This window comes from Hyla sarda, chromosome 4 (genome assembly GCF_029499605.1).
Source record: "Hyla sarda isolate aHylSar1 chromosome 4, aHylSar1.hap1, whole genome shotgun sequence".
NCBI lineage: Eukaryota > Metazoa > Chordata > Amphibia > Anura > Hylidae > Hyla > Hyla sarda.
This window is the reverse complement of record NC_079192.1, coordinates 156,773,593-157,842,949: the sequence shown is the minus strand read 5'-3', so window position 1 is coordinate 157,842,949 and position 1,069,357 is coordinate 156,773,593. Positions and strand designations below refer to the sequence as shown.

Below are 1,069,357 nucleotides of genomic sequence, written 5' to 3'. Positions count from 1 at the left end.
ACAACCAGTCACCAACAGTATATTTTAAAGGACAATGTTTAATTGTGTATTTGGTATTAAATAATTATTATTTAAAAAATATTGTTAGCTTTACTGGAATTTTTGAGTATGACAGATTATACAAAAACCTCAATGTAACCACAATAAAGCCTACACTCTATTAAGCATAAAACATATCACCAGTTCTAAGAATGATTATAACAACTTTATGTGGCAGAATGTAATAATAGGAAAAATAAGCTAAATTATTAAAGGGGTATTCCAGGCAAAACCTTTTTTTTATATATATCAACTGGCTCCGGAAACTTAAACAGATTTGTAAATTACTTCTATTAAAAAATCTTAATCCTTCCAATAGTTATTAGCTTCTGAAGTTTTCTGTCTAACTGCTCAATGATGATGTCACGTCCCGGGAGCTGTGCATAATGGGAGAATATCCCCATAGGAACTGCACAGCTCCCGGGACGTGAGTCATTAGAGAGCAGTTAGACAGAAAACAACAACTCAACTTCAGAAGCTAATAACTATTGGAAGGAGTAAGATTTTTTAATAGAAGTAATTTACAAATCTGTTTAACTTTCCGGAGCCAGTTGATATATAAAAAAAAGTTTTGGCCTGGAATACCCCTTTAATAATTCAGTATATCAAAAGAACATCAGTTGCGCAAACTGCATCATAAAGAACGGCAACAAACAGTGGTGCATGGAGCATTGCAAAGCTTCCTTCCCTATAGAACCACTTCAATATTTAGTTGTACTGTGTCTCAAATAATCATTATATAAGAAAAAAAAAAGATTACAAAGAACCAGGGGAAAGGAGCAACTGCATGCCATCTCTGGTTATTGCATTATTAGTCATGTGTGTTTAGATAGGCTTGTAGATCATTACAAGTGACAAGTATAGAATTGTGATCATGACCTTGGACAAGTGCTAGGTTATTAGTTAAGGCTATTATACAGTACGTTCACAGATTATACTGTTGGTTCTAATAGCCATAATGTTATACTAATAACTGTACTTTCTACATTTGGAAATAATGATCTACTGGTTAATGTTTGTTAAGCACTTTCATTTCCTAACCAATAGAGATGAGCAAACTTTGGAAAAATTTGATTTGGCTGATTCGCCGAATTCTCTGAAAAAATTTGGTTCGATACGAATTTATTTGCGGCGAATCTATATTAAAAATGGCTATTTCTGGGCTACAGAGAGCCTCAAAAGCGGTGTAGATCACTTTAGTTTGTTTTAACATGCATATGGAGTGTGCTGGGGTAGTGAAATAATACTGTTATTCAATATGACATGCAGATTACAGGCATCACTTTTAGAATCACTGCCGAAGAGTGGCACAATAACAGAGCCTGGAGGTGGCATCAGTGTGAGGAGACCATATACTGACTGAATGACACAGCGTGGAGGTTTTGGCAGCATAATGAGACAATATATGTTGGCTGAATGACACAGCGTGGAGGGGTTGGCAGCATGAGGAGACCATATAGTGGCTAAATGACACAGCGTGGAAGTGTTGGCAGGATGAGGAGACCATTTAGTGGCTGAATGACACAGCATGTAGGTGTTCGCAGCATGAGGAGACCATATACTGGCTGAATGACGCAGCATGGAGGTGTTTGAGACCATGCAGTGGTTGAATGACACAGCGTGGAGGTGTTAGCAGCATGAGGAGACCATACAGTTGCTGATTGACATAGCCTGTAGCTGACAGCAGCATAAGTAGACACTAGGGCTTCCCAATCCCTAAAATTAAAAGATGAATTTTGAAATTTAAATTGAAGTTTTATGGTAGTTATTGCTACTATAAAAATGTTTAGGCTCAGGCCCAGCAGCTTCAGTACACTATATATTGGCTGAATGACACAGCCTGGAGTTGGCTGAAGCATGAGGAGACCATACAGTGTCTGAACGGCAAAGCCTGGAGTTGGCAGAAACATGAGGAGATCATTGAGATTTAAGATTTTTAAATTGAAATTGAGGATTTTGAAACTGAAATTTTAACTCCCAAGTTTTAGTGTCCCGGGCCCCGGCGTGTGGGCACAAAAGACCAAATCTAACAAGGAGTCACATGTCACATGCCAGCACAATGACAGAGCCTGAAGGTGGCATCAGTATGAGGAGACCATATAGTTGCTGAATGACACTGCCTGGAGCTGGCAGCAGCATGAGTAGACACTAAGGCTTCTCAATCCCTAAGATTAAAAGATGAATTTTGAAATTTAAATTCACGAGGAGACCCTATAGTGGCTGAATGGCACAGCCTAGAGGTAGCTGGAGCATGAGGAGACCATATAGTGTCTGAATGGCACAGCCTGGAGGTGGCTGAAACATGAGGAGACCATATAGTTCACAAAGGTTAGTCTCTCCACATTTTTCGTAGACAGACAAGTTCTCCTTGGGGTGACTATGGCCCCAACCTCACTAAACAACCGCTCTGATGGCACACTACTGGCCGAGCAGGACAGCTTTTCCAGGACAAACTCTGCTAGTTGCGGCCACAAATCAAGTTTGGCTGGCCAGAAGTCCAGCGGATCTTCAAGGTGTGTTGCCAAGGGCAGGTCAAGGTATGGCACCATCCCTCCCTGCCTCCATCTCCACTGCATACTGCCACGGTGTGTCTGGGTCATCTGTCTCGCCTTCCTCATAACCCTCTAGCTCCTCTGGCTGCTCCTTCTCCTCTTCTCCTGTCAGAGTAGTAGAAAAACCGCCCATTTGGCGAAACCTAAATTGTGCTCCACTGTGCCCCTCTCACTCCTCCTCCAGTTCAGCCCCACAGGGCTCATGTGGCCGTAAGATGTAAGCACCACATCTCCAGTGCCCTGATCAGCCATTGTTTCCAACACGTGTTGTAAGAAATGAAGCAGTGGAATGACGCTGTTCATCCCGTAATCCCAGTGACTTACTAATAATGTGACTCCTCATACGTGACACCTGCCTAAGCAAACATTGAAGTTACACAGGGGAGTACCTGTTACGCCGAGCGCTCCGGGTCCCTGCTCCTCCCCGCAGCGCTCGCGGCGTTCTTCTCTCTGCAGCGCCCCGGTCAGACCCGCTGACCGGGAGCGCTGCACTGACATTCACGATGGGGATGCAATTCGCATAGCGGGACGCGCCCGCTCGCGAATCGCATCCCAAGCCACTTACCCGTCCCGGTCCCCGGCTGTCATGTACTGGCGCGCACGGCTCCGCTCTCTAGGGCGCACGCGCGCCAGCTCTCTAAGATTTAAAGGGCCAGTGCACCAGTGATTGGTGCCTGGCCCAATCAGTCTAATTAGCTTCCACCTGCCCCCTGTCCATATAACCTCACTTCCCCTTCCCTTCCTTGCCGGATCTTATTGCCTTGTGCCAGAGAAAGCGTTTAGTGTTGTCCAAAGCCTGTGTTCCAGACCTTCTACTATTGCTATTGACTATGAACCTTGCCGCCTGCCCCCGACCTTCTGCTACGTCTAACCTTGCCTCTGCCTAGTCCTTCTGTCCCATGCCTTCTCAGCAGTCAGTGAGGTTGAGCCGTTGCCGGTGGATACGACCTGGTTGCTACCTTGCGGCGGGCTCTGGTGAAAACCAGTAGCAACCTAGAACCGGTCCACTGACACGGTCCACGCCAATCCATCGCTGACACAGAGGATCCACATCCAGCTAGCCGAATCATAACAGTAGATCCGGCCATGGATCCCGCTGAGGTGCCGCTGCCAAGTCTCACTGACCTGCCCACAGTGGTCGCCCAGCAATCGCAGCAAATTGCCCAACAAGGACAGCAGCTGTCGCAGTTGACCGCCATGTTACAGCAACTTCTGCCACTGCTACAGCAGCAACCATCTCCTCCGCCAGCTCCTGCACCTCCTCCGCAGCGAGTGGCCGCTCCTAGCCTCCGCTTGTCCCTGCCGGACAAATTTGATGGGGACTCTAGACTCTGCCGTGGTTTCCTGTCACAATGTTCCCTACATATGGAGATGTTGTCGGATCAATTTCCTACAGAACGGTCTAAGGTGGCGTTCGTAGTTAGTCTTCTGTCTGGAAAGGCCTTGTCTTGGGCCACACCGCTCTGGGACCGCAATGATCCTGCCACAGCCACAGTCCAGTCCTTCTTCGCTGAAGTCCGTAGTGTCTTCGAGGAACCAGCCCGAGCTTCTTCTGCCGAGACTGCCCTGCTGAACCTAGTCCAGGGTAATTCTTCAGTAGGCGAGTACGCCATCCAATTTCGTACTCTCGCCTCCGAATTATCCTGGAATAACGAGGCCCTCTGCGCGACCTTTAAAAAAGGCCTATCCAGTAACATCAAGGATGTGCTGGCCGCACGAGAGATTCCTGCCAACCTGCATAAACTTATCCATTTGGCCACCCGCATTGACATGCGTTTTTCTGAAAGACGCCAGGAGCTCCGCCAGGAAAAAGACCTTGATCTCTGGGCACCTCTCTCACAGTATCCTTTGCAATCTACCCCTGTGCCTCCCGCCGAGGAGGCTATGCAAGTGGATCGGTCCCGCCTGACCCATGAAGAGAGGACTCGCCGTAGGGATAAAAATTTATGTCTGTACTGCGCTAGTACCGAACATTTCTTGGTGGATTGCCCTATTCGTCCTCCACGTCTGGGAAACGCACGCACCCAGCTCACGTGGGTGTGGCGTCTCTTGGTACGAAGTCTGCTTCTCCACGTCTCACTGTGCCCGTGCGGATTTCTCCTTCTGCCAACTCCTCCTTCTCAGCCGTGGCCTTCTTGGACTCTGGTTCTTCTGGAAATTTTATTCTGGCCTCTTTGGTGAATAGGTTCTGCATCCCAGTGACCCGTCTCGTCAAGCCGCTCTACATTTCTTCGGTCAACGGAGTGAAATTGGACTGCACTGTGCGTTACCGCACAGAGCCCTTGCTTATGAGCTTTGGACTGCATCACGAGAAAATTACATTTTTCGTCCTGCCCAACTGCACCTCTGAAGTTCACCTCGGTCTGCCATGGCTCCAGCATCATTCTCCCACCCTTGACTGGACCACCGGGGAGATCAAGAATTGGGGTCCTGCTTGCCGCAAGAAATGCCTCATGTCTGCTCCCAGTCCCGTCTGTCGGGCCTCAGTGTCTCCTCCTGTGCCTGGTCTCCCCAAGGCCTATCAGGACTGTGCCGTGCCTCCTCATAGCCCCCGTCCTGGTGACACTCTGCCCTGTGACATGCTTCACCGTCTGCCCCCCCTCCCCATTCCCATTCCTTCTGAACTACCTGCCGCTGATGTAGCTACCCAGGACTTCCTTTTGTTCCAGAAGGAGACTCAAGAGGCGTCCCCTATGTTCTCGTCTCATTTGAAGGGACAAGGAGAGAAAAAGAGAGGGAGACCTAAGGGGGGGTACTGTTACGCCGAGCGCTCCGGGTCCCTGCTCCTCCCCGGAGCGCTCGCGGCATTCTCCTCTCTGCAGCGCCCCGGTCAGACACGCTGACCGGGAGCGCTGCACTGACAATCACGATGGGGATGCGATTCGCATAGCGGGACGCGCCCGCTCGTGAATCGCATCCCAAGCCACTTACCCGTCCCGGTCCCCGGCTGTCATGTTCTGGCGCGCGCGGCTCCGCTCTCTAGGGCGCGCGCGCGCCAGCTCTCTAAGAAGTCTAATTAGCTTCCACCTGCCCCCTGTCCATATAACCTCACTTCCCCTTCCCTTCCTTGCCGGATCTTGTTGCCTTGTGCCAGAGAAAGCGTTTAGTGTTGTCCAAAGCCTGTGTTCCAGACCTTCTGCTATTGCTATTGACTATGAACCTTGCCGCCTGCCCCCGACCTTCTGCTACGTCTGAACTTGCCTCTGCCTAGTTCTTCTGTCCCACGCCTTCTCAGCAGTCAGCGAGGTTGAGCCGTTGCCGTTGGATACGACCTGGTTGCTACCGCCGCAGCAAGACCATCCCGCTTTGTGGCGGGCTCTGGTGAAAACCAGTAGCAACCTAGAACCGGTCCACCGACACGGTCCATGCCAATCCCTCGCTGACACAGAGGATCCACATCCAGCTAGTCGAATCATAACAGTACCCCTATCCGCTTGGATCATCAAGAAATCGGTGATGGCTTTTCTCTGTTCGTACAGTTGGTCCAACATATGGAGGGTCAAATTCCAACATGTGGCAACGTCACAAATCATACTATGTTGGTGGATACCGTTCTGAGCTCAAGGAGGGTGCAGCTCAGGGAGGGTGTGCTTTGCAGTGTACTAGTGGCTGAAGTGCATGCAAAGTTTCCTTCCCATTGTTAGGATGTCTTGCAAATGGGGGGGAACGATTCAGGAACTGCTTCACAACCAGATTGAACACGTGTGCCATGCAGGGCGCATGGTTCAGCCTTCCCAGTCACAGCGCATGCACGATGTTCTTCCCGTGGTCAGTCACCATGGTTTCCATTTCCAGTTTTTGTGGAGTAAGCCATGCTCCGATTTATTTACAAATTACTTTAGCAGTTCCTCCCCTGTGTGACTCTTTTCGCCAAGGCAAACCATGTGAAGAACAGTGTGACACCACTATGCCCTGCATACATGGTATGCTGAAGGGGCACTGAGACTTGTCTGGGCAGTGGAGGCTGAGGACACGGTGGAGGATGAGGGGGCGGAGTCGCACATTGTCGCTGGACCAATGGCCTGAGAGCATGGAGGAGGAAGTGGCGTGACCTGTCCAAGTTGGTATTGTGGCTGTGCAGGAACCACATTCACCCAGTGAGCCATAAAGGACATGTATTGTCCCTGACCGTAGTTGCAGCTTCAGACGTCAGCGCTGCCATTGGTACACACCAAGAGGCTCAAGGACTGGCCCACCTTCTCTTCCACAAAATTGTGCAGGGCTGGTACTGCCTTCTTCACAAAGAAATGACGGCTTGGCACTCTCCACCTCGGCTCGGCACAAGCCATCAGTTCTCTGAAAGGTGCAGAGTCCACAGCTTGAAAAGGGAGGGACTGCAGCAACAGCAACTTGGACTGGAGCACATTCAACTTCTGCGCCATTGGATGAGTAGGCACATACTGTTGTCTCTTGGACATGGCTTTGCTGATGGATTGTTGGCGGAATGGCTGACTAAAAGTAGGACGAGCAGGAGCATCTGGAGCGACAAAAGGAGGGTATGATACACAGCTCCCTTCTGCTGAGGTGGTGGAGCCTTGGCTGGCTGAAAGAGGGAGTGGCGTGCCACTGGGTGATGAAGCAGGCTGGACCACTATATCGGAGCCACGGTTACCCCAGGCCGCTTTATGGTGGAGAAGCATATGTTGATGCAGGGCCGTGGTGCCAACATTGGGACCCTGGCCCCGCTTCCCTTTTTGCCAACATATTTTGCATGTGGCTATGTGAACCTCCTCCGGATTCTTGATGAAAAACTGCCACACAGCCGAGTAGCTGATTTTCCCACCAACAGTCTGCACTATTTAACTGCTACTGCCGCCGTCTCCAGGAACCCTCTACCTCCCGGGAAGGTAGGCTGCCACGACGCAGGCTCCAGAATTTCCACTTCTGCCACCATGCTGACTGCCAACCATACTACCACCTTGTTGGCTCAGCTGCTGCCTCACGGGCAACCTGCAACTCTCTTCTCCTGATGATGATGATGATGATGATGATGATGAAGCCTCTTCTGCACCCAGCTCCCAATTGCGATCGGCTTCATCATCATCAACAAGTGTCTGCACTTCACTGATGTCCTCCTCAGGGTCCTCATCAGTGTCTGCTTCAGGACCCTGAACCCTGGCAACACCACCTCCCAAGTCACTCTCCTCATCCTTACTTGCCTGCCTAGCAGAGGAAGCAGCGGATGTCTCCTCCACTTCTTGGCTGGGCAGTAGCTGCTGACTGTACTCTATTAGATCGTTCTCAGTGAATAAGGGAGCTGAACCCACAGCATAAGATACTTCTGTAGGGGAGGGAACAGCATAGGATAGAGGCAATGGGAGGACAGGGACTGTTCCCGGGCCAGTGGATGATCGTGTTAACCAATTGATGATGGTAGAATGGTTGCTGGTCGAGACACGACCGCTAGCTGATACCGGGAGCTCAGGCCTCTCGCTGCGACTCCTGCTGCCTCTTGCCCATAGTCTGCTGCGACCTCTGCCTGATGAATTTAGGCCTCTGCTACACCTCTGTGCACATCCTGGCACTTCTCTGCCTGACATACTTAGTGCGTATATGAGGGGAGTACAATACGCTTCACTATGCTTCAAACAGTATTTGTCTAGAACAGCAGCAGGTGTGTACATTTGCCTGGACTTTTCCAGTATCTAGGCCCTTGACAGATTAACAGGTACAAAATAGTACACTACTTAGATGTAGGTATGTGGTATGCACTTATGAGGGCAGAAAAATATGCTACAGTACACATAAAAAAGTATCTGAGTAAAAACACCAGCCGGTGAGTACTTTTTCCTGGACTTTCACAGTATCTAGGCCTTTGATAGATTAACAGGTTTACAAAAGTACACTACTTTGATGTACGTATGTGGTATGCACTTATGAGGGCAGAAAAATGCGCTACTGTGCGCTTCAAAAATTATTTGCGTATATGAGGGGAGTACAATACGCTTCACTACGCTCAAAAAAGTATTTGTCTAGAACAGCAGCCGGTGATTACTTTTGGCTGTCCTCTCACACGATTAGTGTTGCTCGCGAATATTCGCAATGCAAATTTGATTCGCAAATATCGCATATTCGCGAATTCGCGAATATTCGCAACTATAGCACTAAATATTCGTAATTCCGAATATTGTTATTTTTTTATTTTTTTTCACAGTACACATCACAGTGATCATCCCTCTCTGCTTCCAGCTTGTTTGGTGTAAAGAAGGCTCTAATACTACTGTGTGAGACTGGCGTACTAATTTTCGCATATGGGAAAATTTACATATGCAAATTTTTGCATATGCAAATTTTAGCTTTTGCTAATTTTCGCATATGCTACTTTTCGCACATGCAAATTTTCGTCTATGCTAATTTTAACATGTGCAAATTTTCGAATATTACGAATATGCAAATTTAGCGAATATATATGACGAATATTCGTCCATATATTCACGAAATATCGCGAATTTGAATATGGCCTATGCTGCTCAACACTACACACTATGTAGGCCCTTGACAGATTAACAGGCACAAAATAGTACACTACTTAGATGTAGGTATGTGGTATGCACTTATGAGGGCAGAAAAATGCGGTACGGTATGCTTAAAAAAATACATATTTTTGCACAACACCAGCAGTACACAACAGTGCTTCTGCATAAAAAAGCCGTGTACTAAACACATAATTTCACTCTGTCAAAGACTATTAGGAATGAACTGCTGGGTATTAGATTGTCTGCAGACTAGTATAACAAGCAAATGATTCATTGTGGAACAAAGACACAGAATTGCATTGAAAAATTATTCCTGCCTCCTCTGTTAAGGTTTATAAAGTTGAGGCAGCTTGTGGTAATGTATTAGGCAATACATAGCTATCTGCCCCTCTCTGTAATGCAACGCTGAAGAAAGTGACTGGGAGGTTAATGGCTACAGTAAAAATCCTTTTCAGTGAAAAAAAAACACTGCTCTCTGTTCACCAGAATGCTGATGTGACTAGGTTGTGAAACGCTGCTGGAATGAGCTTTTCTGTGAAACACACACACATAGAGATGTCCTTCCTATCTGTATGCAGTGTAATGAATTATATGAAGAGCCGCAAAATGACTGCCGAATATATAGGGCTGTGACATCACATGGGTGACTGGCTGCTGATAGGTTGCATCCTGCATGTGATTCAGGGTCATCCCACCTACTTCCCTTCCCGCTTCCCTACTTCCCTTCTTCCATCTGCTCACAGGATCTCTGGAGCCCGAGGGACAATTGGGCTCTTGGCACCTCGCTTACCGAGAACCTTCTCCCCTGCTTACTTAGTTTGGTGGGGTAGCCATCTATAGATTGTTTTAAGCTTCTTCCACTTAAGAATTATGAAGGCTGCTTGGCACTTGGGAACTTTCAGTGCAGAAGAATTTTTTTGTACTCTTCTCCGGATTTGTGCCTACACACAATCCGGTCTCTAAGCTCTACAGGCAGTTCTTTTTCACCTCATGGTTTAGTCTTTGCTCTGATATGTATTGTCAGCTATGACATCTTATATAGATAGTCATGGGGATTTCCAAATTTTGTCCAATAAACTGAATTTACCAGAGGTGACTCCAATCAAGGTGTGGAAACATCTCAAAGATGATCATAAAAAATGGGAGACCATTGAGCTGAATTTCCAGTGTCATAGCAACAGGTCTGAATACTTATTTCCATGCAAAATTTTAGTTTTTCCTTTGAAGAAACATTCTGTGTTCACTTTAAGCTATTGAGTGCAGAATGTAGCAGGAGGACTTAAATTTGTTTGTGTGTTGTACTTTAGTACAAGGCTGCAACATAACAAAATGTGAAAAAAGGGTCTAAATACCTTCCAAATGCATTGTATAATGGTAAAATCAACAAAATGTGAAATTAAAAGCAATTTTATGCTGTTGTAAGATTAAAAAAATGATATTGTTTCTTTTTAACCCCTTAAGGACCAGGACCATTTTCACCTTAAGGACCAGAGAATTTTTTGCTCATCTGACCACTGTCACTTTAAGCATTAATAACTCTGGGATGCTTTTACTTTTCAGTCTGATTCTGAGATAGTTTTTTTCGTGACATATTCTACTTTATGTTAGTGGTAAATTTATGTTGATACTTGCATAATTTCTTGGTGAAAAATTCCACAATTTGATGAAAAAAATAAAAAATTTAGCATTTTCTTATTTGAAGCTCTCTGATTGTAAGGAAAATAGACATTCCAAATAAATTATATATTAATTCACATATACAATATGTCTACTTTATGTTTGCATCATTAAGTTGACAAGTTTTTACTTTTGGAAGACATCATAGGGCTTCAAAGTTCAGCAGCAATTTTCAAATTTTTCACAAAATTTTCAAAATTGGAATTTTTCAGAGACCAGTTCAGTTTTAAAGTGGATTTGAAGGGCCTTCATATTAGAAATACCCAACAAATGACCCCATTATAAAAAACTGCACCCCTCAAAGTATTCAAAATGACATTCAGTAAGTGTGTTTACCCTTTAGGTGTTTCACAGGAATAGCAGCAAAGTGAGGGGAAAAAATCAAAACCTTAATTTTTTACACTCGCATGTTCTTGTAGGCCCAGTTTTTGAATTTTTACAAGGGGTAATAGGAGAAAAAGACTCCCAAAATTTGTAACCCAATTTCTCTTGAGTAAGGAAATACCTCATATGTGTATGTGAATTGTTCAGTAGAGGGCTCAGAAGGGAAGGAGCGACAATGGGATTTTGGAAAGTGAATTTTGCTGAAATGGTTTTTGGGGGGCATGTCGGATTTAGGAAGCCCCTATTGTGCCAGAACAGCAAACACCCCCCCCCCCCCCCACACACATTGTATACTATTTTGGAAACTACACCCCTCAAGGCACGTAACAAGTGATCCAATGAGCCTTAACACCCCACAGGTGTTTGCCGAATTTTCGTTGTGTCGGATGTGTAAATGAGGAAAAAAAAATTTCAGTAAAGAGCAGTTTTTTCCCCCAAATTTACCATTTTTACAAAGGGGAATGGGTGAAAATGCCCCCCAAAATTTCTAACCCCCATCTCTTCTAAGTATGGAAATACCCCATGTTAGGACATAAAATGCTCTGTGGGTGAACTACAATGCTCAGAAGAGAAGGAGTAACCTTTGGATTTTGGAAAGCAAATTTAGCTGAAAAGGTTTTGGCGGGCATGTCGGCATGTCTCATTTAGGAAGCTCCTATGGTGCCTGAACAGCAAAAAACACATAGCCTACTATTTTGGAAACTACACCCCTCAAGGAACGTAACAAGGGGTACAGTGAGCCTTATCACCCCACAGGTGTCAACACACAAGTCGGATGTGTAAATGAAAAAAAAACATTTCACTAAAATGCTGGTTTTTCCCCCAAATTTAACATTTTTTACAAGGGATAATAGGGAAAAAATGCCGCCCAAAATTTGTAACCCCATTTCTTCTGAGTATGGAAATACCCCATGTGTGGACGTGTAGGGCACTGCAGGCGAACTACAATGCTCAGAAGAGAAGGAGCACCATTGAGATTTTAGAGAGAGAATTTGTTTGGAATGGAAACATTTACACCCCACTGGCATTTGACAGATCTTTGGAACAGTGCTGTGCAAATGAAAAATTATATTTTTCATTTTCACGGACCACTTTTCCAAAAATCTGTCAGACACCTGTGGGGTGTCAATGCTCACTGCACCACTTATTACAATCCGTGATGGGTGTAGTTTCCAAAATTGGGTCACATGTGGGGGGGGTCCATTGTTCTGGCATTATGGGGGCTTCAATTCCGGACAAATTTTCTCCCCAATGGCACTCCTTCTCTTCTGAGCACTGTAGTTTCCCCGCAGAGCACTTGACATCCACATATGGGGCATGTTCTTAAATGGGGTTACAAATTTTCCCTTGTGAAAATGAAAAATGTAGGGTAACACCAGCATTTTAGTGCAAAAAAATTTTTTTCTTCATTTTCCCATCCAACTTTAACGAAAATACATCAAACACCTGTGGGGTGTTAAGGCTCACTATACCCCTTGTTATGTTCTTTAAGGAGTGTAGTTTCCAAAATGGGGTAACGTGGGTATTTTTATTTTTTTTGCATTTATGTCACAACCGCTGTAAAATCAGTCACCTCTGTGCAAATCAGCAATTTAGACCTCAACTGTACATAGTGCACTCTCAATCCTGAGCCCTGTTGTGCGTCTGCAGAGCATTTTACACCCACATTTGGGATATTTCCATACTCAGGAGAAGTTGTGTTACAAATCTTGAGGGTCTTTTACTCCTTTTACTCTTTACCTCCTTTTTCATACTAAAAAGTATGTGGCAACACCAGCATGTTAGTGTAAAAATGTTTCTTTTTTTATACTAACAGGCTGGTGTAGACCCCAACATTTCCTTTTCATAAGGGGTAAAAAGAGTTTGTAACACAATTTCTCCTGAGTACAGAAATCGTTAATTTCTAACGATAATTTGTTTTCCCTTAGTCCTAACAGTAGCACAGATGGGGTATTCCACCCCCCGCGAACTGGTAGGACAGATGGAAGTTTTATTGAACCTAATTAAACAATCAGTAAAGACACACCCACAACCCCCTGTATAAGTAAGAGGGTCATCCTCTGCTCCATTGTGTAGTAACAAGAAGAACTAAAGGCAAATAATAGAAGAAAATAACTTAACTAGGGAGGGAAAGTTGTGCTACTGTTAGGACTAAGGGAAAACAAATTATCGTTAGAAATTAACGATTCCCTTACGTCCTAACCAGTAGCACAGATGGGGAAATGGCAAGCAGAAACCCTATGAGGGAGGGCTCTCATGCCTGACGGCAGATAATACTGTCCGTCCAAATGAGGAAAAATCGGCCAATCTACTGTCAAGTCTGTAGTGGGTGATAAATGTGGAGAGTGAACTCCAGGAAGCAGCTTTGCATATATGTTCCAAGGCAGCAAGACTCCTTTCCGCAAAGGAGGTAGATACAGACCTGGTGGAGTGAGCTTTTACAAACTCAGGAGGCTCCTTACCTTGGGATACCATGGCAATACGAATGGCATCTTTTACCCATCTACTGATGGAGGGCTTTGAAGCTTTAAGACCTCTCTTGGGTCCTGAAAAGAGAATTAGCAGATTTTCATCCTTCCGAAACTCCAAAGATCTTCTTATATAGATCTGGAGACATCTCGAGATATCTAGGCAATGAAGAGCCCTATCTTCATTGGAGGATGGAGGAGGAGAAAATACTGGCAGGGATATAACTTGATTTATATTTTGGAATGATGGAACTTTAGGTATAAAGGATGGCATGAATGTTACGCTGAGCGCTCCGGGTCCCCGCTCCTCCCCGGAGCGCTCGCAACATCCTCGCAATTGCAGCGCCCCGGTCAGACCTGCTGACCGGGTGCGCTGCGATACCTCTCTCAGCCGGGATGCGATTCGCTTTGCGGCAGGCGCCCGCTCGCGATGTGCATCCCGGCTCCCGTACCTGACTCGCTCTCCGTCGGTCTTGTCCCGGCGCGCGCGGCCCCGCTCCCTAGGGCGCGCGCGCGCCGGGTCTCTACGATTTAAAGGGCCAGTGCGCCGCTGATTGGCGCCTGGTTCTAATTAGTGAATTCACCTGTGCACTTCCCTATATAACCTCACTTCCCCTTCCCTTCCTTGCCGGATCTTGTTGCCATCGTGCCAGTGAAAGCGTTTCCCAGTGTGTTCCTAGCCTGTGTTCCAGACCTCCTGCCGTTGCCCCTGACTACGATCCTTGCTGCCTGCCCCGACCTTCTGCTACGTCCGACCTTGCTCTTGTCTACTCCCTTGTACCGCGCCTATCTTCAGCAGTCAGAGAGGTTGAGCCATTGCTAGTGGATACGACCTGGTTGCTACCGCCGCTGCAAGACCATCCCGCTTTGCGGCGGGCTCTGGTGAAAACCAGTAGCAGCTTAGAACCGGTCCACTAACACGGTCCACGCCAATCCCTCTCTGGCACAGAGGATCCACCTCCTGCCAGCCGAATCGTGACAGTAGATCCGGCCATGGATCCCGCTGAAGTTCCACTGCCAGTTGTCGCCGACCTGACCACTGTGGTCGCCCAGCAGTCGCAACAGATAGCGCAACAAGGCCACCAGCTGTCTCAACTGACCGTGATGCTACAGCAGCTACTACCACAGCTTCAGCAATCATCTCCTCCGCCAGCTCCTGCACCTCCTCCGCAGCGAGTGGCCGCTTCCGGCCTACGACTTTCCTTGCCGGATAAATTTGATGGGGACTCTAACTTTTGCCGTGGCTTTCTTTCACAATGTTCCCTGCACTTGGAGATGATGTCGGACCAGTTTCCTACTGAAAGGTCTAAGGTGGCTTTCGTAGTCAGCCTTCTGTCTGGGAAAGCTCTGTCATGGGCCACACCGCTCTGGGACCGCAATGACCCCGTCACTGCCTCTGTACACTCCTTCTTCTCGGAAATTCGAAGTGTCTTTGAGGAACCTGCCCGAGCCTCTTCTGCTGAGACTGCCCTGCTGAACCTGGTCCAGGGTAATTCTTCCGTTGGCGAGTACGCCATCCAATTCCGTACTCTTGCTTCCGAATTATCCTGGAATAATGAGGTCCTCTGCGCGACCTTTAAAAAAGGCCTATCCAGCAACATTAAAGATGTTCTGGCCGCACGAGGAATTCCTGCTAACCTGCATGAACTCATTCATCTTGCCACTCGCATTGACATGCGTTTTTCCGAAAGGCGTCAGGAGCTCCGCCAGGATATGGACTTTGTTCGCACGAGGCGTTTTTTCTCCCCGGCTCCTCTCTCCTCTGGTCCTCTGCAATCCGTTCCTGTGCCTCCCGCCGTGGAGGCTATGCAAGTTGACCGGTCTCGCTTGACACCTCAAGAGAGGACACGACGCCGCATGGAGAATCTTTGCCTGTACTGTGCCGGTACCGAACACTTCCTGAAGGATTGTCCTATCCGTCCTCCCCGCCTGGAAAGACGTACGCTGACTCCGCACAAAGGTGAGACAGTTCTTGATGTCAACTCTGCTTCTCCACGCCTTACTGTGCCTGTGCGGATATCTGCCTCTACCTTCTCCTTCTCTACTAAGGCCTTCTTGGATTCCGGATCTGCAGGAAATTTTATTTTGGCCTCTCTCATCAACAGGTTCAACATCCCAGTGACCAGTCTCGCCAGACCCCTCTACATCAATTGTGTTAACAATGAAAGATTGGACTGTGCCGTGCGTTACCGCACGGAACCCCTCCTAATGTGCATCGGACCTCATCACGAAAAAATTGAGTTTTTGGTCCTCTCCAATTGCACTTCCGAAATTCTCCTTGGACTATCGTGGCTTCAACGCCATTCCCCAACCCTTGATTGGTCCACAGGAGAGATCAAGAGCTGGGGTACTTCTTGTTTCAAGGACTGTCTTAAACCGGTTCCCAGTACTCCCTGCCATGACCCTGTGGTTCCCCCTGTAACCGGTCTCCCTAAGGCTTATATGGACTATGCTGACGTATTTTGCAAAAAGCAAGCTGAGACTTTACCCCCTCACAGGCCTTTTGACTGTCCTATTGACCTCCTCCCGGGCACTACTCCACCCCGGGGCAGAATTTATCCTCTGTCCGCCCCAGAGACTCTTGCTATGTCTGAATACATCCAGGAAAATTTAAAAAAGGGGTTTATCCGCAAATCCTCCTCTCCTGCCGGAGCTGGATTTTTCTTTGTGTCCAAAAAAGATGGCTCCCTACGTCCTTGCATTGATTACCGCGGACTTAATAAAATCACGGTAAAGAACCGCTACCCCCTACCTCTTATCTCTGAACTCTTTGATCGCCTTCAAGGTGCCCACATCTTTACCAAACTGGACTTAAGAGGTGCATATAATCTCATCCGCATCAGGGAGGGGGACGAATGGAAAACTGCATTTAACACCAGAGATGGACACTTTGAGTATCTGGTCATGCCCTTTGGCCTGTGCAACGCCCCTGCCGTCTTCCAAGACTTTGTTAATGAAATTTTTCGTGATCTCTTATATTCCTGTGTTGTTGTGTATCTGGACGATATTCTGATTTTTTCTGCCAACTTAGAAGAACATCGCCAGCATGTCCGCATGGTTCTTCAGAGACTTCGAGACAATCAACTTTATGTCAAAATGGAGAAATGTCTGTTTGAATGTCAATCTCTTCCTTTCCTAGGATACTTGGTCTCTGGCCATGGACTACAAATGGACCCAGATAAACTCTCTGCCGTCTTAGATTGGCCACGCCCCTCCGGACTCCGTGCTATCCAACGTTTTTTGGGGTTCGCCAATTATTACAGACAATTTATTCCTCATTTTTCCACTATTGTGGCTCCTATCGTGGCTTTAACCAAGAAGAATGCCAATCCTAAGTCCTGGTCTCCCCAAGCGGAAGACGCATTTAAACGTCTCAAGTCTGCCTTTTCTTCTGCTCCCGTGCTCTCCAGACCTGACCCATCTAAACCCTTCCTATTGGAGGTAGATGCCTCCTCAGTGGGAGCTGGAGCTGTCCTTTTACAAAAAAACTCTTCCGGGCATGCTGTTACTTGTGGTTTTTTTTCTAGGACCTTCTCTCCGGCGGAGAGGAACTACTCCATCGGGGATCGAGAGTTACTGGCCATTAAATTGGCGCTTGAGGAATGGAGGCATCTGCTGGAGGGATCAAAATTTCCTGTTATCATATACACCGATCACAAGAATCTCTCCTATCTCCAGTCTGCCCAACGGCTGAACCCTCGCCAGGCCAGGTGGTCGTTGTTCATTGCCCGTTTTAACTTTGAAATTCACTTTCGTCCTGCCGACAAGAACATTAGGGCCGATGCCCTCTCTCGTTCCTCGGATGCCTCGGAAGTAGAGGTCTCTCCGCAACACATCATTCCTCCTGACTGTCTGATCTCCACTTCTCCAGCCTCCATCAGGCAAACTCCTCCAGGGAAGACCTTCGTTTCTCCACGCCAACGTCTCGGGATTCTCAAATGGGGACACTCCTCCCACCTCGCAGGCCATGCGGGCATCAAAAAATCCTTGCAACTCATCTCTCGTTTCTATTGGTGGCCGACTCTGGAGACGGATGTTGTTGATTTTGTGCGGGCCTGTACTGTCTGTGCCCGGGATAAGACTCCTCGCCAGAAACCTACTGGTCTCCTTCATCCCCTGCCTGTCCCCGAACAGCCTTGGTCACTGATTGGTATGGACTTTATTACAGACTTACCCCCATCCCGTGGCAACACCGTTGTTTGGGTGGTCGTTGATCGATTTTCCAAGATGGCACATTTTATTCCTCTTCCTGGTCTCCCTTCAGCGCCTCAGTTGGCAAAACAATTTTTTGTACACATTTTTCGTCTTCACGGTTTGCCCACACAGATCGTCTCGGATAGAGGCGTCCAATTCGTGTCTAAATTCTGGAGGGCCCTCTGTAAACAGCTCAAGATTAAATTAAACTTCTCTTCTTCTTATCATCCCCAATCCAATGGGCAAGTAGAAAGAATTAACCAGGTCCTGGGTGACTATTTACGGCATTTTGTTTCCTCCCGCCAGGATGACTGGGCAGATCTTCTACCATGGGCCGAATTCTCATACAACTTCAGAGTCTCTGAATCTTCTGCTAAGTCCCCATGTTACGCCTAGCGCTCCGGGTCCCCGCTCCTCCCCGGAGCGCTCACGGCGTCTTTCTCCCTGCAGCTCCCCGGTCAGTCCCGCTGACCGGGAGCGCTGCACTGTCATGGCCGTTGGGGATGCGATTCGCACAGCGGGACGCGCCCGCTCGCGAATCGCATCCCAGGTCACTTACCCGTTCCCGTCCCCTGCTGTCATGTGCTGGCGCGCGCGGCTCCGCTCTCTAGGGCGCGCGCGCGCCAGCTCCCTGAGACTTAAAGGGCCAGTGCACCAATGATTGGTGCCTGGCCCAATTAGTTTAATTGGCTTCCACCTGGTCCCTGACTATATCTGACCTCCTCCCATGCACTCCCTTGCCGGATCTTGTTGCCATTGTGCCAGTGAAAGCGTTTCCTTGTGTGTTCCTAGCCTGTGTTCCAGACCTCCTGCCGTTGCCCCTGACTACGATCCTTGCTGCCTGCCCTGACCTTCTGCTACGTCCGACCTTGCTTCTGTCTAATCCCTTGTACCGCGCCTATTTTCAGCAGTCAGAGAGGTTGAGCCGTTGCTAGTGGATACGACCTGGTCACTACCGCCGCAGCAAGACCATCCCGCTTTGCGGCGGGCTCTGGTGAAAACCAGTAGTGACTTAGAACCGATCCACTAGCACGGTCCACGCCAATCCCTCTCTGGCACAGAGGATCCACTACCTGCCAGCCGGCATCGTGACAGTAGATCCGGCCATGGATCCCGCTGACGTCCATCTGCCTTATATCTCTGATATCACCACGGTGGTCGCCCAGCAATCCCGACAGATCGCCCATCTAACCCACCAGCTGTCGGAAGTATTCACCATTGTGCAGCAACTTCAGTCGCAACTTCAGCAGCAATCATCTCCTCCGCCAGCTCCTGCACCCCTTCCGCAGCGAGTGGCCACTCCTAGCCTCCGCCTGTCCTTGCCGGACAAATTTAATGGGGACTCTAAGTTTTGCCGTGGCTTTCTTTCGCAATGTTCTCTGCACTTGGAGATGATGTCGGACCAGTTTCCTACTGAAAGGTCTAAGGTGGCTTTCGTAGTCAGCCTTCTGTCTGGAAAAGCTCTGTCATGGGCCACACCGCTCTGGGACCGCAATGACCCCGTCACTGCCTCTGTACACTCCTTCTTCTCGGAAATTCGAAGTGTCTTTGAGGAACCTGCCCGAGCCTCTTCTGCTGAGACTGCCCTGCTGAACCTGGTCCAGGGTAATTCTTCCGTTGGCGAGTACGCCATACAATTCCGTACTCTTGCTTCTGAACTTTCCTGGAATAATGAGGCCCTCTGCGCGACCTTTAAAAAAGGCCTATCCAGCAACATTAAAGATGTTCTGGCCGCACGAGAAACTCCTGCTAACCTGCATGAACTCATTCATCTAGCCACGCGCATTGACATGCGTTTTTCTGAGAGACATCAAGAGCTCCGCCAGGAAAAAGACTTAGATCTCTGGACACCTCTCCCACAGTCTCCACTGCAATCTGCGCCTAGGCCTCCCGCCGAGGAAGCCATGCAAGTGGATCGGTCTCGCCTGACCCTGGAAGAGAGGAATCGCCGTAAGGAAGAGAATCTTTGTCTGTACTGTGCCAGTACCGAACATTTTTTGGTGGATTGCCCTATCCGTCCTCCACGTCTGGGAAACGCACGCTCGCACCCAGCTCTCGTGGGTGTGGCGTCTCTGGATGCTAAGTCGGCTTCTCCACGTCTCACGGTGCCTGTACGGATTTCTACTTCAGCCAGCTCTTCCCTCTCAGCCGTGGCCTGCCTGGACTCTGGTGCTTCTGGGAATTTTATTCGGGAGTCCTTGGTGAATAAATTCCGCATTCCGATGACCCGTCTTGTCAAGCCACTCCACATTTCCGCGGTCAACGGAGCCAGGTTGGATTGCACCGTGCGTTACCGCACGGAGCCCCTCCTAATGTGCATCGGACCTCATCACGAGAAAATTGAATTTTTGGTCCTTCCCAATTGCACTTCCGAAATTCTCCTTGGACTACCCTGGCTTCTACACCATTCCCCAACCCTGGACTGGTCCACTGGGGAGATCAAGAGTTGGGGTCCCTCTTGTTCCAAGGACTGCCTTAAACCGGTTCCCAATACTCCCTGCCGTGACCCTGTGGTTCCTCCTGTATCCGGTCCCCCTAAGGTCGTTAGGGACTCTGCCTGCCACAGAAAATGCCTCTCCCCCCCTCCCAGTCCCTTCAGGCAAGCCTCTGTGTCCCCTCATGGCTCCCGTCCTTGTGTCTCCCTGCCCCGTGCCAAGCTTCACCCTCTGCCCTCCCTCCCCATTCCTACTCCTGCTGTACTGCCTGCCATTGAAACCATCCATTCCTTCCCGGTGTCCTCATCCCAGGGGAGGCAGTCACCGGACAAAAAAAAGGGGAGACCTAAGGGGGGGGGTACTGTTACGCCTAGCGCTCCGGGTCCCCGCTCCTCCCCGGAGCGCTCACGGCGTCTTTCTCCCTGCAGCTCCCCGGTCAGTCCCGCTGACCGGGAGCGCTGCACTGTCATGGCCGTTGGGGATGCGATTCGCACAGCGGGACGCGCCCGCTCGCGAATCGCATCCCAGGTCACTTACCCGTTCCCGTCCCCTGCTGTCATGTGCTGGCGCGCGCGGCTCCGCTCTCTAGGGCGCGCGCGCCAGCTCCCTGAGACTTAAAGGGCCAGTGCACCAATGATTGGTGCCTGGCCCAATTAGTTTAATTGGCTTCCACCTGGTCCCTGACTATATCTGACCTCCTCCCATGCACTCCCTTGCCGGATCTTGTTGCCATTGTGCCAGTGAAAGCGTTTCCTTGTGTGTTCCTAGCCTGTGTTCCAGACCTCCTGCCGTTGCCCCTGACTACGATCCTTGCTGCCTGCCCTGACCTTCTGCTACGTCCGACCTTGCTTCTGTCTAATCCCTTGTACCGCGCCTATCTTCAGCAGTCAGAGAGGTTGAGCCGTTGCTAGTGGATACGACCTGGTCACTACCGCCGCAGCAAGACCATCCCGCTTTGCGGCGGGCTCTGGTGAAAACCAGTAGTGACTTAGAACCGATCCACTAGCACGGTCCACGCCAATCCCTCTCTGGCACAGAGGATCCACTACCTGCCAGCCGGCATCGTGACACCCCATTTTTCGTGGTGTACGGCCGTCACCCTCTTCCCCCCCTCCCTACTCCCTTGCCCTCTGGTTTGCCCGCTGTGGATGAAGTGATTCGTGATCTTTCCACCATATGGAAAGAGACCCAAAATTCTCTTTTACAGGCTTCATCTCGCATGAAAAAGTTTGCCGATAAGAAAAGAAGAACTCCCCCCATTTTTGCGCCCGGAGACAAGGTATGGCTCTCCGCTAAATATGTCCGCTTTCGTGTCCCCAGTTACAAACTGGGACCACGCTATCTTGGTCCTTTCAAAGTCTTGTGCCAGATTAATCCTGTCTCTTACAAACTCCTTCTTCCTCCTTCTCTCCGTATTCCCAATGCCTTCCATGTCTCTCTCCTTAAACCACTCATCATTAATCGCTTCTCTCCCAAATTTGTTTCTCCCACTCCTGTTTCCGGCTCGTCTGACGTCTTCTCCGTGAAGGAGATTCTGGCCTCCAAGACGGTCAGAGGAAAAAAAATTTTCCTGGTGGATTGGGAGGGCTGTGGTCCTGAAGAGAGATCCTGGGAACCTGAGGACAACATCCTAGACAAAAGTCTTGTCCTCAGGTTCTCAGGCTCCAAGAGGAGGGGGAGACCCAAGGGGGGGGGGTACTGTTACGCTGAGCGCTCCGGGTCCCCGCTCCTCCCCGGAGCGCTCGCAACATCCTCGCAATTGCAGCGCCCCGGTCAGACCTGCTGACCGGGTGCGCTGCGATACCTCTCTCAGCCGGGATGCGATTCGCGTTGCGGCAGGCGCCCGCTCGCGATGCGCATCCCGGCTCCCGTACCTGACTCGCTCTCCGTCGGTCTTGTCCCGGCGCGCGCGGCCCCGCTCCCTAGGGCGCGCGCGCGCCGGGTCTCTGCGATTTAAAGGGCCAGTGCGCCGCTGATTGGCGCCTGGTTCTAATTAGTGAATTCACCTGTGCACTTCCCTATATAACCTCACTTCCCCTTCCCTTCCTTGCCGGATCTTGTTGCCATCGTGCCAGTGAAAGCGTTTCCCAGTGTGTTCCTAGCCTGTGTTCCAGACCTCCTGCCGTTGCCCCTGACTACGATCCTTGCTGCCTGCCCCGACCTTCTGCTACGTCCGACCTTGCTCTTGTCTACTCCCTTGTACCGCGCCTATCTTCAGCAGTCAGAGAGGTTGAGCCGTTGCTAGTGGATACGACCTGGTTGCTACCGCCGCTGCAAGACCATCCCGCTTTGCGGCGGGCTCTGGTGAAAACCAGTAGCAGCTTAGAACCGGTCCACTAGCACGGTCCACGCCAATCCCTCTCTGGCACAGAGGATCCACCTCCTGCCAGCCGAATCGTGACAATGAATCTGAGTAACACTCGATCTGGCAAAAATTTAGTATATGGTTCAAGTGCCGAGAGCGCTTGAAGTTCCCCAATCCTTTTGGCTGAAGTGATTGCCAGTAAAAAAGTTATTTTAATGGTAACAAACTTCATGTCCACCTCCTCCAAGGGCTCAAAGGGGGGAGATGCTAACCCCTTGAGCACCATCGATAAGTCCCATGCTGGGACAGGTTGTATAATTGTAGGTTTTAACCTTGAGGATCCCCTCAAGAATATTTTGACTAGTGGGTCTTGAGACAATGGTTTATTGAGAAAGGCAGAGATGGCTGATACCTGAACTCTGAGTGTGGAAGGAGATAGATTCTTGTCTAATCCCTCCTGGAGAAAGTTGAGGATTGTGTCAACAGCTGGATTCTGTCCAGGTAGTTGTTTCTTGGAGCACCAAGACTGAAAAGTTGTCCAAATTCTTTTATAGGCTCTGTTAGTGGACTCCGCTCTGGAATGCGAGAGGGTAATCAAGACCGCACTAGAAAGCCCTTCTAGATGTGGAAGGGACTGGTCAACCTCCAGGCTGTCAGGTTGAACATTTGAAGATTTGAGCAGCTGTGAGTGTCCCCCGACACTAGTGCTTGCTCTGGGGAAAGCCTCCAGAATTGTCCCCGACTCATTTGCAAGAGTTGGGTAAACCAAGCTCTCTTGGGCCAAAATGGAATTATGGCTATGACAGAGGCTTGGTCCTGCCTGATTTTCATCAATACCCTTGGGATCAAGGAAATTGGAGGGAAGATGTAGGCCAGCCTGAACCTCCATGGGATTGAGAGAGCATCGATTGCTACTGGGTTGTCTTCCCTGTACAGGGAACAAAATCTCACCACTTTGGTGTTGAACCTTGTTGCCATAAGATCTATTTCTGTACTTCACAGATGAAGCAAAATCAATACCCTGCTAATAATATCGGTTCACAGAAGGGGTAAGGACATATAAAACATAACGTTTAATCGTGCTATTTAAAACAACATAATCCCCACTGACATACAAACAACAAGGAGATAAATCAAAGAAGCCCAGAGGCCACAACTAGCGATGATAGTTGGAGTCAAACAGTTCAGTGGCCTGAGTAGAGACAACAAGTGGGGTGACCGGGAAAATTGTGAAGACCAGGTGGGGTGGGACTCGGACCCTAGTATACCCTGCCAGGGGAGATGTTGTGCCCACTAGCCCTGCTCGCTCAGGGAGCTGTCGGGGCACTCGTCCTTGAAAGGACGACCCCTGCCCCGGTCTATCCCTTGGTCAGCCCCTAAACTAGAACAGATGTAAAGCCCGCCCAACGCGTTTCCCCCAAGTTAATGGGTTCATCAGGGGCTCCAGGGCAAACAAAAAAGTTAGGTCAGTACTGCGTTACCGAATGTAAACAATAATACATAAGGTGCGATACAAAAAGTGCAAGCAAAATCAATTCATAGGCCAGCAACGTGCAACAATAATAATGATAAAGTGCACTAATTAGAACCAACACGTGAACATAGTCCACAAAAATAAACAAACACAATTCCCTTAGAACAAAACCAAGGGAGAAGGTGAAGTAGGTGCGCTGGTTACCCAGAGCAGAGCCCTGCTACTGGGTTTGACTCACGTGACCACAATGGCGGTCGGCGAGATGTCGGGAACTGCAGTGGCAGAGTGCGCGGTTATGGCGTCTGTATCCCGTCGGTCACATCAGTGAACCTGGGATCCTTAAATAGCACTTACCAAACAGGCTGCTTCCACGCTCGAATGTGCGCGCGCCACTTCCGGGTGCCGGCGCCACAGCGGTGTGTCGGCGTCACTTCCGGGGGTGCGTCTAGGCTACGGAGCGGAGCGTCCTGCGTTGCTAGGCGATGCTGGTGAGCCAGTACGCATGCGCCACGGCAACATATCTTTTCAGAATACGAATGAGTATTAAGTGGTTGGTATTGACAGTTTACACAGGTAGATATTTACAGAGAGAGTGATAGAGCTGAGTAAGTAATGAAGTGGCTATGGTTGGAAGGGGGAGGGAGCTAGCTAAGGGGGAGAGTATGGAGGACAGAGTTAGACATAGCATGCAAAACTCAACTGATCATTGAGACCTTTGGGGAACTGAGTCCGCAGGCGGAAAATCCACTGAGTCTCCTTCTGCAGGATCAGCCTATCCCAGTCCCCCCCCCCTTATGGGGGGTCGCACAAGCTCAATCCCCACAAAGCTGACCACTTTAGGGTCCCCTCCGTGCTTGTCATGAACATGTCTTGCCAAGGGTTTATCTGCTGAATTAGTAATGTCTCTCAGGTGCTCCCCCACCCTCCTCCTCATCTCACGTTTTGTTTTTCCAATGTATTCCAATCCACAAGTACAGTTGGCCTTATAGACCACCCCCTTGCTCCGACAGTTGATAAAATCTCGAATGGTGTATGTATCACCTGTCACAGAACTTGTAAAGGTTTTAGTAACCGAAATGTGAGCACAGGCGATGCAGCCTGAGCATCTGAAGCAGCCCTTGATGTTACGATGTAGCCAGGTAGGAGTCTGACCGGGTCTTACAAAATGACTATGAACGAGTCTATCTCGCAGATTCCGTCCCCGCCGGAACGAAATCTGGGGGCGAGTGTCAAGGACCCCCTGGAGGTCCTTGTCCATCAAGAGGACATGCCAGTATTTTTCAATTATGCTTTTAACATCGGGGGTGCCATTGTCATAGGTGGCCACTATGCGGGTGAAGACTTTCTCAGATGGTTTTTGTCTAGGGGTGAGGAGCGTGCTCCGTTCTCTTCCCCTAGCTTCCTGATACGCTTGTCTTAATACCCGATCCGGGTACCCGCGTTCCCTGAATCTGTGGCGCAGATCAGCCGCCTGCCTCACAAATTCTTGTTCTGTGGAACAGTTGCGTCTAATGCGCAAATATTGCCCTTTGGGGATGCCTCTACAAACAGACCTAGGGTGATGGCTATCCCAACTAAGAAGGGAGTTCGTGGCTGTAGGCTTGCGGTAAATAGTGGTGTCAAGACCGCCCTGGCTATTCTTAGAAATTAGAACATCCAGGAAGGGGATCTGATCAGTATGGAATTCAAATGTAAAATGCAATCCTAATTCGTTCTGATTAAGACTAGCCACGAACTCCCTGAATTGGTCTGACGACCCATTCCAGAGAAGGAAAATATCGTCTATATACCGGGCCCACAAACCGACTAGATCCGTGTACCGCGACATAGACTCACCAAAAACCACTGACTCCTCCCACCATCCTAGATAGAGGTTGGCGTAGGTGGGGGCGCAAGGGCTCCCCATCGCGGTCCCGCGCGTTTGATGGTAAATCCGCCTATCGAAGACGAAATAGTTCCTGGTGAGAGTGTAACGCAGCAACTCGGAGACCAGCCGGCTGTGGGCCCGAAATTGGAGGCCCCTCATCTGAAGAAAAAATTCCACTGCTTTTATCCCCAAATCATGAGGGATAGAAGTGTAAAGGGATTCGACGTCTATGCTTGCCAAAAGACACCCCTCCTCAATGGTCAGACCATCCAGCTTCTGCAACAAATCTGTTGTATCTCTGGTGTAGGAAGGAAGTGCCAACACAAATGGTTTTAAGATGGTATCAATGTATAGGCCTACGTTCTGAGTAATATTTCCAACACCAGAAACTATTGGTCGACCCTTGAGGGGAGAGGTGCCCTTGTGGACCTTTGGCAGAGCATAGAACGTCGCAACCCTGGGGAAGCGGGGTACAAGGAAATCAGCCTCATCATTACTTAATAAATTAAGACTCTTTGCCCTTTCCACCAGCTGTTTTAGCTCCGAGAGGTAAGTGTCAGTAGGGTTCCTCTCCAGAACCTCATAGCTGGTGGCATCGGCCAAAAGAGTTTGGCACATGTCTCTGTATAGCGACCAGTCCATGACCACAATGTTGCCCCCCTAATCGGAGGGCTTGATGGCCAGGGACTGGTCGCGCTCCAGAGACTGAAGTGCCAGCATCTCACTATGTCCAAAGTTGGTACGAGTGTGACTTTGAACCGTCTCCAAATCCTTGGTGACCAGGCCCAGAAACACTTCTATGCATGAAATGTCCCCAAGGCCACTTGTGACCTCGCTTTCGGTGAGAAGGTCCACCCTGTAGAACATCCCTTGGTAATCCTAATTCAAGGGCTCTCCTTCTTTCAGTGTTCATATGGAATTTGTGCCATTGCAGCTTACGCGCAAATAAGTGTAAGTCCTTTACCCAATTAAATTTATTGAAGTTATTGGTAGGGACATAGCCCAGACCTTTACTGAGGATACACATCTCCGCTGTGGTTAGAGAGTGGGAGGAGAGGTTAATGATTTGAGAAGTTGACGTGCCTAGGTACGTCAAGATCTATTTCTGGCATACCCCACCTGAGTGTTATTTGTTTGAACATCTCTGGATGGAGAGACCATTCTTCAGTTGAAAGTCCTCTGCTCAGGCGGTCGGCGATCACATTGAGAGATCCCCGAATGTGAACTGCCGACAGGTGGGTTAGGTTCCTCTCTGCCCAATCCAAGATCAGACCCACCTCTCTGAGGAGGCTTTGTGATCGAGTGCCTCCCTGCTTGTTGATGTACAATACAGCCGTCATGCTGTCGGATTGGATCTTTACTGCTTTCCCTTGAAGAAGAGAAGCAAAGTGGAGGAGTGCTAATCTGATGGCTCGAATCTCGAGGAGATTGGAGGTTAACCCTCTCTCCTGAGGAGACCAAGATCCCCGCACTAACAGATCCAAGAGATGCGCTCCCCAACCTACAAGGGACGCGTCGGTAGTAAGTATGATCCAAGGGGGTTGGATCATTGACTTGCCGTCCTCGAGGTGAGACCACCATCTGAGAGAGGACCGGACTCGATAAGACAGGGAGTAGCACTTGTTTAGGCCCGAGGGCCTGAGATTCCAAGTGGCGAGCACCTCTGATTGAAGATGGCGTAGATGCCAAAGAGCCCAAGGAACCGCATCCACGGTAGCGGACATAAGTCCCAACATCCGCATGAGAGTGCGAATGGAAACTCTCCGGGGTACAGAGAGAAAAAGGGCCGATTCCTGAACCCGAGATTTCCTCTCGGGAGAGAGGTAAAGTGTCATGGAGATTGAGTCGACTATGAAGCCGAGGAACCTCACTGAGGTCGTTGGGAGGAAATTGGATTTGGCCCAATTGACTATCCACCCTAACTGGTGAAGGAAGGATACTGCTAGTTGCAGATGTTGGGACAGGATCGCAGAAGAAGGAGCTCTGAGGAGCCAATCGTCTAGGTAGGGAACGATGCTGAGCCCCTGGAGCCTTAGAGCAGTAACTACCGCTACCACCACTTTGGTAAATGTGTGTGGGGCCGAAGAAATTCCAAACGGGAGGGCTACAAACTGGAGGTGTTTTAGAACTCCCCCTACCCGAACTGCGATCCTTAGATACTTTCTGGATACCGGATGAATAGGAATATGAAGGTAAGCATCCTTTAGATCCAGAGTAGCCAGGTAATCCCCTGGCGAGATGAGGTTGACCACAGATTGAATAGTTTCCGTACGAAAGCGTTTGTGCTTCACATACTGATTGAGATATCTCAGATCTATAATCATCCGCCAGTCTCCTGTTACCTTGGGAACTAGGAAGACTGGAGAATAAATTCCTGACCCCCGCTCTGCAAGAGGAACTTCCTCTAAGGCATTCTTCTGGATGTATTCCAGAATGTAGGTTTCTAGCGCCCCCTGTTTGATTGGTGAAAGAACTCTTGTCTCCACATAATTGGATGGGGGAATTGATTCGAGGTCTATCGAATAACCATCCGAGATTAATCTCAGGACCCAAGGATCCTGAATGTGGAGGGACCAGGCGCTTGAAAAGTGGTGAAGACGACCACCAACTGGAATCTGGGGGGCAGGATGGGAAACTGGAAAGGTCACCTCGGCAAGGAACCCAGAGCTTCGTAGAAGCCCGCAGTCAGAGCTTTCTGTTGTCTTTGGGGCCACGGGAGCGTTTTCCGCCCCGGCGTTGATTACCCCAGTCTCTCTGAGGCTTAGGCTGGGGGGCTGATCCGCCCCCAGAACGCCGCCCTCGACCACGAAAGGAGGAATAAGGAAGGGACTTGCCTTTCTTGTCAGAAAGTCCCTCCATAATGCGGTCCAGCTCAGCTCCGAAAAGAATGCCGGGTTCGTAAGGCATAGCACATAAGGTGTTCTTGGAAGAGTTGTCAACCTTCCAAGGTTTTAACAATAGAGGACGTCGTCCAGCGGAAGCCAGGGCCATAGACTTGGAGGCCAATTTAAGATGCTGGGTGGAAGCATCGCACAAAAAATCAACGGCCAGATTGGACGTCTTGAAGGATGAAAGAATTTCATCTCTAGGAACCCCCTGGTCCAAATCCGACTGGATGTTAGAAAGACGGGTCTTCAAAAAGTTTGCTACCTCAGAGCAAGCTATCGCCACTGATGCAGACGCAGAAGCAGTGGAGTAGGAGCGCCTCATGGCACAGTCAGCCTTCCGATCCATTGGATCCTGCAAGGAAGACCCATCCTCAGCAGGGACCACTGTCCTCTTGGACAGTTTGGCAACTGCCATGTCAACCTTAGGGACAGGGCCCCAGGAGGAAAGCTGAGATTCCTGTATAGGAAACATGGTCTTAAATCTTTTAGTTAAGACCGGACCCTTTTCTGTTTTTTTCCATTCCGTTCTAAGCAAGGACAGAAGGGTATCATCCGCTTTAAAGACCCTAGGTCCCTTAGAGGCGGAGGTAGAGGCTTCCCCGGGATCAACATCCTGGTCCCCCGACCGGATGGATCTCAGAAGACGCTGGGTCTTTTCCAGCGGAAAGAAATAGGAGGCAGCGATCTCCTCATCCGAAGAGGAGGACTTGGAATCTTCTCTCTCCTGATCCACAGACGTCTCCATTCTGGGAGGTGAAGAAGGTCTGGCGCGTTTCTGAGAGACAACGTGTTTCAGCTCCTCAATAGAGGCTTGCATAGCCGACATGTTAGAGGAGACCCACACATACATATCTTGGACTGTAGGTTCAGTCTGGTGGGAAGGTAGAGACTTAGCCCTACAAGGAGGGCACTTGGAAAATTCATAATTATCCTCAAGGGGAGTATTGCAGTCATGGCAAGAGAGGTGCTTGCGCTTGGCGGATCTTTTTGCCAAGCCTTCACGATCCCCTGAGCCCTCGGTCGACATATCTAGGTAAATATGAGAGGAGGATTAGATAATGTAGCGGCAAGAAAAAATTGCGGCTAGCTAAAATATAATTAAAATACCCAAAGTTCTCAGCAAGAGACCAGGTAAGATAGAGAGATAGGGAAACAGTAGTATCCGCAAGGATGCACTACTAGACTCAAAAAGACAGGACTGTGGAAGTACCAACAGCTCTGCGCTCTAGGAGGCTGAATGACAGCCTAGGGGGAGTTTAAATATCCTCCTGGCTGGCGCCAAAACAAGACTCCGCCCACAAGGCGGAGTTACAGATAAAGAAATCCTGTCTTAAAAAAACAGGAGAAAAACATGAAAAAAAGGAACCCTATTAGTTAGAGGGTTATGGAAGAGGCTCCTCGCTCGGTTTCGCCGCATTATTAGCAAAAACGGCGCAAAAAAACGAGCCAGGAGCGAAGAGAGAAACAGGAAGTGACGTCAGACGCCGCTGACGCACTTCCGGCCGGGGCCGCGATTGGAGTCGCGGCTCCGAGGAATAGAAGCAGATGGGCGCAAACTATGCCCAAATTTGCAAGTAAGAAAAAAAACCCCCTCCTACTCATATAACAGGAGTAAGGGGGTCACCATCTGTCCCACTGTCCGGGAGGACAGAAAAAAACACAATGGAGCAGAGGATGACCCTCTTACTTATACAGGGGGTTGTGGGTGTGTCTTTACTGATTGTTTAATTAGGTTCAATAAAACTTCCATCTGTCCTACCAGTTCGCAGGGGGTGGTATACCCCATCTGTGCTACTGGTTAGGACGTAAGGGAATACCCCATATGTGGCCCTAAACTGTTTCCTTGAAATATGACAGAGAGTGCCATGCGCATTTGAGAACTAAATTAGGGATTGCATAGGGGTGGACATTGGGGTATTCTACATCAGTGATTCCCATACAGGGTGCCCAAAGCTGTTGCTAAACTCCCAGCATGCCTGGACAGTCAGTGGCTGTCCAGAAATGCTGGGAGTTGTTGTTTTGCAACAGCTGGAGGCTCTATTGGAAACACTGCTGTACGATATGTTTTTCATTTTTATTGGGGATATAGTGTAAGGAGGGTGTATATGTAGTGTTTTACCTTTTATTATGTGTTAGTGTAGTGTAGTGTAGTGTTTTTAGGGTACATTCGCACTGGCGGGGCGGTTACGGTGAGTTTCCCGCTAGGAGTTTGCGATGTGGTGCAAAATTTGCCGCAGCTCAAACTTGAAACAGGAAACTCACTGTAAACCTGCCCGTGTGAATGTACCCTGTACATTCACATGGGGGGGGCAAACCTCCATCTGTCGCAAAACTACAACTCCCAGCATGCACTGACAGACCATGCATGCTGGGAGTTGTACTTTTACAACAGCTGGAGGCACACTGGTTGGAAAACCTTAAGTTAGGTTCTGTTACCTAACTCAGTATTTTCCACCAGTGTGCCTCCAGCTGTTGCAAAACTACAACTTCCAGCATGTCCGAAGGGCAAGCTGGGAGATGTAGTTCTTCAACAGTTGGAGGTACGCAACTACAACTTCCAGCATGCCGAGACAGGTGTTTGGGCATGCTGAGAGTTGTAGTTTTGCAAGATCTGAAGGGCCACAGTTTAGAGACCACCCCACCACACAGTGATCTCCAAACTGTGGCCCTCCAGATGTTGCAAAACTACAAATCCCAGCATGCCAAAACAGCAAACTGCTGTCTGAGCAGGCTGGGAGTTGTCATTTTGCAACATCTGGAGGGCTACAGTTTAGAGACCGCTAAAGTATAGTATAGTGGTCTCAAACCGTAGCCCTCCAGATGTCGCTAGGCAACTCACCAGCTTCCACAGTCTGCACCAGGGAGCCAGCCGCATGTCATTGCCGCCCGCTGCCGCTGATCGCCACCCTCTGCGGATGGTAAGGGATCTCCTGCGCCGGTCACCGACGGTTCCCCTGATCTGCCCGGACTTCGGTGGTTGTGTAGAGCGGGGGAACCGAACTTTTACCCCCTCCCCCGATCTGCTATTGGTCAGTCGCTTCTGACCGACTAATAGCAAGGATAGGAGGGGTGGCACCCCTGCCACCTAATTCCTATCCCTTTACAGGGATCGGGTGTTTCTTGGACACCCCCAATCCCCCTTATTTTCCGGGTCACTAGGTTTCTTTGGACCCCCCTGGGCATTGGCAAGGGATACCTGCTGAACGATTTCAGCAGGCATCCCGGTCCAGTACCCATCCAGATCGCAGCGGGGACAGAAATTCCCACAGGCGTAGGGGTACGCCCTTGGTCCTTAGGTACCAGCGAGCATGGGAATACCCATACGACTGTGGTCCTTAAGGGGTTAATAGTAGGCTAATATCACATATTGGCATGAATACATATAGGTATAAAACTTTAAATGCAATAGGGTAGCTACAACAATACAGCATAAATATTTTTCTTATGCTGTTGAGTGGGTATTAATGCCTGGATAGAATGAGTTTTTGAGAATGGTTTAGTTTCTCTGATGATTGAAACAAATTAAAGGAGTAGTCCGGCGCGCACTTTTCTCATTTTATCCCGTCCGGGCTACAAAATAAAAGAAAACAAACTTTCTCTTACCTGCCAGCGAGCCCCAGGAGCTCCGGTACACTCCTGTACAGGTGTTCGGTCGCCGGGCTGTTTGCTTCTTACTTCCTGTTAGCCCGGCACATTACACAGGGAGCTTCAGCCTATCACCGGCCGCAGCGATGTCCCGCCTCGGCTGGTGATAGGCTGAAGCTCCGTGTGACCTCCACGCTGTGTCATTCAGCCACTATATGGTGTCCTCATGCTTCAGCTTCATCCAAGCTGTGTCATTCAGCCACTATATGGTGTCCTCATGCTGCCAACACCTCCACACTGTGTCATTCAGCCACTATATGGTGTCCTTATGCTGCCAACACCTCCACACTGTGTCATTCAGCCACTATATGGTGTCCTCATGCTGCCAACACCTCCATTCTGTGTCATTCAGCCACTATATGGTGCCTCATGCTTCAGCCTCATCCAAGTTGTGTCATTCAGCCACTATATGGTGTCCTCATGCTGCCAACACCTCCACGCTGTGCCATTCAGCCACTAAATGGTCTCCTCATGCTGCCAACACCTCCACGCTGTCATTCAGTCACTATATGGTCTCCTGACACTGATGCCACCACCAGGCTCTGTCATTGTGCTGCTGAGCGGCAGTGATTCTAAAAGCGATGCCGGTAATCTGCATGTTATTCAGAATAACAGTATTATTTGACTAACCCAGCACACTCCATATGCGTTATAGAACACAGCAAAGTGTTCTATACCCCTATAGAGGCTGTATGTAGGCTAGAAATAGCCTTTTTTAATATAGATTTGCCGCTAAAAAATTCGTATCGAAACAAACTTTTTCGGAAAATTCGGCGAATCAGCCGAATCAAATTTTTGAAAAGTTTGCTCATCTCTAGTTCTTTTCGGTGCACCCGCTCTCGATAATGGTCCCCTGCTTCTAAATGAAAAATAATTTAGTTTTAACAAAATAAAATTTGTTTTTCACAATTTCGTAGGCATGTACATTTAGTTACAAATTTGGATTCATTCGGATGTAAAGATTTCATACATTCGGATCAATCCAAATGCAAGAAATATGAACAATTCTGACAAAAACCAATTTGTTACGAAACTAATTGGACATGTCTAATATATATACTTATTTAATACATCTATCTATATGTGTCTCCCTCCTTCCTCAGGTCCGAGTTACAGTGAGTGGATACAGTATTTTATATATACATATTTCCATGAATACATTAATCCATTAAACATTTGAAGTTTGCCGGGTCTGAATGCCATTGGAGGCTGAGTACGACGTCAGCCTCCAGGGTCTATTGGTGGTGTATAGGCATGAATGGGCTAGATCTATAACATTGTGATTTTTTGCCCATTGAAATCAATGGGCCCATTGTGGTCTATGGAGATCCTACGGCAAATGGGTTAGAAAGCTAAACAGCAGGATCCTGGTAGTAATGTGGATGGGAGACCCTTGTGTGGGTTCAATTTCTGGGTTGAAATACAGTGTTGGGATCATACTTTAATTAGAATTTACATATATGGGTCAATTGATAGTTAAGAAAGTGTTTGAACCGTGGGAACTAGGTCAATTGGATACCATAAATGGGCAACTAGGTTAATTGAAACAGGAGGTAATGTGTGGTATCCAATTGACCTAGTTCCCGCGGTTCAAAAAATCATGTCACTGTATATCAACCCTGGCATTGAACCTACACCAGGGTCTCCCATTCACTTCCTGCAATATCTCCATAGACCACAATGGGCCCATTGATTTCAATGGGCAAAAAATCACAATGTTATAGATCTAGCCCATTCATTCCTATACATCACCAATAGACCCTGGAGGCTGACGTCATACTCAGCCTCCAATGGCATTCAGACCCGACAAACTTTAAATGTTTAATGGGTTAACGTATTCATGGAAATATGTATATATAAAGTACTGTATCCATACACTGTAACTCAGACCTGAGGAAGGAGGGAGACCCTCAGAAACGAGTAGTCCTACCATGTATTGCCAAGTTTTATGATTAGAAGTCAAATAAACCCTGCAACATAATTTACATTGTGACAGAAAACCCTGCAACAAAAAATTACAGCGCGACAGAACCATGTAACAGAAATTACCATGCAACATAATTTTCCCCTGCAACTAAAAATCTCGGGAAAAGTGCGACAGATTAGTAAATACCAAGTTAAAAAAAAGGTTGAAACCACAAAAAAGAAACAAAAACCGACACTCCACTCTTAAAATGAAGGGCCAATATACGATGTCTCTATTATTTGTTATAGCCGTCCAGCACTGCAGGCACTCAAGGATTACCATCATGTACTTACAGATAGGCAGAGCACAGAGTGCTGGGGCTGGCCAAAGAATGTCTCAAGGGGTGGTTGCTCTATAAACTAAGCAGTAAGGTCAACTGCATCTAGCAACAGGGGGTAGCCAATGCTGGAAGAGTAATGCTTCTCCTGTAAGCAGAGCCATTGCTTGGCTTTTTCACATTGGGCAACAGGTCAATTTATTGCCTTTACCCTATATCTAAAAACAATCTTGCCAAGTGAAAGAGGCTTTTTACTACCCCCAGCAGTCAGCATTCAGGACACATGCCCTAGCTACCTCCCCAAGTTTGATGATGCTAATCACAGAGGCCTACACCAATACCAAGGTGACATCAACAGTAATGTCAGAGTTGTAATGGGCGTGGGCTGCTAGATACCTTTTAGGGTACTGGTGCAGAAAGTGAACTTTTCAAGAGTGGTGACATCACAGAGCAAATGTCATAATACAGCAATAAATGGCTGATCATATGACAGATTATGACAACTTGGGATGTTGGCTGCAATGTGGGTAATGTGATCAGTTTGGTTGCCATGACCCGTTAAAGACATGGTATAAAGGATGTTGCAGGTGATGACATCACAAGGGATGTCTGGCCTATAAACTAAATGCAGAGAGCCAAGGGCACCAGTAAGCCTCAGTGGCTGCAACAAGGAGCCAAGCTAGAGGGGTGGTCTGTCATCTTTATGGCTCTCTAGAGGTTAATAATGCTGAAGAAATATCAACAATATTACTACCTACCTTGAGACATCCGCAATGATGAAATATTCCTAAAGGGTCATCATTGACATTAGCTGGTCCTTGATACAGTATGTCCTTTATCAAAATTCTGCTATTACATTTCTAGCCCTGAATTGCAAACCTTCCTCCATACCTGGGTTCTTTAGAGGCCTCTTAATCTGGTAATTGCTGTATTGTAGACATTACAAGCAGTTATCTATCTTATTATCACAGCAGGACAAGAATACAATGAAAAGTAGATGTCTCCTAGACCACCTATTTTTTTTTGTCTTTTAACCTCTTCAGGACGCCGGGCGTATGCATAGGCCCTGCATCCCGAGTCCTTAAGGACGTGGGGCGTATGCATACGCCTGTGGAATTCCAGTCCCCGCCGCTAGCCGGTTGGGGACCGGACCGGGATGCCTGCTGAAATCATTCAGCAGGCATCCCGGCACATCGTCTAGGGGGGTCCTCAGACACCCTCATGTCGGCGATCGCAGAAAATTGCATGACAATTCAGACATGCGATTTTCTGCTCTTCCGGGCTGATCGGGTCTCTGGTGACAGCCCCGCTCATCCTGAGGGAAAGGAGCGAGGTCGCAGCGCTGCGATCTCCTCCTATCCCCTGCCATTGGTCAGAACTGATTCTGACCAATAGCAGCGCAGGATATTGGGTTGCCATGACAACCCCCCGTTCTGCCCACCCCTGGATGTCGGGCAGAACGGGGGGAGAAGAGGGAGGCCGATGCCTGGGGACCGCAGATCGTCGCTGGAGACAGGCGCAGGTAGGGAAATGACGTGGGGGAGGGGAAGGCCAAAGGCTTTCTGGGCATGTTGGGAGTTGTAGTTTTGCAACATCTGGAGGGTCACAGTTTGGTGCCGAAATGGTAGCCCTCCAGATGTTGCCAAACCACAACTCTCAGCATGCCTAGACTGCCCAGGCATGTTGGGAGTTGTAGTTCTGCAACATCTGTCCCTTCAGATTTAGCAATTTTCATGACATTTTTGAAAATTGCTGCTTTACTTTGAAGCCCTCTAATTTTTTCAAAAAGTAAAAATATGTCCATTTTATGATGCCAACATAAAGTGAACATATTGTATTTGTGAATAAAAATAAAATGTATTTGGAATATCCATTTTCCTTACAAGCAGAGAGCTTCAAAGTTAGAAAAATGCAACATTTTTAAAATTTTCCTGAAATTTTAGAATTTTTCACCAAAAAAGGATGCAAGTAACGACGAAAATTTACCACCAAAATAAAGTAGAATATGTCACGAAAAAACAATCTCAGAATCAGAATATTCTGTAAAAGCGTTTTAGAGTTATTAATGCGTAAAACGACGTGGTCAGAATTGCGAAAAAGGGCTCAGTCCTTAAGGTGAAAAAGGGCTGCGTCCTTAAGGGGTTAAAAAATGCATGATTTGGTCTTTGGAACATTTTAAATATCCCATAGCCTTTGGAAAATGGCAAAAAAAAATACCACAATATGTTTTTTCGCATTTTGAAAATTACACCAAGAATAAAATAATAATAATAAATAAGAATGTAAGAAAAATCCCTCAAACATAAAAACGCTGTTATCTACACTAATTGGTCAGCTGATCACGTTTAACATTAACTAGAAAATCATTTGTTGGCAAACAATCCATATCTATGGGCAGTCAAAGTCAAGCATTCTGCTGCCTGCTATGAATCTGCAGCCAAGATCTGTGCATCTTAAATCATCACTTGACTCTTGGTCTGTCAGTGTCTTGGCCATGAAAAGTACCAACAGATTGAGGAAGTGTTACTTGTGGGGTTTTCAAGCAGCCTTTCATCTAATGTGATATCTTTGTCACTAAAAGCAGGAAAGCAATTCAGTTAACCAGTCTGAGATCTCATGTAGATGTCTCTTGTTCAATTTAGTTACTGTTTCTTCTCTTCTTTTGTGTCCTTGTTATGGGGCCTTAAAGGGGTATTCCAGCAATTTTTTTTGACTACGCTACAGGGGCTGTAAAGTTAGTGTAGTTAATAATATATTGTCTGTACCTGTGTGTGACGGTTTTCTCACAATTCTTCTGTGATTTTCATACCAGTATTTATTTTTAACAGCATACAAAATGAATTAATAGCACGCGGCACAACGATCCTTAACAGGTTAAACACATACACACACATATGTATATATATATATATATATATATATATATATATATATATATATATATATAGGGGAATATGCAAAGCAGCTCATTTCATCACCTTTTCAGGTAATGTTCCCTGGTATCAGCTGAGCTCCTGTTAAGGAATATAAAAAGCTGATCAGGATTTTATACCAAGCCAGACTACTCCCCAAAAGGGAAGTTTCTACCCATCTGCAGACAGCTGTTTCGTTTTTTTTGATTGAAAGAGCTTTATTTTCCGTTCAGTCATTACAAGTCATACAATAAATTACAGTCACACAAAGCATGATAGTACAATACACAGCAAAGGTTCCCTCCACTAAGTGTGTGTGTGTGTGTGTGTGTGTGTGTGTGTGTGTGTGTATAAATATACAGTGCATGTTTTTGCATCATATTTTAAGAATTACCTATGCCAGGTTTTTAAATGTATTACTTGTTTAGATTGTGGAGTGCTATATTATTATACATTATTGTATACTAAACATTAGTGCACGCTGCATATAGTAAGAGCTCCAACCATGTTTCTTCTATGGAGATGTTAAATAAGACAACACACTATACCAATGCATTTACTTTTAAATTTGAAATTTATGTGCAAATAGAAGGAAATATGGTAAATAGAGATAAGCAAATCGAAAATGAGGAATCCAAATTCGTGACGAATTTCATGAAAAATTAGATTTGCAAGGAATGCGAATAGCGCTGCGATTCTATCGCGCAAACTGCTTAATTAAACTCCATTTACTGCGGTCCAGGCTCCAGGTCATCTAAAATGGCAGATCCACATGTGAGGACATGGGGCAAGGAACTCTGGGAAGGTGGGAACAAGGTTAGGCGGGATGACCCTGAATCACATGCAGGATGCAGCCTAACAGCAGCCAGTCACCCCTGTGATGTCAGAGCCCTATATAGTCGGCAGCCATATTCCGGCTAGTCACTTCATCCTTTCACTGCAGAGAGATAGGACTGTCAGCGCTTTATGTGTTACACAGAAAAGCTTTTTCCAGCAGCGCTTCACCTCCTAGTCATGTCAACACTCTGGTGGACAGAAAGCAGTGTGTTTTTCAATGAAAATAATTTTTACTGCAGCCCATAACCTCCCAGTTACTTTCTTCAGCATTGCGTAACAGAGAGGGGCAGAGAGCTAGGTGTTGCCTCATACATTTGAACAAGCTGGCTCAGCTTGAGAAACCTTAGCAGAGGATGTAGGAATAATTTTTCAGCTCAACTCTGTGTCTTTGTTCCACAACAAATGGTCTGCTGATTATACTAGTCTATAGACAGTATAATACCCAGCAGTCCATTCCTAATCATCTTTGAAAGAGTGCAATTTTGGGTTTAGTACGTAGCGACTGTGTGTTGCAGCACTGTTGTGTACTGCTTGTGTTCAAAAATAAGTTTTTCAAGCATACTGTAGAAAATTTTTCTGCCCTCATAAGTGCATACCACATATGTACATCTAAGTAGTGTAATTTTTTGACCTGTTAATCTGTCAAGGGCCTAGATACTTTGAAAGGCCAGACAAAAGTAATCACTGGCTGGTATTTTACTCCAATATATTTTTTAAGCATACTGTAGCGCATTTTTCTGCCCTCATAAGTACATAACACATTACTGTGAAAGGCCAGGAAAAAGTAATCACAGGCTGGTGTTTTATTCCAATACTTTTTTAAGCGTACTGTAGCGCAATTTTCTGCCCTCTTTGTTTCACAACAAATGGTCTGCTGGTTATACTAGTCTGTAGATGGTATAATACATACCCAGAAGTCCATTCCTATTAGTCTGTGAGAGAGTGCAATTTTGGGTTTAGTACACAGCGACTGTGTGCTTCAGCACTGTTGCGTACTGCTGCTGTTGTGCAAAAATAAGTGCATACCACATACCTACATCTAAGTAGTGTACTATTTTGTACATGTTAATATGTCAAGGGCCTAGATACTTTGAAAGGTGAGGCAAAAGTAATCACTGGCTTGTGTTTTACTCCAATATGTTTTTTAAGCATACTGTAGCGCATTTTTCTGCCCTCATAAGTGCATACCTTTTACCTACATCTAAGTAGTGTACTATTTTTTACCTTTAATCAGTCAAGGGCCTAGATACTAGGAAAGGACAGCCAAAAGTACACACCTGCTGCTGTTCTAGACAAATACTGTTTTAATCGTAGTTAAGCGTATTGTACTCCCCTCATATATGCGCTAAGTATGTCAGGCAGAGAAGTGCCAGGACGTGCACAGAGGAGTGGCAGAGGCTTAAATTCATCAGGCGCCGGCAGAGGTTGCAGCAGAGTAGGGGCGTGTGGCAGCAGGAGTCACAGCGAGAGGTCTGTGCTCCCGGTGTCAGCTAGCAATAGTGTCTCGACCAGCAACCCAGCAGCCGTGATTGAACGGTTCACTTGGTCATCCACTTCATCCCAAGTGACATCCTACACCCCCAGCCAACAGTCGGTGGGTTCCTCAGACTCAACCCTCAGTAGGCATGGCCCTCATGCTGCTGCCACCTCCAGGCTCTTTCATTGTGCCTCCATATGGTCTCCTCATGCTGATGCTGCCACCTCCAGGCTCTCTCATTGTGCTTCTCCATGGTCTTCTCATTCTGATGCTGCCACCTCCAGGCTCTCTCATTGTGCCGCCATATGGTCTCCTCATGCTAATGCTGCCACCTCCAGGCTTTCTCACTGTGCTGCCATGGTTACTGCAAAACATAATTAAGGTGCTGATCCCCAGTTTCAGAAATTCCTCTGCATTAGACCACAAGTAAGTATTGAGGATATGCATTAGCTAAAACTTAACTTTTCTTAGGATAAAATATATGGACCCAAATTAGTTTTTTAAATCTAACAAAAGGAAAGTTGTGAAAAAAACACCATGTGCCACCAACACCACCAAGTATTTATGTGATGCAAAAACCTCTAAAAGGGAACAACATATGATCCATTGTAACAGGTAGGGTAAAAACTTCCCCTGTAAGGCCCTACTCTCGCACTATTAATTCCCACCTTGGCAAGTGTTACTCGTCCTAAAAAGGGCAGCCCCACACAAGAACCTCTCCCTATTTCCAAATAAAAACCATGGGAAATGGCAGTGTTTTTAGGTGGAAATAGGGAGAGATTCCTGTGTGGGGCTGCCATTTTTAGGACGAGTAACACTTGTCAATAAGGGAATTAATAGTGCGAGAGTAGGGCCTTACAGGGGAAGTTTTTACCCCACCTGTTACAATGGATCATACATTGTTCCCTTCCACCTTTTAGAGGTCTCTGCAGCGCATAAATACTTGGTGGTGTTGGTGGCACATGGTGTTTTTTGCACATCTTTCCTTTTTGAGATAAAAAAAAATTTGGGTCCATATATTTTATTCTAAGAATAATGTTAAAATGCTAAGTTTTACATAATCATATCCTCAATACTTACTTGTGCACACCAACACTTTGACAAAAAGACCGTTTTCTTCTGCATACCTGCCTCAGCTACTATTCTGCTTCTGCCAGCTGCCTGATGCCACACATATGATGCCAAGTTCTCCTTCTTTCACCCACCTTCATCACCGGGTACTGGTATTAACACCCACCACCCCACTCTACCAAAGTGTACCAAAGTGCACAGCAGCGCCGACGTGTGGAGCTGTAACTATGGTCAGGAAAAGCATGTCCTTTATGGCCCATTGGGTGAATGTAGTTCTTGCACAGCCACAACAGCAACTTGGACAGATCACGCCGCTTCTGCTTCCACAATCTCAGGCCGTTGGTCCTACGACAGTGTGCAGCTCAGCCTCCTCATTCTCCACCATGTCCCATAGTCATCCCCAGGAGAACTTGTCTGTCCATGAAAAATGTGGAGAGATTGACATTTGTGAAGATGAATCAGGCATGGATCAGCCAGGATTTCCACCCACCAATGCATGATGCATCAGAGTACATTGACCATTGTGCCACACCAACACTTCAAAAATATGGATAATGCCTAACAGATTTAAGGCGCTGCTCCCCAGTTATAAACATTTCTCTGCATCAGTCCTTTTTTCACCCACCTTACCACATTAGCGGGTACTGGTATTGCCACCAACCGCACCATTCTGTCACCAGGTCATTTTCAGGACGCCTGATGCTGCTGCTGCCACCTCCAGGCTGTCTCATTCTGCCAACATATAGTCTCCTCATGCTTCCGCCAACTCCAGGCTATGCCATTCAACCACTATATGTTCTACTCATGCTGCCGCCAACTCCAGGCTGTGCCATTCAGCCACTATATGTTCTACTCATGCTGCCGCCAATTCCAGGCTGTGCCATTCAGCCACTATATGTTCTACTCATGCTGCCACCAATTCCAGGCTGTGCCATTCAGCCACTATATGGTTTACTGATGCTGCTGGGCCTGGGACATTACCTAAAAAAAAACTATGGTAGCACTAGCTACTGCAAATCTTTACTTTAAATTTGAAAATTCATCTTTTAATCTTAGGGATTGTGAAGCCCTATTGTCTGTTCATGCTGCCGCGAGCTCCAGGCTGTGTCATTCAGCCACTATATGGTTTACTGATGCTGCTGGGCCTGGGATATTACCTAAAAAAAATTATGGTAGTACTAGCTACCATAAATCTTCGATGTAAATTTGAAAATTCATTTTTTAATCCTAGGGATAGTGAAGCCCTATTGTCTGCTCATGCTGCTGCAAGCTCCAGGCTGTGTCATTCAGCCAATATATGGTTTACTGATGCTGCTGGGCCTGGGACGTTACCTAAAAAATTTTATGATAGCACTAGCTACCATAAATCTTCATTTTAAATTTTAATATTCATCTTTTAATCTTAGTGATTTTGAGGCCCTATGGTCTCCTCATGCTGCTGCCAACTTCAGGCTGTGTGATTCTGCCAGATTATGGTCTCCTCATGCTGCTGCCACCTCTAGGCTCTGTCATTGTGCCTCCATGTGACTTCTTGTTAGATTGGGTTTAGTGGTCATACAGTATTAGTTCAAAGTAAACACCGGGACATTAAACTTGGAAATCTAATATAAATCTTAAATTTAAATCTAAAAAAAATCGATGTAATCTTTTCAAGACTGAGGGCCTATGGTAGTCAACGTCATATTACCTGTGGACTTATCACAAGAATCCAATGAAACAGCTTGGAGCGATAACAATGAATCATAACTGATTAAATGAAACATTTCACAGTCAGGGGGGCGCTGGGAGGCAGGGGCTGGAACAGGTGGTATCTCCCCTGGCGGAGGACCGCCATCTCGATCTTAAGATACAAGTACAAGCTTTTTCACTGCAGCCACTTCTAGCATTACACGCCCACTTATCTAATGGCACAGAAGCTAAATGTGCTCCTATCCAAGTTGCTGGTACTTTAGTCCCTCCCTTTTCAAGTGGACACTCAGAGTATGGGGGTGCATTGAGAGGCAGGGGCTGGAACAGGCGGTAGCTCACCTCGCTGTACACCACCAGCTCGATGCTCACCAGAATGAGTCATCAAAATTTTTTTATAAATTCAAATTAAATAAAAATTACAAAAAAAATCTGCCACATCCAGATGCTCTGCGGCAGTTATTCTAAAAGCGATGCCTGTAATCTGCATGTCATACTGAATAACAGTATTATTTCACTAACACAGCACACTCCCTATGCATGTTACGACAAGGCAACGTGTTCTACACCCCTATTGAGCCTCTTTGTATGCCAGAAATTGCCTTTTTTTAATATTGATGCAGCGAATAAATTTAGATCGAACCAATTTTTTGCGGAAAATTCGGCCAATCAGCCAAATCAGATTTTTCTAAAATTTGCTTATCTCTAATGGTAAAATAAGAAAACAATGAGCACTTTGACAAATCTCCCTACAGGCCCTTCCACTTGTAGACCTTTGTTATATATTTTAGCAATTGAAGTGATTAAATGTTGCAGCAATTCAATGGGAGAACAAAGTACACAGCATATGTTTTGGAAACATTTTAATAACCCCAGTAAAAAAGAACTAATAATAGGAGGAGAGACCAACATAATGGAGATATATTGATTCATTGCTACACTGTTCTACAGCTATCTATGGAAAAATCTAAAATACAGAATACCATAATTCTACTGCAAATGATAGAAAACATGGCTTGCCCAAGTGAATTTCATTTTTCAGGGAATGGCTAAGAGGAGTCCAAAAACCAATATGTTCCATTTCTGGTGCAGAATATTGGTTTACCTGTTGGCCGGCAATGATGAGTGTGTTCTTAGACTTTGTTTAATTTTTTCTACCATTTTTCATTTCCTGTAAAAAAAAACTTACAGGAAAAACACCACTAAACCCACGTATGCATAGCATGCCTCAATTGGGGGGGGGGGGGGGGGGGATGCCACTGACAATTAAAATATAAACGAAACACCACAAGCCAAAATGCTTTGATGTAGTGGTATTTAGATTTTACTATAGACTTTAACTTAACACTTGGCCACAAAAAATACCAATGCTGTAAAAATGCTATGCAAAACATCACAAAAACCATCATGTTTTTCAGTAAAACACAGTGTATAATATCAAACTGAGGTAGATTATGGGAATTCTTCCACTGTGCTCTTGTATGTGTGTATTGTCTCTGTGTTCTTTGTCTGACTACTCTTTTTCAATCACTCAAGCTATATTGAGCTCCAAGCAACCTGACAGGACTGTAGAAGGGCGGCTTTACACACTGAAGGTTAACAGGTTCTGTTTGTGGCCAATATCTATCTGAGCCTGCTACTGTTCTTTTAAACTCGATGCCTGAGTCCTTGTGTAGTCTTGATATTTGTCTTATCTTATCATAGTCCACTGCCTGAATATAGATCTCACATTCATTTCATCCCTTTTTATTGTAGATCTTATTTTGCCATGGTGTTATACTTTGTAAACCATGCTCATGCATTATTATCCATGAATTCAGTTTCTCTTTTTGCTGCTTGGCCATTGTTTAGCTTCTTTTTTTATAGAAGGTATAGCACACCAAGGAATTTAATAATTTAGTGAGTCAGTAACATGCACAACAAGAAGTTACTGGTAATATTAAACATACTATAATATTACACATACACATACTGTAATACAAAGCCAAATAACTTCTCCAAGATAGAACTGATGAGATCAGTGACACTGTTGTTTTTTACAATCCAGATAGATTTTTTAATACAATCCAGAATAAAGAATGAATTACAATATTACATTAATTAATCAAACCACCTAACTCCCTATGCCTCTCCCCACCCCGTTTTACATCTGTGCCTTTGGTTAGGGTCTCAACCTCCAAAATCACGGTATGTTTTGTTGGTTGAAGTAAAACTGTCCTCTGTTCACCCACACCAAACCCAATACACTGGGTTATAGTGTGGGGGAACAGGAGACCGATGAGTGGTTAATGAGTGGTTAATCTGTCCCTCCGAAAATCAGCATCCATCTTCAGTGAATTGTGCACTGGATGCGGGCCCACTGGCTAAATATGAATATTCATTGCCGCGGGTCATGTGGGTGCTGCGCCGACTGAGCACACAGGTGACCTGCCACAGTGATATACAGACTTGTATATACAATATATAGGTCAGACAAGCCTATATGGCAGTGCACAGAGTGTGTATAACTTTGCACAAAACAGGTAATACAGGCTCAATAGTGTGAATAAGCACTAACACATTAATTCGGCCACATGGGTCTAGTTAAAATGTTGTTAGCAGAAAAGAAAAAGTGGATAGAATACCAATTAATCTCCTTTATGATGCAAACTGTATGTACCGTGGGCAACTATTTCCTAGCTTTATACTTGAAGAATTGCTAATAGCTTTTAGACTTTAGACATTTATCATGTATTCTCTTACTTTCTTTAAATGTGCAGAACTGCCTTGAAGGCTAAGAAATTACTGTTGTTTTGCTTTTTTTTTTTTTTTTTTACAGAGTTACTGTCATTTCATATTGTTAAAGACACAGGGGGTAATTTATTAAGATGCCAAAGGATGCTTCAGTAAGATGCCTGAAATTTATTAAGAACTGCAGATATCAGAAATCTTCAAAAATGATGACGCACACATTTCTGGTGTAGATATATGGTAGACCAGAAAACATGCCATAGAAATCCCCCCATACATAGAAATACTTAAACTTAGGAGCTTTATATATTTTATGTGACCATTTGATGGACACACTGGAGAGAGTTTCAAAACTGGTCCATAGGAAAACTGGAGCAGAATACAAAGCCCTTCCAGGCCTCTGAAAAGTGAACGGTGGAATCTAACTGCTTGTACTTCCTATATTTTATCATATTTTTAGCAAAGTCAGTCGTGTGTGTGTGTTGGGCCCCATTCACTATTTTACTATTCACATCATATCGGGTATGACACCAGCATGAATAAAAAAAAAAAAAAAGGCCTATCCATGGTGCACTCATAAACTATGTTCAGTATATTCCCTGAAAGCATACTTTAATGGCACTAGTGTGCCTGGTGGTCCAGTCAAGCACTAGTATTAATTGTATCAGCATCCTGAGAATGTAGATACAGATAAAATCTATGGTGGAGCACAGAGCAGGGGTCAAGTCCTGGGGAAAAAATGTAGTAACTCACCCAAGATTTCCACTCAAGTGCCAGTCCTGCAGAACTACTGCTAATGGGAACGGTGTTTCTGCTCTGGAAAAAGTGCAGGAACTCAGTTCCCACGCGTTCCTGCAGGACTTTAGCCCTGGCACAGAGCCATTTGCTCCCACCTCTTTTATATACGATCATAAGCAGCTGATTTAGCCCTGCGGCCTATTAGGTTCAGGAGAGCATGTTGAAAACGTCAGCATCTCCACAATGATGTCACATTGATGTCCTCAGCTGGCTCCCAAAGCCTCATAGGCTGCAGGTCTAGTGTGGTATGTGTCCCAGGAGAATGGCACAGAAAAAAAAGCCCCAGGACGAGCACATCCTGAGAATGAGGGTAGGTGAGTACAAGTTTTTTTGTTTTGCTACTTTAAGAGCAAATAGGAGTACAGCCAACATTCATAGATGGGATCCAAGGGGGGCAAAACCACTGATGGGGGAAGGTGAAGTCCAACAGAGCAAATTTATTGAGTGGGTGCCAAAGAGGCTGGTGCCAAGAGAAAGATTTACTGTGTAAGGACCTACTGTAGTGGCCGTTATTATTGTGTGGTGGCACCAAGGGGGCACTATAATTTTTTCCGGGACACAAAGGTGGTCAAATACTGTTTTTAGCACACATACAGGGCATGGACAGCCACTTTTCAGTAGATTTTATGGTGTGTGAACTAGGGATCGACCGATATTGTTTTTTTAGGGCCGATACCGATAATCGGTGGAGGTTAGGGCCGATAGGCGATAACTTATACCGATATTCCGGTATAAGTTATCGGCTATTTATCCCCCTGCGACACCGCTGCAGTGCATTGATTTAAAGCGGGCGCTTTAAATCAATGAACTGCAGTGGCTTTTGCGGTACCATAGACCGCCGCCGCCACCCGTTTCTCTCCCCTGCCTGTCCGGGGGTCCTGAGTCCTATCACCGCGACCGCCCCCCCCCCAGGGCGGCAACACTCCGCTCCACGCCCCCTACCGCGTCGCACCCCCCACCGCACCGCCCCAGCCCCATTGCCTCCCCCATCCCCGGTTTTATAATTACCTGTTCCCGGGGCCCGGGGTCCACTCTACATCTGGCTCCGGTGGCGTCCTTCTGAGCTGTCACTGTGCGCACTGACGGTGACGTTGCATCACGTCACATCACATCACTCGTCATTGCGCACAGCGTAATGCAGGACGCAGCAGGAGCCAGAAGTAGCCTGGAACCCGGGCCCCGGGAACAGGTAATTATAAAACCGGGGATGGGGGAGGCAATGGGGCCAGGGCGGTGCTGTGGGGGGTGCGACGCGGTGCGGTGGGTCGTGGAGGGGCGGTTGCGGTGCGGTGGGGGCGGTGCGGGGGGCGGGGCATTATCGGCTTATCGGTTAGGTAATTGCCGATACTGATAATGCCCAAAATCGTGATTATTGCCCGTTAATATCGGCCGAACCGATAATCGGTTGATCCCTAGTGTGAACCCAGCCTTAAAGTTAGATAGTAATATGTATGTTGATGTAATTGCCCTTTGTATAGCTGTATTTTTTGGTAACTATATGACTGTAATATTTAGCAGAATGAATACTTTCATACAGACTGTACATTGGCTCTTTTAAAGAAAAACTGTCAGCTACTTACCCCCGCACTAACCTGCAGTACTGGCTAGTATTGCTGGGAACGCTGATCAGTTTCATGCTTACCATGACCGGATCCGCTGTGCCGTTCTGCCGTAATCTTCCATTTTTGGTATATGCTAATGGGTTGCATGGGTTGGGATAATCCAGGATCTTGCAGCATTTAAATAGGGGGATATATTGTACGGGCATTTTTGCATATCAGCATTACGTATTTATTGAATTATGGATGAAACTGTCATACTGATGAGTTGTAGAAAGTAGCATAATTTAGCTATTGTATGCAATCTACCAATTCATATTTAGTACATGTTCTGAAGATCAGTGACACACCAGATTAACAAATGTGACTACCACAATAATGTGACAATTGCTCAAGTTTAACCCCTTAAGGACTCAGCCCATTTGGACCTTAAGGACTAAGACAATTTTATTTTTACGTTTTCGTTTTTTCCTCCTCCCCTTCAAAAAATAATAACTCTTTTATATTTTCATCCACAGACTAGTATGAGGGCTTGTTTTTTGCGCGACCAGTTGTCCATTGTAATCCCATCACTCACTTTACCATAAAATGTATGGTGCAACGAAAAAAATACTATTTGTGTGGGGAAATTAAAAAGAAAGCCGCAATTTTGCAAATTTTGGAAGGTTCCATATAAGCGGTGGTATGAAGGCTCATTTTTTGCGCGTGATCTGTACTTTTTATTAATACCATATTTGCTTATGCAAAACTTTTATTACATTTTTTATAAATTTTTTTGGGAATAAAATGTTATAAAAAAAAAGCAGCTATTTTGGATTTTTTTTTTTTTTTTACGTTCCCACCGTTCACCATTTACATTTTATTTTAATATTTCGGATATTTACGCACGCGGCGATACCAAATATGTATATAAAATATTTTTTAACACTTTTTGGGGTAAAATAGGGAAAATGGGACAATTTACATTTTTATTGGGGGAGGGGAGTTTTCTCATTTTTTATACTTTATTTTTTTACTTTTTTTACTTTTATTTTTACACTCTTATAGTCCCAATAGGGGACTTTTTATAGCAACCATTCGATTGCTAATGCTGTTCAGTGCTATGTATAGGACACAGCACTGATCAGCATTATCGGTCATCTTCTGCTCTGGTCTGCGGGAAGGCAGATCAGAGCAGAAGACTCCCGGAAGGCAGCGGAGCCAGGTGAGGGGACCTCCGTCTGCCATGCAGGATGATCGGATCACTGCGACAGCACTGCTGGCAATCCGATCATCCTGTTAAGTGACCGCGATGCTGCAGATGCCGTGATCTGTATTGATCACGGCATCTGAGGGGTTAATGGCGGACATCCGTGGGATCGCGGGTGTCCGCCATTACCGGCGGATCCCTGGCTGCGATCAACAGCTGGGACCTGCCGCGCATGATGCCTGCATCGCTCCAATGCCCGCGCTTATGCTCAGGACGTAAATGTACGTCCTGGTGCGTTAAGTACCACATCACCAGGACGTACATTTACGTCCTGCGTCGTTAAGGGGTTAAGAGAACACAACGTTGTAATGACCTAAACCATGATGTATTTACTGCCTTACAACATTTACCTTGTGCAGGTTATGGATAGTATATTGATGTTGATCTGCATTCGTGCATGCCAGACTAACTTAGTCTGGCAAATTCCTTCACAGGCAAGGTATGCTTATGTAAAACATCCTGTCTGGTGGTAGAGATTACAAAACTTCATATTTCTACCAATGTCTTAGAAAATCCTGATGGCTGTTCATTGTTGAATTCACTGTTCTGGAATGTGCCCCTACATCCTCATCCTCTCCGCTAGGGAACTCAATATGCCATAATTGTCTATTATTAGAAATCTCCTTTGAGTCCGACATTAGCCCATGGGATAAATCTCTAAATAGAAAAAAAATATTTTCTTATCATAAAAAAATAACCCAATCCTCTAAATAATGCAATTGTGAAATCTAATGTTCACAAAATCTTTCATATTATACATGGGTACTCCACTGCCCCAGTGTTTGAAACATTTTGTTCCAAACGCTGGGTGCAGGCGTCAGAGGTCATGACATCATGGCCACGCCTCTTATGATGTCACACCACACCCCCTCAATGCAAGTCTCTGGGAGGGGCCGTCGCCCCCTCCCATAAACTTGCATTGAGGGGGCATGACCATGACCTCACGACCCCCACAGCCAGCATTCGGAACAAAATGCTCCAAATGCTGGGGCAGTGGAATACCCCTTTAAAGGAAATTTTTTTGAATGGTTACAAATAATGTAACTGATCACAGCACAAGGTGATTTATACGTACATTAGAAATATCATCCAGACATGTCAAAAGTTTAGATCGCACAGGGTCTCTGCCCTAAGACCCACTGCCAGATGCAGTAGCACGCACCACTTCCCAGTCGGCCATCCAATCCAACTGATATGCTCCGTGTTATAAACAGCGCTCCAGCCGGAAATACTGGGTGCGAGCACATCTCTCCCCGAATGTCGGCTCCCGGCGGGGCTGGGATTCGCATCGCGGGACGCGCCCGCATGCGAGTCCCAGACCATCACTCACCTCCGTCCCCGGCCTCTGTCTCTCAGTTCCGACGCGCGCGCCCCCACCTCCTAGTGCGCGTGCGCGCCAGAGCTTTGAGATTTAAAGGGCCAGTGCGCCCGTAATTAGTTTTACACCTGAACCATTATTATAAGTTGTAGCACCTCCCCAGTACCCTTGCCGGATCTTTGTTTGCCTTGCACCTTAGAGAAAGCAGTCCCAGTGTTCCTCTACCGTGTACCAGACCTTTGCATTCGGTTACCCGACCGTGTTTCTAGCCGCCAGCCTATTGACCTTCTGCTATCCTACTGACTACGTTCCTGTGCCGCCTGCCCTGACCTCTAGCCAGCCTGACTACCTGTGTGGTCCAGTCGTGCCAGTGGTAGCGACCTTGGTGTCCCCTTGCCGCAGCGAGTCCAACACGCTTTGCGGCGGGCTCTGGTGAAAACCAGTGGCACCTTGGACTCCCCTCCTGACACGGCCCGCGTCATCTGCCACACAGGTCCAGCGGATCCACTACATCACCCTCTCCAGACTACCGTGGAACTACTGACCTACTGCTCCCTTGGTACCTGCCATCTGCGGTGAGTCTTACAGTAAGATTCGGCCATGGCCATGGATCCCGCCGAGGTACCTCTGCCTGAGGATTCGGATCTCTCCTCTGAAGTGGTCCGTCAGTCGCAACAGTTGGCCCATCAGGCGCAGCAATTAAATCAACTGTCCACCATGGCGCTGCTTCTTCTGACGATGCAGCAGCAGTCACCATCAGTTCCTGCAGCTCCCTCAGCATCTAAGCTTCATATTCCCCTTCCCACAAAGTTTGACGGAGATCCTAAGCAATGTAGGGGCTTTGTGACACACTGCTCCTTGCACCTGGAGCTCAAGGCGGATCAGTTGCCTACGTAGCGTGCTATGGTGGCTTTTGAAAACAGCCTCTTGTCTGGAAAGGCACTGACCTAGGCTACTCCACTCTGGGATCGTTGCGATCCAATTACCTTTAACGGCATTCCTGGCTGAATTCAACAGCGTTTTTGAAGAACCCGCATGTGTCTCCTCTGCCGAGTCTGCACTTCTTAATCAGAGTCAAGGGACTTCCTCTGTGGGAGACTACGCAGTCCAGTTTCGTATCCTTGCTTCTGAATTGGCATGGAACAACGAGGCCTTTTGTGCTATATTTAAAAAAGGACTTTCTAGTGGAATAAAAGACTCCCTTACTGCTCGAGATCTTCGATCAAACCTGTGTGAGCTGATCCATTTGGCCTCACGTATTGATGTACGTTTGTCTGAAAGACAGGAGGAGCTCCTAAAAGAAACTGGACTTTCTGAAAAGGCTATGCCAAAGGATCATACTCCCCTCACCTAGGAGGAAAGTTACCGACGTTGCAGCAAGAATTTATGCCTATATTGTGCCAGTCCGGAACATTTCCTCAAGGACTGTCCTGCCCGTTCTCAGAATCCAGGCAAACGTCCGAACTCAGGACATGTAGAAGGGACTTCTCTGGGTGTGTGCACCGTCTCTTCCCGTTTGAATATTTCTGTACAAGTCCACATTTCTGCTTAGGCTTTTATCTTCGCTACTGCATTTTTGGACTCTGGTTCTGCTGGCAATTTTATTGATGCCTCACTCGTGCATGAGCATCGCCTTCCAGTGAGTTGCCTTGCCAAGCCCTTGTTCATCTCTTCTGTCACAGGACAAAATCTGGACTGTAGAGTACTATATCGCACGGAGTCTCTCCTTCTGCAAGTAGGGGTCTCACATAAGGAGAGGATTGAATTCTTTGTGCTACCACATTGTACTTCTCAGATACTACTTGGTCTTCCTTGGCTCCAACTCCATTCCCCGCAGCTTGATTGGAAATCCGGAGAGGTCACTCGCTGGGGGGCAATGCTGCCATAATCATTGTCTAGAGTCGGTCCAGCCTAAAATTCTTTCTGCAATTTCAGGTCTACCTACACCTTATCAAGATTTCTCTGATGTCTTCTGCTAAAGACAGGCCGAGATTTTGCCTCCACATCATCCTTACGACTGCCCGATTGATTTACTGCCTGGGACTAGGTGAGTGGGGGGAGGATAATAAAGCAAAGAAAGCAGACAGTGGGATGGATAGGTTAGAGAGGGGTCAGGACATAATGGCGGGTGGAGAGGAGTCCTGTGGGGGGAGGTTAAGAACAGTGGATAAGGAGATTCATGCGTTACAAACCAGCTGTAAAAATAAATGTAGCCCGAAAAATTGTAATCCCAATAATTCAAAAAATTCCATTAGCCCCAATAACTCAATAACTACAATAAGCCCCATTAACTCAAAAAATACCGTTAGCCCCAATAACTTAAATAACAACGTTAGACGCAATAACGCAAAAAATCCCATTAGCCCCAATAACTTAAATAATAACGTTAGACCCAATAACTCAAAAAATCCCATTGGCCCCAATAACTTAAATAGTACAATTAGCCCTTATAACTCAAAAAATGGCATTAACCCCAATAACTCTGAAAATCCCATTAGTGAGACTATATGTGTAAAACTTAATGGAAATGTAAAGTGTATGTTCACAAATGCCAGAAGCCTAGCAAATAAAATGGGGGAGCTTGAGGCCTTGATACTGGAGGAACATATTGATATAGTTGGGGTCACTGAGACATGGCTGGACTCCTCGCATGACTGGGCTGTCAATCTGCAGGGGTTTACATTGTTTCGCAAGGATAGAATGAACAGAAAAGGTGGTGGAGTCTGTCTGTATGTAAGAAGTGGTATGAAAGTCAGTGTGAACGATGCCATAGTGTGTGATGATTCTGAGGAGGTGGAATCACTGTGGGTAGAATTACAAAAGGAGGGAAATACTGAAAAAATAATATTTGGTGTAATTTACAGACCCCCTAATATCACTGAAGAGATAGAAGGTCGGCTGTATAAACAAATAGAGAGGGCCGCCCGGGCAGGTACAGTGGTAATAATGGGAGATTTTAACTATCCAGATATAGATTGGGGTCCGGGGTTGGCTAAAACTACAAAGGGGCGACAATTCCTAAATTTATTGCAGGATAATTTTATGGGCCAGTTTGTGGAGGACCCAACAAGAAGTGATGCCTTGTTGGATCTGATCATTTCCAACAACGCAGAGCTGGTTGGTAATGTAACTGTGAGGGAAAACCTTGGTAATAGCGACCACAATATAGTTACTTTTGACTTAAAATGTAGAAAACAAAGACAGACGGGGAAAGCAAAAACATATAACTTTAAAAAGGCAAACTTCCCTGGGTTGAGGGCTGCACTACAGGACATAGACTGGGGGGAGGTGTTCTCAAATGCTGATGCAGAAGGTAAATGGGACATCTTTAAATCAACTCTAAATAACTATACAGCTAAATATATACCAAAGGGGAACAAATATAAACGATTAAAACTAAATCCTACATGGCTGACAAATGAGGTTAAAAGAGCAATAAACAACAAAAAAATAGCCTTCAAAAAATTCAAATCTGATGGGTCAGCTATAACATTTAAACAGTACAAGGAGCTTAATAAAATCTGTAAAAATGTAATAAAAACAGCAAAAATTCAAAATGAGAGACAGGTGGCCGAAGAAAGCAAAACTAATCCTAAATATTTTTTTAGATATATAAATACAAAAAAACCAAGGACAGAGCATGTAGGACCCCTTAATAATGATAATGGGGAGGTTGTCACGGGCGATCAAGAGAAGGCGGAGCTACTGAATGGGTTCTTTAGTTCTGTATATACTATGGAAGAAGGAGCTGACATTGGACAAGTCAGTGCTGGTAACACATCATGTAATGTACTGAACTGGCTTAATGTAGAGATGGTACAAGGTAAGTTAAGTAAAGTAAATGTAAGCAAATCTCCAGGGCCGGATGGACTACACCCAAGAGTTCTTAGAGAGGTAAGTTCAGTAATATCTGTACCCTTGTTCATGATATTTAGAGATTCTCTGGTGTCTGGTATTGTGCCAAGGGACTGGCGCAAGGCTAATGTGGTACCAATCTTCAAGAAGGGCTCTAGGTCTTCGCCAGGCAATTATAGACCGGTAAGTCTAACGTGCATTGTGGGTAAATTGTTTGAAGGACTTATAAGGGATTACATACAGGAATACATAGGGGATAATAGTATTATAAGTGATAGCCAGCATGGGTTTACTAAGGATAGAAGTTGTCAAACCAATCTAATTTGCTTTTATGAAGAGGTGAGTAGAAGCCTTGACAGAGGAATGGCTGTGGATATAGTGTTTCTGGATTTTGCCAAAGCGTTTGATACTGTCCCTCACAGACATCTGACAGGTAAGTTAAGGTCCTTGGGCTTGGAAACTTTAGTTTGTAACTGGATTGAACACTGGCTCATGGATCGTACCCAGAGAGTGGTGGTCAATGATTCGTACTCTGATTGGTCCCCGGTTATTACTGGTGTACCCCAAGGTTCAGTACTGGGCCCGCTGCTGTTTAATTTATTTATCAATGATATAGAGGATGGTATTAACAGCTCTATTTCTATCTTTGCAGATGACACCAAGCTTTGTAGCACGGTACAGTCTATAGAGGATGTGCATAAGTTACATGATGACTTGGATAGACTAAGTGTCTGGGCATCCACTTGGCAAATGAGGTTCAATGTGGATAAATGTAAAGTTATGCATCTGGGTACTAATAACCTGCATGCATCGTATGTCTTAGGGGGGATTAAACTGTCAGAGTCACTGGTAGAGAAGGATCTGGGTGTACTTGTAGATCACAGACTACAGAATAGCATGCAATGTCAGGCTGCTGCTTCCAAAGCCGGCAGGATATTGTCATGTATAAAAAGAGGCATGGACTCGAGGGGCAGGGACATAATACTCCCCCTTTATAAAGCATTGGTACGGCCTCACCTGGAATATGCTGTTCAGTTTTGGTCGCCTGTTCATAAAAGGGACACTGTGGAGCTGGAAAGGGTGCAGAGACGCGCGACTAAACTAATATGGGGCATGGAACATCTTAGCTATGAGGAGCGATTAAAGGAGTTACAATTGTTTAGTCTTGAGAAGAGACGTTTAAGGGGGGATATGATAAACGTATATAAGTATATAAATGGCCCATACAAAAAATATGGAGAAAAACTGTTCCAGGTTAAACCCCCCCAAAGGACGAGGGGGCACTCCCTCCGTCTGGAGAAGAAAAGGTTTAGTCTAAAGGGGCGGCACGCCTTCTTTACCGTGAGGACTGTGAATTTATGGAACGGTCTACCTCAGGAACTGGTCACAGCAGGAACAATTAACAGCTTTAAAGCAGGGTTAGATACATTCCTGGAACAAAATAACATTAATGCTTATGCAGAATTATAAAACTACATCCCTTTCCCTTATCCCCTTACATCCTTCCCTTCAATCCCCTGGTTGGACTTGATGGACGTATGTCTTTTTTCAACCATACTAACTATGTAACTATGACTATGCCACCTCGGGGTAGAATCTATCCTTTATCAATCCCAGAGACTCCAGCCATGCAAGAGTACATCCAAGAGAACCTCCAAAAAGGATTTATCCGGAATTCTTCGTTGCCTGCTGGAGCCGGATTCTTCTTTGTCAGTAAGAAGGATGGATCCCTCCATCCTTGTATAAATTACAGAGGTCTGAACAAGATCACAGTCAAGAATAGTTATCCTCTTCCTCTGATCTCGGAACTTTTTTCTCCAAACTGAATTTACGAGGTGCCTATAACCTGATTCGAATTCGAGAGGGAGATGAATGGAAAACGGCTTTCAACCCCCGCGATGGACATTTTGAGTACCTAGTGATGCCTTTTGGCCTTTGCAATGCTCCAGCTGTTTTCCAAGAATTTGTCAATGATATCTTCTGGGACCTTCTCTATACCTGTGTAGTCGTTTATCTTGATGACATACTGATTTATTCTTCCAACTTGGAAGAGCATCGTACTCATGTTCGTCTGGTCCTACGATGCCTACGGAGGAATCATCTCTATGCCAAACTGGAGAAATGCCTTTTTGAAAAATCCAGTCTTCCTTTTCTAGGATACATTGGCCCTCATTTACAAAGACTGGAGTGTCGGTTAGGCTTTTTTTTCAGTGTACTTGTCTTTTTTCCTTGTGATTTACTAATCTGTCGCATGTGTCGTTTTTTTTTGTGTCGCACAATATCAAATTCTGTCGCACGGGAATAAAAAGTGTTGCACTGGAAAAATTAAAATTAAACCAAATAAATAAAGTAAAGTTACTCTGCACAAGGATGTAACTTTACATTCAGGATTGTTAATGGGTTAACAACCCAAAAGTTTTTTAAAAATATATATATATAAAAAAAAAAAAAAAAAAATATATATATATATATATATATATATATATAAATTTAAAAAATCTATTACATAATTTATTCATAAAAGCGTTGAGGGGTTAAAAATGCTTTTAAAGTATAAAACAAGTAATTTAATCATGAACCACAATGATCAGCTGTCCCTTCCTCAAAAACACTAAATTTTTCCATTTTTACTCGAACCCTGGGCTGTCGGTTTTTCAGAGTTGAGAAATCACACTTTTTTCAGAGTGATTTCACAATTACTCCGAGTGATTTTTCCATTTTGTCGGGTTAACGCCCTTTTTTGAGTAAACCACGCCCGTTTTGTAGGTTACATTAAACTCCCCGAGTGTTTTTGAAAATGTAGGTTGTGCGCCTAAATTTTGGGCGCAGATTTGGTCGCACGCGGGATGCAACCAAATTTTGGGTGCAATAATCGAGAAAAAACTTTGGTTCTCCTTTAGTAAATGAGGGCCATTGTCTCTCATGAAGGACTACAAATGGATCCAATAAAATTGTCTGCGGTTTTAGATTGGCCCCGTCCTACCGGTCTTCGGGCTTTTCAACGTTTCCTGGGATTTGCAAACTATTACCGCCAGTTCATCCCACATTTATCTTCTGTGGTTGCTCCCATCGTCGCTCTCACCAAGAAGGGCACTAACCCGAAGTTGTGGTCCCCTGAGGAAGCTTTCTCCAGCTTAAAGTCTGCTTTTGCTTCAGCTCCCGTGCTATCAAGACCGTATCCGGGAAAACCTTTTTCCTTGGAGGTTGATGCTTCCTCCATCGGAGCAGGCACCATTCTTACACAGAAAAGTGCCAAGGGTAAAACCGTGACCTGTGGGTTCTTTTCTAAAACCTTCTCGCCTGCGGAGAGAAACTACTCCATCGGAGATCGAGAATTGCTTGCTATAAAGCTCGCCTTAGAGGAGTGGCGACACCTGTTGGAAGGATCTCCTCATCCGATCATTATTTATTCTGACCACAAGAACCTCCTGTACCTACACTCAGCCCAACATTTGAACCCACGTCAGGCAAGGTGGTCGTTGTTCTTCTCCCATTTTAATTTTCTCATTCATTTCCGTCCAGCTAATAAGAATGCCCTCTCCAGATCTTCTGACGTTGTGGGTTTGGATCCTACTCCAAGACATATTATCCCTCCAGATCGTCTGATTTTTGCAGCCCCTGCTGATCTTCTACAGCAACCTCCTGGTAAAACTTTCATACCAGTCAGATTGAGACGCAAAGTTTTAAACTGGGGTGATTCTTCCTTATTGGCTGGCCATCCTGGAATACACAAGACACTTCATCTAATCTCCCGACACTATTGGTGGCCACATCTGAAACACGATGTCTCTGAATTTGTGCGTTCCTGTACCACTTGTGCTCGAAATAAGACCTCCCGACAGAGACCCACGGGACTTTTGAAGCCGTTGCCCATCCCTGAGATTCCATGGACTCACATTTCTATGGATTTTATTACCGACCTTCAATCTTCACACAATAACACAGTCATCTGGGTTGTGGCAGACCGGTTTTCTAAAACGGCTCATTTCATTCCTCTTCCCAGACTCCCATCTGCTCCACAACTGGCCAAGCACTTCTTACTTCCCATCTTCCGTCTTCATGGTCTTCCAGAAAACATTGTCTCGGACCGCGGAGTGCAGTTTGTGTCCAAATTCTGGTGAGCCCTGTCTTGGCATCAGTTTGGATTTCTCCTCTGTCTACCACCCCCAGTCCAATGGTCAGGTGGAAAGGATAAATCAAATTTTGGAGACTTATTTACGCTATTTTGTGTCTGCCCGTCAGGACGACTGGGTAGATCTTCTTCCCTGGGCCGAATTTTCCATCAATCAGAACGACTCTGAGTCCACTAAGACATCTCTGTTTTTTATTGTTTTTGGTCATCATCCTAAGTCTCCTCTTCCGGTCCCAGTCTCTTCCAGTCTCCCTGCTGTAGATGAACTTGTCAGAGATTTCTCCTCTATTTGGCGACAGACTCGGCAATCTTTATCTCTGGCATCCTCTCGAATGAAGACTCAGGCAGACAAAAAAAGAAGATCTCCTCCATCCTTCTCTCCTGGTGATAAAGTCTGGCTATCTTCTAAATACATTCGGTTTAAAATCCCAAGTTACAAGCTTGGTCCTCGTTTCCTGGGTCCCTTCAAGGTTTTACAGAAGATCAATCCTGTTTCATACAAACTCCGCTTGCCACCTTCTTTACGTATTCCTAATTCTTTTCATGTTTCTCTCCTCAAACCTCTGGTTATCAACCGTTTTTCTCAAAGAAAAAATTCTGCTACAACTCCTGTCTCCGGTTCCTCAGATATTTTTCAAGTTAAAGAGATTCAGGCCTCTAAAATGGTACGTGGCAGAAATTTATTTTTTTGGTGGATTGGAGGGGCTTTGGTCTTGAGGAGAGGTCCTGGGAGCCCGAGGAGAACATCTTGGACCATAATCTCCTCAAAAATTTTTTGTCCCACAAGAAGAGGGGGAGACCAAAGGTACTGTTATAAACAGCGCTCCGGCCGGTATGTGAGCCTCCCGAATGCTGGCTCCCGGCGGGGCTGGGATTCGCATCGCGGGACGCACCCGCATGCAAGTCCCAGCCCGTCACTCACCTCCGTCCCCGGCCTCTGTCTCTCAGTTCTGATGCGTGCGCCCCCGCCTCCTAGTGTGCACGCGCGCCAGAGCTTTGAGATTTAAAAGGCCAGTGTGCCCGTTATTAGTTTTACACCTGAACCATTATTATAAGTTGTAGCACCTCCCCAGTACCCTTGCCGGATCTTTATTTGCCTTGCACCTTAGAGAAAGCAGTCCCAGTGTTCCTCTACCGTGTACCAGACCTTTTCAATCCGTGACCCGACCGTGTTTCTAGCCACCAGCCTATTGACCTTCTGCTATCCTACTGACTACGCTCCTGTGCCGCCTGCCCTGACCTCTAGCCAGCCTGACTACGTCCTTCCTATTCCTTCAGTACCACGCATCACCTCAGCCGCCTGTGTGGTCGAGTCGTGCCAGGGGTAGTGACCTGGGTGTCGCCTGCCACAGCAAGTCCAACCCGCTTTGCGGCGGGCTCTGGTGAAAACCAGCGGCACCTTAGACTCCACTCCCTGGCACGGCCCGCGTCATCTGCCACACAGGTCCAGCGGATCCACTACATCACCCTCTCCAGACCACAGTGGAACTACGGACCTACTACTCCCTTGGTACCTGTCGTCTGCGGTGAGTCTTACACTCCATAGACTATAAAATATCCCTGATGGAAACACATTTAAGATATCACAACATCTGACCTAGGCAAAAGTCTGGTAACATCACAGCAGCTTACTGCTTATAAACATTGACTATCTAAAACTAAAATTCTACAAAAAGCAATTTCCTCTTTAATATCAATGAGTCCTATATTGTAGTGATGAGATCAAATACAAACACAAAATAAAACCATACAAAGATGTATAATATGATAGATAACATACTTTATGAGAAAAGCGCTGTCTCTGACAAGGTTCCACACCCAGTAGGAGGATTCATTATTTCTTATAATTTACATCTTAGCTGGTTCAGAACCTTATTGAAGATTTGCCCAAAACTTATTAATATGAAATGTTCTCACTCTTTGAAATTTTTTTTTACAAAGTCTGCAGCATCTGTGGTGTGTATTATATTTTTGAAGCAGCTGTGATACAGAACTGTATGATATATATACTGAATCTGCTGGGCTTCTTTATAAAAAAAAGAGTGTGAGTATTATACATCAATGAGTCAGGCTGCACCATTGATCTCTTTATAATCATCAGGTTCTCACATCAGAAACTATTTTTATGACAATTTTCATTTACTGTACATGTATTATTATAAACCATGCCATTGCCACTATTTTTGTGTTACTATATGTATAATATAAAAAAAAAAAATTACAAAGAATTTGCTTTAGTAATTGATACATTGTGAATTACTTGTATACTGGTTAATTACTCTTGATAAACATAACACATTGACAGTACTAGAAATGTCAACTTATGTAGATATAGAAATTTCAGCACCTTGGACAGCAGGTCTCTGACTAAACGGGTTATTTTCTGGGTCGTAGTATGAACTCTTCTTTCAGTCCCATGAGTATAATGTGACCTAGCAGAGCACAGCAAAAAAAATAAAAAATACACAAAGAATTGCTAATAAACAATGCATCAAGGCACCACATTATATAAGCAGTGGACCAGGGCACCACATTATAATATACAGGTATGTACAATGTAGGTTTGGCTTAAAGGGGTACTCCGGCACTAAGACATCTTATCCCCTATCCTAAGGATAGGGGATAAGATGCTTTATCGCGGGGGTCCCACCATTGGGGACCCCCATGATCTTTCACGCATCACCCCGTTACCATCAGCCCCTGGAGCATGTTCGCTTCGGGTCTGATGACTACCGATTACGGGGCCGGAGTATTGTGACATCACGGCTCCGCTCCCGTGTGATGTCACACTCCGCCCCCTCAATGCAAGCCTATGGGAGGGGACGTGGAATCCTTTGGATAGGGGATAAGATGTCTTAGCACCAGAGTACCCCTTTAAGTGCCTGTAATTTTCTAAATAGTCAATGTATGTATATATATATATATATATATATATATATATATATTATATAAATTAGCATATTGAAAAATACTTTTATCCTTAGTCTTGTGGTTAGGAAACATGGTTTTCACATTGAGCTGCAAAATAAGAAACAGAAGACTAAGCAGCGGCAACCATTTCTAAGACTTTTAATAAAAAAGTGTAGTAAATGTTTTAATTAGCTTTAAATTTAAGATGTCCTTCTTGATGTTCTTTACCCTCTAAGCCCATCAGGTAATTCCACTGAAAATACAGTGCAAAGAATATCTTGGTGTAGTAAGATTAATCTTAAATTAGACTGTGGAATATTTCTGTTCTAGTTATATGACTGTCTACCTTAGTTCATATTTTAAAAAACATTTTTAATAGTTATTTATATTATCCATTTTGTGATGAATAGATATTGCTAACCACCTAAGGACAGAAGCAAATTTAGTACCAGGGGCAGACTACAGCTATTTAGAGTCTTGTTTTCTTTGAGAAAAGTGTTAAAGGGGTATTTGTATCATAAACATTCATATAAAAAGGATAAATTCTTTATAGGTACAAATCTCACATATTACACTTACCTATAGGAATCATTAAAGTGGTGGAATCTAAGGAGATGCATCAGCCAGATGAAAGTCAGCACATAACCTGACAGCTGTCAATAATCATCACAATGTCGGGTGGATAGTAACTTTTTAGGGGTGAGCCCCTCCTTTTGTCAATATCATGATCACTGTTGGTTGAGGTTCTTTAGGTTGTTAAAAACCAAGGATATGATTTACTACACACCAGACCACTAGCACATTAGGTCACCATCCCTACTACTGGTAATCAGGCAATCATCTTGTATGCTATAATGCAGAATTTAGCTTCTGTTAATAATAAACATAAATGCCAGTTTGTGTAAAGGGCTTAATAAAATAGTCTTATACATATGTTTTTCTCATATTATGTCTAACGTTTATCAACTATCCAATTGTATGATCCATGGGAATTTGACTTCTGGGACCACCAGGACCACAAGAATGGTGATACATTGTTTGCCAAGCATTCTCACTGACACTCCAGTTAAAGTTTATGCTACTGCTGAAAAGAAGCTCAGTACAGTGCTCAGCTATCTCTGTCAATCCAAAAGAATTTAATGAATTGTTAGCACATAGGCTCGACTGATCCATCATGATTCTCTGTTGTTATAATTGGTGGGTTTTTCAGGAGTTGGACCTTCAGCAATTATAATTTATCATCTACCCTGTGGATAAGAGATGATCATTGTTCATGGTCTAACCCCTTCACTAAGGGGTTCAAGTTAGTCTGTTAAAGTGGTCATGACACTCTTTTTCAAATCTTGATGCCAGTTCAAAACAAATACAAAAACTTCATAAGCATTCCCAAATGAAAAATAATTGGAAACTGAGGGAGAACTAAGTTGAAGAAGTTCTTTAAGGGTCTATTTACACACAATGGATCCACCATTGCGGATCTACAGTTGTAAAGTTCGCAGTTGTGGATTTCACAACGCAGTCAAAAAATGGTGGATCCCCAAATGCAGATTTTACAACTTCAAATCCGCAGTGGATCCTGTGTGTTCAAATACACCCTAAAGTGGGAATTTATGTGGGATTAATTCTTTCGGTTACAAAGAATGTACATGTTAACTTTACAGGTATAGGGTACTGTGTGGCTACAAGTGGCACAGAGTGGGGAAAAATTTATAATACAGGTAAGTTAGAAAATATTACAGGTACACTTTAAAGGAGTACTCCGGGATGTAAAAACTGTGTTTCATGCTGCCGGCAGTAAAAAAAAAAAAAGGCGGGTGGGACTTCGCTGCAGCCAGTGATTGGCTGAGTGTAGTATGGCTCACCAACCCCCGGCAGAGGATCGCAGTGGAGATTGGAGCGGGTTACCAGAGGCAGTGGGTATGTATTCTTTTTTTTTTTTTTTTAACTGCTGACACTATGAAACACAATTTTTACATCCCGGAGTACTCCTTTAAATTGCAGATGATAACTGTCCATAAACTCTCGTTTATATTATACATAAGTATTAAAATCAACTTTACTATAAAAAATAAAGTAAACATTTATAAATTACAAAGACCAATACCATTGCTGAGATATGGCTCCCTTCTAGTGTTTGGCATTTACTTAAAACAGAAATGCAACAGAAATGCAAGCCCTGTATTGTGCAGTCTCCATATGTGGAAGGAGTGGGGGACCTGAAATTACATAATGGTCACATGACCACTAGTACACATGAAGAATTCAATATGAGTGTGCTAACTACAAATGAGCTGCAGATGAGGTAAGAGAGAAACCTGGAGCATACTTCCCCGCACCACCTGTGGCCCTTCCAGTCTTCGAAGGATGGACGTTGAGAGTTTTGCTTCCAGTGTAGAAAGTTGTTTAGGGAAGAATGCTACTGCCAGTCGGAGAGGCATAAGATGGGATTGAATGCTATTGCAAAAGGGGGGGGGGAGTGGTAGAATGCACATGCTCCTGCCAGCGGGGGGGGGGGGGGGGGGGGGAGCAAGGGAATGTAGCTCATATTGGAGGAAAAGATTGTTAGGGGGACTAAGCTGCAGTTGCCCAAAGGCTAAGAAGTGGTAAGGGGACAATAAAGCTGCCAGTGAGGAAGGGGTCAAATGGGGGGACAATCCTGCTGCCAGTGGTGCTGCAGTGTGGTGTGGCATGTTTAGACAGGCATTAAGTGCCACACTGTGGTACTTATTTGGTGCTTCTGTGGAGGGTTTTAAGTTGAAGTGTGTTTATGTTTGTATTACCTGGGACTTCAATAACCAAACAACCTAAAGGGTCAAACAAACTCCCAAGAGACCCAGTTCTTAACATTTTACTTAACATAACTCTTAAGTTTAAGGGATATGAATAGTAAGTTAAAAAAGCATTACTGAATACTTTATCACTCTGTATCACTGCTTACACCACTGAATGTTCACAACTGTGCACTGACCTCCAGACTTGCCAGTCATCTTATGTATCATACAATGCAACAAAGATTTTTAAAATGAGAAGACCCCTTCAGTGGTTATGGGGGTATATTGTGGTGAACTATGGAATTTGGTATTTCTGGGTAGGCAGTTTGAGCTGCACCATGTATATGTTCAGTGTTTCTAGAGAGGTAATTTGTGCAGAATTGTGGAAGTTGTGTGGCACTGCTGGAGAGGTAAGATATGCTGCACTGGTATTTAACTTTGCTGGAGAGGTATGTTGAACTGTACTACGGTATTTGGTGCTACTAGGGGTATTATGGGTGCAGTACGGTGGTATTTGGTTGGGGTTGCTGTGGTTAATATAGGTACATTGTGGTGGTATCTAGTTCTTCATGGTAGTATTTGTTTATGGTGAGGTCCAAGTAACAAACCTTACAGAAGCCCTGGTTTAAAGAGAGGGCAAAATGTTATTTTACCAGATAATAAATATCTAAAAATGATGAAGTTCAGAGGGACCTTACCAATCATTATTTTAATATCCCTTATTACATTTCAAGTTCAACAAATCAAGCTGGTTAATACTATTATATAAGAATAGGTTACTTGTAGTAAGAAAATTAAATTATAGTGAGAAAGGGTTAATACTATTCCATAAATATTCTCATGTATTAAGCTGATATGTTGCAGAAAAAATTACATAGTCGAATCGTAATTCTAATCCCCTTCCTTTGCATCAGGTGTCAGTAAAAAAGTAAACCATAATGTTGTATGTCATAAGAAACCTTCGGGAATTTTGAAGGAAATGAACCCAGACATTATTTGCACTGAAAGGTTTTTTTGGTGAAAGGAAATCTATTCTGAAAATTAGAACAACATATAAAGGAACAAAATGCAACTTTACCTAAAGATAAATGCTAGTTGCTTGACAACTTCAAGCTGTCTGGTTGTTGTCATAATGACGTTGTTTCATGTTTCAAATACAGCCTTTTTTATGATTTTTCATCACATTCTGTTCCTTATAATTTTAAAGGATCTTTACAGGAAACTAATGAATCACATTGACTTACAAAAGATCTATTAGGTTTACTTATTTCTTTTAGTGGTAAGAATATACTACCTATATCTAATATAATCTTGAGTGGTGTAGGTGAATGCCATTTTACCCCATTAATATGTGTGGAGGAAATTGTACCTGCACTAAATTTATTACATGGTGCAGGGTATGTGATAAATCTGGTGCTGATCACATTTCTTACTTCAGTACTCTACTTTATATGGTGCCCTTTTTTGTGCAACTTTTAACCACTTGCTGCAAAACGCAGTTTATAAAACACGCAGCAGCAGGGTATGAAGCAAGCTCAGGAGCTGAGTTTGCATAATACTCGCATGGCCCCAGCTGCTATCAGCAATGAGGACCCTTGGCTAATGCTGGACATCGCAGATCAGGCCGATGTTCAGAATTAATCCTTTAGACACCACGATCAAAGTTGATTACAGCATCTAAAAAGCCGAAAACTACTGCAGGTAGCTCAGGGTAGCTGATCGGGATCATCATGGGAAAATCGTGATGTCCCGATCAGCTGTATGGACAGAGAGAAGTCTCTAACCTACTTCAATAGCATCTGATCAGTGCTCTAATACTACAGCCAGCCATTGCAGGCTGTAGCAATCGAGCACCGATAATACTGATCAATACTCTCCTATGGAGAAGCATTGATCAGTGTATGTAATCTGAAAATTGCATCTGGCAGTCCTCTAAGGGGGCTAAAAAATGTTAAATAAAGTTTTTAAAAAAGTTAATAAACCCCTTCCCTAATAACATTTTGAATCACCCCCTTTTCCCCTTTTAAAAAAAAATGTGTAAACAAAAATAAATGTAAACATACATGGTATCACCACATGTGTAAATGTCCGAACTATTAAAATATAATGTTAATTTAACCACATGGTCCATGGCATAAACATAAAAAAATGCCAGTCAAATCAAGGATTGCGTATTTTTGGTTGCTACAGACCATGGCGCAAAAAATGAGCCCTCATATGTCCCCACCTACACAAAAAAAAACTAACAGTTATAGGGGTCAGAAGAGGAAAATTATAAAGATACAAATTTTTTAATTTTTTTTTAAAGTAGTAAAATAAAACAAAACCTATATAAGTTGGGTATCACTAATCGTATGGACCTACAGATTAGATATAATATGTACCGAAAAGTGCACTGCGTAGAAACGGAAGCCACCAAAAGTTGCTAAATTGCTTATTATTTTTCAAGTTCTTTCAACAAATATTTTTGACTTTTATATTGACTTTTAGAAGACGTAGAGGAAAAAACAAAAGTGGAAAAAAAAACACATGTCCTTAAGGAGTTAATCCCGTGCAATAAAATGTGTGACTTTTTAATAATGCTGTTTTGTAAGCCAAGTCAGAGCTGGTATAGATTTGAGCTTAAGTTAGCGCGGTTGTGACAAAAGATGCGGCAAACTGAAAAGTTGCACATTATAACTTCCTGACCACTGCATGATATCAAGTAAAACCACTTAGTATGTTGTTTTTAACCCCTTAAGGACTCAGCGTTTTTCCGTTTTTGCTTTTTAATTTTTCCTCATGACCTTGTAAAAATCATAACGCTTTCAATTTTGCACCTAAAAATCCATATGATGGCTTATTTTTTGTGCCACCAATTCTACTTTGCAGTGACATTAGTCATTTTACCAAAACATCCACGGCGAAACGGAAAAAAAATCATTGTGCAACAAAATTGAAGAAAAAATTTCATTTTGTAACTTTTGGGGGCTTTCCTTTCTACGCAGTGCATTTTTCGGTAAAAATAGCACCTTATCTTTATTCTGTAGGTCCATACAGTTAAAATGATACCCTACTTATATAGGTTGGATATTGTCGTACTTCGGAAAAATGTCATAACTGCATGCAGGAAAATGTATATGTTAAAAATTCTCATCTTCTAACCCCTATAACTTTTTATTTTTCTGCGTACGGGCCGGTATGAGGACTCATTTTTTGCACCGTGTTCTGAAGTTTGTATCAATACCATTTTTGTATTGATCGGATTTTTTGATCGCTTTTTATTCATTTTTTCATTATATAAAAAGTGACCAAAAATACACTATTTTGGACTTTGGAATTTTTTTGCGCGCACGCCATTGACCGTGCAATTTAATTAACAATATATTTTTATAGTTCGGACATTTACGCACGCAGCGATACCACATATGTTTATTTTTATTTACACAGTTTTTTTATGGGAAAAGGGGGGTGATTCAAACTTATAATAGGGAAGGGGTTAAATGACCTTTGTTAACTTTTTTTTCACTTTTTTTTTTTTGCAGTGTTATAGCTCCCATAGGGACCTATAACACTGCACACACTGATCTCCCATGCTGATCCCTGCAAAGCCATAGCTTTGCACGGATCAGTCAGATAGGGGCTTGATTGCTCAAGCCTGTAGCTCAGGCTTGGAGCAATCAATCGACGATCGGACGCCGCGGAGAGAGGTAAGGAGACCTCCGTCTGCGTCCCAGCTGATCGGATTTTATCGCAATGTCCCGATCAGCTTGACTGAGCTGCAGGGAACCGTTTATTTTCGTTTTCAGACGCGGCAGTCAACTTTGATCGCCGCGTCTGAAGGGTTAACAGCGCGCGGCACAACGATCGATGCTGCGCGCTGTTAGCCCAGGGTCCCGGCTATGATTAGCAGCTGGGACCGACCCGGTGTGATGTGGGGTCACGGCGTGACCCTGTTTTTCACACTGGGACTGGGCTTAGGGCGTACAGGTACGCCCTAAGTCCTTAAGAGGTTAAAAAAAAACTTCTAAAGCAAAAGTCACAATAAAAAGTCTCTAAACAGCATCTGAAACAAACTGCACAACAAATATACACCACAAAACAAGGGTAAAACCAATGATAAATTCCCCTATCCTAGCCGCTCCCACAAACCCAAGTCAATTATCTGATCAATCCAACATATGCTTTACAATTTAAAGTTCATCTTGACCAATGCAGATTGGTGATTAAAACATCACCTAAGAAGAGCAAAAGAACATAGCGCTCACAATGGTAGCTTCTTCAACCAAGCTTTTTTATTTTCATGGCAATTGTACACAAGCCACAATAAGGGAAGGTTTGGTAGGGGAGTGGGATTGGACAACAGTGGGGGAGTAAGTTCACAGGGGCAACAACTGTTTCAAGCCTACTGGCACTTCCTCAGGCACATGATGACATTAAATGTCCTGGTAAATTTGAGCCCAACAATGCATTTTTCAAATAGGCTGTTCTTCAAAGTGTGAAGCTGGATGATGAAGAATATTTGTGACATGTTGAGTCACACAACACTAACTTCAACCGTAGGTCACTGAGATTAGTGTACACAGAGAGGTGCTTGTTCAGATTTCTCCTCCTCTGGCCAGTATATATTCCTTCTTGGAGACAGAACTTGAAGCATGATGCCCTCACAGCATGGACTATAGATGATCTTTTGGCTGAAATACTCCAAATTCCACATAAGACCATGATAACTGCACAAATTCCAGTATCCAAATATCAAAAAACAATCTTTATTAAGTCCATGCAACATGACAAAAACTCCCAACCATTAAAATAACCCACCCTTAAAATACATGCACCCCAAACAAAGTGGAAGCAGTGCCAGCAACAATCCTAGCAAGAAAAGCAATTTCACAGTTCTGACATGTAAATAAAGAAATAATATGGTCACAGAGTATTATCACCTGAATGAGTCATGCTGGATAGGCCAGGTACACTGCTCCCCACACCGCCTCGACACGTGTTTCGTGAACTTCTTCAGGAGGTGGAGAGTAATGTAATAGGCGTCCTCTTTTATATCCACCCGCCATATAATGGCGCATGCATGGGAGTCGAACACCACGGGCAGGGGGATATTCAGACATATAATAGAAATATCAAACAAACTGAAAAGCGGGTAAGTTCCAAAATGCATAAACCATTATAATATTACCATTCTAAGAAGCTGGATAGGTGTCTATATAACTGAGTGACCAAAAATTATATATCAATCAACAATTGAATAGGGCAATATGTAACGCAATACATAAAAATGAACAGTTTTGCACTACAGTGGTCCCTCAACATACGATGGTAATTCGTTCCAAACGAGCCATCGTTTGCCGAATCCATCGTATGTTGAGAGATTCGTGCAATGTAAAGTATAGGAAGCTGTACTCACCTGTCCCCGCCGCTTCCGATGGTGACCCCGGGCCTCCGCTGGGCTCTCCTGGTCATCTCCGGTCCTTCACTGTCTTCTCAGGTCCTCTGCTGTCTTCTCCGGTCCTCCGCTGTCTTCCGCAAGGCCTTACTGGGCCTGCGTAGCGACTTCCTTACGCCGCTGCATACGCCATTCCTATTGGATGACGTGCGCAGCAGCGTATTGACGTCATCGGAGAGGGCCGAGAAGACTCCGGAAGACCAGCACTGAACCCGGAGGGCACCCCGGAGCATCGTGGAATAATATTTACCGCACCACATGGGGAACATTAAGCTGCTATCCGGCAGGAGCTTAAGCATTTTGCGCTGCCGGATAGCACTTAGAGGCCATCGTATGTCGATTTGATCATATGTCGGGGTAATCGTAGGTCGGGGGGTCACTGTATATGACAAAAATCAAATCCACAAGCACATATACAAAAATTATAAAACATTTTCAGTACAGGATGGTATATCAAAAATTATCCATATATATATACATGCACATCTCCACTAAACTACATCAAAATACAATACTTCACATCACATGCAAACTACAAAGTGCCCATCACTTATCATATTAGTCATGATCTCTAGCTGCAGTTTTGGCACTATACAGCACGTTCATAAACATCAACTATGTTTTATTCTCATTGCAATAGGCCCATATCTATATCTTATATAACCAATGTTGTGTCTTCCCACTGGTAACATCCCCCTCTATAATTATGTGCAATTGTGAACGATTTTATAAACTAAGGGATAAATGTGCCCAAACAATAAAATGCTGTGATACACACTATTATTGTATTAACCACATAAACCTTTTATATATACATCCATTTCCAATCAGTGTACCAATTACTATATAGTACTGTCCTTAAGTGATGCCAATAGTGTCAACTAAAAAAGTATGCAAAACTATGTATGAAAATTAGATTACTTGCCTAGTGACATGGTGACCTTCCAAAACAAGACATCCCCCCCCAATTGTGTCGTACGCAGTGAAACCTCAAACCACACAGTATCCACCTGGACCTGCCACCCCTCCCCTTCCCTCCCCCCTGTCACACATGCACACACATACACACACACCCCTATCCCCCTTACCCCCTGGGTTAAAGTGCCCTAATAGTGATGAACCATGGTAGGATGATCGCCAATATGGGCAATCATGTTAGTGTAAATGACCTCTATGTGGTCACCCTGTTCCAATATAAAAAAAAAACATAACCCAAAACACCTACCCCCCCCTAAAGTGCCCCATCCTTATACACCAAGACCCCCTTAATGCACCATCGTTCCACTGGGACAACATCTTATTGATCCATGATCACACAGAAGATGAATAATAATAACAAAAATTCAAAAAAATCCAGGCTTCGATCTTCATTACATATTTAGATGGTTCATGTCCTTGTCTTTATAACTTCTCCGCAGATCACATCAAGTATCTCAATCGGTTCAATGCAATAGAGGACATCTAAAACAGGTAAATAGGAATAAAAACAAAAATTAAAACCTTACAAAGATGATGAAAAACTCAAATACTCATTTAATCCCTTTGGTGACATGGTGTCCAACTCTACTATCCACCGGGTCTCCTTTCGTAATAGGGCATTCATGGCATATCCACCTCTATTACCCAAATAGATTCTGTCAATCCCCTTAACTTTGAGGAGTCTCCAGTTGGACTGATGGACCTCTCTGAAATGCCTGGCCACCGGTTTTCCCCTCATACCAGGTTGGTCCATCCAGCCATCCTCGGAGGCCTTTTTGATGTCACGGATGTTCTCCATCACATGCAGTCTCAACTCGCGAGTGGTCATGCCAATATAGGTTTTATTGCAAGGACACTGCGCATGATAGACCACACCCGCAGTCATGCAATTGATGGTGTGGACAATCCGATATTTCCGTGTGCAATTCCAGTTCTCAAATTCTTTGCTTGTGTGCATGACCACACAGGCCCCACATCTGCCGCAAGCTCTATTGCCCCAAGGGGGACCTTTAGATCCAAAAATGTATGGCTGTCTAGGGGATACATAATGGCGCCTTACTAGTAAATCCCTCAAATTGGGAGATCTTCTAGACGTAACCAAGGGAGTTGTCGGTAAAAGCTGTCTTAACTTATCATCTGTCATCAAAATCTGCCAGTGTTTGGACAGAACGGACCTCATTGCTGACCACTGTTTATTGTATCGAGATATAAATCTAGTCTCTCCTCTGGTTTCATCCTTAGTATCCACTCTTTCTCGTTTGGTCACTAATAAGGACCGTCTGTCCATTTCTCTAACTGCCCCATAATCTCTCATAAGATCATTTTTATTGCATCCCCTCGCATGGAATCTCTTAATCATGTCACCAGCCTGTCTGTCATATAGATCATCACTTAATCAGATCCGTCGCGCCCGTATAAACTGGCCCCTTGGGATCCCTTTGATGGTATGGGGCGGATGGGACGAATTTGCTCTAAGATAACTATTGACAGAGGGGGTTTTTCTGTAAATGTCAGTAGTAACCCATCCGTTGTTGCTAACTGTTAACTTGACAAATAAATGTCTGTTCATTGTGACAATGGAAACAGTTTTAGGGCCACATGAACGATCCAGCAATGATTTTTTGTGGCCCAGCTATGAGATTAGTCAAGCCTTGAAAGGGATCAGTAAGTGAGCACCAATGTCTGAGATCAGGAGCCTGATGACCCATGTAAAAGGGCCTTGACCTGAATGTGATTTAACTGACTTGCAATGTCAACGTAATGTGGAGTTATTAGATCAATATATACAGTTAACCAGGCTATTAATGTTTATATTTCGTTTTTGTTTAAGTATCAATCCTACTGTATAACATGCAATACTGATACATACTGTGCACATTGGTAGGCAATTGGATAAAGAAAGTGTTTTTACGGGTAGAACAATTTGAAGGGATTGTCTAAAAATACCTGAAATGTAATCCAACCCTGTGGATAGCGGATGTCTGGAGATCTGACTCCTGAATCAACTGTTATCACCAAGGTGCATCTGATGTGTTAAATGATTTCCATTCAGAACAATAAACAAGCAGATTTTACATTATTTTACACTTATCTTCCCTCTGATGTGTTTAATAGATATGGTCCAATGAAGGTGACCCACCTCTTTCATGTACCCTATATGGCTAAATGGATGAGCATTGTCACAATGAGATAACCACTTTAAGAAAATAGCGCAAAAATTAGTGAATTTTTAAATTTCTGAGTCAGCCATGTTTGTTTCTATATTAACAACTTCTTAGAAAATCTTTTTAGTCAACTTTCTATATGTGCAAATACAAATGAAACTAAGCATTCTAGTATGCAGGAATGTTTAGAAAAACTAAACCTCAAGCAGGGAAAAAGCCTAAATTAAGACATTCTGTACAAAGTATGCAGCCCCTACTTAATTTTATCACAACTGTAAAGTAAAGCCGCAAAACTGTGTTATCATGATACATAATTCCCATGCCTAGGAATGTTTGTTAATTGGTAGGTGGTTGGTTACATTTTCCTTTTCTGCTCTATAAATATGCTAAGGAGGATTATGCACACCATTGTCAAACTATTTTAAGGCATAAAAGCAGGGGACATGTGACCTTTAAACCCCTTTTCTGTAAGAGTGGTGCAGGTCTGTGCATTGCACTGTAAATGATGAGCTTCTTTTTTATCTTATCTAATAGACAGGTTGACACTCTCAATAAATATACTTTATTTCAGTACAGTCCTTAAAACTAAGGAAATTCTTCATTGATAATGGTATGTCAGAAGTTATTATGTGTTCTAAGATTTCTTTATAAAAGAACTTCATATATGCAGATAAAATTACATTTTCTCTACTGAAATTCCTAGAATGAGAAATAAATTTTTTCATGGCGTACACAATAAGGAGGTTGATCTTTAAACTTAAAAACAAAAACATTTTGAAATGTATCATATTTTTGTCTTGAATTTTTGACGTGTTCTTGTACTTTTAAGATCATTTTTTAAAAACCTGCATGGTTTTCTTACAGTACATTAACTCCTTCAGAGTTGCGACAGGATGTTTTGGGGCTCTTCTGCAAATATAGATACTTCTACATGAATAGTACAAGCAAGGCTATTATTGTTCCAGGTCACTAAAGCAAGTCTTCCCAAAAATTTGATGGAAACCTACTACAGAAAATTCGATGGGTTACCTAAAACAACCAATCAGATCAATTTTCATTTTATTATTATCACTGTCACTCCTAGAAAAGTGAATGTAAATTATTGTTATGGGTGACACCAGGGGTCAAGTCCTCAGAAAAATAGTGTGGGAACTCACCCAAGATTTCCACTCAAGGACTGGTCCTGCAGGACCTCTGCCAATGTTAACGGTGTTCCTGCTGTGAAAATAGTGAAGGAACTCAGTTCCCACACGTTCCTGCAGGACTTAAGCCCTATGTGACACCCCCACTAAAATCAGACTTATAACATTAAAAGGGTTATTCAGGAATACAAAAACAGAGCTCATTTCTTTTATAAACTGCTCCCCCATCTGTCTCCAGGTTGGGTGTTGTTCTACAGCTCAGTTCCAAGTGAATGGAGCCAAGTTGTAATACCACACACACCCTGGGGACAGACATGGAGCTGTTTTTGAAAGAAATTAGGTCCCCGTTTAATGTACTTATGGGTCCATGAGGTTTGAAGAAATAAACAGTAAAAGAACAAAAAAAAATGATATTAGATCCCCAGCTGATTTTGTACATTTGCCCATTGACAGAGAAATGATGAGTCTGTCATTTTAATGGGAGGATTATTTGAACAGTGAGAGACAGAATAAAAACTGAAAAACTTAGAAAAATAAATTTTAAACAAGTAAGTCAATTTTCATCTTACTCATTGAAATAAGTATTTGATCAATCAACAAAATTTCAGACTCCCAGGTGATCTCAAGGCAGCTAGGACCATAAACACCCAGAAAACAACTGATAACACACTACACCGTTGAGGACTGAAATCCTGCAGTTCCACAAGGTCCCCCTGCTCAAAAAACACATGTTCAGCTCCGTCAATGAACATTCATTGCTCTTTGCACTTTGTTCCCAGGCTCTGTACACACAGTCTTGTTGTAGGCAATGAGAATATGACTGCTATCAGGTGGTGTGCATACCTTGCAACAAAGTTGAGCTAGGTGGCACATGACAAAGTACCTTCACTTAAATGCCAAGGATGACACTTTCCAAGCAGAACATTACCCAAAGCATCAAACTTACTCCACTGTACCAATATCATCTACATTTAAAATACACATGCACCCAGCCATCCAATTGATGTAAAAGAAAAAGAGCTTCAGGTCAGGTCACTTTGAGGCCAGGTCAGGTCAATATATTGATGGACAGGGGTTAGCATTTGCATTTGACCATTCTGCGGCTCTGTGGTGTATGTGCATTAAGGCCAGCATAGGTATGAATTCTAAGGGTCCACCTTTTATTAATAAAAAAGAAAAAATCCTTACATGTTCAGTTTTAGTGTTATTGCTCTGTGCTTGGCTATTTCTTTTGTTCCCATAGAGTTTGAATGCAGTGGTAAACATACTGCTCCAGTCCACAGTATTGTGTGTGAAAAAGAATGGGGGCTCAGCACCCAATGTTTTTAGCAAATAGTGGGGGTTGCAGGGGAGAAGCTGTCAGTCATCACACATTTATCATGTCATCTGTGAATAAGTAGTGACTGTCTTTGGAAAAAAAAATAAAAAAAAAATTCTTATAACTCAGTAAGGGCCCTGAAGCACCCCTCTATATTGCCAACCTTTTTATTGGTGAGATAATTTGACACAGTTGCCAACTTGTTGTACATTGTGTTGAGTTGAATGTGTATATTAGCCCCTCTCATACAGGAACTATGTTTCATTAACTCAGGTAGACAAAACTGTTATGAGCTTTAGGTGTCAGTAAGACAACTCCAGGAGCTAGTTTGATCCTTGTAGTGACCAGACAATATCCTTTCTTGTACATCAAAAGAAATAAGCTCAAAAACTTAGGCCGCAGCGGCAATGTCAAGAATAGTGGCTTCTGGCATTTGTCCAGTACTGTCCAGCACCTGTTATAAAATGTACAAGCTGTATTATCAAGCTGTAATATCTAATAAAAAGGACATGAAATAAACATAATTCATCATACCACCATGGTACCATAAGGCTGTGTTTACACATTTTTAGGTATTTATTGAATAAAAAAACAGGAACAGATCATAAATGGGGGACACTTGTCAGATCCACTCCCGGCTTTGTATTCAACAATTGCAATAAAAATTCTGAACATGTGAATATGCCCTAAGCTGTTGTGGTATCGCAACAAATTACCCTGTTTTTGCCACAAATGGGCAAAAGCGTGGTACACAAATTGTGTAATTTTTGTGATTTACTTTACTAGCATAATCAGAGTAAAGTGCACCATTTTACTGCATTTTCAACTATTCACAACAAAAACTGTACACTGTTATTAGTTGCAGTATTGCAATGTGTGAACACAGCCTAAGCATTTTTGTATGAACTTAATTGATTAAAGCTGATTACATTTATATACACATATCTAAAGATGTGTTCTCACCTTCAGGCTTTTTAATTGCATAACTGAATTTAAAGCCATAATCCCAGCATGAAAATTTTGTCTTCGAAACCATCGAAACCTCAATAGAATCCTGATAGACCCTGAAATAAGTAAATGGGAACCATCATGCATCATGTGGATATATCATACAATGGAGCAGCCATAGCACTGTGGCTTCTGTTATTGTAAACAAAGTGAAAATATGTTTTTGTGTGAATTTTACCATTGGAATAATTCTTATCAACAGATGAAAAATGCATCACTAGGTGTTGGTAAAATTCAATATTACATTTCTCCTACAATCTTCAATGTAAGCTAGCACAATGACACCAGTATGTAATATATTTATGCAATAATTAAAGGAGTACTCCAGGGAAGTATGTATAAAAAAAAAGCTACAAAGCCACCACACTTCCTGGATATATTCCCTGCGAATGATCCTGCCTGATATGCATGGCTCCTATGGCCCCTGTTGTCTTCTCTGGCTGTTTGACATTCTTTGCCATCCTTTAGCATGAATACTAGATTTCCCAGCAGCCATTGCATCTCTGTTCTCAGTGCATGTCAGCTCTCTTTCTGAGAGTAGCCCCTGTCCTCCTGATCTGTCAGCAGATAGATTCAGTGTGTTATTGGCTCAGGCAGTATAAACACAACTGAGGGAGAGGAAAACCCTCAGACTAGTATACCCAAACTAAAATGCCCCCCAAAATAATTACTTATTGTTGTACTTTATTAAGCTCCGTGGAGCATTAAAACAAAATGTATGCAAACTTAGTTAAAAACACAGAGCACTTCCGATCTTGTGCTACTGCACTATTAGTTCAATGAATTAACTCATATCTCTCCTTATATCACCATATGACTCGCTGAGAATTATAACTGTGGGCCCACAGCGGTCGCTAGATGGAGGGATGAGTATTCAACCAGAGATTCTTGCTTTGAATATTCTTGCTTTGAATATTATTACAATCGGGTACTTTGCTGATTAAAACAACATTCTTAGCCTGACTGACATTTCACAGACCAAGTCGGCTTTATCAAGGACACATAGGCTAATACTGGCGTTCGCGTCTGCTGGCTCTTATATAGTCTCGGTTCCACATCACATCCTGCACGTCTATTGACCAATCAGCATCCATTGTTCCTATTCTCGTAAAGTCTTGCGCATATTTGAACACTTAGCTGTTTTCGGTACCGTGTTCCTATTTCGCGCATGATCCTGGACTTAGAAAAATCTTCTGCTATATGCCAGTATAAGCTACTGCGCATGTTTATGGACTTAGAAAGATTTCTGATATATTCACATACGCTAATGCGCATGATGTTGGACTTAGAAAATTTCCTGATGTACTATTTGGCTGAGGCAGCACACACCTTTCAGCTCTCTGCACTTAGGGAAACATGGCTCATCAGTGCAGGGCAGAAAACACAGGGTTTGTGTGTCTCAGGGGGGGTGGGGGCTGCTTTAAGACTTGGACAGAGACACAGTGGATGGCTGGATGACATATTTTCCTCACTCCCTGCATGTAAGTGACAACTGAATGAGGGGAAACTGCTCTACATAGCTAATGAATGATATTTTAGACAATGAAAGGTTGGTGAGAGGTAAAGAAAGGGCTATGGGTTTAGTTCCCCAGAGTAAACATTCATTTAATATCCATCTGTGGAGTGTTAAGGTTCAGAAGAGACACAGGCTTAAAAAATAAAGTCTATTATGTAAACAAATTATAATATTCTAGCATCAGCTTTGAACGTAAAATACTCCCATGAGAGATAGCTCTTTGTCAAGTTATCCTCCATTAATATGCCATTATATTGACATTTTAAAAGAGAAACCAATGGTCTGCTTAATCTGCTTAGTAGACATAGCTGGTATGGTCTTGTTATTCTAAAACTCTGCAGGGAGCTTGAAAATAGTTCTATAAATTTTTGCATCATTAAAATGTTGCAAAATTCATCAGCTAAAACTGCAGAGAATGTGATCTCTTACAAAACCATTTACATTAAAACTGACAGTCATCTGAATATGGTAAGGTACTGATCATTTCTTGCAGAATGAGAATTTAGAAATTGAAGATAAATCTAAGTATATGTATAATATACACTAGATACCCATATTAGCTCTTCTATAGAATAATATAATAAAAAGTGTAATTCACTAATCATTACAGATAGAAGGAAGAACAGCCAAAATAGTCTATTTACCCAATGGCGTTCACTGCTTACATAGCAGAAATAGTGGAAATAGCCAGGGCTATATTTTCCATTCAGTCACCAACTTAGAGCAGAAGTGTTCAGGGGCAGCATTTCAGTGAGTAAACAACAAAAAAAAACTATAAAACCTTTTGATGTAGCTGCGGTTTTTTGCTGTGTATTTGTGAAAGATCTGCATTAAAAACTTTTACACTTGTGGAATTACCCCGCTGGGTTGTATGCAGTATTCAGAAACATGTAATATTTTATTTGTATATTTAAAAGTTGAATAAAAACTTTAGAACTAAAATACTCACATCCTAACTCAACATTTTTACTTACAAGTGACTTATTTGGTATTTATATAGAACCAACATATAAGGTCTATCTAGAAAGAATCCAGCCATATAATATGAAAAATAGAAACATTTATTGAAGAAGATACAGGAAACATTGTACATAGGGCAATAACACCTCAGTCCTTTTGAGTAGGCACCTTTTTGATCTAGCACAGTCCTCCCAGCGTATCTTTCACTGTTGAAGACACTGTTGGAATCTCCAGCTGCTTCTTTGTATTTTCCTGAAACTTACGGTCTGAAATCTCTTTACTTTCAAAAGCGATTTTAGTTGTCAAAAGCCAAAAGCCACCAGGTGCCAAATCTGGGTGAGAGATTCTCGGCCATCTTTGAAGTGTTTGTGCGGCTCTTTTATTTGTGCTGCACTCATTGCATCATTCCCGAAAGCCTTATGAATAATTTCCATTAAGAAATGTCCAAGCTGAACACAATAGTTAATGAAGATTTGTTGCTTTACTTGATCATTTTGATGATGTGATGGCCACACAGTACACACGCTAATTTAACTACTACCTAACTATATACATGGGGTTGCAACTATATACAGCAGGCTACTTTGTACAGGGTGGCCTATCTACCTGCATAGAGTAACCGCTACTTATAGGGTGCTGCTACTGAGTACAGGGAGTAACTATATATTACTATGTCAGTTAGTAGTAGCAGCCCCATTTAGGTAGTAGTGGTAGCAACCCCCTTAAGGTAGTAATAGCAGCAACAGCACCCATTTAGGTTGTAGTATCAGCCCCCTTTAGGTACTAGTAGTATCCTTCTTTAGATAGTAGTAGCCAGGAGTATTTATTTATATTTATAAAGAAAAAAAACATACTCACCTGGCTCCCGCATTGTCCGTAGCATGGCCTCTGCTTCTTCTCCAGTCTGTGCTTCCGCACATGATGACATTACTCATGCGCCAGAGCGCAGAGGAAGATATGCTAAGCCTCTTTTGGCTGCCTACCTAATGCAGGCCACCACTAGAGGGATTAACAGGGCTAGGAGCCAATGGCTCTTTGCTCTGTCAAACATCTGAGCGTAACATTGAACTATAGCTGTGACTGTAAGATGTACATATAGGTATCCCAGACCTACCTGCCCTGTGGAAATTCTTACCCACCGGGCATATGCTCTTTGCCCTGGAATTAATATTTCCTACTGTTAAATTTATTCTAATCTTTATGTCTCAAGGCTGTCCCTTTTAAATTTAGTTTCTAGTGCCAGAAGCCCCAGTTGGATAATACACGTGTCCCTGTTCAGCTGACAAGTTCCCAATTGGGCCAGCTAACTAGAGACTAAATCTTGCAATTCATTGGGCAGCTGTGTGCACTGCATCCAGCATCTCTAGACTGTACTGCTGCAAAGACTGGAGCAGCAGTGACAGAAGGACAATGGGAAGTGCAGGTGTAATAGTTAACTTAGCTGATCAATTGAGGAATATATAAAGGGATACCAGAGCAGGTATTCATCCATACGCCACTGATGAAGGGGTTTTGACATTATTTTTTACACCCCGAAATGCATTTGGTGAAAGACTGCTGCAGCTACCGTTGTGTGACTTGTGTTCATCTGCAAGAAGGACGGCAAAGGGTTAACTACCCTTACCACCAGTTCCATCTGGGCCAGCATAAGAATTCCCCACAACTAAAGTCCATCTACATCTGAAATTACCGCTACTATCCACGAGCTTGATCATCTAACGGAACGACAAGTCTGACCTGCAATCAGCTGACCGCCAAAACCGGAAGCTAGCTAGCATGCAGCCGCGAGAAAAATCAAGCTCGTGGTCACCATCTGCCGCTGGCTAGAGCTCCGGAGAAGGACCGCTGCCCCGGCGTGGAGCGGTGAGTGGCACATAGTGCCGGACAGATCGTTTTCCTTTACAGACTTATGCACTGTACCATCTATTAGAAAGGGGAACTGCGGACATTGCAACATCTAGTAGCAAGTGGAATTGTGGTGTTTTTTCGCTTGTTCATATTTTGAGATCTATACAGGACTGTTTATTTTGTTGTCTATCCAGATGGAATTTATCTTACAGGTGGGTACATTTTGTTGAACATCATTTCCATTTAGGTGGACATTTCTATTTTTCATTGCAAAGGTGGACATTTCCATTTCCATTACAGGTGGACACTATTTCCCTTTTTAGGTGGATACACAATATCCTAAGCCATGCAACGTTATTGATGCCATATTGTGTTTGGGTTATCTTAATATTTTAAAGTCAGGCCATTTTATACTGCAAGGGCCCTGCGGACTGTTATATGTGTAATGTTGATGTGATATTATTATATTTTAGTCTATATGTAAAGTAGCAGAGCAATAAATCCTCTTTTTTACAATTATCTAACTGGTATCGATTTCCATCATATACCCCCTGCAGGTGAAACACTGAGGACTGTGACTATTTAATACTTGCATTATATTTGTTTTTCCCCTCTTTCTGGGTGATAGGGCCACAGTTAACCTCGTATTGTTTGTTTGTGAGCTCCACATATATATATTCTAATAGTTAACTTTGTTTAGCAATGAAAAATTCTGAAATTTAGAATACAGCACATAGGGACCATGTGATCTACGGATAGCTAAATTTTAAGTTGACTTTAAAAGAATCACCCAAACTATCCTTAATATACAGGATTATAGTGAAACTAACAATGGAGGCATTACCATTGCTGTGGTATCGAAGCTAATAAGCTAAGTTATCGAAGCAAATTTTTTTTTTACAATGCAGTGTTTAACCCCTTAAGGACTCAGGGTTTTTCCGTTTTTGCACTTTCGTTTTTTCCTCCTTACCTTTTAAAAATCATAACCCTTTCAATTTTCCACCTAAAAATCCATATTATGGCTTATTTTTTGCGTCGCCAATTCTAATTTGCAGTGACATTAGTCATTTTACCCAAAAATGCACGGCGAAACGGAAAAAAAAATCATTGTGCGACAAAATCGAAGAAAAAATGCCATTTTGTAACTTTTGGGGGCTTTCGTTTCTACGCAGTGCATATTTCGGTAAAAATGACACCTTATCATTATTCTGTAGGTCCATACGGTTAAAATGATACCCTACTTATATAGGTTTGATTTTTTCGTACTTCTGGAAAAAATCATAACTACTCTGACCCTTATAACTTTTTTATTTATCCACGTACAGGGCGGTATGAGGACTCATTTTTTGCGCCGTGATCTGAAGTTTTTATCGGTATGATTTTTGTTTTGATCGGACTTTTTGATCACTTATGATTCATTTTTTAATGGTATAAAAAGTGACCAAAAATGCGCTTTTTTTTTACTTTGAAATTTTTTTGCGCGTACGCCATTGACCGTACGGTTTAATTAATGATATATTTTTATAGTTTGGACATTTACGCACGCGGCGATACCACATATGTTTATTTTTATTTTTTTTACACTGTTTTATATTTTTTATGGGAAAATGGGGGTGATTCAAACTTTTATTAGGGAAGGGGTTAAATGACCTTTATTAACACTCATACACCCATAGGGACCTATAACACTGCACACACTGACCTTTTACACAGATCACAGACGTGTATTAACACTCCTGTGATCAGTGTTATCGGCGCTTGACTGCTCCTGCCTGGATCTCAGGCATGGAGCAGTCATTCGCCGATCGGACACCGGCGAGGCAAGTAAGGGCCCTTCTGGTGTCCTACCAGCTGTTCGGGACACCGCGATTTCACCGCGACGGTCCCGAACAGCCCGACTGAGCAGCCGGGTCACTTTCACTTACGCTTTAGAAGCGGCGGTAAGCTTTGACCGCCGATTCTAAAGGGTTAATACCACACATCGCCGCGATCGGCGATGTGTGGTATTAGCCGCGGGTCCCGGCCGTTGATGAGCACCGGGACCGACGCGATATGATGTGGGATCGCGGCGCGATCCCGCTTCATATCGCGTGAGCCGGCGCAGGAAGTAAATATACGTCATGCGTCGTTAAGGGGTTAAAGGGGTACTCCGCCCCTTGACATCTTATCCCCTATCCAAAGGATAGGGGATAAGATGTCAGATCGCCACGGTCCCGCTGCTGGGGAGCCCCTGGATCGCCGCTGCGGCACTGCGCTATCATTGCTGCACAGAGCGAGTTTGCTCTGTGCGTAATGACGGGTGATACAGGAGATGGAGCAGTGTGACGTCATGGCTCCGCCCGTCATGACATCACGGCCCGTCCCCTTAATGCAAGTCTATGGCCGGGGGCGTGACGACCGCCACGCCCCCCCCATAGACTTGTATTGAGGGGGTGGGCTGTGACATCATGAGGGGCGGAGCCATGACGTAACGATGCTCCGGCCCCTGTAATACCCGTCATTACGTGCAGAGCGAACTCCCCAGCAGCGGGACCCCGGTGATTTGACATCTTATCCTCTATGCTTTGGATAGGGGATAAGATGTCTAGGGGCGGAGTACCCCTTTAAGGAACAAACCACATATGTAAACCTTAGACCACCTGTGGAAAATGGCATTTATTAAAATAACATTTTTAGGGTTAACCCTAAAAATCTATTTAAGTAATAAAGATGATTAGTCAGATATTTCTATAGTCTAACAGAAGTTAGTTTTAACACAAGCTAACATAGCATGGTCCCCTAAAGCTGTATCTATCTGCAACAGAACCTTGGGAGATTTATTATAGCATGAATAAATACATTTTTAAGGGTACACAAATCCATAAATCCTTCCAGTCACTGTCTGTAACAAAGTATGCCGTGGAAGATGGATAATGATTAAACTCTTTTTTAGCTTTCCACTTTGTACCTAATTTTTCTGACATCATATTGTTAAAGTCAAATTAAATCAACAAGGGGTATTCAATCTTATTCTTCATGAACTCTTGCAGTTTCAGCAAAACAACAGGAGAAATAGGTGGAGCAATGAAGATATAGGCCAGGACGCATTTCACACCATTGATTTGACAAATAAAACTAGAGCATACCATATTCTGTAAATATAAAAAATATGAGCATACTGACTTGACACAAGAAGATTTTTGACAACAATGAAAATCGTATATAATCCAGGTTTTACTTAACCCCTTAAGGACCCAGCCAATTTTCAGTGTGGGACCCGGCCATTTTTTGCACATCTGACCATTGTCACTTTAAGCATTAATAACTCTGGGATGCTTTTACCTTTCATTCTGATTCAGAGAGAGTTTTTTCATGACATATTCTACTTTATGTTAGTGGTAAATTTTTGTCGATACTTGCATCATTTCTTGATGAAAAATTCCCAAATTTGATGAAAAAGCTCTCTTCTTTTAAGGAAAATAGACATACCAAATAAATTATATATTGATTCATATATACAATATGTCTACTTTGTGTTGGCATCATAAAGTTAACATGTTTTTACCTCTGGAAGACATCAGAGGTCTTCAAAGTATAGCAGCAATTTTCCAATTTTTCACAAAATTTTCAAAATCGGAATTTTTCAGGGACCAGTTGAGTTTTGAAGTGGATTTGAAGGGCATATTAGAAATACTCCACAAGTGACTCCATTATAAAAACTGCAGTCCTCAAAGTATTCAAAATGACATTCAGTAAGTGTGTTAACCCTTTAGGTGTTTCACAGGAATAGCAACAAAGTGAAGGAGAAAATTTAAAATCTTCATTTTTTACACTCGCATGTTCTTGTAGACCCAGTTTTTGAATTTTTGCAAGGGATAATAGGAGAAAAAGTCCCCCAAAATGTGTAACCCAATTTCAATTTCTCTCGAGTAAGGAAATACCTCATATGTGTATGTCAAGTGTTCGGGCACAGTAGAGGGCTCAGAAGGGAAGGAGCAACAATGGGATTTTGGAGAGTGAATTTAGCTGAAATGTTTTTGGGGGGCCCCTATGGTGCCAGAACAGCAGAAAAAACCACATGGCATACCATTTTGGAAAGTACACCCCTCAAGGCATGTTACAAGGGGTCCAGTGAGCCTTAACACCCCACTGGTGTTTGACGACTTTTCGTTAAAGTCGGATGTGTGAATGAAAATGCTTTCACTAAAGTGCAATTTTCCCCAAATTTACCATTTTTAGAAAAGGTAATAGGAGAAAATTACCCCCCAAATTTGTAACCCCCATCTCTTCTGAGTATGGAAATACCCCATGTGTGGACATCAAGTGCTCTGCTGGCGAACTACAATGCTCAGAAGAGGAGAGTTTTTGGAGCTTTTGAGCTTTGAGCATTGAGCTTTTGGAGAGTGAATTTGTTTGGAATGGAAGTCAGGGGCCATGTGCTTTTACAAAGCCCCCGTGGCGCCAGAACAGAGGACCCACCACATGTGACCCCAGTTTGGAAACTATCCCCTTCACAGAATTGAATAAGGGGTGCAGTGAGTATTTACACCCCACTGGTTTTTGACAGATCTTTGGAACAGTGGGCTGTGCAAATGAAAAATTACATTTTTCAGTTTCACCGACCACTGTTTCAAAAATCTGTCAGACACCTGTGAGGCATAAATGCTCACTGTACAACTTATTACATTACATGTGGGGCGTAGTTTCCAAAATGGTGTCACATGTGGGGGTAGGTCCACTGTTCTGGCACCATGGGGGCTTTGTAAACACACGTGGCCTTCAATTCTGGACAAATTTTCTCTTCAAAAGCCCAATGGCGCTCCTTCTCTTTTGAGCATTGTAGTTCGCCCGCAGAGCACTTTACATCCACATACGGGATATGTTCTTACTCAGAAGAAATGGTGTTACAAATTTTGGGGGGCTGTTACCCTAAATTTTACATTTTCACAAGGGAAAATAGGAAAACACCTGCATTTTGTGAAAAAAATGTTTTTTTTTCATTTTCCCATCCAACTTTAACGAAAATTCGTCAAACACCTGTGGGGTGTTAAGGCTCATTATACCCCTTGTTACATTCCGTGAGGGGTGTAGTTTCCAAAATGGGGTCACATGTGGGTATTTATTTTTTTACGTTTATGTCAGAACCGCTGTAAAATCAGCCACCCCTGTGCAAATCACCAATTTAGGCCTCAAATGTACATAGTGCGCTCTCACTCCTGAGCCTTGTGCATCCGCAGAGCATTTTACGCCCACATATGGGGTATTTCCATACTAGAAATTGTGTTACTAATTTTGGTGGTCTTTTATACCTTTTACCGCTTTTGGAAATAAAAAGGAGGGGTGGCCCCGCCACCTCACTTCAATACACCCACGATTCCCCTGAAGGGATAGGACAACCCCGATCCCCCTTATTTTCCAGATCACCGGGTCACCATAGACCTGTATGACCCGTAATTGCGCAAATCACCATTGTGATATGGGTGAGTCTGATGACCCCCCCTGGGCATTTGCACAGGGTGCCTGCTGATCGATATCAGCAGTCACCCCGGTCCGGTCCCTGCCGTGTACGTCATGGCGGTCCCTGCCGTGTACGTCATGGGTCGTTAACTACCAGGGTCCCATGACGTACCGGTATGACATGGGTCCTTAACAGGTTAAATAGGTAATCATGTCCTTATGTATTTGTTTTTATTTTTGATTGAACGAGCAGAGAATGAGCAGGAAAAAAAGTACACGGCCGCATGCTTCTCTCCCCACTCTGTGTCAATCAGACATCATTGCCTTAAAGACTTACATTGTGAGTTTGTCCTGGTCATCTAACATAGAGCATAGAGAGATTGAGCTAAGTGCTAACATCTCCTGGCTCATTCTTGTGACCAGTTTGGGTTTGAACACTCAAATCCATATTAATAAAAAATCTTAAAATGTCTCTACGACACATTGAAAGTTTTTTTTCATGACAGTGTCCACTTGAGTAAGTCTACTGTAAGAAAATTATAGCTGGAAGGCAACTATCAATCAACAAAAAAGCATACACTTTTTATCCTGTTTTCCATGCCCCATACATTTAGGTCAAAATATTAACCACAATAGCTTAAATAAGTGAAGAGAGAGAGAATCACCAATCTCCCTCTATCCATCCCCTTTCACCAATACCACCCACCCCTCCATCATCTAGTGGCTAGCTGGGTTTCATACATATTCCCACAAGCCATGACTTAGCATCCCCCTCTATCACCTCCAGTCTTAAAAAATGATACTTCTAAACCATACAACAAATTTAAGTATAGTTGTTCCTGACCTAAATTATGTGACACTATGATAAACACAAAAAGTCCAACGCTATGGTCTGAAAAGATCAGGGGCACAAGCCTCAGGAAAGCAGGCTTTGCTACAAGTCAATATCGCCCAGTGTAATAGGGCAAGCGATCAGCTGACGAACAAGCAAATGCGAGAACTGATACAGAGGGCCGCATGACCAGTCCACTGTTCATGTGGTTCAAGCCTCGTAATTAGATCTTTAAACAAGCACTGATCTTTAATAATGGCTCTCGTTTACAGCTCGCATCAGACCATGTAATTCCAATATTACACAGTCTAAAGGGATTTCAGTACAGTTACATCCAGTTACTCACAGATAATTCCTTCTCTTATAGTAGTCTTTGGCTTTCCCTTTTCTTTTACTAGCGCCGTCTTTTGTGGTCCACAAAGTAATTGTTCCCTCATACGCTAATAATATCCCCTTTGTACCCACTATAATGTTATATTATCCCTTTGAGCAATTGAAAACAAGAATGACTGTATCCAGTGCACAAAGATCAATATATAAAAATAAGTTCTTTATTGACAAAGTATAGAAATCAATATCCAAACAAGAGACATTTAAAATCAATTAAAAATTGCTCGCAAGGAGCATGACACAACATGGGAAAGGGGCCATGACCCCCCTTTCACCACATCCTTCCCCCTATATACCAAATAGGAATACAATGTGCAATGTATAGTACAATACACCCCTGTCTGTGTTGCTTATAACACTTAGATATACAATAGTAATGCTGCAAACACATCAATACATAAAATATAAATATAGACTGTAAATTGTCACTATTCCTAAGATGCAAACAGCTAGATGGTATAAAAATAAGCAGGCAAACCACAACCAGAAAGAGGAGCAGAGATGCAATGATGCCAAAGGGGGGGGCGGGGTACAGGGACCCCCCGCCTTCCGTCACTGTGTGACTTCCTCAGTTCTAGATGGTCGCGGCGCAGCGTGCAATGGCGAATGGCGTGCTCACACGTCCAGCATCCAGGTAATGAGAATATGAGTATAAATGTACAATAGAGATACAAGGACACAACACCCCTTAGGTAGTCACACAGTGACGGAACGCGTGGGGCTCCTGTACCCCGTCCCCCTCCTTTGGCATCATTGCATCTCTGCTCCTCTGTCTGGTTGTGGTTTGCCTGCTTATTTTATACCATCTAGTTGCATCTTAGGTATATTGACAATTTACAGTCTATATTTATATTTTATGTATTGATGTGTTTGCAGCATTACTATTGTATATCTAAGTGTTATAGGCAACACAGACAAGGCTGTATTGTACTATACATTGCACATTGTATTCCTATTTTGTATATAGGGGGACGGATGTGGTGAAAGGGGGGTCATGGCCCCTTTCCCATGTTGTGTCATGCTCCTTGCAGCAATTTTTAATTGATTTTAAATGTCTCTTGTTTGGATATTGATTTCTATACTTTGTCAATAAAGAACTTATTTTTATATATTGATCTTTGGGTGTGCACTGGATGCAGTCATTCTTGTTTTCCGTTGCTCTATATATTGTTGTTTACTGTCAGTAGCACCCCATATATGGTTTTACAGTGGTAGAGCCCCCCCCCCTCCCTTCCAATTCAATATTATCCCTTTGTGCCTCATAGAAAGAGTGCCCTCCTTGGTGCTCCTTGTTACGTTATGCGCTCCGTCCACACACGCTGGCCGTGAGCGCATTGTCCCCTTACCTGCTGCTGCTGAAGGGGCTGGGGCCCACATGCGAGCCCCAGTCGGTCACTCTCCGGATGTTTCTCCTGCCCCCGCCTCTGTCTCTCTTCTCCGGTGAGCATGTACCCATCCCCTAGGGCGTGCGCGTGCCAGAGCTCATTTAAAGGGCCAGTATGCTCATTAGTGTAATTCACATGTGGCTCATTTATAAATTCCTCCACCCTCCTCACTCCCCTGCCGGATCTTTGCTGCCATGTGCCTTAGAGAAAGCGTTCCTCAGTTTTACCATGCCGTGTATCTGATCCCTTGCTTTGTTACTTTGACCTTGCTCCTCTGCTGCCTGCCTACTGAACTCCTGCCACGTCTTGCTTACGCTACTGTGCTGCCTGCCCTGACCTTCTGCTACCCAGACTATGAGCTGCCTTATCCCTCCTGTGCCTCGCATCTCCTAAGCCACCTGTGGGGTCGAGCTGTTCCAGGGGTAGTGACCTGGGTGCCGTCTGCCGCAGCAAGTCCATCCCGCTTTACGGCGGGCTCTGGTGCAAACCAGCGGCACCTTAGACTCTGCTCCCTGGTACGGTACGAGTCATCTGCCACACAGGTCCAGCGGATCCACATCCACCGGAGTTCCTGTCTTCTGAAATGTGAATGTTACAGTCATCCACCGGTGTTCCTGTCTTCTGAAACGTTAGTGTTACACTCCCACACAGTAATATCCCATTTTCCTCTCTATGAAGTGAGCATTGCCCTACACAAAGGCAATTCCACATTTACTGCCCCCTAAAAAATTATATTGCCCCTCTGTGCCCCCCAAAGTTATAATAACCCTTGTTTCCAACTGTATTAGTGTCCCTGGTAACAATTTTCCCTCTGTGCTCCCCTCTGTGCTCCCCCCAGTCTATACTAGTGCTTATTTTTCTTTTTCTAAAAATAATAAAACCATATGCTCACCTATACTTGTTCCTACATTAAGAAGTGCATCTTTAATGTCATATTCAAATTCTAGGTCACCAGCTCAATGTAAGCAGCACTATGCGGCCTGTTTAGAACTGTATGTTTCTCAATACCCAATAACTCGCAGAGTAAACAATGTGGCAGTGGAATGTTTCTTGGCTTCTCCAGAGTGTTACATTATATTTACATCTTTAGGACATGTATGAAGTTAAATGTGGCTGTAGCTCAGGGATCCAGTGCAACAGGATCAGAAAGCATGCATGCTCCTTAAATGCCTGATGGTAGCAACTTCCCAAAATGATAGATGTCCACAAAAATAGAATAGTAATAATCCTGTAGGTTTTTTTGCAGTAGCATCAATATTGCAAGAACAGAATATGTATTTTTGCTCAAAGATATCGTCATAGTGTTATAAGTATAGAAACTGCACAGATGCTGTTTACAAAAGAGAAATCGAAATAGTGTAGGACTGATATGATCATAATACAAAATAGCATACCCTAGAATTCTGAAATATTATTGCAGATGTAACATAATTTCCAGAGGCAGAATGGTGTTACAAACCATGGGAATCTAACCAATGTACAGCATCAATAGGAGATCCAAAGATCTTGAAAGACAATTTTTAGCTTTCTATGGAAGCAACATAGAATACTTAATATGTTCTTGTCTCAACATATATATTTCTGCATATTTTTTTTAATCTTTTGTAAAAAATATGAAAAGATTCTTATTTGGTTGCTATCATACAAACATCTAAGGACCCAATCTAGCAGCACTCAATATGGTGTCTCTATTTCATGAAAGCAACACTTTTGTTCATATAGGCCGTGGATAATTCCCTATGTGGACTTAAACAGCAACCTTTGCTCCAGCTTAATCACAAATGCATCAGATAGCGTTCCCTTAGGCAAAGTCTCTTAAATCCAGCTTTGAATAAATTTACCCAGTTATATCCCTCCACTCTTTCCAGAAATCCCAGAATTCTGATATTAGATCTTCTAGATCAACAACTTTTGTAATTAATATTTCATAAGTCTGCTCTTTAGAAGTAGTAAATAATAAATCTTCAACATCACTTGACAAAATATTACACTCCAATAAGGAGAAAAGGGTACCAAAGGTAGAAACACTGATTCACAGAGGGGTACACAATAAAAAAATTAACTTTTAATCATATGCTTAAAATGCTGAAAAACCTACAACATACACCACAGTCATGAGAACACCAGAAGGGATAGGGTCTATTATGTGTTTGCCCCTTTAGATTACTAGACTGAGACAGATGTAGGAAAACAGAGTCTAGAAACTGGGATAAGATTACAAATTCAGAGGGACGCCAGGTAGCTGGTATACTGTTCACAAAAAGCCCTGGAAATCCCTACCAGGGATATGTAGTTGTGGTGGCCCAGTACAGGAGTTGCACCCCTGTACCCTAGCTGCCCTGTCCGGCAGTCTCCATACAGTGACCCCTGGGCCTCCCCTGCACTTATGTTCTACCTACTCCCTTAAATGCTGATGTTATGCAGTATAATGTACATAAAATGTGTTATAGCTTTAAGACCTGTTGTCATGTGATTATCCTGTTGTCATGTGATTGTAACACAGTGAGTGATCATGTGACCTAAGGGTGACCTATGGGACCCTTCCTAGTCTCTCCTATATAAGCCCTGAGAGGAGCTAGCCCACTCTCTTTGTTCTTGTATGCTGAGTTGCAGTGAGGTCAAGTCCTAGGTGTGTGTCTGGAGTCCAGAGGGGGCCTAAAGTCAGTCAAGCAGCCATGGATTCTCAATTCCATTGCCCCACCGATCAAGTCAAAGCCTGATAAGCTACAGAAGGGGTGAAGTCAGTCATAGTCTGTCATAGTCAAGCCTGTCTCAAGTCAGCATGGCCTGCATTCAAATTGTCCAAGTCCACTATAAGTCCCTACAAGCCCTAAGGTCTCTGACATCACTGGTCGCCTCCATGGGTCTAGCCAAGCTGTATAGACTGTTACACCTGTCTGACTCAGTAAAGCTGCCGTTGTTCTGTAACTCGTTGTTCCGTAACCCATTACCACATTGTGACGTCTACCCCTACTTCCACAGGGACCGTCGGGGCACTGGCCTTTAGAAGGGGGACCCCTGCCCCAATCAATCCCTTTGACTTCACCCTAGAAGTCCTTGGTCCCACAACCTTGCACTGGTGAACCCGACGTGTTTCTACCACATTGGTGGATTCCACAGGGGTAAACTATGCACACAGTGTTAATAATGTTTAGGGGTAATAACAATAAACCCAGCACATACCTTGTCTGCAGTTGTGTGCTAGATATGCTAAGGTGCTTCCTAACAGCGGCTGTCCGTTGCACTGACAAAGTTAACCACTGTTTACCAGAGCCGCAGTGGCGGCATCCCAGAACGTGCTCCCACAGTGGTAGGACATGCGGCAGGCCGAACAGTGTCCTAGATGGCAAGTGCGGCGGACCCCGGCTCTTTAAATAAAGCATCTGTGCTCACAGAAAACCTGTGCTCCAAAGCATCCTGCGCCACTTCCGTATCTCAACGTCACATACGGGGGCTCGCTGAAGCAGATGCTGAGCATCAGTTGTTGCTAGGCAGCGCCAGGATTTTGCTTGCAGCGCTGTCAGTGAACTTAGTTATGAACATGCTGGTATTTCTGTTGATCTTTTTTAATCTTGGAACCCCAGGAGATCAGGATCCCCCTGATAAAAGATTTATGAGCTTCCCACACATATGAGGTGAGTGACATCCTCCCTCACTCTCTGATTTTCCAGAAGATGTTCATTAAGTCTCCATCTGGTAGGAGAAGGGTGAGGGGGCAAAAAAAACAGAGAAAGATATACAGGTGCGTGATCTGAGACAGTTACTACGTCCATACCTGCGGTTGTGACATTTGATAGCAGTGATGAATGCACGAAAAGGTAGTCCAGCCTCTGATAGGAATTGTGTACCACTGAGAAGTGAGAATAATCTTTTTCCGATGGATGGAGACAGCGCCAGACATCTAGGAGAGAGAGATCGGTTAATTTAAAGCTTAACTTTGCTAATGCTCTCTGTGAAATGTGGGATCTACCGGTTGAAGAGTCTAGTACAGGGTTAAGGGTGATATTTAAGTCACCTCCTAGAATTACTGGACCATCCGCAAACAAAGACAATCTATCCAGGGTAGCTAGTAGCCAGTGAATTTGACCCTTGTTGGGTGCGTAAATATTTGCTATTGTGAAGGTGTGTGTTGGTGAGTGAACCTTCAGGAACAGGTACCTACCATCTGCATCACTAAGAGTGTCCAAAACTTGTAGATGAAGAGAGTGATGAATGGCTATGGACACTCCCCTTGACGCAGGATTACGTCAGGATTACGTCAGGATTACAGGAGTGGAACCATCTGTCATAGTGTCGTGTCGGCATCTTGGGCAACTTTCCCTCTTTAAAATGTGTTTCCTGCAACATCAGAATTTTGGCATTTCTCTTGCGTATGACTTCCAGGACATGATGCCTCTTATTAGGGGAGTTGTAGCCTCTGACATTAAAGGATAGGATGGTTATGTCTGCCATGTGGTACAGTGTTGTTGCAGTAAAGTTGAGGACAGTCGTGTGATAGAAATCGCCTGCCTCACCAAGTCCGACTAGGCACTCAGGCTGTGGGTAGGATTGGGAAGTGGAGGGGATGAGGGTTGGAAAACCAGGTCAGTCGTAGGGGTAGGGTAGGGGAAGAAGTTATGTGTGGGTGGGATAGTAGATTAATAACTCAAATGAAGAGTAGAGCAAGAAGTATCTAAGTAAGGAAAATTCCAGCCACAACAGGAACACAGTAGAGCAGCGGGAATTCACTAAGAATAACTTAATGAACAGGTATTCAATCAATATGAATATTGTGAGGAAGGAGATTCAGTTGTTCCTATAACTGATGTCCTAGCCTGTGAAACACAGGCCCAACATCTATAACCTGGGCCTAAAGAGAAATATAGCTACAATACAGGGTGAGCTCTGTTACTAAGGTGCAGAATATGGTCTCAGGCAACATCATGACAAGTCTCTGAGGTTTAACATTGTACATGCAACAATAACAATAAAATATATTGAGCAGGAGAGGGAGAGAGGCAAAGGAGTGGAATATGGAAACAAGAAATGAGAAGGGTATCTGGGGTATCTCTCAAAGGTTCTTTTACTCGTGTTTAGTGCTTCTCAACGGACTCCTAGGTGAAGTGAATAGTGAGGGGAAGAGTTAAAACCAATAGTAACTCTGTGCAATTCCATAGTCACGCATGCATGAGATAATGAAGGGGGGGGGGTGAACATGCTGGTATTAAGCTGTGCTTGGTGGGACAAAGAACAGGAGACTCGATCGGGTAAATAACATATTTTGCTCTAATAATGCATTATGCCAGCAATGTGTACAGGAATCTCAGGCTAATCCCACATCTTGGATGGAGAAGGGGGGGAACCTGTGCTAAAAAACTTATATGAAGGAGTGTAACGTAATACTGACAAGCTATGTCAGAGTGGCTCGAGGGACCATAAGGCTGCGGGGGCAGTAAAAACGAACACATGGGAGACTGCAGATGTCCTATGTATTAGACTCTAGATAGAAGGCATACAGTGAAAAATGCCAGAGGAGAGGGGCATAGTTATGTAAATGAATAATACACAGAAGGGACTATCAGGGTAATCCACTGAACTGGGGGATGAGCATCAAATAAGAACCAGTGTTCAAGTGGCATAGGGTTAATGAGACAATATAAAGTGTCCAGCAGAGGTAGCAAGCAAAACTGAGTGCTTTGTTCAGACCTTGGGGGGGGGTTGGGTTTGAAGGTAGTAGATCCACCACGTCTCTTTTTGGAGAATTAATTAGAACAGGGGGTCTGACCAATTGCATCCCTACAAATTTCAGGTTTCTTGCCTCACCACCATGATTGACAATAATGTGTTGTGCCACAGGTTTATCTGCTTGGTTCGTTATGTTTACTCAGATGCTCTCCTATTCTACTTCTGAATTTCCTGATGGTTTTCCCAATATATTCCATGCCGCCAATGCAGGTAGCCTTGTAAATCACTCCCCTACTTCTACAGTTAATGAAATCCCGTATTGTGAACATCTGTCCAGTGATGTTACTGTTGAATGAAATTTTCATCATATGAAACGGCTCCAAGGGAGACTTTTTGGCCTTTGTAGAAACCATTAGAAACCCTTAACCAGAACGAGGTAGGCCTTAGATTCCCCACCAAGATCATGCAGGAAAAAAGACTCTACAGGGAAACTAGACACAACTGTGTTTCGGAAGGTGACGGCCACCAATTCCCTGTTAGAATGGCATAGTCATCATCTGATACCATTAAAACGAGGCATCCCGAAAGGGCAATATTTAAGGATGAAACGTAATTGCTCTTCCCAATCTGAGTTTCGTAAGCAAGCAGCTGATCTGAGGCATAGGTTCAGAGAACGGGGTTACCCGGATTGGATACTGCGTAAAACCTACCAAGAGACTAAAGATGTGGTCAGAATGTGCTGACTGGTACTCAAACCCTCTAATGACAGATCAGAGAGCACATTAAGGTTGGTTGCTACCTTTGACGGGGGAGCCCAGGATGTCAAACGCATTTTGGACAGGCACTGAGCGGTCCTGAGAATGGACCCTGATCTGAGAGGGGTCTTGGGGTCTCACACACAGATCTCTTTTAGAAAGGGTAGAAGCCTTAGGGATAAGCTGGTTAGGAGCCATTTTGTGGCTCCCAAACCACGGGGACATGGCTGGATAGACAAACCAAGGTATGCTACCGCTGTAGCGGATGCATTGCTTGTGGGCACATGGAGGTGACTAAGACATTCAACAGTAACAACACTGGACAGATGTTCACAATACAGGATTTCATTAACTGTAGAAGTAGGGGAGTGATTTACAAGGCTAACTGGAATATATTGGGATAACCATCAGGGAATTCTGAAGGATAATAGGAGACCATCTGAGAGACATAACAAACGAAGTTGATAAACCTGTGGCACGACACATTAATGTCTATCATGGTGGTGAGGCAAGAAACCTGAAATTTGTAGGGATGGAATTGGTCAGACCCCCTGTGAGAGGGGGGGGGGATTGGGATAAATTAATTCTCCAAAAAGAGACATGGTGGGTCTACCACCTTCAAACCCAATCCCCCCAAGGTCTGATCAAAGTACTCTCAGTTTTGCTTGCTACCTCTGATGGAGACTTTATATTGTCTCGTTAACCCCTATGCCACTTTACCACTGGATCCTATTTGATGCTCATCTCCCTGTTCAGTGGATTATCCTATATTCCCTTCTGTAACATAGTAACATAGTTCATGAGGTTGAAAAAAGACTGGAGTCCATCAAGTTCAACCTATATCCCTACTGAGTTGATCCAGAGGAAGGCAAAAAACCCTCATACTAGAGGTAAAAATTCCTTCCCGACTCCAAATATGGCATCAGAATAAATCCCTGGATCAACGTTCTGTCCCTATAAATCTATTATACATAACCAGCGATGTTATTACTCTCCAAAAAATGCATCCAGACCCGTTTTGAACTCTTTTACAGAGTTCACCATGACCACCTCCTCCGGGAGAGAATTCCACTGTCTCACTGCTCTTACAGTAAAGAACCCCCGTCTGTGCTGGTGTAGAAACCTTCTTTACTCTAAATGTAGAGGATGCACCCTTGTTATAGATACAGTCCTCGGTATAAATAGATTATGGGAGAGATCTCTGTATGGCCCCCTGATATATTTATAGATAGTTATTAGGTCGCCCCTAAGCCTTCTTTTTTCTAAACTAAATAACCCTAATTCTGATAATCTTACTGTGTACTGTAGTCCTCCAAATCCCCGTATTACCCTGGTTGCCCGTCTTTGAACCCTCTCCAGCTCCACTATATCTTTCTTGTACACTGGTGCCCAGTAGTGTACACAGTATTCCATGTGTGGTCTGACTAGTGATTTGTACAGCTGTAGAATTATTTCCTTGTCATGGGCATCTATGCCCCTATTGATGCACCCCATGATTTTATTAGCCTTGGCAGCAGCTGCCCGACACTGGTCACTACGGCTAAATTTACTGTTAACTAAGACTCCTAAGTCCTTTTCTATGTCTGTCGTCCCAAGTGTGCTCTCATTTAATCCCAGCCCAGATTTTTCCTCCCCATGTGCATTACCTTACATTTATCAGTGTTGAACCTCATTTGCCACTTCCCAGCCCAAACCTCTAACCCATCCAGATCCAGTTGTAACAGTGCACTGTCCTCTATTGTGTTTACCGCTTTACAGAGTTTAGTATCATCTGCAAAGTTTGTTACTTTACTATTCAACCCCTCTTCAAGGTCATTAATAAATATATTAAACAGAACAGGACCCAAGACGGACCCCTGTGGTACCCCACTAGTTACAGTCACCCAATCAGAATAAGTACCATTCCACCCTCTGTATCCTATAACTGAGCCAGTTACTTACCCTCCTATCACTGAGCCAGTTACTTACCCACTTACTGTCACGATTCGGCTGGCTGGAGGTGGATCCTCTGTGCCAGAGAGGGATTGGCGTGGACCGTGTTGGTGGACCGGTTCTAAGTTGCTACTGGTATTCACCAGAGCCCGCCGCAAAGCAGGATGGTCTTGCAGCGGCGGTAGCAACCAGGTCGTATCCACCAGCAACGGCTCAGCCTCTCTGACTGCTGAAGATAGGCGCGGTACAAGGGAGTAGACAAGAGCAAGGTCGGACGTAGCAGAAGGTCAGGGCAGGCAGCAAGGATCGTAGTCAGGGGCAACGGCAGGAGGTCTGGAACACAGGTTAGGAACACACAAGGAAACGCTTTCACTGGCACAATGGCAACAAGATCCGGCAAGGGAGTGCAGGGGAAGTGATGAATAAATAGGGAGTGCACAGGTGAACACACTAATTAAGCCTGCTGCGCCAAACAGTGGCGCAGTGGCCCTTTAAATTGCAGAGACCCGGCGCTCGCGCGCCCTAAGGAGCGGGGCCGCGCGCGCCGGGACAAGACCGACGGGGAGCGAGTCAGGTACGGGCATCGCGAATCGCATCCCGGCTGAGAGAGACATTGCAGCGCACCCGGTCAGCAGGTCTGACCGGGGCGCTGCAAATGCGAGGAAGTTGCGAGCGCTCCGGGGAGGAGCGGGGACCCGGAGCGCTCGGCGTAACAGTACCCCCCCCCCTTGGGTCTCCCCCTCTTCTTGGAGCCTGAGAACCTGAGAATAAGACTTTTGTCTAGGATGTTGTCCTCAGGTTCCCAGGATCTCTCTTCTGGACCACAGCCTTCCCAATCCACCCAAAAAAAATTTTTTCCTCTGACCGTCTTGGAGGCCAGAATCTCCTTCACGGAGAAGACGTCAGAAGAACCGGATACAGGAGTGGGAGAAACAAGTTTGGGAGAGAAGCGGTTAATGATGAGTGGTTTAAGGAGAGAGACATGGAAGGCATTGGGAATACGAAGAGAAGGAGGAAGAAGGAGTTTGTAAGAGACAGGGTTGATCTGGCACAAGACTTTGAAAGGACCAAGATAGCGTGGTCCCAGTTTGTAACTGGGGACACGAAAGCGGACATATTTAGCAGAGAGCCATACCTTGTCTCCGGGAGCAAATATGGGGGGAGTTCTTCTTTTCTTATCGGCAAATCTTTTCATCCGGGAAGAAGCCTGTAAAAGAGAATTTTGGGTCTCTTTCCATATGGTGGAGAGATCACGAGTCACTTCATCCACAGTGGGCAAACCAGAGGGCAAGGGAGTAGGGAGGGAGGGAAGAGGGTGACGGCCGTACACCACGAAAAATGGGGACTTAGCAGAAGATTCGGAGACTCTGAAGTTGTATGAGAATTCGGCCCATGGTAGAAGATCTGCCCAGTCATCCTGGCGGGAGGAAACAAAATGCCGTAAATAGTCACCCAGGACCTGATTAATTCTTTCTACTTGCCCATTGGATTGGGGATGATAAGAAGAAGAGAAGTTTAATTTAATCTTGAGCTGTTTACAGAGGGCCCTCCAGAATTTAGACACGAATTGGACGCCTCTATCCGAGACGATATGCGTGGGCAATCCATGAAGGCGAAAAATGTGTACAAAAAATTGCTTTGCCAACTGAGGCGCTGAAGGAAGACCAGGAAGAGGAATAAAATGTGCCATCTTGGAAAATCGATCAACGACCACCCAAACAACTGTGTTGCCACGGGATGAGGGCAAGTCTGTAATAAAGTCCATACCAATCTGTGACCAAGGCTGTTCGGGAACGGGCAGAGGATGAAGGAGGCCAGCAGGCTTCTGGCGAGGAGTCTTATCCCGGGCACAGACAGTACAGGCCCGCACAAAATCAACAACATCCGTCTCCAGAGACGGCCACCAATAAAAACGAGAGATGAGTTGCAAGGATTTTTTGATGCCCGCATGGCCTGTGAGATGGGAGGAGTGTCCCCATTTGAGAATCCCGAGACGCTGGCGTGGAGAAACGAAGGTCTTCCCTGGAGGAGTTTGCCTGATGGAGGCTGGAGAAGTGGAGATCAGACAGTCCGGAGGAATGATGTGTTGCGGAGAGACCTCTACTTCAGACGCATCAGAAGAACTAGAGAGGGCATCGGCCCTAATGTTCTTGTCAGCAGGGCGAAAATGGATTTCAAAGTTAAAACGGGCAAAGAACAACGACCACCTAGCCTGGCGAGGGTTCAGTCGTTGGGCAGACTGGAGATAGGAGAGATTCTTGTGATCAGTGTAGATGATAACTGGAAATTTTGATCCCTCCAGCAGATGCCTCCATTCCTCAAGCGCCAATTTAATGGCCAGTAGTTCTCGATCCCCGATGGAGTAATTTCTCTCCGCTGGAGAGAAGGTCCTAGAAAAAAAACCACAAGTAACAGCATGCCCGGAAGAGTTTTTTTGTAGAAGGACAGCTCCAGCTCCCACTGAGGAGGCATCTACCTCCAATAGGAAGGGTTTAGATGGGTCAGGTCTGGAGAGCACGGGAACAGAAGAAAAGGCAGACTTGAGATGTTTAAATGCGTCTTCCGCTTGTGGAGACCAGGACTTGGGATTGGCATTTTTCTTGGTTAAAGCCACGATAGGAGCCACAATAGTGGAAAAGAGTGGAATAAATTGTCTGTAATAATTGGCAAACCCCAAAAAACTTTGGATAGCGCGGAGTCCGGAGGGGCGTGGCCAATCTAAGACGGCAGAGAGTTTATCTGGGTCCATTTGTAGTCCCTGGCCAGAGACCAAGTATCCTAGGAAAGGAAGAGATTGACATTCAAAGAGACATTTCTCCATTTTGGCATAAAGTTAATTGTCCCGAAGTCTCTGAAGAACCATGCGGACATGCTGGCGGTGTTCTTCTAAGTTGGCAGAAAAAATCAGAATATCGTCCAGATAAACCACAACACAGGAATATAAGAGATCACGAAAAATTTCATTAACAAAGTCTTGGAAGACGGCAGGGGCGTTGCACAGGCCAAAGGGCATGACCAGATACTCAAAGTGTCCATCTCTGGTGTTAAATGCAGTCTTCCATTCGTCCCCCTCCCTGATGCGGATGAGATTATAAGCCCCCCTTAAGTCCAGTTTGGTAAAGATGTGGGCACCTTGTAGGCGATCAAAGAGTTCCGAGATAAGAGGTAAGGGGTAGCGGTTTTTTAACGTGATTTTATTAAGTCCGCGGTAGTCAATGCAAGGGCGTAGGGAGCCATCTTTTTTTGACACAAAAAAAAATCCAGCTCCGGCAGGAGAGGAGGATTTGCGGATAAAGCCCTTTTTTAAATTTTCCTGGATGTACTCTGACATGGCAAGAGTCTCTGGAGCAGACAGAGGATAGATTCTGCCCCGGGGTGGAGTAGTACCCGGGAGGAGGTCAATAGGACAGTCATAAGGCCTGTGAGGGGGTAAAGTCTCAGCTTGCTTCTTGCAAAAGACGTCAGCATAGTCCATATAAGCCTTAGGAAGACCGGATACAGGGGGAACCACAGGGTCACGGCAGGGAGTACTGGGAACCGGTTTAAGACAGTCCTTGAGACAAGAAGTACCCCAGTTCTTGATTTCTCCTGTGGACCAATCAAGGGTTGGGGAATGGCGTTGAAGCCACGGTAATCCAAGAAGAATTTCAGAAGTGCAGTTGGAGAGGACCAAAAATTCTATTTTTTCGTGATGAGGTCCGATGCACATTAGGAGAGGTTCCGTGCGGTAACGCACGGTACAGTCCAATCTTTCATTGTTAACAGAATTGATGTAGAGGGGTCTGGCGAGACTGGCCCCCGGGATGTTGAACCTGTTGATGAGAGAGGCCAAAATAAAATTTCCTGCAGATCCGGAATCCAGGAAGGCCATAGCAGAGAAGGAGAAGGTAGAGGAAGATATCCGCACAGGCACAGTAAGGCGTGGAGAAGCAGAGTTGACATCAAAAACTGTCTCACCTTTGTGCGGAATAAGCGGACATCTTTCCAGGCGGGGAGGACGGATAGGACAATCCTTCAAGAAGTGTTCGGTACTGGCACAGTACAGGCACAGATTCTCCATGCGGCGTCGTGTCCTCTCTTGAGGTGTCAAGCGAGATCGGTCAACTTGCATAGCCTCCACGGCGGGAGGCACAGATACGGATTGCAGAGGACCAGAGGAGAGAGGAGCCGGGGAGAGAAACCGCCTCGTGCGAACAAAGTCCATATCCTGGCGGAGCTCCTGACGCCTTTCGGAAAAACGCATGTCAATGCGGGTGGCCAGATGAATAAGTTCATGCAGGTTAGCAGGAATTTCTCGTGCGGCCAGCACATCTTTAATGTTGCTGGATAGGCCTTTTTTAAAGGTCGCGCAGAGGGCCTCATTATTCCAGGATAATTCGGAGGCAAGAGTACGGAATTGGATGGCGTACTCGCCAACAGAAGAATTACCCTGGACCAGGTTCAGCAGGGCAGTCTCAGCAGAAGAGGCTCGGGCAGGTTCCTCAAAGACACTTCGAATCTCCGTGAAGAAGGAGTGTACAGAGGCAGTGACAGGGTCATTGCGGTCCCAGAGCGGTGTGGCCCATGACAGAGCTTTCCCAGACAGAAGGCTGACTACGAAAGCCACCTTAGACCTTTCAGTAGGAAACTGGTCCGACATCATCTCCAAGTGCAGGGAACATTGTGAAAGAAAGCCACGGCAAAACTTAGAGTCCCCATCAAATTTATCCGGCAAGGATAAACGTAGGCCGGAAGCGGCCACTCGCTGCGGAGGAGGTGCAGGAGCTGGCGAAGGAGATTGTTGCTGGAGTTGTGGTAATAGCTGCTGTAGCATCACGGTCAGTTGAGACAGCTGGTGGCCTTGTTGCGCTATCTGTTGCGAATGCTGGGCGACCACCGTGGTGAGGTCGGCGACAACTGGCAGTGGGACTTCAGCGGGATCCATGGCCGGATCTACTGTCACGATTCGGCTGGCTGGAGGTGGATCCTCTGTGCCAGAGAGGGATTGGCGTGGACCGTGTTGGTGGACCGGTTCTAAGTTGCTACTGGTATTCACCAGAGCCCGCCGCAAAGCGGGATGGTCTTGCAGCGGCGGTAGCAACCAGGTCGTATCCACCAGCAACGGCTCAACCTCTCTGACTGCTGAAGATAGGCGCGGTACAAGGGAGTAGACAAGAGCAAGGTCGGACGTAGCAGAAGGTCAGGGCAGGCAGCAAGGATCGTAGTCAGGGGCAACGGCAGGAGGTCTGGAACACAGGTTAGGAACACACAAGGAAACGCTTTCACTGGCACAATGGCAACAAGATCCGGCAAGGGAGTGCAGGGGAAGTGATGAATAAATAGGGAGTGCACAGGTGAACACACTAATTAAGCCTGCTGCGCCAATCAGTGGCGCAGTGGCCCTTTAAATTGCAGAGACCCGGCGCGCGCGCGCCCTAAGGAGCGGGGCCGCGCGCGCCGGGACAAGACCGACGGGGAGCGAGTCAGGTACGGGAGCCAGGATGAGCATCGCGAGCGGGAGCCTCCCGCATCGCGAATCGCATCCCGGCTGAGAGAGACATTGCAGCGCACCCGGTCAGCAGGTCTGACCGGGGCGCTGCAAATGCGAGGAAGTTGCGAGCGCTCCGGGGAGGAGCGGGGACCCGGAGCGCTCGGCGTAACACTTACACACATTGTCCCCCAGCCCGATCCTTCTCATTTTATGCACCAACCTTTTATGTGGCACCATATCAAATGCTTTGGAAAAATCCAGATATACGACATCCAGCAATTCCCCCTGGTCCAGTCTGGAGCTCACCTCCTCATAGAAGCTGATCAGGTTAGTTTGACAGGACCGATCCCTCATAAAGCCATGCTGATATGGAGTCATACATTTATTTGTATCGATATATTGCAAAATAGCATCTCTTAGAAAACCCTCAAACAATTTACATACAACAGAGGTTAAACTAACAGGTCTTTAATTCCCGGGGTCACCTTTTGTTCCTTTTTTAAATATTGGTACCACATTTGCTATGCGCCAGTCCAGGGGAACAGTCCCTGTTGCTATAGAATCCCGGAATATAAAAAATAGGAGTATGTCTATATCATTACTTAATTCCTTTAGAACACGGGGGTGAATGCCATCCGGACCTGGTGATTTGTCTGTTTTGATTTTTTGTAGGCGGCACTGTACTTCTTCCTGGGTTACACAGGTGACCTGTTTTTCTTCCTGGGTTAGACAGGTGACCTGTACTGGGGATTTTACCTTATCACACTGTATTTCACCTGGCATTTCATTTTCCTCGATGAATACAGTGGAGAAGAATTTGTTTAATATATTTGCTTTTTCCTGATCCCCGTTAATAATTTCTTTCTACACTTAAATTTTTGACCTTTTTGCTATTAATATAGTTAAAGAACATTTTGGGGTTAGTTTTACTCTCATTTTAAATACATAACTATGCCCCTCCCCTCTCGCATTTTTCATTGTATGCCTTCTATCAGAGTCTAATACATAGGACATCTGCAGTCTCCCATGTGTTCGTTTTTACAGCCCCCGCAGCCTTATGGTCCCTCGAGCCACTCTGACATAGCTTAGAAATATATTTTTGTCTGCCTGGTAGTGTGCTCACTTACCAGGCAGACTTCCCCAGCAGGCGCAGTGTCACTGATGTCTGCTGGGGGGAGCGACTTCCGCCCTTAGCTCATCTATGCTGCACTCCTGTCGGGAGCGCACGTAGATGAGCGGCCAATAGCATGGCAGGCTGCTCCGGGGTCTCCTCCTCCCTGTTTAGCAGTGTAGTGTTATCCAGGGAGGAGGAGTATAGAAGCATTGCCCACCTGCAGTGCTCACCACCGAGACCCGGGACCGAAACGAAGTACGGGTAAGTGAAATAAGACATCACTTACCTGTACAGGACATGTACAGTCCTGAAGCATCAGCGCAGTACTGAGATTCAGTACCGTTCTGCCTCCAGACTGTACATGCTGGGGGTGGGCAGCCAATGAGCGCAGGCAGCTGCAAGGCCAGGTAGCCAATGAGCTCAGCCCAGGTGTTCACAGTGCTCGCTCCCGCCTGTCTGATTGACAAGCTGGGAGCGAGCACAGGCTGACTTAATTAGGACCGTTTGCCAGGCATCGGTCCGAATTCAGTTGTGTCATCACGGCAGGCTGCAGCCGGCCACTAGGAGGGAGACCCCTAGTGGCCGGTTTTCAAATATTTTAAACAAAAAATAAATAATGGAAGTATATTAGAGATATGTTGTAGTACATAAGTACTACAATATATAGAAAAAAAAAAAAAGGTTGGTGACAGTACAAACATAACTAAGTTCACCGACAGCACCGCGAGCCTGAGCCTGGTGCTGCCTAGCAACGACCGATGCCCCCGTATGGGACATTGAGATCTGGAAGTGGTGTGGGATGCTTTGGAGCGCGGGTTTTCTGTGATTACAGACGCTTTAGTTAAAGAGCCGGGGTCCACCGCACTTGCCAGCCAGGACACTGATCGGACTGCCATGCGTCCTATCACTGTAGGAGCGTGTTCTGGGATGCCACCACTTTGACTCTGGTAAACAGTGAGTAACTTTGTCAGTGCAGCGGACAGCGCTGTTAGGAAGCACCTTAGCATATCTAGCACACAACTGCAGACAAGGTATGTGCTGGGTTTATTGTTATGCTCACTGGTCTTACCCCTAAACATTATTATACATTGTTTACCTCTCGTGCATTGTTTACCTTTTGTGCACTGTTTAGTGTTTGCCTATAACTGTAGTGTTATTTGTGCCCATTTGCTCTCTGACCTTGTCAATGGTTTCAACATCACTTGCCCTATTCTTAGTAGCTCTTGGTATTTTCCTTATTTTGTCTTATGTTAGTGATATATAGGAATGCACACTGCCCATTTGAAGCTTAATCGGCAAGCAGTGTATGACGTGGGCTCCTGACTCGAGCCTGCGCCATACCGGCCAGCTCCCAGCTGATTCCTGTAGCTGGAAGCAACCGTTAATAATAGACATGCGGCAATTACCGTGCCCGGCTTTTAACCCTTTAGATTGCCGCTGTCAAAGTTGACAGCGGCGTCTAGAGGGACTCTTAAACCATCCCTGGTGGTCCTGTGGGATGAATTGCCACACTATACCCCCCCCCCCCGCAGCGCGATCGCGGGGGGCAATCCACTGCTGAGGAAGCCGGAGGGCTCACCTCTCCTTCCGTGCTGGCTTCTATGCTGAGAATGATAAAGCCTGGCTGGAACCACATTGATCTGTATGATGAATCTACTGATTCCTGATAAAAAGTATTTTAAAAAAACTTCTATATTAAAAGTTTGAATCACCCCCCTTTTCCCAAATCCCATAAAAAAAATATGTAAACATAATAAAAATAAACATATGTGGTATTGCCGCATGTGTAAATGTCCGAGCTGTAAAATTTATGATGTTCATTAAACCGCACAGTCGATGGCGTACGCGTGAAAGAAAGTTCCAAAGTCCAAAATTGCGTATTTTTGGCAACTTTGGATACACTAAAAAATGTATAAAAAGCTATCAAAAAGTCCCATCAAAACTAAAACTATACCGATAAAAACTTCATCAGCGCAAAAAATTAGCCCTCATACATCACTGTATATGGAAAAATAAAAAAGTTTTAGGGGTCAGAAGATGACCATTTTACACATACTCATTTTGGTGCATGTAGTTATAATTTTTTTAAGTAGTAAAATAAAATAAAACATTTATAGATTAGGTATTCTTGTAACCATATGGACTTACAGAATAAACATATGATGTCATTTTTACCAAAAAGTGCACTTCATAGAATCGGAAGCCCCCAAAAGTTACAAAGTGGCATATTTTTTTCCAATTTGTCCCACAAACATTTTTTTTCTGGTTTCACCATACATTTTGTGGTGAAATGATTATAATGACATCAAAGAACAATTGGTGGTGCAAAAAGAAGCCCTCATATGGGTCTGTATGTGGAAAATTTAAAGCGTTATGATTTTTAGTAGGTGATGAGGAAAAAACAGAAACTCTGCATCCTTAAGAGGCACAGGAGTTGCCTAACCATTAACCCCTTAAGGACTCAGGGTTTTTCCGTTTTTGCACTTTCGTTTTTTCCTCCTTACCTTTTAAAAATCATAACCCTTTCAATTTTCCACCTAAAAATCCATATTATGGCTTATTTTTTGCGTCGCCAATTCTACTTTGCAGTGACATTAGTCATTTTACCCAAAAATGCACGGCGAAACGGAAAAAAAAATCATTGTGCGACAAAATCGAAAAAAAAACGCCATTTTGTAACTTTTGGGGGCTTTCGTTTCTACGCAGTGCATATTTCGGTAAAAATTACACCTTATCTTTATTCTGTAGGTCCATACGGTTAAAATGATACCCTACTTATATAGGTTTGATTTTGTCGCACTTCTGGAAAAAATCATAACTACATGCAGGAAAATTTATACGTTTAAAAATGTCATCTTCCGACCCCTATAACTTTTTTATTTTTCCACGTACGGGGCGGTATGAGGACTCATTTTTTGCGCCGTGATCTGAAGTTTTTATCGGTATGATTTTTGTTTTGATCGGACTTTTTGATCACTTTTTATTCATTTTTTAATGATATAAAAAGTGACCAAAATACGCTTTTTTGGACTTTGGAATTTTTTTGCGCATACGCCATTGACCGTACGGCTTAATTAATGATATATTTTTATAGTTCGGACATTTACGCACGCGGCGATACCACATATGTTTATTTTTTATTTTTTTTACACTGTTTTATTTTTTTTATGGGAAAAGGGGGGTGATTCAAACTTTTATTAGGGAAGGGGTTAAATGACCTTTATTAACACTTTTTTAAAAAAAATTTTTTGCAGTGTTATAGGTCCCATAGGGACCTATAACACTGCACACACTGATCTCTAATGCTGATCACTGGCGTGCATTAACACGCCTGTGATCAGCATTATCGGCGCTTGACTGCTCCTGCCTGGATCTCAGGCACGGAGCAGTCATTCGTCGATCGGACACCGGGGAGGCAGGTAAGAGCCCTCCCGGTGTCCGATCAGCTGTTCGGGACGCCGCGATTTCACCGCGGCGGTCCCGAACAGCCCGACTGAGCAGCCGGGTCACTTTCACTTTCACTTTAGAAGCGGCGGTCAGCTTTGACCGCCGCTTCTAAAGGGTTAATACCACACATCGCCGCGATCGGCGATGTGTGGTATTAGCCGCGGGTCCCGGCCGTTGATTAGCGCCGGGACCGACGCGATATGATGCGGGATCGCTGCGCGATCCCGCTTCATATCGCGGGAGCCGGCGCAGGACGTAAATATACGTCCTGCGTCGTTAAGGGGTTAAAGAGGTACTCCGCTGGATAACATTTTTTTTTTCAACTGATGCAAGAAAGTTAAACAGATTTGTAAATTACTTCTATTTAAAAATCTTAATCCTTTCAGTACTTATCAACTGCTGTATACTACAGAGGAATTTGTATTTCTTTCTGGAGTTCTTTCCAGTCTGACCACAGTGCTCTCTGCAGACACCTCTGCCTGTCTCATGAACTGTCCAGAGCAGAAGAGGTTTGCTATGGTTATTTGCTTGTACTCTGGACAGTTCCCCACATGGTCAGAGGTGTCAGCAGAGAGCACTGTGGTCAGACTGAAAAGAACTCCAGGAAGAAAAACAACTTCCTCTGAAGCATACAGCAGCTGATAAGTACTGAAAGGATTAAGATTTGTAAACAGAAGTAATTTACAAATCTGTTTAACTTTCTGTCACCAGTTGATTTAAAAAAAAATGTGTTTTCCACTGGAGAACCCATTTAAAATGTATCTCTAACCAACAGACAGAGTGTGATCTCTGGAGGCACCAACTGCTGTCACCCCCATACAATCTGAGCAACGGGGTCTCACTGCCACATTATTCATTGTCTAAGGGAGTATGGCACATGGCTATCTCCAGCAGCTTATGACAAGTTTCAGTGTGTATGAGCACCAGCCACGTGGTCTAGGGCATGACAGCATTGACCCAATAACTGACTAATAAAGACAGTGGTGAATAAATAAAGAGCAATATATGTCATGGAGGTTGTAAATTTTCCACAGAATAGCAGAGCAATCTACTTCAGCAAGTTTTTAGTGTTGTAAAGAAATTGCAATAAGTATAGTATATTAAATAAACTGAAACCGAGTCCACTGGTGATTAGAAGACCAAATGTGTTAAAAGAAAGAAAAGTCTTTACTTCCCATTCCTTTCAACCTTTCTTATTAGAGAGAGGGAGGAAGGCGCCTCATGTGCGGGATCAGCAGGTCTTGTTAGTGGGGGAAGGGGACGGTAATTGCCAAGCCGCTTACCAGAGTTGGTTGTGCGCCCACACACAACAAGGTAAAGCATAGAATGAATATATGTATAGGTCCACTGCAGCCCTCCTGGGTAGAAGTAGAATCAAAACAGGATGACCGTAAATTCAGGAGTTAGTCCGGCGCAGAGAGGAACCCATCAGTGAACCAGATAAAATCAATGGATTTATTAGATGCAATGTGTTTCGCTGCGCATGCGCAGCGAAATGCGTTGCATCTAATAAATCCATTGATTTTATCTGGCTCCCTGATGGTTCCTCTCTGCGCCGGACTAACTCCTGAAATTACGGTCATCCTGTTTTGATTCTACCTTTCTTATTAGGGAATATAGTGCTTCATTTTGTTTCAAGCCGGTCCCTTTATTTACATATCGCTAAGTCTTTTATCTGTGAAACATGGGTGCCTTCTTAATAATAGTAATGTAAGCCTTTTTAGTTTTAGCCTGTACCGATACCTTGTCTTTATTACTAAATGCTGCACCTTTTATTTTGATACAGCTCCATTATTTTTCTTTTTTTTATGTATTGCTGCCCTATAATATAATGCTGTTTTTATTAATATGACTGTATTCAGGTGACCCGCATCTCTTCTTAATGATTGTATATATTTTTAACAACATTTGAATTGTTTGTTTGTAACTTCATATAATGACTCCTAAATCTTATATATGTTTCCTAAGTATGTTGTAGTTGTGAGGACATGTTTTGAAAGTTATATACATTGGCGAGTTTACACCATAATACTCAGAGGGCCCTTTTGTTATTTTGTAGTTACCTAAAGCAAAATGTGCAAAAGAACCTCCCGCCTACCTCAAGTTGTATCTTTATTTGAGCCAGTGAGGCATTAGGACCCTCTTAGGCACCAGTCCCCTTATGAAACTGTTACCTCAGCATCACACATGAAACCCATAAAAACCCTGAAACCCTAAACTCTAAAACCCTGGTAAAGCCCTCGTAAATATAACTTTTCCCATCACATCTGTAATTCTGAACTAGTTGAACATTTTACAATGATATATCTATAAATTAAGTATTAATCCATAAAGTAGTATTTGATAATGTTAAGCAACAATATACTATTTTATGGTCTCAATTGCTAAAACTTATTTTCTTTTGTGCTATGTTCACAATGACACAATGCTGTAACATGTGTGTAACAATATACAAAATGAAAGGAATTTCCTTAAGAATAACAGGGATGAGTGATCAGTGAGGGTCTGACTGCTGATCCAATCCAGCACTTGCTATCTCCATTCACTCCAAAGAGTTAAATAGAGTGAATGGAGTGGCAGCTCCTTAGTATTCGGGGGGGAGGGGGGCATGGATCCCTGTTCTCATGATCAGTGTCGGTCCCAGCAGTCAGACCCCCACCAATCAGACACTCTTTAATCATTCTGCAGATAGGTGATGAGTCTCCTTTCTGGAGAGAACCCCTTTAATGAATTTGTAATAAACTTTTTAAACAGAGTACGATCAATAAAAAAATTTATGTTGTTGTGGAGTGTCAATCTTCACACTGTAGATGGGGGGAAAAAAGTAAGTTTGGTCCCCAGATCCCCCTTACCGAACCCAGATCCCCAGAACTTTTAGAGAGTTGCACTTTTCCTTTATATCCACAAAATGCTGGAACTTGAAACATTGACATTGGGAGTCACCTTATAATACCTCTTATTCTGTTACTGCTCAGTCAGGGAATTGTTAATTAAAAGAAAGATGAGGCCAAAATAAATTCCAAGTGACAAAAAAAATAAATATGGGCATTTTTGGAGACTTAACTAAGATATTCTAAAGACAGCAGGATGTCTGCCTGCAGTACAAAATCAAGCAGAACATCAAGCCTTATCTCTCAGCAGGATTCGCTAAATGTAAAACTTTATTATCCTTGAAATCCCACTGTTAAATGGGAAGAATAAATATGTAAAGTGAAGTTTTTCCATCCACAGTACAGACAACAATATCTGAAGCACCTCTAAACTTAAATATATTTATATTTACACATTTTTTCAACAATGTGTAGTGTATTGCAGTAGAAAGTACAATATGCTGTTATCCTCTCTGATTGTATTCATTTTTTTATATAAGAAGTATGTAAATCATTCTAAAGCCTAGTGAACTAAACTCAAGCCATTTACTATAAGTCCATAGAAGCCATGATGCAAGGGGATTACTCTAGTTATAAGAAATCGGCTGTTTTAAAAAAAAACAGACACAATTAAAGGGCTATTCCAGGAAAAAAAAACTTTTCTTATTAGATCAACTGGCTCCAGAAAATTAAACAGATTTGTAAATTACTTTTATTACAAACTCTTAATCCTTCCAATAGTTATCAGCTGCGGAAGTTGAGTTGTTCTTTTCTTTCTGACAACAGTGCTCTCTGCTGACACCTCTGTCTGTCTCAGGAACTGTCCAGAGCATAAGAGGTTTGCTATGGGGATTCGCTCCTACCTCTGGACAGCTCCCGAGACAGCTTAACTTCAGCAGCTGATAAGTAAGCAAGTACTGGAAGGATTATGATTTTTTTATAGAAGTAATTTACAAACCTGTTAACTTTCAGGAGCCAGTTGATATATATAGATATAAAAGTTTTTTCCTGGAATACTCCTTTAAGTATTCCACTTCTCATTTCTTAAAGGGAAAGCCTGGTGGGATATGTGGGATCTAGGAGAGAGTTAAATCTCTGGCTAAATATAACTTGCTAGAGACTTTTGGTTAGTCTTATTTTCAGGCCTGGATTTTTATGAAATGAAATGCAGGATTGGTAGTGGGACCTTTCTTTCTGCTTTCTGGGTGATTCCAAGTTTTCAGACAAGCCCAGACCAGCAAGGTCTATGGACAGTAGGTCAATGGGTGGTAAAACTAGCTAAATGTTAGTCTACTAGAGAGGCTGAGAGGAACCTGACCCTCAGATGATGAGAGTTGTACTTCAGAAGGCTGCAGCCCCGGAAAAAAGACATTATGATAATTGCCAGTTTGTTTTGTAAGGTGGACGGTTGTAAGCTACCTTCATAGAGAGGGCAAGTTAAAGTGTTTGGTTAGTACTGGACAAGCAGGTGTTTTTTGCTAGTGTGAATATGGCTGTATATTTTGAGTTTTAAAATAAAGAGCAGGAGATGCCCTGCATTTGAACTGTGTCAACGTCTCAGACTGCTGTTAACTGCCATTTGCACCAAGCTGATCTTCCACACTGCTTAAAACCAAGGTTTCTTTTATAAATACAGACTTACATGTGCTTTACTCCCTTGACACTCCATTCTTCTAAATTCTAAGTCTAAATTAAAAACAATGAATTAGATATAAATTACGATAGCTCTTTGAGGACCTGAGGATACATTTGGGTGTACTGTTTGTTCACATGTATTCTAGATTAGCTTACTTTCAACCATTTGCAGCCAGGTAGGTACATCTACAGCTTTGTCCAGCAATAAAACCATTTTTAAAAGGGGTCAGACTGGCTTAACCCCTTAAGGACCCAGCCATTTTACACCTTAGGACCCGGCCATTTTTTCAACATCTGACCACTGTCACTTTAAACAATAATAACTCTGGGATGCTTTTAGTTATCATTCTGATTCCGAGATTGGTTTTTTTCGTGACATATTCTACTTTAACATAGTGGTAAAATTTTGTGGTAACTTGCATTCTTTCTTGGTGAAAAATCCCAAAATTTGATGAAAAAATTTAAAATTTAGCATTTTTCTAACTTTGAAGCTCTATGCTTGTAAGGAAAATGGGTATTCCCAAAAAAATTTATTTTTATTTACATTTCCAATATGTCTACTTTATGTTTGAATCATAAAATTGACGTGTTTTTACTTTTGGAAGACACCAGAGGGTTTTAAAGTTCAGCAGCAATTTTCCATTTTTTCACAACATTTTCAAACTCACTATTTTTCAGGGACCAGTTCAGGTTTGAAGTGGATTTGAATGGTCTTCATATTAGAAATACCCCACAAATGACCCCATTATAAAAACTGCACCCCCCAAAGTATTCAAAATGACATTCAGTCAGCATTTTAACCCTTTAGGTGTTTCACAGGAATAGCAGGAAAGTGAGGGAGAAAATTCACAATCTTCATTTTTTACACTCGCATGTTCTTGTAAACCCAATTTTTGAATTTTTACAAGGGGTAAAAGGAGAAAATGTATACTTATATTTGTACCCCAATTTCTCTCGAGTAAGGATATACCTCATATGTCCATATAAAGTGTTCGGCGGGCGCAGTAGAGGGCTCAGAAGCGAAGGAGCGACAAGGGGATTTTGGAGAGTACGTTTTTCTGAAATGTTTTTTTGGGGGCATGTTGCATTTAGGGAGCCCATATGGTGCCAGAACAGCAAAACCCCCCACATGCCATACCATTTTGGAAAATAGACCCCTTGAGGAACGTAACAAGGAATAAAGTGAGCCTAAATACCCCACATGGGGTTTCACGACTTTTGCAAATGTAAAAAAAAAATTTCACTAAAATGTGGGTTTCCCCCAAAATTTTTCACATGTTTGCAAGGGTTAATAGCAGAAAAGACCCCCCAAAATTTGTAACCCCATCTCTTCTGAGTATGGAAGTACCCCATAAGTGGACCTGAAGTGTACTGCAGGGGCGCTGCAATGCTCAGAAGAGAAGGAGTCACATTTGCAAACTTTGCTGAAATAGGGGGGGACATGTTGCATTTAGGAAGCCCCTATTGTGCCAGGACAGCAAAAAACAAAAATGCATGGCATACCATTTTGGAAACTAGACCCCTTGAGGAATGTAACAAAGGGTAAAGTAAGCCTTAATACCCCACAGGGGTTTCACGACTTTTGCATATGTAAAAAAAAAAAAGTTTTTTTTCACTAAAATGTGAGTTTTCCCCAAAATTTTACATTTTTACAAGGGTTAATAGCAGAAAAGACCCCCCAATTTGTAAATACATTTCTTTGGAGTAAGGATATACCTTATTTTTTGATGATAATGGCTCGGCAGATGTACAGCAGGTCTTGCTGGAGTGGGAGGGCAGTCAGGGGCCTTGAGCTTCATATGGAGCCAGGATGTGGGACCCCCCCTCAAGGAGCGTTAATGGGGAGCACTGAGCCCTAAAATAGGGGAACACTATGGGGGACAACGGGCCGTAACTGGGGTATACAGGTGGGGTACAGAGGCCCGTAATATGGGGTACAGTGGGCCCGAAAATTATAATAAAAAAGGATATATTCCCAGAATGATGACCCAGAGCATAGCCAAAACTAAAAAAAATATGCCCGCCCCAAACCCTATGCTCTGAATCATCATTCTGGGAATGTGATGTGTGTGGCCGTGCCTAACCTCACCCGCTCAGGTGGAGAGAGAGCGCTGTGCATTTGAGGCAACATAAAAAAGTCCCCGATGATAGTGACTCAGTGACCTATGACCCATTTTTTAGAAAATAAACACCCCCAGAGGTCTTATCAGGTTTTTTTTTTTTCTTTAGGTTTTTGGGGCAATTTAGAGATTTATGGGGTTAAAAATTTGGAATGTACTCTGGACTTGGTACATTGGTCAAATTATGGAAAATTAACATAAAAAGGGAAAATGTAGGGCTCCATGGAAGTGTGATACTCCCTGAAGCAGTTTATGCAGAGGCCCGGATTATCTGGGCAAGTGTCACATTGATATGTGGTGTCCTTCCGAATTCCCCTCCTGAAACACACTGTGCATTTTTTCTGGGTTCGTCCCTTCTTTCCAGTGGGGGGATCACACCTGGAAAGTGTTGGCCTGGGACGATTCTGGCGCCTATAACTCCAGACCCTTGGGAAGTCCGGCCTGATCTTTCTGGGTGAGCAAAGATCAGGAACCTTAGGACTTCTTTTTGGTACTGGAGGAATGTCCCTGTTTTGCCAGCGTACTGGGATAGTACAAAAGCGTTGTACATGGCAACCTGTACCATGTAGACCGCAACTTTTTTGTACCATGCCCGTGTTTTCCGCATGGCGTTGTATGGCTTGAGGACTTTATCTGAGAGATCAACTCCCCCCATATACTGATTGTAGTCCAGAATACAATCACGTTTGAGGACCGGTCCCATGGTACCTCGCACAGGGACAGGGGTGCTGCCGTTCCCATGAATAGTGGTGAGTATAAGGACATCCCTCTTATGTTTATTCTCCACCAACAACAGGTTATCATGGGTCAGGGCAAGGGAATCACCCTTGGGGATAGGCGTCTGGACCAAATTTAGAGGGAGGCCTCTCTGGTTCCTCCACATGGTCCCACAAGCGGAAGTGGATCTGCCGGAAAGGGATTTGAACTGAATTCTGAAAGGGATGCTGGTATAAAAGTTGTCCACGTATACGTGAAAACCCTTATCCAGCAATGGGTGCATAAGGTCCCAAACGATTTTCCCGCTAAGACCCAGAGTGGGGGAACAATCTGAGGGTTCAATACGGGAATCTCGTCCCTCATATACTCTAAACTTGCAAGTGTACCCAGAGGTACTCTCGCAAAGTTTATAGGGCTTCACACCATACCGCGCTGACTTCGAGGGAATATACTGGCGGAAGATGAGTCTCCCCTTAAAACTGATGAGAGACTCATCTACAGAGAGGTCCCTGAGCGGTACGTAGGCCTCCAAAAATTTGGCCCCAAAGTGATCGATGACCGGCCTCACTTTGTAAAGCCGGTCATGGGTGGGATCACCTCGGGGCGGACATGCCGCATTATCTGCATAATGCAGGCATTTCCGAATTACCTCAAACCGCTTCCGTGTCATCGCCATACTGTAAAGCGGGGTCTGATAGAGGACGTCCCCGATCCAGTAATGACGAGCACTTCGTTTTTTGACCAGGCCCATATGCAGCGTGAGGCCCCAAAATGTCCTCATTTCCGCTGCATCAATGGCGTACCATTCATTAGACCTGGCCAAAAACGAATCGGGGTGGTGGGCAATGAACTGCTGGGCATACAAGTTCATTTGCTCCACCATGTGATTGACCAGGCTGTCACTGAAAAAAATACGTAAAAATGTCTAGATCAGTGAATCCAGCATGGTCAATCCGGATTCCTGAGTCGCCAACAAACTCAGGAATCCATGGCTGATAACCCTCTGGGGGGCTCCAGACAGGTTCATCAGAAGGGGGCTCCGGTGCACTTGTCTGGGGGGGCCAGACTCCTATTACGAGCGGCATTGCCACTCGTACTAGTGTCGGCCACTGGGTCACTCGCATGGGGGGGGTGCGTGGCCTCGCCTGGCGGCGTCTCCGCCGCCGTGCAGGGGGCTCATCATCACTGCTAGATAATGAGGAGGACAAGGAAAAACACAAAAAAGTAGGATCTTCCTCGTCCTCACTGGCAGATTCGGAGTCGGAGGCTAAAAAAGCGTAAGCCTCCGCTGCTGAAAATGCCCATCGCCTTTTTTCTATGGTGGCGGGGGTCGGGCAGGGAAGTGTGTAGTGTGTGGTGCTTGGTGTAAACTTACAGGAAAAAAAAAGCTGTGGCCAAAAAAAAAAATGGGTGGCATTCGCAGCACCCTGAACCCCTAATACTGCCCGTGGTCACACGGATCAGGTGACAGTGGACCCTTGGGGACCTATTAGATGGTCAGGAGGGGTTACTTTTTTTTTTTTCACTTTCACGTTCTTTTGATTCCCTACCTGTCCCTGGAAAAAGCTCACCCTGATCTAATGGGGTCCTCTTCTTCCTGAGGGTCTCCGATGCTGTGAGGGGGGATCCCGGTCCTTATCTTCCCGCACTGCGCGCTGACTGAACTCAGTAAGCGCACAGAGCGGGGAGAAGGAACCGTTAACCCCTCCTCTGCTGCACTGCTATTGGCTGGACGATCGCTGGCCAATAGCAGCGTTGCTGGGGAGGTGACAGTATTGTCGCCTCTCCCCAGCAACGGCAGGTCACCATTTATTACTAGGTCATCGGGATTGACCCGAATGACCGGAATCGGCGCAGATCGCTTGCCGACATGTGGGGGTCCCGGGACCCCCTTGGCATTTGCACGGCATGCCTGCTGAACGATTTCAGCAGGCATGCCATTCCGATCTCCGCCCGGCGAGCGGCGGAGACCGGAATGACTCAGGACGTATGCATACGTCCTGGGTCCTTAAGTACCAGGGTCCCAAGACGTATGCATACGTCTTGGGTCCTGAACAGGTTAATAAAAATGGGATACTTACCTGACCAGCCCCCACCACTTTAATCCCAACAGTGCACAGGTCTCAGCTACTTACTGCTCACAATCACTATCAGAGGCGGGTCTTCATTGCAGTCAGTGATTGGCCAGTGAGCATTTTCTGCATGTCAAGATCAGAACCAGGACATAGTGAAAAGTAAAGACCTGAACAATGTAAGAGAATAGCAGAGTGAGTATCCTTTTTTTTTTTTTTTTTTTTTTCTTTAGCAGCCTGGCCTCTTTTGAAAACATTTCCTTTAATATTATTGTTATAACATAGATCAGATCATTTCTCATCTTTATGAGACATACAGAGGACAAACCTCTCTTGGAGAAAGAACAGAGAGATAATCTGTAAAAGTAGGTCCTACACTGGTGTAATACAATATTAACCCTGTAGTGACCATGGATGTAGGCCCTACCTTACTTTTAAGACCACTTAACTAAATAGACAGCACAGAATTTATTGATTACAACTAATCCTTTAATATCACTTGTATCATATCCCCTGAATACTGTCCTGTCCAGTCTTGCTTCTGTATGTTAGGATATAAGAGCACACTTAAAACTTGATGATACACTCCTCCATTTGCTACTAATTAAGGGCTCAGTAATTAAGGAAAGTTGATTTTAGTTGTGATTATTATTAATTTACAAGATATAAATCTACCGCCACAATGTCAGTTCTTAGTAGCTGATACATTTAGATATTGTCCTGAACTACTTTAAACATATATAAGAGCTTTGGGCTATGCATTCAGTTAAGGTAATCAAAAAAATATATATTTATAGAAAGTAATAACATGGGACTGGCACTTAGCAAACAAGACTAATGAAAATGAAAATAAAATGGTTTGTTTTCATTATAGTACAAGGGGTCCACAGGGAGTTTGATGAAATCTCCTGTATATTGTTTATTCTGAGTACAATTAAATAAGGGCATGTGGTGCTCAAATTAAATAGAGAGAATAAAAGTGGTTAGAAAGCACTTCAGATTGGCATGATATTTCTTTTTCACAGAGTTGGATTATAATCATAGCTTTTAGGAAAAATATGTAAGAACTTTGTGTACTTCAATTTTGCCAATTTCGATAGGATGCAAATGTTTGGAATCACTAGACTGTCTGTTTTTAAAATAATTCATAGGCTTTGACTATTACTGCTCAGAATGACTAAGTTATACTTCATTATTCAGATATGTGTTACGATTCGGCAGGCTGGATGTGGATCCTCTGTGTCAGCGAGGGATTGGCGTGGACCGTGTCGGTGGACCGGTTCTAAGTTGCTACTGGTTTTCACCAGAGCCCGCCACAAAGCGGGATGGTCTTGCTGCGGCGGTAGCAACCAGGTCGTATCCACCGGCAACGGCTCAACCTCGCTGACTGCTGAGAAGGCGTGAGACAGAAGGACTAGGCAGAGGCAAGGTCAGACGTAGCAGAAGGTCGGGGCAGGCGGCAAGGTTCGTAGTCAAAGAGGATAGCAGGAGATCTGGAACACAGGCTTTGGACAACACTAAACGCTTTCACTGGCACAAGGCAACAAGATCCGGCAAGGAAGTGCAGGGAAAGTGAGGTAATATGGACAGGGAGCAGGTGGAAGCTAATTAGGCTGATTGGGCCAGGCACCAATCATTGGTGCACTTGCCCTTCAAATCTTAGAGAACTGGCGCGCACGCGCGCCCTAAGGAGCGGAGCCACGCGCGCCAGGACATGACAGCCGAGGGCCGGGACAGGTGAGTGACTTGGGATGCGATTCGCGAGCGGGCGCGTCCCGCTATGCGAATCGCATCCCCGCCGGCAGTGTCAGTGCAGCGCTCCCGGTCAGCGGGTCTGACCGGGGCGCTGCAGAGAGAGAGACGCCGCGAGCGCTCCGGGGAGGAGCAGGGACCCGGAGCGCTCGGCGCAACAATATGACTGTAAATTCCTGTTTTTAATGTCTTTCATAGTTATAATTCCAAGCCAGCTAATATGAGACAGAAACCTAAAGTCACACATATTGTATAGGTTGCAATCATACCAAAATTGCTGCAATAGTTACAAGGTCACCTGCACACACATAGTTGAACATACACTTTGCTGGTGAAAGGATCAGGACAGGACCAACCTGAACTTCCGGTGTGGGCAGCATCTCTGTATGATACTGCCCACACCGAGAGATCAGATAGGGAGCAGAGCGCCAGGAGAAGTGGAGACACAATGGAGAGGTAAGTGATTTTTTTTTCATTGGTCATTATGAGGGCCTAATACAATAAGGGGCAGTAGGAAGAAGTCTACACCTATTTCGGGCCAGTATGGAGGCCTACTACTCTATGAGTTCAGTATGGGGGCCTAATACAATATGAGGGCAATTTTGGAGACCTATGGAGGCAGTATTAAGACCTAATCTATATGGGAGCAGTATAAGGGCATAATACAATATGGGAGCAGTATGGCGGGACTACTAATATTTTGGAGCAGGATGGGGGCCTAAACAATAGGGGGGCAGTATGGAGGGGCCTACTACCATTTCGGGCAGTATTAGGACCTACTATTTATTGAAAATCTGCAAAGAATGGCACAATAAACTTTCTGATTACATAATAGTCTTGAAGGTGGTTGCAAACAAACAATGTAAGGTTGCATTCACACTACGTTTATGTCATACGGGGACTGGATCCGGCTGGGAAATGTGCAAACCATGCACTCCCATATCCCAGACAGACCCGGCCCTGCATCTCATTCATTTGAATGAGCCGACTGGAGTCAGATAGTTACTCCAGTCAGCTCATATTTGTCCCATATCCGGTTTTCTGGCCTGACTGAAAACCACAGAATACTGCAGTTTTCATAGAAGTAGCAAGGAGTCGGCACTCGTATCTGTGGTGTGGTGCTGGCGGACAAATAATCATCAGTAGTAGGTAAAGGAATCCCGGCACTCACGATCAATGCTTAATCACCACGGGTGTTTATTCACACATAAGGTAGCAGTGTGGCAGAATAGCGTGTGTGCGAGTCGCTATTCTGCCACACTTCTACCTTATGTGTGAAGAAACACCCGTGGTGATTAAGCATTGATCGTGAGTGCCAGGATTCCTTTACCTACTACCGCAGTTTTCAGTCCGGTCGCAAAAACGGATATGGGGCGAAAATGAGCTGACCAGAGTCACTATCTGACTCTGGATGGCACATTCAAATGAATGAGATGCGTGGCCCATATGACATAAATGTAGTGTGAACCCAGCTTAACACAGAAAGTTTAATGGTTGTAGCATACCCTTAATGACTTGGTACTGTAATAAAGCACAATTCAACTTTGCAACCCTCTTCTTGAGCATTACTATCACTAGAGCAGGCAAGTGTGCAATACCCAACTGGAATATCCAGAGTCAGGTTGCTCCCGGAGTGGAAATTGGCTCCTGATCAGACAACATGAGTCCTCATACAACACAATACCCTGAGCCTACCCCACGTACAAGTTATTCTCAGTGTTGCACCAGATACCCCAAATTAGGAGCCCCTGAACCTTTTGACCACACAGTCACAGCTTGCTATGGAATTATTTTAACTACCCTTATCCACTTACTCCAGCTTGCAGCAACAGCAGTAAAGAATAACTTGACCTTATTTTGGGTCAATATCAACAGACCAACTGATCTGCCACATGCCAACCTCATCGTGCAACTATCACTGTACCAGTTGTGCCTTCACTGTACACAGAAGGGTGCTTTCCATTCTAATACTATTTTTCTTTTAAGGACTCCTTTGGCTACTCCTAATATTGACTTACAGGACTACAGCACACTCTAATTGTAGAAATGGTAGTACCAAACTCCAAACTGTAGGTGCTGTGGAAGGATTAGAAAAATTCATATAAATGGATTATATGTCCATCAGTCTATCATAAATTATAAGGGTAATACCTAAGATAACTTAAAGAGGTATTCCAATTTATTTAAAATTACACTACAGCATGATAGAGCTGTAAGATAACAAACGACACAGGGGGACATTTATCAAAGCATTTAGTGGGGTTTTTTTTGCTTAAAATTGTCGCAAAAAAAGCGACTACTCTATTTTTTGTGTGACTTTTTGATTGTGCCGTGCCCTAAGCAAAAAAAAAAAAAGAAACTTGCTTACCAAAGCAAAAAGTGATTTTTGACTTGCAGTGGTCAGAGAGTTATCAAGTGCGCAAGTCGCATCACATGAAAAAACCTACTAAATTTACTCCAGCTCAGACATGGAGCAGAAAAAGCCACTACCAAAGCAAAAAAATTCATTAAAAAAATTGCTTACGTGAAAGAAATTTATCAACAGGCTGAAACCAGTTGATAAATAAGTTGCAAATAAGCAAAAAAAAATTGTAAGAAAAAAAGAACTAAAAAAAGGAATACATAAGCAAATATTGATAAATGTCCCCCACCATGCTTACCTCTCTGCAATGGTCTGCCTGCAGTCCAGTCAATCCGTGATAGTTCAGTCAGTGGGTTTGGAACATCATTAGCAGAGCAGGGAGAGAGCAGCCATGTAAAAAGTGTGTGTGTACATTAAAGAGAGTGAACATTAAAATGAGGTACCGGTAGGTCAGCAGTAAAAACTACATAGATGCACAAAAGGAAAGGATGCCATGTAGATGAAAGTGTCCTTAACCCCTTAAGGACTCAGGGTTTTTCCGTTTTTGCACTTTCATTTTTTCCTCCTTACCTTTTAAAAATCATAACCCTTTCAATTTTCCACCTAAAAATCCATATTATGGCTTATTTTTTGCGTCGCCAATTCTACTTTGCAGTGACATTAGTAATTTTACCCAAAAATGCATGGCGAAATGGAAAAAAAATCATTGTGCGACAAAATCGAAGAAAAAACGCCATTTTGTAACTTTTGGGGGCTTCCGTTTCTACGCAGTGCATATTTATTTAAAAATTACACCTTATCATTATTCTGTAGGTCCATACGGTTAAAATGATACTCTACTTATATAGGTTTGATTTTGTCGCACTTCTGGAAAAAATCATAACTACATGCAGGAAAATGTATACGTTTAAAAATGTCATCTTCTGACCCCTATAACTTTTTTATTTTTCCACATTCAGGGCGGTATGAGGACTAATTTTTTGCGCCGTGATCTGAAGTTTTTATCGGTATGATTTTTGTTTTGATCGGACTTTTGATCACTTTTTATTCATTTTTTAATGGTATAAAAAGTGACCAAAATACGCTTTTTTGGACTTTGGAATTTTTTTGCGCGTACGCCATTGACCGTGCGGTTTAATTAATGATATATTTTTATAGTTCGGACATTTGCGCACGCGGCGATACCACATATGTTTATTTTTATTTTTTTTACACTGTTTTATTTTTTTTATGGGAAAAGGGGGGTGATTCAAACTTTTATTAGGGAAGGGGTTAAATGACCTTTATTAACACTTTTTTTGACATTTTTTTTGCAGCGTTATAGGTCCCATATCGCGGGAGCCGGCGCAGGACGTAAATATACATCCTGCATCGTTAAGGGGTTAAACAGATAAAGGACATGTGCAGACTCTACTGTCAAGAAGCATCTGGGATGTGAAAGAGCCATACAAGGATGTTAGAAGTCAAATATAGCAGAATGTAGTCTGGGTGGTGGGTGGATGAGAGGTGTCAGAGGGATGCCAACGAGCCTTTTTGGCTTGGCCAGCTTATTTAGATACAGGATAAAGGCGACAATTTAAAGGGGTATTTTTTTTAATCACCTGGTGCCAGAAAGTTAAACAGATTTGTAAATTACTTCAATTTAAAAATATTTGTCCTTCCAGTACTTATTAGCAGCTGTATGCTACAGAGGAAATTCTTTTCTTTTTGAATTTCTGAATTTCTTTTTTGTCTTGTCCACAGTGCTCTCTGCTGACACCTGATGCCTGTACCAGGAACTGTCCAGAGCAGGAGAAAATCCCCATGCTGCTCCGGAAAGTTCCTGACACGAACAGAGGTGTCAGCAGAGAGCACTGTGGACACAAAAAAAAATAAATTAAAAAAGAAAAGAATTTCCTCTGTAGCATACGGTTGCTAATATGTACTGGAAAGATTAAGATTTTTAAAAAGAAATAATTTACAAATCTGTTTAACTTTCTGGTACCAGTTCATAAAAAAAAAAAAAAAAAAAGTTTTCCACCGGAGTACCTCTTTAAACCTTTGACCAAGGTGTTAGCTCTAGCTCTACAGAGGGGGTTTATGGTTGGCACTCTATTGTTTCTTTGGCACTGATGAGCTTGGAGGGCTATATAGAAAACATGGAATAATGAACACAGGGAGATACATTATCACCAGAGGTCAGGGCTTCATTGGTGCAAATGTCATCATGAACACGGCAAGGTGAGCCTACAAGGATCTAGAGTACCATTTTTTATCCCTACTAAGATTTCTACCATTGTTAATAAATCCACATGTAAATCGGTATCAAGCATTGATGTGGACTGTGATTTAGAACACGGCATTGGAACAAGTCATTTCTCACAAGTCTTTGTTAGGTTCTCAATATGTGTAATAATTATTTTATGGGAAGCCCTCTCTTCTTAAGACCTCACTTAAATGTTAAACAGCGCCCTTTTTTACAATTCAAAGTCTTTCCTTGTTCTTTGTAATGTTTTTCAGGTAATTTTTAATAATGGGGATTTTAGTGAAATTTCCATTCTCAGCTGTATTAAAGATTTTTATGAATCTATCGCAAATATGTACCAGATACATTGTCCACTAATTCTGAAATATTATGCTGAAGTCACAAACCATCAGCATTTTATGATGGCAGCTTAAAATTGAAAATTAAAGTATTTCGAGAGACCTTTGAGAATAAGTGTATATATAAGTTATAAAAGTAGTTTAATTATATGAATAGTATCAGGTATGTTTTAGCAATTTTCGCTCTGCAAGCTCTGTCTCTATCAACTTTCTTTCAAGGGGTGCTCCACTGAAAAAAAAAACATTTTTTTAAATCAACTGATGACAAAAAGTTAAACAGATTTGTAAATAACTTCTATTAAAGAATCTTAATCCTTCTAGTACTTCTAGGCTGCTGTATGCTCTACAGGAAGTTCTTTTCTTTTTGAATTTCCTTTCTGTCTGACCACAGTGCTCTCTGCTGACACCTCTGTCCATGTCAGAAACTGTCCAGAGCAGGAGAGGTTTGCTATGGGGATTTGCTCCTGCTCTGGACAGTTCCTAAAATGGACAGAGGTGTCAGCAGAGAGCACTGTGGTCAGACAGAAAGGAAATTCAAAAAGAAAAGAACATCCTGTGGAGCATACAGCAGCTGATATGTACTGGAAGGGTTAAGATTTTTAAATAGAAGTAATTTACAAATAAGTTTGATTAAAAAAAAATGTTTTCCAGCAGAGTACCCCTTTAAGTAAAGCCCCAGTCTATGCGGAGACTAGCTGCTATGATGTCTCCTATACACAGCACACAGAGACTGTTCAATCATATATTTATGTATGCATATCATATGTATTTATTTATTTGTTGCTGCTTACACATGTCTTGCGCCCGCTGTGGCACGGATATGTCAGCAAAAGGTCACAATGGGATGCTGATCTTTGCATGCATGGTAAGGCATGGGCCCCTTTAGTTTCAATCCCCTCAATGTAGTCAGCTAGGGACAATGGGGGAGGGATTTATCAAAACCTGTGCAGTGGTGCAGTTGCCCATAACAACCAATCAGATTGCTTCTATCATTTTTTTAAACGAAGTCTGACAAGTGAAAGATGCAATTTAAATGATTGTTATGGGCAACAGCTCCACTTTTCCTCTACACAGGTTTAACCCCTTAACGACCAAGGACGTAAATTTACGTCCTTGGCCGCCTCCCGCAATATAACGCGGGGTCACGCGGTGACCCAGCATCATATCGGGTCGGTCCCGGCATGTATCTGATGCCAGGATCCGAGGCTAATAGCGAGCGGCATCGTTTGCGGTGCCACACGCTATTAACCCATTAGACACTGCGTTCAAAGTTGAACACCGCATCTAAAACTAAAGTGAAAGCTGCCCGGCTGCTCAGCGAGGCCGATCACGACTACCGCAGTGAAAATGCGGTGTCCTGATCAGCTGGGACATGAGCGGAGATCCTCTTACCTGCCCCCGGCATGTCCCCTCGGCGATTGATTGCCTGAAATGCAGGCTCTAGCAATCGACCGCCGATAACGCTGATCATTGCAAAGCGTGTGCAGTGTTATAGGTCCCTATGGGAGCTATAACACTGCAAAAAAAAGTGTATAAATGTGATTTAACCCTTTCCTTAATAAAAGTTCAAATCACCCCCCTTTTCCCATAAAAAAAAAACACCATGTAAATAAAAATAAATATAAACATATGTGGTATCGCCGCATGCGTAAATGTCTGAACTATAAAAATATATCATTAATTAAACCGCACGGTCAATGGCGTATGTGCAAAAAAAAATCCAAAGTCCAAAATAACGTATTTTTGGTCGCTTTTTATATTATGAAAAAAATGAATAAATAGCGATCAAAAAGTCCGATCAATACAAAAATGGTACCTATAAAAACTTCAGTTCACGGCGCAAAAAATGAGCCCTCATATCGTCCCATATCCGGAAAAATAAAAAAGTTATAGGGGTCAGAATATGACAATTTTAAACGTATAAATTTTTCTGCATGTAGTTATGATTTTTTTACAGAAGTACAACAAAATCAAACCTATATAAGTTGGGTATCATTTTAATTGTATGGACCTACAGAATAAAGGTAAGGTGTCATTGTTACTGAAAAATGTACTGCGTAGAAACGGAAGCCCCCCAAAAGTTACAAAAATTTTGTTTTTTCTTCAATTTCGTCGCACAATGATTTTTTTTTTCGTTTAGCTGTAGATTTCTGGGTAAAATGACTGATTTCACTGCAAAGTAGAATTGGTGGCGCAAAAAATAAGCCATCATATGGATTTTTAGGTGCAAAATTGAAAGGGTTATGATTTTTAAAAGGTGAGGAGGAAAAAACGAAAGTGCAAAAACGGAAAAACCCGTGGTCCTTAAGGGGTTAAGCAAATCTCCCCAAATGTACTGGTTAATTTCTGAGCATACATGTGTTTTGTCCCAAAAAAAAAAATAAAAAATAAAAAAAAAAGGATTGCTGCATTTTTGAGTTACCGTATATACTCGAGTATAAGCCGAGTTTTTCAGCACGATTTTTCGTGCTGAAAACACCCCCCTCGGCTTATACTCGAGTGAACTCTCCACCCGCAGTGGTCTTCAACCTGTGGACCTCCAGAGGTTTCAAAACTACAACTACCAGCAAGCCCGGGCAGCCATCGGCTGTCCGGGCTTGCTGGGAGTTGTAGTTTTGAAACCTCCGGAGGTCCCCAGGTTGAAGACCACTGCGGCCTTCGACATCATCCAGCCCCCTCTCACCCCCCTTTAGTTCTGTACAGTACTCACCTCCGCTTGGCGCTGGTCCGGTGCTGCAGGGCTGTCCGGAGAGGAGGTGGTCCGGTGGGATAGTGGTTCCGGGCTGCTATCTTCACCGGGGAGGCCTCTTCTAAGCGCTTCGGGCCCGGCCCCAGAATAGTCACGTTGCCTTCACAACGACGCAGAGGTACGTTCATTGCCAACGTACTTCTGCGCCATTGTCAAGGCAACGCCTCTATTCCGGGCCGGAAGCGCGGAGAAGAGGCGCCCCCGGTGAAGATAGCAGCCCGGAACCACTATCCCACCGGACCACCTCCTCTCCGGACAGCCCTGCAGGACCGGTCCAGCGCCGAGCGGAGGTGAGTACTCAGAACTAAAGGGGGTGAGAGGGGGCTGGATGATATCGAAGGCCGCAGTGGTCTTCAACCTGTGGACCTCCGGAGGTTTCAAAACTACAACTCCCAGCAAGCCCGGACAGCCGATGGCTGCCCGGGCTTGCTGGGAGTTGTAGTTTTGAAACCTCTGGAGGTCCGCAGGTTGAAGACCACTGAGGGCGGATGATGAGAAGAGGATGATGAAGGGGGGGTGTGGGATGATGACAAGAGGATGATGAAGGGGGGGGTGGGATGATGAAGGGGGGTGGGGATGATTAAGGGGGGTGTGTGGGATGATTACAAGGGGATGATGAAGGGGGGATGTGTGGGATGATGACAAGGGGATTATGAAGGGGGGATGTGTGGGATGATGACAAGGGGATCATGACAGGTGATGATGATGAGGGTCTGGATGATGACAGGTGGTGATGATGATGAGGATGTTAATGACGGGTCTGGATGATGACAGGGGGGGATGATGTATTTCCCACCCTAGGCTTATACTCGAGTCAATAACTTTTCCTGGGATTTTGGGTTGAAATTAGGGGTCTCGGCTTATACTCGGGTCGGCTTATACTCGAGTATATACGGTATGTGAATCCAGCCTTATAATGTGTACATATGAAGCCTGTATGTTGCAGGTCAACTGAACAGTGGAACAAAATACGTGCCAGCCCTGCCATGGAAGCATACTGGAATGACAGTGTTCGTGGCTGCTATCCACTGGAGAGGTATGGAAGCAGACGGTGAACTGGCAGGGTAACAATTTGGTTGTTTGGGGCAACAGAACTCTGGCCATGTAAGAGGAGATTTGCATTGTTGTGTAAGCCACCACTGAAGTGGTGTACTTTTACAGCCTAGGAAACTCTGCAAAGAGGAACATCATCCTGAAAGAAACTAAAGAGGAGAGAGGGCTGCAACCCAAACCCAGGGAAGAATATAGCATCTGTTAGGTGCTGTTGAGTGCTGTAAAGAAATCCAGGGAGGGAAAAGCTGACAGTTGCATTGGAAGATTGGATGCCTAAGATGTGGATAAGATAAGGAAGAATGGTACATAGGAGCTCTTAAGATCAGTGGTGTGTAAAGTGCAGAGAATACCATTCTAGCCTAAGAGCAAGAACTGAAAGCTAAGGTCTCTGTAACATGGTCCTGGAGAGGGCATCCTTAGAATTAACCATTACCTGAGACATAGAGTAACACATATTTTAAATGTTATATTTCAATTGTGTTCAGAAAGATTAAGCAATAATGCTGCCTGAGAATAGTGTAATCTGTTTAATAATTGTGGGTCATCTGAGCACTGAATATATTAAATTTGTTTTACCCCTGTAAGTGAGGAAGTGCTTTATTATCTTAAGATACCCATACACTTCAATATAAAGCTGGATAAAACCACAAACTTCATTGAGTTCAGCTGACTGTCAGAAATATATGGCGGCTTCCCAATGCCCCTCCCAACAGATGATGTTAAGATACAATAGTTGGGCATTTGGATTTTAAATGCCCAATTGTAATAGGTGTATCTAGTTCTGGCAGAAGGGTTAATTCCTCCCGTGTTTGGCTGATGCATCCTTCATTGCTGTGACAACGCCAATCAGGGGGCTTGGACAATGAGCCAATTTCATCTGGCCTCGGCATCCATGCCATACTCAAGTAGGCTATACTACGTCACCCAGTCTGTGACTCGTCGTCTGTGTTTTCTATCTGCACTAGCTCCTGGATTGTTCTTTGTTATATTTATCCTGTGTATTCTGACCTTGGATAATGACTAAATTTTTCCCTTCTTTCTGTCCATGTACTGCACTGCTGTCTATGTTTTAATTCTGACTTCTCTTTGTCTGTGGGGGAGATTCATCAAAGGATTTAGACAGTTTTTTCCCCATCCAAATTTGTTGCACAGAAAATCGCAGTCTAAATATGCGCAACATTCTAGTGTAATTTTAGACGGAAAAATGCATTGGTGCTGAATTTATCAAAAGCGACTTTTCGGTGACGAGTCGCATCGGCTGAAAGTAAGCTGAAATGTCAGACCATGTTGGAGAAGGTTTCAATACAGTCTAAACCTTAGATCCCGAAGTCTGAGCACAGAATTTATCAAGAGCCGTGCGACCTTTGATAAATTAGGCGCACAATAGACCGGCCTAACCCTCTGTAGTTTGGTCTATATTGATGCGGGACATAGACAACTTTGATAAATCTCCCCGCTTGTTTATTTCCTGTGTTTTGTCTCTAGTTCTGTGCCTGTTAACCCATTGTGTCCTGACCTGCTTTCTGACTTTTGTACAGTGTTTGTTGTATTGAATTGGACATTGCTACACTACACAGTAGAGTAGGGACTGACACTGTAGTTGTGGCCATCCTATTAAAGGAGAACTCCAGCAAAATGTAGCATGCCCAGTCCACAGGATAGGGGATAAGTAGCTGATCTCTGAAACGGGAACTGGCTCTCATTGAGGAGCACATCCTGCAGACGGCATTCATGTTTACGGGAGCAGCAAAGAGAATCCCATAGAAATGAATAGTGTGTGTGCCGTCCACAAGTAGACAACATGCGCTCCTCAATGAGAGAGTCAGGGTCCCGTTCTGGAACCCCCCCCCCCGCAATCAGCTACTTATCCCCTATTCTGTGGATAGGGAATAAGTAATTTTTTTCTGGAGTTCTCTTTTAAGGAGGTGAGCACCTTTAATAGTCAGGGGCAGAGGTTTGGGCAAGCTCACTAATCACTGCCCAACATGACACCAACCCTATTGTTCTGGGAGAAATAAGTAACCACCAGTTCTTGCACCATGAAGGATTTGGTGTTGGGTGAGCCATTCATTAAAGCTGCATTGTTAGTATTTAATGTCCTTTTTCCCCATTTTCTGTTGCACAACTCTCTCCAAAGCAGGGGGCATGTACATTATCAAGGGTCTTTAAGAATAAGCCTTATAAGAAGTTCTGGATCATTATGTACAGAACAACATTCAACAGTTTGAGAAGCATGGAAGATCAATCCAGTATAAAGAAATGAGCATCTAGTTAAAGAGCTAGTCATTATTAAGACAAATGCTGTCTAGAAGACAAGATTAATAAGGAAAACAAATCAGATAAATCACACAAGCAGCTTGTAGACCCATTAGATGAGAAGAGTTATGGTTATTCATTAGATGAAAATGACACCGGGGGGATGGGGTGCATGACACATATTTAACAGCAACATCTAGAAACTGTATATTTTTATTAATAATCACTCCAAGTAATATATACATATGTTTAAATTGATGTAACTGGATACATTTATTGTGGGACCCTCATCTTAAAGGGGTATTCCAGGAAAAAAAACTTTTTATTTTTATTTTTTTTTATATCAACTGGCTCCAGAAAGTTAAACAGATTTGTAAATTACTTCTATTACAAAATCTTAATCCTTCCAATAATTATCAGCTGCTTAAATTGAGTTGTTATTTTCTGTCTGGCAACAGTGCTCTCTGCTGACATCTCTGCTTGTCTCGGGAACTGCACAGAGTAGAAGAGGTTTGCTATGGGGATTTGCTTCTAAACTGGGTGACATCTCTGCTTGTTTCAGGAACTACACAGAGTAGAACAGGTTTGCTGTGGGGATTTGCTTCTACTCTGGACAGTTCCTGAGACCGGTGTCATCAGAGAGCACTGAAAGAGAACAACTCAACTTCAGCAGCTCGTAAGTACTGAAAGGATGAAAGGGGTATTACAGGAAAAAACTTTTTTTTATATATCAACTGGCTCCAGAATGTTAAACAGACTTGTAAATGACATCTATTAAAAAATCTTAATCCTTTCAATAATTATCAGATGCTGAAGTTGAGTTGTTCTTTTCTGTCTGGCAACAGTGCTCTCTGCTGACATCTCTGCTTGTCTCGGGAACTGCACAGAGTAGAAGAGGTTTGCTATGGGGATTTGCTTCTAAACTGGGTGGTTCCCGAGACACTTGTCATAAGAGAGCACATAGACAGAAAAGAACAACTCAACTTCAGCAGCTCATAAGTACTGAAAGGATTAAGAATTTTTAATAGAAGTAATTTACAAATCTGTTTAACTTTCTGGAGCCAGTTGATATAAAAAAAAAAATTTTTCCCTGGATAACCCCTTTAAGATTTTTTAATAGAAATAATTAACAAATCTGTTTAAAGGACATCTGCAGAGTTACAAACACTTATCCCCTATCCTCAAGATAGGGGATAAGTGTTTGATCGCGGGGGGTCCGAACGCTGGGGCCCCCAGCGATCTCCTGTACGGGGCCGCGGCTCTCCCGTGCTGGGGGCGTGCCAGCCGCAGCATGACGTTGCAGCCAGCACGCCTCCTCCATACATCTCTATGCAGCATTCGTGCCTCCCCGCATCCCCCATAGAACTGTATGGGGACGGGGAGGAGACGGGGCATCACCGTCGACCTCTAGGTTGACGCTACGTCACCATGAGCACTTATGGCGGCGCCCCATTAGGGAGATGGGGGGTCCCAGCGGTCGGACCCCCCGCGATCAAACACTTATCCCCTATCCTGTGGATAGGGGATAAGTGTAATGCCGCTGCAGTTGTCCTTTAACTTTCTGGAGCCAGTTGATATATATATATAACATTTCTTGGCTAACCCCTTTAAAGAGACCAGTTTAAAGATTTTAGACAATTACACAAAACTACCAATTCCAGGATTAATGTGAAATGTTGATTTGCTTCTTCATATATTACATACTGGACATTAATGCCGTTGCACTAGTAACTACACAATTTCTGGGATCATGCATTGCTAGCATTGCCTCCGCACTTGTCTGAGTTGTAATAAGAATGTACTCCAATAAGTGATAATTTAACCAGTTCTTGATGTTATATTCTCCACTGACATATAAAAGAAAGATTAGGACTTCTCCAGGGGTCCAATGTGGTCAGAATATATACCAGGAAATCAAATGCTAGAAAAATATTCTTGATTTATTGTTGTCCTTGAAGTACACTTTAACAAGACTACATTAAATACATTCCCCACTGCAACAGCAAAATGATATCTCCTCTAGGATAACAATGATATGTGCTTATAAATAGAAAGAAATACAATGCAAGTCAATGACAATATTCAGTCCATGGTTGGAGAAATGACAATCACACTTACCAGTGATTTTGTTTGCTTACATCATGACAGCACAAACAGAGCAAGGGTCCCACCACAAGGACAAGATCCTGGAGATAAAGAAAAGCCCCACCTTCATTGAGATTTACAGAAACCAAAAACCAAGAGAGAGCTGTGTGCCTCCAGGTGTTGCAAACTACAACTCCCAGTATGCCTGGACAACCTTCAGCCCCTTCTCTGATTTGGAGGGGTTGTGTCATTACTCTGCATGACTCATCTTCCTCCCTGAGTGCTGGGTCTCTTCAGTTATTCAGTGGAGACTGTTCTGTAACACTCCCCTTTCTGTTTTCATGCTGCAGTGTGATAGGACAGGAGTGAGCACAGAGGAGTGCTAATCCCACCCTCACTTACTAGAATTTGTCCCTGCCTGTGCTACATCTTGGACAAAAATGATGCTGCAGCCGGACAGGATTATGTTCTGGATGATATGGGAACCCCTAGTGGTCTTTTTAATTAGCCATAATTTCTTTAAGTATATGAGAAAGGTTGATGTTTTGCCTGGATGTACAACATATAAAAAGATTTTTAATTTCAAAACGCAGGGATTTTGCATTTTTGCCCTTTTTTTCTCCTTGCATTCTAAAAGTCATAACACTTTCGATTTTCCACCTACAGAACCGTTTATGGGCTTGTTTTTTGCACCACTAACTGTACTTTGTAATGATGTCACACATTTTACCATCAAATCTATTGTGAAACAATAACAAAAATATTTGTGGGGCGAAATTAAAAAAAGATGCAATTTTGTCACTCTTGGGGCCTTAAGTATTATTCTGTATGTCCATACAATTATGACAATACCCAATTTATATAGGTTTAATTTTGTTTTACTACTTTTTATAGGAGCATTTTTATGTTTAAAATTGTCCTCTTTTGATCCCTATAACTCTTATCTTTTCATATATGGCACTGTAATCTGTAGTTTCTATCGTTACCATTTTTGTTTTGATGGGACTTTTTGAGTGATTTTTATTAATTTTTTTTATGATATATGAGGTGACCAAAAATACTAAATTCAGAACTTCTGTATTTTTTTACGAATACACCAATGAGAATAAACTTTAATAATTCGGATATTTCCGCATGTGGTGATACACATATATGTTTATTTTTGTTTATATTGGAAATACACAGTTAGTAACACTTTTTTTTTAAAACTTTGTTCACAATGTTTTAGTCCCAATAGGTTACTATTACACGCAGTCTTTAGACTGCAGAGACTGTTCATTGCTCTGCCAGAGCACAGCATTGATCAGTTTTATCGGCGCTCCATTGCTTCAGGCTGCCATGGCTTCCTGCAGCACTAGAGTGCTGATCAGACAGCAAGGAGGCAGGTAAGTGCCCTCTCATCGTCTTCTCAGCTTTCACCGTGGGTGTACCGATCAGCTCCGCTAACCTACCAAGATCATATTATTTACATTTTAGATTCCGAAATGAACTTAGATTGCAACATCTAATGTTTTAATGGCAGACATCACCATGATTAGTTATGTCCGGCATTAGCCACAGGTCCTGGCTGATAATAGCTGTCCAAAACATCATGCTATGACACGCGCTCAGCTCCTGAGCACATGACATAGAGCGGGAGTGCGCACAGGCCATACATTTGCGCTTTGCATCTTTAAAGGGGTACTCCGGTGGAAAACTTTTTTTTTTTTTTTTTAAATCAACTGGTGCCAGAAAGTTAAACAGATTTGTAAATTAGCAAATAGGAAGATAGTCAGCTCACCTGGCCACCGCACGGCAAAATAGTCCTCCAAGGATATGAAGAAAGCAGGTAGATGCCAGCGATTAAGAAACTTCACCTTTATTAAATCCACGTTCAGAGGAAATTATTTTCTTTTTAGAACACAGAGCTCTCTGCTGAATCACGAGCACAGTGCTCTCTGCTGACATCTCTGTCCATTTTCCAGAGTAGGAGAAAATCTCCATAGCAAACATTTGCTGCTCTGGACAGTTCCTAAAATGGACAGAGATGTCAGCAGAGAGCACTGTGCTCGTGATGTCAGCATTGAGCACAGTGTTCCAACAAGAAAATAATTTCCTCTGTAGTATTCAGCAGCTAATAAGTATTGGAAGGATTAAGATTTTTTAATAGAAGTAATTTACAAATCTGTTTAACTTTCTAGCACCAGTTGATTTAAATAAAAAAAAAAGTTTTCTACCAGAGTACCCCTTTAACCCCTTAAGGACTTATCCTTTTTCACCTTAAGGACTCGGCCGTTTTTTGCAATTCTGACCACTGTCAATTTAAACATTAATAACTCTGGGATGCTTTTACTTATCATTCTGATTCCGAGATTGTTTTTTCATGAAATATTCTACTTTAACATAGTGGCAAAATTGTGTGGTAACTTGCATCCTTTCTTCGTGAAAAATCCTCAAATTTGATGAAAAAATTTAAAATTTAGCATTTTTCTAACTTTGAAGCTCTCTGCTTGTAAGGAAAATGGATATTCCCCCTTTTTTTTTTTATTCACATATACAATATGTCTACTTTATGTTTGCATCATAAAATTGAAGTGCTTTTGCTTTTGGAAGACACCAGAGGGCTTCAAAGTTCTGCAGCAATTTCCCAATTTTTCACAATATTTTCAAACTCGATATTTTTCAGGGACAAGTTCAGTTTTGAAGTGGATTTGAAGGGTCTTCATATTAGAAATACCCCATAAAGAACTCCATTATAAAAACTGCACCCTCCAAAGTATTCAAAATGACATTCAGTCAGTGTTTTAACCCTTAAGGTGTTTCACAGGAATAGCAGCAAAGTGAAGGAGAAAATTCAAAATCTTCATTTTTTACACTCGCATGTTCTTGTAGACCCAATTTTTGCAAAGGGTAAAAGGAGAAAATTTTTACTTGTATTTGTAGCCCAATTTCTCTTGAGTAAGCACATACCTCATTTGTCTATGTAAAGTGTTCGGCGGGCGCAGTAGAGGGCTCAGAAGGGAAGGAGTGACAAGGGGATTTTGGAGAGAGAGAAAATTTTTCTGAAAGGGTTTTTGGGGGGCATGTCACCTTTAGGAAGCCCCTAGGGTGCCAAAACAGCAAAAAAAAAACACATGGCATACCATTTTGGAAACTAGACTCCTTTAGGAACGTAACAAGGAATTAAGTGAGCCTTAATAACCCACAGGTGTTTCATGACTTTTGCAAATGTAAAAAAAAAATGTTTTACCTAAAATGCTTGTTTTCCCAAAAATGTTACATTTTTAGAAAGGGTAATAGCAGAAAATACCCCCCAAAATTTGAAACCCAATTTTCCCGAATTAAGAAAACACCCCATATGGGGTTGAAAAGTGCTCTGCTGGCGCACTACAGGTCTCACAAGAGGAGTAGTCACATTCGGCTTTTTGGAAGCAAATTTTGCTCTGGGGGCATGCTGCATTTAGGAAGCCCCTATGGTGCCAGAACAGCAACAAAAAAAAAAAAAAAACACATGGCATACTGTCTTGGAAACTAGACCCCTCGGGGAACGTAACAAGGGGTAAAGTGAACCTTAATACCCCACATGTGTTTCACGACTTTTGCATATGTAAAAAAAAATGTTTTCCTAAAATGCTTGTTTTCCCAAAAATTTTACATTTTTAAAAAGGGTAATAGCAGAAAATACCCCCCCAACATTTGAAGCCCGATTTCTCCCGATTTAGAAAACACCCCATATGATGGTGAAAAGTGCTCTGCTGGCGCACTACAGGTCTCAGAAGAGAAGGTGTCACATTTGGCTTTTTGAAAGCAAATTTTGCTCTGGGGGCATGCCGCATTTAGGAAGCCCCTATGGTGCCAGAACAGCAAAAAAAAAAAAACACATGGCATACCATTTTGGAACATAGACCCCTCGGGGAATGTAACAAGGGGTAATGTGAACCTTAATACCCCACAGGTATGACTTTTGCATATGTAAAAAAAAAAAAAAAAGTTAAAAAAATTTTTTACATTTTTAAAAAGGGTAATAGCAGAAAATACCCCCCATAATTTGTAACACAATTTCTCCCGAGTACGGCGATACCCCATATGTGACCCTAAACTGTTGCCTTGAAATACGACAGGGCTCCGAAGTGAGAGCGCCATGCGCATTTGAGGCCTAAATTAGGGACTTGCATAGGGGTGGACATAGGGGTATTCTGCGCCAGTGATTCCCAAACAGGGTGCCTCCAGCTGTTGTAAAACTCCCAGCATGCCTGGACAGTCAGTGGCTGTCTGGCAATACTGGAAGTAGTTGTTTTGCAACAGCTGGAGGCTCCGTTTTGGAAACAGTTGCGTACCAGACGTTTTTCATTTTTAATGGGGAGGGGAGGGGGGCTGTGTAGGGGTATGTGTATATATAGTGTTTTTTACTTTTTATTTTATTTTGTGTTAGTGTAGTGTATTTAGGGTACAGTCGCACGGGCAGGGGTTCACAGTAGTTTCTCGCTGGCAGTTTGAGCTGCGGCAGAAAATTTGCCGCAGCTCAAACTTGCAGCCGGATACTTACTGTAAACCTCCGCCCATGCGAGTGTACCCTGTACGTTCACATTGGGGGGGGGAGAAACATCCAGCTGTTGCAAAACTACAACTCCCAGCATGTACGGTCTATCAGTTTATGCTGAGAGTTGTAGTTTTGCAACAACTGGAGGCATCCTACTTTGGCTGGCGATGCTGGGGATTGTAGTTATGCAACAGCTGGAGACACACTGGTTTGCTACTTAACTCAGTGTTTCACAACCAGTGTTTCTCCAGCTGTTGCAAAACTACAACTCCCAGCATGTACGGTGCATGCTGGGAGTTGTAGTTTGCAACAGCTGGAGGCACACCGGTCGTGAAACACTGAGTTAAGTAAAAAAAAAATCTGTGTTTCACAACCAGTGTGCCTTCAGCTCTTGCAAAACTACAACTCTCAGCAGTCACCGACAGCCAACGGGCATGCTGGGAGTGGTAGTTATGCAACCAGCAGATGCACCACTACAACTCCCAGCATGCACTTTAGCTGATTGTGCAAGCTGGGAGTTGTAGTTATACAACAGCTGAAGGTGCACTTTTCCATAGAAAAAAAATGTGCCTCCAGCTGTTGCAAAACTATAAGTCCCAGCATGCCCATAAGGGAATGCTGGGAGTTGTGGTGGTCTGCCTCCTGCTGTTGCATAACTACAGCTCCCAGCATGCCCTTTTTGCATGCTGGGAGCTGTTGCTAAGCAACAGCAGGAGGCTGTCACTCACCTCCAACTGCTGCTCCCACACACTGGTCAGTCCCTCGTCGCCGCCGCTCCTGGGGCCCAGATCCCAACAGGGACGCCGGGGATCGGGGTCCCCAGCTGCCGGGATCCACTTCCTGCACCCACTCACGTCCTCCGGAAGAGGGGCGGAGCGGGTTGCGGGAGTGACACCCGCAGCAGGTGCCCTGATTGGTCGGCCGTCAAATCGGGGCGGACTGACCGGCCGTCAAATCGGGGCGATCGTGAGGTGGCACCAGTGCCACCTCACCCCTGCTGGCTATGGCTGTTCGTGGCTATCAGAGACGGCCCCGATCAGCCAGTAATTCCGGGTCACTAGGTCACTAGAGACCCAATTGACCCGGAATCCGCCGCAGATCGCTGGGCTGAATTGTACAGCGATCTGTGGCCATCGCCGACATGGTGGGTCATCATGACCACCCTGGGTGATATGCCGCGATGCCTGCTGAACGATATCAGCAGGTAACGGGCACCGGCTCACCTCCGGCTAGCGTCGGGGGGCCGGGAATGGACAGGACGTACTCATACGTCCTCAGTCCTTAAGGACTCGGAAACGGGGGCGTATGAGCACGTCCTAAGTCCTTAAGGGGATAAGGATGCAGGGCGTACCTGTACGCCCTGAGTCCACTCCCTTTCTATAAGGGGTGGCCACGGCCGGGACCAGGGACTAATAGCACGCGGCACTGATCGTGGTGCCACACGCTATTAGCCCTTTAGATGCAGCGTTCAAAGTTGATCACAACGTCTAAAGTGATAGTAAACTGCTCTCGTCTAACTCAGCGGGCTGTTTGGGACCACTGCAGCGAAATCGAACAGCTGGCTGACACAAGGAGGGTCCTTACCTTCCTCCAGCGTCGCCAATCGCCGAATGACTGCTCAGTGCCTGAGATCCAGGCAGAATCATCGATCAATGTTATCCTATAAGATAACAAAGATTGATGTAAAAGATCAGTAAGTGCAGTATTATAGCCACTAGAGGGGGCTATATAACTTTAAAAAAAGTGGAAAAAAAATTAATAAAATCATTTAACCCCTTCCCTAATAAAAGTTTGAATCACCCCTCTTTTCCTGTTAAAAAAAAAACCTGTGTAAATAAAAATTAAAAAACATATGTGGTATCCGAATTATAAAAAAATATATCTTTAATTATAGCTCACGGTGATTGGCGCATGCGCAAAAAAAGTCCAAAATAGCGTATTTTTGGTAACTTTTTATATCATGAAAAAATGAATAATAAGCGATCAAAAAGTCAGATCAATACAAAAATTGTACCGCTAAAAATGTCAAATCATGGCGCCAAAAATTAGCCCTCATACCCCCTCGTGAAAAATAAAAAAAAGTTATAGGGGTCAGAAGATGACAATTTTACACGTATACATTTTCGTGCTTGTAGCTATTTTTTTTTTCAGAAGTACGACAAAATCAAACCTATATAAGTAGGGTATCATTTTAATTGTATGGACCTACAGAATAAATATAAGGTGTTATTTTTACCACAAAATTTATTGCATAGAAAAGGAAGCCCCCAAAAGCTACACAATGGCATTTTTTTTCTTAAATATTGTCGCACAATTATTTTTTTTCCGTTTTTCCATAGATTTTTGGGTAATATGACTGATGTAATTACAAAGTAGAATTGGTGGCACAAAAAATAAGCCATGATTTGGATTTTTAGGTTTGAAAGAATTATGATTTTTTTAAAGGTAAGGAGGAAAAACACAAAAGTGCAAAAATGGAAAAACCCTCAGTCCTTAAGGGGTTAATCTGTTAAGGACATAGGGAGTAGAGGTATGCCCTGGTACTTAAAGGGGTACTCCGTTTCTTTGCTTTTGGAGCTCCGCTCCCCAGCGTCCGGAAGTTGTTTCGAACGATGTGTGTGCAGGCTTCTGTGTTCAGGGCCGCCCCTCGTGACGTCATGCCCGCCCCTCAACGAAAGTCTATGGGACTTTGAAACGAGCACACAAGCTGTGCTAGCTTCAGAGCAGTGAGTGTCAGCTAATGTCAGTTGCCAGACACTCACTGCCAATGACAGGCAGCAGCGATCACGGTGCTACCTGTAATTTAACCCTTTAGACATCAAGATCAATTGCATTACTGTGTATAGTTGGTGCACTACAGAACCCAGCATTGTCACGGCAGAATGAGCACATTACACTACTAAGTAAGCTGACCATCGGAGTGGGATGACCTGTACTTTAAAATAAATATGCATTAAAAGTGTGTCCAGTGAATATGGAATACATATTTTAGGCCTAGTTATGCATATTTTTTGGGTTAAATTAAACAGGTATTTCTACCAGGGTGTGGAAGGATTTAGATTTTTTTAATAGAAGTAATTTACAAATCTGTTTAACTTTCTGGAGCCAGTTGATATGAAAAAATAGTTTTTCCCCAGACTGCCTCTTAAATGACTGGGACAATTTTTATTGTTGCACTAAGTTTTTTCCTCCTCGTCCTTTATTAGCCATAACTCTTATTTTTTCATCTACACACCCATATAAGGGCTTATTTTTGTGGGAACAATTGTGCTATGTAATGTCTAGTTTATTTTTTCATAACATATGCTCCAAAATGTAAAAAAAATAAATATATATATATATATATATATATATATATATATATATATATATATAAATGAAGAAAATGCAGCACATCCAATAATACTACCACGGGTGCCCAGCGTCCAAGGCCCGATCCTGGCCTTTCTAGACAGTCCACACTGTATTAGTTAATTTATTGTTTGATAAATGAGGTCACCTGTTTTGGGTATATAGACCCCTGAAGTATTGATTGTCACTATGCTTGAAAAAAGCTCTAGTGTAGAGCTGAAACGTTGCTACTGGAGACATGCTTTGAATAAATTCACTTGTTGATTGGAACTTTGTTGGAGTGCTGCGCCATTGATTTCTGTGGACTATATATATATATATATATATATATATATATATATATATATATATAAATATTTGTGAGGCGAAATTAAAAGGCAAATTTGTGATTTTTTCTCTTTTACGCCATTCACCGTGCAGTCAAACTAACATGTAATCTTGATACTGTAAGCCGGCGCAATTAAAACCATACCTGATATTTATAGCTTGCACAATGTTTTACTAATTTAAAAAATAATGCTAAACTTTTTAGGAAGCATTTTTCTTTTTTAATTGCCATATTCTGACCACTGTAACTTTTTTATTTTTTTTGTTTCCCGAGCTCTATCAAGGCTAATTTTTTGCACCTCACTCTGTTGGTTTTATCAGTACCATTGCGGTATTTATCAGCCTTTTTGATAGTTTTTTTACTTAATTTTGTAGATTATTTTTTCTGGGGTATGATGTGATAAAAAAAAAAGTTAATTCTGGGGTTTGGTATTTTTTTACATTTACACTGTTCACCATACGGGATAAAAAATATTGAATTTTAAAGGGGTACTCCAACGCTAAGACATCTTATCCCCTATCCAAAGGACAGGGGATAAGATGCCTGATCACGGGGGTCCCGCCGCTGGGGAACCCCGTGATCTTGCATGCAGCACCCCGTTATAGTCAGTCCCCAGAGCATGTTTGCTCCGGGTCTGATTACTGGCGATCACGGTGTGACATCACACTCCGCCCCCTCAATGCAAGCCTATGGGAGGGGGCGTGACAGCTTTGGATAGGGGATAAGATGTCTTAGCGCCGGAGTACCCCTTTAACAATTTGGACAATTACACATGCGGTGATACAAAATATGTTTATTTTTATTATGTTTAAATATTTTTTATATGGAATTTGGGAAAAGGGGGTGATTTAAACTTTTAATATGGAAGGGGTTAATGGGTGTTTTTTTTTACTTTTATTCAACTTTTTTTAGACTTCATAAGTCCTTTTAGGGGACTTTTAGGAGGAATCATTAGATTCCTCATACAGATCAATGTAGTTCCATAGAACTACATTGATCTGTGTGCTCTGTGTTCGATTGATAAACCCTGGTCCAGCAAGGCTCTATCAATTACAGAGCCACAGAAGGAGAGGTGAGCCCTCGGGCTACCTCAGCCCTTGGGGCTACCTCAGCTCCCCTGTGATCATGCTGCGGAGGGGTGATCCACCCCACTGGACCACCAGGGACTGTTTAGGGTCTATTCACACGTACAGTATTCTGCGCAGATTTGATGAGCAGGATTTCAATCTGTGTTCAGTCATTCAGATTACATTGACATCTGCAGCAGGAAATCCTGCGCATCAAATATGCACAGAATACTGTACTTGTGAATAGACCCTTAAAGGTCCCTTTAGACGCTGCTGTCAGCGTTAACAGCGGCAGTCTAAAGGGTTTTTGGCCGGCCTTGATCGTTAACAGGTTAAATGCATTGAGAGTGAAAGTTGACTAGCAGTTTCCTCGCCACTTAACTACTTAACTGCCTAATCACCCATAAAAACATAAGAATAACCTCCAAATCTTTTTCAATAAAAAAAATGTCTCAATAGAATGGTTGGCAGAGGAAGGGGTTGAAGAAAGAGCACCCCTGCCAGATCCTCTGCCAGTAAGCATGTTGGTGGCAGTAGCAGCTCTGTGGGCACCATTTTCACAGGCCCAGTACAAGTAGCAGTAGCGCATTGTCTGGTGGTAGTAGCAGCAGCAACATCAGCAGCAAGGAAAAGTTTTCACTGTCTTCTAGGACCTTGCGGATTCATTGACTCGTTCTTGGTCATCTCAGGAGGAGGAAAAGTCTGACAATATGATGTTGAGCCAGGTGTCAGTGAATTCCTCATTACCTATAGTTACATGGTGTGGTGGAAATGTCTATCCTAGATGATCTGTTCCATTATCTCTTTCTTTGCTTCTCCCCACTACTGCTATGCAGAAGTTTAGCCATGAGGAGGAGTTGTGTGAGGACAGCCTTTGGAGTTTAGTCTACCACCCCTGCTGTCCGCTGGCTACTAAAACTACCACCAGTCCACTACCACCCGCTGTCCACTGGATACTCGAACTACCAGTCCACCTCCACCTGCTATCTGCTGGATACTACAACTACCATCAGTCCACCACAACCTGCTGTCCGCTGGCTGCAAATACCACCACCCTTACTGCTGCTACTACCAGGCTTACACATACACAACCCATGACCCCCAAAAAAGAAATAATTTCTTTCGGCTTTCTCCAACAGTGTCCATCCAACTAAAGGAGACTCCGCCTTTAAACACAGTTACTAAAGGCAGCCATTAGGTGAGAGTTTATTATTCCATGCCCTCCATATGAATCAGAGCTTGGGAAAAAATATGTTCAGACCATTGGGTCTTAAATGTCATAAACACAGCCTCTTCTTATGCTGCTCGGGGGAAGATGTGCTGCACTGGGTGAGAGGAACCTGATCTTATTACTGGGAGTTCTGCTATGTGTGTGTGTGGGGGGGGGGTCAGGTGTGTGGAGGGGGGGTCAGGTGTGTGGAGGGGGGGGGGGCTGAGAGTTCTTCTATGTTCCTTGTATGTGGTGGGGGGGGGGGCTGTTGTCTGGAGGGAAGGGGGGATTTGAGGCCTGTTATGTGGAAGGGAGAGGGGAGCCGAGAGTCCTGCGAGGGGAGACCTGCTTTAAAGGAGGGGGGGGGGGGCCTGGGGAGGGTAGATGTGGCTGAAGAGGGGAGACCTGCTGGGCACTTTGGTTCTCTTTTTTTGCAATGTAATTTGCTTATTTATTTTTTATTGTCTTTCAATCAAGTATATTTTACTATATTTAAAGGAAGCCTGTCAGTAGAGTCACCCACACTAACCAGTGATACTGTCTGGTATTTTGGGTGATACTGACAAAAACAATGCTCACCATGCCCGCATCCGTTGCTCTGTTATCTTTTTTCAAAATATGCAAATGAGCCACAAGTGGCACGGGCAGGGTTAGAATCCTTGCCTAGGACACTTTGACATTGTGACTCTATTTGTTCAGCGTTTGGTCCAGCTGATCAGTATTCATTGCCTTCCTCTGCCTCTCCCCGCTCTGTATTGTCATCTACTGTGCATGTACAGCTTCCTTGGTACACACGGAAGCGGCCTCAGTGCAGCTTCATAGTGTGTCTTCAAATGTGTCTCCAGCTGTTTCAAAACTATGTGGTGAGCCGTGGTGAATGGTGGGACCACGGGAGTAGCGGTGTAGGTGGATTGGGCAGATGGTATTAACCCCTGGCGCAAAATGTTATTAGCCACTAATGACCAGGTAATGGTTTAATGGAGGCTTTACTGAGGTCAGACAGTTGTAATAGTCCCAGAGAGGTAGCCAGGAACAAAGAAGGACCTCGGAGCTTGCTGGGACCAATTATACTTGTAATGGTCTTTAGATCATTGACTTTAGGCTTGACTGGACTGTAGGTAGCGACAGCAGACATAGACTTGACTTACTGGAAGTGACTGTAGATTTGAGGCCTTCCAGGTAGCTGGACACCAGCACTCAGACATCTGGTCTCTCTGTTCCTCAGCAGCAAAAGAGCAAAAAAGAGAGAATTGTAATGGGGGGCTGAGCCAGAAGCCCATAAGTCAAACTGCGGGTCATGTGTTAAGCTGGTGAAACTCGGGTAACATAAATATAACATGTAACATCTCACAGGTCCTTTAGACAATAACATTAGTTCTCCAAAGGTCCTTTATACTGTCTATACATTAGTATACTGACTATACATATAGTACAATAAATAACATTAAAGTAACAGCAGAGGAGACACTGCAGGAGAGCCCCCAGGTCACTGAGGGACTCAACCTGACAGGGCCTAAGTGTAATGTCCAGTACTGGGACATTACAACTATAATTCCCAGCATGCCCAGACAGCCAAATGCTGTCCGGGCATGCTGGGAGTTATAGTTATGCAAAAGCTAGCTACACACTGTTTGGTAAAGATACATACATAAACACATGGGGGGACATTTATCATTGGGTTTGCACCACTTCAGTGTTCTAAATGTCCCTGCAAATTTTGAGCAATGGCATGTTTTGCACAATTTTCAGTAGAACATCTTTCAGAGTTGTCTACTGTTTGGTGTACAGTACCCCACTTTTTGCAGTGGAGCTGTATTTATTATTTGCGCAAACCTACACCACCTAATAGGACACGTACAAAAGTGTCAGATGCCAGAGCACAAAGCTGAACCCAATCTCTGCAGTTCACTGGTTTCTAGAATTGCACAAAATTTATCAAGTCCCATGCACCATTTTGGTAAATTTTGAGCAACTGAGCAAACAATACACCAAGCAAACAGGAGTAAAATCTTTACTACCTTACACCAACATTGATAAATGTCCCCCATACAGTACATGGTAGACTAAAATACAGAGTGCGCAGGAGGCCGAGGGAGGCAATCAGGGCCGCCATCAGGGGGGTACAACCCATACACCTGTAAGGGGCCCGGAGCTTGAGGTGGACCCGGCCGACCCTGTCTTTTTTTTTCCAGCTTGTCAGTGAGTGAATGTGTCTGTCACTCACTGACCGTTGGGGGCCTACCACTGTACACTGCTCGCTGACTGATTGACTGACAACATACAGTCAGTCAATCAGTCAGAATCCTTTAAAAAGGTGGCAGGCCCCTTTAAACGCTGGGCTGGCCCTACCGGGGGACAAATGATGGGGCAACCTGTCACTAAACTGGTACTTACATCTGCCTGAGGGACTTGCTGGCGGAGGTGCACGCAGTGAGTGACGTCATTGCAAGCGTCCTGCGTGGCGTGTGCAATGACGTCACTTATAGCACGCACCTCCGCCAGCAAGTCCCCCAGGCAGATGTAAGTAGCGCAAGCCGTGTGAGTGTGTGAGTGTGTGTGCGATGTAAGTAGCGCAGGCCGTGTGTGTGAGTGTGTGTGTGATGTAAGTAGCGCAGGCCGTGTGTGTGTGTGAGTGTGTGTGTGATGAAAGTAGCGCAGGCCGTGTGTGTGTATGTGTGCTTTGGGGATGTGCTTCCTAATGCGGGGGATTTATGCTACACTACCTAATGTGGGGAATTTATATACACTACCTAATGTGGGGAATCTATGCTACACTACCTAATGTGGGGAATTTATGCGACACTACCTAATGTGGGGAATTTATGCTGTGCTACACCTAATGTGGGGAATTTATGCTACACTACCTAATGTGGGGAATTTATACTACGCTACATAATGTGGCGAATTCATGCTACGCTACACCTAATGTGGGGAATTTATGATACGCTACCTAATGTGGAGAAACTATGCCACCTAATGTGGGGAATTTATGCTACACTACCTAATGTGGGGAATTTATGCTACACTACCTAATGTGGGGAATTTATGCTACGCTACCTAATGTGGGGAATTTATGCTACGCTACCTAATGTGGGGAATTTATGCTACGCTACCTAATGTGGAGAAACTATGCTACCTAATGTGGGGAATTTATGCTACACTACCTAATGTGGGGAACTTATGCTACACTACCTAATGTGGGGAATTTATACTACGCTACCTAATGTGGGGAATTTATGCTACGCTTCCTAATCTGGGGAAACTATGCTACCTAATGTGGGGCAACTATGCTACCTAATGGGGAATTTATGCTACACTACCTAATGTGGGGAATTTATGCTACACTACCTAATGTGGGGAATTTATGCTACGCTACCTAATGTGGGGGACTTATGCTACACTACCTAATGTGGGGAATTTATACTACACTACCTAATGTGGGGAATTTATACTACGCTACACCTAATGTGGAGAATTCATGCTACGCTACCTAATGTGGGGAAACTATGCTACCTAATGTGGAGAAACTATGCTACCTAATGTGGATAATTTATGCTACACTTCCTAATGTGGGTAATTTATGCTACACTACCTAATGTGGGGAATTTATGCTACACTACCTAGTGTGGAGAATTTATGCTTCGCTACCTAATGTGGGGAAACTATGCTACCTAATGTGGGGCAGCTATGCCACCAAATGTGGGGGAACTGGTGCCTACCTAATGCAGATTAATGTGAGTTGCAGTGCAATTTTATGGCATAGTACTTTTTTGGGGGGGGAGGGGGAGTGGGGGCCCAGGCACATTCTTTGCACAGGGGCCCTCTGCTGTCCGTGTCCGCCCCTGGTGCAGGCATAGGCTTCATCCCTCTATATAGGGGTGTAGCTCCATCCCCTGAAAGAAATCTCTCCTCCTGCCAGGCTGGTCCATCACCCCACCTCCCCCCTGATGAATTTAGGCCTCTGCCACTCCTCTGTGCACGTCCTGGCACTACTCTCCCTGACATACTTATTGCGTATATGAGGGGAGTACAATATGATTCACTACGCTTAAAACAGTATTTGTCTTGAACAGCAGCAGGTGTGTACTATTGGCTGTCCTTTCACAGTATCTAGGCCCTTGACAGATTAACAAGTAAAAAATAGTACACTACTTAGATGAAGGTATATGTATGCACTTATGAGGGCAGAAAAATGTGGCACAGTACGCTTAAAAAACTTATTTTAGTAAAACACCAGCTGGTGATTACTTTGGCCTGGACTTTCATAGTATCTAGGCCCTTGACAGATAAACAGGTACAAAATAGTACACTATTTAAATGTAGGTATGTGGTATGCACTTATGAGGGCAGAAAAATGTGCTACAGTACGCTTAATAAACTTATTGGAGTAAAACACCAGCTGGTGATTGCTTTTGGCTGTCCTTTCACAGTATGTAGGCCCTTGACAGATTAAAGGGGTATTCCAGGCCAAAACTTTTTTTTATATATCAACTGGCTCCGGAAAGTTAAATAGATTTGTAAATTATAGAAATGTGTGCAGGTTACAAAACACAATCCGAGGATATAATTGGTTATAAGCCGAAACCCAACGGCCAGAATTATGAAAAATAATGTACAAAGTGTATAACCAATCCTCAAGGATTCTACCCCAAAAGGTACATAATGATGTTTGAATAAAATAACATAGGATGCTATAAGTATACGATTTTTATTCAATACAAATATAAAATTGTAATATAAAATAGTAAAATGCACTATATATCCTCTGGCATGCAATATAACAGGATGAAGAAAACCACTGGGCCCAAGTGGTGACACACCCCCTATATGTAAAGATCAAAAATGTAAAATAATGTCCAGCACTCTGGTGACCTTGTTGTATGTATGAGGTCTAATTGAAAAATTCCGGTCTGAAAGATTGTTACAAGTCCTTTGTTGAGCAGTATTACAGTCTTTGCAAATGGTATTGTAGCAAATAATATATGGTTGCTGGTGTAACTTATGACTGGTTATTAAAGTTACTTATTGAGCTCAAACAAATAATGCTGCTCACCCGCTCCTGTAGGACTCTGCATACGATATCCTCTATGGTGTACCTCGAGCGGAGGCGTTGGCAGAAGGTGTCTCCGCTGGCAGAGCGGATGCCTCTGTGGGTGCGCTTGGCAGAGCGTCTCCCCGGGCCTCCGCGCTGTTGTTAACAGAGGGGGTACCGCTGGATGGTATGGCGTCCCTCGTGATGTGATGATGGAGTCCTGGGCGGGTGAACAGATGAATCTCTCACAGCAGGCATAGAGAAAATCCGGAACGGATTTTGAGCTAGAGTTGTACCGGTCTCAATCTTTTCCAGGTACTGGTGCCAGATTCACACTTTGTGTTTAAGTGCAATATTATGTGAATATCCTAGACGCGTTTCAGGGTTCTATTGCAGATAGCACACGACCCTTTCTTCAGTAGGAATTAAAAGCAAATAATAGTTGCGGTAAAATTTTGTCGATACTTGTATCATTTCTTGGTGAAAAATTCCAAAATTTGATGAAAAAATTGAAAATTTTGAATTTTTTTAACTTTGAAGCTCGCTGCTTATAAGGAAGATGAATATTCCAAATACATGATATATTGATTCACATATACAATATGTCTACTTTATGTTTACATCATAAAGTTGACATGTTTTTACTTTTGAAAGACATCAGATGGCTTCAAAGTTCAGCAGCAATTTTACAATTTTTCACAAAATTTTCAAAATCGGATTTTTTCAGGGACCAGTTCTGTTTAGAAGTGGATTTGAGGGGCCTTCTTATTAGAAATGCCCCATAAATGACACCATTATAAAAATTGCACCCCTCAAAGTATTCAAAATGACATTTAAAAGGTTTGTTAACCCTTTTGGTGTTTCACAGGAATAGCAGCAAGTTGAAGGAGAAAATTCTAAATCTTCATTTTTTACACTCGCATGTTCTTGTAAACCCAGTTTTTGCATTTTTACAAGCGGTAAAAAGAGAGAAATTTTCTTAAAATGTGTAACCCAATTTCTCTCGAGTAAGGAAATACCTCATATGTGTATGTCAAGTGTTCGGCGGGTGCAATAGAGGGCTCATAAGGGAAGGAGCGACAGTGGGATTTTGGAGAGTGAGTTTTTCTGAAATGGTTTTTGGGGGGCATGTCACATTTAGGAAGCCCCTACGGTGCCAGAACAGCAAAAATAAAACACATGGCATACCATTTTGGAAACTAGACCCCTTTAGGAACGTAACAAGGAATAAAGTGAGCCTTAATACCCCACAAGGGTTTCACGACTTTTGCATATGTAAAAAAAATATATATTTTTTTTACTAAAATGTGTGTTTCCCCCAAATTTCACATTTTTGCAAGGGTTAATAGCAGAAAATACCCCCCAAAATTTTAACCCCATCTCTTCTGAGTATGGAGGTACCCCATAAGTTGACCTGAAGTGCACTACGGGCGAACTACAATGCTCAGAAGAGAAGGAGTCATATTTGGCTTTTTGAGAGCAAATTTTGCTCGGGGAGCATGTCGCATTTATGAAGCCCCTATGGTGCCAGAACAGCAAAAAAAAACACATGGCATACCATTTTGGAAACTAGACCCCTTGAGGAACGTAACAAGGAATAAAGTGAGCCTTAATACCCCACAGGGGTTTCACGACTTTTGCATATGTAAAAAAAAATATATTTTTTTTTTCACTAAAATGTGTGTTTCCCCCCAAATTTCACATTTTTGCAAGGGTTAATAGCAGAAAATACCCCCCAAAATTTGTAACCCCATCTCTTCTGAGTATGGAGGTACCCCATAAGTGGACGTCAAATGCACTGCAGGAGCGCTACAATGCTCAGAAGAGAAGGAGTAACATTTGCTAATTTTGCTGAAATGGGGGGGGGGGGGGGGGGAATGTCGCATTTACTGCCAGAAAAGCAAAAAAAAATTACATTTGTAAATACATTTCTTTGGAAAAAGGACATACCTCATATCTGGGCGTAAAACGGACCTCCAGGTGCACACTGGTTACGGAGGAACAGGAGGGCAGTCAGGGGCCTTGAGCTTCTGCCTATGGAGCCAGAACAGTGGGACCCCCCCCCTCAAGGGGCATTATATGGGGTACACTAATAACTAACAAGGGGTACAGTGGGACATAAAAGGATAAAAAAGGTTATGTTACCAGAATGATGACCCAGAGCATAGCCAAAACTAAAAAATATGCCCACCCCAAACCCTATGCTCTGAATCATCATTCTGGGAATGTGATGTGTGTGGCCGTCCCTAACCTGTTGCCTCAAATGCGCACCCGCTCAGGTGGAGAGAGCGCTGCACATTTGAGGCAACATAAAAAGTCCCCGATGATAGTGACTCAGTGACCCATGACCCAGAGAAAAAAAATACCCCAGAGGTCTTATCAGTTTTTTTTTTTTTTTATGAGAGTTTTTTGGGCAATTTAGTGGTTTTATGGGGTTAAAACTTGGAATGTACTCTGGACTTGGTACATTGGGGTCAAATTATGGAAAATTAAAATGAAAAGGGAAAATTTAGTACTGCATGGAAGTGTGATACTCCCTGAAGCAGTTTTTAATGCAGAGGCCCGGATGATCGGGGCAAGTGTCACATTGATAGGTGGTGTCCTTCCGAATCCCCCTCCTGTTACACACTCTGGAAAGAAGGGACGATCCCAGAAAAAATGCAGTGTGGGGGACCTCACCTGGAAAGTGTTGGCCTGGGACGATCCTGGCACCTATAACTTCAGTTCCTTGGGAAGTCCGGCCTGCTCTTTCCCGGTCACCAAAGATCAGGAGCTTTAGGACTTCTTCTTGGAACTGAAGGTATGTCCCTGTGTTGCCAGCATTCTTGTACAGTACAAAAGAGTTGTACTTGGCAACCTGTACCAAGTAGACCGCAACTTTCTTGTACCATACACGTGTTTTCCGCAAGGCGTTATATGGCTTCAGGATTTGATCAGAAAGATCAATCCCCCCATATACCGATTGTAGTCCAAAATACAATCGGGCTTGAGGACCGTTGTTGTGGTACCTCACACAGGGACAGGTGAGCTGCCGTTACCATGAATAGTGGTCAGCATAAGGACATCCCTCTTATCCTTATACTTGACCAGCAACAGGTTTTCATGGGTAAGGGCACGGGACTCACCCTTGGGCATAGGTGTCTAAACAAAATTTAGAGGGAGGCCTCTCTGATTCTTCCGCACGGTCCCACAAGCGGACGTCGATCTGGCGGCAAGGGATGTGAAGAGAGGGATGCTGGTATAAAAGTTGTCCACGTACACGTGGTAACCCTTATCCAGCAATGGGTACATAAGGTCCCAAACGATTTTCCCACTAACACCCAGAGTGGGGGAACAATCTGGGGGTTCAATAAAGGAATCTCGTCCCTCATACACCCTAAACTTGAGAATGTACCCGGAGGTACTCTCACAAAGTTTATATAGCTTCACGCCATATCGCGCCAGCTTTGAGGGAATATACTGGCGGAAGATGAGTCTCCCCTTAAAACTGATGAGAGACTCATCTACAGAGAGCTCTCTAAGCGGTACATAGGCCTCCAAAAATTTGGCCCCAAAGTGATCGATGACCGGCCTCACTTTGTAAAGCCGGTCATAGGTGGGATCACTTCGGGGTGGACATGCCGCATTATCTGCATAATGCAGGCATTTGCGAATGGCCTCGAACCGCTTCCGTGCCATGGCCATACTGTACAGCGGGGTCTGGTATAGGACGTCCCCGCTCCAGTACTGCCTGACACTTGGCTTTTTGACCAGGCCCATGTGCAGCACGAGGCCCCAAAATGTCCTCATTTTGGCTGCACTGACGGCGTACCATTCATAGGACATGGCCAAAAAAGAATCAGGGTGGTGGGCGATGAACTGCCTGGCATACAGATTCGTCTGCTCCACCATGTGATTGACCAGGCTGTCACTGAAAAAATAACTGAAAAAGTCAAATTCAGTGAACCCAGCTGTGTCAATCCAGATTCCGGAGTCACCAACAAACTCCGGAATCCGTGGCTGATAACCCTCTGGGGGTCTCCAGACAGGTTAACCTGTGGTGATGCCATTCGTACTCCTAGTACGAATGGCATCACCACTCGCACTAGTGCCAGCCCCTGGGGCACTTTCCCGGGGGGTGCGTGGCTTCGCCTGGCGGCGTCGCCTGGCGGGGATGTATGTAGTGTGTGTGCTTGGTGTATACTATATATAACGGTGTGTGATTAGAAATCACACACCGTTATATGAACAAAAATAAAAAGCTGTGGCCCAAAAAAAATGGGAGGGGCCAAATGCAGCGCCCTGAACCCCTAATAGGGCCGGGGTCAAGCTAAAAAATCTCAGGCAGACCGTTGGGGACCTATTAGGGGGTCAGAGGGGGGGGATTTTTTTTTACTTTTATTTTACTGTTTTACACTATTTACACTATTTTTTCCTACCTTTCCCTGGGGAGTTTTCTGTCCCTGCTCTATGGGGGATCGTCGGTCCTGAGGGGGCTCCAATCCTCACAGGGGGGGTGCCTGGCACCTTCGAGCAGCTTTGCCCGCTGACTGAACTCAGCTAACGGGCAGAGCTGCAAGAAGATGCAGTTAACCCCTCCCCCGCCGGCTGCTATTGGCTGGACGATCGTCCAGCCAATAGCAGCGCTCCTGGGGGGGGTGACGAAATCGCCACCTCCCCATAGATACAGTGGGTGATAGGGGGTGTATTGTACACCCCCGATTACCTTGTATCTTCTGGTCAGCGGGTCACACATGACCCGTATGACCCGAATCGCGGCAGATCATTAGTGTGCCGCGATTGCCGACATGGGGGGGGTGACCCCCCTGGGCATTTGCGCGGGATGCCTGCTGAACGATATCAGCAGGCATCCCGGTCCGGTATGGATACGCCCTGGGTCCTTAAGTACCAGGACGTCAAGGCGTATCCATACACCCTAGGTCCTTAAGTGGTTAATAACCAGTCATAAGTTACACCAGCAACCATATATTATTTGCTACAATACCATTTGCAAAGACTGTAATACTGCTCAACAAAGGACTTGTAACAATATTTCAGACCAGAATTTTTCAATTAGACCTCATACATACAACAAGGTCACCAGAGTGCTGGACATTATTTTACATTTTTGATCTTTACATATAGGGGGTGTGTCACCACTTGGGCCCAGTGGTTTTCTTCATCCTGTTATGTTGCATGCAAGAGGATATGTAGTGCATTTTACTATTTTATATTACAATTTTATATTTGTATTGAATAAAAATCGTATACTTTTAGCATCCTATGTTATTTTATTCAAACATCATTATGTACCTTTTGGGGTAGAATCCTTGAGGATTGGTTATACACTTTGTACATTAGATTTGTAAATTACTTCTATTAAAAAATCTTAATCCTTCCCATAGTTATTAGCTTCTGAAGTTGAGTTGTTGTTTTGGGTGTCACTGCTCTCTGATGACTCACTTCCCGGGAGCTGTGCAGTTCCTATGGGGATATTCTCCCATCATGCACAGCTCCCGGGACGTGACATCATCATTGAGCAGTTAGACAGAAAACTTCAGAAACTAATAACTATTGAAAGGATTAAGATTTTTTAATAGAAGTAATTTACAAATCTGTTTAACTTTCCGGAGCCAGTTGATATATATAAAAAAAGGTTTTGCGGGAATACCCCTTTAACAAGTGCAAAATAATACACCACTTGGATGTAGGTATGTGGTATACACTTATGAGGGCAGAAAAATGCGGTACAGTACGCTTACATTTTTTTTATTTTTGCACAACACCAGCAGAAGACAACAGTGCTGCAGCACAAAAAAGTTGTGCACTAAACACTACATTTCACTCTGTCAAAGACTATTAGGAATGGACTGCTGGGTATTACACCATCTACAGACTAGTATAACCAGCAGTTGAGTTGTTGTGGAACAAAGACAGAATTGCGCTGAAAAATTCTTAAAATGTATGAGGCAACACACAGATATCTGCCCCTCTCTGTAATACAATGCTGAAGAAAGTGACTAGGAGGTTAATGGCTGCAGTAAAAATCCTTTTCAGTGAAAAAAACACTTCTCTCTGTCCACCAGAACACTGATGTGACTAAGATGTAAAACACTGCTGGAATGAGCTTTTCGGTGTAACACACACACACACAACGATGTCCGTCCTATCTGTATGCCGTGTAATGAATGATATGAGGAGCCGCAAAATGGCTGCCAAATATATAGGGCTGTGACATCACAGGGGTGACTGGCTGCTGATAGGCTGCATCCTGCATGTGATTGTGGGTCATCCCGCCTACTTTCCTTTCCGCCTTGTCTTCACAGCATTCCTTGTCCCATTTACTGACATGTGGATCTGGCATTTTAGATGCCTGGACCGCAGGAAATGGAGTTTAATTAAGTGATTTGTGCAATAGAATAGCGGCGATATTCGCATTCGTTACGAATCAAATATTTCATGAAATTCGTAAAAAGTTAATGAAAAAGTTTGTCAGCTTTTATTCGCTCATCTCTAGCAGCCACCTATACTTATAGGCAGTTGCTAGGTGGCTGCCATATTTCCCTAGAACAGAGACCGTTTGCAGATCATAGCTATAAAATATCTATAAGCAGAGCAGAAGATGAAATAAGCTGTAGACACTGGTGGCTAGCCCATATGAAGATAAAACTAACCATACCTTTGTTTTTTTTAAAGGTTATTTGTAAATTTATAATATCATATTTTCGCTTCTCACCTATCCTTTTCCTTTACAATTGATGTACAGGGCTCAGCTTTTAACATAGATTCCTGAACATCAATAAGTCTCTATGCCTCTATGGCAAGGGAACAAGACATTTTTTTATGGATGCCATAAACCAGATATTAGTTGATGCAAGAAAACAACATTTTTTTAATTCACCTAGTCAGACAAAGCACTTTTGCTGTCACTCTGAGGGATACCTAAGCAAAATGGTTGCATGCTCCAGCAGAGGCACCCAGCTGGTTACAGTTTCAGTTAATGGGCACTGTCTCCTAAAGGGAATCAGCTGCAATTCACATTCCACACTACTGGCACTGTTCCATAGCTGTTCAGTCAAGAAAACACATGGTACCTTTCATATATCTGTCTGTGATTCCATAATTAAGACAAATGCTTTTATTCTCTGGTGTCAAGAGTCAAAGAGGCGTTCCCAAGTCCCTGAAGGCTAAAACACCTTATTACTCCTGCCCCTGCTTGACAGACACTGAGGGCTCAGCTTCCAGTGTCAAGCCTGGTTTTTGAATCGCATTCCTGAGCTATGCATACAAAGTATCCACAGTTGTAACATTAGTATACAGGACCCAGCCTCCAGCTATTACTATATCCACCCATTGCGTACAATGTACATACATACACATACCTAGGATACAATGAGCAAATGGTTTGCTTGTCATTCTTTTTCACTAAAAGAGACCATCAAATGCGGCCCTTATGTGAAATCAGTTTGTCAATAGAGAGAAAATTGTTTGCCCCTATTAGGGACCCCCCCCCCCAGGTGGCAAAGGGAGGAGCATGTGAGCGGACGTGACGTAGCACGCCGCTCAGCCCCCAGCTGACCGGGCCATAGTACCTGCCCCGGGTGCCACTCGCCAGGGGGGTGAGACAGAAAACAACAACTCAACTCAGCTGCTGAAGTTGAGTTGTTCTTTTCTGTCTGGCAACAGTGCTCTCTGCTGACATCTCTGGTTGTCTCAGGAACTGCAAAGAGTAGTAGAGGTTTGCTATGGGGATTTGCTTCTAAACTGGGCAATTCCTGAGACACGTGTCATCAGAGAGCACTTAGACAGAAAAGAACAACTCAACTTCCGCAGCTCATAAGTACTGAAAGGATTAAGATTTTTTAATGGAAGTAATTTAAAAATCTGTTTAACTTTCTGGAGCCAGTTGATATATAAAAAAATGTTTTTTCCTGAATAACCCCTTTAACAATTAATGAAAAACGGTGATTTAACGTTGTTGGAGTTCTATGTGAATAGGTGGGGACTATTGCTTTCGGAAGATCCTATGCCCGGCTTGTACTAACACAGTAAACTCATACTAACTTATATAAATAGTGTTCCACCTAGAAATCTGGAACTTTTCACTGGAAGATTTTTGTCTTTTGGATCTAAAATAACATTGTTAAACTATATTAATAGTGCTTCGCCTATACTAACCTGGAATTCTTCTATATCTACTCTTCGCTGACTTAGATTAACATCTAACAATATACTTTAATGTGAAACTGTTGATGACCTAATACTACCTGAAAATTTTCTTGCTTAGCTTATACTAATACTGTAAAGTTATACTAACCTATTTAATTAGACTGTAGTTGCAGTAGGTCAGTATTTAGGAACTCGAAAAAGTGTGGTTAAGGTTTTGTAGATCCTAAAATTATTCCCCCAAGTTTAAAGAAATAATTAAGGATAACAAATTGAGGTAACGGTTTGGATCTTCAATGATTCGTCTATGATGGGACGCAAGAATAATGAAGCTAGAGAGTGAAAGAAGGAGATAAGTAGGAGGTCAGGTACAGGAATACCCTCACTTAGAACAAAAGAAAAAGGAGAGGGAGGAGCAGGATCGGGTATGGATAGGTTTTATCTTTCCAGGAGCTAGAAGTAAGAAACAAGAGGGGATAGAGCTAGGGAAAAGTAAAGTGGAGAGTTTGAAAAAACAAGAGTAGATATTGTTAAAGGAGAAAGGAGGGAGGAGTCATCATAGGAAGAAGAAGGGAGATCAGAAGGTTCAGCAAACAAGGGATCCTTAGAGATATTACAGAGAATTTTGAAAGGAGTAGAGAAATCGAATGTGTCTTTGGTAGAAGTACAGGAAAGCCTTGGTAGCGTGAAAATAGAGATATCTTTAAAGGAGTAGTCCAGTGGTGACTCAGTGGTTTACAACTTATCCCCTATCTTAAGGATAGGGGATAAGTTGCAGATCGTGGGGGGTCCGACCCCTGGGGCCCCCCGCGATCTCCTGTACGGAGCCCCGACAGCCCGCGGGAAGGGGGCGTGTCGACCTCCGCACGAAGCGGCGGCCGACACGCCCCCTCAATACAACTCAATGGCAGAGCCGAAGCGCTGCCTTCGGCAATCTCCGGCTCTGCCATTGAGATGTATTGAGGGGGCGTGTCGGCCGCCGCCTCGTGCAGGGGGTCGACACCCGCTATCTCGGCGGAGAGCCGGGGCCCCATACAGAGAGATCGCGGGGGGCCCCAGCGGTCGGACCCCCCGCGATCTCAAACTTATCCCCTATCCTTAGGATAGGGGATAAGTTTTTCACCACTGGACTACCCCTTTAATAAGAGATGATATGGAAAAAAATGAAGGAAAGGGTAGGTGAGGTAGAAAATAGAGTGGGAGAGATACAAGATAAAACAGAGAAGGCGGATAGGGGAATATGTAAATTAACAAAGATGTGCAGTCAGATGGCATTCAAATTGAGAGATCTAGAAGATAGGAGTAGACGCTCAAATATAAGAATATTAGGCTTCCCCGAGAAATCAGAGGGTGTTGATTGTTTGAAATTTGTGAAAGATTGGTTGAAAACCAATTTTGGGGAAGACAGGAGTGTAGATGCAATAATGCTGGAAAGTGCACATAGGGTACCAACAAGATTACATATACCATGATCCAACCCCTGTCCCATACTAGTTAAGTTTTTGTCCTGAGCAGATAGGGATTATATATTGAGAGCGGCTAGGAGAGGAGAAGATAGGGAATATAATGGCAGAAAAATATTGTTATTCCCAGAATACTCAAAAGATCCCCAACCAACGAGGAAGAATTTTTTGGAGGTAAAAAAAAGAATGAGAAGGGCAGAGATTAAATATTAATTAATGTTCCCAGCAAGGTTAAGGATTGAATATAAAGGTCAAGTTCAACGTTTTGATACTGATATGGAGGCAGCAGAGTGGTTAGACAAGGAAGGTTTTAAATAAAATAAAAAGGTTATAATTGTGAAATGTATAATAAATAAAGGTGCAGAGGTTGGGGGGGAGAAGGCTCAGTTAAGACGTGATGGGCCCGGAGAAATCTCAGGATACATCCCAAAAGGGGATGGTGCTGGGAAGAGGGAATTAGATTTTTTGTTGTTGTTGTTGTTGTTGCTTGTTTTTGTTTTTTGAATGGTTACTATTTTAGTTTGGAATGTTTGAGGGTTGGCTGATCGGGTTAAAAGATCAATCATTTTCAAAGTTATAGCAAGTCATCTCCCAGGGGTAATTTGCCTATTGGATACCCATTTGATTAAATCAAATGTACAGATATTGCAATGAAAATGGTGTATAAAAGCCTTCGATTCAACATGCTTGGAATATTCAAGGGGAGTGAATGTATTGATACACGCAAAAGTGCAGTTGGATATCTTACATCATAAGGTTGATAAGTACGGCAGATATGTGTTTATGTAGGTAAGATACAATGGATATATGGGCTTTCCTATATATTCCTATACCCTTTTCACTATCGGTTCTTCAATAATTGTGTTTATTTTGTTCAACAGAAGGTGTTGTATCAATTTTGACAATGGGAGACTATAATGCAATATTAAATGAGGAAATGGATAGGCTGCGACTTAGAGAAATAAGAGGGAATCTGAGACTGTCTTTATATGGAGAGAGGAACCCTGATTGTTAGGTATTTTCCTGTCTCAATAAGTCTAAACAAGCATTGTCTAGAATAGACTTGGCACTGGGTACAATCTCAGCAAAAAGTTGGATAAAATCGATAAATTATGAGCCCAGAAGTGTTTCAGACCGTTCACCGATGTCAATCAAGTTAATGGGTAGTGGCAAGAAATCACAAACAAGAATAAGATTAATCAGCAAATATTGTCTGGGACACTGCTAAAGCTTTCATGAGGGGACTGTTTTTGGAAAAGATGGCCAGATTTAAAAAAAAAAAAAAATCTAGGGAAGAAGAGAGGGTATATGAGAAGAGGGTGAAGGAGGCAAAGATGTGCAATATCAGGACTAAATGACAAGAACAGAAACTGAAATGGGAGGAGGAAATCTCTAAGTATTGGCAGCATCTAGAAGGGAAAGTAAAGAAAACTATGGATAGGAGTTACCAGCAGACATAGTTTGAAGGGGGAAGACCAGGAAAGTTCCTGGCCAAGATGATAGAGGAAAAAAGTATAAGAACAACTATCGGTGCTATTAGAGATCCAAAGGGAAAGCTAAGGAAGCAGGAGGAAGAAATTAAATTGGTGTTTCTTCAGTTTGACAGAAATTTATATACATCCCAGATAGAAAAAAGTAGGCAAGAAATAGAAGAATATGTCAAAGGTTGTGATCTGCCAAAGTTGCCAGAAGAGGTTGCAGAGGAGCTAGGGTTGGAAGGAAAGTAGTGAAAGAAGCCCCTAGATCAAAAGCAGCAGGACCGGACAGTCTGCCGTTCGAGATATATAAAATATTTGGTAATGTACTGATCCCAAAATTGGTCAAGCATTTTAAAGAGATTTTTAAGAACGGTTATATGCCTAAGATGATGGAGGAAACAGTGATGACTCTTATCTTACAGCTGGATAAAGAGAGGTCTGAGCCGGGGTCATATGGACCAATATCATTACTCAATACGGACAATGAAATCTTGACTAGAGTACTGGCCAATAGATTGGCAAAGGTAATAACAAAAATTATAATAGACGATCACTGTGGGTTTAGAAGTGGTTATTCCACAGTAGATAATGTGAGGAGGTTATTTCCCAATCTACAGGAAGAAAAGGGGCACTCCATTCTGTCACTTGATGCGTTAAAAGCATTTGAAAGGGTAGAGTGGCCCTATCTATGGAAAGTTTTGGAAGGTTTTGGGGTGGGAGAAAATGTTTTAAGATGGATGAAGATACATCCTAGGGCCTCGGTTCTGGTCAACGATTCTGAGACAGAAAGTTTTATTATGACCAGAGGAGCGAGACAGGGGTGTCCTCTATCTCTCCCCCACCCACCCACACACACACACACATCTTTACCCTGTACATAGAACCACTTGCAAGAAAGATCAGGAGTATGAAGGAGTTGCAGGGTTTTTTTTGGGGGGGGGGGGGGGAGAGCCCAAAATCTCGATGTTTGCGGTTGACATTCTTATATATTTGGCAGAGAGAGAGAGAAATTTAGATATTATGGTTAAGGTGATAGAAGAGTATGGACAGATAACGGGATTACAATATGCGATAAATGCGATAAAACCATATTGATGCCCTTAAAGAAGGAAGTTATCAATTCAAATATAAAAGTACTAGGAGAGCAGGAATCATTTGGATATTGAGGGATCCAGATTGCAAGAAATGTGAATTATATGTAGAACTGAACCTAAAACCCTTGTTGCAGAAGATTAAAAGCAAGATCTGGGGTGGGCTCCCCCTGAGTATGGCGAATAGAATAAGTTTGGTTAAGATGACAGTATTGCTTCAAGTGTTGTTTATACTGACAAATAGTCAAATATGGCTTGGAGAAAAGATCTTTAATAAAAATTTAATTGGTAGTAAGAGACTTGATTTGGTGTGGGCGAAGACCCAGGATTAAATTAGAATGTATGATGAGAGAAGAAAATGATGGAGAATTGTCAGTATCGGACTTGTATGTATTTTCATGCATCACAGTTATCCTCTTTGAATAAATGGAAGAAAGTGGATTATTTAGATAAAATAGTACACGATAATTTAGGATGTGAGAATATCTGGGAATATTTAGAAATGTCAGACTGCACACAAGGCAAGGAAATCTCTTCCTTAATTTTCTTAGCACAAAAAGCATCACTGGTAGGGGCACTAAAATGTACACCACTATTTAGAAATAAGAAATAATAGAGAAATAGCAAAGTGTGAAAGTGAAAAATTTTGATTCGACATGGTATAAGAATAGTAACAAATATGTTTGAGGATGGGAAACTTAATGTATCCAAAAATCAAAATTATAGATATTTTCAGATTAAACACGCAGTGTGCACAATGCAAGATAGGGAAAAGTTGAAGGTAAAGGAAGCTCCAATAATAAATTTGTTAACACAACGGGAGTAGAAAAAAAAAGTGCTATCTCTAAAATATAAAGGGAATTAAGAAAGTTAGGAAATTCTAAAGAAATACACTATGGTTCAAAAGGAAGGGACCAAGATGTGGGAATAGTGGGTAAGGAAGGATGGGTAAGTGTGTGAAAAATGGGTAAAAAAGTTATGAGGAATAGGGCACATAGGGTAACACAGTTTAAAAAAAAAAATAATAGGTTGTCAAGAAATTGACACAAATGAGTAAAGGAGAGACTTTTAGTTGCCCAAATGCAGGTTTTTGGCATATGTTCTATAATTGCCCGATAATTAGAGAAGCTTGGCACCAAATATTGGGGGAGATAGAAGCAAGACTACAAGTGATATTTAAAGATATCCCACTGAGTAAAAGGAAGTATTGGAGAGGGGAAAGGGCTACTAGTCGCTAAACTGGTATTCATAATGAGACTAATGGTAGCTAGAAAGTGGATGGTGAAAGAAACTGTAAAAAAGAAAGAATACACAAGTATGGTTACAAGTGTAATAAATTTGGAATACTGTGAGGCTATAAGAAATGGAAGAAAGAGTAAATTCCATATAGTATGGGATAGATGGATCTCGAGAATGCCAACTGAGGATAAAATTGGGTTGATAGTTATTAAGACAATATATGAAGGTGATAGAAATAAAAGTAACAAGTAAATTATGGTAATGCCTTGAGACCCGAATCCCTTTCATGGGGATAGTATGTAGAGAAGAGTGAGGTGGAGGAGGATGGTATATTAGTTTCTGAGCTATGAAAGGAAAGGGGAAGGAGGAAAAGGAAAAGGAAAGAGAAAATAAATAATTAAATTATTTATTTAGTTAAAGATTTTTTTTTTTTTGGTGATTGGGTGAATGATGGTTGAATGAGATGATGAGAGGGTGTGGTGGGAAGTAATACTCTTCTCCCTTTCCCCTACTCTAATTCTCTATGGAATAGATGCAAAGAAGGAGAGATAAAGAGGATTAAAAAAAGAAAAGATGCAAAAATGATGTTCTACCAAACAAAAATGTATTGAAATCCTCGCACATGACAAAATCGAAGGTGGGTTATATACCCATCTGGAGATGGAGTCGGGATAGTCAGGTCGAGACTGGTTTTTGAGAGGGCCTAGGCTCGGCTTGGCGAGATGGGGAAGGGGAAAAAAAAGGGAAAGAAGGGAAAAAAAAAAGAAAAGGGCAATGAAAAGAGAAGGGGAGGGGAGAAAGAAAAGGGGAAGAGGGGAAAGAAAAAAGGTAAAAAGAATGATAAAGGAGAGAAAGTAGTGTTGGTGGTTAAATAGGAATGGATTTTCATTTTTTAAGTTTTTTCTTTTATTTATTTATTTTTTTGAAAGAGAGAGAAAAGGAAAAGTTAAAAGAAAAAAGGAAAGAGGATTTGGGTCCAAGGTAAAGAAAGAAAAGTTGTAAAAAAATATAGGGGAACATTTATCAAAGCATTTAGTAGGTTATTTTGCTTAAAATTGTCGCAAAATAGTCGCATATGCGCCTACGCTCTTTTTTCTGCGACTTTTTGCTTGTTCAGTGTCCTAAGCAAAAAAAAAAATTCTTGCTTACCAAAGCAAAAAGTGCGAAAGTCGCAAAAAAGTCGCATTGCATGTAAAAAGCTACTAAATTTACTCCAGCTCAGACATGGAGCAGAAAAAGCCACTACCAAAGCAAAAAAAGAACAATTGCTTACATGAACGAAATTTATCAACAGGCTGAAAGCAGTTGATAAGTCGCACATAAGCAAAAAAATTGTAAGAAAAAAATAACTAAAAAAGGGAATACATAAGCAAACATTGATAAATGTCCCCCATAGAGTGGTAAAAATTCAATACTAAAGGGATTGGGGGTTGTACGGATGGGTATTTTGTTATAATAAGAGATGAAAATTTTATCTGTTTTCTTATGAATTGTAAGTTGCAAATAAATTAATAAAGGATTAAAAAAAAAAAAGAGAAAATTGTTTATCAATTCTATCAGGATGTTATTGCGGAGCATGTAAATGAAATCACAAATTCAGCTCTGCTACATCTGTAGCTGCATAATTTGTTAGAAACTTTGAAATGTATTTTTGTTGTTCTTGCTGCATGGCCTATTCCCAATTCATTGCAGTCTGATGACTTCTCTCTCACACTCTTTAATAGCAAATCTAAATGCAAGAGGGTTAGCCAAGAGCATTACAGTGGTACTCTGTTCACCCACCCCTTGCAGCATTTCTGAAAGGAAAAAAAAAAGAAAAAAGATTAAAAGTGTTTGCATAGTGGGGGACAAATGGCATATTGAGGAATAGTTAAGTAGATAAATGACTTTTTCTCATACATCACTACATCTGTTCAATGTTTATTTCTATCTCTACTGCAACCCCCTACATGGATCTTGCTACTTGGCCTTATTGAAATGTTTGCTTGTAGCAATTTACTTACTATTGATGGCGCTGTTCTTAAAATGAACATAATGCATGTTAAGTTTGATAGGATGTACCTGAGCTTTAGCAACAGTCTATGGGGTTTTATGTTCTCCGCAGCAGTGCACATAATAATGCTTAGTCAATAATGCTATCCTTCCTGCAGTATAAGCAATGACAGGGATCCAGGTTCCTCACTAAATATTGCCAAGGACGTAGACTAACAGCTGGGAAGCCATACTTACCGTTTAGTGAGGATACAAGAGAGCAGTAACATTTTGAAATAACTTAGTGACATTAGTCCACCTGCTTTCATTCTATGCTCTTTAACGGGCCCTTATAGCTTAGCAAATTCACCATTTATCTCGTAAGGTTATGTCTAGAACTAAAAACATAGGAAAAGAAATGGTTATATATAATAGCTCATGGCCATTTGGTCTACATTGCAGTACAAATTATAGTTTTGTTTGTTAGAAATATAGAATATATTATTTGAAAATAGTCAGTAGAAGATGGGTTGCACTGAGTGGTATACTTGTTCCAGTTGTGTAGCAGGGGTTGTCAACACCAAAAGCAAGGCAAAGTATTCTGTAAGAGAGTGACAATGCATAAGGAGTATGCATCGCCACTCACCAGGGAAATACACAGAATTTTCCCATAAATAAATGATTTTCTCAAAAAACATATATATAATTCTGCCACACAGATAATTCCGCCACACCATGACCACTACCATTACCACCAGATAGGGATTGGATATTACCACCATACTGAGACTAACAAAACACTATACATAGACCAATATCATCAATAACACCATTATACAAGGGAAAAATAATTCTGTCACACCATGAACACTGCCACCACATAGTGATACCATGCTGATACCGAATAAAAAAACCACTCTACACAGGTCAATATACCCCCCCATACAGTGCCCATATAGTGGTGGATACCAGCTATACAAGGCACTGCAGACTACGTAAGTGATTACAGTGCATTCCATTTCTTCTCCATCTGGTTCAGACCACCATGAAGACTTCTTTCAATAATGAATCATCTCCACAGTATCTGCTGATGAACATCTGAGGCTCTGCACTTCTCCAGCACATTCCCCATCCTTTTGCTGCCCTCAATACCGCAATTAATGCCCTCCTATTTTATATTATTTATGTAAGCAATTAGGTTTATTCAATTATAAACATGAATTATAAAGCAACTCAACAAAAACATGTTAATGGTGGACACATTTTTAAGTCTAAAAGGTTTCTTTCATCACAATTGTGGGATGTGAATTAATTTGTCCTTTTTTTTTTTTTTTACCTATACCTTTATTAGGAAGCTTAATTAAAGTAAAAATTTTCTTGTCATTATTGCTTCACATTGCATGAGTCTGATATTCTACTTTAGAATTCTAGGTACATTCATTAATAATCCTATTTCCTACAATTATGTTGTTTTGAGCTGTGGATTTTTATTTTATTTTTTTTATAAAAAGCCATAATTACAGCTAATATTTCTGTCCTGGTTTCCTGTCCCTCACGCCTCTCATATTCATATCTCAATTTTAATTAAATGACCAGAAAGATTTACTGGAACTGCTGGCGTATAAAGTATAAATCAAGCTGCAGCAAATACAGTTTAATTGCTTGTTAGAAGACTGCTTTCTAGCGATCACCTATTACCCACACTACAGGCCTAATGTATGGAACTTTAAATACATTTGAGCTAATAAATCCTCGAGAGAAAGACCGAATCTGAATATGCATACAAATATAATGATGCACAGTAATATTTTGCTTTTGGCTTCATGGTGAAATCGCATGCATGCATCATGTTATTGTGGGGCAATGCATCTGCTGGTCATGCTATCACCAGGAAACCCAAGGCACTTGTCCCAATTTCCTGGACTTTTGAACACTGCCTTCAACTGTCAGCATGTCGTTAAAATGCACATGCAGTGTAAATTCATAATGGAGCAAAGATTTACCAATTCCTTGTCCTATCACAAACTCTTGTAGGCCACAGGCTTCTTTAGGCCTGCAGCCTACAAAATGCAGGGAGCAGCTGTGAATTTCTGCACCCTGGTGCAATGCCTCTCATTATTCCACCTGCAATAAAGAGTTGGAATGAGAGGACACCGCTGCCAAATGTGTGGAAAAGGTGGGTTTGTTTTATTGTTACGTTGGCACACAGGGTGCATAATTCATTGGGTGGGGGCATATCTACTCACTAATGGAATCTACCAATATACTGGGGAACCTACCTACTTACTAGTGTTGCTCGCGAATATTCGCAATTCGAATTTTATTCGCGAGTATCGCATATTCGCGAATTCGTGAATATTCGTGAATATAGCGCTATATATTCGTAATTACGAATATTCGTTTTTTTTTTTTTTCACAGTACACATCACAGTGATCACCCCTCTCTGCTTCCAGCTTATGTGGTGTAAGAAGGCTCTAATACTACTGTGTAAGACTTGTGCGCGAATTTTCGCATATGCGAATATTTGCATATGCTAATTTTCGCATGTGCGAATTTTCGCATATGTTAATTTTTGTATATTCAAATTTTCGCATACGTTAATTTTCGCACACACTAATATTCGCATATGCGAAAGTAAAACGGGAATATTACGAATATGCGAATATTCGCGAATATGACGAATATTCGTCCATTTATTCGCGAATATTCGCGAATTCGAATATGGCCTATGCCGCTCAACACTACTTGTTAAGTATTAGCAGCACGGCGGTGGCCACTTTAAATCAGTGACCAGCGGCGTCCCCTCCCCGCACTGTAAAACTGGCGCTTGTTTTCTCCCGCACTATCCACAGGTACTGGTGGATAGTGTGGGAGACGCTGATTAAAGGGAGAGGACACCACTCATCTACTTCACTGACCGCAGCCCGCAAGACAGCCGAAGCGCAGCCAGGTAAGGAAAGTGGAAGAATAGCATATACAGTGGTCTTCAACCTGCGGACCTCCAGATATTGCAAAACTACAACTCCCAGCATGCACGGACAGCCATTGGCTGTCTAGGCATGCTGGGAGTTGTAGTTTTTCAATATCTGGAGGTCCGCAGGTTGAAGACCACTGGCATAGGAGGAACATGATGGGGGGATGATGAGGGGGAGAATGATGGGGGGATGATGAGACAGGTTGGGGGGGATGATGACACAGGGTGGGGGGATGATGAGGGGAGAATGATGAGGGACATGATGAGACAGGGTGGGGGGATGATGAGACAGGGGGAAATGATGAGGTGGGAATGATGGGGGGCATGATGAGACAGGGTGGGGGATGATGAGGGGGGAATGATGGGGGGACATGATGAGACAGGGTGGGGGGATGATGAGCCGGGGGGAATGATCAGGGGCATGATGAGACAGGGTTGGGGATGATGAGACAGAAGGAAATGATGGTGGGGGGAGGCACTAAATGCTTAATGTCTGTATGGCTAGTGGTGGTCTATGACAGGGGAAAATGATGAGACATGGGGGGATGATGAGACATGGGGGGTGGCGATGAGAGGGGTAAATGTGGCACAGGGACTGATAAAAGGGAAGGAATGATGTGGCACTTGAGGGGACAGGACCAAATTGACGTGCAGAAGAAAACGAAGTTGGGGGAAATGATGTGGCATTTAGTCCAAGTCATTTATTTTACATTTAATTTTTTTTACTTAAATTTCCCTGTTAAAATGGGGGGTGCGTGTTATACGCCGGTGCGTGTTTTACGCCGATAAATACGGTAAATCTTAATCCTTTCAGCTGCTGTATGCTCCAGGGGAATTTCTTTTCTTTTTCAATTTATTTTCTGTCTGACCACATTGCTCTCGGCTGACACCTCTGTCCATGTCAAGAACTGTCCAGAGCAGTACAGGTTTGCTATGGGAATTTGCTCCTGCTCTGGACAGTTCCTAACATGGACAGAGGTGCAGCAGAGAGCACTGTGGTCAGACTGAAAAGAATTCCAGAAAGAAATACATATTCCCGTGGAGCATACAGCAGCTGATAAGTACTGGAAGGATTAAGATTGTTAGATAGAATTAATTTACAAATCTTTTGGTCACTGAAGAAAAAGCCCGTGGCTTTGAAACGCGTCTGACCCTGTTTAAAGCACAAAGACATTAAGTGTATATCACTTTAAAGACTCTATCCGCTCAATAACCGACTTGCAACCGCTGGATGTCTGCGGTATCAGGACCACCACAACGCACGCACTGCTAGCGCATCATTAAGACACGCACCTGTTGTCAGCCATCCAGTCATCCACAGCCCCGGACGGCAGAACTCCTGGACACCACCCTATTAGGCCGGACGCCTCTCCGTGCCAGCCTAGGACATCCGGAGCCCCCGGAGAACCACTCACCCTGACCGTAATACAGACAGGCACCGCATCTAAAGATATCGCGGCTATACAAGCTCGTTGAGGAGGGTGAGTGGTGCTGTGCACTGCCATACATTCGCTACATTGCTACATTATTACAATATACTTACAGATTGAGCTAACTTGCTACTGTGTCTAAGACGGCAACACTGTTGCAGGCCTCACAACTGAATTATTCCCACGATTTACCACTGATGATAAGCGCTACTATTGAGACTCTATGAGACTATATGACATTTGTGATACTCCCGGCACTTGCTATATTCGTGCTAAATTCTTGGTACTAGCTCACACCATTGATGGACTTTGTCCTTTCTCAAAGAGACTTGTGATTATTGAAAAGAGACTTTTTATCTTCACAGTGGATATTCATTCATCTTTTGCATTTTTGTGCTATTTTATTTCTTTATTGTTATTATTGTTACCATCATTATTTTAATACTATAATATTTTAACATTATATTACCTTTCACCTGCAAGGGCCCTGCTAGGTGATTGGCTGTATACCCTATATCGTTTTATATAATAAATACATTTATATTTTCACTCAAACAATTGGATCCACATTCTATTAACTTATTCTCTCTTTCTTCTATTTGCTTTTTTCTATACCCCTAGTGCTTTAGAGGACTGGTTTCTATATATTTTCTATATATTCTTTCCTTTATTAATTTACAAATCTGTTTAACTTTCTGGCACCAGTTGATTTTAAAAAAAAATTCAAAATTTCCTCCGGAGAACCCCTTAACCCCTTAAGGACCAGGCCATTTTACACCTTAAGGACCAGAACGTTTTTTGCAATTCTGACCACTGTCACTTTAAACATTAATAACTCTGGAATGCTTTTACTTATCATTCTGATTCTGAGATTGTTTTTTCGTGACATATTCTACTTTAACTTAGTGGTAAAATTTTATGGTAACTTGCATCCTTTCTTGGTGAAAAATCCCAAAATTTGATGAAAAAAATGAAAATTATGCATTTTTCTAACTTTGAAGCTCTCTGCTTATAAGGAAAATGGATATTCAAAATAAAACATTTTTGGGTTCACATATACAATATGTCTACTTTATGTTTGTATCATAAAATTTATGAGTTTTTACTTTTGGAAGACACCAGAGGGCTTCAAAGTTCAGCAGCAATTTGGAAATTTTTCACAAAATTTTCAAACTCGCTATTTTTCATGGACCAGTTCAGGTTTGAACTGGATTTGAAGGGTCTTCATATTAGAAATACCCCATAAATGACCCCATTTTAAAAACTACACCCTCCAAAGTATTCAAAATGACATTCAATAAGTGTATTAACCCTTTAGGTGTTTCACAGGAATAGCAGAAAAGTGAAGGAGAAAATTCACAATCTTCTTTTTTTACACTCTCATGTCCTTGTAGACCCAATTTTTGAATTTTTGCAATTGGTAGAAAGGAGAAAATTTTTGCTTGTATTTGAAACCCAATTTCTCTCGAGTAAGCACATACCTCATATGTCTATGTTAATTGTTCGGCGGGCGCAGTAGAGGGCTCAGAAGGGAAGGAGCGACAAATGGTTTTTGGGGGGCATGTCACCTTTAGGAAGCCCCTATGGTGCCAGGACAGCAAAAAAAAAACACATGGCATACCATTTTGGAAACTAGACCCCTCGGGGAACGTAACAAGGGGTAAAGTGAGCCTTAATACCCCACAGGTGATTCACGACTTTTGCATATGTAAAAAAAAAAATTTTTTTACCTAAAATGCTTGGTTTCCCAAAAATGTTACATTTTTAAAAAGGATAATAGAAGAAAATACCCCCCCAAAATTTGAAGCCCAATTTCTCCCGATTCATAAAACACCCCATATGGGTGTGAAAAGTGCTCTGCTGGCGCACTACAGGTCTCAGAAGAGAAGGAGTCACATTTAGCTTTTTGAAAGCAAATTTTGCTCTGGGGGCATGCCGCATTTAGGAAGCCCCTATGGTGCCAGAACCGCAAAAAAAAAACACATGGCATACCATTTTGGAAACTAGACCCCTTGGGGAACGTAAAAAGGGGTAAAGTGAACCTTAATACCCTACAGGTGTTTCACGACTTTTGCATATGTAAAAAAAAAATATTTTTTACCTAAAATGCTTGGTGTCCCAAAATTTTTACATTTTTTAAAAGGGTAATAGCAGAAAATACCCCCCAAAATCTGAAGCCCAATTTCTCCCGATTCAGAAAACACCCCATATGGGGGTGAAAAGTGCTCTGCTGGCGCACTACAGGTCTAAGAAGAGAAGGAGTCACATTTAGCTTTTTGAAAGCAAATTTTGCTCTGGGGGCATGCCGCATTTAGGAAGCCTCTATGGTGCCAGAACCGCAAAAAAAAAAAACATGGCATACCATTTTGGAAACTAGACCCCTCGGGGAACGTAAAAAGGGGTAAAGTGAACTTTAATACCCTACAGGTGTTTCACGACTTTTGCATATGTAAAAAAAAAAAAAATTTTTACCTAAAATGCTTGGTTTCCCAAAATTTTTACATTTTTAAAAAGGGTAATAGCAGAAAATACCCCCCAAAATTTGAAGCCCAATTTCTCCCGATTCAGAAAACACCCCATATGGGGGTGAAAAGTGCTCTGCTGGCGCACTACAGGTCTCAGAAGAGAAGGAGTCACATTTGGCTTTTTGGAAGCAAATTTTGGTCTGGGGGCATGCCGCATTTAGGAAGCCCCTATGGTGCCAGAACCGCAAAAAAAAACACATGGCATACCATTTTGGAAACTAGACCCCTTGGGGAATGTAAAAAGGGGTAAAGTGAACCTTAATACCCTACAGGTGTTTCACGACTTTTGCATATGTAAAAAATAAAAAAAATTTTTACCTAAAATGCTTGGTTTCCCAAAATTTTTACATTTTTAAAAAGGGTAATAGAAGAAAATACCCCCCAAAATTTGAAGCCCAATCTCTCCCGATTCAGAAAACACCCCATATGGGGGTGAAAAGTGCTCTGCTGGCGCACTACAGGTCTCAGAAGAGAAGGAGTCACATTTGGCTTTTTGGAAGCAAATTTTGGTCTGGGGGCATGCCGCATTTAGGAAGCCCCTATGGTGCCAGAACCGCAAAAAAAAAAACACATGGCATACCATTTTGGAAACTAGACCCCTTGGGGAATGTAAAAAGGGGTAAAGTGAACCTTAATACCCTACAGGTGTTTCACGACTTTTGCATATGTAAAAAATAAAAAAAATTTTTACCTAAAATGCTTGGTTTCCCCAAATTTTTACATTTTTAAAAAGGGTAATAGCAGAAAATACCCCCCAAAATTTGAAGCCCAATCTCTCCCGATTCAGAAAACACCCATATGGGGGTGAAAAGTGCTCTGCTGGCGCACTACAGGTCTCAGAAGAGAAGGAGTCACATTTGGCTTTTTGAAAGCAAATTTTGCTCTGGGGGCATGCCGCATTTAGGAAGCCCCTATGGTGCCAGGACAGCAAAAAAAAAAGCACATGGCATACTATTTTGGAAACTAGACCCCTCGGGGAACGTAACAAGGGGTAATGTGAACCTTAATACCCCACAGGTGATTCACAACTTTTGCATATGTAAAAAAAAAAAAAAATTTTTACCTAAAATGCTTGGTTTCCCAAAAATGTTACATTTTTAAAAAGGGTAATAGCAGAAAATACCCCCATAATTTGTAACACAATTTCTCCCGAGTACGGCGATACCCCATATGTGGCCCTAAACTGTTGCCTTGAAATACGACAGGGCTCCAAAGTGAGAGCGCCATGCGCATTTGAGGCCTAACTTAGGGACTTGCATAGGGGTGGACATAGGGGTATTCTACGCCAGTGATTCCAAAACAGGGTGCCTCCAGCTGTTGTAAAAGTCCCAGCATGCCTGGACAGTCAGTAGCTGTCTGGTAATACTGGAAGTAGTTGTTTTGCAACAGCTGGAGGCTCCGTTTTGGAAACAGTGGCGTACCAGACGTTTTTCATTTTTATTGGGGAGGGGGGCTGTGTAGGGGAATGTGTATATGTAGTGTTTTTTACTTTTTATTTTATTTTGTGGTAGTGTAGTGTTTTTAGGGTACAGTCGCACGGGCGGGGGGTTCACAGTAGTTTCTCGCTGGCAGTTTGAGCAGCGGCCGAAAATTTGCCGCAGCTCAAACTTGCAGCCGGATACTTACTGTAATCCTCCGCCCATGTGAGTGTACCCTGTACGTTCACATTGGGGGGGGAGGGGGGGAACATCCAGCTGTTGCAAAACTACAACTCCCAGCATGTAGGGTCTATAAGTGCATGCTGGGAGTTGTAGTTTTGCAACAGCTGGAGGCTCCGTTTTGGAAACGGTGGCGTACCAGACGTTTTTCATTTTTATTGGGGAGGGGGGCTGTGTAGGGGTATGTGTATATAGTGTTTTTTACTTTTTATTTTATTTTGTGTTAGTGTAGTGTTTTTAGGGTACAGTCGCATGGGCGGGGGGTTCACAGTAGTTTCTCGCTGGCAGTTTGAGCTGCAGCAGAAAATTTGCCGCAGCTCAAACTTGCAGCCGGATAGTGGATACTTACTGTAATCCTCCGCCCATGTGAGTGTACCCTGTACGTTCACATTGGGGGGGGGAACATCCAGCTGTTGGAAAACTACAACTCCCAGAATGTACGGTCTATCAGTGCATGCTAGGAGTTGTAGTTTTGCAACAGCTGGAGGCACACTGGTTGTGAAACACCAAGTTTGGCAACAAACTCAGTGTTTTGCAACCAGTGTGCCTTCAGCTGTTGCAAAAGCTACAACCCCCAGCATGTACGGACAGCGGAAGGGCATGCTGGATGTTGTAGTTATGCAACAGCGGGAGGCATACTACTTTGGCTGGGGATGCTGGGGATTGTAGTTATGTAACAGCTGGAGACACACTGGTTTGCTACTTATCTCAGTGTGCCTTCAGCTGTTGCAAAACTACAACTCTCAGCAGTCACCGACAGCCAACGGGCATGCTGGGAGTTGTAGTTATGCAACCAGCAGATGCACCACTACAACTCCCAGCATGCACTTTAGCTGTTTGTGCAAGCTGGGAGTTGTAGTTACACAACAGCTGAAGGTACACTTTTCCATAGAAAGAATGTGCCTCCAGCTGTTGCAAAACCATAAGTCCCAGCATGCCCATAAGGGAATGCTGGGAGTTGTGGTGGTCTGCCTCCTCCTGTTGCATAACTACAGCTCCCAGCATGCCCTTTTTGCATGCTGGGAGCTGTTGCTTAGCAGGTCAGTCCCGCCGCCGCTGCCGTCGCTCCTGGGGCCCCGATCCCAACATTAACGCCGGGGATCGGGGTCCCCAGCACCAGGGGTGCACGTCCCGCACCCGCTCACGTCCTCCGGAAGAGGGGCGGAGCGGAGCGGGTGCGGGAGTGACACCCGCAGCAGGCGCCCTGATTGGTCGGCCGGGAATCCGGCCGACGAATCAGGGCGATCGTGAGGTGGCACCAGTGCCACCTCACCCCTGCAGGCTCTGGCTGTTCGGGGCCGTCTCTGAAGGCCCCGATCAGCCAGTAATTCCGGGTCACCGGGTCACTGGAGACCCGATTGACCCGGAATCGCCGCAGATCGCTGGACTAAATTGTCCAGCGATCTGCGGCCATCGCCGACATGGGGGGGCATAATGACCCCCCTGGGCGATATGCCGCGATGCCTGCTGAACGATTTCAGCAGGCTTCGGGCACCGGCTCCCCTCCGGCTAGCGGTGGGGGGCCGGGAATGGACAGGACGTACTCCTACGTCCTCGGTCCTTAAGGACTCGGAAACGGGGGCGTAGGAGTACGTCCATTGTCCTTAAGGGGTTAAGGACCCAGCCTATTTTCACCTTAAGGTCCCGGCCATTTTTTGCACATCTGACCACTGTCAATTTCAGCATTAGTAACTCTGGGATGCTTTTACTTTTCATTCTGATTCTGAGATAGGTTTTTCATGACATATTCTACTTTATGTTAGCAGTAAAATTTATTAGTAAAATTTTTTAAAATTTGATGAAAAATTTGAAAATTTTGCATTTTTTTAACTTTGAAACTCTCTTCTTATAAGGAAAATGGACATCCCAAATAAATTATATATTGATTCACATATACAATATGTCTACTTTATGATTGCATGATAAAGTTGGCATATTTTTACTTTTGGAAGACATTAGAGGGTTTCAAAGTTCAGCAGCAATTTTCCAATTTTTCACAAAATCTGTTAACCCTCTAGGTATTTTACAGGAATAGCAACAAAGTGAAGGAGAAAATTCAAAAGCTTCATTTTTTACACTCGGATGCGTTTATAGACCCAGTTTTTTTATTTTTTACAAGGGGTAAAAGGAGAGAAATCACCCTAAAATTTGTAACCCAATTTCTCTAGAGTAAGGAAATATCTCATATGTGTATGTAAAGTGCTCTGTGGGTGCACTAGAGGGATCAGAAGGGAAGAAGCAACAATGGGATTTTGGATAGTGAGTTTTTCTGAAATGGTTTTTGGTGGCATGTCACATTTAAGAAGCCCCTATGGTGCCAGAACGGCAAAAAAATAAAAAAAACACATGACATACTATTTTGGAAACTACACCCCTCGTGGAACGTAACAAGAGGTCCATTGAGCCTTAACACCCCACAGGTGTTTGACGACTATTCGTTAAAGTTGGATGTGTAAATGAATTTTCTTTTCATAAAAATTCAGTTTTTTCCCCAAATTTTTAAGGGGTAATAGGAGAAAATGTTCCCCAAAATTTGTAACCCCATCTCTTCTGAGTATGGAAATACCCCATGTATGGACGTCAAGTGCACTGCGGGCGTACTACAATGCTCAGAAGAGAAGGAGTCAATTTTGGCTTTTGGAAAGCAAATTTTGCTGAAATTGTTTTTGAGGGGCATGTCACATTTAGGAAGCCCCTATGGTGGCAGAACAGCAAAAATCCCCCACATGGCATACTATTTTGGAAACTATACCCTCAAGGAATGTAACAAGGGGTACAGTGAGCCTTAACACCCCACAGGTGTTTAACGAGTGGGACAGTGTGAGGGGTGTATATGTTGTGTTTTACACTTTATTATGTGTTAGTGTAGTGTAGTGTAGGGTTTTTAGGGTACAGTCACACAGGCGTGGGGGTTTACGGTGAGTTTCCCGCTAGGAGTTTGCACTGCGGTGGAAAATTTGCCGCAGCTCAACTTGAAGCAGGAAACTCACTGTAAACCCGCCCGTGTGAATGTACCCTGTACATTCACATGGGGCACAAACCTCCTGCTGTTGCAAAACTCCAACTCCAAACATTCACGGACAGACAATGCATGCTGGGAGTTGTACTTTTGCAACAGCTGGAGGCACACTGGTTGGAAAACCTTCAGTTAAGTTCTGTTCTCTAACTCAGTATTTTCCAACCAGTGTGCCTCCAGCTGTTGCAAAACTACAACTCCCAGCATGTACTGATCGCTGAAGGGCATGCTGTGAGATGTAGTTATGCAACAGCTAGAGGTATGCAACTACAACTCTCAGCATGTTGAGAAAGCCGTTTGCTGTCCGTGCATGCTGGGAGTTGTAGTTTTGCAAGATTTAGAGGGCCACGGTTTAGAAACCATTGCACAGTGATCTCCAAACTGTGACCCTCCAGATGTTGCAAAACTACAAATTCCAGCATGCCCAAACAGCAAACAGCTGTTGGGCATGCTGGGAGTTGTAGTTTTGCAACATCTGGAGGGTTACAGTTTAGGACCACTGTATAGTGGTCTCCAAACTGTAGCCCTCAAGATGTTGCTAGGCAATGCACAGGCTTCCATAGTCTGCACCAGGGAGCCAGCTGCACGTCATCGCCGCCCTTCGATCACCGATGACAATCATCGCCTCCTCCACTGTCACAGGACAGTTCCCCCATTCTGCCCGCACTACTGTGGGTGGGCAGAACGGGGGAACCAAACTTTAACCCCCCCCCCCCCCACCCCTGATCTGCTATTGGTTGGTTGCTTCTGACCGACCAATAGTAGGGATAGGAGGGGTGGCACCCCTGCCACCTCACTCCTTTCCCTTCAGGGGGATCGTGGGTGTCTTGGACACTCCCGATCCCCCTTATTTTTCAGGTCACCGGAGATCCGTAAGACCCGGAATCGCCACAGATCGCCGGTCTGAATTGACTGGCAATTTGCAGCCATCGCCGACATGGGGGGGTCTCAGGACCCCCCTGGGCATTTGCACGGGATGTCTGCTGATAGGTTTCAGCAGTCATCTCGGTCCGGTCCGATCATCCAGCATGGCAGCCAGAGGTCCCCTCACCTTGCTCCGGCCATTTCCCGGGGTCTTCTGTTCTGGTCTGAGATCGAGCAGACCAGAGCAGAAGATCACCGATAATACTGATCAGTGCTGTGTCCTATACATAGCACTGAACAGTATTAGCAATCAAATGATTGCTATGAATAGTACCCTATGGGGACATAAAACGTGTTAAAAAAATAAAAGTAAAACAATTTTAAATTAAAAAGTAAAAAAATTTGAAGAATCCCCTCCCCCAATAAAAAAGTAAAACATCAGTTTTTCCCATTTTACCCCAAAAATGCGTAAAAAAATAATTAATACACATATTTGGTATTGCTGCTTGTGTAAAAGTCTGAACTATTAAAATATATTGTTAATTATCCCGTACGGTGAACGGCGTGAACGTAAAAAAATGTTTTTAAAAAGTCCCAAATTGCTGCTTTTTGTCACATTTTATTCCAAAAAAAAATTATAAAAAATGTATAAAAATTAAAACCTAAGCAAAAGTGGAACTGATAAAAACTACAGATCATGGCGCAAAAAATAAGCCCTCATATCGCCCCATACATGGAAAAATGAGAAAGTTATAGGTGGTCAAAATAGGGCAATTTCAAACATACTAATTTTGTTAAAATGGTTTGATATTTTTTTAAGCGGTACAATTGTAGAAAAGCATATAACATGGGTATCATTTTAATCGTATTGACTAAATTGCTAAATTGCGTTTTTCTTTTCAATTTTCCCACATAAACAATGTTTTTGGTTGCGCCGTAAGTGTTATGGTAAAATAAGTTATGTCATTACAAAGTAAAATTGGTGACGCAAACAACAAGCCCTCATATGGGTCTGTGGATGGAAATATAAGAGAGTTATTATTTTTAGGAAGGAAAAAGGAGGAAAAAACGAAAATGCAAAAATAAAATTGGTCTGGTCCTTAAGGCCAAAATGGGCCTGGTCCTTAATCGGTTAAGGGGTCAATGAACCAACCTACAGCCATGGCCAAAAGTTTTGAGACTGACATCAATTTTATTTCTTTTTACAAAGTTTTCTGCCTTAGTGGTTTTAGATATTTTAGTCACATATTTCAATCTTATACTGAAATACAATTACAGTGGTCCCTCAACTTACAATGGCGTCAGGTTACAATATTTTCAATATACAAGGGTCCTTTTTGGACCACTGTAACTTAAAACTATTCTCAACATACAATGCTACAGTCAGTCTATGCATGTCAACAGCTGGAAAAACTGACCAATCAGAATAGGCATTTCACTGGTAAAACACATGTATTAATGAAATGCATGCGCTGACTGGCTGTCTGGTAGAACCTGCTGATCAGCTGTTTGGCTCCCCATACTTCAGTGAATGGGCCCTGAAGCCTTTTTATCACGCATTGTACCCGGAGGTTTCCGAAACTGGAGATTCAGCACCCACATAGAATGCAGGTGCTGCAGGGAGATCCCGAGGGGTCTCAGCAGCGGGCCCCCTGTGATCAGACATCTTATCCCCTATTGTTACGCCGAGCGCTCCGGGTCCCCGCTCCTCCCCGGAGCGCTCGCTACACTCTCGTTACTGCAGCGCCCCGGTCAGATCCACTGACCGGGTGCGCTGCGATACCGCCTCCAGCCGGGATGCGATTCGCGATGCGGGTGGCGCCCGCTCGCGATGCGCACCCCGGCTCCCGTACCTGACTCGCTCTCCGTCGGTCCTGTCCCGGCGCGCGCGGCCCCGCTCCCTAGGGCGCGCGCGCACCGGGTCTCTGCGATTTAAAGGGCCACTGCGCCGCTGATTGGCGCAGTGGTTCTAATTAGTGTGTTCACCTGTGCACTCCATATATATACCTCACTTCCCCTGCACTCCCTCGCCGGATCTTGTTGCCCTTGTGCCTAGTGAAAGCGTTCCCTTGTGTGTTCCTAGCCTGTGTTCCAGACCTCCTGCCGTTGCCCCTGACTACGATCCTTGCTGCCTGCCCCGACCTTCTGCTACGTCCGACCTTGCTTCTGTCTACTCCCTTGTACCGCGCCTATCTTCAGCAGTCAGAGAGGTTGAGCCGTTGCTAGTGGATACGACCTGGTCACTACCGCCGCAGCAAGACCATCCCGCTTTGCGGCGGGCTCTGGTGAATACCAGTAGTGACTTAGAACCGGTCCACTAGCACGGTCCACGCCAATCCCTCTCTGGCACAGAGGATCCACCTCCTGCCAGCCGGCATCGTGACAGTAGATCCGGCCATGGATCCCGCTGAAGTACCTCTGCCAGTTGTCGCTGACCTCACCACGGTGGTCGCCCAGCAGTCACAACAGATAGCGCAACAAGGCCACCAGCTGTCTCAACTGACCGTGATGCTACAGCAGCTACTACCACAGCTTCAGCAATCATCTCCTCCGCCAGCTCCTGCACCTACTCCGCAGCGAGTGGCCGCTTCAGGCCTACGACTATCCTTGCCGGATAAATTTGATGGGGACTCTAAGTTTTGCCGTGGCTTTCTTTCACAATGTTCTCTGCACTTGGAGATGATGTCGGACCAGTTTCCTACTGAAAGGTCTAAGGTGGCTTTCGTAGTCAGCCTTCTGTCTGGAAAAGCTCTGTCATGGGCCACACCGCTCTGGGACCGCAATGACCCCGTCACTGCCTCTGTACACTCCTTCTTCTCGGAAATTCGTAGTGTCTTTGAGGAACCTGCCCGAGCCTCCTCTGCTGAGACTGCCCTGCTGAACCTGGTCCAGGGTAATTCTTCCGTTGGCGAGTACGCCATACAATTCCGTACTCTTGCTTCTGAACTATCCTGGAATAATGAGGCCCTCTGCGCGACCTTTAAAAAAGGCCTATCCAGCAACATTAAAGATGTTCTGGCCGCACGAGAAATTCCTGCTAATCTACATGAACTCATTCATCTTGCCACTCGCATTGACATGCGTTTTTCCGAAAGGCGTCAGGAGCTCCGCCAGGATATGGACTTTGTTCGCACGAGGCGTTTTTTCTCCCCGGCTCCTCTCTCCTCTGGTCCTCTGCAATCCGTTCCTGTGCCTCCCGCCGTGGAGGCTATGCAAGTTGACCGGTCTCGCCTGACACCTCAAGAGAGGACACGACGCCGCATGGAGAATCTCTGCCTGTACTGTGCCGGTACCGAACACTTCCTGAAGGATTGTCCTATCCGTCCTCCCCGCCTGGAAAGACGCACGCAGACTCCGCACAAAAGTGAGACAGTCCTTGATGTCTACTCTGCTTCTCCACGTCTTACTGTGCCTGTGCGGATATCTGCATCTACCTTCTCCTTCTCTACTATGGCCTTCTTGGATTCCGGATCTGCAGGAAACTTTATTTTGGCCTCTCTCATCAACAGGTTCAACATCCCGGTAACCAGTCTCCAGGCCCCTCTAGCCAGGCCCCTCTACATCAATTGTGTTAACAATGAAAGATTGGACTGTACCATACGTTACCGCACGGAGCCCCTTCTAATGTGCATCGGACCTCATCAAGAAAAAATTGAGTTCTTGGTCCTCCCCAATTGCACTTCCGAAATTCTCCTTGGACTACCGTGGCTCCAACGCCATTCCCCAACCCTGGATTGGTCCACGGGGGAGATCAAGAGCTGGGGTACCTCTTGTTTCAAGGACTGCCTTAAACCGGTTCCCAGTACTCCCTGCCGTGACCCTGTGGTTCCCCCTGTAACCGGTCTCCCTAAGGCCTATATGGACTTTGCTGATGTGTTTTGCAAAAAACAAGCTGAGACTCTACCTCCTCACAGGCCTTATGACTGTCCTATTGACCTTCTCCCGGGCACTACTCCACCCCGGGGCAGAATTTATCCTCTGTCCGCCCCAGAGACTCTTGCTATGTCTGAGTACATCCAGGAAAATTTAAAAAAGGGGTTTATCCGCAAATCCTCCTCTCCTGCCGGAGCTGGATTTTTCTTTGTGTCCAAAAAAGATGGCTCCCTACGTCCTTGCATTGACTACCGCGGTCTTAATAAAATCACGGTAAAGAGCCGCTACCCTCTACCTCTTATCTCTGAACTCTTTGATCGCCTCCAAGGTGCCCACATCTTTACCAAACTGGACTTAAGAGGTGCTTATAATCTCATCCGCATCAGGGAGGGGGATGAATGGAAAACGGCATTTAACACTAGAGATGGACACTTTGAGTATCTGGTCATGCCCTTTGGCCTGTGCAACGCCCCTGCCGTCTTCCAAGACTTTGTTAATGAAATTTTTCGTGATCTCTTATATTCCTGTGTTGTTGTGTATCTGGACGATATTCTGATTTTTTCTGCCAACCTAGAAGAACACCGCCAGCATGTCCGCATGGTTCTTCAGAGACGTCGTGACAATCAACTTTATGCCAAAATGGAGAAATGTCTGTTTGAATGTCAATCTCTTCCTTTCCTAGGATACTTGGTCTCTGGCCAGGGACTACAAATGGATCCAGACAAACTCTCTGCCGTCTTAGATTGGCCACGCCCCTCCGGACTCCGTGCTATCCAACGTTTTTTGGGGTTCGCCAATTATTACAGACAATTTATTCCACATTTTTCCACCATTGTGGCTCCTATCGTGGCTTTAACCAAGAAGAATGCCAATCCTAAGTCCTGGTCTCCTCAAGCGGAAGACGCCTTTAAACGGCTCAAGTCGGTCTTTTCTTCTGCTCCCGTGCTCTCCAGACCTGACCCATCTAAACCCTTCCTATTGGAGGTTGATGCCTCCTCAGTAGGAGCTGGAGCGTTTCTTCTACAAAAAAATTCTTCCGGGCATGCTGTTACCTGTGGTTTTTTTTCTAGGACCTTCTCTCCGGCGGAGAGGAACTACTCCATCGGGGATCGAGAGCTACTGGCCATTAAATTAGCACTTGAGGAATGGAGGCATCTGCTGGAGGGATCTAAATTTCCAGTTATTATTTACACCGATCACAAGAATCTCTCCTATCTCCAGTCTGCCCAACGGCTGAATCCTCGCCAGGCCAGGTGGTCTCTGTTCTTTGCCCGGTTTAATTTTGAAATTCACTTTCGCCCTGCCGATAAGAACATCAGGGCCGATGCTCTCTCTCGTTCCTCGGATGCCTCGGAAGTAGAGCTCTCTCCGCAACACATCATTCCTCCTGACTGCCTGATCTCCACTTCTCCAGCCTCCATCAGGCAAACTCCTCCAGGGAAGACCTTCGTTTCTCCACGCCAACGCCTCGGAATCCTCAAATGGGGTCACTCCTCCCATCTCGCAGGCCATGAGGGCATCAAAAAATCCGTGCAACTCATCTCTCGTTTCTATTGGTGGCCGACTCTGGAGACGGATGTTGTTGATTTTGTGCGGGCCTGCACTGTCTGTGCCCGGGACAAGACTCCTCGCCAGAAGCCTGCTGGTCTCCTTCACCCTCTGCCTGTCCCCGAACAGCCTTGGTCTCTGATTGGTATGGACTTTATTACAGACTTACCCCCATCCCGTGGCAACACTGTTGTTTGGGTGGTCGTTGATCGATTTTCCAAGATGGCACATTTTATTCCTCTTCCTGGTCTTCCTTCAGCGCCTCAGTTGGCAAAACAATTTTTTGTACACATTTTTCGTCTTCACGGGTTGCCCACGCAGATCGTCTCGGATAGAGGCGTCCAATTCGTGTCAAAATTCTGGAGGGCTCTCTGTAAACAACTCAAGATTAAATTAAACTTTTCTTCTGCTTATCATCCTCAATCCAATGGGCAAGTAGAAAGAATTAACCAGGTCCTGGGTGATTATTTACGGCATTTTGTTTCCTCCCGCCAGGATGACTGGGCAGATCTTCTACCATGGGCCGAATTCTCGTATAACTTCAGAGTCTCTGAATCTTCTTCCAAATCCCCATTTTTCGTGGTGTACGGCCGTCACCCTCTTCCCCCCCTCCCTACTCCCTTGCCCTCTGGTTTGCCCGCTGTGGATGAAATAACTCGTGATCTTTCCACCATATGGAAAGAGACCCAAAATTCTCTCTTACAGGCTTCATCACGCATGAAGAAGTTTGCTGATAAGAAAAGAAGAGCTCCCCCCATTTTTTCTCCCGGAGACAAGGTATGGCTCTCCGCTAAATATGTCCGCTTCCGTGTTCCCAGCTACAAATTGGGACCACGCTATCTTGGTCCTTTCAAAGTTTTGTGCCAAATTAACCCTGTCTCTTACAAACTTCTTCTTCCTCCTTCTCTTTGTATTCCTAATGCCTTTCATGTCTCTCTTCTTAAACCACTCATCCTCAACCGTTTCTCTCCTAAACTTATTTCTCCCACTCCTGTCTCCGGTTCTTCGGACATCTAACCTGTAAAGGAGATACTGGCCTCCAAAAAAGTCAGAGGGAAAACCTTTTTTTTGGTTGACTGGGAGGGCTGTGGTCCTGAAGAGAGATCCTGGAAACCTGAGGACAATATCCTAGATAAAAGTCTGGTCCTCAGGTTCTCAGGCTCAAAGAAGAGGGGGAGACCCAAGGGGGGGGGTACTGTTACGCCGAGCGCTCCGGGTCCCCGCTCCTCCCCGGAGCGCTCGCTAAACTCTCGTTACTGCAGCGCCCCGGTCAGATCCACTGACCGGGTGCGCTGCGATACCGCCTCCAGCCGGGATGCGATTCGCGATGCGGGTGGCGCCCGCTCACGATGCGCACCCCGGCTCCCGTACCTGACTCGCTCTCCGTCGGTCCTGTCCCGGCGCGCGCGGCCCCGCTCCCTAGGGCGCGCGCGCGCCGGGTCTCTGCGATTTAAAGGGCCACTGCGCCGCTGATTGGCGCAGTGGTTCTAATTAGTGTGTTCACCTGTGCACTCCATATATATACCTCACTTCCCCTGCACTCCCTCGCCGGATATTGTTGCCCTTGTGCCTAGTGAAAGCGTTCCCTTGTGTGTTCCTAGCCTGTGTTCCAGACCTCCTGCCGTTGCCCCTGACTACGATCCTTGCTGCCTGCCCCGACCTTCTGCTACGTCCGACCTTGCTTCTGTCTACTCCCTTGTACCGTGCCTATCTTCAGCAGTCAGAGAGGTTGAGCCGTTGCTAGTGGATACGACCTGGTCACTACCGCCGCAGCAAGACCATCCCGCTTTGCGGCGGGCTCTGGTGAATACCAGTAGTGACTTAGAACCGGTCCACTAGCACGGTCCACGCCAATCCCTCTCTGGCACAGAGGATCCACCTCCTGCCAGCCGGCATCGTGACACCTATGCTTTGGATAGGGGATAAAATGTTTTTGCCCGGAATACCCCATTTATGAATTGTCTTATATATTGGAACAAGGGTAATAGCCTCGCATCCCACTTCCAAACTGACACAAAACACCACAAAAAATATTTTGTTTAACAATGGGCACCAACTCTAACTTAGAAGAGACTTTAAGTAACTCTTTTGCACTAATAAATCTTTCCTTCTACCTCAAAGGACTGCCTTTCACCGCTCCTCAGCCGCCAGGACTGGGTGCAGAAGTCGGCTGCATTTTAGAAGGGGAGTTGTGGTGTCCCAGCACCAATAGCTGCCCTGTGGCTTTGGACTGTCTTTGGCAGTTTGGTATCACAATTCTAATGTCAGATAATATATTTTTCTAAATTCTGTTATTGTTATATGTATAAATGTTTTTCTATATACTGTACCCTTAAGTGAGAGCAGTGAACCCCATGTGACGCTGCCTGTCAATGGGAACCCCTAAAGTCTCCCCTATATAGTGTTTTGGGGGGAGGAGTTTTCCAAGTTCTAGTACAGTTCCTAGCAAGCTGAGACACTGTCAGTGATGTGTGCTCTGAGGAGAGGCCTAGCTCAAATCTAATCTTTCTGGTCATCCTGCAAAGACATCAGTGTGTTCATTTACTTCCCATGACTGGCCCAGGAGAAGCTGTCTCCAACCTTGGGCCATGTATAGGATAACGGTGCCCTGGCTTCACAAAGTGATCAGGTATTTCTACTTACACCACCCTGTGTCCCCACAGATTCACATCAAGATTTGTGCCTCCAAGGCTTTGCTAGGTCATCAAGCAGTCAAAATGACACGTTGACGTATCTGTGCTTGGACAGCTATGAGCCCTATTCAGTTCAATGGCCTGCCCATAATCAGCTAGTGGCTACTTTCGGGTCATTTTTTTAAAATGTATCCAAGATTTGTCTCGGATTAAAAAGTGCTACAAGCCATGCTTCTCAGTCACATATTACCTTAGAAGATCTTTCAGGGAGAAAAGAGGGTCTGGAGAACAACATCAGACCGCCAATCTGACAAATTTCATTCATTTATTCTGAGTAGGACAGAGCAGCCTGCAGTATATGTGAAAACATGAATGATACAGAAAAAACAGCTACATTTTAAATGGACCTATAAGATCAATTTAAAAAATGATACCAAAATAAGCACAGTGCAATGAAATGCACTCAAAGATGTCCATAGGCTTTTTACATTGCAGTGTGTTAAAGGGCCATCTGCTGGCCATTACTAGAATTGAAGTACATTCTCTTTTTTAATAGATCAATTACACACATAGTAAAAAAAAATACAAAAATATATTTTTACATTGTTTATAATAAACGTGTAGAATTTGTATCAAATATTGGATGCAAAAGGATTATGTGATGCTTGCTTGAAATATGAAACATGTGAACATACAGCTATCTCATACTGTAGAATAGTTCTTTTGCTTCTGCCTCTTCTCGGAAGTGGTTGGATTGCTGTTTATTAGTCATGGGAACATAGACACCCATTGTGTGTATTTTATCACTTTCCGCTACAATCTTCTTATATGAGAGGTATGGGGATGGAAATTCCAAATGTATTGACTTAAAGGGGTTATCCACCATAAGGTGATTTTAGTACGTACCTGGCAGACAGTAATGCTTAGGAAGGATCTGCGCTTGTGAGATTAGCATAACACTGTGGCTAGCTTTTTGTGAACTAGTATTTCCTGTTTGACTTTTCTCTTTTTGACTACAACTCCCACAATTCCATTTTCCTCCCTCCCACACATCAGCCACCCCACCCATTGAAACATAAATGAGCTGCAGACCTGTGGTTTTCAATCAGTGTTCCTACAGCTGTTGCATTAGTTGCAGATTGATCCCTCCACCCATTGAAGCAGACAGGCTCCCTGTCATCAGCTGACTAGTGAGTCAGGTCTCGGCCGTATTGCAAGCTGGGAAAAATCTGAGACAACAGTCATTTTGTATGCTGTTAAAAATAAATAGTGGGGTGAAAATCACAGAAGAATTGTGAGAAAACAGTCACACACAGGTACAGACACTATATTCTGAACTACACTAACTTTACAGCCCTGTAGCATAGTCAAATAAAAAAAATCCTGGAATACCCCTTCAACGTCAATGGTAACTTATTTTGAAAACAGATTGAAGACTGAGTCCAAAATTTAGACTGACTGAATGTACTGTTATATTTTATGGGAAACAGTCATATATTCCTGTCCCTAGGATCATTAACCGCATTGTTTAGTCCTTGGCAGAGACTTCCAATGAGCTTTACATCTGCAATGATTAGTGCAGCCTTTATTTATTGCTTAAGCTGACTTTTCTATCATTCCAGGCATAACTTTACATGGAAGGCTATCCGATAGAATGTGGTGCAAACCCTCCCCGATTGGTGTATGCTTCGGCTCTCAAATTTTTTGTTTTGCCTCTTCGACATCACCACTGATGTTCAATAAATTCCATGTACAGAAAGGCAAAAGTGCTATCGATCTGTGAATTATTTTCTCACTGTTCCTTCATTTTAGTCATATATTTTATTATACATTCTGGCTGCTTGCAGTCGATTATGGCTACATGAAAAATTATCTAACGTTTTAAAAAGTGAAAAATGTTATGCATAACAAATGTGTTACTATTTTTATTTTTTTTATTAAAGTTTCTCTGAGCTCACCCCAGTCTCCAGTGGCTAAAGACAGGAGTTGGCTAACACCATTGTAAAGCCTCATAAAATTAAAAATCACTACAGTAAGTATTACTATGGGATACTGGGAATTCACACAGTGCATCAATCTCTTTCATTCAAGCTACTGAATTTATTGAGTTGTGGTTGCTGTCAATAAATATGAGTACTGAGGTATCTTCTTATTGTGGTTTTCTGAAGTTTCCTTCTCTCTATCATTGATAACATCATTATCTATGAATTCCCCTTAATTCTTGTTAAAGTGATTATTTCTTACTGTTGCATAGACATTAGATATTTTTTTATGGATCCTTCTCCAGGACCCACCATCAATCTAATATCCATTGAACCTGAGTGTTACTCTCAGGGAATAGAAGGATCTTTTTTTTTTCTGTCAACTTCATATTTATTTTTTTTGTTAATAAATGGAGCCTGCGATGTCTGGTATTATAGTACCACTATATCTGTGAGCACCGGCATAATTTATTTCTAGTTGCAGATTTAAACAAAGAAAAAGTAAAATGTGAAATATTGCAGGCTGTGTGTCCTGATTTTGTCATCACAGTGTAATGGCTGTTAGCTTTAAATCGCCACTGTAGATTCAAACAACTTCTCTCCATGTGATAGTGTGGTAGTAAGAGGATGGAGTAATGTAGGGTAGTGTACTAAGGAGACTCGGCTGGCTAGTTGTTGGTTAGTGACCGCAGGAGTGTGGAAAGTGTGTAAGTGGTGATGTTGGTGCTAGTAGCCCTGCTGACAAATCTCACTTACCACAACTCCAAAAAAAAAGAGTTGTATCCAGTAGTATCCAAGCCCCGGGAGTGGACCCCTGTTTGGCAGGGGTTTTCTGTTGGAAAGCAAGCTGGCTGTTTAGCTTGTCCCTATAAAAATTCAATTTAGCCTCTTTCTTGGAATGTGAAAAAATTCACCCATTCTTGCTTTATACCAAGAGTCTAAGAAAATGACTATCCATACTCTTTCTTTCATGCGCACAATACACCTGTCAGTGTCATCAGGTAGTGGTGAACGAGTGGTATTTGTAACCAGCGGATAGCAGGCATTGGTGGACTATGATAGTTGTAGCCAGGCCTTGTGATGTTGTTCCATGTGATTACGTAAAGTCATTATCCCTAACCCTGGCTATGTCTTACTCCAAAGGTTGACTGTCCTTACACAACTCCTCCTCGTTGCTATCCTTCTGCTTAGCACTAATGGGGGAAAGCAAAGACATAGATAATGGAACAGACTGTCTAGAAAGCGAACTTGCACCGTGCCGTATAATTGTAGACAATGAAGAATCCATCATCACCTGGCTCAACTTCATATTGTCCGTATCTTCCTCCTCCTGAAATGACCAAGAACGAGTAAACCAGTCCACAAGACCCATTATATTCTCTGAAATCAAACAACCCCTGGAAGACAGTGACAACTTTTCCTTTCTGATGCTGCTGCTACTACTACTACTGCTGCCACCACCAGGCTGATGCTATATGTACTGAGTCAGGGAAAATGGGTGGTACCCACAGAACTGTTATTGCCACCAACATTCTTACTGCAAGGAACATGGCAGAGGTGCTCTTTCGTCTACCCCTTCCTCTGTCAACCATTCCTTTAAAACTCATACATTACAGGCAACTTTGCCAAAAATGTGTATTCCACGTTCACTCTCAATACTCAATGTTTACGTATGTTAAACACAGATATGATTAAATCCCAGAAAATACAGGCAACTTGGTCTAGAATGCATATTCCACATTACCTGTAAAATCTTTTAATGCGTATATTTTTCAAACCCGGATGGAAATGTGGCTGACAACCACCAGAGTGCAGTGCTTCCTGCTGCTTACCTTGGCTTAGCTCTCCCTTCCCACTGCAGGCTCTCTACTCCCTTTGTACTGCCGCACACATCAACAGCTTCTGGCACACTCCATAGAGGCCTAGCGTGTGTATGTACAGTCTCCTTAAGGACTTGTGCACGTCCCTGATTCAAGTCCTCCTCCTTTAATCCCTGCCAAGCACCTCCTATATAACACTGCTCTGCTCATTCCCCCAGTAGTGCCTGAGCAACATGGTAATTTCCACAGTTGAAAGTTCCTTTTCAGCATTGTTCCTGTGCTTCTGACCTAAGCCTGGCCAGCCCCTTAAATTTACCCATATGCTGTCTCCATATTTGCCAAAGAGCTGTATATCACATAAATGCAAGCAATATTTGGCTAACTTAAGGTCATGTGATTTTGCTTTAGCTGCAAGGTATGCTGGGCTACCCTGACATCATCTCAGTGTTTCTAGTTTATTTATTCAGATGCCAAAATGTCATGTGTTCCTTATCCCTTATGCTAATAGCAACATTGCCAGGCACATGTGAGGCTGGCAAAGTATGAAAGTTCCACAAGCTGATTTTACCCTATAGTTCTGAGCGAGACTGGATTTGCAGGGCTTGGCTCACACATCTCTACTTGTATTTCTTTATGACGGTGCATATACACCACGTTTTTTGCAATACAGGTCCCTTATAAGTTTTCAATGTGAAAACCATATGGAACCATATTGAAAACCATATGCATTGACTCTCCATTGAAAACCATATGCCAAACGATGCATCCGGTTGCATCCGTTTCGCGTATTGTACAGTTTTGTACTTTTTTTTTTCCTGTACCCAAAACCGTAGCCTACCACGGTTTTTGGTTCAGGTGAAAAACCATATTAAATTGCACACATTTTTTTTTTTTTAACATAGGAGTCAATAGGAACTGTATGTGCATACTGTTCCATACGGTTTGCACCATACGGTTTTTGACTTTGTACAGTTTTTTTCTTGGAATTTCAATCAAACAAGTGAAACTTTATTCATAATGGAATGAAAAGTTTAAAACGTATACGTTTTTTCTTAAAAAACAGATGCAACCGGGCATCATTTTTCAAACTGTATACGGGTTAAAATGTGTACACGCGTTTCGATACAGTTTAGTACGGTTTTGAGGAATCCGTTTTTCATCAAAAACCTGATATGGGAACTGTATTGCAAAAATGTGGTGTGAATGCAGCCTTACCCTGTCCATGCTTTATGATTATAGTAACTAAGTGGGAAGCCACGTGCCCAAACCGAAGGTCAGCAGTTGTTATTTCTATATCTGCTGATGTAATATAATAGTGGCTAATGCATATTATGTATATTGGTCAAAACGTATGAAATTATATATAAATTCTATTTTAAAAAAATTATATTATTTATAAGGTGCAGTCACATAAGCATGTATTCTAAATGTGTCTTACATTTTTATACATGCTGTAATATATTTGTGTCCACCTTGTTCTAATAATGTAAGTTTACTCAGATACACCAGATTTTCTTGTAACGTGCTCTGGGGAGACAAATCAAACATAAAGTTAAACCACATTTCCAGAAAAACATGTTAGCAGAAAAGGGAGCATTTTTCCAGAGAGAACTTGATAGGACTAACTATGCTGAACTGCATCAGGAAAGTGGCAACTAATTATCATAGAACCGAATATCAGGAGTAATTGAAACCTGAATCTGGAGCAAAAATATAAATGTGAACTATAAGCAGTAGCAATGAAGCATTATGTGCTCTCTTCTGTACATATTAAAGTGTTACAGAAACACCGAGATAGCTTCTGTATCCTTCATTTGAAAAATATATAACTTATCTAGGTTAAGTGCGGGTTAATACCACTTTATGAATGATGTCATGCTGTAATGAATCATTTAATGCTTGCACTTAAAACTAAGCCTGAGTCTGGAAGCATGACATTTAATGGATTTTGATCATATAATCCACTTAATTTAAATAACAGAGAATACTATCTCCAGTCTTCATTTTATTTATCATTGTGAATTCTCCTAATTTACAGCTATTACATCTACCATACAGCACAACCAATTAAGGTTAGGCCATACCATGAAGTAGATATGACTTTAAATGTACCCAAGTATGGCTAGATTCATATTGCATCAGCAGCAAACTTTGGAGGTATACACCACAAGAACAAAAAAATAATCCCTGATAGATACCTCCAATGGTCAACTGGATAGCTATAGAGTATTCTTTATACACTTTTGGAGGAGGATAAGATGAGAAAGGAAAATGGACCACATTTTTTTTCCATGGGGGAGGTCTTATTCCTAGGCACCCTGCAAACATAACTAATAAGTTAAAGAGTACCTGTCACCAAATTAAACTTTTAATATATTGTTCCTTATGTAATCATAAGACACTTTGCTATTTACTTACTGTTAAAATGGTCAAGCTTTATAGGTTTTTTATGTGATTGAAAAAATGACCACTAGGTGGCTCTGTTCTGTTCCCTGCGCAAGTCAAACAATTAGTTTGGTCTCCTCTCGGCCTGGCCGGAGGCATGGCGAGGCACAGCTCTCGCAGGCTTCAGTGATGGCGCACCTGCTGGGGAATGCCCACTTTCTCTTGCCGGGAGCTCACACAATGTGAGCAAGGGAACAGGTATGATACACAGCTTTTTAAAGCTCTAAAAATGTTGCTAAGGTTAGGAGGGGTGTTTGGAGTAGTTAGGGAATATAATCTGAGTTTATCTCAGTCTTAGTTTGTAAAATATTGTTTGACGACAGGAACTCTTTAACCTTATGTTACATTTCATTACAATTTTGGTGGTGCCTATATGTAGAGAGGTTGGACTAAATAACTAGAACACCCCTATTTAAACATAGTTGGGCTGAACAATTCTTGCCATCATGGGTAATGCCCCGTTTTTTCTCAGTCATGTAGCTGGTATCACAGTTGGTGAACGTTACTACTTGTGCTGTTCTAAAAATATTTTTATTTGTTTTAGGGAGGTCATGTGTCATATCTGACTGTGCTCCTAAAGGGAGTAATTGTAAGAGTGCACCTGTGAACCAAGTTGCTGAGCTGATCAGTGAGTCATGGTCTATGGTTTCCTTGAACATATCTCAGCATGCAAAAACAGGCAAAACATCTCCAGACAGAAGTAACTGTGGTCGAAAGTCAAAGCTTGATATGAGGGACCAAAGAGCAGAAAACATAAAACAAATGACTTCAGAATGCCCTTAAAATTACATTTTATTTTGCAGTAATTTAAGATGCTAAAGTTTGGGATTTCAGCTACTATTCAATGACTTCTGTTCCTAACCTCAAGCTTTGACTTTCAACCTCAGCTACTTTTATTTACCGATGTTTTGCTGGTGTTTGCATACTGAGATGACACACCCATCATTTCAGTCACTTGGGTCACAAACACCTCTGCCAGGCACGCACCACAAATCATTCTCGTTTTGAACTCTGGTTTGACGCAACACACCCCTAAAAACAAACAAAAATTGTTGGAACAGCACAAATAAAAATGTTTCTCAACAGCGACATAAACTAAACATAAACTAGGTGACTGATAAAAAAAAATAAGCATTAGCAGTGATGGCAGGTGTCGGGATGAAGTTCAATGTGATTATGTAAAAATAATTATTTTGGCCACCCCCTGTATTTTTTTTAAAACATATATTTTTTGGCTTTTATTAAAAAAAAGTATATAATAAAAGTTTATTTATCTTTGGTGGAAATTTAAAACAGGAAAAGCTACTAGTGTTCAGCATCTACAGCATGTTTTGTGTATAGGACTTGCTGCTGTACTATGTGTATTGTGTGCTCAGTGTCCCAGACATTCACACATACCATTCAGCTGCTGTCAGTCCCCATAGCAATGACGTGGTCTTCCTAAATGAATGCTACGCCACTGAATAATGATGTAACAGTGACAAGCAATTAGGATATGACACTGGAACTACATAATAAACTTATACTTATGGCAGACCTGAGGGCTTTTGTTACGCAAGCAGTAACCCATTGTCAGCCTGCCGTCATGTCACGGTGATTTTGGTCAATAGAGGGTGTTGCCTCCCTCTGTCAAGTTTACCTGTGCCATAGTTTCTAATGCCCACAGAAATAACCTGTATTGAATAATAATCATGAAATAACCTGTACACTATAGAGGCCTATTAGGGCAATTCATGATTTTCCAGGTACGTCTTGGTGCATTAATGGGTTAACTACTTAAGGACCCAGGACGTACCTGTACGCCCTGAGTCCTCTCCCTTTCTATAATGCGGGGCCACAATGGCCGGGACCCGTGGCTAATAGCGCAAAGCACTGATCGTGGTTGCTATTAACCCTTTAGATGGGGCGTTCAAAGTTGATCGTCGCGTCTAAAGTAAAAGTGAACTTCTCCCGGCTCGCTAAATGAGTGGTTCGGGACGGCCGCAGAGAAATCGCGGCATCCCGAACAGCTGGAGGACACAAGGAGGGTCCCTACCGTCCTCCTGCATGTCCAATCGCCAAATGACTGCTTCGTGCCTGAGATCCAGGCATGAGCAGTCAAGTGGTAGAATCATTGATCAATGTTATCCTATGGCAGTGATGGCGAACCTTTTTGAGCCCGAGTGCCCAAACCATAATGCACGCCAATTTTTTTCCCTCAAAATGCCAGCACAGCAATTAAATCAGAATACTGAGGTTTAAGTTTAGAAAAAACAACCTCTACAGTTACCATAACTAATTAGCATATTTTATTTTAAAAGAAGAACGCAACAACAGAGTTCAATGATCCAAACTTTTTTTTTTTTTTTTTATTGATAGTTTATAGTTCCCCCACATTAGGTTGTAGTTCCCCCACATTAGATTGGCACCACAGTTCCCCCACATTAGGTGCAGTATAGTTCCCTACATTAGGTAACATAGTAACATAGTTCGTAAGGTTGAAAAAAGACCAGAGTCCATCTAGTTCAACCTATATCCCTAATGAGTCCCTACTGAGGTGCAGTATAGCTCCCCCACAGACATACAGCCTTCAGCCATATACAGTGTATGGCTGGAGGCTATATGTCTGTGTACTGTCCTACTTCAGTGCTCCGTCCGTCGCCCTCCGGTCCGGGGTCCCCGGGACCGGAGGAGCGGTGGTCGGAGCACTGAAGATGGCATACATACAGGTAACTTACCATGGGTGCACGTGTCCTCCTCCTCGCTGCTCTGATGTTGCTATGGGTGCACGCACGGGACGTCAGTGATGTCCCTGCATGCGCTGCCTCTCGGTGGCCCCAGCGTTTTAAAGTTAACACGGGGCCGCAAAAGGTAACGGGGACATCCTTGTGTCCCGCAAAGATCTTTTGCGACACAGGGATGTCCCAAATGGGCTGATGGTGAAGGGGGGCTCAGCGTGCCACTTGTGGCATGCATGCCATAGGTTTGCCATCACTGTCCTATGGGATAACAATGATCAATGTAAAAGATCTGTGTGTGCAGTGTTATAGTCTCCTATGGGGGCTTTAACATTGCAGAAAAAAGTGAAAAAAAAGTTATTAAAGATAGTTTAACCCTTCCCTGATACAAGTTTGGTAATGATGTACAGGATTTAGCATCCACTGTTTCATTTTCTGAAGTTCTGCCTGTGCATTATGTTCAGAATGATAGGCAGAGGCGCATTAAGGAGTTCAACTTATGGCTTAGTAAATGGGGTCAAGAGCAAGGATTTGGCTTTGTGTCTCATGATAGCTCTACTTAGAATAGAAAGGAATTGTACAAAAAAGATGGTTTGCATCTTTCTCTCAAAGGAACGAATGTACTCAGTGAACAATTCCAAGAATTTGCTAAGGAGTATTTAAACTAGGAAGGGGGGGGGCCAAAGAGTGAAAATCCATGAGTCCAATTGCCCCCCGAAACAATGCCAGAACATGTCCGTAGCACAGAGGTTAAGAAATGACAAGCTCAGAGTCCTGGCTACAAATGCCCGCAGTTTAGGTAATAAAATCAATGAACTTGGGTCAATAATGGCATCTGAGAATGTAGATTTAGTGGCTGTTACTGAGACATGGTTTAATGAGGAGGAGAAGTGGCCCTATATGTGAAAAACAGCATAAAATCTAACCTAATACAAGTTAGTGAGGCAAACATAGAGTCAGTTTGAGTTACGTTGCAGTTTGGTAATCCGACAGTAACTCGTGTCAGTGTGATATATAGACCACCTGGCCAAGTTAAAGAATTAGATCATCTACTAGTTGAAGAAATAGCTAAAATGACAATGTAGGGAGAAGTTATCATTATGGGAGACTTCAATTTTCCAGATATAAACTGGAAAACCAAAATAGCTAGTTCTGCCAGGAGTACAGATATTCTAAATTTCCTACTGGGATTATCTCTACAACAAGTGGTTAAGGAGCCAACACGGAGGGAGGCCATTTTGGATTGGGTATTCACAAATGGGGATTTAGTATAAGGTGTTATTATAGGCGAAAGCTTGGGATCTAGTGATCACCAGTCACTGTGGTTTAATATAAGAACAGTGAAGCAGTAACACCACACAAAAATAAAAGTTTTAGATTTTAGAAAAACAGACTTTTCAAAAATAAGAAAAGTCATAAATGAGTCCCTATCACACTAGAACGGATAACATGGAGTTCAGGAGAAATGGGAGTACTCAAAAGATGTATTATGGCTAGGTTTCCACTAGTTTTTTTTTTTTTTGTACACCTAAAAAAAAACGCCAGCAAAAACTCCAGAAAAACTGCCACAGGTTTTTCTTGCATTTTGGCAGTTTTTCTGGTGTTTTTTCCTGGTGTGTGGAAACAGCCCAATTTGTCCCCTGAGGCAGTTTTCTCACTGTCTTCAGGTACCACTCTGTGGGTGGAATGCTGAGCGCCCAGGAGTAAGGAGATGAGGAGTGATGTATAACATCACTACTCACTTCCCCCGGCCGTATAGTATACAGGGGTACATTATAGTGTACCCATGTATACTATACAGGAGCCGGGAATCCCGTCACCAAACTGATAGGACTCCCTGTTCCTATAGCCCCTTTGTGCGGTATACAGAATATACAGCTATCTATAGATAGCTGTATATAGTGTATACAGAAGAAGTCCACTTACCTCCCTCATTTCTGTCACCGCCGGGTCCATGTAGCCCCGCCCCTAGAGATGATGTCATTAGGGGGCGGAGCTACAGACGGGAGTCAGGCTAGTTAGGCTAGTTAGGCTCTGTGAGGCTCTGTGAGGCTCTGTTCACATTGTCCATTTTGTATAATGTGAACAGACCCTTCTGGCAGTGTCTTCCCAGATAGGGAGACTCCAGCTGTTGCTAAACTAAGACTCCCAGCATGCCCAGACAGCCAAAGGCTGTCTGGGCATGCTGGGAGTTGTAGTTTTGCAACAATTTTTATTTATTTATTTATAATAATAAAAAAAAAAAGCATAGGGTTCCCCATATTTTCATTCTCAGCACAATACCAACCAAGCAGCAACAGCCTAACGTTACCAGGGTGGGCGAAGACCATTGATACTGGCCCTCCCCAGCCTAAATAATGCCAGCCTATTACCGCCTAGGCCCAGGAGCACCATTTTTGATGCTCCAGGCCTGTTGGTAACGGCTCCTCCAGGCACCCCTGTGGCGGTGGGTACCGGGGTAATAATTGGGGGTTAGCGCTAGCTGTTTTTGGGGCTAACGCTACGCCCTGGCATAGTAATGGATTCCATCAATAAGATTGGCATCCACTACTAAGCCTGAAAATTCAATAAGAAAAAAAACACAACACATTGGAAAATGTTTTTTATTTAAAAAAAAAAACACTCCCCCACAGCCCTTGTTAACCATTTTATCCGTCATAATCCATCGAATCCACCGTAATCCTGTGCATACATGGATCTGAAAGGAGAAGAAAAAAAAACACAAGTAAATGGGTTAGGGCATTTTTTGCGCTCTCCGCAGGGGAGAGCGCCCATAATGCAATGTCTTCCCAAACAGGAAGCCTCCAATTGGTGAAAAACTACAACTCCCAACATGGCCATACAGCCTTTGGCTGTCTGGGCATGCTGGGAGTTGTAGTTTAGCAACAGCTGGAGTCTCCCTATCTGGTAAGACACTGGCAGAAGGGTCTGTTGACATTATACAAAACGGACAATGTTAACAAAGCCTTATACCCTTACCAGCCTGGATCCCATTTGTAGCTCCGCTCCCTAATGACTTCATCACTAGGGGCGGAGCTACGCTGACCCACGGGGACTGGAGGGAGGTAAGGAGACTTCTTCATCTTCTGTATACACTATATACAGCTATCTATAGATAGCTGTATATATTGTATACTGCCCAAAAGGGTTAACCTACACTGTCCAGCAGTGTAAGTTAACTCTTTCCTTGCCGGGCTTGCACATAGCGCACAGCTCAGCAAGGGGTAAAGTGAGCCAGCAATGTGTATACTGTATACACATTGCAGGCTCACTGTAAGTTCTCTCTGGGCATTAGATATACAATGTATATCTACTGCTCAGCATCAGCTGTTCTCCCGGCTCTGTAGCCTTGAGAACAGCTGAGTCCCCACAGTCACTTCAGGACGATCAGAGCGGGTGTCAGGAGAAGTGACATCCGCTGTGATCTGTCCCTTACTGCAGGTACTACTGCTCCCAACATAGAGCACACTCTGCTCCATGCTGGGTACAGTAGTACATGCATTAATAGACAGATTGCAACGAGTGTAACTCCTGACACCCGCTGTTATCCTCTTGTATAATGTATAGATACGGGTGGCTGCTCTTCTATGGTCCCCTGCACTTATTGATTTTTTGACTGGGTGACTAAAATAATAGATGGCGGAGGGGCAGTAGACATCGCATATCTAGATTTTAATAAGACTTTTGACACTGTCCCACATAGAAGACTTATCAATAAACTACAGTCATTGAGCTTGGACTCCCATATTGTTGGGTGGATTAGGCAGTGGCTGAGTGACAGACAACAGAGGGTTGTAGTGGGACCAATTTTGTTTAATATCTTCATTAGTGATATCGCAAAAGGTCTCGATGGTAAGGTGTGTCTTTTTGCTGATGACACAAAGATATGTAACAGGGTTGATGTTCCTGGAGGGATACGCCAAATGAAAAAGGATTTAGGCAAACTAGAAGAATGGTCAGAACTCTGGCAACTGAAAAGTGCAAGACAATGCACCTGGGGCGTAAAAACCCTCGGGCAAAATATAGAATATTTGACACAGTCCTGACATCAGTATCTGAGGAAAGGGATTTAGGAGTAATTATTTCAGAGGACTTAAAGGTAGGAAGACAATGCAATAGAGCAGCAAGAAACGCTAGCAGAATGCTTGGATGTATAGGGAGAGGTATAAGCAGTAGAAAGAGAGAAGTGCTCATGCCGCTGTAAAGAACACTGGTGAGGCCTCACTTGGAATATTGTGCACAGTACTGGAGGCCGTATCTCCAAAAGGATATAGATACTCTAGAGAGAGTTCAGAGAAGAGCTTCTAAACTAGTATATGGATTGCAGGATAAAACTTTCCAGGAAAGGTTAAAGGACCTTAACATGTATAGCTTGGAGGAAAGAAGAGACAGATATGATAGAGACTTTTAAATACATAAAGGTCATGGAGGAGAGCATTGTTAAAAGAAGAAAAACTACCACAAGAGGACATAGTTTTAAATTAGAGGGGAAAAGGTTTAAAAGTAATATCAGGAAGTATTACATTACTGAGAGAGTAGTGGATGCATGAAATATCCTTCCTGAAGAAGTGGTCGCTGCAAATACAGTGAAGAAGTTTAAACATGCATGGGATAAGCATAAGGCTATCCTTCATATAAGATAGGGATAAGCATAAGGCTATCCTTCATATAAAATAGGGCCAGAGACTATTGATAGGATTCAGATTATTGGGCAGACTAGATGGGCCAAATGGTTCTTATCTTCCAAAACATTCTATGTTTCTATGTTTGAATAACCCCCCCTTTTCCCATAAAAAAAAACTGTAAATAAAAATAAAAATAAAGAAGTTATGGGGGTCAGAAGATGATAATTTTAAACGTATACATTTTCCTGCATGTAGTTATGATTTTTTCAAGAAGTACGACAAAATCCAATCTTTATAAGTAGGGTATCATTTTAATCGTATGGACCTAAAGAATAAAGAGAAGATGTCATTTTTACCTAAAAATGCACTGCGTAAAAACGGAAGTCCCCAAAAGTTCCAAAATGGCGATTTTTCTTCAACTTTGTCACACAACGATTTTTTTCCGTTTCGCCATAGATATTTGGGTAAAATGACTGATGTCATTACAAAGTAGAATTGGTGGCACAAAAAATAAGTCATCATATCGATTTTTAGGTGCAAAATTTAAAGAATTTGGATTTTTTTACAGGTAAGGAGGAAAAAACGAAAGTGCAAAAATGGAAAAACCCCGATTCCTTAAGGGGTTAAAAGAAATAAAATGAGGTAAGTGTACAAAGGAACAAAAAAAGTCATGATTCCACAAGGACCAATATAAAACCAGAAACTACTCTAAGCCTTTTTAACCTCTTAAGGACCCAGGACGTATGAGTACGTCCTGGGTCCCGGTCCTGCGATATAACGCGGGGTCACACGGTGACCCCGCATCATATCGCGGCGGGCCCGGCGTCTTAGTGAAGCCGGGACCCGCCTCTAATAGCGCGCGGCACTGATCGCGGTGCCGCGCGCTCAAAGCTGAGCCACGCGGCTAAAAGTGAAAGTAAAAAGCACCGGTTAGCTCAGGGAGCTGTTCGGGATCGCCGCGGTATAATTGCGGCATCCCGAACAGCTGTAGCACAGGAGGAAGGTCTCTTACCTTCCTTCCTGCAGTCCGATCGCCGATTGAATGCTTCAAGCCTGAGATCCAGGCTTGAGCATTCAATCGCCGAAAACACTGATTGATCCATTCCTATGGAGATGGATCAATCAGTGTAAAAGATCAGTTAATGCAATGTTATAGCCCCATATAGGAGCTATAATATTGCATTAAAAAAGTGTAAAAAAAATCATTAACCCTTTCAATTATCCCTTCCCCTAATAAAAGTTTGAATCACCTGGCATTTCCAAGAATAAAAAAAACACAGTGTAAATAAAAATAAACATATGTGGTATCGCCACATGCAGAAATGTCCGAATTATAAAATATACCACTTTTTAAACCGCACGTTCAATGGCGTACGCGCAAAAAATTCCCAAGTCCAAAATAGCGCATTTTTTTTTTCACTTTTTATACCACAAAAAAGTGAGTAGAAAGTGATCAAAAAGTCTGATCAGAACAAAAATGGTACCGCTAAAAACTTCAGATCACAGCGCAAAAAATTAGCCCTCATATCGCCCTGAACACGGAAAAATAAAAAGGTAATAGGGGTCAGAATATGACCATTTTAAACGTATACATTTTCCTGCATGTATTCATGATTTTTTTCTGAAGTGATACAAATTCAAACCTATACAAGTAGGGTATCATTTTAACCGTATGGACCTACAGAATAAATACATGGTATCATTTTTGCCGAAAAATGTACTGCGTAAAAACGGAAGCCCCCCAAATCTTACAAAATAGTGTTTTTTCATTAATTTGGTCGCACATTGATTTTTATTTCCCGTTTCACCGTAGATTTTTGGGTAAAATGACTAATGTCATTACAAAGTAGAATTAGTGATGCAAAAAATAAGCCATCATATAGAATTTTAGGTGAAAATTTTAAAGAGTTATGATTTTTTAAAGTTAAGGAGGAAAAATTGAAAATGAAAAAATGGAAAAAGCCCGGGTCCTTAAAGGGTAGCTCCCACCATCCTCTTTTTTTTTTCTGTCCCTGCCTATTGCCCATCTATCCCTAACCCCCTCCCTGCCTTTATTTATTTTTTTATTATCTTAAAAATGGCATTTTGTCTGCCTGGTAGTGTGCTCACTACCAGACAGACTTCCCCAGCAGGCACCACGTCACTGATGCCTGCTGGGGGCCGAGTTCCGCCCATAGTTCTCAGGACAGGGTGCCTCCAGCTGTTTCACCACCACAACTCCCAGCATGCCCTGACATCTATTTGCTGTCAGGGCATGCTGAGAGTTGTAGTGGGGAAACAACTGGAGGCACCCTGTGTTGGAAGACACCCCCCCCCCTTCCCCCTCCCCCTCACCTGTGCCGGACAATGAGCGGGGGTCCGTAGCAAGCAACAAGTGTATGCCCGGCTTCCTGTCATGCCCGTACACTCTGGAAACTGTCTCTATGTTTCTGGAGGATTGAAAGTCCTCCAGAACCATAGAGAGAGTTACCAGAGTGTAGGAGCATGACAGGAAGCCGGGCATACACTTGTTGCTCCATATAACGCGCTCCCCCCGGCAATGACAGTACACAGCTGCAAGGAGCAGTGAGGAGGCGGCGTATCCCCACTGGAACCGGGGCTGTAAGCAGAGGTAAGAGCCATGTTCCTCCTTGCTGCAGGGAGAATATGCAGCAGGGAGGCGGCCAGTGTGTGAGTCCAGGGAGCCAATGCGCAGCCCTGGATTTCACTGTGCTCGCTCTCGCCTGTTTGATTGACAGGCGGGAGCGAGCACCGCAGTAACTGGAATTTCGACTCATTTGCCAGGCTCAAATGAGACGAAATTCTGTAGTGACGTCACTGCCGAATGCATTCGGTCACTAGGAGGGCGACCCCTAGTGGCCGAATTTAAAAGTGACTTTAAACTGGTTTAAAATCACTTTTTTTTATTAAACTATATTAGAGATATGTTGTAGTACTTAAGTACTACAACATATCAATTTTTTTTATTTCATGACAGTGCCCATTTAAGGGGTTAAAGTATTGCCAGCAGATATATATCAGAAACAAACTAGAAGCTATTGTGGCAAATGCAAAATCTAGGACTTATTCAACACAGAAATTAGAGAAACTTTATGTTTAGATTATAAATTACAATATAGACAATAGATAATTTATATAGACAAAAATGAATGCAATAATTACATCTAAGTTAATAGGATATTATTCAACTTTTAATTTTACTATTAATGGTATTATGCACTACCCTTATTTAGTTATACCATTTTAACTTTTTGTATTAACCCCTTAACGACAATGGACGTAAATGGACGTCATGGTGACGTGGTATTTAGCTGACCATGACGTATATTTATGCGCCACCATGATCAGCTATCAGCAGCCAGGGACCCGTCGGTAATGGCGGACATCCGCATCCGCGCAGTTGTCCGCCATTAACCACTCAGATGCCGTGATCAATACAGACGACGGCATCTGCAGCAGTGCGGTACTTTAAATGGATGATCGGGTCGCCTGCAGCGCTGCCGCGGGGATCCAATCATCCAGCATGGCAGCCGGATGTCCCCTCACCTGGCTCCGGCCGTCTACCGGGGTCTTCTGCTCTGGTCTGAGATCGAGCAGAAGATCACCGATAATACTGAGCAGTGCTGTGTCCTATAAATAGCACTGCACAGTATTAGCAATCAACTCATTGCTATGAATAGTCCCCTATGGGGACATAAAAAGTCAAAAAAAAAAAAAAAAGGCAAAAAAAGTGAAATAAAAAAGTAAAAAAATGTGAAAAATCCCCTCCCACAATAAAAAAGTAAAACGTCAGTTTTTCCCATTTTACCCCCATAAAAGCGTAAAAAATAATTAATACACATATTTGGTATCGCCGCGTGTGTAAAAGTCTGAACTATTAAAATATATTGTTAATTATCCCGTACGGTGAACGGCGTAAACGTAAAAATAATTTCAAAAGTCCAAAATTGCTGCTTTTTTGTCACATTTTATTCCCAAAAAAATTTATAAAAAATGTATCAAAAGTAAAACCTGAGCAAAAGTGGTAGTGATAAACACTACAGATCGGCGCAAAAAATTTGCCCTCATATCGCCCCATATACGGAAAACTGAGAAAGTTATAGGTGGTCAAAATAGGCCAATTTCAAACATACTAATTTTGTTAAAATGGTTTGAGATTTTTTTTAAGTGGTACAATTATAGAAAAGCATATAACATGAGTATCATTTTAATCGTATTGACCCACAGAATAAAGAAAACATGTAATTTTTACCAGAAAGTATACAGCGTGAAAACAAAACCTTCTAAGATGTCAGATCGCCGCGGTCCCACTGCTGGGGAGCTCCGGGATCTCCGCTGCGGCACTGCGCTATCATTACAGCACAGAGCGAGTTCGCTCTGCACGTAATGACGGGCAATACAGGTGCCGGAGCATCGTTACGTCATGGCTTCACCCCTCGTGACATCATGGCCCGCCCCTTGGGAGGGGGCGTGGCGGTCGTCATGCCCCCTGCCATAGACTTGCATTAAGGGGACGGACCGTGATGTCACGAGGGGCGGAGCCATGATGTTACACTGCTCTGTCCCCTGTATCGCCCGTCATTACGCACAGAGCGAACTCGCTCTGTACTGTAATGATAGCGCAGTGCCGCAGCGGGGATCCCGGGGCCCCCCAGCAGTGGGACCGCGGCGATCTGACTTCTTATCCCCTATCCTTTGGATAGGGGATAAGATGTCTAGGGGCGAGTACCCCTTTAAGGCCAAAATGGTCCTGGTCCTTAAGGGGTTAATACATTTCTATAACTAAAAATTAAAAAAGAGAGAACAAGTTGATAAATGTAACAGTTCATAAAGAAAATAGACAAGCGCACTCACCACGTTAGATTCTTCAGCTGTACTCTTTATTCAAAACAGATATAGAGGTATAGGTGCAGGGGGACGAAAAAGGGGGGGGGAGGTGTTCACGGGCACGGAACCGTCTCGCACTACATGCGCTTCATAAGGGGCCCATGAACACCTCCCTCCTGTTTCGTCCCCCTGTATCTATGCCTCTGTATCCGCTTTGAATAAAGAGGACAGCTGAAGCATCAAACATGGTGAGTGTGTTTGTCTATTTTCTTCATGAACTATTACGTATACTGAACTGCATCAATTAAAAGTACACCACCAACAGTGCATTCACAGAGCAGCTGCATCATTGTGTCCCAATCAAGGTGTCCTGATAGGTGTGTGAAGTAGCAATGCCAGGTTTATTCCTTCTATTTAATTAAGTTGATAAATGTATTCATTGTTACAGACTTTTAAATTAATACACTCACGCCTATAATCGCTTGTGAAAATAACATACTTACAATCTGGCCCTTTAAATTTACACTTTCAATGCCCACACTTCCTAGGGCATATAAAGCCCCATACAGAATCAATGGAGTGCTGGCCGAACATGCACAGTGCACTCTGTTTTTTCAGGGGGACATGAGTGGTGCAAGCTCCCACTGACCAGCTAGTAATTATTAAGGATGAGCGAATCGAATGTGATGAATCCGAATACATTATGAATTTCAGGAAAAATGCGATCCGCAACGAAGGTGAATATGGCCGCGATTCGATCGCTTAAATCGCTTCATTAAACTCCATTTAGTGCGGTCCAGGCTCCAGGGCATCTAAAATGGCAGATCCACATGTGAGGACATCGGGCAAGGAATCCCGGGAAGGCGGGAACAAGGGTTGGCAGGATGACCCTGAATCACATGCAGCCTATCAGCAGCCAGTCACCCCTGTGATGTCACAGCCCCATATAATCGGCAGCCATCTTGCGGCCAGTCACTTCAGCCTTTTATTGCAGAGAGAGAGAGGGACAGACAGCGCTGTGTGCTGCACAGAAAGGCATTTTTCCAGCAGCCATTCGCCTCCCTGTCACATCAGAGTTCTGTTGCACAGAGAGATTGACAGAGAGCAGTGTGTGTTGCACAGAAAAGCAATTTTACAGCAGCGATTCACCTCCCAGTCACATCAGCGTTCTATTACAGAGAGGGACAGAGAGCAGTGTAATGCACAGAAAAGCTTTTTTACAGCAGCGATTCACCTAATGCCCAAATCCAGCCTAGAAGCATTGATGGGGAAGGGAGTGAGATTGAGAGAGAGAGTGCAATTTTAGGTGTAGTACACAATGACTGTGTGCTGCAGCACTGTTGTGTACTGCTGGTGTTGTGAAAAAATACTGTTTTAAGCGTACTGGAGTGCATTTTCCTCCCCTCGTAAGTGCATAACACATACGTACATCTAAGTGGAGTACTGTTGTGTTCCTGTTAAAGTCTTAAGGGCCTAGATACTGTGAAAGGCCAGGAAAAGTACATACCGGCTGATGTAGACGAATACTTTTTTAAGCGTACTGGAGCGCATTGTCCTCCCCTCATATACTCACTAAGTAGGTCAGGCAGAGAAATTTCAGGATGTGCACAGAGAAGTGTCAGAGGTATAAATGCATCAGGCAGAGGTCACGGCAGACTAGGGGCGAGTGGCAGCAAGAGTCGCAGCGAGAGGCCTGAGCTCCCGGCATAAGCTAGTGGTCATGTCTCGACTAGCAACCCATCTGTCATCATCGATTGGTTAACACGGTCATCCACTTCCTCACAAGTGACATCTGACACCCCCAGTCAACAGTCGGTGGGTTCCTCAGACACAACCCTCAGTTGACATGGTTCGGGAGCAGTCCCTGTCCTCCAATTGCTTCTGTCCTATGCTGTTCCCTCCCCCACAGAAGTATCTTATGCTGTGGGTTCAGCTCGACTATTTAGTGAGGATGATCTACTAGAGGACAGTAAGCAGCTACTGCCCAGTCAAGAAGTGGAGGAGACATCTGCCGCTTCCTCCACTAGGCGGGCAAGTAATGATGAGGAGAGTGGCGTGGGAGGTGGTGTTGCGAGCGTTCAGGCTCCTGAAGCAGACACTGTTGAACAATCTGAGGAGGACATCAGTGACTTGGAGACACAACTCAATGATGATGAAGCTGATTGCACTTGGGAGCTGGGTGCAGAAGGGGCTTCATCATCATCAGTAGAAGAGGGTTGCAGGTTGCCCGTGAGGCAGCAGCTGAGCCAGCAAGGTGGTAGAATGGTTGACAGTCAGCATGGTGGCAGAAGTGGAAAGTCTGGAGCCAAACATACCCGGGGTAGACCACCTGCTTTGCCGCACCCTACCTTCCCGGGAGGTAGTGGAACAGGGGTTCCTGGAGTCGGCGGCAGTAGCAGTCAATCAGTGCAGACTTTTGGTGGTAAAATCAGCTACTCGGTGGTGTGGCAGTTTTTCATCAAGCATCTGTAACATAGTAACATAGTTCAAAAGGTTGAAAAAAGACCAGAGTCCATCAAGTTCAACCTATAACCATAATGAGTCCCTACTGAGTTGATCCAATGGAATGCTAAAACAAAACACTCATACTCGAGGTAAAAATGTATTACCGACTCCAAATATGGCATCAGAATGGATCGCTGGATCAACCTTCTGCCTATATAGATCTAGAATCCATAACTTGTAATGTTATTATTCTCCAAAAATGCATCCAGACCCCTTTTAAATTCTTTTACAGAGTTCACCATGACCACTTCCTCTGGCAGAGAATTCCACAGACTCTATGCTCTTACAGTAAAGAACCCCCATTTGTGCTGGTGTAGAAACCTTTCCTCAAGACGTAGAGGATGCCGCCTTGTTATAGATACAGTGCTGGGTATAAATAGATCATGGGAGAGATCTCTGTAAGGTCCCCTGATATATTTATACATAGTTATTTGGTCTCCCTTAAGCCTTCTTTTTTCTAAACTAAAAAAACGTAATTCTGATAATCTTTCTGGGTACTGTAGTCCTCCCATTCCCCGTATTATTCTGGTTGCCCGTCTTTGAACCCTCTGGTGGATGTTAACCTGGCCACATGCAAGATCTGTCGGCAGAAGGTGGTGTGGCCAGGGTCCCAATGTTGGCACCACGGCCCTGCCTCAACATATGAAGCGTCATTCTAAAGCGGCCTTGGAGAGCCATGGCTCCGATGTGGTGGTCCAGCCTGCTTCAGCCAGCCAAGGTTCCCCCACCTCAGCTGAAGGGAGTTGTGTGTCATACCCATCTTCTGTCGCTCCAGATGCTCCTGCTCCTCCTACTTTGAGTCAGTCATTCCGCCAGCAATCCATCGACGAAGCCATGTCCAAGAGACAACAGTATGCGCCCACTCATCCAACAGGGCAGAATCTGAATGTGCTCCTGTTCAAGTTGCTCGTGCTGCAGTCCCTTTTTATTTTTTCAAGTGGTGGATTCTGCACCTTTCAGAGAACTGTTCGCTTGTGCCGAGCCGAGGTGGAGAGTCCCAAGCAGTCATTTCTTTGCAAAAAGGCAGTACCAATTTTGTGGAACAGAAGGTGGGCCAGTCCTTGAGCCTGTCGGTGTGTACCAAAGGGCAAGGCAGCGCCGACGTATGGAGCTGTAACTACAGTCAGGGACAATACATGTCTTTTCACTGGGTGAATGTGGTTCCTGCACTGCCACAACAGCAACTTGGACAGGTCATGCCGCTTATGCCTCCAAGATCTCAGGCCGTTGGTCCGGTTACAGTGTGCGACTCTGCCTCCTTATCCTCCACTGTGTCCTCAGCCTCCACTGCACGGACAAGTCTCAGTGCCCCTCGAGCATACCATGTGTGTTCTCCACATGATTTGCCTTGGCGAACGGAGTCACACAGGAGAGAAACTGCTAAAAGTCATTCATCAAGAAATTAAATCATGGCTTACTCCACGAAAACTGGAAATGGGACCCATGGTGACCGACAATGGGAAGAACATCTTTTCTGCGCTGCGACAAGTAAGCCAGAGACATGTACCCTACGTGGCACACGTGTTCAATCTGGTTGTCAAGCATTTCTCAAGAGTTACCCCTATTTGCAAGACATCCTAACGATGGGAAGGAAACTTTTCATGTACTTCAGCCACTCGTACACCGCAAAGCACAACCTCCATGAGCTGCAGCGTCAGAACGGTATCCCACAACATAGTCTTATTTGTGACGTTGCCACACGTTGGAATTCCACCCTCCATACGTTGGACCGACTATACGAACAGAGAAAAGCCATCACCGATTTCTTGATGATCCAAGAGGATAGGGGGACTCTCCTGTTTAACTTCAATGTCAACCAGTGGCAGCTCATATGTGACACCTGCCATTTGCTCAGGCCCTTTGAGGAAGCCACATTATTAGTCAAATCAAGTAGAGAAAACAGACATGGTCGCACATCCACAATTTGTATTTTGATCTACTTGCTTCTCAGCATAAATTCAAAAACTAACAGGTTGTTAGTATACATTTTGATCAAAAAGTACGAGCCCACTCGCCACGTCAAGGCCACCTATTTAGAGTGGGTCCCTAACATTCTTAGCATAAAATGGCATAGCACTGGGCGGCGATCACCACCGCCGCAGCACCAGTGCCCACAGAGGGAACGAGTGGGCAGAGAGGGGGATAGAAACAGAGGGGGATAGAAAACACAATGTGAATTCAAGTAGAGAAAACAGACATGGTCGCACATCCACAATTTGTTTTTTTATCTACTTGCTTCTCAGCATAAATTCAAAAACTAACAGGTTGTTTGTACACATTATTAGTCAGTCGCCAGGATTACGGGTAGAACAACGTCGTTCCACTGCTTCATCTACTACAACACGTGTTGGAAACGATGACTGGTCAGGGCACTGGAGACGTGGCGCCTACATCTCACGGCCACATGTTTTACGTTATGCATATCCTCAATACTTACCTGTGCACACTATCACTTTTACAAAAGAGTGTTTTCTTCTGCCTACCTGCCTCAGCTACTATTCTGATCCTGCCACCCGCCTGATGCCACACATCTGATGCCAAGTTCTTTTTTTTCACCCACCTTTGTCACCGGGTACCGGTATTGCCACCCACCGCACCACTCTGTCACCGAGTCACTTTCAGGACTCCTGATGCTGCTGCTGCCCCCTCCAGGCTGTCTCATTCTACCACCATATGTTCTCCTCATACTGATGCCACCTCCTGGCTGTCTCATTCTGCCACCATATGTTCTCCTCATGCTGCTGCCACCTCCAGGCTGTGTCATTCAGCCACTATATGCTGCTGCCAACTCCAGGCTGTGTCATTCAGCCACTATGTGGTCTCCTCATGCTGCTCCCAACTCCAGGCTGTGTCATTCAGCCACTTTATGTTCTCTTCATGCTACCTCCACACTGTGTCATTCAACCACTATATGGTCTCCTCATGCTTCCGCCACCTCCACGCTGTGTCATTTAGCCACTATATGGTCTTCTCATGCAGCCGCCAACTCCAGGCTGTGTCATTCAGCCACCATATGGTCTCCTCATGCTTCCGCCACCTCCAGGCTGTGTCATTCAGCCACTATATGGTCTACTCATGTTGCCGCCACCTGCACGCTGTGTCGTGCAGCCACTCTATGGTCTCCTCATACTGATGCCGTCTTCAGGCTCTGCCATTGTGCCACTCTGCGACAGTGATTCTATAGAGACGCCTCTGATCTGCATGGCATACTGAATAGCAGTATTATTTCACTAACCCAGCACACACCCTATGCGTGTTACAGCAAGGCAAAGTGTTCTACAACCCCATCGAGGCTCTCTGTAGGCCAGAAATAGCCATTTTTAATAGAGATTTGCTGCGAATAAATTCGAACCGAAACAATTTTTTGGGAAATTTTTCAAAAATTCGCTCATCTCTAGTAATTATGATTGTGGGATAACTCCTCTATCTTCTCTTTTCTCCTAGTTAATTATGGTACTCCTATGTAACCTAAAGGGGTACACCACCTCTAGACATCTCATCCTCTATCCAAAGGATACGGGATAAGATGCCTGATTACAGGGGGAGGCGCTGCCCCCCCCCCTGCAATCTCCGGGTCGGCACCACTGCGTTCTGACCATTTATGTTCAGAATGCCAGTTGTGGGCGGCCTTGGTTGGTTTTGACATCAAGCTTGGCCCCCCAGATTCTTGTCAGGAGGAGGCATGGCATGACATCACGACCACAGCCGCATAAAGTCTGCAATAAGTATGCCGGGGTGCTGGCTCGGATATCACAGGGGGTCTCAGCCACCGCACCCTCCAGGGTCAGACATCCTTTGGATAGGGGATAAGATGTCTAGGGGCAGAGTACCCCTTTAACTTTTACACCTAAACCATCTGGTATATGCATACTGACTGACTTACCCTGTAGGTATTGGCAGCATTCATTTTTAGTAGGTATCTTCAACTGCTTTGGCAGAGAAATCCATCCTAACTCTGTTGGTATCTTTGCTAATTTAAGGTCACCTTGTCTTCCTCCGACTCTTTTTAAGTATAATAACAATCATACTTTTCTTGCTAATTCCAGCAGTAAACATACTAAGTTTTTACATGTATTTCAAGTGAAAGACAAAGACCTCTGTCTTTCAATTGAAATAGCAGAGACACATCCCCGAAACTTATTGCGTTTGAGACATAAATACTCTTGGATAACCTAACATCAGCTTCTGCAGAACTTCATCCTTGGTGGGTCACAGCAAATCCAGAAATTTTTTTGTCCCTGATGATAAACATTCCTTGACATTTAGCTGCAATTTGGGTAATTGGCTGTATAAATCCCATTTAGACTGCTGCCCCTCACCAGAACTTTGGATAACAATCTAATTGTTAAAGGGGTACTCCGCTGGTGCCAGAAAGTTAAACAGATTTGTAAATTATCAATGCAATGAAGGAGTAGAAATAATCGGCACTCACCAATCTTCTCCAAAATCAGCTTCTTTATTGAAAAATACTCACAACATGTAATGCAGTCGGGGAGAGGGATCGGTGCAGGGGGGGTAAGTAGTAGGCAACAGATTCTGTTTCGCTCGTTACACGAGCATCATCCGGCCATGTCTACGTGGAATTCTGTGCTACTTCTTATACGGGTGAGCGGCCAATCGCAAAAGCTCAGGACCGCCCTCCTTACCTGACGTACCTGACGAGTCCTCCTTAGAGTCTCGTCATTGGCTAATCGTCGCCATTTTGTAAGTGCGTCAGTAGAAGCTAGCATTAACAATAGAAATTTGTTAAAAAAGTGAGCAAGTTAAAAATTATACAGTTTAAAAACAGGGCGCATAATCTACCTTCTCATTAAGGCCAAGAGGACCGGCTGCTGCTGTCTGAATGATCCAATAGGTTTCTCTTTGCAATAGATATTGGTCTAGGCTAATCCCCGACTTAGGTTTAACTCTTTCTATTCCAGAGAATTTAAGATGGTCCAGTTGTCCCCTGTGGGTCTCCATCATATGGGCTATAAGACTTGGCGCTCCTTTTAAAGTGCAAAAGGAATATAAGTGTTCCCGAATACGAGCGCACAACTGTCTTATCGTTTTGCCGATATAATAGAACCCACAGGGGCAGTAAATGACATATATTACGAATTTAGTTCTGCACGAGATGAAGTCTGACACTGTATGCATAATGGCACCTAGTCTCATCGTTTTCAACTCAGCATTATATTTGCAGAAACTACATGACTTACAAGTAAAATTTCCTTTCGGGGTAAATTTTTCCAGCCATGTATTCTATGTTTTATTCTTTGCTTTTTCTTGTTTCTTTAGGATATCACCTATAGTTCTATTCTTCCTATATGAGACTAGTGGCTTCTTATTTGTGATTTCTTTTAATTCTACATCACTTTCTACTATATGCCAGTTGCGTCTTATTGCCTGTTCTATAGTTCTATTTAAAGAGGTGTTCTGAAATGTAAAAGTGAAACGTCTCTGTTCAGGTAAGCATATCTTGTTCTTATTTTTATTTTTAAGTAAATTGACTCTTTTCATCTCTGTTGCTCTTCTTCTACCTTCTGGTATTAGTTGTATTGGATACTGTCTATCAGTCTATTTTGTAGATCATCAGCTTGTTTATTGAACGTCTCTTCCAATGCATTGTTACGTTTCAGGCGAATAAATTGCCCATAAGGAATACCCTTCTTCAATGATGCTGGATGAGAGCTATAATAGTGAAGGAGGGTGTTCCTGGACATTTCCTTTCTATACCCCTCACTTGTTATCCTGTTACCACTGACTGATAATTTAACATCCAGAAACTCAATGGATAAACCACCGAATTGTGATGTAAAAGCAAGATTCATTTTGCTCACTTCGTTTAAATGTTTTACAAAGTTATCGAACTGTAACTCTGTCCCTGCCCATGCTATCAATATATCATCCACGTAACAGGCATAACATTTTAATTGCCCAATAAATGGGTTCATGGATGAATATATATATTGCCTTTCAAATTCAGCCAAAAAGAGATTTGCATAAGTGCAGGACACCGGGGTACACATCGGGGTCCCGGTGTCCTGCTTATACCATCGGTCTCCAAACATAAATGTACTATTCGTTAGTTCGAAACTATGAATCCTATAAATACTTCTGATTTATTGGACCTACTCAGTCCTTCTTTTACAGCCTGTACACCCGTATCGTGCGGGATACGGGTGTACAGGCTGACAACGTCAATAGAGCATAACCTCCTAGTCGAGTGTCCGTCCAATAGTCCAGCTTAGCCAGGTGTAGCAGTGCCGAATATCACACCTCCGCTTTGTAGATTTGTAAATTATTTCTATTAAAACATTTTTACCCTTCCAGTGCTTTTTTAGCAGCTATATGCTACAGAGGAAATCTGTAGGAACGGCCCAGAGCAGGAGAAAATCCCCATAGCAAACCTATTCTGCTCTGGACAGTTCCTGACATGGACAGAGGTGTCAGCAGAGAGCCTGTGGAACGGCCCAGAGCAGGAGAAAATCCCCATAGCAAACCTATTCTGCTCTGGACAGTTCCTGACATGGACAGAGGTGTCAGCAGAGAGCCTGTGGACAAGACAAAAAAAAAGAAATTAAAAAAGAAAAGAATTTCCTCTGTAGCATATAGCTGCTCAAAAGTACTGGACGGGTAAAGATTTTTTAAGAAGAAGTCATCTACAAATCTGTTTAACTTTCTTGCATCAGTTTAAAAAAAAAAAAAAGTTTTCCACCGGAGTACCCCTTTAAGACACAAAACCCCATAAGGTAAGTGGTTACTAGGCACCTACAGTTAAGGGGTGAGCATGCCGGGGTGCTTGCCCGGATATCACAGGGGGTCTCAGCCACCGCACCCACCACGGTCAGACATCCTTTGGATAGGGGATAAGATGTCTAGGGGCAGAGTACCCCTTTAACTTTTACACCTAAACCATCTGGTATATGCACACTGACTGACTTACCCTGTAGGTATTGGGAGCATATGTATTTGTAATTTAATATCTTATATCTGAAATAAAGTTTGAAAACTCCTATACTTATAATGTCATTAATTTCACTTAAACACACACAGATTTCTAGAAAAGCCAAAAAACTGACAGATAAGCTACAAGTGTATGTGACATTTATTCCCCCCCCCCCAAACCATCTACAGTGCAAAGTTTTAACTGAAGTGATAAGAACACATTTATGTACGTGATGAGCTAAATAAATGTGGATATGATAAACAATATCATAGCATGAACTACACTGTATGCAAATATGTTGTGGTGTGTTTTAAAGGGGTACTCAGGTGGTAAAGATTTTTGGCTATATTGCATCTTCTTTTAATGTTCATGTTTTTTGCAATTGACATGTATTATATATTTGTGTAGCATGTGTCTTTTTTCTTACCTGTTTGTGGGCCAGGAAGTTCTGTAGTTCTGTGTTGGATCTCTTACTGTTGTCCACATGTTAGGATTAGGCTGTGGACAACATGTCATGGCTTTTTTTTTTCTCTGTTCTTTCAGAACTGCATGAGAGATTAGCCACGCCCCCTCATCTCCCCCTCCTGGAGGACGCAGGTCTGCATGAGAGAAAGAAGCCACGCCCCCTCATCTCCACCTACTGGAGGACGCAGGTCTGCATGAGAGAAAGAAGCCAGAGCAAGGGGGGAGAGAGGACATACACAGCTCCGCATCTCCCCTCCCCTGCTCTGTCTTCTGAGGATGCAGGTCTGCACTGAAAGACGACAGAGAAGATACGAGTGTTATCTGAAGGGGAGGATAACAAGGTGCACGGGCTGGGGATGTATAGACTGCAGGGGAATAATCTCGGACTGGGGATGACTTATGTGTGTGAAGGAGGGAGAGGGCGCAACTCCTGAATGACACATGCTGGGAGTTGTAGTCCCTGTTATGTGTGCATTTGCTAGTCTTTACAAACCAGCTTTTGGCTGTCCGGGCATGCTGGTAGTAGTAGTTTTGCATCACATGGAGGCACCCTGGTTGGGAAACACTGGTGTATGCCCTATAGAGGTGTGGTGAACTACAACCCCCAGGAGACTACAGAGGCAGCATGCTGGTGTTATACCACAAACTGAGGACTCCTGAATGACACATGCTGGGAGTTGTAGTCCCTTTTGTGTGTGTATGCCAGTGTATCCCAACCAGGGCTGATTTATATTAGTGTGCTGTGTATAAGGGGGCCGACACAGGAAAATAGTAGAATGGGTAAAGGGCGGAAAAAAAAAAAAGGAGCCGCCTCAAACCAGCAAGGAATGTGGCATGCTGGGATTTGTAGTTTTCAGCACAGCAAGAAACAGGAAATAGAAGCAAAGATAGGAAAACAAAGTGGGGGATAAAAAGACAACAAAGAACAGAAATAGAGTTGCCTAAAAAACAAGAATAGAAATGAAACAAGACAAATAGGGTAAGTCAAAAACGGAAAAGCACGTTGACCACCGGAGTACCCCTTTGACTTTCTGCATGACACTAGTATACACTAGAGATGAGCGAAGTTACAGCACTTTGATTCTGCACGAACATCACGGCTCGGTTGCTGACATTAGCCTGCATAAATGAGTTCAGCTTTCCGGTGCTCCGGTGGGCTGGAAAAGGTGGATACAGTCCTAGGAGAGAGTCTCCAGCCCACCGGAGCACCTGAAAGCTGAACTCATTTATGCAGGATAAAGTCAGCAACTGCAGAGCAGCGAGGTTTGTGAAGAAACGAAGTACTGTAACTTTGCTCATCTCTAGTATACACCTCAGGCTCTGTGTGCGATTTAACAAAAGGTCATATAAAATATTTAGATCAATAGCAATAAACTTGAGATGCATAATCAAGAAAACAGTCATAAAAATGGAATAAAAACCATAAACTGTTGTTTCCAGCAATATAAAAACGTATCAAATACATGCATCAATCATAGATTTCCCACTGAGGTTGTACCTTTAGTACCACATGCTCGATAATTTCTTATTAAAAATATGAACTTATGTTAAGCTTTCTTATTTGTATATACCAGTGCACTATACAACGCTTAATATTTAAAGGGAACCTGTCACAGCGAAAATGCAATCCACTCTACAGACATAATTTTATAGAGCAGGAGAAGCTGCGCAAATAGATATATCATTTTGTGGGAAAAGTTCCAGGATAACTCCAGGATAATTTATTCATGCCAATCTTTATTCTCACTATGGACACACAGACCGATAGCTGTCAATCAATGAGTAGGATTGCCCATATGACTACTTAGCCCAGAGATTTACATGAATAAATTACTAGTTATTCTGCTCAGCTCTTTCTTCTCCATAACATGATTCATTTTACACTGTCTAAGAACTAGACAGGTACAGTAAATACAGGCCATTGGATGTATTTAACCTCTTGGGCCTTTTTGCCCATTTTGTTACTGTTACACACGGATATTCAAATAGACTTAAATGGGTACTCTGGTGGAAAACAACTTTTTTCTAATCAACTTGTGCTAGAAAGTTAAACAGATTTATATAAAAACTTCTGTTTAAAAATGTTAATCCTTCCAGTACTTATCAGCTGCTGTATGCTCCACAGGAAGTTCTTTTTGAATTTCTTTTCTGTCTGACTCCAGTGCTCTCTGCTGACACCACTGTCCATATCAGGAACTGTCCAGAGCAGGAGAGGTTTGCTATGGGGATTTGTTCCTGCTCTGGACAGTCCCTGACACGGACAGAGGAGACAGCAGAGAGCACTTTGGTCAGACAGAAAATAAATTAAAAAGAAAACTTCCTGTGGAACATACAGCAGCTGATAAGTACTAGAAGGATTAAGATTTTAAAATAAAAGTAATTTACAAATTTGTGACACCAGTTGATTAAAAAAAAAAAAATAGTTTCCCCCCGGAGTGCCCCTTTAGGGTCTATTCACACGTACAGTATCCTGCGCAGATTTGATGCGCAGGATTTGTAACTGCAGATCAGAGGCTGCGCATCAAATCTGCACAGGATACTGTACATGTGAGTACACCCTTAATGTTCACTAGAAACAAGTTTAATGCATATTAAGGATAAACCCATGTAGAAGTACTATATGTTTGATTAAATCCAGAAAATACATGTAACAGCCTACAAGGTGTATTCTACTTTCACTATAAACACTTTTAATGCATATTAACCCCTTAAGGACTCAGACCATTTTGGCCTTAAGAACTCAGACAATTTAATTTTTACGTTTTCATTTTTTCCTCCTCGCCTTCTAAAAATCATAACTCTTTTATATTTTCATCCACAGACTAGTATGAGGGCTTGTTTTTTGCGCGACCAGTTGTCCTTTGTAATGACATAACTCATTATATCATAAAATGTATGGTGCAACCAAAAAACACTATTTTTGTGGGGAAATTAAAACGAAAAACGCAATTTTGCTAATTTTGGAAGGTTTCGTTTTCACGCCGTACAATTTATGGTAAAAATGACATGTGTTCTTTATTCTGAGGGTCAATACGATTAAAATGATACCCATTATTATATACTTTTATATTATTGTTGCGCTTAAAAAAAATCACAAACTTTTTAACCAAATTAGTACGTTTATAATCCCTTTATTTTGATGACCTCTAACTTTTTTATTTTTCCGTATAAGTGGCGGTATGGGGGCTCATTTTTTGCGCCATGATCTGTACTTTTTTTTGATACCACATTTGCATATAAAAAAACTTTTAATACATTTTTTATAATTTTTTTTAATAAAATGTATTAAAAAAGTAGGAATTTTGGACTTTTTTTTTTTTTCGCACGCGGCGATACCAAATGTCTATAAAAAATGTTTTTTACGCTTTTTGGGGGTAAAATAGGAAAAAACGGACGTTTTACTTTTTTATTGGGGAAGGGGATTTTTCACTTTTTTTTTACTTTTACTTTTACATTTTTTTACATTTTTTTTTACACTTGAATAGTCCCCATAGGGGACTATTCATAGCAATACCATGATTGCTAATACTGATCTGTTCTATGTATAGAACATAGAACAGATCAGTATTATCGGTCATCTCCTGCTCTAGTCTGCTCGATCACAGACCAGAGCAGGAGACGCCGGGAGCCGGACGGAGGAAGGAGAGGGGACCTCCGTCCGGCGTTCTGAATGATCGGATCCCCGCAGCAGCGCTGCAGGCGATCCGATCGTTCATTTAAATCGCGAACTCCCGCAGATGCCGGGATCTGTATTGATCCCGGCACCTGAGGGGTTAATGGCGGACGCCCGCGAGATCGCGGGAGTCGGCCATTGCCGGCGGGTCCCTGGCTGCGATCAGCAGCCGGGATCAGCCGCGCATGACACGGGCATCGCTCCGATGCCCGCGGTTATGCTTAGGACGTAAATGTACGTCCTGGTGCGTTAAGTACCACCTCACCAGGACGAACATTTACGTCCTGCGTCCTTAAGGGGTTAATGCATAACACAGGTAGAAATAGATGCCTATTCTGCGTGGACTCTCAATGTTTATCTATGGTTAAAGTGGTATTCCAGGAATTTTATTTGACTATGCTACAGGGGCTGTAAAGTTAGTGTAGTTCATAATATAGTGTCTGTACCTGTGTGTGACTGTTTTCTGTGATTTTCACTCCAAAATGTATTTTTACAAGCATACAAAATGACTGTTGTCTCAGATTTTCCCCAGCTTGCAATGCGGCCGAGACCTGACCCGCTAGTTAGCTGATGACAGGGAGCCTGTCTGCTTCAATGGGTGGAGGGATCACTTGGTGGGAGAGAGATCAATCTGCAACAGCTGTAGGCACCCTGATTGAAAACCACACTGATTTGAATGGATGCAGCTCATTTATGTTTCAATGGGTGGGGTGGCTGATGTGTGAGAGGGAGGAAGATGGAATTGTGGGATTTGTAGTCAAAAAAAGAAAAGTCAAACAGGAAATAGCAGTTCGCAAAAAGCTAGCCACAGTGTTATGGTAATCTCATGACATAGCCATTTAGCCTCAAGACCACTGAAGATCCTTCCTAAGCATGTCCATTACTGCCTGCCAGGTACGTACTAAAATCACCTTATGGTGGATACCCCCTTTAAAACCTGGTAGAAACACTATATAGCCGATTAAGCCCTAAAAATACAGGCAACTTGGCCTGTATTCCACTTTCATTCTAAATTATTTTAATGCACAATGATGTTAAACAGGTAGAAATAATATATGTTTGATTAAACCCAGAAAATACACATAGCTTGGCTTTAATTAATATTACAAGTTCACTATAAACACTTTTAATGCATATTATTTTAAACCCAGATAGAAATACTATATGTTGGATTAAATTCAGAAAATACATGTTACTTGGCCAAAAAGCGTATTCCACATTCACTATAAACTCTTAGGCTAGGTTCAGACTACGGAATCTCCGGGAAGAAAATTTCCAATTGGCCAACACTGACTGAATCAATCGGCGCTAGGACTGTGCGGACACTGCAGTCTGAAATAGACTGCAATGTGTTCTGCGAGTATTTCCGCCTGAAGAATGAGCAACGCCATTCTTCAGGCGGAAATTTCCAAGCAGATTTTCAATTCACAAATTCTGCTTCACAAATTCTGAAGTGTGAATTTGTGAACGGAAACTCATTCACTACACTATACATTTTAGCAAGCGTAATTTATGCCTGCAATTTCAAAGCGGAAATTCCGTAGTGTGAACCTAGCCTTATAATGCGTATTTATGTTAAAATAAAGGTCAGCCTACTGCTTGGCTCAGCTTGCTTTGTATTGTAATGTGATCACTTTTGTGGACTAGTTCTGCATTTGCATTAAAGGGGTACTCCAGTGGAAAACATTTTTTTTTAAATCAACTGGTGCCAAAAAGTTAAACAGATTTGAAAATTACTTCTATTAAAAAATCCCATCCCTTCCAGTACTTATCAGCTGTTTTATAATACACAGGAAGTTCTTTTCTTTTTGAATTTCCTTTCTACCTGACCACAAGTGCTCTCTGCTGACACCTCTGTCCATTTTAGAAACTGTCAAGAGTAGGAGCAAATCCCCATAGCAAACCTCTCTTGCTCTGGGCAGTTCCTGACATGGACAGAGGTGTCAGCAGAGAGCACTTGTGGTCAGCCAGAAAGGAAATTCAAAAAGAAAAGAACTTCCTCTATAGTTTACAGCAGCTAATAAGTACTGGAAGGATTGGGATTTTTTAATAGAAGTATTTTACAAATCAGTTTAACTTTCTGGCACCAGTTGATTTAAAGAAAATATTTTACAGTGGCGTACCCCTTTAATACTGCTAGGATCTCTAGTGCACCAACTGGACACAGTAATGCAGTGAGGTAATAGAAGTTCACTGTCTGATATCAGCCCGCAGTAATGTAGGTGACAGGAAATCACTGTCTGAGATCAGCCTACTGATCAATGCTTTGCTTAGCTTGCTTTTTATTAAATTTGTGAAGGTTTTCTTGGATCAGAAATTTCTGTGCACTGTCTCCTTTCTCTCCAAGATGGCAGATACAGTGCAGTAAATAGGGTTTTATTAGCCTCTCAAACCAGCCCCGACGTTGTCTCCTGGTTGGCCTGGGAGCTGTTTGGCACATAATGCAATCAATGATTTGATAAGCTGGGGTCATGTGATCCTGCAACTAGCTGGGCTACCCTGACATCATCTCAATGTTCCTAGTACTTCCATTCATTCAGGCAGCACAACAGCATGTGTTCCTCATCCCTTGTGCTAATAATAGTGCCAGTGCAATCCTCATGTAAACCTGGTAAAGTTTGAAAGCTTTGCGAACCAAATTTACCATGAGCAAGACTGGGTTCAATGGGCTTGCTAATTTTTAGTTTCCACTGTGCGCAGGGGGAGCTTTATCAAGACCTGTGTGGTGCAAAAGTTGACCAGTTGCCCATAGCAACCAGATTGCGTCTTTCATTTTTAATGACAGAAGCAATCTGATTGGTAGTTATGGGCAACTTATCGACTTTTCCTAAGGTTTTACAGTGTTTTACACTGAGGCCAAAAAGCCGGTAATTACTGACCGGTAATTCTATTTCCTCGTAGTCACGACAGCACCACCAGGAACAGGAAACCTAGCGTATAAAAAGGATGCACATCCCTCTCTGCCTCAGTGAATTACCGAGACTTAAGAAACATCCTATATAAGGTTAGAAAACAATACTATACACTTTATATATACACATAGCTCTATTTTTTTTCTTTTGCAACACCACATGTAAGAAGAACAAGAAAACTATGAGGAAATAGAATTACTGATGAGTAATTACCGGCTTTCCACCCCGTCACGACAGCACCACCAGAGAGAATACCAGAGAAGTATTAGGGAGGGACCACCACCTGAAGAACTTTGCGCCCAAAAGCCAAGGAGGATAGATTGTCAGCCCTGAGCCTATAATGGCGAAAAAAGGTATGTGGGGACGACCAAGTAGCCGCCCTACAGATCTGAGCAATAGAAGGACCTCTTTTCTCTGCCCATGATGAGGCGACAGCTCTAGTAGAGTGAGCTCTCAGGTTGGCTGGGGGAGACAGACCTGCAGAGAAATAAGCTGCAACAATGGCCTGCCTAACCCATCTAGCAATGGTATCTGCTCTAACACAATTTATCCTATTGAGACCTGCAAACTGAATACACAATCTGTTTTCCTAAAATATTTGGTCCTTTCAAAATATTCCATAACACATCTGCAGATATCAAGCATGTGGAACAGATTTTCACCTTCTGAAGATGGATTCACAGAGAAGGAAGGAAGAACCACTTCTTGTGATAAATGGAATTCTGAGACAACTTTAGGTAGAAAAGGGGTTCCCCATAAGGCTGTGATCTTGAGAAATATTTTTGGATTTAACCGCCATTCCCCCATATGAAAGTCTGCCCTGATATTGAGTTCCACTTTGATATGCACTGGCGAGATTGTTTTTAGATGCGATTTTGCAAAGGACAGGACCTGCAAAGACAAATTCATAAGGGATGGACTTCTTGTAGTTTCCTGCCTATTTATGACAGACACTGTAGTGGTATTATCCCAGAAGATTTTTACATTAGAGCCCCTAATAAAATCATTAGCTGATTCTAGACACTGCTAAAAGCTCCTTAAAATGAGAGGATCTATCAATCACCTCTTCCTCCCAAAGGCCCTGAAAATTAAGGCTATCCAAATGAGAACCCCATCCCCAAGGGCTGGCATCAGTAATGAGGACTACAGGGTCCTGACAAACCCAATCTACACCTTTAGAAAGGTTATCACTCACTAACCATCAGTCTAAAGAGGCCAGCACTTGAGGGGGCAACACAGTACGCCTATCCAAATCTTGCTGGAAACCATCCCAAGGAGTTCTAATTGTAAAATTCGAGAGTGAAAATGGGTCCAGGGGACTGCTGGGATGGCTGCTGTGAACAAACCTAAAACTGACATCCCCCTCCTAATACAGGGAAATCTAATAATCTCACTGACTGAAGAGATAATCTTTTCAATTTTAGCTGGAGGGAGAAAAGATTTTTGTACTGAAGAGTCAAACAAGAAAAAAAATTTCTGTTGACTAAGGGTAAGGGAGGATTTATCCCAATTAATTAACCAACCAAACTTATGGAGGATATCAATAGTACAGGACAAAAAAAATTCACTTTTACTTCTGATTCTGCTACAAGCAGAAAGTCGCCTAGATAGGGAATAAAAATCCCTTCTCCTTCTCGGATATGGGCTGCCATTTCTGCAACTTCTTTCGTAAATACCCTTGGAGCAATGGCAATACTGAAGGGCAGGGCGCAGAACTGTAGATGAAGAAGTTGAGAATTTACAAAACCTGCAATCCTTAAATATTTCTGATAATCTATGTGAATAGGGACATGAAGGTAAGAATCTTTCAAATCTATAGACAACATGAAACAATCCTTAACCCCTTAAAGACTCAGCGTTTTTCCGTTTTTGCATTTTCATTTTTTCCTCATCACCTTCCAAAAATCATAATGCTTTCAATTTTGCACCTAAAAATCCATATTATGGCTTATTTTTTGTGCCACCAATTCTATTTTGCAGTGACATTTGTCATTTTACCAAAAAATCCACAACGAAACAGAAAAAAAAAGTCATTGTGCGACAAAATTGAAGAAAAAATTTCATTTTGTAAATTTTGGGGGATTCCGTTTCTACGCAGTGCATTTTTCGTTTAAATAACACATTATCTTTATTCTGTAGGTCCATACGGTTAAAATGATACCCTACTTATATAGGTTGGATATTGTCGTACTTCGGGAAAAAATCATAACTACATGCAGGAAAATGTAAAGTTAAAAATTCTCATCTTCTAACCCCTATAACTTTTTTTTTTTTACACGTACGGGCCGGTTTGAAAACTCATTTTTTGCGCCGTGTTCTGAAGCTTTTATCGGCACCATTTTTGTATTGATTGGACTTTTTGATCGCTTTTTATTCATTTTTTCATGATATAAAAAGTGACCAAAAATGCACTATTTTGGACTTTGGAATTTTTTTGCGCACACGCCATTGACCGTTGGATTTAATTAATGATATATTTTTAAAGTTCAGACATTTTCGCACGCGGCGGTATCACATATGTTTATTTTTATTTACACTGTTTTTTTATGGATAAAGGGGGGTGATTTAAACTTTTAATAGGGAAGGGGTTAAATGACCTTTGTTAACTTTTTTTTGCAGTGTTGTAGCTCCCATAGGGACCTATAACACTGCACACACTGATCTCCTATGCTGATCCCTGCAAAGCCATAGCTTTGCAGGGATCAGTCAGATAGGCGGTCGATTGCTCAAGCCTGTAGCTCAGGCTTGGAGCAATCAATCGACGACTGGACGCCGCGGAGAGAGGTAAGGAGACCTCCGCCTGCGTCCCAGCTGATCGGAACATTGTGATTTACTGCCGGGAATGGTTTACTTTAGTTTCCAGATGCGGCGATCAACTTTGATCGCCGTGTCTGAAGCGTTAATAGTGCACCGCACTGCGATCAGTGCCGCGCGCTATTAGCCACGGGTCCTGGCTGTTGTTAGAGGCCGGGCCCGACCCGCTATAGATCGGGAGTGGACTCATGATGTAGCAGTACGTCATGAGTCTTTAAGGGGTTAAACAATAGGTTAACTGTGGATTTTATTGTCTCCATCTTAAAAAATTATAAATCAAATAACGATTCAGAGGTTTAAGATTAATAATGACCCTGAACGTTCTATTTGGTTTCCCCACAAGAAAAAAAGAGTAGAATAAAATCCCAAACCCTGTTCTTGTGGAGGCACAGGAACCAAAACACCTTTCTCTATAAGAGATAACACTTCTCCCTTTAAAGAAGACTTCCCTGTAGGTCCTGGGGGACATTTAATGACCAGGAAACGAGTAGGTTGCAAACTAATAAAATCCAGACCGAGACCATCCCAGATAGTTTGAATTATCCAAGAGCTACCAGAATTTTTTTCCCATTCTGGAAAAAACTCTTTAAGTCTGCCACCTACTCAAGGATCCAGTCATTGGGGGGGGGGGGGGGGAGGTTTTTTGGTGGGAGTACTAGGCTGATTAAACATAAGGGCCACTCCCTTTACCAGAAAATTTCCACTTGTTGGAATGATCCCTATTCTTATTCTGACCTCCTCTCTTCCCTTTAATCTGAAAAGGTCTATTTTGTCTAGGGGGTTGGGAAGCTGGGAACCCCTTTTCTTATCCCCAACTTCTTCTAACACATCTGAGAGGACAGAACCAAACAAAAATTCTCCCTCACTGGGATGGCACATAACTTACTCTTAGAGCCCCTTTCCCCTGACCAATTTTTAATAAGCAAACATTGATAAATGTCCCCCAATGTGTGTGTGTGTGTATGTATGTGTGTGTGTGTGTGTGTGTGTGTGTGTGTGTGTGTGTGTGTATGTGTATGTGTGTGTGTATGTAAGTATGTATGTGTGTGTGTATGTTCCAGCCTCACGTCCAAACGGCTCAAGATATTAACATGAAGCTTGGCACACATGTTACTTATATGTCAACAACAAACATAGAATAGGTGATTTAACCCTTACTCACCTCCATTTGCCAGAATCGGGGTTTTTGTTTAAAGTTCCATACAAGTCTTTGGGAAATATATGTTACTGCATAACTTCCAAACGGCTGGAGATATTTCGATAATACCTGGTCATATGTTACTTATATGTCCACTTAAAATATAGGATAGTTAATTTAACCCTTAACTATCCCAATTTGTGAGGGTCGGGGTTTTTGTTTAAAGTCCCATGGGAAATGTATGTTCCCACATAACTTCCATACGGCTGGAGATATTTCAATACCTGGTACACATATTACAGGTTGGGATATGCGGACGGGATGGGAGGTCAGGATAGGAGGACGGGATAGGAGGTCAAGATAAGAGGTGGAGATATGAGGACGGGATAGGAGAACGGGATAGGAGGTCGGGATAAGAGGACAGGATAGGAGGACGGGATAGGAGGTCTAGATAGGAGGACGGGATAGGAGGTCTAGATAGGAGGACGGGATAGGAGGTCTAGATAGGAGGTCTAGATAGGAGGATGGGATAGGAGGACGGGATATGGGGTTGGGATATGACAACAATATAGGAGGACGGGATATGGGGTTGGGATATGACAACAATATAGGAGGATGGGATAATAAGTCAAAAGCTTCCACCTTTGTTTATTTTCCTCCCCAACAAGGATTAGGAAGGAAAAACCGGGCAACGCCAGGTACTCAGCTAGTTTCAGATAAAAAGAATATCTGAATCAGAATGAATAGAAAGCACACCTTCTTCCTCCTCAACATCACCAGGAACAGAAGGGGCCACTACCGGCTGCGGAGTGGCAACTACTGGTAGAAACCCTTTAAGGGCAGATTCTATCTGGCTCTTAACCATCCCCTTCATCTGCATAATCAGTGACAGGGATTCTACAAATTTTACACAACAAATTTAAGTAACAATTTTATTTTATTTTTAACCCCTTAAGGCGTTTTTCAGTTTTTGCATTTTTGTGTTTTCCTCCTTACCTTTTAAAAATCATAACCCTTTAAATTTTCCACCTAAAAATCCATATTATGGCTTATTTTTTGCGCCACCAGTTCTACTTTGCAGTGACATTTGTCATTTTACCCCAAAAAAGAGAAAACACCATTTTGTAACTTTTGGGGGCTTCCGTTTCTACGCAGTACATTTTTCGGTAAAAATTACACCTTATCTTTATTCTGTAGGTCCATACGATTAAAATGATACCCTACTTATATAGGTTTGATTTTGTTGTACTTCTCGGCTCGGCAGTTGCTGACTTTAGCCTGCATAAATTAGTTCAGCTTTCAGGTGCTCCGGTGGGCCAGAAAAGATGGATACAGTTCTAGAAGAGAGTCTCCAGACGACCGAAGCACCTGAAAGCTGAACTAATTTATGCAGGCTAAAGTCAGCAACTGCCGAGCCGAGAAGTCTGTGACGAATCGAATCACTGTAACTACGCTCATCTCTAGTTGTGGCCTTTCAGTCTGAACATTGCCTCTAGTACAAATATATTACTAGTAAATGAAATTTGCCCCCAGTGATGTGAATGTTCTCATTCTCACATAATTGTACATGTTTTCTATCAGCTCCATCATTTCCTGTTGAATATATAAATTAAATACATTTGTAGTTTATTTCCAAGGCACACTATAATGGAAACAGGGAATGCTTATACAATAATACTTAGAACCAGGCTAGTCGAGCAATAGTTACACAATATTTCAATGGCAGCATAAATATATTTTTCCAGACAATACATTCAATAAACTGATAAATGTCATTGTTGTGCATGTAAATAGAATTGGAAATTGGTCGATTTAAAATGACATTGAAGGCTATTTCAGACAGAAATGTTATTGCTGTGAAAAGAATAAAATATGGATGAAAAATAGAATGTTTAAATGAAGTATGTCTTGTTAATATTTCCATAAAATTAACCAGTGCAGATGTATTTATATCGGTATCAGCCTGTACTGTACTTCAGCTTAACACCAATTTTATATAGAGGTTTTTCTTCCAGATGCATAAGAAATCTATAGAAATAAAATTGCTGCATGCAACGTGTTAGTGCCACATGCATAGTAGGGCTATAGTGCCATAATATCTCTTTTGCCTAAATGACTAAATACCAAGCTTTCTAGCTTTTGCAAAGGTTAAATATTTAAGTGGCATAACAGCAAATGATGCTCATACTGTAAACCAAAATAAACAAGACTGTTTGGGTATCACTGCACAGCTTTATTCACCTACTAGCTGAGTACCCAGCGTTGCCCGGTTTTTCCTTCCTAATCCTTGTTGGGGAGGAAAATAAACAAAGGAAGAAGCTTTTGACTTCATGTCCAGTCCTCATATATTGTTGTCATATCCCAACCCCATATCCCGTCCTCCTATATTGTTATCATATCCCAACCCCATATCCCGTCCTCCTATCCCATCCTCCTTTCCAGACCTCCTATCCCAACCTCCTATCCCGACCCGTAATATGTGTACCAGGTATTGAAATATCTCCAGTCGTACTGAAGTTATGTGGGAAGATACATTTCCCATTGATTTGCATGGGACTTTAACCCCTTAAGGATCGGGGTTTTTTCCGTTTTTGCATTTTCGTTTTTTGCTCCTTGCCTTTAAAAAATCATAACTCTTTCAATTTTGCACCTAAAAATCCATATGATTGCTTATTTTTTGCGCCACCAATTCTACTTTGTAATGACATCAGTCATTTTGCCCAAAAATCTACGGTGAAACAGAAAAATCATTGTGCAACAAAATTGAAAAAAAATGCCGTTTTGTAACTTTTGGGGGCTTCCGTTTCTACGTAGTACATTTTTCGGCAAAAATGACACCTTATCTTTATTCTGTAGGTCCATACAATTAAACTGATACCCTACTTATATAGGTTTGATTTTGTCGGACTTCTGGAAAAAATCATAACTACATGCAGGAAAATTAATACGTTTAAAATTGTCATCTTCTGACCTCTATAACTTTTTTATTTTTCCGTGTATGGGGCAGTATGAGGGCTAATTTTTTGCGCCGTGATCTGAAGTTTTTAACGGTACCATTTTTGCATTGATAGGACTTATTGATCGCTTTTTATTCATTTTAAAATGATATAAAAAGTGACCAAAAATGCACTATTTTGGACTTTGGAATTTTTTTGCGCGCACGCCATTGAGCGAGCGGTTTAATTAATGATATATTTTTATAATTTGGACATTTCCGCACGAGGTGATACCATATATGTTTATTTTTATTTACACTGTTTTTTTTTTTTTTTTTATTGGAAAAGGGGGGTGATTCAAACTTTTAATAGGGGAGGAGTTAAATGATCTTTATTCACTTTTGTTTTTTTACTTTTTTTTGCAGTGTTATAGGTCCCATAGGGACCTATAACACTGCACACACTGATCTTCATCATTGATCACTGGTTTCTCATAGGAAACCAGTGATCGACGATTCTGCTGCATGACTGCTCATGCCTGGATCTCAGGCATTGAGCAGTCATTCGGCGATCGGACAGTGAGGAGGCAGGTAGGGGCCCTCCCCGCTGTCCTGTCAGCTGTTCGGGATGCCGCGATTAGCCGCGGCTATCCCGAACAGCCCGACTGAGCTAGCCGGCAACTTTCACTTCTAGCCGCGCGGCTCAGCTCTGAGCGTGCGGCTAAAGGGTTAATAGCGCGCGGCGCCGCGATCGGCGCTGCCCGCTATTAGAGGCGGGTCCCGGCTTTACTATGACACCGGGCCCGCCATGATATGACGCGGGGTTACTGTGTAACCCCGCGTTATATCAGGAGAGCAGGACCAAGGACGTACCGTACCGTACCTTAAAAACCCTGACCCTCACAAATGGGGGTAGTTAAGGGTTAAATTATCCTATCCTATGTTTTAAACTATCCTATATTTTAAGTGGACATATAAGCAACATGTGACCAAGTATTATCGAAATATCTCCAGCCGTTTGGAAGTTATGCAGTAACATATATTTCCCATTGACTTGTATGGGACTTTAAACATAAACCCCGCCCCTGGCAAATGGGGGTGTAGTAAGGGTTAAATCACCTATCCTATGTTTGTTGCTGACATATAAGTAACATGTGTGCCAAGTTTCATGTTAATATCTTTAGCCATTTGGAAGTTTTTGTGGAACATACATACATACACACATACATACATACACACACGTTGAGTTTTATATATATAGATACTGCTGCACTACAAGATTCTTAAACAGAACCAATAGACATGCTTTCTATAAAAATACATCACTACTTGCCTCCGTACATGTTAAATCTATGGCATTTTAGGTTGAAAAACACCATGCTGCGATTTTGAGAAAACTGCCACTGAGCCCAAAATCAGAGCAACACAGCGAATAGAGATGAGCGAACTTACAGTAAATTCGATTTGTCACGAACTTCTCGGCTCGGCAGTTGATGACTTATCCTACATAAATTAGTTCAGCTTTCAGGTGATCCTGTGGGCTGGAAAAGGTGGATACAGTCCTAGGAAAGAGTCTCCTAGGACTGTATCCACCTTTTCCAGCCCACGGGAGCACCGGAAAGCTGAACTAATTTATGCAGGAAAAGTCATCAACTGCCGAGCAGAGAAGTTCGCGACGAATCGAATTTACTGTAAGTTCGCTCATCTCTAACAGCGTCATGAGTAGAAAAACCGCCAAGTGGGTTATCCTTTTTATAATTCTCTATGGAGTCCCAATAAGCATCTAGCCGCTGCGTTTTCACAGCAAAAAAAATGCTGTGCAACAGTTTAGAAATGTTTTGGGCGTTTTTGCCCCCAAAAAACTAAGCCTTATACAGGATTTTAACTTTACAGGTTCAAATGCTGTATTTATGTTTCCCTTTAGCACTGGTATAACAAACCCCAGCTAGCTTTTAGTACAGAGTATATATTGTTTGTATTCCTGTAAACATCTGCATGCAGCAGTGATTCTGTGGGTATGCTTAAAGGGAAGAAAGTAGACAAAACAACTTCTTTTAGCAACAATATTTTAAGTCTGATTTTAACCTGTCTATACTGCAAATAGCCAAGAAAAACTGCAATTCTAAATTCTTTGGTTTGGTATATTGGTTTATTTACAAGTTGCCTTCTATACTGATTGCTAGTTAAGATTCTTCATAGACTTTGCCTTGAGCTTACAGCTACAGTACATTGAATGATTTTATTGAATATACCTACAGACACAAAATGTAACACATCTGGAATCATTTCTGTTGATATAACCACAGAGATTGGTAAAAGAAAAGATTGAAACCACAGAGTTTTTCCAACATATGTCCACCCTTTATTGCTCTGACCACACCGTAATAACCAATCCTAGTTGTAGTCTTAAAGCGGTATTCCAGGAAAAAACTTTTTTATATATATCAACTGGCACCAGAAAGTTAAACAGATTTTTAAATTACTTCTATTAAAAAATCTTAATCCCTTCAGTACTTATAAGCTTCTGAAGTTAAGGTTGTTCTTTTCTGTCTAAGTCCTCTCTGATGACACCTGTCTCGGGAAACACCCAGTTTAGAAGAGGTTTGCTATGGGGATTTGCTTCTAAACTGGGTGTTTCCCGAGACAGGTGTCATCAGAGAGCACTTAGACAGAAAAGAACAACCTTAAAGGGGTAGTCCAGTGGTGAAAAACTTATCCCCTATCCTAAGGATAGGGGATAAGTTTGAGATCGCGGGGGGTCCGACCGCTGGGGCCCCCTGCGATCTCTCTGTACGGGGGCCAGGCTCTCCAGCCAGATAGCGGGTGTCGACCCCCGCACGAAGCGGAGGCCGACACGCCCCCTCAATACATCTCTATGGCAGAGCCGGAGATTGCCGAAGGCAGCGCTTCGGCTCTGCCATAGAGTTGTATTGAGAGGGCATGTCGGCTGCCGCTTCGTGCGGAGGTCGACACGCCCCCTTCCCGCGGGCTGTCGGAGCTCCGTACAGGAGATTGCAGGGGGCCCCCGCAATCTCAAACTTATCCCCTATCCTTAGGATAGGGGATAAGTTGTTCACCACTGGACTACTCCTTTAACTTCAGAAGTTCATAAGTACTGAAAGGATTAAGATTTTTTAATAGTAGTAATTCACAAATCTGTTTAACTTTCTGGAGCCAGTTGATATATAAAAAAAAGATTTTTCCTGGATAACCCCTTTAACCACTTAAGGACCTAGGGCATATGGATACGCCTTGACGTCCTGGTACTTAAGGACCTAGGGCGTATCCATACGCCCGTGGGAATTTCGGTCCCCGCCGGGCGGGGACCGGGCCGGGGTGACTGTTGATATCAATCAGCAGGCACCCCCCGCAAATGCCCAAGGGGGTCATCAGTACCGCCCGCCCGTCCACCCAAACCCCCCCCCCCCCCCCCCGTCGGCGATCGGCGCAAATCGCAAGTGAATACACACATGCGATTTGCACCGATTCCGGGTCATACGGGTCTATGGTGACCCAGAATAGAAGGGGATCGCGGTTGTCTAAGACAGCCACGATCCCCCTGTAGGCATAGGAGTGAGGTGGCAGGGTTGCCACCCCTCCTATCCCTGCTATTGGTCTGCTATTGATCGTCAGAAGCGACGACCAATAGCAGACCGGGGGCGGGGGGGTTAACTTTCGTTTTCCCCGTCCTGCCTACCCACAATAGGCGGGGCAGAACGGGGAACCGAAGGGGACCGGGCGCCGACGTCCACTTATCCGTCCGGAGGCTGCGGCGACGTTGATCGGCGGGCGGCATGACGTGCGTCAGAAGAGGACGGCTCCCGGGATCTTACGGAAGCCGGTAAGTTGATCTGGAGGGCTACAGTCTGAGACTGTGGTCTCTAACTGTAGCCCTCCAGACGATGCAAAACTACAACTCCCAAACAGCTATCTCGGCATGCTGGGAGTTGTAGTTGGGTACCTCCAGCTGTTGCATAACTACATCTCCCAGCATGCCCTTCGGTGATTAGTACATGCTGGGAGTTGTAGTTTTGCAACAGCTGGAGGCACACTGGTTGGAAAATACTGAGTTAGGTAACAGAACCTAACTGAATGTTTTCCAACCAGTGTGCCTCCAGCTGTTGCAAAAGTACAACTCCCAGCATGCACGGTCTGTCAGTACATGCTGGGAGTTGTAGTTTTGAAACAGCTGGAGGTTTGCTCCCCCATGTGAATGTACAGGGTACATTCACATGGACAGGTTTACAGTAAATTTCCTGCTTCAAGTTTGGGCTGCAGCAAATTTTTCGCCGCAGCGCAAACTCCTAGAGGGAAATTCACCGTAACCCGCCAGTGTGAATGTACCCTAAAAACACTACACTAACACACAAAAAAGGGTAAAACACTACATATACACCCCCTTATACTGTCCCCCCCAATAAAAATAAAAAACGTCTTGTACGGCAGGGTTTCCAAAACAGAGCCTCCAGCTGTTGCAAAACAACAACTTCCAGCATTTCTGGACAGCCACTGACTGTCCAGGCATGCTGGGAGTTTAGCAACAGCTGGAGGCACCCTGTTTGGGAATCACTGGTGTAGAATGCCCCTATTTCCACCTCTATGCAATCCCTAATTTAGTCCTCTAATGCGCATGGTGCTCTCTCACTTCGGAGCCCTGTCGTATTTCAAGGAAAAAGTTTAGGGCCATATATGGGGTATCGCCGTACTCGGGAGAAATTGCACTACAAATTTTGGTGGTCTTTTTTTCCTTTTACCGCTTGTGAAAAGGAAAAGTTGGGGGCTACGCCAGCATGTTAGTGTAAAAAAATAAAAAGTTTTACACTAACATGCTGGTGTTGCCCCATACTTTTTATTTCCACAAGCGGTAAAAGGAAAAAAAGACCCCATATGTGGGCGTAAAATGCTCTGTGGATGCACAACAAGGCTCAGGAGTGAGAGCGCACCATGTACATTTGAGACCTAAATTGGTGATTTGCACAGGGGTGGCTGATTTTACAGCGGTTCTGACAAACGCAAAAAAAATAAAAAATACCCACATGTGACCCCATTTTGGAAACTACACCCCTCACCAAACGTGACAAGAGTTATAGTGAGCCTGAACACCCCACAGGTGTTTGACGAATTTTCATTAAAGTTGGATGGGAAAATGAAAAAAATTATATTTTTTCACTAAAATGCTGGTGTTACCCAAAATTTTTCTTTTTCACAAGGGAAAATAGGAAAAAAGCCCCCCCAAATTCTTAACCCCATCTCTTCTGAGTAAGATCATACCCCATATGTGAATTTAAAGTGCTCTGTGGGTGCACTTCAATGCTCAGAAGAGAAGGAGCGCCATTGGGATTTTGTAGAGAAAATTTGTCTGGAATTGAAGGCCACGTGTGTTTACAAAGCCCCCATAGTGCCAGAACAATGGGCCCCCGACACATGTGACCCCATTTTGGAAACTACACCCCTTGAGAATTTACACCCACAGGTGTCTGACAGATTTTTGAAACAGTGGTCCGTAAAAATGAAAAATTACATTTTTCATTTGCACAGCTCACTGTTCCAAAGATCTGTGGGGTGTAAATACTCACTGCACCCCTTATTAAATTCTGTGAGGGGTGTAGTTTCCAAAATTTTTTTCTTCAATTTACACATCCGATTTTAACGAAAAGTCGTCAAATACCTGTGGGGTGTTAAGGCTCAGCGGACCCCTTGTTACGTGCCTTGATGGGTGTAGTTTCCAAAATGGTATGCCATGTGGTGTTTTCTGCTGTTCTGGCACCATAGGGGCTTTCTAAATGTGACATGCCCCCCAAAAACCATTTCAGAAAAATTCACTCTCCAAAATCCCATTGTCGCTCTTTCCCTTCTGTGCCCTCTACTGCGCCCGCCGAACACTTGACATACACATGAGGTATTTCCTTACTCGAGAGAAATTGGGTTACAAATTTTGGGGGCTTTTTCTCCTATTAACACTTGTAAAAATTCAAAAACTGGGTCTACAAGAACATGCGAGTGTAAAAAATGAAGATTTAGAATTTTCTCCTTCACTTTGCTGCTATTCCTGTGAAACACCTAAAGTGTTAACACACTTACTGAATGTAATTTTGAATACTTTGAGCGGTGCAGTTTTTATAATGGGGTAATTTGTGGGGTATTTCTAATATGAAGGCCCTTCAAATCCACTTCAAAACTGAACTGGTCCATGAAAAATTCAGATTTTGAAAATGTTGTGAAAAATATGAAAATTGCTGCTGAACTTTGAAGCCCTCTAATGTCTTCCAAAAGTAAAAACATGTCAAAGTAGACATATTGTATATGTGAATCAATGTATAATTTATTTGGAATATCCATTTTCCTTATAAGCAGAAAGCTTCAAAGTTAAAAAAATGCTAAATTTTCAATTTTTTCATCAAATTTTGGAATTTTTCACCAAGAAATGATGCAAGTATCGACAAAATGTTACCACTAACATAAAGTAGAATATGTCACGAAAAAACAATCTCAGAATCAGAATGAAAGGTAAAAGCATCCCAGAGTTATTAATGCTTGAAGTGACAGTGGTCAGATGTTCAAAAAATGGCCGGGTCCTTAAGGTATTTTTGGGCTGGGTCCTTAAGGGGTTAAAGAGTAGCTCCCACCATTCTTTTTTTTCTGTCCCTGCCTACTGCCCAGCTATCCCTAACCCCCTCCCTGCCTTTAAATTTTTTTCTTACTATCTTAGAAATTGCTCTCTGTCTACTTGGTAGTGTGCTCACTTACCAGACAGACTTCCCCAGCAGGCGTGACATCATTGATGCCTGCTGGGGGCCGACTTCCACCCTTAGCTCATGTATACACCCTTTGCTTATCTATACAGGCCATGATTGTCTTCCTAACAGTGTTCCTCCGGCTGTTTCATAACTACAACTCCCAGCATGCCCTGACATCTATTGGCTGTCACGGCATGCTGGAAGCTGTAGTAGTGAAACAACTGGATGCACCCTGTGTTGAAAACAATCTATCTATCTTAGTTACTGCCGAAGATAAAAATGTCACCACTACAGTTCTCATATAAAACAAAACGCAAGCACCACTGTCTACTGCAGTCAGTCAGTAGTCACTTTAGTGTACATGGCCCTCAGTCTCTGGATGTGATGGTGTTATATAGAGAACCTGGTGATTTACAAAAAAAAATAAAAAAACTCCACCTTAAAGCAAAAGCCCCTTCAATGAAAGTCTATGGGAGAGGGTGGGACTTATCACACCCCCTCCTATAAACTTGCAGTCAGGAGGCGTAACGTGACGTCACGAGGGGGCATGGCCATGATGTCACAACCCCACCACCCACTCCAAGTGTACAAAACAAAATGTTTCCAACGCTGGGGCAACGGAGTACCCTTTATTAACCCAACCTCACTACAAATAACTAGAACTGTAAAGTATATATTCTTCAAGAGGACCTCCACCGACAGAAGAGAAAAGACACCACAAGTTTTAACCCCTTAAGGACACAGGGTTTTTCAGTTTTTTCCTCCTTACCTTTTAAAAATCATAACCCTTTCAATTTTCCACTTAAAAATCCATATTATGGCTTATTTTTTGCGTCATCAATTCTACTTTGCAGTGACATTAGTCATTTTACCCAAAAATCCACGGTGAAATGAAAAAAAAATCATTGTGCGACAAAATCGAAGAAAAAACACAATTTTGTAACTTTTGGGGGCTTCCGTTTCTACGCAGTGCATATTTCGGTAAAAATGACACCTTATCATTATTCTGTAGGTCCATACAGATAAAATGGTACCCTATTTATACAGGTTTAATTTTGTCGTACTTCTGGAAAAAATCATAACTACATACAGGAAAATTTATACGTTTAAAAATGTCATCTTCTGACCCCTATAACTTTTTTATTTTTCCACGTACAGGGCGGGATGAGGGCTCATTTTTTGCGCCATGATCTCATTGGTACAATTTTTGTTTTGATCTGACTTTTTGATTACTTTTTTTATTCCTTTTTTAATGGTGTAAAAAGTTACCAGAATAAGTTTTTTTTACGTGTACACCATTGACCATGCGGTTTAATTAATGATATATTTTTATAGTTCGGACATTTACGCACGCGGCAATACCACATATATGTTTATTTTTATTTTTTATTTACACTGTTTTATTTTTTTTATGGGAAAAGGGGGGTGATTCAAACTTTTATTAGGGAAGGGGTTAAATTACCTTTATTAACACTTTTTTTTAGCAGTGTTATAGCTCCCATAGGGACCTATAACACTGCAGACACTGATCTCTCATGCTGATCACTGGCGTGTATTAACACGCCTGTGATCAGTGTTATCGGCGCTTGACTGCTTCTGCCTGGATCTCAGGCACGGAGCAGTCATTCGCCAATCGGACACCAAGGAGGCAGGCAAGGGCCCTCTCGGTGTCCTGTAAGCTGTTCGGGATGCCGTGATTTCACCGCGGCGGTCCTGAACAGCCCGACTGAGCACCTGGGATACTTTCACTTTCACTTCAGACACGGCAGTCAGCTTTGATCGCCGCGTCTGAAGGGCTAATACAGGGCATCACCGCGATCGGTGATGTCCTGTATTAGCCGCGGGTCCGGACGTTGATGGCCGCCGAGACCGACCCGATATGACGCCGGGTCACCACGTGACCCCGCGGCATATCGCGGGAGCCGGCGGAGGACGTAAATATACGTCCTTCGTCGTTAAGGAGTTAAAGAAACACTAAGGGGGAGATTTATCAAGACCGATGCTGGGGAAAAGTTGTCCAGTTGCCCAGAGCAACCAATCAGACCCCTTCTTTTATTTTTTAGAGGCCTTTTCAAAAATTGAAAGAAGCTATCTGATTGGTTGCTATGGGCAATTGGTCAACTTTTGCTCAGCACAGGTTTTGATAAATCTCCCCCTAAATGTTGAACTGACTGTCCCATTACCTCCATCATTTTCAAGTATGTCCGTGGGGGTGGGGGGGGGGGGCTTCATAGAGGTACAACTGGCTTGTGAGTGTCTATTTTGGGTGGTAAGTCAGTATGTGTTCACCCTCCAGTGTATAAGATTTATTTCCTATTTGAAAAAATAAGAGCTTTTTATTAGTAAAGGTTGTCTCATCTCTTTTGCAGTAAAGATTGGTTTAAATTTGAATGTTTTAATGAAGAAAAAGGCCAAATCTACATTTTGTGGGAATTAATCTGCCTAATGCTATTACTGTCTCTTTTATAGAGAGATAAACTAGCCAAATAAGGCTTAAGTTAAAAATGTACCATTAGGGATCGAAAGCTAATTACCAGAAAAATGAAAAGAAATAAATTACGAGAGTAGAGTAACATCATGCTTCCCTTGGAAAAAAAATCCCAAAAGGCCAAATTGCTGGCCTGGAGAATGGTATAAAACAGTTTTTATTACAAAGTGACTTTTCTTATTTTATCACAGCTTTATTAAAAATTATAAAGTCTAACCCAGTTGCCATTTTTGGGGGAGTATCATATAAAATATTTTCATTCCTACATCAGCTAAATCAGAAAGCAGGCACCTTGTAAACTTATGGTGCAACGTTGTGTAACTAAGGCTGTACCAGTTGCTGTACAAAGCAGGTCCTGAAACTGCCCAGTATTAGGATGTTTCTGACCCAGCTCAGAAGAACTGCAGGAACATTTTCAGCTTTGAGCTCCTATTTGCAAGTGTGTATCATTCCTGTCTTATATGGAACCCTATAGGTCTTATTCTTCTGCTATTACTGTATTCTATGTGGGGCAGCTGATGAGAAAATCATGAATGCCTAAAGTGTTCGGGTTCTTCAGCTATTTTTACACAAAGGCTATTTTGGAGTGTATTTTGAGGCATAAAGGGAATCTGTCAGCTGCAAGTCATGTTCCAAATTTCTGACACTTTTAGATAGCTGTTAGGAAAAGGGGGCGGACTGACAGGTTGGGCACTTAGACACTGCCAGAGGCCCTGAGGGGGGCCGCCACTGCCAGGACCTTTTTATTTTTTTATTCTCTCAGCAATCACCCCAGCACCATAGTCATCACAACTGACTACAACCCCCTCCCCTTCCCGTGCACTGATAACTGAAACTTCTATGTGGGCCATGAGGGGCCCTTTAAAACTTCAGTGCAGGGGCTACTTTATCAGGAAGAGACCCCACAGGAGAGGAGCACAGCAGCCTTCTGCCATCATTAAGTGTATAAAAGATCAAAGTGAATTATAGGTTATGGTGCAACATAGGCTGTTATCAGGGAATGCTGGGAGTTGTACTTAGTAACTAACTGCAACTCCCATCATTTCTTCACACAGCCTATGGCTCTGCAGATGACCAAAAACTACAACTTCCAGCATGTTGCACTATAATCTATACTATACTCCTATATAATGCAACATGCTGGGAATTGTAGGATTGATTTGGGTCAGCTGCAGCGCCTCAAATTTACATGTTACCCACTCTTATCTCCTCCTACTGCTACTGTGATCACCTATATGGATTAGATACTGTGATCTCCTATATGGATTGGACACTATAACCCCTATATGTATTAGATACTATGCCCCCCCCCCCCATAAGGATAAGGAGATTTTTTGTACTCACTGTAAAATCTCTTTCTCGTAGCCTTCATTGGGGAACACAGGAGGCCATGGGTATTATGTTGCTTGCCACTAGGAGGCTGACACTAGGCAAAAAAAGAAGTCGGCTCCTCCCAGCAGGATATACCCGCCCCCTGGCACAGAGCTAATCGGTTGTGTCACAAAGCAGTAGGAGAAGCCAAACAACAAAGGAGATCAGGCGACTAAACTACAAAAACTGGCAAGAGACCACAGACGCGACCCTGGACCCAGAAGGAACAGGAACCCAGCAAGTAACTGCTGAGCAGCTCCAACAGACCATATGGAGCGGGATAGGGCCTGAAAAGAAGGAACCTCCCTAATGTAAAGACTGGGGTCCGCCAGCCGACAGGAGTCGACAAGAAATGGACACCCTGGAGACCAGATGGAAGAACACCGTTCAAGCAGGAGGAAAAGGAGCTCCAGAGAGAGACAAAAAGACGCTCCAGAGAGAGACAAGACGACCACCGTGGCACAGACTGAATGAAGAAGGGTGAGCGACAAGAGAACCCTAGCGTCGAGATCTGCCTGAACAGAGAGCAGTAAAAACAATACCAAAGGCCAGGAGAGAAACATCCCGGAGAGGCTCAAGGGGAAAGCCCAGCAAGGCATGAGCCCCAAACAAAGGACCCAGGCTAAAAGATAGAGAAAAACAGGAAGAGACCGCTGGGCATAACCAGCAAGAAGGCTAGAAGCATGACCTGAAGGACAAGGACTCGCATCCAGAACCCGCCAGTATGGAGGAAGCTCCTGGAGGAGGAAAGGAGACTGTACGGAGCATAAGAGAAGCCCAGGTTCAAAAACCACAGTTCCAAGACAAGCTGTCAGAAAACCGGTGGAAGAGAGGACCGATGGATCAAGTGCACACAGCCTGGAAGGCAGGAGGAGGGCAGCAAGGAGGAATGCGTCCATGTAGGAAGCGTGGATGAGCCAGTCTGGGACCACCAGCATGACCGTAACGCCCTCGAATACGAGGTCCCCTTTGGGGAACAGTAGACATGACAGGGACAAGGCCCACTGATGGTAGAAACATTGAACCGCTTGTAAAGGCCAAAGGACTGAAACAGCTGCTCTGGTGCCGAAGCATGCCACGGCCGTCTAGAAGACCGCTCAATGTAAGAAGGATGAGACCAGGCAGAAGCCCAAGGAACAGAGTCTCCCTCCATGCTAGGGTCACCGGAGAGAGTGACGTGCAAGGGAAGAGCCAAGTAAGGCGATGAAAAGGACAGTGCAAAAGGCACAGAGACCACGTAGGCCACCACCCGCCCACACTTGCAGACACAAGCAAGGTGTGGATGAAAGGGTAGACAGAAGCATGAGATCCCTGCAGCAGAACAGACCAGGAGGCTCCAAAGGGACAGAGAGGAAGACATAGTGGATCCAGTGGAGAAGTCACTCCTGACGAAGCAAACGGCAAGAAAGGAAGACTTGGAGGCATGTAAGATCCTGGCGCAGAAGGATAAGATGGATGACCAAGCACAGAAATGTAAACGGCACCTTCCGGATAGGAAGAACATGTTGCAACATAGGTTAGCACCGAACTTAGGGACACCAGGGCCGGCAGAAAGGAGGGCAACAAGGAGGACAGCCCCAAAGATACCTCCAAAGCGTAGAGACTGCTCAAAATAGAACTGTAGAAGGACCGCTAGGACAAACGGATACAAGTGCCTCTCAATGGGGAAAGGTAGCAGGAAGGCCGAATGGTAAAGCAGGTACCGCCATGGGAGATGCTAGAGAACCCTATGAAAGGGTTGACGCAAGAGCTAGAAAAGCAAAAGATGTAGCCGCAGCAATCCTTACCCTACCCACTCAAGGAAAGGGAAAAGCGATGGTCTGGATAGCAATCCTCAAAGCAGGCAGAGGAGAGAGAACAACGACTGCAAGAGGAATAGTAGGACGCGCACAAGATAGTCACCACCCTTCAAGGAAGGATGAGAGAGATGACCGAAACACCACTAGAAGGCACCCTACCAAAAAGTCAGCACAGCCGTTGCCAATTTGATGGCTGGACCGGCCATAGCAGGAATCATGTGAAATCCCTCAGTAGTCCGCCTTGCAAGGGGGCATGGAAAATGACCCTGTGAACATAATAGGCATCCTACGAACTACACCCCCTATGCCAAGGGGAAGCGTCATCTAAACATCCTCAAGCGTACCTCCTAGCAACTGCAGGCACCCTGCAAAACAAAGCACCTGGGAAGGGGAGAGTGTGATGGCTATACAGTAGCAGAAGCAGGCGCTCAGCACAAAGGGCCCCATATGGAAAGGGGAGGGCATGGCTGTTTGGCAAGTGCAGGCACCATGGAACAGTATCCCCATACAATAGGGAAGAGGGCAGGCTATAGCAGTGACAGCAGTAACAAGCAAAATATGGTGCCTAGAAATATTGTCCTGTCCGAGGAGGGGACTGGGGGGGGCATGGGTCAGAGCCATAGCAGGTACCAAGGGCAACAGAAGGACACCCCAGCAGGATGCTCAGTGCTCAGAAGACACCATGTACGTACAAGGCCACCACTCCAGACACTGCCTACAAGCAATGGGGAACCAGTACTCCAGCCACGGTAGAAAAGCATAAGAGAGAAATGTAACCCATGAGTGACAAAGCCATGCCAAGCCATAAGTCTGTGGTGTGTCCATTGCTTAGGCAGGACCGTCTCGATGGTTACCCCGTATCAGTAAGGTGGAGCCATATCTTCCACCGTGAAAGAGGCAAACATGATATGGGTGTCCTGTGGAGGAAAAAACAGGAAGAGCACCGACAGGTGCGCAGGAGCAATCATGGTAATCACATGAAGATTACAGATACACCAACCAAGGAAGGGGGCAAAGAGATTGCTGCCTCAGAGGAGAGTCCAGTGAATGAAGACGGGAAACCCCTTCCAGACGCCTCCCACCGTAGTGGGATACCAGAGCATCGGCCACAGAAGCGGGAGACATCAAGCCTATAATGGAGGTCGGAGAGGACCCAGTGCATAAGCACACAGTCACCCCCACTGTACCCCTCCCACTGGTAGCGAGATACCGGAACCTCGGTAGCAGGTGGAACAGGAGCCATGGAGAGGAATATGGAGAGGGCCGCCCCGCATAGCAGGGTCAACCCTTTTGGTCATTCCCCACTAGCAGTGGGGTGCCAGAATTCCCGTCGCAGATGCGGCAGACCCAACACTCACCCTGGATGCTGGAGAGGGCCTTGTGCAGAAGCAGGGACACTTCCCCCGGTCACCACCAACTGGTAGTGGGGTACTGGAACTGCAGCTATGGATGTGGCAGAAGGCACGACCTCCATGGATGCTGGAGAGGGCTCACTGCACGCAGGGTCACTCCTTCAGGCAAGTCGTGCTGGAGGCCAGAACTGTAGCTGTGGATGAAGTAGACATTACATAAATTGGATGTGATAGAAGGCACAAGCAGAGGGGTACCAGAACTCCAGCCGCTGATGCAGCAGACACTGGGTGGGTGACCGGTGAAAAAGGAAAGCAGACAGCACCATTTCCCCGTACTCCTCAGGGGGATAGGGAGAGCATGGCACCATGCATCTTGAATGCCATGGAGGGTCCATTTCACCCATGTAGGGTCACCCCTTCAGCTACCTCGCACAAGTAGTGGGGTACCGTACTCTAGTACCAGAGTAGCAGACGTTGAGTGGGTAACCGATAAGAAAGGCAGGCAGGTCACTGACCAGCATCCTAGAGGCCCTTGGGAGAACATGGACAGTAAGGCAGACCACACTGAACTGTAGAGGGTTAGTTGCATAAGAAAGGTCACTCCCTAGTTATCCCACACAGGTAGTTGAGCATCCAGCTGATATGTGTGGTGTCCAGGGAACCGTATTGCATCCAGTACCTAGTGTAGAGGCCCCCAAAGTCAGAGTAACTACGTTCAGGTAGGGTTCCTCAGGTGGGACAGCCCCTAGTCGCCTCTCCTTAAGTTTAACTTGTATATTAATAAATGTATATATTAGTAATGCTATCTATATTATATAGGACTGTATAGTACTTACCTTGTTCAGCGTCGCAGGACCTTCGGTCATGTGACCAAGCTAGTAACCTCTATGGTATGTTGCAGGACCTTAAGAGGTCCTTGGGTCACGTGTTATCCAGCATTCTCTGTAATGGTGATTGACATCCGTATGGACCAATTAGCTTTAGTCCAGCCCCTGCCCATATAAGGGAGCTGCGTCCAATTATTGCTCTCTTGGGTTGCTGCCCTCGTGGATGACGGACTAACAGGACGGTGTGCTACGCAACTTTCAAAGACACGCTAGGCTTCAAAACCTACGGCCTCAGCAGAACCAAAAATTGTGAGTATTGTACTAATTCCTGCTAATACTAGCCTGACTACTGGACCGCAACTAATTCTCTAAATCCAGTGAAGCAGCGCAATAGTCTAGAGACTCTTAAAGCTAAAGTCCCAACCATTGTCAATCTCCAAAAGGAAGCTGTATTGATGAGAGACTGTTATGTTGATGAAGTGTACAGAAAATCTTCAGTAAAGTTAACGCTGTTTACAGAAGCTTTCCGGTTGTGGACAATCCATTATTACTATCTACTTAAACTCAGTATCATCTACCTCCCTATTGTTCCTGGGAAGGGTGGCGGTAGGAAAAGCTTTATTGAGGAGCCCTCACTCTGGCATCACGAATAGCAAGGGTTAACAAACACCCTTTATTACCTGCACAGCTACACTCTCCATACCCTACACCCCCCAAGCTACCACATATGCGGCAAGCCCAGCTGGAGGAAGAGCCAAGGCTTTTCCTAAGTCTGGATTTTGGCCACTACTAAAAATGGCCGCATGCCCATTGATGGGTATTGAAGTGGAATACCGGATGAGCGATACAGCCAAACCAAATTCCCCAGTCAATAAAACATTTAATGGGGGCAGAACATACATAATTTTAATCATATTGACCCACAGAATAAAGAAAACACGTCAGATATACCATAAAGTGTACAGCATGAAAACAAAACCGTCCAAAATATGTTAAATTGCTGTTTTCCTTGTAATGTCGCCACATAAATACTTTTTTCTATTTTTTTTTTGCGCCATACGTTGTATGGTGAAAAGAATGACATCATCACAAAGGAAAATGGGAGATGCTAGAAACGCAAAAACAAAGTTCCCACTAGGGTTATGGATGGAAACATAAAAGAGTTATGATAGTTAAACCCCAAGGACAAGCATAGGAAAGGAAACATACAACTTCCCATATCACCACTAGAGGGTGCCCAAATGCAGCTCCAGCATAGAGCTGCAATACAAGGAAAGGGCACAGGAGGGCACCCAAGGATAGCTTTTTTTTTTTTTTTTTTTTCAAACGGCAGGAAGAGAAAGCCTGCAAGCGGGAAAATATGGCGCACTGCAGACCACGCTCCCCCAGCATCCATGACAGGGTCGAGGCCTAGGAACAGCCTAAAGCCGGAGGGCAAAGTTGCAGCATGGTCCGGTGCCACTACCGGTGCATAAAAACAGCAGCTTTTGCCACAATCACGAGCCATAGCTGCACCTGCTGCAACGCTGGCCGCGGTAACCAGCCTCGGCTGCAACTTAAACAGCCTGTCCAATATAAAATACAGGCAGGGGGCTGGGGTGCCATTGCAGCGCCTGACATGGTGGCCACACTGACCAGCGGAGGCCGCGCAGAGTATCGCATAGGCCACCGCACAAGGAACCACCGTAATTAAACAACCTGTCCCCCCCAAAATGAAAAACAGGCAGGGGGCTGCCGGGCGAGAGAGCAGGGCCGGAGCCGTAGATAAATTTACAGCCGGGCGCAGCCCCGCCCCCCACAGTGCTCCACAGAAGTGATCAAGGCCACAACCATGGAGTGCCAGTGATTTGGCCACAGCCCCAGAGCATCTTCCGGCTACGGTCAGGTAGGAAAAGGGTACAGCAAGCGAGGAGAGCTGAAACCCTCTGCTGCCGGCAGAACCAACCGAGGTACAGCACCCGAAGGCCCACAGAATGAATGAGGATGTTCCCTGCCACCTAAAGTATGCCCATACCCAGTGGCGTTGCTAGAGTTGGTGTCACCCGGTGCGGTAGAAAATGGTGTCACCCCCATACGTACCCCCTCCCCCCAGTAAGTTTTTAGCCTGTTGTGACAGACACCACTGTTGTAGCGCATTGTGAGAAATTCCAGTATAATAATCAGATATAACAGTTGCCACAGAATGGGAAAGTGTTAAAGAAGTTTTCACCATTGAAATATACAGCTCCCAGAATTACTTAAAGGGGCACTCCACTGGAAAACATTTACTTTTATATCAAGTGGTGCCAGAAAGTTAAACAGATTTTTAAATTACTTCTATTTAAAATCTTAATACTTACAGTACTTATAAGCTGGTGTATGCTCCACAGGAAGTTGTGTAGTTCTTTCCAGTCTGACCACAGTGCTATTTGCTGACACCTCTGTCCATGTCAGGAACTGTCCATGTCAGGAACTGTCCAGAGGTGTCAGCACAGAGCACTGTGGTCAGACAGAAAAGAAATTAAAAAAGAAAATAACTTCCTGTGAATCGCTTATACAGCAGCTAATAAGTACTGGAAGGATTAAGATTTTTAAATAGAAGTAATTTACAAATCTGTTTAACTTTGTAGCACCAGCTGATTAAAAAAAATGTTTTCCAGTAGAGTACCCCTTTGAGCAGTGATGAGGTTATACTGGGAGTTGTAGTTTCACTGACCTAACTGTAGAACTGACAAGTGACTACAGCTCTGATAGGACATAGAGAGGAGAATGTACAATGATATCAGTGACTACAGGTGACGTCTTCTCTATAGTGAGGAGAATACACAATGATATCAGTGACTACAGGTGACGTCTTCTCTATAGTGAGGAGAATACACAATGATATCAGTGATTACAGGTGACGTCTTCTCTATAGTGAGGAGAATACACAATGATACCAGTGACTACAGGTGACGTCTTCTCTATTGTGACGGGAATACACAATGATATCAGTGACTACAGGTGACATCTTCTCTATAGTGAGGAGAACACACAATGATATCAGTGACTACAGGTTATGTCTTCTCTATAGTGAGGAGAATGTACAATGATATCAGTGACTACAGGTGATGTCTTTTCTATAGAGAGGAGAATGTACAATGATATCAGTGACTACAGGTGACGTCTTCTCTATAGTGAGGGGAATACACAATGATATCAGTGATTACAGGTGACGTCTTCTCTATAGTGAGGAGAATACACAATGATATCAGTGACTACAGGTGACGTCTTCTCTATAGTGAGGAGAATACACAATGATATTAGTGACTACAGGTGACGTCTTCTCTATAGTGAGGAGAATACACAATGATATCAGTGATTACAGGTGACGTCTTATCTATAGTGAGGAGAATACACAATGATATCAGTGATTACAGGTGACGTCTTCTCTATAGTCTTCCCTTATCTAATTCAGATGGTACATACCGCCAGGACTTGTTCCAGCTAAAACTTCTCTCTGCAGAATGTGACGCCCAGACGTCTCCTCACTAGGTCAGCGGATTCTCATCCTCTATATGAAAACAATTATTATTATAAACCAGACACTGTATCCTCTAAATATAATACTACTATACACTATACTCTTTGATTAGAAACCTTCCATACACCATACCCACTGAATATAATACTACCACACACTGTACATTCTGAATATAATACCAACACATACTGTACCCTCTGAATATAAATCTGCCACATACTGTACCCACTGAATATAATACTACCACATACTGTACCCTCTGAATATAATACCGCCACATACTGTACCCTCTGAATATAATACTACCACAAACTGCGCCCTCTGAATATAATACTACCACAAACTGCGCCCTCTGAATATAAATCTGCCACATACTGTACCCTCTGAATATAAATCTGCCACATACTGTGCCCTCTGAATATAAATCTGCCACATACTGTACCCTCTGAATATAAATCTGCCACATACTGTACCCCTGAATATAATACCGCCACATACTGTACCCTCTGAATATAATACTTAGAGATGAGCGAACTTACAGTAAATTCAACTCATCACAAACTTCTCTGCTCGGCAGTTGATGAGTTTTCCTGCATAAATTAGTTCAGCTTTCAGGTGCTCCCGTGGGCTGGAAAAGGTGGATACAGTCCTAGAAGACTCTTTCCTAGGAATGTATCCACCTTTTTCAGCCCACCGGAGCACCTGAAAGCTGAACTAATTTACACAGGATAAGTCATCAACTGCCAAGCTGAGAAGTTCGTGACGAATCGAATTTACTGTAAGTTCACTCATCTCTAATAATACTACCACAAACTGCGCCCTCTGAATATAATACTACCACAAACTGCGCCCTCTGAATATAACGTTGCCATACAGTGCACCCTCTGAATATAATACCACAACCGCAGTAACACCCCTCAACATCCGTTAGCTGATGCTATTACCAAGGGAGGGGGGTATTGGTGGTGTTGCTAGTGGATGATGGGGGTGCTACTACTGGGGGTGTGTTGCTGGAGGATGATGAGGGTGCTACTGGCCATCCCCCCTGGCAGTATCACCCCCATCATCCATCAGCAGGATCATCCTCCTGGCAGGAGCACCTCCATCATCCACCATCAGGATCTGCTGATGGAGGTGCTGCTGGGGGGGGGGTGTTGCTGGTGGATGATGAGGGTGCTACTGTCAGGGGGGGGGAGCATTAGGTAGGTCGCAGTTTCCCCACATTAGGCAGCATAGATTCCCCACATTTGGTACCAGTTCCCCCACATTAGGTATGTACCAGTTACCCCACATTAGGTAGCAATTTCCCCACATTAGGTAGCACAGATTCCCCACATTAGGTAGCAATTTCCCCACATTAGGTAGCATAGGCTCCCCACATAAGGTAGCATAGGCTCCCCATATTAGGTAGCATAGACTCCGCACATCTGGTAGTAGTTTCCCCACATTAGGCTGCAGGTTCCCCACAATGGGTCAAAGTCTCCCCACAATAGATCGCTGGTTATACACACACCCCAATCCCTCCCCCCCCACACACACACACACACACACAAAAAAAAACACATACAACACAGGGAGACAAACACACACACACACAGTCAGAGAGACAGACACACACAGAGTCACATACACACACACACACAGAGTCACACACACACACACACAGAGTCACACACACAGAGTCAGAGTCACACACACACAGAGTCACACACACACAGCCACACACACACAGTCACACACACAGTCTCACACACACAAGCATAGATAGAGACAGACAGACAGAGAGACAGACACACACACTCACCCATCCAGCGCAGCGCTCCTTCTCACCGGGCGCCGTGCGTGTGACGTAACTCACGTCCTCCTGCGCGGCCATGTGGTGTGACGTCAGGCCGGCGCAGACGTGGGAGCGGAGGACGGGCACAGTGCTGGTGAAGGTGAGGGGGGGTCTGATGATGACGGACGGGCGCACAGTGAAGGTGAAAGAGGGGGGTTGCTGGCGGACGGGCGCACCGCACACACAGCGCGGAGGGGGGGGTTGGGGGGTGCTGACGGATGGGAGGCCGGTCGGGCACAGATGGGGGGGTGTCTGTGTAGCTGGGGAGCAGGGGTGCTGCGAAGCATCTTGGTGTCACCCCATTAGGTTGGTGTCACCCGGTGCGGGCCGCACCCCCCGCACCCGGGTCGCAACGCCACTGCCCATACCCCAAACCATAGAAGAGGGAAGACAGGGAGGGGAGGGGGGGTTCACTTACCCCAGGATTCAACATACTTACCTGCCGGTGTCTTCAGCCAGCTTAACACCATGCTGTATCATGCCAGACTGCCATAGTCAGACAAGCAGGGGCAAGAGGGACACCCCCTGGCGCTGGCTGTTGGCGAGAAGGGGTTGATGGCCCAGAGTCTTATGCACCATGCCCCTTTGTCACATATGGGAGATCAGGCAATACCATGCTCCTGTCACCTCACATAGAAAAATAAAGGAAAGAAAACCTAACTAGACCTTCCTAGCTAGAAAATAATAAAAGAGAAAAGACTAGGTCTGGAGCGTTCCAGACCTGTGTCTGCCTCCTACTGACACTAAGCTAAAACTGATTAGCTCTGTGCCAGTTGGCGAGTATATCCTGCTGGGGGGAGCCAACTTCTTTGTTTGCCTAGTGTCAGCCACCTAGTGGCAAGCAGCACAATCCCCATGGTCTCCTGTGTTCCCCAATGAGGCGACCGAGAAAATATAGTTTGCCCCTCCTATATGGATTAGATACTGTCACGGTATGATATTGAAGATATTACCAGGGGACAAGTCCTGTGGAAAAAAAGTGGGGGAACTCACCCAAGATTTCCATCCACGGCCGTAACCACACCCGAATGCAAGCTTAAGCACACCCACTATGGGTAGCATGGGCTATGCGCCACACACGACACTACTCTGGTTGTTCTAAAACTAGAACTTTGTGTGCAGGGAGTTGTAGTTCTGCAAAAGCTGTAGATCACGTGGTTGGAAAAACTGTAATAGAGGATGCAGACTGCCAGGGCATAATGTGAGTTGTAGTTTTGTAACAGCTGTAGAGTCACAGCATTCAAAACATTGTTTTATAAAACAGAGTGTAGTGTCTACATAGTGCACCACCAAGACTTCTCTGCAGTTTAGGGGGGGTCCGCTTAGTACCCCAAATAATACATTGCAGGCAACGTATCACAATCCAAATGCACTAAGGTTGTCAGGATATGCTGGAAGTTGTAGTTCACCATAAAACCTACATCCCCCCTTATAGCATTCCCTGTAATTTTTCACAATTCACAGAAAAGTAAAGTTTTGCCTTTCAGGTCAGGCTGGGTCTACAGGTCCTTTAAAAGCTTAATGGGAAACTGCACATAACATATTTTCAGCGGGAAGTAGTCTACTGCTACTGTTATCAGCCTGATCGACCTTGGGAAAATACGCTATTATAATAGTATAGGAATCTATATTCGCAATGTTTTCTATACAGATAATGATTTCAGATGCAAAGCCCCTTTAAGCAACAGAAGCAGCAGGTTACCTCCCTTACATGCTTCTGGTAGCAGGCGGAGATACAAGATGCTGTGGCCCTCCCGGGTGTACTTTGGTCACTACCTGCACAATAGTGCCACACAAACAGGGAGAAGCCCCACAGGCACTCATCCCTTGTACTTGCCCCTGGTCTCTGCTCCAGTCACCACATAGGTTCAGCCTCCCATTCCTCCTCTTCGCTGATGCCAGTACCACAGAAACAAGATGATGGCTGCTTGTGTTACCGTGGCCTATACTGCAAGGACCTGTGCTACGGTACTTCTGCTATTCCTGTGGTGAAAAAGTACCTTTGACCATACATCAATGTGAAATCAGCCTAACTCCATTCACTGCACTTATTATTGTAATGGTACGCTAACAAATAGTTAAAGCAGTCCCATATAAGTACCATCTCCCCTCCCTTCCACCTAATAAACAGTCACGTAATAAAAAAAACTTCACCTCTCCCTTCAGGCTCCTACAACATACAGTCCCATGTAAATACCATGACTCCATCCATTCAATATACAGTTCCACGCAAATAACATTACCCCTACATTTAAATACAGTGCACTGTAAATAACATGACTTCCTCCTTCACGCCCCTGCAACATAAAATCCCAAGTAAATAACATTACTCCTCTACCACCTATATACAGCCCCATGTAAATAACATCACTACCCTACCACATACATGCAGTCCCATGTACATAGCATCACTACCTTACCACCTACATACAGCCCCATGTACATAGCATCACTACCTTACCACCTACATACAGTCACATGTACATAGCATCACTACCCTACCACCTACATACAGTCACATGTACATAGTATCACTACCTTACCACCTACATACAGTCACATGTACATAGCATCACTACTCTACCACATACAGTCACATGTACATAGCATCACTACCTTACCACCTACATACAGTCACATGTACATAGCATCCCTATTCTACCACCTACATACAGTCACATGTACATAGCATCACTACCCTACCACCTACATACAGTCACATGTACATAGCATCACTACCCTACCACCTACATACAGTGACATGTACATAGCATCCCTATTCTACCACCTACATAGTCACATGTACATAGCATCACTACCCTACCACCTACATAGAGTCACATGTACATAGCATCCCTATTCTACCACCTACATACAGTCACATGTACATAGCATCACTACCCTACCACCTACATACAGTCACATGTACATAGCATCACTACTCTACCACCTACATACAGTCACATGTACATAGCATCACTACCCTACCACCTACATACAGTCACATGTACATAGCATCACTACTCTACCACCTACATACAGTCACATGTACATAGCATCACTACCTTACCACCTACATACAGTCACATGTACATAGTATCACTACCTTACCACCTACATACTGTCACATGTACATAGCATCACTACCTTACCACCTACATACTGTCACATGTACATAGCATCACTATTCTACCACCTACATACAGTCACATGTACATAGCATCACTACCCTACCACCTACATACAGTCACATGTACATAGCATCACTACTCTACCACCTACATACAGTCACATGTACATAGCATCACTACCCTACCACCTACATACAGTCACATGTACATAGCATCACTATTCTACCACCTACATACAGTCACATGTACATAGTATCACTATTTTACCACCTACAGTCACATGTACATAGCATCACTACCTTACCACCTACATACAGTCACATGTACATAGCATCACTACCTTACCACCTACATACAGTCACATGTACATAGCATCACTACCCTACCACCTACATACAGTCACATGTACATAGTATCACTACCTTACCACCTACATACAGTCACATGTACATAGCATCACTACTCTACCACATACAGTCACATGTACATAGCATCACTACCTTACCACCTACATACAGTCACATGTACATAGCATCCCTATTCTACCACCTACATACAGTCACATGTACATAGCATCACTACCCTACCACCTACATACAGTCACATGTACATAGCATCACTACCCTACCACCTACATACAGTGACATGTACATAGCATCCCTATTCTACCACCTACATACAGTCACATGTACATAGCATCACTACCCTACCACCTACATAGAGTCACATGTACATAGCATCCCTATTCTACCACCTACATACAGTCACATGTACATAGCATCACTACCCTACCACCTACATACAGTCACATGTACATAGCATCACTACTCTACCACCTACATACAGTCACATGTACATAGCATCACTACCCTACCACCTACATACAGTCACATGTACATAGCATCACTACTCTACCACCTACATACAGTCACATGTACATAGCATCACTACCTTACCACCTACATACAGTCACATGTACATAGTATCACTACCTTACCACCTACATACTGTCACATGTACATAGCATCACTACCTTACCACCTACATACTGTCACATGTACATAGCATCACTATTCTACCACCTACATACAGTCACATGTACATAGCATCACTACCCTACCACCTACATACAGTCACATGTACATAGCATCACTATTCTACCACCTACATACAGTCACATGTACATAGTATCACTATTTTACCACCTACAGTCACATGTACATAGCATCACTACCCTACCACCTACATACAGTTACATGTACATAGCATCACTACCCTACCACCTACATACAGTCACATGTACATAGCATCACTACCCTACCACCTACATACAGTCACATGTACATAGCATCACTACTCTACCACCTACATACAGTCACATGTACACTGCTCCAAAAAATAAAGGGAACACTTAAACAACACAATGTAACTCCAAGTCAATCACACTGTCCACTCAGGAAGCATCACTGATTGACAATTAATTTCACATGCTGTTGTGCAAATAGAACAGACAACAGGTGAAAATTATAGTCAAATAGCAAGACACCCCCAATAAAGGAGTTGTACTGCAGGTGGTGACCACAGACCACTTTTCAGTTCCTATGCTTCCTGGATGATGTTTTGGTCACTTTTGAATGCTGGCGGTGCTTTCACTCTAGTGGTAGCTTGAGACGGAGTCTGCAACCCACACAAGTGTCTCCGGTAGTGCAGCTCATCCAGGATGGAATCACAAAAAATCCCCAGGGTGGGTCAGGAACCACAATTAATCAAAAAACAAAAACCCTGGGCCAAAGCCTGGGGCACAAGATCCCTTTAAGGAAAGATAAAACCTTAATTTAATTTATAAAATGTAACCTTTATTGTGTTATTCTTAAAATAAATTGAATTGATTGACTGATAATTAAAAATGCAGCAATACTGTTCCAGGCATAAAGATGTATTATGGGATAAACCCACACCTAACCTATCACTGGGGGTCTGCAGTACCCCTACACTGGACTAAGTATGTGCTTATTTAAAAAACATGATTGTCGTCCTCTACTAGTTTCATTGCAACAGCACCGGCCTCAGGAGGAATAACTGGCAAACACCTCTCAACGTGTTTCCATCAGCCTTATATGCGCTTGGTATGCGGCGTCCTCAATCAGTGCTCTATAATTATCCTATCAAAGTCTTCAGACCTCCAATGGAATTACTGGTTACCTGTGCGGCAGTGATGTCACATTCGGCTGTCATCTTGCAACGCCGCCGCTGAAAGATGACAGCCGAATAGGGCACTGATTGAGGACGCCGCATACCAAGCGCATATAAGGCTGATGGAAACACGTGGAGAGGTGTTTGCCAGTCATTCCTCCTGAGGCCGGTGCTGTTGCAATGAAACTAGTAGAGGACGGTAATCATGGTTTTTAAATAAGCACATACTTAGTCCAGTATGGGGGTTCTGCAGACCCCCAGTGATAGCTTAGGTGTGGGTTTATCCCATAATACATCTTTATGCCTGGCACAGTATTGCTGCATTTTTTATTATCAGTCAATCAATTCAATTTGTTTTAAGAATAACACAATAAAGGTAAAATTTTATAAATTAAATAAAAAGGGTTTTTTTTTTCCTTAAAGGGATCTTGTGCCCCGGGCTTTGGCCCTCTGTTCTTGAATTTTTTTCACCCAGGATGGCACATCAATGCACGCTGTGGCAAGAAGGTTTGCTGTGTCTGTCTGCGTGTCCAGAGCATAGAGGCAGTACGAGGAGACAGGCCAGTACATCAGGAGACGTGGAGGAGGCCGTAGAAGGGCAACAACGCAGCAGCAGGACCGCTACCTCTGCCTTTGTGCAAGGAAGAGCAGGAGAATCACTGCCAGATCCCTGCAATATGACCTCCAGCAGGCCACAAATGTGCATGTCTCCACTCAGAGGGTTAGAAACAGACCCTATGAGGGTGGTATGAGGGCCTGATGTCCACAGGTAGGGTTGTGCTTACAGCCTAACACTGTGAAGGAGGTTTGGCATTTGCCAGAGAACACCAAGATTGGAAAATTCTCCACTGGCACCCTGTGCTCTTCACAGATGAAAGCCAGTTCACACTGAGCACGTGAAAGAGTCAAGAGACGCCATCAAAAACGTTCTGCTGCCTGCAACATCCTCCAGCATGACCGGTTTGGCGGTGGGTCAGTAATGGTGTGGGGTGGCATTTCTTTGGGGGGGCGCACAGCCCCCCCATGTGCTTGCCAGAGGTAGTCTGACTGCCATTAGGAACCAAGATGAGACCCTTAGACCCCTTGTGAGACCATATGCTGGTGAGGTTGGCCCTGGGTTCCTCCTAATGCAAGACAATGCTAGACCTCATGTGACTGGAGTGTGTCCGAAGTTCCTGCATGAGGAAGGCATTGATGCTATGGACTGGCCCGCTCGTTCCCCAGACTTGAATCCGATTGAGCACATCTGGGACATCATGTCTCGCTCTATCCACCAACGCCACGTTGCACCACAGACTGTCCAGGAGTTGGCGGATGCTTTAGTCCAGGTCTGGGAGGACATTCCTCAGGAGACCATCCGCCACCACATCAGGAGCATGCCCAGGCATTGTAGGGAGGTCATACGGGCACGTGGAGGCCACACACACACTACTGAGCCCCATTTTGACTTGTTTTAAGGACATTACATCAAAGTTGGATCAGCCTGTAGTGTGATTTTCCACTTTGATATTGAGTGTGACTCCATATCCAGACCTCCATGGGTTGATAAATTTGATTTACATTGATAATTTTTGTGCGATTTTGTTGTTAGCACATTTAACTATGTAAAGAAAAAAGTATTTCATACGATTAGTTAATTCATTCATATCTAGGATGTGTTTTCTTAGTGTTCCCTTTATATTTTTGAGCAGTATACGTAGCATCCCTCCACTACCACCTATATACAGTCCCATGTACATAGCATCGCTACACTACCACCTACAGTCACATGTACATAGCATCCCTCCACTACCACCTATATACAGTCACATGTCTATAATATCCCTCTCCATTACATTATCACTGCCTACATACTTCAGTACTATCAGGCCCCGCCCCCTAATGTGTTGTCTACCTGGAGCAGCTATGGGACCTGATCGCCTGTGTGCTCCTCTCTTCTCCTGCACAATGGACTCGCTGTAATGCCCAGCTGTGCAGGAGAAGCCCCGGGAGCTGCCACAGTCCAGCCCTGTAGCCAGGTGACTCAGGTGATCCTTTGACTGACATTCCACCCGGCTAGGCACATTTTCAGTCAGGGACTAAATGTCATAATGCCCTATCTGTACGGCATTATGATATGGGGGAGGGGCCTCGGCCAGTGGCTTCTGCTGCACAGGGGGGACGGGACGTTTCAGTGCATGGGAGGAGCAGCTTTTCTGCCTCCTGTCACTGATCTTTATTTCACAGTAAATGGGCACAGACACAGCCAGTCCTGCAGGACACCTGCAATGGGAACAAAGTTTCTGTTGTGAAAAAAGTGCAGGAACATCGTTGCCATGCGTTCCTGCAGGACTCGAGCACTGGATATTATGTGTCTTAAATCTTCTATATACTAAATAAACATACATTTCTTGTCAGTGTGTTACACTTTTTGAACTCACAGCAGCAGCTCCCTGCTCTGCTCCAGAGGCTACAGGCCCAGTTCGTGCTCAGTAGTGGTGCACGGGTCCCCACACTCTTCCTCAATAAGGCATAAATACACAAATGCATTCACGCCAGCAGACTCTACACATAAGTGATGTGACGTCAGAGCCTGGGGTGTAATAAATGTAAAGGGAAATGGATTTAGGGGAGATAAGCAGAGAAGCCTGGTTGAACGCCTTCTGTAACATCAAAAAATCAATACCAAATCAAAACCATCGGATTTCCCTGTTTAAAATGCTCCATAGATTGCATTACTCACCAAGGTTCTTGTGGAAGATAGGATATATAAATGACCCTATCTGCCTTAAGTGTACAGTGGGGGAGGCAGACCTGTTTCATATGTGTTAGGGTTGTCCCGAGATCCTGAAATTTTGGGGAAACATTACTGCTAAAATTGAGGAAAGCTTCTGTGTAAAACTACAACTCAATGCGCTATCGGTAATAATGGGGGAAAGCGGAGTTAGTGGGGTAAAGAATGAAATGAGAAGTAAACTAAGTGGGTTGGCAAAGATGTGTATCCTTGGAAGGTGGATTTCAGATAAACCCCCATCTACTGAAGAGTGGATAGGTTTGGTAAATAAAGTAAAAACATATGAGCTACTTGCTAGTAAAGGAAAAAGGAAGGAGGAGAAAGTCAGGAAAAAATGGTCAATGTGGAAATGGTGAGCAGAAAAAGGAGAAGATTAGTATTGGTGCCAGACTGAAGGGGAGGGGGGGAAGGGAGGGGAGGGGGAATTGGGGTTAGGGAGGGTAATAATAATTTGCTTTAAGGTGAAATTTTGTGATTGGTATTTTTTGTGAAAAACATAAAACTTTATAAAAAAAATAAATTTAAAAAAAAGAGCCCGGGGTGTAGCTGGGAAGCACAGGGTTGCGATGTAAACATTTTTTAAACTAAGCAGCCCATTTTTTTGGATGGCGGTCTGACTGGTGGAACCTTCATCGATCACCTCTGTTCAAGTGGCTCTCCAGCTGTTGCAAAGTTACAACTCCCATCCAGTCTGGAGAGTCTCAGGCATTATAGGAGCTGGCTGTAGTTTTGCAACAGCTGGAGAGCCACAGATTGAAGTACAGTTTCTCCCATCATAACTGCAGAAATTACAAGTGACTACAGCAGTGATGGGACAGTCAGGAGAATACACAGTGATGTCAGTGACCTGAGTAACGTCTTCTCTGCCCCTGAATATAATACTGCCACCCCCTGTGGAATATAATACTGCCACACACTGTACCCCCTGAATATAATACTGACACACACTGTGCCCTCTAAATATAAAACCGCTGCAAACTATGCCTCTGACTTTAATACTGACACCCACTGTACCCCATGAATATAATACTGACACACACTGTCCCGTTTAAGTATACCCCACCACACACTGGCACTGCACCGTGAATATAACCTGCCACACACTGTGCCTGTTATAATAATACTGTAACACACTGTTTCTTCTCAGTTCAGCTGAATCCCACTCCTGCACTGTCCTCCTCCAGACCCCTCCGTCCTCCTACAGTCCTCTCCATGCTCCTCTACCCCCCCCCCCCCCCACCCTTCCCAGACCCCAAGTCCCCTTTACACTTCTCTGTCCCCTACCCAGACCCCTAAGGCTATGTTCACATGGCAGATTATGTGTGGACTATCCGCCCGGAAAACATGAGTACCACTCTAAAATGCGCTGTCTCATAGACGACAATGCATTTCCGAACAGAATCCACAGAAAGAGTAGGCATGTCTTTCCTTTCTGCAGCAATTTTTGCGGACATTGCTGCAGAAATTCTGCTGTGTTCACAATGCAGCAGAATCCCATTGAAATCAATGGGACCGTGCTGCAGCGGAATGTCCATGCGGAATACTCCCGCAGAAATCTGCGCAGACATTCAGCCATGTGAACATACCCTAAGTCAGTGTTTCCCAACTAGGGTGCATTCCTCAGGATTAACTCAGTAGGGACTCATTAGGGATATAGGTTGAAGGTGATGGACTCTGGTCTTTTTTCAACCTTATAAAACTATGTTACTATGTTATTATGTTACTATGTATCATTGACTTCCTTTTACTTACCGATCACCTGTTCATTAATCCATCATGACCATATCCATCCAATCACCTTCTTCCTCCATCACTCTAATGCGCCGCTGTCCTGTTCCTATTGTCTTCCTCCACCTATACTCATCTGGAATCACATCCACATCACAATTTGTGTGTATGCGTCTATCAGTGACATTGTCACATACTGCGCATGTACCGTACGGACCTATCCCGGTTTCCTGTATGTGCATGCATACTGTCTCGTTCTTCCTGTTTGGGTTCTAACTGATTAATGGGCCGTATTGCGCATGTCCGTTGGTGTTCAGAGCGTGCGCACACGCACTGTTCTTTTTATCATCCTTAGACTCCAACGCTGAAATAGATTCTACTGTGCATGCCAGTTATGTAATCAGCCTCCCTGGATCCTCCAATGGCTCATATATTGATTATCAAGCAGTACCCCAAATCAATACAAGAATGATATAATTTGATTCCAAATAGAGGTATGTCAGTATAGTATGAGGCAGGGTACATTATTTTACTTCAACATGATATACAGAGTTATTGTTACGATTCGGCAGGCTGGATGTGGATCCTCTGAGTCAGCGAGGGATTGGCGTGGACCGTGTCGGTGGACCGGTTCTAGGGTTGCTACTGGTTTTCATCAGAGCCCGCCGCAAAGCGGGATGGTCTTGCTGCGGCGGTAGCAACCAGGTCCTATCCACCGGCAACGGCTCAACCTCGCTGACTGCTGAGAAGGTGTGGGACAGAAGGACTAGGCAGAGGCAAAGTCAGACGTAGCAGAAGGTCGGGGAAACCGGCAAGGTTCGTAGTCAATGAGGATAGCAGGAGATCTGGAACACAGGCTTTGGACAACACTAAACGCTTTCACTGGCACAAGGCAACAAGATCCGGCAAGGAAGTGCAGGGGAAGTGAGGTGATATAGACAGGGAGCAGGTGGAAGCTAATTAGACTGATTGGGCCAGGCACCAATCACTGGTGCACTGGCCCTTTAAATCTTAGAGAGCTGGCGCGCGCCAGAACATGACAGCCGGGGACCGGGACGGGTAAGTGACTTGGGATGCGAATCGCGAGCGGGCGCGTCCCGCTATGCGAATCACATCCCCGCTGGCAATGTCAGTGCAGCGCTCCCGGTTAGCGGGTCTGACGGGGGCGCTGCAGAGAGAGACACGCCGCAAGTGCTCCGGGGAGGAGCAGGGACCCGGAGCACTCGGCGTAACAGTTGTCTACAGGATATACTTTGCCATGATTTCATAAGTATCATTAGTATGAGTATTCATACTATATCCACACACAATTCCACCATTTCTCCTCCAATGATACACTATGACATGATAAATCATATATGAGGGTATGGTAATTAGAGATGAGCGAAGTTACAGTGATTCAATTTGTCACAAACTTCTTGGCTCGGCAATTGCTGACTTTATCCTGCATAAATTAGTTCAGCTTTCAAGTGCTCCGGTGGGCTGGAAAAGGTGGATACAGGCCTAAGAGAGAGTCTCTAGTGGTAAAGATTAAACTTACAGTGGGGCAAAAACAGTGAGGCCTTTTGTTGGCAATGACAGAGGTCAAACGTTTTCTGTAAGTCTTTACAAGGTTTTCACACACACTTGCTGGTATTTTGGCCCATTTCTCCATGCAGATCTCCTCTAGAGCAGTGATGTTTTGGGGCTGTCGCTGGGAAACACAGACTTTCAACTCCCTCCAAAGGTTTTCTATGGGGTTTAGATCTGGAGACTGGCTAGGCCCCTCCAGGACCTTGAAATGCTTCCTACGAAGCCACTACTTCATTTCCCGGGTGGTGTGTTTGGGATCATTGTCATGCTGAAAGACCCAGCCACATTTCATCTTCAATGCCCTTGCTGATGTAAGTAAGTTTTTACTCAAAAGCTCACCAAACATGGCCCCATTCATTCTTTCCTTTACTTGAAACATCCCCAAAGCATAATGTTTCCACCCCCATGCTTCACAGTAGGTATGGTGTTCTTTGGATGCAAATCAGCTTTCTTTCTCCTCCAAACATGACGAGTTGAGTTTTTACCAAAAAGTTCTACTTTGGTTTAATCTGACCATATGACATTCTCCCAATACTCTTCTGGATCATCCAAATGCTCTCTAGCAAACTTCAGACGGGCAAGGACATGTACTGGTTCTAGCAGGGGACACGTCTGGCACTGCATGATTCAAGTTCCTGGCGGCGTAGTGTGTTACTGATGGTAGCCTTTGTTGCTTTGACCCCCCCCCCCCCCCCCCCGCCCCGTGTGGTTCTGGGAGTTTTGCTCACCGTCCTTGTGATCATTTTAACACCACGGGGTGACATCTTGTGTGGAGCCCCAGATCAAGGGAGATTATCAGTGGTCTTGTATGTCTTCCATTTTCTAATAATTTCTCCCGCAGTTTATTTATTCACACAAAGCTGCTTACCTATTGCAGATTCAGTCTTCCCAGACAGGTGACAGCTCTTTGGAGTGTGATTGTTTGAGGTTGTGAACAGGTGTCTTATACTAATAAGTTCACACAAGTGCCATTAATACAGGGAACGAGTGGAGGACAGAGGAGACTCTTAAAGAAGAAGTTACAGGTCTGTGAGAGCCAGTAATCTTGCTTGCTTGACCAAATACTTATTTTCCACCATAATTTGCAAATAAATTCTTTAAAAATCAGACAGTGATTTTATGATTTTTTTTTTCTCATTATGTCTCTCATAGTTGAGGTATACCTATGATGAAAATTACAGGCCTCTCCTATCTTTTTAAATAGAAGAACTTGCACAATTGGTGGCTGACTTAATACTTTTTTGCTCCACTATAGCAGATCTTTAAAGAAGGTTGTTTTTAACCACTACAGCCTTCTTAAAAGACCAGACTTACCATTGCTACTACTACTGCTGTATAAATTGAGACGGCCGAGTCTCTAACAGTGACATCTTTCTGCACACAAGCCGGGACTTTCTTCTATAAAGGTACCATATTTGCGAGTGTACATTTGAAGCGCTGCAGTCCCCTATTCTGAAGCCCACCTATACCGCTACATAAGTGTGAGACTGCAGAGTCTAGTAGCGAGCTCTCTGCCTAGAGAGCGGGGATACTTGTTCTATTGTTACATAATCTGCAGTCTATTACCATCATTGTACCTACTTTCAAATACATCACATCACTACATATATTGAGATGGCCGAGTCTCAAGTAGCGGGCTCCTATACAGAGAGCCAGGAAATTATCTCCATACTGCAGACTTATGCTGTTACTGTTACCAACGGATATCTACTATTGCACAATTTCTCTACAATATCACCTTGCACGTTTATAACATTATAATCATTGCTGCCACATCCCTTGGGATTATTTTTTAGACGTGTACAACCTATATACTATTTTCGGCTGGATATCCACAGACGTGTGGCTACAATTTATTTATGTATTTTCAGAGTCTATTTTCTTAGACTGTTTTTATTTTCTTATATTTTAAATGTATTTTTTGGCAGATTGATTAGTTATTGTTATCTTGTGGTTCCGTTGACCCACAAGGGCCCTGTGAGTCACGGCACACACATTACATTTTGACCAAATTGTATTAATACATTTAATAAAAATAAATTGTTTCAAAACCATTATTCAAGACCCTGAGCCTCAATTCCTTTACTGTTTTTTTTTTATGGGAAAAGGGGGGTGATTCAAACTTTTATTAGGGAAAGGGTTAAATGATCTTTATTACTTTTTTTTTTTTTTTTTTTTTTTTTTTTTACTTTTTTTGCAGTGTTATATCTTCCATAGGGACCTATAACACTGCACACACTGATCTTTTGCACAGATCACTGCAAAGCCATAGCTTTGCATTGATTAGTGTTATCGGCGGTTGATTGCTCAAGACTGGATTTCAGGCTTGGAGCAATCAATCGACCATCAGACACGCAGGAGGCAGGTAAGCCACCCTCCTGCTGCGTCCTAGCTTATCGGGACATTGCGATTTTATCGCGATGGTCCCGATCAGCCCGACTGAGCAGTCGGGATGCTTTTACTTTCACTTTTAGATGTGGCAATCAACTTTGATCACGGCGTCTAAAATGTTAATACCGGACATCAGCCCGATCTGCTTATAGCAACCAGGACCCACCGGGTATGATGCGTGCTCACCTCGTGAGCGCGCATTATATCTGGGGACGCGCATATGGATGTTTATATTGTATATAAATTGGAGATCGAGCGGTTTATTCCCATGGACTGCATGCATATATCTGGCTACAGATGTCTCTGCAACAGTTCTTATGTTACTGAGATGTTGGCAAATACATCACCTGAACCCGAGTGGTCTTACCCACATACAATTTGAACAGCCACATTGAGCAGCATATATGATGTTCTTCGTCTTACAATTAATAAATTGCCTTATCTCATATTCTCGCTCGTCCACTGGGTTTTTAAACTTTTTGGTTTTCGGTAAATACTTGCAAAAACACCAATTACCACACCCAAATGAGCCTGTTGTTTTGCTCGTCAACCAATTCGGAGGCCTTTCTTCCTGTCTGAGATATATCTCGTAAGTTGGGTCCTTGTTGGAAAGTCACATTAGGTTTTCTACTGACTACATCTTTCAATTAAGGATCCCTGTATAGAAGGTGCCAATGTTTACTTAGTATAGTCATGATCGTTAGTATGTCTGTCATATGTCCCTATACATCGTATAAACTGTTGTCACGGCATCTCTGTGTGAGAAGATCTATTCTCTCACTCCTTATTGCCCTATGATAGGCAGCTTTAAGGTGTTTTCTGGGGTAACCCCTCTGTTGCATTCTGCTTGAAATGATACTTCCTCTGAGCAATTTCTCTTGGCCCCTAAATACTGGCCAATAGGGATGCACTTCTTTAATGACCCTGGATGCCAGCTATTCCAATGTCAAAGCAAATTGGCTGATGTTGGTTTTCTGTATTTAGTCATTTGCAGATGCTTTTCATCAACATATTTAAATGAAGGAAGTTTATGGCCAGGCCTCCAATCTCGTACTTTAATAACATTCCAATGTCATTATTATTCAGTGCAGAAATAAAGCCCGTAAACAGTGCTCCATCACCATCCCACAAAATAAGCACGTCATCAATATAATGTCCCCAAAATAATATGTGTCACCAAAAACAATCGTGTCCTCCCACCACCCTAAAAAAAGGTTTGCATAATTCTGTCCACATGACGCCCCCATTGCAGTGCCTTGTGTTTGGTGATAGTACTTCCCATTAAAAATAAAAGAATTGTGTGCCAACACAAATTCCAAAAGTGAATAAACAAAATCATTGCGCTCCAAAAAATAAGTGCTCAAAAAATGTTTGACAGCTTCCAAGCCTAGCTCCTGACAGATATGACTATATAAACTCTCAACATCAATGCTGGCTAAAATCATAGAGTCTGTGACAGTGATATTGTGAATTTTGGCCAAAGTGTCTTGTGTGTCCCATAAATGTGAGGGTAGTGAGGTGACAAACGGTGCTAGAACTTTGTCCAAATACACACTTGCCCCTTGTGTCTGGCAATCATTCCCTGACACAATAGGGCATCCCCTAATTGGGTTAGTGGGTCTTGGGGAGTGCATAAAACGTGGCCACAGAGGGGTGCAGTTTGTATATAAATTTAAACTCAGATTCTGAGGTGAGAGATTTGTCTATTGCCACGGCCAACAACTTCCTAAACCTATCAAGGTATATATTAGTAGGGTCAGATGGAAGTATTTCATCTTTCAGATAAGTTCATGACCATATCAACGTACTGAGCTCTGTCTAATAGCACTATATTACCACCCTTGTCTGAGGGCTTGATGACTATAGAGTCATGGGAATTAAAATAAGGGTTATTGTGACCCTGGTTTTTCCAGGGTCATCGATTTATTGTGTACTTACAAAGACATTGAAATACCATACAGTAGTCAGTGTTCAGTCATGAGCTACCTCTCCCGATTCCACCAGACACATGAATGCTCAGACAGTCAAGCATCCATTTGTTCTGAATTGTGGGAGATGGGCATGAGATGAGCTGCTGCCAGACTCCCCTGGCAATAGTTTATCTCCCTGAAAATGAAATGATCAGGCAACTAAAAGTTAACATATCCGACTGTTTATCAGGAGGGAAGAACCCATTCACTTGAGCACCCAACATAACCATTTGTGAGGGTGGAGTCTTTCTCTACCCGATTGATAAGGTATATCAATAATGATAAAATTCAAAGACAATATAATCAGTTCACAATTTTATGTGGTATCAAATTTTGTTTACTATATTGTCTGTGTTTTTTCAGTGATCTTATGACCGTCAACAGTGCTTTTCCATGCTCTGTTCTCAATGTACAAATTAAACTTTATTCCGTAAATCGTAGAAAACTTAAAATATAGATCCAAAATTATAGATGCAATAGTGCTAAGATGTTCCAAGAGCATGTCAAAAAAGTCATTAGCAGGCTGTCTTGAGGACCAGCAGTTAAGACTAATCTAGGGTTACTTACAATTGGTTGCTAAGCAATTTGTCCTCTACTTGAAAGCACTGTCTGCTCTTTCAACAGAGTCTAACAATTAGTTGCCTGCAGGAGGAGTTTTTTTTAAGCCCTATAATCCACCCAAGCATATACACTATCTTAAACCATCATATAAAAGGAAATTTTACATTAATGTTTTACCTTACATTATGCATGGATGTTGCAAGTCTATTTAAATAGGACACATTTAGAAAGGATTTTTTTTTTGCCTTTTATGAAAAGATTTTTTTGTCAGATTATACAATGCCCTCTCCTTCTCATCAGAGCAAATGCATTAAAGTAGAAAAATTCAATAAGGAACATCAGGACCAGACTGGGGATAAAAAAACAGCCCTTGAAATAAATTATTATATATATTGCATAATAATATATATACACACACACACACAACACAGAAGGAATACAGCACTACCTCGCCAAATATTTCAATTAAATGGTGCCAGCGTCCAAGACCCAATCACAGTCCACAGATTCAAATATGTAAATGCCGCAACATTGCTTTATAGGGAAAAATGGTGGCCATGCTTGAAAAAGGTTCTTTGTTGGAACCAAAGCATTGCATGTAGAAATCCAGTATACTTAGACCAATATTAACAATAATACCAGTATACAAGGAGGAAATATTCCCCCATGCATTTTACCATCATACTGTTACTTACCAAATCCTGTATACTGAAACAATATTACCAATAATACAGGTATACTAGAAGGAATATTATCACCATACATATATTACCATCAAACTGTTACTGACCATATCCTGTATACAGAGACCAGTATTACCAATAACAACAGTATACAAGGAGAAATATTATCAACATACATATCACACTGTTACTGGGCATATCCTATATACTAAGATCTTTATTACCAATAATACCAGAGAAATATCATCACCATTCAATTACCATCATATAGTTACTGCCCAAATTCTGTATACAAAGACCAATATTACCAGTATACAAGGAGAAAATATTCCCCCATGATTATCACGATCATACTGTTACTGACCACCCCCACCCCCTGTACCATGCAGTTAAATTAAGTAAGCCACAATTGACATATTTTATGATCAGCATTGTCTTCTTTCCTTTTCTTCCTTATCCGGCTCAGACTGCCATGATGCCGTCTTCCAGCCAAAACATAATCTCTGCAAGACAAACTTGTTAGACTCCACATTTTTTCCCAGTGCCCTTCCTCTCCTCAATACAATCTCATCTATAAGCACCCAAACTGTATTAATGCCCCCCTTGGTGTCCTGCACAGTAAAATTGAGTAGAATAAAAATATCCCCCATTAAGTAGGTATATCCCACAGCAGTTAGGTCCCTCATTAGGTAGTTCCCACATAGGTAAATCAATCCCCAATTAGAAAATATGTTTGTAGATAGGTAGCTAGCCAGGTGAGTAGGTAGCAAGCTTCATAGGTAAGTAGTTACCTAGGTAAGTAACTAGCCAGGTAGGTAAAAAAGTAGGAGCTAGGAATATAGCCATGTTGGTAGGTAGGTCGGTAGCCAGCTATGTAGGTAGGTTGGTAGGTAGCCAGGTAGATAGGTAAGTAGCTATGTGGGTAAGTAGAAAGGCAGTTCTTGCCATAGCATGGGTTCGACACTGGCTGGAGTGCTCTTAGCTCTGCTATTTCGTGGCTGCTGCATATAAGTTACTGATACTAGTATCAGGACCTTGTGTGATAGTGTAACTGGGTGGCTGGCCCACGTTGGGTGGCCAAGCACTGAATTTTCCCGGAAGTCCAGTCCGGCCCTAAGAAACATACTTTGGGGTAAATTTTGACAACCTATACCAGACAGGCAAAAACTGTTTCGTTTTTTTTTTTGCACGCTGTGTGATACCCTTTGCACATCTTTCTAATTAAATGTTTTTTTAAAGATACCCTTTGGATGGTTTTACAACATTTTGAACCTAACTTAACTATTGGGCAGATTTATCAAAACCTGTGCAGCGTAAAAGCTGACTAGTTTCCCACAGCACTTACATTGATGTGATCTAAGGTGATACAAGGTGCTCAACTCCAAGTGCATTTGTGCACCTACGTTGGAGTGGAGGACCTGCACCTATGGATCACAATGACATTGGCTAACCCTCAAAAGTGATGTAAAATTGAGACATTAGCCAGTATATCCTTATATGAAGGACACACTTGAGCCCGCACACCATGCCAAGGTTTCTCAAATGGTGCGGGTCCTATCAACTAACCTACCTGGCCAGATAAATAAAACCAGGAACCAAATTACAGCAGCCATAGGCCCGACTTGCAGATTGCTCCTCAGTCACCTCCAGTGGGAATCTAAGCACACATACAATGGGAGGGAGTAGACAAGCTACAAGCCCCACCCTGGTTGGTTCATTTATAGCAGGCCTCACAGGTGAAACCCTAATGCTACCCAGCAAGATAAAAGGGTGCATTAGTATAAGCCAGATTACTTTATTTTTCAGAGGGCTTTTTTTTTTTTTTTTTTTTTTTTAAAGGAGCAATCTAATTGGTTGCTATGGTCATCTGGTCAAATTTTCCTCTGCACAAGTTTTGATAACTCCTCTCCCCTTATGTCCTTTTTTTTGTAGAAAAATATTTAAAAAACTGTCTAGGGTGGGGAAAAGTAGTTCAAAAGATAAACTTAGTACATGGCCTGTGCTCCCCTTTTTTTAGCACAATTTGAACCAGAATTTTGAATAAATCTTTACCACTCTTTCACAGGTGGCGTGCAGTACCACAGCTCAGTCCCATTAACGTTAAACGAGCAGAGCTGCAATGAAAGTCACAACCTGTGGACAGAAGTGGTGCCATTTTTGCAAGAAAGAAGAGTTTTTCTAATGCTGGGCAACCCTTTTAAACCCATGTTGAGCCACAGGATGCATGCCTACTTCCCCCTCCCTGCCTTACTGATGTACTGGGCTCAATGCTGGAAGACAAGCAGGGAGGGGTTGGAGAGGGAAGAGCTGTACATGCTGCAGCTCAACACAGCCTTTTTGACACTTAAGCATGATCTAGAGATGACAGAATGCCTTTGAATTATTTGCACTTTAGGATTACCAAATGATTTAAAAGGGTCAATATCAATGTAGAATGCTAATGACAAAATAAAAGGATCTATTTCATTATTACTGCTCACCCCAAAAAATGTTCATAAAGTCTTGTCAGTCTTGGCCCATATTTTAACACCACTTTTGGTACATTCATGCAGTTAGTGGAGCAACAGGATTAGTAGTATAAACATTTTATACAATAAAATTTACATTCCACAATCATTTCTTTCTTATTAAAGATGAACTGACCATAGATGATTATTCCAAATAAGATTTAGTAGAAGATTGAGCTGTTGCTGTCTTTTCAAGTATCTGTAAAATTTAGAGTGTACATATTTATCATGAGTAATCTCACTTCTTAAATAAAATGCATGCTAATCTTTTTAGTTTTTTTTCTTCAAGGCTATTTTACATTAGTTTACCTCCATTTCAACATTTTGATGACAACTATAAAACTGTGGATATTATTAGCATATCATTTTTTTGACTCTCTTTCAAAGACAAATATCCCCCTAATGGAAAATAATAACTGAAAAGTATTTAATTCTCTGCTCAAAGCTATAGATTTCGCTTATTCACTTCTCACAACTTAAATATCTGTTTTATTTTAATTTTCGGGGGAAAGTGTTTGTTGACACATATGCAGGCTTTACTTTTGTACAGAGTTTACAAACAGCAGAAGAGATTTATCCAAACCTGTGTAAAGAAGGAGTGGTGCTCTGGCCAATAGCAACCAGATGCTTATTTCATGTTTTAGAGGCCTTGAAAGAAATGAAATGAAAGAGGCAATCTGATTGGTTGTCATGGGCAACTGCACCACTCTCCCTCTACACAGGTTTTGATACATTTCCCTCCAGTATTTATTGCAAGTTTAAACTCAATAGGCCTCAATCCTGTTTCTGATGTCATCCTAGAACAGGAGGCAGCGGGACTATCCCCATGCACACTAAATAGTTAAAAGGGAAACAAAGTCGGGTCACCTGCACCATCCTGACTATGCAGGTAGACTGAATTAGCGGTTGACCCTGTTTCTAATACTTCTTACCAGGTTACAATCGGTGCAGTTGTTCAGGAGATAACCTTTTTGTTGCTACTATGGTCATTTCTTCTTAACTGCACTGGAGGCGGCTGCTGCTTTATGTGCAATGCTTTCTACTGTCTGCTTTAGACGATAATTGCGCCCCCTTCACAGACATGTGGAGGAGGAGGGGATAAATATTTATAGAAGGAGCAGAGTTATCTGGGGAAGGGTGGGGTTATTGGCCACAGCGGACAGGAGAAAGCATTGCACCTACAGCAGTAGCCACCTCTAGAAGAAATTACCACATTAGCAACAAGATCTTGCAAAAAAATCTTTGCAGATGCCAGTAGAAACTAAGCTAAAGGGGTATATTACCAGGATATGGCATATAAGTATGATTGCTACTACTAGGACTACCAGCAATTTGAAGAACAGGGTCTCAAGTCTCCCATTCTTGACCATCTCTAGCTGCTCACACCCACAGGATAGGGGATGAATGTCAAATAGTTGGAATACCCTTAAAGGGGTACTCCAGCCTCAAGACATCTTATCCCCTATCCAAAAGGATAGGGGATAAGATGTCTGATCGCGGGGGTCCCACTGCTGGGGACCCCCGCAATCTAGCATGCAACACCCACCTGTAAGCACTACTGGAAGCGCTGCAGGCTCTCAGTATTATGCCTCCCGACCACGGGGACAGAGTATCGTGATGTCACGACTCCACCCCCCGTGTGACATCATGCCCATCCTTTGGATAAGGGGTAAGATGTCTAGGGGGTGGAGTACCCCTTTAAACTGTTAGTTCACACTACATTTGATACATTTTCTTATTCAAAGTATGTTTTTAGAAAAACATTGCCATGAGGAGAAAGCGATTTGACCTATAAATCACAATTGAGGTTTTATGAAAATTTTAAGTTATCAGGCTATGTATATTCAAGCTAAATTTTTTGCTGTGATTTTCCTAAATTGATGTAAAAAGTACAAATTTTTTACTGGAATTTGTGCAATTGCAGTTAAAAGCACATTTATTGCATTTTTGATAATAGCAGAAAAACAACTAACAGCAAAATATGCAATCTGTGAATGGAGAGGTATACAACTTTATATATACAGTCATGGCCATAAATGTTGGTACCCCTGAGAATTTTCAAGAAAATTAAGTATTTTTTCGCAGAAAAGGAGTGCAGTAACACATGTTTTGCTATACTCGTTTATTCCCTTTGTGTGTATTGGAACTAAACCAAAAAAGGGTTAGAAAAAAAGCTAATTGGAAATAATGTCACGCCAAACTCCAAAAAAGGTCTGGACAAAATTATTTGCACCCTTTCAAAATTGTGGAAAAATAAGATTGTTTCAAGCACGTGATGCTCCTTTAAACTCACATAGGGAAAGTAACAGGTGTGGGCAATATAAAAATCACACCTGAAAGCAGATAAATAAGGAGAGAAGTTCACTTAGTCTTTGCATTGTGCATCTGTGTGTTCCACACTAAGCATGGACAACAGAAAGAGAAGAAAACTGTCTGAGGACTTGAGAACCAAAATTGTGGGAGAATATCAGCAATCTCAAGGTTAGAAGTCCATTTCCAGAGATCTAGATTTGCCTTTGTTCACAGTGAGCAACATTATCAAGAAGTTTGCAACCCATGGCACTGTAGCTAATCTCCCTGTCCGTGGACAGAAGAGAAAAATTTATGAAAGTTGTCAACGCAGGATAGTACAGATTATGGATAAGCAGCCCCAAACAAGTTCCAAAGATATTCAAGCTGTCCTGCAGGTTCACGGAACATCAGTTTCAGCGCAAACTGTCGGCAAAAACTATCTGGGAATCAGAATGAAAGGTAAAAGCACAGAGTTATTAATGCTTAAAGTGCCAGTGGTGAGATGTGCAAAAAACGCTCTGGTCCTACAGTGAAAATTGGCCTGGTCCTTAAGGGGTTACAGTTCTTTACATTCACTCCATCACATCCAAACCTTCAATATACCCTGCTTTTTAGGATCCGAGGTTAACTGTTTCTAGTTACTCCAACCAATACTACCACTTCAGTATGTCCAAAATAACGGGACTACTGAGTAGTACTTCTAAAAACTTTCCATGGTCTCCACTAGAGATGGACGAACCGAAGCGGACAAAGTCGAATTCGTTCCGAATTTCCTGAAAATTTTTATTCTGAATGAATCCAAATTTCCTCGCGCTTTGTGGTAACAAATCGCTTCATTCGCTACATTTTGTGCGGGCTGGGGGGCTAAAATGGCAGCTACACATGTAAGTAAGTCTGGGAAAGTGGGTAAGCGGGATCACCATGAATCACATGGCAGCATGCAGCCTGTCAGCAGCCAGTGAGCCCTGTGATGTCATAGCCCTATATATTCGACAGCCATTGCTGAAGACGGGCATTGTGTGTGAGAGAGCAGACACTGTGTGGTCACTAATCAGTGTTACTGACAATACAGATCAGCACAGGGAAAATCCATTGACCTCAAGCCCACATCACTGCAGGCATTAAAAGACATCCGTACTAGATTGTTACGCTTATTTCTGGTGCAACCTTACTGGGGCGTATTACTGTAAAAAAAGTGGAATATAGATGCACTCCGCTGTTCTACGTATTTACTGTTTAAAGCGTATAATGGCCTGTTAGTGTAAAAGCAGTTATATACATATATACACACACACACACTATATATATACATAATATGTAGAAAGCCTATCAGGCTGCATTTGTGGGAGGGGCTTAGGATATTTAATCCCCGGCAACCCCTCCCTAGGGGCGTATGCTGGGTTGGCAAAATCGGCTGGGATTTTCGTTGCGTACGCTAGGCAGGTGGGACTGGTAATACAGGTAAGTGCCGGAGTACCGGCTGGTTGTTCACTCACTTGGGTGCCCTGGGCCGCAGCTTTTCTCCCCTCAGGCGGGCGGTCTCCGGCACCCAAGGTCCGCAAGGCGGCAGTATCTTTCAGGGGGCACCGACAGCTTAGCCAGGCTGGCCGGTCATGCAGACATATATTTTGTGGCGCGTGGCTGCAGCGGGGGTGGGCGGGGAGACGCGGCACCCGGAGTCTCCCTGCGCCGCCTCATCCACACGTGGTTGGACTGCCGTTGCACTCGGGGGGGGGGGGGGGGGGGCGGTATAACCTCACGTAGGTCAACGGGTGCTGGGGCAGGCCTCACCGGCTGGACACGGTCGCTCTCACGCAGCCGTCCCATGTGGGCGCACAGTTTCAGCGTCTTACGTGACACGCTGGGTCTCTGGGTGAGGGGAGTCGGCAGGCCAGGGGAGTAGCTGGTTCGGGCTGCAGTTCCGCCTGCGGACCGCAGGTGGTGCTGCGGTTCGGAAAAAAAAAAAAAAAAAGGGGGGGGGGACATGTATAGTGCTATATTCATGCATACACTGTGTTGGTATTGGAGGTGGTGTTATTCTGGCAGGTGCACCGATGTTTGGGGGGGCATAGGCCTCAAACACATGCACATATTAAGTAAAAAAAAAAAAAAAAAAAAAAAAAAAGAGAGCATTTATAGTGGGGTACATGCAGTGTAGATATAAGAAGTATAGTTCCTGGCTGGTGCACCGGTGTTCGGGGGGCAAAGGCCTCGGATACCTGCACCAGTTAAAAAAATAAATAAATAAATAAATTATATATATATATATATAAAAAAAAATATATATATATATATATATACACACACATGATAGGAAAGAGAAGGTGGATGCCCCTCCCCCCGCATATATGTACTCATACATATAGATACCCAGTATTTCACACACACGTTCATGGTTCACATCAACAGGGAGTGGGGCAGTAGGGGGGCTAGCGGGGGTTTAGTTGGGTCATTTTCAGGTTTGCTAGCTAGGTAACTCTGTGGTTAGTTTCAGCTCAGAAACACTGGTTGTTATTTTGTTTCAGATTGGGTGTATTTCGGTTAGGTGATCGCTACGTTCCTGTGTTGTACATTGCATCTACGCCTAGGGGCTTCGGTTAGTACTAGCCGCACGGCAATTTCGTTTTTGTTTTTTTTTCCCCCTTCTGTTCTTATGTCACAGTGTGGTTGTCACTTTCCTGGTAGTGGGGCCAGTTCGCGCCTTCCGTTTTCAGTTCACATAATATTGGTCTACACCAACTTATATAGTACATACAGTAGCAGTATCACATAGACGCTGTTATCATGAGTAGTCTGACTCCAATCCGTCAGAGATTACAGTGCATTCGTTGGTCTGGCACGCGTTCAGAGCATTTCCAGGTACATGGGTAACGGTTGCTGTTATCTTGACTCTTCTTCAAGGGTGACCGTTTACCTGCGATGGTTGCTGACACGTCTTCAGGACAGTTGCTAGTTAGTCAGGGATGGTGCGTACTGTAATCTTGGCCCGCCGTCAGGAGGTATTCACTGTCATAATACACATCATGGCTTCACGCGTCATGCATTTCATAGCGCTCTCCTACATACTGTCAGTCACCTTGCACGTGGCATCAGGGATGCCAAGGGGTACACTCGACTTGCGGTCATCACTCGTTTCAGGGTCCACACCTTTGCACACTTCAGGCACGGTCAGGGGTACGAGGTAATAAGTGTTCTCATTTGGTTATCCACAGGCGTTACAGGTGTCCATCGGATATTTCGATTTGTTGTGGTTCCATTAGGGGTCAAGTCAGTAGCTGTCATTGAGGGGGACACGTTTTTCAGTTTTGTCAAGATACTCACTATTATTGCTTTTTCCCCGGCACCCGTTTCGGCCCGGACAGGTCATGTCTCACGTTTCAGACATCGAGGACCCGATGTCCATCCCCGAAACTCCAGGCAGGAGCTCCATGCGAGGGACGTCCTCCTCTGCGGCATACAGAGCGTGGACGATTGCCAAGCTAATGGAGGAATTGTGCAAGAGGGCAATTCCTTTCCCGGCCACCGCTCGTAAAGCGGACTTATATAAAGCTCCTCTTGGCGGATCAGGATGCTACTGGCACTCTGGAGGGTACCTCGAGCCAGGCTACACTAAATGAACTACATGCCATGATGATCTCCATGATGGGCAGACTGGAGTCTCTTGAGAAGAGGGGTACTCAGGAGGCGGCAGCCCCAGTAGCACCACAGGGGCCGGCCCCTGCGGTAGCGACTGCCCCAGTAGTGGAGGTCAACCCAGGTAGGCGTCCAGGGCCACCAAGGGTGTCACCGGTGCATTTTGTCCCGGCGGCCCTGAGGAAGGACATACTGGAAGGGAAGGACATTAACTTGGCTTCACTTCTGATATCTGCTCTTGATGTGGAGGACACTAAGACGGTAGCTTGTGCAGAGTTATCAGTGGTCCTCAAAAGTAAGGACGCTAGGTTGAAAAGGAAATTGAACATTCATGAGTATGTTATTGCCTTCAGCAAGTACAGGGAAGTGATATGCTCTGTCAGGCCGGAGAGAAGGGAGGAGCTCGATCTGTACTTGCTGAGGGTCACTGAGTATGCGTACAAGTATGGTGGTACCCACTTCTACGACTATCATAGAAGTTTCTCGGCTATGGCAGCGGCCGCTTTCAGCCAGGATGGTAACGTGACTGACTGGAGCCTAGAGGATTCGCAGATGTTTTGCAGTCATTTAGCGAATCTGAAGTTCCCAGCGTGCGCTCACTGTCAGGCCATCACTCACGCCACCGCATGGTGCGCAGGGCTTGGGCAGCATGGGGAGCATGGGGCGGCCAGACCATCCACATCCTCAGATACCTTCTCGAGGCCCGCTCCATCAGTGGATAAGTTGGGCCGTCCGGTGCATTACCTCGGTGGCTCGCAGATATGCAACAATTACAACATCTCTTCCTGCAACTACAGCAACTGCAGGTTGTTGCATGTCTGTTTTTACTGTTTTAGGGCACACCCGGGCTCGGCTTGCAGGCAAAAGGGGCCAGCATGACTAGGCGGGGCTCGCACCGCAGTCCTAGCTGCCTTACTCGTAGATCACCCAGACCCGGCCTGGGTGCAGTGGTTGGTCACCGGGTTGACAGAGGGTTTCCACGCTGGCATGGTCACGATTCCACAATCCACACATGAATGTGATAATTTGTTGACGGCTCTGCACGATCCCGTAGTCATCACCGATTTAATAAACACTGAGTTATTGAAAGGTTACATGATTGGGCCCTTTGCAGTTTCTCCCTTCACTTCATGGAGAGTCAGCCCGGTAGGGGTGGTGACGGGGAAGTTCAGTGGGAAGAAAAGGATGATTTTTGACTTGTCGGCTCCCCACGGTTCAGTAATTCCCAGCATCAATTCACTCATACCATCAGACGAATTTAACATGCAGTACTTATCGATAGGCCATTCAGCTCATCCTGAAACTCGGTCCAGGGGCCTGGATGGCTAAAGCAGACGTCACAGACGCGTTTAAGTTGCTCCCGTTACGCAGGGATCAGTGGCAATGGTTCGGTCTTAAGTGGCAGGGTTCTTATTATTTCGCTACCAAGCTGACCTTCGGTTGTAAAATCAGCCCGTGGTTGTTTGACCAACTGGCCCAGGCATTGCACTGGCTGCTGGTCAATGTCTCCGGATGCAGCCAAGTCATCCATTACCTGGATGACTTTCAGTGGTCCGAGGGAAGAGCCAGGCCAGTTGGCCAGATTACTCGGGCTGTTTGCTGACATTGGGGTGCCGGTATCTCCCAAGAAGACAGTTGGTCCAGCCAGATTCCTCACCTTTCTGGGAGTAGTCCTAGACTCAGTTACCTTGCAAGTTAACCTGCCTACCGACAAACTCAATAGAAACAGACAGACCATCCACAAGTTCACGATCTCTCGCATCACGACCAAGGTTGAATTACAAAGCTTGCTAGGTATGCTCGCTTTTGCCATGAGGGTCATTCCGCAGGGTAGGGCATTTGTGTCCAGGATTTTGTCCCTCCTACACGATGTCCCACACCAGCACAGTAGGGTATCCCTGGATCGGCAAGCCCTGGCTGATCTTGGGATGTGGGACAGGTACATGGAGCATTGGAATGGCACAGCAATGTTTGTTCCGCCAGCCTACGAGTGGTCCCCCAAAGTCTGCACTGATGCTTCCACCGGATATGGTGCAGTGTGGGGCAACAGGTGGATGGCGGGGCAATGGTCCGAACAGATGTTGGCGCTGGGGGGTTTTGGCAGCACTTCTGCTCTATTTGAGATATTGCCTATTGTAGCAGCGGCAGTAGTGTGGGGTGACAAATGGGCAGGGCAGACGGTGCAATTCCTATGCGACAATCAGGCGACAGTAGCCATAGTAAACAAAGGCAGTCCCAATCACACCACAGTCATGAGGTTCGTTCGTAAGTTATTCTGGGTGTCCCTGCAGTTCAAGTTTAATTTTGTGGCCATACATATACCGGGGGTGGAGAATACAGCTGCCGATGCGCTATCCAGGGCTAATTTCCGTCTTTTTTCACAGGTGGTCCCACAGACAGAGCTGGTCGGAGCTCAGGCCCCAGGTTTGGCCCAGCTAGTCATGGATTAGCCTATTACACGAAAGTGGCCCGGGACTTAATGTCTGACGCCTTGGCACCCAACACTAAGAAGGCATACCACGCGGCTTACAACACTTTTAGGTCTTATCTATCGCATCACAATATTCCTTTCTCTTTCAACACTAAGGTCATTCTATCTTTCATCGGTTTTTGCCACTCTTCTCTGCACTTATCTCATAGTACCATCAAATCTTATCTGTCAGGCATCCAGCACTTCATTTCTTTAGCTCACCCGGACAGGCTCTCTATTCTTTAATCTCAGGCGGTCAAGGCTGCGCTCAGAGGGGTCTTGGCCCGTAGCTCCAGAGTTCCGGCTCTCCGGAGACCTATCAGCGGTGACCTGTTCAGGGCATTGTCCGATGCTTTGGACAGTAACCCGTTCGGTTTCGAGCGCAGCTTGATTCTAAAGTCTGCCGTGTATCTGGCTTTTTATGGTTTCCTCCGTCCGGGAGAATTCTCATGTGCTAGGCGGGGCACCACACACTTACAGAAAGCTCACTTGAGGTGGCAGGGTTCTTGGTTTGAGGTTGCACTTTCTGTCACTAAGACATGCAGGTGGGGTGCAGTGGTGAGGTATTTCCCTTCAGGTAATAAATGGTGCCCGGTGGCGGTGTTGTCACAACTGGCCAACATGCTACACGACAAACCTCCGGAGTCACCTCTGTTGCCCTTCGGTGCAGGGGCGCTCACTACTTCCACGTTCATGTCACATATTCGCACATTACTCAGGGCACTCCTTTCGGATCGGAGCGGCATCAGCGGCCTCCAGGCATAAGGTGCCAGTACATGTGATTCAGAAGTTGGGCAGGTGGCGCTCTGATGCGTACGCCACGTATGTCCCAGATCCCTCAAGGGAGATGGCTGACGCGTTTCATCATTTAGCTTTATAATAAAGTTCACTTTCAAATTACCCTAATAGTGTTGTCTTTTTGCCCTCTAAAGGCAGAACCTCGACGCGGTTTTCAGGCACACTTCAACCGCTGTTCAAGGGGCAGGTAGTTGTTAAGCTTCGTGTGGTATTAATCATGTCTCTTTCAGGTTTCCCTGGCAGCAGGTAACAGGTAAGACCACGCACACTGATAAGTCCTGACCACAAATATATATATATATATATATATACACATACATATACACACACACACAGTGTTCCGCAAGTTTCTGTTGCGGCCGTATAGGGACGTATTTCTCTATAAAAAGTAAAATATAGACACACTCTCCTGCTGTATGTTAACTGTTTAAAGCGTATAGTGGCCTGTTTGTGTGTGTATATACATACCTGCTTTTACACTAACAGGCCAGTATAAGCTTTAAAAAGTTAACACGTTCAGTAGCAGAGTGTCTCTAGATTTAACTTTTTATAGAGAAATACACCCCTATACAGCTGCAACAGAAAAATGTGGAACACTGTGTGTGTGTGTGTGTGTATTATAATTTTATATATATATATATATATATATATATATATATATATATATATATATATATATATATATATATATATATATATATATTTATATCCCTGCTTTTACACTAAGTGTCCACAAGTTTCTGTTGAAGCCGTATAGGGGCGTATTGCTCTATAAAAAATAAAATATATATACAATCCACTGTTCTACAAGTATGTCAGGCAGAGAAGGCCAGGCCATGCACAAAGGAGTGGCAGAGGCCTAAATTTATCAGGCGCAGGCAGAAGTCACAGCAGAGTAGGGGCACATGGCAGCAGTTGTTGTAGCAAGAGGTCTGAGCTCCCGTTGTCAGCTAGCGGTCGTGTCTTGACCAGCAACCAAGTAGCCGTCATTGATTGGTTGGTTAACTTGGTCATCCATTTCATCCCAAGTGACTTCTCACACCCCCAGTCAACAGTCGATGGATTCCTCAGACTCAACCCTCAGTTGGCATGGCCCAGGAGCAGTCCTTGTCCTCCAACCGCCTCTGTCATATGCTGTTCCCTACTCCAGAGAATTGTATGTTGTGGGCTCAGCTCCACTATACAGCCAGGACGATCAACAAGAGGACAGTCAGCAGCTACTGCTCAGCCAAGAAGTGAAGGAGATATCTGCCGCTTCCTCCGCTAGGCAGGCAAGTAGTGATGAGGAGAGTGGCATGGGAGGTGGTGTTGCGAGCGTTCAGGCTCCTGCAACAGACACCATTGAGGAACTTGAGGATGACATCAGTGACGTGCAGACACAACTCAATGATGATGAAGCTGATCGATTTTGGGAACTGGGTGCAGAAGGGGCTTTATCATCAGGAGAAGAGTGTGGCAGGTTGTCCGTGAGGCAGCAGCTGAGCCAGCAAGGTGGTAGCATTCTTAGGAGTCAGCAGGGAGGCAACAGTTGGAAGTCTGGAGCCAAACATGCCCGGGGCAGACCACCTGCTTTGCGGCAGCCTACCTGCCTGGGGGGTAGTGGAGCAGGGGTTCCCAGAGTCCGCAGCAGTAGCAGTTGGTCAGTGCGGACTGTTTTGGGGGGGGGGGGTTTGTCAGCTGCTCGGCGGTGTGGCAGTTTTTGTCAAGCATCTGGAGGTTTACATGGCCATGTAAGATATGTAGGCAGAAGGTGAAGCGTGGCCAGGGTCCCAATGTCAGCACCACGGCTCTGCGTCAACATATGCAGCGTCATCATAAAGCGGCCTGGGAGAATCGTAACTCCGATGTGGAGGTTCAGCGTGCTGCTTCAACTGCTGCATAACCCAGTGGCATGCCGCACCGTTTCAGCCAGCCAAGGCTCCACCACCTCAGCCGAAGAGAGCTGTCTGTCATTTCCATCTTCTATTGGTCCAGATGCTCCTCCTACTTCTCGTCAGTCATTCCAGCAGCAATCCATCACCAAATCGATTTCCAAGAGACAGCAGTATGCGCCCACTCATCCAACGGCGCAGAAGCTGAATGTGCTCCTGTCCAAATTGCTGGTGCTGCAGTCCCTCCCTTTTCAAGTGGTGGACTCTCCACCTTGGCTCTGCACAAGCCATCAGTTTTCTGAAAGGTGCAGAGTCCCAAGCCGTAATTTATTTTCAAAAAAGGCAGTACCAGCCCTGCATAAATATGTAGAACAGAAGGTGGGCCAGTCCTTGAGCCTGTTGGTCAGGGACAATACATGTCCTTTATGGCCCACTGGGTGAATGTGGTTCCTGCACAGCCAAACCATCAACTTGGTCAGGTCACCCAGTATTCCACCTCCACGCTCTCACACCGTTGGTCCTGTGACATAGTCAGACTGCTTCGTCATACTCCACTGCATGTACAAGTCACAGTGCACCAAAATTGTATGGCATGGCGGTGTCCCGCTGTTTTTCACCTGGTTTTGCCATGGCCAAAGGAGTCACACAGGGGAGGAACTGCTCAAAGTGATCAGTCAAGAAATCAAATCATAGCTTTCTCTGCGACAAATGAAAATGGGAACCATGGTGACGGGAAGAACATCTCATCTGCACTGCGACAAGGAAGCCTGAGACATGCACCCTACATGGCACATGTGTTCAATCTGGTTGTCAAGCGGTTCCTAAAGTGTTCCACCCATCTGCAAGACATCCTAACAATGGCCAGGAAACTTTGCATGCACTTCAGCCACTCGTACACCACAAAGCACACCCTCCTTGATCTGCAGCATCAGAACAGCATACCCCAACATAGTCTGATATGCAACGTTTCCACCCATTGCAATTCCACCCTCCATATGTTGGACCGACTATACAAACAAAGAAAGGCCATCAACGATTACTTAATGATCCAAGAAGATAGAGGGACTCCCCTGTGTAACTTCAATGTGAACCAGTGGCAGCTCATACGTGACACCTGCCGTTTGCTCAGGCCCTTTGAGGAAGCCACATTTGTCAGTCCCCATGATTACAGGATGAACGTCATTCCACTGCTTCATTTCCTACAACAGATGGTGGAAACAATGGCTGGCCAGGGTACTGGAGATGTGACGCCTACATATTACAGCCACATGAGCCCTGTGGGGGCTTAACTGGAGGAGGGGGACAGTGGAGCCTAGGCAATGTGTAGCAAAATGGGTAGTTTTTATACTCAGCTGACAGGAGGATGACCAGGAGCAACCAGAGGCTCTACAGGGTGATGAGGAAGACTAGACAGAGTACCTAGACACACTGGTGGCAAGGAGTCCCTCCGAGTCACTTGCACAAATGGCACATTGCATGCTCACTTGCTTGTGTAGTGACTGCTGAATTGTCACCATTTGGCAGCAGGATGACTTCTGGCTCTCCACCTTGTTGGACCCTCGCTACCGCCACAACATTTTTATTTTATTTTTTACACCCAGAGGGAGCCATCCTCCATCCTCTCACAGGTCTGAGTGGGGGCCCTCTGCGCTCACAGAGTCTACAGTCACTGATGAGTAGCTTTCTTCACCCGCATAATCAGCAGCAGGTAGACCAAGCAAGATCTGAACCAGCAGTAGCATACTTGGACATGACCCTGGCAACCCACATTGAAGATCCGCTGGACTTCTGGGCAGCCAAACTGGATCTGTGGCCGCAACTAGCAGCGTTTGCCCTGGAAAAGCTGTCCTGCTCGACCAGTAGTGGGGCATCAGAGAGGGTGTTTAGTGCGGTGGAGGCCATAATAACCCCAAGGAAAACTCGCCTTTCCACCAAAAATGTGAAGAGACTGACCTTTGTCAAGATGAATCAGGCTTGGATCAGCCAGGATTTCCACCAACCAATGCCTGATGCATCAGACTAGATTATCTATGGTGCCACACTAACACTTTCACAAAAGAAACCAGTTTCTTCTGCCTACCTGCCTCAGCTACTATTCTGATCCTGCCACCCGCCTGAAGCAACACATTTGATGCCAAGTGCTCCTTCTTTCACCCACCTTTGTCAGCGGGTACTGGTATTGCTACCCACCGCCCCACTCTGTCACCAGGTCACTTTCAAGACTTTTGATGCTGCTGCCACCTCCAGACTCTGTGATTGTGCCTCCCTATGGTCTTGACATGTTGCTGCCACCTCCAGGCTTGGTCATTGTGCTGCTATGTGATCTCCTCATGCTGCTGCCACATTAAAACTTGTTAATCTCTTCAAAATCTTCAATTGACATTTAAAAAAAATCTCAAATGTTTTTCAATTGTGAGAAACTATGGTCTCATCAGGCTTCTGCCACATCCAGGCTCGACCAAAAATCTTAATTAAAACATTTACCTGTTTCCAAAACTTCTGAATTTCTTGGCATTCCCACCAAATATGGAATAAGTAGCCCAGATCTAGTTTACATCTCCAACAATATTTTGAAACTTCTGGTGAAATTCTGTTTAGCAAAACCATTGCTTTTAATGGAGGTTGCTGCTCAGTTAATACAGCTGAATTTCTGCTACAGATTAATGTTCCACTGAAAGAATGAAAATGTTAATTCTTTCATCAAAATCCACACGCATTAACCAATGGACCTTTGCTGTTGAAATAAAGCACTTATGTTCAAATTTCATGTAAAACAAACAATGTGGAATGATATCCGTGAAGAGAAATGAAAATATCGGCACTCACCAGTGTGGCTGCAGGGTCTTCTTTATTGAGACATACTCACATGCGGGGTACAGAAGAGAGGGGAGTGGGGGGACAAGTGGTGGCGACCGAGCTCTAGTTTCGCACACTTGGTGTGCTTCGTCCGGCCATGACCCATACTGCCGATGACTGCCTTATATACAAGTGAACCTAGTGCTTCACCTATCACGCACCTGAACATCTCTCACATGATCAGGTGACGTGGTAGGGGGGAGGTGTGTTAAAAGCAAAGATAGTTAGAAGCATGCTGAGAGCTCCGTTTTGTCGTTTAACCCTATGTTGCCTGTGGCATTAGTTTTAATGATCCATAGTGTCTCCACTCGTAATAATTTCGATTCTATTCGTTCATACTTATTACATGACACTTTTTCTAAGCCTACAAAGCATAGTACATCAGGGTTATTATAATGGGCTTCTCTTACGTGGGCCTGCAGACGGGACGCTCCTGGCTTTCCAGCGCGTATGGTATAAAAATGTTCCCTAATACGCATCTGGAGCTGGCGTTTCCTCTGGCCTATGTAGAAGAAGCCACAGGGACATATTATAGCATAGACAACATTTTTCGTGCGACAGGAAATTAACTCTTTAATAGTATGAAAGACTGCTCCTAGCCTTACGTGTTTAGTTTCCCAGCAATATCTGCATTGATTGCAGTTTTTACACTGGTGGGTACCTTTAGGTGTGATGTCACTAAGCCAGGTTTCTTTTTTCGCTGATGTATTGCTACTCTTAGATTTATTTCTCAATTTATCTCCTATGGTAAGGTTCTTTCTGTATGTTGTGCGTGCTTTGTTTTCTGCTCTTTTTTTCAAATCCTCATCGGCTTCCAATAGAAACCAGTTTCTACGTATAGCTCGCTCTATCACTGGATTCATAGGAGTGTTTTGGAATACAAAGGTGAATCTTTCTTTTAGATTTTCCAACTTATTAAGTGGATTTTTACTTTTAAGTACATCTTCCCTCTAAGTTATCTCTGCTTTATTTCTACCATAATTTATTACATCATCAGGATAGTTGCTTTTTTTAACCTTGTTACTAGCTCATTAGCCTGTATTACATAAGTATCATTTTTACTGTTATTTCTTTTTAGGCGAATAAATTGCCCACATGGAATGTTCTTTTTTGTCATAAATCTGTGGGAGCTATTAAAATGTAGCAGTGTGTTTTTAGCTACTGTTTTTCTGTAATTTTCAGTAATTATACAGTTCCCTTCAATAAGGAGTTTTAGATCCAGAAACTCTAAAGTCTTGCCTCCATAGTTATTGGTGAAATGCATATTCACGCTATTGTTATTCAAGTATGTTGTGAACTCATTAAATAAAGCTTGCGTGCCGGTCCATATTAGGATGATATCGTCAACATAGCGATAATACATTTTTATGAAAGGGAGATATGGATTGGTGGTACTGTACATAAACCGATTTTCAAAACTACTCAAAAAGAATTTGCATAGGCACAGGAGACCGGTGTCCCCATAAGGGTGTCGGTCTTCTGTTTGTACCACTGTTCGCCATGCATGAAGGTGTTATTGTGAAGTACAAAATCAAGGCCCTCTGTCACGAATTCAATCATATTCTCAGAAACATTAGCTTGTGTGAGAGACTCTTTCACTGCCTGTATACCCGCTTCATGGCGGATACAGGTATACAGGCTAGTGACATCTATCGAGCATAGACTACTCCCTCCTTCTACATGAACTTCTTTTAAAATTTGAAGAAGATGCTTAGTGTCCTTTACATGTGACAATATAGATGTTTGTAATGGGGTAAGAACCCAGTCTAGGTATTGAGACAAAAATTCGGTCGCTGAGCCGATCCCGGCTACTATTGGCCTGCTTGGGGGTCGGCTCAGCGATTTATGGACTTATGGCAAGTGGTACCATCGTGCTGGTTTTGCAATATCAGGTAATAATTTTTCAGCATCTATTTTCTGATATAACCTTTCTAGTAACATATTTATGCAAGAATGACTAAATAAAAATCCACTTAAGTTGGAAAATCTAAAAGAAAGATTCACCTTTGTATTCCAAAACACTCCTATGAATCAAGTGATAGAGCGAGCTATACGTAGAAACTGGTTTCTATTGGAAGCCGATGAGGAATTGAAAAAAAGAGCAGAAAACAAACCACGCATAACATACAGAAAGAACCTTACCATAGGAGATAAATTGAGAAATAAATCTAAGAGTAGCAATACATCAGCGAAAAAAGAAACCTGGCTTAGTGACATCACACCTAAAGGTACCCACCAGTGTAAAAACTGCAATCAATGCAGATATTGCTGGGAAACTAAACACGTAAGGCTAGGAGCAGTCTTTCATACTATTAAAGAGTTAATTTCCTGTCGCACGAAAAATGTTGTCTATGCTATAATATGTCCCTGTGGCTTCTTCTACATAGGCCAGACGAAACGCCAGCTCCAGATGCGTATTAGGGAACATTTATATACCATACGCGCTGGAAAGCCAGGAGCATCCCGTCTGCACCCAGGCGTTGACTATTGACGACAAAGCCCAGTCGGCTAGCGTCCATTCCCTCAGATCTATAAAGTGTAGACTTAAATAGTCTGCTCTGATGTTCCATATTCCCCTGAGATGGAAAGTACATTCTGTTCTCCTGAACAGAATATTTGACCTGAGACCTACTGTAGGGCTGGTTGGCGAGGCCCCTCTTGATGACGAATGATCGCCACTGCGGTTTGTGTTGCCTGAGTAATTGAGGAAGTGTCTGTCTTTGCAATAAAATTCCAAGTCTTGTAGAGCCATCCAGATGGTTAACAACTCTTTCAGATTCCCTGACCTGTTTGCTAGAGCGGGACTCCATCTCCCTTGTACCGAAAGCTTTTCTGAGTGGACTCCCCAACCCTGAGCGCTGGCATCCGTGGTAATGATCCTGGGGTCTGTTTGATGTCAGTGTACACCCTTTACAAGATTTTGGAGGGAAAACCACCATCTTAGCTGGGTCTTTAATTCCGATGGAAGAGAAATATTTTGTCTAAGGAGGTTTGCTTTTTGTCTGATACCCCTCAAATCCACTTCTGGAGGGGTTTGGAGTGGTACTGAGCCAAAGCCACCGTCAGAATTGAAGATGTTAACAATCCTAGGACCGACAAGGCAAATCTTAGAGTACAACTTTTGAGAGTAAGAAGTTGATGAATCTGATCCTGTATCTTTTGGATCTTCTCTCTGGGAAGAGAGGAATGTTGGGCTACTGAATCCAAGAGGATTCCTAAAAAGACCTTCCCGCAACATGGTATCAAGTCGGATTAGTCTAGGTTCAAGATCCAGCCAACATCCTGAAGGGCCTGAGCCGTTCTTTTTATATGTTCTTTTAGGTAGAGTCCGCCACAATCAATATGTCATCCAAATAAGGTATTACCAGAATTTTCTCTTTCTGAGAACTGCCACCACCCCTGCTTTCACTTTTGTGAAAATGCGGGGGGCCAAGGAAAGCCCGAAGGGCAGACAACAAATTGAAAAGGGTGGACTCTTCCGTCCCACTGGACAGAGAATCTTAGAAGGGGTTGAGAGTCTATGTGGATAGGGAGGTGGTAATACGAGTCCCTGAGATCTATTATGGCCATGACTGCACTGTCTTTTATGAGATGAAAGGCTGACCTCACTGTCTCCATCCTGAATTTCCAGTATGTAACTAATCTGTTTAAGGGTTTCAGATTGATGATAGTCCTGAATTTCCCCTTTGGCTTCTTGATTAGAAACCGATGGGAATAATGACCTGAACCTCTCTGGTTTCTTGGGACCTCTATGACCGCCCCTAAACTCAATAGATTCTGGACCCCCTTAATGATTAGGGCTAGGGAACCTGGGGATTTGGTTATCACAAATCTTTGGGGAGGGGGAGAGAAGAACTCTACCCTGTAACCCTCTTGGATTATGTTGACTATCCAAGGGATGGGAATCATTGATTCCCAAATGTGGGCGAAGGATGACAATCTCGCCCCTACCAAAATGGTGTCATTGTTTACCTCCACCAGTGCTATACTGGTTGGGGTGAAATAAGAAGCCTCTCGCTCTACCTCCTTTTCCATAGGAACATCGGTCTGTTTTGTCCTTACCTCTATAGGGCTGATTAGTTTGAAAAAAAGAGGCGAAAGGGGGTCTTTTTTGGTTGAGCTTTCTCTTTGGGAAAACCTTTTTTATTGTTCGAAGCTTTAGCCAGGATATTATCTAAGTCAGCTCCAAAAACAAATTGTCCATGAAATGGAAGGATGGCCAATGTTTTTGGAGGTAACATCCCCTGTCCAGGTTTTTAACCTGAGCACCCTTCTTGAAATAGTTGACAGGAAAGCAGTGCGGGCAGATAATCTGACAGATTCTGCAGATGTATGTGCAAAAAAATTGGTAGCCATTTTAAGAATAGGGAGACTAGCAATTATATCCTCTTTAGGGGTATCACGCTCTAAGTGTAGCTGAAGTTGGTCAATCCATACGCCCAAGGTTCTAGCTACACAAGTGGAAGCTACATTAGTCATTAAATGATCTTATGAATGTTCAGATGAACAGGGAAGGAGGGAGATTACATTCACCTAGGCCTCCGAATAACTCATCCTGAATGGTTTTAACCTCTTGTACCTCCTCAAGGTTAAGGGTGGCTCTAACCGCTTCAATAAGTTCCTCAATGTCCTCTGCATTAAACAAAAATGTCTTTTCTTCTTCTTGTGGGCTGTCTACACATTCACACTCCTCAATACTCAATATCCTGATGAGACGTATCATCATCAGAGTCTGAGAAGAGATCATTTTAGTTTTTTGATTGGATCTTTTTTAGATCCAGACGAGACCGCCTGACTTGATGATTTAAAAGCCTGGATTTCAGACTCAATCATAGATCTAATATATTTCATAATATCAGGAGTTTCCTCCGACTAAATTGGCAACACTTTTTTAACATAACTTTTTTTTTTTTTAAGACAACTGAGGTTCCTTATTACAGATTACACATTTTCTACGGAAATCAAAGAGTATACTTTTCTCCCTAAATATAAAAGGGAGGAAAGGATCAGACAGTAATTCTGAAGGTAGGCCAGGGTATAACCCTATAGGCCCTCATTACTCACGGTTACCCTGATCTGCAGGGGTTCAACCTCAGCGGCCCTGACCGGTGTACACATCCTGGAAAAACAACTGTAGCAGGAGAAATTGCTTCGGCTGTGACAGATAGCACAATCTATCCTGTGGTAGGTAACAGGACGTGGCAACTGCAGTGCTGTAGCTGGTCCCTGGGACATTAGCAGCGTCGTGCTTCGGTAGCGGAGTGGTTTCTCTATAGAGCTTACTCCTTTAGAGTAAGCATCCTTTCAATTCCTCATGTTTCTATATACATGGGGATTTTTGAAATCCCGCTTCTCTTCCGGCCAGGTGTGACGTCAGACGCCATACACGAGGCCGGACGTGCGCTCCGGAAGACTCCTACGTCACCGGAAGCAACGTTTTACCATCGAGTCCTCCGGGTTAGCGATGTCGCCGCTCACGGGTCGGCACTGGACCAGAAGGCAGGACCTGAGGACCGCGATCCAGCCCCTATCGCGTCTCCCCTGCATAAGCCCGCCTGGGTTCCGCAAGGGGAGACAGAAAAAAGAAAAATCATCTTCATCTCTGACAGGAACCACGGGCATAAAATAGGTATTTAGCAGAAGGGAGCTCTCCTGCACTCTCAGAGGTTCCTTCACTAATCGGGGCAGGAAAAACACTGGGAATGGAGAGGAAGGGAGCTCTCCTGCACTCTCAGAGGTTCCTTCACTAATCGGGGCAGGAAAAACACTGGGAATGGAGAGGAAGGGGTGGGGTTTTAAACTCAGGTGTTTTTCCTGTCCCAATTAGGCAGGTGCAATCTCCGGGGGCTGTCATGGAGACGACTTGGGAAATAAAAGATGCTGGGCATGCAATAGTAAATAGGTCGGGTTGTGAGAACACGCCCCCTTTTCTGGCAACCACACAGTTTTTCCGGGTTTGTCTGTTCATTGTGGAGCACTGCATCACAAATTCTGGCACCACATTTATGCGCACAACAACAAAGAGGTCCGGTTTAGAATTGTAAATCAGGGCCAATATGTTTCCAAACACAATGGAACATAGTTCTAATTGTGGTACAAAAGAGAAATGTTATAGCAAATAACATTCTAGAAAATTGTTAGCTCCCAACCTTAAAGTGGCATTTTATAGTTCAAGCATAAGTATAATTCATAGTATCCCATTTTAAAAGTTACATTTACTAAATGACAACAAAAAAAAGCTGCTAGTCAACGGGATGCAGAAATGCGTTGTGAAGATTTAGATAAACTAATTAACGTAAAAAAAGCAGTCTACTTGTGTGAACATAGCCCAAGAGCACAGTAGTGGATTATAATAAGGGCACTTTGGCCAATTTCCCTGGGAATAGAGCAGGGGTCTCAAACTGGTGGCCCTCCAGATGTTACAAAACTTCAACTCCCAGCATGCCTGGACATGCCCAGACAGCCTTGGCTACAGCTAATTGCTGTCTGGGAATGCTGGGAGTTGAAGTTTTGTAACATATGGAGGGCCACCAGTTTGAGACCCCTGGAATAGAGGGTTACCCAAAGTGGCCAACATTTAAGTTGCCATTAGACCTTTTTAATATGCAGAACATTGTGACTCGTGCACCTTCAAGTCTGTGGTAGCAGCTCAAAAGATGGAGCATGTTGAAATCTAAGAGCTGGACCACACGAATCATGCACATAAAATAGTGAGCTGGTTGTGCTTTAACCATTGGGTACAGGATCCCAATATATGGGCACTTTACACTCGAACACCACCTGAGAAACCAATCAATTTATTTACCTTTGGAACATTGTAGCAGAGTCCTATTTTCCAATGCTGAAAAAGTGGTCATATAAATATACACAACATTTTATAAATGCCACAAAAATTTTACAAACAAATTCACACTTTAAAAGGTTTTATTTTATTTATTTTATTTTAAAACCAGTTTTATTTTGTATATTTAGAAATGTGTAATTTTAATAACTGCAAAGGAAAGAAATAAAATAAAAAAAATGAAATCAGCCACACGTGAAGACTAATAATTGATTAGGAGAATGCAGTGCTGTATCTTCTACTGAAACCGTGCGAATGTGCCATAATAAATTGTCTATTAGTAAAAAAATACATTTTAGGGCACATTATACAGCATCCTTATAACAAATTGCAGCAGGGATACTTTGAAGATAAGAATCAAACAAGAGAATTCTGAGGATTTATGCTCAGCATTTATAAAGATAGCAATTTTTGTGCATTTCGCTTCAAAATGTTCTTGTGGTGAGTACTGTAGAAATGCGCTTTTATTGCTGCAGATGTTACAAAGTTCAAGGCTCAAAAAAGGTATGAGTACAAAGGTATCCTTAAGAAACGTTCAGTTTTCTTTTTTTTTTATACAAAAAGTAAAGCTTAAAAAAGTTAAATTTACAAACAAAAACTGAAAATAAAAAGAACAAAAAAAAGGAAAAAAACAAAAACAAAAGTGGTATGCACGCAGTTTATATACAAGCATTGTAACATCTTTGAGATTTTTTTAAATGCATAGCAGAAACATACAACTTCCTTCAATATTTTCTGAGTTGACAGAAGTAATTTCTATCCTTCCTGTGCAACTCAAAAAGAATTCACAATAATTCATATTTTCTTTAATCTTTCTTCATTATACATTATCCTAAATAAGCGCAAAAAAGCCGTATGAACTTCATAGTACAGAGAACTTGGAAAAAAAACATACCATAACATGAGGGTAAGGCATCCCTGCTGGTTAAATGTGTGTAGTAAATGGTTAATTTAGAGATCCACAGAAGCACCAGAACCACTGTCCGCCACTTTAAAACTTTGAACCCTCAGCCACGATCGGCCCACACACATTTGCAACCGGTCGTTTTTTTAATTTAAAGGGTATTATAGGCCAACACTGTTATTCTTTTACGGGACCAAACCTTTACTATAACAAGTCACTGTTTGGGTCTTACTTTTCTACTAAGTAAAAACATTCAAACCTGTAAGCTGTTGGCAGATCTCAAAAGCAAGGTTATGAAGAAATAAACATTTCTTCCCTTAAAGCAGCCCGTTCTGGTGCCAATATTTTGTCGATCAAGACAAAAAAATAAAATTAAATTAAAAAAAAATAGAAGTGCTAGTTTATGTGATTTAACTTGAAAAATAAAACAAGCAGTTTCCTTTAGTGGTATCGGGCAATCATTAAAAGTAACATTCTGAAAAATGACTTTATTTTAGTGTTGTCAGCATTGGTCCTTTGTAGACAAACTAATGCGAGTGAAAGGCGTTTTGTTATCTGACAAGGAAGGCGCGACACTGGCCAACCTTCACATGCCATTTCTGAGGCCGAAACTTTGACCATGGCTTTGAAGTCTACTCCATATAATGCAAGTTCAGGCAAATTTCCTAGCACTATTGAGTCCCACTGTTATTTAAAATGTCAAATAATACTCAATAGGTGGTGTAAAGATAAATAGGTCCATAGTAGATTTCACATTACTTCTTATCTTTACACTGTAGGCCTAAAAGTGATCTATCAATACAGATACACAATTTGCTCCCACAAGATAGTTAGGGTCACCAGGAAGTGATTTGTTCTGCCAATGTTTAGGGTCACCTGTAGATATATTAGGGAGAAACAAATGTTAATCACTGTACACAATTAAACTGCACAAGTATTCAATCAAAACAAATTGCAAAATAAAAATAAAAATCTCAGTAGCTCAGTGATTTGTTTTTACACATGTACGGCCCTTTATATTAACCCCTTCAAGACCATGCATTTTTTTTCAATTATTTTGCCAAATATTTTTCCTTTCTTAGGACAGGGATAGAGCAATATACACCTTATATTTATATATAGATTAATTAAAAAATATAGATACATACACACAATGACAGAGTAAAGGCAAAATACCTTTATCTCCCCCCCCCCCCCCACTCCCAATGATCCGTAGAAAGCTAATAAAACCTAAATGAAGTTATTTACACCATAAAATGATGCCATTTACTATAAGTAGACCAAAAACAAGACCTCCTAAAGCTACATAGACAAAATAAAAAAATAACAAATTTTTGGCTTCCTGTTGCCCTTAACACCAAAATACCTTTGATCCTTAGAGGATATAAGAGGACTACATATATTTCCATACCAGTTGCATAGGGTTAATCAATTTTTGTGTGTAACTGTGGATTAAAATGCAAATCGAACAACAATTACTCATAAAAGGAACACAAAAGCAAAAAATACACAAACCATTCTAATATAAACCCAACACTGCCCTCTACAGGACATGAATAAAAATTGCAGTTCTCGGATAATCTGAATCCTACAAACACTGCCAAATTCTTAAAAAAAAAAAAAAAATACAGGTCACTGAAGGAGTTTTCAAAGGTAGGTTAATAAATTACTCTTTGTATCAGCATTGAAAATTACAATAATGGACATGTTTGTTTACAGCTTTTTTATCTATTTTTTTACATCTATGTGCAATATAGTATCATTGTAGCAACATCCATTGTATGTTCTACATGGCCACACTTTCTATTCATGCAACTGTGGCCCGAAAAAACGTACACGCTCATCTCTTTAGCACTGAAAAAACTACAGGAAGGCCATTAATACCGGAGGGCCCAATATAAATAAACTTTCCATAACCGAGCATAGCGCTAAAAAACATTTGTGTCAAAATCTATGGATGGTTTTTCAGCAAAGCCACCCTGCACAGATGCATACAACATCTATTAAATTCAAGCAAGCTCTAAGGGCTTGACATCTAGGGCAGGGATACTCAGCTACTTTTAATAGGGGTCCGCTTATCGACGTCAGCCATCCGGTGAAGGTCCGAGCTAAACGCTAAGACCTGGTTCACACCTAGTGGCTGCAGTGCCATGCAAGAAATAGGCGCTGCTTGATGTAGAACATTAGTATTACTCTAATAATAAGTCATAATCGATCCCCAACTGCCACGCATTGTTCCCCTGGTATAATACTGCCACACACTGTGCCCCTGGTATAATACTGCCACACACTTTGCCCCTGGTAGAACACGGTCACACACTGTGCCCCTGGTAGAACACTGTCACACACTGTGCCCCTGGTAGAACACTGTCACACACTGTGCCCCTGGTAGAACACTGTCACACACTGTGCCCCTGGTAGAACACTGTCACACACTGTGCCCCTGGTAGAACACGGTCACACACTGTGCCCCTGGTAGAACACGGTCACACACTGTGCCCCTGGTAGAACACTGCCACACACTGTGCCCCTGGTAGAACACTGCCACACACTGTGCCCCTGGTAGAACACTGCCACACACTGTGCCCCTGGTAGAACACTGCCACACACTGTGCCCCTGGTAGAACACTGCCACACACTGTGCCCCTGGTAGAACACTGCCACACACTGTGCCCCTGGTAGAACACTGCCACACACTGTGCCCCTGGTAGAACACTGCCACACACTGTGCCCCTGGTAGAACACTGCCACACACTGTGCCCCTGGTAGAACACTGCCACACACTGTGCCCCTGGTAGAACACTGCCACACACTGTGCCCCTGGTAGAACACTGCCACACACTGTGCCCCTGGTAGAACACTGCCACACACTGTGCCCCTGGTAGAACACTGCCACACACTGTGCCCCTGGTAGAACACTGCCCACAATGTGCCCCTGGTAGAACACTGCCACACAATGTGCTCCTGGTATAAAACTGCCACACAATGTGCTCCTGGTATAATACTGCCACACAACGTGCCCCTGGTATAATACTGCCACACAATGTGCCCCTGAATATATAACTGGCACACACTGTGCACCTGGTATAATAAAGTCACACACAGTGTCCCTGGTTTAATACTGCCACACACTGTGCCCCTGAATAAAATAATACTGACACATTCTGTGTACCTACGGTGGGGTAAAAACGTATTTAGTCAGCCACCAATTTTACAAGTCCTCCCACTTAAAAAGATGAGAGAGGCCTGTCATTTTCATCATATGTATACCTCAACTATGAGATACATAATGAGAAGAAAAAAAAAATCATAAAATCACATTGTCTGATTTTTAAAGAATTTGCAAATTATGGTGGAAAATAAATATTTGGTCAATAACAAAAGTTCATCTCAATACTTTGTTATATACCCTTTGTTGGCAATGACAGAGGTCAAACGTTTTCTGTAAGGCTGGGTTCATCTCACGTTTTTGCCATACTGTTTTCAATCAGTTTTTCTAAAGAAAACCGTATGGCAAAAAAAAAAAAATGGATGGAACAATATGTAAAAAAGTAAAAACCATATACTGTTTCCAGTATGGAACCGTATACATTGACGTGCGTTTTCCATTGACATCCATGTTAAATAAAAAAGTATGCGGTTGCAGTACGGTTTTTAAACCTGAGTCAAAACTGTGGTTGACCACAATTTTGTCTCCGGTTTAAAAACCGTACTGCAACCGCATACTTTTTTTTATTTAACATGGACGTCAGTGGAAAACGCACATGTATAAGGTTCCATACGGGAAACAGTACACAGTTTTTACTTCGCACATGCGCATTTGCATTCTAAAGTCCCCACCTAAAACCCCTCCCATTAGAAATGAACAACATTTTCAAAAATGTATGGTTTTAAAAAATTTTTTAAATAGACAGAACTTTATGCACTTTTAAACAGTATACGGTTTAAAAATGCATACGGTTTACTTTTTCCCATACTGTTCCATCCGTTTTTTCACCATAAGGTTTTCTTTAAAAAAAACTGATTGAAAACAGTATGGCAAAAACGCGATGTGAACCCAGCCTAAGCCTTCACAAGGTTTTCACACATTGTTGCTGGTATTTTGGCCCATTCATCTATGCAGATCTCCTCTAGAGCTGTGATGTTTTGGGGCTGTCGCTGGTTAACACAGACTTTCAACTCCCTCCAAAGGTTTTCTATGGGGTTAAGATCTGGAGACTGGCTAGGCCACTCCAGGACCTTGAAATGCTACCTACAAAGCCACTCTTTTGTTGCCTGGGCGGTGTGATAGGGATTATTGTCATGCTGAAAGACCCTGCCACGTTTTATCTTCAAAGCCCTTGCTGATGGAAGGAGGTTTTCACTCAAAATCTCACAATACATGGCCCCATTTATTCTTTCCTTTACATGGATCAGTTGTTCTGGTCCCTTAGCAGAAAAACAGCCCCAAAGCATGATGTTTCCACCCCCAGGCTTCACAGTAGGTATGGTGTTTTTGGATGCAACTCAGCGTTCTTCCTCCAAACACGTAGAGTTGAGTTTTTAACCAAAAGTTCTACTTTGGTTTTATGTGAGCATATGACATTCTCCCAATCCTCTTCTGGATCATACAACTGCTCTCTAGCAAACTTCAGACGGGCTCGGACATTTACTGGCTTAACCCCTTAAGGACTCAGCGTTTTTCAGTATTTGCGTTTTCGTTTTTTCTTTCTTTTTGAAAATCATAACCCTTAAAATTTTTCCAACTAAAAATCCATATCATGGCATATTTTTTGCGCCACCAATTCTACTTTGCAGTGACAGTCATTTTACCCAAAAATCCACGGCAAAATGGGAAAAAAAAAAATATCAGTGCGCGACAAAATTGAAGAAAAAACAATTTTGTAACTTTTGGGGGCTTCAGTTTCTACGTAGTGCATTTTTCGATAACAATGACACATTATCTTTATTCTGTAGGTCCATATGGTTAAAATGATACCCTACTTATATAGGTTTGATTTTTTTTAAACTTCTGGAAAAAATCATAACTACATGCAGGAAAATGTATATGTTTAAAAATGTCATCTTCTGATCCCTATAACTTTTATTTTTCCGCTTACAGGGCGGTTTATGGGCTCATTTTTTGCTCTGTGATCTGAAGGTTTTATCGGTACCATTTTTGTTTTGATCGCTTTTTTTATTCATTTTTTTATGGCATAAAGAGTGAGCAAAAATACGCTATTTTGGAATTTTTTTACGTGTACGCCATTAACCGTGCGGTTTAATTTAAATATTTGTATAGTTCGGACATTTACGCATGTGGCGATACCACGTTTATTTTTACACAGTTTTTTTTTATGGCAAAAGGGGGGTGATTCAAACTTTTATTAGGGAAGGGGTTAAAAATCCCATTTATTAACACCTTTTGCAGTGTTATAGCTCCCATAGGGGACTATAACACTGCAAACACTGATCTTTTACATTGATCACTGGCATGTATTAACATACCATTGATCCGTATTATCAGGCGCTTGACTGCTCCTGCCTGGATCTCAGGCACAGAGCAGTCATTCGCCGATCGGACACAGAGGTGGCAGGTAGGGAAACTCCCGGTGTCCTGTAAGCTGTTCAGGACGCCGCGATGCCCAACTGAGCCGGGATACTTTCACTTTCATTTCAGACGCGGTGGTCATGTCCTGTATTATCCGCGGGTCCCGGCCGTTGATGGCTGCCGTGACTAACCAAATATGATACGGGGTCACCGCGTGACCCCGTGTTATATCGCGGGAGCCGGCACAGGAAGCAAATATACGTCCTGCGTCGTTAAGGAGTTAAGCAGGGGGACATGTCTGGCACTGCATGATTTGAGTCCCTGGCGGCATGGTGTGTTACTCATGGTAGCCTTTGTTACTTTGGTCACAAGCTCTCTGCAGGTCATTCAACTAGGTCCCCCCGTGTAGTTCTGGGATTTTTGCTCACAGTTCTTGTGATAATTTTGACACCACGGGGTGAGATCTTGCATGGAGCCCCAGATCGAGGGAGATTATCAGCTGCTTGCTTATTGCAGTTTCAGTCTTCCCAGCCTGGTGCAGGTCTATAATTTTTTTCTGGTGTCCTTCGATAACTCTTTGGTCTTGGCCATAGTGGAGTTTGGAGTGTGACTGTTTGAGGTTGTGGACAGGTGTCTTTTATACGGATAACAAGTTCAAACAGGTGCATTAATACAGGTAACGAGTGGAGGAAAGAGGAGACTCTTAAAGAAGAAGTTACAGGTCTGTGAGAGCCAGAAATCTTGCTTGTTTGCAGGTGACGAAATACTTAATTTTTCACCATAATTTGCAAATAAATTCTTTAAAAAAAAACAGACAATTACATTTTTTGGATTTTTTTCTCTTTATGTCTCTCATAGTTGAGGTATACCTATGATGAAAATTACAGGCCTTTCATCTTTTTAAGTGGAAGAACTTGCACAATTGGTGGCTGACAATACTTTTTTGCCCCACTGTAAATACAATGCTGTAAAACACAGTGCCCCTGATATAATACTGCCACACACCCTGTCCGAGTAGAATAGTGCCATAAACTGTGCCCCAGTATAATATTACCACACACTGTGCCCGAGTATAATCCTACCACACACTGTGCCCGAGTATAATACGGCCACACACCGTGCCCCTAAATATACTATTACACACTGTGCTCTTGAGTATAATAGTGCCAAATGCTGAGCCCCCAAATATTATATTGCCTTGAACTGAATGTGTACCTTAAAGGAAATCTGTCACCAGTGTCACCTGCACTAACCTGTCAGTACCGACAGATAGTGCAGGTGACACCGATGACCACGGTACTCAACTTGTCCCGTTCCATGGCGGGAATCTTCGGTAATATACTCTGTTAGCTCTGGTCCGGGCACCCGGCTTGGGGCATGAGCGGAGCTTACTGACGTTACCGCTGCTGTAATCTCACAGTGGGACCCAGCAGGGAGCAGCAGAGATGACATCACTAAGCGCTGCCCATGCCCCAAGCCGCTGCTGCTCTCTGCAGGGTCTCGCAGCAGCTGTGACGTCAGTAAGCTCTGCCCCGTGCCCCAAGCCAGCTGCAGGGACTGGGGTCAACGGAGCAAAATTAACAAAGATCCCCGCCACGGAACGGGACAAAGTAAGTACCGTTGTCATCAGTGTCACCTGCACTCTATCGTACCGTTAGGTTAGTGCAGGTGACACTGGTGAGAGTTTTCCTTTAAAACAATGAGGTGTCTGTTCACCCCCATCAATGAATAATGCAGACTATGCCTGCCCCCCATATCAACAGTACCACAGTACCTTCCCCTCCATATGAACTGTGCCACTATGCCTGCCCCCCTTATGAACTGTGCCACTATGAGCTGTCCTCAATATGAACTGTGCCACTATGAGCTGTCCCCCATATGAACTTTCCAGCAAAACTACAATTTCCACCATGCAGACAGAATAGCATGATGGGAGCTGTAATTTTGAAACAACTGTAGAGATGAAGGTTGGGAAACACCTGTAAAATACATGCTCCTCTGTCCCAGGTCTCGTCGCTGCTCCACTGGTCTGGCCTCTTCTAGTTAGGCCTGTCCAGAGTAGATGATGCAGGTAGCACTAATGGCACTCTATCATAGGGGAAGCGCTGGCTGGGCAGGGAGCAAAGTGTTACATCGCTCCGGCAGCGTCCAGCTATTCATTTGTATCTGAGGTATCGAAGGCTCGGATGATTGACGGCCACGGTCCAAATGGTCCGCCAGTTGAATACCACTGACCTATGGTAAAATTCAATTCAAGCTAAAGAATATATTTTGTTGTGTGAAAATAAAACCTTCCTTTTTTTCTTTTAACCCCCCTTTCAGGTGAAGTACGGTAGGTACCCTACAGAAGTCACAACTGAGTAATAACTGCTGCCAAAAAGTCCCACAAAAGTCCCACAACAAAAGTCCCACAACAAAAGGCGCAGACTTAAAAAGAATAGATCCCCAAGGTGCAGGCAAAATCTATGAATCTATGAAACAAATATAAAGATTTTGTTAATAAACATTCCTAAAACTACTTTTAAACAGTGCTGCTGACTGTACCCTTAATAATGATACTACAAAAAGGAACACTTTCCAGCACTGTTCACAGCGTAATGATCTACAGATAAATGTTTCCTCAGCATTTGTGGCTTGCTTAAAAAATGGCATGGAATTGAAACATAAAAACACTTAGGTGAAAATTGGTAACGCTTTAAAGGGGTACTCCGGTGCTTAGACATCTTATCCCCTATCCAAAGGACAGGGGATAAGATGCCTGATGCCTGGTCCCACCGCTGGGGACCCCCGTGATCTTGCACGCCGCACCCAGTTAAAATCAGTCCCTGGAGCGTGTTCACTCCGGGTCTGATTACTGTCGATCACAGGGCTGGAGCATTGTGAGGTCACGGTTCCGACCCCGTGTGACATCACGTTCCGACCCTCAATGCAAGCCTATGGGAGGGGCGTGACAGCTATCACGACCCCTCCCATAGACTTGCATTGAGGGGGCGTGGCGTCACACAGGGGTGGAGTCGTGACGTCACGATCTTTCATTCCCGTGGTCGGGAGCCAGACCCTCCAGCGCAGCCAGAAGCAGATACAAGTGGGTGCTGCATGCTATATTGCTGGGGTCCCCAGCGGCAGGACCCCTGCGATCAGACATCTTATCCCCTATACTTTGAATCAGGGATAAGATGTCTAGAGGTGGAGTACCCCTTTAAGAAAAGTCAATGCCAAGTTCAGCAGATTAGCACAAACAACCAGGTTGTGCTTTCATGAAATCGCCATAAAGTTTTATTGAACACAGACCGAGCAGGTCACCAAGGAGAGACGGGTGCACCCGATTACGAGATCAAATGGACATCCTTACTGTAGTGTACTGTGTAAATTTTATGGGTCCATGAGCCTTCAATAATGGCTTTCGCTTAAAATCCTCAAACAGGAGGCTTGGCATCTATAAGTAGAATGTGCCAACAAGGAATTACAATAGAGCAAAATGATATAGCTAGCCCAGACATTTCAGCATACTGGCTCATTAAAGAAACAGCGAGCCTTATATGAGGGCAGTAATTCACCACGTAAGGCTAAATGCTGCAGAAAACATTACATGCACTTATAAGTACTCTCAATTACTATGAGTTTTGATGAGGGACCATAAAATTCATTTCTACAGGGTACCCTTATTTGTAAAGAACATCTGTAAGAGTGCCAATTGTGTGGTTTCATCATCAAAATGAATCTGTTATGCTCTGCAGGCCATAAAACTTGCATCAAAAAGCCTACATAAACAGCACCCAATTTACCATCCGCCCCCCCCCCCCGTTCATTTGACCTGAGAAATGTACTGCCTTCACTTTACAATGCTATACGCATTATTGAATTGAACATGTTTTTTTTCTTTGTTTTGTATACAGTACTGTATGGATGTATCTTTTTCATTTCTTGTACCTTATATGTTTTAAAAAGGAAAAACTTCTTTAACCCCTTAAGGACTCTGCCCATTTTGGCCTTAAGAACAATTTAATTTTTTCCATATAAGCGGCGGTATGAGGGCTCATTTTTTGCGCCGTGATCTCTACTTTACGCACGCGATACAAAATATGGTTATTACATTTTTATTTTTTTTTACACACTTTTTGGGGGTGAAATGAGGAAAATGGGGCAATGAAAATTTTTATTGGGGGGAGGGGATTTTTCAAATTTTTATTTACACTTTAATAGTCCCCATGGAGAAATTTTTTATAAATTTTTCGGGGAATAAAAGGTTATAAAAAAAAAGCGGCAATTTAATATTTTTTTTTTTCGTTCAAGCCGTTCACTGTACGGTATCATTAACATTGTATTTCAATAGTTTGGATATTTACGCACACAGCGATACCAAATATGGTTAATACATTTTTAGTTTTTTTACACACTTTTTGGGGGGTGAAATGAGGAAAATGGGACAATTTACATTTTTATTGGGGAAGGGGATTTTTCAAATTTTTATTTACACTTTAATAGTCCCCATGGGGACATTCATTCAATTGCTAATACTGTTCAGCGCTATGCATAGGGTGATCAGTGTTATTTTTCCTCTTCTGCTCTGGTCTGCTCGATCTCAGACCAGAGCAGAAGATCATTGGAAGACAGCGGAGGCAGATGAGGGGACCTCAGTCTGCCGTTCTGGATGATTGGATCACCGTGGCAGCGAGCGATGCGATCATCCATTTTAGTGACCACAGCGCTGCAGATGCAGTGATCTGTTATCACGGATGTCGGCCATTACCGGCAGATCCTTGGCTGCTATTAGCAGCTGTGACCTGCCGCGCATGACCCGAGCATCGCTCCGATGCTCGCCATTATGTATAGGACATAAATGTACGTCCTGGTGCTTTAAGTACCACCTCGCCAGAACGTACATTTATGTCCTGCATCGTTAAGGGGTTAAAATAAACAATTATATTGAAAAAGAAAAATATATAACAGGGGCTACATTGGGACTCTATCCAATTACTTATATCAGACAAGCAGACTAGAGAAATTTTTTCATAAAGCTAACAATGAACAATACTAATCAACTTCCATGGCCATTTTGAAACATTGTTTTGAGTGAGGGAAAAGAGGAAATTCTGGCCCTACTCTGAGCTAACATGTCTACTGCTTTGAGGCTGAGCTGTCTCTTACAGCATATATAACAGATTAGTTTGTAAACGTTATGCACTGACTTCTGGCAAAGGTGGGGCCCAATAACAGTGGCACATTTGGTGTACATGCGGCAGAATTTCCACACAGCTTTATGCACAGAAAATGCACAAATGTTTACAGCAAGTGGATGAGAATTTATAAATTGCTGCAGATTTATTCTACATGAAAACTGACTTGGATCCACAGCATGTCAATTTCCATTGCGGATATTATTTCCAAAGTATAGATTGAAATCTGACAAAATTGCTGTTTTCTCTAAATGAATCCACGTGTTGCAGATTTTTCTGCAGATATGCTGCGGATGCACAGCAAAATCCATAATGGCAGATTTGAAAGACATTGGGGGAATTATTTATAGGCTGGTCTATCATGAAAATGGTCCCTAGTATATTTGTTGCACAGATTTTTTTCATAAATTAGGCATCTCTTCACAACAGTGTACAAACAGACGTTTCAAGTGTTTTCTATTGGCAGACTTGCTATATAAAGCTATATATAGTCTATTTGCGCAAAATTTTGTGACAGTTAAAAATTGTCACGATTCATAGATGGGCTCCAGCAGGGATATCTGGCAAATAATGACTTCTCTTTCAGGCGCATTTCAGAAGTAATTTTGTGTTTCAATAAGTGGCAGATTACGGAATTTAAAAAAATAAATAAATAAAAATAAAAAAAAAAAAACCTGCACAAAAATTGTTAGACAAAAAGACTAAAAAAAAAAGGAGGCAGGACTTTAAAAGGTCAATAGGGGAAATTTATCATTAGACCCAAAATCTGCCACAAATTCCCACCAAAACGTTTTATGTTTCGATGCACAATTGTTGCTGCCGATTTTCAAATGCAAAACAGATGCATTTTTAAAGTATGTGACAACTCTCAAATAATTAATAGTCTCAACTTTCAGAGAAAACCTGAGTTCTGCTTTCCTTCCACAGACATACAGGTTCATTGGCATCTCTTTCTGTATACACACTTACAGGAGAAATGTTTGCTCACTCATTTAGGACAGCGGAAATTGAGTAATAACAGAAAACTAGATTCTTCCTATTGCTCCACTGTTGCATTGAGGGCGGCATCAGAAACTTGACAGATCTGTTCTAGATATTGAAAAGATTCAGAATTCCTGTAAAATTTCCTTTTTTTTTATAACTTTGGAAAAGAGCCGTACATGTGTAAAATAAAAAAGCAGAAAGTGAGAAGGAACACGAAATGTAAATGTATGATTTCAACCAAAGTTTCTTTGGATTGTGTGAATCATGCTGTGTGAGCAATAGTGACCAAACGACCCATTAGGACAGATGGAAAAAAAAGCATACCCGACGAGGTGTCGGATGATTTTAGAGCAAAAGACCAACCATCAGGAGTCATAGACGCACAGTGTGGCAAGCGTAGCTCCACCGGCTTCAAGAATTTTAATCCATGGGGCCCACACATAACCAACGGACTGAGTAGTGTTTCTCCTACAAAAAAAAAATAAAAAAAATATATATTAAAAAAAAAGGACAAGAAAACTTGTGTCGGAAAAAAAAAAAATACACAAATAAAAACACATACAACACAGACTAAAAGGACATCTCCAGCCTAAAAACACTTATCCCCTATCCAAGGATAGGGAATAAGTGTTTGATTGCGGGGGTCCGAATGCTGGGACGGGGCCACGGCTCTGCAGCTGCTCTACCGTGCAAGAGGCGTGCCGGCCGCAGCATGACGCCGTGGCTGACATGCCTCTTCCATGTAGTTCATTGGGAGAGGCAGGGATGCAGCGTTCGTGCATCCCTACCTCTCCCATAGAGCTGTAGGGGGAGGGGGGTGTGACACTACACACATTACCCGCAGCACAGCGTGGCAATGCTGGGGCCCCGTTCGGGAGATCGCGGGGGTCCCAGCGGTCAGGCCCCTGCGTTCAAACACCTATCCCCTATCCTGTGGATAGGGGATAAGTGTATTTAGGCTGCAGATGTCCTTTAACTAACATTGACATTGTTTCCTCACCTTTTTCTTTATCAAGGGGCGGCAGGATGCTGTTGTCCCTGCAGACCTTAAAGTAGATTTCCTGTTCAATGCCATCAGGAATAGCTCCTTGAGGTATGATGATGCTGACTCCAGTCTCTATGGAACTTAACACGCCACCATTGCTATTGAAGATACCTCTAGCAGTTGCCACCACTGTGTGGGAATCGTCATCATCATCTTCTTCCAGAGCCGAAGGACTGCAAAACAAGTCTCATGAGAAAAATATCCTATGCAAAGATGCAGTTAAATATCATTTATGGCATACTGCTAGGATATGGCATTATTTTATAAACAATACACATGAGACCTCTTGGACCGTGCCCAGATGGTAGGAATAAAGGGAGTGAAGTTCTGATATACTAGAACTGCTTACCCTCTATTCTTACAATAGGATGGAATCTCAGAGGTCGGACCGCATTGATCATTAAGCGATAGCAAAACCTAGTGATATACTATTACTGGATGAAAATTGCACTTTAACTCCTACCTTTTTGTTCAAAGAACAACTCCAATGTTGGTCGGGTGGCAGGATACATGTTTATATCTGCCAGCAAATTCATAGCCCTACACTTGCCTGTTGCAGTACCAACAGTAGTGTTGTGCATGCTAATATTTAAATCATGGTTAATTTATTCCTGATCAATAGTAATCATAACAGGTCAGTGAAAAGATTTATGAAACTAATGTAGTAAACCTTAATAGCCCAAAATTGGATTATACTTCACAACTATACCCCAATACATTATATGTGTGCACTGTTGCCAGAATTTGTTGAGTAAAAAGAGGCGCTGTGTACGTGTGAAAGCCACTTTCTGACAGGAGACTCAAGACCTTGTTCTCTGAATCATGGGAGGTCCCAGCTGTCAGACCTCCTGTGATCATATACTTCTATCCTCTACTGTGGACAGGGGAGAAGTCTAAACAGTGGTAGAAACCTTTTAAGGAAGTACAGTCTAACCCTGGAAGCAACAAAGCATGTGCCAACACAAGCTACAGTTGGCACTACTGAAAAAGGTTTTTCAAGACTTCAGTAAAAAGGCTTCCCCATGTGATTGACGAGACCCAATACAGATCCCTAGCTAGCTGTATTAGTAGGATTTACAGTACAGTAGTGCTACATTTTAACAGGAAGTAACTATACCTGACTGGAATTGCTTTAGGCACTGCATTGACATTATTTGGTTGATATTTAGATTTATTGTCCACTTGCTTGGAAGTACCATCAAGCTCAGGAGATATGGTCACATTAGTGGACTTCAGAATTGGTTGCGGAGAGTTCTGAGGTTTGGCAGGCAGCTCTGGCTTCACTTGTGCTTCATTTGGCAGGAGATTGTGGTTGAACTTGGGGCTCTCAAACTTGCGCTCAAAAGGTCTGGCAGAGCTTGTGTAAGGTTTGGGTGTAAAGCGGTTATACGATGGGGTGATGGTTTTTGCAGGCTGTTCAGTGCCGTTAACTGGGCTTTTGTCAGGAAAGCTTTTCTGAGGAAAGTAGTTTGTCTGCACTGTATCCTCTCTGTTGGTAGGTCTGAAAAGTGTTGGCTTGGTCTGGAGTGGTGGTGGTGGTTCTGGCTTGGGTAACACAGTATTTGTGACTTCCACTGATACAGAGCTGACTGCAAAAAACAAACAAAAACATAAAATAAAAGCTGATCTGATATTATATAAAACAAAAGACAAGAAAAACAGAAGATAAACTACTACATGAATGGTTTGCATATAAAGCTAGGTGCTTTGCTGGTGAACAAATGTCTCAAGAAAAAGAAAATACACCATAGTTTAGAAAAGTAAAATATGCAAACACTACTTACCTTCTGAATGTGTAGGTTTTGTGTGTGCTGTGTGGTTTACAAGCACTGGTGAAGGTTGGTTATACTGGGAAGTGGAAGTAACCTGTGGGACTGGATCATATCTTTTCTCACTTATAGGCCTGTCAGGAGGATCCACTTCAGCAGGTTTTCCCCTGTTAAGTTTGAGCAAAAACCAATGAGTATCAGAGAATAAATAAAAACTCAGAGGCTTCTCTCTTCCAGTAACAGTACACATACAGAGCGTTCTCCTGCCCTACTTACATACTTCAGAACTGAACATGTAGACATCAAGAGGAAATCTATAAAAAGTGGTATGAAAAATTTCAGTGAGTGCAAGGTGTCTGGGTTTACCATCAGGGTATGCACCCTTTAAGATGATGTATAAACGTTAAGTAGACCTAATACCTATTCTGAAGTAGAATACACATTCAGACTGCCTATATCTTCAGTTCATAAGTTCAGGATTTGCTCCAAAGACAAATCCAGTAATTCATGTATGGCAGGTTCTGGACAGTTCACATTCACTCAGATACACCGACCACAACCTCTACGCCATAAAAGTCGAGAACACAGTTAATGCAACAGCACAAACTTGACAACATTAAGGCAGATGACTTGTATGTTATTCATTCCAAATGAATGATACATCATATCTGCAAGCCTTTTTACTGCAACAACAAAATGCAGCAAGAGAGCAAGCAGGAAACCAGTCATTAGACTAAAAGCAACTAGAGTCTCATTAACAGAATCATTCTAGGTTTTTTGTGTTCTTTATACATATCATAAAGGTGTGCTTTCTGCATACTGGACATACACACACAAATGCCAACTAGATTGTAAAAAGCATCTCAAGTAAGAATACCCAACTTTATGTGCACTACTTTTAGTAAACAACTTGTTCTACGGCCTAAATAGGATTACATCTGTCCCACAACAACACTTTAATTTCTTTAGGACATTTTATCACCCCCTTTAAAATAGAAAGACAATTTTTTTTACTGGGTGCACATAATGCTGTGGTAAATCTAGGAGGAATGACACCATAAACACAGCCTCATGTTAATGCCAATCTTACCACTTGATGTTCCTTTTCAAGTAGTCATAGCTAGTGTAAGAGCCAAGAAATCTATGCGGTGGCAAAGCAGACATGACAGAAGAATGAAAGAAAAGGGTCATTCTAACTTTAAGCAAATCGTCTCTAGCAAGATTTTTTTTCTTGAGAAATACTTACAGAAAATCTATCTACTGTAGAGTGACAATCTCATTCTAAAACAGGCAATTAAACAACTATTAAACAATGAGCAGCAAAGAGAGCAGGTATTGCAGAATACAATGAGAAACAAACACCAAGCAACTGTTAGGAACAACAAGAAAACATCACAAGAGAGCGACAGCAGTATTATTTATACACTCTGCTAAGAGATTGGGTCTCACTTACCAGAAGTACACAACACAAAAACTGGACTTCTCACCCATAACACCCAGAGCTCAACGTTAACTTATTACTTGTTCTGGGAAAAATGGAAGCAGTGCTGTGACTGGTGACTATGGGCACAAAGGCTAGTTTGCGTGGTGGTAGTTCTGATATATGAGGCTTAATGTGTTAATACACTAAAGAAAAAGAAATGCACTTAATACAGGAGCCAACTAGACAATGGCTTTGTTGATATGACACATAGAACACTGCAGGGGAAACTTACTGAGCTTTTTGTACCTGCTTTCTGATGCATTCTGTACACTTTTCTGTTTCGTCTACACATTTGTGTATATATATATATATATATATATATATATATATATATATATATAAGCATTTGTGCCATTTTATTTATTTTTTAACTTTTTGCCATGCTTGTCATTTTTTTACCTTTTAGTCTAAAATGGGGACATGGTTTAAGTGTTGAGGCAATTCAACAAGTGGCGTACAAGCCACATAACAAAAGAGTGCATTATATGACAGGACTATATGAATATATTCATAAATACATACATTTGAAACTGGCAAACTGAGAAAGTTTAAGCTCAAAGATAAAAAGGGGGAGCGGTGAAGAAATCACTACTGAAGTTACTCCCCATGTACAAATAGTCATGACTTATTGCTGTCACGTAAAGCCTTTCATGAGCTCTTTGTAATAATAGCTATATAAAAAAAAATGCATTAGCTCCAGACTTGTTCATGGTTTAGTCAGAAGCAATTTTTCTTCATGTAGTTAAAAAAAAAAAATAATAAATAAAAGTGCTGTGGGTTTAAACTTTAATATTGTCATGAAACCTAAAAAGAAAAGGCTCGAGATATCTCTAACCCAAAGCACATATCTCTAACCCAAAGCACAGGGAGAATTTCAGGTATTAATATAAAAGATTTCCCAGAACAGATCAAAAGGACAAAAAAAAAAAAAAAATTATAATAATAAATACTTACCTTTCAAACTCTGTCTCCCACCAACCACCAGTATCCCATGGTCCAATGGGTTAACCAGGCTGTGGCAACATAATGTCCTGCTGCAGCAGTAAACTGGGTCATGTGGCTGTAAGTCACACTGGTCGAAGCCTTCCTTTTGGTCTAGTTATAACATTGGACAAAAGGATACTGGGAGCAGGGATCAAATCAAAAATTACCAGGCAGTTCACACTGGCCTCAGGACTTATTTTAATGGCAAGAAGAGCATTGCATATAGTGCTAGTCTTGCAGTCAAAACGGAAAGAACTATTATTGGAATGTTTGTGTCGACTAACAATATAAAGGCCCAGATTTATCAATCTGTCTGAAACAAACTGAAGTGATTTTTCAACCAATCACAGCTCATGTTTCATATCTTAAGCTCTAGTAAAATGAAACTAGAGCTGTGATTGGTTGCTATGGGCAAATCACTTCAGTTTTTGTCAGACAGATTGAGAAATCCGGGCCATAGGTCTTCTTTAAACAAATTGTCATCACTTTCATGCTACTTGAACCACAAGTTAACAGTGAGGTCCCTAGAAGCTTCTCCCCAACCCACCAGCCTTGACTGATAGAATCTATTCCTGTTTGGGTTTAAAAAGAGACCTATTAAGGCCAGCAAGTGGGGCAGAAGCCACTGGGGACCACCTCGATGACTCATGGTTCAGGCAGCATGAAAGTGATGACATGTTTCCCTTTATAGGTTGTTTTTAGTGCTTGAATTTTCAAGCCCAGAGGCTATTTTAGAAGTATGAACATACTTTCTGTGACCTAAATTCTGTTAAGATTAAGTTGGCCATAAACATTAGATAATTCAACTTCAGTGGGATGGGCTGACCATATGATGTCTATGGGGTTCTCATGACTTTTGCCCGATAGAAGAAGTTGAGAGAAAGGTGGACTGTGCATGCTGAATTTTAACTTGGATAATCCTATGAGCCCCTCTTTCCACTGCAAATGGTGAAGTGGAGAGAAATAGTACTCCGCTTTAGTGTTATCACAGGGAAATCGGCTATAAAACAACATCTACATAGATTTGCTACGGTGAAAACGTACACCAGTCACCTTTTAATAGAGTTAGGGGAACACTGGAAGGTGATTTGTTTAAAGATAAATCATAAAAGCAAAAACAATAAACAGATAATTCATTTCAACTTCCCAAAACTCCAAGCCACACAATACAATAAGAAACAATGTCACAAAAGCAGACAGACTCTGGATGAACTTTTAGACAACACTGCATTTTAGATATCACGAAGAATACAAATGGCCTGCAGTTAAGACAATCCATATTCAATGAAAATGAAGTCTCACTGCTGGCTATGAAATAGAAGTTATTTATATTGGTGCTGCTCTTTAGGGTGCTTATCTAAGAACACAGTGAATATTTATTAGAAAGCAAAGTTGCTTTATAACACTTAAGACTTTAGTAAGTGTGTTGTTACAATCTTAGGCACACCACAAATGTCTGTACTCAATATTTAATCCACCAAGGTTAAATATGAAAATGTATAGTATGCAGTCTGATATAGTCCCTGAAAAAAAAAATGTCCTTTATAGGTTATTTATATGGAAGAACACGTCATGCTATTAAGATGCATGTCAGAGAGTGCAAATTTAGGTAGTAATCTCGTCAGCCAAAGTCCAAATGTTCCTTTCGGTTCAGCCTTAAAAATATGAGGTTTATAGCCATGGGAATGAAAGTGTTAAAGCTAACCTGCAATACGGGTAAATGACATACAGCTGTCAAAGAAATGTAAAAACCAGCCTGTAAAAGAAGCCACACCCAGTATTTGGAAAGTGTTATTTTGGTTACAGGTTCACAGTTAATCTCATAGCAATTTCCCTTGCACTTAAGCAATAATAGTTAAGAGTTAGTCTAGCAGGGCATCTGAACATACACTGCAGTGTATTATGTATTGTAGAGAATACTACAGATTTGATATGGACACTAGCTGTTTCTGCAGACAAGTTCGTTTAAAATATAGCAACCTACAGCTTGAAACTTGGCATAAAAGAAAGTTCTCCTTTAAATACATATTATAGGTTGGCCAACTAGCATCATATCTGAATATATATATAACTGATTAGCCAAATGGTATATGATATCTTGTGCCTAATGCCTATAGTTAGGAATTTTATAGTATCCATACACCTGCAGTGTACGATTTCATTACAAACTCATGTGACATCACAAGACCTTATCGAAAGCCCCAACTTCCCAGCACACATTAAGTCAGAACTGAGCCACAAGTACAGCTTTCACACATGAAGTGCTATGTCTTTCACTGCAAAGGGTCAGGATGTAGGTGCAATGAAGAGGTCAGAGAGAGACAAGTGCAGCATGTCAAAACGTACTTGGAGGGGTAGCTGTTAAAGCTAAGTTGGCTCTGAGATTGTCCAGGTTTAGCAGGCTCAGGAAGGATGTTTGCGGGCAGAGGTGGAGTGGGTTTATCAAAGCTTCTGCGGTCAAAGAATGACAACTGCTTCCGGTAGTACTCTTCATCCTCCTCTGGATCGTAATTATTAGAACGTACAATATCCTCTGGTGGCTTCATTTGAGGTTTTTGTGGTTCAGGTACTCTTAAGAAAAGCAGTAACAAAAATTTTACAAGAAACCGTTTACCGCTCAAATTCAAAACATTAGCAATTCGAAAAATAGATATAAATAAAAATTTATATATTTTTTAAATTCAAATGCTTTTGTTTGTCACATTCTTTACATGCCAAGCGTAGCTATGCAAATAACCAGCACTGCAGGACGGCCACCTTTATAAATCCAAATAATCATCTAGACAACATGAAGTAATTTTTATACACTATTCATGAAATTACCTGCCAAATGAGCCTTCCAGATATCTTGTAAATCACATGGGACACAATAAACATGAGCAAAAAACACAACACAGACCAATTAAAGCCTAAATGCACTTTTACAACCACTTTTTTTTTATTATCTAGCAAAAATAAATAAATACTGCTCTGTTCTTTACGCCACAGCGCATCTATATACATATGCCTCTGCAGCGCTATGAATGAAGCTGGCTGCCCGATGCGCTGCTAAAAGAATACTTGTCATTCATAGCGCTGCAGAGGCATATGTATACAGAATCTATATAGAAGCGCTGTGGAGGCTAGATGCCACTTAAATTTGGTCGCACAACCCGAGAAAGAGTCGGGTTGACATTAGTAAATCAGGGTTTATGTGCGACTGCGTCTCCAGGCTCGGAAACCGGAAGTTTTCAGGACTGGAGAAGTGACAATGCCACGCCCCCCTCGTGACAACACGTCACGCTCCCTCTATTCATGTCTATGGGAGGGGGCGTAACGGCCGTTACAGCAAACAATGTATAAAGAAAAACGGATCAGTTCACCAGTAACTCCAATTTCATATGGACGCAGCACAATCTCCTTTGTGGAAGCTCAGGAGGAGACGCTGGGGCCGTGTCCCCAGGTGAGGCAATAAGCAAAAACAATAGACTTCTGGCTCCCAAAAAGGTAAAAACCAAAACTTTATTAAAAACTTTATTTAAAATCCAAGTGTAACGTGGCAAGAATCGGGAATAAAAGTACAAATGAAATGCACCAACGCGTTGCGACTTGTTAACAAGTCTTAGTCATAGCACTATTTGGTAATACAGCAAAGCAATATATACCTTCCCATACATGTGATGTCATAACCACAGGAGGGTGGGAGGAGGAGGGGAAAGAAAGGGAGGGGGGGGGGGGGGGGGAAGGAAGGGGAAAAGGCAAGTACAAGTTAAGCGGGATACAAAAATATATGAAAACTTAGTCATACGTAAAATACATATAGAACATGAAATAATGCAGAAGTATATAGTGATTACCAGATCATACATTATGGATATTTCATTCAGAATAACTAGGCAGGAAAATCCTCAATAAATGTATAACAAATCATGTCTGTAATTCAAACACGAAAGCGTGTTTCTAAGCATAATATGCAATACGCTTCCAGTCAAAACACAGACTTTCTCCAGTCTCCTTCTCGCCGGGGGAATGTTTTTTCCCTATATGTTTTGTAAAACCCAACATTGACTTAGTAGCAATTCTATTTATATCCGGTATATTTAAATGCTCTTAGTTCCTAGTTTCTAACTTCCTGGTACATTACAGTCCTCACAATAGTATAAACAACATGAGTTTGACAATTTATAAAACTCTAAGGGGGAGAGTTATCAAAACCTGTGCAGAGGAAAACTTGCCCAGTTGCCCATAGCAACCAATCAGATCCCTACTTTAATTTTTCACAGGCCTTCATAAAAATGAAAGAAGCAAGCTGATTGGTTGCTATGGGCAACTGGGCAAGTTTTCCTCTGCACAGGTTTTGATAAATCTCCCCCTTAGTGTTGTACTCTCGTCCTGTGCTGCAAGTAGTATAAAAAGTGGTATTGGACATATATTTACAGGTACTACCACTTTTTATACTTCTTGCAGCACAGGACGAGAGTACAACACTAAGTTTTATAAATTGTCAAACTCATGTTGTTTATACTATTATATGTGAGGACTGTAATGTGCAATATACTGGGTGCACTACCAGGAAGTGATACTATTATATGTGAGGACTGTAATGTGCAATATACTGGGTGCACTACCAGGAAGTGATACTATTATATGTGAGGACTGTAATGTGCAATATACTGGGTGCACTACCAGGAAGTGATACTATTATATGTGAGGACTGTAATGTGCAATATACTGGGTGCACTACCAGGAAGTGATACTATTATATGTGAGGACTGTAATGTGCAATATACTGGGTGCACTACCAGGAAGTGATACTATTATATGTGAGGACTGTAATGTGCAATATACTGGGTGCACTACCAGGAAGTGATACTATTATATGTGAGGACTGTAATGTGCAATATACTGGGTGCACTACCAGGAAGTGATACTATTATATGTGAGGACTGTAATGTGCAATATACTGGGTGCACTACCAGGAAGTGATACTATTATATGTGAGGACTGTAATGTGCAATATACTGGGTGCACTACCAGGAAGTGATACTATTATATGTGAGGACTGTAATGTGCAATATACTGGGTGCACTACCAGGAAGTGATACTATTATATGTGAGGACTGTAATGTGCAATATACTGGGTGCACTACCAGGAAGTGATACTATTATATGTGAGGACTGTAATGTGCAATATACTGGGTGCACTACCAGGAAGTGATACTATTATATGTGAGGACTGTAATGTGCAATATACTGGGTGCACTACCAGGAAGTGATACTATTATATGTGAGGACTGTAATGTGCAATATACTGGGTGCACTACCAGGAAGTTAAAACTAGGAACTAAGAACATTTAAATATACCGGATATAAATAGAATTGCTACTAAGCCAATTAGACGGGAAGCGTATTGCCTATTATGCTTAGAAACACGCTTCACGTCTGGTTTGAACTACAGACATGATTTATCATACATTTATTGAAAATTTTCCTGCCTAGTTATTCTGAATGGAATATCCATAATGTATGATCTGGTAATCACTATGTATATTATGCATTATTTCACTTTCTATATATATTTTACTTATAACAAAGTTTTCATATATTTTTGTATGCCGCATAACTTGTACTTGCCTTTCCATTCCCTTCCCATCCCCTTCCTCCTTTCCCCCCCTCCTGTGGTTATGACATCACATGTATGGGCAGGTATATATTGCTTTGCTGTATCACAAAATAGTGCCATGACTGAGACTAGTAAACAAGTCGAAATGCATTGTGTGTTTAGTTTGTACTTTATTCCCTATTCTTGTCACGTTACACTTGGATTTTAAATACGTTCATAATAAAGTTTTGGATTTTACCTTGTTGGGGGCCAGAAGTCTACTATTGTTACGTCACGTCTCCAGTCCCGAAAACTTCCGGTTTGTTATCTAGCAACAAACTAAAACGAAACCTTTAAAATAGCTAATGTTTGACTTTGGACTGGGGATAAAATGTCTAAAGCCGGAATACCCCTTCAAGCTTTCAGGTTTGTTTCTAAAAACCTTGAACCTCTTTAAAAGAACACAAAAAAAAATGAATAATCACTGGAAAAAAACAAAAAAAAAACAGGTGAAAAACACAACCGCTTACCTATAGGTTGCTTTTTCTGAATCATAAAGAGGCAGTGGGGCGGCTTTAGATGCAGTTACCGGAACAGTTATTGGTTTGGGTGCAACCTCGGGGGCCTTGAAAACAAAACAACATTAAGTTATCCTAAAAACCATCCTAAACGGTTCACAGAAGGAAGATACCAAGAAAATAGGAGAATCTATTAGTTATAAAAAAAACAAAAAAAAAAAAAAAACAATAATAGCTATACAGCTAGGCAGGTAAATTAATGTGTGTTTCTCTTATTGAATCGAATGTCAAAATTAGGGATCGACCGATATATATTTTTTAGGGCCGATACCGATAATTTGTGGAGGTTAGGGGCGATAGCCGATAACTTATACCGATATTCCGGTATAAGTTATCGGCTATTTATCTCCCCCCCCCTGCAGATCATTGATTTAAAGTGGGAGCTTTAAATCAATGAACTGCAGCGGCTTTTGCGGTGCCATAGGTCGCCGCCGCCACCCGCTTCTCTCCCTCTGCCTGCCCGGTGGTTCTCCTGAGTCCTATCACCGCCCCCCCCCCCACACAACACACCGCACCGGCCCCATTGCCTCCCCCATCCCCGGTTTTATAATTACCTGTTTCCGGGGCCTGGGGTCCACTCTCCATCTGGCTCTGGTGGTGCCCTCCTGAGCTGTCACTGTGCGCACTGGCGTCACTCGTCATTGGGCACAGAGTAACGCAGGATGCAGCAGGAGCCAGAAGTAGCATGGACCCCGGCCCCCGGGAACAGGTAATTATAAAACCGGGGATGGGGGGGGGCAATGGGGCCGGGGCGGTGCGGTGGTGTGTTGCAATGCGGTGGGTGGTGCGGCGCATTATCGGCAAGGTAATTGCCGATACCGATAACGGCCAAAATCGTGAATATCGGACGATAATATTGGCCAAACTGACAATCTGTCGATCCCTAGTCAAAATCAAGATAAAAAGCACCAAAAAAAAAAACAGAACTGAACTGAACAAATGCATGTAGCATATATAATTTTATTCATTTTTGGTGACTTTTTATAGAAAGGCAATTGTTGCAATTGAAACAATAATATAACTTTTTGGCCTTACATGATGTGTACTGACAAATACACAGTACGATATACTCCATGAGAGAACAAAACCTGACTGTTTGCAGCAGGTGGAGATGGTCTGGTGCCAAAAAAGCTGAAACTCCAGTGAGATAAATAAAGACAGAGTGAACGGCACACTGGGACTTTTACAGCACTTAAATGTAAATAACTATGAAAAGTAGGAAAACTGCTCAAAAACAGTTTATCATGTCTATTACAAAAGCAATTTACTAAAATAAAGGTGACAAAAGCAGAGGATGTATACATATTTTTTATTTTTTTTAACTAACCCACAGATACTCAAAGTGCCTAACATGGTCAATTTGTCTGTTTTCAGTGCACCATTTCCACCTGCTAACAGGCTGGAAATATCCAGGAAGCCACCTATTCATTTTGTGGGGCCAATGCTCTCAATTGATTATCAGGGGCTCAATGGATCGAGAGTTCATATATACATAAATTAATCTGTCTTGTGGCTCTATGGTGCCCTAAATAACCTTTACAGACTGCAGGAACTTTAATGATCAAAGGGGGTTTTCTTTACAAAGTTTAGGTAAAATGACTTAACTCTTAGTAGCGTTCTTCTCATGCTTGCATCAGAGCACACATTTTCACACAACCCCCTTTGCTTGTAAACAAAGTTGAGACCAATAAACAATGTGCAGCAAAACTAAGCATGCCTTACTATCTCAGTAGAAGTCCTAAGGGCATGTTCACATGACAGAGTTTACGAGTGGAATCCAGTGGAAAAATTCAGCTTGGAAATTCCCTTGCAGCAGTATCCGATTGCTTTCAATGGATTTCTGCTACAAGGTGCAAACAGTGGAATTTTTCTGATTCTGGCCAAGGCAAAACGAATTGATTCATCAAGTCTCTCTGTGGAATCTGCTAGGAAATTAATTGCTGTCTATGGTGATGGCACATTTCTGTGTGGTCCTATCACTGGCGGAAACATGCACATTTTACAAAAATGCTAATTTCCCTCCATGTTAACATACCTTAAAGGGGTACTTCTGTGGAAAACTTATTATTTTTTATTTTTTTTTTTTTTTTTAAATCAACTGGTGCCAGAAAGTTAAACAGATTTGTAAACCACTTCTATTAAAAAATCGTAATCCTTCCAGTACTTTTTAGGGGCTGTATACTAAAGAGAAATCCAAAAAAGAAATGCATTTCCTCTTATGTCATGACCACAGTGCTCTCTGCTGACCTCTGCTGTCCATTTTAGGAACTCTCCAGAACAGGAGAAAATCCCCATAGCAAACATATGCTGCTCTGGACATTTCCTAAAACGGACAGCAGAGGTCAGCAGAGAGCACTGTGGTCATGACATAAGAGGAAATGCATTTCTTTTTTGGATTTCTCTTTAGTATACAGCCCCTAAAAAGTACTGGAAGGATTAAGATTTTTTTTAATAGAAGTGATTTACAAATCTGTTTAACTTTCTGGCACCAGTTGATTAAAAAAAAAAAAAGTTTTCCACGGGAGTACCCCCTTTAAGACTGTTATAACCAAGGTCAAAACAAAGGCATGTGGGAGATTATTGAAGTGCTGGAGCACAGACCACAGCTTTTCACTCATAATAAATAAATTTAAAAAAAGCCTGTGAAGAAAAACCTGGTGCAATTTACAGAAATCTGTTACATCACTTGTGCAACATTTTTAATAAATCTATATTAAAGTTAGATACACACGCAGCAGATCGCAACTTTTTTTGAAATACTGAACAATCTATATTCAAAGCATCTGGGTTTATGGCAACTGGTGACAGAATCACATCAAGATGAAGAAAACAGGAACATACCTTTAAAGCTGATATATCATTCACATCCTTTGTTTTATCCCCTTGGACCGATCTTTTATTCTCAAACATCTTAACTCTGGTAAGTACAGACTGTGGTTTCATGGCTGGATCATCCTCGTCCTCACTCACAGCAGCTGGTGGAGGTAAAGGTTTGTTACTGTTCGGCAGAAGGTCTGACCTTAACTGTGCTGGAGGTGGCATGTTTTCTACTCTAGGAGAAATATCATATTGTCCTTGCTTCGTATTAAATCCCTGGGAAGGACTATGTTCATAACCCCTTGGTTGCTGATCAAAATATGGTTTTGTTTCAGCAGGCCGAGAAGCGGGCACAGAAGGAAAGGTTTGAGGCTCTGGCTTGTAACGGACAGGCATATCAAATTCTGGTGCAGGGGGATCTTCATAATGAATTTGGGGTCCTTTAAAATTTTTTGAAGGACGAGGTCGATTGTCATAGGCAACAGGAGGTGGCTCCTCGAAACGAGGTTGCTGTGGAAAATAGCTGCGCTCAAGACTTTCTTCTGAATGCTGCCTAACACTAAAATCCCTATGCTTACTATCAAATGGTGGCCTTTGTGGAAATGATGACTGCTTATCATCATAATAACCCCACTGCTCATCATAAGTAGGCACATGATCATCGCTATGTATTTGTGGGTCATAACTGTGAGAGAACTGATCCACGTAATCTGAAGTAGGATCGTATCTGTAAGACGGATCGTATTCTCTGTTCATTGCTTTCTCTGCATAGGTTGGCAGGGCATCAAAGTTCGGGTTGGTGTCTTTCTCTGGTCTCTGATGGCCAATTACTTGTTGTTTTATTAAGTAATTATGTCTAGGATTCTCTTCCATAGGATATGGTTCTTTTCTGTACACCTGTAGAGATAAAAAAAAAAAAAAAGAAAAGGAGAATACACTTAAAAGCTGGAAATAAACTCTTCAATTAACTTCTACAATCACAAGATGGAAGCTTTCATGCAATATTCTCAAGCTTCTTGGAAAATGATGCAGGTAAGCTGAAAAAATATTAAGACATGTTCCAGCTATTGAAAAACGTTAGATGTGGACAGGATAGCAAACCTAATGTATACTTAAGCAAAAAAAAGGAAGAATAAAAATGTAAAAAATAAATAGGAACAAGTTAAGAAAATAGAAAGGGTGGGCATGCAGTACTAGAAAGCCATGCAAGGGTATATGCAAGCGTATTAAATTCCAGTGATTTAGATGCAGCCTAGTAAACTGCTTCAAATCTCCAATCTAATTTATTATCTACCTTTATTACTGTAAGTACTGGATCAACTATATGACGCTTCTCCAGTACCTGCAGTATGTCAAGGTTTAGGAGGAAAGTGTTAAAGAACGAGAATCTTGGATGCAAGTATGATTGGAAGTAGAACAGACTGGTGCAACAATGTAGTACAGGTACCTTTGCAGGATCTATGTGGACAGGTAAAGATGAAGGCTCTTGGTCTCTTAGCATTATGTGAGCTGCCTCAGTGTTAGGTGATCGCATTGGGCCAGCTTGTGCTTGGTAAGAGCTGTAGGGGACAGGGTTTGGATCCTCCAATCTGACATTACTTAGGTTTACATTAGGATTAACAGCAGCTGTTGAAGTTGTAGTGTTTGTATCAGACGGCAGAGAAAGGTAAGGGGCAGCAGGTAGGGCATCTGCTTTCTGTGGAGTGTGTAAAATAATTTTTTTCACTTTCAAAAGAAAAACAAAACTACAAAACGCAAAACACTATCTTAAGGTAGAGTTCACACTAGTGCTTTCCTTTTACAATTACATTCATGCACTCACTTTATCTTTAGTTTGTTCCATTAAAAGATTGCCTCTCTATACAGAAAATAAAAATTCTGAAAAGTACAAGTGGTCATGGTAATTTGGAGAACAGCTAAGGTGTATTTGGGATTTCCCAGTCACTTGTCTCGTAGTGAATAAAAGCACATATTACAAAACCGGTAATCTGCCAATAAACAGTGGAGGCGCTCTTACAATCAGCTGACAGCGATGCCAAAACCTGTCCAGATAATTCTCTGTTTAGAGACTTACCACAATAGACCAAGGCCCAAGACCCCTGCTGTGCTCCAGTCCTATAGGCAAGCCAACCACTGCACACATGGGTCACAGAACATCCCCCTGCTTCTATGCAAGGGACACACTGGGCAAGTGCAGGCTGACTCGGGCCCAACTTACATTGGTAAGTAGCAAAACTATGGGAACAGCTGTATACTACACTGGAAGTTCTTTTCTTTTTCCCATTTCTTTTCTGTCTGACCACAGTGCTCTCTGCTGACACCTCTTTCCATGTCAGGAACTGTCCACAGCAGGATAGATTTTCTATGGGGATTTGCTCCTACACTGGACAGTCCCTGACATGGACAGAGGTGTCAGCAGAGAGCACTGTGGACAGACAGAAAATAAATTCAAAAAGAAAAGAAATTCCTGTGGAGCCTACAGCAGCTGATAAGTACTGGAAGGATTACGATTTTTGAATAGAAGTCATTTACAAATCCGTTTAACTTACTGGCACCAGTTGATTTAAAAAAAAAAAAAATAATAATACTTCCAGCCTCCCTATGCAGTACAAAGACTGAATACTTACATCCCTGCTGCTGTTCTCTTTCTTCTGCTTCTGATGTCCAGTAATTGGCTAAGTGGCCAGTTAGGTCATCAGAAGGAAGAGGACTGCAGCAGGTAACATGGGAGTGTCAGAGTGACAGTGGATTTGAGGAACTGTTTTTACTGCACAGGAAGGCATATATATAAAGGAATATCTATGTTTTGCCTAATAACCCCACCTACTCACATCTGAAAACTGCAGGAGATAAAATATTATATAAATACACACAAATACTTACTCCTCACTTATGTTGCTTAAAGAGGTATTGCAGTGGAATTTTTTTAATTTGTTTTTAAATTAACTGGTGCCAGAAAGTTAAACAGATTTGTAAATTACTTCTATTAAAAAATCGTAATCCTTCCAGTACCTATTAGCTGCTGAATACTACAGAGGAAATTCCTTTCTTTTTGGAACACAGTGCTCCCTGCTGACATGACCACAGTGCTTTCTGCTGACATCTCTGTCTATTTTAAGAACTGTGCAGAGTAGGGGAAAAAATCCCCATAGCAAACATATGCTGCTCTGGACAGTTCCTAAAATGGACAGAGATGTCAGCAGAGAGCACTGTGGTCATGATGTCAGCAGAGAGCACTGTGTTCCAAAAAGAAAATAATTTCCTATGTAGTATTTAGAAGCTAATAAGTACTGGAAGGATTAAGATTTTTTTTAATAGAAGTAATTTACAAATCTTTTTAACTTTCTGGCATCAGTTGATTTAATAAAAAAAAAAAGTTTTCCACTGGAGTACCCCTTTAAGAGTCTATAAACACTAATACAGTATCCTGCACATATTTGAAGCTGCAGATTTTAAGCTGTTTTCAGTCATTTAGTTTTCCTTGAACTCTGCAGCATCAAATCTGTAGTTTCAAATCCTGTGCATCAAATATATGCAGAATACTGCCCACCCTTAAAGTACATGTTTTAAAACTAAAGAGCATGAAACGCTGAGCAGAAAACAATTTCATAAGAAAAAAAAAATCTCATCCTGGGCTATAATTCAACTGGGCATCTCCATTTCTGAAGACACATTCATACAGGAGGAGATAAAACTACAATAAAGGCCAGTTTCACACATGAGCAATATGGGCTCACATCTATACTTATATTATAACCATAAATGATCGTGGGTCTAATGAGTAGATGTAACTACTTTGATGCATTTGCATTTGCAAACCAATCATGTTAGGAATTGTGCCAATACTAGCTTTATACTGCATCTTTCTGCATTTTTATAGTAAAAGATTCTAATAAAAAAAAAATAAGAGTAGGGGAGTACTTCAACATGAACAATTAAACATGTTATACAAGAAATAATTATATATATTATACATATATATACACACACACACACTATATATATAAATCAATCATGAACAAACACCAATGCACGCAGGTACATTGGGCTAAAATAAATACAAAAAAACTTTGAGACTGAAAATTATCCGTCTGTTGAAAAAACTTTTGACATGTCAAGGGTTTAGATCACTACAATTGCAAGTTCTAAGCCAGTGAAGTGCACATAGCCAGTAACTGGGTGGTCAGCCAGCAAGTGAAAAGCACTGCCATACACATTTTACAGGTTTCTAACTTGCAATCGCAGTGGGTGTCGGGACGAGGACCAGATGCCATCTTAACTTTTAACGTGTCTGGACAACATGTGAAAAGTTGTTTCACATGACAGTGACTCTAAAGATTATCATCCACTGGGTTAAGTCTAGAAATAAGCAACATCCTAATGTGCTATGAGCCTCGCAGTACCAGATATATTCACTGTAATAGACCTGGAAGCACTTGGACTTCTAGTGAAAAAAAATAATAAATTATATAACAGAAAATTACTTACAAAAAAAACTGACATGCATAAAGTGGTCAATGAGACTTACCTGTTGTGAAGGTACATTTTTATATCCTGGAGAATCTGTTCTGACAATTGGCTGTGGCTGTGGTGGATATGATGGGTAAGCTTGGTTGTCCTGATGATGTATCCCTGATGTATCATCACGAACAGGTTCAGATGAGCGTGTAATGGCAGACTCTGGTGGTGTTCCAGCCTCATCATTGAGGGTCTCATCCAGGTCCTGGTCAGTGTAAGCCCCTCCTTCTGTGTCAGTATCTTCATAATCTGAGGTGTGCCTGCTATCAGTGCTATACATTGAGTATTCACTACCTGGTGCTGACAAGTAGGATAGACGGTCGTCATGCAAATCAAGATCATCATCTGTGCCACCTTCTGCCTGCACCGAATGAAGTCAAGTTAGACCAGGTTAGTAATTCGAGCTCTGGAATTTTGCTGGAGTAGTCCAGGATTTTTATTTAGTGTAAACATTCAATTGTTTCTTTATCAATTTCTTTAAAATTTGTCAGCAAATGCAAAATTTGTATACTAAATACTGTAAACTGCAGAAATTTATCTTTTCCTTATGCTCCCTTGTTTCGTGGGACATCGATGTTAATGTATTCAAAATACAAAATAGGAAAGGAATGCTGGCTAACCAATATACACTAAAATGTATAAGTTGAATTGTGCATGACATCTAAATCAAAGGCAATTTTAGCAGATCCATACATTTGCAGCTTCTGTAGAGTGAATTCCAGGCACTGCATTCTAGTGAGTATGCTGAAAACATTGCCACAAACTCATGCACTAATATACTAAAAAACTGGAATAAGTCTTACTTTGCCTTCTGAGACCCAAACCAGCTGGTTTTGTTGTTGTTGAACAGCTTCCTTCAATGCTCCATACCAACCATCATTCATAGAATTTAAATTAATGGTAGCTGGGGAAAAAACACGTTAACAGTCATTTCATTACATACAAAGAAAGAGGCAGAGTTACTACAAAGAAAACTAACACTGTGGGCAGGAAAGGGAGATAAAGGCTTTAAATCTGGAGCAACAATAAGTATATATGGAGGGATAGAGACTTTATTATTATTATTTTAAAATCCGATAACTCCTTGGGGGGACCCAACGTACATAAAGGTTGTGTGCGCCCTCTGGGACTATGAAGGGCAGCAAGTACTGGCTGTTATCCCCAAGGGGTTACAAAAAGCTTTAAAGGAACACCAATTCTTGAAAAAAGAAAAATAGCCTAATTTCTCCTTTCATCTGATCCTATACTGTCTCATATTGCACTTAAAGGGGTACTTTGGCGCTTAGACATCCTTTCCCCTATCCAAAGGATAGGGGATAAGATGCCTAATCGCGGGGGTCCCACCGCACCCCGTTTATCATCAGTCCCCGGAGCATGTTCGCTCCGGGTTTGATTACTGTCGATCATGGGGCCGGAGCGTTGTGACGTCAAGGCTCCGCCCCGTGTGATGTCACACTCCTCCCCCTCAATGCAAGCCTATGGGAGGGGGCGTGACAGCTGTCACGCCCCCTCCCATAGGCTTGCATTGAGGGGCGGAGCGTGATGTCACACTGGGGCGGAGCGTGACGTCACACTGGGGCGGAGGCGTGACGTCACACTGGGGCGGCCCTGTGGTCGCCGGTAATCAGATCCGGAGCGAACATGCTCCGGGGACTGATTATAAACGGGGTGCGGCGGGACCCTCGCGATCAGGCATCTTATCCCCTATCCTTTGGATAGGGGATAAGATATCTAAGCGCCGGAGTACCCCTTTAAATGAAACCGGTCAGCAGTTTTGAGCTACCAATAATGCTGATATCTCCATAAAGATATCAGGGAAGAGAAAAGAATGATACCTTAGGTTTGGTCACCCAGCTTGCATTACTGAGAAGTGCTGTTCTATGCCCTGGTCACCTCAAGTGTGAAAAAGCAGGTTTTTCTTCTATGGTAGAGGGAGCCCCTGCATTGAGTGCTTTCCTTGCCCCTCTCTTCAGCTGCAATTTACAACTTGAGCTGCCTTCTGTTTCATGCTAGAGCTGTCAATTATTACATAAAAAGACCAGGAAGACTCAAGTTTTATGCATTGAAGAATAAGAAGAAGAATTTGCCTCTAGTGGCTACTGAGAAATAGAACAGTATTTATCTCGGTCATAGCTTGAGTCCACTCCTCTTCCTGAAATCCATTGTCTTAGGAGCCAAGTCATGTCTATCCTCCTCGCTTGTGTCTGAATGTACAGTAAGACAACTACCTGGATTAGTCTGGGCACTACTGCCCAGTCTGTATATGGACACAGATTATCAAACTAAAAGACTCATCACATAATGTAGCAATCGGCAAAAAGTGATCAGATGAAATCAGATGTGCTCTGCAGGATTTTTAAAAGACTGGCAAAAACTAAAACAGAAGCCAATCTGTGGGCTATGAATGTCTGAGCAATGAAATTAAAACGTCACCAAATTTAACCGAGGACATTTTATTTACCTGAAATTATGCTAAACATCGAATGACGATTCATTTAGCATATGATTGTATGTTACTTACTTGTAAAAAGATGGTGATTATTTTTGCGTAGTTTATGTGAACGTTCGAAAAGTTTTCTGGCACTTTTGCGAGATTCAGGGCACAACCTCGTTCGCATAGTTTTCACACCCTGTTTGGAGTCAGGGTTAAGGAACACTACTATTGGATACCACTGTGCATAGTTCAGACGGTCTACAGCATTGGGAGTCACATCAAGAAGTGCATGTTTATCCTATAAGTAAAAATAATTGTAAAAAAATTGCATAAAATAAGAAATCCTTGCACAGATGTTTACACTATTAAAGTAAAGGCAGAATTACATCGAGAAATTAAATCAACAGACTGATAAAAGGTGCAATTTAGAGGTGATGTGGCATTAACAGTGGCATTAGGAAAAAAAACATTTCATCTCAGAAGTAATGCAGAAGAGTTTGTAACTAATTCATTGGTTACTTAAATGTAACAGAAATGAAAAGCAGTAACAAAAAAAAAAAAAAAAAAAAAAAAAAAAGGAAATTATTGGAAATCAGTTTAATACTTTTATTAGGTGTACCGCTTAAGATAAGTCTGTATTACTCGAGTATAAGCAGAGTTTTTCAGCATGACTTTTCGTGCTGAAAACACCCCCCTCTGCTTATACTCGAGTGAACTCTCCGCCCTCAGTGGACTTCAACCTGCGGACCTCCAGATGTTTCATCATCCAGCCCACCCCCCCCCCCCCCCCCTTTTGTTTTGTACTCCCCTCCCCTCGGTAGAAAGGAAGGGTGAGCTGGTCCGGGCCATCTATGCTGCAGGGACCGTCCGGTGGGTTAGTCTTTCCGGGCTGTCCATCTTATCCGGGGGGGGGGGGGCCCTCTTTTCCCGCGCTTCGGGCCCGGCCCCGGAATAGTGACATTGCCTTGACGACGACGCACAGGGACGTTCATGCGCAACGTCCCTGTGCGTCGTCGTCAAGGCAACGTCACTATTCCGAGCCCGAAGCGCGGAGAAGAGGCCCCCCCCCCAGGTGAAGATGGACAGCCCGGAACGACTAACCCTCCCCACCGGACGGTCCCTGCAGCACAGATGGCCCGGACCACCTCACCCTTCCTTCCCACCGAGGGGAGGTGAGTACAAAACAAAAGGGGGGGGGGGGGGGGCTGGATGTTGACGAAGGCCGCAGTGGTCTTCAACCTGCGGACCTCCAGATGTTTCAAAACTACAACTCCGAGCATGCCCGGGCATGCTGGGAGTTGTAGTTTTGAAACATGTGGAGGTCCGCAGGTTGAAGAACACTGTACATTGACAGGCGGTGATGATGAAGGCGGGGGGAGGGGGATGATGACAGGGGGATGATGACAGGCGGTGATGATGAAGGGGGGGTGTGGGATGATGACGGGGTTGATGACAGGCGGTGGTGATGAAGGGGGTGTGGAATGATGACAGGGGGATGATGACAGGGTACTGATGAAGGGGGGGATGATGACAGGTGGTGATGATAGGCGGTGATGATGAGGGGGGTAGGGGATGATGACAGGGTAATGATGAAGGGGGGGATGACAGGCAGTGATGACGACAGGCGGTGATGATGAAGGGGGGTGGATGATGACAGGGTGATGATGATGAGGGTGTTAATGACGGGGGTCTGGATGATGACATGGGGGGGGGATGAGGTATTTCCCACCCTAGGCTTATAGTAGAGTCAATAACTTTTCCTGGGTTTTTGGGGTGAAATTAGGGGCCTCGACTTCTATTCGGGTCGGCTTATACTCGAGTATATACAGTATATTCTTAGTATTAGTAGTATATAGTCATCTTCAACATTTATGGCATACCCACATTAAGAGTGAAACCACACAAGCCATCAGCCATATGAGGCCGAATAGTAGCAACTAGTTGCCTTCAACTAGTGCTACAATTTGCTGCATTTCGACCGCATGCAGCGACAGTTTGTGTTTTTACCCTAAATACTGTAAGTACAGGTCCCACATCAAAAACAACTTTTCTACATTTGTTACGTAACTCCAAAGCCAAGTCCAAGCAAGGCTAAATGTTCATTGATTTGATTGGAAAAAAGTGTCTGTTGGACCCCACATTAAACTGGATAAAAACTCACATGACTTCTATTGTACCGAAAAGCAAGGGTCCAAGAGTTGAGGCATATTCCTATGAGGATGTCACACTGTCTACATAAATACATGCTCAATTATTTGCTGCTGTTAGCTAATATTCTCAATTTACTTATTTATTTATGTAGATTTAACTCAATAATATACAAAGACTAAAGGACATCTGTACTGCATGAACTTTACATATTCCTGTGCCCGGGCTGCAAAAACTAAACAAAACTTTAACTCCCCTTCCTACATTCCCCCGTTGCTCCAGTATCGGCCTCACGGTCCTCCGCTGCAATCCTCTTGCTGTTTCCTGGGGACGGGAGCGTCACAAAGCAGTCAGCGTTTCACCGGCCACAGCGATGTTCCGCCTTGGTCGGTGATAAGCTGAGCACACTGACATGTAAGAAGCGTTCCCTTCCCCAGGAAGCAGCAAGAGGATAGCAGCGCAGGACCATGAGGCCGATATCGGAGCAACAGGGGGAACGTGGGAAGGCGAGTTAAAGTGTAGTTTGTTTATTTTTGCAGCCTGGGCACAGGAATATGTAAAATTCATGCAGTACAGCTGTCATTTAATTACACCACTAGCACCACTTGCATACTATCGTGTAGCTCCCTCATATGCCAAAACTGTTATTGGCATCAATGCCACAAGACCTCTGAATGTGTCCTGTGGTATATGGCAACATTGTTTTGAGATTGGTGCTCCATGGATAAGGCTTGCTTTTCCAGCACGTCTTACAGATGTTTTATGATATGTGAGTAAATAAAGAGCCCAAGTTAACACACCTTCAACTTTTTATCATGTTCCATACGCTATTTCTTAATTTTTGCATTGTGGTAGAGCCCATTATACAGCTTAAAATGGTCCCTGCCATTAAGGAATAGGGTCTCCATGAAGGGGTGCACTTGAGTCACATGTAATTTCGACATTAAGGTCAGGATCCAAAGGTACAGAACACTGTCAGGGTACTACTTGCTTTCCTCCCATGCTGCATTCTCCCAAACGCATCAAGACATCGAAAAGATGAATAAAATGCAATTCATCAGACTTGGTCACCTTCTTCTATCGCTCCATGGCCCAGTTACTTATCCATTGTGTGTGCTCTTGGCTGCAGAGCCATTTCACTCAGCTATAGTTTTGGTGATGCTTTGATACAGTTGTCAAACCAATACAAATTTGTAAAAGTTGCTTAATTCCTTATGATTGCTCATTATTGCTTCTAATACATTTGTTAACCACTTTATATCACCCATTGATAAATATCATGGTCAGTGGTTTTAATGTAATGGGTAATTAGTGTATAAGCAAAAGTTCTAGGTACGTTCATTTATTTGAAAACTTCAAAAGAATCAAAACATTTCACTTCTATATGACATTAGTTAAAATACTTAATGAAAAGCCAACTTTGTAATGCTAAATCAGCATGCATCAATCTTTAAACTGGATAAAGCGGATGCTAGTCAAACCGTCTGCTATATGTAAAAGATGACCAGCACAGCCAATTTCTCAAATTATCTTACTTATTAATCACTCACCCTGTCAATAATCTGCTTGATTGTATGAAGACGAATGATCCCCGAGCTCCGCTGGTCAGTTCCTGCGTCTCTTGGTTCACTTCCTATAGAAAAACATGCTTATTACACAAACCCAGAGTTTAGAAGAAAAGACAAAACTCTTAACATCAGCAAATTCTGTGCAGAATTAAATTTAAAAGAGGGGATACCTTGATAAAACTAGAATTTGGAGAGTACTTTTTTTTTCAACGCAAGGTGATCTCAATCTCATATTGAGTTTCTCCTGCAAGACTACCTCTTAATTAGTAATACTGGCGGGGAGTAAACGTCAATAAAAGGATCTATGGTATCACTTGTACAAAACTTAGAACCATGGGGGGGGGGGGGGGGGGGGGGGATTTATCAAACCATATCTAGATGAAACGTTGCTGAGTTGCCCATGGCAACCGGATCGCTTCTTTTATTTTTAACAAGGCCTCCCCCACAGATCTTAACACCTTAAGGACCAAGGGTGTACCGATATGCCATTGGATTTTGGTGCATAAAGGGGTACTCCGGTGGAAAACAAATGTTTTCAAATGAACTGGTGCCAGAAAGTTAAATAGATTTGTAAATTATTTCTATTTAAAAACCCTATCCCTTCCAGTGCTTATCAGCTGCTGTGTACTACAGATATACTAAAGAGAAATTTGTGAAATTCTTTCCAGTCTGTCCACAGTGCTCTCTGCTGACACCTCTGTCCATGTCAGGAACTGTCTAGAGCAGGAGAAAATCCTCATAGCAAACCTCTTCTGCTCTGGACAGTTCTTGACATGGACAGAGGTGTCAGTAGAGAGCACTGTGGTCAGACAGAAAAATTCAAAAAGAAAAGAACTTCCTGTGGAGCAGCTGATAAGTACTGAAAGGATTAAGATATTTAAATAGAAGTAATTTACAAATCTTTAAAAAAAAAAAAAAAAAAAAAAACTTTCCTAAGGAGTACCCCTTTAACCCTTTAGATGACACAAAGTTGATTGTTGTGTCTAAAATGCGGAGTCAACAATCCCGGCCGCTCAGCAGAGCTGATGGGGACCATCGAGGTGAAATAGCTAAGTCCTGATAAGCTGAGTGGATGGCTGGAGGACTCTTACCTGCCTCGCCATCCGATCAGTCCTCTGCTGCTCCAGGGAGCCTCATCAGACTGGAGCAGGAGAGCACCAATAACACTGTTCAATACTAAGCCAAAGCTCAGCATTGAACAGTGTATGCAATTGCAAGATTGCATGGTATATCCCCCTATGGGTGCTAAAAAATAAATTAAATCTAAAACGTGCGGAAATGTCCGAACTATTAAAATATAAGGTTAGCTAAACTGCACAGTTGATAAAAGTAAAAAAATAAATAAAAAATTGTGAATTTCATACACCATAGAAAAATTCTGAAAAAGCGATCAAAAAGTCCCATCAAAATCAAACTGGTACACATAAAAACTAAAGATCACGGCACAAAATAATATATAATCATATAATCCCATATGAGGAAAAATAAAGTTATAGGGGTCAGAAGACGACAATTTTTAAACCTGCAAATTTTGGTGCATGAAGTAAAATAAAACCTACATAAATTGGGTATCCTTGTAACCATATGGACATACAGAATAAAGAGAAGGTGTAATCTTTACTGAAAAATGCACTGCGCAGAAACGGAAGCCCCCAAAAGTTACAAGATGGAGTTGCTGTTTTTTATTTCACCACACAAATAAATGTTTTTTGTGTTTTTCTGCAGATTTTGGTATAAAATAAGTCTTGCCATTACAAAGTACAATTGGTGACGCAAAAAACAAGCCCCTATATGGGTCTGTAGGTGCAAAATTGAAAGTGTTATGATTTTTAGAAGGGGAGGAGGAAAAAAAAAGATAAAATAATAAAAACGAAAATTGGCCGGGTCCTTAAAGAGGATTTGGAAATTACTTCTATTAAAAAATCTTAATCCTTCCAGTACTTTTAGGGGCTGTATATAACAGAGGAAATGTTTTCCTTTTTGGATTTCTCTTATGTCACAACCACGGTGCTCTCTGCTGACCTCTGCTGTCCATTTTAGGAACTGTCCAGAGCAGCATATGTTTGCTATGGGGATTTTCTCCTGCGATGGACAGTTCCTAAAATGGTCAGCAGAGAGATGTGACATAAGAGAATTCCAAAAAGAAAAACAATTTCCTCTGCAGCATACGCTAAGAAGTACTGGAAGGATTAAGATTTTTTAATAGAAGTAATTTACAAATCTGTTTAACTTTCTGGCACCAGTTGATTTAAAATAAATAAATAAAATAAAATAAAAAAGTTTTCCCCGGGAGTACCCCTTTAAGGCAAAAATGGGCTGAGTACTTAAGGGGTTAAGGCTATTTCACAAACTAGTATTGAGACTCACAAAAATCAGAATTTTCCAGCAAGATTGTGAGCTTTTATTGTTCTATTGTGACTTTTAAAAATAGTATTTGCAGCTATTTTATCCTAAAAAGTTTTGTTACAGTCTGTTCATACTATAGATTAAATTTCAACATGCATTTTCACCTCAAAATAAGAGGCTGATCATTTGAATCCTGCAACATGTGCATTTTCAACTACAGCAGATCAGCACAAAGACTGGACCCATTGTCATTAAATAGGGCAGGCAAATATGAACAGGATTACAGAAACCCTATTTACATTCACAGGGTGCAGCTTATCTCCTGGGATGGGTAAATGAAGCCTTAAAGGTACAGACAAGATATGCATTTTTTTTGTAAAGGCTTTATAAATATATCCCTCCACTAATGGTCTTTAGCCAATCAGATATTAAGGGTTATTTCACAACACTCTCCACGCATTGTATGTTGCCAATTTGAAGCACACAGAAGGGTCTTCTCCACGCCCAAAGTTAGATCAGGCAGGAAAACTCCTTGGTGGTGCAAAAAAAACCTAAACCAAGTTGAAAAGAGCATATTTTCATAGGAGAGAACTAAATAGTTTTTATGCTCTGGACTTATCAATTCCATCTGTGTTTAGCCTTTAACCTCTTTCCGCAAATAGACATTTATGTATGTCCATTTACGATCAAACCGTTCTGGGTAGGTGATAGGCGGCAGTAGGCAAACTGCGAGGAGCAAAGCTGTGCTCCGATTCGGACAGTTAACTGCTTTAACGCTCAGCATCGACCGCGGTGACAGAGGGAAGGAGCTCCTTTGCAGCCCGGGCACAGGGGAAGTGAATAGTGTTGCGCATCAGTTCTATAAGGGATTAAAAAAGTTAACTCATCCCGAAATTTATTTGCTCTCACACAACATTGTTTAAAAAAAAAATATATATATACAACTCTAGTATGTGCAAAAATTGCAATGCACAAACAAAAAATAAATAAAATAAAAAAAAATAAAAAAAAAGGTTTACACGTCCTGTGCCAAAACTTACTTGCAACCTCGTAGATATCTGGCTCCTCTCTTGCTAACTTTTCTCGTGCAACATCAGCAATGGGACCAAAGATAACAACAGGCCTGAGAAACCCAGCTGTAAAACATTTATTGAAAAAAAATAAGCAAAACGTACAACAATTTTTGTGCATTTTATTTTTGTACATCAGTAGTGTTGAATTTATGGAAACATTTACACACACGTATTGTGTGGTGTGTGTATGTGTATATATATATATATATATATATATATATATATATATATATATATATATATATATATATGTGTGTGTGTGTGTATGTATATATATATATTTTTTTTTTTATATATAAAACTCAACGTGTGTGTGTGTTCTAGCATCACGTCCAAACGGCTAAGGATATTAACATGAAACTTGGCACACAGGATATTTATATGTCAACAACAAACATAGGATAGGTAATTTAACTCTTACTCACCCCCATTTGCCAGGGGCGGGGTTTATATTTAAAGTCCCATACAAGTCAAATATATGTTACTGCATAACTTCCAAACGGCTGGAGATACTTCGATAATACTTGGTCACATGTTACTTATATGTCCACTTAAAATATAGGATAGTTAATGTAACCCTTAACTACCCCCATTTGCAAGGGTCGGGGTTTTTGTTTAAAGTCCCATGCAAAACAATGGGAAATATATGTTCCCACATAACTTCCGTACAGCTGGAGATATTTCAATACCTGGTACACATATTACGGGACGAGACCGGAGGACGGGATGTGAGGACGGCATATGAGGTTGAGATATGATGACGGGATGTGAAGTCAAAAGCTTACTCCTTTGTTTATTTTCCTCCCCAACAAGGATTATATATACGCATACACGCGCGCGCACGCACGCACGCGCGCACACACACACACACGCACACACACTATTACATGTATATAGCGTGTAACATTAAAGGGTACCTCATCAAAAAAAACTTTTGATATATTATAGATAAATGTATGCAGAATAACTTTACAATTGCATGTTATTAAAAAATATGCTTCTAATTCATTTTCCACTTTGAAGAAATGACCACTAGGGGTCTCCCTACTAGTCCTGGCAGCAAGCATTTCAGACTCATGCTGGAGTCCTAAACACTACTAGCTGCCAGTCTGCTTTGTTCACAAAGGAGAACACTCAGAGCTGCCAGCCTGCTTTGTTCACAGCCTGTTTGGCTGTGAACAAAGCAGGCTGGCAGCTCTGAGTGTTTAGGACTCCAGCATGAGTCAGAAATGCTTGCTGACAGGACTGATCGGGAAAAAAACAATATAAAGAAGCATATTTTTCATTAACATGCTATTGGAAAGTCATTCAACATTCATTAATCTAAAATATATCAAACGTTTATTTGATGAGAGGTACCCTTTAATATAAAATCTCACGCTCTTGGGAAGATGGGGGGAAAAAATTGAAAAATTTACCTTCTCGCAAGACAACTCTTTCATACGCAGGAAACTTTGTTTGAACAGGTTGGGCAGAGAGATCTTCTCTGCTTTTCCTGAGATTTCGCTTGGAACTTCGGAGACCCCGGAAGCGCCAAAAGTCTGCACGATCACCTCCAGCCGTTTTAGGAAGGGTGTACTGCACACTTGCAAGCTGTTCAGCTCTAAGTAAAGTTGTAAAAGAAGATAAATCAGTTTTATTGATAACATTTATTTATTTTTATTTTTTTAATCGCGAGAGTCCCGCCGCTGGGGACCCCCGTGATCATGCACGCGGCACCCCATTTGTAATCAGTCTCCGGGTCTGATTACCGGCGACCACAGGGTCGACGGCGTGTGACGTCACATCTCCACCCCCGTGACACGTCACGTCTCCACCCCCGTGTGACATCCCGCTCCTCCCCTCAATGCAAGCCTACGGGAGGGGGCGTGAAGCGTGACTAGGCTTGCATTGAGGGGCGGAGCGTGACGTCACACGGGGGTGGAGGCGTGACGTCGCATCACAAGTTGTTAGAAAAGCTTTTTTTTTTTTTTAAATGGGTCACCTTTGTGCAAAAACTTCTTCTGAAATCTGTAATGTCAATTGTGTAATAGATTTTTCTCATTTACCCAATATCTAGCATGGCTCACATGGCTTACACCAAAGCAAGATTGCAGAAACATAAGTTAATGTAAGACATTTGAGGCTAAATCAAGGTAATAAAACCACAAAAAAAAAAAACTTTTAGCCATTAAACTTACTAAATATCATTATAAAATGAAAAACACCATTTTAAAGTAGAGATGAGCAAAGTTACAGTAATTTGATTCGGCACAAACTTCTCGGCTCAGCAGTTACTGACTTTAGCCTGCATAAATTAGTTCAGCTTGCAGGTGCTCCGGTGGGCTGGAAAGGGTGGATACAGTCATAAGAGAGTCTCCTAGGACTGTTTCCACCTTTTCCAGCCCACCGGAGCACCTGAAAGCTGAACTCATTTATGCAGGCTAAAGTCCACAAATGCCGAGCAGTGAGGTTCGTGACGAAACGCATCACTGTAACTTCGCTCATCTCTAATTATAAGATAAGGTACAAGTAAAAGAAAGAAACAAAAATGGTAACCAATATTTTTTCATTAACTAAAAAGGTGTGTGCGCGTGCGCGGACATACATACATGTACAAATCAGCTTTGTTTTACCTGTTTTTATTTGGGATAATTCCTCTTTCCACTTCCTTATGATTTCTACCTATTCGAATTGCGAGCCAAGATCCTAGCTTTCCATTATAAAGAGTATCCACAACTCGAAACACCTCTCCTTTGTTGAAACTTAGGCCGTATGGCGATTCCTTCTCATATTCAAAATGAGTTCGGATATAAAAGGAATCACCAACGTCTGACTCAACAATGCGACGGTAAACTGTAAGAGACAAAATATAAATTAATACAAATAAAAATATTCTGCTTTATACCATCTCTTTTAGGAAGGACTAAAAAATTTAGACTTCATTTATTGTATTGATGGCCAGGTAAATTAAGCCTAGCCAATCGCTTCCACTGGCTTTAACTGCAGGGATATCTGGAAAGGAAAACTTATGATCCCACATAAGGCAACTTTAATGCAGGCTAGCCTCACAGAACCTCAAGCAGATCAACGAATTTACCACTAGTAATTTAGCCTTCCTATATCAGGCCAATAAAATCAACTATTACCTCATAATGTGAAGGATAAAAACTGTGGGGGAAATTTTTAAAGCATATATACATGATTTCTTAAAAAAAAAAAAAAAATTCTAATAATATAAACACACATATACATATAAATATATATAAGAGTGAGGGACAGTGAGACAGACAGACTTTTTGGCAGATTTACGCCATGCTCGCCACTTTACAAAAAAGAGCAGAGCACAGCGTAAAAAGGGACCTGGCCATGGCAGCTCATAAAATTTACTAAATCTTACGCCAGTTAACCAGTGTAAATCATAGCTGTAATATACACCAGCTCAGAGCTGGCACAGCTTTCACCTTGCGGTGCACAGCTAGCTGCTGCCCAGTGGCAGATTTATTATGAGGCTGAAATAAACAGCAGTGGGAATTTTCTTAAGACTGTTGTGTGAAACGCCTCTCTTCGAAAATTCCCCAGCATCTAACATATTTACTATGTAGTATATAAATTCCTATGACACTAGGTGGCGCGATAAGTATTATATTTATTACAATACTTGCATTCTTAATATACTAACCATCTTTCTTCTTTTGAGCCAGAATTGTGACCTCTTCTCCTTTGGGCAAATCAAGAAGAAAAAGAACAGCCTCCTCCCTGATGATATTTGTGAAGTCAACATTGTTTACCTAGGGGAAAAAAGTTGTGAATTGAAAGTACTTAATTGTCAAAATAGGCATTTAATACAATGCCACTATTTTCTGAGTTGCTGTATGTGATATTATAAGATACTTGAAAAAAAAATGCCCAACGAAACCAATCTAATAATAATACTAGACACAATGGTGGAGATTTATCAAACCTGTCTATGTCCCGCATCAATATAGACCAAACTACAGAGGGTTAGGCTGGTCTATTGTGTGCCTAATTTATCAAAGGCGCACGGCTCTTGATAAATTCTGTGCACAGACTTCGGGATCTATGCTTTAGACTGTATTGAAACCTTCTCCAACATGGTCTGACATTTCGACGTACTTTCAGACGATGAGACTTGTCGCTGAAAAGTCGCTTTTGATAAATTCAGCACCAATGCATTTTTCAAATGCATTTCCGTCTAAAATAGACTAGAATGCATCATGTTCTAAAAATCCTCTACAGCAAAAGTCACAGAAAAGTTGCACATATCTACTATATGTAATCAAGCAGTACAGTTCAGCATAAAATAAGAGAAAGCATGTTTCTACAGCTTACATCTAGAGCAGATGCTTAAAGATCACAAGATCTGCTCCTAAACTGAGCAAACAATTTTAAGTGGTATGCAATTATAAGTGTACAGATATTTAGTCATGTTCTGTGTTCATTGGCAGACTATACCATACAGCAGATGCCCATAAATCAGATTCCACTTCAGAGGTTTCTTTTTTCCTAATTTTGAACAAGTCTACAGCAGAGTTCTTGAAACCTGAGCGTTAATGTAACTTACTCTAAGAATCTGGTCACCTTCTTCTAATCCTTCTTTTGCTGCAGGGCTATCCTCCAAAACACCTGCCACGAAAATGCCAACATCGTTTCCACCAGCAAGACGTAGTCCTACACTGTCTCCTTTCCTGAATTTTACTAGTTTCATGCTAGGCCTAAAGAAGAAAAAAAAAAATACAAATAATATATTATCCATTAATTAAAATTAAATAAATAGTTAGGGGAGATTTATCCTTTTTGTCTTTGGAAATTGTGTAATTTATCTTTGCTTCGGTTCTTCTTATATTCAACATATTTATCATAATATTTGACACGTAAGCAAAAAATAAATAAGCAAATGAATCACTTCAGAATACTATTTTGTATCGTTTTTTTCTCTGCCACCAAAAGTGCTCTTCAAAAGACAGTTTAGTAAACCAGGCCTGGTGTCAATTTCATGAGGTTTTTTTTCCTGCATTATCACTAGATAAAGCCACTGAAAAGTGAAAACTGAAATTGACTTCTGCAAGAACGTTTGTAGCTTTTTTTTGCTTAAGGCCAAAAGCTGCAAAATAAAAACCAACAAAAAAACGCTTTGGTGCACGTGCAACATTTTATGTGCCAGATATAAGCAAAAAAAATAAAAATAAAAAAAGGGCTCTAAGGACATTGATAAATGCTCCCCACATCTTATATTTGGATGATGTTACTGTGTTTTAGAGCAATATAATTTTACATAAAATAAAGATTACCTAAGCATGCCATCTTCATGTGTGGAGTTCGGGAAAGGCCCATCAGATGGGCTAACAGGCAAGTCTACATCAGGTTGTCCTGACTGGGCATATACTGGTTTTGGCTCTGAAAACACACAAAAATGTTAGGGTAAAATAGGTTTTGATTTTCAATGAAGGACTGTTAAACTTAACACAAAATATTTTAACAGTGATAATACAACAATACTCAATCAAAATGATACAACAGGTCATGAATACAAGGTTACTATGATTCCAAAACTTTCTCCACACATCATACAGTGTCCAAGTGACATGAGAAAATGACCTTTGGTATAAAAGTAGATTTTTATGCTTAATGTAAAATCTCTTTCTCGTAGGATCCATTGGGGGACACAGAGACCCTAGGTATATGCTGCTGCCACTAGGAGGCACTAAGCAACAAAAAAAAGTCGGCCCCTCCCAGCAGGATATACCCCGCCTTCAAACTCTGAGCCATCAGTTTAGTCCAGAAGAAGTAGGAGAGGACCGACAGGGGGAAAAAAAAAAAAACAGCCACTGTCCGAGGAAACCACAGACAAAAAAAAAATAACCGAACCAACCCTCGGACAAGCAACCAACCAATGACACCAGAACACATGGGTGGGTGCTGTGTTCCCCAATGGATCCTGCGAGAAAGATTTTATGATAAACAAAAAAAAATATTTTCTCGTTCGGCTCCATTGGGGAACACACAGATCGTGGGACGTACCAAAGCAGTCCCCGGGGTGGGAGAGAACCGAAGAAACTAAGGTGGAAGGTTGGGCCACAGCCGCCTGAAACACCTTGCAACCCAAACCAGCGTCAGTGGACGCAAAAGTGTGCACCTGGTAACATTTTGTAAAAGAGTGCAAGGATGACCAGGTGGCTGCCTTACAGACTTGCAAGGCCGAAGCCCTGTTGCGGAGAGCCCAGGAGGCCCCGACTGAATGAGTGGATTGAGCAGAGACCCGGAAAGGTAGAGTTTTCCCTTTGCAGCGGTAAGCTTCCGAGATAGCAGAACGGACCCACAGCAAAATTGTCGCCTTTGAAGCAGGAAAACCCTTGCGACGACCCTCCGTAAGAACAAAGAAAGAATAACACTAATGAAAGGATGAAGTGACCGAAAGTTAAATCCGAACTGCCCGTCAAAACCATAAAGCAACAGTTCCCTGGGATGGGATGGAGCTGGGCAAAAGGACGGTAAGACGATATCGTCATGTAGGTGAAAGGCGGAGACTACCTTAGGCAGAAATGATTGGACCGGACGAAAAATAACTTTGTCCTGGTGCAAGACCAGGTAGGGGGAACGGCAGGAGAGAGCTGCCAGCTCTGAAACTCTCCTAATTGAAGTGACCGCAATGGGGAAGGCCACCTTCCAGTCAAGGACATGAAGAGAAACGCCCCGGAGAGACTCGAAGGGAGTACCCTGCAAAGCACTGAGAACCAAATTCAGATCCAACGGAGGAGTAGGGGATCTGTATGAGCTACACCCTGCAGAAAAGTGTGGATGAGTGTCGGACGCCAGTGGGCACTAAAAGAGAATGGAGGGAGCAGACACCTGACCCTTAAAGTGTACCTGTCGTCAACAAAAACTTTTTATATAATGTAGAGAATACAATTATATGTAGATTTGTAATATACATTGGTTAAAAATTGTGTATATTTTTGGCTGAAAAAATGCTTTCCCTGCAGCTATACCCTGTGTGTCTCTGTGAGGAGTCCAAATACAGGAATTGAGGGTAGGACAAGCAGGGCTCTGTGCAGGCTCCTGGCTTGTCAAACATCCTGCTGTGGGAGCCTAGAGTGTTATAGAGCCTCCATGCCCACTATCCTGCTTTTCCTTAGTGCACAGAGCCCTGCTTGCCCACCCTTACATTCTGTATTTGGACTCCTCAGAGACACACAGTCAATAGCTGCAGGGACAAAAATATACACATTTTTTAACCAATGTATATTAGAAATATACATATAACGGTATTATCTACATTGTATAAAATGTTTTTGTTAATGACAGGTACACACTCCGGCGCAACCTCCTGGGAGCAAGGACCAGGAGGGCAGGAGCGCAAAGTAGTGCAGGCGGGACAGATTGATTCAGTGGAACCGCCAGGCATTTTAGTTTTACAGCTCACACAAGAGTAATAAGTCACCAGGGCTGCAGTGACCGGTTTGGAGGAGGGGGGGGGGGGGGGGGGGTTAAGGTCTGGGTTCGGATATAACAGCAAGCAAAGAAGTCAGCAACAAAAAAGGAGCAGTCTCACCCAGTTTCTGTGTCCCTCAGATGGAGAGTAGAAGCAGGCTGGAACTAGAAGGCACTCTGTCCAGGAGAAGAGAGGGAGGGAAGGGAGGTCTCCGCAGAAGGTGGAACCTGAAGTAGCCAGACTCTCATTGGTGGAAATGAAGGAGGCACCCACCCATGACCCCTGCAGCGTGTGCACCGCACTGATAGGATGTCAGTGACCCCCCAGTGAGCACTGAACTGTGGGGACGGTGTGGGGAGATAGGCCGGGACCCCGCCGAAAAAGCCAGCCGGCGGGAAGTGGCGGAGCTCCAGGCCGCGGCCTAAATTTAAAGACTCCCGGCGCCTTATACAGAGGCGGTCGAAAGCTAAAGTAGAAGCCGGTTGTGCGTGCGCAGTGCAGCTGACAGGAATAAAGTGCAAGACTGATCAGTGCACCGCCGGCTATAGGCGGCTGAGGAAGGACTGCGGAGCTGCTGGGTTCCGGGAGAATGCATCCGATTAAGAGTGCTGGCCCCGGAGACTGAAAGGAAGACCATGGAATTCAGGATGGTCAAGCAGGGAAAATCTGGTCCCTGAAAATGATGAGGTACAGCAGAGAACTTCAGACCTGTGTCTGCCTCCTACGGACACCACGCTAAAACTGATAGCTCAGAGTCTGTAGGCTGGGTATATCCTGCTGGGAGGGGCAGACTTTCTTTTAGAAATAAAGTTTTAAGGTATAAGATATTATTTAGAATTTTCAGGGTTGTTTTTTCTTACTATATTATTAACCCCTTAAGGACTAATCCCATTTTCACCTTAAGGACCAGGCCATTTTTTGTTTTTGCAATTTCCTTTTTACCACCTCACCTTCTAAAAATCATAACGCATTAATTTTTGCACCTACAGACCCATATAAGGGCTTGTTTTTTTTTTTTTTTTGCGCCGCCAATTGTACTTTGTACATAATTTTATAACAAAATCTACCGCAAAACCAAAAAAAGGAGATTTTTTGTTTTGCACTCACCGTAAAATCTCTCTTGTAGCCTTCATTGGGGGGGACACCTATACTGATGGGTATATGCTCTTGCCACTAGGAGGCACTGACACTAGGGAAAAAAAAAAAAAAAGTCTGCTCCTCCCTGGCAGGATATACCTGCCCACTGGAAGTGAGGTAATCAGTTTTGTCACAAAGCAGTAGGAGAAGCAAACAAAGGAATATGTCCGAAGGACCCTAGAAAGGAATCCCGGATAACAAAAAACAATAACCGGAAAAGAATATCCAGACAAATGCAGAGATGGGTGGGTGTGGTGTCCCCCAATAAAGCCTACGAGAAATAGATTTTACGTTGAGTACAAAAAAATCTCCTTTTTTCGGATGCTCTTCATTGGGCGACACCTATACTGATGGGATGTACCAAAGCTGTCCCCTAGGGTGGGAGGAATAACCAACAGCGAAAGGGGAATCAGTCCCAAAACCGAACCCATTCGCCCGCAAGGCCTGCTGACCAGAATCCAGGCAAAAGATAACTGAGGCCCAGAAACAGAGCTCTCGGAAGATCCACCGTCCATGCAGATGAACTGGGACACCAAAGGAAGGGACAGTCTGTGGACCCCCAGTCCATATAGGGAGACAAGAAAAAGTCGACTAGGAAGCCAGGTGGGCCAGAACCATGGAGGTAGGATCAACCGATTCAAGAGAACATGGCAGAAAAACACCAGGGAGAGCAGCGTACGCCTGAGCAGAAGGAGAGCACAGAAGGCAGAGACCAGAAAACCACTGGAAAAAGACGGAAACTGGTTGGTGCAGAAGATCTATGGCCTGGTGCAGAAAATCTGGGATCTGAAAATTTGCAGACCCAAAACCCCCATCCAGGGGTCCACAACGAGCCCCCGGGACACGAAACAGCTGGACAGACGAAATCCGGACGACCAGAACGCCTTCCATCTCAAAAGATAGACCCCCCGAGGAGGAGACGGAAGGTAATAATGGCTAAAAATGGAGCGGAATGCCCAGAAAAGGGGGAATACCGGAACGACACACATGGGAACTGGAGGTTCCTGAGTCACCTAGAAGACTGGCATGGAAGAAAAAACAGTCAAAAGGAGCAGAAGACCCTGAAAAGGAGCATCCCGGAACACCGGGGTGGCCGAAATGGGAATTGAAGGTTTCAGAGTCTCCTGGAAAACTTACACCCGAAGGGTAAGTAAACCCAATGACCGCGAAACGCTCCAGGTGACAAACATCCGTGCCGAAACCAGAAGAAGTGCAGTACAGAAAGACCGCCCCATAACTGGATCGCGGAAAAGTCTGGGTAGGACAGCTACACATGCCAGAGACCTCAACCGTCTCTAAGGCCCAAGGAACCAGGAGGGCCGACCTAGAAAAGAAGGCATGCCACAGCATTCCAGAATAGTGTCCAAGACAAGGAGACAAACCGTAGAGCTCCGAAACAATAACAGTTAGGACAGGAACGGAGAGGGAAACAAAAGGGAACCCATCTGAGACTCCCAGGCTCTGGACAGGAAGGTTGAATGCGGTGTCAGTGTAGCGCAACTCACAAACTCAAGGGAAGAAGGAACACACCTTACAAGGGAGATTGTGCCGAGGGGGGAGGAGAGCAATGGCAGGACCCAAACGACAGAAGGTGGCTAGACCGGCCGTCGCCAAGCCATACCCGATTGCATAAACTCCTCCAACAGAGGAGAGTGCCAAGGCTGCATGAGCCGCAGTAGATAACCAATAAACAGGAAGAGAGCCATGCTGCATTAGTGGGCAGAAAGCACACAGGCATAGAAAGCAAAAGGCTTGTTTGAATGCTCCCAGCAAAAAACGAGGGCTCAGCCAAAAACCCCACCTATATTGAAAGAAGAGAGCGATGGCTCCAACTCTGCAGTAGAAAGCGCTCAGCGAAAAAGTCACCCTAGTTGAGGGGAAAACAAGCACCCTGATCCCCATACCCCCGTGGAAGGGGGGGATTGACAAAGTGCGGCAGGTACTGTAGGAGCAGCAGATGGGGGCCAAAGGAGCCAGTCCGGTCATGTGTAAGGAAACAGAGCAGGCGCCTGAGCCACCCTGCACAGGAATCCAGGAGACTACCTGGAGGCATGGGGGGGGGGGGGGAGAACGCTGAACTGACTGACGCCCCACCAGGCCCCATGCCAGAACAGACGTGCCAAGACAGCAGAACCCGCAGACATCCAAAAGTCCGTCAGTATTAAAGTCAGGCTCAGCACACAACGGTTTGTCACAACCATTACCCTAGTAGACCAACCAAGGTGGAGCTCTTAGGGGAACAGAGTGCTTCTGCTGTAGGTGTGAAAGTCCATGGAACTTGCAGGAAACGCCAACACCCAATCTCCTAAGGGTGCTACACACCAGGAATGCTGTTGTAGATGCAAGAGATGAAGAAACATGTGGGGCAGGAAACATGTAGATACAGTCTGACAACATGTATAAAGGGTCCAATGAGAGGTCCAAAGGATCTACAGAGAGACACTCCTGTTGAAACCTCACATGGAAAGTGAGGTACCAGACTGCAGCCATGGGTGCGGCAGGAATGGGGGAGGTGATGGTGGATTGGAAAACCATGCAGACACAGGCTGGCTATCTGGCATAGGGACCCATGGCTGCACCGGGTCCAGCATAAAGAACCACACACAAAGTGGGTCACCAGCCTTCAGCCGTGAAAATGGTAGATATGAAGAGAGGGACCTGGTAAAGTAGGGAACCCTGTGAACCAGTAATTGGTGAATTGTATAGGGCCTGTGGAGCAACATGGGGAGACTCACACAGGACTACGCCTTAGCAGTAGGTTACCAGAACTTCCATCCATGGTGTGGGAAGTGTATGGTAGTTGAAGCGACGTAGTAGTAAGCCATCCGGACACAACTATCTGAGTGACTGGCATAGGATTCCTGAACGCACAGGATCACTCCGTCGGACCCTCCCACAGAAAGTGGGACACCGGAGTGCGGCAGATCTAACGGGCGACCTGTCAGAGTCTGTAGGGACCCCATCCAGATTCCTCACACCAGCAGTGAGATACGGGAAACCTAGCCATGCCCGCGGCAGCCCTGAGATGGGAGACCGACAACAGTCTGGCGAACAAGTACACCTCCAGGTGCTGGCAAACAGAGGAAGGCAGAAGCCAGTCGCATGTGGGAGGAAGGGAGGCCATGGATAGAAACCCCGCCTGGGAGATCGGAGAGGCTGAGGAGCCGTGGATTGTATCCCCTTTCCCTAGGTCTATAGGTGTATAGGGTCCCTAGGACATGCTGGGGCACGACTTTGTACACCTTGCACCGCAATGGGGCACCGGAACTGCAGTCGCAGATACATCAGCCACATGATGGGTGACAGGCGGTGTAGGAAACCATGCAGACCACTGTCTGGCTAACTGGTATGGGTCCATAGTAGACAAGGGGTCACTCCACCGGACACCACGCACTAGCAGTGGGATACCGGAATGATCGGCGCAAAATGGGGCAGCTGTGAGATTAATGACAAGCAAGACTACTTTCCGGCATTTCAATATTAAATCAGATTCTTGACCACGTAGGGACACTGCCACAGTGAGGAATCGGAGCACTAGCCGTGGATGCGGCTGCCTGTAGAGGAGGGGACCACATTGTATGACACGCCAAGAATACCCCCTCAGTGGGTGGCCGGCGGACTTGACAGAGGAGCAACCTCAAAAGAGTCCTTGCACAAGGTATGGCATTCAGTGATAGGGGAGAACAGGCATTGAATATATCCCCGGCAGTTTCCAAGGGATCACAGGAACCCTGCAAAAAATAGGGGCACCAAAGGTATACCGCAACTGACGCAATGTACTCTGTCTATAGCAGGTCCCCTTACAGGGTGACTGAAGCAATAAAAGTGGCCCCAAGACAGTCCCTAGGAATGGGACCCTGCAGATAGTGAAATGTATTAAAAACAAATATGACAGACCAAGGCTGCATAGTGACTGGTTGCCACAAGGGGAACTCATAAGCTGCAAGGGAAATCAAGGGCACAATACAATTATTGGCCACAAGAGGGCGCCAAACGCCACCAAATGGTCTGAGAGACCAGGTGTGGTGTGTGTGTGTAATAAATAAAGATATTATATATACATACATATATATATATATATATATACATATATACACACACATATACATATACATATACATACACACACACACACACACACTTTTACATATACTTTTTATTTTTTATTTTAAACACTTTATCATTATTATTATGAACAGGCAGGAGAAAGTGCAGGGAGCCAGGCACCCTGCGCTGAGCAGCCCACAATGTCCCCAAGAGAGAATGGGGACAGTAAGGACCAACACATTCTGCCGCCCCAGGAGTGGTGATGGCTTGGAGCAGCAGCACAAGTCTGGGGCCAGGGACCAGAGCGGGCAGGATAGGAAGAGCTCCTGCCTGGCCACAGCAGAGGGAGGGCAATGGTGCCGCACTCACTAAGGAGCGCCGCCAACCCGCAATGGTGGAGGGGCGGAGCTAGACACCACTGGAGACGCAGAGAAGAACGGCCACGGTTAAGTACCCGGCGGTCATAGAGAGGAGCCGTGGAGCGTGCGAACCTTGAGAGGTGGAACTGCCCCTCCCCTTCTCTTCACATTAGTCTCTGCAGTGTGTACAGACCCTCCCACCTCCAAAACGTCCTGGAGTTCAGAACGAAGCAGTTTTCACAGAAGCACTGAATGCATCCCAGGAGCCAGTTCTTTGACTTGCTTTTTCAGTATGAAATACTGAAAATTTTCTAATGAAAGCATCCGGTTTACACCATACGGTTTTTGAGATTGCACATGCGCAGTGCACACCGAATGGAAAAGTTAATAACGGAAGCAACCGGATATCATTTTTCAAACCATATACGGGTTTAAATTTGTACACACATTTTTATACAGTTTAGTCTGGTTTTGGGGAATCAGTTTTTCATCATAAACCTGATACGGGAACTGTATTGCTAAAACCTGGTGTGAATGCAGCCTAAGGCTGCATTCACACCACGTTTTTGCAATACAGTTCCTGTATCAGGTTTTTGATGAAAAAAGGATTAGTCAAAACCGGACTAAACTGTATCAAAATGTGTGTACAAATTCTAACCCGTATATGGTTTAAAAAATGATGTCCAGTTGAATAAATTTTTTAAGAAATAAACATACGTTTTTAACTTTTCACTATTATGAATAAAGTTTCACTTGTTTGATTGAAATTCCCAAAAAAAAAAAAAAAAAAAACTGTGCAAAGTCAAAAACCGGATGATGAAAACCGGATGATGAAAACGGGATGATGAAAACGGGATGATGAAAACGGGATGATGAAAACGGGATGATGAAAACGGGATGATGAAAACGGGATGATGAAAACGGGATGATGAAAACGGGATGATGAAAACGGGATGATGAAAACGGGATGATGAAAACGGGATGATGAAAACGGGATGATGAAAACCGGATGATGAAAACCGGATGATGAAAACCGGATGGGAACCGTATGCATGATTATACGGTTCTGTACAGTTCCCAATGACTCCCATTTAAAAAAAATAATAATAATATGTATACAGGTTAATACGGTTTTTCGCACAGACCTTACTGCAAAACGGACACAACCTGATGCATCTTTTGGCATACGGTTTTCAATACGTGATGTGAATGCACCCTAACAGGGAATAAATGGCTTTTCTGACTATATTCAATATACTTTTAAATAGTTATTTGAACAATTACATGGTGTTACAGGAAAACATTTCTGCATTTCTGACCTTTTAGTGATGGTCAAACAGAATCCCCACTTCTTCACCAAGAAGTTTCTATAAAATACGTAGCTTTATCATTTTACGAAAGCATCTGAATGCATCATGAAACTGACTAGTTTAAAGGAGTAGTCCAGTGGTGATTCAGTGGTGAGCAACTTATCCCCTATCCTAAGGATAGGGGATAAGTCGCAGATCGCGGGGGGTCCGACCGCTGGGGCCCCCTGCGATCTCCTGTACGGAGCCCCGTCAGCCCGCTGGAAGGGGGCGTGTCGACCTCCGCACGAGGCGGCGGCCGACACGCCCCCTCAATACAACTCTATGGCAGAGCCGAAGCGCTGCCTTCGGCAATCTCCGGCTCTGCCATAGAGATGTATTGAGGGGGCGTGTCGGCCGCCGCCTCGTGCGGGGGTCGACACCCGCTATCTCGGCGGAGAGCCGGGGCCCCGTACAGAGAGATCGCAGGGGGCCCCAGCGGTCGGACCCCCCGCGATCTCAAACTTATCCCCTATCCTTAGGATAGGGGATAGGTTTTTCACCACTGGACTACCCCTTTAAGACCAAATCCTGCAGAGCTATTTCACGCACCACAGCTCAAGTAAAGACCCTTTTATAGTCTTTTCTTACACCCAAGGTCCCAGTGTGTTTACACTTCCTCCAGTCTGAAGGCATCATTTTTGTGTTAAACTTTTCTATTGAATAAGTACCAAAACAAATAAATAGCCACCTGGAAGAGGAGGAGTCTGCTTTTCAGCCATTTCTTGCAAAGGTTCTTCTGCTGTTCTGGACAGAGATGCACTATTTGTATTTTTCACAGGCGTAGATAAAGCACCAGGCTTTGACACTCTTTCATCCTCTCGACTCCGCGTGCTACACAAGATAAATCATAAATCAGTTTAGTTATAACCATGGAAGGATACTGAAAACTATGTATAAAAAGCAAGCTGTACCCAAGGAAGTTCTGCCGGAAAATGTATAGAATGTTTTTCAAACGCTATAAAAGGTTTTTTTTTTTTTTAACTATTATTATAAAACACGTAACTGAACAAAAGATGTAGAAGCAACTTGATCTCAGTTAGTCTGCCTCTAACCTGTTAACACATTTATTCCTGCATGTGGGTGTTATTTGCAGCTGAAACCCATTGTCAGTGACCACCATTACAGATTACATTAATGCACGTCATCTAACCCTTTAGAAGACACAGTCAATAGTGATCAAGACATCTAGGGATATATCTCAGATACTGGTTCTTTCAGGGCTTCGAATAGCACCCTACATTATAAGTAGCTCCACACAGATTTCGGGTATTAAGTGCCAGACTCTTGTGGCAGAAGTCAAAAGCCACCAATGCATTCAAGAAGAGAGGAGAATCGGCACTCCAATGTGTGCTGATGAAGCATCACACTGCAAATATGTAAAAGCAACATTTTTAACTTGTTCCCTTTAATAGGCTCTATGTGTTACTACGAGAACATCAGGCATTAGGAGAAATAGAGGAACATGTATAGGAAGTTTGTGTATATTATGAAGGTAAGTGAACGGATGGAGGCAGGAATGCTGGGTATGACATTGATATATTAGCAACGGAGGCTAATACACCTCCGGGAAAGCAATGCAGATCCAGGCAAGTTATAAATTATTATCATCCACTTCTGTCCGACTGTCAGTTTCCCTTTAAAGAAAGTTGTGGGTTTTCTGTACTATACAGCACAATAAAAAAAAATGGAAAAACAGAAAAATCCCAACACATAACATTCCTATTATAGTTCTACCTATATATTATGCAATTGATAGTACACTGGCTACGGAACATCTGTTGAACTATGAACACAGTTAACTAACCATTCATTTAATAAAATTCAATGCATGTCTACAGTAACACAGCTGCCAATCACTGTACCCATCACAACCGCAGTAGTAGCCACACATAATACAAGGTTTGTAACCATGCTAGCCTTTATTCACTATAATAACAGGAAACATGTTCCAGAAAAGATAACAATTTCTAGTCAGTCAACAGGGAACAAGCCTGTTTGGAAAGATAAAGCAGGCATTTTTTATCCATGGGTGTAGCACCATATCATACAATAGGCTTGCAAATTAATACTCCTGAAGACCTTAAAGCGTTACAGTAATTTAAAACAACTTTTGACATTTTGCCCAGACGTGTCAAAAGTTGAAATACCACTGGGTCCGATTCCTGAGACCCACTGCGATTCCAAGTTACAGCCAGGTGAAAAAGCATGGCAGCGCACTCTACTCCCCACCTGGCCACCAGATGCAACTTTTCCTGTGTAGAGACTTATACCGAGAAAAGGTCAGATTTGACTTAAGAGGGAAGGGAGGCTGACCACTTGGACCCCCCTGTGATTTTCAAAATAAAGCCCCGGCTCTCAGAGTGAGTGCGTGTACTATATATGACAGGTGCCCCTTTAATTTCTATGGAAGCGCCAAACATAACCTAAGTACAGCACTTGGGTATCCTCAGTATTCTCAATAAATGAATGGAACATGTGTCGTCTGCAGCACACGCTCTCTAAGAGAAAGGAACTTAATCTGAAAAACACGGGAGGACCCCGTGGTCAGATCCCCTATGATCAGACACTTTTCCCACATTCATGTGGGTAGGGCATAAGTTTTTATTTTTTTATTTTTTTAATCAAACAACCGGTTTATTGCAGAACACTAACCCTTATTTCAATAAGCAAGTTTCCAACTCAACCAAATTATGCTTTAAGACTGTAAAAGGCATAGCATTTTTTCAAAAGATTTAGAACTCCAACCCAATCAGTTCACTGGCCTATTTATTCTACAGATAGGTGTGTGCAAATTTTAAGTCACTCCCCTCTGCTAATTTGGGAGAATAAAGTAGAGAAGAAATCACCTGCTGTTGCTGTGCTGTTGTGGAGAATGTCTGGAATGGTCTGAAGGCTCCGATCTCTGCTCAGGAGACCGTGAACGGCTACGGCGAGGCCGTTCATGAGAACGGTTGGAATGATCTGATGTCAGCGACTGAATTTCTGAAATGTCTGTTGAGCAAAACAAGTTTGTATTAAATAAAAAGACAAAATGTGTACCATACTTTTTGGTTACTTAATAATGTTTATTGTAACAATGTAAAGTATTCAGTACCAAATATCTATAGATCAGTAATTTAGAAAATGTTATTTCTGTTTCTATTATGTTGTTATTTGTATACAGTGAAATGTTACATTACAATCCTTAACCTCTTAAGGACGCAGGGCATACCTGTACGCCCTGCGCCCGGTGTTTAAAACGGGGTCACACCATGACCCCGCATCACACCGGGTCGGTCCCATCTGCTATTAATAGCCAGGACCCTGGGCTAATAGCGCGCGGCACAGATCGTTGTGCCGCGGACTATTAACCCTTCAGACGCGGCGATCAAAGTTCATTGCCGAGTCCAAAACTAAAATAAAAGCTTCCTGGCAGCTAAGTCGGGCTGATTGGGATTATCGCGATAAACTTGTGATGTCCCGATCAGCTAGGACGCAAGCGGAGGTCCCCTCACCTGTCTCCGTCGCGTCCAAACTACAGGCTTGAGCAATCAACCCCCTATTACGCTTATCCATGCAAAGCTATGGCTTTGCAGGGATCAAGGTAAAAGATCAATGTGTGCAGTGTTATAGCCCCCTATGGGAGCTATAACACTGCAAAACAAAAAACAAAAAATCAGAAAAAAAAAAGTTATCATTTACCCCCTTTCTCTAATAAAAGTTTGAATCACCCCCGTTTTCCCATTAATACCAGCTTTTTCCCCCATACCGTCTCTCTCTGAAGCATTTGCAGAATGAAGGCTGTCATCTAGATCTGGAACATTCAGTAGAGTTGCTCGCTCATCCCTTTGAACAACCATTTTTAATTTACCCTTTGACCTTTCTATCAACGTTTTTGCATCAGACAAAGACATGTTTTCGGTGACAGTGCCATTAATCTGCAAAACAACAATTGAGGGATTACTGGTCAGTCATGCTTAGGGTAAATTATTTCTAAATCATTGAGTGCCATATACCAAGTTAACAAAGAGTTGAGGTATTTTGTCTGTAGAAATCCTGAAAGCAAAGCAGGATCTCTGTCTGCCTTAACGGCCCATGCTGCAGACTGTCTTTCCCAACATTACTTTTCAATTAGCCTAAATTGGTTTAGGCTACTTTTACACTGCCGTTCGTGCCCAGCAGTGTGACAGCCGTTAGAAGATAGCAGGAGAAACATTTCTGATTGTGCAGTCTTTTTCTCCTGCTATCTTCTGGTGGAATAAAGGCAGCAATAATGGACATCAGAGAACACCATTCAAGTGGATGGGATCCTCTGTGCCCGTTACGCCTCCCATCAGGCTCCGTTAAAATAACGGACATTAATGGCAGTCAAAAGGGGAAAAAAAAGAGCCCTTGACGTCAGTTTGTAACGGAGCCTTTCACATAGTATGAAAGTAGCCTTAGTTGTACTGAAGCACCCCCAACAGCTTTCACTTGTATGTAGAGCAGTGTTTCCCAACCAGGGTGCCTCCAGGTGTTGCAAAACTACAACTCTCAGCATGCTCGGAAAGCCGAAACACCTGGAGGCACCCTGGTTGGGCAACACTGATGTAGAGACTTGTGTCAACAATTAGTTTTTTTTTTTTTTTTTTTTTTTTACAAATTTAACTTCTCTGAAGTAAACAAAGCAAGATAACGGAAAGGAGGTAATTTAGCAGATGAATTGCTACATAAGTAACCACTGGAAAAATTGTACGGATTGAACGGATTGACAGCAGAAATGTAGAGCATTCTAATATATTCGAAAGGTATGAGCAGCATACGGTTTACAGGACACTAGTACACTAGTAAATGAATAAGAAATCATGGAAAGGAAAAAGAAAAATCATTCTGCACTGCAAAAGAATAAGTCTTAGCCACTGATAACGGCAGGACGTCAAAGTCCAACCTCAGCAGTTTTATCCCTACATTCTTCATCCATGAATAAGAGTCTCCAGATTCCAGCAATGGAGAAATGTGAACTCAGCGAGTGTTATTGATCAACTGTTGATAAAGTGTCACTGCCAGTAGGGGAAGACAGGCACATCTGTGAAACAAAGATTGCCAATAATCCAAAACTACAATACAAGCAGAAAAGGTGCTTTTCAATTTAGCAGATGAAATCACTGCATTATTTGAGACAGAGCTATATGTAAGCTCATAATGTTCAGATGAAAGCTCTTAACCATCAAGGCAAATGTTTTCTTCTGCTAAAAGAATAAGACATAGTGATCTGCTCCTCACTGTAATTTCACAGTTCTATCAAAATTAAAATTGCTTTTAGGCTGCTTTTACACTATATAATTCATTTGTTTTAAAGACCTGTTACAATGTTCCGTTAAGGAAACCCAGTCAAGTCTATGGGATTTTGGGATTAGCCGTTATGACCCGTTAATGCCATCATGAATAACGGACGTTATCTTGTGACGGGAGAAAAAAAAAAACGGTACATGCACTAATTTTCTACAGTCACAAAATAACATCCATTATTCATAACGGGCATAAACGAGTCTTAACGGCTAAATCACAAAATCCCATAGACTTGACAGATTTTGTAATGGCCGTTTAACGGTTGGTTTTAAGGGTTTCCTTAAAGGAGTACTCCACTGGAAAACATATAATTTAAAAAAAAAGCAACGAACCTTATGATTGTGGCGCAACGCGAACAGGTCCACATCCGGAGTGCTCCAGAGATTGCAGATGTGCGCAAACACTTCTGGATGAAGAGACCACTCGCCTGGGTCGGCGGATGATCGGCTGAGAAAGTCCGCCTCCCAGTATGTGAATCGCTGAGATGGATGGAACTCTGAGTTCCGCCCACAGAAGAATCTTTGAGACCTCGGCTATCGCTGCTGAGCTGTGGGTGCCTCCCTAGGGATTGATGTACGCCACAGCTGTGGAGTTGTCCAACTGGACACGAACAGGACAGTCCCGGAGAAGGTGCTCCCAATGGCGTAGGCAAAGAAAGATTGCCCTGATTTCCAAGATGTTGATGGGGAGAAGGGATTCTTGGGAGGACCAAAGGCCCTGGACTGTCTGGTTCCTTAAAACCCCTCCCCAACCGCTGAGACTGGCAACTGTCGTGATGACTTGACAGGTTAGGGGCAGAAAGGATCGCCCCTGACAAGGAAGAGGGGAGCGTAGCCACCACAGAAAGGAATGATGGGATCTGGGGGGCAGGAAGTTCCTGCAATCTAGGAATAGCGGAGATCTGTCCCACCTGGACAGGAGAGAGAGTTGAAGAGGTCGATAATGAAACTGGGCAAAAGGAACGGCTTCCATGGCCACCACCATCCGGCCCAGGACCTCCATGCAGAATCGAATGGAAACTGGTACAGGTTTCCGGAGAATCCGAACTCCTGATAAAAGAGTCATCCTTGTCCAATGGGAGCCGGATTCTGGTGGACGCCCTGTCGAACTGGAGTCCCAGAAAGACTAGAGACTGGGAAGGAGTTAGGTTGGCAGAACCGAGACAAGGTTTGAAGAGTGAGGTGGAGACTCTCCTGATTCTGGGCCCTGGTAGGAGCCTTGACCAAGAGGTCGTCCAGGTAGGGGGATCACTGATACACCCCGTGCTCTCAAGAGACGACCACTGCTGCTAGGGCCTTGGTGAAAACCCTCGGAGCAGTGGCCAGTCCGAAGGGAAAGGCCACAAACTGAAAAGGGCCCTCCGGGACTGCGAAGCGAAGATAACACTGATGTGCTGGAAAAATGGGGATGTGGAGATAGGCATCTTTGATGTCCACCGAGGAAAGAAACTTGCCCTGATCCATGGACGCCAATACAGAACAAACAGACTCCATACGGAAATGACTAAGAAGATGATGTCGGTTGAGACGCTTCAGGTCCAAGATCGGGTGAATGGAACCCCCTTTTTTAGGGAACCACAAACCGGTTGGAATAGAAACATGAAAAACGCTCCCTGAGAGGAACAGGAATAACCCCTCCCTGAGCGATGAGCGACCGCAGCGTGCCCCGAAAGGCCCTTGCCACAGAAGGGGAAAGCGGAGGGCGTCAACAAAAAAAAGCGGTCCTCCGGAAAGGAGGCAAACTATAGCCGATGGAAACGACATCTCGGACCCAGGAGTCTTGCACGTGGGCAGACCAGACGTCCCGGAAAAATGACAAACTACCTCCCACCCGAGAAAAATCTGCGGGTGGGGGCATCCTTTAAGGCAGAGGTCAGAGGGCACTTGCCTGGCCGCCCTACCAGAGCCATAGGTCCGAAAGGAGGTCGACCTCCAGCAGGAGTCGGTATTGCGAAGCTTATTCTGAGGTAATAAAGAACACTTACCTCCTGTAGCCTCTGAGATGATCTCATCCAGGCATTTAGTAAACAGGCGAGAACCTGTAAAAGGAAGCCGAATCAGCGTCCCAGGCTTTGAGCCACATGGAACGATGTAGCGCCACCAGATTTCCCATTGCAAAGGCCATACAACGGGCTGACTGCATGGAAGCAGAGCACAAAAAGTCGCCAGCAGCGGAGAGTTGAAGTGCCAAGTCTGCCAGTTCCTCAGTAGGGGACCCAGATAGAATACCTTGTCAGATTTGAGAAGCCCAGATAAAAAAGGGCTTTTGACACCCAAGCCGAAGAGCAGTAAGTAATGAAGAACCTGCTGCTTCAAAAGGCAAATTGTGCCAGATTTTCAATCCTCTTATCCGCCGGGTCTTTAAAGGAAGCTGTGTCTGCCAAGGGCAGGGTAGTGGATTTAGAAAGGCGGGAGACAGGTGGATCCACTGTTGGAGGGGATGTCCACTTTGCAATGAGTTCCTTGGCAAAAGGAAATTGTGGCTGAACCTTTTTAGTACCCTGAAAACGTTTGACAGGATGTTTCCAGGCGGTTTCTAATAAGGCATCAAATTCAGCATGGGAGTTGAAAACCTTAGGAGAGGGACGGGAGCGGTCAAAGGAGACTTCTGGAGCTGCGGCCAAAGTTCCTAGGTCCTCAAGAAGAAAGGTGTCCCTTATGGCCGAGACCAAGTTGTCTACTATGCCAGTATTGTCGGTTTGGTCCTCTGAGTCAGAGGCAGAACCTGAGGCCTCATCTTCCAGTTCCCCAGGAGAGTGGGGGCGGGTGGAGGCCGCCTTGTATGAAGGTGAAACTGACCTGGTACGCAGATCCGGAGACCTAGAGCGGCAACCAGGAGAGGATGGGCGGTTCCGGGGAGCCGAGGAGGAGGGGCGATACCCATTTCTACTACCGGACTCTGGAGACAAGCAAGAGGACAAACCCCTAGGGCGCTTGTGAGGGCACCTGAAATAAGTAGAAGGAAAGCAAGGCTCTCTGGAGGGTTGGCGTAAGGAAGACTTCTCCAAAGCGGTCACCACAGAATGCCAAATCGGAAATAGACTGGAAGAGGGAAGACATCCACTCCGGAGGGAGAGCAAAGCCCAAAGGTCCTAGTGGGACATCCTGGGAAGACATACCAGGGGAGGCATGAGGCGAAGTGCAGGCAGGGCAAATGGGTTCAGCAGAACCACAAGGCATTTTATGTTTGCAGTCTCTACAGGCATAATAGGTGACCAGGGTCCCAGGTACCTGCCTGGAGGGGAGTTCAGTTCTGGGGACAGACACAGCATAAGCAAGACGAAAAAAATGATAAAAATGAAGCAGTCTCACCCAAGTATGTGTCCCTCCTGAAGAGTAAAGCAGGCTGTGTGAGGAAAACAGTCCGGTCCCCAGTCAGAGAGAAAGCAGGAGAGCTAGACCAATGTAAAGGAGGGGGCCGGACTAGTATCAGGCGGGCCCCCTGCGCTGATAGGATAATCCGGCTCCAAATGCGCGTGCTAACGCACGATAGGGCCTGGATCCCCGCCAGGAGAGTGGGCGGGGCTAATGTACGTGAGCAGAGCATGCCGCGGCCATAAAGAACTCGCCCCCTAATACTGGCAAAGTAACGTGGTTGAGATGGGAAGAAGAGACAGGGACGCGCCGGGCTAGCACGAACAGCGCTGCCGACAGGATAAGGAGACTCTGGCACTCCGGTCGCATTGCATAGGAACATAATTCCTGCACCACATAACATCCCTTATATCAGAATGGCCGAGCAGGGCAATCCCTAGAGGGAATAAAAAGGAGTGGGCACCAAAGCAGGGGGCTACAGAGGTTGAGAATCCAGAACCTGAAAGAAAGGGGGGGGGGGGGGGGGGGGAATACTCACCTTTCCATAGAAAACTTACCTCATGATGTCTTCAGTCAGCATTTTGTCACCTGCATCATGCCGGGCTGAGAGAGCGAGATGAGCAGGGAAGGTAGGGGGACCCGGACCCAAAGGTACAACCCCAGGCGCTGACCGGCGGCGAGAAGGGGTTAACAGTACATGACTATGTCTGTGCCCCTTCTTCGCAAATGGGGAAACAGCGAGTTCCTGAGACCCCACCTGAAAAGAGAAAAATAAAGGGAGAGAAAACCAGCGTCTGCCTCCTACAGACACTAAGCCAAAACTGATTAGCTCAGGTGCCTGTATATCCTGCTGGGAGGGGACAACCTTTTTTTTCTGGTTACCAGAGTGTCAAGCCTCCTAGTGACAGCAGCATATACCCAAGGTCTGTGTCCCCCAATGGAGCAGATAATGAAATACATATTATAACACAAACAAGTACAATAAACATGAAACAGTAGATGACCGACTAATATAGAAGAAGAGACTACCCTGTCCAGGAGGACTTACAACCTACAAGAAAAATAAAAAAGATGTTGTGGCCCTCAACAAATGCAGAGCATCAACCATTTTAACCATCCACTGTGCAGGAAAGCTAAATGTAAGTGAACAGGGGTGGCTGGAGTTCCCTGCACAACGGGTGGACAGATGCAGCTGTGTCCAGGAAAAACTGTAAAGGGCCACACACAAAGATATAGTAGACAGACAGGCTGATATGGTAATGTGTAAATTTAACATACCTTAAGCACAACGTCGCCTTCCTGAATATTTCCATCTCTCGCTGCCAGGCTATCTTGAGAGATTTCTTTTACAAAAATGTGGCTGGCTAATCTCAAGCCATATTCTGCAAGGCAATGACAGAGGTTGCAAATACACTGAGCACATTAGCATATAAAGATAACATATCAAAACTAATAGAATAAAGAACAAGTCAGCTGACATAGCATTTTGTTTTTGGTCACAGGCAAAATAAAATCCAACAATCAATCAATCAAAACATCTTGAAATCTTGCTAATGCAGTATAGTTAAAGGGGCTACAATGGAATAAATCAACAGAGCTGATTTCTTCCGAAAACAGTATCACACTTGTCCTCTGGTGCCATGTTGTAATACCATAAACAAAACCTTTCACTTCAATCAATATCAACTGCAGTGACACACACAATGTGTGGTGCTGTTTTTTTGGAGGAAATCAGCTTTCTTTTTCTAATCCTTGATAAACAATTTTATTCCATTTACAACAGAAGTGTACTGTAGGTGTTAAATTATACTGCATAGACACAAGTTATTTTGAACCACGATTTACATTCTATCTATTTGCCATATAGAGAATGCAAATTAGCGAAAGCACCACTGGACTTTAATAGTGTAACACACCTTCATTTTTTCTGGATTTCACCAAGGTCACTTTGGTAGGTTTTGGAGGTTGACTGGAAGCTATGGATCTTCTGTCTGATCTGGGCGACAAACTTCTTTCTCGGCTGGCACTTCTGTCCCTCACCCAACTCTTTTCACTCCTCCTGCTGGCACCAGGGCCACCATGGGCATTTCTCTGGTCAGGAACATCACCGTCATAGCTGTCGTCCTCAATCTCAGATACAGGATCTGGATCAGGACGAGCCACTGGAAGCTGTACTTTTTTCTTCCGCCGTATAGTCTAAATAAGTTTATGGATGAAAAACAGTGAACAAATTTAAAGAATTTTTTTTTTTAAAAAAACATTCATAATCTATTAAGAGCCAGCAGATTGTTGTAAATATGCTGTCAGATTTAACAACAGATAAAATTTAACACAATTTGATTTACCCTATTGTCAAAGAGTGGCAAGTTAGAAATATATATCTTCTTTGCATTTTAATCTGTGCAGAGTCCAAAACAATTACAGCAATATAAGACAGATAGAAATGCTTTAAATTGCATTAAAGGGGTACTCCTCTGGAAAACAATGTCTTTTAAATCAACTAATGCCAGAAAGTTAAAAACAGATTTGTAAATTACTTCTATTAAAAAAAAAAACAATCCTTCAAGTACTTTTTAGATGATGTATACTACAGAGGAAGTTCTTTTCTTTTTGAATTTCCTTTCTGTCTGACAACATGCTCTCTGCGGACACCTCTGTCCATGGCAGGATTTATCCAGAGCAGCAAAGGTTTGCTATGGGGATTTGCTCCTACTCTTGACAGTTACCGACGTGGACAGAGGTGTTAGCAGAGAGCACTGTGGTCAGGCAGAAAGGAAATAAAAAAAATTAAAAAAAAGAACTTCCTGTGGAGCATAAAGCAGCTGATAAGTACTGAAAGGATTGGGATTTTTTAATAGAAGTAATTCACAAATCTGTTTAACTTTCTGGCACCAGTTGATTTAAAAGAAAATGCTTTCCAGTGGAGTACTCCTTTAAAGTGGCTCCAAAGAAAATGCAAGCACTTCTGTTACTATACAGAGCTTCCCCATGCTCTCATGAATTACATACAACAGTGATTTTTTACAAATAGTAGACTTACAATTTTGGCATTTTTACCACTCTTTCTTAACTGCTGAACTGCAAAAGCGTGCTCAACATTATCCATAGAGACCCCATTGACCATTGCAACCCGATCATTTTCCCTGTAAAAAGAAAAAAAAAATTTTGAAGCTCTTTACTAAACCTGCAAACATTATGCAGCATGTAAAAAAAAAAAAAAAAAAAAAAAAATAATCAAATTTTCAAACTTTTAGCAAATAGTACAGGATGCACTCCAGAGTCAATGTACCAATAACGTTCATGATATTATGAATAGAATTTATTGCCTTTACCTTCACTTTGGCTCCATAAAAGATAGACCTTGTTGTAACATTTTGTATCACATTGTCCCTTGTAAAATGTATAATCTGTCATTAAGTTGAGCACCAGATCTGCCAGCTTAGTACATTGTCTTATGCAAGTGCAGTATACTACAGCTACAGATTTATACATATAGTAACCAACACAACGCCAAAGTGTGTGCCTATTGCCTAAAGGCTAGGTTCACATGGCCGATGTCTCCCGTCCCGCTATTCTACTGTCATTGCTGCTTAAGGGACCATACTAACAAACGGATGCAAAATGATGCAAAAGGGATGCCATTAAGTGGCATCCTGTAGCATCAGTTTTTAATTTGTTTGTATCCTTCAACGGATCAAAGACAGATTGGTAAAAACGGATGCAAATGGATGACTTTACAGGCTCATCCATTTGCTATAGACTTCCATAATAACTTTCATATATCCGTTTCTAATCTGTTATTTTTGACGGAGAAAAAAAATGCTACATGCAAGGTATTTTCTTCACTAAAAATAACAGAACAAGAACCAAATAAATGGGAACATCAATGGGATCTATTTACAGCCATTTGCAAAAAGGCTTGAACGAATTTGAGAACAGGGATGAATTAACGCGGAATGACGTTAATGTGAACGAGCCTCAATAGGGAGCTGAAAGAATACAACTGAACCATAGTTATCAATTCTGTGTATTCTTGTGGAGAGCGCTCCCAATAGCTCCCTTGGTGACTGACAGACTGCTGAGTATGTACGGGGAAGCCTGTCAGTCACCACAGGGAGAGGAGAGGGGAGGCGGTGCTCTCCTTATGAATACACTGGAGTTATAACAGAGTCCTCTGTAGGCTTTTCAGCCCTCTAGTAGTCAAAATTACACACATTTTTTATGACCACTTTTGGCCACTAACAGTATGGATCTGTAATTGTAATATACTTCCCTTACTTAGGTCCACATAAGCTGAAAGCTGATATTTAAGCTTCCCAAAAAGTTTAATATATACACGTGGGTTCTGATGGCCAAAAACTTGCTGAGTTTCTGCCCAGAAAACATGGACTGACATTGAGCACATTTGAATAACCAAGCAGGGTAAGACAGCTTGGACCATGGTGTTTCTGCTGTGGAAATCCTGATTCCGGCATCCGCAGAAAGATTATACTTGTCTATTCTTTCTGTGGATTCTGCTGGGAAATGCAGTGCCTTCTATGAGATGGAAATGCTGCCATGTACACAGTGCAACAGAATCCCATTAAAATCAATTGTACTTTGCTGCAGTGGAATGTCGGCCGAAATATTCCGGGCGGATATTCCGCCATTTGAACATAGCCCAAGAAGGAAACTTCAGCAGACACATTAAAATTTTTCACAAACACTCCCATCATAAGGCCTTGTACACGGAGCTGTTTCCATGCAGACTAACATTGATTTTGTGGCAGAATCTGCATGAAAACTATATAATTCTTCTCGTTTTCAATAGGAATCTGCCCCATAGTCCACACTAAAATATGGCAAAGAATTGAAAGCAGTGTCACAAAGAAAAGGTATTGACACAAGTACTTGTCCTAGAATGTCTGAGGATACCACATTGCTGAGATACAGTTTGGCCTCATTGACTAGGAGTTTGGCTAAGCAGAAAAAGGGTCTGGTTTGAGATGCAACAAGATCGATCATGTGGTAAAATTTTGGCACAAAAACAACTAGTGTAAAGTAAGCCAGCCAATTGATGGTGTAAACATAGACATGAGTGTCTATAAAGCACCAAAATTTACAATTACAATTTATAATTCTGTACCAGTGATCGCTGGTACTGTCTACTGTATGTTCGTCTTCTAGAGCCAGATAGATCAGGTCTCATGGAAAGACATGCAAGCAGAAGCCCTTGCCTAGAATAAACAAAAGTGAGACAAAAGTATCTTATTTGGCCGTAACAACCAGAGCTCAGCGGCCATTTTGCAAAACACTGAGGTAAAAACTAAAGCCGAGTTGTGATTGGTTGCTATGGAAAACCCTCTTCCGCCTGATTGTCTCCCTCGCCTCCTGATGACCGCTTCTTCTGCAGGTTGACTGAGGTCAGTTCACACACACTCCGCTACGGCCCCGGCTCCTTTGCAGCAGCCAGCCTTATGTATTTAGGAAGCTGCACAGGAGTCTGACTGAGGGGAAGTGTGGACGGAGCTACCGCCAGGGGGGAGAGATATTCTAGGCCAGTGTTTCCCAACAAGTATGCCTCCAGCTGTTGAAAAATTACAACTCCCAGCATGCCTGGACAGCTGGCATGCTCAGAGTTGTAGTTTTGCAACAGCTGGAGACACACTGGTTGGGAAACACTGCTCTAGGCACAAGCGGATCAGAGCTAGATTCCAAAGGGGATCATACGCCGGGTGTTCGTGATGACAAACATTTAGGTGCGATTGCAAACCGACGCCTGGGATTTGTCGAGTCCTCCATTAAAGGGGTATTCCAGGAAAAACTTTTTTTTATATATCAACTGGCTCCACAAAGTTAAACAGATTTGTAAATTACTTCTATTAAAAAATCAATCCTTTCAGTACATATTAGCTTCTGAAGTTAAGGTTGTTCTTTTCTGTCTAAATCCTCTCTGATGACACCTGTCTCGGGAAACGCCCAGTTTAGAAGCAAATCCCCATAGCAAACCTCTTCTAAACTGGGCGTTTCCCGAGACACGTGTCATCAGAGAGCACTGAGACAGAAAAGAACAACCTTAACTTCAGAAGCTCATAAGTACTGAAAGGATTAAGATTTTTTAATAGAAGTAATTTACAAATCTGTTTAACTTACTGGAGCCAGTTGATCTATATATAAAAAAGTTGGAAAAAAAAAAGAATCACAGTGCAGCACTCACCCTTCCAGTGATTTATTTCAGATCCGTGAACAATCCATATGGTGATCCAGGTACAGTAGGGTCCGGGGGGGAGGACAGGTAAGAGAGCTCCGAGGAGCGCTTGCGGCAACGTTTCGCGGCAAAAACCGCTTGGTCACGAGTGGCCAAAAAATATGATTTATACGCTTTAAGTATTTCCCCACATAAACAGGGGAAAGTGCACAAGTAACTTCCACTCCATTCAGACGACAGACTCATTTTGAGACCATAGGGTAGGTTTCCCAACCAGTGTGCCTCCAGCTGTTGCAAAACTACAACTCCCAGCATGCCCGGACAGCCTTTGGCTGTCCGGGCATGCTGGGAGTTGTAGTTTTGCAACAACTAGAGGCACCCCGGTTTTTGAAACACTGCCAAAGGGAGTACCAGTAGTGATGAGATATTTATCCTCCATTAGGTGGATGGGAGATAAAGGAATTGGCCTCAACAGGACTTCATGCACCATAATGCAAAAATAAAAACGGCACATCATCACAGCATTCAAGTTTTAACATTCTAAAATATGTTTAGAAAAGAGGACTTTGGGTGACTACATCTATAGTGAAAGACCAACAATATAAAGACTAGAGCAGATTCTGTGTTACATTAAAAGTCTATTCTGCTTCAAAGGTGTTAATGCAGAGTTCATACATTTTCAGCGAGTTGTGCTAATGTAGTTAAAATAAAACCAAGTGTGAAGCCAATATGCATGAATCCCACAATAACACCTTTTCCTTTAAAGCTTTTTCTTACAGGTTCCCAACACTTTACTTTTAACTGCAAAGGGAACCCTGAATTAACATTTTAACTGCAGAAGGCTTAGCAGAAAGGTTATTTCCAAAAAGCCAGAGCTCTTAGCTCTTCTGAAAGCGTTCCTACTATGACAAGCAACTATTCCAAAATGTTATCTGTTCATACTACAGGATCAGGCCCCTAGAAATTCATCCGTTTTAAGACCCATTATAATGTTCCGTTATGAAAACCCTTAAAATTGTCCGTTACAAAATCCCACTATAGTCTATGGGATTTTTATATAATCCGTTTTAACCTGCCCTAGCCCGTTATCAATAACGGACGTTATTTTGTGACAGAAGAAAGAACGGAAGAAATAGTGCATGCACATAGTCTCCAGTCACAAAAATTAAAAATGGGCTAGGACGGGTTCAAACGGATAATATAAAAATTCCATAGACTGTAATAGGATTTTGGAACGGCCGTTTTTCAATCGTTTTATTAACAGGTTATTGTAATGGATCTTTAAAACGGACATTTCTATAGTGTTAAAGTGCCTTACACATGGCTGACTATTTACAATCACATCAAATCATTTTCTGAACATTTTCACACCAGGGAAATTGTTGATCGGAAATTTAAGGCTACACAAGTAAATACATCTCCACTTGAAATCAATATGTTTACTGCATTACAATAAGACGTGTACAGACAAAGGTAACATTTCAATAAAGTGGCACAAGTGGGATTGGTAGGGATCTGAATAAGAGCAATTTTGAACCTAGCGGATATGGACACATTCACATCAACCCTCTAATCCTTTAAGTTCATGGGTTTTGGCCACCCCCACGGCAAACAGGTGCCTAAATATAGGCATACAGCCATACAACCTTCATGGGTAGATATTGGTGAAGTAGTATGGGTTGTACTAAGGAGCTCAGTGACTTGTCATAAGCTATCACAGGTCATTTTATTAACTCTGTGATCGGGTGCTAGATCTTCCCTGATCAACTTTAAGAAACATTCTCAGCTATTAGAACTAGAGATGAGCGAACTTACAGTAAATTCGATTCCTCACGAACTTCTCGGCTCGGCAGTTGATGACTTATCCTGCATAAATGAGTTCAGCCTTCAGGTGCTCCGGTGGGCTGGAAAAGGTGGATACATTCCTAGGAAAGAGTCTCCTAGGACTGTATCCACCTTTTCCAGCCCACGGGAGCACCTGAAAGCTGAACTAATTTATGCAGGATAAGTCATCAACTGGCGAGCCGAGAAGTTCGTGACGAATCGAATTTACTGTAAGTTCGCTCATCTCTAATTAGAACCTTGTCCTCCACCATGAGTGCCTGACCATACAAACGCTCTTTTGGCTGAATGGTTGCAAATTCCCAATGACACACAAGAACAGTTCAAGTCTAGTAAAATAGAATCCACTAAGTGTGGGACCACCATCAACTGATATGGACTTTTTTTTTTAGATTCACGGCTGTATTGTATTGCCAGTATTTTGCTACACAACATTTTTTTCAACAAAATAAAAACCCACAGATCTTAGGAATGGGAGGGTGCACCCTAAACTAATTTAATAAGTACAATTAATTTTGGGAGGTTAGCCACAGGTGCTCTTTAAACGGGAGCCAAGCTAACAGGATTATTCACTTATCCATAGGGTGTTAAAAAGTGGAGTGACCCTCGTAGATGGAGCGGCAGAGCACTTACACAACCAAGACTCCATTCACTGCTTTAAAATTGAGTAGTAGCCATACAAGTGCACTACTGCTCCACTGACAAGGGGCAGAAGGAAACTTTCCCTCTTTAGATCATAAGAAGCCCCAGCGATCACACATCACCTATTCTGCAGATAAGTGATAAACCCTGTTAGCAGATTATTCCCTTTAGTGACTAATGCATCTTTTAAGCAGCCATGTTTTTGCAGCGCTGTTAAAGTTACCATGCCACCCTAAATCTGATCACACCATATTAACCCTTTGATGGCCACAACAAGACCGCAGGAGACATCAAGGTCACATCACCACGTTTATTTGGGAAGTGAGCCCCCTTGGGCAGTCAACCTTGAGGACCTACAATAAAAAATACCAGCACAGACTGTTCACAAGAAGGCCATTACGGCCTACTCATAGTAAGGTCATATCTGGTGTATTTGCTGCAAATTTACAGTAACAGCCAATTAGGCTGAGATTTGAAAATAAAAATTTCATCCACATGCCACAGTAAGAATTTATCAAACATCTGTGTGGAAAATGACCTGCGGTGCAGATTTCATCTTTGGTGTTGGAGATCGTCTACACTTATAGGTTTTCGGCACTGACCTCAGCAAGGAAGTCAAAGCTGCCAAGTGTAGATTTTCAAATGTTTATATAATTAGCAAAATCCACACAAACTGCACAGCAAATCTGCTCCCACGACTTGACAATTTAGTGCACATTTTCCCCTGCAGATTTCGGTGTGGAACTGCTGAAGATTACAGGTAAATAAAATCCAATGCATTTCTACTGCATGTAGCAGTACTGATAAATGATGCCCTAATAGCAGCCCGTTTCATAGTGGCACACAACATATTAGCATATACATTTTAAATACAAACATTTAAAACCACCTTAATGGGATTAAAAACACACATTTCTAGTATATACATTACATTAATAACTATATTAATCTAATCTATATCCTCACTATCATAAATTAATACGTTTAGTGCGAAATGTGAACAGTACAAAAAAAAAATAGTGAGTGTTAATGGACCAAAGGGGCCTTTTCAAAGGGTTAACATTCAACTAGAACGTTGAGCAGAAGAGTGGTGCATTAGAATAATGCTGGACGGCATACTTAAATACATACAGAACATTAACAGATCAATGACTATTTTATTACAAAGCTCAATTATGCAGGGCCATTTCATTACAGAAGAGACCTCTTTACAGTTGGCAAAGCAGATCATTTATCAACTGTGTTCTTGTTGTCAACCTGTTATATTGACAAGCAGAGAAGAGGGGGAAAATATCAGTAGGAAAATAAACAAACCGGCTAGGATCTGCAACACAGAAAGGAGCCTGGGTAATTCTACAAAGCTTTGGAAGAATGGAATTTACACTAAATGGCATTGAACTGGGGGTCATTTGTGACCAGCTATTAATCAGACTTCGGGGAAACCATTATAGAATGTGTAAAAAAAAAAATGGTTTTTAAAGCATAAGAAAATGTCAGTAAATTAGCCAATTCCCTAAATTATGGGCGGTGTTAAACTACTGTAAATGGCAGCCAAATGTAACAAGTGAAAGCACACTCACTGCAGCAGGCCTTCTGCAGGCCCTCCTTTGAGAACATCAGAGATGACAATTGATGTTTCTCCACTCTGAAAATGGGGGTTATCTCTGCCTCCGGATATTGCGATCCCAAATCCAAATCCTGGAGCCTGAAAAATAAGATACAGAATGTTATAATTTCAGAACAATATACAGTTATACACTTCACCCAAACAAACAATACCCCATTTTATTATGGATAGAATACAAACATTAAGAGCCAGTATATGCCCTGTCCATGTAAATGAGAGAGGGACACAGAGAGAGGGAGGGAGAATAAAGATCATTTATTCCCTTCCCTAATAAAAATTTTAATCACCCCCTTTTCCCATTTAAAAAAAAAAAAAAAAAAAAAAAAACTGTAAATAAAAACATATGTGGTATCGCCGCATGCATAAATGTCAGAATTATATAAATATATTGGTAATTAAACCACACGGTTAATGGCGTACACGCAAAAAGTCAATTACAAAGTTGAAAATAGAGTATCTTTGGTCACTTAATATCATGAAAAAATGAATAAAAAGCGATCAATACAAAAATTGTACTGATAAAAACTTCAGATCAAGGTGCAAAAAATGAGCCCTCATATAGCCTAGCCTCATGCCATATAACCTCATACCGCCCTGTACACAGAAAAATAAAAAAGTTATAGGGGTCAGAAGACGACAATTTTTAATGTATAAATTTTAGGGTATCATTTTAATCATATGGACCTACAGAATAAAGAGACTGTCATTTTTACCGAAAAATGTACTGCGTAGAAACAGAAGCCCCCAAAAGTTACAAAACTGCATTTTTCTTCAATTTTGTCGCACAATGATTTTTTTTCCCCGTTTTGTCAGATTTTTGGGGAGAGAATTAGCAGATAACCTATCGGAATATCGGTATAAGTTATCGGCTATCGGCCTGAAAGTTCACAGATTATCGATATGGGCCCTAAAAAATCAATATCGGTCGATCCCTAATTGGAACTAAACCAAAAAAGGGAGGAAAAAAAGCTAATTGGTAAAGGTCACAACAAACTTCAAAAATGGGCTGGACAAAATTATTGTCACTCTTTCAAAATTGTGGAAAAATAAGATCGTTTCAAGCATGTGATGCTCCTTTAAACTCACCTGGGGCAAGTAACAGGTGTGGGCAATATAAAAATTACACCTGAAAGCAGATAAAGAGGAGAGAAGTTCACTTAGTCTTGGACAACAGAAAGAGGAGAAGAGAACTGTCTGAGGACTTCAGAACCAAAATTGTGGAAAAATATCAACAATCTCAAGGTTACAAGTCCATCTCCAGGTATCTAGATTTGCCTTTGTCGACAGTGCGCAACATCATCAAGAAGTTTGCAACCCATGGCACTGTAGCTAATCTCCCTGGGTGTGGACGGACGAGAAGAATTGATGAAAGGTGTCAACGCAGGAAAGTCCGGACGGTGGATAAGCAGCCCCAAACAAGTTCCAAAGATATTCAAGCTGTCCTGCAGGCTCAGAGAGCATCAGTGCCAGAGCGAACTATCCGTCGACATTTAAATCAGATGAAACGCTATGGCAGGAGACCCAGGAGGACCCCACTGCTGACACAGAGACAAGACTACATTTTGCCAAAATGAACTTGAGTAAGCCAAAATGCTTCTGGGAAAACCTCTTGTGGACAGATGAGACCAAGATAGAGCTTTTTGGTACAGCACATCATTCTACTGTTAACCGAAAACGTAATGAGGCCGACAAAGAAAAGAACACCGTACCTACAGTGAAATATGGCAGAGGTTCAATTATGTTTTGGGGTTGTTTTGCTGCCTCTGGCACTGGGTGCCTTGAATGTGTGCAAGGCATCATGAAATCTGAGGATTACCAACGGATTTTAGGTCGCATTTGTACAGCCCAGTGTCAGAAAGCTGGGTTTGCGTCAGAGATCTTGGCTCTTCCAGCAGGACAATGCTGTTGGGAAAAGGCATCCTTCCAATAAAAGACCTGGAGCAGTTTGCAAAGGAAGAGTGGTCTAACATTCCGGCTGAGAGGTGTAAGAAGCTTATTGTTGGTTATAGGAAGCCACTGATTTCAGTTATTTTTTCCAAAGGGTGTGCAACCAAATATTAAGTTAAAAAGGTGCCAATAATTTTGTCCAGCCCATTTTTGGAGTTTGGTGTGACATTATGTCCAATTTTCTTTTTTCCCTCCCTTTTTTTTTTTTTTTGTTTAGTTCCAATACACACAAAGGGAATAAACATGTGTATATCAAAAAGTGTAAGGCTGGGTTTACACCACGTTTTTGCAATACAGTTCCAGTATGAGGTTTTTGATATAAAAAAAAAAAAAATATGGATTCCTCAAAACCTGACTAAAATGCATCAGAACGCGTGCAGGGGTGTGGAAATTTTATAAAAAAAACTACTTGTCCACGGGACTAAAATGGAGCAAAATCTACTTGTCCCTCATGACGATCCCCTTGTCCCGGCCAATTTTCGCTTTTACGCACTCATTTTTTCCTCCTCGCCCTATAATAGCCATAACTACCCACTATAATGATACCTTTTCATTTTTCAATAACATTCTCTGAACCAAAAAATATATATATATTTGGGGAAGTGAAATTGAAATAGTAAAAGATAATTTTGCAGATTTGGTGGTTTTTCTTTTCAGCGCCATTTACCTTGTGGTTGAGGTAACATGTTAGTTTTATACTTTAGGCGCCTGGTTACAGCAATGCCAGATTTGTTTCGTTTACGTCATGTTTTACTAATTCTGAACATTTTCAAATTTTTTTAATTGCCATTTTTTAACCCCTGTAGCTTTATTTTTTTTCCGCATACCAGGCTGTATGAGGTCTCGTGTTTTGCGCCATAATCTGTTTTTTGTATCGGTACCATTTTGGCATTGATCTGACTTTTTAATCGCTTTTTAACTTTTTTTATGGGATATTATAAAAATTGCAAATCTGTGGTTTGGTATTTTTTTACATTTACCGTACGGGATACATAATGTTATATTTTCATAGGTTGTACAATTACGCACGAAGCGATACCAAATATGTTTATTTTTACTATGTTTGCATGTTTTTATATAGGAAAAGGGGGTGATTTGAACTTTTAACATGGAAGGGGTTAATGCAGCGGTCTTCAAACTGTGGCCCTCCAGATGTTGCAAAACTACAACTCCCAGCATGCCTGGACAGCGTACGGCTGTCCTGGCATGCTGGGAATTGTAGTTTTGTAACATCTGGAGGGGCACAGTTTGAAGACCACTTGGTTAATGTGTCTTTCAAACTTTTATTAAAACTTTTTTTTTTTTTTTTTTTTACACTTTATTAGACTTATGAGGAATCATTTGATTCCTCAGACAGATGAATAGATTCTATTGAACTCTATTAATCTGTGTGCTCTGTGATCCATTGATAGAGCCTATTCCAGCCAGGCTCTAACAATGACAGAGCGGGACAGCAGGGAACAGAGGCAAGTCCTCCGGCTACCTCTATAGTGGATCGCCCCCCTGGGATCCACCCCACTAGCCCACCATGGAGCATTCACATCTCCCTTTAGACGCCGCTGTCAGCTTTGACAGCGGCGATCTAAAGGGTTAATAGCCAGCCGCGGCGGCCCCCGGCTACTGAGAACAGCCAGGGGCTGCAGAGTATGGAGCGGGCAGGAATCCCGAGCCCGCTCCATACATACTGCAGAGCGCCGCAAGCATCTCTCCGTGCAGACGTGCCTCCTCCCCTCAGCTCTCCGAAGCTACAGCTGGGGGAGTGAAGGCAGAGGACGGAGGTCTGCACGGGGAGCAAGAAGCCACGCCCCCTCATCTCCCCCCGCACGTCTGCAGAGCAGGGGAGAGAAGACAAATACACAGCTTCTCATCTCCCCTGCTCTGCTTCCGAGGATACCGTTTTTTATTGTCGGAGGAGGCAGAGTATGGAGCGGGCAGGAGTCGGGTGCCCGCTCCATACAGACTGCAGATCGCCACCGCACTTGTCAGGTCCGGCCCTGCTTGCCCGAAGCCGGGCTAAGGGCCGGACAAATTCCCCTGCCTGGCGCCCAAAACTGCTAGTCCCGGGCGTCGGGCGATAGGAATGCCACATCCCTGGCGTGTCCAGTTTTTTTTTTTTTTTTTATCTGTATAGGGTTTGAAAACTGTATAAGGTTTGAAAAAAATTATGTCCAGTTGTATCCGTTTATTAGGAAAAAAAACTTATACTTTTTTTCACTCCATTATGAATAAAGTTTCACTTGTTTGATTGAAATTCCAAGAAAAAAAAAAACTGCAAAGTCAAAAACTGTATGGTGAAAACCGGATGGAACTGTCCACACATATGGTTCTGTATGGTTCCCATTGACTCCCATGTTAAAAAATATACGTATACGGTAAATACTGTTTTTCACCCAGGCCACTGTTTTCTGTCCGAAAAAAAAAAGTAAAAAAAATTATGGTTTGAAAAACCAGAGACAACCGTATACATTATGGCAATATAAAGTTTAAAGAAAGACCAATGCACTCACCACTTCAGTTGCTAGACTCTTCTTTATTTACGAAAGCATTAATTAACAAGGGGAAGGAAGCGGCCTTAAGAAGCACTTTCAGTGCGAGACTATTCTGTAGCCCGCTGAACACCGCGTCCTCGTTCCTATCCCTGCACCGGGGTCCAGCCTTGTTAACGAATGCTTTCGTAAATAAAGAAGACTCTAGCAACTGAAGTGGTGAGTGCATTGGTCTTTCTTTAAACTTTATATTGCCATTTGGACTTTGCTCTGTGACCAAATCTGCACCGCCTACAAGTGTTGCATAGGCTGGATCAGCTGCCTTTATGTGTCCTATTTGAACTGAGGGTGCGCTGGATGTGAATTAGTAGTGCCAGGTCTTTCTCTTCTATACGTGTAGTATATATTATGGCGCATACGGTTTTTAATGGGAAGTCTATGGGCACGGTTTTCTGTATGGTTGCATACTTTTTTTTTCCTCTTCAAAATCACCCCCCCCCCTCCCCCCCTTATTGCAATCCTTTTCTGTGACAAATACTTAAAGAGCACCTGTCATCAACAAAAACTTTTAATATGTTGTTCATAATCATTAATTTAGACATTGTAATATATCTTCATTAAAAAATATTAATACCAGTTTTTTCATTTTATACTTTTGGCCACTAGGGGTCTCTCTTCTATGCCTGGCCTGCAGGTAGCTTCCTATGCTTTTCATAGTAAGTGTACAGCTTTTAGGACTAATGATGAAAGGGCTCTGGTCCTTCCACAAGAAGTTCAGTGCTCTCAGCTCAGGACTCGAGCTACAAGCCTGCACATGCCTCTCATATAACAGAGGCCAGTCACCTACCCCTCCCCCCTGCTCTGTGTTCTCCCTGCCCCTCACCACATGTTATCTTATACATTGTATTATCTCACTGCACACCCTGCTCTCACTGCCCCTGGTTCTCAGCATTGACTTTTTAGTGCAGAGACACACAGGAGAGAGAGAGAGAGAGAGAGAGAGAGAGAGAGAAAGAGGCTGCCGTCCCTCCCCTGTACTTAGTCTGTATGCACACTGCAGAGCAGTGTTTCCCAACCAGGGTGCCTCCAGCTGTTGCAAAACTACAACTCCCAGCATGCCCGGACAGCTGTTGGCTGTCTGGGCATGCTGGGAGTTGTAGTTTTGCAACAGCTGGAGGTACCCTGGTTGGGAAACCCTGCTGCAGAGGGAGAGCAGCATACAGGATACTCTTAAATGTTCTTGAAAAATGTCAGGTGTGCCAACATTTACGGAAATGAATGTATATGTAAATACATTGATTTAAAAAATGTGTATATTTTTGGGTGAAAAATGCTGTCCCTGCAGCTATTGCCTGTGTGTCTCAATGAGGAATCCAAATATAGGAAGTGCAGGACAAGCAGGGATCTGTGCAGGCTCCTGGCTTGTTCATCATCATCATCATCATGTCTAAGTCAGGAACATGTCATAGAGCCTCACTGTACAGAGCCCTGCATGTTCACCCACACTTCCTGTATTTGGACTCCTCACAGAGTCACACAATAGCTGTAGGGACAACAATACACACATTGTGTAACCAATGTATATATCAAATAATGGTATTTTCTACATTATATAAAAAGTTTTTGTTAATGACAAGTACACTTTAAAGTCACTGAATCTACCCTATGGACTGTCAGCAATGGCTGCAAAATACAGCTGCCACATGTCCATTTCTATAAAACTGGATTAAAATATTCTCTCTATAGGTCAATCATGTGTTTCAATGCCATCGTCAAAATCCAATCACACACATTGGCGAGATCGTCTGGCTATGAAGTACCAAACCTAGAAACACTTAACATGTGTTGTTGGGGAAAAGAAGCTGCTGTTATGAAAGATGAAAAAATAATTAAGGGATCTGTGTGAATTGCTAAACCAAGCTAGGGGTGGACAATAAGCAGATGTACTGGGGCCCTAATGCCTATAGAAACTGGGGTGCCCATCGACAAGTGGAAAAGGTAGCCTTGTTTCAGAGGACTGGGACATTGGAAACCCATTAAACTGGTACGGTATGAGGTGGCAGTGACAAACCATTTATCAGACATCTATGACTTTTCTTCATGATATCTGATATAAATGGTTTTTGCTGTAATGCAGCTTTAGGCTATGTTTACACACAGTGTACTTTATTTTATACTTTAGCTCCAGCTAGCAGCAGGCTTGGGAGAGCCAAATTGGTAAAAATTGTTCTTAAAAAAAAAAAATATATATATATAAAAATTGTGATAGACTGTACACATTGGGTATTGATATAATCTTACTGACCTAAAGAATCAAGATAAGGTAAAAAAAAAAATAATAATAATAAATAAATAAATGGTAACTACTTTCTATTGTTCTTCCTCGTCAAAACAGTCCCAGTTATACAGGGGTCTTGTGAAGGTCTCATCTAAAAAACGGTCTATGAGGTGGTATTTTCTACTCAAAATTAGACGAACACAAGTCAGAAGAGAGAGAGACCGAAAGTATGAAAAGCAAAGATAAATAAAAACACTAAATAAACCTTCTAGATCTATTTATTTAAATGACTCCTATGTGCTCACTGCCAGGAAGAATACTGCCACTATGTATGCATCACTCGTGTCCTGCCCTTATAAAACTTTATTGTGCAAGGACACATATGAAAGGGTGTGCGACTTCTATCAATCACAATAAGCATAATGGGAGATATCATAGAAAGTAAAAAGTTAAGCAGTGGGGGCAGCTACTTGTTTTTAGCCCATCTGAAACCCAAACATCCTATTTAAAGCTTTTAATCTGCTTAATGTAGAAAACACATATTTAACTAGCTACAGTGTTGGACGATATAATAAAAGGGTATGCTAATGTCTAGACAGTAAATTATGCCTCCGTTTGTGTATTTTACAGGAATTTACAGTGACTCATCCATGTGGGTATTAATGTATTTATGTTCAAGGGAAAGCATATGTAAAGATGGCTGCAATTAAAGTTAAAGGGGTACCCCGGTGGAAATGTATTACATTTTTTTTTTTAAATCAATGGTACCAGAAAGTTAAACAGATTTGTAAATTACTTCTATCTTTATCCTTCCAGTACTTAGCTGCTGTATGCTCCAAAGAAAGTTCTTTTCTTATTGAATTTCTTTCCAGTCTGACCACAGTGCTCTCTGCTGACATCTCTGTCAATGTCACGAACTGTCCAGGGAGGAGCAAATCCCCATAGCAAATCTCTCCTGCTCTGGACAGTTCCTGATACATACAGAGATGTCATCAGAAAGCACTGTTTTAGCCCAAAAAGAACAAATCAACTTCAGCAGCTGATAGAACAAATCTGTAACTTTCTGGAGCCAGTTGATATGTATATATAATTAAAAAAAAGTACTGTGGTCAGGCAGAAAAGAAATTCAATAAGAAAATAACTTCTTCTGGAGCGTACAGCAGCTGATAAGTACTGAAAGGATTAAGAGTTTTAAATAGAAGTAATTTACAAATCTGATTAACTTTCTGGCACCAAATGATTTAAAAAATATATAATTCCACCGGAGTACCCCTTTAAAGGGGTATTCCAGCTTATAACATGTATCTCCCCTACCCATAAAATAGGATAAGAGTGTGTGATCTTCAGAACAGGCACTTACAGTCTCGTTGTCTATGGAGCTGGCAGAGACAGTATTTTTATCAGCACTATTTTGGGATACATATAATGAGTTATTAATGGGGGAATTCAAGGGTTGTTTTCTTCATCCTTTGAACCCATGATGCCAAATTATATTAATATGTAATATGCTTTTATTACCTCCAGGTGCCACACTGTTCCATTTTCATGCACAGGACCTGGAAATGTCCTGGTTAACCCTTTTACTGTGTGGTCTTTCACCTTTCTGGGCATGCCATGCATCCAGAAGCAAAACATCATGAGTCACATGATCTCCAGGGGCCCATGGCTATGGTGCAGTGGGTGGATGGATAGCACTACTTCAGTAAATCCCCTCCACCCTGCTATCCACCCACCCAAAAATGCTAAAAAAAATTGTAAGGTGATGTTATAGAGTACCTCTCCTGATCGAGTAAAATTTTATAACCCACCCAGTTCACTGCCCCCATCATGATAAACCACCCCCTGCCTTTATTTTTTAGTTTTATACCTTGATATTGCTCTGTATTTTCTGCTCAGATTCACAGACTGGGAAGGGGCGTTATCCAGCAGGCGTGACATAACCTGAAGCCATACAGGGGAGAACTTCCTCCCTTACTCTGCAACCAACAGCAGTTCAGTGCAGTGAGATGAGCTATGATTGGATAAGGCTGCACACACACCCCTCAGCATTTCCAGGTTTTGTACTTTGCCAGGCCAGCAGGAGTTCCAAGTCTGTACAAAAGATGGGGGGAAATGTGCTCTGGACAAGTAGGGAGACACCTAGTGGCAGCTTTTTTTAAACACAAATAAACCTTCACTTTTACAATAGAAATATTTTTATTTACCATAAGGAGTGCAATAGCAAAAATTTTTTTAAAGAGAAAGTGTCCATAAACTACGTGAACATGCAACATAAATAAAATAAAAAAATATATATAAAAAAAAGTCCAAACAATGTCAGAAATGCAGCAGAGAAATGTTTCACAGACTCCACTGGTTGTTCAACTAAGGTGGTGCTCAGCATCAAAGGCAGATGCAAGTACGGTAATTCAATGGAGAAAACTGGATACTTATGATACCCTTAACACTAATTTTATATTTATTTATATATATATATATATATATATATATATATATATATATATATATATATATATATATACATACACACACACACACACATATATACATACATACACACACACACACACACACACATATATATACACACACACACACACACACACACACACTGTATATTTCATTTATATCTATGCAAGAACATAAATATGATGGAGGGTTCCCGTTCCCTAGGCAGCTGAAAATACCAGATTGCTTAGATAGGTAATTCTCAGCAGCCTAAAGTGGATTTATTGAGATTAGAGATGAGTGAATTTACAGTGACTCGATTCGTCACAAACTTCTTGGCTCGGCAGTTGCTGACTTTAGCCTGCATACATGAGTTCAGCTTTCAGGTGCTCCGGTGGGCTGGAAAAGGTGGATACAGTCCTAGGAGAGAGTCTCCAGCCCACCGGATCACCTGAAAGCTGAACTCATTTATGCAGGCTAAAGTCAGCAACTGCCGAGCCGAGAAGTTTGTGAAGAATCAAATCACTGTAACTTCGCTCATCTCTAATTGAGATGGGAATTAAACATGGCTAGAGGGTAAGGAAGATACCACTTTCCCTTAAAGGGGTACTCCCGTGGAAAACCTTTTTTTTTTTTTTTTTTTTTTATATCAACTGGTTCCAGAAAGTTTAACAGATTTGTAAATTACTTCTATTAAAAAAAATCTTAATCCTTCCAGTACTTTTTAGGGTCTGTATACTACAGAGGAAATGGTTTTCTTTTTGGAACACAGAGCTCTCTGCTGACATCATGACCACAGTGCTCTTTGCTGACATCTCTGTCCATTTTAGGAACTGTCCAGAGCAGCATATGTTTGCTATGGGGATTTTTCTCCTACTCTGGACAGTTCATAAAATGGACAGAGATGTCAGCAGAGAGCACTGTGGTCATGATGTCAGCAGACAGTTCTGTGTTCCAAAAAGAAAACAATTTCCTCTGTAGTATTAAGCAGCTAACAAGTACTGGAAGCATTAAGATTTTTTAATAGAAGTAATTTACAAATCGGTTTAACTTTCTGGAACCAGTTGAAAAAGTTTTCCACGGGAGTACCCCTTTAATACATTACAATTCATGTCTTCACATAAGATAAAACTACATTCAAATCCAAATTAAATGAGGAAATTGCACCTTCCATGGTTCATTAGAACCAGATAACCGTAAAAGGAAATAAGACTTCTCAAAACAGACTGTTTGAAAATAAGATATTACAGGTAAATAGACTTTACTTATATTTTAGCAGAGAAGTCATCAGTATTTGGTGAAATTCTACTCAGGGAGATCCCAACTGTGAGGGGAGAGCAGACGTCCCTCCGCAGACCCGCACAGATGGATGTCAGTGACGTCACTCGTCAGGCCGCAGCACAGGACGGGTGTCTGTGTCTGTGTGTCTGTGTGTCTGTGTGTCTGTGTGTCTGTGTGTCTGTGTGTCTGTGTGTCTGTGTGTGTGTCTGTGTGTGTGTCTGTGTGTGTGTCTGTGTGTGTGTCTGTGTGTGTGTCTGTGTGTGTGTGTGTGTGTCTGTGTGTGTGTCTGTGTGTGTGTCTGTGTGTGTGTCTGTGTGTGTGTCTGTGTGTGTGTCTGTGTGTGTGTCTGTGTGTGTGTCTGTGTGTGTGTCTGTGTGTGTGTCTGTGTCTGTGTGTGTCTGTGTGTGTGTGTGTGTCTGTGTGTGTGTCTGTGTGTCTGTGTGTGTGTCTGTGTCTGTGTGTGTGTCTGTGTGTGTGTCTGTGTGTGTCTGTGTCTGTGTCTGTGTCTGTGTCTGTGTGTGTGTCTGTGTGTGTGTCTGTGTGTGTCTGTGTGTGTGTGTGTGTCTGTGTGTGTGTCTGTGTCTGTGTGTGCGCCTGTGTGTGTGTCTGTGTCTGTGTGTGCGCCTGTGTCTGTGTCTGTGTGTGCGCCTGTGTCTGTGTGTGTGTGTGCGCCTGTGTCTGTGTGTGTGTGTGCGCCTGTGTCTGTGTGTGTGTGTGCGCCTGTGTCTGTGTGTGTGTGTGCGCCTGTGTCTGTGTGTGTGTGTGCGCCTGTGTCTGTGTGTGTGTGTGCGCCTGTGTCTGTGTGTGTGTGTGCGCCTGTGTCTGTGTGTGTGTGTGCGCCTGTGTCTGTGTGTGTGTGTGCGCCTGTGTCTGTGTGTGTGTGTGCGCCTGTGTCTGTGTGTGTGTGTGCGCCTGTGTCTGTGTGTGTGTGTGCGCCTGTGTCTGTGTGTGTGTGTGCGCCTGTGTCTGTGTGTGTGTGTGCGCGCCTGTGTCTGTGTGTGTGTGTGCGCCTGTGTCTGTGTGTGTGTGTGCGCCTGTGTCTGTGTGTGTGTGTGCGCCTGTGTCTGTGTGTGTGTGTGCGCCTGTGTGTGTGTGTGTGTGCGCCTGTGTGTGTGTGTGTGTGCGCCTGTGTGTGTGTGTGTGTGCGCCTGTGTGTGTGTGTGTGTGCGCCTGTGTGTGTGTGTGTGTGCGCCTGTGTCTGTGTGTGTGTGTGCGCCTGTGTCTGTGTGTGTGTGTGCGCCTGTGTCTGTGTGTGTGTGTGCGCCTGTGTCTGTGTGTGTGTGTGCGCCTGTGTCTGTGTGTGTGTGTGCGCCTGTGTCTGTGTGTGTGTGTGCGCCTGTGTCTGTGTGTGTGTGTGCGCCTGTGTCTGTGTGTGTGTGTGCGCCTGTGTCTGTGTGTGTGTGTGCGCCTGTGTCTGTGTGTGTGCGCCTGTGTCTGTGTGTGTGCGCCTGTGTCTGTGTGTGTGCGCCTGTGTCTGTGTGTGTGCGCCTGTGTCTGTGTGTGTGCGCCTGTGTCTGTGTGTGTGCGCCTGTGTCTGTGTGTGTGCGCCTGTGTCTGTGTGTGTGCGCGTGTCTGTGTGTGTGCGCGTGTCTGTGTGTGTGCGCGTGTCTGTGTGTGTGCGCGTGTCTGTGTGTGTGCGCGTGTCTGTGTGTGTGCGCGTGTCTGTGTGTGTGCGCGTGTCTGTGTGTGTGCGCGTGTCTGTGTGTGTGCGCGTGTCTGTGTGTGTGCGCGTGTCTGTGTGTGTGCGCGTGTCTGTGTGTGTGCGCGTGTCTGTGTGTGTGCGCGTGTCTGTGTGTGTGCGCGTGTCTGTGTGTGTGCGCGTGTCTGTGTGTGTGCGCGTGTCTGTGTGTGTGCGCGTGTCTGTGTGTGTGCGCGTGTCTGTGTGTGTGCGCGTGTCTGTGTGTGTGCGCGTGTCTGTGTGTGTGCGCGTGTCTGTGTGTGTGCGCGTGTCTGTGTGTGTGCGCGTGTCTGTGTGTGTGCGCGTGTCTGTGTGTGTGCGCGTGTCTGTGTGTGTGCGCGTGTCTGTGTGTGTGCGCGTGTCTGTGTGTGTGCGCGTGTCTGTGTGTGTGCGCGTGTCTGTGTGTGTGCGCGTGTCTGTGTGTGTGCGCGTGTCTGTGTGTGTGCGCGTGTCTGTGTGTGTGCGCGTGTCTGTGTGTGTGCGCGTGTCTGTGTGTGTGCGCGTGTCTGTGTGTGTGCGCGTGTCTGTGTGTGTGCGCGTGTCTGTGTGTGTGCGCGTGTCTGTGTGTGTGCGCGTGTCTGTGTGTGTGCGCGTGTCTGTGTGTGTGCGCGTGTCTGTGTGTGTGCGCGTGTCTGTGTGTGCGCGTGTCTGTGTGTGCGCGTGTCTGTGTGTGCGCGTGTCTGTGTGTGCGCGTGTCTGTGGGTGCGCGTGTCTGTGGGTGCGCGAGTGTGGGTGCGCGAGTGTGGGTGCGCGAGTGTGGGTGCACGAGTGTGGGTGCACGAGTGTGGGTGCACGAGTGTGGGTGCACGAGTGTGGGTGCACGAGTGTGGGTGCACGAGTGTGTGTGTGTGTACGAGTGTGTGTGTGTACGAGTGTGTGTGTGTACGAGTGTGTGTGTGTGTACGAGTGTGTGTGTGTACGAGTGTGTGTGTACACGAGTGTGTGTGTACGAGTGTGTATGAGAGTCGGGGGGGGGGGGGGACAAAACGACGGCAATGCTACCTAATGTGGGGGACCCTGCTTCTACCTAATGTGGGGAATCACAGAAATAGATACATTCTACTTTTAATGTTCCAATCAAAATTGTCACAGAAACCATTAAAACTCAGCTTTTAATATCACCATATTAAATGTATACAAACCATCAAAAAAAAAAAAAAACACAACAGTTCTGGTACTGTACCCAGATATCGTACATGCAACCAGAAAAGACAAAAATGACACCACGGTCAGTCAGACCACATTTGCTGCACCGCAACTACGATGAGTTGACCATTAGCAGACTTACTGAAAAACACAAATCCCCCTATCCAACAGCGGTAAAGTACATTGATATATACAAGATGTCCTATAATAAAGGTATTTATTTATTTATATTTATATCTATTAGTTGCTTATTCTGACTTTACATCTGGTTACATGTGGTGCCTAATTGTGGACCACTTAGAGAGATACCTTGATGTCAGATATTTAAAGTTGTGATTCAAGATAGTTGCTCCTGGCAACCAGGAGCGATCTTTCTCTATTGGTTTACATGGAATAGTGATATTGCGGAGAAACATTCCTTTGATTATAGCAGAGGAATGAGCATTTTTGTGGTTGTGGTTCCAGGACGGGTTGTCTATGGCAACCAGGTATCTTGCTTCATGTGACTGTGCCTTTAATATACCTTTATGAATATCAGATATATATTGTAACAGATACAGTACTGGTACATAGTTTAATTTGCAGGGACCTGTGTTAAATATATACCATTTTTGCTACAGTTACCTACTATCATCTTTTAGGCCACAATAGTCCTTTGTCCACATTATCTGTATACAGTATACACTCATTGCTTGGTAAAGTATTTCAGTAGGATACACACTCCATCTATCAACTGACTGCGTATATATAGGCTAGGGCACCCTCCTTGTCCACCGAGATAGACAGACAGGGCGCCCAGTGAGACAGAGAGCCACTTTCCTAATTGTCTCTAATGCAGGGTTGTCCTAGGGCATATTAGGGTAGGTTCCAGAGCGGGGCCGCCTAGGTTTAAGCCTATGGTAGGGGACTATCTAGGGACAGGACAGATATAAGGGCACTCCACATATAGCCAGTTTTATCCCCAGGTTCCACCCATACCTACTCTGCCCTTACACCCACCCTTTATTATAGGACATCTTGTATATATCAATGTACCGTATATACTCGAGTATAAGCCGACCCGAGTATAAGCCGAGACCCCTAATTTTAACCCAAAATCCCAGGAAAAGTTATTGACTCGAGTATAAGCCTAGGGTGGGAAATACCTCATCCCCCCCTGTCATCATCCAGACCCGTCCTTAACATCCTCATCATCATCCCCTTGTCATCATCCCACACATCCCCCCTTCATCATCCCCTTATCATCCCACACATTCCCCCTTCATCATCCCCTTGTCATCATCCCACACATCCCCCCCTTCATCATCCCCTTATCATCCCGCACATCCCCCCTTCATCATCCCCTTATCATCATCCCACACATCCCCCCTTCATCATCCCCTTATCATCCCACACATTCCCCCTTCATCATCCCCTTATCATCCCACACATCCCCCCTTCATCATCCCCTTATCATCCCACACATCCCCCCCTTCATCATCCCCTTATCATCCCCTTATCATCCCACACATCCCCCCTTCATCATCCCCTTATCATCCCACACATCCCCCCTTCATCATCCCCTTATCATCCCACACATCCCCCCTTCATCATCCCCTTATCATCCCCTTATCATCCCACACCCCCCCCCCCCTTCATCATCCCCACACCCCCCCTTCATCATCCTCTTCTCATCATTCGCCCTCAGTGGTCTTCAACCTGCGGACCTCCAGAGGTTTCAAAACTACAACTCCCAGCAAGCCCGGGCAGCCATCGGCTGTCCGGGCTTGCTGGGAGTTGTAGTTTTGAAACCTCCGGAGGTCCGCAGGTTGAAGACCACTGCGGCCTTCAACATCATCCAGCCCCCCTCTCACCCCCTTTAGTTCTGAGTACTCACCTCCGCTCGGCGCTGGTCCGGTCCTGCAGGGCTGTCCGGTGAGGAGGTGGTCCGGTGAGGAGGTGGTCCGGTGGGGAGGTGGTCCGGGCTGCTATCTTCACCGGGGGCGCCTCTTCTCCGCGCTTCCGGCCCGGAATAGAGCCGTTGCCTTGGCAATGACGCAGAATTACGTTGGCAATGAACGCACCTCTGCGTCGTTGTCACGGCAACGTGACTATTCTGAGGCCGGGCCCGAAGCGCTTAGAAGAGGCCTCCCCGGTGAAGATAGCAGCCCGGAACCACTATCCCACCGGACCACCTCCTCACCGGACAGTCCTGCAGGACCGGACCAGCGCCGAGCGGAGGTGAGTACTCAGAACTAAAGGGGGTGAGAGGGGGGCTGGATGATGTTGAAGGCCGCAGTGGTCTTCAACCTGCGGACCTCCGGAGGTTTCAAAACTACAACTCCCAGCAAGCCCGGACAGCCGATGGCTGCCCGGGCTTGCTGTGAGTTGTAGTTTTGAAACCTCTGGAGGTCCGCAGGTTGAAGACCACTGCGGGTGGGGGAGTTCACTCGAGTATAAGCCGAGGGGGGTGTTTTCAGCACGAAAAATCGTGCTGAAAAACTCGGCCTATACTCGAGTATATACGGTACTTTACCGCTGTTGGATAGGGGGTTTTGTGTTTTTCAGTAAGTCTGCTAATGGTCAACTCATCGTAGTTGCGGTGCAGCAAATGTGGTCTGACTGACCGTGGTGTCATTTTTGTCTTTTCTGGTTGCATGTACGATATCTGGGTACAGTACCAGAACTGTTATATGTGTTGTTTTTTTTAATGGTTTGTATACATTTAATATGGTGATATTAAAAGCTAAGTTTTAATGGTTTCTGTGACATACCTAATGTGGGGAACCTGCCGCCTACCTAATGTGGGGAACCTGCCGCCTACCTAATGTGGGAAACCTGCCGCCTACCTAATGTGGGGAACCTGCCGCCTACCTAATGTGGGGAACCTGCCGCCTACCTAATGTGGGGAACCTGCCGCCTACCTAATGTGGGGAACCCCCAGAAGTAGCACTCCCATCATCCGTCAACTCATGCTATTACCACACGGGGGTAGGGGGAATCGGGGGGTTGCTGGTGGATGATGAGGGGCGCATGATGGGGGCATTATATGTGAGGGGCGCATGATGGGGGCATTATATGTGAGGGGCGCATGATGGGGGCATTATATGTGAGGGGCGCATGATGGGGGCATTATATGTAAGGGACACATGCGGCCCAGCCTCATCCAGCTTCTACCTCCAGTGGCCACAGGATAATTTGAGATTGCAACCCCTGGTGTAGTTCATAATATAGTGTCTGTACCTGTGTGTGACGGTTCTCTCACAATTCTTCTGTGATTTTCACCCCACTATTTATTTTTATCAGCATACAAAATGACTGTTGTCTCAGATTTTTCCCAGCTTGCAATGCGGCCAAGACCTCACTCACTAGTCAGCTGATGACAGGGAGCCTGTCTGCTTCAATGGGTGGAGGGATCGCTTGGTGGGAGAGAGATCAATCTGCAACTAATGCAACAGCTGTAGGCACCCTGATTGAAAACCACAGGTCTTTTGAATGGATGCAGCTCATTTATGTTTCAATGGGTGGGGTGGCTGATGTGTGGGAGGGAGGAAAATTTAATTGTGGGATTTGTAGTTAAAAAAAGAAAACTCAAGCTGGAAATACCAGTTCACAAAAAGCTAGCCCCAGTGTTATGGTAATCTCACAACATAGCCATTTAGCCCCAAGACAAGCGCAGATCCTTCCTAAACATGTCCATTACTGTCTGCCAGGTACGTACTAAAATCACCTTATGGTGGATAACGCCTTTAAGAGGTCAATTTGGTAGACAGGGATACAGCTGCCTGTAAAGGATAAGGCCTTGTTCACACAGCGTAAACCATGTGAAATGTCTGCCTATATCAGCCAACATATGCATAAAGGAGATGGCTTCAAGAAAAGGTACAGGAGTACATCGGCGCTGAACGGACCCAGGACACAGCGAGGTAAGAAGATAAAATCCAATTTATTCTATGCCACGCGTTTCCTATGACAGGAGAGTCAAGCGTTTCCTATGACAGGAGAGTGCCAACCACCCAACTTGTGACATTTGCGCTGCTGTCTTCAGTCCTGACTCTGCTGTCATAGGAAACGCTTGACTCTCCTGTCATAGGAAACGCGTGGCATAGAATAAATTGGATTTTATCTTCTTACCTCGCTGTGTCCTGGGTCCGTTCAGCGCCGATGTACTCCTGTACCTTTTCTTGAAGCCATCTCCTTTATGCATATGTTGTGGGATCCACACCAGGAGAGCTGCAGACGGACCACTGTATCCAGGCTTTAACCATTGTTGTGTATGTTGTTACACAACCATTCAGGATGAGCAGTTACAGTTAGACCTTACCCTCCCCTCCCCTCCCCCTTCTCTGGTGGTGTTACCCTATGGAGCGCCTTCTTTCCTGTTTTTAGATATGTCAGCCAACGGCTGTCAGGGCATCCTGGGATATGTAGTTTAGCAACAGCTGGAGGCACCCTGGTTGGGAAACACTGACCTACACTATGGGGGTCTATGTTTAGCACTCAGAACACACACAAAACATCAAGACTATTAATACATATAAACTAATAATATCCCCTTCACACACTATATTATGAATCCATGTAACAATGCATGCTTCTACACAGAAAAGGAAGTATAAACACTGTAATCTCCTTATCAATATAAAAGGATTAGAAGACTTCATACGTGCCTCCTTCCCCACACATTCGTCATTGAGGTAGAGTTTGGTGACCCCACATACACACTTAATAGTCAGCTGATCCTGGGTTCACACCACATTTTTGCAATACAATTCCCGTATACGTTTTCAATTTGAAAACCGTACGGAACCGTATTGAAAACCGCATACATTGACTCTCCATTGAAAACCATATGCCAAAAGATGCTTCAGGTTGTGTCCGTTTTGCATCCTGTACGGTTTTGTCCGTTTTTTTCCCATACCCAAAACCGTAGCCTACCACGGTTTTTGGTTTGAGTGAAAAACTCTATTGAAACTTATATTTCTTTTTAACATCGGAGTCAATGGGAACCAAACAGAACCGTATGTGCGTACGGTTCCATCCAGTTTTCATCATACGTTTTTTTTTTTTTTCTTGGAATTTCAATCAAATAAGTGAAACCGTCACGCCCCCTCCCATAGACTTTAATAGCGGGGGTGACGTCACAGGGGGCGGAGTAGTGATGTCACGGTACTCCGGCCCCGTGGTCGCCACCCGGCTGTTTGCGAGCTGGCACCGTGGTGTGCAGCTCAAACAGGTGGGTGGCGAATACAAGATTGCGGGGATCCCCAGCGGCGAGACCTCCGCGGTGAGACATCTTATCCCCTATCCTTTGCTTTGGATAGGGGATAAGTTGTCTCAGGGCCGGAGTACCCCTTTAAGATTTTTTAATACAAGCGATTAACAAATCTGTTTAACTTTCTGGCACCAGTTGATTAAAAAATAAATAAATAAGTTTTCCACTGGAGTACCCCTTAAAAAAAGGGTAATCCAGCCCCTAAACTCTTATCCCCTATACAGAGTACAAATGTCTCATGTCTGACTTCTGGGTCCCGACTGTCCCCACTGAATTGGCCGAGTTTGCAACTGCTCTCTTAAAGGGGTACTCTCGTGGAACACTTTTTTTTCAACTGGTTCCAGAAAGTTAAACAGATTTGTAAATTACTTCTATTGAAAAATCTTAATCTTTCCAGTACTTTTTAGGGTCATTATACTACAGAGGAAATTATTTTCTTTTTACAACACAGTGCTCTCTGCTGACATCATGACCACAGTGCTCTCTGCTGACATCTCTGTCCATTTTAGGAACTGTTCAGAGCAGCATATGTTTGCTATGGATATTTTCTCCTACTCTGGACAGTTCTTAAAATGGACAAATGTCAGCAGAGAGCACTGTGCTCATGATGTCAGCAGAGATCACTGTGTTCCAAAAAGAAAAGAATTTCCTTTGTAGTTTTCAGCAGCTAATAAGTACTGAAAAGATTAAGATTTTTTAATAGAAGTAATTTACAAATCTGTTTAAACTTCTGGCAACAGTTGGTTTAAAAAAAAAAAAAAAAAAAAAAAAAAAGGTTTCCACTGGAGTACCCCTTTAATTGCCTATTGGAGTGCAGCATATATCCAAGCACTGTACCCTGGTATCTCCGATGTGCCGAAATTTATCAAAACCTGTGCAAAGGAAAAGTTACCCAGTTGCCCATAGCAACCAATCAGATCACTTCTTTCATTTTGCAGAGGCCTTGTTAACCTCTTAAGGACATAGGACGTTCTCTAACGTCCCCACTACCTGGGCTTTAATGCCCAAGAACGTTAGAGAACGTCCTGTTGTATTTCCGGTCTCTGCCGCTCGCCGGGCAGAGATCGGAACCGGATGCCTGCTGAAATCCTTCAGCAGGCATCCAGTGCAAACGCTGAGGGGGGCCATGTAGGCCCCCCATGTCGGCGATCGTCGCAAATCGCAAGGGAAATCACCCTTGCGATCTGCGGCGATACCGGGCTGATCGGGTCTCTGGGACCCGACCGCCCGGTAATTTCGCATGATCCCGGCTGTCACAGACAGCCAGGACCATGCTGAAGTATCGGAGCGAGGTGGCAAGCCGGCCACCTCCTCCGATCTCCTGCGATCTGTCGGTTAACTAACCGACCAATCGCAGGAGGGGGGGGCGGTTACTTCCTCCCGTCCTGCCCGGCCCCTTGAAGTCCGGAGAGGACGGGAGGAAGACCGGAGGATGCGGCGGGGGACGGGGGAGTGCTGGGGATCGGCCCCGGTACTTACCTCGTCCCTGAAGACCCGGATCCCGGCGATGAAGACGGCGGCGGCGGCGACAGGTGAGTGGATCTTCAGCCGCGGTCGGGCCCTTTACAACAATGCACGTCGCCGTAAAGCGACATGCATTGCTGTATTGGGACCCTGTAAACTACAACTCCCAGCATGCCCAGACAGCCCTTGGCATCTGGGCATGCTGGGAGTTGCAGTTTTGCAACATCTGGAGGTCCACAGTTTGGAGACCACTGTGCCCTTCCAGATCTTGCAAAACTACACATCCTCAGCATGTCCTTACTGTCCAGGCATGCTGGGAGTTGTAGTTCTGTAACATCTGGCCCTTCAGATGTTGCAGAACTACAACTCCCAGCATGCCTGGACAGTTTTGGCATACTGGGAGTTGTAGTTTTGCAACATCTGGAAGGGCACAGATTGGGAACCACTGTATTAGTGGTCTGCAAACTGTAGTCCCCCAGATGTTGCAAAACTACAACTCCAAGCATGCTGGGAGTTGTAGTTCGGCAACATCTGGCTCTAAAGATGTTGCCGAACTACTACTCCCAGCATGTGAGAGAATGCTGGGAGTTGTGGTTTTGCAACAACTGGAGGCACACTGGTTGGGAAACATTGTCTGTTTCCTAACTCAGTGTTTCCCAACCGTGTGCCTCCAGCTGTTGCAAAACTATAACTACCAGCATGCACTGATAGACTGTGCATGCTGGGAGTTGTAGTTTTGGAACAGCTGGAGGTCCCCCCCCCCTGTGAATGTACAGGGTACATTCACATGGGCAGGGGGCTTACAGTGAGTATCAGGCTGCAAGTTTGCGATGCAGCAAATTTTGCGCGGCAGCTCAAACTCGCAGCGGGAACTCGCTGTAATCCCCCGCCCGTGTGACTGTACCCTAAAAACACTACACTACACTAATACAAAATAAAATAAAAAGTAAAAAACACTACATATACACATACCCCTACACAGCCCCCCTCCCAATAAAAATGAAAAACGTCCGGTACGCCACTGTTTCCAAAATGGAGCCTCCAGCTGTTGCAAAACAACAACTCCCAGTATTGCTGGACAGCCGTTGACTGTCCAAGCATGCTGGGAGTTTTGCAACAGCTGGAGGCACCCTGTTTGGGAATCACTGGTGTAGAATACCCCTATGTCCACCCCTATGCAAGTCCCTAATTCAGGCCTCAAATGCGAATGGCGCTCTCACTTTGGAGCCCTGTCGTATTTCAAGGCAACAGTTTAGGGCCACATATGGGGTATCGCCGTACTCGGGAGAAATTGTGTTACAAATTTTGGGGGGATTTTTCTCCTTTAACCCCTTATGAAAAGGTGAAGTTGGGGTCTACAACAGCGTGTTAGTGTAAAAAAATAAATTTTTTACACTAACACGCTGGTGTTGCCCTTTACTTTTCATTTTGACAAGAGGTAAAAGGGAAAAACGCCCCCCAAAATTTGTAATGCAATTTCTCTTGAGTACGGAGATACCCCAAATGTGGGCGTAAAGTGCTCTGGGGGCGCACAACAAGGCCCAGAAGGGAGAGTGCACCATGTACATTTGAGGTGATTTGCACAGGGGTGGCTGATTGTTACAGCGGTTTTGACAAACGCAAAAAAAAAAAAACCTCACATGTGACCCCATTTCGGAAACTACACCCCTCACGGAATATAATGAGGGGTGAAGTGAGAATTTACACCCCACAGGTGTCTGACAGATCTTTGGAAGAGTGGGCTGTGCAAATAAAAAATTTTGTACAGCCCACTGTTCCAAAGTTCTGACAGACACCAGTGGGGGGTAAATGCTCACTGTACACCTTGTTACGTTCCTCAAGGGGTCTAGTTTCCAAAATGGTATGCCATGTGGGGGTTATTTTGCTGTCCTGGCACCATAGGGGCTTCCTAAATGCGACATGCCCCCCGAGCAAAATTTGCTCTCCAAAAGCCAAATATGACTCCTTCTCTTCTGAGCATTGTAGTTCGCCCGTAGTGCACTTCAGGTCAACTTATGGGGTACCTTCATACTCAGAAGAGATGGGGTTACAAATTTTGGGGGGTATTTTCTGCTATTAACCCTTGCAAAAATGTGAAATTTGGGGGGAAACACATTTTAGTGAAAAAAAAATATATTTTTTTTTACATATGCAAAAGTCGTGAAACCCCTGTGGGGTATTAAGGCTCACTTTATTCCTTGTTACGTTCCTCAAGGGGTCTAGTTTCCAAAATGGTATGCCATGTGAGGGTTTTTTGCTGTTGTGGCACCATAGGGGCTTCCTAAATGCAACATGCCCCCCGACCAAAATTTGCTCTCCAAAAGCCAAATATGACTCCTTCTCTTCTGAGCATTGTAGTTCGCCCGTAGTGCACTTCAGGTCCACTTATGGGGTACCTCCATACTCAGAAGAGATGGGGTTACAAATTTTGGGGGGTATTTTCTGCTATTAACCCTTGCAAAAATGTGAAATTTGGGGGGAAACACACATTTTAGTGAAAACATTTTTTTTTTTTTTTTTTACATATGCAAAAGTCGTGAAACACCTGTGGGGTATTAAGGTTCACTTTACCCCTTGTTCCGTTTCCCAAGGGGTCTAGTTTCCAAAATGGTATGCCATGTGGGGATTTTTTGCTGTTCTGGTACCATAGGGGCTTCCTAAATGCAACATGCCCCCCAAAAACCATTTCAGAAAAACGTACTCTCCAAAATTCCCTTGTCGCTCCTTCGCTTCTGAGCCCTCTACTGCGCCCGCCGAACACTTTACATAGACATATGAGGTATGTGCTTACTCGAGAGAAATTGGGCTACAAATATAAGTATACATTTTCTCTTTTTACCCCTTGTAAAAATTCAAAAATTGGGTCTACAAGAACATGCGAGTGTAAAAAATGGAGATGGTGAATTTTCTACTTCACTTTGCTGCTATTCCTGTGAAACACCTAAAGGGTTAAAACGCTGACTGAATGTCATTTTGAATACTTTGGGGGGTGCAGTTTTTATAATGGGGTCATTTGTGGGGTATTTCTAATATGAAGACCCTTCAAATCCACTTCAAACCTGAACTGGTCCCTGAAAAATAGTGAGTTTGAAAATTTTGTGAAAAATTGGAAAATTGCTGCTGAACTTTGAAGCCCTCTGGTGTCTTCCAAAAGTAAAAACTCATTAATTTTATGATGCAAACATAAAGTAGACATATTGTATTTGTGAATAAAAATTTTTTTTATTTGGAATATCCATTTTCCTTACAAGCAGATTGCTTCAAAGTTCGAAAAATGCTAAATTTTCAATTTTTTCAGCAAATTTACAAATTTTTCACTATGAAACGATGCAAGTATCGACAAAATTTTACCAATAACATAAAGTAGAATATGTCACGAAAAAACAATCTCGGAATCAGAATGATAGGTAAAAGCATTCCAGAGTTATTAATGTTTAAAGTGACAGTGGTCAGATGTTCAAAAAACGCTCCGGTCCTAAGGTGTAAAATGGCCTGGTCCTTAAGGGGTTAAAAATGAAAAACTATCTGATTGGTTGCTATTGGCAACTGGGCAATTTCTCCTCTGGACAGGTTTTGATAAATCTCCCCCAATGAATAGAAAAAGTTCTGACCCCTTGTCCATTTAATGGGCTGAGTCAGGTTCCAGAGTTTGGAGGACCCTCTGACCTCAGCCTTTTAAAGGGGTATTCCAATCTCTCCCTCTAGAAGGAGCTTGCAGTGTTTATGACAGCTATTGCCCTGCTTTTGTTTACACAAGTACACTAGTGTTCCCTTCACAATCAGCATGACAAATAAGTCAACTGTAAATGCACCAAGAACCAACTACAAGCCAGTATAATATCTGTACAGAATCATGAAACACATGGGGAACATATAAAGTCTTCCAAAAAAATATATTACCGTATTTTTTGCCCTATAGGACGCACAGGCGTATAAGACGCACCCAATTTATAGGTGCAAAATCTATAAAAAAAAAAAAAAAAAAAAGATTTTGAACCCAATAGTGGTCTTCAACCTGCAGACCTCCAGATGTTGCAAAACTACAACTCCCAGCATGCCCGGACAGCCGTTGGCTGTCCGGGCATGATGGGAGTTGTAGTTTTGCAACATCTGGAGGTCCGCAAATTGAAGACCACTGCATAGGAGGTAATACTCACGTGTCCCCGCTGCCCTGGATGTCGCTCCATCGTTGTCGCCGTGTCCCTGTCGCTCCGCAACGTCTCTGCTGCCGGCCGTGCATCCTCGCTCTCTGTCGCCGCCATCATGTCATTACGCACGCCGACGCACGTACGCGACGACATGATGACGAGGAAGGAGAGCGCCGGCCACACAGGATCCCTGAACGGAGAAGACACCGAGGAGGCAGGTAAGGTCCCTCCCGGTGTCCTGTAAGCACTAACCCGGCTATTCAGTCAGGCTGTTCAGGATGGCCCGACTGAACAGCCGGGTTAGTGTCACTTTCCCTTCAGACGTGGTGGTCAGCTTTGATCGCCACGTCTGAAGGGTTAATACAGGGCATCACCGCGATCGGTGATGTCCTGTATTAGCCGCGGGTCCCGGCCGCGATAGGGGTGCATTCGCCGTATAAGATGCACCGACTTTTTCCACCCAGTTTTGGGGAAGAAAAAGTGCATCTTATACGGTGAAAAATATGGTAAATAAAAAAAATAAAAAACAACACACAAGACTTTGTTGTCCAGTGCAACAAAACAATGCACATAGCTTTTCATAAACTATATGCAAACTATATGTAAATGCAACTGTAACCGATATGGGCAATGCAAGTTTTTGGTATTTTTGTCTGACTGTTTAGGCTATGTTCATAAGGCCCTTGTCTCCCATCCCGCTATTCTCCTGGACGGAGAACTAACAGATGTAAACTGATTAGGGCGACAGCTAACGATTTTTAAAATCGATTAGTTGGTTGATTATTCCATCGATTAATCGGAAAAAAACATTTAAAAAAAAAAAAGGGGGTTTAGCTGATGCTACTTGAAAAATTATGTACTATGGCCATATTAAAAGTTTCTAGCATGTGATGTGTCCAAACAGCAATATTTGACTTATTTTTAAACACACTGGTTGCTGTACAGGATCATTATTAATGCTCCTGTACTGCAACCGGTGTAAATTTGACACTTACATTTTCACTTACATTTTTATTTTATTAGTTCAGACAGTTACCCATGCGGCAATATCAAATATGTAAAAAAAAAAATCTCACTTTTTTGTATAGCAATAGGAAAAGGGGGGACACATTTTTATTGGGGGAGCGGTTTATTTACATTTTAATAAGGCCCCTTTCACACTACCGTTGCTCCCCATCGAGAACGGTCGTTAAAATCTTTGTGTGTGTGTGGTTTTAACGGCCGTTCTTGTGACTGTGAGCAACGGGCAACAATGGGTCCCGACAGCTCCCATTTACTATTATGGGGCCGTCAGGCGCGGTTTTTGTTTTTTACGGGAATAGCGGGATAAAAAAACGGCGCAAGCAGTAATTTTTCTACCGCTATTCTGCCCGGCTCCCCCGATGGCCGTCATACTGCCGCGTCATAACGGCAGTGAGAAAGAAGCTTATATAGAGCACTTCTATACACATGGGGGGTGCAGACTGCAGAGCATTGTAGTATAGACTCTGTAGTAATACAGACAGACACTGGGGTGCAAATGCTCTGCACTATATACTGATACTGGCACCACCAGACCCATGCTATGATGTCACATAGGCTATCCACATAGTAGGGGCACAGCAGTGGTGACACATGCCACCTTACACTATATACTGACCCCACCAAGCTTACTATTGCAGACTGTACTGACACACACACACCCCGACATGGCTTCCACCCTTCTCATCCCAGTGTATCGGGGCAGCCACCCATCTGTCACTATCTCCTTCCACACAGCAAGCACCGCACAGTCAGTACGATCGTGATTACATTGAGACGGCCGGCGGTGGCATTGCGCTGTGTTCCACGGCAGGCCGGCGAGAAGCATTAACCAATTAAACAATTCTTTGCCCATATAGCGCAGCGGTGGCAAGTCCTATTTGGCAGCGGGGGACAAGCTATATAAAATATTGAAACGGGGCAAGCTATAGTGCGCAGCGGGTGAAAAGCCATATAGAAGCGCTGCAGGAAGCCAGACATATAGTTATATGTCTTGCCCACCCCTGTGCTATATGGCTTGGCCCTGCTGCGCTATATGTGGAAAGTATAATCACCATGGCACTGACTGAGTTTAAAAAACCCACTGGGAGCCCTAATTGGCTCCTCAGTACAGGCCACTCAGGGCTCCCGGCAGGGTATTTGAAAATGAAAGTAGAAGACAATACATCACAGAGGAGCAGAGCATGCCGCCTGCTCCCCTGGTTAATAACTTATGATCGCATGGGGTCTCAGAAGTGAGACCCTGTGCGATCTTGTCCCTCAGCCCCTGTACTACTACCCCCAACAAGGAACAGACTTTCATGATGGGGGTAGTAGTACAAGCACTACTGTTGTCTCCCCAGCCACCCACAGACTTGCCATTCTCTCCTCAAGCTTATTAAATGGACCATACTCCTAAATGGCATCCCTTTGCATCAGTTTACATCCGTTAGTAGTATGGTCCGTTTAAGTAAGCTTGACGGAAGAATAGCGGACAACAGCTGTGTGAACATAGCCTTAGAAGTATGGATCATTCTAGATAAAAACTGTTCTATCAACCAGTGTGCCTCCAGCTGTTCCAAAACTGCAACTCCCAGCATGCCCAGACAGCAGTTTTGCAACAGCTGGGAACCCCATGGTTGAGAAACACTGATAAGATGTGATGCTGTTATTCTTAACAACCAGCCAACTAACTTTCTTTTTCTTCTAAATTAAGGCAATTTGTACAGACAGCCTCCATAGAGAAACAGTCACACTGGTAAAGGCAAATTTTTATAGTAAGCATATTAACCAAATGTGTAAACGCCAGTGACACCAGACATAACCACATTATCCTACACTAAGATTTTGGTGGAGGTTCATCAAAAACTGTGTAGAGGAAGAGTTGACCAGTTGCCCATAGCAACCAGATTGCTTCTTTTAATTTTTATTTTTAAAGGTCTATGAAAAATAAAAGAAACAATCTGATTGGTTGCTATGGGCAACTGGTCATCCCTTCCATTGCACAGGATAAATGTCCCCCTTTGTTTCCAAAACTAAACTATCAGATATGCATTTTTATGAACTCTATTTTTTCAAAAAATTTCTACAAAATTTCTCCTCATAGCAAAACAATTTTGAGCCAGCATTTTAGGCATGGACAGCAGCACCTGCACAGTTTCCTCAAACAAACGTACATCCCCATAGCACCATATGGTGAACCAAGTTTAGATTGCATGGAAAATACTTTAGGTGCTATTTGTATGGGCATGGTAAACGGCAAATAAAACACAACAAATATGGAAGAGATAAATATCAGTGTTGCCATGACAGATACATTTTTTCACAGCTGTCATTTTTCTAGTTCTGGTTTGTCATGCCAGGTTGCCCTGGGAGACATTACAGAGGGCTATACAGTGGTGATCAAAAGTTTGGGCACTCCAGGAAAAATTTGTATTAATGTGCATAAAGAAGCCAAGGAATGAAGGAAAAATCTCCAAAAGGCATCAAATTACAGATTAGACATTCTTATAATATGTCAACAAAAGTTAGATTTTATTTCCATCATTTACACTTTCAAAATAACAGAAAACAAAAAAATGGCGTCTGCAAAAGTTTGGGCACCCTGCAGAGTTAATATCTTGTACTGCCCCCTTTGGCAAGTATCACAGCTTGTAAACGCTTTTTGTAGCCAGCCAAGAGTCTTTCAATTCTCGTTTGAGGTATCTTTGCCCATTCTTCCTTACAAAAGTCTTCCAGTTCTTTGAGATATCTGGGCTGTCTGTCACGCACTGCTCTTTTAACCCCTTAAGGACTCAGGGTTTTTCCGTTTTTGCACTTTCGTTTTTTCCTCCTTACTTTTTAAAAATCATAACCCTTTCAATTTTGCACCTAAAAATCCATATTATGGCTTATTTTTTGCGTCACCAATTCTACTTTGCAGTGACATTAGTCATTTTACCCAAAAATGCACGGCGAAACGGAAAAAAAAAATCATTGTGCGACAAAATGGAAAAAAAACGCCATTTTGTAACTTTTGGGGGCTTCCGTTTCTACGCAGTGCATATTTCGGTAAAAATTACACCTTATCATTATTCTGTAGGTCCATACGGTTAAAATGATACCCTACTTATATAGGTTTGATTTTGTCGCACTTCTGGAAAAAATCATAACTACATGCAGGAAAATTTATACGTTTAAAAATGTCATCTTCTGACCTTTATAACTTTTTTATTTTTCCACGTACGGGACGGTATGAGGACTCATTTTTTGGACTTTGGAATTTTTTTGCGCGTACGCCATTGACCGTACGGCTTAATTAATGATATATTTTTATAGTTCGGACATTTACGCATGCGGCGATACCACATGTTTATTTATGTATTTTTTTACACTGTTTTATTTTTTTTTATGGGAAAAGGGGGGTGATTCAAACTTTTATTAGGGAAGGGGTTAAATGACCTTTATTAACACTTTTTTTTTTGCAGTGTTATAGGTCCCATAGGGACCTATAACACTGCACACACTGATCTCTCATCCTGATCACAGGCGTGTATTAACACGCCTGTGATCAGCATTATCGGCGCTTGACTGCTCCTGCCTGGATCTCAGGCACGGAGCAGTCATTCGTCGATCGGACACCGAGGAGGCAGGTAAAGGCCCTCCCGGTGTCCGATCAGCTGTTCGGGACGCCGCGATTTCACCGCGGCGGTCCCGAACAGCCCGAATGAGCAGCCGGGATACTTTCAGTTTCACTTTAGAAGCGGCGGTCAGCTTTGACCGCCGCTTCTAAAGGGTTAATACCGCACATCGCCGCGATCGGCGATGTGTGGTATTAGCCGCGGGTCCCGGCCATTGATTAGCGCCGGGACCGACGCGATATGATGCGGGATTGCGGCGCGATCCCGCTTCATATCGCGGGAGCAGGCGCAGGACGTAAATATACGTCCTGCGTCGTTAAGGGGTTAAGGTCTATCCATAGATTTTCAATTATGTTGAGGTCAGGAGATTGTGAAGGCCATGGCAAAACCTGCAGTTTACGCCTCTTGATGTAATCCCCCGTGGATTTCGAGGTGTGTTTAGGATCATTATCCATTTGTAGAAGCCATCCTCTCTAACTTCAGCTTTTTCACAGATGGCATCAAGTTTGCATCCAAAATTTGCTGACATTTTATTAAATCCATTTTTCCTTCTACTGGTGAGACGTTCCCTGTGCCACTGGCTACAATACAACCCCAAAGCATGATTGATCCACCCCCATGCTTAACAGTTGGACAGAGGTTCTTTTCATTAAGATCTGTTACCCTTCTTCTCCAAACGTACCTTTGCTCATTCTGGCCAAAAAGTTCCATTTTAACCTCATCGGTCCACAGAACTTGTTTCCAAAATGCATCAGGCTTGTCTATATGTTCATTTGCAAAGTTCAAACGTTGATTTTTGTGGTGAGGACGTAGAAGAGGTTTTCTTCTGATGACTCTACCATGAAAGACCATATTTGTACAAGTTTCTCTCTATAGTGGAATAGTGTACCACAACTCCAGTGTCTGCCAGATCTTTCTAGAGGGATTGTGCAGTCAAACGTGGGTTTTGAATTGTTTTTCTCACAATCCTGCGAGCTGTTCTGTCTGATACTTTTCTTGGTATTCCAGATCTTGCTTTAACTTCCACTGTTCCTGATGACTGCCATTTCTTAATTACATTCCGAACAGAGGACACTGACATCTGAAAACGTTTTGCTATCTTCTTATAGCCTTCTCCAGCTTTGTGGGCATCAACTATTTACTGTTTCAGATTTCTAGACAACTGCTTAGAAGAACCCATGGTGCTGATTGTTGGGGCAAGGTCAGATGAGTCTGGGCATTTAAAACCCTTGAGATTGACATCAACTGGTCTGCCCAGATGATGATTGAGAACAATCCATGACACTGGCAGGTCTCAGCTTTGCAAAAGGGGCAGCGCATGCTATAAATTCTGCAGGGTGCCCAAACTTTTGCAGACGCCATTTTTTGTTTTCTGTTATTTTGAAAGTGTAAATGATGGAAATAAAATCTAACTTTTGTTGACATATTATAAGAATGTCTAATCTGTAATTTGATGCCTTGGAGATTTTTCCATCTTTCCTTGGCTTCTTTATGCACATTAATACAAATTTTTACCTGGGGTGCCCAAACTTTTGATCCCCACTGTATGTGCATTAAAGGGGTACTCCGGTGAAAAAACTTTTTTCTTTTAAATCAACTGGTGGCTGAAAGTTAAACATATTTGTAAATTACTTCTATTCAAAAATCTTAATCCTTCCTGTACTTTTTAGCTGCTGAATACTTCAGAGGAAATTCTTTTCTTTTTGGAAAGCTCTCTGATGACATCACGAGCACAGTTCTCTCTGCTGACATTAAAATAATAATGCTTTATTTATTGTTGTCCTTAGTGGGATTTGAACCCACGTCTCCAGCACTGCAAGGCAGCAGTGCTAACCACTGAGCTACCATGCTGCCCTTAACATACATCTGCTATGCATGGTTGCTAAAATGGACAGAGATGTCAGCAGAGAGCACTGTGCTAGTGATGTAATCAGTGTTCCAAAAAGAAAGGAATTTCCTCTGTAGCATTCAGCAGCTAATAAGTACTGGAAGGATTAAGATTTTTTAATAGAAGTAATTTACAAATATGTTTAACTTTCTGCCACCAGTTGATTTAAAAGAAAAAAAGGTTTTCACCGGAGTACCCCTTTAACCTCTACAAGCTTACATCACATGCAAAAAAATAATCATAAATAAAACATGATCGGTCACCAACGGGACAGTAATAAAGTATAAGAATATAAAGTGAAGACGTACAAGATTCACTTGTAAAGCAGTACAACCAACACGCACATACACCAACTGAGCAGCGATTGTGTACCAGTCGTCTTAGGATGATGACAAGGACAAGAAGCTGTGTACCATGTACAAACAGAACCGTAGATCTAGAGATCACCTGGAGCAGGTCGGATCATTACACAGACTAGCACTTCACCGTCTAATGCAGTGTTTCCCAACCAGGGTGCCTCCAGATGTTGCAAGACTACAACTCCCAGCATGCCTGGACAGCCTTTGGCTGTCCAGGCATGCTGGGAGTTGTAGTTTTGGAACACCTGGAGGCACCCTGGTTGGGAAACACTGATCTAATGATACTGAGCGGAGATTATTCCTGGGAATTATGTACTAACCACAAACTATTTTTTATTTACATAGTTAAATAAAGACTCAATACACAGCTCACATACACACAGTAGAACACAAATGCAAACCAGAGTATAGCGCCCCATTCAGACTGGGCAGGAGGCCAGCACCTATACACAATCATGTGGCTGAGTGGCCCGTCTTTCAGTACCAGGCACTAATAATGCCAGCCACATATTTTTACACCACAGCTGACAATGACACTGAGCTTACAAGTGCTCTGGACAAAGGGAAAATGACAAAACCTATTTCCTTCTCTTTGGCTTCCTGACATCTGGCTTTTGTCTATTGTTCCCAGCGGCCGTCAGTATCCTGAGTTACGCAGAGGAGAGTTAACCCTTGGCAGGCTGACTTACCCTGTGGAGTGTGACTGTCTGCTGCTCCCATATCGCCGTCTCTTCCATTACAGTGTTCTGTGGAGAAATAGAGGAGACAGGTGAGTCATTTACAAGGACCACCATACATAGCAGGAAGTAGTAACAGGCAGGTCAAGTACGCAAAACATAACAGGTAACCTGTGGACCACCATACAGATAGCATGAAGAACCGGAGACAGGGGCACCATGTACACTGACCACTATACACATAGAATGAAGTGCCAAGTGAGTAACATATGTGGAGATAAAGTTGTAACATGGGAGTCATGTAAACTGACCACCATATACTTCACAGGTAAGTTGTGTCACAGAGGTAAACAAGATTAGACAGGCAGTCGTGTACAGTGACCACCATAAACATAAGGTAGTAACTGCCAAGTTGTGTACAAGGAGCATCATACACATTACATGAAGCAGTAACAGGTAAGTCATGGACCACCATACAGATAGCATGAAGAAGTAACAAGTCATGGACCACCATACACATAGCATGAAGAAGTAACAAGTCATGGACCACCATACACATAGCATGAAGTAGTAACAAGTCATGGACCACCATACACATAGCATGAAGAAGTAACAAGTCATGGACCACCATACACATAGCATGAAGAAGTAACAAGTCATGGACCACCATACACATAGCATGAAGTAGTAACAAGTCATGGACCACCATACACATAGCATGAAGAAGTAACAAGTCATGGACCACCATACACATAGCATGAAGTAGTAACAAGTCATGGACCACCATACAGATGGCATGAAGTAGTAACAGGTAAGTCATAGACCACCATACACATCGCATGAAGTAGTAACAGGTAAGTCATGGACCACCATACACATCGCATGAAGTAGTAACAGGTAAGTCATGGACCACCATACACATCGCATGAAGTAGTAACAGGTAAGTCATGGACCACCATACAGATAGCATGAAGTAGTAACAGGTAAGTCATGAACCACCATACAGATAGCATGAAGAAGTAACAGGTAAGTCATGGACCACCATACAGATGGCATGAAGAAGTAACAGGTAAGTCATAGACCACCATACACATAGCATGAAGTAGTAACAGGTAAGTCATGGACCACCATACACATCGCATGAAGTAGTAACAGGTAAGTCATGGACCACCATACAGATGGCATGAAGTAGTAACAGGTAAGTCATAGACCACCATACACATCGCATGAAGTAGTAACAGGTAAGTCATGGACCACCATACACATCGCATGAAGTAGTAACAGGTAAGTCATGGACCACCATACAGATGGCATGAAGTAGTAACAGGTAAGTCATAGACCACCATACACATCGCATGAAGTAGTAACAGGAGTCTGAACAGTAACTCTTGACATGCTGTAACGCTATAGGTCCCTAGCTGAACACTGCAGGCAAGGCATCACGGGACTTGTAGTTTCCCATCCCCAGCTGGAGCGCTACAGGTTGCGGTCCGGTACACGGCCTGGTACACACCGCCGGCCAGTAACGGCTCCCACACCGGGAGAAGCATAGGCGATCTCACTGTTCTGGGCGTAGCCTGGGGAGGAGCTGACAGGCCGAGTTATCCTCCCAGACATAATACAAATAATAATAACACAGCCGCGAGAACACGGGACATAGAAGTTGTGAGGGGCGGAGGAGACACACAGGGGCGCGGACACAACACTCACCGGAGCCCGGGGAAACTCAGCCCCAACTCTCAGCGCCGCCGCTCCCGATCTCCCGTGCACTGGGCTCTGGGATCACTGGACACTAGGAAAGGGGGTAGGATCCTTCTCGTCCATAGGTCCGCCCGGCGTCACTACGTCAGAACGTGCACACCGGCGCTACGTCGTGACGTCGGAAGCAAGCCTCAGCATCCTCGCTCTGCCCCCCGGTATAGTGCTATCGTGCGTGCAGACTACACCAGATTCCCGTACCGTTCCTTCCATCCGGGCAGGTCGGGCTGGGATTGCTGCCCTGTATCTTCTATTACACTCAGGCTGTGTTCACACGCTGCAGTTCAGTAGACGTTGTAAACATTGCAGGCAACAGAAACAATCAGATCGCCTCTTTCATTTTACAGAAGCCTTATTAAATCTGAAAGAAGCGATCTGATTGGTTGCTATGGACAACTGGACAGATTTTGATAACTCTCCCCTAGGAGGTGAGGTCAGGTATGACAGTGCAATGTAGTGCCAACAAGGGTGCAGCCAGCTGTTGCCCGGGCATGTTGGGAGTTGTAGTTTTGCAGCAGCTGGAGGCACCCTGGTTGAGAAACACTGCTGTAGTGACAGGTAAGGGTGGGGGGTGCTCTTACAATGTAATCAAGTGTTTGTTGTTGTCTACATCCAGTAGTCACTCTTTTCCCTCTGTCATGTCATATGGCAGAAAGAAGGAATGAATGGTGATCACAAACCCTCACATATGCTGTACACAAGACAGACGCATTTCGAGGGGTATACCGCCCTCTTCTTCATAGTAACAAGAAACACTGGTCAGGGTCTGCACTCCCATTAGAGATATGTTCACCCCAGCCTCCCTTTTCCTGACATTTCCCCGACCATCATGCATGTCCTTGGGCAGGTGAAGCGCAGCGTCCCTGATTATTAGGGATCAACCGATTATCGGCCGATCTTCATGATTTTTGACATTATCAGTATCGGCAATTACCTATAAGTTATGGTATATGTTATCGGGGGTAATATACCGGTATAAGTTATCGGCTAAGTTATCGGCCTCAAAGTTCACATATTATTGGTATCGACCCTAAAAGATCAATATCGATCGATCCCTACTGATTACCAGCTTCCAATGGAGTTGCACTCACAGCACACCCCAGCCAGGTGAGCGTACCATCACATTTACAATCAAGTTTGACCAAAGGTAACGGCACAAAGTGTGCCCCTTGTGTGTGCTTTTTCTTTCTTTTTTGGTTCTATATTTAAGTCATTAGTTGTCGAATGGCTGTAGCCAGAATCACAGCCATAATGTGGCCAAAGCCTCAGCAGTTTCTTGGTGCCTTCGCGACATCTAGTAAAAGCCTCTCCTTCACCTGCTCTAGCAAAGCCCTCCTGGAATAAAGGGAGAACGGGGATGTCAACAGAGTGGGGTCACCTAGTGACTTTGTTTAGGCCACATGAACAGTATTAGCAAACAAATGATTGCTATAGATAGTCCCCAATGAGGACATAAAAAGTGTAAAAAAAATGTAAAAAAAAAAAAAAGTAGAAAAATCCCCTCCCCCAATAAAAATGAAAATTGTCAGTTTTTACCATTTTACCCCCAAAAAGCATACATTTTTTTTTGTAAACATATTTGGTATAGCCCAGTGCATCAGTGTCCGAACTATCAAAATATAATCTTAATGATCCTGTACGGTGAACGGTGTAAACGTAAAAAAAATAAAAATAAAAAATAAAAAGTCCACAAAATGCTGCTTTTGTCACATTTTATTCTTCAAAAAAAGTTAAAAATTATCTAAAAAGTTTTATAAATGCAAATGTGGTATCGGAAAAAAAAAAGTACAGATGACTGTGCATAAAATGAGCCCTTATACTGCCATGAAAAAGTTATAGGTGGTCAAAATAGAGCAATTTTAGATTACTGATTTTGTACAAAAAGTTAGAATTTTTTTTTTTAAGCGGTACAAAAATATAAAAGTATCTAGCCATGGGTATCATTTTAATCGTATTGACCCACAGAATAAAGAACACGTCATTTCTACCGTAAAGTGTACAGTGTGAAAACAAAACCCTCCAGTGTGTGCAAAATTGTGGTTTTCATTGAAATTTCCTCCCTAAATATTTTTTTTGGGTTCGCCGTACATTTTATGGTAAAATGAGAGGTTTCATTACAAAAGTACAATTGGTCACGCAAAAAAAAAAAAAGCCCTTAAATGGGTCTGTAGATGGAAATATAAAAGAGTTATGGATTTTAGAAGGCGAGGAGGAAAAAAAGGAAATGCAAAAAAACAAAAATAAAATTGGCCTGGTCCTTAAAGGGGTACTCCGGTGAAAACCTTTTTTCTTTTAAATCAACTGATGGCAGAAAGTTAAACATATTTGTAAATTACTTCTATAAAAATATCTTAATCCTTCCAGTACTTATTAGCTGCTGAATGCTACAGAGGAAATTCCTTTCTTTTTGGAACACTGATGACATCACGAGCACAGTGCTCTCTGCTGACATCTCTGTCCATTTTAGCAACCATGCATAGCAAATGTATGCTAAGGGCAGCATGGTGGCTCAGTGGTTAGCACTGATGCCTTGCAGTACTGGGGACTTGGGTTCAAATCCCACTAAGGATAACAATAAATAAATCGTTAATATTATTATAATAACGTCAGCAGAGAGAACTGTGGTCGTGATGTCATCAGAGAGCATTCCAAAAAGAAAAGAATTTCCTCTGTAGTATTCAGCAGCTAATAAGTACAGGAAGGATTAAAATTTTTTAATAGAAGTAATTAACAAATATGTTTAACTTTCTGGCACCAGTTGATTTAACAAAAAAAAAAAAAAGTTTTCCACTGAAGTACCCCTTTAAGCGTATAAAGATACGGCCATGTAATGAAACATTGCTGTCTTCTTGTGCTAAGTTTATATCTGTGTTGGAGCTCCATTCAAAAGCTTTTGTCAAAGGCCATGTTCACACAGCAGAAATTCTGTGTGGAATTCCACACAGTAACTCTGCAGCAGAGTCCCATTGAACATTTGACTTTCAATTGGGTTCATCAGGTTTCGGTCTGAGGTGTGTTTTTTTTTTTTTTTTTGCAGGATTTGAGCAGAGGGGGGAAAAAAAAGTGCAGTATTCTTTTCTTCACTCAAGTCCTGCTATTTTGACAGATTCTGCAAAGTGAGCTCTTAGGGTATGTTCACACTACGTAATTACCTCAGAATTCCGTGAGCGGAATTACGCGATCGGAATTACGCGCTGTGAACATAAACAGTGTGAATTGGTTTCCTCGAAACCCGTTCACACTGAGCAATTTCAGCGGCGGGCAATTCCGCACATGTTCATTCTTTGCGTGGAAGTCTGCAAGCACTACATAGCCGGCAATGGTGACGGCGCAGTGACGCGCGGTCCTACCGCCGAAGTATTTCGTCAGCGGCCGCCAGAATGGAATCTCTGCTCGCGGAATTCTGCGAGCAGAGATTCCATTCAAACTCCGTAGTGTGAACATACCCTGAAATTGGTAATACTAGGCAATGACGTCATTATCCTGTGCCAGTCACCTAGGGGGGAGATTTATCAAAACCTCTCCAGAGGAAAAGTTCCCCAGTTGCCCCTAGCAACCAATCAGATTGCTTTCACTTTTAACAAGGCCTCTGCAAAAATGAAAGAAGCGATCTGATTGGTTGATATGGGCAACTGGACAACTTTTCCTTTACACAGGTTTTGATAAATCTCCCCCCATATCCTGACATCTGCCTTCACATGTGAATGATTGCTTACATGCCTTCTTGTTGTTATGTTTGAATTATATTCAGGTGACAGCAAAGCCCTGGAACTGCCTTTGTTTTCTGCTTTGGGTACCTGTCCTCACATTTTACAGAGGTCATAAAAACTGTGGCCCTCCAGATGTTGCACAACTACAACTCCCAGCATGCCTGGACAGCCAACGGCTGTCCAGGCATGCTGGGAATTGTAGTTTTGCAACATCTGGAGGGCCACAGTTTGGGGACCACTGGTTTATGACCTTTACATGTGATGACAGGTTTTAATGAAACAGCCAGAACCAGAATATCCCTTAGTGTTCCAATGGGAGAATTTGGATGAACAGGGCTCATGGGCTCTCTCTATAAATGTGGCAAACGTATACACTTTAAAGGGTTGGTCACACCACAACAACCACTTTGAAGGCAGCTTCTTAATTTCCCAGCAAACAGCTGTTATCTTGGGACTGTTGCAAGGCAAATCTACTATTGGACAGACCCAGGCTATTGAAGTCCATATGAAATGGATAGTGGTTATCCTGATGGGACAGGTTTTCATATTACAGACACACCCTATTGACAAGGAAAATGGTTATGCCCAGTTGTCAATTTATACCTATTCATACAATTCCAGGGGTGTGGAAATTACTGTGATACACATATTTGGTCATACTGTCCAGCTCAAATGTCACAACAAACTCCAAAAATGGGCTGGAGAAAATTATTGGCACTCTTTGTGGAAAAATAAGATTGTTTCAAGCATGTGATGCTCCTTTAAACTCACCTGGGGCAAGTAACAGGTGTGGGCAATATAAAAAAAAAAAATCACACCTGAAAGCAGATAAAAAGGAGAGAAGTTCACTTAGTCTTTGCATTGTGTGTCTGTGTGTGCCACACCAAGCATGTACAACAAAAAAAGGAGAAGAGAACTGTCTGAGGACTTGAGAACCTAAACTGTGGAAAAATATCAACAATCTCAAGGTTACAAGTCCATCTCCAGAGATCTAGATTTGCCTTTGTGGATAGGGAACAAGTTGTCTTTTGCTGAAGATGCCCTTTAATATTCATAATAGAAAATGTCATTTTATTTTGAAGCCACAGTTGAAGTTCGTACACTACTGGCTCCACAGACCTGTCAATAAGGTGTCCTTTAGGCAGTTAGCAGGGATACATCAGAATCCCACAACTGTGCTAAGTACCACAGCTATTCACAGCTTAATTGTATCCAATTGTATACTAACAATAAATAAATGTATACTTTATAGTATACAGCTTTTTTAATGGAAGTCTGCAAAATAAGAAGCACACTGTCCTGTGCAGGCCACCAAAGATACACAACTAACAAGCTCATAAAAGGTCTAAAAATCAGACAGCAGGATTAATTCCTAATAGACATCGATGGCTAAAAATCTCTCCTACGATGTTTGGTAATCCACATTAATGAAAGTAGGCCAACACATCAAGGTCAAAACACAAGCTGGAAGAGTTTTATTCCAATGTAGCACATGTCATACAGCAAGTATTGGTATCAGGATGCAGGTCCTGTCAAGGCTAAATGTTCAAGGTAAATGGAGAAAATACTGCTCTCTACATGTGTATCAATCTCTGCATCTAAACATACCAAGGTCACTAACGTTTAACAGAATTGGACATCAACGAGATGCAGGGCCGTGGAGTCTGACGAAATTTTGGGTACCTGGAGTCGTCAAACAATTCACGACTTACTAAATTTAGATTGAAATAAAAAAAATAAAATAAAAAAAAGCAAGTTTAAATGTCCCAATTCCCAAAAAGTTATAATTAATGACTTCTCTACTTTAAGAATAAAGACCAATGCATGCAGTGCCTCACGTAACCGCAAAACAAACACGTTAAGTGACCGTGAAGAAGCATGCTTTTCATGTGCTTTACTATATGGCACACAACGCACAATTAGGAGCGGCAATACTTATACTTTCCATAGTGTTGGGTTCTGCTGTTACAGGGAACCCATGGGTAACCTAGCCTCTCACTGATAAGGGATTAAGGAAATATGTTTTTTGCAGGACTAGAGACACTTGTATAAGTGAAGGGAATGGAGGGTCAATAGTTCAAGACTGAAGCTGTAAACCATAGGAAAAACTGCTGCCATTCAGCTAAGGCTATAAAAACTTGAAAACTCTATCGTTAGCTTAAAGGGGTACTCCGCACCTAGACATCTTATCCCCTATCCAAAGGATAGGGGATAAGATGTCAGATCACCGGGGTCCCGCTGCTGGGGACCCCCGGGATTGCCGCTGCGGCAATTGCCAAGTTCGCTCTGTGCGTAATGACGGGCGATACAGGGGTTGGAGCACAGTTACGTCATGGCTCTGCCCCTCGTGATGTCACAGCCAGCCCCCTCAATACAAGTCTATGGGAGGGGGCGTAGCGGTCTTCACGCCCCCTGCCATAGACTTGCATTAAGGGGGCGGGCTGTGATGTCACAAGGGGCGGAGCTATGACATTACGCTGCTCCGTCCACTTTATCGCTCTTGATCCATCCCCCGAACTTGCTCTGTGTAGTAATGAAAGCGCGGTGCCGCAGCGGCGATCCCGGGGGTCGCCAGCAGCGGGACCCCGGGGATAAGATAAGATGTCTAGGGGCGGAGTACCCCTTTAAACTTTAAACATGACTATGGGATTCTACTAGGGAAATCATGTTTTATAATAAATGTCCCTTCCTAAATCCTCCCACTGCCCTCCCATCTTCAGCAGCAGATCAGCACACAAACTGTTCAATACAGTAGACTGTTGGCTTCCCAGCCAGTAGTCCTGTGGTAATGACATGTATGTTACCTTTCTTTCCTTCAAGGAACGGATAAAATACATTCGCATATTAATACAGAGGAGTCGGGGAGTCGGAAGTACAGAAAACTCCAGAGTCAGAACATTTATCTATCGACTCCACAGCCCTGAAGAGATGGTCACAATTTATTCAATTTCTGTGTACTTCTTTACAATAACAACAGATCCTCCTAAACCACCCCTCAGATCCTCAAATAAACAATCTGTATCATACATAATTACACATATATATATTTATATTTATATAAAAACATGAACTACTTTAGCTTTGGACTCGAGATGCATTAACACTTACAGGCGTTTACAGCGGTAGCACTATATGCCCTACATTATTTTTACAGGGTGCAGGGTATGTGTGGGAGTATTTTTACTGCATTTGGCTGCTCACATCACATCCACAGAACATCTGAAGGCAATACAACCCTTTCAGTCCAATCAATAAGCAATTTGGACATAAATGTATATGGTGGAACGCATTAGGGAAGGTAGCTGGCAAAAAAAAATATATAATAATTTCATCTTTGTCAGCCATATAAATTCTACTATGAAGCAAGGTCCAACCGTTTTTATGGCCTCCATAAACCACTGGTGTAAGCATGTCAATTGCAACACTAATGTTTAAATTGCTTTGTGGGATTAACAGAGGATTTCCATATTAAGAAAAGTTGCATACCAGAGATTCCTAACTTATTCAGAATACATAAGCACAAAACTGCCCCTGAAATACAACAGGGAACAGAATGGGAAGAAACCACCAAAAGATTGCAGCAAGTCCTCTATACTAGTGGTCTTCAACCTGCGGACCTCCAGATGTTGCAAAACTACAACTCCCAGCATGCCCGGACAGCCAACGTCTGTCCGGGCATGCTGGGAGTTGTAGTTTTGCAACATCTGGAGGTCCGCAGTTTGAAGGCCACTGCTCTATACCATGCACTTTAGAAAAGCAGAAAGCAGAGGGAATTTCAGCAAGTTTCATAAAAAAAACAAAAAAACACACAACTGTTACATTAAACCTACCAACACATTAAAAGCACAATACCTCAATGGCTCACCCTAAAGTTTGGTGTATTTTTAAATTCTATTTGTCTTTTAAATGGATAAAAAAAAAAAAAAGGTAAAGGCTTTGATTTTGTATAAGCAAACGCCATCAGTTTTTATAACCATTAAAGGTGTATTCCAGGAAAAAACTTTTTTATATATATCAACTAGCTCCAGAAAGTTAAACAGATTTGTAAATTACTTCTATTAAAAAATCTTAAAGGGGTAGTCCAGTGGTGAAAAACTTATCCCCTATCCTAAGGATAGGGGATAAGTTTGAGATCGTGGGGGGTCCGACCGCTGGGGCCCCCCGCGATCTCTCTGTACGGGGCCCCGGCTCTCCGCCGAGATAGCGGGTGTCGACCCCCGCACGAGGCGGCGGCCGACACGCCCCCTCAATACATCTCAATGGCAGAGCCGGAGATTGCCGAAGGCAGCGCTTCGGCTCTGCCATAGAGTTGTATTGAGGGGGCGTGTCGGCCGCCGCTTCATGCGGAGGTCGACACGCCCCCTTCCCGCGGGCTGTCGGGGCTCCGTACAGGAGATCGCGGGGGGCCCCAGGGGTCGGACCCCCACGATCTGCAACTTATGCCCTATCCTTAAGATAGGGGATAAGTTGTAAACCACTGAGTCACCACTGGACTACTCCTTTAATCCTTTCAGTACTTATGAGCTTCTGAAGTTAAGGTTGTTCTTTTCTGTCTAAGTGCTCTCTGATGACACCTGTCTCGGGAAACGCCCAGTTTAGAAGAGGTTTGCTATGGGGATTTGCTTCTAAACTGGGCATTTCCCGAGACAGGTGTCATCAGAGAGGATTTAGACAGAAAAGAACAACCTTAACTTCAGAAGCTCATAAGTACTGAAAGGATTAAGATTTTTTAATAGAAGTAATTTACAAATCTGTTTAACTTTCTAGAGCCAGTTGATACGGTATATTAAAAAAAAAAGTTTTTTCCTGGAATACCCCCTTTAACCCCTTAACGACGCAGGACGTATATTTACGTCCTGCGCCGGCTCCCGCGATATGAAGCGGGATCGCGCCGCGATCCCGCATCATATCGCGTGGGTCCCGGCGCTAATCAACGGCCGGGACCCGCGGCTAATACCACATATCACCGATCGCGGCGATGTGCGGTATTAACCCTTTAGAAGCGGCGGTCAAAGCTGACCGCCGCTTCTAAAGTGAAACTGAAAGTATCCCGGCTGCTCAGTCGGGCTGTTCGGGACCGCCGCGGTGAAATCGCGGCGTCCCGAACAGCTGATCGGACACCGGGAGGGCTCTTACCTGCCTCCTCGGTGTCCGATCGACGAATGACTGCTCCGTGCCTGAGATCCAGGCAGGAGCAGTTAAGCGCCGATAATGCTGATCACAGGCGTGTTAATACACGCCTGTGATCAGGATGAGAGATCAGTGTGTGCAGTGTTATAGTTCCCTATGGGACCTATAACACTGCAAAAAAAAAGTAAAAAAAAAAGTGTTAATAAAGGTCATTTAACCCCTTCCCTAATAAAAGTTTGAATCACCCCCCTTTTCCCATAAGAAAAATAAAACAGTGTAAAAAAAAATAAAAATAAACATATGTGGTATCGCCGCGTGCGTAAATGTCCGAACTATAAAAATATATCATTAATTAAGCCGTACGGTCAATGGCGTACGCGCAAAAAAATTCCAAAGTCCAAAAAAGCTTTTTATAACATTAAAAAATGAATAAAAAGTGATCAAAAAGTCAGATCAAAACAAAAATCATACCAATAAAAACTTCAGATCACGGCGCAAAAAATGAGTCCTCATACCGCCCCGTACGTGGAAAAATAAAAAAGTTATAGGGGTCAGAAGATGACATTTTTAAACGTATAAATTTTCCTGCATGTAGTTATGATTTTTTCCAGAAGTGCGACAAAATCAAACTTATATAAGTAGGGTATCATTTTAACCGTATGGACCTACAGAATAATGATAAGGTGTAATTTTTACCGAAATATGCACTGCGTAGAAACGGAAGCCCCCAAAAGTTACAAAATGGCGTTTTTTTTTTCGATTTTGTCGCACAATGATTTTTTTTTCCGTTTCGCCGTGCATTTTTGTGTAAAATGACTAATGTCACTGCAAAGTAGAATTGGCGACGCAAAAAATAAGCCATAATATGGATTTTTAGGTGGAAAATTGAAAGGGTTATGATTTTTTAAAGGTAAGGAGGAAAAAACGAAAGTGCAAAAACGGAAAAACCCTGAGTCCTTAAGGGGTTAAACAATAAGCAAACTTTCCTTGGAGAGGTGATTTCTTTCTTATAAAAGCTCAAATAGAAGAGGTGACCACCTAGGCCAGTGACACACACTGGAATGTTAGAAATCCTCCTACATTACATCTCCCACAGATTCTTTCTGTGATTCATCCATCTTCCAGGAAAGAATTCTTGCTAGTGGCATCACGGGTACACTTTAAAGCATGTGAGAAGCCAGATGAGCAACCCGAAATTCTGGTAAGATCAGTGGAGCTTTACCAGTCAGAATATACATAATATGAACTATACCAATAGTGAGCAACAGTGCATAAAATGACAGAAAAGGAGCAGTAGGAACACGTTTACAGAAAGGACTTTTAGAAACTGTACTATGACGGACATAGGTCAATCATGAGTGCAGTCTAAAGCCAGCATGTAGATTATATAAAGAACTGCAGCTAATATGCCAAAATGTTGTGCTCACTGGACAGGTCACATGTGCGATACGCTTTTTAGAATAAGTTCAATAAGCAACTTGTTACTTTTGCAGTTCAAGCTGAACACAGACATCATCAAAGCAAACTCAATTAAAGCTGACACGGCCGCTGGCCAAGGAGAGCAAGTGACCGAGGCAGTGTCAAGTCTAAAAACATATACATTCAGTGCTATCCAGAGGCTGGAGAGGAACATCAAAACTAGACCTACTATATAAGAGGATGACATGCCCGAAGAGCAGTTCTGCAATACACTGACAGTAAGTACTCACCTTCTATCCATTATGATACTTCAAGAGGTTTGCCCAAAAACATCAGATGCATCAGGCAGGTACATTTTTTTTTTTCAATTATTTGTATCCCATACATGAAAACACTCTGAATAGGGATGGTAAAAGGGAAAATATACTGAGACGTTTAAATGCTAACAGTATAGAAAACACCCTAGCAAAAACCCATATTCTATTTACCGTATATAGTATTTTTCAGCCATATACCTGAATGTTAACAGAAACTCAAAAAGAAAAAAAAATATGCAAAAAAAAAACAGCCCCACGGGCAGCTTCAATTTATTTATCTTTGTTGTTTCTTTTCGTTTTTTATTTTTTATTTTAATTTTTATATATTTATATATATATATATATATATATATATATATATTTTTTTTTTTTTTTTTATAGTATGCCAATTGTAATGTCACCTTCCCTGCTATCCAGCTTCTTGTCTGGGTCACATCAGAGGCCATGTATAATGATGATAAATGCAAAAGATCTTCAGCTCACCTGCATACGTTTGCAGTAAAAAAAAATAAGTACCGTAGATCCAGCAAACTTCAAGTGTAGCTCCCACCATCCATTTTTTCTTTCTTTCTGTCCCTGCCTATTGCCCATCTCTCCCTAACCCCCTCCCTCCCTTTACATTTTTTTTTAACTATATTAAAATCCCTTTTTGTCTGCCTGGTAGTGTGCTCACTACCAGGCAGACTTCCCCAGCAGGCACCACGTCACTGATGCCTGCTGGAGCCGGCACTTCCGCCCTTAGCTCACTATACAGGGTGCCCCCAGCTGTTTCACCACTACAACTCCCAGCTTTCCCTAACATCTACTGGCTGTCAGGGCATTCTGGGAGTTGTAGTGGTGAAAAAGCTGGAGGCACCCTGTGGTGAAAACAATAAGCAGTGCTACTTCGGGAGCAGCGGCGGCGGCGGCGCTCTCCCGAACCCCGCTCCCCACCCCATTCCTCCAGTGAGGAAGACTTACCAGAGGATCAATGAACTGCCTCCGGACAGGGTAACGGCCTCCGGACAGGGTAAGGGGGGGGGGGGGGGGGGAGGGGGGGGCGGGGCCGCGCGCGAGGCCAGTGGAGCTGGCCAATGCGCGCAGCCCCAGCTATCAGCGTGCTCGCTCTCGCCTGTCTGATTGACAGGCGCGAGCGAGCACCGCAGTGACTGGATTTCGACTCATTTGCCAGGCTGAAATGAGTCGAAATCCAGTAGTGACGTCACTGCAGAATGCATTCGACCACTAGGAGGGCGACCCCTAGTGGCCGAATTTAAAAGTGATTTTAAACTTGTTTAAAATCACTTTTTTTAATTAAAGTATATTAGAGATATGTTGTAGTACTTAAGTACTACAACATATCAATTTTTAGATTTCATGACAGTGCCCATTTCAGTGTTTAATTACAAATCATTTAAAACTGCAAAAAGGTACACGCATCACACCACCTAGCCGGTAATATAGTCCAAATGGACGCGTTTCGAGCGCATGCGCACTCTTGATCACCACCTATGCAACCCTCATCCTCTAAATACACATCTCAGAGGGAGGAGTCAAAGTATAAAATATATATAAAATGTAAAACAAACAAGTTATAAATACTGATGCATGATTCAACGAATAGAAGACACATCTACAGATCTCAATTATATCCATCATGTTTCAACAACGCGATTATATCAATCATTATTTAAACATTGCTATTGCACATATCAGGATACTATGACGTGTAGCTTGCTTAGTAGTGAAACATGAGCTCTTTTCTCTTATTTAACCCATTAGGGGCTCTTGTCTGTAGTGTGAACTGCCAATATGCTTCACGCTGAATAGTTTGCAATGAAAATCTCCCCCTCTTATTGCCATCTTCAATTTCTCAATTCCATACATTTTAAAGTTCTCCATGCGACCACCATGTACTTAGAAAGAAATTGGGGGATTCTGCACATTTTTTATATTACCATCTGTTTTTTATTGCATCATTTATATGTTCCCTTATTCCTACTTTTAAATTTCCGTGATGTGCAACCTACATATATTAAAATTGCAAGCCGTACATTCAATCACGTACACTAAGTTTACAGAATTACAATTCATGTATTGTTTTATTTTGTGTACATGATTGTCTGTGGCGTCTGCAAATTCTTTACATACTGTACTTTTGCCACCACACCTGTAGAAACCGGCATTTGCTAGCCATGTATTCACACCTGCGTTTGAGACCACCAAACTCAGGGATAAGCTGTCTCTCAACGTGTTGGCTCTTTTGGGTACTATTACAACTCCTTGTGCTAATATATCAGCTAGTTTACCATCTTCCTTTAAAGGGGTACTCCGCTGCTCAGCATTTGGAACAAACTGTTCCTAACGCTGGAGGCGGAAGCGTGTGACGTCATAGCCCCACCCCCTCAATGCAAGTTATGGGAGGGTGCGTGACAGCTGCCACGCCCCCTCCCGTAGACTTGCATTAAAGGAGCGGGGCTATGACGTCACGAGTTCCCGGCTCCAGCGTTCGGAACAGTTTGTTCCAAATGCTGAGCAGCGGTGTACCCCTTTTATAAATGTAGATGTTTATATATAATGATGCAGATGGCTTTAAAATGAGGATTATAGGCGATTGCCAAAACTGGTTTATTGGGACATTTCCTGGCAACAAAGTTTGCCATTCTACCCTCCTTAGGTAGCAATAAATCGTTGCGGTTTTTGCTATTCACAATCCGTCTACCTCTGTTAATCTGAACGTGGCTGTATCCTCTTGTGCAGCCTGTCCTCTAGGGACTGCGCTTCCTCTAGATAAGTGGATTTTGAAGTGCAATTGCGTTTTTGCCTTGTTAGTTCCCCTACTGGTATGGCCATCAGAGGCCACTTTGGTATCTTCATTCTATGTTAATATGAAGCGTCATAGGATTTGTAGCAATGTCCCTGCTGGCTGCCTTGCTGTCCCTTTACTCCCCTATGACATAAGCTGCATACAGCGTGGAGTAACATCACACTCCAGGACCAATAAGTGCCCCTGTGTCTACATGTAAAATGAAATATGATGCTGGAAGCATTGCCCTTAAATAGGTATAGACACTGGAGTAGTAAACCATGTATAATTTAGGGATCTAGATCTCTCTTTATTGTCCACACTTGTATTTTTTGTGTGTTGCTCTGAGGGATAATAGCCACCTCACTCCACTCCTGCAATCTATTCCATTTGCAGTGTCTGTGTTAGATTCAGCTGCTTGTTTTCCCACCTGAAACTCTGTTTGGCGGCATGCCTAATATTTCATCTACACACCACTGAACAAAAACAGAATGACAAGGAAAGATGTATTCACATGCCATGTGAAAGAAAACCTTCCTATTGCAAGGCTACAGGACAAGGTCCCTGGAGAATCTTATACAATATTACGTTAACTGCGTCTTAAGTGCATCTAGACCGGTGTTTCCCAACCAGGGTTCCTCCAGCTGTTGCAAAACTACAATTCCCAGCATGCCCGGACAGCCTTTGGCTGTCCGGGAATGCTGGGAGTTGCAGTTTTGCAACAGCTGGAGGCACCCTGGTTGGGAGACACCGATCCAGACGTTTCTCAAATGCGGATCTCCAGCACATAACCAAATAGGCGTATTGTTCCAAACGCAAGCCTTGAAATGTTCTTCCTTTAAAACACCAATGTCAGCATTATTACTACATACACAATCTCCCCAGTATGCTGTGGTGGTGCACCTATCACAGTGTAACAACTGTCCACATTTATTAAAATACAGCAGCTGGGTCTGAAGGTACACAGTAGGGATCGACTGATTATCGGTTTGGCCGATGGGGCAGCTGTGGTGGTTAGACTCAGGTTTCCCCAGGACAGGCAGGGGGAGAGAAGCGGGCAGCGGTCTCTGGCCAGGCAAAAGCCGCTGCAGTTCATTGATTTAAAGCGCCTGCTTTAAATCATTGATCTGCAATGGCTTCTGCCCCGCCGGGGGGGGGGGGGGGGGGGTGTTGAAATAGCCAATAACTTATACTGATATCCCGGTATAAGTTATCGGCTATTGGCCTGAAAGGTCACAAATAAAAAAAAAAAAATAATAAAATAAAAATTAAAAAACGATATCGGTCGATCCCTAGTACACAGATCAGCTTTTCCAAACAGGGTGCCTCCACTACACTCCTCCACTAAACTACAACTCCCAGCATGCCCAGAGAACCAAAGGCTATGTGCTGTGGATTTTAAAAAGCCATTGCTCAGTTTCCCAGGATGCTTTAGATTTCACCTACCACAATGCAAACAACTAAATCTGCTTCAAAATCCTCACAGCATAAAGATTTTGCAGATCTTTTCAGCAGAATATTTTCCTCTAGGAGGGACTATGGCCTTAAAGTGTCTATGTTGTGTGATAAATCTAAAGCTTATCCTTGTTTTCAATGGACGGTCAAAGCCCAGTGTTGTAGCTCAGAGAGAGATCTTACTGCCATTTACACAATGCTTTTCAGATATTAAAATGGTAAGAAATAATAGAGAGTATATCAGAGTTCCATGAAATCCATATAAATATATATATAGCTGGAGATCTAATCCTCCGATCCCTCGGCTAGACAGGACAGCAGAATGTAAATAGGTCTTTCCTGATGAATGTAGCAGTGTGCGGGGATTCAGGAGCAGTAAGTATGTTATGTAACACATTTAACAGATCCCAAATAAATTATTTCCCGTCAGTAATCCATTCTTTAGCTGCCTGTGTTGCTGTATGCTCATATTACTATTATTAAATCTAAAAATAGACGCAGATTGCATGTCAAATGTTTTATTTAATCCTTTTCTTTGATCATGCAGATTCTTAAAGGGTATATATATATATGTTATATTTTAAAGGGTTCCAAATGTATAAAATAACAAAACAACAGATAACTATCCCCTCCAATCCCACACTGATCCTCCATTCAGGCTCCAGGCAGTGACAGGAGCAATGTTGCCCAGGGTACAGCTTGTGACCGCTGAGGAGTTAATGTGACATTTGCTTCAAAAGGAAGAACCAGGGTGAAGTAGTAATTAGCTGCTGATGTTTTATTTATTTTATTTTTAAGGGCTCTCAAAAGTAACCAATATTCTAAAACCTGGATACCCCCCCCCCCCCCCCCAATTATACCTCTTATCCCCTATCCAAAGCATTGAAGGTGGTTGACACGCCTTCTCCATGTATCGCTATGGGAGAGCCAGAGATACACGAGCGCTGTACTTTTCTACCTCCTGCTCTCCAATAGAGATGCATGGAGGGGGTGTACAAGGAGTCAGGGCACTGTGCAGGAGATCACCGAGGGGTTGCAGCGGTCAAACCCTCCATCAATCAGACGCTTATTCCCTATCCTTTAGATAGAAGTAAAGAAGTCAAATGTGTTTGCAAATATGTATTTATTCATTCATTTTGACCAGTGCACAAAAGAAAGTTGCCCTTTTTAAGATATAGGTTGTTAACACATACAGGTTAAAAACTAACTCCAAGTGACAAGTCTTGTAAAAGCTTTCACATATTATGAATGTACTGTATATCTTTCAACCAAGCCTACTATGTATAAACAATAAAAAAAACGTAACAGAGCTCCAAACACAAAGAAAGCGTCAACTCTCCTGACCTGGCTATTTTAGTAAAACCTTACATTCTGGAACAAGTCTGGAACTTTTCTTATAACTCTGCACTGATATTCCTCTTATTCCTTCCGAATTACTGTTTTCCTTGTCAAAGTGGCTTGTCCCAACAGAGCCTATCGCTGTCAGCACTGACCAAACCATGTCCAAATAGGAAGACAACAGCATAAAGTCTCACATCTGTATTAGCTTCCATATACAGTGCATGTGCTTTGTTTTGACCACAGTGGGTCTTTGTCAAGCATGACTGAATAATGGCTAAATCTGTAAACTTATGCCCCAACTGGGAGCACCCCAGATATCAATTTAGTCATTTCTAGGGGGAATGACAGAGCTAACAAAAGATGATCCAGATTTGTTTTTATATTATGGGAAACAAATGAAAATTTTCAGAAAATATAAAGAGTAGCAATTTTAATGCTGGATGTTGGTTTCACCATTTTACTGATATGAGGAAAAGAAAAACCAATGAGCTTGTCAGCCAGAAAATAGGCAGACATTATCTGTAATATGGAGAACATTAATAGGAATCATATAGATCAAGAGGAAAGAAACATCAACTAATGTAATACCAAGATGGAGCCCACAACCAAACTAAACTGAAATATTTTCCCTGCAGCGCCCCTAGAGACAGAAATGCAGATTGCGCTGTAAAAAGTTGCATTCTCAATATCTGAAGTGTATTCCAGTATTTGACTGGAGAACCTACAAAAGATTCCCAGATGTCGTTCATGAAGGTCTAAATGTTATATACCGTATTTTTCGCCCTATAGGACGCACCGGCGTATAAGACGCACCCAATTTATAGGTGCAAAATCTAAAAAAATAAAGATTTTGAACCCAATAATGGTCTTCAACCTGCGGACCTCCAGATGTTGCAAAACTACAACTCCCAGCATGCCCGGACAGCCGTTGGCTGTCCGGGCATGCTGGGAGTTGTAGTTTTGCAACATCTGGAGGTCCGCAGGTTGAAGACCACTGCATAGGAGGTAATACTCACGTGTCCCCGCCGCTCCCGACCCGTCACCGCTGCCCTGGAGGTCGCTCCATTGCTGTCGCCGTGCCCCCGTCGCTCCGGAACGTCTCTGCTGCCGGCCGGGTATCCTCGCTCTCCGTCGCCGCCATCACGTCGTTACGCACGTACGCGACGACGTGATGACGAGGAAGGCCGGCCACACAGGGGATCTCTGAACGGAGAAGACACCGAGGAGGCAGGTAAGGTCCCTCCCGGTGTCCTGTAAGCACTAACCCGGCTATTCAGTCGGGCTGTTCGGGACCGCCGCGGTGAAATCGCGGCGGTCCCGAACCGCCCGACTGAACAGCCGGGTTAGTGTCACTTTCCCTTCAGACGTGGCGGTCAGCTTTGATCGCTGCGTCTGAAGGGTTAATACAGGGCATCACCGCGATCGGTGATGTCCTGTATTAGCCGCGGGTCCCGGCCGTTGATGGCCGCAGGGATCGCCGCGATAAGGGTGTATTCACCGTATAAGACGCACCGACTATTTCCCCCCCCCCCCCCCAGTTTTGGGGAAGAAAAAGTGCGTCTTATACGGCGAAAAATACGGTAGGTTGAATACCATATATTATAAAATAACACAATAGGAAAAAGTGTTCAAAATAAATACCTTTTCCTAATTTTCCTGGTCTTTCTATCTCTAGTCAGGAATAGTAACAGATACAATAAAGCAGGACACAATCTCCTAGCCTGAGAATGGCTCCAAGACTCAATCTGACACTGGAGGTCCGATACAAGTCTAATGGACCTCAGGAATAGAGCGGTCCCTCAACATACGATATTAATTGGTTCCAGGAGGACCACTGTATGTTGAGTGTGTAGGTCTGTAGTTTTTATCGTTACCATTTTTGTTTTGATGGGACTTTTTGATCACTTTTTATGAATTTTCTGAGGTATACAAAGTGACCAAAAAAACGCAATTTTGGACTATGGTATTTTTTTTATGCATACACCATTGACCGTGCGTTTAATTAACATTTTATTTTTATAGTTCGGACATTTGCGGCATGCGGCGTTACCACATATGTTCATTGTTATTATTTTAACATATTTTTATATGGAATTTGGGAAAAGGGGGGGTCAATAAAACTTTTAATAAGGAAGGGGTTAATGTGTGTTTTTTTTAAAAACTTTTATTAAACCATTTTATTTATTTTTTTACACTATTAGTCCCCTTAGGGGACTTTAAGGAGGAATCAGATTCCTCATACAGATCAATGTTATTCCATAGAACGCCATTGATCTGTGTGCTCTGTGCTCTTTTGGTTGAACCTGCTTCAGTCAGGCTCAATCGAAGGAAGAGTCACGGACCTGGAAGGAAGCAAATGTACACCCCCCCGGATCGAATTATCGCACAAGGGGATTAAGATGATTGGGGGGGGGGGGGGAAGAATCAACCCCCCCCCCCCCCCCCCCTTCCATATTAATCCCCTTGTGTCATTATTCCCCCCTCCCTCTGATCCCATTGTGCCATCTCGCCCCCCTCCATCTTAATCCCCTTGTGTCATTATTATCCCATTTGGCAAAAGGGGATCAGAGGAAGGGGGGCGAATGGCACAAGGGAATTAAGATGGAGGGGAGAAATTGCGCAAGGGGATCAGAGGGAGGGAGGAATAATGGCCTGTTAATCCCGTGTGGCCTGTCCGTGTATGCAGCAGTCCATTCGGTGGAACTGCACTGGCGTGCGATAGCCTCCTGCACTGTGCGGCACCTCCGCACAACGTCAGGGGAGGTCACACATCTCCCCAGCAGTCACGCAGCACCCTTACAGTAGCCGCGGCCGCAGCTCCAGCCGCGCTACTGTAGAGAGAGCTTCCGCGGCCATTCTCTGCTTTGCGCTGACAAATACTGGCCAATGCATGGTCGGTATTTGTCAGCGCATTGGCGTACCCCCACTCAACCTGTGGCATACCCCTATGCTACTACCGGTTGAGAACCCCAGCTTTAGATGCTGCTGTCAGCGGTGATCTAAAGGATTAATAGCTGGCTGAGGCGGTCACCACATGTCAGCTATTAACCCCGGCCCCCAGCTACAGGAATCAGCTGGGGGCCGGCCAGTATGGTGCGGGCTTGAGTCAGGAGCCAGCGCCATACACTGGTTGCCATCTCCTTAGAAGGCAACTGGTTAAACGGCTATCCGATGGCAACTGAAGCAGTCAGCGCAGCCGGATAGCCATTTTAACGATGGCCCTGACACACACAGCAGCATTGCATGTTGATGCTGCCTGACATATGTACTGAAATACACGTAACTGGATCTTTAAGCAAGTCCAAGCTCCATTACACCTATAACGAAAGTTGAACTCCGTAATGGAGAATAGTATTCAGCCAAGGCAGTGCTCTCTGAGCTTAGTCTGAACAGCACAGTACATAGTAGTAAGTAACCAGAAAGATTTTTACTGCCGATGTCCTTACTTCACAGCGGATAGTCTAGACTAGATAGAATGGTTGACAGCTGCACTAGGTTTGTGGCAGCTCCAGGATCTGGATATAAAACAACAAGGCTTCCATCTACTGAGAGCAAGAAGAGACCTTGGAAATGGGGAGAATTTGTAACAATGCAGAAGAGAAACTGTTGTGTAACTTCTCATAATACAGCCGATAAACTGTATTTATATAAAACTCCTTTAAAAAAAAGCCACATACATGGCTTAAATCAGTGGTCTCCAACCTGTGGACCTCCAGATGTTGCAAAACTACAACTCCCAGCATGCCCGGACAGCCGTTGGCTGTCCGGGCATGCTGGGAGTTGTAGTTTTGAAACATCTGGAGGTCTGCAGGTTGAAGACCACTGGCTTAAATGATGATCGCTGCGCTATTCCCTACAACAGAGTTAGGCTGCATTCACACCACGTTTTTGCAATACAGTTCCCGTATACGTTTTCTATGTGAAAACCGCACGGAACCGTATTGAAAACCATATGCCAAAAGATGCATCAGGTTGTGTCCGTTTTGCATCCTGTATGGTTTTGTCAGTTTTTTTTCCCGTAGTCTACCACGGTTTTTGGTCTGGGTGAAAAACTGTATTAAACCGTATACGCTTTTTTAAGCATGGGAGTCAATGTACAAAACTGTAAGTGCGTACGGTTCCATCCGGTTTTCACCATACGTTTTTTGACTTTGCACAGTATTTGTATCAGTTTTTTCTTGGAATTTCAATCAAACAAGTGAAACTTTATTCAAAATGGAGTGAAAAGTAAAAAATGTATACGTTTTTCTTTCCTTAAAAACGGATGCAACCGGACATCATTTTTCAAACCGTTTACGGTTTTTAACTGTATACGGGTTGAAATTTGTACACACGTTTTGATACAGTTTAGTCCGGTTTTGAGGAATCCATTTTTCATCAGAAACCTAACACGGGAACTGTATTGCAAAAACGTGGTGTGAACGCAGCCTTACTAAAAGCTGACCCACTATGTTATAGCCGGAGACCGGCAGAGCAGTGTTATGTCTATATAAATAATACAATCTTTCTTCAAGCAATTTTGGAAATGCAACGCAAGTATATGTCAGAACTGACAAGCTGCCTTAGTCCCTCATCTTTCCACTTGTTCTAGCAATGAAGGTCACCTCCCACATTCCTGCAGCAGATTAAATCTACATGCCTGCAGTGACACCATGCTAAAAACAGCACACTTCCATCCAAAAACTATAGACACTGTGGAAACTGATAACTTACTACAGAAGAGCAGGTCTATGGGGCTAACAAACACAGGCTCAGAATGGAAAAGAGGAAAAACAAATAAACAATCATGTTATGGTAAATTAAACTGGATTTCACTGAAATATTTAGTAAAAGGTCCTACACAGGCAGATGAACTGCTGGCATGAGTGCCAACCAACAGCACAGAAACTAGATTGGTACAAGTGCCCCTCACTATTGAGCTATGCAATGAGGAACCCGTTTGCCCATTATCAACCCATTAACCCGTGTAAAAGCCTTTCATCTATTCTGACTACCAGCATTTATATTTCTTTACAGAAGATGACCAAGTGAGATGCATGACATAGGACACAAAGCACAGAAGTAACTGGGAATTTTAACATTGGACCCTTGATTTTCACATTAAAGTGAAACCTACAGATGAAGTACAATAAACTAGGGATCGACCGGTATCGATTTTTTAGGGCCGATACCGATTATCTGAGGACTTTAAGGCCAATAGCCGATAACTTATACCGATATCCCGGTATAAGTTATCTGCTGTTTCAGCACCAGACAAAAAAAAATAAATAAATAAAACAGCGACCACCCCCCCCTGCAGATCAATGACTTAAAACGGACGCTGTAAATCAATGAACTGCATCGGATTTTGCTGGGCCAAAGACCGCCGCCACCTGTTTCTCTCCCCCTGCCTGTCCTCTGGCCAGAGACCGCCGCCGCCCGCATCTCTCCCCCTGCCAGTCCTTAGTCCAACCACCGTCGCTGCCCAATTGTCTCCCTCATCCTCGGTTTTATAATAACCTGTTCCCGGGGTCCGCGCTACTTCTGGCTCCAGCGGCGTCCTGAGCTGTCACTGTGCGCACTGACGATGACGTCGCATTGAGGACGTTACTCATTATTGGGCAGCGCACAGCGTAACTCAGGATGCCGCAGGAGCCAGAAGTAGCGCGGACCCCGGGAACAGGTAATTATAAAACCGGAGATGGGGGAGGCAATGGGGCAGCGGCGGTCTGTGGCCGGGGCATTATCGGATTATCGGCAAGGTAATTGCCGATAATGTCCGAAGTCATGAATATAGGCCGATAATATCGGCCAAACCAATAATCGGTCGATCCCTACAACAAACTATTCTTCTTTACAGGTTTCAAAAAATAAAATAAAAATGGTGCAATGGAAAATAGTCATTCGTTCACAGCAACCTGAGTTTTGCTTTCACTGTCTACAGAAAGATATACATGGAATCAGACTGACCCCACAGTATCCTCTGGAAGGCCCAGTCAATGACGCACTAATGAGCACCCAAAGTTCATGTACTAGACGACCTCATTTGGAGCCATTCGTTCCACATTATAGGCTATTCTGATGGGCTGTCTGTCAAACAACCTACCAGACATTCCTGACAATATGTCTAGCATGTGTAATAGTACTAGCTTTTAGGGCTCATTCACACAGGCAAATTTGCTAGAAAACTCAGAACGTGTTTCTACTAGTAAGAATGTGGGCGAGCTCTATGTCCATGGCATTTTTTATCGCCAGCGGAATGTTTGCAGCAAAAAATAAATATCTGTGTAGCCCCCATTAAAGACATTGGGAACGGAGGCAGATTTTTGCTAGCAGAAATCCCTCTCCCAATAATCTGCTGCGGACAGCCTGCGGAGAGCTCGCCCACATTCAAACTTGCAGTAGGAAACATGCAGCAAGTTTGCTAGCAAATCCATCCATGTGAATGAGCCCTTGCAATGAATTCACAGAGTGGACATGCAGTTTGTGTCCAATGCTACGTTTTGGGGAGGATATCCTTAATCATGATTAAGGGGATCTTCGCGGAAATGGACGTAGGTGAATTGGCTCCGAGCCCCTATCCTGTTTAAACATGTACATGAATTGATAAAAGAAAAAGGCAAATAAAGATGAAAAACATCAGAACATAGCTATGGGAAATCGAAATTGTCTTGTGTCAGGAGCAGCACATCACATGTATTAAAATTAGGGATCGACCGATCATGATAGGACTCAGGACAGGCAGGGGGAGAAAAGCGGGTGGCGGTGGCAGTCTCTGGCCCCGCAAAAGCCGCTGCAGTTCTTGACTTAAAGCACCCGCTTTATATCAATGACCAGCAGCGGTGTCGCCGGGGGGGGGGGGGGGGGGGCTAAATAGCAGTTAAATGGGCACTGTCATGAAGTACAAAAATTGATATGTTGTAGTACTTAAGTACTACAACATATCTCTAATATACTTTAATTAAAAAAAGTGATTTTAAACAAGTTTAAAATCACTTTTAAATTCGGCCACTAGGGGTCGCCCTCCTAGTGGCCGAATGCATTCAGCAGTGACGTCACTACTGGATTTCGACTCATTTCAGCCTGGCAATGAGTCGAAATCCAGGCACTGCTGTGCTCGCTCCCGCCTGTCAATCAAACAGGCGAGAGCAAGCACACTGATAACTGGGGCTACGCGCATTGGCCAGCTCCACTGGCCTCGCGCGCGGCCCAGCCCGCCCCCGTTACCCTGTCCGGAGGCAGCGCTCGCACTCATTGCTGCGCTGATCCTCCGGATGGGTAAGTTATTTAGAATAGCTACCATTATTGTAATCGGTCCCGGGTCTCGGCAGTATTATCGTGCACGGCAGGCCGGCGATGCTCCTCTACTCCTCCTCCCTGGATAGCACATGCACAGGTAAACAGGGAGGAGGAGACCCCGGAGCTGCCTGCCGCGCTATTGGCAGATCATCTATGCGCGCTCCCGACAGAAGCGCTGCATAGACGATCTGAGGGCGGAAGCAAGCGCCCAGCAAGGCGTCAGTGACGTTGCGCTTGCTGGGACGCGCTGCTTCCTGCCCTGCTTTATAGAGCAGATTTAGAAGCACTAAATCTGCTCTATTAAAGCGATTTAATTTTTTTTAAAGCCAGGTAGGGGGTTAGGGCTAGATTACTAATAGGTAGGGACAGATTATATTATATATTACTTGGTGGGAGCTACACTTTAACTTATACCGATATTCCGGTATAAGTTATCGGCTATGGGCCCTAACCTCCACAGAGTATCGGTATCGGCCCTAAAAAACGATATTGGTCGATCCCTAATTAAAAATTACTTGCAGCACATAACCCCGGGCATTATCGGATTATCGGCAAGGTAATTGCCGATACCGATAACATCAAAAATCATGAATAGCGGTCGATAATATCGGCCAAACCGATAATCGGTCGATCCCTAGATAATACTATTATATGTATATTTGTATTATACCTTGAAAAAAAATTTTTAAATATATTTTTGGGTGAAAAAATGCTGTCCCTGCAGCTATTGCATGTGTGTCTATATGAGGAGTCCAAATACAGGAAGTGATGACAGGACAAGCAGGGCTCTGTGCAGGCTCCTGGCTTGTCAATCATCCTGCTGTGTGAGCCGGGAGAATGTCACAGAGCCCTGCTTGTCCACCTACCCTTCCTGTATTTGGACAATGTAGGGACAAAAATATACACTTTTTTTTAACCAAATGTATATTACAAATGTACAGAATAATGGTATTATCTACATTGTATAGAACGTTTATTTTAACAGGTATATATATCTTTATTACGATTGTGATATTGCGCATTACTATACATTGACGTTTCTGCACAGTTTGCATAAATAATGCAGCATAGCTGTGTATTCATATAAAGAACAACGTTGTGTACACAGACGTGAACAGTGGAGTAACAACAGCTTAAAGGAGTTCTGTAGTGAAAGATAACTTATCCAAAGCTAAATCATATTACAGAATAAACTTTTCTGAGATAAAGTCTTCCATTTTGGCTGCAGGTTCTTTTGCACTAGTTTTTCTGTGGTATCCCCATAGTGCCCAGGCCAACACCAATTGTGAACATAATAAGGAAAGCACAAGCATCCATCATTCATAGCGCAGAACTCAATGGAGCATCAGTTACATGCTGACAGACAGATGGAAAGCATCTCTGCACATAATGGACAGGTATAATACAACACTACACTTTATATAATACCCAAGGTAATTCAGGAGCTGATTCCAGATCTCCTGCTCTCTAGTTGTAAGCAAATGGTTTGTCATCTGGAATGTACAGTATCATTTTTACTCACATTCAAATAATCTCCAAGAATATTTAATACAAATTCCCACAGATCTGAAAGCAATAAAATCCACAGCCACAAACCTTTCCTGAAGTTGTATCAGTACACGAGCCTTCTTACATATTGGGGATTTTGACAGCAATTAACAAATATAACACAATGATTCTATTTTAAGCTTGATCTCTGCACTGGGTAATAGACCATTGCCATAGCAACCACAGACAAAAAAAGAAAACAATTCTGACAGAGCTTTTTGACATTAATACTGTATCAGACACTGTCAATGAGGAGAGCGGTGGCGATTAGGCTGATTTTCACCAATAGATACAAATGAATTGTGAATTTAAAGGCAAACTGACAGCTATACACGCTTGGAGGTGTAGTCTTACAACAGCTGGAGACACGCTGTTTGGAAAATGGTGCATTAGTACAATCCCGACTAACCTGAATGTACAGGGGAATATTCCTTACCCCAATGCGTTTAGCTATTCCAGAGACATAACACAATCTTCAAATATGCAAATAAAGTCTTAACTGCACTGGGGAGGGTTTGATGACTACCTGCGCTGTCAGAAAGGTCACATGATCACGGTCTCCCACCATCATAGAGTTAGTGAAAGAGAAATTAACCCCATAGATACCATGGTCAATACTGTCCACAGGTCCTAAAGGACTGACAGGAGGAGGGGCTCCCCCTGTCCCCCATTGGTAACCCTGTGAGGGGTCCCGGTGGTTGCCATGGCAGCAGGAGGCCAGCTGATGGCCTCCTGTCTGCCAAGTATAGCAACTTGTGAGGTGTAGCCATAGGTATAGGCATACTGACAGTTATTCTGTGCTCATGTACTGCTGGATAATAGAACAGGAAAAAAGTCCCAGTCATTAAGGTAAACAAAGGTGGGCTCCTTAAGGGGTTAATAAGGTATTCCAGCCCAAGTACAGATGCTAGAACAACAACAAACAAGGCCCCTTTCACACTACAGGTATCATCCTGTAAAACCTCCCTTATTACTCCCGGCAAAAAGTCCTGAAAACGGCCGTCAAAGAATCCCATTCATGTCAGTGGGATTTTTCGACCATCCTTTTGCGTCAGGCATGTCCGTTTTAACTAATGTCCTTTTTTTTCTGGCACAAAAGACTGTGCAAGCACTAATCTTTGGTCCGGCAAAAATAATGGTGAAAAAAAACGGCTGTTAAAATTTAACATTGAAGTCTATGGGAAACAGATTTTTTATTTTTTAAACATCCATTTTTTGTACCGAGCATGCTCAGTACAGCTTTACAAAAAAAGCGTTAAACACCTGATTAAAAAAAAATGGATGTAACTGATAACTTCAGATTTTTTTTTTTTTAGGGAAAAAAAAAAAAAAAAATTATGGATGATGGTCATCAGTTATCATCCATTATTACCAGTTACTGCATCCAGTTTTTTTCAGCTGTTATTGTAAAATAACAGCAGTAAAAAAGCAGGATGATACCTGTAGTGTGAAAGGGGCCTTAAAAAGTAAACTAGACAACTGTCCCAAACCTTGTCACTGCCATCCCTACAGCTCCCAATCCATGCTGCTCACTAATGCTTTCTGGTTCCTGCAATGTGGTGTCCCCGCAGGAACTGCCATTCAGCCAATCACAAGGCGCAGCGGTGATCCATCTCAGTCAGTGACTGGCAGGGGACAGCACATCACAGGAACCTGAGGTTTCTATATGTCCATGTAGAAACAAGGAATCCCTAAATGAAGCCATATGTATCCTATATGTCATTTCCTTCCAATCACAACATCTGATTTGTGAATTCACGTTTTCGACATGTGACTTTGGCGCGCAGAGGGCTTTGTAAAAAAATCGGTGCAAAGGAACTGTGAAAGTGTTGCCATAGCAATCGATGCAAAAGACAAAGTTAGTCAGCAACCGCCAGCATGGTGGGAAAAAATAAAATAAAATGGACAGGTGTAAATATGCTGCTAACACAACACAAAAGTAAACCAACACAAAGATGCAACACCACTCTGCGGGCTTCAATATCCAGCCAACATTAATATTCCTACTTGTCAAATGGTGTTACCACTATATTTATATACCCGAGCGAACAAATTCTGTCAGCCAATCCGCCACAACATGACAACCTTCTGCAGATGGATCCCTACACTAAACAGAGTACCGCTACTGAATATTACAACATTATACATTTACATTTGTCTTAGCACCTCTGTGTTTGCCATAGCAACTAAATACTTACCGTATGTTCTCTTTCTAGCATGGTCAGCCCGGGCAGCACCTACATTTAGTACTGTTTTATTAGTCCCCTGTGTGCTCCCACAAGTAATGCAGGGGAAAAGAAAAAAAATAATAATAATATAAAAAAAAAAAAATAATTATATATATATATATATTTTTTTTTATTTTTTTATTTTTATTTTTTTTCCATTATTCTGTTGTATAGGTGTGGACTGAACGCCACCAGTTTCCATGCCGCTGGTGGTAAACAACTGGTTGCCAGTTATGACATCATGATACCAGACATTCATGACATCAGTAAAGTGTCATCATTTTTTGTACATATGCCTCAGTGACACGTGATAAGATCTATGACCGACAATTTCCAGACTGAATGGTAAGTTAGCTGTACCATGTGCAGCCAGCTTGCAGGGCCGTTATTCACGCTATAGCTCTGCTGCATCTGCACAGTGTCATCCACATTCCATTAGGATGATTACAGCTCTGGCAGGAGCAGCAGACACTACATACACCATGGCGGATCCTGCCCATACCTTACAGAACACAATTCATATTAGCTCAGTGCGGCTCCAGCTGTTGTGAAACTACAACTCCCAGCATGCCCAGACTGCCTGTTGTAAAACCACAACTCCCAGCATGCCCAGACTGCCTGTTGTAAAACTACAACTCCCAGCATGCCCGGACAGCCTTCGGCTGTCCGGGCATGCTGGGGGTTGTAGTTTTACAACAGCTGGAGACGCACTGTTTGGAAAACACTGCATTAGTGCAAGGTAATCATAACAGAAAACCAGTAAACAAACAATGTTGTTGAAACTTCTAAGGGTATGTTCACACTATGGAATTCCGCGGTGTGAACTTAACATTAGCCTGAATGGGTCTCCGCGAGACCCGTTCCCACTGCGGAATTTCAGCAGCGGACAATTCCGCTGCTGAAACTGTTCCGGGCAAAGAAAGAAAATGTTAATTCTTTTGCGCGGATTTCGCAAGCTCTGCATAGCTGTCAATGGTGACGGCTCAGTGCCCCGCGCAGCCCTAGCGCTGAAGTATTTTCATCAGCGGCCGCCAGACGGAATCTCCGCTCGCTGAATTCAACGAGCGGAGCACTAGGGCCGCGGGGCACTGAGCCGTCACCATTGACTGCTATGCCGTGCTCGCGGAATCCGCGCAAAGAATGAACATGTTCTTTCTTTGCCCGGAACAGTTTCAGCGGCGGAATTGTCCGCTGCTGAAATTCCACAGTGTGAACAGGTCTCGCGGAAACCCATTCACACTAATGTTAAGTTCACACCGTGGAATTCCGCCCGTGGAGTTCCGCAGTGTGAACGCACACTTAGAAACTGGGGGAGATTTATCAAAACCTGTCCAGAGGAAAAGTTGTCGAGTTGCCCATAGCAACCAATCAGATCGCTTCTTTCATTTTTCAGAGGCCTTTTCAAAAATGAAAGACGTTATCTGATTGGTTGCTATGGGCAACTCAGTAACTTTTCCTCTGGACAGGTTTTGATAAATCTCCCCCATTATACACAATTCCATGTAACCGTATCCAAACAATATAGATACACTACAATATTAGGCCCCTTTCACACTACCGTTGTCGCCACGCAAAATTTCCAAAAAGTCCATAAAACGGCCATCAAATACTCCCATTCACGTCAATGGGATTTTTTGACCATCCTTTAGCATCACTTATGTCCCGTTATAACTTACGTCCGTTATTTTTGACAGCGCAAATAACGGTGCATGCACTCATTTTCGCCCTGTCAAAAAATAACGGACGTTAAAATTTTAACATTTAACCAGTCTCTGGTTGACGGATGTTTACAAAGAACATCCGTTAGCGCCCCTTAATTTTCACCTCCCGTTATGAGCAGTTATTGCTACTGAGCATGCTCAGTACAGCATCGCAAACCAGAAGGGGTTAGAAGGAACATAAAATCACAGACTAACGGTGCAGGACAGATGAAATAACGGATGAATATGTCCGGTATTTTAAAAGAATGCCCGTTAAAATAACGGACATTGGTCAACCGTTATTTTAAGTTATTTTATCATGACATGACGGTAATGAGAAAGAAGCCTTCCTGCATCAATCCCAACCGGATCCAGAGACGATGAAGTGTCCGCCAAGTGACAACAAGTAACGGAATTAGTGTTTGAAGGGTAACACACATAGGATGGGCCCTAATTCCTGAAGGTTGATGCAGAGCCCCCCATCCTACCGAGGACACTACAGCAGTGGTCTCAAACTGTGGCCCTCCAGATGTTGCAAAACTTCAACTCTCAGCATGCCGGGACAGCCGTTGGCTGTCCGGGCATGCTGGGAGTTGAAGTTTTGCAACATCTGGAGGGCCACAGTTTGAGACCACTGCCCTATAGAATCAGAAGGAGAGTAGTGAAGGCTCATAGAGAGGTGATCATAGCGGATCCATAGATCTAGGTACATTACATATGGATGACACCACAGTGCTCTCAGCTCCAATGGTGACAGAAGAAGTGATCCCGGCTGTATGGAGGCTGTCACCGCTGCAGCACATCAGTATACACGGCTGTCACCGGGACTGCTCCCGTTATTAACCCCTGTCTCTCCTCCACAAGATGAAGCCCGTCCTGTACAAAGTCCACGGGAAGTTCCCAGCTGTAGAGCCCGGAGGACGCTTACCTCGGCCGGGGAGCAGTCCGTCCTCCGTGTGGTGTTAGCACAGCGCTGTGTCCTGACACTGGGACCGGGCTATGTGCTGCATAACGCCCGCAGCCGGCTCCTCGGGGCTCCGTGTCCTGTCCCGGGCTGTCCGAGTATATACAGAACCCAGTCCGGGAGATGGACTAGAACTGCGTCTCTTCCCTTCCCCGTGAACCGCAGAGCTCCCTCCTCTAAGCCGCCCTCTCCCGCTGTCCGTCCCTTCCTCCCTCTGCTACACGTGGGACGGATCAGGGCGGGAAAGAGCGGCGGAGCCTGGCACATCCCGCCCACCATGGAGCCGTGTGTGAGGAGGGGTGCACCACCTGGACGACCACACACAGGGGAGGGGCGCTATACACAGCTGCCTACACACATTGGGGCGCTATACACAGCTGCCTACACACATTGGGGCGCTATACACAGCTGCCTACACACATTGGGCGCTATACACAGCCGCCTACACACATTGGGGCGCTATACACAGCCGCCTACACACATTGGGCGCTATACACAGCTGCCTACACACATTGGGCGCTATACACAGCTGCCTACACACATTGGGCGCTATACACAGCTGCCTACACACATTGGGCGCTATACACAGCCGCCTACACACATTGGGCGCTATACACAGCTGCCTACACACATTGGGCCGCTATACACAGCCGCCTACACACATTGGGCACTATACACAGCCGCCTACACACATTGGGCGCTATACACAGCCGCCTACACACATTGGGCACTATACACAGCCGCCTACACACATTGGGCACTATACACAGCCGCCTACACACATTGGGCGCTATACACAGCCGCCTACACACATTGGGCGCTATACACAGCTGCCTACACACATTGGGCCGCTATACACAGCCGCCTACAGACATTGGGGCGCTATACACAGCCGCCTACACACATTGGGCGCTATACACAGCCGCCTACACACATTGGGCGCTATACACAACTGCCTACACACATTGGGCGCTATACACAGCTGCCTACACACATTGGGCGCTATACACAGCCGCCTACACACATTGGGCGCTATACACAGCTGCCTACACACATTGGGCGCTATACACAGCCGCCTACAGACATTGGGGCGCTATACACAGCCGCCTACACACATTGGGCGCTATACACAGCCGCCTACACACATTGGGCGCTATACACAACTGCCTACACACATTGGGGCACTATACACAGCCGCCTACACACATTGGGCACTATACACAGCCGCCTACACACATTGGGCGCTATACACAGCCGCCTACACACATTGGGCGCTATACACAGCCGCCTACACACATTGGGCGCTATACACAGCCGCCTACACACATTGGGCGCTATACACAGCTGCCTACACACATTGGGCACTATACACAGCCGCCTACACACATTGGGGCGCTATACACAGCCGCCTACACACATTGGGCGCTATACACAGCCGCCTACACACATTGGGCGCTATACACAGCCGCCTACACACATTGGGCGCTATACACAGCCGCCTACACACATTGGGCGCTATACACAGCCGCCTACACACATTGGGCGCTATACACAGCCGCCTACACACATTGGGCGCTATACACAGCCGCCTACACACATTGGGGCGCTATACACAGCCGCCTACACACATTGGGGCGCTATACACAGCCGCCTACACACATTGGGGCGCTATACACAGCCGCCTACACACATTGGGGCGCTATACACAGCCGCCTACACACATTGGGGCGCTATACACAGCCGCCTACACACATTGGGGCGCTATACACAGCCGCCTACACACATTGGGCGCTATACACAGCCGCCTACACACATTGGGCGCTATACACAGCCGCCTACACACATTGGGCCGCTATACACAGCCGCCTACACACATTGGGCCGCTATACACAGCCGCCTACACACATTGGGCCGCTATACACAGCTGCCTACACACATTGGGCACTATACACAGCTGCCTACACACATTGGGCACTATACACAGCTGCCTACACACATTGGGCACTATACACAGCTGCCTACACACATTGGGCACTATACACAGCCGCCTACACACATTGGGCCGCTATACACAGCCGCCTACACACATTGGGCACTATACACAGCCGCCTACACACATTGGGCACTATACACAGCCGCCTACACACATTGGGCCGCTATACACAGCCGCCTACACACATTGGGCCGCTATACACAGCCGCCTACACACATTGGGCACTATACACAGCCGCCTACACACATTGGGGCGCTATACACAGCCGCCTACACACATTGGGGCGCTATACACAGCCGCCTACACACATTGGGGCGCTATACACAGCCGCCTACACACATTGGGGCGCTATACACAGCCGCCTACACACATTGGGCGCTATACACAGCCGCCTACACACATTGGGCACTATACACAGCCGCCTACACACATTGGGCGCTATACACAGCCGCCTACACACATTGGGCGCTATACACAGCCGCCTACACACATTGGGCACTATACACAGCTGCCTACACACATTGGGCGCTATACACAGCTGCCTACACACATTGGGGCACTATACACAGCTGCCTACACACATTGGGCGCTATACACAGCCGCCTACACACATTGGGCACTATACACAGCCGCCTACACACATTGGGCGCTATACACAGCCGCCTACACACATTGGGCGCTATACACAGCTGCCTACACACATTGGGCACTATACACAGCTGCCTACACACATTGGGCGCTATACACAGCTGCCTACACACATTGGGGCACTATACACAGCTGCCTACACACATTGGGCACTATACACAGCCGCCTACACACATTGGGCGCTATACACAGCCGCCTACACACATTGGGCGCTATACACAGCCGCCTACACACATTGGGCGCTATACACAGCTGCCTACACACATTGGGGCACTATACACAGCTGCCTACACACATTGGGCACTATACACAGCCGCCTACACACATTGGGCACTATACACAGCCGCCTACACACATTGGGGCGCTATACACAGCTGTCTACACACATTGGGGCACGACTTTCTCCTCACATGAGGTGGGGTCCGAGTTGTGACGGATATCATAGTTGGGCCTTCACACACATTCCCTTTTGGGGGGGTTTACAGTAAGTAAAATATTGTGGCGTATTTTATTTAATGTTCGCGTTTTCTTTTCCGCCTTCTTTTTTTTTTTTTTAAACCTATTTATAGATGTAAATTAAAATAAGTCAGACAGTGTAAACCCTTTACAGGTTTGTGGGTGTTTTTTTTTTTTTATTAATTATTTTTTTTTTTTTTTTGCAGTTTTGGCGCCAAAAGGGTCTGTTGCATTAAACCCACAGGTAAGTTACCTTGCTAGCCATTGACTTCAGTGGGTCTACAGCAAAACTGCTGATTTTCCGCTGTAAAGTTTTTACATGTGAATGTAGTTTACGCTGCAGATCCGCCGCTGAAGGGGGCGCTGCATGGTGCCTTTACATGTGCCTGTTCGGAGCGGCAATACACCACTACGAGCAGACACACCGAAGCGATGTGCAAGTCGCCAAGCATGCGCAGGGTACTCGCACACATCGCGGCCACTCCCTCTGCTCCACAATCTCGGCTGAGAGCTGTATACTAAGAGAGTATACTATGCGTGCGCTCGGCAACTCGCACAGCGCAGTGTGTCTGCTCGTAGCGGCATGCTGTGGATCTGCTCGTGTGAACGCATCCTAAGAATGGATAAAAAAAAGGGTAATATAAAAGGAAGGATTTATACTTCTTCCTACTGGATTCACTTCTGACTTTGGCTTAAAACCTGCTGTGGTAGTTTCCCCCCAAAATAAGAGTAATGTTTGTCTGAAAATAAATAATAGGGGGTAGGGCTGGGCGGTATACCGGTTCATACCGAAATTTTTAGGCTGCACGATATAATTTTTTTCCCATACCGCAATACCGGTTTGGCCCTTCCCCCTTGGGAATGAATTATTAGCCCCACATCGGGGAACTAATCATATGTGACTCGCCAGCGCTGTTCTGCTTCCCCCCCCCCCCCCCAAAATTATCAGCCCAGCGGGGTACTACTCACATGTGTCACCCACAAGCACTGCCCTCCTCCTCTTTGTTGGGGGCCGCTGGCGCTGGAACTCTATGCTGTACTCCAGTGATCTCCAACCTGCGGACCTCCAGATGTTGCAAATTTGTGTGTTTTTTTTTTTCTAAAAACATTGACTGATGTGAACTTTCATTTGTTTAATGACATCTGGGCCACATATCATGTTTCAGTGAGCATGTTCAAACACATATCCTACTTGGACCAATTTCCGTACATTGTGACAATTTGTGCACAATTTTTATTTTGGCAAGGTGACGCTGATTTATTACTATGCTTAAAGGTTATTCTGCATTTTAGAATTGTTTATATGTTGTATGGGCTGCAATGAAAATGAAAAAAAAAAAACAACACATACTCACCCACCTCGCTCTTTCTCGGGGATCGCCCTATAAAGTCTAACATTCTAGCTGCTACTTTCAAGATGCTATGGCCTCAGCCAATCACAGAGGCAGAACAGCCGGTGATTGGCTGAGCAGGCCACCAATTCCAGGTTGGAAGAAGCAGTTAGAGTGTTCAGTGGGGGACAAGAAGACTTTACAGGGGATCCTGGAGGGAAAGAGGTAGGTTAGTGTTTTTTTTTGTTTTTCATTAAAATGTTAACATTCAGAATATCCACCTAAACTGGCGATGCACATTAGACGTGTCTGCCGAACCCACTGATTTTGAAGGGATTGGAAAACCCTCTAATATGTATAGGACTTCCAGATTTTCCCCAACAAATGATGTAATGGGAGGGAGTAATCAGGTGTGTTGGGAAGAGGACAAAGGGACACCATAAAGTCTGGCAGCAGCTTACTCTCCTCTGTCCATTGAGAACACACAAACAACCAGCTGAATATGGGGTGATAGGGCAAAAGAGCTGTCGGCTAAACCAGCATTCAACCGACACCTATATTATGTGTATGCCTGACAGAGTAAAATTAGATCAGAGACACAGGAAGGGGGAAAATTCTCTACAGCAAAGCACTATGTATGATAATGTTTGCACATTTGGCAGGTTAGAATTATTTTACAATAATATTGTGCATCAAAATAATGGTACACAGTAAATAAATGGTACCAAAATAATGGTACACCGTACTAATAAATCTGGTGCATAGTACAACTTCTAATCTACACCACTTTTTAAAAGTGTCTAGCATGCCACGTGTCCAAAAACTGATAATAAATTTGACGCATACCACCTTTTTTAAGCTATTTATGCCATAATTTTGGCAAATTTGTAAAGGAAATCTGTCTATGCATAGTTTTGTAGCTTATTTAGAAATACAGTGGTCCCTCAACATACGATGGTAATCCGTTCCAAATGGACCATCGTTTGATGAAACCATCGTATGTTGAGGGATCTGTGCAATGTAAAGTATAGGACAGTGGTCTACAACCTGCGGACCTCCAGATGTTGCAAAACTACAACACCCAGCATGCCCGGACAGCCAACGGCTGCCCGGGCATGCTGGGAGTTGTAGTTTTGCTACATCTGGTGGTCTGCAGGTTGAAGACCACTGGTATTGGAGGTTATACTCACGTGTTCCCGCCGCTCCGGACCGTCACCGCTGCCCTGGATGTCACCATCCATCGCTGTCGCCGCGTCCCCGGGGTGTCCCCGACGCTCCGGCAAGGCCTCTGCTTCCCCGGCATCCTCGCTCTCCGTCACCACCATCACATTGTTACGCACGCCGCTCCTATTGGATGACGGGACGGCGTGCGCAGCGACGGGATGGAGAGAACCGACGATGCAGGGGATCCCGAAGAGGACGCGCCGGAGCCCCGAGGACAGGTAAGTGATCGTCAGCGGACCACACGGGGCACCACAATCGGCTATCCGGTGGCAGCTGAAGAAGTCTGTGCTGTCGGATAGCCGTTTATGCGATGGCCCCGACATACAAAAGCATCGTATGTTGATGCTGCCTTCAGAGGCCATCGTATGTTGAAATGATCGTATGTCGGGGGGGTCACTGTAATGTGATTATACAGGTTTCCCTAGATCACCCCCATGCCATGTACAGTAACAGATTACCACTCCACACTCATTAGAGCAGAACAGTCTCTGTCTATAGGTGCACGCTGTGGCTGTAGACAATTTTTCTAGACAATTTGTAGACAATGAGAACTGCTTCCATGTTGCATAACATAACATTCACTTGTACATTCCACAGGACAAAGACTCATGTGACCTTCCCTAGCTGACACTCTTCTAGAACTGTACCATTCCCACCATGTCACCATCTTATAGCAATATTGGAATATAAGGCTCGCTCTATTGCATTAGCATTTTTCTCTACAATATTCTTTTCTATTTCACATAAAAATGTAACAGAAACTTTCAAGAACCCTATAGGTTTTATTGTTGTTATTCTTATGGTGAATTAGCCTCTGTTCAGGGAGGATTGTTTTCCTGGTGGGCAGAACAGCGCAGACCCCCTAGTGCACCTGGTAAACAGCAGATCCTGAACATTTCACTGAAGTCTATGGAGAATCAGGACAAGGCACCTGTTGACATCAGTTATGCTTCCTTTTTATGGAATAAACTATTAATCTTCTTTACTATGCTAGACCACCAAGAAAGGAGGCATTACCTTAGGCCTAGATCTAATGTTAACTCCTTCACTGCCCTTGACCACCAGGGATGTCTGAAATCCTTTATTTTTTTTTTATTTTTTTTTTATATATTCCTTGTGGTCTAAACTCGGATGTGTCTCATAGTTGAATAGAAAAATACAGAAATAATGAAGACTACATAACTTCATTACCCAGACACTTGAGCTGTCATCTGATGCCTTTAAAGGCATCTTTCACGCTCCACCAAGTGCACCACTGTGATGTGCATGTGACTGCAATGTGACTTTTATTCTAAACACAGATAGCATTTTTGTGATATGAAAGATATGAGTGGAAATGTTGCTTGATCTTTGCATGAAAAATGTAACGTTACTGGCAACCTTGAAGCAGTTTGGTTAGCCATCATGAATAGTGGGAGTGTGAAGATGGAAAGGATCAATTCAGTGTAGTGGAAAAAGTGCTAGGGTTAAGGTCACACACCGCAAATTTGTTGTAAGAATTTCAGGCTACCGACCCATTTGTATCAGACTTGCAGAAATTCCTGCGCTTGCCATAGAAACAGCCCATTCAGATGAAGCTGATGTTCTGTTAACCTTCTTTATGCAACAAATCTGCTGTGTATAAATGAACCCATAGAGTGGTATCACACATGGCATTTTAAGTAAAAACTACATGCTTTTTGCTTTGTTTTTTTTTTGTTTTTTTATCCCACTTGTAAAACACACATACGAATCATGGTATTTTAATTTATATTTTAATAAACTTTATATTCTGTCAGATCCTTCTTAGCAAGGCTGTAAATTGCCACTATAATGTATATGCCGTCTCAATGACAGGAGCTTCATGTATGAGGGATGTGCAAGCCCTATTATTGTGGAAGCAAGTGCAGGGAGGAAAGGTGTAAGGCAACAGTCACACTACAATTGTGACCTTGTCATATGAACAGAGCCTCAAGTATTGTTTCATGGTGATGTTACCTGCAATTACTGATGTAAGATGATAGAGAATGCCATTAGAGTTCTTGAGACAACAGTAATCCCACCTTAACAGATGCTTTCCAGGCTTTCTTATAATCCTTAGAAATAGAAAAGCAAACCGCTCCGCCTGAGATAGCTACAGGATAAAAAGATGGTGGCAGAAAATGTTCAGCCTGTAACAGACCGGTAGCGTTTTAATCTGTGCTGATTAAAAGTGGCGTATAAAGCGCTCTGACTTTTATGATCTGAGAGTTTCCTATATTTCAGCTGTGAAGCACTCAGGGGTAGTAGCTTTAAAGACGTGGAAGTCTCATGGTGAAGCTTTTTACTCAAGAACTTTCTTTATTTTACAGAAACCGTTTCCAGCTCCTGTATTTGCAGTGCTAGGATTCTCATGCACAGGACACAACAAAAAAGTTAGAGTTTTTCTGACCCCTTAAAATCAAGAGAAACTGGCTGTAAATGTAAGAGGTTAGAATAAAAACATCAAATCTCCTTTTAGTTTCCACATCATTTCTGTTATCATTGCAACATGATGACACATTGTCTACTGCCAAGCGGAGTACTGTTCATAGTGATGTTAGCACTATGGCCAGCAATTTGCTGCTGCAGTTACAGGTCCCTAGATAAAACCTCATGTGGGACCTGTTGACCCTATGACTGTAATACATGGATACAGAATAGCTGCCTAATTGGAGCACCAATCCCTGATATACAAGTTGAATGGCACTTGTATAAAAAAAAAAAAGCAATTTAGACTGTATTCACACAGTGAGTTACTGCGTTGCAGTACTGCATTTATGGTATTGGCCATTCGGCAGATAACAGCGCTGTACAGCCTTAAGGCCTGAACTTTGTGAGATTTGTAGGTAAAATTGGCAGGTTTTTTTAACCTTAAAGGGTAACTCTCATAAAACTAATTTTAGCTATTGCACTCCTTATGGTAAATAAAAAAATATTTCTAATGTACTTTGTTTTAATAAAAAAAAAAGTTTTCTATGTTTTATTTGTGTTTAAAAAAGCTCAAGAGCTCATTTTCCCCCATCTTATAAACAGGCTTTGGACCGAAGTCCAAACACAAAAAGTGCAGCCTGGAGTGCTGAGGGGGGTGAGGCCAGCCTCATCCAATCATAGCTTCTCTCACACGTAACTGCCATATGCTGTTGGTTGGACACACCCCCCTCAGCACTCCAGGCTGCACTTCCTGTGTTTGGGCTTTGGTCCAAAGTCTGTGTATGAGATGGGGGAAAATGTGCTCTTGAGCTTTTTTAAGCACAAATAAAACATAGAAAACTTCATATTTTTAAACAAAGTATATGAGAAATATTTTTTATTTACCATAAAGAGTGCAATAGCAAAAATTTGTTTTAATGAGTGCCCATTTAAATAGCTTTTTACATAAACAGAACTTTTTTTGTTGTTTTTTTTTTTTTATGGCTACAAAAAACTGTGTGAACATAACCAACACATGCCATCATATGCATGCGCCCGCTATAGAGTTGTGCCGTGTACTTTGTACGGTTTTTGTCTCAGGAGTGTAGCTGTCACATGACTACAGAAAATTACTGCATTTAAATTTTTTCACAAATTTTCTCAGGGAATTGTGGGTGAAGAAAAACAACACGCTTACATTCCCTGCTCCTCCACCATCCACAGAATCCCTAAGCTCTGGTCTCTGCAACACAGTGCTTCCAGGTTTGCAGATGTAAAGCCCCTCAGCCAATCAGTGGCCACTGATTGGCTGAGATGGCCAATGACGTCACATGTACAATACTGAAAGCGCTACGGTGCAAAGTCCGTAGCTCTTGGATTCTGTTGATGGCGGTGGAGCAGGGAAGGTAAATGAGCCTGTTTTTTTTTTTTTTTTTTAGCCTAAGCTTAATACAAGAAAAAAATGGTTACAGTAACAAATATAATTTATGTACAATATTATGTACAGTCTATGCACAAATAATTGTAAAGGTCATAACTCAGGCCAAGGCTTTGTTACAGCACAGACAGTGATGACCTTAGATTGGCTCTATTTAATATGGCCCCAGTAGGCAGGGAAGAGAATGTTTACAGAAAACACAGACCAACATAAACATTATATTTAACCTTAAAACATTCGGAATAATGGCATTCATTTTTTTTCAATTTTTCAATTAAATACATTTTTAAATGAAGGGATAGTTTGCATCAGGCAGCACAACTTGAAGCAAAAACAAACATATCAGGTAAGGACAGTGAGCCTTGGAAGCTGTTCAAAGTATGACAGTATTCACTAGGCAAACATTGTGCAGCAAAACAAACATTCTTAAGACTCAATATCCCTTCTCAGGGTAAGAGAAATCTCACAGTCATAGATCATTGTAACTAACTGAATTAACACAAGATCGGGAATATCATATAGTTATTAATAAGTAATAATACACAGTTATGATGATGTGATACTTATTTTGGAATAATGTGGATGTAATATCGGGTTATTCTTTACTGTTATTATAACTCACAACAAATTGCAGGCAACTTTTCAAATGTTTGCACATGTGCCTCTGATTCTAAATGGATACAGCAGCATTACATGGACCAGCCTGAGATTTTACATGCACAGACACACAAGTGCTCAGAGACAACACATAAGGGCCAGCAGCCATGGTCTTTAGTATATGGTATACATGTATGGTATACATACATGAAAGTATTGCTCTCATGCTTTCAGAACACTCTGAATCATAGTTTCACGGCATCTGTAGAGGTAGAAGTACAGGATACTGTTTTGTTTTGGCAGGCTAATACAATAAATAATGATAACTCCAGAAAGAGGAGTCATCAATTGATATAAATAAACACAAAGCCTATAGTAACAAGAGTCATAGCGAAAAAACCCTGAGTTAGAATACCAAGAATATTGCGTAAATGTACACTAGTGAAGACAAGTCTTAGGAGTAACTCGCTACTTAATTACTGCAGATCTGGAGTTATTTTATGTTATGCTACACCTATGCTGAGTGACACTTGACAGGAAATGACTAAATAGGCTTAAGTAACACATAATGCTAAAGTCTTAAATCAAAAAATGCAGAGTACTCATATAATGGCATATAAGTCTATTATACAGCAATAATTTCAGCCTAAGCCATAAATTTGTGATACTAATCAATCCTAGTCAACTACAAAGCATTTATCATGTACTATAATTTTTCATAATACTCAGTGTAGTCATAAGTGCACAACAGTGACTGTACTACCGCTTATGTTCTGAGAAATTACTCAGACACCTGCTCCTAGAGCACCCATAGTATTCCTGAAAATCTCATGGACATCCACATATTTAAAAATTTAGGCACATATATTCTCTAGGAGATATGAACAAGGGTCACATTTCTAATTTTATTCCTGGATAGATACAAATAATGGATAGTGTAAAGCGCACTTGTAAAATCAGGATAAATTCACACATGTATGAATGGCTGGCCAAAATGCTGTCCTACCAGTTGAGGTATTAATATTCTTACACCACAGACTACAAATAGTACACAGTTAAAGAAAAAATCCGGGAGAGAAAAAAAAACGTATCCCCTATCCTAAGGAATAGAGGATAAGTGTCAGACCGCAGAGGAGGGCTCACCTCCTAAATGGGGCGTTTAGACCACTGCACGAAGCAGCGTCCGACACGCCCCCTCAATGCATCTCTAGGGTTAAATATTATATAATGGACCAGTACTACAACAAACATCAATGCTTTATAGTAAAATAAACTAGATTATTTAGTCAATATGACTGTCAATATGACTTATTTATCATACTTGCCTGTAATCACTACAGGTATCATACATATAATAAAATAATGAGTGACATTAAGCATTATTTACAAAACAAACACTGTAGTTTAGCTTTTAATGTTGGATTTCTGCTATATAAACATGGTGGAATAGAAGGAATAAAATCTTACCAATTTCTATAAATAATTTCACTTAATATTTCAAATTCATCATTTTAGCACAGGCATTTTATCCTGTAAATTATCTTATTTCTGTGTTTAAAAAAAAGCTATTTATATAGCTTTGAAGCAGAATTTTAACCAACCTCAGGAATTTAAACAAAGCAAAAGCCTACAATATCCAAGCAAAAGACGAAATGTGGTTTTTCAGGGGAATTTGTCAGGCGCCAAAGCCCTTATCACCAGTCTATATTTGAATCTCTGGATGCCAATGACATTAACCATTGCCTAGGCACACATTTTTCACATTCTTGCCCAGGATCTATTGCCTAAGGATATCTTGAATTTGTGAAAGAAGTGACTATTCCGCAAAAGAGCCCAGGGAACCATCAAACAAACACTATGGGCATAGCTATTTATTAAACATAAACAAGGAAACAACAACAATGTATCTCGTATACAGTTATAGCCAAAATATGCACGTGGCTACAGCTCCTTAGATGTTTTATCCACTTCATAGGTTGTGTATTAATACACACTGACAGTTTAAGCAGACTGTGTGATCTATCCAAGTTGTGTAAACATAGGACAGAAAGCAAGGAGTGTTCACTCTTATCGCTCAACGTTTACTAGGTGTACATACCATTACGAGGCCTCACATCGAAACTGCATAGTTTCACTCTGTACAGTAACTCCAAACTATCCAGTAAGAGTTGTGTAGATTCCACGCATAAGCTTACATTACAATGAAAGAATCCTTTAAGGAGGAAATTCTGGCAGGCAAGGTGTAATGTCAGCAAATGAACACATACAAGCCTGCTACACTCTCATGCTCCACCCCTACTGTCAGGAACTCAAAGTGTTACTCACAGCCCAGAAGAAGCTGGTTATAGTCCACCCACCAACACCTGTATTTCAGGTAACTCAAGTAGTGAGTGCTTCCACCCAGGCATCAATATAGCAATATAAATGTGTGTATTTATTATTCTTCTGAGATGTAAACCAAGAACACTTCAGAAACTAAATATAAGGTACATGGATAAACATATTTCCAATGCACAGTTGATTTAGCCTATTAGTATGTTCAGTGCAGTAGTTGGTAATCCTGCCTTGCAGTGCTGGAATCTTGCTCACACACAAAAGTTATGAGCTAACACAAGGTGTTGCTGGTTGAGCCAAGAATCAAATGTGTTTGAATATTAGCGATCCCACAATCTCAGACAACCTTCTTACACAGTGACTTGGTCAGTGTGCTTAGTCAAAACCTGGAGTGGAACTGTCATAGGGAAAAACTGTAACCACTTTTTTTTCTGCATTTTAAACCTACTGGTTTGGGTTAGAATACTGACCCAAATGATTCCCAAACTATGGCTCAAAATAATGTGTGAGGGCCTATCCTCAGAGATAAAGAGGATCAAAAATTCTTCATTGTCCATATATAGTGGCAGACCCTTACCTTTACCCTTCAAAGAAACTTACACATGATATAAGACATAACTTTTTGATGAGCAACATCTTTTGTAGTATTTTGGTCAATTGTTATACTTATTAGCATATCCTCTAAATGTTAATAAAACATAGACTGTTTCTATAGCACACTGCAATACTTTGGTATTGCAATGTATTATGCCTATCAGTATTACACAGACAAGCAGTCTGTAAGGTCTAAAAGGCTTATGTATAAGGCAGAATTGGGGAGCATTATTAGACTTCTAACTGCCATGACAACCCATCAGCACACCCTGCTTGCCGAATGGTTAACAGTGATAACTACTGTCTATTTAGATGGCGCCAGCAAAGTTCTTGAGGCTGTGCCATGCCCACAACATATTAGTATGGCATGATGCATAAACTTCTTGCTCATTGCAAGATGTGGGAAAGTGTTAAAGTCTGTAATAAAGTATTAAAATCTAATCGGAGGTCATCATGGCATGAATCGCACGCTGGTGTGGTTCCTCCTCCCTCCCCTCAGTGAACTACTGGGATCTCCCCTCCTTTCTCCCACCTGCTGCTGGTGATCTTTGCCGAGGAGATGAGACTTTACGACGCGGGAGGCTGATGAATGGAAGCGGCAGGGAAGAACAGACCTGGCGGGCTCACGGACTACTCCACGCAAGAGACGGGTGCAGTGGATGGTCGCAGCAGCACTCCCTGCTTCCCCACCCCCCCCCCCCCTCTCCAGGGGCAGTGTTTGGTAGCACCCAGAAACCCTTAAGCAGAGAGATCACATGACCATCATGTGACCAGACTGAGGCAAATGCCGCTTCACAGGCCACAGAGAAGGCACTCTCCCCAGTCATGTTGGGTTCTGACAGGGGATGAAACCTCAGCTGAACAGTGAGTAAGATGAGAAGGCTGAAGTAACTATTAAGCTACATATGTGGCATTGGATACCCTCTCTGGAACTACATTATATAAATGGGTTTAAGCAGCATGCTCATTAAGATCTCTCCTTTGGTTCTCTAGGCTGCAGCTGAAAAAGGAAACATTCTCTTTTTCTCCTTATTAACCCTTGCCTGTGGTTTGAATCCGGATATAAGTGATATTTTACGCTATATATTTGTCCACAGCCAGCTTAGAGACTATTCCATCTTGGACTGTCCGGTCGTCGATAAAGAAGAGGATTAACGACCCTCTGCTTCCCCTACCTCCCCAAACGTTTGCCCAGTAGTTTGACCCTGTGATCCGCCCTACCCCCACTGATCCCAGGCCCCTCCCCGATCAATAACTGTAATGTGTTGTTGTTTTTCGACAGTTTTTTTTCAATATCAAGTGATGGAGCGGAGTGTTTGCGTAGCATGTGGTACGGTGTATAGCTTAGGGAACCTGTGCTGTATAATGTACTGTACTGTATAATGTACTGTCATGCTTTGTGTGATTGTAATTTATTGTATGACTTGTAATGACGACTGAATGATGAATAAAGCTCTCTCAATACCTTTACGTTATATATTTATTATTTATTACTACTTTTATACAGAGAAAATGTTTCAAAAACAAAGTGGAAATGGAAGATAGCAAATATAAGATGTAGAGATTGTATGGATTACTGAACGGATGAGATAAAAGACAATAATTGTTGCTCCTTTCTATTTTATAAAGAGCCTGCAGGAGCATCTTATTGGAATTCAAATGATGGTAAAATCTGCATATTTGGCTGGAGTTTAGGTGATAATACCCAAGACTGATCAAAATCCAAGTATTAAAATCTAGATTTTTTTAAGTGATTTATTTTTGTACTTTTACCAAATACAACAAAAAGAAAAAGAAAAATACCATTCAGAAAACAAAAACAGAGGCTGAGAAACAATAAGGTACAAGGTTTTCACAGATAAATAATAAGTCATCATATCAGAATTTAACGCACAGCACAGTGCAGAGTACACAGGGTAAAGTAATACAGGGAAAATAAGCCTCAAGCCCAAACACATACACTCCACAATCTTCACATACATTCATCCCTGTGCTGATATCAATATGTTCGCATTAAAATCTAGATTTATAGCATGTTGCTTTTCCCATAGCATGTTTGGAGTCAGTTTTATCAAAAAGTAGTATGCTATTATTTCCCAGCATTTTTCTCCATAGTCTTCTCTATAGGATTTCCAAAGAAGTTTTTTAACCCCTTAAGGACTCAGACAATTTTCACTGTAGGACCCGGCCATTTTTTGCACATCTGACCACTTTCGCTTTAAGCATTAATAACTCTGGGATGCTTTTACCTTTCATTCTGATTCAGAGATTGTTTTTTCATGACATATTCTACTTTATGACAGTGGTAACATTTTGTCGATACTTGCATCATTTCTTGGTGAAAAATTCCAAAATTTGATGAAAAAATTAAAAATGTTGCATTTTTTTTTATTTTGAAGCTCTCTGCTTATAAGGAAAATGAATATTCCAAATAAATTATATATTGATTCACATATACAATATGTCTACTTTATGTTTCCATCATAAAGTTGACATGTTTTTATTTTTGGAAGACATCAGAGGGCTTCAAAGTATAGCAGCAATTTTCCAATTTTTCACATATTTTCACAAAATTTTTCAGGGACCAGTTCTGTTTTGAAGTGGATTTGAAGGGTCTTCATATTAGAAATACCCCACAAATGACCCCATTATAAAACTGCACCCCTCAAAGTATTCAAAATGACATTCAAAAGGTTTGTTAACCCTTTAGGTGTTTCACAGGAATAGCAGCAAATTGAAGGAGAAAATTAAAAATCTTCATTTTTTTACATTTGCATGTTCTTGTAGACCCAGTTATTGAATTTTTACAAGGGGTAAAAGGCAAGAAATCTTCCTAAAATGTGTAACCCAATTTCTCTCGAGTAAGAAAATACCTCATATGTGTATGTCAAGTGTTCGGCGGGCGCAGTAGAGGGCTCAGAAGGGAAGGAGCGACAGTGGGATTTCGGAGAGTGAGTTTTTCTGAAATGGTTTTTGGGGGGCATGTCACATTTAGGAAGCCCCTATGGTGCCAGAACAGCAAAAAAAAAAAAAAAAACACATGGCATACTATTTTGGAAACTACACCCCTCAAGGCACGTAACAAGGGGTCTATTGAGCCTTAACACCCCACAGGTGTTTGACGACTTTTCGTAAAAGTTGGATGTGTAAATGATTTTTTTTTTCACTAAAATGCTGGTTTTCCCTCAAAGGTAAAATTTTTACAAGGAATAATAGGACAAAATGCCCCACAAAATTTGTAACCCTATCTCTTCTGAGTATGGAAATACCCCATGTTAGGACGTAAAATGCTTTGCGGGCGAACTACAATGCTCAGAAGAGAACGAGTCATATTTGGCTTTTGAAAAGCAAATTTTGCTGAAATGGTTTTTGGGGGGCATGTCCCATTTAGGAAGCCACTATGGTGCCAGGACAGCAAAAAAAAAAAAAAAAAAACACATGGCATAGTATTTTGGAAACTACACCCCTTAAGGCACGTAACAAGGGGTACAGTGAGCCTTAACACCCCACAGGTGTTTGACGACTTTTCGTGAAAGTGTGATGTGTAAATGATTATTTTTTTTTCACTAAAATGCTAGTTTTCCCTCAAATGTAAATTTTTTTACATGGGGTAATAGGACAAAATGCCCCTCAAAATTTCAAACCCCATCTCTTCTGAGTATGGAAATACCCCATGTGTGGACGTCAAGTGCTCTGCTGGCGCACTACACTGCTCAGAAGAGAAGGAGCGCCATTGACCTTTTGGGAAAAAAAATTGTTTGGAATGGAAGTCAGGGGCCATGTGCGTTTACAAAGCCCCCTGTGGTGCCAGAACAGTGGAACCCCCCCCCCCACCACCACCACATGTGACCCTATTTTGGAAACTACACCCCTCACAGAATTTAATAAGGGGTGCAGTGAGTATTTACACCCCACTGGCGTTTGACAGATCTTTGGAACAGTGGGCTGTGCAAATGAAAAATTAAATTTTTCATTTTCACAGACCACTGTTCCAAAAATCTGTCAGACACCTGTGGGGCGTAAATGCTCACTGTACCCCTTATTACATTACGTGAGGGGTGTAGTTTCCAAAATGGGGTCACATGTGGGGGGCGGGGGGTCCATTGTTCTGTCACTATGGGGGCTTTGTAAACACATGTGGCCTTCAATTCCGGACAAATTTTCTCTTCAAAAGCCCAATGGCGCTCCTTCTCTTCTGAGCATTGTAGTTTTCCCGCCGAGCACTTTACATCCACATATGGGGTATGTTCTTACTCAGAAGAAATGGGGTTACAAGTTTTGGGGGCTTCTTTCCTATTTTCCCTTGTGAAAATGAAAAGTTTAGGGTAACACCAGCATTTTAGTGAAAAATGTTTTTTTTTTTTTTTTTTTTTTCCATCCAACTTTGAAGAATTTTCATTAAACACCTGTGGGGTGTTAAGGCGCACTATACCCCTTGCTACGTTCCATGAGGGGTGTAGTTTCCAAAATGGGGTCACATGTGGGTATTTCTTTTTTTGCGTTTGTCAGAACCGCTGTAAAATCAGCCACCCCTGTTCTAATCACCAATTTAGGCCTCAAATGTACATGGTGCACTCTCACTCCTGAGCCTTGTTGTGCACCCGCTGAGCATTTTATGCCCACATATGAGGTATTTCTGTACTCAGGAGAAATTGCGTTAAAAATTTTAGGGGGTCATTTTTTCCTTTTAACGCTTGTGAAAATAAAAAGTATGGGGCAACACCAGCATGTTAGTGTAATTTTTTTTTTTTTTTTTTACACTAACAAGGTGGTGTAGCCCCCAACTTTTCCTTTTCATAAGGGGTAAAAGGAGAAAAAGCCCCCCCAAAATTTGTAGTGCAATTTCTCTCGAGTACGGACTTACCCCATATGTGGCCCTAAACTGCTTCCTTGAAATAGGGGCTCCGAAGTGAGAGAGTGCCATGCGCATTGAGGACTAAATTAGGGATCGCATAGGGGTGGACATAGGGGTATTCTACGCCAGTGATTCCCAAACAGGGTGCCTCCAGCTGTTGCTAAATTCCCAGCATGCCTGGACAGTCAGTGGCTGTCCGGAAATGCTGGGAGTTGCTATTTTGCAACAGCTGGAGGCTCCATTTTGGAAACACTGCCATACAATACGTTTTTCGTTTTTATTGGGGGGACAGTGTAAGGGGGTGTATGTGTTGTTTTTTTACCCTTTATTTTGTGGTAGTGTAGTGTAGTGTAGTGTTTTTAGGGTACATTCGCACTGGCATGTTACGATTTGTTTCCCGCTAGGAGTTTGCGCTGCGGTGAAAAATTTGCCGCAGCTCATACTTGAAGCATAAAACTTACTGTAAACCTGCCCGTGTGAATGTACCCTGTACGTTCACATGGGGGGGGGGGGGGCAAACCTCCAGATGTTTCAAAACTATAACTCCCAGCATGTACTGACAGACCGTGCATGCTGGGAGTTGTACTTTGCAACAGCTGGAGGCACACTGGTTGGAAAACCTTCAGTTACCTAACTCAGTATTTTCCAACCAGTGTGCCTCCAGCTGCTGCAAAACTACAGCTCCCAGCATGTACTGATTGCCGAAGGGCATGCTGGGAGATGTAGTTATGCAATAGCTGGAGGTACACAACTACAACTCCCAGCATGCCGAGACAGCTGTTTGGGCATGCTGGGATTTGCAGTTTTCTGGAGGGCTACAGTTTTAGAGAACACTGTACAGTGATCTCCAAACTGTGGTCCTCCAGATGTTGCAAAACTACAAATTCCAGCATGCCCAGACAACAAACAGCTGTTTGGGCATGCTAGGAGTTGTAGTTTTGCAAGATCTGGAGGGCTACAGTTCAGAGACCACTATTATAGTGGTCTCTAACTGTAGCCCTCCAGCTGTTGCAAAACTACATATTCCAGCATGCCCAAACAGCTGTCTTGGCATGCTGGGAGTTGTAGTTTTGCAACATCTGGAGGGCTACAGTTAGAGACCACTATATAGTGGTCTCAAACTGTACCCTACAGATGTTGCTAGGCAACTCACCGGCTTCCGTCTTATCCAGCCGCACGACATCGTCGCCCGCCGAACTCCATCGCGCGCAGCCTCCGTCGCCCGGACGGGTAAGTGGATCTTCGACGCCAGTCCCCGTCGTTTCCCCATCCTGCCCCGCATTGTGAGTGGGCAGGACGGGGAAAACGAAAGTTAACCCCCCCGCCCCGATATGCTATTGGTGGTCGCGTCTAGACCACCAATAGCAGGGATAGGAGGGGTGGCACCCCTGCCCCCAAGGCAGTTAGAGAGAAAAGCTATGACAACTGTTATAATAAAATCAAGTATGTACTGAAAATATTATCTACTCTAGTCCTAAAAATCCTATCCACCTTTGGAGACATATCCCACATATTGTGGAGATTATAGAATGGAATTCCTTTCTTTGTAAATCTGATGACTGTCTTCTCTTGACACAGGGGAGCATATGATGGTGACCGTAGCATCTGGCTACTTAGACAACCATGGCATATTTCTATTACTATAAATACATGACTTGATTTGAATCTAAAGTTCAAAATACTGTGCCAAGTCTTGGCAATGGGATAAATTGCTATCCTGCTGCAACAGAAGTTAAACTTTGCAAATTAAGCATTAAAGAGAGCAGTAGTTTTCTTTAGCTCAGCATTTATTATATACTGGGATCACTGAATAATACATTTTATAGTCAATATAATTTGGCTTTTAAAAATTCTATGCTTATAGTTCTTATTAAATAAATAGCTCATAAAGTAACATTTATGTTCTTCCTCTTAAATGTGAATAATTCCAGCCAGTCCCCCTCTCTTGCATTATGTCGAACTGTGTGTAATGACGTGTGAGCATGGCAACTGTTGAATAGAATAACATTTTGTCAAAAAGGCTACAAATAAAGTAAACAATACAAAAATAAACTGAGACCCTGGCAGAAGCGATGTCCAGTTTTAGAAGCAGTTGCTGGTGCAAATGTGTAGACAAACCCCATTTGTAATAGTGGTAGTAGTGTGGAGGATTTTAAAAATAGCTTCCTTAACCCAAATTCCTCAGCTGATTCTTCTCAGCAGGATGGTCCCCTCCCTTCCCGTCCCTCTGAAACTCATGTCAAAGAGAGGTAAAGAGCAGCGATCCCAGACTGTTCTCACCCCTCCCCCTGACAGCAATAACAATCAAGATGGGGATTCCAGGGTCATATTGTAGACCTTGTCACCCTGCAAACAATAACATCATTTCAAATAAAAATAAATAAATAAAACAAAATAGGAATTTTAATCCACAAAAAACTTGATTACTTTCATGGCTCTTTTAGGCTACGTTTACATGGCTGTCTAGACCTGTTCTGTTCTTCTCCCGTCAAAAATAAAAACTGACTTAAAAAAAAAAAGCGGACAATAACGGATGCAAACGTATTGTCATCAACAATGAATTCTCAATGAATTATTTCATCATGAACATTTAGTACATTTGTTCTGAAGTATGTATGCATGGTTCTGTCTGTGCCTCTTGATGCAAATAGCCAGTGGGGTTTAACCAAAAAGAGCAATTTGAATGTCTTCACCTACTATCCCAAAATAAAGGTTAAAGGGAGCCTGCTGTCTTACTAGAAATGCAGTCTAAGGATAAGGAGGAAGTAAGCAGATCGCTTAGTAGTTTTATAGGATAAGATTCATTACTTTTGTTCATTTAAGAGTTTTTTTTTTTTATCTGACCAGTATTTGGATTTATTTTCACTCCCAGCCATTGCAGCAGAGTGTCAGCTGTAATTTACAATTGATACCCACTGCTGATTGTTCGGGTCTGTGTCGCCACCATCACTACTATCTACATGTATCCCTATTTGTGCTAACCACAAAGTGTAAAGGGGGTAAAATCCATGCTTATTCCACTGGGTGTCCCTCAGTGTTTCACTATATTTCTATGTACACTCATATGTTGAAGGCTGTCAGTCACTGAGTAGGACCACCCAATGGACTCCAAAGCCCAGATTAGTAAAATAATTCTGTAAATAATATACAATTTTTTATTAATTTTGTCCAACAATTCTATACATAAATCCACTCCTGCTCTATAGCATTATGCAGATTGGACTACATTTTCAAAATAATAGATTAACTTTAACCCCTTAAGGAGCGGGGGGTTTTCCGTTTTTGCATTTTCGTTTTTTGCTCCTTGCCTTTAAAAAATCAGAACTCTTTCAATTTTGCAACTAAAAATCCATATGGTGGCTTATTTTTTGCGCCACCAATTTTACTTTGTAATGACGCCAGTCATTTTGCCCAACAATCTACGGTGAAACGGGAAAAAAAATCATTGTGCGACAAAATTGAAAAAAAAATGCAGTTTTGTAACTTTTGGGGGCTTCCGTTTCTACGTAGTACATTTTTCGGTAAAAATTACACCTTATCATTATTCTGTAGGTCCATACGATTAAAATGACACTCTACTTATATAGGTTTGATTTTGTCGGACTTCTGTAAAAAATCATAACTACATGCAGGAAAATTAATACGTTTAAAATTGTCATTTCTGACCCCTATAACTTTTTTATTTTTCCGTGTATGGGGCGGTATGAGGGCTCATTTTTTTGCGCCGTGTTCTGAAGTTTTTAACGGTACCATTTTTGCATTGATAGGACTTATTGATTTTTATTCATTTTTAAATGATATAAAAAGTGACCAAAAATGCACTATTTTGGACTTTGGAATTTTTTTGCGCGCACGCCATTGACCGAGCGGTTTAATGAATGATATATTTTTATAATTCGGACATTTCCGCACGCGGTGATACCATATATGTTTATTTTTATTTACACTGTGTTTTTTTTATGGGAAAAGGGGGGGGATTCAAACTTTTAATAGGGGAGGAGTTAAATGATCTTTATTCACTTTTTTTTTTCCACTTTTTTTTTGCCGTGTTATAGGTCCCATAGGGACCTATAACACTGCACACACTGATCTTTATCATTGATCACTGGTTTCTCATAGGAAACCAGTGATCAACGATTCTGCCGCATGACTGCTCATGCCTGGATCTCAGGCACTGAGCAGTCATTCGGCGATCGGACAGCAGGGAGGCAGGTAGGGGCCCTCCCGCTGTCCTGTAAGCTGTTCGGGATGCCGCGATTAGCCGCGGCTATCCCGAACAGCCCGACTGAGCTAGCCGGCAACTTTCACTTTCACTTTTAGCTCTGAGCGCGCGGCTAAAGGGTTAATAGCGCGTGGCGCCGTGATCAGCGCTGCGCGCTATTAGAGGCAGGTCCCGGCTTCACTATGACTTACTGTGTAACCCCGCGTTATATCAAGAGAGCAGGACCAAGGACGTACCGGTACGTCCTTGGTCCTTAAGGGGTTAAAAGGGAATCGGTCAGTAGGGTAGCACGCATTAAACTGCTGGTATCAGGTAATAGCCCTGGTGACACTGATCACTATGGCAGTTTTCAGTAAAGATGAATAAAAAGGAATATGTAAATTACGCTGATTACTATGCCAGTTTTTGAGAAAGATTAATAAAAATGAATATGCCAATTACACTGTTTGGTGAACTGTTACTTTGTCCCTAAATGCACTGCTACAACCGCACACCAGCTACTGTAAATATGTCTGCTTAACAATATTCATAGGCCTTCCCTTCAGTGACCTAGCTCTCTTTCTGTGTAGTCTTGCTTTTACACAGTAATTGTCATGACCGACAAGGGGAACAGGGAGAGTGAGCCCTAACTAACCCTAAAAAGACTCTCTGTCTACTTGCCCATCCATCCTAAACGATGGATCGAAAACTGGGTGTCGGTCCCTTCCTGCGCTAAAGTGCAGTGGCGTAAAAACACATATTATACATAGTCGGTCACAGGCCAGAACAGAAACGGAAAACTACTAAACAAGATATACCAGACAGAATATAAATACTAACAGGGCAGAATATAAACTCACAAACAGAGCAGAATATAGTGAATTAACAAACAGTTCATAAACCAGATATCAGATAAACGGCAGACATGATAAAATGAACAAGACTAGGCATTATATGAGTATACAGCTGAATCCAGGAGATGAAGGGGATAAACAAAAGAACTGAGAGCCAAAACACTAAACTGAACAGGTAACATAGAACACTGTTCACAAACAAGTACAAGTACAAAGGACAAAGATCAGATCAACTAAACAGGATATAAATAAAGGACACTTTTCACACTGGGACACAGAACATAAAAACTGGACTTCCCACTCCACTATAGAAGTAGCCTAAAACCGACTAATGTAACACAGACTAAAATATGCTATATAACCATGGCTAAAAACCCAGATAAAATGACAAGATAAATACAAGGAAAATGCTCAAGCAGACATAGTCAGAATATAGCACAAGCAGACATAGTAGTATTGCAATCACTAGCCAGCACCAGAATGCAGGAGAACTCTGGCTAAATAATTCCACCCGCACAGTTCTCATTCGTTCAGAGCAGTAACTATTCCCTATCCAGGTGGAATAGCAAACTGCTCTGAACAAGCTAGTGTGTGAATACACACCTAAACAGAAGAATACAAAAACAAATAAACAGACATTACAGTAGTGCTCGGCATGGTGGCCCTGCATTGTTACTGCACCAGCACAACTTTGGCAAGTACACTCAGAACTTAAGAGGCTTTGTAGCATGGCTTTCTTCCTCATTGCAAGTGCTGAAGTTTCACTTGTGCAGTATCAGTGCCGAGCCTCTGTACCAGATGTTACAATGACATAGAGCTAGGCACTGAAGGGGAGGCTTAACAACTTAATATGCATATTTCTGTTTCTTAAAAACAGCATAATGGATCAAAGTAAGACAAGTAACATAATGATCAGTGTCACCAGAGCTATTACCAGATACCAGCAGGTTTCCATTAACTTCATTGTTTTTTTTATGAAAAATAGTTTGTTGTATTACTTAGGCGACAGTAGGTAACCTTACACTGGCAATGGAAAGATTTTTTACATTTTGTTACAAATTACTTGAAATAAGTGATCCTTGGGGAGCTAAAAACTGGGAGTGTTGCAGTGGAACAGCAAGGATATATTTTAGCACAATAGGGCAAGGTTCTAAAGCTACACAGAGGGATTTGGGAGTGTTTAACATTACATTTGGAAACTTTGCAGACCCTTTTACTTTTTTCACATTTTGTTATGTTGTGGCCTTGGGCTGAAGTAAAGAAATATTTTTCCTCCCATCATTCTGCACTCAATAACCCATAATAAGAAACAAAACACAGGGGATAAACACACCAACAGATGAGAGGGGTCAAACAAGCCAGATCCAAGCTGAGATATCAGATAAGGTACCAAATCAATAAGCAGAAAATAGTAATGTCACAAGCAAAGATCAGAATACACAGGATAAAACAAGCAAGGAGTATACAAGAGCTAGTACAAAGGAAATGAACAGAAGCAACTTGAGATACAAACTGACTGGGTATTTATGTGCATTTATGATAGGCCCAAACATCGTCACACTTGATCCTTCAGCCAAACACAGGAAAATTAACCCTTAAGTCACAACCAGATCCTACTCATTACACAGATTGTGAGAAACAAGGTTCTTTGGTCTTATTAATCCAGGATGTAAACATTCTAGCCTTACTTCTAATAATAATTTCGGGAGGAAACCAGGCACTGCTCATCACCTGCCCAATACTATCTCTACAGTGAATCATGGCAATGGCAGCATCACGCTGTTGGTATGTTTTTTAGCTTCTGGGGCAGGAGGACTGGTCAGGGTTCAGGGAAAGCTGAATTTGGCAAAGTATAAAGATATTTTTAAAGACCTGTTCCAGTGTACTCTGGACCTCAGATTGGGCCAAATGTTTACCTTTCAACAAGACAATGGGGGAGATTTATCAAAACCCGTCCAGATGAAAAGTTGCCCAGTTGCCCATATAAACTAATAAGATTGTATCTTTCATTTTTCAGAGGCCTTGTTAAAAATGAAAAAAGCTATCCGATTAGTTGCTATGGGCAACTCAGCAACTTTTCCTCTTGACAGGTATTAATAAATCTCCCCCTAAGCACACAGCCAAGACAGCACATGAGTGGTTTAGGCTGGGTCCACACTACGTTTTGTCCCATACGGTAGCGCATACGGCAGGGGGGAGCTAAAAGCTCGCGCTCCCGTATGTGACCGTATGCGCTCCCGTATGTCATTCATTTCAATGAGCCGACCGGAGTGAAACGTTCGGTCCGGTCGGCTCATTTTTGCGCCGTATGCGCTTTTACAACCGGACCTAAAACCGTGGTTGACCACAGTTTTAGGTCCGGTTGTAAAAGCGCATACGGCGCAAAAATGAGCCGACCGGACCGAACGTTTCACTCCGGTCGGCTCATTGAAATGAATGGCATACGGGAGCGCATACGGTAACATACGGGAGCGCGAGCTTTTAGCTCCCCCCTGCCGTATGCGCTCCCGTATGGGACAAAACGTAGTGTGGACCCAGCCTCAGGGATTTGAGTAAATGTCCTTGACATAAACCCAATTGAACAGACCTGACATTAACCCAATTGAACATCTCTGGGTAGGCCTGAAAAGGGCTGACCACCAACCATCCCCATCATACCTGACAGAGTTTAAAAGGATATGCAGAGAAGGATGGCAGAAAATCCCCAAATCCAGGAATGCAAACCTTGTAGCATCATACCAAAGAAGACAGAAGACTGTAATCGCTGCCAAAGGTGCTTCAACTAAGTACCGAGTAAAGGGTGTGAATACTTTAGTTTTCCCTTTTCAATAAATTAACAAAGATTTGTTTTTAAAGTGCAGAATAATGGGGGGAAAACATAATTGTTTTATCACAAGGCAACAACGTAACAGAACGTGAAAACATAAAAGCGTTTGAAGACTTTTCAAATGCATTGTATGTACAGAACAGCAGCACTCCAGCTTCTCAAAGTCAGTGACCCATAGTTTAGAATCAGGGACCCATAACTTCTTATTTCCTGACTCCTGCTCTGTCCTATCTTTAATCTCACTGTCACTAAGATGATGTTTATTGATTAAATTTACCCTATTTACTTGTTTTGAATATCGAAAGTGATTTAGGCAGATATAGTTATGTAAGATTTTCTGATCTGCTACAATATTACATTTCAACAAGTCACCTTAACACAAATTTTTGCCTTAGTATTTCATTATTGTAATATAACAGGTCAGTTTCTAAACCCATAAATGTCCTGACTGCAGCAGCCACATTTTGGAAAGAATACAATAAATACAGAAATGCATATGCTACTGTATTTATTTTATACAAATGTATTACCAATACAGTAGAAAAGGAAATATTGACAAAGGCATGCTAATGTAGATCAATGACAATCTGCCAAGGGCATTTTAGGGCATTGGTGTATTGAGTACAGGGGTCATGGTTTCTATTTTATAATCAAGACTAAGGGACATTTAAATTGCTTAGAAATGTACAACATTTAAATCTGTTTTAAACAATAGGGACCACTTATGGTCATCAGGATCCCCCATATAGAGTCAAATTATGGAGGAATCATCAGAAATGGCCAATAAAATCTAGCTAAGCATGTAGCAACATCTTTAAGGAAACAAAATCAATAACATGTCTTAAACTACAAGTGGTAATGTACACTACTTACGGTAAGTTGTTTTTTGTCGCCAATGACTTGATTTTTAAAAATTGTACATTGTTTAAATATAACCTGGCCAGAGAGCAACTGTGCAAACCACAAGAAGCATCTATTTTATATTTGGATATCATACAAACATATCATGGGTATTAGATCATATAAAAGACTTCACTTCAAGAACTCCCTTTTCTTTCTTAATCCCAGTTGCCTAAACCTTACTCTTTAGTGCTTACTCACATAACAGAGTTACACAAAGCAGATGTACAGTGCTGGAGAGATCAAACATGTAGTGATCACCAAGGTCATGTATGCCAGAGCCCATACAATGTGCAGGTTCAGTAACTCGCACCAGTTGGGAACACAGGTTGTCTCTTCTTCTTGATCTTATTACAGTGAACACAATCAAAGCAGAGTGAATCCTGGAAGAGAACTGCACTCTCCCCGCAGCAAGCTCTATTTCAGCATATACATGCACTGCTGTCTCATTTCATTCAAGTCTAAAGCATTAATGGTTTATAGAAGAAATACATCATCATATTTTATCGCTGACACTTAGAACTGTTATCATCCGCATTGGAATAATGCAATTTTATTCATGTCTATTTTAGGCCTACGGAACTACGGAAATTAATATAAGCTGTCTTGAGTTCTACAGGTGTTCATTCTCCTTTCATGAATTCCTCCCATTTTTATAATGCACTAAATCTGTGTTGTAGGCTTACACATGTTACAGAGGACCAGAAAGATCTATACGTGAGAAAATATTCATCTACAGCTGTGTTTCCCAACCTTTTTTTTTTTCCTTTGCTCATGGTACACTTCAGAATTTAAGATGCAAGACAAATCTATTTCCCCCCGTATGCAGTTTGCCTCCTGTAGGAAGCTTGCCCCCATAGGAAGAACCACTTGAAGGTAGTATTATCCCTTGTAAGTAGCGCCCCCCCTTCCCCCATAGAAAAGACCCCTGCAGGGAGTTCACCTGCCCTATAGGTGGGACCTCCCTGCAGATAGTTTGCCGGCCTCTAGGTAGAACCTTCCTGCAGGTAGTTTGCCCCATGTAGATAGGACCATTTATATGTAGTTTCCCCCCACCCTGTAAGTAGGATCGCCTGTAGGTAAATTGCCCTCCTGCCCCTCTGTAGGTAGGACCCCCAGCAGGTAGTTTGCCCACCTCCCCCACTGTAGATAGGCCCCTCCTGTGAGGAATATACATTCTGTGAGCAGCCCCATTCTGTAAAACTGTAGCTCCACATACTGTTGCATGAAACCCTTTTGATTTTTTAAAAATTAACGGTAATAAATAAGTCCATGTTTGTACGTCACATTGACCTTTACTGCCTTATTTAAAGAAGCACCCATCCGAGGTTATTTTTTGTGCTGCGATCATATCACCTCATTTCCACGTATCAGAAGACCGGTCTGGGGACTGCAGACACCAAGTAACCATGAGGCTGTTGACTTTCTATTTTACTACATGCCTAAGCAGGTGTTGTGTTAACAGGATTCGGTAAGCGGCCATCTTTACGCTTACCTTTTTAAGATTATTTTAATCATTATGGGCTTTACTAGATGTTCCCCATGCTTTTTCTATCTATATACATAATTGTTGGACCAATATGTCAGTGTAATAGAAGCCTAACAGACACTGTCTCTAATAGGCTTCAGTGCTATCTTCCCACAGAAGTGGCAGTATGACTTATGTGACTCATATCAGTAACTAAACTCTTACATGACAGCGTGTGTTATCAATGTCCACTTCTTAGCATCGATCCTTCAGCTCAAAAAATAAATAGTTCCATTGTGTAAATGACAGGCCTACATCAATTGTCCAGTGGTGGCTTCCCCCTACCAAACCGCTTCTTTATATTGCTGTAACACTGGCCACTAACTAAAAGTTTGATTCTGCTGGAGCTGCTTAATGTAAAGCCTTGCAATTTAGCTGCCAATGGTGGATGATGACCCCCTTGACACACACAATCAGCATTATCCACATTCAATCAGCCGAGCTGCCGAAATACCTGCTAGGTAGTGCTACATCTAGTGTCTACACCAGGGTTCTTGGGAATTAAGAGCAGACTGACAGCTAAATGCACGATCCTATACACAGGCAATGGCATATGGCTATGCTAAATAATGCTAGCTCAAGAAACATAAAACATCTTCCCTAATTAATCCATTCACAACATGAGCTATAGAAAAGTGAATTATTGTGGTTATGAGATGGTTCAGAGATCACTTACAGCAAATCAACCCAGAACAACCTCTGCAATAAATGTATTATCATTATATCTAATGACGGCTGGAGTAGCTAAGATAGGAGCCCTCTTGGGAATAAACTGATAAAAAATAAAAGGTTAATACATAACCACGGCAGTGACGGGAAGGAATTAAGCGCTCACCTAAATTAAACTGGATTTCCATCCTTAATTATAGAAAGCTTTCTACTAAACACACATGAAAAATTCCTCTGAGGAACTGACACACATTTCCTGGAGCAATGCATTTTGTGTATTGTAGCAGAACATCAAGATGGTTTATCTGTATTGTCATTACACAAGTCTGTGTCATCTAATGATGGCAGCAATAGCACAGGGCACAGCTAGAAATTCCAATGTAGTGGGATCCACATTGAAAAGAGGGAAAAAACAAATACAATAAGCAATTTACTACACTTGTTCCTGTGGTTTTTGCCCAGTCTTAGGGCTGTAAAATGGCCCATAAAAAGTCAATTTTATGGTTCAAAAGTTTACTGCTATTAGTGATACAGCCGGAAAATTAGGGTTCCAAATACTGCTGTAAATATGGCCATGTTTTGGCACATAAAATTAAAGGGGTTGTCCAATGACAGATTTCTCAGCTGAAAATCCTCAGCATATCCTCTACATGGATACCTACTCTAATAACATACACCAATTATAATAATTTAACAGCCTGTATTCATGGTGGCCTTTAAGTATGGTGCCTTAAAGTGCCCCTTTCACTTAGAACAACTTTTGACATGTTAGACAGACATTGCAGGGTCTGAGTGTTCAGACCCCAATTGTCATTAGATATTGCCAAGAGAAGCATGTAGTAGCTCGCTTCATTCCGCAGATGGCCCCCATCTATGGAGCCCGTCCTGTGCATCTCCCGTTGATATCTAAAGATGAGTCAGACTTTGCGATCAAACCTTTTTCATGTATGTCAAGGCTTTTGTAAATGACAGTAACACTCTTAGGCACTTGTTGTGTTCTAATAAAATGCATGAAGGTAGGGAAGTAGATTTAATCATTTATCAGGACCAACTTTGCTCTATGCCAAGAATCCAATCCCATGTCCCTTATAGATGTATGAAGTGCCAGGACACTTGCTCAGCTATAGTCTGATGACTGCAATGTGTTTCTTGTAGCAGCTTCCTCAGTCATCTCTACGTGTACAATTCCATGAACACTCTCAGCAGAATTGTATTCATAGCAACATGAAAACGAATTACCGCTGGGATCACGGCGCACATTTATTTACTTTACTATTTATCTCCAGCTGAGGGAAACTGGCTATTTTAAAGCTGCTTGGTTGTTTCCTTCAGGCAAAAGATGTGTGCAATTGTCCTATATTAAATTTTATATACCTTTGGGACAAATGTCACTTCAACACTCAGCAATATATTTCAGCTATAAATGGATGTTCTTGTAAGTGTATACAGTCATGGCCGTAAGTGTTGGCACCCCTGAAATTTTCCAAGAAAATGAAGTATTTCTCACAGAAGAGGATTGCAGTAACACATGTTTTGCTATACACATGTTTATTTCCTTTGTGTTTATTGGAACTAAACCAAAAAAGGGAGGAAAAATAGCTAATTGGTCATAATGTCACACCAAACTCCAAAAATGGGCTGGACAAAATTATTGGTGCCTTTTTCAAAATTGTAGAAAAATAAGATTGTTTCAAGCATGTGATGCTCCTTTAAACTCACCTGGGGCAAGTATCAGGTGTGGGCAATATAAAAATACCACATAAAAGCAGATAAAAAGGAGAGAAGTTCACTTAGTCTTTGCATGGTGTGTCTGTGTGTGCCACACTAAGCATGGACAACAGAAAGAGGAGAAGAGAACTGTCTGAGGACTTGAGAATCAAAATTGTGGAAAAATATCAACAATCTCAAGGTTACAAGTCCATCTCCAGAGATCTAGATTTGCCTTTGTCCGCAGTGCGCAACATTATGAAGCAGTTTGCAACCCATGGCACTGTAGCTTATCTCCCTGGGCGTGGACAGAAGAAAAATTGATGAAAGGTGTCAACACAGGATAGTCTGGATGGTGGATAAGCAGCCCCAAACAAGTTCCAAAGATATTCATGCTGTCCTGCAGGCTCAGGAAGCATCAGTGTCAGTGCAAACTATCTGTCGACATTTAAATGAAATGAAATGCTATGGCAGGTGACCCAGGAGGACCCCACTGCTGACACAGAGACATAAAAAAGCAACACTAGATTTTGCCAAAATGAACTTGAGTAAGCCAAAATTCTTCTTTGAAAACGTCTTATGGACAGATGAGACCAAGATAGAGCTTTTTGGTAAAGCACATCATTCTACTATTTACCGAAAATGGCACTGGTTGCCTTGAATGTGTGCAAGGCATCATGAAATCTGAGAATTACCAACTGATTTTGAGTCGCACTGTACAGCCCAGTGTCAGAAAGCTGGATTTGCGTCCAAGATCTTGGATCTTCCAGCAGGACAATGACCCCAAACATATGTCAAAAAGCCCCCAGAAATGAATGGCAACAAAGCGCTGGAGAGTTCTGAAGTGGCCAGAAATTAGTCCAGATCTGAATCCATTTGCACATCTGTGAAGAGATCTTAAAACTGCTGTTGGGAAAAGTTGCCCTTCCAATAAGAGAGACCTATAGCAGTTTGCAAAGAAAAAGTGGTCCAACATTCCGGCTGAGAGGTGTAAGAAGCTTATTGATGGTTATAGGAAGAAAATTATTTCAGTTACTTTTTTCAAAGGGTGTTCAACCAAATATTAAGTTAAAGGGGTTATCCAGCATAAGGTGATTTTAGTACGTAGCTGGCAGACAGTAATGGACATGCTTAGGAAGGATCTGCGCTTGTCTTGGGCTAAATGGCTATGCTGTGAGATTACCATAGCACTGTGGCTAGCTTTCTGTGAACTTGTATTTCCTGTTTTAAGTTTTCTTGTTTGCCTATAAATCCCATGATACCATTTTCCTCGTTCCCACACATCAGCAACCCCACCCATTGAAAAATAAATGAGCTGCTGACCTGATCCCTCCACCCACTGAAGCAGACAGACTCCCTGTCATCAGCTGACTAGTGAGTCAGGTCTCGACCGCATTGCAAGCTGGGAAAAATCCGAGACAGCAGTCATTTTGTATGCTGTTAAAAATAAATATTGGGGTGAAAATCACAGAAGAATTGTGAGAAAACACACACACAGGTACAGACAATGTATTATGAAATACACTAACTTTAGAGCCCCTGTAGCATAGTCAAATAAAAAAAATTCCTGGAATACCCCTTTAAGGGTGCCAATAATTTTGTCCAGACCATTTTTGGAGTTTGGTGTGACATGATGTCCAATTTGCTTTTTTCCCTCCCTTTTTTGGTTTAGTTCCAATACAAACAAAGGGAATAAACATGTGTATAGCAAAACATGTGTTACTGCAATCCTTTTCCGTGAGAAATACTTAATTTTCTTGAAAAATTTCAGAGGTGCCAACATTTACGGCCAGGACTGTATAGTAATAAGGTTTTTTGTAAGTAAAAAAACAAGACTTCATTTTGGTGAATTTATGCACAACAGATTTTGTAGCAGAAGTTTCTGTCATGGAAAATCAGTTCTACTCCTTTTTTTCAGTAGCAAAATTTCTGCACCTTCCATCCAGATCAATTGGATTGTTGCCGAGATTAGATTACTGGAACAAACTCCACCTTTACTCTGGCACCAGTTGATTTGTAACCTGCCCACATATGGTGGGTAGCATGACTCCCTTTGGTATATAGTAAATAGGGTACAAAACCTTCATGGCTAGACTCAAAACCAGATAAGTGGACATAGATCCCAGCAATACATGAAGGCTGCACACCAGAAGAAAGATTTCCAAAGCATGTGATGATTATATTGATCATATGCCATAGCATTGTAGCTATGCATAAGATGTAATAAGTGCAATGTTTTGGGTAAGTATACCCTTCTTTAGGCTAGGAATAAACAAGATACGAGAATCGTGTGAGTGTATAAACAAACATATGGTACACCACAGAATACAATACACAAAAAATATAAACATGCAGAAATGTAATGTTACAGAAATTGGTTCACAATATGTGACGGGCACATAAATGCAGGTAGTATGAGGGTCCCTTCACTCAACAGAATCTCCACCCAGAATTTCACTATTTTTAGTAGGCACCAACTGATAGCTTGGATCGCTCAGAAAAGCGCCATCTAAATAGACAGCAATGCATTCCCGAGCAGATTCCGCCGAAAGAGTGAAAATGTTCATTCTTTTGTGGGAGTCTTTAATCTGGAAATTCTGTTGTTTGAATGGTGCCATAAAATTCCATTGAAAATAATGAGAGACTGCACCACTGGAATTCTTCTGCTCTGAAAATATGTAGTGTGAATACTCAAATAAATGGGAAAAGTCACTTCTGGTGTGCCGTCTTCATATATTAACCCCTTAACGACGCGGGACGTAAATGTACGTCCTGGTGAGCTGGTACTTAACGCACCAGAACGTACATTTAATTCCTATGCATAACCGCGAGCATCAGAGCAATGCTCGCGTCATGCGCTGCAGGTCCCAGCTGCGATCGCACGGATGTCCGCCATTAACCCCTCAGATGCCGTGATCAATACAGATCATGGCATCTGCAGCAATGCGGACACTAAAATGGATGATCGGATTGCCCGCAGCGCTGCCGCGGCGATCCGATCATCCAGCATGGCAGCCGGAGGTCCCCTCGCCTGCCTCCACTGCCTTACACGGGTCTTCTGCTCTGGTCTGCGATCGAGCAGACCAGAGCAGAAGATGACCGATAATGCTGATCAGTGCTATGTCCTATGCATAGCACTGAACAGTATTAGCAATCGAATGATTGCTATAAATAGTCCCCTATGGGGACTATTAAAGTGTAAAAATAAAAGTAAAAAAAGTTTTTTTAAAAAGTAAAAAAAATTTGAAACACCCCCTCCCCCAATAAAAATGTAAATTGTCCAATTTTTCCTATTTCACCCCCAAAATGTGTAAAAAAAAAATATTTTATCTACATATTTGGTATTGCTGCATGTGTAAAAATCTGAACTATTAAAATAAAATGTTAATGATACCGTACGGTGAACGTCGTGAACGTAAAAAAATTTAAAAAAGTCCAAAGTAGTTGCTTTTTTATAACATTTTATTCCCAAAAATATTTATAAAAAAAAGTATTAAAAGTTTTATATAAACAAATATGGTATCAATAAAAATGAACAGATCACGGCGCAAAAAATGTGCCCTCATGGAAAAATGAAAAAGTTATAGGTGTTCAAAATAGGGGGATTTAAAACGTACTCATTTGGTTAAACAGTTTGCGATTTTATTTAAGCGCAACAGTAATAAAAAAGTATGTTATCATGGGTATCATTTTAATTGTATTGACCCAAAGAATAAAGAACACATGTCATTTTTACCGTAAATTGTACGGCGTGAAAACGAAACCTTCCAAAATTGGCAAAATTGCGGTTTTCTTTTTCATTTCCCAACACAAATAGTATTTTTTTTGTTGCAACATTTATTTTATGGTAAAGTGAGTGATGGCATTAGAACGGACAAATGGTCATGAAAAAAACAAGCCTTCATACTACTCTGTGGATGAAAATATAAAAGAGTTATGATTTTTTGAATGCGAGGAGGAAAAGACGAAAACGTAAAAGATAAAATTGTCCCAAAAAGGCCCTAATTGCCCTTAAGGGGTTAATGGGTTAGGTTGGCTTGTAAATCCTGTAGGAAATCTAATGGGATTACAGATGGATAAAAAGTCAACCCTGTCTCATTCACAGCAAGTGAAATGTCTGGAAACCCACATAGTCTTTAAATGGTGGATCCCAACAAAATACCAGTCAGGTACTAGGAAATCAACACTGATTCTTTTGTACTGCCTAAAAAGAAATGATTTAATAGGGTTTTTAGATCGTATCATATTATATTATAATTAAAGGTAAACTGTTAAAGGTTCCGATATTCAGCCAAAGATGTGATGTATTTAATTTCATAATTTTTTAAGCACGGGAATGTCCTCCTCTATATAACTGATGTGATAAAGTGCATGTGTTACCGCTTTTTGCTGTTATCTTTGTTTCACATCTGCCTGGATCCCTTTTCTATTTTTGTGCATAAGTGAAGATTGAATCTTTTGTTTGACAAAGCATGAAATGAAATTCAGGATCTGTCTTCGGGCTGCACACTTACATGCTCATTCTAAGGAGTTGCTTATGCTGGTAGCAATGAAGAATCCGATACAGAACTACTGCAAGTATTTGTTTTCCATGTTATGGGTCAGAAAACTCATGTTCTATTGTGAGCACTGCTGGGTCAAGTTCAAATCCCACTGCTTTCTTTTTGCACACATAAACTGACCAATACTCTAAATTTCTTGCATGATATATATATATATATATATATATATATATATATATATACAGTGAAACCTTTTAAAGGACAGCATTCAAAATTGCAATGAAAAGTGGTATTCTATAGGGGTAATCTTCTCAAAAAGGGCATTATGCCATAAAATAAAAACACTTTTTTTTAGTATTTAGAGAAGGACCCTTTAAAGGGGTACTCCGCCCCTAGACATCTCATCCCCTATCCAAAGGATAGGGGATAAGATGTCAGATCGCCGCGGTCCCGCTGCTGGGGAGCCCTGGGATCTCCGCTGCGGCACCCCGCTCTCATTACAGCACAGAGCGAGTTTGCTCTGCGCGTAATGACGGGCGATACGGGGGACAGAGCAGCGTGACGTCATGGTTCTGCCCCTCGTAACATCACGGCCCGTCCCCTTAATGCAAGGCTATGGGAGGGGGCGTGACGACCGCCACGCCCCCTCCCATAGACTTGTATTGGAAGGGGCGGGCCATGATGTCACGAGGGGCGGAGCCATGACGTAACGATGCTCTGGCCCCTGTACTGCCCGTCATTACGCGCAGAGCGAACTCGCTCTGTGCTGTAATGAGAGCGTGGTGCCGCAGCGGGACCGCGGCGATCTGACATCTTATCCCCTATCCTTTGGATAGGGGATAAGATGTCTAGGGGCAGAGTACCCCTTTAAGGCTAAGTTTCCACTTGGTTTTTTTTCTTGCAGTTTTTGGAATACTGCCACTGCAGTTTTTGAGCCAAAGTCAGTGGATCCATAAGGGAGGAGAAGTATAAGTCCTTCCTTTATATGTCCTATTCCTTTTCAATACACTTCTGGCTTTGGCTCAAAAACTGCAGTGGCAGTATTCCAAAAACTACCAGACGAAAAACCAAATGGAAACTTAGCCTAATGCTGCCATGTGTTTAAAAGGTTATTCCCATTTTAGCATATTACAATGGGGCTGCATTTTGGTTCCCTGCACAGTGGATTGCTGCAAGTTTTGCTGCACAGTGAAAATATTGAAAATCTAGTGATCATGCGGGTCCGAGCTGTTGGGCTCCCATGATCAGTAAGTGAAAGCATATCCTAGCAATGGGAAAACATCCTTTTAAAAAGCTGTTTGCACTGTCACTGCATAGGCCAAGCCATCCAACCAGCCTTCTAGGTTTCTATAGACATTCAATATGTCAAACAGCCTCCACAGACTACAGCGTATCCCATTTTTGTACCCCATCCATAACATTAGCACTCAGCAACCCAGACATATGGTCTTGCAGCTTGTACAGCTCAGGATTAGAATATACAATTGAGCCTGAAACTATGAACAACAACAATGTCCACCCTTCAAATAGCATCTGTTCATTCATTATTGATATGCGGCCTATACCACTGGCTAACATATCTTTCCGGGCAAATTTGTTTATCACAAAACAAGCATCATTGTGTCAAAAGAATTTAGCTGCCAGGATGAAAACATGCTATGTGGAAAGAACACAAACATTATTTAAATGAAAAAAATGTATAAACAAGCACTGCTTTTTTGCTGTACCTTTACTAACATATGCCTTCCGGACTTCAAGCTATACACATCAGAGGATATAATCTAAAGGACTAAAGATCATACTGAAAATGCACCTTAATACTAGAATCTAAGGGGTTGCCCCCACTCACTGCCTAGTTAGGTGGGAGTGAAACCTTTAGTACCCCAACTTTTCCAGTAAGTAATGGATTTTAAATGGTTATTTTTATTTCAAACAACTTTTCTTCATGCAATAGCCTGTGATACCTAACATTTCTGTAAATCAATTATTACTAATAATGTCTCCTTAGCACAAAAAAACAACAACTCTTAACTACTGGGTGTCTCACTCCCCTGCAGTCTGCTGTCCACTGCCTGATGTTAGGGGAATTCTATCTCAAGTAACAGGCACAGCAAGACAAAACACAGGAAGTGGGGGCAGGGTTTCTGCTATGTGCAAAAGAAGGTAAATCAATTCATCTATTTTATCTAATCTCAACAGCAGTTCAGTGCTTAGTGCATTACCTTCCTTGTTGTGCTGCTGCTTTATGAACATAGGCCCTCATGTACTAACAGGATTCCGACTCTTTTTGTCGGGTTTTGCGCCTACATTCTGTCACACAAAACCCTACGAAATGGGCGTTGTTTTTGGGAAAAGGGGCGTGTTCCCTACATTTCATCCACAATAACTTGTCTTTTTCTGAAACCCACTCCCAAAATCATGTGAATTTTCTGGGGAAAAAAAACCTATACTTTAAAGCATGTATAAAGTTTCTGAAAGTGGAGTACATTCTCTGGCTGTTTGTTCCTTTGCCTGCCTTGTCTTTTTCAGGCAATTCTGTTAAATTTTTTGGAAAATTTATTTTTAAACAAAATTTTAGCTTTGTTCTCACATTCTATGAGTCTTTCCAACATGTTTTTTTTTATTTTTCTATGGTGAATCCCAAAAAAAAGTTATATATATATAAAACAGAAGAAAGAGGAGTCCAGCGTCCAGAAAACTCGGAGGATAATATTTATTCACCAGATGGTCATAACAGGAACACAGGGTACAGTGACGCGTTTCGGCTTTACAACAAAGCCTTAGTCATACACATTTGGGCGAGGTCCGCGCCCTGTCCGTGCGCACCTGGGGTGAGCTGAAGCACTGTTGTCTCTCTCTCTCTCTCTCTCTCTCTCTCTCTCTATCTATCTATCTATCTAATCTATATATATATATATACACATAGTAGATTAGTTAGGAGTAGCCGTATTAGTCCAGTGATGCAAATAGAAAAATCATCGGTAGTTGCAGTATCTTGTAATACCTTTTTTATTGGACTAACAAGATTATGTGGAGACAAGCTTTCGGGATTCCTCCCTTTATCAAGTCATAAGCAAATCTGAGCTCACAAGGAGAAAACACAGGTTCTATCTCACAAAATATGCAGGGGTTAAAACAACATATGTGGAGAATGGACATTGAGTTGGGCCATAAATTGTATAGCAATAGGATGATAGACTACAGATAAGGATGAGCCTCCTCATCCTTATCTGTAGTCTATCGTCTTGATAAAGGGAGGAATCCCGAAAGCTTGTCTCTACATAATCTTGTTAGTCCAATAAAAAAAGGTATTACAAGATACTGCAACTACAGATGATTTTGCTTTATATATATATATATATATATATATATATATATATATATATACTCCTCTTAATACATTCATCCATATGTGTGTATATACATATAAAAAGACTATTTCATTACGGATTTCCTTAGTCTTTCACGGGTGATTTAATTATGGTCAGTGCATCAGGCATCACCATAGTTATATCACGTGTGAAAGACCAAGGAAATTCTGAAAACATGACCTCTTGGGGGGGACTTGAGGACCGCGCTTGAGAAACACTGTTCTAGAAGAAAGCAAAAACCCAGTGAGGCTGATACCACTTGCCCTTGGACAGAGGAAAAATTCCTTTGCCAACACCAGTATGGCAAAATAAGTCCCTGGATCAACGATCTATCCAAATAATTCTTGTATCCATGACTTTTAATATGATCTAAAACATCCAGATCCCCCTTGAACTTGTTTATTGAGTCAGACACTTCCATATATAATAGGTCCATTTGAATAGTTTGGACATTTCTGCTTGTGGTAATGCCACATATCTTTATGTATATTTTTGTTTACATTATTTTATTTGAAGAATGGGAAATGGGGGATGACTTGAACTTTTAAAAGGGAAGGGGCTTACTCACATTTATTAACATTTACATCTTTTCACAATGTTTTAGTCCCCATTGGGGACATATACCTGCAATCTTTCAATTGCAAACAGTGAACAATGCTGTGCCGAAAGCAGCTACATGTACATTACATTTTATAACCTGCCTAATAGTTGATGATCTTGTTGAAGAAAGGATTTAATATACAGGGAGCTATGAATTAAAGATCTATCACAGAAATATTTTGTCTAGTTCAGGGTTGACCTTCAAGAGGTGGCCTTGGAGAGGTTTCCCTCTAAACTATTAATCTTGAGAAATTCTATAATAAAAAACAGGCATTGCAGGATCACCTTTGTGTAGCCAGCTTCAAGACACATTATTGACCTTAATTATAGATAATGAAGCCAGGATACTACAACAAGAAAAAGAGGATATACCATGTAGTGCACACCCAATTGTTGTATTAACCCAAATCAGTTTATTACATAAGTTTATAAACAATACACATCAAACAAGACACTTAAAAACATTTAAAAGGCACAAAGGCCACCACACTACAGGGGGGGGGGGGGGGGCAAAGACTTATATATGGTAAGTATTGCACTGTTCCTATTAGCCTATAATGCAAAAAAAATTGGATAAATAGTATAGTATACAGCTCTCCTCAAAGCAAATTATAACCATACAACCTGTGTCAGAACAATAAATAAGGTGCTGGGAAAGCAAGGCCAAGGACAACAGATGAAGGATAACCAAGCAGGTGCCAATACCCCCCTCCCCCCCAAACCCAACACGTTCCGTTGCCCAGGATGTCATTGCTTGATATATGTGTGTACAAGGGAGGAGCCAGAAACATCTAAACACCAGACTTGAATAAATATCTTTTGTATTATGTTGATTAGAGATGAGCGAACTTACAGTAAATTCGATTCGTCACGAACTTCTCGGCTCGGCAGTTGATTACTTTTCCTGCATAAATTAGTTCAGCTTTCCTGTGCTCCGGTGGGCTGGAAAAGATGGATACAGTCCTAGGAGACTCTTTCCTAGGAATGTATCCACCTTTTCCAGCCCACCGGAGCACCTGAAAGCTGAACTAATTTACGCAGGAAAAGTCATCAACTGCCGAGCCGAGAAGTTCGTGACAAATCGAATTTACTGTAAGTTCGCTCATCTCGAATGTTGATAATACATAATTATTTTTTTTTTTATGTGATATCTCCTAAAATACTTACCGTATTTTTCGCCATATAAGACGCACCCTATTTTAAGGGTCCAAAATCTAGAAAAAGATTCTGAACCCAAAAGTGATCTTCAACCTGCTGACCTCCAGATGTTGCAAAACTACAACTCCCAGCATGCCCGGACAGCCAACGGCTGTAGTTTTGCAACAGCTGGAGGTCCGCAGGTTGAAGACCACTGATATAGGAGGTAATACTCACCTGTCCCTGCCGCTCCGTACCCGTCACCGCTGCCCTGGATGTCGTTCCATCGCTGTCACCGCGTCCACGGGGCGTCCCCGACGCTCCGGACGTCTTCTTCCCCAGGATCCACGCTCTCCGTCGCCGTCATCACGTCGCTACGCACGCCGCTCCTATTGGATGACGGGACGGCGTGCGCGACGACGTGATGACGTCGAAGGAGAGAGCGCCGGCCATGCAGGGGATCCCGGCACGGAGCAGACACCGAGGAGGCAGGTATGGTCCCTCCCGATGTCCTGTAAGCTGTTCGGGACGCTGTGATTTCACCGCGGCGGTCCCGAACAGCCCGACTGAGCAGCCGGGTTAGTGTTATTTTCGCTTCAGACGCAGCAGTCAGCTTTGATCGCCGCATCTGAAGGGTTAATACAGGGCATCACCGCGATCAGTGATGTCCTGTATTAGCAGCGGGTCCCGGCCGTTGATGGCCGCAGGTATTCTGTATAAGGCGCACCAACTTTTCCCCCCCAGTTTTGGGGAAGAAAAAGTGCGTCTTATACGGCAAAAAATACGGTATTATAAAACAAGTTAACAAGAAATAATTTCAGTTCACCTAAAGGAGCGCATACTGGGAAATGTTGATCGTCAGTACACCATTTATTAAGCGTTGGATTTTCATTAGCTAAAGAATGATCCTCCCTTGTTGCAGCCTCAAGAATGAAGTTTTTGACGTCACCCAATGTACTTTTAGTGTTAGCTGTAGCTGTGGGAAACTCCCCCGTGCACCCACTGACAGGTGCCCTCCTCCTTAGCTACTCAAGGAATGTAAAGTGGTGGTGTGCAAAGAAAAACACTTAACATTCCTCCAGGAAACTTATGTCTGATAAGGAAAGGTGGAAAGACTCCACAGACTTTCTTCCGAAAGGATCAAACCTATATGCAGTACTCACACATTTCACACAGTTTAAGAAACAATTTTTGTGTAATCTGCATGTCGTATTATGAAAGAACATACTTAAAAGTTGTACAAGATAAAGGACACGTAGCAGGACCAGGAGCCAGAAGAACATAAGGTAATAGTAGTTTTTCAGAAAGACCATTCCTTCTAAGCATAACCTAAAACCTTCCATCCTCTGTTACCTGGGCATTATCTTCTAATATTATGTAATAAACAAATCATTTCTTATAATTTAATACAATGCAGCTGTAATATTATAAGCTGCTATACAGGTAGTATGTAAGATAAGTACAGTGGTCCCTCAAGTTACAATATTAATTGGTTCTGGGATGACCATTGTATGTTGAAACTATTGTATGTTGAGACCAGAACTCTATGCAAACCTGGTAATTGGTTCTAAAGCCCCAAAATGTCATCCAAAAATAGGAAAAAGTGAGAATTAAAGAAAAATAAGTAGATAACTAATATAGATAAAGCAAGTCCTTACATATAAACGTAGGAATGATCTGGTGGGAGCTGTAATCACTGTCTATGTCAGTGTTTCCAAAGAAGGGAGCCTCAAGCTGTTGCAAAATTACAACTCCCAGCATGCCCGGACAGCCAAAGGCTGTCCGGGCATGCTGGGAGTTGTAGTTTTGCAACAGCTGGGGCCACCCTGCTTGGGAAACACTGGTCTATGTAGAGGACAGGAGCTTCTTCGGGGTACACACAATGTCCTAAAAAAGTAATGGAGTCACCCTCACCTGGTGTCCAAAGGAGCAGGTAACCCTGGTACAGGTAAAGAGTACAGAACATGTAATACCACTCTGTACTGTAGGGGGCTCTATCAGACACCAGTCAGTGCATACACTTCAGTAATACAGGGGTTTTACCAGTGAATGTCCATTCTGATTGGTCAGTTCTTCCAGCTATTGATATGTTTCGCAGATCTGGACTGTCTGTAGCATTGTATGTTGAGTCTGGTTTCAACTTACGATGGTCCAGAAAAGACCATTGTATGTTGAAACTTTTGTATGTTGAGGCCATTGTAAGTTGAGGGATGACTGTAATAACAGGGCTGGTATTACTGTATTAAGAAATATAAAAAAGAAACCCAATAGTACCAACTACATGTTTAATCCAACATCTCATTTCTAAGAATTTTACCTGGACAAATTAATAAAACATCCTAAAAAAACACCTTAGTCCACCCAAACAAGTCAAGACTGTATTCAGAATCAAAGTAGAATTTTTAAAACACATTAGTGAAAAAAATGATGATGATCATCAATGAAAGCATAGAAGAAAAAATGTAATGAACAATTAAAACAATGGATGAAATGGCTGTAACAACCTCCACACCTCAGATGTATAGGGCTTGTGCATCTGCTGACAAGCGGCGGTTTTAGTGATGTTGTTATTCATTTAGAGCCGACCTAATGACATTTATAGGATATCCAGAAGAGAAAGATCTAAGTGCAAGGAAACATATTACAGTATATCTGCTGACTTCCCATATAAGCCATTTATTAATCATACTTGTAAACCACTCAGTCAACTAGATATGAAGGTCTGTGGGTCAGCGGCCTTATTCCTTGAAGTGTTGGATTCATAAGCAGCATATGTACTTCATAAATCTTCTATTACAAACCGTGGTGCTTTGAAAACATGTACAAAATGTAATCAGCCCATATTTCATGTCAGTCCAATGTGTCTGGATTTTCACAATATAGGATTGCTTTAGCAACCACTAAATACTTATTATTTCTTCTTTTTATATTATTAAGGACATCTGCAGTGATATAACACTTATCCCCTATCCACGGGGGCGTCCGAATGCCGGCAGGCTGGCCATGGTTTTGGGAAAAAAAGTTAACTGCCAGAGTACCCATTTAGGACCAGCACAACATAATAGCTCATTCATCAAGAAGACTGTGGCATTATATTATGTGTGAATAAAAGGAATGGTAGCGTTTGCTCACTGATATACTATTTCTCTGGGAAATGTATCCCTTTTTTGGTGAGGGTCCCTGCTGGTGAGCAAAGAGTCCATACATATTGTGACATATACAGAGTGGCTCATGAGCAGACATGCCTGGTACTGCAACTCATCCTATTTAAGCGAGCATTTATACATGTATTGTAAACTGAATCCATATAGACAAATACATTTTCCTCATCATTGAAGCGTTTGGTGGTAGTGTGTGATAAAACTGTAGAGTATTATTCTACTATCGTGTCAGAAAGATATACAATATACAAGATAGATATACAAGATATATGCAATGCAAATGCACAATATTTCACCTGATACCAAGGATTTTTTATTGGGCAAATTCATTGGTTTGCACTGCGGTAATTTTATTTATCACTCTGTCCTGTCAGAGAACAACAATAATAATGGCAGTGCCAGATCACACACGGTAGACACCATTGGTACCCAACAGACCATATTGACTACAGTTGGTTCAGTCAGGTTTCCATCATTGTGTCCATAATGTACGAACCTGCATTACATGCTGTGCTATTTTTTTTTTTACAAGACTTTTTACTCGAATTTTCCACGGACGCTCCTTACGCAACCTCTGACGCAGATGTGCATGAAACCAAACAAGTTTTTAAACGGCAAAATAAATAAATAATAATTAAGAAGCTTGGTATGGAGCAAACTATGGCCTCTGTAATAGCACAAGGTAGGCAAACTAAATAATAGCACAGGACAAAAGTTACATAGAAAAAACATAAGTAGTGCGGCTTTTGTTTCACAACAAAATACCTTTTGAAGAGTTTATTTAAAAAATAGAAAAACACTCACATGAAGCTAATACAATTGATTAGGTTATCTAGGGTAATACTAGAGGTAATAATTGGATTTAATGGATACTTATTCTCAGACACAAAACAATATTTCTCTTCTAAAGCTGAAAGTTTACCGTATTTTTCGCCGTATAAGACGCACTTTTTCTTCCCCAAAACTGGGGGGAAAAAGTCGGTGCGTCTTAAACGGCCAATACACCCCTATCGCGGTGGTCCCTGCGGCCATCAACGGCCGGGACCCGCGGCTAATACAGGACATCACCGATCGCGGTGATGCCCTGTATTAACCCTTCAGACGCAGTGATCAAAGCTGACCGCCACGTCTAAAGGGAAAGGGACACTAACCTGGCTGTTCAGTCGGGCTGTTCGGGACCGCCGCCATTTCACCGCCGCGGTCCCGAACAGCCCGACTGAATAGCCGGGTTACTGCTTACAGGACACCGGGAGGGACCCTACCTGCCTCCTCGGTGTCTTCTCCGTTCAGGGATCCCCTGTATGGCCGGCGCTCTCCTTCCTCGTCGTCGCGTATGTGCGTCGGCGTGCGTAACGACGTGATGAAGGCGACGGAGAGCAAGGATACCCGGCCGGCAGCAGAGACGTTACGGAGCGACAGGGACACGGCGACAGCGATGGAGCGACATCCAGGGCAGCGGTGACGGGTCCGGAGCGGCGGGGACACGTGAGCATCACCTCCTATGCAGTGGTCTTCAATCTGCGGACCTCCAGATATTGCAAAACTACAACTCCCAGCATGCCCGGACAGCCAACGGCTGTCCAGGCATGCTGGGAGTTGTAGTTTTGCAACATCTGGAGGTCCGCAGGTTGAAGACCACTATTGGGTTCAAAATCTTAAATTTTTTTAGATTTTGCACCTAAAAATAGGGTGCGTCTTATACGCCGGTGTGTCCTATAGGGCGAAAAATACGGTAATATGCAAACATTCCTACAGCCAAAGTATAAAAACTGAAACATATGGAGGCGTAAAAGTATTTGTGATATTTGAGCAGAGTTCAATAGCAGTAGGATACATACAGTAAATGTTGCAGGTCAACAGTTTACGGTACAAGCAGACATGATCTGGGTAGACAGATCTCCAGAAAGAAAACACTGTTTCCATGAGGGAACATAAAGTATTATATGGCTTTCATTCCACAAGTAAGCTGTTTTTTTGGATGGTTGATTTAATTCACAGCTGCACATTAAATATACAGATTGGGAAACTCTGCTCCTCTTTTATTGACACCCTGCCGTTCATTAAAAAGATGAAGTTTACATTTGCAATACAGTAGCGTGAGGCAAAGGTGTCATCTTCTTGGCTCGGATTAACACAGTGATGGAATGAGCTCAGGAGCTAAATCTTTTCCAATTAGCAATTCTGCTGCTCCCTCACTTTCCTTACACATTGCAATAAAAAAGACCAAATGCATACAGCTAACAAATTTATAGGAGACTCAGAAGTGATGGCTTTACATGAGCCAGCAGTATAATGGAAATTAATATGAAACAAGTTACTCTAAAACTGCAGGTTGGCATGTCTGGCTTAAAGGAGATGTTCAGCCACTACAAACTGCCTTTTAGGTTTCTAAATGTAACAATTTCAAGGGAAATGAATATAAGTGTACAATGAATATCAACCAGTGGGCAAATTGACAGGGAGAAAACTATCTACCACACCAGTCCCAAGCAGCATGCCCCTATCTGTCATCAGGACTACATACGATGACTATTTATAACTCTACCCACTTAACCCAGCTTTTCAATTTCCATATCTAGTGCAGGGAACAGGGCTTGGCCATTTATAATAACAGGATACATCTCTAGGCTTTAGCCACTGTGATAAATGTGCTTTTTAAGGCTTTCTTCCCACTCTTTTGGTATGGTATTTTTATCCGAAAGAGAACCAACACAGAAAAAAAACGATAATGGAAACATTTGCATCTTTTGGACCCACTCCTGATATTAGGAAAAATACTGACCAAAACGAGGACCAAAATAAGGGAACAAAACATTAGACTGTCTAGTCTAAGTATTATTTTCTAAATTAATTTGTTTTCTTTAGTTCTAACAGCCAGGGCCGGACTGGCCTACCAAGACACCGGGAAAGTTTCCAGTAGGCAGACTGCCCAGTGGGCCCACAGGGGCTGGCCCCTGCCCAGCCACCAGACAGCCACTTACTCACGCTAGCACACAAGGTCCTTGTCATGATTCGGCAGGCTGGAGGTGGATCCTCTGTGCCAGAGAGGGATTGGCGTGGACCGTGTCGGTGGACCGGTTCTAAGTTGCTACTGGTTTTCACCAGAGCCCGCCGCAAAGCGGGATGGTCTTGCAGCGGTGGTAGCAACCAGGTCGTATCCACCGGCAACGGCTCAACCTCTCTGACTGCTGAGATAAGCGCGGTACAAGGGAGTAGACAAGAGCAAGGTCGGACGTAGCAGAAGGTCAGGGCAGGCAGCAAGGATCATAGTCAGGGGCAACGGCAGGAGGTCTGGAACACAGGCTAGGAACACACAAGGAAACGCTTTCACTGGCACAATGGCAACAAGATCCGGCGAGGGAGTGCAGGGGAAGTGAGGTATAAATAGGGAAGTGCACAGGTGAAGGTACTGATTAAAACCCATGCGCCAATCAGTGGCGCATCGGCCCTTTAAATCGCAAAGACCCGGTGCGCGCGCGCCCTAGGGAGCGGGGCCGCGCGCGCTGGGACAGCGCAGACGGGGAACGAGTCTGGTAAGTGGGTCGGGATGCGCATCGTGAGCGGGCGCGTCCCGCATCGCATCCCGGCTGGGGACATTATCGCAGCGCGCCCGGTCAGCAGGTCTGACCGAGGCGCTGCGAACAGGAGAACACTTTAGTGTCAGAACCTTGTGTGCAGCGGCCACAGAGTGGCGGAACTAAGATCTAAAAGCTCCCAGCCCTGCCACTTACTCCAGTGCCTGCCAGGAGGCCGCACATAACGTCGCCAGCGGCACTGTATTCACAATTCTATAATCATACACTGTGCTGCCAATTTTAAAAAGCATGTCCGAAACACTTTGAGATAAGCTCCTATAGACTTGGCATGTACATTGGGAATATAGATTAAGAACCTACACTAGGTACAAGACAATAGCACTAGACTTTAAAAACAGAAAGGCTTGTTCTTGTCCATCATATGTATGTTCTTCAGTGACAGCCAAGACTAATAATGTCAGTGTCACTACTGCCACCAATTTGTAGCAATGAGCAGCTGATGATCTTATTGGCATGTTCAAAGAATGTATCCTTGCTCTATTATGCATAGCTTCATTCATGACCCATTTGACCTTTCACATAATGTTCTACTCTAATTTTGCCATTAGTTTCCATTTTAAGTAATCTCAGTGCAGAATTAACAACAAAGATCAATTTTGTAATTCAATTGGAACCCCAGCAGGGTAGGCAGGTGAAGAACAGTAAATTAAATTTGTAGTGTCTATTATGTAAGTGCTGTACTGCCCGTAGTTCTTGATGTGGAACACAACAGAGTATTAATATACTTTGCCAATATTATTTTTATAAGAAATACGGAACCAAACGTATAACATATGTGCAGAGAAAACAAGAACTTGCTGTGCCTCACAAGGTTATCGGAACATTATGTGGGAGATGTCAATTTGATGCATTTTGTCTATTCTCTTTCTGCACTTCTACAAAGCCTCCCTCCATCTACCAAATAAAATGGCAAATATATTTCCTTCGTAAAAGTTCTATGTGTAATGCATAAAATATCTTAATTATATTTATAGGATTATTATTACGCTATTTTCAAGTAGGAAGGTGTCGGCCATTGGGAAATATTTCTGGAACTAAATGTCTTTTAGTAAAAACACCACATTGATAACACTAAATGCTTCTTCTGGGAGAGGCCTTCAAAAATGTGACATACAGAAAGGAGTGTTCACCCATGGGAAATACAAGAAAAAACAATGAAATATTAGTGTTTTAAGCATGTGGCCAGGAAAACAATGTTCACTGAAAGGTACATCATTTCATTATGCTCTCAGTATGGGAGTGCAAACTCATCACATTTCTCATCTCACTTCCAGGGTCTACAGCACAAATGATATGAAAGATTTCATAAATGGGAGTGATCAAAGGAAGAATGTTGTAGCAGATTTATTGAGACTTGCACTTCATAGTTTGTTGGTGAGAATTGTGCCAAATTATTACAAGGCATATACCATTAAATGCAACACATTTTGGATTATCTTTAAGTTTAAAAAAAAGAGGTACTTCGGTGGAAAACATATATTTTTTAAAATCAACCGGTGTCAGGAAGTTAAACAGATTTCTAAATTACTTCTATTTAAAAATCTTAATCCTTCCTGTACTTATCAGCTACTGTATGCGCCACAGGAAGTTCTTTTGAATTTCTTTACTGTCTGACCCCAGTGCTCTCTGCTGACACCTCTGTCCAGAGCATGAGCAAATCCCCGTAGAAAACCTATCCTGCTCTGGACAGTTCCTGACATGAAAAGAGGTGTCAACACTGTGGTCAGACAGAAAGGAAATTCAAAAAGAAAATAACTTCCTCTGTAGTATACAGCAGCTGATAAGTACTGGAATGATTAAGATTTTTAAACAGATGTAATTTACAAATCTGTTTAACTTTCTGGCACCAGTTGATTGAAAAAAAAAAAAATGTTTTTCACCGGAGTACCCATTTAATCTTGTAAAACTGCTTAGTGTATCAGGAAAAAACTATAAATATGTACTTATTGATGCCAATTCCACTGCTGGTGGAATTCCAATAGTCGCCACTGTCAGCAATTCCTGTTCTCTATCTCAAAACATAAGAAGTGCTTTTTCAGCCAATCACTAACTGAGATGGGTCACCTCTGTGGCAAGCTATTGGCCAAGTGGGCAATTCCTGTGTAGTGGGACAGAACAGAAAGCAGGAACTGCTTTGGGGCAGATTCATTTTTTCTTTCCAAAAAATGGCACAAATAATATATTGATAAATTCCCCATATTGTGCTATAAATTTACATCCTTACAAAGATCACAGCAAAAAAGGATAACATCTTATCTTTAAAAAAAAGTTCAGTAAGGAAACAAAACTATAACTATATTCCTCTATGAGAGAGGCCTAAAGTATCCTCCATACTCCAAACCTCCCATCTCCAAGGCTTTTCTCTGCACCCATTCTCTGTAATACACTGCACCGAATGAACAATCAGTTTCATTCCTGATATTCATAGTTTTACCAGTGCTCTAAAAACATATCTTCTTAGTCTGGCCTATCCCATTCCCTAATCTGATTCCTTTCCATTAAACCTCTGAGCCTCCAAGTTATTCCTTGAGATTCAGATCTTTTCATTTTAAGGGGTTATCAAGGAAAAGAAAAACATAGCTTTTTTTTTTTTTTTTTTTTTAAATGCTCCCTGTCTGTCTCCAGGTTGGGTGTTGTATTACAATTTGGCTCCATTCATTTCAATGAACTGAGCTGCAGAACTACACCCAACCGGGAGACAGACAGACAGAGCAGTTTTTGAAAGAAATAACCACTGATTTTCAATTCCTGGATAACCCCTTTAACGGCATTTAATAACAATATTCCACATTGTTGTGAGCAGGACCCTTACACCTCAAGTTTGGTTTGCTAACGTCTGATTTAGTTTATATATACAATCTCCGTATTTTAAAGGGCTGTGGATCATGTTGGTGTTTTATATATATATATAAAACACTATTATTATTATTGTTATTACTATGATTGTTGTTGTCAATTTTTGTTAAAGACACCACCTCAAGTGAAATAAAGTACCACTGAAATAAATGGGACATCTTTGTAATGCATGAACTTACCAGATCCGCTAAAGCTGAACTTGCTCTTTCTAGTGACTCCCTACTCGGCTAATAGATGAGGGCCCAGAATAAGGGACCCCTCTCTATTAAAGGGGTTTTCCCATCTCATGAAGTTAGCAAGCTGGGGGGAGAGGTACGAAAGCTGGAAATCATTTTCCTTCATTCACAAATCCATTCATTGTCTAGTGCCGCTGAACATTCCCGAGTTCAGTGCTCGAAAAAGTTTGGTGGCCTTATAGATAATGAATGGAATGATGACCGTGCAGGTGTAGTCCACACAATTCATCCTGGAGACAATCCTGTCCCCGCTCTCAGTGGGGGTCCCTATATGCTTGTTATCCCCAATTTTGTGGATGAGATGGAAAAACCTCTTTTAATTAGGTTTTCTCATTTGAAAATGTTTCTTAAACCATGTATCTTTTTTTCTTTTTCTGGGAAATACCGTGTTCTGCAATTAAAACCTGAATGTGTGAATATAGCTTTAATAAGAATGATTTATCATGTGTAAGAGGCTAATGCATCATCATCATTGCATTATTCTCCTGCACTGATGCTTGTATACTTTTCCTCTTCCAATAGCTAAAGTTTGAACAACTTTTTTTATATGTTACAAATAACAATACAATCACAATACAGTATTTGTAGAATTATGATTGTCATTTGATTGTTAATGAAAATTGTTATGATTATGGTCACCTGGACAAAGAGATAATATATAATAGACTGCACACAAAAGAACAACTAAGGACCTTGGAAGTCAAGGGAGGTTTTCTTGTTAAATAATTAAAGGAAAATGAAGACGCCTGTAAACATTGCACGATTCTGTATAAACATGTACAGTATACGGTGTATATATATATATATATATATATATATATATATTCTTATTGTTAGTCACAAATCATAGTGATTAAAGTGTGAACTTGTAGGAACTCAATGTGAAAGTCTGTAATGGAATACTGTTCAACACACTATATTTTTTTTACTGGAACAACACACAATACTTTTTTATCTCTTATCACAAGCTATAAACACCAGGCTGTTTTACTGGTTGTGATATGTTTTCAGTTTCCATTTCAAGATTTTCTGTCCTTACAGCCTGCTGCTGAGATATATATATACATATATAGTGTGCTGCTGTATTCTCCTGTTGCTATATATATATGCCACTGACACAGCACTTGATTTATGTTTTTTTCTCTTTCACACTTATGACACATTGTTGAAGATTATATTATACTGAGCCAATGCTTCCTTCCAATGCTGCATGCACTAGATTTGCCAAGAGTGGGCTCTTTTATTCCCATTTTGTTTTTCCAACACATTCATACACCATAGTTTTCAAATTATATTTTTCATAAAACTGTTAACATTTCATTACAATCTTCCCAATTTTATATAGCAGCCAGTATTATACTATAGAATGGCAGAGGAGTAACAACAGTAGCTAGTTAAAAAAAAATATATAGCGAGTTTATATTCTTCCTCAAGATCAGTGATTTGCTGCTTCAGTCATAGGCAGCATGACTGACACTACTCCTAACACCCCTCCTGCCCTTAAAAACTATTTCAGAACTTTAAAAAGCATATCATACCTTCCTTATTGCTCGCATAGTGCAATTTCCCAGCAGGAGAAAGTGGGTGTTTTCCAGCAGGCATGACATCACTGAAGCCTGCTGGGGGACAACTTCCGCCCTCACAAGGTTGCAGCATTGTGATGAATAGAAGTCCTCAAGCTCTGTGCATGTTTCAGTCTGTGTTGCTATCCGTGAGACTCTCCTTCAGCTGTCAGACTGTGCAGATTTCTGTGAGAATCTGTGGAGCTTTCACTTTCTGTACAGCTGACAATCAAGCTCCGTGCAGAGAAGCCATTCTTGGGTACGGACTCCTGCGAGGCCGGGAGTAGACCGAATTCACTGTATTAATTGTGGCAGGGAGCAGAACAGAGCCACCTAGTGGCCTTTTTTATATTACATTTTAAACATATTTATGTAATGTCCGTTTATTTGTTTTTGTATATTTCTGTTTAGGTGTGTATTCACACACCAGTTTATTCTGAGCAGTTTGATTTTCTCCATGGATAGGGAATAGCTAATGCCCTAAACGAATGAGAAAGGTGAGTTCTCCTGCATTGTAGCTGCTGGTTATTTTGTGCAATAATGCTACTATGGTGTTTGTTTGTGCAATATACTTCCAAGTCTGCGTGAGCATGCACTTTGTATTTATCTTGTGATATTTTATCTGAGTTTTAGCCATGGTTAAATAGTCTTGTTTATTGTATATTTTAGTCTGTTACATCTGTCGGTTTTTAGGATTTATTTCTGTTCTGCTTAGTCTGTGTTCAAACTGTGAGGCTCATATTTTATAATCCATGTTTGGTATCCTGGAGTCTAGTTAGACTCATCCAGTTCTAGTCTTGTATCTTGTCATATATCCTGTTTTGAAAATTGAGAAATATCCTTTCTAGTATCCTGATCAGTGTTCCTCTACATTGTAGAGTTTGGTTTTCTTGTATCTGTTTTTATGAAGTTCATATTTGTTATCTGTGTCCAGTGTGAACAGTGTCCTAGGTTACCAGATCAGTTTAGTGTTTTAGCTTTCAGTTCTTCTGTTCATCCCCTGCGTATCTTGGATTCTGCTGTATACTTGTACCATGCCTAGTGTTGTTCATTTTATCTATGTCTGCCGTTTACCTGATTTGGGTTTATGAACTGTTTGTGAATACACTATATTCTGCCCTGTTAGTATTTGTATCCTGTCTGGTATATCTGGTAGTTTTCCATTTCAGGTCTGTGACCGACTATGTATATTATTTGTTTTTATGCCACTGCACTGTAGCTCAGGGAGGGACCAGCTCCAAGTTGTCGATTCACCGCTTAGGGTGTAGGAGCAAGTAGGCAGGGAGAGTGTTACTAGGCACAGCTTAGGGCTCACTCTCCCTGTCCCCCCCACCCCCACCCCCAAGTCGGTCATGGCAATTTATGTTGATAATTTTAAAAGAAAGAGAAAGTGTCTGCTAATTACACAAGGAACACTATATTAAAAGTTTTATTTGGTGACAGGTACTCTATAAGTCAACAGGCTCTCTGCGGATCCGCCATGGTCTGCATGTATTTTTGTTGCTATTCCAACATACCTGTGATGTTCTGCAATTTTCTGATGTCGGATAACCTTATAATGCCAGAATCCTGATACAGTGATCTCCATGTTTGCTTTATAGACAGTCACATTTCACAGCATTTTATCTCCATACTGCTATAAATATAAATAGTACGAGCAGGGTACCTGAGTATATATATAGCAGACACTTCATGAAGCATTAGTGGCAGGCAATTTGGGTAACATTAACTATTATATATGTTTTCCATTTTAAAATGTTCCAATGTATACTGCTGTTGACTAGATCTAGCTCGATTCTGTATAGCAGCAAAGCCAATTCATCTCCAGGTGGTCTTTAGTGGTTCATAAATCTCTCATGGTCTACGTAGATGTCCATCAATATGTATAAAGTGAAGTTATTGCTCATTGTACTGTGTTTGTTTCTGCTCAATCCTATCTTATTTTAAAGTGCTGCAGAATTTGTTGGCGCTATATCAATATTATCATTATAATAAAAGTTATCATTATTAGGACAATACATGGTTTTAATAAACATGAATAATCCACTACCCCCAATAATAAATAAATCCCCTATTTCCTATTTTACAAATAATGAAAATGTAAAAAATAAATAAATAAATAAATAAAAAGCCTATAGCCATACTACCCCCAGGGCTTCTTCTCTTCATGCAGATACTTCTGTACGTATCAGGAATTTATATTACTTCCTTCTTAACGTTGTCATCAATTCCAGCACATGATAGAAATCACAGTTTTAATCCCCTTCATATTAACATCAGTCTAGAGGTTATGGATTACCTCGAAAATTCCACATCAAATTTACAGTACATTCTCATATATCATGGGAATTCAGGCCTACCAGTTTTGTGGTGTGTATATTCCTGAAATAAATGAACTCTCAAGGAAATCCATTTCATTCTTTATGGCCATTACTCACTATGTTGTATTAAAATTCAAATGGTTCATTTCTTCTCAGCGCTCATGGAATTCCAACAATCTCATCACCATATGCACTTTTAAGTCCAATTTCTCTTTTGATGCCTTACATTTTACTGAAAGCTGGGTCAATTTGCAGAAATGCTATACAGTATATGTTTTTTGCCAAATGTAATAAAATTAATATTTAAATGCCTGTACAAATGGAAGCCTAGCATAATCTGTAGCAATAATAGCACCATCTTACAATGGAAAAAAGGTCCACTATGCAATAAAAAAGCCTGTGGTTTTATAGATTAAAATCTATAGGACACAGCACAGGGTACAAAACAGAATGTCACAGCTAATGCATTTCAAACCAATAAGGCCCATAGCCAAATATGCTACTTTGTACAATTAGTTGTGGATCTCTAATGTTCACAAGTGCTACATTATATTACAAAATGCAAGGAAAATGCCCTTTTTAAAGGCAATGTTTCTTAAACGTAACATGCTTTTTTGGTTTAGTCTTGTGTTCTATTTAGTCCATTTTGTACACACATTGGGGGAGATTTATCAACACATGTGCAGAGGAAAAGTGACTAAGTTGTCCATAGCAACCAATCAGATCGCTTCTTTCATTCTGCAGAGGCCTTGTTAAAAATGAAAGAAGCAATCTGATTGGTTGCTATGGGCAACTGGGCAACTTTTCCTCTGCACAGGTTTTGATAAATCTCCCCCATTTTTCCTGTTGCTTCACAATAGACAAGTGCAATTTGTTTAGTAAGAAATTTATTTTTGTCTGAATTGTTCATATTTCGTACATTCAGATTGATTCGAATATACAAAATATTTACATCCGAATGAATCTGAATTCGTAACAAAACGAATTGTACATGCCTACAAAATTGTGAAAAACAAAATTTGTTTAGAAGCAGAGGACCATTATGGGGAGCGGGTGCATGGAAAATAAGAGACGTGGAGATCGTAACATTGATAATGTATAATTTTATGGGATGAGGTATTGAATAAATGAATGAATGCTGCATGAATGATTGATGTGTTTGAAGTGTTTGATTGATGATTGATTTATGTATAACGTGTCATGTTTGTTATTTTTATTATATTTTTTATGTAGATATTTATAGTAAAATATGTGATTTTAATATATACTTATTGTTAATACATAAATTTTTATGTAATGTGTATTTTTGAACATGTAAAATATGTTAGATACGTGTTTTACACTTGCGCTAACCCAGTGTTTCTGTTTCCCAACAAACCAGGGTGCCTCCAGCTGTTGCAAAACTACAACACACTGATGCCCTGACAGCCAACAGCTGGAGGCACCCTGGTTTGTTGGGAAAAACTGCACTAACCTATTTCTGTTTTTTCTTTTTTAAATTTCCCTCTCCCTTTATTGAACTGGTTTAGTAGGTTAATGAAATGCATAGATAATTGCCACGGGAAATATTTTTATTGACAAAACCACAGACATAATTTGATAATTGCCCTTTAGAACGTTTGTGGTTTTATCAATAAAAAAAATCCCCACGGCAATTAATTATGCATTTCATTAACCTACTAACCAGTTTACTAAACGGAGAGGGAAATTTAAAAACAGAAAAACAGAAATAGGTTAGTGCAGTATTTTCCAACGAACCAGGATGCCTCCAGCTTTTGCAAAACTACAACTCCCAGCATGCCCGGACATCCTTTGGATGTCAGGGCATGCTGGGTGTTGTAGTTTTGCAACAGCTAGAGGGACCCTAGTTCATTGGGAAGCAGAGACGCTGGGTTAGCGCAAGTGTAAATCACGTATCTAACATATTTACATATTCCAAAAAATACACATTACATAAAAATTAATGTATTAACAATAAGTATATATAAAAATCACATATTTTACTATAAATATCAACATAAAAAATATAATAAAAATAACCAATATGACACGTTATACATAAATCACTCGTCAATCAAACACATCAATCATTCAAGCAGCAATCCTTCTTGATTCATACATTCATTCAACATTACATTATGTATTCATAAATCACATAAAATTAAACATTATCTTTAGAGATGAGCGAACTAACAATTGTGAGAAACGAATTACATTTTTTAAATTCGAAGGGAACCTGTCTTCCAATTTTCCGATCTCTGGGGTTCCCTTCGAATTTAAAAAATGTAATTCGTTTCTCACAATTCCCTACAGCCTCTTTCTTTTTCGTGGTACTCCGGCAAAAGGACAAAAAAGAAAAAGAACAAAAAAAAGAAACAAAACTAAATTAAGTTAATGGAAAAATGAATACGATACTCCGAATACAGAATGTATCCGAGAAATCATACCTGAAAAAATTACCGAACCGAAAATTTTACCCAAACTAAAAAATATGAAACAAAACTAAATGAAAATTTCGTACAGTCGTACAGAAAAGTCTATGGAAAAACACCAGAACATTTTTTTTTATATGCAGAGCATGCAGCAATGTGGAAAAAAAGTGCCACCTACCCCAAAAGAAGTATAAAAACACCATAAACTACACAATACTGCATGTCGTGCTTTTTATATTTCACTATAGGCTTTAAGTTAACATCTGGACAGAAAACTAAGTGCAACAAAAGATAAAAAAAATTAAATAAAAAATACCACACAAAAAAATAGTATTTTAACAAAAAAATGCTGTTTGTAAAACCAGCCTAAGGCTAAGTTCCCTGACAGGTTTTTTCTTCTGGCATTTTTTTGGAGAACTGCCACTGCAGTTTTTGAGCCAAAGTCAGTAGTAGATCCAGCGGGAAGGAGTATAAGTCCTAAAACCTTATTTAATATTTATAAATACCTTATGAATACATTTCTACCTTTGGTTCAAAAACCGCAGTGGCAGTATTTAAAAAAACACCAGAAAAAAACTGAGTGGAAACCTAATGGTGGTTGGATATAAAAAAAAAGGAGCACAAGTAATATGGAGCCAGCAAAAAACAATCCAATTCTAAATGTAATTTCACATGGCAAGAGATCAGCTGTTAATGGGCATCAGAATGTTATTTGTTTTCACACAATGGTCACTTTCCCTATTTTATGTACATATACTGTATAAGTAGACGCTAATATTGGTATCAAGGTAAGGAACATTTTTCTACAACCATAGAAGGCTTTGGCTGCTAGCCCATGAAATACCATTTCTTGGCTCATGGTTCTCCTACAGCAGGCATTGCTATGTAAATCCTCAAAGTTTAACAAATGAACTTTCTCCATTAGTTAATGTACACATCAACTTGAGAAGATTTGTAGCGCATGAGCTAGCAAAGGCTTGTCCTGAATTTAAAAGAGAAAAAATTACTAGAGAAGCCTGGAATTATAGTTTTGTCGGTATGGAAATGTTAGCAATTTGTCCTGAAATGAGGTTAAATCTCATCAAAATGTTTCTTCATCCAAAACTATTGGAGAGATTTCTAGTCACACGGCACTGATGGGAAAAAAATAAATAAATAAATAAATAAATAATATATATATATATATATATATATATATATATATATATATATATATATACATATACATACAGTGATCCCTCAACTTACAATGGCCTCAACATACAATAGTTTCAACATACAATGGTCTTTTCTGGACCATTGTAACTTGAAACCAGACTCAACATACAATGCTATGGAATCTGCAAAACATGTCAATGGCTGGAAGAACTGACCAATCAGAATGGACATTCACTGGTAAAACCCCTGTATTACTGAAGTGTATGTACTGACTGGTCTCTGTTAGCGCCCCCTACAGTACAGGGAGGTATTACATGTTCTGTACTCTTTACCTGTATTACTGAAGTGCATGCACTGACGGGTGTCTGGTAGCGTCCCCTACAGTCCAGGGAGGTATTACATGTTCTGTACTCTTTACCTGTATTACTGAAGTGCATGCACTGACGGGTGTCTGGTAGCGTCCCCTACAGTCCAGGGAGGTATTACATGTTCTGTACTCTTTACCTATATTACTGAAGTGCATGCACTGACTGGTGTCTGGTAGCGTCCCCTACAGTACAGGAAGGTATTACATGTTCTGTACTCTTTACCTGTGCCAGGGTTAGCTTCTCCTTTGGGCATTAGGTGAGGGCAGCTCCATTTTACTATTTTTTTAGGACATTGTGTGTTCTGTACAGGACCCTGATGAAGCTTCTTTCCTCTACAGTGACCAGTATTTCCCAAAGAGGGTGCCTCCAGCTATTGGAAAACTACAACTCCCAGCATGCCCGGACAGCCGAAAGCTGTCCGGGCATGCTGGGAGTTTTAGTTTTGCAACAGCTGGAGGCACCCTCTTTGGGAAACACTGAAATAGACAGTAATTTACAGCTCCCAGCAGATCTTTATTACTTTTCTATGTAAGGACTTGCTTTATCTATATTAGTTATCTACTTATTTATCTTTAATCCTCACTTTTTCCTATTTTTTGGATGACATTTTGGTGGCTTCAGAACCAATTGCCAGGTTTCCATAGAGTCATGGTCTCAACACACAATGGTTTCAACATACAATGGTCATCCTGGAACCAATTAATATTGTAACTTGAGGGACCACTGTATGTATATATATATATATATGTGTGTGTGTAACAGCCCATTATTCCTGAAAGCCCACTGATCTCAGACAGTACATCAGACAAACAATGCTGTAGTGTAGGACTGGTAAGGAGGCACAATGACTTATTATGGCACAGAGATGCAGTACATATAAACACTGCACGCAAAGGTCCTACGGCATAAAAAGATGGCCACCAGTTAATGCCCCCGAGCCCTTCATCCACATGACTGCATTATACAGTTGTGTACCTGTAGCCTAAAGATACCATTAATTCATTATGTATTACAGATGACATTTAAAGAGCATGGGATTCCTAACAGTGGCAGACTGAAAAGAATATTCTACAGTACAGCTGGTTTACCAAGCAGTTTAAGCCTTTATTTGGAGCTGGACAGTTAAGTCTATTTAATGTCTCATTAGGTTTAGTAAAGGCCGCTGCAGCGCACAGTTATGTGACATCACTTATCGATTAAAGCTGCTGCATCAATTAAAGTTACATTGCCTTCTATCATTGTTTTCTATGCACAGTTACCTCTAACACAGTTAAACCCTATTCTGATCTTTAATCACTCGATCCATAGTCTTAAGCTGGCCATACACTTAAGTTGTCGGGGGACAGCCGCCTCACCTGTTCCTCTCATTAAAATGTACATTTGGCTCACTTGAGCTTGCATGTTTTTCCATGCAAAGGGAGGGGGGGGTAGGCCTTTGCCAGACTTTGACTGCAGTTTATCTTCCTAAGAACAATGAAGGAGATTTATCAAGCTCTGTAGTAGATTTTTTTTTTTGCGTATACATACACTTTTAGATTTTTGCTTATTCCAACGCACATTTCTGAAATCTACTCACGTAGTAATGTTTAAATTTTTTTTTTACTTTGCAGTGGTCATTTATTTATCAAATGCAATAGTCGTTATTTATGAAGAAAAAGTCGCATATGTATTCCAGGTCCAACCTGGCTTACAAAAAGTGCATACGTCTGCAGAAAAGGAAATTAACACCCACTTTAACAACTGTTCTTGTTCTGCATCATGAAACAAAGCTACTACACTAATGTAAAAGTTAATTATAGAAAAAAAATAATTATATACCTAATAACTCTATTAATTTTAAGGTTGATAACACACACTGCACACCTTATTAATTTTAGGACATGTACATGCTGGCGTACCCACAAAATTAAAAAATGTATGTTGTGTTAAAATAGAATAAGGCACAAAATAATTGTGTAAGAATTTTTACAGACTATGTAAATAACCCATATGTGCCACTAAAATGTTTCCTTAAAGGGGTACTCCGTCCCTAGACATCTTATCCCCTATCCAAAGGATAGGGGATAAGATGTCAGATCGCCGCGGTCCCGCGGCTGGGGAGCCCTGGGATCCCCGCTGCGGCACAGTGCTCTCATTACAGCACAGAGCGAGTTCGCTCTGCACGTAATGATGGTCAGTACAGGGGCCGGAGCATTGTTACGTCACGGCTCCGCCTCTCGTGACATCATGGCCCGTCCCTTTCAATACAAGTCTATGGGAGGGGGCGTGTCGGTCATCACGCCCCCTCCCATAGACATGCATTAAGGGGACGGGCCGTGATGTCACGAGGGGTGGAGTCATGACATCACGCTGCTCCGTCCCCCGCATCGCCCGTCATTACGCACAGAGCAAACTCGGTCTGTGCTGTAATGATAGCGCGGTGCCGAAACGGGGATCCCAGGGCTCCCCAGCAGCGGGACCGCGGCGATCTGACATATTATCCCCTATCCTTTGGATAGGGGATAAGATGTCTAGGGGCGGAGTACCCCTTTAATAAAAAGAAACATCCATAGTAATACAGCTTCCTGCACATTTGGGGGGGGGGGGGGGGTGTTTTTTTCCCCCTACACTATTGTTTATGTGCCTGATGGTGCTGCGCGGTCTTCCTTCCTGACATAAACTCCTGCCTCAGCGCAGCGACGCAAGACTCTGCGTCACAAAACGCGGGCTCAAAATTAAACGAGTACAGATATTCATGGTGCGGCATAGTATGTTTTTAATATTTTTTCATTTCTGAGGAGGGTGGATGGGTTGTTGCGATATAGTCGGAGTGCAGCTATTTAGTACCAGGCAGGCCAGTCAGGGTGTCACCCGATGCTGTTCGCATACCCCCCCCCCCCCCCCCGTCACTCTCTAGCAACCCTACTGGTAATAAAGGGTAGATAAAGAACTTCCGCTATTAACATAAGGGAAAACATTTCTGCTTTCAAAAAATGCTTTTGCAAGTGGGTTTCCAGGGTTTTGCTTACATATGATTTATTTATCAAGGTCATGCGACTATTTGATTAATAGGTCACATTTAAACAAAAGTAGGTTAAAAAAAATTGTCATATAAAAGCCATATGTTTGAAAAGAATGATAAATCTCCTTCAATATGATTAAGCAGTTGCAATCCATCCCCAAACCTTATGTCAGGAGGCTGACATACACACGTTAAGAAATGTTCTGTGAAACATCTATTACGGAATATGGTCAAGAAGAGACCAAGAAAAACATAACTGGTGACAGATGAGGGAAGCGAGAAACACATTTTTGGGGAAAATGATCAATAAATCATTACAAAAGAAGAAGACGTGTACGGTACCTTTCATGAATCTTTACCTTAAATTCCACATATTCTGAGTGTGAGCCAATGAGTAACATTTTACGTAAGATTATGAATGTTCCTGATGTTTAGTCTGCTCAGTACTTTCATGTAACAACAATGTTCTGGAGAGGCCGTTCCGAATGTAACTAAAGACAGGAAGCTGGAACCACGGTCAGATATTAGAAATACTAGAGATGTCTTCCACTGACCAATCATCAGTAAAGGTTTTCCTTTCTGCATATTGGATAAACTGGTAGCACACATACCAGTTTCTGCCAACCACAAAAGAATACATACAATTACGCTATACATACATGGCTGACCGTGTGTACAGGAATCTGATATAACATGTTCAAACTTTTTTTTTCCAGAACATCTGCTATTGGGGAAGAGTCATAAACCTTTCGCACTACATTACATAGTCTTCTGTCCTGCCAGCATAAGTATTTGATTAACATTTATCTAATGTGTATGACTCCTGTTCTGTAAAACTGGCCATACACATAAAATGCTGTGGCATTCACCCAAAATATTAGGTTATCCATGTTTTACAAAAAAAAAAAAAGTAAGTCCTCAAATGTGCTAAAACAGCAAACTGTTACTTACCTGTCTGATCTTACAGGTCTTACTTGAGGAGCAGATGTCACATGACTGCCACAGCCAATCAGTGCTCTTGGAGGTAATGCTTCGTACTCCTGGCATCACTACTTAGTGATGGGAGCCATGATGTCAGGAGTTCGGAGTGTAACCATGGAGTCCAAAGAGGTTTTACAGGCAGGTTAGGTTATCAGTTCGGTGGGGGATGAAACTCCTGTCGATCAGCTGTTTACCAGAGCCCCAACACCTGATACACGGAGAAGCAGACAGATCCGTGCTCTGTATAGTGGCCACACTGGAGCTAAGCTGCATAACGGTCTGCTTTCAATGCTGTTCTCAGTGGCCCTGGCAAACAGCTAATCGTCAGTAACACAGGTTTGCCCCCCCCCCCCCCCCCCCCCAATGATCTGATGTGGATGACCTATCTTTAGGATAGACCATCAAAAAATTCTGCCCTTGAAACTCCTTTAAGTGTGTGGTGGTTTTATGATACTCACCAATGGCAGATAAGAAAGATTGGACATGTTGGATTTTCACAAGATTTTAGCAGGTTACGTTAAAAGATGGCCATGTCCACTATTCTAAAAAAACTCCCTCTGGAGAATGCGCAATTCGTCCATTGTATATACAAAGACATTGCTCGGTTATAACCTAGTCAACCAGTTTTTGATAAATGGTATTGTTTACTACCTTGTACCAGTGTCCCCATTAAAAATGGTTTTTCACAACTTATCAAATCATTTTAATTTAACAGAACCCAGGACATTTTCACAGTTGCTCTGCAATTCAGTCTGGGACCTCTAATCCCAGCAACCCTGACTACAGGCACTGCTGTCTGTTAATATGGAATGTGTCCACATAAGAGGCATCTGTATATAAACCTTATCTTCTCTGATGTGAACGGAACAGACTGTCAAGGAAGATATATTAGTGTAATATGGTTTAAAGGAATGCCGAACTAAACTAGTAAACTGTAATTTTCATAGCCTTACAGACACAAATGTTACAAGATTACTATAGAAGACAGATAATAACAGTATAAAGCAAACTTAAGAACACGCTCAGTGATTTTTAATGGATTAGTATGGCTTACAAGGAAAGATGAATGACTAAGGGCACAGACTTTCTTCTTGTATAAATAAATAAAACAACTACAAGGCCACACAGAAACACAAGAAATGCCCAGAGATATGTGAATCTCATCAATCCAAATCTTTCCTCTTCATCTGCCTTTAATCTGCAGCCTTAAACACAAAGGCAGTTCCGCAGCTTGTGGTAAACCAGTTTCGCATTACTGTATGTAGTGCCCATGAAGAAGGGAAGCGGAAAAACCATAATAACCATCGCTAGCAGACAACTTCCTGTGGCTTTTCTGGCTATGACTAACACTATGGCGTGTTAAGTAGAAAGGAAGGAAAAGAAAATCACAAACCCCTGACACTGCAAATCCACATTTACTGAGACAATTTGAAATCACATGTACAAATAGATAGGATGTTTGAGTCTTAGCTATGGATAGCGGATGTAGGAATAGTATTAATTTCCTTTTTTTAGCAGGATTTATTTTTAAACAATTCTTCTGAATGAGAAGATAACCACTTAGCTCTCCATAATATAACATACATGTTCTGCCTTCTTATTGTGTATGAGCTTCAGCCCTACTCTAACTGCTAATAAGTTTAGTGGCCAGCGCTAAAGTATATCACTAATTTTGTAACCGCTCTCTGGCTCATACAGTCATGGCTGTAAATGTTGGCACCCCAAAATGTTTTCAAGAAAATGAAGTATTTCTCACAGAGAAGGATTGCAGTAACACATGTTTTGTTATACACATGTTTATTCCCTTTGTGTGTATTGGAACTAAACCAAAAAAAAAAAAGGGAGGTTAAAAAGCAAATTGGACAGAATGTCACACCAAACTCCAAAAATGGGCTGGACAAAATTATTGGCATCCTTAACTTAATATTTGGTTGTACACCCTTTGGAAAAAAAATAACTGAAATCAGTTGCTTCCTATAACCATCAATAAGCTTCTTACACCTCTCAGCCGGAATGTTAGACCACTCTTCCTTTGCAAACTGCTCTAGGTCTATTATTGGAAGGGTGCCTTTTCCCAGCAGCAATTTTAAGATCTCTCCACAGGTGTTCAATGGGATTTAGATCTGGACACATTGCTGGCCACTTCAGAACTCTCCAGCGCTTTGTTGCCATCCATTTCTGGGGGCTTTTTGACGTATGTTTTGGGTCATTGTCCTGCTCGAAGACCCAAGATCTCGGACGTAAACCCAGCTTTCTGACACTGGGCTGTACAGTGCGACCCAAAATCTGTTGGTAATCCTCAGATTTCATGATGTCTTGCACACATTCAAGGCACCCAGTGCCAGAGGCCGCAAAACAACCCCAAAACATCATTGAACCTCCACCATATTTCACTGTAGGTACCGTGTTCTTTTCTTTGTAGGCCTCATTCCATTTTCGGTAAACAGTAGAATGATGTGCTTTACCAAAAAGCTCTATCTTGGTCTCATCTGTCCAGAAGGATTTTGGCTTACTCAAGTTCATAAACATGTGTATAGCAAAACATGTGTTACTGCAATAATTTTCTGTGAGAAATACTTCATTTTCTTGAAAAATTTCAGGGGTGCCAACATTTATGGCCATGACTGTATGCATAATAAAACAAAGTAAATACCATAAAAAGACCCAGCCTAAAAACACTAAACAAATATCCTTTAGGTATACTACTCAATAAAAAACGGGCAGTAAATATCAGGTTTTCAATGTCATCATATACAACATTGTCAAGAAAATTTTGACAGACCCACCATAAGGCAATGGATCTGGCATATCTATCGTGGCTATTATAGGATTAGTCAAAGCCTATCATTCTAAGGTCTATTTCTTTAGTTACAAATGAGCTATAAAGCTGTCAACAAGTCTTCCAGTCATAAAGCTCACTACCTGGTAAAACCATTAGATAGCCTTCTCCCCCTTGTTGCTCCATGGTGATTCAAAGTAATAGTATCGAATCTTGTTTACATATAAGGTTAGCATCTGTTCTTGGGTGACCACAGTGGGTTTATAGGGGCACTCCAGTGGAAAACTTTTTTGTTTTTTAATGAACTGGTGCCAGAAAGTTAATCAGATTTGTAAATTACTTCTATTAAAAAATCTTTACCCTTTCTGTACTTTTTAGCAGCTGTATGCTACCGAGGAAATTCTGTTCTTTTTGTTTCACAATGCTTTTATTTAATTTTTAAACATAACATATAACATATTATGCCATTGGCATATCAAGATTTGCAAATGAACATGTATATTGCTCTTGAATCGGAGGAGCATAATCTTCTATCTGAAAAATGTTACACATATTCACGATTGGATCTATTGGGTCCAAGGAGGACCTTATATGAAAATTTGTAAAATTACAGTAACAAAAGGAAAGAAGTTAAAACAGTAAAACAAGAAATTAATGTATCTCCATATCTTCTATAAGAGTCAATCTAATTACCTAATCAGGTAGATGGCTTGTAGTTGGTATAACTGAGGAACTAAGGTCTCGAGGGCCAAGCGTCTTATCAAGAAACCACTTTCTTGTACATGGTAAAGACAAGTTGTAACATGAAGTGGTTCGGACACCGAAAATCTATGGGGGTTTATAAAGTTTGATCCAGGATTCCCATAAGGCTATACACATGTCTCTTTTTTCCCTTTGTCCAAAAGAGTATTAGCTCATAGTTGTAATGTGTTAATAGTGTGTTTATTAATTGGTTTATGTGAGGAACCTCAACCGATTTCCATTTGGAGGCTAATAACATTTTATATGACAAACATATGTGTACTATCATCTCATTTTCTGAATCTAAGTGGTTGAATGCATCTGCATTGATAAAAAAAAAAGCAACAGATGGAACTACACAACTAAAAAATTGTCTTTGATTTTTCCTCACCTATCGCCACAATGCTGGAGGGGTTGCGGAGATCAAGGCTTCTTAAAGCATATTTTCCTCACTTGAAATTCTGTTCTTTTTGAATTTCTTTTTTTTTTTGTCTTGTCCACAGTGCTCTCTGCTGACACCTGATGCCCGTATCAGGAACTGTACAGAGCAGGAGAAAATCCCCATAGCAAACCTATGCTACTCTGGATAGTTCCTGACACGGACAGAGGTGTCAGCAGAGAGCACTGTCGACAAGACAAAAAAAAGAAATTAAAAAAGAACAGAATTTCCTCTAAGTACAGGAAGGGTAAAGATTTTTTAATAGAAGTCATTTACAAATCTGTTTAACTTTCTGGTACCAGTTGACTTATAAAGACCTAAAAAAAATTTTTTGCCACCGGAGTACCCCTTTAACCTCTTAAGGACCCATGACGTACGCGTACCTCATGAGTCCGCTCCCGATCTATAACGCGGGGGCCACGGCGTGGCCCCGCGTCATAGCAGGTCGGGCTCGGCCTCTAACAACGGCCGGGACCCGTGTCTAATAGCGCGCGGCATCCAGGCATGAGATCCAGGCATGAGCAGTCAAGCGGCAGAATCATCGATAAGTGGTTTCTTATTACAAACCACTGATCAATGTAATAGATCAGTGTGTGCAGTGTTATAGGTCCCTATGGGAGCTATAACACTGCAAAAAAATGTTTTAAAAAAAAGTGAATAAAGATCATTTAACCCCTCCCCTATTAAAAGTTTGAATCACCCCCCTTTTCCCTAAAAAAAACAAACAGTGTAAATAAAAATAAACATATGTGGTATCACCGCGTGCGGAAATGTCCAAATTATAAAAATATATCGTTAATTAAACCGCTCGGTCAATGGCGTACGCGCAAAAAAATTCCAAAGTCCAAAATAGTGCATTTTTGGTCACTTTTTATATAATGAAAAAATGAATAAAAAGCGATTAATAAGTCCCATCAATGCAAAAATTGTACTGCTAAAAACTTCAGATCACGGCGCAAAAAATGAGCTATCATACTGCCCCATACACGGAAAAATAAAAAAGTTATAGGGGTCAGAAGATGACAATTTTAAACATATTAATTGTCCTGCATGTAGTTATGATTTTTTCCAGAAGTACGACAAAATCAAACCTAAATAAGTAGGGTATCATTTTAACCATATGGACCTACAGAATAAAGAGAAGGTGTCATTTTTACCGAAAAATGTACTACGTAGAAACGTAAGCCCCCAAAATTTTCAAAACTGCTTATTTTTTTCCAATTTTGTCTCACAATGATTATTTTTTCCGTTTCGCCGTCGATTTTTGGGTAGAATGACTGATGTCATTACAAAGTAGAATTGGTGGCGCAAAAAATAAGCCACCATATGGATTTTTAGGTGCAAAATTGAAAGGGTTATGGTTTTTTAAAGCTAAGGAGGAAAAAAACGAAAGCGCAAAAACGGAAAACCCCCTGGTCCTTAAGGGGTTAATGCCCAATACCTACTTTATTCAGTATCAGACACTTACCTGGTTACATGACTATGCATATGTGAGCCATTTTGTTCATAACAGTTCTACTCCCTCAATGCACCGAACAGGAAGGTTTTTGCATATTATCACAGGATGACCATATGAAGCTTTCTTTTCCTGTAACATTGTCTATTGTCAGAGATCAGCACAGGACAGAATAACAGTGGTTTCCTACTGCGGAGATGTTAGTTGTTACAGATGTGTCTCTAGTGCAGTGTTTCCCAACCAGGGTGCCTCCAGCTGTTGCAAAACTACAACTCCCAGCACGCCCGGACAGCCTTCGGCTGTCCGGGCGTGCTGGGAATTGTAGTTTTGCAACAGCTGGAGGCACATTGGTTGGGAAACAGCGCTCTAGTGTGAATACTCAGCTTCAGTAACTATTGTAATAGTCATATAACGTATTATTTACACTACAGCCTGGAAATAGAACAAGCTCACTTTCTTTCTTGTTCCTGGCAGAGACCCCCACCTCAGATGACCACGTCCAGCACTGTGCTCTCTCTACTTATCTGCACGTTACATGGAGGTTTATAGTGTCCTAATGTCTGCAGGGTGGGTTCCATCCAGAACAGCCATTTCCCCTAGTCGCATTTCTGTTCCACATTACAGTGCTATTCAGGAAAGGGTGGGTCCAGTCATCAGAACATAGACTCTGCTCTACTGGAAGCGAAAGCAAATGGTTTGCCGTAGCCAAATCACGTAGCCATTCAGCAGAAATCCCTGCTATTTCCACAACTTTATATCTATGCCTTCTGCAATTCATATAAATGTTGTAACTTTACCTCCCTGCATTTTCCTTCTACTCTGCAAAATAGATAAGGAGAGACTTCTCTTTCTACGAACGCCATTGGAAGCAGATAAAAGTCATTATTTAAACAAATAGTTTTCGGCCTAAACACAGTTTCTAATAACAAGCGCTGCGCTCCATGGAACATATTCAGCTTGTTTTAACAAATGTCCTCGCTGTGTGATGCTTAGGAGTAACTGTTATTTTATGCAATTTTACATGATATAGCCCAGAAATTGTGCCCCTTACCGGGGACTAAAAATATATACATCAAACTGTGACTGTGGAGGTGAAAACTGCAATAACAGGCAAGAGTATACAGAGCTGACGTTTCATATTTCTGACATATTGGCTGACATTTATCATTGCTTTTAGACTGTTTTTTTGTGTCTAGAAAAGGCGCAAAAAAGGCACAAGCAGGGTTTATTTGCGCCTTTTAGTTTACACATTTCTGCTGACTTTGAGTTGTAATCCACTGATTTTGGCAATAGACATGATATGGACGGGTTTTATCAACTGCGCCTTTTTGTAAGTAAGTAGTCACCTGGGCGGGGAGCTCTTCTCACCTACTCCCGTTCTTCGGCCGGGAGCGACGCCCCCTCCGCTTGATTGATGGGCAGCGTCATCGCTCTGCTCCGTCTGTTCAGTGAGCGGAACAATGACGCGGCCCATCAATCAAGCGGAGGGGGCGTCGCTGCCGACCGAAGAAAGGGAGTAGGTGAGAAGAGCTCCCCGCCCAGGTGACTACTTATGGCGGTGGTGGTGACTAGTTTATAACTTCATATCTTCACCATCCCTGGGGGCAGGAGCGTCCCCCGGGGATGGCGAGGCCAACAATTTTACCCTATATAACGCTTTGCCAAGCATTATATAGGGTCAAATCTGATGATTGGTTCCCTTTAAAGGGGTGCTCCACTGGAAAACAAATGTCTTTAAATAAACTGGTGCCAGAAAGCTAAACAGATTTGTAAATTACTTCTATTAAAAAAACGTAATCCTTCCAGTACTTAGAAGCTGCTGTATGATCCACAGGAAGTTCTTTTCTTTTTGAATTTCCTTTCTGCCTGACTACAGTGCTCTCTGCTGACACCTATGTCAGGAACTGTCCAGAGTAGGAGCAAATCCCCATAGCAAACCTATCCTACTCTGGACAGTTCCTGACATGGACAAATGTGTCAGCACTGTGGTCAGACAGAAAGGAAATTCAAAAAGAAAAGAACTTCCTGTGCATCATACAGCAGCTAATATGTACTGGAAGTAATACGATTTTTTTATTGAAGTAATTTACAACTCTGTTTGACTTTCTGGCACCAGTTGATATGTTTTGCCAGTGGAGCACCCCTTTAAAAGCTTTGTATTGAAACCAGCTTATAACATGGGGCACTTTACTAATTCAATGAAGCCAATTTGTAATTACAACATGTCTATGGGAAGTAACATGTAGTAGAAACGGGTAGGTTACATTCTATGTGGAATAACACATCTTTTTGTGGAATCATCATTAAATATTGATATTTACAGCAGTCTCTGGCAGGCTGGAACATTGTATTACACATGTAGTTACTATGCGTGGGGATGCTAGTGCTTTCTGCTCCGACTCATTCTCCCATTGTGCACTGCAGTAGAAGTCAATGATGACTGAGCACAGTTTATGTCGAGAAAATACACCTTATATGTTCTAAACAATCCAAGAACAAAAGAATACCGGCACTGCAAAAAATCCTAATGAATACCAAAACAAATAGGATGCACTTGAACACCAGCAATAAGGACAAACGGTGGTGCTATACGTAGAAATCAGAGTCCAATGATAATAGAGAGCATATGAAGAACATGGTACGGAGCACTCACCCGATTGCTTCTTTACCGGCAATCTCCGAATGCTGTCATCTTCGGATGGAAGCGGGGAGGCGGTAGATGGTAACGGGGGAGTTCAGACGCTGGCAAGCGTCTGAACTCCCCCGTTACCATCTACCGCCTCCCCGCTTCCATCCAAAGGTGACAGCATTCGGAGATTGCCGGTAAAGAAGCAATCGGGTGAGTGCCCCGTACCATGTTCTTCATATGCTCACTACATCGTATATGTCGTTGCCTATATGCAGTTGGAAAGAACAGGAACGAATAGTAGGACTTTAGAGCTTTAGCCACATACACTGAAACACATACTAGGCAAGCAAAGCAATATTACATAATCATGGAACGCACACTTAATAATCATTTTTAGACTAAAATAGATAATACTTGGTATGTGGGTAAATAGCAATTGAAGATTTCTAACAAGAACTTGAAACCTATATTGGTTCTGACATGAAAAAGACCTAAATGTCTAGATAGCCACTGACATGGTCCCATGTGAAATCTCACAGTAAAACCCCATTCTCACCCCTCATTTAATTTTTTAACATATACATTAATGTTATGCATCCCTTTGAATCTATTTGAGCATGTTTTGTTTTAAGAAAATTTTTTTTTTTTACTTTACTGTAAACGAGTGAGTTACAGTATAGGTGGGGTACAAGGGTGGGGACTTTATTTAATCTATGTTTCCTTCTTAAAGCGCAACTGTCATGAAATCTGAGTGCAATAACCTGCACACAGTCTTTGTACTGTGTGCAAGTGGTGTGTATAGCAATGTTTTTACCTAATATTTTCAGGCTTTCATGACCCCAAAAAATGCTTTTGATCAAAGCCACTGACGGTCGGATAGGCGTGACGCGAGGTACGCGATGCCCTGCTGCCGCCGCCATGCCCACCCCCTGTATGTCAGCACTGGGACCGCTGTGTGATTGACACATAGGTCCCAGCGCATGCGCCCTTCCTTCAGCTCATCTAACATGCGCTCCCCCAGCGAGCGCTCGCTGCCGCCGCCGTCTTCCTCCTCAGTGTGCCTGCGCAGGGCAGTCAACATGCCCCCCCCCCCCCCCCATGTATCCCTATGGGAGGGCTGGAGATACAAAAACGCTGTATCTCTGGCTCTCCCATATAGATGAAAGGAAGGGGTGTGCTGGCCACTAGGCCAGGGCACTGTACAGGAGATCTGCCATGAGGGGATTTTGTGCAGGAGATCAGTCGGATGCCCTGCGATCAGACACTTATGCCCTATCCTTGGGATAGGTAATAAATACTCCTACACCACAGTACTCCTTTAATGCATACAGAATATACTGTATTGCTTTTAATACTTAGAATGACACTTATAAGCTACTCACAAAACGCTGAATTGCCTGTAAAGCTGCTATGAAGACCAGCAACCTTCAGCAACATCACATGAAAAACTTAAAAGTGGAATCATATGATTCCATTTCTTGCTCTATAAAAGAAGATTTTCTCATTTTCCATTGAATTAACCCAACCAGAGTAACAGATGACAATATTCCCTTCAGGCTGAGTATTCAAGGAAGGCCAAGTAAATTATCCACAGTGAATTGATTCCATAGAATGTATACTATATACTATTGTACAGCAGATGTAGATGACTGGTGACGGCTGCCCACGGTGCGACACTGAATGCAAATGTAACCATGAAACCTAACATTAGCTGTATAGAAAAGAACACATGAGCCATAAAGGATACTTACAGTACAACGTCTCTAAATTCTATAAATACATATACTACTTATTTATGGAAGCTGTGTCAAAACGTGTTCCTTGTGACGATCAAACCTTGCTCTCTCAAGAGTTAATCTTGGGCTGTCTCCCTGTCATACAAAGTAGCTCTACAAATAAACTATTAGTTGTGTGCACAATGGCCCATTGTTCGTGCTGTGTGCTCTAGGATCTACCCCAAAGAGCCAGCTTCTCCTTATTTAGCCATGATCAATCCTCTTTTCTGCAGCCAACATATCACTTCTCTGGCTGCTGATATTTACAAATCCCACAGGTGACATTATTACTAATATACTATGTTATGCTGTTGTTAAATTATAATAATGCTATATCACAACGTTATTTAACCCTTTAAGGACCACAGGTTTTTTCATTTTTGCCCCTCGCCTTGTAAAAATCAGAACGCTTACACTTTTGCACCTAAAGACCCATATGAGGGCTTGTGTTTTGCGCCACCAATTGTACTTTGTAATGACATCAATCATTTCACCACCAAATTTACAGCGAAACCAGAAAAAAAAATATTTGTGGGGCAAGATAAAAAAAAAATTAAAACACTATTTTGTAACTTTTGGGGGCTTTTGATTCTTTGCAGTGCACTTTTTGGTAAAAATTACACCATATCTTTATTCTCTCCATACGGTTACATAGGTTTAATTTTTTTGTACTACAAAAAAAAAAATGATGACTACATGCGCCAAAATTGGTATGTTTAAAATTGTCATCTTGTAACCCTTATAACTTTTTTATTTTTCCATATACAGGGCGGTATGAGGGCTAATTTTTTTGTACAGTGATCTGCGCAAAATGTTTTTATTGTTTTTTATCAGTACCATTTTTGTTTTGAGGGGACTTTTTGATCGTTTTTTATAAAAAAAAAAAATTAGGGTATACAAAGTGACCAAAAATACGCAATTTGGGGCTTTTGAATTTTTTACGTGAACGCCATTGACCGTGCGGTTTAATTAACCTTATATTTTTTATAGTTCGGACATTTATGCATGCAGCAATACCACACATGTTTATTTTTATTTTTTTGTTTACATATATTTCTTTTTTTAAAAGGGTTACTGTTGGGGTTAAATCACATTTATTAACTTTTTTTTTTTACACCATTTTTTTGTCCCCACATGGGACTATTACATCCAATCCTTTGATTGCATACACTAAACAATGCTATGCCACAGCATTGCATTGATCAGTGTTATCTGCTTTCGATTGCTCAAGCCTGGATCTCAAGCTTGGAGCAATGGAACGACGATCGAATGATGGGAAGGAAGGTAAGCACCCCCCCCCGCTGTCTTCTCAGCTGTTCGGGACACTGCAATTTCACCATGGCAGTCCCAAACAGCTCCACTGAGCTAACCGGCAGTGATTTCTTCCGTTTTAAAAGCCGCAATCAACTTTGTGGCTGTGGCTGTCCGGGCATGCTAGGAGTTTTAGTTTTGCAACAGCTGGAAGCACATTGATTGGGAAACACTGGTTTATGGAGGTTGAAAATAAGTTTAATGTTACCTAAGCGTTAACATGACTACCGTACTTTGTAAATATTGCTACCCCTGATGAATGTATCTGCTGCAACAAAATGTTAAATAACTTGAAGGCTTGGGAAAATAATAACAGTTTCAGTAATATTTATATTATGATAAACCTGTATTATACTTTATTGGCAATTCATGTATATAAACATGTATAGTCATGTAATATTTTAACATAGTATTCAGAGAAAAGAGGTCAGGAGAGAGATGTACTTAAAGAGGACCTCTGGCCAACCCAAATTGATTTTATTATCATCAAATAGCTTAGGGTGCCTTGATAAAACTCTTCTTTACAGTTTTTTAATATGTCCTTCCCTTCCTGAAATATGAGGGTTTATAATTTGTTTGACAATTCCATGAAGTGGTCAGAAGGGCGTGGTCTTACTTTTAATAATGAGAGGTGATGGGTGGGGTGATACAGTCAGGAGGTGTGAATGTTTTACATTGAGGGGCGTATATGCCTAATACACACCCCCTGACTGTATAATCCCGCCCATCACATGATATTTACGCCCATTTCTTAAATTAAGTTTACACCCATCTGACTGATATCCTGACTTGTCAGGGAAACTATGAAATCTCATATCTCAGGCAGGGCTGGTGCAAGGATTTTGCCACCCTTGGCAAAAGTTAATTTTGCCGCTCCCTTGACTTAGCACATTGGCTCCGCCCTTTGATACACCTCATCACCTTACTACTGTAACAAGCCTCCTCCTCATGTAATTGCCTTACTACTGGGGTGCCACACTGTAGCAAACCCCCTTCCTCATGTAGTTCCCTTACCACTGGGGTGATACACTGTAACAAACCTCCTCCTCATGTAGTCCCCTTACCACTGGGGTGATACACTGTAACAAACCCCCTCCTCATGTAATCTTCTTACTACTGGGGTGACACACTGTAACAAACCCCCTCCTCATGTAATCTCCTTACTACTGGGGTGACACACTGTAATAAGCCCCTTCCTCATGTAATCACATTACCACTGGAGTGATACACTGTAACAAACCTCCTCTTCATGTAATCTCCTTACTACTGTGGTGACAAACTGTAACAAACCCCCTCCTTATATAATCACCTTACTACTTGGTTGCCACACTGTAACAATCCTCCTCCTCATGCAATTACCTTACTACTGGGGTGACACAGTTGACAGAGGCAGTGTGCAGTGCAGTAACTGTCTTGCAGATGGCTGAGCTGCGCCCCCATCAAGAGTGCGCTCTAGGCGGCTGCCTCTTTTCCATTTAGGTGGCATCAGCCCTGATCTCAGGAATGGTAGGGAGTTTTATGAAACCGTAAAAAGGTGAGAGGGGGTTGGCAAGATGTCCTATTTAAAGGGATAGTCCAGATAAAAAAAAATCCATTACTTATCGGCTGCTGTATGTCCTGGAAGAAGTTGTGTAGTCTTTTCAGATAAAATGGTACTCGCTGCTGACACCTTTATTGTGTCAGGAAATGTCTAGAGCAGGAGAGGTTTGCCAGCTCCTGACAGACAGAAGTGACAGCAGGGAGCACCATTAATTTTCTGTTAATGTGGATTCACACATAGCAAATATGTACCGATTGACGAAAAAGCCGGAACGGCTTTGAAACGCGTTGTGTGGATCCTTTGTGTGCAATAAATTTACCCATATATACTTCTTGTGGCAGCGCGATTCATCTCCCTTTCTTGGATCTCCTTCCATCTATATTTGTGCCTGGACGCTGGGAGCCGCAGCAGCCGCCATTACAGGATTCCTGATCAAGCACATTGAGTGTTGTGGCTCCATTCGCACAACTCGCATAGGTGAGTGCGTTTTGATTGGGCTCTCCGCTATCTCATCCATCAGGTTCCATCCGGGGGCGCGCGCACCCTGTTCTCTTTTGTATAGTCAGTTTATAAGAACAAATAGCATTTGCTTTGGAAATTCTTCACACTGAAGCAAGCAACTTCTTTCACTGAATATAACATAAAAGTGAAGAAGTATTCCCGTTATGTACCAAGAGGATAATGTAGAAGGAAAGGTCAAAAAGATATTGACATTATCACCTTTAACCCCTTAAGGACCAAGGACGTCCTGAGTCCTTTCCCTTTCTATAACGCAGGGCCACGACGTGGCCCCACATCATAGCGGGTCGGGCCCGGCCTCTAACAACGGCCGGGACCCGTGGCTAATAGCGCGCGGCAGTGATCACGATGCCGCGCGCTATTAACCCTTTAGACGCGGCGTTCAAAGTTGAACGCCGCGTCTAAAATGAAAGTGAAACCATGCAAGTTAGCTCAGGGAACTGTTCGGGATAGCCGCTGCCTCCTCACTGTCCAATCGCTGAATGACTGCTCAGTGCCTGAGATCCAGGCATGAGCAGTCAAGCGGCAGAATCATCGATCACTGGTTTCCTATGAGAAAATTAAACCACACGGTCAATGGCGTACGCGCAAAAAAAATTCCAAAGTCCAAAATAGTGCATCTTTGGTCACTTTTTATATCATGAAAAAATGAATAAAAAGTGATCAACAATTCCTATCAATACAAAAACTTCAGATCATGGTGCAAAAAATGAGCCCTCATACCACCCCATACGCGGAAAAATAAAAAAGTTATAGGGGTCAGAAGATGACCATTTTAAACATATACATTTTCCTGCATCAAACCGATATAAGTAGGGTATCATTTTAATCATATGGACCTACAGAATAAAGAGAAGGTGTCATTTTTACCAAAAAATTTACTGCGTAGAAACAGAAGCCCCCAAAAGTTACAAAATGGTGTGTTTTTTTTTTCAATTTTGTCTCACAATGATTTTTTTTCCATTTCGCTGTAGATTTTTGGGTAAATGACTGACGTCATTACAAAGTAGAATTGGTGGCGCAAAATATAAGCCATAATATGGATTTTTAGGTGCAAAATTGAAAGCGTTATGATTTTTTAAAGGTAAAGAGGAAAAAACGAAAGTGCAAAAACGGAAAAACCCCTGGTCCTTAAGGGGTTAAGGAATTGATCGGGATCACATCAGTTACACAAGCAGTTACTATAAAACAAAACCCAAGTGTTATAAGCATATAATAAACACTTGCTGTCGCCTGTAAGAGTTACCATTATTATTTCCATATATTGGTGCAGCTGGTCATCTGTGTAGTGGATCATTTATAGACATGTTGGTAAAACAGTTGGGAAGCAGCTGCATTCAGCCTGGGTGTTGTCAATGGAGGAGGTCAGAATAAGTAGGAGACAGTCAGCTGACGGGACCATGCCATGCACACATCACAGCCACCTACATGTGTGTCCAAAATGAAAGCTTATCCATATGTTCAACACTAGAGACCAGGGCCAGCTTTCACTAGTCTAAGTCTGGCTAACTTGATTTAGGACTATAAAAACTCATTTCTATTATAAATAACCAACCATATCAAAAGGCTTTTATTTTATACATTAAAAGATGTAAAGTATCTTCTTATTTAATTCATGACTAAACAGCTCTATTTATAACACATAAAGCTCTCAGTTCAATTTGATCTTAATTTAAGTCTAATAAAAGCGTAATATTTAAATGTGCATATACAGGAATAACATGCATATTCACAATATAACATTCCCCACTAGAGATGAGCGAAGTTACAGGGATTCGATTCATCACGAACTTCTCGGCTCAGCAGTTGCTGACTTTAGCCTGCATAAATGAGTTCAGCTTTCAGGTGCTCCGGTGGGCTGGAGACTCTCTCCTAGGACTGTATCCACCTTTTCCAGCCCACCGGAGCACCTGAAAGCTGACCACCGGGCTGAGAAGTTCATGACGAATCGGATCACTGTAACTTCGCTCATCTCTATTCTCCACCACCAGGTATACATTAAATGGTCTCCCCAGAAATATATTTGGGTGAAAGGACTTCATCTTCATCATAGGCTTGTTTAGTAAGTAGCCAATGAATGCTCAGGGACCATGACTAGCACAGTATTGTAACAGGCAGTCTCTGTACAATCTATTGTATATGTAACTACATGTCCAAAAGTCATTTTATTTCTGACCATCAACCTTGTATGAATATGAGCTTTTGCCCTTTATTCATATTCATCTAGGAACGCTTTCCTCAAGATTTTGCAGTGTGTTAGTGGAACTTTAGCCCAAAAAGCACAAGAGTATCAGAGAGGTCAGACACTGATTTTGCACAAGAAGGTCCAGCTCTCAGTCTACATTCTAATTCATCATGTCCACTGCTGTCGAGGTCAGGGCTCTGTGAAGGCCACTCCGTCTACCACCTCATGACTGAGCTTCTTGCTCCTAGATGAGGAGGATCTAGCATACTAAATATTAAACCAACTGACCTCGGGCATCCTATGTGCCACATTTATCACTGACAGATACTACCACCAATGTTGGTTTATAGAGATCGCATTCCCATGTAAAAAGAAGTGTTCACCTACTTACAATGTCATATCTATACAAATAGAAATATATGCATATTTCATGTAGACAAACCATCTGATAAGTAATTCTACGGGGAATACATGTAGACAAGTGCTTTCCAAACTGTGTGCTGCGACACATTAGAGTGTTGGTCGGCAGTCTCTGGGGGTGTCACAGGACCACCCCGCAGCAGCCTCCGCTGGTCACTGTTCTTATGTGGCCACAGCCCGTGCTGTCTCATCTTGAACTGGCAGCCAATGTCACAGGCACTTTAAATCAGTGAGAAATGGTGGCTGTCGGGACTGACAAGTGACGATCTTGACGTCACGTCTAAGGAGTGGAGAAGGAAAATGTCACTAATCAGGAAACGTGTGGGACCCACCAAGCCTGCACCTGGGCCAGCTGTAGCCAGACATAGAGACACAGGCCAGGTGTGTGATCATGAAGTGATGAAGGGGGTTAAAGGGGTACTCCGGCACTAAGACATCTTATCCCCTATCCAAAGGATAGGGGATAAGATGCCTGATTGCGGGGGTCCCCCTGTGTGACGACACGCTCCGCCCCCTCAATGCAAGCCTATGTGAGGGGGTGTGACAGCTGTCACGCCACCTCCCATAGGCTTGCATTCAGGGGGCGAAGCGTGATGGCACATGGGGGCGAGGCCGTGACGTCACAATGCTCCGGCCCCCGTGATCGCCAGTAATCAGCTCCGGGGACTGATTCTAACGGGGTGCTGCGTGCAAGATCATGGGGGTCCCCAGTGGTGGGACCCCCATGGTCAGGCATCTTATCCCCTATCCTTTGCAGCCACAATTGTAATGCTAATACTGGATCCTGGTATCACATCATACATCATAGGAAGTGCAACATCATATGTGCAATTGGTGGTAAGGTGGGGAGTGGGTCACCAAACTATGTATGTCTAAAAAGGGTGTCATCAACATGAAAAGTTTGGAAAGCTCTGATGTAGACCATCTCTGCGCCCTGATACTGTAAAATGCTGTCTTGTACAGACAACCTCTGGCCATGTACCCTATTAGGCTTCCCCTGGTGATAACAGCTTATTGCCAGTGGGTCAAGAAACCGGACCATTTAGCTGCACAGGCTTCTATTTAAAGCAGTTGTCTTGGTGAGGAAACCCCTTTATATCAGAACGGAATGTACATTGGAGATAGAGGTTAAAAAATCTGGATTTCTTCAATGCTTTTTAAGACTTGCTCACCAGTAGGGCACTGAATGGTTAAGTAGCCTTATTCCGATCTTTTCATTATTACAAATCCTAACAGATCTTTTCCTGTTCTATAAACATTTTTGTTTCTCTTGTCCCAAAGGGCGTTCTTCTCCGAGGAACCCGAGCACTGAAATGACGCTGTGGCAGGATAAAGGATTGTTTTAACGGTGCATAATTTCCTGAACATAAAACAAAGCAAGGGAAGTGAAAAAAAATGCAGCTGCAGGGATTTTCTGTCCCATATGCAAGAACAGCACCAACTACTTGTCAGAAAAGAATGTAAGCCCCTGCTGGTTATCGATTTCGGCTTAGAAATGTTGAATATTTATTGTTTTAAGGACTCATTTTCTTCCCTATATTCAAGCAACACGTACGTCATGAACCACAAATGATAGACAGTGAGGCTATAGATCTAGGACAGTGATGTACTATCATTTCAATGCACTCGCTGCATCCCTATCCCCTCCCTTTGATTCTAGGCCAACTACTGTTCACTAAATATTGTTATGGAGCGAGCCAGAAAAAAATGGCCTCAAAGACCACAGGCGTCTATTGTACCGGTGAAAAAAAGGAATCTGCCCAGCACTAAACTTACCCAGTTCTAAAGAAAGTCACCTCTGTTAAGGCAAATAACTCAAACGCCTCCAGATATACTGTAACGCCAGGTATAGGTTTAAAGAAACATCAGTGCATGAACAGATTTCTATACAGCAGGGATGTTCAGATATAAAAAGTAGGTATGACAGTATCTCAGACTGTCCTCCTACACATGCACACTAAGATCTTCTCTGCTTATACACTAGAGCAGTGTTCCCCAACCAGGGGGCCTCCAGCTGTTGCAAAACTACAAATCCCAGCATGCCCGGACAGCCTTCGGCTGTCCGGGCATGCTGGGAATTGTAGTTTTGCAACAGCTGGTGGCCCGCCTGGTTGGGAAACACTGATTTAGACAGTGTAATCTTAGATTGGACATTCTAAGAATGTGACAAATTTATCAAAGTGGGGCATGCTGGGAGTTGTAGTTTCGAAACAGCTATAGGTACCCTGTTTGGAAAACACTGCACACTTTTCTGACTGTCTTTACACCAGTAGAAATGTGTCCGATTTAGGCTACATTCACGCTACCGTTGCTCCCCGTCAAACTCTTTTTTTTTTAGGGGGGGGGAGTTTGACGGTCGTCATTTTGACGGGGCGCAACGGACAATAACGGGTCGCGATGGACGCCGCCATTTTCAGAGAGAATAGCGGGAGAAAAAGACGATGCAAGCACTATTTTTTCTCCTGCTTTTCTCCCCGGCGGTCTTGATGGCCGTCACACTTCCAGGTCACAATGGTAGCGTAAAAGGGGCCTTACAGATAAAAAGTTGCAGGTGTCTAGCCACATTTAAATATGAAAAATCTCCAAAAGGCATCAAATTACAGATTAGACATTCTTATAATATGTCACCAAAAGTTAGATTTTATTTCCATCATTTACACTTTCAAAATAACAGAAAACAAAAAAATGGTGTCTGCAAAAGTTTGGGCACCCGGCAGAGTTAATATCTTGTACTGCCCCCTTTGGCAAGTATCACAGCTTGTAAACGCTTTTTGTAGCCAGCCAAGAGTCTTTCAATTCTTGTTTGAGGTATCTTTGCCCATTCTTCCTTACAAAAGTCTTCCAGTTCTTTGAGATTTCTGGGCTGTCTGTCATGCACTGCTCCTTTAAGGTCTATGCATAGACTTTCAATTATGTTGAGGTCAGGAGATTGTGAAGGTCATGGCAAAACCTTCAGTTTACCCCTCTTGATGTAATCCCCCGTGGATTTCGAGGTGTGTTTAGGATCATTATCCATTTGTAGAAGCGATCCTCTCTTTAACTTCAGCTTTTTCACAGATGGCATCAAGTTAGCATCCAAAATTTGCTGAAATTTTATTGAATCCATTTTTCCTTCTACTCGTGAGATGTTCTCTGTGCCACTGGCTACAATACAACCCCAAAGCATGACTGATCCTCCCCCATGCTTAACAGTTGGACAGAGGTTCTTTTCATTAAGATCTGTTCCCCTTCTTCTCCAAACGTTCCTTTGCTCATTCCGGCCAAAAGGTTCAATTTTAACCTCATCGGTCCACAGAACTTATTTCCAGAATGTATCAGGCTTGTCTATATGTTCATTTGCAAAGTTCAAACGCTGATTTTTGTGGTGAGAACGTAGAAGAGGTTTTCTTCTGATGACTCTTTCATGAAGACCATATTTGTACAAGTATCTCTTTATAGTGGAATAGTGTACCACAACTCCAGTGTCTGCCAGATCTTTATGGAGGGATTGTGCAGTCAAACTTGGGTTTTGAATTGTTTTTCTCACAAACCTGTGAGCTGTTCTGTCTGATATTTTTCTTGGTCTTCCAGATATTGCTTTAACTTCCACTTTGCTATCTTCTTATAGCCTTCTCCAGCTTTGTGAGCGTCAACTATTTTCAGTTTCAGATTTCTAGACAACTGCTTAGAAGAACCCATGGTGCTTATTGTTGGGGCAAGGTCAGATGAGTCTGGGCATTTAAAACCTTTGAGATTGACATCACCTGGTCTTCCCAGATGATGATTGAGAACAATCCATGACACTGGCAGGTCTCAGCTTTGCAAAGGGGGCAGCGCATGCTATAAATTCTGCAGGGTGCCCAAACTTTTGCAGACACCATTTTTTTTGTTTTCTGTTATTTTGAAAGTGTAAATGATGGAAATAAAATCTAACTTTTGTTGACATATTTAGAAGAATGTCTAATCTGTAATTTGATGCCTTTTGGAGATTTTTCCATCTTTCCTTGGCTTCTTTATGCACATTAATACAAATTTGTACCCGAGTGCCCAAACTTTTGATCCCCACTGTAGCTTGTTGAGAAGCCCATAGGTAAATGTGCTTTTTTTCAGCCCATCAATCAGCACTTTGGGGGGGGACATTTAATGGGTGTGAATACAACTATTTTAGGGCATCTCTAATTTCGTCCTTGAAGGAAACCTATTCTTAAAACAGTCTCTTTAACAACAGCTGTTAGTCATATAGACCCCATATAATTAGACAATGTTTTAACCCAGAAAAGTAAAACAAATGAAAAAATAGAATACTTTGAAGAAGCACTGTGAGCAAAACTGATACACTGGGGCTTCAGTTGCTACACTGGATGCCAAAGTTCACCTTCTGCTTCATAGACTTAGGGTTCACACATGCATATTTTTTGCTGAAGATCTGCTTCAGCAGATTTTGCTGTCCATTGACTTTAATAGGCAGCAAAATCTGCAGCAGCAAATCTGCAGCAGATTTGCAGCAAAAATATGTACGTGTGAATGTACCCTTAGAGTGGTTTTCCGGGCTATCCTTAGGATAGACCATCAATCGCTGATTGGCAAAGTGGCAACACCCAGCATCCCAACCGATCAGCAATTTCAAAGAATTGAGGCACCCACACTACATAGTGAATTGGCAAGTTGTGCATCATTCATTGCGTAGTGTTGGTGCCAGGTTACTGCTGCTCAGCTGCCATTGAAGGCTTCTGGGGTGCCGTGTGTCTAGGTTTTAAAGGCCTATCTGGAGCATAGGCCATCAATGATTTCCACCTGGAAAACTCCTTTAGGGTAGGGTCACACACAGAGTATACACAGAGTATTTCATGCTGTGTGAAATTCACTGTGCAGTGGGAAATACTCTGTGTATTCTCCTGTGAGCAGACACACAGGGCTACCCAGCGGCAGCACAGTTTAAGCGGTGAGGTTTGGAGGCAGGCTGGCACATCTCGGTCACGTCAGCACATCTCCGTCTACCTCCAATCCTCACTGCACTTACAGGGCTGCCTTGGGTAGCCTAGTGTGTCTGCACATAGGGGAATAGGCAGCGTAGTTCACTCTGCACAAAATCCTCTGCATGTATGCTATGTGTGACCCTACCTTAGAGGTTGTCTAGACTGCACTTATTTCTCATACCATACTGAGAAAAGTGTGGGTTGACCAAGTGGATCTGGGATGTTAAGTCTAAAAAACCAGAAGCTCTGCAAATACTGGAGCTGCAAGTATGGCAAAAGAGCAGGGAAGCTAACTTTTTTATTTTTTTTCCTTTTCCTTTTTTTTTTTACCCACACAGACTGCAGTGCAGCCCGGACAACCCCTTTAACACCTTAAAGGGGTACTCCCGTGAAAACTTTTTTTTTTTTTTTTTTAAAGCAACTGGTGCCAGAAAGTTAAACAGATTTGTAAATCACTTCTATTAAAAAATCTTAATCCTTCCAGTACTTTTTAGGGGCTGTATACTAAAGAGAAATCCAAAAAGAAGTGCATTTCCTGTGATGTGCTGACCACAGTGCTCTCTGCTGACCTCTGCTGTCCATTTTAGGATCTGTGAGAAGCATAGGTTTTCTATGGGGATTTTCTCCATTTCTGGACAGTTCCTAAAATGGACAGCAGAGGTCAACAGAGAGCACTGTGGTCAGCACATCACAGGAAATGCATTTCTTTTTGGATTTCTCATTAGTATACAGCCCCTAAAAAGTACAGGAAGGATTAAGATTTTTTTAATAGAAGTGATTAACAAATCTGTTTAACTTTTTGGCACCAGTTGATTTAAAAAAAAAAGTTTTCCACGGGAGTACCCCTTTAAGGACAAGCTGATTTTTGCCTTCACCAATTTTACTTTGTAATGACATCACTCATTTTAGCATAAAATGTGCAGCACAACCCAAAAAAATATTATTTATGTGAGGAGAAAAACGCAATTTAGCAAATTTTGGAAGGTTTTGTTTTCACGCTGTACACTATATGGTAAAAATTACATATTTTCTATATTCTGTGGGTCAATGCGACTAAAATGATACCCATGTTACAAGTTTTTTATAATTGTGCCGCTTTAAAAAAAAATTCTAACTATTTTGTCCTATTTTTACCTATAACTTTCTCATTTTTCCATATACGGGGAAGTATGAGGGCTCATTTTTTGCGCCGTGATCTATAGCTTTTATCAGTACCACTTTTGCTTATATATTTTTTTTCAATCACTTTTTATTTATTTATTTTTATTTATTTTTTATAAAATGCGACAAAAAAGCAATTGTGGACTTTTTTTTATATTACGTTTATGCTGTTCACCATACGAGACAATTAACATTATATTTAGATAGTTCAGACATTTACACACGCAGCAATACCAAATAAGGTTTATTAATTATTTTTTTAGTACGCTTTTTGGGTGTAAAATGGGAAAAAGGGCCAACTTACATTTTTATTGGGGGAGTGGATTTTTCACATTTATTTTACATTAAAAAATTTTTTTTTTACACTTTTTATGTCTCCATAGGGGACTATCTATAGCAATCATTAGATTGCTAATACTGTTCAGTGCTATGCATAGGGCATAGCACTGATCAGTATTATTGGCAATCTTCTGCTCTGGTCTGCTCGATCTCAGACCAGAGCAGAAGACTCCTGGAGATGACCGGAGGCAGGTGAGAGGACATCCGGCTGCCATGCTGGATGATTTGATCCCCATGGCACTGCTGCGGGCGATCTGACCATCCATTTTAAGTGCCGCACTGCCGCAGATGCCGTGATCTGTATTGATCATGGCATCTGAGGGGTTAATGGCGGACATCAGCGTGCCATGGATGATGTGAGCACCGGTCCGGTGCTCGCGTTCATGTACATGATGTAAATGTACATCATGGTGCCACCGCACCATGACGTACATTTACGTCCGATGTCGTTAAGAGCCTATCTATTCTTTATGTATGTAGATAGCATTATCCAATGTAAATCCTGATTCCTGAACATGTCATATTTCTGATTTTAAAGCTTTTGTTGGATCTTTGGATAGTACAAACCTTCTACATTATCTTTAATGGTGGCTGGTGGGTTTCTTTCTAGCTCTGTTTTATTAGGACACAGCTATGATCAACTGCTGTTTTGCTGTATTGTCTAAAAAGAGGAAGTCTAAGGCCCACCTTCTCTTTTATAAGATCGGGAACCTGCTTTGTCTCTCATAAACATGTATATTATTTATTATTTCAGCCTTTCCTACTGGTACTAATGCAAAGAGTATATTGTTTTTAAAATTCCTGCAAGAAGCTAAGTCTGTTCATAATTCAGCAAAAAAGGGCCTGAGTCTCTGTACATACTGTATGTGTATTTATGGTCTAAACATTTTCAGAACGGTAACTATCTTAGTAACAAATATTGTAGTTGATACAGCACACTCTGATAGCGTGGGTGCTAGGTTAGGGTCTCAAACCATATTAATTCTAATGTAGAAAACAACTAAGCACACCACTTGCGGTGAAAGAAGAGGTAGTTTTATTTCAGCAATCCAATAAACAAAGTGACGTTTCGGTCAATTAAGACCTTCCTCAGACCTATGTAGAACAAGATAGTATGAGTATAAATGCATAAATAGCATAGTCCATCTAGATTATACATAGTGATATATCATACAGAACTCAAAATTGAGTTACTAATTGTTCTATCCATAGCTCCCTTACGGTTGCCCATGAGTTGCTGGTATGGTAAATTTGTCATATTTTCACATTTGGGACCAATAGTAAATATTCACAGATGTTCTGTATGATATATCACTATGTATAATCTAGATGGACTATGTTATCTATGCATTTATGCTCATACTATGTTGTTCTACATAGGTCTGAGGAAGGTCTTAATTGACCGAAATGTCACTTTGTCTATCTTAGTAACAAAGCTTTTCTGAGATGAAACCTTCGCTATAATTAAAGCTAAACAAGATCGCATAGTCCTCACTGTCAAGAAACATCTTGTCATACATATCAGTTATTCCATCAATCTTAAAATTTGGCTCTGTACAATTTATTCTACGACATGTCACGGGGTGCATAAATATTGATCACCGTATCATGAAGCTTAGTGTGCCTGATCCTGGCAGTTTGGGGACAGCACTGTTACGCCGAGCGCTCCGGGTCCCCGTTCTTCCCCGGAGCGCTCGCCTCATTCTCGTTGCTGCAGCGCCCCGGTCAGATCCACTGACCGGGTGCGCTGCGGTACCGCCTCCAGCCGCGATGCGCACCCCGGTCCCCGTACCTGACTCGCTCTCCGTCGGTCCTGTCCCGGCGCGCGCGGCTCCGCTCCCTAGGGCGCGCGCGCGCCGGGTCTCTGCGATTTAAAGGGCCAGTGCACCAATGTTGGTGCCTGGCCCAATCTTCCCAATTACCAATTAGTGTGATCACCTGTGCACTTCCCTATATTACCTCACTTCCCCTGCACTCCCTTGCCGGATCTTGTTGCATTAGTGCCTAGTGAAAGCGTTCCCTTGTCTGTTCCTAGCCCGTGTTCCTGACCTCCTGCCGTTGTCCCTGACTACGATCCTTGCTGCCTGCCTCGACCTTCTGCTACGTCCGACCTTGCTTCTGCCTACTCCCTTGTACCTCGCCTATCTTCAGTATCTTCAGCAGTCAGAGAGGTGAGCCGTTGCTAGTGGTTACGACCTGGTCACTACCGCCGCAGCAAGACCATCCCGCTTTGCGGCGGGCTCTGGTGAAAACCTGTAGTGGCCTAGCACCGGTCCACTAGCGCGGTCCTCGCCAATCCCTCTCTGGCACAGAGGATCCACCTCCTGCCAGCCGGCATCGTGACAGTAGATCCGGCCATGGATCCCGCTGAAGATCCTACACTGGTCGCCCAGCTAGCCCTAAAGATCGCCCAACGAGATCAACAGCTGGCATACTTGACCTCCGAGGCACTGCGTCTTCAGTCACAGATACAGCAGCTGCAGCCGCAGATACAGCAACTTCAATCACAGCTACAGCTGCAACTACCATCTCCTCCGCCGGCTCCTGCAACTCCTCCGCAGCAACCGGCCGTTCCTAACCCCTGCTTGTCCCTGCCGGACAAATTTGGCGTAAAGATCGCCCAACGAGATCAACAGCTGGCATACTTGATCTCCGAGACACAGCGTCATCAGTCACAGATACAGCAGCTGCTGCCGCAGATACAGCAACTTCAGTCACAGCTACAGCTGCAACAACTATCTCCTCCGCCGGCTCCTGCAACTCCTCCGCAGCAACCGGCCGTTCTTAACCCCTGCTTGTCCCTGCCAGACAAATTTGATGGGGACCGCAATGATTCTGCCACAGCCACAGTCCAGTCCTTCTTCGCTGAGGTCCGTGGTGTCTTCGAGGAGCCTGCCCGAGCTTCTTCTGCCGAGATTGCCCTGCTGAACCTGGCCCAGGGTGTTTCTTCCGTTGGCGAGTACGCCATTCAGTTCCGTGCTCTTGCTTACGAGTTGTCCTGGAATAGTGAGGTTCTCTGCGCGACCTTTAAAAAAGGCCTATCCAGCAACATTAAAGATGTTCTGGCCGCACGAGAGACTCCTGCTGACCTACATGAACTCATTCATCTTGCCACTCGCATTGACATGCGTTCTTCCGGATGGCGTCTGGAGCTCCGCCTGGATATGGACTTTGTTCGCACGAAGCGTTTTTTCTCCCCGGCTCCTCTCTCCTCTGGTCCTCTGCAATCCGTTCCTGTGCTTCCCGCCGCGGAGGCTATGCAAGTTGACCGGTCTCGCTTGACACCTCAAGAGAGGACACGACGCCGCATGGAGAATCTTTGCCTGTACTATGCCGGTACCGAACACTTCCTGAAGGATTGTCCTACCCGTCCTCCCCGCCTGGAAAGACGTACGCTGACTCCGCACAAAGGTGACACAGTTCTTGATGTCAACTCTGCTTCTCCACGCCTTACTGTGCCTGTGCGGATATCTGCCTCTACCTTCTCCTTCTCTACCATGGTCTTCTTGGATTCCGGATCTGCAGGAAAATTTTTTTTGGCCTCTCTTATCAACAGGTTCTACGTCCCTGTGACCAGTCTCGCCAGACCCCTCTACATCTATTGTTTTAACAATAAAAGATTGGACTGTCTCGTGCGTTTCCGCACAGAACCCCTCCTAATGTGCATCGGACCTCATCTCGGAAAAATTTAGTTTTTTTTCCTCAGGTTCTTTGGCCCCAAGAAGAGGGGGAGACCCAAGGGGGGGGGTACTGTTACGCCGAGCGCTCCGGGTCCCCGTTCTTCCCCGGAGCGCTCGCCTCATTCTCGTTGCTGCAGCGCCCCGGTCAGATCCACTGACCGGGTGCGCTGCGGTACCGCCTCCAGCCGGGATGCGATTCGCGATGCGGGTGGCGCCCGCTCGCGATGCGCACCCCGGTCCCCGTACCTGACTCGCTCTCCGTCGGTCCTGTCCCGGCGCGCGCGGCTCCGCTCCCTAGGGCGCGCGCGCACCGGGTCTCTGCGATTTAAAGGGCCAGTGCACCAATGTTGGTGCCTGGCCCAATCTTCCCAATTACCAATTAGTGTGATCACCTGTGCACTTCCCTATATTACCTCACTTCCCCTGCACTCCCTTGCCGGATCTTTTTGCATTAGTGCCTAGTGAAAGCGTTCCCTTGTCTGTTCCTAGCCCGTGTTCCTGACCTCCTGCCGTTGTCCCTGACTACGATCCTTGCTGCCTGCCTCGACCTTCTGCTACGTCCGACCTTGCTTCTGCCTACTCCCTTGTACCTCGCCTATCTTCAGTATCTTCAGCAGTCAGAGAGGTGAGCCGTTGCTAGTGGTTACGACCTGGTCACTACCGCCGCAGCAAGACCATCCCGCTTTGCGGCGGGCTCTGGTGAAAACCTGTAGTGGCCTAGCACCGGTCCACTAGCGCGGTCCTCGCCAATCCCTCTCTGGCACAGAGGATCCACCTCCTGCCAGCCGGCATCGTGACAAGCACATAGCTAGTGGCAAGTAACTCAAGAAATCTGAGGACTACAGTGACAAAAAAGCTTTTATTTATAATAACTGAAAGTGACTGGCTGCCCTGCGAAATTATTTTATGAAATATATTAAAGGTGAACTGAAGCTGCCGAATAGTAAAAAGTGTTAACAATGAGATGACACCTTGCACTGCAATGATCCTGATGGGTTTTCCGCCAAGGTAAGACATCTTCTAGTGCAGTTATTTTGGAGAAATGCCAAACAATAATAGGAAAGACATGATTAATAGTTATCATCTATCTATCTATCACAGATTTTGTTTAAGCATTATAATGTGAAACAATATCTTGCAAATGTGTCAGAACTGGGGATTACTTTTACATATATCATAAAATATCAAAGAGAGATCCAGTCCAAAATATTTGTACCCCTGAACCCCTGAAATATCTGTACGCACTAAAAGAAGCTGCAGAGTATAGTTCATATCTGGCGCACGCTCAGCAGTCCAGCACTGCACCAACATGCATATAAATGGCCGTAACCTATGAAGTCGGAATGTATAAAACAGACATGTATGTATTCACTGACTGCAACCAATCGGTTTCATAGGTGCTATTTGCCGTTTTTTATGCACACAACTTTCCATACTTATAGATATACAGATCAGCGCCCGAAACCAGGTAGTATACTTGACTATTTTCAAGGTGACCTCACAATGTCCCTTGCATAGGCTGTTTGCTTATTATTCATAGCTGTCTTTAAGAACCTGATAGACAATTTATCAAACAGGGAAAAACTGTGACTCCAAGGAAAATGCACATTTCGAATTTTCATTAACGGTATATGAGTTGCTAAACCCTTTTGTATGCAGATTCTGACATATAATGCACCACAGCATTTTTTTTACATGTCTGCGTGCCAGTCCAAAAAGGAAGCAGGTAATAGCAAATCTTAATAGAGAACAGTCTAAAACTGCATTTACACAGAATAGATATGTTTAAAAAAATGAGCAGCAGGAGTACAAGTTGAAAATTAGGGCTATATACTGCCACTGTGCTCCGCTTACAGGAGCTCCATTGGTCAGTCCGTTGGAAGGACGGGAGTTGAGCAGAAAAAAACAATGGGGGAGATTTATCAAAACCTGTGCAGAGGAAGAGTGGTGCAGTTGCCCATAGCAACCAATCAGATTGCTTCTTTCATTTTCCACAGGCCTCTTTAGAGGCCTGTGGAAAATGAAAGAAGCAATCTGATTGGTTGCTATGGGCAACTGCACCACTCTTCCTCTGCACAGGTTTTGATAAATCTCCCCCAATGTCCTCCAGCCTCAGTCTTCTTTAAGCTTTTGGTGCCCAACACATAACATTGTGGTTACTTGGGAGTCAGACATGCAAAAGGCAGATTAGTCTCACTGAAATCTGCTTTAAAAAGTGCAGTCAAAGACTGGGGCTACTCTCAAAACATATAAAAACATATGCCCACACCTGGAAGTATAAAAAAAAATAAAAATACTCACCTGTTTGATGTTCCCCCCTCGTCTTGCCGTAATGATGTCACATAGAACCTACACATGATGCTACAGTCACTGGTCTAAGCAGTCTTTTGCCACAAAGGCAAGCATCACCCCTAAGGCAGTGATAGGCTGCAGCATCATGTGCAGGAGGTATATACCGTAACATCATCACTGTAGTACCCACAGGGACCAATGAAGCAGAAGTGGATTCACGGGTGAGATGTTAGTTTTCTAATATCCCTGATTATTCATCTAGGCATGGATTTGGATATACAAGTATAATTTAAGATTTAAATATTTAATTGGGGAACACACAGAGATGCATTCTTATGATAGTATACCCAGTTTGGATATGGCTAGTGGGACAGAGAGAAGCCACCTGGGACTGCTATGATGACTCAAGTTTCAGGTAGAATGAGAGTGAAGACAGGTTCCCTTTAACAACAACCTCTAAAACTACTAAGCTAAAGGGGTATTCTGGATAAATAGGTGATAGCTCCATGTCGGTGGCGGGGGAGAGGGGAAGGAAAAGTATAGATTTTTTTTTTTTTTTTAAAGAATCCCTGGAATACTCTTTTAATGGTTTCCACTGCCTGTCAGATGATAGGTAGGTCAAATGTTACTATTTATGCTTGCTAATGTTGGTGGCCTATGGCTACTTAAGGAATAATGATGGAAATTCTTCCCACATGCTGAATGCATGCTGCTGAAACCACACCCCCAAGATTCCAGGATTATCGGAAACATCATGCGGCCATTGGTGAATGAATTAGGCGTGTGGTTTTGGCCACATGTTATGGACATGTGGGAACGCAGATTTAGGCTACTTTTACACTATGTGAAAGGCTCAGTTACAAACGGACGTTAAGGGCTCTTTTTCCCCCCCTTTGACCGCCATTAATGTCTGTTTTTGTAACGGAGCCTAACGGGAGGCATATTGGGCAAAGAGGATCCCATTCACTTGAATGGGATTCTCTGATGTCTGTTATTGCCGCCGTTATTCCGCCAGAAGATAGCGGGAGATAAGGCCATTGCAAGCACAAATTTTTCTCCGGCTATCTTCTAATGGCCGTCACACTGCCGGGCACAAACGGCAGTATGAAAGGAGCCTTAGAGCAGTTTATGAGTTAAGGATAATCCTGGTGGTTTAGGGTGGTTAAGGGATTAAAACATTTTTGTTCTCATTGGTCTGTGGTGGTAACACTTAATGGTACTAACCCTAGTGGTTTAGGGTAGTTAAGGGATTTGTTTGGAATCTAGAAGTGAGTTTTGCAACAGTGATTTTCACATGGTATATATTTTAGGATTCAGCTGTCCTTTTGTCTATTCAGTGTATGTGAGGACTGCAGCTGTGCTGTTGTCTCTCCTAGACATCTCTGCATTACAGTAACAGCTCTTAACAGGCTTGTTGGAAAGATGGCCATGGTAGAATTTGAAATACACCACTAATGCAGTATGTTAGATATAGCCACTGTTTTGCAAATTAGAAAGTCAGCAAAGCCAACTTCGTGTAAGGATCACATCATGACATAGATCTATGTTTCCTAACTCCTTAGACATACATGCTTATAAGGGTGCATTCACACTGCGGAATCTCCGCTCGCTGAATTCAGAGAGCGGAGATTTCGTCTGGTGGCCGCTGCCGAAAATACTTCGGCGCTAGGGCCGCGGGGCACTGAGCCGTCACCATTGAGGGCTATGCAGTGCTCGCGGAATCCGCGCAAAGAATGAACATGTTCTTTCCTTGCGCGGAACAATTTCAGCGGCGGAATTGGGTCGCGGAGACCCTTTCACACTAATGTTAAGTTCATACCACGGAATTGCGCTTGCGGAATTCTGCCCGTGGAATTCCGCGGGAATTCCGTAGTGTGAACGTACCCTAAAAGTACAGTAAATAAACATGCATGTGTAACACTTGTTATGTGAATGATGAAATGCAGCCATCGGTCTTCTTGATTGTATCACCATAAAACTCATTCCTTTATGCTTCTATGTTACAATCATTCATAAAATCATAGCTGAGATCTCATATCAGATGGATGCGCAGAGTGAGAATCACTAACAAGTTTTAAATGACCCCTGTTTTTTCTAAGATTTCCTATTTTTGACACCAAGATTAAACCCAGCATGATACCGGGATCGAGGAAGCCTAAGAAAAGCTGGTTGGGAATGAGAATGAGAGGGATGTTAGGGATCGAGGCATGCCTCAGTACACACTGAATGTGATAGGCCACGGCAACCGTTCCAGCGTAGCCATGTCCGATTCTGGTTCTATGCTACAGGGCAAACTTTTCATTTCCGAATAGTGTACTGTGCTTTAACAACCAAGCAAATGAGATGTTAGACATATTTTGGAATCCAGATAAGTGCAAATGAGATGTCTTCTATAGCTGATGGCAGAAACCTATTCTGTAAGAAAACAAACTACATAAAACTGCATAGTAACAGGTATACACACACCTTTTCTTATTTAACATAGTTACTTGTATAAATAGGGTGCATATCAAACAAATAAATAACAAATAATATCTACATAAATGGCCATGTAATGCATGAGCATACCAGGTCTGTCCGAGGTCAAGATACTCATACAGACTCTCTTAGTGCCTCTTTCTATGACATTCAGTCATTCATATACCTTACTAGAGCATAGAAACGTGTGCTGTCAGATGCAACCTCTTTGATGATACCAACCTTTTAAAATCACTATACAGAATTATGCAGATTGTAGATCTATTACTAGGCAGTAAATACAATAGGGGACATCATCAGAAACGACCCCAAAAACAGTCCAATAAAGATCATCTGCTGCTGCATATTCTTCAGAATCATTGAACACAATCATAATAGATAGCATAAATTCTTTAGAGCATTCAAATAAATAATGTTTCTAGTGTTTAAAAAAAAAAAGGTTTCTAACAATTTCAAGAAATTTCAATAAGCTGTGGGTTTGCCTATCTCAATTCTGGTCTTTGGGACTTCCTTAAGACTTGTTCAGCGATGTAATTGACCAATCACATTCACTATTATTCTTTAACTTATGTGAGGTCTCAAGATAAGCTAGAAATTATGTATTTCAAAGCCCCCTTCACATATATCTGGCTGTGTTTTCCTTCAGCACTGTAAAAAAAAGCTAAGGAGGAAAACTAATAATAAAAGTGACCTCAATTATTTGAATGGGACAGTTCACATTTATCCACCGCATCAATTTGGACTCTGGATCATCGAACACACTGCACGGCACCAGACGGGGAAATGCATCCTGTTGCATTTTCCTCTGGCCTTCACAAATAATGATCCCCGGATCCCAGACAACTGATGCCAACTGATGAATTTCACCATCAGTTGTGACATCAGTTATGACATCAGTTGTGGCTGGATTCACTGATCGGAATTGCCATATATATGTGAAGTCAGTCTTAGGCCACGTTTAGGGGAGGTATATACAGAAAGACTATTCTCTGTTAATTCCGCACTGAAAGTCTATAATATGCAGTACAAAACACGTTGATGGAGTTTTTGAAAGCCCAGCAGGAGAAAACAGTGGGAGATTTCAAATTTGCACTTAAGTCTGCGGTGGAAAATTTTGCAATGCTTGGACCCACATGTAAGGGGCTGGGCAGGGGAGGACATTAAATACCTTTGCACAATTTTGATTCCAAATGTAGTTAAAATTCAGGAGGATGAAAGTAATTTGAAGGGAAACTCCAGTAAAATATTTATATCCACTTACAAAGAGACAGGAAACCACCAGCACTCTCTGTACTACTAGGAACAAAACCTTTGTGCACTGTAAGGGACTATCCACTTCTCAAAAGCAGTGCTCTGCAGAATCATGTAGATATTGAGGTGCAGTACAATAGAATTTCCATAAGAGAAAACACTCTGTGGCACTCACCACAAAAGGAAAAAAGTCAGATGCTTATTAGATCACACAATAAGGAACTCAGCTGACAGGAAGACAGCCGATTTGTGCAGCACAGCACACTTTCTCTGGCACCAACATTAAAGGGGTACTCCATCCCTAGACATCGTATCCCCTTTCCAAAGGTTAGGGGATAAGATGTCTGATCGCAGGGCTCCTGCAACTGGGAACCCCCGCGATCTCCCTGCTGCACCCGGCATTCGTTTAGAGCGTCAAGTGCAGTTCCGGAGGGGGCCGTCACGCCCCCTCTTCTAGACTTGAGGGGATATGTCCGTAACATCACGAGCGGGGCGTGACCATGATGTTTCGAGCCTCCGCCCAGCATTGCCAGTCATCTGGCACGGAGCGAAGTTCACTCCGTGCACCAGATGTCTGGGGTGTTGCAGCCAAGATCGCGGGGGTCCCCAGCGGCTGGACCCCTGCAATCAGTCATCTTATCCTCTATCCTTTGGATAGGGGATAAGATGTCTAGGGGCAGAGTATCCCTTTAAACACAAATCCCACCCCTTAAATAGTATCAACTTTAATTGTATGCAAATGCTTTAAAAATACAAATATATAGGTGAGACTTGGACACAGTATGAATGAATGAAAAAGATATATCAATGGGGATTTTCTTGCTCACATACAAAAAATGTACATTAGAGAACATTTTTTGATAAAAACAGCAATTTAAAAACAGATTCTTTTTAAGGTATGTTATGTGCACCCTCTTTTTTTTTTTTTTTTTTGAAGATGTACAAAAAAATGTAAGGAACATATTTACCTGTCTTCAAGAAAAAAAAGTAAAAAACGCTAAAAGAAAACATGTAAAAACTAAGACCAAACCCTAAGACAGCTGCAATGTTATCTCACACTTCTGTGATGGTCTCTAGAACAGGAGTTTTCAGTACCTTCAGCTCCTACCTCATGATTGTATTGTACTCATTGATTCCCTATCTATCTTCCCTTCACTAATTGGCAATGATTAATTTCTTTATGGGGCAGCGTGTAGCCTACAGGCCAACAATTAAGCTGGATATGTGTATCTTTATGTCAATGATTGAAGATATTGATTGCTGGTAACTTGTCTTTGGAAAACAGCTTGACTCATGGAATCACATTGCGAAAGTACTAAGTAAATATAAGTGATATCAAATCTTCCATAAAAATATAATTATTTAAAAGGTCTAAGATACACATGAAGATTAGACAACCATAACACCCAGGGATGCTTCACACACCAAACACCATAGCTATCTTTCACTCTAAAATATTGCTTTATAAAAGCAGCAGTGATGTAAGCATTTAAGAGATTTGAGCGCTTACAGGGGCACTGCGGTTCCTTCAAATAACTAATCAGTGGGGGTGTCTGGAGTCAGACCTCCCCCCACCAGTCTAATATTGATGGCCTATCCCAAGGATACGCCATCAATTTTTATAGATTGTAAAACCCCTTTAAGATAAACTGATGCTTGAACCATCTGGTTTCAATACCAAATCCCACCAGTGTAAATAAAACACTTTAGGCTTGTTTGAGCTAAAGAAGCATTTTTTATACTGACATTTTTCAAAAGCAATCAATAGTCGGACATTTCCTATATGCCTGACTCTATCTTGCTACCTCAAAGGAAAGTTTAGATTTTTTGATAACTCCTGTTGATTTGATTAGAATGGATATATGCCACCCTCTCCCACTTTATATAAGCACAAGGCTGCTACATTCTGGGCTTTCATAGAGACCCTATTAAGAATTGAGTAATGCATCAACTAAAACACAACATAAAAACTATAAATACATGTTGATAAAGAGATTCTGCACATCCACTGTAAATCATATTTCGGCTTGGGAAGCAGCGATGTTTGTGGTTCTCTTGTTTGAAGTTCTAATTTGTCTAGTAATCAAATGATTCTACGTCAGCATAGACGCATTATTGTTTATGTTCTAGAAAGATACAGGTTTCCTGAAAAAACTATTCTCCACAAAGGCCATTATGATGTACTCATTGCCTTAACCTTAAAGGGGATTTCTAAGTCTAATATTAAATCTTAGTTTCATTATTTAAATATAAGTCTGTAGAAGAGAAATAATGCATTTGGTCTATGTTTTTTTTTTACATTTTTTAATGTAGTTATTTATTTTTCATCTGTAAAAATGTTCACACTGGAGACACACACTTCCTTCATGTTTGTCTATCTATACAGCACAGCAGGGTGTGTACACTTTATGGTAGCTGCAATGAACATAGATATAAATAGTGTCCAAAAAATCATATAGTATAGCACCCTCCCCCAAAACATAATACCAAAGATACAGAGCCTTTTCTGTGTATAGTGCGGTTATACTGCCTTATATTACCCGGTACAATACAGTTTTCATTAAAACCTATCCTCTAATGAAAATGAGATGATTCTGCTTATTCTGACCATAGCAAAACAATTAAGAAAGTTCAAGAGCACAAAATATTAGCTTAATGTTATTGCTCATGTAGCAAGTGTAAAATATGGAATATGTCATGATTTTTTTAAGGATTTTACTCGTACCCTTTAATTATATATACACAAAACATATTCTGCCACACTTTCGGAATAAAATTCCACAGGCACTGTAAATTTATAAATACAAATTAAAAAAATATAGAGAATGATAGCCTTGAAAATTGACCTCAACCATACAAACTATAAAACTGAGCCTGTAAACCTAAATGTACCTCACGCCTGTCTTGTGGCAAGTTTCAAATGATCATTTCCATATATGACCCTGCAAGTCTAAGCAACAACCTTATACAATATATTTAAATCCTGCCTGTGAACCTTTAACTACTTAGATCAATGGTGACTTTGCAATCAAAGTGGTTAGTAAGAGGGAGGATGCTCCATTTGCTGCACAGAGCCCTACCCCCTTCCTCTTTCCTTCCATGAAGCAATCACAGAATGTGAAGGGATTGGCAACCTAAGGTACAACCGCACCTGTCATATACAAAAAACTATTAAACTTTGTCAGCCTCAGGTTTTTTTTAGTTTTTTTTTTTTGGGGGGGGGGGGGGGGGGGGGGTTGTTAACACTGACAGTCACTTTACATTGCAATACAGAGGTAAATGTAAAAAATAAAGCAAATGAATTGTAAAGTTTACTTGTGGGATAAAAGTTATGCATGAAAAAATATGTAAAAGAAAAAAATATCCCACTTATTATGCAAAAAAAATATAAACAATTAAAAAAAAGGTCACTGCTGTGTCCATAAAAAACGAATAAAAATCATGGTATATAACTTGCACGGTGCATTCCTAAAAACTATATAATGTTAGAATTGCTGCTATTGGTCACCTTTCCTCCCAATAAAATAAAGTCAAATTGTAATGAACTCTTCTGTCCAGGCTCCAGCACTGTATTCTCCTCCTCATCTGGCGCTCCACTTCCTCCTCCGCTGCCATTGAGTATCTCTGGTACCAGCCCCTGAAAATTGCAGGGCCATTCATCAGGTGATGATGATGCTAAATCGGCATCAGCCTCGGCATTCACACCCCCCAGAGGCGGGATATTTAAATCTGCTATTACCTTCACTCTGTCCTTGTGATTGCAGCATTTACTTTCCTGTTTAGCTTGTGTGACTCTGAATCCTCAGCCTTACCTGACTATTCTTTTGCCTGCTGTCTTGTACCTAGTTGTCCTTATGGTTCTGACCTTGCCTGCCTGACCTCGCTTATGGATCTATTTGCAAACCTTGGAATATGAAAAACAAAAAGAGACAATGCGCCCGTCTATGGTTTAGGGTGTAGTAACACAAATAGAGTGTGCTCACCTGGTGATGTTATGCTAAGAGCATAACATCTACAGTAGCTTCGGGGGCCCAGCTGATGTGGGTAACGAGTCACGGTGTGCTGCCTGGATCCTCCCGTCCAGCTGGACGGTCTGTATGGAGTATTCAGTGATGAAAAAGAAGCGATCCTGTTGCGGCGCTCGCCCGTGTGGCAGGAATGGAGTTCACTCCATTCCTGCCACACGGGCGAGCGCCGCAACAGGATCGCTTCTTTTTCATCACTGAATATTTGCAAACCTTGTTACACTCCTGGTTTTGTACCCTGGCCTGTTCCCTAAAAGCCCTTTGACTTTGTCCCTGACATGTCTGACTGTTGCCATTGTAACTTGTTGACCATTCTTACACCAAGCACTTTCTCAGTGTAGGGAAGTCACTTAGTGGGTTGGCAGGGAAAGTAGCTGTGTGCTGCAATCTTCCCTTCCCAAAGTGAGGGTGGGTTCACACCACGTTTTTCAAGTATGTTTCCCGTATACGTTTTCATTATTGAAAACGTATGGAACCGTATTGAAAACCGTATACATAGACAAATAATTGAAAAACTTATGCACCCGGATGACATGGACGTCAATGGGAAACGCACATGTATACGGTTCCATACGGGAAACCGTATACGGTTTTTACTTTGCACATGCGCATTTGCATCCTAAAGTCCCCACCCAAGACCCCTCCCATTAAAAATGGAAAAAAAATTCTAAAACGTATGGATTTTTTAAAATAAAACAGAAACGCATACGGTTTACTTTTTCCCATCCGTTTTTTTCCCATATGGTTTTCTTTAGAAAAACGGATTGAAAACAGAAGGGCAAAAACGTGATGTGAACCCAGCCTGACACAAATGTGATGGATAAACTTGTATGCACTTAAGAAAGTACCAATAAAGACAGCAGCTTGAATCAGAAAGGGGTTAAACACAATGGCAATGTATACACGGATTCCATTTAACCCCAACATGGGGCACCTCTACTGTGGTAGTTCCAGTGCATCAGGAAAGAGTTTGAATCTCTTTCCTGTCTGTAAGATCTTGCTGTTTTGTTATCTGACCACTATATGGAACCAGTAATAAAATATTATCAAGTGTTTTGAATTCCACTGATCTCTAAAGGGAAATTGTCAATTTGTTTTTTCTTTTATTTTCATTGCAAACAAGCACCAAACAAAAACAGGAATTCGACAGACACATTTTATTTCCTGGGATAGAGCAATTTTGCTGTATAAAAACCCCAAGCAGTTGCTTCAAGGGATCCCTGCAGCATGGCAAGGTGCTTTCTCACCGGACTCAGTTTTCTTTAGTGTCTTATACTTAAAGGGGTTCTCCACCATAAGGTGATTTTAGTATGTACCTGGCAGACAGTAATGGACATGCTTAGGAAGGATCTGCGCTTGTCTTGGGGCTAAATGACTATGTTGTGAGATTACCATAACACTGTGGCTAGCTTTTTGTGAACTTGTATTTCCTGTTTGAATTTTCTTTTTTTGACTACAAATCCCACAATTCAATCTTCCTCCCCCCACACATCAGCCACCCCACCCATTGAAACATAAATGAGCTGCATCCATTCAAAAGACCTGTGGTTTTCAATCAGGGTGCCTACAGCTGTTGCAGATTGATCTCTCTCCCACCAATCGATCGCTCCACCCATTGTAGCAGACAGGCTCCCTGTCATCAGCTGACTAGTGAGTGAGGTCTCAGCCGCATTGCAAGCATTGCAACTTTACAGCTCCTGTAGCACAGTCAAATAAACAAAAAATCCTGGAATACCCCTTTAATACAGCAAAGTTTATACAAAGTAATTAGTAGTTCTCCTTTATTCACCCAGTGTGAACCCTGCCTGAACAAAACACATTTCAAGCTATGCTATTGCACCAGTTATGTGGAAACTAAAGGGGAATTATGCAGAAAGTAACTAATCCCAGAACAATACTGCATCCCAGAATCTTAAGCCTAATATAACTGGCTATTATTAAGTTTACAGCCATTGCACTCATATCACTGTCCTAAAGACATGAAATAAACCCACAGGCATATATATATATATATATATATATATATATATAGATTTATACATGGTAGACCAGTTCCATGAATCTTATTACAAAAACAAAAGTGTCTCTCTCTGTTTTCAGGTTAAAGGGGTACTCCGGTGAAAACCTTTTTTCTTTTAAATCAACTGGTGGCAGAAAGTTTAAGATATTTGTAAATTACTTCTATTAAAAAATCTTAATCCTTCCTGTACTTATTAGCTGCTGAATACTACAGAGGAAATTCTTTTCTTTTTGGAATGCTCTCTTATGACATCACGAGCACAGTTCTCTCTGCTGACGTTATTATAATAATAATAACGCTTTATTTATTGTTGTCCTTAGTGGGATTTGATCCCAAGTCCCCAGCACTGCAAGGCAGCAGTGCTAACTACTGAGCCACCATGCTGCCCTTAGCATACATCTGCTATGCATGGTTGCTAAAATGGACAGAGATCTCAGCAGAGAGCACTGTGCTCGTGATGTCATCAGTGTTCCAAAAAGAAAGGAATTTCCTCTGTAGCATTCAGCAGCTAATAAGTACTGGAAGGATTAAGATTTTTTAATAGAAGTAATTTACAAATATGTTTAACTTTATGCCACCAGTTGATTTAAAAGAAAAAAGGTTTTCACCGGAGTACCCCTTTAACCATATAAAATGAATTTTACCTGTGGGTTTGAAAACAAACTAAATATACAAATGAGTATGTGCTGACATGTTCCTACTGTCTATCCTACTTCTATCCAGAATGTGCTGTGTCACTACTGTGCCTACTACCTAAACATGGGACATTTATCATCAACGTCATAGGATCTATGCTTTTGGGAGTCATGAAAATCATGCATATTGTGCTAAATATATCAAAATGCGGAAACAGCTAGGGCATGTTAGACATATATCCTCCCATTATTTCCTAATGTACCTTTGCCAACTTACCATTCACAAGTATATACTGGAAATCTATGCATGCAATAGATTCTTGGGGTTTAGTTACACCTGTGGTTACTATATATAATATACAAATGAAATATGTATACATATATATATATATATATATATATATATATATATATACACAGTGACCCCTCGACCTATGACGGCCCTGACATACGATGATTTCAACATGCGATGACCTCTCAGAGGCAATCACGTGTTGAAGGCAGCATCGACATACGATGCTTTTGTATTTCGGGGCCATCGCATAAACGGCTGTCCGGCAGCACAGACTGCTTCAGCTGCCACCGGATAGTGGTCCGCTGACGATCACTTACCTGTCCTCGGGGCTCCGGCGCATCCTCTTCGGGATCCCCTGCATCGTCGGCGCTCTCCATCGTCGTCATCACGTCGCTGCGCACGTCGTCCCGTCATCCAATAGGAGCGGCGTGCGTAGCGACGTGATGGCGGCGACGGAGAGCGCGGATGCCGGGGAAGCAGAGGCCTTACCGGAGCGTCGGGGACACCCTGGGGACGCGGCGACAGTGATGGACGGCGACATCCCGTGGTAATCCTGACATGTCCCGTGGACATCCCGACATCCAGTGGTAACGAGCGGTGACGGTCCGGAGCGGCGGGGACAGTGAGTACAACTTCCTATACCAGTGGTCTTCAACCTGCGGACCTCCAGATGTTGCAAAACTACAACACCCAGCATGCCCGGACAGCCAACGGCTGTCCGGGCATGCTGGATGTTGTAGTTTTGCAACATCTGGAGGTCCGCAGGTTGTAGACCACTGTCCTATACTTTACATTGCACGGATCCCTCAACATGCGATGGTTTCAACAAACGATGGTCCGTTTGGAACGGATTACCATCGTATGTTGAGGGACCACTGTATATGTATATATATATATATATATATATATATTTCAGTGAAATTCCCAAGTGACTTTAGTAAAGAGTTATCTTTAGTAAAGAGAGTAAAAGGTGTGGGCTGGCAAGTGCCATTGGAAAAAAAAGTGGAATCTAATGCAGTTAGCGAAAATCTACAGAAGAGATAAAAATAAGAAATATAAAGCAAAACCAAGTACTTACACGAACGGGCTTTACCTCTGATTGGGACGCAACAGGACGGGGAACGGAGTCTCTTTTTCCTTTCATCTTGCTTGGTGTTTCTGTGCTAAGTGAGAGCAATATGTCCGCCTCATCCCTCACATCCTTGTGAGACTGGAGCGTACAGAGATTGCATACCACAGAGGTTAAAAAAAGAGGAGTGTGTTTAATGTTAAAACAAATCTTAAAAGCCAGCAAGCAAGGAATGCTGAAAAGTGGAGCCAAAAGTGAACATGAACTTGTTGTTATACTGCGTACCAGGGGGACATCCTCTCCTTTATGTGTAAGTATAATTATTACACACAATTCTCAGAGACCACAGGTCACTGACCCTTCATGTGAACCCATCTCAAGAGCTCACTGATGTGGACAGCGCAAGGGAAATTCCCCACAGTCTAGAAGAGACTGTTATTAGACTTCTGACTTGTGGTGTTTTCTGGTTAAACTGCACATTTAAAGATTTGTTTCCCCGCTACATTCGGACAAGGATAAATACTAATTTAATGTTTTGGACAATTTCAACAGCTGCATTCTAACAGAGAATAAAGAAAACCTGCGGAGCTCAGCTTGCATTATAGATGGTAAGTGCTGGCTGCTATCAGCAGCTGACACTCACTGTCAATGAGTGATCATGAGGATGTCAATTATTTAACCCCTTAAATGCTGTGATCAATAGCCATCGTGGCATTTAAAAGGCTAAAGATAGGTGCCGCTCCTGTCAATGTGATTGCAGGGTGCCAATCAGTTACTATTCTGATTCTTATATTCACTTCCATTAATTGGTTGCGAGATCTCTTTGGACCCCCGAGCGCCTGGTAAAAGGTCACTTTATTTTCCTACTATCAAATTAGTTACTATGGCAATCAGCCTCATCCGCACCACGGCACCACCAATTATGCACTTAAAAGCTATTAAAATGCTGCTGGCAGCATTATCAGCAGCATCTAAACAATTAATAGCTAGAGATTGCTCCATGTCTGCAATTAGCGGCAGCCAGGTATGGTGCCGACTAAAATCACGAGCCATGGTTCATACACCCTTAACCTCCTCATTATGTAAATAAATGTCCTAAGTCATTAAGGAGTTATTGATCTGGCACAGTGAATGGCGTAACCAAAATAAAAAATGGGGTATGGTAGATTTCAACTCTCTGATCCTTTTGTACTCAAGACGATAAGCTGCCACCAAAGAAGTCTGGAAGCACTTTACTCCCCCTCTCTTCATTCAGAACACATCAACACCCGGCCAAGCTGAGCGTTTACATATGTAGGTAGATCAGGAGATAGATGTTAGCTGAATAACTGTTTGGCTGACAGCTACTGAATATGTATAGCCAGCTTAAAGGGGTACTCCACCCCTAGACATCTTATTTGATTGCAGGGGGAGGGAACCCCCTGCGATCTCTGGGACAGCTCTGCGCATTGTGAACACGGAAGCTTGGAGCTTCCGTGTTCATTACATCCTGCCACACCCCCTACATTCATGTCTATGGGAGGGGGCGTGACTATGGGAGTACATAGCCGTCACTTCTCTTCCCATAGACATGAATGGAGGGGGTGTGACAGCTGTGGTCGCCCATCATCCGGCATAGAGTGGAGGTTGCTCTGTTGACCGGATGACTGGGGTGCCGCGCCAGACATCAGATAGGGGATAACATATTTAGGGGCGGAGTACCCCTTAAAATCACAGGGATTAAAATGCCTGCAAATGCAATGATTTTTTTGTAATCCTCTACAAGTATCATGAAAGGTAAGAAAACATTCAAATAAATGGTTTTAACGAATTGTTTTACCAGTTCCTGCCATTGTTTATAGGGCAATCTATCTTTTACAAAAAAAATGCCACTCCTCTGTATAGTGTGGGTCAATCCGCAGGGAGCTCTACCATCAGCTGTTTGCAGTTGACATGCCAAATGTTTATACTCATTACTGCAGCGAAAGTGAAGTGTAACAATCTGTCAATAGACAAACAATAGAGCTCTATGGATTCTCACTGATGGCTTGATGCCAAATGCCTAAGAGGCATTTGGGGGTCACAAGCAGCATGCAAATATATATACAAAGAGAAAAATGGTTTCTTCTGGTACAGAGGCCAACAAATTAAAAGCTAAATACTACTGTGGTATTTTATTACTCACAACTGTATAGTGTTTTGTTAAGGATAAGAAATGTAAAGTGCTACTATCAATGTAAACTAAATTATATTATACACATTTATAAGGGGTTTTCTAGGCACTCTAGTGTCATCATACATTTGATAAACATTCTTACATTAAAGAGGGCTTGACACTATTAGAGTATCTCTTACAGGCTCTAAAGTAAACATCTAGCTTTTGCTATTCTTGATGCACGTGGTATGTACAACTTTGGAAAGTCTTTAGACCCTTTCATTTTCTTTTTTCCACTTTTTTGTTGTTGCAGTCTTTTGGTTAAATAAAAAAAAACAAAAATGTTTTCCCCCATAATTCTGCATTGAATATCCCATAATGACAAAGTAAAAAAAAAAAAAAAAGATTTATTTTAACCCCTTAATGACCGGGCCATTCATTTTTGCACTTTAGTTTTTTCCTCCTCACCTTCTAAAAATCATAATGCTCAGAATTTTCCACCTACAGACCCATATAAGGGCTTGTTTTTTGCGCCATCAATTTTACTTTGTAATGACATTAATTATTTCACCACAAAATCTACGGCAAAACCAGAAAAAAATTTAATTGTGGGGCAAAAAAAACAAAAAAAAAACCTTTTTTAACTTCCGATTCTACGCAATGCACTTTTCAGTAAAAATGACACCTTATCTTTATTTTGTAGCTCCATACATTTACAAGGATACCTAATTTATATAGGTTTTATTTTATTTTACTACCTAAAACAAATTCTAAGTACATGCACCAAAATTAATATGTTTAAAATTGTCATCTTCTGACCCCTGTAACTGTTTTATTTTTCTGTGTACAGGGATGTGTGAGGGGTAATTTTCTGCACCTTGACCTGAAGTTTTAATTGGTACCATGTTTGTTTTGATGGGACTTTTTGATTGCTTTTTATAAACATTTTTAGGGTATACAAAGTTATGCAATTTAGTATTTTTTTTTACGTAAACTCCATTGACCCTGCGGTTTAATTAACATCATATTTTTTTATATTTCAGACATTTGTGCACGCGGCGATACCACATACTTTTATTTTTATTATGTTTACATATTTTTTATATTGAATTTGGGAAGGGGGGGAAGGGTTAATGGGTGTTTTTTTTTTAAAACTTTTATTCAGCTTTTTTTTTTACACTTTATTAGTCCCCTTAGGGGACTTTTAGGAGCAATCATTGGATTCCTCATACAGATCAATGGAATTCCATAGAACTCCTTTGATCCGTGTGCTCTGCACTTGATTGATAAAGCCTGGTTCAGCCAGTGGATCAACCCCCCCCCCCCCCCCCACGCGTGATCACGCTGCGGGGGGTGGAGTGGAGATCCACCACACTGGACCACCAGGGACTGGTTAAAGCTCCCTTTAGGCGCCACTGTCAGCTTTGCACACATGGATTTGGGAATTTTGATGCCATTTTTCTCCCCTCTCAAGCTCTATCAGGTTGGGTGGAGACCATTGTTGAAAGCCATTTTCATGTCTCACTGGAGATGTTCAGTTTCAGTCTGGGCTCTGACTGGGACCCTCAACGATATTCACAGACTCCTCCTGTGTTGTATTGGCTGTATGCTTAAAGGCCATTGCCTTGTTGGTAGGTGAATCTTTGGCATAAAGAGCACTCTGGATCAGATTTTCATTAATAGTATCTCTGTACTTTGCCCCTTTTTTGCTTTCCCTCAACCCTGACCAGTCCCCCTGACCCACCTGCTGATTGTCATAATATTGGGCAGGTTATGAGAAGTGCCTGGTTTTCTTCAGATATGATACTTAGGATTGAGGCCAAAAATTGCAAACCAGAGAATGTTGTTTCTCACAGTCTAAGAGTCATTTAGGTGTTTTTCTTTTTTTGCAAACTCCATACAGGCTTTCATGTTTCATTCACTCTGCCATAAAGCCCAGATTGGTGGACTGCTGTAGTTATGGCTTACCTTTTGGTTTCTCCCATTTGCACACAATATCTTGGAAGCTCAGCCTGAGTGTCCATTGGTCACTACTCTCCCCCAATTACATTACAAGTTGGTGAGGCAACCAGCTCTAATAAGAATCCTGGTTGTTCCAAATAAGGATTCTTGAAAAAATATACATACTACTGTGTTCTTGGGAATTTCAAGTGCAGCAGAATTTTTTGTACCCTTTTCAGATCTGTGTCTCCACACAAACCTGTCCCTGAGTTTCACAGACAGTTCTTTCCTGCTCATGGTTTGATTTTTGCTCTGATATGCATTGTTTGCTGTAAGACATTATATATGTCCTATCAACTGAATTAACCACAGATGACTTAGATCACAGATACATTTTAAATGTCATAGCAAAGGGTCTGAATACTCATGTCCATGCAAAACTTTTGTGTTTCCTTTTTAATAAATTTGCAAAAATTTCTATGATTCAATATTCACATTTTCATTATGGGCTATTGAGTGCAACATGATGGGGAAAAACATATTTTTTATTTTAGCACAAGGCCGCAACATAACAAAATGTGAAAAAAGTGAAAAGAGTGTGAAGACTTTCCAAATGATTGTATATTGTAATGCTGATAGACCCAGAGGTACCATGTGACCAACACCTTTATTACAATCAGATTGAAAAGGCCCACTTTTTTAGCTGCTATTTTTACCTTACTGCATCCAATAGATGCATCAACTCAAAAGGACACTAAGTAAATTAGTAAAAATTATTGATAAAAGTAAGTATGAAATGAACCCAGTCTTATAGATTTCAAGTTGTAGCATGAGACAAATAGAATAAAAGCAAAGCAGAAAACTAACGGAGGAATTGCTGGGATTCTTTTTTTTAGATTTGTATTTCTTCTATGTTTAGTGTTCCTTTTAAATGAGTTCTGTAGTGAAACATAACTTATCCCCTAGGGATAAGTTATAGATATGGGGGCAGGCAAGGGGGGGTCTGACCGCTGGGATCCCCCCTGATCTATTTAACGGGGCCCCGGCAGTCTGCTAGAAGGGGGCCTGTCGTCTCCATCATGGAGCGGCTGCCGACACGCCCCCTATATGTATCTCTATGGGATACATGGAGGGGGCATGTCGCCTTCCACTCCATGCAGGGGGGTGTCGACAAGCCCCCTTCTAGCAGACTGCCAGGTATGCCATGGCTTCCTGCATGGTTCGGAACAGGCACTTCCTGCAGACTGCCGGGGCCCTGTTCAGGAGATCGTGGGGATCCCATCGGTCGGACCCCCCGCAATCTATAACTTATCACCTTTCCTTTGGATAGGGGATAAGTTATGTTTCACTGCACTACTCCTTTAAATGTTCTCTACTAGTGACGGATTTCGAATTAGCTTTCTATGAAACTTGCCTCAGAATACGTGTGTGTGCTTGTGTTTACAAGGTAGGGAAAACTGAATGAAAGCCCTAATGGAAACCAGCAAACCATAATGATGTGAAAGCATTCTCTGTGCAGCTATAGAAATAATAAGAATTATATATCTACATACACACACATATTTATTCTAAAATTCATTTATATGTTGACTGCTCATAGAAATCTGCTCTTTCATTTATGACTCAGCTTCTCCTTATATCGAGGTTGTAAACTAACAAACGGTCATTTAAATTATGTCTAGATTTCTAATACCATCCGTGGTTATTTATGCCATAAATAATAATTAATTCCATAAATAATTTTACAGATCCATTATAAATAATAACTGCAGAGAACAGTCGTGAACCAGGCAAAACATAAATCTGTTCTACCGCAAGCACATTCTAGGCTTAACTCAGTTCCAGAAAATCCATTTTTGATTAATATCGCCTCCACCTTTTCCAGTTAACTAACTCACAGTAATACTGGCATCCTGCACTTTGCTGAGCTGTGTGTTCTCCGTCAGCTGAAAAAGTGAAGTCCCAAAAGAAAAAAACTCAGATATTTTCACAATATGCACTTACTTAATATGCACCTAAAATTTGAGGTTATTTCTACCTTGTGTGGGAGATTAGCTCCGCAGAGTGGCGCGGAAGTAAGGTTTAAACAGGGATTTTCTGGTTAAATTTTTCAGCATAACAAAAATAAAGCCAAAATAGACACAACATTCTAATGAAATCCTGCTTGTCCAAATACTAACTTACACCCTACAAAATAGTCATCAAATGCGGTTACACATACAATGCCAAATGTCCTCTTTGAGGCTGCAGATCTCAGGATTCCAACTCCCACCAGAGGGTCAGAATCATCCCAGCCCCTCGCCTTTAGGCTGCATTCACATCTCGTTTTTGCAATACGATTGCCGCATCTGGTTTCATTGAAAAAAACGTATTGAACCGTATTGCAAACCGTATATATAGACATTTCTTTGTAAACCGTATGCCATAGCAACCATAGCATCAGGTTGTGTACATTTTGCATCATTTACGGGTTTATACGGTTTTTAACGGTACATCAAACCGTAGTCTACTACGGTTTTGTGTCCCGGTCAAAAACCGTATCCAACCTGTATACGGTTATTTTAAAATGGAGTTCTATGGTAACTGTATTGAACCGTATGTGCGTACGGTTACATCCGGCTAGCACAATACTGTTTTTCATTTTAATTTATTTTGGAAATTCAATAAAAAAAAGAACTTTATTTAAAATGTTGACAAACATAAAACTGTATCCTTTCTTTTTTCAAGGAAAATGTATTAAAACGTATGCAAACGGACATCCGTTTTCAAACCGTATACGGTTTAATAACGTGAGGAGACATATATGGTTGCATACGTTTCGGTCCGGTTTGGAGACATACGTTTTTTGTACAGAAATGGCATACGGGACCCAAAAACAACATGCCTGTCATTCCATAAAAATTTGCGACTGAAAATGGACTTAACCCAATGTTCCTTAGCCGCTATGGTCTGCTAGGGAGTCCATACTAGCCTGGATTTTCCATATCTCACCCAGCTTTCCCTTTATGATTTGTGCATTTTCTGAAACCTGGACACTACATATTTCAGGTTCCTTGGGGAGATATAGTGATCCCTGAACACCATTTCTGTCACTGTCTCACTTTTGTAAAACATAGAGATCCTGTAGGGATTTAATACACACAATTCATGTTATAAAAATTGCTATAAATTGAACATCAGACTTTACACACGTCCACTTCAAAATTGTGCAATTTTGATACTACCATTTTTCAAGTTTCTTAAGAAACCTGTGTGGGGGTAGTTTAAAAATCCATGGGAAACAATATGCCATGAATCATATCCACAAAGGTTCAATAGATGGATGTATCCCAATCCTATAGATTTATTAGCCTGACCTTGAGGCATAAAACCTTCCACTTTACACCAGGAATCAATACCTAGCCGTCAGGTCGGTATATGGATAAAGCTTGTAAAGGAACAAAAGGTGAGAAGGTGATCTTATATGGGACCAGAATTACTTACTTGGAAAATGATATATGGTAGATGGCAATGGAGTTGGAGGGTTAGTGATAAATTCCATTTGTGGCTAAGGTTATGTTTCCAGAGATAGTCCATGTTCACATAATACTGATTTACTTAAGTGGTAACTTATTATGATATATATATATATATATATATATATATATATTGTTTTTATTTTAAAAAAATTAACTTACTAGGTATATGTAAGATGGCTGTTTTGTAGATGCTTTATAATGACAAATACAAAACAAAGGAGAAAAAAGCGGATATACTAAAGTGCAGTGCACACCTATCAATAACCGCAATATTCTGTATTAAATATTAATCTTTATTAGAAAATGATATACAAAAATACATGGATACAAAAAGACACAATACAATTAAAAACAATTAAAATTGCTCTAACCAGAGCAACCTCCTACAATAACATGAGGGGAGATATAACCACCCTCAAGAGGGCACATGTACATAGAAAAGGTAGGCAGATAATACTGCTCAGTCCGTCTAGAGCCCCAACCTCATGTGTAAACCATAGATGTGCCAGGAAAAACAATAACCTAGTGTACAGAATCAAATGACATAGTATAACATGAAAGCAAAGTGATGTTGCCCTATACGTTATACACAGGCTGGACTGGCTACCCTACAAAGCGTATAGCAATGAATGTAAAAGTCAAACATGCAAACCAGTGCAGGATACCAGACAGGGATTAGACAGATATGAACAGGTCACAACATGTGCCCCAAACAGAGCTGTACCAAATATTTAAACAACTTTTTTTTAAATTTGGTACATTTGGAGAATGTCTAGTCTAAGCTTATATTCACACACTTTTTTATTTCTCCCGAGTGTTTTCAATGCAGAGAACTGTTTCCAAAGATCCATAGGTAAACAGTAACGCCTTCTGATGAATACAGACCAAAAGGCACCCAAGATTACACCTTTAAGTTACAAACTAGCAATATTTACAATAATTCACATACCGTCTGGACCCTATTGTAAGTTTGTGAAATGAACAGAAGGTGGTCACTAGCAGATGGTTTGGTCCATGAAACTGAAGTGGGTACACTGCTGTATTCGTTGGCATACCTGTTCCTGTCATGTCGGCATATACCTGAGGCATACAGACCAAATGTGGTGTGAACCCAGCCATATATTATGTTTCCAGGCTAATGTAAAAGTTCATTTAAATACTATAGACCAGGGGTACCCAACTGGTGAACCGCGGTCCAGATCCGGACTGCAGCCGCCAGTCATTTGGACCTCCGATCTGTTCCCTAAACCGCTCTCCCTGCATTCATATGTATCGGTGTTTTTAAGACACCATAGAAACATAGAATGTTTTGGCAGATAAGAACCATTTGGCCCATCTAGTCTGCCCAATAGATCTGAATCCTATCAATAGTCCCTGGCCCTATCTTATTTGAAGGATAGCCTTATGCTTATCCCATGCATGCTTAAACTCCTTCACTGTATTTGCAGCGACCACTTCTGCAGGAAGGCTATTCCATGCATCCACTACTCTCTCAGTAAAGTAATACTTCCTGATATTACTTTTAAACCTTTTCCCCTCTAATTTAAAACTATGTCCTCTTTTGGTAGTTTTTCTTCTTTTAAATATGCTCTCATCCTTTACCGTGTTGATTCCCTTTATGTATATATAAGTTTCTATCATATCCCCTCTCCCCATCTCTTCTTTCTTCCAAGCTATACATGTTAAGGTCCTTTAACCTTTCCTGGTAAGTTTTATCCTGCAATCCATGTACTAGTTTAGTAGTTCTTTTCTGAACTCTCTCTAGAGTATCTATATCCTTTTGGAGATACGGCCTCTAGTACTGTGCACAATACTCCAAGTGAGGTCTCACCAGTGTTCTGTACAGCGGCATGAGCACTTCTCTCTTTCTACTGCTTATACCTCTCCCTATACATCCAAGCATTCTGCTAGCGTTTCCTGCTGCTCTATTACATTGTCTTCCTATTTTTAAGTCTTCAGAAATAATTACTCCTAAATCCCTCTCCTCAGATACTGAGGTCAGGACTGTGTCAAATATTCTATATTCTGCCCGAGAGTTTTTACGCCCCAGGTGCATTATCTTGCACTTATTCACATTAAATTTCAGTTACCAGAGTTCTAACCATTCTTCTAGTTTGCCTAAATCCTTTTCCATTTGGCGTATTCCTCCAGGAACATCAACCCTGTTACATATCTATGTGTCATCAGCAAAAAGACATACCTTACCATCAAGACCATCTGTAATATTACTAATGAAGATATTAAACAATATTGGTCCCAGTACAGATCCCTGAGGTCCCCACTGGTAACAAGACCTTGCTCTGAATATACTCCATTGAATACAACCCTCTGTTGTTTGTCATTCAGCCACTGTCTAATCCACTCAACAATATGGGAGTCCAAGCTCAATGACTGCTGTTTATTGATAAGTCTTCTATGTGGGACAGTGTCAAAAGCCTTACTAAAATCTAGATATGCAATGTCTACTGCCCCTCCGCCATCTATTATTTTAGTCACCCAGTCAAAAAAATCAATAAGATTGAACAGCTGAGCACCGCCGGAGCGAGGGAACACTGTGCTCCCTGCCCAGCCAGCGATTTACTAACCTCCCCGGCCCCTTCCAACCCTGCAGGGGGGGCTTCCCTCTGGCCGTTCCCCCGGCCCAAAGTGTAGTGAGTCGGGGCAGGGACACTGCTACTTTAAGAGCAGCAGACGTCCATGCACTGGCACGCCCCTGACGTCACGGAGGTCCCTGCCCCGGCAGCTCCCTTCTGAGGAGAGGAACGTCTCTCTCTTCTACAGTCTGCCAACCTTCCTCCACAAGGTGAGAGAGAAAGGGAAGGGAGGCAAAAATTGTGAAGGGGTGTGGAGGAGAAGGGGGCTGGGGGGGGCAGAAAAGTTTGAAGGAGCTTGACTAAAGGGGGGGGGGGTGCGGAAGAGAAGGCTGCTGGGAGCAGGAAAGTGTGAAGGAGTATGACTGAAGGGGTGTGCAGAGGAGAAGGGGGTTGGGGGGCAGAAAGTATGAAGGAGCATGACTAAAGGGGGGTGCAGAGGAGAAGGCGGCTGGGGGGCAGAAAAGTTTGAAGGAGCATGACTAAAGGGGGTGCAAAGGAGAACAGGGCTGAGGGGGGCAAGAAAATGTGAAGGAGGATGACTGGGGTGAAGAGGAGTCTGGGGGGACTTGGGGTCTGAAGGAGGAGGGGAAAGATGGGTCTGAAAGGGTACTAAGGGGGCATGGGGCACTTAGGTCTCATTCCCACTGGTGAAAAACAAACAAGAAAATGTCCCTGAGGGTCTCAGGGTAATTGTATATTGATCAACCTTTAAGGGGTAACCCCCTCTCGGGGATAGACCCTTACTAGATACCCTCCCCTAAAAAACAACTTTTATTCAATTCGTATAAAATATAATAAACCCTACACACGTTTTAAAATTATCAGCGATGCAGTGCTGTGCTTCAGAGGGGGTATTATTATGACCCCCTACTGTATCCGGTATCACTGGAGCTATGGTACTAAATTATTGTGTATAATTGGTGTGCTTAGTATCTGCAACACCTAACCATAAGCTATCAGTCCTCTTATAATTCAACCTGCCGCTGGTTAAAACTCATTCAGAACCTCCCCGACGTTTCGCGGAGAAATCCGCTTTGTCAAGGGTTGCGAGGAGCATGAAGGAGCATGACTAAAGGGGGGTGCAGAGGAGAAGGCGGCTGGGGGGCAGAAAAGTTTGAAGGAGCATGACTAAAGGGGGTGCAAAGGAGAACAGGGCTGAGGGGGGCAAGAAAATGTGAAGGAGGATGACTGGGGTGAAGAGGAGTCTGGGGGGACTTGGGGTCTGAAGGAGGAGGGGAAAGATGGGTCTGAAAGGGTACTAAGGGGGCAGGGGGCACTTAGGTCTCATTCCCACTGGTGACATTCTGTTGGCAGAAATCCGAATGCAGCAGAATCCCATAGTACAGGATTGCCGCAGTGGAATGGACGTCTGCCCAAAGAACGAACATTCATTGTTCATTCTTTGGGCTGATTTTTATCAGACTTCATTGCCATCTATGAGATGGTGCACTTTATCAGACATTCAGCTGGCTGAATGTCTGCAGTGTGGACAAGCCCTTAGGGGTCTGAAGGAGGACAGTACAGGGGTGAGATTCTGCCAAACAGAAGAAAGTGTGTGGCAGGGTTATATTCTGTGCGCACAGTATATAGAAGGGTTATAAAGATTGTTGTCTTTATACAGAAGATGAGGAACCAGTGATGTTTGGGCATCAAACTCTACAGAGAGAAGATGCATCTGGAAGAAAACCTGGCGTCTGGACCAAATTAAGAAGAAAAGAAAAGGGACAACAGAGAAGATGTCTCCTGTGAGTCATTATACCATTGTGTATTCTTCCCGACTATCCTATCAGAGCTGAAGCCACTTGTAATTTCTGCAGTGATGATGAGTGAAACTGTCCCCCAATCTGTGGCTCTCTAAAACTACAACTCCCATAATGCCTGGAGATTTGCAGACATGATGGGAGTTGTAGCTTTGCAAGAACTGGAGAGACTGAAGCAACCACGGGGATTTTAGACTATGCAGCCCATTTTATTTTGGTGGGTATCTGACTGCTGGGACCCCCACCGAAAATAATGGGCTGCCTAGTCTAATATGCTCGGGCCTATTTTTGGTCCCAGTCTGGCCCTGGCCTGCATCATCTGCTCTAAATAGGCCTGACAAGAAGAGGCCAAAGAAGTGGAGCAGCATGGGACAGACAGAGGCACAGTTCATATGGGGGCAGACAGAGGTACAGTTCATATAGGGGGGCAGACAGAGGCACAGTTCATATAGGGGGGCAGACAGAGGCACAGTTCATATAGGGGGCAGACAGAGGCACAGTTCATATAGGGGGGGCAGACAGAGACACAGTTCATATAGGGGGGCAGACAGAGGCACAGTTCATATAGGGGGGCAGACAGAGGCACAGTTCATATAAGGGCAGACAGAGGCACAGTTCATATAGGGGGGCAGACAGAGGCACAGTTCATATAAGGGCAGACAGAGGCACAGTTCATATAGGGGGCAGACAGAGGCACAGTTCATATAGGGGGCAGACAGAGGCACAGTTCATATAGGGGGGCAGACAGAGACACAGTTCATATGGGGCAGACAGAGGCACAGTTCATATAAGGGCAGACAGAGGCACAGTTCATATAGGGGGGCAGACAGAGGCACAGTTCATATGGGGCAGACAGAGGCACAGTTCATATAGGGGGGCAGACATAGGCACAGTTCATATAGGGGGGCAGACAGAGGCACAGTTCATATAGGGGCAGACAGAGGCACAGTTCATATAGGGGCAGACAGAGGCACAGTTCATATAAGGGCAGACAGAGGCACATTTCATATAAGGGCAGACAGAGGCACAGTTCATATAGGGGGCAGACAGAGGCACAGTTCATATAGGGGCAGACAGAGGCACAGTTCATATAAGGGCAGACAGAGGCACAGTTCATATAGGGGGCAGACAGAGGCACAGTTCATATGGGGGCAGACAGAGGCACAGTACATATAGGGGGCACACAGAGGCACAGTTCATATGGGGGCAGACAGAGGCACAGTTCATATGGGGGCAGACAGAGGCACAGTTCATATGGGGGCAGACAGAGGCACAGTTCATATGGGAGGCAGACAGTCTGCATGATTCACTGAGGGGGCGCAGACATCTCGTTTATTGTTTTAAGGGACACAGAGTTATAATTGGGTTCAAGGCACAGTGGCCATAAAATATTTGAGGGCCCAGCATGTGTCAGCATTATTCTCAGGGGCTCGGTGTGAGGCAGCATTATACTCATGGTCACGGTGTGTGGCAGCATTATACTCATGGGCACGGTGTGTGGCACCATTATACTCATGGGCACGCTGTATGGCAGCATTATACTCATGGGCACAGTGTGTGGCAGCATTCTACTCATGGGCACGGTGTGTGGCAGCATTATACTCATGGGCATGGTGTGTGGCAGAATTTTACTCATGGGCATGGTGTGTGGCAGCTTTATACTCAGGGGCATGGTTTGTGGCAGCATTATACTCATGGGCACGGTGTGTGGCAGCATTATACTCATGGGCACGGTGTGTGGCAGCATTATACTCATGGGCACAGTGTGGCAGCATTATACTCAGAGGCACGGTGTGTGAAAGTATGATACTCATGGGCACGGTGTGGCAGCATTAAACTCATGGGCACGGTGTGTAGCAGCATTTTATTTAGGTACACAGCATGTGGCTGTATTATATTCATGGGCAGTGTGTGGCAGAATTATACCAGAGGCACAGTGTGTGGCAGTTATATATTCAGGGGCACAGTGTGTGGCAGTTTGGGAATCATTATGACTTATTATTAGAGTAATAATTATGTTCTACAACAGGCAGCACCTATTTCTTGCATGGCACTCCAGCCGCTAGGTGTGAACCAGGTCTTAGTGATTTGCTCAGACCTTTACCGGATGGCAGACCTGGATAAGCGGACCCCTACTAAAAGTAGTTGAGTACCCCTGCTATAGAGTATGTAAACAACACTTAGACATTTAGCCAGTGAAAGAAAGTGGTAGCTTAATATGTTTATCAGTCACCTACACAGATTCGTTTCAATCTTTTTATTGAAAATTTTATGTTACAAACAGTGTACAATAGACCAGAATACCGGGACGTCAAGAACACAACAGATATAAGGTAGAAACATCAATCTCAAAGAACTTGAAAAGTGAACAGACCGGGTAATAGCATGTTACATTGATCATCATACATCACGGGTATACAAATATGTACATAAGTATAATAAATCATAGGACTCAGGAGGAGACAGGAACTACTGTGGCAGGTATCCATTTGTGAGTAGAACTAGTTGTTACAGGGCGATCAACCACCTACACAGATTCATACCAACTCACAGCCATCTATGCACTATGACTGCAAAGGGCTTGTCACACTAAATTAATCTGATCATCCTGTATGATGAGGTCAGAAGTAAAATGGATTTATCTACCATGTGCTCAGACATCTGCATTTTCAGATTAGCAAGTAGCTGGTAAACATTATATATGCTTCAAGCTTGAAAATGGTCCTATGGTAGGACACAAACGTTGCTGCTGCTGCTGTGTGAGCTAATAAATTCACATTTTTATGCACCTATTGGAGGAGTGCTGTGCTTTTCTACTTTTATATTACATTTTATATTTGATCGGGTCTGGAGCGCTTGCACCCATTGTGGACTTGGATAAGTAGCGCTGCATCTTTTTCTGTATATATACAGTGGTGAATTTGCCAATCTTGGTGTTCTCTATCAAATGCCAAACATCCTGCATGGTCTTGGGCTGTAAGCACAACCCCTACCTGTGGACGTCCGGCCCTGATACCACCCTCATGGAGACTGTTTCTGACCGTTTGAGTGGACACATGCACATTTGTGGCCTGCTGGAGGTCATTTTGCCGGGCTCTGGCAGTGCTCCTCCTGCTCCTCCTTGCACAGAGGCGGAGGTAGCGGTCCTGCTGCTGGGTTGTTGCCCTCCTATGGCCTCCTCCATGTCTTCTGATGTAGACTGGCCTGTCTCCTGGTAGTGCCTCTATGCTCTGGACACTACGCTGACAGACACAGCAAACCTTCTTGCCACAGCTCGCATTGATGTGCCATCCTGGATGAGCTGCACTACCTGAGCCACTTGTGTGGGTTGTAGACTCCTTTTCATGCTACCACTAGAGTGAAAGCACCGCCGGCATTCAAAAGTGACCAAAACATCAGCCAGGAAGCATAGGAACTGAGAAGTAGTCTGTGGTCACCACCTGCAGAACCACTCCTTTATTGGGGGTGTCTTGCTAATTGACTATAATTTCGTCCTGTTGTCTGTGCCATTTGCACAACAGCATGTGAAATTGATTGTCAATCAGTGTTGCTTCCTGGGTGGACAGTGTGATTTCACAGAAGTGTGATTGACTTGGAGTTACATTGTGTAACTCTGACATATCCTGACCTCCTATCCCGTCTTCATATCTCAACCTCATATCCCGTCCTCCTATCTCAACCTCATATCCCGTCCTCATATCCCGACCTCCTATCCCATCCTCCTATCTTGACCTCATATCCTGTTCTCATATCCCATCCTCATATCCCAACCTCATATCTTGACCTCCTATCCAGACCTTCTATCCCGACCTTCTATCCCGACCTCCTATCCCAACCTCCTGTCCCGTCCTCAAATCTCAACCTCATATCCCGATCTCATATCTTGTCCTCACATCCCGTCTTTATATGTCGACCTCATATACGGTCCTCATATCCCGACCTCATGTCCCATACTTATGTCCCATCCTCATATCCTGTCAGATATTGTAAGCTGAAAATAGAAGGGGACGTGGCTTTGTGGGACAGGGCATGATTTGAAAGCCAGACAAATGCACAAAAAGGGTAGATAATAAAAGGGATGGGGCTTAAAATGTGGGTGTGTCTTTGTGAGATGGGGTGATGGCTTGCAAGCCGGATTGACACATTCACAAGGAGATGCAGAGCGGAGCTTGTGGAGTAAGGTACTGGAAGTCCCATATACTTGCATGGGACTTGAAACAAAAGCCCATCTTTTATATAAGGGTGTTGGTAAGGGTTAATTTAACTATCATATTTTTTTATTTGACATATAAGTAATATGTGTACCAGGTATAATTGAAATATCTCCAGCCGTACGGAAGTTATGTGGGAACATACATTTCCCATTGATTTGCATGGGACTTTAAACAAAAAACCCAACCATTTGGAAGTTATGCAGTAACATATTTCCCATAGACGTGTATGGGACTTTAAACAAAAACCCCGACCCTGGCAAATGGGGGGTGAGTAAGGGTTAAATTACCTATCCTATGTTTGTTTTTGACATATAAGTAACATGTGTGCCAAGTTTCATGTTAATATCTTTAGCCGTTTGGACGTGATGCAGGAACATAAACACATACATACACACACACACATTGGCCCTCATTTACTAACATGATTCCGACACTTTTTGTCAGGTTTTGCGCCTAAATTCTGTCGCACGGAACGTGCGACAGAATGTGTGACAGAAAAAACCCAACAGAATCTGAATCACTCAGGGTGAAAAAAAAAACCTACAAAATGGGTGTTGTTTTCGGGAAAAGGGGCGTGTTCCCTACATTTCAGCCAAAACCACTAGTCTTTTCCTAAAACCACTCTGAAATTCATGTGAATTATCTGGGAAGAAAACCCGACACTTTAAAGCATGTATAACGTTTCAGAAAGCAGAGTAAATTCTCTGGCTGTTTGCTCCTTTGCTTGCCTCGTCTTTTTCAAGCAATTCTTACTTGTAATTTTTTATTTTATTTGCACAATTTAATTTTTAAGCAAGGTTTTAGCTTTATTAACACCTTTTCAACACTTTTTTCCCCCCATCGTTTCAGTAATGATGGTGATTCAAAAAAAAAAAAATAATAATAATAATAATAATAATATATATATATATATATATATATATATATATATATACTCATTTAATACATATATCTATATGTGTCTCCCTCCGTCCTCAGGTCCAATACAGTGTGTGGATACAGTACTTTATAGATACATATTTCCATGAATACATTAATCCATTAAACATTTGAAGTTTGCCGGGTGTGAATGCCATTGGAGGCTGAGTATGACGTCAGCCTCCAGGGTCTATTGGTGGAATGAATGGGCTAGATCTATAACATTGTGATTTTTTGCCCATTGTGGTCTATGGAGATCTTGCTGCAGATTGGGTAGAAAGCTAAACAGCAAGGTCCTGGTAGTAATGTGGATGGGAGACCCTGGTGTAGGTTCATTTCCTGGGTTGATATACAGTGTTGGGATTATACTTTACTTAGGATAGACATATATCGGTCAATTGATAGTTAAGAAAGTGTTTGAACCGTGGGAACTAGGTCAATTGGATACCATAAATGGGCAACTAGGTTAATTGAAACAGGAGGTAATGGCCCTCATTTACTAAGAGTGTTGTGTAGGTTTCTTTGTGGGTTTTAATCCCCTACAATTTATTTTCCATTTACTAAAGTTTCCCTTCATTTTCCACTTTCCCTACATTTAGCTTTTTTTCTACACATGCTCTGATCTGTAGGGTTTTCCTCAGCTCAAATCCACCACATTTTATGTGGAAACCTTAGTAAATATGTTGGGTTTTTGTGAAAATGTCGGGGACACGCCCCTTTTTGGAGACCACGCCCCATTTCCCCCAGCAGCCACGCCCTTTTTTGGGGGTTTTCTTAAAAATGGAGAGTTAGTCGGGGTTTCTTCAATTCTGGCAAAAATTCTGGCGCAGACAGAATTTGTGGCGCAGATTCTGACGCAGACAGAATTTCTGGCGCAATGTGACAGAATCTGGCGCACAACCCGACAAAACATGTCGGGTTTGCAATAGTAAATGAGGGCCAATGTGTGGTATCCAATTGACCTAGTTCCCATGGATCAAAAAATCATGTCTATCCTAATTAAAGTATAATCCCAACACTGTATATCAACCCGGGAATTGAACCTACACCAGGGTCTCCCATTCATGTTACTACCAGGAAACTGCTGTTTAGCTTTCTACCCCGTTCGCCGCAAGATTTCCATAGACCACAATGGGAAAAAAAAATCACAATGTTATAGATCTAGCCCATTCATTCCTATACACCACCAATAGACCCTGGAGACTGACATCATGCTCAGCCTCCAATGGCATTCAGACCCGGCAAACTTCAAATGTTTAATGGGTTAATGTATTCATGGAAATATGTATATATAAAGTACTGTATACACACACTGTAACACGGACCTGAGGAAGGAGGGAGCCCCTCAGAAATATGTAGTCCTACCATGTATTGCCACTTTATATGATTTTCAATAAAAAGCAATTACGAATCTGTACCCGGCTCCTGTGTCACTGTGTAGCGCTCCAGTGCCGAAGTCGACTATTCACTGGAAGGTCAAGGAAACCCCTACTGGGATTCCCACCTCCCACATCTGTACTTTTGTAGAAGAAACCCTGCGACAGAAATAAACCTGTCTGCGAAAGAAATTACCGTGCGACAGAATTTTTCCCTGCGACTAAAAATATCGGGAAAAGTGCGACAGATTAGTAAATACCAAGTGAAAAAAAGGTTAAAAACACAAAAAAGAAACACAAACCGACACTCCACTCTTAGTAAATGAGGGCCATTGAGTTGTATATATATATATATATATATATATATATATATATATATATATATAGATTGATATCTAATAAAATCTAATTTCTAATTAATAGAGGTTAGTGACTCTGGGCTTCAGCCCATTTTTTTTTGTTGTTGTTGATATGTATACAATACCCTTACCTACCCTGTTTAGGATGTTTGTGCTTTGTTCGAAGTACCCCAACAGGTCATAATTTGAGGATATCCCATCCAGTGAACCCTTGTAGTGATGCCTGAAGCATTAAGAACATCCACTGTTTGTCAGGCATCTATGGTTGTCAAGATTAGGAGAAAGGCAGACCTAGGTTAAGACAACCCCCTCCAAAATATCTGCATTGTGGGCCTGTTTGATTTCTAATGTTTTTATGTTACAGTCAACTGCAAATCTCAGCCCCTTGAATGACATCTTTTTGAAACATATTACCAAAGATTATTAACAGATTGTATTGGGTAAGAAAAGCTTGTGTTTGTATCTGGTCCTGTTTCATGCTAAGATTATCATATGATTTGTTCCACTTGCTATTGTCTGAGCTCAAAATCACTTTGCATATGTCTTATTTTAGAGGTTTAGCCCTGGGAATTTCACTTGGCAGCTGTTACATTGTAGCGCAGGATAAGAAAAAGGAAAGTTCAACAAAAGTGCAAATAGTAAATAAAGAGATGTCAGTGTTGTGGGGAGAAGTGTGTGCGTCTCTCCTTACTTACTGTAGTGTTATTGGTTGATTTAAAAATGATTTATTGCGTGGATGAATAGATAGATGATAGAGATATAGATGATAGATAGATAGATAGACAGACAGGCTTTGGTTCAGCTTGACTGGATGCACAACAAAGCAGTTCAAGCGAGTTTAAGTTTTCTAATATTATCATACATGTACCGTATTTTTCGCCGTATAAGACGCACTTTTTCTTCCCCAAAACTGGGGGGGGGGGGGGGGGGGGGGGAAAGTTGGTGCGTCTTATACGGCGAATACACATTAAAACCCTGTCCTATCGTGGCGATCCCTGCGGCCATCAACGGCCGGGACCCGCGGTTAATACAGGACATCACCGATCGCGGTGATGCCCTGTATTAACCCTTCAGACGCGGCGATCAAAGCTGACCGCAGCGCCTGAAGCGAAAGTGACACTAACCCAGCTGCTCAGTCGGGCTGTTTGGGACCGCCGCGGTGAAATCGCGGCGTCCCGAACAGCTTACAGGACACCGGGAGGGACCTTACCTGCCTCCTCGGTGTCTTCTCTGTGCCGGGATCCCCTGCATGGCCGGCGCTCTCCTTCGTCATCATCACGTCGTCGCGCACGCCGTCCCGTCATCCAATAGGAGCCGCATGCGTAGCGAAGTGATGGCAGTGACGGAGAGTGAGGATACCGGGCAGCAGAGACGTTCCGGAGCGACGGGACACCCCGGGGACGCGGCGACAGTGATGGAGGGCGACATCCAGGGCAGCGGTGACAAGCGGTGATGGGTACGGAACGGCGGGGACACGTGAGTACTACCTCCTATACCAGTGGTCTTCAACCTGCGGACCTCCAGATGTTGCAAAACTACAACTCCCAGCATGCCCGGACAGCCAACGGCTGTCCGGGCATGCTGGGAGTTGTAGTTTTGCAACATCTGAAGGTCCGCAGGTTGAAGATCACTGTCCTATACTTTACATTGTATTTGGTTCAGAATTCAGAATCTTTATTTTCTGGATTTTTATCCTTTGAAATTGGGTGCGTCTTATATGCCGGCGCGTCTTATATGCCGAAAAATACATAAATATATATTATCTCTACAAAATTACGTTAGTCCAATAAAAAGGTATCACAAGATACAGCAACATTTTTTGATTTTGCATCTATATTTATATATATACATGGCACTGGCAGATTATTTCCTCCCAACTAAGTAGCTTAATCTCCTCAGACTCACCAGTTCTCAGCAATAAAATCCAATACTGACATTCCATAGCATGCCATCTAGTAATTGGTTTATATCTTTATCCTTCAGCTAGTGCCATCCAATCCCTTTTTCTCCTTCTGCACTTTGTTGCATTATCCGGCTGCGTGTACATATGGAGAGCTGAACGCTAAATGTAAAATTAAAAGTCAGCAACCATCATACTGTTCGTAATGAAAGGAGACCTTATGAAGATGCCAGGCAAAATCAGAATGCAAAGTAGATGCCTTAGTCCGGAAAGGAAGACATTATTACATTGCTTTTAAAAGTGACCCCCCCCCCCCCCCCACACACACACACACACACACACAATCCAAAGAATGGAATGTGTGTGGGAACCTATTTACTCATGAGCAATAGCTGTCATTTCTGCTCAGGCTCACACACAAACAAATTAGCATTTTTGGCAGCAATGAGCTCCGAGTAACCTTTTCCAGCCTACATCATTTGCTAGGACTTTCCCTTTGAATAATTAATGCATATCATGTTTTACTAGAAAATCTTTCTATATTTAGGATTTCACCTCAATGACACCACACAATCGCTTAACAAGGGCTGATAAAAGAACACTGCAGCAGTCTAAGGAGAAGAGCTCAGCCAAGGGCCTTAACGTTGTCGCAGCAGTACTAGTATAACGCAAGTCTGTCTAACGGAGTCTATTATAACGTCTTCACACACAAAATGAATTAGAAAAATCTCACTGCAATTTTTAGTAGTTTTTTTTTTTTTTTTAAATATAGCCAGCTTAAGACAGTCAGTCAGATTAACATTTAAAGGGGTACTCCGGTGCTTAGACATCTTATCCCCTATCCAAAGCATAGGGGATAAGATGCCTGATCGCGGGGGTCCCGCCGCTGGGGACCCCCATTATCTTGCACGCCGCACCCCGTTTAAAATCAGTCCCCAGAGCATGTTCGCTCCGGGTCTGATTACTGCCGATCACGGGGCCGGAGCGTTGTGACTTCAAAGCTCCGCCCCGTGTGACGTCACGCTCCGCCCCCCTCAATGCAAGCCTATGAGAGGGGATAAGATGTCTAAGCGCCGGAGTACCCCTTTAAACATAAAGGGATCAGCCATACCATCAAAACCACCTGCTGTACATTTTTGCAGGGTCCCTTGTGCTGCCAAAACAAGCTCTGGTCTGTCAAGACATGGACTTCTCAAGACCTCCAAGGCCATGTTCACACATTCAAAATTTCCATGTGGAATTCCGCAGAGATTCTGGAGCGGCAGAATCCGATTGTATTCATTTGGATTCTGCTGCGCTTTGCACATGGGGGAATTTCCACGCCAGATGTTTCTGGCATGGGAATTCCGATTTCTGTGTCCGCAGAAAGAATGAACCTGTCCGTTCTTTCTGCGGACTCCGCACAGAATGCATAGCGGTCTATGAGACGGCGCATTCCCGTGCGGTCTTAGCGACAGCATGTTATGCCGGGGCCAACAGTCTTCTGAATGTCCGCACAGAGATTTTTCCATGTGGACATTCCGGAAGTGTGAACATAGCCTAAATGTGTCCAGTATTAATGGGATTATCTAAAGTTTTAAAGTTATCCTTGCTCGACAGGATAGGGGACAAGTAACTGATTGGTGGAGGACTGACCTGTGTTTTTGTAATTGGTACCAGCGATTGAACTCTGACCAATCAGCTAGTTGTCCCCTATCCTGTGGATAGGAAATAACATTTAATATTGGGGTAACCCATTTTAGTTTTCTAGAAATTTGTGATACAGTAGCTCTTCTGCAACAGTGGACCAGACAGGCTTGCTTTCAATACCTATACACATCAACCATCTGTCCACACCACTGGTTGTCCTTCTTTGGCCACTTTTGGTGAGTACTAACCCCTAAATACTGGTAACACCACACAAGCCTGCAGATGCTATAAATAACTTTTACCTTTTACAATTTGGCCCTTGGAAAAGTAGAAAAATTACAAAGGTTGTATGAGATTTCAACATGATCAACAATCTTTTAGGTATGTCATTAGGCGTCCTTCTTACATGTATTGTTTGGAGGAACATGACTTGGACAGTCTGGGCGGTACCACATGCATAATGGGAGAAGTAGGGTAGCTAACTGGCCAAAAAAACAAAAAGCATGCATTTGATCACAAGTTTCCTGGTTGACAGATCTGTTAAACATAATACTAATGACAATAGCATTTGGTAAATGTGTTCTGTCATATATCCAATTCATTATGGAGGAAGAAGGATTCACAAAGATGCCTGCATTGTGTTTTGATCAATACTCGTACATGTCTAAAGGCATGTCCCCTAACCATATATCTCCTGTGCACTGAACAGTGAAATCCTGTAGCAGGCGGTGAGCAATCGATTGTACTGGTAGTCTGCTGGAACTGCAGGTTTGAGATCATAAGGAAGACAAATGTACAGAGTCGGCATGAAGGATTACATCATTCTGCTGACACAGAAGTCTACAGACTGAGGCCATAGGATGGGAGTTAAGCTGCGGTTGTGCCAAAGTGAAGCTTTCAACAGATGATCGGTTATGTCTTTCCCTGGACAGGGTTCTAGGATAGAAAGCCATATAAATAAAAGGGGAAACATCTATTAATATAAAGATGTGCTAATAGATGTTCACGGTATAAGAAAGTTAGCAGCAGTTGCTTTTCTATACTATTTTATGATGGCATGTATGCCATTTATTTTTTATTCTTGATTCATACCCAGATGTTGAAAGGGTGCTTAACCCCTTAAGGACGCAGGACGTAAATGTACGTCCTGGTGAGGTGGTACTTAACGCACCAGGACGTACATTTACGTCCTAAGCATAACCGCGGGCATCGGAGCGATGCCCGTGTCATGCGCGGCTGATCCCGGCTGCTGATCGCAGCCAGGGACCCGCCGGCAATGGCCGATGCCCGCGATCTCGCGGGCGTCCGCCATTAACCCCTCAGGTGCCGGGATCAATACAGATCCCGGCATCTGCGGCGGTTCGCGATTTAAATGAACGATCGGATCGCCCGCAGCGCTGCTGCGGGGATCCGATCATTCATAACGCCGCACGGAGGTCCCCTCTCCTTCCTCCGTGCGGCTCCCGGCGTCTCCTGCTCTGGTCTGTGATCGAGCAGACCAGAGCAGGAGATGACCGATAATACTGATCTGTTCTATGTCCTATACATAGAACAGATCAGTATTAGCAATCATGGTATTGCTATGAATAGTCCTCTATGGGGACTATTCAAGTGTAAAAAAAAAATGTAAAAAAATGTAAAAGTAAAAGTAAAAAAAAAGTGAAAAATCCCCTCCCCCAATAAAAAAGTAAAACGTCAGTTTTTTCCTATTTTACCCCCAAAAAGCGTAAAAAACATTTTTTATAGACATATTTGGTATCGCCGCGTGCGTAAATGTCAGAACTATTAAAATAAAATGTTAATGATCCCGTACGGTGAACGGCGTGAACGAAAAAAAAAAAAAAAAGTCCAAAATTCCTACTTTTTTAATACATTTTATTAAAAAAAAAATTATAAAAAATTTATTAAAAGTTTTTTATATGCAAATGTGGTATCAAAAAAAAGTACAGATCATGGCGCAAAAAATGAGCCCCCATACCGCCACTTATACGGAGAAATAAAAAAGTTAGAGGTCATCAAAATAAAGGGATTATAAACGTACTAATTTGGTTAAAAAGTTTGTGATTTTTTTTAAGTGCAACAATAATATAAAAGTATATAATAATGGGTATCATTTTAATCGTATTGACCCTCAGAATAAAGAACACACGTCACTTTTACCATAAATTGTACGGCGTGAAAACAAAACCTTCCAAAATTAGCAAAATTGCGTTTTTCGTTTTAATTTCCCCACAAAAATAGTGTTTTTTGGTTGCGCCATACATTTTATGATATAATGAGTGATGTCATTACAAAGGACAACTGGTCGCGCAAAAAACAAGCCCTCATACTAGTCTGTGGATGAAAATATAAAAGAGTTATGATTTTTAGAAGGCGAGGAGGAAAAAATGAAAACGTAAAAATTAAATTGTCTGAGTCCTTAAGGCCAAAATGGGCTGAGTCCTTAAGGGGTTAAAGGGGTACTCCACTGGCAAAAAAAAATTCCAAGTAACTGATGAAAGAAAGTTAAACAGATTTGTAATTTACTTCTATTAAAAAATCTTAATCCTTCCAGTACTTATAAGCTTATGTGTGCTTCACAGGAAGTTCATTTATTTTTGAATTTCCTTTCTGTCTGACCACAAGTGCTCTCTGCTGACACCTTTGTCCATGTCAGGAACTGTCCAGAGCAGGAGATTTGCTCCTACTCTGAACAGCTCCTAAAATGGACAGAGGTGTCAGCAGAGAGTACTTGTGGTCAGAAAGAAAGGAAATTCAAAAAGAAAAGAACTTCATCTGGAGCATACAGAAGCTGGCACCAGTTGAGTTAAAAAAAAAGTTTTCCAGTGGAGTACCCCTTTAAAGGCTTTTCTGTTCATTAAAATGTACTATGTATGAAGTATCTTAAATAGTTATCAATATAGAGTCAGTTGTACTGCAGCTCAAATCTAAACAATATAGCTGAGGCATTTATGTGGTTGGAAGACACTGGTCTAAATATTACACAGTTTTAGTGATTTTGCCTTAATGAATGCACAGTTGATAATGGCAGAACATTTGCTAGTCTGTTCTTTTCACCAGATATTGCGTCTTTTGTCATATCTCTATCCTCAGCATGACTAATAATACTCTGGTGCATAGAAACTACAGCTGCTGATAACAGATGGATCACATTATCACATACATAGTCCTGGGCTATGTAACACAGTTCAGTAGACAGGAACACTTGTGGTAGTGGATCTGCTGGACCTATGTGGCAGATGACTCGGAACGTACCAGGGAGCAGAGTCTAAAGTGGTTTTCACCAGAGCCTGCCACAAAGCGGGATGGACTTGCAGCAGCAGGCACCACCTAGGTCGCTACCTCTGGCATGGCCCGACCACACAGGTGGCTGAGGAGATTCGAGGCACAGGTAGGATACAGCAACTTGTGGTCAGGATAGCAGGAGGTCAGGGCAGACGGCACAGAAGCGTATTCAGGGACATAGCAGGAGGTCAGTAGACAGGCAGCAAAGGAACAAGGTCAGGTCACAGACAGATGGGTTGGAAACACGGTAAGGCAGCTCTCTGGAACACTTTCTCTCAGGCACAAGGCAACAAAGATCCGGCAGGGAAGTGTGGGAGGTGAAGTAACAGTGTGAGGCACAGGGAAGAGGCACAGGTGTTTCACATAATTATGGGCGTACTGGCCCTTTAAATCTCAGGGCTCTGGCGCATGCACAACCTCGGAGATGGGGTCAAGTGCGCCAGAGCTGAGAAGCAGGAGAGGAGGCAGCTGAGGAAGGAGGTGATTGTCGAGCTGTATTCGCATGCAGGCGCGTCCCGCAATGCGAATCCTAGCCCTGCCGGCAGCAGGGGAGAGGGGGGAATGCGCTCATGGCCAGCGCGTGCGGCCGGAGCGCAATGCATCACAGGCTAACACCGTAATGCTATTTCAAGAAAAATAGGTTACACATGTTGTGTGAAACTCTTTGGCTCCATTCATATCATGATACGATTTATATCATGATAGAGTAATAAAACCTTTCTGATTTATACCATGGCATGGCCATAGACTTTCACAGAACAAACATAGTATACTAGTAAATACATTTCACCTGTTCTAATCACCATATATTTTTTATTTGTGTTTAATAATAATTTATTGGATATATTTATATAAGCTTTTTGATGTTTCCATGTTTTAGTGTTCCTTAGAACATTTTCTCCGACAAGAGACTACAAATAATGATCTTCTAACCAGTCAATATTTATTACCGGCATGGTGCAGAGAGAAGCCTAGCATTCGGCTGCGTAGGCTGGCAACCAAGCATAACTAGTGGAAGATGTATCCCCTCCCCCGTGACTGGATACCAGTCATGGTGCATGCCATTCTTGGGCACTATGAATGAGGAGAATAGTGTTGCAATGCTGTTCTCCCCACCTGTCATGTTCTGGAGCCTGTCTGTGAGGCACTTGGGTCCTGACAGGTTCTCTTTCTGTAAATACCACCCTACAAATATGTTTTGGGGGTCATCCTGGACTTATACTTAGTGAAGTTATACAGTATTTTAGTTTTTAGTGTAACAGGTAACTCAACAACCGCATGCATCAAGAACTATCATTGTATCATCACATAGATAACTATAAAGCATCAGATGGTAAAATGTGATCACTGAGTTCGGATTCGCTGTCCTTCCAGTCACTTCTGACAGCTGAGAAAATATTTCCTTAAGAGCAAACACATTTTGTATATAGAGAGCATGATGTGCATTGTAGAAGAGCACAGGCTCAGGTGACCGGCACTGGATGGGGTGGAGAACAGGAATGCTTGCACACCATTAGTCATCCTGGTTTCAATGAGAATAAACAGCCTCTCCTTCCTCCTCATATTTGCTTTGTAACTCCACCTTCTCCTGTTAATCTCATCCAGGAACATCATCATTAACCCTTCTGAAAAGTATGACAACAACAGGGATAATGAATAGCTGCGCTCAATGATATGATTGTGCTACATTACTAAAGAAGGTGTAGCTAAAAATATATAAAAACACAACAAGCAAAGCTCCTGGAATCAAGAAACAGTACTGTAATGGCAAAAGTAAACCAGTGGATGCTCTTAGTGGAAGTGAATCTCTTAAAGAGGAAAAACAAACTTTGCTCCACGACTGGGGGTGCTCGAAAAATAATAAACATGTTATACTCACTGTCTACTTCTCTGCAGCTTTAGTGGCCAGAGTGGTGTTCCACCTCAGTCAGTAATTGGATGAGCAGACTAGTTTCTATGGAGGTGAGTACAGCATGTTTACTATTTTTTACACCCGACTAGAACGTTTTTTACACTTTTCTATTTTTTACACTTTTATAGAACCTTATTACTGATGGCCATCAATATCAGTTTGTGGTACTCCTGGAATCCTAAATGCAGAGCTGATTAAAGGGGCCATGGCGTTCAGGTTCAGGTGAGCACTGTGGTTTAAACTTTTTATTAGGCATGTACTGCAGCCCAGTTCTTTAAAAGTGAGTAAAACTGAGCGATATGTAGCACCAACTACACACATCAGCATAGTAGAAATAATTCCTATGGAGGAATATGCAATTGCTACAGTTGCGGAGCAAAGGTGAGACATAATGCTGGACAGTCATTAAAGGAAATCTCTCATCAGTGTCACCTGCACTAACCTGTTGGCACAGACTGCTAGTGCAGGTGACAGTGTTTACAACCATACTTACCTGATCCTGTTCCGTGCTCCCATTCTGCCGCTATCTTACTCCGCATTGTCTGTTCCAGAGCTGACTTGGAGCATGGGTGGAGCTTCCTGACATCACCACTGCTGCTTCTCCTCTGGGTTCTGCTGCTAGCAAACAGCAGCGGTGATGTCAGGAAGCTCCGCCCATGGTCCAGGTCGGCCCCAGAATGGAAGATAGCGGGAAAAAGTGAGCACAGGATGGGATTAGGTAAGTATTGTTGTCATCAGTGTCTCCTGCACTGACAGGTTTGTGCAGGTGATACTGTTGACAGATGACCAAATAATTAAGCTGCTATAAAATCTACAGAGCAGTGAGTACAGTGCTGCATTTTCAGGCACATCCACTACAACATGTGCAGCACTGTACCTGATAAACAAATAATCAGCTGATCACGAAGGTGCTGGAAAGATAAAGCATCAATAAAGGTCCTTTAATTCATAGTCTCTGGTCAGTTATATTTAGCCTTCAGTCTTTTGAATACCGTAATAGACAAAACAAATGGCTGCTGCACATCCATGCATGGAACAGGTGCACTTACTGGGAAAAATCTCATTGACAAGTTACTGTAAAAGCAGCAGCTGTGCAGGCTCCTGTTCCGAATTACAGCTCCACAGATCACCAACAGGAGCTATACACAAAGCCGAATATTTATTATTTTTTTCATCACCCTTATTTCCTGAAAGCTTTTGCCAATTGGATGAACTATGAATGTAACTGTAGCACAAATGTAACAACTGTTGAAGCTCAGCTCACATCAGATTTGGACCATACACCTGATGTAGATGTTCGTATACCAAATAATACCCTGTTACATTTTCAGGATTTTTTGGACAGACGCATAACAATAGTGGCTGACTTACATTTGGATAGGGTTTGTTTATAGGCAGTAAATAGCACAGTCTGCTATACTATGACATATTTTATTCCAGCATAAACACTGAATAGCCGGTATGTATCCCACTAAGGCTAAGTTTCTACTTGTTTTTTTGTTCTGCGTTTTTTGGTTTGAAAAAAATGCCTGAAAAAACACCAGTGCAATTTCCTGCGTCTGGCGTTTTTTCATTTGTGTGGAAATTGCACCTTAGCAGTTTTTTTTTTGGTACCCAAAATTTGTTGGGTACCAAAATAAAAAAAAAAAAAAAAAGGATGCAGTAGTGATGGAAAAAATATGTATTTAACAAAATTTATATTTTTTATAACTACATTTTAATTCATTTTTAATAGTGTGTGTTTCACTTTTTAAAAATTTTTTTTTAAATTTTTTAGGTAGTAGTAGTAGTAGTAGTACCTGTACTAATAGAGATATCGCCCTGGGTGTCAGTCGTGACATCCGATGCGATCGTCCAAAATATAGCAGAGATGTGAAGCGGCTCTATACAGCACTCACATCTCTGCTCTGTACTCTGGCCAGTGATGTGAATAGAACATCACTCATTCATATTTCCCGCCCAGAGTGGTGATTGGCCGGATGGTAGCAGCCAATCACTGCTCTGAGGGAAATATCAATGAGTGATGTTCTATTCACATCACTGGCCGGAATACAGAGCAGAAATGTGAGCGCAGGAGAAAGCCGCTCTGCATCTCTGCTATAGACAGGACGATCCCGCTGTGATCTGTTCTTACCTGCAGGTACTACTCCCAACATGGAGCACACTCTGCTCCATGCTGGGAGCTTTAGTATCTGCATTAATAGACAGATCTATGTAACTTCTGACACCTGCTGCGATCTGTCTATTAATGCAAGTACTACAGCTCCCAGCATTGAGCAGAGTGTGCTCCATGTTGGGAGTAGTAGTACCTGCAGTTAAGGAAAGATCACAGTGGATGTCACTCATGAAACCCACTGTTATCCTCCTGTATAATGTATAGATGCGGCTGGCCGCTCTTCTATGGTTCCCTGCACTGACGTATATATACACATATTCCTATTTCCCACAGAGAGCTGTGATTGGCTGGAACCATCTGGCCAATCACAGCTCTCTGCGGGAAATATGAATAGGTGTATATATACGTCAGTGCAGGGGACCATAGAAGAGCTGCTGGCTGCATCTATACATTATATAGGAGGATCGCAACGGACGATCTTTCAATTAGTGCAGGTACTACTACTCCCATCATGGAACAGTGTGTTCCATGCTGGGAGTAGTAGTACTACCTAAAAAAAAATTAAAAATAAAGAAAAAAAGTGAAAAACACACACACACACACACACACACTTCATTTTTATTATTGTCGGCTACATTTTTAGGTCCCCACCCGCCCACATAAATTGATACCTGTATTAAAAATTTATTAAAATGTTGTTATAAAAAAGATAAATTTCGTTAGATACAATTTTTCTTCACTACTGATTTTTTTTATTTTTTTTTATGGTACCCTACGAAATTTTATTTAAAAAGGTATCTCCATCACTCAAAAAAGAATGAAAAACGCCTGAAAAAACATCAAAGTTAAAACCCACATATCGTTTTTCTTGGCATTTTTTCACTCCCATAGACTTCTATGGGAGAAAAACGTCACAATTTTGACTACAAAAACGCCAAGTGGAATAAGAATTTTGTGATTTCTCATTGATTTACAGCTAACATTGGCCGAAAAAACGCCATGCGGCAAAATTGGTGTTTTTCTTGGCATAAAAAAAAAAAGACAAGTAGAAACTTAGCCTAAATGCTAGTAGTACACTACAAATAATACATATGACATGCATAGTCATACATAGATACATACTGGCCAGATATATGACAAACAGACAGATTTTCTTAAAAGTATCTAATTTTAAAACAGATAGTACACAAATGCACCAGATTTTTCATTGTGGTTCAAGTTGTTTGCTCAGTAAAAGTGTGAAGATCAGTGTGTGGTGTTCATTCGGCCCTTTCCTGCTATCAGCCTATTACATGGAGAGATGTGGAAACGATAGACAATCATTTTTCAGCAGGTCAAAACGACTCAATCACCCAACGAATGAGCATTTACTTATTTGCTGGCCTGTTCCTCCAATAATTCCCTTGTGTAGTAAGTTTAGTAGTAGGACCAACGATAAGTTCAAACCTCATTTCTGATAGGCCACACCCTCTTGTTGATCAGGGGCCACACAAGTGATTAATAATGTGTAAAACAAATAGTAAATATAGTGCAAGGAATATACGCCAGTTTTTTGGTGAACAATTGCTCTTTTGCAATTATAACTCTGTTACAATATTTTGACATCGGTCCAGTTTACAGAAGTTTACAAATATTAAGAGGTGTGTCAGGTGTATATGCTAAGTATACAGTCTAAATGTGGTGTGTACAGAACTTTCGTTAAGTCTTTTGTTGGACAGCGCCAAATATCAACCATGCTGTGGTATAGTATATAAAGTAAAGTATTATTCCCAACTTAAGAATTTAGACAAGCTGAACTGTGGGGGTATTACTGCTGGGACCCCCACTGATCATATGAATGGAGGGGAGATGTCACCCAAAATGAATTGAGCGTACTGCACAAGCATTGGCCACCTTTTAAACAAGCTTTTAAACAATGGTTTAAGTGGAGTCCGAAGCTCGGCAATGCTCAGAAGTCCCATGTATACAGCATCCATTTTAGGACATCGTTAGTTGTCAGCCGTGACTCCATCCCGCGTCAGTCAAAACAGCGTCCTGCCTCCTCCCTCGGACCATTCACCGTCAGTCGTCGGCCGCAACTTCCTCCCCCGTCAGGCGAAACAGCGTCATGCCTCCTCCCTCACACCAAAGGCCGTATCCTTCAGCCACAACTCCCGTCTCCCTCATCTGAAACTCCCTATTCCAAAACGCCGTCATGCCTCAGATGATTCTCCCTCAGACACAACTTCCTGCTGCATAGCAGAGCCAACGCTGCACAGCATGTATAGCAGAGTCGAAACTGTAAAACTTGCACGAGTACTACAGAAACTACATGTGCTACAGTGTCTGTGTAGCAGAGCCAACATTTAATAGCATGTACAGCAGAACCTGTAGAGCAGAGCCGACACTGACTCGCAGGGGCGGACTGACACTCGCAGGGGCGGACACTCGGGGCCCCTGGACCAAAAAAAGGCAAGGGCCCCTGCTAGGCTCTGCAGCTCGCCAATCTTCTGCTACGCCCCTATTCCACCCAAATCCCACACACAATAAACTAACATTTATATATTTAAGAAACACTTTAACGTAGGTAAATTTTCCATGACCAATTATACTGGTATACAAAGAGTAAATATATACTACCACACAATAACTGGATAATACTGCCATACTGAATAAAACCACTATTCACAGACCAGTATACTATAAAGTATCTGTATATAATATAAGTGATTATATATAGGACCATAAGGTATAGGCAGAGTTACCCCCTCCCTTCTTCCCCATAAGTATAGGCAGAGTTACCCACCCCCCTCTTCCCCATAGGTATAGGCAGAGTTACCACCCCTCTTCCCCATAGGTATAGGCAGAGTTACCCACCCCCCCTCTTCCCCATAGGTATAGGCAGAGTAACCCCCCCTTTCCCCATAGGCAGAGTTTCCCACCCCCCCCTCTTCCCCATAGGTATAGGCCAAGTAAAAAAAAAAAAAAAAATGATGCTCACCTGATGTCCCATGCAGCGATCTCCTCAGCAGCAGGGGCCGTGTCTTCTCCCCTCCACAGTATAGGCGCCGATGAGTGATGTCATCAGCACCTGTACTGCGTGCTGCGTGGGGGCGGGTGTCACCTTTCCTCTGTGTAAGCTGCAGATGCGGCTCAGACAGAGGGGATGCCTTCTCCTGTATGTGCGTGTATCGCACATACCGGAGAAGGCAGCGCTGTCCCGGATCCTCAGTAGCGGCAGCGGGGGGGCCCTTAACCCAACCGGGCCCTCGGATGACGTCCGATCAGACCGGTCAGTCAGTCCGCCCCTGCTGACTTGGCTCTGCTACAAGGCAGGAAGGTTTTTCGTCTGAGAGATGATGGAGTTTGGGATGAGGGAGTTTAGGATGACGGAGAAGGGAGTTGCGACTGACGCCTGACGGAGATTGATCCGAGAAGGAGGGGGACGCTGTTTCGCCAGAAGGAGTTACGGCTGACAACTGACAATGTCTTAAAATGGACACCGTACATGTAGAATAAATAAAGTGCTGGCCATGCATATGCAGTGCACTCTACTCATTCCAAGGACAATTTTATCCTTGTTCTAGGGATTGGTGGGAGTCTCAGTGGTCAGGCCCGTACTGATCAGCTTTATATTCCCCATTCTGTGGATAGAGGATACATTTTATAGATGGAAATACCCCTTTAATAGGGGGAAAAATTACCAATTACCAGTTACCAATTTATAGATGTAAAAACATGTCATACAAGCCAAATATGTGAATAGATAGTATAGAGAGATTTTAATTATTTTTACACTTTCCAACTAAAAGAAATTGTAGAATAAAAACAACTATTGAGACAACATGTGTGAATCCAGTCTAAGGCTTCTTTCACGCTGCCGTTGCGCCCGTCAAGAAAGGCTGTCATACCCTCTTTTTTTTCTCGGAGTTTGACGGACGTCATTTTGATAAGGCTCAACGAGCAACAGCAGGAGCCGATGGACCTAATTATAGTCAATGGCATCCGTCGGGCGCCACTGCTTTTCACCGGGAGAAGCAGGAAAAAAAGACGGCGCAAGCTGTATTTTTTCTCCCGCTATTTTCCCCGGTAGCCCCGACAGTCATCACACTACCGTGTGACAACAGTAGTGTGAAAGAAGCCTAAGATGCCTGAGACACAATTCAATACTGTTTTTTAAAGGGGAGTGTCAGGGTGTGGAAAGGTGTAGCTTGTTAATATCAGAGATGTAGCATATTTCTCAATGACAAATGACAGAATTTCATGCTATAAAGTGGATAATATGTTGGACAAGTCAGAACTAGAGCAGAGCTTGTGCATGTTTTGTAACATGAAAAGTTACAAATTGTAACATAATAACATTGAGACGGTACTTTCTCCACATGACTCCTAGTGTGTAACCAAAGCTTCAACTCTTCTCTATTCAAATAGTATAGAGATCTCCTCTGTAGCCATAACACTGTCCTCATTCAACCTCGCACACTCACTAGGCCAGTGTTGGTCTTTTTTTTATTTGCTCTGCTTATTTAACAGTTTGTTTGCTCAGCATTACAATTTGTGCTGACCAGGTTTCTTACAGCAGGCAACATACAGGACAAAAAGGCCAGCAGGACAAAAAGATGTTATGATGAAACAAAGTGGATATCGGCATCAAAAAGCAGGTACCGTATATAGTTATATATGTGCATGCACAGCAGCCTGTCAGTCAACACCCTGCGGGGTGACTGAAGGTGGGGGGAGCGCTCTCCTCAGGGATACACCACACTCATAACCAAAAGTCCACAGCATACTTTAATTAACCAAATGGCACCATTTGCCTCTACCTTTTTGGCTACTTGGAGTACGAATCTGTGGCTTTAATATGCTGCCCTAACATATACCGGGAGATTTATCAAAACCTGTGTAGAGGAAGAGTGGTGCAGTTACCCATAGCAACCAATCAGATCTCTTCTTTCATTTTTAAAGAGGCTTCTGAGAATTGAAAGAAGCTCTCCGATTGGTTGCAATGGGCAACTGCACCACTCTTCCTCTACACAGGTTTTGATAAATCTCCCCCATAGTCCCTGCATTAGCTGCAGCAGCCTGTAAACAGTGTTGCCTTTGCAGCTCATCCATTTGGTGAGCAGTTGAGTTCGACTGCTACTTTACGACCTCTTCTGTGCCCGCTACATGCATATGTATAGAGACCTCATACTAATCTACATGTGTGCATAAAAATCATGGATTATGGACATGGCCATTCATTAGTTTTGCCAGATAGAGAAGCTGCACTGATGCTGCATGACACAGGGATTCATTCCTGTACTTTTAAAGATTTTAAAACTTGCATGGTTTTGTTACAATAACCCTTCAGAATAGTGAAAAGGTGATTTTAGTGCTTTCCCTGCTGGGCCCCAAGAGCCCCTTATATGGTGCACAGTTATTTCTTATTTTCTCTCCATTACAGGAGGTGGGACCTGAGCTGGACTCACACAAGCAGTTCCTTTTCCTGCCCAGTGCCACTCTATTTTAAGTTATGGACCCGCTCTACTCCGTCGTCCGTGAAGTGGTGAGCTACCTTGCACATTTTAATCAAAATGTACACTAATAATTTGTTAGTTTAAAAAATATGCTGAGAATCAAAGCATTATTGAAAAAGATTTGGATATGCGGCCTTGTCTGGTTTTCTGTATTTGATACATACAGTTCTGGTATTCACACAATGAACAGCTGTTTTGAACTTTATGGGTGGAGATGAGAGGAAAGCCTTGATGTATCTTTCATTCACAGTTAGGATTCTCTGGAGAAGGCGGACAAGCTCACTTATTGGAAGTACACATCCCAGGCTATTTCCCTCTCTTATGTGCATAGCACAAGCTAGGCTCCTACTTCCGGTGTTCTATCCCAGTCTCTGCATGACTAAAGACAGATTGAACCTCCACTCCCATGTGTCAGAACCTATAGGGTTAAAAGGTTCTGACAGGTTCTTTATTGTTTTTTTGTTGCAGGGTTATGCCCGGCTGTCTGACTGGTCAGCTGACCTTCATTGGAGCACCAGTTCTGGCTCCTTATAAGCTGGCAGTCTACTCCCAGTCAGTGCTTGCTATAGAGCTCAGTTTGTACTCTAGCTAGCTGTTGTCTGTATTTGTTATATCTGGCTTTTTGAACCTTTGGCTCCTCTCTCTGACTATTCTCTCTGGTATTAGCGATGTTGTACTGTAACATCTCTTGGCTTCAGACGTGGATAGTTGACATTGGACTTCTTGTGTGAGTGTTTAGTCTTTCTTTGTTAGTCTGTCTGTTATCCTACTGTCCCCAGACCTATGTCTGTGTCATTGTAGTTTATTATTTTGACAAATACGCCCCTCACGTATATAGGAAGGGACTGTCTTCGTGGTTGTGGACCTGTTATTTAGGACAGGTACGCAGGTAGACAGGGGGAGTGGGTGAGAATCCTGACACCATGTGTCTCACTTGCAAACTCTTTGAGACATATGGAAGTGGAGGGAAGTTGTTTGAGACAACATTAACCATTTAAATTCCTGGGTCTGGCCCTTTGATAACTCCAATGTAAGTTTGCTTAGAATATTTCTTTATCTTTACTAGCCCAAACTGTGCCAAATGGATGAATGATGTAAGCTCTATCAGCAGGGAACAGTCATCTGGTTTTAATAATTAATCTTACTCCAATGATCAATTCTTAGTTTACACAAAATGAACCCCTTCCGATGCTTGTGATTTGTTGGCCTATAGAGTTCTGTTGAAATGTTTTGTGTGAGTGTCAGTGCATACTGTAAATTTTGAGTGTAAACAGAGAACATAGTGTGAATGAAAAAAAAATATATATGGCATTATCAAGAGTATTATATGGCATTGATGAAAACAGAAAAGTACCAATTCCATGTGAAAATGTAAAACATAGCACAACATATTTTCTACAACTACATGGACACTTTTCTGCACACAAATAATTTGCACAAATGCTTTCTCTCTTCATTTTACTAAAACTTTCATGAGGTGGACCAGCAGATTTATATATATATATATATATATATATATATATATATATATATATATATATATATAGTTAGGAGTAGCCATATTAGTCCAGTGATGCAAAAAGCAAAATCATCGGTAGTTATGTGTGTGTGTATATATATATTATTTTTTTTTTCTTTCTTTCTATCCAATAACCTCATGTGACAGTAAGAAACTCCTCCACCTTTTCAGCACGATGCAGTGATAATGCTAATAATCACTATCACCATCATAACTGCTGTGACATATCAGTGTTTTTTTTGGATATGTGTCCCCCTGCCTTTGTCATAGAGTGACACAACAATCACTGGTCACTCATCACCACATTCACACTATGTGACAACATGACAGGAGCGATATTTCAAGCTCTCACTAGTTGAGACATGCATCACCTTTCATTATGCAAGTTTACTATAGGGCTGAAAGAATACATAGTGGAAACTTCACAAGAATCCATGTCAACACAGTGGTTGTTTCTGAACCAGCCACCATCTGCATGGAGTTAGTAAAACCTAGATTATATATTCATAGAGTCATTACATGTGCACCCAGTGGTATTTTTATCAGTTGCAAATACCAAATTCCATAGTTTTTTAAGAAAAGTTTGCTTCTAAAACTAGGATAAATTCTACTTTTTCTGGCACTAGGTACCGTATATACTTGAGTATAAGCTGAGCTTTGCGGCATGATTTTTAATACTGAAAACGCCGCCCTCGGCTTATACACGAGTGAGCTGGAAAAAAAAAATACCGGTGGAGGGGTGGTCCGGGCCGTCCATCTTCGGCCATCTATGCTGCAGGGACCGTCCGGTGGGGAGGGTTAGTCGTTCCGGGCTGTCCATCTTCACTGGGAGGCCCTCTTCTCCGCTCCAGGCCGGCCCCGAACTAATGACGCTGCATTGACGCCACTGCGCAGGGACGTCACGGACGTCTGATGCGCACGGACGTCCCTGTGCGTCGTCGTCATCGCACCGTCACTAGTCAGTGGCCGGCCTGGAGCGGAGAAGAGGGCCTCCCGGTGAAGATGGACAGCCTGGAATGACTAACCCTCCCCACCGGACTGTCCCTGCACCTAGTCTGGATACCTCTCCCCTCCACTCCTGGGGTGGAGGCGAGAGGTATCCAGACTAGGTGCATGTTCATTGTAAATTGCTTTCTGTGTTACATGTTTTTACTTGTACCTGTGCATTTTTAGTATGTCTGCCATGTATTCATGTACTTCCCCATGTGGTTAATCATTTTTCATACCTGGCCATCATCCATCATGTGTTTACCATCCACAGGTTATATATAATTTTGGTATGCACACTCCTCCTGGATACAACAGCTCCTCTCGTCCTCCCATCTTTCTCCTGTGCCACCATCTTGCCATCCTCTATAAGTTTTTTATGTGTTTTTATATGTTATTTTCAATAAAGTTATATCCGTTTTTCTAAAATGTATACTTTGGTCTCTGATGTTTGGTATTGGTTGTTATATGACAGTAACAAAAATCATACACAATTTAATCTGGGTCAATGTATTTACCCTCAAGACTAACCCATTTTGCAATATATACAAACAGAAACGTACAATAAAGTGTTTATGCAAATTGTTCTGGATATTTCCAAGCAATACATGAAATATAATCACCCAAGTGCAGATCAGGATCAACTCTTTAACATCACAGGTAAGATTCTTTCTTTCCTTCCGCACAGAGCTCCTTGTTCCTGAAACGTTGCTCTATCTCGCGGGCGTTTAGAGCCACTAGCTCAACCTGCGGTGAATGCTAACTGGATGGCTGGGAACAAGGAGCTCTGTGCAGAGTGAAAGAACAAATCCCATATGTGCCATTAAAGAGTTGCTGCTGACCTGCACTTGAGTGATTATATTTCATGTATTGCTTGGAAATATGAAATACCTTTAGATAAAGAAGAATTTGCATAAAGACTTTATTGTATGTGTCTGTTGTATATATTGGACTGTGACTAGAGTTGGTTGGAGCCTCCAGTTGACATGTAATCACACCCGATGTGAATGACAGATCCCATCTTGATTTTTGTTTGAAAGTGCTAACCCATTTTGCGCATTCAGGTTTTTTTTTTTTCTTTTGCATCAATAAAGCTGTATGAGAGCTTGCTGTTCATTGGACACTTTGTAGTTTTATTAGAACCATTTAGCGGTACATCTAATATATTATACTATTACAGTAAAACCTCTTTGGGGAGATCACAAAAATAATTATTAAAAAAGAGAGTAATTTTAGCAAAGAAAATGGCCACAACGAAGAATGTATGGTATATTTTACTGTACTATTATTTTTTGGGGGTATTGGGTAACTCTTTCATTGTTCTTTCGATTAAAAAATTTTTTCACACTGCACAATGCAGTTTAATTCCTGGGGCCATCACAATTGCAATTATACCAAAATGGTTTTCCCTGTGCGAAGTCCATACCACCAAAAAGGGCATTTGAAAGTTAAGATTGCTAAATCCTTTAAGACTCAACCCCATGGTTTAGCCCTAATTAAATGCAATAGTAACACAATCCTGTTCTAATTAAGACCTGACTAAGACAATTTGTATACAGGATGAATCACTAAGCACGTAAGTGATCTCAAGGCATCAAACCTAGAAAAACTTTGTATGGTCAAGAATCAAAGCAAGGTGGCCATATTTATTATAGTAAATTGCCATTATTAGTAGATAAGGATCTGACTCACTTATTTAATAGGATGCCATTCAGCCCAAAAATCCTGCTTAGTGGCCCATACTACTGCATACTAGTGGCCCATACTACTGCAGCTGAATACTACAGTTTACATGATGCCTATCAACACTCCACTAAGTTGCCTTCTCCCATCCATTCCCTTCTCAAATCTCTGAATTGGCTTTACTGTGTTGTATGCTGGAGGACGGGCATAAAAGGGAAGCTCTAACTTGGCCAAGCCCCCTAGAGCCCACACTGGAATAGCTGGCATGAAATACAATTATATTCTTCGGAACTATACAGCTTCCAGAGGGTAAAAGTAAGTTGGATTTATTAAAAACATTGACAAACATAAAGTGGGATGTATTTGAGCAGTTTCAAAACTTTGTAAGTACCGGTAATGTTTATTGGTCACAAAAAGTGCTTGCCCTGGGAACACTTTTAAACTGGTTTTCCAGGACCTCTGGACCATCAATATCAGACGAGGGTGGTTCAGACTTCTCGCACTCCTGCTGACCACCTGATGAAGGAGGCAGTGATCAGTGATGCTTCTTTAAGCCCTGCGGAGTGCTGAAAAAAACCTTTCAAAGCAAGTTGTAGTAAAAGGCATCTATTATTCTAATAAACTACACTGAGTACACAAATCACAGTACCAATTCTTCATCACGCAGTTCAGACGTTTCTTCTATATACACCAGGGAAGAATTCCCTCAACCAAATGTTACAAACTGACAATTTCTGGCATACAATGGTAGAATTCTTTAATGACAAATCATAAGCTTGGTTCATTTTATCTTTAATGTAAAGTGCAATAAAACTGTGGAAAAACTGAGAAAACAAACACAATTATTGTTAGAATTGATTAAAGGGTAACTCTGGAAAAGGCAAAGAGCGTTCTAGAAGCAGTAAGTGACCATATCATGTGTGTTGTGTTCATTAGTATAGGACACAAAGATCAGATGGCTCAGCGGATGTACAATGTGCTGACTAGACAAGGGTCTGAACCAAGAGATCAGGTAACCACAGACTATGGAGAAGCAAGGTCACAAAGCAGATACTGAGAAGGGAACTCTACACAAACAGGAAGTAAAAGACCACAGAATGCAAATAGATGACTGCGGGCGATCCGATCATCCTGTTAAGTGACCGCGATGCTGCAGATGCCGTGATCTGTATTGATCACGGCATCTGAGGGTATAATGGCGGACATCCGCGGGATCGCGGGTGTCCGCCATTACCGGTGGGTCCCTGGCTGCGATCCACAGCCGGGACCTGCCACGCATGATGCCGGCATCGCTCCGATGCCCCCGGTTATGCTCAGGACGTAAATGTACATCCTGGTGCATTAAGTACCACATCACCAGGACGTACATTTACGTCCTGCGTCGTTAAAGGGGTACTCCGGTGGAAACGTTTTATTTTTTTATTTTTAAATCAACTGGTGCCAGAAAGTTAAACAGATTTGTAAATTACTTCTATTAAAAAATCTTAATCCTTCCAGTACTTTTTAGCTGCTGAATACTACAGAGGAAATTATTTTCTTTTTGGAACACAGGGCTCTCTGCTGACATCATGACCACAGTCCTCTCTGCTGACATCTCTGTCCATTTTAAGAACTGTCCAGAGTAGGAGAAAATCCCCATAGCAAACATATGCTGCTCTGGACAGTTCCTAAAATGGACAGAGATGTCAGCAGAGAGCACTGTGGTCATGATGTCAGCAGAGAGCTCTGTGTTCCAAAAAGAAAATAATTTCCTATGTAGTGTTCAGCAGCTAATAAGTACTGGAAGGATTAAGAATTTTTAATAGAAGTAATTTACAAATCTGTTTAACTTTCTGGCACCAGTTAATAAAAAAAATAAAATAAAAAAAGAGTTTTCAACCGGAGTACCCCTTTAAAAGTAATGTCTGTGGTAGAGGACATAAAAAAAGCTATCACTTGGCTAAGATAAGCTTTTGATTCCATGGTCCTTTGCATCTTTTACATCAGTCAGTCATTTAGGAGTCAAGCAGCTGGGAACTTTCGAATCACAACAATGAAGTGTTGCTTCCCATCTGTAGTGTAGAGATGACTGTGCATGCACATTTAAAGGAAAACTGTCAGCCTGTTCACCCACACTAAATCTAATACACTGGGTTATAGTGTGGGTGAATAGGATTAGGACCCCCAAAGAGGAGTCACTTACTTAAATTGCTTCAGTAGGTCCTAAGATATCAGCTTCCGAAGTTCCCATGCTGTATTCAGGGAACTGCGCAGTGGAGGCGGGGCCCCTCCGGCTGGCAGCTTCTGTCTCCCTCTGTCCCTCCTAATCCCGCCCTCCGCTATTTGAGTATTCATATTCTTCAACTCCATGTCCAAGTGACGTGGAGTCACCAGTCACGTGAGCGCAGCACTGTCTCGGCAGAGCGCATTCAATGGAAGATTTAATCATGAAGTGAGGGCAGGGGAAAATCTTTCGGCGCATGTGCTCTGCCGAGAGAGCACTGCGCTCACGTGACTGGTGACATCACGTCACTAGGACGTGGAGATGAAAACTATGAATATTCAAATAGCGGAGGGCGGGATTAGGAGGGACAGAGGGAGACAGAAGTGGCCAGCCGGAGGGGCCCCGCCTCTACTGCGCAGTTCCCTGAATACAGCATGGGAACTTTGGAAGCTGATATCTCAGGATCTACTGAAAAAAGTAAAGTAAGTGACCCCTCTATGGAATCCTGTTCACATGCGTTTGGTTCAGGGTTCACATGCGTTTGGTTCACACGCTCTTTGTTTTTGCGGGTTTTTCGCAGCGTATTTGAAAGGGGCGGGCTCTTCTCGGCTGTCCATAGCAGATTGTCCGTGGCGGAATTTACGCTGCGGAAAATCCGGCGCAGTCCCTACTGACTTCAATGGGGCTTGCGGCGGATTTTCCGCCGCGGACAATCTGCTATGGACAGCTGAGAAGAGCCCGCCCCTTTCAAATACGCTGCGAAAAACCCGCAAAAACAAAGAGCGTGTGAACGCACCCTTAAGTTATAAAAACCATCAAGGGTTATCACTACCTATTTAATTCCTAAGACCATCAGGTCCCTTTTACATTAAGCCATGGTTTTAGCTTTTTTGTCAAAGCTAACTGATCTGCCATAAGTAGTCCTAAAGAAGCTGAGAATTGTTTTTCTGTAGTTAAGACTGCAGTTGCCACAGGTCTGTCTGACCCTCACCCTACAGGGCCACTTTAGTAGTAGTAATACAAGGTTACTGGAGTTACATGTACACTAGGGATGTACTAAGATCATTAAATATAAATTCTATACCTTTGTATGAGATCTAAATATATTAGAATTCCCATCGGTTTTCCGAGGCCTCTTTAATGTCAACCATTGTATAGCTTTTAAGGCCATGTATTTCATATGTATTTTGGCCCATTCCCTGTGTAAAAAAAAATTTCTGCCACATCTAGAGATTGAAATATGCAACAGAAAACCAAGAGTAGAAAAGTTATGCTGTGGGAACATGGCCTAACATTTGGATTTCTTAATGGATCATAAAGTGATGGCATTAAAAGTGACTAATTACAGTTAATGACATAAAAAAAAATCTCATATTTAGCTTAATATCTCATTAGCATCATATTTTTTATTATTGAGTTAATAAATCCATCATCTTGATCTGTGTTGTACAATAAACTGCCTCGATACTCTGCGATGCTTCACTTATCATGAGGTTAGAATTGGTGTATTGTAGATTAAGTAATGATTATTATGGCCCCTATAACCCTGTGCTGTCACAGTAATCCCTCTCAACTCTTCTGTCTGATGGCGGTTTTAAATTGTCACTCTATCTGACTTTTAGTAGAGCTGTACGTCACTGTGTAAGAGTCAAGATAAGTCCTCCTACAGTACAGTTTTATTGGGCTAATATTATAAATTGATCAACTTTATATTCAAAAATAGGCAAGGCATAATCCTGTTTTGACATTTAATCCTTAATATCACCTGGACCCTTGGAAGAAATATTTCAGAGATCTAGCTATTCACTTTTTGAATCTTTATATAGTATATTAAGGGGTACCCGGTGGAAGTTTTTTTTTTTTTTACTCAACTGGTGCCAGAAAGTTAGACAGATTTGTAAATTACTTCTATTTAAAAATCTTAATCCTTCCAGTACTTATTAGCTGCTGTATGATTCACAGGAAGTTCATTTCTTTTTAGATTTATTTTCTGTCTGACCACAGTGCTCTCTGCTGACACCTCTGTCCATGTCAGGAACTGTCCAGAGCAGGAACAATTCTCCATAGCAAACCTATCCTGCTTTGGACAGTTCCTGACATGGACAGAGGTGTCAGCAGAGAGCACTGTGGACAGACAGAAAAGAAATTAAAAAAGAAAAGAACTTCCTCTGTATTATACAGCAGCTTAAAAGTACTGGAAGGATGAAGATTTTTTTTAATAGAAGTAATTTACAAATCTGCATAACTTTCTGGCACCAGTTGATAAAAAAAAAATAAAAAATGTTTTCCACCGGAGTACCCCTTTAATAATATCTATCCAATGCTGAACCAAAAGCAAACAATGTACTTCTGCATTCTTTACTGCCATCTGCCACTGTTCAAGTATGTGTTTTGTATCCCATAGAAAAAGTGATAAAAGTAGGATATATCTGCACCATAAAAGAAGATACTGATAACCCTTTCTCAGCACATGACCGTTCAAAAACTACAAATCCCAACTAGGTATAATGCCATGGAATGTGTTGGCATCAGAATTTCAGTAGCGGAACATCCACTACTGAAATTCCGTAGTGGGCACTGGGCAGCGGAATCCCTTTGCCAGCAATGGGATTCTGCCACACCGGAATGTCTGACCAAAATTTCTAAGTGGAATTCTGATTGGAAATTCAGGCGGAATTTCAGCGGCAGAACGTCCACCATTAAAAATTCCGTAGTGTACATGCAATGGGATTCTGCTGCACCAGAATTTCCAACAAGATTCTGTAGTGTGAACTTCCGTAGTTTGAACTTAGCCTAACTGTCAATTGGGGTGAACTGAATTTTTTAAATTTAAGTCAATTTCAGGTACAGGGGGGATAACACAGTCATGGAGTATGTATTAGGCACCACTGAATGTAAAATATTCTCCCTCTGTGACTGTATAATCCCGCCCATCACCTGATATTCACTAACATTTTAAAAATTAAGTTCATACCCATCTGACTGATTCCCTGAATTGTCAAGCTATAAACGGGCATATCGAAAAACTCTAAAACATTGTGTGATCAGGGCACCCTATCATAAAACGTTTTACATCTATTTATTTTTCTTTTTTTCTTGAGTGGCCACAGGTCCTCTTTAAGAGACCAACTCAGAATTTAAATGGACTATTTTAGTTGACATGCAACTATCATAGACATCAACACGACATAAAAAAAATTGTGTTAGTCTCTGGTTCATGAAATTTGTCCACTTTTGTGCAAGCACCTTTATAGTGCCAGGAAATGTGAGTTGCTACATCAGTTACCTTTATACATCATGATGAAAAAACATTGAATTGGCTAAATCTGCACCATAGAAGGTATGCACAAGCTTTCCACTGTACATACATCCAAACATTCAATGTTTTAATAACAGAAATGTAGAAAAATGTACTATGTCTTTGTTTTTACCTTTCCTATTGAAATTTTTTCTAGCTTTCCAAGTTGAATTATTTGTGATTCTTCTTTCCCATATAAATGTGTTTTTTGTGTGGACTGCAATTATTGTAAAACACTTGACCTAACCTTCTTCTGCGTGTGCATGTACATTCCCTTGACTAAATCAGGCCTCGGAAGAGAAGGATAGCGCCATCAATCACTGACTAAACCGGTTCTTACCGGAAAATGTGAGATAATCCAAGTGAATCATCTCCACTTTATAATTCTGCCTAATACACAATACCCAAATTCTAAAAATACTCCAAAAGTCTGTAATACCAAAAAATATATAATTCCTGAATTAATAAGGACCATTAGCAGCATATAATTATGCTTCACGTAACAGAAGTTTTCTTAAAAATTGATTCAAAAAGAAAGTTTGAACCCTGCAAAAAATAATACTTTTACAAGTGTTTTTTTATTTGTTTTATTTAGGTATTGGCAAATCAAATTATACATGATAAAAATCTCTCCAATAACATTTAGTCTTCGGAAAAGATAGGAACGTACCAAGTACAAAGCCAGTTAGTGAAGAGTAACTAGACTGCTTCATAGATGATGTAAAGCTTGAAATTAGAATTAAAACATATACAAATTTGACAAAATTTGCCTTTATTTGCCAAGAATAGGGCAATAACACAATGCAATATGATGATGCACAGTTGTTTTACCTCAATATTTCAGACCTAGTAAGAATTTGAGACAGTAGATAATCCAAAGCATTAATTGCAAAAAAGTATTCTGTTCTTTTATTCAAGCCTTAATTAAAAAAAAACAGGCGTGGCAGTATCCCCCTGGGACTTGTAGTACCACGTCCATATTTTGGTTGGTATATGCTTATTGCTCATGCTAAACTTACCTCAGTATCAGCCTGCATTTATATAAAATATACAACTCTTACAATTTCCTACAGGCTGCCTTTTAGTTGGGGATTTTCCCCGGTAACTATCACCTTATGTCTTTTGTGATCTGTATTTGACCACTATACCTCCCTGTGATCTACCATTTGTAGTAATTGCTTGATCTCTATGCATGGATTTACTTGTTTCCAGTCCCATTGATGCTGCCTATTTCTGCCAATTTCTCCTTTTTATATTTTTTTATTGTGTTGCACTTGTTTTAATCTTAATAAAACTTTTTTTGTACCGATTTTAATCAGTAGTTCCAATATTTTTGCTGTATCTTAAAAAAACTGCACCACAAAAAAATCACTTAAATCTGCAAAACCTTTGTTTCCAAACAAAGTCCACAAAGCAGTAATGTGGCAGATTCTAATTTTCTTATTGACATTGTGTTACGTCGAGCGCTCCGGGTCCCTGCTCCTCCCCGGAGCGCTCGCGGCGTTCTTCTTCTGTTAGCAGCGCCCCGGTCAGACTCGCTGACCAGGAGCGCTGCTCTGAGTCCCCCGGCGGGGATGCGATCCGCACAGCAGGACGTGCCTGCCCGCGGGTCGCACCCCGTTCTGCTCACCTGCCCCGTCCTCCTTCCGTCCCATCCTGGCGCGCGTGGCCCCGCTCTCTAGGGCGCGCGCGTCGGCTCTCTGAAATTTAAAGGGCCAGTGCACCACTAATTGGTGCCTGGCTCAATCAAGTGCAATCACCTCCATTTCCTATATAAACCCACTTCCCCTTCCTGTCCTCGCCGGATCTTGTTGCCCTAGTGCCCTGAGAAAGCATTTTGTGTATCCCAAGCCTGTGTATCCAGACCCTTGCCGTTGCCCCTGACTACGAACCATTGCTGCCTGCCCAGACCTTCTGCTACGTCCGACCTTGCTCTTGCCTTGTCCCTGTGTACCGCACCTGTCCCAGCTGTCAGTGAGGTTGAGTCGCTATCGGGTGGAACGACCTGGGGGTTACCTGCCGCTGCAAGTCCATCCCACTTTGCGGCGGGCTCTGGTGAAAACCAGTAACCCCTTAGATTCCGTTCCCCTGGTCCGGCCCACGCCATCACCTCACTGACACAGAGGATCCACCTCCAGTGTCCTCTCTGCATTCCAGTCTGGATCCTGACACATTGATACGGAAAAATCGCAATAAATCTTTAGCGTTTCCCCAACATGAAGTGACACACTGCACATTTTAAATTGACAAGCCAATTTCCATGTGAATCCTGCCCTGTTTTTTTATGCTGCGCATGGTGAGATTTCTCAAAGTCTCACTATAGTGATTATGATTGGTCCATTTTTGAGTCTAAGGAAGAAAAAAACGATGAGATTCACAGAAAAAAAAATGCCATAGTCTCAGCATGCTGTGATTTAAGAAGTCTGCCACTGAACCCAAAAAATGGCAACGAAGAGTGAAAAAAAGACACCGAAGAAAAAAACACTGAGTGGGTTTGCTGTTTTATATTATCTAATTGACAACTATCTAACAGCTGCTGATGCAGAAATGTTGTTTTTGTTTTAAAATAAGATTTAGATTGGATAAGCCAAACTTATTATGAAGGCGTGCGTCCCTTCATTAATTTGTCACATCTTACTCTAACGCATTTCAGTTTAAGACTGGCATAGCAAACCCCAGTCACTAAATCTCTCCCTTTTTTGCCTCTACAAAATGAGTATCTGCTTTATTCTCTATATTTTTCATACTTCCACTGGCAAAGGAAATGCGAACTGTATCTGAGCTAAACACGAATACCACAATGCCACTCATCTGAAACAAATTGAGACCCTCTTTGTAGTGCAGGCAGTTGTCATATGATTTAGCTGCTCTTGTGATAATGTAGGTGACCTGTGTTTGAGCGAGTTTTTCAATAATAATCTACAATTACATAGCTGCAAAATCTGCCTGAATACCTTGTTTTGGAGAGATTCTATTACTATTATTATTGTTATCATTTTAAGATAACCTATAGTTTATGACACAGTATATATATACTGATAAAATATTAAGGAATGCCTTTTACAACTTGTAGGGCTGTCTGACTTGGATGAAAGCTCATGGATCATGTGGAATACAAACATCTTGGTATTGATCTTAGCTTTTCCTTTATACCATTCATGTCAAGGAACGCCATTGTATGCCTTTTAACAGATTTGGATTAAAGGGGTACTCCGGTGGAAAAAATTTTTTTTGATATCAACTGCTGCCAGAAAGTTATACAGATTTGTAAATTCCTCTTATTTAAAAAATCTTACTCCTTCCAGTACTTATCAGCTGCTGTATACTACAAAGGAAGTTGTATAGTTATTTTCAGTCTGACCACATTGCTCTCTGCTGACACCTCTGTCCAAGTTAGGAACTGTCCAGAGTAGGAAAAAATCCCCATAGCAAACCTCTCCTGCTCTGGACAGTTCCTGACATGGACAGAGGTGTCAGCAAAGAGCACTGTGGCCAGACTGAAAAGAACAACTCATCTTCCTTTGGAGCATTCAGCAGCTGATAAGTACTGGAAGGATTAAGATTTTTTAATAGACGTAATTTACAAATCTGTTTAACTTTCTGGCACCAGTTGATATAAAAAAATGTGTTTTCCACCAAAGTACTCCTTGGCCTAGAAGCTACTAACTCAGTTTTGGATCGATTCTCCAGCAAACTTCCTCTTAACCAGTGGCTGTCCAGGCATGCTGGGAGCTGTAGTTTTGCAAAATCTGGAGGACCACAATTTGAAGACCACTGTCCCCACTTTCCCTAAACATTTTGTACCCTTGGGCACATTGGTTCTAATTATGAATTTTTTGTGCTACACACACCCCCATTCACAAAAAATAGGGGATCTTACTATTGAGGTAAATAACCCTACTTTTCCCTGAATAGTAAACTGTGAATTCTAGGCTCAGGAAGGTATAAATATGAGATTGATGGGGCATGAATCAGGCTTACACCCCCTGAGCCCAGTAGTCCCACTTGAAAAGTAAGGAGAAGTGCAAAAGAAAAAGGGTTTATTTTTATACTGTCCAGAAGTCCTCTGTAAAGGAATTGTGGCATCAGAACATGACTTACAGTTTTCATTTTGGCCACTAATAAGCCTAAAACTAAGATGACACATCCTATTCTGTACAGATGTCTTTTCAACAGTGTCTTCCTTATCATCATTGACACCAATGAAAGGTGACACCAGCATATAGATATGAAGATATGACAGGATAAAATCATTCACAATGTGTGATGGTCAGAGCCCAGCCCTTTAAATTATGCCTGCACAGGTCACATAGCATGTCTGTAAACTTATCTCCTGCACATGAATAGGATCTGCTTTGACTATTGTGCCTATATTTATGTAACACCTATCAAAATTTTGTTAAAATAGCTAGATAATAATGCCCCCATAATAATGTACTAAAAACTAAATAAAAATTGCAATAAATAAATAGAAAAAGATTATAAAAAAGAACATGTTTTCGTATCTGGCTCTGATCAATAAATGAAAAACCTAGGTGATACATTCCCTTTAAGGCACACACAGGTCTTGTGAGAATGTTTACGCTTCGTTTGCATTGTTCTACAGTAGGAAGTTTTGTTCTACACTATTGTTCTACACTAGAGTTTGGACAGCAGAGCTGAACTTCAAGCTGTGCAGGTGATACATGTTCATAGGCCAACAAAGCCTCATAGCTTTTGAAGATATACCCATGTGTATTTACACAGAAGAAAACATTGGCAGAAAAGTTTGGTCTTCAGGATGCAAGAATTGTGCTTCCCTCTGTTAAGACAACCTTTTTGAATTTTTCACTAATGTAGTTGTATTTTTGTGCCATATATTTATGTAGAAAACATGTCTGACACATATTTGTTCAAATTTCATTTACATTAATTTCCATTTGGGGACAAATACTTATTTTGCTTTACAACTACAATGCCATATTTCATTTACCACTTTGGTAATTACAGTGGTTGGGGATGCAAAATACTTCTCTGCTACTTGCTGAAGTCAGGACTAGCTGTTAGGACAAGGAGACACGTGGTACCCTTCATAAATCTGTCTGCGTTTTCATATCATAGATAAATGCTTTCATTATCTGGTGCAAAGTGTCAATTTGGTGTTCCCAAGCAGCTGAAGGCTGGAATGCCTCCTTACTACATCCTGTGCCTATTTCCCATCTCACAACAGTGTACAATTTTTGTATACATAGCATATAAATGAGATTTGGAAACAGGGCTCACCTCCCAGCTGTCAATCAAGAAAGGACATGAATGGAAGGGGGAGTGAGCAGGAGTTGACAGCTGAAAATAAAAGCAAACACAAAGAAAAAGAAAGAATCCGGCACTGTCCCTTTAACCTAGTAGTTGATACCTTCAGTGGAAAAACCAGTGCTTGCAATTAAGATTCTCCTATGAGTGGTGCTACACGCCAGACGAAACAGAGCAAAATGGAATCACAAAAGGACAAAAGCGGAGCAACTCACCCGATCAACGGGAGACGGTGAGGCTGGTCAGGTCACGATCAGACAACAAAAAAGCGGGGAGGCGGAAGATGGAACGGGGGGAATCAGGTGTCGGGCCACAGCCATATCGCACCTTGTGGTGCTTCGTCAGGCCCATGGGGCCTGACGAAGCACCACAAGGTGCGATACGGCTGTGGCCCGACGCCTGATTCCCCTCATTCCATCTTCAGCCTCCCGCTTCTTTGTTGCCTGATCGTGACCTGACAAGTCTCACTGTCTCCTGTTGATCGGGTGAGTTGCTCCGCTTTCGTCCTTTTGTGATTCCAGAAAATAAAAGCAATTTTCTACGTAATGGAAGCACAGACTGATTTTAAAATGTATCACGTATTTCTTTACCCTAAGTGCTCAGCATCTAACAATGTCAGCATTTTGGACTGCGAATTGCAGCCGAAAGATTCCCAGACAGAGTCACATGTGTATGGTCATCAGATAACGCAGTGAAGGTACTGTGATGCTCCAGTGATGATTGAAGGGACCCCACTAACCACTCATTGATGACAAGTGCTAAGGATAGGCCGTCAGTGTAACCTCACAGGATGTTTGGCCTACTTATCTGCACAAAACAGAGCCTCATGGTAACATCGTTCTTCACAATAACACATGCTTTCATCTCATACACTCACAGCCAACTGACTAATCATGGTCCCAGAAATGTCTTTCATTTGATACCTATCCTGTAAAATGAGTGTTACAATGCTGGTTTCCATATAATAGTCCCTGTTAGAACAGCTTTGATGTTCCTGTATGTGCCATATAGATGTGATATTCTGTGCTTTTTTGCCTGCCCTGAAAAAAGATTGGGGTTTTCATTTTTTGCTGCTAGGAGTTTCATCTGCAAATCAATTTGGCTTCAAATCTAAGTGTATGGAAGTTAATAATACAGGGGGGGGGGGGATTTATCATTGTAGGTGTAGGTGAAGCATTTGTGAACATCTTTTCTTGTGTGCTGGTAATGTGTAGGTGCACCAAATTAATTAAATGATCTCATGATCTCAGGGCATTTCATAAATTTGGTGCAGGTGCATTTTTACTGAAAATTTGCGAAATTTTTTGAAAATTGCAGTTGATAAATTCATTACTGCTTCAGATGACTGGCGATTCGGGCGGAGGCTCATGACGTCACGGTCCTGCTCTGCTCGTGACATCACAGCCTTGCCCCCTCAATACAAGTCTATGGGAGGGGGAACGAGCCTCCGGCGCTGCATCCGATGCTCTAAACTAGAGATGAGCGAATGTTTGAAAAATTCAATTCGGCCGATACGCCAAATTTTCCGAAAAAATTTTGGCTCCGACCAAATTTTTTTGCGGCGAATTGCTATTAAAAACGGCTATTTCTGGCCTACAGAGAGCATCAATAGGGGTGTAGAACACTTTGCCTTGCTGTAACAAGCATAGGGAGTGTGAAGCGTCGAAGAGCAGCACAATGACAGAGCCTGGAGGTGGCATCAGTATGAGGAGACCATATAGTGGCTGAAAGACACAGCATGGAGGTGGCAAAAGCATGAGGAGACCATATAGTGCCTGAATGACACAGCACGGAGGTGGCAGCAGCATGAGGAGACCATATAGTGGCTAAAAGACCCAACCTGGAGGTGGCAACAGCCTGACAAGACCATAGGGCCTCACATTTGAAAAGATTAAAGATACTTTTTAACATTTAAATTGAAGATTTCAAATAGATGAACCTAAAACATTTTATTTAATGTGCCAGAAGCATGAGGAACACACATGGCGGCACAGTGAAAAAACCTGAAGGTGGAAGCAGCATGAGGAAACCATAAAATGGCAGAATGACACAGCATGTAGTTGGCGCCAGCAGCAGCAAGAGGAGACCATATAGTGGCTGAATGACACAGCCTGGAGTTGGCGGCAGAAAGAGGAGACCATATAGTGGCTGAATGACACAGCCTGGAGTTAACAGCAGCATGAGGAGACCATTTAGTGGCTGAATGACACAGCCTGGGGGTGGCAGAAGCATGAGGAGACCATATAGTGGCTGAATGACACAGCCTGGAATTGACGGCAGCAAGAGGAGACCATATAGTGGCTGAATGACACAGCCTAGAGGTGGCGGAAGCATGAGTAGACCATATGATGTCAGAATGAGACAGCCTGGAGATGGCATCAGCATGAGAAGAACATATGGTGGCAGTATGAGACAGCCTTGAGCTGGCATCAGCATGAAGAGAACATATGGTGGCAGTATGAGACAGCCTGGAGCTGGCATCAGCATGAGGAGAACATATGGTGGCAGTATGAGACGGCCTGGAGATGGCATCAGCATGAAGAGAACATATGGTGGCAGTATGAGACAGCCTGGAGGTGGCATCAGCATGAGTAGACCATATAGTGGCTGAATGACACAACCTGGAGTTGGCAGCAGCATGAGGAGACCATTTAGTGGCTGAATGACACAGCCTGCAGGTGGCAGAAGCATGAGGAGACCATATAGTGGCTGAATGACACAGCCTGGAATTGACGGCAGCAAGAGGAGACCATATAGTGTCTGAATGACACAGCCTGGAGGTGGTGGAAGCATTAGTAGACCATATGGTGGCAGAATGAGACAGCCTGGAGATGGCATCAGCATGAGGAGAACATATGGTGGCAGTATGAGACAGCCTTGAGCTGGCATCAGCATGAGGAGAACATATGGTGGCAGTATGAGACAGCCTAGAGCTGGCATCAGCATGAAGAGAACATATGGTGGCAGTATGAGACAGCCTGGAGCTGGCATCAGCATGAGGAGACCATATAGTGGCTGAATGACACAGCCTGGAGTTGGCAGCAGCATGAGGAGACCATTTAGTGGCTGAATGACACAGCCTGGAATTGGCGGCAGCATGAGGAGACCATATAGTGGCTGAATGACACAGCCTGGAGGTGGTGGAAGCTTGAGTAGACCATATGGTGGCAGAATGAGACAGCCTGAAGGTGGCATCAGCATGAGGAGAACATATGGTGGCAGTATGAGACAGCCTGGAGCTGGCATCAGCATGAATAGAACATATGGTGGCAGAATGAGACAGCCTGGAGGTGGCATCAGCATGAAGAGAACATATGGTGGCAGTATGAGACAGCCTGGAGCTGGCATCAGCATGAGGAGAACATATGGTGGCAGAATGAGAAAGCTTGGAGTTGGCATCAGCATGAGGAGAACATATGGTGGCAGAATGAGACCGCCTGGAGGTGGCATCAGAAGTATCAGGAGTCCTGAAAGTGACCCAGTGACAGAGTGGGGCAGTGGGTGGCAATATCAGTACCCGGTGACGAAGGAGGGTGAAAAAAGTAGAACTTGGCATCAGATGTGTGGCATCAGGCGGGTGGCAGGATCAGAATAGTAGCTAGGGCAGGTAGGCAGAAGAAAACGATCTCTTTTGTAAAAGTGTTAGTGTGCACAAGTAAGTATTGAGGATATGCATTACATAAAACTTAAAGGGGTTATCAACCATATGATGATTTTAGTACGTACCAGCCAGACAGTAATGGACATGCTTAGGAAGGATCTGCACTTGTCTTGGGGCTAAATGGCTATGTTGTGAGATTACCATAACACAGTGGCTAGCTTTTTGTGAACTGGAATTTCCTGTTTCAGTTTTTTTTTTTACTACAAATCCCATAATTCCATTTTCCTCCCTCACACACATCAACCACCCCACCCATTGAAACATAAATGAGTAGTGTTGAGCGGCATAGGCCATATTCGAATTCGCGATATTTCGCGAATATATGGACGAATATTCGTCATATATTCGCTAAATTCACATATTCGTAATATTCGCGTTTTATTTTCGCATTTGCGAAAATTTGCATATACAAAATTAACATAGGTGAAAATTCGCATATGCGAAAATTCGCACGCCAGTCTCACGCAGTAGTATTAGAGCTTTCTTTACACCACACAAGCTGGAAGCAGAGAAGGGTGATCACTGTGATGTGTACTGTAAAAAAAAAAAAAAAAAAAACATTATTCGTAATTACGAATATATAGTGCTATATTCGTGAATATTCGCGAATTCGCGAATATGCGATATTCGTGAATAAAATTCGTATTGCGAATACTCGCGAGCAACACTAAAAATGAGCTGCATCCATTCAAAAGACCTGTGATTTTCAATCAGGGTGCCTACAGCTGTTGCATTAGTTGCACATTGATCCTTCCACCCATTGAAGCAGACAGGCTCCCTGTCATCAGATGACTAGTGAGTCAAGTCTCGGCCGCATTGCAACGTGGAAAAAATCTGAGACAACAGTCATTTTGTATGCTGTTAAAAATGTATATTGGGATGAAAATCACAGAAGAATTGTGAGAAAACCATCACACACAGGTACAGACACTATATTATGAACTACACTAACTTTACAACCCCTGAAGCATAGTCAAATAAAGAACAATTCCTGGAATACCCCTTTAACTTTTAATAATATTCTTAGGATAAAATAGATGTACCCACAATTTGTATTTTTATTTAACAAAAGGAAAGGTGTGCTAAAAACACCATGTGCTACCTACACCACCAAGTATTGATGTGATGCAAAGACCTCTAAAAGGTGGAAGGGAACAACTTTTGTCCATTGTAGCAGGTGGGGATAAACAATTCCCCTGTAAGGTCCTACTCTCACCCTATTAATTGCCTTCTCTCACACTCTCTCCCTTCCCTATCAGTACTTCTAGGCTGGATTTGGGCTTGAGGTGAATCGCTGCTTTAAAAATGCTTCTCTGTGCAACACACTGCTCTCTGTCCCTTTCTCTCTCTGCAATAAAATGCTGATGTGACTGGCCGCAAGATGGCTGCTGATTATATAGGGCTGTGACATCACAGGGGTGGCCGGCTGCTGATAGGCTGAATGCTGCATGTGATTCAGGATCATCTTGCCTACCTGGCTTGCCACCATCTTAGATGCCCTGGAGCCTGGACCGCACTAAATGGAGTTTAATGAAGCGATTTGTGCGATCAAATCGCGTCGATATTCGGATTTGTTGCAAAGCTAATTTTTCCTGAAATTCGTAACAAATTCGGATTTTGATTCGCTCATCCCTACTCTAAACAAACGCCCGATGCAGCAGGGACCCCGCGATCGGACATCTTATCCACTATCCTTCGGATAGGGCATAAGATGTCTAGGGGCAGAGTACCCCTTTAACAGCTGGTCTATTTACAGTTTTTAAAAAAGTATAAGCAAAAAAGTTGCAAAAAAAAAAAAGCCTGAAGCTCTGCGCATCGTCCACTGTGCGGCAAATATATACATTAAAACAGCTCTAAAGACAATGAGATCTAAATAGTTAGCATATTAGAAGATGTAGCTGGAAGGTGACTACTAACTAACTAACCTCTACTGGTTATGAGAGCCATCCTATTATCTAAACACTACTTCATAGCAGGGCCGGTCCACATGTAGCTATAAACATTACTGCTATGGTTGTTTTTAACAGCATTAAAATTATTACGGTAATTCCTTTTTTTATACTTTACTATCTAAAAACTAAATCTTTTCACAATACACCATAATCCAATGACAACCCACAGCTGAAATAGAAATAGCCTTGAGATACACAAGGACAGATATCGGAGGCCTGATTCCACGGTTCACTGTCTTCTTTCGAATGCTCGGAGCCTTTTAGAGTCTCATCAATTTGGACAACACAGTAAATCAACACAGTGCTTTCAGGGAGATCTGGTTTTGGGCTTTAGAGGAAGAATTTGCTTTCTCACCCAAATCCCCACTTCTGCCTTTCTTCAAATTCACTGCACATTAAGTACTAGTTTCTTGGTCTCAATGGTAATCTGACTTTCTAATTAACCTTAAGAATGTGAACTGCTCTTCCGAGCTATAATTAATGTTGTTGCTACGTTGCAGCTCATTTTTCTGTGGATTTACAGTCTTATACTTGAAAACATATGTAGCAAGGCCTCTGTTATACCATTCTGTGAAGGCATTTTTTTTTCAAGAAGAACCATGGCCGACATTTATCATTTTATTTAGACTGTTATTTGTATCTACAAAAGGCGCAAAAAAGGCACAAGCAGGGTTTATTTCCACCTTTTTTTGTGCCTTTTGGTTTACACTTTTCTTGCAATCCACTGATTTTGGCAATACACATGATATGGAAGGGTTTTATGAACTGCGCCTTTTTGCGGAAAATGGCGCAAAAAAGGCGCAAAGACACTGAAAAGTCTCTAAAACTACACCAGCCCAAACTTAGCTTAGCTTTTTGGTGTATGTGAAGAGAGAAATTTCAGAAAATGTGACCTGCACAAAATTTATCAAATGCTCTGTGGCCATTTAATACATTTGGTGCTCCTACACACAAAAAAGGTGTAGAAAAATGCTTCAGTTATACCTACAATGATAAATGCTGGCCTATATTCTCTGCTCTGCTTTTTTTTGTAAATATATATATATATATATATATATATATATATATATATATATATAGGAAGGATGCCGCAGCACACGGAGAGTTCAGGTGCAAAAACTGTGGTTTATTCTATCATGATACAAGCTAGCTTGTATTATCATGGAATAAACCACTGTTTTTGCACCTGAACTATCCGTGTGCTGCGGCATCCTTCCTAGATGTCTGACTTGCCTTGACCAAGGCTCTACCTGCACCACCATTACGGGATGGGGGAAAAAGACGGTGTGTAATTCTTACACAGTGTAATTTTTAAGTATACAATCTGCAAATACACCAGCTTTTTTAAGAATATTGTGCCTCTTTAGACTATCTAGACTAAGTTTGTATCATCTATTAGATGGCTTAGTTTTATGTGTGTGCCAAAAGTTGGTGCATTTTTCGCACATCTCAGCCACACTTCCTAAGCCATGTCTACTTTCATATGATCCCTGTGCCTTTATTGAAGAAGTTGAAAAAGTAGCAGAAATCACGTAAGACAGTTTTTTTTTTTTTTTAACACAAATTGAACCAGATTTTTAGCACAGGCATGCTTCTGTATGTTGTAGCTCCTTAATGACGCCGGACGTAAATGTACGTCCTGGTGAGGTGGTACTTAACGCACCAGGACGTACATTTACGTCCTACACATAACCGTGAGCATCGGAGCGATGCTGGGGTCATGCGTGGCAGGTCCCGGCTGCTGATAGCCAGGGACCCGCCGATAATGGCCGACTATCGGGATCGTGAGGATGTCCGCCATTAACCCCTCAGATGCCGTGATCAATACAGATCACGGCATCTGCAGAAGTGCGGCACTTAAAGGGGTACTCCAGTGGAAAACTTTTTTATTTTTTATGAACTGGTGCCAGAAAGTTAAACAGATTTGTAAATTACTTCTATTAAAAAATGATTTACCCTTTCTGTACTTTTTAGCAGCTGTATGCTACCGAGGAAATTCTGTTCTTTTTTAATTTCTTTTTTTGTCTTGTCTCTGCTGACACCTGATGCCCGTATCATCAAACTGTCCAGAGCAGGAGAAAATCCCCATAGCAAACCTATGCTACTCTGGACAGTTCCGGACACGGACAGAGGTGTCAGCAGAGAGCACTGTGGACAAGACAAAAGAGAAATTGAAAAAGAATAGAATTTCCTCTGTAGCATACAGCTGCTAAAAATTACAGGAAGGGTAAAGATTTTTTAATAGAAGTAATTTACAAATCTGGCACCAGTGGACTTATAAAGACCTTAAAAAAAATGTTTTCCACCGGAATACCCCTTTAATGTGCACGATCGGATCGCCAGCAGCACTGCCACGGGGATCCGATCATCTGTAATGGTGGACAGAGGTCCCCTTACCTGCCTACGTCCATCTTCTGCTCTGGTCTGAGATTGACCAGAGCAGAAGATAGCCCTATGCATAGCACTGAACAGTATTAACAATCAAATAATTGCTACAAATAGTCCCCTATGGGGTCTATTAAAGTGTAAAAATAAAAGTAAAAAATAAAAGTTACAAAAATGTGAAAAATCACAATGTAAATTGTCAGTTTTTCCCAATTTTACCCCCAAAAAGTGTAAAAAAATGTTTTTAATAAACATATTTGGTATCATCGCGTGCATAAGTATCCGAACTATTAAAATATAATGTTAATTATCCCATACGGTGAACGGTGTGAATGTAAAAAAAAAAAATAATAATCCAAAATTGCTGCTTTTTTTTTATAACATTTTATTCCCAAAAAAACTGATAAAAAATGTATTAAAAGTTTTATATATGCAAAAGTGGTATAAAAAAAAAAAATTACAGATCACAGCACAAAAAATTAGCCCTCATACCACCGCTTATGTTGGTCAGCAAAATAGAGGGATTTTAAACGAACTAAGTTGGTTAAAAAGTTTGCGATTTTTTTTTAAGTGTTATAATAATAGAAAAGTATGTAATCATGGGTATCATTTTGATCATATTGACCCACAAAAAAAAAGAAAACATGTCTATTTTACTGTAAAGTGTACAGCATGAAAACAAAACCTTCCAAAATTTGCAAAATTGTGGTTTTCTTATCAATTTCCCCACACAAATAGTATTTTTTTGGTTGCGCCATGCATCTTATGGAAAAACGAGTGATGTCAATACAAAGGACAACTGGTCGTGCAAAAAACAAGCCCTCATACTAGTCTGTGGATGAAAATATAAAAGAGTTATGACTTTTAGAGGGCGAGGAAGAAAAAACAAAAATGTAAAAATAAAATTGTCTGAGTCCTTAAGGCCCAAATGGGTTGAGTCCTTAAAGGGGTACTCCGGCGCAAAGACATGTTATCCCCTATCCAAAGGATAGGGGATAAGAAGCCGGATCGTGGGGGTTCCACCGCTGGGGACCCCCGTGATCTTTCATGCAGCACCCCATTACCATCAGCCCCCGAAGCATGTTCGCTCCAGATCTGATGACTGCTGATCACAGGCCGGAGTATTGTGACGTCACAGCTCCGCCCCATGTGATGTCACGCTCCGCCCCCTCAATGCAAGCCTATGGGAGGGGGCGTGACAGCTGTCACGCCCCCTCCCATAGGCTTGCATTGAGGGGGCGGAGTGTGATGTTACATGGGGAGGAGTCTAAACATCACAATACTCCGGTCCCTTGATCGGCAGTCATCAGACATGGAGCGAACATGGTAACGGGGTGCTCCGTGAAAGATGACGGGAGTCCCCAGTGGCGGGACCCCCGCGATCAGGCATCTTATCCCCTATCCTTTGGATAGGGGATAAGATGTCTTAGCACTGGAGTACCCCTTTAAGGGATTAGTGTAAAATTGAAGACAAAAAAAAAAAAAGCATAGAGCTGTACAGGTCTTAGTGCACTTGTCAGTCAGCCTGGCACTGCTGCCTGTACCTGGTCCCGGCTGGGCAAAAATTGTGCGCCTAGTAAATCACCCCCATAAAACTCCCACTGTATTTGTGGCCACAAAAAGCTATATGCGTTGTTGAAATATAAAGGCTATATATTCAACCCTTCATAAATGACCCTCTTGGAGTATATGTTCACCTGTAGAATTGTTTCCTTTATTAACACAACAAATCCAATAAAAGATCAAAACACTACTGAGAGGATTAAATCCCCCCACTATCACCCAATGTATCTGTCAACAGAAAGTAGACTCAGATTCCTGTGGTTTTATTATTAGATTATTATGGATCCCACAGCATAAGCAATTTCCTAATGTACATGTTACTCCTACTAATATACAAGCATACATTGGCCTTTTGTTCATTATATAAGACCCTAAAGTAAAAGACTGTAAGCACATAGCTGTAGATTCTGAATATTGTGCACACAGCATGCTATGTTATGCCCAACATATACTGGAATACAGAGGTGAATGTTGAAACAAACTGATATCTTATTTTTTTACTCTATTAAATCAGGTCAATATTTATATTCTTTTAAATAACTTTTTTTTTTGTTCTAGAAAAAAAAAAAGTAAGAATATAGATGACCAACGCCATCCTGGTAGCAGTGGAATGACCACTGGGTGTAAGAGTCATAGCAGAGAAAACATGAATATTGGGATAAGTACATGTTATGTTATGACGACTTCTAGCTTAGACAATTCTCACCTTTCTCTTACACATGTTACGCTTACAATGAAGCCACATGAGCAGAAACACATCCGCTTCACCTTCCAATCAGTACAAGGCAGTCTTTCCACTAAATATCACTCATGTTTACCAGTGCTTTTAGCCAGCTGGCATGGGAACAGTAGAGCGGTGCGCTACACTCACACCATAGTTATTAACCACTCCCTGGAACCTGACAAATATTTGCACATGATCGCCTGTATTCTTCTGAGCTGAAAGTGGGATTTTGTACATTAGAGGCTTAATTGAGGCAAGACTACTGAAGCATGGAAACATCCTTTCCACGCTCCCAGGAAAAGCTCGGTCAATACTAACCTACAGCTGAAATACTAAGGTCTTATACTAATATATATACTGTATAATACATCTTTCTTATACATAATGATCAGGATCTGCAAGATAATTAATACAATAATTCCTACTCTTACAAATTGTATTTGAATTGTCACACACGTATTTTATTTATAATATTTAATAGAAAGCTATAACTGCAGAAGTTTAAATAACATCTTAACCACATTAATAATGTACTGTGACAAAATGTTTATAAATATAGACCGATAAACAATGGCGTTACAACAACCTACTAATATGGTGTAGCTCCCTTGTGTCACTATAACGGCTTATTCATGCATGGACTCCACATGATCTTTGAAGGTATTCTTTGTTATATAACACCAAGACATTTGTAGTATACCTGTTACTTTTGAAATGTTGCGCAGACAAGTCAACAGTGGGTGTGCAGCCTTATCCAATCAGAGCTCATCTCACACTGAACTGCTCTGGGCTGTGTGTAGCAGAGTAAGGGAGGAATTTCTCCCCTGTATGGCTTCAGATGATGTACTGGAAGGATTAAGATTTTTTAATAGAAGTAATTTACAAATATGTTTAACTTTCTGCCACCAGTTGATTTAAAAGAAAAAAGGTTTTCACCGGAGTACCCCATTAAGTACTTCAACCAAAACGCGTCATCCGTACCTGTGCATTCTATTATGTCCATTGGTTTACAATAAAGCTGAAGTTGGACATCATCTCTTTCTGGCTTGGAATAAAGTTAGGTTGGACCGGTAACAAGTACTGCAGTCATTTATTTTTCTTCTCAGTGTTACAAAACAAATAGCCAAAGAGATTTGAAGACAAAATAAAATCAGTATATATTGCAGTACTGATATTGTACATTGTGGGATGTCAGCGCACAAGAGTCTGATTTACTCTTCTCATAAATTGAGTGGGTATTGAGTTTAATGGCCAAAATGCAGCTTCCTCCTTTTTGCTCACAAGTTTCTACCATATTACAACCATATACCATAAGATGTATGAAGACAATTTATCCAGTGCAGGTTGTGCGTACAAATCCAGTGTTGAGGGTTTTAGACTGCCCTCTTTGGCCCAATGCAGGTTACACTTTGGAATCCATGGATTATACTTTGAAAAATACAACGATTCCACTTCCCATTGTTCTCAATGGAAATCTGTACTGTAAGTCACAATGTGAACTAGGGCACTGATTTTCCTATGACGTGGATCTGGCATGTCATTACAATGATGTGGAATGCATGCAAACATGCTGCAAATACGTACCACTAATCCAAGGGTATGCCTCAAACTTTTGCAGTGGATTCCACAATGAAATGTTGTGTCCACATATCCTTATTCTCCTAAAACTGGCCAAACAAATTAGATATCTTTCATCCAAATTTTGGTCAACAGCTATCTCTCCTGATATTCCTATACATCTACACACTCATGGTTGAAATACAACATGCCCTACCCCTCTCTCCTATGACATCTGCTGTTGAGGGAGGGTTGGAAGGCCACCATACACATAAGATTAGAGTTTCCCAACCAGTCTGTCTACAGTTGTTGCAAAACTACAACTCCCAGCATCCCTAGACAGCCAAAGGCTGTCCAGGCATGCTGTGAGTTGTAGTCTTGCAACAGCTGGTAGCACACTGGTTGGAAAACACTGCATTAGATGGTCAGCCAGTCCCAAGTTAAGCCAGTCTTTCTTCCTTCAGTTCCTGTTTGTCAGAAATATCCTGTGTTGTTATATCCTTGCTATATCCTGCTCGACTGCCAAGTTTGTATTATAAAAAAAAAATAAGCACATGATAGTACAGCATCTAGAAATAAGGAATATCTCTTGTACATGCTAACTGTTTTGGTAACTTTGCTTTAGACAAAGGTGGACAAATAAATACATCTTGATTCATACTTGATTCATACGCAGTCTAGGCCACGTGGTCCGGCAATACATTTCTGCTTAATATGCCTGCAGTACAGTCATACATAATCTGTCCTAACTGATGGGAGATTCCACACATAGTTTACCAAACTGCATAGCATAACAGTGTAACAAATGATACATCTGTAGTCAAGGTTGGGAATGTGAAAATACTATGATGTATACCATAAACTGCGGCAGAGTCAAGTGCACAATATCATGTGGATGAGAAAAGGCAGGATGTAACATTTATTGGATTAAATGTCTACAGAGTGAGTTGTGTCTGTCTTGTCGTAGAAAGTCACAGTACTATTCATTACAATGCACGTGACAATTATGTCTTTATAAGATATACTCAGGATAAGCTCCTAGAGATCTGAATACCTCCGCTATTACAGAGATACTGGAAGAACCTTCAGCTATGTTGGTAACTAACTAATGTTCCCACATGGCCAAGGTCCTCCACATGTGAGCTGTCCACACACATAATAATCTGCCTCCAAACCAACCAGTGCGCTGAGAATTTGGAACTACTGGGACAACAATGGTCTAGCTTGCATGATATCTGCAATGACTGTGAAGGAAATAGTTCTACTCATTCCCAGTATTGCTTTCGTGGACTACTACACAGGCTAGGTTAACATTTGCATCAGAAGCACAAGTCAGAGCCTCTGCCACAGATTCTGTTCAAGAGGAGTAAACAGAGACCAAAGGACACCACACTGCATGAAGGACACCAATGGATCCCAAAAGAATTTAATGGGTTTCTGTCTAGTGTTTATCATTTTACTTGATTATAACAGAAAAAAACTAAAATAAAAAATACTGCATGCATGGAGAACTTAATGGAGCCATCGACGCAGATGTGAATTTAAAAAAAAAGTCCTAAACCAGTTACTACCAGTGTAACCAAATTACATAGGGCGGTCTAGTCTGATAAGGAAAATAATAACCCTTAACCATTGTATATTATGGCTGGGTTGTAAGCTTTTACGAGTGTTTCTTTGGCATTAGCATACTTCCCAATTTTAGATGCCACATTTACTACCTATAAGGGATTGGGTAGGTCATTACAACAGGAGATGCAATGATCTCCAGTGTGGTCATGCTCTCCCCCTGAATTATTGTAAAACATGAACATGTGTAAAATACTAAATTACTATTAATTGTAAATAGATATGAAGTGGTAATTATGAAGAGACTACCAACCGGGAAGGCACTTATAGCTGGAGATGGCTATACAAGTAGTGCCAGTGCGTTATGAATAAATCATATAAACAATCAGATTAGATGCCCTTATGAGATTTCAAGTCTACAAAATAAATGATTGACAGTGCCAGTTGTTTCTTTTTATATTTACTTTGTTGGCATTTAATGCAAATCATTGTTTCTGCCCTCAGAATGACCGACTGAGTTAGAGGAGCATAATATGCCCAATGTGATGACTTGGAAAGGACCTTGCCGTGGATGCAGGTCATCACTACACTTTCAGGCATCAAGCCTCTGGAAACTCGATGAGTATCAGACTCTGGAGACCAGCATATGTGATGTGTAAAGTAATTCTCACCTACTCAGCAATAATAATGAATAGACAATCTACTGTATGTGTCAGAATATGATCCCACTGGGAATTCTCAGCATTAAACCATATAGAGATTTAATTGTAACACTATAGGATAGCAGAAAGATAAAATATTATTTGTCTACAAATATTTAATTCATTGTCTTTGTAAGAGTGAAAAGGAGTCCATCAAGTTCAATATATTATCCAACAACATTGATTAAAAAAGGCAAGCAAAAAATCATATGAAGCAATTTCCAGGTGCCCACCCCCTCAAAAAGAAATTCCTCACAGCCTCACAGCTCCAATATTGCTCAATAAATTGTTTGATCAACAATCCATATCAAGAAATCTATTACAGAAAACCTATAGTATTATTTTTTTTTACAATAAAGCCAAGGAGTTCCTCTTATTGCCTTTATAGAAAGTAAATATGGTTCTCAGGGGAACTTCTATTGTACTGCATTACCCAATGATGGGAGAAATGAAGAAAAACAGTGGATAAAGCAGTGAATTGCGCTTACCAAAGGATGGTGTGCTAAGAGCACAACATCTTTATTAGCATGTATTAGAGGTTGGTAGAGTCTGTCAGCAGCCCTGGGACCCAATACCCACAGGAGCCTCGGCCGAAGATTACAAATGATAGACTGGTTTACTTAAAAAAGAGATTTCTAGCAATGGCGCTTTTCCAAGTAAAATGTATTTATTGTTAAGATCCAGTTACATATAAAAGCACAACCAACGCCTTTTGAGTTCGAACTGAACTCTTTCCCAATTGCGTGCATGTTTTTTTGGTTAGTGGACACTCCATTTATGTCCTGACTGGCCCTCTGAATATCCACTTAATAGGTATAATTTTTCATACTTGTTCAGCTTTGCTAGATCATCCTACTTGTATTTTAACATAGAAGTGGTTTGTCCTGATGAGAGATTATTAGAAGGGGAAAGAACAAAAAATGGAATAATTTGTTTATAAACAGTCTTTTTGTAGGTTCTGTGTCTAGTCAAGTATAACATCACAGCATCTCCTGTTATTTTAATGGAGCAATATCATTAACATTCCCATCACGCTGTTATACTCTATTATGGGAAACACAGGATGTACAGCTGAGAGGCAGTGATACTGTTTAGGACGTCCTGTGAATGTTTATTAGTTATTCAGCCTCCTCCAATACAACCATGTCCTAGAAAAAAATTGAAGTAGTCGTCCCAGTTTAGCAGCACAAAGAGGTGTTGTGATGAATTAATTTATGTTCTACAATCGCCTCATGCTGGAATAAAAGTATTAATAGCTCAATAAAGGGTTCAGATGTATTTAAGATTAGGTTTGGATTATATTAATAGCCAGAGCATAGTATGATAGCCAGATCAATTAATGTACTGAAATGATTTTGAAAAAAATTATAACAAATCACAATGTGTGATTTCATGAATATATAATGTTGACAACTTCTTAATACACAGATAAAGTGAAATTGTGTTAACTGGGGGTTCTTTTTGCCAAGTTTTTCAAGGTCTAATGTAACATAAAATGCCTTAGCAGGGAGACAATAGGGGGGATTTATTAATACCGGTAAACCATAGACTCTCTGACTTGTTCTCGTTTATTCTTTATCTGCTGATTTGGTACTGTATTTGCCACTGTGAATTTCCATCCATCTGTTATTGATTGCTGTTGAAAAGTATATATTATGGTACTTCTTTGGATAGTTATACTGAGAAGTGCAGTGAAATGTATGCAAAGAGACAACCCTTTGGCCTATGATTTGTATGGGAATAGCTTGAGATTTTCCTAGTGTCTTCTTCCCAGTTCAGTGTGCATAAATACATTATAGGTCTGCCCCATTATCTCTACTGCCTGCTCCCCAGTGCAAAGATTATATATATATATATATATATATATATATATTTATATTTATTGTGTGTGGTTTGTACACCACTCAGCCATATGATTAAGCAATCATTTTTGGCCTGTCAAAGCAGCTGGGATCATAACACTTGCCCACTATATTCTCCTATAATATGCAGGTGGGTTGAAGGCACATATGAGCTACCTCTATAGCTCCATCTGATTTAAGCACCCAGGAAACTGTACATTTTTAAGGCAGATTAATATTCCACATTAAGATCCATGGAAGCCTACTATGCCTTTATAAATATTACATGGTGCTAAATCATTAAGTAGGACCTTAACACACATTACATCACCGTTTTCTCAAAAGCCCATTGTCTCCATGTGTAATCAATTTCACTATTTTTTACAAAGATTCATTGTACCCTATAACAACAAATACACTGATTCTTCTGGTCCTTAGCAACAAAGAACACTCGGATGTGTTGATCTCAGAAATCAGAAGCCTAGCTGAATGCTAAATGGCATCAATTTACTTCTCCCCTTTAAAGGCACACTAACCCATTTGTACCTGACTGGTCTACAGTTGGTCTACAATGGATTCTATCATGCATTACAGAGATGGATTTCTCTTTCAGTCGCCATTGTTCTAACAATGTTTATCTGCCACTAGCTTCGTGTGACTGGTTGTCATTAGGTGTCCATGTGTATGCATGAGTGATGATACAAAACATTCATCTCATACAGCTGTTTAGCTGATAGCTAATGTGGCAGGCAGTGGAGGCCTCACCTGGGATTTGTATTGTTAATGCCCAGTCAGCACTCTAAGTGCATCAGTTCTGCTGAGCTTGGAACTTACAGCTGTCCCTTGTCAGCACTGCAATGACATAGCTGTGTACTAGGAAGTGCTCCCCTGTCTAAAACATTTTGGATGTCTATTTTATTTTTGAGATCTTGTTGTGTTTTATTCATCAGCACAGCTCAATTAAGCAAAAAAAAAAAAAAAAAAAAAAAAAAAAAAAGAAAAGACAACAACAAACAAACACTGCCTGGAACCTTACAAACTTTTTTGATACTTAGTTTAAGATTACACTTACTTCACGATGTAAATATTTAAACAAGCTGCAGTTAACTCTCGGGTATATATTTATTTCAGAGAGTGATAGAATGTAACTTTTTAAATAACACCATATAATAAATATGTCTAAATCTTGGCCATGAGTTGAGCCCACAATGCATTCCACTCCAAGTGTTTGGGCCAAAAACAGTACAAATGGTTAATGGTTAAGTGTGTAGCACAGCAGGTGTGACATTACTTTTGGAGTAAAATGAACCAAAAGGCACAAATACATTAATACATGTGAGCCATTGTTTTGTGAAAAGCAAAAGCACTGTATGCATGCTATGCTGGACCATATCTGCCATGAGGTGAGATGAGTATCTCACCTCAGGCAGCAGAAAATATAGAATTGCCCTGATGCTATGTGTAGATACCTATGGTCTAAAAAGCACTGATTAATGAGGTTAATAAAACATGGTGCCCAATGACAATGCATAGATTACATGCCTACACTTGTGGTACAGTGCACTTTCACATCCCTAAATGAGTATTAAGCTAACACATTTTGATGCCTTGTCAGATAAATATGCCGTAAAAACATGAATGGTGGGAGAGTTTCAAACACTTGGACCTCTGCCAACCACAAGAACAAGGAAGTCTCAGTCTAGATGGAGACGTGGTTATGCTCACAAATACCTTAAAAGGGTTGTTTAAATTAATTTACTTTTAATAATTGGTATCGCTGCTCAAATCAAATAAGTTATTTACGTACACTCATGAGAAAGCACCCGTTCTCAGCTATGCCAGTGAATGACATGACCAGTGACATCAACACTTCTTCCTTCCAGAGACGTTCAATATCCCTAGCTTATGGGCTTGTGCATTGTGATTCCTATCCTAGTATATGGGATGTCAATGGAAGGAAGTGTTATGATGTCACAACATCCCCGGTCATAGGACATGCTGGCAGAATAAGTAAATTGCTTACAAGGAGGGAGGATTAGTCATTTAATAAGTAAATCATTCTGACAACCTCTTTAAAGAGGACCCATGGCCTCTCCTGACCTGTCTGTTTCAGAAAATACTTGCATTCCCTGTGAAAATCAATTCTGGAACATCCTTTCTTATAGCTCTGTGTTGTGCAGTTTCTTTGTTACTCCTAGTAGAAATGTATAACTAAATAGCCAACTGGGTGTTACCACACTGTCTTACTGACACTATAAAATGAAAGCTCACAGAAAGTGCAGGGACTGTCTGTCAGCTTTCATTTTATAGTGGTTATTTACTTATTTCTAGTAGAAGTTGTAATGAAGGGGGGCGGCAGGGAGTAGGGAGCCCTAACTGTCTCTAAAACCGCTGTCCCTTCCTATTGCCCATCTGCCCTAAGAGATAGATCGACAACTTCGAAGACAGTCCCTATACTGTGCTTAAGTGCACAGGCGTCCATACAACCAAACAGATGAAACAGTGCATGTCAGGGAACAAGTCAGGAATATAATGGGAATACTACAAAGCAACAAACAGATATATCAAGACAGGATATAGCATACTAACATACAGTTCAGAAACCGGGATCAAGATTAATGGCAGATATGTTAATATGAACAAGACTAGATATGAGGATAAGTATATAGCAGACAAAACCAGGAGATCAAGAGCACTGCTCACACTGGACTTAGAACAAGAAACACACTGGACACCCCACTCCAAAAAAGGAGTTGACAGCAATATTGACCCCAAATGGACTTGCTAGCGGCACACTCAACAGTGTGGAATGGATACGAGCCAAGGAGGAAACATAAATAAAAATACATGAAACATGGGCACAGACCCCAATATTCTCCTAGATAGATGGATAAGCACAAATCTCAGAACAGGATTCTATCCTAGGAGATCCAGGATCCAACAAGGTCAAACAGGACTGATACAAAGGCATAATGTAAACATGGACTAACATCCACAAAACACCAGCAAAACAGAATACAATCTGAACACGGGTCTAAACAAGGAACACAAAAAATATGCAATGCAAGAATACTAAAACCTGACAAGGTACAAAACAAATCAGGCTAAAATCCAGATATTAATAACATAGATAGGACAGATAACCATGGTCAAACCCAGGAAATATGCTCAGACAAACAAAGGTGCAAAAAGAAACATGGTCAGAGTAACAGGTGAAATTACCAGCACCTGGAGAGGCCTTATATATCCTTCCAGTGCTGAAGGTCTGGAAGCATTAAAGGGGTGCTCCACTGGAAAAAAGAAAAAAAAATTGACGCCAGAAAGTTAAACAGATTTTTAAATTAAACATTTGAGAAAGCATGGAAAATAAGCGGCACTCACCACAGACAGCTAGCGACAACTTCTTTATTTCTTAGACGTGCAGTTAAAACATGCAGGTGCAGGGAGACAGGGACGTCAGGGAATCCGGCTGACTGGTCACAGCCGTATCGTGCTTCCGCACTTCGTCAGATTTTTTAATTACTTCTATTTAAAAATTGTAATCCTTCCAGTACTTATCAGAAGCTGTATACTAAAGAGGAAGTTATTTTCTTTCTGAATTTCTTTTCTGTCTGACCACAGTGCTGTCTGCTGACATCTCTGTCCATATCAGGAACTGTCCAGAGTAGGAGCAAATCCCCATAGCAAACCTCTCCTGCTCTGGACAGTTCCTGACATGGACAAAGGTGTCAACAGAGAGCACTGTGGTCAGACAAAAAAGAAATTCAAAAAGAAAAGAACTACATGTGGAGAATACAGCAGCTGATAAGTGCTGGAAGGATGAAGATTTTTAAATAGAAGTAATTTACAAATCTGTTTAACTTTCTGGCACCAGTTGATTTAAAAAAAAATTGTTTTCCACCGGAGTACCCCTTTAACTCTCACAATAACAGAGAGAAGTTAACACAGAAACTGTTCAGACATAAACTGCATGTCTAAACAGGCCCAGAAGAAGAAAATAACAAAAAAACAAATAAACGCACATTACAGGAGTATTAGAGGAACGGCACAGCACAAAATTATAGGAGAAGATGCTCCAGAATTGTTGTTTCATGGGTAACAAAAGTATTTACTAAAACAAACATGTCAGGAGAGGCCACAGTTCATCTTTAAACGTTACAAGATACAAAGCCCCACCACTGAACCAGTTAGGCTATATTCACATGGGGGATGTGTCAGTGCGGACATTCCCTTGACAGCGGAGCACCAGCAGAACATCCTGGCATTAGGACAGATCGGACGGCAATGCATTTCCATGTGGAGTCCACAGAAAAAATAGACATGTTTATTCTTTCTGCGGACACTGGAATTTCTGCGCCAGATGTTTCTGGAACGCAAATTCTGCTATGTGAACAGCGCAGCAGAATCCCATTGAAATCAAAGGGATTTCAATGTTTCATGAGATAAAAAGAAACTCTGAACTCTGGAAATAAAGACCATCTCATATGAACGGGGCTCTAAAATAAACAACACGTGTTGACTTCCCTTTTAGTGACCATGCACACAAGTGTAACGAATGCTGAGAAGAAAACAGGAAGGACAAGGATGTAAATGATCCAAATATGAAAGGGGTTTTATGTGAAAAAGTGATTTAAAAAGAAAAACTGGCAACATCTACAGTGCAGCTGTACCTGGTGTCTCAGGGGGCTTTAGTTACATGTTTGTAACATACAGTGACCCCCCCGACCTATGATGGCCCCGACATACGATCATTTCAAGATACGATGGCCTCTCAGAGGCCATCGCATGTTGAAGGCAGCATCAACATACGATGCTTTTGTATGTCGGGCCATCGCATAAACGGCTATCCGGCAGCGCAGACTGCTTCAGCTGCCACCGGATAGCCGTTTACGGTGCCCCGTGTGGTCCGCTGACGATCACTTACCTGTCCTCGGGGCTCCGGCGCGTCCTCTTCAGGATCCCCTGCATCGTCGGCGCTCTCCATCGTCGTCATCACATCGTTGCGCACGCCGTCCCATCATCCAATAGGAGCGGCGTGCGTAGCGACGTGATGGCCGTGACGGAGAGCGAAGATGCTGGGGAAGCAGAGGCCTTGCCGGAGCGTCGGGGAAACCCCCGGGAACATGGCGACAGCGATGGAAGGCGACATCCAGGGCAGCGGTGACGAGCGGTGGGGACAGGTGAGTACAACTTCCTCTACCAGTGGTCTTCAACCTGCGGACCTCTAGATGTTGCAAAACTACAACTCCCAGCATGCCTGGACAGCCGTTGGCTGTCCGGGCATGCTGGGAGTTGTAGTTTTGCAACATCTGGACGTCCGCAGGTTGTAGACCACTGTCCTATACTTTACATTGCACGGATCCCTCAACATACGATGGTTTCAACAAACGATGGTCCATTTGGAACGGATTACCATCGTATGTTGAGGGACCACTGTATCTTATCACTTCTTACTTATCGCATTCAGGTAAAATGAAACCTTAACGTATAATCTGTTCTTTGAGGTGATAAGTAATAACTAAGCAACAGAACCACCATTGTGATGTATAGTGATTGTGATTGTACAGTGGTCCCTCAACATACGATGGTAATTTGTTCCAAACAAGCCATCGTTTGTGGAATCCATCGTATGTTGAGGGATTCGTGCAATGTAAAGTATAGGAAGATGTACTTACCTGTCCCCGCCGCTCGATATGGTGTCCCCGACGCTCCCGATGGTGACCCCGGCCTCCGCTGGGCTCTCCACTGTCTTCTCCGGTCCTCTGCTGTCTTCTCCGGTCCTCTGCTGTCTTCTCCGGTCCTCCGCTGTCTTCTCCGGTCCTCCGCTGTCTTCTCCGGTCCTCCGCTGTCTTCTCCGGTCCTCCGCTGTCTTCTCTGGTCCTCTGCTGTCTTCTCCGGTCCTCTTCTGTCTTCTCTGGTCCTCTTCTGTCTTCTGCAAGGCCTTACTGGGCCCGCGTAGCGATGTCATTACGGCGCTGCGTACGCCATTCCTATTGGATGACGTGCGCAGCAGTGTATTGACGTCATCGGAGAGGGCCGAGAAGACACCGGAAGACCAGCGCTGGACCCGGAGGGCACCCCGGAGCATCATGGAGGGGTAAGTAATACTTACCGCACCACACGGGGAACATTAAGCTGCTATCCGGCAGCAGCTTAAGCATTTGGTGCTGTCGGATAGCACTTAATGCGATGGCCCCGACATAAAAAAGCATTGTATGTCGATGCTGACATCAACATGCTATGGCCTCTGAGAGGCCATCGTATGTTGATTTCATGATATGTCGGGGCCATCGTAGGTTGGGGGGTCACTGTATATTGAATAGATACTGCACATTCCAGGCTGTATATATTATTTTTCATCCTATACACACAGCAATAGGCCATTCACTTCCTGCTGGTCAAAAACTATTTAAAAAATGATGGGATTCTGAACATTTCTGTTTCTGAAACTGACAAGTGATCCTGAAGTCCCAAATGTTGCCATTGAAAACATCTTTCAGAGATTTATAAGAAAAAGGCTACAATATAATAAAACAGAATCATCCGACAAAGGCAAATAAATGCATAATACTTTGTAATCTAAGTGTCAGCTTTACAAGCCTCAGTCAAAATACAATTTATGTGGTCACAAGATGTCTAAAATGTCTGGTGGTCTTCAAATTAAAGCAAGGTTAAGGAAATTAAAAAACAAAAAACTACTTGCCCGAGGGACTAAAACGGGAGCACAATTTATTTGTCCCTCATGACAATCTACTTGTCCAGGTACACAAAATAATTTCAACCAAAATAGTATGCAAAACAGGTTTTGTATTAATAAAAAAAACTAATAGGCAGACTTAAAAATACTTTAACCCCTAAATGACGGGCCAATTTTCGTTTTTGCACTCTCATTTTTTCCTCCTCGCCTTATAATAGCTATAACTATTTTATTTTTCCATCTACAGATCCATGAGGGTTTGTTTTTTGCGGGACCAATTGTACTTTGTAATGACACCTTTTATTTTTCTTTAAAGGGGTTATCCAGGAAAAAACTTTATATATATATATATATATATATATATATATATATATATATATATATATATATATATATATATCTCAACTGGCTCCAGAAAGTTAAACAGATTTGTAAATGACTTCTTTTTTTTTTTATCCGTTCAGTACTTATGAGCTGCTGAAGTTGAGTTGTTCTTTTCTGTCTAAGTGCTCTCTGATGACACCTGTCTCAGGAACCGCCCAGTTTAGAAGCAAATCCCTATTGCAAACCTCTTCTAATCTGTGCAGTTCCCGAGACAAGCAGAGATGTCAGCAGAGAACACTGTTGCCAGACAGAAAACAACAACTCAACTTCAGCAGTTGATAACTATTGAAAGGATTAAGATTTTTTAATAGAAGTAATTTACAAATCTTTTTAACTTTCTGGAGCCAGTTGATATATATATATAAATTTTTTCCTGGAATTCCCCTTTCATTCTTTTTTACACCACTTACCTTGTGTTCAAACTAACAAATCAGCCTGTTTACAGCAATACCAAATGTGTTTGGTTTCCATTTTTTTTATTGCCATTTTCTGACCCCTGTAATTTTTTTTCATATACCAGGCTGTATGATGGCTCATTTTATATGCCACGAACTGTTGTTTGTATCTTTACCATTTTGGTATTGATCAGACTTTTTTTTATAGCTTTTTACTTTATTTTTTAACTGAGATATGATATTATAAAAAATGCAATTCTGGGGTTTGTTTTTTCATTTACGTCGTTTACCGTACGATATATATACTGTTATATCTTAATAGTTCGGACAATTACGCACACGGCAATACCAGATATGTATTTTTTTTATGGTTACATGATTTTTATATAGGAAAAGGGGATTATTTGAACTTTTAATATGGAAGGGTTTAATGTGTGGCTTTTAAACTTATATTCAACTTTTTTTTTTTTTTTTTTACACTATTAGTCCCCTAAGGGACTTTTAGGAGGAATCATTAGAGTCCTCATACAGATTAATCCAGTTCTATTTAACTCCATTGATCTGTGTGCTCTGCGCTCCATTAATAAAGCCTGGTCCAGCCAGGCTCTATCAATGACAGAGCCATGGGCCCTAGGGAAGAAGAGGTAAGCCCTTTGGCTACCTCTACAGTGCTACCTTTGGCTACCTCTACAGGGCTACCTCTATAGCACTGCTTCGAGCGACCAGAGCCAGACCTGAAAGCCCCAGACAAGTCCTGCGGCGCTCAGGGTGTATGGAGCGGCTCCTAACTCGAGCCCGCTCCATACCCACCAGCCCTCAGCTGATTTCAGCAGCTTGGGGCTGCCGTTAATAGCCGGCATGTGGCGGTCGCTGCGGCCCGCTATTAACCCTTTAGATTGCTGCTGTCAAAGCTGACAGCGGTGTCCAAAGGGACCTTTTTAACCATCCCTGGTGGTCTAGTGGGGTGAATCTACAATATCAATGACTTCAGAATTTTTACAGATTCCACCGTACGTATAGCAGTGCGGATACCACTTCCCGGCCTCACTCCTTCTCCTCACCTTGACAAATGTGCATGTGTCCACTCAAACGGTCAGAAACAGACTCCATGAAGGTGGTATGAGGGCCCGACGTCCACAGGTGGGGGTTGGGCTTAACGCCCAACCCCGTGCAGGACGTTTAGCATTTGCCAGAGAACACAAAGATTGGCAAATTCGGCACTGGCGCCCTGTGCTCTTCACAGATAAAATCAGTTTCACACTGAGCACATGTGACAGACGGGACAGAGTCTGGAGATGCCATCGAGAATGCTCTGCATCCTGCAACATCTTCCAGCATGACCGGTTTGGCGGTGGATCTGTAATGGTGTGGGGTGGCATTTCTTTGGGGGGCCGCACAACCCTCCATGTGCTTGCCAGAGGTAGCCTGACTGCCATTACATACCGAGATGAGATCCTCAAATCCCTTGTGAGACCATATGCTGGTACGGTTGGCCCTGGGTTTCTCCTAATGCAAGACAATTCTAGACCTCATGTGGCTGGAGTGTGTCAGCAGTTCCTGCAAGAGGAAGGCATTGATGTTATGGACTGGCCGCCCGTTCCCCAGACCTGAATCCGATTGAGCACATCTGGGACATCATGTCTCGCTCCATCCACCAACGCCTTGTTGCACCACAGACTGTCCAGGAGTTGGTGGATGCTTTAGTCCAGGTCTAGGAGGACATCCCTCAGGAGACCATCCGCCACCTCATCAGGAGCATGCCCAGGCATTGTAGGGAGGTCATACGGGCACGCGTAGGCCACACACACTACTCAGCCCCATTTTTACTTGTTTTACGAACATTACATCAAAGTTGGATCAGCCTGTAGTGTGGTTTTCCACTTTGATTTTGAGACCTCCAGACCTCCATGGGTTGATACATTTGATTTCCATTGATAATGTTTGTGTGAGTTTGTGTGACATTCAACTATGTAAAGACGAAAATATTTCATACGATTAGTTCATTCTAGGATGTGTTCTCTTAGTGTTCCCTTTATTTTTTTGAGCAGTGTATAAGTTTAAACCGGATGACAGATTCCCTTTAATATACAGGTGGGTTAAGCTTACTAAAAGCTTTTATAAAGAAAGCCAAAAAAGGTGTAAATACTTGATAGTAAATGAACATTAAAATACAAATAAAGAATAAAACTGTATGGTTTTGCCCCAAACAACCAATTACAGCTTATGAGTTTTGGTAAAGCAGAATCTGAGCTGATATTGGTTTCTATGGGTAAACTGGCCATTTTTTTTTCAGGCAGCACTGTTTTAAACACACAACATATTTTTTTAGTATTATTGAAGTCTGTTTCCAGTGCACATGCACAAATGCTAACACTATCTATTATTACAAATACATTAAAAGCTTTATTCATCTGAAACCTTTTGTTTCACATAACGAAGAACATTAAAAACAAAAAAATATTTTTGTTCTACTTAAATTGTACTGCTGCCCTCTAGGGGACATATTTAGTTTACATATAGAAACAAAATGCATTATGAAAAACTATAATATTATTATTGACATATATATATGGGGAAGCTATTTTTATAGATGTCTTCAGGATACTGGCTCATCAATCTATATTTGTAAGTCTGCCCCCACTCACTATTCTATAGACTCTGTACCTATTCAATGGTGCCAGGTTATATGATTACGTTACGACACACAAAAACACTTCACAGTGCAGTTGTGTTTGCTTTTATATTTGGATGATTTCTATACAAATCTTTTTTTTTATTTTTTTAAAACTATGTGACTTTTTTCACCGCTATGAAAATTAACAGGGGAGTCAACAGTTTATAGATAAAAATGCCTTAAAGGGGTACTCTGGTGGAAAACTAGTGCCAAAAAGTTAAACAGATTTGTAAATTACTTATATTAAAAAAAATCTTAATCCTTCCAGTACTTATTAGCTGCTGCATACTACAGAGGATATTCTTTTCTTTTTGGATTTCTTTTTTGTCTGTCCACAGTGCTCTCTGCTGACACCTCTGTCCATGTCAGGAACTGTCCAGAGCAGCATATGTTTGCTATAAGAATTTCTCCTGATTTGAAAAAAAAAAAAAAACCTTTAAGTTATGTTTACTTTAATTTTATTGTAGTAGAAAGTGTTCTATTTGTCATGTGACTGGATACTGAAAGAGGTGATGCCAAACATGCCAGCTTGATCTGAATAAAAAGATTTAGGTTCATGATATGCAGCATTTTAAATGAGAAACCTAAAAGAAAAGTTTTAGAGATTAAAAAAAAAAAAAAAAAAACATTACGATGAAAACATTAACCCAGGTTTGGTAATTTTTGGTGTACGCCATATTTGCATTAAAGGGGTACTCCAGTGAAAACCTTTTTTCTTTTAAATCAACTGGTGGCAGAAAGTTAAACATATTTGTAAATTACTTCTATTAAAAAATCTTAATCCTTCCTGTACTTATTAGCTGCTGAATACTACAGAGGAAATTATTTTCTTTTTGGAATGCTCTCTGATGACATCACGAGCACAGTTCTCTCTGCTGACGTCATTATAATAATAATAACGCTTTATTTATTGTTGTCCTTAGTGGGATTTGAACTCAAGTCCCCAGCACTTAAAGACAGGAGTGCTAACCACTGAGCCAACATGTTGCCCTTAGCATATATCTGCTATGCATGGTTGCTAAAATGGACAGAGATGTCAGCAGAGAGCACTGTGCTTGTGATGTCATCAGTGTTCCAAAAAGAAAGGAATTTCCTCTGTAGCATTCAGCAGCTAATAAGTACTGGAAGGATTAAGATTTTTTAATAGAAGTAATTTACAAATCTGTTTAACTTTCTGGCAACAGTTGATTTAAAAGAAAACAGGTTTTCACCAGAGTACCCCTTTAAGGCTATGTTAAATTTCCACTATGTTCACATGATGGAGATTCCGCAGCAGCAGAGTGCCATTGATTTCAATAAGATTCTGCTGCACTATTCACATAGCAGAATTTCCGAGCCTGAAACATCTGGCGTAGAAATTTCGATTCCGGTGTACGCACATAGAATAACTATGACTATTCTTTCTGCGGACTCCGCATGAATATGTATTGCTGTTCATAAGATGGAGCATTTCCGAGCGGTCCTAGCGCTAGCATGTTCTGCCAGGTTAACTTATGGTAACGGTTATCCTAAAGGTTTTAACTTTTTAGTCCTTTGTAACTTTTGAAAAATATAAAGAAAAGTAGTAGGGGGTTCAGCAAAAGGGGTGTGGATTCTCCTGGTCTCATATATTTTTTTTATTTGATATTTTATTAATGTTTTTATTTACGAAAATCACAGAAAAAAAAAGAAAAGGCAATATTTTCACCATAGAATGAGAGTGGTCATAGGGGAGAATAGTTGTCTATTTTCTGATTTATATATTTATTTATTTATTTTTTGTACATTATTATGGGGGCTGTCATGATATGCTTTACTGCAATTGATTGCAATAGACAGGACCTGTCCCATTTAGATGAATTGCATACCTTTGCAGAGGTCATTTTACAGGAAGGGGGAATGCTTATCTGTGTTGTGAATGGTGAATATCTCTCTACTGGTGTCACCTTTCACTCTACTCCTGAGAAGAAAGGCATTACTGGGAAATCTGTACAGAACAGTAAGTATCAGCTTATTGTTAGGCCTAGTGGCCAAAATTAGAACCACACTGATTATTATAAAATGTAGATTGAAAAATTGACAATTATAATAATAATAAAAATCACCAAAATTCTTAAAAAATATGGTTAAAGATGTCCAGCAGTAAGATATAGGGGATAAATATCTGATTGCTGAGGGTCCAACTGCTGGGACCCCCATGATCTTCCGTATATGGCCCCAGCTCTGCATAAGGAAGTGACGTTTCACACCCACATCGGTTGGTAGAAACATGTCCCCTCCATCCATCTCTATGGGAGAGGTGGAGACACAGCGTTCGTGTGTCTCCGCCTCTTCCATAGAGATGAATGGAGAGGGGCGTGTTTCCACCAGCTGACTTGCTGAGTACGAAACTTGGTCTAGCAGAGCAGAACCGGGCCCCGTACGGGAGATTGTGGGGATACATTTTTTATCGTTGGACATCTTTAAACAACAGGTCATTTTCTGATGACACATTCCCATTTAAAGGGGGACCAACCCTCAAACATTTTGATTTTACTTTTATTAAATAGCTTTGGGTGCCCTGATCACACACCTTTTTACAGTTTCTTGATATGCCCTTGCGTTTTCTGAGATATAAGGGTTTACAATTTCTCTGACAATTCAGGGAATTAGTTAGATGGGCATAATTTAATTTTAAAGGGGTATTCCAGGAGAAAAAACATTTTTATATATCAACTGGCTCCAGAAAGTTAAACAGATTTGTAAATTACTTCTATTTAAAAAAAATCTTAATCCTTCCAGTAGTTATCAGCTGCTGAACTTGAGTTGTTCTTTTCTTTCTGACAACTGTGCTCTCTGCTGACACATCTCTGCTTGTTTCACGAACTGTCTGAAGCATTAGAGGTTTGCTATGGGGATAGTTTTTTTCTGGAATACCCCTTTAATATTAGGAGTGCCTATCAGGTGATGGGCAGGGTTATATAGTCAGGGGAGTGAATTTTTACATTGAAAGTATGTATGCCTTACTGTATAATACCGCCCCCTAAACCTGATATTCACATCCATTATTAAAATTAAGTTCACGCCGATTTGAACTGTAAAAAAAGACGTGTGACCAGGCCCCCCTAAGCTATTTAATGATATCTAATGCAATATCATTTTTAGAGCAGTAGGGGTCCACAGGTCCTCTTCTAAGAGAATGGGGAGATTTATCAAAACCCATGTAAAGGAAGAGTGGTGCAGTTGCCCATAGCAACCAATCAGATCGCTTCTTTCATTTTTCAGAGACCTCTTCAAAAATGAAAGAAGCAACCTGATTCAGTGCTATGGGCAACTGCATTATTCTTCCTCTACACAGGTTTTGATAAATCCCCCCCCCCCCCCCCCCATTGTATCACCTACATTTTTTTCCTGATTAGATCCAGATACTGACACATTCTTTTAGTACAATCTACTTCTATTTTCCGACTCTAGTTTTTATTAAATTTTTTGTACATTATTATGTGAGCAGCCATCTTGCATGAGGTATTTTTTAACAGCATTTAGAGATATGCTTTACAGCAAGCCCCATGACATGGGCTGAATGGGAAAAGTAACTGGGCATACTCTGTTATCTTTAAAGAGGCCATTCCACAGGGAGGGAAAGGCTGATCTCTGAGCATCACCTTCTGTCTTCTCTATCTACTGGTGTCATATATCATTGTAATGCTGTAGATATCACTTTTCAGCAGCTTCCTTCTTATTATCATAGACAGAACAGGAAGTCTCAGCCTAGTTTTAGGTTAAGTTACCATAATATTATTATTATTAATAAGAGAAAGGAGGAGTGATCCCGGCCCCTTCCAAATGCTGCTATATAGACTGGACACTGTTCCGACAGGTGAGCACAGTCCCTAGAAGCCACACCTGTAACTTGTACGGTGCTAAACACGCAATGCAGTATACAGTGTTGTAGCTATGGTATAGAAAGAATGTAGAGCACTCACCAGGTTCTTCAATCAGGGGCTTCTTTATTGCATATCAATGCAGTTCGGGGTCACATGCAGGGGAGCGAGATGGAACACATGTGGGGGTATTCAAGCTGGCGACGGACTGTTTGCACACCGAGTCGCTTCGTCAGGCCGGTGCTTGATGACGTGAAGGAAGGGGTGTGCTTTATAATAGGTAAGAGTTACCATGGATACATATAAACATTCCGTAACACCTAAATTAACGTGGAATATCATAGTGAAAAACACATTTAAAAACAACCTTCTTATTTGCGAATCCCTTCTTAAAGATAGTATATACAGAAATGTACTAATATTTCATCACTTCTCTATAAATATCTATCTTGTTATTACATAAGTGCATTTAGCTCATATTTATCGTTTAAACCAAGCGAACCAATAGCATTTGTTCTCAGGATCCATAATGCTTCTTTTTTTTTTTTTTTTAACAGATCCTGTTCTTTAGTGTAACCCTGTTCAGGAGTTATCACTCTTTCAATAGCGAAAAAAATCTTAATGCTTCTGGATTATTATTGTGAACTTCTGACATATGGGAGAACAGACATGGAGCTCCTACCCCCGTTTTCAGGGATCTAAAGTGCTCTCTTACCCTATGGAAACGGGGCCGTATTGTTTTCCCTATGCAGAAGTATCCACAAGTACAAAGCAAGCAATACACAACAAATAGGATTCTGCATGTAAAAAATGTTTTATGTTTATATCATAACCTCCTAATATAGCTGATTTCTGTTTTCCGTTAAATTTACAAAAAGAGCATGACCCACAGGAATAATGTCCTGTAGGTCTGCTATCACTTAACCAGTTATGTGAATGAGTTTTATTTCTTGTTTGTCTGTGAATATAATCCCATATAGTGGTATTCCTTCTATATGTGATTACAGGGTTGTCTTTAGCAATATCAATTAAATCTGTGTCTCGTTGCAACACGTACCAATGCTCTTTTTATGCAATCGTTCATCGGAGTATTTTTGAAAGCATAAGTAAACCTATTTGCATTTTTGTCGCATTTTCTCTTTTTATATATCAATTCACTTCTTGGTATTGCATCTACCTTTAGCCGGGCTGTCTCAGTCACTTTAGGTAGATATCCTCATTGGAGGAACCTGTTCTCTAAGTCTGGAGCTTGCTTATTATCCATTTCGGGATCATTATTAATCCGTTTTAAACGGATAAATTGGCTGGTTGGAATAGCATTCTTCATGTATGTGGAATGGGATGAAGTGTAATGAAGCAAATCATTTTTTGACGAAGGTTTCCTATAACCAGATATAATTATATTGTTATGCACAATGTCAATTTTTCTTTCCAAAAATCAAGAGACTGACCACCATATACATGTGTGAAAATCATGTTCATTGTATTAACTTCATTCAAATATGTAACAAAATTGGTGAAATTGGTTTCTGTCCCATCCCACACCACGAAGAGATCATCTAAAAAGCGAAGAAAAACCTTGATGTGTTTGACGTATGGATTAAGAGTTGAAAAAACATATTTACACTCAAAAATTGCCAAAAAAATAATATTTGCAAATGCACATGATATTGGAGTGCCCATGGCTGTGCCATGGCACTGCCTATACCATTGGGTGTCATATTTGAAATAATTATTCCGTTAAATAAATGCAATGGAATCAGTAACGAACTGTATGAATTCAGGAGACTTGTGTGTGCTCTTCAAGAACACGCTGACAGCCTGCACACCCGCATCCTGAGGCTCAACAGCTATCACGCCCCCTCCCATAGGCTTGCATTGAGGGGCGGAGCGTGACGTCACACGGGGGGTGGAGGCGTGACGTCACACGCCGTCGGCCCTGTGGTCGCCGGTAATCATACACGGAGCGAACAGGCTCCGGGGACTGATTTTAACTGGGGTGCCGCATGCAAGATCACGGGGGTCCCCAGCGGTGGGACTCCCGCGATCAGGCATCTTATCCCCTATCCTTTGGATAGTGAATAAGATGTCTAAGCACCGGAGTACCCCTTTAAATCACACGTTACTTTAGGTGTTACGGAATGTTTATATGTATCCACGATAATTCTTACCTATTATAAAGCACACCCCTTCCTTCACGTCATCAAGCACCGGCCTCACGAAGGGCCTCGGAACGCAAACGGTCTGTTGCCAGCTTGAATACCCCCACATGTTTCATCTCGCTCCCCTGCATGTGAACCCGAACTGCATTGATATGCAATAAAGAAGCCCCTGATTGAAGAATCTAGTGAGTGCTCTGCATTGTTTCTATACCATTATTAATAATAATATTACATTTTTATAGCATAACATATACTAAAATAGAAATTTAGACGAACCATAGCCAGTAATTTTTTTAAAACAGTTTTAACATAGCAACTTGTTTTAAACAATAAGTCATTTTTCGATGCCATATTCCCTTTACATAGATGGTGTAGATTTAAAGTATTGTGTGTGTCTCTTAAAGGGGTACTCCGCCCCTGGCATCTTATCCCCTATCCGCTGCTGGGGACCCCGGGGATCGCCACTGCGGCACCCCGCCATCATTACTGCACAGAGCGAGTTCGCTCTGTGCGTAATGACGGGCGATACAGGGGCCGGAGCAGCGTGACGTCATGGCTCCGCCCCTCATGACATCACGGCCATGACGTAACGATGCTCCGGCCCCTGTATTGGCCGTCATTACGTGCAGAGCGATCTCGCTCTGCGCAGTAATGATAGCGGGGTGCTGCAGCAGCGATCCCCGGGGTCCCCAGAAGCGGGACCCTGGCGATCTGACATCTTATCCCCTATCCTTTGGATAGGGGATAAGATGTCTAGGGGCGGAGTACCCCTTTAATACATTTGCTGCATTCTCCTCCTCTAGCCCTCCTCCTAATAAGTTTTTTCCTTCTGTGTAAAGGTCACTGTCACTTAAAAAAAAAAAATTAGACAAGTCAAACAGACATGCCAAAACTTTTCACAAGACTGCACAAGATTTACAATGGAGCTTGTCTTGTTTAGCGATAAGCAAGATGGGACAAGACATGCTTAGCCAAGTGCTTCTCCCACCTCATTTTAGCAATGGGTGGGGATCTCATCACTCAGGCCCCACCAATCCCAAAAAAGGAAAAAAAAAAAAAAAAACAATCTTCAGTGACAGTGACATCTTAAATGTACGTGCTATTTTAATATTAAGCAAATAAACCTGATAAAGTATTTAGATATTAGTAAAGGAAATTGAAATGTGAGAAATGAGTCAGATTACATACACCGAGCATTATTTTTAAACAAATTATAGTAAAATCACTAACATTCTTAGTTATAGTATGCCACTGTTCTATTTACCAAGGACACTTTACTGAATTGTCTCTTTAAAGGAATTTTACATTGTTATTTAAAGCATCTCTAATGTTGTTACTGAAAAATGTGTCTGGCACGGTATAAATAATCTGATGATGCTTCCAACTTAGAAATGCCTTTATTTCAAGGTCATGGGAACATTACTGTTGTAAAATTCTGGAACAAAGTGCTGCAAGTAAACTGCTTTAAACTTTAACCAGTGGAAAGTATAATGTAAGTGGGATGTAGTCACATAAACCCAAGCATAACTACCAGGAGACTCAGTAACACCATTCAGCACTTTGTCTATGTCTCATAAAGCATTCTTCAAATCCAAAAAGAAAAGTTGATTTTGCTCTGGAGTCCAAAAGTAAATGTGCATGAGGTCAGCCATGCTTCAGACTTTTGGAGCCTTTAGTTTCTGGGAAAAGAAGTTGCAGTTTAGCACTTACAATTGTCAGCCATTCTAGCTTTTATATAACTGATTTTTCTGTCTCCTGGTCAAATAGATGGTTCTTAGGGTCCATTTTAATCCTGTGACATATTCACTTATTTCAGCCATTAAGTTTCTACATCTTCTCCATCTGGCCCGGGCTGTCATGACATTCCTTCCAGCCATTACTCCTGTTGCCCTGTTCGGAGTCAATTGGCCATCTTCAGTGATTCTCTGGAATTATTATGTTTGTTTGGCCATGCTATTGCTATATATACACATATATATATATATATATATATATATAGAAGGATGATATATCTGTATAGCATGGAAGGTAGTCCATGGCACTCCCAGGTGAATTCACCCGTAATATTATTAACACACAAATGTAAAGATAGGTCATCTCAAGCAACTTCTGTAATGGTTATATTCCTTCTTTCAACCTTTCATAGCAGTTGACGATATATAGAAGAAAATATTCATTCATCCATAAATATGCCATTTCTGCTAGTGGTAGGTTGAGAGAATCGGCAGTCACTTGTGGGAATAAGTCGACTGTTCAACATGCAACTAGCAGATATGACTTGATAAACGGTCCTAGGCGGACTGAAAGGTTGCATATTTTCTATATACTGAATATGCAGCTACTTTGAAAGGTCTGATGAAGGAATATAACCATTACTTGTGTATATTACACAAATTGCTTGAGATGACCTATCTTCACATTTGTAACATAATAAAATTGTGCATTCATTCCCCATAGACTGCTGCGGACTATGTGCACAAAGTCTGGGAGGTTTAAAGGACCTGTAATGTAAAAACATTTTATATATATATATATATATATATATATATATATATATTTTTTTTATGATTACATTGGCTGACCTGACATTGCTCCCATCAATGCACTGCTCTAGGCACAAGGCATTTCCCCCTTTTCCCTATTCCATCCCTCCAACTGTACAACTATACACCTGACTGAATATATGTCTGTGGTTCATGAGATATGATCTGGCATAAGTGAACGAATGTTTACTTACCAGTCAGGGATAGGTCTGCCACACTAGAGCATTTACACTAATTTGCGACTTGTAAGGTTACAAGAGATTCTTCAAGCATAATTCAACAGTAAGGGTGCATTCACACGCTAGTAGCTAGCAGCGAGTTTCCCGCGCGGGAAACCCGCTGCGCGTTACGCTACCATTGAGTTAAATGGGTCCGCGGACAGTCTGCAAATCTGACCCTAGTGTGTACTGTCTGTGGACCCATTCAAATCAATGGTAGTGTAACTTGCAGCAGGTTTCCAGCAGCGTGAAACCCGCTGCTAGTAATAGCGTGTGAACGCACCCTAAAAGTGATAGTTTTTCATTTTACATGGATTTCAATATATTTAGTGGTCTAGTCTTCAAAGAAAACTGAGTCTAGGACAGGAGTTCTCTGTGACCTCATGATAGCGGAATGGGTAGTGAAGTGCGATTATTTGTGTTATATGGAGAAATAGCTGGATGATGACTTTGGCTTTCTTAATGGTTTTCGAGGACCATGCCCCCTTCATAAGAAATCACGCCCTCTCGACAATAAGTGCTGCCTATTTTATTCCAAGCGAATGCTTGTGCAAAAGTTATCTGACTTGTTGGCAGTTAACGCCAGTCGCAGGTATCATAAATTACCCCCTACTGTATGTGTCAACACAGCCTGAGGGTGCGCCCATGTAAGTTGTTGTTATTCTGGTGTCACACATAGCGTTTTTTGCAGTTGAAGAATGACACTGAAATTTTTGCTGTAGCTTTTTGAGCAAAAACCAGTGGATCCAGCAAAAAAGGTGAAGTATAAGGCGAGGTTCACACTACAGAGTTTATAACCGGAATTTCACTTAGGAATTCCAGTCGGAAATTCTGGTGCAGCTAAATCCCATTGCCAGCACCACATGAACACCAAGAAATTTCCGCCGCTGATATCTCACCGCCAAAAGAATTGTCTTATCCATTCTTCAGGTGGAATCCGCTCCGTAGACGTTGCCATCTATGAGGTTGGCAATGTCTGTGCGGTCCTGGTCCCGACTGATTCAGTCAGCGCCCAACGACTGGAAATTCCGTAATGTGAATCCAGCCTTAGTCCTTCCTTTATATTTCTCATTCCCTTTAAATGTACCTCTGTCTTTGGGTAAAAAAGAAACAACTTAAAAGAAACTGCCACAAAAAGCTGTTTGTGAAACCCACCTTAGCCATTAGAAAACATAAATACTACAGTAATATGTATAAAATGTGGATTTTTTTGTTAATCTAATAATGTGCACTATGAAAGTCCATTGAAAAGCATCTGTCAGTGTACACATTGTATAAAAAAAGTGCAGTCATTTCAACACTGGAGGACAAAGCTGCTGGAGATAACGCCCTCCCTCCATCTCCTCATTAATATGCTGACTGCTTTGCTGCTATTCCTGAGATGCTATCACTGTGCCATCCAATATAGATGATAATATTCCTATGCACAGTGGGGCAGCCTCTCACCTAGTCAGTGGTGCCAACTCGCTGCCTCCCCATTGTTCGCAGTGATGTGGTCCTGCAGTGTCGAAGGTGCCATTCTTCCCCTCCTTAGTACACAGAGTTGTGTGGCTAATCTTGTGTAGCCACAAACTGCTCATGAGTTACCACAAACCCACATACAGCAATGTTTGTACAGTGATCCCTCAACTTACAATGGCCTCAACATACAATAGTTTCAACATACAATGGTCTTTTCTGGACCATTGTAACTTGAAACCAGACTCAACACACAATGCTATGGAATCTGCGAAACATGTTAATGGCCGGAAGAACCGACCAATCAGAATGGACATTTCACTGGTAAAACCCCAGTAGTCCTAAAGTGCATGCACTGACTGGTGTCTGGTAGCGCCCCCTACAGTACAGGGAGGTATTACATGTTCTGTACTCTTTACCTGTATTACTGAAGTGCATGCACTGACTGGTGTCTGGTAGTGCCACCTACAGTACAGGGAGTTATTACATGTTCTGTATTCTTTACCTGTATTACTGAAGTGTAAACACTGACTGATGTCTGGAAGCGCCCCCTACAGTACAGGGAGGTATTACATGTTCTGTACTCTTTACCTGTATTACTGAAGTGTATACACTGACTGGTGTCTGGTAGCGCCCCCTACAGTACAGGGAGGTATTACATGTTCTGTACTGTTTACCTGTATTACTGAAGTGTATACACTAACTGATGTCTGGTAGCGCCACCTACAGTACAGGGAGGTATTACATGTTCTGTACTGTTTACCTGTGCCAGGGTTAGCTTCTCCTTTGGGCATCAAGTGAGGGCAGCTCCATTTTACTTTTTTTAGGACATTGCGTGTACTGTACAGGACTCTGAAGAAGCTTCTGTCCTCTACATAGACCAGTGTTTCCCAAAGAGGGTGCCTCCAGCTGTTGCAAAAGTACAACTCCCAGCATGCCCGGACAGCCGAAGGCTGTCCGGGCATGCTGGGAGTTGTAGTTTTGCAACAGCTGGAGGCACCCTGGTTGGGAAACACTGACATAGACAGTGATTTACAGCTCCGAGCAGATCTTTCTTACTTTTATATTTGAGGACTTGCTTTACCTATATTAGTTATCTACTTATTTTTGTTTAATTCTCACTTTTTCCTATTTTTGGATGACATTTCGGTGGCTTCAGAACCAACTACCAGGTTTCCATAGAGTTATGATCTCAACATACAACGGTTTCAACTAGAAATGAGCGAACTTACAGTAAATTCGATTCGTCACAAACTTCTCGGCTCGGCAGTTGATGGCTTTTCCAGCATAATTTAGTTCAGCTTTCAGGTGCTCCGGTGGGCTGGAAAAGGTGGATACAGTCCTAGGAAAGAGTCTCCTAGGACTGTATCCACCTTTTCCAGCCCACGGGAGCACCTGAAAGCTGAAAAAAATGTATGCAGGAAAAGTCATCAACTGCCGAGCCGAGAAGTTCGTGACGAATCGAATTTACTGTAAGTTCGCTCATCACTAGTTTCGACATACAATGGTCGCCCTGGAACCAATTAATATTGTAACTTGAGGGACCACTGTATATTGCATTGATAATCCTTTATAATGTATAGGGTAAAATATGAAATCCAGCGGCTTTTGGTTTTATGTATTGTGCTAACTAGGAATATACCTCACATGTATCCCTTCACACCGGAAAGCAAACAGATTCACCAATCTTAATGTGCCACCTAAAATAACATTCTATTCATTATTGGCTTCAGAAGCCGATGGAGTTTGCAGTAATATACTAAAACATCTCCCTAGAAGACTTGGATAGCTTTCATGGCAACATATTGATGTTTTTATAACATTCTCAAGAGGATCAGCTTTCCACAAACATTACCTCTCATAAAAATCAATTATCTTTATAGTAATAAGAAGGCAATCTCTCCATTGGATTCAATTAAAAGTGATTTTTAATCTAAGCCAAACTAAACATTGCTATTGGAGATGAGCGAACTTACAGTAAATTCGATTCGTCACAAACTTCTCGGCTCGGCAGTTGATGACTTTTCCTGCGTAAATTAGTTCAGCCTTCAGGTGCTCCAGTGGGCTGGAAAAGGTGGATACAGTCCTAGGAAAGAGTCTCCTAGTACTTTATCCACCTTTTCCAGCCCATCAGAGCACCTGAAAGCTAAATGTCATCAACTGCTGAGCCGAGAAGTTTGTGACGAATCGAATTTACTGTAAGTTCGCTCATCTCTAATTGCTATCAATTACAAATCACTGCAACACACTTCAAAGAATCCTTCACAAGTATTATCCGATTTTTCTCCAACGCTAGGGTTCTTATACAAACTGTATATTAATAAAGTGGTTTAGTTCTTCCAGGAAACTTTGGTCCACAAATGGATTTTAGACAGAAAAATGGAAGCAGGAATATAATAATAATAAGCAGGTAAATATCAGAATCTGCAATATGACTGTACCAAGATAGAACAAACCACACATTAGTAGTGTAATAAAACCATGGCACTGTCTCCACAATTACTCTGTGCCTCTGTCCTACTGTGACATCAGGAATGCCTCCTTCCTACAAGGTGCCACTCAACTATACCCCCTTCCACCAAAATGACATCCCCTTGTCAGCAGCACAGCTGGGGGGCAGCGTTCAGGCTGTAAGGCGTTGAGCACACAGGTTAACAGGCTAGATGAAGTGGGTCACGCCAGGTGATGAAGCTCAGGGGGCCATCACATGACCCAAATGCATTAAAAAGAGGCATTCTGGGCAGAAAGGAGCACTGAGAACAGGTACACATCTATATTAATAGGCATAAGAGTTGTTTATGCATGACATTTTTTTTTTTCATCAGACTGCTTCTTCAATTTCTTCTTCTATCTCAGAGCTCTTAGCGTCTTAGTATCTCAAAACACTTTTAATAAAGAATAATGATATTTTTGGTTCATATTTTCAGTATATAAATTATTGCTCAGCAGTTAGCGTTCTAGATTTCGGCAGGGTCTATGATTGTCTTCACACTATGTTAAGCTGTTTACAGCCAATTCTGTTTAACACAAACGCCACATGTAGAATATTTTCAACATACAATGGTCATCCTGGAACCGGTTATTATTGTATCTTGAGTAATCACTGTACAGTGGTCCCTCAACATACGATGTTAATTCGTTCCAAATGACCCATCGTTTGTCGAATCCATCGTATGTTGAGGGATCCGTGCAATGTAAAGTATAGGAAGCTGTACTCACCTGTCCCTGCCACTCCGGACCAGGTCGTCACCGCTCCCGATGCTGTCCCAGGGGCTCCCGATGCTGTCCCGCTGCTCCGGTGTCTTCTTCACGATCCTCCGGCTTCTTCCGCATCTTCTGCAGGGTCCGGGCCTCGCTTTCTGGTGACGTTATTATGCTGCTGCGCCGGCGCGGCGTGCGTAGCGACGTAATAACGACGCCAGAAAGCGAGGCCCAGACCCTGGAGAAGATGCAGAAGACGCCGGAGGATCGCGAAGTGGACCCGGAGCAGCGGGAATAGGTAAGCGAACCTGCCCGGGATGCTTAAACTGCTATCCGACAGCAGCTTAAGCATTTTGCATTGTCAGATAGCAGTTAATGCGATATAAAAGCATTGTATGTCGATTTTATCATATGTCGGGGCCATCGCAGGCCGGGGGGTTACTGTACTACTATAGCATTTTTGTAGCCTCACAGTGCCAGATCTAGATCAATACGCAGGCGGAGGTCTCCTTACCTCTCTCCGCGGCATCCGATCGGGGTTTGATTGCTCCAAGCCTGAGCTACAGGCTTGAGCAATCGAGCCCCTATCTCACTGATCCGTGCAAAGCTATGGCTTTGCAGGGATCAGCATAAGAGATTAGTGTGTGCAGTGTTATAGGTCCCTATGGGAGCTATAACACTGCAAAAAAAAAAGTGAAAAAAAAAAGTTAACAAAGATGATTTAACCCCTTCCCTAATAAAAGTTTGAATCACCCCCCTCTTCCCATAAAAAAAAATAAAAATAACATATGTGGTATCGCCGCGTGCAGAAATGTCCGAACTATAAAAATATATTGTTAATTAAATCGCACGGTCAATTCCAAAGTCCAAAATAGAGTATTTTTGGTCACTTTTTATGTCATGAAAAAATTTATAAAAAGCGATCAAAAAGTCCGATCAATACAAAAATGGTACCGAGAAATACAAAAATGGTACCGAGAAATACAAAAATGGTACGGCGCAAAAAATGAGCCCTCATTCCGGCCCGTATGCGGAAAAATAAAAAAGTTATAGGGGTTAGAAGATGAGAATTTTTTACATATAAATTTTCCTGCATGTAGTTATGATTTTTTTCCGAAGTACGACAAAAGTCAAACCTATATAAGTAGGGTATCATTTTAACCGTATGGACCTACAGAATAAAGATAAGGTGTTATTTTTACTGAAATATGTACTGCGTAGAAACGGAAGCCCCCAAAAATTACAAAATTAAATTTTTTCTTCAATTTTGTCGCACAATGAATTTTTTTCCGTTTCGCCGTGAATTTTTGGGTAAAATGACTGATCTCACTGAGTCTTTAAGGTGAAAATAAAGATCTGGACACCAGGGGGCCGGAGAGGTAGAACCGAGGACGAAAGATCTGCAGAGACCTGAACGCGCAGAGCAGAGACCCAAACACGTAGAGACCCAAACACGTAGAGACCCAAACACGTAGAGACCCTAACACGTAGAGACCCAAACACGTAGAGACCCAAACACGTAGAGACCCAAACACGTAGAGACCCAAACACGTAGAGACCCAAACACGCAGAGAGTCCCTAAGGGGTTAAAGGGGTATTCCAGGAAAAAACTTTTTTTTTTTAATATAAACTGGCTCCAGAAATTTCAACAGATTTGTAAATTAAAAGTAAGCTATGAGTAAGGATCGATAGATCGGAAACGCGTCAGCTACTGCTTGGGACCTTTTTCTACATGTGCTGTTTTTGTATTTTTACATGTCCATGTTTGTCTGCCACCTGAAGGTTTTTTAATGGAAGAATCCTGAATAAAGTCAAGTTCCTTTTATGCTTCTACTTGCTGGCCTTTTTTCCTATTTTTTCCAGATTTGTAAATTACTTCTATTAAAAAATCTTAATCCCTTCAATAATTATCAGCTGCTGAAGTTGAGTTGTTGTTTTCTGTCTGGCAACAGTGCTCTATGCTGACATCTCTGCTTGTCTTGGGAACTGCACAGAGTAGAAGGGATTTGCTATGGGGATTTGCTTCTAAACTGGGCGGTTCCCGAGACAGGTGTAATCAGAGAGCAAGTAGACAGAAATGAACAACTCAACTTCAGCAGCTCATAAGTACTGAAAGGATTAAGATTTTTTAATAGAAGTAATTTACAAATCTGTTTAACTTTCTGGAGCCAGTTATATATATATATATATATATATATATATATATATATAAAAAAAAGTTTTTTTTTTACTGGCTAACCCCATTAATGCTCCTCTTAATCTCCTTCTTTAAGTACTTACATTATTAAAATCTACCCACAAAGAGAAATACTTTGAGACAGTTAGATGTCCCCGCACTTCTTTAAGATTTCCCACTAATAGGTAAGCAGATTTCTACAGGTCTTGAATTTCTCACATCTTTCTTTTATTTTTAAAGTGGTAAAGATTCTTCCAGTACATCTCCAAACACATTAACATCTGCCTTCCACCTGTCGATGCTATATTTTAAGGCCTTTCTCACTTGCTCTGAGATGCATTAGAACAAATAGTCTTTCTGATCTGTCTTTCTCAGACACCTCTTCCAACTAAGATTACTTACAGTAAAATAGGTTTTTCTTATAGAATAAGGGAAATTACTAAGAGATGGGCTTACAAGGAAAAAGCTAATAAACATTGAAGTAACTGACCAGTGTCTCGTGTTCCATAAATCAGAGTAATTATATGGCAGAAAATCTTTTTGGGGTCATTTTCAGACTAGTAAAAAACCACCACAAGGCATGCATCTGTGTCAATACCCAATTCACTCCTATTGCTCCATATCAACAGCTGCCAGACTAAACTATATGGATTTATGTACAAGACAGGATTCACACTTACCATATGTGAGCTACATTTGTCCTTTGTTCTTACCCCCTTATCCCAAGTCTACATAGCTACAGATACATTTTTCAATATGCTTAACGTATTAGCTACTGGCTAAATATGTCAAAAACTCAGGTATGGCCATGTGCGCAATAGTGAAATTTGACACAGCATAGGAGCTATATTTTAGGTACAAAATTTACTGTGTCAATTTTGATCCTGCATATGCGCTTATTATGATCAAGTGCCTGCATGATAGAAGGTAAATATGAGGATAAAAAGACACACGTTCTATTGCTGACTATAAAAAAGAAGGGGGCCCATATCATATTCTTGCATTTGGAAATTCTAATGACCAATTTTTTTTCTGTATTCTACTTTTTCTGTGATTGTAGGTGCTTCATGACAATAAAGATGCTTAAAGCGTACCTGTCAGATCCCACAAATTTTTTTTATGTTACTCAGTACCTAATCCTGACCATGCACATCTAATTTCTGCCTCTATCAGCTATATTTATTATTAAAAAAAATGCCTCTTTTCCTTAGCCCACAGTGTTAAAAATCCTCCCAGGTGATTGGTGTGTTTGCTCATACAGCTTTGTCCATGAGTCATCTCTTGTCCATGACTCATGGACAAGCCTGATGCTGCTGCAGGCCTGGTTAGTGTTCCAGTAGGTATGGGGACCCCTATGAGGTGGGATTTTCAGGGGCCGATTTCTTTATTAAACATTGAAAGTTTTTAAACAACCATACTACAAAAGGTCTTTACTTTTCATTAGTAATAACATATAAAAAGTTTTTGGATCTGAGAATGCCCATTTACGTTAATATATTCTGCTTTATGACTGCTCTTCAGTTTTCATACCAACCAAAAAGATTTTACGGTCTACTAAAATTCCAGTACTTTGCTTTAGCCCCCATGAAATTTTGACCCACCCACCATTTGTGAAATAAAGGTGGGGCAAATGACACCGGTTCACTTGATCAAAGGAACATTTTGGTGCAGGGTTTGATGCATCTACTGTGGGTTATCCAGGATTAGAAAAGCATAGCTGCTTTCTTCCAAAAACAGCAAATGCCCCAAGCTTGTTTGGTATAACAACTTGACATAACTGCAACTGGGCTGCAATACCACACACAACCTGAGGACAAGAGTGGTGCTGTTTCTGAAAAAAAACAAAAAAAAACCAGTTATGTCTTTCTTATCCTGGATAACTCCTTTAGCGTTCCCAAAACAAGAAATGAAAACAATAAAAACTATTAAAAAAAAATCAAATTATGAAACAATATACTGTACATTGTGATAAATAAATGTTATACTGATACAAACAATAACATTCTCCACTTGGTCTCCTAGTAATATGAGGTTACTATAGCAACCAAACAATTGCTTTTTCTTGTAGCCTATTACAAACTGATAACATATATCATATTTGTAATCAAACATAGGATATAACAGCATAAAATGTAATGAAATCCTTTAATAATAAAGATGACAACATCAACATCATGTCAATACAATCAAAAAGAAAATGAAGATCTCACTGGTAATGTGGCCTTAAAAAGACAATTTATAACATTATTAAATAGAGATGAACATTATGTCATTTAAATGTCTTGACACAAACCATGTAAACAGAGTGTGTAAAACTACCAATTCCCAAATTAAATAAAAAAAAAAGGTTATTGAATATTTACTGTATTTTCATAGATCCTAAGAACACTGAAAATACAGTAGATTCAAACCTGCGCCATCCTTCTTAAGGGCATGCTCACATTTAATACGATGCAGATTTTGGGGCACATGGTAGAAACCTGGGAGAACGCGAAGCTGACGTGTAGCACGGAAAGCTACCTGCAGTAGGTGGCACTGCGGAGCAAGTTCTTTTCCTTCTGTAAATTATATATATACCGTATATTTGTAAATAATTACAACCAGTCAGGCTATCTTTTGCCTGCTGTACAGCCACAAACCAGAGTTTAAGAGGACCGATCGCCACTTCTGCCGTCCCTACGAAAAGGCGGTGCTGTCTATTCTCTATGAACTTTGGCATTTGGATTTCCAAACAGCATCTATAATTGTTCATTGACATATTAGGAATCTGTTTAAGAAAGTGCCAATAAATTCATGAATTCACAAGATAGTAAATAGTAAAACTACTATGGGCAAGAACAAATTCACAATGTTCTCTAGTATTTTGTATAGCGCTGCCTGTGCATGAAAACAACTCTACACAAGACTAATAGAATGGGATCCTAACCTCTGTGATCCGGTGTGTCATATCATGAATGAACAATATGCTTAAACATTGGCCCAGATTTACTAAGATTGTTTGGTTTTTAAAATAATTAAGGGTTTAATTTCTCATCCTGCTAGATTCAGTATCTTCTGACTTCCCTTAGTGTATTTGGCTAGTATTTCACATGTAACTCTGTGCGCATTCTTGGGCCAATGTGTGCCATCCTGTAGTCTGAAAAATTAAAGGGGTACTTCGGCGCTTAGGCATCTTATCCCCTATCCAAAGGATAGGGGATAAGATGCCTGATCGCGGGGGTCCCGCCGCTGGGGACCCCTGTGATCTTGCACGCCACACCCTGTTAAAATCAGTCCCCAGAGCGTGTTTGCTCCGGGTCTGATTACTGTTGATCACGGGGCCGGAGCATTGTGACGTCACGGCTCCGCCCCCGTGCAACATTACACTCCACCCCCTCAATGCAAGCCTATGGGAGGCCGTCACGCCCCCTCCCATAGACTTGCATTGAGGGGCGGGGCGTGACATCACATGGGGGTGGAGCCATGACATCACGCTCTTTCGCTCACGTGGTCGGGATCTGAAGCCTCCAGCGTTGCCGGAAGCCGTTGAGGTGGGTGCTGCAGCCGAGATCCCGGGGGTCCCCAGCAGCGGGACCCCCGCGATCTGACATCTTATCCCATATCCTTTGGATAGGGGATAAGATGTCTAGGGGCGGAGTACCCCTTTAACACCATGCAGTTCTGTTTTGTCATTATGAGACAATTTGCACCAAAAACTGTAGGTAAACACTAAGGCAGCGTTCACACGGTGGAAATTCAATGTGGACTCCCGCTTGGAATGTCTGCATCGAATGTCCGCTGCAGCAGAGTCCTGTTGAATTCAACATGATTCTGCTGCGTTGTGCACATGGCAGAATTCCATTTTCTGTGTCTGCACAAAGAATGAACATGTTCATTCTTTGTGAGAAGTCTGCACGGAATGCATAGCCGTCTATGAGACGGGGCATTCTGTGCGCTCCTAGCGCCGGCATATTTTCTGTGCAGACATTTCGCCATGTGAATGCGGCCTAAGGGGGAGATTTATCAAAACCTGTGTAGAGGACGAGTGGTGCAGTTGACAATAACAACTAATCATATTGTTTATTTCATTTTAAAAAAGGTCTCTGAAAAATGAAAGAAGCTATTTTAAAAATGTAAAAAAAAGTTTTACATGTTTTTCTCAGTATGAGTGGAGCCTCCAAATGTATCCTTTTGCTTTGATATGTATATATATATATATATATATATATATATATATATATACACCGTATTTTTCGCCGTATAAGAAAGTTGGTGCGTCTTATACGGCGAATACACACCTATCGGGTCAGTCCCTGCAGCCATCAACGGCCGGGACCCGCGGCTAATACAGGACATCACCAATCGCGGTGATGCCCTGTATTAACCCTTCAGACGCGGCGATCAAAGCTGACCGCCGCGTCTGAAGCGAAAGTGACAGTAACCCGGCTGCTCAGTCAGGCTGTTCGGGACCGCTGCGGTGAAATCGCGGCGTCCCGAACAGCTTACAGGACACTGGGAGGGCCCTTACCTGCCTCCTCGTTGTCTGCTCTGTGCCAGGATCCCCTGCATGGCGGCGCTCACCTTTGACGTCATCACGTCTCGTCATCCAATAGGAGCGGCGTGCATAGCGACGTGATGATGTCGACATGATGACGGCGACGGAGAGCGTGGATCCCGGAGAAGAAGATGTCCGGAGCGTCGGGGACACCCCGAGGATGCGGCGACAGCGATGGAGCGACATCCAGGGCAGCGGTGACGGGTCCAGAGAGGCGGGGACACGTGAGTACTACCTCCTATCCTGTGGTCTTCAACCTGTAGACCTCCAGATGTTGCAAAACGGCTGTCCGGGCATGCTGGGAGTTGTAGTTTTGCAACATCTGGAGGTCCGCAGGTTGAAGATCACTGTTGGGCGCAGAATCTTTTTTTTCTAGATTTTGCACCTTTAAAATTGGGTGCGTCTTATATGCCGGTGCGTCCTATAGGGCGAAAAATACGGCATACACACACACATATATATATATATATATATATATATTTATATATATTTATGTATTTTTAACTGCTGGGGATTATAGCAAATGCGTACTATTCAACAGTGACAAAAGCTCTCAGTGGGCAAGCATTAGAAAACTTTACCTAAATTCAACACGAAAGCCTCAAGAATGGATAGAAATGAAGATAGTCCACCCTACTGTGTTGATCCAGAGGAATATTTTTACATACAGTATCCAATGTAGAGCTAGAAGATCATCAGCAACAGGATGGTTAATACAAACGCCCTGCATACACTCTTATATAAAACTACTATAGCTATCTTCTGTGGTACAAGACAAATATTCTTATATCAGAACATGCTGTATGCCAGTGGTCTTCAACCTGCGGACCTCCAGATGTTGCAAAACTGCAACTCCCAGCATGCCCGGACAGCCAACGGCTGTCCGGGCATGCTGGAAGTTGTAGTTTTGCAACATCTGGAGGTCCGCAGGTTGAAGACCACTGCTGTATGCCAAGGAAAAGAAGAGGCCCTTAGATGCCTACAACTAATGACAAATATAGGTACTCACGCACCTGCTGAGCTTCAAAGTCTCCCATCATGTGTGTGGATTCACAATGTAGTATATCCTTGTCGGAAAATGCATTTGAAAACAAACAGTCAATGAGAAAACAGAGAAGTAGAAGAGAACATCAGAATCAATGACTAAAGGAAATAGTACAGCACAAAATATCACTCAAATAGTGCACATAATGCAGAATAGCCGTGAACACTGCATAGTCATTTATAGCAATGTAGTCATCAAAAGACTCAATTCAGTGAACGTGTAGGCAGTAAGCAATATACGGTATATACATAAAATGTATTGTGATGTCATATATCTATATGGTGGTCAAATTGATGGTAAAACGCTGAGCCTAGAATCTCTTCCATTTTTTCTTCCTGACTGCATGTGTTCTGGGGTGGTAAGGTTTTTTTTTTTTTTACAACTCAATGAAGTGCATTTCAGTACTAATGTAAATATGTGTTACAAAGTGTCAGTACAAGCCTGTCCCAACAGATTTCATTGGAACTAGCTTGGCTTGTCAGCGTCACAAGGGCCGGCCTACAGCCTATCTGACAGCGCCCTGCTCCCTGTACAAGTTGCTGCTGCTTGCAGAGGCAGAATTTCAACACAATGTATATTACAAGGCATTAGCACTTGATATGCTGATGCTTTAAAGGGGTACTCCGGTGGAAAACCTTTTTTTTTTTTTTTTTTAAATCAACTGTTAAACAGATTTGTAAATTACTTCTATTGAAAAATCTTAATCCTTCCAGTACTTATTAGCTGCTGAATACTACAGAGAAAATTCTTTTCTTTTTGGAACACAGAGCTCTCTGCTGACATCATGACCACAGTGCTCTCTGCTGACACCTCTGTCCATTTTAGGAACTGTCCAGAGCAGTATATGTTTTCTATGCAGATTTTCTCCTACTCTGGACAGTTCTTAAAATGGACAGAGATGTCAGCAGAGAGCACTGTGGTCATGATGTCAGCACAGAGCTCTGTGTACCAAAAAGAAAATAATTTCCTCTGTAGTATTCAGCAAAATTGCGCAATTTTTTACCATTGACTTCAATTGATTTCTGCTAGTGGATTCCGCTTGAAGAATGAACATGCTCATTCTTCAAGCAGAACGGAATTCAGCGTCAGAATTCTGCTAGCAGAATTTCCGCAGTGTGAACAGGACAGCAGAAATAACATTAAAGTCAATGGGCAGAGGAGATGTGCATTCGTTTGTAGCGGAGAATTCAAGAGGAATTACTGGAGTAAATTCCTCTTGAATTACTCCGTGTGAACGAATCCTTCAAAGGAAAACCCTTTTTCGTAGGCCTTTTGCCTGTTGAAGGTGTCTTGGAAATAGGTTCCTCAACTGAGAATACCCTGTATCAGTTAGGGCTCTATTGCAGAAGGTGATTATAGACAGAAAATGCCAATATTGCCCTGTCTAATAGCTGAACAAGCAAATTCTCATTTGTCGGTTGATCACATATTTTCACTGGTTTAAAAAACCTTTGTTTATTATTCGCACATCTCCCCATGTACAAGGAGATGAACAACTGACAATGATGGGGTAAAGGGCTGCATGAATGATCCCGGCCCATATAATAGCCAAGAAATAGGCTCCTCAAATGACCAGCAATGCACCAAATAAGGGCTTGTATAGAGCATGGGTCTGCCCATGTAATACCACACTTGGGGTGAGCTCCTTTCTGTCAATGTCTTCTTTTGGGTGCAGCCCCAGCCATCCATATATATACAGTGGGGCAAAAAAGGGTTTAGTCAGCCATCAATTGTAGTCAGCCAGCAAGTTCTCCCACCTAAAAAGATGAGAGGCCTGTAATTTTCATCATAGGTATACCTCAACTATGAGAGACCTAATGAGAAAAAAAAATCCAGAGAATCACATTGTCTCATTTTTAAAGAATTTATTTGCAAATGATGGTGAAAAATAAGTATTTGGTCACCTACAAACAAGCAAGATTTCTGGCTCCAGACCTGTAATTTCTTCTTTAAAGGGGTATTCCAGTAAAAAATCAACCGGCTCCAGAAAGTTAAACAGATTTGTAAATTACTTCTATTAAACAATCTTAATCCTTCCAGTAGTTATCAGCTGCTGAAGTTGAGTTGTTCTTTTCTGTCTGAAAACAGTGCTCTCTGCTGACACCTCTGGTTGTCTCAGGAACTGTCCAGAGTAGGAGCAAATCCCCATAGCAAACCTCCAATGCTTCGAACAGTTCCTGAGACAAGCAGAAGTGTCAGCAGAGAGCACTGTTGTCAGACAGAAAAGAACAACTCAACTTCAGCAGCTGATAACTGTAACACCTGCGTTACCTACCCTCCACCTGTGTTACCTGCCCTGACCTACTGCCATCTCTCCACGTGCTGCCAGTCTCCTTCTGTGCCACGCCACCTCCCAGCTAACTGTGTGGACCAGTTGTACCAGGGGTAGCGACCTGGGTGCCGCCTGCTGAAGCAAGACCTGCTTTGCGGCAGGCTCTGGTGAAAGCAAGCGGCATGTTAGACTTCGCTCCCTGGCACGGCTCACGTCATCATCCACACAGGCCCAGAGGATCCATCACCTGTCATGACCCGTTACAATAACTACTGGAAGGATTACGATTTTTTAATAGAAGTAATTTACCAATCTCGAAATCCTGAGATACCGCTGTCTGCACCACGTCTATGCGCTCTGTAGAGCTTCGGGTGCCGTGTCATTATTTTCTTTTGTGGAATATAATTTACAAATCTGTTATGCTTTCTGGAGCCAGTTGATATAAAAAAAAAAGTTTTTTCCTGGATAACCCCTTTAAGAGTCTCCTCTGTCCTTCACTCATTACCTGTATTAATGGCCCCTGTTTGAACTTGTTATCAGTATAAAAGACACCTGTCCACAACCTCAAAACGGTCACACTCCAAACTCCACTATGGCCAAGACCAAAGAGTTGTCGAAGGACACCAGAAACAAAATTATAGACCTGCACCAGGCTGGGAAGACTGAATCTGCAATAGGCAAGGAGCTCGGTGTTAAGAAATCAACTGTGTGTGTGAAAATCTTGTGAAGACTTACAGAAAACGTTTGTCATTGCCAATAAAGGGTATATAACAAAGTATTGAGATGAACTTTTGTTATGGACCAAATACTTATTTTCCACCATAATTTGCAAATAAATTCTTTAAAAAATCAGACAATGTGTATTTCTGGATTTTTTTTCTCTTTAGGTCTCTCATAGTTGAGGTATACCTATAATGAAAATTACCGGCCTCTCTCATCTTTTTAAGTGGGAGAACTTTCACAATTGGTGGCTGACTAAATACTTTTTTGCCCCACTGTATATATACCGTATTTATCGGCGTATAACACGCACTTTTTAGGCTAAAATTTTTAGGCTTAAGTCTATGTGCGTGTTATACGCCGATACCGCCCCAGGAAAGGCAGGGGGAGAGAGGCCATCGCTGCTCGCTTCTCTCCCCCTGCCTTCCCTGGGGTCTAGAGCCCTGCTGCCGGGCCTTATCACCACCTGGCTATCGGCGCCGCTGCCCGTTCTGTCCCCCTGACTATCGGTACCGGCGCCGATAGCCAGGGGGAGAGAAGGGGCAGCGGCACCCATTGCCGGCGCCGCTGCCCCGTTGCCTCCCCCCATCCCCGGTGGCATAATTACCTGAGTCGGGTCCGCACTGCTGCAGGCCTCCGGCGTGCGTCCCCTTCGTCGTTGCTATGCGCTGCACGGCGCATGATGTCAGTGCGCCGCGCATAGCAACGACGCAGGGGACGCACGCCGGAGGCCTGCAGCAGCGCGGACCCGACCCAGGTAATTATGCCACCGGGGATGGGGGGAGGCAACGGGGCAGCGGCGCCGGCAATGGGTGCCGCTGCCCCTTCTCTCCCCCTGGCTGTCGGCGCCGCTTCTCTCCCCCTGGCTATCGGCGCCGGCAGTGGGGCGCCGGTACCGATAGTCAGGGAGACAGAACGGGCAGCGGCGCCGATAGCCAGGGGGAGAAAAGGGCCGGGATCACGGCTCTAGACCCCAGGGAAGGCAGGGGGAGAGAAGCGGGCAGCGACGGCCTCTCTCCCCCTGCCTTTCCTGGGGATGTATCGGGGTATACACCCGCACACACGCACCCTCATTTTACCATGGATATTTGGGTAAAAAACTTTTTTTACCCAAATATCCTTGGTAAAATGAGGGTGCGTGTTATAGGCCGGTGCGTGGTATACCCCGATAAATACGGTATATATATGTATGTGTGTGTCCATATGGATGGCCATTCATATGCATGACTGGCCACAATTTCCCCAGACAATAACAATTGATTGCTGGGGGTTTTAAAAACCAGATGCCTGGTGAACAGCTGATCATTGAGCTGCCATCATTTCCATAAGTAGTTGTGTGAATCAACCCCTTTCACTGGTTCAAGAGAAAACGTAACCAAGCAGGAATTGTGTAAAGCAAGTTCTGATCATTTCATGCATCCTGGGCACTTGTAGAACCTACCGTATTTTTCGCCCTATAGGACGCACCGGCGTATAAGACGCACCCAGTTTATAGGTGCAAAATCTAAAAAAATTAAGATTTTGAACCCAATAGTGGTCTTCAACCTGCGGACCTCCAGATGTTGCAAAACTACAACTCCCAGCATGTCCGGACAGCCGTTGGCTGTCCGGGCATGCTGGGAGTTGTAGTTTTGCAACATCTGGAGGTCCGCAGATTGAAGACCACTGCATAGGAGGTAATGCTCACATGTCCCCGCCGCTGCGGACCCGTCACCGCTGCCCTGGATGTCGCTCCGGAACGTCTCTGCTGCCGGCCGGGTATCCTCGCTCTCCGTCGCCGCCATCATGTCGTTACGCACGCCAACGCACGTACGCGACGATGTGATGACGAGGAAGGAGAGCGCCGGCCATACATGGGATCCCTGAACGGAGAAGACACCGAGGAGGCAGGTAAGGTCCCTCCCGGTGTCCTGTAAGCACTAACCCGGCTATTCAGTCGGGCTGTTCGGGACCGCCGCGGTGAAATCGCGGCGGTCCCGAACAGCCCGACTGAACAGCCGGATTAGTGTCACTTTCTCTTCAGACGCGGTGGTCCGCTTTGATCGCCGCGTCTGAAGGGTTAATACAGGCCATCACCGCGATCGGTGATATCCTGTATTAGCCGCGGGTCCCGGCCGTTGATGGCCGCAGGGACCGACCCGATAGGTGTGTATTCGCCGTATAAGACGCACCGACTTTTCCCCCCCAGTTTTGGGGAAGAAAAAGTGCGTCTTATACGGCGAAAAATACGGTACATATTTAAGGTTTGTTTGTGTCTTTATTTATATAGACCACAAACCCTAGCGCTCCACTGCAGAACCTACTGAAAGCATACCTATCATATCAAATACTTTTTATATAATGTGGATAATTACAGTATATGGATATTTGTAATATAGATTGGTTAAAAATATGTATATTTTTGGGCAAAAAAACATTGGTGGTATTTATTAAAAGTGGAGTCGGTTAACGTCTTTTTATTTCATTAAAATGGTTATCCAGGAATAGAAATTCAGAGCTCATTTCTGTGAAAAAACGCTCCCCTTCTGTCTCCAGATTGGGTGTGGTTCTGCAGCTCACTTTCATTGAAATGAATGGAGCCAAGTTGTAATATCATACACAACCTGGGGACAGATGTGGAGCTGTTTTTGAAAGGAATTAGCTCTGTTTTTCTATTCCTGGACAACCCCTTTAATTCATGTGGTGGAAACTGTGTACCTGTTAAAGATTTATTACATGGTGCAGGGCATGTTATAAATATGTTTCTGATCGCATTTCTTACTTTAGTACTCCATTTTGTATGTTGCCCCCTTGTGGGACTTTCTAACCTGTGTGACAAATGTGCGACCTAATGCTAGGTAGATTTGTTCCTAAAAGGGGTACTCCAGTGGTTAACTATATTTTTATTTTTATATTTTTGACTATATGGCATCTTCTTTGTAAGTTTAGTTTTTTTGCAATATACATGTGTTATATGTTTTGGCAGCATGTATGTGTTTTTCTTACCTGTTTGTTGGGCAGGAAGTTCTGTAGTTCCGAGTGTTTTCTTTTACTGTTGTCCACAGTTCTGAGTCTGTTGTGAACAAGATGTCACAGCTTTTTTTTTCTCTGTCTGCATGAGAGGAATAATCCACGCCCCCTCATCTCATCCAGCTGAGTACACAGCTCCTCACCTCCCCTCCCCCTGCTCTGTATTCTAAGGACGCAGGTCTGCACAGGAGAAGGACCTCACAGAGAAGATAAGTGTTATCTGAAGGGGAGGATGAGAAGGTGCATGGGCTGGGGATGTATGGACTGCAGGGGAATAAATCTCATACTGGGAATGATCTCTGTATGTGAAGGGGGAGGGGGGGGGGGACTCCTGACTGACACATGCTGGGAGTTGTGGTCCCTGTTGTGTGTGTGTGTGTTTGCTAGTGTTTACAAACCAATGTGCCTCCAGCTGATACAAAACTACAACTCCCACCATGCCCTGACAGACTTTGGGCATGCTGGGAGTTGTAGATTTGCAACAGCTGGAGGCACACTGGTTGGGGAACGCTGTTCTAGCCTATTCAGCATACACATCATGTTACACCAGTGTTTCCCAACCAGAGTGCCTCCAGCTGTTGCAAAACTACAACTCCTAGCATGCCCAAAGGCTGTCAGGGCATGCTGGGAGTTGTAGTTTTGCAACACCTGGAGGCACCCTGGTTGGGAAACACTGGTGTATGCTCTACAGAGGTGTGGTGAACTACAACCCCCAGGAGACTACAGAGGCAGCATGCTGGTGTTCTACTGAAGACTCCTGAATGACACATGGTAGTTGTAGTCCCTTTTGTAGTCCCTTTTGTAGTCCCTTTTGTGTGTGTATGACAGTGTATCCCAACCAAGGCTGATTATATTAGTGTGCTGTGTATAAGGGGGTTGACCTGGGAAAATAGTAGGATGGGTAAAGGGCGGAACAAACAAACAAAAAAAAAGGAGCCACCCCAAACCAGCAAGGCATGTGGCATGCTGGGATTTGTAGTTTTCAGCACAGCAAGAAACAGGAAATAGAAGCAAAGATAGGAAAATAAAGTGGGGGATAAAAAGACAACAAAGAATGGAAATAGAGTAGGCTAAACAACAAGAATAGAAATGAAACAAAACAAATAGGGTAAGTCAAAAATAGAAAAACACGTTGACCACCGGAGTACCCCTTTAAGTTAGCACAGTTGCGCCTAACTTTGCGACAAACTAAAAAGTTGCACATCATAAATCCCTGACCACTGGAAAAACACAACTCAAGATACATCTACCAAAGCAAAAAAGAACACACGACAAAATCGACAAAATTCACACACAAAAAAAAAAGCAAAACCCTTGTCCCTGCAGCTATTTCTTGCGTGTCTCTTTGCAGAGACACAATACAAGAAGTGAGGGCTGGACAAGCAGGGATCTGGGCAGGCTCCTGGCTTGTCAATCATCCTGCTGTGTGATCCGGGAATGTGTCATAAAGCCTCACTGCACACAGCCCTGCTTGTCCTCACTGCACAGAGCCCTGCTTGTCCTCACTGCACAGAGCCCTGCTTGTCCTCACTGCAGAGAGCCCTGCTTGTCCTGAGTGCAGAGCCCTGCTTGTCCTCACTGCACAGAACCCTGCTTGCCCTCACTGCACAGAACCCTGCTTGTCCTCACTGCACATAACCCTGCTTGTCCTCACTGTACAGAGCCCTGCTTGTCCTCAGTGCACAGAGCCCAGTTTGTCCTCAGTGCACAGAGCCCTGCTTGTCCTCAGTGTACAGAACCCTACTTGTTCTCAGTGCACAGAAACCCACTTGTCCTCAGTGTACAGAGCCCTGCTTCTCCTCAGTGCACAGAGCCCTGCTTGTTCTCAGTGCACAGAAACCCTGCTTGTCCTCAGTGTACAGAGCCCTGCTTGTCCTCAGTGCAAAGAGCCCTGCTTCTCCTCAGTGCACAGAGCCCTGCTTACCCTCACTGCACAGAACCCTGCTTGTCCTCACTGCACAGAGCCCTGCTTGTCTTCACTGCACAGAGCCCTGCTTCTCCTCAGTAAACAGAGCCCTGCTTGTCCTCACTGCACAGAGCCCTGCTTGTTCTCAGTGCACAGAGACCTGCTTGTCCTCAGTGTACAGAACCCTGCTTGTCCTCAGTGCACAGAGCCTCGCTTGTCCTCAGTGTACAGAACCCTGCTTGTCCTCACTGCACAGAGCCCTGCCTTTTCTCAGTGCACAGAGCCCTGCTTGTCCTCAATGTACAGAGCCCTGCTTGTCCTCACTGGACAGAGCCCTGCTTGTCCTCAGTGTACAGAGCTCTGCTTGTCCTCACTGCACAGAGCCCTGCTTGTTCTCAGTGCACAGAGCCCTGCTTGTCCTCACTGCATAGAGCCCTGCTTGTCCTCGCTGCACAGAGCCCTGCTTGTTCTCAGTGTACAGAGCCCTGCTTGTCCTCAGTGGACAGAGCACTGCTTGTCCTCAGTGCAGAGAGCCCTGCTTATCCTCAGTGTACAGAGGACTGCTTGTCCTCAGTGCACAAAGCCCTGCTTGTCCTCAGTGCACAGAGCCCTGCATGTCCTCAGTGCACAGAGCCCTGCATGTCCTCAGTGCACAGAGCCCTGCTTGTCCTCACTGCACAGAGCCCTGCTTGTCCTCACTGCACAGAGCCCTGCTTGTCCTCACTGCACAGAGCCCTGCTTGTCCTCACTGCACAGAGCCCTGCTTGTCCTCACTGCACAGAGCCCTGCTTGTCCTAACTGCACAGAGCCCTGCTTGTCCTCACTGCCTATACATTTTATAAACAGTTTTAGCAAACGGCAGTGCCCATTGATGCAATATATAATGCAATTGTAGTGGCCCTGTACGGGATGGTGTTTCCCTGTACCTCTCCTGCCCTGTCAGGCAGTGTCCCTTTATGTCCCCAGGGCCCCCCTCCAGTGTTATCCCCTATGTACATATGTTATACATTAAAAGTGCAATGTTTCTTTAATTGCTATGACCATGTGATTGTTGGGTCTGCAATCTCGCTCTTAGCTCATTGTTATTCCTGCTGAGGTCCAGTGCAGTCATCTCAGAGTGTGTCCAGAGCATTGGAGGCCTCAAGCCTAAAGTCTGCAGCCACAAGTCAGCTCAAATAAGCTAAAGTCATAGTCTTGTATGACACAAGTCAGTCATCAGTCAAGTCAATTGTCTAGTCACCGTGGCCTGCACTAAAGTGTCCCTTCTTACTGCAAGTCCCAGCAAGCCTGCGAGGTCCCCCTGTGTCACTGGTCACCTCCTTGGGATTCTGGCTGTACTGTATAGACTGTGTCATCTGTCTAACCTCAATAAAGCTACCATTTATCTGTAACTTGGCGTCAGTGGCCCTCATTTACTATTGTAAACCCGACTTCTTTTGTCGTTTTTTTTTGTCGCATCTTTGTCTGCGCCATGTCGCAGACATCGTGCGCCAGTCTGCGACACGATGCGACATTTTTTCCCGACGGACCCGATGTGGATTCTCCCAAACCCGAAAAAGGGGCGTAACCTGACATTTGAGCTTTCCCACGTATTTATAAAGGTTTCCAACCCGAATTTGTTGAATTGTTGTGGATTTTTTCCCGACAGCTCAGAGGAGTTGGAAACCAAAACCAACAAAACGCACGTGCGACAAACAGGATGCGACATAATAATAAATACCAGGGGAAAAAAGCAGTCGGGTAAGAAAGCAAGATAGACTTACAACCCGATTTTCTAAGTAAATGAGGGCCAGTGTCTTCATTTCCCCCCCATGACTAGCCCAGGACCAGCGGTATTACCTTCATGTGGTTAAGGCTAAACCATGCCCTGGCATCAAGACAAGAAGGGGTTAACAACATCTGCCCCTAGGGTTATAACATCTACCCTGCATTGCACCCCGCTGACACCACAAAATGTTTTTCAAATATTGTGTCTCCAGCTGTTGCAAAACTACAACTCCCAGCATGCCCAGACAGCATAAGGCTGTCCGGGCATGCTGGGAGTTGTAGTTTTGCACACTGTTTGGAAAACACTGCTATAATCTCAGTGTAGCACTATGAATTTCATTGCTCAGACCATCAAATTAGAAACTGTAAAGAAAGATGTCCATGCGTACATAGTATAGATAAAGCAAACCAAGGTAAGCAGCAAAACAGTTTGTAATAAAACCATAGTGTATTTTTACATTGCACTTCTCTTCTCCCTTCAATGCTATAATCTGGACTTAATATAAGAAGAGCTACGGCAAAGAATCTACTATTTCCATGAAAGCATATTTATTTGCTTCTAATCCATGCTTCGTATCAGAGCTAAGCATCAGCCGCCGAAAAAAATGTAAATTCATAGGATCATCTAAGCTAAAACTATTGGCTTTTTTTTCCTTCTTGGTTTAGGATTGACAGCCTGGGTACATTGCATATGTGATTTCCCCGCTCTTAAATTGCACACCATATCGCGTAGCATGTCTTTCTATAACAAAAAGCACTTCAGATGGCGAATAAAAGGGGTTGTTATTAAATCATTGGAAAAATACACACTGCTCATGCCACGGACACCATTAGGTTGAAAGCTGCCGGTGACAGATAAGACCTCCACTCTTCCATGTAAATGAGTCTCTGCCATCACAGTGATTGAAGCCAGAGTGCAAAGTGTCCTCATTTTGCTGCTGTGCAATGAATGAATTACTTCTAATGAGATACATCAAAGGTTGTTTATTGTATGATTCATGTATCACCTTTATCCCTTACAACATGGAGTGACCCTTAAAAGATTGCAGATAGAACATGCCTCAATTTCTTTTTACTCAATGAATTGGAGATGACCCTGTTTGGGTAAACAGGAGCGAAGAATAAGAAAATGACGTAATCGCTTAAAGTGCATTGTTGTTTCCCTAGCAACTGTTTACTGACGGCGATGCAACATGGCTCCCTATAATGCCCCATAGGTAGACTAATAGACACTGGTAGCAAAACATATATTCATATTCAATGCGGACAATTATAAATATAAAACATTACAATTATAAAAAAAAAAATAACATAATAATACAAATAACATAGACCCGTACAATATACAGTGGTCCCTCAAGTTACAATATTAATTGGTTCCAGGACGACCATTGTATGTTTAAACCATTGTATGTTGAGACCATAACTCTATGGAAACCTGGTAATTGGTTCTGAAGCCACAAAATGTCATCCAAAAATAGGAAAAAGTGAGAATTAAAGAAAAATAAGTAGATAACTAATATAGATAAAGCGTATAAAAGTAAGAAATATCTGCTGGGAGCTGTAAATCACTGTCTATGTCTGTGTTTCCCAACCAGGGTGCCTCCAGCTGTTGCAAAACTACAACTCCCAGCATGCCCGGACAGCCGTTGGCTGTCCGGGCATGCTGGGAGTTGTAGTTTTGCAACAGCTGGAGGCACCCTGGTTGGGAAACAATGGTTTATGTAGAGGGCAGGAGCTTCTTCAGGGTCCTATACAGTACACACAGTGTCCTAAATGGAGCCACCCTTACTTGGTGTCCAAAGGAGCAGCTAACCCTGGCACAGGTAAGGAGTAGTACAGAACTTGTAGTTCCTCCCTGTACTGTAGGGGGCGCTACCAGACATCAGTCAGTGCATGCATGTTACGCCGAGCGCTCCGGGTCCCCGCTCCTCCCCGGAGCGCTCGCTACACTCTCCTCACTGCAGCGCTCCGGTCAGATCCACTGACCCGGGGCGCTGCGATACCGCCTCCAGCCGGGATGCGATTCGCGATGCGGGTAGCGCCCGCTCGCGATGCGCACCCCGGCTCCCATACCTGACTCGCTCTCCGTCAGTCCTGTCCCGGCGCGCGCGGCCCCGCTCCCTAGGGCGCGCGCGCGCCGGGTCTTTGCGATTTAAAGGGCCACTGCGCCGCTGATTGGCGCAGTGGTTCCAATTAGTGTTATCACCTGTGCACTTCCCTATATCACCTCACTTCCCCTGCACTTCCTTGCCGGATCTTGTTGCCATCGTGCCAGTGAAAGCGTTTCCTTGTGTGTTCCTAGCCTGTGTTCCAGACCTCCTGCCGTTGCCCCTGACTACGATCCTTGCTGCCTGCCCCGACCTTCTGCTACGTCCGACCTTGCTTCTGTCTACTCCCTTGTACCGCGCCTATCTTCAGCAGCCAGAGAGGTTGAGCCGTTGCTAGTGGATACGACCTGGTCACTACCGCCGCAGCAAGACCATCCCGCTTTGCGGCGGGCTCTGGTGAACACCAGTAGTGACTTAGAACCGATCCACTAGCACGGTCCACGCCAATCCCTCTCTGGCACAGAGGATCCACTACCTGCCAGCCGGCATCGTGACAGTAGATCCGGCCATGGATCCCGCTGAAGTTCCTCTGCCAGTTGTCGCTGACCTCACCACGGTGGTCGCCCAGCAGTCACAACAGATAGCGCAACAAGGCCAACAGCTGTCTCAACTGACCGTTATGCTACAGCAGTTACTACCACAGCTTCAGCAGTCATCTCCTCCGCCAGCTCCTGCACCTCCTCCGCAGCGAGTGGCCGCTTCTGGACTACGACTATCCTTGCCGGATAAATTTGATGGGGACTCTAAGTTTTGCCGTGGCTTTCTTTCCCAATGTTCACTGCACTTGGAGATGATGTCGGACCAGTTTCCCACTGAAAGGTCTAAGGTGGCTTTCGTAGTCAGCCTTCTGTCTGGAAAAGCCCTGTCTTGGGCCACACCGCTCTGGGACCGCAATGACCCCGTCACTGCCTCTGTACACTCCTTCTTCTCGGAAATTCGAAGTGTCTTTGAGGAACCTGCCCGAGCCTCTTCTGCTGAGACTGCCCTGTTGAACCTGGCCCAGGGTAATTCTTCCGTTGGCGAGTATGCCGTACAATTCCGTACTCTTGCTTCAGAATTATCCTGGAATAATGAGGCCCTCTGCGCGACCTTTAAAAAAGGCCTATCCAGCAACATTAAAGATGTTCTGGCCGCACGAGAAATCCCTGCTAATCTACATGAACTCATTCACCTAGCCACTCGCATTGACATGCGTTTTTCCGAAAGGCGTCAGGAGCTCCGCCAGGATATGGACTCTGTTCGCACGAGGCGTTTCTTCTCCCCGGCTCCTCTCTCCTCTGGTCCCCTGCAATCTGTTCCTGTGCCTCCCGCCGTGGAGGCTATGCAGGTCGACCGGTCTCGCCTGACACCTCAAGAGAGGACACGACGCCGCATGGAGAATCTCTGCCTGTACTGTGCTAGTACCGAACACTTCCTGAAGGATTGTCCTATCCGTCCTCCCCGCCTGGAAAGACGTACGCTGGCTCCGCACAAAGGTGAGACAGTCCTTGATGTCTACTCTGCTTCTCCACGTCTTACTGTGCCTGTGCGGATATCTGCCTCTGCCTTCTCCTTCTCTACTATGGCCTTCTTGGACTCCGGATCTGCAGGAAATTTTATTTTGGCCTCTCTCGTCAACAGGTTCAACATCCCGGTGACCAGTCTCGCCAGACCCCTCTACATCAATTGTGTAAACAATGAAAGATTGGACTGTACCATACGTCTCCGCACGGAGCCCCTTCTAATGTGCATCGGATCTCATCACGAGAGGATTGAACTTTTGGTCCTCCCCAATTGCACTTCTGAAATTCTCCTTGGACTTCCCTGGCTTCAACTTCATTCCCCAACCCTGGATTGGTCCACTGGGGAGATCAAGAGTTGGGGGCCCTCTTGTTCCAAGGACTGCCTAAAACCGGTTCCCAGTAACCCTTGCCGTGACACTGTGGTTCCTCCTGTAACCGGTCTCCCTAAGGCCTATATGGACTTTGCGGATGTTTTTTGCAAAAAACAAGCTGAGACTCTACCTCCTCACAGGCCTTATGATTGTCCTATCGACCTCCTCCCGGGCACTACTCCACCCCGGGGCAGAATCTATCCTCTGTCCGCCCCAGAGACTCTTGCCATGTCTGAATACGTCCAGGAAAATTTAAAAAAGGGCTTTATCCGTAAATCCTCCTCTCCTGCCGGAGCCGGATTTTTCTTTGTGTCCAAAAAAGATGGCTCTCTACGTCCTTGCATTGACTACCGCGGTCTTAATAAAATCACGGTTAAGAACCGCTACCCCCTACCCCTCATCTCTGAACTCTTTGATCGCCTCCAAGGTGCCCACATCTTTACCAAACTGGACTTAAGAGGTGCTTATAATCTCATCCGCATCAGAGAGGGGGATGAATGGAAAACGGCATTTAACACCAGAGATGGACACTTTGAGTATCTGGTCATGCCCTTTGGCCTGTGCAACGCCCCTGCCGTCTTCCAAGACTTTGTTAATGAAATTTTTCGTGATCTCCTATACTCCTGTGTTGTTGTATATCTGGACGATATCCTGATTTTTTCTGCCAATCTAGAAGAACACCGCCAGCATGTCCGTATGGTTCTTCAGAGACTTCGTGACAATCAACTCTATGCCAAAATAGAGAAATGTCTGTTTGAATGCCAATCTCTTCCTTTCCTAGGATACTTGGTCTCTGGCCAGGGACTACAAATGGATCCAGACAAACTCTCTGCCGTCTTAGATTGGCCACGCCCCTCCGGACTCCGTGCTATCCAACGTTTTTTGGGTTTCGCCAATTATTACAGACAATTTATTCCACATTTTTCTACCGTTGTGGCTCCTATCGTGGCTTTAACCAAAAAAAATGCCGATCCCAAGTCTTGGCCTCCTCAAGCGGAAGACGCCTTTAAACGACTCAAGTCTGCCTTTTCTTCGGCTCCCGTGCTCTCCAGACCTGACCCATCTAAACCCTTCCTATTGGAGGTTGATGCCTCCTCAGTGGGAGCTGGAGCTGTCCTTCTACAAAAAAATTCTTCCGGGCATGCTGTTACTTGTGGTTTTTTTTCTAGGACCTTCTCTCCGGCGGAGAGGAACTACTCCATCGGGGATCGAGAGCTTCTAGCCATTAAATTAGCACTTGAGGAATGGAGGCATCTGCTGGAGGGATCAAGATTTCCAGTTATTATTTACACCGATCACAAGAACCTCTCCTACCTCCAGTCTGCCCAACGGCTGAATCCTCGCCAGGCCAGGTGGTCTCTGTTCTTTGCCCGATTTAATTTTGAAATTCACTTTCGGCCTGCCGATAAGAACATTAGGGCCGATGCTCTCTCTCGTTCCTCAGATGCTTCTGAAGTTGAACTCTCTCCTCAACACATCATTCCTCCTGACTGCCTGATTTCCACTTCTCCAGCCTCCATCAGGCAAACTCCTCCAAGAAAGACCTTTGTTTCTCCACGCCAACGCCTCGGAATCCTCAAATGGGGTCACTCTTCCCATCTCGCAGGTCATGCGGGCATCAAGAAATCTGTGCAACTCATCTCTCGCTTCTATTGGTGGCCGACACTAGAGACAGATGTGGTGGACTTTGTGCGAGCCTGCACTATCTGTGCCCGGGATAAGACTCCTCGCCAGAAGCCCGCTGGTTTTCTTCATCCTCTGCCTGTTCCCGAACAGCCTTGGTCTCTGATTGGTATGGATTTTTTTATAAAAAAAAAAATAACATAATAATACAAATAACATAGACCCGTACAATATACAGTGGTCCCTCAAGTTACAATATTAATTGGTTCCAGGACGACCATTGTATGTTTAAACCATTGTATGTTGAGACCATAACTCTATGGAAACCTGGTAATTGGTTCTGAAGCCACAAAATGTCATCCAAAAATAGGAAAAAGTGAGAATTAAAGAAAAATAAGTAGATAACTAATATAGATAAAGCGTATAAAAGTAAGAAATATCTGCTGGGAGCTGTAAATCACTGTCTATGTCTGTGTTTCCCAACCAGGGTGCCTCCAGCTGTTGCAAAACTACAACTCCCAGCATGCCCGGACAGCCGTTGGCTGTCCGGGCATGCTGGGAGTTGTAGTTTTGCAACAGCTGGAGGCACCCTGGTTGGGAAACAATGGTTTATGTAGAGGGCAGGAGCTTCTTCAGGGTCCTATACAGTACACACAGTGTCCTAAATGGAGCCACCCTTACTTGGTGTCCAAAGGAGCAGCTAACCCTGGCACAGGTAAGGAGTAGTACAGAACTTGTAGTTCCTCCCTGTACTGTAGGGGGCGCTACCAGACATCAGTCAGTGCATGCATGTTACGCCGAGCGCTCCGGGTCCCCGCTCCTCCCCGGAGCGCTCGCTACACTCTCCTCACTGCAGCGCTCCGGTCAGATCCACTGACCCGGGGCGCTGCGATACCGCCTCCAGCCGGGATGCGATTCGCGATGCGGGTAGCGCCCGCTCGCGATGCGCACCCCGGCTCCCGTACCTGACTCGCTCTCCGTCAGTCCTGTCCCGGCGCGCGCGGCCCCGCTCCCTAGGGCGCGCGCGCGCCGGGTCTTTGCGATTTAAAGGGCCACTGCGCCGCTGATTGGCGCAGTGGTTCCAATTAGTGTTATCACCTGTGCACTTCCCTATATCACCTCACTTCCCCTGCACTTCCTTGCCGGATCTTGTTGCCATTGTGCCAGTGAAAGCGTTTCCTTGTGTGTTCCTAGCCTGTGTTCCAGACCTCCTGCCGTTGCCCCTGACTACGATCCTTGCTGCCTGCCCCGACCTTCTGCTACGTCCGACCTTGCTTCTGTCTACTCCCTTGTACCGCGCCTATCTTCAGCAGCCAGAGAGGTTGAGCCGTTGCTAGTGGATACGACCTGGTCACTACCGCCGCAGCAAGACCATCCCGCTTTGCGGCGGGCTCTGGTGAAAACCAGTAGTGACTTAGAACCGATCCACTAGCACGGTCCACGCCAATCCCTCTCTGGCACAGAGGATCCACTACCTGCCAGCCGGCATCGTGACAATGCACTTCAATAACACAGGCGATTTACCAGTAAAATGCCCATTCTGATTGGTCAGTTCCTCCAGTTGTGACACATTTCCCAGATCTGGACTGTCCGTACATTGTATGTTGAGTCCGGTTTCAAGTTACAATGGTCCAGAAAAAAACATTGTATGTTGAAACTATTGTATGTTGAAACTATTGTATGCCATTGTAAGTTGAGGGATCACTGTATACAAAAATGAGTCAATAAATGTCAAACACTCCCCACTATATGAACAACCCCACACATGTCAACGAAACACTACTTTCGCCAAATGAAAAAATAACCCTAATCGTAATAACAACAATAATAATAACATACTAACAACAACAATAATAATAATAATAATAGTAACATACTAACAACAACAACAATAATAATAGTAACATACTAACAACAACAACAATAATAATAATAACATACTAACAACAACAATAATAATAACATACTAACAACAACAATAATAATAACATACTAACAACAACAACAATAATAATAACATACTAACAACAATAATAATAATAATAATAACATACTAACAACAACAACAATAATAATAACATACTAACAACAACAACAATAATAATAACATACTAACAACAATAATAATAATAATAATAATAACATACTAACAACAACAACAATAATAATAACATACTAACAACAACAACAATAATAATAATATACTAACAACAACAATAATAATAACATACTAACAACAACAATAATAATAATAACATAATAACAACAACAATAATAATCAAAATGTAAGCCTTAATGCTATACTAAAATCCCAGGTGTGGTTGCATTTTCCCAACCCAAAATAACTAATTTGTGTCACAAACCACCAAACACCACAAACAAAAACATATTTTTTCCATGCCCCCAGTACATGATAAACGACCACGAACCAGCACAGGATTTTCTGTATATAAATGACAATTCTGTAATTCTCTAACAATTATTTATTAGGCCGTGGCATATGACAGCTGCAGTGGCACTGCCAACAGGACGGAAATTAAGACTAAGAGTTGGATGTATTCTCCAGATTCCAGGAATAGTAGACAACAGTATAATACAACAAAGTATAACATATATGAATCACAGTACTACATACATAATAAAGCATTTCATGTGTTCATCTGTGTGTGTTTTATCATGGAATGATTTTGTATACACTCTGCACTGTGTATATATATTATATGTGTATAATATTATATATATTATATGTGTATAACTTGGGGCTTTATTGTATGTGACTCTTTTTGATACTTATATTGTGTAATATTCCCCATGTGTAAGCTTCATTTCCAGTAAAACAGATCTCCTTGTTTATTGCACATCTACCCTTGACATGTTCCTTATATTACTCAGGTGGTTGTCACCGCATCAAAATGATACAAGAATGCAACATAATATACGTAACGTGTGCAAAGATATGACCAAAGAACAACCGTGCACATTTATTGGCAAAATGGAGCAGAGTTTACTGAATATTTATATTTTATATCTATATGTTTAAATCTGTATTTATCAGAAGAGTGGAAATAAGTGTGGATTATAAAGGACATAGGGCATTTCAATAAAGTTAAACACAAAGCAAGTGTATATGGACATTCACACATGGTCAAAAATGGGCAAAATATACCTAGTGGAGAAAATTTATCAAAACTTGTGCAGAGGAAAAGTTGACCAGTTGCCCAAAGCAACCAATCAGATTGGTTCTTTCATTTTTGAAAAGATCTCTGAAAAATGAAAGAAGCAATCTGATTGGTTGCTATGGGTAACTGGTCAACTTTTCCTCTGCACAGGAGTTGATAAATCTCCCCAGTATGCTTATTTGGTGCACCATACCCTAAGGCTGGGTTCACACTGCAGAATTTCTGGGCAGAATTTCTGCTGGAGATCGATCCGACGGCACTAAGACCGCGCAGACTACTGTTACGCCTAGCGCTCCGGGTCCCCGCTCCTCCCCGGAGCGCTCACGGCGTCTTTCTCCCTGCAGCGCCCCGGTCAGTCCCGCTGACCGGGAGCGCTGCACTGTCATGGCCGTCGGGGATGCGATTCGCACAGAGGGACGCGCCCGCTCGCGAATCGCATCCCAGGTCACTTACCCGTCCCGGTCCCCTGCTGTCTTGTGCTGGCGCGTGCGGCTCCGCTCTCTAGGGCGCGCGCGCGCCAGCTCTCTGAGACTTAAAGGGCCAGTGCACCAATGATTGGTGCCTGGCCCAATTAGCTTAATTGGCTTCCATCTGCTCCCTGGCTATAACTGATCTCCTCCCTTGCACTCCCTGGCCGGATCTTGTTGCCTTGTGCCAGTGAAAGCGTTTAGTGTGTCCAAAGCCTGTGTTCCTGAACTTCTGCTATCCATCCTGACTACGAACCTTGCCGCCTGCCCCCGACCTTCTGCTACGTCTGACCTTGCCTCTGCCTAGTCCTTCTGTCCCACGCCTTCTCAGCAGTCAGCGAGGTTGAGCCGTTGCTAGTGGATACGACCTGGTTGCTACTGCCGCAGCTAGACCATCCCGCTTTGCGGCGGGCTCTGGTGAAAACCAGTAGCCTCTTAGAACCGGTCCACTAGCACGGTCCACGCCAATCCCTCGCTGACACAGCGGATCCACTACCCGTAAGCCGAATCGTGACAGTAGATCCGGCCATGGATCCCGCTGAGGTGCCGCTGCCAAGTCTCGCTGACCTTACCACGGTGGTCGCTCAGCAATCGCAGCAAATTGCCCAACAAGGACAGCAGCTGTCGCAGTTGACCGCCACGTTACAGCAACTTCTGCCTCTGCTACAGCAGCAACCATCTCCTCCGCCAGCTCCTGCACCTCCTCCGCAGCGAGTGGCCGCTCCTAGCCTCTGCTTGTTCCTGCCGGACAAATTTGATGGGGACTCTAAACTCTGCCGTGGATTTTTGTCTCAGTGTTCCCTGCATATGGAGATGTTGTCGGACTTGTTTCCTACAGAACGGTCTAAGGTGGCGTTTGTAGTAAGCCTTCTTTCAGGAAAGGCCTTGTCTTGGGCCACACCGCTCTGGGACCGCAATGATCCTGCCACAGCCTCAGTCCAGTCCTTTTTCGCTGAAGTCCGGAGTGTCTTCGAGGAGCCAGCCCGAGCTTCTTCTGCCGAGACTGCCCTGTTGAACCTGGTCCAGGGTAATTCTTCAGTGGGCGAGTACGCCATCCAATTTCGTACTCTTGCTTCCGAGTTATCATGGAATAACGAGTCTCTCTGCGCGACCTTTAAAAAAGGCCTATCCAGTCGCATCAAGGATGTGCTGACCGCACGAGAGATTCCTGCCAACCTGCAAGAACTCATCCATTTGGCTACCCGCATTGACATGCGTTTTTCTGAGCGACACCAAGAGCTCCGCCAGGAAAAAGACTTAGATCTCTGGGCACCTCTCCCACAGTATCCGTTGCAATCTACGCCTGGGCCTCCCGCCGAGGAGGCCATGCAAGTGGATAGGTCTCGCCTGACCCAGGAAGAGAGGAATCGCCGTAGGGAAGAAAATCTCTGTCTTTACTGTGCCAGTACCGAGCATTTCTTGGTGGATTGCCCTATCCGCCCTCCACGTCTGGGAAACGCACGCACGCACCCAGCTCACGTCGGTGTGGCGTCTCTTGGTTCCAAGTCTGCTCCTCCACGTCTCACGGTGCCCGTGCGGATTTCTCCTTCAGCCAACTCCTCCCTCTCAGCCGTGGCCTGCTTGGACTCCGGTGCCTCTGGAAATTTTATTTTGGAGTCGTTTGTTAATAAATTCCGCATCCCGGTGACCCGTCTCGTCAAGCCGCTCTACATTTCCGCGGTCAATGGAGTCAGACTGGATTGCACCGTGCGTTACCGCACAGAACCCCTCCTGATGTGTATTGGACCCCACCACGAAAGGATTGAGCTCTTCGTTCTCCCCAACTGTACCTCTGAGGTCCTCCTCGGTCTGCCGTGGCTCCGGCTTCATTCTCCCACCCTTGATTGGACCACCGGGGAGATCAAGAACTGGGACTCTGCCTGCCTTAGGAAGTGCCTCTACCCCCCTCCCAGTCCCGTCAGGCAAGCCTCTGTGCCTCCTCATGGCTCCCGTCCTTGTGTCACCCTGCCCCGTGCCAAGCTTCACCCTCTGCCCTCCCTCCCCATTCCTACTCCTGCTGCACTGCCTGCCGTTGAGGAAACCCTCCATTCTTTCCCGGTGTCCTCATCCCAGGGGAGGCAGTTACCGGACAAAAAAAAGGGGAGACCTAAGGGGGGGGGTACTGTTACGCCTAGCGCTCCGGGTCCCCGCTCCTCCCCGGAGCGCTCACGGCGTCTTTCTCCCTGCAGCGCCCCGGTCAGTCCCGCTGACCGGGAGCGCTGCACTGTCATGGCCGTCGGGGATGCGATTCGCACAGCGGGACGCGCCCGCTCGCGAATCGCATCCCAGGTCACTTACCCGTCCCGGTCCCCTGCTGTCTTGTGCTGGCGCGCGCGGCTCCGCTCTCTAGGGCGCGCGCGCGCCAGCTCTCTGAGACTTAAAGGGCCAGTGCACCAATGATTGGTGCCTGGCCCAATTAGCTTAATTGGCTTCCATCTGCTCCCTGGCTATAACTGATCTCCTCCCTTGCACTCCCTGGCCGGATCTTGTTGCCTTGTGCCAGTGAAAGCGTTTAGTGTGTCCAAAGCCTGTGTTCCTGAACTTCTGCTATCCATCCTGACTACGAACCTTGCCGTCTGCCCCCGACCTTCTGCTACGTCTGACCTTGCCTCTGCCTAGTCCTTCTGTCCCACGCCTTCTCAGCAGTCAGCGAGGTTGAGCCGTTGCTAGTGGATACGACCTGGTTGCTACTGCCGCAGCTAGACCATCCCGCTTTGCGGCGGGCTCTGGTGAAAACCAGTAGCCTCTTAGAACCGGTCCACTAGCACGGTCCACGCCAATCCCTCGCTAACACAGCGGATCCACTACCCGTAAGCCGAATCGTGACAACTACATTGCCGTCCCCATAGATGGCAATGCATTTCTGAGCAGATCTCCCAAAAGATCCACCCAGAAATACATTGCAGTCTATGGGGGCAGCGATGCAGTCTGTTCGGTCCTAGCGCCGCCGGCTCAATGACCAGCATAAATTCTGCCCAGAAATTCTGCAGTGTGAACCTAGCCTTAATGTTGCAAACAAAATATCACATCTTAGAAAGCCAGAATGCTAATTTTTTTTGAAGCTCTATAGTTTTCTATTGTGTCAGTAAAAACGGTACTACCTTAATGTGTGTAGCTCTTAAATGCATTATTTTCAGCCACATCTGCAAGCAAAAAGCTGTCACCTAAACGTTAAAGGTTCATATGTTCTAATAAAGGCCATTTTACAGAGGTTATTGTGATTACCGGGCAAATGAGCATTGGTAGGAACACACATTTAAAAGACCAGCAATCGGCTGATAAACAATAAAATAAAATCATATAACAGACAATAAAAACCAGGTATAATTATTCTTTTCATGTGTAGAAAGGGCATGTGTGGCCAACAATCATTGAAAGGGCCACAGAAATGATCCAGCAATCTTTTGTGAATCCAAGAGACACGATAGATCGACATATGTAAATAAGAGATTGGCGCTCATTATCCTATGCCCATCAGCTGTCTAAAAGGGCCTTAAGAAGCTGCTAAACTCCCCTGGTGATGGCTTACCCCTGTGTGAATGAAAGGAGAAATGTAGTGAAAAATCTCCCTTTAGCTCTGTGCCTAGACTGCAAAAACTAAAAAAATCTAACTTTAACTCACCTTCCTACATTCCCCTGTTGCGCAGATATCCGCATCCTGGTCCTCTGGTGCCAGTCTTCTTCCTGCTTTCTGCGGACGGTGAGTCATACTGTGTTCAGTGTATCGCCGGCCGCAACTATGTCCTGCCTCGGCCGGTGATATGCTGAGCACACTGTCATGTAAGGAGCCCAGGCAGCAGGGAGAAGGCGAGGCCCAGGCTCCCTACATGATAGTGCGCTCAGCCTATCACTGGCCAAGGTGGGACATCGCTGCGGCCGGCAATACACTGAGCGCAGTATGACTCACCGTCCCCAGGAAGCAGGAAGAAGACCAGCACCGGAGGACCGGGAGACCGATATCAGCACAACGGGGGGAACATAGCAAGGTGAGTTAAAGTTTGTTTTTTTAGTTTTTGCAGCCCGGTCACAGAGCTAAAGGAAAATTTTTCACTACAGTTCACCTTTATGGTTTGGGTATGCATAAATTCAACAAGCCCAATCCTTCTTTCCCATCATCCTATGACATCTGCTATTGGAGAGGAGTCTATATATGACCCAAAATCATATAATGATTGGCTGGTCCAGCCAACATTGCTGGATATGGCCTTATGGAATCCTTAGGCTATGTTCACACAGACTAATGTCCGCACGGAAAAATGCTGACGCTAGGACAGCTTGGAAAAGTGCCATCTCATAGACAACAATGAATTTCCAAGCAGAGTCTGCAGAAAGAATAGACATGTCTATTCTTTCAGTGGACACCGGAATTAATATTTCCGTGCCAGAATAAAAAATTCCGCCACATGGAAATTCCATCGTGTGAACATAGCCTCAAAATTGATGTGTGTTGTTCATACATGGTATATAAGTGAGTAAAAAAAAAAAAAAGATGACCTTCAATATGAGATCTGATTTGCAATGAAATCATTAGGCTGGCTGCGAGTGATTCTATAATGGGTATATGATAACACTTAAAAAGAATCTTTCAGCAGATATATGTTGCCTAATCCACGGGAAGCATTAAATCCTTCAAGGGAATTCCTGCAGCAGAAATTCTGTTGTTTGAATGGGACAGCGGAATCCCATTGAAGTGTATTGGCTATAAATTTATGCAGAATTTTCAAGCAGAATTCCATGCACAATTTTGTGCAGAAATTCTGTTGTGTGGATTCTGCATTAATTTTCAGAGCAGAATTTTGCCTAAATGTATTGCCCATTAACTTTAAAGGGATACTCCGGTGGAAACCTTTTTTTTAATTTTTTTTTTTTTTTTTTTTATCAACTGGTGCCAGAAAGTTAAATAGATTTGTAAATTACTTCTATAAAAAAAATCTTAATCCTTCCAGTACTTATTAGCTACTGAATACTACAGAGGAAATTTTTTTTTTTTGGAACACAGAGCTCTCTGCTGACACCTCTGTCCATAGAAAATGGACAGATATGTCAGCAGAGAGCACTGTGGTCATGATGTCAGCAGAAAGCACTGTGTTCCAAAAAGAAAAGATTAAGATTTTTTAAGAGAAGTAATTTACAAATCTGTTTAACTTTCTGGCACCAGTTGATTTTAAAAAAAAGTTTTCCACCGGAGTACCCCTTTAATGAGATTCTGCAATGTCAGAATTTCTGCCACGGAATGATTGATATGGAAATTACGATTTCCACGGTCTGGAAAAATATAGGTCTGGTCTTATATTCTTCCAGACTTCGGCTGCGGAATGGCATTGAAGTCAATGGGGCTTGGTTTCTGACGAATTTGTGCGGAATTTGGACGAATACAGAGAATCTGCACCCATAATGCATGAGGCAGCTGACCACCTGATAGAGATCACCTATGATCTTTATCAGGTGTGTCAGCTGCCTGATGCATTATGAGTGCAGATTCTCATTTGTTAAATATGCTGTCTATCTTTGAGTACTCCTGAGTGATTGGCTATAATTTCCTTTTATATTGGCTCTGGAACCAGAGTTAACCACGACCCCTGAGGAAGCGCCATAGCGAAACGTACGTTGGGGTAAGTGAAAGGTGGCATTTGACTTCGCATTGTGGTACATTTGGTATCCCCATAATCAAAATGACCGTTTGAATAATGTTAAAATATTATTTCTATTTCATGGTGGTTGAGCCAAACAATAAAAAACTAAAAAGAAAACAACTACCTCATACAACTACATCGACAGGTATGGTTAGAATGTGTTGAGGCAAAATCCACAAAATCTTCTGGCTTTGTAACATCATATAATTAAGGGGTTAATAATACATATACAAAACTAATATAAATGACCAGCTTCAAACATATTATGTTCTATGTTGCTTGATTTCTCTTTGCAGACATTGTCGTCATGCTTGTATTCACATTGGGGGAGATTCATCAAAACCTGTGTAGAGGAAGAGTGGTGCAGTTGCCCATAGCAACCAATCAGATTGCTTCTTTCATTTATAACAAGCCCTTTGAAAAAGGAAAAAAGCAATCTGATTGGTTGCTATGGGCAACTGGGCAACCTTTACTCTGCACAGGTATTGATAAATATCCCATATGGTCCATAAATGAAAATCAATTTTACATTATCAATTTTACATTAACAAACGTTGCAATGTGCAATTGGATTATGTTGTCCAAACGGTGTTTCTCCAGCTGTTGCAAAACTACAACGCCCGGGCAGCCAAAGGCTGTCCGGGCATGCTGGGAGTTGTAGTTTTGCAACAGCGGCAGGCACACTGTTTGAAGAACACTGATCTATGGTAATATAAAACTCTTTTATGCATGTAAAATTAAGGTAGCCAACTTTATTCATAAAATGTAATAATAAATGATCATTTATTTATTTTAATTTTTTTGGCTTTGTAATGCCGTATCATTTATTGCAGTATATACATGTTCTCAAGCAGGGGTGCATATATACTGGTGCCATGGATTACTAAAGGAGGAAACAAAGATCGAGTAGAAAAATATCCCTCCTGCTCAGTACACCCCCACCTAAGCCGAGGAGCAGCATTCATCACATATTCCACCCAGAATTGATTTTTACACCGCACGATCTGCATGAGCTCTAGTAAGAGCAGATGTATTGAATGGCAAATACTGCACCACCAACCACTGCATTAGGTATTCTAGAACTCGGCGCATAGGTCTTCAAACACACACACACGTTTTTACTGTCTTTTTAGTTTATTATTTCCCTGAAGACTTCAGATGTAAAATCTGACCACCGCATTTGTGTGCAAAAAGAAATCTCAACGACGCGAGAAAACAATGTTCATAAAACCAGCCTTAGGCTAGGTTTGCATATACAGTTTTAATGCATTTTTTATTTTATTTTTATTTTATTAAAGCAAAGCCAGGATTGTATACAAACATATATATATATATATATATATATATATATATATATATATATATATATGCAAATCATAAAATGTTGCAGTATCTTGTAATACCTTTTTTATTGGACTAACAGCATTTTGTAGAGACAAGCTTTCGGGATTCCTCCCTTTATCAAGTCCAAAGCAAATCCCAGCATATAATTCTTTTTCCACCTTGAAACACTAGCTCTCTTTTCCTACCACATATCCCAATACAGCCATATTGCTGACAAGGAAAATCAATCAGCTGGCCTCTGCTACACTGAAAAAACATAGACTGTGCACAAGGTTATGTCTTCTAACCACATATGGTTTATTAATAAGTAAGCCATATAGTGGCTTTTGATGCCAGCCATTTATAGATATGGTACGTATACACGATTTACTGAACTTTCATCTACTAGGTATACAAATAAAATGATTCTACAGAGTGCATGCCCCTTGCATGCATTGTCTCAGCTGGGGACATGATCCGTAGGACTGAGTTTCAATGCTGTTTTTTAGTATTATTATATTTTTATAGAGCCCTTAGTTCCCAGCTACTGTACCTATGATAAGGGTTAAAGGAAAACTGTCAGCCTGTTCACCCACACTAAACCTTATACACTTGTTTATAGTGTGGGTGAACAGGAGTCCAACGAGGGGTCACTGACTAAAATATGTCCAGTAGGTCCTGAGATATGTCCCCCAGAAGATCCACTGCTGAAGTCAGTGAATCGTGCAGTGGGGGCAGGGCTTAGCAGGAGATTGGGCTTAGTGACTCCCCTTCACTAGTATGTGGAGTCACAGACAATGAATATGTAAATTGAGCCGATGAAGCCCCGCTCCCTGTGAAGTCCCTCCCCCACTGCGTGATTCACTGAATTCAGCAGTGGATCTTCTGGGGACATCTCAGGACCTACTGGACATATTTAAGTAAGTGACCCCTCGTTGGACTCCTGTTCACCCACATTATAAGCAAATGTATAAAGTTTAATGAACAGGCTTACAGTTTTCCTTTAAAGGGGTACTCCGGTGCTTAGATATCTTATCCCTCCCGGGACTCCCGCAATCAGGCATCTTATCCCCTATTATTGGATAGGGGATAAGATGTCTAAGCACCGGAGAACCCCTTTAAAATACAAATGGAAGTAGCCTTCCCAGTGTATTGTGGACTCCAGTCAAGGTGTAATACTGAAACATTTCAAAGATGATGAAGGGAAATGAGAGTCAGATTCACAGACAGGGAAGGGGCGTTACCCAGCAGGTGTGACATTATCTGAAGCCATACAGGGGAGAACTTTCTCCCTCACTCTGCTACACACAGCCCAGAGCAGTTAAGTGTGAGATGAGCTATGATTGGCTAAGGCTGATTTTGGACTTCTGCCAGGCCAACAGGAGTTCAAAGTCTGTGCAAGAGAGGGGGAAATGTGCTCTAGACAATTAAGGGGACACCTAGTGGCAGCTTTTTTAAACACAAATAAAACATAGAAAACCTTTTTTTAACATGGAGTGTAATAGCAAAAAAAAATGTTAATGACAGTGCCCATTTAAGTAAAATTTTAGTTTTTCCTTTTTAAATAATTAGCAAAAAAAACAATCACTTTGTCATTATAGGGTACTAAGTGCAGAACAATGGGGGAAACTTTTTATTTATTTTATTTTAGTACAAGGCAGCAATATTATAAAATGTGCAAAAAGTGGAAGGTTCCAAAAACTTAAAGGGGTATTCCAGGCCAAAACTTTTTTTTATATATCAACTGGCTCCGGAAAGTTAAACAGATTTGTAAATTACTTCTATTAAAAAATCTTAATCCTTCCAATAGTTATTAGCTTCTGAAGTTGAGTTGCTGTTTTCTGTCTAACTGCTCTCTGATGACTCACGTCCTGGGAGCTGTGCAGTTCCTATGGGGATATTTTCCCATCATGCACAGCTCCCGGGACGTGACATCATCATTGAGCAGTTAGACAGAAAACTTCAGAAGCTAATAACTATTGGAAGGATTAAGATTTTTTAATAGAAGTAATTTACTAATCTGTTTAATTTTACGGAGCCAGTTGATATATATAAAAAAAGTTTTTGCCTGGAATACCCCTTTAACGAATGCATTGGAAACCTAACATTCTCCCAAATCTTCAAGAAATCTCAATGAGAAACTCCAGCTGAATAGAAGAATATTAACAGTTACTTAACAATATTAACAATTTCTTTAATAACAATCTGTAAAATATATACCTAGCTGACATGGAGGGTTTTTGAAGCTTCAAAAATATTGCGCTAACATACACCACCAATGTGAGTTACCATCAGACATTTAACATAGGCTCAGAGGCAGCACCTGGTCATAGCCCGATAAAAAAACCACAGGTTATTTTCTGCCAGCCCTTTCCAAAACTGGAAGTATCCAGTAACCTTATGACAGGCCATGAATGTAAGATCAAGCAGAGGTCCGACTCCTGGCGCCTTCTCTGATTAGCAGTTTAGAGGAGAACTTAGATAAATGTTGTGGGCTTCTCCAAACAGTTGATCAAAAAGATGTACCCCACCAATAGTAAGGATAGGCTATCAATTCTGAACACCTGCATAACGCCTTAAATGAAATACTCTCTTTTGATATATAGATCTGTTATCTGTGTACCAAATAATTCTCAAGATTGGCAGGAACCCTCAATGCCGTTTTGACACATTTTGGGCATCCGTTTACTAATTAGCTGACACATGCATAAGCACCTGGGCAGAAAACACAACAAGACTGCGGGCGTCTCACCAATCATTCTCAAAAGCCTTCCTGGCACAGAAAACACAAGAAATCAGCTTTTAGGATGAATCAGTTACTTAAACACTGTGGCCTGAGGTAAAGAACTTGTGGAGACCTCACTGCGGCATTAAACCAGATTTCCAACCAAATGAGTAAACTGTAATTAATCTTTGGATGATATACAAAATAATCCAGATTATGTTCAGCATATGTTTGGATTTCCCCAGCCTTTAGCCATATGTCTAAGATATTATTTATTTTGTAATGAAAGCTACCGGTGAAAAATGACATACTGAACTGTCAAATGTGATGGCTTTTATTTTAGCCAGGAGGAAACAAGAAGATTATGTTATATTCCTGTACACTAATATAAAATATAATGATATAGATGTAATAAGATGTTATAATCTAAATGCTTGAACAGAGGTCCTCTTTAAAAAGAATGTGTTATTAGAAAATGTCCTATTGTTGAAATTAAGTATTTATGTTAAACATGTGATAATTGTTTTATAATCTTACATTTTACTATCTGCATTTTTAAATTTTGGCCATTAAACTGAATTATAAAATTACACTTCTTGTTCTGCAGAGAATACTTTTCAGCAATGTACTCCTTATCATCACAGACAGGACGAGAGTGAAAAGTGACACTATTGTATAGATAAGATGGTACCAGACCATTCCCAGCAAGGTGATGGCCACAGCTCCCCTACTCTTCCCTGTAGAATGACCTCTGCACAGGTCACAGAGTATGCCTAGAAAACTCTCATAAAGAAGTCAATGTTTCCCTTCCAGTCAATTGTGCCCAATGTAGCTGCTGTAAAACACATCTAGATGCTGTTAATGGATCAGAAGGACAGACAAGATGGCTGTCCTCACAATATTGTACAAAATTCATAAAAGCTATATTACAATCATTTCATTGAAACAGATTAGAAAAAAAGGATGTTTTAGTATTTGGCTCTTATCAAACACAAATACTAAACACTGAAATTGATTTTAAATGCATTTTAAATTTTAAAATGTACATTTTAACCAAAGGACACACAGTGGGATAACTCCCCAAACCAATGGTAATTTAAAAACCTTTCACCATAATTACCTATAAGGTTAGGCTCACATCTGCATCAAAGGTTTTGTTGAAGTACCAATGATGGACAGCATGCCAAAAACTAGATGGACCCCATTAAAGTCAATCCGTTCATCAGGCATGTAGTAGATCAGCTGGCCTCATTTTTTCATCCTTGTGCTCCAATCATAGAGCAAATAAATGGAAAAGACAATGGCAGCCTAGCCAAAGAGTTCAGTTTCTCTATATTCATCATGTCACCCAGATAAAAATAGATGAACCTTAAATCGCACTAGGGTGTGAGTGTGTAAAAATGGAGGCTCAAATCCATATCGATTTCTTAATGCTTTTTATTTAGTAATTCGTTTTTGATAGTACAAAAAATAGATCAATAGATCTCCAGCATGACAGTCATTAACGAATACAAAATAGAACATCAGCCATAGTTCTCACTAGACATGCTCGACAGTCCTCAGCAACCGGGATACCTTCCCCCTTTCCCGGACATCCTGTTGCTGACGCTCCTTCCTCTCACGAAGGGGTGGACAGGTGAGTAGTTTCCAGACACTTCTGACATTTTGGAGGACACGCCACCCTTTCTCAAGAAAGGATGTGTGTCCTCCAAAACGTCGAAAGTGTCCGGCAACTACTCACCTGTCCACCCCTTCGTGAGAGGAAGGAGCGTCAGCAACAGGATGTCCGGGAAAGGGGGAAGGTATCCCGGTTGCTGAGGACTGTCGAGCATGTCTAGTGAGAACTTTGGCTGATGTTCTATTTTGTATTCGTTAATGACTGTCATGCTGGAGATCTATTGATCTATTTTTTGTACTATGAAAAACAAATTACTAAAGAAAAAGCATTCAGAAATCTATGGAATTGTCAAGTGTAATCATTATGATTTATGGTTATCATGTCACCCAGCACAAGGCCCAACTTTCATCCCATCCAGTCTAAAAAAACAAGAACATAAATTAACATTCCCAAATAAGCTTTGGTTTCCGTGGTCAGAGACCTTGTTTTTTTCTTTTATAGTCTGCCATTGTATTTAAACAGAGTGCTCCATTCATGAAAATACAACTGTAATGAGTGATAATCTGTTCTAAGTATTCCTTTGTCACTTTTTCAGGACAAATAACTGTGTAGTGTACTAAGAATGTATGAAGAAAAAAAATTACCAATTACAGCCCAGACCCTATTAATATTCCACGATAAAACAACATTTCCATTTACATTGAATGCCTATTATTGAACCAAAACATTCTGTTCTCACATTGTCATTATGGGGTACTGAGTGCAGAATGATGGGGGGAAAAAATGATTTTTTTTTTCATTTTAGTACCAGTCTGCAACAAATATGTGAAAAAAGTATAAAAAGGGTCTGAATACTTTCTGAATGCATAGTATTTGTACGGTACATATTTGCTTTTTATAAAAAGCAGGGTAATTTAATTTCCTGTAAGGCATAATTATATATGGTCAAATAACATTACACTTATCATACATACAGGGCCGGTTTTAGGCTTAGCATGGCCCTAGGCAAAATCAAAAGTGGGGCCCCAAAAGTCGTAATAGTGCAATAACCAGATTTGAACATTTTTGGTCACTTCAAATACTATAAAAAATATCTAAAAAGCTATTGAAAAGTCCCATCAAAACAAAAATGGTACCGATAAAAACTACAAATCACAGCGCAAAAAATGACCCTCATACATCCCCATATACAGAAAGATAAAAGAGTTATAGGGATCAGAATAGCACAATTTTATATTTTTGTATAGTCCCCTCACATTAGGTAGGCAGTATGATCCCCCACATTAGGTAGACAGTATAGTACCCCCCCACATTAGGTGCAGTATAGCTCCCCCACATTAGGTTGGCAGTATAGCTACCCCACATTAGGTTCAGTATAGCTCCCCCACATTAGGTGCAGTATAGTCCCTCACATTAGGTGCAGTATAGTCCCCCACATTAGGTGCAGTATACAATAGTCCCCCACATTAGGTGCAGTATAGTTCCCCACATTAGGGGCAGTATAGTTCCCCCCCCCCCATTAGGGGCAGTATACAGTAGTCTCCCCCCCCCCCCAATGAGGTGCAGTATACAGTAGTTCCCCCCCCCATTAGGTGCAGTATACAGTAGTTCCCCCCCATTAGGTGCAGTATACAGTAGTTCCCCCCATTAGGTGCAGTATACAGTAGTCCCCCCATTAGGTGCAGTATACAGTAGTCCCCCCCCCCCACATTAGGTGCAATATACAGTAGTCCCCCACATTAGGTGCAGTATACAGTAGTCCCCCCACATTAGGTTAGGTGCAGTATACATACAGTAGTCCCCCACATTAGGTGCAGTACAAAGTAGTCCCCCACATTAGGTGCAGTATACAGTAGTCCCCCACATTAGGTGCAGTATACATACAGTAGTCCCCCACATTAGGTGCAGTATAAAGTAGTTCCCCACATTAGGTGCAGTATAGCTCCCCCACATTAGGTTGGCAGTATAGTTACCCCACATTAGGTTCAGTATAGCTCCCCCACATTAGGTGCAGTATAGTCCCTCACATTAGGTGCAGTATAGTCCCCCACATTAGGTGCAGTATACAATAGTCCCCAACATTAGGTGCAGTATAAAGTAGTTCCCCACATTAGGTGCAGTATAAAGTAGTTCCCCACATTAGGTGCAGTATACAGTAGTCCCCCACATTAGGTGCAGTATGTTCCCCCACAGACATACAGCCTTCAGCCATATACAGTGTATGGCTGGAGGCTGTATGCCTGTTTACTGCCCCACTTCAGTGTTACGACCACCGCTCTGGGGTCACGATCTACTGCTAGAGCAGTGGTTGGAACACTGAAGATGACCGCTGGTCACTTACCATACACGCGTGTCCTCCTCACTGCTCCGCTGTACTGTTGCTATGGGCGCACGCACAGGACGTCAGTGACGTCACTGCGTGCGCTTCCTCCCAGCGGCCCCTGCGTTTTTAAAGTTAATGCGGGGCCACTATGAGGTAAACGGGGTATCCTTGTGTCCTGAAAAGATTTTTCGGGACACAGGGATGTCCCGAATGTGACGGGGGGCCCCTGCAGGCATGGGGCCCGGAGCTGGTCACTGTTTTAAAGTGGCTGCGGCCGGGCTGCTAATCTTTAACAAGCAGCCAACGCTGTGGCCACTTTAAAACAGTTAAGCAGCCTTACTGAGCAGACGGCAGGGGGCCCCCTGGAGGATGGGGGCCCTAGGAAATTACCTGGTTTGCCCCACCCTAACATACATGCAGTGTACACAGTGCATTCTGAAGGTTTTCAGACCCCTTCATATTTTTCACATTTTCTTATGTTATGCTAATTTTGCAAATGTATTAAGGAAAACCAATCATGGACATACAGTGGGGAAAAAAAGTATTTAGTCAACCACCAATTGTGCACGATCTCCCACTTAAAAAGATGAGATGACATAATGAGAGAAAAAAATCCATAAAATCACATTGTCTGATTTTTAAAGAATTTATTAGCAAATTTTGGTGGAAAATAAGTATTTGGTCAATAACAATAAAAAGGTCAATATACTCTGTGTTGGCAATGACAGAGGTCAAACGTTTTCTGTAAGTCTTCACAAGGTTTTCACACACTGTTGCTGGTATTTTGGCACATTCCTACAGGACCTTGAAATGCTTCTTACGAAGCCACTACCTCGTTGCCCGGGCGGTGTGTTTGGGATCATTGTCATGCTGAAAGACCCAGCCACGTTTCATCTTCAATGCATTTGCTGATGGAAGGAGGTTTTCACTCAAAATCTCACGATACATGGCCACATTCATTCTTTACTTTACACGGATCAGTCGTCCTGGTCCCTTTGCAGAAAAACAGCCCCAAAGCATGATGTTTCCACCCCCAGGCTTCACAGTAGGTATGGTGTTCTTTGGATGCAACTTAGCATTCTTTCTTCTCCAAACACGATGAGTTGAGTTTTTATCAAAAAAGTTCTACTTGGTTCTTCTGGATTATCCAAATGCTCTCATGCAAACTTCAGATGGGCTCTGACATGTACTGGCTTAAGCAGGGGGACCCGTCTGGCACTGAATGATTTGAGTCACTGGCGGCGTAGCGTGCTACTGATGGTAGCCTTTGTTACTTTGGTCCCAGCTCTTTGCAGGTCATTCACTAGGTCCCCCCCGTGTGGTTCTGGGATTTTTGCTCACCGTTATTGTGATAATTTTGACACCACAGGGTGAGATCTTGCATGGAGCCCCAGATCGAGGGAGATTATCAGTGGTCTTGTATGTCTTCCAATTTCTAATAATTGCTCTCACAGTTGATTTCTTCACAGATTCAGTCTTCCCAGCCTGGTGCATGTCTACAATTTTGTTTCTGTTTGGAGTGTGACTGTTTGAGGTTGTGGACAGGTGTCTTTTATACTGATAACAAGTTCAAACAGGTGCCATTAATACAGATAATGAGTGGAGAACAGAGGAGACTCTTAAAGAAGAAGTTACAGGTCTGTGAGAGCCAGAAATCTTGCTTGTTTGTAGGTGACCAAATACTTATTTTCCACCATAATTTGCAAATAAATTCTTTAAAAATCAGACAATGTGATTTTATGGATTTTTTTTCTCATTTTGTCTCTCATAGTTGAGGTATACCTCAATGAAAATTACAGGCCTCTCTCATCTTTTTAAGTGGGAGAACTTGCACAATTGGTGGCTGGTCTAAATACTTTTTTTTCCCACACTGTAGGTATTCACACCTGGACACAAATGGATTAGGGTTTTTTCTATCATTCCTCTCTGCAGATCCTGTCAAGTTGTTAGCTTCCATTTCTACGCAGTAAATTTTTCGGTAAAAGTAACACCTGCTCTTTATTCTGTAGGTCCATGCGATTAAAATGATACCCTTCTGTAAGGGAAATCATAACTACATGCAGGAAAATGAATACGTTCAAAATTGTCATCTTCTGACCCGACCACCGGTGGACGTGGGCATGGGTCGAGATCGGTGGAAGGGGTACGGTTTGTGGAGGACAACAGGTGAGCGGGTTCCGTGCCATTAGTGGTTGTTTCTATGTTCCTTCCCTTGTTCCTTTTAACCTCCTCTCTCTTTTTTTTCTCTCTTCTGCCGTTTTGCTTTCTGAGCTTCCCCCTCCAGGTTGCTTACTTCTTCTTACCCATTCTGACTCTTTTCCCTTTCCTACATCCCCTCCTGCTTTTCCCTTGGCTCTTTTCCCTCCCCCCCCCCTTTTTTTTTTGTAAGTTAGCCTTAAAGTGACACTGGTGGAGATGTTTGCTTCACCCTATGCCTTACTTTTGTATGCATCGTATGTTAATGTCCACCAACTGAGACCTTGACCCCAGAAGGGTATGTCCTGATATTCTTTGATGCTTTAATATCGTGTAGTGTCTCCACCGAGTCTGGATTGTTTACTCTCTGTTTTTGTTTTATGCCATTGACCATGCCCTTTAATTAACGATATATGTTTATAATTCAGACATTTCCGCATGCGGTGATACCACATATATGTTTATTTTTATTTTACACTGTTTTTTTTTTTTTTTAAATGGGAAAATTCAAACTTTTATTAGGGAAGGGATTAAATGATCTTTATTCACTTATTTTTTTCACTTTTCTTTGCAGTGTTATAACTCCCATAGGGACCTATAACACTGCACACACTGATCTTTTACATTGTTCAATGGTTTCTCATAGGAAAATGATTCTGCCAATTGAGTGCTCATGCCTGGATCTTAGGCACTGAGCAGTCATTCGGTGATTAGACAGCATGGAGGCAGGTAGGGGCCCTCCCCCTGTCCTGTAAACTGCTCGGGATGCCGCGATTTCATCGCGGCAATCTCGAACAGCTCCCTGAGCAAACCGACATTAGTTTACTTTCACTTCAAAGTTGAACGCTGCGCGGGGACCGGACTGGGATGGCTGCTGATATCTATCAGCAGGCATCCCGTGCAAGTGCACAGGGGGGTCATGAGACCACCCCCCATATCAGCGATCGACGCAAATCTGCGGCAATTCCGGGTCATGTGGGTCTCCGGTGACCGGGAAAATAAAGGGGATCGGGAGTGTCCAAGACACCCACGATCCTCCTGAAGAGATAGGAGTAAGGTGGCAGGGGTGCCACCCCTCCTATCCCTGCTATTGGTCGGTCAGAAGCGAACAACCAATAGCAGATCGGGGGCGGGTTAAAGTTCGGTTCCCCCGTTACACCCACAGTAGTCCGAGCAGAACGGGGGAACTGTCCTGTGACCGATGCCTGAGGTCAATTACTATCGGCGGCGGCGACAATCAGCGGCGGCAGCGGGTGGCGGTGACGTGCGGCTGGCTCCCTGGTGAAGACTACAGAAGCCGGTGAGCTGCTAAGCAACATCTGAAGGGCTACAATTTGGAGACCACTATACAGTGGTCTCTAAATTATAGCCCTCTAGAAGCTGCAAAACTACAACTCTCCGTATGCCCAGACAGCTGTTTGCTGTTAGGGCATGCTTGGATTTGTAGTTTTGCAACAGCTGGAGGGCTACAGTTTGGAGATCACTGTGCAGTGATCTCTAAATTGTGGCCTTCTAGATCTTGCAAACTACAACTCCCAGCATGCCCACACAGCAGTTTGCTGTCTGGGCATGCTGGGATTTGTAGTTTTGAAACATCAGGAGGGCCACAGTTTAGAGATCACTGTGCAGTGGTTTCTAAACCATGGCCCTCTAAATCTTGCAAAACTACAACGCCCGGCATGCACAAATAGCAAACGGCTGTCTCGAAATTCTGAGAGTTGTAGTTGCATACCTCCAGCTGTTGTATAGCTACATCTCCCAGCATGCCCTTCAGCGATCAGTACATGCTGGGAGTTAGATAACAGAACTTAACTGAAGGTTTTCCAACCAGTGTGCCTCCAACTGTTGCAAAAGTACAACTCCCAGCATGCACAGTCTGCATCCCCCCCCCACCCCCCTTCCCATGTGAATGTACAGGGTAGATTCACACGGGCGGGTTTACAGTGAGTTTCCTGCTTCAAGTTAGAGCTGCGGCAAATTTACCGCCGCAGCGCAAACTCCTCGTAAACCTCCGCCAGTGCGAATGTACCCTAATACCCCTATGTCCACCCCTATGCAATCCCTAATTAGTCCTCTAATGCGCATGGTGCTCTCTCACTTTGGAGCCCTGTCATATTTCAAGGAAACAGTTTAGGGGGGTATTTCCGTACTCGGGAGAAATTGTGTCACAAATTTTGGGGGGCTTTTTCTCTTTGTACCCCTTATGAAAAGGAAAAGTTGGGGTCTACACCAGCCTGTTAATGTAAAAAAAATGTAATGTAAAAATTTTTTACACTAACATGCTGGTGTTGCCCCATACTTTTTATTTTCACAAGAGGTAAAAGGAAAAAAAGACCCCCAAAAATTTTAACACAATTTCTCTTGAGTATGGAAATACCCCATATGTGGGCGAAAAATGCTCTGCGGGCGCACAACAAGGCTCAGGAGTGAAAGCGCGCTATGTACATTTGAGGCCAAAATTGGTGATTTGAACAGGGGTGGCTTATTTTACAGCGGTTCTGACATAAACGCAAAAAAATTAATACCCACATGTGACACCATTTTGGAAACTACACCCCTCACGGAACGTAACAAGGGGTATAGTGAGCCTTAACACCCCACAGGGGTTTGACGAATTTTTGTTAAAGTTGGATGGGAAAACAAAATACACATTTTTTTTAAATACAATGCCGGTGTTACCCTAAATTTTTACATTTCACAAGAGAAAATAGGAAAAAAAGCCTCGCAAAATTATAACCCCATTTCTTCTGAGTAAGAACATACCGCATTTGTGGATGTAAAGTGCCCTGCGGGTGAACTACAATGCTCAGAAGAGAGTGAGCACCATTGGGCTTTTGGCGAGAAAATTTGTCCGGAATTCAAGGCCACGTGTGTTTACAAAGCCCCCATAGTGCCAGAACAATGGACCCCCCCCACATGTGACCCCATTTTGGGAACTACACTCCTCACGTAATGTACTAAGGGGTACAGTGAGCATTTCCTCCCCACAGGTGTCGGAACAGATTTTCGGAACAGTGGTCCGTGAAAATGAAAAATGTTAATTTTTCATTTGCTCAGCCCCCAATTCCAAAGATCTGTAAAACGCCAGTGGGGTGTAAATGTTCACTGCACCCCTTATTAAATTCTGTGAGGGGTGTAGTTTCCAAAATGGGGTCACATGTGGGGGGGTCCACTGTTCTGGCACCACGGGGGGCTTTGTAAACGCACAAGGCCACCCGACTTCTATTCCAACCAAACTATCTCGAAAAGCTCAATGGCGCTCCTTCTCTTCTGAGCATTGTAGTGCGCCAGCAGAACACTTGACATCCAAACATGGGGTATTTCCATACTCAGAAGAAATGGGGTTACAAATTTTGGGGGGCATTTTTTCCTATTACCCCTTGTAAAAATGTAAAATTTGGGGGGGAAAACTCAGCATTTTAGTGAAAATATTTTTTTTTCATTTACACATCTGACTAACGAAAAGTCGTGAAACACCTGTGGGGTGTTAAGACTCACTGTACTCCTTGTTACGTTCCTTGAGGGGTGTAGTTTCCAAAATAGTATGCCATGTGGTTTTTTTTTCTGCTGTTCTGGCACCATACGGGCTTCCTAAATGTGACATGCCCCCCAAAAACTATTTCAGCAAAATTTGCTTTTCAAAAGCCAAATGTGACTCTTTCTCTTCTGAGCATTGTAGTTCGCCCACAGTGCACTTGACGTCCACACATGGGGTATTTCCATACTCAGAAGAGATGGGTTACAAATTCTGGGGGACATTTCCTCCTATTACCCCTTGTAAAAATTACAAATTTTGGGGAAAAAACAAGCATTTTAGTGAGAGAAAAAAAACATCATTTACACATCCAACTTTAACCAAAAGTTGTCAAACACCTGTGGGGTGTTAAGGCTTACTGTATCCCTTGTTACGTTCCCTGAGGGGTTTAGTTTCCATAGTATGCCATGTGTTTTTTTTTTTTTTTTGCTGTTCTGGCACCATAGGGGCTTCCCAAATGCTACATGCCCCTCAGAAACCATTTGAGAAAAACTCACTCTCCAAAATCCCATTGTCGCTCCTTCCCTTCTGAGCCCTGTAGTGCATCCATAGAGCTCTTGACATACACATATGAGATATTTTCTTACTCGAGAAAAATATGGGTTACAAATTTTAGTTTTTGAACTTGTAAAAGTTCAAAAACTGGGTCTACAAGAACATGGGAATGTAAAAAATGAAGATTTTGAATTTTCTCATTCACTTTGCTGCTATTCCTGTGAAACACCTAAAGGGTTAACACACTTATGGAATGTCATTTTGAATACTTTGAGGGGTGCAGTTTTTATAATGGGGTCATTTTTTCTAATATGAAGGCCCCTCAAATCCACTTCAAAACTGAACTGGTCCCTGAAAAATTCTGATTTTGAAAATGATGTGAAAAATTGGAAAATTGCTGCTGAACTTTGAAGCCCTCTGATGTCTTCTAAAAGTAAAAACATGTCAACTTTATGATGCAATCATAAAGTAGACATATTGTATATGTGAATCAATACATAATTTATTTGGGATGTCCATTTTCCTTATAAGCAGAGAATTTCAAAGTTAAAATTTTTCATCAAATTTGGGAATTTTCTTCACCAAGAAATGATGCAAGCATCGAAGAAATTTTACCACTATCATAAAGTAGAATGTGTCACAAAAATCTTGGAATCAGAATGAAAAGTTAATCCCAGAGTTATTAATGCTTAAAGTGACAGTGGTCAGATGTGCAAAAAATTGCCGGGTCCTTAAGGGATTAAAGATTGCTCTGATATGCATTGTTAGGTGTGAGAGCTTATACAATGCATTCGGAAAGTTTTCAGACCCTTTCACTTTTTTCACATTTTCTTACGTTGTGGCCTTGTGCATCACATTAAGTTTTCACTCTGGGAGGCCCCCAGGGTGAAATTTCAAGTTTCAAAGCAAAGGATATACATACTTATGTCCATGCAAAATTTTTGTTTAGTTCTATTGTATATGATTATACATATAATTCATTTTATCTAGTCTAAAAAGTTAAGCACAATAAGTCATGGTACTATGATTACAGTAGACATAAGCACAATGTAACATGTAACAGATCTCTGTATAAATAACAGTGAAACCTCTCAAAAAAAAACACTTCTTTGAGAAGACCACATGTTTACAAGGCCAAATTTTAAGTTCCATTTATAGTGCATTATTTAGAAGACCACCCGCATAGAAGACCACTATTTTCTGCCATTTTGGTTGGTTATCTTAAAACGGTTTATCTGTATATTTAGTCTTTTCCATTAGTCATCCTATGAATAAAATAGGTATCTACTATAAATGTCAAATACTCTGATAAAAATAAATAAAATAAAAAAACTCATTAGTAATGCTTTACAGCCAGCCCTATTTGTCGGATGCATATAGGTTCTTGAATGGCTTTCTTTAAATGAAAGCCCTGGAAAACCACCTTGAAAGAAGGAGACTAGGTTACATTGTCTTGCTGACACATCTAAAAGTACAGAGTTATAACTGGTACATAGTTTCTAAAATCAATGAATGGCATCAAATGGCGCCCACATCAACTCAAGACATAATCCACCAGACGCTTCATAAAGAACTTAATGTAATACACCACCTATGCTTTCAAGGTGTAGGTATTTTTTATTTTTGAATAAAGTGCAGTATCTGTAAAGTTGACCTTAGGCTCCCTTTATGGCTAGAAAACACCAGAAAAAAGGCCAGTGCAATTTTCTGCGTCTGACGATTTTTCTGGTGTTTTTGCATTTGAGTCGAAATTGCATTTTTGGTCCCTTTGGCGTTTTTCTTTCAAAATGTGTTGGGTGCCATAAAAAACAATAATAATAAATAAAAAAAGGATGCAGTAGGGATGAGAAAAAATTTATTTAAGGAATTTTTTTTATAATTAATTTTTATTTTTAATAAAGTGTGTATGTGTGTTTCACTTTTTTTCTCAATTTTTCTTAAATTTTTTAGGTAGTACTACTACTCCCAGCATGGAGCAGACTGTTCCATGATGGAAGTAGTAGTGCCTGTACTAATAGACATATCGCCCCAGGTGTCGATCCTGACACCCGGTGCGATCGTCCATAATATAGCAGAGATGTGGAGAGACTCTATACAGCGCTCGCATCTCTGCTCTGTACTCCGGCCGGCCATTGATGTGAATAGAACATCATTCATTCATATTTTCAGCCCAGAGTGGGGATTGGCCAGATGGTTGCAGCCAATCCCTGCTCTCAGAGGGAAATATGAATTGAGAGATGTTCTATTCATATCACTGGTCGGCCGGAGTATAGTGCAGAGATGAAAGCCCAGAAGAAAGCCGCTCAGCATCTCTGCAATAGATAGGATGATCGCAGCGGGTGTCACGAGTGACAGTTGCTGTGATCTGTCCTTAAAGGGGTTATCCACCATAAGGTGATTTTAGTACGTACCTGGCAGACAGTAATGGACATGTTTAGGAAGGATCTGCGCTTGTCTTTGGGCTATATGGCTATGTAGTGAAATTACACTGTGGCTAGCTTTTTGTGAACTGGTATTTCCTGTTTCAGTTTTCTTTTTTCGACTGCAAATCCCATAATTCCATTTTCCTCCCTCCCATGTATCAGCCACCCTATCCATTCAAAAGACCTGTGGTTTTCAATCAGGGTGCCTACAGATGTTGCATTAGCTGCAGATTGATCTCTCTCCCACCAAGCAATCACTCCACCCATTGAAGCAGACAGGCTCCCTGTCATCAGCTGACTAGTGAGTAAGGTCTCAGCCGCATTGCAACCTGGGAAAAATCTAAGACAACAGTCATTTTGTATGCTGTTAAAAATAAATATTGGGGTGAAAAACACAGAAGATTTGTGAGAAAACCGTCACACACAGGTACAGACACTATATTATGAACTACACTAACTTTACGGCCCCTGTAGCATAGTCAAATAAAAAAAATTACTGGAATACCCCTTTAACTGCAGGTGCTACTACTTCCAATACGGAGCACACTCTGCTCCATGTTGGGAGCTGTAGTACCTACAGTTAAGGAAAGATCACAGCGGATGTCACTCGTGACACCAGCTGTGATCCTCCTGTATAATGTATAGATGCGGACGGCCGCTCTTCTCTGGTCCCCTGTACTGACGCATATATACACCTATTCATATTTCCCACAGAGAGTTGTGATTGGCTGGAACCATCTGGCCAATCACAGCTCTGCGGGAAATAGGAATATGTGTATATATACGGCAGTGCAGGGGACCATAGAAGAGCGGCTAGCTGCATCTATAAATTATACAGAACAATCGCAATGGACCCATGGTGATCTGTCAATTAGTACAGATACTACTACTCCCATCATGGAACAGTGTGTTTCATGCTGGAAGTAGTAGTATCACCTAAACAAAATAAAGAAAATAAAGTGAAAAACATACACACTACATTTTTATTATTGTCGGACACATTTTTTGTGCCCTGCCTGCACACATAAATGATCCCTGTTAAAAAAAATTATAAAAATGTTGTTATAAAAAAGATAGTTTTCGTTAAATACAATTTTTTCCATCACCACTGTATCTTTTTTATAATTATTTTTATGGTACCCTACAAACTTTTATTAAAAAAAAGGTCACTAAAGTCCAAAAAACTATAAAAATCGCCTGAAAAAACGCCACAGTTAAAACCCACATGGCGTTTTTCTTGGCATTTTTTTTACTCAGACTTCTATGGGAGAAAAACGCAACAATTTCAGGGGAAAAAACGCCATAGGCTCAACATGCGCCGATTTAGCAAAACTGCCAAGGAGCTGAAACATGCCAAAAAAGAGTGGAAAAATGCCAAACTGAAAAACGCCAAGTGGAAAAAGAATATAGCAATTTCTCATTGATTTACAGGTATCATCTGGCCACAGCATTTTTTGGCTGGAAAAACGCCATGCGGCAGAATTGGCGTTTCCCCCCCAAAAAAAACAAGTGGAATTCCAGCCTAAGCAATGAGTTGGTATAAGTAGTTTGGTGGCCAGTTGTCAGTAAATTACCAGCATTAGCAGAATGTTCTAAAATGGTTTCTAACAATAACCTTTGGATCAGGATGAAAATGGGTTTAACTGCAAATCATTTCCATGACTGATATGCCAGCTTTCCTTTCTGCCATCTGGAAAAGCAGAAACTTGCTGTCTCCTGAATAAAGCATTCCAAAACTGAAAATGTATCTAATTTCCATATAATACCTTGATAGATACATACTTAGAAAGAAGGATAGACAGATACATACATATATTGATAGCTGCATAAATTGAAGATATAGAAGATAGATAGATAGATAGAGTATTTTTCCTATAGGATTATTAGTTGGCATAGAATTGTACAGTTGTGTTACTTTGGTATTTTCATTGAGAAATAGTGTCAGTGAGAAAGCAACACACAAGAGATGCCTTATCTTCAAAACACAGAGTTATTAAAAACTTACAAAGGGAATATTCTAAGCACTTACATTGAACTCACAGAGGTCCACACTGTCGAGGCTTTTGCTTCTGTGGATTCGTCCCTTTATTCTCCGTAGAGATGGCTTTCCTTGGCTAGTACTGGAAGTGGCTGCATTTGGGTTCTCCGACGATGGGGTGACCCTACAATGTAACATTTATTTTTCCTATTAGTTAGTTTACATATTAATTTATAGTACTGTGCAGGCATTCACTAGATACCAAAGACTAGATTTTTAAGGCTACAAATAACAGCATAACATTTAGGCTAAGTTTACATACAGTATTTTGGTTAGTATTCCAACCAGTATTTTTAGCCAAAATCGGGAAGGGAACGGATACAGAAAAAAACTATAATGGAAAGACTTTTTCTGTGCTGTGGACCCACACCAGATTTTGCCTAAAAAGACTATCTATAATAAAGACCAAAATACTGTGTAGGAACCAAGCCTTAAAGGAGCAGTCTCCTGGAAAAAAATTATGGGATCACTTTTAGATCGTGGAGGGGTCCAATTGCTGGGACCCCCTGCGATCTTCTGTATGGAGCCCCCCTCTCCACATATTTCTATGGGAGAGCCAGAACATGCCGTACATCTCTCCCATAGAGATATATGGAGGGGCATGGTGGCCCCTGCTTAGGGTGAGGGTTGTGACACGCCACTGCAGGGGAGAGCTGGGGCTCTGTACAGGAGATTGCGGGGGGCCCCAGTGCTCTGAGTCCCAGTGATCTAAAACTTATCCCCTATCCTGAGGATAGGGGATATGTTTTTTTTTCCATGAGACTAATCCTTTAAAGTATAAATGCATATAAAGTACATGTTCATATAAATAATATTCCATAATAATAAAAATGTACTTTATAGTGTGACATCACTTTCTAGTATGTCACAATAAGTCTCACTCAGGTAAAAACTTTCATCTTTGTAGATCTCTGTTCCATATAGGATAATGTGACATCGAGTAGTAATGGCACTTCATAAAGACCCCCAGAAAAGTACTGTAAAATCTATTTTATGTGTTTATAGTGGACTGTTTAACAAATATTTGTATTATGCAATAAACAAATTGTAGCCAATTTATACAGCACCAAGGCAGCTTCTTAAAAAATTAACTATAGAACTATCGGTAAGAATCTGTGTGTGCCATTACTTAATTGTTATCAATTTTATGGTGTAACTCAATGTTTCCCAACCAGGTGGCTTTATCTGTCGCAAAACTACAACTCCTAGCATGCCCGGACAGCCTTTTGCATCGGATGCAGGCAACCTGGTTGGGAAAAACTGGTGTAACCTGTCATGCCTTTGCTTTTTTTTTTACAACCACTACCCGGTTTTTGTCCTGAATATGCAACTGATCACCGACGGGGTATACGTCTTCAGCAGGGAGGTGGTGATGAAGCGCTGTTCGGCGTGATACAGTCCATGGCTGGCATCTGAGCTCCCCCCGTTCCATCCACCGCCTCCCTGCTGAAGACGTATACCCCGTTGGTGATCAGCTGCATATTCAGGACAAAAACCGGGTGAGTGCTCCGTTCTTTTTTTTCTTTGGTAGTGATAGTATTTGGAGTTCTCTTGATACTCATGCAGCACCTCCCGTACTCCTGTCCAGTTCCAGTATGTCCCATTACCAACAATCCATAGAATATAGCAGTATTGTGTTCAGTGCCAATTCATCATTCCACATCTTTTCTCTTATTGCTACATTCTACTGACTTAGTTTGCCTGGCCCTGTTTATTGTATATCAATTGAGCCTGATATTGATGAATGTCCTGCCATTTACAGCCTGTGAACCAGCCGGTTAGTTTATCTCTAGAATTTTTTGAAATCTACAGTAGATTCCCCCCACCCCATATATATCCTTGGTTAACACGCTCCAACCTTGCCTTCTCAGAGCTAGTCTTTCAAAAGTCTGGGAGTAGGGTCCTGATGACAAGACTTCCTGTTTATCTAGTGTAAAATATGTCCAGAATCCATTAGGAGGAGAAAAGGGGTTAAGTGAAACCCATCAATTGCTTAGCACACGTCCCTAGCGATAGGCAGAGTACAATATCACTTAGTGTAAGCAGATTTATTTGACACCATAATGTCTATTGGAAACAGAAGGGCTAGACAGTACTTAATGTTAATGAAAGCGAAGACAGATGATTTTTTCAGCAAATTAATGTTGTAATGAATTGCAAAACATAGCAAAACAATGACTTTCGCATTGTTACAACTGTCAGCATGTATGAATACAAGCCCTAACATGTCAACGGTGACACAGATTAGTCAAATCATCCTGAAATATGGATACTGTATCCTGGAAGTATAGTATGCTTACACAGAATAGAGCATATCAGCACATTACCAAACTATACATCATATCCAGGTCATCCCTATGTGTGTAAAGGACTGAAGTTAAACTGTTATCATCTGACCCAAAATTTGGGAAGTTGTTTAAAGAACCCCCCATGTTTGTTTTCAAAAAAGGAAAATCATTAGGAGAGAGACTAATTAGGAGTGACGTGGCAAAGAAGAAGAGTAAACAGACTATTTTGGCAGCCAAGAAGAGAGGCATGTATCCATGCCTCTCTTGTATACAGTATAGTGATATAGTGAAAGGGGATTGTATCTATCATCCTACAAAGGGCCATAAAATACAGATTAGAGGTTTCCACTCCTGTTTGAGCACTAATGTTATATACCTCCTTAAATGCCCTAATGGCAAAATGTATGTGGGGCAAACTACACGGAACATTAAAACAAAAATAGGTGAACATAAGTCAGTAATTCTGAGATATTTACAAAGTGACGCCATAACCGATGTGGAAACTCAATATGGAGAATCTAATGTAGCATGACATTTCAGAAGTAACGGGCATGTAGTATCAGATCTTAGGTGGCAAGTTAATGAAAATGTGTAATTGAGAATGAATAAGGAAGATAATAGAAGGAACTTACTGCGCCGTGAGACTTATTGGATCACAGAGTTGGAATCTCTCAAACCAAAAGGTTTGAATGAAGCATGTCATTTTAAGGTATTTCTCTATGTTTACATCAGTGATAGGTTAATGGCAGTGTATATTGTGCTGAACAATGCTGAAAGAATTAACAGGAACAGGCCCTATATCTATCACCTGGCCTGTCCTACCTATGCGCATGACTAAGGGGGTTTGCTCTGAAACGTAGCATGCGGCAGGATGGAGCACAGGTCTTTTTCCATCTGACCTGCATAAGATCAGAAATCTGATGTTGAAGTTATCGCTACCATATGTGAAGTTTGGAAACTGAAATAAATAGAAGTTGATGAAAAAGCTATTAAGTTTGTGAGTAACTTCGCTGACCGAATATATGAGTGAGTGCAGTACTAAACGAATGAAGTGCTTGTATTGGCTTTTGGCTCAGATCGCTCACTGAGTATCGATGACAAGGTGCATCAGGGATGGTGAAGAAATAAAAGTGTTTATTAGGAGATACAAGTAGAGAACATGCATTTCTGGAGCACTACTCCTCCCTACTTGTATCTCCTTAAAAAAACACCTTTATTTCTTTACCATCTCTGATGCACCTTGTCATTGATACTGAGTGAGCGATCTGAGCCAAAAGTCGGATCTCTTCCAGGAACACCCTGCTAATCTTTTTATTCAATTTCTTCCACCACTCCATGACGGACCTGGTACCAACGACCAGCAGTTCCCAGATCACAGACACAAGAACCCAGGTAAAATAAAACTATAAGCAGTGTTGTGCAGGCTAGCGCAACACAATAAGCTGAGCACCTTCTATACTTATCACCTTGGGAATCATTATCCAGAAGGATAACGGCACTTTATAGCACCATTCTCTGTTTATCTTTTTTTTTTCTGCAACATTAGCATGGTAAGCTTTTTCAGTGGTCAGTGATTTAACAGCTTAGAAACCTGTCTACATCTAGGGTACTTTACTATTAATCTAGGATAAGCATCTCTTTGATAAATGTGGGGGAAAAGTACTCATGATGGGGGTATAAAAAACTTGATGTACACAGACAATGATAAATTTCCTACCAAACAAGACTCTTGCATCAACACTAATAACAAACGTTTTTCTTTTTAAGTATGTGATCATTTGTTGCAATCTTTAATAAAGACACCCCTTTTCTAAGCAATTTTTGATAAAATGTCTCCTCCAAAACTCTTTTTCCTTCTAGTTTCTTCTTTTAATTGTTTAGGGATTCTTTAAAGTTTTGCTGCATGCCGCAGTTAGTGCTGGGCGGTATAACGGTTCATACCAAATACCGTTGTTTTTTCTGTACAATATGAATTTTTCCTATACCGCAATACCGGTCGGGCCTCTTCCCCCTTCGAATGAATGAATTATCAGCCGCAGCGCTGTCCCCCCACATCGGGGAACTAATCATATTTTACCCGCCGGCGCTGCTCTCGCTGCCCTTCTGTGAGCTGCTGGCACTTTAAATAAATGAGTTGCGGGCTGCGGCGCTGGAAACGATTAAAGGACATCTGTACTGATGAGTTTTACATATTCCTGTGCTCGGGCTGCAAAAATAAACAAAATAAACTTTGACTCGCCTTCCTATGGTTCCCCCGTTGCTGCGGTATTGGCCTCAAGGTCCTCCGCTGTGATCCTCTTGCTGCTTCCTGGGGACAGGAACGTCACAGAGCCGTCAGCGTATCACTGGCCGCAGCTATGTCCCGTCTTGGCCGGTGATAGTCTGAGCGCACTGTCATGTAAGGAGCCAGACGGTGGCAATACCGTTAAATACCGTGGAACCACCATAACTTACATAAATACTGTGATATGTATTTTTGGTCAGCGTTAGCCACAGTATACCTCAACACGTCCTGTAAATGGCATATAATGCAGTATGCATGCAGTGTAGTCATAGAGTTAAGTAAAATGCCTGCAGTGTAGCCATAGATTTGAGTAGTATGCCTGCAGTGTAGTCATAGAGTTCAGTAGTATGCCTGCAGTGTAGTCATAGAGTTCAGTAGTATGCATGCAGTGTAGTCATAGAGTTTAGTATGCCTGCAGTGTAGTCATAGAGTTCAGTAGTATGCCTGCAGTGTAGCCATAGAGTTCAGTAGTATGCCTGCAGTGTAGCCATAGATTTGAGTTGTATGCCTGCAGTGTAGTCATAGAGTTCAGTAGTATGCCTGCAGTGTAGCCATAGAGTTCAGTAGTATGCCTGCAGTGTAGCCATAGAGTTCAGTAGTATGCCTGCAGTGTAGCCATAGAGTTCAGTAGTATGCCTGCAGTGTAGCCATAGAGTTCAGTAGTATGCCTGCAGTGTAGCCATAGAGTTCAGTAGTATGCCTGCAGTGTAGCCATAGAGTTCAGTAGTATGCCTGCAGTGTAGCCATAGAGTTCAGTAGTATGCCTGCAGTGTAGCCATAGAGTTCAGTAGTATGCCTGCAGTGTAGTCATAGAGTTCAGTAGTATGCCTGCAGTGCAGTCAGAGTTCAGTAGTATGCCTGCAGTGTAGCCATAGAGTTCAGTAGTATGCCTGCAGTGTAGTCATAGATTTGAGTAGTATGTAGCAGTGTAGCCATAGAGTTCAGTAGTATGCCTGCAGTGTAGCCATAGACTTCAGTAGTATGCCTGCAGTGTAGCCATAGACTTCAGTAGTATGCCTGCAGTGTAGTTATAGACTTCAGTAGTATGCCTGCAGTGTAGCCATAGACTTCAGTAGTATGCCTGCAGTGTAGCCATAGACTTCAGTAGTATGCCTGCAGTGTAGCCATAGACTTCAGTAGTATGCCTGCAGTGTAGCCATAGAGTTCAGTAGTATGCCTGCAGTGTAGCCATAGAGTTCAGTAGTATGCCTGCAGTGTAGCCATAGAGTTCAGTAGTATGCCTGCAGTGTAGCCATAGACTTCAGTAGTATGCCTGCAGTGTAGCCATAGATTTCAGTAGTATGCCTGCAGTGTAGCCATAGACTTCAGTAGTATGCCTGCAGTGTAGCCATAGAGTTCAGTAGTATGCCTGCAGTGCAGTCATAGAGTTCAGTAGTATGCCTGCAGTGTAGTCATAGAGTTCAGTAGTATGCCTGCAGTGTAGTCATAGAGTTTAGTATGCCTGCAGTGTAGTCATAGACTTCAGTAGTATGCCTGCAGTGTAGCCATAGAGTTCAGTAGTATGCCTGCAGTGTAGCCATAGAGTTCAGTAGTATGCCTGCAGTGTAGCCATAGAGTTCAGTAGTATGCCTGCAGTGTAGCCATAGACTTCAGTAGTATGCCTGCAGTGTAGCCATAGATTTCAGTAGTATGCCTGCAGTGTAGCCATAGACTTCAGTAGTATGCCTGCAGTGTAGCCATAGAGTTCAGTAGTATGCCTGCAGTGTAGTCATAGAGTTTAGTATGCCTGCAGTGTAGTCATAGACTTCAGTAGTATGCCTGCAGTGTAGCCATAGAGTTCAGTAGTATGCCTGCAGTGTAGCCATAGAGTTCAGTAGTATGCCTGCAGTGTAGCCATAGAGTTCAGTAGTATGCCTACAGTGTAGCCATAGAGTTCAGTAGTATGCCTGCAGTGTAGCCATAGAGTTCAGTAGTATGCCTGCAGTGTAGCCATAGAGTTCAGTAGTATGCCTGCAGTGTAGTCATAGAGTTCAGTAGTATGCCTGCAGTGTAGCCATAGAGTTCAGTAGTATGCCTGCAGTGTAGCCATAGAGTTCAGTAGTATGCCTGCAGTGTAGCCATAGAGTTCAGTAGTATGCCTGCAGTGTAGCCATAGAGTTCAGTAGTATGCCTGCAGTGTAGCCATAGAGTTCAGTAGTATGCCTGCAGTGTAGTCATAGAGTTCAGTAGTATGCCTGCAGTGTAACCATAGACTTCAGTAGTATGCCTGCAGTGTAGCCATAGAGTTCAGTAGTATGCCTGCAGTGTAGCCATAGACTTCAGTAGTATGCCTGCAGTGTAACCATAGACTTCAGTAGTATGCCTGCAGTGTAGCCATAGAGTTCAGTAGTATGCCTGCAGTGTAGCCATAGACTTCAGTAGTATGCCTGCAGTGTAGCCATAGAGTTCAGTAGTATGCCTGCAGTGTAGCCATAGAGTTCAGTAGTATGCCTGCAGTGTAGCCATAGACTTCAGTAGTATGCCTGCAGTGTAGCCATAGAGTTCAGTAGTATGCTTGCAGTGTAGCCATAGAGTTCAGTAGTATGCCTGCAGTGTAGCCATAGAGTTCAGTAGTATGCCTGCAGTGTAGCCATAGACTTCAGTAGTATGCCTGCAGTGTAGCCATAGAGTTCAGTAGTATGCCTGCAGTGTAGCCATAGAGTTCAGTAGTATGCCTGCAGTGTAGCCATAGAGTACAGTAGTATGCCTGCAGTGTAGCCATAGACTTCAGTAGTATGCCTGCAGTGTAGCCATAGAGTTCAGTAGTATGCCTGCAGTGTAGCCACAGAGTTCAGTAGTATGCCTGCAGTGTAGCCATATGGCTTATTAGAACTATTAGAGTCTACATCAATTTTTTAGTACATGTGGTCAGTTTTCTACCAACATACATTTTATTTGCAGGATACAAAAGTTTGTTAGAATATGCTCTTCTGTCCCTCAACTTAAATGTATACAGGTGTAAACAATACCAAATACAGACTCATTTTGGTCTAGTGAACCCTATGGGTATGCTGTGGTATACAATGAAATACCTATTTTGTTGGCATCCTGAAATATACCCATAAACCACAGCCAATTCATGATGTGAACAAACCCTTAGAGAAGATGAAGCAAATCAAGAAAAGTAACTTTTAATGTCTGTTTCATTTGAAATAATGTAATAGTTTAAAAATTACTTTGGCATGAATAGTGAATGATATCATCCTATCTGGTTTCCAGCAGTACAAGGCCAAGGTTTTCGACAATAATATACACTGCGATTATCCCACTGCGCGATCACACTAGATCACCATGGCAAGATATGACCCCCCTCCCAACATGAGCCAGGACAGAAAGCTGGCACCTGCATTGCAACAGGGGGCCAGGCACCTGCAGGACTAGCAATCTAGCTGTTTCTGAACCAAGACGTATGGCCAAAAGCCAATCTCTGAGCCAGTTTTGTTTTAAAAAGAAGCCATCAAGATGAGACAAACTTTAATCACCTAATTGCCTGAGTTAGTAAAAAGACATATACAGAACGAAAAGGAATGAAAGGCATAAAACCCAGCAGAATCTCTTTGCCAGGCTTAGTCATGGGCTAAATGTGTGTCTACTATAAATTCTAATGCCCGCGGTGTGATATTTCTATCCTGTAATTATCGCTTTCTAAATTTTAAGTTTTGTCAGTGAAGCGTAATACTTCTATGCCCACATGCAGCCAATTCCAGTTTTAGTGGTGCAATGCAACTTTAATCAGATTTTTTAACTATTATAAGATTTTTTAGTGAACATAAAATGTAAATATATTAATGGTACCACACTGCCAAAAGGAAGCAGTTAAGATATAAAATTAATTTGTGCAATCCACCAAGCATTGAAACCATTACAGTAAAACAGGGGACGTTGGACAACCTAGGAAATTGCTGTGATGACACTCCGAAGCCCCTAGAAGTGCTGGAGGACATGGCATCTGTACTTACCGTATTTTTCGCCCTATAGGACGCACTGGCATATAAGACGCACCCTATTTTAAAGGTCCAAAATCTAGAAAAAAAAGATTCTGAACCCAACAGTGATCTTCAACCTGCGGACCTCCAGCTGTTGCAAAACTACAACTCCCAGCATGCCCGGACAGCCAACGGCTGTCCGGGCATGCTGGGAGTTGTAGTTTTGCAACAGCTGGAGGTCCGCAGGTTGAAGACCACTGGTATAGGAGGTAATACTCATGTGTCCCCGTCGCTCCGGACCGATGGCCTGGATGTGGCACCATCGCTGTCACCGCGTCCCCGTTGTGTCCCCGATGCTACGGACGTCTCCTTCCCCGGGATCCACGCTCTCCGTCGCCGTCATCACGTCGCTACGCACGCCGCTCCTATTGGATGACGGGACGTCGTGCGCGACGACGTGATGGCGTCGAAGGAGAGCGCCGGCCATGCAGGGGATCCCGGCACGGAGCAGACATCAAGGAGGCAGGTAAGGTCCCTCCCGATGTCCTGTAAGCTGTTCGGGACGTCGCAATTTCACCGCCCAGTCCCGAACAGCCCGACTGAGCAGCCGGGTTAGTGTTATTTTCGCTTCAGACTCGGCGGTCAGCTTTGATCGCCGGATCTGAAGGGTTAATACAGGGCATCACCGCGATCGGTGATGTCCTGTATTAGCGGCGGGTCCCGGCCGTTGATGGCTGCAGGTATTCACCGCATAAGGCGCACCAACTTTTCCCCCCAGTTTTGGGGAAGAAAAAGTGCGTCTTATACTGCGAAAAATACGGTATGCCCCTGAATCCTCATAATGATTACAAAGTATGGGGCTTCGGTGACCCTTTTTCTCTGGGTGGGTGCAGGCTGCAGCTCTTCATTAACTATCACTTTTTTCTAAACTGAAATGTTTATGTATTTTATAGCTAAAGAAAAAAAGTAATTATTTAATAGTGTAGAAAAGACCCAAATTGTTCAGACTGCTGGCAGCCCAATCCAGCATGAATATCAGAAAATGAATGTAAAAGATAGCCAGGGTTTGTAAAATCAGTACTGGGTAGGTGCAAAAGGCCATCAGACACATTTTGGATGGTATAAGTCTTTGTTCACATTAAACAAGGACTTATACAATCCAAAATGATTCTAATGGTTACTTGCATCCTAAATGAACCATGCTTTTAATGAGAAAAATAAAGGATCTTTTATGAATACATTTTATTAAACTAATAATTTAAGAACAACAGTGACCACCGTAAAATCAGTGTAAGAAGATACAGCATATAGGAGATTGACATTTTACTTTATAAATACCAGAAAGTCAATTTGCCTCATACTCATGCATTGAAACTGGTAGTAGTGTTCAGTCAACTATATTGGGAGAATAGAGGGCACCAATGCACTAGTGCGAGGGCTATCCACTATATGGGGCACAGAGGGGTCCGTTCACTATATGAGGCAAAAAGTAGCCTATCCACTATATTAGGGCACAGAAGTGGACTGCACAGTAATCACAATCACTGCACAGTAATCACAAAACCTGTGTAGAGCTGGATCTTATTCGGTAACAGCATGGTGGGATTATCCAGTCATTATGTAGTTGTGTTATGTTGTAATGGTATGGCAAAATTATTTGGTGCTTGTACACTTGTATTACTTGTAATATTAACCTTGGTATACAGGGTTTGGTCAGTAACTGTATGATGGTAATATGTATGGTGATAATATTTGCTCCTTGTACACTGGTGATATTTGGTAGCTGTATGGCAAAAACCCTTTAAGACAGTGCATGAATTAGTGTTGAGCGGCATAGGCCATATTCGAATTCGCGAATATTCGCGAATATATGGACGAATATTCGTCATATATTCGCGAATATTGGCATATTCGTTATATTCCCGTTTTATTTTCGCATATGCGAATATTCGGCTATGCGAAAACTATCATATGTGCATATTAGCATATACAAAATTAACATATGCGAAAATGCGCATATACGAAAATTAGCATATGCTAATTTTCGCATATGCGAATTTTCACACGCCAGTCTCACACAGTAGTATTAGAGCCTTCTTTACACCACACGAGCTGGAAGCAGAGAGGGGTGATCACTGTGATGTGTACTGTGAAAAAAAAAAAATAAATAAAAAAAAAAAATAAAAAAAAAAAAACGAATATTCGTAATTACGAATATATAGCGCTATATTCGCAAAATTCGCGAATTCGCGAATATGCGATATTCGCGAATAATATTCGAATTGCGAATATTCGTGAGCAACACTAGCATGAATAAGGATCTCCGTCACCAGGTTTATGATGACCTCAGATTGCCTTGAAGTAAACCATAGACCCTGGGCTGTTACACAAACTTGGAGGGAGATATCAAAACCTGTGCAGTGGAAATGTGGAGCAGTTTCCCATAGCAACCAATCAGATAGCTTCTTTTATTTTTAGAAACCTGATTGATTGCTATGGGAAACTGCTCACACTGCTCTTTTCCTTTGCATAGGTTTTATAAATCTCTCCCCTGGTGTCTGGTGCTTGGAGGAAACAGTGTTAAAGGGTTTCTCTGCCCCTAGACATCTTATCATCTCTGCTCCTAGACACCAAAAGATAGGCCGTACGGACCCCTGCGATCTCCGGCACCCCAGTAATCCGCATGAAAGGAGCGAACTCTGCTTACGAGCGACAACAGCCGTCACACCCCCTCCATATATCTACTATAGACATTAATGGAGGGGGCGTGAGGACCAAGGCCGCCTGAAGCCTAGAACAGCTGGCGTTCTGAACGGCCAGACCCCCCCGCAATCAGACATCTTTTCCCCTTTCCTTTAGATAGGGTATAAGATGTCTAGGGGCAGAGTATCCCATTAAGGGAGAATAAGGATAAAGAACATAATATTTCTAGTTCTAAATTTGAAACTGGGTTATAGGGTGAGATTTATCAAAACCTGTCTAGAGGAAAAGTTGCTGAGTTGCCTATAGCAACCAATCCAATTGCTTCTTTCATTTTGCACAGGCTTTATCAAAAATGAAAGAAGCAATCTGGTTGCTTTTCCTCTGGACAGGTTTTGATAAATCTCCCCCTATAAGATTGGAGAAAAAGCAGTGGAAAGGAGATATAGGCCAAATTCACATGACATGGAAAATTTGCTGCAGAAATCCACAGCTGAATCTTGGCCAACAGATCCACATGCCGATTAACTCCAATGCATTTTAATGGAGCCAGTTTGTGTCTATTCAACATGGAATCTACAACTACTTTATAATGTGAGTCCTATACATAATTTCTAGAGATGAGCAAATTTTTTTAAAATTTGATTCAGACAATTCTCAGAATTTTCCCCCAAAATTAGTTTCGGTCCAAATTTATTTGCGGCAAATCCCTCTTAAAAGCTGCTATTTCTGGCCTACTGAGAGCCTCAATAGGGATGTAGAACACTTTGCCTTGCTGTAACACGCATAGGGTGTGTGCTGGGTTAGTGAAATAATACTGTTATTCAGTATGACATGCAGATCAGAGGCATCGCTATTAGAATCCCTGTCACAGAGTGGCACAATGAGGAGACCATATAGTGGCTTAATGACACGGCCTGGAGGTGGCGGAAGCATGGGGAGACCATATAGTGGCTGAATGACACAGCGTGGAGGTGGCGGCAGCTTGAGGAGAACATTTAGTGGCTGAATGACAGCATGGAGTTGGCAGCAGCATGGGGAGACCATAAAGTGGCTGAATGACATAGCCTGGAAGTGGCGGAAGCATGAGGAGACCATATAGTGGCTGAATGACGCAGCCTGGGGGTGGCAGCAGCATGACGAGAACATATGGTGGCAGAATGAGACTGCCTGGAGCTGGCATCAGCATGAGAACATATGGTGGCAGAATGAGACAGCCTGGAGGTGGCAGCAGCATCAGGGGTCCTGAAAGTGACGCAATGGGTGGCAATACCAGTACCCGGTGACGAAGGTGGGTTAAAAAAAGTAGAACTTGGCATCATATGTGTGGAATCAGTCGGGTGGCAGGATCAGCATAGTAGCTGAGGCAGGTAGGCAGAAGAAAACGATCTATTTTGTAAAAGTGTTAGTGTGCACAAGTAAGTATTGAGGACATGCATTATGTAAAAGTTAACTTTTAATATTATGCTTAGGATAAAATATATGGACCCATGTGCCACCTACACCACCAAGTATTGAAGTGATGCAAATACCTCTAAAAGATGGAAGGGAACAACATATGGTCCATTGTAACCGTTGAGGGTAAAAACTTCCCCTGTACTCTTGCATTATTAATTCCCTTTTTGGCAATTGTTACTCACCCTAAAAAGGGAGGCCCCACACAGGAAACTCTCTATTTCCACCTAAAAACCCTGGGAAATGGCAGTGTTTGTAGGGAGAAACAGGGAGAGGTTTCTGTGTAGGGAGAGTAACACTTGCCAAGAAGGGAATTAATACTGCAAGAGTAGGGACTTACAGGGGAAATTTTTACACCCCTGTGTGGACCATATGTTGTTCCCTTCCACCTTTTAGAGGTCTTTGCATCCCATCAATACTTAGTGGTGTAGGTGGCACATGTTTTTTGCACACGTTTCCTTTTGTTTGATTTAAAAAAAAAAAAATTGGGGTACATATATTTTATCCTAAGAATATTATTAAAAGTTGTTTTACGTAATGCATATCCTCAATACTTGTTGTCTGATGCGGATGTAGGGCTGGGCGGTATACCGGTTCATACTGGATACAGGTTTTTTTTTCTCCGACGGTATGAATTTTGCCCCAAACCGCTATATCGGTGGGGCCCCTCCCCCCGCCCATGAATGAATTACAGAGCCCACGGCTCCGCTCTGTCAGGGGAGAGCAGGATGAGACTCCTCATCCCCGCTCCCCCTGCAGTTTCAGGCCGGCTCCTCTCTGCAATCAGAACCAGGGGAAAGCGCAGAAACTGCATCCCCTGGCTCTGATGTTTCCCAGAGCCCCGAGCCGGCTCCCTGCTCCAGTCCACCTCTCCCCTCTCTTCGCCAGTGTTCATAACAAGCGTCTGCTCCCCTTGGTCCTGCGGCATAAGGCAGAGCATTGCGCCGCATTTCTTCTAGTTCCGGCGCCCGCTCCTGAGGCCCCTAGTGCCCGCTGCAGGACGAGGGGAGCGAGCGCTTCAGGGGCGGACAGACCGCCTGTGAGGGGGCCCACTTATCTTTGAAAGAGTGGCGGGCCCCCTCACACAACGCACGTGAGCTGCGCCTCTGCTGCTCACTGTTCTAAAGTGGCCATGGCGCATAATAGCGCAGTGGGCACTTTAGATCAAAATTTCAAATTCCCTCCTGGCGGAAGCGTCAGCATCCTGCGCTGAACGCTACCACCAGAGAGGATCCTGAGTCCGGGCGGGAAGCGCCCACCTTACTGCACTGATGACAGGGGCACTTCCCAGCAGCTGCATCAGCGCACAGGTGAGGAGGAGGGGGGGTTAATGGAAGCAGAGGGGGTAATGGAATACGGGGCAGGATAGGATAAATGAAAGGAGCAGGGGGGTTAATGGGTGCAGGGGGTTAATGGAATGAGGGGCAGGATGGGGTTAATGGAATGAGGGGCAGGATGGGGTTAATGGGTGTAGGGGAGTTAATGGGTGCAGGGGGGTGAATGGAAAGAGGGTCAGGATGGGGTGAATGGAGAGATTTTCGCTGCCCTGACTCCTCATCCCCTGTAGTACAGAGCTGTGATAGACAGCAGCGGGGGAGTATACAGTACAATGCTGTTTCCCCAACCAGTGTGCCTCCAGCTGTTGCAAAACTACAACTACCAGCATGCCCAGACATCCGCAGGCTGTCCAGGCATGCTGGGAGTTGTAGTTTTGCTACAGCTGGAGGCACACTGGTTGGGGAAACCCTGATGTTCTGACACTTTAACAAGCCCCCCCCAAAAAAAAAAAATACTGTTAAATACCGTTATACCGCGATAATTTAAAAAAATACACATTTTTGGTCATACCGCCAGCTCTATGCGGAGGAATGTCTGTAACTGGGAGCAGCGCCTTAAATATGTTTAGCACTATCCATATTTGTGAAGTGTTGGTTTGGCACCATGGTCAATCTACTCTGATGCATCAGGCATTGGTGGGTGGAAATCCTGGCTGATCCATGCCTGATTCATCTTCACAAAGGTCAGTCTCTCCACATTTTTCATGGACAAACGAGTTCTCCTTGGAGTTACTATGGCTCCCGCTGCACTAAACACACTCTCAAGGCACACTACTGGCTGGGCAGGACAGCTTTTCTAGGGCAAACTCTGCTAGTTGCAGCCACAAATCAAGTTTGGCTGCCCAGAAGTCACCACCTGCACGTTCAGGTCATGCTCCAGGTCTACCTGCTGCTGATGAGTTGCTTCACTATGCGGGTGAAGAAAGCTACTCATCAGTGACTGTAGACTCAGGCTGCTGCTGATGGAGCTGGTACTGCTCCTGCCACCCCACCCCTCCCCAGCAGCCATGGCAGTGGGAGGTGAGCGCAGAGGGCCGCCCCAGGTCAGACCTGCGAGAGGATGGACGATGGCTCAGATAGGCATTGGCCAACTGACTACGTAGGATGTGTCTGTAGTAGGTCAGTTTGTCCTCCCTCTCAGTGGGTGTAAAAAAGGCCCCAATTTTGTGCCGGTAGCGAGGATCCAATAAGGTGGAGAGCCAGAAGTCATCCCGCTGCTGAATGGTGACAATTCAGCGGTCATTGCGCAAGCAAGTGAGCATGCATCATGTCACTTGTGTGCGTGACTCGGAGGGACTCCCTGCCGCCATCTCCACTGCATACTGCCATGGTGTGTCTGGGTCCTCTGTCTCGTCTTCCTCATAACCCTCTAGCTGCTCCTCCTCTCCTGTCAGATGACTAAAAAAAATGCCCATCTTGCAAAACCTAAACTGGGCTCCACTGTGCCCCTCCCCCTCCAGTTCAGCCCCCACAGGGCTCATGTGGCCATGAGATGCAGGCGCCATGTCTCCAGTGCCCTGATAAGACAATGTTTCCAACATGTCTTGTAGTAGATGAAGCAGGGGAATGACGTTGTTCATCCTGTAATCCTGGCGACTGACTAATAATGTGGCTTCCTCAAAGGGCCTGAGCAATCGGCAGGTGTCACGTATGAGCTGCCACTGGTTAACGTTGAAGTTAGGCAGGGGGTCCCCCCCTTGGATCATCAAGAAATCGGTGATGGCTTTTCTCTGTTTGGTCCAACATATGGAGAGTGGAATTCCAACGTGCAGAAATGTCACAAATCAGACTTTGTTGGGGGATGCCGTCTGACGTTGCAGCTCAAGGAGGGTGTGCTTTGCTGTGTACGAGTGACTGAAGTGCATGCAAAGTTTACTTCCCATTGTTAGTTTGTCTTGCAAATGGGGGGAACACCTCATGAACTGCTTGACAACCAGATTGAACATGTGTGCCATGCAGGGTGCATGTCTCAGGCTTCCTTGTCGCAGTGCAGACAAGATGTTGTCGGTCACCATGGTTCCCATTTCCAGTTTTTGTGGAGTAAGCCATGATTCGATTTCCTCATGAATGACTTTAGGAGTTCCTCCCCTGTGTGACTCCGTTTGCCAAGGAAAACCATGTGAAGAACAGCGTGACACCACCGTGCCCTGCACACATGGTATGCTCGAGGGGCACTGAGACTTGTCCGCGCAGTGGAGGCTGAGAACACGGTGGAGGATGAGGAGGCAGAGTCGCACACTGTCACAGGACCAACGGCCTGAGAGTGTGGAGGCGGAAGCGGCATGACCTGTCCAAGTTGCTGTTGTGGCTGTGCAGGAACCACATTCACCCAGTGGGCCATAAAGGACATGTATTATCCCTGACCGTAGTTACAGCTCCACACGTCGGTGCTGTCGTGCACTTTGGTACACACTGACAGGCTCAAGGACTGGCCCACTTTCTGTTCCACAAAATTGTGCAGGACTGGTACTGCCTTCTTCACAAAAAAATGATGGCTTGGGACTTTCCACCTCAGCTCAGCGCAAGCCATCAGTTCTCTAAAAGGTGCAGAGTCCACCACTTGAAAAGGGAGCAACTGCTGCACCAGCAACTTGGACAGGAGCACATTCAACTTCTGCACCATTAGATGAGTGGGCACATACTGTTGTCTCTTGGATATGACTTCGCAGAGGTATTGCTGGCGGTATGACTGACTCGAAGTAGGAGGAGCAAGAGCATCTGGAGCGACGGAAGATGGGTATGACCAACTGGGTGATGCAGCTGGCTGGACCACCACATCGGAGCCACGGTTCTCCCAGGCCACTTTATGGTGATGCTGCATATGTTGACGCAGGGCTGTGGTGCCAACATTGGGACCCTGGCCACGCTTCACCTTCTGCCGACACATCTTGCATGTGGCCATGTTAACCTCCTTCGGATGCTTGATGAAAAACTGCCACAACGCTGAGAAGCTGATTTTCCCACCAACAGTCCGCACTGATTGACTGCTACTGCCGCCGACTCCAGGAACCCGTTTCACTACCTCCCGGGAACGTAGGCTGCCGCGAAGCAGGTGGTCTACCCCGGGCAAGCTTGGCTCCAGACTTTCCACTTCTGCCACCATGTTGACTGCCAACCATGCTACCACCTTGCTGGCTCAGCTGCTACCTCACGGGCAACCTGCAATCCTCTTCTCCAGATGATGATGAAGCCCCTTCTTCACCCGGCTCCCAAGTGCGATCCGCTTCATCATTATCGAGTTTAGTCTGCACGTCACTTATGTCCTCCTCAGGTTCCTCAACAGTTTCTGCTTCAGGAGCCTGAACGCTCGCAAAACCACCTCCCATGCCACTCTCCTCATCACTACTTGCCCGCCTAGCGGAGGAAGTGACGGATGTCTCCTCCACTTCTTGGCTGGGCAGTAGCTGCTGACCGTCCTCTAGATCGTCTTCACTAAATAGTGGAGCTGAACCCACAGTATAAAATACTTCTGTGAGGGAGGGAGCAGCACAGGACAGAGGCAATTGGAGGACAGGGGCTGCTCCCGGGCCATGCCAACTGAGGGTTGTGTCTGAGGAACCCACCGACTGTTGACTGGGGGTGTCAGATGTTACTTGTGATGAAATGGATGACCGTGTTAAGAAATCGATGACCGCAGATGGGTTGCTGGTCGAGACATGACAGCAAGCTGATACTGGGAGCTCAGGCCTCTCACTGCGACTCCTGCTGCCACTCGTTTGCTGCGACCTCTGCCTGATGAATTTAGGCCTCTGCCACTCCTCTGTGCACGTCCTGGCCCTTCTCTGTCTGACATAGTGCGTATAAGAGGGGAGTACAATGCGCTCCATCACACTTAAAACAGTATTTGTCTACAACACCAGCCAGTGTGTACTTTTGTCTGGCCTTTCACAGTATCTAGGTCCTGAAGACTTTAACAGGAACAAAATAGTACACCACTTAGATGCCCGTATGTGGTATGCACTTATGAGGGGAGGACAATGCGCTCCAGAGCACTTAAAACAATATTTGTATACAACACCAGCAGTACACACCAGTGCTGTAGCACACAGTCGCTGTGTAATACAACCAAAATTGCACTCTCTCTCTCAATCTCACTCCCTTCCCTATCAGTACTTCTAGGCAGGATTTGGGCTTGAGGTGAATTGCTGTTGTAAAAATGCTTTTCTGTGCAACACACTGCTCTCTGTCCCCCTCTCTGTGCAACAGAACGCTGATGTGACTGGGAGGTGAATCTCTGCTGGAAAATGCTTTTCTGTGCAACACACAGTGCTGTCTGTCCCTCTCTATCTCTCTGTAATAAAAGGCTGAAGTGACTGGCTGCAAGATGGCTGCCGATTATATAGGGCTGTGATATCACAGGAGTGGCTGGCTGCTGATAGGCTGCATGTCATTCAGGGTCATCCCGCCTACCCTTGTTCCCGCCTTCCTTGCCCATGTCCTTACATGTGGATTTGCCATTTTTGATGCCCTGGAGCCTGGATCACACTAAATGGAGTTTAATGAAGCAATGCGCATTCGTTGTGAATCAAATTTTTCCTGAAATTCGGATTCGTCAGATTTGATTCGCTCATCCCTAATTATTTCATGCAAACATTTTCCGAAATGTGTGAATAGGATATGCACATGTAATGCTAAAAAAATGTCAGTGGGAGGTGTACAGAAAGGGGCACATATATCAAAGCACTGGAAAGACCTGTACCCACTACATTTTTACAATGACTAAAGTAATATTTGGATTTACAGAGGGTATTACAGCTTAAAATCGAGTTGAGTATTCTAGCAAGAAACAACAGAGGTGCAGGTTCAAGGGTGAAAGGACTGGCACATTTATTTATAAGCCTAGCTAGCTTACACAAATGGCAATATTTCCCATAAAATCTACAAAAGGTACTTTTGTTAAATTTACAGAAAAACTGTGTGAAGGTTTGTCTTCGGAATTGGAAGCTGATGATGGACATGAAATCAATAACAAACTTGCCCCATTCGGTCTAAAAAAAAGTACATCTTGCAGAAAAAAAAAAGAGTTCAGTATACATTGCCTCTAAAGAGTATGTATATTTATATCTGCAATCTGTCAAATGTTAATTACATTAGTTTGTTAGATGCAGACTAAAGGAGAACGCTTTATGCTTTTCCTGGGATATTATGTTCTGTAATTAGAACTGTGCTGTCAGACATTCACTAGAGTATACCAGGGACAAGCTGATATAGCATTCTAGACTTAGTCACAAATTTATGTTACATGGAAGTGGCTTCAGCTACAGCTTCAACTCTACATCAGTAAGAATGAAGAGCACGGATATTCTAATAGAAATATATATACCAATCTGCTCTAATATTACAGCCACCATCCCATTGCGTAGGTCTCCCTCTTGCCACTAAAGCTTTACACCTTTAAGACATGGAATCCACAAGACTTCTGAAGGTGTCCAGTGGTGTCTGGAATAACATGGCGGCGCTAGGACCGCACGGGAGTTCACCATCTCATAGACGGCAATGCATTTTGTTTTGAATCTGCAGGAAGAATGAACAGAATGAAAGAATGCGGACACGGAATTTAGAATTTCCATGTCAGAAACATCTGGCGCGGAAATTCGCCATGTGCACAGTGCAGCAGAATCCTGTTGAATTCAACGAGACTCTGCTGCAATGGAATCTCCATGCAGAATTCCAATGCAGAATTCCGCACGGAAGTTCCGGGGTGTGAACATAGCCTTAGGAACTGGAAGATTTGGAGAGTCAGAAAAGTGTTCACATGACCAACTTAGAGTAATAGAACGCACAGGTCAGCTGCGCTGGAATTAAACAAACGACGCTGTAGGACTAGTGGTGGTGAGTAAAAACTGGATTGCTTCTTTAACCTCTTAAGGACGCCGGGCGTATGCATACGCCCTGCATCCCGAGTCCTTAAGGACGTGGGGCGTATGCATACGCCCGTGGGAATTCCGGTCCCCGCCGCTAGCCGGTTGGGGACCGGACCGGGATGCCTGCTGAAATCATTCGCCGTGGGGGGTCCTGAGAGACACACCCCCCCCCCCATGTCGGCGATCGCAGAAAATCGCATGTCAATTCAGGCATGCGATTTTCTGCTATTCCGGGCTGATCGGGTCTCTGGCTACCCGATCACCCGGAAAATAGGGATGATCGGAGCTGTCAGTGACAGCCCCGATCATCCTGAGGGATAGGAGCGAGGTCGCAGTGCTGCGATCTCCTCCTATCCCCTGCCATTGGTCAGAACTGATTCTGACCAATGGCAGCGCAGGATACTGGGTTGCCATGGCAACCCCCGTTCTGCCCACCACTGGATGTCGGGCAGAACGGGGGGGGGGGGGGAAGAAGATGGAGGCCGGTACCTGCAAAGAAGATGCATGGGGACCGAAGATCAGCGCAAAGACAGCGGAGATCACGTCGCAGGTAGGGAATCGACGGTGGGGGGGGGGGGGGGGGTAAGCGACGGTGGGGGGGGGGGGCAGTAAGCGATATTTACTGCTGCCCTTCCTAGTGGGTGCCGAACTGCAACTCCCAGCATGCCCAGACAGCCAAAGGCTGTCTGGGCATGCTGGGAGTTGTAGTTTTGCAACATCTGGAGGGTCACAGTTTGGAAACCACTGTTACACTGGTGCCCAAACGGTAGCCCTCCAGATGTTGCCAAACTACAACTCTCAGCATGCCTAGACTGCCCAGGCATGCTGGGAGTTGTAGTTCTGTAACATCTGTCCCTTCAGATTTTGCAATTTTCATGAAATGTTTGAAAATTGCTACTCTACTTTGAAGCCCTCAAATTTTTTCAAAAAGTTAAAATATGTCCATTTTATGATGCCAACATAAAGTGGACATATTGTATTTGTGAAGAAAAATAAAATTTATTGTGAATGTCCATTTTCCTTACAAGTAGAGAGCTTCAAAGTTAGAAAATGCAAAATGCTAAATTTTCATGAAATTTTGGGATTTTTCACCAAAAAAGGATGCAAGTAACGACGAAAATTTACCACCAAAATAAAGTAGAATATGTCACGAAAAAACAATCTCAGAATCAGAATATTCGGTAAAAGCGTTTTAGAGTTATTAATGCGTAAAACGACGGTGGTCAGAATTGCGAAAAAGGGCTCAGTCCTTAAGGTGAAAAAGGGCTCAGTCGTTAAGGGGTTAAGGAATATCATTATCATTAAAGTGTGTGCATGGTCTACAGCAAAGTATGGGTACTGTACATGATAGTACATGTTAATGTAACCACATGAAAAACAAAGGGAGAGGTTTATTAGAACCAGTGCAGAGGAAAAGTGGAGCAGTTGCCCATAGCTACTAATCAGATTGCTTATTTTATTTTTCAAAGGCCTTTAAAATAAAAAAAAGTGATCGGATGGGTTGCTATAGGCTCTGAAAAAGTTTTGATATACCTCTCCCAAGAGATTCCCAGTAGAGGATCACGCTGCCTCAGCAGGGTTTCCATCTTCCTGGTGTCATCCTTTTCTCAAGGGAAGTAACATACATGCACCCCCTGTCCAAATGATGTACAGCAGAATGTAATTCATCCAACAGGCCACTGATTTCCGATGATCAGTGGTACAGTTCTGATGCTAGAATGCAATTTGCAGGGGCCTCTGGCATTAAACAGAGGTCAGTACTCTTAAGTGGACTGCAACTACAGAGCCACATATGCAACAAACTGTGATGCACTGTGCATTCCAAAATCTTTCTACCATAGCCAGCATTAAAGGGGTATTCCAGGAAAAAAAACTTTTTTTATATATCAACTGGCTCCAGAAAGTTAAACAGATTTGTGAATTACTTCTATAAATTTTTTTTAATCCTTTCAATAATTATCAGCTGCTGAAGTTGAGTTGTTGTTTTCTGTCTGGCAACAGTGCTCTCTGCTGACATCTCTGCTTGTCTCGGGAACTGCACAGAGTAGAAGAGGTTTGCTATGGGGATTTGCTTCTAAACTGGGCGGTTCCCGAGACAAGTGTAATCAGACAAGAACAACTCAACTTCAGCAGCTCATAAGTACTGAAAGGATTAAGAATTTTTAATAGAAGTAATTTACAAATCTTTTTAACTTTCTGGAGTTGATCTATAAGAATTTTTTTTTTCCTGTATAACCCCTTTAACTTGTTGTTAGCAACTTGCAATTCAGCAACAATCCTGTGGGATCAGAGAAGATGGGTTAGCCCTTGCTCCCTATGCACATCAATTAGTTCATACACACCATGATCCTTGGGTCCCAGGTTCACCTACTGTGCTTCTTTGAACCACTTTTATTATGTACTAACCAATGCATACAGGAAAAACCCACAAGCCTTGCTGCTTTGGAGCAGTTTGGTGATGACCAAGTCATCTAGACATCTCGATTTGGCCCTTTTCGAAGTTCCAAGATACTTATGCTCGCCCATTTTTCCAGCTTCCAACACATAAGCTTCAAGACATAACAGTTCACTTGCTGGCGTGCCGGCTGCAACGTCATGCTGCGGCTGGCACGCCCCCTGCACGGGACAGCCGCGGCCCCGTACAGGAGATCACAGGGGGTCCCAGCGGTCGGACCCCCCGCGATCAAACACTTATTCCCTATCCTGTGGATAGGGGATAAGTGTTAATCACGCTGCAGATGTCCTTTAAGTGAGTACACCCCTCACATTTGTTGTAAATAATTTATTCTATGTTTTCACATAACAACACTGAAGAAATTACACTCTGCTAAAATGCACAGCCTGTATAATAGTGTTTCATGTTGTGTCCCCTCAAAATAACTCAACACACAGACAATAATGATTAAACCCTGGCAACAAAAGTGAGTACAACCCTAAGTGGAAATGTCCAAATTGGGCCTAAAGTGTCAATATTTTGTGAGGCCATCATTATTTTCAAGCACTGCTTTAACTCCTTAAAGGGTAGCTCCCTCCATCCTATTTTTTTTATTTTGCTAGCCCGTCCCCCCCGCTACGGCACTAGCTCGTTCCCTCATCCACCCCCCCCCCCCCCGCCCCGCATACCCCGCTCCCTCATTACACTTGCAGTTACTGCAGAGTCCGGCAGCGGGCGTGCAGGGACAGCGGCGGCGGCGGCGATGTGCGGGAGGAGTGGCCTCCCAGCCAGTGGTCGGGGAGCCAATGCGCTCGCTCCCGCCTGTCTGATTGACAGGCAGGGAGCGAGTGCAGCCTAACTGAAAAAGGACTGATTGCCACTCCAAAATCAGTCCTTTTTCAGTGGCCAGTTTTTAAATGTAAATTAAACCTTTTTAATGAAAAAAAAATAATAATAAAAGTATATTAGAGATATGTTGTAGTACATAAGTACTACAACATATCAAAAAATAAAGTTGGTGTCAGTGCCCATTTAAGGACAATGGGGGAGATTTATCAAAACCTGTGTAGAGGAAAAGTTTTACAGTTGCCCGCAACAACCAATCAGATCGCTTCTTTCATTTTTGAAGAGGCCTGTGAAAAATGAAAGAAGCCATCTGATTGGTTGCTATGAGCAATTGCTCCACTCTTCCTCTACACAGGTTTGATAAATCTACCCCAATGTACGTAAATGTATGTCCTGTTGCCCTGGTACTTAATGCACCACGATGTACATTTACATCCTGTTCATAAAGCAAGCACAGGAGCTGCGCTTGCTTTAAATGGGCACTGTCACCAACCTTTTTTTTATATATATCAGCAGCCAGGGAACCACCGGTAATGGCAGACATCAGCGATCGCGCTGAAGCCTGTCATTAACTCTTTAGATGCCTTAAACAATTAGGGCTCGAGGGGACTCATCGGACCACCCCCAGCTGAGCCAAAATGACCGCCTTACCTGCCTCCTGATGGCTGCCTTCTAGCAGTAGATTTAGAAGGCATACGCATATCACTGAACAGTAAAAGAAATCAAGTGATTGCTATAGAAAGTCCCCTATAGGGGCATAAAAAGTAAAGTTAGTAATAAAAAGTTTCTTATTAATAACTATAAGCCCCTCCAAACTATTAAAATATAATGTTAATTTAAATATAATGAGTTATAGGGGTCAGAATAGGGCAATTTTAACTGGTTACCATCTAAGGATGAGCTGGCTCGTCCTGAGATGGCAACCGGTGTATGGCGCGGGCTCCCCACTTGAGCCCATGCCCCTACTGGCCAGCCCCCAGCTGATTCCGGTAGCTGGGGCCGCAGTTAATAGCCGATATTGGGCGATTGCTGTGGCCAGCTATTAACCCTTTAGATCGCCGCTGTCAAAGCTGACAGCGGCATCTAAAGAGAGTTTTAACTAGTACTTGGTGGTCCAGTGGGGTGGACCGCCCCCCCCCCCCCTACCGCATCCAAATCTGCTTTCCTGTCTGCTGCGGCTATGAGATTGATAAAGCCTGGTTCATCCAGGCTCTATCAATCGAGGGCAGAGCAAACAGATTAATGGAGTTCTATGGAATTCCATTGATCTGTATGAGGAATCTAATTATTCTTCCTAAAAGTCCCCTAAGGGGACTGTCACGATTCGGCTTACGGGTTGTGGATCCGCTGTGTCAGCGAGGGATAGGCGTGGACCGTGCTAGTGGACCGGTTCTAAGAGGCTACTGGTTTTCACCAGAGCCCGCCGCAAAGCGGGATGGTCTTGCTGCGGCAGTAGCAACCAGGTCGTATCCACTAGCAACGGCTCTACCTCGCTGACTGCTGAGAAGGCGTGGGACAGAAGGACAAGGCAGAGGCAAGGTCAGACGTAGCAGAAGGTCGGGGGCAGGCGGCAAGGTTCGTAGTCAAGATGGATAGCAGAAGTTCAGGTACACAGGCTTTGGACACACTAAACGCTTTCACTGGCACAAGGCAACAAGATCCGGCAAGGGAGTGCATGGGAGGAGATCAGAAATAGTCTGGGAGCAGGTGGGAGCCAATTAAGCTAATTGGGCCAGGCACCAATCATTGGTGCACTGGCCCTTTAAGTCTCAGAGAGCTGGCGCGCGCGCGCCCTAGAGAGCGGAGCCGCGCGCGCCAGCACATGACAGCAGGGGACCGGGACGGGTAAGTGACCTGGGACGCGATTCGCGAGCGGGCGCGTCCCGCTGTGCGAATCGCATCCCCAACGGCCATGACAGTGCAGCGCTCCCGGTCAGCGGGACTGACCGGGGAGCTGCAGGGAGAAAGACGCCGTGAGCGCTCCGGGGAGGAGCGGGGACCCGGAGCGCTAGGCGTAACAGTACCCCCCCCCTTAGGTCTCCCCTTTTTTTTGTCCGGTAACTGCCTCCCCTGGAATGAGGACACCGGGAAAGAATGGGGGGCTTCCTCAACGGGAGGCAGTACAGCAGGAGTTGGAATGGGGAGGGAGGGCAGAGGGTGAAGTTTGGCACGGGGCAGGGAGACACAAGGACGGGAGCCATGAGGGGACACAGAGGCTTGCCTGATGGGACTGGGAGGGGGGGAGAGGCACTTCCTGTGGCAGGCAGAGTCCCAGTTCTTGATCTCCCCGGTGGTCCAATCAAGGGTGGGCGAATGAAGCCGGAGCCATGGCAGACCGAGGAGGACCTCAGAGGTACAGCCGGGGAGAACGAATAGCTCAATCCTCTCGAGGTGGGGTCCAATAGACATGAGGAGGGGTTCTGTGCGGTAACGCACGGTGCAGTCCAATCTGGCTCCGTTGACCGCGGAAATGTAGAGCGGCTTGACGAGACGGGTCACCGGGATGCTGAATTTATTAACAAAGGACTCCAAAATAAAATTCCCGGAGGCACCAGAGTCCAAGCAGGCCACGGCTGAGAGGGAGGAGTTGGCTGTAGGAGAAATCCGCACGGGCACCGTGAGACGTGGAGAAGAAGACTTAGAACCAAAAGATGCCACACCCACGTGAGCTGGGTGCGTGCGTTTCCCAGGCGTGGAGGACGGATAGGGCAATCCACCAAAAAATGCTCAGTACTGGCACAGTACAGACAGAGATCCTCTTCTCTACGGCGATTCCTCTCTTCCTGGGTCAGGCGGGACCGATCCACTTGCATGGCCTCCTCGGCGGGAGGCCCAGGCGAAGACTGCAAAGGATGCTGTGGGAGAGGTGCCCAGAGATCTAAGTCTTTTTCCTGGCGGAGCTCTTGGTGTCGCTCAGAAAAACGCATGTCAATGCGGGTAGCCAAATGGATGAGTTCTTGGAGGTTGGCAGGAATCTCTCGTGCGGCCAGCACATCCTTGATGCGACTGGATAGGCCTTTTTTAAAGGTCGCGCAGAGAGCCTCATTATTCCAGGATAGTTCAGAAGCAAAAGTACGGAATTGTATGGCGTACTCGCCAACGGAAGAATTACCCTGGACCAGGTTCAGCAAGGCAGTCTCGGCAGAAGAAGCTCGGGCTGGCTCCTCGAAGACACTTCGGACTTCAGCGAAGAAGGACTGGACTGTGGCTGTGGCAGGATCATTGCGGTCCCAGAGCGGTGTGGCCCAAGACAAGGCCTTTCCTGAAAGAAGGCTTACTACGAACGCCACCTTAGACCGTTCTGTAGGAAACAAGTCCGACAACATCTCCATATGCAGGGAACACTGAGACAAAAATCCACGGCAGAGTTTAGAGTCCCCATCAAATTTGTCCGGCAGGGACAAGCGGAGGCTAGGAGCGGCCACTCGCTGCGGAGGAGGTGCAGGAGCTGGCGGAGGAGATGGTTGCTGCTGTAGCAGAGGCAGAAGTTGCTGTAACATGGCGGTCAACTGCGACAGCTGCTGTCCTTGTTGGGCAATCTGCTGCGATTGCTGAGCGACCACCGTGGGAAGATCAGCGAGACTTGGCAGCGGCACCTCAGCGGGATCCATGGCCGGATCTACTGTCACGATTCGGCTTACGGGTTGTGGATCCGCTGTGTCAGCGAGGGATAGGCGTGGACCGTGCTAGTGGACCGGTTCTAAGAGGCTACTGGTTTTCACCAGAGCCCGCCGCAAAGCGGGATGGTCTTGCTGCGGCAGTAGCAACCAGGTCGTATCCACTAGCAACGGCTCTACCTCGCTGACTGCTGAGAAGGCGTGGGACAGAAGGACAAGGCAGAGGCAAGGTCAGACGTAGCAGAAGGTCGGGGGCAGGCGGCAAGGTTCGTAGTCAAGATGGATAGCAGAAGTTCAGGTACACAGGCTTTGGACACACTAAACGCTTTCACTGGCACAAGGCAACAAGATCCGGCAAGGGAGTGCATGGGAGGAGATCAGAAATAGTCTGGGAGCAGGTGGGAGCCAATTAAGCTAATTGGGCCAGGCACCAATCATTGGTGCACTGGCCCTTTAAGTCTCAGAGAGCTGGCGCGCGCGCGCCCTAGAGAGCGGAGCCGCGCGCGCCAGCACATGACAGCAGGGGACCGGGACGGGTAAGTGACCTGGGACGCGATTCGCGAGCGGGCGCGTCCCGCTGTGCGAATCGCATCCCCAACGGCCATGACAGTGCAGCGCTCCCGGTCAGCGGGACTGACCGGGGAGCTGCAGGGAGAAAGACGCCGTGAGCGCTCCGGGGAGGAGCGGGGACCCGGAGCGCTAGGCGTAACAGGGACTAATAAAGTGTAGCCTTAGAGTTCAGTGTGTGGCTAAGTATGCATTTTGTTTCCCATTGTGGTCTTTACAGGTCCATTATTATTTCCTATTATTCTATTAAAGGAGTACTCCGGTGCACATTTTTTTCATCTTATCCCGTCTGGGCTGCAAAATAAAAGAAAACACACTTTATGTTACCTGCTAACGAGCCCCCGGAGCTCCGGTACAGGTGTTCGTTCCCCGGGCTGTATTCTTCTTACTTCCGGATAGCCCGGCACGTCACACGGAGCTTCAGCCTATCACTGCCCGAGGTGGGACATCGCTGCGGCCAGTGATAGGCTGAAGCTCCGTGTGACGTGCCGGGCTAACCGGAAGTAAGAAGAATACAGCCCGGGGACCGAACACCTGTACCGGAGCTCCGGGGGCTCGTTGGAAGGTAAGATAAAGTGTGTTTTCTTTTATTTTGCAGCCCGGACGGGATAACATGAAAAAAGTGTGCACCGGAGTACTCCTTTAAGTGTGTATAGTTTCTTACCATAGATATATTACTGTTGTGGGATTTGCCACTCATATTAAGGTTAGATCATAACATGCCTTCCCTTGCACTTTATATTATATTGTATTACTTATCTTAGCCACCGCTCTCATTCTTGGTCCATCGGGACTATCATTACTGTGTTTGTAACTTTTTACATTATTCAGTGTTTTTTATCTTAATTTGTACTAATAAAATTAACATATTGATCCGTAAACTGATGTGTTTTTCTTTGTTTCAATGAATATAACTGTGACTGGTCACTATCAGAGGGCAAGCCTCTTTTTAATTTAGAGGCCAGTTTGGGGCACTGTCCTGATGGCTGCCCTGATATTGCCTTTAAATGAAAAGTTTTAATAATTAGTGCTACCGATTGCTATTTAACCATCTATGGTGCTGTATAAATATTAAATATAAGATTTAGCTTGTTATAGGCACTAGAATTAGAACAATTAAAAAAAAAAAAGGCATATAACATTTACAAAACAATATTGTTGGCATGTCAGTCTTTGAGTCACCATTAGAAGGAAATAGGTATTTATCTCTTTATAAATCTGTACATGGTCACGTATATATATGTAAAAAAAATAAAAACATTCATTGTGATCTTAGATCTGCATGCACAGCACCTCTGTGAAACCTTTCTCTTTAAGGGTAGGGTCACAGCTGCAGTAGAAGAATTTCACGTGGAAATTCTGCAGCAGTGGAGTCCCATTGATTTCAGTGGGATACTTTTGCACTGTGCACACAGTAGAAATCCAGATTCAGGGGTCTGCCAAAAAAAAAGACATGTCTATTCTTTCTGTGGAGTCGGCGTGGAAATGCATTGCCATCTAGGAGACGGCACATTTCAGAGCAGTCTTCGCGCTGCTGTTGGTGGAATGTCCGCACGGAAATTTTTTGTCGGACATTTCACCGTCTGTACATAGCCTAACAATACAGAGGCTGCTGTAATCACGGGTCTTTATTACCTAGCAAGTTTCTCCTACAAACACACAAACAACTTGTAATTTCTAGTTTCGGTATAATATTCCGGATATTTTAGCACTCTCCTCCTGATTTCTCTCTATATCAATTTTAGCAATCTATTTCACTCTATATCTCCATCTATCTCCCGCATTCACTCTCTATTAATGTGCTTCTGCGGTTGACATAATTTAAGGTCTGTAGTAATTCATATCTTCTCCTACTTTCTGCCATATTGAAATGAAATGTAGCGAACAAACAGCACAAAGCACTCAGTTTTTATTCTAGATTAAAGACTTTATACACTGATGCATATCCTAAGAGGTTTATTAGTGGATCACTGGCAGTAAGCTTTAAATGACACCTCTAGGTTCTACGGGCTACACAATACCATCACAGTATACTATCGCACACGTGTTCAAAGTACAGTAGCACTGCGTAAATTCAACATCCAAGGAAGTTGTGTGATCCCAGATTAGCATACTTTTCAGAACATTGGACTTTAAAACATTGTTGTGAATAGGAACACAGAATGTGATTATCTAATTTATTAATACCTAAATATTAGACATCCCAGGACTTAGGATTCACCATCTCATGTAAATGAACCTTTAAGGGATGCTGACACTTCGCTTCTTAGGGCTGCAAGGCATATGGGCTGCAGCTGACAAAGCTCACAGTGCCACTCTGCCAACCACTGACTGAGACTGGACACAGCTTCGACCAGTAATTGGTGGAGCGGCACTGTGAGCTATGCCAGTTTCAGATGCTACATTTTGCAACTCTGAAAAGCTAAGTGTCAGCAGTTACAGACAGGATACCCTGATACCAGAGCCATTAATGAAAATTAAAAGTTACAAAACTTACAAATACAGTCATGGCCATAAATGTTGGCACCCCTGAAATTTTTCTAGAAAATTGAGTATTTCTCACAGAAAAGGATTGCAGTAACACATGTTTTGCTATACACATGTTTATTCCCTTTGTGTGTATTGGAACTAAACCAAAAAAGGGAGGAAAAAAAGCAAATTGGACATAATGTCACACCAAACTCCAAAAATGGGCTGGACAAAATTATTGGCATCCTTAACTTAATATTTGGTTGCACACGATTTGGAAAAAATAACTGAAATCAGTCACTTCCTATAACCATCAATAAGCTTCTTACACCTCTCAGACGGAATGTTGGACCCCTCTTCCTTTGGAAACTGCTCCAGGTCTCTCTTATTGGAGGGGCGCCTTTTCCCAACAGCAATTTTAAGATCTCTCCACAGGTGTTCAATGGGATTTAGATCTGGACTCATTTCTGGCCACATAAGAACTCTCCAGCACTTTGGTGCCAACAATTTCTGGGGGCTTTTTGACATATGTTGGGGGTCATTGTCCTGCTGGAAGACCCAAGATCTCGGACGCAAACCCAGCTTTCTGACACTGGGCTGTACAGTGCGACCCAAAATCCATTGGTAATCCTCAGATTTCATGATGCCTTGCACACATTCAAGGCACCCTGTGCCAGAGGCAGCAAAACAACCCCAAAACAGAATTGAACCTCCACCAAATTTCCCTGTTGGTACTGTGTTCTTTTCTTTGTAGGCCTCATTATGTTTTCGGTAAACAGTAGAATGATGTGCTTTACCAAAAAGCTCTATCTTGGTCTCATCTGTCCACAAGACGTTTTCCTAGAAGGATTTTGGCTTACTCAAGTTCATTTTGGCAAAATGTAGTCTTGCTTTTTTATGTCTCTGTGTCAGCAGTGGGGTCCTCCTGGATCTCCTGCCATAGCATTTCATTTCATTTAAATGTCGACGGATAGTTTGCGCTGACACTGATGCTCCCTGAGCCTGCAGGACAGCTTGAATTTCTTAGGAACTTGTTTGGGGCTGCTTATCCACCATCCGAACTATCCTGCGTTGACACCTTTCATAAATTTTTCTCTTCTGTCCACACCAAGGGAGATTAGCTACAGTGCCATGGATTGCAAACTTCTTGATAATGTTGTGTACTGTGGACAAAGGCAAATCTAGATCTCTGGAGATGGACTTGTAACCTTGAGATTGTTGATATTTTGACAGTTCTCTTCTCCTCTTTCTGTTGTACATGCTTAGTGTGGCGCACACGCAGACACACAATGCAACGACTAAGTGAACTTCTCTTCTTTTTATCTGCTTTCAGGTGGGATTTTTATATTGCCCACACCTGTTACTTACCCCAGGTGAGTTTAAAGGAGCATCACATTCTTTAAAAAATCTTATTGTTCCACAATTTTGAAAGGGTGCCAATAATTTTGTCCAGCCCATTTTTGGAGTTTGGTGTGACATTATGTCCAATTTGCTTGTTTTTCTCCCTTTTTTGGTTTAGTTCCAGTACACACAAAGGGAATAAACACGTGTATAGCAAAAAAATGTGTTACTGCAATCCTTTTCTGTGAGAAATACTTCATTTTCTAGAAAAATTTCAGGGGTAACAACATTTACAGCCATGACTGTATATTGTTTCAATATTTTTTTGCCATTGTATCAGCATTCTATCCATGTGTCCCAGGTGCTTTTATTAGGGGATGGCATAAGTCTGAATCCTTACCATGTGCACTGAGCTTGTACAGGGTACATTATTCCTTACAGATCAGAATTACAGGGCAATTGTAAGCAGTTCCTCTTTACTCTGGCACCCAGTAAAGCATGACTCTTTTTCATTTTCTCATTAGAACTGAATCAGACAGAAAAAACTCTGTATACCTCTGTATGAAACCGAAGTGCCACACTAAGGCATGTTCAGAGCAGTAATAAAATGAAATGAGTATTCTCATGATCAAAAGTTATTCCCTATCCACATGACATAACTAGCGGTTCATTGGAGCCAGTGATCCCATGATCATTAAATAAATTAATTAAAGAAGCGCCAGTACACATGCGCTGCCAGAGAGCCCTTCATTCTTTTTGGGACTTCTGGATAGCTTGTGAGCATACCCCCATAACCGTTACTGTTCACTTTAAAGGGGTATTCCGGGATTATTATTTTTTATTTGACTGTGCTACAGGGGCTGTTAAGTTAGTGCAGTTCATAATATAGTGTCTGTACCTATGTTTCATGGTGATCTCGCAATTCTTCTGTGAATTTTGCTCAAAGGTTTATTTTTAACAGCATACAAAATGACTGTTGTGTCAGATTTTCCCAGGGTGCAGTGTGGCTTGGGACATTACATCACTAGTCAGGTGATCAAAGGGAGCCTGTCTTTTCTTTAGTAGGCGGAGTGACTATTTTTGCAACAGCTGGAGGCACCCTGGTGAGAAAACACTGGTATATTGCATTGAAGAGATCGCAGGTGTGTTTCAATGGGTGGGGTGGCTGATGTGTGGGAGGGAGAAAAGTGACCTCACACTTACAAACAAGGAATTATGGGATTTGTAATTTAAGGGAATAAACTCCAACAGGAAATAGCCAGTTCACAAAAAGATAGCCTCAGCTTAATGGAAATCTCACAACATAGCCATTTAGTGCCCAGACAAGAGCAGATCCTTCCAGAGCATGTCCATTACTGTATGCCAGGTACGTATTAAAATCACCTTATTGGTGGATAACCCCTTTAAAAAAAAAAGACAATCCCTTTTCAAATGATGGTCCTTGACTATAGATTCCCCATGAAGAACTACAAGCTGGTCATTGAAAAGAATGAAATACATGGATGGCTCAAGTTTGTGAGAGCAAGAGTCACAAAGAGAGAACAATCATTTTCCCTTTTATGTCAAAGACATGCAATGGCAATGGAAAATGTTGCACAGCACCAAAAAACATCCGTTTAAAATGGTAAATGTGACTTACTATATTATTACTGCACTGCTACATATTCCAGTACTTTCCAGGTATGCTTTTATGCCAATAAGCACTATAGGATGTTTTTTGTATCTCTACCATGCAAAACAGATCTGCTACTTTATCTGCATTAGATACAATTAATAGGGGTTCTCTGTAATCCATCTTTTGGCAGTATATAGAAAATTCCTCTTTATTGCTAATATATAAGCAGAGGCTCCAAAATACCACAGGCCTAAACACAGTAATATACTGTATTGTGCACAAATCCTATCTCAGCCCAGAATGGCCATGTATACAAGTAAACCTCAGTAGGCTTTCTCTGCAATGCAGACACAACAATCAGCATAAAAAGAAAACATTGCCCTGCATACACCTTGCTCAGTGTCAGGGATTGTGGTGTGTATTCCAGCCCAGGCATCCAGAGCTATTCCCTACACTGCTCATCGGTTATGAGAGCATATCCTGACATATATATATAAGGAGTATACATACAGTAATTGGCTGAATGCCACCGATTAGCACCATAGGCCCATGTGACATTTGCTTTCATCCATTACTCTGCACAGGCTTTAGGTAGGGTGACCACATTTCCTAACTGACATTCAGGGACACTTACTTTCACAAGTGCATTTTGTCAAACTTATACGTGAGACTGGCATTGGGCATTATATGTGGAGGCACAGGACAGCCCCCCCCCCCCCCCCGACATATGTCCCTGACTTATAATGCCCCCTGTCCTGTGCCCCTCACATATAATGCCCCCTGAGGGAGCAGGACAGGGGGCATTATATGTGAGGGGCACAGGACATGTGGCATTATATGAGAGGGGCATTATATGTGAGGGGCACATGTCAGGGGGCATTATATGTGGGGGCACATGACAGGGGGGCATTATATGTGGGGGGCACATGACAGGGGGGCATTATATGTGGGGGGCACATGACAGGGGGGCATTATATGTGAAGGGCACATGACTGGGAGGCATTATATGTGAGGGGCACAAGACAGGGGGTATTATAAGTAAGCGGCAAATGTCAGGGGGGCATTATTTGTGCATTATATTGGCACATGACATGTGACCCTGACTTATAATGCCCCCTGTCCTGTGCCCCTCACATATAATGCCACCCTGACATGTGCCCCTCACATATAATGCCCTCTGAGGGGGCAGGACAGGGGGCATTATATGTGAGGGGCACATGTCAGGGGGGCATTATATGTGAGGGGCACAGGACATGGGGTATTATATATGAGGGGCACATGACAGTGGGGGGTCCTGTCATGTGCCCCCACATATAATGCCCCCCTGAAATGTGCCCCTCACTTATAATTTGCCCCTCTCACTTATAATTTGCTCCCCCCTCCCCTTTCTCACGCCCGTCACCTTTCTCACACGCTGCGGCTGCTCCATTCCTGCAGTTAGTGACAGCCGCGGGGACGTGATCTCCGGGCGCCAGCGCGATGATGTGATGTCATCGCACCGGCCTGCGACCGGCCTAGTCTATGGGTTTTTTACATTATCCGTTTTAATCCGTTATAGTCCGTTATTTATAACGGACATTATTTTGTGACAGGAGAATGAACGGAAGAAATAGTGCATGCACTATTTCTCCCATTACTATCTTCCATCACAAAATAACATCCGTTATTCATAACGGACTATAACGGATTAAAACGGATAATGTAAAAAACCCATAGACTATAATGGGATTTTCTAACGGACGTTTAATGGCTGATTTTCAGGGTTTTCATAACAGAACATCAAATGGATCTTTAAAGCGGATGAATTTTATAGTGTGAAAGCAGCCTAAGTAGTAGGTACTATCCATTTATGTCCAGCAGAGGTGAGTGGATTGAGCGTGTTAGGGTCACATGCAAAGTGAGGCCACCTCCGCGTGGTAGATGGGGGACACGTTTTGATCAAAAAGTGCGCTAAGAGCCTAAATTTTTTGACCAACAGTGCTGCTGCAACCTTTATTTTTTAGATACTGTACATACATACCCAATGTTCACTGTATTGCATAACATGACACATTGTACAGGAACATAGGGGGAGATTTATCAAAACCCGTGCAGAGGAAAAGTTGCCCAGTTGCCCATAGCAACCAAGGAGATTGCTTCTTTCATTTTTCAGAGGCCCTGTTAAAAATGAAAGAAGCGATCTGATTGGTTGCTCTGGGCAACTGGGCAACTTTTCCTCTGGACAGGTTTTGATAAATAGAGCATGCCAGATAAGTGTAACTGTGTAGCCATATACCTCTAATGTCACATGCAGGTATTGTGAATGTATACACTGTGAATATACAAAAACAGGATAATGCAGACAAATAAATCATTTACACATTGCAGGATATAGTATGTATACTAGTACAATGGCATACCATAGCAACCAATCAGATTGCATTGGTTGCTATGGGCAACTGCACCACTCTACTTCTACACAGGTTCCCCAATGTATCTACACACTATCTATAAGTATATCCCTGTGTGAAATGTATCAAAACCTGTGCAGAGGAAGAGTGGTACAGTTGCCCATGGCAACCAATCAGATTGCTTATTTCATTTTTTTAAGAGAGGCCTTTGGAAAATGAAAAAGCAGTCTATACAGGTTTTGATAAATCTCCATACCCATATATATATACTAATACTGCTGTCCACTCTATACACCCACACATCATAAATGGCTCATATAAACAGTACACGACCCCCTGCACACTCTTAGGCTATGTTCACATTTGCATCTGTATCAGATTCCATCAAATTACCAGCAAAGTGTCAAAAGCAGAAAAACAGAAATACTTAAAGGACATCTGCAGCGGTACAAACACTTATCCCCTATCCTCAAGATTGGGGATAAGTGTTTGATCGCGGGGGGTCCGAACGCTGGGGCCCCCGGCGATCTCCTGTACGGGGTCACGTCTTTCCCGTGCAGGGGGCGTGCCAGCCGCAGCATGACGTTGCGGCTGACAAGCCTCCTCCATACATCTCTATATATCTCTAGAACTGTATGGGGACGGGGAGGAGACGGGGCGTCACCGTCGACCTCTAGGTCGACACTACGTCACCATGGGCGCTAATGCCGGCGCCCCGTTAGGGAGATCGAGGGGGGTCCCAGCGGTCGGACCCCCCGCGATCAAACACTTATCCCCTATTCTATGGATAGGGGATAAGTGTAATTCCGCTGCAGTTGTCCTTTAAATATTAGCAAGCTTATCCTTATAATACACCAAATATGTGACATATACAGTCTAACCAAAAAGGGCCCTGTATACTATACATCACCATACAACACACATATAAACAATATAGTGTACACTATGGGGGGTATTTATCAATTTTGCCTGTTGATCGTTTCTTTTTACCCTTTTTTTTTTTCACTTTGATTTTCGTGGACATGCACCAAATTTATCATTTGGTGCACGTTGTTAGAAATTTTGGCTCAAATGTTGAAATCAGCTGTTCACAGCACCTTTTATACAGAGCTTACCGCCACAGAGGACGCGTATTTTACCCTGTGGAGCAGCCATTTCGGAGTCCCTCCTGCAGTATATCAGCAAGCGACGTGCGTTATTTTCTTTTGTGGGGTTTATAGCCACCATGTGAAATGGATTTTATTTTCAACTTGAGTAGTTTTTTTTTTTTTTTTGGTTACTTTAGTGCAGTGGTCTTCAACCTGCAGACCTCCAGGTGTTGCAAAACTACAAATCCCAGCATGCCCGGACAGCCGTTGGCTGTCCGGGCATGCTGGGAGTTGTAGTTTTGCAACATCTGGAGGTCCGCAGGTTGGAGACCACTGCTTTAGTGCTTCTCTTTCCTGAACCTGTGTGGCCATGTCCAATGCTGGCCCAACGGAGGGTGAAGGTCCCTCAGAGACAACTATGTCGCAGGATAGTATTGAGCAGCCCTGGAGGCGTCGCTGCTTTCACAAAAAAATGTTTTTAATGTATTTTGACGCCTTTACATTTTCTGACATTGCTAAGTGTGTTTTCCATGTGCAAAATTTCTTGGCGGTGATTTGCGCCCAAAAAAAACCTAAAGGCGCAAAATTGCGCCAAAGATTGATTGGCACAAATGATGAATTACTGACTGAAGTTAAAATCACACACAGGACCGTGTGATTTTGAGAAAGTTGTAAAAATGACAGTGGAGAAGATGTGCCAAACTTTGGCGCAAAAAGACACTGCGCCAAAGTATTGCACCAAAGTTAAGTGGATAAAAGAACACATAAATCCTTTGATAAATACCCCCCTATTACACTACACTACGTTTGACACATGCATGATGCTATAAGTTATTATACTACAGCACCAGATAGCATGCTGCACACATATACAAGACAGGATATTGTACATTATTACACTACATCACAACACATCATGTATGACACATAAGCAATACATAATGCATGACACAAATACAATACCGCATGCATCATTATACTAGAGCACCAGATAGCATGAATGATACATACAGGATGCTATACTCTATTACACTACTCTACAACACAACATTTTTCAGACAAACAATACAGGATGCTGTACATTATTATACTACACCCCAACACAGCATGTATGACACATAAAAAAACAGGGTGTCATAGATCATGTGCCAGTATGACATATTTGTTTAGACTGGTATAATACACACACAGTATCACTACAGTATACTACAACATACGCCAAACATCTCTACACACAGTACAGCTATCGAATGTAACCACATACAACATAAATACCCCGTGTACCCCATCAGGCCCTTCATCCGACTGTGAGATTCACATTCATACAAGGAAAGACACACAACACACAACTTCTACTCCCCTGTAGCTGCTCCAGCCCAACTCCAGCTTGACTGCTGCCCATGCCTTCTTATTTATGTCCGCAGAAGTACCGTATTTTTCGCCGTATAAGACGCACTTTTTCTTCCCCAAAACTGGGGGGGAAAAGTTGGTGCGTCTTATACGGCGAATACCTGCGGCCATCAACGGCCGGGACCCGCGGCTAATACTGATCGAGGTGATGCCCTGTATTAACCCTTCAGACGCGGCGATCAAAGCTGACCGCCGCATCTGAAGTGAAAATAACACTAACCCGGCTGTTCAGTCGGACTGTTCGGGACCGCGCGGTGAAATCGCGGCGTCCCGAACAGCTTACAGGACACCGGGAGGGACCTTACCTGCCTCCTTGGTGTCTGCTCCGTGCCGGGATCCCCTGCATGGCCGGCGCTCTCCTTCGACGTCATCACGTCGTCGCGCACGCTGTCCCGTCACCCAATAGGAGTGTTGTGCGTAGCGACGTGATGACGGCGACGGAGAGCGTGGATCCCGGGGAAGAAGACGTCCGGAGCGTCGGGGACACCACGGGGACATCCAGGGCAGCGGTGATGGGTCCGGAGCAGCGGGGACAGGTGAGTACTACCTCCTATCCAGTGGTCTTCAACCTGCAGACCTCCAGATGTTGCAAAACTACAACTCCCAGCATGCCCGAACAGCCAAAGGCTGTCCGGGCATGCTAGGAGTTGTAGTTTTGCAACATCTGGAGGTCCGCAGGTTGAAGATCACTGTTGGGTGCAGAATCTTTTTTTTCTAGATTTTGCACCTTTAAAATACGGTGTGTCTTATATGCCGGTGCGTCCTATAGGGCGAAAAATACGGTATGTCAACCAATGAGATGATGGTACAATGATGTGTTTCCATTTACAATACAGCAGAGTAAGCAGTTTAGACAAAACCTTCTAAGGACAGACAATATGGGGGAGATTTATCATTTCTTTTAGAGCATTTTTTTTATCTATGTTTTGGCGCAGTTCAGGCGCAAGCAGCATATTTAGCAACTTTTATGTGTCTTTTGATATAGACAGTTTTACTCTTTTTGCCTAGATGTAGAACTTTTTCTTTTTGACCATGCAGTGGTCACGTATTTATCATTTGCGACTTTTGTCAAAAGTTGCCATTTTGTGCGCAAAGGTACTTTTTTAGGCACAAAGCTACACCATCTACCAGTAGGCGGGAGAATAATTTCTACCTTCCACAATTCAACCTTTAACCTCTTGTGGACGACAGCGTCCCACTCCTCTTCTATGCCACTCCCCTTCTATGACACACACTCAGGGTCTGAGCGCGGGTCATAGCTGGGTGGTCCTGGTGGCTATCTGCCACCAGGACCCATCTCTAATGCCTGACATCACCGATCACGGTGATGCCCGGCTTTAACCCCTTAGACACCGCAATCAAATTGGATTGTAGCATCTAAAATGCAAGTAAAAATGTCCAGGCAGCTCTGTGAAAGTAAAAACACCTAACCTGCCAAATTCAGGACTCGGGAAAGTGTCTACTTCCCTCCCTCACAAGCGTCTAGAAAAAGTGTATGTGGTAGAGCTTTTCCAACCACAGCAGAGCTGCGCAAAATTCATCATCCTGCTGCACCTTCTTGATAAATAAGATGCACGCTAGTCAATCCCAGCACCCAAATAAACGTGGGACAATAGCTCTACCGTAGACATTCTTTCATAAATCTGGGCCAATATGTTTAGCATCTTCTCTTCTGGGAAGTGCAAACACAGCTTATTGGGTAATGGCTCAATACAACAACTACTCTGGTACTCAGGAGACTATTCTTGGAGAGATAATGTATCAGCTCTTGGGGGCAGGGTGGGTATTATATAGAGAATATAGTGAAATATTGTTAACCTTAAATATACAAAATTACCATGTCATACATCACTACAGTATATCACCACACACAGCCACAGGCCTTGTTCATGTGGAACAACTGAGAAAAGGAATGCTGATATTTATGATTATTACAGCATAAAATGAGGCATAGTATACATAATACCACTACATACATTATTACACTACAGCGCACCACACGCACACACACAACACACATTACTCCAGTGTACCAGCGCACCTCCAAAAACTGTACACATTATTACATTATAACACCAGAGAGATGATACATTCTACCAACACACAGCATATACAGTATGCAACATACTACAGTTTACCACTACAAACACTATACCGTACATGTTCAGTATGCTACATTTATTTTCTAAATACAGATGCACAGCATGCATCACTACAGTGTACTACCACACACAGCCACAGGCCTTGTTCATGTTGCATATCTGAGAAAAGGAATGCAGGTGTTTATAAGGGGACCAAAGGGAATCTACTAGTTACTACATTAGATTCATTGCCTGAAAGTATACTTAGTGACCGTTTCTGTCAAAAGTGTCTGCTGCTACAGTATACCTCCACAAACAGCATACATTATTACAGCATAAAATAATACCACTACATACTAGGGATCGACCGATATAGATTTTTCAGGGCCGATACAGATAATCTGTGGACTTTCCGGCCAATGGCCGATAACTTATACCGATATTCAGGTATAAGTTATCGGCTATTTCCCCACTCCCCCCCCCCCCCCCTCCTCCAGCCCTACAGAAGCCGCTGCAGATCAATGATTTAAAGCGGGCGCTTTAAATCAATGAACTGCAGTGGCTTTTTCGGGGCCAGAGACCGCCACCGTCCGCTTCTCTCCCCGTGCTTGTCCTGTGTTTAACCACTGCCACTGCCCCATTGCCTCCCCCATCCCCGGTTTTATAATTACCTGTTCCCAGGGTCCACGCTACTTCTGGCTCCAGCGGCATCCTGAGCTGTCACTGTGCGCACTGACGGTGACGTCGCGTTTAGGATGTCACTTGTCATTGCGCACAGCGTAACGCAGGACAGCGCAGGACACCGCAGGAGCCAGAAGTAGCGCGGACCCCGGGAATAGGTAATAATAAAACTGGGGATGGGGGAGGCAATGGGGCAGCGGCCGTGCGGTGGGGGGGTGGTGCGGTGCGTGGGGGAGGGGCAGGGGGCAGGGCATTATAGGCATGGTAAATGCCGATACCAATAATGCCCAAAATCGTGATTATCAGCCGATAATATCGGCCAAACCGATAATCGGTCGATCCCTACTACATAAATTATTACACTACACCACACACAACAAACATTTCTGTAGTGTACCAGTGCACCTCCAAAAACTATGTATTTTATAGTATACACATTTTACCAACACACAATATATATTCTACAGATTATATACTGTAGTATACAACATATAAATACTGATACACAGCATGCATCACTATGGTATACTACCAGAAAACATACTTTACAGTTTACCACAAAATTGCATACATTACTATAGAATGCAACCAGACAACATACATTACATTAGTATACCACCAGACACTGTATCCTACAGTATATTACCACACACACACATTACTACAGCACACCTCTAGACACCATACATTACTACAGTACCCCACCAGACTATTTAAGGGTGCATTCACACCACGATTCAGTGATGTTAAAACTGGGACCTCCCGTATCCCAGCTGGACTCAGCCCGCATCTCATTCATTTCAATGAGCCGACCAGAGTTGGATAGGGACTCCGGTCGGCTCATTTTTGCCCAGTATCCGTTTTTTTTCCCCGGACTGAAAACCATGGTATACTTCCGTTTTACATCCAGTACAAAACTGGATACGGGTCAAAAATGAGCCAACCAGAGTCATTATCTGACTCCAACATGCCACCATACATTGTACAATACTAAAGTATAACACCAGACAGTACACATTACTATTGTATGCCTTCAGACACCATACATTACAAGAATATACCAACAGACACTACTACAGATTACAATCAGCCCCTATATGTTGCTACAGAATACCCTACACCGCATATATTGCTACAGTATACCACCAGATTCCACACAGTGCATTATTTCATTACACCTTCAGACATGATTCATCACTATAGTATACCACCAGACACTGTGCTACAGTATGCTATTAGACACCATACACTACAGTATACAACCAGATACCATATATTACTACAATATTACCCCAGACATCATTTAATACTACAGTACACCACCAGACAGCATATTACTAATGTATACGACCAGAGACCATACATTACTACACTATGCAACCGTACATTACTATAGTATACCACCAGACACTGTGGCTACAGTATGCTATTAGACACCATACACTACAGTATACAACCAGATACCATATATTACTACAATATTACCCCAGACATCATTTAATACTACAGTACACCACCAGACAGCATATTACTAATGTATACGACCAGAGACCATACATTACTACACTATGCAACCATACATTACTATTGTATGCCACCAGACACCATATATTACTACAGTGTACCCCAGACAACAAACATTACTACAATAAATTATCAGACACCATACATTACTATAGTATGTCTAGACACCATACACTACTACAGCACATTACCAGTCAGCATACATTACTACAGTATACCTCTAGACACCATACATTACTACAGTATACCTCTAGACACCCTACATTACTACAGTATACCTCTAGACACTATACATCACTACAGTATACCTCTAGACACCCTACATTACTACAGTATACCTCCAGACACCATACATTACTACAGTATACCTCTAGACACCATACATTACTACAGTATACCTCCAGACACCATACATTACTACAGTATACCTCCAGACACCATACATTACTACAGTATACCTCCAGACACCATACATTACTACAGTATACCTCTAGACACCCTACATTACTACAGTATACCTCTAGACACCATACATCACTACAGTATACCTCCAGACACCATACATTACTACAGTATACCTCCAGACACCATACATTACTACAGTATACCTCTAGACACCATACATTACTACAGTATACCTCCAGACACCATACATTACTACAGTATACCTCCAGACACCATACATTACTACAGTATACCTCCAGACACCATACATTACTACAGTATACCTCTAGACACCCTACATTACTACAGTATACCTCTAGATACCATACATCACTACAGTATACCTCTAGACACCCTACATTACTACAGTATACCTCTAGACACCATATATCACTACAGTATACCTCCAGACACCATACATCACTACAGTATACCTCCAGACACCATACATTACTACAGTATACCTCCAGATACCATACATCACTACATTATACCTCCAGACACCATACATTACTACAATATATCTCTAGACACCATACATCACTACAGTATACCTCTAGACACCATACATTACTACAGTATATCTCTAGACACCATACATTACTACAGTATACCTCTAGACACCATACATCACTACAGTATACCTCTAGACACCCTACATTACTACAGTATACCTCTAGACACCATACATCACTACAGTATACCTCCAGACACCATACATCACTACAGTATACCTCCAGACACCATACATTACTACAGTATACCTCCAGATACCATACATCACTACATTATACCTCCAGACACCATACATTACTACAGTATACCTCCAGACACCATACATTACTACAGTATACCTCTAGACACCATACATTACTACAGTATACCTCCAGACACCATACATTACTACAGTATACCTCCAGACACCATACATTACTACAGTATACCTCCAGACACCATACATTACTACAGTATACCTCTAGACAACATACATCACTACAGTATACCTCTAGACACCATACATTACTACAGTATATCTCTAGACACCATACATTACTACAGTATACCTCTAGACACCATACATTACTACAGTATACCTCTAGACACCATACATCACTACAGTATACCTCTAGACACCATACATTATTACAGTACAGCTGTAGACACCATACATCACTACAGTATACCTCTAGATACCAAACATTACTACAGTATACCTCCAGACACCATACATTACTACAGTATACCTCTAGACACCATACATTACTACAGTATACCTCCAGACACCATACATTACTACAGTATATGTCTAGATACTATACATCACTACAGTATACCTCCGGACACCATACATTACTATCGTATACCTCTAGATACCATACATTACTACAGTATACTTCTAGATACCATACTTTACTACAGTATACCTCCTGACACCATACATTAGTACAGTACAGCTGTAGACACCATACATTACTACAGTATACCTCTAGACACCATACATTACTACAGTATACCTCCAGACACCATACATTACTACAGTATACCTCCAGACACCATACATTACTACAGTATACCTCCAGACACCATACATTACTACAGTATATCTCTAGACACCATACATTACTACAGTATACCTCCAGACACCATACATTACTACAGTATACCTCTAGACACCATACATTACTACAGTATACCTCTAGACACCATACATTACTACAGTATACCTCCAGACACCATACATTACTACAGTATACCTCCAGACACCCTACATTACTACAGTATACCTCTAGACACCATACATCACTACAGTATACCTCTAGACACCCTACATTACTACAGTATACCTCCAGACACCATACATTCTACAGTATACCTCTAGACACCATACATTACTACAGTATACCTCTAGACACCATACATCACTACAGTATACCTCCAGACACCATACATTACTACAGTATACCTCCAGACACCATACATTACTACAGTATACCTCCTGACACCATACATTAGTACAGTATACCTCCAGACACCATGCATTACTACAGTATACCTCTAGACACCATACATTACACCAGCAGACACCACACATCACTATTGTATACCAGCACACAATGTACATTTCCAGTATGCCACCACACAGCCTGTGTTTTCAGTATTCCTCTACAGCATGCATGACGCATAGACAACGCAGCATCCGCGCAGACGCTGTTACAAGCCATGAGCCTCAGCATCTATTAGCTATGCCGGAGGAGACAATGCACCTTCCCGGTAGACATAGCAGCCATAGGTACAGTACTGTGCCATCAGTGCCTACACTATGTCCTATGCCATCAGTACCTACACTATGTCCAGTGCCATCAGTGCCTACACTATGTCCTGTGCCATCAGTGCCTACACTATGTCCTATGCCATCAGTGCCTACACTATGTCCTGTGCCATCAGTGCCTACACTATCTCCTGTGCCATGAGTGCCTACACTATGTACTATGACATAAGGGCCTATACCATGTCATTGTGCCCACATCATGTAATGTCCTATGTTATCAGTGCCCGCATCATGTAATGTCCTATGTTATCAGTGCCCACATCATGTAGTGTCCTATGCCATCAGTGCCCACACCATGTAGTGTCCTATGCCATCAGTGCCCACACCATGTAGTGTCCTATGCCATCAGTACCCACACCATGTAGTGTCCTATGCCATCAGTGCCCACACCATGTAGTGTCCTATGCCATCAATGCCCACACCATGTAGTGTCCTATAACATCAGTGCCCACACCATGTAGTGTCCTATGTCATCAGTGCCCACATCATGTAGTGTCCTATGCCATCAGTGCCCACACCATGTAGTGTCCTATGCCATCAGTGCCCACACCATGTAGTGTCCTTAGCCATCAGTGCCCACACCATGTAGTGTCTTATGACATCAGTGCCCACATCATGTAGTGTCCTATGACATCAGTACCCACACCATGTAGTGTCCTATGCCATCAGTGCCCACACCATGTAGTGTCCTATGGCATCAGTGCCCACACCATGTAGTGTCCTATGCCATCAGTACCCACACCATGTAGTGTCCTATGCCATCAGTGCCCACACCATGTAGTGTCCTATGCCATCAGTGCCCACACCATGTAGTGTCCTATGCCATCAGTGCCCACATCATGTAGTGTCCTATGACATCAGTGCCCACACCATGTAGTGTCCTATGACATCAGTACCCACATCATGTAATGTCCTATGCCATCAGTGCCCACACCATGTAGTGTCCTATGCCATCAGTGCCCACACCATGTAGTGTCCTATGCCATCAGTGCCCACACCATGTAGTGTCCTATGGCATCAGTGCCCACACCATGTAGTGTCCTATGCCATCAGTACCCACACCATGTAGTGTCTTATGACATCAGTGCCCACATCATGTAGTGTCCTATGCCATCAGTGCCCACACCATGTAGTGTCCTATGCCATCAGTGCCCACACCATGTAGTGTCCTATGCCATCAGTGCCCACACCATGTAGTGTCCTATGGCATCAGTGCCCACACCATGTAGTGTCCTATGCCATCAGTGCCCACACCATGTAGTGTCCTATGCCATCAGTGCCCACACCATGTAGTGTCCTATGCCATCAGTACCCACACCATGTAGTGTCTTATGACATCAGTGCCCACATCATGTAGTGTCCTATGCCATCAGTGCCCACACCATGTAGTGTCCTATGCCATCAGTGCCCACACCATGTAGTGTCCTTAGCCATCAGTGCCCACACCATGTAGTGTCCTTAGCCATCAGTGCCCACACCATGTAGTGTCCTATGACATCAGTACCCACATCATGTAATGTCCTATGCCATCAGTGCCCACACCATGTAGTGTCCTATGCCATCAGTGCCCACACCATGTAGTGTCCTATGCCATCAGTGCCCACACCATGTAATGTCCTATGGCATCAGTGCCCACACCATGTAGTGTCCTATGCCATCAGTACCCACACCATGCAGTGTCTTATGACATCAGTGCCCACATCATGTAGTGTCCTATGCCATCAGTGCCCACACCATGTAGTGTCCTATGCCATCAGTGCCCACACCATGTAGTGTCCTATGCCATCAGTGCCCACACCATGTAGTGTCCTATGGCATCAGTGCCCACACCATGTAGTGTCCTATGCCATCAGTGCCCACACCATGTAGTGTCCTATGCCATCAGTGCCCACACCATGTAGTGTCCTATGCCATCAGTACCCACACCATGTAGTGTCTTATGACATCAGTGCCCACATCATGTAGTGTCCTATGCCATCAGTGCCCACACCATGTAGTGTCCTATGCCATCAGTGCCCACACCATGTAGTGTCCTATGCCATCAGTGCCTACACCATGTAGTGTCCTTAGCCATCAGTGCCCACACCATGTAGTGTCCTATGGCATCAGTGCCCACACCATGTAGTGTCCTATGCCATCAGTGCCTACACCATGTAGTGTCCTTAGCCATCAGTGCCCACACCATGTAGTGTCCTATGCCATCAGTGCCCACACCATGTAGTGTCCTTAGCCATCAGTGCCCACACCATGTAGTGTCCTATGCCATCAGTGCCCACACAATGTAGTGTCCTATGCCATCAGTGCCCATGTGCCATCTGCCCGGTGTACGATTAGCATGGTCCAATGCAGCACGCTGCCTACACATGTCAGGCTGGGAAATGGAGCATGCAGCAGACATGACGGGGCTCCATACTCACCACAGCCTCCTCTTAATAGGTAGAATGTTGCCCCTGTTGGATGGAGTCACTCCAATGGCCATCTGCAGCACAGTCAGGTATTTCTGGTATTTCATTTTGCCTCCCCCCTTGTAGCTCCCCTCCGATGCCCCCCCTCACACCTCTGCATGCGATCATGAAATTGGGATTCCCAGGCATCTGCCGTCCTGCCCTGTGACCCCGGCGTCCTCCCTCCCCTCAGCCTGTCTTGTCAGCAGAGCACCATTGGTGAGCGGCAGATAGAGATAACATTGACAGCTCGAGGTGGCAGCGCCATCCTTCTTCCCTCTCCTCAGCCTCCCCTCCCTCCTCTGTCACTGGAGCCCGACAATCCTATTAGAACCTAGAATAGCGTCCCATTAATCCCTCTGCTGCTGCTTCAGGTCTAGCGAGGTGCAGGCTGCGAACACCTAGCGCCCGGCACATCCACCTCAGCGGCGCATCCTGGCATCCCTGCGGCAAAGGGCAAGGGAGGAGGGGGCAGAGCTGCCGGCTACGGGCAACCAGCAGTTGTGTCAGCTACCACCCAAAGAATCCAGCAGGGAGGCAGCAGCACGGGATGACGGGAGGAGCAGAGGAGACACAGAGCAGGCTGCTGCAGAGAAGAGGACGACAAGCAGGGGAGGAGAGAGGAGGAGGAGGAGGTCAGCAGGAGGGATGTGGAGGAGAGGAGCAGGGCATGCTGAGGTGTGTGCACCGGGAAGATGGAGGGAGGGAGGGAGGGGATAAGAGGGGAGGCCACGACCTGAGGAGATTAGGCTGAGGCATTTATTGCTATCATTACAAGCATGCCATGCCTGGGGCTCCTGGGCTGTAGTGGGGGGAGGAAGCACACACCCCTGACACTGCAATGGAAAGGTTGGGGGGTCACCTGCTTCACCTGCTGGAGGGGCTGGAGATCCTGTTACAATGTATCAGTCTGCCCCTGATTTGTTTACCCTAATCCGGACAATGTTTACTAAATAGCTCAGCAAAGCTCCTTATAGGAGGATGTCTCAGAATTTCCACAATTCTGCACAAATTCCCTTCAGCAAAACACAGAATTCCGCTAAAATTCAAGCCCCTTTGACTCCAATGGGATTCCCGTCGCGGAATTCCACAAAATATAAGACTGGTCTTATATTATTTCGGAAAATGGAATTTCAGCGGTGGAGTGACCGCAGCAAAAATTCTGCTGTCTAAATGGGACTGTGAAATCCCACTGAAATCAATAGGCAGTAAATTACGGTTACATTTCAAGCAGAATTCTTCTGCACGGAAATTCTGCCATGTGAACATAGCCTAAAGCACATGGAAAGGTTTTGCTGTGTGTTCTGCAGATTGCATATACAGTGGTCCCTCAAGTTACAATATTAATTGGTTCCAGGACGACAATTGTATGTTGAGACCATTGGGGAGATTCATCAAGACCTGTTCTGAGGAAAAGTTGACCAGTTGCAGACAGCAACCAATCAGATTGCTTCTTTCATTTTTAAAAGGGCCTCTGAAAAATGAAAGAAACAATCTGATTGGTTGCTATGGGCAACTGGTCAACTTTCCCCGGCACAGGTCTTGATAAATCTCCCCCCATAACTCTATGGAAACCTGGTAATTGGTTCTGAAGCCCCCAAAAATAGGAAAAAGTGAGGATTAAACAAAAATAAGTAGATAACTAATATAGATAAAGCAAGTCCTTACATATAAAAGTAATAAAGAGCTGCTGGGAGCTGTAATCACTGTCTATGTAGAGGACAGGAGCTCCTCAGGGTCCTGTACAGTACACACAGTGTCCTAAAAAAGTAGAATGGAACCGCCCTCACCTGGTGTCCAAATGAGCAGCTAACTGTGGCATAGGTTAAGAGTAGTACAGAACATGTAATACCTCCCTGTACTGTAGGGAGGTACTACCAGAGAGGAATTCAGTGTGTGGTGTCCCGATACCGTATAGTATACCGTACCTTGTATGGTGGTCCCCAAAGCCAGAGTTATTCCGTTCTGGTAGAGTCCTCCTGGTGGGATAGCCCTTAGTCACCTCTTCCTTCTTTAATTTTGTGATGTTTGCGTGTGTATATTTAATTGTATATATAGCGTCGCAGGACCTTCGGTCATGTGACTAATGTTAATTCTCATAGGGTATGTTAAAGGACCTTCCTAGGTCACGTGTGTGGTCACATGTTTAGACCATAATCCCTTGTGTAAAGTGACTGACAGATGGTATGGACCAATGAGCTCAAGGCCAGCCCCTGCCCATATAAGGGAGCTGCCAGCCAATCCTCGCTCTCTTGGGTTCCGGACTAGCAGAGAGGAGAGATCCTTGCAACTTTCAAAGACAAGACCAGGCCGAAGCCTGATAATACTGCAACTTACAATACAACTCCCTGCTAAAGTCTGCGTGACTGCTGGACCTAAACTCAATCCCCTAAATCCAGCTGAACAACGCATATAAATCTCCTGAGCTTAAAACTCACAATGTCCCAACCAACTGTCAGGATCCTAATAGACTCTTCTTGTACAAAGACTGTTCCTGTTTAATGCTGCATAAAACCTGCAGTAAAAGTTCCGACAGTTTTCTGAAACCTCTGGTTGTGGACAATCATTTATTATCCCTCCCTATTGCTCTTGGGACAGGTGGCGATAGGACAAGTATATACAAAGGTGCCCACACCCTGGCATCACGAGTGTTAAGGGTTAACCAAATATCCTTTAGTCACTGCACAGCTACACCCCATATAACCTACACCCCCACAAGCTTACCACATAGCTTTTTGGCATCACAAACAGGATACGGGTGTGTGCCTGCAGCTGTTGCCACCATTTACAGAGTACTTCCCCTATGTAAAAGACTTTATTCATGTACTGTGTATCTCATTCAAGTGTACGGAACTGTGATTATAGTACTGTGTGCAAAAAGTGCGCACGAAAAGTAAGGGGGGAGGCGAAGAGTACAGCGGAGCTACAATTTGCATTGGAAGGGGTTAAAGCTAGCGCAGGGACTTCCCGCACGCGCGATCCTGAAATCCTGCCCACCGAGGTCTCCGGTGCCGCGACGGCCATTTTGGCAGAGCCTCAAATAGGAGACCTGCAGGAAAGCACAGTGAGAATAGTGAAAAAACGCAGAGTGCTGCAGCAAGTTGAAAGTCTTAAGGAGCCAGCACATTACAGAACTCTAAGACATCAGACTATTAAACTGAGGTCCGGGCTGAACTCACTACAACTCCCGATCGTCACACTCAAGTTCCAGCTCAACGCGGTCCAGTTCCAAATCACCCCTCTCAAGTTCGAGATATAGGCTCTCAAGTTCTGGGTTAAAGAACAGCTGCGTTTCTTAAAGGGACCTATGCTCTAAAGCTTCATTTAAAGGGTCCACACCAAAAGTCAAGATGTCAGACCCTATAGCACCAATGCTACTTCCAGGACCTGCTCCACCTCCGGCACCTGCACTACCTGCTCAACAAGAGGGTGTGTACCTGTTGTTTCATCAGCAGGGTCACCACAGCAAGCAAGGCAAGATCAACCTGGTTCATCTCAAGCTTCCCCATTCCTGTTAGGAGCTCCGGTTGCCACACCTGTTTTCCTGGGGAACCCAGTTCTCCCCAACTACAATGGTGATCCCTTTACCCTAAGGGATTTCAAGGAAAAGATCTACAGTCTCTTCGGTTTCTATGCTTTTCCCCCTAACCAACAGGTGCAGTTGCTTACAGGACAGTTGCAGGGATCTGCATTAGAAGAGGTCTTTACCTGGCCAGCTGCCAACAAGGCTACAGTGGAGAAAATGAGGGGCTCTACCAAGTGTTCGAGTCTCACTCCACCTCTGAGGTACGCCTAAGGTTATATGAATGACGTCAGAAGCCAGGTGGGACCCTTCAGGCATATGCTGTGGCATTACAGAATGCTTTAGTAGCGGTACAAAAATTAGACGTTATTGCGCCCGATCAGGATAACAGAGTACTAATGGACCGGTTCATAGATGGGGCGCAGAATAAGTGGGACAAGGTCAAGCTTAGGATGCTAGCAGTGCAAAATCCCGATATGGCTTTCTCAGCCTTTAAGAGGTTAGCTATCAAGGTTATTGAGTCAGGGTACAAGGCCGAAGAAGTTAGCGCCCCTGCTGCAGATTCTCCGGGGCCCTCGGTCCAACCAATGACTTCCTCACAGCCTGTTATTGCCTCTACCTCCCCTAGTCCATGGACTTCTGATTTGCAAAACGTAAGGCAGGACATTGAACAATTGACTAAAGCTTTTAAAGAGATGGTGGGCAGATCTAACTCACCTAGGCCCGAGACACTTCCACCTAAAAAGCCTGCCCCTCGTCCTGCCAATTCACCTAATACCCCCCCTGTAAGACCGCCCGGGACTCAGCGCCCCATTTGCAGCTTCTGTAATAACACTGGAAGAACCAATATTGGGCTTTAAACGGGCATCCCCTGGGGTCGAGGACCGCACCCCAGGAGTAACTAATGAAGGTCCAGGATCAACCTGCACCAAAATGGGACTATCTATTTATGTTGCCTCTTGCCCTTATGTGCAGATTGAGGTAGAAGGGGTTCAGTTACAAGCCTTGATAGATACCGGGTCCCAAGTGTCCACTATTCCCCAAGAGGTATTTTACAGATATTGGGGGCCTGAAATGTTATGTGAACCTGATGATGTGGATTTTAGGGTGATTGCAGGAAACGGGAAACCAGTACCCAGGCATGGCTACTGGGAGCCCACGGTACAAGTGGGGGAACATGTTCTTACGGGGCAAGGTGTTATTGTTACCAGTGTTAGTGATTAGAATGCCGCTGGATTTATCTTAGGTATGAACATCATGAGACATTGCTTTGAGGACAATGTTAGTTCATTGCATGCATCTCTCCCTCACATGTCACCCTCAGGCCGGCGAGCCGTGCAACACTACCTCAGGACACTCCAAGCTGAACAGAAGTTTGTCAATCGTTAAGGAGAGATCTGTCGGGTGAGAATCCAAGACATGCGGGCTGTTATTCTGCAACCACAGACAGGGACTATTCTTTGGTGTAGTGCCCGACCTGGGGTGAAGAATCAAGATTATCAAGCGCTCTTGGAGCCTATTCAAGTGGAAGACTACCCTCTGGTACGTGCAGCCTCGTGACTGTAAAAAGTGGAAGAGTCCCGGTTTGAGTAGTTAACCTATCCGAGGCTTCTACCAGGTTGCCTAAGTATATGCTGCACCATCTGGACTCTAGAGATGTGATGTCAAAGCCGCAAGTCGCCCGACAATGGACTGCTCAGATTGCTCACAGAGCCGATAAGTTCCCTGCAGAACCCTGGTGGACTCAGCTGCAGATTGGGGATGAAGATACCCCCAAGGATCAGGTTGGAGGAGTAATTCAAGTGGCCAAGCAATACCAGGAGGCCTTCAGTAAACACCAAGTATAAGTACAACGTATCTAAATGATGTCATACGCAGACAGGTAAGTAACCTACGGGTATCCAAACAGTACAAATAAATAAGTAGGTGCCTTTCAAATTTAACTTTTAATAGATATGTACTAAAATTAATCACCAAATAAATAAAGGATATGGTGCAAAAATAGATTGTATTGTATCACTGAAGTAGGGGATCCCACATAGTGCTGGTAGGGCTAGTTAAAGGCTGCAAAGTCAACGTGTGATGCCATGAGTGGCTTGCAGAGCCACTCATGGCATCACACGTTGACTTTGCAGCCTTTAACTAGCCCTACCAGCACTACGTGGGATCCCCTACTTCAGTGATACACTACAATCTGTGTATGGGGGCTCAGCGCCTTCTCCCTACCATTGGTATTTGCCACAAGCAGGTTATCAGTCCTGCTTAGGGATGCAATTGTTCATCTACTAATATTCCGGCTACTATCATATAGTTGTTATTTTTGTGATTGATAATCTAAAGAAATTATTGGGTTTATGGCTGCATTTACTTTGAGTGTTTTTACACCCTGACACCACTATATATGATTTGGTTTTATCTCTGTATTTTGCTCTTCCCCTGATGAAGTTCTCTATGAACAGAAACGTGTTGGGTATTTGTGATTATTTAAAAAGGGGGTTGTTTTTCTTGTATATACCATTTGGTGTGCAGTCTTCTATAACTACTGTGCGATATCCGGGGAAGTACATTGCTTGTTCCCTTTCTTAATTGTTTTTCCATTTTGGTGATTAGGTCACTTATATTTTTGCACCATATCCTTTATTTATTTGGTGATTAATTTTAGTACATATCTATTAAAAGTTACAATTTAAAGGCACCTACTTATTTGCACTTCAGTAAACACCCCACTGATTTTGGCCGAACCACGATGATCCAGCATCGGATTCTAACGTGATAGCCCTCCTATCAAAGAGAGGCATCGTCCAGTGGTGCCTGGGAGGTACCAGACAGTGAAGAAAATGCTGCTGGAAATGAAGGAGGCTGACGTCATCCGGGAATGCCAAAGCCCCTGGGCTGCTCCCTTGGTTCTGGTAAAGAAGAAAGATGGAACCATCCGCTTCTGTGTAGACTATAGGAAGTTAAATGATGTCACTCACAAAGACACCTACCCTCTCTCCAGGATAGAGGAATCTCTGACAGCCTTAGGATCAGCTGCCTACTTCTCTACACTGGACCTGACCAGTGGATACTGGCTGAAGAAGATAGAGAAAAGACTTTGTTTGTGACCCTGATGGGGCTCTTTGAGTTCAAAAGCATGCCCTTTGGGCTTTGCAACGCACTTGCCACCTTCCAACGCCTGATGGAGCGGTGCCTTGGGCACCTCAACTTCCAGAGTGTCCTCCTGTACCTAGACGATGTCATTGTCTACTCTCGGACGTATCAGGAGCATCTGGACCATCTTAAGGAAGTCCTCCAAGTCCTAATATAACACGGACTAAAGGCGAAGCCATCCAAGTGCCATCTATTGAAACCCCGGGTTCACTATCTTGGGCATGTCATCAGTGCTGAAGGTGTTCAACCAGATCCTGACAAAGTGAGTGCTGTGAAAGATTGGCCTACACCAAGAACGGTGCGGGACATCCGAAGCTTCCTTGGGTTTGCTGGTCATTACAGGCGTTTCATCCCTCACTTCGCTCAAATTGCTGGACCCATTACCGCTTTATTGAGGGGCACTGCGAAGGAGAATTACAACGGAAGACTCCCGATACAGTGGACGGAAGACTAAGAGACAGCGTTTTGGGCCTTGAAGTGCCTCCTTACTGAGCCCCCTATCTTGGCGTATCCTGACTATGGTCAGCAATTCCGGCTGTACACCAATGCCAGTTTTGAAGGCCTAGGGGCTGTCCTATCACAAGTGCAGAACGGTAAGGAAAGAGTGATAGCTTATGCCAGTAGCCATCTACAAGGGGCAGAAAGGAATGACAATAACTACAGTTTGTTTAAGCTAAAACTCCTGGCCTTGGTCTTGGCCGTCACTGAGAAGTTTAAGGGCGGGGGCATGGTCTGGCTGCTTAGGTGAATGCCCGCATAGCGCCGGAGCTCCGGCTCTAACACCTAACAAAGCGACAATAACAAGCACCCAGCTTTCCGTCTTGCACAGACAGAGGTCGGAACCCTTCCCCGACATGGCGGGCAGAAGGAAAAGACAGCTGAAGCAAGAGAAATTGACTAAATTTTACTTTACCAGGGAGGCGGCGGGTCTCCAAGATGGCGCAGACCACAAGGCCCCTTCCTCACCAGCCTCAGCAGATTTGTGCGCCTCGCGCAGCTCGAGGGGACAGGAACTACACAGATCCAACTCGGACCCGGCTATTGCTGAAGCGACAAGAAGCGCCGGAAGAAGCAGCCTTCCCCGGGACTGTGCAGCATTGGCAGAGTACGCAGGAGAGGATCTGGTGAGTCCTCGTCCCCACTCGCAGCACGCATCCTCCCCAGCGGCAGTGTCAGGCTCCTCAGCAGTAAGCCCCAGCAGAGACAGACCCAGCATAGCACGGTTGTCACAAGCAGGGGAGAGGGACTTAACGGGAGCGCAAGAACAATTGCTGAATCAGGGGGAAGAGGCCCTGCTATCCCTCCCTGTGACTAATACAGCCCTCACTGACACCACTATGAAGGAGATGCTCCTATTACAACGTCGTTCCATGCTTATGCACATACAATCAATTGTAGCCCCTCTCAAGGTAGAAATTAACAGTCTGGGAGGCAGAATTGATCATCTGGAAAATAGGTTTGGGGATTTTGCTGAGTCCCACAACTCCTTAATTGATGCACATACTGATCTTGAAGAGGAGGTCGCACGTCTAAAATCTAAAATGGCCGACCTCGAAGATAGAGGGAGAAGAAATAATATCAAACTTCGGGGAGTCCCAGAGTCGAACACCCTCCTAAAGACATTCCTGAATATGTTAAATCTCTGATAAAAGCTACGCTGCCAGAGTGCACAGACAGTGAGTTGGAAATAGATAGGGCGCACAGAGTCCCCCGCCCGAAACATATGGACGACTCAATACCTAGAGACATCCTGGCGAGAGTACATTTTTATACTGTCAAGGACAAACTGATGACATTTGCTCGCATGAAGGGAGGGTCTTCCCGCACCATATCATAAAATACAACTATATGCAGACTTATCGGCGGTGACATTACAGCTAAGAAGAGAGTTGCTCCCTATTACTATGTCGCTGCGCCAAGCAAATGTACAGTATAGGTGGGGTTTCCCTGTGCGCCTACTTGTTCGCTATAAAAATGAGCTTCATGTGATCGAAAATCTAGAGGAAGGAACTGACTTGCTCAATCTATGGAAGCTGCCAGTCATCAGCTCAGGAAGACGTACACAGCCTTCTCTTTGCAAAGCACAGGATGACTGGTCCACTGCAGTATGAGCTGGGAATAGGAATTTTCTAGCTGACTGTTTGGGCGTGGAGCTGGGACCTGGTGGTCTTGACGGGTGTTTTAACCTGGGTTACGGCATGAACATTTCCCCAGAAAGAAGTGATCCATGTGCTAGGGCACACAAGGAATCACCTGTTTTATGTTTGTTTCTGTGGTGTCTTGGTGTTATGTTTTCTTTGACTATTTTTTGCTTTCATGGTGATGTAACAAGCCCAGATCTGGACCATGCTGTTGCTACTACTGGGATGCCACCGCCCTTGCTGGGAGGCGCACGGGGTCCTATTGAAGAAGTGTATTTGCCAATATTCCACATGTTATTTCTCTTACTATACAATGGTTATCTCTATCGCTAGTCTAAATGTAAATGGCCTCAATAGTCCAATGAAAAGATCTATGTTTTGGAAACGCATTTGATAAGTCAGGATGCATACCGTTTTCACAACAACTCATTCCCGTATGTGTATCACTCTCATTTTCACTCTAAAGCTAGGGGAGTGGCAATTGCGATAAAAAATTATGTATCTTTTACATTGAGGGAACAATATATAGACCCTCTGGGACGTTATGTTATCCTTATTTGCATGCTCAATAACGAATTGTACACCCTTGTTTCTTTATACTCTCCTAATAGGGCCCAGTTGGCTTTTTTCAGGATGGTGGTGAGGAAACTCGACGGGCTTCGCAATGGCAAACTTCCGGTATGTGGAGATTTTAACATTACAGCTAACCCCGCAATAGACACGACCAGTACAGCCACGAGACACTCAGACTCTTTAGCGGAAGCCTTATGGAAAGCAGAACTTTATGATGTGTGGAGAATCCACCACCCATCAGAAAGAGAATACACATATCACTCAGACCCACACAATGTATATTCACGTCTAGATATGTTTCTTGCTGACAGTTACCTCCTTCCGCACATCTCCACATCTATAGAACAGATTTACTGGACTGATCACTCAGCTATAACCCTCAACATATCTGAAAAATGCAACTCTAAACCAGCATATCTTTGGCGTAGTAATACGTACTTACTATCTCACACCACTTATGAACCAAATTTAGCACGCGATCTTAGGGAATACTTTTTGACAAATGACATAGCAGATAGTGACGCAGCCAACATATGGAATGCACTTAAGGCTTTTATGAGAGGCTCTTTTATCAAACAAAATGCTATTCTCAAAAAACGGACAGAGGGAAGACTAAGGAACTCCTCGGGCGAATACAGAAGAAGGAGTCGCTCAATAAGGTGAACCCATCTTCTCTCTTGGCAGCAGAGATCAGAGAATTGCACCAGGAACTGAGGGGTCTCCTGCTGGAGTCGTACGAGAAGGCCTTTAGGAAGCTTAAGGCACAATATTATTCACAAGACAATAGATCAGGCAAATTGCTTGTGTCACGCCTTAAAGCACGTCACCTTAAAAGTAGAATCCCATATTTAATACACCCTGATACCCAAGAAAAAATATACTCACCTTCAGACATAGCCAATGGCTTTAAAGATTACTATTATAAACTATACAACATTGCAGAGTCTGTACCTCAAGTGGCAGATGTAGAAAATGCTACACAATCTTATATGGCAGAGCTTAACCTCCCACTGCTTCAAAAGGAAGAGATAGATTTGCTTAACGCCCCTATCACTGAGACGGAAATAGAAAAGATAATTAATACGCTCCCCAGAGACAAGGCTCTGGGACCAGATGGTTTTGCTGGACATTATTATAAACATTTTAGTACTGTACTGGCCCCACATTTAAAAGACTTCTTTAATTTAGCTATGAGCAGAGGCTCATTTCCAAAGGAGAACATGCAAGCCCTAATTATAACACTCCCTAAGCCGGGAAAAACCCCTGACCGGCCCCAGAATTTCCGACCGATTTCCCTGCTAAACCAAGATTTAAAAATATACTCAAAACTATTAGCGAACCGGATAGCAACCATTCTCCCCAACATAGTACATATTGATCAATCAGGATTCGTGCCACAGAGACAAACGTATTTTAACACCAGACGTATGCTGGGGATATTACACAAAGTTCAGATAGGGAGGATTCCCACTCTGGCATTGGCCCTGGATGCCGAGAAGGCGTTCGACCGCCTTAGGTGGGCGTTCGCCTTCTCGGCCTTAGAGAAATTTGGATTTCAGGGTTCCCATATTGACAGCCATACAAGCATTATATTCCAACCCTTCGGCACAGACATTTGTGAATGGAGCCCTGTCAGAACCCTTCGTGTTGACCAATGGCACACGACATGGTTGCCCTTTATCCCCCCTGATTTTCATTCTATCAATGGAGCCACTGGCACAAAGTATAAGAATGGATCCGGGTGTATCGGGGATGACTATAGGGGGTTGCACGCACACAATATCCCTGTACGCTGACGACATCTTTTTATCTTTATCTAACCCAGAGGTATCTCTTGGGGCGCTGATGTCACAGATCAATACTTATGGTAGCCTATCATATTACCATTTAAATTCAGCTAAAACGCAGGCCCTTCCTATAAACATGTCACCTGACTTAATCACTCAACTTCAGACTAAATACTCCTTTGATTGGAAGATACAGAGCATAGAGTACTTAGGGGTCTCTCTGTCTCCTTCTCATTCAGCTTTAGTGTCCCTGAGTTATGGAAAACTTCTAACAGACATAACCGCAGAACTTCAACATCTCTCTTCATATATAATCTCATGGATAGGGCGGATAGCCACTTTTAAAATGTTTATACTTCCTCGCTTCCTAGATCTATATCGTGCACTACCTATACCAGTCCCCAAAACCTTTTTTGTAAAAGCTCACTCACTGCTAACAAAATTTGTCTGGGCAGACAAACCACCTAGAATAGCCAGGCACATACTAACAAAAAAGCCGTCAAATGGGGGGTGTAGGGCTCCCGGATATACACAAATATTACCAGGCCTCCTTGGTAGCAATGTTAAGAGGATGGTGGCAGAACAATTGTACCATAACCTGGATTGACATAGAGAACACGATGGCTCACCCCTACACACTAAAAGACCTTCTATATTTGCCCTTCTGGAGATCGTCTTTCCCAGAAACTTTGAGCCCGACAATGCGAGTATCGCTGGAGGCATGGACTTCCATTCCATGCCGTTTACTTATTAAAGCTCTCCTTCCCCACACTGACCTCAGTAGGTGAACAGCGGGAGGTGTGGAAAAATTAGATAATTTATATAACTCAAAGGTACTATCCACATTCCAAGAACTGAGAGGGAAATTCTCAGTCCCCCCCCCCCCCCCAATGAGTTCTTTAAATATCTGCAAATAAGACACGCTTTACAAGGGATGTTGAGATCGGACTTAAAAGCAGATAAATCACTATTCATATACCTTGCTACACATCAAAAAGGATTGAAGACTATATATAATATAAGCATACGGAATGCAAAGTTTGTAAAAACACATCCACTGAAGAGTTGGGATAGGGAACTACAGGTAGTCTTGACAGAAGAGGACTGGAGGAGCTCTTTTAAAACAACTCAGAAATACTTAAAATGTTCCTCACATGTAGAATCAGTTACAAAGACTACACTTTGGTGTTATTACACACCGGACAGACTTGCTCACATGTAAGACACAGCCTCTGATAAGTGTTGGAGGGGTTGTGGCTGTAGAGGCACATTGATGCACGTTCTTTGGAGTTGCCCCATAGCTCAACAATATTGGAAGTTGTGCCAATCATTCCTCACCAGCATCCTACGAATCCGATTGAATTGGATTCCTCAGCGGATACTGTTATTAATGGGAGTTAATAGTAGCCCCTTGCACGTGAGGGCATTTGTGTGTATTTTTGTGGTGGTAGCTAAGACTTTACTACTTTGGAAATGGAAAACGAATATCACGTCAACCATCCAGGAATTAATGCTTGAACTGAATTTGACAATGTCTTATGAAAAAATTATCTCACTGGGAAATTATACTTATAAACAATATTTGAAAAAGTGGAGGCCGTGGATAAAGTCCTCCTTTAGCAAGTCCTCAGCATGTTATTGTAATTAAATTTTCTGGTATAATACGCAGCAGTATCTAGAGATATAAATGTATATAGCAGAAAAGGTTCTCAAGACTATTGATATCTAACAGCATTATTGGCAAAAAAAAAATGGCTCAGTATGGTATGGAAGAGATAGTTACTACTAATGGGCGAGAAGAAATGAGAAGCGGTTGATGGACAGACTATGGCTAAAAGTCACCAATGCTTGATTGACTCATAGTTGTTTATAAATGTTGACCGGCTGCGACCGGTAGAGTTGTTAATGTTTGTATTGAAAAAAAAAAAAGTTAATAAAAAACTATTGAACCAGAGAAGTTCAAGGACTACATGGCCACTGCTCCCTTCACAGTCTACACTGACAACAACCCATTGGCACATCTAAATACTGCCAAGCTGGGAGCCATTGAGCAACTTTGGGCCTCCAGGCTGGCCAATTATGACTTCAACATCAAGTACCGAAGTGGGAAGACCAACATCAATGCAGATGTACTCTCCCGTATGGCTCCTGGTGAAGAACCACCCGTGGAGGATGTGTGGGAGGACGTAGAGATGTCACCCTTTTACCAAAGGTTAGTGAGCCAGAATACTTTGACTACAAGAGAGGGTGACGAGCCTGGGTCCTCCAAAGTCCCCGAGGATTTGTATATCTGGAAGACCTTACAGGATGAGAGTCGAGTTATGGAAGATCTCTTAGGCTACTTTCTCCAAAAGAAGGTGCCGACTCGGCTCCGCAAGGCGCAGGGAGACTTCGAGTTGAAGCGGTTGTGGCGACAGAGAAATCGCCTGTTCCTCCACAAAGCACTGCTACACAGAAACACCCTTGATCCGGTCTCCGGGGAGCGCCTGCACCAAATTCTAATTCCGCGATGGGATGCAGCCATGGTTCTCAATGCATACCAAGACCAGTCGGGGTACTTTGGAGTCCACAAGATCGAGGCCACCATCCGGAGAAGATTCTATTGGGTGGGGATGCGTGGAGATATTGAAAAGTGGTTGTCACGATTCGGCTGGCTGGAGGTGGATCCTCTGTGCCAGAGAGGGATTGGCGTGGACCGTGTCGGTGGACCGGTTCTAAGTTGCTACTGGTATTCACCAGAGCCCACCGCAAAGCGGGATGGTCTTGCAGCGGCGGTAGCAACCAGGTCGTATCCACCGGCAACGGCTCAACCTCTCTGACTGCTGAGATAAGCGCGGTACAAGGGAGTAGACAAGAGCAAGGTCGGACGTAGCAGAAGGTCAGGGCAGGCAGCAAGAATCGTAGTCAGGGGCAACGGCAGGAGGTCTGGAACACAGGCTAGGAACACACAAGGAAACGCTTTCATTATCGCAGCGCACCCGGTCGGCAGGTCTGACCGGGGCGCTGCGAATAGGAGAACGCTGTGAGCGCTCCGGGGAGGAGCGGGGACCCGGAGCGCTCGGCGTAACAGTACCCCCCCCCCTTGGGTCTCCCCCTCTTTTTGGAACCTGAGAATTTGAGGATAAGATTCTTGTCCAGGATGTTGTCCTCAGGTTCCCATGACCTCTCCTCTGGGCCGCAATTCTCCCAATCAACCCAAAAAAATTTTTTACCTCTGACCGTCTTGGATGCCAGAATTTCTTTCACCGAAAAAACGTCAGAGGACCCGGAAACTGGAGTGGGAGAAACAACTTTGGGAGAGAAGCGGTTAAGGATGAGTGGTTTAAGGAGAGAGACATGGAAAGCAATGGGAATACGGAGAGAAGGAGGAAGAAGTTTGTAAGAGACAGGGTTGATTTAGCACTTGATTTTGAAAGGACCAAGATAACGTTGTCCCAGTTTATAACTGGGGACACGAAAGCGGACATACTTGGCGGAGAGCCATACTTTGTCTCCGGGAGAAAAAATGGGGGGAATTCTTTTCCTATCGGCATGTTTTTTCATCCGGGATGAGGCCTGTAAGAGAGAATTTTGAGTCTCTTTCCATATGGTGGAGAAGACCCGAGTCACCTCATCAACAGCGGGCAAACCAGAGGGCATGGGAGTGGGAAGGGGGGGAAGAGGGTGACGGCCGTACACCACGAAGAATGGGGATTTAGCGGAAGATTCAGAGACTCTGAAATTGTATGAGAATTTGGCCCATGGTAGAAGATCTGCCCAGTCATCCTGGCGGGAGGAAACAAAATGTCGCAAATAGTCACCCAGAACCTGATTAATTCTTTCTACTTGCCCATTGGATTGGGGATGATAAGAAGACGAGAAGTTTAATTTGATTTTGAGTTGATTACAGAGGGCCCTCCAGAATTTAGACACAAATTGAACGCCTCTATCAGAGACGATATGCGTAGACAGCCCGTGAAGGCGAAAAATGTGTATATAAAATTGTTTCGCCAACTGAGGCGCAGAAGGAAGACCTGGAAGAGGGATAAAATGTGCCATCTTGGAGAATCGATCAACGACCACCCAAATAACTGTGTTGCCATGGGATAAAGGTAAGTCAGTAATAAAGTCCATACCAATCTGAGACCATGGTCGTTCAGGAACAGGCAGAGGATGGAGGAGACCAGCAGGCTTCTGGCGAGGGGTCTTGTCCCGGGCACAGACTGTACAAGCCCGCAAGAAATCAACAACATCAGCTTCCAGGGTAGGCCACCAATAAAATCGAGAGATGAGCTGGATGAATTTTTTGATGCCAGCATGGCCTGCGAGGTGTGAGGAGTGTCCCCACTTGAGAATCCTGAGGCGCTGGCGTGGAGAGACGAAGGTCTTCCCTGGAGGAGTTTGTCTGATGGAAGCTGGAGAAGTGGAGATCAGACAGTCCGGAGGAATAATGTGTTGCGGGGAAGCTTCTACTTCAGAGGCATCCGATGAACGAGAGAGGGCATCAGCCCTAATGTTCTTGTCGGCAGGGCGAAAATGAATTTCAAAGTTAAAACGGGCAAAGAACAATGACCACCTAGCCTGGCGAGGGTTCAGCCGTTGGGCAGACTGAAGATAAGAGAGATTCTTGTGATCAGTGTATATAATAACTGGATATTTGGATCCCTCCAGCAGGTGCCTCCATTCCTCAAGCGACAATTTTATGGCCAGTAGTTCTCGATCACCAATGGAGTAGTTTTTCTCCGCCGGAGAGAAGGTCCTAGAAAAGAAACCACAAGTAACAGCATGTCCGGAAGAATTTTTTTGTAGGAGTACTGCTCCAGCTCCCACCGAGGAGGCGTCTAGCTCCAGCGAGAAGGGCTTAGATGGATCAGGTCTGGAGAGTACGGGAGCAGAAGAAAAGGCAGTCTTGAGATGATTGAATGCGTCTTCCGCTTGAGGAGGCCAGGACTTAGGGTTGGCGTTTTTCTTGGTTAGGGCCACGATAGGAGCCACAATAGTGGAAAAGTGCGGAATAAATTGTCTGTAATAATTGGCAAACCCCAAAAAAACTTTGGATAGCACGGAGTCCGGAGGGGCGTGGCCAATCCAATACGGCTGATAGTTTATCTGGGTCCATTTGTAGTCCCTGGCCAGAGACTAAGTATCCTAGGAAGGGAAGAGATTGACATTCAAAGAGACATTTTTCCATTTTGGCATATAATTGATTGTCCCGAAGTCACTGAAGAACCATGCGGACATGCTCTTCTAGGTTAGCAGAAAAAATCAAAATATCGTCTAGGTAAACCACAACACAGGTATATAGAAGATCACGAAAAATTTAATTTACAAAGTCTTGGAAGATGGCAGGGGCGTTGCAAAGCCCAAAGGGCATAACCAGATATTCAAAGTGTCCATCTCTGGTGTTAAATGCGGTCTTCCACTCGTCCCCCTCCCTGATGCGGATGAGATTATATGCACCTCTTAAGTCCAGTTTGGTAAAGATGTGGGCGCCTCGTAGGCGATCAAAGAGTTCCGAGATAAGAGGTAGGGGATAGCGTTTTTTAACAGTGATTTTATTAAGTCCGCGGTAATCAATGCAAGGGCGTAAGGAGCCGTCTTTTTTGGAAACAAAAAAAAAATCCAGCTCCGGCAGGGGAGGAAGACTTGCGGATAAACCCCTTTTTTAAATTCTCTTGGATGTACTCCGACATGGCTTGTGTTTCTGGAGCAGACAGAGGATAGATTCTGCCCCAGGGTGGAGTAGTACTAGGGAGGAGGTCAATAGGACAGTCATGAGGCCTGTGAGGAGGCAAAGTCTCTGCTTGTTTTTTGCAAAAAACATCAGCATAATCCAGATAGGCCTTGGGGAGACCAGATATCGGAGGAACCACAGGGTCTTGACTGACAGTACAGGGAGCAGGCTTAAGACAGTCCTTGTGGCAAGAAGTACCCCAGTTCTTGATCTCCCCGGTGGTCCAATCGAGGGTTGGGGAATGGCGTTGAAGCCACGGTAGTCCAAGAAGAATTTCCGAAGTGCAGTTAGAAAGGACCAGAAATTAAATTTTTTCGTGATGGGGTCCGATGCACATTAAGAGGGGTTCCATGCGGTAACGCACAGTACAGTCCAATCTTTCATTATTAACAGAGGCGATGTAGAGGGGTCTGGCGAGACTGGTCACCGGGATGTTGAACCTGTTGATGAAAGAGGCCAAAATAAAATTTCCTGCAGATCCGGAATCCAAGAAGGCCACAGCTGAGAAGGAGAAGGTAGATGAAGAAATCCGCACAGGCACAGTAAGACATGGAGAAGCAGAGTTCACATCAAGAGCTGTCTCACCTTTGTGCAGAGTCAGCGTGCGTCTTTCCTGACGTGGAGGTCGGATAGGACAATCCTTCAAGAAATGTTCGGTACTGGCACAGTACAGGCAAAGGTTCTCCATGCGGCGTCGTGTCCTCTCTTGAGATGTCAAGCGAGACCGGTCAACTTGCATAGCCTCCACGGCGGAAGGCACAGGAACGGATTGCAGTGGACCAGAGGAGAGAGGAGCCGGGGAGAGAAACCGCCTCGTGCGAACAAAGTCCATATCCTGGCGGAGCTCCTGACGCCTTTCGGAAAAACGCATGTCAATGCGGGTGGCAAGATGAATAAGTTCATGCAGGTTAGCAGGGATTTCTCGTGCGGCCAGCACATCTTTGATGTTACTGGATAGGCCTTTTTTAATGGTGACGCAGAGGGCCTCGTTATTCCAGGACAATTCGGAGGCGAGAGTACGGAATTGGATGGCGTACTCGCCAACAGAAGAATTACCCTGGACCAGGTTCAGCAGGGCAGTCTCGGCAGAAGAGGCTCGGGCAGGTTCCTCGAAGACACTTCGAATCTCCATGAAGAAAGAGTGTACAGAGGCAGTGACAGGATCATTGCGGTCCCAGAGCGGTGTGGCCCATGACAGGGCTTTCCCAGACAGAAGGCTGACCACGAAAGCCACCTTTGACCTTTCAGTTGAAAACTGGTCCGACATCATCTCCAAATGCAGGGAACATTGTGAAAGAAAACCACGGCAAAATTTAGAGTCCCCATCAAATTTGTCCGGCAAAGATAAACGGAGGCTGGATGCGGCCACTCGCTGCGGAGGAGGTGCAGGAGCTGGCGGAGGAGATGATTGTTGAAGCTGTGGTAGTAGCTGCTGTAGCATCACGGTCAGTTGAGACAGCTGGTGGCCTTGTTGCGCTATCTGTTGCGACTGCTGGGCGACCACCGTGGTGAGGTCAGCGACAACTGGCAGCGGGACCTCAGCGGGATCCATGGCCGGATCTACTGTCACGATTCGGCTGGCTGGAGGTGGATCCTCTGTGCCAGAGAGGGATTGGCGTGGACCGTGTCGGTGGACCGGTTCTAAGTTGCTACTGGTATTCACCAGAGCCCACCGCAAAGCGGGATGGTCTTGCAGCGGCGGTAGCAACCAGGTCGTATCCACCGGCAACGGCTCAACCTCTCTGACTGCTGAGATAAGCGCGGTACAAGGGAGTAGACAAGAGCAAGGTCGGACGTAGCAGAAGGTCAGGGCAGGCAGCAAGAATCGTAGTCAGGGGCAACGGCAGGAGGTCTGGAACACAGGCTAGGAACACACAAGGAAACGCTTTCATTATCGCAGCGCACCCGGTCGGCAGGTCTGACCGGGGCGCTGCGAATAGGAGAACGCTGTGAGCGCTCCGGGGAGGAGCGGGGACCCGGAGCGCTCGGCGTAACAGTACCCCCCCCCCCCCCTTGGGTCTCCCCCTCTTTTTGGAACCTGAGAATTTGAGGATAAGATTCTTGTCCAGGATGTTGTCCTCAGGTTCCCATGACCTCTCCTCTGGGCCGCAATTCTCCCAATCAACCCAAAAAATTTTTTTACCTCTGACCGTCTTGGATGCCAGAATTTCTTTCACCGAAAAAACGTCAGAGGACCCGGAAACTGGAGTGGGAGAAACAACTTTGGGAGAGAAGCGGTTAAGGATGAGTGGTTTAAGGAGAGAGACATGGAAAGCAATGGGAATACGGAGAGAAGGAGGAAGAAGTTTGTAAGAGACAGGGTTGATTTAGCACTTGATTTTGAAAGGACCAAGATAACGTGGTCCCAGTTTATAACTGGGGACACGAAAGCGGACATACTTGGCGGAGAGCCATACTTTGTCTCCGGGAGAAAAAATGGGGGGAATTCTTTTCCTATCGGCATGTTTTTTCATCCGGGATGAGGCCTGTAAGAGAGAATTTTGAGTCTCTTTCCATATGGTGGAGAAGACCCGAGTCACCTCATCAACAGCGGGCAAACCAGAGGGCATGGGAGTGGGAAGGGGGGGAAGAGGGTGACGGCCGTACACCACGAAGAATGGGGATTTAGCGGAAGATTCAGAGACTCTGAAATTGTATGAGAATTTGGCCCATGGTAGAAGATCTGCCCAGTCATCCTGGCGGGAGGAAACAAAATGTCGCAAATAGTCACCCAGAACCTGATTAATTCTTTCTACTTGCCCATTGGATTGGGGATGATAAGAAGACGAGAAGTTTAATTTGATTTTGAGTTGATTACAGAGGGCCCTCCAGAATTTAGACACAAATTGAACGCCTCTATCAGAGACGATATGCGTAGACAGCCCGTGAAGGCGAAAAATGTGTATATAAAATTGTTTCGCCAACTGAGGCGCAGAAGGAAGACCTGGAAGAGGGATAAAATGTGCCATCTTGGAGAATCGATCAACGACCACCCAAATAACTGTGTTGCCATGGGATAAAGGTAAGTCAGTAATAAAGTCCATACCAATCTGAGACCATGGTCGTTCAGGAACAGGCAGAGGATGGAGGAGACCAGCAGGCTTCTGGCGAGGGGTCTTGTCCCGGGCACAGACTGTACAAGCCCGCAAGAAATCAACAACATCAGCTTCCAGGGTAGGCCACCAATAAAATCGAGAGATGAGCTGGATGAATTTTTTGATGCCAGCATGGCCTGCGAGGTGTGAGGAGTGTCCCCACTTGAGAATCCTGAGGCGCTGGCGTGGAGAGACGAAGGTCTTCCCTGGAGGAGTTTGTCTGATGGAAGCTGGAGAAGTGGAGATCAGACAGTCCGGAGGAATAATGTGTTGCGGGGAAGCTTCTACTTCAGAGGCATCCGATGAACGAGAGAGCGGCGGTAGCAACCAGGTCGTATCCACCGGCAACGGCTCAACCTCTCTGACTGCTGAGATAAGCGCGGTACAAGGGAGTAGACAAGAGCAAGGTCGGACGTAGCAGAAGGTCAGGGCAGGCAGCAAGGATCGTAGTCAGGGGCAACGGCAGGAGGTCTGGAACACAGGCTAGGAACACACAAGGAAACGCTTTCACTGGCACAATGGCAACAAGATCCGGCAAGTGAGTGCAGGGGACATGAGGTATAAGTAGGGAAGTGCACAGGTGAAGGTACTGATTAAAACCTCATGCGCCAATCAGTGGCGCACGGGCCCTTTAAATCGCAAAGACCCGGCGCGCGCGCGCCCTAGGGAGCGGGGCCGCGCGCGCCGGGACAGCACAGACGGGGAACGGGTCTGGTAAGCGAGTCGGGATGCGCATCGCGAGCGGGCGCGTCCCCCATCGCGAATCGCATCCCGGCTGGGAACATTATCGCAGCTCACCCGGTCGGCAGGTCTGACCGGGGCGCTGCGAATAGGAGAACGCTGTGAGCGCTCCGGGGAGGAGCGGGGACCCGGAGCGCTTGGCGTAACAGTGGTGTGCTGAATGCACTGTCTGCAGTGTCATCAAGAACCTTCGCTAAGACACAAGAGCACCTCTACATCCCATTCGCACTGAAAGGCCTAACCAACTGGTCGCTCTGGACCATGTGAAGCTGTCTCCCACTTGATCTGGTTACAGTTATGCTCTGACCATGGTGGACCATTATTCCAAGTGGGTAGTCGTCATCCCCGTCAAGGATCTAACTGCCAAGACTGCTGTTCAGATGTTCTACAGTCACTGGGTCAGCCTTTGGGATGTCCTGAATCAGTCCTCACAGATCGAGGGACGGCATTTGAGGCTCAGCTATTTCAAGAACTCTGCCAGTTCCATGATTGCAAGAAGCTGAGGACAACAGCCCATCATCCCCAGGGGAATGGATTATGTGAGCGGATAAACCAGGTGTTCATTCATATGGATATAGAAAGTAGGTAGGATCCAGCTCCCAGGAAATGGAGTAAAACTTAATGTTTAATTCAAAACATGTTAAAAACTGGTTGCCACACAAGCGGCAAGTGACATGTCACTCTAAAAACGAGTGAAACGCCGACGCGTTTCGAGCTAGTGCTCTTAGTCATGACTAAGAGCACTAGCTCGAAACGCGTTGGAGTTTCACTCATTTTTAGAGTGACATGTCACTTGCCGCTTGTGTGGCAACCAGTTTTTAACATGTTTTGAATTAAACGTTAAGTTTTACTCCATTTCCTGGGAGCTATATCCTACCTACTTTCTATATCCATTACCACAAGAAGAGGTGGCTCCTTCATCCGTGCTTCCAACACTCATGCTGCGGTGTCTACACATGAACTATACTGTGGTGAGCTGATCCTTTTTCTCTTTTTTCTTTGTTCATTCATATGCTAAGAGCAGCATCCATCTCAAAACACGAAGAGTGGCCCCGACTCCTACCTGACCTGCTGGAAATCTAAAACAGTACTGTCCACTGCTCCACCAGGTACACTCCCTTTTTCCTTATGATGGTCCGACATGGCCAATTGCCCATGGACAGGGCCTTTGGACTGCATGCACCTTTCAACAACTCTCCTCAGACCACTCAAGACTGGGTCTCTGAACATAGACGGAGGATCGACGAGGCCAAAGACATTGTTGAAAAGAAAATGGGCGAGGCCCAGAACCGACAACAAAAGGACTATAATCAGCATGCCTCGGCCCAACCCTTGCAGCTTGGAGACAGAGTGTGGCTCAGAAAATGTCCTAGGGCCCATAAACTGGATTCCCTCTGGGAGACGGAGCATTACACTATCACTGTGATGCCCTATCCCGACAAGGGTGTCTATGAGGTAAAGAAGGAGGGGTTTGAACCCCAGGTGGTCCACAGAAACAGAATTAACCCCTTAAGGACGCAGACCTTTTTCACCTTAAGGACGCAGCCCTTTTTCGCAATTCTGACCACCGTTGCTTTACGCAGTAATAACTCTAAAATGCTTTTACCGAATATTCTGATTCTGAGATCGTTTTTTCGTGACATATTCTACTTTATTTTGGTGGTAAATTTTCGTCGTTACTTGCATCCTTTTTTGGTGAAAAATCCCAAAATGTCATGAAAATTTTGAAAATTTAGCATTTTTCTAACTTTGAAGCTCTCTGCTTGTAAGGAAAATGGATATTCCAAATAAATCTTATTTTTCTTCACAAATACAATATGTCCACTTTATGTTGGCATAATAAAATGGACATATTTTTACTTTTTGCAAAAAAGTAGAGCAGCAATTTTCAAACATTTCATGAAAATTGCAAAATCTAAAGGGACAGATGTTACAGAACTACAACTCCCAGCATGCCTGGGCAGTCTAGGCATGCTGAGAGTCGTAGTTTGGCAACATCTGGAGGGCTACCGTTTGGGCACCACTGTAACAGTGGTCTCCAAACTGTGACCCTCCCCACGCATCTTGTTTGCAGGTACCGGCCTCCATCTTCTCCCCCCATTCTGCCCGACATCCAGGGGTGCTCAGAATGGGGGATTGCCGTGGCAACCCAGTGTCCTGCGCTGCCATTGGTCAGAATCAGTTCTGACCAATGGCAGGGGATAGGAGGAGATCGCAGCACTGCGATCTCGCTCCTATCCCTCAGGATGATCGGGGCTGTCACTGACAGCTCCTATCATCCCTATTTTCCAGGTGATCGGGTCACCAGAGACCCGATCAGCCCAGAATAGCAGAAAATTGCATGTCTGAATTGACATGCGATTTTTGCGATCGCCAACATGGGGGGGTCTCAGGACCCCCCTCGGCGATGTGCCGGGATTCCTGCTGAATGATTCCAGCAGGCATCCCGGTCTGGTCCCCAACCAGCTAGTGGCGGGGACCGGAATTCCCATGTCCTTAAGGACTCAGGATGCAGGGCGTATGCATACGCCTGGCATCCTTCAGAGGTTAAATTATGTGTAAAAGAAGATTTGCCTGGGCCACCTCCTCCTGCTCCCAAAGAAGCAAGGTCGGTGAGAGAGTATGTCCCAGGAGAAGGAATTCATCCCACAATGGACGTTCCACTATTCTCCCCTCATCAGCCTGCGATCTTCTGTGGTATACCATGTCCAGTTACAGTTCAACCATCACTGGTTGCCTTGCCCAGCATCAACCTCTCTCCAGTGGCAACTCCAAGTTTTCCGGAGCCCTCCTCACCTAGCTTCATGGGTTCTCCCAGTGCAGCCGAAGATGTGACTCCTGTTTCCAGCCCTCAAGCTGGTCTCTCGGGGATTGAAGTTTCCAGAGTATTGTCCTTCCATGAGGTTCCAGAAAGTCAAGATGTGGTGTTGCGTCGGTCTCAAAGGTCGACTCAGAGTAAACAACCCTTAAGATACCAAGACTGACCTCTTCAAATAATTCATGTACACATAGTACATAAGTCACTTTAGTGTACTTACCTCCACAGGATGTCAGTAGATGTTGAAGTAAAACACTTTAACACATTCTTTATCTTTTTTTTTACATTTCCTGGACTTAAAATCCACAGCAGCATTTCTGAGCCCAAATCAACACAATTTGGACAGGATTTGTAGCTGTGGATTTACCTTCAGCAATGCTGTGAATGTGTGTAGGAGACCAGGGGAAGACAGACACTGGAGCAGTTGTTCCTTGCTGGTTTATCCTAATCTAGTTTAACCTGTTCAGGACGCCGGGGGTATGCAAACGCCCTGCATCCTGAGTCCTTAAGGACATGGGGCGTATGCATACGCCCATGGGAATTCCGGTCCCCGCCACTAGCCGGTTGGTGACCGGATCGGGATGCCTGCTGAAATCATTCAGCAGGCACCCCGGCACATCGCCCAGGGGCTTCCGGAGACCCCCCATGTCGGCGATAGCAGAAAATCGCATGTCAATTCAGACATGCAATTTTCTGCTATTCCCGGCTGATCGGGTCTCTGGTGACCCGATCACCTGGAAAATAGCGATGATCGGAGCTGTCAGATACAGCCCCAATCATCTTGAGGGCTAGGAGTGAGGTTGCAGAGCTGCAATCTCCTCCTATCCCCTGCCATTGGTCAGAACTGATTCTGACCAATGGCAGAGCGGGACAGTGAGTTGCCATGGCAACCCCCCATTCTGCCCTCCCTTGGATGTCGAGGGGATCGCGGGAAGAAGATTGAGGCCAGTACCTGCAGGAAATGATGCCTGGAGATCCCCCATCGTCGCTGGAGACTGCTGGATCCTGGGTCAGGTAGGGAAACTACAGTGGGGGGGGTGGGGAATTGAAAGTGAAAGTAAAGTGATCTTTACTGTGGCAACCACTAGGAAGGCCAAACTGCAACTCCCAGAATGCCCAGATAGCCAAAGGCTGTCTGGGCATGCTGGGAGTTGTAGTTTTGCAACATCTGGAGGGTCACAGTTTGGAGTCCACTGTTACAGTGGTGCCCAAACGGTAGCCCTCCAGATGTTGCCAAACTACAACTCTCAGCATGCCTGGACTGCCCAGGCATGCTGTGAGTTGTAGTTCTGTAACATCTGTCCCTTCAGATTTAGCAATTTTCATGAATTTTTTGAAAATTGCTGCTCTACTTTGAAGCCTTCTAATTTTTTCAAAAAGCAAAAATATGTGCATGTGTGAAGAAAAATACAAATACATATTGCATTTGTGAAGAAAAATACAATTTATTGTGAATATCCATTTTCCTTACAAGTAGAGAGCTTCAAAGTTAGAAAAATGCTAAATTTTCCAAATTTTCATGAAATTTGGGGATTTTTCACCAAAAAAGGATGCAAGTAACGCTGAAAATTTACCACCAAAATAAAGTAGAATATGTCACGAAACAACAATCTCAGAATCAGAATATTCGGTAAAAGCTTTTTCGCGTTATTAATTCATAAAGCGACCGTGGTCAGAATTGCGAAAAAGGGCTCAGTCCTTAAGGTGAAAATGGGCTACGTCCTTTTCGGCGGTTAAAGAAGCACTCCGGTATTCTTTTTTTTTTGCTCATATTGTGCAGCATAGGCTAATATTAGAGAATAATGTAAAAGTTCTTGTGTATGCCTTATGCTTACCTGCTTTAGCTGATGTGGCAGACATGGGATTTTAGCCATTTTTTTTTTTTTTTTTATAACTGTTTTTTTATTAATGAATTTTTCTTTAAAACAGATATTTGAGAATAAGAAAATAAAAGTAAATAGAATCATAAACAGAGTCATTACATATTAATAAGACCAGGTTACAATATGATAACATAGATCCGGCTGTAAAGATGTTGTAAAGTCCAGATTATTTCAGGTCGGCTCTGTGAGTATCCTGGGAAGACCCCACATCAGAGACATGAAGCTTAGATAAAAGCCATTATCTAACAGATAATAAAGAATGAAGCGAGGATAATATGAAGCGCTATTAGAGGATACTAATAATATCTCTTGACTCCGGATCGATTTTAGCCATTTTTGTTGCACACTGAATAACAGAAATTATTTCCCAATGCTGCTTCATTCCCCATGAATCATCTGGCTTTGCAGAGGGTGTTGTAAAGTCTTGTGATAACCTGGTGATCTAATTACCTGGCTAGACTTAAAACTGGACATAATTATGGACATTTATCAACGGGTTTAGTCAGGTTTTCTTTACTATAATTGTCGCAAAATTGTCGCAACTGCGACTACACGATTTTTCGTGCGACATTTTGACTGGAAAGCGAGAAAAGCAAGTTTTCCTAAAATTTACTATGTAGTAATAATTTTAAAATGGACTACGGGTAGTCAGGTATTTATTAACTGCGACAGTCGCAACTGCGCAAAAAAAAAGTCGCAACAGCGTTAAAAATTGACTAAATTTACTCCAGCTCAAACATGGAGCAGAAAAAGCTACTACCAAAGTAAAAAAGGAAAAATTGCTTACGTGAAAGAAAATTATCAACAGGCTGAAACCAGTTGATAAATACGTCGCACATAAGCAAAAAAAAAGTAAGGAAAAAATTACTAAAAAAAAAGAATACATAAGCAAACATTGATAAATGTCCCTCAATGTGATCTGACTCCAACCCACTTATGATTCATTTTTTTTCAGAGTGCATTTTTTAGAGAGAAAGTGATTTGACCTATCATCACAACTGATCTGTTTTATTAATATTTGAAGTCTTCAGGCCTTTTTCCCACTGCATTTTTGTAGTTTTTTAAAGTTTTTGCTGTGATTTTCCAAAATTTCTCTAAGGTTTCCACTTGTTTTTTTTTCTGGCAGTTTTTGGAATACTGCCACTGCAGTTTTTGAGCCAAAGTCAGCAGTGGATCCATAAGGGAGGAGAAGTCCGTCCTTTATATGTCCTATTCCTTTTGAATACACTTTTGGCTTTCGCTCAAATACTGCAGTGACAGTTTTCCAAAAACTGCCAGAAAAAAAATCAAGTGGAAACTTAGCCTAAGGATAAGTTTTGACTTTTTTTTTCGTCTGGCCCAAAAAAACGCAAGTAAAAACGCTATGGCATTTTCCTGTGTTTAGCGTATTTATCTTGCATCTTCTTCTGGCATTTTTGCCTTTGGCGTTTTTTCAAAATTTGTTGGGTACCAAAAAAAAAAAAAAAGAAAGGATGCAGTAGGGATGGAAAAAAAAATTTTTTTTAACGAAATTTTTTTTTTTTATTATGAAATATTAATTAATTTTCAAACAGGGACCAATTTATGTGGGCGGGCAGGGACCTAAAAATGTAGCCGACAATAAAAAAAATGTAGAAAGTGGACATTTAAATGTAAAAGTTATATATTTTTTTATAATACATTTTGTTAAACTTTTTCTTAGTAATGTATTTTAATAATGCGTTTAATAAAGTGTGTGTTTTTACCTTTTTTCATTTAATTTTTTTTTTTTTTTAGATAGTACTACTACTCATAGCATGAAACAGACTGTTCCATGGGAGTCGTAGTACCTGTACTAACAGACAGATCGCCCCAGGTGTCACTTCTGACACCCGATCCAATTGTCCTTTATATTGCAGAGATGCAGAGCGGCTTTCTCCTGTGCTCACATCTTTGCTCTATACTCCGGCCTGCCAGTGATGTGAATAGAATTCACATCACTGATTCATATTTTTCGCCCAGAGTGGTGATTGGCCGGATGGTGGCAGCCGATCACCGATTTCAGCAGGAAATATGAATCAGGGATGTGAATTTATATTTACATCACTGGCTGGCCGGAGTATAAAGCAGAGATGCGGAGGGCAGGAGAAAGCCGCTCCTCATCTCTGCAATAGATAGGACAATCGCATTGGGTGTCAGAAGTGACACCCGCTGTGATCTGTCCTTAACTGTAGGTACTACTGCTCTCAACATGGAGCACACTCTGCTTCATGCTGGGAGCTGTAGTACCTGCATTAATAGACAGAATGCGACAGGTGTCAGGAGTGACACCCGCTGCGATCTGTCTATTAATGCAGGTAGTACAGCTCCCAGCATGAAGCAGAGTGTACTCCATGTTGGGAGCAGTAGTACCTGCAGTTAAGGACAGATTACAGCACTACACTGTAGTATATGCCATATATATACCTATTCATATTTCCTGCAGAGAGTTGCGATTGGGAGGAACCATCTGGCCAATCACAGCTCTCTGCGGGAAATATGAATCTGTGATGTGAAGAACTTCACATCGCAGAATACAGTGCAATGGACCAGAGAAGAGCGGCCCTGTCCACCCACATAAATTGATCCCTGTTTAAAAATTAATAAAAATGTAGTTAAATAAAATATCCATTTCTTTAAATACAATTTTTTCCATCCATACTGTATCTTTTTTTTTTTTTTGTATGGTACCCTACAAAATGTTATTAAAAAAGGTATCTCCATCCCTTTTTTGGATTGCTAAAGTCCAAAAAAGAATAAAAACCGCCTGCAAAAACGCCAAAGTTCAAACCCACATGGCGTTTTTATTGCCATTTTTTTACTCCCATAGACTTCTATGGGAGAAAAACACCACAATTTCAGGGGAAAAAATGCTATAGGCTCAACATGCTGCGATTTCGAAAAACTGCCAAGGAGCAGGAAAAGACCAAAAAAGAGTGAAAAAACACCAAAAGGTAAAAAAAAATGCCAAACTGAAAAACGGAAAAGGAATTTTGCGATTTCTCATTGATTTACAGCTAACATCTGGCTGCAGTGTTTTTCACTGAAAAAAGACACCATGGGGCCGGTTTGGCGTTTTTTGGGGCAAAACGCACAAAAAGACCCAAGTAGACACTTAGCCTTAAAATGATGTTTTATATTGTGATTTCTGCAATTTCAGAAAAATAATGCCAACAAAAGAGTGCTTCTTTAACCCCTTAAGGACACAGCCCATTTTGGCCTTAAGGCAGTGTTTCCCAACCACGGTGCCTCCAGATGTTGCAAAACTACAACTCCCAGCATGCCTGGACAGCCTTTGGCTGTGCAGGCATTCTGGGAGTTGTAGTTTTGCAACACCTGGAGGCACCCTGGTTGGGAAACACTGCCTTAAAGGAAATCTTTCAGCAGTATCACCTACACTAAAGCTGTCACACAGGCTTGTATTGCGGGTGATGCTGATCAAAATGATATTCACAGCGTCCAGATTCGCCTAGCCGTTCTGCCTCAATTAGCCTTTTTCTTTTTATGCAAATGAGGGCCTTGGGGCATGGGTGGAGCTCTGAACCAAGCTAGGGGCACGCTGACGTCATCTTTGCCGGGCGGATGCTCGGCCCAGCTCATCAATATTTATGACCCCCTCCCTGCTCTTGCGTCCCATGTTAGTGTATGACACAAAATGACATCAGCGTGCCCCTAGCTCGGTTCGGAGCTCCATGCCCCAAGGCCCTCATTTGTATTAAAAGAAAAAGGCGAATTGCGGTGGAACAGCTGTGCGAATCTGGACACCGTGAGTATCGTTTTGATCAGCATCACCCGCACTACCAACCTGTGTGACAGCTTTATTGCGGTTGATATTGCTGACAGATTTCCTTTAAAGGATACAGCCAATTTTATTTTTGCGTTTTCGCCTTCTAAAATCAATGTACATTCATGTACTTTGTAATGACATCACTAATTTTACCCTAAAATGTATGGTAAACCCAAAGAATAATTTTTTATGTAATTAAATTTAAACGAAAATCATAATTTTGCAAATATGGGGGGGGGGGTTTCTTTTTTACACTCTACAATTTATGGTGAAAATTACATGTTTTCTATATTCTCTGGGTCAATACAATTAAAATGATACCCACGGTTACATACATTTCTATTATTGTACTGCTTTTAAAAAATCTCAAACTTTTTTTTTTACAAAATCAGTACGTTTAAAATTGACCACTTCTAACTTTCTTATTTTTCCGTATTCCGGGATGTGTGAGGGTTCATAATTAGTTTTTTGTATTGGTACCAATTTAGTATTGACCTGACTTTTTAATCGCTTTTAACTTTTTTTCTGGGATATTATAAAAATTGCAATTCTATGGTTTGGTATTTTTTTTTACATTTATGTCATTTACCGTACAGGATACATAATGTTATATTTTAATAGTTCGTACAATTACGCACGCAGCGATACCAAATATCTTTTATCCTTATTATGTTTACACGTTTTTATATAGGAAAAGGGGGTGATTTGAACTTTTAATATGGAAGGGGTTAATGTGTGTCTTTTAAACTCTTATTAAATATATATTTTTTTTACTCTTTATTAGTCCCATAGGGGACTTATAGGAGGAATCAATAGATTCCTCATACAGATCAATAGAGTTCTATTGAACTCCATTGATCTGTGTGCTCTGCAATCCATTGATAGAGCCTAGTCCAGCCAGGCTCTATCAATGACAGAGCTACGGACACAAGGGAAGCAGAGGTAAGCCCTCCGGCTACCTCTATAGTGGATCGGCCCTGCTTGCCCGAAGCAGAGCTAAGGGCCTGAAAAATTCACCTGCCCGGCGTCAGGCGAAATTCACCTGCATGTCCTGGGCGTCGGGCGATAGGAATTCCACCTCCCTGCTTATACTGGGACATTTATCATTGTTTGTTTTGGTAAGCGAGTTCTGTAGGCATTTTTTTCTTGCTTTGGTTTTGGTTATGTATGACATATTTATCATACTATCACAGGGGGTTGATAAATTTGGCTCACATAAGCAAAAAACAAATTACTTTAGAATGCAATTTTTATAGCACACATTAGCAAAAACCAATAAATAACTTCAGAACACCACTGGGAAACACCACCTCCTCTCCTCTGTGTTTATTAAAAGTTTTTACTACTTTTTTTCCTCTAAATGTACTAAACTATTTTTGTGGGTTTTTTTCTTCTAATTTCAGACCCCTGTATGCAGAGGACTACTTTGTCTTCAGTGGACTAAGTAGATGACCAGTGTTTTTTATTTTATTTTTTATTCATAACATGCTTAAAGAGGGCTTGTAGGGGGAGGTTTTTTTTTTTGGGGGGGGGGGGGATTATTTTTTTTTAAACATGTTTTTTAAATAAAATTTACCTTACTTTCTTAGTAGTGGAAGCCATCTTATAGACAGAATTCATTACTAAGCTGGGGCTTAGTGTTAGCCTCAAAAACAGCTAGCGCTAACCTCAAATTATTAATCTGGTACCCACCGCCACAGGGGTTCTGGGAAGAGCCCGTATCAACAGGCCCATCAAAAATGGCACTCCTGGGCCTAGGTGGTAACAGGCTGGAGTTATTTAAGCTGGGGAGGGCCAGTAACAATGGTACTTGCCCACCCTGGTAATGTCAGGCTGTTGCTGCTTGGTTGGTATCTGGCTGATACTGAAAATAGGGGGAACCCCGCACATTTTTTGGAAATAATAAAATAAAAAAATAAAAAATGTGTGGGGTTCCCCCATTTTCATTCTCAGCCATATACCAACCAAGCAGCAACAGCCTGACATTACCAGGGTGGGCGAGAACCATTGGTACCCACCCTCCCCAGCCTAAATAACGCCAGCCTGTTACCACCTAGGCCCAGGAGTGCCATTTTTGACATTCCAGGCCTATTGGTACCGGCTCTTCCTGGCACCCCTGTGGGGGTGGGTACAAGGGTAATAATTGAGGGTTAGCACTAGGTTTTTTTGAGGCTAACTCTAAGCCCCGGCTTAATAATGGATTCTGTCCATAAGATGGCTTCCACTACTAAGCCTGTAAAGTAAACAAAGAAAACAGGTTTAAAAAACTTTTATTCCAAAAAACACTCCCCCACAAGCTTACGTTAACCATTTTATTAATATAAAAAAAATGTGGGTCATCGTTGTAGTCCTCTGAATCCAAAGTAGTCCTCTGCATAAATGGATCTGAAATGATAAGAAAAAAAACACAAAAATTTATGGGGCTCTCCCCTGGGGAGAATGCCCATAAAGCAGTGTTTCCAAACAGGGAGCCTCCAGCTGTTGCTAAACTGCAACCCCCATTATTTCCAGACAGCCTTTGGCTGTCTGGGAATGATGGGTGTTTTAATTTAGCAACAGTGAGCCTCCAGTTCAGCAACATCTGGAGTCTCGCTGTTCCTAAACTACAACTCCCATGATAGTAGTTGTAGTTTAGGAACAGCGAGACACCAGCTGTTGCTAAACTACAGCTCCCATGATGGGATTTGTAGTTTAGCAACAGCTGGAGGCACCCTTTTTAGGAACAGTGAGACTCCAGCTGTTGCTAAACTACAACTACCAAGATGGGAGTTGTAGTTTAGCAACAGCCGATTGCACCCCGTTTCTAAACTACAATTTCCATGACAGGAGTTATAGTTTAGAAACAGCTGGGGGGTCCCTTTTCTAAACTAAAACAACCATGATGGGAGTTGTAGTTTATCAACAGCTGGCGACACCCCATTTCTAAACTACAACTTCCATGATGGGAGTTGTAGTTTAGAAACAGCTGGAGGCACCCCGTTTCTAAACTATAACATCCATGATGGGAGTTGTAGTTTAGAAAAAGCTGGAGGCACCCTGGTGTTAAAATGCCAGCCGCATCTACCACCAGCCCACTAGCTGTTGCAAGACTACAACTCCCAGCATGCCCTTACAGTAAGGACATGCTGGGATTTGTAGTTGCAACTCTTGGGAGGGTGGATGATACAGGCCAGTGGCCGGGGGCAACAGAGCCAGCCGGCTCTAAGAAATATGAAACTACACTGTAATTTCATATTTAGCGATCGGTGCCGTGATTGGCCAATCACGGCACCACCCGGGAAATATGAATCTATACTGTAGTTTCATATTTCTAGGAGCACTCTGCTGCCCTGGCCCCTCATCTCATCTCCCCCTCCCCCGTAATCTTAACCCCTTGCTGCTGCACATCTCCCCCTAGCCACCACACATCACAATTAAGCAGCTTCCGGGTCTGTTAAAAAAGGTTAAAAAAAACCACATATAGTAGCGTTAGCAACAGGAAAGAAAGCGTTAATGACATATAGCCACAGTACTAACTAACTGGCCAAAGAATGTTAAAGTAGTGGAGAACCCCAGTGGAGTTTTCAAAGTCTAAAGCTGATGCCTCCAATTCATATTTTCTAACTTTTTTTTATCATGTATTGCCCTTTAACATGAATTGTTTTCCAAATATGCTTTAATTGTACTTCACTAAAAGGTACTATCAAGCCTCTGGGATACTTGAGAGATTTCCCATTAAAGGGTCACTCCGCTCCCCAGCGTCCGGAACTCAATGTTCCGAACGCTGGGTGTGGGCTTCCGTGTTCACGCCTGCCCCCTCCCATAGACTTACATTGAGGGGGCAGGGTGTGACACCACAAGGGGGCGGGCGTGAACACGGAAGCCTGCACCCAGCGTTCGGAACATTGATTTCCGTACACTGGGGAGCGGAGTAACCCTTTAAGATCTTGGAAGAGTGATGTTGCACATTTGACTGGTATTATACATACCAGAAGCAGAGGAAAGTTGTGGAGTCAACCAAGCAAGGTGACAAATCGGCTTTGAGCAGGTCAATGCATTAAAAATGTCTGGAGAAGTTCCATGGCTGCCCACAGAGTTTGACACTTCATACATCACTAATGCCTTAAATGTAATGCTGAGGTGGTGTGCTTTATGATTTTTTAGAAGTTTCAAGTAACCTTAATGTATTATTATTTTTTAATCTCATAGTTGAGTAGTGTGGCAAGCCTCTTCTACTTGATAATAGAGAGGTAAAACTAAATTCATGTAGAATCTCACGAGTTGCCACATGTTAGCCAAACACATACTAATCATTATTTTATTTTACAACTATGCTGAACTTTTAATGAACAGTAAATAACCTTTTAAATATATTATACAGCATGTCAGTAACTAAGTATGTCCACATTATATGCTCGAACAGACTCACTGTAAGTTTTCACCTGTCACTTTCAATGTTCTTCATTTAAAGTTAATAAATTATAAATATTGTATAATTGTATTGTTTCTGGTAAAAGGTTTATGTAATCATTATTTTAAATTCTAATTAGAATAAACAGGAAAGGTTAATGTATAGAGACACTAATTCATTATCAAGATGCCATGTCGGATAATTTTATGTCATATCACACTGAATAAATCTCCATTGTACAATTCATGACTTGAGTAAACATCTGTGATGACAACCAGAATAAATTGTAGGATACATTGTCTACTTTAAAAGTATATCTATACAGAGCTTAGCCTGAGGGTCATTTTAAAGTCTACAATTGCATGCTTGGTTATCACCCAAACTTGTCTGTCTTACTCACTAAAGTGTTCAGCTAATGGAGCCTTTGTTGCTGTGAAAATGAGCCAATCAGGGGGCTTGGATGATGAGCCAATTACATCTGGCCTCAGTGTCCATGCCCTTTTCAAGTGGGTTGTATAACTGGGAAACACCAGCGCCATTACAGGAGATCACTCACAGACAATTTTGTGGATTTTAATTTTATCACTTATTTGGGTCTTCCTTTAAAATATCTAGAGAGTCCTATTTCTATCTCTGGTGTGGATAATACTCCTTTGTCAGGGGGTAAAGTATCCCTAACCCCTTCAGAGGTGGGGTTGTTAGTGGGTTCCTTTCATTATAAAAAAATCTTGTTTCTTGTTTTGAAAAATCTGTCAGTCACTTTCATTATGGGTCTGTCTAGGTTACAATACCATAATCCGGTGTTTGACTTGGCCACCGGTGAATTGATCAAATGGGGCCCTCATTAAATCGTTAATTGTATTCCTGCCTATGTAGGGTCTCTCGTGTGAGTCAGGGCAATCTTTCTGACTTTTTTCAGAGGAGGACTTTTCAGCCCCAATCCCACACCGAGATTGATTGTGCCATTGATTTGGTTCCAGGAGCTAAATTTCCTAATGGGCGAATCTTTAATTTATCAGGGCCAGAGAGAGTAGCCATAAAAGAGTATATACAGTCCAGTCTTCAAAAGTTTAATTTTTGGCCTTCTGTGTCTCTTATATGAAGTATCGTGGCCCTACATAGATTATCGGGCTCTCAGTAAGATCTCTATAAAGAAACAGTACTGGATCTCAGAGTGACCTACAAGCTAATATGCATAAAAGAAGGGGATGAATGGAAAGCAGATTTTAATACTCCTGAGGGGCACATTGAATAATCTTTTATGCCCTTCGGCTGAGCAACGCTCCTGCTGTTATCCAAAATGTTGTCAATTACATATTTCAGGAGTTTCTAGGAAGGTTTCTACTTGGTGTGTCACGATGCCGGCTGGCAGGTAGTGGATCCTCTGTGCCAGAGAGGGATTGGCGTGGACCGTGCTAGTGGACCGGTTCTAAGCCACTACTGGTTTTCACCAGAGCCCGCCGCAAAGCGGGTTGGTCTTGCTGCGGCGGTAGTGACCAGGTCGTATCCACTAGCAACGGCTCACCTCTCTGGCTGCTGAAGATAGGCGCGGTACAAGGGAGTAGGCAGAAGCAAGGTCGGACGTAGCAGAAGGTCGGGGCAGGCAGCAAGGATCGTAGTCAGGGGCAACGGCAGAAGGTCTGGAAACACAGGCAAGGAACACACAAGGAACGCTTTCACTGGCACTAAGGCAACAAGATCCGGCAAGGGAGTGCAAGGGAAGTGAGGTAATATAGGGAAGTGCACAGGTGATTACCCTAATTGGAACCACTGCGCCAATCAGCGGCGCAGTGGCCCTTTAAATCGCAGAGACCCGGCGCGCGCGCGCCCTAGGGAGCGGGGCCGCGCGCGCCGGGACAGAACAGACGGGGAGCGAGTCAGGTAGGGGGGCCGGGGTGCGCATCGCGAGCGGGCGCTACCCGCATCGCGAATCGCATCCCGGCTGGCAGCGGGATCGCAGCGCCCCGGGTCAGAGGACGTGACCGGAGCGCTGCAGCGGAGAGAGTGAAGTGAGCGCTCCGGGGAGGAGCGGGGACCCGGAGCGCTCGGCGTAACAGTACCCCCCCCCTTGGGTCTCCCCCTCTTCTTGGAGCCTGAGAACCTGAGGAGCAGACTTTTGTCAAGGATGTTGTCCTCAGGTTCCCAGGATCTCTCTTCAGGACCACAACCCTCCCAGTCTACTAAAAAAAATTTTTTCCCTCTGACCTTTTTGGCAGCCAAAATTTCCTTGACCGAGAAGACGTCCGAGGAGCCGGAAACAGGAGTGGGAGGAACAGATTTGGGAGAAAAACGGTTGAGGATGAGTGGTTTGAGAAGAGAGACGTGAAAGGCATTAGGGATACGAAGAGAAGGAGGAAGAAGAAGTTTATAAGAGACAAGATTAATTTGACACAAAATTTTGAAAGGACCAAGATAGCGTGGTCCCAACTTGTAGCTAGGGACACGGAAGCGGACATATTTAGCGGAGAGCCATACCTTGTCTCCAGGGGAAAAAACGGGGGGAGCTCTTCTTTTCTTATCCGCGAACCTCTTCATGCGTGAAGAAGCCTGTAAGAGAGAATTTTGGGTCTCTCTCCATATAATGGAAAGGTCACGAGAAATTTCATCCACAGCGGGCAGACCAGAGGGCAAGGGGGTAGGGAGGGGGGGAAGAGGGTGACGGCCGTACACCACGAAAAATGGGGATTTGGAGGAAGATTCAGAGACCCTGAAGTTATACGAGAATTCGGCCCATGGAAGGAGATCTGCCCAGTCATCCTGGCGGGAGGAAACAAAATGTCGCAAATAATCACCCAAGATCTGGTTAATTCTTTCTACTTGTCCATTGGACTGGGGATGATATGCAGAGGAAAAATTTAATTTAATCTTGAGTTGTTTACAGAGAGCCCTCCAGAATTTAGACACGAATTGGACACCTCTATCCGAGACAATCTGCGTAGGCAACCCGTGAAGACGAAAAATGTGTACAAAAAATTGTTTAGCCAACTGAGGCGCAGAAGGAAGACCAGGAAGAGGGATGAAATGTGCCATTTTGGAGAATCGATCAACGACCACCCAAATAACAGTGTTGCCACGGGAAGGGGGTAAATCAGTAATAAAATCCATACCAATCAGAGACCAAGGCTGTTCGGGGACAGGCAGAGGATGAAGAAAACCAGCGGGCTTCTGGCGAGGAGTCTTATCCCGGGCACAGATAGTGCAGGCTCGCACAAAGTCCCCAACATCCGTCTCCAGAGTCGGCCACCAATAGAAGCGGGAGATGAGTTGCACAGATTTCTTGATGCCCGCATGACCTGCGAGATGGGAGGAGTGACCCCATTTGAGGATTCCGAGGCGTTGGCGTGGAGAAACAAAGGTCTTTCCTGGAGGAGTCTGCCTGATGGAGGCAGGAGAAGTAGAGATCAGGCAGTCAGGTGGAATGATGTGTTGCGGAGGGAGATCAACTTCTGAGGCATCCGAGGAACGAGAGAGAGCATCGGCCCTAATGTTCTTATCGGCAGGACGAAAGTGAATCTCAAAATTAAATCGGGCAAAGAACAGAGACCACCGGGCCTGGCGAGGATTCAGCCGTTGGGCAGACTGGAGGTAGGAGAGGTTCTTGTGGTCGGTGTAGATAATAACAGGAAATCTTGATCCCTCCAGCAGATGCCTCCATTCCTCAAGTGCTAACTTAATGGCTAGAAGCTCTCGATCCCCGATGGAGTAGTTCCTCTCCGCTGGAGAGAAGGTCCTAGAGAAAAAACCACAAGTGACAGCATGCCCGGAAGAATTTTTTTGTAGAAGAACAGCTCCAGCTCCCACTGAGGAGGCATCAACCTCCAATAGGAAGGGTTTGGAAGGGTCAGGTCTGGAGAGCACGGGAGCCGAAGAAAAGGCAGACTTGAGTCGTTTAAAGGCGTCTTCTGCTTGAGGAGGCCAGGACTTGGGATCAGCATTTTTTTTGGTTAAAGCCACGATAGGAGCCACAATGGTAGAAAAATGTGGAATAAATTGCCTGTAATAATTGGCGAACCCCAAAAAGCGTTGGATAGCACGGAGTCCGGAGGGGCGTGGCCAATCTAAGACGGCAGAGAGTTTGTCTGGATCCATCTGTAGTCCCTGGCCAGAGACCAAATATCCTAGAAAAGGGAGAGATTGGCATTCAAACAGACATTTCTCAATTTTGGCATAGAGTTGGTTGTCACGAAGTCTCTGAAGAACCATACGGACATGCTGGCGGTGTTCTTCTAGATTGGCAGAAAAAATTAGGATATCGTCCAGATATACAACAACACAGGAGTATAACAGATCACGAAAAATTTCATTGACAAAGTCTTGGAAGACGGCAGGGGCATTGCACAGTCCAAAGGGCATGACCAGATACTCAAAGTGTCCATCTCTGGTGTTAAATGCCGTTTTCCACTCGTCCCCCTCTCTGATGCGGATGAGGTTATAGGCGCCTCTTAAGTCCAATTTAGTGAAGATGTGGGCACCTTGGAGGCGATCAAAGAGTTCAGAGATGAGGGGTAAGGGGTAGCGGTTCTTAACCGTGATTTTATTAAGACCGCGGTAGTCAATGCAAGGACGTAGGGAGCCATCTTTTTTGGACACAAAGAAAAATCCGGCTCCGGCAGGAGAGGAGGATTTACGGATAAAGCCCTTTTTTAGATTCTCCTGGACGTATTCGGACATGGCAAGAGTCTCTGGGGCAGAGAGAGGATAAATTCTGCCCCGGGGTGGAGTAGTGCCCGAGAGGAGGTCGATAGGGCAATCATAAGGCCTGTGAGGAGGTAGAGTCTCAGCTTGTTTTTTGCAGAAAACATCCGCGAAGTCCATATAGGCCTTAGGGAGACCGGTTACAGGAGGAACCACAGAGTTACGGCAAGGGTTACTGGGAACCGGTTTTAGACAGTTCTTGGAACAAGAGGACCCCCAACTCTTGATCTCCCCAGTGGACCAATCCAGGGTTGGGGAATGAAGTTGAAGCCAGGGAAGTCCAAGGAGAATTTCTGAGGTGCAATTGGGGAGGACCAAAAGTTCAATCCTCTCATGATGAGATCCGATGCTCATAAGAAGGGGCTCCGTGCGGAAACGTATGGTACAGTCCAATCTTTCATTATTTACACAATTGATGTAGAGGGGTCTGGCGAGACTGGTCACCGGGATGTTGAACCTGTTGACGAGAGAGGCTAAAATAAAATTTCCTGCAGATCCAGAGTCCAAGAAGGCCACAGCAGGGAAGGAGAAGGCAGAGGCAGACATCCGCACAGGCACTGTAAGACGTGGAGAAGCAGAGTAGACATCAAGGACTGTCTCACCTTTGTGCGGAGTCAGCGTACGTCTTTCCAGGCGGGGAGGACGGATAGGACAATCCCTCAGGAAGTGTTCGGTACTAGCACAGTACAGGCAGAGGTTCTCCATACGGCGTCGTGTCCTCTCTTGAGGTGTCAGGCGAGACCGGTCGACCTGCATAGCCTCCACGGCGGAAGGCACAAGAACAGATTGCAGGGGACCAGAGGAGAGAGGAGCCGAGGAGGAGAAACGCCTCGTGCGAACAGAGTCCATATCTTGGCGGAGTTCCTGACGCCTTTCGGAAAAACGCATGTCAATGCGAGTGGCTAGGTGAATAAGTTCATGTAGATTAGCAGGAATTTCTCGTGCGGCCAGAACATCTTTAATGTTGCTGGATAGGCCTTTTTTGAAGGTCGCGCAGAGGGCCTCATTATTCCAGGACAATTCTGAAGCAAGTGTACGGAACTGTACGGCATACTCGCCAACGGAAGAATTACCCTGGACCAGGTTCAACAGGGCAGTCTCAGCAGAAGAGGCTCGGGCAGGTTCCTCAAAGACACTTCGGATTTCCGAGAAGAAGGAGTGTACAGAGGCAGTGACGGGGTCATTGCGGTCCCAGAGCGGTGTGGCCCATGACAGGGCTTTTCCGGACAGAAGACTGACTACGAAAGCCACCTTAGACCTTTCAGTGGGAAACAGGTCCGACATCATCTCCAGATGCAGGGAACATTGGGAAAGAAAGCCACGGCAAAACTTAGAGTCCCCATCAAATTTATCCGGCAAGGATAAGCGTATCCCAGGAGCGGCCACTCGCTGCGGAGGAGGTGCAGGAGCTGGCGGAGGAGATGACTGCTGAAGCTGTGGTAGTAACTGTTGTAGCATAACGGTCAGTTGAGACAGCTGTTGGCCTTGTTGCGCTATCTGTTGTGACTGCTGGGCGACCACCGTGGTGAGGTCAGCGACAACTGGCAGAGGAACTTCAGCGGGATCCATGGCCGGATCTACTGTCACGATGCCGGCTGGCAGGTAGTGGATCCTCTGTGCCAGAGAGGGATTGGCGTGGACCGTGCTAGTGGACCGGTTCTAAGCCACTACTGGTTTTCACCAGAGCCCGCCGCAAAGCGGGTTGGTCTTGCTGCGGCGGTAGTGACCAGGTCGTATCCACTAGCAACGGCTCACCTCTCTGGCTGCTGAAGATAGGCGCGGTACAAGGGAGTAGGCAGAAGCAAGGTCGGACGTAGCAGAAGGTCGGGGCAGGCAGCAAGGATCGTAGTCAGGGGCAACGGCAGAAGGTCTGGAAACACAGGCAAGGAACACACAAGGAACGCTTTCACTGGCACTAAGGCAACAAGATCCGGCAAGGGAGTGCAAGGGAAGTGAGGTAATATAGGGAAGTGCACAGGTGATTACCCTAATTGGAACCACTGCGCCAATCAGCGGCGCAGTGGCCCTTTAAATCGCAGAGACCCGGCGCGCGCGCGCCCTAGGGAGCGGGGCCGCGCGCGCCGGGACAGAACAGACGGGGAGCGAGTCAGGTAGGGGGGCCGGGGTGCGCATCGCGAGCGGGCGCTACCCGCATCGCGAATCGCATCCCGGCTGGCAGCGGGATCGCAGCGCCCCGGGTCAGAGGACGTGACCGGAGCGCTGCAGCGGAGAGAGTGAAGTGAGCGCTCCGGGGAGGAGCGGGGACCCGGAGCGCTCGGCGTAACATGGTGTACTTGGACAATATCCTAACTTATTCTTTACATTGGCCTTTGCATGTGAAACTTGTTCAATATGTATTACAAGTGTTACGCGAGAATCAATTATTTGTCAAATTAAAAAAATGTCTCTTGTACAAGAAGTATAGTACAATTCTTGGGTTATGTCTTGACTCTTAATGCATTCAAAATGGATCCTGCCAAGGTCCAGGCAATTACCAATTGAATTTGCCCATCCTCCTTTAAGGCACTAAGAGGTTTTTAGGTTTTGCGAATTACTAGAAAAACCTCTCCATGATTGCTAAGCCTTTGACAGATCTGATAAGGAAGGAGTCTGATCTGGTCAACTGATCATCTGAGGTGGTGGAAGCTTTTGAGTATCTCAAGAAAAGCTTAATCACAACTCCTGTTTAAATCAACCAGATTTCTCCAAACCTTTCATGGTTGAAATGAATGGGTCAAAAGTGGAAAGGTTCTCTCTCAGGGAGCTCCTCCTTCCTGTTTCAGAGCTTTTTTGGTAGTCAGCTTGAAGACTAAATTCATTTCTAGGTTCTGGTACGCCTTCTATAAGCAAGTGGGGGTCTGGCTGTCTTTTCTCTCTGCCTTCCTCTAATGGACAGATGGAGAGAATGATTCAAAATGTTGAACAATATCTCAGATGTTATGTTTTCGATAATCTAAATAAATGTATTTTTTTTTTCTGATGTTGAATCAGTTTGCATTGAACAATCATGAAAATTCCTCTACCGATGTGTCTCCATTTTATTGTACCTATGGTTTTTATCCTTGGGATACTTTTTGAAGTTGGTTCTACTTATCAAAAACCATCCAAAGTTTGGGCCCATGTTCAAGAGAATCTGAGAAAAGCTCAAGAGATACAAAGAATAAAAAATGCCAAAAAGAGATGTACTTGTGGCTCCAGGCTTTAGACAGGAAATAAGGGTTGGCTCTTCGGCAAAGATTTCCAGGTACCCTCAGGTAAAACTGGCTCCACTTTTAATCGAGCCTTATTAAAGGGGTACTCCGGCGCTTAGACATCTTATCCCCTATCCAAAGGGGATAGGGGATGAGATCTAATCAGACCCGGAGCGAACATGCTGACTGATTTTAACAGGGTGTGGCATGCAAGATCACGGGAGTCCCCAGCGGCGGGACCCCCGTGATCAGGAATCTTAGCCCCTATCCTTTGGATAGGGGATAAGATGTCTAAGCGCCGGAGTACCCCTTTAAATAACAGGCATTATCAATCCTGTCTGCTATTAATCTAATTTCTGAATCTTTGAAAATACATAATGCCGTTCATGATTTTTTGCGCATTAAATATGATTCATCTTTAGTTCCAGTACAAAGAACCACTTCTCCAAATGAGATTGATGGAGACCTCATACTCTAACACACCAAGATAAATACAAAACTCCTGTCAGTGCTTACTCCATTGGAAGGATTATAGGCCAGAGGAGACATCCATGGCTCCTGCCTCATCAGTTCATGGCCCTACGGTGATAAGGAAATTTCGTGCATCTCATCCAGACAAACCTTCACCTGTGATAAAGGGTATGATGGCCCCTCATAAGGGGGAGGAGGGAGTACTGTAATGGATGTATCTAGTTCTTTCAGAAGGGTCAATTCCTTCTGTGTTTGGCTGATGCACCTTTCATTGATGTGACAATGCCTAGGCCAATTAGGAGGCTTGGATAATGAGCCAATTACATCTAACCTCAGGAGCTTAGGTGGGCTATGTAATTTAAGTCATTCTGTGACTCACCTGCTTGTATAAGAGTTTTCTATCTGCACCTTCTCCTTGGTAGATTTGTATTGTGTATTCTGACCTTGGTTAAGTGACCCAATTTTGACTTGGCCTGTCTGGCTTCTCTTAATCTGTCTGTTTATTCCCTGTGGTTTGTTTCTAGTTTTGTGCCTGTTAACCCATTGTGTCCTGACCTGTTATACCTTATTTCTTTATTGGGCTTCTTTATTTGTATTGTTATGCCCTGCTCTTTCTAGTAGAGTAGGTACTGGCACTGTGGTTGGGGCCATCCCATTAATCTCTTGGGGCCGAACTGCCTACCTGTATGCCCTTGTCCCATTCCCCTTCTCTGACGCGCACTCAGGAGCTGAGTGCGGGTCATAGCGGTGATGCCCGGCATTAACCCCTTAGACATCACAATCAAAGTTAATCACGGGGTCTAAAATGCTTAAAAAAAAAAAAAAAAAAAAGTCTTCCTGCCAGCTCAGCTGAGCTGATCAGGACCACCGAGGTAAAACTGCGGTGTCCCGATCAGCTGAGAGGATAGCAGGAGGGCCATTACCTGCCTCCTCGCCATCTGATCTGTCCCTCGATGCTCCAGTCAGCCATGGCAGGCTGGAGCAATCAAGCACAGATAACACTGATCAATGCTACTCTATGGCATAGCATTGAACAGTGTATGCAATCTAATGATTGCATGTTATAGTCCTCTATAGGGACTATAAAATTGTGTAAAACAAAAAGTAAAAAAAACAAACAATATATATATATATATATATATATATATATATATATATATGTAAACAAAAATAAACATATGTGGTATCACCGCGTGCGTACATGTCTGAACTCAAAATATGACGTTACTTTAACCAGACGATCAATGGCTTATACGTAAAAAAATTCCAAAATTGCATATTTTTGGTCGCTTTGTATATCCTTAAAACAATGTAAAAAAGAGATCAAAGGGTCCCATCAAAATAAAATTGGTCCGATAAAAACTAGAGCCCTCACACAAAGAGGACATTTTTAAACATGCTAATTTTCATGCAAAAAGTTATAATTAAAGAAGTAAAACCAAATCAAACCTATATAAGTTGGGTATCATTTTAATAGTATGGACCTACAGAATAATGATAAGGTGTCATTTTTACCTAAAAGTGCACTGCATGGAATTGTAATTCCCCAAATATTACAGAATGGCATTTTTTTTTCAATGCTGCCCCACAAATATTTTTTCGCCATATATTTTGTGGTGAAATGGCTGATGTCATTACAAAGTAAAATTGTTAGCGCAAAAAATAAGCCCTCATATGGGTCTGTAGGTGGAAAAGTGAAAGTGTTATGATTTTTAGAAGGAGATAATTTAAAAATGAAAGTGCAACAATGAAAAATTGCCCAGTCCTCAAGTGGTTAAAGAGGTGGCACCCCAAAAGGCAGGGACAGAGGTCTGGGCAGGCCCTGGGCAATAACCTGTTGAGGACATGGGGCATTCAGGTACGTCATTACCGCCTGGGACTTAACGCACCAAAGCATACATGTACGCCAGTGAGCAAAGGAGCTGTGTGCTCTTCATAGCGGTAAATATTGGCTACTATCAGTAGCCGGAAACTCACCACTAATGACGGGCAGCGACGATCTGACAGTTGCCTTTCATTTACTCTTTATATGTCAGGATCTATGGCATCTCCACTACCCCAGGAAGCTCATCGAACCCCTGCGATGTGGACACTTGGGCCTGATGAACTAACATGGCAATAGCATAGCGTTGAACATTGAATGCAATCTAATGATTACATGTTACAGTCCCCTAAGTGTAAAGTAAAAAAATGTTTCTAAAGTTATATAAAAACCCCTCTTCTAGTAAAAAATAAAATCACCCTTATTTTCCCATTTTACAAATGATCCCGCACGGTAAACATAAAACATAGCCAAATGCTAAAAATACTGATATATGTTCACATCATATATCAGAAAAGTGAATATAAAGTGATCAAAATGTCCCATCAAAATAAAAAAACATATTGATCAAAACTACAGACCTTGGTGCAAAAAATTAGCCCTCATACTGCCCCATATACAAAAAAGTTAAAAAAAAAGTTATAGGGATTTTTTAGGCATACTGATTTTGTTAAAACAAAATAGTCTTTTTTTTTAATCTAGTACGGTATTAGAAAAATTATATAAATTGGGTATTGTTTTAATTGCATTGGCCTACAGAATAAAGAGAACATGTAATTTTTACCATAAAACCAAACCCCTATCCTCCTATCAGTTTCCCCCCACGTGTAATAATGTTTTTGGTTTCACAGCGTTCCCCTGTCCGGCACTCATGTGGCGTTTATCACTGTCCGGCATCCAACTTGAGAAGCTGGATAAATGTGAAAGATTTTAATGGGATCAGTTCTATAATCAGTTTCCCTCCTGTTTGGGCTGTCGGAAAAAGCCTAAGAGTCTTATTAGCAAAGTGGTGAAAAACAATGCCCCATTGGGTGGAAAACAATTCCATATGTTTTTAGTCTGCAAGGAATTCTCTGTGTTGATAAATGACCACAATGGCCAGATACTGGCACACTGCTCACATGTCAAGCCAGCAATAATACATTTTTCCCCTGTGTATACTGTAAAGTGAGGCAGATATGCAGTATGTGCTCTCATAATTAAGTAATGCTAAAATAAAGACTTACAATCCCTTTAAACCCTCTGCTGTCTTAAACATCCTACATTATGTATGAGTGCTAATGAAATGATCCCACATTCCATAGCAGCAGTCTTGCAGTCCATTGTTATTTACACAGGATATAGGTTATCAAACTTCCCATACATCCTATATATTGGCATTTAGGGCTTAAAAAATAATTTTGCCAGGAGCCATTTTATAGAGATTTAGAATGTGTTCAGATGCATACAGCCATCAAGAGAATATTAGCAGCACACTCCTGGTTACTAAAACCATGATAATATATCAATAATGTTTGCCTACCGACTTCATTCATTGATCCTAGTTCCCTAATGGAGGCAGCAGCAGTGTGGGAGGACACGGCACAAGGATTAATGCACGCTAACCTAAGTAGATTCCTTTTACAAACAGACAACTTTTTAGTCTAGTAAAAACAATAACAGATGATTTCTAATATATTTATGAACGACTGATAACTGCCCATGTGAAATGATTTTATGTTTAAATTATTCTTTTTAGCTCATAGGGTTAAATGTCAATAAAGAGAAAATTCAGCACTATTATCCATCCACTGATTTCTTCCATATATGTGGGGCACAAAGGAATTCCCTCAGATTCAAGGGTATACATAGACCAAAATGCAAAGAAAGCTACTTTCAGCTCCAGCCGATAAAAATCCAATTGCTGCTTTCTCATTGGAAGTTCATCACCACAAACAGGGCCAATGCATTTCAGACCTATAGTCCTTAGTCATGATTGCAATGCAATAATGGCATTATCATAACGTGTAAGAAATTCTAATGTGTGCATTCTAAAAGAGAAGCATATCTGCTCGCACATAGGACACTGTCCTCACATTTGTTTGGTCTACATAGGTTTAAATGGTTTCTTTAAGTAAAAAAAAAATAAAAATGCCAGAGCTCATTTAAAAGAACATTATACAGTCATGGCCGTAAATGTTGGCACCCCTGAAATGTTTCAAGAAAATGAAGTATTTCTCACAGAAAGGGATTCCAGTAAGAAATTTTTTTGCTATACACATGCTTATTCCCTTTGTGTGTATTGGAACTAAACCAAAAAAGGGAGGAAAAAAAGCAAATTGGACATAATGTCACACCAAACTCCAAAAATGGTCTGGACAAAATTATTGGCACCCTTTCAAAATTGTGGAAAAATAAGATTGTTTCACGCATGTGATGCTCCTTTAAACTCACCTGGGGCAAGTAATAGGTGTGGGAGATATAAAAATCACACCTGAAAGCAGATAAAAAGGAGAGATGTTCACTTTTGCATTGTGTGTCTGTGTGTGCCACACTAAGCATGGACAACAGAAAGAGGAGAAAAGAACTGTCTGAGGACTGGAGATCCAAAATTGTGGAAAAATATCAACAATCTCAAGGTTACAAGTCCATCTCCAGAGATCTAGATTTATCTTTGTCCACAGTGTGCAACATTATCAAGAAGTTTGCAACCCATGGCACTGTAGCTAATCTCCCTGGGTGTGGACAGAAGAGAAAAATTGATGAAATGTGTCAAAGCAGGATAGTCTGGATGGTGTATAAGCAGCCCCAAACAAGTTCCAAAGATATTCAAGCTGTCCTACAAGCTCAAGGAGCATCAGTATCAGCATGAACTATCCATCAAAATTTAAATGAAATGAAACGTTATGGCAGGAGACCCAGAAGGGCCCCCAATGCTGACACAGAGACATAAAAAAGCAAGACTACATTTTGCCAAAATGAACTATAGTAAGCCAAAATCCTTCTGGGAAAACGTCTTGTGGACAGATGAGACCAAGACAGAGCTTTTTGGTAAAGCACATCATTTTACTGAAAACGTAATGAGGCCTACAAAGAAAAGAACACAGTACCTACAGTGAAATATGGTGGAGGTTCAATGATGTTTTGGGGTTGTTTTGCGGACTCTGGCACTGGGTTCCTTGAATGTGTGCAAGGCATCATGAAATCTGAAAATTACCAACAGATTTTGGGTTGCACTGTACAGCCCAGTGTCAGAAAGCTGGGTTTGCGTCCAAGATCTTGGGTCTTCCAGCAGGACAATGACCCCAAACATACATCAAAAAGCACCCAGAAATGGATGGCAACAAAGCGCTGGAGAGTTCTGAAGTGGACAGCAATGAGACCAGATCTAAATCCCATTGAACACCTGTGGAGAGATCTTAAAATTGCTGTTGGGAAAAGGTGCCCTTCCAATAAGAGAGACCAGGAGCAGTTTGCAAAGGAAGAGTGGTCAAACATTCTGGTTGAGAGGTGTAAGAAACTTATTGATGATTATAGGAAGTGACTGATTTAAGATATTTTTTCCAAAGGGTGTGCAACCAAATATTAATTCAAGGGTGCCAATAATTTTGTCCAGCCCATTTTTGGAGTTTGGTGTGACATTATGTCCAAGTTGCTTTTTTACCTCCTTTTTCTAAATTTAATTCTAATACACACAAAGGGAATACACATGTTTATAGCAAAACGTGTTACTGCAATCCATTTCTGTGAGAAATACTTAATTTTCTTGAAAAATGTCAGGGGTGGTAACATTTACGACCATGACTGTAGCTGTGTAATAAGGGCTCATGCAAATGGCCAGGGGTGTATCTTTAGGAGATGCCTAGGTTACAGTGTCACCCAGGCTGGTACTATAAAGGATAAGTAATAGTTGGACCATGTTACAGATTTTTTATCAGGAACTACAATATATTCATGCTATATATCACAAAGATCTGTGCTGAAACTGTCAGCTGTGTTTGCTGCTAAGAACTGCAGACAACATTGGATAGCTGTTAGGGTATAAGAGCAAACTGCATCTTTCCTGGAGCTGATGATGGTTGCCAAACTTATAAAATTGTCTTTTAATTTCCCAGCCAAGTGTCAAGGAGGCAGAGCTTAGTGCAGGCTGCCTAAGTTCCCCAGCCTAGGACACCACTTTACTATCCCTTCCCTCTTTGTCCCTCCTTGATTAACAATCAGGGCTCTGTGCACCAGTCAAGGAGAAGCTGGAAGGTTAGGGGGAAGTGAGTAGGCTTTCTATGCTATGGCACTTGAGTAGCTTGGTTCAGCTTCCTTGGCACTTGCCTGAAGAATAAAAAAGGCAATTTTATAAGTCTGGCACCACCTCAGCTCCACCAAATGTACAGTTTTCTTTTATACCCTAACAGCTACCCAATGGTGTCTGCAGCTCTTAGCAGCAAGTACAGTTGATAGATTCCCTTTAAGGACATATGTCCTAACGATAATGTAAATTAGAAAATTATAGCACTTTTAGTGGTTTGTTAAATGCCTCATAATTGCTTGAGTGTATATTTACCCTTTGATCTCTGTTCTTTGAAAAGTTTAGATAAAACATATTTATAAAATAGAGGCAAAATTCACAACTGAAAATAGTTTATTACTAAGGGGAAATTAGCTGATTACTCTTGTTGATTCAGTAACTCTTCTTATAATTCATTCATAGATGATTTAACCATTAATCATAACCTTCTATTCCTATGTCTTGTTAGGGGAGAAGTACTAGTAACATACAGCGCAGCACCTTAAATGTTTTCACAGACTCCACGTCTACAGTTTTTTGTATGTGAAGCCATTCTATTTACATGTGCCAATAATGCCCTATATTATCATTCAAAAAATCCGACATGGTGAACATTGTATAAACATTTTTTTTTTTTTTTTAAAGCGCAAAAAAACTAAAATTTTGGTCCAAAACAAGGAATTATACAGATCAGAAGCTAGCATATATTGCAAAAATTGTACCGATAAAAAGTATAGCTCACCTCCTAAAAAACGATTTGGGCCATCTATACTGCAGGGACCGTCCAGTGGGGAGGATGAGCCGGTCCGGGCCATCCATCTTCACCGGGAGGCCCTCTTCTCCACTCCGGGCCGGCCCCGGACTAGTGATGCTGCATTGACGCCACTGCGCAGGGATGTCCGTGTGCAGAAGACGACCATGCGCAGGGACGTCCCTGACATCATGGACGTCTGCTGCGCATAGTCTGGGATGATAGTCTGGGGCTGGCCTGAAGCGGAGAAGAGGGCCTCCCAGTGAAGATGGATAGCCCGGACCTGCTCAACCTCCTTACCGAAAAAGCAGAAACTGGTGAGGTGAGTTGAAAACAAAAGGTGGTCTGGATGATGACGGGGGGGATTGACAGGGGGTGATGATCACAGGGGATCATGATGGGGGTGATAATGACAGGTATGATGATGACAGGAGGTCTGGATGATGACGGGGGATGATGTATTTCCCACCCTTGGCTTATATTCAAGTCAATAAGTTTTTCTAGGTTTATGTGGTGAAATTAGGGGCCTTGGCTTATATTTGGGTCGGCTTATACTTGAGTATATATGGTCATTTTTACAGTACAGTGAACACAAAAAAAAAATGTAAAACAACGCCAGAGATTTTTTAATTTTTTACACTATTTTGGAGTTTTTCACAAAAAAATGCTACAAAAATGTATCAACAAAGATTTATCACTAATATAAAGTACAATATGGTACAAAAAAAACTCTCAGAATGGCGTCGCTCAGTAAAAGCATGTCAAAGTTATTACCGCTTAAAAGGACACATGCCAGATTAGAAAAATTGGGCCCGGTCATTAAGGTAAAACAGGCAGCATCCTTAACCTCTTAAGGACGCAGGGCATACCTGTATGCCCTGAGCCCGCTCCCCCGCTATGACACGGGGTCACCAGCTGACCCCGTGCCATAGCAGGTCGGCCCCAGCGGCTATCAACGGCTGGGACCCATGGCTAATACGAGACATCACCAATCACGGTAATGTCTGGTATTAACCCCTTAGACGCAGCGACCAAAGTTGATCGCCGTGTCTAAAATGAATGAAAATGCTCTCCGACAGCTCAGTGGGGCTGATCGGGTTCACCGCGGTAAAAACCGCGGTGCCCTGATAAGCTGAGAGGGCGCGAGAAGGGACCCTTACTTCCACCTCGTCATCCGATCAGTGATCTATTGCTCCCTGTCTAAGATCCAGGCTGCAGCAGCAGAGCGCTGATATCAATGCTACGCTATGGCATAGCATTGATCAGTGTCTGCAATCAGAAGATTGCATGTTATAGTCCCCAAACTGTGTAACAAAAAAGTTTAAAAAAAGTTAATAGAAGTGATTTAACCCTTTGACTAATAAAAGTTTGAATCACCCCCCTTTTCCCATTTAAAAAATATGTAAACAAAAATAAATATAAACATATAGGGTGTCGCCGTGTGCATAAATGTCCGAACTATAAAAATATAATGTTAATTAAACTGCATGGTCAATGGTGTACACGTAAAAAAAAAATAGAAAAATTATGTATTTTTGCTCACTTTGTATACCCTAAAAAAATGTATAAAAAAAGATCAAAAAGTCCCATCAAAACAAAAATGGTATCGATAAAAACTTCAGATGACTGCGCAAAACATGAGTTCACAAATCCCCCAAAATCAAACCTATATAAGTTGGGTATGATTTTATTGTATAGACCTACAGAATAAATATAAGTTGTCATTTTTACCTAAAAGTGCACTGCGTAGAAACAGAAACCCCCAAAAGTTACAAAATTATTTGTGTCAACCCTGCATTATTATTTGTGTTGATTTTACTCCATGTTTCTCTGGCTGTACATGTATTATTACTTAATACCAGTATGATGTCATAGTTTTGGCCCCTCCCCCTTTTGTTTTGGCACCAATTTTAAACATATTTATACTATGTCTGTACCCTATGCACCTATACTGATCTGAGGAAGGGGGTGGCTCCCCCTAAACATGTCATTGTTGTCCTTTATTGTTTTGTATCTTTAATAAAACCATTCCAGTCTTTTGCATTACCAAGTTCTCTGGTTTGGCTTTTTACTTTCACAGGAAACAGCAGCGACACTTCAAGGGTCATTTTCTCTCTACCTATAAAAGTTACAAAATGGCATTTTTATTTCAATTTTGTCCCACAAAATGTTGCCATAGATTGTTTGGTTAAAATGACTGATGTCATTATAAAGTAAAATTGGTAGCGCATAAAACAAGCCCTCAAATGGGTCTGTAGGTGGAAAACTGAAAGCGTTATGATTTTTAAAAGTGAGGAGGAAAAAAACGAAAGTGCATTAAGAACAAAGGACGTACAGGTACGCCCTGATGTCCTGTGATAACCTGTGCAGATGGAAAGTTGACCAGTTGCCCATAGCAACCAATCAGATTGCTTTCATTTTTTTTAAAAGCCCTCTGAAAAATTAAAGAAGCAATCTGATTGGTTGCGATGGGCAACTGGGCAACATTTCCTCTGCACAGATTTTAATAAATCTCCCCAACAGGGCGTACCTGTACGTGAGTGGGAATTCCGGTCCCCGCTGCTTGCCGGGCGGGGACCAGACCGGGATGCCTGAAATCATTTAACAGGTGTTACGATTCGGCTAGCTGGATGTGGATCCTCTGTGTCAGTGAGGGATTGGCGTGGACCGTGTCGGTGGACCGGTTCTAGGTTGATACTGGTTTTCACCAGAGCCCGCCGCAAAGCGGGATGGTCTTGCTGCGGCGGTAGCAACCAGGTCGTATCCACCGGCAACGGCTCAACCTCGCTGACTGCTGAGAATGCGTGAGACAGAAGGACTAGGCAGAGGCAAGGTCAGACGTAGCAGAAGGTCGGGGCAGGTGGCAAGGTTCGTAGTCAATAGCAATAGCAGAAGGTCTGGAACACAGGCTTTGGACAACACTAAACGCTTTCTCTGGCACAAGGCAACAAGATCCGGCCAGGAAGGGAAGGGGAAGTGAGGTTATATAGACAGGGAGCAGGTGGAAGCTAGGTGGTGCACTGGCCCTTTAAATCTCAGAGAGCTGGCGCGCGCGCGCGCCCTAGAGAGCGGAGCCGCGTGCGCCAGAACGTGACAGCCGGGGACCGGGCCAGGTGAGTGACTTGGGATGCGATTCGCGAGCGGGCGCGTCCCACTATGCGAATCGCATCCCCGCCGGCAGTGTCAGTGCAGCGCTCCCGGTCAGCGGGTCTGACCGGGGCGCTGCAGAGAGAGGAACGCCGCGAGCGCTCTGGGGAGGAGCAGGGACCCGGAGTGCTCAGTGTAACAGCAGGCACCTCATGCAAACCTCTGGAGGAATTCTGAGACCACCTCATGTCAGCAATCGCCACAAAACACCAGTAAATTCAGACCGGCGATTAGCAGTGATTCCGGGTCAATCGGGTCTCCTGTGACCCGGAAAAAAAGGTGATAGGTGGCGTCCGATACGGCACCTATCACCCTTTACCAGCAGGAGTGACACCTCACGATGACATGATCGGTTGGTTGGAACGACCGACCAATCACTGTTCTGCTGTGCGGTGATCACTGGTGATCGAGGTGGTGATCGGGGGCCTTACTTACCTCGGCGGAGGTCAGCGGTGGTCCCCTCAGGCAGCGGCAGGAACAGTGGTAGCGGAGGTGAAGGGGGTCAGCCCCTTGAATGACTAAACTCCATTACTTCTATTGAGAAAGTCCCACAGACTGTCATGCATCTTTCAGCCACGAGATGTCACTGTTGTTGTAAGTGAGAATAAGACACAGTTGTTGTTACTTTAAGAGAAGAGATCTTTCTGGAGAGGAGGAGGAGCAGGAAGTTCCTGGGACTGTGTGGTGTTCTGCTCTCTATGGCTGTGCAGAGCTGAGGAAAGAGACTGTACAAAGTGGCCTTGGAAGGGCAGATAGACTGTGTAATCCAGGGACTGAGCAACAGGATCTTGTCAGAGGAGACAGAGCTGAACTGTGATGCTACAGACTGCAGCTGAGAACCAGAGCAAGAGAGGAGAACATCCCAGAACAAGCAAGTTACAGAGCAAGGGACCAGACTGCAGTGACCTCCATGTGACAGAACAAGATAAGCAACCTGCAAAGAAATCCAGACCAGTGCATAAGAGACTGCAGCTGTAGACAGAAAGGGAGAGTTCCAGAGACCTGACTGCAACCACCATAATAGAGACTGAGATAAAGCAGCTGAACCTACAGAACTGTGAGTGTGCACCGGTGCTTACCTGTGGTAGGGCATAGAGCAGGTTCTCTTAGACAGAACGTTGCAGCAACGTGTCCCGGTTAGCGGGAATCGGATAGGATTATATAGCAGAGTAGCCTGTATTTCTGTGTGTGCGTTGTATTTCTGTTATTTCTGTTAACATCATTCTCCGGCCATTATACTCTGTTGGTTAATAAAGCCGGTTTCTGCTTCAGCCTCATTGTCTGCTGTACCGTACTTGAATCCTGCACTGCGGTCCCCTACTCCCCTGACTGCTACAGAGGCAGCAGGATACAGCAGGAGCTGAGGCCTGTTCGGCTCCTGCTGTTGCGAAGTAACAACTCCCAGCATGCACAGCCAAAGGGCATGCTGGGAGTTGTAGTTTTGCAACAGCTAGAGGCACAACTACAACTCCCAGCATGCCCTTTGGCTGTCTGTGCATGCTGGGAGTTATAGTTATGCAACAGCTGGAGGCAAAAAAAATCTATGAAAAAGTGGGCCTACAGCTGTTGCATAACTACAACTGCCAGCATGCCCTTTGGCTGTCCGTGCATGCTGAGAGTTGTAGTTTTTCAGCTGCCTAATATTGTGGAGGGGGAGCTGCCTACAAATGTGGGGGGAGCTGCCTAATATTGTGGGGGAACTGCCTACTATTGTGGGGAACCTGCCTACTATTGTGGGGGAACTGCTGACCTAATGTGGGGGGGAGCTGCCTAAAAATGTGGGGGGAGCTGCCTAATATTGTGTGGGAACTGCCTACTATTGTTGGGGGAAGCTGCCTACTATTGTGGGGAACCTGCCTACTATTGTGGGGGAAATGCTGACCTAATTTGGGAACCTGCCTACTATTGCGGGGGAGCTGCCTACTATTGCGGGGGAGCTGCCTACTATTGCGGGGGAGCTGCCTACTATTGCGGGGGAGCTGCCTACTAATGTGGGGGAGCTGCCTACTAATGTGGGGGAACTCCCGACCTAATGTGGGGGAGCTGGCAATCTAATGTGGGGGAATCTAATCTAATCTAATCTAATGAGCGGAGCGCTGCATTTTACCAGAAGACGGGGAGAAGTCATTTTCGGTATCCGTTTCGGCCGGACATTTTTTTTTATTTCGGTTTCGTTTCGGTTCTGAAATTTCCATTTCGGTGCACCTCTACTAAAAACACTACACTAACACAAAATAAAAAGTAAAACACTACATACTGTATACACACTCCCCGACACAGTTACCCCCCCCAATAAAAATGAAAACGTCTCGTACGGCACTGTTTCCAAAATGGTGCCTGCAGCTGTTGCAAAACAACAACTCCCAGTATTGCCGGACCGCCATTGACTGTCCAGGCATGCTGGGAGTTTTGCAACAGCTGGAGGCACACTGTTTGGGAAACACTGCTGTAGGGTTTTTTGGTATCTGAGGCAAGTGTAATGCTTGCATCCGGGTCCATCCCTATGCAAATCCCTAATTTAGGCCTCAAATGCTCACTTCGGAGCCCTGTCGTATTTCAAGGCAACAGTTTAGGGCCACATATGGGGTATTTCCATACTTGGGAGAAATTGCATTACAAATTTTGAGGGGCTTTTTCTCCTTTAACCCCTTATGAAAAGGTAAAGTTGAGTTCAACACCAGCATATTATTGTAAAAAAAAAAAAAACATTTTTTACACTAACATGCTGGTGTTGCCCCACACTTTTCATTATCACAAGAGGTAAAAAGAAAAAAAGACTCCCAAATTTGTAACGTAATTTCTCCTGAGTACAGAAATACCCCATTTGTGAATGTAAAGTGCTCTGCGGATGCACAACAGGGCTCAGGAGTGAGCGCGCACTATGTACATTTGAGGCCTAAATTTGTGATTTGCACAGGGGTGGCTGATTTTACAGCGGTTCTGACATAAATGCAAAAAAATTAATACCCACATGTGACCCCATTTTGGAAACTACACACCTCACGGAACGTAACTGGGTATAGTGAGCCTTAACACCCCAAAAACGCCTGTTCCTTGAGGGGTGTTGTTTCCCACATAGTGTGCCATGCAGGTTTTATTTTATTTTTTCACTGTTCTTGCACCATATGGGCTTCCTAAATGTGACATGCCCCCCAAAAACTATTTCAGCAAAATTTGCTTTCAAAAAGCCAAATGTGGCTTCTTCTCTTCTGAGCATTGTAGTGCGCCCACAGAGCACTTTACATCCACACATGTGGTATTTCCATACTCAGGAGAAAATGCCCCCCAAAATTTGTAACCCTATCTCTTCTATTGCTCCTTGTAAAAATGTAAAATTTGGGGAATAACCAGCATTTTAGTTTAAAAATAATTCATTTACATATCCGACTTTAACGAAAAGTCGTCAAACACCTATGGGGTGTTAAGGCTCACTGTACCGCTTGTTACATTCCTTGAGGGTTGTCGTTTCCAAAATAGTATGCCCTGTGTTTTTGTTTTTGTTTTTTTGCTGTTCTGGCACCATAGGGGCTTCCTAAATACGACATGCCCCTCAAAAACCATTTCAGCAAAATTCACTCTCCAAAATCCCATTGTCGCACCTTCCCTTCTGAGCCCTCTACTGCGCCCGCAGAACACTTTACATCCACATATGAGGTACTTCCTTACTCGAGAGAAATTGTGTTACAAATTTTAGGAAGATTTCTCTCCTTTTACCCCTTGTAAAAATTCAAAAACTGGGTCTAAAAGAACATGCCAGTGTAAAAAATGAAGATTTTGAATTTTCTCCTTCACTTTGCTGCTATTCCTGTGAAACACCTAAAGGGTTAACACACTTTCTGAATGTTATGTCGAATACTTTAAGGGGTGCAGTTTTTTATAATGGGGTTATTTATGGGGTATTTATAGTATGAAGGCCCTTCAAATCCACTTCAAAGCTTAACTGGTCCCTGAAAAATTCATATTTTTTTTAATTTTAGGAAAAATTGGAAAATTGCTGCTGAACTTGCAAACATAAAGTAGACATATTGTTTATGTGAATCAATATGTAATTTATTTGGGATGTCCATTTTCCTTACAAGCAGAGAGTTTCAAAGTAAAAAAAAATGCAAAATTTTCTAATTTTTCATAACATTTTGGAATTTTACAAATTAGCTGCTGTATGCTCCACAGAAAGTTGTATAGTTCTTTGCAGCCTGATCACAGTGCTCTCTGTTGACACCTCTGTCCGTGTCAGGAACTGTCCAGAGTAAGAGCAAATCCCCATAGCAAAACTTTCCTGCCCTGGACAGTTCCTTTCATGGACAGAGGTGTCATCAGAGAGCACTGTGGTCAAACTGAAAAGAACCATACAACTTCCTGTGTAGAATACAGCAGCTAATAAGTACTGGAAGGATTGAGATTTCTAAATAGAAGTAATTTACTAATCTGTTTACCTTTATTGCATCAGTTGATTTGAAAAATTTTCCCCACCGGAGTACCCCTTTAAAGGGTTAAAGGGGTCTTCCCACTATCAATACTTCTATGCAATCAATGTCCTATAAACCCTCCCCAATATCAACAGGTTTTTTATGACAGGTTCCAGAGTCTCCTGCCACAATGAAGCTACCAATACTGCTGCTCCATTCATTGTCCTTGGGAGCTGCCAGAGATAGCTAAGCACCATATATAGCGATCTCAGGCAACAACCATAGTGAATGGAGCAGCATTTTACACTTGTGGCCACCACTCCAATTCAACAAGAGATCCAAATCTTTCTTCCATTGCTTCATGGTCCAGTATCTAACCATCAAAGTTTGACCCTTGTCATAGTCGCTCTGATCTTAAAGGGGTATTCCAGGGAAAAACTTTTTGTTATATATCAACTGGCTCCAGAAAGTTAACCAGATTTTTTAATTACTTCTATTGAAAAATCTTAATCCTTTCATTACTTATGAGCTTCTGAAGTTAAGGTTGTTCTTTTCTGTCTAAGTGCTCCCTGATGACACCTGTCTCGGGAAACGCCCAATTTAGAAGCAAATCCCCATAGCAAACCTCTTCTAAACTGGGCGTTTCCCGAGACAGGTGTCATCAGAGAGCACTTAGACCGAAAAGAACAACCTTAACTTCGGAAGGTCATAAGTACTGAAAGGGTTAATATTTTTTAATAGAAGTCATTTACAAATCTGTTTAACTTTCTGGAGCCAGTTGAGATATAGATATAGATATATATATATATATATATATATATATATATATATATATATATATATATAAAAAAAAGTTTTTGCCTGGAATACCCCTTTAACACTTGGCCATTTTTCTTTTTTCCAATACATCAGCTCCAAGAACTATGTACTTGCTGCCTAATATATTCCACCATTTGACAGGTATCATTGTAACAATATAATCAATGTAACTCACTTCACCTCTAATATTATGGCTGATTAGTATATAAGTAAAAGTCATTATAATATCTTAAGGGATATGCACATAGCATGATTTAGGCATAGTAAAAATTATGTATAATCTAGCAATAAAATTGATACAGGCCCAGACTTACTAAGAAAAGACAAAAATGTGTCTGATAACCAATCACAGCTCATCTTTTATTTTACCACAACTATAAAGGCTGAGCTGTGATTGGTTGCTATCTGTCTCAGACAAAATTTGGACACATTTTTGACAGATTTATAAATCTGAGCCACAGTCATCTAATGTAATAGCTTTAGGATGCATTAGACCTACCTGTATATCTTGATTCCAAATTACTATTTTACAGATTATATTCATATATTTGTATTTTCAGCAAATTCAGGTTTTGTTTTTTTCTTTCCTTTCCATCAAAAAGAGTTTGTATCGGAAAACAGTCTCGCCAAGTAATTCCATTTAGAATAATGTGAACTAGTATTAATCTACTAGGTACTGCACAGGTTGACACTAAATGAATTTAAAGCAAAATAATGGCCTTTTAAACTAATATACTGTAATAGCTTACTTACGCTGGCATCAGTGCACTTAGGCTAAGCAACATGCACATTAAATAGTTAAACAAAAATACCACTGTCTTTGCATATGCAGTAGTTTCTGTCCACTGAAAGTGTATACAGTCATGGCCGTAAATGGTGGCACCCCTGAGTTCTTTCTAGAAAATGAAGTATTTCTCTCATAAAACGATTGCAGTAACACATGTTTTGCTATACACATGCTTATTCCCTTTGTGTGTATTGGAACTAAACCAGAAAAGGGAGGAAAAAAGCAAATTGGACAAAATGTCACACCAAACTCCAAAAATGGGCTGGACAAAATTATTGGCACCCTTTCAAAATTGTGGAAAAATAAGATTGTTTCAAGCATGTGATGCTCCTTTTAAACTCACCTGGGGCAAATAACAGGTGTGGGCATTATAAAAAATTACACCTGAAAGCAGATAAAAAGGAGAGAAGTTCACTTAGTCTTTGCATTCTGTGTCTATGTGTGCCACACTAAGCATGGACAACAGAAAGAGGAGAAGAGAACTGTCTGAGGAATTGAGAACCAAAATTGTGGAGAAATATCAACAATTTCAAGGTTACAAGTCCATCTCCAGAGATCTAGATTTGTCTTTGTCCACAGTGTGCAACATTATCAAGAAGTTTGCAACCCATGGCACTGTAGCTAATCTCCCTGGGCGTGGACGGAAGAGAAAAATTGATGAAAGGTGTCAATGCAGGATAGTCCGGATGGTGGATAAGCAGCCCCAAACAAGTTCCAAAGATATTCAAGCTGTCCTGCAGGCTCAGGGAGCATCAGCGTGAGCGTGAACTATCCGTCGACATTTAAATGAAATGAAACGCTATGGCATGAGTCCCAGGAGGATCCCACTGCTGACACAGAGACATAAAAAAGCAAGACTACATTTTACCAAAATCCTTCTGGGAAAACGTCTTGTGTACAGATGAGACCAAGATAGAGCTTTTTGGTAAAGCACATCATTCCACTGTTTACCAAAAACGGAATGAGGCCTACAAAGAAAAGAACATAGTACCTACAGTGAAATATGGTGGAGGATCAATGGTGTTTTTTTTTTTTTCTTTTCTGCCTCTGGCACTAGGTGCCTTGAATGTGTGCAAGGCATCATGAAATCTGAGGATGACCAATGGATTTTGGGTCGCACTGTACAGCCCAGTATCAGAAAGATGGGTTTGCGTCCCACATCTTCCAGCAGGACAATGACCCCCAAACATATGTCAAAAAGCACCCAGAAATGGATGGCAACAAAGCACTGGAGAGTTCTGAAGTGGCCAGCAATGAGTCCAGATCTAAATCCCATTGAACACCTGTAGAGAGATCTTAAAATTGCTGTTTGGAAAAGGCGCCCTTCCAATAAGAGAGACCAGGAGCAGTTTGCAAAGGAAGAGTGGTCCAAAATTCCGGCTGAGAGGTGTAAGAAGCTTATTGATGGTTATAGGAAGCGACTGATTTCAATAGTTTTTTCCAAAGGTTGTTCAACCAAATATTAAGTTAAGGGTGCCAATAATTTTGTCCAGCCCATTTTTGAAGTTTGGTGCGACATTATGTCCAATTTGCTTTTTTTACTCCCTTTGTTGGGAATAAACATGTGTACAGCAAAACATGTTACTGCAATCCTTTTCTGTGAGAAATAATTCATTTTCTAGAAAAATTTCAAGGGTGCCAACATTTACGGCCATGACTGTAGTTAAAGGGGTACTCCACTGGAAATTTTTTTTATTTATTTTTTAAATCAACTGGTGGCAGAAAGTTAAACAGATTTATAAGCTACTTCTACTTAACCCTTCCAGTACCTATCATCTACTGTATACTACAGAGGAAGTCCTTTTCTTTTTGAATTTCCTTTGTCACAACCACAGTGCTCTCTGCTGACACTTCTGTCCATTATAGGAACTGTCCAGAGCAGCATAGGTTTGCTATGAGGATTTGCTCCTACTCTGGACAGTTCCTGACATGGACAGAGGTGTCAGCAGAGAGCACTGTGGTTGTGACAGAAAGGAAATTCAAAAAGAAAATAACTTCCTCTGTAGTATAAAGCAGAAGATAAGTACTGGAAGGGTTAAGATTTTTAAATAGAAGTAATTTACAAATCTGCTTAAGTTTCTGGCACTAGTTTATAAAAAAAAAAAAAAAAAAAAGAGTACCCCTTTAATGTTCCAAACGCTGTTTTTTTGTGCTGGGGTCGGCCATGCCCCTCGTGATATCATGGTCACGCCCCCTAAATGCAAGTCAATAGGAGGGGGCGTGATGGCCGTAAAGCCACCTCCCATAGACTTGCATTGAGGGGGCGTGAGCATGACGTCATGAGGGGCGTGAAAACAGCATTCAAAACATTTACTTCTGAACGCTGGCCAGTGGAGTACCCCTTTAACTAATTAGGTAACTAATAAAATAGACAATTTTTATTGATCTAATAAGCACTTGCCTTCTCTTGCACTATGCTTTTTGTAGGAATATGACCCCAGATATTAGGCATTAAAGTACCCTTATTTATGGCTAAGCGGCCAGCCAAACATTCATGTATTCTAAAGAAAGAGAAGAGGGGTAAGCCTCTACCAAAATTAAACATGCCCATGCGTATGGGGGCCTTTAGCTCTGAGATTTCCAATTTGTTGACTATACATGTTATTTCAATACAGGGGAAGAGATATATAAACAGATATATTTCGCTCCATTTTTCTTTGAGTGTATTATCTGTATTCATCCACACAAGTGCTATTTCTTTATTTTATGTAAGATGTACCAATCATTTAAGGTTTATATGTGATGTAAGAATTCATCTTTTATGCATACAAATGTTCTTTAATTCGAGCCAAAAATTCTATTTTGTAATTATATACATTTATGTTTATATAGAAACCAATATTATTCCATCATTAGACTGCTCTCTCCACTAATGTGATTTAGGCTATGGACATTGCTATAGCCCAATGTGAATTGGGCTATAGACATCGCTATAGAAATACAGTGTAAATTAGGTTATAAACCGCTCTGCAGTACGTAATCCATGTCAGATATTATTTCTGATTCACTAATAATTAGATCCAAATGTGAACCACCATATAAAAATTAACCATAGGAAAAGCTTCAATATATATTTGCTTTTAATCCCTACTGAAGAAAGGGTCGTGCGCTAATCAGCAGAAGTACACCATCAAGCGCTGTGCCTGCTCTGCAATATCATTACAGGGGCAGTACGGAGGTTACTGGAAGCGCTGTGCCAAGCGCACCCCTGCATCAGTGACAGCCCTTGCCAGTGCTGCCGGCGAGGAGAAAACTTCGCATGTAAAGTCCCACAGGAGCGGGTGAGATACTTAGTGACCAGCAGTGTTCTATATGGCTTACTAAAGAGACTGTAACACTCAGAAAATGATACAATTAACAACATTTCTGTTATACCATCTGTTATATTATCTAGTACAGAGACTATCAGTCTTATTGAGGAGGAATATAATCATATATATATATATATATATATATATATATAACTCAATGTGTGTGTGTGTATGTATGTATGTGTGTATGTTCCAGCATCACGTCCAAACGGCTGAAGATATTAACATGAAACTTGGCACACATGTTACTTATATGTCAACAAAAAACATAGGATAGGTGATTTAACCCTTACTCACCCCCATTTTCCAGGGGCGGGGTTTATGTTTAAAGTCCTATACAAGTCAATGGGAAATATGTTACTGCATAACTTCCAAACGGCTTGAGATATTTTGATAATACTTGGTCACATGTTACTTATATGTCCACTTTAAATATAGGATAGTTAATTTAACCCTTAACTACCCCCATTTGTGAGGGTCAGGGTTTTTGTTTAAAGTCCCATGCAAATCAATGGGAAATGTATGTCCCCACATAACTTCCGTACGGCTGGAGATATTTCAATAACTGGTACACATATTACGGGTCGACATAGGAGGTCGGGATAGGAGGACGGGATAGGAGGATGGGATAGGAGGATGGGATAGGAGGATGGGATAGGAGGATGGGATAGGAGGACGGGATAGGAGGACGGGATGGGAGGACGGGATAGGAGGACGGGATAGGAGGACGGGATAGGAGGACGGGATAGGAGGACGGGATAGGAGGACGGGATAAGACGTCATGATAGGAGGTCGGGATAGGAGGTCGGGATAGGAGGTCGGGATAGATGGACTGGATAGGAGGACGAGATAGGAGGACGAGATAGGAGGACGGGAAAGGAGGACGGGAAAGGAGGACGGGAAAGGAGGACGGGAAAGGAGGATGGGATAGGAGGTCGGGATATGAGGTCGGGATATGAGGTCGGGATATGAGGTCGGGATATGAGGTCGGGATATGAGGTCGGGATATGACAACAATATATGAGGACGGGATATGAAGTCAAAAGCTTCCACCTTTGTTTATTTTCCTTCTCAACAAGGATTAGGAAGGAAAAACCGGGCAACGCCGGGTACTCAGCTACTAGTATATACAGACTGGAACCATTCAGTAGATTCATCGATATTGAAATCCGGGTTGCCAGAATATTGGACATTACATATTGGACACTATATATTTGTCTATAGGCGATTACCACCACTAGGGCCCAGTGGAGGTTCACCTTTTTACATTCAGCCAGAGTACTATTAGTGCAATTTATCTCATTTTTCTTGTTTATTTTACAAGTTTAATAAAAATATTAATTGAAGCATACCTACGAGAATTATTTTAACATCATTATGTACCTTTTGAGGTAAAATCCTTGAGGATTTGGTTATACATTTCTCTTCCTTAGATTTGTAAATTACTTCCATTAAAAAAAATCTTAATCCTTCCAGTACTTATCAGCTACTGCATGCTCCAGAGAAAGTTGTGGCGTTCTTTCCAGTCTGACCACAGTGCTCTCTGCTGACACCTCTGTCTGTGTAAGAAACTGTCCAGAGTAGGATCAAATCCCCATAGCAAGCCTCTCCTGCTTTGGACAGTTCCTGACATTGACAGAGGTGTCCGCAGAGAGCACTGTGGTCAGACTGAAAAGAACAACTCAACTTCCTCTGGAGCATACAGCAGTGGATAAATACTGGAAGGGTTAATATTTTTTAATAAAAGTAATTTACAAATCTGTTTAACCTTCTGGCACCAGTTGATTTAATAAAATTTTTTTTTCCAGTAGTGACAAGCTCTTTAGCTGTGCTGTATACAATCTTTAACCCCTTAAGGACCAAGGGCGTAATGTTACGCCTTTGCGCCCTTGTACTTAAGGACCAAGAGCGTAATGTTACGCCCTGGCATTTTCCCATCCCTGCCGCGCGCCGGGCAGAGATCGGAATGGCATGCCTGCTGAAATTGTTCATTAGGCATGCCGTGCAAATGCCGAGGGGGGTCCCGGGACCCCCACATGTCGGCGATCGCAGCAAAGCACTCGGGAATTCACGCGAGCGATCTGCTGTGATTCCGGTCATTCGGGTCACTTGTGACCCGATGACCCGGAAAAAGAAGGTGATCGGCGTTGTACAATACCCCCTGCCAATCACCTCCAGTTGCTGGGGAGCGGTGACAGTACTGTCACCGCCCCAGCAACGCTGCTATTGGCCGGCGATCGTCCGGCCAATAGTAGTCCAGCAGAGGAGGGGTTAACGGTCCCCTCACGCAGCTCTGTGCGCTCGCTGAGTTCAGTCAGGGGGCAGAGCTGCCATGAGAGGACCGGGACCCCCCCTCTGCACGATCAGAGCCCCCTCAGGAGCCCCTAGATCAGGGAGAGCAGTATTCAGGGCAAGGTAGGCATTCTTTGTCCCAAAAAATGTAAAAAAAAAAAATGTAAAAAATAAGGTAAAAAAATTAAATCCCCCCCGACCCCCTAATAGGTCCCCAAGGGTCTGCTGTCACCTGATCCGTGTGACCCCGGGCCCTATTAGGGGTTCAGGGTGCTGCGAGTGCCACCCATAATTTTTTTTGGCCGCAGCTTTTTTTTTTCCTGTAAGTTTACACCAAGCACCACACACTACATACTTCCCTCCCCCCCGCCATCGCCCCACCCCCGCCACCGTAAAAAAAGGCGATGGCCCGCCGGGCATTTTCGGCAGCGGAGGCTTAAGCTTTTTTAGCCTCCGACTCCGAATCTGCCAGTGAGGACGAGGAAGATCCGACTTTTTTGTGTTCTTCCTCGCCCTCCTCATCATCTAGTAGTGATGATGAGTCCCCTGTACGGCGGCGGAGATGCCGCCAGGCGAGGCCACGTACCCCCCATGAAAGTGACCCAGTGGCCGACACTAGTACGGGTGGCAATGCCACTCGTAATAGGAGTCCGGCCCCCCAGACAAGTGCACCGGAGCCCCCTTCCGATGACCCTGTCTGGAGCCCCCCAGAGGGTTATCAGCCACGGATTCCTGAGTTTGTTGGCGACTCAGGAATCCGGATTGACCATGCTGGATTCACTGATCTAGACATTTTTAAGTTTTTTTCAGTGACAGCCTGGTCAATCTAATTGTGGAGTAAACGAACTTGTATGCCCAGCAGTTCATTGTCCACCACCCAGATTCGCTTTTGGCCAGGCCCAATGAATGGCGCGCCATTGATGCAGCGGAAATGAGGACATTTTGGGGCCTCACGCTGCATATGGGCCTGGACAAAAAAACAAGTTCTCGTCATTACTGGAGCGGGGACGTCCTCTACCAGACCCCGCTTTACAGTATGGCGATGACACGGAGGCGGTACGAGGCGATTCGGAAATCCCTGCATTATGCAGATAATGCGGCATGTCCGCCCCGAGGTGATCCCGCCTATGACCGGCTTTACAAAGTGAGGCCGGTCATCTATCACTTTGGGGCCAAATTTTTGGAGGCCTACGTACCTCTCAGGGACCTCTCGGTAGATGAGTCTCTCATCAGTTTTAAGGGGAGACTCATCTTCCGCCAGTATATTCCCTCGAAGTGGGCACGGTATGGCATGGAACTCTACAAACTTTGTGAGAGTACCTCCGGGTACACTTGCAAGTTTAGAGTATATGAGGGACGAGATTCCCGTATTGAACCCCCAGAATGTCCCCCCACTCTGGGTGTTAGCGGGAAACTCGTTTGGGACCTTGTGCACCCATTGCTGGATAAGGGTTTCCACGTATACGTGGATAACTTTTATACCAGCATCCCTCTGTTCAAATCCCTTTCCGCCAGATCCATGTTCGCTTGTGGGACCGTGCGGAAGAACCAGAGAGGCCTCCCTCTAAATTTGGTCAAGACGCCTATCCCCAAGGGTGGGTCCCGTGCCCTGACCCATGATAACCTGTTGTTGGTGAAGTATAAGGATAAGAGGGATGTCCTTATACTCACCACTATTCATGGGAATGGCAGCACCCCTGTCCCTGTGCGAGGTACCGTGGGACCGGTCCTCAAGCCGATTGTATTCTGGACTACAATCGGTATATGGGGGGAGTTGATCTCTCAGATCAAGTCCTCAAGCCATACAATGCGGAAATGCGGAAAACACGGGCATGGTACAAAAAAGTTGCGGTCTACATGGCACAGGTTGCCATGTACAACGCTTTTGTACTATCCCAGTACGCTGGCAACACAGGGACATTCCTCCAGTACCAAGAAGAAGTCCTAAGGTTCCTGGCGACCGGGAAAGATCAGCCCGGACTTCCCAAGGGTCTGGAGTTATAGGCGCCAGGATCGTCCCCGGCCAGCACTTTCCAGGTGAGGTCCCCCACACTGGAAAGAAGGGGCGATCCCAGAAAAAAATGCAGAGTGTGTTGCAGAAAGGGGATTCGGAAGGATACCATCTATCAGTGCAACACTTGCCCAGATAATCCGGGCCTCTGCATAGGCTGCTTCAAGGAGTATCACACTTCCATGGAGCCCTAAATATTCCCTTTACATTTTGAATTGTCCATAATTTGACCAATGTACCAAGTCCAGAGTACATTCCAAATTTGAACACCATAAATCACTAAATTGCCCAAAAAACTGAAGGAAAAAAAAAAAAAAAAACTGATAAGACCTCTGTTTTTTTTTTTTTTTTCCAAAAAAAATGGTTCATAGGTCACTGAGTCACTCTCATCGGGGACTTTTTATGTTGCCTCAAATGTGCAGCGCTCTCTCTCCACCTGAGCGGGTGCGCATTTGAGGCAACAGGTTAGGGACGGCCACACACATCACATTCCCAGAATGATGATTCAGAGCATAGGGTTTGGGGCGGGCATATTTTTTTTTTTAGTTTTGGCTATGCTCTGGGTCATCATTCTGGGAACATATCCTGTTTTATTATTTTTTATAATTTTCTGGCCCACTGTACCCCATATTACGGGCCTCTGTACCCCACCTGTCTACCCCAGTTACGGCCCGTTGTCCCCCATAGTGTTCCCCTATTTTAGGGATCAGTGCTCCCCCCATTAATGCTCCTTGAGGGGGGGTCCCACATGCTGGCTCCATATGAAGCTCAAGGCCCCTGACTGACCTCACGCTATACCAAGACCCGCTGTACCTTCGCCAAGCCATAATCATTCAAAAAGAAGGTATTTCCTTACGCCAAAGAAATGTATTTACAAATTGTGGGGGGTCTTTTCTGCTATTAACCCTTGTAAAAATGTAAAATGTTGGTTAAAACATACATTTTTAGTGAAACTTATTTTTTTTTTTTTACATATGCAAAAGTCGTGAAACCCCTGTGGGGTATTAAGGCTCACTTAATTCCTTGTTACATTCCCCAAGGGGTCTAGTTTCCAAAATGGTATGCCATGTGGGGGGTTTTCTGCTGTCGTGGCACCATAGGGGCTTCCTAAATGCAACATGTCCCCCCATTTCAGCAAAGTTTGCAAATGTGACTCCTTCTCTTCTGAGCATTGTAGTTCGCCAGCAGTGCACCTCAGCTCCACTTATGGGCTACTGACACTCAGAAGAGATGGGGTTACAAATTTTGGGGGGGTCTTTTCTGCTATTAACCCTTGCAAAATTTGAAATTTGGGGGGAAACACACATTTTTGTGAAAACATTTTTTTTTTTTACATATGCAAAAGTCGTGAAACCCCTGTGGGGTATTAAGGCTCACTTAATTCCTTGTTACGTTCCTCAAGGGGTCTAGTTTCCAAAATGGTATGGCATGTGTTTTTTTTTTTTTTTTTGCTGTCTTGGCACCATAGGGGCTTCCTAAATGCGACATGCCCCCCGAGCAAAATTTGCTCTCAAAAAGCCAAATGTTACTCCTTCTCTTCTGAGCATTGTAGTTCACCCACAGTACACTTCAGCTCCACTTATGGGGTACTGACACTCAGAAGAGATGGGGTTACACATTTTGGGGGGTATTTTCTGCTATTAACCCTTGCAAAAATTTGAAATTTGGGGGGAAACACACATTTTAGTGAAAACATTTTTTTTTTTTTTACATATGCAAAAGTCGTGAAACCCCTGTGGGGTATTAAGGCTCACTTAATTCCTTGTTACGTTCATCAAGGGGTCTAGTTTCCAAAATGGTATGCCATGTGTTTTTTTTTTTTTTTTGCTGTTCTGGCACCATAGGAGCTTCCTAAAGGTGACATGCCCCCCAAAAACCATATCAGAAAAACATACTCTCCAAAATCCCCTTGTCGCTCCTTCGCTTCTGAGCCCTCTACTGCACCCGCCGAACAATTTAAATAGACATATGAGGTATGTGCTTACTCGAGAGAAATTGGGCTACAAATATAAGTAAAAATTTTCTCCTTTTACCTCTTGTAAAAATTTAAAAATTGGGTCTACAAGAAGATGCGAGTTTAAAAAATGAAGATTTTGAATTTTCTCCTTCACTTTGCTGCTATTCCTGTGAAACACCTAAAGGGTTAAAATGCTGACTGAATGTCATTTTGAATACTTTGGGGGGTGCAGTTTTTATAATGGGGTCATTTGTGGGGTATTTCTAATATGAAGACCCTTCAAATCCACTTCAAACCTGAACTGGTCCCTGAAAAATAGTGAGTTTGAAAATTTTGTGAAAAATTGGAAAATTGCTGCTGAACTTTGAAGCCCTCTGGTGTCTTCCAAAAGTAAAAACTCGTCAATTTTATGATGTAATCATAAAGTAGACATATTGTATATGTGAATTAAAAAAAAATATATATTTTGGAATATTCATTTTCCTTACAAGCAGAAAGCTTCAAAGTTAGAAAAATGCAAAAATTTCAAATTTTTCATCAAATTTTGGGATTTTTCACCAAGAAAGGATGCAAGTTACCACAAAATGTTACCACTATGTTAAAGTAGAATATGTCACGAAAAAACACTCGGAATCAGAATGAGAACTAAAAGCATCCCAGAGTTATTAATGTTTAAAGTGTCAGTGGTCAGAATTGCAAAAAACGCTCTAGTCCTAAGGTGTAAAATTGCCAGGTCCTTAAGGGGTTAAAGGGGTTTTCCATTCAGCTTCCCTTGTTAGAAAAATGTAACCTATTGTGCCCACATGGCTCCCTTCCAGCATTGTGAAGTGTTGTTCTGCTGAACCCCCAGCCAGTTGTTGGTCACGTGAGGCCGCTTCCCAGTTTAATTTGATCTGTTTAATGAAGTAGGCAGGCCTATAGCAACCAATCAGATTGCGTCTTTCATTTTTGAAAAGGCTTTGATAACTCTCCCCCTATAACTTTTTGCCCAAAAATTTGTATGCTTAAACTTGTCCTTTTCTGACCCCTATAACTGTCTGTATACAGAAATGTATGAATGCTTGGGGGCGTGGCGAGGCACGCAATGAGTAAGGCCGCTTAGAGAGTGAGCTCCCCGAGGCCTTACAACAGCTACATTAAGCCGATACCGGCACTTACCCCATGGGGAGAACCCATGGGGCTGCTCCTACTTGAAGAAATGTAGCTCTGGGACATTGGCTTCTCTCCCTGTGCCGAAGGACTCAGTGGTGTTTGGTTCTCCCCTGATTTGAACCGTTATTGTTGTTCTTTTGCCATGTCCTTACTACTTGCTTAATTTTTGCCAACTGCCTCAATTATCGACATGCCTTATGCTTTTACGGTTCCTTTTTTGCTTGTAGGTACTCGGATTGGCACGACCTTGGGGAGTGGAGGCGCTTACTTCCTCTGTCTCCTCTTGGGTAGTCGTTCTCTCACTTCCCCTCCGAGGCGGTGTCAATTGGACTGATGATTTGTTGGTATTGATTTGGTTTTGCCTTCTCTCTGACCTTTAGGTCATTGGTCTCTTTTTTGGATGTGTTCTCTGTTTTGTCTTTTTTTGTCTTATGGGGCCTTTGTTGTCTTGTTTTGTTATCCCTCTCTTGTTGTTTGGTCTCCCCCTTGGTGTCTGCCTCCCTTCCCCTTTCTTGTCCTTCTCTAGGCTCCTGGGGTCCGGACTCTCCTATCCTGGTGGCTTTGGTGGCCATGCCGTCTTACCTGATTCCTTTGCCTGTTCTCTAGACTATAGTAAGTGTTCCTCTCTCCCTGTGTTTCTGTCCCCCTGGTACCCACCATGGCTAAGTGCGTCTCTCTGAACGTAAAGGGCCTCAACTCCCCCCCTAAGAGGCGCCTTTTACAGCGGGTGTTATTGATGCTGAAGGCAGACATAGCATTTCTTTAGGAGACACACTTTGATCAGGGCGGATCCTTTCAGTTTTTGCACCATCTTTATCCCCAAGCTTTCTCGGCTTCCTCATGCAGTAAGGCTGCAGGGGTGGCTATTCTAATTTCTAGATCATGTCCTGATCAGGTTTCCTCCTCTACTGTAGATCCTGGGGGGTGTTATGTCATTGTAGAGGGTACCTTGAGAGGTCGGCCCTTATTGCTCTGTAATATTTATGCCTCTAACTCCTCTCAGATCCCTTTCCTATGCAGGGTCCTCACTAAGCTTCACAACTATCCTCCATCTGCATGGCTGCTGGGTGGGGATTTTAATTAGATTTTTTCCCCTTCCATGGATCGCCACTCCCTGTCGGGTTCCCCTCCCTCGCCTGCCCAACTGAACTTGGCGTCGGTTTGTTGGCGGTTGATTCGCTCCTCTTCCTTATACGATCTCTGGCGTATAAATCATTCGACGGATCGGTCTTTTTCTTTCTACTCCGCCCTCATTGGCTGCATACATGTATTGATAATTTTTTGGCAATCTCCCCATGTTGCGCATTCTCACAGACGCGTCCCTAGAGCCAATTTCTTGGTCGAACTATAGTCCGATCTTACTTTCTTTCTCTCCTCAGTGTTCTCCCCCCCCCCGTCGCTGTCACTGGCACCCTTATTGATTCTATGCTTACTTCTCCGCCCTCCCGGGATTCGATCCAGGCTTGCATTACTGATTATTTTGCTACCAATGATGGCTCTGTCTCCTCGCAGGCTAATTTGTGGGAAGCACATAAATCTGTGGTCAGGGGTCATTGCATTGCCCTAGGGACCCGATTGAAAAGGGATGCCTTGGCTCATGCCCGGGAGCTTCGAGCTGAGATTTCTAGGCTGGAAGCTTGTCTTTTACTTTCTCCATCCCTATCTGGGCTTCGGTGCTTGGTTGCTGCCCATGCCTGTTTGGGTGATTTGGCCTTGCATAAGGTTAAACGCCTCCTTCTGTATGCTAAGCAACGTTTTTATGAAAAGGGTAATAAAGCCCATACTATGTTAGCTAGATGCTTCTGAGATCACACCACTGCCCAGTCTCTATTGGCCCTGAGGGACACTGCGGGTACTCTACACTACCACCCTGAAGCTATCTCTTGCACTTTCCTGGACTATTACTCCAAACTTTATTCCCCTCCTTCTCAGCTTCTGTCTGACCCGGGGGAGCGTGATGCTGCTTTGAGTTTCTTATTGGCACAATGCCACTTACAGTCTCTCTCGGCCTCTGATCGAGCTGTTCTGAATGCTCCGATCACTCCTTAAGTCTCTCTCTGCGGGGTGCTCCCCTGGTCCAAACGGCTTTACCTATCTGTCTTATGAAACGTCTGCTCCTGTCCTTCTACCTAGACTGGTTTCTCTCTTCAATTCCCTCTTGGGGGGGGGGGGGGGGGATTCCGCAGTCCTTTCTACACTCTATTGTGACTCTTATCCCTAGACTTAATAGGCACTCAGAGCAGGCCCTGCTCCTTAGCCTTGATGCTGAAAAGGCCTTTGATAGGCTGAGTTTGCCGTTTCTTTTTGCTACCCTCCAGAAATTTGGGATCTCAGGGCCTTTTCTGACTGCCCTACTGGGCCTGTATTCTTCCCCCACTGCCTCAATAAACTCCCTCATGTTACTTCCCCGAGCTTTCCCCTGTTTAATGGAACTAGGCAGGGGTGTCTGCTGTCGCCCCTGATCTTTGCGCTTTGTATTGAACTTTTGGCTGCCTTGATCCGGGGCGACCCCGACATCTCTGGAGTCCATCTACACGATAAGGACTATAAGATCTGTTTGTTTGTAGGGGGTTGTCCTTCTAACCCTGACTCGTCCTCTCCTTTCTTTCCCTGCCCTCTACCAGACCATACATTCCTTTGGGATTGTCTCAGGTTATAAGGATAACCTTTCTAAGACAGAGGCTATGCCTCTGAATCTCCCCCCGCCTTTGGCCACTCTTCTACAGGGTAATTTCTCTTTCCGGCGGTCTCCCTCTGAACTTAAATAACTTGGGGTGTTTCTGACTTCTACCTATGCTTCCCTTTATTCTGCTAACTTTCCATATCTGCTTCAGTAACTATGGGGCTCTTGGATTTTCTGGATGGATAGCTGCGGTTTAGAGGACGATCCTCCCTAAATTACTATATTATTTTTTAATCGCTTCCTGTCCGGGTCCCCCTTGCTGTTCTTCGCTCCTTTCAGTCCGCTATCTTTCGTTTCATCTGGGATGCTAAGAGACATTGTCTCCCTATGGCTGTCATGAAGGCTCATTGGTCCTTTGGCGGTCTCGCCGTCTGTCCTGAGCCCTTTGCACTTGCATTTAACCACTCTCTTAGTAACTTGGTTTAAAAGTAGATACTGTATTTTTTGTCTATACTTTCGGTTTTCCTGTACTGTATTTTTTTGTCTATACTTTCGGTTTTCCCATTTCGTGCATTACTGTTATTGTATTTTCCTTGCTTGAACAAAAACTAAAACTTTTTAATAAAAATGAAAGTTTAAAAAAAAAATGTAATGAAGGCAAATTTTTTGTGCCATGATATGCAGTTTTAATTGGTACAATTTTTTTTTTTAGACTTTTTGATAGTTTTTTTTTCTGGTATATGAAGTAACCAAAAATCAGCAATTCTGGACTTTGGTATTTTTTATGTTTATGCCATTCACCTTGTGGTTTTATTATTCTGGTGATTCAGAGTTTTATAAGGGAAGGGGCTTATTTAAATTTTTTTTTTTTTACATCTTATTCACTATGTTTTAGTCCCCAGGGGACTGTTACACGCAATCTTACGTTTACATTCAGTTGGGGGATTGGAGGTTTGAGGACGTAATAGAAATGAAACCATACTTACCTACCCCTGGTCCTCTGTTGCTCCCATTAAACTCCATCTGGTACTCCATTTTGGACCTGGCCGCTGCAGTTGCAAATTTTTGCACAAAAATTTGCAAAAAGGGAGCATGGCCTCCCCCTATGCCGCATTTACTACACTTTATGCCTACAACCAGGTGTGAAGTGTATTAAAAAAGTGAGGGAAAGCAGCACGTGCACTGGGTACTAGTTGTCAGGGTCCGGACTAGCGGCTGGTGTAGACACTGGAGGTGGATCCCCTGTACCAGAGAGGCGATGACACGGGCCGTACTGGGGAATCGGTTCTAAGCAGTTACTGGTGTTCACCAGAGCCCGCCGCAAAGCAGGATGGACTTGCTGCGGCAGTAACTACCAGGTCGTGTTCCCCAGTAGCGACTCGACCTCTCAGGCAGCTGAGACTGGCGCGGTACACAAGGACTAGACAGAGGCGAGGTCAGACGTAGCAGAAGGTCAGGGCAGGCAGCGAGGTTCATAGTCAGGGGCAACAGCAGAAGGTCTAGGTACACAGGCTTGGGACACACTTAAACGCTTTCTCAGGGCACAAGGCAACAAGATCCGGCAAGGAGAGGAAGGGGAAGTGGGTTTTTATAGGTTAGGGAGTGATTGGGCCAGGCACCAATTAGTGGTGCACTGGCCCTTTAAATTTAAGCAAGTCGGCGCGCGCGCGCGCCCTAGGGAGTGGGGCCGCGCGCGCCGGGAGGAAGCAGATGGGGGCGAGAGGTGAGTGAGACGGGGCGCGACCCGAGGGCGGACACGAGCCGTGCCTCGGATCGCGTCCCCTCCGGGGACCAGAGAGCAGCGCTCGCGGTCAGCAATGCCGACTGGAGCACTGCAGCCAGAGGAACGCCGTGAGCGCTCCGGGGAGGCAGCGGGACCCGGAGCGCTCGGCGTGACACTAGTGTGATAAGAGCATGCATGTCCACCTGGCAAATGTACATAACCTAGGGTAACATATTGAAATACTAAGTGTTCCACTGACTAAGATAACTTGTCATCTGTACATCTTAGTACATGCGTTTAAGAATATAAATGTTTGAATGGTCACTGTCATTTCAACACATTTAGTATAATTCTGTATAACAAGGGAATATAAGAAACATTGTAATATATCTTCTCAGAGAAAAAAAATACTCATCATTTGCTCAATTTAATCTTAAGACAGGTCAATTCACTGAAGTAGCAGGTTACAGTTCCTTATACATGTATATGGACAGGGAATGGAAGAAAAACAGAAAGAAGGAGAGGAGTGGCTGGAGAGAGTCAGAGGCAGGTAGAGAAACTCAAAGAGACTGCAGAAACTTATAGTGAGCCTTAATGCTGGACTCACAGCTTAGACTGCTCAGTACTGCTCTATTATGTTCTCCATGCTGCTTCTAAACTAAAAATTGCAGATGAAGCCTGCAGGGCAGATATCCTGTGAAAAATACCATATAAAAATTATATAATTCTGGAAATTGTGCTGCTCCTCATATACGCACACAGGGAAGCTTACCCTGAAAAGATACCTGAAATGACAGGTACACTTTAAATAGGAAGGCTAAATATAGGGTATGTCTTAATTTTAAGTATTTAGGATTTCACACAGGGGTGTTTCTTCAGAAAACACCAAAGGCCAAATGAATTAAAAAGTAAGAAACTGTGATTTATTTAAACAGTGTTAAATATATTCATTGAAACAGAGGCTGTCTTCAGAGGTGATAAATAAATGTACTGAGGATTGGAGTGGATGGGGAAAGAGGTGAGAGAGATGTCTGGTATACCATTATCTCCAGTACATTTTCTACATATGTAATGTCAACGGGGAATCTTTCTTTGTTCTGTGTTACCTAACATTTATTGTGTGTTATAATAAACCATGTTGCTTCTTCACAAATAATAATATTAGTTTTGGATTTGTTTTTGTTTATGTAACTCGTTCAAAACACAGGGAGTTTAAGGGCTTGTTTTTGAAGAACAAGTTGTATATTTAATGGCACCATTTATGCTACCATTTAATACATTTAAAAATGTTCACATTTTCTGGGCATTTGTAAAAGTAAAATTAAAGTGACCCTTTAACCCCTTCAGGACCAAGCCCATTTTGGCCTTAAGGACCGGAGTGTTTTTTGCACATCTGACCACTGTCACTTTAAACATTAATAACTCTGGGATGCTTTTAGTTATCATTCTGATTCCGAGATTGTTTTTTCGTGACATATTATACTTTAACATAGTGGTAAATTTTTGTGGGAACTTGCATCCTTTCTTGGTGAAAAATCTGTAAATTTGATGAAAAATTTGAAAATTTTGCATTTTTCTAACTTTGAAGCTTTCTGCTTGTAAGGAAAATGGATATTACGGAAAAAAAAAGTTTTTGTTCACATATGCAATATGTCTACTTTATGTTTGCATCATAAAATTGACAAGTTTTTACTTTTGGAAGACACCAGAGGGCTTTCCGATTTTTCACAAAATTTTCAAACTCGATATTTTTCAGGGAACAGTTCAGGTTTGAAGTGGATTTGAAGGGTCTTCATATTAGAAATACCCCATAAATGTCCCCATTATAAAAACTACACCCCCCAAAGTATTCAAAACGACATTCAGTAAGTGTTTTAACCCTTTAGGTGTTTCACAGGAATAGCAACAAAGTGAAGGAGAAAATTCAAAATCTTAATTTTTTTACACTCACATGTTCTTGTAGACCCAGTTTTTGAATTTTTACAAGGGGTAAAAGGAGAAAATTTACACTTGTATTTGTAGCCCAATTTATCTTGAGTAAGCACATTCATAGTTACATAGTTAGTACGGTTGGGGAAGGGATGGGATTTTTTATTTCTTCATAAGCATTAATGTTATTTTGTTCCAGGAATGTATCTAATCCTGTTTTAAAGCTGTTAATTGTTCCTGCTGTGACCAGTTCCTGAGGTAGACCGTTCCATAAATTCACAGTCCTCACGGTAAAGAAGGCGTGTCGCCCCTTGAGACTAAACTTTTTCTTCTCCAGACGGAGGGAGTGCCCCCTCGTCCTTTGGGGGGGTTTAACCTGGAACAGTTTTTCTCCATATTTTTTGTATGGGCCATTAATATACTTATATACGTTTATCATATCCCCCCTTAAACGTCTCTTCTCAAGACTAAACAATTGTAACTCCTTTAATCGCTCCTCATAGCTAAGATGTTCCATGCCCCATATTAGTTTAGTCGCGCGTCTCTGCACCCTTTCCAACTCCGCAGTGTCCATTTAATGGACAGGTGCCCTAAACTGAACAGCATATTCCAGGTGAGGTTGTACCAATATAAAGGGGGAGTATTATGTCCCTGTCCCTTGAGTCCATGCCTCTTTTGATACATGACAATATCCTGCCGGCTTTGGAAGCACCAGCCTGACATTGCATGCTATTCTGTAGTCTGTGATCTACAAGTACACCCAGATCCTTCTCTACCAGTGACTCTGCCAGTTTAATCCCCCCTAAGACATACGATGCATGCAGGTTATTAGTACCCAGATGCATAACTTTACATTTATCCACATTGAACCTCATTTGCCAAGTGGAGGCCCAGACACTTAGTCTATCCAAGTCATCTTGTAACTTATGCACATCCTCTATAGACTGTACCGTGCTACAAAGCTTGGTGTCATCTGCAAAGATAGAAACAGAGCTGTTAATACCATCCTCTATATCATTGATAAATAAATTAAACAACAGCAGGCCCAGTACTGAACCTTGGGGTACACCACTAATAACCGGGGACCAATCAGAGTACGAATCATTGACCACCACTCTCTGGGTACGATCCATGAGCCAGTGTTCAATCCAGTTAAAAACTAAAATTTCCAAACCTAAAGACCTTAACTTACCTGTCAGACGTCTATGAGGGACAGTATCAAATGCTTTAGCAAAATCCAGAAACACTATATCCACAGCCATTCCTCTGTCAAGGCTTCTACTCACCTCTTCATAAAAGCAAATTAGATTGGTTTGACAACTTCTATCCTTAGTAAACCCATGCTGGCTATCACTTATAATACTATTATCCCCTATGCATTCCTGTATGTAATCCCTTATAAGTCCTTCAAACAATTTACCCACAATGCACGTTAAACTTACCGGTCTATAGTTTCCTGGGGAAGACCTAGAGCCCTTTTTGAAGATTGGCACCACATTCACCTTGCGCCAGTCCCTTGGCACAATACCAGACACCAGAGAATCTCTAAATATCATGAACAGGGGTACAGATATTACTGAACTTACCTCTCTAAGAACTCTTGGGTGCAATCCATCTGGCCCTGGAGATTTGCTTACATTTATATCACTTAACTTACCTTGTACCATCTCTACATTAAGCCAGTTCAGTACATTACATGATATGTTACCAGCACTGACCTGGCCAATGTCAGCTCCTTTTTGCATAGTGTATACAGAACTAAAGAACCCATTCAGTAGCTCCGCCTTCTCTTGATCGCCCGTGACAACCTTCCCATTATCATTATTAAGGGGTCCTACATGCTCTGTCCTTGGTTTTTTTGCATTTATATATCTAAAAAAAATATTTAGGATTAGTTTTGCTTTCTTTGGCCACCTGTCTCTCGTTTTGAATTTTTGCTGTTTTTATTACATTTTTACAGATTTTATTAAGCTCTTTGTACTGTTTAAATGTTATCGCTGACCCATCAGATTTGTATTTTTTGAAGGCTATTTTTTTGTTGTTTATTGCTCTTTTAACATCATTTGTCAGCCATGTAGGATTTAGTTTTAATCGTTTATATTTGTTCCCCTTTGGTATATATTTAGCTGTATAGTTATTTAGAGTTGATTTAAAGATGTCCCATTTACCTTCTGTATCAGTATTTGAGAACACCTCCCCCCAGTCTATGTCCTGTAGTGCAGCCCTCAGCCCAGGGAAGTTTGCCTTTTTAAAGTTATATGTTTTTGCCTTCCCCGCCTGTCTTTGTTTTCTACATTTTAAGTCAAAAGTAACTATATTGTGGTCGCTATTACCAAGGTTTTCCAGCACAGTTACATTACCAACCAGCTCTGCGTTGTTGGAAATGATCAGATCCAACAAGGCATCACTTCTTGTTGGGTCCTCCACAAACTGGCCCATAAAATTATCCTGCAATAAATTTAGGAATTGACGCCCCTTTGTAGTTTTAGCCAACCCGGACCCCAATCTATATCTGGATAGTTAAAATCTCCCATTATTACCACTGTACCTGCCCGGGTGGCCCTCTCTATTTGTTTATACAGCCGACCTTCTATCTCTTCAGTGATATTAGGGAGTCTGTAGATTACACCAAATACAATTTTTTCAGTATTTCCCTCCTTTTGTAATTCTACCCACAGTGATTCCACCTCCTCAAAATCATCACACACTATGGCATCGTTCACACTGACTTTCATACCACTTCTTACATACAGACAGACTCCACCACCTTTTCTGTTCATTCTATCCTTGCGAAACAATGTAAACCCCTGCAGATTGACATATGTCATATGTCATATGTCTATGTAAAGTGTTCGGTGGGCGCAGTAGAAGGCTCAGAAGGGAAGGAGCGACAAGGGGATTTTGGAGAGTACGTTTTTCTGAAATGGTTTTTGGGGGGCATGTTGCATTTAGGAAGCCCCTATGGTGCCAGAACAGCAAAAAAAAAAAACACATGGCATACCATTTTGGAAACTAGACCCCTCGGGGAATGTAACATGGGATAAAGTGAGCCTTTATACCCCACGACTTTTGCAAATGTAAAAAAAATAATAATAATTTTTACCTAAAATGCTCGTTTTCCCAAAAATTTAACATTTTTAAAAAGGGTAATAGCAAAAAATACCCCTAAAAATTTGAAGCCCAATTTCTCCCGATTCAGAAAACATGCCATATGGGGGTGAAAAGTGCTCTGCTGGCGCACTACAGGTCTCAGAAGAGAAGGAGTCACCTTTGGCTTTTGAAAGCAAATTTTGCTCTGGGGGCATGCCGCATTTAGGAAGCCACATGGCGTAAAAAAACCACATGGCGTACCATTTTGGAAACTATACCCCTTGGGGAACGTAACAAGGGGTTAAGTGAACCTTTATACCCCACAGGTGTTTCACGACTTTTGCATATTTAAAAAAAATTAAAAATTTTTTACCTTAAATGCTTGTTTTCCCAAAAATTTAACATTTTTAAAAAGGGTAAAAGCAGAAAATACCCCCCAAAATTTGTAACACAATTTCTCCCGAGTACGGCGATACCCCATATGTGACCCTAAACTGTTGCCTTGAAATACGACAGGGCTCCAAAGTGAGAGCGCCATGCGCATTTGAGGCCTAAATTAGGGACTTGCATAGGGGTGGACATAGGGGAATTCTAAGCCAGTGATTCCCAAACAGGGTGCCTCCAGCTGTTGCAAAACTCCCAGCATGCCTGGACAGTCAACGGCTGTCCAACAATACTGGGAGTTGTTGTTTTGCAACAGCTGGAGGCTCCGTTTTGGAAACAGTGGCGTACCAGACGCTTTCATTTTTATTGGGGAGGGGAGGGGGGCTGTGTAGGGGTATGTGTATATGTAGTGTTTTTTACTTTTAATTTTTTTGTGTTAGTGTAGTGTTTTTAGGGTACAGTCACACGGGCGGGGGTTCACAGTAGTTTCTCGCTGGCAGTTTAAGCTGCCGCAGCTCAAACTTGCAGCCGGATACTTACTGTAAACCTCCGCCCATGTGAGTGTACCCTGTACGTTCACATTGGGGGGGAGGGGGGGGGAACATCCAGCTGTTGCAAAACTACAACTCCCAGCATGCGCTGACAGACTGTACATGCTGAGAGTTTTAGTTTTGCAACAGCTGTAGGCACACTGGTTATGTATCACTGAGTTTGTGAACTAACTCAGTGTTTCACAACCAGTGTGCCTCCAGCTGTTGCAAAACTACAACTCCCAGCATGTACGGTGCATGGTGTACATTGACTGCTGAGAGTTGGAGTTTGCAACAGCTGGAGGCACACCGGTCGTGAAACACTGAGTTAGGTAAAAAAAAAAAAAAACTAAGTTTCACAACCAGTGTGCCTTCAGCTGTTGCAAAACTACAACTCTCAGCAGTCACCGACAGCCAACGGGCATTCTGGGAGTTGTAGTTATGCAACCAGCAGATGCACCACTACAACTCCCAGCATGCACTTTAGCTGTTTGTGCAAGCTGGGAGTTGTAGTTATACAACAGCTGAAGGTTCACTTTTCCATAGAAAAAATGTGCCTCCAGCTGTTGCAAAACCATAAGTCCCAGCATGCCCATAAGGGAATGCTGGGAGTTGTGGTGGTCTGCCTCCTGCTGTTGCATAACTACAGCTCCCAGCATGCCCTTTTTGCATGCTGGGAGCTGTTGCTAAGCAACAGCAGGAGGCTGTCACTCACCTCCTACTGCTGCCAGCACACAGGTCAGTCCCGCCGCTGCTCCTGGGGCCCCAATCCCAATATTGACGCCGGGGATCGGGGTCCCCAGCTCCTGGGGTGCACGTCCCGCTCACGTCCTCCGGAAGAGGGGCGGAGCGGGTTGCGGGAGTGACACCCGCAGCAGGCGCCCTGATTGGTCTGGCCGACGAATCAGGGTGATCGTGAGGTGGCACCAGTGCCACCTCACCCCTGTAGGCTATGGCTGTTCGGGGCCGTCCAGGTCACCGGGTCACTGGAGACCCGATTGACCCGGAATCGCTGCAGATCGCTGGACTGAATTGTCCAGCGATCTGTGGCCATCGCCGACATGGGGGGGCATATGACCCCCCTGAGCGATATGCCGGGATGCCTGCTGAACGATTTCAGCAGGCATCCGGCTCCGGTCCCCAACCGGCTAGCGGTGGGGACCGGAATTCCCACACGCGTATGGATACGCCCTCAGTCCTTAAGGACTCGGAATGCAGGGCGTATCCATACGCCCTATGTCCTGAAGAGGTTAAAGAGTATCTGTTATCAGGTAAAAAAAAAACATTAAAATGCCATAGAATCATATAACTATGCCTTCGTGACTGCACCAGTACTGAAATCCCGATAATCTATTTGCTTTGTGAGTAGGTAGTCCTCTCCCTTACCAATTTCTTTTACTACTTCCTGGTTGAGCAGTTGTTCAGTACTACAATTCTCAGAATGTATTGTATTCCCTTATCTCTCCATTGCAACTCTACTACCCAGCTTACTCCTTCCCACAGTATTTTTGCTAATTCCCTGCCCTGGGGATAAGATGTCTGATCCCGGGGGTCCCGCCCCTGGGACCCCCCGCGATCTCTGCTGTGGTACCACAGTCATCTGGTGCACAGAGCGAACTTCGCTCTGTGCCTGATGACTAGCGATGCTGCGCTGAAGTCACAGCATTCCCCCTTATGACGTCATGCCCTCCCTCTCAATGCAAGTCTATGGGAGAGGGTGTGGCGGCTGTGAGGGGTGTGGCCGTGACATCACGAGGGGCGTGGCTGTGATATCACGAGCCACCGGTGCCACAGATGGCATTCTAAACGAACGGCGGGTGCTGCAGGGAGATGGTGGGGGGGGTCCCAGTGGCGGGACCCCCGCGATCAAACATCTTATCCCCTATCCTTTGGATAGGGGATAAGATGTCTAGGGAAGGAGTACCCCTTTAACAATTAATGTTCCATTCACTTCAACCAGCCACAATGTAGTTAGACTGTGTTGTACTGTTTTTAAATAGTTGGCTATTTTAAAGGGGTACTCCGGTGCTTAGACATCTTATCCCCTATCCAAAGGATAGAGGATAAGATGCCTGATCGCGGGAGTCCCGCCGCTGGGGACCCCCGGGATCTTGCACGCGGCACCCTGTTTGTAATCAGTCCCTGGAGCGTGTTCGCTCCGGGTCTGATTACCGGCGACCACAGGTCCGACGGCGTGTGACGTCACGCCTGCCCCCCCCCCCCCCCCCCCCCCGTGTGACGTCACGCTCCGCCCCTCAATGCAAGCCTATGGGAGGGCATAAGATGTCTAAGCACCGGAGTACCCCTTTAACTGGAAATTACGAAAAGTTTGCTTTCTTTCCTAAGAACCTAGTTTTAGGTCTGCAGAACGACGTTTCTAAGCAATAAAAAAAACTAAAGAAAACCCTTTAGAAAGAAAGGGACAATTTTCTAGCTCACTGAATATACTCTTTGTAGAATTATTTTCTTCCACAGTAAACATTTTATTGCTTTGTTTACCAAGTGGTGCCATGGTTGGTGAGCAGCTACAAATCAGTGTGAATACATCTTACTTTCCTTCATCCTCTTTCTTTCCAATAGTATTTATCTCCTAATTTATGTAGCGTACAGCCAAACAAACAGAGCAATGAATTTCCTCCAAGATCTGATTGTACTTCTTTTCTATAACACATGCCGTCTCTGAGTCAGCAATCCGATGATTCAACAGTTACAGTAAAAAACCAACAACTGTTTATTTCTCTCAGTATAATTTTGGAGATGGATGTCCAGAAGGGATTTGCTGTCCTAGATCTATCAGAAAACATATTTATGTTGGTCTACTGCTTTAAGATAAACATGAAAGAAAACCTATTGTGCAGTACCTTTTTCTCAACCTAAACTTAGCCATTATTACCCAAGTCTTACAGTATATATGAAATGTAATATAAAGATTATCATTGATATCCTGGAATGAGTGATTTGCTGAGATTCTGACTTAATTCACTGAAGTGTAATCATCAGCGGCTTGGGAAGAATGTCTGTTACACGTCTCTCCCCAAGTCAAAAAATGGTAAAGATTAATTTACGCTACTGGCTTGTGCTTACATTATGTGTTCCTTGAAATGCCTGGAGCATATGTGAAGTTATCTCTGGATACAGTGAGGTTATTTGTTATGACTGCTCAAACCCATGCCTGCTTATTTATAGCAGAGCAAATTGTAAAGATGAGTTTTTCTGTCACATAGCAGGAATTCACATTTATGAAAGACGCTGTTTCTATAGCTATGCAGTGGAAATCCCAATACAAATATACAGTGGTCCCTCAACATACGATGGTAATCCGTTCCAAATGGACCATCGTTTGTTGAAACCATCGTATGTTGAGGGATCCGTGCAATGTAAAGTATAGGACAGTGCTCTACAACCTGCGGACCTCCAGATGTTTGCAAAACTACAACACCCAGCATGCCCGGACAGCCAACGGCTGTCCGGGCATGCTGGGAGTTGTAGTTTTGCAACATCTGGCGGTCCGCAGGTTGAAGACCACTGGTATAGGAAGTTGTACTCACCTGTCCCCACCGCTCGTCACCGCTGCCCTGGATGTCGCCCTCCATCGCTGTCGCCATGTCCCCGGGGTGTCCCTGACGCTCCGGCAAGGCCTCTGCTTCCCCGACATCCTCGCTCTCCGTCGCCGCCATCACGTCGCTACGCACACCGCTCCTATTGGATGACGGGACGGCGTGCGCAGCGGCGTGATGACAACGATGGAGAGCGCCAACGATGCAGGGGTTCCCGAAGAGGATGCGCCGGAGCCCCAAGGACAGGTAAGTGATCGTCAGCGGACCACACGGGGCACTGTAAACGGCTATCCGGTGGCAGCTGAAGCAGTCTGCGCTGCCGGATAGCCTTTTATGCGATGGCCCCGACATACAAAAGCATCATATGTTGATGCTGCCTTCAACATGCGATGGCCTCTGAGAGGCCATCGTATGTTGACATGTTCGTATGTCGGGGCCATCGTAGGTCGGGGGGGGTCACTGTACATAGTTATTAGATCGCCCCCATAGCCTTCTTTTTTATAAACTAAATAACCCCAATTCTGATAATCTTTCTGGGTACTGTAGTCCTCCCATTCCCTGTATTACTCTGGTTGCCCGTCTTTAAACTCTCTCCAGCTCCACTATATATTTCTTGTACACTGGTGCCCAGTACTGTACACAGTATTCTTTGTGTGGTCTGACTAGTGATTTGTCAGGCAGTAGAATTATTTCCTTGTCGTAGCCATCTATGCCCCTATTGATGCACCCCATGATTTTATTTGCCTTGGCAGCAGCTGCCCGACACTGGTCACTACAGCTAAATTTACTGTTAACTAAGACTCCCAAGTCCTTTTTTTCAGTCTTCCCAAGTGTTCTCTCATTTAATACATAATCCCAGCCCGGATTTTTCTTCCCCATTACCTTACATTTATCAGTGTTGAACCTCATCTGCCACTTCCCAGCCCAAACCTCCAACCTATCCAGATCCATTTGTAACAGTGCACTGTCCTCTATAGTGTTTACCGCTTTACAGAGTTGCTTTACTTTTTGCTATTTATATAGTTAAATAACATTTTGGGATTAGTTTTACTCTCTTTGGCAATAAGTCTTTCTGTCCCTATTTTTGCAGCTTTTATCAGTTTTTTACATACTGTATTCATCGGGGTATACCACGTACCGGCCTATAACACGCACCCTCATTTTACCAAGGATATTTGGGTAAAAAAAAATTTTTATCCAAATATCCATGGTAAAATGAGGGTGCGTGTGTGTGCATGCGTATACCCCAATACACCCCCAGGAAAGGCAGGGGGAGAGAGGCCGTCGCTGCCCGCTTCTCTCCCCCTGCCTTTCCTGGGGTCTAGAGCCCTGCTGCCACCGCTTCTCTCCCGCTGGCTATCGGCGCCGCTGCCCGTTCGCTTCTCTCGCCCCATTGCCGTCGCCGATAGCCAGGGGGAGAGATGCTGCGCCGGCAATGGGGCAGTGGTGCCGATAGCCAGGGGGAGAGAAGGGGCAGTGGCACCCATTGCTGGCGCCACTGCCATGTTGCCTCCCCCCATCCCCGGTTGCATAATTACCTGTTGCCAGGGTCAGGTCCGCGCTGCTTCAGGCCTCCGGTGTGCGTCCCCTGCGTCGTTGCTATGTGCTGCACAGCGCGGCGCAATGACCGTTAGTCAGGGGGAGAGAACGGGCAGCGGCGCCGATAGCCAGGGGGAGAGAAGGGCCGGCAGCAGGGCTCTAGACCCCAGGGCAGGCAGTGGCAGAGAAGCCGGCAGCGCTGGCGGTCTCTGCACCTGCAAAGCCGCTGTATTTCATTGATTTAAAGCGCCCACTTTAAATCATTGAACTGCAGCGGTTTATCGGCGTATAACATGCAGGTAGACTTTAGGCTAAAAATTTTAGCCTAAAAAGTGTGTGTTATATTTTACAGTATTTTACATTCTCTATAGCTTTTTAATGCTTCCTCACTGCCATCCTGTTTTAGTAGTTTAAATGATTTATTTTTGTCATTTATTGTCCCCTTAACATTTATTTTATTCATCCATATTGGTTTTCTTTTATTTCTGACCCTTTTATTCCCATAAGGTATATACATCTTACAGTGAGAATTTAAGATATTTTTAAAAGTCTCCCATTTAGGCTAGGTTCAGATTACGGAATCTCCGGGCAGATAATTTCCGGCCGGAGATTCCGAGTGCGGCCGGCGCTGACTGAATCAGTCGGCGCTAAGACCGCACGGACACTGCAGTCTCCCATAGACTGCAATGTGTTCCGTGTGGATTTCCGCATGAAGAAAGAGAAACCCCTTTCTTCAGGCGGAAATTTCCAAGCGGATTCTGAAGTGTGAATTTGTGAACGGAAACCCATTCACTACACTATACATTTTAGCAAGCGGAATTTCTGCCTGCAATTTCAGAGAGGAATTGCAGGTGGAAATTCCGTAGTCTGAACCTAGCCTTAGTGTCAGTATTTTTGTTTTTGAGGACATTGTCCCAATTTATATTGTTAAGGGCTTCTCTGAGTTGATCAAACTTTGCCTTCCTAAAGTTCAATGTTTTTGTGGCTCCTCGAGAGATTCCATTATTGAAGAACAAGCTATAATGTATTATATTATGGTCACTATTACCTAGGTATCCTTCTACTTGCACATTAGTTACTCTAGTAGTTTTGCATCTAGTAGGGCACCCCCTCTGGTCGGGCCCTGCACCATTTGGGACAGATAATTGTCTTTATTTATTTATTTTATATAGCGCCTACAGATTCCGCAGCGCTTACAATTGTGGGGTACAAACAAACCTAACTTAGCCATTATTATCCAAGTCTTTAGTTATAGTCAGAAACCTGTTTACTTTATGAGATTCACAGGTCTCAGCCTCCCAGTTTATATCAGGATAGTTAAAGTCCCCCATTATTATCACCTCATTCTGATTTGCTGCCTTGTTTATTTGCCTCAGTAATTGATCTTCTGCTTCTTCCATTATGTTTGGTGGCTTATAGCAAACCCCTATCAGAATTTTTTTTATTTTCATCTCCATATATTTCTACCCATAATAACTCCACATTATAGTGTCACGATTCGGCTGGCTGGAGGTGGATCCTCTGTGCCAGAGAGGGATTGGCGTGGACCGTGTTGGTGGACCGGTTCTAAGTTGCTACTGGTATTCACCAGAGCCCGCCGCAAAGCGGGATGGTCTTGCAGCGGCGGTAGCAACCAGGTCGTATCCACCAGCAACGGCTCAACCTCTCTGACTGCTGAAGATAGGCGCGGTACAAGGGAGTAGACAAGAGCAAGGTCGGACGGAGCAGAAGGTCAGGGCAGGCAGCAAGGATCGTAGTCAGGGGCAACGGCAGGAGGTCTGGAACACAGGCTAGGAACACACAAGGAAACGCTTTCACTGGCACAATGGCAACAAGATCCGGCAAGGGAGTGCAGGGGAAGTGATGTATAAATAGGGAGTGCACAGGTGAACACACTAATTAAACCTGCTGCGCCAATCAGTGGCGCAGTGGCCCTTTAAATTGCAGAGACCCGGCGCGCGCGCGCCCTAAGGAGCGGGGCCGCGCGCGCCGGGACAAGACCGACGGGGAGCGAGTCAGGTACGGGAGCCGGGATGCGCATCGCGAGCGGGCGCCTCCCGCATCGCGAATCGCATCCCGGCTGAGAGAGACATTGCAGCGCACCCGGTCAGCAGGTCTGACCGGGGCGCTGCAAATGCGAGGAAGTTGCGAGCGCTCCGGGGAGGAGCGGGGACCCGGAGCGCTCGGCGTAACAGTACCCCCCCCTTGGGTCTCCCCCTCTTCTTGGAGCCTGAGAACCTGAGAATAAGACTTTTGTCTAGGATGTTGTCCTCAGGTTCCCAGGATCTCTCTTCTGGACCACAGCCTTCCCAATCCACCAAAAAAATATTTTTTCCTCTGACTGTCTTGGAGGCCAGAATCTCCTTCACGGAGAAGACGTCAGAAGAACCGGATACAGGAGTGGGAGAAACAAGTTTGGGAGAGAAGCGGTTAATGATGAGTGGTTTAAGGAGAGAGACATGGAAGGCATTGGGAATACGAAGAGAAGGAGGAAGAAGGAGTTTGTAAGAGACAGGGTTGATCTGGCACAAGACTTTGAAAGGACCAAGATAGCGTGGTCCCAGTTTGTAACTGGGGACACGAAAGCGGACATATTTAGCAGAGAGCCATACCTTGTCTCCGGGAGCAAAAATGGGGGGAGTTCTTCTTTTCTTATCGGCAAATCTTTTCATCCGGGATGAAGCCTGTAAAAGAGAATTTTGGGTCTCTTTCCATATGGTGGAAAGATCACGAGTCACTTCATCCCCAGCGGGCAAACCAGAGGGCAAGGGAGTAGGGAGGGGGGGGAAGAGGGTGACGGCCGTACACCACGAAAAATGGGGACTTAGCAGAAGATTCGGAGACTCTGAAGTTGTATGAGAATTCGGCCTATGGTAGAAGATCTGCCCAGTCATCCTGGCGGGAGGAAACAAAATGCCGTAAATAGTCACCCAGGACCTGATTAATTCTTTCTACTTGCCCATTGGATTGGGGATGATAAGAAGAAAAGTTTAATTTAATCTTGAGCTGTTTACAGAGGGCCCTCCAGAATTTAGACACGAATTGGACGCCTCTATCCGAGACGATATGCGTGGGCAATCCATGAAGGCGAAAAATGTGTACAAAAAATTGCTTTGCCAACTGAGGCGCTGAAGGAAGACCAGGAAGAGGAATAAAATGTGCCATCTTGGAAAATCGATCAACGACCACCCAAACAACTGTGTTGCCACGGGATGAGGGCAAGTCTGTAATAAAGTCCATACCAATCTGTGACCAAGGCTGTTCGGGAACGGGCAGAGGATGAAGGAGGCCAGCAGGCTTCTGGCGAGGAGTCTTATCCCGGGCACAGACAGTACAGGCCCGCACAAAATCAACAACATCCGTCTCCAGAGTCGGCCACCAATAAAAACGAGAGATGAGTTGCAAGGATTTTTTGATGCTCGCATGGCATGCGAGATGGGAGGAGTGTCCCCATTTGAGAATCCCGAGACGCTGGCGTGGAGAAACGAAGGTCTTCCCTGGAGGAGTTTGCCTGATGGAGGCAGGAGAAGTGGAGATCAGACAGTCCGGAGGAATGATGTGTTGCGGAGAGACCTCTACTTCAGAGGCATCAGAAGAACGAGAGAGGGCATCGGCCCTAATGTTCTTGTCAGCAGGGCGAAAATGAATTTCAAAGTTAAAACGGGCAAAGAACAACGACCACCTGGCCTGGCGAGGGTTCAGTCGTTGGGCAGACTGGAGATAGGAGAGATTCTTGTGATCAGTGTATATGATAACTGGAAATTTTGATCCCTCCAGCAGATGCCTCCATTCCTCAAGCGCCAATTTAATGGCCAGTAGTTCTCGATCCCCGATGGAGTAATTTCTCTCCGCTGGAGAGAAGGTCCTAGAAAAAAACCCACAAGTAACAGCATGCCAGGAAGAATTTTTTTGTAGAAGGACAGCTCCAGCTCCCACTGAGGAGGCATCTACCTCCAATAGGAAGGGTTTAGATGGGTCAGGTCTGGAGAGCACGGGAGCAGAAGAAAAGGCAGACTTGAGATGTTTAAATGCGTCTTCCGCTTGTGGAGACCAGGACTTGGGATTGGCATTTTTCTTGGTTAAAGCCACGATAGGAGCCACAATAGTGGAAAAGTGTGGAATAAATTGTCTATAATGTCTCCGCTGTCTCGTGGACACAGCTTCACATCAAGTTTATACCGAATCTCAAGGAAAGACACGCTGGTTTGCTTAACTGATGTAATCTTTACTGAGATATAATGAACACACGCGGTAAAACTGTAAAACAAACATATGAAAGACAAATATAAGCATGGCTATTCAAGTGCCTTACATTATGCATAGCTAATACATAGATAGTCTAACATGTGCTCACTTACTACACACTGAAAACACACATTATCTATCTACAAATGCCTAGCATCTCTCTACACAGGCTAACTAACAATTCCTTACTCACAGGCTTTGGTATTTATCAGATTTGCAGGCTGTATTAGCTTTAAGAAGTCCTGTGGATCTGGTCACTGTGGTAGCTGGAGCTGGAATGAATGAGACGTGCCGGGGCTAGCCCTAGACTTTAGAGAGAAGGCCCGCCTCTACTCTTCAAGAAAATGGAGGGTCTTAAAGGAACAGACCCTGCTGAGTGCCAAGCATGTAAAATACATTGCGAAGGCAGCACATTGTCTGTAATAATTGGCAAACCCCAAAAAACGTTGGATAGCACGGAGTCCGGAGGGGCGTGGCCAATCTAAGACGGCAGAGAGTTTATCTGGGTCCATTTGTAGTCCCTGGCCAGAGACCAAGTATCCTAGGAAAGGAAGAGATTGACATTCAAAGAGACATTTCTCCATTTTGGCATAAAGTTGATTGTCCCGAAGTCTCTGAAGAACCATGCGGACATGCTGGCGGTGTTCTTCTAAGTTGGCAGAAAAAATCAGAATATCGTCCAGATAAACCACAACACAGGAATATAAGAGATCACGAAAAATTTCATTAACAAAGTCTTGGAAGACGGCAGGGGCGTTGCACAGGCCAAAGGGCATGACCAGATACTCAAAGTGTCCATCTCTGGTGTTAAATGCAGTCTTCCATTCGTCCCCTCCCTGATGCGGATGAGATTATAAGCCCCCCTTAAGTCCAGTTTGGTAAAGATGTGGGCACCTTGTAGGCGATCAAAGAGTTCCGAGATAAGAGGTAAGGGGTAGCGGTTTTTTACCGTGACTTTATTAAGTCCGCGGTAGTCAATGCAAGGGCGTAGGGAGCCATCTTTTTTGGACACAAAAAAAAATCCAGCTCCGGCAGGAGAGGAGGATTTGCGGATAAACCCCTTTTTTAAATTTTCCTGGATGTACTCTGACATGGCAAGAGTCTCTGGAGCAGACAGAGGATAGATTCTGCCCCGGGGTGGAGTAGTACCCGGGAGGAGGTCAATAGGACAGTCATGAGGCCTGTGAGGGGGTAAAGTCTCAGCTTGCTTCTTGCAAAAGACGTCAGCATAGTCCATATAAGCCTTAGGAAGACCGGATACAGGGGGAACCACAGGGTCACGGCAGGGAGTACTGGGAACTGGTTTAAGACAGTCCTTGAGACAAGAAGTACCCCAGTTCTTGATTTCTCCTGTGGACCAATCAAGGGTTGGGGAATGGCGTTGAAGCCACGGTAATCCAAGAAGAATTTCAGAAGTGCAGTTGGAGAGGACCAAAAATTCAATTTTTTCGTGATGAGGTCCGATGCACATTAGGAGAGGTTCCGTGCGGTAATGCACGGTACAGTCCAATCTTTTATTGTTAACAGAATTGATGTAGAGGGGTCTGGCGAGACTGGTCACAGGAATGTTGAACCTGTTGATGAGAGAGGCCAAAATAAAATTTCCTGCAGATCCGGAATCCAAGAAGGCCATAGCAGAGAAGGAGAAGGTAGAGGAAGATATCCGCACAGGCACAGTAAGGCGTGGAGAAGCAGAGTTGACATCAAAAACTGTCTCACCTTTGTGCGGAGTCAGCGTACGTCTTTCCAGGCGGGGAGGACGGATAGGACAATCCTTCAAGAAGTGTTCGGTACTGGCACAGTACAGGCACAGATTCTCCATGCGGCGTCGTGTCCTCTCTTGAGGTGTCAAGCGAGACCGGTCAACTTGCATAGCCTCCACGGCGGGAGGCACAGGAACGGATTGCAGAGGACCAGAGGAGAGAGGAGCCGGGGAGAGAAACCGCCTCGTGCGAACAAAGTCCATATCCTGGCGGAACTCCTGACGCCTTTCGGAAAAACGCATGTCAATGCGGGTGGCCAGATGAATAAGTTCATGCAGGTTAGCAGGAATTTCTCGTGCGGCCAGCACGTCTTTAATGTTGCTGGATAGGCCTTTTTTAAAGGCCGCGCAGAGGGCCTCATTATTCCAGGATAATTCGGAGGCAAGAGTACGGAATTGGATGGCGTACTCGCCAACAGAAGAATTACCCTGGACCAGGTTCAGCAGGGCAGTCTCAGCAGAAGAGGCTCGGGCAGGTTCCTCAAAGACACTTCGAATCTCCGTGAAGAAGGAGTGTACAGAGGCAGTGACAGGGTCATTGCGGTCCCAGAGCGGTGTGGCCCATGACAGAGCTTTCCCAGACAGAAGGCTGACTACGAAAGCCACCTTAGACCTTTCAGTAGGAAACTGGTCCGACATCATCTCCAAGTGCAGGGAACATTGTGAAAGAAAGCCACGGCAAAACTTAGAGTCCCCATCAAATTTATCCGGCAAGGATAATCGTAGGCCGGAAGCGGCCACTCGCTGCGGAGGAGGGGCAGGAGCTGGCGGAGGAGATTGTTGCTGGAGTTGTGGTAATAGCTGCTGTAGCATCACGGTCAGTTGAGACAGCTGGTGGCCTTGTTGCGCTATCTGTTGCGACTGCTGGGCGACCACCGTGGTGAGGTCGGCGACAACTGGCAGTGGGACTTCAGCGGGATCCATGGCCGGATCTACTGTCACGATTCGGCTGGCTGGAGGTGGATCCTCTGTGCCAGAGAGGGATTGGCGTGGACCGTGTTGGTGGACCGGTTCTAAGTTGCTACTGGTATTCACCAGAGTCCGCCGCAAAGCGGGATGGTCTTGCAGCGGCGGTAGCAACCAGGTCGTATCCACCAGCAACGGCTCAACCTCTCTGACTGCTGAAGATAGGCGCGGTACAAGGGAGTAGACAAGAGCAAGGTCGGACGGAGCAGAAGGTCAGGGCAGGCAGCAAGGATCGTAGTCAGGGGCAACGGCAGGATGTCTGGAACACAGGCTAGGAACACACAAGGAAACGCTTTCACTGGCACAATGGCAACAAGATCCGGCAAGGGAGTGCAGGGGAAGTGATGTATAAATAGGGAGTGCACAGGTGAACACACTAATTAAACCTGCTGCGCCAATCAGTGGCGCAGTGGCCCTTTAAATTGCAGAAACCCGGTGCGCGCGCGCCCTAAGGAGAGGGGCCGCGCGCGCCGGGACAAGACCGACGGGGAGCGAGTCAGGTACGGGAGCCGGGATGCGCATCGCGAGCGGGCGCCTCCCGCATCGCGAATCGCATCCCGGCTGAGAGAGACATTGCAGCGCACCCGGTCAGCAGGTCTGACCGGGGCGCTGCAAATGCGAGGAAGTTGCGAGCGCTCCGGGGAGGAGCGGGGACCCGGAGCGCTCGGCGTAACATATAGTTTCCCTCCCATATATCCTCCTGCAGTGTGGCCTTCAGACTCGATTTCACATAAAGACAAACTCCTCCCCCTTTCCGTTTTGTCCGATCCTTCCTGAATAGACTATAACCCTGTATGTTGACCGCCCAGTCACAGTTATCGTCCAAAGAAAGTCTCTGTTATACCCACTATGTCATAATTCTCCTCAGACATCAACCACTCCAGTTCCTCTATTTTGTTGGTCAGACTTCTGGCATTAGTCAACATGCAATTTAAAGGTGTATGTTTTTTCTTTCTATGAAGCCTATCCCTATTAACTATTCTAACCCCTCCCTCTGCTCCACCCCCAGGTATATTAATAAGTTCCCCCTCTCTATCTACATTATCTTCCCTCTCTATGTTTTAGGTTCCTTCCCCCCAGTCCCTAGTTTAAACACTCCTCCACCCTTCTAGCCATCTTCTCCCCAAGCACAGCTGCACCCTCCCCATTGAAGAGCAGCCCATCCCTACGGTAGAGCCAGTATCCGACAGCTATGTCGGCCCAGTTCTCCACCCAAACCCCTCCTTCCTACACCAGCTTCTGAGTCACTTGTTTACCTCCTTAATCTCCTGCTGTCTCTCTGGTGTGGCTCGTGGTACAGGTAATATTACAGAAAATATTACCTTGGAGGTCCTTGCCTTAAGCTTGCGGCCTAAGTCCCTAAAATAGTTTTTAAGGACACTCCACCTACCTCTTACTTTTTCATTGGTGCCAATATGTACCATGATTGCTGGGTCCTCTCCAGCACCACCCAGGAACCTGTCAACCCGATCCGCGATGTGCCAAACTCGAGCGCCAGGAAGACAACACACTGTTCGGCAATCCCGGTCTTTGTGACAGATCGCCCTGTCTGTCCCCCTAATAATTGAGTCCGCCACTACCAGTACCTGTCTGGCCTGCCCGGCACTCCTCCCTCCCTCCTTACTGGAGCAGACACCCCCCTGGCGGCCAGAGGCAGAGTCCTGCTGCAGTACTGCTAGCTCTGATATGGCACCCCCCTCATCTGCCAACCGGGCAAACTTGTTGGGGTGTGCCGGTTCAGGACTAGCCTCCCTGACACTTTTCCCTCTACCCCATTTTCTAACTGTATCCCAGCTAGCTGCCTGACTGTCCTGCACCTCCGTCCCACTATCCTCCCCCACCTCTACCCCAGAGGGTACTCCTCTCCAAGTTGTCAATGCGTCTAAGTGTTGCCAGTTACTCTTCAAAATGAACAACTCACACACATCTCACACAACAATATGCACCCTCCAACTGCTGTTCAAGGATTGCATACATTGTGCAGGATGCACACTGGACTGCGTTTTCCAACATGGAGGCCATACTAGATTTGGGGATTGCAAAAAATAACAGTAAAAAAAAACAATCAAATATTTCCATTAAACTCCCTGAATTTAAAGTCCCTTAATTTTAAGTCCCTCTCACTTTTATACTCTTGTATACAGACATACAATCACTAGCTCAAACAATCAGTTAGTGTACTTGCTTTTATAGTTACCAGATACCACCTCTCTCTTTCACTGCCTTGAAGTCAAGGCAAAGGATAGCTGGCTGCAAGAGCTGCAATTTATCAGCTGCTAATTAATTAACTACTCCACCCACTCTCCACCTGTATTCATCCCAGACAGAGAAAGAGAAAAAAAACACAGAAATGCACTCAATGCTCACAATACTTCTTACAGTATTCCCTTCATTTTAAGTCCCTATCACTTTTATACTTACACTCACTTGTATACTTCACTGTTACGCCGAGCGCTCCGGGTCCCTGCTCCTCCCCGAAGCACTCGCGGTGTTCTCCTGTCTGCAGCGCCCCGGTCCGACCTGCTAACCGGGAGCGCTGCACTGTCACTGCCGGCCGGGATGCGATCCGCGTAGCGGGACGCGCCCGCCCGCGAGTCGCATTCCAATCCACTCACCTGTCCCGTTCCCCGGCTGTCACGTCCCGGCGCGCGGGGCCCCGCTCTCTAGAGCGCGCGCGCGCCGGCTCTCTGAAATTTAAAGGGCCAGTGCACCACTAATTGGTGCCTGACCCAATCAGTTGTCAATCACTCCCATTCATATAAAAACCCACTTCCCCTTCCTGTCCCTGCCGGATCTTGTTGCCCTAGTGCTTTGAGAAAGCGTTTAGTGTATCCCAAGCCTGTGTAACCAGACCCTTGCCGTTGCCCCTGACTACGACCCATTGCTGCCTGCCCTGACCTTCTGCTACGTCCGACCTTGCTCTTGCCTTGTCCCTGTGTACCGGGCCTGTCTCAGCTGTCAGTGAGGTTGAGTCGCTATCGGGTGGAACGACCTTGGGGTTACCTGCCGCTGCAAGTCCATCCCGCCTTGCGGCGGGCTCTGGTGAAAACCAGTAACCCCTTAGATTCCGTTCCCCTGGTACGGCCCACGCCATCACCTCACAGACACAGAGGATCCACCACCAGTGTCCTCTCCGCATACCAGTCCGGATCCTGACATTCACACTCTTGTTTACAGACACACAATCACTAGCTCAAACAATAGCTTAGTATACTTGCTTTTATAGTTACCAGATACCACCTCATAATTATGGCACAGGTTTCCAATGTTGTAATTTATGATGTGTTTGCACATTTACCTACTGTATTTCTGTATTTGCATGCTTATCCAGCTACTGTCTAGATCCCTGGACTAAAGCTAAAAAACTGAAGGATGAGAAGTAGTTACTTCAGGCATCTGGAAACTATTTAAAAACTTTGATTCAAAATTATTAGCTTAAAGGGGTCCTCTGGTGGAATTTTTTTTTTAAATCAACTAGTGCCAGAAAATTAAACAGATTTGTAAATCACTTCAATTAAAAAATTTAAAAAGCTTTACCCTTCCAGTACTTTTTAGCAGCTGCATGCTACAGAGGAAATTCTTTTCTATTTGAATTTCTTTTTTGTCTTGTCCACAGTTTTCTCTGCTGACACCTGATGCTCCTGTCATGTCAACTGTTCAGAGCAGGAGAAAATCCCCATTGCAACCTATGCTGCTCTGGACAGTTCCTGACACGGACAGAGGTGTCAGCAGAGAGCACTGTGGACAAGACAAAAAATAAATTCAAAAAGAAAATAATTTCCCCTGTAGCATACAGCTGCTAAAAAAAGTACTGGAAGGGTAAAGATTTTTTTAATAGAAGTCATTTACAAATCTGTTTAGCTTTCTGGCACCAGTTGATAAAAAAAAAAAATGTTTTCCACCGGAGTACCTCTTTAATACTATAGGGGTTGTCTGGGGATAAAAAAATCTTACTGTATATATGGCAGGGGGCACTATTAAAATAAAAAATAAATAAAACAATAAATGTCATACTCCTTTCCTGTCGTACTGCTGCTCCTGGTCCGTGCTCATTACCCATACTTCCTTATGTGCTGGTGACACCTCATCACCACAAGAACTACCCAGCTAAGCCAGTCACTGGCTGCAGCATATTTCCACCTTAAGGCAGTTCCTGTGGGGATGAAGCAAGAAAGCAGTGGTGACAAGCAGGCAATCAGAAGAGGGGAGCATGGCTTTCTTTTTTGATGTATTGTCCCCAGCCATGTATTTTTTTTATCCCCAGACAACCCTTCTATGTTATACCTAAGCCTCTCAATTAAAGGGATACTCCTGTGGAAAACCTTTTTTTTTTTTTTTTTTTTTTTTTTTATTAACTGGTGCCAGAAAGTTAATCAGATTTATAAATTACTTCTATTAAAACAAATCTTAATCCTTCCAGTACTTATTAGCTGCTGAATACTACAGAGGACATTCTTTTCTTTTTGAAACACAGAGCTCTCTGCTGACATCACAAGCACAATGCTCTCTGCTGAACTGTCCAAAGAAGAAGAAAATCCCCATAGCAAACATATGCTGCTCTGGTCAGTTCCTAAAATGGACAGAGATGTCAGCAGAGAGCACTGTGCTCGTGATTCAGCAGAGAGTTCTGTGTTCCAAAAAGAAAATAATTTCCTCTGTAGTATTCATCAGCTAATAAGTACTGGAAGGATTAAGATTTTTTTTAATAGAAGTAATTAACGGCACCAGTTGATAAAAAAAAAGGGAGTACCCCTTTAAGACCAAATTCACATAAGCATACTATGGGCGCATTTCTGTGGCTATATTATTTCTGCATGTCCCTGTCAGCCATTGGTCTAATGAATCTTTGGGTATTAGATCTGGGGTCAGGCTGTGATTTGCAAACATAACACAACCATACAGATGCACCTGTATTACATTCATAGGGTTGTTTTTTCAGCCTCTGACAGACACAGGTGAAATTTAGAGATAAGGCTGTGACAATCTCTCAGAACTAGGTCTTTTATAATTTAGTGTGTTGCCTCTTGGTGAGCTTCCTGTTTAACCTCTGTCTCAAACTGAGCAGATTTGTTAATTCTTACATGAGCAAAGCTTCCTGAGACACAGCTTGCTGTCCTGGTTGAGATTCTAAGGATGAAAAACAATTGCTTTGTTGTTATCTTAAGGATGTTTTCATCTGGAGAAAAACAATTATTTCCTTCAATTATGCACAATAAACCAACTACATGTCAGGAGCCAACAGTGCACTTTGCCTGTCGTCCATGGCATACATTAAAGGGAATTTGCTTATTCCGCAATATTTCTGGGGTGCCTATGTTGTGTATAATTATAATACCAAGTTATGCCAGTATGAAAAATATATACAAAGTTCTATAAAAAAAAAAAAGCACAATATAATTATCAGACTATGAAAAGATCATTCATTTTAGCTATTATAAATTCTGTGAAATGCTTACAATGAAAACATGCAATGCAGGATTCTAAATAAGAATGGTAATATCTCTATATATAACAAATACTACACAAATAAAAAAAAAGCTTTGTTCTTCTAAGAGATAACATCTTAGTCTATCCTGCTTAATAGTAGAGGATCGGTACCTGCCTTTTTATGGTATCTGCATTTTATACCTTTTTGGTACATCTGCAGGATATAAATGTATGATAGCTGACCTATTTCTAAAACCTGCAACTATGTTGACCTGTAATGGTCCCCCAACTCCAGTCCTGCACCTTCACCTAAAACAGTCCTGGGTCCTTATTGTGTCTCTTGATACCCAGATACCTGCAGAATTTAAAGGGATTATCCAGGAACATGCAGAAATAATATAGCCACAGAAATGCGCCCATAGTATACTTATGCGAATTTGGTCTTAAAGGGGTACTCCCTTTTTTTTTTTATATGTCAACTGGCTCCAGAATGTTAAACAGATTTGTAAATTACTTCTATTAAAAAATCTCAATCCTTTCATTACTTAGTAGCTGCTGAAGTTGAGTTGTTCTTTTCTGTCTAAGTCCTCTCTGATGACACGTGTCTCTGAAACCTCCCAGTTTAAAAGCAAATCCCCATAGCAAACCTCTTCTACTCTGTGCAGTTCCCGAGACAAGCAGGGATGTGAGCAGAGAGCACTGTTGCCAGACAGAAAAGAACAACTCAACTTCAGCAGCTGATAATTATTGAAAGGATTAAGATTTTTTAATAGAAGTCATTTACAAATCTCTTTAACTTTCTGGAGCCAGTTGATATAAAAAAAAAAAAAAAAAAAAAGTTTTTTTCCTGGAATACACCTTTAAGAGTAGAAGCAGGTAGATCAACAAAATAGCAGTCACAAGAAAAATATACTAAGCACATATAAATACCAGAACATGAATAGTAATCCACTATTAGATGACAGGAGGTGATGTGATTAATAATGGCACAAACAAATGATAATCACGACAGTCAAGAATGAAGCAGAAGATGACAAAACAGGAACATAAACAAGGACTGGCCCTAACTACCTGTCTATAATCTTTCCTTAACCCTTAAGGACTCCCTCTGCCCACTCCCGTTGTATGAAAAATGCTCAGGAGCTGAGCACGTTTCATACCCAGTAAGTCCCAGTTGCTATCAGCTGCCAGGACCCATGGCAAATACTGAACATCACCGCTATCTGATAGTAACCCTTTAGATGCCATGATCAAAGTTAAAGTTAAAACAGGAATTATCCATTACCAGTTATCTTAGGGAGCTGATCGGGACCACAGTGGCAAAATCACGGGGTCCCAATCAGCTAAGTGGAAGGGCGGAGGTCCCGTACCTAGCTCTGTCCCTTCCGATCGTCGCTCCAATACTGTAGGCAGCCTCAGCAGCCATCAATAGTGGAATGCTTATAACACTTATCAATGATGTGCCATGGCACAGCATTGTGCATGCAATTGAAAGATTGTATGTAATAGTGGATAAAAAGTGGGGGGGGGGAAAGTTAATAAAAGTTAATAAGTCACATCCCTACTGAAAGTTTTAAGTACCCCACTTTTCCCATTTTTCAAATAAAAGAAATGTAAACAATATAAAATGTCCAAACTATTAAAATATAATAATTAAACCGCAGGGTCAATAATGTAAATGTAAAAAAAAATACCAAAGTCTAGAATAGTTTTTTTTTTTGGGTCACTTTATTCACCAGGAAAAAAATTACAAAAAGTGATCAAAAGGTCCAAAAAAAGTACAAATTTAAAGTGTTGTAGCTGTTAGACTATGTGGAAAAAAACGAAAGTGCAAAACTGAAAAATCCCTGTATCCTTAAAGGGGTACTCCACCCCTAGACAAACTATTCCCTATCCAAAGGATAGGGGATAACATGTCTGATCGCAAGGGTCCTGCCGCTGGGGACCCCCGCAATCTCGGCTGCAGCACCCGCTGTCATCACTGCACAGTGCAAACTCGTTCTGTGCGTAATGACGGGCAATACAGGGGTCGGAGCATCGTGATGTCACAGCTCTGCCCCCTCGTAACGTCACTGCCCGCCCCCTTAATGCAAGTCTATGGGAGTTTGCTCTGTGCAGCGATGACAGCGGGGTGCTGCAGCCAAGATCATGGAAGTCTCCAGTGGCAGGACCCCCGCGATCAGACATCTTATGCTCTATCCTTTGGGTAGGGGATAAGATGTCTGGGGGCAGAGTACCCCTTTAAAGAGGCATTCCGTTGGAAAACAATTTTTTTTAAATCAACTGGTGCCAGAAAGTTTAACTGATTTGTAAATCACTTCTATTTAAAAATCTTAATCCTTATTTTACTTATGAGCTGCTGTATACTCCACAGGAAGTTATTTTCTTTTTAAATTTCTTTTCTGTCTGACCACAGTGCTCTCTGCTGACACCTCTGTCCACGTCAGTAACTGTCCAGGATAGATTTGCTGTGGGCATTTGCTCCTGTTCTGGACAGTTCCTGACATGGAAAGAGGTTTCAGTAGAGAGCACTGTGGTCAGACAGAAAAGAACTATACAGCTTCCTCTGGAGCATACAGCAGCTGATAAGTACTGGAAGGGTTACGATTTTTAAATATAAGTAATTTACAAATCTGTATAACTTTCTGTCACCAGTTGATTTAAAAAAAAATGCTTTTCACCGAAGTTCTAAAGTTTCCCTAACAAAAAACAAAAATAAAAAACCTGTTCCCTAAGCTCTACCCTATCACCAGACTAACTAACCTGACTTTCTCTGCTGTGTCCCTATGGAAACTTTGGATGTTCACTAGCAAAAACGAGTTTAGCAAACCCAAAACCTGAAACACTAAAACTTGCAACAAGACAGACTGAGAAGAACACCAGCAACTTCCAAAGATAAATACTAGGCTTCTACCAAAAAAGAACCAAGAAATACCTAAGGAACTAGAATAAAACCAAAGAATAAAACAGACAAGCCATAGCTATCACGCCCCCTCCCGTAGGCTTGCGTTGCGGGGCGGAGCGTGACGTCACACGCCGGCGCGAACACGCTCCGGAGACTGATTACAAACGGGGTGCCGCGTGCATGATCCCGGAGGTCCCCCGATCAGGCATCTTATCCCCTATCCTTTGGATAGGGGATAAGATGTTTAAGCACCGGAGTACCCCTTTAACATTACGAACTCCCCTGTTTTCTATCCGGGCCTGGCAGTTAAGATGGTTGATCAAGAGCAATGGATCAGCTGTAAGACTATGTTCACACATTCTAAAATTAGTAGCAAAATACGACCATATAATTAGAAAGTCTGGATTTTAAATCTCATAATGCGCCCAATGAAAGTCTATGGAAATGTTGCTGTAACAATGTACACACTGTTATAAATCCATAATTCCAACATTAGACTTACAGAAGCTTTGTTTAAACACTGCGTGCACTGACGTCCACTTTTCCATAGACTTTCATTGTGCACATTATTAGATAAAAAATATGGACATATGTCATTCCTATATTATGGATGTATTTTGCTATTCATTTTTCAATATGTGAACATAGCCAAAGACAGATGCATAGGATCTGCCTTAAATAATTAGAAAGAAGATTATCCCTGTTATATGTAACAGCAGCTTTCTCCATTTAGCTTAATCATTACTTAGTTTTTATCATTGGCCTATCTGGTCGGAAGCAATGCATGTACTGTATGCTGCGTATACGGATCAGCAACAATGCAGCAATACAGTAAATGTTGCATAGAAAACATTTTATCTGGCACACCATCTTCAATTATAGTATTTACTATTAGGATGTTGTCATTGGAAATAGCATTACTAGACTGTAAAGAGGATTAAACGTAGCTCTAAATACACAGAACAGTAAATAGAAGCACAAGCCTAGATCAGGAGCGGTTTACACACTGATATGCAGAGTTATACACACACATAGCGGTGGGACATGTCAGGATGAATGACAGGGTGTTTAGTTGGAGCTGTCAGGGGCTACAAACACAACCGCATCTGCATTATTACTCTATGCGTATAGACTGAGATTGCATGCTATCCAAGGCTATCACATGCTACCAAAAGCTGAGACTGGACTGGAAAAGGAAGAATGGAAAATGTTTCCTTAAAAACAGATCTCATTATATTCAGGTAGACTAGAAGATATTAGCTTCATAGCTTCATAACATTTTGGGAACTATTGTATATTGTGTAATAGTGTATTTCTAAAATGGACAGGAATGTTTTGGCTTGTATTTTGGCCATTATTCTATGCGGTAACTAAAGTAAAGCAATATCGTTACCCAAAAAGAAAGCAATATTATAACTCAAAAAAGAAAGCAATATTATAACTCAAAAAATAAAGCAATATTATTTTTGAAGCACAATCTGCACCTGCAGATTTACATATGGGCACCTGCTGGGGATTTTCTTCACAAAATCTGCAGAGGATCAGTGGCTATGTGCATATGGAAAAAATATGAGGACTGAGGTCATCTGAGGACCCCCTTAGTTCATTTTTGTTGCAGTACTTATTAATTTTAACTACTGAGTGACAGCTGCTGTCCACAAATTGCATTGGATTCAGTAAGGCTGGGTTCACACCACATTTTTCAAATACGGTTAGCGTATACGGTTTTCCACTAAAAAACGTATGGCAAAAACCGTATGCAACCGTATGACTCCAAATTAAAACGTATACGGTTTTTCCCCTGTAAGGTTCTATCCGTTTGCATCAGTTTTTGCCAACGGTTTTGCTATTTTGTTGGAATTAGTTTTCCAGCAATTTAATAAAGTTACTATTGTTCTATTGAAATTCCAATCTGCGCATGTGTCAACTCCAAAAACGGATTAGAAAAACCGTGTGCAACCGTATTCTGAAATTCTGTGTACGGTTCTCATAGACAACAATGTTAAATGAACTGCATACGGTTCGCATACGATTTTCCAACCGGAGGCAAAAAACGTGGTCGACAGCATTTTTGCCTACGGTTGAAAAATCGGCAAAACCGTATCCGAGGCAAAACGGATGCAACCGTACACAACATTTGGAATACGGTTTACAATGCATTCTCTATGCATACGGTTTTGGATACGGTCGTATATGTTTTTTTGCGGAAAACCGTATACGGTTACCGTATTTGAAAAACGTGGTGTGAACCCAGCCTAACTGGGGGCGATTTATCAAAACCTGTCCAGAGGAAAGGTTAACCAGTTGTCCATAGCAACCAATCAGATTGCTTCTTTCATTTTACAGAGGCCTTGTTAAAAATGAAAGAAGCGAGCTGATTGGTTGCTATGGGCAACTGGGCAACTTTTCTTCTAGACAGGTTTTGTTAATCTCTCCCAATGCATTTATCTAGACTGTAATTGTAGCTTAATAGTAAAAAAAAGGAACAAAAAGACTCATTGTAGCCCAGGCCTAAAGCTATTCATACACATTAGATCAAAGTTGATCAAAGAAGATAATATTAACCAAAACAATCAGTTGGAGGGTGACATTTAATAACATTAGACATCATTTTAGTCATTTGTGTTTGAAAATTTCAGCTGTCATACGAAAAATCTTTTATCCATTGACAAACTCACATGTCCTCAGAATGTTCCCACAAAGATCATCCATACTTTGATCATGTATGTGCAGTCTAAACAACTGTAAGAGTACGTTCACACATACAGGATCCTGCGCAGATTTGATGCGCAGGATTTGTAACTGCAGATTAGGAGCTGTGCGCAGTCATTTAGTTTACATTGAAATTTGCAGCAGAAAATCCTGTGCATCAAATCTGCATACGTGTGAACATACCCTAATGGTCAATATGGACTTGCATTGTACGGCTGCATTTTGTGAGACAATGATTCATTATTGTATTATTCATTTAAATGGGCACGGTTATCAAACTTTATTTTTAATATATTATTCCTTAAATTATTTGAAACATATTCCTCATATATTTCATCAGTCGATTCTCTCTTTATTTGTGTTTTTTTTTTTTTTGCTGTAGAGCAGCTGGCCACTAGGGGTCTCCCTCCTAGTACTGGCTGCAGTGTAGCTGACGTCACCTCTGAATTTGGACTGATTCAGGCCGGGTGAAAGGCTGGAGGAGAACTCTCCTTCATTATTGTTTTTTCCTTTCTTATCTCTTTTTCTAAGTTCCCAGTCTTTTTCAAGGTCCTGTTCTTAATAAGTTTCGTTTTCCCATAGCTGGCGTCGCTTGCTGAAGAATTGAAACTTTCTGTTATTGGCTAAAACTACAACTATTGTACCAACCATTTACTTGTGTCAACTCCCTAAATTGGTAGATACGCCCTTCGCTTTTATATACTGATACTTGATATCAATAAAGTTAGAGTGTTTTCTTCATACCTACTTGTCTGTCATCTTTTCTCATGAGGGAGACACTCTCCTGGTGCCAGGGAAGGTCACGCAAACCAAGGTGGAACCAGGGCACTTGTGCCAGGGCATATAGTGAGGAGTAGCAGTTCCTTTCACCGGGCATCAGTCCGAATTTAGTCAGTTAACCGTAAGTTACCTACTGTCCAGCGCTCGGTCCCTGCCTATCTGACAGGCGGGAGTGAGCGCTGGACAGTAGGTGACTGACTGAATTCAGACCGATGTCCAGCCTGAATCAGTCCAAATTAAGAGGTGACATCAGCCACACTGCAGCCGGTACTAGGAGGGAGACCCCTAGTGGACGGCTTTTCAAAGGAAAAAAACAAACAAAAATATAGACAGAATTGACTGATAAATTATATTAGGAATATGTTTCAAATAATGTAATAATAATACAGTAAATTATAATACAGTATATCAAAATAAAGTTTGATAACAGTGCCTATTTAATTTTTTTTTTTTTACTTCTTCTATATAATGTTCATAGCGCTCGTATCACAATGTATCGACTAACTGATCTTTCTAAAAATATATTCACACAGGAATGACACACTGCATGTCTATCACTTCTTTATACTTCCCCTCTGAGAGAGCAGCACAAATAGGCTGGAAAATTCATGTCTATATTTTATATAAATTATCATTTAAATTGGTAAAAGGGAATGATGCATTATGAGAAATGCTGATTGAATAATAATAATAATAATAATAATAATAAGCAGCTGTCCCTTGACCAAAATATAGGCGTACCTCAGCATCCTTATTGCCTTAACAACTTCATGCAGTTAAACTAAACTGAACTCAGATCATCATAGAGTGTTCTAAGAAAAAAACATTTTTGTGTTAGTGATAGATGGGAAAATTGAGCGCTCGGAAAGTAATGTAAACAATATGAACATGTTTCTCCTGGAGACCAGGCGATCACAGGGGATTTTACTGCTGGGACTACCCCTCAGTGGTGAAAAGTGAAGAATAACATAGTGACCACTTAAAGGGGTTATCCAGGAAAAAACTTTTTTATATATATCAACTGCCTCCAGAATGTTAGACAGATTTGTAAATTACTTTGATTAAAAATCTTAATCCTTTCAGTACTTATGAGCTTCTGAAGTTAAGGTTGTTCTTTTCTGTCTAAATCCTCTCTGATGACACCTGTCTGGGAAACGCCCAGTTTAGAAGAGGTTTGCTATGGGGATTTGCTTCTAAACTGGACGTTTCCCGAGACAGGTGTCATCAGAGAGGATTTAGACAAGAAAAGAACAACCTTGACTTGAGAAGCTCATAAGTACTGAAAGGATTAAGATTTTTTAATAGAAGTAATTTACTAATCTGTTTAACTTTCTGGAGCCAGTTGATATATAAAACTTTTTTTTTTCCTGGAATACCCCTTTAAATCAATGGACTGTTTGTGAACATATTTTTGTTGGAGCTTTCCTGTATACATCACAGTTGAAGTTCATGTGCAGTTCTCATAATACTCCTTATTAAGATCCAAGTCAAAGAGGTAGCAGTGTAACATAGGTTAAAGGGGATAGGGGGATGAGATGCTAGGGGCGGAGTACCCCTTTAAAGGGGTTATTCAGAAATAGAAAAAAGAGCAAATTTCTTCAAAAACAGTGCCACACCTGTCCTCAGGTTGTTTGTAGTATTACAGCTTGGCTCTATTGACTTCAATGGAACTGAGCTGCAATACCACTCACAACCTGAGGACAGGTGTGCTGCTTGTTTTTACTGTCCTTGTGCCGTTAACTGTGTATGGCACGGGCTCCCGATTGGAGCCAGCACCATACCGGCCGGCCCCCAGCTGATTTTTGTAGCTGGGGGCTGGCGTTAATAGCCGGCATGCGGTGATAGCTGCGGCCGGCTAATAACCCTTTAGATCTCCTCTGTCAAAACTGAAAGCAGCGTCTAAAGGGACCTTTGAACGCTCCTTGGTGGGTGCAGTGGGGTGGATCGCCCCCCCCCCCCCCCGGAGCACAATCACGGGGGAAGATCCACTGATGAGGTAGCCAGAGGGCTTACCTCTCCTCTCCATGGCAGCTGTGCTCTGTTATTGATAAAGCCTGGCTGAGCACAAAGATCAATGTAGTTCAATGGAACTGCGTTGATCTGTATGAGGAATCTAATGATTCTCCTAAAAGTCCCCCAAGGGGACTGATAAAGTGTAAAAACAAAAAGTTTTAAAAAGTTTTAAAAAACATACATTAACCCCTTCCTTATTAAAAGTTTAAATCACCCCCTTTTTCCCAAATACCATATAAAAAATATATAAACATAATAAAAATAAACATATATAGTATCACCACGTGCGTAAATGTCCTAACTATAAAAATAGAATGTTAATTAAACTGCACAGTCAATGGCGTATACATAAAAAAAATACCAAATAACAAAATGTATAAAAAACTATCAAAAAGTCCCATCAAAACAAAAATGATACCGATAAAAACTTCAGATCATGGCACAAAAAAATGAGCCCTTATACCACATCATACATGGAAAAAGAAAAAAGTTATAGGGGTCAGAAGAGGAAATTTTTAACCTACAAATTTATGTGCATAAAGTTATAATTGTTTAACAGAAGTAAAACAAAATCAAACCTATATAAGTAGGGTATCATTTTAATTGTGTGGACCTACAGAATAAAGATAAGGTGTCATTTTTACAAAAAGTGCTCTGCATAGAATCGGAAGCCCCAGTTTCTTTTTCAATTTAGCCCCACAAATATAATTTTTCTGGTTTCGCTGTAGATTTTGTGGTGAAATGACTGTCATTAAAAATTTAATTGGTGGTGCAAAGAACAAGCCCTCATATGGGTCTGTAGGTGGAAAACTGAAAGCGTTATGATTTTTTGAAGGTGAGGGGGAAAAAAGGAAAATGTGAAAAAAACTGCGGTTCTTAAAGGGGTACTCCACCCCTAGACATCTTATCCCCTATCCAAAGGATAGGGGATAAGATGTCTGATCGCGGGGGTCCTGCCGCTGGGGACCCCCGCATTATAGCATGTGGCACCCACCTGTTTCTGCTCCAGAAGCGCTGGCCGTCACACCCCCTCCCATAGACTTCCATTGAGGGGGCAGGGCGTGATGTCACACGGGGGCAGAGTCGTGACGTCACGAACTTATATTCCCGTGGTCGGGACCCAGACCCTCCAATGCTTCCGGAGCAGAAACAGGTGGGTGCCGCATGCTATATTGCGGGGGTCCCCAGGGGCCGGCCCCCCACGATCAGACATCTTATCCCCTATCTTTTAGATAGGGGATAAGATGTCTAGGGGTGGAGTACCCCTTTAAGGGGTTAAAGAAATTAGCAAATTTTTTTTTCTATTCCTGGATTTTCCCACCAACAACACCCATCGCCCAGCTATTGCCTATCCTGTGGATAAGGAAACAAAGATTTTGGTATACATAATCAACACTATACATAAATGTTGATGTGAAGTAATAGGAAGGGTTTACAATTTTTCCAAAAGCGCTAAATCAGTTGTGATGTATAGTATGTGCTATGACTTAGGTATACGGTCAGGCTATGTTATTCAGGCTCTGCTGCTCAATATCTCTTCAGTGTTAACTTCATTGAGTGAGGACCTGATGTCATATTTGGTACAATGCAGGAACAATCATGTTGAGGACAGAGCCAGCACCCCACTGTGTTAACATTTAAAATCAATTTTCTTAATTTTTTAGGTTCAAAATTTGATATATATTGAGACACAAAAATCCCATCACATAAACAGACCAGTTTTGGACTATACTGGGGGAGATTTATAAAACCTGTGCAGAAAAAAAGTTAACCAGTTGCTTATAGCAACCAATCAGATTGCTTCTTCTATTTACATTTATTTATTTTTTATAAAAAAAATTAAATAAGCGATTTGAAAAATTAAATAAGCGATCTGATTAGTTGCTATTGGCAACTGGTCAACTTTTTTACTGCACAGGTTTTGATAAATCTGCCCCTATGTCAAGCCAACATATCTTTTCAATTGAACTACCTATGTAACTCAGAATACTGACCACTAGCATGATCTACGGTATGTTTACCAGTCCACATTATATGTGTTCTTTCTTGTGGCAAACAAATATTTCTCAATAACACATTGATTAAATAGTATAGTTTTAAATGCAACCATAATATACACTCAAAGATATAATAAACTAAGTAACAGGTCTACAACCATCATTTCAGAACATTGTGACGTTTTTGCAAACAGTGCCATCTTGTGGTAAAAAGACATATATAGGCAAGTATTCAAAAAAGCTACGGTATGGTTTTTCTGTTTTTGCACTTACATTTTTTTCTCCTTACCTTTAAAAAAATCATAATTCTTTAAATTTTGCACCTAAAAATCCATATGATGGCTTATTTTTTTGCGCCACCAATTCTACTTTGTAATGACATCAGTTATTTTACCCGAAAATCTACAGCAAAACGGAAAAAAATCAATGTGTGACAAAATGTAAGAAAAAATGCCATTTTATAAAATGTGGGCGCTTCTGTTTCTACGCAGTACATTTTTCGGTAAAAATGACACCTTATCATTATTCTGTAGGTCCATACGATTAAAATGATACCCTACTTATATAGGTTTGATTTTGTCGTATTTCTGGAAAAAATCATAACTACATGCAGGGAAATTTATACGTGTTAAAGCGTGCGCTCTGGTCCCCGTCCCTGGACCGGAGCGTCCGCCCCCTCGGCCTTCTGCCCCGGGATCCTGACCGGCCTTCTGCCCCGGGTTCCCTTGTGTCGGGGACGCGGCTGCCGTGACGGCTGACCCCCATTCACGCGCCGCGTCCCATCTCCACTCACCTGGCTCCCCGCTCCTTGCATCGTCCTTCTCTGCCTCCCGGTACTTGGTTGACAAGTACCATATTCCAGTAACCCGTCTTCCTAAGCCGTTCCTCATTTGTACAGTTAACGGTGAGAGACTCTCTACCACGGTGCAGTTCCGTACCCAGCCTCTGCAGATGGACATTGGAATATTCCATACCGAGCCAAGGTAGCCTCTATCCTCAGTCTGCTCTCCGGGAAGGCCCTGGCCTGGGCTACACCGCTGTGGGACCGCGCTGATCCAGCCACCTCCTCCGTCCAGAGCTTCTGCCAAGAGTTCCGGAATGTTTTTGAAGAACCGGCCCGGGTTACCTCCGCAGAGACTGCCTTACTAAACTTGTCCCAGGGAAACTCTACCGTGGGTGACTACTGTCACGATGCCGGCTGGCAGGTAGTGGACCCTCTGTGCCAGAGAGGGATTGGCGTGGACCGTGCTAGTGGACCGGTTCTAAGCCACTACTGGTTTTCACCAGAGCCCGCCGCAAAGCGGGATGGTCTTGCTGCGGCGGTAGTGACCAGGTCGTATCCACTAGCAACGGCTCACCTCTCTGGCTGCTGAAGATAGGCGCGGTACAAGGGAGTAGGCAGAAGCAAGGTCGGACGTAGCAGAAGGTCGGGGCAGGCAGCAAGGATCGTAGTCAGGGGCAACGGCAGAAGGTCTGGAAACACAGGCAAGGAACACACAAGGAACGCTTTCACTGGCACTAAGGCAACAAGATCCGGCAAGGGAGTGCAAGGGAAGTGAGGTAATATAGGGAAGTGCACAGGTGAAAACCCTAATTGGAACCACTGCGCCAATCAGCGGCGCAGTGGCCCTTTAAATCGCAGAGACCCGGCGCGCGCGCGCCCTAGGGAGCGGGGCCGCGCGCGCCGGGACAGAACAGACGGGGAGCGGGTCAGGTAGGGGAGCCGGGGTGCGCATCGCGAGCGGGCGCTACCCGCATCGCGAATCGCATCCCGGCTGGCAGCAGGATCGCAGCGCCCCGGGTCAGAGGACGTGACCGGAGCGCTGCAGCGAAGGGAGTGAAGCGAGCGCTCCGGGGAGGAGCGGGGACCCGGAGCGCTCGGCGTAACAGTACCCCCCCCCTTGGGTCTCCCCCTCTTCTTGGAGCCTGAGAACCTGAGGAGCAGACTTTTGTCAAGGATGTTGTCCTCAGGTTCCCAGGATCTCTCTTCAGGACCACAACCCTCCCAGTCTACTAAAAAAAAATTTTTTCCTCTGACCTTTTTGGCAGCCAAAATTTCCTTGACCGAGAAGACGTCCGAGGAGCCGGAAACAGGAGTGAGAGGAACAGATTTGGGAGAAAAACGGTTGAGGATGAGTGGTTTGAGAAGAGAGACGTGAAAGGCATTAGGGATACGAAGAGAAGGAGGAAGAAGAAGTTTATAAGAGACAGGATTAATTTGACACAAAATTTTGAAAGGACCAAGATAGCGTGGTCCCAACTTGTAGCTAGGGACACGGAAGCGGACATATTTAGCGGAGAGCCATACCTTGTCTCCAGGGGAAAAAACGGGGGGAGCTCTTCTTTTCTTATCCGCGAACCTCTTCATGCGTGAAGAAGCCTGTAAGAGAGAATTTTGGGTCTCTCTCCATATAATGGAAAGGTCACGAGAAATTTCATCCACAGCGGGCAGACCAGAGGGCAAGGGGGTAGGGAGGGGGGGAAGAGGGTGACGGCCGTACACCACGAAAAATGGGGATTTGGAGGAAGATTCAGAGACCCTGAAGTTATACGAAAATTCGGCCCATGGAAGGAGATCTGCCCAGTCATCCTGGCGGGAGGAAACAAAATGTCGCAAATAATCACCCAGGATCTGGTTAATTCTTTCTACTTGTCCATTGGACTGGGGATGATATGCAGAGGAAAAATTTAATTTAATCTTGAGTTGTTTACAGAGAGCCCTCCAGAATTTAGACACGAATTGGACCCCTCTATCCGAGACAATCTGCGTAGGCAACCCGTGAAGACGAAAAATGTGTAGAAAAAATTGTTTAGCCAACTGAGGCGCAGAAGGAAGACCAGGAAGAGGGATGAAATGTGCCATTTTGGAGAATCGATCAACGACCACCCAAATAACGGTGTTGCCACGGGAAGGGGGTAAATCAGTAATAAAATCCATACCAATCAGAGACCAAGGCTGTTCGGGGACAGGCAGAGGATGAAGAAAACCAGCGGGCTTCTGGCGAGGAGTCTTATCCCGGGCACAGATAGTGCAGGCTCGCACAAAGTCCCCAACATCCGTCTCCAGAGTCGGCCACCAATAGAAGCGGGAGATGAGTTGCACAGATTTCTTGATGCCCGCATGACCTGCGAGATGGGAGGAGTGACCCCATTTGAGGATTCCGAGGCGTTGGCGTGGAGAAACAAAGGTCTTTCCTGGAGGAGTCTGCCTGATGGAGGCAGGAGAAGTGGAGATCAGGCAGTCAGGTGGAATGATGTGTTGCGGAGGGAGATCAACTTCTGAGGCATCCGAGGAACGAGAGAGAGCATCGGCCCTAATGTTCTTATCGGCAGGACGAAAGTGAATCTCAAAATTAAATCGGGCAAAGAACAGAGACCACCGGGCCTGGCGAGGATTCAGCCGTTGGGCCGACTGGAGGTAGGAGAGGTTCTTGTGGTCGGTGTAGATAATAACAGGAAATCTTGATCCCTCCAGCAGATGCCTCCATTCCTCAAGTGCTAATTTAATGGCTAGAAGCTCTCGATCCCCGATGGAGTAGTTCCTCTCCGCTGGAGAGAAGGTCCTAGAGAAAAAACCACAAGTGACAGCATGCCCGGAAGGATTTTTTTGTAGAAGAACAGCTCCAGCTCCTACTGAGGAGGCATCAACCTCCAATAGGAAGGGTTTGGAAGGGTCAGGTCTGGAGAGCACGGGAGCCGAAGAAAAGGCAGACTTGAGTCGTTTAAAGGAGTCTTCTGCTTGAGGAGGCCAGGACTTGGGATCAGCATTTTTCTTGGTTAAAGCCACGATAGGAGCCACAATGGTAGAAAAATGTGGAATAAATTGCCTGTAATAATTGGCGAACCCCAAAAAGCGTTGGATAGCACGGAGTCCGGAGGGGCGTGGCCAATTTAAGACGGCAGAGAGTTTGTCTGGATCCATCTGTAGTCCCTGGCCAGAGACCAAATATCCTAGAAAAGGAAGAGATTGGCATTCAAACAGACATTTCTCAATTTTGGCATAGAGTTGGTTGTCACGAAGTCTCTGAAGAACCATACGGACATGCTGGCGGTGTTCTTCTAGATTGGCAGAAAAAATTAGGATATCGTCCAGATATACCACAACACAGGAGTATAATAGATCACGAAAAATTTCATTGACAAAGTCTTGGAAGACGGCAGGGGCATTGCACAGTCCAAAGGGCATGACCAGATACTCAAAGTGTCCATCTCTGGTGTTAAATGCCGTTTTCCACTCGTCCCCCTCTCTGATGCGGATGAGGTTATAGGCGCCTCTTAAGTCCAATTTAGTGAAGATGTGGGCACCTTGGAGGCGATCAAAGAGTTCAGAGATGAGGGGTAAGGGGTAGCGGTTCTTAACCGTGATTTTATTAAGACCGCGGTAGTCAATGCAAGGACGAAGGGAGCCATCTTTTTTGGACACAAAGAAAAATCCGGCTCCGGCAGGAGAGGAGGATTTACGGATAAAGCCCTTTTTTAGATTCTCCTGGACGTATTCGGACATGGCAAGAGTCTCTGGGGCAGAGAGAGGATAAATTCTGCCCCGGGGTGGAGTAGTACCCGGGAGGAGGTCGATAGGGCAATCATAAGGCCTGTGAGGAGGTAGAGTCTCAGCTTGTTTTTTGCAGAAAACATCCGCGAAGTCCATATAGGCCTTAGGGAGACCGGTTACTGGAGGAACCACAGAGTTACGGCAAGGGTTACTGGGAACCGGTTTTAGACAGTTCTTGGAACAAGAGGACCCCCAACTCTTGATCTCCCCAGTGGACCAATCCAGGGTTGGGGAATGAAGTTGAAGCCAGGGAAGTCCAAGGAGAATCTCCGAGGTGCAATTGGGGAGGACCAAAAGTTCAATCCTCTCATGATGAGATCCGATGCTCATAAGAAGGGGCTCCGTGCGGAAACGTATGGTACAGTCCAATCTTTCATTATTTACACAATTGATGTAGAGGGGTCTGGCGAGACTGGTCACTGGGATGTTGAACCTGTTGACGAGAGAGGCCAAAATAAAATTTCCTGCAGAACCAGAGTCCAAGAAGGCCACTGTAGAGAAGGAGAAGGCAGAGGCAGACATCCGCACAGGCACAGTAAGACGTGGAGAAGCAGAGTAGACATCAAGGACTGTCTCACCCTTGTGCGGAGTCAGCGTACGTCTTTCCAGGCGGGGAGGACGGATAGGACAATCCCTCAGGAAGTGTTCGGTACTAGCACAGTACAGGCAGAGGTTCTCCATACGGCGTCGTGTCCTCTCTTGAGGTGTCAGGCGAGACCGGTCGACCTGCATAGCCTCCACGGCGGGAGGCACAGGAACAGATTGCAGGGGACCAGAGGAGAGAGGAGCCGAGGAGACGAAACGCCTCGTGCGAACAGAGTCCATATCTTGGCGGAGTTCCTGACGCCTTTCAGAAAAACGCATGTCAATGCGAGTGGCTAGGTGAATAAGTTCATGTAGATTAGCAGGAATTTCTCGTGCGGCCAGAACATCTTTAATGTTGCTGGATAGGCCTTTTTTGAAGGTCGCGCAGAGGGCCTCATTATTCCAGGACAATTCTGAAGCAAGTGTACGGAATTGTACGGCATACTCGCCAACGGAAGAATTACCCTGGACCAGGTTCAACAGGGCAGTCTCAGCAGAAGAGGCTCGGGCAGGTTCCTCAAAGACACTTCGGATTTCCGAGAAGAAGGAGTGTACAGAGGCAGTGACGGGGTCATTGCGGTCCCAGAGCGGTGTGGCCCATGACAGGGCTTTTCCGGACAGAAGACTGACTACGAAAGCCACCTTAGACCTTTCAGTGGGAAACAGGTCCGACATCATCTCCAGATGCAGAGAACATTGGGAAAGGAAGCCACGGCAAAACTTAGAGTCCCCATCAAATTTATCCGGCAAGGATAAGCGTATCCCAGGAGCGGCCACTCGCTGCGGAGGAGGTGCAGGAGCTGGCGGAGGAGATGACTGCTGAAGCTGTGGTAGCAACTGTTGTAGCATAACGGTCAGTTGAGACAGCTGTTGGCCTTGTTGCGCAATCTGTTGTGACTGCTGGGCGACCACCGTGGTGAGGTCAGCGACAACTGGCAGAGGAACTTCAGCGGGATCCATGGCCGGATCTACTGTCACGATGCCGGCTGGCAGGTAGTGGACCCTCTGTGCCAGAGAGGGATTGGCGTGGACCGTGCTAGTGGACCGGTTCTAAGCCACTACTGGTTTTCACCAGAGCCCGCCGCAAAGCGGGATGGTCTTGCTGCGGCGGTAGTGACCAGGTCGTATCCACTAGCAACGGCTCACCTCTCTGGCTGCTGAAGATAGGCGCGGTACAAGGGAGTAGGCAGAAGCAAGGTCGGACGTAGCAGAAGGTCGGGGCAGGCAGCAAGGATCGTAGTCAGGGGCAACGGCAGAAGGTCTGGAAACACAGGCAAGGAACACACAAGGAACGCTTTCACTGGCACTAAGGCAACAAGATCCGGCAAGGGAGTGCAAGGGAAGTGAGGTAATATAGGGAAGTGCACAGGTGAAAACCCTAATTGGAACCACTGCGCCAATCAGCGGCGCAGTGGCCCTTTAAATCGCAGAGACCCGGCGCGCGCGCGCCCTAGGGAGCGGGGCCGCGCGCGCCGGGACAGAACAGACGGGGAGCGGGTCAGGTAGGGGAGCCGGGGTGCGCATCGCGAGCGGGCGCTACCCGCATCGCGAATCGCATCCCGGCTGGCAGCAGGATCGCAGCGCCCCGGGTCAGAGGACGTGACCGGAGCGCTGCAGCGAAGGGAGTGAAGCGAGCGCTCCGGGGAGGAGCGGGGACCCGGAGCGCTCGGCGTAACAACTACGCCATTCAGTTTCGCACCCTAGCCTCAGAACTGAACTGAAATAATGATGCCCTTTGTGCCACGTTCAAGAAGGGACTTAATAGTGAAGTAAAGGACATTCTGGCTGCACGTGAACTACCTTCCACCCTTAGTCACCTCATCTTGCTGGCCACTAGAATCGACAAGCGTTTCGCCGAGAGACGGGAGGTACTTCTTCTAGAAAAAGGAAAAGCTCAACCTAGACGCTACCCTCGTCTGGCTCCCGTTTTCCAGCGTCCACCTCAACCCCTTTCCGGGCCTCCCGCTGTGGAAGCCATGCAGGTGGATCGGTCACGCCTGACTCCGCAGGAACAAAGCCGTCGCAGAGACGAGAACCTATGTCTGTACTGCGCCAGTACTGAGCACTTCCTACGAGACTGTCCTCTCCGTCCACCGCGTTCGGGAAACGCTTGCACCTAGTAAACGTGGGAGAGGCGTTGCTAGGTGTGGATTCCTCCTCTCCACGACTCATCATACCCGTGCAGTTGTTCATCTCTTCCAAGTCCTCTTTCTCCGCTTCCGCCTTCTTGGATACCGGTTCAGCTGGCAATTTCATTCATGCTTCCTTGGTTGACAAGTACCATATTCCAGTAACCCGTCTTCCTAAGCCGTTCCTCATTTCTACAGTTAACGGTGAGAGACTCTCTACCACGGTGCAGTTCCGTACCCAGCCTCTGCAGATGGACATTGGAATATTCCATACCGAAACCTTAGAGTTCTTTGTCCTCCCTTTCTGCTCCTCCGAACTCCTCCTGGGTCTGCCGTGGCTACAACGACATTGTCCCGTCCTGAATTGGACCTCCGGTGAAATCCTGCGTTGGGGCTCCTCTTGTTCTGGCTGTTGTCTCAAGCCTCCTCCTGTCAAACAGATCCTGCAAGTCGCTCCGCCTCCTGATCTCCTCTCCGCCTCCTCTCCCCCGCAGAGGGAAACTATTCAATTGGTGACAGAGAACTGCTGGCCATTAAATTGGCACTGGAGGAATGGAGGCATTTACTCTAGGGGGCGCCTCACACCCTGTGAACATCTTCACTGATCACAAGAACCTGGCTTATCTCCAGTCCGCCCAGCGACTAAATCCCCGCCAAGCTCGATGGTCCTTGTTCTTCGCCAGCTTTAATTTGGAAATCCATTTCCGTCCTGCATGCATGAACTGTCACGATTCGGCTGGCAGGAGGTGGATCCTCTGTGCCAGAGAGGGATTGGCGTGGACCGTGCTAGTGGACCGGTTCTAAGCTGCTACTGGTTTTCACCAGAGCCCGCCGCAAAGCGGGATGGTCTTGCAGCGGCGGTAGCAACCAGGTCGTATCCACTAGCAACGGCTCAACCTCTCTGACTGCTGAAGATAGGCGCGGTACAAGGGAGTAGACAGGAGCAAGGTCGGACGCAGCAGAAGGTCGGGGCAGGCAGCAAGGATCGTAGTCAATATGGCAATAGCAGGAGGTCAAGTACACAGTATGGACAAACACAGTAAACGCTTTCTCTAGGCACTAAGGCAACAAGATCCGGCAGGGGAGTGCAGGGGCAGTGATCAGATATAGTATGGAAGCAGGTGGGAGCCAATTAAGCTAATTGGGCCAGGCACCAATCATTGGTGCACTGGCCCTTTAAGTCTCAGAGAGCTGGCGCGCGCGCGCCCTAGAGAGCGGAGCCGCGCGCGCCAGCACATGACAGCAGGGGACCGGGACGGGTAAGTGACCTGGGATGCGATTCGCGAGCGGGCGCGTCCCGCAGTGCGAATCGCATCCCCGACGGCCATGACAGTGCAGCGCTCCCGGTCAGCGGGACTGACCGGGGCGCTGCGGGGAGAGAGACGCCGTGAGCGCTCCGGGGAGGAGCGGGGACCCGGAGCGCTAGGCGTAACATGAACATTAGAGCAGATGCTCTGTCTTGCTCTTCTGATGTAGTGGGCGATGAACTAACACCTCAACATATTATCCCACCTGAACGGCTGATTGCCGTAGCTCCCGTGGACCCGAGTCTTCTTCCTCCCGGCAAATATTATGTACCACCACGTCAGCGGTTGCAGGTACTCAAGTGGGGCCACTCTTCTCTTTTTGCCGGGCATCCATACAAAAATCCCTTCAGCTGATCTCCCAAAGATACTGGTGGCCATCTCTGGAGAAGGATGTCTTGGACTTTGTCCACGCCTGTGTGATTTGCGCCCGGGATAAATCGCCCCGTCAGAAACCAGCGGGTCTTCTCTTGCCTCTGCCCGTTCCTGCAAGGCCCTGGTCTCACATTGCCATGGACTTTGTTACAGACCTTCCCTCCTCCCATGGCATGGCTGTTATCTGGGTTGTGGTAGATCGCTTCTCCAAAATGGCTCACTTTGTACCTCTCTCCAGTCTACCTTCTGCACCCATGTTAGCCAAACTATTCTTCCAACACATCTTCCGTCTCCATGGCCTCCCCGAACATATCGTCTCGGATCGTGGGGTACAATTTGTCTCCAAGTTCTGGAGGGCCCTTTGTGGGCAGTTTGGGATCAAATTGGACTTCTCTTCTTCCACCCTCAGTCTAACGGCCAAGTAGAACGGGTGAATCAAATTTTGGGCGACTATCTGCGCCACTTTGTATCCTCCCGCCATGACAATTGGGTGGATCTCCTTCCCTGGGCGGAATTTTCTTACAATTACAAACAATCCTCTGCTACTAACAAATCTCCTTTTTTTTGTAGTTTTTGGCAAACATCCTCTTCCACCTCTGCCGCAGTCTTCCACTCCTTCTTCTGTACCTGCTGTTGACAATCTAGTGCTGGACTTTTCCACCATCTGGCATGATACTCAAACGGCTCTCCTCAGGGCATCTGCTCGTATGAAGGTCCTCCGGAATTCATCCGATTCAAGGTTCCTAGCTACAAGTTGGGTCCTCGCTACTTGGGACCCTACAAAATCAAGAGTCCATCCAGATTAATCAGGTCTCCTACCAGCTCCATCTTCCTCCCTCCCTCCGAATCCATAACTCTTTCCATGTCTCCCTTCTTAAACCTGCTGTCTTCAACCGTTTCTCTCCCTCCCAAGCTTTTTTCTCCCACCCCTGTTGCCGGTACCTCCGATATTTTTTCTGTTAAGGAGATCTTGGCGACCAAGATCTCTTGGGGGGAAAAGATTTTTTCTGGTGGATTGGGAGGGTTTGCGGTCCTGAGGAGAGGTCTTGGGAGCCTGATGAGAATATCTTGGACCGCAGTCTCATTCTCTCTTTTCTGGGCACCAAGAAGAGGGGGAGACCTAAGGGGGGGGGGGGTACTGTTAAAGCATGCGCTCCGGTCCCCGTTCCCGGACCAGAGCTTCCGCCCCCTCGGCCTTCTGCCCCGGGATCACACTGACCGGGAGCCCGGGTTCCCTTGTGTCGAGGATGCGGCTGCCGTGAAGGCTGGCCCCCGTTCACGCGCCGCATCCCAGCTCCACTCACCTGGCTCCCCGCTCCTTGCGCCGTCCTTTTCTGCCTCCCGGCACGCGCGGCCCCGCTCTCTAGGGCACGCGCGCGTCGCCTTCAGTAAATTTAAAGGGCCAGCGCACTGGTAATTGGTGCGCTGGTTCCTCACTTCCCCTGCCTTCCCTATAAAAGGCACCTGCCCCTTCCTGCTCTTGCCGGATCTTTGTCCCCTAGTGCCTCTGAGAAAGCGTTCCTATTGTGTGTATTGCCTTGCCTGTTGCCGAACCCGTTGCTACTGCCTACTCGCCTGTGAACCCTTGCCACCTGCCCTGACCTCTGCTACATCCGACTACGCTCCTGCCTGCTCCCTGTGTACCACGCCATATCAGCTGCCTGAGAGGTTGAGTTGCTACTGGAGGATACGACCTGGTGGTTACCGCCGCAGCAAGTCCATCCCGCCTTGCGGCGGGCTCTGGTGAAAACCAGTAACCACTTAGAACCGGTCCTCTGGTACAACCCGAACCATCGCCTCTCTGGTCCAGAGGATCCACTACCAGTCCAGCCGGTACGTGACAATACGTTTAAAATTGTCATCTTCTGACGCCTATAACTTTTTTATTTTTCCATGTATGGGGCGGTATGAGGGCTCATTTTTTGTGCTGTGATTGGAAGTTTTTAGCGGTACAATTTTTGCATTGATCAGACTTTTTGATCGCTTTTTATTCATTTTTTCATGATAAAAAAAGTGACAAAAATACGCTGTTTTGGACTTTGGAATTTTTTTGCACATACACCATTGACTGTGCGGTTTAATTAATGATATATTTTTTTAATTTGGACATTTCCGCACGCAGTGATACCACATATGTTTATTTTTATTTACACAGTTTTTTTTTAAATGGGAAAAGGAGGGTGATTCAAACTTTTATTAGGGAAGGGGTTAAATGATCTTTATTAACATTTATTTTCCACTTTTTTTTTTGCAATGTTATAGTTCCCATAGGGGGCTATAAGACTGCACACACTGATCTTTTACATTGATCATTGTAATCCCATAGGATAACATTGATCAATGATTCTCCCGTGCCCGGCGGGGACCTGTGGCTAATCGCCTTGTGTCCTCCAGCTGTTCGGGATGCCTCAATTTCGCCACCGCGGTCCCGAACAGCCCACTGAGCTAGTAAAGGGGAGTTTACTTTCACTTTAGATGTGGCGATCAACCATCAGTGCTGTGCACTATTAGCCACAGGTCCCGGCCGTTATGACGCAGGGTACGCCCTGGGTCCTTAAGTGGTTAAATGCATCAGTTTACATTGATATACACATATATGTGTGAATTGCTCTGGAATTGCACCTAATTAGCTCTATGGGAGAACCGTTCAGCAATCTTTGGCTCTCCCATAGAGCTATATAGAGGGGTCGTGATGCACTGCTGTGAAGGAGAGCCAGGGCTCCAAACAGGAGCCTGTTCTGTCTTTATGTAGAGTAGTGTTCACAGCACTGATAACTGTATAAAATAGTGTTACTTGTTATGTAACAATAAACAAATACAAAAAGGTTGTTTTTTGTTCTGGGTTCACATCATCAGATTGTACCACTTGCAATAAAGACAAAATCTAACTTTCCTAAATTAGAATTTGTACCATTTACTACAGGAGCATCACATTGTGATGTAGAATTTGTGTAGAACTGGGGGAGGCACAGAAGCAGTTGCCCTGGGCTTTAAATCTGTTAATGATATGAATTTATGGGAATACCATTTTTAGGTGTTTTCCTTAATTAATTATATATTAGATTATAGGCTGTTTATTGAATATAATATTGGCAGGTATTATAGAGATTTACTATTATTTTTGAGTCTGGATAGGAATATCAGTGCAGATGTTCATTAGAATAATGACTGTGCATTATTCCCCTTGCTTCTCACAGTTATGCTCTCTTTGAATGAAGTCCGGAGATGCCGATCGCTCCCAGCGCTGCTGTCAGATGGCTGTTTGGCAACGTGTCTGTTCTGTTGCTTGGCCGCGCCCCCTTGAGATGTCACGGGGTGGACGCGGTGACGCAGGATGGTGATGCTGTCCCGGGAGGTGTGAGGTGTCTGTCACCTAGGGCACCATATCCTGGGACAAAGCGAACGCGAAAGGCAGGGTGGTCACTGGTATTTACCATAGGTAAGTCATGCGAGACTGAGCATTTCACTTGTGACAGGGGCTTGTGTGCTATTTACTTTGGTTTGTTTGCCGCCCGTTTGGATACATTTGCCTTATATCGAACTATCACTTGATTATTTAAACACTTTCACATCATACTGCATTATTATTTGTCTATTTAAATATATATATCGGCTTATCATGGACTTATGTGCAATAAAGAGGCACTTTGGCGTACTGTGCAATATAGATAGAGCCACTTGGGCTTTTTGTGCAATATATTTACGGTTGCTATAGGTTGCACTGCACCTGTTTATGTATATTCATACGATATATACACACCATGTAATAGTATATCCCCTGCATTATTAAACACTTTAGGTAACACATATACCTCTCATTTTTCATGTGCCCCAAGGTTCGTCTCATGAATTGCCCAGTGGGTTTTTCTTTGTTGTTCTTGTGCATTCTGATTTTATGAATTTTATTTATGTATTGTATGTGAGTATCGAATAAAGATTATGTTCATTTGTACATTTATTTAAGTCTACCGTGATTTTTTGTGTAGGATTTTTTAAAATCAAAGTATAGTAACCACTTACTTGGCAATTGTGAAGTAAGTGTTGATGTACACAGTATATGTATCACTGCTCCGTACTGTACAGGAGCAGGGACTTCTGTCTATTGCTTGACTCCATGGGAGAGATTTATCATTGCATTCAGAGCATTTTTTTGTTAATGTTTTGGCGCAGTTCAGGCACAAACAGTATATTTAGCAACGTTTATGCGTTTCTTTATATAGACAGTTTCACGCTTTTTGCCTACCTGTAGAACTTTTTCTTTTTGACCATGCAGTGGTCACATATTTATTATTTGCAACTTTTGTCAAAAGTCGCTATTTTGTGCGCGAATGTACTTTTTTACGTGCAAAACGACACCACCTACCAGTAGGCGTGAGAATCACTTCTACCTTCTGCAATTCAACCTTTAACCTCTTGTGGGTGACAGCGTCCCACTCCTCTTCTATGACACGTGCTCAGGAGCTGAGTGTGGGTCATAGCTGGGTGGTCTTGGAGGCTATCTGCCACCAGGACCCATCTCTAATGCCAGACATCACTGATCACGGTGATGCCCGGGTTTAACCCCTTAGACACCACAATAAAATTTGATTATAGCGTCTAAAATGCAAGTAAAAATGTCCCAGCAGCTCTGTGAAAGTAAGTAAAAACACCTAACCTGCCAAATTCAGATGAGCTGTGCAAAATTTATCATCCTGCTGCACCTTCTTGATAAATAAGATGCACACTCGTCAAACCCACAACCCACATAAACATGAGAAAATAGCTCTACCGTAGACATTCTTTGATAGATCTGGGCCCATGTTCCTGTACAGTAGTGAACAGCAATGCATACATTGTATACATTACAGCTCACTTTACATTTGCTAGCTAAGGTTAGGGGAAGCAATACTCATTATATTTTACAAACCCTAAGAATAAGTTGTACAGAGCCGATGCACTCCAACACACACACTATGCCACTGAGCAGATCGTCACGCCACATACAACCTGTTGATTATTATGGAGATTATCAAGGCTTTGGCTCACAACATTTGATCAATTTATAGCCTGGAGCCACGATTTGGTTCAGTTATTTTTCTTCTTAAGCATAATTTAGCTCCCTGACAATACCTCAAAGAGAATCTGGATACAACATTTAGTTAACCTCTATAATTGCCAGTCGCTTACTCTCTCCTCGAGGCTATTTGATAATGTGTATCCTAAAAAGAATTATATCTGCAAAACAGCTGAACACTATAGTTATAGCAAACTGGGATTTCAGAATTTCTAAGAATACTTCATCGCTTTCATTTACTTGGTATCAAAATTTAACAAACAATTCATGACTCCTAACCCCAGCCATCTCCAACATATCATAGTTAAAGCAAATCCGCTACCTGCCCTGCCTACAGAGAAAAGGTCAGGTCAATTTTTCTACATAGCAATATGTTACCTGTGTAAATAAAATGGCATATGCAACCTGTAATCTTCCATGTTTAGGTTTATGTTCATTTAAAAGGGCAAAGAGGTAACAACCTCCTGCCATACACTATTATTAGTGGATTATCTCCTGGAAGAACAAAGAACAGTGCAGGGCAAAAACCCAGCTTGTCTCATGCTTTTTTCTTAATATGTGACATTATCAGGCAGATGAGAGACCCCTGTTCACATTAGGCAAACAGCTTTTTTCTATCTCACTTATTTATGCAGTTGCTTTATATATTGTGTGCCCATACAACCACTTCCCCATAGACGTACATAGAGCACATGTTAAAAATACAGACGTGAAATGCATGAACATACACTATGCAAACCTAACCCAACTCCTAGGCTTAACTTCTCATTTGGCACTATTCACCATGATATTATACAGTATCAGGTTTCTGGTCATAAATAATATAATTTTTTTCTGTTTGATTACTTGTGCAAATCAGAATACATATTTCACTGAAATCTCTAGAAAATGCTCTTGTGTGAAGATATTGCAGTAACAACCTAATATGGCACCCCAGATGTCCTGTTGATTCCCTCTTTAAGTCCTCACCCTGGAAGCCTCTTCTAGCTGGTCTCTATTGTCCTTCCTGCACAAATACAGGAATCAACTCGACACCCAAACACAAGTGGATCCTTACATCTGACTGAGCTACTGAGCATATGTGCATATTAGCACTGTATTAGCACTGTACATATTAGGTTCTGAGAAGGATTCAGAAGAACATCAAGTGGCACAATAACAACTATGTAACAGAATTATCTAGACACGGAAGGAGTTAGAAAATCTGCACTGCAACATTATGGTCATGGATGCCTGGGACTTCCGTGATTGTGATGTAAAATAGCCAGAGTACATAGCCATCACGCCTCCTCCCATACACATCAGACATGTCTAGTGGCGGAGTACCCCATTAATCTTATCTTTTCTGTGATTGAACATAGGAAATTATAGTGGTTTTCCAGGACTTTTACATTAATGGCCTATGTTTAGAATGTTTAATATCTAGGCCATTAATATCTGATCGTGGGGGGTCCGACACCCAGCACCTCCAGCAATCAGTTGTTTTCCAGAACTGCAGCGCTGGCATATACAGAGAACAAAGCTGAAAGCAGACAGCTCTGTATATTGTGTAGTGGCTGTGATGGGTTACTGCAGCTCAGCTCCAGATAAAGGCCAGCAATATAAAAAGGCTAGTGGTTCAGCTGCAATTTTGAAAAGTGCTACTCTGATCCTGATTTACGGTAACTGCGTTATTGACCTTTGGCTACGCTTCCTAGATTATGATGAGTGTTACTACTGATCTGGTACCATTTATTTCTTTTTATGCACATTTATTGATCGAGATTGCCTGACCTCATTTCTCTCATCCACTTGATAGTTGAAGCCATCTTAAAGGTGTACTCCGGCCCTAAGACATCTTGTCTGATCAGATGTTTGATCATGGGGTTCCTGCCGCTGGGGACCCCCACAATCTCTCATGCCGACACTCACCTGTGGCAGCTGCACGGAGCGATGTTTGCTCCGTGTCTGAAGGGTCACGACTACGGGGCCGGAGTTTGGTGGCGTCACGACTCTGCTTCCTTGTGACATCACACCCGCCCCCTCAATGCAAGTCTTTGTATAGGGGATACAATGTCTTAGGGCCGGAGTACCCCTTAAAAGGCCATGACTTTGGACTCCCTGAGTCAGCCACCATGAGTTACTTGGCAGAACTGATGGTGCTCTTCATCTTGGATGCTGCCCATGCACATGCCTCTAACCTAGTAGTACAGCACCTCTGCAGCTTCTTTTGGATTTCTGCTCTGTGTACTCTGTCCATCCAGGTACACTTTCAAAGTATTGAGTCTAATAACAGAAATAAGCAAAAGAATTACAGCAGCATACTGCTAGTGCTAAGATATATGTGTAATATAACACTTGTTTTTATTGCAGTACTGCTATAGAGAAAAATTTTAGTTTCTTAGCTTACAATTTGGCCAATTTTTTTTCTCTATAGCAGTAATGCAATGAAAAAAGTGTTATATTACACATATATTTTTGCACTAGCAGTGTGCTGCTATAATTCTTTTGTTTGTACTTGTAGTTCAGTCGCACCAGCTTGCACCTGTGTACTTGAGAAATTGTAGGCTTAGTGCTAGCCCAAGAGAGGCATATCTATAGTGTATGGTCTGTCCCAACTGAGATCATGCCTTATCATGGTGGGATGGTACACACTATTTGGTCAAATGGTAAACTAAGAACCTCTATTTTTCTCTATAGCAGTATTGCAATGAAAAAAGTGTTCTATTACACATATATCTTAGTGCTAGCAGTGTGCTGCTGTAATTCTTTTGTTTGTACTTGAAATTCAGCCACAGCAGCGTGCACCTGTGTACTTGATATATACAGTATAATAGTTGTGTAGGATGTGCTGACCAATTTTTGCTTTTTAATAACAGAAATCGACCAGTAATGGAGAAGCTCATTATCAAACTGTGGATACATGTTGCACCTCTGCTGCCTTAAAAAAAAAACTTTTTCTACCAGTCCTGGCCAGAAGTCAATCATTGATTCATTGCACATATAGTTAACACAAACAAGAAGGAGGGCTGGGTCTCCCTAATTTTTATCAATACTTCATAGCATCCCAATTAACATTGGTTATTCAAGAGCAACAAACATTGTTGGATTATTTGGAAAGTGGGTGTAAGAAATACGGGTCCATATGGGAGTGGTTGGAGAGTGGGCGTATGAAGAAGGGTGTAGAAGAGGAGAACATAACTAAAGATTTATTGGTACAAGTATGGGATAGCATGAAGTCAGCAATAGGGATAACAAGTAGTGTGTGGTGTACCCCCATATGGGAAAATGGGAACTTCCCAGAAATAAAGAAAATTGCAGAATATGTGAATTGGGAAGATAAAGGAATTAGGTTGTTAGAGCAGGTTTGCACAAATGGGAAGATAATAGATTGGGAATGTTTGAGTGAACACTTTAATTTAATAAATACTAATTATTTCGGTTATGTACAGTTAAAAGACGCCTTGGGACAAGAAGAACCGAAAGAAAAATTAAAGGTAGGGTGCTATCACATTACAGAATATATTAAAAATGCACAGGGGGGGGGGGAAGAAAATAATGAGTACATTATATAAAATGTTAGGTCAGAAGGGTTGGGAGGACGTAGTTAAACGGTTAGGACAGGCACTTGATATAGGTGGAATTTCAGAAGAAGAGTGGAAACTGGTGTTAAAGAATATTAGAAGAACAACGATCAATGCAAATAATAGGGTGTCTTTCTTGATATTAGTATATCGGGCACAGTACTCACCGCAATTTCTGTACAAAATTAAGGGAGAATGCACAATGCCCCAAGTGTGGGTTTGAGGGAAGTAATTGGTTACACATTATATGGAATTGCACGAAGTTGTTAAAATTTTGGAGTGTAGTGTTTGAAACTATTAAAGCTAGAATACGGGTGGTATTGCTCTTTGAACCTAAGGTCGCAATTTATGGACTAGGAATAATGGGAACTAAGCATACTGATCTTATACTTGGAGTATTAGGAGTGGCAAAGAATTTGATTCTTAGGAAATGGTTGGCCCCAGCGGTTCCATCAAGGGAAGAATGGTTAGGAGGTATAAATAAGGTTAGAACTTATGAGTTGTTGCGGTTCAAGGACAGTGAAAGAAATGAAAAAATCGAGAATAAATGGCTACCCTGGGAGAAAGGAGAAAGGAGATAGTGAAAAGGAGAAAAGAGTAAGAGAGCAGTAGGGAAAGGAAGGAAGTTAATGGATTTCGGGCAGGTTGTCTTAAGGGGAGGGAGGGAAAAAGGAGGGGGGTGGGGCTTTGGTTTTGATAATGCTGTAAGTAATAATGGATTTTGTATGTATTACATTTAAATTAAAAAAAACACAAACAAGAAGAAATGAACACTTCTAAAAAAGCTTTAGTAACTCGATTTTTATTTTAAGGGATTTATTACTTGAAGACTTGTGGTGTGTTGAACAGGTGATATCATTTATTGAACACAACCTAGAACTGCTATGAGCTCAATTTTATAGGCAGCTTTTCTGACTTCAAATGGATTGGTTTCTATGAATTCCCACTATACAAGCCTAAAAATATATGAGAACGTGCAGCCTTCATATCTTTCCTCATGTACTTCTTGCAGGTCCCTAATGTAATTTGTTGATATCCTGTTCTTCAAAAAACAAATGTGTTTCCATGGAAGAAACTGTGATTTCCTCACAAGCATCTTACACTAAGAACATTAACTTGTTCAGTGCTTGATGAAATGCTCAAGGGCTTGTTCAAATGTTCAGCAGAAATGGCCTGAAAACATTGTTTTTCTTGTTAACATGCCATCTTTTTATGTATCCTGTTGACGATAAAAGTTGTATCATTGTATCATTATGTGAAAAACAGCATCCTACAATTTCACGAATTACTCATGACTTCTACCTAAATGTCAGTATTTAAAAAGTGTTAGCATATCGTAAGGTAGAAATGGCCTGAAAGAAAACTCCACTAAAAGGTGTTAACCATCTTTTAAAAATGTTTTTAAAAGCACCAAATGCATAAAAACCTCTCTATTCCCATGCTGATTTGGTGCATAACAACCTCTCTCTATTCCCATGCCGATTCCCCATTCTGCCTCCAGTCAGGACTCCGATGTTACTGCAGCAGTGGATGTTACGCAACCACTGCAGCCAATTTAGCAGCCTTGGTGGTCACTCTCCATACTATTGGCATCATGGCTTCCGTCGCTGAACGACAATGCCAGAGGTATGGAACATGGTCACCAAGGCCACTGATTGCATGTGGTGGTCACGTTAAGTCTGTTGGGGGAGGAAAGTAACGGTTTGTTATTTTAATACATTTGAAGCCTTACATTTTTTTCTTTTTTTAAGATAGATAGATAACACCCAATATATCCCAATTTCTCCATACACATTAACATTTAGCTCATTTTGACTTTTCCAGTGATGACTTTTCTCTTTGAGAAGAAATGGATTGGGCAATTGCATTATCTTTTTCTCCCTTACATCATCTGTCAAAGGAGAGTCTGGAGGACACCATACACATTAGACTGTCAGCCAGCCCCACTGAAATTGAGGAGTTAGGCAACTTTTTTCTAATATGAGAGACATTTAGATGTATGAGGGTAACCTTATGGGCTTTCCATGTTGAAATGATTCCTTGGATCCATCTATATAGCACACATGCACATCCACTTTTGTATGTTACTGTACACAAAGCACATATTATCAGTAAAATCCTAATAGCTTATTTGTGTGTAACCCGATAGACAAACCCTAATGGTAAGTGACTGCTAGATCATAAAAATTTATGTAGGCTGGACTTGCCCACAAGAGTACCAAAGGGTCCTCAGATGTCCCCATATTTTGACATAATAATGGGCCTAAGCAGAAGACAACTCCTTTGGACATATCATACTAGGGAGGAAAGTCAGGGTGGCACCACTGCTATAGTCTCACACAAAAAGTGTATGAAAATATATGTAAAAAGCAAGATTAGGAGTAATAATAAGAGATACTATAGGGGTGCACAATGATATGAAAATATAAAAATATTAATAAAATAAGAATATGACTTTGGGTGATTGCTATTGATCTTGTGCTGAGTTACTAACTCTTTGGGAGGATTGCAGGACTATTGAAAAGAACTGAATAGTGCTACCCTGAAAAAAAATGTAATGAATGGGGCTAAAGATAAAAAGAGCAAAAGAAGCATATAGATGCTAAATGTCTTAGCTTCTGTCCCTTCAATAACTGTGCATGTGGCCAATGCAGCAGTCTGACATGAGGAATTGGACGGAAGGATGAACCGAATGGCCAGATATATCATAAAGTGTATATAACAGAAATCCCGGCACTCAAAAGGTTTCTTGAAGAATCTTTAGGTTTATTTCGGCATGAGCTGCATAAAGAAGTAGCATGCCAAACATAAATGACCCTATATATACACGTCAGTCACCTAATTGTGACGTAGTCACTGTAAACCATCAACCACAATAAATGGTGAAAACAAAAACAAAAGTATCACATGATCATTTCATGAATGAACAACGTAGTAGATTCATGGCATTCCGTGGAGCTCCCTCACGTCGGTCTTTACAATGAAAAAGATATATAACTATAACACCTGTACAGGACGGTAAGTAGCAGAACTAAAATGTCTCACAGAATAGATGATCATAACAATTGTTACGCCGAGCGCTCCGGGTCCCCGTTCCTCCCCGGAGCGCTCGCCTCATCCTCGTTACTGCAGCGCCCCGGTCAGATCCACTGACCGGGTGAGCTGCGATACTGCCTCCAGCCGGGATGCGATTCGCGATGCGGGTGGCGCCCGCTCGCGATGCGCACCCCGGCTCCCGTACCTGACTCGCTCTCCGTCGGTCCTGTCCCGGCGCGCGCGGCCCCGCTCCCTAGGGCGCGCGCGCGCCGGGTCTCTGCGATTTAAAGGGCCACTGCGCCGCTGATTGGCGCAGTGGTTCTAATTAGTGTGTTCACCTGTGCACTCCATATATATACCTCACTTCCCCTGCACTCCCTCGCCGGATCTTGTTGCCCTTGTGCCTAGTGAAAGCATTCCCTTGTGTGTTCCTAGCCTGTGTTCCAGACCTCCTGCCGTTGCCCCTGACTACGATCCTTGCTGCCTGCCCCGACCTTCTGCTACGTCCGACCTTGCTTCTGTCTACTCCCTTGTACCGCGCCTATCTTCAGCAGTCAGAGAGGTTGAGCCGTTGCTAGTGGATACGACCTGGTCACTACCGCCGCAGCAAGACCATCCCGCTTTGCGGCGGGCTCTGGTGAACACCAGTAGTGACTTAGAACCGGTCCACTAGCACGGTCCACACCAATCCCTCTCTGGCACAGAGGATCCACCTCCTACCAGCCGGGATCGTGACAGTAGATCCGGCCATGGATTCCGCTGAGGTGCCGCTGTCAAGTCTTGCCGACATTTCCACGATGATCACCCAACGAAATCACCAGCTGGCATACTTGACCACCGTGACACAGCAACTGAAGTCACAGATACAGCAGCTGCTGTCACAGACACAGCAGCTGCAACTGGAACAACCATCTCCTCCGCCGGCTCCTGCAACTCCTCCCCAGCGTCCGTCCGCTCCTAACCCCTGCTTGTCCCTGCCGGACAAATTTGATGGGGACTCTAGACTCTGCCGTGGTCTCCTTTCTGGAAAGGCCTTGTCTTGGGCCACACCGCTCTGGGACCGCAATGATCCTGCCACAGCCACAGTCCAGTCCTTCTTCGCTGAGGTCCGTGGTGTCTTCGAGGAGCCTGCCCGAGCTTCTTCTGCCGAGACTGCCCTGCTGAACCTGGCCCAGGGTGTTTCTTCCGTTGGCGAGTACGCCATTCAGTTCCGTGCTCTTGCTTCCGAGTTGTCCTGGAATAGTGAGGTCCTCTGCGCGACCTTTAAAAAAGGCCTATCCAGCAACATTAAAGATGTTCTGGCCGCACGAGAAACTCCTGCTAACCTACATGAACTCATTCATATTGCCACTCGCATTGACATGCGTTTTTCCGAAAGGCGTCTGGACCTCCGCCTGCATATGGACTTTGTTCGCACGAGGCGTTTTTTCTCCCCGGCTCCTCTCTCCTCTGGTCCTCTGCAATCCGTTCCTGTGCCTCCCGCCGTGGAGGCTATGCAAGTTGACCGGTCTCGCTTGACACCTCAAGAGAGGACACGACGCCGCATGGAGAATCTTTGCCTGTACTATGCCGGTACCGAACACTTCCTGAAGGATTGTCCTATCCGTCCTCCCCGCCTGGAAAGACGTACGCTGACTCCGCACAAAGGTGACACAGTTCTTGATGTCAACTCTGCTTCTCCACGCCTTACTGTGCCTGTGCGGATATCTGCCTCTACCTTCTCCTTCTCTACTATGGCCTTCTTGGATTCCGGATCTGCAGGAAATTTTATTTTGGCCTCTCTTATCAACAGGTTCAACATCCCTGTGACCAGTCTCGCCAGACCCCTCTGCATCAATTGTGTTAACGATGAAAGATTGGACTGTGCCATGCGTTACCGCACGGAACCCCTCCTAATGTGCATCGGACCTCATCACGAAAAAATTGAGTTTTTGGTCCTCAGCTTCTTTGGCCCCAAGAAGAGGGGGAGACCCAAGGGGGGGGGGTACTGTTACGCCGAGCGCTCCGGGTCCCCGTTCCTCCCCGGAGCGCTCGCCTCATCCTCGTTACTGCAGCGCCCCGGTCAGATCAACTGACCGGGTGCGCTGCGATACTGCCTCCAGCCGGGATGCGATTCGCGATGCGGGTGGCGCCCGCTCGCGATGCGCACCCCGGCTCCCGTACCTGACTCGCTCTCCGTCGGTCCTGTCCCGACGCGCGCGGCCCCGCTCCCTAGGGCGCGCGCGCGCGCGCGCCGGGTCTCTGCGATTTAAAGGGCCACTGCGCCGCTGATTGGCGCAGTGGTTCTAATTAGTGTGTTCACCTGTGCACTCCATATATATACCTCACTTCCCCTGCACTCCCTCGCCGGATCTTGTTGCCCTTGTGCCTAGTGAAAGCATTCCCTTGTGTGTTCCTAGCCTGTGTTCCAGACCTCCTGCCGTTGCCCCTGACTACGATCCTTGCTGCCTGCCCCGACCTTCTGCTACGTCCGACCTTGCTTCTGTCTACTCCCTTGTACCGCGCCTATCTTCAGCAGTCAGAGAGGTTGAGCCGTTCCTAGTGGATACGACCTGGTCACTACCGCCGCAGCAAGACCATCCCGCTTTGCGGCGGGCTCTGGTGAACACCAGTAGTGACTTAGAACCGGTCCACTAGCACGGTCCACGCCAATCCCTCTCTGGCACAGAGGATTCACCTCCTACCAGCCGGGATCGTGACAACAATTGTGACAGCTCATAGTCATGATTAAGGATAGAGATGGGCGAATCGAAGCTGACAAACCCGAATTCATTACGAATTTCATGAAATATTCGATTTGCAACAAATGCGAATATCGCCGCAATTCTATCACACAAATCGCCTCATTAAACTCCATTTACTGTGGTACAGGCTCCAGGGCATCTAAAATGGCGGATCCACATGTCAGTACATGGGGCAAGTAACGCTGGTAAGGTGGGAAGGGAAGTAGGTGGGATGACCCTGAATCACATGCAGGATGCAGCCTATCAGCAGCCAGTCACCCCTGTGATGTCACAGCCCTATATTCGCCAGCCATTTTGAGGCTCCTCATATAATTCATTACACTGCATACAGATTGGACGGACATCGCTGTGTCTGTGTGTTACACAAAAAAGCTCATTCTAGCAGCGTTTCACATCCTAGTCACATCAGCATTCTGGTGGACAGAGAGCAGTGGGTTTTTTTTTTTCTTCACTGAAAATGATTTTTACTGCAGCTGCAGGCATTAACCTCCCAGTCACTTTCTTCAGCATAGTATGACAGAGAGGGGCACATAGCTGTGTGTTGCCTCATACTTTTCAACAAGCTGACTCAACTTCATAAACCTTAGCAGAGGAGGCAGGAATATTTTTTCAGCGCAATTCTGTGTCTTTGTTCCACAACAAATTATCTGCTGGTTATACTAGTCTGTAGATGGTATAATACCCAGCAGTCCATTCCTAATAGTCTGTGACAGAGTGCAATTTTGGGTTTAGTACACAGCTTTTTTGTGCTGCAGCACTGTTGTGTACTGCTGGTGTTGTGCAAAAATACGCTTTTTTAAGCGTACTGTACCACATTTTTCTGCCCTCATAAGTGCAGACCACATACGTACATCTAAGTAGTGAACTATTTTGTACCTGTTAATCTGTCAAGGGCCTAGATACTGTGAAAGTCCTGGCAAAAGTAATCACCAGTTGGTATTTTTCTAAAAATACGTTTTTTAAGTGTACTGTACCGCATTTTTCTGCCCTCATAAGTGCATACCACATACGTACATCTAGGTAGTGTACTATTTTGTGCCTGTAATCTGTCAAGGGTCTACATACTATGAAAGGACAGCCAAAAGTAATCACCGGCCTGTGTTTTACTCAAATAATTTTTGAAGCGTACAGTAGACTTGTGCACTAGAAAAATTTTCGTTTAATTTCGTTTCGTTTTTTCGTTTTGGAAAAAAATTTCAGTTCGGCAATATTTTCGGTTTAGATTTTTCGGATACATTCGGTATTCGGGTTGTTTTTTTCGGATACATTCGGTATTCGGGTACATTCGGTAAATCTTTAGTCTTTTTTTGGACTTTAGCGATCCTAATAAATTATGGAGATACCTTTTTTATTAAAATTTCGCAGGGTATCATAAAAAAATCATAATAAAAAAGATACAGTGGTGATGGAAAAAAATTGTATCTAACGAAATGTATCTTTTTTATTATGAAATGTTTATTTATTTTTAAACAGGGATCAATTTATGTGAGCGGGTAAAGCACTAAAAATGTAGCCGACAATAATGAAAATGTAGTGTGTGCGTGTTTTTCACTTTTTTTTAAAAACATTTTTTAGGTAGTACTACTACTCCCAGCATGGAACACACTCTTCCATGATGGGAGTAGTAGTTACCTGTACTAATTGACAGATCGCAGGGGTCCCTTGCGATCCTCTTGTACAATGTATAGATGCGGCGGCCGCTCTTCTATGGTCCCCTGCACTCACGTATATATACACATATTCATATTTCCCGCAGAGCTGTGATTGGCCAGATGGTTCCAGCCAATCACAGCTCTCTGTGAGAAATAGGAATATGTGTATATATACAGCCGTGCAGGGGACCATAGGAGAGCTGCCACCGCATTCATACATTATACTGGAGGATCGCAACGGGCGTCAGGAGTGATACCCGCAGTGATCTTCCCTTTACTACAAGTACTACCACTCCCAACATGGAGTACACTCTGCTCCATGCTGGGAGCTGTAGTACCTGCATTAATAGACAGATCGCAGCTGGTGTCAGAAGTTACACTTGCTGCGATATGTCTATTAATGCAGGTACTACAGCTCCCAGCATGGAGCAGAGTGTGCTCCATGTTGGGAGTATTAGTACCTGCAGTAAGGGACAGATCCCAGGGATGTCACTCCTCCTGACACCCGCTGCGATCCTCCTGATGTGAATGTCGGGATCAGCTGTTCTCAGGGCTACAGAGCCGGGAGAACAGCTGACGCTGAGCCGTAGGTATGCATCGTATATCTACTGCCCAGCAAGAACCTACAGTGAGCCTGCAATGTGTATACAGTATACACATTGCTGGCTCACTTAACCCCTTGCTGAGCTGTGCGCTATGCGCAAGCCCAGCAAGGGAAGAGTTAACTTACACTGCTGGACAGTGTAAGTTAACCCTTTGGGCGGTATACACTATATACAGCTATCTATAGATAGCTGTATACAGTGTATACAGAAGACGAAGTCCAGCTTACTTCCCTCGAGTCCCTAGCCGGGTTCGTGTAGCTCCGCCCCCTAGTGATGACGTCATTGGGGGCGGAGCTACAGAAGGGAACAAGGCTAGTTAAGCTCTGTTCACATTGTACGTTTTGTATAATGTGAACAGACCCTTCTGGCAGTGTCTACCCAGACAGGGAGACTCCAGCTGTTGCTAAACTACAACTCCCAGCATGCCCAGACAGCCAAAGGCTGTCTGGGCATGCTGGGAGTTGTAGTTTTGCACCAATTGGTGGCTCCCTGTTTGGGTAGACATTGCATCATGGGTGCTCTCCTCAGCGGACAGCGCCAAAAATGTCATACCCATTTTTTTGTGTTTTTTTTTCTTCTCTTTTCAGATCCGTGTATGCAGAGGATTACTGCGGATTCGATGGATTACGGCAGATTATTTATTTTTTCCTTTAATAAAATGGTTAACGAGGGCTGTGGGGGAGTGTTTTTTTAAATAAAATAATTTTTCCAATGTGTTGTGTTTTTTTTTATTTTTATTGAATTTTCAGGGTTAGTAGCGGAAGCTGTCTTATTGACAGAATCCATTACTAGGCCAGGGCTTAGTGCTAGCCCCAAAAACAGCTAGCGCTAACCCCCAATTATTACCCCGGTACCCACCGCCACAGGGGTGCCGGGAAGAGCCGGTACCAACAGGCCCGGAGCGTCAAAAATGGCGCTCCTGGACCTAGGCGGTAACAGGCTGGCGTTATTTAGGCTGGGGAGGGCCAGTAACAATGGTCCCCGCCCACCCTGGTAACGTCAGGCTGTTGCTGTTTGGTTGGTATTGTGCTGAGAATGAAAATACGGGGAACCCTATGCGTTTTTTTTTTTAAATTTAACTAAAAAAATGTAAAAAAAAAAACGCATAGGGTTCCCCGTATTTTCATTCTCAGCACAATACCAACCAAACAGCAACAGCCTGACGTTACCAGGGTGGGCGAGGACCATTGTTACTGGCCCTCCCCAGCCTAAATAACGCCAGCCTCTTACCGCCTAGGTCCAGGAGCGCCATTTTTGACGCTCCGGGCCTGTTGGTACCGGCTCTTCCCGGCACCCCTGTGGCGGTGGGTACCGGGGTAATAATTGGGGGTTAGCGCTAGCTGTTTTTGGGGCTAGCACTAAGCCCTGGCCTAGTAATGGATTCCGTCAATAAGACAGCTTCCACTACTAACCCTGAAAATTCAATAAAAAAAAAAAAAAAACACAACACATTGGAAAAATTATTTTATTTAAAAAAACACTCCCCCACAGCCCTCGTTAACCATTTTATTAAAGGAAAAAATAAATAATCCGCCGTAATCCATGGAATCCGCAGTAATCCTCTGCATACACGGATCTGAAACGAGAAGAAAAAAACACAAAAAATTGGTTATGACATTTTTGGCGCTGTCCGCTTGGGAGAGCACCCATGATGCAATGTCTACCCAAACAGGGAGCCACCAATTGGTGCAAAACTACAACTCCCAGCATGCCCAGACAGCCTTTGGCTGTCTGGGCATGCTGGGAGTTGTAGTTTAGCAACAGCTGGAGTCTCCCTGTCTGGGTAGACACTGCCAGAAGGGTCTGTTCACATTATACAAAACGTACAATGTGAACAGAGCTTCAGATTAACTAGCCTTGTTCCCTTCTGTAGCTCCGCCCCCCAATGACGTCATCACTAGGGGGCGGAGCTACACGAACCCGGCCCGGGACTCGAGGGAAGTAAGCTGGACTTCGTCTTCTGTATACACTGTATACAGCTATCTATAGATAGCTGTATATAGTGTATACCGCCCAAAGGGTTAACCTACACTGTCCAGCAGTGTAAGTTAACTCTTCCCTTGCTGGGCTTGCGCATAGCGCACAGCTCAGCAAGGGGTTAAGTGAGCCAGCAATGTGTATACTGTATATACACATTGCAGGCTCACTGTAAGTTCTTGCTGGGCAGTAGATATACGATACCTACGGCTCAGCGTCAGCTGTTCTCCTGACTCTGAAGCCCTGAGAACAGCTGATCCCGACATTCACATCAGGAGGATCGCAGCGGGTGTCAGGAGAAGTGACATCCCTGGGATCTGTCCCTTACTGCAGGTACTAATACTCCTAACATGGAGCACACTCTGCTCCATGCTGGGAGCTGTAGTACCTGCATTAATAGAGACAGATCGCAGTGAGTGTAACTTCTGACACCAGCTGCGATCTGTCTATTAATACAGGCACTACAGTTCCCAGCATGGAGCAGAGTGTACTCCATGTTGGGAGTAGTAGTACTTGTAGTAAAGGGAAGATCACTGCGGGTATCACTCCTGACGCCCACTGCGATCCTCCAGTATAATGTATGAATGCGGCGGCTGCTCTTCTATGGTCCCCTGCACAGCCGTATATATACACATATTCCTATTTCTCACAGAGAGCTGTGATTGGCTGGAACCATCTGGCCAATCACAGCTCTGCGGGAAATATGAATATGTGTATATATACGTGAGTGCAGGGGACCATAGAAGAGCAGCCGCTGCATCTGTACAAGAGGATCGCAAGGGACCCCTGCGATCTGTCAATTAGTACAGGTAACTACTACTCCCATCATGGAAGAGTGTGTTCCATGCTGGGAGTAGTAGTACTACCTAAAAAATGTTTTAAAAAAAAAAGTGAAAAACACGCACACACTACATTTTCATTATTGTCGGCTACATTTTTAGTACTTTACCCGCTCACATAAATTGATCCCTGTTTAAAAATGAATAAACATTTCATAATAAAAATGATACATTTCATTAGATATAATTTTTTCCATCACAACTGTATCTTTTTTATTATGATTTTTTTATGATACCCTACGAAATTTTAATAAAAAAGGTATCTCCATAATTTTTTAGGATCGCTAAAGTCCAAAAAAAGAATAAAAAGATTTACCGAATGTACCCGAATACCGAATGTATCCGAAAAAATATAACTATCTATCCTTTTTATTATCTTTGTTATCAGAATGAATTCTTCACGTTCGTTTACGGATAACGAATGCATTCGTTATTTACAGCAAATGGTCGGGAAATAACGAATGTATTCGTTACTTTACTATTCGTATTATCGTGGCTATTCGGGAATGTTCAAAATATGTTTTCGTGCATTCGGATCGGTCCGAATGCACGAAAATGGTAAAATTCGGTAATTTAGACATTCGTGCCGAACCGAATTGCACATGTCTAGCGTACAGTAGCGTATTTTTCTGCCCTCAAAAGTGCATACCACATACCTACATCTAAGTAGTATACTATTTTGTACCTGTTAATCTGTCAAGAGCCTACACACTGTGAAAGAACAGCCAAAAGTAATCACCGGTTGGTATTTTACTGCAATACTTTATTTAGCGTAGTGTAGCGCATTCTTCTACCCTCATGAGTGCATACCACATACCTACATCTAAGTAGTGTACTATTTTAAACCTGTTAATCTGTCAAGAACCTAGATACTGTGAAAGTCTAGGCAAAGTACTCACCAGCTTGTGTTTTTACTCAGATACTTTTTTAAGTGTACTGTAGCGCATTTTTCTGCCCTCATAAGTGCATATTGCATACGTACATCTAAGTAGTGTACTATTTTGTACGTGTTAATCTGTCAAGGGCCTAGATACTGTGGAAGTCCAGGCAAAAGTAATCACCGGCTGGTATTTAACTAAAATACGTTTTTTTAAGCATACAGTAGCGCATTTTCTGCCCTCATAAGTGCATACCACATACCTACATCTAAGTGGTGTACTATTTTAAACCTGTTAATCTGTCAAGAACCTAGATACTGTGAAAGTCTAGGCAAGAGTACTCACCGGCTTGTGTTTTTACTTAGATACTTTTTTAAGTGTACTGTAGAGCATTTTTCTGCCCTCATAAGTGCATACCGCATACGTACATCTAAGTAGTGTACTATTTTGTACGTGTTAATCTGTCAAGGGCCTAGATACTGTGAAAGTCCAGGCAAAAGTAATTGCTGGCTGGTGTTTAACTAAAATATGTTTTTTTAAGTGTACTGTACCACATTTTTCTGACCTCATAAGTTAATGCCACATAAGTACATCTAAGTGGTGTACTATTTTGTACCTGTTAATCTGTCAAGGGCCTAGATACCGTGAAAGGCAGTCAAAAGTACACACCTGCTGCTGTTCTAGACAAATACTGTTTTAAGCATAGTGAAGCGTATTGTACTCCCCTCATACACGCACTTAATATGTCAGGCAGGGAAGTGCCAGGACATGCACAGAGGAGTGGCAGAAGCCTAAATTCATCAGGCAGAGGTTGCAGCAGATTAGGAGCGAGTGGCAGCAGGAGTCGCAGTGAGAGGCCTGAGCTCCCGGTATCAGCTAGTAGTCGTGTCTCGACCAGCAACCCATCTGCCGTCATCGATTGGTTAACACGGTCATCCACCTCATCATAAGTGACATCTGATATCCCCAGTCAACAGTTGGTGGGTTCCTCAGACACAACCCTCAGTTGGCATGGCCCGGAAGCAGTCTCTGTCCTCCCATTGCCTCTGTCCTATGCTGGTCCCTCCCCTAAAGAAGTATCTTATGCTGTGGGTTTAGCTCCACTATTCAGTGAAGACAATCTAATAGAGGAAAGTCAGCAGCTATTGCCCAGCCAAGAAGTGGAGGAGACATCTGCCGCTCCCCGGCTAGGCGGGCAATGATTAGGTGATGAGGAGAGTGACGTGGTGAGGAGAGTGACGTGGGAGTCGGTGTTGCCAGGGTTCAGGGTCCTAATGCAGACACTGTCGAGGAACCTGAGGAGGACATCGTTGACGTCTAGACACTTGTTGATCATGATGAAGCCGATCGCAATTGGGAGCCGGGTGCAGAAGGGGCTTCATCATCATCAGGAGAAGAGAGTTGCAGGTTGCCCGTGAGGCAGCAGCTGAGCCAGTAAGGTGGTATGGTTGGCAGTCAGCATGGTGGCTGAAGTGGAAATTCTGAAGCCAAACGTGCCCGGGGGAGACCACCTGCTTTGCGGCAGCCTACCTTCCCGGGAGGTAGTGGAACAGGGGTTCCTGGAGACGGCGGCATAGCAGTCAATTAGTGCAGACTGTTGGTGGGAAAATCAGCTACTCGGCAGTGTGGCAGTTTTTCATCAAGCATCCTGAGGAGGTTCACATAGCTACATGCAAGATAAGTCGACAGAAGGTGAAGCATGGCCAGGGTCCCAATGTTGTCACCAAGGCCCTGCATCAACATATGCTTCACCACCATAAAGCGGCCTGGGAGAACCATGGCTCCGATGTAGTGGTCCAGCCTGCTGCATCACCAAGTGACACGCCACTCCCTCTTTCAGCCAGCCAAGCTTCACTACCTCAGCCAAAGGGAGCTGTGTGTCATACCCTCCTTCTGTTGCTCCAGATGCTCCTGCTCCTACTTTTAGTCAGCCATTCTACCAACAATCCATCAGCGAAGCCATGTCCAGTATGCGCCCACTCATCCAATGCAATGGCACAGAAGCTGAAAGTGCTCCTTTCCAAGTTGCTGGTGCTGCAGTCCCTCCCTTTTCAAATGGTGGACTCTGCACCTTTCAGAGAACTGATGGCTTGTGCTATGCCGAGGTGGAGAGTGCCAAGCCGTCATTTATTTGGAAAGAAGGCAGTACCAGCCCTGCACAATTTTGTGGAAGAGAAGGTGGGCCAGTCTTTGAGCCTGTCGGTGTGTACCAAAGTGCACGGCAGAGCCAACGTCTGGAGCTGTAACTGTGGTCAGGGACAATACATGTCCTTTATGGCTTACTGGGTGAATGTGGTTCCTGCACAGCCTACACCAACTTGGACAGGTCACGCCGTTTCCTCCTCCACACTCTCAGGCTGTTGGTCCTGTGACAGTGTGCGACCCCGCCTCCTCATCCTCCACCATGTTCTCAAATACTGATACAGAAGGTAAATGGGACATCTTTAAATCAACTCTAAATAACTATATAGCTAAATATATACCAAAGGGGAACAAATATAAACGATTAAAACTAAATCTTACATGGCTGACAAATTATGTTAAAAGAGCAATAAACGACAAAAAATAGCCTTCAAAAAATACAAATCTGATGGGTCAGCTATAACATTTAAACAGTACAAAGAGCTTAATAAAATCTGTAAAAATTTAATAAAAACAGCAAAAATTCAAAATGAGAGACAGGTGGCCAAAGAAAGCAAAACTAATCCTAAATATTTTTTTAGATATATAAATGCGGCAGAAGCTGTCACCTACTTCGCTGCATTCTTCATTGTGTTATCCGGCCGCGTGTCTCGGCGGTGGGGGCGCAGATTGGGAGGCGGCGGAGAAGCTCTCACTTACTGCCATGCAGCTCCACTTTGCTCTGCCGACTGCGTGTCTCGCCATTGCCACGAGTTTCCATGGTAACCCGGTGGTGGGGGCGCAGAAGGAGGGCTGCCCGGCCACAGAAGCTGTCACTTACGTTCCCAGCAGCTCCCTGCAGCTCCACTGTGTAACTCTCGCGAGACCCGCGGCCAGCAGAGCATTGTCACGGGTTTCCATGGCAATGCTCAAAGCGCGCACAGTGGAGCTGAAGAGAGCTGCTGGGAAGGTACAGTACAGTAATGGCTTCTCCCAGTGTTCAGCCCATGCCACTGGACCACCAGGGGATAGCAGATCCCCCCTCCCTGGCCAAGTAACAAGCAGGGAGGGGGAAGTAAAACAAAAAGTAAAATAATAAAAATTATGAAATAATAGATATGCCCCCACCCCCACTCAGTATTATATGTGTATGTATATATATATATATATATATATATATATATATATATATATATATATAAATATATACACACACATACACACACATTCTTCATTCATACAAACACACATTACACAAATCTGCATTCATTATATACACACACACCCTGCATTCATTATATACGGTGTACACACACTACACACACACACACATACACTCTGCATTCATTATATACACACAGTTTATTCACTGTACACACTACACAAACACATACACATATTCTAGCATGTACAGTATATTTTGTGCATTTACCTTAAAGGACAACTGTACTGCAGCACTTTTATGTCCCCCTGGTCCCGGGCTGCAAAAATAAACTCACCTGCCTATGCTCCCCCGTTGGACCGGTACCGGCCTCAGGCTCCGGCTCTGACATCCTCATTCCACTTCCTGGCAACGGAGAGGGTACAGTGCCGTCAGTGTTTCACCAGCAGCAGCAATGTCCCGCCCCAGCCGGTGATAGGCTGAGCACACTGTCATGTAAGGACCCGGCCAGAGCTCCTTACATGACAGTGAGCTCAGCCAACACCGGCCGGGGTGGGACATCGCTGTGGCCAGTGATACGCTGACAGCACTGTACCCTCTCCGTTCCCAGTAAGTAGGAAGAGGATGTCAGCGCTGGACCGTGAGACCGGTACTGGTCCAACGGGGGAGCATAGGAAGGTGAGTTCAAGTTTATTTTGTTTATTTTTGCAGCCCGGGACCAGGGGGACATAAAAGTGCTGCAGTACAGTTGTCCTTTAATAAATGGTAAATGTACAAAACATCTGAAAGTTAACAGATTATTGGCATCAGCCTTAAAAAAAAAAATCCCTCCCCCCGTTTCTCATCTGTGGGCGCCTGCAGCCTCTGCGTGGTCCGTGCCGTACTGGGCACTGCTTGTTCCCTCTGGAATATTATATCGAACTATCCAAACCCTGAATTATTGTCTGCTTCCTTGGTGATCCAGCAGCTTTTGGGTCTTGTGGTGTCTTTTTTGGGGTCTTTCAAAGTGGTTTTTTTTTTTTTACCTGTTAGAAATGGATCCCAATACTTCCAATCCCAGACCAAAACAAAAATGTAGGTCCTACGAAGCTGGTTTCAAACTTAAGGTTGTGTCAAGAGCAGAAGAAAGCAATAACAGTATTGCAAGTAGGGAATTTTGTGTTGACGAAAAACAAGTGAGGGTGTGGCGGAAAATGAAAGCGGACATGGAAAAGCTTCCAAAGGCAAAAAAAGCTCGACGTGGTTTAACAACTTCATATGGGGCTCTAGAGACTGAATTGCATAAATGGGTTATGCAGTGTCGTCAAAACGGTTACTGCGTAACAAGAATGGGAATTCGTTTACGTGCCCTTCAAATGGCTAAAGATGACAAATTAAAAGCACCAGGCATTGAAAATTTTGTTGCATCAGCAGGATGGTGTACCCGCTTCATGAATAGGTTTGCCCTATGTTTACGGCAAAGAACAAAGATTTCACAGAAGTTGCCAAAAGACCTTGATGAAAAACTGATGTCATTCCATTAATTCATAATAAAACAAAGAAGGATCCATAATTATGACCTGGGAGATATTGGAAATATGGATGAAACACCTATGACGTTTGATCTTCCAAGCAACAGAACTGTGGCAAATTTGGGAGAGAAGACTATTTTACTCAGAACCACAGGAAATGAAAAAAAAACATTTCACAGTTGTTCTGTCATGTTTGGCTAATGGAACTAAGTTGCGGCCTGTCATTATTTTTAAAAGAAAGACCTTGCCTAAAAAGGTCAAATTCCCACCACGAATTACAGTGCGCGCGCATATTAAAGGTTGGATGGATGAAGACGGAACAAAAAAATGGCTGGAAGAAATTTGGAACGAACGACCAGGAGCAGCCTTAAAGAAAAAAAAATCATTGCTAGTTTGGGATATGTTCAGAGCCCACACATCTGATGACATAAAAAAATTGGCAAAGTCTTCTCAAGTTACTTTGGCCGTTATTCCAGGTGGGCTTACATCTGTATTGCAGCCCCTAGATGTGTGTTTAAATAAACCTTTCAAAGATCGTGTGCGAAAGATGTGGCATGAATGGATGTCATCTGGTCAAGTCCGACTGACAAAAGTTGGAAATCTGATGAAGCCCGACATAGAATTGGTAGCAAGGTGGGTTCGTGATGCATGGGAAGATATTCCAGAGGACATGGTGAAACACGCCTTCAAGAAATGTGGCATTAGTAATGCTATGAATGGCAGTGAAGACAGCGCTTTGTATGAAAACGACAGCAGTGATGGTGAAGACGGCGAAATCAGTGATGATGACAATGTCTATGCTGATAGCCTCACACCAGCTTTAGCTGAAGCTCTGTTTGGACATACAGATGACGAGGAGGAATCCAGATTTGAAGGATTTTAACTCTTTTGTTTTAGCTTGATTGATGATTGAGGTTTTTGTACTTTTAAAGTTATTTTTGATACCATATGGTTTTTGTTGACCCTCTTTTCCACTTACAGAGCTAGTTTACTGTTTTTCTTTGAAATAAATATTTAAAAACATTTAAACTACCGATGTCTCAATTAATGTAATTTTATTGGTATTTACCAGTAGCTGCTGCTGCTGCATTTCCCACCCTAGGCTTATACTCGAGTCAATACTTTTTTTTCCAGGTTTTTGTGGTAAAATTAGGTGCCTCGGCTTATATTCGGGTCGGCTTATACTCGAGTATATACGGTAATTTAAATGTAAGCAAATCTCCAGGGCCAGATGGATTCCACCCAAGAGTTCTTAGAGATGTAAGTTCAGTAATATCTGTACCCCTGTTCATGATATTTAGAGATTCACTGGTGTCTGGTATTGGTACTGGTGCCAACCTTCAAAAAGGGCTCTAGGTCTTCCCCAGGAAACTATAGACCGGTAAGTTTAACGTACACTGTGGGTAAATTGTTTGAAGGACTTATAAGGGATTACATACAGGAATACATAGGGGATAATTGTATTATAAGTGATAGCCAGCATGGGTTTACTAAGGATAGAAGTTGTCAAACCAATCTAATTTGCTTTTATGAAGAGGTGAGTAGAAGCCTTGACAGAGGAATGGCTGTGGATATAGTGTTTCTGGATTTTGCTAAAGCGTTTGATACTGTCCCTCATAGACGTCTGACAGGTAAGTTAAGGTCTTTGGGTTTGGAAATTTTAGTTGTAACTGGATTGAACACTGGCTCATGGATCGTACCCAGAGAGTGGTGGTCAATGATTCGTACTCTGATTGGTCCCCGGTAATTAGTGGTGTACCCCAAGGTTCTGTACTGGGACCGCTGTTGTTTAATTTATTTATCAATGATATAGAGGATGGCATTAACAGCTCTGTTTCTATCTTTGCAGATGACACCAAGCTTTGTAGAACGGTTCAGTCTATAGAGGAGGTGTATAGGTTACAAGATGACTTGGATAGACTAAGTGTCTGGGCATCCACTTGGCAAATGAGGTTCAATGTGGATAAATGTAAAGTTATGCATCTGGGTACTAATAACCTGCATGCGTCGTATGTCTTAGGGGGGATTTAAACTGGCAGAGTCACTGGTAGAAAAGGATCTGGGTGTACTTGTAGATCTCAGACTACAGAATAGCATGCAATGTCAGGCTGCTGCTTCCAAGGCCGGCAGGATATTGTCATGTATAAAAAGAGGCATGGACTCAAGGGACAGGGACATAATACTCCCCCTTTATAGAGCATTGGTACGGCCTCACCTGGAATATGCTGTTCAGTTTTGGGCACCAGTCCATAAAAGGGACACTGTGGAGCTGGAAAGGGTGCAGAGACGCGCGACTAAACTAGTATGGGGCATGGAACATCTTAGCTATGAGGAGCGATTAAAGGAGTTACAATGGTTTAGTCTTGAGAAGAGACGTTTAAGGGGGGATATGATAAATGTATATATGTATATTAATGGCCCATACAAAAAATATGGAGAAAGACTGTTCCAGGTTAAACTCCCCCCCCCCCCACCCCCCCCAAAGGACGAGGGGGCACTCCCTCTGTCTGGAGAAGAAAAGTTTAGTCTCAAGGGGCGACACGCCTTCTTTACCATGAGAACTGTGAACTTATGGAACAGTCTACCTCAGGAACTGGTCACAGCAGGAAAAATTAACAGCTTTAAAACAGGATTAGATAAATTCCTGGAACAAAATAACATTAATGCTTATGAAGAAATATAAAATCCCATCCCTTCCCCAATATCGCGCCACACCCCACCCTTCAATTCCCTGGTTGAACTTGATGGACATATGTCTTTTTTCTACCGTACTAACTATGTAACTATATGTAACTATGTAACTATGTGTCCTCAGCCTCCACAGCCTCCAACACACCTTGAAGATCCGCTGGACTTCTGGGCATCCAAACTTGATTTGTGGCTGCAACTAGCAGAGTTTGCCCTCGAAAAGCTGTCCTGCCCGGCCAGTAGTGTGCCATCAGAGCGGGTGTTTAGTGTGGCGGGGGCCATAGTCATCCCAAGGAGAACTCGTCTGTCCACAAAAAATGTGGAGAGACTGACCTTTGTGTAGATGAATCAGGCATGGATCAGCCAGGATTTCAAACCACCAATGCCTGATGCATGAGAGTAGATTGACCATGGTGCCACACCAACACTTCACAAATATGGATAGTGCCAAACAGATTTAAGGCGCTGCTCCCCAGTTCCAAACATTCCTCAGCATCAGACCTTTTTTCACCCACCTTCGTCACCACATACTGGTATTGCCACCCACCGCACCACTCTGTCACTGGGTCACTTTCAGGACTCCTAATGCTGCTGCCACCTCCAGGCTGTCTCATTCAGCCACTATATGGTCTCCTCATGCTTCAGCCACCTCCAGGCTGTGCCATTCATCTAATATATGGTTTACTGATGCTTCAGCCAGCTCCAGTCTGTGTTATTCAGCAACTACATGGTTTAGTGATGCTGCTGGGCCTAGGACATTACCTATAAATGTTTAAGGTAGCTCTAGGTACCATACATCTTCAATGGAAATTTCAAAATTCATAATTTAATCGTATGGGTTGTGAAGCCCTCTTGTGTACTCATACTGCTGCCAGCTCTAGTCTGTGTCATTCAGCAACTACATGCTTTAGTGATGCTGCTGGGCTTAGGACATTACCTATAAATCTTTAAGGTAGCTCTAGGTACCATACATCTTCAATGGAAATTTCCAAATTCATATTTTATTCTTAGAGATTGTGAGGGTGTATTGTCTCCTCATCTGCCGCCACCTCCAGGCTGTGCCATTCAGCCAATATATGGTCTCTTCATGCTGACACAAACTCCAGGCTGTGCCATTGAGCCGCTATATGGTCTCCTCATGCTTCAGCCACCTCCAGGATGTGCAACTATATGGTTTCCTCATGCTTCAGCTACCTCCAGGCTGTGCCATTCATCCACTATATGGTCACTTCATGCTGCCACAAACTCCAGGCTGTGCCATTCAGACACTATATGGTCCCCTCATGCTTCAGCCTCCTCCAGGCTTTGCCATTCAGACACTATATGATCTCCCCATGCTTCAGCTACCTCCAGGCTGTGCCATTCAGGCACTATATGATCTCCTCATGCGTCAGTTCAGCCACCTCCAGGCTGTGTCATTCAGAAAATATATGGTTTACTGATGCTGCTGGGCCTTGCACTGGGCCTAAAAAAAATGTATGCTGCCATGTGACATGTGACTCCTTGTTAGATTTGGTCCTTTGTACCCACACGCCGGGGCCCGGGACACTAAAACTTGGGAGCTAAAATTTCAATTTCAAAATCCTCAATTTCAATTTCAAAATCTTAAATTTCTATTTAAAAATCTTAAATTTAAATGGTCTCCTCATGCTTCTGCCAACTCCAGGCTGTGTCATTCAGCCACTATATGGTCTCCTCCATGCTTCAGCCACCTCCGGGCTGTGTCATTCAGCCAATATATGGTTTACTGATGCTTCTGGGCCTGGGCCTAAATTTTTTTATGGTAGCACTAGCTACCATAAATCTTCAACTTAAATTTCTAAATCCGTCTTTTAATCTAAGGGATTGTGAAGCCCTAGGGTCTACTCATGCTGCTGCTAGCTCCAGGCTGTGTCATTCAGCAACTATATGGTCTCCTCATGCTGCCAACACCTCCACGCTGTGTCATTCAGCCACTATATGGTCTCCTCATGCTACCAACACCTCCACACTGTGTCATTCAGCCACTATATGGTCTCCTCATGCTGCCAACGCCTCCACGCTGTATCATTCAGCCACTATATGGTCTCCTCATGCTGCCAACACCTCCACGCTGTGTCATTCGGCCACTATATGGTTTCCTCATGCAGCCAAAACCTCCACACTGTGTCATTTAGCCACTATATGCTCTCCTCATGCTGCCAACACCTCCATGCTGGCAGTGTCATTCAGCCACTATATGGTCTCCTCATACTGATGCCACTTCCAGGCTTTGTCATTGTGCCGCTCTGCGGCAGTGATTTTAAAAGCGATGTCTGTAATCTGGATGTCATTCTGAATAACAGTATTATTTCACTACCCCAGCACACTCTATATGCGTGTTAGAACAAAGCAAAGTTTTCTACACCCCTATTGAGGCTCTCTGTAGTCCAGAAATAGCTGGGGGGTGGGGTTTGAAAAATTTGGCAAATCGACTGAATCAAATTTTTCAAAAGTTCGTTCATCTCTAAATAAGACCACGCAGTGGTATTTAATCGGTGGATCCAAAAAGCTTCCTTACGTGTCAGTAACTCTGTAATTTCACCACCCCTTCTAGGTGGTAACACTTCATCCAGTACTTGGAACTTGAAAACGGCTTTAAAAAAATTCTGCTTTCACAGAGTCAGAGGGTAAACAGCATTAGATGGGAAATTTAGGGAGAGAGGATATCTGGCTAATGTACTTACACCCCCGAGATCACACCAAGATAATAGTAAGAAAACCCCTTAAAACGAGAAACCGTGCATACCTTTTGTTAGAACATATCACCCACTAAGTTATAGGGTAGATAACATTGTGAAAAGTCACTGACACATTCTTGAAAAATCATCTCAATATTGCTAAATTCAAGTGTCCACTGTTGATATGCAATAAGAGGTTGCCTAACATTAAAGACAAACTGATACGCATGGATATTGGTACTTTACAGAAATCAAAACAACTTTCTTTGCCACTAAAAATGTGGCACTTTCCAATGTCTAAGTTGCGCACAGTGCAACAACATAATTAGGGGCGACAAAGTGGTACATCCATACATGGGTCAAACTTTCCAAATGTTGATTATCTCATCAAATGCCCTTACGGTCTCCTATACATTGGGGAGACAACCCAGCATGTAGGAGACCGCATAAATAGACATAAGTCCAGTATTCATTGCAATAACCTTCTATTACTATTACCTGCACATTTTAAGGAGAAGGGGCATTCCATAGCCCAGTTAAAGTTCCAAGTACTGGATGAAGTGTTACCACCTAGAAGGGGAAGTGAAATTAAAAAGTTGCTTACACATAAGAAAGCTTTTTGGATCTACCGATTAAATACCCTTGAGCCGAGTGGTCTTAATCGTGACTATGAGCTTGAGCCGCGTGGTCTTAATTGTGACTCTGAGCTGTCACAATTGTTATTATAATATATTCTGTGAGACATTTTAGTTCTGCTACTTAACGTCCTGTACAGGTGTTATAGTTGTATATCTTTTTCATTGTAGAGACCGACATGAGGGAGCTCTGCTGAATGCCATGAATCTACTCATGTGATACTGTTGTTTTTTGTTTTCACCGATGTGTTTATTGTGGTTCGTGGGGTACAGTGACTATGTCACAATTTGATGACTAATGTGTATATATAGTGTCATTTATGTTTGGCATACAGTTGAAAAAGGCAGTTTGTGTGCCGGAACGCGTACTGCTATTTCTGTATGCAGTTCATGCTGAAATAAACCTAAAGATATATATATTATATAAACTTTTTTTGGGGTGGGCTGGGGTCCGACAGTTGGGACTCTACCAATCACTTCAGTTCAAGTGTCTCTCCAGTTGTTGCAAAGCTACAACTCCCATCATGCCTAGAAAGCCTCTGCCATGATGGGAGTTGTAATTTTGTAATAGTTGGAGAGCCACTAATTGGGCTACAGGGTACAGTTTCACCAATCATCACTGCAGAACTTGCAAGTGACTACAGCTCTGATGAGACAGTCAGGAGAATACACAATGATATTGGTGACTACAGCTCTGATGGGACAGTCAGGAAGAATACAAGAAAGATAATGATATTGGTGACAGGTGATTTCTTTTCCATAGTCTTTTTCTTCTTCCTCTGGTCCAGATGCAAGGTACATCTTCCCTATGCAGAAATTGATGCCCAAACATCTTTGGCCCAATTTGCCAGCAGATCCTCATCCTCTATAATAATCATTATAACCCTGGAATATAACTCTGCCACACACTGTTCCACTTGAATATAACACAGTCAAGCAGTTTGGGTAAATCCCACCCCTGTATTGTTGTTCTCCAGACCCCTCTGCCCCCCCCCCTACACACACACACACACACGCGCGCACCTAGTCCTGCTCAAGACGCAATTGTTCTCTTATCCTTCAGACTCCTTAGTCCCCTCCCAGACTCTCTGTCCTTCTACAGGCTCCTCTGTCTCCTCTTTCCATCCTCCTCTTTGAGACCTCTAGGCTTCCCCCAGTCCCTCTGTCCTTCTCCAGACCCATAAGTTCTCCACAGACACCTCTGTCCTACTTATACTTCAGACTTATAAATCCCCCTCCAGATCCCTCTGTCCCCTTCTCCTCCAGACCCCTAAGTCCCCCCAGTCCCCTAAAAATGCATAGCATTGTTAAGTGTTTGCATTTAAAAGATTGCAGGTTATAGTCACCTATAGAGACTAAACAATAGTGCAAAAAATATTAATGAATGTGAATAAGCCTCTCTCCTGATAAGAATTTAAATCAGCCAAATTTTACTATTTAAAAAAATTATAGAAAATATCCAATTATTACACTATTCAAAGGTAAGTAACCCCTGTTGTAATATAATCAATAACAAACCCAAAATCAAATTCTTACACCAAAATTGTAGTCATAAAAATATATATTTATTTAATTCACATTAAAATCAGAAACGTGATCAAAGACATAATACATGCTTGTGGCAATATGGTATACAATGAACAAAATTCTAAATGTGTGATATAGTGAGTTGTGGGTAAAACAGACTCACAGATAGGGTCGAGCAGGTGAAAGAGAGGCAAGAAAAATAAATAAACAAGCCCCAATGTAACCCCAGACAAATAGCTAGTAGTAATAGAATGGCATGCAAGACCCATTTAACATAAATAGCAGACATAAAAGCACACCATACAGACCACTTCACAGACCCCTGACACTTGTTTCGCTGACCACTTTATCCAAGGGAGATGCTAGAACACAAAGCTGGAGTGGGAATATATGTGTAGTGTGACCAATCAGTGCGTCCTGCCGACACGTGTAATTAATTAATTCCTAATTAGTGTAAGGTCCTGGCCCCACTACCCTATCATGCAGCTGATAGTGACCAATAGGAGCTGCCCCTAGCACCTCACATGGTGTCACACAGGTGTATAGTCTAATGCCTAAGTGCTATGTGCTTGCATACCGGGTGCTGATAGATGTGTTGCATGGGGCACGACGCCGCTTGTAGTAATGTGCAGTTCAAGCGAGACCTGGGTCTCCACGGAAGTGTGCATTACTACAGGCACGCTCACTATACTGACCATCTCACATTTTGATTTTTGTTCATTGTATACCTTATTGCCACAATCATGTATTATGTCTTTTATCATGTTTCTGATTTTAATGTGAATTAAATAAATATATATTTTTATGACTACAATTTTGGTGTAAGAATTTGATTTAAGGTTTGTTAAAAAAAATAATGTAAACAAAAATAAACACATTTGATATTGCCTTATGAAATTCCTATTAAAATATAATGTTAATGGAGCTGCAAGGTGAATGATGGTAAATGGTAAAAAAAAAAACACAGTAAAATAAGACAAAACATATATAAATTGAGCATTGTTGTAATTGTAGTGACCTGCAGAATAAAGATAATGGGGGAGATTTATTTAAAGGGGTTATCCGGGAATAGAAAAACAGAGCTAATTTCTTTCAAAAACAGCTCCAGGTCTGTCCTCAGGTTGTGTGTGGTATTACAACTTTGCTCCATTTACTTCAGAACCACACCCACCTGGAGACAGACAGGGAGCGGGTTTTAAAAGAAATTAATTTAATTTTTCGATTGCTGGATTACCCCATTAACGTGTATTTAGCTACACATGTTTTTATAACTAACTTAGCAGGCTCAAGTTAGGCGTACATGCGCCTAATTTATCAACATTTGCACGCTATGTGATAGATTTTTTGTTGTAGAAAGCAAGTTTTGCAAGAGAATAAATTGCCGGTATTGATTTGCAACATTCAGAGCCCTCTGCAACACATTTGCGACACTTTAAAAAAAAGTTGCACACAATAAATTCACAACCACTGCATGACTAGTGCATAATTTCCTGATTACAGTGCATGATTTCCTGAATGCAGTGCCGGATTTCATGATTGCAGTGATTTAATTATTGTTGTGCATTTTTTTTATTGTATTGCAAAATTTGCTAATTAAAGTGCATAATTTCCTTATTGCTGTGTGTGATTTCCTGATTGCAAATATGGTTGCAATAGATTATTTGTAATAGCAATGGATATTTCTTAATTGTAAATATAATTAATAATTTTGTAATAATATATTCTTTGTTTACTGACTCACAGCAGCGAAGTTGTTAAAGGGGTACTCCGGCCCTAAGACATCTTATCCCCTATCCAAAGGAACACCAAATGGTGCACCATTTTAATAAGGCTAGACCTTCAACTGGCTAACCTTGCCACAACTGAATTAGAACAATCTTCTGAAGGTCTCCTATTAGGAGATGCTTTTATCAAAGAGATTGGGAAGTTTGTTGTCATTTTTACATCACTAGATAAGGCCCAATCTTCCTTATGGAATGTTTTTCCACAAATTTTTGGGGGGAAAGCTGGGAAAGGCAGGGGCCACTTTCTCAACAGAGCATCTTCATCCAGGCAATATCCCAGAGGCCCTTCCCAAGACTGAAGAAACTTCCAACCATCATCCTTCACTCCAGTGCAATTTTTCTAGAGTAGAGTGGAGAGCCAGAGGCAATCATGGTTATCCTAGGACCAGACCCTCTTCAGGTAAGTCCAATTCCTCTATCTTCTTCTCTTCTTCCTTTGGAACATTTTATCCATGCTTGGACTTCCATAACATCAGATAATTGGATACTGAACACAGTGTCAGGTTTTCTGATAGACTTCATATCTTCTCCGATACAACATTCTTTCCCTCATCCGATTAAATTTTCACACACCGATCAAAATCTCATAGATATAGAGATCAGAGATCTTTTTTCCAAAGGAGCACTTACTCCTATTTTTATCATATCCCTAGTTTCCTCAGCAACCTTTTTCTAGTCACTACACGGAGGTCACAGGCCGGTCATCAATTTACGTCTCCTAAACAAATTTATTCCATATCAACATTTCAAAATGGAAGGAAATCACCTTCTCAGAGACATTTTAATTCAAGGAGATTGGTTAGTGAAGGTGGATCTAAAAGATGCCTACCTCACAGTTCCCATGCATCCTTCTCATCAACATTACCTAAAATTTCTATGGAGAGACCAGAAATGGCAAATGGAAATGGAAATGGAAAAGTGCCTACCTAGAGGTGTTTGTTGAATCATATATCTGGATGACATCCTCATCAAAGCTCAATCCCATACTCTTATACTTCGTCATCTTCAATAGACATTGTCCCTTCTCATGTCCCTAGGTTTTTCCATCAATTACAAAAAAATCTATTTTTACCCCTTCAAGGGAAGTAGAATTTTTGGGATTCATGATAGATCCCCAAAAGACTATTATGAGTATGCCTGTCAAAAAACTACAAACTATCTGGAAAGAAATCTGATCAATTTTCAACAAGCAAGTGATATCCTTACAGACTATTGCTCACATAATAGGTCTATTATCAGCATCAGTTCAAGCCATCTTCCTTTGCATTATCGGGCTCTACAACATCTCAAGATCCAACATTTGAGACAAGGTATGGACTATTCACATGTGTTACGCCTAGCGCTCCGGGTCCCCGCTCCTCCCCGGAGCGCGTACGGCGTCTCTCTCTCCGCAGCGCCCCAGTCGGTCCCGCTGACCGGGAGCGCTGCACTGTCATGGCCGTCGGGGATGCGATTCGCACAGCGGGACGCGCCCGCTCGCGAATCGCATCCCAGGTCACTTACCCGTTCCCGTCCCCTGCTGTCATGTGCTGGCGCGCGCGGCTCCGCTCTCTAGGGCGCGCGCGCGCCAGCTCCCTGAGACTTAAAGGGCCAGTGCACCAATGATTGGTGCCTGGCCCAATTAGCTTAATTGGCTTCCACCTGGTCCCTGACTATATCTGACCTCCTCCCATGCACTCCCTTGCCGGATCTTGTTGCCCTTGTGCCTAGTGAAAGCGTTTTGTGTGTCCAAAGCCTGTGTACCAGAACTTCTGCTATCCACCCTGACTACGAACCTTGCTGCCTGCCCCGACCTTCTGCTACGTTCGACCTTGCTTCTGTCTACTCCCTTGTACCGCGCCTATCTTCAGCAGCCAGAGAGGTTGAGCCGTTGCTAGTGGATACGACCTGGTCACTACCGCCGCAGCAAGACCATCCCGCTTTGCGGCGGGCTCTGGTGAAAACCAGTAGTGACTTAGAACCGGTCCACTAGCACGGTCCACGCCAATCCCTCTCTGGCACAGAGGATCCACCTCCTGCCAGCCGGCATCGTGACAGTAGATCCGGCCATGGATTCCGCTGAAGTTCCTCTGCCAGTTGTCGCCGACCTTCCCACACTGGTCGCCCAGCAAGCCCGACAGATCGCCCAGCAAGCCCAACAGATTGCCCAACAAGACCACCAGCTGTCGTACTTGACCACCATGACTCAGCAACTCCAGTCACAGCTACAGCAGATTCAGTCTCAGCTACAGCAGCAGCAACCATCTCCTCCGCCAGCTCCTGCACCTCTTCCGCAGCGAGTGGCCACTCCTAGCCTCCGCCTGTCCTTGCCGGACAAATTTAATGGGGACTCTAAGTTTTGCCGTGGCTTTCTTTCGCAATGTTCCCTGCACTTGGAGATGATGTCGGATCAGTTTCCTACTAAAAGGTCTAAGGTGGCTTTCGTAGTCAGCCTTCTGTCTGGAAAAGCCCTGTCATGGGCCACACCGCTCTGGGACCGCGATGACCCCGTCACTGCCTCTGTACACTCCTTCTTCTCGGAAATTCGAAGTGTCTTTGAGGAACCTGCCCGAGCCTCTTCTGCTGAGACTGCCCTGCTGAACCTGGTCCAGGGTAATTCTTCCGTTGGCGAGTACGCCATACAATTCCGTACTCTTGCTTCTGAACTTTCCTGGAATAATGAGGCCCTCTGCGCGACCTTTAAAAAAGGCCTATCCAGCAACATTAAAGATGTTCTGGCCGCACGAGATACTCCTGCTAACCTGCATGAACTCATTCATCTAGCCACTCGCATTGACATGCGTTTTTCTGAGAGGCATCAAGAGCTCCGCCAGGAAAAAGACTTAGATCTCTGGACACCTCTCCCACAGTCTCCATTGCAATCTGCGCCTAGGCCTCCCGCCGAGGAGGCCATGCAAGTGGACCGGTCTCGCCTGACCCTGGAAGAGAGGAATCGCCGTAAGGAAGAGAATCTTTGTCTGTACTGTGCCAGTACCGAACATTTTTTGGTGGATTGCCCCATCCGTCCTCCACGTCTGGGAAACGCACGCTCGCACCCAGCTCTCGTGGGTGTGGCGTCTCTTGATGCTAAGTCGGCTTCTCCACGTCTCACGGTGCCTGTACGGATTTCGCCTTCAGCCAGCTCTTCCCTCTCAGCCGTGGCCTGCCTGGACTCTGGTGCCTCTGGGAATTTTATTCGGGAGTCCTTGGTGAATAAATTCCGCATCCCGGTGACCCGTCTTGTCAAGCCACTCCACATTTCCGCGGTCAACGGAGCCAGGTTGGATTGCACCGTGCGTTTCCGCACGAAGCCCCTCCTAATGTGCATCGGACCTCATCATGAGAAAATTGAGTTTTTGGTCCTCTCCAATTGCACTTCTGAAATTCTCCTTGGACTACCCTGGCTTCAACACCATTCCCCAACCCTGGATTGGTCCACAGGGGAGATCAAGAGCTGGGGTACCTCTTGCTTCAAGGACTGCCTTAAACCGGTTCCCAGTACTCCCTGCCGTGACCCTGTGGTTCCTCCTGTATCCGGTCTCCCTAAGGTCGTTATGGACTCTGCCCGCCTTAAGAAGTGCCTCTCCCCCCCCTCCCAGTCCACTCAGGCAAGCCTCGGTGCCTCCTCATGGCCCTCGTCCTGGTGTCACACTGCCCCGTGCCAGGCCTCGCCCTCTGCCCTCCCTCCCCATTCCCACTCCTGCTGTACTGCCTGCCGTTGAGGAATCCCTCCATCCTTTCCCGGTGTCCTCATCCCAGGGGGGGCAGTTACCGGACAAAGAGAAGGGGAGACCTAAGGGGGGGGGTACTGTTACGCCTAGCGCTCCGGGTCCCCGCTCCTCCCCGGAGCGCGTACGGCGTCTCTCTCTCCGCAGCGCCCCGGTCGGTCCCGCTGACCGGGAGCGCTGCACTGTCATGGCCGTCGGGGATGCGACAGCGGGACGCGCCCGCTCGCGAATCGCATCCCAGGTCACTTACCCGTTCCCGTCCCCTGCTGTCATGTGCTGGCGCGCGCGGCTCCGCTCTCTAGGGCGCGCACGCGCCAGCTCCCTGAGACTTAAAGGGCCAGTGCACCAATGATTGGTGCCTGGCCCAATTAGCTTAATTGGCTTCCACCTGGTCCCTGACTATATCTGACCTCCTCCCATGCACTCCCTTGCCGGATCTTGTTGCCCTTGTGCCTACTGAAAGCGTTTTGTGTGTCCAAAGCCTGTGTACCAGAACTTCTGCTATCCACCCTGACTACGAACCTTGCTGCCTGCCCCGACCTTCTGCTACGTCCGACCTTGCTTCTGTCTACTCCCTTGTACCGCGCCTATCTTCAGCAGCCAGAGAGGTTGAGCCGTTGCTAGTGGATACGACCTGGTCACTACCGCCGCAGCAAGACCATCCCGCTTTGCGGCGGGCTCTGGTGAAAACCAGTAGTGACTTAGAACCGGTCCACTAGCACGGTCCACGCCAATCCCTCTCTGGCACAGAGGATCCACCTCCTGCCAGCCGGCATCGTGACAACATGTGATAGTTCTCTCTCCCAAAGCCAAAGAGGAACTTCTATGATGACATCATCACATCTTAGCTTGGAATGGCAAGACCATTTTCCATTGTACACCTGATGTCATCACAGAATCAGATGCCAGTCTGCTGGGCTGGGGAGCCTGCTGCAGACCACTTACCACAGGAGGGAAGTGGTCAGAGAAAAGAGATCGGTCTTCATGTCAATTGTCTGGAACTATTAGCAGCTCCTTTGCTCTGAAGAGCTGTCAGGGTCCGGACTGGCATGCGGGAAGGACACGGGAGTGGATCCTCTGTGTCAGTGAGGCGATGGCGTGGGCCATACCAGGAGAACGGAATCTAAGAGGTTACTGGTTTTCACCAGAGCCCGCCGCAAAGCAGGATGGACTTGCTGTGGCAGGTAACCCCCAGGTCGTTCCACCCGATAGCGACTCAACCTCACTGACAGCTGAGACAGGCGCAGTGCACAAGGACAAGGCAAGGCAAGGTCAGACGTAGCAGATGGTCAAGGCAGGCGGCAAGGTTCGTAGTCAGGGGCAACAGCAAGGGGTCGGGATACACAGGCTAGGAATACACACAAAACGCTTTCTCAGGGCACTAAGGCAACAAGATCCGGCAAGGACAGGAAGGGGGAGTGGGTTTATATGTGTGGGAGTGATTGGGAATAGATTGGGCCAGGCACCAATTAACGGTGCACTGGCCCTTTAAATCAGAGAGACCCGGCGCGCGCACCCTAGAGAGCGGGGCCACGCGTGCCAGGACTGATCAGTAGGAGGACGGGGCAGGTAAACAGAACAAGATGCGACCCGCGGGCAGGCACGTCCCGCCACGTGGATCGCATCCCCACCGGAGGAAACAGAGCAGCACTCCCAGTCAGCGAGTCTGACCGGGGCGCTGCAACCAGGAGGTGAACTCCGCGAGTGCTTCTGGGGAGGAGATGGACCTGGAGCGCTCGGCATGACAGTACCCCCCCCCTTGGGTCTCCCCCTCTTTTTGGAACCAAGGAATTTGTGGATGAGCTCCTTGTCCAAAATATTGGCCTCAGGCTCCCAGGACCTCTCTTCAGGACCACAATTCTCCCAGTCAATTAAAAAAAATCTTTTACCTCGGACCATTTTGGAGGCGAGGATCTCCTTCATGGAGAATACATCAGAGGATCCAGAGACAGGAACAGTGATCTTGGGAGAATAGCGGTTAAGTATGAGAGGTTTGAGAAGAGAAACATGGAAAGAGTTGGGAATATGAAGAGAAGAAGGAAGATTTGATTTTAAATGTCCCGAGGTACCGAGGACCAAGCTTGTAGCTAGGGACACGGAAACGGATGTATTTGGCAGAGAGCCACACTTTGTCCCCAGGGGGCAAAGACAGGAGGAATTCTTCTCTTTTTATCAGCATGTCTCTTCATGCAAGATGAGGCCAGTAAGAGCGACTTTTGAGTTTCCTTCGAGATAGAGGAGAAGTCTTGTGTCAATTCATCTACGGCAGGAACTCCAGATGAAGTGGGAATGGGAAGGGGGGGAAGCGGATGACGGCCGTACACCACAAAAAATGGAGATTTGGAGGAAGACTCAGAATTTTTGAAATTGTACGAGAATTCAGCCCAGGGCAGAAGGTCGACCTAATCATCTTGACGGGAGGAGACAAAATGTCGCAGGTAGTCACCAAGAATCTGGTTCACTATTTCCACTCGCCCATTGGATTGAGGATGATAAGCAGAGAAAAAATTTAATTTGATATTTAATTGACTGCAGAGTGCTCTTCAAAATTTTGAGACAAATTGAATGCCTCTATAAGAGACGATATGCGTGGGAAGCCTGTGGAGACAAAAAATTTGCAGAAAAAATTGTTTCGCCAATTGTGGCGCAGAAGGAAGACCCGGAAGCGGGACAAAATGAGCCATTTTGGAATAACGATCAACGACCACCCAAATGACAGTGCTGCCATGAGATGAAGGTAGATCAGTGATGAAGTCCATAGCTATATGGGACCACGGCTGTTCAGGCACCGGCAGACGAAGGAGAAGACCGGCAGGCTTCTGGCGTGGAGTTTTGTCACGTGCACACACTGTACAGGCCCGTACGAAATTGGTCACATCTTTCTCCAAGGAAGACCACCAATAGTGTCTGGCAATTAACTGTATGGACTTTTTGATTCCAGCATGACCAGCCAGATGGGAGGAATGACCCCATTTGAGATCCTGGAGGAACATAAGTTTTTCCCGGAGGGATTGGCACCAGAGAAGCAGGAGCAGAGGAGATTAGACACTCTGGGGGTATGATGTGCTGAGGAAGAGCTTCGGATTCAGAGGCATCGGTGGAACGTGATAGAGCATCACCCCTGACATTCTTGTCGGCAGGACGGAAATGGATTTGAAAATTGAAACGGGCAAAAAACAACGACTATCTAGCCCCGCGGGGATTTAACCGCTGGGCGGATTGAAAATAAGACAGATTTTTATGGTCTGTGTAAATGGTGATGGGATGAAGGGATCCTTCCAGAAGATGTCTCCACTTTTCAAGTGCCAACTTAATGGCCAATAGTTCTCGGTCTCCTATAGAATATTTTTTTTCAGGAGGAGAAAAAGTTTTGGAGAAAAATCCGCAAGTGACGTTTTTTCCCTTAACGTTTTTTTGAAGGACTGCTCCAGCTCCAACTGAGGAGGCGTCAACCTCAAGGAAAAAAGGCTTCAGAGGATCTGGCCTGGACAAGACTGGTGCAGAGGCGAAGGCGGCTTTAAGACGATTAAAAGCTTCATCCGCTTGGGAAGGCCAGGACCTCAGATTCGCGTTTTTCTTAGTCAGTGCCACAATAGGAGCAACGATGGTGGAGAAGTGAGGAATGAACTGACGATAGGCGTTGGCGAATCCGAGGAAGTGCTGGATAGCACGAAGTCCAGAGGGGCGAAGCCAATCCAACACCGCGGAGAGTTTGTCCGGATCCATTTGAAGACCTTGACCGGAGACTAGGTATCCAAGGAACGAAAGACAGCTGCATTCAAAAAGACACTTTTCAAATTTGGCGTAAAGATGATTTTCACGAAGGCGCTGGAGCACTTGACAGACATGGAGCCAGTGTTCCTCTAGGTTGAAGGAAAAAATTAGGATGTCATCTAAGTAGACAACAACGCAGGTATACAGTAAATCCTGAAAAATGTCATTAACAAAATCTTGAAAGACTGCAGGGGCGTTGCAAAGTCCAAAAGACATGACGAGATATTCGAAGTGGCCATCTCTGGTGTTAAAAGCGGTTTTCCACTCATCACCTTCATGAATTCTGATGAGGTTATAAGCGCCCCTAAGGTCAAGTTTAGTAAAAAATTTTGCTCCGTGCAGACGGTCAAAGAGTTCCGAGATGAGAGGTAGATAGTGTTTTTTTACTGTGATTTTATTAAGGCCTCGATAGTCTATGCAAGGGCGTGGAGATCCGTCTATTTTGGCAATGAAGAAGAATCCAGCTCCGGCTGGAGAAGACTTCCTGATGAAACCTCTCTTAAAGGGGTATTCCAGGCCAAAACTTTTTTTATATATCAACTGGCTCCGGAAAGTTAAACAGATTTGTGAATTACTTCTATAAAAAAAATCTTAATCCTTACAATAGGTATTAGCTTCTGAAGTTGAGTTGTTGTTTTCTGTCTAACTGCTCTCTGATGACTCGCGTCCCGGGAGCTGTGCAGTTCCTATGGGGATATTTTCCCATCATGCACAGCTCCTGGGACATGACATCATCATTGAGCAGTTAGACAGAAAACTTCAGAAGCTAATAACTATTGGAAGGATTAATATTTTTTAATAGAAGTAATTTACAAATCTGTTTAACTTTCCGGAGCCAGTTGATATATAAAAAAAAGTTTTTGCCTGGAATACCCTTTTAAGATTCTCCTGAATGTATTCGGCCATGGCCTGAGTCTCTGGAGCGGAGAGAGGACAGATTCTGCCACGGGGCGGTGTGGTACAAGGGAGCAAGTCAATAGGGCAGTCGAAGGGTCTGTGTGGTGGTAAGACCTCCGCCTGCTTCTTAAAAAAGACATCAGAATAGACCTGATAGGCCTCTGGAAGGACAGGCAAAGGTGTAGCGATGGGGACTTGGCTGTTAGGTACAAACTTAAGGCAGCGTTTGTGTAAAGAGCCCCAAGTTTTAATGTCACCAGAGGTTCAGTCGAGGGTAGGAGTGTGACGTAGTGCTGGACGGTATACCGGTATGAACCGGATACCGTTTTTTTTTTTCTCCCACGGTATGGATTTTTGCCCATACCGCTATACCGGTCAGGCCCCTCCCCCACCCTCCGGATGAATTGTAGAGCTCAGCGCGGCTAATCCATTTACTGTGTCCCCGCGAGCACGATCAATTCCCACCGCTAGCGGGGTCCCTGCGCCCACTAGCAGTGTCAAATGTGCCCCCCGCGAGCGCTACCATCACCGCTAGTGGGGTCCCTGTGCCCACTAGCGGTGTCAAATGTGCCCTCCACGAGCGCTACCATCACCGCTAGCGGGGTCCCTGTGCCCACTAGCGGTGTCACAAGAATTCCAAGCGCGGCTCTGTTCCCCGTCCCTGTCAGCTCTTAGGGTACGGGAACAGATTTAAAAGCCTCGCGCGCAGCTAACGTAGTACTGCGCAGGCGCAGCACTACGCATATAGCGTAGGACTAACGTAGGCAGCGCAAGGAGCCTAGCGTTAGCCCTACGCTATTTGCGTAGTACTGCGCATGCGCAGTACTACGTTAGCTGCGCGCGAGGATTTTAAATCTGTTCCCGTACCCTAAGAGCTGACAGGGACGGGGAACAGAGCCGCGCTCGGACCCCGCTAGCGACAGGGACCCCGCTAGCGGTGATGGTAGCGCTCGCGGGGGGCACATTTGACACCGCTAGTGGGCACAGGGACCCCACTCGCGGGGGGTTATGGCTGTAATACCGTGATACCACAATAGTAAAAAAAAAAATACCGTGATATTAATTTTAGGCCATATCGCCCAGCACTAGTGTGACACTGGAGCCAGGGCAAGCCAAGAAGAATTTCAGAGGTACAGTTTGGCAAAACAAAGAATTCAATTTTTTCTTGGGGGAGAGCACCAACGGTCATGAGCAGGAGTTCAGTGCGGTAACGCACGGTGCAGGCCAGATTTTCTCCGTTTACAGACGAAATGAAGAAAGGTTTGATGAGACGGGTAACAGGAATATTGAATCTGTTGATGAGTGAGGCTTCGATAAAGTTTCCTGCTGAACCTGAGTCCAGGAAGGCCACCGCAGAGAAGGAAGAATAGTGAAATCCGCACTGGTATAGTCAGACGTGAAGAGTAAGAATTCACACCTAGCAATGCCTCTCCCACGTTGACTAGGTGCGTGCGTTTCCCTGAGGCGGAGGACGAATAGGGCAGTCCTTTAGGAAATGTTCGGTACTAGCACAGTACAGGCACAAATTTTCATTTCTGCAGCGAATCTCTTCTTGGGTCAGGCGGGACTGATCCACTTGCATAGCCTCCTCGGCGGGAGGCACAGGAATAGGTTGCAGAGGATTCTGGAAGAGAGGTGCCAACCGATGAAACCGCCTGGTTCGAACAAGATACTTTTCCTGGCGGAGCTCCTGGCGTCTTTCAGAGAAACGCACATCAATGCGGGTGGCCAAGTGGATAAGTTCAGACAAGGTAACAGGAATTTCTTGTGCGGCCAGAACATCTTTGATGTGGCTGGATAAACCTTTCTTGAAGGTCGCGCAGAGGGCCTCATTGTTCCAGGCGAGCTTAGAGGCGAGGGTGCGGAACTGTATGGCATATTCGCCCACTGAAGAACTCCCTTGAACGAGATTCAGAAGAGCCGTCTCGGCTGAGGAAGCCCGTGGTGGCTCCTCAAAGACACTGCGTACTTTGGAGAAGAAGGACTGAACGGAAGCAGTGGCAGGATCGTTGCGGTCCCAAAGCGGTGTGGCCCAGGACAAGGCCTTTCCTGAAAACAAACTGACCATGAAAGCCACCTTAGACCGTTCTGTGGGGAACTGGTCTGACATCATTTCGAGGTGCAGGGACCATTGGGACAGGAACCCACGGCACAGCTTAGTCCCCGCCATATTTCTCAGGAATAGACAGGCGGACTCTAGAGGAAGAAGCGGCAGCTCGTAGTGGAGGAGATGCTGGAGCTGGCGGAGGAGATGGTAGAGGCTGTGGAGGCAGAAGCTGCTGGAGCATGGCAGCCAACTGCGACAGCTGTTGTCCTTGTTGGGCGATCTGCTGAGACTGCTGGGCAACCACGGTGGTGAGGTCAGCGAGACTTGGCAGCGGCACCTCAGCGGGATCCATGGCCGGATCTACTGTCAGGGTCCGGACTGGTATGAGGGAAGGACACGGGAGTGGATCCTCTGTGTCAGTGAGGCAATGGCATGGGCCGTACCAGGGGAACGGAATCTAAGAGGTTACTGGTTTTCACCAGAGCCCGCCGCAAAGCAGGATGGACTTGCTGTGGCAGGTAACCCCCAGGTCGTTCCACCCGATAGCGACTCAACCTCACTGACAGCTGAGACAGGCGCGGTACACAAGGACAAGGCAAGGCGAGGTCAGACATAGCAGAAAGTCAAGACAGGCGGCAAGGTTCGTAGTCAGGGGCAACAGCAAGGGGTCTGGATACACAGGCTAGGGATACACACAAAACGCTTTCTCAGGGCACTAAGGCAACAAGATCCGGCGAGGACAGGAAGGGGGAGTAGGTTTATATGTGTGGGAGTGATTGGGAACAGATTGGGCCAGGCACCAATTAAATCTGGCCCGTTAAATCTGAGAGACCCGGCGCACGCGCACCCTAGAAAGCGGGGCCGCGCGCGCTGGGACTGATCAGCAGGAGGACGGGGCAGGTAAACAGAACGGGATGCGACCTGCAAGCAGGCACGTCCCGCCGAGTGGATCGCATCCCCGCCGGAGGCAACAGAGCAGCACTCCCGGTCAGCGAGTCTGACCGGGGCGCTGCAACCAGGAGGTGAACGCCCGCGAGCGCTTCGGGGGAGGAGAGGGACCCGGAGCACTCGGCGTGACAAGAGCTTTGCAAAATACAGATCGCATTGCTGTATTTTGCTTCGTATGGACAATATCTCAGCAGTTGAGTACATCAGTACCGTTTGGGAGGTATAACATCCAAAAATCTTATCAGAAATCGCAAAGGTTTTTTGCATTTCTGTTTGGAGAAGAATATTTATTTTAAAAGCACAGTATCTCCCTGGTCTAGCCAACTCAATCGCAGACTGGAACTCTCGCTTCCTTATGGATTCCAGTGACTGGAAACTAGATTCTTCCGTTTTCTCTTCTCTCAATACCTCTGGGGTCCCCTCTATATGGACTTATTCACCTCCCCATTTTAAACAGCCAGCTTCCTCTGTTCTTCAATTGGTGTCCGGACCCAGGCGCTCTCGGAATAGATGCCTTTCTACAAATATGGTGCAGAGGAAGGAGGAGGTAGAAGACGTATGTCACGATTCGGCTGGCAGGAGGTGGATCCTCTGTGCCAGAGAGGGATTGGCGTGGACCGTGCTAGTGGACCGGTTTCTAAGCTGCTACTGGTTTTCACCAGAGCCCGCCGCAAAGTGGGATGGTCCTTGCAGCGGCGGTGCAGCAACCAGGGTCGTATCCACTAGCAACGGCTCAACCTCTCTGACTGCTGAAGATAGGCGCGGTACAAGGGAGTAGACAAGAGCAAGGTCGGACGTAGCAGAAGGTCAGGGGCAGGCAGCAAGGATCGTAGTCAGGGGCAACGGCAGGAGTGTCTGGAACACAGGCTAGGAACACACTGGGAAACGCTTTCACTGGCACGATGGCAACAAGATCCGGCAAAGGAAGGGAAGGGGAAGTGAGGTTATATAGGGAAGTGCACAGGTGAATACACTAATTAAACCAACTGCGCCAATCAGCGGCGCAGTGGCCCTTTAAAATCGTAGAGACACCGGCGCGCGCTGCCCTAAGGAGCGGGGCCGCGCGCGCCGGGACAGGACCGACGGAGAGCGAGTCAGGTACGGGAGCCGGGGTGCGCATCGCGAGCGGGCGCCACCCGCATCGCGAATCGCATCCCGGCTGGAAGAGGTATCGCAGCGCACCCGGTCAGCAGGTCTGACCGGGGCGCTGCGATTGCGAGGATGTTGCAAGCGCTCCGGGGAGGAGCGGGGACCCGGAGCGCTCGGCGTAACAGTACCCCCCCCCTTGGGTCTCCCCCTCTTCTTGGAGCCTGAGAACCTGAGGACCAGACTTTTGTCTAGGATATTGTCCTCAGGTTCCCAGGATCTCTCTTCAGGACCACAGCCCTCCCAATCTACCAAAAAAAATCTTTATCCTCTGACCGTCTTGGAGGCCAGTATCTCCTTTACGGAGAAGATGTCAGAAGAACCGGAAACAGGAGTGGGAGAAACAAGTTTGGGAGAGAAACGGTTGATGATGAGTGGTTTAAGGAGAGAGACATGGAAGGCATTGGGAATACGAAGAGAAGGAGGAAGAAGGAGTTTGTAAGAGACAGGATTAATCTGGCACAAGACTTTGAAAGGACCAAGATAGCGTGGTCCCAGTTTGTAACTGGGGACACGAAAGCGGACATATTTAGCGGAGAGCCATACCTTGTCTCCGGGAGCAAAAATGGGGGGGGTTCTTCTTTTCTTATCGGCAAACCTTTTCATGCGGGATGAAGCCTGTAAAAGAGAATTTTGGGTCTCTTTCCATATGGTGGAAAGATCACGAGTTACTTCATCCACAGCGGGCAAACCAGAGGGCAAGGGAGTAGGGAGGGGGGGAAGAGGGTGACGGCCGTACACCACGAAAAATGGGGACTTAGCAGAAGATTCAGAGACTCTGAAGTTGTATGAGAATTCGGCCCATGGTAGAAAATCTGCCCAGTCATCCTGGCGGGAGGAAACAAAATGCCGTAAATAGTCACCCAGGACCTGGTTAATTCTTTCTACTTGCCCATTGGATTGGGGATGATAAGAAGAGAAGTTTAATTTAATCTTGAGCTGTTTACAGAGGGCCCTCCAGAATTTAGACACGAATTGGACGCCTCTATCCGAGACGATCTGCGTGGGCAAACCGTGAAGACGAAAAATGTGTACAAAAAATTGTTTTGCCAACTGAGGCGCTGAAGCAAGACCAGGAAGAGGAATAAAATGTGCCATCTTGGAAAATCGATCAACGACCACCCAAACAACAGTGTTGCCACGGGATGGGGGTAGGTCAGTAATAAAGTCCATACCAATCAGTGACCAAGGCTGTTCGGGGACAGGCAGAGGATGAAGGAGACCAGCAGGCTTCTGGCGAGGAGTCTTATCCCGGGCACAGACAGTACAGGCCCGCACAAAATCAACAACATCCGTCTCCAGAGTCGGCCACCAATAGAAACGAGAGATGAGTTGCAGGAACTTTTTGATGCCCCCATGGCCTGCGAGGTGGGAGGAGTGACCCCATCTGAGAATCCCGAGACGTTGGCGTGGAGAAACGAAGGTCTTCCCTGGAGGAGTTTGCCTGATGGAGGCTGGGGAAGTGGAGATCAGACAGTCAGGAGGAATGATGTGTTGCGGAGAGACCTCTGCTTCCGAGGCATCCGAGGAACGAGAGAGGGCATCGGCCCTAATGTTCTTGTCGGCAGGGCGAAAATGAATTTCAAAGTTAAAACGGGCAAAGAACAACGACCACCTGGCCTGGCGAGGGTTCAGCCGTTGGGCAGACTGGAGATAGGAGAGATTCTTGTGATCGGTGTAAATGATAACTGGAAATTTTGATCCCTCCAGCAGATGTCTCCATTCCTCAAGTGCCAATTTAATGGCCAGTAGTTCTCGATCCCCGATGGAGTAGTTTTTCTCCGCCGGAGAGAAGGTCCTAGAAAAAAAACCACAAGTAACAGCATGCCCGGAAGAATTTTTTTGTAGAAGGACCGCTCCAGCTCCCACTGAGGAGGCATCTACCTCCAATAGGAGGGGTTTAGATGGGTCAGGTCTGGAGAGCACGGGAGCAGAAGAAAAGGCAGACTTGAGCCGTTTAAATGCGTCTTCCGCTTGGGGAGACCAGGACTTGGGATTGGCATTTTTCTTGGTTAAAGGCACGATAGGAGCTACAATGGTGGAAAAGTGTGGAATAAATTGTCTGTAATAATTGGCGAACCCCAAAAAACGTTGGATAGCACGGAGTCCGGAGGGGCGTGGCCAATCCAAGACGGCAGAGAGTTTATCCGGGTCCATTTGTAATCCCTGGCCAGAGACCAAGTATCCTAGGAAAGGAAGAGATTGACATTCAAACAGACATTTCTCCATTTTGGCATAAAGTTGATTGTCTCGAAGTCTCTGAAGAACCATGCGGACATGCTGGCGGTGTTCTTCTAAGTTGGCAGAAAAAATCAGAATATCGTCCAGATACACAACAACACAGGAATATAAGAGATCACGAAAAATTTCATTAACAAAGTCTTGGAAGACGGCAGGGGCGTTGCACAGGCCAAAGGGCATGACCAGATACTCAAAGTGTCCATCTCTGGTGTTAAATGCAGTCTTCCATTCGTCCCCCTCCCTGATGCGGATGAGATTATAAGCACCTCTTAAGTCCAGTTTGGTAAAGATGTGGGCACCTTGAAGGCGATCAAAGAGTTCTGAGATAAGAGGTAGAGGGTAGCGGTTCTTTACCGTGATTTTATTAAGTCCGCGGTAATCAATGCAAGGACGCAGGGAGCCATCTTTTTTGGACACAAAAAAAAATCCAGCTCCGGCAGGAGAGGAGGATTTTCGGATAAACCCCTTTTTTAAATTTTCCTGGATGTATTCAGACATAGCAAGAGTCTCTGGAGCGGACAGAGGATAAATTCTGCCCCGGGGTGGAGTAGTGCCCGGGAGGAGGTCAATAGGACAGTCATAAGGCCTGTGAGGAGGTAAAGTCTCAGCTTGCTTTTTGCAAAATACGTCAGCATAGTCCATATAAGCCTTAGGGAGACCGGTTACAGGGGGAACCACAGGGTCACGGCAGGGAGTACTGGGAACCGGTTTAAGACAGTCCTTGAAACAAGAAGTACCCCAGCTCTTGATTTCTCCTGTGGACCAATCAAGGGTTGGGGAATGGCGTTGAAGCCACGGTAATCCAAGGAGAATTTCGGAAGTGCAATTGGAGAGGACCAAAAACTCAATTTTTTCGTGATGAGGTCCGATGCACATTAGGAGGGGTTCCGTGCGGTAACGCACGGTACAGTCCAATCTTTGATTGTTAACACAATTGATGTAGAGGGGTCTGGCGAGACTGGTCACCGGGATGTTGAACCTGTTGATGAGAGAGGCCAAAATAAAATTTCCTGCAGATCCGGAGTCCAAGAAGGCCATAGTAGAGAAGGAGAAGATGGAGGAAGATATCCGCTCAGGCACAGTAAGGCGTGGAGAAGCAGAGTAGACATCAAGAACTGTCTCCCCTTTGTGCGGAGTCAGCGTACGTCTTTCCAGGCGGGGAGGACGGATAGGACAATCCTTCAGGAAGTGTTCGGTACCGGCACAGTACAGGCACAGATTCTCCATGCGGCGTCGTGTCCTCTCTTGAGGTGTCAAGCGAGACCGGTCAACTTGCATAGCCTCCACGGCGGGAGGCACAGGAACGGATTGCAGAGGACCAGAGGAGAGAGGAGCCGGGGAGAAAAAACGCCTCGTACGAACAAAGTCCATATCCTGGCGGAGCTCCTGACGCCTTTCGGAAAAACGCATGTCAATGCGAGTGGCTAGATGAATAAGTTCATGCAGGTTAGCAGGAATTTCTCGTGCGGCCAGAACATCTTTAATGTTGCTGGATAGGCCTTTTTTAAAGGTCGCGCAGAGGGCCTCATTATTCCAAGATAATTCGGAAGCAAGAGTACGGAATTGGATGGCGTACTCGCCAACGGAAAAATTACCCTGGACCAGGTTCAGCAGGGCAGTCTCAGCAGAAGAGGCTCGGGCAGGTTCCTCAAAGACACTTCGAATCTCCGTGAAGAAGGAGTGTACAGAGGCAGTGATGGGGTCATTGCGGTCCCAGAGCGGTGTGGCCCATGACAGAGCTTTTCCGGACAGAAGGCTGACTACGAAAGCCACCTTAGACCTTTCAGTAGGAAACTGGTCCGACATCATCTCCAAGTGCAGGGAACATTGTGAAAGAAAGCCACGGCAAAACTTAGAGTCCCCATCAAATTTATCCGGCAAGGATAGTCGTAGGCCGGAAGCGGCCACTCGCTGCGGAGGAGGTGCAGGAGCTGGCGGAGGAGATGATTGCTGGAGCTGTGGTAGTAGCTGCTGTAGCATCAGGGTCAGTTGAGACAGCTGGTGGCCTTGTTGCGCTATCTGTTGCGACTGCTGGGCGACCACCGTGGTGAGGTCGGCGACAACTGGCAGTGGAACTTCAGCGGGATCCATGGCCGGATCTACTGTCACGATTCGGCTGGCAGGAGGTGGATCCTCTGTGCCAGAGAGGGATTGGCGTGGACCGTGCTAGTGGACCGGTTCTAAGCTGCTACTGGTTTTCACCAGAGCCCGCCGCAAAGCGGGATGGTCTTGCAGCGGCGGTAGCAACCAGGTCGTATCCACTAGCAACGGCTCAACCTCTCTGACTGCTGAAGATAGGCGCGGTACAAGGGAGTAGACAAGAGCAAGGTCGGACGTAGCAGAAGGTCGGGGCAGGCAGCAAGGATCGTAGTCAGGGGCAACGGCAGGAGGTCTGGAACACAGGCTAGGAACACACTGGGAAACGCTTTCACTGGCACGATGGCAACAAGATCCGGCAAGGAAGGGAAGGGGAAGTGAGGTTATATAGGGAAGTGCACAGGTGAATACACTAATTAAACCAACTGCGCCAATCAGCGGCGCAGTGGCCCTTTAAATCGTAGAGACCCGGCGCGCGCGCGCCCTAAGGAGCGGGGCCGCGCGCGCCGGGACAGGACCGACGGAGAGCGAGTCAGGTACGGGAGCCGGGGTGCGCATCGCGAGCGGGCGCCACCCGCATCGCGAATCGCATCCCGGCTGGAAGAGGTATCGCAGCGCACCCGGTCAGCAGGTCTGACCGGGGCGCTGCGATTGCGAGGATGTTGCGAGCGCTCCGGGGAGGAGCGGGGACCCGGAGCGCTCGGCGTAACAACGTATCAACCCAGGTGCTGTGGATACTTGACCCAAGAAAGTAGATGGAAGCAGACTTGTGTTATCAAAGTATCGGCAGGGACCACTTCATTAAATAAAAATAATAAATAATAAAACAGATTACGCATTTGAGGGAAACACCCTCTTCATCAGATCTGATGGACACGGGGAACAGGCAAGAAGAGGTCAAGGTAGCAGTAGATCAGGGCAGGTGGCACAGGTGCAGGGTCAGGTAACAGAACAAGGAAAGGAACACGGATATCAGGAATACAGTATGCTTTCACTAGGGCACAAGGTAACAAAGATCTGGCAGGGAGCTAGGGAGGAGCTGATACTTACAGACAGGGTGCAGGTGTAGACACTTAATTATATGAGTACTGGCCCTTTAAATGTAAGAGCTCCGGCACGTGCACACCTTAGGAGGCGGGGGCACGCGCGCCGGGGCTGCGAGAACAGGAAGACCAGGGAGGTGAGTGTCAGAGTAAGGCAGGGTAAGGCACGACCCGCGATGCGAATCCCAGCCCCGCCGGCAGCGGGGACATGACAAGAGAGCATTCACGGCCGGTGTTTGTGGCCGGAGCGCAGATCTTACACTAATTTTTCTATGTCTATTTTATAATGTATATACCATGATACTTTGTTATTACTATATAGCTTTAAACTTGCACATATTGTGAGCCTCCTGTCGGACATAAAATTTAAGGTTTTCCTAGTTTTAATGACGGAAAATATAGATTTTATTAACGACAGGAGGCGAGCAATATCCCTCCCTATATATTTATCCCTCCCTTATTATGTTTTCTTTATATTTTTCAGCTTATTAGATGTTGCCGTCTACACCTCAGTTGGTTGATTTCCGTTGATGTTTCTTATCTCAAGTCTACTTACAGTCTTCAAACTAAGACCTTCGCCTGGATCTACACAACTTCATTTGTTTGGATAGTTATCTTCATTCCGAAAGCCGATGGACTATAGATGTTAATTCCTTATATCTTTGGATCTTTGCATCTCAGAAAGAGGGAGGAGCTACACCTAACAGACCATTTATCACCTGTCCTCTAATATGATTGGCTATCTGCTTTTACCTGTAATGTTTGGTTTCACCTTAAAGTTTTCTTGTCTGTAATCTTTTATTAAAGGAGTACTCCAGGATAAGAAAACTTATCCCCTATCCTAAGGATAGGGGATGAGTTTCAAATCATGGGGGGTCTGACCACTGGGGCCCCACGTTATCTCCTGTATGGGGCTCTCGGCTCTTTGCCGAAATAGTTCATTTCAACCACCGCATGATGAGGCGTCCGACACGCCCCCTCAATACATTTCTATGGCAGAGGCGGAGGCTGCTGATTGCAGCGCTCCGACTCTCCCATAGTGATGTATTGAGGGGGCGTGTCAGCTGCCGCGTCATGCAGTGGTCGGACACAGCCCCTGGCCGCTGACTGTCGGGGCCCCATACGGGAGATCGCGGGGGGGCCCAGCAGTCGGACCCCCTGCGATCTGAAACTTATCCCCTATCCTTAGGATAGGGGATACGTTTTCTTATACCTGAGTACTCCTTTAATTACTTCGCTGCTGTGAGTCAGTAAAGAAAGAATTATGTACATATTGCTCGCCTCCTGTCAATAATAAAATCTATATTTTCCATCATTAAAACTAGGAAAATCTTCAATTTTTTCTGATTACAATGTGTGATTACCTGATTGCAGTGCAAGTTTTCTTGATTGCTGTGTATGATTTTCTGACTGAAGTACGAGATTTCCTAATTAAAGGGCATGATTTCTTTATTGATTATCTGACAATGATAAATATTTTGTGATTGCTTGACTACAATGAATGATTCATAATTCTACAAATACAATAGATCATTCATGATTGTAAATGTGATGGAATTATTTTCTTGATAGTATTACGTGATTTCTTGATTACACCACTGATTCATTTACTGATTGTATGATGTTATGGATGATTCATGATTGTATGATTGCAATGGATGATTTGTAATAGTGATGGATGATGTAGAATAGCTAATATGATTTTTTTTTCTGATTTCAGTGTGTGATATTCTGAATGCAGTGTTTTTATTATTGCAGTGCTTGATTCTGATTGAAGTGTGTGTTTTCTGGATTAATTGCAGAATTTTATGAGATTTTATGTCAACTAGGTTCTGGCCATGTATTAAAAAGAGCCTGAATACATTTCTCACCCACTCCCTCAGCACTGCTGCTGTCATATCTTCCTGTCTCCGCTCCCGTGTTGTTCTTGCTTCTTCTGATGATGTCCTGCTCTCCCACTCTGCTCTCTGATTGGCTGAATGGGTATTGGGACCTCACTGGAAAAAGGACGAATGCAGGAGCAACGACAGAAAGATAAGACAGCTGCAAAACCAGGGGAGCAGGTAAGGTAAATGTATGTTATTTTTTCTGTATTTTTGCTGATATTTTACTGTAGTTTTGCTGAAATCAATGTAATATTTGTACTTTTTCACTGAAACAACTTTTAGAAAAATGCTGAAAAACTGTAATGTGGGAGCAGACTTATATGTGCTTATTGTATAGCTAGAAATTGCATGCTTAGTAAAATACATCAATGACCAGAACTGTCAATCAGTGTGTTTAAGGTGTGTTCTCATGTTGACACAGCCAAATGCAGACAATATGACACCCACATACCAATGCCAATGGATGGACAAATTTTAAGTTAAAACTGCAGCAAAATCATCTGCAAAATGGCATGTCAATTGGCTACTTGTTTTGGGTGCAGTATCATGACCACAATCCACATGTGGAAGTTGAAAACAACTTATGACTTGTCCACTAGGTGTATTCCGAAAATTATAGTTATACATTTTGACAATGTGCAGTCACAATCTACACATTTTGGACACATGTACTGTACAATTTCATGTTTTATTTGAAAATAGCAGAGTTCCCGACATTGCCCAGTCTTCCTACCTAAAACTTATGAGAGAGGAAAAGCAAAAATGATACTCCTGTCCTTACATCCCATCCTCCTCTTCCAACCTTATATCCTGTTCTCATATCCTGATCTTATAGCCTAACCTCATATCATGACTTCATATGCCATCCTTATATTCCGTCCGCATTCCTGATCTCATATTCTGGCCTTATATCCAGTCTTCAAATCCAGTCCTCTGCACTAACTATTCTCTGCACCTGCCAGACAGTCGGCAGGATGTTTAAAAGTCCCGGGAAATCTCTGCAACCCAAGAGTAACACGATTAGGAGATGTGCCGGAGGTCCTGTAGATTTTATGGGACTTAAAACAAGAAAAAAACAAAACCCCACTCTCCCAAATGGAGGTGGGCTAGGGTTAATTTACTTCTCCAATATTTTTAGTTAACATATAAATAACGTGTGTGTGCTTGAACATACACACACGTTGAGTTATAATATGGTTATGATTATTTTGTGTAGGCCATATAAATTAGTATTCTGTGAATCCATTCTTCCTATGAGATTAATGAAACAGAGGATGCTAAATATAATAATAGGTTCATAATACTGTCATAGTGGACATTACTCAATGCCAAGAACTTCCTAAGCTGATATGCACACTCTGGTTTCCACCTAGTTAATTTTTAGCTCTGAAAACAGAATTAAAGATTAAAGAAGTAGAGACGGAACAAATCTGTGCATGTTAAGGATTATAGCGACAGAACCAGACAACTAAAGAGAACAAAGTGTTGTTAATTTGCGATTAGATGAGTTTACATGATGCGAGTTCAGACCTAGCATGAGCCTATGAGGGATGAAGCCAAACATTTCATGAGAGGTTAGTCAGCTTCATTTATCATCATCCTGAAGGGAAGTACATAGCAGAATTTTCCAACTGCCAGCATCTAGATATTGACTTTGTAGTGAGAATAACTGCTGTTTAATGACTTTCCCATGAAAGCATACTTTATCATCAAGACTTTTCTAATCCTCGGAGGAGGGAGGAGATGTTTTGTGTGTCCCAATTTAAGGTGAAAAATGAATTGAATATTTGTTCATAGTTTATATAACTGGACAATAATCTTGTATGCAACAGCATAAAAAAGTGCTGAGCACCTTCTACTTCCATTCAATCACAAGTGACTCCCAGGTCTACAGGGGTCAGCCACACTGGGAAATCATACCTGACTTATGTACCACGATCAATGTCAAAATGCATTGTTATTCTTTTATTTATACTGATGGTTTTATAAATCTTTTTTTACTTTAATATACTTTTAAAGAGAATTATTACTGTAAATTGTAAGCTATTAAAAGATTCAAAGATTTTTAAGGTGAAAACCAAGACTTTTTGGCCTACAGCCATGACCTATATTTTTACACATCAGTAAATACGTGGCAAGACTCCAGCTTATTATGTTGTTTGCCTTACAAAATCAGGAGGGCACAGTGGGAAAACAATAGAAAATAGTCCACAGGAATTATAAAATGTGACTGTTACGCCTAGCGCTCCGGGTCCCCGCTCCTCCCCGGAGCGCTCACGGCGTCTTTCTCCCTGCAGCTCCCCGGTCAGTCCCGCTGACCGGGAGCGCTGCACTGTCACGGCCGTTGGGGATGCGATTCGCACAGCGGGACGCGCCCGCTCGCGAATCGCATCCCAGGTCACTTACCCGTTCCCGTCCCCTGCTGTCATGTGCTGGCGCGCGCGGCTCCGCTCTCTAGGGCGCGCGCGCGCCAGCTCCCTGAGACTTAAAGGGCCAGTGCACCAATGATTGGTGCCTGGCCCAATTAGCTTAATTGGCTTCCACCTGGTCCCTGACTATATCTGACCTCCTCCCATGCACTCTCTTGCCGGATCTTGTTGCCCTTGTGCCTAGTGAAAGCGTTTTGTGTGTCTAAAGCCTGTGTACCAGAACTTCTGCTATCCACCCTGACTACGAACCTTGCCGCCTGCCCCCGACCTTCTGCTACGTCCGACCTTGCTTCTGTCTACTCCCTTGTACCTCGCTTATCATCAGCAGTCAGAGAGGTGAGCCGTTGCTAGTGGATACGACCTGGTCACTACCGCCGCAGCAAGACCATCCCGCTTTGCGGCGGGCTCTGGTGAAAACCAGTAGTGACTTAGAACGGGTCCACTAGCGCGGTCCTCGCCAATCCCTCTCTGGCACAGAGGATCCACTACCTGCCAGCCGGCATCGTGACAGTGACCTAACTAAAACAAAAACATATCTTAGCTATAGTTACATGTGCTTTTGTCACAATGTACTGGTGTTGCTTTTTGTCACATCATTTCCTTTCTGTGTGAACGTACTAAAAGAAATCTACAGTAGCTGTAGTCATAGCTTCTGTTCAGATACTGAACATTTGTGGCAATGCATATAAACATTTGCAAAAGTAGAAATGATGTGTATATTATTTTCATCATGCAGATCCAGTGAAGGGGTGGGATTGAAATTCGCAACCTACAGGGCCCCCTGACCTGCACACATACTTAGGCCGGTTTAACATAATACAACCACTTTATTACATTAGAGCAGCATGTCCCAACCTGAATGCAAATCTGATGAGCCAAACTCACAGCTATCAGTTCGGATGATCAGAACCACGGTCAGGCAAGGGCTAGCAGCCAAAAGCCAAAATACGGACACAAGTAGGCCACCAAAAAAGGTGTACGGAGGAAGAGATAGCTTTCTTAATGGGCAGTAGCTGTATAGCCACTGGGAATAAGGAGAAAATTGTATAACACTAAACATGATGCACACTTTCAGCATGGGATGAGGCACTGCTTTTCCCCTGATGGATAAAATGTCTATAAATTTAACCACCAGTTCACCTGATCCACTGCTGGATCCCACCCCTGCTTCAATGAATGATCTTTGAAGAGTATATATTATAGCATTGGTTGGATAATTAGAACATTCCCCCATGCTTTGCCCTTGTACATATCAGGAAACTAAATTAATAATTAGTTTTAACTTATGTGGCTTTACTATATTATTAATTCAATATGATCTCTTCAATATATAGAATTTTTATATTTTTCATGAAAATGAACAGACATAATATTAGTTCAACCTATACAGCTGCACAGGAACCCAGTAGGTAAGAGGATCCACAAGCATCTTTCTACTGTCTATTAGGGTATGTTCACACTGAGGAATTGGAGAGGAATTTCCACAAGTAATTCCACGCGCTTATTCCTTTCCAATTCATTCTGCAGTGCCATACCCCATTGATTTAAATTGAATTCCACTCCTCAGTTCACACTGAGGAATTTCAGCATGCAGAATTCCATTCCGCATGAAGAATGAACATGTTGTTTCTTTATGTGAAATCCGAATGTAAATCCCCATAGACCACAATGTTATTTTTTTTCCACCATGTTTTCGCTCAGAAATTCTGCGTGAAAAAAAAATATGGAAAATATAATTGGTGGCTGTCGTCCAGCAAAAAAGAAAACAGTTTCCTTCTACATTCCGCATTCAAGCGAAAATTCCTCGCCAATTCCTCAGTGTGAACATACCCTTAGAGTACATGTAATGCCTGTTAAAGCAGAAGAGATATCTGTGCAACGATATGGTTTCAAAATAGCAATATAACAAGAGTATACAATGCTATTGGTTTTAAGAATTGTGTAGAAAATAATAAAGCTTATGGGAGTTTTAATAGCAAACAAAAAAAGTATATGGGGAAATTAGGGTTTTATTGGATTTCCATAAGGGGAAGGGAATCTATTGGAAATATATATATATATACATATTTGTGGTCGGGTTAAAATAACGTGTACAGAATTAGTAACAATGTGATACTCTTATCTAGTTAACAATGCCTGAGGTGTGCCTGGCTGGCTGATTGAGGTAGCCTATGAAGAAGGGGGCTACCCTAAGGAATAATAAGTAAGAGGGGAAGTCTTAAATTAAGGGAGGGAGGGTGGGAACACGCAGTCTGAGCGGGAGCAGATACCCTGTGCCATATGCTGCAACAGATATGCTGGTACCAAACCCCTCCGACAAATTCAATTAACTGTGCCAGCTAATTACCACACATACATATATATATATATATATATATATATATATATACACACGTATATATATATATTTACACATATATAGTCAGAATTCAAGTGGTCCCCAAAAAATTTTTCATTTTGAACTTTCGTAGAAAATTTAAATAATGTTTAACAAATTATGCCAGCATAAAGTAGATATGTTGTGGATGTGAATTAATAACAAAATGTATTTGGCATGACTATTTCTCTTACAAGTAGAGAGTTCCAAACTTAGAGAAATGGAACATTTTCAAATTTTTCACAATATTTTAGTTTTTCACAAAAATCGCTTCATGTATCAACAATACCACTAATATAAAGTACAATATGTCTCGAAAAAACATCTCTGAATCACTTTGCCAGGTAAAAGCAGTTCAAAGTTATTACCATTTAAAGGGGTACTCCACCCTAGACATCTTATCCCCTATCCAAAGAATAGGGGATGAGATGTCTGATCGTGGGGGTCCCGCCCCTTGGGATCCCCGCAATATAGCATGCAGCACCCGCCTGTTACGCCCCCTCCCATAGACTTGCATTGAAGGGGTGGGGTGTGACGTCACACGGGGGCCGAGTCGTGCCGTCACAATCTTCCATCCCTGTGGTCGGGAGCAAGACCCTCCAGCGCTTCCGGAGAGGTAACAGGTGGGTGCTGCGTGCTATATTGCGGGGGTCCCCTGCGGTGGGACCCCCGCGATCGGACATCTTATCCCCTATCCTTTGGATAGGGGATAAGATGTCTAGGGGTGGAATACCCCTTTAAAGAGACACATGTCAGATTTTAAAAAACAGACTGGGTCATAAAGGCCAAAACTAGCTGGATCATGACGGGGTTAAGGAACATTCATAGTTTTCCCAAGAGACAACATCTTCATAATTTTTACAGGGAAAACAAGTATATGGTTATAGGACTTAAAAAGTATGGACACCTTTGTGCTGATTTTTTTATTGTTCATTTGTTTCCTAAATGCAAAATGAAGCCACTATCTAAATAGTCTTTATTAAAAAATTCTTACCACTTAGCTGCTACTCAGAGAAAGATAAGTCAGTCACACTAACTTTCTGCTTTATCGGTGTTAGATAAGATCAGGGAGGAAGGTACACTACAGCTCAAAAAGGAGACTGAGGGGAGAGACACCTTGAAGGCTAATTCACAGACGCTGGAGGGAGAGTGTAGGCCAGGGGACAATAACATAGGCTGTGTACAAGTAAACAGAGAAATAGAGCTCATACCACACACTGTGAAGGCTGTAGAAGGGAATGTAAGTAATGTTTTTAATAAAGACCTATGGAGAAAATGTTTTTGCTCAATCAGAAGAACAAAGCAAGAATAAAAATATGCTTTTCAAAGGTGCCCATAGCATAGCATAAAGAAACCCATCAGTATTTACTTTACAGAAAGGCAGATGCTATACTGAAGCAGTAAGGATGACATACATCATCCTTAAAGGGGTAGTCCAGTGGTGAAAATCTTATCCCCTATCCTAAGGATAGGGGATAAGTTTGAGATCGCGGGGGGTCCGACCGCTGGGGCCCCCTGCGATCTCTCTGTACGGTCCCCGGCTCTCGGCCCAGATAGCGGGTGTCGACCCCCGCACGAAGCGGCAGCCGACACGCCCCCTCAATACATCTCAATGGCAGAGCCGGAGATTGCCGAAGGCAGCGCTTCGGCTCTGCCATAGAGTTGTATTGAGGGGTCGTGTCGGCCGCCGCCTCGTGCGGAGGTCAACACGCCCCCTTCCCGCGGGCTGTCGGGGCTCCGTACAGAGAGATCGCAGGGGGCCCCAGCAGTCGGACCCCCCGCGATCTCAAACTTATCCCCTATGCTTAGGATAGGGGATAAGTTGCTCACCACTGAGTCACCACTGGACTACTCCTTTAATACTTCTGTATTTTATATCCATCATACAGCTGTATACCAATACGCTCATGTGAATAAGGCCTTACGGTATTTCATAGATTGTATGTGCAATGTACCTTTAAAGTATAGATGGGGATAACGCCATCAATAAATATAGATTTGTGTACATATACCAACAACAGCATAGACTACGTTTCCATACAGCAAAACAGTATAACATTAATACTTGAAAAATATAAAAATAGCAATAATAACCTGTACTCCTCAAATGATTCTTGCATCTCGTCTTCCCCATAAGTGTTCCACTCCAGGTCATTATTCTGGTTTTGTTCACGTTCCTGTTTCTCAGAGGCAGGCCTCATCTTCTCTTCGGCCAGGACGTCAGGTAGACCTTTGTGCATCAGATCTGGAAAACAAGAGGTTTGCTGTATATAATCTGTAATGCATCTAAAGGGTTTGTGCTGTTTGATGTGATGCTTGCTCTAAAGATAGTACGTGGTACTGATTGCTTTGTGTTCAGCTGCTCAAGCTGTATATAAAGAAAACCTCTTATGAAATCATTGTGACACCAGGGTAAATTAATGTCAGACTGAATATGAATACCCAAGCGAGAGATGGGATTAAACAAAGTGGAGTGCTTTATCTGAAAGTTATTTTTATTTGAAAGCCTCAGAGTATACAAACAAAAAAATCAGAAGAACAGAAAAAGCACTGAAAGAAATGTGACATACAGTACATGATGTTGTCATGTCTAGTGCAGTGACCCTATAATAAAGACTAAATCTTTGACTATTAGACTGAGAGAAATTCAAGAGCAATTTCTGTATCACCATAAAACTTTAGTCACCAACAGGTCACCTTTTAGACATATCAGTTTTACACAGGTAGGTACTTACTGAAAATGTTGACCAATTTTATACGTTTTTTTACTTGCATAACTGGCCACTCAATGCCATTTAAGAGATAATATCCGCAAACTAAGTCATAGCATATCATATGCAAAATTCCTACACAGTAATTACATAAATAGGTAATAATCGATCAGTTAATGCTAATAAAAGGCCTAAAAGGAACACCAATAAGGTTACATTTTAACAGATTTGTGAGGGACTGGTGCACCATACAAAAAAGATGGCATGACAAAGAAGGAAAATTATGTGGAGATATTGAAGTCTCAAGACGTCAGCCAGGAAGGTAAAGCCTGGGCACCAATAGGTAACCTTTTGTAAGAAGCTTATGAAAGGTTCCCCAAAATGTCTGACTTAAAGGGGTACTCCACTGCTCAGCGTTTGGAACAAACTGTTCTGAACGCTGGAGCCGGCGCCGGGAGCTTCTGAAGTCATAGCCCTGCCCCCTCATGACATCACACCCCGCCCCCTCAATGCAAGTCTATGGGAGGGGGCTTAATGCCATCTGCCCCTAGGGTAATTACATCTGCCCTGCACCTGACACCTCGCCCTATCACAGATGACACAGTCTCTTAAAAATGTCCTTGCTGAAAATTTCTTGACTTGACTTGGGCCTAAACAGTGAGCACATACAACTGGGTCACAGGGATACAGACTGGTATTACTGAGTCTCCTGGATCTCTGCTCTCAGCGTTCTGCTGCCTGCAATATACAGGGAGGAGCCCTGACTCAGGACATCTGAAAAGCTCAGGAAATGTCTGCAAAGCCAGGGGGAATGACAGGAACTCCAGGATCAGGAAAGCCCTAGTAAAAGCTCTGATACTTGCCTATGCACTGCTGCATACTGCTACCTGGCCACCAGGGCCGCTATGATGCTTTATTGCTACTGTTTGATTCTGACGGAAGGTTGAACATGTTCAATCTTCTGCTGGAATCCAAATCCTCATCTGAAGATCTCATACGGAACTACTGTCACATAAATACAGCAGCAGAATCCACTTAAAACTATGGGAGTGTGCTGCAAGGTGGAATTCGCAATGAAAATTCTCATGGATGTTCTGCACAGATTCTCCATAGTGTAAATGGGGACTTAATTGTTATGTACATAACAGCAATAACATATGTCCTACATACAACTATACAGTTCTGTACACCCTATAACACTTATAAACTGCTAATCTGTACAAGTGTCTTGTTTCTTATACTACTGTATGGTACCTTTACATGGTGCAGTGTGTACTGCCCACATCTTTCAACTTTCTTGGAATTTCTATGGTAACTAAACTCAGCAAGATAGAAAAATATCTTTTTGCCTTTATTACCACTTTGTTTGTATCTATGGAGACTGAAGAGAGTGTCATCAATTGTAAATGTTTCATATGTGGACAGAAAAAGCTTTTATCAGTCATATGTAACAACATTAAAGGAAATCTGTCACCAGTGTCACCTGCACTAACCTGTTGACAGGTAGTGCAGGTGACAGTGATGACAACGGTACTCACTTTGTCCCTTTCCGTGGCGGGGATCTTTGGTAATCTTCTTCATTATCTCCGCTCTGGGCACCCGGCTTGGGGCACGGGCGGAGCTTAGTGACGTCACCGCTGCTGTTCTCTCACAGAGGCACCCAGCAGGGAGCAGCTCACTCCGCCCAATGCCCCAAGCCGGGTGCCCGGAGCAGAGCTAACGGAGAAGATTACTGAAGATCCCCGCCACGGAATGGGACAATGTGAGTATCGTTGTCATCAGTGTCATCTGTCGGTACCGACAGGTTAGTGCAGGTGACACTGGTGACAGATTTCCTTTGATACCTATTAACATGTGAAAGCTACTTATTTCATTTGGGAGACATTGGTGCAGTACATACTATATACCCTATGCTATCCGCTAAAGTGGTCCTCTTGTCATACCACATTTACAGTCAGAGCACCACACCATAGCATCAACTGCAAAACACATAGGAGGAGATTTATCAAACCTTGTGTAGAGGAAGAGTGGTGCATTTGCCCATAGCAACCAATCAGATGCCAGCTTTTTCCACTCTTCCTCTGTACTCTGTAAGTTTTGATAAATTTTCCCCCGTATTGAGAGTCCCCACACATCCTCACTTTCGAAAATGTATCTACTGCCTGCAGAATAATACAGACTGAAATCTTCTGTCTCTAATTCTTCCTTTACCAAGACTGGTTGCCATTTCACTAGGTTGAAAACTGTGCCACTAACATTATGGTCTACTCCAGTCCTGTAGTCATATAATCTAGGGGGTGATTTATCAAAACCAGTCCAGAGAAAAAGTTTCTGAGTTGCCCATAGCAACCAATCAGCTCTCTTCTTTCGTTTTTGAAAAGGCCTGTGAAAAATGAAAGAAGCGATCTGGTTGCTATGGGCAACTCAGCAACTTTTCTTTTGGAAAGGTTTTGGCAAATCTCCCCCTATAGTGTTTTTTGCCATGATTTCCCCCCAACTGTGACATTTTGCAGTGAGCTTGTACAGCTTGCGGCACAGACACAATATGACCGACCCTGTGAATACAGTATGATGTCAATGTAGATCAGAAATACAAGTAGTCGGCACTGCTGGGTGGTATACCAATAAGGCAGTAGATCGTGGGGTAATGGAAGCGCTTACGATATAAGCGAGTGGTGCTCTGGCTGACAATAATGCAGGTGTTGATATACCTAGATAAGAAAAAGAAACAGTAGGCAACTCACCACGTCTTCAATGATCTTCTTTTATTGTTGCATACTCACATATAAAGACAAAACTTTTCGGGGAGGGACACGGTGGATAGGTACAATAAGGCGGCAGCAGCCGGTGTTTCGCATTGACTCAGTGCTTCCTCTGGCCCCCTGGGCCAGAGGAAGCACTGAATCAGTGCGAAACACCGGCTGCTGTTGCCTTATTGTACCCACCCCCCCCACCGTGTTCCTCCCCTGGGCCAGAGGAAGCACTGAATCAGTGCGAAACACCGGCTGCTGTTGCCTTATTGTACCTAACCCACCCCCCGCCCCCCCACTGTGTCCCTCCCCTGGGCCAGAGGAAGCACTGAATCAGTGCAAAACACCGGCTGCTGTTGCCTTATTGTACCCCCCCCACCGTGTCCCTCCCCGACAGTACGATGTCAGTGGGCCAGTCTGGCACTGGTAGAGGCTGATCAAGGTGTTTTCTATAGGATGATAACATAGAAACAGACAGCAGGACTGATCATCGGCTGGTGTATCCCACATCAGTGGCAACACATCCTGCTGAAGTACAGCAACAGTTAAGTCTATGTGCTCAAAAAGTCTGTGAAAAATCTGTGCCCATTGAAAAATACTGGATTAGCCCCTACCAGTGGCCCACTTTCTCCTTTAAACAATTAGCTCGATATATATATTTAAATTTAGATGATTATAATATGCACACATTAATAAGGAATGGTATTAACTTTGTCTTAAGAAAGAAAAGATGTCCAGCACAGACTCTCAGATAAAACTTCAGCTTTAATGTAAACCTATACCTGTGAATTCTATTATGTCAATTGGTTTACAATAAAGCTGAAGTTTTATCTGAGAGTCTGCGCCTGACATCATCTCTTTCTTGAAATTATTTATGGGATCGAAGCCCACCCCAGTCCATGCCGCAGTGGGGCGTTTTAAGGGTGAGCTGATAAATTTTTTTGGTGTATGATAACTTTGTTTTATTCTCCTCCGTGGTGCTAGACAAACTGACTGCGCTAAGGTGGCGCAGAAAACAAACCTAGCCTTGACTGACTAGAAGTTCAGCCAATCTTTGCCAGGTAGGATTGTACATGAAAAAAAATGGCATGATAGTTTGATAGTGTCAAAAACAGCTCCACGTCTGTCTCCAGGCTGTGTGTGGTTTTACAACTTGGCTCCATTTACTTTAATGAAACTGAGCTGCAGAACTAGACCCAACCTGGAGACAGACTGGGAGCAGTTCTTGATAGAAAGTGGCTCTGTTTTTCTATTCCTGGATAACCCCTTTAAAGGGGTTAGGTTCAGCCTTACATCAGAGCTCTGTTTGGGGCCTCCTCCATGTTCAATTCACGAGGCGTAAATGAAGTTAAGCAGTCTAGTGCAAGACAGACACCAATGGATCTCGGGAAACCCCATTAACTTAAGCCTGGTTTCCATATAGTGTCCAGCATTTTCCAGAATCCTAACAGGACAAAAAAAAAACAGCTTGGACCTAAGTTTAAACCAAGCCTAAGATAGGGATGAATAGTATATACTTTGCAATAAATATTAGAAAATCCCCATAGTATAGCTTAACCCCTTCCCGCAGAATGTCATATATAAACGCCGGGTTGTGCAGTGCGTTCGCACATCCCGGCGTTTATAAATGACATTCAGTTAACCCGGCGATGCGCAGCATCGCACGGGTTAACTGGCAGAAGTCCCGCTGTTTCCAGCAGGGGACAACTTCTGCTTCACCCCCAGGACCATCCATTGATGGTCCTGGTCAGCGATCACTGTGATTGGTCCCTGTGGACCAATCACAGTGATCTGGGGTGAAAGTTCAGATCCCCCGCACTGCCCGCCCCTGGAAGTCGGGCAGAACGGGGGACGATGGCTGCGGGGGCTCGCGGGGACCTGCGGCATAGGGGGGGAGCACGTGGGGACCGGCGGACTTACCTGGAGCAGCGGCGGGACCGAGGAGCAGCGCGGGACCGGCCACGTGGACGAGCAGCAACGGGACCGGCAGGTAAGTATGTAGTCCTCAGAGGCAGCAGTGAAGATCTTCACTGCTGCTTCTAGAAGTCTGAAAACTACAACTCCCAGCATGCCTAGACAGCCTTTGGCTGTCTGGGCATGCTGGGAGTTGTAGTTTTGCAACATCTGGAGGGCCCCAGTTTGGAGACCATTGTATAATGGTCTCCAATCTGTGCTCTTCCAACTGTTGCAAAACTACAACTCCCAGCATGCACTGACTGTCCAGGCATGCTGGGAGTTTTAGTTCAGCAACATCTGGCCCTTCAGATGTTGAGAACTACAACTCCCAGCATGCCCTTCAGCTGTCTGGGCATGCTGGGAGTTGTAGTTTTGCAACAACTGGAGACACACTGGTTGGAAAACATTGTTTCTAACTCAGGGTTTCCTAACCTGTGTGCCTCCAGCTGTTGCAAAACTATAACTCCCAGCATGCACTAACAGACCATGCTGGGAGTTGTAGTTTTGCAACAACTGGAGACACACTGGTTTCTCGCATCTTGAGATGCAGCAAATTTTGCGCTGGGAAACTCGCTGTAATCCCCCGCCCATGTGACTGTACCCTAAAAACACTACACTACACTAACACAAAATAAAATAAAAAGTTAAAAACACTACATATACACATACCCCTACACAGCCCCCCTCCCCCAATAAGAACGTCCGGTACACCACTGTTTCCAAAGCAGAGCCTCCAGCTGTTGAAAAACAACAACTCCCAGTATTGCCGGACAGCCGTTGACTGTCCACGCATGCTGGGAGTTTTGCAACAGCTGGAGGCACCCTGTTTGGGAATCACTGGCGTAGAATACCCCTATGTCCACCCCTATGCAAATCCCTAATTTAGGCCTCAAATGTACATGGCGCTCTCACTTTGGAGCCCTGTGGTATTTCAGGGCAACAGTTTAGGGTCACATATGGGGTATCGCTGTACTCGGGAGAAATTGCGTTACAAGGTTTGGGGGGGCTTTTTCTTCTTTAACCCTTCATGAAAAGGAAATGTTGGGGTCTACACCAGAATGTTAGTGTAAAAAATTTAAATTTTTGACACTAACATGCTGATGTTGCCCTATACTTTACATTTTCACAAGAGGTAAAAGGGAAAAAAGCCCCCCAAAATTTGTAACGCAATTTCTCCCGACTACAGAGATACCCCATATGTGAGCGCAAAGTGCTCTGGGGGCGCACAACAAGGCCCAGAAGGGAGAGCACACCATGTACATTTGAGGTGATTTGCACAGGGGTGGCTGATTGTTACAGCGGTTTTGACAAACGCAAAAAAAAAAACCCACATGTGACCCCATTTCGGAAACGACACCCCTCACGGAATGTAATGAGGGGTGCAGTGAGAATTTACCCCCCACAGGTGTCTGACGGATCTTTGGAACAGTGGTCCGTGAAAATGAAAACTTGTACAGCCCACTGTTCCAAAGATCTGTCAGACACCAGTGGGGGGCAAATGCTCACTGTACCCCTTGTTACGTTCCTCAAGGGGTCTAGTTTCCAAAATGGTATGCCATGTGAGGGTTTTTTGCTGTTCTGGCACCATAGGGGCTTCCTAAATGCAACATGCCCCCCAAAAACCATTTCAGAAAAACGTACTCTCCAAAATCCCCTTATCGCTCTTTCCCTTCTGAGCCCTCTACTGCGCCCGACGAACACTTTACATAGACATATGAGGTATGTGCTTACTCGAGAGAAATCAGGCTACAAATATAATTATACATTTTCTCCTTTTACCCCTTGTAAAAATAAAAAAATTGGGTCTACAAGAACATGCGAGTGTAAAAAATGAAGATTGTGAATTTTCTCCTTCACTTTGCTTCTATTCCTGTGAAACACCTAAAGGGTTAAAATGATGACTGAATGTCATTTTGAATACTTTTGGGGGTGCAGTTTTTATAATGGGGTCTTTTGTGGGGTATTTCTAATATGAAGACCCTTCAAATTCACTTCAAACCTGAACTGGTCCCTGAAAAATAGTGAGTTTGAAAATTTTGTGAAAAATTGGAAAATTGCTGCTGAACTTTGAAGCCCTCTGATGTCTTCCAAAAGTAAAAACTCGTCACTTTTATGATGCAGACATAAAGTAGACATATTGTATATGTGAATAAAAAATGTTTTTATTTGTAATATACATTTTCCTTACAAGCAGAGAGCTTCAAAGTTAGAAAAATGCAAAATTTTCAAATTTTTCATCAAATTTTAGGATTTTTCACAAGGAAAGGATGCAGGTTACCACAAAAATTTACCACCATGTTAAAGTAGAATATGTCACGAAAAAACAATCTCGGAATCAGAATGATAACTAAAAGCATTCCAGAGTTATTAATGTTTAAAGTGACAGTGGTCAGATGTGCAAAAAACGCTCCGGTCCTTAAGGCCAAAATGGGCTTGGTCCTTACAGGGTTAATGCATATTTCACATTGGAATATGCATGAAAACCACAAGTAATAAGCAGCCCATTGTTTGTTGTGGGAATATGGCACATCATATTTATTCACATACCATTCTAAAGGACCATGGGGGTTATTTATCATTGTGTTCTATTGCTTTTTTCAGTCTACATTTGTGAATTTTTTAAATTTTTGCGCTAATTGCAGGTTTTTTTGTGGTTTTTTTTCCAAGTTCTAAAATCTGTCATTTTGACCTTTTGATGTTGCAAGACCATTTTTTTTAAAGTGACAGATGCAGTGATCACAAATTTATTATCTGCGTGTTTTAGATTTTTGCCCACATTTTGCCACAAATGGCACACCAAAAATGCAAGTCTAGACCACCTCCTGACCTGGTCTAAAAAAATTACTACTACTGTCTGTTTGCCAAAAATAAAAAATCATCAGGCAGAGTGAAAGAGGGAGAGAGAGAGAGACAGAGAGAGAAAATAAGGTAGAGAATAAGAATGTTTAAATACATAAAAAGTAAAAAAAAAAAAAAACGTGTAAAGTAGAAGGAAAGCAGTTGTCCATATGAAACAACCAGATATATTTTTTAAGAAACATACAAACATACAAAAAAGGAATGGTAAAGACGTAAGAAACAATTAGATTGTTAGCAATGGCCAGCATCTCACAATTTCATGTGCCCAAGTTTACAAAAAATATCCGACAAAGTGATTATAGCAAAATAAAATAAAAAGTGAAAGGTTAAAAAATAATAATAATCTGTAAACCTCCGTCTCTCGAACAATATTTTTTTTTTCCTGGCCTGCGGCAAGGTAAACCACTGCTCAAATGTGAGACTCTCTTTGCAGACCTTCTTGTAGACATTAATTTGCCTTAAAATTAAAACACACAAACAAGCTCCTCAGAAGCAGGGTAGACGTGATCTGAAAGCGGGGTAGAAAATCATCTGGGTGCAGATCTGCGTGAAATTTATCATGACCACTGCGACAATATGATAAATTTGGAGCAGCACCTCCAAAAAAAAAACACATCTAGACAAACAAAAAATATGATCTAGCCAAGATCATTACTGATAAATTACCCCCTCTGAGCATAAGGCCATAATACAACTCTGCAGGAGACATATATTTACTGTCAACAATTAGATCATATCCTCAGAGATGAGGGTTAAAGTTTACCGGTCAGATCCCACAACAAATAAAAATGTTACTCAGCTTCTTTTAAAAATGATTTGGATTCAAGATCATTGTTAGAAGGTAAATAATGTTACTGCAGGACAATAGCACCACCTACCTGCTTTTGTACACATGTGCACCCTTTTATTCCTTTTAGAACAATTGGGCAGATAGACTAAAACCTGCCATAGCAACTTGTGCATTGCAGCAATTAGGCTAGATGTAAATGGCATGACACACTGATCAGGCTAGATGTAAATGGCATGACACTGATCTGTGGCTGCACAGCCTAAGTCATTGTGTAAACAACCTGTGAGACATGACTGGTATCCAGTCATGAGGGGTGTGAATGCTGTGGCTACCCAACTCCTGTCTGTCAAGCCTGAGCATAGGGCTTCTTCCTGAATTCAAACGGTCAAAAATGGCATCTGGGCAGGAGGAGAGCTCAGCCAGTGTGGCTGGAAGCAGCTGTGCCCAGAGGTGTAGTGTTGGGGAGCAGGGGGGGATGGTTGACCTGAGCACAAAATTCTTAGGGGCGCAAGGTCTGACAATCACATAATTATACATTTTTGACCCCTACGAATGTAATGTGAGTGGGGAGGCAAACAAGTGCACTATCTAGTGTACATTCAGCAGCAGGGACTCCTGTCTATGGCTGGACTGCCTGCTCCTGTACTGTATTACAGCTTTGCAGGATTTCTGGTGTAGGCAGTACATGATGGCATCACAAAAATCAAATATATCTTGTTGGGGGTGACCTGTTTAATGGGGACATCTATCTAATGGGGGCTGTTTAATGGTGACAACCTGTCCAATAGGGGCATCTACCAAATAGGGGGGACCTTTCTAATCTGCACATTAGGCATCCAACTAATGGGTGGTAATTACCTACCTACTGCAGACATTAGAAAATACCTTACCTATTGGAGGGAAATGACCTACCTACTGGGGGCATCTACCTTTATGGGGGATTTCACCTATTTGGAATGCCTGTCTCCCTACTCACACCCACCCAGTCCACCTACCTTTGCCCTAAAGCAACTTACTGAATCAATCTTACGATGCAGGGCACCAAGGGAGGAATTATTTTTAGGGTAGGGAAAAGAAGAATGATGCTGGAAAAGTGCAGAGCCTTAGATGTTTTCCTCGCAGATTCTATGGAGGCAACTCATGTTGGAAAAAGTATTTATAATATAAATATGTGTGTGTGTGTATGTGTGTGTGTATATATATATATATGTATATAGAAATTTTTCATGCTTCCATATTCTGAGAGCCATAACTTTTAACTTTTTTAATTGCTCAATGAAGCATTGTCTTTGTTTAACAGTTACCTTTTTTTTTTTATACCTACGAATTTTTTAGTTATTTTCCACTTTTTATACAATTTTAAACAGGGTAACCAAAAGACTATGGGGGTTATTTACTAACATGTTCCTGATGTCTTTTTTTTTTTTTTTTCCAGGTTTAGCACCTAAAGCTGTGCCAGATTTGGCAGCCAAAAAAATCCAATAAACCCAACTTTTCAATTTTCTTAGAAAACCCAAAAAAGGGGCATGTCGTTTGGGATTAGAAGACATGTCCTCTACAAAAGGGGTGTGTCCCTTACAAAGGGGGCGTATACCTGACATCCGCCCCAACATTATTACTAAGGTTTCCACATAAAATGTGGTGGATTTAAGCTCTGAAAAAACCATCAGCTCAGAACAGTTGTAAAATAAGCAAAACGTAGGAAAACATAAGTAAATACCATGGAAAAATATCTGTCGGAAAAAAAAACCACAAAATAAAAACTACACTTCACTGTCATTTTCAACATAGTAAAGCATTTTAATTGGGAAAATGTCTTTTTGCTTGACTTTTTTCATTTGACTTGAGGATTTTGAGTCCTGTATGGGGGCAAAGATTGATGTGAATTGTTGGAATATCTCTGTACAACGCTTCAGAAAATGCTACATGCAGACAAAAATATTGGTCTGCAAAGTGATAGGGAATTCACTGGCACTTTATTCATAAAAATGATAATATAATTGTGTAGGCAATCACCAGCAAATGCACAAATGTGACATTGAAGAAGCTGCTAATTTTTATAGTGTTGCATTGAATATTTATCAATAATCCATGCTGCCATTGTTCGTTGTGTTGTACGCATGATATGCATCTGTCCTCCCATTTAACCTTGCACCGTATATCGACTACTACATATATTATTGCAAAATCCAAATCTAAAATGCTTTTAAGTGTTAATAATAAATATTGTGCTATTATGGGTATTTACTTGGTTTTCTTTTCTATACTTTAACACTATATTATCTGAGACTAGTCTACTCGTCTTACTTACCTTTACAATCTGGTATTAATCCTGACAGCAAATGAGGTGAAATCTCCTCCAAAATTGAGCAAAATGCACAAAATGCACTGGGACCTTTGACTGCAAGTTTATCAAGGAAAACTTCAGCTCTCTTCTTACTGTTATCATGAGAAAGAACGTCTCTATACTCGTCCAAAGAAAACACTTTTTCATACACAAGATAGGATAGAACCTTATTCACATCCAACTCCCCAAGTATCTTCTCTCTGTGATTGTTCAGGATGACTGAAGGCCATTTCTTCCCATCTTCATTCTCTCTTCTTACTGGACATGCAATGTTGTGAAACCAAGACTTTGCAGACCTGCCCAGCATCTTGAGTTTGTACTGGAGGATGTGGAATTCCAATGCCGCATGTTCCAAACAGGGATCCTCATGATGTAATATGCACATAATGCAAGAAGAAGGAACGAAACTGCATTCTGCTCCTGTAATTCATATAATTCTTCCTCCACAATGAGGGCCTTCTCCACACCAGGATGCACACTGCTTTACTGTGCGCAGTTACTTAAGAGGATTACTTGGCACTAATAAGTCCCTTACAAATGCTGTTGTCTTCTGAACCATAAGGAAAAAAGGCTTTCATATGCTTGGTAAACAATTCGTGCATGGATTAAATAAAAAAAAATGAGGCTTCACGAGCATAAGCCAATACAATAATTCTTGAAATGATGGAGCTATAACATCACATCTTCAGAAATACAGTAGAGTACAGTGACCCCCTGACCTACGATGGCCCCGACATACGATCATTTCAACATACGATGGCCTCTCAGAGGCCATCAACCTACGATGCTTTTGTATGTCGGGGCCATCGCATAAAAGGCTATCCGGCAGCGCAGACTGCTTCAGCTGCCACCGGATAGCCATTTACGGTGCCCCGTGTGGTCCGCTGACGATCACTTACCTGTCCTCGGGGCTCCGGCGCGTCCTCTTCGGCATCCCCTGCATCGTCGGCGCTCTCCATCGTCATCATCACGTCGCTGCGCACGCCGTCCCGTCATCCAATAGGAGCGGTGTGCGTAGCGACGTGATGGCGGCGACGGAGAGCGAGGATGCCGGGGAAGCAGAGGCCTTGCCAGAGCGTCAGGGACACCCCGGGGACGCGGCGACAGCGATGGAGGGTGACATCCAGGGCAGCGGTGACGAGCAGTGGCGGTCCGGAGCGACGGGGACACGTGAGTATAACCTCCAATACCAGTGGTCTTCAACCTGCGGACGTCCAGATGTTGCAAAACTACAACTCCCAGCATGCCCGGACAGCCGTTGGCTGTCCGGGCATGCTGGGTGTTGTAGTTTTGCAACATCTGGAGGTCCGCAGGTTGTAGACCACTGTCCTATACTTTACATTGCACAGATCCCTCAACATACGATGGTTTCAACAAACGATGGTCCATTTGGAACGGATTACCACCGTATGTTGAGGGACCACTGTATCTATTCCAAAAACTTGCATGTAGTCTTAAGGTACATATATACTTATTAACACAAAAAATGCACCAGGAAGGATTTGTACTGAATGAAACTTTATGGCCGACATTAATCATTGTCTTTAGACAGTTTTTTTGTGTCTACAAAAGGCGCAAAAAAGGCGCAAGGAGGGTTTATTTGCGCCTTTCGGTTTATACAATTCTGCAGATTTTGTGTTGCAATCCACTTATTTTGGCAATACACACGATATGGAAGAGTTTTATGAACTGCGCCTTTTTGTGAAAAGGCTCAAAAAAGGCGCAAACCCACTGAAAGTCTCTAAAACGACACCAGCCCAGACTTAGCTTAGCTGTTAGGTGTATGTGAAGAGAGAAATTTCAGAAAATGTGACCTGCACAAAATGTATCAAATGCTCTGTGGCCATTTAATAAATGTGGTGCTCCTACACATTACCAGCACACAAAAAAAAGGTGCAGAAAAATGCTTCACTTACACCTACAATGAGAAATGCCAGCCTATATGTATAAATGTAATGATGATATATGTAAGGGATATTATAGGAAACAATACGTTTATTGGGGAAAACAATACAAATAAAAGGGGGGACTTGAATCTTGTTGGGCTGTCTCTAAGGGTACTTTCACACCACGTTTTGTACTTATGGTTCCCGAATACGGCTGGGAGGAGGGGGGGCAGGGCTTAATTGCGGCGCCCGCACTCAGCCGTATTCGGGAACCGTATTTAATGCATGTCTATGAGCCGACCGGAGTGAACCGCAGCCTCCGGTCGGCTGCGTTTTCGGCCGTATGCGGTTTCCCGACCGCATGCAAAAACGTGGTCAACCGCGTTTTTGCCTACGGTCGGGAAACCGCATACGGACGAAAACGCAGCCGACCGGAGGCTGCGGTTCACTCCGGTCGGCTCATAGACATGCATTAAATACGGTTCCCGAATACGGCTGAGTGCGGGTGCCGTGATTAAGCCCCGCCCCCCTCCTCCCAGCCGAATTCGGGAACCGTAAGTACAAAACGTGGTGTGAAAGCACCCTAACCTGGATATAAGATACAGTTTGGGCATGTGGGCATATTCCATACGGCATCCTGCATCACATTTGCCCATAGATGTTGCCGTGACACCATATTTTCTTCTCCTAAGCTCCTGGAAATAGTCTGAACAGACATGGGTGTGTGATAATAATATGTAATGGTCCCATGTCATGCTAGTCTCCTGCATCCTCCCAACAATGTGCTCCCCTGCCAATTCCCTGCTCCTGTCTGACCTTCCAGTTCATGCAGCTTGAGACAGGGATACTCCCTGCATTGGGAGTCCCGGCAGCATTCAATGGCATAGTCCAACTGTGTGTACATCTTAGTCTTAAATGTAAGACTATTTTTTGAAGCATGAAATTACTGTATAACTAAATATAACAGTCATACAGTTACCAAATAACACCCTTCTACAAGGAGCAAATAACACCATACATACTACCATCATACTGTAACTGACCAAGTCCTGTATACTGAGACCAATAATAATACCAGTAAACAATGAGGAATATTATCACCATACATATAACCATCATACTGTTATTGACCAAATCCTTTATACTGAGACCAATATTACCAATAATACCAGTAAATAAGGAGGAATATTATCACCTTTTTCTAACCATCATACTGTTACTGACCAAATCCTTTATACTGAGACCAATATTACCAATTATACCAGTATACAAGGAGGAACATTATCACCATACATATTACCAGCATACTGTTACTGACCAAATCCTGTATACTGAGACCAATATTACCAATAATACCAGTATACGTCCAAATGCAGTGGTATCCGCTCACCTCCGGAGCCGAATCTCCGACACACCTGTGCTGTCACGGACCCGCCGGTCCCGCCCCGGCTTCAACAGCGTATAGAAGGAAGGATTGTCCGGCACCAGGTATGCTCTAAAAGATTGCTTTTATTCATGCCATAGCAAGGAAACAGACATCACAGGACTGTGGTAATTACCACAGTCCTGTGATGTCTGTTTCCTTGCTATGGCATGAATAAAAGCAATCTTTTAGAGCATACATGGTGCCGGACAATCCTTCCTTCAATAATACCAGTATACAACGAGGAATATTATCACCATACATATTACCATCATACTGTAACTGACCAAGTCCTGTATACTGAGACTAATACTACCAATAATACCAGTATACAAGGAGGAATATTATCACCATACATACTGTATTGGAAGTATGGTGGCTCAGTGGTTAGCAGTGTTGCCTTGCAACGCTGAGATTCAAATCCTACCAAGGATAACATCTGCAAAGAGTTGTAAGTTCTCTTTGTGTTTGCATGGGTTTTCTCCCACACTTCCAAAAAATAGTGATAGGTTTAGATTGTGAGCCCCAATGGGGACAGGGACCAATATGAGTCTACAGTGCTGCGGAATCTGTGTGCGCTATATATACTAAAATATAAAGAATTATTATAAAGGAAGATACCAGTTCTATACAGGTGCTGCAGATAGTAAGTGACTCACAGGTGATGTATTGTTTGATCCGAGTCCTGGCACCATTTAGTGGAGTAGTCCAACTGTGTGCATCTTAAAGTCACACAGACAGTTTAGAGCAGCGCTTACCTGGGGATCTAGGACGTGTGTCCCAGATCCTCGGAGGGGGGACCCCTTCCCTGTGACCACAAAATAAATCCACAATGTTTATGACACCAAAATTGACATGCTGTGGATTTGAAGTCCACACCACAGTCAATTTCTGCCCATATATGTTTTTTTTAGCACTGTGTGTATGAGATTTAAATGGGTACACCAGTGGGAAACTATTTTTTTTCAAGTCAACTGGTGCCAGAAAGTTAAACAGCTTTGTTAATTTCTTCTATTTAAAAATCTTAATCCTTCCAGTAATTTTTAGCTTATTTGTATACCACCCCGTATTGGTATACCACCTGGAGACAGACTGGGAGCAGTTCTTGATAGAAAGTGGCTCTGTTTTTCTATTCCTGGATAACCCCTAAAGGGGTTAGGTTCAGCCTTACATCAGAGCTCTGTTTGGGGCCTCCTCCATGTTCCATTCACGAGGCGTAAATGAAGTTAAGCAGTCTAGTGCAAGACAGACACCAATGGATCTCGGGAAACCCCATTAACTTAAGCCAGGTTTCCATATAGTGTCCAGCATTTTCCAGAATCCTAACAGGACAAAAAAAAAAAAACAGCTTGGACCTAAGTTTAAACCAAGCCTAAGATAGGGATGAATAGTATATACTTTGCAATAAATATTAGAAAATCCCCATAGTATAGCTTAATGCATATTTCCCATTGGAATATGTATGAAAACCACAAGTAATTAGCAGCCCATTGTTTTTTGTGGGAATATGGCACATCATATTTATTGACATACCATTCTAAAGGACTGTGGGGGTTATTTATCATTGTGTTCTATTGCTTTTTTCAGTCTACATTTGTTAATCTTTCAAATTTTTGCGCTAATTGCAGGTTTTTTTGTGTTTTTTTTTACAAGTTCTAAAATCTGTCATTTTTACCTTTTGGTGTTGCAAGACCATTTTTTAAAGTGACAGATGCAGTGATCACAAATTTATTATCTGCGTGTTTTAGATTTTTGCCCAAATTTTGCCACAAATGGCACACAAAAAAATGCAAGTCTAGACCACCTCCTGACCTGGTCTAAAAAAATTACTACTACTGTCTGTTTGCCAAAAATAAAAAATCATCAGGCAGAGTGAAAGAGGGAGAGAGAGAGAGAGACAGAGAGAGAAAATAAGGTAGAGAATAAGAATGTTTAAATACATAAAAAGTAAAAAAAAAAACGTGTAAAGTAAAAGTAAAGCAGTTGTCCATATGAAACAATCAGATATATGTTTCAAGAAAAATACAAATATACAAAAAAGGAATGGTAAAGATGTAAGAAACAATGAGATTGTTAGCAATATATAAATGTAAATGAATAGTTAATTACCTGCGCGTGGCGTGTCGGGACCTGCGGGTCACGTGACTGGGTGAACTCTATGGTATTTCTGCTTGAGGACCTGTGGAGGTCCCTGTGACGTATGCAATCCCATCATTCTGTGTACGAGTGAATGACAGGTATTCGGACCATTCAGATTCACCCTGCCCTTGCCCATATAAGGGAGCAGCGGCCATTATTCTCTCTCTTGTTCCACTAATTTTTAGCTGCTGTATGCTCCACAGGAAGTTGTATTTCTTTCTGGAGTTCTTTTCAGTCTGACCACAGTGCTCTCTGCTGACACATCTGTCCATGTCAGGAACTGTCCAGAGCAGGAGAGGTTTGCTATGGGGATTTGCTTGTACTCTGAACAGGTACTGATATGGACAGAGGTGTCAGCAGAGAACACTGTGGTCAGCCTGAAAAGAACTTCAAAAAGAAATACAACTTCCTGTGGAGCATACAGCAGCTGATAAGAATTGGAAGGATTAAGATTTTTAAATAGAAGAAATTTACAAATATTTCTGGCACCAGTTGACTTAAAAAAACAAAATGGTTTTCCACTGGAGTACCCCTTTAAAGCTTTAGATGCACTTGGCTTCGGCAGCAGGATACAGGTAAACTTCCTGGCCAATCTTGTAACTCAAGAATTCCCCTCCGATGTGAACTGTCCTATAGACTTACATTATGTGTCCATCCAGGTCACAGAATGAGAGAGAATCTGCTAAGCGCACACATCTCCCATCTCATTCTCTACAACATATCACAGTGACAGTGACAGCTCCCATTTAGTTTCCAATCCATGGTGGCTCCACCTTACAGCGCAGGTTCCTTGTCCGCCAAGTAAATAGAGTAGCAATACACATGCTCAGTTTCCCATTATACAGATTACTGAAGATAGTGGAGCACTGTAATTACTACTCTGATATCTTCAGCAATACCATAGCAAGGGAATGGAGTGGTAAGATAGATTTTGTGTTTATAGTGTTTCCAAAAGCTGAGAAATCATTCCCCTGTCTCTTCATATCATTTGTATATGGCCTTCTCAATTGAAATCTTTTGGAATAACAAAAATAGATGAGTAAGCTCTCTATGAAACTCATCAGACACTTTTGTTTCTGCATCATACCCAATACTCCACTGCGCCTTTTCAGGAAACGTATCCAGCCCTTTTTTTTACATTTATTGTTGGATGATCAGTTTACCACTGTATTCCCCTAATGAACCTTTAATGGATGAAATGCATGAGGAAGTGATAGGTGTTTACAGTGTAAGGCATAAGGGATAAGTCAGGAAAGGTGTCGCCCTATTTAGGGCAGTTACTTTGATACTCCCTGGGTAGTATACTGGATAGGACATTTTTAGGGTAAGGATATTTTTAGAGTATAGGATACATTTTTTGAGGCCATCTCCAAAACTTTCAGTAAGAGGATCATGGGGCAGCCAGAAGGATGAACCTCTTAAAGGGGTACTCCCGTGGAATCAACTGGTGCCAGAAAGTTAAACAGATTTGTAAATTACATCTATTAAAAAATCTTAATCCTTCCAGTACTTTTTAGGGGCTATATACTACAGAGGAAATGCTTTACTTTTTAGATTTCTCTGATGTCATGACCACAGTGCTCTCTGCTGACACCTCTGTCCATTTTAGGAACTGTCCAGAGCAGCATATGTTTGCTATGGGGATTTTCTCCTGCTCTGGACAGTTCTTAAAATGGACAGCAGAGGTCAGCAGAGAGTACTGTGGTCATGACATCAGAGAAATCTAAAAAGTAAAGAATTTCCTTTGTAGTATATAGCCCCTAAAAAGTACTGGAAGGATTAAGATTTTTTAATAGAAGTAATTTACAAATCTACGGCATAGTATTCCAAGTTTTCCAGGAAAGAGGAAGCTTGAGTATTGAGTGAAACAGATTCTGTCGCATGACAGTGAATGCCCCCCACCGTGATCACTCTCCCCCATCTGCACAATGTTTTATGTGTGAGTATACAATAAAGAAGCTACCCTGAAAAAGAAGTTATGGGGAGTCTGCCGACTTTTTCATTTTCCTTCTGTGCCATAATTTACAAGTCTGTTTAACTTTCTGGCACCAGTTGATTTAAAAAAAAAGTTTTCCACGGGAGTACCCCTTTAATAATTCTGTCTAATCTAGAGCCAGTAGAATTTCACTGGCATGTGAGACACCGGCCTTTGTAACCTTTAAAATCTCCTTTAATATTTATTTTCTTAAAAAGCATTAGACTTGTACCCATATAGACTTGGTGCATGTTGGCTCCAAAACAACACAATAAAAATCAATTTGATAATGCAAACAGAAAAATGTCATCCTGTATCCACATAAATGCCACAATATTCTTTGTATACTATAAAAACATCCCACTTCAGCATTAGGACTCGTGACAAATACAGACACTATGGCTTCTCTATAAGGCTAGTCATATGAACCATTTCTTCAGGCTGTCACTGTATTCTCATGCATTGGCCACAGAGCATTATACACACTTTAGTAATTGCACATCTCATGAATCTTGTTTTCCTAGTGCTATAAATCCCTAAAATGCTTCTACTTAATGAAACAGGATTAACAATAGAGATTATTACAATCCTACAAGAATTATTCTGCCATTAGTAATCCATCAGCAAGGATACTCTATATGTTGTTTCTCCTCTTAAGTGACAGATGTCAGGTCTAGTAAACATCTGTAGTTTTTGTAAATGCCAAATGCCATCTGGTCCCATAGTAGACCAAGTGATGGTAGCAGTGTGTAGGGGAAAAAGATAACAGCCTGACCTTTTCCTATGGATCCTTCCATTGACTGTGCTGGTCTATATAGAAATCTAACTATGTGCTGACCAACAAAGTCTGATTCTAAGTTTACCACGCATAGTGCCATAGAGAACATGGCTGGTCACGTGAGGGTATGTGGCCACTATTCCTGGTTGGAACATAGTGAGAAATTCTTACATTAGACTCATATGTTTCTCAGCCTAGTTTACCTTAAATGGTTACTGTCTTTTTAAACAACTATCCCCCATGTGTTAGCCAATGTGATTCTTAAAGGACAAGTCTCATGCCCAAAATTACAGAAAAAGTTATCCCCTATCCGCAGGATAGGGGATAACTTTTTCTGTAATTTTGGGCATGAGACTTGTCCTTTAACATAGTTGCAAATTAGTCAGCTACCAAACCTTACTCCTGACACCGCCCCCAAAGATCCCTCCCCCGGTGATCTCCAGAACAGGGCTTGAATCTCCCTGTGCAAGGAGTGCGGGGCCGACATGCCTTCTTTATGCACTTTCTATGAGAGCACCGGAGATACACTAGTAAGAGTACAATGCTCATGTATCCCAGGCGATCCCATAGACAATGCATGAAGGGGGTATGTCGACCCCGCACTCTGTCGTGTACAGGGAAATTTGGGCCATTCTGGAGATCCCAAAGGGTTCCAGCTTTTGGATCCTAACCACAGCCCCACAATACCTGCGATCTTCTTATGAATTGTCCCGTCTGTTGATGGGGTATTTGTCCTCCTGGCAGGTGGTATCCCGTTGGACCGGTGGATGAATGGCTCGGAACTGCGTCTGGCTCCTGGTAGGTAGGTCGCGGCAGTGAGGGTGTAGGATCGCGGGAGCGGGGATGTTCACAGCTCTCGCGGCAGCCGCGTCCTCGTGCAGTAGAAAAGGCTTTCTGGGTATCTTGCTGAATGGTGGTCCTCTTAGCATGGGACTCCAGCGCAGAATGCATTCTGCCATTGAAAAAGGATTTCTCCCCAAAATGTGTCTGGATTTGTTCCATAGAATCTACTAAGTCTAATCTGCCTCCTTCAGCCACTGACAATCATCCTTTGCATTCACAAGCACTGGAGTCCCATACTAAGAGGACCACCATTCAGTTGAGGTAGCCGGAGGAATTACATTTCTTCCTCTGCCATCCATGTCTCTGAGACTTATAAAGCCTGGCCGAACCAGGCTTTATCAATCAAGTGCAGAGCACACAGATCAATGTGGTTCTATCAGGGCTGGCTTTGCCTATAGACAAAGTAGGCGGCCGCCTATAGCGCCCTCTTGAGGTGAGCGCCGCTCTGTCTGTTGCCGCAACCGCCCAGCGCTGCCGAGATAACACATGTATAGGGAGCGCGTCAAGCAAAAAGCCGCACCCCCCCATCTAATTATATCCCCTGCCCGCCCAGCATGTTGATAGAGGAGCAGAGCCGCCCCCCGCCCCCCACGCCGAATATCCCGCAACCCCCGACCGCATCCAGCTTCTCCGCACGGCTGCGCTTACCTTTCTAATTGCCCGCCCGCAGTGACTTTCAACCAGAAACAGCCTTCTTGGATGACGTGCGCAGCAGCGTATTGACGTCATCGGAGAGGGCCGAGAAGACACCGGAAGACCAGCGCTGGACCCGGAGGGCACCCCGGAGCATCGTGGAGGGGTAAGTAATACTTACATGGGGAACATTAAGCTGCTATCCGGCAGCAGCTTAAGCATTTTGCGCTGCCAGATAGCACTTAATGCGATGGCCCCGACATAAAAAAGCATTGTATGTCGATTTGATCATATGTCGGGGCCATCGTAGGTCGGGGGGGTCACTGTGTGTATATATATATATATATATATATATATATATATATATAAAATGCAAAATCATCGGTAGTTGCAGTATCTTGTAATACCTTTTTTATTGGACTAACAAGATTATGTGGAGACAAGCTTTCGGGACTCCTCCCTTTATCAAGTCATAAGCATTTCTGAGCTCACAAGGAGAAAACACACGTTCTATCTATTTTGCATCACTGGACTAATACGGCTACTCCTAACTACTATATATATATATATATATATATATATATATATATATATATATATATATATATATATATATATAACATAATACAAAAAAAAAAACATAATACACATATATAAACATATGTGGTATCGCCGAATGCGTAAATGTCTAAACTATAAAAATATAATATTAATTGAAACACAGTCAATGGCATACACGTAAAAAAAAATATCAAAGTCCAAAATTGCATGTTTTTGGTCACTTTGTATACTAAAATTTATATAAACCGATCAAAAAGTCCCATCAAAACAAAAATGGTACCGATGAAAACTTCAGATCATGAGCCTTCATATAGCCCCGTATATAGAAAAATAAAAAAGTTATAGGGGTCAGAAAAGGAAGTTTTAAACCTACAAATTTTCGTGCTTAAAGTAAAAAAAAATTTACAGAAATAAAATCAAACCTATATAAGTTGGGTATTAATTTAATCTTATGGACCTACAGAATAAAGATAAGATGTAATTTTACTGAAAAGTGCACTGCGTAGAAACGGAAGCCCCCAAAAGTTACAAAATGCAGGGTTTTTTTTTTTCAATTTAACCTCACAAATATTTTTCTTCTGGTTTCGCCGTAGATTTTGTGGTAAAATTATTGATGTCATTACAAAGTAAAATTGGTGGCGCAAAAAACAAACCCTTATATGAGTCTGTAAGTGGAAAATTTAAAGCGTTATGATTTTTAGAAGGTGAGGAGGAAAAAATGAAAGAACCTGTGGTCCTTAACCTGTTGGGGATGGAGGGCGCAAGTACGCCCTCGTGTCCTGTACTTAAGGACGGAGGGCGTACCTGTACGCCCGTGGGAATGTCGGTCCCTGCCGCGCACCGGGCGGGGACCAGACCTGGATTACTGCTATCTATCAGCAGGCATCCCGTGGCAATGCCTGGGGGGGTCCTGAGACTCCCCCCATGTTGGCGATCACTGGTGACCCGATCGCCCGGAAAATAACAGTGATCGGAGCTGTCACAGACAGCTCCAACCATGCTAAATGATAGGAGCGAGGTGGCAGGGCGCCACCTCCTCCTATCCCCTGCCATTGGTAGCTGGGGGCGGGAGGGTTACTACCACACAGTGCATTCTCTGAATATAACTTGCTGTGCAGTGCACCCCCTGAGTAAAATACCGTAATGTATTGTGGCCCCTAAAAAACGTACCACCCCAGAAATTCCTCATAATATACACTATACTTCTGAAAGGCAAAACACTCTGTGCCTTCACATATAGTAATAATGCCCCATCTTGTGCCCCTACATATAATAATTATGACCCGTCCTGTTCCCCCCACATAATAATGCCCTCTGTGCTGTGCCCTTCACATATAATGCTCCTGTCATGTGGCCCACACATTTAATGCCCCCTGTGCTGTGCTCTTCACATATAATGCCCCCATTCTTTGCCCTCACATATAATGCCTCCATCATGCGCCCCTCATATATAAAGCCCCCATCATGCGTCCCGCACATATAATGCCCCCATCATGCGTCCCGCACATATAATGCCCCCTGTGCTGTGCCCCTCACATATAATGCCCCCATCATGCGCCCTCACATATAATGCCCCCTGTGCTGTGCCCTTCACATATAAAGCCCCATGTCCAGTCCCCTCAGGGGGCATTATATGTGAGGGGCACAGCACAGGAGGCATTAAATGTGAGGGGCGCATGATGGGGGCATTATATGTTTGGAGCACATGACAGGAACATTATATGTGAGGGGCACAGCACAGGGGGCATTATATGTGAGGGGCGCATGATGGGGGCATTATATGTGAAGGGCACAGCACAGGGGGCATTATATATGAGGGGCGCATGATGGGGGCATTATATATGAGGGGCGCATGATGGGGGCATTATATGTGAGGGGCAAAGAATGGGGGCATTATATGTGAGGGGCACAGCACAGAGGGCATTATATGTGAGGGGCGCACGATGGGGGCATTATATATGAGGGGCGCATGATGGGGAATTATATGTGAGGTTCACAGCACAGGGGGCATTATATGTGTGGGACACAGCACAGGGGGCAATATATGTGAGGGGAACAACACAGGGGGCAATATATGTGAGGGCAGAGCGGGGGAGAAACAAGTGCGGCGAGGGGGGGGTGAAGAACCGGCTTACCAGAGCGCAGCGGCATCGGCATCAGAGCAGCGGCGGCGCGAGAGACCATCAAGAGGAGTGCGGCCGAAAAGTGCGGCGGAGGAGGCTGCAGTGAAGATCGCCGGTAAGTGATCCTCACTGTGGCCTTCTAAAAGTTGCAAAACTAAAACTCCCAGCATGCCCAGACAGCCTTTGGTTGTCCGGGCATGCTGGGAGTTGTAGTTTTGCAACATCTGGAGCGCCACGGTTTGGAGACCACTGTGTAGTGGTCTCCAAACTGTGGTCCTCCAGATGTTGCAAAACTACAACTTTCAGCATGCACTGACTGTCTGGGCATGCTGGGAGTTGTAGTTTTGCAACATCTGAAGTGGCACAGTTTGGAGACCACTATACAGTGGTCTCCAAACTGTAGCCCTCCAAATGTTGCAAAACTACAACTCCCAGCATGCCCAGACTGTCAGGGATGCTGGGCGTGTAGTTCTGCAATATCTGGCCCTTCAGATGTTGCAGAACTACAACTCCCAGCATGCTTGGACAGTCTGGACATGCTTGGAGTTGTAGTTTTGCAACATCTGGAGGGCTACAGTTTGGAGTCCACAACTTAGCGGTCTCAAAACTGTTCTTCCCAAGTTGTTGCAGAACTACAACTCCTAGCATGCCTTTTGGCTGTCAGTGCATGCTGAGAATTGTAGTTTTGCAACAGCTGTAGGCAGACTGGTTGGGAAACACTGAGCTAGAATCTGTTTCCTAACTTAGTGATTCCAACCCGTGTGCCTCCAGCTGTTGCAAAACTACAACTCCCAGAAAGCACTGACTGAACGTACATGCTGGGAGTTGTAGTTTTGCAATAGCTGGAAGTACACGGGTTGGAATCACTGAGCTAGAGTCTGTTTCCTAACCCAGTGGTTCCCCACCAGTGTGTCTACTGCTGTGCAAAACTACAACTCCCAGAATGTACGGCCTCCTGCCCCCCCCCCCCCCCATGTGAATGTACAGTGTGTTTCCTTCTACAAGTGCGGCAAATTTTCCACTGCAGCTCAAACTCCCAGCGGAAAACTCACTGTGAACCCCCGCCATGTGAATGTACCCTAAAAACACTACACTAACGCAAAATAAAAAGTAAAACACTACATATACATATACCCCTACACAGTTACACCCCCCCCCCCCCCCCCCCCCCAATAAAAATTAAAAACGTCTCATACGGCAGTGTTTCTAACACGGAGCCTCCAGATGTTGCAAAACAGCCATTGACTGTCCTGGCAGGCTGGGAGTTTTGCAACAGCTGGAGGCACCCTGTTTGGGAAACACTGCCGTAGGGTTTTGGTGGCGACAAACCCCATCCTTGTATCTTGGTCCGCCCCTATTGCAAAGTCCTAATTTAGACCCCAAACGCGCATGGCGCTCTCTTGCTTTGGAGCCCTGTCATATTTCAAGGCAACAGTTTAGTGCCACATATGGGGTATTTCCGTACTCAGGAGAAATTGCGTTACAAATTTTGGATTTGGATTTTTCTCCTTTTACCTCTTATGAAAGGGAAAAGTTAGGGTCTACACCAGCCTGTTAGTGTAAAAAATAAAAAATGTTACACTAACATGCTGGTGTTGTCCTTTACTTTTTATTTTCACGAGTGTTAAAAGGAAAAAAAGACCCCCAAAATTTGTAACACAATTTCTCCTGAGTACGGAAATACCCCATATGTGGGCGTAAAATGCTCTGCGGGCGCACAACAAGGCTCAGGAGTGAGAGCGCACTATGTACATTTGAGGCCTAAATTGGTGATTTGCACAGGGATGGCTGATTTTACAGCGGTTCTGACATAAATGCAAAAAAAAAAACACCCAGGTGTGACCCAATTTTGGAAACTACACCCCTTAAGGAATGTAAAGGGGTACATTGAGCCTTAAGACCCCACAGGTCTTTCACGAATTTTCGTTAAAGTTGGATGTGAAAATTAAATATTTGTTTTTTTTCCCCCTGAAATGCTGGTGTTACCCCAAATTTTTCATTTTCACAAGGGCTAATAGGAAAAAAGCCCAAAATGTATAACCCCATTTCTTCTGAGTATGGAAATGCCCCTTATGTCGATGTAAAGAGCTCTGCTGGCAAACTACAAGGCCCAGAAGAGGAGTGCCGTCACGCCCCCTCCCATAGACTTGCATAGCGGGGGCGGTGGGTGACATCACACAAGGGGGCGGGGGGTGATGTCACACGGCAGAGTCTTGACATCACGATATTCCGGCCCTGTGGTCGCCACCTGGCTGGTTGTGAGCTGGCACCATGGCGTGCCGAATACAAGATTGCAGGGGTCCCCAGCGGCGGGACCCCTGCAATAAAACATCTTGTCCCCTATCCTTTGGATAGGGGATAAGATGTCTCAGGGCCGGAGTACCCCTTTAACCCCTTAAGGACATAGGGCGTATCCATACGCCCCCGTTTACAAGTCCTTAAGGACCGAGGGCGTATGGATACGCCCTGAGCATTTCCGGCCCCCGCCGCTAGCCGGAGGCAGTGGCGGATCCAGGGGGGGGGGGCAACGGGGCAACGGGGCAATTGCCCCCCCCCCCCCCCCCCGAGATTGCTGCCCCCTTGCTCCCTAGCATGGTGGAGCCGAAGCTGTAAGCTCCGGCTCCACCATTCACTAACCTTACACACACGCAGCGTGTGTGCTGCGGGGATGAGATCCACTAAAGGCCGGCGCGATGACGTCACATCATCGCGCCGGCGCCTGGAGGACCCGTCCCCGCGGCCTGCATAGTGTAAGTAAGGTTATGCTCAGGGCCCAGGGAAACAGGATATGCGCCACTGTTAGGAGGAGGAGGGGGGGTCAGAGAAAAGGGAATATTTAATGAGGGTCTGCAGGGCAAAGCACAGGGGGCATTATATGTGAAGAGCACATGACATGGGGCCCCCTGTCCTGTCCTGTGCCCTTCACATATAATGTCCCCTGTGCTGTGCCCCTCACATAATGCCCCCTGTGCTGTGCCACACATATAAATTATATGTGTGGGGCACACAGCACAGGGGGCATTATATGTGTGGGGCACAGCACAGGGGGGCATTGTATGATATAATGCCCCCCTGTCCTGTGCCCCTCACATATAATGTCCCCTGTGCTGTGCCCCTCACATGCCCCCTGTGCTGTGCCACACATATATAATGCCCCCTGTGCCCCACACATATAATTTATGTGTGGGGCACAGCACAGGGGGGCATTATATGATATAATGCCCCCCCCCCCCTGTCCTGTGCCCCTCACATATAATGCCCCCTGTGCTGTGCCCCTCACATATAATGCCCCCTGTGCTGTGCCCCTCACATATAAATTATATGTGTGGGGCACAGCACAGGGGGCATTATATGTGTGGGGCATAGCACAGGGGGGCATTATATGATATAATGCCCCCTGTGCTGTGCCCCACTCTTATAATGCCCCCTGTGCTGTGCCCCTCACATATATTGCCCCCTGTGTTGTTCCCCTCACATATATTGCCCCCTGTGCTGTGTCCCACACATATAATGCCCCCTGTGCTGTGCCCCTCACATATAATTCCCCATCATGCGCCTCTCATATATAATGCCCCCATCGGGCGCCCCTCACATATAATGCCCTCTGTGCTGTGCCCCTCACATATAATGCTCCTGCCATGTGCCCCTCACATATAATGCCCCCATTCTTTGCCCCTCACATATAATGCCCCCATCATGCGCCCCTCATATATAATGCCCCCATCATGCGCCCCTCATATATAATGCCCCCTGTGCTGTGCCCCTCACATATAATGCCCCCATCATGCGCCCCTCACATATAATGCCCCCTGTGCTGTGCCCCTCACATATAATGTTCCTGTCATGTGCTCCAAACATATAATGCCCCCATCATGCGACCCTCACATATAATGCCTCCTGTGCTGTGCCCCTCACATATAATGCCCCGAGGGGACTGGACATGGGGCTTTATATGTGAAGGGCACAGCACAGGGGGCATTATATGTGAGGGCGCATGATGGGGGCATTATATGTGAGGGGCACAGCACAGGGGGCATTATATGTGCGGGACGCATGATGGGGGCATTATATGTGCGGGACGCATGATGGGGGCTTTATATATGAGGGGCGCATGATGGAGGCATTATATGTGAGGGCAAAGAATGGGGGCATTATATGTGAAGGGCACAGCACAGGGGGCATTAAATGTGTGGGCCACATGACAGGAGCATTATATGTGAAGGGCACAGCACCGAGGGCATTATTATGTGGGGGGAACAGGACGGGTCATAATTATTATATGTAGGGGCACAAGATGGGGCATTATTACTATATGTGAAGGCACAGAGTGTTTTGCCTTTCAGAAGTATAGTGTATATTATGAGGAATTTCTGGGGTGGTACGTTTTTTAGGGGCCACAATACATTACGGTATTTTACTCAGGGGGTGCACTGCACAGCAAGTTATATTCAGAGAATGCACTGTGTGGTAGTATTAGATTTAGAGGGCACAGTGTGTGGTAGTATTATATTCAGTGGGTACAGTGTGTGATAGTATTATATTTAGAGGGTGTAGTGTGTGATAGTATTATATTCAGAGGGTGCAGTGTTTGGTAGTATTAAATTTAGAGGGCACAGTGTGTGGTAGTATTATATTCAGAGGGTGCAGTGTGTGGTAGTATTATATTCAGAGAGTACAGTGTGTGGTAGTATTATATTTAGAGGGCACAGTGTGTGATAGTATTATATTCAGAGGGTGCAGTGTGTGATAGTATTATATACAGAGGGTACAGTGTATGGCGGTATTATATTCAGAGGGTACAGTGTGTTGTATATTCAGGGGGTACAGTGTGTCAGAATTATATTCAGAGGGTGTGTGCCAGTATTATATTCAAAGAATACACTGTTTGGCAGTATTATAATTATTGTTTTCATATAGAGGATCAGAATGCGCTGACATAGTGAGGAGACGTCTGGGCATCAAGTTCTGCAGAGAGAAGATTTAGCTGGAAAAAATCCTGGCGGTATGTACAAGCTGAATTAGATAAGGAAAGACTATAGAGAAGACGTCACCTGTAATCACTGATATCATTGTGTATTCTCCTCACTATAGAGAAGACGTCACCTGTAATCACTGATATCATTGTACATTCTCCTCACTATAGAGAAGACTAGTGTTGCTCGCGAATATTCGCAATTCGAATATTATTCGCGAATATCGCATATTCGCGAATTCGCGAATTTCGCGAATATAGCGCTATATATTCGTAATTACGAATATTCGTTTTTGTTTTGTTTTTTTTTCTTCACAGTACACATCACAGTGATCACCCCTCTCTGCTTCCAGCTTGTATGGTGTAAAGAAGGCTGTAATACTACTGTGTGAGACTGGCGTGCGAAAATTCGCATATGCGAAAATTAGCATATGCTAATTTTCGCATATGCGAATTTCCACATATGCTAATTTTCGCATGCGTGTATTTTCCTATACGCGAAAATAAAACGAGAATATAACGAATATGCGAATATTCGCGAATATATGACGAATATTCGTCCATATATTCGCGAATATTCGCGAATTCGAATATGGCCTATGCCGCTCAACACTAGAGAAGACGTCACCTGTAATCACTGATATCATTCTGTATTCTCCTCACTATAGAGAAGAGGTCACCTGCAGTCACTGATATCATTGTGTATTCTCCTCACTATAGAGAAGATGTCACCTGTAGTCACTGATATCATTCTGTATTCTCCTCACTATAGAGAAGACATCACCTGTAGTCACTGATATCATTGTGTATTCTCCTCACTATAGAGAAGAGGTCATCTGTAGTCACTGATATCATTCTGTATTCTCCTCACTATGTCCCATCAGAGCTGTAGTCACTTGTAAGTTCTGCAGTTATGATGGGTGAAACAACAACTCCCAGTATCCCCTTACCACTGCTTAGGTCATACTGGGAGCTGTAGTTTTAAATGGTAAAAATTTCTTTAGCACTTTCCCATTCTGTGGCAATTGGTATATTTGATTATTATTCTGACATGTGAGCATGGCCTAAGAGTCTTAAACAAGGTTAGGACTGTATGATACATTTAATAATATTGTAAGTTCTGTGAGCAACATCTTGTTTTCTGTCCGCCAACACAAAATACTCTAATAGTGCCCCTCCCGAGACTCCACTCTGGATCCGCCCTTGGCCGGAGGGGGAAATCGTTCAGCAGGCATCCCGGCATATCGCCCAGGGGGGTCATTATGCCCCCCCATGTCGGTGATTGCCGCAGATCGCTGGACAATTCAGTCCAGCGATCTGCGGCGGATTCCGGGTCAATCGGGTCTCCAGTGACCCGATGACCCGGAATTACTGGCTGATCGGGGCCGTCAGAGACGGCCCCGAACAGCAAGAGCCAGCAGGGGTGAGGTGGCACTGGTGCCACCTCACGATCGCCCTGATTCGTCGGCCGGATTCCTGGCCGACCAATCAGGGCGCCTGCTGCGGGTGTCACTCCCGCAACCCGCTCCGCCCCTCTTCCGGAGGACGTGAGCGGGTGCGGGCAGAAGACCCCGGGTGCTGGGGACCCCGATCCCCGGCATCCCTGTTGGGATCGGGGCCCCAGGAGCGGTGGCGGCGAGGGACTGACCTGTTTCCTGAGCAGCAGCAGGAGGTGAGTGACAGCCTCCTGCTGTTGCTTAGCAACAGCTCCCAGCATGCAAAAAGGGCATGCTGGGAGCTGTAGTTATGCAACAGCAGGAGGCAGACCACCACAACTCCCAGCATGCCCTTATGGGCATGCTGGGACTTGTAGTTTTGCAACAGCTGGAGGCACATTCTTTCAATGGAAAAGTGTACCTTCAGCTGTTGTATAACTACAACTCCCAGCTTGCACAATCAGCTAAAGTGCATGCTGGGAGTTGAAGTGGTGCATCTGGTGGTTGCATAACTACAACTCCCAGCATGCCCGTTGGCTGTCGGTGACTGCTGAGAGTTGTAGTTTTGCAACAGCTGAAGGCACACTGAGTTAAGTGAGTTAAGTAGCAAACCAGTGTGTCTCCAGCTGTTGCATAACTACAATCCCCAGCATCCCCAGCCAATGTAGTATGCCTCCGGCTGTTGCATAACTACAAGACCCAGCATGCCCTTCCGCTGTCCGTACATGCTGGGGGTTGTAGCTTTTGCAACAGCTGAAGGCACACTGGTTGCAAAACACTGAGTTTGTTACCAAACTCGGTGTTTCACAACCTGTGTGTCTCCAGCTGTTGCAAAACTACAACTCCCAGCATGCACTGATAGACCGTACATGCTGGGAGTTGTAGTTTTGCAACAGCTGGATGCCCCCCCCCCCAATGTGAACGTACAGGGTACACTCACATGGGCGGAGGATTACAGTAAGTATCCGGCTGCAAGTTTGAGCTGCGGCAAATTTTCTGCTGCAGCTCAAGCTGCCAGCGAGAAACTACTGTGAACCCCCGCCCGTGCGACTGTACCCTAAAAACACTACACTAACACACAATAAAATAAAAAGTAAAAAACACATCATATACACATACCCCTACACAGCCCCCCCTCCCAATAAAAATGACAAACGTCTGGTACGCCACTGTTTCCAGAACGGAGCCTCCAGCTGTTGCAAAACAACTACTCCCAGTATTGCCAGATAGCCACTTACTGTCTAGGCATGCTGGGAGTTTTACAACAGCTGGAGGGACTCTGGTTTGGGAATCACTGGCGTAGAATACCCCTATGTCCACCCCTATGCAAGTCCCTAATTTAGGCCTCAAATGCGCATGGCGCTCTCACTTTGGAGCCCTGTCGTATTTCAAGGCAACAGTTTAGGGCCACATATGGGGTATCGCCGTACTCGGGAGAAATTGGGCTTCAAATTTTGGGGGCTATTTTCTGCTTTTACCCTTTTTAAAAATGTAAATTTTTTGGGAAAACAAGCATTTTAGGTAAAAAAAAAAAATTTTTTTTTACATATACAAAAGTCATGAAACACCTGTGGGGTATAAAGGTTCACTTAACTTTTTTTGCTGTCCTGGCCACCATAGGGGCTTCCTAAATGCGGCATGCCCCAGAGCAAAATTTGCTTTCAAAAAGCCAATGTGACTCCTTCTCTTCTGAGACCTGTAGTGCGCCAGTAGAGCACTTTTCACCCCCATATGGGTGTTTTCTGAATCGGGAGAAATTGGGCTTCAAATTTTTGGGGGTATTTTATGCTATTACCCTTTTTAAATATGTAAAAATTTTGGGAAACCAAGCATTTTAGGTAAAAAAAAATTATTTTTTTTACATATGCAAAAGTCGTGAACACCTGTAGGGTATTAAGGTTCACTTTACCCCTTGTTACGTTCCCTGAGGGCTCTAGTTTCCAAAATGGTATGCCATGTTTGTTTTTTTTGCTGTCCTGGCACCATAGGGGCTTCCTAAAGGTGACATGCCCCCCAAAAACCATTTGTCGCTCCTTCCCTTCTGAGGCCCTCTACTGCGCCACTGAACAATTAACATAGACATATTAGGTATGTGCTTACTCAAAAGAAATTGGGTTTCAAATACAAGTAAAAATTTTCTCCTTTTTACCCCTTGCAAAAATTCAAAAATTGGGTCTACAAGAACATGCGAATGTAAAAAATGAAGATTTTGAATTTTCTCCTTCACTTTGCTGCTATTCCTGTGAAACACCTAAAGGGTTAATACACTTACTGAATGTCATTTTGAATACTTTGGGGGGTGTAGTTTTTATAATGGGGTCTTTTATGGGGTATTTCTAATATAAAGACCCTTCAAATCCACTTCAAACCTGAACTGGTCCATGAAAAATAGCGAGTTTGAAAATTTTGTGAAAAATTTCAAAATTGCTGCTGAACTTTGAAGCCCTCTGGTGTCTTCCAAAAGTAAAAACTCATAAATTTTATGATGCAAACATAAAGTAGACATATTGTATGTGTGAACCCAAAAATGTTTATTTTGAATATCCATTTTCCTTACAAGCAGAGAGCTTCAAAGTTAGAAAAATGCAAATTTTTTTTTCATCAAATTTGGGGATTTTTCACCAAGAAAGGATGCAAGTTACCATAAAATTTTACCACTAAGTTAAAGTAGAATATGTCACAAAAAAACAATCTCGGAATCAGAATAATAACTAAAAGCATTCCAGAGTTATTAATGTTTAAAGTGACAGTGGTCAGAATTGCAAAAAAATGCTCTGGTCCTTAAGGTGAAAAAGGGCTCGGTCCTTAAGGGGTTAAAGTGATAGAGGTCAAATGTGCAAAAAATGCTCCCGTCCTTAGGGTCTTAATAGATTCCGTCCCCAAGGGGTTAAAAACTGTCAGCTATTGGGAGGTGTCCGCTAAGGGATATTTTACTGTATTACTAAAAAAATATATATATACACAGCACTTAAGCCATTGTAAAACCAAATGTGCATGCCATTCCTTTATTAAAAATATTGATGATAATAATAATAATTATTATTATTATTATAATAAACAAAAGAAGAATAACAGGGAATGACGTTATAAGATGCTGGCTGTATACATGTGCGCTGGTGATTGGAGGCTTTTGGCTGTATACACATGTAGTCTACCCCACAGGCGATATTAATGGCTGCAGAGCATTGCTCCATTCGCTGCAGAGCATCCCGCCCGTGCAGCGTGTCAGGCCCGCAGCTGTCTCCGTCTCTCCGATCACAGGGATTATGGCCGCCCAGATCGCAGACCGTCTCACGTCCAGGAGCTGGAGATCCGCCGGCTGAGCGATGAGATCGGCCGCCTCCTGGACCTGGGGACCCAGGGCACCGTGCAGGAGAACCCGAGCCCGGAGCTGGAGCAGCTGAGGGCCGAGAACGAGAAGCTCAAGTACCGCATAGCGCATCTCCAGCGCAGCCTGCAGGAGGAGCAGGAAAGAGCGGGGCCTGACGGGGAGCAGGCCGGGGAGCAGACTGACGGGGAGCAGGCCGGGGAGCAGACCGACGGGGAGCAGGCCGGGGAGCAGACTGACGGGGAGGCCTGTCCGGACAATGGCGAGGTGAGCGCGGGTGCAGTGTGCCCTATGTGTGCGGTGTGCCCTCCCTGCTGCTGCCTGCTAACGGATGTATACCATGTGCCAGCCTAATACCAAGCTGCCATTTCCATACACAGCAGTGAGAGGGTGTAGAGCAGGTCTCCCCTTATGAATGGAGAAGTGACTGAGCATGTGCTGCTGCTGCTCCGCTCACTCTCTCTGGTAGTGGTACTGTACTTGGTTCCATAGCAGTTAGTGGAGGGGCTGTACTTGGTTCCATAGCAGTTAGTGGAGGGGCTGTACAGTACATGGTTCCATAGCAGTTAGTGGAGGGGCCGTACTGTACTTGGTTCCATAGCAGTTAGTGGAGGGGCTGTACAGTACATGGTTCCATAGCAGTTAGTGGAGGGGCCGTACAGTACATGGTTCCATAGCAGTTAGTGGAGGGGCTGTACAGTACATGGTTCTATAGCAGTTAGTGGAGGGGCCGTACAGTACATGGTTCCATAGCAGTTAGTGGAGGGGCCGTACAGTACATGGTTCCATAGCAGTTAGTGGAGGGGCCGTACAGTACATGGTTCCATAGCAGTTAGTGGAGGGGCTGTACAGTACATGGTTCTATAGCAGTTAGTGGAGGGGCTGTACAGTACATGGTTCCATAGCAGTTAGTGGAGGGGCTGTACAGTACATGGTTTCCATAGCAGTTAGTGGAGGGGCTGTACTTGGTTCCATAGCAGTTAGTGGAGGGGCTGTACAGTACATGGTTCCATAGCAGTTAGTGAGGAGGCTGTACAGTACATGGTTCCATAGCAGTTAGTGGAGGGGGCTGTACAGTACATGGTTCTATAGCAGTTAGTGGAGGGGCTGTACAGTACATGGTTCCATAGCAGTTAGTGGAGGGGCTGTACAGTACATGGTTCCATAGCAGTTAGTGGAGGGGCTGTACAGTACTTGGTTCCATAGCAGTTAGTGGAGGGGCTGTACAGTACATGGTTCCATAGCAGTTAGTGGAGGGGCTGTACAGTACATGGTTCTATAGCAGTTAGTGGAGGGGCTGTACAGTACATGGGTTCCATAGCAGTTAGTGGAGGGGCCGTACTGTACTTGGTTCCATAGCAGTTAGTGGAGGGCTGTACAGTACATGGTTCCATAGCAGTTAGTGGAGGGGCCGTACAGTACATGGTTCCATAGCAGTTAGTGGAGGGGCTGTACAGTACATGGTTCTATAGCAGTTAGTGGAGGGGCCGTACAGTACATGGTTCCATAGCAGTTAGTGGAGGGGCCGTACAGTACATGGTTCCATAGCAGTTAGTGGAGGGGCCGTACAGTACATGGGTTCCATAGCAGTTAGTGGAGGGGCTGTACAGTACATGGTTCTATAGCAGTTAGTGGAGGGGCTGTACAGTACATGGTTCCATAGCAGTTAGTGGAGGGCTGTACAGATTCCAAGCAGTTAGTGAGGGCTGTACATGGTTCCATAGCAGTTAGTGGAGGGGCTGTACTTGGTTCCATAGCAGTTAGTGGAGGGCTGTACAGTACATGGTTCCATAGCAGTTAGTGGAGGGGCTGTACAGTACATGGTTCCATAGCAGTTAGTGGAGGGGCTGTACAGTACATGGTTCCATAGGCAGTTAGTGGAGGGGCTGTACAGTACATGGTCCATACAACAACCCCCCCAGGCTACAGTACTTGGTTCCATAGCAGTTAGTGGAGGGGGCTGTACAGTACATGGTTCCATAGCAGTTAGTGGAGGGGCTGTACAGTACATGGTTCCATAGCAGTTAGTGGAGGGGCTGTACAGTACATGGTTCCATAGCAGTTAGTGGAGGGGCTGTACAGTACATGGTTCCTATAGCAGTTAGTGGAGGGGCTGTACAGTACATGGTTCCATAGCAGTTAGTGGAGGGGCTGTACAGTACATGGTTCCTATAGCAGTTAGTGGAGGGGCTGTACAGTACATGGTTCCATAGCAGTTAGTGGAGGGGCTGTACAGTACATGGTTCCATAGCAGTTAGTGGAGGGGCTGTACAGTACATGGTTCCATAGCAGTTAGTGGAGGGGCTGTACAGTACATGGTTCCATAGCAGTTAGTGGAGGGGCGTACAGTACATGGTTCCATAGCAGTTAGTGGAGGGGCCGTACAGTACATGGTTCCATAGCAGTTAGTGGAGGGGCCGTACAGTACATGGTTCCATAGCAGTTAGTGGAGGGGCCGTACAGTACATGGTTCCATAGCAGTTAGTGAGGGGCTGTTCAGTACATGGTTCCATAGCAGTTAGTGGAGGGGCCGTACAGTACATGGTTCCATAGCAGTTAGTGGAGGGGCTGTACTGTACTTGGTTCCATAGCAGTTAGTTGAGGGGCTGTTGCAGTACATGGTTCCATAGCAGTTAGTGGAGGGGCTGTACAGTACATGGTTCCATAGCAGTTAGTGGAGGGCCTGTACAGTACATGGTTCCATAGCAGTTAGTGGAGGGGCCTGTACAGTACATGGTTGCCATAGCAGTTAGTGGGAGGGGCTGTACAGTACATGGTTCCATAGCAGTTAGTGGAGGGGCCTGTACAGTACATGGTTCCATAGCAGTTAGTGGAGGGGCCGTACAGTACATGGTTCCATAGCAGTTAGTGGAGGGGCCTGTACAGTACATGGTTCCATAGCAGTTAGTGGAGGGAGCCGTTACAGTACATGGTTCCATAGCAGTTAGTGGAGGGGCCTGTACAGTACATGGTTTCCATAGCAGTTAGTGGAGGGGCCGTACAGTACATGGTTCAATAGACGCAGCGCTCGACTGTAGTGGAGGGGCCTGTACCGTACTTTGGTTCCATAGCAGTTAGTGGCTGTACTTGGTTCCATAGCAGTTAGTTCAGGGGCTGTTCAGTACATGGTTCCATAGCAGTTAGTGGAGGGGCTGTACAGTACATGGTTCCATAGCAGTTAGTGGAGGGGCCGTACAGTACATGGTTCCATAGCAGTTAGTGGAGGGGCTGTACAGTACATGGTTGCATAGCAGTTAGTGGAGGGGCTGTACAGTACATGGTTCCATAGCAGTTAGTGGAGGGGCCGTACAGTACATGGTTCCATAGCAGTTAGTGGAGGGGCTGTACAGTACATGGTTCCATAGCAGTTAGTGGAGGGGCTGTACAGTACATGGTTCCATAGCAGTTAGTGGAGGGGCTGTACAGTACATGGTTCCATAGCAGTTAGTGGAGGGGCTGTACAGTACATGGTTCCATAGCAGTTAGTGGAGGGGCTGTACAGTACATGGTTCCATAGCAGTTAGTGGAGGGGCTGTACAGTACATGGTTCCATAGCAGTTAGTGGAGGGGCTGTACAGTACATGGTTCTATAGCAGTTAGTGGAGGGGCTGTACAGTACATGGTTCCATAGCAGTTAGTGGAGGGGCTGTACAGTACATGGTTCCATAGCAGTTAGTGGAGGGGCTGTACAGTACTTGGTTCCATAGCAGTTAGTGGAGGGGCTGTACAGTACATGGTTCCATAGCAGTTAGTGGAGGGGCTGTACAGTACATGGTTCTATAGCAGTTAGTGGAGGGGCTGTACAGTACATGGTTCCATAGCAGTTAGTGGAGGGGCTGTACAGTACATGGTTCCATAGCAGTTAGTGGAGGGGCTGTACAGTACATGGTTCTATAGCAGTTAGTGGAGGGGCTGTACAGTACATGGTTCTATAGCAGTTAGTGGAGGGGCTGTACAGTACATGGTTCCATAGCAGTTAGTGGAGGGGCTGTACAGTACATGGTTCCATAGCAGTTAGTGGAGGGGCCGTACAGTACATGGTTCCATAGCAGTTAGTGGAGGGGCCGTACAGTACATGGTTCCATAGCAGTTAGTGGAGGGGCCGTACTGTACTTGGTTCCATAGCAGTTAGTGGAGGGGCCGTACAGTACATGGTTCCATAGCAGTTAGTGGAGGGGCTGTACAGTACATGGTTCCATAGCAGTTAGTGGAGGGGCCGTACAGTACATGGTTCAATAGCAGTTAGTGGAGGGGCTGTACTGTACTTGGTTCCATAGCAGTTAGTTGAGGGGCTGTTCAGTACATGGTTCCATAGCAGTTAGTGGAGGGGCTGTACAGTACATGGTTCCATAGCAGTTAGTGGAGGGGCCGTACAGTACATGGTTCCATAGCAGTTAGTGGAGGGGCTGTACAGTACATGGTTGCATAGCAGTTAGTGGAGGGGCTGTACAGTACATGGTTGCATAGCAGTTAGTGGAGGGGCTGTACAGTACATGGTTCCATAGCAGTTAGTGGAGGGGCCGTACAGTACATGGTTCCATAGCAGTTAGTGTAGGGGCCGTACAGTACATGGTTCCATAGCAGTTAGTGGAGGGGCTGTACAGTACATGGTTCCATAGCAGTTAGTGGAGGGGCCGTACAGTACATGGTTCCATAGCAGTTAGTGGAGGGGCCGTACTGTACTTGGTTCCATAGCAGTTAGTGGAGGGGCCGTACAGTACATGGTTCCATAGCAGTTAGTGGAGGGGCTGTACAGTACATGGTTCCATAGCAGTTAGTGGAGGGGCCGTACAGTACATGGTTCAATAGCAGTTAGTGGAGGGGCTGTACTGTACTTGGTTCCATAGCAGTTAGTTCAGGGGCTGTTCAGTACATGGTTCCATAGCAGTTAGTGGAGGGGCTGTACAGTACATGGTTCCATAGCAGTTAGTGGAGGGGCCGTACAGTACATGGTTCCATAGCAGTTAGTGGAGGGGCTGTACAGTACATGGTTGCATAGCAGTTAGTGGAGGGGCTGTACAGTACATGGTTCCATAGCAGTTAGTGGAGGGGCCGTACAGTACATGGTTCCATAGCAGTTAGTGGAGGGGCTGTACAGTACATGGTTCCATAGCAGTTAGTGGAGGGGCTGTACAGTACATGGTTCCATAGCAGTTAGTGGAGGGGCTGTACAGTACATGGTTCCATAGCAGTTAGTGGAGGGGCTGTACAGTACATGGTTCCATAGCAGTTAGTGGAGGGGCTGTACAGTACATGGTTCCATAGCAGTTAGTGGAGGGGCTGTACAGTACATGGTTCCATAGCAGTTAGTGGAGGGGCTGTACAGTACATGGTTCCATAGCAGTTAGTGGAGGGGCTGTACAGTACTTGGTTCCATAGCAGTTAGTGGAGGGGCTGTACAGTACATGGTTCCATAGCAGTTAGTGGAGGGGCCGTACTGTACTTGGTTCCATAGCAGTTAGTGGAGGGGCTGTACAGTACATGGTTCCATAGCAGTTAGTGGAGGGGCTGTACAGTACATGGTTCCATAGCAGTTAGTGGAGGGGCCGTACTGTACTTGGTTCCATAGCAGTTAGTGGAGGGGCTGTACAGTACATGGTTCCATAGCAGTTAGTGGAGGGGCTGTACAGTACATGGTTCCATAGCAGTTAGTGGAGGGGCCGTACAGTACATGGTTCCATAGCAGTTAGTGGAGGGGCTGTACACATGCTCTGCCATTGCTCAGGGCCCCTGTTCTTATAACCAGTGGGACCCACCAGTCAGCAGGGCAGGTGCAAGGATTTCTGCCTACATAAGCGGAGCTCCATTTCCAGATAAGTACCGAGCGGAGTCGCCAAGGACGTGTCTACTACTCCCGTTACAGTATACGCCGGTATCCCGACGGATATGATTAACGGGGAACAGGAATGTAGTGTGTTCGGACCCTAACATACAATTTTGGGGGCATACACAATAGCATTGTTGACTGAATTTTTTTCATACAGCGGTATAAATGTACTGTACAGAAACAGTGAAACGGAGACAAAAACTCAGTGTGAGACTAGAGGATGAGCCATAGGCATCCCCTCTGTACCCCCTGGCTCCCTATTCAGGATACAGAAGTCAAGCGTAGTGGGTTTGCGTGTTTTTTTTTGTTGCATCACTGCAGTAAGATGCTGCATCATGTGGTGATTGGGGGGGAGCGCTCATTCTTACTATTTGGTTGAGTCCCATAATTTTAGGGCAGGTTGAATACACATGCCTTATTTTGAGTTCTGCCTATTAGTTTCATATAGTATTTATTTTTATACTATCTATCTATCTATCTATCTCTCTCTCTCTATATATATAGATAGATAGATAGATAGATAGAGAGAGAGAGAGCACGGTAGGCATCAAATAGATCAGCGTCCCCCACACTATCAGCCAGCACCACTGGTTAGTGCAGGGGGGAGCAAGCTGACAGTTTTTCCTTTAATAGCAAAGTGTCTTCTAATTACATAAGGAACAATCTATTATAAGTTTAGTTTGAGGACAGGGACTCTATAACAATTTCCTGCATTTCTTGCATGCAGTCAGTCCAATAACACTACGGGTGTGCATGCTCCTCCTTCCTTGGCTTGACTGTCTCCTCCTAGTTGCACTGCTGCTATCGAAGGGTGCTTTCACACTACGATTGTAGTGTACGGTTGCTGGATCCGGTTGGTAGGGGTGAAAACCGTCCGCTCCCGTATCCCAGCCGGATCCAGCCTGAACCCCATTCATTTCAATGAGCCGACCGGAATCAAACGCTGACTCTGGTTGTCTAATTTTTCCCACGAATATGGTTTTCTGACCGGACCTAGAACCGTGGATCCGGCTGGGATACGAGAGCGGCCGGATTTCACCACTCCCAACCGGATCCAGCAACCGTACACTACAATCGTAGCGTGAAAGCACCCTGTTTTCTAGCTTCCATCTCTCCTTGACCTGCATCCTGTGCACGGAGTATTTTGTTAGCATTAATAGCCTCCTTCACCATGCTGCACAACTTGACATCTCTTCCCACATCTTTAGGATATCTCACCTACGAACCCTCCATCAAGCACATGATCTTCTCCTGTCTTCGATCACTTCTCCACATGCATGCCTTCAGGATTTCTCTCATGCTGCATCTATTCTCACCAGACCTCTAAGGTCCCCCATTCCCTATACAACCAGTGTCCTTCATCACATTAGCTACCAGATTGTGATTGACAACTCACGGCTCTGTCATCTTGCACGTTCCCTCACCACTTTGCTGTACTTCTACCCCTTTGTGCGATTAGATTGTAAGCTCACCTAAGCAGGTTCAGTGGTCCTCTAGTACTTTATTCTGTTTATTTTTCATGATGATTGAGACTTTTGCTCTGAGAGATGGTTTGGTAAATGTTGGCCTTATACGGATGTATAAAATAACAATGAGTAAGAATGACAATGTAGAAATGGAGTGTTATTCTATTGTTCCAAGGGGTTTACAGGATTTATCATTAATTACCTTTTAGGCCTATAGTGTTTTGTCAGTCAAGGTTTAATTCTTGGTATGCCCAGCAAGTGTCCCTGCCCCTTTGTTCTGCTGGTCATTTGGGGTCACATCTTGGGGACCTATCACACATTGAGAGTACCTGTCACCAAACCCAAACTACACTTTTAATATATTGTTCCTTATGTAATTTTAAGACACTTTGCTATTTACTTCTTGATAAAATTCTCAACCTTTTTAGAAGTTTTTAATGTGATTGGAATAATGGCCACTAGGTGGCTCTGTTCTGTTCCCTGCCACAAGTCAAACAGTTAGTTTGATCCCCTCCCGGCTTCAAAGGAGATCAACCTCAGGAAGCGCGTTTTGGGGCATGGCGAGGCACAGCTCTCCCAGGCTTCAATGATGTCTCGCCTGCTGGGGAACGCCCACTTTCTCCTGCTAGGAGCCCACACAATGTGAGCAAGGGGACAGGCATAATGCAGATCTTTTTAAAGCTCAGAATTTTTTTTTAGTGCAGGGGGGGTGTTAGGAGTAATTAGGGAATATAATCTGAGTTAGTTTAGGAAATATGGTTTGATGACAGGTACTCTTGAAGGCCAGATGATGTCAGGGGGGTGAAGGGTTGCCTGTATTGGATTTCAGCTACCCAGCCCTTTTTTCCAGGAGATAAGCCTGTCTCTTCTCTACCCATTCACAATACATGAACTACAGGTTTGTGCATGGGATGATCAAGTGCGATAGCTGTTGGCCATAAGCTATTCAAGCTTTATGGGCACCTTAAAGAGAGAAATCCCTATCAAACATTCATGGCCTGTTTTAAGGAGAGTCCATAAATGTTATATCCCAGAAAGGAATTTGAGAGGAATTCCGCGAGTGGAGATTCCATCTGGTGGCCGTCACCAAAAAACGGTAGGAACTTAATACAATGCGCCGTCACCATTTACAGCAATGCAGTGCTCGCGGAATTCTGCGCAAAGAATGAACAGGTTGATTCTTTGCAGAGATAAATTTCCACAGCCGAATTCTCCGCCCCTGAAATTCCGCAGTGTGAACGGGTCCACAGAAGACCCATTCACATTAATGGTAATGTTCACAATGCAAATTTCTGAGGCACAATTCATCACAAATTACTCAGTGTGAACATAGTGCTGGGCGGTATTACCAAAAATGCATATCACGGTATTTTTGTAAGCCATGACAGTTCCACGATATTTAACAGTATTCCCCTCCCTCCCCCAGAACTAATCTGCTTTTCTAACCCCCCCCCCCCCCCCCCATTCATTTAAAGGCCGTGGCACTTTAAATGAATGAGTTGTGGGCCGCCGGCGCTTTAAATGAATGAGTTGCGGGCCCCCAGCTCTTTAATTGAATGAGTTGCGGGCTGCCGGCATGTTAAATGATTGAGTTGCAGCCGTGGCACTGGAAACGATTAGGTTGCGATCCGGAAGCTGTCACCTCCCCCTGCAAGCGCTAAAAGCCAAGCTTTTAGCGCTTGCAGGGGGAGGTGACAGCTTCTGGCTCGCAACTTCATCTTTTCCAGCGCCGCGGCCTGCAACTTAACCATTTAAAGCGCTGGCGGCCCGCAACTCGTACATTTAAAGCGCCACGGCCTGCAACTTGTACATTTAAAGCGACGCGGCCTGCAACTTAATAATTTTAAAGCACCGGTGGCCCGCATGTCATTCATTTAAAGCGACGGCGGCTCACAGGAGGACAGGGAGAACATATGCTTAGTTCCCCGATGTGGGGACAGCCGCTGCGGCTGATAATTCATTCATTCATTCGAGGGGGGGGGGGCAACCGGTATTGCGGTATAGGAAAAATTTACATCGTACAGAAAAAAATACCGGTATTCGGTATGAACCGGTATACTGCCCAGCACTATGTGAACATACCCTAATTATCAAACAAACCTCTTGATGTTAAAGGGTACCTCTCATCAAATAAACTTTTGATATATTTTAAATTAATGAATGTTGAATAACTTTCCAATAGCATGTTAATGAAAAATATGCTTCTTTCTATTGTATTTTTCCCGATCAGTCCTGTCAGCAAGCATTTCTGACTCATGCTGGGAGTCCTAAACACTCAGAACTGCCAGCCTGCTTTGTTCACAGCCAAACAGGCTGTGAACAAAGCAGGCTGGCAGCTCTGAGTGTTCTCCTTTGTGAACAAAGCAGACTGGCAGCTCGTAGTGTTTAGGACTCCAGCATGAGTCTGAAATGCTTGCTGCCAGGACTGGTAGGAAGACCCCTAGTGGTCATTTCTTCAAAGTGGAAAATGAAATAGAAAGAAGCATATTTTTTAATAACATGCAATTGTAAAGTTATTCTGCATACATTAATCTATAATATATCAAAAGTTTTTTTGATGACAGGTACCCTTTAATGGGCACAGTATAGTTCATTTCTGCTGGTGCTTCAGGAAAATTCAACAGTTGGGCCCCATTCACACTACTGACATTGTGCTCGGATTGTGGGCAGATTTTGCTTGCAGCAGCCTCCCATTGATCCCAATGAGGGACTACTGCTCAGTTCACACATCGGACATTCCGCAGTAGAACTTCCAAAGAGGAATTTGATTCTTTCAGTGCAGTCAGCCTGGAAAAGCCCATTAGTCAATGAGACTTTGCCTTTCAGGGGTTTATTTTGCCTTGCAAATTCTGTGGTTGTATTCTGGGTGGCCCAGGTCCACTGAGGGAATTCCTCCCTGTAAACATACACTTCGTGCCAGGTTTCCACACAGGTTACAGCAGATTGTTCAGACATTTTGGGATCATCTTATGGTCAAGGGACCATTCTAACAAGTAGTGATTGTCAAAAGCAGAGAACCAATTTAGCAAGAAGGTGTGTGTACTAGAGCTGAGCAAAATAGCTGGAATGCATTTTCCTACTTAAAGGTTGACCCATACAGACAACCTCTCCTCACAAAGGGCGGCATTAAAAATGGAGTCCTTAAAGCGAAACTTACCCAGTACACGGTTTTAGTGCAGGTGACCTTCCTCTGTGGTCTGACTCTGGCGATAGACCCATTATTAGCTGGCATTGCTAATATGCTAATTGCTGAATTTGCGCAATGGAGGCGGGACCTGGCAGGGATCCTTAGTGTGCTTGGTCTAGCCTCTGTTGTGTAGAGCTGGAGATTAACATATTAGCAGTGGAGGCTAATAACCAGTCTGTCTGTTTCCGGAACCGGACCACAAATTTGGGTAAGTTTTACCTTATTTTAAACCGGCATGACCGCACTGTGTATTGGGTTTAGTGCGGTAGAAGTGGCTGTCAATTTCCTTTTAACATGTAAGCCCCTGTCTGTCCATATGTGTCATTAGGACAGCCTTTGTAAGCCATTTCACTATTGCTTAGTGGCCCAGTGGTTTGGCAGAACTCTATACCTGCTCTTCGGTACATGTCACTTGCTGAGCTGCAGCCCTGGTGAGTTCCTTGTACCTGAGGAATAGTCCCCAAGTATTTTGGCTCGGCTGGTTAGAGTAATTGATGGGTGCCTCCTTATCAATAAGCAGTTCCTGGTGACTATTTTCTCCTGATAAGGGATAATAAAGCCATGTGCTAAATACACCAGCAACTGTCAGCTCCGACCACATATGAGATTACATCTTTAATGTCACAGGGGGACTAATGTCCTTTCTGGTGCCAGGATTGTGCCATATTTGTGCTTGTGCATACAAGGTTATTATAGTTTATGACAGGAACGCCATATAAGCTTAAATGTTATTGTATGATGATGGCACGAATATTTAAGATCCATCACTAAAAGCTTAAAGGAGTATTCTGCCCTCTTTCTTCAAAGTGTAACATTCACTGGGCCCAGCAGGCATATTTTTATTTTGTTTTATCTGCCTGGACATTTCTGCAGTGTACCACCCCATTGCCATTACACAATCAGGGGCAATACTATCTGTGCCTACTAAGTATTTGAGAGAGATAAGTACACAGTTCTATCTGTGCATACACTATTAAAAGGTGAAACTGGAATAAAATGCTGCCAGTACCTCTCCCTAATCCCCCCCCCCCCCCATCTGTCCCTGACTCTATCCCTGTGTTTCTTTTCATTCAAAACCCCCTCTTTCTACCTGATTTATTGTCTTCTCGGCTGCTCATTCAGCTGTCCTAGTGTGAGGGAGGAAGGGGGCGTGGCCCAGCATTGAGGCTAAGAACTCAAATAGTAAAATCAATGAGGGCATGCAGTAAGGCAGTCAGGAGTATTCCCTGCTGTGCTATGAGCACAGTGCTGGCTCCTGTCTGTCTGATTGACAGGGAGGAAGCAGTGCTGAGCTTGTCTGTGTCCCTGCTACAGTCTGAGATTTAGGACTCCAGGATGAGTCTGAAATCTATAAAAAGGCTTACGGCCAGGACTGATAGGGAGACCCCTAGTGGAAAATTAAATAGAAAGAAGCATATTTTTTAATAACATGCACTTGGAAAGTTATTCTGCATACATTAATCTATAATATATTAAGCGTTGTTTTGATGAGTTACCCTTTAAAGAAAGAAATTTTGATAAATTAAAGGAATTTTTTCTCATGCAGTTTGCTAATGTATGATAAATAGTAATAGTAAACTGAGTTCACTAAATGTAAAACCTGTAATGGCATGTTATATAAAAAGTGTGTATTTGGAGTAAAGTAAATAAGCAACAACAATAAATAAAAAATAAAAGTTATCAGTGTTGTGTTCCATGTTTACTTTGCTTGGTCAACAGCTGATTGCAGCTATTATGTGGGCATAAAAACATTTGTTGGCAACAAATCTGTGTAGATGCTGCCAATAATAATTGAAGTGTAAAAGGACCCGAAGGGCAGCTCTATTTGAGAGCCAGAAATTCCCTAGTGCAGTGCTAAGGGTCTCCCATAGAACTGCATTGAGGGGGCGTGTTGGTCCACACACCCCATTCAGGAGACGAGCTGGTGTGCCTTAGGGGAGATCCTGGGGTTCCGACTGCTGGAATCTCACAATTACCCCTATCCTTAGGAGATGGGATACATTTTTTTTAAATTTTTTTTTTATACCGGAGATCTCCTTTAATGGGAAAACCCATTTATTGTCAGTAGGTCAGTTGGATCAGGTATGTTAAAACCCTTGCTCTAAAGAGTCTCTCCCCACTGAAATATTAGTAATAAGGCCTTGTTCACATCTGCATCACAGACTTCATTTACTGCAGAGAAACTGAGCAAGATGTACATTGCACAACGGACACCAATAGATCCTTATGGATCCCATTGACTTTATTGGGGTCTGTAGGTTTTATGCCTGGTGTCCATTCATTTTGCATGTTTTTTTACAGTTATAAGGTTTGGTTTAAACAGACTTTATCACTGAGCCCCCCCGGCCCAATAACGCCTCGACCCTACCGAACAGAGCGCCGACACAGATGTGAACACAGCAGACACATTAAAGGAAGATCACGCCCTGTTCTGGGTTACATTTTTGTATTTTGTTACTACTTCACAATACTCATATGGTGGTGTAAGTCTATATAAAAATGTTGCAGCAAACCAGCCTCAGCAGTTGTATTTGCTCTAACTTGTAGTTTTTTTCATTTTATGGTGGGAAAAAATGTACGTGCACCGGCATGTTCTCCTGGCACCCGCGTTGCGGAATGACTACCCTATTTTCTGGTCAGATATTCTGAAAATATTCTGCCACCTAACCATAGCCTGAAGAGGTTATATAAAGGCTTAAAAATGTCTTTGCTGCTGGGGGCTGCCTAAAAAACCCACCACATACTCCCCTACAGTACCATTGTCACTGCAGAGACCACCCACTCTGCCAATCACAAGATGAGATGCCACTGCAGTCAGCGAATGGCTGAGCAGGCTGTCACTACAGTGAAGAAACCAGGGGACTGAATGATGTCACAACAGAAGCCCTGGGGGACAGGGGGAGGTAAGTCTGTTCACACGTGCCTGTAACAGAGTACAGGGACACCCCCCCCCCATAGGGCTGGGCGGTATACCGGTTCATACCGAATACCGAAATTTTTTGTGCTGCATGATATGAATTTTAACCCATACCGCGATACTGTTTGGCCCCTCCCCCCTCGGGATTGGATGAATTGTCAGCCCAGCGCTGCGCTGTCCCCATCATATGTGACCCGCGAGCGCTGTTCTGCCCCCCCCCCCTCAATTAATTATTAGCCCAGGGCTGCGCTGTCCCCATCGGGGTACTACTCACATATATTACCCGCAAGCGCTGCCTTCCTCGTCCTCCTGTTTGTTGCGGCCGCCTGCGCTGACACTCTATACCAGTGGCCTTCAACCTCCAGATGTTGCAAAACTACAACTCCCAGCATGACCGGACAGCCGTTGGCTGTCTGGGCATGCTGGGAGTTGTAGTTTTGCAACATCTTGAGGTCCGCAGGTTGAAGACCACTGCTCTATACTGTATCCCTATGCCCGGGCTGCAAAAGGTAAACAAAATAAACTTTTAACTCACCTTCCCCGTCAGTCTGGACCAGCTTCCTAGGGAATGGAACTTCGGAAAGCCGTCAGCCTATCACCGGCCGCAGCGATGTTCCGCCTCAGCTGGTGATAGGTTGAGCCCACTGTCATGTAAGAAGTCGGCTTCTTACATGACAGTGGGCTCAGCCTATCACCGGCCGAGGCGGAACATCGCTGCGGATGGTGATAGGCTGAGGGCTGTCCGACGTTCACGTCCCCAGGAAGAGCGTAAGACCGCACCCCCCCTCACCACCGCTGCCCCATTGCCTCCCCCATTCCCGGTTTTATAATTACCTGTTCCCGGGGTCCTCGCTATTTCTGGCTCCTGCACCGTCCTGTGTTACGCTGTGCTTTGCGCAGCGCAATGACGAGTGACGTCCTCAACGCGACGTCGCCATCAGTGCGCACAGTGACAGCTCAGGAGGACGGCGCCGGAGCCAGAAGCAGAACGTGATAACACCTTTCTCGGAAAACGCCCAGTTTAGAAGAAAATCCCCATAGCAAACCTCTTCTAAACTGGGCGTTTCCCGAGACAGGTGTCATCAGAGAGGATTTAGACAGAAAAGAACAACCTTAACTTCAGAAGCTCATAAGTACTGAAAGGATTAAGATTTTTTAATAGAAGTAATTTACAAATCTGTTTAACTTTCTGGAGCCAGTTGATATATATAAAAAAGTTTTTTCCTGGAATACCTCTTTAAAGCTGGTGAAGGAAAAAACATCCGTATCGAAATCTAACTTGTCCCGCAGGAACTTGTCCCTCTTTGTATCCTTAATGATAGACTGTAAGGATATCAACTTTTTATCCAGTTTTTTCACGAAAGCTGAATATTGGATTTCCGAAAGATGCACCTTTTAGTTCGGTCTTAGCTTTTGCGAGCTCCTGTGTGATGGTTTCATACTCTTTTATTTTTTTATTTTTTTAAGTTCTTTTAATAACCAGTCGCAGCATGTTTAGAGAGTATAATATTAAATATAAATATATTTAATATCTATATATAACTTTTACTGGTTTAGAATTAAGGCATAAATTACAAATGTACAATTACAGTTATTCACGGCATGAATTATAACAAGACACCACAATGATACAAAATTGATACAACAAAACTAGTCTCGTGTTACCACTACATAGGGAGACCTAAATTGTATTGCGATGGTAGGGCTGGTCACAGGGAGGGGTGAAGGGTACAGGTGAATGAGCCTGGTCTAACAATGGTTTCTATCCCTGCCTAACTACCAGAATTCCCTGCCTAATTTAAAGGGGTACTCCGGTGGAAAAGTTTTTATTTTATTTTTTTATTTTTATTTTTTTTCAACTGGTGCCAGAAAGTACTTCTATAAAAATCTTAATCCTTCCAGTACTTAATAGCTGCTTAATACTACAGAGGAAATTCTTTTATTTTTGGTACACAGAGCTCTCTGCTTAATCACGAGCACAGTGTTCTCTGCTGACATCTCTGCCCATTTTAAGAACTGTCCAGAGTAGGAGAAAATCTCCATATCAAACATATGCTGCTCTTGACAGTTCTTAAAATGGACGGAGATGTCAGCAGAGAGCACTGTGTTCGTGATGTCAGCGGAGAGCACTGTGTTCCACAAAGAAAATAATTTCCTCCTGTAGTATTCAGCAGCGACATTTTCACAAAAACTCAACATATTTACTAAGGTTTCCACAGAAAATGTAGTGGATTTGAGCTGAGGAAAACCCGACAGATCAGAGCATGTGTAAAAAAATAAAATAAATAAATAATAATAAAAAAAAAATGTAGGGAAACCTTAGTAAACACCGTGGGGAAAAAAATTGTAGAGAATTAAAACCCACAAAGAAAACAACACCACACTCTTAGTAAATCAGGGCCAATGTAACTGCCTATATAATACAACCCAGTAGTCTAGTCTCCATAAGTAATGCATAAGCTAAAATGAATACTAAAACCTATATCTCGTGCTCTTATTCCAACGTGTTTCTCCCAAGATGGCTAGTGAGTTCTTCAGGGATGGAGGAGACATTCAGCAATGTATGACACAACAGATACCATCACAGTACACAGAGAGGTGACAAAAAACATAGATAACACACAAACAATGGGATACGCTGAATAAGAGACTCACCTAAATATTTTGCTGGTGACCTTTCAACATCTAAAAGCAGATGCTATTCTCAGTAGTAGTTACAATTTTGGGTACCCAGATATACAATGCCCATAAGAATCAGTCCGCATTAATTTAATTACACTTTCAGTACACCTAAAAAAGGAGATTTGTATATAGTGTCCGCATAGACCCTTTAATTGGCAGAGCCCCCTTACCAAGATATGATAGCCACACTGTGTGGAGTGGACTGAACACACAATTATTTACTCTTATCTCAGCCTTTCCACTGAGTTTGAGCCTTGTCCTGCTTACAAATGCATCAATCATACACCCTTTATACTTTAACACCATGTCAAATAAGTTTTGATCATTCTAGGTCACAATTTTGAGACCTCCCACGATATCTAGATATAACAGAGGGAAGTGTGTGGCGCCCATTCATGTTGCAAGTACAGTAACTGGCTTCTTTGACTATAAGGCAGTTGTCTCCTCCAGTGAGCGCCAGGCAGTCACATGGCTGCCACACGCTTCACACTGCTATAATCTAGAGATCAGTGGGGATCTCAGCACTTTACTGATCGTAACACTTTAAACGGGTACTCCGCTGCTCAGCGTTTTGAACAAACTCTTCCGGACGCTGGAGCCGGCGTCGGCATCGCGTGACGTCATGGCCCCGCTCCCTCACTACTTCACGCCCCGTCCTTTCAATACTAGTCTATGGGAGGGGGCGTGACGCCCCCTCCCATAGACTTGCATTGAGGGGACGGGGCGTGATGTCATGAGGGGGCGGGGCCATGACGTCACGAGCTGCCGACTCCAGCGTTCGGAACAGTTTGTTCCAAACGCTGAGTGGCAGAATACCCCTTTAAGCACCGTACTATAGTTATATTGTTCATTTTGTAATGTGTTCTCCAGTCTTTCCCACAATACTTTAGTTGCCTTCATTTAACTATAGAAAATGTTATTTAACACTTTATGCTTCTATTATAGAAATCTTTGAAGCAACAAGCTGCTTCCCTGAACAAAAAGAATGAAAAGAAGGCCAGCAAGGAAAGTGAGGGGCAGAAGCAGGAGGTGTGTATCTTCTTAAAGCATTTTACCCTAGGTATAGAAGGTATGCTATTGAGCTCTGCATGATAGGCTTAAAGGAGTACTCCGGCATGCACTTTTTTCCTTTTATCCTGTCCGGGCTGCAAAATAAAAGAAAACACACTTTATCTTACCTGCCAACGAGCCCCGGAGCTCCGGTACAGGTGTTCGGTCGCCGGGCTGTATTCTTCTTACTTCCTGTTAGTCCGGCACGTCACACGGAGCTTCAGCCTATCACCGGCCAAGGCGGGACATCGCTGCGGCCGGTGATAGGCTGAAGCTCCATGTGACGTGCCGGGCTAACAGGAAGTAAGAAGAATACAGCCCGGCGACCGAACACCTGTACCGGAGTGTATCGGAGCTCCTGGGGCTCGTTGGCAGGTAAGAGAAAGTGTGTTTTCTTTTATTTTGCAGCCTGGACGGGATAAAAGGAAAAAAGTTTGTGCCGGAGTACTCCTTTTAAGAATTGAAGTGAACTTTTTGCATGCCGTGCACTGATGCTTAGTATTATAATCCACTTTTAATATGTTGAGAAATTGTGCACCTTCCTGTTAAGTTTCATTTATAATGCTCTATATTACATTCAAGGTCATCCCTGTTCCTGTGCCATGACCCAGCCAAAACTGGATCTGCAGCAGTTTTTTACCGATTTTACTAAATTAACTAAACTTGCAGTAAACATGTGGGTTTTACACTCCATGGGTGAAGGCAATGCAGGAGTCCACACATAGTGGTGTGCTGCGCACCACTGTTTACTGCTTGACTTGTGGTGATACTATGTGTGGATCATGTCTGTAATTTTTTTTCATTGGGCAAACTTGCCTGGCACTTTTAGATATGTTTTCTTTTCTCTCTCACTTGTTAGCTCGTTGCCTAGGTTTCTGACAACTTCCTTACTGTAGGAGCAGTGGCCAGCTGGTGACATCACTCCCTGATGCAGATGAGGGATGGATGTCATTGATCTCGTGACTGTGCATTAGCTCTAACACCTAATTAGCTTAAAGTTTAATAATTAACATGTTTTGTGATTATCCCCTGTTCTGCAATAACTGATGCCAGGGCAGAGAGGGGGGGGGCTGCAAAGCTGAAATTCTCCTATAGCTCCTTGGAGGGGTCTCCCGAAGCATTGGGAGCATGCACAGTGACATCTCTGCCGCACACACTGCTGGCCCGAAGCATGAAAAAAAAAAATAGAAATCCAGGAAAAGTGACTGGGATGGCCGCCTCCTTCTACTCTGGGCTGTGTGCTATGCAGCTGACCCATGTATTGTAGAACATCAATGTTAGCATTTAATTTTTCACAGCTAAAATCTGCTGTGAGCACAGTACATGTTATCCTTATAGTAAAATAAACCATGTAAAAATGACTAGTATAAATTCTCAAGTTCATGTTTAAAGGAGTTCTCCAGTGGAAAACAATATTTTTAAAAGCAATAGATTTGTAAATTACTTATATTAAAACCTCTTAATCTTCCAGTACTTATCAGCTGCTGTATGCTCCGCAGGAAGTTCTCTTCTTTTTGAATTTTTCTGTCTGACCACAGTGCTCTCTGCTGACACCTCTGTCCATGTCAGGAACTGTCCAGAGAAGGAGCAAATTCCCATAGCAAACCTATCCTGCTCTGGACAGTTCCTGACATGGACAGAGGTGTCAGCAGAGAGCACTGTGGTCAGACTGAAAAGAAATTCAAAAAGAAAATAACTTCCTCTGTACTATACAGCAGCTGATAAGTACTGGAAGAATTAAGATTTTTAAATAGAAGTAATTAACATATCTGTTTTAACTTGCTGGCACCAGTTGATGTAAATGAAATAGTTTTCTACCAGAGTGACCCTTTTAGGGAGTTTACCTGGCTCAAGCATGGAAAAACACCTTTCAGTGCCTAGATCAGCCTTCTCACCAATGAGTTGGCACAGAGGTCATGTGACCCTCTCCCCTTAATTTCCACCAATATTAATCTCAAACTATACATGGGTCATGTGATCTTGTCTGCTTGGTTTTCTTTTTCAATGTATGTGTCATCAGCACATCACATACACGGACAGGCTGGAATGCTGTTTCTTACAGAGCAAGCATAGTAAATATCATGTGGTGGTGCAGTGCAGCCTTACATTATAAGTGCATTGCAATCTTCAAAATGTGGTACAGGTAACTGTTAAGCAAACCTATCTGCAGGTTTTTAGTATGTAAACTAAGGACATGGTTGTATAGGGCTTCACACCCTGATTTACACCATACCTCACCTTTCCAAATTGACCTCTCCAGCGCCGAGACATCACTATTTTTTTTCTTTTTATTGATGAATAAATTAACCCTAAAAGCACATGCGGCCTGGGTCACAAAAGCTCAGCAAAATTCATGCCATCCACTTGCCAACAGTGCCTCCTTGAAGTCGCCTCCATCGATTAACAGCCGCTATCCAGCACAAGCTCTTTGCAAACACTGTTCGGCACATGCGTGGTAATGTCATCTTCTCCAGGCAAACTCGGACTGTTCTGCGCTTGCGTGCTTTGACAGTGCAGAATAGTTCTAGAGGGAGCCCGGAGAATAGGTTGTGCATTCATTGGAGGAAGAGCGTGGAGAACACTGGGAACAAGCAGGAGACCAGGAGTGGGCCAGCCACCTGACAGAACCAAAGGATCGGGAAGTCACAGTACAGAACACAAGTCAAGGACCAGAGTTGTCATCAAGGTTACCTAGCGAGACAAGAGAATTCATATTGGCACCAAGTCCTCTAAAAGTTGCCCCCTTTTACATATAAACCATTTTACCTTGACAGCCTACCTGCCAAATAAAGTGGCGTTTAAAATATATTTGTGTTATATACTAATAAAGGCATATAGATACCTGCCCGTTAGACAAATGGACGGATAGACGGATGGGTTTATTGCAGCTGAAATGTTGCATTGTTTATTTGCTTATGATGGAATAAAGGCACTTTTTTGCACCTTTTAAACTACGATTTTGCGTGCTTTGGGTTTTCCTACCTTCGTTTTTTTTTTGTTTGTTTTTTATTCATGATTAAGATTCCTTCCTGCTAGCACTGGAGTATGTTTTTCCTGCATATTTTGCCTTCTTCCTGAACTAAATAGAAAGTTAGAAAAAAGTTTACTTGTGAAAGATAGGTGGATACATTAATAATAGATACAATGCATTTAACAGACTTTGTACTTCTGCACTATTTATGTTGCAGCCTTGTGTTTTCCCTCATCATTCTGCCGCAACATGAAAGGTGAAGTAACAGTCTGCCAATAATGGATATATAGTGTAGATGGATAAATACAGGGTTGTATGTAGGAAGATGGATAGATTGAAGTCACCCCCTATACAGGTAGTGTGTCCTGCAACCAGCTCCGACTCCAGTTAAGAAGTCTCAGAACTGATTGGGATTTTATGCCAAGCCAGAACTCTCTCCAGAAGGAAAGAGAACCCATCTGCAGACAGCTGTTTCGGGGTACTTGCCCCTCATCAGTACAGTGCAGGGTTATCTGGCTTGGCTGGGTGAGAGGCCACTGACTAGCTAAACGGGATCAGTATTTTCCTCGGGGAGAGGACGCCACTCCTGACGTGAGACTGAGATTTAAGTAGGCCATTTGCACCCAGGTGCCCGCGGAGTGCAAATGGCCTACTTAAATCTCCGTCTCACGTCAGGAGTGGCGTCCTCTCCCCGAGGAAAATACTGATCCCGTATATATAATATATATATATATAATTATAACACACACAACCTTTTTATAGATGTATGACATGGATGGATGGATGGCTTGATGGACAGAAAAATACAGAAGTAGATAGAAGCATAACAGTGAAGTATTAGATGGTTTTATAAAGTATAATGGTGATGGATGCATACCATTTCTATGTAGGCAGATAGTTGGGTGCACTTTTTGCACTTTTTTTTTTCCCTCCTATAATTTTGTGTGATGTCTTTTTCCTGGTATATCTATCAATGTGTCTTTTAACCTTTTCTCTTTTGCTTTTTCTATCTTTTCAATATTATTAAAAACATTTTTTTAAACCTACACAATTTTATGGAAAAGGCTTCAACGCTTCTAACATGGTAATTATGTCCTTTCCATTACTCCTGCCAACTGTGTTTCCATTTGAAAGGCTTTTATGAATTATTTTTCTTTGTCCCACGTGCCTTACCGCATTTATATCTGTGCGGTTTTGATTATACGCAAATCATGTTCAAAGCCCTTGTGGGCATTCCCGTGCAAGGGGAAAAAGCCAGGCAAGTCTAAACCATATTCTTATCATTTTCTTTTCTTTTTATTTTTTTGTTTTCCCACCTAAACCACTAGCATCTGCCTACTCCATATGACTCGGCAGAGACTGCTAGTCGGCCAGCTTATCATAAGCAGTCACAGCTGGAGGCACACTATGGGTCGGGTCACTGGCGGATCCGCTGTGTAAAATACGCTGTGGATCCATTACATGAAACCCTATCCTAAAAATGATAAATGATGAAAAGGTATGGCTGTAATTCTGTTGAGCCGTGGGAATTTTTTTTGCACCCCAGTTTAACTCCTAACAGGTATGTTTTATTGGTAGTAGTTTACGATAATAATTTTTTTTTCTATACAGTAATTTTTTTTACTCCTGCTTATTAACAGATGGCAAGTCTCCTACGTGAACTGGATCAAAAAATATGGGGGAAATTCTAACAATCTGCAATGTTTTTCGACCAATCCATTGAAAAGCGAACATGCAAAGTGTCTCATTTTTGAAACGCAGGACTATGAAGATAGAGTTGGTAGAGTTGACTGGTGTCTGTGTGAGAACTGTATTGCATTGCCAACAGGAAGAGAGTCGATTTGTTGCAGAGACATAGAAAATGCAAAACCATACCTAAAGAATATAAATTGCATTACTGCCCATGATCATTTTAAAACGTTTTGCCAGCATGAGGAAATAGTCAGTATTCTATTAAGGGCTGTTGGTCAGCTGCGATATCCGCCCCCCCGAAAGCAAATGAACCGGTAAGTATCACAATTTGATGATGATTTTTTTTTTTTATTGGAAACTAGAATCCTGTTTTCTCCAGTCCTGATTTAATCCAGTGTTTGAGACATCATTGGAATAACGAAAAAATGTTGGGTTTTCTATTATTGCTCAGCTTCTGGTTTAAAATATTATCACTACAGCAAGATAATAGGTTCTTTACCATTCTTTATCAATAGGCTACGTCGTAAAACCGCTTACAGAGCTTTTTCAGCTTGGGTACATGGCTTCTTGAGTGCTGGCAACCAACGTCCAATCCCATCATGCGCTGTGAAGCTTGTCCGAAGTGCTTTTCCGGATCAAGATATGGGTTCTAAGGTTCGACCGGATTATGCAGCGGAGTTCATGGCTTATGAATAGTCAAATAAAGAAGAGTATTGATGTTGATTGTTTATGATGTGTTTCCGATTATGTTGTACATTTTTCTATATTGTTTATTTTTTAGCACGTATAGACCAGTGGCGTCCATGCTGTGGACCTCCAGCTGTTAAACTATATTTGGACCAGTTTGGAGACCACTGTTACAGACTCTTTTTTTTAATAAACTTACGGTACTTACAGTGGTGCAAGGCAGTACCCAAAAAATTGGAGGTACCCATAATTAAACTTTACGCCACCAGAAATGAAGATGCACAAGTTGGTTATGAGTACGCTTATGTGTTTGTAAATGCTGTAGCCCCTACTCTGTATACTTGTGTCAATTTCTTACATTATTTCAATAAATATTTAAAAACCTTTGTGCTGCCAGTACAGAGAGGAAGCCAGCCAGTATTTCAAAACTAACATAACCTAATTCATCCTAAATTATTTTTAGTACCAAAGAATAAGTCTTATGCCTGCAGAAATGCTTTGTTTCAGAACACAACTTTTTTTGGATTTATCTTTTTGTAAAAAATTATCAAAGAAAAAAATTTAAACTAAATATCATGCAATTTTGCATCTATGGAAATGTGTTCCTTAGACAGGCCAAGCAAAAGATTTCAGAAACTATGATTTACAGTTTTTTTTTTTTTTTTTTGTTAAAGAGCAATAAAGCTTTTTGGTTTCAAAATCTGTTTCTTGTTTTTCTTTTATACTAGGTTTCTTTAATCTTTACTTGAATATTTACTTTAAATGAGAAATCAGAACTTTTAAGAATAAAGTGTTTTGCTATAAAGTTTATTTCTTTTTTTTTCTTTTTTTTTTTTTCTTTCAGAAATAGTGATGATGCAAAATATATCGGAAAAAAAATAAAAATCTTTTTTGAAAAGGTTTGAAATTGACATTTCACTTGAAGTAAAAGGCTATCCATAGACTAACAACTTGTTGCCTTGAGCACTTTCTAATTCAGACATACCGTATATACTCGAGTATAAGCAGAGTTTTTCAGCACGATTTTTCGTGCTGAAAATGCCCCCCCTCAGCCTATACTTGAGTGAACTCTCCGCCTGTCAATCCCTACGTCAGTGGTCTTCAACCTGTGGACCTCCAGATGTTGCAAAACTACAACTCCCAGGGACGTTCATGCACAACATTCCTGTGTGTCGTCGTCAAGGCAACGTCACTAGTCCGGGCCCAAAGCGTGGAGAAGAGGGCCCCCCTGTGAAAATGGATGGCCCGCAACGACTAACCATTCCCAACGGACGGTCCCTGCAGCATAGATGGCCCGGACCAGCTCACCCTAATGTCCCGCCGAGGGGAGGTGAGTACAAAACAAAAGTGGGGGGTGGGGGCCTGGATGATGACTAAGGCCGCAGTGGTCTAAAACCTGCGGACCTCCAGAGGTTTCAAAACTGCAACTCCCAGCATGCCTGGAAAGCCCATGGCTGTCCAGGCATGCTGGGCATTGTAGTTTTGCAACATCTGGAGGTCTGCAGGTTGAAGACCACTGATGAAGGAAACCTCTGGAGGTCCGCAGGTTGAAGACCACTGATGAAGGGATTGACAGGCGGTGATGATGAAGGGGGGGGATGATGACGAAGGCCGCACTGGTCTTCAACCTGCGGACCTCCAGAGGTTTCAAAACTACAACTCCCAGCATGCCTGGAAAGCCCATGGCTGTCCGGGCATGCTGGGCGTAGTAGTTTTGCAACATCTGGAGGTCTGCAGGTTGAAGACCACTGATGAAGGTATTGACAGGCGGTGATGATGAAGGGGGATGATGACAGGGTGATGATGATGAGGGTGTTAATGACGGGGGTCTGGATGATTACATGGGGGGATGATGTATTTCCCACCCTAGGATTATAGTCGAGTCAATAACTTTTTCCTGGGTTTTGGGGGTAAAATTAGGCGCCTCGGCTTATACTCGAGTATATACGGTAGCTTTCACTCTTGTCGGGGGAATTTTCTTATGTTTTGGAAAAATGAAGCACAATTTAACACATCTGTGCCATGAAGCTAGTATTTTTATTTTTTTTTTGTAATTCCATTATTGGAACATATGTTTCCAAAGCTTCCTAATCGAAGAAATGGTTAATGGCTGCAGAAGTAGGATTATCGCAAATGGATGTGTGTTGTGTTGTTTTGAAAAATCTTCATTATGCTCCCGTATTCAGATTAGTTCAAACATGGTATTTACATTGTTGCTTGTTAAAATTTCCCTCTATATGAGTTAATTTTATCTAAAAGAATCTGGATTTCTATGAGGTCTAATAGTTTCTGTCATGATCTGTTGGGCCAAGTCTGGATTTTCCACGTGTAAAATGGCGTTCAGTAATCTAGATGCTGTCTGTGCGGCAGTACCCAGGTCTTGTGTACTCATCAGCTGTTAAACTTTTATTGTGTTGAAGTTTCCGAAACTGAAAAGTTTGGGAGAGAGGAAGGATTTGACAGTTTCAGAAGTGGTCTACTAATATTTGACATGATGTCCAGCCATGTCAAAAGTTTAGATTGCGCCTGGTCTCCGTCTTGAACAAGTGCAGAACCATCTCAAAAGGCCTCGGGGAGAAGATGACATCACTGCGCATGCGCTGACCATTGATTGCAATGCACTTGCGTTGGATTTTTGTTGGGTGGTGGAGGAGACAGTACAGACTAATTGCTGTCAAACTGCTGAAGGAGGTTAGAAGCTGGAAAGTTGATAGACTGAGCTTTTCTGGGCTTTTGCGGCCAAGGGGAATGCTTCATGGGCTTTAGGGCTAATTTGCATCTCCATAAAAAAAATTTTTAAAAAGATCTCGGCACTAAAAACCTGCTAACAAGTCTGCTTTAAAGGAATAGATTAAAAGTGCAAAAAAATGAGTTTTATATCCAAGAGAAGTGGTCTTATTATATTATATTACTTGTGCAGTGATCGAGGCTTTATCTTACCATCATGCTAATTTGTCATTCTACGATACATCTACTTTTGAGCCAGTTTGAAGAGTAACACAGGGGTATTATGGCCACAAGACCATATCATAGATCAGGAAGACCCAAGTACTTGTGGCTGTAGTACCCTTGTGTCAAACTGGCAGTTGTACAATTCTCTCTAGGTAGTTTCTTAATAGTTAAAAAAAAAAATGTTTTTACTCTTTTGCACCATGGCTGTGGCTCAGGGAAGGACGAAAGATAAAGTGAGACCAGACAGACATCCCCACACACCACCAACAAGTGGACAGCCTGGATCCTTCCAACTCATCCACCAAAGAAAATACGTGGATACTATGCAAAGACCTTGGAGAGTGATCTTCCCACTTGAGGTGTGGACTGGGTGTGGGTGCATGTAATGTGTGACCCCCCCCTGGTTTTGTTTTATTTATTGCATCATTTATTGTGTCCTGCTGTCCTCCCAGGAAGATTTAAAGGAGCCTGCTTCAACCATTATATTAAAAAGGCTGGAAAAGATAAGGGAACCTACCGATCAGGAACAAGCCGTAGAGGACCAAAACTTACCCTTGTGGCTGGAAAAATGTGATGAAAGCAGGTTTAAGTCATCAGCCGCCACGTGGACTGTCTTATTCCAAGATCCAGTAAGTATCTTGAAATGTTATCTTCTTACATCCCATTACATCTATTTCTATGTACGTGAATAAAGACCAGATGGAGAAATCTAAAGGAAAGTGTTATACGTCCCCCTTCTAGCTGAATCCACTTCTGCCTTTGTGTTATTTTCTGCTTCAGAAAATCTGTAGCATGTGGCCCTACCCTTAGGCCGTGTTCACACAGCAGAAAATCTGGTGGAATTGTGTGAATTTGCCATGCTGAATTCTGCGTGAATTTATTGCCCATGAACTTTAATGGGATTACGCAAGTTCTTTCAGACAAGAGAAATTTTGCACTCTAAATTTCCGCTGCTGAAATTCTGCAGTCCAGAAAAATATGTCTGGTCTTATATTTTTCTGCACTTCGGCTGCGGAATCTCATTGAAGTCAATGGGGACGACTTTCAGCCGAATTTGTGTGGAATTCACGCAGAAAGCATTCAGATTCCTTGCTCAATCTGCACAAACTATCATGTTTAGTTTAATAAAAATTAAATAAAAAATCCACAGTGGGTACTACTCCCATCATGCACCAGAGTCTGTTCCATGTTGGGAGTAGAAGTACAGCGGCTGAGAGATTGATTGCATTGGGTTTTACTTCTGAAATCCGATGTGATCAAAAGTTATTAACCTGGCAGAGCAGGCGGCATATCGGCATGTGTGTTTTTAATGTCGATAATTCATACTAAAATGCCCCTGCTACTTGGTGCTGGCCATTCAGGGCTCCTGGCGGGGTAATTTAAATTGAATTTTGAATGGAATTTTTGACAGTACAAAAACACATGCCGACATGCCGCCCGCTCTGCCTGGTTAATAACTTTTCAGAAGTGAAACCCAATGAGATCAATCCCTCAGCCCCTGTACTACTACCTCCAACATATAACAGACTCTGTTCCATAATTGGAGTAGTAATACTAGCGCTACAGTAGTCTCCCCAGCCGCTGGCCAACCCCCACAACTGGGGAACTACTACTCGAACCATGGAAAAGCCTGTTACATGATGGGAGTAGTAGTAGTAATGCAGCAGTGCAGGATTCCCTGGTGGCTGCAGAGTAAAGATGCGGAATCCGTGCGAACATTTCCACACCGATTCTGCAAAAAATATAGCATAAATTCTGCATCTGTTTAACATCTGCAGAATTCTGCACCAAACTAATGCGGATGCAGAATTAATGCAGATGTGCGGAATTTACGTTGTGTGAACGCGGCTTTAGATGTGATCTGAACCAACAGACATGTTTCATATGCAATTTCTAATCTTTAATAGTCCCCAGACACCTATTTACTACTACTGAAGAGAGGGTTGCAGGGCAACGCTAAAGAACAGTCAAAAAGAAAGTTCCATCCAGTAGGTAAGTCACAAGTCTGACTTTTCGGACCTTTCAAGACACGTCTATTTTGGGAAATACTTAACCTTTTTTATGTGATAAAAGAAAACTTGTCAGGTGACTTATTCTGCTCCGAGAGCAAGTTACAAGATGATCTGTCACAATCTGGTTCATGCGATTTAAAACCCTTTTTTAATATATAGTTTGTTATAATAATAAAATAGCATATATCTTGGCACCACTCCTAATAGAGACACTCACAAACACACTGCCAAGAACATTACAGAGCCCCGACCTTACCCCACCTCCTTTTGGATAAACTAGAATGGAGATTGAAAGCCAGGCCCTCTAATCTAACATCTGTGTCTGACATTACAAATGATATCCAGAATGAATTCCCACAGACACACAAATGATGGTAACAAAGTAGTTTGTGGAATACTCTGGTACGATATAAAATAAATTGTATATTAGGGTTGATACCGGTATCCTTTTTTAAATTTTTTTTTATAATCCATTTTGATACAATGTATAAAGTGTTATGTTGCACCCTTACTGCAGACATGTGTGAGTTCTAATATAATTCTGCAACACAACAAGTTATACATAAAATCTTCACCTGAATGTTTCCCTTTTGCTTGGTCTTTAAGGTCCTATTACTAAGGATCCAACCGAAAAGAAGAAAGGGAAAGTGGAAGTGAGTAATATTATAACTTATACTGTATCTTCAGACATCTTCATTCTAAACCATTTTTGGTTGGGCCAGGTGTTTGTTAAATTTAATTTTTATTAAAAAATAATAATAATTTTGTGAGAAATTCATTAAGGGGATGTTTATCCTGGAGCAGAGTGCCTACAGGCTTATGGAGACTTAAAGGGGTACTCCGCCCTAGACATCTTATCCCCTATCCAAAGGATAGGGTATAAGAGGTCTGATCGCGGGGTCCTGCTGCTGGGCAATCTCTCCTGCAGCCCCCCAGGTCATCACTGCACTGAGCTACCGTAAGTTTGCTCCGTGTGTGATGACTCACGATACAGGGGCCAGAGTATTGTGACGTCAAGGCTCTGTCCCCTCAATACAAGCCTATGGAAGGGGGCTTGGTGGCCGTCACGGCCCCTCCCATAGACTTGCATTGCATCACTTTACTCCGGCCCCGGTATCGTGAGTCATCACGCATGGGCTGCAGGAGAGATTGCGGGGGTCCCCGTGATCAGACATCTTATCACCTATCCTTTGGATAGGGGATAAGATGTCTAGGGTGGTGTACCCCTTTAATTTCCACACAACTTTTGGCACTCACCTCAAGGAGAAACAATACCCCCTGTGTCCCACAATAATGGCCTCTCAGCAAGCATCCTGCTCTGTGTACTGACCAGTGGCAACAACCCCAAAACTGCTGTCTAGAGATGGATAAATCTTCTGTCTGGGAGAGACTTTGGCTTGGCAGTTACATCCCCTGTCATGGTTTTTAAGGTTTTTAAAAAGGAGCATTCGGTAATACACTGCTGAAAAATAAAGGGAACACTTAAACAACACAATGCAACTTCAAGTCAAATCACTCAGGAAGCAACAATGATTGACAATCAATTTCACATGCTGTTGTGCAAATGGAACATACAACAGGTGAAAATTATAGGCAATTAGCAAAACACCCCCAATATAGGAGTGGTTCTGCAGGTGTGACTAGTGGTAGCATAAGGTGTAGTCTACAACTCACACAAGTGGCTCAGGTGTGACAAGAAGGTTTGCGGTGTATGTCAGCGTAGTGTCCAGAGCATGGAGGCGCTACCAGGAGACAGGACAGTACATCAGGAGACGTGGAGGAGGCCTTAGGAGGGTAACAACCCAGCAGCAAGACCACTACCTCCACCTTTGTGCAAGGAGGAGCACTGTCAGAGCCCTGCAAAACGACCTCAAGGCACAAATGTGCATGTGTCCACTCAAACGGTCAGAAACACTCCATGAGGGTAGTATGAGGGCCCGACGTCCACCATACAGGACGTTTGCCATTTACCAGAGAACACCAAGATTAGCAAATTCGCCACTGGCGCCCTGTGGTTCACACTGAGCACAAGTGACAGTCTGGAGACGCCGTGGAGAACGTTCTGCTGCCTGCAACATCCTCCAGCATGATTGGTTTGTCGGTGGGTCAGTAATGGTGTGGGGTGGCAATTCTTTGGAGGATGTTGCAGGCAGAAGCCCTCCATGTGCTGCCAGGTAGCCTGACTGCCACCTGAGATCCTCAGACCCCTTGTGAGACCATATGCTGGTGCAGTTGGCCCTGGGTTCCTCCTAATGCAAGACAATGCAAGACCTCATGTGGCTGGAGTGTGTCAGCAGTTCCTGCAAGAGGAAGGCATTGATGCTATGGACTGGCCCGCCCGTTCTCATCTGGGACATCATGTCCAGGTCTGGGAGGACATTGCCACCTCATCAGCAGCATGCCCAGGCATTGTAGGGAGGTCATACGGGCACACACACTACTGAGCCTCATTTTGACTTGTTTTAAGGACATTTCATCAAAGTTGGATCAGCCTGTAGTGTGGTTTTCCATTTAGATTTTGAGTGTGACTCCATATCCAGACCTCCATGGGTTGATAAATTTGATTTCCATTGATAATTTTTGTGTGCTTTTGTTGTCAGTACATTCAATTATGTAAAGACGAAAGTATTTCATACGATTAGTTCATTCATTCAGATCTAAGATGTGTAATCTTAGTGTTCCCTTTATTTTTTTGAGCAGTGTGTGTGTGTGTGTGTGTGTGTGTGTGTGTGTGTGTATGTATGTATGTGTATGCGTATGTGTGTGTGTGTGTGTGTGTGTGTATATGTGTGTATATATATATATATATATATATTATTTTTTATACCTGATGTCTATTATGCTCGGTTCCTTTTGGAAGAGAGCTACTTTGCATGTATTTGCTAAGGAGATTTGTAAATGTGTGAGTTCACCACATATAAGCACCACTTCATTTTAATAAATCTAATTTGTCAGAGACATGTTATAAGACTCCATTGGTTGGGGTTCATTAATTTGGATCCCCACCTGTTCCCTAATTAAACTGTTATCCCCATATTATAAAGGATATACCATCACCTTAATTGGTTGACTGACTTCTTGTACCCTTACCAGTCCTCAAAATAAAGAAGCCCTGGTGCTGCATATGTAGGGTTGCATTCCCTTCATAGTTTTCCCTTACGGAGTGCGAGTCACTGCAAGCTAGTAGAAAGGTCACCCTAGACATAGGTTTAAATTATTTGTTTTATTTTTTGGTTTTTGTTTATGCTGCTGTTTTCATAAATGTCAGTGTGCCCTTTGCTTTTTTTAATTTATTTTTTTATTTTTTTATATGAACTAAAATTCTGTGGTTTTATAGATTTAGGCACTGAAAATGATCTACACTCTTGATAAACGTCTGGAAAGAAAACCTTGTATTTTATTGCATGATGACATCTTTAGTGTATCTTTTGTAGACTATGCAATCGTGTCACAATAAAATCTTCTGAACTGTTCATGTTTCCCCTGATTTCCTTCTCTATACTTTTTTAATCTTGTATTTATGGGTTTACTGTATGTTAGTTATAACAAAAAAAAATATATAATAATAAAAAATGCATAGGTGTGTGTATGTAATAAAAAAAAATATATATGTGTATATAACCAAATAAGAGCAGTGGCACTCCAGATATGTGAAAAAAGGTGATGTCTTTATTCACTCCATAGTTAGCTACGTTTCGGCAGTCTCACGCTGCCATTATCAAACAACAAATGGTGAAAGAGGAGGGTATTTAAGGTCACGCAGGACCACCCACTAATTAACACAATTGGCATGTAAACAAAACAATGATACAAAGCATACATGTTGATCATAATAATGACACAGTGCAGAGTGTATAATAAAGTGATGTGCAGCGGCGGTGCACAAATTGCAAATATATTTGCGATATACATTAGTGATCATGTGTAATAAGTAAACTTTAGAAGTGTTTATGCAAAAGTGGGTGGAGATCGTCTTCCTGATGGACACATTTCTGGCACACGAGAGGACTCCGTGCGGTGTGCGGAAGGGACGTGCGTAAACAACATCACATAAAAAGTCAAGTGTAAGGTATCCTAGAGACCCAAAGTGTCATGCCCTGCGCATGCTCGTTCTTGTTTCTGAGGAGAGAAGCGCCATCTTGGTGAAGGGAAACTGGTAGGCTCTGATGTGGCATTGCAATCTCCTGGTAGGAATGTTACGCATAGGGGCAATCACTGGGTGTCACAGGAACCGCAGCGCACCCATGATGTCCAAATGAATCTTCCCAGGTAAGCCACCGCGGGTAGTCAACCTGGAATTCCGCTGTGCTGCCCGTCACTGGAGAAGTGCCTTCACCTTGCTTGGAGTCAGGCCAGAAGTAGATGTATGGGCAGAGAACGGTCTTTGATACATGAACTTTGTGATGCATTGTGAGAATGCCATTTTCAAAAGGAGTGCCCGGTCTGCCAGTTGTGATGGTGAGGGTGAGTGATAAACCGCTGGTCCACCTCTGCAAAAGAGAGAAAAACACAATATAAGAGAAAATAATAAAATTAAATAAAATATCAAACATGATAACCAATCCTATACGAAAAAGGGAGGATATAGGAAAATGACTGAAGGATTACTAGGTATTGTCATGCATTTACATATGTCTTGAGTAACGATGAACTCGACATTTAAGCCTGCAGGTTTAAGTAAATTTAACTTGTAAATCCACCAGATTTCGTTCCTTTTTAGTTTTCCTGCTCGGTTGCCGCCCCGTTTGGGTATGGGGACATGGTCGAGCAGACGGGGGTCGATTCTGCTTTAGACAACATGATACACAACTTTCTTGATAGAGGCTACCCCAAAAAACTCTTTCTTGATAGCAAACGCAAAGTCATGACAATGATCAGAGAGAGTCTATTACAGACAAAAATTTAACAGCCACAAAACAGATTAGCCTTTGTTTCCACCTATTCAGGTATGTCAGATAAGGTTTCCAACATTCTTAGGAAACACTGGTATCTCCTCCGTGAAGGTACTGACAATATTCCTGAATTGCACAATTCCCCAATCATGGCTTACAGACCCCCCCCAAATCTGCAAGACAAATTAGTGAAAGCCGACATTGCTTTACCTTAAAAGCAGCCAGAGCAATTTTTCAGGTGCAAATCATTGGTCATTCCCATGCAGGACATGTGTGAATTGCGCATAAATGCTAAAGGGTGACAGCTTAACAAATCCAATAACTGGCTAAAAATACGCTATAAAACAATATCTGACTTGTACCACTCCATATGTTATATATGTTCTACAATGTCCATGCTGCCTGCTCTATGTTGGGGAAACCTTCTTGGAAGCAAAAGTGAGGATTACCCAACATAGATACACTATTCGGAAGGGTAAAATGGATTTACCAGTTTGAAACACTTTGTGGAACACAAACACTATGAAAAGACCTTAAATTTACTCTGCTCGACCATGTCCCCATTCCCAAACAGGGCGGCAACTGAGCAGCAAAACTTAAAAGGAAAGAACTCTGGTGGATTTAAGAGTTTGTCACTTCAACCTGCAGGCTTAAATGTCGAGTTCATTATTACTCCTGACATGTAATGCAATACCTAGGTCCTTCAGTCATTTTCCTATATCCTCCCTTTTTTGTATAGGATTGGTTATCATGCTTGATATTTTATTTAATTTTATTCTTTTCTCTTATATTGTGCTTTTTTCTCTTTTGCAGAGGTGGGCATGCGGTTCATCACTTACCCTCACCATCACAACTGGCAGACCGGGCACTCCTTTTGAAAATGCCATTCGCACAACATATCACAAAGTTCATGTATCCAAGACCGTTCTCTGCCCATACATCTACTTCTGGCCTGACTCCAAGCAAGGTGAAGGCACTTCTCCAGTGACGGGCAGCACAGCGGAATTCCAGGTTGACTACCCGCGGTGGCTTACCTGGGAAGATTCATTTGGACATCATGGGTGCGCTGCGGTTCCCGTGATTGCCCCTGTGCGTAACATTCCTACCAGGAGATTGCAGTACCACACCAGAGCCTACCAGTTTCCCTTCACCAAGATGGCGCTTCTCTCCTCAGAAACAAGAAAGAGCATGCCCAGCGCATGACGCTTTCGGTCTCTAGGATACCTTACACATGACTTTTCATGTGATGACTTTTTCAGAAAGACGTCTGCCGGGTGAGTGACCGCGATCTCCGCCCACTTTTGCATAAAGACTTCTAAAGTTTACTTATTACACATGATCACTTATGTATATCGCAAATATGTATTTGCAATTTGTGCACCGCCGCTGCACATCACTTTATCATACACTCTGCACTGTGTAATTATTATCATCATGTATACTTTGTATCATTGTTTTGTGTTAATTAGTGGGTGGTCAAGCTTGGATCTCTGACCCGGATCGACAACAGAGGAGGGGGCACCCGTGCACCATTTCAAAGTATGTGTGTATATGTGTATATATAATATAGTCATGGCCAAAAATGTTGGCACCCCTAAAATTGTTCAAGAAAATGAAGTATTTCTCACAGAAAAGGATTGCAGTAACACATGTTTTGCTATACACCTGTTTATTCCCTTTGTGTGTATTGGAATTAAACCAAAAAAGGAGGAAAAAAGCAAATTGGACATAATGTCACACCAAACTCCGAAAATGGGCTGGACAAAATGGACACCCACAACTTAATATTTGGTTGCACACCCTTTGGAAAAAATAACTGAAATCAGTCACTTCCTATAACCATCAATAAGCTTCTTTCACCTCTCAGCCGGAGTGTTGGACCACTCTTCCTTTGCAAACTGCTCCAGGTCTCTCTTATTGGAAGGGCGCCTTTTCCCCACAGCAATTTTAAGATCTCTCCACAGGTGTTCAATGGGATTTAGATCTGGACTCACTGCTGGCCACTTCAGAACTCTCCAGCGCTTTGTTGCAATCCATTTCTGGGTTCTTTTGTGATGTATGCTTGGGGTCATTGTCCTGCTAGAAGACCCAAGATCTCGGACGCAAACCCAGCTTTTTAACACTGGGCTGTACAGTACGGCCCAAAATCAGTTGGTAATCCTCAGATTTCTTGATGCCTTGCACACATTCAAGGCACCCAGTGCCAGAGGCAGCAAAACAACCCCAAAACATAATTGAACCTCTACCATATTTCACTGTAGGTACGGTGTTTATTTTCTTTGTAGGCCTCATTCCGTTTTCGGTAAACAGTAGAATTATGTGCTTTACCAAAAAAGCTCTGTCTTGGTCTCCTCTGTCCACAAGATGTTTTCCCAGAAGGATTTTGGCTTGCTCAAGTTCATTTTGGCAAAATGTAGTCTTGCTTTTTTATGTGTCTGTGTCAGCAGTGGGCTCCTCCTGGGTCTCCTGCCATAGCGTTTCATTTCATTTAAATGTCAACAGTTTGCGCTGACACTGATGCTCCCTGAGCCTGCAAGACAGCTTGAATATGTTTGGAACTTGTTAGGGGCTGCTTATCCACCATCCGGACTATCCTGCATTTACTTCTTTCATCAGTTTTTCACTTCCCTCCACGCCCAGGGAGATTAGCTACAGTGCCATGGGTTGCAAACTTCTTGATAATGTTGTGCACTGTGGACAAAGGTAAATCTAGATCTCTGGAGATGGACTTGTAACTTTGAGATTGTTATTTTTGCACAGTTTTGGTTCTCAAATCTTCAGACAGTTCTCTTCTCCTCTTTCTGTTGTCCATGCTTAATGTGGCAGAGACACACACACACACACACACACACACAATGCAAAGACTAAGTGAACTTCTCTACTTTTTATCTGCTTTCAGGTGTGACTTTTATATTGCCTTCACCTGTTACTTGCCCCAGGTGAGTTTAAAGGAGCATCACATGCTTGAAACAATCTTATTTTTCCATAACTTTGAAAGGGTGCCAATAATTTTGTCCAGACTGTTTTTGGAGTTTGGTGTGACATTATGTCCAATTTGCTTTTTTTTTTTTTCCTCCCTTTTTTGGTTTAGTTCCAATACACACAAAGGGAATAAACATGTGTAACAAAACATGTGTTACTGCAATCCTTTTCTGTGAGAAATATTTCATTTTCTTGAAAAAATTCAGGGGTGCCAACATTTATGGCCATGACTGTATACAGAGAGATTAAAAGTGCTTTTAATGTATGAGGCCATAACCATAATTTATAATACTGTATAACCATTCCAAATTTAAACTGGTTATACAGTATTTAAACTATATATATATATATATATATATATATATATATATATATATATATATATTTTTTTTTTTTCCTCATATAATTTAATATTTTCTCACTTTTCTATTTGCAAAATATGATTTGTCGACAGTCCCCCTCCCCCCGATAGTTTCATAGATATGTGGGAATTTTCACTTATGCAGTTTTACTGCAAATTTTTTTCTTCCTAGAGTCCTCTTTTAAAGGGAGCTTATCTCCTCCATATATTGCTGCAAAAGTCTCCACCTGTACTTTTCTAGATGTAATAAATGGTCATTTAGTAAGCGCTGCTTGGAGTATGGAAATATAGTGAGTAAAAGGTGCGTACCTAGTCCTGTAGTACAGAAGAGTTTGTCAGGGAGGAATTGGTCTGTACAGCAGGTGAAAGTGGTGACTGGGCACTGTATATCTGGTTGGATACTTCTGTAAAATGTGAATAATGATTAGTACTAAAATATGCCTGGCGTTTAGTATAATAGGCACATGGATGTTGGGGTTATACCTGACACAATTGTTCATAGGGCTGGTGCATATGTCACCCGGGCGATCTGTTGCTATGGGAGACGCCGGGTCTGTGTATGCGCTAGTGTACGCTCTAGAAGATAAAAATGAAGCTGTAGGATAAGAAGATAAAAACCCTATAGTTCCTGAGGTAACAGGGACCAATCCTGAGTCCTATCTATACGCTGGGAGGTCACACAGTATGGGATGGAGGGAGGATGGGATAGTGTAAAGTTAAATATGCAGTACATGTGCAGGGCATAACTTTACCAGTCACTCGTGCTTTGCTTGTTCGTCCAATTGGTTATTTTCCTCTGCGGTGTAACTCCTGTATGTGGTTGCTGGATACTGTTGTTGTCCCTTGCTGCGGTGCAGCGGGAGATCGCCCCGGCCGGTGGCGTCTTGACCAAGCTGCAGTGCGACTTCCGAGCGAGATGGTAGGTAGTGACGTCACTAGGGCGGCTCCTATGGTCAAAACCTCAACACCTGAAATGCGTCAAGGTATTGTGGACCACAGGAGCCACCGTAGTGACGTCACTACCTACCATCTCGCTCGGAAGTCGCACTGCAGCTTGGTCAAGACGCCACCGGCCGGGGCGATCTCCCGCTGCACCGCAGCAAGGGACAACAACAGTATCCAGCAACCACATACAGGAGTTACACCGCAGAGGACAATAACCAATTGGACGAACAAGCAAAGCACGAGTGACTGGTAAAGTTATGCCCTGCACACATGTACTGCATATTTAACTTTACACTATCCCATCCTCCCTCCATCCCGTACTGTGTGACCTCCCAGTGTATAGATAGGACTCAGGATTGGTCACTGTTACCTCAGGACCTATAGGGTTTTAATCTTTTTATCCTACAGCTTCATTTTTATCTTCTAGAGCGTACACTAGCGCATACACAGACCCGGCGTCTCCCATAGCAAGTTATTACAACTAAGGCTAGGTTCACATTGCACGGCCCTATGGATAATTGTGTCAGGTATAACCCCAACATCCATGTGCCTATTATATTAAACGCCAGGCATATTTAGTAGTACTAATCATTGGGGGAGATTTATCAAAACCACTGGAGAGGCAAAGTTGCCCATAGCAACCAATCGGATCGCTTCTTTCATTTTTCACAGGCCTTGTTAAGAATGAAAGAAGCGATCTGATTAGTTGCTATGGGCAACTGGGCAACTATGCTTCTCCACAGGTTTTGATAAATCTCCCCCATTATTCACATTTTACAGAAGTATCCAACCAGATATACAGTGCCCAGTCACCACTTTCACCTGCTGTACAGACCAATTCCTCCCTGACAAACTCTTCTGTACTACAGGACCAGGTACGCACCTTTTACTCACTACCTTTCTATACTCCTTGCAGCGCATACTAAATGACCATTTATTACATTCTGAGCCTTAGCACAATATACAGGGAAGTGTTCTTTCCAGTACAGCTGCATCTAGGGTCCGCTTTTCCACTCCTCCCATATTAGCGCTTGTGTAAACTTGATATAACTTTTCTAGATGTGTTCATATGTCCCTGCTGATGCCATAAGCTGCATTAAATCCAATTTTCTTCCATGCATTCTCTTTATGGAGACTAGGTGCACCCAGTCATGGTGGGGGAGACATGGTTTCTTGCGTTCACGGTGGCTATTCGCTCCGCGCTTCCAGCCAGGTTAGATTGATGTCCCGAGTGCAATGTGAATCTAGCCTTAGTTGTGATAACTCATTCACTTCCGTGCAATTAATAGCAATTAATAGCCATTGAGGCCTTTTCTTGTGGTACATAGGGCAGCATTGTATAAATGAGTGCTGATAACTGTGTATGTTTTTTTTTTTTTTTTTTTTTTTATAAAACTTTCATTTCTGACCTACTCCCCAAAAAGACATAGGTAAAATAAAAAAAAAACACACTTTATTATATTAGTTGGTGGAGAGCTGGGTATTAGTGGGGCTACATTTAACCCTCTAACTTGATTTGGTTTCTGATAAAGTTCTTTGCACGATCATTGTGACAGCCATGTCTCCTCCTCCCTGACTGGATGTACTTAATCTGCATAGAGTGAAAGCAATGATAAAAGTAGAGTTAATACAGATTGTGGCCCTGACTGGACATATGAACTCATGTTCAGAACAAACTTAGACACCTCTACAAAGTACTGGGGCAGTTTGTGGAGTATTATGGATGTAAAAGATCCCCTTTTAATATTAACATTTTGATTGGTTTTGATTGATTATTGGCTACACAGCTATTGTTTTCCCATCCACCATAAAGGTTTAACCATAAATGATGTTATTGGGCAGCCTATATAACAAGATTGCTTGGTCTATATATGTATTTTGTCTGCTCCCCGGGACCATTTTTTATGAACCTCCTAATGGATTAATTATTTGTTGCCATAAACTTCAATGTTGTAAAATGTTGGTATTTCTCTGTTTTCGAGCATTGTTTGTTGGTGTCTGCTGTGCTGCTTCTCTTTGCTGTTCCTGTTTGCATGCTATTTGGAATGCTTTGAGGTGGTGCATGGCTATGTATAAATTAGTGACTGATACTTCATGACTATATATAATGATGACAAGTATGGGCACCACTTACAATGCTGTGAGTATTAGGATGCTGCACCCTTGCAGTATTAGATAATGTTTACTAAAGAAAAGCCAGAAGGAAGAAAATCAGTGCATACTTAGGCCCCTTTCACACATATGTTCCATTATGAAAACCCTGAAATTCGGCCATTACAAAATCCCATTATAGTTTATGGGATTTTTATATTATCCGTTTTAACCCGTCCTAGCCCGTTATTAATAACGGATGTTATTTTGTGATGGGAGAAAAAAAACGGAAGAAATAGTGCATGCACTATTTTGTCCGTTCTTTCTTCCTTCACAAAATGTGAACGGGTCGGATGCTATCGGCTGTATGAACCTAGCCTAAGCCATATTGAACTATGGATCTTCTTGATAGTAAATACTATATATAGTCCTGCTGATCTATGACTTTTCACTCCAGGCTCTTCCATCCCCGGAATTTATCAAGGACAGACTTCAGCTCTATGAAACTTTGAAAAGGGAACATGATGCTTTAATAGCTGAACGAGCCACAAAACAAAGCAAACCTATCAAAATAATCTTGCCGGATGGAAAGGCAATTGATGGACAGTCCTGGAGAACAACCCCATATGAAGTAGCTGCTGGGATAAGGTAAGATATTTCCTAGCTAAAAATTTCGAGCAAATATATCCTGTTTGATAAGCTGTAAAATTTCAGATAAAAGATGGTCATATATCGGCCTTGGTCATACATTGTGCATTTTGGCTGTGTATGCACCAGTAGCTGTGTAAACCCCGTAAAAGCCCTAATGCTTGGTTATGGATAAATCCACATAATTGAACAAAGTTAAAATACAAACTAGTTTCATATCTTTTTGTCCTTGCAGTCGTGGATTGGCAGATAACACTGTTATAGCCAAGGTAAATGCCGAACTGTGGGATCTGGACCGACCACTAGAGGTAGACTGCACCTTAGAGCTGCTGACATTTGACCATGAAGAAGCTCAAGCTGTAAGTAACAGACTAGTATTATGTCAAAAAGTTATGTTTATGTTGACTTATTGCAGGTTTGTGTCCTGCTTTCCTTTTTCTCAAAACATCAGCGATAGCACATATTTTCCCACAGTCTATCACTGGGCTGTGACGCATTAGTATTTGACAGAGCTTCTATGGCTTTGGGTCACGTGTGAATGTTGCAGATGTTTATTGTGGAATTACACAACAAAAATCAACCTCAAAGTACACCATATTGCAAGTGAATGAGGTTTTTACAAAACCACCTAAAAAGTATCTGCAGCATTCAGTGTATGTGGCACATTTGTGCAGGATTGTGGGCACACATTTCACCTTTCCCAATGTAAAAGGGACCTATAATACATGGCTTGTCTGCATCAAAATCTTCAGCAAATTCCAGATTTTGCAGACATGAAGATTCTTCATCCATTTGTGAACTTAGAGCCATGTCTGGTTCTAGAAATGAAAAGAAAAGGATTCTTACTTATGTTTCTTATGACCCTATAGGTGTACTGGCACTCTAGTGCCCATATTCTTGGGGAGACCATGGAGAATTACTATGGAGGCTGCTTGTGCTATGGCCCACCTATCGAAAATGGCTTCTATTATGACATGTATTTAGAAGACAGGTAGCTGATTTTCTGCAGTCTTAATATATATATAAAAAAAATTGTTGTTCATTATTGTGTGTTTTCAAGCCTGTTAAAACATAGCATGTAAACTTAGTATTACATAATTTACAGTAAATAATAATATCCGGAGATGTTAATATAAACGCTGATCTTCCACTTTTAACAATAGTTTTTTTTTTGTTTTTTTTAAATACAACATAAGGTTGTTTATGGTTTTGCAATAATTTAACACTCTAAGAAAATAAAACTAAAAGAATAAATAATCTATTATACAGTATTATGTGTAGAAGAAGAAATCCACTGTAGAGTTCTCTGCAAATCTGTATCAAAATCTGCATATATGACCCCTATACGCTCAAGATCAAAGTCATAATCTGGGGCATATTTAACATGGATAGAAAATCTGCAGAATACATTTTCTATACAGATTTATTTAGCTTCAAGTGGATGGGGTTTTGAAAACCCCTGTCTGGAGGTATTGTGCAGTAATTCTCTGTGTGTTACTTCTGCAGACTAATGAAAAACTAATGAAAAATATTGGTATTTTTATTGTGCTCACCTGAAGAGTAATCCTGTTTTATATGTGACTTATCTAGAGGGGTGTCCAGCAATGAGTTTCCTACCTTGGAGAACATGTGTAAAACAATCATTAAGGAGAAACAGCCATTCGAAAGGCTGGAAGTCAGAAAAGAGCTGCTCCTGGAAATGTTTAAGGTAAAAGACAGGATTGATATAGATATATATATCTATATATAGATACATATATAACTTGTTCTATGGTCACTGTTCACTTGTGCTTGAAAAAGGCCGCATGTGCGGTTGAAACGTAGCAATTGGAATGAAATAAACCACTTGTCACTACTCTGTGTGCTGCAGCAAATCTGTACTTCTAGCGATAAGGACCCGGGACCTGGGACCAACCGCTACGTGCACCTATTTTCACACTCCTTTGAGGTGCAGCCCACCCTACTTTTCCTAGATAGATAGATAGATAGATAGATAGATAGATTTAACCTTGGATTTTGAGCAGTTAATAGTTAACATTTCTTTAAAAAAAAAAATTTTTTTTTTTTTCTAGTACAACAAATTTAAATGCCGGATCTTAAATGAAAAAGTTGATACTCCAACCACTACAGTATACAGGTAACTAAAATACTGTTGTTTTTTTTTGTGATCTATCGGAATCCAGTTTAAGGTTATTGACTGTATCCACAACTTTGCGCAGACACTAGTTAGATTTTATATGTTCATAGAAGAGAAAATAAGTAGTGCTGTAGAGGTAGCCATGCCAAATGCATGTCCAAAAGTAAAAAGGCCATAATGGTATTGTTGTCTAGATGTAAGCTGAAAAACATGAAGATTCTTTTTATTACACTCGATATATGCTCTAGCACAGGGCCTGACAAATTTCTGAATCTAGCCAGCAAAAAAATTAGGTGTCAGGATATCGCATGTCACGCAATGTGACATCAGATGATCAGCCATTAGGGTCACCCTCATCTACCATCATGTGTCACAGTGATTAGTGTCACCATTAGAGATGAGTGAGCTGAATCTGGTGAATTCGGATTCGACCTGAGCTTTTGGATTTTTCTGGCTCGGTGAACAGCCGAACTTTTACTGGTTCAGCTTGCACGAGCCGGTAAATAGCGCGAAAAACCAGAAAGCATGCGTTTTTTTTGGCAGACAAAAGAAGCAGGGCAGGCTGGGGGTGGTGAGATTACATCAGTGACATCAGCATATCACATGATAACCCAGGTCTGTCATGTGATTTGCTGCTTACTGTGTCAATCGGCACAAAGGCCGATAGGGCACAGCATAGGGGGAGGGCATTTTTACACAGATAAGAGGGCAGTGACGTCACCCACTACATACAGAGCCGAAGGAGCTGGTAGAGTGAGACGGAGAGAGACTGGGAGAGACATAACTAGGGACAGTTAGTGACTAGAAAGAGAGATGGATAGATACAGATTAGAAACAGAGACCTTCTAACACTAGTGTGTTTGTGTACAGAAGTCAATCCCCATGGAAGAAACCTAGAGGGGCTCCTATACAGCAAATAAGGGGACATCCTTCTCACAACCTCTGAAGGGCTCCTCTTTTGCTACCACAAAGCCTTTTTCGAGGCTCATACCTGCAAACCTGAATTGAATAGTGTTCCTCAACCAGCAACAGTAGCCATGCCCTGATCTGTGTCTAGCCTGTAGTTCTGTTGCATTTCATATTGTTCTGCAAACACCATCTGAACTCATTATGTTGTCATCTCTGCCAGTCAAAAAGCGTGTTGAAGTTACACGTATCTAGCCTGTAGTGTGAATACAGTTGTGCTGCATTTCATATTGTTTCGTAAACACCTTCAGTACTCATTGTGCTGTCATCTCTGGCATGCAAAAGCGTGTTCCTCTGACACATATCTGGCCTGTTAACAATTTTGTTGGATTTCATATTTTTCCGCAAACACACCTTTAAATCTTTCTAGTTGTTTACACGCAAACACACATTATACTCAAAAGCCTGTGCATTCCAAACACATTAGGCTTCTAAAGCGACTGTATTTTTAAAATGTTGGTTTTATAAAAATGTCCATACTAGAGGGTCTGTTTCCTCATCTGTCTTTGCTGCCATGCAGAAGGATAGCACTAGCCACGAGGGTCACGGTCCATCTTTGGAGGGTGTTGCTGAGGTGGGTGAAGGGGCTTCAGTGGCCGAGCATAGCACTAGTGGGACTGGTGGTAATCATGGTGAGGATTCTGGAAGGCATCATGGTGGATGTGGTGCAGGGGAACAAGAAGGCCACGATGACTCATCAGACATGCTAACTGAAAGTGGTGAGGATGATGAAGAGGAGGATGTCAGCGGGCCTTCTGTTTTGAGCAGCTCATGAGCAAGTGACTGTGACACTGGTGCTGGATCTGAAGGCTTGTGATAAAAATGTTCTAGAACAGGGTGGTTGATGTACCTAGCTATTTACGATATCCTGCCGTGTGGAAATTCTTTACTATGTTACCAGATTCAGAAAAGCCAGCACGGTGCCTGCAAAGAGAAAGTAAGGCACAGGCAGGGTCCAAATTTAGGAATTTGGTCTCTACGTCAGCACTTCATGTATTACAAAGTCTGGGTAGAAGTATACCTAGTTCATCAATGCCTGCTTTCTGCTGGCTACAGATAACTCTGTCTCACCACTGTCTGCTGTACACTGGCTACTATTAGTAACACCAATCATTCATCACCCTACTTCCATCCAGACCAACACGTATACAACCCATCACCACAATAAAAGGGATCATTTTTGGGACGCTTGGGAAAAATCCATGCCGCTTTCTTTACTTGCTATAAATACCACACTCCAAAAAGACAGGGAACAGGCATCCAATTTCTAGTAATGTGCATGTGCATCCTGTATATACCCGTCAATATTGGTCTTATATCTCTAGAGGAACTCGTATAACAGCTTGTACACATATGAGAACAAATGAGTTTAAACTACCACCTTTTATATTTCTTAAAAACCAAAATTTATTATGACATAATTAAAAATATATAACCAAGGTAGACACAATATTACAAATCAAAATGATAGCTTAGTGCAATAGAAAGGAGAACTTGTTCTGCCAATCAGGTAATGAAGCCATGTCACCGTTTACAGAAAATAAATCATATACTGTTACAAAAGTGCTCACAGTGCTGGGTAAACATAATAGTCATAGGCACAATCTGCCCCCCCAAAAACAGGTAGTCACACAGGTATATGAATAATATCGCTAGTAATGCTGTGTGCTGCTGAGGCTGCGTATCAGTTGCTACTTCCAAAAAAGGGATTATTTTTGGCACGCTGGGATAAAGCCACAGCATCTTCTTATGCCACCGTATGCAACACTGGCAGGCATCTACCAACAACCAGGGATACTTTATGCCGCTTTATTTTAGTGTGAATAAGCCTTAAAAATGGGCGAGCTGTAATTGTTACCATTAGTTACCGCAAGTCGCCATAGCTGAGCCTTAAAGGCACTCCTAACGGTGTTAGACAGGTTTAGAGCTGTTAGGCTGTGTTATAAACGTGTTTAGGGGCTTTTTTCATTGCCGGTTCGATTCGAACCGAACTCTCAATTTCTTAAAAGTTCTGTGAGTTCGGCAAACTGAACTTTTCAAAAGTTCGCTCAACTCTAGTCACAATCATTAATTGTTTTACTTGCCATCGCCTTCACTCCCACACAGATCCCCCGTTCTGCCTTTGGTCGACACTTGGTGTTACATAAGCAGTGGAAGTCACATCAGTATGAAGCGTGACTGCCAAGGCCAATGATAAGCGGTCATCTGATGTCTGCTGCTCTTGTAACGCTGTAGTACCGACTTGAGGAAGAACGGATCAGTGTGGGAATGGAGGAATTTTTCTTTTCTTTTTTTTTAATTGAGGACAAATGTTTATTCGGTTTCATTATGAACTAGGGAACCACTAACTCCCCCAGTTCTCTTCCAGGTGTGGTCCTCTCATTGATCTGTGTAGAGGTCCCCATGTGAGGCACACTGGGAAAATTAAATCCTTTAAAATCTACAAGGTAAGTATTGGGGCTTGATAAAGGCTTCTCCATTGTATTTGCAGATCATATTTGTTACAGCATGAACACAAGAAATTGCACATTCATAATATTTATTTATCTAAACATTCTACCCTGTGGTGGTGTCATTGCCTATACTGCTTCATCATCCCTCTGACTGGAATTACACAACCCCGTCACAGCCCCCTGCCCATAAACTGCAGTTTTGGGATATGATAGCGTGGCGTGCTCTTGAATTTTGCTTCTTTTAAAGGTTTGGAAACCTTAGACTTACATTAGACCTACTTAAATATTAGCGTAACTTTTGTAACTCAAGGTAACCTCTAATTTCCATGTGCATTCACTTATTGATTTTCTGACTCCTGGATTTGTAGTTTGCAATCTGCTCCTTGTCGGACTCTTCTTATGTGGTTATGTCCTTTCCAGTAATACATGGTGGATGGGAGGTCTGTGTGATGCTGCAGTTTTCTCTGTGTATCATCACAACTTTATTCCCAGAATGGATTTCTTCTTCTACAGCCTATACAAGATCCATTCTTCCATATTCTAACAGATATTGATACTGCATGTGCGATTCGCCCCTTCTTCCTTCAGACTGCCTTGTGTGCTTTCTTTTCTACACTCTGAAACAGTTTGTCCCATGTAATCTGCCCTCTATTAGATGTCCACGTTGAAATGTTTCAGCCAACAGCAGCACTACCACTTTTGTTTTTAAAATAGCCGCCACTTGTACTCAAAACTGTAGAATGTATATCTTTTGTAACGGAGAAAGCATCATGTCATGTAATCTTACAGAATTCCTCTACCTATTGGGAAGGGAAAGCGGACATGGAAACACTGCAGAGAATTTATGGGATTTCCTTTCCTGATAACAAGCAAATGAAGGATTGGGAGAAATTCCAGGAAGAAGCGAAAAACAGAGATCATAGAAAGATTGGAAAGGTTTGTATCACTCCAGATATTTACCATCCAAATCTGCCCCAATGGAGGAATTAAAGGGTAGCTCCCACCATCATTTTTTTTGTTTGTTTTTCTGTCCCTGACTATTGCCCTTCTATCCCTAACACCCTCCCTGCCTTTATTTTTTTTTTTTTTACTATTTTAAAAATGGCATTTAGTTTGCCTGGTAGTGTGCTCACTACCAGGCAGACTTCCCCAGCAGGCACCACGTCACTGATGCCTGCTGGGGGCCAACTTCCGCCCTTAGTTCTCCTAACAGGGTGCCTCCAGCTGTTTCACCACTACAACTCCCAGCATGCCCTGACATCTACTGGCTGTCAGGGTATGCTGGGAGTTGTAGTGGGGAAACAACTGGAGGCACACCGTGATGGCTGCACATCCCGCTCCCCACCGCGCAGTCTGCAACCCCCCCCGGCCCGTCGTGCCACTCAACTCCCTCCCCACCCCACCCTTAATTCACCTACTCAGTGTCCCTCCAGCTGTTTCCCCACTACAACTCCCAGCTTGCCCTGGAGGCACACCGTGATGGCCCATCCCGCTACCGCCGCGCAGCCCGCAACCCCCCTGGCCCCGCTGCGCCGCACAACCCACTACCCCCCCTCCCCCCGCAAAAACATTCAGTAACAGACACAACATAGATAATCTTACCTGTCGCCGGGGCCTGCCAGGGAGCCTGCGCGCGTCCTCTTCATTCAAAGCGCTTGCACCGAGCACCGCAGTGAATGAATTCCGACTCTTTGCCAGGCTTTAAAGAGTCGAAATTCATTAGTGACGTCACTGCTGAATGCATTCGGCCACTAGGAGCGCGACCCCCTAGTGGCCGAATTTAAAAGTTGTTTTAAAATCACTTTTTTTTATTAAAGTATATTAGAGATATCTTGTAGTACTTAAGTACTACAACATATCGATTTTTTTTTCATGACAGTGCCCATTTAACATTGGTTTGGGGTTATAAATATTATTTAATATGTAATTAACTTTTAGGATCAAGAGCTGTTCTTCTTCCATGAACTAAGCCCAGGGAGCTGCTTCTTCTTGCCTCGGGGAGCTCACATCTATAACACCCTTATTGACTTTATCAAGGTTAGAGCAGCATTTAAAGCTTTTTTTTTTATTTTTTTTATTCTATATGCCGAACCAAAAAATTTAAATAAAATGTGAAATGTGATTAAAAGTAAAGCTACAATTTAAGCCTAGTCTTTTACTTCATTAGGGGGTTAAATTATTTGTGCACATTTGTTTATCTTCTGACATGTCATTTATGGTTGTCCGATCCTGCATTTGGATAAAGTAGCTGTCCAGTTCTACCATAGAGTTCAGTATCTCTGGCCCTGGGATGATTCAAAAATATCAAGCTAAAAAGGACAGGTTATATATGGGGCAGGTTCATGTATATACTGACAGTGCACCATTCACATGGTGAGTGAAATCTCAAATGAATTTGTTCACTATACTATACACTGCCTATACCAGTGGTCTTCAACCTGGGGACTTCCAGATGTTGCAAAACTACAACTCCCAGCATGCCCGGACAACCAACGGCTGTCCGGGCATGCTGGGAGTTGTAGTTTTGCAACATCTGGAGGTCTGCAGGTTGAAGACCACTGGCCTATACTATTCAGAAAATATCATGACATGACTTTAAAATGTAGGACATGTGCCTGGTCATGAATCCACAGGTACTGCGAATGTCTACTATGATGGTAATGTTCTGTTATTACAGGAGGAATACCAGTTGAGAAATTTTACAGAGGTAGCAACACCTAATATCTATAATAGCAAGCTGTGGGAAGCATCTGGCCACTGGCAGCATTACAGTGAGAACATGTTCTCCTTTGAGGTTGAGAAAGAAACCTTTGCACTTAAACCTATGAACTGTCCTGGACATTGGTAAGAGAATTTTTACAGTTCTTATCACTTCTACAGATTCCATTATTCAGCTTGTCATATCGTATTCAGATTTCAGATCCACAGCTGATATGAAATTTGTGAGGCATAGAAGATACAATGTACAGAGCACATTGAACCACATGCAGTGTGAGGGTTGGTTGGACTTGCTCCGCTCATAACATTCTGTGATCACTGCTGGGGGGGTTAATGTTGTCATCAAGTTAGCATTTTATTAAAATGGGGAGAAGCAGTTTATCGTCCAAGGGAATAAAGAATTGAGTGTTTCACTTCAGGATGTATGGGGGCGGAAAGTATTAAAAAAAACTTTGCTAAGAGCCCTTTTAGGGTGCATTCGCACCACGTTTTGTACATACGGTGCCGGATCCGGTGAGGGGAGGAGCAAAACGGACGCTCCAGTACCCCGGCCGGATCAGCCCGTGACTCCATTTACTTTAATGACCCGACCGGAGTCAAACGGTGACTCCGGTCAGCTCAGTTTTGACCTGTATGCGGTTTCCTGACCAGACCTAAAACCGTCGTTTACTACGGTTTTAGGTCCAGTCCAAAACCGCATAGGGGTCAAAACTGAGCCGACCGGAGTCACAGTTTGACTCCGGTCGGGTCATTAAAGTAAATGGAGTCACCGGGGTACGGGAGCACCCGGTTTGCCCCTTCCCCCGCCGGATCCGGCACCCGTATGTACAAAACATGGTGTGAATGCAGCCTTACTTAGACAGATCCAGGCAGGTAGGTAATTCCCCCTCTCCAGGGCCTCCTCTTTGGCAGGACTTCTCCTCTGCTTACCCTGCACGACGTGCATGATCGTTTCATTGCACATGATGGCATGCAGGGTAAGCAGAACACCACCCTGGTACAGCACTGGAGCAGGGATTCATGTTCCCTGCTACTGTACTGATCGCCACTCGTCACCCATGCACTCCCACCCCCCACTACTACCACCGCTATTGGCGTAAGGCAGCTGCCTTGGCATTTACCTCATTTTATAAGGTAGACATGCGGTTAACTGAAGATGACTTTTAGGAATCATTCATTGGCCGATAGCTAGGTCTTTTACATGGGGCAGCAATCAGCCTGTTTCTATGTAAATGACCTTTAGGAATCTGCTACTATTTTGGGGGTTTTATTCTAATGACATATTGTTATATTGTAACAAAAACTAGTAAACATGAGGCTGGAAGTACAATATAAGATGCTCATGTGAAATCTGTTGGTAACCTTGGGGTATTTTCTTCCATAACTTTTATATGTCTTCTATGATGTCCTATAGACATGTCAAAAGTTTTGACCCTGACCGATCGCTAGAACTAGCAGGGAGAAGTGCCTGGCTGAGCGCTGCTTTACCCAGCTCGCTATGCATATCGTTAGGATACTGAACGATCAAGACTTTTGACCTGTTCCTAGGACACATCAAATGTTTTGTGAAAACTCATTGACTTTAGTTGTGGTATCTCATTAATGTTCTCTCTTACAGTCTTATGTTTAGTCATCGTCCTCGCTCTTGGAGAGAATTGCCCTTGCGCTTTGCAGACTTTGGTGTTTTACATCGTAATGAATTATCTGGGACATTAAGCGGACTCACCAGAGTGAGGCGCTTTCAGCAAGATGATGCTCACATTTTTTGTACTATGGAACAGGTAAAAATGATATTAGACCATGTTTTTAGACCATGTTTGATTTCAGAGTGAGCTTCCAAAGGGGAACTGCTCTGAAAAGTAATGTGTTTTTTTTCCAGTTTTTTGCGGTTTTAAACATTTTGCCATTGAGGTCATTAGAAGTTGTAACTGCATTTTTAGGCTTTTTTTGCCTGTGTGAACATACCCTAATAGTTAAACTGTCAGTCAAAGCTCAGCTTTCCTATCTGAAAGGGGTACTCCACTGGCCAGTGTTCCAGCTGCGGTGGTCATGCCATCAGGCCACACCCCCTCAATGCAAGTCTATGTGAGGGGGCGTGGTGGACATCACAAGGGGGCGTGGCCGACCCCCCACAGCACGCACACAGCGTTCAGAACTAAATGTTCCGAACGCAGCCGGAAATCTGGCCAGTGGAGTACCCCTTTTTAATAAGACAGTTTTACTATTAGACCATTTTTTATTATCTTCCTAGTTGCTTTAGTGCAGTGTTTATAATGTTATATATGGAAAATTATAAAACAAAGGATACAGAACTATGACAAAATACTTTATATTCTTGAATAGTATTCTAAAATGAATAAAATTAAATTTGAAGTTATACTAGTAGTAACCCTAGAACTCTAATATGTTGCTTTGTAGATAGAAGAGGAGATGAAGGGGTGCCTACAGTTCCTGCAGTCTGTATATGAGGTGTTTGGGTTTACTTTTCAACTCCACCTTTCCACCAGACCTGACAACTACCTTGGAGAAATTGAGATGTGGAGTCAAGCTGAAAAGGTATTTATGACTGACCATACTAGTATCTTCCTTTATTGTGCATTAAAGGTAAAACAATTTTTTTCTCTTTTTCAGCAACTGGAGAACAGTCTGAACAATTTTGGAAAACCCTGGAAATTGAACCCAGGAGATGGTGCTTTCTATGGCCCCAAGGTATGCATCAAGCTTCTGGTATAAATCGGTTTTATATATATATGTATTTTTTTAATCAAAACATAGAACACTTTGGGTACCTTACCACTCCCATGGGCAATGTTACTCCTAAACTGGATATTTTATTGCAGATTGATATTCAAATCAGAGATGCCATTGGAAGATACCATCAGTGTGCAACAATACAGCTAGATTTCCAGCTCCCTATCCGGTTTAACTTGACATATGTAGGGTAAGAGGTTTTTTTTAATGCATTATTACAGCACAGACAGGGCCAATCCAGCACAAAGTGTAACATGATATATGGATCTTAGTGTTTAAAATTATGTCTGTCTTCCACTGCAGCAAAGATGCGGATGATAAGAACCGACCAGTCATCATTCATCGTGCCATCTTAGGATCGGTGGAACGGATGATAGCAATTCTTTGTGAAAATTATGGAGGAAAGTGGTAAGTTATTTATACATTTTATATATAAATAAAAACTGATTGAAAAAATCTGTATAATACATGTTAAGCGTTAATTTATGTAATATTGTTTGTTGTTATTTTATAGTTTGTCTTCTTGCCTATGGGGTTAAGATGCTTATGTCCTAGCACTGCAGGCTTGCTACAGATGTTAAATGCAGAATGATTGCGGGATAATGCTGCAATGCAAGTGAATGAGGTCTTGCAAGAAAATTCTCTTTACACACAGATTGTAGGGCATGCTGGTGGTAATATTTACTAAGCCACATATTCAGTTAGGGATTTACTTGCATATAAGCACAAGCTTATACGTGCCAGGTCTGCCAGATAAAGGAGCTATTCATACAGATCGACTCTCCATTGTAGCTCATAGATGAAGATCCAAAGCAAATGGCCTCTCTGTGATATCTATAAACTAAATAAGGCATATGGACAGGGATAATCCACCTTTTTGGGTAAATATCAAGAATAATAGATTGCATTCTCCAGACATTATTCACTTTCTTAGAAATATCCTGAATTTTTAACTAAAAAGTTTAAGGCGTGCCGGTCATATGAAAAAACCTGTCAACGGTCAAATGTTTTTTTCACTTGGGGTCTCAGTGCTGAGACCTCCACTCATCAGGGATACTGGCAAGGGGTAGCAGGCTTCATTTCCCTGCTTGCAGCGATCTCCTACCAGCTTGTCTGGATGGCCCCACTAGAAGTCTACAGGGGAATCCCTGGACAGAGATTGCTGCAGGCCTGGGAGTAAAGCAAGCTTTCATGCACTTCTCCCAGCTCATTCTACTGATCTGTGGTGGTCTCGGCACTAAAAAAATACGACTTATCAAAACTTTTGACATGTACCAGCATTGGTACAAATCATATCCTCACACTGTGTAAAAACACATCCACATGCAGTCCACACAGGAACTGGCTAGCTGTGAAGATTTGAATTGTGTTGACTTTAACGGGGAAAGTCAAATCCACAATAAATTCAGTATTGTAGATTTTTCTGTGGATCTGTAGTTAAATCTAAAACTGGAGTTTTGAAATACATTGACTTTTTTTTTTTTTAAATATAATTTGCATGATTTATTAGGGATCTACAGAATTTCTGTCCTGTGTGGACATATCCTCAGGAGTTATAGGCACGGAACATACTGTGTTCTTTCAGCTAGAAAAATATTATTAAAGATAAAAACCTTCACTCCTCAGTTGATGTGCATTATACTGATTAAAGACAAAATGCAAGATAATTTACATTATTTTTTTTTTCACACTAGGCCATTTTGGCTGTCACCTCGACAAGTCATGGTAGTCCCTATTGGACCAAGCTGTGAAGACTATGCCCAACAGGTAAAACTATCTGTTCACGTGGACAGTGTGAATTCAAATACAGCGAAATTTAAAGGGAACCTGTCATATTAAAAATGTAGTCTAATCTACAGGCATCATGTTATAGAGCACAAGGAGCTGGGCAGATTGATATATAGCTTTGAGGGAAAAGTTCCAGGATAACTTGGCTTTTATTCCTGTAAATCTCTGCTCATTTTGGGCTTACAGGGGTTGTTGAGGAAAAAGATAAAGCCCTGCTTCTTCTTCTCCCCTTTCACTCCCTGGTCATTTTCATAAGTATACTGTTCTGAGATGGGAGGAGCAGAGTGCTTGTCCCGACCATCACATGTGGGCAAAACCATTCCCATATGCTATGTCCAATAGATGCATGATGTTGCCGCAGCATCGGTAACCTCATGCATGTATTGACTATCGAGTGTGGGCGTGGTTTTGCCGACACGCAATGACTGGGATAGACAACTGCCCCCTTCAATCTCAGAACATTATACTTCCAAAGTGACTGGGGAGCAGAAGAGGAAGGACCTTTTTTGCTTCTCCGACAACCCTTTAAGTATTCATGTTGGTGGTCCTACTCTGGGATTATTTGGAAACATTACCTTGCCTTCTCTATTATGTCACCATGTGAAAAAACATGGCTGGTCAAAGCCTAAGAGATGTGTAGAATTTAACTTTAGATGTGTATACAATCTATATTTCTATCTTTGCTCTAATGGCAAAAATAGGACAGCTTATCTGATATATCCCCCTCTATATTGGTTTAATTATCAGTACCCATGAATATTAACGCTTGACTGTAATTTCAGGTGTGCAAAGAATTTTTTGATGCAGATTTTATGACTGATGTGGACTTGGATCATAGCTGCACATTGAATAAGAAGATACGAAATGCACAACTTTCTCAGTACAACTTTATTTTCGGTAATTATGGAAGATTATCTGGCCTAGGCTGTTGTAAGACTACGAAGTTTTAAGTAGACAATTAAATATAATTTTTTTATAGTAATTACATGTCCACACGGCCAAAAATTATGCTGAAAAATCCACATCAAAATCTCATGTTTATGTCATTTTTTAGCACTGTTCCTTTTCAAGCTTTTATCAATTTTAGTGGATTCTCAAAGCAGAATAGTGCGGAAGCAAAGCAGTATGTCACATTTTTTGAGTAGAAAAAAACGGGTACACTTTTTTCCACTATCCAATTAAAATGAATGTGTTTTTTTGAGGTGGTAATCGATGTGGTTTTTCCATTAAAAAAGAAAAAAATGTGAATGAGTCCTAAGGGTAGTAGGTAGGTTTCTGTTGACCCAGTCATAAAACATTTGGGCAGACTTGGAGCAATCCTGGAGTAATTTATGGCAAAAAATTGTCTTGCACACATCCATTATGAGTTTTAGACACTTTTGCTTCTCGCTTAGCATGGGGTAGTGGCTTCAGCAGAAAGTAGCCACGGCATCATGTGAAAGGGGGCATGGCTTACATGTAACTTCATGGGGGACATTTATTATTGTAGGTGAAGCATTGTGTGTGCTGATAATGTGTAAGTGCACCAAATGTTATTAACTGGACGCAGGGCATTTGATATATTTTGTGCAGATACACATTTCCTTGAACTTCTCTGATTTATTCATTGCACAAAATTTTGTGACCTTTTTTTTTCCTGCTGCACAAAAATTGGGGACTTTTATTCAAAACCTACACCAAAAAGCTAAGCCAGGTTTTGCGACTTTTTGGAATTGTTTGTGCAAAAATGTGCAGCTTTTTTAAAACCGCTCTAAATGCAATGATAAATGTCCCCCCATGTGCTTAAAAAAAAGCATCAAAATTGTGGTATAAAATGTAATCTAAATTTAGACTAGATGATCTACAGATGCACGATATCGAAACAGCTAGAGCCACTTTGATACATCTGGCGCATTCTTAGAGTATCTAGTTTAAGTTCACACTGTGAGACTGTAAATAGTAATATCTGAATCATTGTATAAATGGCATTTTTTTTACATCAAACATGTATGAGAATTGCTTTTAGTATGACCTTTTCTTTAAGGTAATACACATTAAAACGATAAAGTACTGGCGTGGGAGCGACTCTGTACATTTTAACATTAACATTCAAAATGTTTAATCTTTTTATAACCACATTTTTCATGTAAATGTAATGACCAATATGTGGGTAAATACTTTATAATGAAACAGTCTTAGATGTGACAAATGGGTACGCTACACTTTACCATATGCCAACAAACTAGAATCCCAAAAAATGCTGAAATGCAGATATTATCACCAAAATTTTAAAACATACTAAACAAGTGACTCGTCATGAAAATACCACAAGATAGCATAGAGGTGCACACCATTATATATTTATAGGTCATGTGACATGGACTACTTGAAATAGATTACAACTAAAATGTGCATAATAAATATAGCAAAAAAAAAGTCAAATTCATGTAGGTTTCTGTCATAATATACTCTGAAGTAAAACATGCTTCCCCTAGATACTGTGCTTCATCTCAATCAGACATTAAACAGAATGACTAGGTCCACTCTAGTAAGAATCCTTATCTTATTATTAAGAATATTTACACAAGGGGCAGCTGCCTGTCTACTACCTTGTACTGTTACTTATATGGCTCATTCCCTCATTTTATATGTCCCTTCTGGAATGTTGGCGAACACGCCAGGTCTGTCAGAGAATCTTGCGGTTATGTGATCGGCTTTCTGACATTATCACACACATCAAGAGAAAACACCCCTTTTGTTCTGCGCATGATGCCAGGGATAGCCAAAAGATTCAACGCTCTGTACTGAATGACCCAGGCAGAAGTAGAAACTAAAACCAAGAGAGAGATGTACAGCCGATGATGTGTTTTTTCATGATAGATGGTCTGGTTAAGCATACACTGCAGGATAGATATGTTTTCCGTGTTTGTGTGGTGAATGGACTTGCTGTTAACAAGTAATTTCTATGTTCTTCCAGTTGTTGGTGAGAAAGAGAAGGCAAACAATGCAGTCAATGTGCGGACACGAGACAACAAGGTCCACGGGGAAGTGTCCATAGCCTTGGCCATAGAAAAACTTACTAAACTAAAAAAGGTGCGCAGTCAAAATGCAGAAGAGGAATTCTGAAGAAAAAAAATCTGCCATTTCTAGAAATGGGCAGCTATTTTGTTGCCACTATAGTTGAACACAAACTACTAATAAAGAAATCTTTGGTAATTTATTAACTATGAATGTATGTCGTGTCGTGAATATTTATTGTTTTCTGCAGCAAAATGGTTGTATGATGAGGTGATGAGGTTATTTCCAAAGCTGAATGCCACCATTGGGGGCCTAAAATGTCCATATTCTACTTCCTCAATAAGAAATGAGCCAAGACCAGTAAACCTGTGAACCCACAAACTAGTTCTTCACTAGGTCTGAAACAAATTGATTTTGCTTATTGCTTTGCCCAATCAGCAATTTGTTTAGTTTATGTAACAATTTAATGACTGAGCCATTTCTATTGTGTTACCTTACTTTTATAGGGATAATGTTTTCTTTAAATACTGGAAATTAGACATTATTAGCAGGAAGGTGCACCAATTGGCTATAGCTGTTACATTTTACTAGACCGATCCCATTAGTGTTATAAGGACTATGGTGACTTCCGGCAGTCCTCTGAAATCAGTTTCACACACAGCTTTTTGTTTTCTCCATAGGCTTTTTTTATTGAAGTTAAGAAATCTAAAGAGACTCTGTTACTAGATTTATTCTGCCAATATCTGAGGACAGCACAAGTCTGGTGACAGGGACCCTGAGTAAAATCTGCATGTGAGTGGACTGAAGTGGCAGTCTGTGGTGATAGACAGGGATATTATCAGATCTGTGACACCTCAGGGTACTTGTTATCAGGCATATGCTGTCCTCAGATGGTGCAGCAGAAATCTGGTGAAAGATTCCCTTAGGCTAAGTTTCCACTTGGTTTTTTTTCTGGCAGTTTTACTATATCTTCCACTGCAGTTTTTGAGCCAAAGTCATGTGTATTTAAAAGGAATAGGACATATAAGAAGACTCGCACTTCTCCTCCCTTATGGATCCACTTCTGACTTTGGATCAAAAACTGCCAGAAATAAAAAAAACTATTGGACACTTAGCTTTTAAAGAATATTTTATTTTTTAAGGCTATTAAAAAAAGCTTCAATTGCATCCTATATTTTAAATCCCTTTGAAAACTCTGAAAAAAATGTGTATATCAGGAGCTCTTATTAGGATCTAACGGGCTGGATTGTTAAAGAACATTACTTTCTCTTAAAGTCTGCACAGAAGGGTTTTGGCCATTCCTTATTTATATAACATGCACAGTTTGCATATTCCAGAGGAAATCTCATCTTTATTTATGTAAGTTTTGCTGTTTTACTGGCTATTTCTAAGCTGTTCTCAAACTGCACCAGTGTGTAGGAGGTTCTGCTGTAGTGTGACAGATTTACAGTGAGGCCGTGGTGGGATCCAGATCCTTTACTGCCACTCAGTACTCAGATTTTTATCATGTGACCCTATAGATTTTTTTTTTATGTTTAAGGCTTGACACATAGACCGGGATTTATCATTGTAGGTGTAAGTGAAGCATTTTTGTACACTTTTTTTGTGTGTGCTGGTAATGTGTAGGAGCACCAGATTTATTAAATGGTCACAGAGCATATGATACATTTTGTGCAGGTCACATTTTCTGAAATTTCTCTCTTCACATACACCAAAAAGCTACACCAAGTCTGGGCTGGTGTGGTTTTAGAGACTTTTCAGTGGCTTTGCGCCTTTTTTGCAACTTTTCACAAAAAGGCGCAGTTCATAAATCCCTTCCATATCATGTGTATTGCCAAAATCGGTTAATTGCAACTCAAATTCAGCAGATAAGTGTAAACCAAAAGGCGCCTTTTTGTAGACACGAAAAACTGTCTAAAGAAAATGATAAATGTTGGCCATAATCTTCCAAACTGTGCCATTTACTGTATGGACAAGGAAATGTAGTTCATAAAAAGCATCAGAAAAATTACCATATCTAGTCTGGGGGTATGACCTCCTACCCTCCACATCAATGCTATGATCATGTCCCAGTTAATTGGCAGTCACCCTTATTGCTCTTGCTCTGTTCTTCCCTGCAGTTGGCACAAGTATAAATGACTATTCTGCTTTGGAGGAAGGAGTTTTGTTTTCACAAAGTGGAGGGGTGTTTCAATGCTACATGGCACCCGGACATCATGCCTGCCACTTTCATTATTAGGAAATAATAAAAAATAGTAGACAAGAATAACAGAGGTTTAAACAACCTTCACTTACAAAGAACAAACAGAACATAACCCCTCCCAATACACACTTAATGCAGGACCAGTGTTGAAATTAAATGGGTTTGGTGGTATACGTGTCAGAATAGTAGAAGTACAAATCAGAAAAAAAGGAAAAGAGCAAATGGATACCTAGTGGACATATGATGGCATCGGTCACCCAATCCATTACCAAGTCAGGACGACTAACTAGAAATATTGAACTCTGGGACGCCTTAACTGCCCTTCTGTCAGCCTAAAGAAACCTCAATAGGAGAGTGCAGAAGACATGGGGGGAGATTAAGGCTTCTTTCACACTACTGTTAGCACACGGCAGTGTTATGGCCATTGGGGGAAATAGCAGGAGAAAAATTACTGCTTTTCCACTATTCCCGTCAAAAAATAATGGAGCCCAGTGGCCCCATAATAGTAAATGGAAGCTGCTGGGGCCCTTTCTTGCCCGTTGCTCCCAGTCACAACAACGGCCATTAAAGTCACCAAAAAAAAGAGAAACTTTAAAGGCCGTTCTCGACGGGGAGCAACAGCAGTGCGAAAGAGGCCTGATCAAAACCAGTGTAGAGGAAAAGTTGACCAGTTGCCCACAGCAACCAATCAGATATATTCTTGTAAATTTAAAAAAATTTAAAGAGGCCTCTGGAAAATGAAAGAAGCAATCTGGTTGCTAGGGCAACTGGTCAACTTCCTCCACACAGGTTTTGATAAATCTCCCTCATTAACCCCTAAAGGACCAGGCCCATTTTATTTTTGCATTTCCGTTTTTATCTCCTCCGCCTTCTAAAAATCATAACTTTTATATTTCCATCCACAGACCCATATGACGGCTTGTTTTTTGCGTCACCATTTGTACTTTGTAATTACATCACTTATTTTACCATAAAATGTACAGCGCAGCCAAATATTATTTATGTGGGAAAATTTAAAAGAATACTGCAATTTAGCAAATTTTGGAAGGCTTTGTTTTCACGCTGTACACTTTCTGTGGTTCTATATGATTAAAATGATACCCATCTTATATGCTTTTCTAGAATTGTACCGCTTAAAAAAAATCTCAAACCATTTTAACAAAATTAGTATGTTTGAAATTGCCCTATTTTGACCACCTATAACTTTCAAATTTTCCTGTATATTGGGTGGTATGAGGGCTAATTTTTTGCGACATGATCTGTAGTTTTTATCAATACCACTTTTGCCTAGGTTTTACTTTTTTATAACATTTTTTATACATTATTTTGGGAATAAAATGTGACGAAAAAAAACTTTTTCTATTTTTTTATGTTTACGCCATTCATCCTACGGGATAATTAACAATATATTTTTATAGTTCGGACTTTTTTTTTTTACCCTTTTTGGGGGGGGAAATGGGGGGAAAACTGTTTTACCTTTTTATTGGGGGAGGGGATTTTTTAATTTTTTTTATTACTTTTTTTTATTTTACTTTTTTTTTCTTCTTTAATAGTCTCCATAGGTAATTATTTACAGCAATCATTTGATTGCTAATACTGTTAAGCGCGATGTATAGGACCATAGCACTGATCATTATCATCAGTGATTTTCTGCTCTGCTCGATTTCAGACCAGAGCAGAAGACACCGGGAGACAGCCGGAGCCAGGTGAGGGGACCTTCGGCTGCCATGCTGGATGATCGGAGCCCTGCGGCAGCGCTGCGGGCGATCCGATCATCCATTTAAAGTACTGCACTGCCGCAGATGCCGTGATCTCTATTGATTACGGCATCTGAGGAGTTAATGGCGGACATCCGCGCGATCGTGGATGTCCGCCATTACCGGCGGGTCCCTGGCTGCTGATAGCAGCCAGGACCTGCCGCGGTCATGGCGGAGCATAAATGAATGTCATGGTGCGTTAAGTACCACAACACCGTGACGTACATTTACGTCCATTGTCGTTAAGGGGTTAAAGAGTACCTGTCACCAAAAAAAGCTTTTAATATAGTGTTACTTGTGTAATTAGCAGACACTATCCCATTAACTTGCTTTTAAAATGATCAACATAAATATGTTTAAAATGTAATAGAACAAACTGCTACTAGGTGGCGCAGTTTTGTTCCCTGGCATAATTAATACAGTGAGTCTGGTCTCCTCCCGGCCTGGCAGTAGACCAAACTCAAAAAGTGCTTCTCTGCACTGAGCTTGATTGACAGCTGCTAAAAGCCTCATTAAAAGCTGCAAAGAGCCTCATTGAAAGCTGCAAAGAGCCTCATTGAATGCTGCAAGAGCCTCTCTAAAAGATGCACAGAGCTTGAGGTCTTCTATTAATCACAGCACTGCAACCATGTGAGGGTGGAAGTGGTCCCCCAGCAGGCTTCAATGATGTCATGCCTGCTGGGAAACGCCCACTTTCTCCTGATGGGAGAGAGTACTATGTGAGCAAGAATAAAGGTATGATACAAATTTTCCTAAAGCTCTGAAAAATGGGAGGGAGGCCTTTTATGAGTAGTTAGGGAATATAGCCTGAGTTAGTTTAAAAAGTTTATTTGGTTAACCCCTTCCCGCTATAGGACGTATGCATACGTCATATCATCCGACACGTTCGCGCGATTGGACGTATGCATACGTCCTAGTGATCTCCGGCACTGCCGCGGGCAGCGCAGGAGATCGGCAGCGGGACCCTGCTGTCTATCACAGCCGGAGTCCCGCCGCAGCTGTCGGAGCCGCTATCGCGCCTGTCCTGGCAGCATTAACCCCATAGATGCTGTGATCAATCCTGATCATGGCATCTATGGTGTTGACAGGGGGAGCGCTCTCCCCCTGTTCTCCAACGGCGGCGCCGCGATACAATCGTGGGTCGCTGTTGGTTGCTATGGCAGCAGGAGGTCAGATCATGACCTCCTGTATGCCTGCTACGGAAGCCTGTGAGATCCAGTCAGAGGCTGGATCGCACAGGCTGTAGTGTCTGCAGTTCATCAGGTCATACTGTGCTGCAGTACAAATGTATTGCAGCATAGTATAACCTGTAAAAAGTGTAAAAAATAAAATAAGTTCTTAAATAAAAGTATGAAATGTAAAAAAAAAATAAAAAAATGCCCCTTTCCCAATAAAAGCCCTGTATTATCCCCCAAAAAAGATCAAAAACACAAATCATATACATAATAGGTATTGCCACGTCCGTAATGACGTGTACTATAAAACTATAATGTAAATTATCCCGCACGGTGAACACCGTAAAAAAACATCAAAAAAAGCGCAAAATTTGCCAATTTTGGTCACAAATAGCGCAATAAAAAAGATCAAAAGGTAGCACAAAAATTATACCAATAAAAAGTACAGCTCATCCCGCAAACATTAAGCCCCTACTCAATGGCGTCGGATGAAAAAGAAAAAAAATTACAGCTGTTGCAAAATGAATAGCAGAAAAAGAATTTTACTCGGAAAAGAAACATAGAAAGCTATATAAAATGGGTATCACCATAATCGTACTGACCCACAGAATAAATATAACCTCACTTTTGCCGCACAGTGTACTCCATTAAAAAAAAAAAAAAAAATTCCGGTTTTTCACAAACAATGCTTAAGGACTCAGAATGCAGGGCATATCCATACGCCCTGTGTCCTGAAGAGGTTAATGTGTAGACAAAAATGCACCACTTATATAAAGTACAATATGTCACGAAAAAACAATCTCAGAATCGCTCCGCTCATAAAAAGCATTCTAAAGTTATTACCATTTAAAGAGATACATCTCAAATAAAAAAAAAAAAGAGCCTGGTCATAGAGGTAAAAAATGGGTCGGTCCTTGAGGGGGTTAAAGGTACTTTTTGTCAGCAAGCCGAGGCGTGCCAACCCAGGGCCCCATATAGATTTAAATTTGCAGTCATCTGTCTTTTTCTTGTTTACCCCTTTTTCTAAACTGATAATCCGATTTCAGTTTCATGTTTTTTGTTTTTGTTTTTTTCGGTGGAAGTTATGTTCTTATTGTCCCCAGGTTGCCAAATAAAATAACAAACACTTTAACTCACCTCATAGCTCTGGAATCAGGGAACCCGTCTGTGCCCAATGACTCAGCTTTTCCCTGAGCTGCAGAGTGTAACATTTACAGCTGGGAACTGACCACTCTGGCTGGCTCCGTGGAGCAGACTGTCAGGTGAGACTGGACGTCCTGATACTGAACCCTACAAGGGAGGGAGGGAGGGAGGGAAAGGGAATTAAGTGTTTATTTTATTAGGCAGCCTGGGACAATAAGAAAATAATAAATTCTACCAGACAACACCATTTAAGTCTATGTTCGAACACTGTTGATCAGTATTTTTAAACAAATCCAGGAGTGAAACCAACATAAAGTGGAAAGATTAAAATTTTTAATTCCGCCTGTGCTTTTGGACCCACTCCCTGCTGGTTTTGGCAGAAATACTGACCAAAATACCAGTCTAATAGAGATAGATATAAAAACATGTTTGCTTGTGTGTCTGCGTGATAGAAACAGTATATTGCTGTCCATGTGCACACACTATGGACAGGCATCAAAAACACGTGCACACGTTTATGTAGGTCTGCCAGTCACTGTGTTTAGGTGTCCCACTGTACAATACTCAGTATTGTACAGTGTGACACCTCTAAATACAGTGATTAGCTGCAGCACATCATTTCCCTCAGTATTGTACAGTGTGACACCTCTAAATACAGTGATTAGCTGCAGCACATCATTTCCCTCAGTATTGTACAGTGTGACACCTCTAAACACAGTGACTGGCTGCAGCACATCATTTCCCTCAGTATTGTACAGTGTGACACCTCTAAACACAGTGACTGGCTGCAGCACATCATTTCCCTCAGTATTGTACAGTGTGCCACCTCTAAACCCAGTGACTGACTGCAGCACATCATTTCCCTCAGTATTGTACAGTGTGACACCTCTAAACACAGTGACTGGCTGCAGCACATCATTTCACTCAGTATTGTACAATGTGACACCTCTAAACACAGTGACTGGCTGCAGCACATCATTTCCCCCAGTATAATACAGTGTGCCACCTCTAAACACAGTGACTGGCTGCAGCACATCATTTCCCCCAGTATTATACAGTGTGACACCTCTAAACACAGTGACTGGCTGCAGCACATCATTTCCCTCAGTATTGTACAGTGTGACACCTCTAAACACAGTGACTGGCTGCAGCACATCATTTCCCTCAGTATTGTACAATGTGACACCTCTAAATACAGTGACTGGCTGCAGCACATAATTTCCCTCAGTATTGTACAGTGTGACACCTCTAAACACAGTGACTGGCTGCAGCACATCATTTCCCTCAGTATTGTACAGTGTGACACCTCTAAACACAGTGACTGGCTGCAGCACATAACTTCCCTCAGTATTGTACAATGTGACACCTCTAAAAGTGACTGGCTGCAGCACATCATTTCCCCCAGTATTATACAGTGTGAAACCTAAACACAGTGACTGGCTGCAGCACATCATTTCCCTCTGTATTGTCCAGTCACTGTGTTTAGGTGTCACACTGTACAATACTGAGGGAAATGATGTGCTCCAGCCAGTCACTGTATTTAGAGGTTTCATACTGTACAATACTGAGGGAAATGATGTACTGCAGCCAGTCACTGTGTTTAGAGGTGTCACACTGTACAATACTGAGGGAAATGATGTGCTGCAGTCAGTCACTGTGTTTAGAGGTGTCACACTGTACAATACTGAGGAAAATGATGTGCTGCAGCTAGTCACTGTGTTTAGAGGTGTCACACTGTACAATACTGAGGGAAATGATGTGCTGCAGCCAGTCACTGTGTTTAGAGGTGTCACACTGTACAATACTGAGGGAAATGATGTGCTGCAGTCAGTCACTGTGTTTAGAGGTGTCACACTGTACAATACTGAGGAAAATGATGTGCTGCAGCTAGTCACTGTGTTTAGAGGTGTCACACTGTACAATACTGAGGGAAATGATGTGCTGCAGCCAGTCACTGTGTTTAGAGGTGTCACACTGTACAATACTGAGGGAAATGATGTGCTGCAGTCAGTCACTGTGTTTAGAGGTGTCACACTGTACAATACTGAGAAAAATTATGTGCTGCAGCCAGTCACTGTGTTTAGAGGTGTCACACTGTAGAATACTGAGGGAAATGATGTGCTGCATCCAGTCACTGTGTTTAGAGTATTGTACAGTATGACACCTCTAAACACAGTGACTGACTGCAGCACATCATTTCCCTCAGTATTATACAGTGTGAAACCTAAACACAGTGACTGGCTGCAGCACATCATTTCCCTCTGTATTGTCCAGTCACTGTGTTTAGGTGTCACACTGTACAATACTGAGGGAAATGATGTGCTCCAGCCAGTCACTGTATTTAGAGGTTTCATACTGTACAATACTGAGGGAAATGATGTGCTGCAGCCAGTCACTGTGTTTAGAGGTGTCACACTGTACAATACTGAGGGAAATGATGTGCTGCAGTCAGTCACTGTGTTTAGAGGTGTCACACTGTACAATACTGAGGAAAATGATGTGCTGCAGCTAGTCACTGTGTTTAGAGGTGTCACACTGTACAATACTGAGGGAAATGATGTGCTGCAGCCAGTCACTGTGTTTAGAGGTGTCACACTGTACAATACTGAGGGAAATGATGTGCTGCAGTCAGTCACTGTGTTTAGAGGTGTCACACTGTACAATACTGAGGAAAATGATGTGCTGCAGCTAGTCACTGTGTTTAGAGGTGTCACACTGTACAATACTGAGGGAAATGATGTGATGCAGTCAGTCACTGTGTTTAGGTGTCACACTGTACAATACTGAGGGAAATGATGTGATGCAGTCAGTCACTGTGTTTAGAGGTGTCACACTGTACAATACTGAGGGAAATGATGTGCTGCAGCTAGTCACTGTGTTTAGAGGTGTCACACTGTACAATACTGAGGGAAATGATGTGCTGCAGTCAGTCACTGTGTTTAGAGGTGTCACACTGTACAATACTGAGAAAAATTATGTGCTGCAGCCAGTCACTGTGTTTAGAGGTGTCACACTGTAGAATACTGAGGGAAATGATGTGCTGCAGCCAGTCACTGTGTTTAGAGGTGTTACACTGTACAATACTGAGGGAAATGATGTGCTGCAGCTAGTCACTGTGTTTAGAGGTGTCACACTGTACAATACTGAGGGAAATGATGTGCTGCATCCAGTCACTGTGTTTAGGTGTCACACTGTACAATACTGAGGGAAATGATGTGCTGCAGCCAGTCACTGTATTTAGAGGTTTCATACTGTACAATACTGAGGGAAATGATGTGCTGCAGCCAGTCACTGTGTTTAGAGGTGTCACACTGTACAATACTGAGGGAAATGATGTGCTGCAGTCAGTCACTGTGTTTAGAGGTGTCACACTGTACAATACTGAGGGAAATGATGTGCTGCAGCCAGTCACTGTGTTTAGAGGTGTCACACTGTACAATACTGAGAAAAATTATGTGCTGCAGCCAGTCACTGTGTTTAGAGGTGTCACACTGTACAATACTGAGGGAAATGATGTGCTGCAGCCAGTCACTGTGTTTAGGTGTCACACTGTACAATACTGAGGGAAATGATGTGCTGCAGCCAGTCACTGTGTTTAGAGGTGTCACACTGTAGAATACTGAGGGAAATGATGTGCTGCAGCCAGTCACTATGTTTAGAGGTGTCACACTGTACAATACTGAGGGAAATGATGTGCTGCAGCCAGTCACTGTGTTTAGAGGTGTCACACTGTACAATACTGAGAAAAATTATGTGCTGCAGCCAGTCACTGTGTTTAGAGGTGTCACACTGTACAATACTGAGGGAAATGATGTGCTGCAGCCAGTCACTGTGTTTAGGTGTCACACTGTACAATACTGAGGGAAATGATGTGCTGCAGCCAGTCACTGTGTTTAGAGGTGTCACACTGTAGAATACTGAGGGAAATGATGTGCTGCAGCCAGTCACTGTGTTTAGAGGTGTCACACTGTACAATACTGAGGGAAATGATGTGCTGCAGCAGTCAGGTGTATACAGGCATGGCATCTCTACAGCTAAGTAAACAAAGACAGGTGAGATCAATAGAACTGCAGTGCATTTATAAAGTATTGGTTCTTTTGTTATTTTATCTTTCCTTTTGGACATTTTTCATAAGATCTTGGAAAACAGATTCGGATACCTGCCGTAATCTCTGGCCATCACTTCTGAGGGAGGGTTCAGTCATCCAGTGTTTCAAATACACAGTGGGGGAGATTTAGCAAAGCCTGCGTAGGGGGAGAGTGGTGCAGTTGCCCATAGCAACCAATCAGATCACTTACATAATAAAAATAAGCAATCTGGTTGCTATGGACAACTGCACCTCTCTTCCCCTACACAGGTTTTCATAAAATCTCCCCCAGTTTCTTTACCTGGGACACATAAATGTACCAGAGGTCTGTACACGGTGGCATTCATTACTCATAGGCTGACACAGTTGTTTCAGTACTAGGCTATGTACATACTTGGCCTCAACAAAGGCTGAAAATATACGGATAAAAATTACATATTAACAGAAAAACTTTTCAAAATGAAGATAATTTTGTTGTTGTTGCTGTAAACAGATGGGAAAAAAACTGCATTTCATTTTACAGCTGTCAAATTTCACTGAATGTGAATTATCAGCTATATATATATATAGACTTTATTAGAACGTAAACAACAAAATTGTTACAAAACAGCCCAAATACGGTTCCGTCTCTTACAGTGCATGGGTCTGCTGCAGTATATGTGGGAATACAGCACCTGTACCGCACCCCACATAAGTGAACTGGCCCTAATTCATCGTAGCAGTCTGCCGTTTCAAATACCAAGGAGAAGCATGAGGGGAGTTATTCGGCAACAGCTGGAAATGCACTGATTGGAGAAGACTGACGTAAGGGTTAGCTCCTGCACGTCCAATCAGAACACGAGGTGTGCTGAGTGGGCGGAGCTCATGGTGACAGCGAGGCTGGGAACGCAGGGTGGAGCTTCTGCGTCGGCGCAATACAGACAGCGGTAACATGGCGGCCTTGTCAGTGCTGAAGCGGCTCTTCCATGTAGTGCTCTTCCTGTCACAGTTCTATGTTTTCTCCGGCCGTGGTGAGTGTTAGGGCGGACAGCTGCCTTCACTTCTTACCTGCTTGTATTATACAGTGTATTGTCAGCACCCTGAAGAGGAGGAGACGTATATAGGGTCTATGCTGGATACAGGACATGGAGCTGACCCCTTCTCCTGCCTATTACTGGTGTAATGTTGGGGAGCTGACAGAGGGGGCGCACATAGGTGATGGGGAGTCACCCTCAGGCAATGGTTCCCAACCAGGGTGCCTCCAGCCTTTGGCTGTCCGGGCATGCTGGGAGTTGTAGTTTTGCAATAGCTAAAGCCACCCTGGTTGAGAAATACTTCTCTAAGGTGTCATCTGAACAATGGTGTCTGTAACAATGAGCCCCTTACCCAGATGGTACATTTGCTTTGAATGCAAACACACCAATCCCCTGATGTCATATATGTATATGTGTGTGAAGAAAGTACATGCAGCTTTATAGAAGGGACACATTACTTAGATGAGCCCTATGTACATACAGTGCGCTGTCTCCAGCCGCTTCCTGGTCCCTTACTAGATCTCACTTGTCATGGCCTGGATTGGGAAGCTGCACCAAGTGATATATTCAAGACAGGTCATGGCAACCCCTGCCTGGGATCTGGGTGGGATGATTGAAGTAACCTCTGTTAGCTTTCAGTGTGCAGCATTAGGTCCAGAAAATTTATTTTTAATTTTTTTATATTTAAGCCATTTCTATGAAAGCCTAGGACATGAGTTGATGATGCCGGGGAAGATATAAAGTTACCTAGTTTGTAATGTCGAAAAAAAGACAAGAGTGCATCGGTTCAACCTATAACCCTACTGTGTTGATCCAGAGGAAGGCAAAACTCCCCATGAGGCTGATGCCAATTGCCACATGACAGGAAAAATCAATCCCTTCACGACCCCCAATATGGCGTTTAGAAAACAAAAATCCCTGGATCAATGTTCTATCACTATAAATCTAGTATCCATAACCTGTAATATTACGTTTTTACAGTAAATCATGGGGCAGACTTCCATAGTCTCACTGCTCTTACAGTAAAGAATCCCTATCTGTGATGTTTCCTCTTGAACTACACTGGTCTCTGTTACAGATCTTAAATGCATTAACCCCTTAAGGACTCAGCCCATTTTGGCCTTAACCCCTGAAGGACCCAGCCATTTTACACCTTAGGACCCGGCCATTTTTTGCACATCTGACCACTGTCACTTTAATCATTAATAACTCTGGAATGCTTTTAGTTATCATTCTGATTCCGAGAGAGTTTTTTCGTGACATATTCTACTTTAACTTAGTGGTAAAAATTTTTGGTAACTTGCATCCTTTCTTAGTGAAAAATCCCCAAATTTGATGAAAAATTTGAAAATTTTGCATTTTTTTCTAACTTTGAAGCTCTCTGCTTGTAATGAAAATGGATATTCCAAATATAAATTTTTTTTTATTCACATATACAATATGTCTACTTTATATTTGCATCATAAAATTTATGAGTTTTTACTTTTGGAAGACATCAGAGGGCTTCAAAGTTCAGCAGCAATTTTCCAATTTTTCACAAAATTTCCAAAATCACAATTTTTCAGGGACCAGTTCAGGTTCGAAGTGGATTTGAAGGGTCTTCATCTTAGAAATACCCCACAAATGACCCCATTATAAAAACTGCACCCCCCAAAGTATTCAAAATGACATTCAGTCAGCATTTTAACCCTTTAGGTGTTTCACAGGAATAGCAGCAAAGTGAAGGAGAAAATTCACAATCTTCATTATTTACACTCGCATGTTCTTGTAGACCCAATTTTTGAATTACCCTTTTTACAAGGGGTAAAAGGAGAAAATGTATAATTCTTTTTGCAGCCCAATTTCTCTCGAGTAAGCACATACCTCATATGCCTATGTAAAGTGTTCGGCAGGCGCAGTAGAGGGCTCAGAAGCGAAGGAGCGACAAGGGGATTTTGGAGCGTACGTTTTTCTGAAATGGTTTTTGGGCGGCATGTTGCATTTAGGAAGCCCCTATGGTGCCAGAACAGGAAAAAAAAAACACATGGCATACCATTTTGGAAACTATACCCCTTGAGGAACGTAACAAGGAATAAAGTGAGCCTTAATACCCCACAGGTGTTTCACGACTTTTGCATATGTAAAAAAATTTCAATAAAATGTGTGTGCCCCTGATATTTCACATTTTTGCAAGGGTTAATAGCAGAAAATACCCCCCAAAATTTGTAACCCCATCTCTTCTGAGTATGGAGGTACCCCATAAGTTGACCTGAAGCGCACTACGGGCGAACTACAATGCTCAGAAGAGAAGGAGTCATATTTGGCTTTTTGAGAGCAAATTTTGCTCGGGGGCATGTCGCATTTAGGAAGCCCCTATGGTGCCAGAACAGCAAAATAACCCCCACATGGCATACCATTTTGGAAACTAGACTCCTTGAGGAACGTAACAAGGGGTACAGTGAGCATTTACCCCCCCCCCCCCCCCCCCCCCACCACCACTTGTGTCTGTCAGATCTTTGGAACAGTGGGCTGTACAAAAAATTTTATTTGCGCTGCCCACTGTTCCAAAGATCTGTCAGACACCAGTGGGGTGTAAATTCTCACTTCACCCCTCATTACATTCCGTGAGGGGTGTAGTTTCCGAAATGGGGTCACATGTGGTTTTTTTTTTTTTTTTGCGTTTGTCAAAATCGCTGTAACAATCAGCCACCCCTGTGCAAATCACCTCAAATGTACATGGCGCACTCTCCCTTCTGGGCCTTGTTGTGCGCCCCCAGAGCACTTTGCGCCCACATATGGGGTATCTCCATAGTCGGGAGAAACTGCATCACAAATTTTGGGGGGCTTTTTTCCCTTTTACCTCTTGTCAAAATGAAAAGTATAGAGCAACACCGGCATGTTAGTGTAAAAAATTTATTTTTTTACACTAACATGCTGGTGTAGACCCCAACTTCACCTTTTCATAAGGGGTGAAAGGAGAAAAAGCCCCCCAAAATTTGTAAGGCAATTTCTCCCGAGTACGGCGATACCCCATATGTGACCCTAAACTGTTGCCTTGAAATACGACAGTGCTCCAAAGTGAGAGCGCCGTGCGCATTTGAGGCCTGAATTAGGGATATACATAGGGGTATTCTATGCCAGTGATTCCCAAACAGGGTGCCTCCAGCTGTTGCAAAACTCCCAGCATGCTTGGACAGTCGACGGCTGTCTGGCAATACTGGGAGTTGTTGTTTTGCAACAGCTGGAGGCTCCATTTTGAAAACAGTGGCGTACCAGACGTTTTTTATTTTTATTGGGGAGGGGAGGGGGGCTGTGTAGGGGTATGTGTATATGTAGTGGTTTTTACTTTTTATTTTTGTGTTAGTGTAGTGTAGTGTTTTTAGGGTACAGTCACACGGGCGGGGGGGTTAAAGCGATTTTCCTGCTGCGAGTTTGAGCTGCCGCGCAAAATTTGCTGCACCGCAAACTTGCAGCCTGATACTCACTTTAAGCCCCTGCCCATGTGAATGTACCCTGTACATTCACAGGGGGGGGGGGACCTCCAGCTGTTGCAAAACTACAACTCCCAGCATGCACAGTCTATCTGTGCATGCTGGTAGTTATAGTTTTACAACAGCTGGAGGCACATGGGTTGGGAAACACTGAGTTAGGAAACAGACAATGTTTCCCAACCAGTGTGCCTCCTGTTGTTGCAAAACCACAACTCCCAAACATTCTCAGGCATGCTGGGAGTAGTAGTTCGGCAACATCTTTAGAGCCAGATGTTGCCGAACTACAACTCCCAGCATGCTTGGAGTTGTAGTTTTGCAACATCTGGAGGACTACAGTTTGCAGACCACTAATACAGTGGTTCCCAATCTGTGCCCTTCCAGATGTTGCAAAACTACACATCCTCAGCATGCCCTTACTGTCCAGGCATGCTGGGAGTTGTAGTTTTGCAACATCTGGAAGGGCACAGTGGTCTCCAAACTGTGGACCTCCAGATGTTGCAAAACTACAACTCCCAGCATGCCCAGATGCCAAGGGCTGTCTGGGCATGCTGGGAGTTGTAGTATACAGGGTCCCAATACAGCAATGCATGCCGCTTTACGGCGACGTGCATTGCTGTAAAGGGCCCGACCGCGGCTGAAGATCTACTCCCCTGTCGCCGCCGCTGCCATCTTCCTCGCCGGGATCCGGGTCTTCAGGGACGAGGTAAGTACCGGGGCCGGTCCCCAGCACTCCCCCGTCCCCCGCCGCATCCTCCGGTCTTCCTCCCGTCCTCTCCGGACTTCCAGGGGCCGGGCAGGACGGGAGGAAGTAACACCCCCCCCCCCCCCTGCGATTGGTCGGTTAACTAACCGAAGAATCGCAGGGGATCGGAGGCGGTGGCAGGCTTGCCACCTCGCTTCTAGGCTCCAGCATGGTCCTGGCTTTCTGTGACAGCCGGGATCATGCGAAATTACCGGGCGGTCGGGTCCCAGAGACCCGATCAGCCCGGTATTGCCGCAGATCGCAAGGGCGATTTCCCTTGTGATTTGTGGCGATCGCCGACATGGGGGGGGGAGCCTACATGGCCCCCCTCGGCGTTTGCCCTGGATCCCTGCTGAAGGATTTCAGCAGGGATCCGCTTCTTATCTCCGCCGGGTGAGCGGCGGAGACCAGGAAAAGACCATGACGTATGCATACATCATGGGTGCTTAAGAGGTTAAGGACTCAGACAATTAGATTTTTACGTTTTCATTTTTTCCTCCTCGCCTTCTAAAAATCATAACTCTTTTATATTTTCATCCACAGACTAGTATGAGGGCTTGTTTTTTGCGCGACCAGTTGTCCTTTGTAATGACATCACTCATTATATCATAAAATGTATGGTGCAACCAAATAACACTATATTTGTGGGGAAATTAAAAAGAAAAACGCAATTTTGCTAATTTTGGAAGGTTTCGTTTTCACGCCGTACAATTTACGGTAAAAATGACGTGTTCTTTATTCTGAGGGTCAATACGATTAAAATGATACCCATTATTACATACTTTTATATTATTGTTGCGCTTAAAAAAAATCACAACCTTTTTAACCAAATTAGTACGTTTATAATCCCTTTATTTTGATGACCTCTAACTTTTTTATTTTTCCGTATAAGTGGCGGTATGAGGGCTCATTTTTTGCGCCATGATCTGTACTTTTTTTTTAAACCACATTTGCATATAAAAAACTTTTAATACATTTTTTATAATTTTTTTTTTAATAAAATGTATTCAAAAAGTAGCAATTTTGGCCTTTTTTTTTTTTTACGTTCACGCCTTTCACCGTACGGGATCATTAAAATTTTATTTTAATAGTTCGGACATTTACGCACGCGGCGATACCAAATATGTCTATAAAATTTATTTTTTACGCTTTTTGGGGGTAAAATAGGAAAAAACGGACGTTTTACTTTTTTATTGGGGGAGGGGATTTTTCACTTTTTTTTTACTTTTACTTTTACATTTTTTTACATTTTTTTTTACACTTGAATAGTCTCCATAGGGGACTACTCATAGCAATACCATGATTGCTAATACTGATCTGTTCTATGTATAGGACATAGAACAGATCAGTGTTATCGGTCATCTTCTGCTCTGGTCTGATCGATCACAGACCAGAGCAGGAGACGCCGGGAGCCGGAAGGAGGAAGGAGAGGGGACCTCCGTGCGGCGTTATGAATGATCGGATCCCCGCAGCAGCGCTGCGGGCGATCCGATCATTCATTGAAATTGCGCACTGCCGCAGATGCCGGGATCTGTATTGATCCTGGCACCTGAGGGGTTAATGGCGGACACCCGCGAGATTGCGGACATCAGCCATTGCCGGCGGGTCCCTGGCTGTGATCAGCAGCCGGGATCAGCCGCACATGACACGGGCATTGCTCCAATGCCCGCGGTTATGCACAGGACGTAAATGTACGATCAATCTGTATTGATCCCGGCACATGAGGGGTTAATGGCGGACGCCCGCGAGATCGCGGACATCAGCCATTGCCGGCGGGTCCCTGGCTGCGATCAGCACCCGGGATCAGCCGCACATGACACGGGCATCGCTCCGATGCCCGCGGTTATGCACAGGACATAAATGTACATCCTGGTGCGTTAAGTACCACCGCACCAGGACGTACATCTACGTCCTGCGTCCTTAAGGGGTTAAATGGGTACTCTGGTGGAAATCTTCTTTTTATTTATTTATTTATTTTTAAAATCAACTGGTGCCAGAAAGTTAAACAGATTTGTAAATTACTTCTATTAAAAAATCTTAATCCTTCACGTATTTATTAGCTGCTGAATACTACAGAGGAAAGTCTTTTTTCTTTTTGGAGCACAGTTCTCTCTTCTGACATCTCTGTCCATTTTAAGAACTGTTCAGAGTAGGAGAAAATCCCCATAGCAAACATATGCTGCTATGGACAGAGATGTCAGCAGAGAGCACTGTGCTCCAAAAAGAAAATTCATCAGCTAATAAGTACTGGAAGGATTAAGATTTTTAATAGAAGTAATATACAAATCTGTTTTTCTTTCTGGCACCAAATGATAAAAAAATTTTTTTTAAATTCATACAAAATGCAGAATTTGCAGACAGAGCTTGGCTGTAAGCTGAGCCCTGTATGTCATCCAAGGAGGGACAGGGAGTGGAGGGGGAGCAAGGATGTGTAACATGTTGTGGCACTTGAGCAGATTGGCACTGCCTCTTTGACATTAGAGTCACACAGAAAAAAACTATTTTATAAAGGTTGGATTTATTAGCAGGTCAGGAAAAGGTGCTGTTCATTTTAGTCTAACAGCTACACAGCACTGTGGTCAGCCATATGCAGCATTTACAGCTGACAGGTTCCTTTCAAAGATAGGTATGCCAGGTCTATGTATACTAAACACACACAAAGTGGATGTCAAAGGGGTATTCAATGCCAAAACTTTTTATATATATATCTATCTCTATCTCTACCCTCTACCCTCTACCCTATCTATATCTCAACTGGCTCCGGAAAGTTAAACAGATTTGTAAATTACTTCTATTAAAAAATCTTAATCCTTCCAATAGTTGTTAGCTTCTGAAGTTGAGTTGTTATTTTCCATCTAACTGCTCTCTGATGACTCACGTCCCGGGAGCTGTCCAGCTCCTATGGGGATATTCTCCCATCATGCACAGCTCCCGGGACGTGACATCATCATTGAGCAGTTAGACAGAAAACTTCAGAAGCTAATAACTATTGGAAGGATTAAGATTTTTTAATAGAAGTAATTTACAAATCTGTTTAACTTTCCAGAGCCAGTTGATATATATAAAAAAAAAGGTTTTGCCTGGAATACCCCTTTAACTAAGCCTTAAAGTTTGGGCATTGGGTTTGATGCCTCAGCGCCTGAGTTCATTTTTCTATGTTGAAATTTTAACTTCCAAATTTTTTTTCCAGGTTCCTTGAGTTTTGAACATTTTCAAGCAGCGGCACAAGCTCTGAAAGACCAACCTGTACCCTCCACAATGCTGCCAAGCATCCGAATAGTTGGTAACTGCTTTCAGTCTCTATGCTTTTGGAGGAGTAGATTCATCTGTTACCTTTTATCCTATTCTTTCTGGTTAAAAAATATAAAAAATCAGAGGGGGGCCATCTAATTAACTTCATGCCGGGGTGGGGGTCTTATGGTTGGAATCTGCACCAGTACAGCCACAACACAGAGATTGTAGCCGCCTGATTCCAGCTCTGTTCTCTATGGACATAATGCTTGTCAGTAGGGGTGCTGGGTGTTGGCTCTCCACATTTTCTAAAGTCTCTAATCCCTTTGAACACACTTTATATTCCAGCTAGCTTAAAAAAACATGTATTCATCTGCACATTCATTTTAGATGACATAAACTATACATCTAACAACTTCTCGAATGAACAATCTCCCAGAGAAAGTCTTCAGTGGGGTGTATATACTTCTATTGTCAGTAAATAATTTGGGTACATACGGTTTTATTTTCATTGCAGAAACCACCGTCACACCAGATTACATCTCCAAATGTCCAAGCAATGGGCTGTGCAGCAAGTTACCGGCAGACTGCATGACATGCAATACAAACTACTCTTGTGTCTATGGCAAATCGGTCAGCTTTGACTGTAGGGCCAAACCTCAGGTTTTGTGTGTGGTAAGTCAGTGAAATGAATCTACACTCCTGCATATTTAAATACACACCATTTAATTGGTTTATTAATGGGGTTTTGTGCTATTATAAAGACTAATCTTTCTATCTACTTTCTTAGGCTATGTTTACACACAGTTTTAGTCCAATCTTTCTACCCAGCCTTTTTTGCAGCTGTCTTTTTTTTTTTATTATTTTATTTTTTTTAAGAAAGGAACTTTAAATAATACAATGCTTTACTAGCGATTTTCCATTGAGTTTCCTTGAACATAATGATTAGCATTTTTTTTGCTCATCTTTTGGACTTTAAAATTACCACTTATTGGACTTTGTCCCAGCCTGCGCTTTAGCTGGGACAAAGATGATACTGCAGCTAAACAGGATTATGTGATTATGAAATCTTTTTATGCAGTGTATTAAAGGAAAACTGTCACATATTTTCTCCCGCACTATCCACCGGTATTGGTGGATAGTGCGGGAGACGCTGATTAAAACGAGCCCTACCTTGGTCTGATCCGCGCCGCCGTTCGCCCGCAATTGTAGTTTTAATCTCTGTGTATATCCGGCTGTAACTGGCAAAGGCGGGGCTTCTGCGGGTTAACTGATACTGACGTCAGTGCCGCTCATGAATATTCATCCCTCCTGTTCTTCCTCTCTTCGCCGCTCCTAACCAGAGGGAGGGATGAATATTCATGAGCGGCACTGACGTCAGTATCAGTTAACCCGCAGAAGCCCCGCCTTTGCCAGTTACAGCCGGATATACACAGAGATTAAAACTACAATTGCGGGCGAACGGCGGCGCGGATCAGACCAAGGTAGGGCTCGTTTTAATCAGCGTCTCCCGCACTATCTACCAGTACATGTGGATAGTGCGGGAGAAAATATGTGAGTTTTCCTTTTAAAAAGTTACTGTTTTGCCAAAATGTCAACAGTGTCCATTTAAAATAAATAAATAAAAAATGTGTAAATCTTATATGTCATAAAGAATATTGTTTACGGAGCAATGCATCTATAGTAACCCCCCGACCTACAATGGTTCTGACATACAATCATTTCAACATGCGATGGCCTCTCAGAGGCCATCGCATGCTGAAGGCAGCATCAACATACGATGCTTTTGTATGTCGGGGCCATCGCATAAACTGCTATCCGGCAGCGCAGACTGCTTCAGCTGCCACCGGATAGCCGTTTACGGTGCCCCGTGTGGTCCGCTGACTATCACTTACCCGTCCTCGGGGCTCCAGCGTGTCCTCTTCGGGATCCCCTGCAGCGTTGGCGCTCTCCATTGTCGCCATCACGTCGCTGCGCACTCTGTCCAGTTATCCAATAGGAGCGGTGTGTGTAGCGACGTGATGGCGTCATATAGTGTTATAGTTATAGTGTTATAGTTTCGCAACATCTGGACGTCTGCAGGTTGTAGTCCACTGTCCTATACTTTTACATTGCACGGATCCCGCAATATACAATGGGTTCAACTAACGTTCGTTCATTTGGAACAAATTACCATCGTATGTTGAGGGACCACTGTATGTCATATACTTCAGTTATGTGGTTTGGACTCTTCTCTAGATAATGCAGCATACAATAACTCTACACTATGCACTACATCTCCAACCGATAATCTTAATAGTAATGTTATTCATGAATGTATCATATAAAGTGGGCCATTGAGAGCCTGGGCACATATCACAAATGGGGCTTATGTTAATAGATATTTGCACTGCTCAAAACATCATACCCAGTGTTGTCAAATATCGTTCATCTGCTGTACGGTGTGTTTTTTTTATTTTATTTTATTTTTTAAATACTTGTTACCAAAGCAGAAGGTCCAACTCAAGGAATCTAGGCTTTTAGCCCAATTGGGTGTAATTTATGTAACTATTTTAACTTGAAGAAATAAAGCATTTTCCCTTCCACAAAGTTTTCTTTATACTGGACCTTCTGTATTGGTTTCTTCAGTGTATGGTGGAAAATCTTTGTGAGGACTTTTATTTATTTGGTACTGTTTTATACATAGGATGACAACCATCAACAACAAGAAAATTTCACCTTTAACATGACTTGTCAGTTTTGCTGGCAGCTCCCTCCATCAGAGTATGAGTGTACTAAATCCAATTCTAGCATTTGCATGACTGTTTCCTGTCCTCGGCAGCGTTACAATGCTACTTGTACAGTAAAGGATCACGTCCACTGTTTAGGTATGTTTCTCTGGGAAGATATGCTGTCCTTAAACTTGCTATACTAGCCTGTAGGGGTCTGTTCTTTGAATTAGTTACTCATCCAATGATTTTGAACTCCTATTGTCAGTCTGAAGGCCTTTACCATGTAGCGAAGCAAAATAACTCAGATATGGATGTATAAGATTATAAAAAAGACTTTACTGTAGAAAAAGTACATTAGAAATAATCTGCTGTAAACACTTGGACCTGGTGGCAGAACGTAGAATCGGATAGCTTGCATTATAACAGCTAAAAAATGTTTTCTTTTCTTTTTCTGTTTTGCAGGTAACCGTGAGTTTCTAAAGAGGCTGTACTGTAACTGGACAGGAGGCTACAAGTGGTCTACTGCCCTAACTCTCAGGTCAGGCTCGACTACAGCAGTTTATATCTGTTACATGCTGGGCTGTGATCACATCAGCTTGTAGGCTGTAATAGTTTAGGAATACACACACATTCAAAGGGCCCCGTTAGACTGATGGAGACCAGAGTGTGTCCTTTTGACCTCCTTGAAGTTAGTTTACATAAAGAAAAATATATATAATAGAATGTAATAGGTTACACTAAAATCACTACAAATTTATGCAGCAAAAAATTTATATTTCTCCTGATGTATAATAATGGGTCATTAACATGATGGGAATAAAGCCTAAAGCTGGGGTCACATCTGTTTGGAGGCCCCATTTTTGCTCTGGGTGGCAGTTTTCGTCCAAGAGACCATACAAAAAAATGCAATGGGCAGTGTTTCTTTTCCCATACTGGAAACCCAGCTGAACCCCATTGAAATATGAGCTCTGTAGTTAGATAGCAGATACCGCTTTTCAGGACCATTATGGGTGATTTGTCTTCCTACCAAATACAGAGCACAGTTTGTTCCTAATAGCTCTTTTCCATTTTAGCTTTATTATGAGGCCTTCATAGGCCTGCACATATAGTGAGTGTGTATATGTATGTATGTATGTGTGTGTGTGTATGTGTATATATATATATGTATATGTATATGTATATATATATATGTATATATATGTATATATATATATATATATATATATATATATATATATATATATATATATATATATATATAATGTGTGTGTATATTATATATTATGTATAATATAAAATATAATATAATATATAATATAATTTTAATTAATGCTACTAGCAGAGTACACAACATAACCTTGTGGGAGAGGAAGGAAAAGTAGCAATGATGCTCTCTTCCTCATTTCCTGATACAATTTGTAACCCTTCAAGACCTATTACTTACTGGTACATCTGGCAGTAATGACTGACATCAGAGCTGGCTCCGATGTCAGTCATTGAAATGGTTTAATGTCGTGATCAATAGCGATCACGGCATTTAAACATTAAATGCCGGCAATCTCTGGGGTCTAAAGGGTCCATCTGGAGCTCTACGTTGTAATCGCAGGCTGCAGATGGGTTAGTGGGGAAAAATGGGGACTTACCCGTCCTTCCTGGTCCTCAGTGGATCAATGACTGCTTAAAGGGGTACTCCGGTGGAATATTTTTTTATTATTAATTTTAAATCAACTGGTGCCAGAAAGTTAAACAGATTTATAAATTACTTATATTTAAAAAATCTTAATCCTTTCAGTACTTTTTAATGGCTGTATACTACAAAGGAAATTCTTTTCTTTTTGAATTTATTTTCTGTTTGAGCACAGTGCTCTCTGCTGACCCCTCTGTCCATGTCAGGAATTTTCCAGAGCAGGATAAAATCCCCTTAGCAAACATATGCTAAAATGGACAGAGGAGTCAGCAGAGAGCACTGTGGACAGACAGAGAAGAAATCCAAAAAGAAAAGCATTTCCTCTGTAGTATACAGCAGCTAATAAGTACTGGAAGGATTAAGATTTTTTTTAATAGTCATTTACAAATCTGTTTAACTTTTTTGCCACCAATTGAGACTCTCTCCTAGGACTGTATCCACCTTTTCCAGCCCACAGGAGCACCTGAAAGCTGAACTAATTTATGCAGAAAAAGTCATCAACTGCCGAGCCGCGAAGTTCGTATCGAATCACTGTAACATCACTCATCTCTAATAGCAATCATTTGATTGCTAATACTGTTCAGTGCTGTGCATAGGACATAGCACTGATCAGTGTTATCGGTGATCTTCTACTCTGGTCTGAGATCGAGCAGACCAGAGCAGAAGACCCCTGGAAGACAGCGGAGGTAGGTGAGGGTGGAAAAATAGTTATGGGTGTTAGAACATAGCATTGAACAAACTACATTATGAGGGACATTTATCAATGTTTGCTTATGTATTCTTTTTTTAGTAATTTTTTCCTTACTTTTTTCTTGCTTATGTGTGACTTATTTATCAACTGGTTTCAGCCTGTTGATAATTTTTCTTTCACGTAAGCAATTTTTCCTTTTTTACTTTGGTAGTAGCTTTTTCTGCTCCATGTTTGAGCTGGAGTAAATTTAGTCAATTTTTAACCCTGTTGCAACTTTTTTGCGCAGTTGCGACTGTCGCAGTTAATAAATACCTGACTACCCGTAGTCCATTTTAAAATTATTACTACGTAGTTAATTTTTGGAAAACTTGCTTTTCTCGCTTTCCAGTCAAAATGTCGCACGAAAAATCGCGTAGTCGCAGTTGCGACAATTTTGCAACAATTATAGTAAAGAAAACCTGACTAAACCCATTGATAAATGTCAATATATATGATAAAATGTGCCCCAATTAAAAGTACAACTTGTCCCACAAAAAAGAAGCCATAATATAACTATGTCAGTGGGAAAAAAGTTATGGGTCTTAGAATGTGAATAGAGAGAGAAAAAAAAAACGTGAGCCAAAAAAAAATAATTTGCTGGGTCATGTTAAATGTTCTGCTGCCCTGGCATCCTGACAGTAATGCGATCAGGAGATCAACCGGAAGTACCATAGTTTTGCATGGGACTTCAAAGAACCCACCCTCCTCCTCCCTCACACAAGGAGGCGGGTTAGGGGTAATTTTACTCAATTTAACTAAACTTTTTAGTTGACATATACAGTCATTGCCGTAAATGTTGGCACCCCTGACATTTTTCAAGAAAATGAATTATTTCTCACAGAAAAGGATTGCAGTAACACATGTTTTGCTATACACCTGTTTATTCCCTTTGTGTGTATTGGAACTAAACCAAAAGAGGAAGGAAAAAAAGCGAATTGGACATAATGTCACAGCAAACTCCAAAATGGGTTGGACAAAATTATTGGTACCCTTTCAAAATTGTGGGAAAATAAGATTGTTTCAAGCATGTGATGCTCCTTTAAACTCACCTGGGGCAAGTAACAGGTGTGGGCAATATATAAATCACACCTGAAAGCAGATAAAAAGGAGAGAAGTTCACTTAGTCTTTCCATTGTGTGTTTGTGTGTGCCACACTAAGCATGGACAACAGAAAGAGGAGAATTGTCTGAGGACTTGAGAACAAAAATTGTGGAAAAATATCAACAATCTCAAGGTTACAACTCCATCTCCAGAGATCTAGATTTGCCTTTGTCCACAGTGCGCAACATTATTAAGAAGTTTGCAACCCATGGCACTGTAGCTAATCTCCCTGGGCGTGGACGGAAGAGAAAAATTGATGAATGGTGTAAACGCAGGATAGTCCGGATGGTGAATAAGCAGCCCCAAACAAGTTCCAAAGATATTCAAGCTGTCCTACAGGCTCAGGGAACATCAGTGTCAGCGCAAACTATACGTCAACATTTAAATGAAATGAAACGCTATGGCAGGAGACCCAGGAGGACCTCACTGCTGACACAGACATAAAAAAGCAAGACTACAATTTGCCAAAATCCTTCTGGGAAAACGTCTTGTGGACGGATGAGACCAAGGATAGAGCTTTTTGGTAAAGCACATCATTCTACTGTTTACCGAAAACGGAATGAGGCCTAGAAAGAAAAGAACACAGTACCTACAGTGAAATATGGTGGAGGTTCGATTATGTTTTGAGGTTGTTTTGCGGCCTCTGGCACTGGGTGCCTTGAATGTGTGCAAGGCATCATGAAATCTGAGGATTACCAATGGATTTTGGATCGCACTGTACAGCCCAGTGTCAGAAAGCTGGGTTTGCGTCCAAGATCTTGGGTCTTCCAGCAGGACAATGACCCCAAACATATGTCAAAAAGCCCCCAGAAATGGATGGCAACAAAGCGCTGGAGAGTTCTGAAGTATCAGCAATGAGTCCAGATCTAAATCCCATTGAACACCTGTGGAGAGATCTTAAAATTGCTGTTGGGAAAAGGTGACCTTCCAATAAGAGAGACCTGGAGCAGTTTGCAAAGGAAGAGTGGTCCAACACTCCGGCTGAGAGGTGCAAGAAGCTTATTGATGGTTATAGGGAGCCACTGATTTCAGTTATTTTTTCCAAAGGGTGTGCAACCAAATATTAAGTTAAGGGTGCCAATAATTTTGTCCAGCCCATTTTTGGAGTTTGGTGTGACATTATGTCCAATTTAGCTTTTTTTTTCCTCCCTTTTTTGGTTTGGTTCCAATACACATAAAGGGAATAAACATGTGTATAACAAAACATGTGTTACTGCAATTATTTTCTGTGAGAAATACTTCATTTTCTTGAAAAATTTCAGGGGTGCCAACATTTACAGCCATGACTGTAAATAACGTGTACCAAGTTTCATCGAAATATCTCCAGCCATTTGGAAGTTATGCTCAAACATACATACAATGAGATAGATAACATTTTTTCTTGATTTTTGTAAAGGAAAGCAGGAACTCCTTTTCTGAAGTAAATATTTTCTTATTGTGCCCTGGCTGGTATGAACAGACCCAGGTAAAGTGCCCCCATAACAGTGATGACCCCATTACACTACTTTCCTTTATACGCTGACATGCTGCAGAGAAAAACGCCACTGCATTTGGTAATAATGGGGTGGGGCTGTCAGACAACAGCCTATCTCTTCTCTACAACACTGCAAATTTTCAGGGTCTTATTAGGTAATGTTATAATGTCATGCTAACAGTGTAGACCAGTGTTTCCCAACCAGGGTGCCTCCAGGTGTTGCAAAGCTACAACTCCCAGCATGCCTGGACAGCCTTTGGCTGTCCAGGCATGCTGGGAGCTGTAGTTTTGCAACACCTGGAGGCACTCTGGTTGGGAAACACTGGTGTAGAGACTGCCCCACAGTATCGCAGCATACAAGTTCCATGAATGCAATCTTTCTTTATTGTTCAGACCTCTTTACATATTGGCATTTTTAAGCCCTAGCTGTAGTTGGTGTAACTTTCACATCAGCTGCACTAAAACTGTTCTGAGATCTCTGACAAACTAACTACCCCTGGTTGTTCAGTGTGTGGCATGTGAGAAGCAATGAATAGGTGATTATTTGAAATTCAGAGTATTTTTATGTTAAGAATACTCACGTCTCCAAAGAACAGTTGTAGTAGTACTAGTAGTAGTGTAATATGTTTTTTTATGCTTCTTCCAGCATCACCCTTGGAGGCTTTGGGGCTGACCGTTTCTACTTGGGCCAGTGGAGAGAAGGACTGGGGAAACTCTTCAGTTTTGGAGGACTGGGGATTTGGACTCTGATTGATGTATTTCTAATTTGTGTAGGATATGTCGGACCTGCGGATGGGTCACTTTATATTTAATGTCTTAGGACTTTAAAGGAAAACAAGTCTCAGCTTTTCAGAACATTCAAGCTCCTTGTTGTTCTGTTTTGTATATCCTCTAATGTACAGTATCTGTACTAAATTTGCCTTTTCATTAAGATTGGCTTTCTTAAGATTTATCCCTCACTATAATCCTATATCATATGGTTTTATTTTCTATGAAAAATGCAGTACGTTTTTGTTAAAGGAGTATTTTTCTCTCATAATGCAATGACCTATATCTAGGATATACCAATCTCTTTGCAGGGTATGGATCCTACCTCAGGGACCCCATGAAGAATTAAGAGGCCAGAATGTTGAATCAGTACTGCAGCTCCTTCATTCTTGGGATCATTGGGGGTCCAGAGTTTGGACCTGTACTGGTAATGGAAGTGGCATATTCTAGCCTTTGTGCATAGTAACACCACCAACTACTGAATGTGCAGGGGAACTGATGCACAGCTCTGTTCAAGTGAATGAGACAAGCTGACGTTCCCTGCACAGCCAGGTGGCCGGACAATGCTGTAAAAGAAGAAACTGTTAGGCTAGGTTCACACTACCAAATTTCCACCTGCAATTCCGGTTTGAAATTGCAGGCAGAAATTCCGCTTACTAAAATGTATAGTATAGTGAATGGGTTTCCGTTCACAAATTCACACTTCGGAATTTGTGAACGGAAAATCTGCTTGAAGATTTCCGCCTGAAGAATGGCGTTGCTCATTCTTCAGGCGGAAATACCTGCTGAACACATTGCAGTCTATTGGAGACTGCAGTGTTTGCACGGTCCTAGCGCCGACAGATTCAGTCGGTGCTGGCCGCACTCGTAATCTCTGGGTGGAAATTTTCTGCCCCGAGATTCCGTAGTGTGAACCTAGCCTAAGAGCTGCAGTTCTGAATCAGAGCTGTGGTCCCTTCATTCTCAGGATCATTGGGGGTCCCCATGAGTCAGACACTAGCTGTCCCTTTTGAGATTTGAAGATCTTTTTAAGCTGACATAAATCTGCTATACTGTAAGACATCTTATATTATACAGCTGTTGCAGCATTGTTCTGAGAAGTCTGCTGCATGAATGATTTGAAATGATCTTTGAATATCTTGAAGTATATCAGCAGATGTACTGAGGAAACAGAGCAGCAGGTTATGTTCTCATCTAAAAAAACACCTTGCCCTTGTGGTTTGTTTTGTAAAACTGTCCAAACAGTATGCCCCTATATACCATGCCGGTGCCTGATTCATTGACTATATTTGGTACATTTGCGAGTGTGTATATATTTATGTATATACTTTTTTTTTTTTTTGTGTGGAGGTGGCTGTAAATCTGCAAAAACTGTATACATGTCCATATGTACCGAAGGTAGATACTATTAGACTACTTTTGGTCAATTGAAAAATACGGATCCTGGCGTCCTGGCGTCCATGTCTGTATATATCCTGAGTGCTTGGACTAAAGTGTACATAAACAGGGAGCTGGCTACAATTGTTTCTTATGACTGTGTCAATGTCTGTAAACCACTTGGCCATAAATTGCATGAATTAATTTATTTTTAAGGTCAGTTTAGACTGTCACTGTAATTCTAGGACTGTATCCATCGTGACAAATTGAATTTCTGTAACTTCGCTCTAATTACAACAGTGGATACTTGTAAATAAGTGATGTAAAGTAAATGACAAATAAATGATCTTTCTGAAGGATGTTTTTTTTCTTTTTGTGGATTAGAGTCCAATGGAGTGTAGATTGGGGTCCTGATTGTAGCATGTGGAAGGGGTTCACTTATCTTTCAGTATTATATATAGACCTACACTCAGGCAGGCTTCACGTGCCATACAAGGGCTGCCTATAAGCATCTGGATTATGTCATGTTACTGCCCATCATTATGATTTGTATTAGCTGATAGAACATTGCTGGTCATGCATGTGGATTTTCACTCATATACATCAGGCATTGAGACTGGGTTCTCTCATATTGTGTTTAAAAATATGCGAGGATCCTTTTTTACAAATCTTATTATTCAAATGTTATTATGCAATGAATTTATTATTGCAATGAATGAATGAAGATTCTTCTACTGCTGATGGGACAATGTGCTAATTCACAGACATCATATTGTACTCTGCAGATTCCCCAACTAAAATTCTGCACCAAGTAAATACACCGTAAGGGCACATTCACACAGGCAGATTATCCTTGTTTTTTCTGCTGTGGGTTTTGGCAGCAGCAGGTGTTTCCACAGTGGAAAATCCAGAGCAGCTCAAACCCCCCTGCAGGAAACATGGGTAATCTGCCTGTGTGAACGTGCACTAACAGAGCATGTGGTGTGGACTAAGTACCCTTTGCTCTGTTGTGTTGCAACTTTTTCCATTGTAGCTCCTTGTTCTGTATCACTGATACAAGTGATAAGCTAATGCCCATGTCACAAATTAAATATAGGATTATATAGTAGCCTTCATATTAACACATGCATATAGTACACTGCTCAAAGAAATAAAGGGAACACTAAGATAACACATCCGAGATCTGAATGAACGAACTAATCATATGAAATACTTTTGTCTGTACATAGTTGAATGTGCTGACAACAAAATCACACAAAAATTATAAAATCAAATTTATCAACCCATGGAGGTCTGGATATGGAGTCACAATCAAAGTGGAAAACTACACTACAGGCTGATCCAACTTTGATGTAATGTCCTTAAAACAAGTCAAAATGAGACTCAGTAGTGTGTGTGGCCTCCACGTGGCCTCCACGAGCCTGGGCATGCTCCTGATGATGTGGTGGATGGTCTCCTGGGGGATGTCCTCCCAGACCTGGACTAAAGTATTTATATATACACCAAAAGAAATTACTAGATATCCACAACAAGTAATGGAAAACGTAGAAAATCTTTATTAATCACATAGAACATACATAAAAAAACATAAAGACGAAAGGCACAGCAAAGTAACACCATGGATGGCATATACCAAAGGTAAGCCATAAGAAAATATAGATGAGTAGTACAGATGCAATAGGTCCTTCAGAGGGCTAGAATGCTGCAGGTAATGAGATAAGGTAAGATAAGGAGTACACTGGAGGCACAGATCTGACTAACAACAATACCATATACCATATGACATGATAGGTCTTACCCAGGGATATGCACAACCCCTACATAAGACCTATCATGTCATATAGTATATGGTATTGTTAGTCAGATCTGTGCCTCCAGTGTACTCCTTATCTTACCTTATCTCATTACCTACGGCATTCTAGCCCTCTGAAGGACATATTGCATCTGTACTACTCATCTATATTTTCTTGCGGCTTACCTTTGGTTTATGCCATCCATGGTGTTGCTTTGCTGTGCCTTTCTTTCGTCTTTGTTTTTTTTGTTTTCTTTTTTATGTATGTTCTATGTGATTAATAAAGATTTTGTAAGTTTTCTATTACTTGTTGTGGATATCTAGTGATTTCTTTTGGTGTATTATATTTATTACTAGTTTGTTATTTCCCTGCTGGGACTTTTTCGTCCCGCAGGATGCTTTTTGGTGTACACTGGACTAAAGTATCCATCAACTCCTGGGACAGTCTGTGGTGCAACATGGCGTTGGTGGATGGAGTGAGACATGATGTCCCAGATGTGCTCAATCGGATTCAGGTCTGGGTAACGGGCGGGGCAGTCCATAGCATCAATGCTTTCCTCTTTCAGGAACTGCTGCCACACTCCAGCCACATGAGGTTTAGCATTGTCTTGCATTAGGAGGAACCCAGGGCCAACTGCACCAGCATATGGTCTCACAAGGATCTCATCTCAGTACCTAATGGCAGTCAGGCTTCCTCTGGCAAGCACATGGAGGGCTGTGTGGCCCCCCCAAAGAAATGCTACCCCACACAATTACTGACCCACTGCCAAACTGGTCATGCTGGAGGATGTTGCAGGAGGCAGAACATTCTCCACGGCATCTCCAGACTCTGTCACGTGCTCAGTGTGAACCTGTTTTCATCTTTGAAGAGCACAGGGCGCCAGTGGCGAATTTGCCAAACACTCTGCACGGTGTTGGGCTGTAAACAACCCCCACCTGTGGACGTCGGGCCCTCTTACCACCCTCATGGAGTCTGTTTCTACCATTGGAGTGGACACGTGCACATCTGCTGGGTTGTTGCCCTTCTACGGCTTCCTCCATGTCTCCTGATGTACTGGCCTGTCTCCTGGTAGTGCCTCCATACTCAGGACACTACGCTGACAGACACAGCAAACCTTCTTGCCACAGCTCGCATTGATGTGCCATCCTGTATGAGCTGCATTACCTGAGCCACTTGTGTGGGTTGTAGACTCCGTCTCATGCTACCACTAGAGTGAAAGCACCGCCAGTGTTCATAAGTGATCAAAACATCAGCCAGGAAGTGGTCTGTGGTCACCACCTGCAGAACCACTCCTTTATTGGGGTTGTCTTGCTAATTGCCTATAATTTCCACCTGTTGTCTGGTCCATTTGCACAACAGCATGTCAGTGTTGCTTCCTGAGTGGACAGTGTAATTTCACAGAAGTGTGATTGACTTGAAGTTACATTGTGTTGTTTGTGTTCTCTTTATTTTTTTGAGCACTGTATAAGTACAGTATAATTTGCAGGGCCTTATGGTAGTATAAAGGTGTCTGGCTCTCGTTATGGTTCATCTGTACCTACTTATAGGGGGCACTGTCTGGATAATTTTTGTAGGTGCTGTTCACATGAGTGAATACATCTGTGGGTGTACTGAAGCTCTTATCGAGAAGAGACATCAACTCAGGTTTTGCCCATGGTAACCGGTAACCAGCTGTGATTGGTCGCTGTGGGCAGACAAATTGATAAATCTGGGCCACATTATTTGTCAGTTCTTGTGGGTCCAATACAAAAGAAATGTACAAATCTTTCCATTATACTTTTACCAGAATTAAATGCAAGACCTTTTTTTCTCCTGCCTTTTAAGGGCAAAAAATCTTGTTTTGGAATGTTTTTCACTTGTTTTTCTGCTGTTTTCATCCAAAAATGGCTGTTTTACAAATTTGCTGTAGCAAAAGGCTGTGCACTCACTACTTCAGCCATTAATGGAACAAATACCACATAGCCTAATTCTTTATTGTAAATTCTCAATCGCATAGTTTGTAAAAAAAATAAAAATCTGCTGGATTTGGTCCGTATCCATGTCAAGCTCTGAATCATCCTCTTCTCCGCTCTCTCACTCCAACACTGCTTCTCTCACAAAAAAAATCACCTGAAAATGTAAAAAAATTACAAACATTATTGAAAATACACAAAAAAATGGAGTTGGTGAAAGTGCGTGCTTACACCCTCATCAGAATCTGGTCAGCAGTGGATAATATCACCTTCAGTCATGATGTCATAGGATATAATTAAGCATCATGGTAATAAGGTTTGTATACACTGACAATAGAGGAAGTTAGGTTAAACATGCATTAAATAGTTTTTTTCTTTTTGTATGTTTTGTTATATAATGAACAATTGACTATCTGCATGAAATACTCAAGTATAAAGGTAAAATGGCAATCAGGCACTACAGGGGGGCGCACACAAGACTGTACAGCAAAATAACTCTTGTTGGTGGTTCCAGCAACCAAAGAAATACAGTCCAACGAAGGATATACAGTACAAAGAAAGAACAGAGCTGCACTCACCCAATGTGTCTTCAACAGATGCTTCTTTATTTATTTTTTCTTCATGCAAGACAGAGGGAAACTTCGGGATGGCAGCGAGCGAGAAACGCGGCTGTGCAGGGGGCATACAGCTGAAAGAGGACTATTTTCACATCATAGATGCTTCTTCCAGTTAGTAGTACGTCCACCTGTAGTGTTAGCAATGCTTATATACATGTGAGTGGTTAGTACCAACAATAACAAAAGTGATTAACACCTTAACGACCATGGACGTGTATACACGTCCAGGGGTGATGCACGTTCCCGCACCTGGACGAGTATACATGTCCATGGTTTTCATGGGTACTGCACAGTGTACCCATGAGATTGCGGCATGGACTCAGCTGTAACACACAGCAGGACCCTGCCGCACTGCCAGGACCGAAGTGAACTTCGGTCCCGGCAGTTTTACCCTTTCCGCTTCCAACCGCGGTCTGTTAGTGGTTTGACAGAGGGAGGGGGCTCCCTCTGTCTCCCCTGCAGCACCCCGCAACGCGATCACTGGGTGGTGTGTGTGATCTCCGGCATGCGGGGGCCTGCCGCACTGCTGGGAACGAAGTAAACTTCGGTCCCTTACAGCCACGGTCAGAAGCGACTGCGAGCTGTATGGAGATTGACAGAGGAAGGGGCCTCCCTCTGTCTCTATTCAGCAGCACCTCGCAACGTTCGCAGGGTGCTGCTGCTTACCTGGGCAGCCGGGGGTCTGACAAAGACCTCCAGGTCTGCCCCGGTAACTGCAGCATATAACTGCAATGTTTAGGAATACTTAGTATTCCAAAGCATAAAAAAAAAGTGTAATAAATAAATAAATGTAAGTGTAAAAACAAAAAAAAAAGTGTAAAAAAGTTTAATAAAAATACATTTATTAAATAAATACAATAAAAAATAAAAATGCATAATGTGTAGGATCACACGGCGCACATCCGCAGCATATTACATGCTTCGGATGCCGCGCCAGCAGTCACTAGAGATGAGCAAAGTTACAGTGATTTGATTCGTCACGAACTTCGCAGCTCGGCAGTTGATGACTTTAGCCTGCATAAATTAGTTCAGCTTTCAGGTGCTCCGGTGGGCTGGAGACTCTCTCCTAGCACTGTAAAGTTGAACTAATTTATGCAGGCTAAAGTCAGCAACTGCCGAGCCGCAAGGTTCGTAACGAATCGAATCACTGTAACTTCGCTCATCTCTAGCAGTCACAATAGTTAGCTCACTGCTGTGGCTGGGTAGCTGTGTGTGTTCACTCATAGCGGCAGATTTCCCACCCGCAATCATGAACGGATACACTGAGCTATCCAGCCGCAGCAGTGAGCTAACTATTGTGACTGCCTGCGGGACATCCGTGGTGTGAAATACACTGCAGATGTGCTCTATGTGACCCTACCCTTATCAAATATGTTTTTACGAAGGCCCCATTAATACTGTGTTTCAGCAGTATGTCAAAAAAGTGATGCCCCATTTATTGCCGAATGAGACTGATACAGTATATATTGGCATGCCTTTTTTTTTACTCTAACCAACACCTCTAACATACTGCAGAAATGCAGTATGAGGGTACGTTCCCACACGGCGTATTTGCTGCTGCGTATTTTATTTTCCCTGTTGAAGTCAATGGGTAGGAAAATACGCAGCACCAAATACGCAGCAAAATACGCCGTGTGGGAACGCACCCTAAATGGGGATTATCCCCCCCCCTCCTCCAACAAAATAAACCAGTTTGTTTTTTAAACGCCCAGTGATGAACATATTTGTCATGAGTGGGTGCTTATTCCCATAACTTGACGGATATAACCATTAGGAACTTCAACTGTCACAGACAGTTGCATGTCACTGCTGGCCGATCAAGGACCAATCAGAGCGGTCCCTGGTCCAGCCAATACATATTTCTTTAAGACCAGAATCTTGCGGTCCACATGGGGTCACTTGAAGGGGTGCGGTATTGTTCTGACAGCTCCGATCCTTTGACGGCATGGAGTAGGGTCTATAATTCATATAATGATGCCCTGAAAGCCAAAGGGGGCTCCTCTCCTTCTTGGTCCTACCAGGCGGCCACGTAACCAAAAATGGCCTAAGTGGGGGTACTGACCAGCACGGGACAAACTGCGTGGTAAAATATGGGGCGCATTTCCGCCATTTCAGAAGCGACTTACCAAAATGATGTCCCACAAATAAAGAATCTGTAAAAAAAAAAAACGACTTTCTATTTTTTTTCCACTGACTTTGAAATAATTCAAGCCACACAATAAGGCCTCAATGTACTCAATTTTGGGGGTTTAGTTTAAAAAATGGGGTCACTTCTGGGGATGCAGTATTGTTCTTACAGCTAGAATGCTTTGCAAGAAAGCCAAAAGGTGCTCCTCTCCTTTTGAGTCCCACCATGTGGCCATGCAACCAAATATGGCCCATTCAGTGGTATTGCGGAACACAGGATGAACATCGTAATAAAATATTACGCATTTCCTCCTTTTCATACACAAAGTCCAAAAAATATGTTCCACAAATGATGCATGTGTGAAAAAAAACAAATTTCAATTTTTTTCACTAACTTTGTATTTATTCCAGCCACACAAAAAGCACTGAAAGTACTCACTTTTGGTCATGATAAATATTTTAGGGGGTGCAGTTTCCAAAATGGGGTTACTTGTGGGGGTTCTGTAAGGTTCTGGCAGCTAAAACCATTTGCAGGCATTTTACCTAAAATGATGCACTGAAAGCCAAATGGCACTCTTTCTGGGTCCTACCACGCGGCCAAGTAACCAAATATGGCCTAAGCGGGGGTATTTCCAAACACGGGCCGAGCAGCTCAATAAAATATAGGGTGTATTTCTTCCAATATCAGAAGCAATATACAAAAAATATGTCCCACAAATGGTGCATTTGTGGAAAAAAATTATAATTTCGAATTTTTAACACTTTAACAAATCTATGATGTTAAAATACTCACTGTACCCCCTAGCGAATACCTGGAGGGGTCTCGTTTTTTAAATGGGGTCATATGGGGGGAGGGGTTCATATGTTCTGTTTCTGTAAACCTTGCATAGCACATCAAAAATTGTCTTTATCTACTCTGCTCCACATCAGCCATCATGGAATTGTCCTCTCTTTACCATGCAGCCCCTCATTGTCCCCTGAAGAGCTGGGGGCTTTAAATGCGTAGGGACTTGTGCTTAGTCTGACCAGTCAGTGAATTGATAAGTAATTACCGTATTTTTCGCTGTAGAAGACGCACTTTTTCTTCCCCAAAATGGGGGGGGGGGAGTTGGTGCGTCTTATACGGCGAATATACGCCCGAGGCTGCAGCGGGCGAGAGCGGGAAGTCAGCGGTAAGTACAGAGGGTGCGGCGGTGCGGTACAGCACTGACTACCCGCTCCCCGCTCGCAGTAGCCTCATGACCGCCGGTGAATTTTTCACCTCACACCGGCTATGTTTATTGCCCTACGCCTGGAACATACAGTTCCGGGCGCCGGGCAGGTGAATTACTAATAACTGTATACTAAAAACCAGGGTGCTTCCAGCTGTTGTAAAACTACAACTCCCAGCATGCCCGGACCGGCAAAGGCTGTCCGGGCATGCTGGTAGTTGTAGTTTCACAACAGCTGGAGGCACCCTGGTTTTTAGTATACATGAATTAGTTTTTACCTGCTCTGGCCGGCCCCCGCCTGCAGCCGCACACAGGAGCCGGCCCGGGCAGATAATCATAGGTTTTCCTATGCCGGACATCCCTGTGTCCGCGGGTCACTAACCATTCCCCGGCCGATGCGAGTCCTCCTCCGGTCCTCCTGCGGTCTTCCTGCGATCCTCCGCCTCTCTATGGTTGTACGCACGGGGCGTCAGTGACGTCCCGTGCGTACAACCATAGAGGGGCAGGAGGACCGGAGGAAGACGCGCGCTGGCCGGGGCCTGGTGAGTGACCGGCAGCGCGTAATCTTCAGTGTTCCGGTCACCGCTCCTCTGGTCCCGGCACCTACTGCTATGGTCCATAGGCCATAGCAGTAGATTGTGACACCGGGCCAGAGGAGCGGTGACCGGAACACTGTGGGGGCAGCATACAGCCTTCAGCCGTACACTGTATATGGCTGGAAGCTGTATGTCTGTGGGGGGAGCTGCCTACCATTGTGGGGGAACTATACTGACAACTATTGTGGGGGGGAGCTGCCTACCATTGTGGGGGAACTATACTGCAAACTATTGTGGGGGGGGGGGGAGCAGCCTACCATTGTGGGGGAACTATACTGCAAACTATTGTGGGGGGAGGGGAAGCTGCCTACCATTGTGGGGGAACTATACTGCCAACCATTGTGTGGGGGGGGGGAGCTGCCTACCATTGTGGGGGAACTATACTGCCAACTATTGTGGGGGGGGGAGCTGCCTACCATTGTGGGGGAACTATACTGCCAACTATTGTGGGGGGGAGCTGCCTACCATTGTGGGGGAACTATACTGCCAACTATTGTGGGGGAACTATACTGCCAACCATTGTGGGGGGGAGCTGCCTACCATTGTGGGGGAACTATACTGCCTACCATTGTGGGGGAACTATACTGCCAACCATTGTGGGGGGGGGAAGAGCTGCCTACCATTGTGGGGGAACTATACTGCCAACCATTGTGGGGGGGGGGGAGCTGCCTACCATTGTGGGGGAACTATACTGCCAACCATTTTGGGGGGGGGAGCTGCCTACCATTGTGGGGGAACTATACTGCCAACTATTGTGGGGGAACTAAACTGATATAAAATATTTTACTACAGTATTTGGTTCAGAATCTTTTTTTTTCTAGATTTTCCTCCTTTAAAATTGGGTGTGTCTTATATGCCGGAGCGTCTTATTTGGCGAAAAATACGGTACTTGACTGCAATTACTTGATTGCTAATACTGTTCAATGCTATGAATTGGGAATAGCACTGATCAGTGTTATCGGAGATCTTCTGCTCTGGTCTGCTCAATCTCAGACCAGAGCAGAAGACCCCAGGAGACAGCCGGAGGCAAGTGAGGGGACCTTCGTTTGCCATTATGGATGATCGGATCCCCACGACAGCGTTGCGGCCCATCTGATCATCCATTTTTCTGACCACACTGCCGCAGATGCCGTGATCTGTATTGATTAATGGCAGAAATAAGCGCGTTAGTGGCAGAAATAAGCGCGATCGCTCATGTCTGCCATTACTGGCAGGTCCCTGGCTGCTGATAGCAGCAGGGTGGGGTGCTCACGGTCATGTACAAGACGTTAAGTACCACCGCACCAGGTCATACATTTACATCCTGCATTGTTAAGGGGTTAAGCATTAATAACTCTGGGATGCTTTTACTTATGAATTTGATTCCGAGATAGTTTTTTCATAATATATTCTACTTTAACATAGTGGTACATTTTCATTGATACTTGCATCATTTCTTGAAAAATTTTAAAAATTTTCGAACTTTGAAGCTCTCTGCTTGTAAGGAAAATAGACCTAACAAATAATTCACATATACAATATGTCTACTTTATATTGGCAGCAACTTTCAAATTTTTCACAAAATTTTCAAAATCGGAATTTTTCAGGGACCAGTTCAGTTTGAAGTGGATTTGATGGGCCTTCATATTAGAAATACTCCATAAATGACCCCATTATAAAAACTGCACCCCTCAAAGTATTCAATATGACATTCAGAAAGTTTGTTATAGCAGGAATAGCAGCAGTTTGTTATAGCAGGAATAGCAGCAAATTGAAGGAGAAAATTCAAAATCTTAATTTTTTACACTCGCATGTTCTTGTAGACCCAGTTTTTTACTTTTTACAAAGGGTAAAAGAAGAAAAAGCCCCCCAAAATGTGTAAACCAATTTCTCTCTAATACCTCATATGTGTAAAGTGCTTTGTGGGTGCACTACAAGGCTCAGAAGTAAAGGAGCGACAATGAGATTTGGAGAGTGAATTTTGCTGAAATGGTTTTTTGAGGGGCATGTCGCATTTAAGAAGCCCCTATGGTGCCAGAACAGCAAAAAAATTAAAAATTAAACACATGGCATACTATTTTGGAAACTACACCCCTCAAGGCACGTAAAAAGGGGAACAGTGAGCCTTAACACCTCACAGGTGTTTGACAACTTTTCGTCTTTACAACTTTAAAGTTGGATGTGTAAATGAAATAGTTTTTTTATTTTATTTACTAAAATGCGTTTTTCTCTCCAAATTTACAATTTTTACAAGAGGTAGTAGGAGAAAATGCCCCCCAAATTGTGTAACCCTACTTCTTGAGTATGGAAATACCCCATATGTGGATGCATAGTGATCTGCGGGCGCACTATAGGGCTCAGAAGAGAAGGAGCGCCATTGAGCTTTTGGAGAGAGAATTTGGTTGGAATGGAATTCGGGGGCCATGTGCATTTACAAAGCCCCCCCTCCACACACACACATGTAACACTTTTTCGGAAACTACACCCCTCACGGAATGTAACTATGGGTGCAGTGAGCATTTTGTTGTAGTTTTGCAACACGGCTGTCCGTTCATGCTGGGAGTTGTAGTTATGCAACAGTGGAGGCACACTGGTTGCGAAAAACTGAGTTGGGTAACAAACTCTCAGTGTGCCTTCAGCTGTTGCAGAACTACAGCTCTCAGCATACAATGACAGCCAAAGGGCATGCTGGGACTTGTAGTTATGCAACAGCTGGAGGCACACTATTACAACTCCCAGCATGCCCTTTGGCTGTCCGTGCATGCTGGGAGTTGTAGTTGGGCCCTTTTGTGCATGCTGGGAGTTGTTGCTAAGCAACAGCAGGAGGCACAGTCTTACCTCCTGCTGCTGCTCCTGGATCCTCCTGCCTGCCACCACTGCTTGTCCTGTGTCCCCGAACCCGCCCCAGGTGCCAGTGTCCACTCCCAGCACCCACTCTTGCTTTCCGGAATAGGGGCGGTGTGGGTGCTGTTAGTGACACCCCCAGCAGGAGTCCCTTTACCAGCAGTGCCACCTCACTCCTGCTGGTAAAGGGTGATAGGTGCAGTCTTGGACGGCACCTATTGCCTTTTTTTCCAGGTCACTGGGGACCCGATTGACCCGGAATCGCCGCAAATCGCCGATCTGATCTCAAGACCGCCCAGTGGTTTGCTCAGGGTGCCTGCTGAATGTTTTCAGCAGGCATCCTGTTCCGTTCTCTGCCTGATTACTGGTGATGAACAGAAACATCCAGGGCATACATGTACGTCCTGAGTCCTTAAGTACCAGGACGTCAGGGCGTACCTGTAGGGCCTGTGTCTTTTAAGGGTTCAAATTATTTCATGATTTTTTGCATTGTAAACAAAAAAAAACTACAAATGATATCAACTAATTTTTACTATGTACATGAAGTACAACTTGTAACAAAAGACAATGTCAGAATAATCGTGATTGGCAAAAAGTTACCAAAGTTATTCTCTAATAAAGTCAGACATCCCCTATTGGAATAAACAGGCTTGGTCTTAAAGGGGCGTACAGGCTGTCTTGGTCCTTAAGGGGTTAAAACTAACACCTATTGACATTAAAATATAAAGCTACAGTGTTTAAAAACACTTGACTTTAGATGAAGGAGGAGAGATTGTTTCTTTCATTTAACCCTATCTGGCAAAGAGCTTGGAGTCACATAATCCAAAAGGCTTCTCAGCGAAGCAGATATGTATGATGATCTTCTCCTAGAGGAACCCTTTAAATTTGTTCAAGACTGGCAAACTTGAAATCCTTATGGTGCTCGTTCATATGTGTAATGAGCCAAGTACCGCCTTTGCGATCTGAAGTGAATAGAGATGTTCCCGTACGCATGCACAAATTCTTTTTTGTTTTTCCTACATAAAAAAATCTGCAGGAACATGCAAGACATAATCAGTCTGACAGGAGATAAATGGGTTAAGAAAAATGTTTTCACCTCTCAAAATAAAATTGTGTTTTGCTAAATTGTATTTACAATAGCTACAATTTTTACATGGTAAATTACCCTTGGGACACAATACGGTGAGTCAGTAATCTTTTTTTCTTCTGAGCATTGCGTTTCTCGTTATTAATAGTGTTTTTGTACGCCTGAATATGTTGATGGGTCTCTTTTTGCAAATTCATGCAGATCTGGGTCATGTTCAAAAAAAGAACCAATTATTCATAATACTCTTTTTTACCTAAACATTTATGCATGTGTTTCCAAATGAAAACACATCTCTTGTTTTTTTCTTTCTTTAGTTTTTATTTTAATTTCTTAAAAGCTATCGTCTTTCTCTTTTTTCTGTTTTTTCTAGGGCTATATTAAAGAGCAACTGTCATCAAGTAAAACTTTTGCTATGTTATTCCTTATGTAATGTTGTGCCTATTTGCCATATATCCTTATTAAAAAAAATCAATCTTTCCATCAGTTTTTTACCTTTGAAAAAGTGGCCACTAGGGGTCTCTGTTTTGTAGCGTTCAGCAGGCCCTGCATAGCCCTCAGACTTGTCCCGGACTGGCACAAGTCCGAACTCTGGAAGTGCTGGTGGGGCGGGAGATGAGCACGGCTCTGCATATCTCTCGCTCCCTGCCTGTCAATCATGCAGGTGGGAGTGAGCCCCTGCAGAAGAAAAAGCTCACAGGCAGTGATCAGACTTTATAAAGGCATAACTCAAGAAAGAATGGGCAAAATTAAAAAAGAAAAGTGTGGGGGACTCAGGATGAAGAGGGGAACAGACAAGGAAGAACATAATCCCTCTTTACTTGGTGGCAGGTACTCTTTAATAATTTCCTGTGGATATCCCTATTCTTGTAATCTATGACTTATTTCCAATAATTGTTCTTTTAATGTGTCAGGATTTCTATTGACTCCTTTTAATCTTCGCATTTGACTCTATGGAATATTGTCTTTACCATGTTTTAAATGTGAACTATTAAAATGTAAGAGGCATAATGTGTGCATGTCTATTTAAGGCTAATACAAGGATATCTGTGGTCTTTGCAGAAGTATTGTAATACAGTTTATACTGCCATAGGTTAATATTTTTCACATCAGAAGAATACATGAAAACATAACAGCCCCCTCTCCACCCCGTAAGAATAGTGTCACATTGGGCAGGGATAGAGTGCAGCCCTGATCTTGCCCACTCCCTCTATCCCTGCCTACCTGCGTACCTGTCCTAAACAATGGGTCCACAACAACGAAGACGGTCCCTACTTATATACGTGCAGGGACTGACAGAGAGTCAAAATAATAAACTACAAAAACTGACAAGGTTGGGAAACAGCTGGAGGCACACAGCTAATAAAATTAAAACTAAACAAACACACAGAAGAGCAAGGTCAGACAGGCCGGGTCGGTAACAAGAAAATACGAAGTACAAAATCACTAAGCAAGAGAAGGGTTACAAAGCAGAGCCAGAATCAATAGCCGAAAATACAGAGAATAATATTTCTGGTTACTGGGAGTAAACTTCTTTCACTGGCAACTAGACACTGAAAAAAAGCTGGACTAAAGTAGCTGAGCTCACAGGTGCAGACTCAGCCTGATTGCTGCCACAGCCAGATTAGCCAGGGCATAGCCAAGCAACCAGGCTAAACAAAGGCTCAGAAAAAGTTAACCCTTTGGGTTCTAGCAAATGGATCCTCCTTTATAACTGCTTTAGGGTAGGGTCACACGTAACGGATCTGCAGCGTAAAATTCACAGGCATTGCGGTCGTTCCCCCTGCTCCCTGAGGTTGGCCAAGAGTGGCCGTGATGTCTGAGTACACTGTACATGTGCGCGGTGACTCGCTGGTCCCTGTGTGTCCACTCATAGCGGCAGATTGCTGCTACGAGCAAACAACGCAGGCACAGCAGTGTTGTCATCTGCAGATCCGCATCGTGTGACCCTACCCTAAATTGATATTTTTATTCATGGACAATAACTAAAATCCCCTCCATAAAATGAATTGAAAGATATGTTACATCCCTGCTCTTCTTCCCTCTACTTTGCCTGTGAAAGGATTTATGGTGTGTTTTACACACTTATTAGACACTGCTGGGTACAACAAAAGAAGAGTTTGGTTAAAAAGGGTGTGGCCTTAGTGCACCAAAGAAGCCAAGTTTTGGACTTAGACTACACACATACACCAGATTTATCAATCAGCCTGATGGACATTGATCGATAACACAGATTTAGTCAAACTGGGCCTGTTTATAACGCCAATAAATTTGGCTTATATGAAGGATGTCTAAACTAACTTTAGTGAACTATTAGTTGGCTTTAAAGCAAAATTAGGGTCAACATTTTGGCACATTTAGGCCACACCTCATTTTATGAGGGCCACTGATCTCCCACAGCCAACGCACTAGGGCATTTAACCCTTAGGAAATACAATTTATCTATTTAACTTGTCAACTACCAAGGACGTGTATACACGTCCTTGTGCTGTTAACAGTGTATGGCGCGGGCTCCCAACTCGAGCCCGCGCCATACCGACCGGCCCCCAGCTGATTCTTGTAGCTGGGGGCTGGCGTTAATAGCTGACTTGCGGCGACCGCCACGTCCGTCTATTAACCCTTTAGATTGCTGCTGTCAAAGCTGACAGCTGCATCTAAAGTGACCTTTGAACACTCCCTGGTGGTCCAGTGTGGTGGATTGTTGGGGGGGTTGGTTCGGGCCATCCACTTCTGAGGTAGCCGGAGGGCTTGCCTCTGCTTCCAGGCTGGTCCGGGCTCTATGATTGATAGAGCCTGGCTAAACCAGGCTTTATCAATCAAGCGCAGAGCACACAGATCAATGTAATTCTATGGAACTACATTGATCTGTATGAGGAATCTAATGATTCCTCCTAAAAGTCCATAAAAGTAAAAAAAAAAAAACACCCATTAATCTCTTCCAAATTAAAAGTTTAAATCACCCCCCTTTTCCCAAATTCCATATAAAAAGTATATAAACATAATAAAAATAAACATATGTGGTCCCGTACACGGCGTAAATGTCCGAACTCTAAAAATATAATGTTAATTAACCCCTTATAGCGTACCCGTCAGATCACTCAAAAAAACAAAACTGTTATATGTTGCTCAGTATCTCATCCTGATCATGTACATGTACTTTTTTTATTTGTCTGTGACCTACATTTCTCTCAGAATTAGCTTTATTTCTGAAATACCTTAATTTTGTCCACCAGAAGCAGGGGGGCGGGTACTCACTGTGATAACCACTCCCCCTCCTCCCTCACCTCAGTCCAGTGCTTCCCAACCAGGGTGCCTCCAGCTGTTGCAAAACTACAGCTCCCAGCATGCCCACAAATCATTTGGCTGTGCAGGCATGCTGGGAGTTTTGGTTTTGAAACAGCTGGAGGATATGATTGTAGTCCCCCTTTATTACACACACACACACACACACATATATACTGACTTCATATATTCTTACACATACACATTAGACACACTGATATACACACATACACATATATCCACACACACATACATGCAGGGACACTTACTTTTTCGTCTGCAATGCAATGTTTCTGCCTCATTGATGTCTGCTGTGTGAGAGCAGGCAGCAGTATTAATGCCCCTCCCCTTCTCTTCACATGAGTCTCTGCAGTGTGTACAGCCCCTCCCCCCTCCAAAACGTTCTGGAGTCCAGGACAAAGCAGTGTAGACAAAAATACTGAATGCATCTCAGAAGGCAGGGGAGGGGGCAGTTCTTTGACTGTTTTTTTAAGTATGAAATACTGAAAATTTTCTAATGAAAGCAATTGCAAAACCCATTGCTTTTGCATGCTTTACAACATATCAAAAGTTTTTATATCTGACAGTGCCTATTTAAGGACCATGGACCTACACGTACATCTAAGCTCCCTGGTAGTTCAAGACCAAGGACGTACGCGTACGTCCGTGGGAATTTTGGTCCCTGCCATGCGCTGGGCGGGGACCGGGTGACTGCTGATATCGATGAGCAGTTACCCCGCGCAAATGCCCAGGGGGGTCATCATTTGCTGCAGCTCAAACTTGAAGCGGAAAACTCACTGTAGACTCGCCCGTGTGAATGTACCCTGTACATTCACATGGGGGGGGGGGGCAAACCACCAGCTGTTTCAAAACTACAACTCCCAGCATGTACTGACAGACCGTGCATGCTGGGAGTTGTACTTTTGCAACAGCTGGAGGCACACTGGTTGGAAAACCTTCAGTTAGGTTCTGTTACCTAACTCAGTATTTTCCAACCAGTGTGCCTCCAGCTGTTGCAAAACTACAACTCCCAGCATGTACTGATCGCCAAAGGGCATGCTGGGAGATGTAGTTATGCAACAGCTGGAGGTATGCAACTACAACTCCCAGCATGCCAAGACAGCTGTTTTGGCATGCTGGGATTTGCAGTTTTGCAACAGCTAGAGGGCTACAGGTTGGAGATCACTGTGCAGTGATCTCTAAACTGTGGCCCTCTAGATCTTGCAAAACTACAACTCCTAGCATGCCCACACAGCAGTTTGGACACAGCATGTTTAAAAAAAAAACAAAAAAACGGACGGACGGAATTGTATGCACTTTTAAAAAAAGCATACGGTTTACTTTTTCCCAAACTGTTCCATCCGTTTTTTTGCCATACGGTTTTCTTTAGAAAAACGGATTGAAAACGTGATGTGAACCCAGCCTAAGACACCAAGTACAGTGAATAAGGAGCTGACTGAATAAGAAACCAAGTACAGTGAATAAGAAACCATCTCAGTGAATAAGGAGCTGACTGAATAAGAAACCAAGTCCAGTGAATAAGAAACCATCTCAGTGAATAAGGAGCTGACTGAATAAGACACCAAGTACAGTGAATGAGAAACCACCTCAGTGAATAAGGAGCTGACAGAATAAGGCTGGGTTCACACCACGTTTTTCAAATACGGTTACCGTATACGATTTTCCGCTAAAAAAATGTATGGCAAAAACCCTATGCAACCGTATACAACCGTATGACTCCAAATTAAAACGTTTACGGTTTTTCCCCGTACGGTTCTATCCGTTTGCATCAGTTTTTGCCAACGGATTTGCTATTTTGTTGGAATTGGTTTTCCAGCAATTTAATAAAGTTACTATTGTTCTATTGAAATTCCAATCTGCGCATGTGTCAACTCCAAAAATGGATTAGAAAAACCGTGTGCAACCGTATTCTGAAATTCTGTGTACGGTTCTCATAGACAACAATGTTAAAAGAACCGCATACGGTTCGTATACGGTTTTCCAACCGGAGGCAAAAACGTGGTCGACAGCGTTTTTGCCTACGGTTGAAAAATCGGCAAAACCGTATCCGAGGCAAAACGGATGCAACCGTACACAACATTTGGAATACGGTTTACAATGCATTCTCTATGCATACGGTTTTGGATACGGTTGTATACGTTTTTTTGCGGAAAACCGTATAAGGTTACCGTATTTGAAAAACGTGGTGTGAACCCAGCCTAAGACACCAAGTACAGTGAATAAGAAACCACCTCAGTGAATAAGGAGCTGACTGAATAAGAAACCACCTCAGTGAATAAGGAGCTGACTGAATAAGACACCAAGTACAGTGAATAAGAAACCACCTCAGTGAATAAGGAGCTGACTGAATGAGAAACCAAGTACAGTGAATAAGAAACCACCTCAGTGAATAAGGAGCTGACTGAATAAGACACCAAGTACAGTGAATAAGAAACCACCTCAGTGAATAAGGAGCTGACTGAATAAGACACCAAGTACAGTGAATAAGGAGCTGACTGAATAAGAAACCACCTCAGTGAATAAGGAGCTGACTGAATGAGAAACCACCTCAGTGAATAAGGAGCTGACTGAATGAGAAACCACCTCAGTGAATAAGGAGCTGACTGAATAAGACACCAAGTACAGTGGATAAGAAACCACCTCAGTGAATAAGGAGCTGACTGAATAAGACACCAAGTACAGTGGATAAGAAACCACCTCAGTGAATAAGGAGCTGACTGAATGAGAAACCACCTCAGTGAATAAGGAGCTGACTGAATAAGACACCAAGTACAGTGGATAAGAAACCACCTCAGTGAATAAGGAGCTGACTGAATGAGAAACCAAGTACAGTGAATAAGAAACCACCTCAGTGAATAAGGAGCTGACTGAATAAGAAACCAAGTCCAGTGAATAAGAAACCACCTCAGTGAATAAGGAGCTGACTGAATGAGAAACCACCTCAGTGAATAAGGAGCTGACTGAATGAGAAACCACCTCAGTGAATAAGGAGCTGACTGAATAAGACACCAAGTACAGTGGATAAGAAACCACCTCAGTGAATAAGGAGCTGACTGAATGAGAAACCACCTCAGTGAATAAGGAGCTGACTGAATAAGACACCAAGTACAGTGGATAAGAAACCACCTCAGTGAATAAGGAGCTGACTGAATGAGAAACCAAGTACAGTGAATAAGAAACCACCTCAGTGAATAAGGAGCTGACTGAATAAGAAACCAAGTCCAGTGAATAAGAAACCACCTCAGTGAATAAGGAGCTGACTGAATGAGAAACCACCTCAGTGAATAAGGAGCTGACTGAATGAGAAACCACCTCAGTGAATAAGGAGCTGACTGAATAAGACACCAAGTACAGTGAATAAGAAACCACCTCAGTGAATAAGGAGCTGACTGAATGAGAAACCACCTCAGTGAATAAGGAGCTGACTGAATAAGACACCAAGTACAGTGGATAAGAAACCACCTCAGTGAATAAGGAGCTTGTTACGCCTAGCGCTCCGGGTCCCCGCTCCTCCCCGGAGCGCTCACGGCGTCTTTCTCCCTGCAGCGCCCCGGTCAGTCCCGCTGACCGGGAGCGCTGCACTGTCATGGCCGTTGGGGATGCGATTCGCACAGCGGGACGCGCCCGCTCGCGAATCGCATCCCAGGTCACTTACCCGTCCCGGTTCCCTGCTGTCATGTGCTGGCGCGCGCGGCTCCGCTCTCTAGGGCGCGCGCGCGCCAGCTCTCTGAGACTTAAAGGGCCAGTGCACCAATGATTGGTGCCTGGCCCAATTAGCTTAATTAGCTCCCACCTGTGCACCTGTCTATATAACCTCACTTCCCCTTCCCTTCCTTGCCGGATCTTGTTGCCTTGTGCCAGTGAAAGCGTTTAGTGTGTCCAAAGCCTGTGTACCTGAACTTCTGCTACCCATCCTGACTACGAACCTTGCCGCCTGCCCCCGACCTTCTGCTACGTCTGACCTTGCCTCTGCCTAGTCCTTCTGTCCCACGCCTTCTCAGCAGTCAGCGAGGTAGAGCCGTTGCTAGTGGATACGACCTGGTTGCTACTGCCGCAGCAAGACCATCCCGCTTTGCGGCGGGCTCTGGTGAAAACCAGTAGCCTCTTAGAACCGGTCCACTAGCACGGTCCACGCCAATCCCTCGCTGACACAGAGGATCCACTACCTGGAAGCCGAATCGTGACAGTAGATCCGGCCATGGATCCCGCTGAGGTGCCGCTGCCAAGTCTCGCTGATCTTCCCACGGTGGTCGCTCAGCAATCGCAGCAGATTGCCCAACAAGGACAGCAGCTGTCGCAGTTGACCGCCATGTTACAGCAACTTCTGCCTCTGCTACAGCAGCAACCATCTCCTCCGCCAGCTCCTGCACCTCCTCCGCAGCGAGTGGCCGCTCCTAACCTCCGCTTGTCCCTGCCGGACAAATTTGATGGGGACTCTAAACTCTGCCGTGGATTTTTGTCTCAGTGTTCCCTGCATATGGAGATGTTGTCGGACTTGTTTCCTTCAGAACGGTCTAAGGTGGCGTTCGTAGTAAGCCTTCTTTCAGGAAAGGCCTTGTCTTGGGCCACACCGCTCTGGGACCGCAATGATCCTGCCACAGCCACAGTCCAGGCCTTCTTCGCTGAACTCCGGAGTGTCTTCGAGGAGCCAGCCCGAGCTTCTTCTGCCGAGACTGCCCTGTTGAACCTGGTCCAGGGTAATTCTTCCGTTGGCGAGTACGCCATACAATTCCGTACTTTTGCTTCTGAACTATCCTGGAATAATGAGGCTCTCTGCGCGACCTTTAAAAAAGGCCTATCCAGTCGCATCAAGGATGTGCTGGCCGCACGAGAGATTCCTGCCAACCTCCAAGAACTCATCCATTTGGCTACCCGCATTGACATGCGTTTTTCTGAGCGACACCAAGAGCTCCGCCAGGAAAAAGACTTAGATCTCTGGGCACCTCTCCCACAGCATCCTTTGCAGTCTATGCCTGGGCCTCCCGCCGAGGAGGCCATGCAAGTGGATCGGTCTCGCCTGACCCAGGAAGAGAGGAATTGCCGTAGAGAAGAAAATCTCTGTCTGTACTGTGCCAGTACCGAGCATTTCTTGGTGGATTGCCCTATCCGTCCTCCACGCCTGGGAAACGCACGCACGCACCCAGCTCACGTGGGTGTGGCATCTCTTGGTTCTAAGTCTTCTTCTCCACATCTCACGGTGCCCGTGCGGATTTCTCCTACAGCCAACTCCTCCCTCTCAGCCGTGGCCTGCTTGGACTCTGGTGCCTCCGGGAATTTTATTTTGGAGTCCTTTGTTAATAAATTCAGCATCCCGGTGACCCGTCTCGCCAAACCGCTCTACATTTCCGCGGTCAACGGAGCCAGATTGGACTGCACCGTGCGTTACCGCACAGAACCCCTCCTGATGTCTATCGGACCCCACCACGAAAGGATTGAGTTCTTCATTCTCCCCAACTGTACCTCTGAGGTCCTCCTCGGTCTGCCATGGCTCCGGCTTCATTCCCCCACCCTTGATTGGACCACCGGGGAGATAAAGAACTGGGACTCTGCCTGCCATAGGAAGTGCCTCTCCCCCCCTCCCAGTCCCGTCAGGCAAACCTCTGTGCCTCCTCATGGCCCCCGTCCTGGTGTCACACTGCCCCGTGCCAGGCCTCGCCCTCTGCCCTCCCTCCCCATTCCCACTCCTGCTGTACTGCCTGCCGTTGAGGAAACCCTCCATTCTTTCCCGGTGTCCTCATCCCAGGGGAGGCAGTTACCGGACAAAGAGAAGGGGAGACCTAAGGGGGGGGTACTGTTACGCCTAGCGCTCCGGGTCCCCGCTCCTCCCCGGAGCGCTCACGGCGTCTTTCTCCCTGCAGCGCCCCGGTCAGTCCCGCTGACCGGGAGCGCTGCACTGTCATGGCCATTGGGGATGCGATTCGCACAGCGGGACGCGCCCGCTCGCGAATCGCATCCCAGGTCACTTACCCGTCCCGGTTCCCTGCTGTCATGTGCTGGCGCGCGCGGCTCCGCTCTCTAGGGCGCGCGCGCGCCAGCTCTCTGAGACTTAAAGGGCCAGTGCACCAATGATTGGTGCCTGGCCCAATTAGCTTAATTAGCTCCCACCTGTGCACCTGTCTATATAACCTCACTTCCCCTTCCCTTCCTTGCCGGATCTTGTTGCCTTGTGCCAGTGAAAGCGTTTAGTGTGTCCAAAGCCTGTGTACCTGAACTTCTGCTACCCATCCTGACTACGAACCTTGCCGCCTGCCCCCGACCTTCTGCTACGTCTGACCTTGCCTCTGCCTAGTCCTTCTGTCCCACGCCTTCTCAGCAGTCAGCGAGGTAGAGCCGTTGCTAGTGGATACGACCTGGTTGCTACTGCCGCAGCAAGACCATCCCGCTTTGCGGCGGGCTCTGGTGAAAACCAGTAGCCTCTTAGAACCGGTCCACTAGCACGGTCCACGCCAATCCCTCGCTGACACAGAGGATCCACTACCTGGAAGCCGAATCGTGACAGAGCTGACTGAATGAGAAACCACCTCAGTGAATAAGGAGCTGACTGAATAAGACACCAAGTACAGTGGATAAGAAACCACCTCAGTGAATAAGGAGCTGACTGAATGAGAAACCAAGTACAGTGAATAAAAAACCACCTCAGTGAATAAGGAGCTGACTGAATGAGAAACCACCTCAGTGAATAAGGAGCTGACTGAATAAGAAACCAAGTCCAGTGAATAAGAAACCACCTCAGTGAATAAGGAGCTGACTGAATGAGAAACCACCTCAGTGAATAAGGAGCTGACTGAATGAGAAACCACCTCAGTGAATAAGGAGCTGACTGAATAAGACACCAAGTACAGTGGATAAGAAACCACCTCAGTGAATAAGAGGCTGACTGAATAAGAAACCAAGTACAGTGAATAAGGAGCTGACTGAATAAGACACCAAGTACAGTGGATAAGAAACCACCTCAGTGAATAAGGAGCTGACTGAATGAGAAACCAAGTACAGTGAATAAGAAACCACCTCAGTGAATAAGGAGCTGACTGAATAAGAAACCAAGTCCAGTGAATAAGAAACCACCTCAGTGAATAAGGAGCTGACTGAATGAGAAACCACCTCAGTGAATAAGGAGCTGACTGAATGAGAAACCACCTCAGTGAATAAGGAGCTGACTGAATAAGACACCAAGTACAGTGAATAAGAAACCACCTCAGTGAATAAGGAGCTGACTGAATGAGAAACCACCTCAGTGAATAAGGAGCTGACTGAATAAGACACCAAGTACAGTGGATAAGAAACCACCTCAGTGAATAAGGAGCTGACTGAATGAGAAACCACCTCAGTGAATAAGGAGCTGACTGAATAAGACACCAAGTACAGTGGATAAGAAACCACCTCAGTGAATAAGGAGCTGACTGAATGAGAAACCAAGTACAGTGAATAAGAAACCACCTCAGTGAATAAGGAGCTGACTGAATGAGAAACCACCTCAGTGAATAAGGAGCTGACTGAATGAGAAACCACCTCAGTGAATAAGGAGCTGACTGAACAAGACACCAAGTACAGTGGATAAGAAACCACCTCAGTGAATAAGAGGCTGACTGAATAAGAAACCAAGTACAGTGAATAAGGAGCTGACTGAATAAGACACCAAGTACAGTGGATAAGAAACCACCTCAGTGAATAAGGAGCTGACTGAATGAGAAACCAAGTACAGTGAATAAGAAACCACCTCAGTGAATAAGGAGCTGACTGAATAAGAAACCAAGTCCAGTGAATAAGAAACCACCTCAGTGAATAAGGAGCTGACTGAATGAGAAACCACCTCAGTGAATAAGGAGCTGACTGAATGAGAAACCACCTCAGTGAATAAGGAGCTGACTGAATAAGACACCAAGTACAGTGAATAAGAAACCACCTCAGTGAATAAGGAGCTGACTGAATGAGAAACCACCTCAGTGAATAAGGAGCTGACTGAATAAGACACCAAGTACAGTGGATAAGAAACCACCTCAGTGAATAAGGAGCTGACTGAATGAGAAACCACCTCAGTGAATAAGGAGCTGACTGAATAAGACACCAAGTACAGTGGATAAGAAACCACCTCAGTGAATAAGGAGCTGACTGAATGAGAAACCAAGTACAGTGAATAAGGAGCTGACTGAATGAGAAACCACCTCAGTGAATAAGGAGCTGACTGAATGAGAAACCACCTCAGTGAATAAGGAGCTGACTGAATAAGACACCAAGTACAGTGGATAAGAAACCACCTCAGTGAATAAGAGGCTGACTGAATAAGAAACCAAGTACAGTGAATAAGGAGCTGACTGAATAAGACACCAAGTCCAGTGAATGAGAAACCACCTCAGTGAATAAGGAGCTGACAGAATAGCTTCAGCCTCTTCTACCTCTGCCATCCCCTGGCATGTCTTCTGTACTGACAATCTCCTGCAGAGGGCGCTGCACATGTCCCCATAGAAGGTGACGGGAGGCGGACACGTCTTCGCCGCCCATAAGGAGGAGGAGGAGGAGGCCGGGCCCGGTGGCTCCTGTATGAGCCGTATAAGGAGGAAGCTGGGCTCTCTTCCACCACTATACCGGAGGACCGGCTGAGGCGCAATGTCCGGGGAAGTGGTGCGGGACTTCTACAGCCAGCTGCCCAAAGTGGTGAGACCCCCTATGATGACCGCCATGACACGGGCACATATGGGCGGGTTATAGCAGTCTACATGGGTGCTGGGGTATATAGTGTGCGGGCAGCCCCGGTACAGACACAGCGCGCACTGCAGGTATTAGGGGATGATCTCCAGGACGGTAATTGGATGTATTCACACTGAGCGGTAACTGCAGATGAACACTTGTATGCAGTCTTATTATTTCCTATGGGGGGGTTTGGAGACCACCACTAAAAAGTGCTGTCACTGCAGCTATTCACATACCGCTCTGTAACTGACTCTTTCCAGCTGATCCATAACTACAACTCCCAGCATGCTTTCTGACCATGCTGGAAGTTGTAATCGCTGTCCTGTGACAAGTCAGGCAGTGTTGTGCTATTGGTAGATAGTTTTTTGCTTATTATTCCAATACTAAAGCATTTATAACCTGAGAATAGAGCATCTTACACTGGCCTTACTGATCTAGGGAATATACCGGTCCAGATGAGGGTCAGCTGTGATCTACATATGAAGGGGTTTCTACTTTTTTTTTTTAGAATCGCATATAGGTGACAAACTAAATATAGGAGTTAATAAGGATCATGACATCCAGATAACGGAGTCATGTCATATACATATCATCAGGGCTCAAATCCTGCAGGAACTCATGGGAACGGAGTTCCTGCACTTTTTCCACAGCAGGAACGCAGTTCCCATTAGCAGGAGTCCTGCAGGACCAACTCTTTAAGGGGTACTCTGCCCCTAGACATCTTATCCCCTAACCAAAGTACAGGGGATAAGATGTCAGATCGTGGGGGTCCCGCTGCTTTGCTCCATGCCGGATGACTGGTGATGCGGGGAAGAGGCTCGTGACTTCACAGTAATGCCCCCTCAATGCAAGTCTATGGGAGGGGGCATTATGGCCGTCACGCCCCCTCCCATAGACTTGCATTGAGGGGCCATGACCGCGACAACACGAGCTTCCGGCGCTGCACCCAATACTCTAAACGAATGCCGGGTGCAGCAGGGAGAAAGTCAGGGTCCATAGCGTCGGGACCCCTGGGATCAGACATCTTATCCCCTATCCTTTGGATAGGGTATAAGATGTCTAGTACCCTTTTAAGTGGAAATTTTGGGTGAGTTCCCACACTTTTTTTTCCCAGGACTTGACCCCTGCATATCATGTATAATGTAAAACAAAAATATCATGACACCAGTGTGAACTCAGCCAAAAGGAATCTACATAGGCTCTGTTCACATTGGTATCAGGGCTTTTGGATATTATAGAACAGTGGTCTCCAAACTGTGAACCTCTGGATGTTGCAAAAGTACAACTCCCAGTATGCCCGGACAGCCAACGGCTGTCCGGGCATGCTGGGAGTTGTAGTTTTGCTACAGCCGGAGGTTCACAGTTTGGAGGCCACTATAGGAGAGGCTACAGCGCATTGCGGCATCCGTGGTACCTCAGGTCCAAAAGAGGACTTTATTGACTTATGATGGGATGCTATTAAGATTTTCCATTATGTCCATTTACAGCAAGAACAGTTCTGCATGTTGGGCAAGTCTCTGAAACTAAGGAGAACCTCCATTGGAGGCTCAGAATAAGGCTGCATACACACCACGTTTTTGCAATACAGTTCCCGTATACGTTTTCAATTTGAAAACCGTACGGAACCGTATTGAAAACCGCATACATTTACTCTCCATTGAACACCGTATGCCAAACGATGCATCCGGTTGTATCTGTTTTGCATCCTGTACGGTTTTGTCCTTTTTTTCCCGTACCCAAAACCATAGCTTACCACGGTTTTGGTCCGGGTGAAAAACCATATTAAACCATATCCGTTTTTTTTTTTAACATGGGAGTCAATGGGAACCGTACAGAACCGTATGTGCGTACGGTTCCATACGGTTTTTGACTTTGCACAGTTTTTTTCCTGGAACTTCAATCAAACAAGTGAAACTTTATTCATAGTGGAGTGAAAAGTTAAAAGCTTATATTTTTTTTTTTCCTCTTAAAAAACAGATGCAACCGGACATCATCATTCAAACTGTATACGGCTTAAAATTCGTATACACGTTTTGATTAGTGTTGGGCGCGAATATTCGTATTTCCAATTTTTATGGCAAATTCGTGAATATTGTGAATTTACGAATATTTGCTTTTTCCCCCCGCATATGCGCATATTCCTTCTTTTAACTTGTGGGCCAATTAGAATGATGCAAATACACTTGTCAGATGTTATTAACTACATCCCTAGCAACCAATAGTAAAGTTGCCCACCCCCTAATTGTTTTCTTCCTCGAATACACGAATATGCGAATATAACGAATATGCAAAATTCACGAAGATAGGACAAATATTTGTCTATATATTCGCGAAATATCGTGAATTCAAATATGGCCAAAACTATTCATCACTAGTTTTGATACAGTTTAGTCCGGTTTTGAGGAATCAGTTTTTGATCAAAAACCTGATACGGGAACTGTATTGCGAAAAACGTGGTGTGAATGCAGCCTAACAGTGTGAATTGTGCTCTTTGAAGCTTTAAAGGGGTACTCCGGCAGTTAGACATCTTATCCCCTATCCAAAGTATAGGGGGATAAGATGCCTGATCGCGGGGGTCCCGCCGCTGGGGACCCCGTGATCTTGCACGCCGCACCCCGTTAAAATCAGTCCCCGGAGCGTGTTTGCTCCGGGTCTGATTACTGTCGATCACAGGGCCGGATCCGCCCCCGTGTGATGTCACGCTCCGCCCCCTCAATGCAAGCCTATTGGAGGGGGCATGACAGCTGTCACGCCGCCTCCCATAGACTTGCATTTAGGGGTGGGGTGTGATATTACACGGGGGGCGGAGTCGTGACATCACGATCTTCCGTTCCCGTGGTCGGGAGCCAGATACAGGTCAGAAGCAGATACAGGTGGGTGCTACATGCTATATTGCGGCGGGACCCCCGCGATCAGACATGCTATATTGCGGCGGGACCCCCGCGATCAGACATCTTATCCCCTATCCTTTGGATAGGGGATAAGATGTCTAGGGGTGGAGTACCCCTTTAACCAAGTATACATAGACATGGTGTCTGGCTACATATGTAGCTGTATGCAGAGGTATAAGTTAAAGTGACAGGAGCCCAGTGCATAATCGGTAACAGGGCCCCTCCACTATAATGCTTCTGGTCTCTTAATATGGGGAAGAGAGAGTTTATGAGTCCAGGTAAAAAGGCAATCTCTGCACCCTATAGTTATGCCCCTATCAGTATAGTCGTGCATATGACTATAAAGCCATAGAGAAGGGCTATGAAAATAGAATATGTATATGTAATCCTATAAACACAGCTCCACTGTCCTGTAGTAGATAATGTAAGGAGAGTTCTGGTCTTCACGTACGTGACCCTAAGTCACCATGCAGCTATGCTGAAGATAACATGAATGTTCTCTCTGATAGTGGAGGCCAACCATATGGTTAGCGCAGCGTATTCCAAACAATGTGCTCCAGCTGTTGCAAAACTACAATTCCCAGCATGCCCGGAAAGCCAAAGTCTGTCTGGGCATGTTTTAGTTTTGCAACAGCTGGAGGCACCCTGGTTGCAAAACAGTTCTTCTCCTCTGTAGTAGAACTAAAAAAATATTCTAATATCAGTCATAAATACAAGTTATCATTCCGAAAACCTCATCTGTGAATGATCATATCCAAGCAACCTCCATCAGGTTTGGCTTAGATTGTTCAAATGGAAATGCTGGAGATTAAGTTTGTGTATTGTTTTATGTAGTCAAAGTAAATTATATAGAAAAATCGGAAACTTCTCTTTTTATTTTGGCTTAAATGCCCTTAGAATTTCCTGTATCCACATCCATCACCAGATGATCATTGGTCATGTTGGACATGTTAAAGAGTACCTATAATGATCATGTTAAATGTTATAATCCTCCCAGTTCACTGCCCCATCATGATAAACCACCCCTTGCCTTTATTTTTATTATTTTTTAGTTTTTCTATCTTGATATTGCTCTGTATTTTCTGCTCAGTCTCAGTCAGATTTAAAGACTGGGAAGGGGCATTACCCAGCAGGCATGACATCATCTGAAGCCATATAGGGGATCAGCTCACTCTGCTACACACAGCCCAGAGCAGTTCAGTGTGTGAGATGAGCTATGATTGGATAAGGCTGCACAGCATTTCCTGATTTTGAACTTCTGCCAGGCCAGCAGGAGTCCAAAGTCTGTGCAAGAGATGGGGGAAATGTGCTCTGGACAAGTAGGGAGACACCTAGTGGCAGCTTTATTTTTAAACACAAAACATAGAAAACTTCAGAAAATGTTATACAAAGTACATTAAAAAGATTTTTTATTTACCATAAGCAGTGCAATAGCAAAAATTTGTTTTAATGAGAGTGTCCATCTCAGTTGACACCTGGGCCTCCAATGCAAATTCTGTTATTTTTGATTAGATAAATACCGAGGCATGCAGCATATGCCCATTATAACTCACCGGAATTAGATGGCTACCACTGGTGTCTATTATGCAAATAATCCAGCATAGCACTGTCGCTAGAGCCGCAACACAGATGTGAACAAAGACTGAGTACATGTACCAATACTTTTTTTTCAGGTATTAAGGATACCAATGTGGCAGTTTTCCAAGCATTTTAATTTTTTTTTTAAATGGAAAAAATTGGGTGATTAAAATTTTGACATGACAAAAACAAACTTTTTTTTTGTTTTATTCACACATTTTAAAGGGGTACTCCGGTGAAAACCTTTTTTCTTTTAAATCAACTGGCTCCGGAAAGTTAAACAGATTTGTAAATTACTTCTATTAAAAAATCTTAATCCTTCCTGTACTTAGTAGCTGCTGAGTACTACAGAGGAAATTCTTTTATTTTTGGAATGCTCTCTGATGACATCACGAGCACAGTGCTCTCTGCTGACGTTAATATAATAATAATAATAATAAGTCTTTATTTATTGTTGTCCTAAGTGGGATTTGAACCCAAGGCAGCAGTGCTAACTACTAAGCCACTATGCTGCCCTTGGCATACATCTGCTTATGCACGGTTGCTAAAATGGACAGAGATGTCAACAGAGAGCACTGGGCTCGTGATGTCATCAGTGTTCCAAAAAGAAAGGAATTTCCTCTGTAGCATTCAGAAGCTAATAAGTACTGGAAGGATTAAGATTTTTTAATAGAAGTAATTTACAAATATGTTTAACTTTCTGGCACCAGTTGATTTAAAAGAAAAAAGGTTTTCACCGGAGTACCCCTTTAAGTCCCCACAGGATACTGGTATACATGGAATTGTATCTCCCTATACCTACCTCGCATTACCACCCTGCAGATGGCCACCACAGCCCGCATATGAGCAGTCACCTAGGGAACCTAGTGAATGACCTGCAGAGAGCTGGGACCAAAGTAAGAAAGGCTCCCATCAGTAACACACTACGCCGCCAGGGACTCAAATCATGCAGTGCCAGATAGGGGTGTGAATCGCCAAGAATTTGGCGATACGATTTGAATCGCGATACCAGTGTGGCGATTCGATATATCCCGATATATCGCGATACCGTCTAGGTGACGATACATCACAATATATCCCGATACATCGCCCACCTGGGAGCATTCATAGATCCCAATAGACGCCGCTGTCAGCTTTGACAGCGGCGATCTAGTACTCCGGCGCACACTTTTCTCATTTTATCCCGTCCGGGCTGCAAAATAAAAGAAAACGCACTTTCTCTTACCTGCCAACGAGCCCCCGGAGCTTCGGTTTAGGTGTTCGGTCCCCGGGCTGTATTCTTCTTACTTCCTGTTAGCCCGGCACGTCACACGGAGCTTCAGCCTATCACTTGCTGAGGCGGGACATCGCTGCGGCCGGTGATAGGCTGAAGCTCCGTGTGACGTGCCGGGCTAACAGGAAGTAAGAAGAATACAGCCCGGGGACCGAACACCTGTACCGGAGTGTACCGGAGCTCCTGGGGCTCGTTGGCAGGTAACAGAAAGCGCATTTTCTTTTATTTTGCAGCCCGGACGGGATAAAATTAGAAAAGTGTGCGCCGGAGTACTCCTTTAATAGCCAGCCGCGGCGCCCGCTCCATACACCCAGAGCGCCACCGTGTCAGATCCGGCCTGCCCGGCTCCACAAATGTGGAACTTGTGTCTCCTGATGCCCGGGACATGCTGTTCCGGGCGTCAGGAGATAAAAATTCCACATCCCTAAAAGAATCGATTCAAAAATATTTTGAATCGATTCAGTATCGGCAAATGAAAAAATCGCGATAATCGCGCGAATCGATTTTTTCTTACATCCCTAGTGCCAGATGTGTCCCCCTGCTTAACCCAGTACATGACCAGGCCGGGATGATCCAGAAGAGGATTGGGAGAATGTCATATGGTCAGATAAAACCAAAGTTGAACTTTTTGGTAAAAACTCAACTCGTCATGTTTGGAGGAGAAGAAAGAATGCTGAGTTGCATCCAAAGAACACCATACCTACTGTGAAGCCTGGGGGTGGAAACATCATGCTTTGGGGCTGTTTTTCTGTAAAGGGATCAGGACGACTGATCCATGTAAAGAAAATAATCAATGGGGCCATGTATAGTGAGATTTTGAGTGAAAACCTCCTTCCATCAGCAACGGCATTGAATATGAAACATGGCTGGATCTTTCAGCATGATAATGATCCCAACACACTGCCCAGGCAACGAGTGGCTTTGTAAGAAGCATTTCAAGGTCCTAGAGTGGCCTAGCCAGTCTCCAGATCTAAACCCCATATAAACCCTTTGGAGGGAGTTGAAAATCCGTGTTGCCCAGCGACAGCCCCAAAACATCACTGCTCTAGAGGAGATATGCATGAAGGAATGGGCCAAAATACCAGCAACAGTGTGTGAAAACCTTGTGAAGACTTACAGAAAACTTTGATCTCTGTCATTTCCAACAAAGAGTATATAACAAAGTATTGAGATTAACTTTTGTTATTGACCAAATATTTATTTTCCACCATAATTTGCAAATAAATTCTTTAAAAATCAGACAATGTGATTTGAATGGATTTTTTTTCTCATTAGGTCTCTCATAGTTAAGGTATACCTATGATGAAAATTACAGGCCTCTAATCTTTATAAGTGGGAGAATTTGCACAATTGGTGGCTGACTAAATACTTTTTTGCCCCACTGTAGAAGTCCAATACACCTTTGGCTTGGTCTACCAAATTGCCCAGAAGTTTAAAACATATCCTGAACCAACATGACAGTGTGCTTTAACACTCCGGGCTCTACCATTTTACGCTGCCCTAGAAATGGCTCAGGGCAGTTTGTGAGCACGTGCCAGGTATTGGATCAGGTATCAGGGACATTTGCACAAGTACTCGTATTGGCATCAGTATCAGAACATCCCTAATTTAATGTCAATCTATCTTGAAGCTGCCCTTGTTGGAGTAACAATTTATTTGTAAGGATGTATTTACTGAATGTGTCTAGAATGCAGCAAACTCTGCAATGGAATATAATGTAAGACTGTATTATCATTTGTATTATTAACTTGTCTCATGTAGGAGCTGCATGCCCACCTGAATGGCTCCATAAGTTCTGCCACCATGAAAAAGCTCATGGCCCAAAAACCCCATCTTCAAATACAGAATGGAATGACAATGATAGAAAAAGGCCAGAAGAGGACTCTAGAAGAGTGAGTATCTTGTCCCATCACTGTATATTTAACACGCTTCTATTTTCCAGATTGACAGACATACAGACTATGGGGTGAACAGGCCATGGCCACCTTTGAGGGCATTTTTATTATCTAACTGTATTTTGTGATAATAAAACAATTGTCTATGATAGGTTTTAGTAAACATGTGCCACTGTATAGCAGGCCATGGACTCCATCATAGACCTCATCTGACGGGTCAGTCTCCAACCCCTGCGGCCCACTCCTGAACGATCATCTAAGCCAGTGTTTTCCAACCAGGGTGCCTCCAGTTGTTGCAAAACTGCAACTCCCACTTAGTTGTAGTTTTGCAACAGCTGGAGGCATCTTAGTTGGCAAACACTGAGCTAAGTTCAGGTATTATCAGATCAAAGCAAGGGCTGGAGATAGAGCCTTCAAACTATTTTACTGATCGGTGGGCACCCTTTTGTATGCGATGTGGGGGTGTGCCTGTGGAGTCCCGTTTTGGAGAAAGGTAGTGTTTTTTTTGTCGGATCACTTGGAATTTCCTTTTGTCTTGCCCCCTGAGGTTTGTCTTCTGAGTCTTGTTAATGGCTTAGAAATGGGCTCCCATAGGTGCCTGCTAATTCGGTTCTTGTTATTTTGTGCCCGTAAAATGCTTATTATGGCATGGAAGAATACTGTGACCCCACCTTTGTCTCGCTGGAAAGCATTGGTGAATAAGTATGTTTACATGGCAGATTTTTTGTGGTATGTCTGTCCTGAAAATTTCCATCGGACATTCCCCAGACAGTGGGCGCTGGCAGAACATGCTACCAGGACTGCTCAGAAATGCGTTTCTGAGTGGATTCCACTAAAAGAATTGACATGTCAGATGTTTCTGCTGCAGAAATTCTGCCTTGGGCACAGTGCAGCAGAATACAATTGAAAAGAATGCAGCAACAGTGTTTCTAAGTGAAAATTTTCCTCCGGATTATGCTTGAAAATTCTCCTGTGTGAACTAGGCCTTAGGGTATGTTCACATGCTCGGAACGCAAAAGTCCACAACAGATTTGCCTGCGGATGTTATGTTGATAGTAAATAGTTGAAGTAAATAGTGTCATTGTGTAGAGATGTTTAGTACTGGTTTTATCATAAAGACATAGTGTCATGTACCTGTGTAGTGTAATTGTGACTTATTATTAAATGCTGGTTTGATAATCTGGTAAGGATTGTGGCTTTATGGAAGTATAACTGCAGGGCATTCCCAGACCTCATGTATTCGATTACTTATGTGCATTTATACTTCAGATCACATTATTATAGTTAAATGGACACTGTCAGATACAAAAACTTTTGATATGTTGTAAAGCATGTAAAACCAATAGGTTTTGCAATTGCTTTCATTAGAAAATTTTCAGTATTTCATACTGAAGAAGCCAAACAACTGCCCCCCCCTGCCTGCTTGGACACATACTAGTCCGGCTGTGTCCATGCGTCATCACCTATGTCATGGACACACTTCCTTGATTGACAGCTGTGGGCGCAGGGCTCACAGCTAGAGGAAAAATCCTCCCATTGTCAGCTTGTGTCCCGCTACTGTAAGTGAGGACAAGCTGGGAGTTGTAGTTTTGCTAATGCTAGGTGACATGAGAGCAGACAGCATACTGAGGATGGGGGTGGAGAAATGCCTCCCTTTGAGAGGAATTCAGACTAGTGAGATAAATTAAAAGTGTAATAAAAAAAAAAATAAAGGTGCTAGACAAATAAAAATGTTATGTACATGGTCAGGATTAGGTACTGAGTGATACATTTAAAAAAAAGATTTTGTTGGATCTGACGGGTACGCTTTAAGGTGCATCTGTCACGTAGGATTTACTTGTTAAGCTGCACACACAGTGCATTAAGGATTAACGACTTTAATTCAGCCGTATTTGTGTTTACATTGTAGCATTTGTTTTCTTCATAAATACATCATTTATAACCCGGCTGACAAGTCCGCAGTCCCTGGCCGACAAGTCGGGCCCGGGGTCTTCTATGCTCTGGGACCACACCGCCTCTCTCCACCTACAACATGCTGTTGATTGACAACGTGCGCTGGAGAACTACACCGGGCCGCCGGGGGCAATCTCTGTGTGTCAATCAACAGCATGACATAGGTGCAGAGAGGCGGTGCAGCCCTGGAGCCAAGCAGACCCCGGGTCCGACTATTAGGACAGCTCCTGGCTAGGTTACAAAAGCTATTTTCATGGAGATGACAAATGCTACAATGTAAACACAGTTATGGCTGGTTTAGACTTGTTAAAGGGGTTATCCAGGAATAGAAAAGCAGAGCTGATTTCTTTCAAACACAGCACCACACCATTTGTATGTGGTATATCTCGACTCCATTCACTTTAATGGAACTGAACTACAATACCACACAGAAGAGGACAGGTGTGGAGCTGTTTTTGGAAGAAATCAGCTTTGCTTTTCTAACCATGGATAACCCCTTTAACCTCTAATGCACTGTGTGTGTAGATTAACAAGTCACTCTTACATGACTGATGCACGTTAATATTCTAGTGAACAGTATGAACGTGATTTATTCTTTGGTAAACTCCCGGCAGCCGTAGCATTCGGCTGATTTATTGAGAGGCTATGGTATCTTAATGAATCCTGCAGTGCTGTGACTACCCCACACCACATGCGTTGCAAGCTCAGAGCTGGTGTAGCTTTCAGCTTCAATATGTGCTAAATTAGGGGTTAGGCCACGCCCCATTTACACCAAACCACACCCACTTTTTAAAACCAGCCATGACTGGTGTACGACGGCAAAAAACACACATTTTTATACAAACCGAGGGTTTGCGCAAAAATGTGCAACTTTGCTAAACTTAAATAGCAGATGCAGCAGATTAATACATTTTCCCCTATAGATAAACCACACATTTACTGGGGAGGCACTGGTAATTCTCTTTATCATCATCATTGTTTTTATTATTATTATTGCTTCAGTGATAGCTCCTATTTCCCCAAATATTCTTTCAATAATGTTTTCATGTCATGTTCTTGTTTATAGATGTTTTCAAATGTTCAAAATAATTCACCAGATTACAGATACACCTGAAGACATATTACTGGTAAATTTCTTTTATTATTAAAAGTAATGCATTAAAATCTGATTTGTACATGAATATCAATTCCTGGCTTCTGGCCCACTTCCAAAACTAGTGAGTAAGTATTATGCTTATGATGTACCGTATTTTTCGTCATATAAGACGCGCCGGCATATAAGACGCACCTAATTTTATAGGATAAAAATCTAGAAAATAAAGATTCTGAACCAAATACAATGTAAAGTATAGGACAGTGATCTTACACCTGCGGACCTTCAGATGTTGCAAAACTACAACTTCCAGCATGCCTGGACAGCCGTTGGCTGTCCGGGCATGCTGGGAGTTGTAGTTTTGGAACATCTGGAGGTCCGCAGGTTGAAGACCACTGGTATAGGAGGTAGTACTCACGTGTCCCCGCCGCTCTGGACCCGTCACCGCTCGTCACCGCTGCCCTGGATGTCGCCCTCCATAGCTGTCGCCGCGTCCCTGGGGTGTCCCCGTTGCTCCGGAACATCTCTGCTGCCCATGATGTCGCTTTGCACGCCGCTCCTATTGGATGACGGCCAATATGTCATCATATACCCTGTACATATACTGTGACAAAATGTGAATGGGGCTTCAGTCTGGTGTATGGAAAGATAACCCAGGTGGGTAGGTGATAAAGGGGCAATCTGGAGGATGGTAGGGGCATGGTAGCCAGTTACACTGCTTCTTTATCTCTGCTGTGCTACTGAAGCTAGTGTGCTATATACAGTATACCCTGCATTGAGGGAAAAGACACTGGCAGTCACATAGCAAGCAAGATAGGGGGAACTAGTGTTATTTGCTTTGCACTCTGGCTGTTTATGCCTCACAGTCCTAAAAAATGACATGTCAGTGCAGTCCAACCTGCCCGAATACAGAGAAGAGTGTAAACTCTGGCTGCCCGCTACTAGGGTGAAGGCCCTGAGATAATGGATAGCTCGGAGGAAGGGAGGGGTAGCTGCGTATTGACTGCTTTGCCCTGTGTCTGGACCACTTCACCAGCACTAGCAAATCCCTTGTTAGTGCTGCTTAGCGGCAGCAACACTGAGTAACAGAGCAATCTTTACAAGGAAGGAAAGGATCAGCCATATTGATCAGGCATAGTGTATTACAAGCACTTTGCCCAACCATCAGGTAAACAGTTAGGGCAGTCTGACATTGTCAGGCCATCCTGACTGCAAACTATTAGATGCAGGGACTTTTTAGCAATAGTCCAAACAATCTGGTAATCATATGGGGATATTAGGTGATTCCATGTTTCATATACACATCTTTTCATAACTTACTCATTTATGAATTATGGAGCACCATAATGCTATGTGATACTGTCCATTCTGACTGAGCACTGATTCATGTAAGCCCGTGTTAGGAGGGGCTGTCCACATCCTAAACTATCCTGAATGTAATACACCTTTAATATAACCTGGTACAGTAACGACTCCATCCTTTACCTATGTATGAATGCCATAAAACTTTACAGGTTCATTTGTGAAAGGAAGTTTTGAAAACTAACACAAATAAACTCTATATGGGGAAATTCATCAAAACCTGTGTAGAGGTAGAGTCGCAAAGTTTCCCTTAGCAACCAGATTCCATTTAATTTTTAAAGAGGCCTGTTAAAAATAAAAGAAGCGATCTGATTGGTTACTATGGGCAACTGCGCAACATTTTTCCTCTACACAGGTTTTGATATATCTTCCTGGGGCGTAAAAACCCTCTGGCAGAGTATAGAATATTTGACACAGTCCTGACCTCAGTATCTGAGGAAAGGGATTTAGGAGTAATTATTTCAGAAGACTTAAAGGGTTATTCCGCCCCTAGACATTTTATCCCCTATCCAAAGGATAGGGGATAAGATTTCAGATCGCCGCGGTGCCGCTGCTGGGGACCCCTGGGATCCCCGCTGCGGCACCGCGCTATCATTACAGCACAGAGCGAGTTCGCTCTGCACGTAATGATGGGCGGTACATGGGCCGGAGCATCGTTACATCACGGCCCGCCCCTTTCAATACAAGTCTATGGGAGGGGGCGTGGCGGCCATCACGCCCCCTCCCATAGACTTGCATTAAGGGGACGGGTCGTGATGTCACGAGGGGCGGAGCCATGACGTCACGCTGCTCCGTCCCCCGTATCGCCCGTCATTACGCACAGAAGGATATAGATACTCTATAGAGAGTTCAAAGAAGAGCTATTAAACTAGTACATGGATTGCAGGATAAAACTTACCAGGAAAGGTTAAAGGACCTTAACATGTATAAGATAGAAATAAGTATAAGGCTATCCTTCATATAAGATAGAGATAAGTATAAGGCTATCATTCATATAAGATAGAAATAAGTATAAGTCTATCATTCATATAACATAGAGATAATTATAAGGCTATCCTTCATATAAGATAGAGATAAGTATAAGGCTATCCTTCATATAAGATAGAGATAAGTATAAGGCTATCCTTCATATAAGATAGAGATAAGTATAAGGCTATCATTCATATAAGATAGAGATAGGTATAAGGCTATCCTTCATATAAGATAGAGATAAGTATAAGGCTATCCTTCATATAAGATAGAGATAAGTATAAGGCTACCCTTCATATAAGATAGAGATAAGTATAAGGCTATCATTCATATAAGATAGAGATTAGAGATGAGCGAATTTACAGTAAATTCGATTCGTCACGAACTTCTCGACTCGGCAGTTGATGACTTATCCTGCATAAATTAGTTCAGCTTTCAGGTGCTCCCGTGGGCTGGAAAAGGTGCATACATTCCTAGGAGACTCTTTCCTAGGACTGTATCCACCTTTTCCAGCCCACCGGAGCACCTGAAAGCTGAACTAATTTATGCAGGATAAGTCCTCAACTGCCGAGTCGAGAAGTTTGTGACAAATCGAATTTACTGTAAATTCGCTCAGCTCTAATAGAGATAAGTATAAGGCTATCCTTCATATAAGATAGAGATAAGTATAAGGCTATCATTCATATAAGATAGAGATAAGTATAAGGCTATCCTTCATATAAGATAGAGATAAGTATAAGGCTATCATTCATATAAGATAGAGATAAGTATAAGGCTATCATTCATATAAGATAGAGATAAGTATAAGGCTATCATTCATATAAGATAGAGATAAGTATAAGGCTATCATTCATATAAGATAGAGATAAGTATAAGGCTATCCTTCATATACGGTAGGAACAAGGACGATTCATAAGTATTCAGAATATTGGGCAGACTAGATGGGCCAAATGGCTCTTATCTCATTCTATGCTTCTATGTAAACGAAGCATTAGTGCTGCTCTCTCTTCTACAGTCTATGATAGATACAGGAGTTCTACGTTATGTCACGATTGGACCGTCATTATGCCTATAGATTGGGGTCCAAGACATTGAAATTCAACCTAGCAGCTTATGGTTTGAACATGTTTAATACCTTCATTGGCTGCATTCCTGCTCAATAGCACGTAAATACAGAAACACACATTATTATTGGTCCATAGGTGACAAAAAAATTTGCTGTATGACCAGAGGAAGTCAACCCCCCTACCTCACCCATCTTTTAACCTAAAATAAAGATGCCCCGACTTTACCTGTTCCTTTATCATTGTCTTAGGTTACCAAAGATGTTATTAAAGAGTTTGCAGAAGACGGTGTCAAGTACCTAGAATTACGAAGCACGCCAAGAGAGTCTTCCTCAGGTTCAAGCAATCTAACTGAACCCTATCTCTTTTTATGTTATGTAAGTGTATAACTTATATGTCGGACTGTGGATACAGGAATTCATTGTGTCGCTTAATTTCTTTGCAGGGATGTCTAAAAGAACATATGTGGAGACTGTGCTTGAAGGCATTAAGCAGAGTAAGGCTGAGGAAGTGGACATTGATGTAAGGTACGCCTCACTGAGCTCTGTTACATTGCCTTGTGGGGATTTTCACTTGTCCACAGTAATCACTATGCTTTACATGAAGAAAATCCTTGAAGACACATTACATAGGGAAAGTATTTAAATGAGTTTCTCTTTTAGTATACTTTTTGTCTATAGAAATTTGGATTTCTACAACTGCTTTTCATTTAGTGGAGAATGTGATGGTAGAATTAGAACTTATTTTTAAGTAAAGTTGGATTTCACTCACATGACAGATCACAATGGTTGATCAGTTAGATTGCAAGGTTTTTATTATAGTTTTTTTCTGTGTTGGTTCCACTCCTGGTTTTGGTTACAAATATTGACAAAATATACTGTTCAACCCAGCTTAAAGGGGTACTTTGCCCCTATACATCTTATCCCCTATCCAAAAGATAGGGGATAAGATGTCTGATATCTCCGGGCCGGAACTGCGGACGTACTGGGGTTTCCGTGTTCGTAACTTAAAGCCACACCCAATCCTTTCATGTCTATGAGAGGGGAGATGATGGCTAGTACACAGCCATCACACCCCCTACCGTAAACATGAATGGAGGGAGCGTGGCGGCGGTGGTCCCCTGTCATTCGGCACATAGCGGAGTTTGCTCCCTGCGAACAGACTTCTTATCCCCTATCCTTTGGATAGGGGAAAGATGTTTAGAAGCGGAGTACCCCTTTAAGTAAAAATGTACTTTAGTCACCTGACCGATTTCTCTTTTGTCTATTTTTGCAGGTTCTTACTAGCAATTGATAGAAGAGGTGGCCCAACAGTTGCCAAACAAACTGTTAAACTGGCTGAAGAATTTTTCTATTCTACCAATGACCTTGTGCTAGGCCTAGACCTTAGTGGAGATCCAACCGTGAGTTCAGTTCCTTTAATGTCTTGACAATTCTTATACATCATAACTAATGTTGCTCACCAGTTTTATTCTAACTGTCTGTTCTGACTTTTTTCCATTATGCAATTTTGTAATGTCATTTTGTGTATAAATTCTTCAGTGTTTATGATATTCCTTTGAATTTATGAAAACATGTGCAGAGCAAAAGTAGACCAGTTGCCTATAGCAACCAATCAGATTGCTTATTAAATTTTTTAAAGGCCTCTGATAAGTAAAAGTGATCTGATTGATGGTTGCTAGAGGCAACTGCTCCACTTTTCCTTTGCACAGGTTTTGATAATTCCCCCCCCCTTCAACAGAAACTATTTTGCATAAAAAGCCTTAAAACCTGTTTTAATATGATACACTGACAATGATGCAGGACCTGCTGTAAGAACTATTATGACACACTGAATAAGCTTTAGACCTGAGTCAGTAGGACACTATTAGGGTACGTCCCTAGCTTTAAACAGTTGGCAACAATATTGTAGAATGGAGACCATGACAGAACATCAGTGGGTTTCATCATAAGCCATTTGGATCTGTCCTAAAACAGATCCAGTACAGTGTCATAATTGTGACTGAAACAGAATAGTTTTTATAAGAAATCATTTTTGGTTTTATCATATAAAACTTAAGTACGGTTGAAAATAGCCATGTAGAAAATGTTGTGTCTTCTATCAGAACATAGACAAAATGTTTTTGTGAGGTTTTAACCTTGAGGAGGCCCCTGGCCTTGTTGCCTAGTGTAATAGTAGGGCTTTATGACAAAGAGGCCTTATCTCTTATGCACCATCTGTTTCTGGAATACAGGGATAGCAAGGTAGTATACAGAAAACAAACATCAGTGATGTATCCTACACCATTACATGTGCGTAATACACAAGCTGTTTTATCTGGATTATGTAAAGGCAGAGATGTGTCAAATCATTTCTAAGATTTCGAAAACAAATGATTTAAAAAAAATAAAAAGCAAATGGAGAAAACTTAGTAATAAGATAACCAGCTCTATATTTCTGGAAGGAAAAAAAAGCTTTGCCATCCCAGAAGCTTATAATGTTTAACTTTTATATTTTTGGTTACTTGTGTACAATATGCCTCTTCTATTCCAATTTATGGTATTCCTAAATTAAAAAGTAATTGTCACCATGGTGTGCACCAATGAATGAACTTGTGCATAAAAATCATTAATATTCGCTGCTGGCAGCTCCCGTTGCAATTGTTTAGCAATGATGTCCCAGAGGTTCTTGATGGAAGACATGTTTGGAGACCATGTCCTCCATGGTAACACGTTCAGGCCATGCAGGCTGCTCAGAGTAGCACAAGCAGCATGTGGCCTGCCATTCTGTTGCAAACTAGCTTCTGAGGCTTCAGAGAAATAGCCATTGGTAGCCACTGAAATAGCCACTGGTTTCACAACCAATTCAATGAAATGCTGGGCTGTTATTGTTCTTGGAAAGAGCCTATTTGGCCTATCACTGTGTCTGAGAGAAAAGCAGGACTCCTTGCTGAAGAGGATATATCTCTATTCCAGCTTTCATTGCCATGTTGCTCTGCACTATGATACATGAATTGGTGTAATTAATAGACCTATTACCGGGTATAATATTATTCATCCAGTTGGCAGCCCAAAAACCAAGTACCAGCAAATCAAACAAACCACCTTTAAAACTAAACCTTAAATGTCATATTTAAAATATTTTATCCAAAGAACACCACAGTTAAAATTGTAGACAGAAGAGCGATGTATTTCATGATATCCCTAGTGTTCTTAGAATATAATATTTTAAATATGACATTAAGGGTGGGATCACATGGGTGTATCCGCAGTGTCAAATACGCTGCGCATGTTCTCTCGTGTTTCCCTATGCATGAGGTGTTAAACTGTGGTCTGCATGTGGTGACATGAATAGAACACCTGTAGCTGAAGAGTCTGGCTTATAGCAAAATGTTGTATAAGCAGTGGCGTACCAAGGGGGGGGGGCGGGGGGCAGCCCGCCCCGGGTGCCACTCTCAAGGTGGGTGCCAGGGGCGGACTGACCCGCCGCTGCTGAGGTCCGGGACGCTCGTCCCAGATCCCCAGCAGACAGCGCTACATTCTCCTGTATGTGCGATACATGCACATACAGGAGAAGGCGTCCCCTCTGTGTGAGCCGCATCTGCAGCTACACAGAGGAGACGTGACCTCCGCCCCCACGCAGCACGCAGTACAGGCGCCGATGACGTCACTCATCGGCGCCTGTACTGTGGAGGGAAGAAGACGCGGCCCCTGCTGCTGAGGAGATCGCTGCGTGGGATATCAGGTGAGCATCCTTTTTTTATTTATTTATTTTTAACCCTGCCTATAGGGAAGGGGGGGGGGGAGAATGGGGGGTGCTCTGCATATATTTATAGGGAAGGGGGGAGAGTGGGGGGCTCTGCATATCCTGTACCTATAGGGAAGGGGGGGAGAGGGGGGGCGCTCTGCATATACTGTACCTATAGGGAAGGGGGGAGAGGGGGGGTGCTCTGCATATACTGTACCTATAGGGAAGGGGGGGAGAGGGGGGGTGCTCTGCATATAATGTACCTATAGGAAAGGGGAGGGGTGCTCTGCATATACTGTACCTATAGGGAAGGGGAGGAGAGGGGGGGGTGCTCTGCATATACTGTACCTATAGGAGGGGGGGTGCTCTGCATATACTGTACCTATAGGGAAGGGGGGAGAGGGGGCGGGCTCTGCATATACTGTACCTATAGGGAAGGGGGGAGAGGGGGCGGGCTCTGCATATACTGTACCTATAGGGAAGGGGGGAGAGGGGGGTGCTCTGCATATACTGTACCTATAGGGAAGGCGGGGGGAGAGGGGGGTGCTCTACATATACTGTACCTATAGGGAAGGGGGGAGAGGGGGCGGGCTCTGCATATACTGTACCTATAGGGAAGGGGGGAGAGGGGGCGGGCTCTGCATATACTGTACCTATAGGGAAGGGGGGTGCTCTGCACATACTGTACCTATAGGGAAGGCGGGGGGAGAGGGGGGTGCTCTGCATATACTGTACCTATATGGAAGGGGGGGGGAGGGGGGAGTGCTCTGCATATACCTATGGGAAAGGGAGGGAGAGGGGGGTGTAGCTCTGCATATACTTATGGGGAAGAGGGGGGGGTGTAGCTCTGCATATACCTATGGGGAAGGGGGGGTGTAGCTCTGCATATACCTATGGGGAAGAGGGGGGGTGTAGCTCTGCACATACCTATGGGAAAGAGGGGGGTGTAACTCTGCATATACCTATGGGAAAGAGGGGGGGAGTGTAACTCTGCATATACCTATGGGAAAGAGGGTGGGGTGTAGCTCTGCATATACCTATGTAAAAGAGGGGGGTGTAACTCTGCATATACCTATGGGAAAGAGGGAGTGTAGCGTAGCTCTGCATATACCTATGGGAAAGAGGGGGGATGTAACTCTGCATATACCTATGGGAAAGAGGGGGTTACCTGGCTACCTACCTACCTGTCCTTTTACTGTGCAGGACACCAAGGAGGGCATTATTACAGTTTGTGGGCCTATAGATGGAAAGATTGTGTAGAGGAGGGCACTGAATATATGCAGAGTCTGACATGTTTTTCCTGCAGATGTTAAGAGATCCACATGGTGGTCTTATCCGGACGGAGAAGAAAAGGAAAGAGGACGCCGCTGATCAGAAAAGACGGAATTGTGAGTCCCAAAATGTAACTGTAATCACTTGTATGGTGTACACATCCTGTGTACAGCTGATATCTACCGCCATATGGTCCTGTATATAATCACTTATATTGTATACAGATCCTTTATAGTATACTAGTCTGTGTATAGTGGTTTTATTCAGTACAGTATGGCGGTATTATCCAATTATTGTGTGGTGGTATATATTTACTCCTTGTATACCAGTATTATTGGTCATGGAAATTTACCTACGTTAAAGTGTTTCTTACATATATCAATTTTTATTTATTTATTGTGTGTGGGATTTGGGTGGAATAGGAGCGTGGCAGAACATTGACGAGCTGCAGAGCCTAGCAGGGGCCCTTGCCTTTTTTTTGGTCCGGGGGCCCCGAGTGTTGTCAGTCCACCCCTGGGGGGAGGGGAGGGAGGGGGTATAATTAAGGGGGGGGGGGTGTGGGGGGGTGCCGAACAAAGGGTCCGCCCCGGGTGCCAAATGCTCTAGGTACGCCCCTGTGTATAAGCCCCATTTCATGATTTGTGTAGACACTGTTCAACGCCCTAGGCTTGGTATTTGACATCCAGTTTTACTTGCAGTACAGAATGGATCACTGTGCCCCATTCTTCTAACCTGATGATCTGTCTGTACAGAGATTTGCCTCTCTGCACCTCTTGCAGTCATTCCATTTTGTTGTTGGTCTCCCAGCCACTGGGAGACACATTGTTGAACAGTGCTGACCTCTCAACCTACACTTGGTGTGATTAACAAAGGTCTCTCAGTTCAAGCAAGTTTTGGGGCAAGTGGCGATAAATGGCACATCGACAAGCAGGAGGCATCACACAATCATAATGTATTGACTTGAGGTTTCTGTGGTGGAAAGAAATTGCTCCCACATGCCACAGATCAGATCTTAGCGACATCTGCTACTTTATTGATTTGCAAAACCTTGCAGCTTGTCCTTCTTGGTGTTGCAATTTCAATCTTGAGGATTGTAATTACAGCCATAAAATTAAAGTATGTGGGCACTAAGAGCTGTTTTCCCATCGAATGTATTTGAAAATAAATGGCCCTTTTTGGGGTGCATTTTATAAGCCTTAAACCAATTTAGCACTGGGTCCCATAATAAGTTTCTTGCACAGCAGCACCACAGCTACCCCACAGGGATTTGCAACCGGGCTTGTTCACTGAATGGAGCTCTTCTGCAGTTTCTCTAGTAAGTGGGTGGCTAAGGCTGTTGTGTCGCCCCCAAGGACACAAACTCTTAACTTTGTCCTTCTTGAGATGCTGCGGCGGGACATGGAATAGCTTAATGCCTAAAAGCCCCTGAAAGTGGCTGCTTCATAGCCCTGTGTGGACAAAATTGACCCCACAATTACTTTTTCATGGCTGAGACAAGTATTGGATAACCGTTTTATTTTAAAGAGTACTTGTCATTTTGATCCGGTGGCAGGACATGTTTAATCTGGCTGGCATTCTTGTTGCCCAGGCTATGAGAATGCCGGCCAGTTTACAAATATCCTGCTGCCAGATTGTTGTGACAGGTACTTTTTAGGAAATTTATAGTAAAATAATTTATGGTTACCAGTGTGAGTTATGTCAGTGATTAAGAGATAAGATGGCCTTTGACCAGAAAATATATATTACAAATGTTCTTGTATGCTCAAGTAGTATTGGTAAAATAATGTATACAACTGTTTTAGGTTTTTAGAATTCTAGAGAATATACTTTATTGTATTGTATGCGTTATTTGAACATTTTGACACACTGTAGTACAATAGTTAAAAGTTTTATGATTTCAGGTTGGACATGGAAAAGACTTTATGGAACCACTCACTGAAGCTAAAAGGTCGGGCCTCAAACTAGCTCTTCATTTGTCAGAGGTATGGCACATATTGAGGATATAATAGATATGTGTGTGTGTAGGTGTATAAAAGATTTTAATTTAAACAAACTGATAGTAGTTAACCAAGTAAGATCTAACAAACATCCAACATTTCTCCTTTATGGTGTCATTATTGAGGCGATCATCTTGTCTGAACTCTAGATTTTGTAATCTTGCACTGATACTTCCTTGCGTTACTGTTTTATACTGTTATTATTTATTCTCTTTGTCTTGTTATATTGAATAAAGAAATTAACAAAGATTTGGTAAAAAAAAATCTAACAAATATGTGATAGCCTTATAAACTTATTCCCAAAAGACAGGCATGCGTGCTTTGAGTGTGTGAATTTCTTCTGTTGTCACATGAAACTAGGCTGAGTATGAGGCAAACAGGAGAGTGCAACTATTCTAGCTAGTTAGTTTAATATAAGATAGGTAGCAACAACCAACATCTAAAAACTGGGTCTTACATCCAAAGGACAAAATTATGCAACCCTGGTCTATCTATTCAAGTCCCATCCTCAAGTGTTTAATTATTGGTAGCTACTTAAACCTGTTTGAGAAAACCACCCAAAATTGCCTTGAAAAGTGGTATTTTAAGAGTGTGATCTTCTCAAAGTAAATGGCACAATGTATGGTGAACTAAAAATTAGTCACACAAAATCTGGTCTGGATCAGGCAGTGGTCTTTTGCAGAACTTGCTCTGTATTGTGTTTTTTTTTCTTTTTCTTTTTTTTAATCAGACTCAAGGACAATGATCAGTGCTGATTTACTGATGTATAAGCAATTTTCTTTTCATAGGTGCCAAGTCAAGAAGAGGAGACCGGGCTTCTCCTCAATATCCCCCCGGATAGAATTGGACATGGGACTTTCCTTTGTAACTCTCCAAAAATAGTTGAAGTGGTTAAGGAGCAGCGCATACCCATGGGTAGGTATTATGGTTCTGTTTGTATACTCATACATCTATATGGTAAAATACATCTTTGCTTGGTCCTCATGTTAGAAAAGCTTTAATGTGCCATTTAATGATCTGCTATAAAGACCAAGATGTATGGTAAGACTAAATCATAATCTTGTGGTTCAGGACAGTGATAATTCTATAAAAATAAAGCCCTACGTGGATTGAGTAGGCAGTGAGTGTAATACAGAGACATGATGGACATCTAGAGCTAGGTTGTCAGCAAGTCCAGGACAAGTAACCACTCAAAAAAGTTACATCAAAGTGTTCCCAAGGCTATAATCGTACACTCCACGTACAATAATGCACATACCCATATCCTCCAGGTCAAATTTTTTAATATCTCCTGTATGCTGAAATGTGAACTTGAAAATACAGACCTAATGATTGACACTTCACAAGTGAGAGATGCAGAAGTGGAGAGAAGTGGATATAAGTGTATCTGGCAGTCAGGGATCAGGTAGGAACATGAGGGAATATTTACAAGTGCAAATGGTATATCTGCTTAAAAAAAGTGATGCACTTGCCCTTAGTCTATTTTTTTTGTTTGCCTTAGGGAAGGGTCACACTTTCTTTATTTTTCTGCATATTTACTGCTGCGCATTTTCCTACCCATTGAAGGCAATGAGTAGCAAAATATGCAGCTGATTTTTCTATCCATTGACTTCAATGGGTAGGAAATACGCAGCAAAATACAGCACGTGTGACCCCACCCTTACAGCTATCTCTCTGATCCCTCAATACACGTTTATGTGTTCTGAATGGAGATCGGGGAGAAAGCTGCTACCAGACTCTAGCAAAGGCTTATCTCCCCTAGAACAAAAGGATTGGGCAATTGAAATCGAAGATGCCTGAGCCTTCTCTCTTCCCAACATCATCTGTTGGGGAAGAGTTAGGAGTCCCCCATTCACATATTTTATGTGTATGGGGGGGGGGGGGGGGCTTTTAATGGAGTGAAAAAAATGTGATGTAGGCCAGGTCTTACATTATATGTAGATTTGTACTGAAATTATCTTGAAATATGAGTCACCCTTGCTGGGATTTGAAGCAATGACTCAGATGCCACAAGGGAATCATTTATTTTAATCACAGTCATGACTAACCGTGCGCAGTTTTACATTTTGTCTGTTTACAAAGCCAAATATCAAGCCCTCGTGTATGTATTCTAAATGTTAAGTAATGAGGAGTTTGGAAGCCTGATATTCGTAGATATAACATTTTGTTCTCTATTTTTATTCAATTTCATGTTTTATGGATATTGCTTCTAGCGAGGTGTTTCATTTCAGCTTAAAAGAAGTAAAGATGAACACAACTAGAATATACTAACATATCTGGTCACTCCTATGCCTAGAACTCTGCTTGACCTCAAATGTTAAAGGACAGACTGTCTCTTCATATGACAAGCATCATTTTGGATTCTGGTACAATTTGCATCACCCATCTGTGTTATGCGTAAGTATATCATTTGTCACCCTTTATAAGACTTGTATAGAAGAGAATAAAAACACAGTTGTGTGAGATTGGAAAAAGGTGATGTGTATCAACAAAATTACTGTATTGAGTAAGGTTGTGTACAAAAGCCTTACCTATATGCTGCTCCATGGCTTTCTCTTAGCTGTGGTTAGTGTGAGTGGAGGTGATGGGCTGTCCTGAAGCCCCAGTTGATTTCATTGACAGCTTTAGATCAGGAATATGCGAAAAAGTAGAGACATGCCACTTCTTTACACACATTTTAACATCTCCCATTGAAGTTTCCTTGTGATTTTTTTTTTTAATCTGAAAAATTGTGGGGTTTTTTTTAACAAAAATTAGCACGGTTAAAGGGTACTCCACTGGCCAGCATTCGGAACATTTAGTTCTGAATACTGTGTGCGTGCTGCTGGGGTCGGCCATGCCCCCCCCTCAGCCTACGTAGCCGACCCCCCGCAGACAAGCGTTTGGAGCAAAATGTTCCGAACACTGGCCAGTGGAGTCAGGCCCGTCGCTACAGGACGGGCAAACCAAGCAATTGCTTGGGGCCCCGAGCTGGCTGGGGGGCTTCGAGCAGAGCCAGTGCTTGCCCGTCCTGTGGCGACGGGGCAATTCCACCCATCACCAGGGCCGAACAAGTGCCTGACATTTTTTTTTAAATAAACTCACTTGCAGCTTTGGAGTTCTTCTCACCTCACCACAATCACACTCCCCCCACCCCCGCTGCACTTGGTATCGTCCCTTAGCCCCGGCCTTCAGCCATCTGAGCAGGAAGAGGGGGAGGGGGGAGGAGAGAGCTCTGAGGAGAGGAGACCGCAGAGGCTGTACAACATGGTGCCTGACTATAGTAGGTGTCCCTGCTGTATATATATATATATATGTGTATAAGCGTGTGTGTGTGGATATATAGATATATATGTGTATAAGCAGGTGTGTGGATATATATATATATATATATATATATATATATATATATATGTGTGTGTGTACATATGTGTATGTCTATGTACTGTGCCTGTGTGTGTGTTACTACTGTGGATGACTATATGTAAAGTGCATGTGTGTATCTATATCAGTGTTTCCCAACCAGTGTGCCTCCAGTTGTTGCAAAACTACAACTCCCAACATGCCCAGACAGCCAAAGGCTGTAGTTTTGCAACCTCTGTAGGCATCCTGGTTGGGAAACACTGATCTATTCTATCTGTGTGTGTATGGTGCATGTATAGTATGTAATGTGTACAGTATGTGTGTGTGTATGGTGCATGTACAGTATGTAATGTGTACATTATGTGTGTGTATGGTGCATGTACAGTTTGTAATGTGTACAGGATGTGTGTGTGTGTGTGGTGCATGTACAGTATGTAATGTGTACATTATGTGTGTGTATGGTGCATGTACAGTTTGTAATGTGTACAGTATGTGTGTGCATGGTTCATGTATAGTATGTAATGTGTACGGTGTGTGTGTGTGTGTGTGTATGATGCATGTACAGTATGTAATGTGTACAGTGTGTGTGTAGGATGCATGTACACTGTGTGTATGAAGCATGCATGTACATTGTATAATGTGTACAGTATGTGTGTGTGTGTATGATGCATGTACAGTATATAATGTGTACAGTATGTGTGTGTGTGTATGATGCATGTACGGTATGTAATGTGTAAAGTATGTGTGTGTATGATGCATGTACAGTATGTAATGTGTAAAGTATGTGTGTGTATGATGCATGTACAGTATGTAATGTGTAAAGTATGTGTGTGTATGATGCATGTACAGTATGTAATGTGTACAGTGTGGTGTGTGTGTGTATAGAATGCATGTACATTATGTAATGTGTACAGTGTGTGTGTGTGTATGAGGCATGCATGTACAGTATGTAATGTGTAAAGTATGTGTGTGTGTGTGAAGCATGCATGTACAGTATGTAATGTGTACAGTGTGTTGTGTGTGTATAGAATGCATGCAGTGGCGGATCCGGGGGGGGGGGGGGGGGTAACGGTGCACTATACTGCACCTAATGTGGGGGAACACTGCTAGCCTAATGTGGGGAGAACTCTGCTGCACCTAATGTAGGGGGAACTCTTCTGCACCTAATGTGGGGGGGGAACTCTGCTGCACCTAATGTGGGGTGAACTCTGCTGCACCTAATGTGGGGGGAACTGTGCCACACCTAACGTGGGGGGAACTGTTCTGCACCTAATGTGGGGGGAACTGTGCTACACCTAACGTGGGGGGAACTGTGCTGCACCTAATGTGGGGGCCTCGTATCGACATTCGCTCACGTCGCGCTCCCAGAATTCAAGGGTCGGCGTTACTACGTCCTGACGCCGGCCCTAGAGCGTGACGTGCGTGAACATCAAGGGGGGGCCTCCATGTCCATTTTGCTTGGGGCCCCCAAATTCCTTCAAACAGCCCTGAGTGGAGTACCCCTTTAATGCCCATGTGAACGTGCCAGGTGAACTGGTATTTCAGAGATGTACAGTATTCCAAAAGTAGAAGTTGCGCTATTTGAGCAGAAAAAAATAAATAAAAAGACAGGTACACTATAAATTAGTTCCAGTATACTAACTATCATTGTAAGTGAATGTTTACTGTCAGCCATTGTGTTGCATTCAGTGGAGAAATATGAATATTTCTGACCACAATGTCATAGGCATAAGGGGAGAGATTTATCAAAATCTGTCCAGAGGAAAAGTTTCCCAGTTTCCCATAGCAACCAATCAGATTGCTTCTTTCATTTTGCAGGGGCCTTGTTATAATGAAAGAAGCGATCTGATTGGTTGCTATGGACAACTGGGCAATTCCTTTGTACAGGTTTTGATAAATCTCCCCCAATGTGCTTTTCAGCACTCAGGGTACTGGGTGAGCTTCCTATGTTCTACCAGGCCATGTTTGGCTCCTTCAGGAGACATAAAACTTGCAGCCTGATTCCACACGTAGCGCGTGTAGAACAATATATGTAGTTTTTTTTTGTCAGCTTAAAACAAATACAGTTGCTTCTTCCAATCAAGTTTTGGTGACAGATAGGGATAAAAGTTACTGAAAGAAGGTCTGTTCAGCAGAATAACTAAGGGAAGAATGTATTAAGGCTCGTATACCAGTTTTTATTAGCACAAACGTCAAAGTTGCATGCAAGTCTCAGTGCAAAAATCTGTGACGTCACCCTTTACCCCTGAATTCACCACTTTAAAAAAAGAAGTGGTTGGAGTTTAGTTAAATGAGCCTTGGCCTTGCATGGGCCAGCAGATTTACTATAATTTATGATAGGATATGGCATAAATTATGACTGAAAGCTAAACCACTGCCACATGGATAATGAAAGATGCACCAATATAGTGAAAGGTTTAAACCTCTTAATATATTGGTCCTTCCTAAGCAAGCTCTCTTTTCTTTAAGAGACGCCCGTTTTGACAAGTTCCCCCAAGTCCCTAATACTTTGTACAGGCAGCCTCCCATTTCCATCAAATCTCTCTGCAGATCTACCCTGTATGATGCTCCATAGAGATGCTATAGTACTTTCCTACCTTATAGATGGGGTTTTCAGTGAGTGCAGAGATCCTGAAAAGTAGTACCAGACAGAGCAGTACCCTGATATAGGTTTCTCGGTATTCTGTGCCTGAGTTGTTGCTTTTTACTTTTGAAGAGAATTATTTCTTTTTTTATTATTTCTTTATTTATTTTAGACTGACGATAAAGGCGTCTTCGCTACAGATCTTTCCCTGGAATATGAAATAGCTGCTAAGACATTTAACCTGAGTTCACAACAAATATGGGAATTGTCCAACCAAGCCATAAATTATATCTTTGCTCCAGAACATATCAAATCAAACCTTAAGGAAAAGTGGACAAAGATGAAACCAGAGGTATTCAGACATGTGCAGGAATAATGCAAATGATGGCAGTGACTAACCTACGACCTCAGGGACTGGAAGGTAGTTTTCCCTGGAAGCATAAATCTTATAGAGTGTGCATCCATCTACTGACTTCTAGACTATTTGCTACAATGCACAACTTGGTTTTATTCTATTTTATATAGCTCAATGGCTGCAATTATTGTTAAAGATTCCATCTATGAATTCTAAAATATATGTGTTTTAGTGAATTGGTCTTCTTTGTCTGTGTTTGCATGTGTATGCATATGGCACACATGAGGCTAACTTTTTATAGCTAGTATGAAGGGTGATCGTAAAGCAAAAAACATATAGCCTACCGAAGCTGGATGAACAGTGTCTTCAGTGGAAGAGCAGAATAAAAAGGATGGCTGGTCATCTCCAAGGATTGTGCCTAGCTTGTGGCTCTATCTGACACCATTAAATGTGCCAAGAATCTTTTAAAATAATTTCTCACTAAAGGTATCCCTCTCCTTACATTAAGAACTGTACACACATGACTAAATGCTTGGTATTGCTCCATATGAATAATATGTAGCTGGTCCCCCCTTTGCAGTTATAACATCCTCAGTTCTTATGCAAAGACATTCTGCAGGGTTTTGCAGTATGTTTGTAGAAATTTCCATCCATCAGGTTAGACAGTAATATTGGACAAGAGGGCCTTGTTCACAATCTGTATTCTAGTTTATACCAAAGGTGTTTTATGGGGTTGAGTTCAAAGCTATGTGCGGGCCACTCAAGTACTTCCACACCAAATTCACCCAACTATTCCTTTATGGACCTTTCTTTGTGCACTGGGGTACAGTCATGCTGAGGCATGACAGCCCCAGGGAAAACATGCGATTATCTGCTCGGGCCGGCTCCCGTGACGGGGCCGGCCAGAGCAGGTAAAAACAAATGTAAATACCCGTATTTATCGGCATATGACATGCACCCCTGCCTGCGTGTTATATGCCGATAAATCTTCTGTCACTGATTTAAAGCGGCCGCAGTAGCGGCTGCTTGTGAAGTATTAGCAGCCCGGCTGTGGCCACTTTAAATCAGTGACCAGCGGCGGCTCCTCCCCGCTGTGCTTTTAATTTTCCCTACCTCTCTCATCAGTCCCCCTTTTCCCCTGCTTTTTATAGTTTTTTATTTTTATTTTCCTTACCTGGCTGTGCTTCGGCAGGCCAGGTCAGACGGCGGGTCTTGCGGGCTGTGTGGTCATGAAGCAGATGAATGACGTCCACTCCCAGCTCCTTTGCGCGGCATCAGTGACGTCACTTTTCATTTCCTGCAGCTGCCGCGAGTCAGAGTTCGGAGTGCGGCGACTGCAGGAAAGTTTTTTTTTTTCCCTGTAAAAATGGGTGTGTGTTATACACCAGTGTGTGTTATACACCGATAAATACAGCACTAAGTGTCATTGGGGGATATTTATCAAAGGATTTAGACTGCTTTTTCCTGTCTAAATTTGTCGCACAGAAAGTCGCAGCCTAAATATGTGCGTCTTTTTTGCGACTTTTGCTCTAGAGGATTTTTAGAACATGATGCATTCTAGTCTATTTTAGACAGAAATGCATTGGAAAATTGGCTGAATGTATGCCGAAATGTCAGACCATGTTGGAGATGGTTTAAATACAGTCTATAGCATAGATCACGAAGTCTGAGCACAGAATTTATCAAGAGCTGTGCGCCTTTTGATAAATTAGGCGCACAATAGACCGGCCTAACCCTCTGTAGTTTGGTCTATATTGATGCGGGACATAGACAACTTTGATAAATATCCCCCAATGTTTCCCAACCAGGGTGCCTCCAGTTGTTGCAAAACTACAATTCTCAGCATGCCCAGACAAGCAAAGGCTGTCCGTGCATTCTGGGAGTAGTAGTTTCACAACAGCTGAAGGCACCCTGATAGAAAAACACTGAGCTGAGTAAAAGGGCGCAGGGAGAAAAATAAAAGAAACCTTCTGCTCACCAACTCCGGTCCCTGCAGATGCCGTTCCCCTCCGTGCGGTCCGGGGTGTCCTCTCTTCCCCATTCAACTAGTAGGACCTTTCCCTTTTCAGCCAATCACTGGCCACAGTGGTGTCACGTGTCAAGCCAGTGATTGGTTGATGGGGAAAGGTCTTTTTCGGCAGCAAACACACTAGGTTTCCTGCAGAAGATTTGAAAACCGCCCGGGAAACCTAGTGTATTGCTGAAGTACAAGAATGTGACAAGGGGGAGGAGAATGTGACAGGGGGGGAATGTGACAAGGGGGAGATGTGAAATGGGCGGTGGCCATAAAATGGGTAGGTAGGTGTGAAATGGGGGCGATTGGACATGAAATGGGGGGATTTCACAATTTTTTTTTTTATTATTTCGCATCGCATATCAAAATCGCAATTTTTAGGCCCAAAATCGCAATTGCACATTTTCCGCATATCGTGCAGCCCTACTTCTGTCCATATATTAAACATTTTCGAGGGCAAAATGGGGGAAAAAAGTCTCAAATTTGGCTATGATGGGTATTTGTTCCATATTACATTTGCACTATTATTATTTTTACAGTAGCCATAACAAAATATGTACCCATATATTTACTATTAAGACTGCTACTTCTAGCTGTGATTGAAATCTTTCTGCAGAAGTAAGGCTGGGTTCACACCACGTTTTGTACTTACGGTTCCCGTTTACGGCTGGGAGTGGGGGGCTTGGCTTAATCGCGGCGCCCACACTCAACCGTATTCGGGAACCGAATGCGGTTTTCCGACCACAGGCAAAAACGTGGTCGACTGCGTTTTTGCCTACGGTTGGGAAACTGCATATGGACGAAAACGCAGCCGATCGGAGGATGCGGTTCACTCCGGTCGGCTCATAGACATCCATTAAATACGGTTCCCCTATACGGCTGAGTGCGGGCGCCTCGATTAAGCCCCGCCCCCTCCTCCCAACGGTATACGGTAACCGTAAGTACAAAACGTGGTGTGAACCCAGCCTAAGCAATGCCTGCTACATGATGTGCGGTCCTCCCGCCATACAGACATGTGACACCTAATGATATTTGAGTACACCTTACTATAAGGTTAAGATGACACAACGTGTAAACAATACACTGTAGAACTACGCTGAAAACCTGCACTAAAATAAACATGTGGTAAAATGCAATGAATGCAGTGGGTGATATCCCCAGCAATACTATGAAACAAATAGGTAGAAAGGGGGATATGCTGCAGAGGTGAAAATGCACAGTATGCCTACTATGCCTCAGGCTATTCACACTGAGGGAGATTTATCAAAATCTGTAAAGAGGAAAAGTTGCTGAGTTGCCCATAAGAACCAATCAGATCGCTTCTTTCATTTTGCACAGGCCCTTTTAAAAATGAAAGAAGCGATCTGATTGGTTGCTTTGGGCAACTCAGCAACTTTTCCTCTGGATAGGTTTTGATAAATCTCCCCCACTAGGTTTTGTTTTTTAAATGCTGTTCACTTGCATTGTACCATATTTCCTTTTGGATTTTCTGTACAAATGTTATCATATTTTATAACTAAAAACACAAAGTGTGAACATACTCTGAGTGATTTCTTTTTAGGTTATGCACTCTCATAAAGTTTGAAGTTATATCATGTCCTGTAAAAAGTGCCTAATAATTATATTTACACCATTAGTAACAGTGCTGTCAGAATGAGATACGGAATATGGAACTTAAAGGTGTTGTCCGGTGGAATTTCATATTTTCTTATAGTCCCCAGGCTGCCTAATAAAATAATAAACACTTGAACTCACCCTCCTCTGCTCAGGACACCCCTTTTCTGCTGACAGGCTGCTTCATCTTAGGCCGGATCTGTAGACACCAATCATGGCTGCCGCAGTGTCCCACCTCTCAGTTGTAGACGCCATGCTCTGTAGTTTGGGGGAAAGAGTCACTGGCTGCGGATGGGTGCCCCAATACCGAAGCTATGAAAAAGTGCAAAAAGATAAGATTGTGTTTTATTTTGTTGTTTGTAATTTTATTAGGCAGCCTGGGGACAGTGAGTGAATATTAAATTCTACCGTACAACCCCTTTTAAAGTATAACTATCATTAAAAAAAAATATGTTTTACATGTGACAGAGATATGTCAAAAGTTTTAATTGGTTGGGGTCTCATTGCTGAGAACCCCCCCCCCCCCCCCCGATCTGAGGCCCATTCAAAACTTTTGACATGTCTCTATCAAAAGTTATTGTAAATAACAGTTATAAGTTAAAGAGTACCTGTTGTTTGTAAAAACATTTGACATGTCCTGGCAACAGTTTGGGAGTCTGGATGTTTAGACCTCTGCGAAACAGGAGAACGAGTCCCCCGTGTGTCATGAAATTGAGTCACACTCATGGACTTAGATTGTGAGTTTGTCTCAATCATGTGACAAGGAGCTAGGAGAAAAGTTCACCTTGCTTGTTCTGATCGGTGGAGGTCTGATCAAAACCTTTCACATGTCGCTAGAACATGGCAAAAGTTTTTACAAAGGACAGTAGCCATTTTAAGTGAAAATATTGCCTAGATTTATGTTTTCTGATTTCTAATTTGTTTCTTTTTCTGAATGTAATTTTTTTATTTTATATTTAGCTCTTTATTATGGGGCAGCTATCTTGCCAGAGCTATTTTTAAATGGGCACTGTTGGACTCAAAAACTTTTTATATGTTGTACATCTTGGAAAAACATTAACCTTTCTAAACACCACTAGGGGTACCCATACCATCCAGACTGTATACCTGTCCTGCTGCAGCATCATCTTTCTCCAAGCTTAACAAAGTCTAGTAAGTGAGGGCGGGATTAGCACTCCTCTGTGCTCACTCCTGCAGTAATCAAATGAAGAGGCACGGCAGACTCAGGGAGGAAGTGAATGCATGGTAAGTGAGGGCGGGCTCAGTGCTTGCTTCAGACACATCTCTTCCTGAGAAGTGGATGTCAGAATGAGGGAGCAGCAGAACAGAGGGATTTGTAAGCCAAATACAGAAGTTAAACACATAAGAAAAGACATGTAAAGCATCTGCATGATCTAGTGAGTAACACATATTTAAGCATTTTTTCTGTTATATCACAGGTACACTTTAAAGGGGTACTCCGGTGGTCAACGCGTTTTTCCATTTTTGACTTACCCTATTTGTTTTGTTTCATTTCTATTCTTGTTGTTTAGCCTACTCTATTTCCGTTCTTTGTTTTCTTTTTATCCCCCACTTTGTTTTCCTATCTTTGCTTCTATTTCCTGTTTCTTGCTGAGCTGAAAACTCCAAATCCCAGCATGCCACATGCCTTGCTGGTTTGGGGCGGCTCCAGCCCTTTACCCACCCTACTATTTTCCCGGGTCAGCCCCCTTATACACAGCACACTAATATAATCAGCCTTGGTTGGGATACACGGTCATACACACACAAAAGGGACTACAACTCCCAGCATGTGTCATTCAGGAGTCTTCAGTCTGTGGTATAACACCAGCATGCTGCCTCTGTAGTCTCCTGGGGGTTGTAGTTCACCACACCTCTGTAGGGCATACACCAGTGTTTCCCAATCAGGGTGTCTCCAGGTATTGCAAAACTACAACTCCCAGCATGCCCTGACAGCCTTTGGGCATGCTAGGAGTTGTAGTTTTGCAACAGCTGGAGGCACACTGGTTGGGAAACACTGGTGTAACATGATGTGTATGCTGAATAGGCTAGAACAGTGTTTCCCAACCAGTGTGTCTCCAGCTGTTGCAAATCTACAACTGCCAGCATGCCCAAAGTCTGTCAGGGCATGCTGGGAGTTGTAGTTTTGCAACAGCTGGAGGCACACTGGTTTGTAAACACTAGCATACACACACACACAACAGGGACTACAACTCCCAGCATGTGTCAGTCAGGAGTCCCCCCCCCCCCCTCCCCCTTCACATATAGGGGGAGATTTATCAAAACCTGTGCAGAAGAAAACTTGCCCAGTTGCCCATAGCAACCAATCAGATTGCTTCTTTCATTTTTATGAAGGCCTGTGAAAAATGAAAGAAGCAATCTGATTGGTTGCTATGGGCAACTGGGCAAGTTTTCCTCTGCGCAGGTTTTGATGAATCTCCCCCATAGAGATCATTCCCAGTATGAGATTCATTCCCCTGCAGTCCATACATCCCCAGCCCGTGCACCTTCCCATCCTCCCCTTCAGATAACACTTATCTTCTCTGTGAGGTCCTTCTCCTGTGCAGACCTGTGTCCTTAGAATACAGAGCAGGGGGGAGGAGCTGTGTACTCAGCGGGATGAGATGAGGGGGCGTGGATTATTCCTCTCATGCAGACAGAGAGAAAAAAAAGTGCTATGACATCTTGTCCACAACAGACTCAGAACTGTGGACAACAGTAAAAGAAAGCACTCGGAACTACAGAACTTCCTGCCCAACAAACAGGTAAGAAAAACACATACATGCTGCCAAAACATATAACACATGTATATTGCAAAAAAACTAAACTTACAAAGAGGATGCCATATAGTCAAAACAATTAACCACCGGAGTACCCCTTTAACACCATTTAGTGATATGCTTTACAGGAGGACCAATGGACATCATTTAGATACAATATTTATAATATTAGTGGAAAATAAAGACTCCACGATGAGCATTGCCTCCAAAGTTAATCCATACATTCACACCACACTCACTCAACACTGTGGAGCAGAGAACAATGCAAAGGCAAGTTGAGTGCTCAATCAGGGTTCCAAAATTTGTTAGAAACGCTCAGGTTTTCCTTTAGCCTCATGTGTGTCTCTGTACTCAGTTAACCCCTTAAGGACCGGGGGGTTTTTCCGTTTTTGCATTTTCGTTTTTTGCTCCTTGCCTTTAAAAAATCATAACTCTTTCAATTTTGCACCTAAAAATCCACATGATGGCTTATTTTTTGCGCCACCAATTCTACTTTGTAATGACATCAGTCATTTTACCAAAAATCTACTGTGAAACGGAAAAAAAAATCATTGTGCGACAAAATTGAAAAAAAAACGCAGTTTTGTAACTTTTGGGGGCTTCCGTTTCTACATAGTAAATTTTTCGGTAAAAATGACACCTTATCATTATTCTGTAGGTCCATACGATTAAAATGATACCCTACTTATATAGGTTTGATTTTGTCGGACTTCTGGAAAAAATCATAACTACATGCAGGAAAATTAATACGTTTAAAATTGTCATCTTCTGACCCCTATAACTTTTTTATTTTTCCGTGTATGGGGCTGTATGAGGGCTCATTTTTTGCGCCGTGATCTGAAGTTTTTAACGGTACCATTTTTGCATTGATAGGACTTATTTATCGCTTTTTATTCATTTTTAAATGATATAAAAAGTGACCAAAAATGCACTATTTTGGACTTTGGAATTTTTTTGCGCGCACGCCATTGACCGAGCGGTTTAATTAATGATATATTTTTATAATTCGGACATTTCCGCACGCGGTGATACCACATATGTTTATTTTTATTTACACTGTGTTTTTTTTTTAATTGGAAAAGGGGGGTGATTCAAACTTAATAGGGGAGGAGTTAAATGATCTTTATTCACTTTTTTTTTTCACTTTTTTTTTGCAGTGTTATAGGTCCCATAGGGACCTATAACACTGCACACACTGATCTTCTATGTTGATCACTGGTTTCTCATAAGAAACCAGTGATCAATGATTCTGCCGCATGACTGCTCAGGCCTGGTTCTCAGGCACTGAGCAGTCATTCGGCGATCGGACAGCGAGGAGGCAGGAAGGGGCCCTCCCGCTGTCCTGTCAGCTGTTCGGGATGCCGCGATTAGCCGCGGCTATCCCGAACAGCCCGACTGAGCTAGCCGGCCACTTTCGGTTTCACTTTTAGCCGCGCGGCTCAGCTCTGAGCGCGGCTAAAGGGTTAATAGCGCGCGGCGCCGCGATCGGCGCTGCACGCTATTAGAGGCGGGTCCCGGCCTGTGTAACCCCGCGTTATATCAGGATAGCAGGACCAAGGGAGTACATGTACGCCCTTGGTCCTTAAGAGGTTAAATGGGTACTCCGCTGCTCAGCGTTTGGAACAAACTGTTCCGAACACTGGAGCCGGCACCGGGAGTTTGTGATGTCATAGTCCCCTCAATGTAAGTCTACGGCCATCACGCCCCCTCCCATAGACTTGCATTGAGGGGGCGGGGCAGGGAGGGATGTCATGAGGGGGTGGGGCTATGACGTCACGAGCTCCCGGCGCCGGCTCCAGTGTTCGGAACTGTTTGTTCCAAACGTTGAGCAGCGGAGTACCCCTTTAGGTTGACCCAGTGATATAGCAGATGAACCTTAGGAGGTTTTTAAATAAGAAACAGACTTCCTGGTATGAAATAGTAACACTATAGAGATTCTGCCCATAGTAAGTAGGGACTATTCACAGGGGAACACACATTTGGAAAGGCCAGTTCTTCATTCATGAAGACATGAACATCAGACTGATTTTTGCCTGGATCTTTGGGCATTTCCATAACATATGTAAAGTATGACCATTAAGACCCTATTCTTTGTGTGGGACAGGCTTATACGCATGAACCTTTGCAAAGGTTATTCTCCAGCGAGGGGCGGCTGATCAGCGATTGTTTTCACTATCTACTGGTGTTACCTTTGACTGTATTGCTGTACAGATCACTTTTCAGCCGCCTCCTCCTTATCATCGCAGACAAAAAAGGAAGTCTCAGTTTTCTTTTAAGCCTAGTGGTCTAAATGAAAATTGTAAGATTTCAGGATTATTTTATAATATAGATACTAAAATAGATAATTAGAAAAATACATAGCTAAAATCCTTATAAAATATGGTTAACATAAAAATTTGATTAAAAAAAATGTCATTCTCTGATTTTCTTTATGTTAAATGGAGGAAAACAATACATAAGCAAATGAATGTTTAGAATCCTGACTTTACTATAGATCATACAGAAATGAATAGTTAGTGCTAAACACTGACAATATTACAGTTATTTTACATTATATCCAGCAGAGGGCACTGTGCTACAGGCCCTTGGGAGGAACTTAAAACAAAATATGCACAGAATATATATATATTGTATTCAGAAACATTTCAGATCCTTTCACTTTCTTCACATTGTTATATTATGAATTTCTGCTGAAATAAAACAAATATTCAAGTTTCCCCCAAACATTCTGCATTCAATAACCCATAATGACAAAGTAAAAACAGAAAGTAAAAAATCGTTGCTAACTTATTTAAAAAGAAAAAAACTAAAATATTGCATGGACAAAAGGTTTACCCACCTGTTATTGGGACTGGGATTTTCTGTCATTCTTCTCTGCAGATGTTCCTAAAGGGGTACTCCGGTGGAAAACTTTTTTTTTTTTTTTTTTTTTTATCAACTGGTGCCAGAAAGTTAAACAGATTTGTAAATTACTTCTATTAAAAAATCTTAATCCTTCCAGTACTTATTAGCTGCTCAATACTACAGAGGAAATTATTTTCTTTTTGGAACACAGAGCTCTCTGCTGACATCACGACCACAGTGCTCTCTGCTGACATCTCTGTCCATTTTAGGAACTGTCCAGAGCAGCATATGTTTGCTATGGGAGGTTGGAAGGGTACTTTTGGTGGAAGCCATTTTCCTGTCTCTCCAGATGTTCCATTGAGTTCAACACAGGGCTCTGGCTGGGCAATTAAAGGACATTCAGACTTGTCCCTCAGCCTCTCCTGTGTTGTCTTGGTTGTGGGCTTAGGGCTAATGGGGGGGGGGGATTTATCAAACCTGTACCGAGGATCCGATTGGCTGCTATGGGCAACTGGCTCAACTTTTCCTCTGCACAGGTTTGATAAATCCCCCCTCATTGTCTTGTTGGAAAATGAAACGTTGGCCCTGTTTGAGGTCCAATGAACTCTAGGTCAGGTTTTCATGCAGGATATCTCTGCACTTTTTAAGAATAGCTCTGCACCATATAGCTTTCACCTAACCCTGACCAGTCACAGCATGATGCTGCCACCACCATGCTTCAAGTTACAATAATAATTGGTTCCAGGACAACCATTGTATGTTGAGACCATAACTCTATGCAAACCTGGTAATTGGTTCTGAAGCCACAAAATGTCATCCAAAAATAGGAAAAAGTGAAGATTAGAGAAAAATAAGTAGATAACTAATATAGATAAAGCAAGCCTTACATATAAACGTAGGAATGAGCTGCTGGGAGCTGTAATCATTGTCTATGTAGAGGACAGGAGCTTCTTCAGGGTCCTGTACAGTACACACATTGTACAAAAAAAGTAAAATGGAGCTTCTCTCACCTGGAGCAGCTATTAGAGATGAGCGAACTTCCAGTAATTCGATTCGTCATGAACTTCTCGGTTCGGCAGTTGCTGACTTTAGCCTGCATAAATTAGTTCAGCTTTCAGGTGCTGGAGACTCTCCTAGGACTGTATCCACCTTTTCCAGAACCTGAAAGCTGATAAAGTAACTGCCGAGCCGAGAAGTTTGTGATGAATCTAATCACTGTAAGTTCGCTCATCTCTAGCAGCTATCCCTGGCACAGGTAGAGAGTAGTACAGAACATGTAATACCTCCCTGCACTACCAGACAGCCAGTCAGTGCATGCAGTTCAGTAATACAGGTGTTTTACCAGTGAAATGCCCATTCTGATTGGTTGGTTCTTCCAGCCATTGACATGTTTCACAGATCTGGACTGCCTGTAGCATTGTATGTTGAAACTATTGTATGTTGAGGCCATTGTAAGGGATTACTGTATCTGGTTTCCTCCAGACATGGCGCTTATAATTGAGGCCAAAAAGTTCAATCTTCGTTTTATGAGACCAAAGTATTTGTAGTCCTTTAGGTGCTTTTTTGTTAACTTATGTGTCTTTTATTAAGGAAAGGCATCATTTTGGTCATAGAGCCCAGATTGGTAGAGTGCTGCAGGCAAGGCTTTCCTGCTTTTTTCTGTTTGGATGGTCTATTTATATGGTATTTTAGCTAAATAATGTCAGAATTTTACACATCTTTTTCATGTTGCAGAAAAAAATAGTTTGCAGGATAATTTGCAATATTTAATACTAGAGATCGACCAATATCGTTTTTTTAGGGCCGATACCGATAATCGGTGGAGGTTATTCCGATATTCCGGTATAAGTTATCGGCTATTTATCCTCCCGCGACACTGCTGCAGATCATTGATTTAAAGCGGGCGCTTTAAATCAATGCACTGCAGTGGCTTTTGCGGTGCCATAGGCTTCTCTCCCCCTACCTGTCAGGGTGGTCCGGGCCATCCATCCTTCCTGTAGTGCCCGGCGGCATTCCGGGTGGAGGGTGAACCGATCCGGGCTGTACTTCTTCTCCGGGGTCCTCTTCTCCAGCGACGGGGGCGTTGCGGGGGGGGGGGGGGGGGGGGTGGTGCATTATCGGCTTATCGGCAAGGTAATTGCCGATACCGATAATGCCCAAAATCGTGATTATCGGCCGATAATATCGGCCATAACGAAAATCGGTCGATCCCTATTTAATACATCCTGATTTGCTGCAGTTTTTCTATATTGACGTCAGTGGACAAAACTTTTTACTAAATTGGGTCTGCCAACGCTCTAACAAGATGTATCACTAGCTGCTGCATCTGGCTACTGCAGGCTCAAAGGCCTCCCACCACCTAGCCAAAGTCTTCATCTCCTCCTCACACATGATACCCAAGCATGTCTCCTGTGTCAATCCCTGTCCAGAACCCTAAATTAAAGGGGTACTCCGGCGCTAAGACATCTTATCCCCTATCCAAAGGATAGGGGATAAGATGCCTTATCGCGGGGGTCCCGCCGCTGAGGACCCCCGTGATCTTCCACGCCGCACCCCGTTAGAATCAGCCCCCGGCGCATGACAGCTGTCATGCCCCCTCCATAGGCTTGCATTGAGGGGGCGGAGCGTGACGTCACACAGGGGCGGAGCCGTGACGTCACTATGCTCCGTCCCCGTGATTGCTAGTAATCAAACATACATTAACTACGGTTCCCGAATACGGCTGAGCGCGGGCGCCGCGATTAAGCCCCGCCCACTCCTCCTCCCAGCCGTATACGGGAACCGTAATGACAAACTGTAGTGTGAACCCAGCCTTACATTAGAATTCTTTCTCTGCTTTC

General features: G+C 43.4%; 4 protein-coding genes and 3 long non-coding RNA genes across 26 annotated transcripts; 5 read left to right on the top strand and 2 right to left on the bottom strand.

Annotated features, from left to right (window-relative positions):
- Window positions 1-284,460: 284,460 nt before the first annotated feature.
- On the bottom strand, window positions 284,461-922,270 carry TJP1 (tight junction protein 1). 20 transcript variants are annotated; one of them, XM_056572491.1, is made up of 31 exons: window positions 922,216-922,270; window positions 888,461-888,611; window positions 664,360-664,492; window positions 390,259-390,315; window positions 358,527-358,651; window positions 351,316-351,418; window positions 350,192-350,471; window positions 349,554-349,657; window positions 343,403-343,571; window positions 342,501-342,645; window positions 340,343-340,485; window positions 330,622-330,727; window positions 329,895-330,045; window positions 328,992-329,100; window positions 327,946-328,165; window positions 326,749-326,933; window positions 325,298-325,393; window positions 321,894-321,976; window positions 318,283-318,493; window positions 316,565-316,665; window positions 315,772-316,122; window positions 312,691-312,939; window positions 311,268-312,140; window positions 308,379-308,473; window positions 304,614-304,838; window positions 300,891-300,941; window positions 299,816-299,967; window positions 299,149-299,620; window positions 297,987-298,204; window positions 297,311-297,454; window positions 284,461-286,171 (listed from the first exon to the last, which is right to left on the bottom strand). In XM_056572491.1, the coding sequence occupies exons 2-31, from the start codon at window positions 888,604-888,606 to the stop codon at window positions 286,077-286,079; spliced, it is 5,592 nt and encodes a 1,863-aa protein (XP_056428466.1). In that variant the 5' UTR covers window positions 888,607-888,611; window positions 922,216-922,270; the 3' UTR covers window positions 284,461-286,076. The 20 variants fall into 20 exon arrangements, with proteins under 20 accessions (XP_056428466.1, XP_056428460.1, XP_056428461.1 ...); XM_056572485.1 differs by lacking the exon at window positions 922,216-922,270 and adding an exon at window positions 899,744-900,179; XM_056572486.1 differs by lacking the exon at window positions 922,216-922,270 and adding an exon at window positions 899,744-900,179 and having other exon boundaries at window positions 297,350-297,454.
- LOC130368601 (uncharacterized) lies at window positions 421,130-430,011 on the top strand. The gene is made up of 3 exons (XR_008892518.1): window positions 421,130-421,321; window positions 425,183-425,220; window positions 429,862-430,011. It is a non-coding gene; the product is annotated as an uncharacterized LOC130368601 (long non-coding RNA).
- LOC130368602 (uncharacterized) lies at window positions 557,655-561,792 on the top strand. Its single transcript, XR_008892519.1, has 3 exons — window positions 557,655-558,016; window positions 558,802-558,903; window positions 561,655-561,792. It is a non-coding gene; the product is annotated as an uncharacterized LOC130368602 (long non-coding RNA).
- Window positions 921,665-977,287, top strand: LOC130368600 (threonine--tRNA ligase 2, cytoplasmic-like). Its single transcript, XM_056572507.1, is given in 24 exon segments — window positions 921,665-921,842; window positions 921,845-922,143; window positions 938,901-938,984; window positions 947,523-947,666; window positions 947,760-947,936; window positions 949,215-949,299; window positions 949,926-949,972; window positions 961,048-961,238; window positions 961,474-961,597; window positions 962,108-962,229; window positions 962,829-962,946; window positions 963,311-963,375; window positions 966,710-966,788; window positions 967,584-967,730; window positions 968,733-968,831; window positions 969,472-969,638; window positions 971,131-971,293; window positions 971,931-972,068; window positions 972,144-972,221; window positions 972,353-972,453; window positions 972,567-972,671; window positions 973,958-974,030; window positions 974,834-974,948; window positions 977,008-977,287. Coding segments are annotated over 24 exon segments (2,898 nt in total). The 5' UTR covers window positions 921,665-921,814; the 3' UTR covers window positions 977,157-977,287.
- Window positions 977,288-988,293: 11,006 nt separating this feature from the next.
- TM2D3 (TM2 domain containing 3) lies at window positions 988,294-1,006,073 on the top strand. Its single transcript, XM_056572484.1, has 6 exons — window positions 988,294-988,423; window positions 995,829-995,921; window positions 996,387-996,544; window positions 998,556-998,736; window positions 999,043-999,118; window positions 1,004,219-1,006,073. The coding sequence occupies exons 1-6, from the start codon at window positions 988,345-988,347 to the stop codon at window positions 1,004,382-1,004,384; spliced, it is 753 nt and encodes a 250-aa protein (XP_056428459.1). The 5' UTR covers window positions 988,294-988,344; the 3' UTR covers window positions 1,004,385-1,006,073.
- Window positions 1,006,074-1,009,485: 3,412 nt separating this feature from the next.
- LOC130368597 (uncharacterized) lies at window positions 1,009,486-1,029,633 on the bottom strand. The gene is made up of 4 exons (XR_008892517.1): window positions 1,029,573-1,029,633; window positions 1,012,206-1,012,232; window positions 1,010,041-1,010,207; window positions 1,009,486-1,009,619 (listed from the first exon to the last, which is right to left on the bottom strand). It is a non-coding gene; the product is annotated as an uncharacterized LOC130368597 (long non-coding RNA).
- A 55-nt stretch (window positions 1,029,634-1,029,688) lies between these two features.
- Window positions 1,029,689-1,057,501, top strand: ADAL (adenosine deaminase like). Its single transcript, XM_056572482.1, has 10 exons — window positions 1,029,689-1,029,875; window positions 1,037,415-1,037,545; window positions 1,040,568-1,040,628; window positions 1,044,241-1,044,325; window positions 1,044,435-1,044,516; window positions 1,045,265-1,045,391; window positions 1,050,889-1,050,969; window positions 1,051,773-1,051,899; window positions 1,053,281-1,053,381; window positions 1,057,083-1,057,501. Exons 1-10 carry the CDS (start codon window positions 1,029,828-1,029,830, stop codon window positions 1,057,284-1,057,286), a joined length of 1,047 nt encoding a protein of 348 aa, XP_056428457.1. The 5' UTR covers window positions 1,029,689-1,029,827; the 3' UTR covers window positions 1,057,287-1,057,501.
- Window positions 1,057,502-1,069,357: the final 11,856 nt, after the last annotated feature.

Coding starts and splice junctions, on each gene's coding strand:
- TJP1 (XM_056572485.1), bottom strand. CDS start 900,164: ATGTGCATATTACATCATGAGGATCCCTGTTTGGAACATGCGGCATTG. Junction 304,839..308,378: donor TCAGAAAAAGCAACCTATAG/GTAAGCGGTTGT, acceptor GCTTTTCTTAAG/AGTACCTGAACCACAAAAAC. Junction 299,968..300,890: donor TTGAAAAGGAACATCAAGTG/GTAAGATTGGCA, acceptor CAAACTTAACAG/GGGAAAACCTGCTGAAGTGG.
- TM2D3 (XM_056572484.1), top strand. CDS start 988,345: ATGGCGGCCTTGTCAGTGCTGAAGCGGCTCTTCCATGTAGTGCTCTTC. Junction 988,424..995,828: donor CTATGTTTTCTCCGGCCGTG/GTGAGTGTTAGG, acceptor TTTTTTTTCCAG/GTTCCTTGAGTTTTGAACAT. Junction 999,119..1,004,218: donor TCTACTGCCCTAACTCTCAG/GTCAGGCTCGAC, acceptor TGCTTCTTCCAG/CATCACCCTTGGAGGCTTTG.
- ADAL (XM_056572482.1), top strand. CDS start 1,029,828: ATGTCCGGGGAAGTGGTGCGGGACTTCTACAGCCAGCTGCCCAAAGTG. Junction 1,045,392..1,050,888: donor ACCTTAGTGGAGATCCAACC/GTGAGTTCAGTT, acceptor TTATGATTTCAG/GTTGGACATGGAAAAGACTT. Junction 1,050,970..1,051,772: donor TAGCTCTTCATTTGTCAGAG/GTATGGCACATA, acceptor TTCTTTTCATAG/GTGCCAAGTCAAGAAGAGGA.